This window comes from Lissotriton helveticus, chromosome 11, assembly GCF_964261635.1.
Source record: "Lissotriton helveticus chromosome 11, aLisHel1.1, whole genome shotgun sequence".
NCBI lineage: Eukaryota > Metazoa > Chordata > Amphibia > Caudata > Salamandridae > Lissotriton > Lissotriton helveticus.
Genome location: NC_136072.1, coordinates 104,892,565 through 106,045,997, shown reverse-complemented (window position 1 = coordinate 106,045,997; position 1,153,433 = coordinate 104,892,565). Strand labels below are relative to the sequence as shown.

General features: G+C 44.9%; 1 protein-coding gene across 5 annotated transcripts; it reads left to right on the top strand.

Annotated features, from left to right (window-relative positions):
• The first annotated feature begins 203,523 nt into the window (after positions 1-203,523).
• TBL1XR1 (TBL1X/Y related 1) lies at positions 203,524-757,261 on the top strand. 5 transcript variants are annotated; one of them, XM_078666438.1, is made up of 18 exons: positions 203,554-203,788; positions 229,691-229,770; positions 415,115-415,235; positions 521,799-521,861; positions 534,050-534,152; positions 535,871-536,016; positions 542,531-542,753; positions 577,961-578,093; positions 590,443-590,584; positions 591,045-591,108; positions 614,402-614,499; positions 646,009-646,069; positions 684,450-684,571; positions 684,790-684,864; positions 716,089-716,216; positions 716,324-716,489; positions 743,233-743,334; positions 753,860-757,261. In XM_078666438.1, exons 5-18 carry the CDS (start codon positions 534,095-534,097, stop codon positions 753,884-753,886), a joined length of 1,545 nt encoding a protein of 514 aa, XP_078522564.1. In that variant the 5' UTR covers positions 203,554-203,788; positions 229,691-229,770; positions 415,115-415,235; positions 521,799-521,861; positions 534,050-534,094; the 3' UTR covers positions 753,887-757,261. The 5 variants fall into 5 exon arrangements, with proteins under 5 accessions (XP_078522563.1, XP_078522564.1, XP_078522565.1 ...); XM_078666437.1 differs by lacking the exon at positions 229,691-229,770 and having other exon boundaries at positions 203,524-203,788; XM_078666439.1 differs by lacking the exon at positions 229,691-229,770 and having other exon boundaries at positions 535,886-536,016.
• The last annotated feature ends 396,172 nt before the right edge of the window (positions 757,262-1,153,433 follow it).

The window sequence follows — 1,153,433 nt, the reverse complement described above, 5'->3', positions numbered from 1 at the left end:
CATTTACATAGACTACATCTCCAACTCTAAGGACAGTCCTTTTGAGCCTTTATTTTTGAAAACCATGTAGTTTGCAGTGAAGCCACGGAGATTTGTGGACTGTTTTGAGATGTTAAGTGGTTCACAAAATTTGCACACAGAAATTGAGCATAATATCCTATAAAAAAATAAACCTTTGGAAACCCCACTCGAAATAGAAAGCAAGGGTCTCATGCTAGGGCTTTAGGCATCTAAATTATTTTTGTGCGAAATTCACATTTCTGAAAACAAAAGACTGACATACATGTTACTTAAAAGTTTCGTGGCAAGAAATGCTTTTTGATAGAAATCTAAATATTATTAAGTTTAACCCAAAGATTGAAAGCAGTTCTTATCTAGAAATGATTTTGACAGAAATGTAAAAAATACTAGGCTTACCCAATTTGTTACATCAACCCTTACCTTGAATCCCACGACTCCAACTTGGCCATCCTAGATTCCAAGTTGCAGAGAGGAGTACTATTGCCATTTTGGCTATTACCGAAGTTCAAGTAGTAAACCAGCTTGGTTAGAGTAACAGTGAGTCTAGTGGTGGCCATGTTCAAAGATGAAGTGAGGGTAAGGGGATAAAAATGAAGAAAATCTACAATTTGTGAATGGACTGCTGTAAAAAGTGTTAAAAGCTAACATTTCTGAAAATTGGTCAGGAGGCTACCTGAAGAACCATCACACAAGCCCTCATAACCAGCAGACTTGACTATGGCAGTGCCCTCTACGTCGGCATCAACACCAAACACACAAAGAGGTTCGATGTTGTCCAGAACGCAGCCTCCAGACTTACTCTAAACCTCCCAACGCATACACACATCTCCAGCACCACCAAAAACTTTCCCTGGCTCCCTGTACAACACTCCCTGTTCAAGCTCCTCGTGTACACCTACAAAGCACTTCACAACCAGGGTCCTGCCTATCTCAATAACCACATTTAGTTTCAAGTCGCTAGTAGACAGATCCGCTCCCAAGACGACTCCTAGCTAAAGTACCACGCATATAACGAGGCAAACTTGGCGCCCTTGCCTTCTGCTACATCACCACCAAACCAGGTCATCCTCCACATCAGAGCCACGACTCCCTCCACAACTTCCAGAAAAAGCTCAAGCCTTGGCTTTTCCAAGAGGCTGTCTACTGATGGGCTTAGCACCCTCCTTAATAGCAGTTGGATAACAACACCCTACCCCTAACCCCCTGAATTATATGTGCACATTACAAATCCATATAACATAACATGGCAAGCAAGGCAAAACAAGAACACTTCAAAAAATGACTTAAAAGCCAATGATGCATGTCTTGAAACTTTGTTCTGCTTTAAACTTGTTTTTATGGACAATAAAGAGTTGAGGCAAAAAAATGAATGTGCCAAAGAAACATGCACCAAGAGTCAGGGATGTTATAGTAAGAAAGGAAAATTAAAACCACGTCCTACACTTTTTATTGAACAACAATCTTTGCTTGTTTTTGACTTCAGTGTGATTAACATACTGTACCATTTTTTTGGAAACTTTTTATAGCTAAAATATTTGACAATAGTCAAATGATTTTGATGTTTTGGCCTAGTAACAATGCCTAAAAGGAATGATTTTATAGTAGCAAATAAATCATGTTTTTATGGCTGACAGCTGTTTTGTTATATGGCTGACAGCTGCCCTCGTAGGCGGAGTGACATTTTGTCGCCACGTCCCCCCCCCTGTGAGTTGAGTTTCCTTTTCTGTCTGTAAGGGCAATCTAGTGTCTCCAGCTGGAATCATGTAAACAAAACCTAGTAGTGGCCTGCCCTAAAACCGGCCCTGAAAGTCGTGGGATCACGCTGCCGCCGCCAAACCACAGAATTTTGGCAGTGTTTGAAGTCACACCCACTGCCCTGCGGAAATAGAGAGAGTGTAATATTTATCAAGCGTGTAAGTAAAGAAGAAAAAACACTTTTCCGAACAGTGACTAAAATTGATTTCAGCTTCCCGCCACTATGTGTGCCAGAACTGCATTACTGCATTAAACTCGTCCTATTCACGGTGGCACCGTGTACCCTTCAAATAAACACTTAGATTTAATTTAGAAATCTCGCTGAGTTTAGTGGAGCATGAGCAAACAGAGACTGTAGCAGTACAGAATGAGAGAGGTATAAATAGAAGCTCACAGCTGCAGCGATTCCAATGAAGCCAAGTAAGGGTATGAGCTGGTGTGGTTATTTTTCCGCGCACAGCTGTTTGTACGTTTTTGCAAGCATCCTTGCTTCCAAAAATTACAAGCAATGAGTCAATATTAGTCATCATCTTCTGTCTATTTAACACTCCTCTTAATTAAGACTAAGTGAGCACATGCAGAAGTTCCAAGATGGCAACCTATGCGCTACAATGAGGCCTACAAATAACAACAGCAGTAATGACACTGAAGTACCACACAAGTGAATATCAAAATACAGCGATCCTTGCGGTCCCCCGCCAAAAGATCCCCTCTGTAATTCCAAGATAAGCACACTGCAAAGGGGAGCACTCAAAGAGTTCTAAAGACACCCTAAAGTCCATATTAACAAATAATCAAAAGAGTCCAATAAGTGTCCAAATATATGTCCATTCTCCATTCAGTCGATTGAAATCACAGGAGCCAGAGTATGTTGTATCAAAATTTTATTCTTCGAACGATTTCTCAGCCCAGCCAACACGTTTCATCCAAACAACAGGACTTCATCAGGGCTTGGCACCTCAGGTTCCTGCGTGGAGCCTAGTCTGGTCTCTCAATCCCTACCTTGATCAATCACAGGAATTTTCCAACAAGAAAACATCACGTTGTGACAAAATTCAGCTGTCATACAAAACTAGAAGTCTCTCAGATATGTCTGGAATCCAGTGGCTGTGCGACGTGCAATCCCTTAAAACAAATCTGCTTTTATTCAGTGGACCTTTACATGGTGTGGATCAACTTTTGCCAACTCCAAGAGTCCCCCACACCAATCCTTGATGGGCAGTCAACTTTTGCTGTGCACGGTCTTCAGCCTCCTGTCTCCTGCCCATGCACTCAACCCGCCATGAGAGGCCAACCCCAACTATGCACAACCTTCTGCCATGCACAATGAGAGCTGGCCGCAAATATTTTAGTAGCATAATATTTCTTCCAAAATATTCTAATAATATACCATCTCAAGCAGTTTTAGCAGAGAACTAATTTAAAGCTGCCAAGGTCAACTTATATTTAAAATGTTTCAAAACGTTGGCTTTTACCATACCAGATTTATGAGATACTGAATCTTTGCCGGGTCTGGTGGTTTAGTGGACCAATGCATCCACTGCAGGGGCCTGTGTTTGACCTCATGGCCACAAGTTCAATTACCGGCGGGTCCACTCATCCATTCTGAGGTTGATAAAGTGAGTAACATTGAGATGGGTAACAATAAACATCTGTTATTCCGCACCAAGATACCCCTTTGGGTGTGTACGTGCCTTTTACAAAGTACACGTTATGTTATGAGACACTTCATGTTTACCTATTTTTAAAAACCACAGTTATAGTGAGGTCCTCCGCTTTAAAAGGTTTCATGATTTGTTTCACTCCCTTTTGTCTGGGATTTGGTTTTCTGGTCTTGACATAGCCAAGACCTTTTGATTTTAGCAAACATATATAGAATACACTTATTTAAACAGGCTTTCAGCCAGCCTTCTTCATCCATTGGCTTGTTGTTGTGTCATGCACATTTTTCTTTTGCCCACTGCATATTAGAGCATGTGGAGATTGGTCAGCCCAGTTCAGCCATTGGTTAACTTCACTGTCAGTCACTGCATTGTGCCCTTTTGCAATGAACACAGCGACACACAAAGTAGCTGACTTTATGCTAGAGTCTACAAAGGTAGTGTGCATTTTTCTGAGACCAAATATGATTGCTTTCAGGCATATTTTAATATATATTGCAAGGGTCTGTCAGCTCCCCCAACGATACATTTTACAACAGCCATGGTAAAATAAAATAAGCATTGTCAAAAGACTGATCATGTGTGTGAATCAGTGTAAAGGAAATGTTTCGTAAGACACTGAGGGCTACAGGGCGTAGGAGTCACATGCCATCCATACTAGTAGCCAGTATATTTAAGGAGTGCATGATCCCGAGAAGCACAAACGCTGGATTTAAAGTGTAACACAGTGTTGGTTTTAGTAGTAAGAATTAAACTCTATTCAACCATTCCCATTTTAGCAACATTAGGCTATTGAAAAACTGCAGAAAAAAATACATACCGTTCTAACCTATATTTGCAGTTTGTATGCAGGTCTTTCATGACAATTCATAGCGCACTTTGATTGTAACTTATGAACTGCAACTAACAAAAAGATCTCTGTGCCGAATCACTGACATAATATCGACCTCACGAATATCGAGATACAAAAATATCGAGTGAAAAATATCGATTGACAAAATATCGACTCCCTATCTTCAAACAGGTAAGTACCAAAATATCGACTCCAAAATATCGATTTTTTTAAATGTCTTAAAGTTAAGTTAAAACTAATATAGTAATAAATATATTTAATATAAACTTAGAAATAATTATTAAAAAAATGTAATTTTAATAAATAATTTATATAATTAAAAAAATTATATCACCAAAAATAAAACATATATATATATATATATATATATATATATATATATATATATATAAACATATTATTAAATAAACATATATAAAATTTTTAGCGTTTCATAGAAAATGGTTAAAATGTATTGTTACAACTATAGTGAGTTCAACATTAGCAAAAGTGTTGGATAGCGTAGAGGTAAAATTTACTATTCCCACTCCAGTGGGTGCAACAGTAGGGAAAGCGCTGGATAGCGTAGGGGTTAAAATTACTATTCCCACTCCAGGGATGTATGACGTTACAAAGCATACTTTTACAACGCCTACCATTACAACAAAACTTTTACAACGCAAAAACTTTTACAACGCATACATTTACAACGCAAGATTTTACAACGCATATACCTTTACAATGCATACCATTACAACGTAAGTATTGGTAAGTATATCATATTTTTTTAATATAAATTAATTAAAAATATTATAATATAATTTAATTTTATTTAATTTTATTTAATACATTTAATTTAAATGTAATTTTACTTTATTTTTACAAAGTACCCCTGTACCCCAAAAACCCAAAACTGACCCTGAACCCTAAAAATACCCCTTTACCCAAAAACTGAAAACTGTCCCTGAACCCTAAAAATACCCCTTTACCCAAAAACTGAAAACTGACCCTGAACCCTAAAAATACCCCTTTACCCCAAAAAACTGAAAACTGACCCTGAACCCTAGAAATACGCCTTTACCCAAAAACTGAAAACTGTCCCTGAACCCTAAAAATACCCCTTTACCCAAAAACTGAAAACTGACCCTGAACCCTAAAAATACCCCTTTACCCCAAAAAACTGAAAACTGACCCTGAACCCTAGAAATACGCCTTTACCCAAAAACTGAAAACTGACCCTGAACCCTAAAAATACCCCTTTACCCAAAAACTGAAAACTGACCCTGAACCCTAAAAATACCCCTTTACCCCAAAAAACTGAAAACTGACCCTGAACCCTAAAAATACCCCTTTACCCAAAAACTGAAAACTGACCCTGAAGCCTAAAAATACCCCTTTACACAAAAACTGAAAACTGACCCTGAACCCTAAAAATACCCCTTTACCCCAAAAACTGAAAACTGACCCTGAACCCTAAAAATACCCCTTTACCCCAAAAACTGAAAACTGACCCTGAACCCTAAAAATACCCCTTTACCCAAAAACTGAAAACTGACCCTGAACCCTAAAAATACCCCTTTAACCAAAAACCCAAACATATAACATTTTAAAAATAATTATATACTTACCAATACTTACGTTGTAATGGTATGCGTTGTAAAGGTATCTGCGTTGTAAAAACATGCTTTGTAAATGTATGCGTTGTAAAAGTTTTTGCGTTGTAAAAGTTTTGTTGTAATGGTAATGCATAGTAAAAGTTGCGTTGTAAACGTTGCATACCCACTCCAGTGGGTGCAACAGTAGGGAAAGTGTTGGATAGCGTAGGGGTTAAAATTACTATTCCAACTTCAGAGAGTGCAATAGTAGGGAAAGTAAATACTTCACAAATAGATATAAATAACATAAATAGTAATACCAATTACAAATAATAAAAATATTTTACAAGTGTAATATATATTAAATATGTATTTATAAATACAAAATAAAATTATTTAATTATAAAAATTGCCTACTCATACTAATTAATTACCTATTAAAAATAAATTAATTTACAATTTAAAAATTAATCAATTAATTTTAATAAAAAAATATATTTTAATTTATTTCCTATTAATAATTAATTAACAATTAATTCAAAATAAATACCAATAAATTAAATGACATATTTAATTAATCAGAATTAAATTACTTCCCACCCTATTCCCCTATAAACCCACCACCCGCTACAGAAAATAATTTAATAAAATTAACATATTTATAAATTAATCAATTTTAATTAATTACCAATTACATTTTAATTAATAACCAATTATTAATTACTTACAAATTATTTCTAAATAAATATCAGTAAATAAATAAACTTAATTCCCACCCTATTCCCCTATAAACCCACAGCCCGCTTCAGAAAATAAATTACCAAAATTAAAATATTTATCAATTAATAAATTATAATTAATTACCAATTATATTTTAATTAATTACCAATTAATAATTATTTAACAATTAATTCTAAATAAATATCAATACATAAATTAACATATTTAATTAATTATAATTAAATCACTTCCCACCCTATTCCCCTATAAACCCACAGCCCGCTTCAGAAAATAAATTACCAAAATTAAAATATTTATCAATTAATAAATTATAATTAATTACCAATTATATTTTAATTAATTACCAATTAATAATTATTTAACAATTAATTCTAAATAAATATCAATACATAAATTACCATATTTAATTAATTATAATTAAATTACTTCCCACCCTATTCCCCTATAAACCCACAACCCGCTACAGAATAATATTACACAAAAAATTAAAAATATTATTAACTTACCTTAAATTGGATATTTTTGTTGTCTATATTATGTCTAGTCGATATTATGTCCATTCTATATTTTTGATTCGATATTATGTCCATTCTATTCGATATACATTTTTTCTAGTCGATATTTTTGTTGTCTATATTATGTCTAGTTGATATTTTGTCCATTCTATATTTTTTACTCGATATTCTGTCCAGTCAAAATAAACAACTCGATATTATGACTGCCCACCCTCTGTGCCAAACACAGTAACCCATTATAGCCTTAGAGCCCGTTGTAGCGGACTCTACCAGCTATTAAAGGCTCGCTCCAGTGTTAAAAGGCCGAGCAGAAGGCGAGGGCCTTTTACAATGTAGCATGGCCGGTAGAGCCAGCTACGGAGGGCTCTAAGGCTATTCGAAAATTCTGCCCCGAGAGGGCCGAATGGAGTAATTAGTAAAACAAAGACTTCACGGAGCCCGAGTAGGTTGCCTTTGTTAAACATTGGAATGTTGATGCTCCGGGCTGCTACCGCCCATTAGAAGCCCTGAGCACTCCTTTTTTTTCAATGGAGCTCTCAACATTTCAATATTCTAATAAGCAATATACATAAAATACAGATCGGTGATCTGCATGGTACACGTTTGCAGCAGGCATATTAACCCTCTGTGCTATTTTATTATGAGTCAAAACTGCCTCTAGACAAAACTGCGATTTCTCTCCAGCAGGTACATTAATCACCAAAATGATCTTAACATTTTGTATTGTTGCCTGAAATTTGCTGTACATACATACAAACAACTCTGTCACAGATGCATTTATACCCATAAACTATTTCAAAACACCGCTCCTCGACCTCGGCAGCAGATGCAGTGGCACCGGCCACTCCGCCGTAAAGCCGGCCCTGCCTGTGTTCAGGCCCAGACTGGGAACCACAACCGGCCCTGGCAAAGTGCTCTGCCAGCCCCCCCTCCCCACTCGGAGGGGGGTCGGTTGGAGGTGCCACCGAGCTCTTTGCCGGGGCCAGTTTCGGCCGATTTTGGTACAGGGACGATTTTGCAGCTATGCTGCAAAAACAGCCCTGTAACAAAAACGGCCCCCAGAGGCCCCCACCCTTGTGGCTCACCGGGGGATTGCCCGGTGCCCGCTATGGCTAGTCCGGCCCTGCCTGTGTTCATTCAGTGCGCTGTTCAGAGAATCTTTTTGACATTCTGTGCCTTCAAACTACATCACTTATGCAAATTATATTCAATGCATATTGCTATAATTCACTGAAAATATTCTACTTTTCCCCGATTTGTTTTCCAAAAGTGTGATCTGGCATTAATTAGACATACTATTTGAATTCATTTCAATAATAATGCTGCTGTGATGTGCCCCACAAACCGCATGCATGTTGAAATACACCTGCTGTTCACAGCATTCAGCTGTAGCTATCTATTACCCACAGGAATCGCAATATAGAAATCACATGAGCCCATGGAAATACAACTGGCAATTACAGACTGTAACCACATATGTCAATATTTGATTTACACTCGAATAGATCGACAGACGTCTAACTCCTAAAAACAGTAGCTAAGTTGGGGAGCTAAGAGCATGGCACCCATTGTGTTGAGGAAATTAAGTTTCCTTAATGTGGGGCATTTCTAGGTGTACTTTTTAGTCAACATTGACACCAAACGTAAATTAAGGGACACAACCTATTAAGTAGTGTTTTTTAAGATGCTTAAAGGGTTTTCGCGTCTCCTCTTTATCATGATGTATGGGGCCAAGAACTATAAAAAAATGTGAAGCTTAATACACTTACCTGGAAAGTAAAGTTTAAACCTTTCACAGAGTGCGCATCACCTACTATATAAAATAGTTCCATTGAAGTTAAATGCATATGTATTTATTTTACGTATGTAAATGTATCTAATGCAAATGTGAATTTTGCACGAATCCCTGCCTGTGTTTAAGTCGTTCTTACTTAGTACCAAATATTAGAGCTGGATACCTGGAAACATATTAGGCAGATACCCTATATTTTTGTTTCATTTAAGTAGCTAAAACAAACAGACAATTAAAGTTATTTTCCCACTAGTATATAGGGAGCAAACTCACTCCAAACTTCAACAATTAGGAACCAGTATAAAACATGTTTTTTTTAATTATATATTTTACAGTTTCTGCACAACATTATAGGCCACTTCTCAGCTGTTTCCTAGTGATCTGGGAGGATCAGCAACAAGATGAAATCAATAAAGTGAATGTGGGAACGCCCTAGCTTAACCAGGATGACCTCTTAAAATGAACAGTGATTTAAACACTCTGTTGGCTCTGCCTATAAACATGTGTTTTGAAGTGAGGTTGTGCAGATTGAGATTTAATTTACAAAGTTTTGGAAACACCCACAAACTCTGGCTTCTGTTAAAGAGGAGTGCATACGGTTTTAAAAACATACCAAATTTAAGAAGGCCTGATCCTAACACAAAAACACAGTGGCCAATTCACAAAGGAATTTATGAGTAAGAGAAATACTACTACTGTAAAACGGGTTCACTTACTCATAAATGCCTTTGTGAATTGGTTCCTTAATATTTAATCTAAACATAAATTAATATTTCAGATTAGTTGCTTGCTTTATTAATGATCAGTCTTTTGGAACACTTGAAAATCGTTTTTTATTCTCATATATATTCCAAACTAGGGGGCCATATGTAAATGCAATCTCAGGCCTGCAACCGATAAGTTATGACCCAGCACTACAACACCATACTAGTGCTAGCAACACGATATACAAATATAAAATGTCATCTCATTATCTGTGGTTTAGAAGGCAAGCAACAGATGCAACCTGCCAATGCCAAAAATATGTCATCCACTCAAGGAGGAAAGCAAATGATCTAACTTGCCCATCAGAAACATGGTATTGGAAATGATGCAGGTATTGGTGGTAGTTGGACAAAATATCGAGCTTTATATGCTGTGATACCAGAATATCGTTGCAAGAATATTGTGGTGTATGAAATATTGCCAACATGAATGTCGCAGATAAGAATACTATTATTTAGGGTCGTTTTTTAATATTGTTGCTATAATATTGTTGTTACAAATATCATTGTAGGTAATATTGCTTTAATTGATGTTTTGAAATTTTATAGGAGGTATTGACTGTTTAATGGTTTTCATTTTGCAAAGTTTAATATGTTCTATTAATTTTGTTATTTTTATGAAGACTTAGGGCCTATTTACAATCTTGATGGAAAGGGTTACTTTGTCACAAACAACGGATATCCCGTTTGCCAAATTACAATCCCTTTATATCCTATGGAACTTTTAATTTGGCAGACAAGATGTCCGTCTTGTTTGTGACAGAGTGTACCATCCACCAAGATCGTAATCAGGCCCTTAGTTATTATTATTTGCCAATATTTATTTAAAAAATGTTTTATTAACTATCACACATTTTTGGAATACCTTTATATACATAATTTTTGTAAAGGGATGTTATGCATTGGGGATAAGGGAGGGGAGGATTTTTAAAGTATATGTTTTAAAAAATGTTTTTAAAAAAAATATTTAGCTATACATTGTAAAACAATTTGCTTTTAATTTATAAATGTTAATATGCTTTAATTGCATTTTTGTATGTGAAATTGTACTGTTGGTATGTTTATTAATTTTTTAATATAAGCTAAATAATGTACATTTATTTTAGTTTATTTGTTAATAATCATCTTTACATGTGTTAGCATTTTTGTTTGAAATATTTCGCTTTGTTTTACATTTCATTTTAATAAGTGTTTGATGTTAAATTTTAAGTATGTATATACATTTTTATTTCCATTAATAGCAAAATAAATTGTTTATTATTTTAAGTAAAAAAATAAATATAGTTCATAGGTTTTCTATTGTGATTATTTTTTATTTATATATATTTGTATGTAGTAGTCAGCAGCTTAATATACTGTAGTTTTGAGTAGTTGTAGCATAGGTCATTTTTTTAAAGTAAAACATTTCATACAAAATTATTTATATTGGTGTGAGAAAACTGAATTTGATAGCTTTACTGTCCAACACTTTCCTTAAAATGGCTTAGATCGGCTGCTTGTGTGTATATCCCATGCCCGCTACCTGAGTGCAGGTGAATGCTGCTTCTGATGTCCTGCTGTGAATGATGATGGATGAAGATGGCAGCGTTTGCTAGAGTGCAGCCCTGACTCTTTTGGCCCTCTTTTTGTGCGCTCCGCACTCTTCTTCTTCTTCTGTTCATCGCTGACCTGTGCTCCTTCCTCTCTCCTGTTTATTTTGGATGCTCTGAGCTGCTGGACCTGTGGGTGATTGAGAGTGAAGTCTGCGGTCTTTGGTCCTCGTGCTACTGGTGTTTTGTGTAAGTACTGGCTACTGTTTGACTACTGTTTGCGGCTACCTGCTCTTTCCTTTTTTTGACATAGATGGCCGCCGAGCCTGGGACAAAAATGCATGTGAGCCCCTTGCAAAACCAGTTTATTTTATGATTGACGTTTGGTCCCTTGCCTATCGTGGTTACTTGGCCCGCCCACACAAGTGAGGTACAATTCATATTGGGAGACCTGGGAGAAAAATCGATGGTAGGAAATTGGTATCAGACCAGCAGTCTTAGGTATGCAGGAAATTCTGTGTAGAAAAACATTGGGGGATCCATGCAAGTCACACCTCCTTGGACTCCCCTTGGAGTCTAGTTCTCGGAAAAGTCCGGAATTGGTAGGTTTCTATAGATGGCCACCGAACCTGGGCTCAAAAACACAGGTGACTCCCTCGCAAAGCAAGGTCTTTTTGTAATCGATAATTTTGAAGTCACCACAGTACGTTTTCGGCAGTTTATTGTCATGGGCACAAGGCATACCCACACAAGTGGGGCACCATTTTCATCAAGAGACTTGGATGAATGCTGGGTTGGTGGAAGTGTGTTGCTCCTTTTAGATTCCAGAACTATCGTTCACAGAAAGGTGAGGAAGATGTGCTTTCTTTTTACAATGTTTGAGGTTTGCAAGGGATTCTGGGTAACAGAACCTGGTGAAAATCACACAACTCACCCCATCCTGGATTTCTCTGGATGTCTAGTTTTAAAAAATGTATAGTTTTGCTAGGTTTACTTGGGTGCCAGCAGAGCTAGGGTCTAAAATCCACAGCTAAGCACATTGAGTAAAAAGAGTCAGTTTTCACTGGAAAAATGTGATGTGTCCACGTTGAGTTTTGGTCCATTTCCTGTCACATGCACTAGGCCTTCCCACACAAGTGAGGTCCCATTTTATCAGGAGACTTAGGGGACACATAATAGTAGAACAAGTGCTATTACCAATTGATTTCCTTGCATTTCTGCCTACCAAATGTAAGGCAATGTGTAAAAAATAAGTCATTTTGAAAAATGTCCTCTTATTCACATGCTTGTATGGGTGCCCACAATTTCGGAGTTGTGCAAATAACCACTGCTTCTAAACTCTAAATTTTGTTCCCATTTTGCAAATATATAGGTTTCCTTGGTACCTATTTTTACTCTCTATATTTTACCAAATGAATTGCTATATACCCGGAACACAATAAAAAAACATTGCAAGACGCAGCTCAGTTATTGGCTCTGGGTAACTCGGGTTCTTGGTGAACGTACAAGTTCCCCGTAACCAGAAGGATCCATTGGATGTAGCGGTATATAGTTTAAAAAAATATGCCATACAGGTGAAAATGTTGGTACAAATGGCTGTTTTTCCCAACTAAATTTCAAAATTTTTTAATTTATTTCAATTGTTAGTTCCTATAAAAAATCCTTTCAGAAATGTATAGTTCTCAGGGATCCATTATTGCTTTCATACCCATTTCTACCACTAACTGGAAGGAGGTTGAAAGCACAAAAAATAGGAAAGATAGGCTATGTCCCAGTAAAATGCCAAGATTGTGTAGGAAATGTTGGTTTTCTAATAAAGTTCTGCCTGCTCCTGAAAGCTGAGAAGATGGTAATGTTAGCACCACAAACCCTTTGTTGACACCTTTTGCGGGGGGAAAAACAGACACTTTTGTTCTGTGGCACTTTTTCCCCATTTTTCATTAAAAAAAGAATAGTTGTATTTTGGTCAATTTCTCAGTCTCCTCCATAGGGGAATCCACAGACCCTGGGTACCTTTAGATTCCTCAAGATATTGGAAGAAAAGGACACACATTTGGTGTGGATACCTTATGTGGACAAAATGTTACAGGGGCCTAAGCGTGAAGTACCCCAAATAGCCACAAAAGTCTTAGCACAGGGAGAAAGGCCTAGCAGTGAAGGGGTTAAGGTACACACAAAATAATGAACACATGTCAAAAAACATAACACAAAAAGTATGACAATTAACCAGCCTCCAGGTGTGGATAAACAAATAACTAACTTTCACACATTGAAAACATATCCAACATACATCATAGGGAGAAGTACAATCAAAATGATGTAGCCATTGCTCAACCATGTTAAATACCACCCCAATCAATGTCTGGCCCAATTTGGATTCATCCCACATATCCATCCATGAAACATTCCCCCTTGTCCTGTGTGACTCCTGCACTGGTTCCAAGCTGTAAATATACAAACCTGTTCATATTGGTCACCAATCAGGGTGAAACAAACACACCTGTAGTCACACATTCTAATTAATCAAATCACATTAATTGGGTGGGGCAAGTGGTCAACACTATGATGAATGCCTGACCATATAAAGTAATTACCAGCAGATATCATATCCAATTGTGCATGTACATAACAAAGTACAATCTAAATATATTTGTAGTATAACCTGCCATAAAACGAGTACACCAGCAATTGGCAGCGTTTATCAAGTTTAATAATCTCCTACATGAATCTCAATCCGTATTTCGCCCTGGATTTAGTACTGTATCTGCTCTAATTAAAATGGCGGACTCCATGCGCTGGGCTGTGAATAGAGAGGCAAAGGCCATATTGGTGCTGTTAGATTTATCTGCAGTATTCGACATTGTGTCTCATTCCATCTTATTAGACCAACTGAAGGACATAGACATCCAGGGTACAGCTCTGAATTGGTTGACATCTTTTTTGCATGGCCAAAACTAACAGGTCCTGACCCACCCCTTCACCCCGCCCGCCAAACCTCTGAAATGGGGAGTACCCCAAGGCTTGGCCCTGAGCCCGCTTCTCTTTAATGTTTACTTAACACCCTTAGCGGAGCTCATCACCAAAAAGGGGATTAAGGTGACTTCATACGCTGATGATACTCAGCTATTGTTCTCTTTTAGCAGGGTATCAGATTCCCCCTTTGACCCGCTAAAAGAATGCTGTAAAAACATCGCTGACTGGATGTACCGCTATTTCCTAAAACACAATGCGGACAAGACAGATGTTTTGTTTTTTAATCAACAGACCCCTCCCCGTCCAATGTATGGTGGCCATCGTAGCTGGGCGATGCCCCTACCCCGAAGGACTCTGTCAAAAATTTGGGTGTTAGGTGGGACAAAGATCTCTCCCTCACGACCCATTTACAATCAGTTTCAACGGTTTGTTTTGGCAAAATTAAAACCATCAGGAAATGTATAAACCTCCTGCCTGACTCAACCCGCAAAACCGTGGTCTATGCTTTAATCACTTCCCATCTTGATTATGCGAACGGCCTGTACATGGGTCTGCCGCTTGGTCTGATCCATAGACCCCAGATCATTCAAAATGCAGCAGCCCGACTGGTCTGCCGGGTCCCGCTCCGACACCGCATCTCTCCGTACCTTAGACAACTGCATTGGCAACCGATAGTCAAGCGGATTGAATTTAAGGCACTGACATTTTCCTTTCGAGCAGACAAAGGGATAGGGCCTATATCTGAGAAAGAGACTCAGCCCCTATCAACAAGAAAGACCTCTAAGGTCTACTCACAAACGCTTTCTCACCACACGCGCTTTGTGATAGGCAGAACATTCGAAGTACGTACCACCAAATGTTGGAATAACCTCCCCCCTCACCTTCACATGATGCAGTCCGAACTGGAATTCAGAAGGGCCTTGAAGACCTGGCTTTTTTAATCTGAATGACTAGTCTAGCGCTGTCCTCTGCCTTGATCACTGTCTATTTTGGGGTAGCTGCGCGCTCAACAAATGCCTTTTATTATTATTATTAGTATTATTATAATGTGTAAACACAATAACATTGCATCATAATTTAACCTCTGCAACATTAACAGGTTCCCAAATTTAACTTGGTAAATGTAATGCCAGGACTAATGTGTAAACAACAGGGACAAAACATGACAAAAGGCCAACGTCCAGTCCATATTTAAATGGTGTGGCTTAGCACACTGTAGTGTTACAAAACTTGCCTTGACTGACACTGCTAGGGTAACCTTCTCACAAAGGGGCAAACATTCTGCAGGGCAGGTCCTTCTAAGAAAGACGTTGTTTGGGATACGGACATTTGGTTTTGGGAAGGGTGTCCTTTTGGGAGAGTTAAGGGTGGACTTATGTTTAGGAGGTGGGTCTGGGAATGTGAAGTCAAGGAGCGTTTGGCAGGGGTGCCTTGAGAAGTGGAATGGGTGGATGGGTCAGTAAGAGGGGTGGATTTGGAGGTGGAAGGGGTGGTCTTGGTGTGGGAGGAGTAGCAAGGACTTTGGAAGTGGTGTTTGGAGGTTTGGGAGGGGTGATGGCAAGGGAAAGTGAAGGATCTTTGATAGGGTACTTAGTAGTGGGAATGGTAAGGAGTGGGGTCTTGGAGGTAGACGGAGTGACTGTGTGTGATGTACTTGCATCTGTTGCGTGAGCATGTGTGTCAGGTGTAAGTGCTGCAAGTAGGGGTATGTCTTGTTCTTGTGGTGTCTGTTGGGTGCTTGATTGTGTTGATCTGTATTTCTTAGATGTGTAGTACGTGACTGGTGTATCTGTGGATGTTGCGGCAGTGGAAGTGCTGGGTGTGGGTGTTGTGGCTGCAGATGTGGTGGTCACAGTGTGTGTGGTTGTGTGTGGTGTGTATAGAAGTGATGGTGGTTGAGGGCGGGCGTGCTTTTGTCTGTGCTGGCTGTGGATGTGGTGGTAGGGCTGTGGTGTATAAATGCATTTATGCTGTCATCTGTGCTGTGTGTGGATGCGATGGGGAGGGGTGTGCGTAGGTATGTCTGGTGTTGTCAGTGTTTGTTGTGCATGTGATGGTGGGGGGCGCCTGTGGTTGTGATGGTAGGTGCATTGTCTGCCTGCTTGGATGAGTGCCTGCTTTTTTGTGAGGTTTTTGATTATGTGTAGATGTGCTGCTTGGATCTGTATGAGTGGGTGTGTTTAAATGTTTGCGTGTGCTTTGGATAGGTCTGGGAATAGGGTATTGGTATGAGGAAGGGGCTGGCAATAGGGATACATGGTTGGGGATGGGATGCAAATGCTACTTTCACACTGATGTCACTTTTTACTTAAAACTTCATCATAAGTCCACTTTCAAAAGGGTTAAATGAGGTATAATTTTACTTGGGAGACTGAGGGGAACGCTGTGGGATAGGACATTTGTGCCGGCACGGTGATTCCACACACAAATATGTGGAAAATGTGTTTTTTTCAGCTAAATTTGAAGTTTGCAGGGGATTCTGGGTAGGAAAGCATTGGGGGATGCACGCAAGCCACACCTCGCTGGACTCTCCTGGGTATCTAGTTTTCCCAAGATGGCTGCTGAGCCCGGGGCCAAAAACCCAGGTGACCCCGCTTGCAAAACCGAGTTGTTTTGTGATAGATAAATTCGATGTCTCCTCAATACGTTTTGGGCCCTTGCCTGTCTCGGGTACTTGGCCCACCCACGCGAGTTGGGCACCATTTTTATTGGAAGACCTGGGGGAATGCTGGATGGTAGAAAAATTGTGGTTTTTCTGACACCAGAATATTATGACACAGTAATGCAAGAAAATGCGGGACTATAGTCACATTTTGAGGTTTTCATGGCATTGTGAGTAAAAAAAAAAATTGGGATCCATGAGAGGCACACCACCCAGCACTCCCCATTTTTTGGGGTTTACAGAAATATTTAAAGTTGGTAAATTTTCCATAGAGACAGACTACACCTTAGCACAGAAAGACAGATGAGACAAATATGACTGCCTATCCATCTGTTCCTCAAGTACACACACATATTGGTTGGATTTGGCACGAAGGTGAGTCAAAGGTTCAAAATTTATATTTTATTAAGAAAAGATTTCACAAAAAGGAAATGCACTGTTAATAATTAAAAGGTTAAAAACCTGAATCAATGACTCACAGCTTGTCATTTTCTTTTTCTTTTTATTGCTCTCCCCCCCTCCGCTGCACTGCATATTTATTTCCCATGCTGTATTTTTTTTCTTTGGTTTGCTTACTACTTCCGGCCTACTATGTAATGTAATGTCCTTTCTGCTGTTTACTGTGTGTATGTAAAGCGCTCTGATACCTACGGGTCAAGCTAGCGCTATATAAAACTTTTTTTTTAAATAAAGGCACCAACCTCTTTGCAGGCCATTCACACACCTTTCATACTTGACACACACTTTCACACCAACAGCTGAGGCCCCAGTACATTACAATGCTCACATCCACAGACAATGTGGAGATAATGTAAACCCTGGCAGAGAGAAAGACAGAAAAGACAAATATTACTTAAAAATTAACAATTCCTTAAGTACTCACACATGCTGGTTGGATTTGGCACGATGGTCATTGCAGGTCAAGAGCGTAAAATCCTATTAACAAGAGATTTCAAAAAAAGGAAATGCAGTGTTATTATTTAAAAGGTTTAAAACCTGAAGCAATGACCACGGTAAGGCACCAACCTCTTTACAGGCCATTCACATACCTTTCATATGTGACACACAAGAACATTCACAACGTCAGCCACGGGTCAAGCACAATACAACATTCACATCAACAGACAGCGATATTCAAGGGACCATGACTTAATACGCCCACATGACTGACACAGCAATCACACCGGCTGGTGGTTGACATAGTGTGTGCAGTGGTGTTTGACTAGCAGAGTGTGTAATGACCAGCAGCGAGTCACTACTCACACACTGCCAGCCAAATGCCAGCCCATACACACTGCCAGCCAAGCACCAGCCCACCCACACCACCAGCCCACCCAAACGGCCAGACAAGTACCAGCCTACCCACACCACCAGCCAAGCCCCAGACACACTGCCAGCCCAAGCACACCACCAGCCAAGCACCAGTCCACGCACACCTCCAGCCAACTGCCAGTCCACGCACACCGTCATCAAAATTCTTTTTAACAAGAAAGAAAACACAAACCAATTGGAACTAAATACAAAACTACAAAAACAACAGCGCTAACCAAAGACATAATTCTAACGCCAACCGTGAAACTGAACAACAACTGTATAAAACCATACAAACCAGGCAGTACACTTTTAGACTCACAGTTGCTCCCAAAAACTCTTTTGAGTGTGATACAAACTGAAACATGTGGACACACATAACCCAGGATTAGAAGGACAATAAGCACAGTGCATACCTCTTTGCAAACAGACTCTACATCTCTTATAGCAATTGTTTTTTTGGGGCGTGGGAGGAATTAAATCAGGAAAGTGGCGATCTTTCAATCTAGTCACATCCTTCACCACTCTAACTCTAGGAACACTTGCCTGTACCACTACAACAAGGCTACCTATCACAGACTCCTGAACCTGAACAAAAGTCATCTTTGACGCAGGAGAACACTCCTTGAATCTAAAAAAGGCATTAAAAGTTGCTCAATTGAAGAGATGGATGGCCAACTTTTTATACCCAACGTAAGCCTTACGAACAACAGTGTAAGGTTCCAACCTCTAATCTACTCTATCAATACCACCCATGTGCTTATTGTAGTCTACAATGCACACAGTTTTGCGCACTTCAGCAACCTGACCCCAAACAGTCACAGGTGAAGTACTATCATCATGGATGGTAGTCAGCATGTACACATCCCTCCTGTCCACAAATTTCCCAGATAGCAGTTCCTCACTACGAAAGGCACTGCACTGTCCCCTCTGAAACTTTTTGCAAATAAGCTCCTTTGGGTAACCTTTACAGTTAGAGCGGATTGTGCCACAAGCAAAAGTGTCCACTTTGAACAATTCCTTAAACAATTGCACAGCAGTGTAGAAGTTATCATGGTACAAATGGTGATCTCTGTTAAACAGTCCTCTAGAAAGTTCCATAACAATTTTCTATGAAATTATAGACCTATCCTGTCCTACTCTCAGACAACATGTAGATCTTAAATCTAGAATGTGCCCTCTTTCTAGGAATGTACTGCCTAAAAACCAAACAGCCCTTGAACAGGACCAAAGACTCATCAACAGCTATTTATTTCCCTGGAGTATAGATCTCTGAAAAACGATCTACAAAGTGATTAAGAACAGGCAGAATCTTAAAAGGATGGTCACAGTCAGGGTGATCTTGTGGCAACGCCAAAGCATTATCAATAAAATGCAGCACTCCAAGCAAAAATAAATACCGGTCACGACTCATAATTGCAGGAAATATGGCAGTTGCCATCAAGGGACTGGTAGACCAATATGAAGCCAGGGATGGCTTCCTTATCAAGCCCATCAAAAAAGTCAAACTCAAAAACTTCTTCATCTCATGTGGGGGTCCACAGGATAGCTCTAGAACGGGGCCAAGTCTTGCACTGTTGTCCCTCAAAAACTGTTCAGCGTACTAATTAGTCTGCTCAACAATCTCAGCCAAAAATACATCATCCATAAACTGAAAAAACTAAATAGGCAAAAGAAATTCATAACCCACTCTACACCCTGCATCACCACTAAAGGCAGGCAACACCGGCTGCACCTTGTTTGGATCAACCCAGAGTCCAGCACTTCCAGTAGAAAGCCTTGCAGCCACCGCCGGCAATCTCGATTTCTCTTGCTGCACCATCGACACATCAGTGTCCTCCTCTAAATCAGGCACTTCATCCGCACTGAGAGTAGATTCCTCCGCACTGAGAGTAGCTTCATCATCAGATGATTCCTCGTGGACAGAAAAGTCACTGCCAGATTCTTGCACTCCCTCCTCTCCCTCAGACTTACTGTCAGTCTCATAATCCTGCTCAGAGGAAGATTCAAAAAGCATACCAACCACCTGCTGGGCAGTAATTCTACGGCTAGCCATAATCCTTACTAATAAAGGTAACTTGTCAAACAAGTCAACAACAACAAACACTTTGTAAAATAAGTAATATACAAAATGTGGCTTTATCACAAAGACCTATATACTCCAAAACTCTACCACTCACTTGCCAGAAGCAGCTAGACTCACCACCACCTACTCTGCACAGACACAGTAAGGATCAACAATATCCCACTAAAAAAAGAAAAAGAAAAAAAAATTACACATAAGACAACACAAAGAATTTCATGCTCAAAACACTAACTAAATATGCTGCCATTATGACACCACTTACAAAAAATTCATTCATGAATGACAATAATACTCATTTGGAGTAAACACAACAAAAATGTGTTTTTTACCAAATAAATGCAACTATGCAAAACTGCAGAACATCCACTTCCAAAGCTGCAAACAAGAATCAAAAGCTTCGTAGTAGAATAAAAAGGAGAAATAAAACATTACAATCACATATGCAAATAATGCACCAGTCCACACATAATCCACCAGCCAAGCCAAGGGGTAGGTGGGCCTAAGAGAATAAGGCTGATCTGCCCCCAAGGGGGGCAGAAACAGACAAAATATTCACCCCATAAAAGGGGAGCAACCCTTGCCCAAGAGGCTACTCCCCAACACCAATATTTAAAAAACACTGGTGTCTAGTGGCGTCTGCCCCCTTGGGGACATATAGGCCTAATAACATATGGCTGATCTACCCCCAAAGATGGCAGAAATTTCCACAATCATCCCCCCATAAAAGGGAGCGGCCCTTGCCCAAGGGGCCTGTCCCCAACAACATTTTTAAAAACCCTGGTGTCCTGTGGCTTCTGCGCCCCTTTGGGACAAATGGGCCTGAAAACATATGGCCGGTCTGCCTCCAAAGGGGGCAGGAATGGCCACAAGAATCACCCTATGAAGGGGAGCAACCCTTGCCCAAGGGGCCGCTCCCCAACATCCAAAAACAAAAAACAGAAATCCCTGGTGGCCTAGTGAGCCACACAAATTGTCGAAATAAATCAGACAATCTGCCCCCAAGGGGGGCAGAAACGGCAAAAATAATGCTCCCCAATGAGGAGGGACCCTTGCTCAAGGGGCCGCTCCCCAACATAAAAAAAAAAAAAATACCTGGTGGCCTAGTGGGCCACACAAATCTTTTTAAAAAATCAACCGATCTGCCCCCCAGGGGCGGCAGAAACGGCCAAAATAATGCTCCCAAAAAGGAGCAACCCTAGCCCAAGTGGCTGCTCCCTGCAAAAATATCCCTGGTGGTCTAGTGGGGTAGAACTTAAAAAAATATGGACCGATCTCCCCGTCATGGGGGCGCAAATTGCCAAAATAATGCTCCCCAAAGAGGAGCAACCCTTGCCCAAGGGGCTCTTCCCCACAAATAAATTCCTGGTGGTCTAGGGGGCCAGATTATTTAAAAAAATTGTGAGATCTGCCCCGAGGGGGGCAGACACAGCCAAAAACATTTCCCCGAAAGGGGAGCGACCCTTGCCTAAGGGGCCACTCCCCGCAAACAGTTAATCACTTTCACGTTAAAAAAAATCACTTGTGTCTAGTGGGCATTCTTGCTGTATGATCGCACAAACATGCAGCAGGAATGCTCAAAAGAGGCATCGGAGGAAAGGAAAACCCTTTCCTTTCCCCCATGCCTCTTTGTTAAAATGCCCCCCTCTACGAGAAGAAATTAACCTCCTCTCTGCAGACGCGCAGAGCGTCCGGTATCATCTAATGACATCAGCACGTTAGGCACGCTGACGTCATTAGACGATGTGGAGGAGGAGGCAACTTAAAGGGCAGCCCATGGGGGGAGTGCCAGCGCTTCCCACTTGGGTGGGTGCTAGGACGGCCGGGAGCCGTCCGACACACATGCCCACCGTGACTTTGGATGGCTCCCGGCCGTCTGACGCACGGAAAGGGTTAAGGGGGCTTTCATTAGGAAATCACACACCTACGAAATGTAGGTCAATGCACAGACGTATCTGGTTAAGTGTTAACCCCAATCATCAGTCCAAATGTGACAACATTCTGGGGTGATTGGTACAACTCAATTTGTGAGCGTCAAAGGACCTACAGATTACCAGGGATGCAACTTCTGTTCACAACAGACATTTGTGTAGTCCTTTCGGCGGCTGCTGCTCACGGTCTTGGGGCTCTAGTCCAGTCGTTTGCGGGCACAGGGCGCGGTTGGTGTCTGGCTGGATGTGGAGTGGCAATTTAATTTGAGAACTTATAATGCGCATGAATCAACCCCAAAGGGGTATCTCTGCGCTGAGGCAGTACGATAACAGGGCAGCAGACAGTTAAACCGTAAAAAGTTCAGGAGTTTCCTGAAGCGCGGATGATCACATCTTTTAAGTGTGTAGTGTAAATGATTCCATTATCTTGGGGCCATATCAGAAAATGCCTCCTGTACGAAATTTCTTAACACAAGGAATAGTAAGGAGACCTTTCATACCATAGCGTATGGCCCTGCTTGGCTGGTAGGGAATATGTTTCTCAGCACGGACGGCACGGCTGTGCTTCGGAGACCGCCTGCCCCCCACTTTTGACTGTCTGGCTCCTTTCCCCTTTTGGTTCTTCCTCCGTTGGTTCGGCTCCCTGGTTTTCTTTGAACTTGGCCCTCGTAACTTCTGGACTGGAACTCGTGTGCGCCCCGCCATTTTGGGACCATCTCCTGTTGTCACTCTTGTCCTTGGTGCACCATCTTGTGAAACAGCGACATTCTACTGCCCTCCCTTGGTGCTGTGACTGCGTCCCCCCTCCAACCCCACTTAATGGAACTCTGCACTCCTGGTTTTTTGGGTCTTGACCTGGGTGCATCTTGCCATGGTGAGATGGTTTCCATCGATGGCCACGACCCAGGTCTTTTTATTTCTTTTTACTTCTCTTTTCACTCTGTAAATATGTGATATATACTTGCCCAGGCCTAATCGCTGGTAAAATGGAATCCTGAGAAAATCTATTTGTATATATATGTATATAGAGATAACTCTAACCACTAGTATATGTAGTAGACCTTTTACTCACTACCATTCCCATGTGATTCTTAGAGTTTATCCATTTGTATCTCTTCCTTGAGGGACTTTACAACTTGTACATTTGCAATTTTTTCTGTTTGTATTTCTTCCCTGTGTGACTTTACAACTTGTACATTTGCAATTATTTTCCTGTTTGTGTCTTTTATGTAACTCATGTAATCCTAAGTCCTTATGTATCGCAACTGGTTCTTTTGTAAAGCGCTCTGACACCTTCGGGTAATGTTCGCGCTATATAAAATTGCAATAAATAAAGAAAAAGGCTGTGTGGCACTCTGAAGGGGTCTGTAAGCTATTGACAACTGTTTGGAGAGCCCTGATTTTGGGTGAGTGATAGGTTGGACTGTCCACATAGTTAATGGCATCTTCATCTGCTCCAGGCAGACTACATACACAGCTCATGCTGTAAAGGCTACACAATTGTCTTCACATTTAGCATTAACAGAGTTGTATCAACATCAGAGGTACCATGAAATTCATGAATGCATAGATGGCTACACACACACCAAGTAGAATCTAGGGCTTTACACACACTACGCATCCCAACAATGATGTTACATTCACAATGTACAGTGCTCAACAATCTTTTTTGGGGGGGGTAGTTCTATCTATCGCGAACTAGACCCGAAGGTATCAGAGCACTTTACATGATGAACAGTTGCGTTACAGAAGGACACATTCATTTTTTGTTAGGCACAGGGAGATTAAGTTATTTGCCCAGATTCACAGGATGTTGATTGTCCCTGCCAAGACTCAAACCCTGGTTCCCAGTTTCAAGGTCAACCGCCCTAACCGTTAGACCATATCCAGTCCCCTAACATCCCTAACATGAGTGTCCTATGTAGGGACCAACACTAAATAGACCTTACTCTGGTACTCAGGGGCACATTGTAGTCTGTGGAAATGGCAAAGAGGGAGTTACACGGAGTAATGTATGTATGGCAGATAGTTACCTCTTCCTCTGGTGAGCCATAGAGCTGGCCATACAGGGAAAGGACCTCTTCAGCCAGCAGTTCCAGCTTCTCTGCAGAGAAGGCACAGGCCCTGTCACCTGCTTGGCCTGGCATGTGGGAGGGGGGCCTCCCCTGTTACCACTAGTAAGTACCACACAGCGGGATTGCTGAGAGGTCGGTGGACCCGCCCCCTTTGTCCAGCATTCTGAAAATACGCCTCCTGGTGCACAACTGGTTGGGAGATTAAGTCTCCTTTGATGCTGAGGGTCCTTGGGGGGCACCCCCTCGTGTTACCTCAAATAAGTCCCACACAGGAGGATTGCTGAGAGTGCATCGGAGGCTCTGCTTTCTTTCTCCACCACTCTGCAAATGCACCTCCTGGTGCAGTACTGGTTGGGGGATGAAGTCCCCTTGGATGCTGACAGTCCTTGGGGCTAGTATGCCCTCCTGTTACCTGCAGTAACACCCACACAGTGGGATTGCTAAGCGGTCATCAGTGGACCTGCCCCCTTTCACCACCACTCTGGAAACGGGCCTCCTGGTGCACTACTGCTTGGGGGATGAAGTCCCCTTGGGTGATGAGGGTCCTTCGTGACAAAGAACCCCTCCTGTTACCACCTGTAAGTCCCACACAGTGGGATTGCTGCTGAGAGGTCATTGGACGCCAACCCACTTCGTCCAGACCTCTACAAACACATCTCCTGGCGCATTACTGGTTGGGGGATGAAGTCCCCTTGTATGCTGAGGATCGTTGAGGGCCAAGAACCCCTCCTGCTACCAGCAGTAAGTCTCACACAGTGGGATTTCAGAGTGCTGGTCAGAGGCCCACCCTGTTTCTACACCACCCTGTAAACATGTCTCCTTCACACTACTATTTTGGTGATGAGGTACCCTTGGATGCTGCGGACCGTTGGGGCTAAGAACCCCTCCTGTTACCACCAGTAAGTCCCACACAGCGGGATTGCTGAGAGCTCATCGGAGGCCCTGCCCTTTTTATTCAGCCACTATACAGACCCATACAACCCCTCACACACCCACTCACAGACCCATAAAGCTACTCACAAACTCACTCACACATCCACACAGCTACTCACACACCCACTCAAACCAAAAACCCATACAGCCACTCACAAACACACTCACACACCCCCACAGCTACTCACACAGCCACTCAGAAACCCACATAATCACTCACACACCCAGTCCCAGACCCATACACTCACTCACACACCCAATCACAGACCCATAGAGGAACTCATACACCCACACACTGACCCACACAGGCAGTCATACATCCACCAACAGACCCATAGAGTCACTCACACATCCACTCACAGACCCATACAGTCACTCACAAACACACTCACAGACCTATACAACCACTCACACACTCACTCACAGATCTATACAGCTACTTATGCAGCCAGGCAGCGACCTTTACAGTCACTCACACACCCTCTCTCAAAGTTTACAGGTTACAATTAGGAAATATAAATGTTTTAAAACCTTAGCAATTCACTGAAAAAAACAAAGGTTACAGGGATGTTATAGTTAGGAAATACAATTAAAAAAAATCATAAAATTCACTGAAAAAACCAAAGGTTACAGGGGTGTTACAGTTAGGAAATTGAAATCTTAGATATTCACTGAAAAATACAAAGGTTAAAGGGACGTTATAGTTAGGATCAGATTTCACTTGTAAAAAAACATAGAAATTCAGCAGTTATAGTAACTGAGCTAACTATAACTTATGCCCCCACAATGCACTTCTTATGACATCACTCATGACATGATGAGTGACATCACTGATTATACCACTCATGACATCTCAAATAGCATCACTGATGACATAATCCACAGAACCACTCACACACCCACTCACACCACTATGCAACCTCTCATACACCCACTTACACACCCACACAACCACTCCCATAACCCATATAATTACTCACACAATCCGTAGTCATTCATGTACCCACTGACTCACGCATACAACTACTCACAGAACCAATCACTCACCCATACTATACTCATACAACCAGTCCCGCACCCATACAGCCACTCACACACCCACTCACTCACCCATACAGTCTCACAACACAGTCACTCACTCACCCATACAAGCACTCACATGCCCACACAACCACTAAGACACCCAGTCCTACATCCATACAAGCACTCACACATCAGCTCACTCTGCCATACAGCCATTCACACTGACACTCACCCTCTAATGCAGCCACACCAACTCACTTAACCAAACACCCACTCACTCACCCATACAGCCACGTACATACCCAATCACTCACTCATACAACCATTTAGATGCCTACACACTGACCCATACAGTCATTTACCCTTCCATACAACTATTCACACAGCCACTCACTCACCCATACAGCCACTGACATACCCACTCACTCACCAATACAGTCACTCACACAGCCATTCACTCACAACACAGCTACTCGTACACCGACTTATACTCCCATGCAGCTACTCACATACCCATGCAGCCAATCACACACCCACTCATACACCCATCCAGCCACATACATACCCACTCAATCACCAATACAGCCACTCACACAGCCACTCACTCACCCACATAGCTACTCACACACGGATGTATACTCTCATGCAGCTACTCATACACCTACTCACTCACCAATACAGCCACTCACACAGCCACTCACTTACCCACACAGCTACTCACACACTGACGTATACTCCCATGTAGCTACTCACACACCCACTCACACACCCATGCAGCCACTCACACCAACTCACACACGCATACAGCCACTCCCACACCCACTCATATACCCATCCACCCACTCACACGCCCACTTGTACACAGATATACACAGTCATTCACATAATTTATGTTAAAAGTAGTATCATACAACCATTTAGACACCCACAAACTCACCCATGCAGTCGTTAACCCATCCATTCAACCACTTACACAACCACTCACTCACCTTTACAGCCACTAACACACCCACTCACTCACCAATCGAGCCATTCACACAGCCACTCACTCACCCACACAGCTACTCGCACACCAAAAAAACTCCTATGCAGCTACTCACACACCCACTCACACACCCATACAGCCGCTCATACACCCATACAGCCACTCGCACAAAGATTCACAGTCACTCACATAATTTATGTTAGAGGTAGTATCACAAATTAGTAGTATACCTAGTATGCTAATTTAAGTTTTGTAGTAGCTTAGTACACATGTTTAACAATCATGAAATCTTACAAAAAACGTAAATACGGGCGGTTGCAAGTCCGTTATGCAGGGAGGCAGGGAGGGGGGTGGAGGGAAGGGGTTGTTTCAATGTTTTAGTAGTTCCACGAGCGAGGTCTAGCGCTACACCTGTGCGAACGCACGACCAGGGTTTGCCGCTCAGCGGACACACCCTGAGACGGGGTCCCGAATACCACTGTTTACTTCGCAAATCACATAATGCAGGACACACAAGCACGAGCAGCTGAGGAGGGGGCGCAGCGGTCCCGGGTAACGCCGCTCAAGCTCATGTCATGGAATGTGCGAGGGTTGGGGGACAAGATCAAAAGGGGGTTGGTACTGAATGCGATCAAGAGGATGGGGCCAGCCTTGGTGCTCCTCCAGGAGACGCACCTAACAGGGTCAGCAACGAAAGCGCTTGACAGAAAAGGATATAGGATGGCGGCGCATTCAGAGTTCTCCACAGGTTCAAGGGGTACGGGCATTCTAGTGAAGAAGTCAGCACAGTTTATTACACTTGGCACCAGGGTGGATGCGCTGGGGTGTTTCGCAGCACTCCAGGGCCAATGGGAGGGGAGACCCCTGAATGTAGTATCCGTCTATGTCCCTCCTGCACTACACTCGACCATACTTCCGGAGTTGGGCAAATTTCTGTTAGACCTACCTGAGGGAGACACAATAATAGGGGGTGACTTCAACGCAGTACTTGATCCCACTACAGATAGGGTGCCTGCGTTGACACAAGCGGGCGGTCCCTCTCAGTTGCAAAACTTCATGACAGCACTGGGACTGATCGACGTATGGCGCTACACACACCCTGCCGCGAGGCAATACACTTATCACTCCGCGGTGCACAATAGTCTGACACGAATTGACTACTTCATGGTGCTGGGAGGGGGAATACAAAACATCGACACAGCTGAGATACACCCTAGAGGGATATCTGACCACTCACCACTCACTCTCGAGCTATCCACGCAGGAACGGAAACGTAGGAGAATATACCCGATACACGCATCATACCTCAAAATTCCAAAGATTAATAGAACACTTAAAACGACGACATCCCACTACTTTGGGGAGAACACTGGGTCAGTGGGGTCAGCGGCTACCCTCTGGGAAGCATATAAGACGGTGTTGCGCGGCCAGGCCATAGCCACTATAACAGGGCACACCAGGGAGAAATATCACGAACGGTCGGAATTGGAACTGGCATTACATGCAGCGACGGCAGCACACGAAGCAGGTCCCACGCCAGAGGCCGCCCAGACAGTCACCCTACAACAACGAAAGCTTAGGGAACATATCAGGCAACAAACGTTGTCCCAGATAGCGGACACGACCCATAGAATTTACGACATAGGGGACAAGGCGGGGAGAATGTTGGCATGGCTAGACAAGAGGGGAGGTAGTGCCAGAGGTATACAGAGTATTCGTGATAAACAGGGGCGGCTACGCACGTGCCCTGCAGAAATAGTGGAGATATTGGCTGACTACTTTGAAGGGGTGTATATGCCAGAATATGCAGTGACAACGGCAATGGCGAGAGCAGCTCTAGAGAATATCCCCATGCCCACACTCTCCCCAGAGGAGGGGGCTGAACTAGAGGCAGATATCACGATGGAAGAGATCCAAAGGGCGATTCACGCAGTCAAGCCGGGCAAAGCGGCCGGGCCCAATGGTGTCCCGATAGAGTGGTTTCAGTCTGCAGCGGACAGGCTAAGTGGACCTCTGTTGGCAATGTATAATGATAGCCTGGAAAGGGCCATCCTTCCGAAGGATCAGAGGGTGGCAACTATAGTCGCAATCCCCAAACCCGGTAAAGAGCCGGAGGAGTGCGGGTCATATCGCCCTATCTCCCTGCTCAACGCCGAGCTTAAAATCTTGGCTAAACTCCTCGCCACTCGGATGATGGCCTTCCTACCCCACCTGATACACCCAGACCAGTCAGGTTTCATGCCTCACAGGAATACCGCCCTCAACCTGCGTAGGGTACATAACGTACTGGCAAAGGCTGATACGCTGACCGAGAAGGCGGTGATCCTGGCGTTGGACGCTAAAATGGCATTCGATATGGTGGAGTGGGGATACCTGTTTGAAGTCCTAGAACGTATGGGTTTCGGCCCGAAATTCGTGGCCTGGATTCGTTTGCTGTATACCAAGCCATTGGCCCACGTGGTTGCAAACGGCCATATCTCCCGGATGTTCCGCTTAGGGCGAGGCACCCGTCAAGGCTGCCCGCTCTCACCATTACTTTTTGCAATTGCATTGGAACCCCTAGCGTCCCAGATACGATCCACCCCATTGCTGAAGGGGATTGTCTGGACTGAGGGATGGGAAGACCGACTGTCGCTGTACGCAGATGACATGCTGGTGTACCTATCGGAACCGGAACGGGGGATACCGGCACTGCTGAAGCTTTGTGACGAGCAGGGGAGGGTGTCGGGGTATACTTTGAACTGGAGCAAGTCGGAACTCTATGTACTGCAAGGCCCGTCCCCCGAGTTGGGTGACACGTGCCCTCTCACAATGGCGGGATCTTCATTCCGATACCTGGGGATCCATGTCACGAGGGACCCAGCGGAATTCTACCACAAAAACCTGTCGCCACCACTGGAACGCCTTAAGCAGGATGTTAAATTCTGGGCGGCGCTACCACTGACACTGTTGGGTAGAGCGGCACTCTACAAGATGATGTCGCTGCCCCGGTTCCTGTACGTCCTAGAGAATACCCCTTACCCGGTCCACAATAGATACTTTGGGAGGGTATCCGCTGTAGTCGCAGGTTTACTGTGGAATAACCGCCCGGCAAGGATAGCCCAGGCTAAACTGCATAGGGGGTGGTACGAGGGAGGAATAGCGCTACCAAACCTGCAACTCTATTATTGGGCCGCCCAATTGAAATCCATAAACCAGTGGCTGCATGTGCCTCAGGCCGACCCGGCATACCGGGCGGACAGACTGCAGTTGGGTACCAGCACCATCCTAGCCCCACTATATGACATGAGGAAGGTGCGTACACTCGTCGGGCCCACGAAGCTCGCTGTGACGTTGTGGCATAAGGCACAGGCGAAACTGGGATGGAAAGGGACGATCACGAAACTAACCCCTCTATGGGACGCAAGGGCCCTGGGTAATTTGAGGAGCAGTAAGGGATTCGCATCATGGGACAACATAGGTCTGTCCACGGTAGGAGACTTGTGGGACAGAGACACTGTAATCCCTTTCGACCAACTGCGACAGCAATATGGGATGGGGCCCACGGAACAGTATCGATATATGCAAGTGAGACATGCTTTGCTGGCTGCCATCCCCGACGGTACGACAATCCCAGAAGCATCACCCATGGAAGACAGGTTACTTACAGACTTCATGCAGGAGCGAGCAACCTCCCTCACATATCGCAAACTAGTAAATAACCTGGTGGACCCGACCATAGCGCTGAAAGCTAAATGGGTGGAGGAGGTGGGGGATATGGACGAGTCGGAATGGAACGAGGCGTTGGCGGCACCCAAAGAAGTAGGCATATCGGCGAGATTCCACCTTGTGCAACTCAAGATCTTGCATAGAGTGTATTATACACGAACGTTGCTCTACACTATCCACAGAACACAAAACCCATTTTGCCTGCGAGGGTGCGGGGAGGAGGGGACACTGTTCCACACTTTATGGGACTGCTCCCACATTCAAGAGTATTGGAGACAGGTCATGAGAACTATATCACAAACTTTGGAGACGTCACTGACTCCCGAACCTCGGAAATGCCTACTCAACATATGGGACCCCACAGACCTCACCAGACACGGGCGGCAATGGGCCACCTTAGGTATGGTGATTGCCAAAAGAGACATAGCACAGAAATGGGGGGCGGAGAACGCCCCGACGCTAACGCAGTGGTGCGCGAACATGGACGGGGTTATGCTTGTAGAAAGAACAGTGTACACAGTTAGGGCATGCCCGCGTAAGTGGAACAAGATATGGCTCCCATGGAACACTTTCAGGGGGGACCTATGTGAACCACTGGAAGAGGAAGAACCGTTGACATCGGACGAGGAAGGCGAGGAAGAATTGCTAGAGTAGAAGGAAGGGGGTCCGTGGCTCCTAACTCAGGAGGGAAGTTAACCGTAGAGCGGGGGAGGAGTGGGGAGGCCCACATGGCAGCGGTGGCACAGGGGGGAACACCGACCACAAAGGCTGGGCTCAGGGTGGACTACAAACACTGGGTCTGCGATAACTGATACGAGGAAGATCAACCAGGAATACACAGGGGCGCAGCGCAAAATGTTGGAATTATTGGGGACCGAAAGTGGTAACTACTAGTTGGTTTGGATGTTCAAGGTTATACAATAATAAAAGAAAAACTAGACCTCTATGATTCGTATTGCGATGCAGACACGCCCATAGGGGTGACAGTGACCTGCCGCCGCGCCCCAGGGATGGCGGCTAAACGGCTGTGTATCGAGTCGAACAACATGCATACTAATACGATGGCGGCCGGCCCCGGGGTTGTAGGCCAGAAGCTGTGTAAAGTGATTGAATGAGCAATAAAGGTCTTAATAAAAAAAAAAAAAAAGCCCATTCAATTGAATGTACTATACCTGCAATGTGTTGCAAACGGCTTCCTTAAAACTGTAACCAAACCCAGTACAAGTTACACTGCTATTTTGAACTGTGTTCATACAAGTAATTTACTACTGAAAAGTATTTATATGCTTACCTGCACCAGGCTTGCTTGGTTCTAGAAATAAAACAACAGTACATTTTTTATACAAAAAAAAAAAAAAAAAAAACGTAAATACACTGGATGATGTCATCAGTTATGTTATCAGTAATGTCATTTGAGAAGTCTTCAGCGATGTCAATAAACATGTCATGAATGATATAATATGTGAGGTAAGTATAAGCATTGCATTGAAGTTATAAGGTAACTATAACTGCTGAATTGCTATGTTTTGTACAGGTGAACTCTGAGCCTAACTATAACATTCCTGTAACCTTTGTTTACAAACAGAATTATGTGTATATAAGGCGCAATTGGCGCAAAAAGTAACACCACAAGCTCAATCTATAATCAACCTAACAGAAATCCAACTAAATAAAGCTGAACAACAACTTTTGTCGCTTGGGTTGAGCTATTGCCCAGAAAGCAATTTTAATTTAGTCCAAACTCGTGTAGATGTCTATAAATTCATCCGTAAACTGAAACTTAAGAAATATTTTACAATTAAAATCATGGGCAAGAAATAACACCTGTCCCGGCACCTACTAAAAGGACAAGGCTGACGGCAGGTGAAATCCCGCTCTTAACAACAATACATGCATTGAGGGAAGAGGATGCTACACAGAGCACACAGTCAGTAGCTCAACAAGAGAATATTAACATCTCTTCACCAGGAAACAGCCCTTTCAAAGCGTCGTCTACATTTGTCCCCATAATGCCAAGGAATGCCGTGGATATTTTCCATGATCGGATTACGGATGAGTTGAAAACTTTGTATAAGAAAACTTGTAACATCAAAAACTCTGGGAAGAACAAAGAGTACTTCCAACTAATGGCCAAACTTAAGAACAATGATACTGTTGTAATAAATAACTCTGACAAGGGTGGCAACATTGTTCTTTGGAAAAAGGAAGCCTACAGGACGGAAGCCTTCAGACATCTCAATGATGCATAATGCTATGAGCCTAGTAATGGAGCCACAGTCAAAAAGATCAATGGGGATTACAAAAATTAACTGATGAAATGGCAGCGAGAGGGACTGATTAGCAAAGAAGAATTCAAGTTTCTATTTAAGGAACATCCTACCCTCCTGACCTTTTATTTAATCCCCAAGGTGCACAAAGGCTTAGATCCATTGGTGTGAAGACCTATGATATCAGCCATCAATAGCTCATTTGAATGCACGTCCAGATATGTAGACTTTTTCCTTCAAGGACATGTAACAGCATTGCCAACTTTTATACAGGACTCCAGGGACTTCTTATCCAAATTGCATAATGTACAGTGGGCCAATGACTACTTGTTTTTAACTTTGGATATAGTCTCACTATATACCTGCATCAGGCACAGTGATGGGCTCCATGCTGTAGAGTTTTATCTGAAGCATAGAAATTCAGACATGTACCAACATAACAAAATGCTGCTAGATGATACAATGGTGCCTTTCCAACAATATGTTTATGTTTGACGGTAGGGTGTATAGGCAAAAACAGGGAGTGGCAATGGGGGCATGCTTCTCCCCCAGTTTTGCATGTTTACATGTAGGCTTGTGGGTGGAGCATGTCCTCAAAAGCAAGAACAGGGCACTTTATGAACAGCATGTGGTACATATGTGGAGATATATTGATGATGTTTTTATAATCTGGAGAGGCAATGAGGCGGAGGCACAAGCATTTGTGGAAGTGATAAATTCTAATGAATCAAATCTTCAATTCACATCCCACATAGATCTGAGAACTACTACCTTTTTAGACATCAAAGTAGACAGACTAGCCTACACAGAAAACCAACCACTGGTAACACGCTATTACATGCCTCCAGTGCACATCCCCACCATACTATTGCTAGTTTGCCATATGGAGAGTTCTTGCGCATCCGCAGAGCATGCAGTATGGAGGCTGCCTTATTGGAAACACAAACAGCTGCCAAAGGCAGATTATTGGAACGCGGCTATAATTCATATAAATTAGACCAAGCCATGAAAAAGGCTAATCGTAAAGATAGGTCCAAGATGCTCAAAATAGTGTCAGAATCCAACGACACGGAAGAGGGTGTAGTCAATATAGTTTCCAATGAGGATCCCAAACCTGTAGATCCTTGCAGATTTATTACAACCTTTAGCAGAGAATCACAATCTATCAAACGAATCATAAGCACCCAGTGGCCGATAGTTCTAACTGATGCTGTTCTACATGAAGTATTACCATGCAAGCCCAATTTTACTTATCGCAAGGCGCACTCCATGCGCAGTGACCTTGTTAAAACCAGCCCAGAATTATACACAAAAAGCAATTGGCTGTCTTCGAAAAAGGGATTTTTTAAGTGCAGTACATGTAGAGCGTGTAAGTTTGGTATCAACACTAATTCCTATGTAAATGCTTTCTCAGAGGTTCCAATTCCATTGAAAGGACACTATACATGCAGAACCGAATATGCCGTTTATGTTTTAAAATGCATATGCGGCCTTAGATATGTAGGAAGCACAAAACTTCAGGTACATGCACGGATTTTGCAGCACTTAAGAGCCACAGTCAATGCTGATCCAACATACCCAGTTGCCCGACACGTCAGGACAGAACAGAATAATAATCTGAATGTTCTACAATATTTTGTGATCAACAGTGTCTTACCGAACAAGAGAGGAGGCAATAGGGAAAAGACCCTCAGACAATTGGAAACCAAATATATAATAGAATTGGATTCCAAGAGCCCGAGAGGTCTGAACATTTGTGAGGATCAACATCATTATTTATAGGGCAATTTTTACATTTTTTTCATCTTGGGTTTCAATTATCCTTCTTCATGTGTATATATATGAATTTGATATCTGGTTGTAACTATTTATTGAACATAATCTTTTTAGTCTTTTTATCTGGATGATTTTTAGTTGGTCATGTGGTCAGTTTATATGCATTTTATCATTAATTTATGAGATGTTGTTTTATGGATGATTGGTTTTATGGTATTTATTGGCACACTTGCACTAATTATTTGTTGTCTGGATGAAAACTGGAAAGAAAAAACACCTAATTGAATAAGATGTTGACCAACAGTATGATTTCTTTCTTTCCATCTCTACTTCAATGCGGTATTCTATACAGTTCAAATGGTATGCATTTTAATCCAATGAACTCATTTCCACTATCTAATCGAATCAATTCTTGTATTCTAGTTTGGCTTCTCTTCTGTGTCCCTCTCCCGCCCCAACTGTTCAACCCTTTGACATTCTACCCGGCTGGGTTAGTCTGGACATAGCAGGATTGTCCGATGTCATGTTAGATCAATTTAGGGTTGGACCAAGAGTGATTTTTCTGATATATCAAATCACTATTTTAAGTTATATCTATTTGCACTTTTTCACATGCACTTTAGGAGGTCACTGTTTAAATAGGGTACGGACCCCTTGTGAGAAATTTCTAAATAGAGGAACCTTTTTGGCGAGCGTTATAATGTTTAAAAAAAACAGTGATTATAATTTTTATGGTTCGAGTCTATTCGATAATTAAATTTGCATTGTGCAGTTATTAATGTTTTTTTTCTTGACACCATGTATTAATATTCGTATGTATTCTTGTGCATACATGTTGAATAATTGTCATCACAAATGAGCGTCAATGTTACAATTTGGTTCCTATGTATTTACACAGATATTATTTTATCGTTTTTGGAAATTCACATTTGGTCCCAGCCAGTGTTTGTATTGATACATATGTGGATGCAAAAATCTTTTTTCCATGTAGGTGTATCAACCATGTGACCTCCTATAACAGGGTTGGTGGTTGGTGTGTTTAAAATATATATAAAAAAACGTTGGGTCACTTAACACTTAAGTTCCAGTGAGCAAGGCGACTGCGCTCGCCGAAACGTGTCTGGATATTGCACATGGCAGTTCACGAGAAAATTTGAAAAATAAATACCTGCTTCTAGAAGAAAAGCAAGTGTCCGTTTTTCTGTCGTTCGTGAATACAAAAAAATGGAGTATTTGATTGATATATATATATATATATATATATATATATATATATATATATATATATACACACACACACACTTACCTGAATATCTTGCATGGAACTTTTTTGGGGGTTAACCATTAAAAACCATTGTCCATTTTTCTTTTGTTTTATTTTTCTTATTACATTTTCCTCTTTCAACTTAAGCTTGTTGTGCCCTTTTAAAGCTCATTATGTCATTGACTGTATTGTATGGGTGGTTTATTACAGATAACATTTCAAACATGATTTTGATAGATGTATATCATTACAACGCGGGCTTTTACACCGCATGCCATTACAAGGCGGGGATTACAATGAAAGTCGTTACAACGACTTTCGCTGGAGGGCGCTGGATAGTGAAATAGTTTAATTTTCTATTCCAAATCCAGCCCACTTTGACAGTAGGGAAGGTGTTGGATAGAAAATTAAACTATTCCCTATCCAACAGCACCCTCCAGCGAAAGTTGTTGTAACGACTTTCGTTGTAATCCCCGCGTTGTCATGGCTGTTCTCTGATTTTGATGATTGACTTGCCAAGCTATGAGCTATGGCTACCCTTACTGTAAAATGTTTACCTAAGTGGGATATCTTGCTTGTGCAGGCTGGGGGCTTAGTACTAAGCCATACCGAGACTGTGGTTTCACTCCCATAGCCTACTAGTTCTTATACACCCTCAGAGTAGTCTTGTTTTTCCAGTGATCAAACATCAGAAGAAAATCCTTCTTTCCCCAACTTAGATTTAAGCCCAGTGTGGATTATTTTGCAATCACATCGATCATAGGTTACTTTTTCAATTTATTGATTTTGTTGTTTGAAATCATGATTTTCCCATTAACATTATCATGGGCATTCACAATTGCTTTTAAACAGCCCTCTCTTTAGAGATATAAAAAAAAACATCTCACCAATTCTCTAATCCTCGACCTTGGTTCGTGAGCTATTTCTTCACAATTTCATTTTGACACCTCCTGTTGTTATATACTGCTATTTCTTGCTCTATGGACAAACAAAGTGTATTTGCTTAGATTACAATGGTAATTGTCATTGGTAATTAATGATCTGCGAAAAGAGAAATAAATGTTGCTTTTAATAAAAACTGGATCCTCAAATGTATTAAATTCATTATTTCAATGATAATATGAGGAATGCTTAATTATCATTTCATGATTGCTTACAGTGAACAATATAATATAGACATTGTGCAATAATGATTCTTTTTTAATAATTGATGACGTCATGCATGTACAATAAAGCCAAATGTTATGGAATGGGTGGTATATTTGCTAAATTGCCTTTGTTCAAGCTCGCTGGCTTTTATCCACATAGTTCTGTGTTGTCTTGTCTCCTTTCTGCCAAGCACTTCAAAATATTGTTTGTATATTTATGTGATAATACTTACCTTTGGATTATTTCTTCAAATTGTGTAATATGTTTTGTGATAGCATTGAAAGTCTTTGTATAGTAAGTTAGAACATTATGTATATTTACCATACTGCTTTCCACTGAATGTGTGTAATAACTGAGAATTGTCCATATTAGGGCAATTAAAAAACCACTGGTCTTTTTCTATCAAATTTTATGGCAAGGCACGGAGGCCAATATTATGTATATCTCTTTAATTGCCAACTCACAGCAGCCAATTCACCCACTGTGAATGCAAGGCATGCAGTCTATTTATTGTTTAAACCAATGATAGCCATATTCATATGCTGACTCTCTTGATGGCATTTGCACAATTTGGTCGAATAAGCGGTATTAGCTTTATTTCTTAATAATACGTTTTTCAGCTCTGCAGTGCTGGCAGCTATGGGATTTTTAGCAAAATATATATGAGGTTCCTGCCTCCCTCTCATTTAGTTTAAGGTCTCCGGTTGCATGCAATTCTTGTTGTTTTATTTTTCCGGTGAGATTTTGCAATATTTGCTTTCTTAATTTTTCTATAATTTCGCAAAAAAGGGATAGGACACTTTAATGCTCATAGACTGCACCAAGATTTGCAACAATACATAATTTACATATAATTAAACGTATTTGTCTAGGACGCGATCTCTCGCTCTTTATTGTAATAAGTTAAAAGCCATAAAAAACCTTAAAAACAAAAAGCACTACATTTGCATCATGTAAACACTCCCACATACGGAAGAAAGTCTGGCTTTAGTGCTGGTGGCGCTCAGTGCCACAATGTTAGTTGGCGCTCCCAATGACCACCTCCACCACGGAATCTCTCACTAGCACCCTTTAACAGTGACCAAGTCTCAATAACCACTCTCTCTCTCATATGCATTTAATTAGTTATATAGCGCCACTCATACTAGTAAACGATGTCTGAGCCCTTTGCATCACACCCTCATTGCACAGAGACAATCAATCAAACGTGTGTAAATCAGTGTATAGGAAATGTTACATAAGACAGAGGAGTACAAGATGTAGGAGTCACATGTCATCCATACTGGTAGGCATTATAGTTTAGGAGTGCTTGGTCTGGAGGAGCACAAACTCAGAATTTAAATGGAACACCATATTTGGGGGTTCTCTTTAAGAATAAGGAAAACTTTCTGCCCAAATGAACCCTTTTTGCAACATTAATCTATGCCCTAATGTATACTTTGCAATGTGTATGCAGTTCTATGATGAAAGTTAATAGCTCACTGTTCTATATTAGGATGTTAAGTTATAAAGTACAAGTAACAAAAGGATGTCTCTTTTAAAAGCAGTAACCTGTTGACCTATTTACATTATATGCACTCTGTATTCTACATGGTACACGTTCTTTGCAGCATGCATTTTAACCCTCTGCACTACCTTCACATAAGTAAAACCTCAACTAAACAAAACTCCGATCTCTCTCCAGGAGGAACATTAATCACATGAGTTATCTTGACATTTTTGTAATGCCTGGTAATTGCCGGAGGCAAGGAACTCGGTAGCAGGTGCTTTAAAAACATAATAAACTTGCAAACACAGCGCCCCCAGGAAGCCAGCACCCGGTGCGGTGGCACTGGTCGCACCGCCCTAGAGCCGACCCTGTATGGGAGCAAGTGTAATACTTCTGGAAATTCACAGACATTCTCAGTAATATGGCTGGTAAACTCTAACAGGTGCAGATCCTGGGTATACTAGTGGGAGTGTCATGTGACATGTTCTTTGAGCTCCCATTTCTCCAGTGGGTAAATCTACATAATGAACGCACTGGCAAATGCGGCTCAATATGCATTAGTAGTTTTAATTAAATTTTTTAACAACAGGTAAACATTTTTTTCCTTAGTCTAGAGCAACACCTTCAACCTAAACCCCTCCAAGATTAGAGGTGATAGATTGTTTCCTTTTCCTTACTAGAAGGGAAAGTCATCCAAGCTTTCCTAGCGTGGGACAGGGTTCCTTTGGAGGTTGTGAATGCCAAAAAACTGACAAGTTTGTAAGTGTTCCCTAACTTTCAAAGCATACTATGACGTTATCTGCCCACTGTCGTCCTCTTGCTTGGGGTCTACCACAGCAGATTTCTCCATACTCCTGGCAGAAAAATGCAAGGTACTAAAACCATTCACGCAGGGACGGCTCGTACATTATAGCAGAGGAGCGTTGCCCTACTGACATGCCCCAGAGACGAAAAATAACATGGTAATGAAGCCAATTCATTACCATTTTATTTTTTGTCACTCCGTCCCAAACGGAGTGCCAGCACGGTGGCGGGTCTGCTGCTGAATGGCAGCGGTAGCACAAAGGATGATGGGTTGCATTTTTGCACTTGTTTAAAGTGCGTATGTCTTTTTGGCCATCCTACTTGTGACAGCCAGCCACACAAGTGCACTTTAAACCTCTCAACCCACCTGTCTCAAGACAGCTGGGTTGAGGTTAAGCGCAGGCATCCAGTGCCTTCTGCAGTGCCGACAGAGGCTGCTTCCTCCAATCATGGCACTGCTCTCATGAGCATGAGAGTAGCGCCAGGATTGGCTTGGGAGCCAGTCTGAGGAGAGAAGACGATGGAGGACATTGCCTCATAGCAGGAATGCAGGAAGGTAAGTGTTTTATTTTATGTATAATTTTTTTCCCCATACCCGCCGCACTACCCTCAGGAAATGCCAGCCACCACTGCTTTTGCCTCTGTTAGGAATCCTATTCAGTACCGGCTGCTACCGTACTCGGGTGGTGGGGTGGTGAACAAAATGTAAAAACAAAATACTTACTTGTTACGGCCGGCCGGCCGCTGCCTCTCCTCCATCCTCTTCATCCTGATCTGTCCTGCAGCAGGAAGGACCCGGCTCCCAGGCTTCCGATAGCCAATCACAATGCTGCAATGCAGCGTTGTGATTGGTCTGAGCGCCATGGATCGGCGCTCAGCCAGGGAATAAGGGCCTGGGAATGTTCTCCATGCAGGCTGTAATGCACCCTGCATGGACAATATGGGAAGTGCACATGGCTGTTTTGGGCACCTGAGAGGGCCAACCAAACAGTCATTGCACACCTAGGAGTGGACAAACCACTCCTCCCCTGCTATTCTGTCCTCGGAGCAGCCCCGCCCTACCCAGAAAGCTGCCGCAGCAGAAGGAAACTTAAAATGATAATAACGCAAGTTAATATTATTTTATGTTTCCTGCTGCGGAGCAGTGGGGCGATGCTCCTCCCCATTAGCGGAGGAGCCGCCACTGATCCTTTCGTGAACTTTGACATACGTAAATTGAGCTATTTTTGCCCATAAATATACGTGAATTGACCCCCTTAGCCTACTTAATATCCATTATTAACTTTGGAGGAGATATAGTAACAAAATCTTTGTTGCTTTGCTTTAGAGAGTGGTTTACGACCTCTTCAAAATGATCTTTGTTCATTAACATGATACAGGACTAAAAATAAACCCTACAATAATGTTTTTATGTTCCTAGTCTGTTCGTGCCATCATTGACTGTGACTGCCAACACACACAGTTAATATTTTGGGATTTTTTTATGCATTAATTGTCACCCTCTAACATGGATTTTATAGCATCTCTGTTTTCAAAGAACATAATAGACTGACCTATAGCATACAATTTCAAATAGTTAAACCCCCCTTTGTGTTTCTAATATTTACAGCAGACAAGTGTGTTCTGTAACAGTCTGTTCCAGTTTTGACGTGACCTGTATGTGCCCTAGGCACCGCCTGGTTGAAATGAGTTTTATTATTTTCTATTAGTGAGAGCTGCAGCAAAGTGAACTGAAGTGCCTCAGGGGAAATAAAAACGTTCCCTTTCTGTTGTCTAAGGCTTTTTACAGCTTCTACAATTTATGATGGCTTTATGACCAAGCATAAACAACACATTTTTAATGTTCATGAATTTCAGCTACTTAACCAAGTGCCTAGGATATGAAATTATATTCTCTTTAAAACAACTTTGTCCATCATTTGATCAGAAGAAAAAACCCTTTTGTAGCTTGGACTGCAGGAGCAGGGAGTTGTGTCATTTTAATTCAGAAGTAGTGCCAACACAGAGCAGATTGTACTAACTAGACAGTAAAAGAAAGTCCTGATTATATTAAGGAAAAGGAGGCAAATATGCTATCACATCTTGTTACCCAGTAGTAACAACCAAAAAACATTAACCAGTGAACTTCCCTCAAGTCTTTGGAAAATAACCACAAAGTTAAAGGAAGTAGGTGAACCAACCGGAAGTCAGCAGAGTTCTTTTTTTTTTTTTTTTACTTTTTATTGGTATTTACAGGTTACATATAATGACAGACATATAAATATGACGTTCTTAGGATGATATCGCATTGGGCCTTTGTTGTGAGATTGACGGTTCGACATTGTTCGCCCATAGGGACTGGCTCACAAGTAACATTTAACACTTATTTTCACCTTTGACGGGTTTCTCATTAGAACATGTAACATAAAACATAAAACCTACGGTGATGGTGGTTGTTTGTAACAGAAAGCTATGACCAGATTTGAGGCTGGGTTGTGCTTTGTCTATGGTGGTTTGAAGGAGTCTATGAATTTATCTAGCTTAGACCACATCTTTCTGTTGGGGTGTCTTCCTGGTGTCTTTCTGAGAGTGGTGTAGTCTGCCCCTCAGAGGAAGATCACCCAGTTCAGCCACTCTTTGAATGTGGCCTTGGCGGTGTCCTTCCAGTTTGTGAGTACTATCTTTGTTGCTGAAGTGAGGAAGAAGTCAAGGAGATTTCTGTCCTCTTGAGTGGAGATGTCTGGTGAGATAAGTGTTGTGACGATTGTGGCAAATGTTTGCCTACGGCTGCAGCACACCGTTCTGGTTGTGAAGTCTAGCACCTGTTTCCAGAAATTTTTGACTTTTGTGCAACTGAAGATGAGGTGTTCTAGGTCCCCCCCTCTCTATTCCGCAGTTCCAGCAGAGGTGTTGTTGTCCTTTAGGCCTATAGAGGCTAGGCGAGCCGGTGTCCAATATGCTTGGTGGCTATATAATGGACCTGATATATTGTGACACCTTCTTCTCATGATATTATAGAACAACTTTAGATTCCATTGAGAAAGCGGAAGAACAGTAACAAGAACAGACTCAGGAGGCCTACTGGCAATTAAACTTTAGTCTTGCTAATGGGAACCTGGAGCAGAGACGACTTGAGCTGAAGAAAGAGGAAATAGAAACATACTGTATTTTGTTTTGTGAAGGGGAAAATCTATTGCCCTCATTACTATGGTGGTCAGATGAGCGTCGGGCAGGTGTCTGACCGACTATATGTTGGCGGTCCCTCCTGCCCAATTACAATGCGACCATCAGGCAGGCGATCGGAAAACTGCTCTTTTCCATTTCATCTTGTGCTGCTGCCCCCCAGGCCACTCAGCAGTGGCCCACAGAGGCGGGGCTCTGTGTTGTCCCCCAAAGTCTGTTTCCATCTTGCAGAAGTCTCAAATTTTGTAGAGCGGTAGTAATATGAAGGTAAGTGGTAAATATGTTTGAAATTGTTCCAGATTATCACTTGCCTTCATATAAAATTCAAGGGTACCACATTGCTCACTTTTGTTGAATCCAGATGTAATTAGTGAACAGGGACAACTGTCACATCCCAGGTTTTGAATATACCTCCAGCTTCTGTATTCAAGTAGTTAGCATTCAAGTGGCATTCTAAGAGTTGAGGAAAAAATTGGGGAAAGTTTTCCCAGCCTTGAACTTCTTTCACCCCTTTAGCTCCGGAAAATGCTCCTCACATTGTTGACAGCATGCGGTTGCAACCTGACAGGTTCTTTTAGGCACCCTCCTTTGATTACATGAAAATGGGTACCTATACAAGTGTTTCTTCTGCCTCCTGTCACCCATGTAATATAGTTGTCAATGCGAACTGTTAACAGCCTCCCCATGGAATCTTAGAACTTTAGAAAAAGCAAAAACCCTCACTTAATGATTTCGAAGCATCCGAGACATTAAAGGAAACAAGCAAATACCAGTAAAGGGACTTTTCCTTCTGTGAGTGCAGCAAAGTTATAAGAAAGGGCACACCACCCCTATCTCAAATGAATTTGATGATGTTCACATACTATCTAACTAGTAAAGGGAATTAGATTATTTGAACAATCAACTAAGTTAAACAAGTACCTTGTGCATGCAAAATGAAAAAGTAGTAATGGAAATGGTAAAATCCAAAAGAAGAGGTCATTTATAGGACGGCTGAAATGGGACATATGTCAAAATGTGGTCACTTTTATGTCTGCCCCACACTAAGGGGATCATTATGATGGCGGGCAGATCGCCACCGCCTAGCCGGCGGTGGCGATCCACCCGCCATCACAACATGATTTACCTCCTGCCACATTAGCAAGGCGGGGGTACCGCGGCGGACGGAAAGTCCGTCCGCCGCTTTTCCGCAGGTTGGAAATCTTTACGATTGCCGGCAGGGTGGACCAGTGGCATAACATGGTGACACTAACAGTAATTGCTTGCCTATTGAAGGTTTCACTCCAACACCATTCCTGCATGTGCGTATTCTTTATGGGACTGCCATGCCAACCATGCTGCTCCCAAATAGAAAGAAAATCCAGAAATATCACTGCACACTTGGAGAAAATTCCTATGACATATGTTATATTTTCTCATAAGGTTGACCCCCCAATTCAGGAATCTGTATTCGGAAAAAACATAAGTGACAGCAGGTCCATCATGCGATAGTGGCCTGCTATAATGGAGGCTCATGTCATAGAGGTAGGAGCTACTTTGGGGAGCAACGACCACCACTAGTCAGAGAATTTGACAAGTTGGTCTCACCCATTGTGGGTACATCGGCAGTCCAAACTATAAATGAGTCCTTCAAAACCTTTGTCTGAACCTGAAAAATATTCTATACTAGTTGAAATGTAATAACAATCTTCTTGCCTCTGTGTGAAAAGATAATGAATTAGTTATTGTAGGTGATCCCTTAGTACCACAAGTTGAGACAACACGGATACCTCTGCTTCTCTTGTTATTGATGCTCGATCACAGGTTCCACAAGACAGACTGAGATAGAGGTGTGTAGATTTTCTCCAGGTAACTGACTCTTCAATGTCATATCTAAAACAGAGCTTGAGAAAATGTCCTCCAAGGAGTAAGATGCTGAATCTGGATCACATTTCAACTCAAAGAGGGGGTCAGTCCCGAGATCATTATAGCATAGTTTGTCAGTTTCTGATTTTAAGAATGAACTCAGTGTGGACTCAAGATGAAATTGTTTATTATTGTATTATATGCAAGTGTCTTATTATTCAATTTTGCAAGTTGAAAGAGACATGCCAGTGTATTTTATGTTGGGATTTTGTGTTCAGCTTAGCATGGAGTACATTGGTCTTATCGCTAAATCGATTTGTCTCACATCCAATTAATGGGTTACAGTTTTGGGTAAAAGATGGGTTGACAATGTTCATTCATTGTAAACTCTGTGCATGTTTGATTTAGTTCATATCATATTTTGGCAGTTTAACTTCTTGCTAAAACAAGACTTGATCACTGGATCTATTCTGGTGATCTTGAGTCTATGTAAAACCAATAAAAACTTTTTACATTTTGCTTAACGCCACAGCTTTTTACGTTTTTAAATGCTAGATGCAACCAGTGTTACTATTATTCTAACTAAAGCTACATAGTTTATTTTCCTCATAAAATTGAAAGGCTGGGTTTACCTTGCAGTGGCTTTAAATTCATGAGTTGTAAACCACACCAGATACTGCCAACTAAAGATCAGCCTTCTTGAAAGAGCCGAGTTCTAATTTAAAGAAAAGTGTGGCAGTGTCCCCTTATCCCCTTGGTGTAATGATAAAATTCTGGGTAAACCTGTAGTGACCACCAATTTTGTTTAGCATTAAACAAGGATAAAGTAGCATTCATGTTATTACTTAATATCTTGAAAGTCACAGGTCCAGAAGAACTGTATAGTGTCTTGTAAGCAAAACGTCCAACAGGGTAAATTGCTATTCCTATGCCAGGATATAATCTTGCACTGATAAATCCTACCAAATTAAACTGATGGAGTGGGAATAAAAGAACGCCTATTTTTAAGAAGAGGATTGAAATGCCCAAGAGCAGTGCAAGCTACATTCTTTTCTGGATACACTAAAGAAAGAATTAATTAGGTGAATTATCAGGTTATGTTGTTTATACAAACTCATTAAATGGTATTTTCAATTACCTCATTGATTCTAAAGAGACATTTACCCACCCCAATAGGCCTCGTTCGTAGAAGAAATTACAAACATTGTTCATTATTTAATCCAATTAATAACTGAATTCAATGCAGACACCTGGTACAAAGTACAAATAACATTCTTGGTTAGCATATATTTAAGTGACCCATCTGAATTATTTGTCACTGCTCATTCCTTTGCTACTCTTAAGAACAGGAAAAAACCCTTTCAAGTCTGGGAATGGGAGGTGAACTCACCTCAAAATTCGTGGGTGTAGAGCGGAAGGAATTCTCCTCATGGAAAATAATTTTCCTTTTGAGGAAAAAAGGTAAAAATGTAAAAGTGTTATTGCACAAATGTAAAGGAGTTTTTGTATGCACAATTTTACACTATGTAGGTGAATCGGCTTTCACATAGACATAATTACGAATTGAACAAAACATTTTGGGTGCACATGGAAAGCTATATGGGCTCAGAAGTACTCTTGATATATTTTATAAACACCAAAATATATTATAAATGTTCACCTATTTCACGACCTAAAATTCTGGATACAAATTACTAGATTGTATTTCAATAAAATTTGGCCTTACCGGTTTAGTTTCTTTTAGCGCACTCTTTCTTGCTTCCACACCTAACACACCCTAATTTGCTTCTCACCCACTGTTTACTAGATTGGGGCCTAGATTATAGTGGAGTTATGTACAAGGAGTACAGCTAATAAATTAATTATTCACAAGTAGATAAAAAAAATAACACTAACATCCTACTAGCCATGCAGGAAAAATATGGAGGACGCAAGAAACATAAGATGGAAAAGATCACTTCCCCTGCTTCCGATAAATGTAAATGTATAACTTTCCCCTGCTTCCTATAAATGTAAATGGATAATTTTGCCCTGCTTCTTTTAAATATCACTTTTCCCTGATTCCTGTAACTGTAAAAGTATCACTTGCCCCTACTTCTTGCAAATGTATGACTTTTCCCTGTTTCTTGTAAATGTGTCACTTTACCCTGCTTCTTGTCAATGTATCACTTTACCCTGCTTCTTGCAAATGTATTACTTTATCCTGCTTCTTGTAAATGTAAATGTATTACTTTCCACTACTTCCTGTAAATGTAAATGCATCACATTTGACTTCTTCCTGTAAATGTTAATGAATTACATTCCCCTGCTTCCTGTAAATTTAAAAATATCACTTACCCCTGCTTCCTCTAAATGTAAATGTATAACTTTCCCCTCCTTCCTTTAAATATCACTTTCCCCTGCTTCCTGTAACTGTAAAAGAATCACTTGCCCCTGCTTCTTGTAAATGTATCACTTGTTTCTGTTGCTTGTAAATGTGTCACTTTACCCTTCTTCTTGTAAATGTATCACTTTCCCTTGCTTCCTGGAAATGTAAACGTATAACTTGCCCTTGCTTCTAGTAAATGTATCACGTTCCCTTGTTTCTTGTAAATGTAAATGTGTCACTTTACCCTGGTTCTTGTAAATGTATCACTTTCCCCTGCTTCTTGTAAATGTATCACTTTACCCTGTTTCTTCTAAATGTAAATGTTTCGCTTCCCACTGCTTCTTGTAAATGTATCACTTTCCCTTGCTTCTTGTAAATGTAAATGTGTCACTTTACCTTGCTTCTTGTAAATGTATCACTTTCCCCTGCTTCTTGTAACTGTATCACTTTACCCTGTTTCTTCTAAATGTAAATGTGTCGCTTCCCACTGCTTCCTGTGAGTGTAAATGTATCACATTTGACAGCTTCCCGTGACAGTAAATGTATCATTTTGACTGCTTACTATAAATGAATCTCTTCCCCTGCTTCCTGTAAATGTATCACTTACCCCTGTTTCTTGAAAATGTAAATGTATCACTTTCCACTGCTTCCTGTAAATGTATCAAATTCGACAGGTTCCTATAAATGTGAATGAATTACTTTACCCATCTTCCTGTAAATGTGAATATATCACATTCTCCTGGTTCCAATAAAGTAAATGTATCACTTCCCCTATTTCCTGTAAATGTAAAAGATCACATTTGACTGCTCCCTGTAAATGTAAATGAATTGCTTTCCCCTGCATCCAGTAAATGTAAATGAATTACTTTCCCCTGCTTCATGTAAATGTGAATATATCGCATTCTCCTGGTTCCAATAAAGTAAATGTATAACTATCCCCTGCTTCCTGTAAATATAAAAGATCACATTCGACTGCTTCCTGTAAATGTAAATGAATCACTTTCCCCTGCTTCCTGTAAATGTAAATGAATCACGTTCCCCTGCATCCTGTAAACACAGTGTGTTGTCAACAGCACATCGCCTTGGCCAGCCCTTAAATCATTTCCTGAGCCGCATGTACACCCTTGACTTGTCTTGTTTTTTTTAGAACAGGGCTGGTGTTGGTTACAAGAGTAGCTGAAAGTAGGTCACGAAAAGAGCCTTCAAAGCATCATGCCGCTGACACTTAGTTGTTGAATATGTGTCAGTCATGCCTGAAACTGCAAAATACTTCACTGCAAACGCGTGGAAGCTTGCCATCCGTGCTGGCCACGGCGGGGGCTCGTTAACGCCTTTATGAGAAGAAGATGTCTGCTTCTTGTACATGTTTTTGATAATGTCGAACAGACAAACCACTGTACATAAATGAAATGAAATTAAAAATGAATTTATAAAGCGCGTTAAAGCCGAGGGTATCTAAGCGCTATGCCAGAAAAACAGTGCTCTTAAACACAAAAAATCCAGATAGTCTGTGATGCAATACAGAATAGTCAGGATTTCTGTTAGCATGGTAGTACCTTATCTTTTTACCCATCTTCTACAATAGCTAGAATTGTTTGAGAGCTCCTTTTAATTTATATGCGTGGGAAACAATGGAGGCTAAAACGAGGTTTCAGCAGAAACGCAGAAAAGGAAAAGATGAATGCAGTTCGAGCAGCTGCAAAGGGCTGACTACCATGAAACCTGAGAATGTTTCCCACATCTTTCATGTGACGTCCATATTTGATTGACAAGATTATGTTTGACCACTCCAGGGAAACAGCTAAGAAAGTATTACCACCTAGCCCCATGTCAACAGCAAATCATATTTTCAGTTCTGGGCATTCATTAATGCATTCTGGGAGCTGTAGTCTGGGTTGATTTCCATTGAAGCAATAGGATAAACACACCTCCTGCAATGAATTGTAACAGAGAGGTCCAAGATTGAAAACAGAGTGACCAATGGGAGTGTAGCCTAGTGGCCATTTTAGTCTTCAATTGTGAGATACATCCTGAAACTTCTCCTCTCCCAGATCACAACATGCAAGGCGCCCTTTGGGCAGTCAGGCTGCATCAATGGAAAACTAATTTGATCATATTGACCACAGTGCACAAAATGCATATCTGCAAATAATAATACTTAGGCAACATATTTGTGGATTCGGTGGATAAATTAAGTGACATACACAACCCCACCCTACACACAATCTAACACTGGTTTAGAATGTATGACACCCCAATCCATAGCTGTGTTGTTTAGTTCATCTGGTTTGGGAGCCATTAACCAGCAACGGAGGTAGCTAGCTGGGCCCATGTTGCTGCACCCAAGTATACAAAGTAAAAGTCAGTATTGGTTAGTGCCTGTCAGCAGACAATGTTCTGGTGTGTAAGCAGCCACAAGCAAAGCCCAAGAAAACGTCCCCAGTCCACAACTGAACCATTTGTTAGTATGCAGGAGTGGATGAATACATAAAAGATTACAGCTCACAGCCAGTACCTGGTGGAGATGGCAATGGTTTGCACCTTTGTCCAAGTAGGGACTCTTGCTTTATAGTCAGGGTAAGGGTATCTGCGCCCCTCCCCCCCGCCCCCAGCGCCTTGAGACCCTCACGGGTGAGTAGCGTGCTTACAATTCCCTGATTGATTGATTGATTAATTGATTGATTGATTGATTGATTAGAATTACGCCCTTAGACATCCCCAGCTCACCCCCTTGGTAGCTTGGCACAAGCAGACAGGTTTATCTCAGAGGCAGTGTCTAAAGCATTTGTGCACACATACAGTAGTACAGTCAAAACACTACAAGTGGACACCACACCAGTTTCGAAAAATAAGTCATCTTTATCTAAACCAAACAAGACCAAAACGACAAAAAGTTCTCAAGATATTATTTTTAAAATGTAAAAACAGTTCTGTCCATAGCAAACTATAGATGCAACACTTTCAACACAAAGTACTTTGGGTGGGTCAAAGTCATAAACAAAACAAGCATTTACAATGCAATAGGTCTCGCAGCATTAAAGTTTGAGTTATTGGCATTGTGTATGACAATGCGGTGCATAACATTTTTAGCAAACTTTGAATTGGTGAGCAGTGAGAGTGTGTGCAACAGTATGCTGTTTTTGAAAGCAGTGTGGTAGAGAGTGCAGGAATTTGGGTGACCTAAGCAATGTGGATGATGCACCTCACGCACGGTCCTGCCGCAGTTATTATTCACACAGCTCTGATGGTGCACTTCAAACACGGGCTCACAGCTGTTATTATTCACACAGCTCTGATGATGCACCTTACGCACGGGCTCACAGTTGTTATTCGCACAGCTCTGATGAGGCACCTCACGCACGGGGCTGACGCAGTTATTATTTACACAGCTTTGATGATGCACCTCAGGCACGGGCTCACAGCTGTTATTCTTCACACAGCTCTGATAATGCACCTTAGGCACGTGGTCACAGCTGTTATTATTCACACAGCTCTGATTATGCACCTGACGCACGGAGCTGACGCAGTTATCACACAGTTCTGATGCACCTTAGGCACGGGCTCACAGCTGTTATTATTCACACAGCTCTGATGATGCACCTCCGGCACGGGCTCACAGCTATTATTCACACAGCTCTGATGATGCACCTCACGCACGAGGCTGACGCACTTATTATTTACACAGCTATGATACACCTTAGGCACAGGCTCACAGCTGTTATTATTCACACAGCTCTGATGATGCACCTCAGGCACGGGCTCACAGCTGTTATTTTTCACACAGCTCTGATGATGCAACTCAAGCACGGGGCTGACGCAGTTATAATTTACGCAGCTCTGATGCACCTTAGGCACGGGCTCACTGCTGTTATTATTCACACAGCTCTGATGATGCCCCTTAGGCACGGGCTCACAGCTGTTACGGTGCTTCCTTCTTTTTACTGGGGGCAACCTTGCTGGATAAATGCAGTGAAGTTTCTCAATGTAAAGACTTTGCTGCCTCAGCTGCATGTTTAAGTCTAAGCTCGGGACTAAGCTCGGGAGAGGATCCATGCAGTACAGGCCGGACGCCGCTTCACTCTCACAGGCTCTCTTCCACCTGTTGCCCCGCAGCAGGAGCCCTCGGGAAGCATCACACGGGTCGTGAGGAGAGTTCAGCCCACAACGTACAAAGTGTTCAGCAGTCGGAAAAAGATGTCCCCCTATCAGGCTGTTCTGGGGCCAAACCAGTAATAACGAGCAACACCAACGCCGCTTCACTCTCACGGGCTCTATTCCACCTGTTGCCCCGCAGCAGGAGCCCTCAGGAAGCATCACACGGGTCGTGAGGAGAGTTCAGCCCACAACGTACAAAGTGTTCAGCAGTCGGAAAAAGATGTCCCCCTATCAGGCTGTTCTGGGACCAAACCAGTAATAACGAGCAACACCTTCGGGTAAAGGTCGCGCTATACAAATTCGCATTACTTAAATAACAATAACAAAAAAACGATCGCTTTTGTAAAAAAAAAAGGTAAAACCCATACCAGATATGCGACCCCAGGGCGAGAGAGCTGAATGAGCGGAAGCAGGAATAGACGTGCGCGTGCACTGCCGAAACCTGCCGTGAGGCGGGACTTCCGTTTCTGCTGGAAGCCTGCGGAGTGCCCAGCCAGAGGAGCAGTGGTGACGCGGGGCTCCCATGCCCGAGGGAGAGCCCCGCGGTCGCGGCTGAAGTCCGGAGTGAGGTGAGTGGGGCTTAGTTGAAGTGGGGGGTGGCGGCGGGGGAGGGGGGTGTCTCTGTGCGCTGGTGTGTGTGTGCGCTCGTGTGTGTGTGTGTGTGTGTGCGCACGCTCTTGTGTGTGTGCGGCGGGGGGTGGTATGTCTGTGTGCGCTCGTGTGTATGCGTGCGTGTATGTGCGCTAGTGTGTGTGCATATGTGTATGTCTCTGCGTGTGTGCAAAGAAAATGAAAGCTGGCAACACTGTCGCTCGAACAGCGCACTCCCAGAGCCATCTGGACAGCAGTAAAAACGAAACTTAAACAAAGTGAAAGCACTGTCTCTCTAAGCACGCATTGGAAGGGAACCATAAGCTGCTCAATGGAACACACGTTCGCGTGCACGTGGCCCGCTCAATTCTGACTCTTTCGCATGCGCGTGGCCAGTCTTGTCTCCTTGAAAGCAGACTCGCTAATAAAAGGTCTCTGGCGAAACCGCGTTTCACGCAGTTAACGCCACGAGACCTAAACAGCAGCAGGGAAGGTGATGCATCGGATCATTACGCACAGGGAAGGTGATGTGTCAATTCCTTACTGCAACACAGGGGAGGTGATGCGTTGGTTCCTTCCAGAAGAGGAAGTTATGCGTCAGTTTCTTACCGTGCGGGGAGGCAATGCGTCGGTGTCCTACTGCAGCCCCGGAATTGTTGTAAACTTGGCGCCCCGGTGGGATGCATGGAGATTCAGAGATGTGTTAGTTCTCGATGCAGCGGCAACGGCGCTGCATTGATCTCTCCAGCCGCGGTCCCACAGTGCGTCGGCTCTTGCAGTCAGAGTCAGTGCAGGGATCTCAGACTTCAGAGATCGCAGCATGAGACTCGGCGTACGGCGATTTTTTCAGTCGCGGGCAGGCACCATGTCGGTTTCTTGAGCGGCACTGTGGTGATGCGCACAAATTCTTCCCGCGCAATGGTGTTGCATCGGAAATGGGTGAGGATACTGCACGTTTTTTTAGTTGCTTCTCTTTTCTTATCTCCCAGCAGCAGGAACAACCTCCAGAGGCCCAACACAGGAACATGTATCTCTGCACAGGTCAGAACTCCCAGCAAGGGAGTTCAGGGGAGCTGGTGGTGAAGTCTTTGTGTCCCTGAGACTTTAAAACAGGAGGCAAGCTCTACTTCAAGCCCTTGGAGATCTTCTTCAAGCGAGATACACAGCACACAGCAAAGTCTTTGTCCTCTCCTCGGCAGAAACAGCCACTGCAGGCCAACCCCAGACAGCACACAGCAAAGGGACAGTACTTCTCCTTCAGCTTTCCTAGCTCTTCTCCTTGGTAGAGGTTCCTCTTGAGTCCAGAAGTATTCTAAAGTTCTGGGGTCTGGCCCCAATATTTGTACTCAATTTCTCTTTGTTCTCTTGTGGCAGAGAGGCTCGGTGCTCAGTCAAAACGAGATCTGTCCTCCCTGGTCCAGCTTCCCGGCAGGAGGTGGAGACAGCATTGTGTATGGCAGACCAGGCCAATTCGGGTGCACATAAATCTCCTCCCACTACTCTAAATGCAGCCCAGGTCATTCAGCCCAGCCCTGACTCATCCAGGAAAGGCAGGACACACCTCAAACCCCCCAGTGGCTGTCTACAGTGAATGCACATCCCCAGCCTCTGTCACGCCATAGCCAGACAGCCAATCCACAAACCAGCAGAGGCACACAGGATGGCTAAGCAAGAAAATACCCAATTTCTAAAAGTGGTACTTTCAAACACACAATATAAAAATCATCTTTACTAAAAGATGCATTTTCAGGCATACTTAAATCCACCTTTCTATCTTGTCCCAATGGAAGATTATGCGTATAAGATGTTATAAATAAACTCCCATTCTATCCTATGGTACAGATAGCCTTTCAATAGTGAAAAACAAAATACACTGAATTTCACTATCACGATATGTCACACACATCAGTAAATATCTTACCTTTCACACACAGTGCACCCTGTCCACAGGGGTACCTCGGGCCTACCTTAGAGGGGTCTTACACGTAATAAAAGGGAAGGTTAAGGCCTGGCAAGTGGGTGCACTTGCCAGGTCAAAATGGCAGTACAGACTGTGCGCAGACACTGGTGTGGCAGATTTGAGACACCTTTGTAAGGCTGCTTGTGTGGGTGGCACAATCAGTGCTGCAGGCCCACTAGCAGTATTTGATTTACAGGCCCTGGACACACACAGTACACTGTAATAGGATCTTAGCAGAAAATCAATTGTCAGTCATGGAAATACCAGTCCATTAACACAATTTACAGGTAGATCATATGTACTTTAGCACTGATCAGCAGTGGTAAAGTGCCCAGAGTCATAAAACCAACAAAAGCAGGTCAGAAACAGGAGGCCAAAAAGCAAAATGTCTGGGGATAAACCTGCTGAAAAAGCTAAGTCTAACAATGGCCTCTAGGTTACTGAAGGCTTGTCAGGGTGTTTTCCCAGCCTGTGCACTCACAGAAACCACCTACCATTATCAAAGTTTAAGTGTTGTTGATCCCTGCTCGCCAGGAACTTAGATCCTTGGTCTGCTATGGAAAGTTGGCTTTGGCCCCACAAGCCTGTTTGACATTCCTGGTTGATACGAACGAGTATTAAGGTTCAGTGAATTCTGAACCTGGGTCATAAAGGTCGGGTTCTGTTACGATTTTGGTAACAGCGAACCGTAAACAGTGAGCTCAGCAAGTATGAGTGTTTTCATCATGTTACACCGATGGATTCACTGTGTATTTGAAGATTTCGTTCTGAATCCTTGGGTTCCATTTTGTAGTTGCCCTCACATAGGCTGATGACTTTAGCTGACTCTTAGATGACCTGAGTAAACTGACCCTGTTGCCTGAAGCTGACCTTGCCAAACCAGTTCTTGCCCTTTAGCTGATCAAGATAGAGATCAAAGAGCAGGACATTGCTGAGTTTATGGTACAGGCACACACCCTCTATCTCGCCTCCCATCTGTTTCTGTTCCTTCTTTATGGCCTGTTTACGATGGGGATGTGCCAGTTTTTATTATGGGTCCGATCGACCTGTCTGATGAAAAATGTTAAGTTTAACCAATGATTGATTATGGACTGGACAAACTGAAAAATGGGCTTGTCATCATGATCCTGCTTTTGTCGTGGAAACATGTGAGTGGTCAAACTGTAAGGAGGGAATGTTGGATTTTTTGCATGCTTGCAAAAGCTAGGACTGCCCCTTACTTTTGTGTTGAGTCATGTAACCCTAAAACATATAAAAGGCCTCTGTCCTCTGTATTCCGCAGACTACCTCATTCAGTTGCTACGGCTTCTGTGTGACGTGGCCTCACTATGTTAAGTTTAATAAAGATGGATTTTCATTTTACAGCTTCTGTGCCAAGTTCTTTGTTATATTAGTAAGTATTCCCTGAGAATGAAGATTTTCAATTTCATCAAATGGCGCAGCCAACGCGGGTCTCATCAGAGAAGTGGCTTTCTGTGGGAGTGATCTTGTCAGGAGACTGAAATCTACTGAGGAGGACAGAACAGGATTCTACTAAGAAGGTACACTGTGCACAGGGATTCTGGAGATTCTTTGATTCTGCAGCCCAGTATATTTCTGATCTTCCTGATTTTGATCCTCCACATGATGTCACTCCTGACTGAGAACCTTTTTGGCGTGAGTATTCTTAAAAAGACCATTAGGTCATGTAGAACTTGACAGTTAGAATTTGAATAACCTTTTGATTAGTAAAAGTAAGAGTTAAGTGTAAGTGGGTCGCTCCCTGTCCTTTGTTCTTTGGTTCCTTAGTCTGGTTCTTAGTTTGATTTGTCCTTAGTTTTTATTTGAAGATTGCAATTTTCAAAAACCGAGGGTCTTGTATATTTACGAGTGTATCGATAGAGATAGCCCCTTATAGTTTGAAGCTAGATTAGTGAGCTATAAGATGCCTGATCGTAGAAAATTTGGAGCTTTGTGTTGGCCAACTTTGTATACGTTTGGATTGGCCAGTTCCCCTAAAGGGAATATCTAAATAGGTTTAGATTTAAAAACATATTTCTTCCTTGGTGATTTTGTATCCCCAGGGAATTAAAATATGACATAATACAAAACAAGGATCCTTTGTTCTGCGCAGTTTTGTGAATGAAGATATGCAGTACGTTTTAGCCAAAGCTAGTGAATTTAGTGTATTTTCGCTTCTTGGACATACATCAGTCTGTTGGGCTGTTTTTGCAGTCTTTTGAAACACAATTGAGAAGCGTTTCTTGTAAATATGACTTACAACTAGTATTTGCAAATGGTTTGGTTTAAGTACAGTCTGTGGGCTGTCCTTTGTTTCTGTCCTAAGTATTGATATGTGGGCTAAATGTGTGTTTAAATGTCTATGTGGTTTTCTCATTAGTGCAACTTTTGTAAGTGAATAGCGATGGCGCTATTCACGAAATGCATGGCGCGCAAAATGTCTAAATGTTTAAAATATTAAAATTAAAAATTCACATACACTAGGAATAAAGAAGCCTCAAAAACGAAAATAGTGTGTTTTGTAGGAAAACAAGCTTATAGTATTTTTTGCTTACAAATATTGCATCAGATTTTAACAGGCAAACACTCTTCAGCTGAAGTAAAGTCTTGCTGAACTCAGAAGTATATTATAGAACATGCATTTATGCGTTTTCGCTTGAAAAAGACTGCCATTTGTGCTCATGTTACAATGCTGAGAGACAAGCTAAATAAACAGGAGTATTTACTTAGACACGGGTAAATACTTGCATTTCAGAATCAAAAGGTTCCAAAACTAAGGTTAAGGCTTTCCAATTAAGGGTTTTTTCTCTTTAAGCATTTTTGTAAGCATATTCTGGGGTCTGTTGCTAAATAAAATTGTCCTTTTTAAAAAAAAAAAAGATAAAAAGTGGCGCAAACATTTTGTCATGTTTCAAGTTAGGCGTCTGTGCTTAAGCTTATAAATGAATGCGTCTAAAATGATAGGCAAGGGATGCAGCTCGCTTTTATATGTGGAATTATCAATACAAATTGGGTTTATTAAAAATAATTATTAAATTATGAAAAATAATAATTAAAAAATAAGTGCTACAAAATTCGTTTTTTACTATTCATGAAGCTTAATGCTCATACTATGACATCCTAGCATTAAAATGCAATTTAAGTTGTGCTATACCGCATAATGAGAACATTAGCATATTGAATTTCACTTAGCGCAGGCGTAAAAAAAACTCATTTTTCTAAGGATTTACATGAGTTATGACTAATGTCTAATCTCTGTAATGTGTAAAGAACATTCCGAGGATGATTAATATGTAAAACAATTATAGGATATTTATTTTTAAGTGCCCCTAATATTAAAGTCGAATTTGGGTAAAATAGACAATTTAAAACAGCATTCTTGCCATTTTACAATAGCTTTAAAGTGCTTTAGGCTTCAGTAAATGCATACATTTAGGTATAATACAAATTTGCAGGTTGTCCCCATTTGGGTTTACTTTTAAATGGCCCAGTGGGATCCAATTAAAGTTGCTGAAATTAGTACCATTGCAACAAGCATTTGTTCTAAAAACTGGTATGTGTGTTATTAGGTTCTGTGAATTATTCACAATAAATGCAGTAGGTCTTCTGTCTTTGTCAGCCTCAGAATGAGCACAAACTGTGGGCTAGGAGAACAGGCTGCTCAAGTTGCGCTAAGATGCTATCTTTAGTTTTCCTGTAAACAATGGAGGAGGCTGTCATGTTGACATTTGTGACCTTTTAAATTCGAGCCTTGTCTCTGTGAAATGCAGAATGACTTTGCTAAACAGGCCTCTGAAAGGTGGGATTTCTGATTTCTCCATAAGAACATCAATAAAATAAAAGAACATAATTCCAAAGGGAAATATAAAAAAAGGTTTCTTTAAAAGTCCCAACATCATGACATTTGTATTTCTGCTCTAAAAAATAATGTCTGCTAGTCGCTTTTATTTGACAGAAAACGAAGTGTTGCATTAAGTCTTAGACAAAAAATAAGATGCAGCCTTTTACTAAAATTTTGAAGCCTACATGAATAAGTAAGAACGATTTGCCAATTGAGAAGTATTTTTCAAACTGAAAGTTGTGGCACAAAGCTAACATGGAGTGTCAGTGAAACAATTGTACTTTTGGAAAGTTAAAAGGGCTTCATGTTGCAAGGTGACTGACAAGATGGTAACAGTTAAGTAATGGAAATTTATTTTTGTGTTTGTTAATGTGTATCATGTTTTGTCTTCTGTTTATAAGTTATAATTGATGTCTGTTTTTTATGAGAAATGTCTCTTTTTGTGTGCTGTGTATTTTTTCTCTTCGCTTCTGCTCACAGATCATTCATGGATTGCTCTGGGGGATTTTAAGCCTAACAAGACACGTGAGTTTGGTTGGTTGAAATGAGATGGGTTTTTTTGCGCAACTCCTATGGAAAGAAATGTCCATGCGTTTTTCATGTTTGTGTATTTGGTTCTATCATGAATTGTTCTTGCTGGTTCTGTGTCCCTGAAAGTTGTATTTGACAGCAGATATCCACATATTGGTGATCTACTGTCAAAAAGGAGGGTAAGGATTTTAAACCTGACACGGTATTATGCGTCACCGCTCATTTATATATGCTATTGTTTTACAGCGAGCATATCTGATGGCTTGACATGTCCGTTTTGTGCGTTTTTTGCATGTTTTATGTTTTATGTTGCTGGTTATGATACTATTACAAGTTTACCTGTGTTTTGAAGGAATATACATGACGATGTGTATCCTGCAAACAGTTGGGTAGATTTGCTTTGACACTAAATTTCACAGAAAGACAGACAACACTTCATCAGTGTATGTCAAATTTGGCTTTAATGGTAATTGAAGGAAAATAAAAAAGATATACAGGAAACAAGGTTACCTACAGTCACATTACTGCCCCCTTTCCTGTAAGGAACAGGCAGCCCTAAAATTATGTATACTGATTGGACGTAAGGATAAATTATAGATTTGTGACTCTTGTACATGGTGACCTAATTTCTATATTACATTAGTCAGTTTTATTCTGCTTCCTAAGTAGTATATGGCTTTGTACCATAAAGGAAACCAGGTTTCATTTTTCCCTAAAGAAGAAACTGGAACATTAGCTGAGATTACCGTATATGGTGTAGCGGCCAGCGGTAGAGTTAAATTTGTAAACTATTGTGATTTTTTTTGTGTATCACCCTTACTCTTGGTATTGTGTCACATGCCTGACTATCACCCAAGCGCAACGTGCCTAGTTATTGGGGATTTTAGCTGTGTCCTAGTCCCATTTCTCTTTTCCGTATTCCTTTCACCAGTCAGCTTTTATTATTATTAGTGTATTGTTCAGGTTCACACTTTCAGATTGCAGTAATGTACCATGGACCCCCATGTTATGTATAATTCCCTTTTGCATAACCGGACTGTTTTCCCCGATAATGTGCATTATGCGATTTTTCTTTTGAGATGTTCTAGATGAGGAATTTAGGAACACCTATATGTAATCATTGAGATAAAATGTGTTTGCTCCATTAGACGATGCCACTATGTGTGAGGACATCCATTCAGATAGAATTCCCATGTCGCTTTCTACCCTTAGATGATGGAGGATATGCTCTCACACGGAAACCCAATTGAAAAGCCTAGAGGCACTGTTTTGCCTACTGCCTTTATATTTGTATTGCTTTTTGAGAATGACAGTGTATTCTAGACCAAAATTGCCCCATGGCGTATGGCCACTCCTTTGAAGATTGCAGGACACCTGTTTTCAGTCCTTTTGTTATACAATGAACTGTTTAAAGCATCGCACTTGCTTCATCAGATGGCGTTCAACATCAGAAAAGAAGGAGGAGCTGGTTTTGCCACAGAACCAGAATTTCAGTGCAAAAGAGCGCCTGTCATGTGCTGGTTAACCTCTGACAGTGTGCAGTCCTTTGAACCCCTTGGCCTGAGTTTTGGCCACGCACCGAGCGCCTGTCATGTGCTGGTTAACCTCTGACAGTGTGCAGTTTCTTGAGCCCTTTGGCCTGAGTTTTGGCCACGCACCCCCCTTTTTTCCTTTGCTCCAACGGAAGTGCAGTGCACCGGAGGATCCAAGATTGGCAAAAGGCACTACATTCTGGTGCCCATGAAAGAGCAGCCTGAGCGTCCTCTGACACTGAATGATGAGTGTTGGAGCCTGAGAATGGTCCCGGGTCTGCACGAGATGATCTGTGCCCATGACCAATGAAGAGCACAATATCTGTAGTGTCTGCCGCAGAGGAGAGATACTGGTACACTGCATTGAGACATTGAGACTTTTGAATGAGCTATGAGTGTTTGCCAGGAGGGCACTCCAACGGATCATGAAAGGCCTGGATGAAGAAGCCCATGCAACAACAAAAGAAGATTTGATGGACAATAGAAGCCTGCCAGAGAGGCTTTTTGAACGGACTCTGGGCATAGTTGGTTTCACAAGTGGTTTCCGTGCGATTGCATATAATAGGTGTTAGGAGACGAGTTTTTGATTGTTTTGCTGGCATTGTTTTAAAGTACTATTCTGTTTAGTAAAAGCAGAATAAAGTCCATTCTCTGTGGAAGAGTATCCCCTTTTCACCTCAGAGCATTAATGAGGGTCACCACTGTTTCACTTGAACATACAATAAATTACTGAAATGCATAGGAAGCCCTAAAAAATGTTACTAGATAATTTTAGGATTTGCCTTTTTTTTGCTTAAGGTTGTGAAAAATTATAATTTCGTTTGTAATAGTGGTCACTACCTTCTCCTGTTGTCTATATGTTCTTAATAACGTGTTTTCTAGTGTTTTTTTTTAAACATGACGTCTTTTATGGGTGGGATTGTTTTTTTCTACTCAATTGACATCTGTACCCACCTCCCAACCTATGTCTCTTCCTACTGCTACTTCTTTGCATTCTTTCCATATTTTACCTGAACATGGACTAGTTAGGAGGTCAGAGTTTACTGAGAATTCCTTTTGTATAGTTTCTACATCAACACCAGTTAGTAGTGAACATCACTAATTGTTGGGTGTGGTCTTATGCCACATACTACAGATAGAGGTATTCCCTATTTGGTCCTGCCAAATATGGCCTTTGTGCTACTACGTGTGTAAGGAGACCTGTCCCGAGAGAGTTGATGCTCCAGCAACATCTTGATGATCTGATGGATATAGACCTGGATCCAGATTGATGTGAGTTTAGGTTATTGCCTATGTAAGGGCAAAAGGAGGGACTGAGGTTCCGTGAATTCTGAACCTGGGTCATAAAGGTTGTGGTTCTGTTACGATTTTGGTAACAGCGAACCGTAAACAGTGAGCTCAGCAAGTATGAGTGTTTTCATCATGTTACACCGATGGATTCACTGTGTATTTGAAGATTTCGTTCTGAATCCTTGGGTTCCATTTTGTGCATGGCAGACATTTTGTAGTTGCCCTCACATAGGCTGATGACTTTAGCTGACTCTTAGATGACCTGAGTAAACTGACCCTGTTGCCTGAAGCTGACCTTGCCAAACCAGTTCTTGCCCTTTAGCTGATCAAGATAGAGATCAAAGAGCAGGACATTGCTGAGTTAATGGTACAGGCACACACCCTCTATCTCACCTCTCATCTGTTTCTGTTCCTTCTTTATGGCCTGTTTACGATGGGGATGTGCCCGTTTTTATTATGGGTCCAATCAACCTGTCTGATGAAAAATTTTAAGTTTAACCAATGATTGATTATGGACTGGACAAACTGAAAAATGGGATTGTCATCATGATCCTGCTTTTGTCGTGGAAACATGTGAGTGGTCAAACTGTAAGGAGGGAATGTTGGATTTTTTGCATGCTTGCAAAAGCTAGGACTGCCCCTTACTTTTGTGTTGAGTCATGTAACCCTAAAACATATAAAAGGCCTCTGTCCTCTGTATTCTGCAGACAACCTCATTCAGTTGCTACGGCTTCTGTGTGACGTGGCCTCACTATGTTAAGTTTAATAAAGATGTCTTTTCATATTATAGCTTCTGTGCCAAGTTCTTTGTTATATTAGTAAGTATTCCCTGAGAATGAAGATTTTCAATTTCATCAGTATTAAAAAGCCTAAATCAAGGATTATAATTATCATTAGTAGAGAACACTTCAATAATGTTTCTAAATAATCCAAAATATTAGCAGCAGAAATAGCAAAAATGAGGCACAGCACACAAAACATAAGAAGATGGTAATGCAACACAATACCATAACAAAAACAAAGCCCCTCTGGCTGTAAGCACTGAACAGCTGAAATCATCAGGCTGCTCCTGAAAACAGGTAAACACAAACATTACCAATTCAATTACTGTAATGGTGCAATGGTTCACTCAATGTTCACAAACGTGTACTGTTCGCATTTGCTATCCAATTAAAATCCAAACGCTCTAAAAATGGAGGATAAAAGTCCTCCTACAAAAACTGAATTACTTTGTAGCAGATTTGCAAACATTTCCATTTGAGATCTTACTGAGAAAGAAAAGATGAGAAAACAAGCTGAAACAAAGATAAACAAAGTCCCAACCGAAACACAATGTAACAATAACCTGCAGCAAAAGGATAAATCGGTCTTTATTCAGGAAAGAAAGCAAAATGTGTCTAGTGATAGAATTGTTTCTGTTGGAGTATGGTAAATTGCAGTTGGACATTTCTAACGGATTGGAGTCTGATAGGCACCAGGTGATTGGCTCCTCCCTCAATGGGGACCAATCTCGATTACGAAAGGGAAACAGACGACATTCTAACCTATTGCAATGAATTGCAAGCCCCAGTGCTTAATTTGAGCCAGTGGTTTCCGGTGGGGGGCACAGGCATTTATTTTTCCGCCTTAGGCATTTAGCAATTGTAAGAGATGGAGAAAAACAGAGAGTGAAAGCCGGAGGAAGACAGAGACAGAAAAGAGTCACAAAGGGAGATCGAAAGAACCTGTAAGAGTGAGATAAAGGGAAAAGAGTGTTGGGTAGTGGATTAAAGAGGCCTGGGGTGAATTGAAGGCTACACAGCTTTGTTATTAGGGGCGCTGACATTTAATTGTACTGACCGCTGGGTTCTGAGCAGAGCTTTGGGCACCGGCACCCTTTCATTTACAAATTAAGCACTGCCAAGTACATTTAGAAATCTCACACTGACAATGACAGCCCCTCTCTATCCAATTAGCACACAGACTAACCTGGTCAGGAGCAGTTGGTGCAGGTAAGAGTAGTAGGGCTGGGTAGGGGGAGGGATTCGACAGACGATCACAAGGGAAAAATGCATAAATAATTCATTTTCCCTCGCCATCGTCTGTCCAAATCCCCCTCAACCGGCCTACCGCGCTCACCTGCAGGAGCCGCCACTAAATCTGATGCTGGAATTCCATATAAAGGTATGGTCAAAGAAGCACAAAACAAAGGCAGGGTAAGGATATAGTGTTCTCACCAGGCACAGTCAGTGTTCATCTCACAGACACTTGAAGTAGTTTGAGGCAGCTTGCGTCCAATCTCTGGTGAAGGGTATGAGGGGCTTCAGGATGTTGAGAGCCTTGATGCAAGCAAGTTCAGCAGGAGTATGGCAGGTGTTCAGAGCTTCAACAGGGCCTTCAGGCTTGTTCACAGCCACATAAAACACTCAGTTCCATGTTCTGGAAGCTACATTCACAGGAGGCTTTAAGCAGTCTGTGACCAAACAGGTGTTGGATAAGCTGAAGTTATATTTACTAGTCACAACAGTTGGAAAGACACCTACCATCATTCCATTTTTGGAAAAAGCCATGTCTCTTGTTTCAATCGAGTCTGAAAGTGTTAAAACAAACAGTATGGAAAATCACAGAGACAGCTGACAATAGCATCCAAATATATTGGCAATAAGGTAGGCAGTGGTTAATTTGTAAAAAACAAATAGATGCTGGAGCTCTTGTCAGCAGGCAGCTTGCACCAGCCCTTTTCTCCTGTAGGCGCCGCCTAAAACAGAACCAACTGCTAACCATGAAAGTGGGGAGAGGATGTGGCGTAATGGCCATAGCTCCGACTTCGGAGCTGGGGAACCAAGTTTGAGCCTCGGCTTCGGCTCAACATCCTGTGATTCTGGGCAAATCACGTAATCTCCCCATGCCTACCATAAATGAATGTGTCAATAACTGGTGCTCATGAAAAGTGCCGGTGTTGATGATTAAGTGCCGTTGATAAGCACTGGAAACAACGGGATCAAATTATGCACTGGAAGTAGAGCTCCCCGATACAAAGTTGAGCCCAAATATGTACCCTACTACATACAAAGTCACATGGCGAAGTTCCTACCCAGTGAACAAGCAGGTGCCTAGCTGAGTTGATGAGAATTAATAGCTTGTCTTGATGAATAACACAAATGTGAACACTTGTGCAGGACATCTGTCTCACTACAATACTTTGCCCACTTGTGTTTTCATATTTTGTATATTCTGCTCATTGCATTGTGTTTTACAACTTTCCCCTCTCCAGTGGTTTGTTATTTTATTTTATCTTTTTTCGTAGCGCAAACTTGACCCTCGGGTATCAGAGTGCTTTACATGAACACCAGTTGCCTACACAAGGTCACATTCAATTTTGTTAGGCACGGGGAGATAAAGGGATTTGCCCAGAATCACAGGATGTTGAGCGTCGTTGCCGAGACTCGAACCCGGTTCCCCAGATTGGAGATAGACTGCCCAACCCCTTAGGCTACATCCTCTCCCCTACTTTCGGGGGCATTTACCAAACTAATAAATTAGTCTCCATTATTCCATTCCGCATAGAAGAGAAAATGATTGCCTTGCTCACAGGTTCATACAGGTTATGGTGCTCAGGCCCTCTCACACAATGACAGTGCCAGTGTTAGCCATACTATCATTAATGGGCCAGAAGGTGCAATGGCCTATATATCAGGGAATTAATCAGTGCCCCAGCTCCTGACATGTAAACACAACCCTCCATCCAGGCTCAGACATGGCATAAGCATTAATCCATTCTCGACCACTTCAGCACAGCTGGGCCTTAGCAACACCTTGATTGAAATATTCGACTTGTAAAGTGTATGGGGTGACCAGTAGTTCATATGTATTTCCCACTGCAAGCACAACACATTAAACATGTCTTTGCAAATAACATTCTTAGTTTTCAAATCAGTGGAGCTTCTAATGAAAAATAAATATTACATTTTCAATTGAATGAGACCAGTGGTACAGCATGCAGTTCTGGACTGAAGTATGGGGTAAATCCTGGGAAAACCTGCACAATTCAGCCTCGCTCAGGATGTGCATGTAAATAACTCTGCATGTGAATTGTGCATGCCTCTGAATTGTCTGTGTAGAAGGGTACTGTAAGAAAGTGGATTATTATTAGCGGTGGCAGTCACGCACTGCAAGGAATATTAATACTAATTTGTCATATTTTCAAGTTTTCTCTGGGGAGCACTTCTCCAGGGCTTTATTTGTAAAAAATGTAGTGTCAGGGCCCTTCCCGGAAGGCTACTGAAGCTTGCACCATGCACTGCCTCAGCCAGCGCTGCCAATGGCAGTACCAACATCCCCTAACCATCGCACTCCTATAAGTGTGACAATTTAGACTATTTTAGGCCACACAAAGCTATAATAATGGCATGACAGGCTGGTATTATTCAATTTCAGTGCCATTTGATTTAATAAACACGGTTGTTGTGAACAGATGTATGACGTTACAACGCATGCTTTTACCACGCATGCTTTTACAACGCGGTTTTTACAACGCATACCATTACAACGCATAGCGCTTTGGGGTGCTGGATAGTGAATAGTTTAATTTACTATTCCAACTCAAGTCCCCGTGGACACTAGGGAAGGTGTTGGATAGTAAATTAAATCTATGCCCTATCCTAGAGCGCCCCCCAGCGCAATGCGTTGTAATGGTTTTCATTGTAAAACCTGCGTTGCAATAGCACTGAGTATTAAAAGTTGCGTTGTAAAGGATGTTTCCCGTTGTGAACATCTCAGACAGCGCCACCATGTGGTGGACTGTCACTAGAGCCGGTACTGACAATTAAGTGCTGGTGCCGAGCACTGGACACCACTGGCTCAAATTAAGCACTGACTCCTCCCTACACCTCGAATCCACCTGTGGAAAGTGAACTCACTCATTTTGCTTGCTTGCTTTACTGAATTAATTGTCAATACTAAACAGAGCTTTGTGTGGTATCCACTCAGGCAGCCAGCAGCACCTGTGGCAGACGTGGACAGTGTTAGCACTGGAAGTGGGCAGAGTCAGTGATGAAAGTGGGCGGCGGTATCCAAATTAAAATGTTGGGCACCTGCAATTATTTTTTACAAATTAAGCATGATCTTACAGTGAACCAAGATCACGAGTGATGATGGAAGCGAAAGATGTGCACAGACATTCTATAGGAACTCCTACCACAGACACAGTGCAAACCATCAATGGAATAAAATATATTCTATTTTTTAATTTAGTAGGGTGATAGAGGCAGTTGGCAGAATATCCAGCGCAATTTTTCTCTATCGCATGGCCAAAGAAATGTGCATTCATATGAAATAGTAAATAAAACAGCCAATTAATTTCCACCACTGTAATAAACAAGGCAATATGATTTCAGTTTCTAGTTAAAATAATGCACATGAAAATATGGCACATTCCTTATTATTAAATGGATACAAATTCCAGTTTAAAATAAAAAGTGCATAACCAAGCCTTTCCTTTTTTCTTAAAAATAACAGGTGGTTTGCCACTGGAACTTCCCCAAAGGCTAAAACAAAAAAACCTGATTGGAGTTGTGTGTGAGTTTTATAAGGGCTAATTACAAGTTAACTAGCGTAGTATCCCTGGAGGAGGGTACCGCCCTGTCCAATTATTTGTGATCAACTGATGCTGCAATCAGGATTACAAGCACTGAGCCCAAATTTACCAGGTGCAGAAATGCACCCAATAAACAAACCAGCCACCAAAGGCAAGCCAAAGAGCAGAGGCTCAGCCTTGCTGCTACCCTGATCCCACCCACAGCACAGCGAAGCATGGGGCACTCCCCCAGCTGCCCCTGACCCTGCCCACATCATCCCTAACCCATCACCACTCGACAGTGATTAGCCGTGACCCTGCCACTCACCTTTATGACCTGTTAACACCATGTGGTATATAATGAAAGCATAGCACCAAAATCATGGAAACTAATAGTTTGTGACCTGGTATTCTGTTCTGAAAGGTACTCCTTCATTCCAGTAATTAAATCTCGAAATGGACAGAAATTGGTGGTGAAACACCAGCCAGAATCCTTTTTACCTGAACAGTTTCCAGGCTATTTTTATTGAGGCCTCAGTGAAAAATCACTAATGACCATCAGCTTGGACTGAGGCATTATTCACACAGAAGCAGGTTTTGCATTCCTTGCTACTCTCCATTGAGTCAAATGTTAAACAAAGCTTGGACTTAACAGTTGCATTTTATTTAATAGAAGTAAGTTAGAAATTGAGGTTTCTGGTTGGCAGAGTGTCCACCCAGTCCAAGCAGGATCCACAACCCTTGTCAGAGTAAGTCAGATACACAACCTAAATTAACCTGTGCTCACCCTCTGGTAGCTTATCACAAAGAAGTCAGGCTTAACTTAAGAGACAATGTCTAAAGTATTTGCGCAACACTTAAATTACAGTAACACAGTGCATACACCACAAACAGACTCCACCCCAGTTAAGAAAGATTGAGAAGACTTTTCTGAGTAACACAAAACCCAAACAACAATAATCCAATAAGTAGAAGTCGAGATATGAATTTTTAAAGATTAAATCCAAAAACAGTACTTAGAAGTCAATAGCGCTAAAAGGTTACTTGAGGTCACACTAGACCGGGGTGAATCCAAAGTTCAGGACGGCTACAATAGAGGGCAGGCCGGCTACAGGACCTAAGCTGGACCTGCTGAAAAAGTACCTTTGTATGGAACACGCATTGACGTCGAAGATTCGTTGCATGAGTTCCTATTCACGAGTCGGGTTAATGCGTCGAAGTCGAGCCTTGCAGTCAGTGTCAAAGGAGCAGCGCTGTGTCAAAGTCGAGGCTCGCAGGGGTGTATTCGGATTGGCGCTGCATCATAGTCTATACCCGTGTCATTGTTAAATCAGCACTGCGGCAGCATTGGAGGGCTACTTCGGTTCCAGTCAGCACAAAGAGCTCACTGCGTCGATTTTTGCTGAAAACAGCTGGAGATCCCACTGCTGAGGCCCAGGACTGGAGGTTGCAGCTCAGGCAAGAGTAGGACTCACAACAGCACCAGCAGAGTTGTAAGAAGTCTTTTGTGACCCTGAAACTTCAGAGAACAGGAGTGATGACAACAAGATGTAGAGAACAGGTTGAGTCCTTCTCACTCCCAGACAAGCATCCCTACCTGAGTTTGACACACTTTACATACAAGAGGAGGGCAGTCAAGGTTTTTAACCCAGGCCGTACTCTTCAGTGCCCTCCACTGTTACTTCAAATGGTGGAAAACGACCTTAACAACGAGGTCAAAACACTGCAATACATTCACATCGCTGCTTTTACAACGTAGCTCGTTACCACGACTTGCACTGGAGGGCGCTCTAGACTAAGGAATAGTGTGATTTATTATTCCAAAACCTTCCCTACTGTACGTAGGCTGGAGTTGGAATAGTAATTCATACTATTCCTAAATCCAGGACCCTACAACGCAAGTCGTTGTAACGACTTACGTTGTAAAAACAGCGATGTAATGTACCGCGATCAAAATGATCGCGTGGTAACATCATACATCCGCAAATGGTATGTATATATCACAAAAACAGGCTTTGTCTGTTTTGTGATATGTTCAGTTAAGGCAGTCCATGGCAGCATTTTGGCGCTCCCTCCAATTGTTTCCCAGGGCATTGTTTCAGCTTTGCAGGCACTGTGGTGGGGCCCCACATGGTTCTGAAAAGCACGTTTAAAAAACAAAAGAAAGCTCGCTTATTCTGCTCATGTACCACAAAACATTTTTTTACGTTTTCTAATGGACCCACATCTGCCCAAAATCCATATCTACCTTATTTCTCCTTTTCTCCGCTCCTTTCTTTTTTTTTTTGCAGATTTATATAGCACAAACTTGACGCGAAGGTATTGCAGCACTTTACATGAGCATCAGTTACGTTACACAAGAACACATTCATTTTTGGTAGGCACGGGGAGATTAAGTGATTTGCCCATAATCACAGGATGCTGAGCCAACACCGAGGCTCGAACTTCAGCTTCAAAGTCGGCAGGTCTAACCATAAAGCTACATCCTCTCCCCTACTCCTTCAGCCCACTCCACTCCATTCAACCCACCTGGGTTGAAAGGAGTGGAGTGCGCTAGTCTATGTAGGCCACGCCGGCGTCTTGACTCATTCTTCAGGAAAGTTGATTTTGCAACGAATTTAACGTGATTTACGTAAAAACATAATATGAGATCATTCCAGAAAAACCGACATCATTTAAACACAAATTCTCTTTCCACTTTTAAGTATATAATATTTATGATCTAAAGTGTGATTTCAGGCCCCAGGATTGTAGGCAATAAGCAGTGTTATTTGGATCATATATTCCATACCATTGGTTGTAGGCGAACAGATGTGTACCATCTAGACTGGCTTAATAAACAGAATGGTTCCATAAAATGTGATTTCACCCCATCTACATATATCTAGGTAGTTTTGTTACTTTGACCAGAATAGCCTTGTAGAAATCACAGAAATAATCTATAATGACCGCTGCTTGTGACTAATTTCATGGGCGATTGGGAAAGGAAGGGAAAATATCCCTGCTGCTTACACAAGGCAGAGCTCTGGCTGTCCACACAGGGCAGCCTTGCTTTTATACATAAAAGGCATGGCACGCTGCTGGGTTTCTGATGCAACTCACAGGGAGACCGGCTTGGGTGTGATGTAAGTGGAAAATGTCATAGTGAGAATGAAAAGCCGTGCATCTCGCCGCTTGTTATTCCAGCCAGATGTCTGACTTTCTGCTGTGGGAAATCTCTACAAATTTATAGTTTAAATTAAATGGCTGAAAATATTCCCATCGAATTGTGTTTCTGTAACAGGGCAGAGGCAAAAGTGTTAAAAGGAGGCAGATGGAAGATGCAATTGGGGGGGGGGTGGGGGCACAACAAGGATGCGAAAAAGGGACGTGTAATGCGCTCGCCAAGCCTTTGTGACGCTTGATACCAAAATTCAGAAACAAAATGAGATAGGTTTCGCAGTCCTAGGTTTACATCGTGACTTGTGATGTTTTATGCATGTTTTGAACTCCCAAAGCCTTCATGCCTACTTCCATGCATATTCCCTAATCCCGTACCTGCAGTGGTAGAGAAGAGTGGCTGGGTGGGGCAGGGCATTGGGGGGGGGGGGGGGGGGGGGGGGGGGGGAGAAAGAGAGAAGGGAAAAAAGAAGACTTATTTGCTGGTCGCCAGTCGCCAGCAGCCGCATTTCCTCTCTCCTCCCTGTTTTCCTGCCCAGGCTGTGCAATACACCCGGCTGGAGAACATGCTAAGTGCGCATGGCGGTTTGGTCGGTCCAAGGCCGGCCAAACCATCATGCGCACTTATGGTGCACCAACCACTCCTCCTCCCTCTGACGGGAGCCCAGCCCTCCCTAACCTGGTTCCATTCTAAAAGTAAAATTATAATAACGTTCTGTTATTATCATTTTATTTTTCCTTTGCACTGCTCAGAGACCTACCTTAGCGGAGGAGCTGCCGCTGGGTACCTGCGGATTGTTTGCAAAGGAACTCTGCGCTTGCATCTGCTGGGATCAGAGGTCGAAGTGCATTAAAAAAGTATGGGAACTGTGATGCTGCGTGCAAAGGGGGCAGGGAGTGAGTGTGGGGGGAAGGGGCAAATGCATGGTTAAAAAAAACCTAAATATTCTGTAACTTTTTTTCAGTCGTTTACCTTTAGATAACTACATGTATGATAAAGCAGAGCTTAAATGAAAAAAATACATGCAAGTTAGGTTAACCAGTGGAAATGCACTGATAAAAAGCACTGTGAATATGTAAGTGTAAGCCATTATTTTAAACTTGCATTATACATTGTAGAAGTAATGCTGCTATATAGTTTAAGATAAATAAGGGTTTTCAAAATATAGATTTTAGTAATACCCAGACTGCGCATAGTACAATTATTTTTGTAACTGTTCTTGAAAAGCACACACTTCACTGCTCAATATTTGCAATCCTGTGTTACAATGCTTAATTTGAGAAAATAAAATAATAAGTGCCCGGGCCCTGACCAGGAGGCCACTGCAGCTTGCACCACCCATCACCCCTGTCATCGCTGCCACAACAACTACTAACCATCTCTTTCGCCTGCAAGTGTGACAGTCTAGATTATTCCAGGTCCCCAAAGTTAAAGTAATGGCTAGGGAGGTAGGTTTTAGTCATTTTTAATATTCATTGTATTCATAAACAACCATTGTCTGCTCATTTCTTAATTAGATGAGCAGCGCCACCATGTGGCACACAGTTAGAAGTGCGGTGTTGACAATTAAGTGCCAGTGCCGAGCATTGGAAACCAATTAAGTGGCGGTGCCAAGCACCGGAAACCACTAGCTCAAATTAAGCAATGCTGTGTTATCAGGAAGCTTCAAGTGATTCTATGAATTAAAGCCAATACCAGTTTCGGAGGCACCCTTTACATTTGCAGATTCAACAGTTGTGCCCACCTACACTTCTTTCAGGCCAGCAGGAAACCTGGCAAGAAGGGCTTGTTTAGTTGTCTACGCCTCCCTCGGTTTCACAGCACAGTAGAATCCCTGCCTTACACTTCAGCTGAAGCATTTCAACTCTCGGAATTAACCGTTGTGGGTCGGCTGTCTTTTCACAAAAAGTTGGGGAACTGTTTTTCCTAAACTAAAAAAGTATGGGTCCGTCGTGACCCTCAGATCCAGCCCACTTCAACCACTGGTTGAAAGGCCAATGTGCCCTACGTGGCTTGGCAGTTCATGCTTCCCTGAGCTCCTTTTGCAGTGGTCGCGAAGATTTTTTGTTCTCACCACAGCGTGCACAGGGGAAGCACTTATTTTGATCTGGTGGTTGCAGGTACAGCCAAAAGGCACTCATTTTTGGGGACCAGAACTTATTTTTTCTCATTAGACTTTGAGCCAGAGAGAGGAAAACAAAAAAGGGGGAAAGAAGGAGGAAGAGAAAGATGAAAAACGGTGACAAAGAAAGAAAAGAGGGATGAAAAAAACCCAAAAAGAGTGAGACAAAGGGGCAGGGAGTGTCTGGTAATGTATGAAAGAGCCATGAGGTGGAATCAAGACTACACTGTCTTGGTATTCAGCCCACTCAACATTCAATAGCACCGGACCTGGCTTCGGAGCAAACTTTTGGTTTCCGGCACTTATTCTTTTTATACATGTTCCGTGGGCATGATTTTTTATGGCTTGAGACCCAGAGCTGGGTTCTCTGGTTCAGAGGTCCTTTTGGCGAGTGGCTATTGTCATCTTCCTAGAACAGAAAAACCTTGTGTTGATAGCAGCAGTTAAGGTATGGTGGAACGGTAGGACTCTTTCGTGGTGCCTGGAGTGGGTGGGTGCTTACTGGCCTTCCCACTTTATGTTGATCTGCCAGTTTGCTTTTCACCTCTGTTCTTTACTGTATCCATGTGGGTCAAGGATGGAGAGTGACTTTTTACTGCCTCCATGTGGTAGGATTAGCATGGAATGTACATCCCTTATTGGCTTTTTGGAGAGGACCTGGCTTGGCAGTCCGGGCTGGACTGTTCCCATGAGGCACAGGGTCAAGACTGATTTGCATATGGCCAGGTCTAAACTGGGGTGGCATGGTGAGCAAAAGAATGATGGATTTAACCCAGATCTCTTGACTGGAGGTGAATGTGTTGATTTGTTATGCATTCCGTCCATCAATTGTGTGTATTTTGTTTTGAGACATGAATCCGTTTTAAAAGTACTGTGTACAAGTGGCTGACAGGATGAAGGAGAGTGTTGCCTGCTAGACAGGACTGAGGTGCCTTTGACTAGGCTCTACTCAAGGGCATGTGAGGTTCACATTTGTTTGCGTGTGAGGCAGTCCTCACACTCCTTCCTGATTCCCCAGAGGTGTGGTGCAGACAATTATCAGTAGAGGCCAGGTAGGGAAGGGCTTCCATCCTTTTGTGCTTTTATTCTTTATTGCTTGCTTCGCCCCTTTCCAGCCAGATGGACAGATCAAATGTTTTATGGGTGAGCAGTTCCTTAGAAAGAGTGTCAAAATGAAAACTCAGATATCCCCCAAAACAGAGCACAGCTCTGGAACAGATATGTGTGTCTGCTCGCCATGAATACTGGGTGGAAATCCTGGATCAGGGTTTTATGGATTTCTCACAGACCAGCACCCAGGAGTCACAACCAAGTGTGCTGGGAGACAATAGGACACAACAGTGTCTTTGGAAGATACCCTGCTTGTGAGGCTGCCAACAGACATCAACAATCTTTCTACAAGTGCTGCTTGGGAGAAGGCTTGAGGGAAGGAGCTATCCCTAAAGAGAATTTGGAATCAGTGATGTCTCTGTAGTGGGGAGCTGCCTTAAAGGGAGACTCACACTGCAACTGTTTGGAGACATAGGGAGCTGTGCAGGAAGGACTCACAGCATAGAGTGAATCACTAAGTGGGACTCTGGGACAGACCCATTTTATCCGGAGCTGTGGTGCGTATGTGCTGTCCCTGTTGCTGGTAAGGCGCCACCAAGCCGTAGCTCCCTGATGGATAAATATCAACCCCGCAACACAGCGGTGTAGCGAGGGTTGCCAGCACAGGGCCCTTCCACTTTTTGTTTTTTAATGTTGCGCCCCTAGATATTTTCACAGCTGGGACTACCACCCCTGTGGCTCCGCCCATCCTACGCTACTGCCTCGGCCCACCAACCCTGAGGGTAAGACTTGTTGCACAGGATGTGCTTTATCCCAGATTCCACAATGACCTGGGGTTTGTGGTCATGTGGAGATTTATGTGAACTGTGGCATAGACTACTGAATTGCAAACCCAGATGTGTCCCCATGACTAAGGTCCAGGGATCATGGTGCACAGGCATGAAGCATCAGCTTTAGTCCCCATACAAGAATTCTGCAAAAATCTTTGAACCAGGATTTGCCATTTGTGTGCACAGCTGCCGCTTGTTGTTCTATTTCCGCATAGGTATGTAAAATATTTTAAGAATCAGTCCCAAAATCCTTTAAAGGCAGACATAAATTCCCTCTGCAGGGGAAGGGCCCTCTGCAAACATGACTGTTCCTGCTCTGCCTTAGTTTGATTTGACCATCTGCAGATATTGAATCACTTATGAAAATGTGTTGTGTCGCTGGTCAGGTCATGAAAGGTTTGAAAAACATTACATTAGCCACATAGGCCCTACCAATAGTGCTGTAAAGTGTGCAAACAGTGTATGAGCTTTTTGTTGCACTACCACAGTTTAGAGGCTGGGTACATCTTGTCATCACACGATTCACAGTTGCTGGTGACACCTGCAACCAATCAAAATGGAGTACTGACACGTGCAAAATGTCAGCGAAAAACATTTACACGGTATTCGCTATTATTAAAGCCAGTGAGTAAATACAGTGGCGTACCAAGGGAGGGGGCGGTCCGTCCCAGGCGGCATAGGTTTTGGAGTTGGCCGTATCACCCCCCCCCCCACTCATACCTTCGGCCGCCTAGCTACGCCACTGGGTAAATAGGGTCAAATACAATTCAAACACCCGCTACAAATGCAATTTACACCAGGTTGTTATCACCCATTAGGTCTAACTGAGGCCCTCACTAAAATGCTGAGGGTCAACAAGGTAAACTTTAGTTGACTTCAATAATTTTGTTCATTTTAGTTTTGAGTAACACTGTACCCAGAGCTCCACTAGCCATTCTGGCACCCTGTCAATCTCCCAGTGGTCTGTATGTTATGTTATGTTATGTTAAATAATTTTATAAAGCGCAAACAATTATCCCTGGCATCTAGCCGCTGCAGTGATACTGTAGGCTTGGGGATTGCTTTCAGGGCTGGATGGATTGACAAGATCTACCCCGATAGTGTCCATGTCAACCGCTGCCTACCCTTTGAGTTGCTCTCTTCATCCTCACACTCAAAGCAGCATACTTTTAATAATGGTCTGTCTTTTCGAAAGAACAAATGATTAGTAAGAGTGCTCTAAAGTCCATGTGAAAACAGACATGCAAAAAAGCATTGCATTGTGGGTGATTGGAGCAGTAGAAGGGGCACTTCACAACCTCTCAAAGTCATGAAAATCGAAAACAGACCTGTCAACTCACACAAAGCTACTGTGTGCCACACGGTATTGGCTCCCTTCACAGGGTCACACGGTGAGGAACCAATATCACACGGTTGGAGGGAAAACAGCTCGAAACCACTGCAAAATAGTGCAGTAGCAGCTGTGTCTGTACAAAGTGGCGTGCGGAGGGAGAGTGAGGACCGGGGAGGTACAACTAAAAAATAAAATATTAATAAAAAGGACTTTCCTTTTTTACACTCCAACGCTCCACTCTGGCTCCATCACCGGGCACTGCAGGCACAGGCCCCCAGAATCCCCTTGGCCAATCCTAACGCTGCATGAAAGCGGAGTCAGGATTGGCCTGAGTGGCATGGGTTAGCACTTCCAGGTAGACTGGGAGCCGGTGCCTGCTCTTTCTAACCCACGCAGCTGGGGTTGGAGAGAGCTTCAGTGAGCATGACTGTTTGGCCAGCCTGAGATGGCCGGCCAAACCGTCATGCGCTCTGACAACCAGTGCACCTACCACTCCCCCTGCTTGTCATCCCCATGGCCCCACCCCCTAGACGACGTTACAGAGAAAAATAAATTGTTAATAAACAGAGGTTCATTTCATTTGTTGGCTGCTGGCAGGGGGGTGCGAGTAGCCAATGTCTAGTTTTTTTGTTTTTTAGAGTTTTATATAGAGCAAACTAGACCCGAAGATATCGGGTATCAAAGCGCTTTACATAGAACCAGTTTCGTTACACAAGGACATATTCATTTTTGTTAGGCATGGGGAGATTAAGTGATTTGCCCAGAATCACAGGATGTTGATCGACATTGCCGAGACTCAAACACGGTTCCCCAGGTTCGAAGTCGACCGCTCTAGCCGTAAGGCTACATCCTCTCCCCTAATGTCAATTAAGGAATGTGGAAACAATCTAATGCTTCAGGGGTGCAGCCATGGCAAGCTTTTCTTTTTGTGTTTTTTTGGAGTAGGGGCCAATCGAGTGTGGTGGGGATATAAGTGCCTCTTACAAAAACAGTTCTCAGCACGAGGCCCTGCCCCTTACAAGGTCACGCCCCCTCTTCGCATGGTGAAATGCTTCATTAAGTTGGCAGATCGGATAGTACCAAATAGATAAAAAGAACATATGCTTCCATACATCGCTGCAGCAGCTACGGAGCAACTGGCACACATAGAAGGGGGGAACACACAGGGCTCGAGTCGGCGTACCACGTGGGTGGACGGCGTCCCCCCACTTATTTTACCAGGTGGACGTCATCCCCCCTGCCAAACAGCTGGACTTCACTTTTTGGCCTCTCTGGGACGAGGAGCTCGGAGCTCACAGCACGCTGCTCACGCACTGACTTCTCAGATGCAATCGCATCTAAGGGGTGAGCGAGGGGAGGCAATGAGCCCGATGGTGCAAGCCACCTTTTGTGACGTCACTTCCTGTTGTGACATCACTTCCGGTGACAGCGTCCCCCCACTTCTTTTTTTAGGACTTGTGCCCTGGGTAACACAAGCCCCCGCGGCACAGGCATGCCTTCACTCTTCAATGGGTCCACATTCATTCAAAGGCTTATGAATTTCTGTGAGATATTACAGTTTCAATTGCCCCTTCTCCATGTTCTGCAGCCGGGAGTCCCGATAATTTTATGTGTTCGTTGGCGGGGGGGGGGGGAGTTTTATATAGCGTGACCTTGACCCGAAGGTATCAGGTATCAGAGCGCTTTACATGAGCACCAGTTTCGTAACAGACGGACACATTCCTTTTTTGTTAGGCACAGGGAGATTGAGTGATTTGCCCACAATCACAGGATGTTGAGCGTCGTTGCCGAGACTAGAACCCGCTTCCCCACATTTGAGGTCGACCGCCCTAGCCGTTAGGCCGCATCCTCCCCCCACTGGCGTGTGCCAGGCCTTGTCGAACATCCCTGTCAACCAGTAGCGGTCGGTGGTGGGAGTAGCGGCCGGGCGGTGACGTGGGGATGGGGAGGGGTAGTGTGGGGGCTAGTAATCTATGGATTACGGAGGATTACAGGTAAGTAAACATATAAATAAATAAAACGAATTTTGTTGCATGCACTGCATCGCATTTGGGGATGCAGTGCGTGCGTTTTATTTATTTATATGTTTACTTACCTGTAATCCTCCGTAATACTTAAATTACTACCCCACCCTGCCCCATCCCCACGTCACTGCCCGGCCGCTACTCCCACCACCGACCGCTACTGCTGTCAACTCCATGTGTGTGCAGTCACAGCCCAGGCAGCCCTTGGCACCTGTGACTGCCTGGTCTCCTGTGGATATGATTATGAAAAGAAGAGGTTTGCTTGTTGGCCTCTTGCCTTGTTACCCTTTGCTGTCAGTCAGAGCCAATGTGTGTACCTATAACAAGAGGCAGTTAAATCAAGTCATCTGAGGCATTCCAGTGCTAGGAAATGCTGATTATTTCAAACTGTTCCCTTGTGCCAGAAATGTAAAAGGTCAGGCGTAACAGTTTAAAAAAAAAACATAAACTGTGATTTTGCGCTGAGTTATAACCACACCATTGTTAGGCCTAGTGCACCACATTCATTTATCAATTTCTTTTCCGGCGCCCAGGCACCGGCCTTAAACAGTTTGTTTTGGTTTCTTCGCCTTGCAGCTCAAGATGTGATTACAGGATGCAATCATTATCAGCAGTCAAACAAGGTCGTGGCCCAGGGGGGAGAGCCCTCTGGGTCACCGTCCCTGGAGAATACGTCAGCAGATGTCATGGTTTGTTGTCAGGGCAACTGTGAAGCGCTGCAACATTACAATTGAATATTGTAACTAAACTTTTACTGCTGGTCTGACGGCTGTTAAAATGTACACTTTAAAACGAAGTCAGTGAGTTTGTTCTACATAAAAAAAACTGCCATGAGCAGAAAATAAAGGTTGAGTATAGCAATTATATATTTTTTTAAACATTTTTCACTTAATGTTGTCATACCTTGCTCATTAACCACTTTATTCATCAAGAAGAATCATTTTGAAATCCACGTGATTTATTTTTATTCATGAAAACATTTTTATGTAATTCATTAAAAAAAAAAAAATGAAGAAACCCGAATTAAAAGATGCAAGCCATTTATTTGATTTGACTTTTATAGAGTGCATGCACAGAGGCACAAAATATGGGTAAATACATATACATGACATGGGCACTGGAAAATGTGATTGGGGTACTTGGTCTTTCTTTTCCTTATAATCATGAATTTTCAACACTCCGGCATCTACTCCACAGTTTGCACATTTTTATTAAAATCATTCAATAGGGCTGTAATGCCAAGTCAAGTACTTTGCAAAATAAACTAAACACTTTCTGGATCTTGGTTGCTGAAACCAGGGAGCGAAGGTTTGAATATTTCACCCCAAAAAAAGATACTCAGAGTAGAAAGAATAATTCCTCCTTTGTAATGAAATTATTTTGTTTCAATATAAACACATTTTTAATAGGATTTGCGGAATGAGAATCGTTTCTTACCCTAATAAATGTATGGAAACTATTCACAAAGGCATTTTGGAGGGCGTAAAGTAGTACTCCTGTAGTACACATTTACGTACCCTTATACAGCTTTGTGAATCTGCACCTAAACAAATAAAATAGGAATATTTAGAGAAAATTCATACACAGTTAGTACATATAGAAAGGGAACTGCCCTCTTTACGCTTTTACTAATATGGAGTTGGGCATTTCGGGGACCAAATGAGAGTACATAAATTAGTAGTCCTGTAGAACTACTACTCATGTTCCTAAATCATTTCGTGAATAGACCTCACAGTATTCTTAATAGTATTGGGATCCCTTTTGCATGAGTGTGTGACGTCATTTAGGGGTCTTCTGATGCAGCAGTTACTTACTGCCTCTGCCATTCCTTTTGCGACCCCTGGACTTTTCCTTGCGACCCCTGATTTGAGGTAACAGTGAAGCATAACACAAAACTTAAACAAGGCTACAGCAGCCATATTTGTCTTCAGCAGTTAACACCCATCGTCCCACCCACAGCCTCTCAATACCAGGGAGGAGTCTAGTAAGTTTTGTTTGGGAATTTCACCTTATGATAAACATTGGAAGCCCTGAAGAAGTCTCTTAGGAGACGAAAAGCGTTGGCTATGATGTTGGAATTATGAAAGAAGAAATTGTTTGTGAAAAATAAAGAACATTTGGATAAGAAAACCACACTCTGGACTTGGACACCTTTTTTCATTCCCCATTTCCTGAATGATTTGAATTGTTTTGATCAGTGATAACGAAGAAACTCTCTGACATTATGGTAAAGAGTGCTGGAACCAATTTGGTGTTCAAAGTTTGTTAGGTTGTAAACCTATATTGTGGGGAGTAGAGAGGGAAGTACTCCCTGGTTCCGCGCACTAGTAGTTACTTCAAAAATACTATTCAAGTGTTGAGTGCGGCGTTTATCTGCCTCTGCCCTCAGTTTTGCTATTTATACTGAGGTTACAATTGGTCACAGGGCATTTTAATTAGGTGTAGCAAATCCTCCTTTTCTGCATGATCACTCCAGATTTTCATCTTTTTCTGGACTTCATTTTTTGCTAGACTTAGAACTCTGTTACTTTTACTCCTGTTAAGCTTGATTAAGTGCCTGTGCAGCCCCTTTAAACCTTATTAAATTGGTTTATCCCTGAATGACGTATTTAACTTGCCTACAAGGCTCTAGTATTTGGTTTAGTAAATGCATTTGTTACACCTCTGACATAACTTTACAAGGTGTGCTTTCCCACATACGGGTGACGGGGTGAACTCAGAGCAATGCACCAGCAATGAATGTGAAAGGCAGATTATTGTAGCCCTGCAAAACACTATTCAATGTATAATTGACATGGAAGCATTGCTTTTGGGTTACTAACAACCTCATAAAGGGATCAGGAGCACTGTGGAAACAGCAACACACCTTATTTTATTATTCACCTTATCAGACACACTGTACTGAAAAGAATGAACACCTTTAAGTTAAACATATTTATTACTACAAGAACAATCTTTTTCTCAGTACATCTATAACAATTGCAGAGAATATTATAAAAACAGCTAGATGCTATGTTATGAATAACAAACATTGAATGAACATTTCCAACATTGTTAAAATGTCATTAAAAATGTCATTTAGAACCTGACACCCTACTATCTACTTCTACACACTATATTAAGAGAGCATGGAAGGCAGAGCAACTTGCAGTCTAGAGTTTCTTAGTGAGAAGTGATGCACGGCATACTTTACTGTCAGCAAAAGCTGTCTTTATCAGCAAAGGCCCGAAGACAGTGTTCCCCCTTAAAGGGAAAACACACGCTGCAGTAGCAGTCACTCAGTTTTATCAACTTCAGCTGCAAGCGAGATGTAGCATCTGCAAAGTGTAAAGTGTGCCGGCAGTGGGTGGGACCGTCTCTGGCAGATTCTCGGGCGATACTCTGGGTGAAGGACCTCTCCTGACTAGTGGTCAAGTGGTCGTCCTTAAATACTTAGGCCCAGATGCATGAAGCTAAAAACCGCTCGCAAAGGGACAGATTCTCAGAATCTGCCCCTTTGCGACCGGTATTTTTGCATTTGGGATGCATCATCCCAAATGCAAAAATTGCAAATTGAGAATTCGCTAAATTGCGTTTACTTGCATTTAAGGAATCTCAAATTGAGATTCCTTAAATGCAATGTATTAAAGTTTAAAAAATAGCGATATCGCTAATAGGGCTCACAAATTACCATGAAGTACAACTTCATGGTAATTTGCAAAAACTTTGAAAATTGCACTAAAGTGCATTTTTCAAAGTTTCATGTTGCGCACACACAGTGTGCGCAACATATGTGCACAGATCAATTTCAGGCGGTGCAACAGGGTGTCCTTTGGACACCCCTGCACCCTTGAAATCGCATTCTCATTTTGTGATTCGCTAATTACGATTTGCAAATTGAAAATTCTTCCCATTCATTCCTATGGGCCTCTAGGCCCATAGGAATGAATGGGGACGTATTCCTTAATTGCGACTCGCCATTTGCGAATCGCAATTAAGGAATTTTAAGAAATCGCTATTTTAAAGTGATTTCTTCTTGCATACCATTTTGCTATTCCTTATTAGCGATTCCTTATTTTTCGCTAATAAGGAATCGCAAAATGGATGCTTGATGCATCTGGGAGTTAATCTTATCAGAGACTGGAATTTCTGACATAAGTTGAAGAATGTCTAACATAGATTATGTGCATCAAGGTATTTAGACTTCTTTTTATGAACATATAAGGTAAAGGATGTTAATTCAGAATACACTATTTTGGTTATATGTCTGTATGTTTTCTTAATCAACCTTGACATGGTAGAAAGTAGACATCTAGCCCAGACAAATGTCACATTGATGGTTGTGTCTGTGTCATTGATCGAAGGGCTTGATGCTTTTCCAGTTCTTAGAAAGATAAGGTCAGGCGACATCTGCATCCAATAGCAGACATGACAATGATTCTGCACAAATTGGGAAAGATGGCGACTTCTATTGTTTGAGAGAGGGAAGATGGCGGCCTGCATTAGTCAAGATGGATTTAAGGCCTACATAAGATGGAGTCGGACTTTAGGGACTTTACGTCAGTAGGACCTGGAAGTTAAATGCCACATCTGGACTGCAGCACCCATTGTGCCATCCACAGAGTGGGTCTGTACAACATGGCTTCAGGCCTATCATGTGTAGCCTAAAATCCTGCTGTTGAACCTGTCAAGATAACCCTTTTTGACAGATGTGAAACTTTACTTTTAAATACTAATAAGTCACGCCTAAGTACATCTTGTTGCTCACAAAGTAGGGTGCCTGATATTTAAAAGTGGAATTTTAGCGAAATTAAAGTTGCCATGCACCTCCAGTGTTTTGTCTACCCTCTCAGCCTTCTGGAACAACAACATTTGATTTGAAAGCTTTACAAGATCTTCAAATAAAAAGGTAAATAAAATGTAAATCTAACGTTTGATTGCAAAAATGTTTTATCAGCAACTAATCAGCTTATTCCTGGAGACAAAGTGATTGCAGTTCCAAAATATATTTGAAGATAATCTTTATGTCATAATTCACATTGCGTTGAGGACACACTGCTGATACTATTCACTTGGTGAGGGCTCTTGCTGCTATGGCTGGTATTGCATTATTTAGGTAGAGCCATTTCTCATTGATAAATCTCTTTATGCCAATACTGTTGAAACTATCCATGATGAGCTATGGTGGTAGCTTCTCGTAATCATACATGAGATATTTATTATTGTACGCACTTCGACAGGATTTTTGCTATTTTGCAGTTACAAAAAAAATCCCAAAATCTGGATTTTTGTAAAAAAAAAAACACGATTTTTACAAAAATGCCTGCAAAAATTATCATTCTAAAAAAATTGAGGCTGAGCCTCCTTTTATTGGCTTCGCACTTTGCTGAGCCAATAAAAGGAGGTTGAGCAACAGGCTAGCTAGTGGCAGAGGTGGTTTTTTTAATGCAGATTTATATATCGCAAACTCGACCCAAAGGTATTGGAGCGCTTTACATGAGCACCGGTTAAGTTACACAAGGACACATTCAGGCACGGGAATATTAAGTGATTTGCCCAGAATCACAGGATGTGGACGATCCCCGAGGCTCGAACCTTAGTTTCCAGCACCAAAGTCGGCAGTCTAGCCGACGGACCACATCCTCTCCCCAGGTGTTAAATTCCTCTGTTTCTTGCCTTGAAAATGCACAAGGCTCTCCTCCTGTTCTGGCAGACCCCCACTCACAATGCTGCCCTTTGTTTCCTGGGACAACAATTTCCCAAGAATGACCACCATTATTTGATGGCCAGCATTTTAACTTGGTGGGCAATAAACATACTCTCAGGTACGACCATAAGCTGACCTTAATTATCACCATTACCAGGATTGGCAGCGATATCATCACATTCAATCATATAAGTTACCAAGAAGGACCACTATCATGTGATTGCACGGTTAAACCAGAGATGGAAAACAGTCAACATCCCAAGAACACCCACAGCTTGCTAAGAATTATCTTCATTGTGCCAGGAGCAACATATGACTTACACACTCCTTGTGCATGCACTCGCACTGATACACTGACATGCATGCACAGACAAAAAGTTCTGCTTTCGGTGGGGGCGGTCCCTTGCTAAAAAACAGGCTGACAGAAGAACTCTTTTTGGCATAGAGTAGAAAGGTTTCTTCTTGCCACTCTCCCTTTAACTCTCCTAGTAATATCTTGGTCTCTCGGCATCTAGTTCATTCTCCCCTTTACCCACAACGTAGTACTTAGCTAATCACATTATCAATCATCAATCAATCAGGGATTTATAGAGCGCACTACTCACCCGTGAGCGTCTCAAGGCGCTGGGGGTGGGGGGGGGAGGGCAATTTCATCCATTGCCATATTTTAGCTAATAAACCTCCTATTAGCTCGGTGGCTGTCCCTGCAACATCCCATGCTTACACACCGTACCGCACCTTCAAACCTCATACACTGCACCCAACAGCTTCGGTTTAGGCCAACCTGCAACCAACGCCCTTTTAACCATGCATACAAAGGGTACCCGATGAAAATCAGAGCACTACATGGCCTAGTCAGTGCTATGAAACACTATAAAAATCCTACATACGGAGCAGGGCCACAGAAATTATGTGATTCTGCGTCTGCTGTAATTTTCGCAAAAATATGGATTTGCCACATTTGCCACAAAATCCATAATCTGCTGCATGATCTAATTTTGCCCACATTTGTTTTTTTTGCTCAAATGGGCCAATGGGTTACAAAAATTATAGTGTTTAATTTTCTTGCACACCAGAGGGCTTTTCACAAATATTGACTGTTCATCTTTCGGTTGCTTATAGCTGAATTTGGGTGTTAAACTGGTACTAATATGGTGAACGCTTTTCCCAGACACTCTTACCAGGTGTAAAAATGTCAAAATAATGAAGTAATACGATCACAAAAATGTGCTGCATTATGCTGCATAATTTGCCTTTTCTTGCCACATAATTTAGTTACCCATTCTGTATAATTTGGACCTCCTCTACCGCATAATTCCAGTGGCCCTGATATGGAGTAATATTCATTAATATAGAGCGCCCTTTGGGCTTCACAAGGGCGGTAGGAAAGTGTGATACAAATACTAGTTCAAGTTCAAGTTCGGGTATTTGTATAGCGCACTGCTCACCCAGAGGGTCTCAAGGCGCTTGGGTAAGGGGTTCATTATTTGTCGAATAGCCAGGTTTTAAGTTCTTTTCTGAAGGAGATGTGGTTTTGAGTATGGCGGAGGTGAGTGGGGAGTGAGTTCCAGGTCTTGGCAGCAAGGAAGGAGAAGGATCTGCCACCCATGGTGGATTTTCGGATGCGCGGGACAGCGGCGAGGGCTTGATTGGACGATCTAAGTTGGCGGGTGGGTTTGTAGAAGGACAGTCGAGTGTTGAGGCATTCGGGTCCTAGATTGTAGAGGGCCTTGTGTGCGTGGGTGAGGAGGCGGAATGTAATTCTTTTGTTGACGGGAAGCCAGTGAAGGTCTTTTAGGTGTCCGGTGATGTGATCTTGGCGAGGGATGTCTCGCTGATGCGTTTTGGATGCGTTGGAGTTTTTTCTGTAATTTTGCTGTGATTCCGGCGTATAGTGTGTTACCATAATCCAGTCGACTCGTGACCAGTGCGTGGGTGACAGTCTTTCTTGTCTCGAGGGGGATCCAACGGAAGATCTTTTTGAGGATGCGAAGTACGTTGAAGCAGGAGGATGAGACTGCGTTGATTTGTCTGGACATCGAGAGAGAGGAGTCTAGGATGAAGCCAAGGTTACGTGCATGGTCTGTGGGTGTGGGTGCTGTGCCCAGAGCGGAAGGCCACCAAGAGTCGTCCCAGGCAGAGGGGGAAGATCCTAGGATGAGCACCTCCGTTTTGTCTGAGTTGAGTTTTAGGCGGCTATGTTTCTTCCATTCGGCTACTTCTTTCATGCCTTCATGAAGATTGTTTTTGGCGGTGTTAGGGTCTTTGGTGAGGGAAAGGATTAGCTGGGTGTCGTCGGCGTAAGAGATGATGTTGAGGTTGTGTTGACGCGCGATGGAGGCGAGTGGACTCATGTAAACGTTGAAGAGGGTGGGACTGAGTGACGAACCTTGTGGTACGCCACAGATGACTTCAGTGGCCTCAGAGTTGAATGGGGGAAGTCGGACTCTTTGAGTTCTCCCAGCGAGGAAGGAGGTGATCCAGTCCAAGGCTTTTCCTTGTATTCCGATGTTGCTGAGGCGTTGAATAAGGGTGCTGTGGCAGACTGTGTCGAAAGCGGCGGAGAGGTCGAGTAGAATGAGGGCCACTATTTCACCGTTGTCCAGTAGTGTTCGGATGTCGTCAGTTGCTGCAATGAGGGCGGTTTCGGTGCTGTGTTTGGCTCGAAACCCCGATTGAGATGGATCGAGGGAGTTGTTGGATTCAAGGAAGGCGGCGAGCTGGTTGTTGACGGCTTTCTCGATGACTTTGGCCGGGAATGGGAGGAGGGATATGGGTCGGTAGTTTTTAAGTTCAGAGGGGTCTGCTGTGGGTTTCTTCAGAAGGGCACTGAGTTCGGCGTGTTTCCAGCTTTCTGGAAAGGTGGCAGAGTTGAACGAGCAGTTGATGACATCACGGAGATGGGGTGCGATGATGGAGTCCGCTTTGTTGTAGATGTGGTGGGGGCAGGGGTCAGTTGGCGAGCCAGAGTGGATGGAATTCATTAGGCGGATGGTGTTTTCAGTGTTGATTGGGTTCCAGGTGGTAAGGTTGTTAGATGGCGGAGTAGGATCTGAGGGGGGTGGGGAGGGTTGAACGCCGGGAGTATTCTCGAAGCTGTTGTGGATGTCGGCAATTTTGTTGTAGAAGAAGGAGTATAACGCATCGCAGAGGTCTTGGGAGGGAGTGATGTCGTTAGATGCTGCGGTGGGGTTGGTGAATTCTTTTACGATGTTGAAAAGTTCCTTGCTGTTGTGAGTGTTGTTGTCGAGACGATCCTTGAATGCTGATTTCTTGGCGGATCGAATCAGTTGGTGGTGTTTGCGGGTGGCTGCCTTGAGGGTGGACATGTTGTCGGTGGTTGGGTTTTTTCTCCATGTTTTCTCCAGGGTGCGGCAAAGCTTCTTGGATTTTTTAAGGTCATCATTGAACCAGGGAGCCTTTTTGCTGGCTGATTTGATCTGGTGTTTTTTCAGGGGTGCTAATTCGTCAGCACTGTGGGTGATCCATTGCTTGAAATTGGTGGCCGCTTGGTTTGGGTCCAAAGAGAGGGTGGGAGGGTTTTGGTTGAGTGATGTGAGGAGTTGGTCGGAGGTGATTTTGTTCCAGTTTCTCCGAGGAATAGGTTGTGGGCGGTTGTGGGTCAGGGTGGTTTTGTAGCTGAAGTGAACACAGCTGTGGTCCGTCCAGTGGAGAGCTGTGGTGCGATCAAAAGAGATGTGCTTGCAGGAGGTGAAGATAGGGTCGAGCGTGTGTCCGGCTACATGGGTGGGGGTGTCAACAATTGTTTGAGTCCGAGATTGGCCAGGTTGTCCAGAAGGGTGGTGGTGTTGCTGTCGTGTTTGTTTTCAAGGTGGTAGTTGAAGTCTCCTAAGAGAATGTAGTTCTCGGAGGCGAGGGCATGTGGGCTGACGAAGTCGGTGATGTCATCGCTGAATTGACTGCGGGTACCTGGAGGCCTGTAGATGAGGGTGCCTCTAAGTGTGGTCCTAGGGTCGGTGTGGATCTGAAAGTGGAGATGTTCGGCGTTTGCAAGATTATCATCGGAGCTGGTCGTGATTTTGATGGTGTTCTTATGGATGATGGCGATGCCTCCTCCTGTTTGATTGGTGCGGTCTTTACGGGTAATCTTGTAAACGTCCGGTATGGCTATGGCGATGTCGGGTGCTGATGATGTGTTCATCCATGTTTCTGTAAGGAAGGCGATGTCCGGTGACGCAGTGTCGAGTAGGTCCCAGAGTTCCGTTGCGTGTCTGTGGACCGAGCGGGTTTGAGCAGGATGCGGGATCTGGGAGGATATCCGGTCAGGGAGTCAATAACAACAAACCCAAAATGTCTGCCAGCCAAAGCGGACCAGGATTGGGGGGCACAGTCAGCGTTAACGCGATCTTAATCCAAGTGCACAAATCAGATTCCCAACACAAAACCAGAGGTAGCGTAGCGCTAATGGAGATATATGCAAATCAGTATGCAGCCAAGCAATTAAGCGCTACGATACAGATGCGCTGCTGAACGAAAACAAAATGCAGTCAGGCAATTAAGCGCTGCGATGCTGAATGATAACAAAATGCAGTTAGACAATTAAGCGCTACAATACAGATGCGAGGCTTAATATGGTAATAGCGGATGTGGGAGCGAGGCAGCAGATCGCAGTGAGTTGCTCAAGCGTTACGATACCACCAGGCAGGTAGGGCGGGGATCGGTGTGAGGAGCGGCCGCCTCCGTTGGAAACAGGACGGTCACAAATACTAATATAACACAATAGCAACGAGATAGTGGGTTTGTCCTTAACAATGTGCAAGCTGTCGTTTTGGTAAACAGCCCCAATAGTGTGCTTCAAAATGACGCTAAATGTCATTGGGGGGAAACCTAGAACGGCTGGAGATCTTTAGCATGGAACAGGGGTCCCTATTGAAGTCTACAGGCGCAATAACAGCTGCTTGTTGGGTGGGCGAGCTTGAAACCGGACCAGGCATACTAGTCCACGCATGCACAGGTCACTGCCAAGGACAACACCAGAGTTGGTTCTTCTACAGATAAGCACATAAGTGACAACACATAAACCGAATCGGTGAAGGGCAGCTGGAACCTGCTCATTACAACATTGTCCTATTGACATATTGTGATATCGCACAAAAACCTGAACTGAGGGCTAGTGAACCACTGTATGTAGGGTGACCAGACGTCCCCGTTTACCCAGGACGGTCCCCGTTTTTGGAGAAGTGTCCCCATGTCCCGACACTTTTCTCCAAGTGACTCAAATGCCCCCGTTTTCAAACAGTGTCCCGGTTAAACACAGAAATGTCCCTGTTTTTCATTGTTCCGGTTGAGCATGCGCGCTCATGCTCTCTTTGCACTGGCGTTTGATAGCCTGTGATGTTTTATTGATTTTTGGCAAATATATGCTATAGTCCTTAAAAGTGTAAATGTAATAAGAAGTACTAATACTGCTGTGTAAAGGAGAGGGGTGCCAATAAAAGACCTTGGATTTGTTGTCTGTAATGCTTCATCTCGGTCTGTGGAGGGAGCTGTCCTTGTAGTCCCTTTTCTAGGTCTATGACAACTGTCAAATAATCTTACTTTTATGTTGATGGTTACTGCAAACCGTAGTCCTACTTCTATGTCTATGACCGGTCCCCGGTTTTTTTTTTGGATAATCTGGTCACCCTAACTGTATGCTGGTAACACACCACTTCTCAAGTCCTAGACTTTCCTTCACCAAATCATTGTTTTCAGATTCCTAAATTCAATTGAAGCGTAAACTGAAGCCTAAAGACTGCGAATCCCAGAATGCAAATTCCAGAAGGCAAGTTGTGCCTTACTCGGAAACTTTTCCTCTGCTGTCGTGAAAAAACAGCCCTGTAAAACTGCCAGCCACGTGCTTGCTGCTGTAAACACGCCCACGTTAAATAAATAACTATAGACACCCGCTGAGCTCGTTGGCACAAGGAATAAATCAACAGCCAAGTGGCAGCACGCCATGCAGCATCCCAGTAGCCAATTATGTCTGTCCATGTTTGCACTGGACAAGCAAATAATTAAAAAAAAAAGTAAACACGAAACTACAAGTCCCACAAGCCAGTGTTACTAGCTAAACAAACGGAACTGGTCGAATAGAAAAACAGCCTAATTAGCTCTCGCGCTTAGCATATTTTCCTTACAGGAACTACATGATAAGATAACAAAACAGAGTTTTGTCTGCAGCTAAGATAAAACCCTTTAGCTCGATCACAATTTGTCTAGTTTACTTTCCAGCCACTGCAGCATTGTGTTTGTTTTCAAAAATAGGAAACTCCGAAAACAACGGCATGACGTAGAAAAGAAAAAAATATACACCCTCCCCCCCCCTGTATTTGTGCTGGAGGCTGCAGGATAATGGGAGTGTTCTTTTTATACGCCTCAGACATTCCTGTCGGTGTGAGGAATGGAGCAGTTCCGGGAACTCCCTTGGCTACGCCGATACCTCACAAGGAAAGAAACGTGCTGCTGCGTTTTTTGTTTATTTGCTCTCCAAAGAATGCCCCTTTGAGCAGCTGCATAATTGAACTGCGCGTCTTTTAGAAGAGAGTGCTCCTCTGTTATACAGTGGGGGGTATTTTTTTCCTCTCAAAGTAGCAGCGTAATACACAAACCACTGATGATGTCAGCTTGTTATTGACTTTCCAAGTCTGAATGACTGAGCAAAGGAGAGGGGGAGGGGTGGAATCAATCTATTGCAGGCAGTGTGACCAGCCAAGCAAAAATGAGCTCTCAAGGTTGCGCTGTGGGGGGATGGGCTGTCTGCGAGATGCTCTACAGTACAGCACGCTAGCTCTCAGAAGGAATTCAAGTTAAAGGGGAGACGGAAAGTCACACACAGGCCCAGGGCGGAAGCAATCCAGCTGCTCATGTTTTATATTAAAATCTCTGCGTGGCGTGCGTCGTTCTCCAGCATCAATCATTATGGAATACATTCCTTGCGTGCATTTGCATTACATTATCTTTTCATGTCGCAGTTCCTTATTAAGTAGATGTTTCCATGTGGTGATTTCTTTTTTTTGCACATGTTCTGCAGCACAAATTAGAAACATTTTGTTCGAGAGCAGAACATGGTATCATTTGAGTCGGTGTTTGCAAGTGGGGCCCCCCGGCACTAATTTTTGTGGAAATTAATTATTATTCCTCAGGAGACTTTGACTGAGCACGAGAGAGAAAACACAAAAAGTGGGAGGAGGCAGAGAAACACAGGAAGAAGCAGCGAGGAATGGGAGAAAGGGAAGAAAAAACCTGAAAGAGTTAGATAAAGGGGCAGAAGTGTATGGTGGCAGACTGAAGAGGCATGAGATGGGATCAAGATTTCGAGCCTTTATTGGCAATCTTAACATTTGGAAGCGCTGGCTGCGGCTTCTGAGAAATCTTTGGGCGTCAGCAAGTATTACTTTACAAATTAAGCCCTGCTAAGGGGATTGGTCTCTAGTATGATCATTTTCAGAAATATAACCAGTGGCGGCCGGCTCAGGGTGGGAGAGGGGGGAAGTCGACAGACGACAGAATAGGTATAATTTAATAAATAAATAATACCTATTCCGTCGTATGTTGACTTCCCGCTCTGCCCCACCGCGCCTATATGAGCTAGCCGCCGTTGGGAATATTTCTGAAAATGATCATACAAATGCCTCATAAAAAATGGAAATTGTTCATAAATGGGATAAAGAAACTAGGATTCTAATTCATGAGCAATTATGGTAATTATGACAACTATAACAATGGGAGAGGATATGGCATTATGGCCTGAGTTGCCGATTTTGGAACTGGGAAACCAGGGCCAAATGCACAAAATTGTGCGTTTGCGATATCCTTATAGCGAATTTTAGTGAATCAATATTAGGAAATCGCAAACTGCCATGTACAACAGTGTGTTTGACACTGTTAGCGATTTGCAGTGGGTTACAAATTGACCTACCTCATCAATATTTGTGAGGCAGGTCGCAATTTGCGACCTATTGTGCATTGCTACAATCACAGGGATGGTGGGCTGCTGGGATCAGCAGACCTCCATGTCTGTGATTGCTTTTTAACCCCTCCCATGCTGATGATGAGCTCAGCTCGTCATCAGCCACGGTGCTCGTGTGCTGATGACGAGCTGAGCTCGTCATGGCCATTAGAACGCTCACACGCGGGATAATTCCGTTTTAAGGAAACGGGTGTGGCTGTTATGATCTCAGCTCGTCATTAGCACACGAGCACCGTGGCTGATGACGAGCTAAGCTCGTCATCAGCACCGGGGCGCTGTGCGCGCCCCCCAGCCCCCGAGCACAGCGGGGGAGTAACCCCCGCAGCCAAGGGGTTAACTAAAGCAATATTGTTTTGTAATTCCTTACAGGAAAACGGGATGCATTCCAAAAATAAAAATGAAAAGCTACCTTTCCATTTTTTCAGAGTAGACAGTGGTCCATGGGACCCCTGCCTGATCTTAAAAAATGTTGACGATCACATTCACTAAGGGTGAAGCGGTCTACTTGAAGTTGGTGGTAACTGCAAATGTTTTGCGACCGCATTCCCGGTCGCAAAACATTACCACATACCAGTGCAATTCGCTATTAGGAATGAATGCCCTTAACACGCCCCTTCCTAATAGCGACTCTTAAACCGTATTTCGCAAGTCGGTTAAAGGTTATCGACTCACAATATAGGGTTGGTACTTGCTAAAAAGCATTTTACCAGTCGCAAATGGCCCAATAGGCTGTTTGCGAGTGGTAAAATGCTTTGTACATCTGGCCCAAGGTTCAGGTCTCAGCGTGGGTTCAATTGCTAAAACGGCACCATGCTACCTGAAAGTGTTATATGAGTGAAAGGATACAACCGTCAATCAAGACTAAATAATAAGGGCATGGGAGCCCAGTCAATAGCAATATAGAACAGTTCTTTCATGAATGTACACAGCGCAAGATAAATAGTTTTTTGTATATTTGATTGGTCTGGAGAAGGACTTTGTCAAGCTTGTAATATAACAACAATATTACATTTTTACATATGTTATGCATTGATAATAAATGCACCTCAAACATATTAGGAATGAATGCTCACATTTTGCAATGCTTAGACGGGCCAAGCTAATCTGCATGCTATTTTTTGATAACACTATGTGCCACCAGCTCCTGGAAATGGTGGGTGCCGGCGTGATCTATTAGGAGACTGGGTAGGCTTGTTCTAACCTCAGCAACGTTTGACAAAAGATTTTCTGTTAATGATTCAACTGGTTTGTAAAGATCTACCAACCAACCAAATCACAGCTTTATTGGGCATATTTTGAAATTAAACAAATGTTTATGGCAGTAGGTGCGTTATCGCGAGAGTGTTTATGCTGAACACATTGATGCCATTCATATTTCTTTAAATTGTTAAATCAAATTCTGTAGCAATACATTTCTAGGGACCAATGGAATTATAAGATCAACATTGTCTAGAAACAAACTATTTAGTCAGTATAAACTATGTAAAAAGCACAGCAAAAGATCAAAGACAATTGTCATGTGAAGTGACCAGGGCTCTCACTGGGAAATATTCAGTTAGGTAATAGAGTTAAGATTCATAGAAAATAAAACCAGTATGTAAATGCTTTTTCTCAGTATAAGTCAATGTAATCAAGTGACAGAAACTTGTTACTCTCTGAGAAAACTTATCAGATAAGCAGGTGGCAGCATCATCTCCTCGAGGAAGTGCTGGACATCCTTGAGGGGAAGATCTCATTCATTCATGCAATCTAGGCTAATTTTTGGAATGAAATTCTGCCCCTACTTGCCTGATTTGAAAGCGAGGTTGAGCTGTTGGGAAATGTGCAGAAATCCTAAGCCTTGTGGTTTCCGAGCCTACTGGATGCATTAAAGTTAGAGAGCACATACAGTGTCTTGAGAAGCTTCAAACGAAAACCATATGGACCCTGAACGAGCCTCACACACCAGCACAGCCATAGAATACACTCACCAGCGATAGTGCGCTATACAAAAATATATAACGTAACATAACAAAAATAATGGATTCAAATATGTTCATGAAGGCAAAAGACACACAGGTGATGGACGGAACGCAGATCAAATCAAACATTCACCCCCAGTCAATAGATCTGGGTTAAATCCATTGTTCTTCTGCTCAACATGCCAACCCAGTTTAGACCCAGCCCTATGCAAATCAATCTTGAACCTGTGCCTCATGGGAACGATCCAGACCGAACTGCCAAGCCAGGCCTTCCCTGGACTGGAAACAAGCATCCTGGGACCGGTTTTAGGGCATCTCCCCTCATCAGCCAGGTTAGCTTGAATCCAGGGGCACAGTGAGCCCGGGACCCACGTCTGGGCATACCCAGCATACTTAAGGCGAGAAGGCAAAAGACACACAGATGATGGACGGAATGTAGAGTAAATCAAACATTCACCCCCAGTCAATAGAGCTGGGTTAAATCCATTGTTCTTTTGCTCACAATGCCACCCCAGTTTAGACCCAGTCATATGCAAATCAGTCTTGACCCTGTGCCTCATGGAAACAGTCTAGACCAAACTGCCAAGCCAGGTCCTCCCTGGATCGGAAACAAGCATCCTGGGATTGGTTTCGGTCATTACCCCTCATCAGTCAGGATAGCTTGAATCCAGTAGCACAGTGAGCCAGAGACCCACGTCTTGGCATACCCGGCGCACTTAGGGAGAGAAGGCAAAAAACACACATATGGTGGACGGAATGCAGAGCAAATCAAACATTCACCCCTAGTCAATAGATATGGGTTAAATCCTTCGTTCTGTTGCTCACCATGCCACCACAGTTGAGACTTAGCCATATGCAAATCAGTCTTGAGACTGTGCCTCATGGGAACAGTCCAGACCATTGAAGGAATGAATCCAAAAATAGCCCAAACGCACCTGAACAGGCCGTATCCAGCGGTTTTAAAAACATGGGTTATGCCTGTTGTGTTTGATGATTGAATGATAGGGCTTAATTTAGAGTTTGGCAGATGGGTTACTCCATCACAAACATGACGAATATCCCATCCACCGTATTACAAGTGCATGAGATACAATGGACGGGATATCTGTCACTTTTCTGACGGAGTACCCTGTCAGCCAAACTCCAAATCAGGCTTAAAGTTTGCAGTAGGTCAGCAAAATTAGTTGAAACTTACATCTGCAGTAGTCGCTGGATTGCAGATGCAGATCCAGCTGCTTGCAAGGCAAAAGTTTCTGCCAGAGGTTAAAGGCAACCCTATTTGTGTTAAAATCCCAACAAGCTTAGTTAACTAATCAAGCTTATTTAACTAACCAAACTATTTACCAGGTTTATTTTTCACTATGGGGCATTTTTAATTTACTTGGAGGAGGATACAATACAATACCATGACATTTTATTTTATTTTGAACAGCTAACTTCAAAGTATAAGTGCAAGTTATCCCACAACAGCTTTCATTTGTTCTGATTAGACACAAACCATTCAAGAGGAGTGTATGATAAGAAGGAACAAATGGAAACAGTTTGCAAACAGGGCCAGGCTTAAAAGGGTTACCAGCCCACTACAGAGTGATAGAATCCCAGAGGAGTGAATGTCCTAGTGAGTTGGTGAATACATGTGCTTATGAATGCAGGACTATTGGTGTACAGTAATCAAATGCAAACAGAAATTTGCATGCATAAAAAAGAAAGACGTTCTGTGTTTTGTCATACAAGCTTGAGGATGTGAATTTTTGATAATCATAGAAAGTTTTTTATGTTTATATGTTCTTTTTACTATTTATAACCTTGGATGGCAAGTGAATGAATAAAATGCTTAGAATAAATAAAGCTATGTTTGGTGATTAAGAGTTTAAAAAAAGTTTTCTGGTTCTTCGGAATAACAAAAAGCAGATGGGTCAGACCTGTCATTGCTATTAAAATAAAGGAACCTTTTCTGGAAATTTCTCTGGCATATTTATGGGTGGGGCCTGACAATGCTCCCACTGTGTTTAATGATATATTTCCAAGGGACTGTTTGATCTATGAATGTAATGGTGTCCATCATGATAAAAGCCGAACTTGGGGATTTTCAGCATTTAAATAAGGATCTTCATTATTTTAACAGCTATACGAACTTAGGCTCATCAATACCTGCTCATTATATTTCTGTCTCTTGAAATTTCAAACAGGCCAGTAACTATAATGTTGTCTGGGATATTTTCAAAATTAGGGGTATTTAAACATTTCTTTTAGACCCATAACGTGATAAGGACATTTTACCCAAACAATACTGTCCAGCACAGGATACACAGTGATGTTCACAGCATGATAATACTGACATTCTCTGTGAGAAGAAGAATGTAGCTGTAATTCCTGAACCCCCCCAGGGTCCGGTAATCGAGGTCGACCCCAGGTTCCAAGTGGGCTTTGCTGGTGGTGTACCTACTAGCCACCATCCCCTCCCGAGACCCATGGTGCGATTAGCAATCGCGCCTCATATAGCTGCTGGGTGCCGTAATTTTTTAGGTACCCTTCACATAGCAGGTATTCATTATTTTTCCTGTTCTTTTCACACTTTGACCACCTGGTCAGGGTGAGCCTTAGCGCGCTCACACCGCCGGGGTCTACACACTGGTCCTGATGAATGTCTAGCGATTTTGCATCTAGACAGGCAGAAGCATGTTGACCACATTTAGCGTGGCATAGTTGAAACATCGATCCAGCTTTTCTAACCACCCGCTTTCCATTTTAACCGTGCTGGGTTGGCCTGTGAATAAAAATTTTTGGGGGACACAACCTAGTCACTTTTAATTCACTTCACTTTGTCACACACACACAAAATAACCAGCTTCACATTAACTCTGGCGTCGAAGCACACCGGGGGAGGGGGGGGGGGGGTTTAGACCTTCCTGGTGGAGCCCGATGATGGAGCATGTCACCAACTAGGTTGGTGAGTGAGGGCTTTCTAAAGAATCCACTGTGATTCTTTTCCCACTTCTCCTCTCTCTTGAGAAGGACACTCTTTCGTTGTTTTTGACTGTAATTCCCGAACCATAGGATTTAGTTCCTGTGCAAAAGAAGCAAAATTACAATCAACATTATTATTCACATTAAAATGAACAGGACTTCAGTAGCAATCCAGATGTATGATTGTAGCGGAAAAAGGCATCTCAAAATATGTTTCAAGTAAGCGTGTACCTGAATCCCTATGCGCAATGGAAGATGTGTTTAACATTCAATTTTCTACAATATATAAACATACAACTTTTTAAAAAAATCTAAAAGAATTCTTCAATATTTCTGATATGTGATTCTCAAATATTTAGTGCATATTCAAAAACAATATTCACATCAATAACAGTTTGGGTTAATAACAAAAGAAAATATAATAATTCTTCATCTGTTGATTCCATTTTGTTCTTGCATCGCACTATGCATTTTGGGACATTGGTCCCTTCCTCAGGGGCCTCTGAATCAGAAGAAACCCAAAAACATAATTCTACCAAACCAAAACTTACATAAGAAGAAGAAACAATTACATCAATCAACATAGGTCATTGGGAGATTCCCTTGTCCAAGTGTCAAATCATTAGATTCAACATCATGCTTAGCCCAGTTAGTGGTAATTCTGGGTACTGTCACATCTGCCATGTAACCCACAGCAAGCAATAAGCCACCTGTAATGTTTATTCATTGGATAACAGATTACTATTATATCAGAGTTGTTTTCATATAGCATAATTTTGTGGTATCATTTCAATTGATGTTAGTTCCTTCGGTGGCTCATAATAAACCACAGCAGAGATTGTGGTAATTGAAACCGTTGCATCAGGTCCACTTGATGAATTTGTGTAAAGCTGGAGACACATCAGGCTCCTCAATCCCCAGACTATGGGTTTTCAGCACGGCTGTACTCGCTTGAGGTAGCTCCTTCATAGAAGCTAGAGGAGGTGCTGAGCCACTCCAGATGCCCCATTTGTCAATGGGGATCTGCTGAACAGAATCACAGATGCGATCGATCAATATTTTCCTGTTTTGTTTCACCATGCAGAGGCAGCAAAATTATTGTACAAGTGCCTTCTTCCCCAAGAACGGAAACAGCCTGTAATATGGTCCGAAGACTTGTTTGCCGGGATTTTTCCTGAACTGGCTCTCCCGCTGTGGGAAGAAACCCATCAGCAACTTTTCTTCACATTCGATAATTTAGATCTAGTTTCTTGTAAATTCTGCAACAGATTTAGGGGCTCATTGGGATGGCGGACGGAAGGACGACCGCCGTCCTTGAGTAGGCGGAAAAAGCCTATTTTCTGTCCGCCTGCCGCGGACACTCCGTCCGCCATATTAGGATGGGAAACACTGTAAAATTTCGTACACAGCGGAAGAGCACGCACCGCCGCGGTAGTACACCCGACCCCGCGGCGGACGCACCCAATCCAGACACACAGCCGTACGGAATGACGTGTCTGACCGTCCCCCAAATCACGATGGCGGAAAACACATAAAATCACAGCGGAAAAACAACCTGCCTGAACACGGCGGAATCACCACAGCGGAGATACACACCACAAGCAGATCGCAGTCATGGACCCAGCGCTGCACGCATTTCCGATACTCTTTGTGCTCCACCACCAACAAGTCATGGACCATCATCGACGACGACGCAGGTACGCCAACTCACCTATTGCTGCCGGAGGGGAGTACTTGCCAGGGCTGTGATGTTGGAAGGGGGAGTGGCTAGTAACAGGAAATACATTGCCGATCACACAAAAATATACACAATTGAAGTACACAACCAGAAATGACAACGACATACCCCAAAACATGATTTATTATTTTCACGTGGACATGGGGGCCTGTTGGGAGTAGTGGTGCTGGTCTCTCTCACACCACACACACCTCTCGTACTCCCCCCCCCACCGCCACCCTCCCTGTGGACATGGGGGCCTGTTGGGAGTTGTATTGCTGGTCTCTCTCACACCCCACACACCTCTCGTACTCCCCCCCCCCCCGCCACCCTCCCTGTGGACATGGGGGCCTGTTGGGAGTTGTGGTGCTGGTTGCTCTGACAACATGCAAGCATTGGAACGTAGGAGGCAACATTTGTGATTGGTCATGGTGGGTGGATTTGAGCGGAGGACTTCACATTTGGGTGACTGTGTGGTCCACATGCATGGATTGGGGCCAGGGAGATTTGTCTTGTCAGTTGTGCATGGCAGAGCATATCAGTGTGTTCGTGGTCATTTCTTTGTACTTACCAGCCTCTTCTCCCTCCTCGATTCCCTCCAGGCTCTCAGGGTGCAGTATGCCCAGCACCTTCTCCTCCCATTCAGTAAATGGTAGGGGCTCCGGGGGAGTGCCGCCGCCAGTGTGGTGTGCCCGCAGGTGGTTCTTCGCCCTGATGCCTTTCACCCTTGCCTTTAGGTCGTGCCACCGCCTCTGGATGTCGTGCTTGGTGCGTGGCACGGTCCCTGACGCATTCACTCTGCTCACTATCCTGTCCCACATGTGGTTTTTGGTTGCCAAGGTTGTCTGCTGGACTAGGTTGCCGAAGAGCTGTGGTTCGACACGGATGATTTCATCCACCATGACCTTCAACTCAGTGTCAGTGAATTTTGGATTTTTCTTGGGTGCCATGGTGTGTGATGTGCTAGGTCTGGGTGGGGTGTGGTGGGATGTGCAGGTGTGTGGTGTTTGTAGGGATGGTGTTGTGTTGGGTTGTGTGGTGTGTGTGTTTGTGAGCAGGTTGTATGTGTGTTTGTGTGTGTCTGCTGGTCGTGCTAATGTGGCTCTTGCTTGCAGCTATGCTGTGATGCAAAGGACTGTGGTAGTGGGAAGGATTAATTTTATACTCTGTGTGGTGGTGGTGTCCCAATGGTAGTTGCCAATCAGGTGTTCTTTGGGTGTGGTGCTTTAGGTGCATTTTTCGGTGCTTGGGGGGGTGTCATTGGGGTGTGTAGTTGCTGGGGGTGGGTGTTTCAGGTGGTTGGGTATTCTGTTTGATGTCATTTCTATTTACTTCCGTCTGCCATTTTGTAATCGGTTTGACGGCTGGGATGGTGTTTGTGTGGTCCTTCCGCAGTCATGGTCCGTTTTCGGAGGTATAGTTTCCGCGGCGGTGGAGGCCGGCGGTGAGTTCCGTTGGAATGGGGGCATTATCCTAATCGCGCGGACGGACCCTCCGCAGGTATAGCGACGGTTGGGCCTGTTCCCGCGGTCATGTGCGTCCGCGGCGGTGGGGGTTCTTTTGGTTCCGTCCGCCGCGGACGGTGTTAGATGTGTTGCGTCCACCGCGGACGGTGTTTGATGTGATCCGTCCGCCGCGGTCGGAATTTCTTGACATGAATATCCTAATCGCAACCGCGGATTCTCCGCGGTGCGAGCGGGAGTGATTTTTCCGCGACCATGGCGGACGGTACCCGTTTCCGTGCGCCATCCTAATCGACCCCTAAATCGGGACAAAGCCTCGCATGTTTTCAACTCTGTCACCTTTCCAGAGACATCAAGATCCAGTATAAACATTAATACACTAAGCAGTAACTCATATGGAGTGCAATCACCTACTACTCCACTAGGCATGGTATTTAGTGCTCACTGAATCTCATACACTTTATGTATCCAGTACCATATGGGTCAAGGCATGTTTGAATGTACTATTAACTTGCTCTATAACGAAAGGTGCGAATATAGCAATCTCACTACCAGAGCAGAAATAGCACCCATAAAGACCTTAGCGCTGAATGCAGGACCATTGTCTCAATTAAAGGTATGAACTGTTCCCCTTGCTGCTAGGCACTGTAAGTCTATTATGACCGCTCTAGCACTGATAATCTTTTGTGGCTAAACCTAAAGGAATCTGTAGCAAGAGTTGACCGCAACCAATGTATATTTATATTGGTTAACACTTGGAAGTGGCCTGATATGGTTGAGAGAAATTACCCCAACGGTTCTATTAAAGATTGTAAGGGTGGGGGAGGAGCCAAGCTCGCGTCCGAGATGGCCGCGTTTTAGCTCGGCTCCGTTCGCCTGCCTGTTTTTATCGTATATCCTGCTGTTATCCTGCCCCGGGAAGTCCTCTTTGCTATGCTGTAGCGTTCGGATACCTTGCAGGCACTCACCTTTGGCTCTGGTTGTCCTTGGGTGCCGTGGATCCTGAACGGCGCTCCCGCTCGCTTCGGGGTCTCCGGAGCGGGCTGGCCTGATTCTTCTTGGCGGCGCCCGGACGGGGCGGAGCGCGATGATCGGCCCTTGATGGCGCGGTGGACGCGGTCGTAGAGGCCGTTGTACGTTTAGGCCGGCTGTGACTTGCTGGCCGACTCCGACGGACCGGTGGCCTTGGGTGGAGGCGCTGCCTTCCATTGACGGGGCTGACCGTACATTCGGCTTGCTCCCCCTTTGTTCTCCGGTTCGGCCATTTTGATCCCCTCCGCCCGGACTCGGAGAACGGGGCCGGCGGCACGGGGGAGCCGGCGATCCCCCTTCTTCTGGTGGCCCCCCTTCCTGCTCTGGAGGTGTCCTGCTGCCGGTCGGCTGGTCTTCATTTGCCTCGCTGCTGCCCGGACGGGGGTTGACGGACGCCGCGGCCCCGCCGGGCTTCCAAGATGGCGGCCGACCCTGAATGTCTCAACCGGGCCTGGACGAGAGCTGGAGGCCCGCCGCATGGCCCGGGTGCCGGATACTGTAAAGGTTTTCCTACACTTACGTGCATCCTTGCCGCCCTACACTCCTGGCGAGCTTCTGTGGCCGCACCCGCTGTCGCTCTGGAGGTGGATCCTCTCTTCGGGCCGTTCGGGCCCCCTAAGCTGGGTGCGGCTTCGCCGTTGCTGGGTGCGGCTGGAACTATCCTGGGAAGCATGGGCCCGGCGACTGCTGTTTCAATGGGTGTGCGGAGTTCCGAGGCCCTTCATCGTCCTGTTCCACCTCCTGCGCCACTGGTCCGGGGGCTGGGTCCCGTCCGGACTGGACTCGATGATTCTTTCTGCATTTCTTCGCCTCGAGTGGCCGACCCTGGCTCCTGTGCCGGCCCCGCCGGGTCGGCTTTCTTCGAACTGTCCCTGAAACTGTGCCTGCACTGCTTACGAGGTTCTTTGACTTTTCCGGATCATCCGGGTTCTACTCCACGTATCTTGTCTGGACTGCCGTTTTATCTCCCTGTTCTTTGCCTTCTGTTCCTTGCGGTCTGGTTCTTAGTGAATCGGACGACTACAACTTTGGACAAACAAGGACAGGGATGAGACGAACTTGCCTCTGTGTACGGTAGTCTTGTAATGGTTGGATGATCGGCATGTAACGGTATGACTATGTGTGAATTTGTGATGCTCCTGGAGTGTATCCTTATATTTCTTTGACTTCCCAAGGGCTCTGTCCTTTTTCAGGCGGGTGGGTGCTGTTGATCCTGTTCTATGGCCCTCTCCCGTGCGTTTTCTTTCCCCTTTTTCCCTTTCCCCCCCTCCTTTTTGTCTTATGTTTCCGTCTCGACTTTGCTCTTCTATATTTCGGGTTCTAATTAGGGCGACAGGCACGCTGCTGGGGGGTAGGCCATAGCCTTCTGCAGGGGTGCAGGGTGGGCTTGCGGGGTGGGTGGGGGGTCTGTCACTTTGGGGGGTCTTTTTCCCCCCCCTTTTTTCCCCTTTTTTTGTTCTATGGCTCTTAAGTATTCTCTTTTTCAGGACTCCATCTTGTCGTGTGCTCCCCTGGGGTGTTTCGGATGCACTGGCCTTCCGGTCTCATTTGATTACGGCTCACTACGTGTTCCTGTCACTGATTTCTAATGGTTGCGGTGTGCCGGTTGAGGTTTCCCTGCTTCGTTCGCCAGGGGGCACGTGTTTGAGAAGGAGTCCCTTCCTTTTTCTTTTTCCTTCCCCTCCCTCTTTCGTGGGGGATTTCTTTCCTTTCATTGGGGTGTGTAACGTATTGATTTATACGATGGGCTCTTTACGTCTGTTTGTTAAAGTCGTGTTGTAGCTGTGGTGGGTGGGCGCTGGACGGCGGGCGCAATTGTCTTTCTCAGTGGTGCTTCCGTTGGAATTGTTTTTACCAATGTGTTTAGTCCTTGTCGGATTTATCCTGTACCTTCTAAGTTCGCCTGTTCGCGGCTCACCACGGCCCCCCCCCTTTTTTGCTTGATTCATTGCCCGTTATGATCCTGTACTTCCCGTTCCCATAATAGAAAAGCAACCTTCCCGTATCCTGTCCATGCTAGTTGCTCTATGGCTTTCGGCCACTGTCTCCTGTGTTCGTGATGTCATATCCTGTGGGTACTTTCGTACTGCTAATTATGCTTCTGATATGTGGTGGCCAGCCCGCTGGGTTGTAGGCCCGTATTTGTGAGCACTTTCTGTACAATAAAGGTTTTAAAAAAAACAAACAAAAAAAAAAAGATTGTAAGGGTGTCTGAGCTGGTTTAGCAACAGTTACAGTTGACTGGTATATCTGTTCACAAATATTGCATTACTGCACAAACCTTTTGTAAGCGTTGGTAAATATTGCCAACAGTATTTCTGTTGTAGCATTGATACAGTAGGGCAGATGCTAGTATGAGCCATACCCTAACTGAGGGTCTGATTCCAATGCAGTTAGGAAGGCCTCCTAACGGCATTTGCTCCGTCCAAATCAGATCGGAAACATGTTTTTCGACCGACCGAGTACGATGCAAGTTAGGCCCCCTGCACCCGGAGCCTTTCCAATCAGGCCTGTGGGGGTACCCATGGGTCCCCCCTTACCAGCCATGCACAGTGTTGCATGCACCAGGGGTGCCCGCCACAGGGTGTCAAATTTTCCCCATCCACCCTTTTCTTCAATGGGAGCCTATACATTCAGTCCAAACAAAGGCTCCCATTGAAGTCAATGGGACTCCAACTAAATCGTATCTGGAAGCATCCAGATGCATCGTAGGTTGGATTCTCCTGATCCGATTTGGTTGGAAACCATTCCCAAACCCATTCAGCTGGGAAGCTTACCAAACCGCATTAGAATCGGGCCTTAAGTCTCATCTAGCTCGACCATTAGGAATATGCCTGTCTCATCCTCTGAGTATCAAAAACATACCAACATTGTCTTTATTGAGAGTGTAGAAATATTTAGAGGGAAAACCATCAGGAGCTTTCCCACTTTCAACACTGCTTGTATTGCTACTGAAATGCCTGCATCCATCTTAGTTTGAGATCAACTTACAGCAGCTACATTAAAAGTGTGCACTGCTGTTTTTGCAGCCAAATCAGCTGCAGAGTTCCCTTTAACATACATGACTTCCATTTTAGGAGCTATGGTATCCTGTACATGAACTAAAAAAAGCTTGTCATATAGAACAACTACCTTGCCCCGAAACTGGATATATTTTATTGACTTCCCTTTTGAATCACTGACTCCATATAAGTGCCATTATAGAAACAGTACATGATATCCTTGCATAAGGAATGCTAAATCCAACACAATAAGCATAAGAACTAAGGGATCGGGCTTCTGAAGAGCAGATAGCGGGGCATGTACCTCTGCAATCTGTACAGTTGAATCACCCAAAATTAAAATATGTGTGTGTGTGTAGTGGCTTGAAGTCGTCCTCTTCAAAAATCATATTCATTGCACCACAAGCCACAGAGTATTTCTGTTTAGTACCTGCAGCAGACTATGCAGCGCCATCCATTTGAAACACATGCTTCTACTTGTTTATGGGTAAAATAGTTGTAGTAGGTGGAATATTCTGTGTGTATTGCAATACTTCCTACACACAAAAGTGTAGGGTCATATCCAAATTTTATGTCACTGGCATTTAAAGAAGTTGCCAACAAAGGTGAAGAGCATGGGTATTCGCAAACATTTTCTCAGGGCCAAAAATGTCAGTCTAGGGTGTGCTCAGGGGCTGCATCCATTCAATGGTATTCCCTAGGAGACATGGTAGGGTGGGTAATTAGGGGGAAGGAAAAGAAAAATACACATGTTCCAAAGATTACTAGAAAATACTTTCTTTAAAATCTTTATTGCACATTTTGCAGCAGCTTACCTTATACTGTGTGTAGCCTACATATATTTAAAATTGTGAAGCCTACATTCTACTGTGTGTAACACATTTTTAAACTAATGAACTGCATTACTGTCACAGGACAGGACCTTGTAGCATTATAAATGCACATCACTTTACCTTAGTGGACCAACCAGGATTTAACTAAGTGACCCTCCGGTTACACACACAGATTTCTGAATTATGTAGGGATTGCTGATCTTGCCCTCAAAACAGTGTGTTTCCAGAGTTTAGTTTGATTTGCATTTATTTTCATGTAATGTGTGTGCATTAACTTATATAGTCAATTATGTTTAATTTATAAGCCCAACAAAATAGTTACAGAATATGTTGTTCTTTTTAACTACCTGTCTTACCCCTCTCCACACACTCACTGACCTTGCTCCATTGTACTCACAATCAAAGTTCCTATATTGTTTTATGCACTTCCACAGCCCTCTGACCTATGCTTTCATCTGTGAACAGGGCTGCCTTGCTAAAAGTACAAGCTGAACTGGCTATAGTAACAGAGTACTCAACCAGAAAAGAACACAACGTGCCCTTGGAACATTGTTTTATTTTGTTTCTGATTCTGCGCTTTGTTTCTAAAGTCATTTCAGCTTGTTCTATGAGCGGGGCATCCCTGCTCATAAACCAAAGCGAGCTGACTATAGACAGAAAGCCCAGAATCCCAAAACGATGTTGCTTGGCTAGCAGAAAAAGTCAAACAAACACAACTCTGGCAGATTTCGCTTTAACAAATCTCTGGGTCTACCATGGCCACCAGAAGGAGCTGCCGGACGCAGCATGCGGTCTACTAAGTTGATCGTGGTCTGCGGGCCATATCTTGAATTCTGCAAGTGAAAAGCATGTGCATTTGGAATTCTATCCTTTGTTGCTTCTTCAAGTTTAGCCTTGGGAGAGATTATAACAATTTGTTTTCCATGTGCTAAAGGATGCTTTTTAAGTACAGCTGTTTGTGCTGCAACTGCAGTGAGAAGTTTTTCAGTAGGAGTAAAGTGCTTCTCAGCTGAGGACTACAGATGTGACATGTATGCTATAGGAGTTGTCTGTCCCTCATTAGATGCTTTGTATGTGTAACCTGAAGTACTGGGAGTAACCCTAATTACCAGTTTTCTCTTGTTGTATCTTGTCTGTTAATACTTATGACCTGATTCACAAAGGTAAACTTAACACTCTATTGTAAGTTTACTATTGTTTTGCAGTTCACAAGCTACAAGCTAATAGTAAGTTTACAACTGCAGAGACTGTGCAGGCGAGGGGGAAAACTCATCGTACATAAACAAATCGTGATAGGGATGGAAGGAAAGCACAGCTAACCTTGGGTATACTACCAGAACTGCAACTGCTCCTCAAAATGTCCTCAGAACTATCAATAAACTGTTTCAAAATTACCCATTAATTTCATTCCTGAATCTAGAGCAGGTGCGGTCCATCCCCCTTTCGTATCTGTTTTAACACCTCTGGAAATACCGCTAACGAAGGAGGGCCATGTGGAGTAGTATAAAAACTCACAAATGTTCCCCAAGTGGTACATTGTGCTACGGGTAGTTCCTTACTAACTGGAACACATATATTAAGATCCTGTGCCTATCCTGGCTTGTCATATAAGGATGGACTGCCTCTAACTGATTGGTTTCTCAACCGATCCAGAATGGAATCTTGTCTCTCTTTCTGGGCACTTTGCCCATAATAATGTTTATGGTCTGTGGAGTAATCACCTGCACCATGGGGTGTGCATGTTGTGCCAGACCAGGAGCAAATGCTCTTGTTGCATTCAATTGTTGGACATACTGTCAAAGACGAATATAATAGCCTCTTCCTAATTTCTGGTGTCTTACCTCTGCAATCAGCAAATTAGCTGTGTCAGGATATGGTGTATACCCAGGTAGGCATGCCATTACTTAGCAAACCTATTCCAATATTTTGAGCTACATGGCGAAACTGACCACCAAACAATGATTGTTGTTCTTTTTATCCTAATAGGACTTCTAAGATGCAGTATGATTCATAAGTAGTGCTCCCTGTTTTCCGTTTTTACTGATTTTTACAGATAAATACAGAAAGAAAACCCTGTCTCTCTTGTCTGTATTTATTTTTAAAAGCGGAAAAATATAGATAATTTAGCTTATTTTGAGTTATTCACCGTGCTGAGATTAATGACTTTCCGGCCAGTAGCTGAACATAATGACAGCATGTGGAGTCAAAAAGCTCAATGAGTTGCACTTAAATTACTGAATATCTCAACATGTGTATGTGTTATTACACTATTTATTTAGTGTGAGTTTATTATTTTATTATTTTGGGCTGTGTAATGTGCTAAAACCTGACAGGCATCAAAGTATGAGTCCGCGTTTATCCATTAAATAAATGTAGAAATATACGACTTATCACCTCATCTATTTACAAAACACAAAATAAATATGAATAAATACCAATAAGATGGCCAAAAAATAAATGTATGGATAAATACAGACGGAAATGTTCCAAAAATAAATACCATAAAACCAGGAGCCCTATCCATAAGTGACTTGGACTGTAGGAACTCCATTTGTTTGACAATTCCCCGTACTTGTAAATACAGCATCAAAATATAATAATTAGTAAAATATTTCAAAAGGGTATGCAGGATTTGCATTTACAATGTAAATTATCCCACACCTCCTGTTAGGGACACCCCTAGCAAGAAGAAGTTACATGATTGGTGCCCACAAATTTACCCCTAACGGTATAGATTGCATCATTATATATAGATTCCAAACATGAAGTTCAAAATTGAAATCAAAACGGGGAATAACCTTAATAAGTCAAGCGCATGACAAACAGAGAGCAGAGAGGAAGCACCTATCTGAAATGAAGGAGGGATCCAATATTTAAAGGGATGTCTTTGCTAACCGTAGTAATTGGTTTCTTGAACGTATCACCCAAAATTATTCAAATGTCTAGATGAACATGCCATGTGGCAGGATTCCAAATTGAAGCGTTTTCTGGATCTTCCAGAACACAGCTCAAAAAAAGCCTTTCTAGACTCCCTGCAACTAAGGACTTCATTAATATGAGACAAAAGCGAATTGAACTGCAAACCCCCCCACAACCCAATGAGCAGAATTTGTATGAGATGCATTTCAGGTAACAATAAATTCTATGAGATATAACAGGAGTGATTAGTGAAACTCAAACCTTCTTTCATAATAGAAAGGTATACTCAAGAACTCTAGGAAACGATGGATACAATCAAAGATTTATTTTAAAACCTAAATCCTATCCTGATGCATACAATGTGAGTAGTAACTTCGATAAAACCAAACACAATACTAACTGCAACTTTTGTGAAACGTGTGCAGAGAAGAAAATATTGCAACATATTGGCTATGTAAATTCATATAAATTCCACCCTCATATGTTTGGCCTGCTAAACTAAATTCAGCACCACAAGAAAAGCATAATTCGAGTTTCAAAGGTGGTTTGCACCAGCATACCTTCTTTAAACAATTAGGCTAATGTTCAATAAAATTGCACTGTTGGTAGTCTCATCTGAACCAGCAGGCAGGCGGAAAAGCCTAGCAAACAGAGGGTAAATATGTCACTCATTATCCTTCAGTAAATGTAGGAAATTCAATTCTGCATGGCCTGTCTCTGTCTTCTCTAACACATAAAACGTTGTTCTTAGCGTGTACAACATTATCTGATCATTGTTGTATCCTTTAAAATAAACAATTAGCAGAAAAAGGCCTTGGTATCCTTTCAATTATTTTCAGTCTGTCACCTGTGCCCTTTATTGAATAATAATAAACTAGAAATAAAATGATTAACTTCCATGAAACCTTGTTCATAATTCAAAATCAATTATTTAGAACAAGGAATTCAATTCAGATTAAATACTGTGAATATATCCCATGAGACGTGATGATCATGTTGGAATTAATAATGGCATTAACAGAAGTGCATTTTATATTTGTCACATATAGCTAGATAATCAACATATGAAACTAAAAAAGAGGGATCCCTAGAAAGGAAAACCACATTATTTATAGCCATAAGAACTTGGACAAATCTGAAAATGAGGCTTTCCCCGCCTTGCGTATTGAGAGAATTGGGGTGTTACATCTATTAAGAATAAGTTCTAGAATACCCTGCTAAATAAACTTCTTATTTGACTATTACTACATGGCAGTTGCCATCCTCTGCCTCAGGTTTTGATGGGTACTGAGGTTTCCTAGGTAACTTAACCCTTATTGAATTCATCACAGGGATGAATCCCACATCATTGGCCCCTCTGGACAGTAACTTTGAAAGTAATTCTGTTAAATCATGGTACATGACTGCTGGGTCGGCTTCTTCTGAGCAAAGCAAGCTTTCACCTAGTAATGCAGATACCTTACTCTCTTGGGTTGAGCTAATTCAAGAACACCCCTTCTGGGGTACAAAACGCAATACAGTTAATTGTGTACAATATATTCCTGACTAAGTTTGTTGGAGAAGTTGGACTAAGCAGAAAGGAATGCTTATTACTAATAAGTCCTACAGAAAAGCACAATTATTCAATAATACGGTGAGGAACTCTGTGATTGGAAACGCTCCATGCGTCTATGGACATGCCGAAGAGACGTAAAGAAGGGAATTTGGACGTTTTCAGAGCTGAACACTCAACAAGGTTAGGGCAAATTTACAGTAAATGACACAATTTATATAAGGGCCCATTTAATCTAGTTGCATCAGGATATAATTACATTTGAATCCTCTCTGGCTGTCTTAAAATTTGGGGTACGGATTTTGAGCAATTTAGTCATACTCAGGTTGGTCTGGGAGTTCAGACAATTTGAAAACACTATTCGGGTGCCCCATTTGGCTATGGGTAAAGCAAGAGTCAGAGTTACCCCGCCAAGCTAACCTTCATGGCCCTCCCCCTGTGTTGGGCTGTGGGGAGATGCTCCCTGGCCCCCTTGAACACTTCTACGTACCGCATGTTCCGCTGACAGCTCACTCAACCTCTTCCTGTCTCCCTCGCCTGACCTGTAAAAATTAAGAAGGGACCATGAAAATAAATCTAAACAAGCATTTACAATGCAATAGGTCTCGCAGCATTAAAGTTTGAGCTATTGCCATTGTATATTACAATGTGTTGCATTAATTTGTTATCAAACTCTGAATTGTTTTATAAAGATTGATGGCAAACTGTCAAATGTTGCTGAATAGTAAGCAACGTTGTGAATAATATTGTTTGCTAGTCATCCTTGGGTACCAGAGTACTTCACTTGAGGCAGAGGTATTATCTTTAGACTACAGGTGCCGGTGCCGCTTGAGCTAGAAACAGGGCCAGCCACTCACTACTCTGCACTCACTACTCACCACTCACTACTCACTACTCTGCACTCACTACTCACTACTCTACTCACTACTCACTACTCTGCACTCACTACTCTGCACTCACTACTCTGCACTCACTACTCTGCACTCACTACTCTGCACTCACTACTCACTACTCTGCACTCACTACTCAGCACTCACTACTCACTACTCTGCACTCACTACTCTACTCACTACTTTACTCACTACTCTACTCACTACTCTGTACTCACTACTCTGCACTCATTACTCACTACTCTACTCACTACTTTACTCACTACTCACTACTCTACTCACTACTCACTACTCTGCACTCATTACTCACTACTCACTACTCTGCACTCACTACTCACTACTCTACTCACTACTCACTACTCTGCACTCATTACTCACTACTCACTACTCTGCACTCACTACTCACTACTCTACTCACTACTCTGCACTCTCTACTCACTACTCTGCACTCACTACTCTGCACACTCACTCTGCACTCACTACTCTGCACTCACTACTCTGCACTCACTACTCTGCACTCACTACTCACTACTCTGCACTCACTACTCTGCACACTCACTCTGCACTCACTACTCTGCACTCACTACTCTGCACTCACTACTAACTCTGCACTCACTACTCTGCACACTCACTCTGCACTCACTACTCTGCACTCACTACTCTGCACTCACTACTCTGCACACTCACTCTGCACTCACTACTCTGCACTCACTACTCACTCGGCACTCACTACTCACTCGGCACTCACTACTCACACTCACTCTGCACTCACTACTCTGCACACTCACTCTGCACTCACTACTCTGCACACTCACTCTGCACTCACTACTCACTACTCTGCACACTCACTCTGCACTCACTACTCTGCACACTCACTCTGCACTCACTACTCTGCACTCACTACTCTGCACTCACTACTCTGCACTCACTACTCACTCGGCACTCACTACTCTGCACACTCACTCTGCACTCACTACTCTGCACTCACTACTCTGCACTCACTACTCTGCACACTCACTCTGCACTCACTACTCTGCACACTCACTCTGCACTCACTACTCTGCACTCACTACTCACTACTCTGCACACTCACTCTGCACTCACTACTCTGCACACTCACTCTGCACTCACTACTCTGCACTCACTACTCTGCACTCACTACTCACTACTCTGCACTCACTACTCTGCACACTCACTCTGCACTCACTACTCTGCACTCACTACTCTGCACTCACTACTCACTCTGCACTCACTACTCTGCACACTCACTCTGCACTCACTACTCTGCACACTCACTCTGCACTCACTACTCTGCACACTCACTCTGCACACTCACTCTGCACACTCACTCTGCACTCACTACTCTGCACTCACTACTCACTACTCTCCACTCACTACTCTGCACTCACTACTCTGCACTCACTACTCTGCTCTCACTACTCTGCACTCACTACTCTGCACTCACTACTCACTACTCTGCACACTCACTCTGCACTCACTACTCTGCACACTCACTCTGCACTCACTACTCTGCACTCACTACTCTGCACTCACTACTCTGCACTCACTACTCTGCACTCACTACTCACTCGGCACTCACTACTCTGCACACTCACTCTGCACTCACTACTCTGCACACTCACTCTGCACTCACTATTCTGCACACTCACTCTGCACTCACTACTCACTACTCTGCACACTCACTCTGCACTCACTACTCTGCACACTCACTCTGCACTCACTACTCACTACTCTGCACACTCACTCTGCACTCACTAATCTGCACACTCACTCTGCACTCACTACTCTGCACAATCACTCTACACTCACTACTCTGCACAAGGGTAAGAACACCGCCTTCATTCTTTGAGTCAGGCTAGCCTTAAAACTTTAAGAGCCTGAGCTCCTAACATATCTTCACTAAAGGGTCGGGTGTGGTATATCACAAGCTGAGGGGTCTGTTTTCTTGGGGTTACGCGTGGTGGCTTGGGTACGATTTGCGATGGGCAACGTTTTATTAACTTACGAGAGTAGCGTCACCAAGCTTTAAAATGTAAATACCCCCAGGGCGAGACGTTTCTACTCCTTCACGCCGACAACTCTTTGGTACCCCGGGGGTGTCAACTAGAGCTCAATTCTGTTTTTCGTGAGAAGTCCTGCCTCCTCGTGCTTCTGTCTCGAGCGCGCTCTCGTTTCTCCTCCCTCCTCTCCTTACCTCCTCCCGCAAGCTCGGCCCCTGCCTCCCACCGCTTTCCTCGGCAAGCCGCTCGGTGACGCCCCCCTGCAGTCGGTGGAAGCGCACTGCAGCTGCCCCACTCCCCGCGCCTCTCGATGTCAGCCTCCCGGCGCCTCTCGATGTCAGCCTCCCGGCGGAGCTCTCCCGGTTACATTTCCGTGGATCTGAGCGCGCATCCGGCTCGGCGCCGCTGCAAAGGTAAAGCCGCAGCCGGAGCTTGGGAGGGAGCTGGGCTGGTGTTCGGGGAGCAAGGATAGACGAGGGATTGCCCCAGGGGTGGAGGCGGGAAAAGAGGACACACGCAATGTGAATAAATACACTTACTTTCATCTGTAATTTCACGAAGCACTTGATGTGTGTATGCGCATGCGTGTGTGCTTCACAGGAGACAGCGCCTGGCCGCAGCGCTCGTTCGCGTGCGCGTGTCACTTTCAAATCGCCTCCAAGGCGATGCGCGCGGCCAGGACTGTCTCCTGGGAAGCACACATGCCGACAAAAGGGGCTCGGCGGAGACGCGCTTCGCGCGGCTAGCCGAGACCTAAAAAGGACTACCATTGTTTCCAACATAGGGGAGGAGACCTTAGCCAGACCGACCAATCCCAGAACCTGAAGGAGGTAGAAAAGGCAGTTGCAGCCGGAAGAGGAGGGAACTACCAGGAGAAGGACGAGTGGGCAAGGAAAGATGACAGACCAAGACGCTGAATGCCAGCTGTGATTTGCCGACCTGGAACCAGCCAACGTTGACTCAGACGAGGCCCCAGACTTGTAGAATGAAGAGTGGTGAACCCTTACAGAGGGAGCGGACGAGCGGCCGCCACTCAGGAGAGTTGCGGCATAAGCGAATACGTGAGAACAGGAAAGGGTGGGATAGCTTTGATGGTGATCGGGGTGGTACAGAGACATTGGCGGGGTGTGCACAACTTGGTTTAGGGGTTTTGGTTTCTTCCCCTTCATTTCTTTTCTTTAGTGTCCAGCCTGGACATTTAAAGCTCCTCCCTGCTTCATTTTTCTAATGGGTCTTCGAATCAGGGCAGTCTCAACTCTAGGAAATACTGCTACGCCAATTTCTAGGGTGTAGAACGAAGAAGGGAAGGGCGAGGGAGCGAAACAGCCATCAGGATCCACTGTCTACTCCCTATAGGAAGATTGAAGTGGAACCAGAAATAACCCAAGGGAGGAAAGCACTAAAATCTCTCACAGTAGGAAATAGATTACATGCACCATACTCACTTAAATTGACAGCCATTCTGACTATTGGACACCAAAATGTTGGGCGTGGTGTCGGTTCCTGATAAAGACGTAGCGAAGGAACTCCTACTCTGCTGTTTTCTTATGAGCCTCCGGGTTGCCCCCTCTTTGTGGTCAAATGAACTGGAAAAGAGGATAAGAAGGAAGAAACCTCAGAAAGCCGCCATTTTTATTTTATTTTTATTAATTTTATTTAATGCATTTTTATAAAGCGCAGACTTTACCCGAAGGTGTCAGAGCACTGTACAATAGAACCAGTTATGTTACATGAGAGAACTGTTGCAGGAATAAAACAAACAAAAATAGCATGCCATAGAATCAAAGCGACGCAGGCATAAGGCACACAATCTCATGCACAGCATGAACAGACTGTACAAGCAAAAATAAGAATAAATATGACAAAATATACAAAGACTAAAGAACTTCCTGGCGAACAATAGCAGGCCATAGAATCAAAACAACGCAGGCAAAAGGAACACAATATAAAATGCAGCAAGCACAGGATGCACAAACAAAAATAAAAATATTTGTGACAAATTTACAATGACTAAAGAACTTCCTGGTGGGGTCTGAGATGGAGGGAATTAGTTCTCAAAGTGTCTTTGGAATAAAAATACTTCATCATTAAGAAGTACATTCAGCCTCCACGCCTATTTTTCAGCCCAGTCCTCCCACATGGGTCCTTCGTCCTACCACATTAATAGCCTGCTGCATAATTTGCAATGTCAGAAACATTCATTTCAATCCAGCATTCTGTTTGTTTTTCTCTTGAGAAGCGACACAGTAACTTGCAACTATCACCAATTCTGTTAGCTTCTTAGTTTGCCATCCAATACTTATAGTGTTCAATTGGATCTTAACATTTCGTGATAATCACTCCACAAAGCAACACAGACAGCTCCCTGAGACCTCTGTTTTGGATGAGCTATACCTGAATATCTTTCAAACACAACCCTAAGTCTGTCCAAATATAAATCTGGTTCCTCACCCTTATTTTGATTCCAGTCAAGGACTTAGTTCAATTTGTTTTAGCTGGGCTTACATGCAGAAATGGATTCAGCAATGCATTCTTTGCATATTTAACTGTGCATCATTCCCTGGGGTCAACCCTGGCCATGCCACTTTCTCCACCAGTCGTTCCCTCACTTCACTCAGCACTATCAGCCACAATAACTGATTCACCTTGACCCGGGTGGGTCTGTACATCTCAAACAAATTCTCTAATTCTTCTCAAAACTCTATTGGATTTCACCAAATGTTGGGGAATTGTTTTATTCTTCTAAATAGATCAGAGAGGCCCAGAAAGGCCCACAACTCTACCCCTGGTAGTCCCTCAAAGAGAGAAGGGTGGAAGATGATGAACTCATCATCAGTGTCGCTAGGATAGGGAGGAGGAGGACATCTCAACTGCCATCCTGCAGATTGTCTCAAGCTTTTGAGAGTCATTATAGGACTTTGCTCTCACATATCTCTATTCCCCTGGTGTTGAAACCGCAGCACTTCGGCTTCCTGGGCGTATGATAACTGCAATACCTTCTGTAGTTCCCCAGTAAACAGGTCTCAAGAGATAATGCATGAAGCCAGAAGCTACGGGCTGTGTGTTTCACTCACCTGGGTCTGCCTTCCCTTGTGCTCCTGGACGCCTAGCTACTTCTCCTCTAGCAGCAAAATGGTAATCGTGCTAGAAGGTTTGCAGGTGCCTTTTTTAGCTGCTCTGCAGCTAGTTCCATTGAGGTCTTCATTCTTCTTTCTTTCCATTTTGCATCATGGCTGTTTCTTCTTTGATTTCTTTCAGATTTTCTCAATCTTTTGTGTTTCCTGTAATGAGATGTTTGATGACATTTTCTTTTCTTGTTCTTTTATGATGTAAAGGCTTTGATCTGGTTGGAGGGTGCATAGCAACAACGCTGTGCTCCTTAGCTTGTTTCCTCACTTCCGCCCCTTGGTGATACTGACTCTTTGCTCCTGAAGAATTCCACTATTGGATTCCAGGCTCCTTATTTTCTTCAACCCTTCATCCAGTAAGGAAGCTTTTTTACGCCTTTGACTTTTTCAATTTGAGAAGGTGGCAACTTCTCAAGGGTACTTGCCAACCACATATTCAAAATTGTGTTGCCATTAAGGCTTCCAGAAACAGTCAACTGCACATTAGGCGGGGGCAGACCACGGCCGTATTATGGGTAACCATTAAAACCTGAACACCAGGGCAGAAGACATGTGTGCTCAAGACTGTTCCACAGTAATTGAGACAGCCCCCTACTTGGTTGCTTTGAGACCAGTCAGTCGCATTACATTGCTCGCTTGTGCATTACCTCCTTATGCTCAGGCCGCCGGTGGTCCGGCAATCACTGTGATGTTTCAAGGTGCATCATCAGCTGCTACCCCAGCCCATTGGCCAGCATGGGGAACATGTCTCCGTCCTTATCTTTCTCTTGAGGTTCAGTGACATGGAGAAATAGATAGGGAGGAGATGAAGCAGTTGGAGCACAAGCCGGAACTCTATCCCTAAATTTGATATACGAGTTTCTCCTGAATGTCTTTCATACTCTCTGCATGGGATTCACCTTTTCGTTTGTGTGTCTCCTCATGCCATTGTAATTGCATAAGAAGCTCCCACTGTTCGGCGTCTTTTGTATTCTTAGAATCTTTCTGCTTCTTCTGCAAAGTTGATAATCTTTCTGTATTAAAGATACTAAGTTCTGGAAAGGAATTGTGCCCGTCTGCATGAGTCCCACCCACTCTCGCAAACATTACCTTATTGTTCTTACATTAAAGGTTTTAATGAGGGGACAATGTGCTCAGACACACACTTTGAGGGTCTTCATTCCATACCACCCTCTTCTGAATCAGGCTCCCAGTCTTTCTAAATTATATAATTTTAAATGAATGTATTGGATTTATTAAGTGAGGGTATTGAACATGTAATACTGTATCTGGATTCTAATTCTGAATTCACCTCTTTGACTAAGCCTGATCTGCTCATAGCCACTAACTACCCTTAGTAGCCACACTTGAAAACATTATGTTATGTGACAAAATAGAGGTAGGATTTTCAGATGTCAAATGACTAATTAGCATACTAATGACATCACCAGAAATTTCATAAGAAGACCATTGTGCCAAAACGGTAAACCACCGTTACAACGCAACTTTTACAACGGACTACTTTTACAACGCAACTTTTACAACGCAAGAACCATTACAACGAACTACCATTACAACGCATTTTTTACAACGCAATACTTTTACAACGCAATACCTTTACAACGTAAGTAATGGTAAGTATATTATTATAGTAAAAATGTTATAAGTTTGGGTTTTTGGGTAAAGGGGTATTTTTAGGGTTCAGGGCTAGGTTTGGGTTTTTGGGTAAAGGGGTATTTTTAGGATTCAGGGCTAGGTTTGGGTTTTTGGGTAAAGGGGTATTTTTAGGGTTCAGGGCAAGGTTTGGGTTTTGGGTAAAGGGGTATTTTTAGGGTTCAGGGCTAGGTTTGGGTTTTTGGGTAAAGGGGTATTTTTAGGGTTCAGGGCTAGGTTTTGGGTTTTTGAGTAAAGGGGTATTTTTAAGGATTAAGGGCAAGGTTTGGGTTTTTGGGTAAAGGGGTATTTTTAGGGTTCAGGGCTAGGTTTGGGTTTTTGGGTAAAGGGGTATTTTTAGGGTTCAGGGCAAGGTTTGGGTTTTTGGGTAAAGGGGTATTTTTGGGGTTCAGGGCTAGGTTTGAGTTTTTGGGTAAAGGGGTATTTTTAGGGTTCAGGGCTAAGTTTGGGTTTTTGGGTAAAGGGGTATTTTTAGGGTTCAGGGCCAGGTTTGGGGTTTTGGGTAAAGGGGTATTTTTAGGGTTCAGGGCCAGGTTTGGGTTTTTGGGTAAAGGGGTATTTTTAGGGTTCAGGGCAAGGTTTTGGGTTTTGGGTAAAGGGGTATTTTTAGGGTTCAGGGCCAGGTTTGGGTTTTTGGGTAAAGGGGTATTTTTAGGGTTCAGGGCAAGGTTTGGGTTTTTGGGTAAAAGGGTATTTTTAGGGTTCAGGGCTAAGTTTGGGTTTTTGGGTAAAGGGGTATTTTTATGGTTCAGGGCCAGGTTTGGGTTTTGGGGTACATGGATACAGGGTAAAAATAAATTAAAATAATATTAAATTAAAATAAATTATATTAAATTTAATTAATTACATTTTTAAAAATATTATATACTTACCAATACTTACGTTGTAAAGGTATTGCGTTGTAAAAGTATTGCGTTGTAAAAAAATGCGTTGTAATGGTAATTCGTTGTAATGGTTCCTGCGTTGTAAAAATAGCGTTGTAAATGTATGCGTTGTTAAAGTATGCGTTATAACGTCATACATCCTGCCAAAACCAACCTGACGGGAAATCAAGTGACTTTAATCCTATTTAATTCTGAAGGAATGATCATGTGGCTACTGACCCAGACTACATGTCTAAACATAAACTGTGTGCCATAATTAAGTGAGCTCTGATTACTGTGCCCAGCCTTAATTTTCCTAACACTGGTTTTGTAAGTACTCCATCACCAACTGCAAGGCTGTGAAATATATCCTTGCCATCTTAAAATGCCCAGAAGCAAAATCTTCAAAGGGTTGGTTTTGAAAGCTGAAACATTTTTTTTCTGCCTTTCCTTTTGAAAGTTTTAATGGGAAGCTTTCAGAAGCCCAAAATATAATCCTAATTGTAATGTGATATGCAAGAGAACAGCTTTGAATAAAAGCCTGCCTTTGTTTGCAGCTGAAAGGAGTTCACAGCACAAGCTTCTCTGTAGACAATGTTATCTGATCTAAGTGCAGGCCAGCTGAAGGCAGTAAAAGTTGTAGGAATATGCTGCAAACATGGAAAGCAGTAGGAATTATTTAAAAAAAAGTATCTTATCCCTCCAACCCCCACACACATATTAGTAGGGTTGGAAAGTGTGGGTAGGGTTTACAGCCTTGCAAAGAAAAAGCTAGCATTGTCAATTTTAGTGATTTCCTAATTAGCATATTTGATGCCATATGAGGAAATTGTCTCATAAGACTTCTGACCTTTATGACATCAGAGGAAGTCATATTATATGTCATCCCATCCCCGAATAACAGCACGAGAAATGTTGTCATATTTTTTCAGACATATGATACTGTTTTTAAAAAATCTCTTATTTTTAAGAAAGACGTACACTATCTGTTTCTCAAAAACAAGGGCATTGCCTGCATATGATGTAGGTTTTTAAGTGAATTGTTTGGTTAGGATTAGCACACTCTAATTGGGACGGGCAGGACTGTGACAGACTGGAGGATAACACTCCTGTTGTCCTATCTGGATGTTGTTAATCATTTGTTCACAATCCATAATTCAGTAAATAAACCTACATCATGCCTGCTATTGATTTTTAAGATGTTCTCTCTCTCCGCTAATTGTTTCTGTTGCTTTGTCTCCAACGCCTACATACACCACCGGCGGCCGGACGAAGAAAGGGCCGTCGGAGGTTTGGCCATTGGTCCTCCTCCAACCCTATTTAGATTGGGCAAAACATGGCCAGTTTTTGCTTTGACATTCTGCCATACAAAACATGGTGCTAGATAGAAGAAAAAAAAACTTTAAATAACCACCACGCCATGAGAGAAAATTCCCATTGTGAGGGTGGTAATTGTTTTATTTTTTTATTTTCAAAAAACAAAATCCCGCTTTGGAATTTTGTTTTGGAAATTGACAAAAACAATTGAAGTTTCACATACCCCTTCATCGTGTTGATGGAGCCATCCATCAAACTTCCAATGTATGTACAGGAACCCCAAAGGGGGATTTTGTTTTTTAAACAAAAAAATGCCCACATTGTCTTGGGAGTTATCTCTTAGGGCAAGGCGGAATTATGCAGTTTCACTGCCCCTTACTGCCAAGGGGTTTCTTGTGTTGACAGGCAGTAAAAAAACAACCTGTTTGTCCTCCATCTAAATTAGGTGGGTGGACTTAAAGGTCAACCTCTGACTGCCCTTGGGCTGTCAAATGGGTGTAACCACAGCGGAGAAGGAGTAGTCTCCGCCATAGTTACACCAAAGTTCCATCTACATTTGAATCAGGCGGGTAGAAAATCATGTTGACGGAAAGGAAACTCCATCAATTCGTGACGGATCACCCTTTCTGCTAACATATAAATGGGTCATTGCATCACAATTATTTCCACAGCCAACTATTCATTCTGTTCATTTGTAGGCCATAAGATCTCAATTGATGTCTCGGGCAGCCAACACGTTTCGCAGAATCATTTGCTTCTTCAGGGCTGTGTAATGGGAAAACCACATCAATCACAGACTTTATTAGTACTTAAATTAATAAATAACAACAAGAATCGCATAAGCTACCTGGTGTTGTCAATGATATACCTGTTCAGAGTGTGGGTGTGATTGAAGAATGAACTATTTTTGCCTGTGCAGTGTTTGTGTATCTGATGTTTGCTCGCACTGCTGCTGATGGTTTTTTCATGTTCTTTGTGTGGAAGGAAGCGCGTGCTGCTGCATTTACCACAGTAGACCAACCTGTTCTCGGTTTGTGAGAAGCTTGATCACTAGGATGCTCGTGTGGTACATGTTTTGTTTGGGTGTGGGTGTGTGTGTGTAGGCAAGTAATGCAGTAACTGTCCTGTGGGTAATAGTGAAACTTGAAGGAATCTCTTTCACTATGCAAATGCCCAAACTACTTACCTTGCATCTACATATAAACATGTGTCTTTAAATGAATCCTCTACTAAGCTTCAAGTAATGCAGCAATGTAAACATAGAGTAGTGACTTGATGCATTAGCTTTCCTTCACAGTTGATCACAACATGTAGTGACTTCCCACAAACTGGTCCCCGCCTGTTTCAAAGATGCATTCCTGTAAGGTGATTCCTAGCATGAAATGCATCTTGAAAGTGATACATGCTGTGATAAAAGACACACTGCAGGGCTATGGTATTGTACGAGGTCGGCCCAAGGACCAACTAACATAGGCGCTATATTTAAACAGGCTTGATGGTATTTTATGGTTTAAAAGTCACTGCAGTGGGATTTACTGGAGTCGGGCAAATTCTGAACTGTTGTTTGTAATGTGGTACTTTCCCCTTTGTCAAAATGACTCACAAGCTGTGCCTTATAATCTTTCTCGACTTTCAATATCTGACTGTCTTGTCATTTGGACCTCTGGTCTACTTGCATTCTCACTCATCCATATTATATGGCCGGCTAGGAGAACCCTCACATTTTGTTGCAGCTGCTTCCTGGGACCTGTCATTGATGGCTGATGTTTACAGCTGGCATTGTTATTATGTACGGATAGATGGTCCAAATGCTCAAGCAACTTAATAAATAATTCAATAGTATTAGAAATGTATGGATGTGCTCTCTAACCAGGAACCAAGCTATGCACAGCAAGTCCAATGAAACTCTGCACTACCAAGACTGCGGGCAGTTTATAGGTCGCGCCTCGCAAAAACCTTTCATCGGTATGGGGGCAAAGGCCCCTAGTGGACCATACCCAAACATACAGTGGGTTTAAAACCCGCCCATTGCTTACCATTGGCTGGCCTTATTGTGACTAACATTTGCTTGCTTCTTATTCAATGGGTTGCTTTCTTCTTCTAGTGCTTGTCCCTCTGCTAGAGCATAGCCACTTTACCATCCTTTTGATGATCTGACATGTATCCTTCCACTGCTTACATTTATGGAACTATTTTTCCTTACTCTTTTAGTGCTCAACAAGTGCACCCATTTTCTAGGTCTCTCCCTTGTATGCTGCTTCTACCCTCAATACATACCCCAGTGCTCCATATAGCTCCCCTTTTAAACACATTTCCTCTCTCTTTCATGTGCTGCTTTTTCACCACTGTGCAATATTTGTTTATTCTATATTCATTGTATAATTTGAATGACTATGTTTAAAGAGATAGTATTTCCAAAACCAGGCTGCCTCACTGCATGCAAAATGTCAAATGAAGATGTTTTTAGGTGAAAGAAGTGAGGTTAGATTAGAAATTGCATGTCTTGTACTCCAGGCAAGGAAAGAGGGAATAAGATAGGAAACAAGAGAAGCTAGCCCAGAAGGCCCAGCCGATTTTTCAAACTGATTTTTTGGGCCACCCCATGATGTAAAGACAAAGAACACGCCCTGCTGTGAGTAAATCAACTGAAATGAAAAGTGTGCCTTCAGGTCAACCAGGATTTGCCTGATTATGCCCTGTTGCACTCTGAAATACTCTACTAGGTTAGTAGTCTGGTTCATAGGCATAGAAAAACGCAATTTAACAATAGCAATAATAATGTTCAGCTATTTTGGAAAAAAAAACATTTAGGGCCATATGTATGAAGCAAATTCGCATTCGACGAATTTCGGCCTTTGCGAATGCGAATTAGCAAAATGAAATGTATGAAGTAAAATCTGGTGCAAAATAAGGAATCGCAACATTTGCGATTCCTTATTTTGCAATTACATTTAAGGAATCGCAAATTTTGCGATTCCTTAAATGCAATGTATGAAGCCAAAAAAATTTGCAAAATGCCCTTAAGGAATCGCAAATTACCACCAACTTCTAGTTGGTGGTAAGTTGCGATTTCCTTTAAAAATGCACATTTCAGCATTTTTCAAAGTGCCATGTGACGCACATACATGCCCTTAGGGCATGTATGTGCGCCACATGTGCACCCATGCATATTTCAGGGGTGCAACAGGGTGTCCTTTGGACACCCCTGCACCCCTGAAATTATTCTCAATTTGCGATTTTTAAATTGCGAATCGCAAAATTGAGAATACCTTCCCATTCATTTCTATGGGCCTCCTGGCCCATAGAAATGAATGGGAAAGTATTCCTTAATTGCGATTCGCAATTTGCTAATCGCAATTAAGGAATACTAAGAATTCGCTAAAAAAAAGCGAATTTGTACATACATACCAATTTGCGATTCTGAAATAGCGATTTCTTAAAAATCGCTATTTCAGAATCGCAAATCGGTACCTTCATACATATGTCCCTTAGGGCCTAATTTAGATCTCGACGGACTGGTTACTCCATCACAGTGGTGACGAGTATCCCGTCCGCCGAAACATAACTATCATAGGATATAATGGGATTTATATTTCGGCCGACTGGATATCTGTCACCAATGTGACAAAGTAACCCTTCCACGGAGATCTAAATCAGGCCCTTAGTATACAAAATTAACGAGAGCTCTAGAAATGAGGCACAGATAGTGTCAGCCTGATTAATGAGTGTTGGAGCTGTTGCATGGATATCAAACCAGACTGCACACTCAGAAAGCAAGATGCTGGGAAAATCAGGAATCTAGAGTGAAAATAGTAGTCAAGGGCTAGCGATGTACACAGTTCCTGATCACTGACACGGCTAGGGATGAACCAAGTTAGTCACAATAATTCTGCCTGAGGAGGCAATGGCTTTCATGCATGGGTTTGCATCAAGTATCCTATGACTCAAGTTCAGCCTGCTGATTAGAAATGAGACTAGTGGCCTAAAACCCTAGTCTGACTTAGGTAGCTTTCAGGGTATCCTGTTGGCTGTCCAAGTCCCCAGCCGTCCCAACTTTCGATAGGGCAAATCTTGTGTATTTAAGCGTTTGTATAAAAAGTATGGTTTCAACACTATCAATAACAGTGAGACAGCAGCTTTTCTGAATGTGTCTCCAGGTGAGCAATATTCTTCAGACATACATCATGCCATATAATTAAAAAAAGTGGTCTTAAATTGTTGTGAGTTCTTTTTTTTAGTATTGTGTTCTTTACCCAGTATGGAGAATCTTGCTTTTTTGCTCCAAACATTTTTCACTGTGTCCAAAATCACCTTGGCCCAGCTGAATCCAACATAAAGTATTTTTAGCTGGTTTGTGTATTTTAAACCAGGAGGATACACCAACAGGAAGAAAAGGGGTGGGAAGGGAGTGGTCCACAGAGGGCGAGAGACATCTGCCACCAAGCTCAGACTGATAATTTAGATGTTTACATTTCCTCTTAAATAACCATACCACCCAAGCTTAACACCGTCTACTAAAGCAGGCTGTGCTTGTGTGCGGTGCTCAGCGTGTTCCAAGTGTTGCCAACAGTGCCACAATCCCAATAAAAAGAAGTCGAAACATTCTTAAATATTTTGTAATATTTATTTTCCACCTCGAAACTCTATGGATATAAACTCTGGGAATTTACATACAGGTCTGTATTCATTCTCCAGCGTTTTATCCTTTGCAACCCTGTACTTTTCTGATCATCACCACACTTAAGGCCACATGCATCATTGTTGGTATTTGTGATTCCTAAATTGCGAAAATTAAGGAATCGCAATTTAGAAATCGCAAATACCTATGCATTAAAAATGTGCAATTTTTTTGCGATTTCTTATTTTTCCTTATTTGCGATTCCCAATTTTGCGAATTGCAAATAAGGAATCCCTTTACATTGATTCCTATGGGCTTAGAGGCCCATAGGAATCAATGGGAAGGCATTCTCATTTTGCGATTCGCAATTCAGGAATCGCAAAATGAGAATGCAATTTCTAGGGTGCACCCCTGAAATGTAACATACAGTCCATTTTTCACACGTACATGCCCAAGGGCATGTGTGAGTGTGAAACGAAAGTGTTAAAAATGCACTTTTATGCATTTTTGAAACTTTTCTGAAATTACCATGAAGGTTGACTTCATGTTAATTTAACACTTCTAATGTGCGAATTCGCAATTTTTTTTAGATGATGCATTGCATTTAAGAAATCGCAAAATTGTGATTTCTTAAATGCAATCGCAATTTAAGAAATCGCAAATAAATTGCGATTTCTTAAATTGCGAAAAAGCCAAAAAGGTTAATGCATCCCAAAACAATGAATTGCATTCGCAAACGGCCGAATTTTGCGATTCGCACCGTTTGCGAATGCAATTCAGTTTGATGCATGTGGACAACACTGTACATAAACAGTAACCCGATTGTTGTGGGCGTGCAAGAGAACAGGAGGAAATATATATTGGACACGACAAAACATAGCAACATGTTTGCATAGCATATATTTACACCACATATTATTTTGAATTGAGAAGCACAGCTAGGGACAGAACATCCGCCAGCCATTTATCACCTACACTATATCTCTCTGCAGCAACTGTGACACTTCCCTAGGTCAATGACACCAGGAAGTTAGACTCTGCGTTGCCTAGGAGACGCACAGGTAAACAACTCGGGAGCACAGGCAGGTTAAACCAGCTTTTCCACTGGGCAAGTGCAACACATATAATCCCCTGTTTCACCAGTTTTTGTGTTGAATGATGCATGTTTACATGCGTAACAGCACGTAATCTCTGCATGTTAAACTGATTCGTAAAATGCTTGTTAGTTCGCTCGTAAATACCCCTTTGTGCTGTTTTGTGCAGTATCCGGTTACGCTTTAATTTGTTTTCCTGGAGAATTATGTGAATAATTAAGGTCAGATCGGGTGACAAAGGACAAGGGATACACAGGGCTCTCAATTACAGAGGAGACATGTTTATGTGGCAATTATTTCTGACATGAATGAATACCTCGGTGAGGTATCTCAGTCTGTCAGGCCCACGCTTGCCGCAATGTGATCCTCTTGAGAGGCGGCTGACACATGAGCCAGGCCCGGGCAGCAGGGACATGTGTTTTTCCATGCAAACACCTGTCAGACGTGCTGTCTTTTGCAGGTCCAGTGAGAGGAAGCCATCAAAAAAGAAATTGTTGTCATCTGAAACAAAAACAAAAAAAAAATTCGTTAGAAAAATAAATGGTGTTTCCTGGCATGGAGATTAAAATGCGCTGATGGGCGAGGAGAATACAAAAAAAACCGCACATTTATTTTAGGGACTGGTGTCAGGGCCGGTACTAGAACTTATGGTACCCCGGGCGAGAGGGAAGATGTGAGGCACCTCTAATTTGCAAGTAACATCACAGGAAGTGACATCACAGAAAGTGACGTCGCAGGACTATTGATCTTATTTGGCATCATTAAAGAGACCTAATGTGGATATCAGTAACATGGACAAAAAGATAAACATACAAGTCAAATAAGTATATATATTTGAAAACTGTATTAAATGGTTTACATTTGTCACATTGGATGGAAAAGCTAGGTGCATGTCTCTAAAAGATGGATATTTTTTACTCCATGTTTCCAGATTCCATGATTGTTTCCAGATGAGTGCAGTTCTGTCTCATAAAGGGGGGAGATCCTGTTGAGGTAATGAGGGGCGGAATCATTCAAAATATAAAATGAAACAAGAGAAAAACCCTCAAACCATGGATATAATCGCAAATTTCAAAAGGCTCTGTTATATTTCCGTGCTATTATTGTGCCACTTTAGGATGGCATTAATACTTAGTACGTGACATTATTGTGCCACCTTAGGATGGCATTAATACTTAGTAAGTTGTTTAAACGTAAATCCTCTCACCAGTATCCCATACCACATGCTAAGACTCGTAGGACAATCTTTTTTGTGTGTGGGCTCTCTACTCGCCAGAATTATGTTAAGTGCAAAAACACAACACATATATTACAAAAATACAAGAGACCATGGCAAACAAATTAAACACTTAGAACCACTGATACCACTACTAAATCATACAATGACTTGAAGGTATGCTGCAGATTCAAGGGGTTTTCAAATCAATGTTTTTGATTTAGGTGTTGGAACTGTAGGAAGTGGTAGAGGCCAGCTTTAGCGTTGGTGGAGCCTTGTGCGACAATGTTTGTTGGTGCCCCACAATGACTCCATCTTCCACAGATTCCCTCAACAGTGCCCCTCAAGCTTCCGCAACCACATTCTCAGTCAGATGCATTTTATTTGATCTACAGCGCCACTGATACCAGTGTAAGGTGTCAGACCACTTTACATCACACACATTACACAGAGACAATCAATCATACGTATGTAAAACACTGTATAGGAAATGTTAGATAAGACAAAGGACTACAAGGTGTAGGAGTCACATGACAACCATACTAGTAGGGAGTATTGTTTAATAGCGATTGGTCTGGAGAAACACAAACTATGAATTTAGAACATAATATCATGGTTGGGGGTTCTCTTTAATAGCCACAATTTATTTCTATCCAAAAGAACCCTTTTTTCATCATTAGGATAATCAAAGACCAGGGAAATAACCATAATGCTCTAATTTATACCTTGCAGTTTGCATGCAGCACTAAGATGACAGTTAATAGCTCTCTGACCTCATCCGTGAACAGAGAGCCGAGGTACGCATTTTATTTTGCAATCCACCCATCAACCAGGTATCGCAGTACCTCCAGGAATGGTGCACTTCCCCAGCCAGGGACAACAATGCTGTTCAAAGAAAGACAAGAAAACAAAAGTAGCATTTCACTTGCAAACTCTGTAAAGTAGCGCTAATGTGTTTTGGGTGTGAATAAAATCAATCTGGCCACTTTGCGACCCACTCTGTCTTGCTTTATTTAGTTATTTTTCACATTTTGAAGCCGTGTTTTTCTTTTTCGGTCGATTTCATGGAGGAACAAATAAATGAAAGGAGAGGAAAGAGGGAATAATGGCTACAAGGCCCAGGAAAGGGGCCCCCTACACCTAGACCTTACAGCTGGCTCCAGTGATTCGAGACCCAGGAAAGGGGGCCCCCTCCCCTGGGCCTCGAAGCAGTAACGAGGCATTTTGCACAACACTGCCCTAGCACTGGCAGTTCTACATACATTTAAGCAATCTTTGGTATGGGTGATGCAAAGATTACAAAAGCCAGTTGATCTGACTGCTCCCTCCTCCCCTCACCTACCTCTCCTTACCTATGTCCGGCTTTTCCTGGAAACAAAGGGGCCTTCTGTCACCTAGCGTCAAAATGCCGAAAGGGCGCCTAGAATGGCCGGTACTTAACAGAGGCGCTGCCTCACCCCTGACACTGAGTCAACATAATTGCTGGCCCAGCTGCTGTACCAGCCCCATTCTGATTGCTCCTTCCCCCCACCCATACACCACCAGGAATGCCACCACGCTTGGGCTAACTGTGAAAGTGTGGCCTTTCACAGTGAAGTGGGGCCCCCTGCTTTTCAGCTGAGCGCCAGGCCGTGGGCAGCTGCTCACACTGCCCATGCCTAGCGCCGGCCCTGACTGGTGTGGTCGAGAGGAACTGTTCTTAAATCAATATCGTTTTCAAGCTGTGTTTTATGCAGATTTTGCTATATTACAACTCTACTGATATCAGCAACACACTACAGAGATATTGGAATGACAAGTGGAGGAAAAAAGTGAAGTAAGCCATGCGCACTAGTGTTAATTGTGTCTCCAGTGACACCTTTTTACTGGGTGTAGGCAGCACCCCTGTGTGAGTCCTAATCTGTTTAAGTTTACGTGTACTATTTAAAAAAAATGGATAATATACATATTAAGGGCCTGATTACGATCTTGGCGGGTGGGACACTCCGTCACAAACGTGACAGATATCCGGTCGGCCGTATGTCAAGTTTACAAATTCCATAGGAAAATAATGGAACTTTTAATACCGCGGACAAGATATCCGCAGTCGTGGCTGGTGCAAGTAAGAGCGGTAGGGCAGGGGCGGGGGGAGTCAAGAGATCACCACGAGGGAAAATAAAATAATAAAAAGAAGAAAACCACTTACCTTGCATCGCTGAGCGCAAGGTAAGTGGTTTTCTTCTTTTTAAATGTTATTTTCCCTCGTTGTCTATCAACTACGCCACCTCCGCTCTCATCTGCACCAGCCGCCACTTCACATACGTCACGTTTGTGACGGAGTATCTAGCCACCAAGATCGTAATCAGGCCCTAAGACCTTCACATTCTCGCCCCATACTCCTCATTCCTTATTATTCATCCCTCGTTTCTTATCAGTCACTCCTCTTCCTCCAGTTCTCATCCCTCACTTCATACTCCTCCTCTGGTACTCCCCATGCCTCACTCCACATCCCTCATTCATCCTCCCTCACTTCTGGTACCCCAATGCCCTCCATCGCTCTTCCTCATTTACTCTTCACCCTCACTACTTCATCCCTCAATCATCGCACCTGATCCCTCAGGCCGCATCTCTCATCTCTCATTCCTCACTTCTCTTACCTCAGTCATCATTCCACAAGGACCACTACTTATCCCATCCCTCTTCACTTCCTTCCCATCATCTTTCATTCCTCACTCTTCATCCCTCTATCTTCATGCCTCATTCCTCATTCCTCGCTGCTTATTCCTCACACCTTTTTTGTTCCTTCTTGCTCATTCCCCAGCTTTCACTCCTCATGTCTCAATCCTTATCCATTTTCTCACTCCTCGTCCCTCTGTCTTCAGCCCTCATTCCTCGCTGCTTATCCCTCACTCCTCATGTCTTCCTTCTTGCTCATTCCCGAGCAGCGCTCACTCCTCATGTCTCAATCCTTATCCATGTTCCTTCTTGCTCATTCCCCAACGCTCACTCCTCTTGTCTCAATCCTTAACCATTATCTCAATCCTCATCCCTCATTCTTCATCTCTCATTCCTCGCTGCTTAACCCTCACTCCTCATTTGGTCTTCCTTCTCATTCCTCAGCACTCACTCATCATGTCTCAATCTTTATCCATGTTCCTTCTTGCTCATTCCTCAGCACTCACTCCTCATGTCCCAATCCTTATCCATTTTCTAATGCCCTGTCCCTCTTTCTTCATCTCTCACCCCTCACTCCTCATCTGTCAGTCCTCTTTCCTTTTTGTTCGCCCCCATCCCTTACTCCATAGTTCTAAGTCTTTATCCTTTTTCTCAGTCATTGCTCCTCATCCATCAGTTGTCTCTCCTTGCTGTACAAGTGTTGTTCCTTTAACATTGTGGATGATGTCATGAGGAGTGCATTAGGTGGGGTGAGGGGGTTGAAAGCGACGAGTCATGGTTGTTTTGCTTACCATGAATAGTGAATTTCAGGTTTTCCTTGGCTATGCTTTGCAGCCATAGAGTTATTCAACTTGAGTTTTTAAGAGGAATTTCTAAGTTTGATCAATATTTTGCAACAAACATTTTCTCTTCGGAGTAAAGAACCATAACCTCCTTTTCACAATTTTTCAGTGAATTGTCAAATATATATTCCAGCCTACGTATACTGCGCATGTCGGCCAAAGATTTATGCTTAGGGCTGTATAAATATTGTTGGCTTCAAGTTTTGGGTCAGTGTATTTATGGTTGCATCTCAAGGACATCTCTCAAAATGCCATGGTCATTTGGAAATTGTCTGCACCCTATGAGGGCCATGTTGCACAACAATCTTAGTACTTCAGTAACACTCTCTTCCCTGCTCTCTGCGAAAGAAGCACAGAGGCACTATATTTACTGATCCCAGTTTATTCAGCCAATGGTGTCTTTAATTTTCCAAAAAAAACTGCATGAACAGTGGGTACCTCAGTTCAGGTAAGAAGTCACCAACCTACTTCTTTATTTACTCCTGCATGGCATAATGCAATTACAGTAACAAACACATGAACATGGCTTTTATATGAAGTCATTATCTCAAACAACAGCTACAAAACCCAGTTACTCAAACCTCTGATTTGAGAGCAGTGGAGAACTTCAGATCAGTGACAAAATGGGTTTTGAATCTATTCTATTCTGCAGTTTTTGTATAGCGGATGGCTACCCAAAAGGCCTCCCAGCGCAGTCACAGCTACTGTAGAACATCTTGTGAATCAATGATTCCCTAAACAGCCAGGTCTTCAAGGCTTTGCGGAAAGAGAGTTCTTGCTCCAAAAAGCGTAGTTCGAGAAGCAGGGAGTTCCAGAGTTTGGATGCCAATAAGGATGTGGAGCGTCCCCCCCAGCGCATTCTCCGAATCTTGGGAACCTTAAGTAGATGGGTGGAGACTGATCCAATCGAATCTAGTGTGGGTAGTGGGCACTGAGCCACAACTTCTCCCAGGTCTCCAGATACCGAAGGGAGGCAATGGAATGGAGGATGTTGGTCCTCCATCTCTGCAGTTTCTATGGTGACTCTTCGGTAGGGTGACCAGAATTTTAAAGCCAAAAACCGGGACATTTTACAAAAATAGAAGAAGGACTACAATTTTACTTCAAGCAATGAGAGCGCTCCTCAGCAGAAAATTATAGGACAGGTAGTAAGAACATACATAAAATGTAATTTTTAAACCCAGTAGCTTGCCTGTTAATTAAATTGCTTTCTTGAAACAACTGCTAACTTTCCCTGCTTTGTAAAACATAAAAAACACCTCCCAATGTTTTCAGTCGACCCTCTCTAAAAACCGGGACATGAGCTATATTTTTTTTAATTTGCTGGGACAGCTGGTTAAAAATGGGGATCGTCCTGGCAAAACAGGGACGCCTAGTCACCCTAATCTTCGGACCAGAGGGAAGCCTGGACATTTGGTTGGAGCTTTGGCACAATCAATCACAATCAAATGGTGACTTCCTTATCAGTTTAAGGTTTCTGCCGAGTACAAATCTCGGGTTAAAATGTGGAAAGGAGGCATCTGGATTGATGGTGAAGGATGGCAGAGGATACAAGTATTGTTTTATGTTTTTTACTGGATGGGGGATGGCAGGATACCAGGCATTATTGAAAACAAATGTAGCAGAGTTGGAAAACAAGCCAGATGGAGGTGGGGCAGGATGTCGTGATTTCGGGCGTGTGTGCCTTTAATTGTGGTGGTGCGGCACTGCTGAGGGAAGGGGAGGAGCCTGGAAGAATGCTGGATATTTTTTTTTAAGTATGGGGGTCGCAGGAGTTAGCTTTCTGGGGGGGCTGCAGGAGGGAGGACTTCATGTGGCACGGAGAACATTAATTTCCTGATGCACATCTGTCAAGAACACTGAGGCCCTGATTCACAAAAAGCCTCTGCACTTGGTGCGGATGCTCCGCAGTCATAGTGGGACCTCCTCACTGCAGTTTCCCGTTGCGGAGATCCCGCCACACTTACGGAGCCGCCGCCCCAAGTGCGAAGGCTCTTTGTGAGTCAGGCAGGGGCGGATTGGCAAGGCGGGCATTCGGGCCTGGGCCGAAGGGCCAGTGCCTCAGTGCCCTCTGTGGGCCGTTTTTTTCTCCCCTGTTCCAGTCCACAGAGAGTGGACTAGGAAAGGGGAGAAAAAAAAACGGCCCACAGAGTGCACGGAGACAGACAGAGAAAATGAAAGCAGCCTCGCTGTGCGGCCGGACAGCGATTGTCAGCTGTGGCCTCTCCTTCACCCCCTGCCCTGCCAAGCAATCAAGCTGAGGCTGGGCTGGGGAGGGGTGATTGTTTACAAGAATCGGCCTCCCTGGGGGCCTGGTGTTTCTCAGGCCTTTGAGCCATTTTCACCTCGGCCCCCTTGGGGCCCAGGCAGCCCAGAAACGGTGTTAGTATTAACGCCTCGGCCACAGCCCTTCACATTCAGGGCATAGTGGGCGAGGAAGAATGGGTCTTGCTGTGGGGGCCAGGTGATGTTTGGAAGTTTTTTATTTTATTTATTTAGTTATGCGATTTTATATAGCGTGGACTTTACCCAAAGGTGTCAGAGCGCTTCACACTAGGAACAGCAATAATACATGAGGAGAAAAATTACAAGTAGACAAATTCCAAAAGCAAACGTTAAGTTACATGAATCAAAAGTGACAATAGTGAGCAACCAAAATACATGAGGTAGCAATCGGTACATTACAGGAGGAAAAAGTGATATGTGTGCAGGTTACAAAAGCGTACAAAGTACAAGTAGAGGTATAATACTGCAATAAATGGCAGACACTCCAGCACAAGAACAAACGTTACGTAGGCAATGGTGGCACTTGTGCAATCAATCAATCAATCATGCCATTTGTATAGCGCACTACTCACCCGGGAGGGTCTCAAGGCGCTTGGGGGGAGGGGTATGCTACTGCTCGAACAGCCAGGTCTTGAGTTGTTTCCTGAAGGCGAGATGGTCCTGGGTCAGCCGAAGGTGGATGGGGAGGGAGTTCCAAGTCTTGGCAGCCAGGTAAGAGAAGGATCTTCCTCCGGCGGTGGCTCTTCGGATGCGTGGTACGGCTGCGAGGGTGAGGCTGGTGGACCGTAGCTGGCGGGTGGGCGTGTAGAAGGTCAGGCGGTCGTTGAGGTACTTGGGGCCCAGGTCGTGGAGAGACTTGTGTGCGTGGGTGAGGAGCCGGAACGTGATCCTCTTGTCGACGGGGAGCCAGTGCAGGTTCCTCAGGTGGCTGGAGATGTGGCTGCGTTGGGGGACATCCAGGATGAGTCGGGCGGAGGCGTTCTGGATGCGCTGGAGTCTTTTCTGTAGCTTGGCTGTGGTTCCGGCGTAGAGGGCGTTTCCGTAGTCCAGTCGGCTGGTGACGAGTGCCTGGGTGACAGTCTTCCTGGTCTCGGTCGGGATCCAGCGGAAGATCTTGCGAAGCATACGCAGGGTGTTGAAGCACGATGAGGAGACGGCGTTGACTTGTCTGGTCATCGAGAGGGAGGGGTCCAGGATGAAGCCCAGGTTGCGTGCGTGGTCGGTTGGCTTGGGTGCGGTGCCCAGGGCTGGGGGCCACCAGGAGTCGTCCCAGGCGGAGGGCGAAGATCCCAGGATGAGGACTTCCGTCTTGTCCGAGTTCAGTTTCAGGCGGCTGTCCTTCATCCACTCGGCGACGTCTTTCATCCCTTCGTGTAGGCAGGTTCTGGCGGTGTCGGGGTCTCTGATGAGGGAGAGGATCAGCTGGGTGTCGTCGGCGTAAGAGATGATGTTGAGGTTGTGCTGGCGTGCGATGGCTGCGAGAGGTTTCATGTAGATGTTGAAGAGGGTGGGGTTGAGTGAAGATCCTTGCGGGACGCCGCAGATGACTTCGGTGGTATCTAAATCAAACAAAAGTGAGAGGTAGCATACAGTGTGATACCAGAGAAAAGTGACATGTGCAAGTTACAAAAGGGTAAAGGGGCCTTGCTATTTTTTTTTAGTTGCTCAGCATGTAGGCCATTGTCACCTTGGCTCTGTGTCCTGTGCAAGAACAGTATCCTCCCACTTTCATTCCTTGTCTGCGCAAATGGTGTTTCATGAAAGGGCACGCCCCTTGAATGTGGGCCACGCCCCTTAAATATGGGCCACGCCTCTTGAATGTGGGCCACTTTTTTCGTCAGTGCCCGGGCCGAATTGTGATCCCAATCTAACCCTGGAGTCAGGGCCTGAGTTTTTTACCTTGGTGTTTCAAGAACTATTATAGATAACTAAAGCATTTCTCATATTGTCTATGATGTCAATTAGAATCCCTTCAGGAAAACAACCTTGTTATTGACAGACTCTAATCCATAACACAGACCTAGATCCTGCGATGGGACTGATATCAGCCATTAAAGGCCCAAGCCAAAGACAAGGACTAATAACATGGACGCAAAGACAAGGACTAATAACATGGACGCAGAACTATAATGGCTGGTATAGCCAGTTGCAGTTGGCTATGAAACTATTAGGACATTCCACCCGAGACACAGAGGGATTTAAAACCCACCACATCTCTCAGCAGCCTCTCCTGTCTCTCTTTTCACTGATTTCTTCATCCATTTTTTTGCCAGTTATTTCTGCTTGTGTGGCCCCAGCAGGGACTGACAAACATGGACAGCTGGACCTGTGAAAGATGCTGCTGCTCAATTGGTTCATCCAAAAGGCTTTATTTCATTTGGTAAGGCACAGGGAGAGACAGGGAAAGCTGAAGCTTCATTATGTATTTATTTATGTACGCATTTTTATATAGCACAAACTTTACCCGAAGGTGTCAGAGCGGTTTACAATAGAACCATTTACATTATAAAAGGACTTCAGAGTACATGAATTACATAAAACATACGAAAAAGATAAACTTTAAACTCACATAAGAATGCTAGTAAGTACATATGTCTACTACAGATACTAGCGGTTAAAGTTACATATATACAAGTTTCAAATTTATACATACATTTTAAGAAACGTTGAAGCAATTATGGTTGGACAAAAATATTTTGCATATTTACAGAGCATGATTTTTTTGCAATTGCTATGGTTCTTGAGGTGCTCAATCAGCCAGGCCTTCAGGGTGTTGTTGTGCTCAGGGGTAATGATCTTGGGCCTGGAGGGATCCCTGAGCCGGTGATAGCCAAATGTCCTCCCCGCTTGTTGTGCCGGTTGCCTCAACATCTCCAAGGCAGCAGCAGAGATCCCCGGGGGCCTGTAAGGTGTCAATGGGGGTACGAGAGTTCGCTTTTGTGTTGCCCAAACCAGCACTCAGACTTTGGGTTGTGGTTGGGGTCGAGATGGGGGTGGAGGAGGGGCGGCTGAGTGGGATGATCCACAGGGATGTTCAAGTCAGAGGGGGCCGCCGGCTCACCTTTGGTGCCAGGTTGGTGCCTCCACGTCAGCCATGGTAGTCTCCCTGCTACCAGTTGTCTCGGCACTGCGGGGCACTGGCAGCAACCCGAGCCACATGGAGGAAGACCAGCAGCAGTCCCCCAAACACCAGACAGCAGTGCAAAGCTGAGCAGCACCTGCAGCGAACCTGTCCCACACATTGGGCGTGCCAGGGCTGGGCCACAAACCACACCACCCTCCCTCTGGAGCAGGCCCCACCACCAAGATGGTGGTATCCTGAGTCTCCCCTCCCTGTCATTGCTGTGCAATCTCCACTGTGTCGCCAGCTCCACGATCCTGGGCTCCATGGGGTATTGAGTGATCGTCTCCCCTGATTCCCGACACGGGAAGTGAGGGTACCAAGGCTATTTGCATCCACAATGGGGAGATCAAAGGGCCAAGAGGATAGACAATTATTAGAGCCCTGATCGTGAAGGCTTTCCTGCTTCATGGGCAGAACACTACTAGAAGAGAGAGACCAAGTCCAGAGCCCTTCACCCATCCATTTAATCTCACAGACTATCACCCTTCCAAAAAACTTTCATTTTCCATTGGCAGGGCCACTGGAATTATGCAATTGTGCGACTTCAGGGTTTTTTGCATAGTTGTAGATTTGCTGCATTTACCACATAATTCATCTTCTGTTTCATAATCTGCATTTTAAAAAATTGTTTGTAGTTCTAACGGTTCAAAAGTTACTAAACATGCAGCAAAACATGTTGCTGCGCAGGGGAAGGCCCTTTACAAAGATTGACTGGTCACCTTTCTGTTGCTTATTGGCCTATTTGGGTGTCAAACTGGTATTAATGAGGTGAGTAATACAATCACAAGGGGCTAGATGTAGGTAATTCTATTTGACCACTTCTTAAATACCGAATTTAACCGATTCGGTATTTAAGAAGTGGTAAAATAGAGGGGGGGGATGTAGGTATTTCAGAATCGGTAAATACCGAATCGTTAAGATTCGGTATTTACCGATTCTGTAAATACCGATTCGGTAATGCCCATTGATTCCTATGGTCATTGAAGCCCATAGGAATCAATGGGCAATACCATAAATACCGATTCCAGCAAGGGTACAGGGGGTGTCACTTTGACACCCTCTAGCACCCCAAATACAGGCATGTGACCATGTGGCACACAGACATGCCCTAAGGGCATGTCTGTCTGTCACATGGCATAGGTGTGCATGCACACCTGAATTCGGTATTTTACCACACAATAGGATAGTGTGGTAAAATACCGAATTCTGAAGGCCTGTAGCACTGTAAACAGTACTACCTACATCTTGGATTTACCGAATCGGTAAAATTACCGATTCTGTATTTTACAGATTCGGTAAATTTACCGATTCGGTAAATTTACCGAATCTGTAAAATGATGCCCCTACATCCCAAAAAACCATTTACCGGTCGGTAACGGCCGAAATCGTCCGTTACCGGCCGGTAAATGGCCATCTACATCTGGCCCAAAATGTGCAGTTTCATGCCTCATAATTTGCCTTTTCTAGCTACATACTTTTCTCAACCCTGCCGCATAATTTGACCCTCTACTGCCACATAATTCAAGTGACCTTGCAAATAGGCATGGAAATTAACTTGGAAGAACTGGTCTGCCACCCCCAAGGCATTGAGAGTTCCTGCACCCCACAGGGATGTTAAATCATACTCTGTGCGAACCAGGCCCTTTCTGTAGCATCACCCCCAAACTTTTTGCCTTCCGCCTCCTACTTTTTGCTGAATTTGTTTTTGTTAGCCATAGGACTCTGTGCACTTTACCACTGCTAACCAGTGCTAACATGCTTGTGCTCTCCCCTTCAAACATGGTAGATTTAGCTTATACACAATTGACCCATCTTTAGCGAGTTCCTGTCCCCCAAGTGGTGCCTCTAAGGTCCTGGACCTGTGGTGTGGCTCTCAAGCTCTTAAAATCAAGCTTTCAGGCTCTTTGTGAACACAACCGGGTCCGATCACACTGGAATCGTGCCACTCACAACTAAATTCAGTGTGAGCAGCCGCCAGTCCATCTTTTCGCACAGCAAGCATCGATTTGCATGGAAGACAGCCATTGTGAAGCTGCAGCCCCACTGTCCACGCCGCCCGGCCCTCTCTTCATGCCACGCTGCCCGCTACGCTCTCCTTGCACCTGGCAACCCTGCCCAACTTGGACGGGACTCATGACACAAAATTTGAGAAGTTAAACCTTCAGCTGTACTAATCTGGGACTGTATCCAACCCACGCTCCATCAAGGTCGAGGTCAGCTTGAACTTTTGACTTTGAACCAGTCAAGCACGATCTGATATCCCCGTTGGCGCAATATGCTTTTAGGGACTATTTTACAGTTTATTCTTTCAAAATTCATCACTCCAGTTCTAATGATTGGATTTGTTGTCGTTTTGGTCTTGTTTAATGAATTAAGCTCTGTTTTTCTATCCTGGTGTGGGATCTTTTGTGTGGTGTTGTCATTGTTTTATTGTTTGAAGTGTTGCTCACATACTTTACACATTGCCTCTAAGTTAGGCCTGATTGCTCTGTGCCAAGCTACCGGGGTTAATTTGGAGTTTGCTTGTGCCTCCGCCTGGCTAGGATTTTGGTTGCTGCTTGACCAGGGCTCACACTCCAGTAAACTAGTGATCCAATTTCTAACACTCTCCCTGACTTCAAATACTCATTCCCCCCCCCAACACACTGTGGTCACAGGCAGTGCTGTCCCTATGCAGGGTCATAATATGGCACTCTGCAGCATGCTGATGTCCGGCCCTGCATTCCATGCTGTGTGCACAAAAATTGCTAGAAAGGCAGGCTGCCTGAGGCTGCATTGAACTGTTCACCCATCACCAGCAGACTCCCCAGGGAATGTCAATTATTATAGCCACCAACCTGTGAGACATTCATACCTTGTAGTCACTTTGGCGAATGAGAGGGGAAGAGGCTGTGACGTGTATGAGCAAGTATGATCTAGAGCAGGAGCCAACATTTTGTGAGCTGTGCTTGACACTCCATTTCTGGGAAATAGTCTCATTTGAGGAGAAATGAGGAAAAACTTTACGGCCTCCAACAAGTACGATGCAAAAAACTCCAAAATGTACCTTACTTTTTGCTGGCACGTTAGCTTCCATGTGAAAGTAATGAAAGAAGCATTTTAAATACGAGGCTATTTAAAGAAAAAATTGTATACAATACACATAGCATTAGTAAAAGAATACCTCATTTATTCAAAACACTGGCAAGCAAAAATGTGTTTAATATTTTGTAGACCTGGGGGTGTGTGGCTGAATGCCACGCAAAATGGCAGTTTTGCTCTAGACCTCCATGGAGGTCCAAGAGTCATATATGAGCCTTCTGACCCCTCTTACATGAATTTTTCCTTCTTTACAGTCACTGGAGAGAGGGCCCGGCAAAGGAATGTACTTATCTTCTTTATTGGCAGTTCTACGGTTTCACACTGGTATCTTGCTGTGATACGTGCTCCGGATGCAGCCATTTTGACTGCTTAGGTCACTACTGAGGTCATTAGAATGCATATTGCTTGGAGCTGGAATTCCTCCTCTTCTTAGGACTATCAAGTACCTGCTTTAATATAACAGTGGTTCCTTCATCCATATGTCTTCCTGAGGGTATTATCTAATTCAACACCTGCTTGTTGGTATAATCTATATTTTATATTACCACATATGTTGCCATATGCTTGATGTTCACAAGCGTACTTACATCTTGTCTTATCACATTAGGCTTTAGCCACCCTGGATTTTCCTTCGGCTGCTTGCAGCTCCTGTCATTTCACCTAGGCTGCGGCTAAGTGGTTGTCTCCTTCCCTCTATTCACCCTACTAGCTCTTAGATTTTATATGTGGAGATCCCACAAAACATAAGGTGTCAGAAAGTCTTCCTTCTTGCTTAAGTCTTTGAATACCTTACATGACCAACAGGCCCAGTCAGCAAATGCTATTACTGTCTCTCCAGACGTCATGGAGAGCATTTCGGAATTTGGGAGAGAGTGCTTGTCTTCTCCTCAGGCTACTGATGCCATCTCATAGAAATCTATTAATTCCAGTTCTGTTATGGCCTAAAAAGGAGCTAGATTCTCCGTCTAAATCACCTACTCAATGGATTGTGGAGGACGGTATGGAGGAACTCTGGGTCTCATTACAACAAATTGAGGATAAATGGTCCTCTCATGATCAACACATTTGAATATATTGAAGCATAGTTAGCAATTTTGAGGCTTCCACTCCTGACATATCTCAACTGGTCAAGACATTGATCAACTCAAATAACTAACAAAAAATCTGGTAAACCGGTCTAGAAGGAACAACCTCTGACTAGTTGGCATCCCAAAGGTTTAGAGGGCTCCAACATAATTACTTTTTTGCAAGCAGCAATCACTACAATATTGAAATTACTAACTATCCCTACTCTGACTATACAATGGGCTCACCGTCTTGGTCTTAGATCTTCCTCTGCCTCTAATACACAGTCCAGAGGAATAATCATCGTATTTCTCCAATTCACTGAGCTAATGTGAATCATCTCAGCACCAAAAAAAGTCAGGATCTATTCTGTGGTCAGGTCATACGGTTTTCTTCACACATCTCTCTCCTGCTACAGCAGCTTGGCTGACGCAATACCTGGCTCTTTGTCCCCAATTGAGATCTGTGAAACATTAGATCTGGGTTACTTCATCCTTGTCTTTTCAAAATCACTTTCAAGGACAAATCATATTCCTTTGAGGAATCTGCAGACCTACAAACCTTCATAAATCAGCACAAAGCTGATGCTATGGACTTAGAGGCGCTTGTTATGACATGACTTTTTACAATGTACCATTGTTCTTAATATTTTACTTTATTTTTCAGCAGACTGTTTTTGACAATTGTTACATTGGTCATTGCCTGAATCTCCTTTCCCTTTTCTCTCACATTTTCATAAAGATTTGGGTCTTATGTTGATGCCCCGTCAAGTTGCTTTCCTTCATGTAATGTCTACACCATCCCAACCATTCTCTTCCATGGTGCTAGTGGTAAGTCCAGTATCTTTGTTTTCTATCTCGGGAGCTTCATGTGCATATTACATTGTTGATGTCCTTTTGTTTACAAGTAATTCCTAATTGTTTGGTCTTCTTTAGACTTAGCTCTTACTTGTATTGCTTCTTCGGACTCCCTGTCTTCTTGTTGCAGTCTCAATTCTCCTGTCTCTCCAGGATGTTCCACTGTACCTTCATCCATTTAGTGTGCTCTTTTTTCTTTTTTGTTCTGCCAGCCTTCGTGGATCCTTGTCCCTGTGATGCCACATTTATGAAGGGATGATGAAGTTTTCGGTGGCTGAGGGGCTGGCGAACTCTTTGACGATGTTGAAGTGTTTCTTGCTGTGGTTGAAGCTCGGTTTTATGCGCTCAGCCATGGCGCTTATGTATGGGTTTTTTAGGAGCTGGTGGTATTGATTGAGGGCTGATTTGAAAGTTATTTGGTCGTTGGGCTCCTTATTTCCTTTTGAATCATTTACAGGTGCACTTCATGGTTCTTAGTTCCGTCATGTACCAACTGGGGTGCTTTGAGGATCTTTTGGGTTTGGTGGGTTTGCAGGCGGTGACTCTGTTGGTTCAAAAACAAGGGGAGCGACCCCACGCCCTAGAGAAGGGGTACCACAGGTAAATAAAGAGAGCAAAGTTCTCTTGGGGTTTAGGGCTTGGTGGTATAATGTTTGTCATAATCACAGATTGGACACCTCCTTTGCATATCCTTTACATATGGCTGCTATACGACTAGATTTGTGGTCACCTGTTACAATGTATCTTGATATTTGTGCTAGTCGTTCTTTTCATTTGCAGCCTAACCAGCAGGAAGTCTTGAAACCTCCTTGAATCCCCTTAACGTTCTTTATTTCTTCGCTACCTTATTGTTTATTTTCCCAATTGACATATATTATTTTCTTTATTCTATTTTATGCTCATTTCATATAATGTTAATGTAGTAATTTTTGGGATGATCTTTATGTATGTTTTGCCTTTGAATTTCATCTTTTGTAATGACACCCTTAATTCTCATAAATAAAATGTTCTTTTGAACTGAAAAGTTCTCTTGAGGTCAATTTCAACACACTGTAATCAAGAGTATTCACTGATATTTATCATTAAACCGGAACTTCCCATACTCACTCATATAATCACCCATAGTCACCAATCGTCAAATCGATAAGCAGTCAAGGACCCTACTAGTCAATTATGATATACAATACTGACTCTGTCGGCACAGACTGTGATCCAGGGGGAGATGTTGTTCACTGCCTGTTCGAGGTTTGTTACAGTATGAGGGCGGAAGGTGTTGACGGCAAGGGTCCATTGACTCTCTGAGATCTTGTTCCAGCTACTGTATGTCGTGCTGGGTGGCTTGGGTGGTGGTTCAGGGGAGTCCAGAAAGATGAAGTAGACGATGGCGTGGTCTGTCCAGGTCGGCTCGGTGAAATGGCTGTAACAGATTCTCTCACTGGCCATGAAAATTGGGTTGAGGGAATGTCCTGCGATGTGGGTGGGATTGGTGACCAGTTATTTGAGTCCGATGTTGCTCATGCTTTCAAGGAGGTTGGCGGCGTTGGTGTCATTGGGGTAATCAAGGTGAAAATCGAGTTTGGCGAGAAAGATGACATTTTTGGAATCGATGGTGAGCGGAGCAATGAAATTGGAAATGGTTCTGCAGAATCCGGGAAGGGGTACCAGCAGTCTGTAGGGGAGGGTGTCTCTGATGGTGGGTTCGCTGTCAGTTCATATCTGGAAATTGAATGTGTTCCATAATCTGGGCGACTTCGCATGCGGTCATGGCGCAGTGGATAGTCTTCTTGTGAATTATGGCAATTCCACCTCCATGCTTGATCATGCAGTCTTGGTGTGCCATGTTGTAGCCGATGGGCTTGGCTGCAGCGATGTCAGAGGCAGGGTTGAGCCATGTCTCATTCGGAAAATAATGTTGGTTGATGGGGGTGTTTGTGTCCCAAATCTCAGTGACGTTCTTGCAGAGGGATTGTGCGTTGAGCAGGAGGCATTGGAGATGGTCTGGGGAGGTTGAGGTAGGCTTAGTGCTGGTCACTGTGCATGCTAGAGCTTCCGTGATGCCCGAGAAGTGGCAGTGCCAGCAGGTAAAAGGTCCCATCAGAGAAATATTACACTTCAATGTTGGTGGAATCTAGTATGTCATCACCACAGGCTAGATGGGTACAATCTTAGCTCATTGCAGTTATCAGTCAGACGTAATTGATTGTAATTGCCACTTACCACTTATCAGTCCCATAATGCTAGGAATGTTACTGTTTCATATACCAAATAATTGTATGCTATTATTGTATTTATTATTCAATCTTGTAATATTTGCTGTTGTGTGTTCATCTGCTGCATTTAGTAAGTCTTCACAACATTATACTTCATATGGTTACATGTTGAGTTGACTCATTCTACGTAGTTTTTGCCTTTTCTTCTCTTTCTCTTTCTATTTTCTTCTTCAGTCCTTTCTCCTTTATTTTCTTCTTCAAAACCCCTTTTCTTAGGCCTTGCATTGCTGTTCCTTACCCATACCCTTTGTGATTTACTCTTTTGCCTTAGCAGCAGTTACATTTCAAATGTAATACCTGTATAAGTTGCAAAGTTATATTACATCTAATAATGCTTCTAAATAAACATCTTTACCTAAAATAAATATTTATTTTTTTACAGACTGCTTTTGGTAACTAAATTGTACATTTCCAATGAATATCACTGAAAAGTTGAGAAAGGTGTGTATACTTGGCTTGTGTCAATTAAATGTTAACAGAGGAAGTGGCTCACATTGGCCCTTTTCAAAGCTTACTTCACCTGCCTCAGCTGCTACTGGACATTAATTGCTCTGACTTTCCAGGGAGTCTGTCTCATAACTTTTGACTGAAGCTTCAGAGTGATGCCCTGTCACTGCCATTATTTCTTTCATGACCAATCTAGCATCTGCAAGCAGTTGTGGTAAAGTTGCTCACAAGCAGATTTAAGTGCACGGTTGTCGCTATCATGTATTTCCCTTCTGGTTTTTGATGGTACAAATTTTGTTCAATTTTTGCGTATGCGGCAGCATGTTTTTTTGGTTGCAGTCAGGAATGTTTTGCATTTTCTTTCAGTTTTCAAAATAAAGGTTAAACGATTTTGTAGGATATTTTGGATCCCCAGCAGACATAGACCCTCCAGATTACTGCAGTCCTTTTTTGCATGGCTACATTTTGTAAATTCATTGAAAGACAAAGTTGCATATTTTCTTTCCTTATTATCTGCAAATATAGAACACATGTTAGCAGGAAGTTCTTGAAGTCCATCTCTGTCAAGCCTCACTAATTCAAGCTGAAGACAAACCCACCTTTGTAATGTACTGTGGTGATTTTCTAAAGTGAAACATTTCCATTACCTTTCATAGTTTGAAATCCTGCTCTGCTAACAAAGTCTTTACATGAAGGTAAATCTTTTGCATCTCTCATTTGTTTTCTGCATAAAATAGTTGAATACAAATTATAACTGACGCCATTGCTATGTGTGGATTTTTAGGACGAAGCCTACCAGAGAGAGAAGACATACTTCTGATGAGCATTGTGAAAGCTTCCTTGAGAATGCTTTCTGTTATGTTATGTTATGTTAGCGGATATTTATACAGCGCACGGCTACTCCCTGGAGTGTCCCGGTGCTAAAACCAAACATCAGCCATGTAACATAGAGCACATCAGGCCACCTGCTAAAGAACTCATAACTGAAAAATCCACGTTTTAAGACTTTTCCTAAAGGTAAGTAGATCAGGACACTGCCTAATAGAAAAGGGCAGGCTATTCCATAACCGTGAGGCCACAACGTGGAAGGATCTGCCCCCTACCGGGACATTAGCACCTTGGGGGTAATAATCAGAAGTTGGGATGAAGATCTAAGGGTACGTTGAGGAAGATAAGCTTGGACTCTATCCCTGAGATAGGGGGCTCCAATCTTATGGAAGGCTTTAAAAACCAGGACCAAGGCTTTAAACTGAATTCTCTTCCATACCGGAAGCCAGTGGAGTGAAGACAGGAGCAGGGTGGTGTGGGTTCTTGGACCAGTCAAAAAAATGGCTCTAGCCGCTGCATTCTGAATCACTTGTAGCCGGCTCAAGAGATATTCCGGCAGGCCGAGATACAAGGAATTGACATAGTCCAGTCTAGACAATATTAAGGCCTGGACTACTGTCTTCCTGTAGGGAATGGAAAGCAAAGGGAGAAAATTGCATAACATTCTCAGCAACCCAAAGCAAACCCCAGCTACCGACTGCACTTGGGCCTTCATAGAGAGAGTTGAATCCAGCTTGATTCCCAGATTTTTCACAGTGGAGACGGCAGATACAGGGGGGGACATATCCTGGGGCCACCATGTATGCCAGGTATCGGGTGGACCCGAGCCAAAGAAAATAATCTCGGACTTCTCAGAGTTACATTTTAGATGGTTAAGGCTTAACCAGGAAAAGACTTTAGAGAGACAGGTATTAATTAAGTGACCATTGAACTCAGCTCCTTTCTCACAGGTAAACAACAACTGAATGTCATCAGCATATGACACTATTTTGGCACTAAATTTCTAGGCCAGCGGGCGATGTACAAATTAAATAAAGTAGGGCTCAGGATAGAGCCCTGAGGCACCCCAACATTCATGAGAGGGGTCGTAGCCGTGAAAGCCACCTCAACACCGTGCCTCTGATACCGCAATCACTAAGTCTTTGCAGTAATCTAGAATGGGGCACGGTGTTGAAGGCTGCAGAAAGGTCCAATAAAACCAAAACTGCATTACCTCCACTGTCCAATGTAGCCTTAATACTTTCTGCAACTTCCAGCAGGGCCGTTTCGGTACTAAAATTAGCTCTAAAGCCAGACTGGCTAGAATGCAACAATTTGTTGGTCTCAGCGCAGTTCGTCAAGACTTCATTTACAAATTTTTCCAAGACCTTCGAAAAGAAAGGCAGAAGAGAGATGGGTCTATAATTACAGGCTGCCTCAGGGTCTGCCGCAGGTTTCTTAAGTAGCGGGAGGATTTTAGCATGTTTCCACCTTTGTGGCATCAGCCTTCCAGTAAAGCGGTGTTCAAGATAGAATTCACATAGGGATTAATCACTTCCGCTAATGAAGACAAGACCTTCGCTGGACAGGGATCAGTGGGCGAGCCAGATTTCAACGCTTTCATGAACACCAGTGATTGCTCATTCTGCTCATTGCTTGCCATTGGCTTTGTGGTTGGTAAATAACATGTTCTGGCTTTCTGTTTGCTGGCTTTATTTATTTTAGGCTGTCCAGCAAGTCTTTGCTCCTTTCGTGGAGCAAAGCTTGTTCACCATCGCTCCTTGGATTCTTCCACGAGTCCGCCTTTCTATAAACAGGCCTTAAAATGTTGTTCTTATCTTGTCACATTTGCTGTGCATTCAAAGACAGAGGTCAATTGTCAGGTGCTGTCTTCAGAGGGAGCTTGGTGTTTACTTTTCTTTCTCTGATTCATAGTGAGAAGATTTATACGTGAGATCTTGCTGGGAAAATGGGAAAGAAACTTTTTTTGTTGCACACAACAAAATTTAAAGTCTTTAAATGCACTGTGGAAATATTGTAGAATATATCAAAATTAGGAAAGGACAAATAAAGCACATTTTTTTGTCATTTGGAAGTGCGTACTTTAATATGTCAAAACAAATCAGTACACCAGGTGATGCCACTTCCATACATTATCGTTTGTGCTTTGTATAGTTTTATCAATAAAACTGTATGTGCAAATAAAAGGGTCATTTCAATTGAAAATGAGTTGTCTGTAGTGGCAGTGTGCTACCACACCATGCATTCTCCACGCTATGCCACGCCACTCAACACCACTCCACTCTACAAAACGCTACTCCACTCTTTACCTGTCCATTCTATGCCCTCCACTCTAAGCCTCTCCACTCTACACCACTTCACTCTACAACAGTCTATGCCACTCCACTCTAAGATATTCTATTCCTCCCTACACCACCCCACTCTATGGAACACCAATCTATGCCACTCTACTCCACTCCACTCAACTCTACTCCCCTCCACTCTATGCCCCTCCACTCTATGGCACTCTACTTTAATTGATTGTATGACACTCTATGTCACTACACTCTAATACAGTCTACGCCACTCCTCTATGCCACTCTACTCCACTCTATTCTTTGCCCCTCCATTCTATGTCCCTCAACTCTAAGCCAATTCACTCTATGCCACTTCACACTACAACAGTCACTTTACTCCACTCTACGCTATGCCACTCCACTGTACACCACTCCAGTCTATGCCCCTCCACTCTATAGCACTCCACTATAATTCATTGAATGACACTCCATGTCATTCCACTCTATGACAGTCTACACCACTCCACTCTATGACACTCTACTCCACTATACAACCTCATCTCTACTCTACAACACTCCACTCCTCTACACCACTCCACTCTGTGACTCTATTCCACTTTACACCATTCCACTCTATAACTCTATGCAACTCCACTCCACTCTTACACGCCCTACTACACTTCGCTCTAGGCCACTCCTCTGTACAACACTTTATTCCAAGCTACGTCCCTCTACTATACGCCCCTCCACTCTATGCCCCTTCTCTCTATGCCCCTCCAATCTATGACACTGTTTTATACTCCACTCTATGACACTCTACGCTACTTCTCTACAACAGTCTACGCCACTTCACTCTATGACACTCTACTCCACTCTAAGACACTCTGCTACACTCCACCCCACGCTAGAGCTCAACTGCACTGTACGCCACTCCACTCTATGACCCTACTTCACTGCCCGACACTCTAGTGTATGACAAACCACACCACTCCACTCTACGCCACTCCACTCTACAACACTCCACCCTATGACACTCCACGCCAGGACACTTCACACTACGACACTCCACAACACTCTATTCAACTTTATGACACTCCATGCCACTTTACTCCTCTCCACGCTACGCCACTCAACTCTATGACACACTTTACTCCACTCTAACCCCCCCCCCCACACTCTATGCCCCTCCACTCGATGGGCCCGATTCACAAAGGTAAAGTTAGATCAAAAGTCTAATTTAGAGCAAAAGTCTAACTTTACAACTTTTCGGTATTCACAAAGGTACAGCACTACTAGTAACGTTACTACTAGTAACGTTACTTGTAGTAACTTTACAACTGGTACATTACTAGTAGCAAAGTTACTAGTAGTAACTTCCCTTTGTGAATACCAAAAGATAGCAAAGTTAGACTTAACTAGAAAACTTAGATTTATGTCTAAGTTTACTACTTTTTGGAATTCACAAAGATACGTTGGTACTAAAAACTTAACTTTTAGTAGTTTTATTAGTAGTAACTTTACTACTTGTAACGTTACCAGTAGTAAAATTACTAGTAGTAACTTACCTTTGTGAATACCAAAAAGTAGTAAAGTTAGACTTTTGATGTAATTAAAACTTTCGGTCTAACTTTCCCTTTGGGAATCGGGCCCTATGACTCTACACTACTAACCTTTACCCATGCTGAACAGCAGCTACTCTGGTGTACAATATGGCTAAAACACAACGGCAAAGCCAAAAACACATTTTTATAAGACAGAACTATTGGCCTATTGGCTTTACCAATGCTTGTTAAGATAGAGTTTAGGTGCAGCTATAATTCTGATTAACCTCTGTATTTTGAAATCTTCTCGTTTCGCTGTGCAGACCTCGGGGTAAATGTGGCACAGCACAGGATATAATTCATCTTCAGACTTTAGTTCTAAGGAAGGTTTTCCAGAGTCTAGTTTTTGTAGATTTGAACACCCCATTTAGCATTTTTCTGAGAATTCTTTTAGTTCTGATTGATAAAATTCACAGACCAGCACTGTTGCACCAGGATGTGTTTTTTCAAAAGTCTCTTCACCTCAAACATGCTGAGGCCACCTTACCTTATCTGATATATATCCATCCATGTGAGCTTGAGTAAATATGAATTTTGGCTGTGCCTTCAATATTAAAGACTGCTGACTCTATGTTGCCACTGTATTCGGGACCTGATCTGTATGCCAACTTACATCATGGAGAGGGTTATGAGATGGGTGGCATTATCCTGTGTGTTCCCTGTATGCAGTGCTTAATTTGTAAAAGGATGAGTGCCAATGGACAAAGCTAAGCTCCAGCGGTGCTATTAAAAATTGCAATTCTAAATACCAGGCTGTGCAGTTTTAAACTCACCTTAGGCCTCTTTAATCCACTGCCAGACTCAGTGGCCCCTTTATCTCACTCTTGCTGGTTCCTGCTTTCTCTTTGTGCCAGGCATTCCATCTTTCTATTTCTCCTTTCCCTTTTGTGTGTCTTTCTTTCGTTTGCTTGCGGTCAATATCTGATGAGTCGAAATAAGTCGTGGTCCTCAAAATAAGAGCCAGCCGGCCCCACCAGCAATCACTGGCACAAGTTAAGCTCTGCCTGTATGTCTGAGCTGGTATCTGGAATGCTGAGTGAGGATGATGTCATAGAATGTTGGTGTAAGCATAGAGGTCGATTCACCCAAATACCAGGGGAAGCAGAAGTGACATCTTATGCTCTTTAAATGTAGTGACTTTGCAGAAAGTGACATGATTTGTCTTTTGATCCTGGTGATTTCACAGAAAGTGATTTTGCACAATCATTGACCCTGGTGTCATTAACAAAAATGACATCACTGAAATTGATCAAATAAAACTACATTGTGTATGACTGTGACTGTGTTAGACACTGGTGTCTAACACGGTCACACCCAAACACATATTTTCAATACACACAACGTGGCACACATTCCTAAAACTCATAAACACACTGATACATTCTACCATAGGCACAAGCAACACACATTCCTAAAAACACACAGCAAAGAACACTTAAAAAAAAACTCAGTAACATGCTCGCAGTTTGGAGGCTGTACCATATTGAGTGGGACATGGAAACTAGGGGCCCGATGTAGGTAATGCTCATTTACCGACTCTAAAATACCGAATTTTACCGATTCGGTATTCTAGATTCGGTAAATGAGATGTAGCTAAAAAGTCGCTATTTTTTACAGAATCGGTAGGATTCGGTAATTACTGAATCGGTATTTACCGATTCGGTAATTGCCATTGATTCCTATGGGCCTTGAGGCCCATAGGAATCAATGTCAATTACCGAATCGGTAAATACCGATTCCATAAAAATACCGATTTGTCAAGGGGAACAGGGTGTCACTTTGACACCCTGTTGCACCCCTGATTTTGGCTTGTGTGCCATGTGACACACATAGATGCCCTTAGGGCATGTATGTGTGCCACATGGCACAGGTGTACATGCACAGATTGCATGTACACACGTATTCGGTATTTACCACCAAATAGTATTTGGTGGTAAATAACGAATCGGTAAGGCCTGTGGCACTGTTTAAAGAGCCACCTACATCTGGATTTACCGATTCGGTAACTTTACCGAATCGGTAAAATTAAGGCCACCTGCATGTCAAATCCCAAATACCGGTCGATAACAACCGAAATCGGCCGTTACTGACCGGTATTTGGCGACCTACATCTGGCCCTACGTCCATCTCTTTCCAGGGTGTCACAAGCAGCCTGCGAGAGATCACAATATGCATTCCAGGGGGTAGTAGATGCGACCCCTGGTGACCCCTAAATGACGTCCATGGTTTGTGGTTTGTGGTTTGCAGTGGAAGCCACGATATGGGGACTGTCCAAGACAATTGTCTATGGAGTGCCAAGGCTGTTTTATTGGTCTGGAACTCAAACATATGTTATGCAGCACAGCACAAAGTCTGAACAAGCCCCTTTCATTGTTTCAGTGCAATGTAACAGTTTTGGTATTCCATGCATTCCTTGTGGGTGAGTCAGACTGAAAATTCCATTCTAGGTGTTAATTCTGTACAGTGACTTATAGTCAACTCTTTGCGTGAATTTAGCCACGCGGTGTCTGAATTCTATGTCAGGACTGGAAGCGAGGATTATCCCTTCTTTCTTCAGTTAATTTTAATAGCAAACATGATTCAAAACTCAACAGCAAATACAATTCCCATGAAACCTTGAGAAAGAAGTAGAACAAACATCCAATGGGGAAACAGTCCTACAGTAATCAATCAGGAGCCACATTTCACAACATAGGGGCCGATTATGATCGCGGACGGACTCCCCTTGAGCAGGAGGGAACGTCCGCAAGGGCTGCGGCGTTCCCTCCGTGCAGATTAGGATATGACTGCCAGGGTGGCGGTCACATCCTCTATCTTTAACATTGCGGTGGGTGCAGCTTCTTTTTTTTTTTTTATAAATTATTTTTATTGTTGCATCAGGCGAATCATACGTGTTAGAAACAAGACATTGCGGGGGAGCATCAACATTCCGCTCTACCCGCCATTACGCAACTTTTGAAATAGTCAGTTACATTGCATTCATCCTGACGAACTTATTTTTCATTTTCACCCCGAACTCCCCCCCCCCATCAACTATAGATAAAGGCAGTAACTGGGAGACCTCTCCTCGAAGTCCCCCTACCCGTCCTCCCCCCCCCCCCCAAGCAGCGTGACACCCTTCTCAACCACTCCCCCTCCCCGACCCTCGTGACTCCCTCGGCCCTCTAAGTTGTGTGACATTGAGTATAAGCAAACCCCATGGCCCGAGACCTTCAAGGGTACAACTGCTGGAATCAGCGATCTACGCACCATCTCTGTGATCCACCCTACCACCCGCCCCCTTCCCCCACCGGTCCCACCCTCCTACTCCAATCCATGGTAGCGCCTCCACTTAGCCCATATTTTTCGAAATGTTCGTGGGCACCCTCTAGCTTTATATGTAACACGTTCAGCTGCCATGTACATATCTAGTCCTCTTCTCCATTCCTCGAGATTGGGTTGCCCAGGCGCCCCCCACAGCCTTGCAATGTCTCTTTTCGCGACTACCAGGGCCAGCAGCAGAAAAATGAGTAAGTATCGCGTGATATCCACCTCCGTGGACATTCCCAAGAGCGCCAGTTTGGGGTCCTTAGGTATCTCTACCTCCAGTATCGCACTCAATTCAGTGAAAACCTCGTCCCAATATTCCTGTATCACTGTGCATCCCCAAATGATGTGGAAGAAATCGCCTGTCTGGTGCTGGCATCGTAGACAAGCGGTGTCGATAACCCTCCCCATCCGGAAAAGCCTCACTCTGTCAAAGTAGGCCCGATGAAGGACCTTAAACTGAATGAGGCGAAGCCTCGATTTTATGGCCACTTCTCGTGGGTGCATGAGTATTAGTTCCCAATCCAGGTCCTCCAGCGTGCCCACATCTGCCTCCCACCTCTCCCTGAGAGCCTGTAGATCACCCAACATGTTATTTGTCAGTGTTTTGTAGGTCATGGACACCGCCCCCCTCTGTATTCGTTCTTGCAGTAGGCGGCCCTCGAGTGGTGCAAACTGGGGTATGTCCGTGAGAGATATGTTTTGTGCACCCCATGCATGTCGCAGCTGTATGTATTTGTAGTATTGGGTTCTCTGGAGTCCAAAGTCCTGCTGCAGTGCCTGAAAGGTTTTTAGTTCCCCCCTTGCTATGACATCCCCAACTGTGGAGATGCCAATGTCATCCCATCTCTGAAACCCTCGCAGCTTGTTCAGTTCAGTCAGCCACCTACATGACCATAAGGGTGTTTGGCGGGTGGGCCTTTCATGCCAGCCCATTCTAACCGTCGCTCTGCGCCACGCCAACAGGGTAATCTTAGTCGCAGGGAGGAGCTGGCGGCCCCCTCTCCCCCCATATAAGAAGTGGAGCACCGTCCTATTGCCCCATTTAGATCTCTCTAGTGCATAGGTGGGGTGATCAGCCGGGGCGTGTATCCAATCGTTGATCGGAGTAAGGTGTTCCGCCCAGTAATAGGCCTCCAGATTAGGCAATGAGAGCCCCCCACTATATTGGTGTCGCTGCATAGTCGTGAGTGCCACCCGGGACTGCTTCCCCAGCCACAAGAAAGAGCGGAGATCGGTATGGATTTTTCGCAATGTCAGAGCCGGCAGGGGGTAATACTCATTTTGTAGGGCGTATAAAAACTTCGGTAGTAGGATCATTTTATACAGAGCGGCCCTGCCCAAAATGGTGAGCGGGAGCGGCCTCCACCTATCCATCTCCGCCTTTGCTGCCACCAAAACTCTGTCGACATTGTCTGTGTAGGAGCGCCTCTTATCTCGGGTGATAAAGACCCCCAAGTACCGGAAGCCTACCGTGGTGTGGATGAGCAGCTCAGGCAGTTCCTCCCCTCGCGGGGCACCTTGTGGGTCGTAGAGGACCGACTTATGCCAGTTTATAGTGTGTCCGGCCACCGCCCCAAAGTCTCCTAATTCCTTGAATAAGGCCGGTATCGTCTTAGCCGGGTCGGTCACGTACAACAGCACATCATCGGCGTATAGGGAGATCTTCTCCTGTTCAGTGGCCGATTCCCCCCAGTGGAAGCCAGTCACATCTCGGTTAAGCCGGATACAGATCGCTAGGATCTCAATCGTGAGGGTAAAAAGGAGTGGGGATAGCGGACACCCCTGTCGCGTCCCCCGCTCCATCGCGAACTCTCTCGACATTCGCCCATTTATTCGGACTCTAGCCCTAGGTTTCGAGTATAGAAGTCTCACCCAGTGCCGGAACTTGGGCCCAAACCGTTCAAGGGTCCCCATTAGGAAAGGCCAGTGGACCGCATCGAACGCTTTCTCTGCGTCCAAGGAGAGGAACCAATGTGGCTCACTCCTGTCACAGACTTCTTGAAGCCAGTTGTGGGTGCGCCGCAGGTTGAGTTTGGTGGCCCTGTCCGGCAGGAACCCGGACTGGTCTGGGTGGACCAGGTCCGTTATTACCTGTCGTAGGCGCCGTGCCAGAATAGTGGCCAGGATTTTAGTCTCAGTATTTAGCAGGGAGATTGGGCGATAGGAGGAACAGTCTCCACGGGGCTTGCCTTCCTTGTGGATCGGGATTATGGTAGCGAGGGCCAAGTCCGGCGGGAGGCTTCCGGAAGCGAACGCACCCGCATATAGCGACTTCAAGTGACGTGAAAGGAGGTCCCCCGTTCGTTTGAAGAACTCCGCCGGGAAACCATTTGGTCCCGGGCCTTCCCCAGTTTCAGGGCAGCCATCGCCTCTGCAATTTCATCTAGGGACAGGTCGGCTTCCAAAGCCCCACTATCTTCGGGGGTCAACTGCGGAACTGCCATGCAATCCAGAAACGACTGCACCACCTCGCGGTCCCCTAGGTCCCTCGCCCTGTAAAAGTCTTCGAAATAGGTCGCAAAGGCCTCTGCTATAGTGTCGTCCGTGGACGCCCGCGCCTTACCAGGGAGCTCAACCCAATCCACCCACCTGGCAGCACGCTCCCGCCTGCTCAGCCATGCCATGAGTTTGCCAGACTTGTCGCCAACATCGTACAGGCGATGTAGGGTGGCCAGCGCCTGTGTACGCGCCTCGTCCGTGCTTAGCTCTCTATACAGCCTTTGAGTGTCTAGCGGTATTCTGAGATCTACCTCCTCCTTCGTTCTGTGATATTCGGCCTCTCGGGTCAAGATTTTTGCCTCCTCCTTCGCTATGGCTTCAGTGCGTTTCCTTCTGGCCTCCCCTACCCTGGATTGGAAGCGGTCCCTCAACACCGTTTTCATGGCTTCCCATAGTGTTACCCCGGACTGTACCGATCCCTCGTTTTCCGCCATAAAGACTTTGATATCCGCTCGTATGCCCCCTAGAATTTCAGGAGTCTGTAAATCCCATGGCGACATATGCCACTGTGCCTGACCTCTCCCCCTTCCCCGACCCTTGTGTATGAACAGCGGGGAATGGTCCGAGATACCCCTCGCCCTGTAGTCTGCCGCGTCCCCCGCCGAGAGTTCCTGTCTCGAAGTGAATATGTAATCTAGCCTAGAGAAGACCTTGTGGGCCCCAGAGTAAAATGAGTAGGCTTCTCGGGTAGGATGGAGCCACCGCCAGACGTCGGTGAGACCGATCGTGTCCATTCTACGCGCCAAAGCAGTCTCTGCAGCCACTGTGTGTGGGTTCCCAGAGCGATCGCGCGTCGTGCACATCACGTCATTGAAATCCCCCCCCACAATCTGTACCGTGTCAGCCGTGTCTAGCAGAATGGTCGTGATCTCCTGCATTGTTCGTGTTTGTAATTTGGGTGGAGCATAGACCGACAGCAGAGTGTACCTGCGCCTCCTCCATGTCCCCTGCACCCCGGCAAACGAGCCCTGTGGGTCCAACCATGTACGTGTTACTGTGAAAGGTGCTGTTTTCCTAACGAGTATTGCTGTGCCCCGTGAGTCCATAGTGTATCCCGCGTGTGCCAGGACCATGTATTGCCCGCGCGCTAAAAAGGCACAGCGGTTCCCCCTCAAATGTGTTTCCTGAAGGAAGATGATGTCAGGTGCTACTCGCTTAATATATGCAGTAACCAGGCTCCTCTTAATTTTGGAACCCAGTCCGTTCACGTTCCAGGTTAGCGCCTTAACCCCGGCGCCTTCACCGTTTGGTGCAGCTAGTGTACTCGCCATTGTATCACCTGAGGACTATCTAGTACCGGGCCCCAGGGCCGGGATGGTAGCAAGGGTAAACTTTCTCGAACTCGCTGCTTCATGCACATCTGTCTCCCTCCCTTCCCAACGTCCCAACAACCCAACATGAGGCAAACTGTAACCAAACCCCATCCCACACCCCCCTCCCCACCTCCCTCCCCTTCCAGTTGCATCCCAATCCGGGTCTCAACTATCCGTGGGAGAAGGCCTGTCGCCCTCCCACACATCCCACCCTCAATCAACAGTAACCAGTGTTAAGAACACAGAGAACAGTAGTGGGGGTGTGCCAACTTGCTTGCTCCGCATCGCCGAGCCGCCATCTTTTCCCGCTCCCAGTACACCACAGTTCACGAATGTGAGTCTTGTGTGTCCACTCGTCCCTCATTGCCTGTAGAGTCTTGTTCCAGTTGCTGGATTTCTTTAGCCAGAGGGTGCAACGAATCACTCCTTGTATCTTCCTCCTTCTCCCCGGATGCTCGGCCTTCCGATTCCTCCACATCTTCTTCTTCTGAGCGGATTCCATTTCTCAGGCTACCAATTCTCGAGCCCGCCACTGAACCGGTACCCGGTGACGCCGATCTGCCTCGTCTCCCGTCCTGTCGGTTCCTCGTCCTGTAGGGAGTCCCCGGCGCCTTGTTCTGCGTCCTCCTCAGTCTTCGACGCTGAGGCTTCGGCCTCTCCCATGCCGGTCGTTCTCGCAGTGACCGGTCGAGCGCCGCCCGGCCCGCCGCCTCTCTACTATTCAGGATAGGGCGCTCCTCAAGCCACTGCCATGCGTCGTCCGGGTGCGGGAAGAAGATGGCATTGCCCTGATAGATGACCTTGAGCTTGGCCGGGAAGAGGAGCATATACTGAATGCTAAGGGATCTCAGTTTTGCTTTTACGGCGTCGAAGGAGCGGCGCTGTTTCGCGACCTCCTGACTGTAGTCCGGGAAAATCATTATGGTGGTGTTTTCGAAACGGATCTCGCCCATACCCCTGGCTTCTCGTAGGATCAGATCTCGATCTGCGAAGTTCAGGAATCGCGCTATGACCGGTCGTGGTCTCGCGCCCTCCGGTGGCTTGGCCAGAAGCGCCCTGTGCGCCCTCTCTATGAGAAAGCACGAGGAGAATCGTGCCGTCGGGAAGGTCTTCTTGAGCCAGTCTAGGAGGAAGGCGGCCATGCTCCTTTCCTCAATCCCTTCTCTAAAGCCCACAAAGCGTAGGTTGTTCCGCCTTGACCTATTTTCCGCGTCGTCCACCTTCCATAGGAGTTGGCGGTGGGAGGCCTGGAGCTCTGCCATGTCCTTCTTAAGTTCAGAAACCGACTTCTCATTGTCCGTCAACCTCGACTCGGCCACCGTGACCCTGTCTGTCAAGTTTCGAAAGTCCTGGCGCAGCAGTGTCACTTCCCCTATCTTGGTTTCCAGGGCCGCTCGTGAGGCTTGGATGTCCGTTCTCGACGCCTGTATGGCCTCCAGTAGCATGTTCGTATCATTGCGTGCGCCAGAGTGCATGGGTTGTGGGTCCACCGTAGGTCGCGGAGCTGCGAAATTGTCCATTGGGCCCTTGTTCGCCGTTTTGGGTATTGTCTCCCTCTTGCCCATAACTGCGTCGTCTGGAGGCCGGACGCCTCTGGGCTAGATCCCCGCTCCGCTGTGCTACCACTGTGCTCGGTCGTGTGTCTGAGGCAGAGGCAGAGCTACAGGTCGCCCCGACTGGTCAGTTCCCTTGGGCAGCCTCTCTAGAGTCTCTGGGTCCCTGCACACCGCCCGTCCTGGGTGCGGGTAGCCGGGCAGTGGTCCTCGTATCGTGTCTCTTGAGGAGCCTTCCCTCCCCCTAGCCCGGGTCTCAGGGCATAGGCACCGGCAACATAGCGCCGTAGTTGGGGGAGTCGAGGTATCGGACAGCCGCTTCTTTTCCCGTATGGGGTGCCGCCCGGGATTCTCACCTCCTCAGTGTTGTACCCCCAGATGTAGGCACAAGCGGTGCAGTGCTGGCGGCAGGGGGCTCGCGGTGTCATCCAGTCGCTCCCGATCCGGGATGGGCCACAGGGTTCCCGGGGCAGCACCAACAAGCCGTCCCCCTCCAGGCAGGCCTCAGTGGTCTTCCGCGGCTCGAGAGCCGTCCCGCCGTTTTCTTTCAGCGCGCGGCCGCCATATTGGTAAAGGCGGGCACCGCTACTGGGGTCGGTCCCCCGGGTCGGGAGCCAGACATGAGCGGATCTCCTCACCTCTGTAGCAGGCTCACCTACGCTCCGTCTCTGGTCCCGGTCGCAGCTGCTGCACAGCGACGGGATCAATGGGGGGATCTCGCCTTTGTCAATTCACTACCACCATGTCGGCCGCCATCTTGGGTAGGTGGTCGGCGTTCGTCGCTGTCCCGCTCCCGCTGTCCGGCGGAGACGGTGAGCGACCGTCCGCCCGGCGGCCGTCCACCCGCGACAAGCCTCCATCAGCCCGCGACAGCAGTCAGTTGGACCGCCGGCTCTCGGCGCTCGCCGTACTCCCTAGGTGCCTAGGCCGCCATCTCGATCTCCGGGATGCAGAGGAGTCAGCTTCCTACACCGGAGCTAGGCGGGGCAGACTCCGTTTCAGGACCACAGCAGCTCGTAGCAGGTAATCGGGTATCAGTTCCTTACTTTTGGATGGCGTTTCTGGGTCTTGGGGGATATTGAATGTCGGATAATGAGCAGGCTCGGCCGGAGCTCTATGCAGGCACGTCTAGTTGGCCATGTTGCTGGCCACGCCCCCCCGCGGTGGGTGCAGCTTCAAGCTGCACCCGCCGCAAGGTTAAAAATGCATGCATCGCATTTGCATGCACAAAGCGGCAGGCACCGCGCAGTGCCTGCTGCTTTGTGCACGCAAATGCAGGGGGTACCATAGGTACCCCCCATGTGCACCCCCCACCCCACCTTCACCCAGGGGGCCCGCAACGGGCCCCCGAAGTGAAAGTCCGTATGCTTTTCCACGGCGGAAAAGCATGCCTTTCACACCATCCTAATATGGCTGGCGGTGTCTGATAGACACCGCCAGCCATGTTAAAGCTTTTCCGCCGCGGTCGGAAGGCGACCGCGGCGGAAAAGCTGCGGACGGAATGCCAGGCCCACCAGCCATCCTAATATGGCGGTGGGTCTTTCGAGGCTGGCGGTGGCTTCCGTCGGCCCGGAGGATGCGGGAAAACCGCAATCATAATAGGCCCCATAGTCCCTTTTCAGTGACCCTTCCCCCTCTTTCGTCGCACCCATTGGACCACCTTCATGAGTCTTGTTTATTCGCATCTGTCCGTACAACGACAAAGGGAAAGTTGTAACAACGGAAGACGGTCACGTACTTCAACCTATGGAGGAAACACCAGTGTTAGCAGTCAAAAGTACAGGACATCCAGTCACATAAATCAAGACAGTCTCAAATCCAGAAAAGTTGTAGTAATTACTCTGTGCGGGGAGGGCGAAATCTCCACAGAACTGCCAAGGGTGGGCTAATCCTCGCCGCCGAGTCCTTAATAGAATTGAAGCTATCCGTTACGAGGGGACCAGAGGAAAGGATTGCCAATCACAGATGATTTCTGCACGTTTCAGCAGCATGTAGTTTTTGGGAAATAGGAATATGCATGCACACATAAAAAAATTCTTGCCATTAACATTGCGGTGGCCGGTGCTGTAAACAGCACCCGTCCCAATCTTAAGGAATCATGATGTGCATTGCAATGCACAACGTGGCAGGCACCGCGCTGTGCCTGCCACCTTGTGCATGGCAATGATGGGGAATACCATAGGTAAACCCCAGTGCAGCCACCTACCCCCCCACCTCCCCCGGGGGCCCCCAACGGGCCCACAATGTCAGTCACCGTATGCCTTTCCATGGCGGAGTCTCTGCCATGGAAAGGCATGCACACCGCATGCCTCATAAAATGGATGGCGGTGTCTGCAAGGCATTGCCACCATATTGTGTGCCTTTTCCGCCTAACCGGCAATCCTGCTAGCGGAAAAGCGGCGGACGGACTTCCCGTCTGCCGCGGTACCCACGGCCATGCTAATGTGGTAGTGAGTAAATGGACTGTTGATGGCGGGCGGATCGCCACCGCCGCGGGCGGATTGCAACCGCCTGGCCAGCGGTGGCGATCCGCCCATGATCTTAATGGAGACCTGTATATTTATTAAAAAAAATGTAAAACTTAGAAAACAAAGGGCCCGATTCACAAAGGTAACTTACGTGTCGTCAGGGCCATAGCTTGGTCAGAAATATGAGAGGGAGGATGTGTGCGATTCAGATTTTCCAACAATCACGCTTGTACATAATGTTAAAATAAATTATAGGACAAGCAGGATACATGTGAGTGGCTTAAGGGGCAGTGGAAAGGCAGAGGAATGTGGACTGGTAGGGGTACTAAGTGAGAGGAGAAACAATATTTTATAAAATAGCCAACATTTTTGAAGACTTTGAAAACAGAGAGAGGGAGAGGGTGTGTGTGTTTTTGTCTGTTTGTATGTAAAAGAATTCCTGGTGAAATCCGACACCTCACAATACCCAAATGAAAGCACCTGTACCCAACTATTTAACAGAAAAGACATTTATTAGAGGGGGTGTAACACCCCAAACACCCCCTAAAGCTACGCGCCTGCGTGTCGTAAAGTTACGAATGCTGAATCTCCGCACTCGGGCGGTGAATCCACACGTTCAGGTAAGAATGGTGGGGCTGGGTTGGGGGGGAATCGACAGACAACCAAGAGGGAAAATTAAATAAATAATTAATTTCTCTCGCCGCCCGGCCCCACCGCTCTTGCCTGCACGGGCCGCGGCTGACTGCAAAGAGTGTACAGTGCTGAGATTCCGCGTGTGGAGACTCCGCCCCAAATGCGGAGACTCTGCTCTTGTAACTTTACCACAGGTATGTTACCTTTGGGAATAGTGCAAAAACAACAGTTGATGGACAGAATGCAGAACAATGTCATACATTCACCCCAGTACAGAGATCTGGGCCTAAATCCATCGTTTTTCTGCTCACCACGCCATTCCAGTTTGAACCCAGCCATATGCAAATCAGTCTTGACCCTGTGCCCCATGGGAACAGTCCAGTACGAACTGCCAAGCCAGGTCCTCCCTGGACTGGAAACAAGCATCCTAGGACCGGTTTCGGGCTTTCAGCCTTCATCAGCCAGGATAGCTTGATTCCATTGGCATGAAGAGCACGGGACTCACATCTGCACATACCCGTCCCACTCGGGGTGACAAATGCAAAAACAACAGTTGATGGGCAGAATGCAGAACAATGTCATACATTCACCCCAGTACAGAGATCTTGGACTAAATCCATCGTTTTTTTTGCTGAATGGGGCACGTAGAATTTGAATAGAAAAGATTTGAGCCCCGTGGACTTTACTATTCGTTCTGCAGGATGGCAGGAATGCTCTAGGAATAGCTCTGGGCTTAAAATTCATGTCACTGGCTGCAGTCAGCAGAATCCTGCGTTTATAATCATACAGTAACGCTTCTATTTAAAGCATGCTGCAGTCTTCGAGCAAAATCAATACACAAGTAAACAGAGCGAGCCAGAACTGGAAACGCGGGCTGTGCTCCTGCGTGCTGTATGCAGAAGATTAAGTTCAATGTAGAGATGGCCCAAATCTTTTACATCCGAAACATCACTGACGCGGGCATCTAAAGTGACCACGGTCTGGGTACATGATTACGGCTGATAAAAATAGCCGACAGCAAAACCGCGCCAGTCAGCAAGCAAGGCCAGACAGCCTGGAAAAACAACTGAGCCCCCTTCAATGAAACTGCCCTGTGCATGTCAGTCAGGGGGGCGATGACACCAGCTGACCAGCAGCAGCATGCAAAAACAATAGACATTCTTTCTGCTGGCTGTGCCCAAAAACAACCCAAAGGGTAAGGCATAATGGAAAAGGCAATAAGCTGATGGGACTAAGCAACCATTGACCAAGCAGAACATCCTGCACCACAGTTATGGCAGCGAGGGCTGATTTAGAGTCTTGTGGATTACATTATTTTAGTGCTGGTTTGTGCAATGTGTCACAGCCAGATCTCCTGCAGGACCACTGAACGCACCGGAAGTGACACAGTAATGTTTCCTTTGACAGACAGGAGGAGGGATGTATGACGTTACAACGCATACCTTGACAACGCATACCTTTACAACACATTTTTACAACGCAACATCCATTACAACGCATTCCATTACAACGCATGCCATTACAACAAATTTTTAAAAGCTACCTTTACAATGCATTCCATTACAACGCATACTACCTTTACAACGCATACCATTACAACGCATAACATTACATTGCATGTATGGTAAGTATAGGATAGTGTAGGGGTAAAAATTACTATTCTAACTCCAGGGGGGTGCAACAGTAGGGTAAGTGTTGGATAGTGTAGGGGTAAAAATTACTATTCTAACTCCAGGGGGGTGCAACAGTAGGGTAAGTGTTGGATAGTGTAGGGGTAAAAAATACTATTCTAACTCCAGGGGGGTGCAATAGTAGGGTAAGTGTAGGATAGTGTAGGGGTAAAAATTACTATTCTAACTCCAGGGGGTGCAACAGTAGCTAAGTGTTGGATAGTGTAAGGATACTATGCGTTGTAATGTTATGCGTTGTAATGGTATGTGTTGTAATGACATGCGTTGTAGTGGTATGCGTTGTAGTGTCATGCGTTGTAATGGTTGCGTTGTAATGGCATGCGATGTAATGGATGTTGCGTTGTAAAAGTTTCGTTGTAATGGTAGTGCGTTGTAAAAGTTGCGTTGTAAAGGTTGTTTCCCCAGGAGGAGTACTGTGTAGTAACTGACTCCAGGTAGCCGTGATGGTAGCCTAACAGCTGCAGCATATAGACCAGTGATCCTTAAGCTGTGGTCCGCGTACTCCTGCAATGCCTACTCAGGGAGCCTGTGACTGTTTAGAAAATTAAATAGTATTAGCAGAATAATAAAGTACTTATGGAATGAAAGGTTAAATTGAATGCTTTAAATTGCTCTGTAAATGAAGGAATTTTAAATGAAAGGCAAAAAATGAAGTTAGTCTTCTTCCCTTGATTTGTGGGAGCAGTGCAAGTGCAGCTAAACAAAATCTTGTGTAGACGACTGATGGCCCCAACTAAAGCAGACAAAAAGACAACATGCATTAGGAGCAAACAAGACCAAGCGGAATGCTGCAATCTAGCAAATGGCTATGCCTTTTAGAAATAAAGCAAATTTTGGAAAAGACCCAAGCTCTTTTTAAAATTAAAATGTTGATTTTTGCATATTGTTTGTATGAAATTAAATAAAATATATACTTTTTTGTATTTGTTTGATGTGTACTTCTTTCTGTATTTGTGTGCACTGTTTTGAGGCGCAAATAAGAGACTTTACTTGGGCAGGGGTCCTTGGCTCACTGTAGTGATTCAGTAGGGGGGCCACAAAAGTCACAAGGTTAAAAAACAGCGTCTAGACACTGAAGCAGGATGGCACGGTTGACAGTATTGAGCTCAGCTGACACAGCCAATAAAGGTCAACCATCAGTGGAACACCACTGGGTCCTACTCATCACACAGTCTTATGAAGAACTTAATGGTACATTTTCAATGTTTAGATGGATGACTGCACTCATAAGTCGGGGTGAAGGGAGTTGACTACCTTTTAATCACTGCAGCAATTTTTTTTAATTCTCTTCCTTCTCATTTGTAATTAGGAACTTATTTTTGGATATTTCAACACCTGCCTATTTCAGTAAGCTTTCACTGATGCATAAGATCTTTTGTCTGTATGACGTCTCTCACATTTGGGGCAGCGCCTACGGCCCATTCACAAATGTTAACATAACATACCATACCATACCATAACATAACATGCTCAGCCCATAGAAACGCAAAGGGGATATTGAGTGGTGTGTAGCTTTAAGACGCAGCCCACTCCCAAGGTTCTAATCACGCACAGCTTGGACTCATTAGCATAATGAGAAACCCGCGCTTTTCCAGCACAGGCTGAACAGTTAAGTGGACAATTAAAACTATGAATGACAAATTAGTTAGCTATTTTATAGGTTTTATTTTGGGTACTATTTTGTCTGGGTTTGTGCCTCATTGTGTCTTTGTGCAGATTTCCTGTATTTATATTTAAAATGCTAAATTTATCATTTTCCATAAAACCATATTAACCATAAGTGCTCATATATGACTGTAAACCGCCAAACCATCATAGCGGTCCGAAGTGAAGCAAATTATACATTGTGTAAACTCTATGCTTCCTCCTTGCATCTTCTATTTTTTTTTTAAATAAATGCTAATAATTAAAAAAACATTTGTACTTTTCCCCAGTTAGGGTGAGATCTTAGACAGGTGTTAATCTAACTCATTTTATAAATCCGAATTTATAATTTATGAATTTATATTTAGTATGTATAATCATAAGTCCTCCTTGGGATTTGAAGGTGTATCCAACTAGGTTAAACATGGGTTATTCCCCTCCCCCAGCCACACACGCATGTCATACCTACAAACAAACAAAGACTGGCCACTAATCATAATTAGGGCTCCATGTTTTCCGTTTTTATGGATTTTTACAGAGAAATACAGACAGAAAACAATGTGGTTTCTGTCTACATTTATTTTTAAAGTGGATAAATACAGAAAATGGTGCTCTTTTTAAGTGACTCTCTGTGCTGTCTTTCCTGGATTATGAGCCAGCAGCTGAGCAGATGGACAGCATGGGAAATAAAAAAACAGGATGACATTTCTTTATATAACAGCATATGTCAACATACATTCATGGTAAAGGCTAGTATTGGATGTATTGGTATGTAATAGTTTTTCAACTTCATTTATACGCAAAACACAAAATAAATATGGATAAATACAGATATTATTATTATTATTATTATTATTATTAGGGACATTTATAAAGCGCTGCGTTATGCACACCGGCGTGTCCACGCGCTAAAAAGTGGGAGAGGCAGCGTGCAGGGAACACAAAAACTGAGCAGACAATTATTTGGTATAAAGGAATGTTTTTAGTTTCGCTCGGAACCTCGATTCCTCCGGTTCCAGGCGCAGGTCCGCTGGTAGTTTATTCCAATTATTTGCCGCTAGGCATCTAAAGGACCTACCTCCCATGCACGCTCTCCTAACTCTGGGGATCCTCAGAAGACCGCCCCCTGCAGATCTGAGTGCACGTGCAGGTTGATACACTTCAATCAGTTTATTCAGCGGGTCGGGTGCCCTACCATTCAAAATTCGATGACAGGTACAGAGGGCTTTGTGTTCCACTCTTCTCCTCACAGGGAGCCAGTGTAACTTCTGGAGGGCCGCCTTAGAAGGTGCCCTTTTGGGCAGCCTGAGAATCAGACGTGCTGCCGCATTCTGCAGCACTTGCAGGCGTGCCATGCTTTTTTCTGGAGCCCCCAGGTACAACAGGTTCCCGTAGTCCGACCTAGCTGTCACCAGAGCATGAACCAGGGTTTGACGGGCACCGATCGGGAGTAAGTCCAGGACTTTTCTCAGTTTCTTCAAAATCCCGAAACACACTCCAACCACCCGGTTGATCTGGGGGCCAAAAGTAAGGCCCGCATCAAACCAAACCCCCAGATTTCGTGCTTCTTGGCATGGGGTTGGAGTTGGTCCTAGACAGGGTGGCCACCATGCCGACGACCAAGCAGACTGGGCTCTCCCCACCACCAGCACCTCTGTCTTGCCGCCATTAAGCTTCAAGCAGTTGATAGCCATCCACTCGGCAAGCTCTTTCATGCACGACCGGAAGCCATCGGCAGCAAGACAGGGCGCGTGCGATAGGGAGATCACCAGCTGCGTATCGTCGGCGTACGAAACCAATTGGAGACCATGGCTCTCCACAATCGAAGCAACAGGCGCGACATACATATTAAAGAGGGTCGGGCTCAATGACGAGCCCTCAGGCACGCCTTGGCCCAAAGGAACCCCCTTGGAATAGCAGTCTCCTTGCCTTACTCGGAAGCTTCTCCCCTTGAGGAAGTCCTGGATCCATCTCAGCGCGGTGCCAGAAATGCCGCCTCTGTTCAGACACTGTAGCAAGATGTTGTGTGCTACAGTGTCGAACGCCGCGCTGAGGTCCAACAGGATCAGAGCCATAGTTTGGCCTGCATCCACACCCTCTCTCAGATGTTCCGTAGCCATAAGGAGGGCGGACTCGGTAGAGTGGCGTGGCCTAAAGCCAAACTGCGTCGCGTGGAGCAATCCCGTCTCTTCCACATGCTTCATAATTTGGGTATTAACCACCTTTTCCGCCACTTTGGGCAGAAAAGGCAGGAGTGAGATGGGCCTCAGATTTTCTAATACCTCGAAACCTATGTGGGGTTTCTTCCGGAGCGGGAGCACCACCGCCTGTTTCCACCCCTCAGGCAACTTTCCCGATCCAGATAAAATGGGCAAAAAATAAATATGGACAAATACAGACGGAAATGTTAAAAAAATAAATGCAATCAAACCAGGAGCCCTAATCATATTGGAGTGTGTATTTACTATTCTAACTCTAATTGTGTCTTGATACTGGGGTAGGTTATAGAAAAAGAAAGTATTAGAGCAGTTTTGGGGTGTTTTATATACACTCACATGATAGTACATAAACACACCAAGGGAACCAGTCCAAGTAGCACGATGATCCTCACAAAGATGGCGTTTGTCTGGCTTTGTCACAGTTTACAAACACTTTGAGGAACTGTCCAGTTCCTATAATGTGTATTAAAGACACACACGCACACACGTGCACGCACATGCACGCATGCACCCACACACACGCGCACTCTGCTGTATATAGCAAACAAATACATTACTTTGTTTACCATCCTTCAGATGCTTCTATACATCCTATTTGTTCTCTTGACTTGGTTATTGTAACTTGAATAAATTAATTTTGGCTGCTCAACACGAGTCAACATTTGTGTAAAGCTGGGCAAGAAGACTGACACCTCATACTTGAAGTATATATATGTAATACATCCTGAAAGCATGGCTTTTCTGCCTAGAGAGGTTCCAGGTCTCATCTTGCTCCTAAGGAGAGTCTATGGTGTGCTTTGCTCTTCTCGTAAGGTGCTGAGGGTTTCGTATTGAAGGTAGTTACTTCCAAAGGGATATTGTTTGCTATGGGCTTCCTATTTTAGATAGATGTGGTTGCATCTCTTGGGGTTAACAGCCTTCCCACTGCATATTAGGCATTCCTAGTGGGTTCCAATTGTTACCCAAGTTGTACCAAGTGATTACCACCATGTACTGTGTTTTGCATGATAAACAATATAATGCAATCTAAAATTAACCCACTCCAAGAAAGAAAATAAATAATAATTATTATTATTATTAATAATAAAAAAGCGAGCAGATAAGTGGAAGACCACAGATAGCACAACAGCTACCCAAGTGACGAAAAGCTCAGTCATGACGGCTGAAGAACATACAGCCTGATTCATGAACCGAAATAGCGCTCGCAATAGCTGCGAAAAAGCTATTGCGAGCACAATAGTCAAAATTGCTATTCATGAAGGAAATAGCGAATTCGCTAAGCCAGAATAGCGAATACGCAAATCTATTCGCAGAATCCCGGCAGTTGCCCATTTGCGAATCGGAAATAGCGAGGAACCACGGATACAGCGCAAAATATTGCAAAACCGTAATATAATCGTAATCGCTATTCAAGAAAAATCGCTAATTGCGAAAAACTTGTAAATCGTAATTTGCGAGGCGCATTTTAAGGACAACCCAAAGCAGGTGGTAACCATCAAAGCCCATGAAATTTTTTTTTTAAAAACTGTTACCCAATCAGGAACAGGTGCTGGCCTGACCAAACACACTTAAGGAGATGCTGCAGCTGCATTAGGAGTCTCACAATGCCAGGACTCTACATGGTGGTCAGGCGGCGAAGGCTACAGAGAGCAGCACGGAGGAGACGTAGGATCCAGGAGAGGATTTTCCGCCAGTGGGTCACCCTGCTGGGCCAAACCAGAGAGCAAATATACGCTAAGTACATCCTGAATGGGGCAATGATAATCAAGCTAATTCAGGACCTTGACCCCCTGATGCAGCACCCAACAAGGCGGACCAATGCCGTGCCCACACATGTCCAGGTATTGTGCAGCCTGCACCTTCTGGCCTCCGGGAGCTTCCAGGGGATAGTTGCTGTTGCAGGGGGGATATCCCAGCCCACCATGTCCCGCTGCCTGAGGAGTTTCCTAAATGCTATGCTGACCCAGCTACACCACCACATCAGATTTCCCACCAGCCAACAGGAGTTGGATGAGACCAAGCATCAATTCTACAATGTTGCGCATTTCCCACATGTGATAGGATGCATTGACTGTACCCACATCGCCATCTGCCCACCAGCTGAAACGGAGTACATGTACCGCAACCGCAAGTCCTACCACTCCCTCAACATCCAGATGGTGTGCAATGCTAAGACATACATCACGGACATAGTGGCACAGTACCCGGGGAGCACACATGACTCCTTCATATTCCGGCACAGCGGCCTCCACACACGACTGGCCAGGGGAGACTTTGGTGAAGGACACCTACTTGGTAAGTACACTTGGCCCACAATGTTACACTGTGATGAAGTAGCTGCGCTGCACAGGCACTCACCCTCTGCTCCTCTCATGCAGGTGACAGTGGCTACGCCCTCCGTGAATACCTCCTCACCCCATACCTCAACCCTGCTACACCACAGCAACGGCGTTACAATGTAGCACACATACGCACAAGGAATTGCATTGAGAGGACATTTGGGCTACTAAAGAGCAGATTCCGCATACTGCACAAGACTGGTGGGGCCATGTACTACAGTCCTGATGTGTGCTGCCGCATTGTGGCTGTGTGTGCAATACTACACAACCTTGCTACCAAGCGCCGGATACCTGTAGAGATCTCTGGCAGTGAGTCGGAAGGGGACGACCGGCCACCTGCACATGTGCGTCAAGCACGCGGGGAGAATCCAGCTGAAGGACACAGACGCCGCAACCACATCACAATGAACAGTTTCTAGTACACCCACTCCCCTCACCCCACAATTCACAAATGCATGCCAATGGAAATAATGACAGGAGGCCGATGTACAATGCTAGAATAAATATTATTGTTGAAGGCACAATAATAATGACTTTTTGCAATTCTTAACATGTGAGCAGTATTGCGCCATACTCCTCTAAATCATACACAGGGCATGCTTCTATCATCAGCATGTCCCTGCCAATGGACAGTAAAGTCAAGTGCGCCTCCGGCGCGCGGCACCCAATCGCCTTTCAGGCTCATCCTCTGGGACGACACGTGAACCCGCAGTGGGCCTGCTGCTGCGGCGTAGCACACCAACCTGTGAGGCAGACAGGCTGCTGACACTGGAGGCCCCCTCACTAGTGTCGTCCCCACCACCATTGGCTGGGCCAGTTGGATGAAGTGCCAGTACGGCACTGGTGACGTGCTCCAAGACTCGCGCCACATCCTCGCAGCATTGCGCCAGCTGCAGCTGCATAGCTAGGCACCGACGTGAGAGCTGGGAGGTGGCATTTCCAATTACATAGTTAGAGCGCGTGTAGGCAGATAGCCGCGTAAGTAGCTGGCGGTGGCGGCGGCGGGTGGTGTTGCGCTGCGAGATGATGGCCGCAGTGTTCGCCTCCATAGCAGTTGTCATCCGCTCTATCCTGTCCGACACATTTCCTACATTGCGGCCAATGTTGTGGAGCTGGAGTTGCATTGCCCCTTGGCGTCGTGCCTGCAGTTGATGGATGCTCAGCATCCGGCGCTCTATGCTCTGCCCTGGCACGCGCACAGCCATCCCCCTCCTGCCGCAGGGTGCTGTGCTCTGCTGGCGAACCCTGCCATGCCTGCTGTGCTGCCTGGCCACAGTGGGTGTGCGCACTGTCTCCGCACTAGCAGCACCAGATGTTGAGGGTCCCGCTGGTGGTGGTGTTGCGGTTGACAATGGTGCAGCGCCTGATGGTGCTGGCGCAGATGGTGCTGGTCTGGCCGCAGGGATTGGTGCAGCGCCTGATGGCGCTGGCGCAGATGGTGCTGGTCTGGCAGCAGGGATTGGTGCAGCGCCTGATGGTGCAGGATGTGTGGCTGTTGGCACCTCCTCTGCATCCTCTGGTGCCTCGTCTATGTGCAGCCTGTCGCTGTCGCTGCTGTTGTTGTCAGCGCCACCTGTGAGGGGAAGTGGACCTAGATTAATTGCATGTATCTGTCACACGTGCAGTTGCTACATGCATGCTGGTTGACATTCCCTGACTGGCTGTGGCATTGCGTACTTTGGGACATGTCTGGCTGCATTGGGGTTTTTGTACATTGTGGGCAGACTACATGTCCCACAATGCTTTTGGCCATTACCTAATGTGCATGGATTGCATGACTTGGGTTGATTATGGGAGGCTATAGGGTCATGGCCATTGTCAGGGGACAGGGTCGCAGTCGCATGCCACTTACCTTGGCTGTCTTGGGCGGGTCGGGATGAGTCCAGAGTGATGACCCCTATACACGCCTCTGCCTCAAGTGTGTCCTCCACACGGTCCTCCAAGGGGGTGTTGGGAGGGACTGTAGGATCTCCACCTCCAGTAGCCAGGGTCTCGCCCAGCCTCTCTGCCACCCTCTCCTTGGCACGACCTCGGAGGTCGTACCACCTCTTTTTTAGCTCCTCGAGCGACCTGTGTGTCGCGCCCACAGCGTTGACTTTTGCGCCAATTCCCAGCCACAGTCGGCGTTTCTCCGCTTCAGACACCCTCCTGGAGTCCTTTGCAAATAGTTTAGTGTAGTTTTCTACCACTCCCTCTATCAGGTGCTCCAACTTCTGCTCACTAAATTTGAGCTTCCGCTTGCGCCCGGTGTCACTGGGCCCTGGTGCTGCATCCTCTGCCATTGCTGCAGTCACAAAAGAGAGGATTTCGAAGTTTGGAGGTGTTCTGGAAGGAGCTCTGTGAGATGCAGCCTCGAGATCTGCCTCACTGTTCTGTTTGGGGGTGGGAACTGCCTGCTTCCTGGTTGTGATGTCATCACTGTGCTCGAAAAGCGACTTCCCGTTTTAGGGATCCCGCTATTAGCGAGATCGCATTTAGCGAATTCGCTAATAGCGATGTCGCAATTCCTACACGGATTTTGACGGAAATAGCGATTTTCTAGCGATTTTGGAAAATCGCTAACGCTTTTTGCAACCGCGAGCGATTCGCTTTATTTTCTTGTAGATTTTGATGAATGCCGGTCTGCGAATTCTAAATTGCGATTCGCTGTCAATCGCTATTTAGAATTCGCAGAATTCGGTTTTCATGAATCAGGCTGAAAGTCTTTAGGTTCTTACAAAAGGTAAGTAGGGAATGACAGTTCCCTTGGAGCTATAGGAAGAGAGTTCAAGAGTTTTGGGCCCAGGTAGGAAAAAGAACAACCCTTCATGCAGGCAAGATGAAACCTGGGCGTGGTGAACAGTGAGAGGTTGGATGATCTCAGCCGTCGGTTGGGCACATAGGGTGACACCAATTCTTGGATGCATAAAGGGGCCAAGCCATGTCTGGGACATCTGTAATACTAAAGTTATACATTTGGGTCTTCTTCAGAATTTAAGATAATTGTGCTTGGTACACATACAAAACATCTACCTCTCCTGCCGAAAAGGTTTGTCAATCAGACATTTTCAGGAGCACTCTTTGACATATTATTAGAAATGAATACAGAGACATTTACGAATGGCAGCTGTCACTCACTCTGCAAGAGGCGCTGATTACATTAACTTCCAAACTAGTCAGAGCCCCAACGAATGTTATATCATGTAAACACCACATGAACAGCGGAACTCCTAGGAATCCAAATGGCAGTCTTTTAAGTCAGCTCACCCTACACAGGCATCCAGTGGTTGTTTGAAGACACTCCACCACAACTTAAGAACAAATAAATGAATCCATTTATTAAGGAATAAAGTGCAAAGTGCAAGTGCTAGGGGTATGCCGCCTGACACGTTTCGGCTGCTCCAAGCCTTTTTCAAAGGAATAAACCATTAGGAGGAGGAGTCCATGTAGTTCCAAATAACATACAATATTTAAAGACATGTGCACATTTTTTCCATAAATGATATAATAACCCACAAACAGGTGATAATAACGAACACAGCTACAAATGAGAAATTATTCAGGGCATTTCTGTACAAACTATCATAATAACCAATGGTAATTACCAGAAAAATATATAAAAATCTCTTAATACTGCAAAGTGGCACCAATTAAACCCGGCACTCAATCATGTACATATGTGGCTGCACTTGGATAGAGTGACAAAATACATAGGTATCTTACAGTATTTATTAAAACTCGAAGAAATAAATGCTTTTGTTAATATTGACCATCCGTTTTACGAAAAGTAATGAAAGCATGCTGCCTAAACGCACTGCTGTTCCTAAACTGGGCTGTTTATTTTCAAATTCAAAAGGCAGCATGTTCTAATTACTTTTCGTAAAACGGGCGGTCAATATTAATAGGCATAATACATGTGCGTGGTAAAGGCATGCGTTGTAAAGGCATGAGTGGTATAGATGCGGTCGTGATAATGACCGTGTTGTGATGGAAGGCGTTGTAATTGCATGTGTGGGCCCGTTACACAACCTCTTTTAACTGACCAACTCACAGCACACAATGTGTAACGCCCAGCGCTCACACCTTCTTTGCCATGCCGAGTGCAGAATCATTTCATGCTTAGGGTATCACACCTGTGGAGGCCTGAAGAGGTGGGCGACGGCGGCTTAGGGTTGCGCTGTGCCAAATAATGTGAGCCCACACACGTTAGTTGCACTTTAGGCCGGAAGACCCCGAGCGGTCTTCACGCCGTTTATTTATCTCCTCGGGATGAGCCCGCCCCGAGGAGTGCGCGCGATGGCTACAATGTATAGAGGAGCCCGGGTGGCTCTCTACAGCACCAGCCGAGGTCGGCAGTAGGAGTTCCTGCAGGGCGGTGACGTGGGGAGGGGGAGGGGCAGGGTGGGGGGTAATAATGTATGGATTACGGAGTTTAACAGGGAAGTAAACATATAAATAAAGAAAACCAATTTTGTTGCGTGCACTGCATCACCAAATGCGATGCAGTGCGCGAAAAGAAATTCGTTTTATTTATTTATATGTTTACTTACCTGTTAAACTCCGTAATCCATACATTACTACCCCCACCCTGCCCATGTCACCGCCCTGCAGGAACTCATACTGCCGACCGCGGCTGTACAACACCGTATTAGATACACGTCTTTACCTATTCATCCCTGAACCATTATTCCATGGAAAACAAGGAATGTAGACTTCCTATAGTTTATGAGCTTTTGTAGATATTAGTCCTCTATTTGTCTACTCCGTTTCTTAGTAGGAATACTATACAGTTAGGAAAAGACTGGCAGTGATTTACTATAAGTATTAAAATATTAACAGTCATGTTTCCGAATAACCTTCCTTTAGAGTGCTGCTATGCACAGAAGAGGTCTGATCTATGCAATTAAAAAAAAACAATAATTAAATAATAATGGTTGTTTATATTCTGGACAAGACATACTGGTTTGTCTTCAGCCACTTGCATATTGGAAGTTATTTTACCCAGCTAATTGATATTCACTTTATCACCCTTAGCCAGGATTCGAACCTGTGACTTGCTAGGGACCTACAGGTTGTTGCCACAGGTACCAAGGCTTCATCCTATTTGTTTTGAGAGAAAGGACAGAGAGACGTACAGGAGACCGTGTGAGTAATGTTTGGAAGCTGCACAGGATGAATGGCCTGTAGCAGGGCTCAGGGCAGCTCAGCTCCTCTGCTGTTTCCAAATCTGGCCCATCGACTTGTCTATCAACAAGAAAGCCAAGTCGGATCCATTGCCATGATGGATGTATTGGCACGGCCATTCACCCACTGGGAGCTATACTCAGACCAACAAAAAGGCTCACAGTAAACAAAACACACATGCTATAATCTGCATTGTCCTTTACATGCAGGGTCTCTCTGCGGCTAGAATGTCTGCTTCTCATTTTAAAATCCCACCAGTTCAGTTTTCAGGCACATGCACTCCAATTAAATGCAAAATTAAATGCACAAAATGTGCCTTACATTCAGAATCTCTAAAAGAGCCATTAACATACTTCATGATTATTCAATGAGTCACAATAGATTCTGGGCACAGACTTCTCAGGTTGAACATGCTGTGCTGTTTTACAGGCATATAAAACAGTGTATCTGGGTCATTAAACAATACGATGTTCAGCCATCCATTGGAACAATGGAACTGCAGTGGGCTGTAACCCGTGTTAAAGGCCCAGTGCTAAGTATTGCAAATGTAGTGCAGCAAATTTCCCGCAACTCATTTACAAGATCACAAAATCGTCTCCTTCCTTCTCAATAGTGGTCGGTGGTGGGAGTGCTGCCGGGCGGTGACGTTGGGAGGGGAGGGGCAGGGTGGGGGGTAGTAAACTACAGAATTCGGCTAAATACAGGCAAGTAAACATAAAAATAAATACAACAAATTTCGTTGCGCGCACTGCTTCGCCAAATGCGATGCAGTGCGCGCAACAAAATTCGTTTTATTTATTTTTATGTTTACTTACCTGTATTTGGCCGTATTCTGTTGTTTACTACCCCCCCACCCTGCCACTCCCCTACGCCACGTCAACGCCCGGCAGCACTCCCACCACCGACCACTATTGAACAAGCAGTAACCAATAACACTGAACTAACCATTAACCTTGGGTTCCAGAGCAGCGTGCTGCCTGGCGTAAAGTGCTTTGACGCCTCGGCAGGGGTTGTACGCCTTATATAAATACAATTACAATGACTCTTGCAGCTGCTGTGTTTTATTCACTGCAACTGCCAGGGGGAGGGGATTGGCCAGGTTTTCACTCCATGTGTTGCTCAGCAGAAGTTGGACTGATGCCTCTCCATGTGCTGTGAATTGTGTGGTCACTGCCAGATATAATAGATTAGCATTCAGGTCAACAAAACTGCCTTGGGTTGAATCAGTTTGTCAGCACTCAAATAACCCAATTTTACCACCTTATCCAGTGATCAACATTTTAAGACCTAAAAATAATGCTCATGGAACTCTCTTGGTTCAATGGTGTGTTATGCAGTAGTTTCCCTAAGATCTTCATGTGGCAGTACAGTACCGTAGACCTTCAAATGCTCCTGTTCCGACAGTGGACAGGTTTTGGATGGAACATACAGATGGCAATGCAAGGTTTTGACTCCCTGTATGAAGGATACCCATGAACTTTGATCCCTTTAGACCTCTTGGCCTACTTTTGACGCTATCGACCATCAAGTTCTAATCGAAAGACAATCTACATTGTCGGGCATGAGTGGAACGACATTGCTGCGTTTCACCTCCTTCCTGCAGAAAAGCACCCATCATTTCAAATTGGGTGCCTTCCTCTCTTGAACCAACAACATCAAATACATAAAACTGGCATTCTGCTTCGCCAACAATGCTATGTATTGCCTACAGGACCCACCCTGCATGACATGCAAGATTTGTACCAGCTGAATACCAAAACAAGTGTAAGAGGACTACACACTGTTCTGTCTTAAAACTACAAAGGAACCTGGCAGCCATAATAATTTGTCTCAATGTCTTGTTGGATGCTGATAAACTGCCAAAAAAGCAACAAAAAGCTGAAATCCCGCTCCTGGGTGCAAGCAACCCTGTCCTGTTCCCCTACCTCGGCCATAGGGACTGGACAGTCTGTGAAACCCCATGGACAATTCCTGCAACTTAGGTGTAATCTTTGACACTAACCTAAAATGTATCCCCAAAATCAATGTGTTTTCCAAAACAGCTTTGCACCACCTACTTCTGCTAAAAGGGTTACTGGCGTGACTTCGCTGTTCTATGAAAATCACCTAATCATTGCCTTGGTCATGTCTATCTTGGATTACTGTAACAGCCTATACACAGGTACCCGGGTATATCTCCTACAAAAACTGCGGAGTGTGTGAAATTATGCAGCTTACCTGTGCCTCGGTTTGAAATGACATGATCACGCCACACCAGATCTGAAACCCCTTCTCTGGCTCCCATTAAAAGACAGAGTGACCTATAAAACACTCTGTCTCATCCACAAGGCACTCCAAGGCCGCTCATCAAACTGTCTAGCAAAACTGTTGACCTCTTACCAAACAATCAGGGGCCACAGGTCCTTCAACTGATGCCTATTGTTGATGCAATAGAAGAAGTCTCCAGCTCTAGACAGATCTCTCCATCTGGGTACCTATGCCATGATCGGTCAGGTGCCTAAGACCTCCTGTGCTCTTCTCACCCAGGCGATCCCAGTTCTTGTTCTAACTCAAGGGTATATCATTGTATTATGGTCATATTCAACATCAAGTATTTCCAGACACTAGCCACCACTATCTGAGTTCTCCCCCACTTGCTTCTTGCTCTTCGCCAGGGTGGTTGGTGGCGCTTTACAAAAACCTAAATAAATAAGCATTTTATTTCTTAAGCGTGCTTGCAATTAATCTCAAATAATAAATTGAGATGCAAGTCTGATAACTCTACAATTTCCCACACTGCTCAGATGAGGTGTGTAAGAAGGCTTGATTTTTAGATTCTTAAAAAAATTATGCTAGAAGGCATGTTTGATATGACATAAAATCAAATCAGGTGATAAATTGTACCTCTGATAACCTGACTTAAAGTGCAGAGCAAAAACAAGACCTGGATTAATCTACTAACACTTGCCTTTAACTGACCCACCTCCCTACTGGACTCAGCCTCCCCTTTTTTAGGTCGAGCCTGGGCCACGCATGCGCTGCTCTGTGAGGCATGTTGTATTTGAGTATGGACTTGACGCTCCTCCCACTCTCCACCAATATTTTTCATTGGCTTGTGTCATTGTCCCTTGTGAATTATGGCTTCTGATTCGTTAATATGCTTGTTAGTCCCTTCTTAAAACCGCCTTATCTTCATTTGTAACCTCCCATGAGGACTGGCCCTTTTACTTCTGTTTTTACACGGTATGTCTTATTTAGTCTGTCAGCACTACTTTCTTCATGAGTTTCTCCTACTGCAGGCACAACATGCTTTCCTGCAACATTGAGTGCACCATGCGCACTTTCACTTTCCAAGTAGCCCGAGACAATGGCGGCCGCTTCTTTGAAATTAAATAGGTCTCACATTTACAAGAATTTGAGCTATTGTAAATGACAATGCCTTTTATTTATGTGTTCATTAACAAAACAAATAAATAAAATGCATTGTCATTTACAATGCCAATAGATAAAACTCTCGCATAAGCAAGACCTTGTGCATTGCAAATGCTTGTACATCTTTTTCTTTCCTTTACTTCGCTTATTAAGCGCTCTGAAGTACTCTTTTTAGACATGTTGAGCTTTCTAATGTTCTGCAATAAATACATAAATTACAGAAAGCCACACAAAACAGGTCAGGGACAAGGAACAGACAGCCGTAGTTAGTCATAGTTCAGAGAGCGTGGCCCAGCGGGAACAGCCACATGAGATGCCCAGAATAAAAAAACATGCCCAAACAAACAAAACCCAACGTAGCAATTTTAAATCCAATTATCTTTCAAATTAGGAACCAGCACTGCTGAACTAGAAATGTGCCTGCCCAGAAAGGAGCCATGCCGAAGCATTTAAAATCAGATTAACCCGCGCAATTAACATAAACCAGTGAGGAATTAGGTATTTGGAATGACAAGAAGTGACATTAAATGTGCTAGGAAACGTGTTCTAACACGGGGGTCGTTCCAGTTGTATCTTAGATCTGGATCCACGCGGCAACAGAATGGTTGGGAGGTGCACGTGGCTCTGGCAGCTCAGACTTTAATTCCACTCACTGAATTTAAATTAGTTTTAATAGGGAAGGAAGAAAACAATTATTTCGGTAAGTGATGGTGTTGAGTAAGTGTCAGCAGTCTGTCAAATCAATCGATCAATGCACAGGACAAAGAGGGAGCGAGGAGATGGCATGTGTATTTGATCTGGGCATTGGAGGTTAGTCACACCAGAGGGCGCAAAAAATATACACATAAAAAATGCATAGTAGTATAAATATACACATTAAAAAATCACTTATTTTACACTGCCGCTTGATGTTCTGCAGTACGTCCTCGTTGTTCTGCAGCACGTCCTCGGAGCGCGAAGCCTAGAGCCATCTCTCATCCAATCAAAACGCTGTTCTCATGCTGTTAAGCAGCATGGGTGAAGCTTCTTGATTGGCTGGGGTGTGAATGCTCTACGCTCCTAAAGGCACTGTAGACCTGTGACTGCTCAGGCATCTTTGTCCGTAGCAAGGTAGCCGGCCAAACCAACATGTGCACTTCAAACTTAAGTGGCCACTCCTCACTTATGTCAATCATTGGCAGCAGTGATGCACTGACCCAGCCCTGCCGTCGAACTCCGTTTGCTGGACGAGAGCAAAAAATTAAATGGTAATGAAATGATTTGATTGCCATTTTATTTTTCACGCTTTCTGGATGCGGTGTGGGGGGTGGGGTGACGCTCTTCCGCTCCCATGGAGGAACCGCCGCTGGATATGAGGCCATCGAGCTGCCATTTAGACCCTTTCTGAGAGACAAGAATTTTCACACAAAAAAAGTGGAATTACTAGTTTATCCTGTGTAATACGAGAGTGAGAAATTCTGCTACTGCTCACCGATTTCTGCTAACTGGTTTTCAGGATAAATTTCCAGGATACAAATAGGGGTGACCGCCAAAAACTCTTAAAAGGAGAATTTTATTGGTTCTTTGCAATTATTGCACCAGATAATAAAAGCAGGGTCACTGATATTATGCAATTCTGTGGCTGATGCATTTTCTGCATCATTGTGGATTAGCTACATTTGTCACATAATACGCCATATGTGACACAATCTGCTGATTTTAACAAAAAAATTGTTTCTAGCTCAAACAGAAAAACAGTTACTACATGTGTGGTGTACCCATGTTGCTGCGCAGTGGAAGGTCCTATGCAAAAGTTGACTGGTCAATTTTCAATTGCTTTTTATTGTATTTGGATGTTAAACTGGTGCCAATGAGGTGAAACTTTTGCCCAGACAGTGTTAACATGTTAATAAATTACAAAATTATGAAGTAATAGTATCACTATATGTTGCATTAGATCACATAATTTGCTTTTTCTTCCACCATGATTTAGTCACCCCTGTTGCATAATTTGGTCAGTAGCAGCTAGTGTCTTGATAGAGTGGCGGGCGGGGGGGAAGGGAGAGACGGAGAATAACGACACATATAAAGAAAAGCACTACCTGCCGCATCGCAGCATCTTGCTCCTCTTCACTGCAGACAAAGGCTCACAGAGTCCACTGTGGCCAGCCCTTATGCTGCTTTCATGCTGCTGGCAGCATGAAAGCAGCCTCAGGATTGGCCTGAGTGTCCTCGAATTGCACTCATAGTTAGACTGGGAGTCTGTGCCTGCTCTCTCCAACCCGGCAATGCAGCTCGGGTTGGCAAGAGCTTCAGTGCGCATGCCGGTTTGGCTGTCCTAAGACGGCTACCCAAACAGTCATGCACACTGATAACAGTACAAAACACTCCCCCAGTGCCTGTCATCCCCCTGGCCCCGTCCCCAAGCCGCGGGTCCGATAACAAAATTAAATTGACACTAAACTAGGGTTTATTATCCTTTTATTTTTCATTTTGTTCGGGCTGCTGGCAGGGGAGCAACTCTTCTCCACGATAACGGTAGGGAGTCACCGCTGAGTTTGGTCCTCCCCTGTGGCATAATTCCAGTGGCCCTGACTAGAGTGCATATTCACGAAGGCATTGTGAAGTAGTAGATTAGTATTCCTTTAGTACTCTTTTAATTCCCTTAGATAGCTTTGTGAAATGTATATACAATTAGAATCAAATAAAAAGGACTATACCCACTTTGCACTTTTACTCATAGGGAGTTGGGCATTTCATGCTTGATTCATAAGGTAATATAAGTAAAAGAATGCTCCTGCTTTGTACCCCATCTCATACTAATAACACTCTTGAGATTCAGCCTGCCACAGAAAGTGGGTCTCACTTAAGCCTTGTTGTTGTTCCGGGTAGATGTGGGAAAGCAGCAAAGGCTTAGCTCAAGGTATAGTTGTGGGGTGAGTCTATCTAAAGTACAACACAATTAGCACAGTTGCAATTTCGTATGAATGTACAGCCAACATTGTGTGTTATACAGCACTTTTAATGATATGTCAAGGATAAGGTTACAGTAACTAAAACAAATACATTAATTAAAATAATACATAATTATAAAATGGAAATCACACAATAAGACTGATAATCTCGAAAAAAACATGGTATTCTCATGTAGAAACGGGTAATTGGTTGAAACATACGGTAACAGCACTCTACATCAATGAAACCAGGACCCCTGTGTAACCATGCCAGATAATGTTTGAAAAGCTCTACATGTGTCCACACTAAGAATGGGAGAAATGCAGAAACAGAAAATACAGTCACAGCGGTTTTGCAACTATCTACAGTTCACAATGCCCAATCGATAATGACACAAATCAGTGTAACAATGGGAGATCAAAACCTCCTCCCAAAATGGTTAGGCGGTAGACATTTGTTAACTGTTAAGGTTTGCACCCTTGTGGTCCACCAACATCTGAACAGCATAAGTAACACAGAAAGATACAGCAATTTCACTTACAGTATACCTGGCAGTGCAAAGGAAGTGGACAAGAGCCTTAGACCTCATGGGTGCATTAACAGCCACCAGAGAGCTATGCCGAACTTGGTTGTCGAGATGGACTCAACTGACCAAGCTCAATCAGACACAGGGCAGACTACAGACCATGAGGGTCTGTGGATCCTCCCAGATGCATACAAAGCCCTCCATGACCTAGGATCTGCCTACATTAACCATCGACTGAACTTACACCAACCCTCCAGACACCTGTACTCCTCCTCACTCGCCCTTGCACACACCCCGCATCCGTTGCAGCTGCAGCGGTGGCCTCTCCTTCTCCTACATCGCTGCCAAGACCTTCCTATCCAGCTCCGTACAGCCCCCTCACTGGCAGACTTCAGAAAGAGACACAAGACCTGGCTCTTCGAAGGAGACACAGCACCCAGATACCCCTAGGGGGTGACAGTGTGCCCTTTACAAATGCAGTTTGATTGATTGCTGACTAGCCAACTAGTTGTCTGTATTCACCCATCACCTTTTGTGTATTTGATGTAACACCCTAAGCCGAGATGGGTATACCAAGACATGCGACCCTTTTGCTCCAAGCTATATCTAACTGATGAGGCCTTCTAAGGTTGAAACTAATGTGCTTGAGGTTCTTTTCTGGGAGTTTGTAAGGACTGTTCCCAGGCGGGCAGGTTCAGTACTGATTTGCATAACAGGGCTGGACTAGGAACAAAAGCCGCTCAGTCAGAAAGGTTTAAACAAGATGGAGCCATGGCTAGAAAGTGACAAGGAGACTTGTTTGGTCAGTAGCAACCTATTCTGCTCTGAAAACGGCCTCCTCACCTTCAGTCCATTGGGAAAATGCCAGAGGTACACAATTACTAGTCTGACTTAGTGTATAAGGTCTCTGTCTTGAGTGGCACAGTGAGCAAATAGATTTGGTTTGGTATGCTACCAACAGTGATTACAATTGGTCAGACTAGTTTCAGGAACTCCACCCATCACCTTTTATGTGTTTGATGCCCTGTCCTACATAGACAGTTGAGGTGAGTCCAGCAAGATGTCACTCAAAGTTTTAGTGCTCAAAAACTTCAGGTTGTTATCATTTCTCCTAACTATAGCCCCAAGGTATTTAGGACCCTTAGGTACTCAGTGTATGGTGTGCATGCCTTTTAACATGGGAAGAGCTTCATATGTCCCTGGTTAATTTAATAAATAGGACCTTCAGTTTTAGAGATCTAATTGCTTTACGTCAGATTTGACGCATTCTGTTTGTCATTTCGACGTCCATGGATGCCTTGTATCACTACGTCTATACCTGTTTTAGAAAAATCTCTGGGAAAACCATCTACTCTGGGGGAATTTCAGGTAGGCAGATCTGCTATGGCTGGGAATTTACTTCTTTGGTAATTTCACCTTCCAAGAGGCATCTTTCTTCTAGTGAGAGGGCAGAGAGCTTTAACTGCCTCAGCCAATATCATGCCATAATAGGCTGAGGGACCCCAGTCTTTACTGTGCAACATGAAAGCCAAGTAACTCTCTAACGGGTGGGTCAGAAAGAAGGCTCTATGGTCATGTAGGGAGAGGTGTGGCGCCGCGGCCAGGGCGACTGACGCTGGAATCTGGGGATCAGGGTTCGATCCCCGGCTCCGGCGGCAGATTAGCCCAGCACCATGCGACTCTGGGCAATAGCTTGCTTAATCTTCCCGACGGCCCCCAGCGCCTAGAGACCCTAACGGGTGATTGTGCGCTATACAAATATGGATTATTATTATTATATGTACTGCATCAACAGCAACTTGGGATTTTCTTTGATGTAATTGCAGCACCAACAGTCTCCCAGCTTTTTTGCCTCTCTTATCGGAAATTCATTTTCACTAAGACTCGCTCTACTCGAGAGGAGAACAGTAGGTTCCAAGAGTACTTCTCATTTGCAAGGCGGCTGTGCAGTACAGGAAATGGGCCAGTAAGGTTTTGGGTAATGGAGAATTCTGGTCTTGCTTAGAGGTTGCTATTTTTTTTAGCATTTGCAGTGTCTCCCTTCATAGGCCCTCTGGAACTCAATTTCCCCGTTGCCCATAATATTTGTGCCAAAGGCACTAAATGTCAATTCTCTTCCTTGTATTTACTAATGTGAGACTTATGTGCCCTCTTCGCCTCAGGAAATTTGTACCTGTTGGCTGGCATGCACCACAGAGAATAAGGAGGATACAAGTCCTAGTTACAACTCAACATATACCAAGGAATGAATAGATAGACCTATTTGACATGAGGACAAGACTGGAGCCAAGACTTATTTCAAGCATGTGTGTAGAAAATTGGGTTACTGGTTGGCGAGGCGAAACTATGCTTGTGTCATGCTGCATTGGTTCCAATGAGAAGATGCGAGGTCCGCATTGGGGATGCATTGCACAGCTGTGGTTCTGATGTGCTGGGCGGGCTGCAATGCTGGCTTGTATTGCGGATACGCTAGGCTGCATTGGTTCGATAAGGTGCTGCGAAGAGCTGCATCAAGTTTGCCATGTGCTGTTTTGGTTCTGCTCAAATCACAGCTGTGCTACCATCGCACCTTTATCCCCGCTTCCAAAGGTCCAGGGCTGTAGAGGCACCTCTTTGGGGGTTCGTACTCATAGCAAAAAGAGTCCAGGTGCAGGGTTCAAGATGGTTGGACCCTTTTCTGTCCCTGGGGCTCTGATCAGGAGGCCAGCTAACTAGCTCTTGGAGTCACTCTGGTGGTTATGGGTTCAAGATGCAGACCCAGTCCTCCTTTTGTTGTCTGAAGAGTGCACACTTTACCAATTGTATACTAAACCTATCTTCTTTTTCTTTTCTTGCTGGTGGCTTTTGGGAAGGTGGCCAGGCAGCTGACAATCTCCACTGCCACTTGGAAAATGCTGGATTGCTGCAGGGTAATGACCACGTGGATGCCAGATTCAGGTGACTTTCTTCATGACACTGGGCTCCACAGGAAACAACAAAGCCAAGTGAGTTCAGCAAAGTAGGGGTGCGATATTTATAGTACTGCACCCTAAGATGGCCACCAAGATTTAGGATCTTGTGAGACCGCACACTCCTACAGTCGCCACAGTAACATGAGCACAACTCTGCAGGCTTTCAACAATTACAATCACGCCATACGGAGAGCCATCACTGGAAATGTAACTATGAGGTAGTACACCTTTGAAATCACATTATTACGAGGTGGGTTCAATTGAGGCATAGATGTACTACAAAAGTGATTGATTTTATCAATGATGTCATAGAACATTCCATGAGTGATGTAATATGTGATACAGCGCATTAATAAAGGTATGAATAGTGAAAATATGACTAGAAGGGGAAGCACATGAGGCAATAGGAATTGGGGGAGATTCTGAGGTGGTAACACATGAGGCAATGTGAACGGAGGGAGGGTCAGAGGAGGACGCTTATGACACAACACAGTTAGGAGAGGATTCAGCAGAAACATGTGGCCAGACAGACACACACTGAAAACGTCCCAAATGGGAGCATGTTTTAAAAAAAAAAAGGAAAAATATTGTGAGTGTGGCCACATCGGATGGAGTACAGTGGCTGACTGAAAGGCAAACCATGATGCTAAAATCGTGCCACATACGCCGCAGTGGTTACCTACAATTTAGGACTTTTTTTAGGGTGAACTCCCTGCTGTGAGATCCTTTAAAGGGTGCCACTGTAAGCATGTCCATATACTACTTTTTTATAAATTTGTTAATTTGTGCATTGAAAAAGCCCTGGTGGGACAGCAAATTATTTTTAGTTGTGTCGCTGAATTTTCTTGACCAAAGCAGAGTAAGTCTTGGGCTGCTCTGCCTCGCTACCCTGAGAGTCAAGTACTAAAAAAGGGTACTTGGTGCCCACTTGAGATGTACGTAGTAAGGGGGCCCCAGGGCACAAATGGTAAAAGACACCTGTTATTACAATTGTACGGTATGATTTGAGTCGTGTTTATGGTTTAATTGACTAATAAACTATTATTGTTATTATCATTATAATTATTATTATTACAATTTGGTTCAGTACTCCATCTGCCCTGGGACCCTAAGACACGGATTCCTAACAGTCAAAGAAAACATTCCTTGTGTAACAAAATAAAGAATTGGAGCAGAGCAATACAAAGGACCAGCTCCAACTTGGAAATCACTGACAAAATATCGATCCACAAAAATATCGCAGCAAAAATATCGAAGTCAAGAATATCGACATCCTATCTACGTTATGGTGAGTAAGAAAATATTGAGAAAATATTATCGATGTCAAAAATATCATTGTTAAAAATATTGTTTTCTATTTAAGTTGAAAAAATTATGTAAAATAAATTAAATATTACATATAATTAAAATAAACATAGTTAAAAATATTTTTAAATGCTTAAAAATTATAAGTAATATATCTAATTTGAAAATACATTAAACATATACATATAATATGTCATATATATACTTACTTATTAATATGTTTTAATATTTATTTTACTAACTTATAAATTGTTTAATTTTTTTTATAAATTATAAATACACATAAAACAATAATATAAATAAAAATGTAATAAATATATGTAACACATCTTAAAAAAATTATTGTTTTTAATCTTTTTAAAATTAATTATACACTACATTAGCTAAAATAATACACAAAATATTAGATAGCGGAGGAAATTAAATTACTATTCCAACTCCTGTGATTGCAACAGTAGGGAAAGTGTTGGATAGCGTAGGGGTAAAAATGACTATTCCCATTCCAGTGAGTGCAACAGTAGGGAAAGTGTTGGATAGCGTAGGGGTTAAAATTACTATTCCCACTCCAGTGAGTGCAAGAGTAGGGAAAGTCTTGGATAGCGGAGGGGTAATAATTCCTATTTCCACTCCAGTGAGTGCAACAGTAAAGAAAGTGTTGGATAGCGGAGGAAATAAAATGACTATTCCCACTCCAGTGAGTGCAACAGTAGGGAAAGTGTTTGATAGCGGAGGGGTTAAAATTACTATTCCCACTCCAGTGAGTGCAACAGTAGGGAAAATGTTTGATAGCGGAGGGGTTAAAATTACTATTCCCACTCCAGTGAGTGCAACAGTAGGGAAAGTGTTGGATAGCGGAGGGGTAAAAATTACTATTCCCAATCCAGTGAGTGCAACAGTAGGGAAATTGTTGGCTAGCGCAGGGGTTTAAATTACTATTCCAACTCCAGTGAGTGTAACAGTATGGAAAATGTAGGATAGCGTAGGGGTTAAATTAACATACTTATCAACTAAATCTTTTTTGTAAAATAATTAACATAATAATAATTATTAAACAAAAAAATTATTAATAAATACATATTAAATTAAATTAATATTTACTTACCTTAACTTAACATTAAATTACTTCCCACCCTATTCTCCTATAAACACTCAATGTGGTACACATAAAAAATTACACAATTAATTTACTTATCAATTAATAAAAATTAATTACCAATTAATAATTAATTTACAATTAATTAATTAACAATAACAACAAATAACAAATTATGTAAATTAATTATAATTAGTAGAATTAAAAATTAACCAATTAATAAAAATGAATTGCCAATTAAGCATTAATTAGCAAAGTATTAATAATCAATAACAATAAATAGAAACATATTAATTAATTACTTATATTTAAATTACTTCCCACCCTATTCCCCTATAAACCCACAACTCGCTACACATCAAAAAGAACACAATTAATTTAATTATCAATTAATCAATTAATAATAATGAATTACCAATTAATAATTAATTTAAAGTTAATTAATTAACAATAACAAAAAATAAAAATGAATATAAATTAATTATTATTAATATAACTATAAATTAACCAATTAATAAAAAATAATTACCAATTAATACTTAATTAACAATATATTAACACTCAATAAAACTGTGATAGCTGGTGTAACCAATTGTCAACATTGGAACAAATGCATAAAGAACATGCTTCACCAGGTGCATCTGTTGTTGTTAAGGTTAGCCATTGCTAATCATAAATATCTACCTGTGGAAGAATTGCATTTGAAAGTAGAAGGGTGAGTGCTGTTCTCAGAGAATAACTCGATGTGGAAGAGGTGTGGTGCAGCGGCCAGGGCGGCTGTCTCTGGAACACGGGGGCTCACGGTTCGATCCCCGGCACCGGTGGCCGGTTAGCCCAGCACCTTGTGACTCTGGGCAATAGCTTGCTTAATCTTCCTCACGGCCCCCAGCACTGGGACACCTCTCTGGAGGTAGCTGTGCGCTTAACAAATGCTGTATTTCTTGGTATTTCTATCCCCACTCCCTCCTTGTTCTATCTTGGTATTGGGCCTGTCTGTGTTGAATTCACATGGTTTACCACAAGAGCACCTGTGAAGGTGTATTTAGCCTCTCTACCTATACAGAGGGATTGGATTAGATAGAGGGCATTCCCAGACTCCTTTGGGAGGAGGGAATAACCAAGCCATCCTGATTGGTCAGCTGTTTCAATCAATCAATCAATCAGGCATATTTGTAAAGCGCGCTACTCACCCGCTAGGGTCTCAAGGTGCTGGGCGGGGAGGGATCCGCTACTGCTCGAATAGCCAGGTCTTGAGTTGTTTCCTGAAGGAGAGATGGTCCTGGGTCAGTCGTAGGTGGATGGGGAGGGAGTTCCATGTCTTGGCCGCCAGGTAGGAGAAGGATCTTCCTCCGGCGGTGGCTCTGCGAATACGTGGGATGGTGGCGAGGGCGAGGCTGGTCGAGCGGAGCTGGCGGGTGGGTGTGTAGAATGTGAGGCGGTTGTTGAGGTACTTCGGTCCCATGTCGTGGAGAGCCTTGTGTGCGTGGGTGAGGAGTCTGAACGTGATTCTCTTGTTGACGAGGAGCCAGTGCAGGTTTCTCAGGTGGGCAGAGATGTGGTTGTGGCGGGGGATGTCCAGGATGAGTCGTGCGGAGGCGTTCTGTATGTGCTGGAGTCTTTTCTGTAGTTTGGCTGTGGTTCCCGTGTAGAGGGTGTTCCGGTAGTCCAGTCGGCTGGTGACGAGGGCCTGGGTGACCGTCTTTCTGTTTTCGGTGCGGATCCATCGGAAGATCTTTCGGAGCATGTGCAGGGTGTTGAAGCAGGATGACGAGACGGCGTTGACTTGTTTGGTCATCGTAAGGGAGGAGTCCAGGATGAAACCCAGGTTGAACAGAAAGGATGCACTCAACACTGAGAGGTAGAACTAGGCTGTGGCAAAATGGTCACTCTCAAAGCGCTTTCCGATGATTGGTGTAAGAACTGGGATGCATTCTAGCTCGGAGGTGGACGCATGTGCAAGTCGGGAATATGAAGCACTGATTGCCCCTGGTCCTGAAGTACTGCACCCGGGTGGGTGGTCAACCAGATCAGCCTGCAGAGACCCTTGATTGAGGCCACCCCCTCCTTGTTTACAGCTTCTCTGTGCCTTGTCGAGTGCCTGCTGCGAGCACACTGCTGGCAATCCTACCGCGCCGGCTGCAGCAACCCTTTCCTGGGGTGTTATTCAGCAGTGCGACTTGGCATCTAGCGCAAGCAGCATTCAGGGCCGGACTGGCCATAGCGGGCACCGGGCATTTCCCCTGTGGGTAGGGTGACCAACCGTCCTTAATTTTCACGGGCAGTCCGTAAATTAGCCCTTAAGTCCGTTGTCCGTGATGAATGTCTTCACGGGCAGCATTTGCCTGTAATTTCAGCCTCTCAGCTACAGTACAAAAGTTCATTTCCACAATTTAGATTCCCCAACTGCAGTGCAAGGGTCATGGAGCCTCCTGTGCTCATTCCGGAGGGAGGGGCGGACGGCTGAAAAGAAATAAGCCCAGGGTGCCTGCTTCCCCAAAGAAATGCAAATGTGTGAAAGGCTGCTTGGTATGTGTTAATTGCTGCAATCCTTGGAGCGGCACGATATTTTGTTTTTGCGAGGTGCAGTTAGTAGACAGAGTTCATGAACTCGAAAATATATTGAAAGACCAAGAGACCAGGACAGAGCAAGCTGTGAAAGAGGAATTCAAGCAACAGAGAGAAGCATAAAGCAAACTTCAGAAATAAAAAGGTACAGAGATCGAACTGCTAAATGCCAGCTGACATGCAATTTATTTTGAACTGCTGTATTGCAAGCCGTGGGATAGCCACCTATGAGTTTGGCAAAGAGAATATGGTCCTCTAGGTATACATTTTCAACTTCATGAAATATTATGCAAAAGGCTGCAATAGCACCGTAAACCGTAAGATGACTCAGTGAGTCAAATTCCCGTTGTTGACTTCCATATATCCTACAGCACACAGGTCTCAATCCTGTCAGGGCTCGCTCAGCTATTCATCCTTCCAAGTCTGATAAACTGTTTACAACTAAGTTTGGCAAAAAAAAAAACCTGCAAATAGGAAGTAATTCTTGTTCTCTGTTCCTCTGGGACATTAAAAACGTTTTTTGGTTGTCGATTTACTTACTTATATACTATTGCGCGACCTCCTCTGATATGTGTGTAAAACGCACCTTTTGACCTGAATTTTGACCTTCCGTCCTGAATTTTTGTCCTGAATTTTGACCTTCTGTCCTTAATTTTTGTCCTGAATTTTGACCCTTTCTCCTGTATTTTTACACTAACCGTCCTTAATTTGCACTCATGCCAGTTGGTCACCTTACCGGTGTGCCGCTAGGGTGGGGGCCGGTTTTAGGCCCCTGGGGGGGCCGTTCTTGTTACCGGGGCCGGCAGTATCAGCCCCCTGTAATAAAATTGGCCAAAACCGGCCCTAGCAAACAGCTCTGCCGCACCCCCCTCACCCTATAGAGGGGGCCGGCTGAGCAGTTTCCCAGGGCCGGTTTCGGTTCCCCGTCTGGCCCTGGCGCATTGGACCATGGCTGGACCGGCCATGTGAGAAACGCCACACCCATCGCTCCAGACTGCCACACCAGGCCAAGGACCGATCTGGGTTTGTGAGGCCTGTACTTTCACTGGGGACGAAAGATGACTTGTTGCTTCCATCTGCCCCACAGCTGCAATTTTAAACATCTTTTGACCACCCCTGCAAGAGTGAGGCCAGGAAGGATTGATTTGAACAATAAGGGCGCTTCAACCCCTTGTCAGGAGTAGTAAGCGCTATATAAATGCAATTACAATTACAATATTAGGTAACAAACTAAGGATATATGAAGGGCTCACTTGTGCTATAGAGACGAGAGGCCTTTGATTTTTTGAGAATGTTGGGGGACTCTATATTCATTTCAGGGCTGGTTTCCTACATACCCTGAACTGGTACAGGATAATTGCTGGTTTCCGAACTGCGTAGGTAAATGCAGCTGAATCCCTCACACATGATCCCTCACACACCATGCTGTATAATCCAGGCCAGCTAGACCTTGCAACGATGGTCATCACTATCAAGAGAAGACATTAGAATATGCGGAACTGGAAGACCAGGAAAAGCTCTTGTATTAATTTGAATCAAACTCTATGGAACTGACAACCAATCCTCCCTGCACTGATGCAGACTGTCCTTTGCAATTACCAGGGATAGTTGGAAACCATCTAAGGAAGCTGGGGGTGTGTTGTAAGGTGATGGAAACAGCTGGATAAAGAAAGCCTACACCAAATTGCTGACGCTGTGGACAAAGACAGAGGCAAGTTCAAGTCATCATTGAAAGATACACAACAAGCATTTACAATGCAATGGTCTCGGCATTATTAAAGGTAGAGCTATTGGCATTGCTCATGACATATATATATTTTTTTAAATCATAAATAAATGCCATTGTCATTTACAATGCCAATAGCTTAATCGTTAAATAAATGGCATTGTCATTTACAATGCCAATAGCTTAATCGCTCGCAAATGCATGACCTATTGCATTTACAGCCACACAGGGCCACACACACAAAGCCACCCACACACACACATACAGAGCCACCTACACAGAGCCGCCCTCACACAGACAGAGCCACCCACACATAGAGCCACCTACAAAAAAAGCTATCCACACAGAGCCACACACACAGAGCCACACACACACAGAGCCACGCACACACAGAGCCACACACACACACACAGAGCCACACACACACACAGAGCCACACACACACATACACAGAACCACACACACACAGAGCCACTTATGATCCAAGCTTCTGCTAACTAAAGGCATAATGCCATCCCTGATAGATATATGTAATGACCATATGGCTAGGCCCTCCTCATTAAGCCTCGAGTCTCACCCCTCAAGTATGAAATCAAGGCAGTGTTCCTGAGTTAAAGTATAGCCCATCTCCCCCTTGGAAATACATACACATGGTAGCCGTTCAGACAAGAGACATTATACCCGACACAATTCATCAAAGACTAGAAAATCCAGGCATCAAGCAAAAGAAAACAACATGTTCCCTAAGTAGGCTTACCGGTATAAGACTGTCAGCAGGTCTGCAAGAGGCAAGACGTCACGGCAGGAAGGATGGGGGACGAATAGCTTCACCGGGCCAGTTTAAACATTCCCGGCTGATGAAATGAAAATGCGAGTAGTTGTGTGCCAACACAAAATGTCTCCGTTCGACATTCTAACTAGGCTGCACTCCATGGCGGCCATTTTTCGGCAGCTCAAACCTTGTAAAAATGCATTGGAGGCAAATATGAGGCAAATTCTGCCACACGAGAAATGTAGCGCCTAAAATGCCTGGTAAATACCGCTCCTCGGGGCACTGGTATTTACTGGATGGGATAAATACGTATATCTTTTCCCCCACCATCTAATCAGATAATTTGTGTTTTATGGGTGAGTTTCACAACTTTAGATAGGAACTCGTGAGAGCACTGTGTTTTAATTTGCTTTGAGCAGGGGTGGCAACCAAGCGTAGTCTGCCCTAAGTTCTCAAGACAGTACATTCAGACCTACCACTAAGAATCCCCGGGTGCCACTGCTGAAGTACTCGAACCGTGAGGTGAATGTTATTAAAAATTTATAAAGCGCACATACGCCCGAGAGCTTCTTGGCGCTGGAAAGAGATAAAAAACATAACAAGGGGTGAGTTTACGAGAATCTTTATTTCAAGTATGCCTGTGTGAAGAGGTGAGTCTTAAATGCCTTTCTAAAGGCGAGGAGGTCCTTACTCTGTCTGAGGGCTAGTGGCAGAGAATTCCATAGGGTGGCTGCTAAAAAATGGAAACTACTGCCTCCTTGTCGTTTTTTCTTAAAGCGTGGTACCTCAAGTAGATCTTTGTTGGCTGATCTCAAACTGCGTGAAGGAACATATCTTCCAATCAGTTGCCTGATGAATAAAGGTCCCTTGCCTTGCAATGCCTTAAAGATGATACACCCAGCTTTAAATTCGGCTCTTTGAGCCACAGGTAGCCAGTGCAGGGTCTCTAAGCCTGATTTAATCGATTCCCATTTGGGTACATTGCAGATCAGCCTGGCGGCTTGATTCTGCAGGTACTGCAGTCTTCTAAGTTGGCCTACAGGTAGGCCAAGATAGAGACTGTTTGAGAAGTCGATGTGGGAGAGGACTAGGGCCATAACCACCTGGGTTAGGGCAGAATGGGTGAGGAAGTGTGCGATTTTCCTAATTTTCCTCAATTGAAATGAATTGAAATGAAATTGAATGATTGAAATGAATGGGAGAAACTGTGAGGTTGGGATGTACAGGGACTTAGCATGCATAGGTCTTGGTGGTCTTACGGCTGAGAAAGTCGGGTGTCCGTCAGGGAGGATAGTTGGATTTTGGAACAAAAATAAAATCCGCTCAAGGTCCAGGAGTGAGTAAACACCTTGAAATGTGAAATTCCTAATGAACTACCCTTTTAAGAGCACCTGTGCGGAAATTTTCAGATATGTAATTATTTTACTTAAAGTGCGAGGGAGACTAAAAATGAATAGGGAGTTCAAACAAAGTTCAGAGTTTCCATTCTAGTTGTCCTTTGACACCGTGTAATCATGGAAAGTGTGTTAAAGTTATCTATACATCTGCAAATTGCGTTAATATGAAAAGTTCATCACATGATGTTAAATCTGATGAAATGATACCAAATATTAAGCAATCGAAGCTATATTTGCGCAGTTGTCAGCTGTCTTTCTTCGAATAAAATCGGAGGCTGGATATGCAGGTCAAAGTGGTTTCCATTCCTTAAGCATGATATCCTCTCACCAGGGATGCTACAGGTGCAATCAAGAGTGAGTAGGATAGGCCCAAGATGGACAATCGTGGCTAGGCTTACAGGTTTTTTTGCAGATTTATATAGCGCGAACTCGACCCGAAGGTATTGGAGCGCTTTACATAGGCGGCCGTTAGGTTACACAAGGACGCATACGGTTTTTTGGGGGGTTTTTTGGTAGGCACGGGGAGATTAGGTGATTTGCCCAGAATCACAGGGTATGGAGCTGACGCCGAGAATCGAACCTTGGTTTTCCATCTCCAAAGTAAGACCACAACCTCTCCCTTAAGTGAAAAGTTTTCTAGGCTGGTAGTTCTGTGTGCACACCCATGTATGGCAAGTACGAGTCGTACTTGGAATCCTCGCATGCAGAAGTGACAGGGAGGGAATTCATGATGGAGAAGGGGGTTACAGTGGAGAACGCCCAAAAAGACTGTTGTAACGTCCGTCTTCAACAACACTTCCCCCACCGAAGTTTGGGTCTAGTTGCCCCCTGCCATCAGGTGTTCCAGTAAACTGAAGACAACACATTGCACAGTTCAACATGTTGGATTTATTAGGGGGTCAGTGACTGAGGGGGGGCTTTAGTAAGACCCAGCGTGGCCCCTGCTGCGCACAGGCTTTATGTGCACAGAGCTGTCCATTGGCACTGCTTGCAAGAGGCCGTGGGTGGGGAGTCGTCCATAGCCCCCCCTTTCTTTATCATTACTCTATAGTTCTGCCACAGGACCTCAAAATAATGCTACTGAGACGCAAACAGAAAGTAAAGTGTTTAGACGAACATTGGTGTTACTACTACCCAGTTCGAGTCCTTTCGAGTTGTAGAAAGTGCTATATACATAGGCCGATGACATAACGTCAAACAACGCAACAGTCTCATAAGCTGCAGATACCGGGGCCCGTCGAAGGGCCCGAATACAGCGCTGCGCTGTGCGGCGGCGGTGCGCAAGACTGACGGTGGTCTCGGCTCCCCCCAAGCAGGAGCAGGAGTTTATCGCTCACACCCCCTCTCTATCTCCAGGCAGGCATATTCATTCATCTCTGAAGCTCTCAGCGAGTCTGCAGCAAACCTTCCCGGATGCCGTTTCATCCGTTTCCAACGCACGCCGAGCCGCACCCTGTTAGGAGCCAGGAAGCGGATAAAACAGCTGCACAAATAAACCACTGAAAACGCCAACAATCCGCAGATTAGCCAGGAACAGTGATATATTTTTTCCAGATGAACAAACTTTACATTGCGAGTAAGAAAAAAATAAAAACTTACCTGGAGTGGCAGCGGGACTGTTCCTGACAACAACAACAAACAAAAAAAAATGGCTGCCGCAAAGCTCCGAAATTTTCGGAATCGGGGGCGTGTTTTATGCTGAGTGACGGATGATGTCACAGATAGAAAGAACGCAAAAAACACGCCCCCGAATCCGAAAAAGACGGGGCTTGAACCGAGTGACGCCCCTCTCCTCCAATGGCTGGCCAGCATTTACTAGGCCAGCCAATGTTATGTTATGTTATGTTATGTTATGTTATGTTATGTTATGTTAGTCTGAATTTGTAGAGCGCACGTTCACCGCATGGTTTCTTGGCGCTGTGTGCCGCTGGGGAACCCGTCCTGGCTTTCCCTGTGAGATGGTCCCTGTTGGGCATCCCCAAGGTGAAGCCAGGCATCCCCAGCAGCAAGGGGGCCATTGTGGAGATTAAGCAAGCTATTGCCCAGAGTTGCAGCGTGGGACCCATGGTTAGAGAGGCACCGAGGCGAGATTTATCGAGCCCGCTGACATTGATTCCGTACCCTGCCGCGTCGGGAATTGAACCCTGGTCCCGGGCCGACCTCTGCTTCTGGGTCTGCCGCCTCTAACCGGTGAGCCACACTTCTTCAGCCAATGGAGAAGAGGGGCGGGTTCCAAGCCCCCTCTAAGAAACATAAAATCTTCAGCTCCGCCCACTGCTACGCAGTGCGACGGTCCTCGACCTAAAAAGCAGTTGAGTCAGAAGAAGCTTGCGGCTCCACCTGAATCATTTGCGAGGTGGATGCTCTTGAATGCACCAATCACTCTCTTTGCAGGCTACTCCTCAATGACCTTTGTGTCCATGTCTGCTGCTGTAATGAGAGGAATATTTACAACAAGGGGTGGTGAGGGACAGAGTCTCTGAATTAAGCAGAATACTCTCACCCAGTCAAGAGATCAGGGCTAGATCCAACACCGTTTTTTAGCTCACTGCACCATCCATCAGTGTAAGAATTGGCTTTTGTAGTCTGGTCTGCCCTGTTCCCATGATGCACTGGGCCAGGGACAGACTAATTTGCATACAGCCAGGTTCTGAAACTGGGATGGTGCAATGAGCTAAAAAACGGTGTTGGATCTAGCCCTGATCTCTTGACTGGGTGAGAGTACTCTGCTTAATTCAGAGACTCTGTCCATCACCACCCCTTGTTGTAAATTAAGTAATGAGAGGAAGCCACCATCCACTGAGGTTACCTAGGAGTGGAGAATGGACAGTCTTTCCCTGCAATGCTGTGTACTATTTAATGCCATTCTACAGCGATATGTGTACTTGTGTGGGAGTATCCTTTTCACCCTCCCTCTCACTCCCAATATGTCTCTCCCCCAAGATTTAGTAGGGATTTGGTGTTAATTCCTTTTTCTGAGAGTTTTGAGAATCTTCTGTGAAGTTTTATATGCACTGAATGTGTATTGCATTTGGGGAACCTAGAGCATTCTATCCAAACTGGTGACTGCTATGCTCTGGCGAGAGCCATATGTGCTCCTCGTCACCTTCTTCTGCTCTCCCTTCACTGCAGTTCATCAATTTTAATGGATCACTGAGCACACATTTGCCCCAGCCTGCATTCTGTAGTTTTCCTAATTAAAGGCCAAGTTTAGTCCGACCACTGAGAAACTGCTATAGGTTTGTTAGTTAGGCAGGACCATCTAACACAGTGGTTCATAACCTTTTGACTTCTGTGGGGCCCCAGTTATTCATTACTGGACCCGGGGACATTCAGCGAATCATCATTAGAATCTGGGGGCCCCCACTGAGTCAATACTGGAATCTAGGGACCCTGATCTAAGCATTTTTGATGATTTGAACTGCAAAAAATAGAAAACTAAATCAAGAAACAAACATTCATCCACCAAATACACAAATGATGAAATATCTTATTTAATTCATAAAGAAATATATAAAAAGAAATCAAACTTTAACAGAAGTCAAAACTTCAGTCACTTACTTGTAAATACTTTAACACAGATGCATTATTTCTTTTGTCAAAGTATTGGCACAATGATTGTGTCCATGCGCGTTCTTGGGAGCACCCCACAACTTTGCCTGTTTGTCAATGTAGCTGAAACTGTTGTATATGTGGACTTAAAAGTGATAGTTCCAACAGAGAATGGTGTCAGGGGTGAGCACCCACCATTTGCTTTTTCATGGATAACACTGCAGCATTTTTTTAGATGAAAACCCTAAAGAGTCACACAAAAATGCCTTCAACTCGAGCAGGCTGATGCTAGCCAAAAGTCACAAACACAAAAACTCCAAAGCGGATTCTTATTCTTAATTGTAATTAAATGAATCCATTATAGATGGTGTCTCCACATCTGAGGAGGAGAAACAATTACCCATCAGCAGATTATATTGGAAGATTCACCACTTCCAGACTGCCATCATATTCTTTGAGATTGTAAGAAAAAAAAAATCCGATGTAGGACATGAAGAATAAAAACTAAATGAATTGTTTCAAAAATCTTAAAGCCCATGATGTCAGTGCTGTGGGTGACGTGCTGAATGAAGGAGACAGCTTAAGGTGAAACAAAGGTCTGACAGTCAATAGATGAACACCTCTGCTCCTATGGCATTAGGGAGGGAATGGCAGGCTACGGGGAATCTGCATGAAATAGACTGTGTGGCTGTTTTAATAAATATCAGACTTAAGCAACTTGGCCTGGCCCAAGAATTGAGGAAGTAGATGTATATGGAAGGAGGGGGTGGGGAGGTGCAGAGCACCCTGGACAAACAGGGTCATTGCATATCATAAGCCATGCCACACTATTCCCTCAACCACTATCAAAGAAGCTGTGTTTGCTGCAAACTCCCATGGCTGCACTATTATTGTTAAAGCGCCGCCGCCCTGCCTGGGTTCGGGCTGTTGAATTATACCGTATTGCAGCATTTATATAGTGTTTACTACCCCTATGTGGGGTGCTGCAGAGATTACCTACATGGGTAGCCTGTTACACCATGTAGGGTGTGATTAGAAGGGTGTTGTCTTTGCTTTGATCCTATGTTGGAAGTTTTTCCATGTTGTGCTTGATGAGCACCGAGGTGCAGCTATCGTGTTATGGGACCAAGCACATAGCAGTGTGTTGGATGATAAGGTTTGAGAGATAGATGCACAGTTTATGGCTTTCTGTACGTTAGTAACTTTGAAGAGTTCTGCTGGTCCATGTATGGTATTTTATATGCAAAAGTCTGCTTAGCTGGTTATTGTACTGAGTTGTACAATCTGAGACTGTGTTTGTAGTTGTGGTCCTAAACTGGCATGGTTGGAGTGAGAGAGAATTGGAGAGATCTATGGGGGATTTTAGACTCTCATATTTGAGGGTCTTTATGAGATGAAAGGAAGAGATTATATTGTATAGATATTTGGGAACTGCAGTGGTGGACTATACTAAAGACCTCCAAATTATCCAGCAATGGGTGACAGATATTTGCAGTTATTCCTTGATCATTTTTCTGCCTTTTTTTTACTTTAATTATTTGTGAAGGATAGTTAGCTCAGCTCTAGAACACATTCAGAAGTGCTTTTATATTTATATTTGCGGTTTAAAGTATGTACAGATGAAGGCTAAATATACCAGCTTTAGGTGATTTTGCCTATTTTTGTACCTGCCGTAACATTAAAATATGATTGCTATGTGTTATTGCGGGCAAGATAGATGGCAAGGATATAAGTATACTAAATAACTATGCCCCTAATGTTATGACCCAAATTTCTTTGTGGCTTTGCAGGACCTGATTACAGTAGACTTGGACACTCCCCTCCTATGGTTGGGAGATTTTAATTGTGTGATAGACCTAGAGCTGGATAGATGCCTCCCAGAAGGGGCTCCAAGCTGCGTATGACTAAGCAGTTGCAGAAACTGAGTGACCTAGGCGTCCGGGATGTTTGGAGGAAGCACCACCCGACTCTGAAAATATTCACCTGTTTTACGCCCACTCATAACACACATAGTCGCCTAGATAAGGTACTAGCGACAGAGCACCCAGCATTTAGGGTGGCAGTGAGCACACAATTGGCGTGTTTTTTGTCCGACCATGCTCCTGTGTGCTGCACAGTGTGATGGGGAATGGGGGGGCAGGGCCCCAGCAGATGGTGGCTCCCTGCTGATATTTTGGAGGACCCGGTCTGTAAAGAGGCCATTTCGAATGCATTGACAGAGATATGTCCCTTAACTGAGGCACTGCAAGCAACAGAGCCCATGAGTGGGATGCAATGAAGGCGGTAGTCAGGGGGCAGCAATGGGGCTGATGCATGTTGTCTGAAGGCAACTGAAGTCCGAGCTACAGGATAGGGTGAAAATGTTGGCTGAGCTCCAGTCAGGGCCGCAGGGTCAAGATGATGCTCAGGAACGAGAGTGTGTAATACGGGAGCAGGTTGCAGATACCTGGGATAGGATGGACAAGTATGCTCTTACGAAATATCAGTAGCAGTTGCTTGCAGAGGGAGATAAATCTGGTCGATTATTAGCCTGGATATTGCGTAGGGAACAGGCCCCCCCTTTGGTTACTAGTCTTCGGAGCCAGTCTGGTGAATTGGTCTATGCTCAGGCAGCTATGCTGGTGTTGTTCCCCGGCAACACCTGCAGACAGTGTACAGGGCAGATCCCCTGGTGAGTGCGGACCTCAGTATCTCTTTTTAGAGGGCTTAGAATTGATGCAGGTATCGAAAGAAGTTAGGACGGTTCTGGATGTGCAGATTACCGAGGAGGAACTGATGGAGGCGATAGCGGACATACCCAGGGCCAAGGCACCCGGGGGTGACGGGCTGCCTATTGAGTATTTCCAAGCATATTCAGCAGTATTGGTCCGACCTCTGTTCCAAACTTTTAATAAGTCATTTGATAGTGGAATATTGCCACCTACAATGCGAGAGGGCAACATTTGTATGCTCCCAAAGCCGGGTGGCGATGTACAGGACCCAGCAGCATACCAATCCCTGACGATGATTAACTCAGATATAAAAATCCTGTGTAAAGTGCTGGCCAATAGGTTGGGTCCACACATGGCCCACTTAGTTCATGAGGACCAGTGCGACTTCATCCTGGGCCGTAGTACGTCAATGAACGTGCGACGACTGGCGCATATACGGCATGAGACACAGGGGGCCCCCGAGGAGAAGGCGTTGGTGTCTATCGACCTTGAAAAGGCCTTTTGACACAGTGGATTTGGGGTACTTGCTGGAAATCCTTGGAAAGTTGGAGATTGGACCACATTTTCGTAGATGGGTCAAAATACTTTATACAAATCCCGCGCTGTGAGTGTGTGAATGGGTCAAACTAGGTAGGCGCAGTGGTTGTTGGGGCGGGGCACATGACAGGGATACCTGCTATCGCAGCTACTGTTTGTTTTGGCCATTGAGCCCATGGCAATATGGGCAAGACAGGAATTGGGCCGCTGGGGCATTCAAACTGGGGACAGTAAGCACCTTGTCTCATTCTATGCAGATGATGCGTTGTTCCATGTTACATCTCGGACGATGGACCAGTTTACAACTTATTCAGGGTGGCCCTAAAATAGGCGTAAATCCCTGGTGTTTACCCTAGCAGGATTGAGAGAGAGCGAGGCTGAAGAGCTGCCTAGCCTGGGGCTGAGAGTGTAGAGGGACCATTGTAGATACCTAGGGGTGCAGGTGGCGCATGGGAATGCTAAGCTGCTCCAACTAAATATATATAGGGTGGTTGAGTCACTGAGGCATTCTGTGAAATTCTGGAATACGCTGCCACTGTCTCTAATGGGTAGAATAGCGGTGGCAAAGATGGTGAAGTTGCCGAGATGCCTATATGCCTTGCAGAATGCGTTGTGCCCGATTCCCGCAAAAGTGTTTCGGCAATTGAATTCTCTCCTGGTAACTCTGCTTTGGGCAGGAAAGCATTGTAGGGTTGCACTGCGGGTGCTCCAGAAGAGGTATCAGGAGGGTGGACTGGGGGTACCTAGATTTGATCTTTATTATTATGCAGCGCACCTCCAGCATGCTGTGCAGTGGTTGGACGGGGATGACCATTGGGAAAAGCGATTACTTGATGGGCGAGTGCAGCCAGAGGATCTCCCTATGATTTTGATGGAGGGTGCTGGGGCGAGTTGAGAGCTGCCGTATGTGGTCAGGCAAACGGCCTGCTTGTGGCAGAAAGTTGTAGAACGAGTGCTGTGACGGGCTCCCTTCCATCCAGAATTGTCTATTTGGCAGCTAGTCCCTGTGCTCAGAATGGTGGAAAACATGTCCTTCCAGGCATGGAGAGAGGGTGGCTGCATGGTTTGGCAAATTTATATATTAATGACACCTACCTTACGTTTGAGCAGGCGTGTGAGGGGTTCGGCCTAGGACAGTATCTTCAATATGCTGGCCTGATGGAAGTTGCTAAGGTGACATGGCCCGTGTATCCAGATATGCCCTAGACCACAGAGACTTTGGACATATTGTTAACATGTGGAGGTGGGCGCAGATTGGTATCTCTGTTGTACAAGGCCATGAGGGCGGACTCTGGATCTTTGGCTCTTAGGGTGTGGAATGCATGGAACTTGGATTTGCTGTCCTAGATGACATGGAGACCCAATGGGGTTCATGCATCTGGCGTGGGAATGTCCAGAAGTTCATCTGCATTGGCTTGAAGTAGTAGCGCGGCTCCGTGGGAGGGTGGGAATCGCGCTGGAAGCTATACCTGAGCAGTGCATTCTAGGGTTGGAACCACAACGCAAGAAGAGGAAAATGGCCAACAAGTTACTACAGCTAGTGTTGGTACTGGCTAAACGGAGCGTTGCCATTTGCCCCCTCTTTTGTGAATTGGATGAAAGATGTGGGAGAGTGGTCATTGGCCGAGGTACTGCAGGGACGGAAAGTTGGAGGAGGATATAGCAAGTTGGAAAGAGTTATGTAGGGAATTGTTGAGTCCAGCGGGGTTGGTCAGTGAACAGATTAGTGAGTCCGATGGTGACATTAGTATGTAAATGTTGGTGCTTGTGTCAACCCTATTACTATATGATGCTGAGGCCGCTGCTAAGCCATGAAAAGTGTAAAGTGTTTTTAAGTGTACTAAGTGCCTTGGACTCTAATGCGTGAAATGAGAATGAGCCGATGTATATTGTCTCGAAGGATTCTGTAAATGACCACTCAGGATGATGTGAAAATTTTATGAATAAGGTATTTAAAAAAACAAAAATTAAAATATGAGTTATGCTAATAGAAAACTGGTCAGGTAGCAACCCTAGATATGATATATTGATATATAGAGCCAAGATGGATAATGCAAGTAGAAAGGAAATACTGTGCTGAGTATTACTGCAATTGTCTGTGTGGGTTTGATATGCATTCTGTACATAGAAGGCTTCAGGGGCCTCTCTCAGTAAAGTTTCTAGTGTATACAGAGATCTGAAGTTCTTACATTGGTTAGCTAATATTATTGACCTTATAGTGGCAGAGTCTGCCTCAGCCTCACGAGAACCTAAGCAGCCTTCCCCTCCCAGAGGTATCCGACCACTGCTGGAGGCATCGATGTCTTGCTGACCTCTTGCCTCAATGAGGAGAAATGCATTAGCTTGACACTGATGCCAGGTATAAATATTGGAATTGAGAACTCTATCATCTAATTATAGATATTGTAGCTGTAAATTTGCAGTACATTTTCTTTCCTGAAGGTGGGATTAATCGTCCCCATTTTGCTCCACCTCACCTGAAACATTTGGTGGAACAACCACCCAGAAGCTTCTAGAGACCCTTTTAATGAGGCCTGTGGTTCACTCAACCACAGCTATTCCTCTGTCTTGGTGAATATGAGATATTGAGATATATAATTATTTCTATCACTCATCACTGCAAAAAACCCTCAGCAACAAATGGTTCTGGAGACTTCAACAGAAAATAGCAGGAGGTGTGTGCTATTACTAGCCCTTCTGGTAATTTCAGGAAAGTTTTATATTGATTTAGAAAAGCAAACATTGATTACCAGACAATTCCCTTTCCAGAGAATTGCCACAGTGCATAGGCCCTGATTACAAGTATTGCAGAATTCTATGAGGAGATTCTGGTAGGCCGCAATTACCTATACCAGCTCTACACTACTCGTAATCAGGGCCTTACGATGAGGAGGGGTCTATGGGACAGGTGGAATGTCTGTGTAAAGAGACAGAATGCATCATGTGCAAGTGTCCTGCCAGCAGCTATGTAGCGCAATTCACACTGAGAAGGCTGTTAATCTTTACAAATATTTCACCACACAATAATATAGAAAAGTGCTAAATATTAAAATGAAAAATGCATAATAGGTCAAACGTTAGAAAAGGTGCTTTTATCTAACTTGCAAATGTGAAAAATGTTGTTTCTTTTTTGCAGAAAGCTTTTATTTCTATAGTTCTCCTCTCTCTAGGCCACTCTAGTTATTTATTCTAGTCTATCCCTTTAAGGAAATAAATGCTTTACTCAAAATAGTGATTTAATGTTATAATCGAACTCTAGGGCTTGACGTTTTGTGAAATGTGCTGTTGTCTGAAAAATGTATACCATGTTTCCTCACACCATATGACTTCACTATACTTATATTGTTTTCTTTGCCACACATACATAAGGAACAAGTGTATAAAGAAAAGAAAATGCTTGCTTCAGCTTACATTTTGTGATCTAACCAGGAAATACCAGAATTTGAATATTTAATTTCATAGAGTAGCTTATTGTTATATGATGGGACACCAAACAGCTAACAGAGTAGGCTTGCAAAAGGATCTCATGAGAACCTTCTTAGATGTAACTTTTTGTAATATGTTGTAGCCATCTCTAAACTGACTTCCTGCTGATATGGATGTTTACCGTGGGAATCGAGGATGAAAATGACAAACTATCGAAAGATCTTTCAATATCGGATGCCGATGACATAGTCGCCTGTTTTTGCAACAAGTTTTATTTGTCATGTTCAAATATTCTTTATTCGGTTTATGCAACCATAAAAGATGTAAACAAAATACATGAAATAAAATCAATCATGAAAACAGTAATAACAAGCATTTACAATGCAATAGGTCACGCATTTTAGGTCTCGCTGAAGCAATGCGTAAGCATTGCAGCGAGATTCTAGTAAGCAGTACGAAAAGTCTGCCAAAACTGCGGATTAGACACAGTTCATGTGATCTATGCGCATGCACGCCAGCCACGTCACACACCACCATTCCATAAATTCCACCCGCTGTTTAACAGGAAGCCAGTGAAGCAATTTAATTCCTGCTGAAGTTGACTGCCCTCTGGGTATACCCAGAAGTAGTCTCGCTATGCGTTCTGTAGGGATTGCAATTTTCTCATTTGGGACTTGTCAATGCCCAAAAATAGGGCATTGCAGTAGTCTAACTTGGACAAGAAGAGTGCTACCATCACCGTCTTTTGCAACTCTTGTGAGATGAATGGAGAAAAAATTCTCAGGGTTTTTAGTAGAAAAAAGCAGGAGGAGATGAGACTGTTTACCTGGGTACAGAAGTTCAATTGATCATAGAAGATGACCCCAAGGTTCTTAACCTTGATGACAAGGCGTGGGCATTCTCCAGCCTCAGTTGGCCACCAGGACTTATTCCATAAGGGCTGGCCCGGACCAAACTCCATCACCTCCATTTTGTCTGTGTTCATTTTCAGGAAGTTATGGTTCATCCAGGTCATAATCTCAGTGAGACAGACATGGAACCTGGCAGCTGTGTTCTCAGGCTGGTTGGTAATAGAGATGACAAGTTGAGAATCATCAGCATAAGAAACCAGGGCAAAACCATGCCTCCTAACAAGTTTAGCCAACAGGGTGACGTAGATGTTAAACATTGTCGGGGAAAGGGCGGATCCCTCTGGGACGCCGCATGGGAGTTGGAAGCTATCCGATTGCAGGCCGTCCCAGAACAACCTCTGCTCTCTTGCCTCCAAGAAGGAGGATTGGAGGGCCAGGGCAGTGGCCTCCACCCCCACATCCCTCAACCGCTGCACCAACACCGTGTGGTTCACGGTGGCAAACGTGGCCGACAAATCTAGGAGCACGAGGACCGCCCACCACCCTGCGGATCTCTTCGGTTGCGATGAACAGGGCTGATTCGGTGGAATGGCAAGAACGGAAACCATGGTGTGAAGTATCCAATAGGTTGATACAATCGCAATGGACCGCACACCGCTAGCCCCTCCTCCGGATCGCCCCTAGGGACTCTGGTACATGGAGTTCTTGAGTGGTTCACCCCAGTGGGTGCAAGTAGGTACTTGTTAAACTGATGATCTCTAGACCCGATACATGTCCCGAGTTTTTGGATATCGCCCGAGACGTGGCTCGGGTTTCGGGATAACTTCCCTCATCAGTAGAGAAAATAGTTAGGGGTGGAAGAGAAGGTCGCCAAGCAACCGTCAAAGGCCTCGATGCCCGAACCGGCACGCAGGTGCGTCGTCCAGGAGCCCGTCGACTCAAAGCTCAAGGGAGCCAATTTGTAGATACAATCGCAATGGACCGCACACCGCTAGCCCCTCCTCCGGATCGCCCCTAGGGACTCTGGTACATGGAGTTCTTGAGTGGTTCACCCCAGTGGGTGCAAGTAGGTACTTGTTGAACTGATGATCTCTAGACCCGATACATGTCCCGGGTTTTTGGATATCGCCCGAGACATGGCTCGGGTTTCGTGATAACTTCCCTCATCAGTAGAGAAAATAGTTAGGGGTGGAAGAGAAGGCCACCAAGCAAACGTCAAAGGCCTCGCTATCCAATAGGTTGTTGGCCTCTAAATAGTCAGTAAGCACTGTGTTTAGTGATTTTTCCAAGATCTTAGACACTATTGATAGGCCGGCAATAGTACAATAGTTTTTTGGTTCGGTTGGGTCCAGATTTAAATTTTTTTTGAGAGGTCTAATAGATGCTTTTTTCCAAGTTTCTGGATAGCAACCTCATTCCAGAACTTGGTTAATAAGGGGAGTGAGATTATCAGAAATCTCCTGGGCATCCAAATGCATAATGGTAGGGGGGCAGGGATCTGTGGGTGAGGCAGTTTTTATGGAAAGCAGAAGTTTTTGTACGTCATCATTTGTTACTGTTTAGAAACAAGAGAGTCTACAACGAGCTGAGCACAGTTCTGCAGCTTTTTGCCATATGCCTCAGCGGGCATGGCTTCAAATATGTTTTTCTGACAATCAGTAACATGTTTTGAACTCTCTTGGACATAGTAGCCCCGATTATGAGTGAGTGGAAAGGAAGGTACAATTTCTCGCACTCAGTAAAATCTGACTCCATTGCAGTGGTGACTCGCCTAGGGCATACTGCGGGGCAGGTCGGGGGAGTAGCAGGGTGGGGGGGGGGTAGTAAACTTGGACATACGACGGAACAGAGGAACGTAATAATTACTTTTCTCCGTTCAGTCGTATGTCCGAGTTTACTACCCCCCACCATACCCCTCCCCCGCCTCGCTACCCCGCTGCACACCCTATGTGAGCCGCCACTGCTCCATTGGCTTAGGAATTTATCAGGTGTGATAAATAGCACCTATTACAAGTTTTTTGGGAATAATATGCAGATTTTGGTGCTTACTGCACCAAAATGCAATGTCACTGAAAATACTGAACCATTTCCACTTTTTAATTCTGTCAGATTTGACCTGACGTAATTTAACAAAGGGTGAAACCTTTATCGCACTTGGTAATTGCTGGGTGCGGAAAAAAAAAAAAATATATATATATATATATATATATATATATATATATATATATGAAGGAATACTGACCCACTAAGAATCAGGGTTTAGGTGAGTAAAGTCTTCTCTGTTCCAGCTTTTATTCAAGATATTTGGGGGATTTTCGAGCTGAAGAAAAATATTTTAGCTTTTTTATATGTGTATTATGATTATATAATGGGAGGATAATGTATAAGTCTGTTGCTTGAAATATATTTTGCCTACATAAACAGAAACACACCATCTATCTTTCCCACGCAGAGCCTTCCTTCTTTTTTCAGTGATTGCTTTTGATTTGCTGCTGTAATCACAGCCCCAGCTCTCTGTTTCTTTAAGCTCCGGGCTTGTCTCTTCTCCCCCGACTGGTGTAATGGAAGGCAGATAAATCTACAGTGGTGTTTTGTTCTCATCTTCTGAAAATGGGACTGCCGTGGTGGTGCTCCAGCCCTGGATGGTTTGTTGTGCTGTGCAGCCTTTTCTGCTGGCCTACCCCATTTCTGCCTGGCTGGTCACCCTCCCAGCGCTCAGTGTCTGCTAGCCGTTGGCTGCTCTGAAGCTGCTTGGCTCTTTCTCTTAGTAACAGCTTTACATTCTGCCTCAATTCCTCTTCAATCGAATCACAAACAAAAATCACTTTTTTTTTTCTTAGACCTAAATCGCCAGTGCATCCCCCCCTTTTCATCCCGCCCTGGCCGCAGCTGAACATGACAATGTTCTGACATTAACAAAGGGGGGACATTCTGCCTGCAGAGGAGGAGGGGAGCCCCAGAAAAGCAACGTTTCCAAGGTAAGCGACTCTTGTTTACAGTTAAAAATGTCAGGGGTGGCCCGTAAACCACCCTGCCTGGGATATGCTTGGATTTTGTGTAAATATTGTGCCCAGAAGTTGCCTAATGGCTGTGCGAGGCGCTTTACTGTAGTTGGGGTGGGGGATGGGCAGGGATACACATATTTCCAAGCTGGGCGCCCTGGATGTGTTTACTGCTCCTGGAACCCGGCCATTCTTCAATATACATATATATTTTTTTAATAAGTCATTTCCTTTTGTATGCCTGCAGATGCGGGGCCTTTTTATTTTTATTTTTTTTCCTGGGGGGGAGGGGAGGCGATAAAAACGATGCTTTGCAGCAAATGGAAGCAGGCAGCCATCACAAGGCAGGCACCCTCCGCCTATTTTTAGAAAAAAAAGAGGTTTGTGGCTCGGCACGTGGCTGTTTAGCACAAAATAATAGGCGTTTGGCGACGAAAGCCACAAGTGATGCTGGCGGGGGTGTTGGAGGGTGGAAGCGAGGCCGTGGATATTGTGTTTTTAAGAGTCCTGGAAAGGTTGGAAATGTGTTTCTGCTTGAACTCGGGCTGGAGTGGGGGAGGGGAGGAAAAAGTGTTCTGACTTACTTTCCACTGAGATGTTTGCATTCTGGAATTCCACTGCTTCCCACCACTTAGGGGGAGGGGGGGGTGTACGTTTTCCCAGCCAAGTGACCAATTTATATATGCGTAAATTAGATATATTTTGCTATATGTGTGTTTATATATTTGGCTGCACCTCACGTCTGTTGTAATTGCTAATTTACGTAGTCGTATTTTGATTTGTGGCCATGTTAGTGCTTTTGTGTGTACAGGTTATTTCTTGTTGGAACTTAACGTGAGGGGGTGTGGGCCGAATCAACGACAGGCGTAATTGTAGGCGTTTGTGTTTTTCTTGCCTTGAAACGTCACTGTGTCAGGTGATGTACAGAGCTGTTTACACTAGGGAATGTAAGCCTTAAAGGTCAACAGTGGCCAAACCAGTAATCCTGTCACACTGTGATGTGCTAAAAGCGGATTTCCATATTTAAGGCCACGGCAGAGAGGAATGTACAGTAGGGACACCCAAAGGCACCTGATTTCCGGATTGAGTCACCTTTCACAAGTTGTGTCAGGATAGGACATGTTTAGCCAGAGTGAGTGACAATTAAAATATGCGCTGCTAATGCACCAACATGATCATTCAGGTGCCCCTGTCGCTTGTTTACCCATTTTGTAAAACATTTACAAATAATAAACCATTATTTTGCTAATCCATGGCTGGCCACCAACCACTGCTGTGGTGGTCTGGTAAAAGTTGTGATCTCTTAGGGGCCATTATGGTGCCCCAGCAACAGGATACATTTGTGGTAATTTAATACTCCATTATTGCTTTGATGAAATATGGCACTTCTGCATTTTATGACGAAAATATTGTGGCAGGTTACCACCAGCAAAAGGCTCCCCCCCCCCCTCATGAAGACACATAAATAAATAAAAAACTATGCGCCCAAAATGGATGGTAATGTCCTGAATACCTACCTGTAATCTTAATTCTTTATAAAATACTCTCTAACCACCATAATTGTGTGGATAAGGTTCATGAACACAAACACAAGACCCGTAGAGATATCCACAGGAGGGGGAACTGGAGGCTATGGGGTCTTCAGGGTGAGCTGACCGGCAAACCTACTATACACACTGTAGAAGCTACTCAACCATATCCCTACAAGCACTATATAGATGGAGTGGTGGGCATCTCAAAAATTGTGAATGACTGTCCTCACACACCACCAGGTGTCATGCTTCATCATAGGCAGTGCTCGCTCTCTAAAAACCCGGTTTGATAGAGAGCGGGCCTACACCTGAAGACAGGGAAGCACTTCTAATCATTTAAGTTGGGGCCCGTGCCAAAAGTGATTTAAAATCCAATGTACTACCCCAAATCACATTTAATCACAGGGTATTACTTGGTATTAAAAGTTGGAATGTGGGGATTAGGGGAACTATTTCCACATCACCACTATTGTCGTCAACGTGTTTCTGCCACAGGCTCCAATGTTTGAGATACCCAGCACTCCATCTATATAGTGCTTGTAGGGATGTGGTTATGTCACATAAGTAACTACAACTTTGGGGTAGCTTCTACAGTGTGCATATAAGGTTCAGGAAACCTGCTGGTGAAGGCCTAGTTTCCTTTCATTTTGATACAAGGTATTGTATGGGTTGGACAAGAACGAAGGCAGATCGATATGCTGTTGTTTTGTGTTGGTTTGGAATCCATCCTAATCACAAGCCAACTGAGTTTTAAAAACTGAGTATCTGAGGTTCCTAAGCGTCTGTTATCTATCCGGTCCATCACAGAAGCATGCTTTAGAAGTTTTTGATCATCTCTCATTAAGCGCTGAGACACGCTTTTTGGCCTTTGGCATTCCATAGATTCGTTTTAGAGGCCTAGCCAAGATCTAATTTGCTCTTGGTCAACAGCTATCTGGGCAGTCCACCTGTTCTTGGTTTGTATTACTGTTGCTAACCATCTTATGTCTCTAGTTTTAGCAAAAATGAGCTGGTCTAAATTGTTGGTATTGAGTGAACCCCCTCCCCCAGTTGACATATCTTCCCACCACTGACAGCTTCTGAAATCTGTGGACGCCTGACAGGGTGTAGAGACCTGACTAGGTATTCCAGACCCTTTGCATCTCAAAGATGCCTGGACCACCATTGTAGCTTCTAGATTCCCCACATGGGCTCCTCAGTTCATGCTGTCTATTCCAGTGTTGCTGGTAGTGGCTATCATTTGTATGCTTTTGTGAGTAATTGGGAGACTGACAGAAGAAGGGGTTTTTGGGGGTGGAGCAAGAGTGCCTTTAGCTTGCCATGACCAGTGAGTTGAAAACCACTTATTTTTTACTTTAAAAAAGCATAGGTATATTTGAAACTATGCCTAGGTGCTTTGCTTTAATTTACGTCTATGAGTGATAATTCAAGTTTGCAATACATAAATAGCACTTTTCTATTTTAAATATTACTGTGTAAGTTTAAATGGTACATTAGTTCTTTTTTGTGTCAACATTTATTCTGTGGGAAAAGTCCTTTGCTTACACTTTGTTGTTCTTGCCAGAGCAAATGTACAGGAAATGGTCAAGAGCAGTGCCCCTTAAAAATGTAAAAACCTTTCCACTCCAAGCTTGCCATGAGTACCCAACTCTTTTTTTAAAAACTCTTTTTATTTAACAATTGCATCATTATATTCAATACAGGACAGCGTATATGTTTGGTTCTGAAACTCTTTAACCTATAGAGCCCTAAAAGGAACATCGTCTTAGAAACCTATTTACATTTTATTTATTTTTATTTATTTTATTTTATTCAAAGTTTTATATAGCACGAACAAGATCCTTACAGATATCAGAGCGCTTCACAAAGACAGGGTAGGGGCAGTAGGAATGAACAGAGGTAATGGGAGCAGTATAGTAGTTACTAACGTGATAGGATAATAATAACATACATAAAACATATCAATATACAATCAGGTAAACAAGTAATATAAGACGGCACAAGTCATTGATCCCACTACAGAGGAGTTCAGGTACACCTTGGGTGTGTGGAAGGCTTATACCAATGTTTTAGTATAGAGAGAGCACTGAGTGGGGGCATCGGGAGAGTGAATCAGTGAGCCAACGTGTATCATATATTGGTCAGTAGTACGAAAGTAGCGTAGTAGTGTCCCCATCAAGTAGAAGTATAGTGCCAAAGGACAAGGTGAGCAGTGATACAAAGCAATGCTGGGTCTCTGATCCAGCACCTATAAGGTTCAGGAGATCTTGGCCAGAAGGATGGTTTTCACCTCTTTCTTGAAGAGTGCAGTGGAGGAGATACGCCTGGTTTCAGGAGGGAGCGCATTCCAGATCCTGGGTGCCATTCCTGAGAAGGAGCGCTTGTATGTTTTCTCTTTCCGGAATCTACGAGGTTTCAGGAGTAGATTTTTTGAACTTCTATTGGATCTCGAACCTCCTGATATAGACAACTTTTGAGCGAGGTAGTTGGGTGCATTGTGATGCACGGCCGCATGTGTCATAACTGCAATTTTTAGCTGTATTCTGGCTTCAAAAGGCAGCCATTTTAGGGACTTTAAGTCTGGGGATATATGCGAATGTTTTCTTGAGCCAGTAATGAGTCTCGCGGCAGCGTTCAGGGAGGCTCTTAAGGGTGCTGTTGTGGATAGCGGGAGTCCGCTGAGGGCCACAATTCCGTAGTCTATTCGAGGGATGACTAACGCTTGTACAGCAGTTTGGAAGTCTTCAGCAGGGAGGAAGGGTTTAATTTTCCTCAGTGTGTTGATTTGGAAATTAGCTGCTTTTGTGGCTTTGCTGACGTGCTGCTGCATGTTGAGCTTGCCGTCAAGTGTGATGCCTAGGGATTTCGCTGAGTCCACGATGGTAGGTTGGACATTGAGTGCTGTTAAGTTATTGAGCTATATATAAGAACAATATCCCAACTGGTATGAATGCAGGACAATTATAAAGGATATGAACACATTATCCGGAAGGGTACAAGGAGACTCTGAACATTCATTTTAAATGCTAAAAGCATCAATTTAATTCAAGTAATTTAGAAGAATTATATGAAACAGAATAGGATATACAGTTAAATATCAGCACTGCATATTATAAATACACATTTTCAAGTGACCCAAGTATGTACAAGGTGCACGAGTGAAAGAGGTGACACTACGGCGACACAAGTGACAAGAGAAACAGCGAGAGGCGGCGCAAGGTGTGAAGTGAAAATATTTACAGTGACTTCAAACATAGGGATTTCAAATTATTTTAAATGTTGGATTCTAGTATTTCATTTTCACTGAAATTCGCTATGGAGGAAGCGCCTAAATACAGGCTGGAAGGTCGACGGCGTTTCGATCCGTGTAGTTTAGGATCATCTTCAGGACTTAGGGGGGTCGTATGCAGTGCAGGAGTAGGCAGGGGCTCCTTAAGTAGATTCGGAGAGACCAGGTCCGGTAAACCAAGGGTCACGAGGGGTTTGAAGGGTGGAGCCGAGGTGGGCAGTCCGTCGGCGGTCGACTATCACTGTCGGTGTCAGTCAGGACAGTCCCGGTCTGGATAGGTCCGGGAGTGCGGCCGTGAGCATAAATCTCGGCAGGCGTTGGACACCGATCTTGCCTTGTGATCGGGTCGGAAATAGGTACAATCTCTTGTTAGGAGAAAGACGTGCGACTGAATCGCGGAGCCAGCGTTGCTAGGTACTAACTTACTGAAGCAACGAAACACATGTTGGCTTGGGAACAGTTGAGCTACTGACAACAAGAAGACTGATTAAAAGAAGAAAAATCGACCAATTGATCTGTTTGTGTTGTGTGTTAATAACTTCTGAAAAGATCTTTTGAACTTACGTGTGCTGGGGTACAGTGTTGAATATATCTAGAGGTATACTCAAGGGATTCTTTTGTTTGGCGAATATCTCTAGTTTGGTTAAAAACAGTAGAAAAATGTCTGTCAACTGGTGAGTTTCAATGAATCACTTGACCTGTACTTATTCTATTACCAACATGTTGTTACACATATATTGTTATATTGTTAAAATGTATGACACATTTCTTTGTGAAGCATAAGAGAACTTGCATTTAATTCTGGTTCTGATTGATAGTCTGATGACTTTCTTCAGTGCATTCACCATTGGTGTTTTAAACCTTATGTTGACTACTTTTCTGGCACATGGAAGGTCTGCATAGAGGCTTTTTCAGTAGCCCTGGTTCTCTCTCAAAGTGGATACCACTCCTGTCAGATGTATAAGGTTCCAGACATGTTAACCCCTTGCTTTCTATGTGAGAACTAACCCAGTAACTTTGCTTTCTGCTTGAGAGGCTGGGTTTGAGAAAAGTAGCAAAGGTAGCCTAAGATCCCAGGAGATGAAGATATTGATAGTGGCGTTGTCATCTCTTGCAAGGATGTTTCACCCTACAGAAGTATGTATGGTTTCATTTCCATTGTTAGGGTCTTATTTCTGATTGGTAGATTGTTAGAGCTTTAAGTTATGTTGGTCCTTTCAAAGTTACACCACTACCACTTGGTTAACTGTTTGATGAGAAGAACAGCCCTTCTACCATTTCCTAGGAATGTGTTAAATAAGTATGGTTTATTCAGGAAAGGTAGAGGATAGACCTTTTGCAAGAGTATGGGGAAGTCTGTAAAGTGTAAGGAGTTGGTTATATTGGCTACATAGTGAAAGGTGTTGGCCATGATCTGCTTTTGCAGTTAGAATAGGCTCAATTGTTCCATGCAGAAAATGGGCCAGATTCAACGCTAAGAGCTTTACTCAAGCCCTTCAGCAGAGACGGCCTCAATTGGGAGAAGTTATTAATGCTGCTAACTCAGCAGTGGAAACATTAGATGTAATTGTTCCATGGACTACCAATATCCCTTAGAGACTAACCAAATCAGCACCTTGGTTCAATGAAGATCTAAGGATAGTTAAAAAATCTTGTAAATGCTTAGAGCGGCTATGGAGGAAAGGCTTCTCCGACGGCAATAAGGCTGCTTATGAGTTAGCACAAAAAACGACCATTCTCTTATTAAAAAAACCTGTACTGCTTATTATAATGATAGAATAGAGCAGGCGGACAACTCCCCTAGAGAGTTATCTGCCATCCTTAAAGACCTTCCTCTCTAAGAGAACCATGGCTTCTGCCATTACTTCTCCAGAGTGATGTAACCACATTGCCAACTTCTTTGCTTCGAATATCTCAAATAAATGATTCCTTTCTTGATGAGGCCCGTAATGGCAATTTCTTTCAATCTGAGAAAACTTCTGTACTTGTGGCCAACCACCTTTCAGAGTTTGTGCCACCCTCGCTGGAAGATTTAAAAGGTATAGCTCTAAGTATCAAGTCGGGATCTCCAGTGGACCCAGCTTCACCTAAAATCATTAGGGAAGGGCTAGACATAATATTACCTTATGTACACAAACTTCAAGAGCTATTATTCCATTGTGGTGAGGTCCTGAGCAAGTGGAAGCAATCGATTGTCCTCCCCTTAAAGAAAAAACCATCTGCAGATCCGGGTTTGTTGGATGACTTGCACCCTATTTCACTCAAGACGTGACACACCTTGGTTTAAGGTAGTTCTGGATAGATAGGAGAAGCTTGCTTGTTTGTTTGATGGTATCTTGGAGTCTTCATCTTTGACTTGAAACAACACCTTGCAGAAGTTATCGGGCCTGGTACAGCATGCTTTACTTTTCTAAAATACCACAGAGGTTGTGAACATGCAATTAGATGTGCATATTAACAGGCACAACCTATTCCATCCCATGCAATCAGGCTTTAGAGCCACATACTCTACGGAGTCAGCGTTGCTCCTCGCTACAGAAACATAATGCAGGCGTGCGGATGATGGTCAGACTGTTGCTTTGGTCCTGCTGGACCTCTGCGCAGCCTTTGACACAGTATCCCACAAACTGTTTTTGAAACCACTTTGATCAGGTAGACTGGAGGGAGCAGATCTAAAGTGGATGATTTCCTTCCTTCAGGATCAGTAGTTTTCAAGTTTCACAGTGTTCCGCATATGTCTAAAAGCATTTCACTCTCACAAGGGGTCCCACTGGGCTAAATTTTGAGCCCAACTCTTTTTAATCTTTACACCGTCCTCTGGCGGACATTGTGGAAAACACAATGTCACCATTGTGTCCTATGTGGACAACATGCAGCTTGTTGTCCCTTTATCCCAGAACTCTGAAGATACAGCCATCCAGTTCTCTTCCTGGTTGAGGGACACTGCGTCCTGGATGTCAAGTAATTGCCTTAAGCTGAACTTCAGTAAAACTGAGGTCCTGGTCGTAGGGAAGTCCCCTTCCATCTGGCCCTCAGATTGGTGGCCCCAGACCCTGGGTCCCACTCCCATCCCTAAGGAGGAAGTTAAAAATCTGGGTGTTTGGCTGGACCCTAAACTCTCCTTCGAGACCCACACTAGGAAGGTTACAGGGAAATGTTTTGGAACCCTCAAAATGTTGAGGAAAACTCTGGACATTCTCCCTATCTCAGCCAGGAAAACCCTGGTTCACACTCTTGTAATGTCACAGTTGGACTATGGAAATGTCCACTATCTTGAAGCAACAAAAAAATGTCTCCATAGGCTACAACGCATTCAGAATGCGGCAGCACGCCTAGTTCTCAACGTACGTAGGAGAGCCTCCTCTGCGATAGTCCTTGACTCCCTGCTCTGGCTGCCTGTCAATAAAATAATTCGTTTTAACACCTTCGCTGCGGCGGCTATTCCGCTGCAGCGCTAAGGGGGCGGGGGGGCCGCGTGGCACTCACACGATGGTGACGGAACCGCTCCGTCACCAGCCTCGGGTGAGCTGTGCTGATGACGGAGCGGTTCCTTCATGGCCCCGCCCGCTCAATAGAACGCGCCGCGCAGGCGCGTCGGGCGGGCCATGACGGAACCGCTCCGTCATCAGCACAGCGCCACCGCGGCTGATGACGGAGCGGTTCCGTCATCAGCGTCGAAAAGGTTAAAGCCCTGTGCTTTTGCCACTGCAGTCTGTAGGGCAAAGGACCAGGTTATCTTCATGATTTTCTTATCCCCATAATCCGACGCATCACCTTCGGTCATCGGGGGCTCATTTGGTTAAAGTCCCTAAAATCCAAAGAGCAAAAATGGGTGCGCGTTCATTTGGTTATTTGGCAGCCAAAAACTGGAATGCATTATTTCTTTTTCTTCGAGTAGAGCCATCGGAGAACATTTTCCGAAAAAGAAAACTTGGCTCTTCCAGCTCTGATGTCTTATGTTCTTATTGCCCCTGTTTCATTTCTTTCAGTTTACTCAGGAGCACACCAGTTGTTGTAACCAGGTGCTTCATAAATGATTTACTATTTTTATTATTATTATTATTATTTAAGGTCTAGTTGGCTATTCACATTCAGGGCTTTGTTGTTAAAGAAAAAGTTCAGGTATGTGGAGAGCAATTGAGTGAACTTTATGAAAGACGTGACAATCATTGGTTTAAGGAAGTTCTGGATAGATTGGAGAAGCTTGCTTGTTTGTTTGATGGTATCTTGGAGTCTTCATCTCTGACTTGAAACAATACCTTGCAGACGTTTGTTTCGGGCCTGCTTCAGCATGCTGGGGTTGGTGCAGAATTTGGAGGTATGGAAGGATGTTTTGATTTGGAAGTAAGCTCCTTGTGTTCTACGTGGGCAGATGTGCACTTACGCGTGAGTGAAGATCCGGTGTTAAAGGGCACAATGAGAGACAACAGTGTTAATAGTTCAGTTAAGTGTTTGTTTAATGTGTTAATTTGTTTTGGAAGATGGCTGTATTTCAGATGTAGGGAGTAATTTGAGCAGATGTAAAGTTAAAGTTGAGTTTAGTGGTAGGTCTGAAGGTTGTGGGATTTGAACAGTGTTTTGGTTTGGAAATGGTATTGTGTGCTTTAAGATGTGAAACTTAAATAAATTTGATCAGTCCAAGACACATGAAAGGAAGATCCTTGTCGTTTGGTGGTGATATCTCTGTATGATCACGTTAAAAGGAGTTCCACCTTATTGAGAGCAGGATAGTGGTTTGAGGAACTATTAATTGTGCATGGGTTCAGTCTTTTCGAATGTGAATTGGTTGGTTGAGAAATCTGCCCAGATACTGGTTTTTCTCAGTGGCCTAGGAAATAAGTGAATTGTGGAGGGGACAACGCAAAGTGTTAATGCAAGATTAAGAGCAAAAGCTCACGTCGTGACCATATTAATAGAGGTAAGGATGTGTTATTCACTGATATTGGAGGTGTTATCTGCATCAGTGCTTCCACCTCTGCAGTAAGTTCTGCTTCTTTTGCGCAGCACTTAATAAGAACACTGTGTGGCATTCATGGCTTCTACTTAGTCGCAAGTCAAGTTTCCAAAAGGAAAAGGTCTACATTACATTCAATGGATTTTCTCTCTATCCCTTCTGCAGAGGTTAGCATCACCAGTGCAGTCCATCTGGATGTGCCGATAGCTTCATTATTGTGTTCTCTGGATTTCTGAGATAGTAAATGTAAATGTGTGTATACTTGTAAAGCGCACTGTCGCCCCATCTCGGGGCATCCTGGCGCTGTATACCGCTGTGGAACCCATCCTGGCTTTCCCTGTGAGATGTCCCCTCCTGGGCACCCCCAAGTTGAAGCCAGGCATCCCAGCGCTGTTGGGGCCGTTGTGGAGATTAAGCAAGCTATTGCCCAGAGTTACAGAGTGGGACCCATGATTAGAGTAGGCACCGAGGCGAGAATTATCGAGTCTGCAGACATTGAGCCCAAGACCCTGCCTCGTCGGGAATTGAACCCTGGTCCCGGGCCTGACCTCTGCATCAGGGTCTGCCGCTTCTAACCAGTGAGCCACACTTCTCCACTTTGGTGCTTCATGCTCCTCTTTCAGTTATCTACCAATCAGAACGCTGGCCACTGTGCAAGTCTTAAATTCATCTAGGTCAAGTATTAAAAATTAGAGGTCATGTTCTACTATTTCACTATGTCTGTGATCCCTTCCAGTGTTTTATAAACTGAGGAGACCACAGCCCAAGTCTTCACCCATTTCCTCTTCAAATCTGTGTCGCACACATTGATTGATCACTTTAGGGCGTTGTCCACAGGTGTAAGTTCTGTTTCCTCAATGCAACCAGCTGCACCCTCTCTCTGGTTCCTCCTACTGTCTACCACCTGAGGGTAAATAACTTCTTTTTTCACTTTGCTTTTCCTGCTATTTTGAATCGAGCTCTTTAACTACACCCCCTACAGGAAATGTTGAGGTTGCGTTTAATGCACTTAACCAATTCTGTCTTCCTGTGTTCTGATGCTTGAGGGTGTGTGGTGTGGCTTGGTAGAGAGTGCCGTTGTGGGCATGGGGATTGTCATAGCATATCTGTGTGGGTATGACTGCATTGCTCTGTCCAATGGTATTGGGAGGTGTCATGTGTATGTCATGTGATTGCAGATGTTGTGAGCATTGTGATTCCCAGTAACATGAGATATCTGTTAGAGGTGTCTGCAAGATTCTGTTGAATTTATAATGTTGGATGTTATGCATGTAGTATGTAATTGAAGATTCACTCTATTGTGAGCATGGCGTTACTTAAACATATAGTATATCTGTGCCGTGTCAAATAGGTGCACAGTGTTCCATCCAGTTTGACCTTTTTAGGTTTATTGAAGATTTAGCCACATCCGTAACCAGAGCCTTTACAGGAGGAAAGAACAAATTAGTGGAGGTTTCTCCAATGAGTAGCTCGTGAGCTACCAGTAGCTCTTCAGCTACCCATAAGTAGGTCTTCTGTATGCAGCCGGCCTACTATGTTAGAAGCGTTTGCTTGGTTGAATAAATATAAGAATATGAAAATTAAAATAGGGTTATTTGGGACAAACATTTTAATTAATCCTATGTGGTCAGTATTCAAATTCTAATAATTTTAGTTGCTCAGGATGGTTGAACATAAGTAGCTCTTACTACAGAAAAGGTTGGAGACCTGTAGTGGGACTTGCACATTGACAGTCAGTAGCACTGGAAGGCTGCCTCTTCAGTGGATCTGCAGCCAAGCATGCTTACCGAAAGGATTACTACTGCACAGTGGGAACTCGATGAGTAAACCGCCTGTTATACTGTCAACAAGAGTGACTGCATAACCCCAGAAGTATCAGCAGTTAAAGCACACAAATCATATTGACACGAAATCAAGCCATGTTTATATTCTATTCAAGGTCAATGTTGTGCAGCTAGAGCAGCATCTTCGGTTACCTGAGATTTTGATAGCCATACCTCAACTTTTGGCCACTACTGGCCATTGTTCTGTCTCTCGTTCAGCCATTTAGTGCACCAATTTGATGTTGATCTTCTAGCCATGCTGGCGAAATTAAGAGAAGCCATCTAAAACCGCTCAGAAAATACTAAATATTCATGTCTGAACATTCAAAAGGCTGCAGCAAGCACCATTAGCTGGACAACCCCTTTCCCAGAATCATTAGTATCCCTTACTACACTCAACACCTGCAAGAAACCTTTCATGAACTCCAAACAGCTTCTTCAAAGTCTCAATTACTTAACCCCTTAGCTGCGGCAGCTATTCCGCCGCAGCGCTAAGGGGTGGCGGGGCCGCGTGGCGCTCCCGTACTCATGACGGAACCGCTCCGTCACGGCCCTCGGGTGAGCTGTGCTTGTGACGGAACAGTTCCGTCACGGCCCCGCCCGCTCTTTAGAACGCTCAGCGCAGGCGCGGCGAACGGGCCGTGACAGAACCGTTCCGTCGCCAGCACAGCCCACCCGAGGCTCGTGACGGAACGGTTACGTCACAAGCACGCAACGGGTTAAAGTGGAAAACAAAAATGGATATGAAAGACACTCCCAGCTCTGCTTGTCTGAGTATCTACACCCCCAGAAAACATTACAATGTTGCTAAAATCTGGGCAGAACTCCTCAGTCCAGAGAACCAGTCTTTTGGTCTGGGATAATATTCAGGAGTTAGTACTGTCAATTTCTTCTTGTCAACTACTGTTGTCCAAGGGCATGAAGACCATGCAGTTTGGTATAACACACAAGCCTTCCCACTCTGTTCCTGTCTTTAACCACTTCCGTGCTGATGACGGAACCGCTCCGTCATCAGCCGCGGTGGCGCTGTGCTGATGACGGAGCGGTTCCGTCATGGCCCGCCCGACGCGCCTTCGTGGCGCTGATTTCGCGCCTGCGCGTTCTGTTGAGCAGGCGGGGCCATGACAGAACAGCTCCGTCATGAGCACAGCTTAACCGAGGCTGGTGACGGAGCGGTTCCGTCACCAGCATGGGCGAGCGGCGCCCGCCCCCTTAGCGCTGCGGCGGAATAGCCACCGCAGCGAAGGTGTTAAAGCCTCTGTGAGCCCCATTCCCAAATTGCTAAAGTGAAAGTCTTGCTTGTGAAAAAGTAAAGTTCTTGCCTCTGTTGGTTTGCATAGACAGGACTTATCCCTGTCTAGGAATTGCGGAAATCTATTAAGGACTTTTTAACTTTAATATTTTATGCATTTATTGTTGCTCAAATAAATGTGGGCCTCGTATTAATGACGGGAAATAGGAGAGGCTTTGTAATGCAAGCCAGACAAATCTGCAACCCTCTTGTCTCAGTAGAGATCACCTCATTGTCCATGACTGGCTACATAATGTGATCACCAGGGATGTCGCCTCGAGAGCAGGGGGTTGGGGAGGGGCGTATCTGATAAGTAGTAATTACTTAGTCGGGCTTGCCTGGCAGTGTCAGTCGGATCAGCTGTCTGCAGCAGCAGTGACATCAAGTTACTGTCGCTGCCGGCTGGGTCGAGGTAGGCCAGCCAACATATTAACAGGAAGAGTCGAGCCAGAACCGAGGCAATGGTCGGGCATGGCACTAAAAGCCCGTGCACGAGTGGAGACATGAAAATATTTGGTATGGAAATCATGCATCAAAGATCATGTAAAAAATGTGATAAAGGCACTTTAAAAAAAGTGTATTTCTTTAACTTGCGGATGTTTTTCACTTTAGTACTTTAGATTATATCGCTTCATTGAGAGGCATTTATTAAAAAATTGAAAAACATAAATTTAGAAATATTCATTCCACCCCCCCAGGTTGATGGCTGACTATGCCACTAATGAAATCGGATGCAAAAACAACAATTGATGGACAGAATGCTGATAAATGTCAAACATTCACCCCAGTACAGAGATCTGGACCTAAATCCATCGTTTTTTGCTCCCCATGGCATTCCAGGTTAAACCCAGCAATATGCAAATCAGTCTTGACCCTGTTCACCATGGGAACAGTCCAGCCTTAACTGTCGAGCCAGGTCCTCCCTGGACCGGAAACAACCATCCTGGGACCGGTTTGGGGGCATCACCCTCATCAGCCAGGCTAGCTTGACTCCAGTGGCATGGAGAGCACAAATGAAATCAGAGGCATGTTATGTGTAGCCCATACGAGGCCTAGATTATAGGTGAAGCAATTACAGTGTGTTAAACATGAGAGGTTTTTGTATAGCACACTTCCTAAACCCGCACATTTGAAGCTACTCTCATGTGTGATAATGGGGGGGGGGGGGAGGCTCATTGAAATATGCCTAGGATCGCACAATTAGGGGGCAAGCCGTGATTGACCCCATATTTTCTAGTTTCACATGATCTATTTCAGCTACTAGAAGGGTACCTCATTCTCTTGCCCATTTTACATCAATGCTCACTGCTTTGTCAAATCTTGGCGCATGAGGTTCGGACATGGAGGCAGGAAGACGCCACAAAAAAAAGTTCAGCTTAATTTGGGCTGGAAAGTCCAAAAGGAACTTCTAAATGAGTCCGAGCCAACTTGCTGGTTTAATATTTCAATATTTTGTGTTTGCAGACTGACCTACGAAGATGTGTGTGATGCACAAGCAGGATTGAGGGCATGGATCTGATTGGGCCCCTGTCTGTCACTCACTCACAGGACGTTAAGTGGGTCCGGTCTTAGATCCACCAGTAATTACAAACTATGAAATGGGTTGCTCTCCAGTCCTAAATTCATTTCCTTTACTGGCAAAAACAACCCTTGAATTCCCAATGACTAGGTAACCTTGATGTAATTCACAACCGCGACAGAGTCTCTGTTTACTTTACATTTTAACTTCATCTTGCACTCCATAAGAGTATATATTTTCTCCCTTATATTCTGTTCTGTTGTTTTTTCATACGACATATGACTTGTTTAAGTGAGCAGAGTCTCTTCTATGCTTCTTGGTGGGTTGTGGGTAAGTGTTGATGACAGGACAGTTAAAGCTTTGGAGATGAGTCTGAAGGATGTGTGAATTTCTCACAGTGCCTGTCAGTGTGTTATAAAGGTGTTCAGGCTTCATAAAGATGCAAGCAGGGCTACTTAAAGGCCTGCTTTCGCCACCCATACGAAGTCTGGTCTACTGATGTCGGGTATGGGTTATGTTAACCTATTCTCAAGGGCCTCTCTGTTCTGAGGAGGAACTGGGCAAGAAAGGACATCATCGTCCAGTCTTTCTTTGCACTGGCTGGCCTTACTTTTCCAAACGACTTAAAAGCAATGCCCCTAATCCTGTCCATCACCATTGTCCAGTTGCACCAGCCCACCTTTTCCTTTTTAGGTCTTGCCTACGCAGCGCGCATGCTCCGCATATGAGACCTTTAGCCGTCGCTTTGCTGTTTTTGGAAGCACATACTCGTGCTTGTGGTTGGCATCCACATTGCAGGAGCGCGCAGGGGCGTGCCACAAGCACGAATATGTGCTTCCAAAAACAGCAGTCCGAGCATACACGCACGCACCACAGCCGGGCTTGTTCTCTTTCACATCGTTGTGTCACTATCCACTCCCCCACAACCCCCCAGTGTTCCTGAGCTTTCCCTCCTTTTCTCTCGTGTTCCCTCTCTACCCGTTTTCAGCATTCTTTCCTCAGAATCTTGCCTTTCTTTCTCCTCTCTTCCCCTGTTCTCTTTTCCCTTCAACGCTACATCTGGCTATAAGTCAAATGCTTTGTACATCTGTCTGCATTGACCCTTTTTTCTCCCTCGTCTCTCTTTAATTTCAAGAAATGTAATTGAGTTTATAACGAAATAGCAAATGCATGCACATATCGAGGCCATGAATTATTCAGAATACGTAAGCATACACAGACCTTTGTTTATATTATATACACCCTGCTGACATATGTACGTACGTGCTTGGTGTGTAGCTGAGGGATGCAGGCGAACAACACTTCCAATTTGTCAACTAGTGAAAAATAGCCACATTTCGGCAAATTACAAAATTATTACATTTCGCTTTATATTTTGTGGAGGGTTTTTATAGAGCACGGGTGTAGATCTCCTCTTATTCCAAAGCACTATCGGTGATGACAAAAACTAAGCTGAATAGTTCAATCACACGAAGAGAAGTGTATGCGACATTGTTCAATCGCAACCCTTGACCCCTTCATATTTCACTTGAAAACTAGTCTGTATGACTCAGTTTTCCTAGGTTTCCTGATCTGCTTGTGGCTGTATTCGGATGTAAAGTTAGGAGTAAGGGCATTTCACAGTATGGGTCCTAGTTCTCACAAGAATCTGCGTTTGAGTTTCAACCCTTTGATAGATACTTGAATTACCAGATGCATGCGCACTGAAGTAATATTTTTTGTTTCAGGCTTGTCAGAAGGTCATGAATGCCCTGGGGCCAAAAACTTAATGCGGGACCACTGTACACTTCTTAAATTTGTGCTAGGTTTCTTAAGCACTTGTTTCTTAGCATTAAAAATAATGACCTACAGAGAAAGAGAAACAAGCATTGGCATATCCACTAGGTCTCGCCTTTGTGACCTTATAAGTGTTTAGCCATGCACCAGTTGAGGATTTTGCACGAAGGATATTGTGCTGCATAACTAAATACTTATAAGACCACAAAGGCGAGACCTATTGGCTATGCCAATGCTTGTTTAGTTGTTCCTTGGGAAATGTCAGCCTCACCACCTAACATTGACTAAGCGATGCCCCTGACTACCACTGCCCACTTCATAAAAATTCTAAGTATAAGCAGTGAACCACACGAGAAGTTGACGTCTGAAACAGATAGGATCATTTCCCCTGGAAGAGTCGGCTGTGGGTGGGATGGGTGGCAGAATCTTTTTTACTCCGTGAGACCCCAAAATATATGCCCACACAACCATAAAGAAACATTGGCAAATCCAGTAGGTATGGCTTGCATTTTGAGTTCTGACTAAACGTTTAATAATTTTTGCTTACATAATGTATCTGTGTGATGTAATGTGTGACAGTTGGGTTTACTTTTGAGATGTTTCTCAAGCATTACAATTCCAGCACTTCATAGGAGGTGGAATGATGCTCCAATAAGCCAACTGCATGAGGTGAAAGGGAAATACTCAAAATCCTCCTGTGGGAGAACGAAGGACCACTCTATTCCTCATTTAAAGGGCTGGTGACAATATGTCCTGCAGATATATGCACTGTCATCCAACAATTACGTTGAAGTGTGAAAAAATAGTATTCATATGCATGCTAATCAAACTGACCATTGCAATCCTGAAACAATCTGAATATGTGTTTCAAATCCTAAAGGGAATTTGCTGTTTAGCCTGATCAATGATTCTGTGGCTCTATGAAAACAGTTGACAGTGCATTCAAAAGAGACGGGATGACAGAAGAATTCACAGCATACCTCCACTACCTGTAACTGCATGTCTTTCACCTTCCAAGCACATAAAAACAGTTCAAAGGCACAAGAGGAACAAGCAGGAAGCCACCACTCCTTACAGAAATCTGATGTTGCACCTTGTAGTAGAGAAGAGTTAGAGGGGAGGGATCTCTCAGCTAAGCTTTGTCCTTTGTCATCCCTGAGCAAAAGAAAAGACTAAGACATTTGTTGTAGCTTATGAGGGGCCCCAACCCTGCGACCAGTCCGCTCACAACAGGTGTGCGAACCACAGGCGTGCTAATCGTACAACTTATCAGCTTACTCCTCAGTGCATTTGCTCATATACAAAGAATTTAAGAGACTTAAATAACAAAATGTACACAAAGCACCATGGTCGGGTCTGTGGTCAATAAATGCATGCTCTCTACAACATGACATCTTGGCAGTATGTGACAAATAGGGAACTTCTTGTATAAATGTCTATTTTTAGTGAAGTTTGTGAATTTCATGGATACTGGTAGAAAAGAATTTCCAGTTGTGAGTTCAGAAAGATGCGTCCAGAGGGAACATGGCCATATTAAGGGAGTTTATTACTATTTTGGAGGTCCCATTGACCGCCGTATCAGTGGCGGAGGTCCAAAGGCTGTGAGCTCGGCGGTCTAACTGCTGTATAACGAGTTGGGCGGATCGCCTTTACAAAGACTGTCACTGGACTACCGAGACCTCCAACCGCTGGGCTCACGGTCGGAGAAAGGCAGCCACCATAGGGCCGTACAGGGGAGCTGCACCGCAGTCCGTATTATGAGTTGCCTGTTCCACAAGCTCACTCCTGCGGTTCGACTGCCTGCTTCAAGGTGGCAGTGGCGGAGGATTTGGGGTGCGTACTCGCCCCTTCCTCTTCTTCATGGCAGATTCCGACGTGGATCCCTTTCTCCAGGTCCTCCGTTCACAGCAGGATATTCACCCCGAGTATTACGACCCTGATTGCGGCGATCTTCTGGTGAGCCATTTTCTAACCATATACCCATTGCCAGAACTGCCCACATATGGGCTCTACCACAGTTATAGACATATGATATTTTTGACATATATCATTCATATGTGTGCATTCGACACATCTGCAGTCAAAATGCACACACAGGCATTGATATGTTTGTGAAAAATACTCGCCCCCCCCCCGTTGCTCGATCCCCACCTCCACACCTGTGTTCAACTCCGAATACAGCAGTCTTTTGGACCGCCAGCGCTGTGGGCTGCTGGTGGAGGCGGTCCTATATTGGTCGGACCGCTGAACTCGTAATAATGCCCCAAGTGTTTTTATCCTGAGCTAAGAATCCATTTCAGTAGAAGCAGTGTGACAAGAAAAGGTGAAAAATAAATTGACCTTCCTTATCTGATGAGACAGAGAAAGGAACATTAAACTATTTTTTTCATTGTACCCATAAAAGTAGCCTTGAAAATATCTCAAGGTACTGTACAGTTTAGTAAACTATACCTCAGTGTTTAATGTTCCCAGTCTGCCTTTTAAGGATGAGGAGAACTTTAAGACAATGTAACAACTGGGGAGAGTAGGTATCGGATCAGTCAGAATGGTTTCTCAGTTGATGACTCCCTTGCTTATGGGTGAGCATCACATCAGTGGCGAGTACATGCTTATCTCTCTTGGCTAGTCCTAGTAATCAGTGAATAAGTGGTGCTGCATTTATGGACCTAATATCATCTCGCGGCTGGACTTCAGCAACGCGCTGTTTTTGGGTGCTCCTGAGTCCACCCTAAACAAACTGCAGCAGGTGCAGAACGCGGCCGCCAGGCTTCTGACAGGTCTCCCTAGGCGTCAGTCAGCACGTCCTGCGCTGAAGGCGTTACATTGGCTCCCTGTGAGGGAGAGGGTGAGATTCAAGGCACTTTGCATGGCCCACAAAAGTTTGCAGGGGAAAGGCCCTCCGATCCTTCGGGATTTGGTTCAACCGTATAAGGCCTTCCGCTCCCTCCGTTCTGACCATCAACACCTATTGCAGGTTTCGAGGGTAAGGAAGGCAAGAACTGGTGGTAGAAGGTTTTCTATAAACGTGGCCACTCTGTGGAACTCTCTCCCTTTTTACTTGCGCTCGGAACCGAGCTTTTTACGTTTCCGTAAACTTTTAAAAACTTATTTGTTTCCTGCCTAAATTTTTTTGTGTGCCTAGTAGGGTGACGCTATCTCTCTGGATGAGCGCGGGGATGCCCAAGGGTAACCAGGCGCTATACAAAATTCATTAATAATAATAATAATAATAATAATAATAATTGTCCTGGATGTATAATGTCCGCAACAGCGTTATGAGTGAATTAGCTTAAGTGTCTTCTTGATTATAATAGTGGTCTGGAATATTTCCTAAACTTTTGATTCATTGCAAGTTCTGGCGAGAATAGATTTTTGTCTTTTTAATGCTGGAATGCACTAGACATGGGCTAGGGATTCTAGGCTTGACTAGCAAGCGGAGGTCATGATTCTACATTGAAATGGTATATACCAGACCACGGTCTACTATATTGTCTGTATGGACCCACACTTTGTCTTTATGAATGAAAGAGCTTTGGTGCAGTAAACAGAAATAGCCTTTGCGAACCTGCAATTAGTTTTTTTGCTAACACATGTAATGAAATTAAAAGTGTAAAGTAATAAAAAGTAAAAAGGTTGTGGTCTAAAGAGGATATGCATATGCTTGCAAAAAATAGTAAACCAAATATTCTATGTTAAAATACATTTAAATAAAATGCCCTGACACTGAAGTGGACTACTTATGTAGGCAGAGATACACTCACGAAAAGTTGTCACTAATAGTGAATAGAGCCAGTGGCTGAATGTCGAGGATACTTTAATAAACCAGCAGATTAAAAAAGATAATTGGAAGCACCTATATTTATTTTTATATATATATAGTTATATCTTCACTTCAAAAAGTGTCTTTATAGTTGGGTTTTGAAATAAGATAAGGGCTTTCATTTAAAAAGCAAACAAAAACACTGAAATGAGACAGTTATAGTTTACTGAGCTAACTATGGACTTGTACCCCGTTGTGCGGTGCTTATGATGCCACATATTACATCACTCATGACATGTTAAATTACATCAGTGATGACATCACTTATAACATCATACTCCAAAACAGCATAGCGTTACTGTGTGTACACATGTGGGGTGCATAGAATTGAAATCGTGGTGTCCCCGGAAACAAATGTGGTTGTGCATGTTGAAAGTTATATCACTAAATCACTAAAGTTTGGGCTGCAATTAGTAATCCAAATTAAACAAGGTAAAGGCTGAGTACACCTGGGTTGCACAGATATGTTTCAGAGTACATTGTGGCTTAAAGCCAAAGCCTGTTGCCAAGAAAGGCCAAAGATGCTGTTGACTATAGATTATCCTCCAGTGAATATCCGGCCACTTGTCCATGTTAAACAGTTGTAATGCAATGCAATAGATACGTTTAATGTAAAGAGGAAAATGTTAAACTTTGACTGTTTATTTCCTGAACTCCGCAGAAGATTTTAATGCATTGCAGATCTATGAATAGTGTAGTAACGGGCCAGACTAAAAGGTCCTTTCCAGGGAACTTGAGAGATCCTCTCCACAAGGAAGGGGCATCCACAACCCTGCTGATAGCCCTCATTGACCGTGTAATACAAACATCCATGGGAACCCTCTTAATTAGGCATGACCAAGACAGGAGATGGGATTAACCCCGGACTGCGTGACTAAAAGATGATGAAACTTTAATGAAAATCGGTGCAAGAGATGCTTTAAAGGGACGTGACACGCCTCGTCAGAGATGACATACTTATCTAGGCTATACAGCTACAAGATATTAGACGCCTTAAAAAAGCCCTGGTCGACTTGACCGGATGGGCGAAACACGTGTCGGCTGACATCCTTTGTTCAATATGATGTTGAATCTTCTGAACTGTTTGAATCCTGCCAAGAAGTTCCTTTGAAAATAAAAATGAAAATAAATATATAAAACTGCCTTTCAAAAAGAGGATTTTGAATTCTTCTCTTCTTACCCATCTTTCTTGAACTTAAATGGAGGAGCATCAACTCACAAAGCAGTCCTGCATGAACTCCTTTTGAGGCCTAAGAGGTCCTGGGCCTTGAGTAAATTCTTCTCTGCATCTCACTTATGCGTAAAATTGGGCAATACCATCCAGTATTGGGATCCTAGGACTTCCCTATTCGATAAATTGCAGATATATGAATAGTGTAGTAACGGGCCAGACTAAAAGGTCCTTTCCAGGGCCCTAATTGACCGTGTAATACAAAAACCCTTGGACACCCTCTTAATTAGGCTCGATGTGATGATCAAGAATCTGCTATTGCCATGGTGTATCGATTCAGTACTCTTGAATTGGCCATAAGAAACTCTAAAGGAGGTGTCTTCATGTCCCCCCCCTGGACCTGGAGACATGATTGTGTAAAGCCTAATATGATGAGCAAACGCTCCGACAAGGTGTTGGGGAGTGGACCTGTAGGGACTCCTGACCTCATTGAGGCTTTGGATAAGGGGACAACCATGTCCTGTAAGGCGCTGATACCCACACTGACTGCGCATCCATTCCCTAACGATGGCCCACACGGTGCCCCCTGGATCACGAAACCATCTGCAAAAGTGAGGTTGTCATTGAACTATCCCCTGCTGCAACCCCTTATATACTGGTCCCGGGGAACGTCCTGCACTTGTCTTGTGGAGTTTTGTAGTTCTACGATCAGTTAAAAAACAAACCGCCAGAGGCTTACAAACACTTATGGATACCTTCACAGATCTTATGTTAAAATTAGATCTAGCAGTCAATTTCACCAAATCCTTTGTTGTGGTGGTGGGTCCTGGTTCCACCAGGACCCAAGCCTTTAGTAGCTGTAACCATAAAATCTCCAAAGTCAAGGCTTTTCCCTACCTGGGCAGAAATATTCAATTCCAATATTAGTTGGAAGCCCTTGGTGGCAGCTAAGAGGCGGTAGGGAACTCAATCACTGCTGTTTTCAGTTTTGCAACCAGGCTGGATAGCAAACCAATTAAGTCTTTGGTGAAAATCTACCAGGCCAAATGTATCTCCATGGCTACATATGGCATGACATCTTGGAGCTATGCGGCAGGTACTGAACTTCAGATCACGGAACACAAATTCCTTTGGTGGTTGTGCGTACCCACAAAACGCTCCCTCTCTGTGTCCATGAAGAGTTGAGTGTTGGCTATGCGATCTGGTCAAAGGAGGAACTCCATCTGAACAGATTGATTATAAAGGATTGTCTCCAGCATGACGGAGTACTCAAAATTCCATGGGTTAAATACATTAAGGAAACCGTCTTGACACAGGGGAGGGGGAGCTGTTTAATAATCCATAAAGAGTCTGCAATGCTGATTGAAAGTGGGTGAATTAAATTTTCTAGAAAGGAGATCTTTGCATAGAGAGGAGACCGAATTGTTAGAACCCACAGTGCCGAGCTTTATTCTGATAAATACCACTCAGTATTTTGAGCAAATCCTCTTTTCTTGGCCCCCAGTTGACGGACCAGCAGAAACGTTTGAAAGAGGCATGCTGGATGAACATTTTATTTTTTTAAGTTTTGTGCAGATTTGTCAAATGGCGCCAAAGCTCTTAGTGAAACTAAAAACTCTCTTCCTATGGAAACTTCGACCTAACTATAACACTGTGAGGGCTGCTATTTAGCTAATGTGTGTGTATGTATATGTATATATTATGTACGTGTATATGGTTTCTTTCTACAAGTTATTTTTCTGAAATACAAAAAATGTAACTACACCAATGAATTGGATTTTTAATAAATATAAACAAATTATATTTTAGATGTTTTGTTTAAAAAAAATTACAGATTAAAGTTTAGAATCTGTACTTTGACAAATTCTAGAAATTGAGCGACAGCCGTGGCCTGTGAGAATAGCTTTTGGGACCTAGCCTCTGAAGTAACACGGCAGTTTACATTTTGTGCATGCCCCCCATTTAAATATCACCTGCCCTACAATGTGGGCAGCAATGTATAACTAGGGTGAAGTGGAACTATCTACCACAATTATATTCACACCACTACATTTCTATCATGAGTACATTTCTATAATAAGCATTGGTAAAGCTAGTAACACAGAATTGTTGTTGTCAATTCTTTTTGCTGATGTTCTCTATCAGCATAGAGAAATAAAAGCTTGTTTTCCAAAGTTGAACAGCATTGTCAGGAAAAAAAGTGCATTGATGTGCAGTCATGTATGCATCACAAGCATACGCGACATGATGCGGTCCGGTATGACGAGCTCACCTTTTAAAATTTTTTTTTTATACCATTTCAAGATGTCAGATGTCCAACTTGTACTGTTAATCAAAATTAAATAAAAGTATGGGAAGACGTGTTTAAAGAGAGGAGCTGGTCAGGAACAAATTGCAGCTGCCAGGTCCTCCAAAACCACTAAGCAAAGATCAATTGGGGAGCAGTGGAGGAGCTGGGTCAGATTAGGTTATAAAGAAAAGAAGAAAAAAAAAACTGTGACGGCCGAGTTGGACAAGGAAAGCGGTGGAGAAACCAAAGAAGCTTGGGTTAGCTTCGAGAAAAAAAATTAATTTAAAAAAGAGCGGATTTGGAGGGTTGTTCAAAACAGCAAGGATGAGCTGGAGGGATTTGGGAATTGTAGTAAATCCGCCTTTCCCGCATAGTCACCCCAGATTTTTTGCTTTTTCTGGACCCTGTTTTTGCTGGACTTAGATCTCTCATCCCATTCTTGCACCATTTCCGGTTTCTGACACGTTTTGTTACATCAATTTTTAGACTAGTGCACTCAAGTTGTTTAGTACTTCAGTACGTTCACTAGCGAGATATGAGTTGTAACTGGAAACAATATTTATTTTTCTTTCTAGTACTTAATTTAACCCGTGTTTGTGGGGTCCATGGGCACGGATTTTTGGGGACCTGCATTTATTTTTCCTCATCAGACTGACCCAAAGCTAGAGAGAAAATATACAAGACAGGAAGGAGCAAGATAAGGACAGAAATGACAAAGAAATAAAACGGAGAGGAAAAAGAACCTGTTAAGAGTGAGATTAAGAGGCAGTGAGTGTCTTGTGGTGGATCAAAGAGGCGTGAGTTGGAATCAAACTACACAGCTTTAGGCACCGGGACATGCAATAGCATGGGTACATTCCTTGACTAATCCCGTTCCACTACCACCCCAAAGACTACTGCCTCCATCCTGGGACCTCGCCCCACCAAGAAATCGGAATCCGTCCTTGACAATTGCAATATTGTCTATCCTGTATAATGCTTTTCCCTCTTTCTCCCAGCACCCACTCCCCCCCTATTTTACAGTACTCTTGTGTTATCCTTCCTATTGTTTACTTTGTGACTCTGTAAAGAGCTCTGATACCCTAACGGGTCAAGTTCGCGGTCTATAAAACTCTAAAATAAATAAAATAATAAAAAGCACAAGTTGCAGTCTGATCAAAACTTTGGACCCTGGCACTTATTCTTTTACAAATTAAGCACTGTTCCATAATATATTTTGTCACCTATAATGTACAGATTTTACTGGTCCAAAATGATTAAGGGCTGTCTAAAATTGTTTTCTCAGTGTCTGTTGGCGTAGTTGATACATTAGCCATAATTCTGGCAATGGACCAAACGTTTTAAGTGTTGAATGCATTTATTTTAGTTAGTCGCAAAATCATGGATCTTGATTTGGCTTTCGACTTTATAGCAGGACGTTCCAGATTTGTAATTACCAAACTGGTATGCCCCAATTTGAGGGGGGTGAGACATAAAACCTTTAATTTTAGGAAAAAATGGAAAAATGCCACTTTCACTTGGGATTACGTGTCACCAGATATTGAGGTGGGGAAATGCTGTTTATAACAAGCAAGGGCAAGACCCAAATAGGCTTGATGTTGATTTCAGATGTAAAATATTCCTTCATGCATTATAATGGAGACACCCAAACAGCCAATAGAATAACGATGAGACTAGAGGGCTGATCCAAGATGCAATGAGACAAAAGGGCTCAATAAGGGTGTGATTGACAATGTCTTTAGCCAATGACTGGAGGTTCCAGAGGAAAAGAAGCCAATTGCTGGAGGAGACAGACACAAGCGCCTTTAAGTAAGTATAGAATACAATATGTTTGCCATAAATGGAACAAGCGCCACTAATACGAATCCTAAAAAGGAGGAGAGCACCCCAAATTAATGTAGTATAGATATATTTTTACTTTTTTTTTTGCAGTAACCTTTACAGCCTAAACATTAGAAGATATAATAACAGCTGTGGTATACGTTATTTCATATGATAAGTTAGCCCGCTATTATTTATCCTCCACGCCTTAAATACAATTACAATTTATAAGTAATTTGAGGGCCCATAGATATTAAACTAGATATTAAAGAATAGTTACTCCATAGTTCCATTTGCTATTTGTGATAATGTTTTTTAACATGTTGGTTTACAGACATCTCCTAACTTTCATGGTACATCTAATTCCGTGAGGTTCTTTTTAAGCCCCCACATCCTATTGAAGTTCTTTAGACATCCCTGACCGGTATCAATAAAGTGCTCCTTGGCCATATTAAAATTCCTCTCCCTTATCAGTGGTGATGAAGGGATACACTAATTCTGTGCTATGTCTCTTTTTTACCACTATAAATCCTTGATGGACAAGCAGATTTTGTTGTCTGTTCAAGTCCTGACCATCCCATATTTTCTACAGAACTGAGCACAAGGTCATGAAACACCCTGCCCGGCAGCGCATGAGGCGCTTCTTTGCACCTTGATTGCGCAGTCTCTTTGGTAAGTTCTTCATTCTGCTTTTGGAATGGATGTAACATGGTCTCTCTCTCAGAAAGCGTTTATAAAGCTAAAATGGCCACTGCAGGGTCATGATGTATCCACACGCATGGTTGATCATGCACACATATTTCCGCATGCCATTCAGCCATTTTAATATGGTTATTTTTGACCAATGCTGTTCAGCAGCTGTAGCAAATATTTTAATTCTTTTTGCTTCTGCTGTTGAGAATCGACAGCAAGCATTGACACAGCCAAAATGTAAGCTAGACTTACCCTTACCAATATTTGTTTAGTACTTGATTCCAATGTCTTCTCACAATCTGACTGCTTAAAACTCTGCTGCACTTTCATTTTTTTCCCAATTCTTGTTGTTGGACGCTTGTGAAACCTAGTCTATGTATTATTTTTAACTAAATCATTCAAAATTCTGGATAGAATGATGCTTCCCTGGGGCGTGCCAGCGTTTTTCCCCACTTCTTGGACTTTTTGCGCACACAGTTTTCTTCCCACTGAAACTTCAAGTTAATTAGAACTTGCGTGTTCATTAGTGTGAGGCATGCCGCTACACTGCCTTTTTTTGCATACGGTTCTTGGAGATCCTGTTCTCTAGCTGCGAGTCATCTACCCCATTGCATTTTTTATTTAAATTGCACACACTTTGTCTATAACATGATCCTATATAACCGAGGGCATCATTGTTGGTGTTAGTAACTACTATTTCCTATAATTGGTGTTAAAAACCTTGCAGTGGTAGCTATTAAATGTGGTTTTCTTTTTTGGGAAGTTGGTTCTTGAGGAAGATATGTGATGAGCACTGGTAAGCGACAATAGAAAATTGTATTTTTAAGTTTGTCATTCTGCTTGAGGGAACAGCATTGTACAGGCATCAAGACAATGGACTATGACGCTTAGTTACTGAAGTTGTTGAGGAGTGATTACAGCTAGCAGTTCGCTAGCGTGTTCTCCTGGAGGGATTCATTACTTGAGTTAATTTGGGTGCACCTAAGGATCTTACTGGTGTTGAAGGGAAGAGAAACTTGTACGAAGGTAATACCAATTCCTAATAGAGCTAGGCCAGAATCTGTGGGTTACAAACGCAGCTTGTATAAATAGTAATATTATGTTACATGTCATGGAGTGAAAGTTTTATTTACGTGAAGATGATTAATATGCTGATTTTGAGTTTTGCTGGCGGAGGTAAGTCGGTCAGCATGGCCGAGTACTTTACTCCTTCCATACGGAGCGTTTTCTGCCCTCCAAATATAGGGTTGTGCGCCATCCCTGTGGACAATTCAAAACATTGTCAGACACCGCCATCACAGCTGTACATTCCATCAAACTTTTAACATATTTTTGATCTTTCAAAAAGGAATTCCCAAAGCGGGATTTTGTTTTTGAAAACAAAAACTAACGTCCACTACACCATGAGAGTTTTTACTCATGGTGTGGGGGTCATTAAAAAAAAAATGTCCTGCCCCTTACCACCATGTTTTCCATTGTGCTAAGGGGAAAGTAAAAACTTCTAATTTAACTACCCACTCTATTTGGTGGAAAGACCTTCAGTTTGGCACAAACTGTATTCCGTTTCTTTGATAAACGAGTACCCTCTCGACCAAACTCTTAAATCAGCCCAAAAGTTTTCTCAACTAAAGCATGATTTAAAAGAGCATTCAAGGGGGAAAAGGGAGAAGGATGGGAGAATTGTGGTCTTGAAAAATGGTGAGGAGTTGAGTCTGGGAAGCATTTGTAAGGGTTAGTTGTCCTGTTACCATTTTACTGCAGATGAAAACCACTGGTGAATGGGCAGCGGTGGAAACACATCATTTTGGCACACAGTCTATCAAATCTAGTAAAAAAAACAGTGATTGTTATATTTTTACGTCTAACTGGAAACCTTTACTTGTTGCCAGAGCTTATGTCAAAATAAAAAAAAGAGTATACAATGATTGTCTTTTGAAAGTTGATTGGTCTCTTTGATGGAGCGGATCATTTGATTGGCTAGCATTTGTATGTGGTTGCCTTGAGAGAGAGACACTATTTTTAGGTCTAGTTCTAAACCGCTTTAGTTGTCTGCCAGAGATCATGTGATGAATAAAACATATAGCAAATGTGACTGAGGGATCTCGTGCTCAAAAAAGGGAAAGGGGTAATCCTAGTTTTTTTTTCTAAATAACCCTCACTCACCAACGTAGTTGATTACATGCTTCCTCCTTGGGTTCCCCCCTGGGTGCTAAATGCCTGTAGAATGTGCCGGAGTCGCAGCGTACCTGTTTCTTTTGTGAAAGTGCAAGTAATTTAAAAATTGACTCCAGGCCACCCACCCGTCAAGGTATATTATTAATGGGGGTCCTGTGCAAGCAGTGGTTGATATCTTTGAGGCATAAGTGGTCTCATGATTCCATATTTATGGTAAACATTTTTCAGCCATCATTACTTCGTGCCCATGTGGGTCAATATGGCTTTCGTCCGGACCGGAAAATGCTGCATGCACGCTAAGACATGAAGAGTACGCTTGAATTCAAGCTTACTCCGCATGTCTAAGCGTGCATGTGGCAGTTTTATATTAGTATATTAGGCAAATCTATATTAGTACATAAGGGTTTCTCAGTTAGGCCTGTCATGGTATTGCATCCTTGATGATCATGCTTTTATGGATCTTCTCGAGCCGTATTCATTATTTTTGTTTAGTATTCTACATCTGTATTGCCTTCTTTCCATTTAGCAAGGTTGGTACTTCTGCTGCACTCCAATTATGGACAATGTTCGGACCTTTTACCCCAAAGTGCACTGTTTTATATATCTGGTTTAAATCCATATGGTCTCGTTTGACAGTGCTCTATTTTTCTACGCCTGCTTTTTGTTATTGAGAAATGTCATTGGTCTTCGTTGCAATTTCAGCTAACAAAATGTAAACAAATTTGTGAGTTTAACAAGTTTTTATTTAGCCCACAATTCATTCATAAAATAAAAAAGAACTTAAAATTTGAAGTGCGAGATAGATGTATTTGAGATTAAGAGCTCCTCTAACTAGATTTCAGTGGGTATAATAAATGTATGCGAGGGTCAAAGTGAGCCCACACTGTAACGTTGTTTGAAAGCAATGCTCGAGGAGTTGTCAAATGTAATATTTTTGTACCGGTTTTGTTTGAAAACTAGGCCCAATCTCAAGAGAGCTTCTAGATCTTCAGTTTTTGCACCAGCACATTGTTTTGTGAGAGGTGAACTATGGAGCGGTTAATTCGAGCTATTCTAGGCCGTCGTGAAGCAAATTGGAACAAAAGTGGCGATTGGCCAGGGCAGACACCCCCTGATGCAGCCCTGTCAAGTACCACGCATCAGGCGTTAGAGTAACACATTTCAGTGTGGTGTTCCACATCACCGCACTGAAATGCAAAATCATGCATTGTAGCCGCTCAGCTGTCAAGCCTGAAAGCTGCTATAATGCACTAATACTGAAAGCTGCTGTGGCAGCGCACAGTGCACACTGCTCCCGGCAACCTTGGGGGCTGTTACTATACCAGGCTACAAAGTAACAGAACACTCGACAGCATGTGGCGTAATTCTGACATCACAGAGTCACTCACTGTCAGTGCCCAGTGTGAGTCTCAGAGAGTTTGTTAGACTCACTTTAATAGGAGATTGTCGGTTCGTCCTGCCGCAGAGCACATTTCAAGTAGTAAGTAGTAGTATATGGATCCTGCTGCTAGGCAGGACTCAACCCGCCCAACCCGCCCCGCCCCACACCAGTGCGAGGCCGCTCAGCTGGCAACCAATCGGGAGATCGCCTCTTTCACTGTGGCTTTATGATCCTTCGCACTAGGTTGCTGCTGAGAATGTGAACCACGGCGGCCCAGGCCGCTGGAGTGATCAACAGCCCAGAGCAGCATTACCAGAAGCAGTTGTGTGCCTTAATATGCGGAGGTGACGTTGGTTGCAGCGGAACTGGCTAGCGGGGCCTTCCTGTTGCCACAGTGCTGGCTCGCCTCACTGATGTGTAAGTCATAATCCTCCTACTGTTGCACTGACTTGCTATGAAAATTTGCTTTTGCTGGTGTGGTCATCTCATTGCTCAAATGGGTTTAATTTGTTATATGCATATGTTATCTTCGTCTTCTTTACTTGATTTTTGCTCGCGAGAAATCGGCACTCATAGCCGTTGAAATGTCACTCATAATTACACTGACATTATGAAAATGTCACATATAGCAATCTGAAACCTTGGCAGCTATGCTGAAGCTGGCGGCTGTGGACACGCCTACAGAGGAGCACTAAATAGTGTGTGACTTGTGAAACGTGGCCTGATTGGAGGGAGTCAGAATTTTAAATCTCATGGAAGTTTAATCACTAATATAATAAATTGGACTTAGACAGCGCAAGTAATTAGTTAATACTTTTTAAGGGGTAAGTTAAAGCTAAAAAAAAAGAAAGTCTTCAGCACTTCAGTATCTTAAAAAAGTGTTCTGTACTTGTTGCTATGTCCGCGCTATCAGGGAAAGCGCGTTGAGGCTTTTAAAAGGAGCAGTGGGACGTGTAGTCTGATTGTGCGCCGCAGCCCCGGTCTGCTATCACAGTGCACGTGCCAGTGGTTTAAGACCAACTGGAGACAACAAAACGCCTCTCACTTACTCTGGCAAAGGACCAGCACAACCATGGCAACAAGGGCAAGTGCACAAAACAGCTACTGTCAGTGCTTGTTTCTTCTTCTCTAGCTAGTCCCCTGTATCCAGTCCTGTCTAAATAGAACTGATTTTGTTTTTAAAGATCACAAGAGTATCACAATGAAGAGGTCACGCTGCTACTTCTTTATCAATAAATTCGGAATATTGAAGCAGAACAATTTGCTGTTTTTTGTGTGTTTGTTTTCAAACTAGAAAAATATTTTTTATTTTTACTTTTGTTCTAAAGATCTGTTTCTTCTCTTTCATGACACATTTCCATATTTGTTATTGAATGTTTGCATTTTTTAGGAGTATAAGGTATCAATGTTGTAGTCATGACCAGTCAATTATGGTTTTGTTGTCAGTGACTTTTAGAAGTCCATGGGGAGAGGTTGTTCCTCTTTCTGTAGTACCTTAAGGTTGTTGCCCAATGGCTACTGTAATGTTCATTTGTTTCGATTCTAGCAATCCCTCTAAAAGCTTTAAGAGCCCAAAAGGAATATTTATTTTCTGGCATTAGTGCCTGATTCCAGGCAGGACTTGTCTGGGTGCCAGTGGCCGAGGCCCAACTGGAACAACTGCTGCTGCTTTTTGATATTCAAGATGCATTTTTATTGTTGTGAACAGTAACAAAAATTTGGGCAAATAGTGCTATGGTCTGTTCTGTCGTACTTTCTTGTTATTAATTTAGGCTATGATTATTTGACTCTCAAGGGAACACGACCTAGGTATGGAGATTGCAGACCCTAAAAGCACCTACTGCTGCCAGCAGATTAAAGAAATATTTCCTACCGGTAAATATAGAATGATATACTTCAAATACAGGACATATCACTCCCCAGTGGATGTGTCTCGGTTTAGTGAAACAAGATGCTGATTTTATTCATCTGGTAAGAAACAACAACATCTCAACAGGTAATAGTTCAAAAGACAGTTAAAGTGCAGAACTAATTCCAAAAGAAGAGAAAAGGGAAAGGACACCAAGGTTGGATATTTAGATCTGTATTTAATCTATTAATACAGTAAGTATAGTTGTGACAGCAATATTTCATCGTATGGAAGTGTAATTCAAAACCTTAATGCACGCAAAGGGGCAGATTTACAAGCCCCTTGCGCCTCATTTACGCCACCGTTGCGTCACTTTTGTGACGCGGCGGCACAAATCCTACGCCATGGTGTGGGGGTACTTACAACGTGACACATCTGGGAGATGCGTCACGTTGTAAAGCCCTGCGCTACATATAGGAGTTCCTGCGCAGGCGGGCGTGTTCCGGCGCAGGACCGCCCCCTAAAAGTGGCTGAGTGAAATCTACAAGATTTCACTCAGTCACTTTTGGGCCAATGCTGCGTCAAAACCCTGCGCCTGCTTGAAGCAGGCGTAAGGATTGACGCAGCATTAACTAGATAGGGCCCCCAGAGCATTGCTGGAGCTGCGTCGCAACTCCAGCAATGCGCCACTTTTACGGCACAGATGCGTCACACATCTGTGCCGTTTTTGCCCCATGGTGCGCCGCATTGTAAATGCGGCGCATCAATGGTGGCGGAGGCATGGCGCACAATAACTGGCGTATCTCTGCTGATATGCAGGGATGCGCCAGTTATTGTAAATATGACCCAAAGTGCTTGTGACAAGGTAATCGGCGCATGTGAGGCATGATGGTGGAATAAACTGCGAGAGGGAGCAATTTAAAATTAATACATAACATGAACAATGAGATAACAGTTTGTTAGGAACCTGTTACGAACCAAGGAAGCCAAGAGTAACCGAGTGTGTTCGATGGCGTTTCGACCTGCTTGATTTCAGGTCATCATCAGGACAGGATTACGCAATGATTTGGCAATTACTGTAAAATGGAAACAAAAGAGGGGGTCAAGGACAAATTTCAAGATAGAAAAGGAAGTTGGGAGAGGAGAAAACCAAGGGTTAACTAGAAACTACCTGAAAAGCTCATGAACAAAAGAAATCTAAACCATGCTAGGTAACTCCAGGGACATAGTGAGTCCGCACAGGGAAGGGTTGAAAGGAAGGAAAATGCCAAACCACAAATGCAGATGAAATTTGTTTTACATAATATGTGCATAATATACCATATTTGCAACCAATTGTTAGCACAATTTACTATTCCGACATAGTGAGTCTGTACAGGGATGGATTAAAATGTCAATATATGCACATACAATAATTCAAAGGTTTAGGGGCAAGAGTCCTTCATTAGCCTAGGGGACAGTTTTCTGAGTAACAGTTAGACAAGGAATAAGATCATGGATTAGTCACAGGAGAGAAAGTACCAGCCAGTAATTATAGTGGGGTTCATATTAGGTATTGGCTTGGTTCTGCTTCAGAGTGGCACGGTTCTTGGCACAAATGATCCAAGCAGTAAAGGAGAGGCTGGGGACAATTTTCATGTTTCACCTAAGATGATGTTGTTGGGGTATGTGAAGGACACTCCAAAAGTGTTCTGTAAATTGGTGACTAAGGCCATTGTTAGACGGGGACCTGGAGGGTCGGCCGAGCACAAGGGGAGAGGCCTCCGGTGAGGGCCGTCTCCAGCGATCGTACAGACAAGTAACTTCCCCCCCGCCACAGATGGACACCACACGAAGATCAGAGTAACACCTTTTATAGGCAGTTCTTGAAGTAAGGTAGTACGATACAAGGAGATCAGGACACGATGATCCTCTCAATTCTAGTCTCTAGTAGGGAAAGGGGGTAGCGGGACAGTCTTGGTACCTACGGGTACTGAGGTGAAACGGCGGTAGCTCACAATCCTCGAGCTCGGCGGTCGGACGGGTCGGACCGCGGCAGCGCCAGCAGGTCCCGAAGAGATCGTAGGTGGCAACGGGCCGCGGCAGCGCCAGCAGGTCCCAACGAAGATGGAAGTTACAACGGGCCGCGGCAGCGCCAGCAGGTCCCACGAGGATGAAGGTTGCAGAAGGCCGCGGCAGCGCCAGCAGGCAGGACGATAGTTCACAAGGCAGAGCTGCGGCAGCGCCAGCAGTCCGTCAAGGATGAGTTCTTCTCGGTGTCTCTCGACTCCAGGATACAACTGCCTTCCTGCTCTGGGGCTCCTCGGTTATAGGTCTGGCGCCCTTTGATGTCCGGACCCTCGCACTGGGAGGTCGGGAGGTCCGGGATGAGGGAGTCCAGACACCCAGCAGGGGGGTGGAGCCAGCACCCGGGGAGGCTGGGGGCGATCGGCACCTGGCAGGGGAGAGCCATCGACACTTCTTTCTCCCATTAGCCTGCCAAGTGGTCCGTTCACCTCCTGGATGGATGGTGGTGCCGGGATGGCGGGGCCTGGCCGGGCCCAGGGTTGGGGTCGAGCTGAGGCCACGCGGCCGCGTGGTGCAGTGTCCAAGATGGCGGCTGGGCCGGGCAATGGGGCTGCCGGGGGCCCGGGCCCGTGACACAGAGATATCCGGGAGCAGGCGTCCCGGAGGGGACGGGTTGCGGGTTGCTTCTGCGGGTAGCCCCCGGAGAGCCGGTGTCTGGGCCCTGTAATGCGGGGAGGGAGCGAGCCCTTCGTGGGGCCTGTCCAACAGCCATGTTACTGGAAAAAAAACTGAATTTACATGACTTAGGGGCAATGGGCGAGCTCCCCTCCTTAGAGACTGGTTAAAAGATATGGCCATGTGTAAAGCGTTAGCAGGCATATTCGCTTGTAGCCTCCCGGGCACATCTTGGCTGAATGATTTCGGGACTCCACTACGAAACTACCTTGCCTCCTTGAATGATCTTCAAGAAACAAAGCTTGAAATTAATGGTTCTATTGTAATGATCAAACTGTTGGATGGGACCTGTAAGTTTTAACTCTTGCGGATTGTATATATTACCATGGTTATCTTGCAGATTGTAAACTGATGCTGGTTGTATGCAGTGGCACCATTCAATCTGAATGCTTTCCTTGACCGTTGAATAAAAAATACAATGAAATAAAATACCATTTGATTTATAGGGTTGGTGAAAGAGGGATGTTTTGGGCTCTTTCTGGCGCATACACTGTACACTTTGCATTCTTCACTCAAGGTTGATTGTCTTCAAGATTTCTTTGCGTTTCATTTTGAGGAGCCTGGGTCCCAGTCTGGAGTTTCTGTATTGGAGTGCTGTTATTTTTTTGTAGTCGCTGATTTTGGGAAACGGTTTGCAAAGTGCAACGAGGGATTCTACCCACTGTGCTTTGTAATGATGCAGAGGAATTCGTTTTGCAGAACCCACCTTTTCTGAGCCAGAGGTCTTCTTTAGCAAGGGAGGTTGTACCATTTGAAAGTTATTTTTTTAGGTCTCGCCTGTCGATGCGCATGCGCATCGAGCAAGCGAGACTATAGGGGCTCATCCACTCTTTATCCACACTGCAAGGAATCGTGGCGATTCCTTGCAGTGCCCGTGACTTTTAAGGTCAATGCGCATGCGCATTAAGCTTATGCGCATGCGCATTGACCTTAAAAGTCACGGGCGCGTGCATGTCCGTCTTTGTTTACCCGCTCCGCCCCCTCCCGCCGTGTCGCCTTGCCTACTCTCTGAGACAGCCTCCCCCAGCTCCGCCCCCTCACTACTTGATTGCACGGCCGCTAGGCCGTGCCTCCCCTACTCTCCTCCCCCCTCCTCCCCTGCCTGCCTGCCGCTAGGCCGTGCCTCCCCTACTCTCCTCCCCCTCCTCCTCCTACTCTCCTCCCCTGCCGTGTCGCATTTCTCCTCCCCCCTCCCCTCTCCTCCGTCCGTCCGTCTTGTTATTTCATGTCGATTTCTAGTGAGCCATGTGGATTTTAGTAGCATGCTAGCTCTAAAGTATGACAAAACATAACTTTGCTTGTCAGAGATCACTGATACGATAAAGGCAATCATATACAAACATTCTACAGAGATTGGCGGTGAAGGCGTTCTTTTTAGAGCAATCTTATAATTTGGTGAGAAGCTAGTCCGGCTGAGACTAGCCTTCGCCATATTTCCCAGAAAGTATACCACAATTCGGTTGACTAGGCCTCCATCGGTCGGAATACATATTTCACAAACATTCGCGAAATAACTCCCTCGCCTGTAGAAATATATTTTTATCTCACAGCTGTGGTGCAATAAAACCCCCCACACTTGCCACACATTTTATAAACTCGCTTTCTTCCTAATTATCGGTGGATTTACCACAACGCAACTGAATTCCGCTTGTACATATTTTCCGGGTTTGTTTGCATGTGTACCCATGGTGACTCATGCTTCAAGCTTCCTGCAGCAACAATGCGAGTAATGACGGCGATCTGACATTTCACGTGACAGCCTGCCGGAATGAGTAGGTGTCAGAGACGTTAGTTACTGCTGCTTCAGAAAGGATGAGAGACGCCCGTCGCGCCGTGCACAGGCACTTGAGAAAGAGCAGCGGAGGGCAGTGTGTAAATAAGCACATGCCAGGTGACTGTCCAATTTCACAGCCTATTGAGATGTACCCAGGCATTGAAGCCCCGGTGATTCACGCGCACACTGCAGCTCGCGCTGTGCCTCTATATAAGGCTGCTTCCTTTGCACTGGCAGGGCCCGAGCGCCGCGACATCAAAGGGAAGCTTGGTTTTGTCTCGGAACTGCATTCAGTCCTGTCACAGCAAATCAGCCAGAGAGCCGAATGAATTTATTGCAAAATGCCTCCCAAACAAGAGACTCCCATTTCCTCTTTAGACATGTGAAAAAACGTGTTTTTTTTTTTTTGTTGTTCAGTGAAAAGATACCGGCAAAGTGATAACATCTGGCTGGAGCGAACCGCTGCCAGCTAAAGAATGGTTTCCTCTCAGTGGGCCTGACCAGGGTCTGATGCTGTGCAGATGTGCGGCCAGGCCTGACTGTAAAAGTTATAAACATTGTCATAACATTGTTCGACTTCTCGAGTATTCCAAAATGGCGAGCGGATGATGCACCGGCGGTGCGGCCTTCTCCAGACAGCGTCCCGTGCCAGGGTCGAAACAGGCATTTATTTAAGCGCCAGTATGCAGGCAAGTGTTTTGCAGTGGTCTCCCTCATGTACTGCTCTTCCCCCTCCGTCATGCTCGGTGTTGCTCTCCCGCATGTACTTCTCTTCCCCCTCTGCCATGCGACATGTTGCTCACCCATGTGCTTCTCCCTCACCGGCCTCAGTGATGCGCTGCTTGACCTGGGCTTTGCCTGCTCCCGTTCCTCACCTGCCTCAGTAATGCGCTGCTGGAACTCCTGTGCCTCACCTCCTCCAGGTTGCTTTCTTGCCAGTAGTATTCCTTGCCTGCTTCATGTTTCGCTCGTCAGTTTGCTTTATTCCACCCCTCACTGCTCGGTCACCCGTTTGCTTTACAACACCCCCCAGCCCTGCTATGTTGCTTCTGTCCCAGTGGTCTCTCCTGCCAAACCAGTGTTACATTCCCTCACCCACTTAAAAAAATTCACACTTCAACCAATTCAATTCCAATCAGCTCCGCCCCCTCCCCTTCCCGCCGTGTCGCATTTCTCCTCCCCCCTCCCCTCTCTTCCCTCCGTCTTCAGTAGAAATCGTGGCTGTAGAATCAAATAAGCTTTATTGCAAAAAGACTTCCCGTGTCCAAACAATGTTACAATCACTTGAGGTATTGAGGCGGGGATTTGCAAATTGATGCTAACAGCCGAAGAGTCAGTCTTGAAGGATCTGACTGGTACAGGTATTCAGTCTGCACGGCACCCCACCCCCGCATTGTCCAAAGTTGCCAAGTTTTCAGTCTTAAGTGTGACATTTGCACGTTTTCAGTGTGCTCCTGTGTGATATTTCATTGCCTTATAGTCTGTGTCACTTTCTAATGGCGAGTAAAGCGGTTATGTCCGTGTAGAGAAACGTTGCACAGTTATGGTATAGAAATAGTCTTGAAACAATTGCAAACTCTTTAAACGCTTATGCTGTAACACAAATTACTTTCCTTTACGGACATGATCGCCATGAAACAATAGTGGTGTTATTTATAATAATATAGATGTATTTTATTGGTATATCTCCAGTTTGTTTAAACTGTGTGTTATTTTCATAAGCTACATCAGTTCTATTCAGTGATGAAAAATTATCATTCTCAGTATTCATCTGGACATGAAATGCAGCTGTGCAAACTTAAAATAACTCTGTGGGGGTGTGTTCTTGGAGGGGAAGGGGCTCATGCTAAGTATTGCCTGAGAGGCACTTATGCACACATCAAGCCTCTTTACATTCACCCCCAAAATCTTGCTAAACCCTACGATCGTCAGGTTTTTAGGTCTCGCCTCAACCCCTCACCCTCAACCCCTCACTCACCCTCACTCTCACTCATCCTCACTCACCCTCAACCCCTCACCCTCACTCACCCTCACCTCCTCACCCTCACTCACTCACCCTCAACCCCTCACTCACCCTCACTCTCACTCACCCTCACTCAGCCTCAACTACTCCCCCTCACCCTCACTCACCCTCACTCACCCTCACTCACCCTCAACACCTCACTCACCCTCACCCACCCTCACCCTCACTCACCTTCAACACCTCACCCTCAACCTCAACCCCTCACTCACCCTCACTCACCCTCACTCACCCTCACTCACCCTCACTCAGCCTCACTCAGCCTCAACTACTCCCCCTCACCCTCACTCACCCTCACTCACCCTCACTCACCCTCAACACCTCACTCACCCTCACCCACCCTCACCCTCACTCACCTTCAACACCTCACCCTCAACCTCAACCCCTCACTCACCCTCACTCACCCTCACTCACCCTCACTCACCCTCACTCAGCCTCACTCAGCCTCAACTACTCCCCCTCACCCTAACTCACCCTCACCCTCACTCACCCTCAACGCCTCACCCTCACTCACCCTCACCCTCACTCACCCTCACTCACCCTCACTCTCACTCTCCCTCACTCTCCCTCACTCTCACTCACCCTCACTCACCCTCACTCACCCTCACCCTCACTCACCCTCACCCTCACTCACCTTCACCCTCACTCACCCTCAACCCCTCACCCTCACTCACCCCACTCACCCTCAACCCCTCACCCTCAACCCCTCACCCTCCCTCACCCTCACTCACCCTCAACCCCTCACCCTCACTCACCCTCAACCCCTCACCCTCACTCACCCTCAACCCCTCACCCACACTCACCCACACTCACCCCCACTCACCCTCACTCACACTCACACTCACCCACCCTCACTCACCCTCACCCTCACTCACCCTCACCCTCACTCACCCTCACTCACCCTCACCCTCACTCACCCTCACTCACCCTCACCCTCACTCACCCTCAACCCCTCACCCTCACTCACCCTCAACCCCTCACCCACCCTCAACCCCTCACCCTCACTCACCCTCAACCCCTCACCCTCAACCCCTCACTCACCCTCACTCACCCTCACCCTCAACCCCTCAGCCTCACCCTCACTCACCCTCAACCCCTCACCCTCACTCACCCTCAACCTCATGCTAAAGATTTACAAAAAAACCCATTAACAATTCTAAAAGCACTAACTCTAATGCTGCGAGACCTATTGCATTTCTAATGCTTGTTTTTAGGTCGAGCCTAGGCAGCGCACGTGTTGTCTCTTCAAGACATGTTGTATCTAGTCTGTGGGCTTCAAGCATGCCCATCGTTTTTCATTTTCTCTTATGCTTGCCATTCTGAAAACCTGGCTTTTCACTGGTGCATTGGCTGTATTTTTCCCACCTTTTGATGTTTGGTTCCCTATCATGGCGACTGACAATATTACATGTACTAGTTCCCGGCTGTCTATTTAGGTTACTTTCAGAGCACTATTTGTTTTTTCTTCTCTGCTCATGTTTCGGAATGTGGTGTTTTTGTGAACGAACTTTGATTAAAGATATACTTTTGGAGCCCACATGGGTTTTGTTTTATTAGCATGGAGCCCGCTTCACGGACGCCGCGCTTCATGTTTCATTCTTATGGTAGTGTGACAACAACGGAGAATCCAGGGTATAGGGCAATCGTGACTGCACTTATCTATAATGTTGTCTATGTATTCAAAAAGTCTTGGTGCCAAGGACCTGAAGCTAAATACCCTTAAGCTTCAAATGGAATAAACCCACAAATTACAGTCAAACACTATGATCCAGCACTCTCCACAAAAAATCAATAGCAGACAAGTAGATAAACAAATATAATAAAGTATTCTAGAATTCGTTCTATAAGGCTTTAAAAGTTCTTTATTCTTTTTCTTCACAAAATGCTTAGCCAACACGTTTCGTCCAAAAGGACTTCTTCAGGGCAACAGAATGATGTATTTGGCTTTACTGTCAGTCTTCCAATTTTGTCCCCGAGAATAAATATTCTTTGAGAACAGCACCTTATAAAAATGCAAGTCTGTTCCTTTGTGTACCTATTAGTCCATCTATATTAGTTAATTTATTCAGTCCTGAAATGTAATATATAACCATCCAGTTCTTGCACGGAGACAACCACCTCACTATGTATGGCACGTGGTTATCTGTCTAGAATAAGTTTCACATCCGATTTCTGTGGTTTATCAGGTTCCCATTATTCTAGAAAGAGCGCCGTTGTCTCGAATCGCATAGGTGTCCTCAGAAGTTTGGAAAATTCTTAAGGTAGTGTGTTTATGTGGGTGCAAACAAACTTTGATTAATTATATGCTTTTGGAGTCCACGCAGCTTTTACATCAGCACACTTCATGGACGCTGTGCTTTGTGTCTTTTTTTAAATATTTTTTTGAGGCTGTACTATGTATGCTTTTGGAGTCGATGCAGATTTTGTTTGGTTTCATTATTTTAATTTTGAGGCTGTGTGTCTTTTAACTACATGTGCACACTTGTCCGCTCACAGTTGGTATTCGAGAGCTGCATTATTGGCACAGAAATGATGTGCACACTGCAGCACTTTGCTGCGCTGCCGCTGAAAGGCAACTTCTGTGTACCTGGCAGCAGGTGTCACACCAAGGTCACACTGCGGCATGCAGATCTTTTCACATTCCCCACCCATGGTGGATAACATGCCCTGGTTGGCACATGAAACCGTTGCCTAAAGAATACATGCGCTCACTCCTGCTAGCAGAGAAAAGTGGGTTCATGTTCCTACATCAGTCACCCCTTTGTCAACCACAGGCTTAAGTGCAGCATCATCTTTCTGTCTTTCAAGGTCTATGAAGATTGGACAAGAATGGGTTAATGAAAGAACTTATTTTATTTTGGCACAGGTTTTACAATGCTGAGCAGTTTATAAATCGGTGAGAATGCAGATGATGTGTGTCAGGGTCTCCTGAGTTTGTGAGCAAATGTACCGCTCGCATTTGCAAGGTAAATTTTAGGAGGTCGAGCTATTTTTAGGTCCTATTTGCCCTTTCTGGTGAGTAGGAAAACATACTAACTTTTGTCCTCCATCTTTGAAAACGGAGCAAATGTGACAAGATAACAAGATTTAAAGGCCTTTTTATTGCTCACAAAGCAAATGAGCAATAAAGATGCCTTTAAATCTTGTTATCTTGTCACATTTGCTCTGCTTTCAGAGACGGAGGTCAAGTAGGTTATTGTTAGGTTGAGGAGATTTTTCAAGGTACTAGACCTGCAGGACTAGTACCATTTTTCAGATTTTTCGAGCCCTGTAAAGCATTTACTTGTCAGTGTGGAACCTTTCACTGGACGCCTTGAAGGTGCCACGCTTCTCTTGGAGTTCACGAAATACTTGTATTTTCGTCTATGGTGTGTGAAGTGATATAGTGCGTTCTGCCAGACCCTCTATCTCCATGGTCTTCACATTTCTCAGGTAAAGCCACTTCAATGCGCTATACGCAGATTATACCACCTCTGAAAGGCTTTTATTAGTTTATAGTCTTCCTGTCCAGCAGGTTGTGAATGTAATGCTGCTACTGCGCTACCATCTCCCCCACTTCTGATGAATATTTTCCCTTCAACATTATTGCAGAATGTAGATTAGCCTGGCAGCATTTTGGTTTTGCGCTTTGGCGCTTCCCCTTTCAAAGTTTTAATTCGAATTCCAAAGGAAAGTTCTAAACACTGCCATCAGCAAATTACTTGGTGACCTTCTAGCTGAGCCAAAGTAATTAGCTGAGTCTCCCACAGAAGATGAATGGGCCTTCATGGCACCTGATCAGCGCTTACACACCACTCTTAGTGGTATGCATTTTATGAACCACTCATGCAGGGCACAAGTCCTAAAAAAAGAAGTTGGGGGACGCTGACGTCACGACAGGAAGTGACGTCCCGAAAGGTGGCTTGCACCATCAGACTCATTGCCTCTCCTCGCTCACCCCTTAGATGCGATTGCATCAGAGAAGTCAGCGCATGACATGCAGCTGATACACTTCATTTGTACAGTATTTTACAGATCAAAGGAGGTGTCACTACGACCGTGAACAAGCACGCACATAGACTCTGGCACTAGTTGGTTATCGAGCTCCCGGTAAAATAAGTGGGGGGACGCCGTTCACCCGCCTGGTACCCCGACTCGAGTCCTGCACTCATGGGTGAAAGGAGGAGCTGCACTAGCGAACTTGAAACTTTCGTACAGCTGTGGAGTGCGCGCCGAGGTATCACGCTGAGGTTCGTTTTTTTCTGAACTTTTTTTTGTACCACTTGTGCAAACCCAGCTTTCTAAGCCTGGGCAAAGAGTCCAGGTATTTTTTGAGCAGCAGCTGTGCAAGCTTCATAAACACCCCCCCCCCCCCCCAAAGTAAAAGGCAGTGTCGGAGCAGCAACAATGCAAGTTTCTGTCATACGTCCACAGTATGAACTACAAAGCATCAGTACATGGTTCTCTTAAAGACAGAACAGGTATAGAACCACCAGCCGCAGGGTTGACCCCACACACCAGCTCCAGCAGCAACAGGAGCGCAAGCTTCCCTCATACACAGATACATCCCATACATCAGGTAGAACACAATTTGCACTCATAACCGGTATAACATAAGCATAGTCTGCAGCAGTGCACCCTTGCTTCACAGTCGCATATTAACGGTACAGCAACAGCAATATAGGTTTTCCTTGCATGTACAGTAGTTGCAGCAGGAGTGCTAAACTCTCTTCTGTACTTCCAGGACAAGTACAACTGGTAGCAGAAGCAGCACACATCACCTTTATAATGGGCTGCAGTACTGCACATTTCAATCATACACACAGAAAAGGGACAGCACTTTTTTCGCCTTTTACACGTAGAAAACCAGTAGTATGGCAACTGTAGGGCATGCTCCCTACGAACAAAGAAAGAAAGAAAGTAGCTCCCTGAATCTTCTCACTTTTATCCAGCTACTGCTTTTAGGTCTCTGCCTAGCGTGCACTGCGCAGCAGTGTTTGCGCAGCCAGAGTCCTTTTCTCGGGGTTTTGAAAAGGGACCTTGAAATTCCACACAGCTCGTGCTTGTGCATTCTTAGGTTCATTTTCATTGGGCTTTGTGTGCGTGTATTTTTTTAACAAAACACGCAATAGGCCATGGGCGGTAGCGTAGCTCCGTCCATGGCCTATTGGTGTCTGTTACTTGCACCAAAGGCCATATGTCTTCAATTATCGCGGCCAGACGCGGCCGTGATAATTGAAGACATATGCTTAGCAATGTTTTTTTTTTACAATAGGATCGCTTCGCGATCGCTTGAAGTGCCGCTTTTTTTTTTCTCAATAGGATCGCTTTCGTGATCGCTTGTTTTAATTGTGCATGGGCCTCCCAGACCCCTTCATAGAAATTGTGAGAGAGGTTACGTCTTGGAAAAATATATCTGTTCATACGAAAGGGTGTGTAGAAATAGAAATGTAACCTTAGAACTTAAAGAACCTTTGTGATTACTTCTTTCATGCATGACAACTTTCTCTGAATAAACCACCTCCGCAGAGAGTCCAAAGGATCCCACTGCCTGTGCTTAGCATTCCTTTGCCCGGAAGAGACTGAGAACTGGAGCTCCCAGGGCAGCAGTGTGAACATGTGAATGAGTGAGTCCACTGATGCAGCACTCATAACATCCCATCGAACTCCCAGGTACATGGAAGGAAAGGAGCCTAGGAGAAGCGCTGCCTATCATAGCCGCTTGAATGGCACTGCAAGATTTACCAAAGGAATATGTTCACAGCTTCCATAACGAAACTGGGAAGAAGGCTGTGCTATTAAAAGATAAGGAAGGCTGGTTGGTTAATCAAGGTAATTGTTGCCAGTAAGTACAAACTGGAATTGACCATTTTAAAAACACTATACGGAACTTGAATTATTAAATGTGCCTCACGTCACAAAACATGGATTGGCCTGGCCTATTTTCTGCAACCGTGACTATGCACATGCACACCTCGAATCACCAGTGATCACATAGGGACATTGCTTCATCAGGCAGGATATCGTAAATTACATACATTCGAGAAACATATGTCTAATTAAAACGTGTTGCTATTTGCAGAGCTCCATAGTACGCATCTGCTCTCAGACGCTGAGAGTAAAGGTGGAATGGCAGTCAATGTACCGACCTCGGAAAAATAGAAGGCTGAGTTGGCATAAGCAGAACTCAAGTCCTGCAGGTAACAGGTCACATCAGAGGTCCGCATACATCGAGCTGGTGCGTGTTTGAAGACTTGCGGGCGGATTTCTAACTGCAGGCGGTGACCTGAGTTGCATGAATTTGTTTTTTAATGTAGCGAGTAATATGCAAATACCTTCAAAGGGGATTTAAGTGAACTTAGTTTAAGTGAAAAATGTATGGCGCCAAACGTGTGAATTGGAAGTCTGTTGAAGTTAGAGTGCAGGGACTTCATACAAGAGTCTGGAGCCACTTAGACAGGAGGCAAGTTCGGCCCTTAGGTAGTTACATCAACAGGTCAGTCCTATAAGGTCTTCATCCTCCCTTTAACTGTCCCTATCTCCTCGCTTCCACTCCAGAACACACACCAACATGTTATTACATTATTCCTTTTGAGCATTCCAGACACCAGTTCAGAAGTACAGGGAATGGGGACACAGAGGATACTAGAGCCTTGCACATTACTGCAAAAATTCACACATTTTCCTCCAAACTGCAAACATAACCTAACATTTGTATTCGTAAAGCGCAAGTTCACCCACAGGTATCTTGGCGCTGAATAACATGTTTATTGTTGCCCAAATCAATGGTACTCATTTTATCGACCTCAGATGGATGAAAGACTGAGTGGACCCGCCAGGATTTGAAGCTGCGACCATGAGGTCAAACACAGGCCCCTGCATTGGACACATTAGTGCACTGAGCCACCAGACTCTCATACCGCAATTCAGACTGTTCCCAGCCCCTGAAGCTAAAAGAATGGCTTGGGTGAGGTGTAGTCTTTTTCAATGCACATTGAATTAATAAACAACTGTTTACCATGCACACATAAATACACACAACCACACACACAAACACACACAGCCACACACACACGCACAACCACACTCAATACCACGCGCACAACCACAAGCACAACCACACACACAACCACACACACACACCACACACAACCACACACACACAACCACACAGCATCAGTGCACAATTTCTACAGGCACACACACCACCAGCCATCAGTGCACACATCAATTGTTAACGCATCCACAATTAACTATTGTAGCAATCGCAGTATGGCGCACTTTACTTTTAAACATATTCATCTAAAGCGCAGCATGCCACCATTGCTACAAAAGTAAATAAACATTTTTTTGGCCTACAATTTATAGATTTTTGTTGCAGTTGGTGTTGCAATATTTAGCAATGCCAATAGCTCAAACTTAATTAACCCGAGACCTATTGCATTGTATATGCTTGTTTTAGATTCTTTTGGGAGCGAAAATCATAGGTTTAATGTCGGAATCATTTTACCGTATTCTGTGCTTGCTTTTTAGACGGCACATCATTAGTGGATAGTTATTGCCACTGGGCAGATATAGGCCTTCCTTGGATATATCACACCCCTTGTCTGTATACCTATGTGGGAATTGTTATAGCACAAAAATGTCACCCTTTAGGCTCTTTTGGATCTGCAGAAGATAAAAGAAGAATTTATACAGTTACAAAAAAATAAATGAAGATGAGCTAGCTAGAAAACGGGCCCGTTTTTGGAGTCTCACTACAGACCGCTCCAGCTCTCTGTTGGGAGACAGCACTGTATACAATACTCCACAAAACCAATCCTTGCTCAAGATTGGATAGCTTTCGTGCCTATTTCAGTTGGTTTTGCACAGCAATATGTCTACTGTGTCTGACAAAACATCCAACATACATCATTTAATCAACAACACATTATAAACTATTTTATTAACACAAACAATTTACACATACTATCCACACAACTTCTATAGAATAGAGAAATCGAAAAAATAACCTCTCGCAAAGGAGAAACCTATTGACTTTGCCAATGCTTGTTTTTAGAACAGTGTTTATTTTTTAAGGATCTAAAAATCCTTCTGAATTACTCAAGATTATAACTGAATCTGACAGATATTATTTGGAAGGATTTTATTTATTTTTTTGAACTGGAACGTGGCAACTGCTGGAAAAAGGTGGGTGTTGGGGCAACTTTCCTCTTCATTCCAATTCTCCATGTAGGGATGAGAAAATAGCATCTGTAATGGCGGAGATAGCAGCGACTTCAACTCCGGAAATGCCCATCTCACAGTTTTGATGCCACAGGAAATTATGATGTGATGGCTTACCAATGTTTATGGTGATCTGCTTGCTACCATTTAAGATCATCAAGGTAGTTTTAGGTAGAAAATTGGGAAAATTTCCCTAATGTGCGGGAAGAGAACACAGGAAATAAGGGCCATTTTCAATGTCGTCCTGAAAATGTATCACTGTTTGGAGGTGCATTTCCAGGACTGATGTTTGGTCCATCAAAGGTGGAGGAGGCATTCCTAGACTTGGCTGCCATTTTAGAATGGAATATGGCTCTACTCACGATGCGATAGAATCACATGACGGTGATGGTTAGTAACTCTGCTCTTTTGCTGGAGGCAGGATGGGTCATCAGGTTTTGAGGGTGGAGGGAGATGGGAGAGTGATTGATTGGCTATATGGTTGCACCATCATATTACTGTATTGTGCTCAACGGTAGGTCAAGTCTGTTACTTGATGGTTATATTGGGCCGCTGTTAAAATCCTGCTTGTTTTCATGTAGGTCAATCACTGACTTAGAGTCCGGTAGCCTCCGACAAGTTGAAGATGCTACTGTTGCAAGGTAGATGATCAGTTTGAGAATTTCTCTAAATATATTTGGAAAATGATCTCTCAAATCAAAGAGCTGTTACGTTTATTTCTACAGTTTGTGACTATGTACTAAATTCAATTTGTGACTATGTACTAAATTGAAGTGTATCTAGTAGAGGTCTTCAAACTGTTTTGTTCTGAGCCCCCTGAGTAATGTGTTTACTCCACCAAAACTTTATGAAAAGGAGTGGGGGTGAGTGGGGTACGGCTGATGGTAAATGGTGAAGGAGGGGCAGGTCATATGAAATAATTTCAGGGGTATCTTTTATTTAGCACATAATCCACACTACATCTGAAAGTTTTACCAGTGCAAACGACTCAAACAAAAATAGAAACTGCTCAAAAAACACCATGGCCCTTGGTTGGCTATTTGCACCACCTGGCACTGGTGCACCTACTCCCGCTGCACTAAATACTGATATGGCCCTGATAAGCAGGCTGTTTCCTCTGCCTCTTTACTTCCCCTAGGCATGGCCATAGCACTTTAGAAGGAAGGCCTGAAAGCTGCACCATCTAGCCATCTCTCTTTAGCAAGGTCCTGATTCTAATGCATGCAAGGAATATGGTCTCCTACCCCTCTTTTGGATAGTTAGAAAGTCATAACTGGGATGCATTGTTCCCCCCCCCCCCCCTCTCCTGAGCTTGGGGCTACTGACCCTGGTGCACTAATGATGGCTCGGACTCTTCCCTGGACCATCGGTCTGGTTCGTTAACCAAAACATACGCACCCGTACTACCCTTTTGGGTGCTAAGGTAGTCCTAATCAGGTGACCTTAGTCCCTCACACACCAGAGCCCCTGCACTTGGTGCATGAATGATAATTAGGGCGTTCCAAACCTGTCTGTCTTCTCTGCCTAATTTCTATCTCCCAATTCTTCCTCTACCCGACCTGACCATCTTCACCCTCAGGCTCAAAGCAGGCTGTTTCCGCACGGTTGTTAGAAAGAAAAGCCTTCCACATTTTGCTACTCTCTTCCCTGGGCCTTCACTTTGGCACAGCATTTAAGACAACACTAACTGGGGTGTGGTGAGCTCCTCACACACTTGGGCCCCTGTGCTGTTGCACCTGTCGCACTAATATAGCTGTAGCAAAGCAGGCTATTTCTTCTACCCTTTAAAAAATAAAAATCAATCTCCCTGTCCCACCCTTCACCTGGGCCATCAGGCAGAGGCCAGAAGCTGTCTCCACTGCCAAATAAAAAGACAATGAGGCTTCCTCCCCTTGGCCATCCCACCAAGATCCCTTTGTAAAACAAAATATGCCCTTGGATCTTGCCTCTTTCCCCTCTCTGTGGGCCATTGCTCCAAGGACCCCTGGATTCGAACACAGGAGTACCCTTGCACTGAAAGGGAGCCCATTAGCCTTCTCCTGATCAACTCACCTTAACAGTCCAGTCTATCTGTGAATGAAGATAGCCTTCAAACATTCAAAACAAACAAGAACTCTTTTCAAGGCCGTCCTTAATTACAAGCAAAGATTCACTGTCCCTTTTGACATTTTGGCCCAACTCCATGCAGAGAAATTCACGTTCCTGCTGGGCCATTTCCACCCCTCTTCCTAGGCTGCACACCCTACATGTGGTAGGGGTCCCACTGCAGGAAGGCCTCTTCTCTTAGATTTTGGTTAGTTCCAAGCCATTTAGGTCAACAGTATGGAGCAGGATTCGCCCTTTTTCTTGTCCTATCTCATTTTGTGAATTATTTCAAGCCCTGGGGGAGAGTGTTCGTGTTCCCCAGCCCAGGCCGAAAATGTGACCGCAGTTTTAGCATAGTCGGTCATGAGTTTCCACGTTGTGCTAGGACATTTGTTTTTGTTGTGCTACAGTTTCATTTCTCTCGCTTGGAATCAGAAAGGCTCTTCAAGCAGTCTGCCTAGGGTGGATAAATCTGCAGAATCTGTTAATATCTGAAGTTCTACCAGGACATGGCCCAGCTAAGAGCTCATTTTAAAATGAAGTATATCAAAAAGTGATGAATAGAATGCTTGAATTAATCCCCACAACTGGTGATTCTTTCTCACAACATGGGACCTGCTTTGTGGTCAATACTGCTTGGGTGTTATTGATAATCCGTGGGAGGTGTTTGTGAGAATGCTATTGTTTGAATTACTGAGAGAACACGGTACCCTATTGCCACTTTGTCCTTGGTATTTGTAGCTATGTGGACGGAATTTGCTATCCCATTCCTCAATAAACCCAGCACCTAATCCGCCTTGGAGGAAGAAAATTGGGTGTGGTGAGTGGGACAAAATAAATAACCGGTGTAGACTGACTGAGACGATCACCTGACATTCTCCTCATTAGAAAGTGAGCCTAGCAAACCAGGTTCTGTATCGGGTCCTACAGATGTTGGGAATTGCAGTCTTACTTTCTGTGAGCTCTACTGCAAACAACAAGTCTTTTGATCCAATTCTGTAGATCATCTAGCTGCTAATGGATTTTTTTTTGCTTGTGGAACCAGGGCAGATAGTTCCCTGGCTGCAACTACCACATAATTTAATTTAATTTGTAGATTTATATAGTGCTGCATATCACCCGTGATAGTATCCAGGCGCTGTCCATGGGCACTGGGGAGATTGAGTGATTTGCACAGAATCACGAGATGTTGAGCCGAGATGTGAACCCGGATCCCTAGCTCCTGAGTAGGCAGCAGTCTCACTTATTTGTCCGTAACTGTGTACAAGGTTGAGCTAACAGTAGGGTTTTCTTTACATCTCACTATTAAATGTTTATACACAATATAGTTAGTAGCATTGATCTTGCTTTTTGATGAGCTTGTTTGCTTTCCTCCCAGGGGGACTTGAGTAGTCATCTCTTCTTAATTCAATACTGCTGTAGATACACTTTCCTCCTGATAGTTCAATGTATTTCTTTTTCTCAATGTTCAAGATACTTGCATATGCTAGTTTGCATCCACAAATCTTCAGTGCCAATTTAGGGCCTAATTAGGAGTTTGGCAGTGCAGCACCGGGTTTGCCTCGCCTCCGCATCGCCAAGCCAAACCTGCGGTCAGGCCGTCCTCCAGAATACAAGTGTTTCTAGTGGGATTTTTATTTTTAACGTTCCAATGGCGGTGCCTCAGAAAATGGTCACCGCAATGGGAATGCCAAAAACAGTTCCTCACGGCATGGACTGTAAAGTGCATGCCGTGCAGGAACTAGTTTGCATGCAAACAGGGGGGCACATGATGTGCCCCCTGTATGCACCTCATGGCCCAGAGGCAACAAGGGGCCCTGTACGGCCCCCTTTGTTTCCTCTCTGCCACGGTTTTCTTGGAGTAGGAACAACCATGAAAACCGTGGCGGAGAGATAACTTGTAATATGCTTGGTGGGACCACAGCGGTCCCACCAAGCATATTCCTTCCTCTACTCTTCCAAACCTCCACCAGGGAACAGCGATTCCCTGGTGGCTGATGGCTGCGGTGGAGCAATGGCGGTTCAACCGTCCAAATTGTAGTAGGGCGGTCGAAAGTCCGCCACTGCTGCCTTCCCCAAGTCTGGTGGTCCGTGGACTACCAGACTCGTAACAGGGACCTGAATGTTTACAAGCATTGACACTGAGTAGTGCTGAAATGTGTTTTTTGTTTTGTTTTCTTCATAGCACCTCAAGAACGTTATCATTCCCTTGCCTTAACTTGTTTTTTGACTTGACAGTGGAGCTGTATGCCTGGCTTACTGCTACCAATTGTTTAAGCAATACATAGAGAGGGCTTTGACTCTTTCACTTCATGCTATTGACTAATTAGTGTAGGATTCCACCTTCCATGAAGTGCTAGTGGTGATCTGCATGTGGGACTATTTGACACTTGAAACGGACACTCCTGCTGTGTGTACAGTTGAATTCTTTGTCTCCTGTATGCATTTTAATCAGAAATCAATGCTTCTTTGCTGCTTCTCTCCTAGCATTGGCAAAACCAATAGAGAATTTATTAAGGTGATAACCAGCTTTTGAGCATGTATTGCAACACTTTTATGAATGTCTCTATTTACATATGTTGCAGTGGTAAAGGCCAGGCATATTGACTTTGCTGATGCTTCTTTTCCTGTGCTTTGTTCACCCACTGCCTATCTCTCATTTACTGTAATGCATTCTCATTTTCCTCGTACTCAAAATCCTGCTTTGCCCTAAGATTGGTAAATTATTTAGTCCGGTTGCACGTGGTGAATGGCCTGATTTAATTACATTCTGTATTTCAGCCGATAAAATGTCAGATGTTTCAATTCCCATCCAAATATCTTCTTATAAGCATGCATTGTGTTCTCTTGCATAAAGGTGCCTTATGTGCAGAAACCATTTTTCATTTGTATTGATTATGTTGTAAAAGAGCTATTGAACAAATATTGTTGCCAAATTATGTCCCTGTTCTTATCTAGAGCAGAGTTACATTTTCAATTCATTTTTTTACGGATTCTATCACCCCATTTCCTTTCTCTGTTTCATTGAAGGATGATGTTTACTCTTTGGCCTAAATAATGCCTGAAAACATTTAAACATGTATGAAAACACAGTCCAAAACTGTGCTATGACCATGAGAAATGTGTGTATAACCAAAGAGCTCTTCAGTTTAGCGCAGTCACCTGCTATAAGACAGTTCAGTACATATCACTTTACTTGCAGATCTTATACTTGAGTAAAGGGCTCTCTTTACATATAATTTAGGATAATACCCAGATAATATATCTCAAAAGAAGTTTAAATTAAAATCCTCTAAAATGAATGAAGCATGTGAAGGAAACTTACAGCCCAGAGATCGAATTTAATTTATAAAATTGTATAAACATTGTCTATTTAGTATCCTGCTCAGTCCAATTAAATTATAGTATATTATTTTTGTCAGTGTAAATAGATGTTATCTTGAGTTTTGCAGCCAACATTGCCGTAGTGGTTACTAGCAAAAGTTGTGGAAAACAAAGTTAGAACACCTGCACGCGGGCGACTTATTAAGTGTTCCAGTGCATATTTTTCTTAGGATATATAATTATTAATTGAGAATGAGGCATGGCATCATGTTTCTTGCACATTGATAATTTGATAGCCCATGAGATTTATTTGTTGAGTCCTGCAGTGTTCTAATTTCCAATCTTAATGTAGTCACTGGCAAACAATCGAAGGCTTTCTATTGCTGTTTTGGGGTTTTAGGAAGTACACACATTATTTCACATCAGGAACTTATTGCATTCCTCTGCTACCCAGGTTATCCTTCAAGTTGGCATGAGATACTTTTGCAGGAGAGGATATCACTTTTTCCTGATGATATTATCTGAAGCACATCTTAAAAGAAAATTAATGTATTCTGTTTATAAGGATTTGTCTGGGCCTTCAAAAAGTGAAGGCTTTAATCTGTCCCATGCTTATATCCTTTGTTTAAGACAACTCTAGATCGAAGAGTATTAGAAATTTGGGAACAGAAGCTCTGGTAACCTTAATTTTCATTTCTTCTAAATTGGAAGCATGTGCTAATATGCTCTCCTTGTGGTTAGATGACATTCTGAATATCAGAGTAATTTCCTTTCCTAAGCTAGTATCCTTTCTTAAATGCAAGAATATATCTACACTTATGGTTAAAATGATTCAGCAGTTAGGATGTATTTCCACGATTTAAGGCCATTCAGAATGATACAAAGGAATGCAATCCAATTTGTAATTTCCTGAATTTGATTGAATCAGGATATTGATTGTATTGCGTTTTTCACTTGTGAAGTAGCAGCAAAAACGTCTGCATCGGTATTTAGAGCCAAAAATATATGTATGGAGCAGTTTAGATATGTGCACCTTTTACTCCCTTTTTTGGACAAGTAGGAGATTTACATTCCGTTTATCATAGTGGAACATCATCTTGGAGCACTTATTTTTACTTTCGTCTGTACATGATTTAATTTGAGGACTAATGCGTACCTGATCATAGTTTGATTAGAATTTATGGTGCAGTATTACAGTTTGCAAACGTTTTACTGCATTTAGAAGTTGTTCAAGTGGGTTGACTCAATTAAAAAGAATTGATACAGCCATTTTCTTGATTTAGGCTTTTTAATTTTTTTTGTTTTTCTTTCTTTTTTCTGTTGCTTGAATTGTGTGTATGTGTATATGTATATATGTGTGTGTATGTATATATGTATATATGTGTGTGTATGTATATATGTATATATGTGTCCTTCCCAACAAATGAAAAGGCGGAGACCTACACGGGAACATGTTTAGGAGGCCTTTAATTGTCCATTCCACCAGGGTGAATGCATTTCGGCATTGTGAGCCTTCGTCAGCGTGGTGGAAAATGAAGAACAAGGAAACAGTCCACACTTTAAAATGTCCTGCCGCTGTAGGATTGGCTGCGGCTACTCCTCCCCCAAATGGGCTCCGCCGAATGTAGTTGATACTGTAGGTACCGGAAACTACAGGACCCAGAATTCAGCAGTCTATATATATATTATATTTTGGGCAGTTTTAGTATGTTCTGTCTCTTGGAATTTTTATTGAACTTATTTTGTAGTATAAGAGTTGTGGTTGTGCAAAAGTTAGGTCTTTACAGATCGTTGAGAACTATTATATTTAGGATACTTCTGGGCTCGAATTAGCATCATTGTTTACTATCCGAGTTTTGAAAACTGGAAACGTTTATATTATATATTGGGTATGTGATGAGCTTCGTTGGCTTGTTTGGGGAAGTGAGACAACACTATTGGCTACATTCACCAGAGACTGATGGTGTTTGGTGTAACGAAATATAATTATTTTAAGAGCATTTGAAAGAATGATTTTGCAGTTCTATAGGAGAAAGTGCTTGGAGTTCGCCAAAATGTACTTTCTCCTTTTCGGAATTGACCATAGGTGAGAAATGTGAATGAACAAAATGGTGAAAAGTAACTTCCTGCCATTTTTGTTCTGCGTTCTACTCGATTTATGGTAGATCAATCGAATAGACTGCAGAACAAAAGGGTGGCAGGAGATTAAGTCCCACAGGCACGCTTTAATCACCCAGAATTGTAGTTTTAAGGTGACCTGTGCTATTTTCTGGCCAGGCTGAGGGCATGATTGTTTTATATGAGGTAGGTATGTACCTAGGAGTTACTTGTGTAATTGTCTTATTCTTGAGGAAAGTTTTGAGAGTTTATTGTCTTAATACATTTTGTGGTCGGGGTTTTAATTGAATACTATCAGTTGCCAACACTGAAGCCTCAGCATTTATCTTATGTACATTTTGTGAGATCTGGTTTGCATTGATATTTGCTAAAAGAAAATGAATAATACAATTTGAAAAATAAATATTAAATAATAAAATACACACCTCCACGCCTAATGAACCAAAGTCCTTTGGGGAAGCACAGTATGCACTTCACACATGGAGAGTCTCGTTATGTTGCTTCTAGACTAAAAGTATGGAGAGCAACCAGTTTGCTGGGACCGGTTATCCATTTGCCTCCCCGTCTTCACCCAAGCAACTTCATCCTATCACCAGGCTGTGGGATCTGCCAAACACGGAACACAGGAAGAGGCCTTTTTGCCTTTGCTCCTGTCTCTCTTGTAAAGTGCTATGGTCAATAAAGTAATTGTATAAAGCTGCAGGTTGGGGAGTTGAAAGAGAAAGCAAGCTGTGTCCAAATATGTATTGACTATTGTCTTCATTTACCTTTTAAAGCCCTTCTGCACCAATCATCAGGTGCCAAGTGTCAGACAACCCTTCAAGTTTACTCAAGCCACTTCCTCCTATGTCTCTTGCAGGGAGTCCCAAATCCTGCACACGTTAGGGACCCTGGTGCCTCTGCAGTTGTTAAGTTGAAGCCTTTCAGACAGTGCAGATATCTGATTTGCGATCTTCATCCTGGGTGACATTCGGAAAGCTTCCCTGGGAATACATACCGCCCATTGCTTACCATTGGCTTTGTAATTTGTAACTCACATTTCCTTGCTTTCTATTTGCTGGCCTTATTTGTTTTAGGCTCTCCTGGTTGAGCTCTTCCCTTCCCTTGCCCAAACCCTATATACTGTATTCTTTTACCAGTACTGCATTTCTGTAAACAGGTCTTTAAATCTTGTTCCTATCTTGTCACATTTGCTATGCACTCAAAGACAGAGGTCAAATTCAGGCTCTGCTTACAGGGAATTTGGTATTTACTTTTCGTTCTCTGACTTCAAAGTCAGAGGATTTAGGTGACAATCATACTGGCTACTGGGGGAGTGCCCGAGGAAATGTAAATGTAGTATACTTGTAAAGCGCACAGCTGCCCCAGCAACGGGGCGTCCCGGCGCTGTATAACTCTGGGGAACCCGTCCTGGCTTTCCCTGTGGGATGGTCCCTTGCTGGGAGTCCCCAAGGTGGAGCCAGGCATCCCCGGAATTGGTGGGGCCGTTGTGGAGATTAGGCAAGCTAATGCCCAGAGTTGCCGAGTCGAACCCCTGATTAGAGTAAGCACCGAAGCGAGAATTATCGAGTCCGCTGACCAAGGTCCACGACCCTGCCGCGTCGGGAATTGAACCCTGGTCCCGGGCCGACTTCTGCTCTCTGGCCTGCCGCCTCTAACCAGTGAGCCACACTACTCCTAGGAAGGCTGTACGATGTTTTTTTTCTAGCTTACAACACAATTTAAATGCCTGTAAATTAATTTTGCAGGTATTTCAGAATATATCACAATTAAAAAACACTAATGAAGCACATTTTTTTTTTTAATTCTGAAGTGTGGTGGAAACATATATTTTAATATGATCCACACAGATCAGTACACCAGGCGATGAAATTTCCAAACATTGTTTGTGCTCTGTATACTTCTATGAGTAAAGCTGTATGTCTGTGCAAACGCAATGGTCCTTTCAATTGGAGATGTGTTGTCTGTAATGGCAGTGTGCTAACACACAATATGTTTTCCAATCTACTGCACTCCACTCTTCTCTGCACTGCTCTACACTACGCCACGCCACTACACTCCATTCCACACTGTCACTGCACTCTACACCACTCTACTGTACACAATGCACTCTACTCCTCACTACTGTGGTATGCAAAACTGCACTCTTCATCACTGCACACCACACCACTCGACTCTGCACAACAAGCCACTTTACTGTACGCCATGTTCCTCTACCGTGCACCACTTGACTCAACTCTGAAACAATCTACTCTACACCACTGCACTCCGCATCATTACACTCAGGGCAGCTCCACACAGCACCACTCCACTCTACTCTGCGCCACTCCACTTTGCATCACTGCACTCTTAAGCCAATGCACTCTACACCAATTTACTCAAAACCAGTGCACTCTACGCCACTCTATTCTACACCAGTCTACTCTGCGCCTCTGCACTTTATCACTGTACTTTACTCTACAACACATTACGCTGCTGCACTTTATACCACTGCACTCTGTGCCTTTGTATTCTACGCTACGCTACTCTACTCTGCACCACTGTACTCTATGCCACTTGACTCTACACCACACACCAATGCACTCTACGCCACTCTACTATACGCCACTACACTCTACAACAGTCTACTCCGGAACTGCACTCTCTGCCACTGCACTCTACTCTGCGCCACTGCACTCTACGCCACTGTACTCTGCGACACTCTACTCTGCAAGACTGCACTCTCCGCCACGGAACTTAACGCCACTCTATGCTGCACTCTAAGCAACTGCATGCTACACCAATCTACACCATTGCACTTTGTTTCTACAATCCATGCCACTCTATTCTACTCTGCACCACTGTACTCTACCCCACTGTTCTCTGCACCACTCTACTCTGCACCAATCTACTCTACGCCACAGCACTTTATGCCACTCTCTTCTACATCACTGCATTCTATGCCACTCTACTCTACATCACTGCACTCTGTGCAGATGCACTGTACACCACGTTACTCAAAACCAATGGCACTTTACTCTAGGCCACTCTCCAGCACTTCACTCTATGACACTCCACTCTGTTATGTATGTTATTTTAATTTGTAAGGTGCAACATTTACCCAAGGGTTTTCGGGCGCCAGCCTTCAAGGAACAAATAGGAATGAAAGCGGATTATTGTTAAATAGCCAGGTTTTTAGGCATTTACGGAAATTCCCGTAAAGCGTTTCAGTGCGGAGTGACACAGGGAGAGAATTCCATAAGGAAGGATCCAGGCAGGCAAAAGATCGGCCACCCATGCATGATCGTCTAAATCTCGGGACCATGAATTTCGCCAGAGTGGCAGAGCGGAGCAAGCGAGAGGGCAGGTAGGGGTGAGCGAGGGCTTGCAGGTATTGAGGAGCCACACCGGATTTGATCTTAAAAATGTAGCTCAGGGCTTTTAACTTAATCCGGTTCTCTACCCTGAGCCAATAAAGATCACGCAAAGAGCCAGAGATAGAGGCAGCTCTAGGGACTTGACAGAGCAGTGTGGCGGCGGAATTCTGCACCACCTGCCGCTCACGTGTCACATTCTTGTTGGCCCCCAGATAAAGAATATTGCCGTAGTCCAGTCTAGAGGTGACAAGAGCCTGGACTATGGTTCTCTGGTTGGAACTAGGCAGCATCCAGATAATCCTTTTGAGCCATTTCAGGATGGTGAAAGAGGTGGCGGCCACATTCACAGCTTGCTGTCGCATTGATAGTTAATCATCAATGATGAATCCTAAGTTGCGCACCTGGCGGGAAGGCTAAGGAAGAGCGCCCATCTCAGCTAGCCAGTGCTGGGAACCCCAAAGCTATTTATATTTCCCCAAGATCAGGTCCTCAGTTTTCTCTCTGTAGAGCTTGAGAAAATTAGACTGCATCCAAGATGTAATCTTACTCAAGCCCAACCAAAGAGCAGATGACGCTGACGTCCTTTCGGCAGAAAGAGAGAAGGTAATCTGGGTGTCGTTGGCATAAGAGAACAGAGACAACCCAGCCTCCACTGCGATGTCCGCCAGAGGTCTGACATATACGTTAAACAGCAGAGGGTTAATAATAGAGCCCTGGGGTACCCCATAAGGAGAGGGGTGAATGTCAGATCTGGCCGTTGGAGAGAAGAACTGAAAGGTGCGGTCAGTAAGGAAAGAGATCAGCCAGTTGAGTGCCCGCCCGGCAATCCCCGGAGATTGTAGAGCGTGGGACACCGTATCAAAAGCTGCTCTTAAATTGAGCACTATGAGAGCCATCGTTTCTCCAGCATCTAGATGGTGACGCAGTCTTTCCATGACTCCAAGGACTGTAGTTTTCGTTGAGAAGCTGGCTCTAAAGCCCGACTGCAAAGAGTGTAGATAATTTTGTGACTCGACAAACTGAGTTAACTGTGCGTTAATATGTTCTCCAAAACTTTAGAAAAGGCTGGAAGTAATGAAATTGGCAGATAGTTGGAGGGCTGGTCAGTATCCGCATTGGCTTTCTTCAGCAGAGGAAGCACCATTGCATGTTTATATTCTGGAGGAACCGTTGCCTCCACAAGGGAGGCATTCAAAAGTTCCATAATTGTCATAAGTGAGGGCATCTCAAGTTGCTGTAGTACAGAGGTCGAGAGAGGGTCACAGGGTGATCCGGATTTTATGCTTGCTAAAAGCTGTTTAAAAGAGCTCATCTCTAATGGAGACCAAGTTTCCAGTTTACTAGTGAATTCTGGAAACCTGTTCTCACTATAGATGCTTGAGGGAATAGAAGTGTTAGCTGCGGGGAGTTTCCTGGTTGCAGTCATGCCTCTCAGAGTATGTTTTCTCCACTTTATGGAGGAAACAGTTGGCAAGATCTTCACATTGCAAACCATTTAAAGTGGAGGGGGTAGATTGGGTTTCAGAGCCGGACAGGTCTTTGACCATCTTAAATAATGTCTTCGAACAGTTCAGCGCACTAGAGATGGTGAAGGAGACGTATTCGGCACAAGCTGACTTACAAAAAGTATGGTATTCGTGTTTAGCCTTTTTAAATGCAAGTTTGGTGTCGGACGCATAGTTCCTCCTCCAGCGTCATTCCAAAACTTTACAGTTGTTTGCTCCGTTTTTAATTTCTCTGTGAACCAGGGAGCAGGAGGGTGGTAGTTATTCACCTTCTTGATAGAAGGTGGAAGACCGGTATCAATGGCATTTAGAAGCCAATTGCATTGCCCGAACAAGTGACTGACATCTTTTTGAGTATGGGAGCAGTGGTAGACAGTGTTATTAAGGGCTACAAAATCTAGTTTACCCCAGTTTCTAGTAGATTACCCCAGTTTCTAGTAGATTTCCTAATGCCAGGTACAGCTAAGGATGATTTCACAAAAATCTTAAAGCGGAAGCCGATCGCAAAATGATTAGATCAGTATAAGGGAAAAGCTGGAGGGCATTGGATGTTTAGTAGGCTGGAAAAAATGGGGTCCAGTAGGTGACCGGCCACATGAGTAGACCCAGAATTACATAATGTAATATTCAGTGCTGCTAAATCAGAAATAAAAGTGGCACTATTTGTGCAGGCAGGGTCATCCAAATGTAACTTGAGGTCGCCCAAGATGGAAAAGTTAGCGGCATTCAAAAGAAAAGGAGTAATTAAGTCGGGGAAAGATGAAGTCCATAGGCCAGGTGGTCCAGGGGGATGGTAAACCAATATACCTGAAAAAGTTAATTTAGGGGTCAGGGCAAGTTTAAATACAGCTGCCTCACAGTTCGTAAAGGGCAAATCTTCAAATTTGCACAAGTAAGATTTTTTTTTAATTATAGCAACGCCACCACCTGTCTTAAGATCCCTATCCTTTATGACGATAGCTTAATTAGATGGCAAAGGTACAGCTATTTCAGGACCAGAGCTCATGTGAAGCCATGTTACAGTCAGAAACATGGCGTCTGATTGTTTACTAACTAGAAAAATCTATCACACTCTACTCCAGTCTACGACACTCTTCCACACTCCACTCTCCAAGACTCTACTCCAGTCTATGCTACTTTGCAACACTGCTCCAATCAACAACGTTCTACTCCACTCCCTCCTACCACTCCACGCCACTTTACTCCTCTCTATTCTAGCACTCTACTTCACTCCACTCTATGACACTTCACGGTACAATCTCTACTCCGCTCTATGCCATTCTTCTCTTCTACTTACTTCACTCTACGACAGTCTATTCCTCTCTATGCCACTCTACTCTACAACACTATGCAGCACCTTCTTCTCCACTCCAATCAATACCACTGAACTCTACTCCACTCAGCTCTACTCCACTCTGCGACTCTCTACTCTCTCCATTCAACGCCACTCCATGACACTCCACTTCATTCCACGCCACTCAACTCTACACCACTCCACGCCATTCCATAACAATCCACTCCTCTCTACTCCACGACACTCCTGCCCACTCTCCTTCATCCCACTAACTTTTTAGCCATAGTGAACAGCAGCCACGCTAGTGTACAACATGGCAAAAAACCTATTAGCAAAGCCAATGGCTCTTGCATTGGTGAGACATATTGGCTTTGCCAGTGCTTGTTTTGGTGAGGTTACTGTTTCACTTACAGTGTACATTGTGCAGTCACTACTTGTATAAAGCAGCAGGTGGGTAGGGAACATCTCCAGGCGCTGACCGTTTAAAAGACACTGTGATATGATTATTTTTTTATATAATGACAGAATCCATCCATTTATTCTTGAGTCTTTCACAACCTAATCTGCTTTTGATACTGATGTGCTGGGGTCGGGTGAGACACAGATGATCTGTTTCAGCTCCTCAGATCTTTTCCAGAGGTTTGAATGTAGAGAAAGAACAAGCAGTGGCAACACTAATAGGTCTGGCCTCAGTATGCTAGTATGATGGTCATTTGTTATTTCTTAATGCAAGCATATATATAATTAAAGCAAAATGAAGAAATAACAACATGCTGCAGGTAAGACATGGCAGCCATATTCCTGTACTAAAAAATGTATATTCAAAATACTAATCCTCATCCCCTGTAATGTTAATATAATAGTAAAGGAGCTTATCTAGTGTGGGTACTTACAGCAGTGATAGAATTCCATTGAGTTTTAGTGCCCTTGAAAGGAAAATACAATTCTTATTGGAACACAGAAAAGGAAGCATTTGCCTTGAATTTCTGTTACCTGAATACATTGTTTAACCCGTTAAGTGCGCCCGTCGGCCACCGGCCATTGCGAGCACTACCTTGGCCGACGCGGCCCCGCCCGCGCAATAGAACGCCTACACGCCGCGGTAAACGGGTTAAATACTGAAGGGTTAATATAAAAAATACACAATGGTACAGACAGGAGACAAAAAGCAATGTTAAAGTATTTGCCTACCACCCCTAGTGATGAAGTGCACTTCTGCTTACGTCGTTGTCCACATGTGAATAGGGGAAAAATGCTTCCACTTAAGGTGCAGAAGAGCCAATTACTGAAGTGGGCTGACCCGCTGTCCCAATCTGTATGCTGTGGTGGGCAGAACCAGACTGTGAATGACAACTGAACCGACCAGTGGATAAAGAGGGCTGACTCAAGGCCTCTTCTTCTATGTATATATGTATATCTTTATTTATGATTTTCTTTAATTAAATTAATATGGTAAAACATTTAAAGCTGAGTCTAGGCCGGGCCTGCAAAATGGAAAAAATTGTCGAGGGAAATAGAGGCTGGAGATTGTGAGGTGTATCTCAGTCGTAATTAGGTTTAAAAGAAACGTCGATGCAAACACTGCTGCTCGTTCCTGCGGATGTGATCACACGCTCACAGCTGCATAAGGGCTTTCAGCAGCATTTGCTGAAACTCGAATCCATCTGCAAATTGACTATGCTAATTTTAGAACTAAAAAAAACACACGTAATGTGTTTTGCTAAAAGGAAAAGCAGCAAACAGACTTTGAAGTGTTAGAGGCAGAGCCCTTGTGTGATAATGGTGTTGCTCACCGATCTGCTTTTTGCCATGTGATAAGCAATCCGCCAAATATGTGGGAAACGCTGAAAAAAATTGAAATTCAGCATTAATTGCAGGAGAAGATCTAATGTTTCACCAGTTCACACATATTTGGATAAAGGAACAGATGTTCTTCCGCTATAGCCACCATTGGTAGGCAGAACATCGAGAAACAAAAACCCAAACTAGCTTGCCAAAAATATATTTTTGTTTGTGAAGAACAGCCATAAAACTAGAATTTGAGTAGTTTTAGAGCAAGATAAAAAATGCTGCATTTTGCTTACGGGCTCAGAATCCAGACTAAAACGAAATAAATGGTTGTCGAACAGTGGCGGCTCCTCCGCTAAGGCAGAGGAGCATCGCCCCACTGCTAGAGCTGAAGAAAGGAAAAATCATACAATAATAACTTTATTATCATTGTATTTTTCACTAAGGGCTGAGTTGGGGGGGCGGGGCTGGTGGCACAGTGGGCGGAGTGGTTTGCACACTCCCAAGTGTGCATGGTTGCTTGGCAGGCCATCTTGGGCTGGCCAAACGGTCATGCGCACTTTGCATGTTCCCCACCAGGCTGCCTTACACAGTCAACGGTCATGCTTTGTAATGAGTCTTTGTGGTTGGCAATGACCTTAGGACATGCCTAGGGAGTCCCCATCAGTCTGTGACCTTTAGCCACTGTCTGCATCTATTTCCCCTTCCCTAGTGCTCAAATCATTTGAAAACTATTTTGCAACCATCTAAACCTAGGGCTGTATATTAGTGCAACGCGTTTTTTGCACAAAACATGGCATTAAATTGGGGTTCACTGGAACTGAGATAGTTTACCAGTAAGAATATGGGAATTTGTTTAAATGACCGGTCGGTCCAGGGTGCAAATAGTGGTCAGATGTTTCAAAATCTATAAGGACTTGCGGAATGCTTCGAACCCTTCTTTGAATAGTACATTAAAATGGCAGAACATTTTGCTTTTGTCCACTGAGGGCGAGCTTGGAGTGCAGTTGGGCAGGTGAATTGGACAGGATGTGCCATACCATAGAAGTAGTTATATTTTTGGAGTGTCTACGTGTTGCGCATGGTGGGCCCCTACTGAAATGAAATTCAATATTTGTAAAGCGCAAAATTACCCGAGGGTGTCAAGGCGCTGGGGGCCGTCTGGAAGATTAAGCGAGCTGTTGCCCAGAGTCACATGGTGCTAGGCTAACCTGTCACCTGGGATCGACCCGTGGTCCGGAGTCAGGCACTCTGGCCGCTGCGCCACACCTCTTCCACTTACCGTCACATGACCCTTACAACATCAGACTAGCATATAGAGCAATTGCTTTTGTTTCCGTCTCTTGCCTGCACGTCAACCCCCCTTTTCTTACTGGTTTGTTCACGACATGCATTTGGCATAGCATGACCTTCAAAGAAATCTTTAAAAAAGTATTGTCATTACTGGATGCGCCTCTGGCTCCGCGAGGCAGACGGAGGGGACCATTCTGTTCCAGGAGCTTCTGCACGGCTGGCCTTTTCTGTGACCCTCTTTTATTCGCCCTCTCCTGGGAGAAGCGCGCGGCCTGTCCTAAATCTGTTTTGATGCGGACAGTGACTCTGCTGAAAAGGAAGCAATTTAGCAGCGGCATTGGTTCTTTTTGATGGCCCCGCTTTCTGATAAAGATTTCCGCTCTTTGAATCTTCAGTCACCGCCTTCATGTGACGCTTGCGGTGGATCTAAGTGTGGCAGCCGCTAAGGGACAAAATAGGCAAAACTGGATGTGAAATTAACACAGTATGCTCTACTAATTACTGAAAGAATCTTCTTTTGCTGCAAAGCGCAGAATGGCATTCCTGTCTTATTAGGTTCAGATGCAGTGTGAAGTGTTCCAAAAGTTTAAAGAGAATTTTAAATAGTATGAAAGACACAGTAAACTGTACCTATTACTCATTACAGCTGTGTTGATTTGACCTTTTTCATTTCATTTTTTTTTTTTTTTAACTTTTTTTATTTGTCAAAATACAATGCATATTAAAACATTACAGTACATGTCAATATATTCCTTCCTTTCAATGCAGTCCCCTTGTTTCTAGTCTAGCCCCCCTGGCTTGTGAACTTGAGACAGGTAGGATGTAAAACGCAGGTAAAATTACACTGGGCGAGCAAGCTCTACCCCATAGAAGGGGGGCCAGGGAGGTTCTAATCTCACGGAAACTTTGATTTGAATGAGGCCTGCAGAAAGATTTTACAGCTCCGTTATCCCCAAAAGTGTTAAATATATATAGGTTCTTTAAGAAGGGGTACAATGGTAAAACAAATATTCAAACACTTCGGTCCTGATTTGGATGTCGTTGGGAAAGCCTCCACCCGCTAGTTGGAGGCTTTCCGACCGACATCGAAGGTTTAAACTCCGACCACCATATTACAAAGATGGCGGTCGGAGTTTAAAACGGCCAGTCAATCCGACTAGGTTCCGACAGGCTCAAGATACCGCTGCCCAGTCGGAAGGGCCTCATAATCCCTAACGAACGGCGTTTCCGATGTCTGGATTATTATGGCGGTTTTTGACAGCCTTTCCGACATGAAAATGCTGCCCGAAAGCAACTGCCCGCCACACAAGCTCCCACAAAGAAATGGTAGTTCGCGATCGCACCATGTACGTTCGCATCCTAATTTGGTGTGCGGAACCGCCGACCTATGGTCCGGTGGTTCCCTTCCTAAAATGGTGTTGACATCATAATGAGGGCCTTAGTGCTCTACTGGGAATGGCCAAAAATCAACAGTCGTTTTTGAGAAAGATTTCATCCAAGAAAAGTTTGAAAAAAAGAAAAGAAAGCAACAGTTCTTTTTACAGCCCAATTGTCGGAAGTAATTATCTAACAGCCCAATATGACAGCGCCTTCAAAAGTAGAAAGCACCTTTTACTGTTTACTTCTTCATTTTACCATGCCCTGTCCAGTAGAATTGACTTTCAACAACAATTATACCGGAGGGTCTAATCAAAAAGTACGCACAATGTGTCCCAAACAGATAACCTAAGACAACCTAAACATTTGTGTATCCATCTAGGGTCATCCCCACAGTGGTCAGGAAAGGATGCCCATCAGTCACCACACGGAACCGCCCTTCATCATTTGTGATTCCATCAAGACCACCACTGGGAGAGCCAGTCAACTTTCACGGTCGGGGGTCCAGGTGTAAAGAAGGAACTCCTCCGCGATCAGTTAGGTCTAACTAAGGTCTTGCTACTCAGTTTATGAGGATCTTAGCGCACATACCAAAAGGGGGGACTGATGATGCAGTGCTCAAAAAGTGTGAAAAAATAGAAAAAATAAGTGATTATAAAATTGGATGGGGGGGGGTACTAATAATTTTATTCAGGTGTTACCCACCCTTCCAATGCTAAAAAGTAGTCAGTGACAGTCGCTATAATATGGACCGCCCGGATGTTCTATATGGTCGACATGTTTCAGCAATTAATGACAAGTTCGTCATTGCTATCTTCAGGACCGTATCTACTGATAGCTACTGCAAAACTAGTGATGATGAAAACAAAAATGTGCTCAAAATCAACAAACAGATACAGAGATCACCTGATATCACTAGGTGTTCATATCGTTTTCCTTCACTCTTTCCAAGTTGTATGAATGTACTAAAAAAGAGGAAAGAAAGATGTGAAGGTGAAACCCAAAGTACCCAATGAGAAAACATGGCGTATAACATTCTCATCATAATTAAGATTAATGTTCGGTATCACCAATGGCTCTGATCACTAAGTGCACGTGTATTACCAGTAGAATTGACTCACATTTAGTAAGTTTGAGAAACTACTTCATTGTTACACTTTGAGGTGTCATTCAGAGCCAGAGCTTTGCCCTCAGTCAAACCCAACAAATCCTCAGCCATCCTCCACTGACCCACCAGCACCACACGCATACACATATGCTCACTCATTCAAACTCGGGTGCATACATAGATACACACATCCATGTGCGAGAGATCATATCCAATGGTGGAAAGTGGCACAGTCCACTGACAAATCAGTAACATTTTCCATGTTCAGGACCTCTTCGCCATTTTATGTGTTTCTAGTCCATTTTTATTCTGCTGCATTTTTGGATTTGTAGCCTTCCGTTTGTGGTGAGATAAACAGGACGATAAGTACAAGAATGCACAGAAAATCCTGTTCTGGATAACCGAGTCATGCATTGAATTGAGAAACCCGAGCAGCCTGTAAGTAAACATTTATGAATGAATACACTTCCCAAACTTAGAAGAGTACAAAATCTAATCCCAATTAAAAATGGCGTAAAGAGCGTTGAACGTGTGGAGAAGAACCGCTACAAGTCACTTTTCCATGATGTGTGAAGGAAATGGTGCAATTGCTGGAAAAAAAATAAATAGGTAAAAGTGAAATCTAAAAAAATACATTGCACATTTGTCCTAATCTAAGGCATTTGTGAAAAATATGCGTTGAATACTGCGCAGACTCACTTCCTTTTCCGGCCCCGTACTGCTCCCCCGTACAGAGAAAGTAAATGCGATTTAGTAATGTATGTAATACTATACAGACACAAGAATATATGGTTTGAGTTGGGGAGCCTAGGTCTGTGTTTGATACAAAGCAGCTTGATGATGGATCTTTTGACAGCTGGTAACCAGTATAGGGCCCTCAAGTCAGGGGAGGTATGTGCTTCAGACTTTAGATGTAGGAGGAGTTTAATGTAATCTTTCTAAATTCTCTGTAATCGTCCCATAGTTGACAAAGGTAAGTCATGATTCAGACCTCTAGCATAATTGAGTTTTGATCGGAATAAAGAGAAGGTAGCTTGAACCTTGTGGGAGAATCCTAGGTGCTGGAAGATGCATTGCAGTGTTTTCATTGCAAGAAACCTGATTTGGCGACCTTATGCCTCTGTGCTTTCATTAACAGCTTGGCATCTGTGGTAATTCTGAGGTTTCTTTCATCCTTCTATTTTTAGCTCTGGCCCGAGATCAGGCTCAGTGAATGTTCTAGGTATTTTAGTCACCACAGGTGAATAGTTTTGTTTTTGAAGTGTTGAATTTGAGACTACTTTATGTCATCTATTGGTCAATGGCCCGGTGGGAACTGTTCATTTTGGATGACCCAATATCTTTCCGTTGGGCTTTCCAGTTTTAGAAGTATTTGTTTGTCTTCTGTGTAATTTGGTAATGATTTCATGTAGATTTTGAAAAGCATGGGTGAGGTGATCGAGTCTTGAGCTACTCCTGCTTTAATGATTTATAGTTTAGAAGAGAAAAGAGGACCATGTATAATGTTTGGTCTATTATGTATGTATGATCTGATTAAAAGTGAGAGCCGTGCCCTCTATTCCGACTTCCTCAGATCTTTGAATTAGTGTGTTGAGATCCACCTTTCAGAGGCTGCCGAAAGGTCCAAGAGAAGAAGTGCAGTATCCCTGCTCTTGTCTACTGTGTTTTTAAGGTCATCCCAAATACAGATTTGGGTCGATTAGTACCTCTTCCTGGAAATTAAGTTTGGAGGTCAGAATGTATGGAATTGTCTTCAATAAATTGAGCCATCTTGGCAATAGCTGCTCTTTCATTAAGTGTGTCCAGGAATGGTTCGTTTGCTATGGATGTGTGGTTGTTGTGGTCTAGATTGTCCAGGTTAGGTATTTTTAAAAACTGATGAATGTATGCCTTTTATCAATCATCTGGGAAAACTCCTGTCATTAAGGATGTGTTGGCGAGTATTTTGACTGGGATGACCATTGAAGTTGATAGTAGAATATTTTTGAAGATATAGGTAGACAAGGAGCAGAGCAGCCGCCGGCTCGCTCGCTTGCTTTGGCAAGATTGAGAAAATCAGTTGCCGATAGTTCTTTGAAGGAGTGCAGAGGCTGTGTAGACCTTTCCATGGTGGGTTTTCTCAGAAATGAGTTGGAGCTGTTGTTTTTTTGTTGTTTAAGTAAGAATTCAACATGTTTGCTTTAGATGTGTAATGATTTGTCAGTTTGTCGCACAATTTTTGAGAAATGGGATTGGTAGCTTCTGTGCATATTGGCGTACGAAATTCCACGAGTATTAAATACAATTCTATATTCGCACACATTGCAGTGTGTATTCCTTTGGAATAGTGTAGTTTTTCTTTTGCATTTTTGTTTGTTGACTTCTATGTTATGTTTTATCTGTAAAGGCATATCTGGTCTTGAGGGTTATTTTGAGCTAGTAGCTTTGAAGCATAGCCCTTTGTTTTTTGATCTTTTTTAATTCTGCATTCATCCAAGAGGCTTGTTTTCGTTAGTTACGCGTAGATGTTAAGAGATTAAAATCTTTCTTGGGCCATCCATAGAGTGTTTGTACAGGATTGATTGTGGCCAGATCGGTGTTGAAGGTAAGCAGGTTTTCTAGTTCCTACAAATATAGCTTATTCCAGGGTTGATATGTCATCTGTGGAGAAGTGTGGCTCAATGGTTAGAGCGGCAGACCCTGATGCAGAGGTCTGGTCCGGGACCAGGGTTCGCGGGTCTTGGGCTCAATTTCTTCGGACCTGATAATTCTCGCCTCGGTGCCTATTCTAATCATGGGTCCCACGCTGCAACTCTGGGCAATAGCTTGCTTAATCTCCACAACGGCCCCAACAGCGCTGGGATGCCTGGCATCACCTTGGGGATGCCCAGGAGTGGACATTTCACAGGGATAAAGCCAGGAAGGGCTCCTAAGCGGTATACGGACAGCGCCGGGACACCTCGGGTGAGGTAGCTGTGCGCTTTACAAATGCCCTCATTTCATTTAATTTCATTGAGGGTAAGATGATTTTAGCTGGGGTGAGTTGTAGTGCTTTGTGTTGGAAGATAAAGCGGTAGTGGTCTGACCCCTTGACTGGAGTATTCCTTTGGAATGTGACTAGTTCTGGGATGGCCAAGATGATATCTAATGTGCATCTAGCGATGTGTGTAGGGTTGGTATGAGCTGTTGTAGGTTGTTTGTTTAGGACACCGAGAATAGTTATAGAATGTGGCATATTCGGTTTGTCAAACCCTATGTTGAGATCAACATGGAGACATAGGTTTGAGTGTATTGTAAGAAGCCTAGAGATGTTGTCTAGTATTCTGTCAGGGAATGTTGCATTGCTAGGTAGTGGTCTGTTGAGAAGGAGAAAGTAACATGAAAAGGTGTGAGTAGTGGTGCACCTGACAAGGAGGGCCTCACAACCTTGTAAAGAACCATCCTCCGCTTTGGTGAGATTGTAGTTTCTTTAAATGACAGGCTGCCTCCTTTTTTGTCTAAACAATTTTGTCTTGATAGTGTTTTATATCCTAGTGAAACAGTTTCATGCAATACAGGTGCCATATCTTTCGCTAGTCATGATTTAGTTATGAAAAGTAAGTCCGGTTCTGTGTAGACCAATAGGTTGAATATGTAGTACATGTGTTTTTTTAAATAGAAAAAGCATTTATCAGAATGCAGCTTAAATATTCTACATTGGAGGTGGTGTTGATTTGTGCTGCAAGAGAGTGTCAAAGTGGAACCTCCTATTCCAATAACTAGAACTGCACTCCAGTACATCAGTTTAGAAAGAGTATCATGAAAAGGTAATTAAGAAGCTCATTAATTGAGTTCTAGATCAGGAAAAATGTAAAGGGTTTTATTACAGAAATCTCAAAATAAAGAAGGTACAGAATAAATGATGCCATAACGGCTCAAAGGCAGAGTTGATGCAGAGTAGTCCACATCAAAAATAAACCTAAGTCCCACAATGAGCAGAAAAAATGTCAGAAAGAATTGGACAGCATCTCTAGTTGTAAGGGAAAGTTTTCTTAAAATCTGGCTTACATAAAGAATCCAGGGGTTGCCATACACAATTCTCACAATGAAAATTAGTTCAAACCATAGATTCAGCATGGTATGATCCCATTTATCATTTCTTTGGCGAATCAGAATAATTCATGTCAACAGCATTATATGTTAGCATTATCCCATTTTCTAAGAAAGCATCCTGTTTTTTCATGTCACTGTCGTCTTGAAATGTTTCGAACAAAATCTCAAAATTAAACAAAAGCAATTCATAAATGTGTAAAATTAAACTGAACTACATAAACACAACAGAAGGATCTTGGGAAAAATGTTACACTTAGGAACACCAGAATGTTAATTCAGAGAACAATAGCAAAAACTTGTCTTCGTTCTGTAGAACTTTGGGGAGAAAAGATGCGCAGGGGAACCGATGGGAGAGTTAAATACAGGTGTAGAAACATAGATAACAGCAGCATCCAATTTATGCAAAATTGGGTTTTTCACCAAAGTGTGGCATAACTAAATATGGTTGTGCGGGTGGTGGTGAGTCTGCTTGAAAGTGAACAGTTGGGCTATGGAGTTCTATGTGAAAGGTAGACTTGCTGTGTGATAGAAAAGGGGATGCGAGGTTATGAAGAGTATTGTGGAGTTGTGTTGTAATGGGCAACATGAAACACAGCGTCAGCGCTCCCACCGCCTTCAGCCAGCAACTGCCAACTGACAGGTCAGCGCGCCCCTCTCACCATAGAATCTCCTGACCCCAACATTCCACCGTGGGGGCGAGGAGCGGAGCCACTGTGTAAACAAGATCACAACATATCCCCCTTTCTTCTACACGCAGGTAGGGCATTAAAAAGAACAAAGGGAAGAAGAGTGGGAAGAGAAGAAAAGACGGGACGGGGAAAAGCAGAAACATGAGTCAGAGAACAATAACTCATCCCACCATGAAATCATGCAAATGTTGAGGAAGTCTCCTGACTTGCAAGGGTCTCTGGCAAGGTGGAGTGCCTTGAGGATCGTGAGACCCCTCGTTTACAGTAATTGCCCTTTGACTTGTGCTCAAGTTGTCCCCACCAGGGCCTGGTGCCCTCGTCTCTGCACCAGTTCTAGCACTGTTAAGCAATTGATGATTGTGAGCCAACATGTAGCCTGAACATGAATCCTTCCTAACAACGGTTTTTGGAGAATGATCTCGTGAGCAATACTTTGCTACTCTACGTAAGTTCCATTTTTCTCCATTAGCCAACACAACATAAAAGGGATGCACTTCCCGAACTTTGAAGGAACCACGAAACTTGCATAGACCTCTGACCCAACGTCCTGATTGCACTTTGACCCAGTCACCCACATGAATATTAGTCGAGTTCTTCTCCTGGGTATGTTCTTTCATAGAAGTGACCATAGGGGTACTCTTGCCACTTCCACTCACATTCTTCTCTTCTACCAATTCTCTGATCCACAGAGGCACTAATTTGGAAGTTTATTTTCTGCCTCGCATGGCAATGAAGGGAACTACTCCTGTAGCGGAATTCTCAGTTGTGCGATAAGACCATATTGAATTGAATTTAAAAGAGCGTCTAGGCGCTACTGCGAAGGAAAGAACTACCAAACTGAATTCAGTGTGAGAAAAGCCAACTTTTTATTGCCTTTCTGAAAGAGGGGAGAGTTGTTCTGCTCTTAATTAAAAGCGGTAGTCTATTCCAAAGTTTGACAGTATGGAAAAAGAAACCACTTCCTCCCCAACGCACCCTTCTGATTTTTGCTACCTGGAGACATTTGCTCGTGGCCGACCCAAGTGTTCTATTCGTAAGATACCATCGGAGATGTTGTTTCAAATATTCGGGTCCTGTTCCCTGCAGTGCCTTAAAGGTCAAACAAAGGGCCTTGAATTCCGCCCTTTTTTTCACCGGCAGCCAGTGAAGATGTTTTAGACCTTGGGATACTGACTGAAACTTAGGGATATTCAGCGGGAGCCTGTCTGCGGAATTTTGAGCCTGTTGTAGTTTGGCAAGATGTTGTTTTTGAAGACCCAAATACAGGGCATTGCCATAATCCAATCTGGCTAAGGCTAAAGATGTTACCAATGTCTTGACAGTCGATGGTGGAATATAAGGTTTCACCTTCTGAATAATTTTTAAGGTTAAGTGTACCTGGGAGGCAACCTTATTAACTTGGGGTCAGAATGTTAGATCGTCATCGAAAATCACTCCTAAATTTTTAGCCTTTTTCACAGGGGTAGGCAGTGTTCCCATTGATTGGGGCCACCATTTCTCAGACCATATAGAGGGGTCTGAACCTAAAAGAAGCACCTCCGTTTTACTTCCATTCAACTTTAAACAGTTTGTTTCATCCAGTGATCTACAGATGTCATACATTGATTAAAACGATCAGCTGTCTCATCCGGATTGCCAGAGACAGAAAACACAATCTGTGTATCGTCAGCATAGGATACTAACGAAAAGCCAAATTGCCTGATGACATCTGCCAGAGGGGTAACATATAAATTAAATACCGTAGGGCTCAAAGATGAGCCCTGCGGGACCCCACACGGAAGTAGGAATTGTTTGGAGCAATGGTCGTCCATCTGAACAAACTGGCGTCTATTATTAAGGTAAGATCTAAGCAGACTTAATGCCAGGCCTGAAACTCCCAGCCTACAGAGCCTTGAAATGAGGATATCATGGCTCACGGTGTCGAACGCCGCCGAAAGATCTAAAAGAATCAAGGCGGCCTTCGCACCTGAATCCAATGCGGACCGGAGCTCCTCCGCGTCCATGACCAAGGCAGTCTCTGTACCGTGCCCCTCCCGGAAGCCGTATTGTGTGGAATCTAGCGAATTCTGTAAGGTTACAAAGGACGTAAGCTGGTGATTTATAATCTTCTCCAGCACTTTTGCTGGGAACGGGATCCTGGCTATAGGTCGATAGTTACTATAGACATCCGAGTCCAGACCTGGTTTCTTTAACAAGGGCAGGATAGAAAGTCATCTTCCATGACTCAGGGAAGATACCAGAGCCAAAGATCTCTTTAAAGAGAGAATGGAGTAATTCGCTGATCTCCTCTGCGGCATAATGGAATACTTTTGGGGGACAGGGGTCAAAGGGGGCTCCTGATTTCACCTGTTTAACAATTTGCAAAATCTGCTCTGTATTTGGAGGCACAAAAACAGCCAGGTCATACTCATACTGTTGCAAGGGGGAAGAAGGTTCACTCTCTAGGGAGTTACTGTTGTTTATACAAAAGGTCTCATAAATCGATAGCACCTTGTCTCGAAAAAAATCTGCCAACTGATTACAGAGTACCACACTTTGTTCAATAGGGGTGCAGTCGGGAGAGTCACTAGCTCTTTAAGTACAGAGAACAGTGTTTTACTTGAAGTCCCTGCCTGCTCAATTTTATTAGAGAAATAGCTACATTTTTTCTCTAAAATCATTTTTTTATAGACAGTCAGTGACTGAGAATAGATTTCTTTTTCCGCATTTTCATAAGAATTTCTCTATTGCCTCTCGGCCCGTCTACATTTTTGCTTCTGAAGGCGCACTTCATCGTCAAACCATGGTTCAGATTTCTTTAACCGTTTACTGTAAGTTTTTTCAGGGGCCAAAATATCTACTGCAGATTTTATCCAGTTATTAAAGAGATTAGTAGCCATATTAACTTGCGACCTCAATATTGGTTTAGAGGCAGCTAAGGTCGATTGCAGTTGCAAGGGACTGGTTTCCTTCCATTTCCTCCCTGTGAAGGCCCTAGAGGCAGAATGAGGCCGAGCGAGATGATGGGATGAAGTGAGTGAGAACCGAATGGCTATATGATCAGACCAGGGAATTTGTAAGATCTCCTGCATTTTCAGCTGGGGATTTGATGTAAATATCCCGTCCAAGATGTGTCCAGCCTCATGAGTAGGGTGTTTAATAATTTGTGTCAGCGAAGCAGTGGCCATCATTTCTAAAAGTAAATTAGTTTGTGTATCATCAGTGTTTTCAAGATGATAATTAAAATCACCCAGAATAGAAAACTGGTGATTAACACTAGCTTCAATAATATGGCTAACAGTTTCTAAAAAATTGCTCTTAGTTCCCGGTGGCCTGTAGAGTAGTACGCCATTAAATATGTAATTTTCACTAATAGTGATTCCAAATGAAAGAAGTTCACACTCCGGACTGCTTCCTAAGGTTGAACATTTTATTGTTAACATGTCTTTAATGATAATGGCTACGCCACCTCCCCGTTTTTCCTGTCTGTCATTCCTAGTTAATATGTATCCTTGAGGGATAGCCAATGAGAGCTCTATGTCGGATGTGTCGTCCGCCCAGATCTCTGTAACAAATGCCATATCTATGTCGTAGGCCTCCAATAGATCGGCAAACACTATGTTATGTTTAATTAAGGAGCGAGTATTTAAAAGTAAACCTCGCAAACATTTTGGTGCCATGGTATGAAAATTCAAAGTCCGTAGCGTTTCTGAACAGCGTCGAGTTTTCATAAAGAGGAGCTTTAGATTACATTGCGGACATGTCATAGGTTCATTGGTACAATCTAATACCTGGCATGGTTCCTTCCTTTAATTCACTCAAAGTTTCGTCTATGTCAAGATTATTTGTGAGAGCCAAACTTATAGCTCCGTTAATCATGCGATTGACCCTTTCCAGAATTCCGTGGGTTGCGGGTTATATAAAGTCATGTGTGTGAATGTTTGATGCCACACTCGCTTAGAAATTCTCTCATTTCATTGGAAGTCAATTGGGTTCCATTGTCCGTAATAAGGACAGTGGGATAATCTACCTCTTTGAAAACGTAGTACTCTAATGGTAACTCTAGTGGTTATTTCGGGGAGGAGATACACAGAGAGCCATCTGGAAGAATGGACATCCATTACGACCATGACAAATCTTTTGCTGGGGTGAACAACTGGCATGGGTCCGATAAAATCAAGGCAAATACTGTGCCACACCTGGGTCATGGATGGAAGTTGGCACAGATTGGGATCCCTCCTTAAGTCTTTTCTCGCTCTCGCAACACTCGCTGCATCTCTCAACCTAATCAACCACATCACCATCCATTCCTGGCCACCAGAATTCATTTCTCAAACGTTTCTTTGTAATGGTTTGGCCCAAGTGTCCTTCATGGGCTAAGTTGAACAGTCTCTTACGAATACCAAATGGGGAAATTATCTTATCACCTCGCATGATAACTTTCCCTGCTACAGTGGATAACTCGTCAATGACTGCATTGAAAGGTCTAATGCTTATAAGCAATGAGGTTTAGTACTCCTTTAAGAACTTCATCTTGAGTCATAGCCTCTGCCCATTCCTCTTCAAAGACAGTACCACAACTCCACTAAACCACATCGTCAACGCTAGAGAAAGCTCCTTCTCTCTCTCTTTGACACGCCTGTTTTATCTACTTATTCCCAGTCTAATGATAGACGCGCCACCCTGAAATGAATTCACGGTGTAAACAAGATCACAACAAGTTGTTTTGTGTATGTGGAAGTTGTATGGGTGAGAGGTGAAAATGCAGTGTGAGGGTCATGTTGCTTGGCTCTGAATTGAGCAATTGAAGTATGTTGTATTATGTATGTGCTTGTAAATGTACCTCTAATCCTGTTGCCAAGTCTGGAACGTTATCCATGTTCTATTGTGGTTGCAAGAGTCTCCCGGTGAGGTTACAGCTGAGACAGTTGCTAGAGTTGAGCCTGGAGCAGTTGCAGAGCGACACTGGAGCTGGCTTTTTTCATGAGTGTATTAAACTTGTGATTCTGAACATGCAACTTGGAAGATTCTTTAATTGCTGCAATGTAACTTGAATTGACAGTGAGATTTAAAGAAGTCGTCAGCACGAGGAACCCATTTTATACGTGCTCATTTCTGAGAAGAGCAGTTCGCCGCTTGGTTCGTACAAAATACAGACAAATGCTATTGGACACTGACGGTGAGTTTTGTTAGTGGCAGCGTGATTGAAATCAGGCTGGGAGAGTGTGAATTTCAAGCGGTGTGAGAGGAGTTAGCATTATTTAAGGTAAGCCGCGAGAGCGCTCAAGAGTATTTTAGAAGCGGCGTTTATGCGACTGTACGAGAAGGTGCTTCAGAGGATTGGATTAGAGGCATCCGTACGGGAACGCGTTACACAGAGCAATGTTTGCTAGAATACTGTTCTCATAAACAAAAGGAATCCACTAAGTGGGGTTCGGTTGTCACTGCAATGGTGAGGAGCAACCAGTGTTGTTTAAATACCCCTCACACACCAACAGGCCCCTTGGTGTCATGCTTCATCATCGGGGTCTTCGCAAACCTCTACGGGATGCGGCGTGCTACGACTCGCGACTACGTAGGAGCACTATCTGTGAACTATGTGCTGTGTGTGTGGGTAAGTGATGTGAGTAGTGGGGTGAAAGTGAAAAATTAAAAGATACCTGGCACGTAAGTACTGACATTTTTTTTTTAATTAGTCTTCGGCTGGTATCATTAAAAAGTGCTAGAGAGGTTGTTTTTTACTGATTAGGGTAAAGCAACCATATTAGTGCGTCGACATGTTTCGGAGTAGAAAACTCCTTCTTCAGGACGAGGATGTGCACTACTTATCCCCACCTTACTCACATGTATGTAGATATAAAAGTGTGCTCTACAAAAATAATCTTAGGTGAAAATGTACCTATCTGTTTTAAAGGTCATAAAGTCCGATGCGCCCAATTGGCGAAGAACTGAACTTATAGTAATGGGCCAGATTGCCTCATGAGCCAGAAACGTGGTATGGGGGTCCGTTCTGCCCGGTGTGGCAACGGTTACTTCCAGGGCTGTTTGGCTCTCTTCCCCTCCACGCGGCTCCGACGAATACTGTGGCAGCTTCGAGTGAAGGCATGAAACGTGGGTATTTGGTTGTCCAGATACGGAGCGCACGTTCGACTGAAGGCATGAGACTAGCACGTCATTGATTGCCAGGCTCTGACTGAAATCCCGAGATGAGCGCGATGTTGGTTGCCAGGTTACCGAGCATGCTTCCAACAGTACGAGCTGTGCGTAGAATACAGTCCGTGCGTTACAATTAGCTTAAGCAGCAATTGCCCTGCCAAGCGCATCCAGCGCCACAATCAGTGAGTATGCGGAAAAAACTAAATGTTTGCAGTTTTACAAATTACTAAGAAATATTGTTTAGCATAGTGTAACAGTCTTTTTTTCCCTGCTTTAAAAGCCGCCTAGAGTGACATTTTCGTGCAGCGTGTCAAAGTGGCAATAAATTGACTATGTGATCAGTCTGTGCGGCAGGGATTACAGTGCACGGCGTTGTGGGAAAGATTAAGATTACTTATCACAATTAGTTGTAAAAACTGAGCAAGAGTTTAACGCAACAGAAATATTATCATCCTTCACTGCACTTAGGCACGAAGGATAGAGCTGGATCTGGGTTGAGGTTCCTCCCCATCAGACTGTGTTCTGAAAGCTCATTGGTCTAAGGGTCTATGGGGCACATGCATCAACGTTTTTTGCATTCGCAAACGGTGCGAATCGGAAATATCGGCCGTTTGCGAATGCAAAAAACGTTATTGGGATGCATCAAACTTTTGTGCACAATTCGCATTTTTTAGCATTTCTAAAAAATGCGAATGCATTTAAGGAATCGCATTTGTGCGATTCCTTAAATGCTATGCATCAATTTTTTACAATTTGCGAATTCAAAAATTGGAAGTGCAAATTAACACGAGGTTGACCCTCGTGTTAATTTGCGAAAATTGTTAAAAATGAAAAAAAATGCATTTTTAAAACTTGCATGTTACAGACACACATGTCCATAGGACATGTGTGTGTGAAACATCCAATTAAAAATAAATTTCAGGGGTGCAGGGGGGGTCCTTTGGACCCCCCCTGCACCCATGGAATGCATCAAAAAATTGCGATTTCTTAAATGCCTTCCCATTGATCAATGGGAATTGCGAAAATGCACTTTGGATTTCGCTATTTATTTGAGATTCGGTAGAAATTGCGATTTTTACCGATTCTCAAATAAATAGAGAAAAAAATGATGCATACCATTTTGCAATTCTTAATTTGCGAATCGGTAATTTTCGCAAATTAAGAATTGCAAAATGGTACAATGATGCATGTGCCCCTATAATCCTACTTGTTAACCCTACAGTTATGACTATTGTTTATTGATGCATTAGAAAAACATGACAAACTGGTTTTGCTCATTTAAATTCTACAAATTAGTTACTTTCATTCCACAATGTAACTGTGTTGTGCATATACAAGTTAACACATCACTTACTTTCCACTAGTTAACTTGGTAGTGCACTAATCCAGTTGATGGTCTATTGCTGTGAAATCATGCAAACTGCTAAATTACTTGTTGACTTTGTTTGAACTTGGTATCCCGAGGGTAAAGTTACACCATTGCTACAGATCATTTGATAGTCATCTATCTATCTGGTGGCCATTGATGATGTGGGATTTTCAGCCGTGATGAAAAAAAGCTATCTTATACAAATTGTCTAGTTACAGAGTGTCAGTGAATTTTTGACCGTCAACGTCATCTATGTCCCCCATCATCGATCCAATGGGATGAATTCACAGAAGCAGTGAAATGGCTGGAAAGTCATTTCAAGTATGGTCCAAGTATTGGTTTCAATAAACTTGGACTTAAAAAAAAAAAAAAGGATGGTCGAAGTATAAAAGCAGAGAGACATATATATTTTTTGCATACAAACATCGACAGGAGTCTATTGACAATTTTCTAGCTGATTTGCGGGTGTTAGCTGCTTCATGCGAGTTTGTGGTGCCTACTGAACAGTATTTAAGAGATAAGCGTGTAGTAAATTGCTACATTAGTAGAATTCAAGAAAGAATCCTTTGTTGCAAGAACCCCACTTTAAATGAAGCATTGGAAATAGCTAGAGGCATAGAGAGATCTGTTCTAGCACCCAAGGAGATTGGTAAATCCAAAGTGTCTTTAGCAGAAAGTGTGAATACAATCTCATGAAGCCAAACCTTCTTCAAATACTAAGGCAGAGTTTAAAAAATAGGACAAAAATGTAACATGTTTCCGATGAGGGTCTAAATCTCACGATCCCAGTTCCAATAATATTCCGGCAGGTGGTAAGATCTGCGTAAGTGCAGAAGAGTTGGCAAGTTTGCATGTGTTTGTCAAAACCTACAGAAAGTCATGTTGGCAGATACACAGGATGATTTTGATCGTGGCTCCAGTCTAGATGAGGTTGATTTTAGAAAAAGATTAGTACTGTCTGTTAACATGTTATCAGCCTATCCTCAAACCTCATCTGGTGCGATGGAAGAAAAAGGTGGCGATCCTGTTTTGAAATTTTTGAAAAGTTATAAAATTGGAGACATTTAAACCAGGGTCCCTGGAGAATCACTGTCCACTATCGTGATCATATCAGGCACACTATTTAAAACAAGCATTTGCAATGCAATAGGTCTCGCAGCATTAAAGTTTGAGTTACTGGCATTGTAAATGACAATGCTTTGCATAAACTTTTTTTTTTATTTGCAATTGGTATATAAACATTGTTTGTGAGTGGTTAGCTGTTGCTTATGCTAAGCTAAGTTGGATGTAATATAGAGTGCTAGTCTTGCTTGTTATAAGCATGCTGATTTAAAGCGCTCTACCTGTGGGTAAAGTTTGCGCTATATAAAAGTGAAAACGAATAAATAAATAAAAAAACAGCCTATCTGTACCACGTCCGTTCTTATGACAGAAGCATGCACAAAGAGAGAAGGGATAGAGGTGTGCACACACAAGGAAGCAGGGATGTGCACACATGAAACAATGGAAGCGCAGAGGTACGCATAAACGGGGAGGCAGAGGGATGCACACAAGAGAAGCTGAGCGGTGCAAGCGGGGATGGGGAGGCACATGGATGCGCACAGCACGAAAGAGACAGGGAGTGTACAGGTGCACAGAGGAATGCATAGGAAGGCGCAGAGGTGCACAGAGCGGTAGGCAGAGAGGAGTACACACAAGTGAGGCTAAGAGGTGCAGCAGGAGGGGCAGATTCTTGCACATAGAGGTGAGGACACAGGGGTGTAAGGGTGGACACTGGAGGGCATAGGGAGGCACAGAGATGCGTACAGCACCAGGAGTCAAAGCGTGCCTGTAGTAGAAGCTCGCTGGTCAGAGGGTAATCCTAGGGGCTGTTGCCAAAGACATTTGCATGATTACATTTGACATTGAAAATGCTCTCCCCTGCTGCATCGTGGAGCTCTTTTAAGGATGTACCTTCTCAGTTATCCAAGGGGGAAGAAGGCTCTTTGGATCACCGTGCCAACCACAGGGGAGATGCTTAGGTCACTGCTAGGGTGAAAAGACGCATGGTGGGATGCTTAGATGTATGCATGAAAGGAGTGATAGATGTAGAAGAGAAAGGGTGGATGGATAACGAAAGAGGACATGGATGGATGTGGCAAAGTATGGAAGGTTGGAGAGTGCGGAGAGCTCTCCGTTGGTGGTTTAGACAAGAGGGCTTTACTCTCGCAGCGCCTTTAAAGGTCGGGTTCATAGTGAAGGCAGTTCAATGTTCATCCTACCCCTTCGGTACTACTGCCATACAGGTGAGAGAGGCCCCTGCAATCTCTGGTATGCATAGGTGTGAGATACCTCCGTTTCTGCTATTAATATGCAGGTGGGGCATCCCCATGGCCGCGTGATTGCTTTGAGAGTCTTGAGTCCTGTGGCAGGAACGTGGGTACCGAGAACCCCTACCAGCAATGAGGTGAAAAACAATTAAAGGTAGTCGAAGGACGGTCTCGGGTACCCCGACTCACTCTCTCTTCTCTATTTCTCAGACTTTCCGACTACTGGGATACAGCGAAGTACACACGTCGGGGACCCCCACATACCCTGAGCGCGTGACTCCCCCTCCCTCCCTAGCCCCTAGTGAAAGCAGGCTCTTACCTAGGCGCTGGGTCTGTTGGAGCAACGATGGACTGACGGGCCGAGGAGGGTCTGGCCATGCTTTGTACCTGTGATCGCCCCCTCCGCTGAGGGTGGAGCCGAACCCAGGGACACCGGGCCCCGCTCTCACACCTCCTGCTCCGTCCTCCATTGGCCGAGGTGATGCCCGGTCCAGCTTATAGTGGGCTTCCCGAGTCCAGGAGGTGCGAGGGAGTTTATTCTGGCTGTTAGGAGGGTACATATTAATGAACGAAAAGAAGGGCAGGGCGCGGGGGTAGAAAGATGGGACAGATGGGGCGGTGAGGGGCAGTCCGTGCCAGAGAATCTAGAGCTGAATTTGTCTGTGCTTTAGGGAGGAAGGATGACACTGAAGACTTGTATAGCAAGTCGCCTAGAATTACCGCAACTAAGGTTTTATGTGTGCGCAAAACGTGCTGCTGCGTGAGGTAAACGGCTCACGACACGCTATCACACTGTGAGGCTAAGAGCCTTCTGCAAAGTCACCCGTTAGGAAATCGTGTAATTTCCCAACACTGATGCCTCAGAGGTGAATCAGGAAATGTCGAGACTACCGTATACTCCACTGTTGACAGGAAGTAAAAATACAAGCAGCAGGAGCAAAAGGGGGGAGGGGGAGCAACAGAAAATGCCCCCCGGAATCGCGCCGCGGCCGCACCGGAAGTCAGGCAAGGTCGCCTTAGACGGGGGCGGGGCCGCGTCCGGACCGGAAGAGGAGGCAGGCGGAGTCCATGCGCCTCGCGCCTCGGGGCTCCTGTGAGCTGTGGAGAGCCCCGGGGCCGCGCCAGCAGGAGGTTGCGCACCGCGTGCTGAGAGCAGAGTCCCCCGACATTGGCCAGGTAAGTTCAAAAGGGCTGGGGGGGCTTGGTGCACTCGTGTGCGTGTGTGTGTGCGTGTGTGTGTGTGTGTATGCATGTGCGTGTGTGTATGTATGTGTGTGACGGCGGCGGGGGAGGGGAGGGGGGGCCTTGGTGCACTTGTGTATGTGTGGGGGGGTGTGTGTCTCTGTATGTATGTGCGTGCGTGCATGGGCGCTTGTGTGTGTGTCTGTGTGTATGCGCATGCGTGTGTGGTGTTTGGAGCTTCCCATGAGACAGCGCCTGGCCGCAGCACTCGTGCGCGTGTCAGTTTGAAATCGCCTCCAAGGCGATGCGCGCGGCTAGGATTGTCTCCTGGGAAGCACACATGCCGACAAAAGGTTCTCGGCGGAGACGCGCTTCACGCGGCTAGCCGAGACCTAAAAAGAATGGAGTAAAGTCAACCTGACATACGCACAGTAGCATTCGGGGGGAGGAGATTGACATGATTGGCTATTTCCAGGAGTACATCAGATACAAGGACAGATTAATCCACTCCAAGGTATAAGTGGCAAAGAAAGGTTACAATATTTAGTGGTGAAGGGATCAGGGTACTTTTGGTATGGTTCTCAGACCAGGCGCAGTATATAATATTTCCGTGGTCAAGAAGATAGAAATGGGAGTTGAATCCTTGTCAGATGTTATGAAAAAATATCCATCCTTATTGAGGACAGGCATGAGGGCTCACTGGTTAGTTCTACTAGTCATAGCAACACCTTTATTTGCAATATGAGCGATAAGGTTATCTCTCACTTCTTTTGCTGGTAGTGCAGGGAGGAGTGAGATAGTTTTGCGTGGTGCACAGGTGGAGGTAGAAGCTACTGATAATGACTCCAATTCCCAAGACAAGAGTAATCAGTATTGTAGTAATCGAGTAATCGAGTAATGTTGTCATCCATATGCAAAGGCCTAAAAGACATGTGAAAAGGTGTAAATACCTAGATGATTATTCTGGCTCTTTGAAGTTTTGCTTTATTTTGGTAATTATTCGTTGTTTCCGTCATTTTTGTTATGTGGCAAGTTTTGTCAGTAAAAGGGGGTTATTGTAATGTAATATACATGTTATGAAGGTGCAAATACACTAAAACAGAACCTGTTCCTCTATGAAAGGCTACGCAAAAAAGAGATCAATGGAAGGTTGGTGGTTATCTCGCTGGATAATTATATCGAAGTAGGAAGAGTACCCAGAGGTCTGCATTTCCCCATCAACCCTACCTACCAGAATCCCCATCCAAAACTATTTGAGGAGTAGTCACTCTTAATATCAGCAACATGCAAGCACATGCTGGTGTTACTGTCTAAGTATGCAGTAATAGAACTGGAACAAGTGGGAGAGGAAATCAAGAAAATGAAGGAATCTCTGGATAAGAACCCCTCAAGAAGAGGTGCATAATTTCCTAAAGGAGATGAAAGTGCGACTTTCCAACTATGAGGAAGGAATTGAATCTAAGAAAAAGTGGAAATTTATTCGAGACAAGGTTGATTACGCGACTGGGCATATCCTTACCTGTGGGAAGAAGCATGACAGCACAAGGAGGGAATTCAGACGGATGAGCTCCTTGAGGCAACAAGAGCTATCCACATCAGAATCAAGATGCTTTATTGGATATAGGTGAGCAGCAAACAATCTCCGCTTTCGGCACTCTCCCTTTCACAACATTGGAAGAGTACCGTTTTTTAAGGCAGAACCAACGACCCAGGAAAAAAACACCAAGAGGAAGAGGAGGAGGCAATGCAAGAAAAACCCCCCGAAGAGGAGGCGCAGGCGAAAGGACATGACAAGCTGCATAGAAAAGTAACACGTTAGCGCAAAAAGAACACATGATGGGTGAGAACAATCTTACAATAGTTAACCTATCCTCTTATAAGCTTAGCACTGATGACCGTTATTTATTGGAATTGGGTTTATCATTTTGCCCTATTGCGAATTTTGATTTTTCCTGCTTTGACATTTTTATATTTATTAGGAAATTAAATTACTCAAGATCTTTGTTCAGAAGAAAGAAAAATGCAGGGTGGGGGACGCCCAGGGAATGTCCTCAGATACCATATCCGTTGTCTCTTATCTATTGGTGACATTGATGGGTTGGCATCTCTCAGAGAAATGGAACTGGGTTTGAAGGTATGGGAATCTGAGAGGGAGCTGCTCTGCAGCATGGATGTTGAGCTTGACAGAATGAGTAGAAATGACTTGAAACCCAAATCCAGATGTAACCTCTTGACCCCTCATGACTACATTGATACCTACCATGAAATCATTCTAAGTGACCGCATAGACCTGTGTAGACAAGGCCACAATCACTTTGCAGAAAATGTGACTAAAGGCCAATGGGCAGCATTGGAATCATTAAAGAGATTTGATTTGTTTGTGATCAAACCATCAGATAAATGTGGTAATATGGTACTGTGAGACGTAAACAAATATAGGGTGGAAGCCAAAAAACAACTTGATTTTTCTAGCAGTTACATGAAATCCAATACTGCTCAGTATGGTCAAACTGTCCTGTATCACAGCATGCTTGGCAGCTGCCATCAGAAGGATTTATTGAGTACTGATGAACTGCATTTCTTGCTTGTTAAAAAACCTTTGACACCTTGCTTTTACATGCTGCCTAAAATTCATAAGTGCAACAATGATCCCTCAGGCAGGCCCATTATATCCGCTAACAACAGTCTATTGGAAAACACGTCCATATATCTTGATTACTTTTTATGTCACTATGTTACCAATCTTCTCTCTTATTGTAGGGACCGCATGGATTTTATATCCAAGATACGCTGGGACGGCTCCTCCATTAAGGCGGAGGAGCGCTGCCCTACTGATTTCTCACATTCTCGCAGTAGGAGAAGCAGAAAGCAAAATGGTATTTTTAATAGGAGGCAGGGGTATGCCTGGTTGGGGGCGGGCAGGAGGATATGCCTGGTTGGGGGCGGGCGGGTTGGGTAGAGTGGCATGCACCACCTGAGTACCCCGACTGTTTGGTCGGCCCTGGGGCCGACCAAAGCAGTCATGCGCTCTCTACATTTACTCTATGTAGGCTCCATGCAGCCTACATAGAGAAAATGGCCTCCCTACAGGTGCCTGACTGGGCGCTGTCTGGGACTCCGCATCAATCACAACGCTGCCATTGCAGCATTTGATTGGTTTACAGGAGGTGAGGGAGCATGCCTGTTCCTGTTCAGGAGCAGGAAAAATGTTGACCCGGCCCAGGAGCAGAGGCGGCGCGCGACTGGTCAAGTAAGTTTTAAGTATTTTTTATTTGTAGCCCCCTCCCCACCCGTGGTGACCCCGGCACCACCCTGCACTCTCCCCTGCACCCCCTCCCTTTGCACGAATTGCGAGCCGCGACTGGAGATACGGGATACTCCCTGGAAATCTAGCTACATTCTAGCTATAGTGGATGTAGTATCCGTGTACACTTGCATCATTTATGACCTGTGATTGAAAGTCTGTAGACCTTTTTTCAGGAACAGACCACTAGGGACGTAGAATCACTCCATGTTCCTTATTGAAATGTTACGGTTTTGCCTGGAACATAACTTCTTTTTATTTGAAGATCAATGGTACAGGCAACTAACAGGGACCACCATGGCAAGTTGCTTTGCACCGAGTTATGCCTGTATGTTCATGGGATGGTAGGAGTCGGAATACATATTGTCAGATGACAATGATGAGAGAACGCAGCGTATGGTCTTATGGACACGTTACATAGATGACATCTCCCTGATTTGGGATGGCCCACAGAGATCTTTATACGCTTTCCTAACCAGGATAGCCGACAATCTGAACCTAAAGTTCACCAGCAGAACACATAGCAGTACCCTAGACTTTTTGGATGTGATGGTGGAAGTAAAGTGTGACAGCATACACACAAGTCTGTACAGGAAAGCCACAGCTGGAAACAGTGTATTGCATGCCCAGAGCCATCACCCTCCCAAGCTCAAGTGGAGTATCCCCTATGGGGAACTCCTAAGAGCAAAAGGAATTACAGCACTGGTGATGCCTATGTAGCTGAAGAGAAGAGGATGGTAGGTGGATTCAAAGTGAGAGGGTACCTTGGTAAAGTGATCAGGGCAGCTAAAGACAAGGATGCAGACATTGACCGGGACAGTCCCCTTAAACCAAAGGCGAAGAAAGAGGGCAATAACGAAGTGAGGCTTATCACGACTTTCAACTGCGAGTCACCGTTGTATGTAAGATTATCAAGAAACATTGGCACTTGGTGAGATCAGATGTATCCATCGGCAAGCTGGTTAGTCCGTGTCCCATATTACTAACCGGAAGTGCAGGTCGCTCAAGGATATGCTGGTGCACAGCTATCCACACCAGGGGTGTGGCGCTCCAGGGTCTTAGTTGAGGGAACTCCCAGGACTCTATAAATGAGGGAGGTGCAAAGCCCACATCACCAACATGAAAACGTATGTACTACATACAGGAAGAAAAGTCAAGATAAAAAAATGTGTGAACTGTAACAGTGACTACTAAGTGTATGTGTTGGTGTTCGTGTGTGGTTTACGCTACATAGGGAGTATGATTTTTCCGGTGAAGAAAAGAATATTGGAGCTCTTACGTGTTAAGACCAATGATGCAAGTTACCCAGTGGCTAGGTACTGTAATCGGGTGCATGGGCACAGTACAGATGAAGTTTCTTAAATCTCGTTTTTTGGCATTGCCAAGATTCCAATGCATGCAAGAGGGGGAGAGTGAGCACTGAGGAAACTAGAATTGGAATACATAATCCGACTCAGCAGCAAGCATCCGAGTGGCCTCAACCAGGATGAGGAGCTCCACGTACATTTAGGATAGCCCTCCTTTGAAATTCAAGGTGATTTTGGTCCCTTTGGCTTTTAACTCGTAGAATAGACCTTCATATCGGCCAGGAATGATGAACTTTGACAGCAAGTTTTTTTCCAGAAGAATGACACATGTAAAGTAGTGTCTTATTTCCTTTTCTTTTTCATTATTATTTATGTTTTTCACTTTGCACCTAGGGTTGGTTTTAATGTTTATCCTTTGGACAATATTGTGGGGACGATAAAGGAAAATTTCTTGTGGAATGCACTTGATCTGGTAGTAGCTACAGGCGTGGTGATGTCACCATCCAGGTTATGTCACTAGACATTAATTTGTGGATACTGGTAATGGAATAAATGCACATGCAGCAGGAGGATGGATGCAATCTGAGGATATCAAAGCTGGTTAGTTAAGGAGCACATGAACACATGAATTGGACACAATTGGATGCATATTTCAGCTGCCACAGGGGTTATTGGTCAGTGGCCAGTAATTGCCATAGTGAAAATATCTGCAAAGGCGTGAGAATGCGATTTCCCAACATTGCATTGAGCAGGGGGAGTGTAACCTGATGTAAAGGATAGTGCCTTATGTCACTATTGTATTTTGGATATACAAACTCAATTGGTGCACAAATTAAATGTAAAAATGTCTTTGCTTCCTGTTATTAATTTTTACATTGCACATCAAACTGTTTTTACAAAAGTACCTAAACAAGTCTTTTTTCCATTTTGTAAGACAGTATGACTGAATGAGCTCCCACGAGTCTGTTTATTATGTTTATCCATGTAACTGACTGTTTTTTTTATAGAAAATAGGGCACTTTCACTTATGGCATTGCGACTTTGACAAAGACTGGGCAGGTCTAAACACGTTGGCCCAATAAACTTTATTGAAAAATCTCCTGGAGTGCAGGCGTCATCTTGCGTGGCAGCGCGAGTATATTTGTGTGATATATATATATATATATATATATATATATATATTTTTTTGTAAATGTACCTTTTAATCTTTAATCCTGTTGCCTGGTCTGGACTGTTATCCTTGGTCTATTGTGGTTGCTAGAGTCTCCCAGCGAGGGTCCAGGTGAGACAGTTGCTGTAGTTGAGCCTGGAGGGAGACGCTGGTGCTGGTTTAATCTCATGATTGTATTAAACGTGTGATTCTGGCCATACAACTTGGAAGATGGAAAGTGTATGGGTAAGTGGTGTAAGTGCAGTATGAGGGTCATGTTGCATGGCTCTGAATTGAGCGAGTGAATGCACAGCAAAGAAGGGGAGCAGAGCCAGTAGATGGAGTCTCTGTGGGGGGCATTTCGAGATCACACAGGGGAAGACTGCAGGGGGAGAGAGAAAGGTAGAGAAACAACAGAGTGCAGATTAAAAGATAAAGAGAGGTAAATAGAGGCTGTAAAAGGGGATTTTACCGACCTTATTAAGTGCAAGAAAATATTTTTATTTATTCGAAAAGAGATCGTGGACCACAGAGGCCACTGGACCACAGAGTATTTACCAGAAATCACAAAGTAACATGTATTACCATATATTATATTTTAAAAGCATTCACACCCGAGTTAAGGCCAGATTAAGAAAAGGTGCTCGCTCCTCTGACAACAGTCACTATTGCTGATTCTATATATACGTCCATGTATACATGCACAAAGTATTAATTATGAATTAATTCTTCCATCGTCTTGAAACTTTTTGGTGTCAAAGGGTTTCAACTGTTTTTCTTAGCAATTAGTCATCTAATTATTGCAATGTCAGCATAATAATAGGCTGCATCTTGTTTTGTGCAAGTTAAAATAATTGCACATGTATTTCTGTAGCCTGTGCTGTGTAACAGAGATATAATATAAACGGAACATAATAAACTGAATGATGCACATCTATATTTTCCTATTGTAGCCATTTTCAAGGGTGCCATTTGGGTGTGAGTAGACATTTTCCAAAATAATTCAGTACTTTGCCAAATTATTTGGAATAACGTTGATTCTGCTCTCCGTTTTATTCCAAATGCATGATGTAATCCAAATGCATGATGTAATCCATCATGTCCTAAACTGATAGCTTTTAGCAAAATTCTATTTATGACTGTCCTGACTGTCAGAACATAATGTATGCTGCATAGTCATGGATGATTAATTAACAGATTTACATTTAGAAAATAACAGTGCAGCAGAAAAAAAAAAAAGAATTTCTTAGATTGTTCTTCATTGCAAATGCATTTAAACAGTACTGTCACCCTAACAACTACACCAAAGGTTAACATATAAATCGGGATTTTGACATTAATGCTGAAGGTAGTTAGGTGTACCACTGGTTACCTCTGTTATTTTGTGCTTTTTTTATACACCACGTGTGCGCTGTTCACTTAGTCTCCTTGCTTGCGTATGTCTCTGCTGTTATAAATTTGTCCACAGATCATTGTCAGTGGGGCATTCTGTGGCCCCAAGGGTGAGTCCTTTGACATGTGTTATGTTGGATTTTTTTCTGTGGCTCTTTTCCATCTGATGGGTGATTTGTACAACCTACCAGCCAAACCTTTGTGTGGTTGAAGTGTCTTAAGGTTGTCTGCAGAGTGTATTACATTGGTAGTTGATGGTGCGCTGTGTTTCTGAAATCTTACAAGGGGATTAGAGCCCGCCCTTACTTTTCATTTTTTTGTGGGCTTTCCACTTTGTTTTCCTCAGGTTCTGTTGGTTGTAGCATACTATTTCCTGTTGTTCTTCATGTGTTTTTCTTATCAGTGGAGTGTGGCCTAAGAACTCCTTTTCATCAGCTTTTTCGACCAACTTTTTTCTTTGTGAGTAAACGTGTATGGTGGTTCCATGTGATTTGCGCTTCTTCTTTTGAACTTTTCCTCCTCCTTTTATGGCACTATGATGTCGGGAACATATTTGCGCAGACACAATGTTTTTTATCTTTTCACACTTGATGCAGGAAACAAACCGTACAATATAGATGAAAACCGTCAGAGATGTGGCTTCTCTTTACACTGTGCGCTCATCTTCTTGACAAACATTTTACCCGAGAGGAATGGTTGTCGTCATTGAGAGGAGACGAATTTGAATTTAAAAACATTTGTACAGCGCACGTTTACCAGGCGGTTTCGTGGCGCTAGTGGTGGGCAGAGAGCGGCAGCAACAAGAGAGATCTAAGTCAGGTAGGCTTGCGCGAAGAGGAAGGTTTTAAGGTTCTTCCGAAACAGAAGGTAGGAAGGAGAGGTGCGCAGGGTAACAGGGAGGGAGTTCCAGAAGGTGGGAGCCAAGACAGCAAAACTCGATCCGCCCGCTTTCTGTTTTTTAAAACGGGGGATGGCAAGGAGGGCCGAATAGGCGGAGCGAAGTTCTCTGCCAGGGTGATAAGACTTAATGGCCGAACAGAGGAATTCGGGAGCAGTGCCCGATCTGGCCTGATAGGTGAGGCAGCCAAGTTTAAAGAGGGCGCGCTCTTTTATTGGGAGCCAGTGTAGTGTTTTGAGCAGTGGGGTGGCCCGGTGGTATTTGGGCAAGCCGTGGATCAGGCGAGCCGCCTGGTTCTGCACCAGTTGCAAACGATGGATCGCGTAGGCAGGGGCCCCATTATAGACTATGTTACCATAGTCTATACGAGACAATACCATGGCCAATATAATTATTTTTAGAGCAGAGGTAGAAAAAAAACGGGAAACTTTCCTAATTATTCTAAGGGAAAAGAAACAAGAGGAAACCACGGAACTAACTTGTGAATGGACAGTAAGTTGAGAATTGAGGAAAATCCCCAGGGTTTTTACTTTAGGTACAGGGAGTGGGGGAACACCAAGGGAAGGGGGCCAAAAGGAGGGGGACCATGGACTGCAACCACCTCCGGTCAAGACCAACTCGGTCTTGTCCGGGTTGAGTTTGAGGTGGTTGCAGTTCATCCAATCATGAATGAACGTCATTACTGTCTGGACGTTCAAAGCAGATGAAGATGAGTGGGAAAGATTGAAGATTAGCTGGAGGTCATCCGCGTAATTAAATACGGTGACCTCCAGCTGCTGTAACATAAAAATGAGGGGGAAGATATAAAGGTTAAACAATAAGGGGGAAAGTGATGAGCCCTGAGGGACCCCGCATTCTACCTTGCGGGAGGCCGCAGCGTAGCCAGCCAGGCGGACCGCTTGACTTCTCCCAGCAAGAAAAGACTCAAGCCATGAGAAGGCCAAGCCTTCTATGCCCGCCACCCTGACACGGTGGAGGAGGATGGAATGGTCCACCGTGTCAAAAGCGGCGGACAGATCTAGGAGTATCAAGGCTTGCGGAAGGTTGGTGTCAATACCTTCACGCAATTTGTCCATTACTGAGATGACCACTTTCTCTGTAGAGTGCATGGGGCGAAAGCCAGCTTGACAGGGGGAGAGGCAATGGTTTGCCTCGATATGGGTGGTCAAGGTAGTAGTGATATGGGTTTCAAGGACTTTTGCGAGGTAAGGCAAGAGTGAAATGGGACGGTAGCTGGAGGGGGACAATGGGTCGGCGTCCGTTTTTTTTAGGATTGGTATAACAATCGCCTATTTGTGTGGACTGGGGACAGAACCGTGTGTAAGTGAGTCATTAAGGAGGGTCAGGGGAGGTGTAGGACAAGCTAAGTAGATTTCTTTGAGGATACGAGCAGGGGCAAAGTCCAGGGGGGAGCCAGATTTGACCCGGTGAAGAAGAGGGAGGAGAGTGTCATTAGTTAATAGTGGAAAGTTAGTTAACTTGACAGTAGTGATGGGTGGGGACGGGGTTACAAAAGTGGGGGAGGGCAGGGGGATGTTGAGTTTGATTTTGATCACTTTATCTATAAAGAACTCGTTAAGCGAGTCACAGAGGGACTGAGAGGGGGGGATGGTGGCCGTGGCTCTGCTGGATGATGCAAGTTCGTGAACGGTGGAGAAAATTTCCTTTGATTGGGACTCGGCTGTCATTATCCTGTTGGTGTAGTATTCGGTTTTTGCTTCGAGAATGCCCTTTTTGTAGATTTGTAAGACAGACAAATAGGTTGCCTTTTGTGCGGGATTGTAGGTGCTTCTCCAAGCTCGCTCGGCCCTTCTTGCAGTTAGTTTCATTGCCTTGAGGTCCGGTGTGAACCAGCGGTTAGCTGCGTGGGCCCGTTTGACTGTGAGCCGCCTTAAGGGAGCGAATTCATCGCCCGCCGCCGTAAGCCAATAGTTAATAGCGGCCAGCTGAGAAGTGGCTGAGAGGCCTGATAGGTCAGGGTTGGTTTTGGCCAGGGCTGAGCAGAGAGAGGGCATGTCTGTTTTGCCCCATTTCCGGACCCAGATGTTTTTGGGAAGCGGAGGTTTGACCGTGGGCGCCAGGGCAAGAGAGAACGTGATGATAGAGTGATCCGACCACGAGCAAGGAGATATAGTGGGGGGGTGTAGACGGAACGTTCAGTGACCAGATTTGGTCAAGTGTGTGACCATGAATGTGGGTGGGACTAAGAATCAGTGGCAGAAAATTTAAGCTATTCATAAGGCTGGTAAACTCCTTAGATTGGGGACTTTCGGCAGGGTCACTAGGCCAGAAGTTGAGGTCCCCTAAGACCAATACCGAGGAGTTGTTGATTACCAAGGTAGCCAGGAGGGTCTGGATATTGGAAAGAAATGAGGGGGTGGGTTGGGGAGGGCGATAGATTAGGACAAAAGTGAGGGGAGCCAGGTGGGAGGTAGAACGAGCCACCAGGTGGTCCACATCAGGGATGGGGGGGATGGGAGGACTTGAAAATTGAGGTCAGTACGAGCTATTAGGGCCACTCCTCCACCCCGCTTGCCTTGTGGGCGATCCGCTCGAATGGCGGAGTATGAAGATGGTAAGGCGGCAAGCACATTGGGCAGGGAGTCGGCCTTGAACCAGGTCTCAGTTAAAAATAAGAGATCTGGTTCAAGGGAATCGATGTAGTTAAATAGTTCGTATTGATGGTTGACTGCAGACCTAGTATTCAGGAGGGCAGCCAAAGTGTTAAATGGAGGAACAGGAGGACCAGGGGGTGGGAGGGGAATAGGAAAGGGTGTGGGAGGTAGTGAGGCTAGATGTGATACAATCCCGGGGGGGGAGTGGGGTGGGGGGGTGTATAGACCAAGATGTTGAAGATGGGTCGTGGTGGAGAGGTCGATGGAACCAGGGGCCCAGTGCTGACATAGCTGGGAAGGTGAGTGCGTGATGAAACCGGCAGCATCTCGTGCCCCTGGCCCCGGTCGGCCGCGGACGGGCGCAGACGGGCTTAACTCTGGCGCAACTCCGGCGCGTCTACGGCGCGCCCGCTGCACTCGTCCGCTGCGCTGACGCATGGAGGACGTTTAGATAGGCTAGTGACGAGGGAGGTGGGAGGAGTCAGCAGGGCGGGATAGGAGGTTTTTTTTAAAATAAGTAACGTCCACCGCTCGTAGTCAGCGGGACGAGGAAGCTGTGAAGCTGCTCTTAATCAGCAGAGGAGCGAAGAGGTATTAAAAAAAGTGTTCGATACGATGTGATACGAAGTGATACGATGTGGTGTAATGGGCAGAACTGCTAACTTTAGAACTGGGGGACACCGTGAGAGTCTTTGTCATCTCAACATCCTGTGATTCTCATTAAATCACCTAATTTGCCAATGCCTATAGGCGAAAAATAAATGTGTCCTTGCGTAATTTAATTTTTGCTTAGTTAATGCACTCCAATGCCTTTGGTTCATGATAATAATCTTTGTCTGTTTTATCAATTTGATATCTGTGCAAATTCAAGCAATAACTGCAAGGCACTCCCATGCAAGACATGCACGTGCTTTTTATGAACTTTAAAAAAATACGTTTTGCACTTTTAGTGAAGATAACTAGGCTTTCTTTTTCGTGGTACGACCGTTCATTCAATTAGGGGGTATTCTAGAGGAATCCAGAACAAGGGAAATCAGTAAGGGGAAATGAGAAAACTGACTGAAAACTAGTCTATAATGCGGTTTGTCTGGGCCTCAGGTTGAGAAGTTTGGCAAGGGAGGTAATTTAAAATTGCTGAACACAAAGTCATTCAATTAGGCTGGTTATGGACGCACACCTCTTCAGTGGGTCCTTAAGGAGGTATAGGGAATACTTACAATTTTGTTACCTAAAAATCTATTGCCTCCTTCTCTTGTCCCTTCTGAAAATTCACTATTCTGTTGTGATTGATGGGGCGTAGAATCTTGACTGGCAGACACTGTATGCCGTCTGAGCAATATGACTCGGTGCCTCCTCTTTCAATATTCTAGTAAATGTGCTTGTTGCTTTTTATTTATTGCTCCAATAGCACCAGCATGCAACCATAGGCTGGTTTAAGGTGCTTGCCAACCAGAGGCGGCTTGGGGGACAGGAGGTAATGAGATTTAAAAAAATCCCAGAACAGTGTTGTCCTTGGTTATCTGTTATGGGGCGTGTTCCTTTTCATTTCTCTTTTTCTTTTCCTTTCCATTTTTGTTCCCTCGATTTTTGTTGTCTTTTTTGTTGTATTTCTATCAATGGTTTTTCAGGCAAGTTGCACAGCAGCTCATGCTGATATGTAACATGCCTTAAAGTAAACAAAAAAAGCACTACAACACGGTCAACTCCAGCCGCCCATCACTCTTTGTTTTTACATATTTTAAGCCAGGTTGCACAGCAGTCCGTGCTGCTCTGCAACATCTCGATAAGCATTGACAACACCAATAGGTCTTGGATAGGCGAAACATTGTGGCTTTGCCTATGCTTGTTTTTCATTGTGAAGAACGTACGTCTGAGATGAGCGAACACTAATTGGGCAGGTCTTATGTGGGGTACTAGGTTATTTCACTCCTACTGGAAAATATTATCAATGATTATTTTCAAAGCTAACATTATTACTTTTACTGTCTGGAAATTCAGAACAGCTAAAAGATCATGGAGGTATTTATGGATAAAAATTCTAAAGTAGTGTCCTCTGGGAATATATATTATATTCACACCTTATTTAAGAAATACCTGATATCATACAACCTATTTTCATACACTCAGCATACAATCTAAGAGGTCACTGTTAAACCCAGTGTTTGCAACGTATTGGCACAAAAACCTACAGTTTATACATTTGTAATTGCAGTTTATTAGAAAAATTAATACAGGGTTAAAAACCTTTTATCCATGAATCACACCCCCAATAAATTTTTCATTACATCAGTGCAATTCCTCAAACAATTAATCACAATAAAAACAATATTAAGAAACACACAATGTAATTCCTCACACATTTAATCACAATAAAGAACAATATTAAAAACCGCCCAGCACAAGAGTTAAAACAGACAGTAATCTTTGTCATAAATCGCCATAACCCATAGCATTAATTACATAAATGAACCCGGATGCCTTGTACCTCATCAACATCTAGGATTGTATGCTGAGTGTATGAGAATAGATTGTATGATATAAGGTATTTCTTAAATAAGGTGTGACTATAATATATTCCCAGAGGACACTACATTAGAATGTCTGTCTGAACCACAGCCCTTTGGGTTTCCAAGGGTCCCTCTCTCTTTTTAGGTCTAGCGTGGCGTACTGCGCACATGCGCAGTTGAGCTCGCAAGATTTTATGTTTTAGAGTGAGTTTCAATAGCGAGGGCTAAGCCCCGCCCCTCTTCTCCATTGGCTGGCCTCCTAAACGATGGCCAGCCATTGGAGAAGAGGTCGCCATGACGTATTTCTTTCTCTTTAAGCCCCGTCCTTTTCAGACTGGCTGACTTGATTTCCTGCTGGCGTAAAAGCTTTCTTATTTTCTTTATGGGGCCAACAGATGGCCCCATAAAGAAGATAAGAAAGCTTTTACGCCAGCAGGAAGTCGGGCTCTTAAAGAGAAAGCAGCACGTTGTGGCTGCCCGACCTCGTTACGTATGTATCTTTATTACAGTTGAGGGCAGGCTCTTATTTTATATTTCTACTCGGCGGATGGAAGAAATCGCGGCTCTAGAACTCCGGTATTGATTTCTCCACTCCTCGTAATCTGTTGCTCTCATTTACACTCTATTTGAGCCGGCCCGCGCTACCGAGCCTCTCTCTACCGCCTCCTCCCCAGGAGCGCCGTCTTCTCTCCCTAGCGCCCCCTGCCCAGGAGCGCCGTCTTCTCTCCCTACCGCCCCCTCCCCAGGAGCGCCGTCTTCTCTCCCTACCACCCCTCCCCAGGAGCACCATCTTCTCTCCCTACCGCCCCCTCCTCAGGAGCGCCGTCTTCTCTCCCTACCGCCCCCTCCCCAGGAGCGCCATCTGGGGATCCACCCCAGAGCCCCGGTGCGCGCGTTGACGGGTTTTCGCCTTGAGGTCTATGAGCGGATATCACTACCTGGCGGGATCCCCGCAAGCCTGGCCTCTCCGATGGTGTTGGCCAGGGTCATCGCCAGCCATCCGGTATTGTTTGCCTCGGCTCCGGTTCAAATGTTTGCAAACTCTATTTCATCTTAAACTGACCATTACAACTTATGGTCACATGGAACCAGGGGCTTGCTTCGCCTTTCCATAAAACGTTCCACAAAACAAGTGTGTCTTTCTTGTACCCACCAAGGGCATCACACAGGGCCAGCTTTTCAACTGTGTGTTTGGGTGTTGTTATTATAAGCAGACTACAATTACCAAAATGGACCACCTAAGTGTTTATAATTGTGTGGCACCGTTGAATAAATTATCCAGCAAGGAAATGCAAATTTCGATGCGTAATGCTGCACATTTTTTGACAGTATTTCGTGATTTTTTCATTTTCACCCAAGCTGTAAAGGCGGCAGACCCCTCTGGCTCTAGGCTGGCATGGGCTGCGTCCACCCGTGTGTCTCGGGCACAGGGAAATGTAGGAGCGGGTGCGTGGCCGTAGGAAACATATGGAGCCCGCGGACCTTGCTCTGTTTACTCTCATCTGCTTGTCTTAAAGGGGCGGCGTAACGGAGCGAGCGAGCTCGAGGGGGGGCTGCTGGTGTGAATGTGTTTTTCCCTCCAGGTGGAGAGCGGCAGCCGAAGGCCGAGGGGCTGGGAGAATAGCAAGGAAGGCGGCATGGGCAGGCGCCCCCTACCTTGCCCTTTGTTATTGTTTTCTTAAAGGGCGCCAGACTGTTGCGGGGACTGAGAGTTCAATGGCTGTAGTAGGCAGAGGGAGTAGGATACTTCAAGTAGCGCTATGGATGCTAACGTGCGCCAAGTGAGTTTGGCTCGGTGTGTGTGTGGCTGTGTGTGTGTGTGTGTGTGTGGCTCTGCGTGTGTGGCTCTGTGTGTGTGTGTGGATGCAAATGCAATAGGTCTCGCATTTGCGAGAGATTAAGCTATTGGCATTGTAAATGACAATGCCATTTATTTATCTGTTTTCAAAACCAACACATAAATAAAAGTTTTGTCATTTACAATTCCAATAGCTCTAGCTTTTGCAAAGGCGAGACCGTTGCATTGTAAATGCTTGTTTTAAATAGGTATTTATGGATAATACTGAACTGTTGGCAACTTATGTTGTTGTGGCCTTCTGAACATGATAGAATGACCAGATTAAAACAAGGTAACCCTGCGGTACATCCAATTATCTAACTTTAAAATGTTTTAAGATTCAGTGAAGCGCATGGTTGCTGTACTTGACGATGCAGGTGAATGTCACATACATACTGAACATGCTGCATTATGTTCAATTATGGTTTGGGCTGCTGTGCTGTCTAAACAGTAAACATATATATTTTCAACTTGGTAATGTCTAATAATTGTATTCAATCTATGCTTGAATCACAAATAGTATTCTCAAATATTTTTGTCTTTGTATAGATTTCCTTAAACCCATTTGTGAATGTCATATAAATTTTGCAGAAAAGGTGGTATATAGGTATTATTATATGCACACCTTGACATTGGGACACCAATATGCTTGTAGCTTTGCCAGAAACCTGAAACTGCCAGCTTCTTTTAGGAGAAGCTCAAGTGAGAGGCAAGACTCAATTGGCCCCAGTAGGAACACTCCCTCAGCTCGTACATACATCTACTAGGTCACATGCCTACTGCTCGAGGGGATGCATTTTAAAGGCTGCTGTTTTCTGAAGCACTTCTTCTGCTTTACCCATAGTTTTTACAGTCCAAAAAAGAGGTCATCCTCTCTCTGTTTTTGGCCTCATTGAAAAACACTTTTTTCTTGAGGTGTGATTGGGTGATCTATAGTCTCCCAATTCTTTTGTTATTTAAGAATGCTTACTAAATTTTAACGCTTCAAAAGTGTGTATAAGACCTGTGTAAGTGTGCATTGTTTATCTAAGTTTATATCGAAATCTTAACTTGGTGTTTTACTGCTGTGCTTGATTCAATTTGCACAATTTCTTTTTTAGGTCAAACCTACTATACAAAACATGCAGTCTCTTGCGATAAATTGGTGGCTTACCAAATAAATACAGTGGCTTGGATCCTCCCACTACTTTTCATTAGTTAACTAACCTGCCACACTCCTTTGCCTGCTTTTTATTCCTGCCTCAGTTTGTCTATCTTATGGTTGTCACTCCCATGGAGCATTGCCTCTTTACCATTGCTCTCATTGGCTGGCATCTGTGCTTCCACTGGTTAATTTTCAAACACTATTTTGTCCTGTTAGGCACTTGAGTACTTCTGTTCCCCTGCACACCATGTTGCTCTCTGCACAGAGTGCTTCTCCACATACCCCTCCTGCGCTTGCCCATGATGTTCTTCTCTAGTTGCTTCCCTGTGCCCTCATGTTGTTTTGGCCTAATGTTGCTTTGACTTCAACCACCTCGATTTAAATATGACAAACACTTTACATGTTTTATTGTCTTTTTAGTTACAGAACAAACTTTACATTTGTAACTAAAAAGAGGGAAAAAAGTGACCAACTCCTATAGGATTTTGGATTGCTAACTAAAAAGATGAAGTCTATCTCATTTTATAGGCACGTGCATGCGTGTGTGGTGCGCATGCCTTCAAAATGACACGGTGCCTCGGTCTACGCCCTTTTCTTTTCTTTTTTAACTTTAGCCACGCCTCACCGCGTCGGGAACTGTTTGATCATACGGATGGGAGCCTGATTCACAGATTTATGCAAAGCAACCCTAAGGAAATGTTTCTCCAAAACAAGACCATAAACCATGGATCTGTAATGTGCTGCTTAGCATGGTAGGAACATAGTAGGAAGGAAGTCACGGATGCTATGTGTGGGCTCTGCGACCGGCTCGTTCAGGGGCAACTTGAGAAAGTGTTAAACAAAGAGCTGGGCTTGAAGGACAAGCGCATGTGTTCATTCAAGTGCTTCTGTTCAAATGGTGCAGATCCCATTGAATATATGCAGAGCCAAAGGAACCCCTTCCAAGCGCGCCGGTCAACGGCTGTCGCGAGCACTACCACTACCCCACCCACTCTTCAGAACTCCCGCACCGCGGCGGAATTTGCGCCGCGGTTAAGGAGTTAAAATTACTTGACTGTCCATATTCACTGAGAATGTAAGTAAGACATGGTGATGAAGCAGTGCACTCTAGGTGAGTGAGGGTCTATCATCCTGTAACTATTACCCCACACTGCATACTCTAGAACCAGATATGCTGAACCTTTAGCGTTTAATAAATGTTTGGCAATGGCCGCTGCTGTCAGTGCAAAGCCCACACCCGCTGTGCACTTTAGCTAACAACCTGTTGAGGACATTGTTTCTGATGGAAACCAGTAATGATTGGGAGTGAATTTTCAAAAGAATAATTGCAGCAGTCCACTCTTACAGTGGATTTTGTTTTCATTGTGGCTTCTTAGCTGTTCAGTGACCCATGTCATGTGTGGCCTGTTCAGCCAGTCCTTGCATTGTAGCCAACAGTGTTTTGCATACTGGTATTTGTCGTTAGTTTTGTTCCCCCTATTAGCATGAGAATATACATGGCAGAGTTCAACATGTAAAACAGAATATCGACATAAGGTTTTCAGTTGACTTCAGTTGACTTCAGCTAGATCTATGCTTGCAATCCGTTATTTGCTTGCATTAATTAACAATAAAACAGTGCAGCTGCCTGCATGATGTTATGCTAACACTTTTTTAAAATACACATACAGTGAACATTGGCTCTATCTCAAGGAGTAAAACTGTCTCATTTAATGTTGGCTTTCTGGTGTATCATTCTGCATCCTATAGATGCTAGCATTGCAATGCATCAGGCACTGTTTCACATGTCAGTAATACATTCCATCATCAAACATTACATTCTTTAGCTTATATATGCATGTATAGGGTAGTCAAACCTTTCTGAATTTTCTTTACACCAGTAGGCTTTTTAAAATGTTTTTTAGTGCTCGCGTATGAGCCTTTTCCCCATCACGTAAGCAACCACCGTCGCAACTACAATCATTGCCAAAGTTATCATTACCACTATCATTGCCAACACCTCCATTACAACCCCACAGCGTTTGTGCATACCTGTGTGTGTATGCTTTCCCACATGAACCACAGACAAATTAGCTTTGCCAATATTATTTTTTTACAGAAACTTTGATCACACATGTTGTGAGAGTGTGGCATTGAAGGCTGAGGTGCTAGAACAAAGTAAGATATCTAAACCCCAATTAGCTATTGTAATTCTGGGACTGCCACAGGTAGTTCTTACAGACAGTTCCTTGGAGAAGTTAATGACAACCAATGAAAATGTAGCAGACAACCGGACAGAAGCTGCATATAAAACTGGATTTCATGTTGAAGTCAGCTTTGTGGAACTACTGTTTGTATTCCAATGCTCATTAATGAGCCTTGGTCATTGTTGAACTGATATCGAATATGGATGCTTGCTATAAAGCTACCACTATGCATAGCCTGAGAACTGTAGCACAAACTGATGAGCAAGCATGTGGTTATAAAAGGGACTTCCATTTAAGATCAACCACAGTCTCATGTCCTGTGGTTAAATCAAATGCGTATAGCTTAGTATCTCTATGAATTAATAGTCTTAGGAATTACGTGATTTAAGGTATATACACCCAGAAATACACTTTTTACACCTGGTCCACATACTGGGCTTATGTTTTAATTGTATTTATTACAAACGAGGATTGGCAAGTACATAATACCTATGGTGATGTAAATGAGACCGTGAAGGTGAATGAGATGACCGAGAGAGAGAGAGGGGAATAATGAGTATCAGAGGTAAGGAAGCATTAACATGGGTCCTATAAAGTTAGTAGGTGATTAACTGATGAGTTTGTTGAAGAATAAGATTTATGTACCATGAATATTTGGAAGGACTGTTGCTGGCGGATGCTATGCAGTCTTTTTTGTTTTATAAACCTTCTGTTCTTTTGATGGCTTGTACTCACAAGACTTACATTGATGAGCGAATCTTCACAAGTAGAATTATCAAATTCTAATAAACGCTCGAGAAAAGATCTGGATGTACTATTTAAAATCCTTGTATACAGACAGTCGCGGGCGGCATAATGGGCGGGTGGGGGGGGGTGGCAATGGGGTCGTCGCGCCGCGGAGGGGATTGGGGTGGGGGGTGAGGCAGGAGGGGTTTAATGAAAAAAAAAAAAAAAGTAAAACTTACCGTCCCGAGACTCCCGATTCCCGCCGGCCTGCGCTTTGAATTCCTGGCTGCAGCGCTCGTTATCAGGAAGGCAGCCTCCCTCCCCTCCACCAATCACAATGCTGCAATGGCAGCGTTGTGATTGGTGAGGCGGCTGCCCCACCCGGGTCATTTTCTCTATGCATGCTGCAGCATACATAGAGAACAGGGAGAGTGGGTGGTGTTGCTCGAGGGCAGGGGGTAGTGGCTTGCCCACTGTTGTTCATACTGACTGTTTGGGCGGCCTCAGGCTGCCCAAGCAGTCAGTATGAACAACAGTGGGCAAGCCACTCCCCCCTGCCCTCGAACAGGACCGCCCACCCCCAACCAGGAACTTCTGCTTTCTCGCCGTGCGAGAAGGCAGAAACATTAATGGTAGTTATTACCATTTATGTTTCTGCCTTCTCTCACGGCAAAAAAGCAGGGGGGCAGCACCGAAACTCCCCTATAGAGGAGCCGCCACTGTATACAGATGGACCGAACATCACTGTGAATCATGTGGAATCAATGAAGGCCTCTGATCAGAGGCCTTCATTGATTCCACATTCCAAGTGGAATCCTTATTCATGATGCTTTGTCTAAAGCAAGCAACGTAGAAGCTGTAACGTTGTAGTGGAAATATATTTTTGTTCTTTGGTGTGAACATCTGTTTGCGTGACTTCTTTATTTTATCTGTATCAATATATGCTACTCTTTGTTGGATTTATATGACTTGTTTACCTGACTGTATTTTGATAGGTTTTGATATGTTTCTGTACATTATTGTTATCTATGTTACTCTATGTTTATTGACCACTATATTGCTCCCATTATTTTGTTCATTCCTGTTGCCCTTGCCCCTGTCTCTGTGAAGCGCTCTGATATCTGTAAGGATCTTGTTCGCGCTATATAAAACTTTGAATATATATACAATGTGAGCTGGTTCACCAGTGACTGCACCAGCGGGGGGAAGGACACACACCACACACCCTCACTGTCACACTCTCACACACACACACACTCTCACACAGTCACACACACTCTCTCACACAGTCACACACACTCTCATAATGTCACATACTCACACATACTCACACTGTTACACACATTCTCACCCTGTCACTCACATTCTCACCCTGTCACTCACACAGTCACAGACTGTCAAACACACTCTCACACTGTCTTTCTCTCTCACACACTCACACTCACACTCACGTTCCCCCATGGTCATATCTGTTGGGTTTGCCATTGCTTGTCCAGTTTTTTAGAACTGTTCTTTGTGAATAAATACACATAGTCAACGATTAGCTGTGTGGGATATAGGAGTTCTATTGCTATACTTTTTCAGTTTCAAGTCACATTTCACTCATTACTTGAAATGGCTCAAGTAATTGCACCTTGCCAGATGAGGTGATGAGTGTTTCAGATTGTTTCATCACCATAACCCCAGGGCTGTAGTCGACAAGAGAAGCTTCACGGCAGGACGTTGCCACTTTTTCCAATACAATCTATGTGAACAAAGGACAAACGATATATGAATGTATGTATGTATTCTTGTCATACACCATCCTTTTCTATTTTTACTATACAAGCTGAGTTCTTCTAAAACATACATTTTAGATTTTTAGTGGATATAAACATTCTGAATAAGTGAATCAAAGAAGCCATAGCAGAGTTAGAAAAGAAGTCTTCATAAATGTATTTATAGTAGAAGGGTATATTGTTAGTCTGTAACTGTCACACTAATATCATGATGATCTAAATTGCAGCAGATTAATTTGCACATTATATGCTCATAAAGTCATGCATGTTGATTTGATTATTATTGTATTTAAAAGTAAAATATAGATTAATCATCATTGCAGTGTCACATATAACATTTTTTTTTACACCATTAGGTTTAGGAAATAATCTGTATACTCAATGTAAACAGTGTGTTACATGGAAAATAGCGTAAATCAGATACAATAACCGAACCTGTACAGAAGAGCTTCTCTACGCTGTGTAATTAGTGTATGGCACTATGGAATTAAAAGTAGGGAGGATTTTGTACAATATTGAAATGCTAAGAATGGAATGAGTATAATACACGTTATTGGAAAATGGGGTTTAATGTTCAGTCCCTCATGGATAAATATTTATACTGTTTTTCGTAATACCCAACCGACTGACAAGGCATTTTATAATTTCAACAAACGATGCTTTTCTTGTAATTGCAGTTATTGGTGGCCAGTGCAGAACTAGAAATGATTTATTGCAAATAGGCAATTTTCGTATACTTCGAGATATAATACATCACCATCATTTAAAATGTCATTGCACGAAGTGCAGGTGTTTTTGTGCTCCATCAAAGACTTCTATTCCTGTCACTGTTAACCTGACCCCATGAACAAAAACTACCTTATTCAGTTCACTGTGAACATTTCAGTGAGCCTTTTATGTTCAAATGTGTCATTCCACAGTTGTAGATCTCCACTCTATTAGAACAAATAAAAACAAACATTGACAAAGCCAAAAGAATGTTGAGTCCTGTCGGATTTTTTTTTAAAAAAAGCCTGTTGCATTTACAAAAAAAAATATTGTTTTCTGATTACGATACATCTATGGGATAAATAATTTATTGTGTGACGAATCTGTGTAGCTTTAAGATGTACAATAGTTCATTGTGCTTTGCAGTGCAGGCACTCCAAAGGAGGCAATTTGATACACTGAACAACCAATAGCATGAAGTGATAGGGTAATACACATGTGGGGCGGAGTCAAAGTTCACGCTGCCTATTTCGTAAAAGATTGGTGACACTAAGAGCCAGATTACAACCTTACAGCAGAATGGTGGCGCTGAAGGTCTACGGCGCCCGCCCAATTACTACTTTACAGTAGTCAGGTGGGTGGTGTGGCGGCGTGACGGTTCCCTTTGTGGTGCCCTTTAAAAGGCGTTGGTTCCTTTAAAAGGCACCACAATGGGAACACTAAAGAAATGAAAATAAATAAAAAATGATGAATTTATAAGAAGTACAAATGACAAACAAAAGAATGATGAAATAATAAAATGAAATTCATTAGTTCTATTGTGATTGTTGTGCATGAACAAAGTAAATTTATGTAAACCATGTATATAATGAAAAGTATATAGGTCTTGTGGGAATTTCTGTAGTATTGAACACCTCAGAAGGTTCCTGCATGGCATGGACCCGAAAGTCCATGCTGTGTAGGAACCTATGTGCATGCGCATAAGGAGGCACATGTTATGCCCCCTGTGTGCATCCATATATGTCTGAGGCACAAGGGGGCCTGTAGGGCCCCCATTGTTTCCTCTCCGCCAGGCATTCGACTGAGAGGAAGCTTATAATATAAGTAATATGCTTTGCAGGACCGTGCTAAGCATGGTGCAGCCTCTGACCACCGCTCCTACGCTAGGGAACGGCGGTTCCCTGGCGTAGCCGGCAGTCCTAGTGCGGTTCAACTGCCAGACTCATAATGTGGCACCAAGTCCGGCAGAAAGCTGGACTGTCAAGGCAGATCTCTAAAACGGAATGATTCCAAATTGCACGATTTATTACAATTGAACTTTTTCACTACTAGCCTACTACCCCCACTGTGCTAAGCCTTTTTTTGGCGTTATGAGATAGTTTGTGTTTAGGACTTCATAAATTTTTTCCACATAGGTTATACATGCCAAATATACATCCTCTTTTTTACAACATCCTGGGGATTCTAAAGGTACCCAGGGTTTGGGGATTTCCCTGAAGGGGACTGAGAAATTATCCAAAATATAGCTACATTTTGGCTTTTGGGAAAAATGTGGGGGGGGGGAAGCTGCAGAAGAAAGTCTTTTTTTGTTGTTGCTGTGAGTGGCATAAAGGAAAATTGTGCGGTGCTAAAATCACCATCTTCCTAGCTTTCTGGAACAAGCAGACGTGACTCTTTTTTTAAATTTAAAGTCTGTTTTTATTTCACCCCCGAAGAAGGGAGTACGCAAAAAAGGGTGACATGTACATGGCGATAAGCCTACAACCCCAGAGGGGCCGGCCGCGTCAGAAGAAATGCAGTAAAATAACAGGCCTGTAATTCGTGTGTCCTTCTAAACATTATACACAGCGTTCCGCCTACAACCCAATAGGGCCGGCCGCGTCAGAAAATAGAAATAGCATTCTGTCATGCCCAGTAGTCACTGCCAGTGAAACCTAGCCCCTAGGACCAGGTGTAAACCAGGGACCAGAACTAATAAAACTACTGGGCCAGAGTGGTCCAACTTACAACCAGGTACCTAGAAAGAGGCACTAAAACAGCAAGGATAGCAGATGAGAAGAATAGAAAAGAGTCTGGAAAGGGGAGAGGAAGGACCTATAGAACAGCGAAGGGACTAGCGGGAAAGGAGCCTTCACAGACCCCGTCCGCAACAGGAGCATCCGCCACATGCCGCAGTACGGGCCCCAGGGCTATCATACCAAGGGCCTGCGTGAGGTAGGAGGGAGCACAGCATCGTCTACTAGGTGTAGCGCCCTCAGTCTAGGGGGCATGTTTCTCGCATGTTCGGTTTTGCACAAATAGGTCACCAGGGGTTGCCATACCGCCTTGAAGCGTGTATTGCGAGACTGCAGTCTAGCGGAGAGTAACTCCATAGTGATGACATGCCAGAGTCTCACAAACCATGCAGCAATAGGGGGTGTCTCCGTCTTCTTCCAGTACAGGGCAAAGAGTTGTCTGGCAGAGGCCAGCATTTGTAGCGCTATAGTCCAATCACTCCGGGTCAGAGCTAACATACTCGCAGGTTTGATTCCCAGCAACAATGTACTAGCAGCATCAGGCAAAGGAAACCCCAGGACCCCCTTAATGTGACTCAGGACCTCCTTCAAGAAGACAGTGATCAAGGGGCAGGTCCACCAAATGTGTAGGAAATCCCCAGGTGCAGCTTGGCATCTCCAGCAGTCGGGCGAGGAGGTTGGGAACATTTTATGTAAGCGCCGGGGCATGTAGTACCACTGGGTCATCATTTTATATGCCTTTTCTTGTTGCGGTATACTACGGTATACTTTAGGGATATCACGCCACAAACGAAGCCACTGTGTCGGTGTAATATCGGCCTCTAACATCGTATGCCACCGTTGTTGATAGGTCTGCGAAGGCGGCGCCTGAGGGTGTTGCAGTATCTGGTATATCTTGGAGATCAAGCCCTTTGTTTCGGCACAAGAACGGGCTAGGCGCTCAAACGGGGTAAAGTCTTGGGTAGCCCCCGGGTACGTTGCATCCGTCAGGACCCAGTGGCGCAGCTGTAGATATTGCATCTCCGCCTCAGGCGGGAGCTGAAATTCCTCCCTGCAGTGGGCAAAAGACTTAAGGGTGCCCCCATCGAAGAGGTCTGTAAGGACCCTGCAATCGCCCTGAGACCATCTACGAAAGGCTCTAGTACGGAGAGCCGGCGGAAACCACGGATTGCCATCAATAGGGGTGTGCGGGGAGGGAAAAGTCGTGAGACCTCTACGTACTGCTATTCTGTCCCATATTTCCAAAACTGTCTTCGTGGGCACCGCCAAATAGGCGCTCGGGGAACGCCCTGCTTTATGGTTCCACGCCAGGTCCCAGATGGTATGGCCGGTTACAGCCCTGTCCATGTGACGCCACCCCTTTTCACTCTCTCTGGTGCCCCACTCAACCACGAAGTGCAAATGAGCAGCCCAATAATAGTCCACCAAATTAGGACACGCCAGCACTCCACGGTCTCTTGGTGCCATAAGGAGTGCTTGGGAGAAGCGTGGCCTCTTTCCCCCCCAGATGAAGTGGGTTAATTCCTTCTGCAAATTCCGAATATTATGTAAGGGGATGGGTGTAGGTAGACACTGAAACAGGTAAAGGAGTTTGGGTAGGATGGACATTTTTATTGCATTGAGTCTACCCAACCATGATGGAACTAGCGACTTCCATCTCCGTAGATCTTCAAGGACCGACCTGCGGCAGTCCCTCCAATTAAGTGGTGACCAGCCATCTAGTGAAGGGGTCAGGTGTAGGCCAAGATACCGAATGTGGCGTTCTGTCCAACGATACGGGCACATCTGCTCCAGTGGGGGAATTTCGGGTTTAGGGATGGTAAGGTTGAGTGCCCAGGATTTGCTGTGGTTAATTTTCAGACCAGAGACGTGTTCAAAAGTGCATAGCGTAGAATGGAGTGCTGGCAAAGACTCTCGGGGCTCACTGAGGGTGAGGATGAGATGATCTGCATAGAGCGCCACTTTATGATCCTGGCCACCCGTGGATGTCCGGAGCTCGACGAATCATATCCGCCAGAGGCTCAATCGCTAAGGCGAACAGTAAAGGCGAGAGAGGGCAGCCCTGCCTGGTCCCTCTCCCTATGTTAATCGGGTCCGTTAGCTGTCCATTCACACGGACCCTGGCCTTTGGTGCAACGTAAGGCGCCATGACCCTAGTGACCATCTTCGGACCAAGCCCCATCTTGCAGAGGACCGCCCGGAGGAATGACCAGTCCACCCGGTCAAACGCTTTTTCAGCGTCCAGCGAGAGGAGGCAGGCCGGGATCTGCCAGTGGTGCACCTTCCCCACCAGGTGAGCCACCCTACGCATGTTATCAGCCCCCTGACGGCCGCGTATAAATCCCACCTGATCCGGGTCAACCAGGTCAGGCATATGGGGGTCCAGCCGCTTCGCCAGCACTTTGGTGTATATTTTAAAATTGGTATTTAGTAGAGCTATCGGGCGGTATGACGAGCAGAGTGTGGGGTCTTTTCCAGGCTTTAGGACTAAGGCTATTTCCGCCATTCCCATATCCGGAGACGGGCCCTGTTCGTCAGTGAAAGAATTGAAGAGCCGGAGAAGGTAAGGTCCCAGCTGAGCTTGAAACAGGCGATAGAAGGAGAGCGGTAGCCCATCTGGACCCGGCGTTTTCCCCAGGTGGAGCTCACTTAGAGCCGAGGTCACCTCTTCCTGTGTTATCGACTCCTCCAGGAGCTCCGCCGAGTGGGGGCACAATGTCGTCCCACCGTATTGCTCCAAGACTTCTTCCACCAAGGCAGGAGTTGGCGGCTCCGCAGTGTATAATGAAGCATAGTAATCCCGGAAAACACCTGACATTTATCCTTAGCTGCCGCTGCTCTGGACCCATTAGGTAGCACTACATTCGCTATATGGGACTTGGCAGCCCTGACCCGCAGTCTCCTCGCTAAGAGCCTCCCAACCTTGTCCCCCCCCTCAAAATGTGACTGTTTTAAAGCCAAGAGGGAGCCTTCAGCCTTCGGCGTCTCGTTTGTAGGGTAGAGCCGGCCCGATCTTGCGCCTCCGCCTCCTTCAGGTCCTTCACCAGGCCATCCTCCACTGCTCTCGCCTCCCGCGTCCTCGCGATCTCAAGAGATGTAATATGACCCCGGATCGTGCCCTTAAAGGCGTCCCAGACCACCGGAAAAGGCGTCTCGGGCAAGTCATTTTCCTCAAAATAGGAGGTAATGGCCTCACGGATGTCCTCAACATTTGCTGCATCACGAAGGATGTTTGGCGGCAAATACCATTTCCGCTCCCGAGGGGGACACTCACCCGGGTCCTGAAAGAGCAGTTCCACGTGAGCATGGTCTGAGATTGATATGTCAGAAATCTCCACTCCCACTACATCCCGGATAAGGTCGTGGGACATAAACATATAATCAATGCGAGAGTAGGATCGGTGAGCTCTCGAATAGGAGTACTCACGTTTATCCAGGGAGAAATACCGCGACGCATCAAACAATCCTAGGTCACCGATCTGCTTGCGAAGCGCCAGAGACATTGCCCCAGCCCCACTAAAGGAGCCCTCACTCCGATCCATCTTTGGGCACCACACCATGTTCAAATCCCCCCCTAGAATTAGCGAGGGGCCACCCTGAGGTATCTGATCCCGCAAGAGGTCCCGGAGGAAGCGATCCTGCGCCTGATTGGGGGCATAGACATTGCATAATGTTAAGCGGCGATGCCCACCTCGACATTCACCCTGAGAAAGCGGCCATCGCCACCTCGGAAGTGCCTTTCTTCCCCCTGCCTGATGCCAGCCCTGCACATAATCGCCACTCCTGCAGTTTTCGTGTCTGCCGCTGCCCAGAACTGAAGAGGGTATCTAGGGTGAGCCATGCGCCCAGTGTCAGCCTGTAGAAGGTGGGTCTCTTGTATGAAAACGATGTCTGGATTGTGTCGTAGAAGATAGTGCCAGATCTGCTTGCGCTTATTGGGCGAGTTAAGGCCCTTAACATTGAGGGACAGAATCTTTAGGGGGCCATTCATACTACCAGCCATATCAGGAACCGTCAGGAGTCACTAACGTAACCATCCTCGCCAATCTACACACAACCCTCACACCCTAGTCAGAAGCCCAACCTCCATCCCTCCTCCCTGCCACCCACAGTACCTTCCCAGGACCCACACAGAAGAGAAGAGAAACAGGAAGGAAGATAGAAAGGAAAAGAGAAATAGCGGAGAAAAGAAAACAAAAATCAGTCAGCCGGATAGGCTGGACGAACGAACCAGATAAACACGGCCAACAGGGCCAGAGTTCTCTGTCCCCAGTATAGGGCATCCTACACCCGTAGGCTTGGACGCTCTCTGGGATGTCACTCCCCAGGGGGCAGTTCAAGGGGGTCGTGTTGATCATAACGTATCAAGAAGCACGGGGCTCCCACTGCCCCGGGCCCGGCCAACTGGGTCCGGGGGCGCGGTGGACTCACTCCCCGCAGCCCGACCCATAGGCCAGTAAAAGGAGATATGGGATCAGCACATCAGGAGGAATGCAGTACAGTTAAATCTGCCGTCAGGGCGCGAGGGGGGCCCCCTCCACTTCAGCCTTGTCACCTTCCAAGTATCGGATGTGGGCTATGATGTCTTGTTTGACCAGACTGTGAGTAGACTCTGCAGCTGAGGGAGCACGCCGCCGTCTCTGTACCGTTGTCCAGTCCGGGCCAGCTGGCGTCCGCTTTCGCGTAGGTGGTCGGGTCGGGCTCGCCGGGGGGGACGTCGACAGGCGGAGGAGCTGCGCCGCCTCAGTGTAGGATCGAAGGGCCCTGCGCCTCCCCTCCCACTGGAAGATCAATGCGAAGGGGTGCCCCCATTGATAGGGAATGTTCATGCTTCGCAGCTTCTCCGTCACCGGTTGGAACGCCCGCCTCCTCTTCAGCGTGTTAGGTGCCAAGTCTTGAAAAATTTGAATCTTGTGGCCTTTGTATTGGAAGTAAGGTTGGTCGCGCGCACGTTTCCATATCGCCTTTTTCTCCACAAAGAAGTGCACCCTGGTCAGAATGTCCGGCAAGAGGCCTGGTTTACCCGCTGGAGCCGCCACTCGATGCGCCCTGTCTAGGGTGGGGGGTGACATGTCATCATCTCCCCGGACCTCGTGAAGGAGTTGTGCCACATAGTCCATCATGTCCTCCCCCTCTTCCGAGCGGAACTCCCCGGATACGGAGGTTGTTTCTCCGGCCCCGGTTTTCCAAGTCCTCCTGCTTGATTTGGAGTTCAATATTCTGTTCCTCAAGGGTCAACAGGCGCTGCCACAGTTGCTCCTGATCTTCCGTGCGCGCGTCCATGGTCTTCTCCATGCTATCGACCCGGTCCCCGAGCTCTGTTACCTCCCTCCTAAGTTCTGTGACACAGGAGTGCACCTACGAGCGCAGGGAACCAATCTCTGCCTTCAGTTCAGCCATAAAAGTCGCCATGAAGGCCTGGGTGACCGGCGGGGATTCCGCCTCCGCCCGGGACGGGCCTTCTCCGGCCGCAGGCGCCCCAGCCTTACCCCACATGGCCACCACGGTGTTATCTTTAGGGGCACCCGCCGAGTCACCCCTGGCGCCCTTATTAGAGCGCGTCATCGCCTCCCTGGCCTTACAAACCAGGGGGAAAGGTCCACCTCCCGGTCCCGGAGGCGAGTCGGGCCGACACACCACTTCTTCCACACAGCCGTGAACAATCAACGATTGCAGGAGGGAGGCCCACCGGGAGAGTCGCACCAGGCAGATCGCAGAGCAGGGAGCAGGCACACCCAAGCCCCTCAAGGGTCACGGACCCGGGCAACCAGTCCCCCGCCGCAGGGTAGCAATAATGGGCCCCCTCACCCCCCCAAACAGTCAGAGCAACTCACCTCCTTTCCTGATGCACAGTTCTGCCACGTAAAGGTACCTGAGGGCTAACTCCGGGCACCACTCTCCGTCCAGCCACCAGGTGCTCCCTCACAGTTCAGTGCCGGAGCCAGACGCAGGAGGACTCGGGAGGGGCAGTCGCCGTCAATCGCCCCCTAACCGCATGTCGCCTACCCTCCGTAGTTCACTGCCACCGGGTGTTGCAGCCCCTCCGTGTCCACAAGATGGCGGCCGCCGTACCCCGCAGCTCGCAAGATGACGGTCACCACACACCACAGGCCCTCACTGCTCCCGTCGCCGCCTACTGCCAGGCCAAGGTCGGCACCGGTGATCCCTCGTCAGCTCGCCCTCGCTCCTGCACACCTCCTCGGGGGGCACGCCGACGTCTCCAGCAGAGGCCGATGGACGGACCGTCACGGCAGGGGTCCGGGCTCCAGTGTCGCATCGGGCCCCCGGGCCTCAGCCCTCCCCGGTCGTCGCAGTGCTCCCGAGCATGGAGCGGAGAGCGTCGAATGCTCCTGATCGCCCGCCAGGGCAGGCCACCGCGTGGGGCACACAAGGGGGCTGAGGCTCCGTCCTCGGTGGGGCAGGGCAGGCAGGTCACCACGACCAGCGGCCTCCAAGCGCTCAAAGGCGGCGGGCCCCCGTCCCAGGCCCCGGCCGCAGGTCTCCGCGTCTTCTGGGCCAGCACTCCTTCAGGGCTGCGCAGTAGAGCCCCCGGCGCCCCTCAGTAGCAACCACCGCTCGGGGAGTCAGCAAGTCCGTCTCCGGTCGCCCCAGCAAGCCGCACTCGGCTGGCAGCAGAGGTCGCGCCCGCCGACACCAGGCTCTCAAAATGGCGGGCGCCGCCACCGAGGGTCCAACCGTCCGCTCCTGACAGCGCTCTGCAGCCGTCTTCCGTACGGGCCGTTCGCTGGGCACCCGAACACAGTGTGCCCACACCTCCAGGGCACTCGGGGGTGAGATTAGAGAGCCCCGAATCCGCAAAAATAGCAAAGTAAGGCCGGCGGCAGCGGGAGCCCCACGAGAGCACGTCCGCTCACATCACCGCTCAAGCCACGCCCCCCCAGACGTGACTCTTTTACCACAGTTTTGGCTACTGGGAGATAGCCCATTGTTTCTATTTTGTGTTTTCAACCTCCTTCCAGTTTGTGGGGGGAAAAGGGTGTAAAGACCTTGGTGGATCCCAGAAATCGATACATTTCTCAAACGAGACCAAATTTTGAATTCAGCAGGGGGTCATTTGTGTATATCCTTCAGGGTTTCCCAAAGAAACTAAGTGTTGAAATAAAGAAATATTGAAAATTAGTAGGAAAAACCTACATTGTGACAACATTTTCATTTGTAACTTCTTGTCACGATGGCTAATCTACAAAATCTATATACCATTACATCTGCTAGACCCTTCAGGTTTGTGGGCTTTCCAAGATTAGGAGGTACCCAGAGACAATAACTAAGCTGCACCTGCTGGGTTTTTTCATTGTGTACCGAGTATAGAGCAATTCATATGGTAAAATATAAAGAGTAAAAAATAAGTATCAAGGAAACCTATGTATTCCCTAAATGGGCTTTAGATATGGAGTTTAGAAGGAGTAGTTATTTACACATCTCCGAATTTGTGGGCACCTGTACTAGCATGTGAATTTGAGGGCATTTCTCAAAATGTCTTCTTTCTTATACACTGGCTTACATTTGAAAGGCACAGATGCAGAGAAATACAATTGGTAATAACACCTGTTCTACTATTCTCTGTTCCTCTAAGTCTCCTGATTAAAAATGGTACCTCACTTATGTGGGTAGGACTAGCAACTGTGACAGGAACGGCCCCTTAATGCAACATGGACACATCACATTATTCCTCTGAAAACGGACCTTTTTTTTGTAATGTGCCTAGTTGTGGAGTAGTGGAGAAGTGTGGCTCAATGGTTAGAGCGGCAGACCCTGATGCAGAGGTCTAGCCCGGGACCAGGGTTCAATTCCGGGCCTCGGCGGGTCTTGGGCTCAAAATTCCACGGACCTGATAATTCTCGCCTCGGTGCCTATTCCAATCATGGAGTCCCACTCTGCAACTCTGGGCAATAGCTTGCTTAATCTCCTCAACGGCCCCCACAACGCTAAGGATGCCTGGCCTCCACCTTGGGGGTACACAGGAGTGGACACCTCACAGGGAAAGCCAGGATGGGTTCCACAGCGGTATTCGTACAAGCGCCTTGAGACCCTTGCGGGTGAGTAGTGCGCTATACAAGTATCAATTTACAATTTACATTTAGTTGTGGATTTTGGGCCCTAGCTCAGCCGGCTCCTCTGGATATCTAACAAACCTGAACATTTTACAAAACTAGACACCTAGGGGAATCCAGGATGGGGTGACTTGTGTGTCTCTCACCAGGTTGTTTTATGCAGAATCCTTTGTAACCCTCAAACTTTTACTAAAAAACACATTTGCCTAACATTTCTCTGATGGAAAGCTCTGGACTCTGCGGTTCACCACAAACTTCCTTCCACCAAGCCTTCTGATAAAAATGGTACCTCACCTGTGTGGGTAGGCCTAGTGTCCGCAACAGGAAAGAAGCCTGGTAGCGCGGACTGGGCCCTAATCTTGTTCTTCATTTGTTTAGTACTATCACAGATTACCATAATCTACAGGGTTAATCCCCCTTTTCTGCGATAGGCTCTTCTTCCTGATGAATCTTGGAATGTGTATTAGGAGTCAAGGAGCAACTTCAACATCTCATATGTAAATAACATCAACAATTATTAAGTTCAGTCAATGATGACAGCATAAAGGTTTTAGAAAATGATACCAACTAAGTAAGAGATTAGTAAATTCTTTTTGTCATTTTTAATTCAATTAGTCCACAAATCAGATAAGTTTACAGAAATCTCATCAAAAGAATGGTTAGAAACATAGCATTGGGGAACAGCGTTTACAACGCTGTCTCCACAACGCGGTACCTTTACAGCGCGGTTGTTACAACAACCGCTTTGTTAGCACACGTACCATTTCATTGCAATTCGTTTCAACAACTTCCTGTAGGGGGCGCACTGGTGTTGGATTTACAATACAACACCTTCCCTGCTGTTGCACAAACTAGAGTAGGAATAGTAAATAATACTATTCCTGAGTCCAGCGCTCCCCCTACAGCAAGTCGTTGTAACGACTTGCGAAGTGTTGTTTTGCGTTGTTACAACTCAGTCGTTGTAACGACCACGTTGTAATAGCATGCAATGTATTCGCATGCGATGTGAAGATATATATTCAAAGCATCCACTATATATTGCATTAAGTGCGTTCCATAAAGGAATAATTCCCTATTCTAAGATCAGGATCAGAATTTTTGATTTGTAGAACCCATGATGAGTTCCGATTCAAACGGAAAAAGTTAGATCAAAGCTTCAAAGTCTAATTGGAACAACCGAACTTCCCATAAAGAGTAGTTCATAGGACTCAGCCGAGTCTCAATAAATCCAAATAAATCCGTGTACAGTTGCAGTAGCAATCTGTTAAAAATCAAATAGCAAAGTGAGGCAAAAGGGAAAACCGCAGCAGTTGCAACAACCATCAATGTTCCAGCAAGGGTATAGGAAAAGCCTGAAAAGCATTGTCTCAACGTAGGAACACGCAGTAATATAAAGTCAGAAAAATGTGTTAAAACATTGTATCAGGTTTCTTCTTTAATGGACCAATAATATGGCAGTATTCTTCGGTAGGTAGGTTCAGCTCCCCCGTTCCCACAAAACTACATGTGGGCTGTACACTCTCCCACAGTAGTTAGCTACAATCAGTCTTGGTAGCTATATTCTGGAAGCATCACACTTGTTTCCTATAAGTCTTAAAACATAGATCAGCCTTCAACATCTCAATTTGTTTCACTGCAAAAAAACAATTAACTAATGAGTAAAAAGCAGATCACTGGCGGGTAATGCATTCCTTTTACCACAATTGAAGCATTATTCTTGAAATTGCTCAAGATATTCTATTCAAACGATATATAAAACATGAGAAAATAGGAAGTTCATGACATTTAATGAATAGACTATTGCTTATAAGATATTACTTTTAATCTGGAACAGTCTGCAGTTATGAGAACATTTCTAAGGAATACATTTAAGGTCAAGCTTCTAATTCATGTTGTGCACATCTCAGCAATATTTGGTTTGCTTCTAGTTAAAGGAAGATTGCTTCATATCTTTTTCAATGCCCTACACATGTAACTATGACTGCCTATTGTAAATCAGCACATTTCAACTGCCTCTCTTTTCGGCATTACGTTTTATATTTATCCTTGTACATTCAACTGCTAGATTCATTATTTTTCATGTTAATTAATTTGCTTTCTCAGGCCAAAACGCAAAATGGATACATCACATGTTTCGTCTCTTAACTGAACCGTTTTCTGCAGAGTGCGTAGCGCTGGATTTTGGACCCTAGCTCAGCTGGCACGTAGAGAAACTTGGCAAACCTGTTCATTTTTTAAATCTAGTCATCTAGGGGAATCCAGAGCGGGGTGTCCTGTGTGACGCACACTAGGTTGTTTTACCCAGAATCCCTTGCAAACCTCAAGCTTTGACAAAAAAAAACACATTTCCTCACATTTCTGTGGTGGAAAGTTCTGGAATCTGCAGGGACCCACACACTTCCTTTCACCCAGCATTCCCCTAAGTATTCGGATAAATATGGTACCTCATTTGTGTGGGTAGGCCTAGTGCCCGCGACGGAAAACCGCCTAAAACACAACATGGATACATTCCATTTTTCCACTCGAACCTTTTTTGCAAAGTGTGTCGGTGTGAATTTCATGCCCTAACTCAGTCGGCACCTAGGGAAACCTAGTAAACTTGTACATTTTTAAAACTAGACACTTAGGGGAATCCAGGATGGGGTCACTTGTGTGGCTTTCACCAGTTTTTATTTTTTACACGGAATCCCGTGCAATGCTTAAACTTTGCCTAACAAAACACATTTTCCTTGTATTTCTGTGAGGAAAAGTCCTGGAATTTGCAAGGAACCACAAAGTTCCTAGCACCCAGCTTTCCTCCAGGTCACCCACGGAAAACAGTGCCTCACTTGTGTGGTTGTGTCAAGTACCCGTGACGGGGAAGGGCCCAAAACGTATTGTGGAGACATCAAAATTATCTATGACAAAATGACCTGTCTTTGCAAGGGGGGGGGGGGGGCGGTGACACCTGCGTTTTTGGTCCCGGGCTCGGCGTCCATCTAGAACAACCTACCAAATCCACCCATTTCTGAAAATTAGATATCCAGAGGAGTCCAGGGAGGTGTTGCTTGCGTGGATCCCCCTTTTTCTAACCCAAATATCCTGAAAAGATTTAACTTTAAATAAAAACACTATTTTTCCATTTCTGTGACGTAAACTACAGAAATGTGCAGGGATCTACAAAATTCCTACCACCCAGCATTCTCTCAATTGTCCCAATGAAAACGCTATGCCACGTGTGTGCCTGGGCCTAGTTTCCGCACTGTGAATGGATCACACCAAGGTCAACGGTACTGTTGACCGTGGTATGATCCATTCCAGACTCCTAGATCCTCTGACTCGCTCCAAAGAGTATTAGCTCTATTGTTGAAAGCTAACTACTGTTTTTGTTATTCAAAATGATTAATTAAAAAATGGGCTGGTGGTAAATTATTATAAAAGGACCTAGTCAGCCAGTTAAGGTAGAAAGATATATTATGACAGACAGTCAGAGCACCTGAAAAAGTCAGTGACTTGCTTTGATTAGTGGGAGGTAAGGGATCGCCCAATTTATATTCACATAATGTGTTTTATGGAAACATACTTTTTTAATACGGTACCTTGTTTTTAGTTGGAACATGTAAGAGGATGACGTTTTTGTGGGGACTGAGGTTCAGGGTTGGGACGGTTAACTAACTAAATGTTCTGATATAAATGGACATCTTGATTGTTGCTCCATATGTCAAAGATTTAAAAAAAAAATGTTCCATTTTTTTAGTAAACAGATGTTTTGATGTGAAGTTTTGATTGTGAGCTTTTAATTAGATTTTAGTAACACTTTTAGTTGGAGGGTTAAACGTATTTCAAACGTATGCAATTACAATTAACATTGATGGACAGATGTTTTTAGAAAAGTTAAATGCAACAAATACAGTACAACCTTCTCAAGAATCTCTCAAGATCAGTTCTGGTACCGCTGGAGATGTATCTGATTTGCCTTCATCTTGGTTGGTACTTCCTCCAGTCAGGTTGCCAGGGAAGTATAGGCCATCTCTGCGCTTTAATTAAATCTGCATTCACGTTGTGGCCATGGCCCCCACAGTGTATTAAGACACACCGGTTACAGTGTGCTCTGTTACTCTCCCTGGCCGAGGAGACAACAACTCATGCCCCTGGCCCGAGAAGCACTGATTAAGTGCATACTGTACTATTCTGACTAGGTGGAGGAGTTGTTCCTGCTACGCCGGCCTGCTACATTTCACACCTGGACAGCGCTAATCGACCACACAACCTTTTCAGCGTGCAAATCTGAAGAGTGATCCTTACTCCCCTACGCCCTCATCGCACTGCGCTTCAGTGCTGGACGGCCTTTGTCCAAATTTGGACGTTCCTAGCAACCTTTGGCGCTGACGACCTGTTGACCATTCTGGTAACCTGCTTGGGGCCGCCATATGTTTTTGCACCATTATCATTCTGTTTAAGGGATAATGAGCACCTTTCTTTCCAGCAGTTTACGTCTGAGCAGATCAGATCAGTGGCATTTTGTAAAGATACATGAGCGTACAGCGGCAGCTGACGCTGTGTTCCTTTGGAACAGTGTGATTTTGTAATTCTATTCCTCCTTGGGTAGCATGTTCCCCCTGCATACTTTGCCCTTTTCATAGAGGTCCCCCTTTAACTCTTATAGCAGTTCCCTTGACACATCCTTCATGGGTAGCATTAACCTCTGTTTCCCCCCTCATTGTTTTCTCTTTGTTTCACAAAGGATTCCCATTATTGCCAGCCCTGATGAGACCCCTACATCCAGTTGTGGGTCGAAACACTGTTGACAGTATAAACAGACAAACTTGCCCAATTCTTGCTAACTACTGATGTTATTAACCTTGTGAGTTGTCTGTTGCCTAATCTGCACGTCAAAATACAATAGAAAAATTACTCAAATCCTTTCGTGTTCATTGTGATCATTTTTGGGTTGTTAAGTGATTTTTTTGAGCCAGTATTTAATTTAGCTGTTGAGTGTCTTACAAGTTTTTATTTTTTTTAAATAATTTCTACTGTATCTAAAATATTCTATTGTATAGTTACCTGTGAGAACCATTGTAGCATTTAAGAATTGTACAGCCAGGTTCGCATGGGTTATAGGACTGCTCTTGTAGATATGATCCCCCCCCACTTAATTAAATGTGACACACTGCTTTGGCCAATTCGTTTTTTTCCATAATTGTCTCGCTTCTTAATAGCCCTAGATGTTGAATTTTATCAAATTTCTTAGATGTCAGCACAATTAAAACAAAATGCACATGTGTTCAATTTCCCAAAACAGAATATTGTAAACAATTAATTACACCAACCCAACAAACATTAATACCAATTAAAAAAAAATAGACGCATATATTTGATATTTTACTTAGTTATTTGTTATCAAACATTTAGATAGTAGAACATATTTATGTAATATAAGCCCTCCATTACCGAGATCAAGGGGTCGATTCCGATTCGGGAAAACCTGCTCCGAATAGCCGTTCGGAGCGTTTTTCCCGTACGAATCGTACGGCCTGCAATGTCCCGCGTACGTACGTCGAAGTACGATTCGCACCAGGAGCCGGACTCCGTACGAATCATACAGAGACCATACGACTCGAATCCCTGTAAGAGTCTCTGTCGGAACCCGCTGTACGCGCCATCTGTACGGCTCACGGCTGGTTTATATGACCCAGCAAGTACGATACGTGTCGGGTACGCACCGTACAACCCTTTTTTATGGGAGCTGAAAACAGCCGTAAAAGCAGAGTTTGCGCCGAAACAGGTACGGAACGGCCCCCCCCCCCCCGGGTATGGTGCGTACCCCCCATGATCACAGGGGTACGCCCCGTACACCCAGCGTACATGGGGTACGGTGCGTACCCCTGCGATCATTGGGGGGGTACGCACCGTACACCATGTACGCTGGGTGTACGGGGCGTACCCCTGCGATCAAGGGGGGTACGCACCGTACACCATGTACGCTGGGTGTACGGGGAGTACCCCTGCGATCATGGGGTGTACGCACCGTACGGTGTGTGTGTGATTGTGCGTTTTTCCGTACGAATTGCCCTTACCTGACGTGGACCGTACGGATCGCGTTCTGATGCCCCGATCCGGATCGTACTCGTCGGGCCGTACGGCGTGTGTACGAGTCGTACGGAGAGGGCTCTGGATATGATTCGTACGGACGTTTTTTTTACCAGATCGGAATCGACCCCTAAGTGTCACATCAAAGTCAATTACTTATCATCCTGTCTTACCTCTACATGTCTACTATAGTAATAAGGTAACTAAAAATTGTCCTAAACTATCTGTCTCATAGTACATCTCTACGTTATTTTTATGTCTATTAGTTAAAGTACCAAGTGCCTTTTGTTTATATAGATAATTAGTGAAATTACTGTTCTAAAGTAAATCATGGTATTGTAAAATAGAAATTATTAAAAAGCAAGTCGATCTCAGTGTACCAAATGTTTAAAATTCACAATTTTTACCGTACATTTTTTAAAATAAAGGTGTATAATTAACTGGTAAATACACTGGCATTTGCACAGCTTGGTAATAAAGTGTTTACTAGAATAAACAAAGTGCAAACCTACAGTAAAATGTGTAATGCTATTAATATTTACATACCTCTCAAGTGTTCTAAAGTGTGCCGCCTCAATCGAATACATGATCAAAGGGACCTGTATCTAAAATAGACACTGCATTTATATCCACCATTCCAAGATTGTGACTGCTAGATGGTTCTAGGGTCATACACTGGAGTATATTATCACACCTAGCTAACAAATGCTAAGATAGCATCTTCTGGCCTATACCTCTCTGATTCCAAAATAACCCCAAGTTTTGAGCTAATAAAAATGTGGTTATTCCAAAAAGGTACTGAAAAATAATTGACCAATAGTGATAAAAAGAAATAATATTGACTAATAAAACAACAAATAGCGAAACGTCCAAATAATATCCAAAGTTCATGGTAAAAGGAAAAATATCCTAATCCAATCGAACCTGCTGAAACATAATTCAAAGCCATCCTGTCATATTTTACTTGTTACTGGTGTGCTCGTTTCTGAACGAACATTTAAATGTATAAAGACCTTGATATGATGAAATATTAAGGTAGTGGTCTGTTACGTGAACTTGTTTGTATATTAGACTAAAAATTATTGTGCTACAAAACTAACGTGTATCTCAAACAGAATTCAATTTTCTACAGTAACGTATGAGTTAAATATACAAATTAAGAAACCCAAATAAAATGAAACTACATAATTTATATAGGTAAATGGAATGAAACTATCCTTTTATGCTAATAAATGTCTTCGTATAAAACTGTAAAATGGTAAATCGTTGTAAACGCAAATGTTTAAATACTAGTTTAATTTTATTGCTGTAAAACTTAACATCTGCAATGGCTTTCGGCCAGCTGTAAAATGTCAAAACATATAAAAAATAGTTTGTGAAAGCATTAACAATATCAAAGTGGGTAGTACTTCAGGATCAGTGAGTGATGTATGTGGCAATTCATACGAAAAGCTAAGATATTTACATATCTTCATAGATTCTACATTGTGAAGATTTGAAGGAATGAATGCTTGACTGTCTGAGTTATCAGCTACCCTTGACCTGATTTAAGTGAGACTGTTCAAGATCTTCCTCATTCAGGGACTATTTTTGGAAAAGCTGTGTAAATGTCCTGTGCCTTGTGATTTAGCTCCTAATGACAGTAGAGTTCAGCCAGATCCTTTTTTTATGGAGCTGATCTGGGCAATTTTTACCACAAATGCTTTATCAGCAAAAATAGAAGGCCTCGAAATTCTAAATTGATAGAAGATATGTGATTATTACACTATCCAGAGTAAGGAGGAAAACTTTTGACAAGTGAAGCAAAGCAGGTTTTCAAACTTACATTATGTGGTCCTCGCATTGCCAGGCATGCATAAAGAATTTTGGGATTGAGCTTTGTGTCAAACCAATATCAAAGATGTGTTTAGCAAACACCATGGAAGATTTTGTATAGTTTGAATAAGTGCAAAGGTTTACAAATTCTGGCTCTTCGGGAGGATAAATATGGTGCTCCGCAGTAGGACTTATTCAGTAAATCTCCTAGGTTAATATTGAACTTGCTGTGAGTTATATTTAAGCTTCCTTTATACCATTTGGGGCCAATTATTTTCTTATAGCCTAAAATTAGTACATTGGTGTTTGCAGTGTCAACCAACAGATTTTTGTGAGTAGTGTATGGCATCCAAAGTAATCGACAATTTATGTAGACCAGTGAGACAATGAACAATCAAGACTGTATCCTTGGCCACCCAATGTTGGTGGAAACCCACAGGCAGAGCTCCAACACATACTTGTAGCCCGCAAGTTTTCAAAACTAAATTTTTGGTGCCACTCATATTCAAACCCATTTATTGGTGTGCAGTTTGAATGAGTAAATAAAGTAATGACCTACCGATTATCAAGCTTCTCCCACAATATAGATCCGTTAACCATATCAAGCACTGAGGCAGAATCCGTAAAAGAGGTGTATTATTGCCCCACTTTTTTCACTTTGGTTTATTTGTGGGCCAATAAAGTCAATAATCTGTTGTCTGTGAGTATTGTGGTCTGAATCCTAGTTTGCATGACTGGTACAATTCCTTTCTCATCTATCCAAGTATGTAGTTCTGAGACACATTATTTGCAAATATCTTTTCCTTCGTACAAAGTATGGCCTTGAGTGTGTAATACTTTCATTTAGTATGATACCCGTTTTTGCATATTGGTTGAATAATAGAAACTGACCAAGAGAAAGGAAGGATCCCAGTTGACAAAATACTTTAATACAAGGGGGCATTAATTCCAAGCACAAATTTGGACTAGTTTTAAGTAGATTAATCAGAAGGTCTTTTGGACGTGGAGCTTGACATAGTTGTAAGGTAATTTCCAATGTTGAAAACTACATACTACTTTTTTTCTGATTGGAGAGCCTCTAACAAACATGACAGATTTACTTGTACCGTGGTGTATCACAATGTCGTACACCTGGTGGGGGAAAGATGCTAACCATCAGATACCCAGGGATCTCTTAGCTTGTAGGAAGAACATTTTCTCATCTGAATTACATGTGCTACAATTACTTTAATTACCTTATAGCATAGGGAGTAGGCAGCAGGCACTCATTTTACATTTACATATACAATAATAATGTGTGCAGGTGCCTTTCCTGCACTGCTCTGTGACTATTTCACTAAGTGACAAACCTCTCCTTTAGAAATAATATTGTACATTCAGGACATACTGCCATTCTCTTTGTTTTCTGAACCGCCTGTGTGAGCTAACTATGTTACTTTGTCTCGGAATGCCAACAATAGTTTTTCAGTCCTATAAAATCCATATTTGTATTCATCCCTGCATTTTAATTGGTTTAAACCTTTCCTAGCAGTTAGATGACATTGTATTTTTCATGCAAAAGTTTGGGTAATTCAGCTTAACATTGTTTACCAATCGGGGATCAAACTGTGTGCCATCCACATCACACTTTCTTAAGCGGTACTGAGACACTTTTCTAAAAATCCTACTAAGAGCTATACATTCTCGCAAACTTAGAGGCTGCTAATAGTGGTGTGACCACTTGATGATGGTCTTTGAGAGCCACGTCCAGCCAGGCGTCAATTCTTCATATGAGAGCGGGGATACAGATTGAACAATTGGCTAGGGAGTACCTTCACAGGTAACGGGAGATGTTTTTCCAGCTCTCCTAGCAGTAAATGTGCAGGCAGCCATAATACAGAGGAGGAAGAGATCAGCATCAGTGTGGTCACTGAGAGTTTTAGAAATCATGTAGACTCTTTTGTATAAGAAGCCCTTCCATCCCCAACAGCACTTCTGAGGAGTTTTGGCTGTGCTGTAGGCCTTACTTTACATTATAGGCTTTGGGCAGCTTAGGGTTCACAGATTCATAGCATTTCATTGACACTATCGCATGTGGGATAGTAAAATGTGGGGCATAGATTGTCTTGGAAGTCCTCTGTGATCATCTCTTGACCATGGCCAGTCAAAGATCTCTCTCCACTCTAATTCTGCTCAGTGTGACCACTGCCTTAAAAAACAAGGGTTGTGATGTACTATAGTACTACTTTTTCTCCACATCTTTGGTCTCAATGGGCTTGTGCAATTTCTGTACTTTCTGTTGCTACATATCTGGAATGTGATGGTTGATAGCATGATATGGAGCTCCGCCACATTTGCCCCCACCGTATGCGCCCCAGGCCCCCCCCTTCCCCCCTCGACCCTTCACTCCCCTGGTTCTGAATCCCCAAGTTCAGTTGAGAATATGGATTACCATTTACTAGAGACTGTCATAGGGGTCGGAGAACTGCGATAACCTTGCCAACAACCGCTTCCTCGATGACTCTCGGCATCCCCAATGGAGATGATAGGGAGATTGCCCTCCATTGATTACCTACTCGATAAATTACTGCGCTGCTATTTGTCACGACAATGTTAATATTTATTGTAATACTGCAACAAGCGAGTATGGTATGACTAATGTATGACATGTATAAGAATGAAATCCAATAAAAAGGTTTATTAAAAAAAATATGGAATGTGATTGTAAGAAGCTTTCTGTTGCACCCTAATCATCTGAGCTATTACATTTCCCACGGTTTTGATCTTTTTTAGGTCTCGCGCCTGCGATGTATATGGCAAAGCCATATGCGCATCGCGCAGGCGCGATACTATAGTTGCCGGGTCTGCTTCCCAGGAGACAGGAGACTGGCATGCGCACGCTCAGTAAAGCGATCGGAGCCGGCCGCGCACGCGCGTTCCCAATCTCCTGTCTCTCTGGGAAGCACACAAGCAAGCCCAGCAAGCCCCGCCAAGGCATCACGAGCACGTCCCACGTGGGCGCCTACCACGAGGACAACCGCAGCAGCAGGGCAGCCCCGCCGGAGAGCGCGCGGCCCCGCAGAGTCAACAGCAGCAGCCTTATAAGTCAATACTGTACATTCCGAGGGGACAACGCGGCTAAAGGGGCTTGCAGGCTTCCGCCGCTGTGGCAGGTTAGGTCATATTATGTATGGGCGATTTTATATAGAACATAAAATTGTTAGTGGGCAAAAGTGAAAAAAGCTAATGTTTTTCACTGCAGGATCTAGAGTGCCAATATACACCATTTGAGCTTTGCGCTCTCATTGGCTGTTTGATGTAAGTCTGAACCTCTGTGGAAAACATCCACGTCCTTCACTGTTAATCCTTTGTAATTCTATATGTTAGCGATAATCGGTGTGTGCACTCCCACTGCCCTGATACGTGTCTTTTAGTGGAGCACTAAGTTCCAGATGTGCAGTCCGTACGCCACACCTAAGAACTGCTTGTACTCCAGGTTCATCATTTACTCCAACATTCTTTCCCCTTCCAATCCCGATCAAGAAGTGGTTGCATCGAAAAGGCAGTCTGATGCATTAGCGTCTCCCTTCTCACTGCCCGTTGCTTCTTATCGTGCTTGCTGTTAAATGGCTTGACATGCTCTCATTGCTGATGTTTTGTATCTCCTAGTTTATTTTTGATATGTGCATACGGCTCTCCACCTCTTTTCTGCGTTCCCCGCCTCTCTCCAGCCTCTTGGCGTTTCCCTGCTCACCACTTTCTTGAATGCTGAGGGTTGAACTTTCTCCCTCGTAGGCTGGTGGTCAGCGAGGATGTCTGTGTGCGCGCATTCCGTGCTTAATGAATTGATTTGAGCCGGGCCTTTTACAGACAGAGACACTCTTGTGTTGGGCGGCTCGTTTCAGCCACCTTCCTGTTGAGGACTCCTGCGTCAGTGGAAGCCAGCGGCAGCGCTTAAGTTAGCTGTATGCCCATATGCTTTTAGGTAAGAGCCGCGAGCGTGTTTTAAAATTTTTTTTAAATTTAATTTGCACCTGTTATGCCGCTGACGAGACTGCTGCAGGGTGCGCGAGCGATGTCACACGGGGTTGCGTTCTAACTTCAGCTAACAACCGGAGCGTTTAGTGGGTGAGTTAGTTTGTGAAGCGGTTAACTTGAAGCGAAGCAGAGACCATGTCGGGTTTTGTTGTAGGTTCTTCGCCCTTCTCAGTGAGAACCGCGATTGGCCGAGGCGGCTGGTCCTGTGAGGTTGTAGGTCACTAATGTCCCTCCACCTAGCCGGGACACTGGGCATGTGAGGAGTTCAGATCAGACTATTTTCCATTCACCTACGCGCCCCCGCCCCATTTGAAGGAATGCGGACTAGTTTTTTGAGTCCAAGTTATCCCTCAGTGAGAGGGGTGAGTGTGAGTGAGTGCGTTCAGTAGGAGTAGCGAGTGTGCAGTGTTGCAGTTGGTCACGTCTCTATCATTTGGGTCACCCCTCGGTTGGCTACAGTGTAAAGCAGCCCGTAAGAAGCGCTGGTTGCCCTCATGGGCAACCTTCATGAGCAGGAAGGGGCCTTGTATTATAGCTCTTCGTCGCTCTCTTGAGACTTCTAAGCTCCTCCAGTTGGCGTTGGTACCCGGGGCAGTCCGGAGTGCATTAGTGTAGTATTGTTGTGGAAACTTGACAGTTTTTAACTCTGTGGACAATTGTGTGAGTGGACCTTACAGTGACACTGTTAAACAAGCATTTGCAAGGCAATCGGTCTCGTCTTTGGGACCTTATAAGTATATAGCAATGCAGCACATTCTCGCATATTAAAAGGTATCTTATAGGAGTTGGCACATGAACGGTGTCCTCATAACATATATAACAGGGTGGAAATACATCTTTCATTGTAATACCGATGGGGTGGGTGCAGAGTAGTGAGTGCAGAGTAGTGAGTGCAGAGTAGTGAGTGCAGAGTAGTGAGTGCAGAGTAGTGAGTGCAGAGTAGTGAGTGCAGAGTAGTGAGTGCAGAGTAGTGAGTGCAGAGTAGTGAGTGCAGAGTAGTGAGTGCAGAGTAGTGAGTGCAGAGTGGTGAGTGCAGAGTAGTGAGTAGTGAGTGCCGAGTAGTGAGTAGTGAGTGCCGAGTAGTGAGTAGTGAGTGCAGAGTAGTGAGTAGTGAGTGCCGAGTAGTGAGTGCCGAGTAGTGAGTGCCGAGTAGTGAGTGCCGAGTAGTGAGTGCCGAGTAGTGAGTGCCGAGTAGTGAGTGCAGAGTGAGTGTGCAGAGTAGTGAGTAGTGAGTGCAGAGTAGTGAGTAGTGAGTGCAGAGTAGTGAGTGCAGAGTAGTGAGTGCAGAGTAGTGAGTGCAGAGTAGTGAGTGCAGAGTAGTGAGTGCAGAGTAGTGAGTGCAGAGTAGTGAGTGCAGAGTAGTGAGTGCAGAGTAGTGAGTGCAGAGTGGTGAGTGCAGAGTGGTGAGTGCAGAGTGGTGAGTGCCGAGTAGTGAGTAGTGAGTAGTGAGTGCCGAGTAGTGAGTAGTGAGTAGTGAGTGCAGAGTAGTGAGTAGTGAGTGCCGAGTAGTGAGTGCCGAGTAGTGAGTGCCGAGTAGTGAGTGCCGAGTAGTGAGTGCCGAGTAGTGAGTGCCGAGTAGTGAGTGCAGAGTGAGTGTGCAGAGTAGTGAGTAGTGAGTGCAGAGTAGTGAGTAGTGAGTGCAGAGTAGTGAGTGCAGAGTAGTGAGTGCAGAGTAGTGAGTGCAGAGTAGTGAGTGCAGAGTAGTGAGTGCAGAGTAGTGAGTGCAGAGTAGTGAGTGCAGAGTAGTGAGTGCAGAGTAGTGAGTGCAGAGTAGTGAGTAGTGAGTGCAGAGTGGTGAGTAGTGAGTGCAGAGTAGTGAGTAGTGAGTGCAGAGTAGTGAGTAGTGAGTGCCGAGTAGTGAGTAGTGAGTGCCGAGTAGTGAGTAGTGAGTGCAGAGTAGTGAGTGCCGAGTAGTGAGTGCCGAGTAGTGAGTGCCGAGTAGTGAGTGCCGAGTAGTGAGTGCAGAGTGAGTGTGCCGAGTAGTGAGTGCAGAGTGAGTGTGCAGAGTAGTGAGTAGTGAGTGCAGAGTAGTGAGTAGTGAGTGCAGAGTAGTGAGTAGTGAGTGCAGAGTAGTGAGTAGTGAGTGCAGAGTAGTGAGTGCAGAGTAGTGAGTGCAGAGTAGTGAGTGCAGAGTAGTGAGTGCAGAGTAGTGAGTGCAGAGTAGTGAGTGCAGAGTAGTGAGTGCAGAGTAGTGAGTAGTGAGTGCAGAGTAGTGAGTAGTGAGTGCAGAGTAGTGAGTGCAGAGTAGTGAGAAGTGAGTGCAGAGTAGTGAGTGCAGAGTAGTGAGAAGTGAGTGCAGAGTAGTGAGTAGTGAGTGCAGAGTAGTGAGTAGTGAGTGCAGAGTAGTGAGTGCAGAGTAGTGAGTGCAGAGTAGTGAGTGCAGAGTAGTGAGTAGTGAGTGCAGAGTAGTGAGTGCAGAGTAGTGAGTAGTGAGTGCAGAGTAGTGAGTGCAGAGTAGTGAGTGGTGAGTGCAGAGTAGTGAGTGCAGAGTAGTGAGTGCAGAGTAGTGAGTAGTGAGTGCAGAGTAGTGAGTGCAGAGTAGTGAGTAGTGAGTGCAGAGTAGTGAGTGCAGAGTAGTGAGTGCAGAGTAGTGAGTGCAGAGTAGTGGGTGCAGAGTAGTGGGTGCAGAGTAGTGGGTGCAGAGTAGTGGGTGCAGAGTAGTGGGTGCAGAGTAGTGGGTGCAGAGTAGTGGGTGCAGAGTAGTGGGTGCAGAGTAGTGAGTGCAGAGTAGTGAGTGCAGAGTAGTGAGCTGTCTCAAGTGAAGTACTCTGGTACCCAAGGATGACTAGCAAACATTATTATTCACAACGTTGCTTACTATTCAGCAACATTTGACAGTTTGCAAATCATCTTTATACAACAATTCAGAGTTTGATAACAAATTAATGTAACACATTGTAATATACAATGCAAATAGCTCAAACTTTTATGCTGGGAGACCTATTGCATTGTAAATGCTTGTTTTCTATTTGCAATGCACAGGAGGCCACTCATTAATATTTTGCACCCCACAAAAGCCAAATTGCTGGAATCTGGCCCTCTATGTGCGAAATCTGTACATTTCTTTCGATTAGAATAACAGAATAAATTGTATGTTTATATAACGTTACTTGGAAATATAACACCTTAAGTAATTGTTGCACCACACTGCTGCTGAGTTTCCTTTTGGAAATACAGTACCATGCTTTTCACGTCTTTATTGCAGAAGAGGGGTCTTGCCAGCTACTTGGCCAGCCCACAAACATATTTTAACCGGCCCTGCTTCATGGCCTTAGTTAAAAGTTAAGACAGTTCTTGGTGCCAACACCTTTTAATACCAGATTATAAAAGTAGGTTTCTGAAGGTGGTAAAGTGTGACAACAATATTTATGCATATTTGTGTGTGGCATTTGTATGTGGTGGTGATGTTTTCTGTTGGTTTTCTGTGCTGCCAAAGCTTTGTAATGTGATATTGTTGAGTTGTATTATAGTTATTTTGTAGTGTTCTGGTTTACTTTTCTGTTGCGCCCTGTTATGTTTTAGTTATGTTACCTTGCTTTGTGTATGTTATTGTGTTATGTTCTGTTGTTTACTTTAAATTTGGCAACCGATTCTGCAACAGCTCCACCCAAAAGCTGCACATACCTTTAAAGGTTGTATGAAAAGCACCTATTTACCACTGTCAAAGGTGTTAAAATAGCACTGCTCCTGCTCTTCAACTATTTAAGATACCAGTCAGCCCTGAAGCGTGGTAGATATGTGTGTTTAATTGGCACTTGCAGTCTGATTTTATGTGATATGTTTCCCTTTAGTTGGCAAGCATCGAACATTAGGATATTACCTTGAAGGAAAAACAAAAAACAGAGTTTACTATAAGGGTGATATTGAGTTTTTATTTTACCAATCTTCTACCGTCAACATTTTTTGTAAAGAAAGCCTTGCCATTAGAACTGCCCAGTAAATCTGGTCTGATACAGTCATGCTTTCTTAAAAGATGTGGTTGCAATCAGAATATGTATTGTTAAGTCCTTATAGTCTTGAAAGTATTTGCATCTTGCCAACTGCATCATTTTCTGCCCCCCTTTTAGGTCTCGCCTACTAGACACCACATGTGCTGTCTGTGAGTAATATTGTTAGCTTATAGGGGCTCAGAGGCCGCCCACTCTTACCATTGGTTGGATTGTCACTCTCATTTCCATGCTTCTTATTCATTAGCTTTTGTCTGCTTTCCTTTCTCTCCTTGTGTTTGTCCCTCTCCTGGAGCATGGATGTGTTAATTATCTCCTTTAATAGCTCATTTGTGAGGAGCCCCTCTTCCTTTATGTTTAAGTACTCCGCAAGAGTGTATGTTTTCCAGGTGTCACCTTAGTGTGCTTCTCGTTTGCCCTCCATGTTCTGTGTTACTTTCTCTCTCTTGCCCTTGTGCTTCTCCTCCGCCCACTTCCATTGCTTTCTCACCCATGTACTTTTCCTCCTACCCGCTCTACATTGCGCTTTCCCCGTTTGTTTGCTTTCCTTCCTGAACCCTCCATGTTGCTTTTCCCCCACCTTTGCCCTCATATTTCTTCCCCCACCCCTTTGTCCATGATTTTGCTCCGCCTGCCCACCGGCCCCGTGCTTCAGGACTCTACTTTTTGGTCCTCGGCAATGAGGCAGCTTTTAACTGTCTGAAGGTAAAAGCCTATTGTGGAGGACAATGCTTTAATGAGATGAAAAATGTTGAGGGTCTCTAAAAGGGGAGTGACTGAAGTAATTAAGGGTGTGGCTGGAAACATGTGAACCACAATCTGCGTGTTCCACAGCAGGCTGCATGGCCAGCCTTTAGGTGTCTGTGAGTTTTCTGCTATTGCATTCAGTCAATATACCGCAGCAAAGGTATGCTTAAAACAAGCCAGACCTATTGGCTTTGTGGGTACTTATTAGAAGGTTGATATACAGGAGTAAAAACAATTATTTTGTTGTAAATAAATAGAATTGACAATTACAAATGGTACATATGTGACCACCAGTATCTGCACACTGGAAAGAGGCCTAGGATTGGATGAGCATGTAATCTGAACACTGTTATAGACCACTAACTCACTGCGTTCAACCTCAGATCCAGAGTTCTCATTCGTACCCCATTATAAACACCGTCCCGCAACCAGAACTCACCCGGACACATAAATGCGCTTCAGCTCGCATGAACCATAGCTGAGACCTATCACATTTGCAAATACTTAGTAAATTAAATTCCAGTAACAATACAACATGGAACTAAAGCAAAGAAAGTTTACAAATGTTAAGAAAATCAAAGTCTTCTTACGTAAAATATGCAATGTATGTATAGTGACATGTTGAAGCAATTGGTAAGCCAGTAGGCCCCAAGGGGTGTGACCTGTTGTCTTTGCCAGTACTTGTTGAGTGAGTATTGGCATACAGTGTTACTGAACTTCAGTGTGTTGCATGGGATAGGGAATTGATTGGCTCTTCAAATATTTTAATTTGTTGTGGTGTAAAATTCATGGCCCAAGTGGACAACCTCTTATTGAAAGCGGATAAAGAATAAATGCTAGGGGTGGAACAGCTTAGGGATTTTTAAAGAATTTGTAAATATTTTAAAATGTTACTGAAAATGCGACGTTTTTTAAAAACTATGATTGTTATACATTTTATTGTGTGCTTTATGGTTGTGATAAACCAAATAAAGTTGTCTTTTGACTGACTGACTGGCAGAGCCAGAGGATTAGGCTTCATCAGGATATGTGTTGAAAATGTGTGGTTTCCTTTCTGTAAGCAGGAAGTCTAGATTCTGCTCATCCGTAAGGAACCATAGAATGTTGGTGTTGGTGTTATGTAAAGCTGCTGCGTTTCTACAGAAGATCCTCCACAATGACCGCGCTTCTCAGAAGTCGCCATATTTCTACACCAACCTTGAAAGGGCTGGAACAAAAATATGCACAAATATTAAGATAGGATAATTTTGTAATAACTCCAGTCTAAGAGTGTTTGAGGGTCCAATTATTTTTGTAGTCGTTTTAGAAAGCAAAGAGAGAGGTATACAGTTATGTCAGCGCACATACGTGCAGCACACCTATATAGTCAGTAGAGTTGGAAAAACATTGAACCATAGGACGTTTCAGCATATGGAACACCTTCCTTTTATGTCTCCTGGCTCATAAAAATGTTTTTTTAAAGGTTGCTTCATAACATATATTCTTCTTTTGAATTTACGTTTTTTTCTAGTAGCCCGTTAATAAACGCAACTTTTCTATGTGTTAGAAACCTATCTAGAGCAAGTTTCTAAAGAATGGTTCGGATTGTGATGCAACAATAATGTCAGATTTAAAGTCAGGGGATATGTACAGATGGTGATCTTGAACTGCACAACCCACCAGCAGACAGTAGAACTGGGGAAGCACTTATCGTTCTGAGGTAAACAACTTGTTGAACAAATTTAGTTTGGTGTTTTCCTCTACCTTAGATGCCTGTCTTCTTTTGAAAGGTCTCAAGTAAAGTCTTTCAAAGCAGTGGTCCTCCTGTGAGCTGTCTTTGACTCTTGAATCACTGCTCATGAGATCTGTTTTGTTGTTGCTAGCTTAAACGTCTTTTCCAGGTTGGTCAAGTATTATGACCGCTTCATGTAGAGTGCATCAGGGTTTAAAGTGGATCCTCACTTGAGTTGGCTGCCAGCCAAGGTCCTTCAGTGCTCATTTCAGTGCTTTGAAGAGTCGGATTGCAGGAGTTAGTCTGACTGCTCTCATGTTTTAAATCAGCTGTTGTTTACATGGGACTGGCCTGCGGTACACCAATGTAGAGGGCGAGACTGTAGCAAAGACAGGATGTGGTTTCTTGGTTCTGATATTGTTGCTGCAAAGGAATGTATGTTTTTGTCAGTATCTTGTGATGTTTGCAGGTTTCACAACCGAGGAGGCATTCAAACTTAGTCAAATTGAACTTCCTGGTTAGCTGGTCATTGGAGAAGGGGTGAAACAAAACTGTTTACCATTGAGTGTGAGTTGAAACTCCTGTGAAGTTGTATATAAACAGGATGGACATCTCACTGTGGCCTTCAACCCATAGTGAACTAATCCATTTGAAAGTCAAAACAACTGTGTATCTGAAATTCCAGATTAAAATGTGTAGTAGGCATGGCCCGGGGCCGCCTGCGGGTAGAAAATAAAGGGGATTTTACTGATCGTCGGAGCATGCTATATTCCATTTTAACCGGGGTGTAGTTTGCGATCTGTTTTTAGAAAAAATATATTCGCATGCTAGAACCTTGTTTTCAATCATGCCATGTAAGGCAAAGGAGTCTAGCAAGAGCAAGTCTGTCAGACACTCCATCTGTTTCCTCTAGGGTGTGCTGAGTGACAAAGACCTGAGGCAATGTGTGGGCCATATCAAGCCAGAGCGAGAGCACTTAAGTGTGTTGTGTGGTAACCTCTTGGTGTCAGCTTGGCTACAAGAAGAAGGTGGCAAATGGGCATATGGGTCTAAGGTCTGGTAGGAAGTCAGGGCTGAAGTTAGCTTTATATAAATGTGAAGTGGCCTAGGCATGTTTTAGGCAAAAGTGGTCACAACCTTCCTTGAAAGATCTGTTATAGATGGCCATTAATCCTGATCCAAGTCCTTGTGGTAGTCTCTTGGTGACCTCCTCTGGAGAACATTCATGCAGTAAGTAGAAGTAACCTGCAGTATGAAAAGACTTGGGCATATTATGAAGACACTAATTGGGGAAGGGAGTAAGTTGTGATGAACTCTTGTAGAAGGCATTAAGGGATTATTGATATCTGGATAACGTCTATTTGCCACAAAAATATTCGATTTCTAGATAAATGAAGAAGTTGCACAAATTCTGGGTATACTCAGTTGAGATAAAGGCACCAAGGTTTGGTCAGAATTTGTTAGCCTTTGATTAATTATCAGTTTTTCTTTTCCAAGTGTTTCTGAATTGCCTTGTACCTCTTTCCTCGATCCATGAACCAGGCTGTCAGAAAGCATCCTTATTTCTTCCATTTCTTTCAAGGTGTTTGCAGACACATACATCCTGGCATTTTAGTGGAGTATCTTCTGCTGTAACAATATCCAGTGGATATAGATATATTAGGAAAAGTGAGTGCTAGTTGATTGATCACTGAAGAAATCTGAGCAGTGAATTGTTTGGATGGTCATCTACCTGAGTTTTAGGGTCCATCTTAACTTTGGTGACACTTTTGGTGAAATTGTATGGACACATCCAGGGTGATCAAATCTCCTAAGTCTAAATTGAGTTGTTTTGCTAATTTGTGCTTCACACCTATTTATGAGTATTTAAGCCATATACAGACTTTTGTGTTTTGCAAACCTCTATTCACGTACGTATACAATTATCCACTATCATTTCTTAAGTAACAATCTCCTTTACCACCAATATCTTCTCCTTGGAGGGGAGTGGCAACTTAGGTTGAAAAGTATTTGCTTCACATGCAGCATCTCTAAGAGGGCACCCATAGGTTATCAATTGCTCTGATATAGACATTAAGCTGTCATCTTCAGACATCAAATTGTTTTTTCCCTCGACATTGTCAAAAATGAGAAAGATGCCATCACCTGCATGAAACAGAAAACGTACTCCCCCACTGCACACGTAATCTTACAAGATACACTTGGAGTCTTGAAGTTGAATATCAAACCAGGTTTCTTAATGGACTGCAGCTCTTTCCTCCTTTGCAGCATCTCAAATAAGAGGCCTGGAAGAACGTTTATGCTCTTTACTTGTGATGCGATGTCCTCTACTGGACTGTTACTTTTCATCTCCCTATCACATCACCTGCTTCTTACTCCTTTCCTCAATACTTCTGATTAGAACCTTATAAATCTTTCTAATAAGGACACTAGTAATCTTGAGAGCCTAAATAATGGATTTGCAGACATTCTTTTGATGGATTGAATCCTTCAGCTTGAATCCCTAAAACATGTAGCTAGGTTGCTGTCCCTGAATTCCCTGAAATGGAGTACACAATTGCCAGATCCTGATGTATTTGCAGTATGTAGCGGTCACCTACTCCCTTTTGTTTTCTGTATGTCCACTTGTTTGGCTACTGCTTTCAGGGTCTTTTTTTACATTCTAAAACTCAGTTGTGTGTGCAGGGCCCACAGACAGGCCAGCTGTGTATATTCAACATTGTAAGCCCAGCCATGCCCTGAAAATAATCCTAATGCTTTCTCCCTCATTAGTGGGCGACTTGGGAAAAGCTAACCAGTTCACACTGCTTACATCAACATTTTCTAATACAGGGGGGCGACATTGATCCTTGTATGCTGTGTATTCCATCTCCTTAGGTCATATAAATGAGTATAGTCCCGCAGGGTCATAGGATTGTGCTATCGAAGATTCCTTGCATCTGCAGCAATAACATTCATGGCCACCCTAATGCAACATTATTCTTAGTCACGCTGCAACTGGAGAGCTCTCCTAGAGCGGTTGTGCCAGGATGTGTCTCATTCTTTGAGGTTTATGGTGTTGCACACAGGCAAGGCGGACAGGCCCTCTTTACAAACCACCATCCACTGTTGTAACCTTCTGTGGTGTGTATGTATATTTCTTTTTCTGGCTGCCCCACTCGTCTCACAAATTTGCTGGCCTCTCTCTCTATATTCACCAAGGGCTAATGGGTTCACCCGTTGATCAGAACAAAGCCTCTAAGACTTTCATCTTGCATTGTTCTCTGTAGGACGTGTGGGCCAAGTGCAACCTCGGATATATACAGTGAATCCCTTTATGACAGAGTTATTGGCTCTTCAGGTGGCCAGACAAGGAAAGCCTATGCTGCTGAACTTTAATCTACAGAATTGCTCATTTACAGCCTTCCTGTCTCCACTCACCTCTTCATCATTTTGTGTATGTGTGTATGTTTGAATATTTTATGTGTTGTATTAAAGGCTGCGGGTGTTGGCATGAAGATGGGGACATTATCTGACCAAGAGTATCAAAATATTTTCCGATAAAGGATGCCCAGCTTTGGATTGCTCCTACGGATACAGTGGAATGTATATTCCACATGGTGCTTAAGTGTAGAGGGTGCGGTGGAAGCTGGGATGAAGCTTCACGTGCTAGGATGTTTGGATGAGATAGTAATGGGCTACCTTAATGGCCTGATGTAGATGCGCACATATCTTTTACAATACTAAGTCAAAGAAAAGTCCATTTATTGACCAACTCTTACTGCCCAAACAAATGCTTAGTGTGAGTTTCCACACCCTGGGCCCACATGACAAAGCTATAATCATGAGCAAATGTTTTTTTTTCATCTGACTACCAAGAATTAACAAAAGATGACCTTGCAGCCATAAACTCATTTACTTATATGCAGTATTACCTGATAAATGTGTGATGTTATGCATGAGTGAGATGGGATGGGGGTGGGTGGGTCTGTTTTTAGGGCGTGTAGGTTTTAAGGGGGTGATTTGCCTGTGGGTTTGAGGAATTCACAAATTCGTCTCTGACTCTTTTTCACCCTGAAAGTGGTTGAAGTTTTAGTCCTGTCAAGGATAGGAGTAAATCCCTTTCTAGTGTGGAAATGGAGCATCTCCAAACCTCGGTTTCCATTCCTTGTATGGGGTGGAAGAAGTTTACTTGTAATTTAGCAAGTGTAATTATACACCATTTACAGTTATGCTGGTAAAAATAGACCAACAAAAATAGCCAGGTTAAGCATAGAAAGTGGAGACTGAAAGAGCTTTCGATGTGATTCTAGGGTTGATTTGTGATTTGCAGAAAGCCATATGTTTGCACATATGCGAGTCCTGACATCTGTAGGTGGAAATGTACGACCTTCATTTGGGAATCTTCCCCAAGAAGTTTAGAAAATGTACATATACCCTAGTTCCTAAAAAAGAACTGTTTGTGATAACCATAAAGCCTTTTGAAAGAGTTTCTTTACTTTTTGTTAATGGTACAACTTTTAATTTAATCCTATATGAGCAATACTTACACCTGAAATGCACTCACTGTAGGAGCATTTCACTCTGAATGTGAAGTTCATAAGGCGGTGCAAAGTTTTATTGAGATCATATGGTTCGATAAGTAGAGATGTGCTCCTTCTGGTCAGGGAGTTGGAACCTCCTGGCTAAATTGTACATGCAGTGTCATAGCTGGAATACATGTTAGTTTTTATGGAATACAATTGAAGAAATAAAACCACAAAGGTGTCCAGATGAGGTGTCCAGATAAAGACTATTCATTGTTATCAGTTGGTTTATCCTTTAGAAGAATTCTTATAACGGTGTTAAGTAGGCTTGATAGAAATGTTGCTAACAGAGGTACAGGAAAATGTAAACGTCAAATGTAGACTGAATACCACAAGTTAAATTCCCGCGGTACTGAGATTACTAATATTTGGTGTAACCTTTTTTTTCATATTTTCTATATTTTCTGCTTTCTTAAAGCCTGGCCCTTTCATCTTCCTATCACAGCCTCTACCCCTGCTTACTTACATCCAGCTTTTAGATTCTTTCAGTCTTCTTACCTTCGAGAGATCAACTTTTTTGATGGTAGTGTGAGCTGGAAGAGAGTAGGAACCTCTGCATCGCTAGTAGCGAGTACCTGGACTGGCAGCAACATTTAATGGTGCTCGATAAGAGTGAGTCAAGGGTCGAGGCCATTCTACTACACTCCCAGTAGCAACATTTCCTGCCTGCTGCAATGGAACAACAGTTCCAGCATTGATTGTAATCCTCCACCCCCATCCCCTGCCCCAACCAGACTCCTTGAACATTTTATTGGGCACTTCTAGCCCCAGTATGCGTAAGGGATTCCATGACAGGCGGCTGGTGAGTGTTTCACGAAGAGCCAATAATATTCTCTATTGTATTAAAAGATGGCTCTGTCATGCACTAGTTTTTTAAATGGCAAATTAAACAAGTGGTATTTATAATTTTTGTTTGTTGGTACATTTTGGCTTGCAGTATTGCAGACTTTCCCCCTTATAACATGACATTTCGTAATTCGTAAACTTGCAAATGTGCTATCATTAAGCATTGTTCATAGTCAACATTATCTGATCCATGGGGTAGTATGAATTGTTTATGTAGCAGGTTAGCGGTGCCTAATGAGGGGAAGAGTAATGCTTTTCCCACTAGTCAACTAAAGATTCATGGGTTATGGTCCACACGCCACACCGAAGAGACTTCTCATTCTCACTGCCATTCATTAGTTTGTCTTTTCCCCCAACTCTTACTATAGTAGTTGATAGCCTTATGCGGCCTATTGCAAGTGGGTCCAATGGATGTCACGCATGCTCTTTCTTGATCTTGATTAGAAGACAGACCTCTTTTTTGTCGCATTGTTCATTGACAACGTGTGCCATGTATGCATGGCTTAGGCACATTGCTGTGCTGCATGTCCCCAAATTTGAAAGGACTAGGACAGGTTGTTGCTTTTATCATTACCTGGCACCATAACTATGGAACAGTATAACTTTGGAACTGAGAAGATCGCGAACCACCTTGCTTTTAGAAATTCACTGTATCTGTTTTGTTTTTTTTTAACCGTTGGTTGGCTCTGTTGCTCTTGTTGGCTTCAATCATGTCTGCTTTAGCACCTTGAAGCCTTGTTGCTGTTTGTGCGCTCTGTAAATATTAAATGGATGAATACATGTGCTAGAAGAATCTCCATTCATATTACTCAGTTGATCGGATTCATTTCCCCGCACTGGTGTGGGTTTTCTCTGTGCACGTCGCAGGTTAATTTCTGATTACTGTACAATTTGTTCTGGATTCGGGTGCTAGTCGTCCAAACCATGTCGCATGTACACCTCGTCTCCAACCTGACCACTTGAATTCTTCACCCATAGGTAATTGATTACAGTTGTGTTCTTTCACCTGATGAATTGCCAGGAGGCTATGAAGAGCCTTTGTGTCGTTGTGTGCAAATTTGTTGTTGCAAATTTGAATTTCCTACGTTTACAAAGTTTTACATTTTTTCCCTGCAAACTGAAAATATTTCCTGTTCGTTCCATTATTATACGCTCAGTGCTAGTTTGCCCTAACAATAAATGTTTTTTTTTTTTTTTGTGGGTTGACTTTGAAACATTTTTCTCGCAACATTGAAACTGGAATTAAATTTAATATATTTAATAATTTAATTTATGGAAGAATGTTAGCAAGCTTTTTCTCTCAACACAAATATAAAAGGGCAATGAAGTCCCCATTTGAATGTAAAAGTCTCCATGCTGAAAACTTCCGAAACTAAGGGTAGTAATCGAAATATTCATGAGAATTACTTTACATTGGCAAGAGAAAAACACCCTTTTACTGTGGTAACTTCTATGTCCCTGTTGAGGATCAGAATTAGTTCTAATACCTTGCTCTATCTGGGGCTAAGTATGACTTTTGGTGAAGGCCATAGCTGTTTGCTGGACTTAGGAAGCAGTGAGTCGCTGCTCAGGAAATGGATCTGTGCTAGAGCAGGAGTATGAGCTGTACAACATTTGTTTCACTATTTATACAAGGATCGCTCACTCGAGCGTGCAGCAGAATGGGTGGACGTGAGTGTAGGAAGGAGAGTTGCAACAAATGTACTGTGCATAGTTGCCGAGCAAGAACTATATATTTGACAACAAAGGTCTTATGTAATTTTCTAAATATTAGAAGGACCAGTTCTTCTCAGAATCTCACTGGAGAGAGTTATTTTGGGTGGATCCCTTTGGGGAGAGAAGTTGGCCTAACGGCTAGGGCGGTCAACCTCGAATCTGGGGAACTGGGTTCGAGTCTCGGCAATGACGCTGAACATCCTGTGATTCTGGGCAAATCACTTAATCTCCCCATGCCTAATGAATGTGTCCTCATGTAATGTAACTGGTGCTATGTAAATCGCTCTGATACCCGATTCAGGTCTAGTTCGCGCTATATAAAACTCTGTAAAATAAAATTAAAAAAATTGCAAAAAAACTACAGCTATCTGGATGCATTTTGATAGATCAAGGGATTCCCAGCAAGGCAGTATTGGAGAATCCGAGATGGCTTAAGAAAAAGCTTCAATCCACTCTCCACTCTTGCGAGAACACAGTCTGACAAAACACTTTATGATTCCTATCAGGAGTGCTAGAAAAAGATCTGAGATGGCTCTTTTGCACAAGCATTGCTAGGGTTAGGTCGCATGTGATGTGGAGCGTGTAGAAATTGACAAAATAACTCGGTGACACAGTTAGGTTAAATTTTCATTACTCGACCTACTTTTCCCGCTGGCTGACACAACACTGAAGGCTGTGCTTTGTGTTTCAGACTGATTTTTGTAGGTTGTGGCTCCCGTGTAATGGATAGGTTGGCTTAGACTGGTGTCCGATTGCTGCTGACCCCCAGGAAACCTAAGATGTGTGATTCATCCAAGACATTACATTCGATTGTTCTCTACTATTTTCCCTTTAATACTATATGAACCACTTCTCTTTTTACACCGCATGTTTTTTCTCATTGTTCTCCTTCTTTAGTCCTACGTTCTCAGATGTCTTATGTTCATCCCTGGTCTTCATTTCATACATCGGCAAGCAAGTCGGCAGGATATTGTTTGATCTGTGTAGAACGCATAACAAGTAAATTACGATTTGTATTGCCACGTGACATACGTTTTGACATTAAACATTTAACACGCTGCAGGAGGATTTTATATATATGATATGTAATATTTCTCTTCAGATCGTTCAGAAAACTAAAAAGTAAAGTTGGTGCTATACTGACATAGAACATCTGATGCCCAAAAGTATCAACCACCATAGTAACAATATGAACAAACCAACACTTGTTCCAACCTAGAACAAATTAATTTTAGTAATACATTGATGCTATTTGTGGAGGGCAACAAATTGTGCAACCTTTCAGGTACAAATTGTGCATCTGGTCAATACAGATTGTGCGGTGATAGGTATTAATCAGGAGGCTAATTTACATCCCATTGCACTTTACACTGGCTGGAATGAGGAATACAGTGCACATGCCTTTCGTAATGCCCCATTCAATGCTTTGCAAAAAGCATATGAAGTATTTACCTGGACAATTTTCATTAGGGTTCACATTGCAAAAACTGACCAAACAAAAAACTCCTGGAAATATGCAATATGTACCTGGGTTGTAACACATGAGAGTCTGGAGGTGCCATGAGAAGGAATTTGTTATGTTGCATGTTCACAGTTTAGTCCTACTGTTAAGTAGAATCTGCTTAACCCCTTCCACGCTCATGACGAGCTGGGCTCGTCATGCAGTAGCCTCCTCGCACGCTCATGACGAGCCCAGCTCGTCATGAATGTATGAGGATCACGAAATCCCAGCACAGCAGGGGAATTCCCATAGCATCCAAGAGGTTAAAGGATTCATGGGCGAGTCAGAAGGTGGCCAATCTTTACCTACTGATGAATGCTGCCAGTGCAGACAGTTGTTCTCTCCAGTCTATCGAATATTGGATTTATAAAGCTGTGTTTACACTTGACTGCTTCTTGGAGCTACATAGACCAGCACAAATGAAGGGAATATTGACTAATACGGAGAAAGCCAGGACTTGATCATGTTTCTAAATGTTATCGTCTTCCACTATTTAAAAATCGAGTTCCAAAACTAACTACTGCTATAGGGGAAGCTGTACACCCATGATTGACTCAATTTACCTTTAGGATTTGGAACCAAATATCTATAGTGAATTTCAGACTATGCTGGTGTGTTTTAGTTTGCCTGACAGAGGCGATTGGGAAAGCTAGCCGAACTCGGAAAAACAACAGCACGTTCATGGACGGATCCTTCAAAAAGCAAGACAACATCATGAAAACCATATGTCATTCTAATTACATGGTTTAATATCATAGTGGCTGCCGTGCTGAAAGATGGATTAGTGGGGAGTACATGAAAGCGCAACATTAATTATCGCCTGACGGAAAAATCAGAAGACTTGCTCAGTTGACTGGAATGAAGGAAACCATGTGATGGGTGGTCATGTACAAGAGAATCTTTAAAAAATATGTCAGAGGCTAAGGGATCTCATTGGTGGGTCCGGAAAATTGTGAAAGCTTGGGCGGAGTAAAAGTGTGTTGAGGGACAAGAAAGAAAATTGTTGGAATATTTATCAAGGAATAATTACTTAAATATCAAACATGATTTGTCATATTAGTATTTCTGGTTGAAATTGTCAGATTTGGCAGGCACCTAACACAAGCTGAAGTATAGATCTAGTTGTCCAATTAGCTAGTTTGATTGAGTGCCAGTACATCTTCACATCTTTGTAATGCCCCAGTAGTTGGTTATATGGTAGTCTAACTTCTAGTAGGTAGTATGTATGCCATTTTTGTTTTGCTGTCTTGCACCCTTGTTCTAACTTCAGGATGAACTGTTGAAAATTGTAGGACTGTTTTCTGGATTTACAAGTGAGGGTGATGTATCTCGAAGACCTTGAAAGAAGATCTATGATCACTAAATGCTTTCTCACGTATCCATGAATCTACATAGGGCGTCATTTCCCTGATCAGTGGAAACAAAATAGATTGGTAAATTGAAGTTAAAGCCTCAGGTGATAGTAGATTTCGATTTTGTTGTAAACCAACTTAATTTGTACTCCAGCAAAACTTTTTTCCAAATAATTATCAGACCAGATGAAGCGTATTGCTGTACTTTTATTACTGACCAAGTTGCGATTGGAATAAAAAAGCATTTGCAATGCAATAGATCTTGGATTTGGTAAAGTTAGAGCTGTTGGTACTGAAAAAACAACGTTTACTTTTGTTTTTTATTTGCAGTGGAGTTATTACATTTGCATAGCACCAGTGCCACTGGTATAAAAAAGCAAAAGTGAAAAACATTGTCATTTTCAATGCCAACAGCTCTAACTTTAACAAATGTGAGACCTATTGCATTAGAAATGCCATCGGTCTAGGAGAGTTCTTGCCATTATATATGCCAGTGTTTTTTACCGAAACATGTTACAGGGTGCATTACCATATGTAGACAAAAAAGGTCCCATGGGACCTCTTTGGGTCACATATGGTACTGCACCCCGCAGAAGATATGGTAAATCCACCCTACCCATAATACATTGCTTGCAAGACAGTACCACAAGTACATTCAAATAGCTATGTCCATTTATACAATTAGTAGCTTTAAAATATGACAAAATAATTATTATATTAAATTCGGATTGGGTTGTACTTTGTGTGGAGCTGATGAAGGAAAATGTACAGAAGGTCTCATATAATTGTGAGATGTGCTAGTGAGTAAATTAACCACTGCCAGCCTTGCCTAGGACCAAGTGTGTGTCCTGCCTGAAGCCCTTTAAGAAAATAGTGCTCTGAGGGTGTAATTAAAACCTAGGGAGTAACAACACATGTAACAGGATTAGGAGAAGAGACTAGGCTGTACTAAGGAGGGAGATACTAAACCTATTGACCAATGAAAAGCCACCATTTACAAAGGACGGGAGCCAATTAAAAAGATGGTTGGAAAGTGGGCGGAGCTTTATGCCCATAGCCTGAATACAGCATGTCTCAAAGAGACAACTTAAGCGCTGCCTATGCGAGAAACTAAAAATCCATTGTGCGTCCTTAACGTGTCCGGGTATGAGAAAGTAGTAAGAGTCTCACGTTTGTTAATGCATAGTGCAATCATTAGCCAAAAGTGTCCTTTTTGTTGTCTACCCATATATCTTAGTTATCAAATATAGTGCAGCAAGATAATTAAATACCAATTGAAATAATACAGTCTAAGATGTCTTATTATGCAATATTTGGTATGTGTTGGTTATTACTAGAGAGCTTCTAACTTCCCAGTCAGACAGAGGTTTCCTTTGGGGACATACCTGGTTATATATGTAAGGAATCAAATCTTAGGTAGGACACAGACTTGGAGGAAATAAAGGGGAGTATGGCATCATGATTATGTGCTCTGCAGGTTTAGGTGAGTTCCAACAAATCTTACTTTTGGGACTAAACTAGATCTTGAATTTCAGTTGCGTGCTTAATTACTGATCCTGTATTCAACACACATTGAAGTGGACTATAGCTGGAATGTTGCCTATTGAAAGGGCCGTCCTCTGATCAATGGTAGAAGGGATCTCAAAACCCCAGGAGATGTCGTCAAACTACACAACACTGAATAATGGCAGTTGTTGATTGTTCGAGATGGAGGACAGGGTAAAGAGAACTGTATTTCCCAATAATTGATGGCTCCTTTAAGAGTTTTGTTCTTTAACGGAAGGGGTTGTTGGATTTGCAGGCAGTAAGAGTGTATAGTACGTGATTTTATATAGACAGAGAGACTATTACTGCCCCCGCCCCCTTCCAAATGCGCGCTCTGAAGAACCATGAGAGTCAGAATCTCTGTCTTTAGGAGTGGTACCAGTGGAGTGAGGACGGTAGATGGAGTGAGGACGGTAGATGGAGTGAGGACGGTAGATGGAGTGAGGACGGTAGATGGAGTGAGGGCGGTAGATGGAGTGAGGGCGGTAGATGGATAGATGGAGTGAGGGCGGTAGATGGATACTCCATCTACCGTCCTCGCTCCATCTACCGTCCTCGCTCCATCTACCGTCCTCGCTCCATCTACCGTCCTCGCTCCATCTACCGTCCTCGCTCCATCTACCGTCCTCGCTCCATCTACCGTCCTCGCTCCATCTACCGTCCTCGCTCCATCTACCGTCCTCGCTCCATCTACCGTCCTCGCTCCATCTACCGTCCTCGCTCCATCTACCGTCCTCGCTCCATCTACCGCCCTCGCTCTAGCTATCGCCCTCGCCCTATCTATCGCCCTCGCCCTATCTATTGCCCTCGCCCTATCTATCGCCCTCGCCCTATCTATCGCCCTCGCCCTATCTATCGCCCTCGCCCTATCTATCGCCCTCGCCCTATCTATCGCCCTCGCCCTATTTATCGCCCTCGCCCTATTTATCGCCCTCGCCCTATTTATCGCCCTCGCCCTAATTATCGCCCTCGCCCTAATTATCGCCCTCGCTCTATCAATCGCCCTATCTATCGTCCTCGCCCTATCTATCGTCCTCGCCCTATCTATCGTCCTCGCCCTATCTATCGCCCTCGCCCTATTTATCGCCCTTGCCCTAATTATCGCCCTCGCCCTAATTATCGCCCTCGCTCTATCAATCGCCCTATCTATCGTCCTCGCCCTATCTATCGTCCTCGCCCTATCTATCGTCCTCGCCCTATCTATCGCCCTATCTATCGTCCTCGCCCTATCTATCGTCCTCGCCCTATCTATCGTCCTCGCCCTATCTATCGTCCTCGCCCTATCTATCGTCCTCGCCCTATCTATCGTCCTCGCCCTATCTATCGTCCTCGCCCTATCTATCGTCCTCGCCCTATCTATCGTCCTCACTCTAGCTATCGCCCTATCTCTCGCCCTATCTATCGCCCTCGCCCTATCTATCGCCCTCGCCCTATCTATCGCCCTCGCCCTATCTATCGCCCTCGCCCTATCTATCGCCCTCGCCCTATCTATCGCCCTCGCCCTATCTATCGCCCTCGCTCTATCTATCGCCCTCGCTCTATCGCCCTCGCTCTATCTATCGCCCTCACTCTATCTATCGCCCTCACTTCACAAAACTTATTTACAAAAGTTTAAGCTCTTGCCATTATAAATTACAATAACTTTCATTTAAGTATTAATTATTTAAAAAAAATAAAAGCCATTGTTATTTGTAAGATCAATACACCTAAGTCACGTAAATACAACACATATTGCATTACAAATGCTATAGGTGTCACATTTGAGAAAGTTGAACATATTGGCATTGTAAATGACAAAGCTATTAATTTCGCTATTTTCAAAACCAACACATAAATTAAAAATTTGTCATTTACAATACCAATAGCTCAAACTTTCCTAATGCGAGACCTATTGCATTGCAAATGCTTGTTTAACTCTGAAACTTGGTTGCTAAAATTGCTGCTAAATCATTTTTTATCCTGTTATTCGGCACTTATGAATTGCCACTTTTTAAACTTTTGACTATGGACTAGAAACACATTTTTTTTGTATTCGAATTGTTTTATAGGTTGGGGTATTTGCATTACGGTGTGGTGGGACTTTTGTCCTGTTTTACTAAGACCCTCGGGAAGCAGTCTTTCTTCCTCGAGGTTGTAGGTCTTGTTGTGCTTACGGAAGTGTTTGGGAGGCTGGGCCTTAGTCAATTATCTTTATGTGTTGGCCGGCTGGGTGGAGCTAAGGCAAGCTCATCTGTGCCTGTGCCACAGCCAGCACCCGCCACTCTGCCGGCTGGACTCCATGCAAGTTGTTTTCAGTTAGTTTTCTTACAGGTCTTAAGAATAAAGTTCTTCAGTGAAGGCAGGCATGGGACCCTACTTGTTTAAAGGGCCCAGTATCCTGTATGCTCTGTAAAAACGAATTTGGCCTGTCTCCAGAGCTTCTTTCTGGTACATTCTTTACTCCTATAGTTAGACAAACAACCCTTTCCTGTAGGATTATAAATACTGGTTCTTTTAGTAAACACGCACTAGAAGTGTTTGATTTAATTAAGGATTTCTAATTTGACATTCTTTTTGTTACGGAATTCTGGCTTAAATGTTGTTGAAACCGGGAAATTTTTTCAGCTCTTCATCAAGGGTACACACTATTGTTAGACGTGATACACTAGAAGCCCGTGGGGGTGGTCTGGCTATAATTTTTCGCGAAACATTCCAATGTAGTACTTTTGATATAAACTCTCTAAAATGAGCAGAGATTTGGGATTGTGCTTCCAGGTTAGTTAATCACAACCTTTTGCGGGAGGGCTTATATATCGTCCACCAGGCTCAGAACCCTCATTCCTAACCACTTTAAGGGGAACTTTTGCTCCCCATCTATTGCAATATATACTAATTTTACCATTCTTGGAGACTTAACGTAGACGAGCAAGGAAAATCTTACTCTGGACCACCTCCAGGCGAGATTTCTCAATGCGGGCGGTTGCAAATGGTCGCTACCGATTGCGTTGAGAAATCTTCAGTTCGCATTGAGAAGCTCCCGCTCGAGTAGAACATACTACTTGAGCGGCAGAAAGAAGAAGCGCCCTCGTGCGCTGTACGTGATTCCGTATGTGAATATTTTACAGCGTGGGACAAACACCCGGCGGTAAAAATCAGCGTGAACGGCGCAATGTAATGCACTCCGCTTCTTGCGGAACTTCACGTAACGCGGTGGAGTTACATGGAACTCTGAAAACTCCGCTCAGGCCTAATTTTCTATTGAAATGACCATTCCTTTTGCACAGACAACGTTTTCCTCATAAAAGTATACAGTGCACAAACAATGTGTGTAAATAGCATTATCTAGTGTATTGACTTGTTTTGATCATATTGAAATATTTGTTTCAAGCACACTTCAGAATTACAAAAGAATGTGCTTCATTTGCGCTTCCCTAATCCTGCTATATTCTGAGATATTTGCGTAGTTCATTAACATACATTTAAACGTTGTTGGTTGCTAGTCAAAAAAGGCTTTTCTTTCCACACCCCAAGGCTGTCAGATAAATAATCTCACTGTGAAATTAGAGAAAGAAATGTAAACACCAATCTTCTTCGGAAGACAGAGCTTGACATTTGACCTCTGTCATTGAATGCACAGCAAATGTGATAAGAATAGATCAAAATTTAGGGGCCTGTTTATAGAAAGCGAGTACATGTGGAAGATTACAGTAAGCAGTCAGGCCTTGAACAATCTACTCAATGGTGAGTCAGATTAATCATGTTGAGTCCTTCTAGTCCAGCGAATGAACATAATCTGGAAAGGAACAGTTGTTTTGTTCATTCAGAAAGTGAGTGTGCAATAAATATGCCTTTAAATCTTGTTTTTCTCATGACACATTTGCGGTCTATTCAAGGAAAGAGGTTAAATGCCAGTTTGTCTTTTTGCTGCTTGGAAAATGGAGTTTATTTTTCTTTCTCTTACTACAGTTAGAAGTTTTTGTCAAGTGAGCTGTCTGACAATCTTGGTGAAACAAAAGGCTGTAAGATTTCATTTTTATTTTTCAAACACATAACATTTAAATAGCTTGTAAATGAATAGTACAAAAATTTCAGGAAGTACGAAAGCATATTTTTTTGTAATTCAGAAGTGTGACGCAACCGAAATTTAAATAGGAACCAAATAAATCAGAACACTTTACTTGGTGATGTGCAAATTACAAATATTTAAAGAATCTCGATTTCCAAATATTATTGTTTGTACACTATATAGTTATATCAGTGAAACAGCATGCCAGTGGGAAATTGTGGCCATTTTAATGTCAAATGTGCTGGTTGCAAATGACAGTGTTCTACCACTTCAATATTTACTTATTTATTTATTAAAAGTGATAGGTTTTGAACAGCATTTGAGAAACATACATGCCCCCGCCCTTATGAAAATGTTGTTAATGAACTACGAGACAAATCTGGATCATGTATATCCTATCCTATATGTGGCTAGATTTCTATTATATATAATGCAGAAGTTTAGTCTATTAAAGCAAACAAATTCTTTTTTTGTACAGCAGACATGCTGAACTTTCATATTTGAAGGTGCTCTCATAAGTGATAATGAAATAAATGGCGGCTCAGTAAATTAAAATATATTTGCCCAGGATCATATCATTTGAAACCAGTTTGGGGGACACGAGCATTACAGTTAGTTTGAGTAGATTATTTAAGTCACTAGTTCCTGCAGATCTAATTACATTTGTATGATTTTCAAGGCCTGAACAGGCATTTCTACTTGAGGGATCAAGACGGACAGCCTAAAACAAGAAATAAAGCCAGCAAATAGAAAGCAAGCAGATGTGAGTTAAAAAGTCAATGGTAAGCCATGGGCAAAATGCATGCATAGGTCAGCTTTCAGAATGTCCCCAAGAAGTCTTAGGCAAACCAGGCAGCGACTTTGTCTGGTATGTTCGACTTAAAATGGTGCCCTAATTCACATGACATGTAGATGGTGTGAATTTGAAAGAAAGAAAATACTTTCTCATTGTGTTTCTACCAGATTATTTACTTTAGGAGTATCAGAAAACAAGATATGTGCAGCCTAACATTGCAAAGAGAACACTTAATTTTTTCTTGTAAACATATACCTTGGATGAAATATGATCACTTTCTTCTCTGCTATTTTATAGCCCTGAGGTATTTAAAAAGTGTATTGTTTCTCTCATGGTCCTTTCTGGCAGGCTGTGGTTGTAGAAGTCCTTGCTTTTTTTTGCACATCTTGCATCATATTCTCTGGGTAAGGCATGAAAAATTATTCGAGCAGTAAACCAGGGTCCTTTTCTCCGAGCTAGTTAAAATTATTCCAAAGCACGTTCCCTTGTCCTCCCTACTCACTTGACATGGGTTTGTTTGCCACTAATTAACTGCTTGGTTCATTGCTGGCTTTTCTTTTGATTTGTAGGTGTTCTTAAATTCCAATAAATTGGTAACACCACTACCAGTGCCTTTGTTTAATTTTTAAGTTCTCTCTTGCTGTATTCTTTGAACTGGTAGAACTAATGCCGGCAGTAAGTCTAAAGGAGGCACTGGGAAGCATAAGCCCTTTGCACTCATTCACCACTGCATTTTCTCTCACGTCCTAGCTGTTTCCTGACACAGCTCATAACATTGGGAACAGTGCCAACGGCTTTGGAAGACTATACTTCTCAATCTCCTGCAATCTATTTCCTTGTCAGAGTCAAAATGCACTACTGAATCTATTTTGTGCGACATTGTCCTATTGTGGAAATACAATAACCATACGGCATTCATTTAAACAGACAGCATTCCTCTCTCTGCTAACATTGAATTCAGGCCACCCTGCCTCCATTTATTGCTTTTGTGAAGTCGAACAATGCTTATCCTTTATCAGCAAGATTCAGAAAACTTCCACACTTCTATGTGGAGCAAATGTGCCACCTAGGATGCTTGTTTCCAGTCCAGGGAGGACCTGGCCTGGCAGTTCGGGCTGGACTGTTCGCATTGGGCGCAGGGTCAAGGCTGATTTGCATATGGCTGGGTCCAAACTGGAATGGCATGGTGAGCAAAAAAACGATAGATTTAGGCCCAGATCTCTGTACTGGGGTGAATATATGACATTGTTCTGCATTCTGTCCATCAATTGTTCTTTCTGCATTTGTCACTTGGGATCAAGCGGCAGTGTTTGATTCACAATACCAGTGTCTATAGATATTTTCACTTGCATATGGATTATGCAAATGGAAAAAATAATTTAGTGTGGTGGGTTTTCAGTAGTCTGATCATTTTTTGTTAAATGTTTTTATTGAAGCACTTTAGTAAACAAAAGCACATGTAGTACATTTAGTAAATGCCCAGTGTAACATCAAAAATCGATCCCATAAGTGAAGAGTTGTAATTTGAAGAACAGGACAACATTAAGGATTATATTATATATTGGATAAAGTGCCCACTGCCATACATTATTAGGACATTGTGAGTTCATAACCATATAAAGAAACTGGGCTGTAATCCGAGTTCCTCTACAAGGTCATGGAACTCCGAGGTGCCTTCCAATATCCTTTAAACGTATGACAGATGGTATTTTATTCCTTGTAATATATAGTCACACCTCCCCATTCCAAAAAATGCTAACATTATTGGGTTCCTGCTCCTTCATGTGAAGGAGAGCATATGGTTACAGACACGAAGAATGGAGTAAAATCTGTAGGGCAAAATGAAACACACCAAAATGTCGTTAATGAATTGTTGCCAAAGCATATTAGAATGCGAATAATGTAAAACCGATTTTAGAATTAGTATCTCAGAATGAGTTATAGCACGCAGAGAAATTCAATCTTTCCTCCTATGATTTATGTATAAAAATACATATTTTACGCTAAATGTCTCCTCCTGATCATTTTACTGACGTATATCATAAAAACCAAAAGCCAGTTCTCATTTTCTGTGCATAAACTTCAGCTGTAATTATGCTCCCTGACCTGCCTTTCACCATGGCTGCTGGCTCTGTTGGAAGGCATTATGATATCACCTCTTAACTGTAATAGGCTAGTATATTTGAGCCGCTTTGTCATTTCTTATTAGAGGTGACTAGAGACATAAGAACTCATCTGCACTACGGAAAGTAGAGAGCGCTCCAGAAATCTTAATGGGTAGTCAAGTGTGTGCATGGAAATCTCAAATATAGGTAATGTCCATGCGGTGGTGATTTTTATGCACCACTTAAAAATGGAAATCTACATAACTGGCAAAAAAACTGATCTAGAGTTTTCAGACTGCTATAGAAATCGTTTCCAAGTGTCCTCCATAATTGCTCCTTTCTTTCCAACAAATTATTAAACTCGCGTGTCTGCTCTTTAACTACCCTAGGAGGTATGCGGTCTTTCTCTATTTCTTTTTCTACTTTTCGTCTCGCTAATTCCAGTTCCTTTTTCAACAATTTGATGTAACTCTTCCAGATGTACATGTAATTTGTGAAACTTTAAAAAAAAAGCATTTTTGGGATAGGTGCCTTTCAGAACCTCCTATACCTCCTCTTACATTTCTATTTGAGCTTTCATTTTTTTACAAGCCCACCTTTGCACTTCTTCCAAGTACTAGCCTTTTATTATCTTGTTTGAAAAGATGTCCTATTTTATCTTGTGTTATGTCCAGTACTGTGAAACTTGCCTGCCCTGCACCACTTTGGTTTTGCAAATACATTTTCTAGTGCTTCTGTTGGATTTCACATGCTTTTTAAAACCATTTGTCCTTGTTTCCGAGGTTGCGATTTCCTTTTAAGTGCTGCATTGAAGCTTTTGTTTCATTGTTCTAAAGGTTACTTCCATTATTGACTGCTCCCTTTTCTCTGCTTCTCCATCCAAATACTCTTCCATTAAGCCGCTTTTAGATGTATTTCCGCAACCTTGAAAACATATTATTTCTTTATTCTAGAACTGCTTTCTATGCATTGATGATCCATGGTAAAGTCTTTGCATTGAGTCACAGTGTGGTATTCCTTTCAGCAGTTGTAGCCGCATCCGTTCTCGTTGACACTTTCAATAATTTTGAGCGCCAGATTAAATATCTCCCTTGCACAGGCTAGCACTGTCATTAGCACTCTTTGTGTAGAATTAAATAACAATGTTCTCCATGTAGGTGCCACAGGTGTGCTCTAGACTCAAGTTTACCTAAGCAGCAGTTGGCCTTCATTTGCTAGTTGGCCTCAGATGGATGGTCCCATGTGAACATGATGTGTGGATGACGCCAATCTGTGCATCCAAGTTAATTCAATTGTATCTATAGCCTATGATAAATTGTTATAATTAATTTAGAATTTGCATAACTCTTATATCTTCTGAGCATTACTTAGTCTGTAGTTCCATGGCATGTTGTGTGGGTTCCAAAATGGATATTCTAGGTATGAAGTGTCTTTGTGGCCTGATGTTGCAGTTCATGTGGCCATGATCGTGGGGAGAAAAGGCTGATTTGTGATGCTAAAGGGCAGGAAGATGTTGGGTTGCTTTCACTGGTGGCCCGGTCTCGTCTCGTATAGTGTACTTGGAGGAAGTCACCAATCCGAAATCTTAATAGCGTTTTCCTGAAGAGTTTCGTCTGCCCATTTTTCATTAATCTGAAGTCGTTGATTTTTTTCTTCAGTGCATTGTCAATTTAAAGCCTTTCGACCACTGTAAGTGCATAGGAAGAAGAGCTTAAAAAATGTCATGTACATATCAAAAAAGATTAAAGTTACAAAAAAAAATTGTAGATAAATTGAGAATGAAAGAAAATATGCCTAGAGCCTATATTTTTACAAACAGAAACAATAACTAATGTAAAATGGGCAAGGGGATAATTGGAAGGTTGGGACAGTTTCCTTACTAAACTTAATTATGTGAATCCAAAGGACCGAGTTAATAACGGAGAGTGTGATGAGAAACTATGCACCAGTAATTACATCCATTCTTGACGCCTCAAAAAGGGTGAAAGAAGATGAGAAACTGATTATCATTCTCAAAGACAGTAAGAATGGAATAACCAGCAGGGTGACTTCTGCGGTAGGTTTTAGAAAGCTTCTTTGAAAAACCATTCCTTCACTATGGGCACAATGTTTCAACTGTATTTCCAATCTGGCAACTCTACAAAAACAGCTAACTTTTTCCTAACCAACAAAGATAAAGTTTCTGAAATAATATCAGATTCTTTCAGATTCCATGTAAAGAGCAAGCAGAATTCATGATCACATTATAAAAGAGCCCTAGAATCTACAGTGTAAAAATCCAACTGAACAACATCTGCCAGTGCTGAAGAAGACAGAAAAAAAGATGTTTAGACATCAATGATAAAAAAAATGTATCCTTAGTTGAGTAATTGACATTTGTCTGCACACAAAAAAATGCATTTACATTTTAACAAATGACAGAGACGTACCTAAAAACTCTGTTGTCCAACAAGGCCATTTGCTTTATGCATTATACCGTCTACATTGAGACCAATGGTCAGCAGTGGACAACTTACAAACCAAGACTATATTCATATGCCAAATCATCTGCCAAGCCATGTCTTCCCTGGACTGGAAACAAACATCCTGGGACCGGTTTTGCCCTAAGTTGGCAGGGTATGCCCAGACGTGGGTCCCTTCCTCACTTTGCCACTGGATTCAAGCTAGCCTGGCTGATGAGGGGGGGTTATCCTGAAATCGGTCATAAGATGCTTGTTTCAGGGAAGACCTGGCTTGGCAGTTCGGGACGGACTCTTCCCATGAGGCACAGGGTCAAGACTGATTTGCATATAGCTGGGTCTGAACCGGGGTGGCGAAGTGAGCTAAAGAACGATGATGGATTCAACCCAGATCTGTGACTGGGGGTGAGTGTCTGAAAAGTTTCAGTACTCTGTCCATCATCTCCTTGTGTTTGCTTTGTTTGCCTTAAGTTGGTAGGGTTTGCCCAGACGTGGATCCCTTGCTCACTTTGCCACTGGATTCAAGCTAGCCTGGCTGATGAGGGGTGTTACCCTGAAACCGGTCCCCGGATACTGGTTTCCGGTTCAGGGAAGGCCTGGCTTGGCAGTTCGGGCTGGACTGTTCCCATGAGGCACAGGGTCAAGACTGATTTGCATTTAACTAGGTGTGAACTGAGGTGGCGAAGCGGGCTAAATTGCGATGATGGAGTCAACCCAGATATGTGACTGAGGGTGAGTGTCTGAAAAGTTTCGCCGCTCTGTCCATCATCTCCTTGTGTTCTCTTTATATTATTATCCACATATTATTTAGTCACAAAGTTGTGTAGGAGTACATGCTCAGTCATTTCAAAGGGGTTTCCTTGCTGCTTGAAGTGAAGACGGGTGTCAACATGTTCTTTAAAACTTTTCCCTCTCATTCCCACAAGTTTGTGGTGAGGAACCATTTCACGATGGTCCATTAATTTTGAATTGGTCATCTCTCTGAAAACATTGCAAATTGAAATGACTTCATGGTAAATTAGCTGCCATTGAGCAACATATTCACTTTTACTTGTCTGACCAACAATTCCCTTAGCGCTTTCTATCTTGAGCCAGAGCATGTCTTAGGAAAGAGTGAAGAAGCTAGAGGTGGAATACCGATACCTCTACAGAAAATTAATCCAAATACCAAAACCCATATCTCAGGTAGTTTATGCAATCAAATCCACGATACACAGTAATCAGTGACTCCACTGTCTTCACGTGCAGCCCCCAATCACGTTCCCGATCAGCATGTGCCAGGTTTTTCACTAGAGCTATCATGTGTAAAACATTTTCTGAGTACTAGCAAAGTTCGGATTTTTCGTTATATTCTTTAACAAACTCTGTGCCTTCTTCACTTCTGAGACAAGATATGCAAAACCTAATTTGTCATTCTTGATCCAGAATGTATTCCAAGATAATGTTTCTGTAGCCTCAGATATGATGAGCATACCGTGTAACAAATAAACATAGAGTTCCGCTCAATACTGACTGCAAAGTTTAGATTCTAAAGATTTCAGCCTCAATAAGTGCATTGTCTAGGCCACATTCACTGAGAACTATCTGCACAATGCAACGCAACTTTTGTCATGTGGAAAATGGGCATCATTGGATCAAGATCAAGTTCTACTGGATTGCTCGTAAAAATGTTAGTTACAATATGGAAAACACCATCACAGAAAATTGGAAGGATAGGCTGGTCTTCAAGCTGAGCATGTACATTTTGGAATTTGCTTAGAGCGGTGTATACTGTTGCGTAGTTTGTGACTGGAGATGGCATTACTGGCAAAAACCAACCTTCTTTAGTGGGACAGGATTCTGTGAGATCAGAGCATGAGCCCACAGAGGAACTGGCTTCTCTTCATCCTTCAGTCTGCCCCAAATAAGTGATATGATAAATTCAGCTAAATCAGCTTTGTAGATGGCAGCATCAGGTAGAAGAAGAGGCATGTTCTCAGCCACTTTTAAACTTTCTAGTTCACTGGGACATGTTGATGGCTTGTAGTGATTTTGCACACGTTGGAAAGGTAGTTGTGTTATAAGTTTGCAACTTTGTTTGAATTATGCCTACAGGTTGTTTTTCAACAGCTACTTCCTTGGTATAGTCTTGAAAAAGCTAAGCCTGGGCAGGGTTCACGGAGTCCTGCTATGCTGACCGCCACAAAGTGCAAAAAAGACTCCGCTGCCCTACGCAGAGCTCTGCAAGTGGCGGACTGCGTTGGATAAATGCTGTTCGCTGTGATTCTCAATGCCAGGTGCTTGTCTGCACTGTGCAATCATCTTGAATGGCACCATGCACAGCGCAAGCGGGCTCTGCTTCCTTTCTGGCGCTCAAGTAGATTTTTACTTGAGCAGCAGCTTTCTCAACGCGAACAGACAATTTCCCAACGCGACTGGTCGCGAGCATACGCAACCACTCGCAATGAGAAATCTGACCGCCTGCGTTGAGAAATCTCGCCGGGAGGTTGGTTTTCCACGCTCTCGCTTGCCAACTTGATGATGACTAATCCAAACGAGGGAAAAAACTCCGCTCCGCAGAGTTTTTTTGGAACTCCTCGAGCTCCGCGTAGCGCGGAAATCTCCGTGAGCGGAGTTCACCGCCCAGACTTAGAAAAAGCATCATGGAGCTGTCTTCAAAATCAAAATTATCAAGAGCAGCAATTGTAAATCCTTCCCGGTAAAGTGACTTGGAAGTGGTGTGCTGTCAAGTCACAAGGTTTTACATCATGAGCTGGTAACATGTTCCTGCTCCGTGCTGTCAATGTAACTTGTTGATAGACCAATCCCATTCATTGAAGTGATTAGCTCTCTACTTTTGCACTTGTCATAGCTTGTTTGGGCAGTCATCGTGTTGTAGAGGAGTTTTCTTTTTACCGTGATGCAGTCCATAAAACATGATTTGGAAAAGACAGCACATTTGCACAGCATGAGCCTGTCTTCGCTTATATCTTCAAAGCCATCCTCAATGTTGTCTGCTTCTGTTCCAAACTCAAGAACTTTAGCATTTAATATTTTTGAATGTATGCATGCATGCATGCAGTTCGGGTGGGCATACAAATTTGCTGCAAATACATTCACCTCACTGTTTAGATCAGCTACTCGGGTGAAAACAAGAAACTAGCTGCAGATAAAAACATTTCCCCTTTAATACTCACATACTTTGTTCTTTTGTCAATCCCTTTGGACCTTGTTCTAGCTAAACCACATATAACATATTGAAGATCCTCTGCTTTCTGATCGGTTGTTTGACGAGGGGTTGCCTTTGATCTTCTAAGTGGATGGGCACTGGATTTGTTTGTCGTAGCGTTCTCAGAAGACTCGGCTTCCTTATTTATTTTTTTATTTTGAAAGTTTTATATAGCGCGAACAAGATCTTTGCAGATATCAGAGTGCTTTACAAAGCCGGGAATACAACAAGAGAGTGAGTAGCAGGTCATTAGGTGTAGCGAAATTAAACATAATAAGTGAGATGGGTAGGTACGCGAGGGAGCAAAGTAGAACAGGTACATCAATAATGCAAATATTACAACTACATGTGTGCATAGATAGTCAGGTAAGTCAATAATACAGGTGAGACACATAGTCGTAGAGTTCAAACAAAATAATACAGATCAGTGTAGAGTCTTTACAGCTCCACGATAATAGGTCAAGTGTATTTGGCCATGAGAATAGCTTTTACTTCTTTCTTAAAAAGTGTGATGGAGGAGATGAGCCTGGTTTCAGGAGAAAGTGAGTTCCAGATTCTGGGTGCCATTCCCGAGAAGGAGCGTTTATAAGTTTTTTCCTTCCGGAATCTTCGAGGTTTTAGCAGAAGATTGTTTGTGCCTCTAGTGATTCTAGAGCCGCCAGAGATTGACAGCTTCTGAGTGAGGTGTCCGGGAGAGCTCAGGTGTACAGCTTTGTGTGTCATGCAGGCGATTTCTAGGTGCATTCTGGCTTCAAAAGGCAGCCAATTCAAGGATTTCAAGTCAGGGGAGATATGCGAGTGTTTTTTTGACCCAGTGATGAGTCTCGCTGCAGCGTTTAGAGAAGCTCTTAGGGGTGCAGTAGTGGTTAACGGGAGACCGCAGAGGGCGATGCTGCCGTATTCAATTTGCGGGATTACTAGTGCTTGTACTGCAGTTTGAAAGTCTTTGGCTGGTAGGAAGGGTTTAAGTTTCCTCAGGGTATTGACTTGGAAGTTCGCTCCCTTAGTAGCCTTGCTGATGTGATGCTGCATGTTGAGATTGGAGTCGAGAGTTATGCCTAGGGATTTTGCTGAATCCACTATGGTGGGTTGGACATTGAGTGCAGTTAGCTGTTTAAGCCAGGTTTGAGTGGTAGAGATCTTCGCGGGAGGTGAGATCAGAAGGAATTCTGTTTTCAGAGCATTGAGTTTGAGGTGATTTTCAGCAAGCCAGGATTGGGTGCTTCTGATCGTTGAGTTCAGGAGTAAAATGTCATTAGGGGATTGTAATTTGAGATATAGTTGGGTGTCATCTGCGTACATGTGAAAAAGTACATTGGATGCTTGTAGCAAGGAGGTGAGCGGTTCCATAACTAGGTTGAACAAAGTTGGTGATAGGGAGGATCCTTGGGGGACGCCTAACGAAACAGGTATTGGCGTTGACATCAAGTTGTTACTCTTGAATTTCTGCGATCTGTTGTGTAAAAAGGAGGTGAACCACTTGAGCACAGTCCCAGATAGACCCATTCTTTTGTTCAAGAGATCGAGTAAATTCTCATGTTTGACAGTGTCAAATGCTGAAGAGAGATCAAGAAGGATGAGGAGGCAGGTATCATTTTGATCTAGGATTTGAAGGGCGTCGTCAATTATGTGGGTCATCGCAGTTTCAGTACTGTGTCCTGCTCGGAAGCCTGATTGGTGAGGGTTGAGGAGATCAAACTGATCAATGTGTTTAGTCAGTTGTAGTTGTGCGCATTTTTCCAATAGTTTGGCGAGAGTGGGAATATTGGTAATGGGACGGTAGTTGTTTAGGTCGGATGGGTCGGCAGTAGGTTTCTTTAGCAAAGGTGTGACTTGTCCAACTTTGAGGGAGTCAGGGATTGTTCCTTCTTGGAGCGAGCTGTTGATAATTTTAGTCCAGAGTGGAAGGAGCAATGGGGCGAAATCTTTGACAGCGTTAGCAGGGAGGGGAACCGTGAGGTGATTGGAAGGTTTCAAGGTGCTGAGCAGTTTGCCTATTTCTTCTTCGGAGTACGTTTCAAAGGATGACCATGTTGCATTGCTTTTAGGTTCGGTGGGTGTTATGCAGTTGTGTGTGGTGTAGAGGCTTGCGTCAGTGTGGAGATCACTCTTTATGTTGTCAGTTTTTTGGGTAAAGAAAGCGGCGAAGTCTTCACAGGAGGGTGCTTCGCACAGGGTACTGAGAGGTTGGGGTTGTTCCTTGGCTTGTGTTCTGATTAGCTCAAACAGTTTTCTTGGACGGTTTTTTGCTTGGTCGAGCTGGAGGCTGAAGAAATTTGCTTTTGAGCGCTTTATTTTCCTGAAGTAGGCGTTTCTCTTTTTCTTCAGGGTTTTCAGGTGCAGTGCAGAGGGAGCTGTTCTCCAGGTGCGCTCTGCCATTCGCATGGCTCGTCTATCTTCATTGAGACTCCCGTCGTACCATGGATTGGAGATTTTAGCGGAGACTCTTTTTAGCTGCATGGGAGCAGCCTCATTAATTATTGAGGTCATGGCGTTGAGATAGTGGTCAGTTAAGGATTGGACATCTGTAGCGCCCGCAGGAGGGAGCAGGAGGTCGCGGCTGTTCGGGGGTAGGGAGTATGGGTTTAGTTTTTTCAGGTCTCTTTTCCAGACTTTAGGTCTGGAGGATTGAACCGTGTTGAGTTTGACTTTTTCATTGATGTGGAATGTGACAATATGATGGTCTGACCAGTCACAGGGTTGGATAGACTCAAGTTGAATAGCGTCCTCTTTGGCGATGATAAGGTCGAGGATAGAACCTTTCTCGTGGGTCGGGCTGTCGCATAATTGTGTGAGGTCCAGGGCGTTGAGGAAGCTTTTAAGGCTATTTACCACCGCATCATTGTGATCGTTCCAGTGGAGGTTGAAGTCACCAAGGTATATTTGGGTGAGCTGTCTTCCGGCGTTGGTTGAAATCATGTCCATGATTTGTTGGGCGAATGTGAGGTTGTCTCTGGGTGGGTGGTAAATGCCGTGAAGAGAGCATATCGGTTTGCCATCACTGATAATATCGAGGCAGATGTATTCATAGGAATTTGGGGAGGGTAGGGAAGGTACGGAGACTTTCAGAACAGAAAGACTGTTCCTGTATATGCATGCGATTCCACCACCTATCTTGCCAGACCTGTCAAGCCTAATGATGTGGTAGTTGGGGGGAACCAGAATGTCCAATATAGGTGTAGAAGATTCGGTTAGCCAGGTTTCAGTCAAGATGATTAGGTCAAGGTCCAATGCTAGGATGAGATCAGCGATGGCGGAGGAGTGTCTAGAAGCCGTTCTGCAGTTTAGGAGAGTGCATTTGAGACGGGGTGTGTCAGGGGAGGTAGAGGGTACTAGAGAGAGGGGGACTTTTCTAAGGTTACTCGGGACGGAGATTCTGTTGTTTAGTGTGGAGGGTCTACAGGGATTCGAGTGTATCGTGGGAATGGGGAGGTGCGAGGCGGTTGTGTTGTTTAGGGGAGCTGGGTCGTAGGAGCGGAGGAGGGTGAGAGTGTGGAGATCCGAAAGAGGGTTGCATGTGCGACGGGGGCGGTTGTTGCGATTGTGGGCAGGGATCGCGGTCCAGTGTGTGCGTCGGGTGCGGTTGTTGCGATTGTGGGCATAGATCGCGGTCCTGTGTGAGGGATGTAGCTTGGGCGCGTCATCAGGACGGGTGGAGAGCAAGTTGAAAGGGGGCGTGGTGGTGAGTGAGGTGAGTCTAGGTGGTGTGATGAGTAACTCTTTGATGGTGTGAATGTCTTCTTTGAGTTGGAGGAGAGAGGACATGATCTTGTCCAGTGTGGGATAAGTGTTAGTGCTGGGGGTGAAAGTCATGGGTGAGTGGCTGCCCTGGAAGTTATCGTGCGGGTGGGGGAGTGGGTTGGTGTTCATGCAGGGCTCTGTGTTGTAGGCGTACGGGTTGGTGTTAGGGAGGAGAGAGGGTATGGGGGCGATGGGAGTGGATGAAGTACGGAGGAGGTTGGTGGTGTAGAGGAGGGAATTCGCGGCAGGCGGAGAGAGCGGGGTGGGAATGGAGTGTATGATGGTGGTGATGGGGGAGCCTGAAGGGTAGTGAGGGCTGAGAGTAGGGGGGGAAATGGTGTTGGAGATGGTCACGGTCCTGTCGTGGGGAGGGGGAGTTATAATAATAGATGTGGTGTGCTCTGCATTGTTAGTTAGCGGATGGTAGTGGGGACTGAGAGAGGGGGGGGACAAAGGGTAGGATTTGTCGTTGTGCGTGTCGTTCTGGTGCTGATCTAGGTTGGAGGGGTTGTAGGTGGAAGTTGTGATGTCCGGGGAAGGGGGAATGGGAGTGGTATGTGTGGGGGTCCAAGGGTTGGTGTTAGAGGGGCGGCTAGTGTATGAGGAGGAGAGATTTGTGGCTGTGATTGAGGAATGTGGGGTGGTAACAGCAGGTGGTTGATTGACTAGGGTGCTGGGGGGTAGAGGTGAGGTGCGTGTCGTTCTGATGCTGTGCCAGGTTAGAGGGGTTGTGGGTGGGGGCTGTGACGTCATGAGTGATAGCGCGAGAGGAGTTATGGGTGGGGGTCCGAGGGTTGGAAAGGTGCTCTTTGAACTTGGGGAACAGGTTGTCTAATAGTTCCAGGTTCTTGTCTGTGGATTGAATTAGGACAATCCCGTTATTGTAGATAGTAATGGTGGTTCTGCCAGGGAAGAGTTGGGATGGTGTGATGGAGAGAGTTAGGGCATGAGCTGTTTTCCTGGTGGTGGAGACGGTGAGTAGGGTGAGGAACTATTTTCTCCATTGAGTTCTGCGTGAGGTGTGGAAGATGATATCAATGTTCATGGCTCCATTGACCGGTGAGAAGTAGGTGTCGGCAAAGGGGGTTTCAGGGTGGGACCTCAGGAAGTTGTGTTTAAAGCGTTTAGCGGCTTTTTTTGTGAGAGTGGATGGGTAGTTGATTCTATATGTATGCTTGCCGATGAGATCCATGTTGGGAAGGCTGTAAAGGTGTGTATGGGAGGAAGAACGCTAAAAATGCACATGTGCAAAAAACAACTGTCAGCCGTAAGTTACGTGGCACAAAAGTGACACTAGCGAGTGGCCAAAAATATAAGAGGTAGCAATCGGTGCAGTCTAGGAATAAACAGTGAGTGGGTGCAGCTTACAACAATGTACAAGATATATGAGGTAGCAATCAGTTAAATGGACCCAAAGTAACACTAGTGAATGGGCAAAAATAACCAGACTGTAAGAGGTAGCATCAGTGTAATTCAGGAATAGAAAGTGAATGGGTGCAGCTTACAAGAATGAGCAAAATATATGAGGTAGCAATCAGTGCATAATAGAGATAAAAGTGAGATGGGTGCAGCTTACAAAATATACAGTATACAAATAAGAATAAAAATACTAAAGATATACTGGAACCAATATAGGTGCAATAGACAGATCTGAAATATAATATGAAGTATAATACTGCAATAAAAGTGCACGAGGTTATAGAACGAGAAGCATAGAGAATAGAAAAGAGAAATAAGGGAAAGCTATAGGTGTGAGTTAATGAGGGTGACTGGTCTAAGATGGCCACCCAAGTGGCGGACTAGTCTAAGATGGCCGCCAAAATAGAGAATAGGGAGGCAGGAGTATAAGTCCTTTGTCTGTTGTTGCTGGATTTAGCGAGTTCAGTTTCCCTTTCTATTAATGGGCAGGTCGAGTTGGTCCATCTTCTATGTTGCTGCTTCCATGTTGCTGCTTGGTGAGGAGGAGAGAACCTAATCACAGTTTAGGTGACCCCTGACCGAGTTGGTATGCATCTTCATGGTCATCTGGGCAGTGGTGCGATTTATTACTCAAGTTTATAGCCCCCGCCATTTTAAAGAAAAGAGACTCTGCCACTTCGACGAAAATGCCCTTGTTAGGAGAAAACGAACACTTGATCAGTCCGGGCAGAGAGAGGGCATAAATGATCCGTAGAGTAAAAAACTAATGCACCCCTGCCCAGGCTGCAACTCCGTGCCCGTCGACTCCCGGCGGTAGCAGGGGTGGCGCGGGGAATGGCCGATGTCTCCCCTGGCTGAGAAGTCTGATCCAGCCGTCCCGTCCGTCCGTGGCAAGCCTTGATGCTCCTGGTGCCCGTCCTTTCACCCGGCTCGAGCCTGCAACCGGTGATGCTGGGAGAGGGAGACCCCCGGGGGTGAGCTCCGGTCATGCCTGCAGGGGGTGGGGGGGCGCGGCGGTGACAATCTCCTCGGGCTGCCGGGTCCGCGGTGAGCCCAGATCAGAGATCCGCTCTCACTGCCGCAGCCGGTGCGCTGATGGATGTGTGCGTTGCTCTAGGTGCGACTCGCCACCCCAGACTCCCCAGAGGAACCACCACAGGTCCGGTGCAGTCAGGGGAGCCCTCCTCAGCTCCGGTGGTGACGGGCGGGGCCACAGATCGTTAGTATCCCTCCCGTGGGTAGCACAGCTCTCACGGTGAGCTCCAGACGAGGCCAGCGGTGCGAGACCCCAGTGGAACCCCCACAGGTCCGGTGCAGTCACGGGAGCCCTCCTCCGATTCGCGCCCCTCAGCCGCCCTACCTCTCCAGGCGATCCCGGACTCCAGCTCCTCCGATGTCCAGCGCCTGAGCCGCAGCCGTATCCACAGCAAGCTCTCCCCACCGTCCAGGGCTCCGCTGCTGTTCCGGTGATCCCGGACTCCAGCTCCTCCGATGTCCAGCGCCTGAGCAGCAGCCGCATCCACAGCAAGCTCTCTCCACCGTCCAGGGCTCCGCTGCTGTTCCGGTGAGTGTTGCAGGGCTTTTAAAATCCAGTTACTTGTGGTTAAACAGGTTACTTGTTATGAATCCAGTTACTTGTTTTGCTCGGCGGAGATGGGTGCTATCCGGGATAATTCCATGAGAGGGATCCCAAGCACTAGGAGCTCCGGACTAGAGCTCCTACCAGGCGGCCATCTTGCATTGCATTCCTGTTGTAATTAACTGGTTTGTGCTATTTTTTGACATTTTTTTCCATTGTATACCATCAATCTTTTGTGAACTTCATCTTGCCGTATTTCTGCAGCATCTCAAACTCTCTTCTGTCCAGCTACAATTTGTTAGCTTTTCTTTCTGATTAGTTTGGCATGACACATTATTCTTTGTTGAATGTGTCCTCGGATTTTGTAGTTAGCAACACTCTGTTAGGAGTTAAAGATCCTCTGCTATCACCTGCTTTGTTCATGATTACAAATTTGAATCAACAGAAAACTTGAAACAAAAACAATATTAAAATAAATTACCAATATGATAGCTAAAACAAATCATTATAGAACCGACCATTTTGAAAAATGGTGGAAGGGTGCTCATGTAAAGCACTACGTGACACCAAAAAGAATTATATATAGCTCATGGTTCCTGAAATATTACATCATCACTGCAAAACATCTACCATTTTTAAAAATGTCATCCAGAAAAATTTAGCACGGGTTAGCAATGTCTACTTAAGATAAAATTACTTCTCTAATTATGGAAAAACAAAATCAAAACTGAAAATGTCTGGACAACAATTTTTTTACAGAGGTATATCAAGGGGCCAGGACTAAGCAGGAGCTGACCTTTATTGTGAGGGGTCCTCACACTTTTCCAGTGTAGTTCTCATTAGGGACCATATAAGTAAATAAACACCGAAAACAACATTATGACGTCCGCTACTGCTGGAGCATGCCTCAAGTATTGTTGTGGCAGCTGCTCAAAATTGGTGTAACTGGTGGAGGCGCTAATGCGTTGCTGAAGCCCTATTCTTGGCATGGTGTTTGCAACTGCTGAAGATAAGCACCCATCTTAAGATTTGCCGATGATAGCAGCTGCTGAAGACTAGTGCCCCTCTGAAACTGGCCTAAAGGCCACAATTGCCAAAGATGAACACCTGTCTGAAACCGGTCTGGAGGCCACAAATGCCGTAAGACTAGCACCCGCTGAGCAGCCCTGCTTCGCTGCTCAACTACTGGCTGTCCGAGTCCACAGACAGATCATAACTGCATTTCCACACCACTTGAGCTGACCCTAAATGTGAAGGTCTGATGAGTGAGCCGTCAAGCACTGCACAAGCTGCATCTCTGTGAGTAGGTAAAGCCAGGGCTAAAAGTGTATGACTAAACTGATCATGCAGAAGTAAATCTGTCATGAGAACACTGTTGCCAATGTGATTGCTTTTAGCAAGAAATGTTTGAACTGATCTATGAATTATCCTGTGGAGTAATCACTAGTGGACAGTACCTGTTCTATGACTAAGCCTGCACTTTTATGTAAGTCACAGTGGGAGAACTTTACAGCATGAGATGAGGGCACCATGGTGGGTGTAAACTGTAAATTAGATTGCAGCCCTGTAACCAAGCTCCTGATGAATTCTTTAGCATTTCTTGCTGTGATATTAAAGTAATTTCTTTTTTTACTAACAGTCATTTGGCTGGACAAAAAGGTATTGTATCTGTTGCTTAACTACTGAGTTCTGAGATCGTGCACCCCACACTACTTTACAGAAGCTTTTTACTTCTTGCATTTGTTAACGCTGCGAGTCAGGTGTGGAGGGGTTTACTTGGGTAATTTTCAAAGCTTAGGATAGGTCCCAGGAACCAGTGACACATAACATCAACGCCTGATGGTTGTGTTCCAACAGCTGGTGCCAGCCTCTCAACAAATGGTGTGACAAGCACTTGCAATGCCTGTTGTGAGGACTAAAGAGTTTCCTGGGTGGCCTGGTTGTATTATTTATGCTGGGGACCATTAGTAGACACACAGAAGCACCAAGCAAAGTTTGAGCTGGGGGGGGAACAAGATAAAATGTCTCAAATCAGGTTGACCTGGCTATTTCTGATTCTTTACAAGGTAGGAAAATCACTCAGAGGATCACAACAGTTCCATCTACACACATAGATCCATTGTGTCTGTGAATGTGGTTACACTTTAAGATCTCACCTTTACATCATAATTTAATATATCAAATTATAACATTTACCTGTAGAACTCCCTTTCGTCAAGGGGTTTCAATATAAATATCAAAGTGCAAGTTTAAGGTGCAGGCATGTGAATTTGCAAAACGAACGTTACATTTTTAGGTCTGGCTGGACAGTACAGCTGTTGTCTAATTATGTGGTCAATAGGAATAAAGCTTTAAAAAGCACTGCTGAGAGAGGGGCTTGTCCCTGACCCACATATTGATTTCTTCAAGTACAGTTTTTGATCAGTTAGTCATAAAACTTTGTTGGAAGGGGCGATCTCCGAGGGCCAGGTTGGGCTCACCCGGTCACCCCAAGATCCACCTCTCCCACAGAACTTGCCGAGTCTTGATTGGGGAGGTCCCCCACCGGGGAGGACTTCGGGTCTAGGATCGTACACACTGAGCGCACACCACACTACGAACAGACACCACACCGTTGGATTCTAGTAACAAGTTCTTTATATAGCAAATAACAAAGGAAGCACTCTTATATATACAGTGGTCAAGGGATCCCAAAGTCTTGGAGGATTCGGGAAGGGGGAAGCGGGACAGTCTTTTAGTCTCTGGGTCAGTACGCGGCGTACCCTACGCACAGCTCTCAATCCTCGAGCCGGGGGGAACGGGATGATGGTCGTACTGGCTGCCTCACCTCCGTCGAGTCGGCTCGGTCGGGATGGTGGTCTCGATGGTCCAGCCGGACCAGAGTACTCCTCGAGCCGCGACGAGGTCAGCAGGGCTCGATCTGGAGAGGTTCGTGAGAGCCGCGTCAGCAGGGCTCAGGTGGTCTTAGAGGTCGAGCCGCGACAGCGTCAGCAGGGCTCCGATGGTTGCAGGTTCAGCTTGAGCCGCGACAGCGTCAGCAGGGCTCGGATGGTTACAAGTTCAGCTTGAGCCGCGACAGCGTCAGCAGGGCTCGGATGGTTACAAGTTCAGCTTGAGCCGCGACAGCGTCAGCAGGGCTCCTAGGTTCCGGATGAGTCTTCTTAGGGTCAGCCGCGATCAGATCAGCAGGGCTTCAGGTCCAAGATACAACTGCCCGCTAGTTGTCGGGCGGGCCCAGTTATAGTCCTTTTGCTCTTTGATCTCCGGACCCTCGCAGGCAGAGGTCTCTGGCCCTGGGGGCTGGTCGTTGGCGAGGTCCGGCGGTTGGCTCTTTGATCCCTTTGAAAGATGGGTCCGGGAATTCCCAGACGCCCAGCGGGTCTGGAGCCAGCCCTCGGGGAGGCCAGAGGGGTGATCGAAACTGGCCCACAGGGGAGGGCCAAAGGTGTGACAGAAACCAGCCCCTCAGGGGAGGCCGGAGGTGCCATCGAAACTCCCTGGCTTATCTCACTCGGGGAGCCCTTTACCCCCCAGCCGGGACTTGCGCGCCTTTGGAGTCTGGGTTTCGCTGGGGCCGGGGTCACGCTCAGCCCAGGGAGACAGGGATGTCGGGAAGGGAAGATGGCATCCGGACCTTGTGGGGCATGCAAGGTTAGGCGCTCTGAGCCGGGCGTGGAGCGGGAAAGGCAGGCCTGGTCGAGGTTCTAGGGGGATCTAGGTTTACCTGGAGTAGGACGACCAGGCTCGGGGTGCAGGCTACACTAACGGGGAGGCTGCGCAGGGGACTCTGGGCACTGGCCTACGCTCACAGGGTGTGGAGGGACAGAGGCGAACAACGCCACGAGGCCGGGTCCAACACGCGTCCCCCCCCAGCTGAAGGCGGGGAGAACTACCCATCCTCTTGGGGGTTCTCTTCGCTGAGGCGGAAGAATCTGGACAGGCCGTCTGCGTTGGCGTGGTCAGAGCCAGGCCGGTGTTCAACAGTGAAGTCCATCCCCTGGAGGGAGATGGACCAGCGCAGCAATTTGGGTATCTCCCCTCTCATCTGCATTAGCCACCGGAGAGGTCGGTGGTCGGTCTGGACCCGGAAGTGAGTACCGAACAGGTAGGGCCTCAGCTTCTTCAGGGCCCAAACCACCGCAAAGGCCTCCCGCTCGATGGTGCTCCACCTTTGTTCTCGAGGGAGTAGCCTCCGGCTAATGAATGCCACTGGTTGGTCTAGGCCGTTCTCGTTCACCTGGGACAGGACAGCTCCGATGCCATGCTCGGACGCGTCCGTCTGGACTACAAACTCTCGTGAGTAGTCGGGGGCCTGTAGGATGGGGGCGGTGCACATGGCGTCTTTCAACGTTTCGAACGCCTCTTGGCAGGCGGAGGTCCAGCTGACTTTCTTCGGCTGGTTTTTGGAGGTTAACTCCGTGAGGGGGGCTACGATGCTGCCGTAACTCTTGATGAGCCGGCGATAGTACCCCGTGAGCCCTAGAAATGCCCGCATTTCCGTCTGGGTCGTGGGGGCCTCCCAGGCCACGATGGCATCGATCTTGGGCTGGAGGGGGGCTACGAGGCCGCTTCCGACCTGGTGCCCGAGGTAGATTACGGACCCTTGTCCGATCTGGCACTTGCTTGCCTTAATGGTGAGGCCCGCCCTCCTCAGGGCGGTCAGCACCGCCCAGAGGTGCTGGAGGTGCTCAGGCCAGTGGGAACTGTAGACTGCGATATCGTCCAGATACGCAGCGCTGAACTCTTCCAACCCCGCCAGGACCTGGTTCACCAGTCGCTGGAAGGTGGCGGGGGCGTTCTTCATTCCGAAGGGCATCACCCGGAAATGGTAGTGACCATCCGGGGTGGAGAAAGCGGATCTTTCCTTCGCTCCCTCGGTGAGGGCGATCTGCCAGTACCCACTGGTCAGGTCGAATGTGCTGAGGAACCGAGCAGCCCCGAGGCGATCGATAAGCTCGTCGGCTCGGGGGATGGGATGCGCATCGGTTCTGGTGACTGCGTTGAGCCCGCGGTAGTCAACGCAGAACCTCAGCTCGGGAACAGCACCGGGGGCGGCTGCCTTCGGAACCAGGACCACGGGGCTAGCCCATGGGCTGTCAGAGGCTTCGACCACCCCGAGAGCTAGCATCTTTGATACCTCGGCCTTGATACATGCCCGGACTCGGTCAGGGACGCGGTAGGCTCTGTGTCGTACCGGTGGGCTGTCTCCGGTGTCCACGTCGTGGACGCACCAGCTGGTGACGCCGGGGGTGAGGGAGAAGAGGTCCGAGAACTGTCCCAACAACTGGCGACAGTCCTCGCGCTGCTCGGGAGAGAGGGAGGAGGAGAGACTCACCCCCTCTACGGAGCCATCTTTTTCTTTTGTGGACAGGAGATCGGGGAGAGGCTCCGTTTCTTCTTCTTCCCCATTGTCCGTGGCGAGGAGTAAGCTCAACTCGGATCGGGCGAAGTGGGGTTTGAGGCGGTTTACGTGAAGGACCCGCAAGGGGTTCCGGGGGGACTCCACGTCGATGAGATAAGTCACCTGACTCTTGCGTTCTACCACCTTGAAGGGCCCTGTCCACTTGTCTTGCAGGGCACAGGGCTCCACGGGGGCCATCACCCAGACCCGCTGTCCGGGCTAAAATTCGACCAGGGTGGCATTTTGGTCATACCACCGTTTCATTTCTTCTTGGCTAGCCTCGAGGTTTGCCTCGGCCAGTTCTCTGAACTTCCTCGTCTGGTTCCGGAGGGCCAGAATGTATCGAAACACATCGGGAGGGGGCTCTGGGGCCGCCGTCTCCCACCCTTCCTTGACCAGGGTGAGGGGTCCCCGGACGGGGTGCCCGTAGAGCAGCTTGAAGGGGCTGAACCCCAGGGACTTCTGGGGGACTTTGCGGTATGCGAAGAGGAGACAGGGAAGGAGGACGTCCCACTTACGCCTCAGGGGCTCTTCGAGTCCCATGATCATTCCTTTGAGGGTCCGGTTGAAGCGTTCCACCAGACCGTTACCCTGGGGGTGATATGGGGTGGTGAACTTGTACGTCACCCCACATTGTTGCCAAAGGGACTTCATGTATTTCGAGATGAAGTTGGTCCCTCGGTCGCTGACGACTTCTCGGGGGAATCCCACCCGGGAGAAGATGGCCATGAGGGCCCGCCCCACTACGGGGGCGGTCACCGTTCGGAGGGGAATTGCTTCGGGGTATTGGGTGGCATGGTCCACCAAGACAAGGATAAAGCGGTGCCCCAAGGAGGTCCGGGGGTCGAGGGGGCCCACAATGTCGATTCCCACCCTCTCAAAGGGGGTACTGACCACGGGGAAGGGTTGGAGAGGAGCCTTGCGCTTCCCTCCCCTCTTTCTGCTGGACTGACAAGTGGGGCAGGACTTACAGTGGGCCTCCACATCGGAGCGCATGCCTGGCCAGTAGAAGTGGGTGACCAGGCGCTGGTACGTTTTGTCTTGTCCCAAGTGTCCCGCCAGGGGCACGTCATGGGCCAGGTTCAGGAGAAAACCGCGGAAGCGTAGGGGTACCACCAGCACTCGGCCGGACCCTAGTTCGGCGGACTTTTGCTCGCTGTATAGGAGGCCGTTTTCCCAATAGACAAAGTGGGAGCCAGACTGGTCCCCGGCGGCCTGGGCGGCGGCCTGCTGCCGCGGCTCCACCAAGGATGGACAGGCTGTCTGTTCGAGGCAGAATTCTTCTCGGGACGGTCCCCCTTCCTGGCGCCCTTGGGCCAGCTCAGGAAGGTCGTCCAAGCTCGGGGTCGGTTCGACGCCAGGGCCAAGGAGGCCGGCGTCGGGGGGGGGGAAGCTTTCCCCGGGGGACAGCTGAGGGGTCCCCGAGGATCTAGGGACCTCGGGGTCATCGGGGGTCGCCGGTGCCGCCTCTAAGGTCGCCCCTTCGGGGGTGGTCCTTCGGGCGGTCATCGACCGGGTACTCACACAGGCCCACTCGGGTAGGCCCACCATCTCTAAGTGGGTCCTTTTCTCAACCCGCTGCCATGGGGAGCTCTCTAGGTCGTTGCCGAGCAGGCAGTCCACAGGCATGTCGGAGCGGACTGCCACTCGTAACTCCCCAGAGACGCCCCCCCATTCGAACGGGACTTGAGCTATCCGGCAGGTGCGGACGTAGTTATCGGCTGCGATCACCCTGCAGGAGACGTGGGGAACAATCTGGGCTTCGGTGACTAGGTGCCGTTTGACGGCAGTGATACTGGCCCCAGTGTCTCGGAGCGCCCCTATGTGATGGCCATTGACAGTCACCTGCTGTCTGTATTTCTCTGTGTTGTCGGGTAGGGGAGCTCCGGGGACCATCTCCCTATCACCCAGGGAGACTAACATCATAGCTGCGGGGTCTGCTCCCTCGAACTCTTCCTCCCCCTCCTCCTCTAGAGCTACTGAGGTAATGTGGCGCACTGGGAGCCCTGCAGCGGCAGACTTCTGGAACAAGGGGCAGCAGGGGTCATTGGCATAGTGCCCGGGCTTCTGGCAATGGTAGCAGGCTTGGCTGACTCGGGCCCTGGCTTAGCTGGGGGAAACCCTGCGCGCGCTGTGGGAGGCGAGGTGCCGGGCTGGTTTCTGGGGGGACTACGTGGGGACCCTACCTGGGAACCCCTCTGTCTATTTTGATTCCCCCCTCCCCTCTGGCGGGACGATCCCTGTTCATTTCGGCCAGAATCTCCCCCGGGCCCCCGGGGGACTCTGGGGCTCACCCAGCGATCGGCCTCGACGGCCAGCTTCCGTGGGTCAGCCAACTTGCTGTCCAGGAGGTGCTGCCGGAGTTCCACAAAGCAATTCAGGGACAAATGTTCGTAGGCAATGAGGTCGATGAGCCCCTCGAAGGTGGATACTTTGCTGCCCTTGATCCACCCTTCCAGGGCCCGGCTGTAGAAATTGACATATTCTACCCATGTGGTGCCGGGGATCTTCCTGCATTCTCGGAAGCGTTGGCGGTACATTTCTGGGGTGAGCCCGTACCTTGTGAGGAGGGCCTCTTTCATGTGGCTGTAGGAGGTCTGTTCGGCAGACGGTAGGTCGAGTAGGGTGTCTCTCCCCTCACTCAGGAATCGACCCCGCAGCCCGGCTCCCCAATCTTTCTGCGGAACTCGGTGGGAGGTCATAGCTACCTCGTAGGCCTTGAACCATTGCTGGATGTCATCGTTTTTATAATATTCTTTGACCACATCCTTGGGGATGTGGACCTTGGGTTCCACTGGGGGAACAGACTCTCGGGTCGCTGCTGTTTTGTTGCCTTCGTTCCGGGCCTTGAGTTCTATTTCCAATACGCTGCGCTCGTGCTCCAGCTGGAGCTTCTTTCCGTCATGTTCTCGTTGGAGTTTCTTTTCCTCCAATTCTCCTTGCAGCCGTAGCTGCTCGATGGCTAGCTTTTTCTCGGCCAGCTTGAGTTCTACCTCCATCTTTAAACGGGCTAGTTCTAGCTCGTGGCTTCGGTTGCGTTCTCGGTCGGTCATCTCTTCTTGAGATAGACCTCTCTCCGTGCTGTGAGTCCGCGTCGGGGACTCTGCTCTTTCTTGCTCTGGGGCGTGGGTTTCGATCAGTGGCGCTCCCCCTCCATCGGCTTCTGTCGGTGCTGGAGGTTGGGCTCCGGTCTCTACCCAGGCTGTTAGAGCTTGTTGAAAGTCCTCTTTGGTGTTTAATCCCGTTGACGGGATACAGAGATCTTTGCAGAATAGCTTGAGCTCACGGTGCGAATAGTCTCCCAGCAGCTCCATCTGGAAGGTGGTCTTGTCGCTCGTGAGGCTCATGGTTGCTCTTCGTTCGGGTAGTGTGTCCGTGCTGTACGATCCCTAGACGTAGGTTCTTATCGCGACGCTGCCACCAATGTTGGAAGGGGCGATCTCCGAGGGCCAGGTTGGGCTCACCCGGTCACCCCAAGATCCACCTCTCCCACAGAACGTGCCGAGTCTTGATTGGGGAGGTCCCCCACCGGGGAGGACTTCGGGTCTAGGATCGTACACACTGAGCGCACACCACACTACGAACAGACACCACACCGTTGGATTCTAGTAACAAGTTCTTTATATAGCAAATAACGAAGGAAGCACTCTTATATATACAGTGGTCAAGGGACCCCAAAGTCTTGGAGGATTCGGGAAGGGGGAAGCGGGACAGTCTTTTAGTCTCTGGGTCAGTACGCGGCGTACCCTACGCACAGCTCTCAATCCTCGAGCCGGGGGGAACGGGATGATGGTCGTACTGGCTGCCTCACCTCCGTCGAGTAGGCTCGGGATGGTGGTCTCGATGGTCCAGCCGGACCAGAGTACTCCTCGAGCCGCGACGAGGTCAGCAGGGCTCGATCTGGAGAGGTTCGTGAGAGCCGCGACAGCGTCAGCAGGGCTCAGGTGGTCTTAGAGGTCGAGCCGCGACAGCGTCAGCAGGGCTCCGATGGTTGCAGGTTCAGCTTGAGCCGCGACAGCGTCAGCAGGGCTCGGATGGTTACAAGTTCAGCTTGAGCCGCGACAGCGTCAGCAGGGCTCGGATGGTTACAAGTTCAGCTTGAGCCGCGACAGCGTCAGCAGGGCTCCTAGGTTCCGGATGAGTCTTCTTAGGGTCAGCCGCGATCAGATCAGCAGGGCTTCAGGTCCAAGATACAACTGCCCGCTAGTTGTCGGGCGGGCCCAGTTATAGTCCTTTTGCTCTTTGATCTCCGGACCCTCGCAGGCAGAGGTCTCTGGCCCGGGGGGCTGGTCGTTGGCGAGGTCCGGCGGTTGGCTCTTTGATCCCTTTGAAAGATGGGTCCGGGAATTCCCAGACGCCCAGCGGGTCTGGAGCCAGCCCTCGGGGAGGCCAGAGGGGTGATCGAAACTGGCCCACAGGGGAGGGCCAAAGGTGTGACAGAAACCAGCCCCTCAGGGGAGGCCGGAGGTGCCATCGAAACTCCCTGGCTTATCTCACTCGGGGAGCCCTTTACCCCCCAGCCGGGACTGGCGCGCCTTTGGAGTCTGGGTTTCGCTGGGGCCGGGGTCACGCTCAGCCCAGGGAGACAGGGATGTCGGGAAGGGAAGATGGCGTCCGGACCTTGTGGGGCATGCAAGGTTAGGCGCTCGGAGCCGGGCGTGGAGCGGGAAAGGCAGGCCTGGTCGAGGTTCTAGGGGGATCTAGGTTTAAGGAGGACGACCAGGCTCGGGGTGCAGGCTACACTAACGGGGAGGCTGCGCAGGGGACTCGGGGCATAGGCCTACGCTCACAGGGTGTGGAGGGACAGAGGCGAACCACGCCACAAGGCCGGGTCCAACAAACTTTATTCAACTTAAAGAGCCATAAAAGAGCAAAACATAGACATTAAGCACATACAATTCATTTCATCCAATAAACAAATAAAAACTGGTCATTAAAAAGGTACATCCATAATATTAAAATAATCCAAAATCCAACCCCTCAATCTAGCTCAATTAACTATATCTCTTCCCAAGATTCAGTGACCCACTAATAACAACATGACAAATCTATGGTGAATCAAAATCTAATAAACCTCTAAAATCTTCCTGATGTGAATTAAAACCGCGCAAGCGCAGGAGTGGAAGTAAAATTCCCTATCCTACTGGTTTATAAAGTGCACAAAAAGCAGAAGGTGCAATGTGCTTTGTCTAGAAGTGTTATCACATGGGCAAAAAGGGAGATTCTCAAACCATCCCCCATGACATGGGAAAGCTAGAAGAAAATGTCCCCAAACAGAGCCTAGTTAAATACAACCTGTATTTTTGTGTTTTCTGTATGGAGAAGGCAAAATTTCGACTCATGTCTAAGTGCTGTATCTTGATAATTTGCCAGAGAGGTAAGCTGAGTGGCTTGTTGCCTACACTTAAGCTGTGCCTGCTCAAAATGGACTGACTTTATCTGGGCTATAGCTGTGCGGGGAATTGTAGTAGGGTTGTTTAAAAGCTCAATTTTTACCAGCCTGCTAAAGGTGCGCTTTTTGTAACAAAGCCAGGGTATAAACTCAGCGTTGTCCAGAGCCAGACAATCTTGGAGGCTACAGATTTAGGGACGCGGAGCATGAAGTATTTGAAACCGTGCACTCGCTGAGGTACCCGCATGGGGGGGGGGGGTGATATTGGAGTACTAATAGGAGCGTTACGATCGATCTGAACTCAAGGAACCGTATCCACAATATAATGAGAGACTTTGACTGAGTAGTGGAATCACCTTATTGTACTCTTAGCAGCCGGGACGGAAGTAGAACCGGCAGAGAGGAGTTTGGCATAGAACCAACAAGCCGGGCAGCCCTAAAGAAGTCGGAGGGTACATACCTACGACGAAACAAGTGTTGGCTGGGCATTTCGAATTAAAGACACAAAAAAAAAATCACTACACTGATTATGAAAAAAAATTGATGCGTTTTTTGTTTAACTGATGATTTACTATAATCAGTATTGATAGGAGCGTGATGATTTACTATTATCAGTATTGATAGGAGCGTGTGCATAGGCTTGTTTTACATTTAGAAAATTATCATTCCTGTGTTTGCCAAATTTTTTACTATAGTAAAAATGGAGCCACGCCCAGAGTATCACCTACAAAAATGCCATGCCACTTCCTAATGACAGAAAAAGGCTGTGGTATCATCAAAGTATTCGAAGGAAGCTGTTCTCTCCAGAGTGAAGTGGTGCAATCGCAGAACCCCTGGACTCCAGCCTCGCATGCTTCAGTTTAAAGGCACTTAGCTCTACATCAAGAAATCATTTCCCTCACTGGTCTGTAACCTAATTTGGCCGCAAAGCAGAAACTTGCTTCCATGGCGCTATTGGTTTGTTGCATCCTCAACGCCAACAGGGAATCCCAATTTAATTGTAATTTAATAGAGGGCCCAACATAACAAAAACTCTCTACTTTGGTAGCTGGGACTACATGAATAAAAAAAGTTTTGGATTTAGGTTTTTGGGCCCACAAGCTGTTGTAAAGGACTTCTGGTGGTTGATCTTCAAATCTAGGGATGACATAAATTCCACAAAACCATCCAAGGTTTTCTTAAGAGTGAGTGCAGTCTTTGTTAACAAGACGGCATTATCTGTGTAGACAAGAGAATGGAAAAAACTGGTGCCTGCTCTCAGGAAATCCAAATTCTTCTAGAGCAAGTGGGCTTCTAAGCCATTTTATATAAGTAAGAAACAAAAACGGGCCAAGATGCAGCCCTGCTGAATCCCTTGGCCAGAATATACAGATGGTGTGCACTCTCCTCCGGGACCATAATGCATCTAGGTGTTCCAGTTCAGTTGCTGAAGGAGAGTAACTAAGGGTTCTTCCACCCCCAGATTACTTATCATATCCTACAACGTGGACCAACTGACCGTACCAAAAGCACACAAGTCCATAAATTCTAGATGTACTTCGATGGACTTGGTGTACTTTCCTGGAATACGGTCAAACACTGCTCGACCATGCCCATTCCTTGTCTTAAGCCATATTGCGTTCTTGAGAGAATGTCGAGATAGCCCAACCCTCCAGTCGTGTCAATAGGATCCTACCCAAGATCTTTACTGCATAATTGAGTAAGGAAATTGGTCTATAACAGGCTGAGTCAGATCTATCACCTTTTTTGAAGATCCGTACCACAATGGCCTCTTTCCAGGTTGAGGGAAATGGTCCTACAATAGCAGCTCTAAATACATCAGTGAGCATAGGAACCCAACGTTTGAGATAGACTTTAAACAAGTCCACTGTGACGTTATCCGGCCCCAGAGCTTTCCTGCGCATACTTTGGTTGTTGACTGCCTCTACTTCTCTGTGATGGACTGGCTAAGCTGGAGTTGCAATTCTCTATCGCTCCTTGTGTGGAGCCCCATTTCTTGTGGATAATCTTCCTTATTTAAGGGATTTAAAATTCGGGGGGAAATGTGTAACCCATGACAACTCTGGGATTAAACAATCTGCATCAGACAATTCTGAGAATAACCTACCAGAATTGCCTCATGTCCCTCGAGCCCCCAGCAGCCAGCTAATCAGACCAGGCCTCAGTTCTGAGTTTGTAAACTGCACAATATCCCCACATGACCTTCATTTCTTCTACTGTGGCTCAAAGTGCCTAGTGTTTTGACCAGAGGCTAGTTCAAACAGCATAGTAATTAAGACATTTACATACTTTTTCTATTTTGTTTATTTTTAGATCTTCTTTTTTCCATTGGTACATATATACATCAATGCTTTTTTTGATCACATGTTCCGCAGAAACATTTTTGCAAAATGTACACATACTTTCATAAACATTTTTATAGGGCACATTTTTACAAAAGCTTGTACATATAAAATGATTTACTCCTCCATCCTTCAATCCACTTATTCATGCACCAAAAAACACAAATTTTCATACCAACCCCAGCCACTCCACACATACACAGAAGTTTACAACTGGAAAAGATCTTCTAATTCAGCTGTTTTTGTGTTGCAGACTGGGATTTCTCCTAAAGACAGTTCTGAGTTCGACCTCCCTGCCTATGATAGTAGCTCTGTATTTTTTAGTCGCTATAGCAAGTGTGTCTCTGTTTTTTGGTAAAGAGTTAAGTGCCATCTTTAAGCAGGCCATGCTGAACCACTGATGCAGTCATTGTGGTCACATTAAACCCGATAACAGATGTGCTTGCAGTTGAGTAACTCTGGGTGTGGGTGCACGTCCTGTACCATGCAGGGGGACATTTCTGTCACCACACCTTTTGACAAACCAGACAGGGTAGAAGATTTGCTCTATGATAATCCTTGATAAACAGTCTTATGAAGTGTTGGAAAGTGGTTTATTAATAGGTGCAGGTTGGTACATACAACTAGTAATAACACCATAGTCACAAATAAGGTTCCGTCAGGTTCTCAATAAATGCATCCTTGCTCAACCTTGGTTTCTGAATGCGAGCAGATGGGCTTAACTGGGGTGACAGATGTGTAAAGCATTTAAAAGCACCAATACATTAAATAAGTAAGACACAACATACAATAAAAATCCTACACCGATTTTATAAAAATGGAAAATCATTTTATGATTAAAATAGCGCCGAAACAACAAAACTCCAAAGTAGGTAACCGAAGAAATGAATTTTTAAAGAATAAATATGTTCTAGTGCCTAAAAGTGCCAACTTGGAACATCTGGTCGCTCCTGACTGGGAGTTTCAGGCTGACCGCGAAGGAGCATGGGTCGACTACATTGAGCAGTAGGGTCCGGTCAAGTTTTTACCTTCTCACTTTTTTCTCTAGACTTCAAGCAAGGCTCCTCATCAGGCAGGCTTGCGAGCCGGAGACTTGCTTCAGAATGAGGCTTTGGTGAAATCCTGGAGGTCTTGGAGCACCGGAGCTTTCAGCGGGACAAACCTAAATTTCAGACCGGATCGCGGTTTGACTTTGGCGGCTTGACTCTCGACAACGGGGTTGTCAACTTACGGAACTTTTTCACAAAAATTCTCCAAATGACTCCAAACTTCTGGATCTTCTTCCAGAAGGTCTTTTTGGGCTCTCAATGGGTCAACTCTAGTCCAAGATTCCAGAATCTGATTTGATCCTTGGGAAGTTGTGAGTAAGGGAGTATGAGTCCTCCATTGTTGCCCCCCAGTTCGTACCTGTCCTGTAATAGCCTAGTGTCTCTGTTTTAGTATGGTATTCATACGAATTCCCTTGGTACCTCATGACCCCAGTGTTGTTCCTCTGTAATTCCTCCATGGGGACCATATTTTCTCCCATTTTTTGGGACATCATCTAGCCTTATAGATCACTACCTCTGGCACCAGTCCATATCTGTCTCCCGCTCTGCTACCGTGAGAGGTGTGGGTCCCCCAATTTCCTTGCTATTTTTCTCTTGGACATCCCTGATGCCAGTGCCAGCCATATCTTAGTATGTCATGGCCATTCTTCCTCTCCCTGAATCATCAGGTTAGCCACTTTGCACTCATTGGTACTCTATTCCCCAGAACCCCGGCCATACCATTTGTCACCCCCTTCCAATATCTTTGCCTCACCGGCCATTCCCAGAGGATATGGTAGAAGGATCCGTCCTGTGTACAACCTCTTACACAGCCAGAACACTTTCAAGGCTGTTCCACCCTGGGCTGGGATCAAACTGCCAGACAGGTGAGAGAGGTTCTTTGTCGAGGGAAAGGTATGCACTGGCACAAACAGTTCCTCATTACAGAAACAAAACTTAGCAAGGGGCATTTCTTGAAATCAAACAGTATTAGTTTCGAACAGTACAAAAATTGGCACCTGAAAAGAAAATGGCTTAGCGAGTGGTAACTTTTACATGGCATTACAGAGCATCAACGAGCATAATCTAACGAATCGCTATGTCCCGGGGGCTCTGCAGGGCTTCCACCCACTCCTCATCATCTATGTTCTCCACCCAAGTAGGTGGAAGCTGTCCCATCGGGTCTGGGGAGTTGTTAATTAATTTCTAGTAAATCACTGATATTCCTTTTTCTGGGATGGGGTCGGCCAACAGTCTGTCTTCTAAGGGGGAAAAGTTGGGAAGATGGGTGCCGTCTCGGATATGCTTCCCGAGTGTGTGTCCAAGCTGGAGATAGCATAGTCTCTGCCTGGGGGAGAAGTCAAACTCCTGGCTATGGGTCTCTAAGGGGAGCAGCGAACCATTTTTCCATACATCTTCCAAGTGTTCAATTCCTATCTTTGCCCTCTGAGAAACCCCTGCAGTCCAGATACCTCCCTCAACTGGTCCCTCTGCCATAGTGGGGTCATAGCTGTCAATTTGGATTGCCATGCCAGATATCGATTGGCCTCTGTCTAACTTCTCACCGCTTTCTTGATGTGTATTGGTAACCCTATTTTATTTTGCGGCCATATAGGATGATTTAGTGATTACCTGCTGGCATAGCTGCTCGATCAACCCCATAGGCCGGCTCATTCCGATCCGTTTATACCCAGTCATGGATTATTAAGCGCTGTAAGGTCCATTAGTAGTTTCTAATGTCTGGCCAGCCCTCAGTCATAGATGCCTCTTTGTAACTTGCTCAAGGCTATACGTGGCTCTCCCCCCACCACTATATTGATCTGAGTTTGTGAGCGATTTGTTTAAAGAAGATTTGTGGGACCTGAAACGGTGTGTTTTATACAGCGTATAATAGTCTAGGAAGGGCCATCATCTTGTATAGTGCCGCTCTGGCCATGAGCAACAGGGGGAGGGTGCGCCAATGTGTGACATCTGCTGTGACATCTGTGCAGAGGCGGTGTAGTTGTGGGGTGAGATTTCGCTGTAGGAATAATTGTTGGTCTCTGGTGACAAATATACCTAGGTATTTCAAATCTTCGAGTGTTATTGGTGCTATGCAGCTTGACGGGAGTCTTGGTGGGGGTTCAGACAAAGGGAATATAAATGATTTATCCCAATTAATTTTGTATCCTGCATAGCTCCCGAATAGATAACAAATGTGCAGGATGCGCGTGATGGAGGCATAAGTTCTGGAGAAGTAGAGGACTATGTCGTCTGCGTATTGGGAGATCCGTTCCAACCGTCAGACGAGTAAATGCCCCATATCAGCGGGTCTCCATGTATCCATATTGCCAGTGGCTCTAGAGCCAGAGCAAAGAGAAGGGCGACAATGGGCATCCCTGTCTGGTGCCTCTACCCAACGCTATGACCCCAGAGATCGCACTGTTGACCCGCACCTTGACTAGAGGGGCCTGGTATAGCAGTTTGATCCAGGCACAGAACTTTGGGCCAAAACCCCATCTTGCTAAGATGGCACATAGATATGGCTATTCTATACTATCAAATGCCATTGATGCGTCCAGTGCCATAAGTGCGGTTTGTTGAGTTGAGACCTCACTATTCATGTGGAGGATCCCCTATATCCTGCGCAAGTTGAGTCTGATGCTCCTATGTGGCATGAAGCCCAACTGATCTACGAGTATAATGTCTGGGAGGACTGCCATAAATCTAGGCGCTAGGGCCTTCGCCTCCACGTTTAGGAGGGAGATTGGTCTGTAGGAGTCTCAGTTGCCGGAGCCTTGTCCGTTTTTGGCTGACCACTGTCGTGGCCGTTCGTTGGGCTTCAGGGAGGGATCCCGTGTCTGCTGCCGCTCGGAACATTTCCAACATTGTCCTGAGATTTTGTTAGAAAGCCCCTTGTGTAACTCATATCGGCAGTATGTTGGGCCCAGAGTCCTCGCACTGCAAGGATCCCAAGGCCGCTGCTATCTCTACCTCTGTCAGTTCAGCTTCCAAGTTGTCCCTGGCCCCTCCCACCAGCGTCGGGACAGTGAATTCACTAAGGAGCTCCTCACTGTCAGTGTACGTCATCCTACGCCTGGGCTTATAAAGATTCTCATAGTATGAGGCGAAGTTGTTCGCGATCACGGTGCTTGTCATCTGTAGAACACCCTCCCGATCTCTGACTCCCGCCACCCAAGACCTGTCCCTGTCCCTCTTGTCCAGCCAAGCCAGTAGTTTGGATGCCTTGTCTCTGACTTTGTAGAGTCGACGCTGTGTGGCCAGAGCATGCGATCAGGCTTTTTGTCAGCCAGGTTTCTCAGGTCTTGTTGCCTCAGTGCTAATCTGTGTTGGCGTTGTCACCTCTTTCTCCAGCGTCAGGATGTCCTGCTATCGTATTGCATGCCATTTGTGTCTCCTTTTTCTTCCCTCCTATCAATGCCTGGGCCTCACACTTATCACTGTCTTCCTCCCAGAGGGTGCACAGGGATTGTACGGATCCCTTATTGTCTTTAAATTATAACTCTGCCCCTGAGCTCAGTTTATCTTTGATGTCAGTGTCTCTCATAAACCAGGGCTCTAGTCTAGGGTAACTATTGGTGTGAACTGTCGGCCCCTTTAATGACACCCCCACTGGCGAATGGTCCGATATGCCTAGCGCCAAGTGCTCCGTGCCTAAGAAGCTCTGTACTTGATTGTGTCGGGTTAGGAGGTAATCAATGCGGGAAAGGGACCCATGGGGTGCTGAATAGTATGTATGTTGTTTCAAGATGGGGTTCTGGATTCTCCACAGGTCTGTGAGGCCTAGTGCGGAGGCGAAGTCGGGGAGGCTCCCCCCACCTAGTTTCCTGCTGAACTCAAGCAGTCCATTTCGGGGTCCATCACTTAATTTATATCCCCCCTACCAGGAGAATCCTAGGGGGCATTTTCAGAAGTAGAGCACTGAACTGTGGCAGGATAGTAGCGTGCAGTTTGGGTGGAACGTAAAGGGAACAGAGGTTTAAGGGTTGGCCCTCCCAGCTGCCAGATAAGGCTACGTGACACCCCAAAGTATCCGACCATATTTTCTTTGTCGCTAGCGGCACTAGTTTCTTAACCAGGATGCCTACCCCTTGGGAGTTGGATGTGAAACCAGAGTGCGCTTCTAGTTTGTATCCGAATCGATCTAAGGCCTTGTAATGATTCCCCTTCTGGTGCATCTCTTGCATCATTACAATATCAGGGAGATGACTTTTTTTTTGTTGAAAAAACCTTTATTGTTCAGTTCTGTTAAACATAATGTCAAGCCTACAACCCAGGAGCCGGCAGACATAATCGCAACTGCATCAATGTAACACAGCCCATCAGCCGACAACCCTAGGGTCCGGCAGCGTAGTAAGGTAGAGTGCATACAGAACCATCAGTTCCAACAGGGATGTACTAACAACCTGGTTTTTTGTTTTTTAAACTAGAACAGGGAAAGCAGAGTTAGATATCAGTCGCGAAGGGAGATGACTTTTAATGTGCTGCAGAACCAGGGTACATTTAATTTTGTGCCCCAGTCCATTCGCATTCCATGACAATATAAGTAGAGTCGCTTGTTTAGAGGTTCCCATTAGTAATTGTCAATTCCCTCCCAACCCTCCGGGGTTAAGGCTCGGAGTGTTCTTACAATGCATTTGTTGGTAGATTTATGAGCATAACTGTTTAACAAAATGAAATAACCAATTAAAACTCCAAGGACCCTCCTCCCTGAGTGAGAGAGAATCCCCCACCACCCCAACCTGCATGAGTGCCTGTTGCCCAAAACTGTGCATTAAACAATTGGAGGGCAGTTCGCCGCCAACCCAGAGATTTTGAATGATGGTGAACCCATATTAATAGCATTCCTTAATTTGATCCAGTGGGGGCCACCAGCCTCATGTTTTGGACACCAGCACTTATTTTTCTGCATCAGAAAACAAGAGAGGGAAAACACAAAGCAGAAAGATGGAGGAAGTGGATTAAAGAGGCATGAGGTGGATTCATGACTACGCAGCCTTGGTGTGCCAACATCCAGTTGCATCGACTGCGAGCTTCTAAGCAAAGTCCTGGGCACCTGCATTCTTTCTTTTACAATTTAAACACTAGTTACAAGATTGCTAAAACAGCAGTTTCACCCGTTTTGGCTTCTTGCTCCTAACTGGGACAGTTTTAAGGAGACACTAGACAACTTAAAATGCATTATTCTGTTCTGTTCGGCTACATTGGTATTTTCTCTACATCCAGTCCTTCACACTGCTACCCTTTTAAGCTTTGTACTTTCATTAATCTTTATTTCGGCAATCTGCCATAAAAGATACAATAAAATGATTTAAAAAATCAACAATACTTTTAGCACAATAGCAAAACAAATGAGGACACAAAGAGGAAGCCATCACATTCTGAAAAGCAATACAAATCACTGCTTAGTGCCTCAATCATCTACAATGGTACTAAATGCAAAAAAAAACAGTCTATCATGAATACTAGAAATGATGCTGAAATACATTAAAACAATATGTCATAGGGCTGGGATCATACATATAGTGTCATAATTCCAAGCTTGAATAGCACAAGCACGGGCTAGAGTTGGGGTGCCCTGGAAACTAGGAGCAGTCTCTTGTGCCAAACTGCCTCTAGAAATTTGGCCATTGCAAACACAGTTACTTTAGACAAGTCAGTTTTAAGGATTCTAAAGGCCTCGGAGCATTTACGAAACCCAAGGTTCTTACATAAAGGGATTACCCAATATCTTCTGACAGCAGTGTAGGCAGGACAAAAGAAGACTAGATGAAGTTCGTCTTCCAGCCAACAATTGCAGCCCGGGCAATTCTCCGGGGTTGACTGCTTCCATTTGCTCGTGAATGCTCTTAACGGAAGAGTACTATAGCGCCACTGAAGGAATTACTTCCGGGCCAGGTTTGGGAAGATGTCATCGAGTACTGGCTCGAACCTGTAGGAATCTTTCCCTGCAAGAAATGTATTAGTCTGTGAGTCTGGGCGTATGCCCTGTGTATGGGATGCCAGGTTGCATGCATAGTAAGTTGCCACAAGATATTTCCGGGGCATACCCTGGCAGGCAACTAGAGGATCGCTCCACAGGGACGAAAGGCCCAACCGGTCAAATTCAGATTTAATATATTTGAACCATGGGATATTCTCTACAGCAGGTAGAGCAAGAATTCCCTGCAATTCCTGCCTATAGTTAACTAGCAGCTCAGGGGTAGACCATAGTCTTCTCCAAAAGGTTAAAGGTTTCACACCCACCACTTGATCCAAAGGCTTTAGACCCAAATCCAGCCTTAGTGGCAGGAGCGGTGTGCTTGTCGGTAGCTTTAATAATTGCCTGAGAAATTTGTTTTCTAAGGTAACCAAATCTTTTTTAAAAGCATACCCCCAGAGTTCGCTACCATGGAGGATCGCTCCTCTGGCCTGGAGTCTGTAGATCTCCAGGGGAGGGGCTAGCGGCCTGATGGATGATCTGTTGGAATTCGCTAGCCTAATTATACCCCCTGTTAATTGCGCCAGTCTGAGCTGTGACTTAACCTGGTGATCGCCCCATTCTAGTTTATAATTAATAGTCACGCCCAGATACTCGAAAGTGTAGACTCTTTCTAGTTTATTAAGGCCTATAGACGGAGTGGGACGTGTCTTTTTGGGGGGGTTGAAAATCATAAACTTAGTTTTCATAGCGTTTATTTCAAGCCCATGGTCTCGGCAAAATGCCTCAAACCCCTCCAGAATACGCTGAATCCCCATAGGGGATTTTGAGAGCAGTAGGGTGTCATCCGCTAACATAATCGCGGGCACCCTAGTGCCACCAAGCCTGGGAGCATGCGGCATGGGGAGACCCAGGGCAGCCTCTTCGTAAAGGCAGCGAAAATGGTCCTCCGAGACCGCAGCCGCAATGTTGGCCTCAACTGCTTGAGTCGGCTCAGCTGAACCTGTTTTCACAATTTGCCAAAACTTGCGTGTGTCTCTTGTCTGGAGGGTGATCAACATGTTTTCCCAGTTTGTATGATCCCATGCCACCTTCGCGTTAGCTCCAGCCTCCTTGACCTGATTGCCCCGGGGTCCCTAAAGTGCTTCAGTGCATCGATCAATCTACCCTTTGCCTCCCTGCAAGCTGAATTATACCAGGACTGCCTTTGTACCCTGCGGGGCCCTTTGCTCACAACTGGATTCAAGAGCTCCGCAAGGGTGCCCACCAGGTCCATGTGAAGAGTGCCCAACTTCAGAAAAAAATCTTCAGTGGGAGGATGGTTTATAATTGTCCCCACAGATTCTAGTGTGGGGAGTATCCTCTCGTAAAGCTCCGAGATGTGGGCAGGATTATCTAGAAGTTTGGTCCAGCGAACTCTGCGCCTATTATTAGTTAAAGTTAAGTTATTCACTGATGTCGCCTGGTCCAGCTGGTCATCCGTGGGTCCAGATGGCAGGGCCAGCGAGAGAGTCAGCGCATTGTGGTCGCTCTCACTTCTTTGTACCACATCAAGGGCCAAGACCCTATTCCAGTCCAGGGTCTGTACCAAGATGTAGTCCAAGTGGGACTCCTGGCCGGGCCTGTTGAAGGTCGGTTTAGAAGGGATATCCCTCCCAGATCTGCCATTACAGGCCCTCAGAGAGTTGCTACGGGTAAATGCCAGGATTTGTGTCGCTAAAGGCGTCCATGGTTTTGCTGGGGGACCCACCAGTTGCGGTATTCCCCACTGAGCATCCTCTTCCCCAAATGCTCCCTCCAATGCCAGGGTGAGCGGCTCGAACTGACAGTTGAAATCTCCCCCTACCAAAATCCTAGCGCCCTTTGGGAGGTGTGGAAGGAATAACCAAAACCCTTTTAAGCATTAAGGTGGATCTGTACAAATATGAAACATTATATATAGTACAGTTCGAGCAGCCCAGTGCAATATTTATTGATCAACCTGGAATGGTAAAAAGAATAGTGTATTATTGGTTTTTGCTCCGAGATGGCCAACACCTTGCTTCTAAACGTGGCAGCCATGTTAGAACTAGTGCCATGGCAAGGCATTTGTTCACTGCTATGTCTAATTTTATTTTTATTGAAAGAATATGCTACCTTATTTAGTCAGCAGGTTGTTTTCTTTCTACTTTTCTTCTTTTAATTTAGCTTGCATATCTTACATATTTATGTTGAATTTGTGTATGTTTAATTTTGGTTTGGTAAGTGGGTGAATGCAAGAATGAATCAATCAATGTGTCAATGGGATGAGTAGCAGAGTGCATCTATCCTGAGTCCTTGAACACACCAGTGATGGAAGAGGCACTCTGGGTAATAACCCATAGCTCTTGGCATTTCCAATTCTTGTTAACTTTATTGATGGTGCACAAATATTCAGCTCTTGCATTGAATCTCTTCATTAGTACCTGAACGCAGGAATGCTGTGAACTGTAAACACAGATCGGCCGTATTCTACTACAATCTTTTCTAATAGCAGGGGCTCGGTTCTCCCTAACTTGAAGGACCCAGTCAGCCACATTTGGTTCAGGAGCCCTATTTATCCAAGCCTCCAAATAAAAACTCCCATCTATCCTGGTTCACCTTAGCATGTTCCACTAGCTTCAGTCTTTCCACAGAGAGAACAGTATCCATGAACAACAAATCTGGTAAAAAGAACATTTAAAAAACACTTTTTAGTTGGGAAAATTGATAACTTTCTTATGAGCAATTGTGCTCGGGGACTAGGCTATTTATATCACTAAATAATTATGTAACGGTTTTGTGATGACAAAACTAGGCCACTCCACACACTAGCTTATGAAGTCCAATAACGCAGCCAATCTAGCTCTCGTGGGGCAAAAACACGTAACACTATTGCCTCTGTATCTTACACCCAGTGTTGCGCTATATATTGTCTTCCTTTCTAAGTTTACCTTTGTGTGTGCATTACTGTAAAACACAATGATGTCACTGTTGTTGTCAGGCAACAACTAGAAAATACTAATACATGAAAAAAACCATCTCCTTCGAGTTGTAGATATAAATGCCATCATTGACGACAAGCCTTTGTTTTCATAAAGTTGAAGTGAATCTTAGAAGTCTGCAGCTTTTAATGACTTCCTCCTATCAGTATTCTTTGCCAACCCATAAGCAAATCTTTACACTGTGTACTAAAAGAGAATTGAAATACGATCACCCCGTTTTGAGACTGAACTGTTTTATTACATTGTTCCTGCCATCAAAAGAAAACTGATATGCAATGGCTAAAGGTTAAACAAGTTATCATTTTTTACATAGCTTAGAGAATCTGCATTAGATTTTACTTCTTTACATCATTTCCTTTTGACCGTAGATGCCTTGCTGAGCTTTTCTTCACGACTGTTTGATCGTCCTAGTGTATGATTTGGTGATTGCCAGTGCATACTTAGGGCCATTCAGGTATAGAGGTGCATGCACACAGGGGGGCACTACATGTGCCCCCCTGCATGTACCCCATGGCACACAGGCACAAGGGGGCACTCTATGACCCCCTTTGTTTCTTCACCGCCAGACTTTTCATGTCGGTCACACTGCCATGAAAAGTCTGCCGAAGAGGAAACTCGTAATATGCTTGGCGGGCTGCAGCGGCTCCGTCAAGCATATTGTGACCTCAAGACCGCCGCGCCACCGCTAGAGAGCTCTGATCCCTGTCAGTTGCGGTGGACCCAGGGCAACCCGACCACCCTGGTCATAATAGGCCGATAGGAAGACTGACACTGCCGCGCCCCTCGAGTCCGGCTGTCCGTGGACCGCCAAACACTTAATGAGGCCCTTAAACTCGTTTTAGCCTAAAAGCAATGCTCACAAGTAAAAACTAAATGGTAAAATAATGGACCTCATATGCCTCTTATCCTTTTCATTATAATCAATGGGGTAACCCAACAAGAAATCCTTAGGACCTGGATATTAATTAGTACGAAAAACAATGGTCCTGGATCGCTTCTTGTAATACTAATTGTTCAACTTAGAGCATTTAATTAGTCAGCTCGCGGTAACATGAAACCGATTTCACATAGAGATATAGGATTTGCAACAACCAATGATTTCAAAAGGGCATGTATTTATTCAATTTACTTAACCAATAAATTAGAAAAAACTTGAAAAGTCAAGTCAAAGATGAATAGATGAAGGGTTGCTCCAATTGCAACGTGCAAGGGGGTGCTCAAGTGTAAAGAATGTTGAAAGGAAATTTAGAGAGGAAAGGAGTTCCCAAAGAAAAATAAAGGGGCATATATTTACAAAATTGTAGATGGGACTGCAAACAAACGTTTTGTTCTCACAAACCAGTTTGCCCCTTTACAGGACACCTGATGCTGCTTTGGATTGGGGAAGCACATCTCTGAACTGCCTTTTATTTGGCAGGTGCCTCCATTCCAAAGCTTTCACCTGCTCACCCACAAGCTTCCCTATTTCCCCTGCCTTGGAAATTAATTCCATTTTGACAATTTAAAATTCCCATGTTCTGGTCAGGCATTGTTTTCTGACCGCCCCAAAACTGCCAGGTTATTTTACTAGCAGTGACTAGCTGTTAACCACCAGCGGTCGAAGTGCATTAAAAAAAATATGGAAACTATGATGCTGCACACAATGGGGGCGGGATGAGTGAGTGGGTGGTTTCAAATTCAAGGCTAAAAAAAAGAATGTTCTGTACCTTTTTGGGTCTTTCACCTTCAGGTAGCTACATTTAAGGAAACACAGATTCTATGAAAAATTAATTAAAGCTTAGACAATCAGTGGAAGTGCACTCTTGTACATTATGAAACCTATATTAGGTAATGCACTGCAGGGGTCTGTGTATGTAACCAGAAAGCCACAAAATTGAAACCTGGTTGGTGCAGTCGAGAATAGTGACTATGTATAGATCTGAGATCCCAGTCTGTGACAGAAAGCACTGTGAATATGCAAGTATTTTTTTAAGCTTGCATTACACATATTCTAAGATTAGTAGCTAAACAAAATGGTTTAAGATAAATAAAATGCTTCCAAAATATACATTTTAGTAATACCGAGATGTATGTAGTGATTTTTTTTTTGATGGCGGTCTTTTAAAAACACACACTTCACAGCTTAGAATGCAGTGCCATTCAAAAACAAGAAATCTGTGTCATCAGTAAGCTTCAAGTGATTCTGTTAATTAAAGCCAATACCGACTTCCAAGCAGCCTTACATTTGTAGGTTGACCAGCTGCGCACACCTACATATGTTTCAGGAAGCAGGAACCCTGGCAAGAAGGCTGGTTTAGCTGCCTGACCTTCTCTTGCTTTCCCAGCACAGGACACTCACTGCCTTACACTTCCGCTGAAGCATTTCAACTATCGGAATTACCTGTCCCGGAAAGGTTGTCTTTTGACAAAAAGTAGGGGAATCGTTTTTTCTTAACTGCATGCGTGCGGCGGCTTTTTTCGCGCTATGCGGCTTTTTTAAAAAAGCTGCGTTACATGACGAGCTCAGCTCGTCACGAGCGTGCGAGCTGCACAACTCATGGCGAGCTGAGCTCGTCATGAGCGGGGAAGGGGTTAAACTAAAAAACTATGTGCCCCTCAGATCCTGCTCACTTTGACCACTGTCCCCTACATTGGGTTCCCGCACATGATGGCATTTTTGTAATAGACCTTGCAGACAGACTAATCGAGCCTGATGTTCCCATGCTACCCAAAATGAGGCTGATAATTTATGAAGTTACCCGCCATGCCCTCCTTGCTTTGTGTGTCACTTAAGCAGCAGGATCAGACACGGCATCAAATTGTACATCCAGCATAAAAATCTTTCAAATCCAGGACTTTGCTTAGGAACTGAGAAAAAATAAATCGTATTGAAGGGGAGGTTTTTTAAGGCCGTGCCAGACTGCCTGCTCCTATTTATGTATTCTCTACAGCTCTAAAAGACACTCTGTATTTGGCAGTTCCACTATCCTTTTAGGGCTTGGGTGCTAATTTACTGGGTGACCTTCAAGAAAAAAAATACGTTATTTGCATTCCATAGAACAGTGGTTTTCCTTTCTCTGTGTTCAAGGCAATTCTAATTATGGATTATACAGTGCTAACTCTATTGTAGTTCATTATGTGATTCTTGCTGTGCAGTGATCCAGCGGGCTATAGAAAATATATCATAAACTACGCTACCCAATTTCATAACCTATAAACAAAATTCTAAACTATACATGGACCCATTTATGAACCTGATATATTTTGGGCCTACTGAATCAGGTGGTCAGAATAAATCTATATACACATTATCTACAACCTATATACAATTTTATACATTTGCAGAAAGAATATTGTCATTAGAATAAAACCCAACCATTTAAACGACCACCATAGGCGACGTGATCTAGCTAAAGGTAACCTATACTTCTAAATAACCAAGACCAGCTTGTTTGTCAAAAAGTAAGATTTTATTTTCTAGATAATAGTATATATGTTGTAAGTTTTATAATTGAATTTTATTAGCATTAAAGCAAGCATGATGGTAAGAAATAAGAAAAATACAGTTTAAGCAATTGAATCAATTTAAAGAAATTATATAAAGTTTAGCATTTCTAAAACCTATTTCCCTAACTGAGCTAAATAGACAGAAATTAAAGTAAAGATCTTTGAGGATTCTTACGTGCTCCACGCAAAGTCCAGCAGCACATCACCCTCATCGGAAAGTCAGAAAGCAGCAGCCAGCCCAACCCTAAGGGCATGACTTTTTATACCTTTCTACGCTAACTAAACTAGCAAAGGAAAGTTTTCAGAAATACTCGACGTCCCATTGGCTGAGAGTGACAAGTGACATGTCACCCGATTCTTAAAAAGTTCCACAAAATCATGTCTTACAAAGACCATTGTCTCTTCCACGTGAAGCCAGAGGCTTCCTGCGATTTGCAACTTTGTTTTAAGTCATCCTCGCGGCTTCCATAGTCTTACAGTGCAACTTCCGCGGATGCCAAGTTAAGGACTGACAAAAAGTTCACTTTCGACCTTGGCCATGTCCGACAGAATGATGTCAGCTCATCAGTTTTTGCTTTGTGAATGCAGCTTCAATAAACGTTTTAATTTCAGAATGGGCGTCTCGTGACTTTCTGCAGAATTACAGATCAGCTTTTATTTTGCGGCTCAAATAGCTAGGCCTCAAAAGCAGGCAACTTATGATTTCTAGTATAAAACAAACACAAGAAAAGTATTAATGTAAGAAATAAAGTATATTCTGTAGCCACCCCATGGTTTACTAAATAATTAACCCACCCGATTAATCAAAATGTTACCTAGCCATTGCAAACAAATAAAGCAGCGTTTATATTTACCAGTCTCCGTTTTTCAATGAGACCCATATGCACCTAGAATAGTAGAAATGACATCACACAGACAAGAAAAAGCAAAACAAGCACATGCTTATTTAAGTTTGCAGCAGTTAGTAATGAAAAAAACGAAAACAATAAATTATTTTATTATTTTGCACGAACAAAAAGATGCAACATTTATGCACGTTTATGAGCACACATGTTAGTCCCCCCACGTGTAAAGTTTAATCTAGGTTGTATTAGCACGACATATCACAAATCATTAATAATTTTATTCATGTTATGGAAATGTGACTTTGCGAGTTTAAACAAAATTTTGTTTTCTATCTCGCTCCATCAACTCCCTCATCTGGTGATTAATAAATCACCACACCAGCACTCAAAATTTTGGTAAATTTATTTTATAAGAAATCGATTCAAATTCATTGTATTAGTAAACCTAAAAGTCTGTTTCAGCATAATCCTTGCAATTAACATGACGCTCTCTATGTAACTCCTGCAACTCAATCTCCCTTTCCTCTTCTTTTCTGAGTTTATAAATTCTCTTCTTTTCTCTTAAATGCTTCTTTCTTTTATGCAACAGACAACCTACTTTAGTCAAAATAAAAATGAATATAATTATAATCAAAGGTGCCAGAATCTTGCCAAGAATTGAACTTCCGATATTATGAAACCAGTTTTTAATTGCTTGAAACCTATTTGAAAGTTTCCCAGTAAAATCTTCTTCTTCTAAAGGAATTATTTCAGAATGCATTTGTGTAATATTCTTAATATACATTTCAATATTTTTACTTTCATCCGGTATATATGTACAGCAATGTTGGACATGTAAAATGCCACAGACTCCTCCCTCCTTTGCTAGGAGTATGTCTAAAGCAAGACGGTCTTGAATTACCATGGATCTAATTGCAATAACTTCAACATTCACTAATTGAAACCCATCAGCAGTGTCAGTTGATAATCTATCAACTATAGTGGACAATTTTCTGATTCTCCCTGCATTTAGGGTTATACCAACAAAAGGTATTACAGCTTGGAAAATATCTCCCAGAACTTCAGTAAAAGTTTCTCTTTTAGCTCTATTTACATAATTATGGATTTTAAATAACCCTTCTGAATCTCTGTCAACATGAAACACTTTAGGAAAAACAATTCCCACATAACAAGTTCCATACCAATGGTCTGGAAGGTTGTAGTAGGCTTTGTCACCACAAACAAAATAAATTCCAGGAAAGATAGGATCTTTTCCACCTTTAAATCCCCAACCTCCCAAAATCTGATAAGTATCTTCACAGTTGCTTGCACCTACAAAATAATTATCAAAAAGTGTGTTATCTCTTCTAATGCAAAGCTTTCCACTAACAGGTTTGTCTATGTGAATTGCAATATTTTCAAGCATTTTGCCATTTAGTTTCTCATCCTCTTTTTGCCAGAATGATGACTTAGTCTGCTTGACTAATTCATTTCTCTTATAAATTGCTCTTCTCTCCTCAACCATATTCAGAAATTTCTTCCCTTCAGCACTTAATTTACATGTTAGATTATTCTTGTAAGCATACTCATAAGTGAGTTCGTTAGTAACAAGGAAATATTCTCTTAATTGTTTAGCTTTCTTATGCTTATTTAAAGCATTATCAATCTTGACATTAGCAAAAATCTCATCATAATTTGAATAGTAATATTCTAAACGACCAGTTTGATAAAATAAACTAGTTAATACACTACATGTAACAGCATAAGTGAGAGGAAGCATATTATATGTTACTCCCTCAGAAACAGAAGCGGGCAACTTAACGCATACATAACAATCCTTTGCATCCATTACCTTTACATATTCACTCAAAAGCTTTGTGAAAGTATTGCTTGAAAAATCACCTATTGATTTATCTTGATGAATGTTAGGTTGATGATCAATTACTTTTGCAGATGCACTATGTTTAGTTTGGCTAACCAGAGCTTTGCTTGTTATGTTAACTTTGTGTAATTCTCTATTCATTTCTAAAGGTATAATCACAGCTAGTACCAACCAGAGCAGAACTAAAATGAGCAGACATACCAGAGTCATCTTACAGCATCTTTTAAAAACAGAGCATTTTGAAGTGCTCTCCTTAATGTAAGGCATTTTTAGGTTAGTTTTAGCCTCAAAAATAAAATTAAAAATAAAAATAAATTTTAAAATTTATATACACCCCCCTTTTTAAAATATATTTTTCTTTTTATAACCCTAAACAAGATTTCTTCGACCTTATGTCATACATAAGTTTTCTTCTACTAAACAGTTTTTCTTCGACCTTGTGTCAACTAACAGGATTTCTTCAGCCTTATGCCAATTTAATAATTTTGTACTTCAATCATTGTCACTAATTTCTTGGATTTCGTTTTCTTCTTCACTACTATCATATATGTCTATAACAGGTGGAATTACTAAGTAAGTCCACTCAGGAGACTTGTATTTTTGGTTTGGTCTAATTATTCTCTTCCCTTTTCTCGATATCACTTCTATTTTCCTTCCAACTCCAACCTCTTTTCCAGGACTCTTTTGACTACTGATTTCTTCAACTTGTTCTATTGGCTTTTTAATCAATCTGACTCTCAATCTTCCACCAGGCCAGTAGTCTGCTTTTCTCACGTACTTCTTCTTTGGTTCAGAATTATTTGATTCTGACTTCCAAGTCCTTTTCTTTCTGCTTTCACTTCCACCTTCCACGTCACTTTCCTCAGTTTCGTAATCTGAAATTTCAATTGACTCAGGAACTTCTCTATATGGCAATTTCACTCCTTCAGGAACTTCGCTTTGTCTTCCATCACTGGTACTCGGTAACTCGATCTCCTCCTCTTCCTCGATTACCTCTAGCTTCCCAGATTTCGGATTTTTGTTCCTTACTTCAGAGCTTGTTCTTTGCCTTTCGATACTCTCCTGGTCTGAAACTTCTTTTGGTTCAGCTTCTTTGTCTTCAATATAGACAACCGAATCCTCAGTTATCTTTCCTTTTAGCAGATTCTCTTCACCTTCAGAATCTATTTCAATTATTTCTAAGTCTTTTCTTGTCAGATTTCCATTCACCGGCACAGTTTCCAGATGTCGACTTTCTTGTCGATCTTCAGAATCTGGAATTACTTCACCTTCTGTTCTGTCTTCTGCTTCAGAATCAGAGTCATCCGTGGTATCACTTTCAACATCAGAATTCTCAGGAGTTGGTATTGGAATAGTATGACTTGGATGAATCCAACGCTTCAATCCTCTGCACTTTACAGCATTAGTAGTGATCAAGATTACCTGCCTAGGTTTCTGCCATCTAGGAGATAGACAATTCCTCCTCCGATGTACTTTCGTTCTGACCCAGTCTCCAGGTCTCAGATCATGTGTCAAAACTTTGTCATTTGATTGTGCTTCAGTTCCCACCTGATTAGACACAGAAGTTACCATATCAGATAACCTTTTACAGTAATCCAAAATTGCACTGTCATTTATGCTCAACAGTTTACCTACAGGTACAAAAGCTTGCCTCATAACTCTTCCCATCAAAATTTCATGAGGACTCAAACCTGTCTTTTTATCTGGTGTACTTCTTATTGACATCAAAACAAGTGGAAGAGCATCAGTCCACTTCACTCCTGTCTCTAGACACATTTTCCCAATTCTGTTTTTGATAGTTCCATTTATTTGTTCAACTACACCTGATGCCTCTGGTCTGTATGCACAGTGTATTTTCTGCTCAATACTCATAGCTTCGCAAATTAATTTCAACAGTTTGTTATCAAAATGACTTCCTCCATCACTCTCAATAGTGACTGGAAAACCGTACCTTGGGATGATTTCTCTGAGCATTAGTTTTGCTACTGTAATTGAATCACAATGTCGTGTAGGAAAAGCCTCTACCCACCTTGAGAATAAGCATACAATTACAAGTACATATTTCAGACAGTTGTGTAATGGCATTTCAATGAAATCTATTTGTAACCTGGTGAAGGGACCACCTTCTCGACCAATTATTCCTGTCCCCACCACTGATTTTCTGTTTGGATTCATTTGTTGGCATGATAAACACCTTTGACAAAAAGATTCTGCAATGGTTCTAAATTTGGTATTGAACCATGTTTCTTTAAACAGTCTGACCATAGAATCTCTTCCCAAATGTGCAGGACCATGATATAATCTGGCCATGTCAGAAATCATGCAATTTGGTAAAACTACTCTGCCATCTTTGTAAACCCACACTCCATCTTCATCACGTTGTCTACAATCTGATCTTAACCACTGGTCTTTTTCTTCATCATCTGCTTCGTTTTGTAAATCTCTAATCTCATTCCATGTTTCTACAATAGTTGTTAGCATTAATGAATTTGAATCAGTCTCTGTACTTCTATTCCGATTGTAAGAATAATTTTTCCTTGCGCAGTACTTTGCTGTTTCATCTGCGAAGGCATTTCCTTTGGAAATATAATCAGTTCCTCTAGTGTGCGCTGCACACTTGACTATGGCAATTTCTTTTGGCAATTGTATTGCTTCAATTAATCTTCTAATGAAAACAGCATTTTTAATTGGTGACCCTGTTGATGTCATGTATCCTCTCTGTGACCAGAGTTGTCCATAATCATGCACAACTCCGTACCCATACTGACTATCAGTAATGATGGTAACTCTTATATCCTTTGATATTTCACATGCACGAATTAAAGCAATCAATTCAGCCACTTGTGCTGAACGAACTCCTTCAAGACATGATGCCTCTTTAATGTTTTCGACTGTACAAACTGAGTATGAAGCTTTCAAGACACCACCTTCGGATCTTAAGCATGAGCCATCTACAAAGTAGACAAAATCCGATTCAGACAAAGGTCTGTCTTTGATGTCTTTTCTTGGTTTTGTGCAGAATTCCATGACATCTAAACATTCATGTTCTGTCTCAATGTCATTAACGATTTCTGAATCAGGCAGTAATGTAGAAGGATTCAGATTCAAACATCTTGAAATTGAAACATTATCTGCTCCCAGTATGATTTTCTCATACTTTGTTAATCTGCTACTTGTTAAATGTTGAGTCTTACCTCTCGTCAGTAATATTTCAACTGAATGAGGCACAAAAACTTTCACAGGAAATCCCATAATGATTCCTTCACTTTGTTCAAGACTGATACTTGTAGCTGCAACTGCTTTTAAACAACCTGGTAATGCTTTTGCAATTGGATCAAGAACTGCAGAGAAATATGCAATAGGTTTCTTTAGATTTCCATGTCTCTGAATTAACACAGATAATGCACATCCTTCTCTCTCACTGCAATACAGTTCAAAATCTTTCTCATAATTTGGCATACCCAAAGCAGGAGCTTGGCATAAGCTCTTTTTCAAGTTTTCAAAAGATTCCATCTCAACATCATTGAGAATAATTGGATCTTTTACATCTGATTTGGTCAGTCTTTGTAGTGGTTTCGCAATTACTGAAAATCCACTTATCCATTGTCGACAGTAACCTACCATTCCCAGGAACATTCTGACCTGTCTTTGTGTTCTTGGTGGTAACATTGCTTGAATCATTTTTATTCTCTCTATTGTTACTTGTCTTTTTCCCTTTGCAATTCTGTGACCAAGATATTTCACTTCCTGTTTGCAAAACTGTAGTTTTGCTGGGGACACTTTATGTCCTTCTTCTGCAAGGCGATTTAACAGAATTATTGTGTCTGTTACACAATTTTCTCTTGTCTTAGCAGCTATTAATAAATCATCAATATACTGCACCAACGTTGACCTACCTGGTAAGTCTAAATCTTCTAATGATCTTTTTAACAGTTCGTTAAAGATTGAAGGACTTTCTGTATAGCCCTGAGGGATTCTTGTCCATCCAAGGGTCTTACCTTGGAATCTGAAAGCAAAGATTTCATAACTGTCTGGGTGTAGAGGAACAGTAAAGAATGCATTGCAAAGGTCAATGACTGTGTACCATTCAGCATCATATGGAATCTGAAATAGAATTACTGCTGGATTTGGAACCACAGGACAACATGGAATAACAATTTGATTAACCTTTCTCAAATCTTGTACGATCCTAAATGTTCCGTTAGCCTTTTTAACTCCCATAATTGGTGAATTACAAGAGCTACTCTTCATTTCTTCCAATACACCTTGCTTGATTAACTTTTCAATTACAGGTATAACACCTTCAATTGTTTCTGTTTTCATTTTATATTGTGGAGTGTTTGGAAATTCTATTCCCTGCTTCAATGCAATTTTAACAGGATCTACGTTTTTCATCAGACCCATCTCATTCCCAGTAAAATCCCATATTTCAGATTTCACTGTTTCCTTTAGCTCTTCAGGTAAATCTTTTTCTTCAAATGCAGGAAACAATTTTGTTTCTTCTGCTTCCATCATCATCATTGTCATTCTGTACAAACCATCTTCCTCCATTGTTTGTAATTCAACTCCTTCAGGAGAACAATATATTCTGCAATTCATTTTACATAGTATGTCTCTGCCTAATAGATTTACTGGACTACTATTACAAACCACAAATCTGTGTTTGTCTCTGTAATTTCCAATTTCAACTGGTACTGGATCAGTTAAGTCTGTTTTAATTTGCTGATTACTTACTCCGACAACTTGGATGGTATCCCCAGAGAGAGGTAGGTTTTCAATTTCCACTGATCTAACAGTAGAACGGGTAGCACCAGTGTCCACTAGAAAAGTGATGTCTACATCATTAACTTTCCCGTTTACATAAGGACCAGACTGGTCAACCTCAAGAGTGGCTCCAACAACACACTCTTCCTCCTCTCTCGGGCACCGTCAGCAATAATCATCAGAATCACTGTCTTGGCTTTCTGTTAATAAAAATTGTTGTGAAGCATTTTGCATTTGAACCCTTTGCTGCTTTTGCTGTTTTTGTGGTTTTATTACCTGTTCACATCCCTGAAATCCCACGTTTGGATTATATTTTTGAACTCCCCCACAATTCGGAAAAGGTGGTTGTGGCAACTGGTCTTGACGATTATTCACCTGTTGTTGTTGCTGTTGTTGTAACTGTCGCTGAATATTAAATTCATTTAACCCCTGTTGCATCTGTAGCTGTTGCTGCACGTTAACACCATTCTGCATCTGTGGATTCAATAAGGGATTCTTTAAGTTTCTAGGAGGATGAGGACACTCGTCCCTCCAATGTCCAATTTCGCCACAATTAAAACAAGGTAATCTTTGTTTCAGTTCTTCTATCTTTGGGCTAAATTTCTTTTGGAAATTATTACCTTTAAACTTTCCTTGTATCTGGTTCGTATTTCCAGTTTGAACAAAATTAGTGTTCTTATTACCCATGCTGGCAATCTGTTGCTCAGCCACTTTTACCTGTGCCCACATGGCTTTCTCCTTTAGCTTCTTCTGTTTTACTTCTAATTCATCGCTACAATATTTTGCTTTTCTCAGAATATCATCAATAGATAGTGCTTGCCATCCGACAATACTAGTTCTGATCATTTCTCCAATTTCAGGTTTTAGTCCATAAACAAATCTATAGATAAAATGACTCATGTCTTTCTCATCTAACTTTTCATAACCACTGTATTGTTTAAAGATTAACAGTAGTCTTTCATAAAAAGAATGAACTGATTCTTTTGTTTCCTGTTCTGTTCTTTCTATTTTAACCCAATCAACTTCTTTGGGTGGAATTTTGTTTTTCATCCAAACAATTACTTTCTCGTAAAAATCCATTACGAGTGGATTTGGGGCACCTGTTTCTTTGATTCGCTCAGGTTCTGTTTTTGGCCAACTAATAGAAATTTTACATTCTGTCCAAAGATCAGATGGAACAACAATGTCAAAAAATCCATCCAAATCAATCCACAGAACTTTTGACACTTTGATAAATCTATCGACTTGCCTGTACCACTCAACAGGTTTCTCTCTTAATTTTGGAAAGTCATTTGTGAATAACAGAATGTCTTGTCTCGACCATGGGACATGAACATATCCTCCACCTGCAACTTCTCTCATTGGAAATTGTTTTGACATTCTTTCTAATCTTTCATCTTCCTTCCTTTTAGTCCATTTCACTCTCCATTTGTTCAGTTCTCCTAGCTTTTTAATATAGACAATCAAATCTTTAATGTGAACTATTCTTCCCATTGAGTTCAAACTCTCAATGTCGCTTTCTGAGAAATCTAATCTGTAATGTTTTGCAAAATTCTTTTGTTTACTCACATCGATTTCAAGTTCTGCAGCTAGATCCTCTAATTGATCATATTTATTTTTCGTTTTCCATTGAATACTTTTGCAAATGAATAATAGTTCATCATCCCGATAGTAATTTAAACTATCTGGGCCAATTGTTCCAATTATTAATTCTTCAATATTTGCTTTTAATTTGGCCACATCAAGCTTTGGTGTGGTTACCCTGACTTCAGGACTTCCTACATCTGACATAGCACCCATTGGTGTTTTTGGAGATAAATCCTCATTAAAGGTTAAATCAGGCATTCTTGATCTAGAAGTGTTTAATTCAGTCAAATCTGAATAAAATTTTTCAGCAGGCTTTTGAATTTCTGTATTTAAAGGAATAGTTAATCCAGTTTTGTTTGTATTTCTTTGATCAAATACAGGCTGAACAGGACCTATTGTTACTGGAACTGTGACAGCTTCCATGCCTTTTGTCATTCTTTTAATTAATTCTTCTTTAGACCTTAAGTATTCATTATAATCATCATCCTCAACATTTCTTGTCTTTCTTGTATATTCTTTTGGAGGTTCCCTTGCTCTTGGAGTCATTGAAAAATGTCTACCCTCATTTCGAGCATTCTCAAATTCTGGTCTTCTAGGAGTTTCAGTGATTTCACAATTATTTGGATAAAGTTTAGGAGCTTCATTAATTGGAGGTGCACTCGGTGAAGTTTCAGTAGAAACCACCGGAGTAGACCATGATCTAGGAGGTCTCAAAGGCTGATTAGGCTGTTTATTTCTAGCAGTTGTATATATTTCTTCCATAACTGCATCCTCAGATTCACTTTCCATAGATTTTCCTGTAGGAGAACCCATTACCATTTCATGAATTAAATATAATCCTTCACTCATGTTTCCCTGTCTCCACATTCGTAATCTATCTTCATGAGTTTCTCTTTTCCATGATGGATTTTTAGAAGGTCTTTTAATTCCACTAGCTTCTCTTTGTAACTGATACATCTCATCTTCCCACTCAACTAAAGCTTCAAATTGAGTTGGTCTCGGTTTTGGAACAAGAGCATTCATTTTCTCTCGTAAGTTTCTTAAAACTCTTACATTAAATGAACCATCATCAGGCCAAGCCAAAACACCATCGTTTTTAGTATAACGTTTCCAACTGTCGAACCATAAGACAGTATGATATCCGTATTCACCTTCCATGTACGCTGCAGGTGTTTTATACTTATGAAGTAATTTACCACCTCGCGTTTCGATTTTCTTGTCAGGTGAAAATAAATTCTTAAATTTCTGAAATAATGTCGTCTTTTTCTCAACATGTTTAAAATGATAACTCATTTTCAAAAGTAAAATTTATTTCACAAAATCGTTCGTAAAATATTTCCGGGATGTTCCGCAAAACAACCAATCCGTGCGCGAAACACACCAACAAGCCAATGACAGTTGAGCTGCGTCACTTTTCAGCTCGACTAATAATTTTGGAGATTTTCCTAAGGACCAATCAGCTCACAGGCCGTCAGAGACTCAGGAGCCAATCAGAATACTGCTTGTGACGTAGGTTACCCAATCCCAGCGCGGCTCTGTGACGTACACAGCAGCTGCGGTTTCTCGCTTCTCACTCCTGGCGCTTACCCCTCCTTCACAAAATCTTTTCACAGCGCCATTTTAAGAACACTTTTCAGTGTAAATTAATTTTTAACAATGACTTATAAAGACAACATCTGTTCGTTTCACTAATTAGGATAGTTTACATACATTCAAGTATCCACACTTCGGAATAGACGGCGCTATTCACACTAAGGATAATATTCAATTGTCAGTAGAGTAACCTTACCCCACCCTTCTAACACGTATAATTATGAACTCGCTTTGCTCTGAACCCACCGCGAAGTGAAAGTTCTAAGAGTTCCACTTGAACATAAAATACAACTCAAACTCGCACTTTTACACGGAAAATTCCCTAAATTCAAACACACACGAAATCCGTACAGGACTCTCACCTGTTTATAGAAATCATGCACCGTTAGCAAAATAACGACGTTATCCGTACAGGGCTCTCACCTGTTTATAGATATGAAACATGTACCCGTACAGGACTCTAACCTGTTTATAGATAATCATGCACCGACGTTAAATTTTACCCTTCACTCAAGCTCGGATATAACTAATACTCTCATCACAGTGAGTTTTATGGAAGGCGCTTTGTCCCTATTCTCATGCTGCTTTGATTTCTTAGAAAATCCTCACTATACAAGATTCAGACCTAGCCCTAAAACTGTGCTGCTCGGCGACAACACTATGGTACACGGCGATACCTCTTGTGATACTCGGCGATATCACTACAAACGAACAGATGGCTTGCGTGACTAATTTCTCGCCACACAATCTATACCGGTATAGCTTACAGATAGGCACGAAAAACGAACTTAACAAGTGTTAAAACATTAATCCTATTTGCATACCATGACGCAATCCTTAGCAACTAACATGTTACCTTGGTTACTCCTTAGCAACCATCAATTTCTGCTACCAGATAATTGATCCAGCGGGCTATAGAAAATATATCATAAACTACGCTACCCAATTTCATAACCTATAAACAAAATTCTAAACTATACATGGACCCATTTATGAACCTGATATATTTTGGGCCTACTGAATCAGGTGGTCAGAATAAATCTATATACACATTATCTACAACCTATATACAATTTTATACATTTGCAGAAAGAATATTGTCATTAGAATAAAACCCAACCATTTAAACGACCACCATAGGCGACGTGATCTAGCTAAAGGTAACCTATACTTCTAAATAACCAAGACCAGCTTGTTTGTCAAAAAGTAAGATTTTATTTTCTAGATAATAGTATATATGTTGTAAGTTTTATAATTGAATTTTATTAGCATTAAAGCAAGCATGATGGTAAGAAATAAGAAAAATACAGTTTAAGCAATTGAATCAATTTAAAGAAATTATATAAAGTTTAGCATTTCTAAAACCTATTTCCCTAACTGAGCTAAATAGACAGAAATTAAAGTAAAGATCTTTGAGGATTCTTACGTGCTCCACGCAAAGTCCAGCAGCACATCACCCTCATCGGAAAGTCAGAAAGCAGCAGCCAGCCCAACCCTAAGGGCATGACTTTTTATACCTTTCTACGCTAACTAAACTAGCAAAGGAAAGTTTTCAGAAATACTCGACGTCCCATTGGCTGAGAGTGACAAGTGACATGTCACCCGATTCTTAAAAAGTTCCACAAAATCATGTCTTACAAAGACCATTGTCTCTTCCACGTGAAGCCAGAGGCTTCCTGCGATTTGCAACTTTGTTTTAAGTCATCCTCGCGGCTTCCATAGTCTTACAGTGCAACTTCCGCGGATGCCAAGTTAAGGACTGACAAAAAGTTCACTTTCGACCTTGGCCATGTCCGACAGAATGATGTCAGCTCATCAGTTTTTGCTTTGTGAATGCAGCTTCAATAAACGTTTTAATTTCAGAATGGGCGTCTCGTGACTTTCTGCAGAATTACAGATCAGCTTTTATTTTGCGGCTCAAATAGCTAGGCCTCAAAAGCAGGCAACTTATGATTTCTAGTATAAAACAAACACAAGAAAAGTATTAATGTAAGAAATAAAGTATATTCTGTAGCCACCCCATGGTTTACTAAATAATTAACCCACCCGATTAATCAAAATGTTACCTAGCCATTGCAAACAAATAAAGCAGCGTTTATATTTACCAGTCTCCGTTTTTCAATGAGACCCATATGCACCTAGAATAGTAGAAATGACATCACACAGACAAGAAAAAGCAAAACAAGCACATGCTTATTTAAGTTTGCAGCAGTTAGTAATGAAAAAAACGAAAACAATAAATTATTTTATTATTTTGCACGAACAAAAAGATGCAACATTTATGCACGTTTATGAGCACACATGTTAGTCCCCCCACGTGTAAAGTTTAATCTAGGTTGTATTAGCACGACATATCACAAATCATTAATAATTTTATTCATGTTATGGAAATGTGACTTTGCGAGTTTAAACAAAATTTTGTTTTCTATCTCGCTCCATCAGCAGCAAGTAGCCGTGTCGTCTCAAGGTATGAGATGCGCATCAGCAGGCCATACTGAGGCATAGGTTGGTGTCTTTGGAACGTGGAGGACCTGTCACAACGCATATCAGCTCTGCCGCAGCTAAGCTATGCTTCAGATGCAGGGTAGCAGTGAACAGAAGACTACTTCAGATCCTGCAATGAGATGGGGAATAAGAAGATAGCAGCCCTCCACCAGGAGAAGGCAGGCAGGTACTGCAGTCCCAAGATGGAGCTGCTTGGGTTTGGTAGCTGCGAAGTTAGTGTTTGTGGGAGTGAGTGAGTGAGGGTGGGTTGGTGTCTTCAGAAGGCACCACTGTGGAATCATGAAAAGCAAACATCTATGACTTTACCAACGCTTATGTAAATGTTTGACTTGCACATCCATAGTGCTTTACTGTCACAGACTATAACCTCAAAGCACTCTAAATACATGTCAATGTTTCCCAGTGCACCAACTAGGATTCAAATCAGTCACCCTCCCGGTGTAGTCAAACATCTAAAGGTAATCTCATTAACTAACTGAACTTTGTACCAGCATGATATATTTCCCAAAGATTAATTTAAGTTGCATTTAATTTAATGTGGGTGCATGATATTCTGTATGTAGTTACCTGAAGATGATAATAGTTACTGAATATTTTCCACCTAAAAATCATGCGGAGGGTGTGGAAGCAGGAGGCGGCTACTGTGTTGACCTGACGCTTCATGGATAGATCGCTGTCTAGGATGATGCTGGGGTTGCGGGTGTGGTGGGTGGGAGTATGTGAGGGTCCGAGTGCTGTGGGCCACCATGTGTCTTCCAATGGGGAGGTGTTTCTTCCGAAGATTAGGATTTCCGTCTTGTCTGGGTTGTTTCAGGCAGCTGGATCTCATCCAGTCGGCGACGTTAGTCATGACGTTCTGAAAGTTGCATATGGTGGTGGCTGTGTCTTCTGTGAGGGAGAGGATGAATTGGGTGTCGTCTGCGTATGAGATGATGAGTCCGTTTTATGCACTTTGACCATCGGTGTGGAAAAAGGCCTAAGAATGAATCTGTCCTCCACGCTCCTATTCTAAGTGAAGCCTGGGAAAGGGGTGGGGTGATTTGAAGTGTTGCCTCATGCCATGGAGCACCTGCAGGTTTGTGCTTCTGCAGTATACTCTCCCTGGCAGAGGACAAACCCACCATTCTGACTGGTAAGGAGATTGGCCGGTCTCTCAAGTTTCGAGAGTACTGCAAAATAAAGTGTAAATAAATATTGCCTGAAACAACAAAAGAAGCAGCTGACGTGTCCCAGTTGCTGCGGTGGTACAAAACAACAGCTAATAAGTGAAAACAGTTGGCAGTCTTGAGCTGCCATCAAAAAGTGTTGTTTTCAAACAACAATCTGAAATCATCCAGGACTCCGACCGTTGTGCCCTTTCCCGGTTGATTTACAGGACACGATTTACTGACTGACCAAATTAAATATTTTAGAAGCAATGGACTAAAGCGAACGGCTAAACAGCAAAGCACAACATGAACACCCCCTTCAAATGGCCACTTCGCTGCTGCGAAGCAACAAGGTGTGAGTTAGTTTGGGTAGGTTTTTCTGATCTGTGCAAATACTGCATTTATTTGTAAAGAAAGCACTAATAGTCAACAGATTTGACTTTTGTTTGGTTAAAAAAAGCTGTGAAATGCTTCTCCCCCCCCCCCCCCTTTTTTTTTTTAGACATTTCTTGCAAAGTCATGAATGGGCCAACTGTTACACGTTGCCATATTTTTGTGTTATTTTAACATGACAATCACTGGTTTTGAGACCTGAAAGTTTTTACCTCTTTTTGGGTCACGGCTGTTGTCAAATATGACATCACGTCTAGCACTGAAATGGGTTGCCTTTCAGATAAACAATATAATGAATTTCCAAGCAGCACATTGTGACCGAAAAATTACAGAAAATGTATTAACCGTTCGATTAATTAAAATCATTACAGTAGCATGAGTCCCGCCCCACTTGTTCCCCAACTTCCAAAACTGCATGCCTATTCGGTGTAATTGCCTTCTAGAGTTCTGGTTGTTTTCCTTGAGGATGAGGCAATCTTCAATTGATAGTGATACTTTGCGTACACTAAAATGATCCCACCGTAAAAGCAAATTTGTTAAGTCCCCGATTTAAATCATTTATAATTTTAACTATTTGTTCCCTCTACCTCATTTACGACCTTAATCTCAGCATTGAGGTGTAATGTGCTCTCCTTTTCAACCCAGTAGTTCCTTGACAGCCTACTGTAGCTTGTAAGTAAGGTTTTGGGTTCACATGTTAATATTCTTATGCTTACTTTAGATTTCCCAGTTTAAATACTTCATTTACGCTTGCTATCAGAACATTCTACAGAGACTGTAAAGTAATGTAAAGTGCTTTGTGCAGGTAGAAAGGTTATAAAGTGCAAATACCCCATCCTATGCATAGCCACCAGCTGTTACTCTTCTGTTTACATGGTTACCTGGACTTATTGTCCTTAAGTTGGATTACATTGGCTCTTACTGGACGAGTGCTCTACCATGTCTGTATTGCGATGGTATTTCCTCATGCTGGATAGACATATGTGAACTATCATTAGTCTTCAACGCTCAGCATTTTGTTAATATACAATAACTGGTGACCTCGTACTGGTGCTGCATGCAGGTTATTAGTACATTATTTGGCCTATTTGTGGACTTTGTCCATGCCTAATTTTATTGTCCTATAGATTGAAGTGCTTTGTGCTGGTTAATGCATGCAGTGTCTTAGCCCGTCCCCATATTATAAAGTCTGAGACTGCTTGTCAAGTGCCAGTCTGAATATCTGTGTGAACTTCACTAAAACTCTCTTTTATTATTATTATTATATTGGTTGCCTCGGTTTTGGTGGAACACGAGTCAGAGGCCTCCTTGCAAGTCCTCAAACACTTAGCCTTGAATATAGGGCTAAGCAACCGCTGGCTATCCTTGGCCGGGGTAGGGCAGCAACACAACAGATGTAGCCAAGATTCCTTTCTGTAGGAGCATAACCTGCATGAAACGTTTTCCCTCTTATGTTCCCATGCTGGATTGAAGTCTGTTATTCTTAATAGTGTGATCTGCATAAAAACAATTTTCCTACGTGCCTGAACGGACAATGCTTCACGTAAATAGCGATGGGCTTTCCCCAGGTATATGTTGTGTCCAGTGCCGCTGTGATACCTTTGAGCTGAAGTGACCCCATGTCTGTTTCTAACGAGATGATCTGTGCCTGCCTCCTCACCACTTTTGTCCATGCTGATAACAGGATTAAGGACCGGTGCAGGCTTTCAGCTTGTATCCTCATGCTGCCAATTGCTTGCTCCAGCTCAATGTGCCAGGGTAAATGCTCCTCCTTGAAGATCGACCCAAAGTAGTGTTTGAGGGTGTGTTTTGGAGCTCTTAAGACTCTGATGTACAACTTAATGAGATCCCTGTAACTTCAACTCAGGCCTCCCGAGGCCAAGCTCCAGTCTTAGCCTTGCTCTCCTGGCTTGCTGCGGGGCTAGCATCACTAATTTATAGGCTTTGACCTATGCTGCTATTATAAAACTATCCAACTTGCCCATAAAGGACAAGTGGCCATAACTGATCGCTGGGATAAGTTTTGCTTTCAAGACTGTCAAAATAAGATCAGATGTTGGACTTAAGTCGTTGCCTCAATTAGCGGATGGCTCGGTCTGCCTTTGCCCTAAGGTGTTTTAGATGTGTGTCAGATCTTGCCTCCTCAGAGAAACAGACCCGCAAGGCTGTGGTTGTCCCAATTTGATAGTCCCCCAGCTGCCAACGCACTTGCTTCTTTTTTGGGTATTTTTCAAACACAATGATCTTGGTTTTACCCTGGTTGACTTGCAAGTGATTTTACTGGTTATAATCGTGGAGTGCATTGAGGGCTCTCTGGAGGCCCGCCTTTGTGTGGTCCATTATTACTGTCGCCCACGTATTGTAAGATTGGGAACCTCACCTTCCCCAACTTTGGAGCAACTAGGCTAGCTCGGGAACCTCACCTTCCCCAACTTTGGAGCAACTAGGCTGGCTCCTTGCACAGCGGCCCCAGGTGTGCGGTGTATAAATTAAACAGTAAGGGGGCCAAGACACAGCCCTGTTTAAGGCCGTTGTTTGTAACCACTCTAGATTTTATTGTAGTGGGGCTTGTTTTAACCTGTGCCCATATTCCCTGATATAGGGATATGATAGCCTTTAGGAGATTGGGCTGGATTCCCCAAGATGATAACTTCCAACAGTCTTCCTTGGTCCACTCTATCGAATGACGTACTATGGTCTAATCACATTGTGATCCGTACAGGCTTAGCACCATACAGGCCAACTCTCATCTACATCAGGAGACCACTACTTGTTTAATGGTGACCATAGTTTGTTTTGGTTAAAGAGGCTGAATCAGGGCTTTAAGTGGGCCGGGTCACACCGGGTCTGAATACCGGCAGTTTTTTAAAGCGGGCCTCGAAACGTGTCTCTATCGGGCTCTGTTTTGTGTCCTGGCACAGGTGGTCCGTTTTTCCGGACTGCAGTGACAGCAGGCACATCGATGTGCATGTGCTCACTTCTCACCAGTGATGTTACGGCATGACGTCATGCCAGGTGAGCGTTGAAGGGAAAGGGAAATCCTTTAAAGAGAGACATTTTCTCTCTCGATTTCCCTTCTCTTTTTGAAACTCGGGAGCAGCAACATTGTTGTGGTGTCACCAGGGCTTTAAGTGGAAGCTTTAACAATATTATATACAAGCCTTAGTTGCTGCTTATTTAGGTTCTGCAACTAACAACCATTGACAGAGCCAATAGTCCTGACTTGTTGTTGATATGATGTTACTTGTTGTATCATATCTGGATGCATTGACTGAAACAGGAAAAATAATTTTTAGCTTACGTGTTTTTAAGCCACACCCTTAATTACACTGGCCACGCCCATTTGACTCCGTTTTTCATTCCACTTAAACCTGAACTATCCCATATAACATCTTTTCACTTTATGTGAACAAACTTTCATAGTTAGCGTTTATAGAGCAGGGTCTATTTTTCATAAAAATGTATAACATTTTGAAAAGCCGATTAAATGTCATGTATTTTTTAAAACGCGAGTTTCCCATGCACTACACACAAAATTACGACATGTTTACTGATTTCTCCTTGTATTTGCTCATTTAATTTTCAATTTGGTATCCTATTCGAAATGGTGATTAAAAATAAATTCCTCTGTGCATTACATGACTGTTAGGTTCAGGGTTTACGGCTGAAGTCGTCCAATTAAACACCCTTGAACTTGAGAGCCATTTATTTAAAAACCTTATTTGTGACGCCCACATTTCTGCCAATTAATCATATCGTAGGGGCAGTGAAAAACATACATCAACACCAAACTAGACAGACCGTCTGGATTCAGCATTGGCTATGTTCATCTAATGTTGGCTTGTTTAAAGCAAACTCGGTGTTTGCGGCAGAACATTAGAGACAGGGCGGGCCATTGTTTTGTTTATAAATATCCGATAATCTTGGCGCAGCAGCGACATGAGCTCCCGCGTCGCCAAGTTCACGGAGAGGAAATGAGGGACACGCATTGTTCGTTGAAAGCAGCAGTGATGGCACCAGGCACTAACAGCGACCATAGAATGCGCTGTTTACTCCAGCACGAGCCGGCAGCCAGGCGTGGCCCGCGCGCCTCCCCGCCGGAGGGTGTGTATCCAGGTCAGACAAAGCCCCAGAGTGGGGCCGTCATAGATGTAGAAAAAATACTAACCTTCCAACCTTGACCCACATGGCTTCCGTTGAACTCGCATCTACTTTTCTTACTCGTCCCTTTTCTATGTCGGCAGCCAGGCTACTCCTTTCAGTCTTTGATTGGTTTCACATTTCGCGCGGGGACGCTTAGGACCGGAAGTGCCCCTGCGTATCTGACGGCGCGACGCCACGCACCCGGAAGCGCGACAAGTGCTGGGTGCCGTGGAGCGTCTCCTTGTTTGAGGCTCGGGAGCTATTGTGTTGTGGGGGGCTTGGCCGGCCGTGAGAGAAGGCCCTGCGGCCAGGAGGCGCTCAGTTCCGCCAGCAGCGATGCGCTCTTGAGAGCGGGGCCAGAGGAAGTGGAGCCGAGCCGAGAGAGCGGCCGCACGTGTGCCGTGTGCCGTGTGCCCTAGACTTCTCACCGGCGAGCTGCCAAGTATGTGTTGCTGCAGCTCACTAAATATTAATAAAAAAAACCATGTGGAAGGATAACAAATTCGCTCAGATTATCCTTAATTACGCCCTAAATATTCTCACTTTTCCCTCAGCCTCCCCTCATGTAGTTTAAGTACATCAACCTACTTTTGCCATACCGTGGTCCCTTGTTAACCTCTGACCCATACAGCATCTAACACCTGAAGCACAGCAGTCTCTTGCAGCTTAAGGCAGCGTACCCCATTGTCATTACAACCAGTTTACACAATTATGCATTTTCTAAGATCCTGGTCGCATTCTCGTATAAATCCACTCTACTCAACACATTTGACTTTTGCCATTCACAGTCTTGATTTGGTGTCTTCTCGCTGCCACCATCGTTTATCTCACAGGATGTACTTGTTCAGAACACAATTAACTTACGATTGAATAACGATAACCTCCATTTTCACTCCCATTTAAGAGACTTCTCTTTGAAAGTGTAATGCATCAGTTTTCAGCACGAAATTGTTTACATTTTCTGACCACTCTTATTGTAAGTAAAATATCCATGTTCGTCTAGCAGTCCAAGCCCACGATTCATCTTGTTTGCTTCAGTTGGAAAGTTAAATATCGGCCACAATTTCTCCTGTGACTCGCCATGAAGTTTTGGACCTTGAAAAACTGCAGCATTATGGAAATGTTAGAAGAAAATCTAGGTTTCCGAACGTTTCACTTTAGAGTGAGATATGAAATATGGCTAAGTTAAGACGTAAGCGAGGAAGCCAGATTGCCTGTTGCGTGTTTTTTTAAATTTTATTTACAAATAGTGGATGCGGATTGTTCGGCTAGTCTTCTCTTTCCCCATGTTATTAACATTTGTACTTATTCCACGAAGACTTATCTTTCTTATACGGAGCCTATTCCATATGTTGGACTCTTGTTGCATACTTTACGTATTTATACTTTCAGCTTTATTTGTTATAGCAGGCATGTCACAGCAACAACATGCGTTTTAAGACACTGTACCCTAAACCTTTAAAGGGACACTTAAAAAAATGTCATGTGTCCCCTTGAGTCGATTCTGTTTTTTTGCTTGACAGTACTTTCTTAGGGCAAGTGGAATTATGCGTCTGGGGAGCACCAATTTATGCTGCAAAGAAAGGCAGATGTGCAACATTTTTTTAGTATTAATTCTTTTGTAACTTTTACATTGCACAAGGTAATACGGTATAGGCAAATATATCACACTAGTACCAGGTTAACAAACAAATACAGAAATAAGCTCCTGACAGATAACCAGTTAACCCTTGCAATAGTTTTACACTGCATTCAAGCACGTTGCAACATAATTTGTAACTGTTGATCCATTAGAGCTAGAAAATATTTTTGTTTAGATATGCAGATGCAGCAGGTGGTGGATTATGCAGTAAATATAGCAAATCTAAAATTAATCTTTACCGCACAGTCAGATAATTGCAGCAGCCCTGCTCATAGGCCCATAATTGCTATCAGATTATCAAAACTAAAAGTTACTTCCTATGAAAAACTGATGATTAAAAAGTCTGGTGTAATTAAAGTTCTTGCTCATGACATGCGGGGTCACTAGGCAGCGGAGTATCATATGTATCAATAATTTTCCGATACTACTGAAAGAGGCTTTTCGTATGCTTAGGTTGCAGAACAAAAATTGTTGAACATGGAAAACTTGTACAGATGACTTGAGTCTTGTAAGTTATCTTGAAACTTGGATTATTACAGTCACCCATATGATGTACAGATCTATGTAGTCTGCTTGTTCTTTGGAATACCTGGCCCCTTCAACTGACAATGTTTGAACTCTAATGTCGAACACCAGCTACATCACACTTTAGAGAGATAGAAAATAGGCATCATGACAAAGACATAGGCTGATACATTCACACTCAAGGCACACAGATCTCCCTTTTGCTGAACTAAAAATAAAACCAACCCAGGCACTATGTTAATATGCAGACATGAATTCCCAGACCCAAAAATTCGATTGATCGTGACTTAAATTATTATCCCGGTCACATGCCAGGGTACGACAAATCATAATCTTTTTCATTACTGCTGTCAGTGACACTTAACACAGGTTGAAGAAGAACACGGTGTGTTGTTTAAAAGTTGAAGTAGGTCAGATGTTCTAAATGCACTATTTTCAGAAATAATGTGGCTGCACTACCATTAGCACGGACAAGTCAATATAGTAGGTTTTGAGTTTTTCCCCTGCAAGTCCTTAGTTTCATAATAAAAATGTGTGTTAAAAGTATGGTCACATACCTTACAAAAACTAAAATGCAGTCTTCGAAAGTATCAGCATTTATGTAGAACCTTGTACCATTAGTATGGCCCTGTTTTTAGGTTTCCATTAGTTGGTTGTGTATTGACTTTTGGTTGGGGCATGGTTATCTGTGATTAGTTTGTAGGAAGCTTAGTTGTCTAATGGCTAGAGGCCATATGTATGAACACATTTTCCCATAGACACAGAATGGGTAAAACCCTTTGATACATCTGGCCCTAGGTTGATTAATAAAAGTTTGTCCTAGTTGAGGATCCTTGATATGTTAACCTGGTGATGTAGGTTACGGTAAAGTTTGCACTTTTAAACCAGTTAGCAGTGTTTACACTTTGAATTTCTTAGAAACCACTGAATAGATTTACACAAAACATGATGATTTTGAGATGTACCAAGACTTTGTCTTTTTGCTAAGAAAGCATAGATAAATTTCAGATTGTGTTCTTCGATAGAACTAACATTCCACCCAAGTCTGCATCAAATGCGTTTGGCTTCCAATTGTGGCTAGATCATCTTTTGGAAATGTATTTGTACAGATTCCTCAAATGGAGCTACCATTAGCAGGAATCTGAATGAAGTAAGCAGCTTAAACATAACTGCCCTGCTCCTTTAGTGCTCACCAGGCACAGTTCTTATCGAACCCTCACCCACATGCTAATCATGCAGCATGCTTCATCATTGTGTCCTAGCATGTGAGTGAGGGTTCCATAAGAACACATGCACTTACTGTGCCTGGTAAGCACTAAGGAGCGGGCATAGTCACTGCTTGTTTTGGGAGCCACCCTCAACTTCTGGTTTATCTATATCCGTTTGATGAAACTGAGGGCAATTCCCACATAACTATTCCACTCTCCTCCCATTGGTTTTGGTGGGGCTTAAACAGAACTACAGATGAACTATAGTCCATCTGTAATCTATATATTGTTTTGATGATTGTAATTTCTGTTAGGGGCATAACGCCATGTAATCTCCTGGAGCACAGTTTTCCCCATGGCATGCTGATCGCAGGCAATTTAGATTTTCTTGAATTCTACCAAGGGGTTTTATTTGCTCGGGGTTTTTATTTTTCTACCTCACATGCTGTTGTCTACTGTGTCTGCAGTGTCTTCACTAAACTGTATGTACCACTCCTGTGATCTGTGTTTTTTAAGATGCGCTGTTTCCTGCTTGTCTTAATCAAAAATTGTATTTGTTATTTTTAGGTATCTTTCATTTCTGTGAGTTACCCATCTGTTGACTCTAACACTGAAGATCCAGAAGTGTCTCGCTCGGCTACTCCATGATAGCGGGCTTGGAGCTGCATAAGAATTTCCCACAATTTAAGTAAGCAGAAATATTTTCTTTTTAAACATGGTGTTTAATGTAATATTGAGTTACCCTTCTCTTAACCGCATGCGCGCTAGCGGGTTTTCCCGCTGCGCGCTGAGATTTTGAAAATCGCGCGTTACGTGACAGTCAGCTCGTCATGCGCGTAGCGCAGGTAACGCCCATGACGAGCTGGCTTTGTCATGCGCGTCGAAGGGGTTAAATGAAACGATTTTTTGTGAGCCTGCTGTATGCAATTACAAACACTGAATTAAGTTTCTTTCAGCTAGTGTCTTTGAAAAAGTACATTATTTATCTTAGCCAGAGTGTAGCTTGAGGATGTATTAATCTTTGTGAATTATCATTTTACTTGTTCATCTATCATGCTTAAGAATTTCTGCAAACAAACAGACTGATAATGTTTTAAGAATCGCAGTTTTGGTTACATTTGTTACAATCGACAGTTTCCACTAATGTGGAAACTGGCAATATATATGATGGGAATTTGGACCTTCTGTTGCTATGGTCATTGTGTTTAGCTGTGTATGCCCACCTCCGAAGAGGTAATCATACTCTAATTTATAAAACTGTTTTTAATGTATTTGGCATTTATATGACTTCATATATAATATATGTTTTGGAATACAACCAATGTAAATCTACTCTTGGGTAGACCGTTTCCAGAATTGGTATCTGCTCCACTTTATTTCAAAGTTTGATGAGATAGGGTAATATTGGTGGTCTTCGACAATTCACAGATGCATTTAATACATTTGTTTGAATAGTGCTGCATCTCTAGAAAGGAACGCTATTCTTGAAGTAGATTCACCATCATTTAATGGTTTTGTGCTTGGATGCATAACTTGTGGCATCCTTTGACTTTTGCCAATTGAGTTTTTCAGTTTCTATTTGGGAGGCCTTCCTAACCAACCTGTCAATGCAGCATTAGTCCAATTTGTGCTGAAACAGGCAAGATAGGAGTTGTATGTAATGCTGAAGTTCTCTTTGGAAATCACAACTGTTTTTATTTTGAGCTTTGTAAAACAAACTGTCATAATTCAGTAGTTCCAAACCAGACTGTTTCCTTTTATTCCGCAAAACTCCCTATTAAAAAAAAAAGTTGGCAGCTTCTTTGAATTTCTATTTCGGAAATCTGAAAATGTGTGTGTGTGTGTGTGTGTGTGTGTGTGTATATATATATATATATATATATATATATATATATATATATATATATATATATATATATCACAGGATCCTTCACATTGCCACAATAGCAGAACACGACAGGCGGCGGCACACCAGGAGACAGCACAAATAATTTTTATTGTGCACCAAAATCAAGGACGACGCGTTTCGGCGTTTCAACTTTGTCAAGTTAGTTCCTGTACTGCAAATTCCATTAGAAATACGTTTGGAAGTTCATATACATGGAAAAGCTACTTTGCGTATTTCATTAACTTCATGGATAATTATGCATTCGTTTAAATCTAAGTCAAATCCAGTTCATCCCTATTGCATTATAAATCACAATATAATGCCTCATTTGAAATTTACAAATCATTGATCATGTTTCAATAAACTCAGATAATAGGATTGTCTGTGGCGATACTTGTTTGCAGACTTTATGGACAATAAAGTTATCACTTTCTCAGTACAATTTTGCCCATAATGTATCATTTCCCTTTTGGATGGCTTAGGCGGTATTGCGTTACTAATGTCATATTCGATTTACAATCAATTTCATGTGGCCTTGACCTATGTTTCAAAACACACTAGATGCAATTTTATCAAATTATGCAAAATTGTATTTATCAGCTGTATGCCTCGATTCCTATACCTCTTTATGACAAATGCCATATTACGGGCAGGCTTCTAACATTTTACTGTGATTATTAGATTCACTGCCTCATATAGCGTATACCTCCTTATGACAAATGCTACATTATGGGCAAGCTTCTAACAATTTTCTGGGATTTTCAGATTTACAGTCTCATGTGGCGTAATGGCAGTTATTCAAATACAAACATTCTATTTCTTCAATTAACTGTATCATCCCACCAATCCTATTGCAGTTACCTACTGGGATGTCTAAGAGTGGTATTATCGCCCTCCGACTATCGTCTTATGACTATATGACTATGCATCTTACGTCATGATAGTTCAATACGTATCAACAGGAATAGACCTCTCAATGGTGCTAACGAACGGGACTAAGTGGGGTGGTGTGGTGAGCAAAATAATTATGGATTAAACCCAGATCTTTGTGACTAGGGGTCAATGCATTGTCCAGCATTCCGTCCATCAATTGGTTCTTTTGCATATGTTGCCCTAAGTGGGAAAGGGATGCCCAGACGTGGGTCCCGTGCTCACCACACCACTGGATTCAAGCTAGCCTGGCTGATGAAGGGTGATGCCCTGAAACCGGTCCCAGAATGCTTGTTTCTGGTCCAGGGAGGACCTGGCTTGGCAGTTCGGGCTGGACTGTTCCCACAAGGAACAGGGTCAAGACTGATTTGCATATGACTGGGTCCACACTGGGGTGGTGTGGTGAGCAAAAGTATGATGGATTTACGCCAGATCTTTGTGACTGGGGGTAAATGTATGAATTGTCCAGCATTCCGTCCATCAATTGATTCTTTTGCATGTGGTGTTTTCATACCCACAATGCATTTTTTTCCAGAATAAACCGATGTAGTTCTCAAAAATGGTAAAGGCTCCCAGAACAAAACACACTTCTCTCTTCAGACTGCTTCTAACATTCAAGAGGTTCTCAAAATTATGGTCTCCATATCCCTCTCTACTTCTGGGCTCCAGACAGATGCAACAATTTATAAAAAATGTATAAGTATTTCAAAAACTACTGCCCCGTTTGCACCAAATCTCTAAGCCTTTTATATTTGCAGTTAGCTCTCACTTTCAACCTGGTATGGTGTAAATTTGTGTAGTAGGTTTTATAGTGCTCTTAAACAACAATTTCTGTGGGTTTTTTGATGAGATCCCCTAGATTTAGCCCCCTATATACATTGGCCCCATTTTTCAAACTGTTTTTTGATGGTCTTCTAACATAATCATTCTTTTGCAGTGTGACTCTTTTCTGTATTCACATTTCCACTGTGGGCTGTAGTAGACATTGTGTACATATCCGCTATCATCATTCACCTCTGACCTGTAATTTATGGTATGGTGACTGATATTCGGGTGATAAATCTTGCCTTGATCATTGCATATAGCTGTCATGTATTGCCAATGTAGAAGAATTCCACATTGAAAAAAAGCATTTTACATAATTTCTGGCAACCCTGCCTGATGCACCGAAGTGATCACTGTCCGTAATCTTGCATGGTGGCCACTACTTTAATTTTGCATGACTTGCTCGCTATTACAGCACTAATAATATTAGTAGCTCAGGACGATTTATACTGAACATAAGTAGCTCTTATTACAGAAATGGTTGGCGACCCCTGGTGTAGTATATTGCCTTCGGAGAGGTGTATTGTTTAGGAAGTGCTACTGTGAGATCTGAGGTACCACTGTTTGGTGCTCTGAGCTGTGTTGGGTGGATGTGCATTGTTCTGGATGATGATTTTTAATAAAATAATCCTTATACGGCCTTCAAAGAACCAGTTGCATCCATGTGGCTCTGAACTCCTAAGTACAGCTTCAGTAACTGTGCACATTTGTTTTTGTGTTTCTGCTAGTGGGCTCCTTGATATCAAACAATGTGTAATATATGAGCTGTGTTTAATGGTGGGTATACAGGATAGTGCCTAGTTGTGAGTTTGTTTTTATTGCTAAGCATCTTTACTACGAGCTCGGCTATACCCACCTACTTGATGTATTCTCACCATGTTGCAGACACGATAGTTTTTCCTGCCTAATGTTTCCTGTTGGATGCAGGTGTACTGATGTTCTGCCTACCCTCCGTTCCTTCGTGACTCATGTAATTTTTTTTTAGATGATTTTTATTGATTTTAACAAGAAAACATCATTGACATTTACATGACCAGTCAAGTCAATTCAACACTGACATTACTAAATGGCAATAATCGGGGTGGCATGAGCATAGTGCAGGGAAAAAAAGACTCAGCTAGGATACATTAAAGTCCACCTTGTTGGCCGGTATGCCGCTTCGGTTTGGGAATAAATGGGGAAGGGAAAGAAGGAGAAGATATGTTAGATGCGGGGGAGGAAGAGGGGGTGGGCAGGATGGATGGAAAGAGATCTGCAGGGCTAGGGTGCCTTGTGTGTGCAAGCATGTATGCTCATATATGAATATGGGTCCCGGGAGTCCAAGGAGGCCCAGGGTCCCTTAGCAGGAAATGGATCTATGAGGGAGGGACTGCCACGGGCAACCTAATTTTGATCGCTGATAAGTAATTGTGCAGGAATCCGGCGCGGGGGCACCATTGCTTGCGCTGCTGTCTCCAATTGGTTTGTGTGTTCCGATATCAATGATCTGCGGAGGTCAAGCATCCACACGCGCTTACTGGGGCCCGATGGTGCTTTCCACGCAATGGCTAGCTTGCGCTTGGCTAAACTCAGGGCTAGATCTATGAACTTGTTCAGGCCCTTACAAGACGCGCTGCGTCTTGTGATGCCCAGCAGAAAATGAAGGGGTTCAGCCTCAATCTGTGTATCCGTCGCCTCTGCAAGCAAAGCCACCACCACAGACCAAAATGTTTGAATGTCACTCATTGTATTTAAGCGTGGGTCATTCACACTTGAGTCACTCATGGCCGTGAGTAGGCTATACATTTTGATGTCTTGGGATACATGTGCATCGTTGTTGTTATCATTGCAGGTTGAGCGCTCTTCTTTGTGTTGATTAGATGAATCTTTTGGCACTAAACCCACGTCAGTGACTTTTTCACTTCTTTACTGATCAGGTTGAAAGCTTACCATCGAAAAGCTCTCAAAAAATAGCATTTGAAGCAATCTGTTTAAAGACACAGCATTTAAACCTGTTTTTCTTTATTTTTTCTGGTAGTTTTTGTGATTGGATACTTTCTGTGCAGTACAAACACTCATTTTATATAAAATGCTTAACCCTGTATTGCTAATTTTTGAGAGCATATATTTAAGCACATAACAGCATGATTAAAGAATGTGTCTAATGCCTTGTTTTAATTTATAAAGCAAGGTAAGACTGGTCAGTGAATGTACATCTCAACATAAACACAATGGCACTTAAATTATATGGATCAAAAATCTCTCTAGAAATAGTTGGTAGTGTGCTATAAGTAAAATATTTCCTTGACGTTTGGTGGTTAGTTAAACTCTGCACATCTACGTGATCTAGGAAAAATATAATCTACCTTTGTAGCCTTGAGCAGAACATTTGCCTCTAATTTGGCACCTGTCGAATTTGGTCTTTTTGGTGCAAGTCCACAAGAAAAGAATCTATCCAGAAAGCCCGGAATGATGGAAAATGTGAGGTGGACTTACTAGTAAGAGCAACACATAGCATATGCCTTTGAATGAACAGACCACACTTGCAACTGAGAGGCTTTCTTGAGCAGAATGGACTGTTTCAGAATTTTTGTCAAACGTCAGCAGGTTTTATTTTTGCTTCTTTTGGGGGAAGGCGTTTTTGAGGGTCAGATGTACCTCCAAGCAGCTGCTTTTTTTGAGACGTCAGAAAGTCATACATTCTATAAAGATTGCACTTACACATAAGGAAAACCGTAGTTCTTTGGTTCTAAAGGTATTAATTAAGATCTACTTGCTGCAACTAAGTAATAAAAAAGAAGTCCTTAATTTTAGGAGTTTGGATGATGGGCATGCTGCTGGCTAAGATAACATGAGTGTTAAACAAATGACCTTTTGGGTATTATTTCCTAGTGTAATTGTCCTTATATCTGTGTCTTCTTAACATATATAGTGCCTTCTAGATATGCTTAACTCTGGTAACCGCTGCTGTACATACACTCGAAAAACATTGACTGTAAATGCTGACTACCGACCTAAAAATACTCTTTGTGTTTAGACGCTCAAGGCCTTTCTATTTCTCTGAACCTGAGTCAATTGTTTTGTTTTTGGGGGAATTGCGACTTGGCAGGAAAACATTTTATTACGTCTCTATTTCCACTGAGTGCTCTTTTCTGGCATATGACTTTATTTTTTTAGACCTAAACTCCAATTCAGCCCAGGCAAAAGCCCCATCCGCATCTAAAAACCACTGCTGCCTGGGTACGAATGTAATATCCCACTTAAAACAGTTCTAAAGTTGTGTGCAGTAGATCTACATGGAATAAAGCACGACCGTTAGGTCATATTAACCTTTACATGAAAGTACAGATACGGTTGGCTAGAATCTTGACCAGTATTTTGGTATCTAATGGAGAGAGCAATCGGTATGAGGAAGATAACTCAGCAGATTTATCAAGTCTGAGAACAGTAACTGCTAATGCTTCTCGCAAGATAGGTTGTAAGCAACTGTTTACACCTACATTCTCAAATAGTCAACATAAGGGACAATTATCTCATATTCTTGGTAGAATTTGACAGTAAGGCCATCAGCGCCAGGGGCATGACTGCTGCGCATACTATTGATGACATCTTTTATTTCAGCTCTGGTAAGTGGAGGAAGCAGCCTCTCCCTATGTTCTTTTTCCAGCCAGGATATGGTCCATTCACCAAAATAATCGGTGGTGTCCATAGGTGATCTCTCTATTTGTGAGGCATGTGAGTATTCAATAAATTTCCTGAATTGCTCTGCAATGGAACCAGTCATAGAGATTCATCAAGTGAGGATTGAATACAAGTAAGTCCCATTAAACCATCTAGGGCGCGAAAGGTGAGAGGGTGTTTCTTGGTCGTTTCTGCTCTCTATATGCCCCAGCGACAATAGATTTGCCCAAAAGCTTATTGCCTCTGTCAGCCATATCATAGACTTTGCTCAACTTGGAATGAATTACGCTCATGGTATGCAGGCTTTTTTTCATTCAAGATTTACTATCTCATGCTCGAGCTCTTTTGCATATGGACTTCAGGATACTTTCCATTTAGCTACACTGACCCCGCAAATACAGCTCTTGTAGTTTACCCACACAGGTTCAAAATGTTCAACTGACCCCATGTTGAGCTAAAAACGTTTAAAAAACAAACAAACCCTTGAATGCAGTTCCAATCCCACATCAAAATAGCTTTGAGTAAAGCTTAATTCGGGAATCTCCATGAAAAGCATGCGGGAGGGTTTTCATCTATCCTGAACAATCCGTTTCACAATCACTGGGGAGTGATCAGAATATGTACTTGTGAGTCAGGCAGAGGACGGTTCAGGGAATATTATGTCTCAGTAGCAGTATATAAGCTATATAAGAATACATATCATGCACTGCAGAGTAAATCAAAAGAGCATTTCCTGCTGGAATCCTATGTCTCGTTCCTGCTCCATTATTCAGCATATTTCATAAGCCGTCCGAAATTGCCTGCTGTTAGAGCCTAGAGAGCAGTCTAGTTTGGGATTTAGTACACAATTAAAGTCCCCTACCTAGATCGCTCCAGTCATCCTTAATCCTTAAATTCTGAAAACATGCTACGGTTGTCCCTTTACTTAATGTCCGGCCAATTTCCTTACTTCCTTACCTGGCGAAGGTCATGATATTCCATGTTAATATCATCCTGACCAAAGAGGTCACAAAACGGGTTCCCGCCTAAGCACAGTACGAAATCTGCCTTGTTGGCAGGCACAGAGCAGCTGAGGGCATCGCTTGATGAGGGCAACACATCGCTACAGGTTTTACTCGATCGGAGTGCGGCCTTCAACACGGTCTCCCATGAGATTCTGCTCCAACGACTCCGGGAGATCGGAATCAGTTGCATTGCCCTGGCCTGGTTCTCATCTTTTCTAACCGATCGTTCCTTTCAGATCCACGCCCCTCCCTACCTGTCCAGTACTTACCCCCTCAGCAGTAGTGTCCCCCAAGGCTATGCTCTGAGCCCCACGTTGTTTTAACGTGTACGTCCGCCCTCTAGCCCCCCTGGCTAAAGCCAGGAAGATTAATATATCTTATCACACGCGGACGACACACAACTGCTATTCACTTTCACCAATAACCCTGTCCAAGACCAACTGAAATTCCGTGATGCTGTCTTAGTCATCTCAGACTGGATGGCGGAAAATTATCTCCAACTCAATTCTTCAACAAGCATTTGCAATGCAATAGGTCTCGCATTATTAAAGTTTGAGCTATTGGTGTTGCATTATTATTAGCAATGCCAATAGCTCCAACTTTAATAATGCGAGACCTATTGCATTGCAAATGCTTGTTTTTTTTTGTAGCACAAACACATTCAGAAAGCAGCTTCAGACCACCAATAAAAACAGAACATGTTCACTAACCTCTGCAATCATTGGATGGAAAACTGTAGCCATGCCCCATTAGGCACTTCTTTTTAACTTACCACAACAGCATGCCTTTATTATACCTCATTGCTGATATTAATTTGAGTAGATCCATTTAAAAGGCATGATAGCCCTAGACTGCATTGCTCTTAAATCACTCTTTGCGTTCCTTATTGTCTGGTCTATTACTCGGCAAGTATGATTGAATTAATATGTACAATTGCATGCGCTATTTTAAATGAATGCTCATGCATCGTATCAAACTTTTACTGCCGCTTTCCGATGAAAACAAGTTGACAGAAGAATGTGTGACTCAATTTACTGCAGCCAAACACATCTCTATGTAAATAATGTGTACTTTGGAAATCAATACCATTCCATTACTGACTGAAAACCAAACGCGGCTTTGAAAAAATATTGAAACCAGCCTCGCACAGCATAAGACCCCGGCTAGAATGGAAGTGATATCCGTGCAGACTATCGAATGCTAATAAAACTATACGTTAAGGTTTGATAACTGATTTCTAGTATCAAGGGATGCAATTCTGTGTAAGGCTGGTTGGTCGGAGCCATGCAACTGTAATAGTTAAGTTGTGGGTCATGCACTTTGAGCCTGGGTTTCCTCTCCTATAAGTACTTGAGCTAAGAAGGCTACTTTTATTGCAGTGGGGTTGGGGGTGGGGGGGAGGGGGTGTATTTATATGCCTCACTATCGAAGAGGATCTTGGGAAATCAGGCCCAGGGTAACCTCATATAGACTTCGTACACTCATATACTTGAGGACGCACATAGAACATTATAATTACACTGGAAGACGTTGCTTTCACGTGCCTAATATTCCGAATCCTGCTGATGTAATGTGTTTAAAACAGTCCTTCAACCTACACGTTTTTCAGCTGTTCTAATTTCTCCTAGGTAGCAAGGATAAAGGGAATGTTTCTGGCCATCATGAAGACTGACAACCAGGTCACAACCACCATCACTTATAACAAAGGATGAGACTGGCGCCTCCTTCGGACTGCCGACTTTGGTGCCGGAGACCAAGGTTCGAGCCTCGGGGTCGCGTCCACATCCTGTGATTCTGGGCAAATCACTTGATCTCCCTGTGCCTGAATGTAAATACGGTGCTCATGTAAAGCGCTCCAATACCTTCGGGTTGAGTTTGCGCTATATAAATATGCAACAAAATAAATAAATCTGAGAGGAGACCTTGTTCACTGCCTTCTGGTGAGTTACTGCTCAGAAAATGAAAGCCTAAATTACACGGGTCAGTGCTCATCTGATGCAAATGAGTGGCCTATATAAGCACAGAATAAATGTCATGTTTCTTCCTGAACGCCGCTGTGCTTATTATGACACTTTACGTGTAATGCCGAATATGTGGCAATGAAACTAAAATGATAGTCCTGGTGATAATTTCGTTGATTAGTTTGAAACATTTAGCGTAAAGGGGCGTCTTTAAAACTACATTTTTGAAGATTTTAGATCAGCATCTTCAGATGTATTAAAAACGGAATCATAAAAAGGGTTCAGTCGCGTTTGATCATGCTTGTTTGCCGCCACCAAAGCTCAACAAGCGGCAGGGAAAGCCTTCGCTTTCACTGGCGATTGAAAAAAAAAAAGACCGCAAGTGGTGCGTGCACGCCACTGCGAGCCATGGCCTATTGGTGTCTATTACGCGCACCAAGCGCGTAATAGACACCAATAGGCCATGGGCTGAGCAATGCGCCCGCCTGTGGCCTATTGCGTGCAGTCTTTTATTAAAAGACGCACGCAAAGGCCAATAGCTGCCCACAAAAGGAAAAGCACACGCACGAGCGTGTGCGATTCCTAGGGCAGCTTCCAAACCCCGTTTTTCGATTACTAAATGCCTCCCGCTGCGCGAAGCACTGCTATGCAGTGCAACGCAGGGCACGAGCCCTAAAAACGGAGGTGCTTTTGGTTGGCCGGGACCCCCACAAATGGGATGACCAGTGGTGGCCCGCTGCACTAGGTACTCCACCCCAGCCGAAAAGTGCAGTCAAGAATCTCGGGGTCTTGATGGACAACTCCCTCTCCTTCGAGATGCACGCCCCAAAAGTGGCAGGTACATGCTTTGGCCACCTACGCGGTCTGAAACCCATTGTTTTTTTTTTTTTGCGCTCCCAGCCGACAAGTGATCATTCAATCAGTGGCCCTGTCATGTCTTGACTATTGTAACGGACTGCTACTGGGCGTAAATAAAACTGTTACCAAGAGATTTCATAGGGCACAGAATTCGGCTGCCCACACTCTTTTTGCCCTTTCTAAGCACTGTCATACCTCCCATCCCCTGTCCTGCGTACACTGGTTGCTGATCGAATTGAGAATTCAGTTCAAAACTCTCTGTACCACCCACAAGATCCTCAGGGCCTCAGATACTGCAGGGGCTCTGCACACCATATGTTCCAACGCGAGCTCTGCGCTCCGCAGACCTGCATCTGTTCTGCACTCGTAGGGTGCGTAGGAGCAGAGCAGGGGGTGCTAGTTTAGGTCCCTGGCCCCAGCCCTATGGAACTCTATTCCGATCACGGCGCACAGCATACAAGATCATTGGTCATTTCGAAAACAGATCAACACCTGGCTGTTTTCAACCATCTAGCACATGAGGTGCCTGCATTCTGCGCTCCTCTTCCGTGGGTTTTTAGCAACTGTCTTCCATCAGTCTAGCAACCGCCCTCCAAGGTCACCCGTTCGCAAGCGCTGGGACGCCCCGTTGTTGGGGCAGCCATGTGCTCTACAAGCACTTGTTAACATAACATTTCTGTAAAAATTGAAACAAGCAATCACTTGTTGCAGGTCACAGTACAATTGAGGTTTGTTGTAATTTGAACCATAGGAGTAAGCCAGAATTATTCGCCTACCCAAAGCTCGTTCAGAGTCCCAACATATCTTCCATCAAGGCAACTAACTGTATCAATGAAGATTTTCGCACATGCTTCTCTAAACCAGAGCAGAGCTCCCCTAGCGTGAGTACTACAATTGAAGTACAGCAGACCCCCTGAACCTATGGATTAATCTGCTTGGCGACTGTTGCGAAACATGCAGCTCCTAAATAAACACCACATCAATAGTGTCTCCTTAAGTATGCCAGCATATTGTACAGCTTTCTATAAACGTATAACTCCCGACGTTCTAGATCAGCATTCTAACCATAGGTTTGTTAGCTGTATGTACTATATTTATGGATAGGGTTCACAGCTTGAGAGCATAGCGTACTGGGAAGGATAGTCTAGTCTCTTTCACAGCTTTTTCAAAAATAAAACCACCCACACTATCTCTAATCAGCAGAGAAATACAGCCGCCCTGCTAATCATCCCCAACACATAAATAACACAAACTAAGAGACAAAAATTCAGAGCATACATGGGGCCAAGAAACATGGGCTCTACACCACACCATAGAATGCGGTAGTGACCTCAAGCCTATTTGGCAGGCAGTGCCCATGCGGGCGGGAGCATATGGGTAGTACATTTGGTACAAAGATAACGTTTTGACCAATGAGCTCACCCAGTTCCCAGGTCCTACGCAGTGTCTAGCCGCCTGCTCCACTGGTAGCCTAGCGAGGTATGTTGTACTGCAGGTGGTCTTACAGGCCTACTTCCATTGCCCAATCTCAGAAATGGGTCCTTCTAGCATACATGTTTCTAATATCATTTATAGGATTAACTAGTAAATATAAACAGGAGACAATCAATGAAATATTGTAGACCAAATCAAAAGTTTAATGGCGTTGAAAGTCAAGAGGTTCATTTATTGTTTTCTTTCAGAGTTCATGCACTTATTCCTTCCCTGCCATCACCAGCCTATGAATTATGGGAAGTTAGTTGAATTTTTCGAGAGCTTTCACTGCCTGCTGTGGAACCGTAAACGTACAAACTCTATCCCCCAGGCCAGTTTGTATTAGAGCAGGATCTAGCATACTGTACTTGATGTTCATAGACTGGAGTTTCTTTTCGGCAGACCAGAACGATCATTGTACTTGGAGAGTGAAATCTGAGAAAAGAGAAATGTCTGATCCAGAGTAACAAAAGACAAAAGCTCACACCCTGAGTAGAGCAGCATCACAGTCTCTATAATTAAATATTCTAACAATAATTGGTCAAGGCTGAGATCCCAGGATTGCCCGATATGCCCATCCACAATAAATAGATTCTCAGACAAGTATATCAACCAAACGTGGTTATTCAAAGGATTCGGTGTTGCCAGTAGCAGATGACATCACCACTCCAACTTTTCGAAAATTATTGCAGTGGGTCCTAGTTTTCAAATCTTTGTTTTTCGTTTATATTGACACTATCTGCTTCTTTTCTGCTCGAGAGTGAGTCTTTACCTGTCCGTCCTCCACATCCAGTCATATTGCAAGCTTGTTGAACTGCTATCATTCGGTCCATGTGATGGTTTCGAGCGTCAATCTTGCATTCAGTGGTATGGAGACAGCGTTTCATATCCTTAAGAAGTGAGCGGATACCATCTGCTTTAAGATCCATGACTGTTGTATCTTCAGCAGAGTCTGTTGGGCCCTAGTAGATATCCAGAGATCAAAAGTGAGCTTAGGCTGTGAGCGGTCTGGCTTTCCCCATCTGTTCTCAGCAGTCATGCAGCAAATCGTGTAAGTTAAGGCAACACTGCCAGAGTGCCACTTGATTCAGGCCGTCCGTGCACTGTTCGGTGCTCATATTCATCCCTGCATTTTGCACATGTGTGAGTCTACTGTTGAATCTCAACTCTGTGGCAGATCTCAGAATATGTGTCCATGCAAAATTCTAAGAATACGGCCGAGCCATGTGCGTTTATATAATCCACCTGAACTCTTAAGTAGCTCGCAGGGGCTTCTAGATAAAGGCTTCCACACAGTCACTACACGTGGTTATGGGGCGATGCCGATGCAGTGAAGACCCAAGGCCTAGGAGTAAGGCAGGCCATCCAGCACATAGAAAGTGACATGAGAAGGAGTAGACTGGAATAAAACCCCGTAGAGGACAAGCGGGCCCCAGCATATAACAAAAATCCGTGATAAGAGCTGCATTTTAATGAAATGGAGGCAATGAGTAGTGACGGAGCACACCTGCAGGTGAAATGGTGCAGATAGTTACAGAAAGGCAGCAAAGCACACCTGCCAGGGGGTAACACTGTTGCCCCCCAGAGGCCCCAGATTCACCACTCCCCTGCAGGGAAAGGCTTCCGATTTGCTTAAGTCCCACTTCACTGCTCAGTTATGAAGCGCTTTCCAATCCAGAGGCGAGGCATCCCGTCACTCATTGTCAGTGGCATCAGAAGATTTCCAGATCCCATGGAGCCATACCCTCTTAGGAGAACAGCAGCCGAACTTAAAGTGCCAGATGGTATTAATGGACTGACTGGTAACATACTAGAACTGGCAGGCACACAGTATGCGGAGAGGAGCAGTCCCAGTCTCTGCATGCCCCAGGCCCCATCCAGCCTCTGCATGCCCAGGCCTCTCACTGGTTTAAGGGTGAAGGTGATGTCCCAATTGTAGAAGGGGATCCCCCCCCCTGCTAACTGATCACTCCACTCCTCCATCATATGGAATCCAGGAGGGATTCCATACATTTTTCCTGGGCCGGATGTCAGTCGCGAGTGGGATCGTCAGGGTTCTATGTTTCTCGTGCAGCAGCTGTCTTATCCTCAAGCAGGACCCTTAAATGAAACTTAATCTGGCAACCTGGTGCTCCCTGATCATGGGAGAAGTGGAATATTGTTGCTGTTGGTGTGCAATGGGCCATAACACAGCATAGTCTGGCAGATTCTTAGTGCAGCCGATGGAGCTGCTCTAATATAAGTTCATCTTTGAGCCAGTTAGCTCCACTGCCTCATGCCTGCAATGGTTTGTGTGCAGAGGGGGGAAAGTACATCACTTGGACCTTAAAAATACTAATTCTTAGAACTAATTTACTCTGCATGATAGCATACATGTCACTGTTATTTATACTAAAATGTGTTATATGGAATTTGCTATAATGGGTAATTGCATACCTCCAAATCTCTTCGTAGGAAGATGTAACATCGAATACCCTTTTAACAAATTTGCCACAATGTTAGTTGGGTTTTGGAAAAACTGAACACTACAGCTTATGCCAGTGCCTTTTTCTAGGGTGCAGACTTGCTTTCCAGAGGAATCCGGATACATACCTTAATTTAAAGCTGGCCTGGTTGGTCAAGGATCAGAGTTTCAGAGACAAGTCCCATGCAACGATCTAAGATTTACAAATAAAGTGAAACCCAGAAGGATTTCTTTGTACTTGACTATTGCTTTGGAACTTGAGGTAACATGATCTGCTGCACACATAGAATGGAAAGGAATAGGGTCGTAAGAGTGGGGTTGAATTTGAGAATTTGTAATGCAAACTTGATAACCCAACAGTTTCCAGGTGTCGATGAAGGCAAGCTTGGCCATTTTATTTTTTGGTTTCAGACATTGGAAAGATCAAGTATTGTCTTAATATTTAAAACCACAGAACAATAATTTTACTTTCCTCTTCCCACCACTGTAGGTGCTAGATACAATGAATTACACTCACCAAAGGTTTACAGAGAAGTTTTGGGCATTACCAAAATGATCAGTTTAAGTAAAACAGAAGGTGGGGAAATGTATTGCCCGTAAAATTTAGATTGATTGGGGGGAGGGCTTGTCCGGTGAAGAGCATGGAAATGGGTATAAGCACTGAAAAACAATTTTATTTGTCATTAGAAACCAAGGCAAATTTCTAAGGTGCCAAAGTAATAAATAGCTTATGGATTAAGGGAAAGAGCATTTCCTTAACACAGATGGGATGGCTGGCTAGAAGTGTCGCAAACATGAGTTCTATGGAGTGAAGTGGAGTGCCTTGCCTCAAAGCCCCTTAACACCTTGTCAGGGGTAGTAAGTGCTATGTACAATTTTGGTGAAAAAAGACACACAGTAGTCTTTGCTATCTGTTGTGATTGGAGCTGATGTATATGTTACATTTTCTCATCAGTGTAGATTTTATGAACTTTATTCTAACTCTGGGCATGTACAAAAACAAAAGTCTTGCTCGTTATTACCATATTCTATTTTCCGGATACCTTCATAAAATGTGCACTAACTGATTAAAAATGTAGTGTGCACTAGTCACAACAGAGGGCATGACCCAGCTGGTGATAAAGCGCATGTATTATTTAAAACTAAGTTGTTCCTTTTGCAAACAAAGGTGCGCAAACCAGTCTCTGCACAATCGCACGCTCATTACGATATGGCCTCTGGTAAGTAAACTTGCATTAACATAGTTATTTAATCTGAATATTTCATGACGTTTCTTTAGCTTAACTAAACATGCTCAACAGACTTAATCTTTGTCATGGTCCAAAAATTAAAAATTAAAATTCGTAAACCAAGTGTTCTGCTAGTACATACAGCACAGCATACGCTTACTTAAATAAGGACATTAGCTTGGTAATGATGAGGAGTCCAAATAAGCATGGCAGGCGAAGCTAAAATGCATTGAGAGCAAGCAATATTGATTTGACCTTTATTCTGTAAGCTAATTAATTACCGTTTGCTAGTAATGCTGGGTACAGAATTATCAGCCACCTTCAGATGGCCGTCATGACTCTGCAAAAAACATATTCAGAGAATGGGGACGACTCAAATTCTCTGCACTAGATGCAAGACCGAAGGAGTGATAATGACTGACAGGATAGCTTAGCAAATAAATGCTTGCCATAGAGAATGCAGTTAAAGGGTTGAGGATGTGGCGTCGTGGCCAGAGCTGCAGACTGTCTTTGGGGAAACCAGGTTGATAAGACACACTAATTATTATAAATATAGCTCTACCTTTGTAAACAAAGGTACGCAAACCAGTCTCTAAATAAGCTGAAACCCATCACAATGTGGCCTCTGGTATGTTTCGGCCAGAGCTGCTGACTATGGACTGGGGAACCTGGTTTGAGTCGAGGTCGCAATGTCTCCAAACACACAAATTCCTGGCTGAGATAGTGGTTTCAGATATTTTCTTTTTCACATTTCCTGATATGATGGACACTCTCTGGTGAAACTTCATGGTCGGATGACCCGGGTGACTGCTAGATAAAATGCCAAATAAAACTCCTCCTTAAAAGAATAATTCTTTGTTTTAGATGCTCTGCCCTGAAGAAGTCTGCTGTGATTGAAACAGCACTGGATGAAACACGTGTTGGCCCAAGGGCATTTCTAAAATGATCGAATAAAAAAAGATTTCTGAAACCATGATCTCCACCTGTAATTTGTGTGATTGGAGACATTGTGATTCTGGTCTTCTGGACTCTGCCCTTCTGAGAAGGAATGGATGGCTCCTACTCCTGAAGCACTAGAAGATATTTGGACTTTGTACATCTGTATACCTCTAACATTTCTATAAACCCATGTGGTAGAAGTGCGCCTGTTGAACCTAGCCATTGCATTCTTTTGTTTTCTAGTTTGAGTCTTGTTGTTGTCCTAAAAATGAATGGAGAAGTGTTGAAAATAAATCCTAGAATACAAACTGAGAACAGAGGTTAGAAATTAGACATACAAGTAATTAAAGGAATATGGGTAAGCACCCCGGTTTATTAGAATTCACTTTAATCGCTTTAGGTGATTTTCAGGTGTCAATAGCCAGTATGCATTCCCTGAAACAGTTATTGTTGATGACACAGAGAGCTCACCAGATCAAGATGTTTTAGGTTACGTATGCAAAGACTTACATCTTAAGATTGTATCACCCGTGCCAAGGTGCAATCTAGGTTCTGAAAAAAATAGGTATTAATGAAGAGCCCATCAGAAAACGCTATATGAGCTGTTAAGGACAGTAAACGACTAGAGGGAGCGTCTAAGGCAGAATTTTACCTGTTCAACACGGATGGGTTCCAGTTTAAACATAAGCACTTGCCGCAGATCCTCATGCATCTGGAATAGTGTTTGGTGTAGTTGATATTGTTAAAAGCTGCCAAGTCTGGATTGTGACTCCTCTGGTATCTAACCCTTCATGAAGATAGTCTAGGATGGCCGCTGGAAGAAGAGATGAGGAATTCAGCAGGACCCGCTCAATCAAATGCATTGAATCCAGAAAAAGATCCTGTCACAGCTTCTTCCTTTCGGTAGTGCAGTAAGACCACGTCGGACCCTTGTTTGAATGGATCAGAGAGCCAGGGATAGTTTCTTAAGCAAAAGTGTAACAACATCCTTTTAAGGACTGCTGATTACCCCAGAAGCAGAAGTTTATATTTTTACAAATAGTAGGTACAATACACTCCACTACCAGTTTAGCCATGCAGTGGTCTAAGAACCTCGCATATCTGTTGAGATAGAGGACTTCCCAACACGCTTCTCAACACCCTCACTATTTTGAGAACATATGAAAGGAAGTTGGACAAGTCACTGTTGAGTAGACCCTTAGTATATCTCACCATGTATCATGCAGCATCTCTCGGTTACTACTAAGGCATGGGCACTGTGATAGTAAAGTGGATGCTGCAGAATCTGCCTTTCCAAGAAGTTAGTCCACGCCACAGTGGAGACAGAGTTATTATCTATAGGCCCCTCAGGTGTTTACGAAGCATCAGTGATTGGTTCCACTTGGCATAATTTCCAGAGTATAGTTGTGTCCTTGCCTTGGTTGTCAGTGTTGTAATTCTATCTAGGACCCTAATTCGATATTCCTGATTTATGCCTTTATGTGGTTTATAATAAATAATATCCTTATAAAGGCATAAGAATCATATCCATATTTAGTCGTAGCCCATGCGGTCCACATTAAGCAAAGGCTACTTCCCCAGGCTCCTAGAAAGTACAACGAGTTCTATAAACAAACCAAACCTCCAGCGACCTGGGAATTCCCCATTGCTTTTGTTTTGATTTCGTCCTAGAACTCCTGTGAGCACTGTAAGAACGGCCAGTTCTTAGTGACATCTTTATTGACGTCTTATGTCCAACCTTACGTCAAACCTTGCACCTTTCAGGTATAAATATACCAACGTTGCCTTAAGCAAACACACGGTGGTTTTGGAGCAGAGTGGCTATCTACTTGCCCGAAAGCCCAGCTGATGCGAGAGCCCACGGACGCCGCCCCTCCCCTTTGACGCACTGAGAGAGACGCTGTCTTTTCTCCTGCCGAGAAATCCAGCTCCGGTGTTTCCAGATACCCTTGCGGGTTACTGGGATATCGAGTCCTGAGAGAGAGATACCAGACGACCTGCTTTCTATTAGCCAGGTACGGAGCTGTCTAAACCCTTAAAGAGAATTCTTGATTCAGATTCTTGGCAAAACCAACTTAACTTAAACTGCTACTTACTCCTTCCCATGTATTAGGGTCAGGTACACCGGGGTAGGCGTGTTTAGAAGCACCAGTTGAGTACGTTAGTCAATGTATATGTGTATGTATATATTTTATGTATTTTAAAGTAACATATGGCTAAGAAACCATATCAATGCTTTTACAGTATTATTTCATAGTACTCCTTTTACTGTACGCACTTTACTTCATGATAAGTATTGCAATTGTGGCAATTCATTTCTCTTGCATAAGAAAGAAGGCTGCTCAATAAATAACACCTTTTATTGAAAACGCCCGTCTCTCTTTTCTCTGCACTTTGGTGAAACTAAGTATGCACATTTGACTGAGTGAAATAGCTGTCTATTGTTTTCACACGACTCTAGAGATACACTCTTATTCTGAGGGAGCAAAGTTGTCATGTTATATGGTTGTCAGAAGCTAATCCCTTCTTGTCTATCCAGGGAAGTTAAACTCCTCCTTGTTTATTCGAGAAAGTTTCTAGTGACCTCTGAGCTAGCTGGCAAAACTAATTAAGTCTAATATAGTCAGTAGAGACCTAGCCGACCACAGTCCTACGTCTACACTGCTGTTTATATTATTCCAATGCGCAGAGCCTATTGGGAATAAAGGAACTACAGTACTTGGCGCCCAACGTTTGGTAAGGCGATAAATCTAACGCAAGACGTTAGAGTAACTCAGCCGTGCTTTTTCACACAGACCCTTTTTCCCGTAAATACTCCAAAAGACGTCTGGAGTGGGTAAAAGGTTAAAATCCGCCGGAACTTAGTAGGAAGAGATTCCTGTGTATTGTTTTTGGTTTAGTCAATGTTGAAGGATAGTGTTCCAAAATATTGTGCACCTAATCTTTGTTACCTTGAAACTTGATCCGCAACAAAACCTTTCTGTTAGTAAAAATGACGGAAAAGGGAGACAGCTAGAATAGCAGCTCAACTCCTAGCGGATGACACAAGTCTCCGAGAAAACGACCCGAATGTTATAATCATTCCGGTAAATGTAAGAAAAACTATAACTATCAAACTTATAGAAAATGGACTGACATCAAGAGGTGGTACAGTCATATTCGTGGTAGAGGCCCATGAATATCGGCAGACAGAGGTATTCTTTTCATGATTAAACTTTCCAGCAGCAAACGCTGTAATACACAAATTCCACAATTACAAAATAGAGGAACCTCCGGACGTATACACTCCTTTCGAGGATGTTGAAATCCCATTAAATTACCAAGAGCACCTGCTCTGGTTTAAAGGCGCCCTAAAACATCACAATCACATCACCAGGCTCGGTCCACTAGGCAGACCAGGAGCAACGTGGCCGGTTCTAGCCAGCTACACACCGCACCCCGACATTGATACAATGACAGATCGGGATCTTTTAGCTGAGCTAAAACAGCTAATTAAAATACATAGACAATTAGTCCAATATGTAATGCGGACGTCAACAGTCCTACCAGCAATTAAAATTCCACAGCTGACCCCTCATCAAGGGAACACAAACAAAATAACACCACAGAACATACAATCCTGTCTTGGTAAAACACCCGCAAAACGGGAACAAATTCCATTCTGGTTAGCACAGAAAATCACTCAAATAGAGGCACTATTTCCTGATACTACACCTACTGACTATGACACGCAGCAAATACGCGCTGCGACCGCGCCAGAGCCGCGCCGAAGACAAGCCTAAGACCTGCCCGTCTGGGCCCGTCCGGACCAGGACGGTGCACGGGGCAGAAGGCTATGCCCTACCCACAGTCAAAAGGTTGGTTAGATCCCCTAGTCAACTAATAGCGCTACGCCCGCCTACTAACACCAGGTGTACCACGCTCGAACTCCACAAAATAGGAATCACTTCCTGCCAAAACTGCAACCTCACCCGTATCATTTGCAAACCTCACCCTGACTCCGGGAGTAGGCACAGGAAACGCAAACAGCCCCGTAATGTCAAGGCACAAGAATACTTGTTCTACAGTACTAACTGTCGTTCATTACCGAAACACAAATTAGATATCTTTAATCTCCTACTAGAAGACAGACCTAGCGTCCTCTTCCTGACAGAAACGTGGCTACACGAGAGTGCGGGCCCGGACGTTGCTACTGCCCTCCCCGTCAACTATGCAATCACTAGGATAGATAGAAATCAACAACTTGGTGGTGGAATTGCAATCATCTTCAATAGAGATTTGAAATGTACGTTAGATCCAGTTGACATCCCCGACTGTGAAGCCGGCTCTTTTAAAATATCTTTGAATCCGAACTTTACGATGTCTGGCCTATTGATATACCGCCCCCCCGGCAATTCGTTCCAATGGGCGTCAAATCTAGCCAATCATATCACCCCGTATTTCCTAACCTCTAAAAACTTCTCAATTATCGGTGACCTTAATTTACACCTTGACGACCTTTCTATCCCCTCTTGCTTGAATTTGTTAGAGGATCTGACGGCCTTTAACCTGACGTTGGTCAATTCTGGACCTACCCACAAAGCGGGCCACTTGCTCGACCCCATCCTTTCTAACATTAATGATTTAAAATGGCTTGACACCTTCCCCATTTGTTGGTCTGATCACCATTTAGTAAAATTCAGCATCAATCTCCCACCTTCCACTACCACGCAGTCTGTTTTTCTGGCCGCGCCCAGGGAAAACTGGAAATTATTGGACATGGCAAAATTTAACTCTGCACTCCATGAAAACCCCCCAGAACAGGCCACAACATGGATAGCTTAGCAGTAGCCACTCAACTATGGCTCAGTGAAGCCGCTGACCACTGCTTACCCACCTCTCTTGCCAAAGGAAATAGACACCGTCACCCTGCCCCATGGTTTAATGACAGCTTGAAAGTTGAGAAATCGAAATGCAAGGCACTCGAGCGTCAGTGGCGTAAAGACTACGCCCCTGACATAAAAAAGACCTACCATGAAGCCAGAAATTTATACCACACTGCTTGCGCGAAAGCGCGAGCCTTGTTTGTTGCAAACACTATCAGGGAAGCAACCAACAAGCCGAAAACTTTGTTTAATAAAGTCAGAACTTGCGGGTGCACAAACCACAGCTACGGCTCCCCCCTTAAATACTAAACAATGCCAAGATCTAGCCTGTTTCTTTACCGAAAAAATCAAGAAAATTATCAGGGACATCAAAACCAACAACAATGTACCATCTTCTTTGGCGGACACAGAATATGCTCCCCCTGCTGAGAATACCTTGGAATCCTGGCCCTCCATTAAGGTTAACACACTGAAGACCATCTTTAAGACCATCAAATCCGGCTCCCCCCGGGACCCGATTCCCATCAAAGTACTTTATTTTTTTTTTATTTTTTTTAAACTGTTTTTATTAATTTTGTGCACAAAACAGACAATTTCAATTCTCAGATCATCCCACTCATATACCGTTTCCCCCCGCCTTGTACACACATCCCCGTTCAACAAATCCTAAACATAACATCCCACCTCCCTCTCTACCCCCACCCCCCCTTGTCAGTGTGCCTCACATCCCCAATTACGGTTCGATTGGTCCAACATTGCAACAGCGGGTGGCCCTCCCTTTTATTCACCGCCCACATAGAGCTCCAGGTATAATCCAGCATTGTTAAAGTCCAGCATCACAACCCCGGGACCCGGTAACCCCCTCAATCCGCCCCCTCCCTGCCTCCGGCTTTCAGTTTAACTCCTTCCCTCCGTCCCTGCGGCTTCCACCCCGCCCCGTCCCACGTCCCCTGCCCTATTCGCCGGCTCGCCAGTCTCCCCACCATCATCAGCCTCCATTAGCGACTGCAACTCTATCACTAGTGCGCTCCACGCCCTAGCTGTCTCCATCGCTTTATCATTAGCTGCGCGCTTAGCTAATTGCAATCGGAGAGTGCTCTCAGATGAGGCCCATTGCAGGAAGCACCTCCGCCACCTCAGGAAGTTGGGTCCCCCTCTAGATTTCCAGTGTAGGGTAAGTTCCCTTTTGGCCATTATGAACCCCAAATCATAAAATTTACTAGTGATCTTAGTGGCAGGAGTATGGGGAAACCAAAGTAGCAGGCATGCACCCGCGTCTGCATCAATCTGCCGACCCGTGACCGCGTTCAGGCAAGCGAAAACATCCATCCAGTACGTGCCGAGCCCCGTGCATGACCAGAACATATGTGCAAAGTCAGCGTCCCCCGCAGCGCAGCGTGGACAGGTCGACTGCGCACCTCCAAAGATTCGATGGATCCTGGCAGGTGTCCAATATGCCCTATGGAGTGTATAATATTGAACCAGCTGGAACCGAACATTTCGGGTGCCCTTCCAGGCCCTACGTACTAGCTGGGGCCAAGTCGTCTCCGGTATCTGCCGTCCAAGGTCAGCCTCCCAGCGCTCCCGCAGCCCATCAAGGGGAGGGGGTTCAGCCAGCGCCATTCTCCTATATAAGCAAGTGATGGCCTTATGCGTGCCAGCCGCCATCACTACGTACTGGCAGCCCAGTGACGTGGGCGGCTCCACCAGCCCCATCTTCCAACGCCTCTGAATCCCGGCAACCAAAGCCGCGTGCAACAGGAAGTCACCCCGCGGGAGCCCGAATGTCTCTTGTAGTGCACCGAACGGCAGCAAGGCACCGTCCCGATATAAGTCACCCAGCATGTGGACCCCAAGGTCCTCCCAGCCTGCGAGCGCCGACCAGTCTCCGCCGTGCGGGATGGCAGTACACATCCCAAGTGGTATCTCCGGTGCATAGGGCGTTCGGCACCCCCCCCCCCCCCCCCCCCCCCGTCTGTGGCAGCGCAACCAGCACTTGCGAAGAGTACGCTCCTCGAGGGTCAGCTGCTCCAGCCGAAATTCCTGTTGGAGCACAATAAAGGACAGAACATGGCGCTGCACAAGCCGACCCTGCGGGCCGTCCGGTCCTCTGAATTCTCGCGCCACCGCCTGCGTGAGCCATTGAAGTTGAGCAGCCAAGTAATACCATTCGAAATCTGGTACGGCCATACCACCCTCATCCCGGGACCTGAGCAAAGTATTCAGGGCTACCCGTCGCCTGCCAGTGCCCCAAATAAAGCCGATCACCAGGGACCTCAGAGTGCGGAAGAAAGAGGATGGGATCCACACCGGCAACGTCCGGAAAAAATAAAGGAATCTCGGTAGGACCACCATTTTTAACAAGGCTATCCGCCCCGCGACAGATAACGGGAGGACCTGCCAAAACCTCATACTACCTCTGATGCCCCTCATGGCCCTTCCCACATTCCCCTCGTACAGTAGCGAATGGGTGTGATATATATGAACTCCGAGATACTGCAGGCAATCCGGTTCCCAGCGCAGACCGTCCAGCACCGCCGGTTGAACACAGCGAGCGGTTAAGGGGAAGAGGCAGGTCTTGGACCAATTAACCCGAAGGCCCGATAAGTCCCCGAATTCTCGAAGCAAGGCACGTGCCCCCGTCATCCCATCAAAGTACTTAAACAACTGGACGATCGCTCCCTGGAAATTATCGTGGATATGCTCAATTCATCATTTAAGCTTTCAACAGTCCCGGCCCTCTGGAAGCACGCCATGATAACGCCATTGCTAAAAAAACCCACAGCAGATCCAGAAACCCCAGCAAACTATAGACCTATATCTCTACTCCCTGCTTTCTCCAAATGCTTAGAGAGACATGTCCACTCAGTCTTATCCACCTTTGCTGAAAACAATTCTCTTTAGCACCCTTCGCAATCAGGTTTCCGGGCTGGTTTCTCGACCGAATCCACCCTTCTAGGAGTTACGGAACATATCCGGAACCTCCTCGATAATGGTCAAACGGTCGCGCTCGTACTTCTAGACCTGAGCGCTGCCTTTGACACCATTTCCCACGAAACACTCATCAAGGTGTTATACATGAACGGAGTCTGTGGGAAAGCGCTCAAATGGATCCGGTCCTTTTTGGCTCAACGGACATTCCAAATAACATCTTCTTTGGCCTGCTCCGACACCTTTGAAGCCCCGTACGGAGTGCCACAGGGATCTATTTTAAGCCCCCTGTTCTTTAACCTTTCCCTCAGACCCCTGGCCGATCTTGCGGAGAGGTCTGGTCTCACCCTCATGACCTACGCCGACGATTCCCAAATTATTTTCTCCCTGTCGGAATCTTGTCCTTTAGCTCCATCCCTTCTCAAATTAGGGCTTCAAAACATCCTAAATTGGATGACAAGAAATCAATTAAAGCTTAACGGAGACAAAACAGAGATTCTTCTACTAGGGAAACAACAAGATCTTTGGAACCCCTCACACTGGCCCAACCAGATGGGAAATTTTCCCACCCCAGTCACCCAAGTACGTAATCTGGGAGTCATCATGGATAGTTCCCTCTCCATGAAACAACAGGCCAGCAAAGTTGTTGGCCTGTGCCTTACCATCATCAAATGGCTGAGAAAAATCCTTTGGATGCTTCCCTCCTCTACTCAAAAAACCGTAGTCAATGCCCTCATAGCATCTCGGCTTGACTACGGCAATATTCTGTACCTTGGTTCCAACAAAGCGGTAGTCAGTCGGCTGCAGCTTGCCCAAAACGCAGCTGTTGGACTACTGTGCAAAATCCCTAAAAATTCCGGAGTCTCGAACTACCGTCGTGAGCTCCATTGGCTCAGGATCGAAAACCGAATCCGCTTCAAAGCCCTGAACTATATGTTCAGAATCAAAGCAGGTACCGCACCAAAATACCTTTTAGCTTTGGCTCATCCTTATGCTCCCAAACGAACCCTTCGATCGCAATCAGCCGCCAACTTCTGCATACCTAGATTCAAACTTGCTTGATTGGGAGGCAGATCCTTTGCCCACCTAGGACCATCCCTCTGGAATGCACTCCCTCTCTACATTCGAAGGGAGGAAAACCATGCCATGTTCAGAAAGCACGTCAAGACCTGGTTATTCGAATAATATCTTGACTAACCAGAAATCCCCTGCCATCTATGTTCTTTGTCTCGGCGCCGGGAAACCCTTCTTGGGTAGCTGTCGCGCCTTACAAGTTTAAAAAATAAAATAAATAAATAAATACTGAGAAACACAGAATTCTGACTATCTGTCTTCCAATGGGGATTGCACCACATGTGGAGGACTGTGACACTTGGGGCACAGCCTTTGCTTCCATTTACACAAAAACACACGGTGTTCCGTCCATGGCGGTAATACCAGATGTGCGAAGACAGATTCAAAATGAATACGGTCCAGAACCTGCTTTAACTCTGGGTATGAAATTACTGAAAGACTTCAAGCAGGTCTCGGCTATATTATTAGCCAGCATAAAAGGAGAAGCAGCATCTGTGGCGATCCGCCAGAAATTGAAAGAAACAGATATAGCAGAACAGCCATTTGAACTTGCCAGAATCATAGAAAAGTCCTATGAAGAACTAGGTAGAGATAGTTTGGGTGGGAAACCAGTAAAACCCCAACTAACTGAAAATCCTGAAAAAATATTTATTAAAAATAATCTAAACACTCCGAAAAAGAGTTGGGATGGAAATAAACAATCCACTCCGAAAGAAAAAAGATTCCAGTCCAGAGGAAGGTATCCTCAACGAAGAGAAAGATCTCCTGACCGAGGAAACAAGTCTCCCCAGAGGGAGCCCTCTGAGAAAAGATACAACCTTAGAAATAGGGATAATTTGAAAAAACCTAATAGATATCAAGATATTGATACACGTCCCTCTCGATCTTTTCAGACTTCCTCACAGAAATCGGAAAGAAGAGGACGGTCAGAACACAGGGAAAAGCACGTCCAGTCCAAAGACAAGGAACCTGCTCATCAAAGTAAAAAAATTACAATTTCCAAGAAAGAAGGTAGCCAGTATTAAAATAATTAAACATGCCGAGGATACTGAGGACACAACTGAAAAACGGAGAGTGGGCCCAGACAATGCTAGACAGCGCAGCAGAAGTGACCATAGCTCGCAAGATCCTGATGAATCTTCTGGAGACAGTGGACACGAATGAATACATTCAGGTGGAAACTGCGGATACCAGAGTTCGCAAACCTCATAAAATTTACGAGATAACATTGCGTATAGAGGGGGACAAGACAAGGAAAGTAAGTGGTCTCTTTTGGGATAATCTTTCAAAAGGCTATGACATCCTTTTAGCTGAGAAAGACTGGCCACCAGAGTTTGTCAGGGAGTGCCCTCATGGCGAAGAAATGATTATGCCTGCCTTCTCAAATCATAATCCAATTCATAGAAAATATACATATGCAAGAAAATGGGCAGTAGCCCAAGCTCCTGCATTATACAAAAATCATGTAGGATGGGATGAGGACTCTCCTCCTCGCAAAATCCAGTTAAAATGTCAACCGACTGCACAAAGGCAGTACCCAATTAAGCAAGAAGCCAAAAAGCAAGTCAGGGAGGTCTTAGATCAACTTGAATACCAGGGGGTGATTGAAACATGCACCTCACAAATGAACAATCCTTTGTTTCCTGTCTCCAAGCCAGACGATTCATATTGTCTAGTTGTGGACTACAGACACCTTAACTCATGTTGCAAAATATTTGCAGTGCAAAATTCACACAGTGCAGCACTAATGATGAACATCGTGCGCAAAAAATACAAAACGACATTAGACATCTCTAATGGATTCTTTTGTCAAAACATTGCACCTGAAAGCAGGTATTTGACCGCTTTCTCAATAATGGGGTCACAGAAAAATTTGTCGACTCCCACAGGGATTCAAGAATAGCCCAGGATTATTCTCAGCAAGAGTAACAGAGTTACTACAAATATATGATGATGAAGCATTATCTTATGTCGATGACATCTACCTAACAGACGATGACCTGGATACTCACTTGAAAAGAGTCAACACCATAATACTTGGGTTCGCAGCTGAGGGTTTCAAATTCAACTTTAAAAAGTCACGAATTGCCCATCTAACTGTCCTGTTTTTAGGATATGAATTATCAAGTGAAGGCAAAAGCCTAGCAGACAACTTCTTAGAGAAGTGCGCTGTACTCCAAGCCCCTAAAACGCTGAAGAACTTACAATCGATACTAGGTTTCCTGAATTTCGGAAGAACGTACATTCTAAATTATGCAGAGAGGGTTAAACCTCTCTATGAATTAATAAAACCTGATTTCAAACCAATCAATTGGACTCAGAAACACACAGAAATGTTGGAGATCATTGCAAACAGACATGTTAGCTAAAACTAAATTACAAACACGCGAAAACATACGCAACCTTGTAATCCGAGTCATCCCAGGAAGATGCGGATTCACGTACCTAACCACTGAGGGAAAAACGGTACCAATAGCATACAAATCACACTTGTACACACAAGCTGAGAAGACATTCAGTCTTACAGAAAATATTGTAAATGCGGTTCAAACTGCTGTAGCAAAAGAAAGAGCCCAAGCACAAGGCAAAAGGATAACTGTTTTAACAGCAGAATCAGCCTTTGAGACATTAACAAGCCCACGCAATTTGACTAATGTGGCATTAGATCCAAAATGGATACAATGGGAAAATTCTCTTGCTGCAGAAGATGTGAAATACTATTTTGACCCGAAAAAGTAAAAACTGAAAGATCTAACATTTGATAAAGAATATCCTCTGCCAATCGAAATTCTGCCTCTCGAACAATACACATGTGTAATCTACATGGACAGATTTGCACAACACTACGATGTAGAGAAAAAATCCTACAACGCAGCGTGCGCGATTGTTAAAGGTCGCTGGCGCTTGGGTAAATTCAAACCGTTAATTACCAAAACTGAATCACTCAAACTGTTCAACTCAGCGAGCTGAAATAAGATCTTTAAAGATGGCGCTTGAAAATGCCGATCGCGAATTCCCCACACTAATAGTGTGCGATTTGCATTACTGCGTCAAATCTTACAATGATGACATGCAGACCTGGGTTCAAAACGATTACAAAGATGACACAGGTACCACAATAAAGCATAAAAAGCTTTGGGAACAGGTAGTTCTTCTGCAGAAAGAACTACAAAAGACTCACGTGATACATACACTGAGTCATCAACGTGATGGCGTTCACGTTGCAGGGAATTCATTGGCTGACACAGCCACAGCGGAAGCAGCTCAACCGGCTTCCGTAGCCACAAAAAAGCGTTCAGATAAATACATAGACGGGGAAACGATGCTGGCGGTAAAACCGTCTTTGAAGGGCGACTGTACAGCATTACCTGTGAACTATCCACTCAATTATACATACATAATTGATGCAAACTCCGTTCCTTTTGCTCGAATCCCTGGAGTGGGGGATAGAGTAATTCCAAACACGAACAGGAGAGTCTTCTTGATTCAAGAAGCACATATGGGATTAGGTCTAAGGCACCAAGAGATCTTGAAATCTCTTAAAAAATTACAATCAGAATACTGGTGGCCGGGGATGAGCCTGCAAAACTACAAATTTGCAATGGGCTGTCCAAACTGCAACAGGGATCGCAGTGGCGAACCGACCGGAGTATTGCCAGGACCCTTCTTTTAGAAAGCATAAGGCCATCTATACGCAGAAATCCAATAGGAGAAAAGCGTCCCATTTATGTTTGACTAGATTCACTTAAAATGTAGACACCAGCGCTCGGCTGACGCCAGAACTGTTATAAAAGATTTGCGAGTCCATATCGGCACATACGCAATTGCCATGCTACATTCTGACCAGGGTCCTGCTTTTAGCTCTCGAGCTTATAAGGAGGCCATGGCCAGCAAGGGCATTGAATTGCGGTACTCTTGTCCCTTCCATCCTGAGGGAAATGCGGTAGTGGAAAGAAAAAAACGGGACATAAAGCAATCTATAACGGCGAGGGTATTAGGTTCGGGTGATGGGTTGGTCCAACATTTAACAAGTGTCCAACGTAGTCTTAATAATCTGCCAAGAAATTCTCTAAAAGGTGTCAGTCCGTACAAACTATTGTTTGGTACTAGAATGTACATTCAGGACCTTGATAGTCAAACTTTAGTGGTAGAAGAAAAATGCTTTGATATCAAAGACCGTTTGGCTGTTTTACAGGACTTAAATGAAACAAGAAGGAACCTGAGCAACATAAAGTTCAGCCAACAGCCACTGAAGAAAAACCACCTGTCCCAGCAAGACCTGTCTGGATTCCAAAGATTGGGGATCTAGTCAGAGAGAAGATCGCGGTGAAGAAGGAATTTGGGCCTTCTTACAGAAAAGCAGTACCTGTCTTAACTGTCAAGATCAGTTGTACTACTGCCCCTTGCTGGTAAAAAGGAGAACCGAGTTGTATCCATCGACCTGGTAAAACCACAATCATGTGGCCAATAATAAGTAGTAGGCCCAGTGGACTCCCAAGAAATAGCAGAGTACCAAAATTTGCTACTATACAAGAGGTCCAAACTGAGAGACTAATCACATTTGATAAACCTGCAGTGAATAAAAAAGGACTATGCAACAAAGCCATGGAACTTATGCCTCTTGAAACCCAAATTGCAACAGTCCGTCAAAAAACACCAGTGTACAACGATGTAGCCTCAGACTATGCTAGTGAAACAAAGAAAAATTCAAAAGCAATTGAAAATCCGGAAGCAATTCCAACAATTGACAGAACTGCATCTGGCTACTTCATCAATTTCGATGACTTTTCTGAAGATCCAAGCGAACCTGAAGAAACGCCAGCAACAAAAACTTTCAAAGATAAAGTAACTGAACTCTTACATCAACTCAAAGAAACCTATCTGATTTCTCCATGGATTGAATTTTGGATTGTGTTAGGTATACTTTTCCTCCTGCTTTCATCATGATTCTTTGTTTGGGAAAATTCATTGAGGGAAAATACAGTACAATGGACACAGCAAGTCAGAACATCAACTTGGTCCCAAAGCCACACAAGTCATCTCACATCGAGAAAAGAGAACTATCATCAGTGAACGTCACAGCCAATCCAATACCCGTTGGGGTAGCATGGGACAAAACGGATTATGAAATCTATGGCCCGGTTGAGCTCTTGAAATATACACATCAGTTCAAGGTTTCATTAAGTGACTTTGTAAAACAGAGTACATTCTCTGATGATTGGGACTTTGAAAGTATTAATGATATGATGTCAGATTTAGTAGTCAGCTAAATTTACAGAACATGATTACTTACAGGGTTCATCAAATTATGAAGAAATGTATTGTTATAATCACTTTGCACATCACTATTTGCATCAATCTGCTCAACCTAGAAATGCTTTTAATTATAATCAATGGGAACATTGTGCAACTCCACCTAAAAGCAGCTCAAACATTTTATGAGAAATTCCCATACTTCTCAGGGTTTAACACAAGTGATGCAGAAACGTTTTATTTTAAAATATTAAATAAGACAGGAATGAAAACAATGTTGACAAATACTAAATTGATTTATTCTGAAACATTTTATGAAAAAATGAATACATTCGGTTTTGAATTCTGGAAGAACAACATTGAAACAAAAACCATCTGGGGTACAAAAGATTGGCAGGTACAAGGTTTAGAAGCATTATTTCGAGCATGCATGATCCCAGAACAAATAATATTCTTGAATGACACCATTCAACAGACAACCAGTCTTGGCCTATCCAAAATTAAAGACTTAAACAAACCGTCTATTCCAAAGCCCATACCTGATAATAATAGCACTACAGACATGGAGATAGACGTACCTAAAATTTTTAACCAAAACAGAACATATCCTGATTGGAAAAAATGGTTGATCTGGCCCACAGACACAAATAACTGTCAAGATAGATTCCTGAACAAAATACAGGGTTTAAACATGACCAGGCCAGACCCAAGATACTCCCAGAGACAACATCCAGGGATAGTTACAACATACAGTGTAGGCAAACTATGCCTTGAGTGGCTACAAAAATCCACACTGGCTGAAATTAGGCAACACGGTGCTGACTTGCGTGATTTGATAATGGGACCACGCAAACAGCGCCAAAAACGTTTCATAGCGGCCGGTATATACGCTGCGTACAACGAAGCTTGGAAAGTAATGCAAATTGAAACAGCAGAAAAAATACGAGAAATTGATTGTATTAATTTGGAAAAATCACTTTCTGTTGTGGACAATGGGTTAACTACTCTGTCCTCCAGAATATATTCACTGGACAGTATTGTATCATCTGCTATTGATATAATAGAGCAAGACTTGCAAATGCTACAACATGGTCAGTCCCAATTACGTTCTATAGTACAGCTTGGCTGGACGCTGCAAAATCTGCGTTCAGGCTACGTGCCCTGGCTTTTAATCAACGTAACGTCATTATTTTCTACCTTTAACCTTACTGATAAACAAATCAGTTTGGCACAAAAAGGAGCAGACTATACGATTCTGAGCATTGAAAAACTTGAGAGATTACCATTGACAATGTCAGAAAGACCTGTCATTGAATGGATAATACACGGAATAATTACAATTCCGATAACAACTTTCCAATTTAAATACTGCCAAGAGTATATACCAGCGGGCCAGTTTGCAAATGGAAATTACCTTATAAACACACATGTTACAGTGAAAAGAAACAGAATGTATTTCTTAGTGGTAAAAATTGTAAAAGATCACTAAGCGGTATACTTCTGTGTCAAGGTATTAACTTACACGGGGCCTGCGATGGGTATTCAAATAACCTTTCATGTCACCTGCACGGCACTCCTACAACACAGATAGAGCCATTCTTTAGACAACTTTCTAAGGGGAGTTATATTCTAATAAATGACCACAGCTGTTGTGGCATGGTGCCAGGAAAAGCCTATCTCGTCAGCGTGAGTTCCATGGTCACTTGCTGTATGCAAGTACTGTATCCAAATAGCACTCCAGATACGGAGGCAACAATTTGGCCTTCTTTGAATATCTCTTCTATTCGAATTGATACTTTAAGCAGAATAAAGTCTGTTCTTTTACAGACAACTGTGCCCTTAACGTCATCAAAAGAAACGTATGATCTGCAAGTCGCAAGGACAACGGCAGAGATACATACCCTTTTATCAACAAATTGCCCCGTGCATTTCGTAGCAATGCTCAGCCAAATTCTAAATGTCAGATACCAGTGGTATCCCACTTATATTTAAGACAATTTTTTCAGGACTGTTAACACCCTTCGAAACAGTTCTGGAAATTTTTCCTAATTTTGTCCATTCTGTCTTTGGCGGCCTACCACTTCTTTTGGGACTCGTAGCAGGAATTCTATTTTTGATCCTTCTGCTCCGATATGGCAGGCCAAGTCACAGACATGACTCCAGCAACGATGGAAGAAACGATCCTAGCTATACGCTATCGGGACCGCATAACTAAAGTCCTTGGATTAGCCCGGCTAAGAGATCTGAATATGACCTGGTTTCTTTCATTCAGACCCATCTGGCAGAATTGCATCTTACCTGTGCTTCGATGTATGCTATGCGGAGAAGAATGCGCGTTGGACGTCTGTCTTACACTACCATCAGCAGTACCATTGGATACAGATACTTTGCTAAGTCCTGTAAAGGCTCATGCATCGTGTTGTCCCCAGCGGCTACCCATTCTGATGACGGCATTCGTTGAGACTTCACCACTACGATTAGGTGGCAGTGAAGTACGAGGTGAGAGCAGCATCACCCAGGTACGACCTTCTGTAAGCATTGCTGATCCTGACATCGATGATAGCAATCATTCTCACGACTGTACTGTTGCGACATTTTCAAACTTGGTTTAACTTTCACCTGAAGCCGTAGACCAATTTTTTTAGAGTCTGTCTGAAATGATGTTCTCCCCTGAACAGAAAGAATAACTTTTTAAGCAATGAGCACACAGCGTTCCCTGAACTCTGAATTCGGCCTTCAGCTTTGATAAACAAAAGCTACTGAAAATATTTGGAACTATTTTTTGCCCCTGAAAGTGAAATATTTACCCTTTTCCTGGCACATGTACTCTGCTTAAAGTAGAACTATTCTTAGAGAACAGAGCTTCTAATTTAGGAACTCTAAAGACAATATATTACCTCAGCCTCTAGCATATGTACAGAATTTGTATTATTATGTGATGGAATGGTCTCAACCTTCTCTTCTGTATTAAGAGCCATTTCATGTGTAAATTTTCGCAATTCATTCAGCTAATATATATATATATATATATATATATATATATATATATATATATATATATATATATATATATATATATATATATATATATATATATATATATATATATATATATATATATATATATATATATATATATATATATATGCATTTTTTAACTGAATGATACCACTGCTTGAAAAGCGTACAGTACCAATAGTCATTTTCGTGTATTTAACATATACCATTTCAAATGCAAATTTATGTATTTTGGGGTGGGTTGGAAAACACATGCATGTTTACTATTGCTTAGTTTTAAGTAATGAGGGACATTAGATCGTGGAGTGGGTGTTGTAATTCTATCTAGGAACCTAATTCGATATTCCTGATTTATGCCCTTATGTGGTTATAATAAATAATATCCTTATCAAGGCATAAGAATCATATCCATATTTAGTCGTAGCCCATGCGGTCCACATTAAGCAAAGGCTACTTCCCCAGGCTCCTAGAAAGTACAACAAGTTCTATAAACAAACCAAACCTCCAGCATCCTGGGAATTCCCCATTGCTTTTGTTTTGATTTCGTCCTAGAACTCCTGTGAGCACTGTAAGAACGGCCAGTCTTAGTGACATCTTTATTGACGTCCTATGTCCAACCTTACGTCAAACCTGGCACCTTTCAGGTATAAATATACCAACGTTGCCTTAAGCAAACACACGGTGGTTTTGGAGCAGAGCGGCTATCTACTTGCCCGAGAGCCCAGCTGATGCGAGAGCCCACGGACGCCGCCCCTCCCCTTCGACGCACTGAGAGAGACGCTGTCTTTTCTCCTGCCGAGAAATCCAGCTCCGGTGACTCCAGATACCCTCGCGGGTTACTGGGATATCGAGTCCTGAGAGAGAGATACCAGACCTCCTGCTTTCTATTACCCAGGTACGGAGCTGTCTAAACCCTTACAGAGAATTCTTGATTCAGATTCTTGGCAAAACCAACTTAACTTAAACTGCTACTTACTTACTCCTTCCCACGTATTCGGCTCAGGTCAGGTACACCGGGGTAGGCGTATTTAGAAGCACCAGTTGAGTACGTTAGTCAATGTATATGTGTATGTATATATTTTATCTATTTTAAAGTAACATATGGCTAAGAAACCATACCAATGCTTTTACAGTATTATTTCGTAGTACTCCTTTTACTGTACGCACTTTACTTTACTCTAAGTATTGCAATTGTGGCAATTCATTTCTCTTGCATGAGAAAGAAGACTGCTCAATAAATAACACCTTTTATTGAAAACGCCCGTCTCTCTTTTCTCTGCACTCTGGTGAAACTAAGTATGCACACTTGACTGAGTGAAATAGCTGTCTATTGTTTTCACACAACTCTAGAGATACACTCTTATTCTGAGGGAGCAAAGTTGTCATGTTGTATGGTTGTAGGAAGCTAATCCCTTCTTGTCTATCCAGGGAAGTTAAACTCCTTGTTTATTCGAGAAAGTTTCTAGTGACCTCTGAGCTAGCTGGCAAAACTAATTAAGTCTAATATAGTCAGTAGAGACCTAGTCGACCTCAGTCCTTCGTCTACACTGCTGTTTATATTATTCCAATGCGCAGAGCCTATTGGGAATATAGGAACTACACTGAATATAGGTCGACATTTTGGGCATACAACATAGTATTGCAAGCGTTTACCTGCACTCTTGACATCTTCCATGACTGTGCAGGCAAAACAGTAGTTCTTGGATATATAAAAGCATTAATCAAAGTCTACACGTCCATACTGAGGCTTTGTTTACCTGCTTACCTTGCTACTTGCCTCCTTTTTTAGGTGTCGGCTAGATAGCGCATATGCTATTTCTTTGAGCCATGTTGTTAGTGGGTTACAGCCCGCCCAAAGGCTTACCCAGAGGTTTTCAAACAAAATGTTACATTCTGAAAACAAAGCCAAAGAAATATTTGATACTGTTACTGAACTTTCCAACCTAGATCGCTGAAATGCTCTGGTGGTCCCTACTCAAAAACTATATGACGTAGATAAAATTCTGATGATAAACGGTAGAATTCCTCTCAGCTCTTTAACCAGTGCCATTCCCTTGGAAGATTTATATTCTATGAAACTTGTGGATTTTCCAGCCATTACTAAAGATTTCTTTTTTTAAATTGATGACCAAGGTCAAATTTGGATCCCCTAAATTTATTTGCCCCCTTCAGATCTCAAAAATTATTTCCTGATCCAGTGATCTCCCTGCTCAACCTATCTTTGTCAGGGTGCTGTCTCTCATACTTTTAAGGAGGCGATAGTCATCCTACTTTAAAATAAAGTTGGTTGAAATCCCTCAGTCTTGAAGAACTACTTTTCCATTTCCATATTCTCTTTTTTTAGCCAGGATATTAGAGGCACACATTGCCCAATTTCTCTGCGCCTTCTTAGAATCCTCCTTTCTTGATCCCCACCAGGCGGGTTTCTGTCCCGCCTACTTTACAGAAACCGTTATACTCGTAGTTGATATGAAAGAAGAAGCAGATAAAGGATTGACCCAGGCATTAGTCCTTTTGGACTTATCCTGGCCTTTGGTGTGGTAGATAATGATATTCTAATCGGGTGTGTCAAGGCTGTGGGTCTGTAGGGATTAGTTTAGATTGGATGAAATCCTTCCTCTTGGATTGCTTCCAGTTGGTCTGTTTGGCTCCTTTTTGCTCATATAAGGTCAGGAGTGCCAAAGAGCTGTTCTCTGCCCCACGCCCCCCCCCCATCTATTCAACCTCTATATTCGCCTGTTGGTTTGTACCCTACAGAGGTGAGGGGTGAAAATATATAACTATGCCGATGGCATGCAGTTACTCTTCAACCTTGATGACACAACAGAATCCAGAGTTTTCCAGAGCACTATGTTATACATCTGTGATTGGATGAAATGTCCTCCGTTGAAGCTCAATTCTGAAAAAACGTAATTTAAGCAATACTCTGCACAATGGACTTCCAAATTAATAAATCAGCCCAGTGATTGTTACACAGTCTAAAACTATGTGAATAAATAAATGCCTACTCAATTGCAAAAACGGACTTCGAAAAAAATAAAACCGAACAGTTAAAACCCCTAGAAGCCATTGGAGATGGGCACTCCTCCTATCCATAAAACAGAGGTCAAAAGTTTTGGGATCCTTGTAAATGAAGCATTTTTCATGAAGCCTCAGATAGACGCAGTGAATTAGTGTTGCTTTTTTCAGTTCTGGAAAATTTAAAAAATCCATAATACTTCACTCTCGAGACTATTATTCAGATCATAATTTCCCTAGTTATGACCCTGATCGATTATGCTAACTCATTCTGCCTGGGACTCCCAAAGGGACTGAGTCAGAGATTGCAGCTTGTTCAAAATGAGGCAGATAGGCTGGTGTGGCGACAGCCTAGACACTGCACAGTCAACACCCTGATGGCAAAATTAGACTGGCATCCAATCGCCCAGAGGACCATTTTTAAAACTTCATTCTCGACATGGCAAAAGCAAAACTTTTGTGACCTGTAGAATTTGGAATTACATTTTTAAACGTAATCTTAGATCAGCCCATCAAAATCTATGAAAGGTCCCTAAATTTATCAGTAACAGATTGGATGGAACCATGTTTGCTAGGATTGCTTCAAATGTATAAAATTACCTCCCTCATACACCAGAACCACGATTCCCTATGTGGGCTTCAGGACCTTGTTCTTCAGACAGGCTTATGTCTAAGCTTTGGGTCTAAGCTTTGGGTCTTTCTGCCTCTATCCCTCCGCGCAATGAAACCTTTTTGATGTATGTGGCCTTTATAAATATGTATAACATAGCACCATTTGTGAGCTGCAATGTCGCTCTCATAGCCTTCTTGCAGTTTTGCATGACATGCATGCTTCATTTCATGCCTCTTCTTGTGTTTGGCTCCTCGTAGAGCATGGACTAAGTACTTGTGGTGATTGGAGAAATGTGAGCTAAAATATATTATAGAACTCACCTGGCTACAAATCTGTGTTGATTAAAAACAGAGTGAGAGACTGAGTTGTAAGGATCCTAGTTTCTTTAATGTGAAGATCTCGACCGTGTATCTAGAACTCAGTCTGTGGTCGACTTTTTACTGCCTTAGTTGTGTCGCGAGACGATAGCTTGGCATTTCGTCAGGACCTATATATTGGCATACCTAATCTTCTGTAAGTGGAGGAACCCAAGTGTGTGGCTGGTTTCTCACACCTGATGGATAATGTGGTAATCCACCATTCATTACATTTGTTAGAAGATACTCATGTCATTGCATGTGTGCTTCAAGTTAAAACAGTGACCTATATAAAACATAAAAAATAAATCCATTCTATAAGTATGTGTCCATAAACATCACTGTACATCGTGGTCACAATGATGACCAGTGTTCAAATCACCTATACACACTACACTGGTGGATAATGAAATCACTACAAATAAAAAGAAAATGAGTGTGCGCTGTGCAAATCATTCAAGAGTAGTAACCCATATATCGCGATCTCGCCCTCCAAATTGCTGGATAGGTCCCCATGGAACACGAGGATGTCGAACGTCAAATAGGCATCTGTACTAGAAGTATGTCTGTTAATAAGAGCTACAGGCTCAACGAGAGTGGGTTTAAATAATATAAACAGAAAACATGCGTAATAATAAGGGCATTGCAACCTTCAAGGGCCAGACCCACTCACGTGAGCTTCGTGGAACTGCGGCGCATTAACCTAGCCCCGCCCTGGTAACTGGTGGAAACTGGGTTGAGAAACCAGGTCTGTTTATAAAGGCACTGCGGAGAGAGAAACTACTTGATCTGCCACCGGTGTGCAGCATCCCTGTGGGATGCCACAAGGACGTAGTGGTGATCATACATGGCGCTCTCCAGAAGAGAGACGTGGCCTGGCAAGCTCTGGTTTAGTGTTCTGGGCCATGCAAGTCATTGCCTAGCAATCTGCCGGGAGACACTAGAGCGAGCCTCTGGGAACATTAGCAGCATAGTTTGTATACATGTTACACAGCCTGAGTATAGTTTTGCTGTGGAAGTATCAAGCAGAGGTAACTAAAAGTGAAAAAGACATTGCCATACTCTGCTGCACAATTGACTTCTAAATTAATAAAACAGCCCTGTGAATGTCTAAAACTATGTGAATAAATAAATGCCTACTCAATTGCACAAACAGACATAGATGTACAATAGCCTGAGTTTAGTAAAGCGTCTCTACATGGGGTTGACTGCTCATGAAGCAGATGTTATCTTAACCAGCAAAGTGAACAAATCATTGTCCAAATATCTGAAATAGCCAAGTGCTCTTACTAAGGGCACATCAATTAAATAAAAAAAAAAAGTGCTGGGTATCCAGAATGGGAGTCTTCATATACTTTTAACGGTGGAGGTGAACGGTAAAATCTATGTCATATGTCTATGTACACCAAGCATCCTGTGTTAAGGGGACATTGACCGGATGGCACACGGGTAAGTGTCTTGGTTGTGACAAGGATTGTCCCCATTTGAACTATTAAAGCACGGTCTCTGTGCCCTTATGCTACGGCTGCGAGCGGCGCCCGCGGAGCGGGGGCCGCGAGCTGTCTTCTACTTGCAGGGAGGTGGTGGGCGGGAAGAGGGCCAGCTGCGTGTGATGACTGCACGCACTGGCTTGTGGTCCCCGCAGTCCCGCACCCGCGATGTAAACTCCTCCGCTCTGCCCCAGTCGGCGTTTCAGCGTCCCACATGGTGCCTCAAATTGTCCCAGCAATGAAGTATTAAAACACGGTCTCTGTGCCCTTATGCTACGGCTGCGAGCGGCACCCCATTTACTTTAGTGTGTGAAGGAGATTTGCTAGGTTATGTGACCTTGAGTATGAACAGTGGATTGAGAACAGTGTTTTGTTGACAAAGAATGTCAGGGGGCCTTATTTGTGGGTCTGTCTGAGTATATAGAGACAGGAGGGTGATTTTATCAAACTAGTATAGTTGGTAGAGAAAGGCCCTACCAGTGACTATGTACAGCAGAGGTACTGAGTAGTGACCATTCTCCACCCACGGGATCTCATAATTAAGACTGCTGGTGTAAGTCTTGAGCCTAAAGACCCTGCGTTCTTTTTCAGAGTTTGGTTGATATGTTGGCACCAAATATAGTTTCTAGCATGATCCAGTACATGCCATCCGGAGTATAGTTGGCCACGACAGTGTGTGCTTTGCTTGGTGGTAACAATATAGATAGAGTGGTCCCTGACCAGATTGGAATTATTAAAAAACAGTTTCAATAGAAAAACAATTAATGACAAAATTATTTAACAGAACACTATTGTTTATTCACATAGTGTTTGTAAGTTTTTCATTGTATTCTTTCTTTTTTACTTTTTACCTTATTATACACATAAAGAACATTTTTCGGTGCCCACTATACAGGGAAAGGGGAGGGTTTTGTGCAGTGATCAGGGATAGGTGCAAATAAGGGAAAGTGACAAGTCAATTGTAAATTTCTTTTAACAATAGACAATGTCTTCTCACAGGAGCCATACAGGAGTACATCCAGAGTTCTGTTGGCATAATTATCGTAACATCACATTACAACCGGTGTTCATAATCACACTCTAGTCATGTGTTCCAGTATAAAAGTCAACGTTTCGACCCTAGTCGTAGGGATGATGTCCCTTACATGGCGGGTCTTCTTCAGGACACGGGGAAAGGGGTGGGCATGTCCTATAGGGAAAGATTATTAAAATTAATAAAAATCCAATTAATGGGGAAATGCACACAGAGGTACAGCAAAGTTACATCAAAAGGACAGGGCTGATGGAAATCATGCTGGTCCGTGTAAAAGCAAGTTTAATCAGGTTGGTCATGTCCCTGGGTTCAATACATGCTTAAGTATGGGATTCTAATTACGCACAAAATGTCAGAGACCAGATACCGTGGATCGGGCAACATTATTACAAGAATGTCAAAACATTACCGGTCTTGTGGTGGATTATCAAGATTTACCTTATCTAAGAACAAGGAGCTGCCTCCAAATTTCGTTTCCTGTAAAGCAATATATGGACACTAGTTGTAGAGTCATTAACATGGGTTCCCTGTCTGGCAATATAACTTATGGATCTAGGTCGTATTTACCTTACTGATAATCCAGTAGGATCTCAATATATGTGGTGCACCTAAAGGGAAGAAAAGGGGACCATGAGTATTATCATATTCCCGCAGATCACTGGGCAGTGATTCGGTTAGTAACACAGGGAAAATTACCTGTTTCATAACATGAGTGCGTGAGCCAGGCTCCGTATTATTCCATGACTCTGCCCCTGGGGAACGAAATCGGAGCAAAAAATTAATTGGGTCTCACGACTTCCTACCAGTAATATCTACAACCAAACGGAGTCGGAACGGTAGGGTACCTGAAAAATCGGGTCGTAGAACCGCGTCCCCGGCAGTCTCCTGATGATTGCGCGCTCGTCTGGCGTTCTGCACCGCATATGTAAAAGCGGGTAGACTTCCGCGTCACGTGATCGCGGTAAACATGGTAGACAGACTAAACCGGTCTCCATGGTAACCTGCGTATGCCTCGGAAGGAAGAGACAGAATATTCCTATGCATCTCATGAATGCAAATGGGATTCCAGAGTTATGCCATTAAGTGGACTTAATCCCGATGTATGTGCTGCGGCGTGATCTGACAGCTATTGAGTGAAATGAATCATGTAATTAAAAAGGGCCCATCTTCCTTAAAAACATTCGGTAAACACATGTAAAAATCAATAGGCATGTCTACGTTGCCACAATATAGTCTGAGGGTCGGACCACTTAACCGCTTCACAGGTTATTATGGTAGTTTTGGATAAAAGACCACCTTAGTGTACTCTCGATGTACTAGTAGACCGCATTGCTGTTTGATATTTAAGTTCTCATAATCATGAGGAAACATTCACTTGACATTACCACATTATTGTTGGAAACTAGACCACGTAACTGCCTCGCAGGGTATTATAGTAGTCTAGAAGGAAGACACCCAGATATGCTCTTGTATTGTTTGACCGCCTAACTACCTCGCAGGGCGTTATAGCAGTCTAATAACGTATGGTGTACGGTTGTATTGTTGCATGTACATGATTTCATTATACCTAACAGTGAGGTATGGAACAAATAGTTAGTTAAAATAGGGTACGGTATAGGTTATAGGAAATTCTCAAGACCCTATTTTGTGTGTATGAGGGTCCGTTACAGATAGAGTGACCCTACATTGTTGCCATTTGTATGAAGCTACTGTCCAATTCGTTCAGTCCCTCATTGATAGAATTGAAACGGGTGATCACACTTCATCTCCCGCAGGTTCAGCAATGAGCTGATGTTACCTCCCCTAGGACCAAGGTTAACTTTCTCCAAGACGATCCACTTGAGACAGTCCGGTCCGTGTCCCTGTATTTTGCAATGGTCCACCAATGGGGCACCTACAGTTTCACATCTGATTCGACTGTTATGTTGAAGAATCGTGTTTGCCCTACATATATCATCTCGCAGGGACATAGAATGCAGTAAATAACATCCATGCTGTTGCAGTTTGTGTAGTCCTTAAGGATAATTCTGTGGTGTTTAAAGACAAACTTTCGTTTGAATCGTATTGGCACAAGCTTTACAATTGCCACACCTGTGGTGTCCAACAATGGGTTGTAGATTCCACATTGAGGTTAGTGACGGCGGTAAGGTAGTGGCACCTGACCTACACTTACACTTCTTCTCATCCTAACATTCATCCAAGTGTTCACCAATTCATTCAGAATTACCCTTATAACCGTCACATTCATTATCCTCTATTTACAACAAAACAGACACACAAACTCATCCATCTATTCCCAAGCACTTTAGCTACTAGCCAGAACCATTATCTAGGGTAGTGCTTGCTATATAGCTTAGTTATCTGAAAGAAACAGGTTAGTATTAGATTCCTTACCTTAGAATATCCCCAGGCGTCAGTCTGGATCCGGAAACTTTTGCGTAGCAGTACCCCTGCGCGTCGGTAGGCGTCGTCTGCAGGCGTCCCCTGCGGCTCCGCGTCGTCGGCGTCGTGCGCCGTGATGACGTCGCTGGAGTATATAGACGCCGCCTCCGCGCGCTGACGTCAGTTCTTCTTTTTTCCGCGCCAGTTAGCGCAGATCCGAAGAGCAGTACTCCGGTCTTTTGACCAAGTTTTTTGTTAACTGATTGATCTTTACGGTGCCGGTAGGATGCCCGGTTTCAAGAGTTGTGACGAGTGCGACCGCATGATGTCGGTCACCGACCACCATCGACTCTGCCTCCGGTGTCTGGGCGCGGACCACGACGTGGAGTCCTGCGTCGACTGTCGGGCCTTGACTGGAAAAGCTAGGCGGGAGCGGTCCCGCAAGCTTCTCGAACTCCGGTTGTCGGCCCCGCGTCGAGAGCGGTCCCGGTCCGGTCGGAGGTCGAGGGAGCGGTCGAGGGAGCGGTCGCGGAGCCGCCATGGGCGCTCCGGGAGTCGCCACCATTCCTCCGGCTCGTCAGGTAAGCACAAGAAGTCGGGGCGTCGCCATCGCACCCCCGACTCCCCCCGACGCCCGCGTGCTGCGGCCGGGGGCTCGGGTGACCCCACCCCTGCGGTCCCGCATGGGTCGCCGACGCCGTCTGCCCCACACCTGTCGGTCCCTGGGGAAGGCGCGTCGCGTGAGGAGATCGAGGCCTTCCTCATTGCTATGAGGGCGAGGTCTTCTCCGGCGGGGCCTTCGGCGCCTGCGGGCCCGTCGGTCCCGTCTGGGGGCCCGAGCGGTTCGGGTGCTCCTGCCCCGGCGCCGCCGGTGGCTCCGGCCCCGGCGCCGCTGGTTCCCTCTGGTTCGTCGCCGGCTGGTCTCCCGGCCTCTCCGGCGTCGGTTCCTGTGGGCCAGCCCATGGTACCGCCCCCGCGTGGTGCAGCGACTCCGCCGTCGGCTCCGGCCGGCGTCGGGTCCCCGGCACCGACGCCGCGCGGCGCCACCCCCCTTTCCTCCCCGACTCCGGACTCGGAGCCGGACCGGCGTCGGCCGACGCCGGACCCGACGCCGATGGGGCCTGTTGACCCCGATGTCTATATCGTCGACCCAGAATATGGGTATGACGAGGAGGAGTATGGAGAGGGTTGGGAGGGGTCTGAGGACCCTCTATCCCGTGCCTGCCAGTACGATGTGGACTGGGTAGGTGATCTGGGTGATGCCAGTGGCCTGGACGAGTCGCCCAACCCTGGGTTTGTCTCTCCGTCCCCTGTGGCGTCCGAGGCGGGTGCTGCCTATTCGGTGGTCCTGATGAGGGCTGCCAAGGCCTTACACCTTGAGCTCCCCGTCGCGAAGGTCAAACCGAATATCCTGACGGAAGTTTTTAAACCGCAGTCATGCCCCCAGGAGCCTCTGCTGCCGTTTAATGAGGCCCTGACGGATGTCCTTCTGGGCACCTGGTCCAGGCCCGCCTCTGGTGCGCCGGTTGACCGGAACGTTGCCAGGCGTCACCGTCCCTGCGCGGACGACCCTGCCTTCCTGTCCACCCATCCCTCCCCGGAGAGTCTGGTGATCCAGGCCTCCACTTCGCAGTCCGCATTTCCGTCGGCTCCGCCCGACCGGGAATCAAAGAGGTACGACCAATTCGGAAAGAAAGTGTTTTCCTCTTTGAGTGCTGGGCTGCGGTCTTGTAACACCGCGTGCCTCTTGGGCCGCTACACCCACTCCCTGTGGGATACGGTCGAGGAGTGTTTGCCGCAATGCCCCCAGGAAGTGCGGGACAAGCTCACCCGGGCCTTTGTTGAAGGCCGGGATGCGGCGCGGTACTCGATCCGTTGTGGTCTGGACACCACGGACTCACTGGGACGGGCCATGTCCACTACGGTGGCGATTCGTCGCCATGCCTGGCTGAGATCTGCCAACTTCTCACCAGACGTCCAAAATACGCTTATGGACATGCCATTTGATGGCAGTCGCCTATTTGGTGACAAAGCGGACCACGCGCTGGAGCGCTTCAAGGACTCCAGGGTCACGGCCAAGTCCTTGGGTCTCTCGACCCAGACCCAGCGCCAGCAGACGGGTTCGTTTCGGCCCTTTCGTGGCCAAGGGAGAGGAGGTCCCACACGTGCTGCCAGCCACGCGGCGCAGAGCGCTCCCCAGCGCGGTGGCGCCCGTGGTTTCCGCCGTGGTGGCGGTAGAGGCCAGCGTCGTGGTCAGTCCACGCCTCCCTCCGCTGCGGCATCCAAGCCTTCCTAGTCCGAGCTTTCGGGCTCACGTGACGCCAGTGGGTGGCAGGGTTCGCCATCACCACTCCCGCTGGCGCGCGATAACATCGGACAGGTGGGTGCTGCAGCTTGTCCGAAGGGGCTATGCCCTCCCCTTCGAGTCCACTCCTCCAGCCATGCCACCGCAGAACCACCGTGTGTCGGGGGACCACTTGACACTTCTGCAGGAGGAAGTTACGGCCCTCTTGGCCAAGGGGGCCATCGAGCGCGTTCCTGGGCCAGAAGTAGGGTGTGGTTGCTACTCCCACTACTTTCTGGTACCCAAGAAGGACAAGGGAGGCCTGCGTCCTATCTTGGATCTACTTTCACATCCCCGTCCTGCCGGCCCACCGGCGTTACCTGCGGTTCACGGTAGGCCACGAGCATTTTCAGTTTATCGTGCTCCCATTCGGCCTTACCAGCGCCCCACGGGTGTTCACGAAAGTGATGGCGGTGGTCGCAGCTCATCTGCGCCGGTTAGGGGTTTCAGTCTTCCCCTACCTCGACGACTGGCTGTTGAAGGCGGGCTCGCCCCAGACAGTCGTCCACCACCTTCAGATGACGGCAGACCTCCTGCACGAGTTGGGGTTTTCCATCAATGTGCCGAAATCACACCTGTGTCCCTCTCAAAAGCTCCTTTTCATCGGAGCGGTTCTCGACTCGGCGCAGTTTCGGGTTTATCCCCCGGAACGGCGGGTCCGGGATATTCAGGCTCTGATTCCCATCTTTCAGCCGTTATCCCGGGTTTCGGTCAGGTTGACGCTGCGGCTTCTGGGGCTGATGGCCTCCTGCATCCTTCTGGTGCATCACGCCAGATGGCGGATGCGGGCTCTGCAGTGGGACCTGAAGTTTCAGTGGGCCCAGCATCAGGGCAACCTATCCGACCATGTCCTGATCTCGGAGGGCACTGCGAGACAGTTGCAGTGGTGGCTTACAGACCGCGATTGGGTCAGGGGCAGATCCCTCTCCCTTCCCCAGCCGGAGCACGTGGTTGTGACGGACGCGTCCCTCCAAGGCTGGGGTGGCCACTTGGGAGAGGCGGAGATCAGAGGCCTCTGGTCTCCGGCGGAGTCCCGGCTCCATATCAACATGTTGGAGCTGCGGGCGATTCGCCTGGCACTGAAGGCATTCCTCCCCTTTGTCAACGGGAGTGTAGTGCAGGTGTTCACGGACAACACCACCGCCATGTGGTACTGCAACAAACAGGGCGGTGTGGGGTCGTGGACCCTTTGCCAAGAGGCTCTGCGCCTCTGGCAATGGCTGGAACGTCAGGGCGTGACTCTGACGGTTCAACACCTGGCAGGTTCTCTGAACGCCAGGGCGGACGAACTCAGCCGTCGGTGCTCGGTGGATCACGAATGGCGTCTGAACTCGGATGTGGCGAGAGGCCTCTTTCAGCAATGGGGAGAGCCTTGGTTAGATCTATTCGCCACAGAAGAGAACGCGCAATGTCATCAGTTCTGCGCGTTGGAGTTTCCAAGACGGCACTCGCTCGGCGACGCCTTTCGGCGCGAGTGGAGTTGCGGTCTGTTGTACGCCTTTCCGCCTATACCACTTCTGCCCAGAGTGCTGAAGAAGATCAGGCGCGACCGGGCCCAAGTTATCCTTGTGGCTCCGGACTGGGCTCGAAGGTACTGGTATCCCGAGCTACTCAGCATGACAGTCGGTCCCTCGATCCGCCTGCCCCTTCAGGAGGACCTTCTGTCGCAGCAGCAGGGGACGGTCCTCCACCCGAACCTGTCCAGTCTCCACCTCCATGCGTGGAGATTGAGCGGCGACAGTTGAGGCCATTTGACTTGCCTCCTGAAGTCTGTGATGTCATTCTGGCAGCCAGGCGTCCCTCCACAAAGTCGGTATACGCCTGCCGGTGGAACAGATTTGTGGCATGGTGCACAGCAAAGGCTGTGGATCCCCTTTCTGCCCCTCTATCTGAGGTTCTCCTCTTCCTCCTTTCCCTTGCCCAGCAGGGCTCTGCTCTGGGCACTATCAAGGGCTATCTTTCTGCCCTTTCCGCCTTCTTGAGGCTACCTGATCAGCCATCTTTGTTCAAGTCCCCTATTGTGTTAAGATTCTTAAAGGGCATCACGCACATGTATCCTCCAGCTCCGTTCGTGATGCCTCAGTGGGACTTGAACCTGGTTTTGACTTTCCTGATGTGCGCTCCCTTTGAGCCCCTTCATTCCTGTCCTCTCCGTCTTCTCACCTTAAAGACGGCCTTCCTGGTAGCCATCACCTCTGCCAGGAGAGTGAGTGAGCTCCAGGCTCTTTCTGTTCAACCTCCTTTCTTGTCTGTTCATCCTGATAAGGTGGTTCTTCGGACCAGACCTTCTTTCCTGCCCAAGGTAGTCTCTGCTTTTCACATTGGGCAGTCCATCACCTTGCCCTCCTTCTTCCCGCCTCCGCATCCTTCAAAGGATGAAGAGCGGCTCCATCGTCTGGACCCAAAACGTGCACTTTCATTCTATATGGATCGCACACGCCAGTTCCGGGTGGATGACCGACTGTTTGTTGGCTACGTGGGTGAGAAGAAGGGAAGGGCGGTACAGAAACGGACCATCTCTCGGTGGGTCGTCCTGTGCATCAAAGCATGCTACTCTTTGGCTCGGAAGGAGCCTCCTGTTGGGCTGAGGGCCCATTCCACTCGGGCCACGGCGGCTACTACTGCCCTGGGCCGGGGAGTCCCTTTGCAGGACATTTGCCAGGCGGCCACGTGGGCCTCGCTGCACACCTTTGCGAGGCACTACTGCCTGGACAGTCAAGTCCGGAGGGATGGCTTCTTTGGCCGTTCGGTCCTCCAGGACTTTCTGGTGTAGGTTGTATTGGTTCGCAGACCCACCACCGGGGTTGGTATTGCTGGGGTATCTATTCTAAGGTAAGGAATCTAATACTAACCTGTTTCTTTCAGATGAACAAGTTACTTACCTTCGGTAACGATATATCTGTAAGAAACAGTAGTTAGTATTAGATTCCTTACCGCCCCGCCCATCCTCCCCGTTCTGCGAACTGATACCTAGGGTTAGGGACATCCCTTTCAGGGCCCTAGTTTCAAATGGCACCAGTGTTGGTTCTCACATGGCTCTGCGTGTTCTGGCGCGGAAAAGCTGTGTGCAAAGAACTGACGTCAGCGCGCGGAGGCGGCGTCTATATACTCCAGCGACGTCATCACGGCGCACGACGCCGACGACGCGGAGCCGCAGGGGACGCCTGCAGACGACGCCTACCGACGCGCAGGGGTACTGCTACGCAAAAGTTTCCGGATCCAGACTGACGCCTGGGGATATTCTAAGGTAAGGAATCTAATACTAACTACTGTTTCTTACAGATATATCGTTACCGAAGGTAAGTAACTTGTTCTTCAAGTGCTTTACATAATGTTGGTGTAAAGCAACATACACTATTACACGAGGAATAAAAGATGCTTATTGTATGCTCATTTTGTGCAGAACTGCGGACACGTAGGAACAAGGTTTTGCAAGTTTCAAATTGGCACATTTAATTCTAGTGATTATCATCTGACACCTAATACATAAATGTATGAAGTTACAGGTTTGCTATATTGGTTTTATTTGTTAGTAAATGCCTCTTTTTTTAAATGATTCTCCCCTTTTTCTTTGGACTGATGTGGTTAATTTTAAGGCTTTATACACTGGGACTCATCTAAACAGGCTTTGACGCTTAAAAGTTTGTCGAATTGGTTAAAACCACTGATTGGTATATTAATTTACTTATGAATTCCCTAGCGTATGGTACCCAGTGTGCCCAGTGCCTATATGTTAAATGTCAGTAGTGGACTTCAGGACTTATTGTGTCAGCACTAAAATGACAATACAAAGTGTTCTTTCAGACCTGCCTCGGTAGCCCGAGTGTGCAATTTTAAAACTGCAAATTCAACCAACACAAGTAAACCATTTGCCAGGCCTAAACCTTCCTTTTTAGGTCGAGCCTAGAGTAGGGCATGCGCTGCTTGCTCGACTGATAGTAGGGGGTAAAAAAAGTGCTACCCACAAGCTTTTCCTGGTCTAAGGCCTGCGTGCATGTTCATGTGAACGCGCACAGCCGCCATCTGCCTTTCTTATCTCATTAAGCCTTCAAGCCGTCCTGGCTCATTAAGTACTTCCGCACGCAGTGCGCGCACACACAACTCCCTCCGCCTCTCTCTCCCGCTGCAGCCCCCATCTATGCATTCCGCGCGGCCAATGCTTGTTGTAATATGCGGCCGTGCTTGTTTTAATTGTTTCCTGCCTCCAGTCCTGGTCGTGCACTTAAGTATTTCTTTCTCACCACTCAGTAACAAAGATCTGCACATTTTCGCTGTCCGTGCTTTTCTAGCTGTTCGCGCCATATGTTTTGAATTATGGTGCCCAGAAACTGAGCAATAATTCAAAACATATGGCCTGGTGCTCGCTCTCGTGCGCACCACTCGCTGGATGCTGCATTCCTTGAATTCCTTGTTAGATCTTTTTGAACATGATAGCCACCTTGTACGTTTGCTGACGGCGAGTGGTTGCTTAATGTATTCGGTGGGTTTATTTTATAGCTAAGGGCAGCGTTTTGCTGGTACTCTGTGTTCGACGTGCTTGCCTTGGGTAAGTTGGGTACTTTTAATCGTAGAGGGAAAACATGAGCCAAAGGTAGCCTATGACACTGACTTCACCATGAACAGACTGGAGCTTGTGCGCCTTGTCAAGGAAGATTTGCCTTTTGTTACTTAGGTGGAATTAAGATGAAACGGCTGTACCTTTACGCTAGGTTTTCCGACTCCTGCTGCGAATTACTTAACGCTCTTATGCGTCTAATTAGAGGAAGATTAACTTCGGTAAAGCACTAGTTTGGGGTTGTAGTTTTTTATGCCACTCGCGCTGCATAGTGGTTAGATCTGGAATAGTTTTCACATATCTGATGAATAATCCTGCGGTAGTACACTTTTGTTTCTGGTCTATAAGAATAGTTGCTCTGAGGTGACACAGCCCAAGTGTATGCATAGTGTTTGACTTCATAAAATATTTTCGAACAATAGAGTTTAGCAAACCGTTGCGGCCGGACTCTGATTTGTTGAAGTGTGCTAAGCTTTTCTTCCGTGCTCGTAGTTTTGTGCACTTCTCCATGCAGTTTCAAATCTTTCATACGCCTATCTATGTATGCACTATGCAGACGTATAACTTTGTCTTGATTATAGGTGCCAGCCAATCACTTGTTAAACAAGTCTTTGTGATCTGAATTCTGACTTCAGCACATTTTGCCCCTTCAATTTGTATTTTTTATTTCTTTCAACAGTAACTTGGAGAATGGTGTAGCGCCTACTTGTATTTCATGTTGTTGAGGCGTTGCACATTTTCAGCTCCTCTTGGTTTTCTATTATAAAGGTTTTGATATGGAAGCTTGCGGTTTCTTGTTAAATATGTAATAAACGCGTGACACTAAAAACCGTAATGGAAAGCTCCAGTAAGCATTTGCTGGCGAAATAGATGAAAGATACTGCCATCACAACAGTATTATGAGTTCTTTTGCATGAATATGATAAGCAATTATGCTCACATTATATGAGCGCAGGTCCTTCTCACCCCTCCCCCAATTGCCTGGTTTACCTTGTCTGCATTCTTGCCTTCTAATGGTGTATTTATGGGGACCGGGTCAAGCCATCTAATATCTATGGCAGTTACCAAGGGAAATCAAAGTACTTGTGGTATGGGTTTGCTCAGTTTGTGCCTCCCCACACCTGCTGTTGCATTAAGGAGTTTGTGGGTGTGAGAGAAATTATTCTTATTTTAAACAGTCTTTTACTCAAACTGTGTGCTTTTTGACATAACATTTCACTTCCTAAATTTAAAAATAGCTCTAGCTAAACACTTATAAAGTCCCAAAGGCGAGACCCATTGGCTATGCCAATGCTTACTAATACTTATAGGGAGGGCCTCTGGAATTATGTGGCAGAGGTAACTACATTTATGCAGCAAGGAAAGGCAAATTATATGGCATAATGCAGCACATTTTTTTATATTCATTATTTAGTCATTTTTATTCGTGCTATTCTGTCTAGGCAAAGATGTTACTTCCGTACAAGTTTAAGAACCAAACACGTAAATAAGCAACTGAAAGGTAACCAGGTGACCTTTGCTAAGGGTCTTCCAACACGTGCATACACATACTGCCATGGTTCTAGTAACTTCTGATCCGTTTGAGATAGAAATATTATTTTTTCTTAAAACCTGTAGATTATGCTGCAAATTATGGATCATGTGGCAAATTCAGCAAATCATTAATTATGTGGCCGCCGCAGAATTGCAAATTTCCAGTGGCACTTCTTTGTCACCCCTAAGATAGGTCTTAAAAGCCTATAGGACAGGGTGTTTGGTATCTAAAAAGCACGATGTGTACTTGGGTTTTATGTATCCTGGCATTAAAAGATCTCCAACGTAGTTTTTCACTGTGGCAAAGCTGGCTCACCCATAGTAAAATGCAGCATTACATTTTAACACCTTATAGAGCCTGCAGTCCGACCCTCCAGCGACCCCCATCGATAAGAAATTTTCGGCAGAAAATTGAACTCAGTGGCTACATTTTCTATTGGGACAAACCGGCAGTAGCTTGCGGTCACTCTTAACTTTTGACTTGGACGCGATCCAGCGCGACCACATAACGATTTGCACTTTTTTGGCTCTAGAATTTCCTAAAACTTTATTGGTATCCCTGATTTTTTTTTTTTATACATTGCAATGAGATTTTTATTGTTTCCTACTTTTTAACTGTTACTTATAAATGCTTTACACATTGTTTCCCCAGTTAAGCTCATCTGCTTTGTGCTACAGCGACCAAGGGTTAAGCTCTTGTTTAAATTAATCAAACCTAATTGAACCCACCAAGGATTAGTGCCATCATTACTTGAAGCTGACTCTTGTCAACATAAACTAATAATAAAAAAATCTTTGCTATCGTAAATGAAGTTTCAATTCTATTAAGGGCACGGAGGTGAGGATTATGCTGTACTTTCTTTGCTTTTTTATTACGGCAGCCAAGTAAAACACAACAAAAGACTTAATTTCCCATAACCCTTTGGGAAAAAGTCAACAGTTAAACATCAAATCAGTGTCCAATCTGCAGTTCGGGCCCCCTTGATAGTCCTTTGTTTATGTTGCTGCCTCCTCTTTCTTCTTGCGACTGAACACCAGCAACAAACTCTTCAGTCTTGTTTGTACCAGTCAGATCCTGAATAGAAATAAACACAAGTAAAATGAACATCCATGCCTGCAACTTCATGGCAGGTTATACGAAATCCAGAAGTAATATCAAAATATTATACATCAACAGATACAGCTGAAATGCTATTAGAGGTAACACAATGATACCCATCTTCTTGTCCCAGGGTGGACGTAACTCCATGTAATAATGGATGGGATAATTCTTGCCTCGGTGTCCTTAATATAATGGAAACTTTCCGTTACGATAACTAGGGCATTTTTCATTCTGTCAGGACTGGTGGCGAGGATTATGCTGATTTATTGTATCTCCACAACCAGCGATGCAATGTTGGGGACTGGCTTAAAGTAGAACCTATTGAAGGTCGGATTTGAAGACGAGTCCGCCGCAGTAAGGATATCTTTCAGGCGGGCTTCAAAAGCATGCCTTCGAGGCCATGGCTCCTCTTGCAGAGTGAGACCCAAAATATTTTGGTATCTGTACTAGCTTCATGCTTAAACCATCTAACTCATCTAGTGATGGTGGGAGAGGAGACTGCCTTATACGGCTTCCTGAGTGCAATCAAAGGCTGCCTCTCACCATGGGGCGGACATCCGCTGTCATAGCCTCATAGCTTTTTATACACCTCACTGCACACAACTTTAGTGAACCTGGAAAAGAAGGGTTAGAAACCACACGTGAAATCCATTTTGTATGTCGAGAAATATTGAAAGTAACCCCATCTGGGGTAAGTACTTTATACATAATGTCCAGTGCTCTGACATCCAAGACCCTGCGACATGAGACCAGGCATAATAGCGTTGCCAGTTGGGTTGATACTGCCTTCCTTAAGAAGTTTTTTTCGGGCTGCCAGGACAAGAAACGATTGAGCACCTTATTGACGTTCCCATAAGTGATAGGCGGATGCCCCACAAACGTTTCCTCACCATGGGGTGTTCCCGCACAGGATGATCACCTATAGGCGTATGACCCACTAATATCTTTTATTTTTATTTTATTTTTTTATATCATTTGTGTGCGTGGCTCCAATCTATCAGAACCAGAAAATGCCACAGAGCAGGAAATCAGGCTGTGTTTCTGTGCTGTCTCAGCGTTAGCTGGCAGGGATATCGTAGGAGAGGGGGGGGGGGTGGCCAGTTCCCAACAGCACATTCACATAAGCCTTGAAAGATCCAGTTTAGGGCTGTTCGTTGTTAGATAGTGCCCGAGATACCGAGGCCCCATATGCACCATGGCTCCTCGCCATAGAAACAAAGGTGAGCAATGCCCGCATTAATCATAGGACCCTGGGGGAAAAAAAAACAAAAAAAACCCCAGGCTCAATACGACTGCTCTAACTGTGTCCAAAAAGCTCTCCTGCTCGGATTTCCACCCCTGGCTAAGTCAATTTTTGAGGTCTGGAGGACCGAAGACCGCCATTCATGTATGGTAGGCGGCTGGGCGTCTTTCCAATGTCTACAGATCTCCCTACGCGCCGCCAGAATAGAGTAAAACAACAGGTTAGAAGCAGCATTACGGGCTTTGCCCCTCAGGCCGAAAATAACAAGGGCAAGATCAATGGAGATGTGAGAGCCCAATGACAAGGATAGTTTGTTTCCTATAGAGTCCCAAAATGAAGTTATTTTTGGGCATTCATAAAACATATGGATGTCAGATGCAGCGACAAGTCCGCACCTTGGGCACGAGACCGGGCCTGTTGAAGAAAACTTTGACAGCCTCTGCGGGGAATAGTAAGCCCTATGTATTGTAAAAAGATGGTTCCTGCGGAGCCAAGCAGGTTTGACCAAGTCCCACAGTACCACACAAGAAGCTGACCAAAGCTCCTCCACGTCTATTCCTGGCATTGAATCAGCCCATAATGATGTCGGAAGGCAAAATTTACCGTCTGTTTCCTCTATGTTCTTATTGTACCAGAGTGATATTTCCTTCTTTGCTGGGGGACTATCCATCAGGCACGTCACTAGTTCACTATTGCCACCTATAGGTAAGCTGCTGATCCGGGTTGGCTGTACGCTATATGACTGAGACCAGCTTGATATTTGTATGTATTTGAATCTCGACAGGCTTGGCCCGACCTTGCACGTTAAATAGTCCCAAGGAAGTAGAGATCCATCCATGAACAGGTCTCCCCAGGTGATGAATCCGGCCTCTCTTAGTGGTTGAGTTAGTGCGTCTTCTGCCCAGGCTGGGGGAGCGGGTAGGTCCCAAATAGGAGCTTTCTCGGAGTAATATGCCAGTTTGATCGCGTGCCTCACTCTATACCACGTGGAAGCTATCCCCTGCAATACCGTCAATTTTATTTTTTAAAAATATTTTAGAAAACTACCCTGTCCTACCCCCTCACAATTCAGTAGAGTAGAGAACATATGACCTACCCCTGTTACTACTGGTGTTTTTAACAACATGCGTGAATGCGAGAGCTGAAACGCCCATGCGTAGACCTGAAGATCTGGTCCCGCCAGCCCTCCCTTCTCCCTGCGGCGTCTTATTTTCTTCCAAGAGATTCTTGGGCTCTTACTATTCCAAAAAAAAATAAAAATCGCGCTTTGCAGCTTTGAAATTTACTTAGGATAAAAAAAAGTGGAATAGAATTGAATAAAAACGAAATCTTTGGAAGAATACACATCTTTACTAAATTAACCTTGCCTAAGATAGTAAGCGGAAGGTGTGACCAATCTCTCATGTGTTTTCGGCACTGTGCTGCTATTTTAGCAAAATTTAGAGAAGCAATCAGGTCCATGTCTTTAACTATATTTATCCCCAGGTATCGTAGTTGAGGTCTTGATGTTTCATTGTGTGTAGGTACATTGATATTCCAAGACATTGACTCTGTTTTAGAGGCGTTCACTTCGTATCCTGAGAATTTGCCAAATTTGAGAGCTAAATCTATGACCTCTGGATATGCTGCATTAATATCCGTCGTAAAGATCATTATATCATCAGCATAAAGTGCCACTTTTTTCCCCAATCTCCAAAGATGAAAGGTTTAATAAGCACGCTGTCTCTTAGTGTTTGTGCGAAGGGCTCTATATATATATATCAAAAAGGAGGGGAGACAGGGGACAGCCCTGTCGGGTTCCTCTGGTTACTCTAAATGGCACGGTAAGGCCCCCGTTGATCAAGATTGAAGCTGCAGGACTACGATACAGCAAATCTATTGCCCTACGGAATTTATCACCAACGTTAAATTTTTTCAAGGCCTCCGACAGGTATAACCAGTTCACCCTGTCGAAGGCCTTGGTAGCATCCAACGTAAGAATAGATAGGGGAAGAACTTCTTTTATGGCCACATCTATGGCTCCTATTAGTTCTTAAGTAATCTCATATAACTGACGCCCTCTTATAAAGCCTTTTTGGTTAGAGTGTAGTATGTCAGGCGCAACCTGGCCAAGCCGTTTGGCCAGTATAGTGGCAAAAATTTTATAATCGGCGTTTAAGATTGAGATAGGCCGATACGAGCCACAATCAGAGGGAGGCTTCCCTGGCTTCAAAATGAGGGTTATTGAGGCATTATCCCAAGAAGCAGGTGGTATTTCTCCTTCCCTCAATATTTGATTAAACAAAGCCGCTAAAATTGGGGACACCTCTGATAACAAATGTTTATATATTTCGCTCGGTAAACAGTCGGTTCCTGCCGCCTTACCCCCTTTTGCTCCCCTTATTGCCTGCTCAACTTCAGCAAAACTTATTTCCTCTTCTAGAAACCTACTCTGCCCAAGTGACAAAGATGGGAGGGAGATATCCTCTAACCAACTCGTAACGTCATTGGGTGTGACTTTGAGATCTTCATGATAGATTGATTGAAAGAATGTTTTGAAAGTCTCCCTGATTTCTGCATCACTAGAAAAGGTGCCCTTTTCTGACGTGACGGAGGCTATGTTATTTCGAACCCGGTCTGATTTAATTTTCCAGGCCAGCAATCTTCCTGCCCCTTCCCCATACTGGAAGTGAGAAAGTTTGCTTGCCTCCCATTTCTGCAAGACACGCTTCTCTAGGACCGATGACAAGCTACTCTTAAGCCCGCCTAACTCTGCAAGTTTCAGGGATAAGTCGCGGCTATCTAAAGTTCTGTTGGTATCGATGTCAGACTGAATATCAGAGATGCTATTCTCGATAGAAGATATCTCTTCCATGTACTGTCTTCTTCTATGAGCAGCCCTATTCTTAACGATACCTCTTAGTGTGCACTTAAAAGCGTCCCAAACTATGCCTGCTGGGGCTGTGTCTATATTGGTAATAAAAAACTCACGCGCTTCTAGTTGGAGAAACTCTATATCATCCGTTGATGTGAGAAAAGATCTATCAAAGGACCACAGTCTATTAGGTGGCTTACAGCCCCACTCCAATACCAGCTTCATCGCGGAATGGTCTGATAAGTGCGATGGAATATAGTCTACTAAGATAATGGAATCGACCAAAGCTCTACTAGTTAGGATGAAATCTATTCTTGATCTGTGTCTGTATTTGAGATTTCTAAACGAAAAACCCTGTCTCTGGCCCTCTCTAAGTCTCCAAATATCGACGTATCCGTATTGGTTCATTAAACCTAATAGACAATTTCTAGATTTGGAGGAAGCTTGTTGTCTGCTATTAGGAGATTTATCCAGTAGAGGGTTAATGGTGATGTTAAAATCGCCGGTTATAATCACGGGCTCTGGAAAACTCAAAAGGTGTTGGAATAGAGATTCTAGTGCAGAAGGATCGTCGCAGTTAGGCCCATAATAGCCTGCTAATGTTATTGCCGCTCCTCCTATCTCTACTGCTACGATGGCCCATCTCCCTCCGGAGTCTACTTTCTGCTGTAACATTTTTAGATTCGAAAGTTTTTTAAATAAAATAGAAACCCCCCGCGTGTTTAGTGATTGGGATGTTGAGATAGAGGATTCTATCCACCTATTCCTCTTAGCTAGCTCAAGCATTTCGCTTTCGATTAAGTGCATCTCCTGGAGTATAATGATCTCGGCATCCGCGTCTCGAAGGTACTGCATAATTTTATTAGCACGAGGTCTGGTGCGGAGACCATTAACATTCCAGGATAGAATCCTAGGCCTACTCATAGTTCTGGGAATAGGTACTACATTTCAAGACTGCCTGCTTGTAAAGTTCCATGTTTATGCTTATCTGCCAGCAAAAGGTAAGAAAAATTGGGAGAAAATACCTGCAAAAATATGATGATTGGAGCTCTATCAAGATTGGATATTTATTTTTTATTTTTGTTACCCCCTTCCCCCCCAGTGACCCCTGAAGCCCCCCCTCCCATGGGAAACCCTTGAACTCACTGCCCGGAAGATTCCGGAAGTAAGTGCCCCTAGCTCTTCCCCCATCCCCACCTCGTGTGCCTCTCAATATATAATAACTCGCCTTACGAATATTATGAATAAAGGTTATGACTTGTAAATTTTTCTTTTTTTTTTCCATACCTTATTTAAAAGATTGTTTATATTATCACCTCTAAAGGAAAGGACAACACCTATGTTATTGTCTTCTTTTTTTTTTTGTATTATTTTTTTCTTTTTGTTCTTTTCTCTTTTTATATTTTTGAATTCTTCCTTCCTCTACTGCTCGATGGATTAAGCCATAGCCAGAGCCTAAAGCCTATGCTAACGGGGATTTACATTAGGGAGCGATTATATTGGTTGAAGAATAAAGCATCTTTTTCCCCTTCAGCTAGCGCCCTTCTCCTTCCTGCTGCCTAAAGACATTAGAAGTTCATCTGCGGCCTGCACTGATCGAATATTGTGCATTTTATTGTCCAGCATAATCTTAAGGGATGCGGGGAAGCCCATCTGCACCGTTGCACCTAGTTTACGAAAGGCATCCATTCTTCTGCCTAACTCCCACTGTTTATCAAGGGTGAATCTAGACAGGTCGGAACGTACTTGGAAGTTAAAGCCTTTGCATGTTAATGATTTATGTTTTAAGGCTAGGTTCAAGATATGCTCCTTCAAGGAGTAAGTATGGAAGTTAACGAGAATTTTTCTCGGCTTAGCCCTCTGCGGATTGCGCCTGAATGGGTCCCTGTGGATTCGCTGAATATCAGTTGCTAAATCCTCAGGAGTGTGAAGGAGGTTAAGAGAATCTTTTAGTAGCGAGATTATGAAGCTCTTGATGTCAGTGCCTTCGCTACCTTCAGGAACGTTCAAGATGCGTATATTACTGCGCCTGGCATTATTTTCCAAAACCTCCATTCTCTCTGATATGGCCAGATCTTCCCTCTTTAATTTCAGAATGTCTTCCTGGGTGCCCTCAGCTCGCATGGAGATTTGACCCACTGTTTCTTCCAAGGCTTGAGTTCTCACCGACAGATTAACTATCTTTTCATCCAGTGACTCACAAAAATTCCTTATATCTCTGATTTGAAGCCGACTCTGCAAAGCCTTCCTTAATCTCGGCAGATAGTGATGCAAACATCTGTTGCAATGAGGCGATCGAAATGGGCGCTAAGTTAGAGACTAGAGCTCCATTTTCTTCCAAACAAGATGAAGGATCGCCGTCAGAAGAATTGGAAGCAGGATTGGAAGCTGAAAAAGGCTCTGAAAGTGCTCTAACTTCTGAAACTGTATTGCTGGAAGGGTCCTCACAACTATTCTCTAATCGTGAGGGCGCATCAAGCGATGTTGTAGCAAAAACTTTCTCCGATCTTGCAGTGATGTCTTCAGAAGCTGGACCTGCTTGCCCGGTCTGATTGATGTATGGGTCTCCGCCCCCCCCAAACAGGGATGTACTGCAGAATATGGTGCACAATCAGAGTCAAATTCAACCGGCTGGGCTACGCTATCTATAGGGTTAATGAGCGCTGAAGCAGAGGCTGAGGCTAAGTTTTGTTCAAGCGACGCCATATCTCTAGCCCCTGGATTATATTCGTTAAGAGTACTACCCCTCTGTTGTTGTTCCTGTCCAATTTCTAGCACTTGTGGAATAACCTTGAAGTAAGATCGCAAGGAGGGGGTAATTTTAGGGATAGGGGCAGGAAGAGGCTTTGTCTTACCACGCTTTCTTCCCCTCTTTGCTTTAACTTCGGTAGAAAGATACGAGGATGCTCTCGAGGCTTTTAGATCAAAGGATACTTTAGCGGAGTTTTGGAAACTCTCTGAAGCTTCTGGTAACTCCCTTACCAGCTTCTCACCTGAGGTTAGCAGTACACCTTTACCCCTTCTTTTGCGGGAAGCGCTAGCCGTCTCCAAGCTCTTCGCTGCGCTTTTACCTTTATGGTTCTTATCAGCCTCTGCAGCATTCATGCAACCGTGGAGTAAGTTTGCGGCTCTCAATTCACATCCACCACTCTTGCCTTTTACCTCATGGACGCCGTTTCTGCAAACTTCATCCTCCTCCTCCTCGAGCGAAGCACTTACGCGTGTTCTGGTGGAGAAATCCGCTGTAGAAAGGCTCTGTGTAATGCTGGGAGCAAGCGCGTCCTTACTGCCTCGACTCGTGTAGCTTGTATAGGAGTCTCCACGGAGGCTCCGTAACCGCCTGTTCTTACGGAGCTCCAGGGCGGCCTGTTTCCAGTGCAGCAGCTCAGGTGCACGAAGCTCGCTCGTAGGGCGTTTACCACTGCCGGTCGCGGAACTGCTAGTCTCGGAGCTCCTTCCCCCAATGCCGCGGTGCACGCCTTCGCCTTCGCTTTCATCGAGACACATCTGAGCGCTGCTATGAAATCCGTCGCTCGTAAGTAACAGCAGTGAAATGTGCACACAAATTACTCGAAGTTATTCCTTTGGCTATGGTGTAATTATTTAGCTGTTCGTAATGGTGCTAACGATTCATGTTAGCATGTTAGCGAGCTATGCGAGAAAAGCTAGGCACTTGAGATAGGGAACGAGCGGAGCACTGCAGCAGTCAGCCGACTGCCGCCATGTTTCCCCCAAACTGGATTACCCACTAATATCGCTGATCTGAAAATGTTGATGTATCTATAGGCCAGACCCTCCGAGGCCAAAGTGGCAAGGAAATTCAAAATATGGACAACATGTGTCCACACTCGATCCAGGTGGTGTTGGTGACACCAGCCCAACCATATACCGCCTGATGGTACTGTCAACCCATGCTTTAGAGAGGCAGGGCACTGTGTGTCTCAAAAGGCCTGGGATTTCCCTGCGTTCCCTGTAATCTTTCTTGCCATAAGAGAGAGAGAGACCTCCTCCAACACTACGTGGTGACGAGTCCCCTCTGGATCCTGGAGGAAATCCAGAAAGAGGCTAGAGGGATTGGCGAATCCCAATAAAGTTTCAGTTGAACCAGATAGCAGACTTGTGATCTCCAGATCGAGGTCACCAACACCAAGTCTGCATTCTGTCTCTGTACTTGGGACAAGAGGAGCATTATCATAAACTGGGGAAAAGCATTCCCCTGTTCCCAATACCAGTACTGGAGGAAAGCATATGCGTCTGCCTCCTCCGGATCCGCCACCAGCTGAAATATCTGGGAAGTTGATGGTCCATGCGGCACACAAAGAAGTCCACCGAGAATAGACCCCACTTGGCCTAAAGGGCTTGAAAGACTGTTGCCGGCGATTAGTGTCCCTCAAGTGTCTGGAGTGCCAGTCGGCTACTTGATTAGCTGGTCCCTGAAGATGTTTTGCCGCCACAGAGACGTGGTTCACGAGACCGTAGTCCCAGAAGTTTCAAATCCGATAGGGTCTTGGATCGAGTCCCCCCAGGTAATTTATATAGCGCACCGCCGCTACATTGTTCATCTTGAGCAGGACACCGCATTTCGCTTGATCGCTGGTCAAGCACTTTACGAGCTGGGACAGGAGTTTGAGCAAGTAGATATGCATAGATTTTTCTTGAGCACCGTCTTCCTTTGGTGGTGAAGTCCCCACACCTCGCTCCCCAGCCAGAGCAGCTGGCGTCTGATTTAATGACTAGATACAGAAGGAAGCTGAATATCGCCTGTCTGTTACAATGGTGGATCACTCACATGGAGGCTTATATTGAATGTCCGGTTCATGACCAAGACGGGGTCCTACATTATTACCCACCAGGGAAAGGGGCTAGATCATCCAGAAGGGGGTTTCTTGGCAGACCATACACTCACACCATAGACTCGTAGGTTAGGGTTTGCATCGTAAGAGTACATTAGGTTGTTATAATGCTTTATATGTATGCATATATAAGGTGTCTCAACAAGATGGTGAATCTTTTTTAATCACTGTTTTGACACTCATTTTAACTTTTGAATGCTTCTATCAAACATTGCAGCACATATTATCTATGAAAGAATCACTATGGATCAATAAATATGGAAGAATGCCCCTTCATGTATACTTTGAATATTTCTCTGAGCAAAGAGAGCACGAGTGACTGAGCGAAAATGTCAGGGTCACGATTACTGAGGGAACACGATTGTCATGTTCAGTAGTTGCCGGAACTGGTTGCTCCCTGCCTAAGTTTAGGGGGGGAGAGCATGGGCTAACAGTGGCACTGAGTTAGCTGGTCCAAGGGACAACATATCATAGGGACATCATATCCTGCGATAGTGCATGGAATCAGTCTGGCACCATCCAAAGATTGTTGCCCACAAATGCGCAGTTCCAACTGATTCTTGGAAACTACATGCCCTCTTGTCCACTAGGAAGAGATTGCTGGGAAATCCCGCAGGGTGGGGGGAGGTTTACACGATAACACCTTTGTGCAATAAGTCTACCACTTTCATGTCCTCCAGCTCCGTGTCCGCAGCTGGGAAGACCAGCTGGATGGGGGCCTACTTTGGGCAGGTGAACTGTAAACCTCAATGTTGAAGCCCAGTGCGGTTTGGAGCACTCAAGCATCTGAGGTAATAGCCGCTTAATTGGGAAAAAACCTTTATAACTTGCCCCCAGTTGTTGATGCGTAAAAAAAGGATAGACACTCACTCTGAGAGGAGCCTTGATTACCACCGCCTCTGTGAGCCCCTGTGACGGGGGTAGCTTCTGGTATCATAGAAATTCCCAAATATTGAGGCAGCTTGATATTGTCCTTTAAAAGGACTGCAACCTCTGCAGGGGGTTGAAGGTTGCGAGCGGCTGGCTGAGCGCCCCACTGCCTCGGCCAGCCCCAGTGAAAACCTGGGGCGTGTAGTTTCGATTGATGGACGTCTGTGCCTTGTCCGAGGAGTTAAACATCTTCACAAACTTGCTCAGTTCGTGAATAAACGGGTCACCAAATAGTCCCCTTTGGGCGATAGGGCCCGCTTCTGATGTGGTGAGGTCAGGAATCAATCGACTACCAGCATTGTTATATGCAGATGAATGTGTCCTATTATCGTATACTGTGGTTGGGCTGCAAAAGTTATTAGATAACTTTACTTTGGTTACGAATCAACTGGGACTGTCCATTAACAAACCTAAATTACTATGTTTTGTGTCCGGCCGCTCAGTAAACCAAGGCTCTCCTATATCAGTAAGACTAGATTATGTGTATCAACTTTGACATATTTTGGGGTCCCCTTTGATAAAGGCACTTTGCGGCTTCTGGTTAAAGCAAGTAGGAGTCAGTTTGAACAATTGATAGCTGCTATCTTCAGGTTTGCTGCCAAATTGGGTTCTTCCCCTTTGGATGTGATGATTAAAATATATAAGGCTGGATGGATTTCAGAATCTTAAGTATGGCGCAGGTATCTGTGGTCCTTAAGATACTGCACAAAGACAGCTTGGCGAAAATCTCTTCTTGTGAAGGTTGCTCTTTGTTCCCACAAATGTACCTACCATTGCGTGCCATACAGAACTGGGCTTACATGTAGAAGATTCTTTAAAAATTTGCTCCTTTAATGTCATGAATGTCAATCTGGTCAAGGCCGGAAGCTTTACACAAGCTATGATCATTGATTGTTTGAAACTTGATAATGCTTGTAACATCAATTGGCTTACATGCGTGAAGGCCCAATTTTATTTGTTAGGACCTATATTCCCTCCAAGGTGTGCGCCCAGTCTTCACCGAGCGCTTAGAATGAACCTCAACGCGTGCAAAAATAGGCATTAGGAGAGCCCCTGCCTATTGCTAGCAGATCGTCTTTTAGAATGATGAACACTGTGAAAGGCAGTGTCTCACTTAAAGCTCTGCGAGAATGATAAAGCAGCCCAGCTGGGAAGGGTATCAGTTGTCAGAATGTCAGAAGCCTGTGGTGGGAGAAAGCTGCACAATAGCCTGGGCGTGCAGAGTGCATATGGGGGCTACCTAGGGGTGGCTGCTCAGGAGGCCTTTTGCAAGGTCTGTCCCCGGCCACATATGTGTGGCATGGAGCAAAAAATGTCCTGTTTTAGAAGAGCTTATTGGGGACAGAGCTATGAAGTGACCGTGTTTATTCACAGGGCCGTTGGCAAGCAAGAGCTGCAGTTAGGGTTGTCATCTTTCCAGGAGAAACGAGCATTTGCAATGCAATAGGACTCACATTTACGAGAGTTTGAGCTATTGGCAATGTAAATGACAATGCCTTTTTTTATCCATGTGTTGTTTTTTAAACAGATAAATAAAAGGCATTGTCATTTACAATGCCAATAGCTTAAACTCTCGCAAATGCGAGACCTACTGCATTCCAAATTCATTTGGTGCCTGCGCTATAAAAATGAAACATTTAGGAGAGAGCCTGTCCTGCCTGCAATAGCAAGTAGGACAAAGCTATTTGAGAAAATAGTGCTCCGAGGCTGTAATTAAAGCCTACCTAGTAACAACACGTAACAGGGTGTCACCATGGGAGGTTACAAAATGAGACAAGGCGGTACTAAAGAAGGACTACTAATTCTATTGACCAATGAACAGCCACAGTTTACAGTGGACAGTGACACAAGCCAATGAAAAATGTGGGCGAAGCTTCAAGTCCCTACCTGAATACAACATCCCTTGCAGAGCAGCGAATGCGCTGCCCAGGCTCGTCCTAAAATACAGACCATTTGTTAACCGCTTCGCCGCGGCGGAATGGGCGAATTTGATTTGTGTGCGGATCGGACAACTCCCAGCTGCCCGACACACAAGGCCACTGTGACGTCCGACACATCGAAGTGGTTAAGAGTTTGCAAAGGCCTGAACTTGTTACCAAAAAGGGCTGTAAACAAAATCAGATGTACTGATTAGTAACATGACTTTTCTGCCTTTGTTTACCTTAATTATTTGCAAAGGATTTGTTAACTACGCTCTAGAACACATTTGAAAGTGTTTTCTATTCATATTTTCAGTTAGAAGTTGCAAACATAAAGGCTAAAAATAATGCCTTTAAGGGACTGCTTAAATCTAAGAAATCTAAAGCAGAATATTATTCCTCCTTGATTTGCAACTCCACTAATAGCTCTAGGAGCATTTTTAATATACTGAACAGCTTCACCAACCCTGAGTGTTCCAAGAATGCAATTGTCCCGTCCCAAGAATTGTGCGAGAACCTTGCCAAATTCTTTAAAGATAAAATCGAGCAAATCATTGAAGATTTGGAGGTTTCTCCTGAATCTGATCTCTCTCTTGACACGAGATTTGGGTCTTCGGTGGACAGGACGGTTGTGCCAGTCCGAGTTCCAATTGATCCTTTATTTGAGTTCTCACTCTTCACGCGAGAGGCATTTACAGGGTTAGCTAGGGGGATTTCTTCTGGGTCTCCTTTGGACCCTGTGCCACACAAAATTTGGAAAGAATATGAAGAGGAATTATTACCTTCTCTCTGCCTTATATGTAATCAATCCCTTGCTACTGGCACTGTTCCAGCCCAGCGGAAACGGGCGGTGATATCTCCTCTGCTGAAAAAACCCTCTTTAGATCCGGACTGTTCTAAAAATTACAGACCCATTTCCTTGCTGCCTTTCCCAGCTAAGATATTTGAGCGTCTGGTTAGCACTACCCTCTCCAAGCATCTGGAACATCACCAATTATTAGATGATAATCAATTTGGTTTCCGGCCAGCTCATGGGACCGAATCAGCCTTGGTCACAGCCATGGATGAGCTTCAGAGGCGTGCAGACAGGAGGCAGGCAGCGTTTCTGATCCTGCTAGATATGTCTGCCGCCTTTGATACGGTCAACCATAAGATCTTGTTGAACCGGTTATCTGAGGCGGGGATAAGAGGTAGTGCCTTGATGTGCTTTCGCTCATTTCTGCAGGATAGGCAGCAGGCGGTGTCTTTGCCCCCTTTTCAATCTGCCTTCACTCAGGTACTTCACGGGGTCCCTCAGGGCTCAGCAATTAGTCCCATACTTTTTAATCTGTATCTCAGACCTTTGATCTCACTTATTAAAACCTATAACATCCGGATCGTAAATTATGCTGACGACACACAGATGATCCTCTCTTTTGAGGGTGAGGACTCAACATCTGTGGAGGCCTTCCACAACTGTCTGTGTGATACGTCACGATGGCTAAAGGACAACTCCCTTCAGTTTAATGCTGGGAAGACAGAGGTGCTCTTTAGCGCCGGGAATAAGATCTCCCGTCCATTTCCAGATAACTTTTGGCCCCCTGAAACAGGGACCAAAGTTCGGCCGGTGGATTCGGTCCATAATTTAGGGGTTATGCTGGAGCAAAGGCTCAGTATGGAGACCCATGTAAAGAAGACGACTGCCTGTTGCTTTGCGATCTTACGCTCTCTGAGGAAAGTCTTGCCACTTTTACCATCTCAAGCTCGTGCTCAAGTGGTTAGGTGTACAATCCTCAGCAGGCTGGATTATTGCAATCCCCTTCTGTTGGGGTCCCCTGCGTTTGTATTGGATAGGCTCGAAAGGGTCCAATCAGCGGCTGCTAGGTTGGCTCTGGGGCTTCCTAGAAGAGCACATGGAGCGTCCACCCATGCGAAACTGCATTGGCTCCCTGTGAGGCAGAGGATACAATTTAAGGCCCTCTGCCTGGTCTTCAGGGCTCTCCAGGGAACCGGCCCTGCTTCCCTGCAATCGAAATGTGTCTGGTACTCTCCTACTAGGCAGCTTCGATCTTCCACGGCCAAGTTGGTGAAGGTGCCTAGATTCAGGAAGGTTAGAGCTGGGGGCAGATCCTTTGAGGTGGCTGCTGCCAAACTCTGGAATCTGCTCATGCTCGAGATTAGGCAAATCACTGAACTTTTTCCGTTTAGGAGAAAGATTAAAACATGGCTGTTTCCCAAGGCAACTTTTTGAAAGGTCATGCTCCACTTGTTTCTGTCCATTCCTCTGAACCAATCAGCTCCAGGATGCCTGCAAGGTGACAGTTGCGCTTAACAAATGTCTTAAATAATAATAATAAATAAATAATATTTGTACCAACTGGGACATTAAAATACCGGTGGTGCCGGTAGAAAACCAACCAGGTGGCTACCCTTGCTGCAGTCCATCATGCATCCTGCATAAAGAAAGTACATCACCTGGTACAGAAAGGTGAACATTCAACCTTTGCAAAGAGCCCTCCACTGCAAATAACATGTGTTGTTGCCTTTTTAGTATCTTTTGAACAGTTTAGCTAGAAATTCATTTTTTATGTTAAAATTTGCAGATTATGCAGCAGGTGGTGGATTGTGACAAATGCGGCACATCCATATTTATCTGAAAAACACTGGCACTGCACAATCACATAATTACAGTGGCGCTGCCCTTGACTTAGTGGTCAGTGACCAGCACCAAGTGCAGACAGAAGGCAGGGCAAGGAAGCCCTCTTATCAGCTGGTGAGATGCTAACTTGAAACAGGTGACAACCTAAATTATTCATTGACAGCGCTCCCCTGTTTTACATTATTCACTGCCTCCTGTCCCAACCATTCCTCTGAATGCAGACCATCTTTGTAGCCATTTAAATCAGGCTACCTTTTAACTGTATGTGTTTATATTGTTAACTTTTGGGTAAGGAAACAGTATTTTTTATTTGTTTCCTGAATTGGGAACTACAGTAGAGATAATAAAATACGTTTGGTTACCAAAACATTAGAAAGCGTGAGAGCAAAGGGTTTAAGTTTTCTGAGATTTTTGTGGCAGTTTTAGAAGCAGGAAGTTGTCCTTCAAGCAGCATTGACTTGAGTTTCAAAGTAAAGCAATTTTTGTTTCCATTACCAAGGGTAGTTCCTCTCAGGGTAATACTTGGATGGAAAATAGGTTGAATTTAATGGCTAAAACTGGGCCTATGTTTGTCAATTGATGCAGTTTTTAACGTTTCAGGCACGCTGTATAAGTGTTATGCATGGTATGGAAGACCGTAGGGATGTGAGCTTGCTGCAGGCAATGCTTTTTAATATCTGGGAAATAAATAGTAAATCCCGGCCCACCACACCATAAAACAGCCCAAAAACTGGCATAAGCACTGACCCACTCACACACCCACTCACTGACCTATTCAGCCACTCACACACCCATTCAGCCACTCACACCCACTTGCCGACCTATACAGCCACTTGCGCATCCACTCTCAAAGTTTACAGGTTACAGTTAGAAGAAATTGACTGAAAAAAACAATATCTGATAGAGACATCTAGCCGCAGATTCCTTAACTTAACTTAGAATATCTCCCCAGGCGTCAGATTGGATCCGGAAAATCTCTTTTCCCAGCAATACCTCTGCACGCCATGAGGTGATGTCGCCCGGCTTGGTCCTGACGTCGTTCACGGAAGTGACGTCAATGGAGCCATATAAACCAGTGCTGACGTCCAGTTTTCTTCTTTTCCTCGTCCTAACGCGGATCCGGGAAAGTAATACCTCGGGCCTGTTACTGTTTATTACCGGCCTTTTCGACGCCCTTTCGCATCCAGGAACAGTGTGTCGATGCCCTTGTGGGCTTCAAACCGTGCCGGTACTGCTCGCGACAGAGGTCGACGGCGGACTCTCAGAAACTTTCTTTATGGTGCTTGGGAGAGCACCATGACTCCGTGGAGTGCGACGTCTCCCGCCGCAATCACTGCGGAAACGCTGCATGACGCTGCTGTCTGCTCGGATGTCCCGAATGGACCCCTTGCGACGCAGGTCTCCTTCTCCAGCAGAGTCATCCACGCGGCGTGGCCGGTTAGGGCACCGTCGCCATCATACGCTACCTCAGGTAAGCATTGCCCCCCTCCCTGGCGCGCCTGCGGGCACCACAGGGGGGGTAGGGACTCTGGTTGGGACACCGCCAGCGGGTTTACCCTCAGCTCCAACCAAGTGCCCTGACTCTGACACCAGAGTCGCCCCAACGTCGGGACATGGCCCTGAGGGGCATCCCACGACGTCTAGCCCTACCATAGCGCTGTTGCACAGCCTTCTGAGGCTCTCTGCGGCATCGCTGAGGGTGGCTGCGGCGCACAACACCGCTTCGACGTACACTCTCCCGCAGGTTTCCACCTCTGGGAATGTCGAGTCTACGCTGGTCTGACTCCGAGCGGTCGAGGCCTTTTCGGAGGTCGCCAACGCCGGCTCGTCTCAGGTGGTCGGGACCTTTTCGGAAGTCACCGACGCCGGCTCGACTCGAAAAGTCGAGCCCGACTGGGGTCACCGGATCTACTCAAGGAGTTAAGGCCTTTTCGGAGGTCGCTGACACTCACTCGACTCGAAGGGTCAAGGCCTCTTCGGAAGTTGCTGACTCGAGGTGTCAAGGCCTTTTCGGAGGACACCGGCTCAACTCGAGGAGTCGAGGCCTTTTCTGAGGTCGCCGGCTCGACTAGTGCGGTCGAGGCCTTTTCCAAGGTCTCAGACGCCGGCTCGACGTCGCCTCGACGCTGGTACCATCTCCAGCTTTAGTGGTGGAGGATGTGGTCCCGGTGGGTTCGCCACCCCGAGTCATTTCACTGCTCTCCAGAGCAGGCACCAGTGGAGCATTGGCCTAATCATCCTGCTGCTGAGCCTCTATTAAGGGTCCGGTTTAGCTTGCGCCCATCACCTACTGATGGCTTGCTTTCACTACCTCGCGGAGCCACGGAGGGTAGTGGGATGCTCGTCAGGTCTGTTTGCAGGGCTGCGAACATTTTAAGGATGGAGCCACCCTCGGCCTCTAGTCCTTGGATCCTTTGCTGGATATTCTCCACCAGGGAGCGGGGAACATGGAACCATTGTTACCTTTGCAGAGTCATTGCTTGACATCCTTCTTGGAACGTGGGCACGGCCCTCCTCGGGGGACCCCGTGGATCGTGCTGTGTCACCTCAGCCGGCTCCCACTGACCCCTCCTGTTGACCCTCCATCTTGGAGCTGTAGGACTTGTGCTTCAGGCAGCTCTCTGAGACTCCTGTTCCATTGCATCCTCTCACTCGGGAGTATCGGTGGTTGGAGTCATATGGCCGCGATGTGTTTGCATCCGCCAGCTCGGGACTCTGGTCCCTCAACATGTTTTGTGTATTTGCTCGGGCTACATTTGCCCTTTGGGACGCTGTTGACCGGCTCCTCCCCTCCTTGCAGGGGATCTCTCGTGCCGATCTGGCCAGCTTAATCAGTGATGGCCATGATATGGTGCACTTTTCAATTCGGTCTGCCATGGACACCACGGACACTGTGGGTCGTTCTATGGCCAGGTCAGTTGCCATACGCCGCCACGTGTTGTTGCGTGATCGCGTTTTCCCAGAGCATGTTCAGAAGCGGCTTAAAGATCTCCCATTTAATGGGGTCACTCTTTTTGACGCCCATTCTGATTCGGCGGTCAGGCGCCTCTTGTATATATGTCCTCCTCGGTTTTAATCTTCTTGGAGGATCTTTGGTTTCGTGGCGCTGCCGTCCCCTTTCCTTTCTGTTACTCATTGTGGGCTGCAGATGTTCTGGGTTGTGTGGCTGCTCAGCCGTCTTATTCTGATACTGCTGGTTAAGCTGTCTTTGCCTTTCTTTTGAGCCTCTGCCTACATGCTTATCTCAAGAGGGACCCTTCTTTTGTAGGGTTGTGCCTTACCCTATGTTGGATATTTGTTGGCAATCACATTGCTACTCTTCCTTGCCCAGGAAATTTTGATGCACGCTGACTCTTCCTACTGTGGTAGGAATGTCTCCTCTGGTGAGGTCCATGCATGGTTCTGGCAGGACACGGATCTTTTTTGTCCCTTCCTGTCCTGTGCATATTCTTAGTTCTCGAGGAGTGGCTCTTGTCTATGCCTTTCTGCCACTGGATCTGTGCTCCGCCCCTGATGTTTTTTCTGGCTGGGAGTTCTACTCCCATTCTGGCACAGGTGCTTCTTTAGGTAGCATTACTGTGAGTGTATTCTTCTCGATGTTCTCTATTTTGGTAGATGGTGTCGGTCTTTGGCGGTGTAGACTTTGATGCCAGGCTTCTGTCTGTGCCTTCTCTCAATCCTTTATGGATAGTCTGGTGGTCTGTATCCACCTGTCTCACAGGTGACCAGGATTTTTCCCCCACGGGGGCCTGTTGTTTTTCTGCATTCTTACCTGTTATGCAGCACAGCGGTGCTGTGGTACTGCTTGCATGACCCCCCTATTTAGGATTTGGTCACTCAACATATGTGTGGCAACATTCCTGCCTCTTGTGTGTATATCTTGGATTTTGCAGCGTGAATCTTTCTGGATTCACTATGCTGTGCATTATTCCGCGGTCTTGTGGTTGGGTCCGGATTCGTAGTCTTTTCTTTGTTTTTTTTTTTTTTTTCTCTTTGCCCAGGTGGGCGTCGGCGTCACACCCCCTTTGGGTGTATTTCCGGTGACGTCGGCATGCTTCCTGCGGAAGCTCCCACTCTTGGGCGCCATCTTCAGATTCTTTTTTTCCGCGGTCGGGTCTGGATCGTTCCCGTTTGGGCTCCAGACATTTTTGGAGAAAGAAGAAAGAAAATACAGAAAAGACGAGGAGAAGTCATCTGAAGACTCCAGGGGACTTCACCGACGAAAGACAAGCAAAGATAAGGCGTTTTCCATCCAGATCTTCGACGACCGTCGACGAACACGCGACCAGAGAGGCCCTGGACGCTCGAGGATGGACAACACGCCGTTCAAGTTCTGCCGTAACTGCCACCACAAGTACGCGCAGAAGGACCAGCACCCGGTATGCAACCTTTGCCTACCGGTGGACCACGAAAGCGGAGACTGCAACGCCTGTTCCGCCTTCACCCCGAAGACCCTTCGTGTGAGAGAGAGGCAGAGGGTAGCACACGCCGCCCTGCAGGGGAAGGCCCCGACCCCGTCGCTCTACGAGCTGGGGATGTCCTCCGAGGAAGAAGACAACGCTGCCGCCGAAGACGACAGCTACACGGTCGTAGAGACCGATTACACGAAGACTTCTGACAAGGTAGGAGACTCTTCGGCCCCCAAGAACCCGAGAGACTCTGAGTCTCGAAAAATCGAGGGCAAGACCCCGAAAGCGCCGACGCCAAAAAAGGCGGCGTCCGCGACTACTCCCAGGCCCAGCGGATCCTCAGAGAAGGAGTCCCCGGCGCCGAGAGCTGCTGATCAGCAGAAGACGTCGAAAATCGTCCCCGAAAAGGATCGATCGACGAGGGAGAAAGACCCGAAACTGTCGACGACGACCAGAGACCCGATATCCGGTTCGACGTCGAAAACTTCGACTCCGAGAGGCACGGCGACGAGCCATCCGTCGAAGAGAGCGGCGGAACCATCCGACGCGGAACACGCGGCCGAGATGGAAAAGAAAAGAAGGCGCCTCGAGGCAGAAATGGAGAACTTCATGCAGCGGAAAAAAGATTTCGACGCAAGGATGAAGGCCTTCACGATCCCTCACAAGACCAAGCCACCAGTGCTGGAGGCGGTCGAGGAGGAAGAAGAAGAGGTCGCCGAAGTCACCGAGCAAGACCAGGACGTCGAGGTGTTCGACGACCAGGAGGAGTACGAGAATCCCCACGAGAGCTACAGCTATGGGGAGGAAGATGAGGGCAGGACAGACACAGAGTCGGCGCCCTATGACCTTCAGGAGGTAGATTACATCGATGTCGACACCGACAGCCCGGAGGAGGTGGTCGACACCTACCCCTCGAGGCCCTCGCCGCCGGACGACATCGGGGCCTACAACGCGGTGATACAATCTGCCGCAGCAGCTTTCAAGCTCAAGCTCGACGAAGAGAAGCAGAAAGCAGACTTCCTTCTGGAAACATTGCTCCCAACACAAACGAGGAGCCAGTTCCTCCCGATGCTCGAGAGCGTCTTGGCTCAGGGGAAGGAAGCTTTCAGGGAGCCCGCAACATGCAAGGCAGTAACTCCCAGAACTGAGAAGAAGTACAAGCATGCCGCAAAGGACCCGGCCTACATTCAGGGCACGGTCTCCGCAGACTCCATTATCACGGCCACAGCAAGGAGGAGGGCTAACGTACCCACTACCTCGGGCCCGCCACCGGATAAAGAGAGCAAAAGGATGGATCTGGTGGGCAGAAGGATCGAACGGAATGCCGCGACCCACTGGCGCATGGCTAATTCCAACGCCCTGGTAAACAGACACATGTACCAAATCATGGAGGGACTGGGGCAGTTGGTGAAGGACTTGCCCCAGGATGCCAAGCAGAAAGCCGAAAAGCTAATTGAAGAGGGGAAGAATGCTGCAAATTCTTGCCTTAAGACGGCCCTGGATGGGGCAGACACCGCCAGCAGGCTCATGATGATGGGCGTCACGGAAAGGAGACACGCCTGGCTCAGGATATCCGGTTTCAAACCGGAGGTGCAACACAGCATCCTGAACACACCATTCAACGGCAGTACGCTTTTCGGACAAACAGTTGATGAGCAACTCAGCCAACTTAAGAAGGATAACGAAACAGCAAGATCCATGGGAGCATTGCAGTTCAGAGGGAACAAGAGGGGCACCCCGTCACGGAGGCCCGGCGGAAGAGGCGGAAACCAGCCAGGTACATCACACCAGGCTTTCCAGCAAACGCACCAGGCAGACTCGCAGGGTCAGCAGGGCCATCAGAAACAGCCCTGGCAGTACCAACAAAGAGGCCAGTCCTTTCGAGGGAGAAATGGACGGGGACAAAATAGAAGAGGGGGCCAGCAGCCCACCTCCAAGTGACTTCAAAAAAAAATCCGTGTGCCCACCCACAAAAAAGATCCCAGGGGGCAGCACGTACAGATGGGTCAAGACAAACTAGACACCTACGACCACAGGACACCAGTGGGAGGAAGATTAAGATTCCACCTCCAGGAGTGGAGAGGAATCACATCAGACAAATGGATCCTCAACATTATCCAATTCGGATACTGCATAGAGTTGGAGGCGAGGCCAACAAACAGAAAACCAAGAAGAAAGCCGCTAGCAAGCAAGCAGCTGCAGTGCCTTCAGGAAGAAGCAAAAGAACTCCTGCAGAAGCAGGCCATAGAAAGGGTACCCTTCAAGGAAAGAAACACAGGAGTATACTCAACATACTTCCTGGTACCAAAAGTAGACGAGACAATGAGGCCCATTCTCGATTTACGGTTCGTGAACAAATTCATAAGAACGCAAAAATTCAAAATGACCTCCCTGCAAGAGGTGCTCCCACAGTTGCAGACCGGGGACTTCATGGTCACTATAGACCTCAAAGACGCATACCTGCACATCCCAATGAACAGGAAGCACAAGCACATGCTCAGGTTCACCGTCGGAGAAAGCCACTACCAGTTCACGACACTGGCCTTCGGTCTAAAATCGGCACCAAGAGTTTTCACAAAGTGCCTCGCAGCAGTCGCAGCGCACCTAAGAAGGCAGGGAATACATGTATACCCTTACCTGGACGACTGGCTGGTGAAAGCAAACTCATACCAGAAATGCAAGCTGCACGCACATACAGTGACCAGCACGCTCATAAACCTGGGGTTCTCCATCCATTGGAAGAAATCATCAATGGAGCCGGAACAAGTGAAGATCTTCCTGGGAGCACAGATCAACACCTTACAGGGCAAGGTGTTCCCCAGCGAGAAGAGGGCGAGGGCGCTGGTGAAGGAAACTCGCCTCTACCGGAAGGGACAAGCTCGGACAGTGAGGACGGCGAGCAAGATCATGGGGATGATGGCATCATGCATCCACCTGGTACCGAATGTACGACTCCACATGAGACCCATTCAAGAATGGCTACAGGAGCAATGGTCACAAGCTACAGGCAGTTGGGAGGATCTAGTGGTTGTAACGCACGCAGTGCAGAAGGAGATGACATGGTGGACCATGGAGAACATAGCAAGGGGAAAGCCTCTAACGCCCCCAACGCCAACAGTGACCATCACCACAGACGCATCCCTGAAGGGATGGGGCGCTCACATGGAGGAGCTCAAGGTGAGGGGACTGTGGACACCGACGGATGCCACAAAGCACATCAATTACTTAGAATTGAAGACAATCTTCCTTGCACTGAAGGCCTTTCAAACAAGACTGTACAAGCACAGGGTATTGATACAAACAGACAACACCACTGCGATGTTCTACATCAACAAGCAGGGGGGCACACAGTCCGCACCGCTTTCAACGCTGGCGCAGGAGATATGGAGATGGGCCATCCCTCTCAAGATAGACCTGCTAGCCATACACCTACCAGGGAAGGACAACATACAAGCCGATTGGCTCAGCAGGCAGACATCGGCATCCCACGAGTGGGAGCTCAATGCTCAGGAGACAAGATACCTGTTCGACAGGTGGGGGACACCATCGGTGGACCTGTTTGCCACACGCCAGAATGCAAAATGCCAAAACTTCGCATCCAGGCAGCCCGAGGAGGGGACACTGGGGAATGCCCTATGGATAGATTGGTCAAGGACATTTGCCTACGCCTTTCCCCCGATACCACTGATGCACAGAGTACTGAGCAAGTGCAGAGCGAGCAACATGACACTGATACTGGTCGCACCGCAGTGGGCGAGGCAGACCTGGTACTCGCAGATCATGGAGATGACACAGTGTGCACCCCACAGATTCAGCAGGAGGAAAGATCTACTGTCCATGCAGAACGGAGAGGTACTGCATCCAGAGCCAGAGAGCATGAGCCTAGTAGCGTGGCTCCTGAGGACATAGAGTTCGCACATTTGAGACTACCAGAAAGCACCCTGAGGGTACTTCGGGAGGCACGAAGGCCCAGCACTCGAAAGTGCTACGTTGCGAAATGGAAAAGATTCACAATATGGTGCAGACGGGAAAGACTCCACAATAAGATGAAGAGGGACTCCACAGTGCTAAGGTACCTGACGCACTTACTGGAGAAGAACCTTAGCTCATCCTCGTTAAGAGTTCACTTGGCAGCGATAGTAGCCTACACAAGGGGAGAAACGTGCAGGAGCTTCTTCACATCACAGGTGGTGAAGAGATTCCTAGAAGGAGCGAAAAGGATCGCACCACCCAAGCGGGTGCCGCCACCTGCATGGAACTTGAACACAGTCCTAACGGAACTCATGAAAGAGCCCTTTGAACCACCTCACAAGGCCTCCCTAAAGATGCTAACTATGAAAACAGCCTTCCTGGTTGCGATAACGTCCTTACGCAGAGTAAGCGAGCTTCAAGCGCTGACGCTACAAGAACCATACATACAAATACACAACGATAGAGTTGTGATGAGGACTGACCCACACTTCATGCCGAAGGTGGTATCCAATTTTCACATGAACCAGTCTATACAGATACCGAGTTTTTTCCAAAAACCCACAACCAGCGCAGAGAGAGCTCTGCACACCCTGGACGCCAGAAGGGCAGTCATGCACTACATTGAAAGGACAAAGGGGCACAGGAAAACGAAACAGTTTTTTGTGTCCTTCGCAAACAGCTTCATGGGCAAAGCAGTAACCAAAAGGACCATTGCACGATGGATCGCACAAACAATCCAACTCTGCCACAAACGGGCAGGACAGGAACTGGCTGAGGGGACACGTGCCCACTCCACCAGGAAGAAGGGCGCTACAATAGCCTTCCTGGCTAACACACCCATAGAGGACATATGCCTGGCGGCAACATGGGCTTCGGTGCACACGTTCACGAAGCACTACTGTGTGGACATACAAATGAACAAGGAAGCTCAAGTGGGACAGAAGGTGCTACAGCACATATTCAACACCCAACGCTCATCTTCCACCCAGCCGCCACAGAGATGAGAAACCGCTACAAAATCTATGCACAGCATAGTGAATCCAGAAAGATTCACGCTGCAAAACGAATAGTTTTCTTACCTGTCGGTGTAGTTTTGCAGCTTGAAGATCTTTCTGGATTCACTAGCGAACCCACCCACCTCCGCCAGAAAGATGAGGCTGGAGAGAGAAGAGGTGGTTAACTAAAGAATAGACTTTGAAAATACAAAGCGGTAAATACAAACTAAGAAGAACATTGCCATTACTTCGGAAACGAAAGAAACACGGAAAAAAAGAACCCGAAGATGGCGCCCAAGAGTGGGAGCTTCCGCAGGAAGCATGCCGACGTCACCGGAAATACACCCAAAGGGGGTGTGACGCCGACGCCCACCTGGGCAAAGAGAAAAAAAAAAAAAAAACAAAGAAAAGACTACGAATCCGGACCCAACCACAAGACCGCGGAATAATGCACAGCATAGTGAATCCAGAAAGATCTTCAAGCTGCAAAACTACACCGACAGGTAAGAAAACTATTCGTTCTACACGCCACTGGGGTGCTCGCTTACTCAGTCTTTTTGCCTTAGTTTCAGACATTCTTGCTTACTCTTTCCTTCAGGATAGTGTCATCTGTGTGTTCATAGCCTTGCAGGTTATCCACTCACAGTGGTGCCTTTTAATTTGTTTGGCTGCATGCCTGCCTCCTGAGCTTTTGCTCAATGGTGGCTCCTCTGTTCCTGTTGGCACTAGGTTCTTGGTTCGGCCCTGCCACTGTTGTCACATGTCCTAGGGGGTACACCCACGGGCCTCCTGCTGCGGCTCCTATTCGTGGGTGGACAGTCTTCCGACTGTCCCCTGTTACTGTGGCTTCCACTGTGGTGTGTGTTCAGGCGGTATGTTCTACCGTTGTCATGTTGTTTTGACCCTTGGAACTTTGTTCCTCTTGGATTATAGGGATCGGTGCTGGGATCCTTCTTTGAAGGTCTCACTGCATTGTTTCTTAGGTTAGCAAAGAACTTTCTAGTTCTGTTTTCCTTTTGTCTGTGTCTGGGCGACAGAGGTCTCGCACCGTCCCACATCGGATTTGGTGTCTTTACCGTTCCTTGTTCATGCTCCTTAAGGTGGGCCATGGGTCTCATGTCCGTTATCCTGGCATTGCGATTTCCACCGTATTTCGTCAGCAGTTGACGAATATGTTCTCCTGGAACCTGGTGATTGTTACGCCGACCCTCCTCCAATGGGGTATGGCTTTGGTATCTATGTTAATGTTAATGTTATGGGGAATTTATTGAGCGCACTTACACCGGGTGGCTTCATGGCGCTGACCAGAGAGCAGAAAAGTACTGAAGGCGGACTGAACAGACTACAGCTGTCAATGATCCCAAATTATAAGCGAGCCGAAACAACCAGGTCTTGAGGAGCCTCCTAAACTGTATGATGTCGTTACAAGACTGAATCTCCAGAGGAAACGAATTCCAAAGTTTAGGCGCCGGAGGCGTTGCCTTTGGCACGCCTCCGGCGCCCCCGCTGCGCCCGTCCTCTGCGCTCCCGTATGACGTGTTGCATTTGAATCCCAGAGCCCACCTCTGACACCGCCCACTGGGCGGGATAAGTAGCTCTGAGAAAATCTGTATGAAGATGACAGGGTCTAGCGCACTCGCGCAACGTCCCCTTTTAAGTAGGGCAGCGTGAGGGTGTGAGGGCAAGGAAAACAACTAGACCGCACCGTCTCCCAAGATGGCGGTGCCGGTCTAAAGTGTACTGCTGCTCAGGGTTCGATTCCCCCTCCCGATAACGCCCACCCAAAGCAAAATTCCCACAAAATGAACACAAAGATCTCAATCATCAATGTAATCAAATTTTAAAATAGTTTCTCAATTCAATTTTTAAAAGGCTCGATAGTAAGCAAGTTGGTCTGCAAGCGTTTGGCAAGTATAGCAAGCAGGTCGCCTGTCAATTGCTCTCTGGGATCTATTCTAAGTTAAGGAGTCTGCAGCTAGATGTCTCTATCAGATGGAAGAGTTACTTACCTTCGGTAACACCATATCTGGTAGAGACACAATCTAGCCGCAGATTCCTTAACACCCGCCCATCCTCCCGGCTCTGCGAAGGCCTTTTCAAATGGTGATTTTCCACCTAGCCCCCACCTTTCTGGTGGCCATGGTCTTCCGGAGGTGTGCTCTTGCACCTCACTCTGGGGTAGGGTGTGTTCTCCTGCGTGGGGCCCTTCAGCCTCCCCTCCGTCCTGGTGTTGTTGGTGATGTGCTCTCACACCTTCTTTTGGCGCAGGGGTGTTGTTCGGATTTTGTGCAATTTGGCTCTCCACTCCGTCCACGTTTTTAGGTGGTTAAAAGTCTTACTTTTCACTGCCTTCTCATGTTGTGCCGCCTGTGTTTTTCATGTGTGCAGTTATGTTTTTTTATTCATTCCCACCGCCTGTGCCTCCTTCTTTCTATGGCAGTCGGTTGTGTTGGGTTCTCTTTGGTGCTACAGTCTTTCGATCTCTGGAGGGTGTGTGTAGTTAACTTTCCTGTGGTCGTTCACTCCTAGTCATTTGTCTTGCATCATGTTGCTTTGATATTGTGATTCTTTTCATTTCCCACCTGTGGTGATGGGATGTGCCTTGGTTGTCATATCTTTTGTGCCGCAGCCGTTGCCCCCACCCCCCCCTTCGAGGTGGGGCACGACTCGGCAATTTGTTGGGCCCTTGCTTGCAGCAAGTGCTCTGTGAGCTCTCGTCACTCCCTCCGGGTACTGGGTGCTTTTCTACTTGCTATTATTTTCTCACTTTCATGTTACTAATCGTTGTTTTTTCAACTATGTTGCTCTTTTTTAACACACACTGTTTATGTGCTATTGAAGTTTATTTGCATGACTCCGCGTTGTGGCGCTGAAAAGTTTCTTGTAGAAAACCGACGTCAGCGCGCCGGGAGTCGCTTATATGGCTCCATTGACGTCGCTTCCGTGGACGACGTCCAGACCGAGCCGGGTGACGCCACCTCCCGACGTGCAGAGGTATTGCTGGGGAAAAAAGATTTTCCGGATCCAGTCTTGACGCCTGGGGAGATATTCTAAGTAAAGGAATCTGCGGCTAGATATCTCTATCAGATATATTGTTACCGAAGGTTAGTAACTCTTCCTACAGGGACGTTCTATTTAGGCTCAGCTTTCACTCCTACAAAACCATAGAATTCCAGCAGTTATAGTTACCTTAGTTAACTATAAGTTACGCTCCGCAATGCACTGCTTATGACCTCACGTATTACATCACTCATGACATGGTTAGTGACATCTCAAATGACATCACTAAATGACATCATCCACAGAATCATTCCCACCCCCACCCAGCCTCTCATACCCCCACTCTATCACTCATGTCCCCATTCACAGACCCATACAAGTTCTCACTCAACCACTCACTCACCCATACAGCCACACACACGTGTTCACCTATACTTCCACTTACACACCCACTCCCCATACAGCCTTTCAACACAGCCACTCTCCCACCCATTCAAGCACTCATAAAACCACTTACATACCCATTCACACATCCTTACAAGCACTTCCACATCTGCACACTCAAACTTGCAGCCATTCACACTCTCCAATACAGCCACTCACACAAGTCACTCACCCACCCACAAATAGTCATTCACATAATATGTTAGATGATGTATCCTCATTAGTAGCACTCCTAGCATAGTAATTAAACTTTTGAAGTAGCCTAGTACAAATGTTTAACAATCATAAACTCTTAGAAAACATGTACACCCAGAAAACCACTGGCACGCCCGCTGAAAAGCAACACAGCCATTCACACACCCATTGACAGATCAATACAACAGCTCACAAACCCATTTAGCCACTGGGACACCCACCCTCACACACATACAGGCGCATGGCCACTCCGATAACGTGTTAGAAATAGTATCACTCATTAGTACTACAGAAAGTATACTAATTTAACTTATGTGGTAGCGTAGTATAGATCTTTAAATTAAACAAACTTTTACGAAATGCTTACACTCACACACTGGATGATATAATCAGTGATTTCACTGACCATGTAATAAGTGATCTAATATGTGAGGTCATAAGCATTGCATTGCAGAGGCGTAAGTTGTAGTTAGCTCAGGTAACTAGAACTGCTGAATTCCTATGGTTTTGGTTGAGTGAAATCTGAGTCGAACTTTAACATCCCTCTAACCTTTGTTTTGTTCAGTGAATTTCCAAGTTTTTTTTAATTCTTCTTCCTAACTATAACGTCCCTGTAACCTTTTTTTGTTTCCATTCAACACATATACTATATATAATATATATATTCACTGAAAAAACCATAGGTTATAGACCATATATAGTTAGGAATTAGCATTTAAAAAACCTTATTTTACTCACACAAAACCATTGAAATTCCATATATAGTTAGTTGCACTAACTATATATCGCGCACCCGCAATCCACTGCTGATGATGTCACATATTATTACATCATTCATGACATGGTCAGTGACATCACTGATGACATCACTGATGACATCTCAAATGACATCACTGATGACATGACTGATAACAACATCCAGTGATTTTTTGTTTCTGTAAAGTTTAAATATGTCTTACATATTGAAGAATGAGTGGATGTGTAAGTGTCTGGACGAAGGATTTAGTAGGTGCATGACTGACTGTATGACTGAGTGATTAAATGTGTCTCACTGAGTGCATGGGTTAGTGACTAAACTGTCTTAATTTGTGCATCATTATGTCTGTTGTTCTGTAAACTGCTGCATGTGTTGATCAGTAGCTATATGAGTAACTATATGGGTTATTGATTGATTGTCCAAGTATTTGTATGGGAGACTGAGTGTGTGTGTGGCTGGCTGGGAGGTGTGTGACTCTGTGCAGATCAATGTGTACTTATATCAATGATTGTATAACAAGGTAAGTATGTGTTAGTATATGTTTGAAAATATAAGGTGCTCTATGTTTAACTGTATAGACAAGAAAATGGAAGTGTGATTGATTCTTTACAGGACTGACTAGGTGTGTGAGTAACTCCATGGATGAGTGGCAGAGTGTGAGTGTCTGTATAGGTGTATGAGTGCATATGATAGTGTTGTAAAGATGAGTGATTGTATGTATGAATGATTGTATGGGTGAATGAGTGAATGTGTGTGTAGACGTAGGAATCAGTGAGTACATATGTAGTAACTAGTATTGGTGTGTCAATGGTTTCAAAAATTATACTCTGTATTTAACACTGGGTGAAACAGAGGTTATATTAAAATATGAGGAGATGCATTGTATTGTCACATGAATGATATCATCAGTGATGTGGTCATTGATGTCAAATGAGATGTCATCAGTGATGTCATCAGTGATGTAATTTGAGATGTCATCAGTGATGTCATCAGTGATGTCACTGACCATGTCATGAATGATGTAATATGTGACATCATCAGCAGTGGATTGCGGGTGCGCGATATATAGTTAGTGCAACTAACTATATATGGAATTTCAATGGTTTTGTGTGAGTAAAATAAGGTTTTTTAAATGCTAATTCCTAACTATATATGGTCTATAACCTATGGTTTTTTCAGTGAATTTTCAAGGTTTTGTAAATGCGAATTCCTAACTATATATGATCTATAACCTATGGTTTTTTCAGTGAATTTCAATGGTTTTTTAATAGCAAATATCATAAGCTGTCGAATGTCAAGTACGTGGTAAGTGAAAACATTTTCGTGTTTATGCACACTGATCTGCTTTGAATGGTGCCCCCCCCCCCTCATTTCTATTAGGAGTACTCTCTCTTTGCACATAGTGAAGGGTAGTTAACGCAGGCCTTTGCCCCCGTTGTAATACGTCGTGCCTGCTTCTCTCTCCATTTGATTGATTGTTATCCAAGTATTTACTGTTTTAGAATTGGTTCTCTTTGGTTCATTCTCTATTTACAAACAAACACAGAGTCGCAATACTCTGTTTAGTCTTTGCAGATAACGAAAAATCGTGTAAAAAAAGAAAAGAAAAGGAATCGAGCAAAATCAGTAGGCCACTAACGGGATCTCTTTTTGACCTCGCTAAAATAGAAACATTAGGAACAACCCCTCATGACAAATACAAAACTAGTGAAATGAACTGAACTCCACACAATGATGGCTGCAAAACAGCTCGGCTCCGCCACCCACCCCGCCCAAAATAACGATAAAGAGCGGCTGCCATGATTGGTTGCGGAATGGCCACGACGGAGCTACGAAATGGTACTGCTCTCATGCTAACCCCAGCTTCAGTCTGAAACATCCAGAAACACTGTAGACTACCAATTCGATCAGTTCCGGTAGCGCCCCAATGTAACCCGGTAGAGAAGAACTAGCCCTCCCCTCTTTGACTGATGGTTCTTGTTGCCTGTCCCTTCTGTTGTCATTTAACAGAACTACTTAGCCTGCTGAAAGGGGTTGTGTTCCGACCGCTGGTTGGCGGAGACATTTTGACTATATTCTGGACCTGCGTTGTCGCGTAATGCGTCATATGACGCGCCGCGTTAGCGCATCCGGAAGTCATCCGGGGCGCGCAGCGCGTAACGTAAGCATAACAAGTCATGTGACTTGTTAATAAAACTTTTCATTGGTTCATTTTACTTTTCTTATTCTAATGATGAAAGACTTGGTCATATGACCTAAAAATTACGCTTTTTATTACTTCCGAACATTATTTTTTCTTAAATATATGTTATAATGTTCCAGGCTAATGTACTTTCCCGGAAAATTTACAACTGTCCTGCAAGTAAAATATATTCTTTTTTCGAGAAAAAGAGCGTTTCTTCGTCCCATGACGGAGCCGTTCAGCAAAAGAGGGTCGACCTGCTGTCTTAGTCGCCGATACGCCTGAATATGAGATTCTTATCGATCACTTTATGTTGCAGGAATAGAAAACACAACAGCCCTTGACCATTTATCTTTACTGCGTTCCTTCGTATTATACCTTTTACCCTTCATGTAATTGGTCTGCTTTATTTCACTTGCCTTTTAATGATTCTAAAACAGTGACTATTATTAAAAACTTTACCAATGTATATACTACTACCATGTTTTCTTTTAAAAACCTTTATTGTGAAAATTTCATTACACAAATACGAGCCTATAACCACGTGGGCCTGCCACGGAGCAAACTGTAATCGTATATGATGAGTAGACATTTACACTGTAGAGGAACGTAACGGGCGGGCCATTAGGTTGCAAGAACTAAGGTGTCTAACAGTTACGGAATCGGTGGACGTACATTTTATAATTAAAATACGACAGGGCCAGTTACAATAAAATTATCTAGATATACATTTGCGGGCAAGTACCATGGGTGACGTTAATTCGAACTTTCAATAGTACAGTAATCAATAACACATCAGAACTTAATATCAATAGGGATGTCGAAATATTCAATCAATTCTCGTCCCCGCCCGCCATGTGCTTCAAAACTGCATACGTATCTCGTGATTTCAAGGTTCTGCAACCAGTACACAACAAGGAGTTACGAGTCCCATTTATTCCGGCGCCATTTTGGGCGAGGACGGGCAGGTCCAGGATATAGTCAAAATGTCTCTACCAACCATCGACTATGATGATGTTCATATGCTGTATTTATTAGAGTAACACTCATCTGTCCACATGAAATTAATTTGCCACAATCTAAACATGTCATTTTAATCTTTCCAAAGTTCTTCTAAATATTTGGGACCGTTTCCCTTGCCTCTGATGCTGTCAGTGCCACTTCTTTGATGAATGTACTAGCAGGTCAGGGGTTCTCCTCCAAATCTCTCTTTTATGCAGCACTATAATTAATTGGTGCCACCTCTCCATATGACGATGCATGGTATAGTTACCATAACTATATTTTTTTTCGGTTCCTCTGGAGAGTTCATTGTGGCAGATGAAGCGTGTAACGTACCGGGCATTTACCTTTTTTTGCATGTACAGGAAAGGAAAAAAAAATCGAGCGTCCGAGTTCTAAGGTGTCCCAGGGCCATTTTAGTGGACCAGGCCCAAATCCAAAGAACAGGCCGCCATTTTGAGAGTCCTGTTGCAGCCGCCTGTCGCTGTAGCATCAAGAGCAGCCGAAACTCAGCTGAATGGCAACTGAAACGGTAAAGGGGCGCCCCACTACAGCAGACGAGCCTCCACCTAGGAAGGCCCGTTCACGCCGCCTCCCCCCCCCCCCCCCCCCCCCCCTTCGGGCACCCCACGCCGTTATTCGGAGCAGTATTGTAGGATGGCCACACCAGTGCGGCAACTTGCTAGACATCACCTCGGTGGTAACCGAATCTCAACGCCTTGTGGTGTCTTCTATTCAGAAAACATTGTTATGCTGCCTTCGACCTATTCGCCGCAAGTGCGCACACAACTCAACTGCATAGCTTGCTAGACACCACCTCGATGCCATCCGGATCTTGGAATCTCAGCGCCTTTTGGTGTCTTCTCTTCAGAAAATATTGTTGCGCTGCCTTTGGCCCCATTCGCACATCGGTCCGCTACTGACGCCATCTCACAGGCTAATGGGGCGCCCCACGCCGACTTTCAGCATTGTAGGATGACCACACCAGTACAGCAACTTGCTAGACATCACCTCGGTGCCATCCGGATCTCGGCGCCCCACTGCAGATGAAGTGCCTCTCAACTATGAAACCACCACGGTGACATCCGGATCTTGGCGCGTTGTGCTGCCTTCGGCCTATTCGCACATCGGTCCGCTACTGACGCCATCTCACAGGCTAATGGGGCGCCCCACGCCGAGTTTCAGCATTGTAGGATGACCACACCAGTACAGCAACTTGCTAGACATCACCTCGGTGCCATCCGGATCTTGGTATCTCAGCGCCTTGTGGTGTCTTCTATTCAGAAAATATTCTTGCGCTACCTTTGCCCCATTCACACATCGGTCCGCTACTGACGCCATCTCACAGGCTAATAGGGCGCCCCACGCCGAGTTTTAGCATTGTAGGATGACCACACCAGTACAGCAACTTGCTAGACATCACCTCGGTGCCATCCGGATCTTGGCATCTCAACGCCTAGTGGTATCTTCCATACAGAAAATATTGTTGCGCTGCCTTTGGCCCCATTCGCACATCGGTCCGCAACTTAGACATCACCTCGGTGCCATCCGGACCATGGCATCTCAGCGCTTTGTGGTGTCTTCTATTCCGAAAATATTGTTGCGCTGCCTTTGGCCCCATTCGCACATCGGTCCGCTACTGCCGCCATCTCACAGGCCAACGGGGCGCCCCACGCCGACTTTCAACATTGTAGGATGGCCACACCAGTGCGGCAACTTACTAGACACCACCTCGGTGCCATCCGGATCTTGACGCGTTGTGCTGCCTTCGGCCTATTCGCACATCGGTCCGCTACTGACGCAAACTCACAGGCCAACAGGGCGCCCCACGCCGACTTTCAGCATTGTAGGATGGCCACACCAGTGCTGCAACTTGCTGGACACCACCTCGGTGCCATCCGGATCTTGGCGCGTTGTATTGCCTTCGGCCTATTCGCACATCGGTCTGCTACTGACGCCGCCTCACGTGCCAACGTATTTTCTCCGCATTTTATACCCTATGCCGCATAACAGGTCATGTGACTTGTTTATAAAACTTTTCATTGGTTCATTTTACTTTTGGTTTCCTAATGATGGAAGGCTTGATCATATGACCTAAAAACAACACTTTTCATTGGATGAAAACTTTTTTTTTTTCCCCAAACGATGAAAGCCCCACCTTGTTTCTGGATGTTTCAGACTGAAGCTGGCGTCAGCATGAGAGCACCACCATCTCGTAGCTCCGTCGTGGTCATTCCGCGAGCAATCATGGCAACCGCTCCCCACCAGAAGCCTACAGGAGTCGGGGGCCCCCAAAACTTTTGATGAATCCTCAAGGCGGAGGGGACGCTTTCGAGAATGGGGTCCAAGACCTAGCAGACAAGCGTCCGATTTCCAAGGTGTCCCAGGGCCATTTCAGTGGACCAGGCCCAAAAAGGAAAGAGCCTGCCGCCATTTTGAGAGTCCTGTGACAGCCGCCTATCGCTGCACCGCAAGAGTGGGGCGCAACTCAGCTGAATTGCGGCTTTTGACACAGTGGACCAAAAACGGACGGAATGGCAACTGAAACGGTAAAGGGGCGCCCCACTAACACAGATGACACTCCACCTGGAGAGGCCCGTTCACGCCGCCTCCCCCGGGGCGCCCCACGCCGTTATTCGGAGCAGCATTGTAGGATACCAAAACCAGTGCGGCAACTTACTGGACATCACCTTGGTGCCATCGTTCTGCTGCCTTGGAACTATTCGCACAACAGTTTGCTACTGATGACCCACCCCCCGCGACGCCCCACGCCGGAAATCTGGACGTTGTGCTGCGTTGGGACTATTCGCACAGCCGACCGCTACTTCGTTGTTTTTCCCTAAAAATGTTTATATGTTATTACTATTTTTGTTTTCTTGTATATATTTATAAGTTATTAAAGTTTTATAATCTTACTACTTTGTCGGAGTGCTATATATTTTTAATGTGACACATAATTGTAAAAACTTTGATGTACAAAGAGTCATCCCTGGAATCTTCCGCTTCAGGCTCGGTCCCCTCCCCAATCACAATACAGGATGGTTTTCAGATAATAGGAACGCGTCTGCTGTGACGGATCTCATCGAGTGTGGGCCTTGATCTACTATAACTCCTTTGAAGAGGGGTGATTCTTTACAGCTGGGGCCATAAACTACATCTGCAGGGCTAGCTGATACCCTAGGACCAGCCTGGACAATCGGACACAGAGGAAAAGGAGTGTCAGAGGGTGCGGTAGTGAATAGGGCGAAAGGGAGGTGTCGGGCGGGCACAGGGTGTGATTCTCAGGGAAGAGCAGCGCAGATGGGGGGAGGTTTATTACCCATGCATAAGACAGAGAGCGGGGGTGACCACTGCCTGGGGGAGATGCTTGCGAGGGTGGGGAGCCATGCTAAGGATCGACAGCGTGCACAGAGTGGGTCTGGTCAAGGCATCTAAAATGGCTGCCGTGGACGACAAAAGTGTGGCATTTGAAAAAAGACAAGATGGCGCAGACAATGTTTTTCAACACTTCCTGATTTCCTTCGAATCGAACGTTAACAGACGTTGGGGCATATTACCAAAGTTAAGCGATATTTATCCCTAACGATGCTTAGCAACGATTTTTTTTACCGCTAAGCATCGTCAGAAATTATCGCAGATAAACCTTGCTATTATCAAGGTTTATCGCAAATACGATAATAAACGACCGCAATGCATTAATATCGCTGAAAACTCAGCGATATTCATGCATTACCGAGCTAATGCTCTTAGCCATGTTATCCACCTCCCATTGGATAACATGGCTAAGAACTGCTCAGGGCAGGTGCTAGCTTTTGGAGATATTCGCGCTTATCTCGAATATTTCCAAAAGTTGATAATAGGAGATAGCGATGTTAGCGACTGTTTCCAGTCGCTAACATCTTGGCATGCCCACTTTGCATGTCATTAGTGATAAATATCACTCACATGCAAAGTGGGGCCCAAGATGGTCGCTATCTCCTACTAGCCGTCGCTAACTGGTGTTAGCAACAGCTAGGTAATACAGATATAATTTTATCTCCGCGAAGCGGAGCGCTGTTACAGATATATATCTTGTTTTTGAACGTTAATTTCTCAAAATCCACTGAAGCACATATATTGAGACCTAGCAAAGGCACATCGAGCTACCAGTCCCTACAATTTTGCCAAGTTTCGTGCAAATCCATTCAGCCGTTTTATTATTATTATTTTTTTTGTTGCCCCGCGGGGCCCTTTTAAAACCTCCACATCAAACCTAAGAGGTCAAGGAGGATCTACTATGCCCCCTTATGGTCATTTGCCCCTTCGCTTTGGCCTCCTCTTGTCTCTCGATCCTACCGAGAGACAAGATGGCGGCCGCTACGGACTGTTTGCAATGTTTACAGACGCCGGAGAACCAATCAGCTTCGCAAACCTCCGTTACGCGAAGCGGAGCGCTGTTACAGATATATATCTTTTTTTGAACGTTAATTTCTCAAAATCCACTGGAGCACATATATTGAGACCTAGCAAAGGCACATCGGGCTACCAGTCCCTAATATTTTACCAAGTTTCGTGCAAATCCATTCAGCCGTTCTATTATTATTATTTTTTGCCCCGCGGGACCCTTTTAAAACCTCCACATCAAACCTAGGGGGTCAGCGAGGATCTACTATGCCCCCTTATGGTCATTTGCCCCTTCGCTTTGGCCTCCTCTTGTCTCTCGATCCTACCGAGAGACAAGATGGCGGCCGCTACGGACTGTTTGGAATGTTCACAGACGCCGGAGAGCCAATCAGCTTCGCTACGCGAAGTTCCGTTACGCGTAAAGTCCGCGAACCGGAGCGCTGCCCGGTCCGCTGTTACAGATATATATCTTTTTTTGAACGTTAATTTCTCAAAATCCACTGGAGCACATATATTGAGACCTAGCAAAGGCACATCGGGCTACCAGTCCCTACAATTTTGCCAAGTTTCGTGCAAATCCATTCAGCCGTTCGGGCTAAAAGTGAGGCCAACCGCCCTATGGAAAACTCAATGTTAAAAACACGTTTTGGGACCCGCCTTTTTTCTCGGCCCCCCCTTGACGAACCCCCCCCAAATTTTCAAGGGCTGCTCAGAAACAAAATGTGCCATTTTCCTGAAAATTTCAGCCAATTCCGTCCACAAACGCCAAAGTTATTAGACATAGAATTTTCAAAAATCCCATAGAGAAAAAATCCTAACTATATATACCTACTGGCGACCGCCAGTAGGTAATATAATATATATATATATATATATATATTTTTTCTCAAACGCCCTAGAGCTTTTCAGGACGCACTCGTGTTCCGCCTGCCATCCGGCCTCACTGGATTATCTCCCCACTGGCTCACAGGTGTGTCATGATGCTTGCCTGACGCGTTTCGGGGTCACTCGCCCCTTAATCATAGGCGGCTCAGAATGTGATTACAGAGACTTCATTTAATTTGTTGTTAACATGCACGCATTCCATTGGTTGAGGATTGGCGTTTGAGTTCATGTTGCATGCTGGGAATTGTATTTTTACCAAGCTCTGGGTCACAGACTTTGTTTTGAGCAATTGTTCATTCCTGAGTGGAAAACCGTGATACCAAGGAGAGTTGCGTTCAATCCGGCTTTACACGCTGTATGGAGCGGCAGAGTTCCGTTCCCCAGCTCCTCCAGTCCGTTCCCCGCTGCGCGGTGACTCGAGACGGTGCATCCTGACGCGGTAAGGACCCCGCGCTGCATAATTTTTCACAAACGCCCTAGAGCTTTTCAGGACGCACTCGTGTTCCGCCTGCCATCCGGCCTCACTGGATTATCTCCCCACTGGCTCACAGGTGTGTCATGATGCTTGCCTGACGCGTTTCGGGGTCACTCGCCCCTTAATCATAGGCGGCTCAGAATGTGATTACAGAGACTTCATTTAATTTGTTGTTAACATGCACGCATTCCATTGGTTGAGGATTGGCGTTTGAGTTCATGTTGCATGCTGGGAATTGTATTTTTACCAAGCTCTGGGTCACAGACTTTGTTTTGAGCAATTGTTCATTCCTGAGTGGAAAACCGTGATACCAAGGAGAGTTGCGTTCAATCCGGCTTTACACGCTGTATGGAGCGGCAGAGTTCCGTTCCCCAGCTCCTCCAGTCCGTTCCCCGCTGCGCGGTGACTCGAGACGGTGCATCCTGACGCGGTAAGGACCCCGCGCTGCATAATTTTTCACAAACGCCCTAGAGCTTTTCAGGACGCACTCGTGTTCCGCCTGCCATCCGGCCTCACTGGATTATCTCCCCACTGGCTCACAGGTGTGTCATGATGCTTGCCTGACGCGTTTCGGGGTCACTCGCCCCTTAATCATAGGCGGCTCAGAATGTGATTACAGAGACTTCATTTAATTTGTTGTTAACATGCACGCATTCCATTGGTTGAGGATTGGCGTTTGAGTTCATGTTGCATGCTGGGAATTGTATTTTTACCAAGCTCTGGGTCACAGACTTTGTTTTGAGCAATTGTTCATTCCTGAGTGGAAAACCGTGATACCAAGGAGAGTTGCGTTCAATCCGGCTTTACACGCTGTATGGAGCGGCAGAGTTCCGTTCCCCAGCTCCTCCAGTCCGTTCCCCGCTTCGCGGTGACTCGAGACGGTGCATCCTGACGCGGTAAGGACCCCGCGCTGCATAATTTTTCACAAACGCCCTAGAGCTTTTCAGGACGCACTCGTGTTCCGCCTGCCATCCGGCCTCACTGGATTATCTCCCCACTGGCTCACAGGTGTGTCATGATGCTTGCCTGACGCGTTTCGGGGTCACTCGCCCCTTAATCATAGGCGGCTCAGAATGTGATTACAGAGACTTCATTTAATTTGTTGTTAACATGCACGCATTCCATTGGTTGAGGATTGGCGTTTGAGTTCATGTTGCATGCTGGGAATTGTATTTTTACCAAGCTCTGGGTCACAGACTTTGTTTTGAGCAATTGTTCATTCCTGAGTGGAAAACCGTGATACCAAGGAGAGTTGCGTTCAATCCGGCTTTACACGCTGTATGGAGCGGCAGAGTTCCGTTCCCCAGCTCCTCCAGTCCGTTCCCCGCTGCGCGGTGACTCGAGACGGTGCATCCTGACGCGGTAAGGACCCCGCGCTGCATAATTTTTCACAAACGCCCTAGAGCTTTTCAGGACGCACTCGTGTTCCGCCTGCCATCCGGCCTCACTGGATTATCTCCCCACTGGCTCACAGGTGTGTCATGATGCTTGCCTGACGCGTTTCGGGGTCACTCGCCCCTTAATCATAGGCGGCTCAGAATGTGATTACAGAGACTTCATTTAATTTGTTGTTAACATGCACGCATTCCATTGGTTGAGGATTGGCGTTTGAGTTCATGTTGCATGCTGGGAATTGTATTTTTACCAAGCTCTGGGTCACAGACTTTGTTTTGAGCAATTGTTCATTCCTGAGTGGAAAACCGTGATACCAAGGAGAGTTGCGTTCAATCCGGCTTTACACGCTGTATGGAGCGGCAGAGTTCCGTTCCCCGGGGTCACGGCGTTTCGGGGTCACTCGCCCCTTAATCATAGGCGGCTCAGAATGTGAGCTCTAGGGCGTTTGTGAAAAATTATGCAGCGCGGGGTCCTTACCGCGTCAGGATGCACCGTCTCGAGTCACCGCGCAGCGGGGAACGGACTGGAGGAGCTGGGGAACGGAACTCTGCCGCTCCATACAGCGTGTAAAGCCGGATTGAACGCAACTCTCCTTGGTATCACGGTTTTCCACTCAGGAATGAACAATTGCTCAAAACAAAGTCTGTGACCCAGAGCTTGGTAAAAATACAATTCCCAGCATGCAACATGAACTCAAACGCCAATCCTCAACCAATGGAATGCGTGCATGTTAACAACAAATTAAATGAAGTCTCTGTAATCACATTCTGAGCCGCCTATGATTAAGGGGCGAGTGACCCCGAAACGCGTCAGGCAAGCATCATGACACACCTGTGAGCCAGTGGGGAGATAATCCAGTGAGGCCGGATGGCAGGCGGAACACGAGTGCGTCCTGAAAAGCTCTAGGGCGTTTGTGAAAAATTATGCAGCGCGGGGTCCTTACCGCGTCAGGATGCACCGTCTCGAGTCACCGCGCAGCGGGGAACGGACTGGAGGAGCTGGGGAACGGAACTCTGCCGCTCCATACAGCGTGTAAAGCCGGATTGAACGCAACTCTCCTTGGTATCACGGTTTTCCACTCAGGAATGAACAATTGCTCAAAACAAAGTCTGTGACCCAGAGCTTGGTAAAAATACAATTCCCAGCATGCAACATGAACTCAAACGCCAATCCTCAACCAATGGAATGCGTGCATGTTAACAACAAATTAAATGAAGTCTCTGTAATCACATTCTGAGCCGCCTATGATTAAGGGGCGAGTGACCCCGAAACGCGTCAGGCAAGCATCATGACACACCTGTGAGCCAGTGGGGAGATAATCCAGTGAGGCCGGATGGCAGGCGGAACACGAGTGCGTCCTGAAAAGCTCTAGGGCGTTTGTGAAAAATTATGCAGCGCGGGGTCCTTACCGCGTCAGGATGCACCGTCTCGAGTCACCGCGCAGCGGGGAACGGACTGGAGGAGCTGGGGAACGGAACTCTGCCGCTCCATACAGCGTGTAAAGCCGGATTGAACGCAACTCTCCTTGGTATCACGGTTTTCCACTCAGGAATGAACAATTGCTCAAAACAAAGTCTGTGACCCAGAGCTTGGTAAAAATACAATTCCCAGCATGCAACATGAACTCAAACGCCAATCCTCAACCAATGGAATGCGTGCATGTTAACAACAAATTAAATGAAGTCTCTGTAATCACATTCTGAGCCGCCTATGATTAAGGGGCGAGTGACCCCGAAACGCGTCAGGCAAGCATCATGACACACCTGTGAGCCAGTGGGGAGATAATCCAGTGAGGCCGGATGGCAGGCGGAACACGAGTGCGTCCTGAAAAGCTCTAGGGCGTTTGTGAAAAATTATGCAGCGCGGGGTCCTTACCGCGTCAGGATGCACCGTCTCGAGTCACCGCGCAGCGGGGAACGGACTGGAGGAGCTGGGGAACGGAACTCTGCCGCTCCATACAGCGTGTAAAGCCGGATTGAACGCAACTCTCCTTGGTATCACGGTTTTCCACTCAGGAATGAACAATTGCTCAAAACAAAGTCTGTGACCCAGAGCTTGGTAAAAATACAATTCCCAGCATGCAACATGAACTCAAACGCCAATCCTCAACCAATGGAATGCGTGCATGTTAACAACAAATTAAATGAAGTCTCTGTAATCACATTCTGAGCCGCCTATGATTAAGGGGCGAGTGACCCCGAAACGCGTCAGGCAAGCATCATGACACACCTGTGAGCCAGTGGGGAGATAATCCAGTGAGGCCGGATGGCAGGCGGAACACGAGTGCGTCCTGAAAAGCTCTAGGGCGTTTGTGAAAAATTATGCAGCGCGGGGTCCTTACCGCGTCAGGATGCACCGTCTCGAGTCACCGCGCAGCGGGGAACGGACTGGAGGAGCTGGGGAACGGAACTCTGCCGCTCCATACAGCGTGTAAAGCCGGATTGAACGCAACTCTCCTTGGTATCACGGTTTTCCACTCAGGAATGAACAATTGCTCAAAACAAAGTCTGTGACCCAGAGCTTGGTAAAAATACAATTCCCAGCATGCAACATGAACTCAAACGCCAATCCTCAACCAATGGAATGCGTGCATGTTAACAACAAATTAAATGAAGTCTCTGTAATCACATTCTGAGCCGCCTATGATTAAGGGGCGAGTGACCCCGAAACGCGTCAGGCAAGCATCATGACACACCTGTGAGCCAGTGGGGAGATAATCCAGTGAGGCCGGATGGCAGGCGGAACACGAGTGCGTCCTGAAAAGCTCTAGGGCGTTTGTGAAAAATTATGCAGCGCGGGGTCCTTACCGCGTCAGGATGCACCGTCTCGAGTCACCGCGCAGCGGGGAACGGACTGGAGGAGCTGGGGAACGGAACTCTGCCGCTCCATACAGCGTGTAAAGCCGGATTGAACGCAACTCTCCTTGGTATCACGGTTTTCCACTCAGGAATGAACAATTGCTCAAAACAAAGTCTGTGACCCAGAGCTTGGTAAAAATACAATTCCCAGCATGCAACATGAACTCAAACGCCAATCCTCAACCAATGGAATGCGTGCATGTTAACAACAAATTAAATGAAGTCTCTGTAATCACATTCTGAGCCGCCTATGATTAAGGGGCGAGTGACCCCGAAACGCGTCAGGCAAGCATCATGACACACCTGTGAGCCAGTGGGGAGATAATCCAGTGAGGCCGGATGGCAGGCGGAACACGAGTGCGTCCTGAAAAGCTCTAGGGCGTTTGTGAAAAATTATGCAGCGCGGGGTCCTTACCGCGTCAGGATGCACCGTCTCGAGTCACCGCGCAGCGGGGAACGGACTGGAGGAGCTGGGGAACGGAACTCTGCCGCTCCATACAGCGTGTAAAGCCGGATTGAACGCAACTCTCCTTGGTATCACGGTTTTCCACTCAGGAATGAACAATTGCTCAAAACAAAGTCTGTGACCCAGAGCTTGGTAAAAATACAATTCCCAGCATGCAACATGAACTCAAACGCCAATCCTCAACCAATGGAATGCGTGCATGTTAACAACAAATTAAATGAAGTCTCTGTAATCACATTCTGAGCCGCCTATGATTAAGGGGCGAGTGACCCCGAAACGCGTCAGGCAAGCATCATGACACACCTGTGAGCCAGTGGGGAGATAATCCAGTGAGGCCGGATGGCAGGCGGAACACGAGTGCGTCCTGAAAAGCTCTAGGGCGTTTGTGAAAAAATATATATATATATATATATATATATATTATATCTCTAGATGCCAACCAGCCACCTTAATTAAGCAGCTTAATGTAAAAGCGCTTACTTTTATGCAGATGATATACAGTTAATCAATAACCTGAAAAGACAACCTTATCAATGCAGTCACAGGACGATTAGCAACTGTGTTGGTAATAGCATTTTAGATTGCTCAAAACATCTTATTCGAAATCCTGCGAAAAATAGAGAACTTGTGAGCGTTCAGTTCAATCAATCTCTAGTGAGTCTTATGGCCCTCTCAACTTGGAGACTGGCCCTGACCAGCGTCCTAAGAGCGAAAACATAACATGTCTTAATACTTGGAACTTAGAAAACAGATTACAAAAGTAACAAAATCCTGTTTTTGCCAGTTCTGCAACTTGCGTGAAGCTGTTCCCCTCTCAACATCATGATCTCAAGTCATTTTGTACAATCACTCCTAGATTATGGCATTTCTGCTTTTTCATGGTTAACCCAAGGTACTTGGGTAACCTCCAGCAAGTCTAAAATGTTTTAGTAAGATCATTTTGAGGCCCCAAAATGTGACTCTTTTTCCAGCTTTCAAGATCTTCCATGGCACATCTACCATATTTTTACTGGGTAAATTCAGGAAGTACATTCCTGTGATAAAAATAGGAATCTGTAACAAGGTCCGATTTATAGTCCCTGTCTGCAAGTATGCAAAATGCGGTGGCATGGTATTCTGAATACAAGGGGCAATCTGTGAAACTCAGTACCACTAGGAATCATATCCTAGCTTAAACTACTGAAGTTCAGGAAAGTCTTAGAAAAACAGGCTTTCCTCAACTACTGAAGTTTATGAAAGCCGCAGAAAAAACGTCATTTCTCTTATTGACATCTGCTCTGGAAAGCCCTCCATCCTGAAGTTCAGCGCCAAGAGCCGCTTCATAAGGTGCTGGCTGCACTCTACAAATCTTCATAAATAGTACATTTACCATTGTGCTTCTTATATTCAATAGGGTTGTGTACATTGGATATCACTAACAATAAGGTATCATGTATATTTCACTGCCAGCTTGTTGTGTGCTGTTTTCGTTTTTTTACGCATGTAGTTAGCGAGTTGCATATATATGGCCCTGTATTTTCACTTGTGTAATGGGGTAAACTGTTACTTTTACCCCTGAAATATATTAGGGGGAGGGGTAGGAGCGGGGGCAGCGGAGAAAGGGGAGTTACCATAATTTGCTTAATCTTGTGTTCCTGTTGGAAATGAACATAAATGTGTTATGTGGTAGATCAATAGTGAATGGATAATACTTGCACACTGTCTACCAACCTAGTGCATGTGGAGTATGTGCTCGTTTTTCAAGTAACTTTGTATTGCTTACACACTGGTCCTGCTTGATGTGAAATAATCACAGGGACCACTTGGAGACATATATAAGGATACACAGATTTATGTAATTATGTGCTTAATAAATGCTCGGTTTCTCCCATACCTACAGAGAACTGTGAACATAGGGACCAAATGGGTCGGTATGTATGGTGAATAGAAGTTTCACAATTGAATGCCCACTAATAGGATACTAACGGGATCCGTGTGAAGTCCTGGCGAAAGCCAAGTTTCCCGGTGAGGCGTTGGTGTGATGGCTAAAACATGTTGACCCAAGGGTGCAGAGGATATTAATTTCCTTATTACCTCACCACCATTTTTTAACTTTGTCAGGTGCCCTTTGAAAAAAACTTAACATGCGTGAGTCACTAGACTATTTTACATTTAGGATTCCATCCAGTAACCAAAGAGCACCTTTCGTTAACTAGGTTGAGCTTGTCCAGTTCCCTCCTGTTGTGTATGTATGGTTAGATGTTCGGGAAGGTGAGCGAACCTTGTATTGCGTCTCACTCCCTCCTTCTTGGGGTATATAGCCTGTATGGAAATTAACATTGATGTGTTATGTGGAGATCAGAAGTGAATGGCTGCTAGTTCCTCTAATTAAACAGTTTGCTATGTATGCCCGTTTATCACATTTAACAATTATCAAAAAATAATCTTTATATAATTTGAACATTTAAATCTTGGAATTGATCGCTTTACTCTAGAAATTGATAGTTTAGTAACAAAACATAAATTAACTTAAAAATAAGAATCGAGTAAGAACAGTTCTTTACTACCCTTGTAATTGTCGATTTAATGTGATTGAAAACGGGCAAACCGGTACTTGGCTTATCTGGCTTCACGTAAAAAGGGGGCTGTGAACGGGCTAGGAATAATGAGCCGAAAAGACAGGTTTTGCTCTTCAATTTCTTTGATTAATTATTTTCTGCGCATTGTAAAGGCAAAGCATGGCGAATTTTATGTTAAAAACTGATCTCACTAGGGCTTCTGTTGTTCATATCCCGTCTGTTCTAATATTTCCTCTTATTGCAGCATTAGTGGAGGTTTGTTTATTCGCAGTGCTCAGTGACTCCTCTATTAAGAAGTAAAAGTCGCTGGTCCAGCCCCTGCTTATTATCGATGCCAAAGTTCTCCTTTTTTCCTCGCATTCCCAGTATTCCTGCAATTTAAGTTTGGGGATGTTGGAGAGGGACCATAGTTTCTCACCTTTACCTCTAGAATCTAGCATTTCCCTGATGTGCTGTGGTGGACTTCTAGATGGACTGTACACTTTAGTCATTACGTTCAGATTGCCAAAGGTGAACTGCCTAGCTTGTTGTCCTTGCGGTTGTGTTTGTGTTCTCTCGTGATTGATATTGCCTTCGATGCAGAGGCATAGATTGTGTAGCAGATACCACAGGGATGGTTCAGGGAAAGAGTTTAGGAAGACTGGTGATTTCTTTATTCTGGACTTCCATCTTATCCGATAAACCCCCATGGAAATGTTTAGCATAATAGTTCTTCCTTTTGCGATTGAGTGATTTCTATCTTTTCACCGCTCCCATGCAGGGAATTAATTTTTTCTGTAACACTCCATGGAAGCGCATGCTTTCTTTCTCTCTCTCTCCCTCAAACTGCCCACCTCCCTTATACATTGTGTTGCCTTTCTCCCCGAACCCTGCTCCGTCCATTGTTTCCCACTCCTGGACTCTTTTTTTTCTTCTTCTGTTGAACATATATTTCCTCCCATGGTGCCCCACCTCAATCTCCTTCGTTACTCCCCTACCCACTTCCTGTTGCTCCCCCTGCACTGACGTCTCCCCGATCATTACTCTGTTGCTCCCCCTACCAACGTAGACTAATTTTCTTTTCTGGGTCCTAGCTGTTATTTTTCATTGCCGCGCTGGCCCAATTTCAACAAGCATTGGCAAAGCCAATAGGTTTTGCCAATGTAAGATATATTGGCAATGTTTTTTAGGTTGCGTCTAGCGTAGCGCGCATGCGCTGCTTTAGGGAAATGACCTCTTGGAATCACTTTGTACTCCCCCCCCCCCTCCCCTCCCCCCACTGCCTACGTCTTGCGGTTGTGAGTAGGGGCGCGCAGTGTGCCATCTATTTTTCACGTGTAGCGGTGGGCACAAGCGCGCGCGCACCACTCCTGGGGTTGTTTGCACTCTGTTTTCTTGACTTCCTTCCTCTTCGCCATTGTTTTGAGGTGCGCGAGTTTGTACTTGAGGGGTTGAAATGCTGCATGTGACAAGAGGCCCCTCGAGGGCAAAAACAACTAATCTTTTAAAGCTGCCTTTTTCCATCTCTGTACCCGGTGCCTTTACCCCGCGGGCTCGCCTCCCTTCATGCTGCGGATTTCGCCTAATTGCAGACACCTCCATTGGCCCACAGTTTCCCCCAACGGAAGACTGCCAGAAATGCACATGTGGGTTCCAAGCTGGGGGCTCAGGCGTTTTTGAATAGCGGTTCATTGGCTCGCTGACAGAGCTGCTCACGGACCTCACACTAAACACAAAGCTGCATGGTTTCAAGAGGGCACACAGACTTTAGAAATATCTCAAATGTGCTAGTTTGTACTTGTGGGCTTGAAACGCTGCATGCGACAAGTGGCCCCTCGAGGGCGAAAACTCTGCTCTAAAGCTGCCTTTTTTCATATCTGTTCCCGGTGCCCTCCCTTCACGCTGCGGATTTCTCCTAATTGCAGACACCTCCATTAGCCCACAGCTTCCCCCAACGTAAGACTGCCATAAATGCACATATTGGTTCCAAACTGGGGCTCTGGTGTTTTTGAATTGCGGTTCATTGGCTCGCCGACGGAGCTGCTCACAGACCTCACACTAAACACAAAGCTGCATTGTTTCAAGAGGGCACACAGACTTTAGAAACATCTCAAATGTGTTGCGCCCCTATAAGGATTCCCTTTTAACTCCCCGAGTACCTCCTATTGAGACATATCCACATTAAATGTGTCAGGGTCCACACTGCATAGAAGTTTCTTAATGGAAAGTGGTGTTTCCAGGGCCCTGGAGTGCACACAGGCAGGTAACCCGGAAGTGTCTCATACCTGGGATATGCTTAATGAATAAGACATGTAGATATAGGGTTGTTCAGGAGAAATATTCCGATCCTGGCCCTCGGAGTACAATACCTAAAGCTCCGCGTCAGTTTCTTGTCTTGGTTGTTGGTCATACTACACAAAGCCGATGAAAGACCTCGTGTGAAGGTGGCCATCGGTCGGTCAGTGTCTCACTCACTGATGGGCCTGGAGCTTTATGAGGACTCTCTCAAAGGTTTCAAGCACACAGAACTTCTCCCAGTAGAAGGTGTCCCGTGGGAATGTTGTCTGCAATACAGTCTGCAATACTGTGTCTGTGCAAATGTAATGGCCGTTCCATCGGAAACAACACTGTCTGTAAATAACAGTACACTGCCGCACGATGCTTTGGTTACATAAAAAATGCCCACCTCATATCTATTAAAGCTAGGTCGGCTGTGAATGTTTGTCGTTCTAAAAAGTTGGTTGTGTTTCTGAAACGTTTGGGAAGGACTATTGTACTTGCTGAAAGCTGTCCTTGTTTCACTCATCTGTTCAGTTATTGTACACACTAATTTGCATCGGACATCAAAATAAAGATAGCCCGTGCCAGTTGTTTGTGCTAAGAGGTCCCAGACTGTGACAGAAAGCACAGCATGTACATGCACATCATTATTTTAAACTTGCATTACAGATAGTATAAGATAGGCAAGTACAAAATGGGCAAAAAGGTTTAAGATAAAGTGCTTCGAAAATGCAGATTTAAGTAATACATAGACTGTACATAATACATCTTTTTTCCTTGTATTTTAAAAGCACACACTTCACAGCTTAGCCGGTGGTTCCCTTATAATACCTCTCAAAAAATAAATGCGTCATCAGAAAGCTTAAAGGGTTTCGAACAATTAAAGCCAATAGGGCTTCCGAGGGCCCTTTACGTCTGCAGATTAACCAGTTGCGCACGTTCACAGTTTGATCAGGCAGCGGCACCCAGGCAAGAAGGCTCTGTCTCCGCCTCCCACAGGAGAGCCCCTCCATGCCTTACACTGCAGCTGAAACAGTTCAACTCGTGAAATTAACTGCCCCGGGCAGTTGCCTTTTCATTAAAAAAAAAAAGCTTTGGGACCTTATAAGTGTTTAGTTATCCAGCACAATATCCTTGGTGCAACAACATCAACTGTTGCATAGCTAAACATTTATATGGGCCCAAAGGCGAGACCTATTGGCTATGCCAGTGCTTGTTTGACATGTTGCTGGATGTGTGGGCTGCTGTACAACATGGATTAAAATACCCAGAAAGCAAATCTATGACTCAACATGTGGCACAGCAGCCTGCGTTGCTGTGCAGTATGCAAGGCCACTGGTATTATGCTGTATAGGAGGGCAGAATTATGCTGCAGGGTTGAGCAAATTATGCAAAAGAAAAGGCAAATTATGTGGCGTAATACAGCACATTTTATGATAGTATTACGTAATTATTTTGACATTTCCACTCAACACTTTCAGGCCATTGGTTACACCTCATTAGTTTCAGTTTAACACCAAATAGCAAAAAGCAACCAAAAGGTGACCAGTCAGGTTTTGCAGAGGGCCTACAACCGCACCTTGTAACTTTTGAACCATTTGAGATCAAAACTATTACTTTTGTTAAAATCTGCAGATTGTGCAACAGATCTTGGATTATGTGACAAATGAAGCAAACAAAATGCAACAGCCACACAATAGCATAAGTCTGGTGTCCCTGGCTGTATGTCTAAAAAAAACTTAAAGCCAAATAGCACTCAAATCCAAGAAAGCTATTTGGCTTTGTTGAATTTTTTTTTTTGTGGGGGACAGGAGGGATGGGGGGGGGGGGGGGTGGAAGCAACACAACGGACATGGGGAGGAGGGTGGGTGGGCAATTAACACAGGGAAGGTGTGCGGGAATAGCAACACAGTGGCGAGCTGGTGGTGGATGACTAGCGTGGGAGGAAGTGACTGAAGACACCTACATTTGTATAAAGCGCATGTAAAAAAAAAAAAGTACCTGCAGAGCATGTGGCCAGTGGAACTACAATGGCCTCAGATAGAAAGCTGTACTTTGTCTATGCAACATGGCAGGAACAAACACTTGAAGACCCAGCAGGAAGTAGGAGGCAGTGACCAGTTGAAAGCAAGGAAACAAGAGTGACATGGAAGCCAACCAATGATAAGTAATGGGCGGACTCTAACCCCGTTTTAACCTTTTTTAGGTCGAAGCACGACCTGCATTCAATGCGTAAGCATTGATTGCAGTGTGCTTCGACAACTATTGCTACCCGTTTTTGGGAATGTGGACAGGAGAGGGTGCACGTGCGCAGATCTGCTCGGTTTTGACCTCGTGAGCGCGCACGGCGCCGCGCCCCTCTCCTGCCTCATTCCCTTGCGCAAACACTCTACACTCACGCATGCGCACATACACACACTGCATACACACACGCACCCTCCCTTAAACAGACACACGTGCACTCCAAGACACATACACACACGCACGCACACACACATACACAGCCCGCCCCCGCACGCGCGCACACACATGCTCCCCCCTCTCCCCCGCAGCTCAGCAACCCACACACCGGCTTCCTTCGTGCGGCGGCTCTCCTCAGCTGCAGGGCCCGGCAGCAGGAATCTTCTTCCCTCCTTCGGCACCGGGGCGCCGGGTAGGCTCCTGCCTGCTCCGGTGCTCCAAACAATCGCGGCTCTTCTGTGGGAGGCGGGGTAGGCTCCCGCCCTCCTACTTCCTGTTTCCGGTTGTCGCGCCGGCCTGCCTGACTTCCTGGTCGCAGGCCGGCAGAGTGACGAGGATGTTTGATTTGCGGTATTTATTTATTTATGCATTTTTATATAGCGCGGACTTTACCCGAAGGCGGTATTTATTTATTTATGTATTTATGCATTTTTATATAGCGCGGACTTTACCCGAAGGCGGTATTTATTTATTTTTGTTCTTTTGTTGACAAAAGATTTAACTGACAAGCTTGTGTGATGTTCGCGCGAAACTTAAAAAGCACTGTCCCACATAACATATTTTTTCAAATTACCGCTTCAAGTGTTCTCAGCCATTGTGAAAGGGTACATAAAAAATGTAATTAAAATTGTGCCCTCACCTTTCTGTTTGCGTGCGTGGTAACGCATTCAAACAAATACATCATTTTTTTTCTAAACTTGTTTTTATTGGCATTTCTTACATCACAGTTAAGCACACACAGTACATAAATCTACATGCAGCGCCCTCCTCAGGGTCAACATGGTTTTACATGATATATACCCTCATGAGGATTCTGCTCAGTTGCTTGCATATTTATCGCCGTACTGCAGTCTAATACTCGGGTAGGTAATATCTTCAGGATCCGAGTGTACAGTGGTATCTTCTATTACTAAATATGGATTTTGTTAGTCTTACACATTAGCGGTCGCTAGTTTCACATTAGGGTATGACAGAATAGCACAATATAAAAAGTTAAACATTTTTTAAGAAGAATAAAACAAAGAAACTTTATAACAAACTGAAGTCTGTGCAGTGGTGCGGTCAAGGTTAAAAGATCAACTATTCTTATCTAGGGTATCAGAGCTCAGGGGTGAGTTTACCCACCGGAGTATAACAAGCGTAAGGGAAATAACTTCCACCTTCAACATAGCCCGATATAGGCCTAATCGCTTGGCACCGCAATAAATAGTTCGAGGGAAGCAACATGTACACCTCATTGAGAGTGGCCGTGTATGCTCGCGACCGCTCGCTTTGAGAAACTGCCAGTTCGTGTTGAGAAAGCTGTCGCTAGAGTAAAAATCTACTCGAGCAGCAGAAAAGGTAAGCTTGCGCTGTGCATGGTGCTGTTCGCAATGATTGCACAGTGCGGACAAGCATCCGGCACTGTGCAATCACCGTGAACAACATTTTTCTACCGTACTCCGCCCCTCCGCGCGCTGAGTTTTTTTTGCACTTTGCGTAGTGCAACACTGCAAACTCCACCCAGAGTTAATCCCACTCCCCCTCCCCTTAACTGGTGTGTGCCGGTTGTTCCCAGAACATCATTTCTTTCCATAGACCTGCTATGGGGCGTTGTCGCACTCCTTTAGCTTCTTCCCAACTCCGTGCCCTACCCTCATTCAAACAAATACATCATAACATAGAATCCATACAGAATGATGTGGCCACCAGCAGTATGACGCATGAATTTGTCATTGCACATTCTTAAATTTTGTTTTGCTGATGATGAACAGCATTGTCAAATAGCAATGGAAAAGCCAGTGGGTTGAAAAGACTAGGCTTTTGACTTTCAGTGCTTGTTAATTGCAGGCCGTATAGCTATCAGTGAGGTTACGTTCAGGATGTGAGATGTGCTTTCCTAGACTTTCCTTTTTAAGTTCTCAAAACTGCAAATTAGGACTTGGTACCATTTAACAAAGGAGAAACTTTCCCCGTGCCATTAAAAGTTTGATTTTATTGGGCCCAGCTCTGCATTTGTTAATAGAGCTCTACAATTTATTCATTCTTCCTTACAATACATGTTGGCTGGGGATTTAACTTCATCTTATCTAGATTCTCATATACCCTTATTTTGGCTTCCAACCTACTTCCCTTAAACTCGCAATAAATCCAGAGTTTTTCTTTGCGTTTGAGAAAGTTCAACTGTTCATCTATCTTTACTTCAGCTCCCGATCTCAGAGTTGATCTAGTTAAAAGTACTTTACATGGCTTACTGTCTCTTCCACAGTGCGCAGGCTGCTCTTATGAGGATACATTGGATCCCTATTGATCTGGGAGGCCTCTCTGCTCAGGCACAAAACCTCTGTTCAGCTATTAAACAAATTCTGCAGGAGGTTTGCTTGTTTGCATGTCCTTCGTTTTTAGCTACGCCAGATTGCTAATTATTTGACCTTTAGAACAGCTCTAATCAAATCTGTTAGAAATCCCTTCAGCTATACCACACACTATCTTAACCTCTTTAGAGGGTACTTTCCGCATTGACCAGTTTACCTCCATTTCTCTACCAATTGCATCTTAACGCCATCGTGCATTGGTAATTTTTTACACATTTTGTCTATTGCTGGTGGTTGACTCTTCGCTTTTTATTGGACTATTAAATTGCTTTTTAAAAACCTAATAAGTAATTCAAGACTTCAGCATTTTTCCCTGTCGAGCAGGAACGGTACTCACCTTGCAGTGTGGTGCATCTCCAGCTGTGTGTGTGTATGTATATGTGTGTGTGTGTATGTGTGTATATATATATATATATATATATATGTGTGTGTATGTATATATATGTGTGTGTGTGTATATATATATATATATGTGTGTGTGTGTGTGTGTGTGTGTGTATATATATATATATGGGCGTGTGTGTATGGGTGTGTGTATGGGTGTGTGCGTGTGTGTATGTGTGTGTGTGTATGTGTGCGCATATATGTGTGTATGTGTGCATGTATATGTGTGTGTGTGTATATATATATGTATGTGTGTATATATTTGTGTGTGTCTATATGTGTACATCCCAGCCGCTGTGGACATGGGATCATGAAAAATATTTTCACACAGTCCAAGTCATCCACTGGGTGAAGGTGGCTGACCCATGCTGCATACTGTGCTGTGGGAAGAAAAATGTGAATGGCGCTTTAACGCATCAGTCGATGAAGACAACTGACTGCACTTTGGCCAGGCTTACAAAATAAAAGTATTCAAAGGAATAAAAAAAATCCCAATTGAAAGCAGTCGGTTGGGCAAAAAGTTCAAAACAAATGTCTAATAAGCAGGAATTACGAGTGGTTAAGTATTGAATATTGCGTAGATGGGGCTTTTTGGGAGTAAAGCAGAACCTTGTATTTTGTTGCAACAATCACTAACACAAGGCAAGGCTAGTGCTAGTTCTTCATGGATGCTGAGCCTTTGAAACGATTATGAACAGTCTGCAAAAGGAAGTATTGCATCGCCGTGTCAAATATAAAATAGATTTGAAATGGTTTGCTGTTCACTTTGAGCTCAAGTTTGTCAGTTAGAGCAATAACTGCCAGAATCAAACAAAGAAGCAGAAATAAGTTTCTGCTGTAGCTCATAAAGAGTATTAATATGGTGCTTTATGAAATTTTCAGCGGACAATTCATTTGTAATGGTCCATTGTTCTGCCACAAAAGGATATTAGTAGCCAATGTTGTTAATGACCGTTAACAGAGTCTTATTGTCGGAGCAGGAGCTCCCGGTTAGGTCTTTCTCTACAGTCATAGCGTGTAGGTCAAGAAGATTGCTCTTTGATTTGAAGCACCAGTAGTACATTGAAGCTGTGAAGAAAAATGTTGATTTAGGCAATGAATTTGTGAAAAATGCCCTCTCTGTTAACTAGACACATAAAGGATATGATTATGTTTACACTTGGAGATAGATGCCAGAAAAGGGAGGATGCGTTTACATTAGTTCTCTGTGAAATAATCCAAACTCGGGGCAAAGGATTAGTCATCCTTCCAATATCTTCTTGTGTATACTTGATATTTAAATCATTATTGCTGTCACTTGTGTAGGTGTCAAGCAATCTATATACATCCCTTGCAGGTAATCTGGTTGATGTCAAGCTGTTTGTGTTACTTGTGCAGGTAGAAACGCTAAAGCGACCTTGTTTCCTTACAGGTATTTTTAGTGTGTTTTTCTCTGTTATGTTGGACTGATATGTATGTTTCTGTGTGCAAAATGAGCTGGAATAGTAAAAATACCAAATTTACATCATTTCTATGGTCTCATAGGAGTTCTTTACCACCCATTTTGATTTTTGCTAAATATGTTACTTTGAAGAGGATTAAGTTGGAACCTCAGATGTAGAGATCATGCTTTTGGCAACACACCTTAATTTTGGCACACAACTGACTGGTGCTGCTGTGCTCTGTTTTAATCCAACCCGATTCAGCTCAGGGTTTTATGGAGCCTTAAAAGGGCGAATGAGCGGAGTCCTGCAAGTGGAGCCCTCGCACATAGTATGCCTATTCAGAGCTTCTATGGATCCGCAGTAAATGTGCACTTGCTGCATTCTCATTTACTGCATTTGGGAGCTTTGAGAATTTTGTTGCTGTTTAACAGAGCTTGTTGCATAATAGAACAGTTGGTTCCTCAGTTTGATACTGGGTACCTTGCTCCCGTCCACTACTCCTTTTTTAATTTTAATTTTGATGTTAATCATATTTCAAAAACTAGTTAGCCCTGTTGCATTGTGGATTTACACCGTTGCATCAGTAGTCAGTATGCCAGCATTTATATTGTATTTATCACTGGTAGGCTTAAACTTTAGAAGTAGCTGAACGTGATTATAAAAAATTATGGTCAGAAAGCCCCGCCTTCGGTGATAGGTTTAATGTGGATGCTCTATTTTTTTTAGTCTTTACTCCATATTATTTGTGGCGAATGATAGGACTGCTAATTTTGCAATAAAAGCAGATCATTGAATAAGCCTAGGAGGAAACTAAGGAGAAGGAATCAGTGCCTTAGTTGCCATGAATGATTTTGTATTATTAGATGTGAGACTGTGAAAGACATTTTCATTGAACATTACTTGACATTATGGGTCAGGAAGATTTGTACTATATTTTTAGCCACCTGTATTGGTGCATACGATGGTAGCCAAGTGTCTTAATATAAAGGCATGGAGTGTGGCAGTTCTTAAGAAGAAGTTTACTCTGACATTGTGGCAGATATTTATTTGTATGAGTCTTGTATGATTTTAATGTCAATTAATCGCTGGCAAAATTGTTTTATTTTCTAGAACAATCACAACAACAATGTGATTAGTAATATTAATCTTTTTCTTTTAGGGTAAAGTTCCTGCGTTTATTGGTACACTGCAGATCTTTCACATCAATGCACTTCCAATGTTGGTGAGTAGTCAATTTTAATAATTGTATTTTATTTCATTGATTTTTCAAAAATCTCCTCAAAAATATTTTGCACACATTCAGAAATTAAACTTGACACATACGGACGTAACACTGAACATGATAAAATACACTTCCACATTGGATAGATTTGAAGATTTACTAGGTATAAATTTGCCTTCTTTGTCTGCATTTGTTTCCCCTCTAGAGAGTATATGTATATTAGTTTTCGTCTGCTAACGATGTCAATTTATTTTTTAAAATGTTTACAAATGTAAGGTTAAAGATGTGTGGGGATAAAAATCAAGTAAACCACAGATTTAGGAGGTTCATTTTCTCAATGGGGGGGACGTGGGAGGGTTCAGTGTCAAAACTTTTTTGTAAGAATTTAGATTTTTTTACCTGCAGATGTAGTTTTGCAATGTTTACAAATTGCGGTATTTGGATGGATTCTGTTGGCGAAGTTCTATATCCCACACACCTCTACTGTAGATGTATTGTTGATAATGCTGTTTGAAATCCAGGGTTTTAATGTTTATGCTGGAATCTTTATCCACCAGAAACAACTTAAACCTTGACAATGCCAAAGGTTTTTTAACCCATCGAGTTCTTTCAAGATTGCCTTCTAGGGTTAGCAGTCGGTCATGAAAGTAACGTCTTTCAGTGCTCATGTTTACCTCAGAAAATACCCAATTGTGGGATGCAGTACACATCACAGTAACGAGGGATAAACCCATAGTTAAATAACAATAACATGCCCATCGTATTGTCAAAATGTGCCCATCGTACTGCTAAAGAATATGCCAATCCTAGAGACAAAGAAAATGACTTTGGCAGACATTGTCGACATATTTGCCTGTTGTACCAAAGATGTGCTTGTCACTATTTTGCCATCCTATTTAGTGTTGTAGCTCTCATTTGATGCATTACCGGCACATCCTGTTGGTGAAGCGCTTATGTCTCCGTTCTTTACCTGAGTGTGATGTGTGTACATTTTGTTTTGTATCACGTAGGTGTATTTATTCATCATATGCTCAAAATATTACATGAGTGTATGCCCATTTAATTGATTAGAGCAGGTCGTTTTAAATCCTCTTGCTGCAGTGTATATCTGTATGCTGGGATTGTACATTTATCAGGGTATTTAGTGTGGGGCATTTAACATCAAGCACTGATGGATGGTCCCAGGAGATGGGAGACCACCAGTAAGAAGGAATACTAAAGCTTAGTGGCAGAGGTCGCTTAGAAGAGAATTGGAGCAAACAGCGAGAGAGTTCAGAGTGATCTTAGTGGTGCAAAGCAGTAGTGGACGGCTTTGAATATTGGTTGACTACTACCTTTTCAGAGTTTTTTTTTTTGCAGCATTGCTTTATAGAAACAAGTAAATAAATAAATAATATGCGTAGTAGGCAAGAATATCAATATTTCTATTTTCGGATAGACTTCTAGCTTCTGCTTCCTCACCTTTTGAATATTCCCCAGGCCTCAAACTGAATGCAGAATCTTTTCAGTAGTACCTCTGCGCGTCTGATGGTGGCACCTTGCAGTTCTGCACTGATGTTCTTCTCCACAAATATGTGGGGCCACTCCTGTGTGCTAACGTCATTTCCTTTCTTTCAGCTCCACCGAGTGTGAATCTGGAGCTCCCTCTTGTCTCTCATAAACAATTTACCTCGATTTTTCTCACAAAATTCCTCAGTGTGCAGGGATGTCACCCCCTAAACCGAAGGACACTGCAAACAGATGTCTTTGACATAGATCCCCACCAGGTATACCTGTGATGTCTGGGGTGGAGCCATGACTCCAAGACCTGTGGGGTCTGTGCTTTGATTAACCCAAAGCCTTTCAGAGAATGCAAAGCAAAACTTTGTGGCCAAGCCTTAGAAAGCCCAGCATTGGTAAATGCTCCAAGTCCTGCTCCAAGGTTCGGTCCTTGTTCCGCTGCCGTTTCCCGGATCAACGGAGCCACTCCAAAGACTGATCTTTGTCACACTTCTAAGTCCTCCCATAAGCACAAGAAATGCAAAAAATCTAACCAGAATTCTGCTCCTTCACACCACTTACACTCCCTTGAGCAAGCGTGTGGGTGGCGCCACCCATCTTGATCATGCTCTCAAAGTCAGTCAACTTTGGAGCAGATTCCTTAGCTGGTTACGGCGCAACCCGAGTTTTGCAGAGTGAATCTTTCTGGATTCCCTATGCTGTGCATTATTCCGCCATCTAGTGGTTGGGTCCGGAATTGTAGTCTTTTTTTTTTTTGTGGCAAAGGTGGGCGTTGACATACCACCATTTGGTGTCCTACGTGACGTTGACGCGCTTCCTCCAGAAGCTCCCACCTTTGGTCGCCATTTTCAGATTTTTTTTTCCACCATTGGGTCTGGATCGTTAACGAAGAGTTTCAGGGATTTGGAGAGAGCATCTACGATAATAGCAGAAATCTATGAAAATCAAAGATTTCAACACACTCGACTACAGGTCAGGTAACCGGGACGACGGAGAAGGTTTTCAACCGAGATCTCGATGTTCAACGGAAAATGCGCACACAGGGGGCTCCCTGAGAGCGGGGATGGACAAAACACCTTTCAAGTTTTGCACCAATTATCACCACAAGTACGCCCAGAAGGACCAGCATCCAGTCTGCAACCTCATTCTGCCGCCCGACCACAACAGAGAGGACTGCAACGTGTGCTCGGCGTTCACACTCAAGACCCTCAGAGTAAGAGAGAGGCAAAGAAGGGCAAACTACACCATGCCGGGGCAAGGGCCACCTCCATCGCTCCGAAACTAGGGCCTCTCCAGTGGAGAGGAGGACAACATCGCGGAGGGACCGGAGGACTGCACTGTCGTCGAGGTCCAAAAGAAAACGTCGAAGGAGGTAAGAGTCGTCGACCCCCAGACACTCGAGCGATATTCATAAGAGTGTACACCGACAGGTAAGAAACTATACATTTCTTGAGCCTTTAGTCATGCTGCGTCCGATTGAAGAGTTGCGCGCAGCTATTCTCTGGCTCTTCAGATTCCTACCGACTCCCTATGGCACACCTTTGGGCACCAAGCAGTTGAGAGGTCTTGCACCTGGGATATCGCTGGCTGGTTCTCCCTCTGCTCCAGCTTGTCCCACTAATCCAATCTTACCTCCTGCTCCTGTTCTGAGCTATCTCCAGGCCTGGTACGTCGGCTCAGATGCTGACTTTGCTGCCCGAAGAGGTGGCCTCTCCTCCGTCACTCCAACTTCATACTCCAATCAGACAAACTGCCCATTCCTGCACTCACATTACTACAAGGCAGACAGTATTACTTGCACGCCCTTTTCGGGACTGACTCCGATAACGATGCCCTATCAGGATGATGTATGAGGACTTGCAGGAGGCTAGTTGGCGACATACCTCCTCTGAGACTGCTCCTTTCACTCCCACCAGATCAGCCGCGAAAGAATCTGCCTCCTCTGCGATGGTTGTGCTTAGGGCAGCCAAAGTCCTTGAGCTCCAGCTTCCCACCAAGGAGGTGAAAACTAACGTTATAACTAAGGTCCTACAGTTGGACCAGATTTGTAAACTCCTTTCTTTCAATAAGGATCTGATGGTCACCCTTTTGGGAACTTCTGCTAACCCTTGCTTTGGGTCACTAGTCAATAGACAAATCACTAGGCCCATTGCCTTGCTCCAGGCGACCCGGCTTTGCTGTCACAGCACCCTTTAACAGAAAAGTCTTGTGGTGCAAGCTGTCCTGCTGGCCTATTGATGTTACCTGCAATTTGTGATGGGAGAGGAGTATTTTCAGTACGCTGTGCTCTTTGATCTCACCAGCACTCCTCCGATGTTCACCAAAGTGATAGGGATGGTGACCGCACACCTTCTGATGTCAGAGGTGCCAGTCTTGCTCTATCTCAATGGCTGGCTGTTGAAAGAGTGTTCGCCCCAGGCAGTCGTCAACCACCTCTAGAGAACCGCGAACGTAGATAACCCCAAAGATAACAAAGTTTGCTGTTCTCTAGAGGTCTCTTCTGTGAATGGAGAGAATCTTGGCTTGATCTGTTGGCCACAGCTGAGAATGCGCAATGTCAACACTTCTGCGTGTTGGAGTTTCTAAGATGTCTTTTTACTCTGAGACTCTTTCTGCCTTGAATTGAACTTGGGACTACTTTATGACTTTCCGCTGGTACCGCTCCTACTTTGAGTTTTCAAGAAGATCAAGACTGACCAGTTCGAAGCCATGTAGGGGCTCCGGATTGGCATGGACATTGTGGTAGCCTGAATGTCAGGACTTGAGCATCTGTCCTCCGATCAGGCTGCCCCTCCAAGAGGATTTGCTGTTGCAGAAGCAAGGTTGGGCTCTCCACACCGGCCTTCGCACTCTCCACCTTCATGCATGGAGTTTGGGCAGTGACAGTTGAACATGCTCGACATTCTTCTGGAGGTGGTTGATGTCAGCTTGTCAGATGGATGTCCCTCGACAAAGCCTCTATACGCCTGTCGTTGGGGCACTTTTGTGGTTTGGTACAGAGCACACCAGCTTGATCCCCTTCAGGGCTAACTGTCTGTCTCATTGTTTATTTTAGCTCTTGCACAGCAAGGTCTTTTTTGTGGCACGGTTGAGGGTTATCTTTTGGCATGTTTACGGTTACTTGATCAGCCCTCCTTGTTTGCCGCCCATTGTTGTGCGATTTTTGAAACCGCTACAGCATATGTTATCCCCTCTCTTTTTGTGATGCCCCAGTGGGACCTCAATTTCGTACTTACTTATCTGCTCTTCATTCAAGTCGCTGCACAGCTGTTCCGTGTAGCTCCTTACCATCAAGTTTGTGTCCAATATCACCATTACTACAGCACTGTGTGTGAGTGAGCTTCAGGCTCGGCTTTCTGTTAATCGATCATACACCACCTTCTTCCCTGGCAAGCTAGTTCTTTGGATTAGGGCATCTATTCACCTCAAGTTTGTGACGCTGTTCCACGTGGATATAACTAACACCCTTGTGGCATTATACGCTCCCACTCACCCCTCTGAGGAGGAGGAGAGACCTTGATTGTACCGAAGAATGCTGGATGGACCATCAGCTCATGTGGGGTCCACTGGAGTGAAAAAAGGTAAGGCTGTGCAGACGTTTATCATCTCACACTAGATTGTGCTCGGCATCAGGATCTGCTACACACTGCTACTACCCACTGGAGACAAAAACCTCCATAAGGACTGCGGGCCAAAGCTGTTGCCACATGTTAGCACGCAAAGTCCCTTTCCTAGAGTACTGCCAGGCAGCTACATAGGCGTCCTGCCATACATTCATGAAGCGTTATGGTCTAGACAGTCTGGTTCTCCTAGAGGGGCCTTTTGCCTGCTCGGTATTTCGGGACTTTCTGGTTTGCGTCAATTTATAGACCCACATCCAAATAGGTACTGCTTTGGTATCCATTCAAATGTTGAGGAATTGCGGCTAGATGGCTCTATGTGAAGAACAAGTTACCTACGTTAATGCTCTTACTGGTAGTGATTCTAGCTGCAGATTTCTCACCAGCCCTCCCATCCTACGTGTTCTGTGATGGTACTCTACCCCTTAATAAGTTCCCAAGTCTAGTAATCTGCATACTGTCTACCAATTTGCTTTTGGGGCTCCCCTTCAGTTGGTGCGGAGGGTCTTGAAAGCAACTGATGTCAGCGTGCAGGAGTGGCGCAGGTAAAACACCTGCATGTCAGTTCTGTAGCAGAACGGTTTCAGTGCGGAGCTGCAAGGGGCCACCTTCATGGACGCCGAGGTATTAACAAGTTTCCGGATTCAGTCTAGTGCCTGTGGAATATTTAAAAGATGATGAATCTGAGGCAATATAGAGTCCCAACCAGAAAGAGCGTTACCAAAGGTAAGCAGCTTGTTGCTCTTTTTCAAAGTAAGACATCTGATAGAGACGTCTAGCTGCAGATTCCTTACCTTTGAATTCCCAGGCGTCCGGCTGGATCCGGAAATGTTTGCTGAGCAATACCCCTTGTGCGCAGTGTCGAGTGGCTCCATTCGGTTCCGCATGACGTCGTCCGTGTCAGCAGCATTGGTTATGACCATGCAGGCCTATATAGGCGCCACCTAGGCGCACGGACATCAGTTCTTTCTTTCCGTGCCAGTTATTTGCAGATCCGGGAAGAGCTACCACTCTGCTGCTTCTACTCCACTCTTTGTCGAAGTCTTTTCACTTCGTGTGCGAGGGATGTCTTCGAGGAAGACCGTGTTCAAGCCGTGCAGTGCTGGTCACCGCATGATGTTTAACTGATCCCCATCTGATTTGTCTTTGGTGTCTCGAGCGTGACCATGATACAAAGTCGTGCTCGGACTGCCGGGCCATGGCTCCTAAGACCTTGAGGGAACGGGTTTTGAAGATCCTTACGGCCTGGCAGTCGACACTGGCAAGCGAGACTCCGTGGAGGTCCCGTTCGAGCGAGAGGTTGTCGCGGGACTGCTCTCAGAGCCCAAAGTCCTCTTCATCTTACTCGAGGTCCTCGGGACACTCGGAAGAGGCAGAAGAAGTAGTCCAAGTGGACCTGATCTTCGCCTTGACTGGCGTCCGCCGTTGAGAGATCGAGGGAGCACCGACGCTCTAGGCATGGTTCCGCGGGGCTGGAGCCAACTTTGCGCCTCCCATCCTTTCCGGGGGCCGGAGTGACTCCGGCTCAAATTAGAGTTCTACAAGGCCATGTGCCACGTATTTGAGCAGAATGACCCCGCTGGTGAGGCCCTGTCCTCGCAAGGGACCCTATCGGGTTTGATGCAGTCTGCTTCGGCCACGGTGCCGGTGGGGCCTCAGGGATACATTCAGGGATCCGGGCCGACACCTGTCGTGCCATCGCAACCTTCCCCGGTGCCGGACCCAAAGTCTGTACCTGTGGCGCCGCTGGTAGCGGCATCCCCATCTTCATCCCCGATGACATGGAGCCCGAACAAGGTTTTTCGATGCCGATTCTGACGCTGAATGAACCCAGAGGTTCTGTGTTGTCGCCTGAGCACTGTGAAGAAGTGCTAGGCCCGAGAGGAATGGGAGGGATCCGTGGACCCTCTGGAACACCAGGAAGTCTCTGAGGAGAACTTGGACTTGTATGGGGAACTTGGGAGCCAGTTGACTGGACACCTCCCCAGATGCTGGCATGCTCTCTCTGCCAATGCATCCTGTGCCATGGTGGTAAGGAGGGCAGCTGAGGTCCTTGGACTGGAGCTGCCCTCAGTGCAGGTCAGGACTAATCTCACTGAGGTAGTTCGACCGGGGGCTTCTCCATTCGAACCTCTTTTGCCCTTCAATAAAGCACTTACGAATGTCCTTCTAGGCATGTGGTCCAAGCCTAGCACAGGCGCTCCTGGGAATAGGACGTTAGCACGCTGCCATCGCCCGGCTCCAGGCGACCCCAAGTTCATCAGCCAACCCCCCTCCCTAGAAAGCTTGGTGGTGCAGGCCTAAATGTCCACAGGCGAGTTCCTTTTTGCTCCTCCGGATATGGAATTCAAGAGGTTGGATGCATTTGGAAAGATGTTTTCTTCCTACAGCCTGGCATTGCGGTTGGTGCATACCGTATGCTTATTAGGCTGTTTCTTCCATTCCCTTTGGGAGACTGTTGCACAAGTGCTGTCACAAGGTCCCGGAGGAGAACCAGGCTGTGAGCATTCAAAGATGGGAGAGATGCGGCAAGATTCACCTAACGGTGTGGTTTAGAGACCACAGAAGCGCTGGGTATACCATATACCAACCACCGTCCTGCACGGATTGCCCAAGCTGTGCGATGACACAGTGCATTACGTCCAGGAATGGGGGCCAGAAGTTGTCAGCCACACTCCCCTTGGCAGCCGCAGCCTCCAAGCACTCCTAGGCTGATTCTGGAGGACAACACTACTCCAGTTAGTGGGAGAATTCATCATCATTCCCCCCTTCCCCCCCCTCCCCGAACTGGCAACCCATAACATTGGACAAGTGGGTTTTGCAGATCATCTAGGAGGGCTATTCTGTCCTTCCTTTCTTTTTCTCCTCTCATTCTGCCAAAACAGGAATGGCTGATGGAAGATCATTTAAAATTGCTCCAAGAAGAAGATGAAGCTTTCTTGGTCATGGGAGCTATAGAAAGGGTCCCAGTTTCAGAAGTAGGCAGCTGCTGTTATTACCATTACTTTCTACTTCCAAAGAAGAACAAGGGGCTAAGGCCCATTTTAGATCTTCGAACTGTCAATCTCTTCCTCAAAAAAGAGAACTTCAGAATGCTCCTCTGGCTCACATCTTGTCTGTCCTAGACCAAGAAGACTGGATGGTAGCGTTGGACCCACAGGATGCGTATTTTCACATCCCTATCATGCCGGGCCACAGGCGTTACTTGCGGTTCAAGGTAGGCCTCAAGCACTTTCAGTTTACTGTGCTCCCCTTCGGCCTTACCAGTGCCCCTCGGGTATTCACCAAGGTGATGGCGGTGGTCGCAGCTCAACTGCGCAGGTTAGGGGTGTCAGTCTTCCCCTACAGTGACGACCGGCTGTTGAAGGCGTCCTCGCCCCAGGCAGTTGTCTCCCAACTTCAGACTACAGGGAACCTCCTGCATTCACTGGGGTTCTCTATAAACGTGCCTAAGTCACACCTGACATCGGAGCAGCTCTGGACACAGTGCAGTTTTGGGTCTATCCTCCCGAGCAGCAAGTCCAGGATATTCAGGGTATGAATCCGATGTTTCAGCCTCTATCCTGGATTCTGGTGAGACTGACTCTGAGGCTGTTGGGCCTCATGGCTTCCTGCATCCTGTCGATGAAGCATGTCTGGTGATGAATGCTGGCTCTGCAGTGGGACCTGAAGTTCCAATGGGAACCGCGTCTGGGAAATCTCACCAACATGGTCCAGATCTTGGCAGGAACTACGAGAGGTCTGCCGTGGTGAATGACAAACCGCGATTGGGTCAATGGCAGACCACTCTCCCTTCCCCAGCCAGATCTCAGCCGTGACAGATGCGTCACTTCTGGGATGGGGCAGCCACCTGGGAGAGGTGGAGTTCAGGGGACACTTGGCTCCAGCGGAGGCTGGGCTCCACATAAATGTATTGGAGCTCCGGCGATTCGGTTGTCATTTGAATACATTTCTTCCCTCTGTCAAGAGGAAGCTTTTGCAGATCTTCATGGACAACACCACCGCCATGTGGTACTGCAAAAAGCAAGGCAAGTTGGGGTCGTGGATCCTTTGTCGAGAGGCTCTGTGTTACTGGACATGGCTGGAAGAGCAGGGCGTAACCCTGGTGGTTCAACACCTGTCAGGTTCTCTGAATGCCAGGGTGGAGGAACTCATCTGTCGATGCCTAGCGAATCACGAATGGCGTCTCCAGTCTGATGTGGTGCAAGGTCTCTTTCAGCAGTGGGGAGAACCTAGGTTAAATTTGTTCACCTCTGAAGAGAATGTGCATTGTCAGCAGTATTGCACGCTGGAGTTTCCAAGGCGGATATCGCTCGGCTACGCTTTTCTTCACGAGTGGAGCTCAGGCCTGCTGTAGGCCTTCCTGCCCATACCACTCCTGCCCATGGATCTGAAGAAGATCAGGAACGACGGGGCCCAAGTCATCCATCCTGGTGGCTCTGGATTGGGCGAGGAGTGTCTGGTATCCAGAGCTTCTGAGAATGAGTGTCGATCCTCCGATCAGGCTGCCCCTTTGGGAGGATCTTCTGTCGCAGCAGCAGGGGAGGGTACTCCACCCCAAATTATCATCTCTGCGCCTCCATTTGTGGAGATTGAGCAGTGGCAGTTGATAGCTTTTGACCTTTCTCCCGAAGTCTGTAATGTTATTCTGGCAGCCCTCCACTAAGACTGAATATGTCTGCTGTTGACAGAAATGTTTATTGTACTGCTCTCAGAGGCATATTGACTCTCTATCTGCTTCTGTTTCTATTGTCCTCTTGTTAATTCTGATCCTTGCCCAGCAGAGCTTTGCTTTGGGCACTCTTAAAGGTTACCTTTCTGCTCTGTCTACTCTTTTTGCGGCTGCCAGACCGACCTTTTCTCTTCAAATCTCCCATTGTGCATAGAATTCTAAATGGCTGGTTCACCTGTTTCCACCTATGCTGTTTGTGATGACACAGTGGGACCTTAATTTAGTCCTCACCTACCTGATGTGTGCTCCATTTGAGCCTTTGCACAATTGTCCCCTCTTGCTGTTGACCATCAAAACAGCCTTCTTAGTGGCGATTACATCGGCCCGGTGGGTGAGTGAGTTGCAGGCATTATCTTGTTCTCCTCCTTATCTTATGTCCTTTCTGGACAAGGTAGTTCTTTGCACTAGGGCTTCTTTTTTGCCAAAAGTTGTGACCCCATTCCATCTGGGTCAGTCCATCACTTTGCCCACCTTCTTTGCTTCCCCGCATCCCTCTGAGGAGGAGTGTCTCCACCTTCTGGACCTAAAAATAGCGTTGTCGTTCTACCTTGACCTCACTAAAGAGTACTGGGTAGACGACCAACTCATTGTATGGTACGTGAGAGCGAAGAAGAGAAGGGCAGTGCAGAAAAGGACCATTTGTCGCAAGGTTGTTCTCTGCATCAAGATCTGCTACGGCCTGGCGAAGAAGCAGCCCCCTGAGGGATTAAGGGCCCATTTCACCAGGGGAAAGGCTGCCATAGAGCCTTGGCTCGGGGTGTCCCTAACATGGGCATATTTGCACACCTTTGCAAAACATTATTAGGACGGCCAGGTCCGCAGGGACAGGCATTTTGCTTGTTTGGTCCTGCAGGACTTCCTACTTTAGCAAATTGGTTCGCAGCCCACTGCCGGGAATGTATGGCTTGGGTCTAATTCAAAGGTAAGGAATCTGCAGCTAGAAGTTTCTATCAGATGAACAAGTTACTTAACTTCAGTAACGCATTATCTGGTAGAGACTGTCTAGCTGCAGATTCCTTACAGCCTCACCCATGCCACCCCGCTTTGCGGCCTCACGTTCTATGGCTAGGGTTATTTTCCCTTTTAAGACCCTAGTTTTGCACACGACTATGTCCGTTACTTCGCGGCTCTGCGCTTCTGATGTTGGAAAAACAAAGTACTGACGTCCGCGCACCTGGCTGGTGCCAAAAAGGCACTGCAATGTCCTAACCGACGCTGCCGACACGGACAATGCCACAGGGAGTCGAATGGAGCCACCCGACTCTGTGTGCAAGAGGTATTGCTCAGCAAAAGTTTCCGTATCCAGCTTGACACCTGGGAATTCAAAGGTAAGGAATCTGTAGCTCGATAGTCTCTAGTCTACCAGATAATCTGTTACCCAAGGTAATTAACTTGTTCTGCTAGCCCACATCAAAACCGTAATTGCCACCATACATACCCCATTGTGAGTATGAAAGGGTCTGTGGACCCTGTCATATTAACATATGTAGATGAGGCAGCCAAATTGAGCAACATTCTCACAAAAGTGTAAAAGCGTGCAAGAGATCAGTACATATTCCGAAAACATGGTGAAAATGGCTGTAATCAGTAGGCAGAGTTTACAAGTCATTAATGATAATTGCAGGTATGTGAACTATAGATATAAGTTGAGTTGAATAAAGTACCATGATCAGTGTGATAGACACTCTGCCAGAAGAGCAGTGCAATATCCTAGGAACCCAAAATGTAAAATTTACAAGATCTTCCATTGACTTAGGGGAGTCTAATCACTCTGACATAATACGTTTACAGATCTGTCCTGTTCTGACCATAAAACTGTTTTCAGAATGTCGGTTTGGGAGTATTATGTGGTCATCCAGTCTAGACAGTTTGAGCTTGTATAGCCTCAAATCAACGAGAGATTGAAGCACTAGGATACATTACTATGTAACACCCTTGATTTGAGATTTCTTGGACCCAGTTCAGTCGCTCTAAATTGATATCCTCAATCTGTTAATAGTAACCTCAGTGTTGAGGCTTGTAATATACTCTAGCCCTTGAATTCTAAAGAGGATGGAATATTATCCGGTATATACTTTCCATTAGTCATTGTTCATGTCGTATAAAAAAATGGCCAAATGTTTGGCTAAAAAAAAAACTAGTTTGTTATTGATCTTGCAGATATACGCTTATAATTTGCAGAGTGGGACAATTTTGTTAACCGTTTCTCTGGTGAGGGCATTGTCGATGGTATTTAATGTCCTTATTTATATTAGAGATATTGGTAAGGTTAGCTCTATTAAATCTACTAAAAAAGCAAAAATGTTTACCTTTTATTATTTTTATATTTTTTTCAGGGACCTATCCTTTGGTTTGACCTCATGGTTTAATTGCAAATAAAGATGAGTATAAGCAGTGATGAGGTCAATTTTCTGGTGTACCGATACTTACAGGAGTCAGGTGAGTAGTTTAAAAATAAATTGGAAGTGCTTCGAAGAGTGTTTGTTAGTCTGCCACACAGTCTCCGACTCGTTAATTGATTGTGTGCATATTTGTTTACATACTCTGATCTCATCACTGCTGTTGGAACAAAAATACTCGGCAAACATGGTAAACGCTTAAGACACTAATTTGTTTATATTTTTTTGATAAAGCAAACTGCCTTTGGTACACTGGTACCTAATTAACACATGTCATAGATTATATATGTAATTTTGCCCAACCTTGAAAATAGTCTCTAGCTTACTTGACCAGAGATTTTACGTATAAGTTGGCTGTGTCACACACTTGGCTGAACGCTAGAGATCGAATACTAAGTATTTATTATTGCATGGTAGAGCCTTGGGTGTGCACAGGTCCTTTAGGCTGAACACGTTTTCCCCCCCAAACGTTTTAACATTGCAAGATTTCACACCAAATGTACCATCAAAATGATGGTTAATTTGTAATATTAACCAAAGTTATTGCTATGGTCCTGCTAATGTTAATCAGCAGATGCAATATTTTAAGTTATTTGAATTATTTATAATGGGTCTTTCGAAATCCATACACGGCATCTAAAAAAAAAAGTGACATTCTCTATGAAGGGACTCTGAAACACCAAATGGCTGAAATATGATCAAGGTGATAGACATGACTGCAATGCGGCACCATTTGGCTAGGTTATATTCCTTTTCCACTATCAACATCTCTTTTGACCCCTTCTTATTGAGTCGTATAGTCACATCCTGCCCCAATTTTTTTTGCACCTTTCCTGTGACATTAGTATTTGGCAGGAATGATCTGCTGCTCCCAGTTTAAGGCTGGTTGCACTTGTTCTGATTGTTGAGATTATTCATGATGAAACAAAACCCTGAAGGCTCTGGGAATCTTAATTAGTGAAAAATTGAATATTGTAGAAAAGATTTGAATAAATAGTTTTGTGCGGAGAGCTTGGTTTTTGTTCACCTGTACGTTGTCAAAGTGCATAAGTCTGCAGCAAACCGTATTCACCTCTGAACCATGCTTTGTTTTGCACTTGGAGACAAGCATTGGCAATTCTAATAGGTATATATTTAAGAAATGTTGTGCGATAATGTGAAGCACAACCAGTAAATAGCATATGAATGGATATGCATTAGTGTGGATGAAATAATTGTCGAATAATATTGGTGTAGGTTAAAAGGTTAAGGGACAGTTGCACTGTCAGACCAGAAACATCCTTGTAGGTTAATGCCTGCACACTCCCATCTGTTCTGCTGCTGAGTAAAACACCATACATTAACTCGTAATCTATGACCCTTTTCTAGCATTACAATGTCGTGTGTGCCCCTGAAAGTTCAAGCTTAGGCAACTGCATAAATAAAAAAAATGATCACAGCTGTGTGAAGGGCAAACACTTTTTTTGTGGACGCAACCAACTTCTGTTTCAGTCAAAACCTGTAATCCTGGCTCCCAGCTCGTAGGCGGAGCCAACGACCCTTAATTGTCAGGCCACAGCTTCGCTGTCAAGCCATACCATACAAATGCCATTTTGGCCATACCCATCCTTCTTTCACTACATATGAGACTTGCCATCTAACCCAACGTAGAGCTTCACATTATAAGTCTATGACGAACCGTTGCTTATAAGACAGATTTTAAATGTTACCACTGTGCTTCTACCAACATAATTCTTATGGCTTTTCCCTTCTCCATAGGGTTTTCTCATTCAGCATTCACTTTTGGCATAGAGAGCCACATCAGCCAGTCAAATATAAATGGTGCCCTGGTGCCACCTGCTGCTTTGATTTCCATTATTCAGAAAGGACTGCAGTATGTGGAAGCAGAAGTCAGTATTAATGAGGTAAGCCAGTTGTCTCCAAATGTGACACTAATCAATCAATCAGGGCTTTTAAAGCACAATACTCACCTGTGATGGTCTCAAGGTGCTGGGTGGGACAGCTCTGGGTCAGCCAAAAAGCCTGGTCTTGAGGCTCTTCCTGAAGGTGTGCAGAGTAGGGGAGCATCTGATGTTGACTGGGAAGCTCGTTCCAGGCCTTGACTGCGACGTAGGAGAAGGTTCTTCTTCCTGCTCTGGTTCTGCGGATACTCTGGGTTTCTGCTTGGGCAAGTTTGGCGGAGCTGAGGTTTCTTTTGGGTACTTGGAAAGGGACGTTTTCGTTTAGGTATTTGGGTCAGATGTTGTGGAGGGATTTGTAGGCGAGAGTGAGTAGCTTGAAGGATACTCTCTTCTCCATGGGGAGCCAGTGGAGGTCTCGCAGGTGTGGGGGTCATGTCTTCATGTTGTAGGGTGCCGAGGACGAGTCTGGCCGTGGTGTTCTGGATGGTCTGGAGTTTGTGTAACAGGGATTTGTTGATTCCAGCGTAGAGGGCGTTTCCGTTAGTCGCGGTCTTTCTGGCTTCAGGGGGATTCCACTTGAAGGTCTTGCAGAGGATGCAGAGGGATTTGAAGCAGGGAGGTGACAGCGATGATCTGGCAATCATGGTGAGGGAGGAGTCTAGAATAATGCAGCGGTCCTGGGCGTGGTCTGTCTGGGTGGGTGGGTTTCCGAGGGCAGAGGGCCACCAGGTGTTGTCCCAAGCGGTTGTGGTGTGACCAAGGACGAGGACCTCTGTCTATTCAGAGTTGAGCTTTAGGGAGCTGCTGCTCATCCAGGCTGCGACGTCTTTCATGTCTTCCTGTTAGCTGAGTTCGGTGTCTTTAGGGTTCTTCGTGATGGAGAGGATGAGCTGGGTGTTGTTGGCGTAGGATACTATGCAGAGTCCATGCTGTCTGGCGATAGCGGCTAGGGGGCCATGTTGATGTTAAAGAGCGTGGGGCAAAGCGATGATTCTTGGGGTACTCCGCAGTTGATCTCTGTGGGTTCAGAGAGGAAGGGCTTGAGTCTGATCCTTTGGGTTCTACTGGCGAGAAAGGAGTGAATCCAGTTGAGGGCATTCCCTGTATGCCGACGTCGTGGAGTCAGGCTGCAAGAGTGCGGTGGGAGACTGTTGAAGGCTGTGGAGCGTTCTAGCAGGATGAGGGCAGCTGTGTGTCCTGGTCAAGGAGCATGCAGATGTCGTCGGTGGCGGCAAGGAGGGCGGTCTCTGTGCTGTGGTTACTGGGGAAACCGGACTGGGAAGTGTTGAGGATGGAGTTCTCGTCAATGAAGGTGGTCAGCTGGGCGTTGACTATTTTCTCGGTGTCTTTGGCTCCGAAGGGAAGGAGAGAGATGAAACAGTAGTTGTTCAGGTCCGGCAGGTCTGCCAAGGGTTTCTTGAGGCGAGGCTTAACCTCTGCCCGCTTTCCGTCGGGGAAAATGCTGGATTCGAAGGTCACGTTGATGGTGTGGCGTAGCTCGGGTGCTATGGCGGCGGCTCTGTGAAAGATGTGTGGCGGGCAGGGGTCCATGGGGGCTCCTGAGTGGGTGCTCTTCATGGTCGTGGTGGTATCTTCGGTGGTGACTGGTGTCCAGGTGGTGATGGTGGGCTGGCTGTCATCACTGGAGGAAAGGATGGTCTCTGGAGTCTGTTAGCTGAAGTTCCTTCGAATTGCTGGCGTTGGTGAGGATTTTGTTCCGGATGAAGATTCTCTTGGTGGATCTTATGAGTTGGTGGTATTCTGTTACACGTTCTTGTAGGTGGTTTTGCTATTTCTCCATTGTTTTTCTAGATGTCTGCAGGAGCTTTTGGCTTCTTGGAAGTAAGTGGTGATTTAGGCGGCCTTCAGGGGGTGTTGTCTGTTGGGGTGGCGGAGGGGTGTGAGGTCATCTGTGCATCTGGTGATCCAGCGGTGTAGTTCGTTGGCTGCAGAGATGGCGTCAGTCGTGGCCGATGGGGGTCGTGGATGAGGGTGGAGTTGTGGTGCTAGTCTGTGACCTTGCTCCAGTTCCTTTGTGCAGGCGAGCTTGTGTGCGGTGGCGGTGTTGAAAGAGAAGTGTACGCAGTGGTTGTCTGTCCAGAGGGGCTGCGAGGTGAGGCTGAAGCGGGTGTTGATCCCTCCGGCAAAGATGGGGTCGAGCATGTGGCTGGAGGTGGTGACAAGCTGCTTCAGTCCAAGGTTGGCAAGGTTGTCCAGGCAGGCGGTGGAGTCGGGGTTGATGAGGTTGTCGAGGTGGAAGTTCAGGTCTACAATGAGTGTGTGGTCCGTGGAGGCGATGGCATGGGGTTTCGATGAGGTCCACATTGGTGAAAGACTCACAAATCCGGGGGGATGGGGAGTGCATGTCTGTAGGCAAGGGTTTCGCGAAGCGTGATTCTGGGGCTGATCTGGAAGTGGAGGTGTTCGGTGTTGGAGAGGGAGTCACTGGAGGTGGAGAGTCTGAGTGAGCTCTTGTGTGCGATGGTGAGTCCTCCTCCTGGGCGGTGGGGGCGGTCCTCCCTCTGGATCTTGTATCTGTCAGGAATGGCGATGGCGATGTCAGGGGCGGAAGAGGCATTGGTCCAGGTTTTCGTGAAGAAGGCGATGTCTGCAAGAGGGTGTTGAGGAGGTCCCAGATCTCTACGACATGTCTGTGCAGGGAGCGCCCGTTGAGGAGGATGCACTTCATGGCTTAGGTGGTCGTGAGGGGCTGTGGATGGTGAAGGATTGTCGGCTGGAGAATTGGCCGTGGGTGGTGGTCGGCGTAGACAGCTAGCAGTTGTTGTTCCTTGCAGGGTTGAGTGCGAGGAGGGCAGCGTAGTCGTAGCGGTGGGAGAACGGAGATCCAGGGTCCCTGCTGCTGGGCAGACTGGCTTGCCTTTGGCGCGCCTGTGGTGCGCCAGCTGCGCACTTCCACCATTAAATATAGAAAGCGGAGAGAAGCGCAGCGATGAGGCAGGAGCGGGAAACAAGCAGGGGGTTGGGCTGCAGGGGCAGCAGCGGCACTGAGGCAACGGGTAGAGAAACACGCAACAATAAGAAATACGACAAATAGAGGATTACGGAGGCACAAACAAAATCACAACAGGAAAAAGACAGAAAAAACTGGCCCAATAACCATACAGAGAAAAAGAAAACCGGGCCCAATAACAATATAGACCACAGCGGGACCAGCCGAAGAGCAAGCCTCTCCCATTGGACCACCAGGGCCTCGAACACCTACCAGCTGAGGTGGACGGGATTCAGCAGCAATACAGCAGAGCTGCTGGGGAAGAGAGAAGGTACCTGACCAGGAGGTCAGAGGTCTTGCTTCTAATCAATCTGGCAAACTGGTATCTCTCTGGACTGGTCAGCACACACACATTGGTGCAAACTGAAAGGAATGCTTTATTTGCATTGTAATATGTTTTAATAATGGTACTTAAAATGCAGTATATGTGCACAAGGTCGATACTACAATGTGCGTATTTTCATATTATTAATTTATCATCTGTGGGTGTTATTATGATTGAAACCTGTCAGACATTCAAGTAAGAGTGTACATTTATTAATTAAATAAATGTAAAAATACTACTAGTTTTCGCTTCTATTTTTTCACAAACCTCAAAAATAAATGAGGATAAATACAGATGGAAATGTACATTTTTTTTTAATTACCATAAACAGGGAACCCTAATCATGACATATTACATTGTTACTATCATCTTAAGTGCCGACACTTCCTCCTCTTTGCCCAGCACTGGGCTCTATCTTTGTGTTTGGGGAAATGCCTTCTTAAGTCTTAATAACCTTTTCCACAATAGGTAGGCGGGCCAAATTTGAGTCTTTTTCTCTCACACATTTGGGATTGCAAAGTGCCATTTGTTTGTGCTTTTCAGCCTTTCGGGCAACGAAAATGTGTAGAACTTTGAATTTCTGCAAAAGAAAATGAAAAAAGTGTTGTGCAAGAAAGTGTTATTTCTAAAAATTGCATCAACAAAATATGTTCTTTGCTAAAATTGCTCTCCCCAGCTCCCAGAAACATGCAGAGTAGCAATATTACCTTCAACCATTTTGAGGGCATGAAACTTGAATCTTACACAGTTCTGAATCTTACACTTTTGCCTCACTGGCTCACTCCAGCCAACAACTCCCCTGTTTAGAACTGAAGCTTTCTTCCCTTTTTCGTATTCACACATCTGCCATGTTAGTCTGGTAAACAGAAAACTAGCCAAATCCTTCTATAGAAAGACCAGATGCAACACTGATCGTGCCAAATGAGGGCCAAAACAAGTCCAATCCATCAGTTTAAAAAGGATTTTAAAGTAGCCTAATGTTTTATGTAGCTTTATTCTAGTGAGCAGTGCTAAGGAGGTTAATATAACGTCCAGAACGAAGCTATGGCATGAACCTGTCATGGATTGGTGTGTCTACTGCTTTGACTTTAGAATTTCCTTTATTCAAGACCTTTTCAATCCAAATTATTAGGTTTTATTTTCGTGTACCTTGTGTCTGTGATCAACCCTCCCTGTCGCTAATTCGTTTTTTGTTAAAAAATAAAAAATGCACTCCTCACTGTTTTCTTTACATACTTCCCAAGGCAGAATCATCTTTCCCTATTTATGCCTAACCAGAATAATCATTCATTCCATCAGCTAAGCAGTAGAGCTGTGAGCCCTTCAAAATCATCCAAGAGCCACGATAGTCTGCTAGATTGTTCATCCTGACTTCGGACAGTGACCTTTCTGATACATCGCCACACTTTAAGACTCATATTGAGTTAGGCCACCCTCTGGGACCCACAGGTTGTTCTGCTTAGACTGCTACCTGATTCTTGTCCTGATGAAGACTGCAGTTGATTCACCTTGAAGGGATTGAAACGTCAACTTTGTGGGGGGTCTATCCACATCTTTAATTGTTAAACTAACTTATTGAACCAAATGCCCAGATCATTTGTTTTATGATTAATCGTATGTCTATTCAGTGAAGACCCCGTATGTATATATTGTAATTACATTATCTGTTTTGTTGTTTTGGTGTATGGCTCCCTTCTCACTTTACACTTCGCTGCGGTTGGAGCATCTGTTTCGGATTAATGTGGATATATGGTACATTGTCTTATCTTACCTATGCATCACTTAGTAAAGTGTTTCCATTTTTTCATTCATGTGGACTAGTTGTTTTCTCATGCTTTCCCACTGTCAAAAACTGTTAAATGTTTCCCAGAAGAACATGATATATTGAACGTCATTGCTTACCCTTTGTTCTTGAGCATACAAGGTCCCCCAATATACTATATGATTTCAGAATCATTGCAGAGAATCATTAATCCCCTTTCCTAATAGAATTTGTAGTGCTCTGTGAAGCATCCTTGTAACCCTCGTCCTATCACACTGCCCGTATCCTCATTAGATCCTCTGAGCCTATTACGTTTTACCTCTTTCGACTCCCAACACTTTTCTTTCTAACGTTACCGATTTGTTAAGGGCCATATCATTCCTTCAATCTAGAAAGCTCTACCGTGATTGAGCCCATGGGCAGCATTTTCTTGCAGGGAAGTGGTGTTTATAAGGCATGCAACTACTTAAGGTACTGGGTTTTCTAGAACTATTCAACTGGCAGAACAAACTAAGGCAGAGAGAGCAAATGTTTTTCAGTCCTTAGAGAAAGGCAGGAGAAATGAAGCAGAAGATGAATACAATTCCAAACTTCAGCTGTAGCAAAAGCAAAGGATCCACCTCTTACTGATGCTATGGATCGTAGGTACCATAGATAAGTAAATAGACTTAGAATGTAATGTTTATGAAGTTGAGTAACTAGTAAATAGTTTGTAATGTGTCTGGGATTACCTGAGTGAACAGCCTGATAACAGAGGCAAATTGCTTTGAAGAAACATGACTTCCTTAAGGGAAGCCCGTGAAAAGCCTGTGTGTAGAAGAACATGAATGTTTACTAAGGCCAGGGAGACTGCAGAGTTCTGAATTCTGTGCAGCTGAAACAGGAGGCTGAGGAAGACCTAGTTACAAGGAGTTGCTTTAATCCAGTCAGTTTACGTAGCTTACAACTGTTTCTCAACATGCACACCCACACCAACCTAAATGGCCTCATCTGATCTGCTATGAAATCTTTAAAAAAACTCCCATCCCACATTTATCCACTTGCATAATGCCAAATGAAAACCCAAAAAGGACAAGACAAGGTGCTTTCCAGAAATGACACCTTACGTTTTCATACTGTATACACACATTCTAAACCAACTGTTTACTTGTCCAGTCCATCCTGGCATACAGAGCAAGTCCTAAAACACATAGAGGGATAGAAGTTGCTGCGTGGCTGAGGACGGAAATATCCAGTCATAAGAGAACTGTTTTGGTTCTATGTAGCCTACTACCAATGGAATCCACCCTTAAATCGTGAAAGGTGTTGCTCCTCTATGTACCATTTTTCCTTCTTGATGAAATCAAAATACTGTACTGTTTAGTAAACTGTTTCAGATATACTTCCTTTTCAGTGCTGTTTTTTTCTCTCCTCAAATCAGGATGGCACCTTGTTTGATGGCCGGCCAATAGAGTCTCTATCACTGATAGATGCTGTGATGCCTGATGTAGTGCAAACAAGACAGCAGGCCTACAGAGACAAACTTGCACAGCAACAAGCAGCTGCTGCTGCAGCAGCGGCAGCAGCAAACAACCAGCAGGGTTCCACAAAAATTGGAGAGAATACTGCAAATGGAGAGGAAAACGGAGGTCACACGTTAGCAAGTAAGTTTCGAATCTGAGGAAATTGATTGGTTTTAACGATGGGTAAATTTTTGTTTCAATATTCTGATGTATACTTTTAACCACAGATTCATCACATTTTCCTCACTTTTAGAATATCCCTAGGTACCACACTGGATTTGGAGAAGTGTTCATCAGTGCACCTATATGCCTGTGGGCGGTTACATGTGGCTCTGCTGTATGTCCATACCGCCCCATAAGTGACAAAACAGGGCAGCATGTAAGCGCCACCCCTGCTAGCTGACGTCAGTTGTTTTCTTTCTGCTTCCACTTTATCTTCCATGACTGCCAAATTTCTTCCGCACTATGGTGTTGGAAGATGTCTCCTCTGAACACAACAGGATTCAAGCATTGCTGTGACTGCAGGAAGCAGCTGCCAGTCATCAATCCTCCTGTTGTGTATTACGGTGCTTGGGCTCTGGTCACTACTCAGTCATGCGATATGTTCCCTCGTGCAAATGAAGGTGATCCTGGGGTAGAAACTCCAGCTCCCCAAAATAGAAGATCTGCTCAGACTTGTGAGGGCCACTCTCTATCTTGTTTAAGAGGCTGGTTATATACAAATTCCCGTTCCCACCCAGACCCATTTAGTTAGCCGAAATTTAAAACCCACTAAGCCCAAGAAAGCGATTAGGTGCTCATCCCTGTCCTGCCACTTAAAATCAGACGAGAAGGCACAAAGGTACCAATCAAAAGATCAGGCCCTGGAGGCACCCCACAACTAGTCCTGCCACCCTCCTGAACCCCATCAGGCCATTGTCGACTGTAACAAATGCTCTTTCAAGGTGGCCATTCTGCATCTCTTTGTGATGCTTATGATTCCCACAGGCACTCCTTCAGACTTCACCGAGTCACAGTGGACCCGCAGTAGCCTGCAGCCCCCCCCCCGTACCAGCAGGTCCATTGGGATGCGTTCATTGGCCTAGTGCTGATTAAGACCTCTTCCCCAGTTCAGTGGGTTTGTACGTTTCCCTTCTTTGCCGATACAAACTCCATCAGCCCCAACTGAAGTACTGGACTTCGAAACAAAACCAAAGTCGTGTTGCAGCCAGGCCTATGTCGCACCACAAGATTATAAAATGCAACCAGACTTTACTATTTGGCTTCTGACTCACTCCCAGTATTACAAGAGGCTCAAGGCCTTATTCAAATCAGACTCAAATCCGTTAAAGGTATACCAAAAGTTCCCTGGACATTGATGAGGAGGAGAAGGTGGACAACCTACTGCCCATCGAGATTCAGAATGCCAGATGGCTTGATGCATCTCCCGAGACTGAGCGGGGCCCACCACCTACAGAAGAAAGTGCCGCCTTGGCAGTGTAGTGCAAAGGGCACCATAAGTGCTAGATTTAGTTGCCTACTGTTGAAACTATGGCTGATTTATGAACTGACAAATGTAAACGTGATCCAATCTCGTTTAAGTCACTAGTGCCATTCAATGAGCTTCTCGCAGACACCTTTGTGTCCACTTGGGCTGCACCTTGCCTGGGGCCTCTGGTTAGTATGCCTGTGACCAGACAACTTGACCGGACCTCAGTGAACATATTTTTTTCTTTACCTTTTTTTCTTTCTTTTCTTTTAACAAAGCGTCCTACGTCTTACTGCCTTATGATACAGGTTTGATGAGTAATGTACCTCATAACTCCTCTCCGATCAACCCTCTAGGTTGTCAATAACTATTGATGCCTTCAGAAAAAGAATGTCCTAGTTTAGCCTTAAGATCGATCGCCATGTGCATTTCGGACAGATTCACCCATCCTCCATGCAACATCTTGCCAGCTGTCTAGCTCAAACAATACATGATGGATATTATGCCACAAAGTATGTCTTGCATGTTGGCTTGGGCTCCACACTAGTGTATTATCAGAGCTATTTGTGGAGAAGTGTGGCTCACTGGTTAGAGCGGCAGACTCTGATGCAGAGGTCTGGCCCGGACCAGGGTTCAATTCCTGTCGCGGCAGGGTCTTGGGCTCAATGTCCTCAGACCCTATGATTCTCTCGCCTCGATGCCTACTCTAATCATGGATCCCACTCTGCAACTCTGGGCAATAGCTTGCTTAATCTCCACACCGGCCCTACTGGTAGGATGCCTGGCTTCACCTTGGGGTGCCCAGGAGTGGGCACCTCACAGGGACAGGCCAGGACGGGTACCTCAGCGGCACAGCCCGGGGACACACTGGCTAGTGTAACCAGGCGCTTTATAAGCTCAGTATTATTATTATTATTATTATTTGCACCAGTGTATTGTTTAAACTGGGTTTTCAGGAGCTGTCTGAAGGTCTTTAATAGACATGCCCTTTGATAGCTCCAGATTGTTTAGTCAGAAGGTTGATTCAGTGCTTGAACAATTTAAGGACAGTTGAGCCACAGGACAATCCTTAGGGATCTTGCCTCCTGGTATGCTGTTAGACCAGCGGAACTGAAAATGTTGATGTTTTGTGCTCCGTACTGGGTTTCAGGTAGTATGGGTTCTAAAGTTTCTTAGACTGCTGGTCTTGTGAAATCTCCTCATCTCGACTATAGAAATTTGCTAACGATCTTGTGTGGTGACAGACCAGCACCAGCCTAACCTACGTCATAATATTCTTTCTTCCCCACCCAGATTTCATGGTTGTGACAGATATATCACCTTTGGGTTGGGAAGGTAAGTTGCCTAGCAGAGGAAGAGCAAAGATTACTCTGGTTTGCGCTGGAGATCCAGTTCCACATCAGTCTTCTTGAGCTTCAGGTGATCCATCTGGCTTTGAATGCCTTCCTGCTATCCATCAGGGGGAGGTCGGTGAATGTTCTCAATTACACTATGACCACTATATAGTACTGCAACAAGCAGAGGTGGAGTGGGGGAGGGGTCCCAATCCTGTGCCAAGAGACCCTAAATCGCTGGGGGTGGCAGGATCTGCAGAACATCTATGGCAGCCTACCGTACTCTCTAAATGGCAGAGCAGGCGAGATGAGCAGACCTCTATTTGCAGATCATAAGCGCATCTCAAGCCCGAGGTGTTAGGGAAAATCCAGACAGATCAGGCCCGAGTAATGTTATTCATCCTGGACTGGAACATGACTATCCTACTCATTTGATCTGCTGACTGTAGTAATCGATATCTTGCAGCCTGATGCCTTTCAGCAAAGTCCATCTTTGCTGGAAACTGGAAGAAGTTTGTTACCTCTTGTGGAGCTTGTTGGTTCATGTGGCAATTGTCATATCTGCCAAAATGTTGGACATTTTCTTGTTTCTAGCTTTGAACAAGGAATTAATTCTGAGTTTGTATGCAAGCAGTCAAAATAAAAGCATGTTTCAACCAGCTTAATGAAGTGACATTGGTAACCAATTCACATCATTTTAAGACAAATCAAACTTTAGCCAATCGAGAATCAGCACAAAAAGCACTCTTTCCTTCAAATTACATCATATATCAGATTTCTTACTGCATGTTTGAAGGGAGTCTGAGCTCAACTGAGTTTCTTCTCTGAAGATTAATTTTGTCAACTTTCAACTTCTGTGTTGACTAGCATGGACATCTGTTTTATTACACCACTGTCTGGGTGTTAATTCAGACAGAAAGGAATGTGGCCCTAGGCAAGGTTTTTTTCAGGCCTTTTGTTCCGATGGGAAACTTAACATTCCCTTCTGAAGATCCTCATAAAGAGTGCCTTCACCCTAAACATAAGATCAAGGACTGTAAGTACTGCCATTCTTTGTCTGTGAAAATGCTCAGAGGGCAGGTTCCTTATCTGGCTCCACAAAATCAAGGCAAGTTTAGGAGCCATCTTTTGAACATGATGGTAAGGGGCCTTCTCCTCCTCCAAAAATACAAACAAAAGAAATTATTTCTAGGGGCATTATGATCATAGTCTTCTGATGAATTTGTTACAAAACATTGATTTTTACTCTTTTTCCATCTTGATCAACCCAATGAGCAATAAAGAATATTGATCGCGTTGAAAAACACTAGACATGTTTTTGACTTGCTGGCACTGTCGGTTTTTTATTACCTTTGTTTTTCTCTCAATCACGTGATTTGTTATATAGGCAACAGAAAATGCTTTGTAAAATTCTCGTGAACAAGGAGCCTTGCGCCCCAAAACGCGCAGAGAGCTGTTCCTTGCATAATTAAAAGCACGCTCAAATGCAATTTGGGCTGCGGTGTGTTTGTTCGATGGAACTATTGGCACGATCGCATGGAGGTTTAGGGGCTCGCTACCACGCTGCAGAACACCGTCAATAAGAGGCTTGGGATGCTGCGGGATTAGAATAGTGGAAATATATATAAATATATAGATCACATAACGCTCCATGGCCAGCTAGAGCATCTCGGACTGCCGGATTCTCTGACAGGTGATATGGGCGAGTAGAGATTGCACCCTCTACCAGTGCCCCCAAGTCACTTTCTGAGGACTCCCACTGGGGAAGTTCCAAAAGAGAATATCTGTCAGAGGATTTCCATGTTGAGAAAAGGTACTGCACCTACTTACTTGCTTGCATTCAAGAGCTGGTTCGATGTCAAGAACTCTTAACGTTGAAGGAGTAGGTCTTCGTTGAGACCGCATGCAATGTCAAACTTCACCATCATACAACTGCCTTTACAAAGACAGCAGAGTGGCTTTCACTGATGAAAGCGCACAGACTTCGACAGAGTCCGATTTAGAGTACTCTAGGGCTTTTTCACCATCCATGCCCACCTCTCCAGTGACCATTCTGGATTCGCCCACATGGCCTCGAATTCCAGCCGAATCTACTCCACCTCATCCTTCACCTCCTCAACCAGCGACTCCAGCGGTAACTCTATTGCCAGTTTCACCAGTCACTCTGCCACAACAACCTGTTGAGCCAGTGACACATACGCCAAGGCACCCTAGATCTCACACCCATCATGCCAGACCTCCCTCATAAAGATCGATTTCACCCCCGACATACTTAAATATTTCGCAGATGCTCGTGTTGAAGTTGAAGAAGAAACTCTGCCTCTAGATCCTCCCAATCTCACCATACACAATCTTCAGGATTGTTTGCGCCTACCTTAACAGATCCTTCACTGAGAATATGACCAATAAATGATATTAACACCTTCCAGGAAGTTCTTATCAGGGGACCTAGCAAAGTAAATATAGATTTATTGACTACTACACCATCCACATCAGTAATATTTGAGACACTTCATCAAAGGTCCATATCTAGACCACTTCTCTCTTTGCTTCCAGAACTTCTAGAACCAGCGATGGAGCTTTTCCTGACACCAGCTGCTGTAAAGGCTGCCCCATCTTGCCTCCAAAGAAAATGCAGACCACCGGATTAAGTTCTGCCGTGTCTACGCACAGATCCAGTTCCCGACTCAGTTATTGTTTCAGCAGCTCGGAAACTTCATGCCACATCACCATCTTCACAGTACCTCCTGATATGGAGATCAATAAACTAGATTCAGTGGGCAGAAAGGTTCGCAGAACCTCTGCAGTTTCTATGATGGCTCTAAGTGGAACTGCTCTCTTAGGACAGTATGACAGGTCTCTTTGGGATCCCATTCAACAATTCATGGACTATCTTCCGAGAGATAAGCGTCAGTATTTACAAGAGTTTTTTAATGAAGGCATGATGGTGTCGAGCCAGGTTAGTGCTACAGCAGATTTCTCCACTCTAGCAGAGCAACGCTACTGTCATATCCTGGCTCTTTGACACTCTTCTTGGCTGAGACTAACAGGCTTGAAACCCGAAGCTGAACATAGAATTCTCAACCTGCCGCTTTCTGGTAACACCTTGTTTAGCTCTCATGCTGACAATGAGATGTCTAGGATGAAATCTGAACTTGACCCTCTAGTAGCGGTCGGATGGACAAAGAGAGAATATGGGAGACATTCCTATAGAGTCTATGACCACTGCAATTTCAATCGGGGTGGTTCAAACGCCTCCTTGGTCTTCAGGACAGCAGCAGCAGCAAACATCTCTGCAAAGCAGGCAACAACAACAGCGCCGTCAGTCAAGAGGCAGATGGGAACAGCAATCAACTGCCCAATATCCGTTGCCAAACAGTGAGGCCCTTGCTCACTTTGCCACTGGATTCAATCTAGCCTGGCTGATGAGAGGTGTTACCTCGAAACCAGTCCCTGGATGCTTGTTTCTGGTTCAGGAAAGAACTGGCTTGGCAGTTCGGGCTGGACTGTTCCCATAAGACACAGGGTCAAGACTGATTTGCGTATAGCTGGGTCTGAACTGAGGGGGCAAAGTGAGCTAAAGAACGATGATGGATTCAACCCAGATCTGTGACTGGGGGTGAGTGTCTGAAACGTTTCAGCGCTCCGTCCATCATCTCCTTGTGTTTGCTATATTATTCTACATACACGTGTTTGTGTCATCACTCATGTACATGGCAATGCAATGGAATGATGTGGTTGCCATTTTTACTGATGCAAGATGGTGAACGCTACTTGGATGAGTACCTAAAAAAAATGTTCAAGCGCAGAGTGACCTGGCAGAAGCTAGACCTTTAAAGTCAAGCATTTTTTTTTATCAACCGTGAGGGCTTGATGAGCAGTGGACAAGCGGGTATGTAGCAGATTAAGGGAACGCAAGAGGGGAGAGCAGGTTTTTGAGGAGAAGGATGGCAGCACAAGGTAGAGTGGAAGAAAACACATGCACTCTAATGGAGTGCTTAATGAAAAAGAAAAAAAAATAGTTCTGTAAATGTGAGCAGTGGAAGGATGCAAGTCAGCCAGTCAAGGGGATGGAACATCGGTTTTGTTTTCAAGGGGAGGGAAAAACACAAGAAGGCGAAGGAAAACCATTGAATAAGAAGCAAGCAAATGAGTGACAAGCCAAGGAACGGTTAGCAATATGCTGTATTATAGTAAGCCCACTGTATAGTCTGGTGTGCTTCCAATAGAGTTTGCCTACAGACAGCAAAGGGGTACCTGGTAGGTGAGACATAAGGCAGCTTTAGTGGGACAAATGCGTTTACTTACAAATAAGGCTCCCTGTTTTCCGTTTCTACTAAATTTTTACAGATGAATACAGACCGAAAACGTTAATTTTGTCTGTTTTTATTTTTAAATGTGAATGAAAACGGAAATTGGGATGCTTTTTGAGTAATTCTAAATACTGTCTGCCATGATGCCAGGCCAATAACTATGTGGATTGATAGATAAGGGGGTTAAAAAAGAATGGCATTTTAGTAAAGAGGCTTTAACAGCAGTAGATATGCACAAGGATGATACTGAATTTTGCATTTTTTTCATATAAGTGCGGGTGGTCACAGCACTGAAACTTGGCAGACATTCAAGCATGGGTGTTTATTTATCGGTTAAATAAATGACGAAATATCCTTATTTCAGCTTATTTTTCCACAAAACCCAAAATATGGATAAATACAGATGAAATTAGCAAAAAATAATTATGGATAAATACAGACGGAAATGGCAAAAAAATAAATACCAAAGAACCGGGAGCCCTAGTTATAAATAATTGCAAATGTTCTAAATATTTTTTCCCGTTATCCATACCAGTTTGATAGAGAACACTGTAAATTTTGTATTTATTGGTTGGAGTGTGAGATTTAATTCACTTTTTTTCCTAGGTGTTCTATGTAGGTATAGTATCACAATATTCTGACCGTATACCGTCTAAAGCAGTGTTAAACCTGAGTCGGGTCGGGGACAATCGGTATTTGCCCGGCGGTATTGCCTCTGTGACCCTCTAGTTATTTAATCAATGAAGAGGCAGGCGCTGGAGACTGGAAGGCAGGAAACAAGGTTTTTTATTCTCTCCGGAGGAGAACACAACAAAACGGGCAGAAGGTATCGTTCTGAGGTGCTCTAGCTACATTTTTGAGGCCTGGCCTCTTATACACTGTTTTATGACTTTGTGCAGGTTACATATTCATGTTAAAGCTTTGATGTACGGAAAGACATTCCCGGAACTCCCCTTTTGGGCCCGTTCCCACACACATTTACAGTTGAAGTCCCCACCCTAGTCACAACAGGTGATGAGTATCGCGCAGCTGGATATTCCGCCGATTCACGGAATGTGGGGGGTTGGATCGGATCTCATGGAGTGGGGGCTTTGATCAACCCGGGGATCCTTTGATGGGGGAAGCTTTCTATTGTACGGGGAGGGGCAAGGAATGGTATCGGCAGAGCTGGGTGTCGGCCTGGGAACGGGGAAGACAAACGGGCACACGGGGAAAAGGGGGTTTGCATCTAAGGGCCGGGGATCATGAAAGGGAAGAAGGGAGGTGTCGCGCTGGGAACAGGATGAGGGCCTGGGGCAGAGCAGCGCCGAAGAGGAGTTTATGACTCGAGGCAGGTGCAAGCAGGGGGTTTGGTCAGCGTGCAGGCTTAGTGAAGGCGAAGGGCTATGTCAGGGGCCAGCGGCATGAAAAAGGGTTTGTTCTGATCAGGGCATTCTAAAATGGCGGGTGCGCACGACAAAAGTGTGGCATCAGGGGAAGAGGCAAGATGGCGCAGATAATGTTCACAAACCGTACTAATTTTCAACAGTCCTCCCTTTAACATATTCAAGACATCTTGCTGGTTCATTTTCTACTCGGTTCTACTGTGGTGGGCATGAGAAGGAAAACGGTAGGAACCCTAGATGAAAAGAGTTGTAAACAATACATTTTAACATTTCTAGTTTTTAGGAGGTGGACCTATTTGATAAACTTTGATCAATTTGTTTAGCAGGAAAGTCATAGAAATGCAATATTCTGTAACGAGAGCAGCAAGTACATTTCATAACGTGGACTGGTAGGTTATTACATATATCAGATTCGGATTGGAGCATGATCAATACAATGGCGGCTGGGAGAGAAATGAGGCATAGCAGAAACGGCGATTGAGGATGTCAAATGTTCGAAGTTAACGAGTTCTCATTATTCTTTGTTGTCTTTCGTTGGCGCTGTGGAGCACCGGCGGTGGAGCTACAAGTCCAGCTCTATTCTAAGTTCTGCGTTGCAGGGCACGACCCTTTCCTCGCGTTTCTGGTCGGAAAGGTCCTTTTCGCCCTGTGTCCTTTGAGGTGATTGTCAGAAAGTTCAGATGGAAGAAGAGCGTACAAAACAGTCCATAGGGTAGGTCGGAGAAAAAGGGGGATGGAGCAAGGCCAAATTAGGAACAAACTAGGGGAACGAGAGACTTCAGATGGGCGGGCTCATGACCGAGTCTAGAGAGCGGGGACCTTTCGGCACACATTCGAACATAGAGCGGGGGCATCAGGTTAGCCCTTTCTTCTCACTTTGCTGGAGGTAGTGCCTCGTCCTGTAGCTCTGTTCTGTCGCGGTCTCGCCTTGGCCCATGTCGTAGGTGTTCCATAGTCTGCAGTCAGGCCTCGTGCTCCCACATCCGGTCCTTCTCTCTCCTGACAGCCGTACCCTTAAATGAGTTTGAAAAGACAGTCTTTAGAGAATTTGCAGAAGAAGGAAATCACAAAAGTCTATTTCTCTCCCAGCTTCAGATAGAAATGAAAACGTCCGTTATTTTAGGGTTCACAACTAACATATAAATGACCGATGACGGGCCTGTTGGAGGTACTATGGCTTTCCTTCATAATTATTCGTTACAGTTTCGACAGTTTATTTGATGGAGACCCACCTTCGTAAGACGGGCTTGACAAAGATATGCCGTTCTCTAGGGCTTTATATTTACCAAGGGTACTGTGTGCTATCGACATGGTACTAAACAGATATTTTGCTGAGGGACGAACATAGGCTAAACAGTTCTTTTTATCAATGCGTCCTGTTTTTCAACTAAACATTTTTTTTTTTACTTTCGGCAGGGTTCATTTCAACGACTTCTTCACTTTGGTCTAGTCTTTTAACCTTGTAAAACATCATTCTGGTTCCTACGTAGCTTCCTACGGCCTGAGTACTTAATCAGAAAAGACAGGGGTTTTATGGGAGACAACTAGGGACATAGAAACTTGTGGTAAGGGCGTAAATCGACCCATTCCTCACAACCGGGAATGAGGGGTAGTTTCATAACTCCAGTTTGGAGCGGCTGATACAGGGGATGTAACAGGGGTGATCATTTTTCCTGTTTGGGTATTGCGACAATTCGGGGCGGGGAGGGTCGCGTATTCTGAGGTCCTTGTTTTATACCATAGGAGCCGTTGACATGTAGTTCCCTTATTACGGGCCAGATTAGGGAACCTCTGTCGTCTTACCTGTCCTTTCCCTTACGGCCCAACCTCGGTTCATTGACTTCTAGTGGAAAAGGAGAGGTAATGACACGGTCTCAGGGTGATTGTATTAAAGACAAGTTTTTGTGCAAATACTGACGGTATTTGAAGCCAATTAGGTGGTGCGCTAGGGGTGGCAGTCTGCCAATTTCGGGGCTAATCGCTCGGAAGAGTGGGAGTGCAAAAATGGAGGGAGGGAGGGAGGGAGGGAGGGAGGGAGGGAGGGAGGGAGAGAGAGAGAGAGAGAGAGAGAGAGAGACAGAGAGAGAGAGAGAGAGAGACAGAGAGAGAGACAGAGAGAGAGAGAGAGAGAGAGAGAGAGAGAGACACAGAGAGAGACACAGAGAGAGACACAGAGAGACACAGAGAGACACAGAGAGAGACACAGAGAGACACAGAGAGAGAGACACAGAGAGAGACAGAGAGACAGAGAGACAGCAGGCTAAATAGTACACGTGCAACAGAGAGGGTGGCAGTGTATTCAAGAAAGGCTATTTAGTGCATTACACAGTAAAGGACATTCACGGGTCTGCGTTAGAATCTTGTAATCATGCAGTTTGAGCATTAGACAGGGTAGAGGGGACGTGCCTTGAGAAAAGGAAAGAAGAAAGGAGGTACCATTTTGTCGCACTTTCTCGCACTCTCGGTCCTTCGGCCAGTTGGGTCAGCGCCTCGGTCACACACACACATTCTCTCATAGTTTCGCATCATACGTGACATGGGTTCATTCGTCCGGTCTGGTTTAAGGGTGATCACTTTTTATCAGGTCGTGCTAATTTTTCGGGTTTGTTCGATACGTGAGTAGTTTGCAGGCGTGCTTAGGCACCACCTTGCGGCGCTAGTCTGCTTCGTGTATTAGACATGGCAAGGCTTCAGATCTTCGCCACACCTCGGCTGTAATTTCTGATGTAACCTGCAGAGGGAGGAAAAAAAGGGGGAGGGGAGGGAACAGCATTCGCGCATATTTAAATACATGTATTCAAGAGTCCTTTACTCACCTCTTACTCGTCTTCCCTCCTCGGGGCAGAGTCCCCGGGGATATGGTTTCTGGAGTCGGGGGGGGGGGGGGGGCAGTGTGTCCATATAGGTCGTGTGCGGGGAACGTGAAAAGGAAACCAGAGGTGCCTAGTGCGAGGTATCTAGTCAAAGGACGTATCTCACTATCGGGATCCTTAAACCTCCTTCAACGCTGTGGCGTTCTAAGGTTCTTCGGTTCTTGGGTCAGCTCCGTTCCCTGATACCTTGGAACGTTGTACTTTATAACATTTACATCATTTCATTTCACCCTCCTTTTACATTCCCTCATTTACACCGTTCGTTTTACCCATCCTTGGAAGTCAAGGTCTTCCTCCACGCGAGAGTTCATGAGTCAGTCGCGTACTTTGAAGGCAGAGTGTCGTGTTGTCGATCCGATCCGTCCTCCAGGGCTGGGCAACCATCTTCTTTCAACCTTAAAGAGAAAGCAGAGTAGGGTGCACAGAAAAGAACTTTCCCACCGATCCCACATTTTTAAAATAAAGCATGCAATACCCGTCCATAGTTTCGAAAACCTTTATTTCTCAGAATCATTTCAGTACGTGGATGATGAGGGTGCAGTCGTATTTGGTCGGACATGGCAATGGCTAAAGCGCGTACAGTGGGAGTGTCGTCTTGCGGCAATAAATACATTGGGAAGTTTTATTCATTCATTTGTAAGAAAATAAAACGTCTATTAATCGGCTGGGGGTTCGGGGGCATTTATTTTCATAATTTAGAAGCATAATCATAATAGTTGCAATCAGATTTCCTATATGCATACTGTATGTGTGCGTCGTAGATGAGGTTATACATCAGCTATAAAAATATAATACATTGTACATTTGTAATCAACATTTTTAACGGGATCCTTTCATGCTGTTCGTCGAGTGAGCTCTCCTTGTCTTTTCTAGCCAAGTGTACAAAGGATCATATAAAGTCTCAGAACATCAAGTTTATATTAGTGCGAAGGAACACCACGAGGTGTTCGCAAGTCCCTCTTGATACCGGCGCCATTTTTGGGCGGGGCCGGCTCAGTCCGGAAGTAGCATCAGGGGGAAATGTTTCCCATTACTGGCAGTTGGACCAGAGTCCTTTTCGGCAGTTCTAGAATTCATGCTAACAGAAGGAGTGGCAATGTCATGTTTATTTCGTTGGCGGTCAAGGCAGCCGTGCCTTACCGGAAACCTGCAGAGGCCGAAGGTTCCGCCGGGGACCTTTGTAGGATCTTCAAGGCTGCGGAGATGCTGTCGGAGATGGGGGCTCGTGCCCCAGTGGGCAAATGTCCGAGTTATATTGCTGGTCAAAGTTACTCTAGTGGCCGGGGCCCGCCTTCCAGCGGACCCAGACGCCATTTTGAGGCCCTACAGGGGCCACTCTCGTCGAGTTTGCAAGAGTGGAAGAGATCCTTCGGAGTGAAAGGAAGAGGTCTCTGTTGTGTGAAGGCGGGACGTTCGGCTGGGGTGCAGCTGTGATGCCCCCACCGGGGGGGGCGAGGGAGACTCGTTCGCGCCGTCTCCTTCTCCCGGTGCACTCCATGCTGCTCTTTTTCATCGCCCCGCATGAAGGTCTCTCCACATCCGGTGTTCCCCAAGTCTTGTGCTCAGTGCTGTGGGAGTATGGCCACCTGTGGCGCGCATTCTATGCGGCACGAGTATCGGTGCAGTCATTGCAGGTTCGGTGTTCCGAAAATATGGCCACCATTGCACGTTCGGTGCTGCGCAAATATTGGGGCACCATCGCCTGACTGGGGGTGTTCGGCGTTGGGCCGGGGGCTGGGAGACCTCCTATCGGTGGAGGTGGGAGAGGCTCGTCCGCGTCGCCTCTCCCTCCCAGCCCAACTTGGACAAATTGTTGTGGAGGTACGTGCAGGACATCCCGCCGTCCAGAGCTGCTGCGGCTGTTACGGAAGGGAAAAGGAAGAGGTGCCTCGTTCTTCTCTGGACATGTGGCGGGACTACTTAAGTCTATCCAGGCCCGTTGCGGCTGGCCGAGGAGACATGTGGCGGGACTACCTACAACTGCCCAGGCTGCTGGCTCCTGCCTCTCCTCCGGCTCCCCCATACGTTAAGATTTCCTGACCAAGAGTTGGCAGCCGGGCCCGCCTTAAATGGGTTGCCGCCGGTTGGGCGTAGCCGTAACCCTACCCTCCTTTGGAAGGTTCCAGAATGGGGGGGCGAATGTTCTGTTTGACTTTCATTTTCTACAGTTTACCGTTATTATTTCTTCTTTGTTGAGTTAAATTAAAAGTTCAAGTTCATCAATGGTCTACGGATTTTGTTTTACCATTTCTTTCTTTCCAGGTTGCTTTTATGCTAAGTTTCTGCTAACAGAGGTTGAGTAACACGGAAACACGTGTAGAGGGATGACGCAGATTCGTACATTACATACACACAAACTCAGACGGGGGACAGTACAAGTACGACATACAAAGACCCAAGACGAATATAAAACAGTTATTGGTCATAATTATCTCTTTCCGTCTGTGAATTTAAAACGAGGCTGGGTTCCCGTCTTGACGTTGCCCGACCTAGGAGAACTTGAGCATGCCGCTGAAATTGTCCTGGCGAAATCTGTGCCATCGGGCATAATCAAACGTGGTGGTTCTATCTGGTCTGTCTATGTAAGTCGGGTTCTTCTTTGTCTCGCGCTTTTTCTCGTACTGCCGGTCTGTCGTTCCTGTCGGCCCTTTGCCTTTACTCACGCTCAGTAGAGTCGGGCATTGGGCTTTCCAGTGTCCGACATATCTACAAAAAGCGCATTGGTCTGGCCCTAAGTCTGGTCGTCTTTTGCGTAGTGTCGGGGGATAACTTTTGGGTAGCGGTGTCCCGGGGTTGTCCTGTCGGTATATTTCTCTACTTGGTTTGTCCTCGTCTTTTCTCTGTCGTTGCATAGCCTCTCTGCGCCACATACCGAGACTGTCGAGCATAATAGGCGTTGTCTTATTATTTCGAAGGGCTATTTCTAACGTTTCTATTTTATCAAGGTCAAAGTATCCTGCCAGTGGCCACTGTTTGTCTTGACTTTCTTTGGTATACCTGTGCCACAATTTATTATAGGCTATGGTAACTAATCCATAGTTTATGAACATGTCCTTATTAGGGGTGCCTTCTAGTGGAGCTATATGGTCCACCTCTAATACACGGTCCGGGCTGAACCAATTATCAATCAATGGGGAGAAGACAGACATGACGGCTCGTAACGAGGGACTAATAAGTCAGCAGTGCCTATCTTATCACTAGGTGCAAAGACTAGACAGAATATTCCTATTCTACGTTGTTTGCAGGCAGTGAATACCTCATGAACAAAAATAAAAAAGAGTAACCAAGAGCGCGGAACAATCAAGCAATTAATAAATAAATAAATAGGATAGAAAAAGGACAATGGGGAGAGTAAGTAGGGCGCAAAAGTCTGCGTCCTCTACCCTTTCACTAACCGCAAAGAGGAAGCTGTTGTTTCCGGTTTGCAGACAGAGAATCTCCAGAAGACAATCTGTGAACAGTAGTTCGGGGTTAAAGAACCCAGTTAATCAGTGAGGGAGTGGGGAGTCTCCCAAAAACCGTTAAGAAATAATAGTCAGTGGGGGAGAAAGATAGGCGCGACGGTTACGTTACCTATCCTTCACCGTTTGCAAAAGAGAAGGAGCCTACTGTTTCTCCGTGTGCAGACAGTGAATCTCCAAATAGGTCAAACAAAGAGTAATACTAGTATTTTATAAATAATCAAGCAATCAAACAATCAAGCAATCATTTCGCAACTTGTCGTGATTACACAACCTTACCCGGACCATGTGGACAGTTTCTTGTCTTCCGAATCCAGCGCCCGATCGTCCTCTTTTTCTCGTATTTCTCACGGCACTCCTAATGGTCCCCAGTCAGGACCGTAGATCACTCGAGAGAGGTCTGTTCGGAACTAGTGAAGTTCGGATGATCGGCTGCCAGACGAGGGTCTATTGGGCAAGAGCTCTCCCGATCGTTGCAGTCGTTCACTCTGTCGTCGGGACCTCTCCCACTGGATCCACGAGTCGCTGATGGGCCCCACGCTTGGGACGCCAATTGTTAAACCTGAGTCGGGTCGGGGACAATCGGTATTTGCCCGGCGGTATTGCCTCTGTGACCCTCTAGTTATTTAATCAATGAAGAGGCAGGCGCTGGAGACTGGAAGGCAGGAAACAAGGTTTTTTATTCTCTCCGGAGGAGAACACAACAAAACGGGCAGAAGGTATCGTTCTGAGGTGCTCTAGCTACATTTTTGAGGCCTGGCCTCTTATACACTGTTTTATGACTTTGTGCAGGTTACATATTCATGTTAAAGCTTTGATGTACGGAAAGACATTCCCGGAACTCCCCTTTTGGGCCCGTTCCCACACACATTTACAGTTGAAGTCCCCACCCTAGTCACAACAGGTGATGAGTATCGCGCAGCTGGATATTCCGCCGATTCACGGAATGTGGGGGGTTGAATCGGATCTCATGGAGTGGGGGCTTTGATCAACCCGGGGATCCTTTGATGGGGGAAGCTTTCTATTGTACGGGGAGGGGCAAGGAATGGTATCGGCAGAGCTGGGTGTCGGCCTGGGAACGGGGAAGACAAACGGGCACACGGGGAAAAGGGGGTTTGCATCTAAGGGCCGGGGATCATGAAAGGGAAGAAGGGAGGTGTCGCGCTGGGAACAGGATGAGGGCCTGGGGCAGAGCAGCGCCGAAGAGGAGTTTATGACTCGAGGCAGGTGCAAGCAGGGGGTTTGGTCAGCGTGCAGGCTTAGTGAAGGCGAAGGGCTATGTCAGGGGCCAGCGGCATGAAAAAGGGTTCGTTCTGATCAGGGCATTCTAAAATGGCGGGTGCGCACGACAAAAGTGTGGCATCAGGGGAAGAGGCAAGATGGCGCAGATAATGTTCACAAACCGTACTAATTTTCAACAGCAGCAGTAGCTGAAAAAGCCTAAACCACACCAACTTTTAACGATTTTCCTAAATTGGGAGCTGGCGAGGTCAAAATTTATTTCAAAAATGTTTGAAAAAGTAGCCATTTACTATTCGAGATTTTTGATATACTTTAAGCTTACTAATATTTTAAAACTACTGTCCTAATCGGCTCCTTAGCTTAAAGTTTCATGATTTGTTTCTCTTCCTGTATCTGGGATATGATTTTCTGGTCTTTAGTTAGAATATGTAACTTATGCAAAGTAAACCCTAATATGTTTTCACTGTACGTCTGTATAGCTTGGCTAGGTATTCTCCATTAATTTTTAAATGCACATTAAGACAATTTTTCAACACTCACTTTCTTAAAAATAAATCTGGCCTTAATTAGATACAATATTTGAATTCACTTAAATTATAATGCTGCTGTGATGTGCACCACAAACAATATGCATGTGAAAATGTGACAGCTGTCTACAGTATTCAGCTGTAGCTATTACCCTGAAGCATCACTATATAAACCACATGCAACCATGGCAATGCAGCTGATAATTACAGATGTTCAGTGGATGAGCTATTGATTTACACTCAAATGGGTCGAGTGAATGCTGAATATTGGAAACAGTAAATGTTGAAAAGCTGAGTAATGACACTCACCTTATTGAGGAAATGAAGTTTCCTTACTAGGGTGGAATTTGTGCACAAATTAGTAACTATTAACACCACAATTAAGTTCTGACACCACTTATTCAGCCACTTTTATTAGATACTTTAGGGCTTTCATGTTCCCTCTATATTATGATGTACGGGCCAACTATTAAAAAAAATGAAGTCTAATACATTTACCTGAAACGTAAAGCTCAACTCACACAGTGGTGTGCGTCATTTACTGACTACAAACGTTCCGTTTAAGTTGACTGTATATCCATTGAGCTGCACTTCAACTTTAGTTTTTAAGTGAATTTCTGAAGTTTTTTTTTTTAACCAAAGCTAATATCCATGCATTTATTTAAACCTTTGTCTTCTTGAGTGAGTCTGTTTTTTTAAATATCCTATACCTCATCCAACAGTGCCTTGCAGCGACCCACTTTGGCCAGGCTCTACCTTCGTCCATCTCACTGCGCAAGGCCATACCTCGCTGCGCTTGGCCGAAAGCCATGTGCAGCAATGGTTGGCCAAGCTCACCGGTTGTGAACCAAATACTTGTGCATTTTTTTGTTCCCGATTCACAAATCATTTGTCAGGTGTACAAATTCTGAGACCCCAGAAATCTCCCTGGGACCCAAGGTGTTATAGAATGTATTAATAGTCTCTCAGGGGCCCCCTAACATGGACCTGGAGAATGGGATGTGCCCACTCTGCTTCCTCATGATGCTGTTTTTGTTATCATTTTTCCCCTCACGTTGCTCAGTGTACTGTTCGGTAATGGCGTCTGCAAGAGAGAGTTTTCTGACAGCCAGCCACTTAGCACAATGCGTCCATAAAACTGCAACAGATGGGAGAAAAAAACTCCCTTATAGAATGTGCCGTTATTTTTAAATTGGACTGGCGAATCCACGCATCAACTGTCCAGCCAGGTCTACAATCTTAACCATTCATGCTCACTCATACCACTTTCTAAATGCAATTTTTTTCAAACTACTGAAGGGATTTTCACAACACCTTCTTAAGCAAAGTTATGCTTTGAAACCAAGTTTTGTGAAATTACGTTCAGCCACTTCTGCAGCATAGACCAAGAATAAAAATCCTAATAAAAAGGGGAAATGTCACATTTTCAATTATGTTTCACGCAGATTCGTCAAAAAACAAAGTTAGTAAAAAAAGAAATAAAATGCTTTTCAGTGGAATCTCGGGCCTAACCATATCTACACACTTGGGATCGACAAGGTGAAATTCACATACATCTCATGTGTTGCTTTCAGATGTCAGCTATTCACCCACAAGCATCTTTTGACAACTTTTTTTCTGTTGCTCAGGTGTCCCCTTTCCCCGCCTGAATGAATATGCCTCCGAGTCCTCACATCTATGCTGATAATGAAATTGCAGCATCTGTTTGTAACCTTAATCTTTGCAGAAAAATATATATTCTTTAAATAGCACATGATATCAGCATCCTCTGCTGGCCGAGAATCAGAACAGCAATTGCATGGGCGTTTTCTAACATTCATCCCATCGCATTCGCGTTGCCACCGATGTGCATTATCTTCAAGTCTCCTGTTTTCAGTGATAACAGAAACACTAAAGAAAAGAATCACCCATAAAACTTAATAATTCACTCTTTGGCCTCTGAAAGTGTCTACTTGCACGGTAAACGTGCCTTATATTATACTGAAGTTATTTTTAAATATCAGAACATGACTTGTAGTTTTTTTGTGTGAATTTCCTAACAAAGAATGGTCTTGAATTGGGGTATAAGAAACAGCCATCTGTTTTTACATAGCCCCTTAGAAGGCACGCAGTATAATGCAAGATAGTCCTTTAATTTTGTGGCGGAGAGACTTATGTAGAGGGAAAAAGGTTTGTGAATGCACTGATATGAGCTCTCATTTGAGACAGTTCGTGCTGTTCTCATGTGCCCTTTAAAACTGAACAGCCTGCACATTCACTTTTCATATATTCATTTTTAGGTCACGGCTAGGCAGCGCATGCGCTGTCTCGTTGAGAGATGCTGTATACAGTATAGTGGGGGAAGCTCCCCCCACTTTCCGGCAATAAATTCGATTTGCTACAGTGAAAAGTTCTGCATTTTGATTGTTTTTTGGCACCTTAGTCCCGCCTCCTGACTGCCATGGCGTCGTTTTTGCTCTTCTGAGGCTATCAACGGTTTTGTATCCCTGTCTCTCCCTGTTCCCTCCTGCAGTCTGTAACTTCTTGTACCACATCCACCCCCTCCCGTTCGTGTCTTCTTTCATGGCAGCACTTCCATTTAAAATGCAATAGGTCCCATGTAAATCCGATTCCTATTGCATTTTCAATGCTTGTTTATCCCGTGATTGGTGGGTTACATTGCAATATATTTTGGCTGACATGTCCTAATGACATGCGCGATACAAACTCTGTTCAGCGCCAAAGCTCACTGCCGGTGTGCAGTGCAGAGGCTTCCAGCGCTCTGGCTGATGCTCTGCAGTGCGGTGTGCCTGCTGCGTGCCCAGGGCTGCCTGGCTCTGTGTACCTGCAGCGGGACCACAGTGGATTGCCACGGACTGGGACTAGAGTCCGTGCCCAAGAACATCCCCCGGAGCACAGAGAGGCTAGGAGTATACATACCCTAGTGCAATGCGCCTTGCTACACCTGTCCAGAGGCCAGCCCGCCTCGCAGCGTAACAACCAGCGAAAAGTCATTGCATGCCCACTATATGTAGCGCGTGCATTCGGGTCTTAGCCTCGTGTGCGTGTTCACATTTCTAAAACACACTATGCTTGGCTTTATAGCACACTTTATCTGTAACTGCGTGCAATAGGCTAGTTTTCATTTTTCGTAATTGGCATCCCAGTGCAACTATATATAACGCTTGCTTCTTTATTTTATATATATTTTTGCTTTCTTATAATAAATGTGCCCCTCACTTGTCTCTTGGTGTCTGCCTCTCTTGTTCATAGGTACAAATAGATGAACAGATGCTCCCAGCATCTCACCATCCGGTACCACATTATGTGCGCTGCACTGTGGCAGATCTTGGCACAACGGTGGCAGGGAGTGTGGTGGTGATGAATGAAGCACGTGTGTTGTCCCCCTTCCACAAGACTTGTTTCTCTCTCACTCCATAACACATGAAACATACGTTTACATATGAAGGCCTCTTGGGTGCGCGGAACATATTACAGTCTCAAAAGAGACAATGTGCCTTTTTGTGCTGTACCACGGAGAGCGGAGACGCTGTTTGTCTGCTTCCCAGGCAGAAGATCATTTCGGGTGTCGTGCAGTCATTAGAGCGCCAACAAAAATTTTGAGGTGAGAAGCGGCTGCAGGGGTGAACAAGGGAACTTCTGCTCACCTCAAAATCAGGTCCCCTCATCCAAAAGCAATTAAAATGCAGAGTAAATCTCGTCCACTGCAGACGGGGGAAATAAAAGAAGTCGTAGCAATGGTGTGAAACAAAAATTCAAATCAATTCCTCGGGGAACATGTTTGAAACTGGGAGACACTGGACTGCCTAACTGCCTGTTCAGGGAATTCATTAAACCAAAGTATTCCAGCTATGCATTAAGAGTTGTTGGGTATTAATGTTACATTCCAGCGATCCAAGTTCCAGTCCTTCATAATATACAAAAGTGTTTATTAATAATTCACATACATTCATGGGACTGCAGTTATATACGGCAATGCTGAAATGGAAGTTTAAATACTGGCAGTGAAATGTTTATTGTACCCGAGCATAAGACTTGGGAGATCTTCCCGACCTGGGTTATGCAAGCACGGTTTATATTATATAGGAGATTGCCTGGTGGCTAAGTTGCTGTACAGCGCCAGGTATTGAATCCCAGCGCACCCTTTTATTTGCATCGTGTGATCTTCAGTGTATCGTTTAACCTCCTTCCCATATTGGTCGAAATTGGAATTCCTTTCAAAGTGTCTAAATGCGAGCAAAGGGAGCTGTTGACTTTTATGTACTTCTAAATCATAAAAACCAGCATTTGGAAGTAAATCATAGATCTACTGCAGTAAGGGAGGGCGAAGGAAGTGTTACTTGTCAATCAGTGCGGCCTCTGTGTCAATGACAAGGAACGCCCCCCTTGAATCAGTGCTCGCTGGCATAATCCTGAACTAGTAGGCCCAGCTGCCTATTGCCGTTCCAGTGGCCAGCCCTCTGGCTGATGGAGAAATGCAGGTTATCGGGCGTGAAGTCGCGGGGTAGTGCCCGTTTGAACTTGGGTGAGTGCTGGGCAAGTTGGTTCCAAACGTGAAACACATATAAAGTAGTCAGAAGCATTTTTGGACCAATTAACAACGGTGCAGTTCTAGACACATAAACAACACAGTTATGCATGTGCCTATGTGTGGTCCACAACATCTTACATATTTATCTTGTCACTCGCGCACAAATACACGTGTCCTAATGCTTGTCAGCACCTCTTTGCTTTTTAAATACATGGATGGTTTGCATATGTTTTCCCAATCTCAGCCTTGCATATTTTATTTCACAGTATCATTACATAAAGCATATTGTAGAAAATACACACATTAAGCATACTTAAACTATTACTTACTTCATTATAAATGGTTTGCACACCGCCTCCCTTTTATATATCTTGTAAATATAACTGAAACTGGTAGACTCCAAAGCCTGTTATGTTTTACTTACGCAAATCGAGATTAGTGTGACAAGGAAGTACTGCATGTTCTAACCAATGCCTATGCCTACAAAAAAGATATTATCAAGTTGTTCTAATTTGCATTCAATTTTACAACATGGATACCTTCATATAAATACAATAAAATACACCACTTACCAGATTATTTTTGTATTTTGTTCAATAATAAATCAAAAGATGGCACATTTTAAGGTACGAGATTACAAATCAGTTATTGTAATTAGGAACTTGATTAAAATAAATAGATAAAATAAAAAACAAAAGTAAAAAACATTATTTTCAACGCAAAAAGTTCACTTTAATAAATGCGTGACCGATTACATTGCAAATGCTTTTTTAATCTATTGCCAAATACTCTTATTAACACGAGTCTTATGGCTAATATAAAGAGTCTTGATCCCTCGCACCTCCAGATCAATTGTAAATTGCTGATATTCCTGGTACTATATGGAAAACTAATCTCTGGACCATTATGAATTATGTCTGGATGATTTCAGCTGCACAATGGCACTTTAATGATCAAGTAATTTACACTCGGCATATCCTGGAACTTCAAATATCTTCAAGCAGTGCAAGAGCCAATATTCAATGCTGAGCACCTTTCATACCACTAGAACCAAGGAAAATTGAATTTTTCAAATGTATTTTATCTTCCTAAGATTGCCCAGTTTTAAAATCTGTTGCCAAATATTCTTATTAACATGCATGTTATGAACAATGGTAACTCAACTTTAGCCCGAGTATCGGTATAAAAGAGCGTACGCTCATTTGCAGGTACTAAAACAGCAGCATGGCAGGCACCTCAATGCATGATGATTGCAAGCATGATAAGCGCTTTACTACCTGAACATGTATAAATACTCATATCCTTCGGGAGATAAAGTTTAATGGGTTTGAATAAAGTAGGCTCCTGTGTATTTTAACATTTTATTTATTAGTTTCAGTGTTGTGTTGAGCTCATCCTGTCCGATCCTGATATTGCATTGTTCTAATAGTTAGGCTGGTTCAGTCTAAATTGATTGTATGTTAGTTGGTATTTTTTTCTGTGTTTTAATGGACATGTAATGGTTTTAATTAACTATGCATGATAAATAAATACTTTTAATCTACTGAAACATGTAATCTAATCTACTGAAATGTGATAAAGAATCCATTATGAAACCATAAGCCACAAACAATTGTGCCTTCACTGTTTGTTTGTGGAGCTATTCCCTGCAAGAAGCTTCAATAAATGCAATGCATGGTAATGTGATGGAGCATTTTACAGCATTACTTGCATAGAGGGCACAATTTCATCGCAACCGTCTAATTTTCATTGCCCAGTAAGGTATGCAAAAGAATAGAAAATAGAAGTAAACTTCTATTAAGTGCAAATAACGAGTAAGCAGTGAGCAAAGTGAGGGGCATAATAACAATAAAGTGGCAAAGCGTGTCGTTAAGCCAAGAAGGCTAACAACACGCTTGATCACTTTAGAAACACAGGGCTGCACCATATTTACTAGAATATGGTGCAGCCCTGTGTATCCCCCTGCGTTGGCGCTAAATTAAGCTGCCTAGCACCAACAGGCACCCTTGCACCATAGTGCAAGGGTGCCTGTGTTGATGGGAAGATTGTTTATGTGCACGAAGGGGGACCTTCCTGCATATAAAGAATCTTTAAATGTCATTTTTAGGTCGAGCCTAGAGCAGCACATGCGCTGCTGCTCGACTTTTAGTAAGGGGCTTTTCAAAGTGCTACCCACAAGCTTTTCCTGGCCTAAAGCTTGTGTGCATGTGAACGCGTGCAGCCACCATCTGCATTTCTTATCTCATTAAGCCTTGTTCTAATGGCTCCTTTGCTCGCACTCCCCCCTCCCTTCTCCCTCCTCGTCCGCTTTATTCAGGCTCCTCTGCTTGCACTACCCCCTCCCTTCTTCCCCCGCCCTTCTCGTCACATCTGCTTGCACTACCCCCTCCTTTCTCCCCCTGCCCTTCTCGTCAGCTTTTTAGGTCTCGCCTGTCGATGCGCATGCGCATCGAGCAAGCGAGACTATAGGGGCTCATCTACTCTTTATCTAACTTGCAAGGAATCGTGGCGATTCCTTGCAGTGCCCGTGACTTTTAAGCTCAATGCGCATGTGCATTGAGCTTAAAAGCGCGTGCACAGCCGCCCGCATTCCTCCGACACCTTTGAAGTGAAGCTTAGCTTCACTTCAAAGGCCCGGCTTCTTCACACCCACATGCCGCTCTGCCCCGCTCCGCCCCCTCCCCTGAGTCATCCTGCCTGCCCCTTCCCGCCGTGTCGCATTTCTCCTCCCCCCTCCCCTCTCCCCTCTCTTCCCTCCGTCTTGTTTTTTTTCTTTGATGCTGGTATTTCCATATCTGGCAGCTTCCTGCCCTCACCCCACGCACGCTGTTTATTTATTTATATTTAATATGCAGGAGATCTCAGTTTATTTAATTTATAATTAATGATGCCGCCCACGCTGAGGCTCGAACCCTGTTCTCCTTCTCCAAAGTCGGCATCGTTATATGTTGAGCCACCTCTTCGCACCGTTTGTTTGTGCTGACTTTCTTGCTCTGCCGCTGCTGGCAGCGGCATTGCGCTTGGAGGGAACATGTAATTGACCCGTCTCGCTTCTTTTCATTTGAATTTTTTTTACATTGTCTCCTTCCTTCCGCCCCTCGCAGTTTGTTTTCCTTGCACCGTCCCTTCTTACAGTCCCTTTAACCATTTTGGTGTTGCTCAGCCCCAACTAGCATGTTATTGTCAAGCCTCCAAATATGCAGCACAAACACGACGTACAAAGAGATTAACGTGTTGCCTGGAGCACATTTCGGGAATAACATTAAATGAAAGCCCAAACCCGCTTTACCGCAACTTGCTTTCACTTGTTGTCTTTGTTTCCAGTGCTATTTTAGAGCTTTGTGCAAACTACACTCTCGTTATTTTGCTGGTAATAACTTTGAGGGAATAGCGTATTTTTGTTTTTTAAATAGCTGGCAGCTTCCTGCCCTCACCCCACGCACGCTGTTTATTTATTTATATTTAATATGCAGGAGATCTGTTTATTTAATTTATAATTAATGATGCCGCCCACGCTGAGGCTCGAACCCTGTTCTCCTTCTCCAAAGTCGGCATCGTTATATGTTGAGCCACCTCTTCGCACCGTTTGTTTGTGCTGACTTTCTTGCTCTGCCGCTGCTGGCAGCGGCATTGCGCTTGGAGGGAACATGTAATTGACCCGTCTCGCTTCTTTTCATTTGAATTTTTTTTACATTGTCTCCTTCTTTCCGCCCCTCGCAGTTTGTTTTCCTTGCACCGTCCCTTCTTACAGTCCCTTTAACCATTTTGGTGTTGCTCAGCCCCAACTAGCATGTTATTGTCAAGCCTCCAAATATGCAGCACAAACACGACGTACAAAGAGATTAACGTGTTGCCTGGAGCACATTTCGGGAATAACATTAAATGAAAGCCCAAACCCGCTTTACCGCAACTTGCTTTCACTTGTTGTCTTTGTTTCCAGTGCTATTTTAGAGCTTTGTGCAAACTACACTCTCGTTATTTTGCTGGTAATAACTTTGAGGGAATAGCGTATTTTTGTTTTTTAAATAGCATGCACGAAAACAGTATAATTTCAATTTGCACCACTTATTTCCCATGTTTGTGTCAATGTAAAAATCGACCCTGCACACCCAGCACCAGGGCCGTGTGCCTCAATGATGCAGTACACGCACCAGTAACTGAAATATGACGAAAGACTGAAAGGAGTAGCTACAAGCTGTGCTCTAGTTCTGCTCTCCAAAAAATCAGCAAAGAAACAAGCAATTAAGAACATTTCATTGAAGAAACCATTGAGCAGGAAACAGAAGGAAATCCTACAGAAAGAATCCTAGAGAAAGAAGCTTGAGGTATGTAAACACTTTTATTATGCAAAGGACGTCAATTTCAGGATGCTCAGATGCTCTCATTGGAGTGAAGCGATGGCTTACGTTGAATGAAGAAGCAGCTCTGAGCACTTCAAGAACAGCTGTAGTTTACCACAAGGCACAGAGGCTCTGGCAAGCTTGCATAATGTGGCGGTAGTCCACATCTCGTCATCTAGTGCCCCTCCCTCTGACCACATTATAACACGTTTGTGCCGAGTTGGCTCTATGGTTTATGCAGGAATGAAAAGAAACAAGTAAAATGCATCAGAGATGAGAAAATAAAAAACAGCGAATCTTTCGTACTAAAAAGATGTATGTGAAATAGTTACGAATCTGTTAAAATATGAGCGACAATCCTCAAGTCATCCACAACTTACACTGGTGCTGTTCACTGAAGGGTTCACACTCTGCTTATTCAATTGTTGGCCTCTTGCTGAGATGGTGAATAAAAAGCTATTTAGTGTTCATTTGTATTAGAGCATGAATTACAAGATCAGCGAGTAGTAGTGAGACCACCCAACAATTCTCCATCAGTTGGCAAGTAAGGGGCCATTCTAAAATGGCAACACCCAGATCCTGGACTGCCTAACTCTCGGCCCACCCATAGTATAGTCTGGTAAAGATGATGCTCACGAGTGCCTGTGCAGCAACAAAAAATATCAAAAATGCATAATCTCGCCGGCGCTGAACTATGGATCAATAATTATTTGTCAAATACATTTTTAAAACATAAATGTTCCTCTAAGGCACATGGCAGATGCTATCTGTAGCCTTGAAAGTCCATAGGCCCTGAGAAGTGAAAGGTGATTGGTGAGGGCAAGTTGTGCTAAGACATACTCCTAAGCTTGTGTGCTCACCCTCACCCTCAAACCTTCACCCTCAACCCCTCACTCACCCTCACTCTCACTCACCCTCACTCAGCCTCAACTACTCTCACTCACCCTCAACCCCTCACCCTAACTCACCCTAACTCACCCTCACCCTCACTCACCCTCAACACCTCACTCACCCTCACCCTCACTCACCCTCACCCTCACTCACCCTCAACACCTCACCCTCAACCTCAACCCCTCACCCTCACTCACCCTCACTCTCACTCACCCTCAACCCCTCACCCTCACTCACCCTCACTCACCCTCACTCACTCTCACTCTCACTCACCCTCAACCCCTCACCCTCACTCACCCTCAACCCCTCACCCTCACCCACTCTCACCCTCACCCTCACTCATCCTCAACCCCTCACCCTCACACAGTGCAATAGGTCTCAGACCATTTCAGTTAGAGCTTTAAGAAATGTTTATGGCTTTTTTTATTTGTAATTCTTTAGCATTGGCTACAGGAAACAAAAATGCTAAACATTTACAAAAAAAACCCATAAACAATTCTAAAAGCACTAAGTCTAATGGTGCGAGACCTATTGCATTTCCAATGCTTGTTTTTTTTTTTAGATTACTGTCTAGGCTACGACTCCCAAAATGTACGAGATTGGTGGGATTTAGAGTTCATCTGCCCCATATAACATGGAGTCACCTGATAACCCAATTTCTACCCCATAATCTTCCTACAAGGTGTGTTAAATGTTGGCGTGCATGGAGCAGGATTCATTACAGAATATTTTAGCAGCCCTCCAGTGGGAGGGGGGCATAAGCCTTTTTGGCGGGGACTCAGAGTTGTGCTTCACCTCTTCATTATTTGTATATATATTTGCCTTCACACTATCATACAATTGTGTATATATTTTGATAAAATTACTATATTGTTATAGCTCTTGTTTATTCCCTGAGAAAAATAACAAAAATGTAAAAAAATATATAATCTAAAAAGGATGTTGTAATATATGTATATTTTTTAATAGAGTTGAATAAAAAGATGAATCTTGTGTAACTCAACCATATTATACTGGCTAGTTGAAACTGTAACCTTGCGCTCATGAAGGCATGGCCTCTCTTTGGGTTGTTATTAGGTCATATCAAAGCATAGACACATACTTGGTGGTAGGGGAAGACACGTGCGAGGGTTGTACTGCCTCTGCAAGACTGCAAATTGCTGAAAAAGTTCGAAACGTCTCGTTACATTTTTGTGTTGTAAAATGCAACATTTTCTCCAGGAAAAGAAAACCCCTTGCCCTCTGTGTAAGAGCAACATTTTACGTAAGCCAAACTAGCGCTATAGATTGAGTTTAAAATCAAAATAATCTACACCTGTTGCCTTTTAAACAATGTTTGCTAACTTTTATTTCGCAAAACACTAAAATGATTTTAAATTGCTGAGCGAAGGACATTTGATCTAGCTAAAATTGTTACAGTTTTAACTAACTGAACAATAAAATTACCCGCCGTGTGAGTTCGAGGCTCCCTTGCTCGTTCACCAAGGATTGTACAATGCCATTTTTTTAATTTTACCATCTTCCATTACTGTCTGCTACATTTGCTGCTTTCTCTTTCGCTCCGGACACACTCAGACATGCTTTTTCTCTCATTAGGCTAAATGGATGCATGAAGTATTTTGCTTTTTATTATTTTATTTTTAATTTTTTTTTTATTTATTGAATTTTTTCCCTTTTATCCCGTGGTGGTGGGAGACAAGTTAAACCATCAAAACATAAATCATACATAATGCATATGTAAAAGAAGTTATAAAAACATGAGAGAAAAAAAAGGAAAAATGACCATAATTAATTTGCAACCCATTTTTCAAATGGTGCCCAGTTCTTAGAAGCAGTTAAACGTCGTTTCTTTCCTCTGAAAGCCTGAACTGAAGTCTCAAGTTTGTACCAGGCCAAAATCCTGGCCTTCCAATGACAAAAGGTAGGGGGTTCAGGATTTATGCAGAGCGATGTAACACAGAGTCTAACCATAGCCATGGTAATGAAAAGAAAAGCTTGCAAATGTCTTGTTTTTTCCGGGGCCGTAGAATATTCATAGCCAGTGATTATCATTTCAGCTGAAATTTTGACTGAGGTTTGAGTGATCTGTGTAAAAAAGGTTTCAATTTGGTTGATGAAGAGAGATAACTCCGGACAGTTGTAGAACATATGGACGGAATCTGCGGAGGGAAATTTGCATCTTGCACAAAACGACCCTTTGCCCTCACTAACAACCCCCCATCTAACAAGTTTTGCAGGTGTATAATAAAGATTGAATATAGCCATATAACTTTGTGAGCGAAGAGTACCTGAGACCAAGACAGACCTAGCTAATACCAATGGAAATTTTAAATCAATAGAAGGTACTCCAAATTTAGTCGCCCACTTGTTGTTCTGATCATCTAAATCATCAGGAAGTTGGGATAGAAAAGACTGATATAAACTGCCAATTTTCACTTTCTTTCTTATAGATTCAACTATAGCAATTTTTTGAAACATCATTGTATTTTGAGGAAACTTATTATCCAAAAAACTTCTCAATTGCAGATATTTAAAAAAGTGATTGGACTGCAGATGAAATTTCTCCTTTAAAAAACGAAAAGAAGCTATTTGCCCTAGATCAGCTAGGTCACCAATCTCCTTCAAACCGAGGGCTGTCCAGATATTTGCCACCCCCTCTTGAAATATCATTGGAAGTAATCCAGAGGCATTTAATGGGGTATAATAAGTAAGCTTAGAGATATGAAAATGTCGACTAACTTTTTGCCAAACCGAGAAGAATGCCCACAATACCTTAAATTTAGTTTTTTTTTTTAAATAACTCGGTTCAAGTATACGAGTTAGTACACCTTTTGTGGAGTCTCCCAATGATATTGAATACATTGAAGGTGAGAGATGGACCGGAGGCTCGACAGCATCACCTAATAGAGGAACAGCAAAATGTTGGACCATGGCTGCCCAATAATAATACATTAAATTTGGTACTGTCCACCCCCCACGATCCTGCGGAAGACAGGTCCACTTAGCCGCCCTCCTTGGTTTACGATATGACCATAAAAATCGTTGGCATATCCGTTCTGCTTTTTTTTAAATTAAAGGAGGGATTAATAATGGGATAGATCTGAAAAGATATAAAAATGTAGGGAGAACAAACATTTTAAGAATATTAGTTCGGCCAAATAGCGAAAGATGTAAGTGATCCAACCACTCTAATTTATTATGAAGAGAATCGATAGTAGGGGAATAATTCAGATCTAGAATCTGATCTACATCAGGCGAGATTTGAACACCGAGGTATGTTGCTTCCGTACTTGTAGAAACTTGAGAAATGGGCATAGCCGTAGATTGTAGAATTTGCGTCTTTGCAATATTTAATTTATAGCCCGAAATTAAGCCAAATTGAGCTGCCAGAATCTCCAATGCAGGAAAGGATTGAGCGACATTATCAGTTAGGACTATAATATCATCAGCATATGCCAATGCCTTATATTCAATTCCATGAACAATAATAGGAGTGATGGTCTGAGATTTTTCTATTAAACATCAAAAAGGATCAATGAATAAGGCAAAAAGAAGGGGAGAACAGGGGCATCCTTGTCTGGTGCCCCTGCTGATGGGAAAATAATGTGATTCACTACCAGAGATAAAGCAGTTGGAGATATATACAGAGCTTGTAGAGCTTGAATAAACTTTGGTGTGTAGCCCTTCCAACGCAAAACACCCCATAGATACCCCCAGGAGACCCTGTCGAACACCTTCTCGGCGTCCAACCGGATCACCCGAGGGCAGAATTTGTTGTTTTTGCCCAGTCTAATAAAGCTACTACACGCCTGATATGGTCCGTCGTATCCCGGCCGGGAATGAACCCGTGCTGACGGATAGAAACCAAGGGAACAATTGTTTGGGTTAAACGGAAAGCAAGTATCCTTGAATAAATTTTACTATCTGTATTAATTAGTGCTATCGGCCGATAAGATGCTGGGTTTAATTCGTCCTTACCTTTCTTTCTGAAAAGAACGATAGTGGATTGTCGCCAAGAATCAGGGATTGACCCAGTCTGGGCAAGACGAAAAACTTCTAGCATTTGCTGCTTGAATAAGTATGAAAAAGTTTTATAAAATTCCAGATGGATAAGGTCCGGCCCTGCGGCTTTACCATTAGAAAGAGATTTCATAGCGATCACAACTTCCTCCCAGCTAATGGGTTCAGCCAGAATTTGATTCTGATCGTCTGTAACCTTTTCGGTGTCCATAGATTGCAAAAATTGATTTAAACTAGTTTGTTGTTGTAAAATTATATTGGTATCTTCTGTATATAAAGTTGAATAAAAATCAACAAAGGCATTTACAACACCGCTAGTTGTATCCTGAACGATACCGAAGCGACCTTTAACCCTAATGATCTGATTAGCTACAGCCCTTTGTTGTAAACGTTTAGCTAGAACCTTACCGGAATTTTCACCCAATTCATATATTGAAGTTCGAAATTGGAAATATTTGGTTGCTATATCTTTATAAAAAGGCTCTGATAAGTTGGATTTGGCTATAGCGACTAATTTCAAGCTAGCTGCTAAGTCTTCCCCCATACGGATTTTAAGACTTAAATCCAATTCAGCTTGTTGAAGAGCTGCAAATCTAGTTTAACAGTTTGCTGCTCAGTCTTCCAGCGATAGGAGGCGAATCTTTTGGTTTCACCGCGCAATGCGGCTTTAAATGTATCCAAGACAATGCCAACCGGGGCGGTACCGGTATTAATTGCAAAGAACTCTGAAATCCAGAGACTGAGTTGTTCCTGATATAATTTTTCTGATAAAAGTTTCCTGTCAAATGTCCATGGTCTAATTTGATTAATAGGGCGATCCCAGGGACAGCTAAAGATAATAGGATTATGGTCAGATATAGTCCTTGGGTTAATTTCAATCTTAACAGACCCAACAATTTGGAGAGAGGTGAAGACATAATCAATACGAACCATTTTATTGTGGGGTATTGAATAAAAAGTATAGCCCTCTTTATTTGAATGGTGATAATGCCATGTATCTGACAAACCGTGTTCAATTAGAAGAATCCGAAGCGCCTTGCAGACTTGGGGCTTTCGTCCAACATATGTGTTGTGCTTTATTATATCTAAATGACTGGGAATATTAATATTGAAGTCCCCACAAAAAAAAATACGATGAGGCCACGTAGCTAACTCCAAATTTAGATTTCTCAAAACCTGTGGGTCGTCTAGATTAGAAGCATATATCGAGCAAATAGAGAACAAACGACCATTAACCAATAACTCTGCTATTAACCATCTACCACAATTGTCTTGTTTTACTCTTTTAATGCGCCCTATCCCGGTCTTTAAGATGATGGCAATACCCCTAATTGTGGAAGTTTGTCGAGTACAAGCCACTAATTCATAACCTAAGAATCTAAGATAGGCCCGGTTGCCCCAAGGAATATGGGTTTCCTGCAGGCAGATTAAATCCACCTGCATCACCTTCAACAACTTATAAAAAATCCTGCGTTTCTTAGGGTCATTCAATCCGCAGATATTCCAAGTTGCACATGTCAATCTAGAGACGGCCATGAAATTTGATCGAAGACAAACAGCCCTAAACAGCTATTAAACCTTTTATAGCACATATAATTACAATCAAACTGTTTTTTAAAGAAAGATACGAAAGTTGATATCACATCAAATGCATTTAGAAAACACAACCAATTATTGATGAATAATCTGGTCATCTCCGTCCACCACCACCACACCACCCCACAACCCACCCTGATTAACCTATCTGAGCCCACCCCCCTACCCAATGAACCCCCAGACCCTTCTCCCCCCACACTAGGCATCAGGACCTTGGTCCTTGTGATGGTTGAGTAAACGTTTCCTCACACTCCACTGAACCTACAGTATTCCCCCTTTTCAGATATCAGATGACCCTAACGCATCTTAGAGAGAAAAAAAAATACAAAGTTTTATATATACCAATCGGGTCATCAAGGAAGGGAAAACAATAGAACACGAAAAGGAATGACTTCTGACGTATGTTTAACAATCAAAATAATACATTGCCTAACTCAGGCTATATTGAGTCCAGAAATTCCTTAGCAGGTCTCTCCGACAAAAAAAACCTCGTCTGGCCCTTAAAAATGACTTAATTTTGCTGGAAAAAGCAAAAATACCTGGGCCCCCTTAGCCTGAAATAGAGAAATCTGTTGCCGGAGATGCCATCGGCGAGTGACCGTCTCTGAGCAGAAGTCCGGACAGACAAAGAATTGACATTCCTTGGCAGATCGTTTCTTGTTAGGTCTGTCGAGATCAAATATACGTTCGCGGGCAAGGAAATTATTAAAACAGACCAAGATAGCACGGGGATAGGAATTATTCGCAGCAGCAGACTATTGTTTTTTCTTATTTAGTGGGAAACAATGTGCTCTTTGTATCTCAAGATTCCAATCCCACTGGGTGACCTCTGGGAAAGCCTCAGAGAAGAGCTCCACTATAAACTGCCGGACATCGTCACCCTCTTTGTTTTCCTCTATCCCGCGGACACGAAGATTATTCCTTCTCGCCCGATTTTCAAGATCTGAAAGCTTCCATAAAATATCCTTACGTTGTTCTTTGACCTCTGTGACTAACTCTTTCTGAGTAGCTGCGGCATCTTCAAGAGCCGAGATCCTTTCTTCAGCTTCAGCAATCCTGGCAGTGGTCTCAGTACATGTTTTGATAACCCGTCGGAGAGAGTTCTGCATTTTACGGCAGGCCCCCTGTGTTCGCATGTTTTCTTGTCTAGTTGCTTCCCTATGCATCATTATAGTTTGGTAAATCGTTACCAATGAGACCTCTTCGGGGATATCAGACGTAGTCACGGTGGTACCCGCCACACACATCCTGCGAATTTAAATCAGATTGTTCGATAGATAAATCCTCCCGGAAATTTTGCTGATTAGGCTGGGATGATACCTTAGTACCCGGAGCTTTGCGTACTGTATCAATGTTCAAATCTTTCGATACCTGGCTAACACGCCAATCAGCAGAATCACTGTCATAATCCGACCACTGGAGCTCCAGACGATCAGCATCATCCTCCCCGGATAAAGAATGATCGGAGACAGAGTAAAAGTTCTCAGTAGACTCACTAACCTCAGACCCCCTAGTGTCGTGAGAGTACTGTGTAGGCAACTCCAGAGAAGTAGATATATGATTATTGGTAGACTGGACTACATTATCCAGCATGCACTGAGCTGGAGAGGTCTGATGAACAGAGGGGTCTAAAGCTGGGCCTGGAGTCAGAACTAATTCTTTTGTTACGCCACTGTGATTAATTGGTGCAGGGAGTTCGGAGGGGGGGGAAGCTTGCAGAGACAGAAGGCAACATAGTAGGTACTGTTACAGAAGTACTCATCCCCCCTTTGTAGCAGAGTCTACAGACTGTCTTGAGTTTCCCCTTGCACTGCGACAGAGGAACCGTCATCTGTAGTAGAAGCTTTACCCTTCACTCCGAGTTTATTGAACATCGCCGGTAATGTCTGTCCCTGAGCGGTAGTTACAGCAGGAGTCACCGGTGCAGGCTTATCAGTGCTGACAGAGCGAGTCTTCAAAGCCGCGGCCGCAGAGCTCTTCGGATCCGCCTCCTGCTGACCGCGGGCTGCACTACGGGATTTGGGAACGGTAGCTGCCGCTTTCGAAAGAACCTTCCGTGGCATCCTTTTCCCTATAACCGGTGGCGTGGAGCGATAGCCAAAAGGACAGGCAGAAGAACAACCGCTAAGCTGCAGAGGGGAGGATCCCGGACTGAACGCCGAACCAGGTGAGCAGCGGCTAGAACGGCACTGAGCCTGCCGGAGCCACGAGAGCTTTCGAAATATTGCAGGTCTGATACAATTTAAACGGAAAGTTAGTGCCATAAACAAGATCAGCGTCTCACTGCCAAGTGGACAAAACGTTTTTAGGCAATATTTTTCAAAACGCGGACAGAGCGGTCATTCAAGGGTCCGCTGTGGCTCAGAAGAGAAGAACGCCAGCTCCCTCGGCCGAGAAAACGTATATTTTTCAAAACGCGGACAGAGCGGTCATTCAAGGGTCCGCTGTCGCTCAGAAGAGAAGAACTGAAGTATTTTGCTGCGTGCCAATTAATGTCGGCAAAAACAATCCCATCATGACAGCGCGTATAGACTTTGTTGTTTTGCATCTTAATGGCACTCTCCGCTACAGGGCACCAACGCACCAAGAATGTTTTGTTACTCTTAATACAATATGCATATACGGATTTTAAACCAAGCGGGTTAAGCGTGCTGCTCAAGCACAATGTCAGCGCCTATAGCTTTAAAAAAAAGCTATCTTTATCATCTGCTTAGAGAAGGCATTTGGATCACTATACCCCCATTCTTCCTAGATTATTCCCTTGTTGCGAGCTAATGAGTAGAGACAATTTAGTACGGCAGTCTTTTGGTGTGATGCCTGCCCTAAACTTCCCTCTCCAGCCTGTGTTCATGGCATCGTAATCTATTTCTGTGAGTTACTAATAAAGTCCGGTAGATGCAACAGGCATAGGATAGTCCACAAGCTGTCCTCTAAATTTTTAAGTGTTTACTCTACATCCTTACTAACTACCTTCCCTAATCTTTCCTCCTTAACATTTTTCCTAAAACTGATGGCATATGTGCGGTGTACATGCAACTTTGAGTCTCTGAAAAAGACCACAGGTTTCAGGGACGGTATAGTTAGAAATGAGCAATTAAAAGACCTTCGATATTAATATGAAAAAACAAAGTTTAGAGTAACATTATAGTTAGGCTGACATTTCACTCATACAAAACCCCAAAAACTATTCCTTATAATATAGTAACTGCACAGCTTATGCAATAAGAGTGTAATAGTTACAACACATAGCATTTCAAATATTTATTAGTGTGTAATGCCCACATTCTTATATCCTGTGTAGTACAGCTTTGACGTCTGCCTATATGATGAGGGTTTTCTTGTAATTGTGCTGTTTCCAATCTTGCAGATAATCATACGGACATGATGGAAGTAGATGGGGATGTTGAAATCCCTCCTAACAAAGCAGTAGTGCTACGTGGCCATGAATCCGAAGTATTCATTTGTGCCTGGAATCCGGTCAGTGACCTCTTGGCATCAGGGTAAGTCATCCTAAAATCTTTCCCAGAACCAACAGCACAATGCTTTTGCATTTTAATGAAAACTTTTGTTCAGTAAAACCTATTTTGTTACTCCTGTGTAGTTATGTAATGTGATTTTATGTTTTTGTGCACATTATAATGTAACTTGTAGAGGGTAGAATAAAAACAGGCTTGATCATAATCCCCCAAAGGCTAATGTGCTAAGTCTAAAGCTATTGTACTTTGTCTTGTTCTCTTACCATGAAACAAAGGCCTCAACAGCCATTAAAAAAGAACTACAAACAAATCCATTTTTAATTTATGTAGCCAGTGTGTGAAGCACCGTGTTTATATTAACCTATGATACAAACATGACTGACCCAAATATTTTAATTTATTTTTAAAAGGAATTTGGGTATATAGATATATTGCGCTGCTTCTCCTATTTCATCATGAAAGCTGAAGAATCTTGGAGGGAGCTGTTTTTTTCCTAGTTTAACCCTTTGCAACATATGTAACTTTGAAAACACCTCGCACATTAACATATTGGAGCGTGTGCTACAAAAATGCCAAACTGACCTAATCAAATACCTTCGCAGTACCCATTACTTAAATTGCTAATGGGATTTCACAGGTTTCTCGGTTGGCCATGCTGGTACCAACGTAGGTTCCCACGCACATTGCCTTCTCGGTCTCTTTAATTTAAAAAAAATAAAAATAAAAAAATCACTCTCAGTTCAGTAAGGAGATCGATCTGTATGACTGCCACTGCTCTAATCTTTATCCAGTTTTAAATTCAACTGGAGGAAAGTCTCATCCCTGGAATCCAAAGTCTGATGCCTTCTAATAATATTGAATTGACTAGGTTGCGTCACAAAGGGACAACATTTCCAGGAATAACTTTAGGTTCCCCAGCTTCCCTTGCTGACTACACTGGGAGATTGGATTCAGGATGCTATTGATATAATTTCAAGTCATACAGATTCTAGACTTGCAGGCCTTATTGGAGTCCCTGCATTCAAAATGTAGTAGTTTACTCACTTATGACTATAAGCTACATTTGTAATGAACTTTTATTATTTTCAAATGTTTTGTCCTTTTCCTGTATGTAAGAATCCAACTTCACATGTTTTTTTCTTGCTCATCCCAAGAGCTAAGTTTAGCTATTTGCATCAGAATTCTCACCAAAAAGCCTTGTATGAATCCCATGCAGCCACACCAAACCCACCATCGCCTAATGAGGCCCAGTGACTGAGAAAAAAAAAGTTTTTAGTCTCGCTCCTAATTTTTTTCATGTGCTACTTCAGAAGTTAGTAGCTTCCTGTGCAATGCCTATTGAATAGTTTGTAAAGGTGTGGAGGGGGCTGTATGAAACTTGCATCTGAATGGTCTGAAATATGAGCTTTTTATTTAAAAGTAAATGAGTATAATCTAAACGTTTGTTTTTAAATGGAATGCATAACCTTTTGACCCCAGCCCACTCCCCAGATTGTATCCAATCCCAAAGAGTGAATCATCATACCTTTGTGATATTAGTACTCAATTTAGTCCTAGTTCTTTCAGCACATAATCTAACCTTGTTAAAACCACGTCCCATTATGAAGGACACTTGATAATCCAGCTGGTTGGTAATAACATAAGGGACTTTTGTCATCAATATTTGGACCATAAAAAGAGGCACACATGGTTTAATTGAGTGAATCTTACTTGAGCAATAATTCCCATGACCAAACTCGACTTGAAGGTATTGAAGCGCTTTATATGAGCACCAGTTACATTATTTAAGGACACATACATTTTTGGTAGAAACGGGGAGATTAAGTGATTTGCCCAGAATCACAGGGTGTTGAGCAGGCGCCGAGACTTGAGCCTGGTAGGCAGCTCTGGCCCCTCCACGAGCCGCGCAGAATGAAGCGCTCGAGACAACCTGCTGCCACCCCTAGCATAAATGGCTGGGCTTGTAGTGCGTCCACGCACAACACATTCAACATCCGGTGGCTCCTGCCACTCACACCACATTCAACATCGGGGCACTCCCTACATGGGCTTTCACCTGCAGGGGTTCGAGCCCCTGGGTGCAGGCGCCGGGCCCTCCATCTCAACACGTGGTGATGTGTACCAAAGACAGAAGCAATACGGCCTCCTACACAGACACATACAGATAAAGAAACGACACACATGAACATCAAGCACACATAAGCCAGGATCTGGAATTCACTCCCTCCAGAAACCAGACTTATCACCTCCACTACATTCTTTAAGAAAAAAGTGAAAGCTATCCTCATGGCTAAATTCACGTGAACTTGTACCTTACTTTGGAACTATTTGAGACTCCTCACTATTTATAATATTCGTTTTTCAGACTGTTTATTTGTATTATTGGTTTAACTGTTTGTTTATGCTCCCTCTTGTATCTACCCTATTTTGCTACTCATTTACTACCTTCAACTATCCTTCGCTCAAAAGCTTGTTAATTGCTCTCTTGTTTCTCCTACCCCTTGTTGTAAAGCGCTCTGATATCTGCAAAGATCTTGTTCGCACTATATAAAACTCTCAAAATAAATAAAATAAAATAAATAAGCAGATCATGTTCTCACAAGAAAAAAAAACTCTGCTTGATTAACTAAAACCGTCACTGAAAAGCAACACAATTTTACATACTTTAAAAATGTGTAATATTCGCAAAATTGTTAATGTTAACAATATTCACCTATTAATAACTACTGCTCATATTAATTATGACGTTCTTAAGTGGCCAAGATAAGAAATGGGGCTCTACAAAACTCACAAATAAACTGTACTCGTTACAACAGACAATGCATATAAAATTTAAACGAATCATTTTTAACGGACCATAAACATACACGTATATGGATTCACCGCGACAGAATGTTAAGGCTCTAACATATAGTAATGCTTGTTTATACACATTCCATATTAGTACATTTTCTGATATGTGACTTTCCGTGAGAATGTATTAGTCTTCGAACAGTTTTTCACCTCACGCTTTGACATTTGTTTGGTGTCAGAAGTTTTTGTTATTTATTTAATGAAATTCACAATAAATGTGATGCCGAAGGTAGCGCTCCAGTCTCTGGCGGGCCCTAGAGTACACAGTGCGCAGAGCAGGGGCGATCTCATTGGACGCGAGCAGCTTGATCACCTCAGTTGCCGCTAGCTGCTTCTACTTTTTAAATCACTTGCACCTTTATTTTAAATTGTTGCCTGTTAAAACGATACTGTTCTTACCTGCATTTTGAACCCGCATTCCGCCCCGAGGCCCCGTTCCGACACGGCTTGTGCCGCTTGATCGGAGGGCTAAACCGGGAGCAATTTCCTTACCTCCCCACTTCCGGCGGATGCCGAAGGTAGCGCTTCAGTCTCTGGCGGGCCCTAGAGTACATAGGGCGCAGAGCAGGGGCGATCTCAGTGGACGCGAGCAGCTTGATCACCTCAGTTGCCGCTAGCTGCTTCTACTTTTTAAATCACTTGCACCTTTATTTTAAATTGTTGCCTGTTAAAACGATACTGTTCTTACCTGCATTTTGAACCCGCATTCCGCCCCGAGGCCCCGTTCCGACACGGCTTGTGCCGCTTGATTGGAGGGCTAAACCGGGAGCAGTTTCCTTACCTCCCCACTTCCGGCGGATGCCAAAGGTAGCGCTCCAGTCTCTGGCGGGCCCTGGAGTACATAGGGCACAGACCAAGCGCAAGTCGCGCCAAAGGCAAGCCCGTCTGCGTCTGGACCGGGCCTAGGGCCATACCCCCTGGTACCATTGACCCACCCATCAAGAGATCCTACTCTCGTACAGCCCTACTTAACCTGTGCTCCCCTGCCAAGTGTTCAGGTACTCCTTTCACCTTTTACGAAAATTCCTACCTCCCTAAAACCTGTGCATGCTGCCATTTTAAAATTCACATTGTATCTAGACCACACATAGCGCTGCGAGGCCTTCGGGTGGTTATGCGCTATATAAATGGAATTTTCAATTCAATTCAATTTCACGCCAACCACCACTTGCCTTCCGCCAAGAAACAAACAAGGACCAACATTGCAGCAGCACTCATCAACGCAAAGTCCCTAGGCAAACACAAAGAAGAAATTGCAGATTTGATTAACGCCCACAAACTTGACCTTCTTTTTATCACCGAAACGTGGACTAGCCCCTCATCAGAGCCTGGCCTGTTAGTTGCGGTTCCAGAAGGCTAAAATATCCTCAAGCAAGATAGAGCTATGAAAATCGGGGGTGGAATTGCGATAATATACCGCAGTCACCTCAAAACCTCCATAAATCCAGTTCCACTCACAACATGCAAGGCTATACAATTTTCTACCGCCTTAGGCCCCTCCCAACGCCTCAAGGGCATTCTACTCTACCGGCCACCGGGTAGTAAAACGCAATTTTTAGCCACCTTCACTGACATCGTGGAATCCTTTGCTACTGATAACTCTACCACTATCCTAGGGGACTTTAATTTTCCCTTAGAAAACTTGGAAGACAAAGACCCCAATAGTCTTATATCAGACCTACAGTCCCTGGGTCTCATGCAATTGGTCCCCAATAGTACTCATGAAGCTGGTCACACCTTAGATGGTCTGTTTTCTAACGACAAAAACATCAAGAAAAAAGCGATTTTACCTCTTGCATGGTCAGACCATCATGCTGTAACATTCGAAATCTCATTGGACGCCCCTGCACACCCAGCCGCCACCACTTACGCCTCCAGCACATTCAAATACTGGAGAAATCTTGACAATCAAATATTTATGGAGACCCTATCTCTCTCGCAGCCAGACACCCCCAAAGATCCCAACACGGCCGCGAAAGAATATACCCATTGGCTTACCACAGCCTTGAATAAACTTGTGCCCATAAAATCTATCTCTAAAAATCGCAACTCCCCCTCGGCACCTTGGTTTACCAACGGTCACAGATGTTGCCTCTATATTCATTACAGTTGGACCAGATTTCTACCCACTTCTTCGGACACCCCCGTGCTACGTATACTGTTTTTTCCTGGAGCATGCACCAATCCATGTCAGTTTTCCATAGGCCCACTCTGGGAGGCCGTTCCGCCCCCCCATAACCTGGCGATATTTCTTTTTGCTATTGCAAACCCCAGAGTCGCCCATATCTTCCCGCGGGGTGGCAGGTCCGTAGGTTCCCATATGTTTAACAGGCACCTCTTGGCTTCAAGCCTGAGTTCCACTCCCAAAACCTCTTGCATACAAGGGGTCACCCGGGCCCAGTAGTCCCTCAACAGTGGACATTCCCACAGTATGTGAAAGTAGGTTCCCACCTCTCCGCACCCCCGCCTACAGCATCAATCCTCACTGCGGCCCATGCGTTGTAGTCTAGTTCCCGAGAGATAAGCTCGGTGTACGATTTTTAACTGGATGAACCGGAGTCTGGCCGATATTGCCACCTCCTTAGGGGAGGAGAGTGCTTTTCTCCATTCTTCCTTGTCTATTTCCAGTCCATCGGCTTCCCATTTCCCTTTAATGGGGAGGAGTAGGTCCGGGGGGTTGTTAATGATCTTTTTTGTAAGTGAGGGATATGGCATGTTCGGGGAGGTGGCCATCCAGAAGTCTATCTTCTAGCGAGAAGGAGTTTGGGGGCTTTGTTCCCGCGGGGATGTTGGCCTGGAGGGAGTGCCTAATCTGTAAGTACCTAAAGTGTTCCGAGTGTGCCAGTTCGTAGGTGCGTTGGAGTGAGGCAAAGGGCACCATTCCATTCGGACCCCACAGGTCCCGAATGTGTGAGATGCCGATCAGGTCCCAGTTGCGGAACCCTTTGGTTCGACAAGCGATCATAGTCTTTCTGAGACCCATAAAGGGGTGGCCATCGTGAGGGTGTTAGACCATCCTAGCTTGCGCTGCACGATATGCCACAACTGCACAGAATGCTGCGTGGGCCCAGTCAGTGGGTACCTCCCCGGCTTGGAGTAGAGCGCCGCTTCAAAGTTGCCACCCGGTAAAAACCAGCGATCCATTCCATATCCTGGATCATTGCCATCACAGTAGGTGCCGTGGTTAATGGCTGAGAGGTGTGCAGCCCAGTAATATTTACGGATGTCTGGGAGCGCTATCCCACCGTCGAACCATCCTAGAGTCAATTTTTGAAGGGATATGCGGGGCATTCCAGACCACAGTAGCTCCCTCTGCGTGGCCTCAATGGACGTGAAATAGGAGTTCGGGACCAAGTCTGGGTGATTTTGTAGGGCGTATAGGAACCTTGGCAACGCGATCATTTTGAAGAGTGCCGCTCGTCCAAGGAGGGATAGTGGGAGCTTCCGCCAGAAGGCAGCGTCTCTTTTAAATCGTTGCAGGGGCGGAAGAAGATTCCTCTCGTATCTGATTGTTTTCTCCTTGGAGATAAAGACCCCTAGATAGTCACCCAAGTTATTAACGCCATGAATACCATCAAATCCGGCTCAGCCTATGATCCCTGTCCTCCAGCAACCCTTCGCTCAGCTGTTGACATTGTAGCTCCCCAACTTACAGAAATCTTCAACTCCATGTTCCGCACAGGGGTTTATCCCAGCATCTGGAAAGACACCCTTCTTAAACCCCTTCTGAAAAAAACCTCACCTAGACGCCGAAGATACCAATAACTACAGGCCCATTGCCAGCCTGCCATTTGTGGCAAAACTCGTAGAAAAACTGATGAATACGCAATTGTCCCAGTACATCGAAGATCATTTCCTATTAGACGATACTCAGGTTGGTTTTCGCAAATACCACAGCACTGAGACAGCACTCATCAAAGCCACTGACGAGATAAGAACCATTCTCGATCAAAGAGGGACGGCGGTGCTCATTCAACTCGATCTATCCGCTGCCTTTGACACGGCCGACCACAACATCCTTATCGACCTTGTCAATGCCATAGGCATCCAGGATGAAGCTAAAGATCTTCTCGTCTCTTTTCTCTCCAATCGCACCCAAACGGTTCAACTGGGCAATTTCAGCTCTGCCCAGATGACATTTCCCTGTGGCGTCCCCCAAGGCTCATCCCTAAGTCCTACGCTATTTAATGTCTATGTGACCGACCTAGCGAGAGCCATCAAAGACTGTGGAATGAGCCTAACATCTTACGCTGACGACACCCAGTTGGTCTTAGCCATAAAAAACGACGGAGAGAAAATAGCGGCCAACTTCCAACACTGCATGCTGACTATCAGCAACTGGATGGCAACTAACTGCCTCAAGTTAAATTCCAATAAAACTGATGTAATAATATTCGGCAAGCTCTGCCCTCATTGGTACAGTCAGTGTCCGCCATCTAAAAAAACAATTACTACAGCTCGGCGGTTTCCAGGCACTTTTTTTTTTTTTTTTTGCAGAGTTTTATATAGCGCGAACTAGACCCGAACTGAATCAGCTATCAGAGCGCTTTACATAGCACCAATTATGTTACATGAGGACACGCATTCATTTTAGGCACGGGGAGATTAAGTGATTTGCCCAGAATCACAGGAGGTTTTTGGCGTCGTTACCGAGACTCGAACCCAGATCCCCAGGTCCGAGGTCGAGCGCCCTAGCCGTTAGGCCAGTCCCTCTCCCCAACTCTCCCACTTGTCTAGGATGAAAGGGGTCTATGGCTGGTGTCAAAGCTCCCCCCACCCGGGGCTTCCCGGGAGCATGGGCATGCATCACAGGCGAAGCTCGGGTTGTGCATTCTGCAGGCTGCATATGCGGGTCAGGAGGCGCTGCTTAGGAGACTTTGTATAGAGTGATGCTTTCAATCCTGTTGAGGGAGGCTGCAGCAGGGCGCCGTGATGAGAAAAGAAAGACCCACAGCCGCAATGCTGAACAAGCACGGTAGTGGTGCGCGTGCCACAGCAAGATATCTGTTTTCTATTATCGCACAGACGTCTGTGCACGATAATGGAAAACAGATGTCGCCCGTGCGGGTAACTGCAAGGAATAGGCCGTGGGTGGAGCAAAAGCGGGACATGCACCCCCCTTTGCCCAATTGTGTGCTGTCTTTCTTAGAAAGACGCACGCAAAGCCCAATAGCCTGTAACGAAAGCTGACCACACACACAAGCGTGTGGTGAGCTTTCTGAAGCCTCTTACACAGTCTCATGCGCGCTGCTACAGGCACGACCTAAAAACTGCCTGTAACTTTTTGTCACAATATCTGATTTACAAAAGCAATATACCATTATGTCTCCTAGACCCTTTTAGTGGTGCGGATATATAGGGTTTATAGGTTCTCCAAGAGCCCAAAGTAACCAAAGCCAACAACTGAGCTGCACTGTACAATGGGTTTTCATTGTGTTCTGAGTGTTTACCAATTCATATGGTGAAATATGTAGTTTTAAAAATTGGTATCAAGGAAACCTATGTATTTATGAAAGGGGCATAAGATATGGAGTTTAGGAGCAGAAGTTTGTTTGTGCATCTCTGAATTTGTGGGTATCCGTCCTAGCATATGATTTAGAAGGTATTTTTGGAAATGTCTTCTTTTTTCCACACTGGCTTACATTTCGAGGGCACAAATGTAGCAACATCCAAATGTTAATAACACATGTTCTATTCTATGCTCCCACCTATGTACCGATAAAAATGGCACCTCACCTGTGTGGGCAGGTCTAGGGCCTTCAAAAGGAAACTGGCTAAATCACAACATGGACGCGTCACATTTTTCCACTGAAAACAGTTTTTTATTTTTATAAGTGGGTAGGCACCTTGGGAATAATAGCAAAGGTGCACATTTGTGAAAAGTGGACGGCTAGGGAAATCCAGGGTGGTGTTACTTGTGTGGCTGTCAACAGGTTACTCTGGATCCCTAGCAAACCTCAAACTTAGACTAAAAAACCCATTTTACTCATTTTTCTGTGATGAAAAGTTCTGGAATCTGCGGGGAGGCACACATTTCCTTCCACCCAGCATTCCCCCTAGTCACCTGATAAAATTGGTTCCTCACTTGTGTTGAAGGCCAAGAGACCTTGACACAACATGCATTGATAAAATACCTGGGGATCTTTGTCTCAGAACCTGATTTCTAGGGCCCCTATTTTTTTTGTATTGTACTGCTCTATCATGGAGGGGATTCCCATCCCACATTTTTGGGAAAGGATCTAAAATCATACCTATTTATAAGAAAGGTTCCCTATTGTTGCCTTCTTAACTGGCAGGGAACGGGGGAGGGGGTTTGGGGAATCGGGGGACAAAATATATATATATTTTTTAAAACACTTTCCTCCTCACAGCCGCCGTCCCCCCTCCATCAATGCTTCGCTTGCTGACGAGTCCCGGAAGCTAAAAGTTCACAGGCTTCCCATAGCCAATCACAACGCTGCAATGCAACTCACTGATTGTTCTGAGCGCCGTGGTTCAGCGCCCATACGGGGACTGGGAACCTGTGCATGTTCTCCAGCAAGACTGTGTAGTACCGACTGGTGGAGAACATGCTAAGTGCGCTTGACTGTTTGGTCGGCCAAACCGTCATGCACACTTATTGTGCACAAACCACTCAAAGTTATGAAAAATGAAATGATAATAGCGATATTATCTCTTTATTTTTCCCTTTTCCTGCTCTGAGAGCAGTGGGTGATGCTCCTCTGCCTTAGAGGAGGAGCCGCCCCTGGTTCTCAACACCTTTCAAGCAGGTTTTAGGCAGCCATATATACTATAGATCAAGTATGTTGGAACACTGTTTTTGAGGGTGGCAGCCTCTATTTGATTTTTGTTGATTTAAAGTCCGCTTTTGACTTGGTCCTGAGAGATCTACTCTAATGCGTTTTGGCCAATATGGGGTTACCATCCTACCTGTGCCACATAGTTAAGAGACTCCATGAAAAGATTTTTGCACAGGTCCGTTGCAGGAAATTGGAGAAAATCTGTGAACCCTTCATAGTTAGGGGTTCTTAAACAGGGTTGCGTGCTGTGCCTGATATTATTTAGCTTGTACATGAATGGTCTCGCAGACGCACTGAATACTATCTATAATAATGCACATAGGCTTGCCTCTGTAAAGGTGCCCACATTGATGTTTGCTGATGGTATCCTCCTTCATTCAAAAACTCCAGTGGGTATTCAAAGGGTACTGGATAACTTCCATTTTTTTTTGTCAGTCAAGAGTTTAGAAATTAACATCAACAAGACCAAATTTATGGTCAGTAATCCTTCTCACTTAAAACGCCAAGTCCCAAAGTTTGAATGGAACTCCTTTGGAGAGGGTATGCATGTGTGATTACCTAGTGATAACGCTCGATGAACATGTGGATTGGTCGTGCCATATTGCAAAGCAAAAGCTTAAATTAACACAACACCCTGGTGGGCTTTCTAGGGTGTGTAGTTGTTATTTTTAAAAACCAATTAGCTCCAACATTGATATCTATAATCACAAGCTTTAGGAGCTACTATGTATGGGGCAAGCTCTGGGGACACAAGCCTGTAAGGGACATCCCGACTATTGAGATTAGATTCATCAGGTGATTTTTGAACCTCTTCCCTCCCCAGTCCCCTATTAGTCCCCCCTTAGATTAGATCCAAGTCTTAGATCTATATCGGAAGTAATTGGCCTTGGGCCTCCTAACTTTTAAAGGTGAATTTGGGCCACCCCGAGCTGATTTCTTATATGTTGACCTGGAGAGGAACTTGGGGGATATTCGGGATAGCCCTCCTGGTGAGTTCTTGTCTCTGATCTTTTATAGAAAGATTTCTGGGACATAACGACATCTACAGACTGGAGGATGTTCTGGACGAAGTGCATCTGACCCTAGCAAGGAAGTTATATACTCGGTTTAGGCATTGATAACTTGCTCTGCGCACATTTACTAGCCGCTGGAGAGGTGAGAGGCAGGTTCTGGTAGAGAAATGCTCTTTGTGCAGTACAGCGGAGGAAACATCGATCCACTTATTAATTTGTTTTTGTCCAGCTTATAAGAAATACAGGTGCAAATGGTTAGTACATCTTTGCAGGCATGTAGACACACCACATTGTTTGGAGGCGTTTAGGATTTTGACAAACGATATATATCCGCCAATTGTTTTTGCAGTCTCAAGATGTTTTCAATGTGGTGCCTACGATAAAACGTTTTGTAATTATTGGTCTAGTCTGTTACTTTCCTATTTATTTGCAGTGCCGATTATGATACTGTTTCATAATTTGGAGCAATATGAATTGCCGTACTATTATTTGTTACCTAAATTTTACTTGTTTTTAGACAAGAATGAAATTGTTAGATTTTAATGTTGAAACGATCATAGTTAGGAGAAATCTAGGCATGTCTTAATATCTTTTTTGTCGTAACGGGCGATGCTTTTAAATTGTTTGTAATTATTGTGATGGGTTTAGTGTACATTTATGGCCCTTGGGGCCGCAGTTAAGAATAATAAGTAAGTATAAAGTGAATATAGACCTGCAACCTGTGGTTTCGGAAGTCAGGTCAGTTAAACTGCACAAAACCTTTGAAGGTGTAGTGATTACTGTAGAGAAATCATGGCTCAATCTTAATTTGGAAGGTTGAAGGATGGATGGTCTCCAGAGTTCCACGACCGGTGTGTCAGCTGCCATGCTCCCTCTGAGCTGAGAGCGGTGTGAGACTAAGGAATTGATTGGGGCCTGAGACCAAAAAGCCGAATGTAGTGCATGACGGAGTGAGTGATGTGTGAGGTGAAGGAACTAAATGAGGAGCCAGTAGGAGCTCTCTAGAAAGTCCTTTTGGAGCCTAATAATTTTTTGAAGCAGTTCCGCGCCCCTGAAAACATACCTCAGCACCAACATCACACAGTCGATGAACTAATTTAATTCCGAGTCCCAGAAACGTGACTCTAAAAAAATAAAATAAAAAAAAAGATATTGAATTTTACAACATCTGCTAGGTTGCCTCTCCCTCTTAATCTGTGACATGTGACTCCAGTCTGCACTGGTTGATTTTTGGTTAGCTGCTCTTAAATTACTTTAAATTCAGTTGAAAAAGTTTAGCAGATGTGTAACCCGCAGATGTATTGTAAGCTTTTGATTCAAGTTAAAATTCATAATTAAGAAGAGCTTATAAAATGCATCCTATTTTATGTAGTGCTAAAACAGGGAGCGTCTCCACACCTGCTGGTGTAGATGTAATAAGTGAAGTCTAGCATGACAAATGAGATTAACGTGGGGTTGTCCATTGATGTCATCCCCAAGATTGGCATCCTATATCTGATCAAGTAATAGGGCAAGATTACATTTCCTGTTGTCTTTACGCAGTTTACTAAGCAAGGTTGTTTCAGACTTCACTTGTCCTTTGTGTTATTGCAGAAAATCAAAAATGTTCTTTTTCTGCTGAAAATAGCATTGACACCTCCTCATGATCCACACATTCTTTAGTTGGACATTAAATGTTTGTAATCTTCTCTTTTGTTCAACAAATAGTTCTGGTGATTCGACTGCAAGAATATGGAATCTTAGTGAAAACAGCACCAGCGGTTCTACACAGCTGGTATTGCGGCACTGCATACGAGAAGGAGGGCAAGATGTACCAAGCAACAAAGATGTGACGTCTTTGGATTGGAATGTGAGTCAATATCTCCAGCACTGTGTGCATTTCAGTTAAAATGTTTCTCTATAATGATACAAAATGATACGGTTATAGTTTACTTTGCCGAATGCCACTTATATGAAGACATTAGAACTGTGTGTGTGTGACTAAGGGGTTGGTTGCAGTTAATAAGCTTAGTGGGCAATCGCAGGTTGCTGTACAAACTAAGCTTGGTGTTTTATGTTCAGTACAATGGAGTCAAGCATTCCTTTTAGCACAGCTTCATTTTGTAGAAGTGAAACTGTGACTTTAATAATGCATAAACTAACTTTTTCAGCTTTGTTTGCTGCTATAATATGTGAGCGATTGAAATTAGTTTTCAAAAAGTACTTCATTGGATGTGCAAATATATTAATCGATTGCACTAACTCAAGCTTTTTTTTTATTCCCTGAATTTTTTTTCTCTCTAAATAACGTTTCTGTCTTTTACTGGCAGAGTGAAGGAACGCTTCTTGCAACGGGGTCATATGATGGATTTGCCAGGATATGGACAAAAGATGGTGAGTAATATATTTTACATGTTGTAAATTTGGATGAATATTTTCCCCTTTGCATCTTCCTCTGTCAAGCTCCCTCAGACACTATATATCCCGTTGTCACCCTACATATGTGATCTCCTTTACACACACTGCCTGTGCTCCATTGTTTTTCCACTCCGTACCTGGAGAAGCTTCGCTATTATTTTTACTTCATTACTTTTTCTTGTTTTCTCTTCTGTGAAACAGTCCACTCACTTGCAGCTAGCTTGTACCCACCTTTCCTCCTGTCCTTCTAGTCCTACCTGTGCTCTACTGCTTAGTAATACCTTTCACTCCCTTGCTCTCCAAATTCTTCCCTTCCGATTTGGGATCTGCCACTAAATACCATCGACGTTTACTTCACAGAAGGCCTAATGGCTTATCTCCCTGTTTTTGCCCAAATGTACAGATTATTCTTGTACCGTTTGAAACAGGCGACCTTTCCTTTAATGTTTTTTGCATTACCCGTGTGCGCGTGTGTGTGTGTGTGTGTGTGTGTGTGTGTGTGTGTGTGTGTGTGTGTGTGTGTGTGTGTGTGTGTGTATATATATATATATATATATATATATTCACTGAAAAAACCATAGGTTATAGACCATATATAGTTAGGAATTTGCATTTACAAAACCTTGAAAATTCACTGAAAAAACCATAGGTTAGAGACCATATATAGTTAGCTGGACATTTTATTGACATAAAACCAATGAAATTCCATATATAGTTAGTTGCACTAACTATATATCGCGCACCCGCAATCCACTGCTGATGATGTCACATATTACATCATTCATGACATGGTCAGTGACATCACTGATGACATCACTGATGACATCTCAAATGACATCACTGATGACATCACTGATGACATCTCAAATGACATCACTGATGACATCATCTAGTGTCTGTGTGTTTTTGTAAAGTTTAAATATGTTTTACATATTGAAGAATGAGTGGATATATGGAAGACTGAGTGTGTGTGTGGCTGGCTGGGAGGTGTGTGACTCTGTGCATATCAATGTGTACTTGTATCAGTGATTGTATAAGAGAGTAAGTATGTGTTAGTATATGTGTGAAAAGTATGGTGTTCTGTGTTTAACTGTATAGATGAGGAAATCGAAGTGTGATTGATTCTTCACTGGACTGACTAGGTGTATGAGTGCATATGATAGTGTTGTAATAATGAGTAACTGTATGTATGAGTGATTGTATGGGTGAATGAGTGAATGTGTGTGTAGACGTAGGAATCAGTGAGTGCGTATGTAGTAACTGGTATTGGTGTGTCATGATGTCATCAGTGATGTCATTTGAGATGTCATCAGTGATGTCATCAGTGATGTCATTTGAGATGTCATCAGTGATGTCACTGAAGTATGGTGTTCTGTGTTTAACTGTATAGATGAGGAAATGGAAGTGTGATTGATTCTTTACAGGACTGACTAGGTGTGTGAGTAACTCCATGGATGAGTGGCAGTGTGTGAGTGTCTGCATAGGTGTATGAGTGCATATGATAGTGTTGTAATAATGAGTGACTGTATGTATGAGTGATTGTATGGGTGAATGAGTGAATGTGTGTGTAGACGTAGGAATCGGTGAGTGCGTATGTAGTAACTGGTATTGGTGTGTCATGATGTCATCAGTGATGTCATCAGTGATGTCATTTGAGATGTTATCAGTGATGTCATCAGTGATGTCATTTGAGATGTCATCAGTAATGTCATCAGTGATGTCACTGACCATGTCATGAATGATGTAATATGTGACATCATCAGCAGTGGATTGCGGGTGCGCGATATATAGTTAGTGCAACTAACTATATATGGAATTTCATTGGTTTTATGTCAATAAAATGTCCAGCTAACTATATATGGTCTCTAACCTATGGTTTTTTCAGTGAATTTTCAAGGTTTTGTAAATGCAAATTCCTAACTATATATGGTCTATAACCTATGGTTTTTTCAGTGAATTTCATTGGTTTTTTAAAAGCTAACATCTATAGCTGTAAAATATATTCTTTATTACGTGACGTATCACGTAGCCACGTGAGACGCCTCATGACGCGTCGCATAACCGTGACGTATCGGCTCTGCAGCGCAAACAAAACCCGTAACGTAAGCGTGCCGGAGCACGCTTACAGATATATATATTTTTTTTAACCTTAATTAGACAAAATCCACACGTGCACATATCTTGAGGCCTTGCAAAGGCACATCAAACAAACAGTCCCTACAATTTTGCCAAGTTTGCTGGAAATCTATTCCCTTACTTTTTTTTTTACTGTTTCTCTTGGTTTTCCCCTTGTTACGCTTACCGGGACGCTACCCGGTACGCGAACCGGACGCTCCAAAAACACAAGATGGCGGACTCCCGTTACGCTGCCGGTTAGCTGCCCGGTTCGCGTACCGGGAAGCGCCTCTACCGCGAAAAATCGCGGGGGACTTTAATATCCTCCTCATCAATCCTAGGGGGTCAGGAGTGGTCTACCTTGCCCCCTTTCCTTCATTTCCCCCTTCGTTTTTCACCACATCTTGTCTCTCGATCGTACCGAGAGACAAGATGGCGGCCGCTCCGGACTGTTTAGAATGTTGACAGACACCGGAGAGCCAATCAGCTTCGCTTCGCGAAGTTCCGTTACGCGTCAGGTACGCGAACCGGGGCGCTTCCGGAGCGCTGTCACAGATATATATATTTTTTTAAACGTTAATTTCTCAAAATCCACTGGAGCACATATATTGAGACATAGCAAAGGCACGTCGGGCAAACCATATCTACAATTTTGCCAAGTTTCATGTAAATCTATTCAGCCGTTCGAGCTAAAAGTGAGTCCAACCGCCCTATGGAAAAATGAATGGGAAAAACGCGTTTTGGGACCCCCCTTTTTTCTCGCCCCCCCCTTGGCGAAACCCCCCCAAATTTTCAGGGGCTGCTCAGAAACAAAATGTGCCATTTTCCTGAAAATTTCAGCCAATTCCGTCCACAAACGCCAAAGTTATTAGACATAGAATTTTCAGAAACCCCATAGAGAAAAAATCCTAACTATATATACCCACTGGCTATCGCCAGTAGGTAATATACATATATAAACATACATAATCTGCATATCTATATAAATATAAATGCATGCATACATATACATATATGCATACATATGCATGTTATTTACATGAAAGTTTTAAAAACACTAATAAAAGCAAAGCTAAAAAGCCACCTCATTACAAACAGAATGGCTTTAACTTAAACGAGGGCGAGATCTATTGCATTTTCAATGCTTGTTTACTTTGGTTCTATCAAGAAGGCATTCAGATGTGTCACACATTTGCCATAAATTCTGAATGTTAGCACTCTAGTTGCTCATTAGATCACTGTAGTAAAGCTAGTGCTCACCAGGGAAGTCTGCTGCTAATCATGGTTTGCAGCCATTTTCCCGCATTTTTTATCCCGCAGACTTTCAGTCCGCATACCATTATCCCGCAAGGTCATTGACCTCGCATACCATTATCCCGCATTTTTTCAAAACGCATGTGCATTTATCGCGCATGCCTTTACAAAGAATTACGTTTTAAAGGCATGTATGGTAAATGCATTTGCGTTGTGAAAACCACGATGACGAGAGAGGTAAGTGGGTTTGTGTTAATTTTTTCGTGGGTTAGTGATTGTGTAGTGTAGTGTAGTGTTGTGTAGTGTAGTGTTGTGTTAGTGTAGTGTAGAGTTGTGGTGGTTGTTTAGTGTAGGGTCATGCTGGGGGTAGTGTTTTAGGGTTTAGGGTTGTGTTGTAGTGTTTGCGTAGTGTAGGGTCATGCTGGGGGTAGTGTTTTAGGGTTTAGGGTAGTGTTGTAGTGTTTGCGTAGTGTAGGGTCATGCTGGGGGTAGTGTTTTAGGGTTTAGGGTTGTGTTGTAGTGTTTGCGTAGTGTAGGGTCATGCTGGGGCTAGTGTTTTAGGGTTTAGGGTAGTGTTGTAGTGTTTGCGTAGTGTAGGGTCATGCTGGGCGTAGTGTTTTAGGGTTTAGGGTAGTGTTGTAGTGTTTGCGTAGTGTAGGGTCATGCTGGGGGTAGTGTTTTAGGGTTTTGGGTAGTGTTGTAGTGTTTGCGTAGTGTAGGGTCATGCTGGGGTGTAGTATTTTAGGGTTTAGGGTAGTGTTGTAGTGTTTGCGTAGTGTAGGGTCATGCTGGGGGTAGTGTTTTAGGGTTTTGGGTAGTGTTTGCGTAGTGTAGGGTCATGCTGGGGGTAGTGTTTTAGGGTTTTGGGTAGTGTTGTAGTGTTTGCGTAGTGTAGGGTCATGCTGGGGTGTAGTGTTTTAGGGTTTTGGGTAGTGTTGTAGTGTTTGCGTAGTGTAGGGTCATGCTGGGGTGTAGTGTTTTAGGGTTTTGGGTAGTGTTGTAGTGTTTGCGTAGTGTAGGGTCATGCTGGGGGTAGTGTTTTAGGGTTTTGGGTAGTGTTGTAGTGTTTGCGTAGTGTAGGGTCATGCTGGGGGTAGTGTTTTAGGGTTTTGGGTAGTGTTGTAGTGTTTGCGTAGTGTAGGGTCATGCTGGGGGGTAGTGTTTTAGGGTTTTGGGTAGTGTTGTAGTGTTTGCGTAGTGTAGGGTCATGCTGGGGGTAGTGTTTTAGGGTTTTGGGTAGTGTTGTAGTGTTTGCGTAGTGTAGGGTCATGCTGGGGGTAGTGTTTTAGGGTAGTGTTGTAGTGTTTGCGTAGTGTAGGGTCATGCTGGGGGTAGTGTTTTAGGGTTTAGGGTAGTGTTGTAGTGTTTGCGTAGTGTAGGGTCATGCTGGGGGTAGTGTTTTAGGGTTTAGGGTAGTGTTGTAGTGTTTGCGTAGTGTAGGGTCATGCTGGGGGTAGTGTTGTAGGGTTTAGGGTAGTGTTGTAGTGTTTGCGTAGTGTAGGGTCATGCTGGGGGTAGTGTTTTAGGGTTTAGGGTAGTGTTGTAGTTTTTGCGTAGTGTAGGGTCATGCTGGGGTGTAGTGTTTTAGGGTTTTGGGTAGTGTTGTAGTGTTTGCGTAGTGTAGGGTCATGCTGGGGGTAGTGTTTTAGGGTTTAGGGTAGTGTTGTAGTGTTTGCGTAGTGTAAGGTCATGCTGGGGTGTAGTGTTTTAGGGTTTTGGGTAGTGTTGTAGTGTTTGCGTAGTGTAGGGTCATGCTGGGGGTAGTGTTTTAGGGTTTAGGGTAGTGTTGTAGTGTTTGCGTAGTGTAGGGGTCATGCTGGGGGTAGTGTTTTAGGGTTTAGGGTTGTGTTGTAGTGTTTGCGTAGTGTAGGGTCATGCTGGGGGTAGTGTTTTAGGGTTTAGGGTTGTGTTGTAGTGTTTGTGTAGTGTAGGGTCATGCTGGGGGTAGTGTTTTAGGGTTTAGGGTAGTGTTGTAGTGTTTGCGTAGTGTAGGGTCATGCTGGGGTGTAGTGTTTTAGGGTTTTGGGTAGTGTTGTAGTGTTTGCGTAGTGTAGGGTCATGCTGGGGGTAGTGTTTTAGGGTTTAGGGTAGTGTTGTAGTGTTTGTGTAGTGTAGGGTCATGCTGGGGGTAGTGTTTTAGGGTTTAGGGTAGTGTTGTACTGTTTGTGTAGTGTAGGGTCATGCTGGGGGTAGTGTTTTAGGGTTTAGGGTAGTTTAGTTGTTTAGTGTATGCTAAAGGCATATTCGTTCTAAAAGTTTTCGTTATTTTAATTTGCGGCCTAATAGTACATGCGGGATTTTTTTTGCGGACTGATGGTATGCGGGATTTCGTCATATATTCGCTAATCATACTTTCTATGGCAAAATGAACCCCCTCATTTTGTTCCTTTTTAAATTAAATGTTTTAAGAGTTACCACTTTATTCCAATCAAGATGGCTTCAGGTGTGCCATACCTTTGTAATAAGTAGGACTGTTAGCACTCTAGTTGTTCTTTAGAACACTCTGGGACATTCTGTCATTGGGCTATAGTTGGGCTACATCTGGCTGATATTTGGGCTACATTTGTTTTTTTTGTCTCTGGTGGCCATCTTTGGGCTACATTGGGCTACATTGGGCTACATTTGGGCTCCAACATATATATAGCCCAATGTAGCCCAATATATATTTTTCAAAGTTAATTTTCGTAAAAACCACTGGAGCCTATATCTTGAGACATAGCAAAGGCACATCGGGCTACCAGTCCCTACAATTTTGCCAAGTTTGGTGTAAATCCATTCAGCCGTTCAGGCTAAAAGTGAGGCCAACCGCCCAATGGAAAATTGCATGGGAAAAACACGTTTTGGGACCCCCCTTTTTTCTCGGCCCCCCCTTGACGAAACCCCCCCCAAATTTTCAGGGCCTGCTCAAAAACAAAATGTTCCATTTTCCTGAAAATTTCAGCCAATTCTGTCCTCAAACGCCAAAGTTATTCGACATAGAATTTTCCAAAATCCCATAGGAAAAAAATCCTAACTATATATACCTACTGGCTATCGCCAGTAGGCAATATATATATATATATATATATATATATATATATATATATATATATATATATTTCACCAAAGGTCCCTTCTCAAGGAAAACACCGCACTCCAACAGGATCTGAATTATCAACGATTATTCTGTGCAATAACAACACCATCGACGATGCAGTGTTTTCCTTGAAGGAACCTTTGGTGAAAAATATTGAAGGGCGAGCCTGTCCCTTACACCGGCTCCCGCTATGAGAAGTGCACTCTCCTTGGGACTGTTTGTTTTTTGAATATATATATATCTGCAAGACCATTCGCTCTTGCTTGCGAGACCGCTATTTCCAAAGAGAGCTTGGAACTCACGCATTGCTTACCATTTGTTTGTTCAGCATCCCTCTTCTTTGCAGCCTCTTTAATTGGCCATTGCAGGCCAAACGTTATTTGCTATCCTATCGGTGAAGCAGGAATCAAGCACAGATTGATTCAAGTTTCAAGTTAATCAGTGCCTGTCCGCTGCTCCCTATGTGATTGAGGTACTATTTCTTTCCCTCTCTCCCTGCCTGCTGCTCCTTCCATAGCACTTTTTAACCCCCCCTTGTATAACGCTGCTGTCACGTTAAAGGTGCTTCGGAATAACCTCAACATTGCCTGTCCCTCCCCTTCTCTTTTGCCATATTTTCACAGATCAGTTAGGTTGCTCTAGCAGCTATTTGAGAAGGCGTCAGAGCCTATTGTCGTTTTTGATGGGATTACTCTTTGGGAGCTGGTCGGGAGAAAAGGATTAAGGAATTAGGCTCTGGCCATTTTATGTCCTATGGAGATCTGAGGCACTCTGCCCTCATTTGCTTTGTTGCTGGCATTCAGAAATCTTCATTAACAAAGGGACAAAATTTGATTTGCGTTAGAACAGAGTGTGGGCCTCTTTAGGCATACCACTGAGAGACCAGGGTTGATGGGTTTACTCCCCACTTAATGAAATATGATTTACATTTCCAGTTTTACAAACTGGAAATGTAAATAATTGTGTTAAGCAAACATGGTTTCCTTATTGTGAAAGTCAAAAAAATGGTAAGTACCTGCACTCACTGAGTGCAGACACAGCCTTCAATCAAAACGGATTGAACTACATACTTTTAACTAAAAACAATAATAATTCTATAAACACAATAAAAAATTATTTTCCATTGGAAAGTGAGGACCTGTGGCTCTTGCCTGCATTTCTCTTTTGTGACAGCTGGTGCATAATCTTGTGTGGACTTTCCATGCGGTTTACACTTGTTTGTATAGCGCTGTGCACACATTTCCAGTTGCTCTCATGTGTCAATACCCTCATTAGCACATCACAGAGCCTTGAAATGTGTGAGTTCGGCATTTGCGCTATACAAACTGTCATTGGCCAAGCCAATAGGTTTCACTTATGTGAGAGCTATTGTCTTTGCCAATGTCTTCTAGCCCTGTTGTACAGCTGCATGGCTCCTGTGCAGCATAGATAAGTTATTAAAAAGCAGTTTAAGCACTTTTTTAGCTTGCTGCATTGTAGTGCTGAAAAAAAAACCCAACCTTTTATAGCTCTTTTTAAATAACTTTTACGGTGCTGCACAGTTGCCACAGCAGTACAACGCTTTCGGGCCCCACAGGTTTGGGACATTCCAAGACTGGGTTTTCGCTGGTGGGGTTTGTCCTTAGAGTCAATTGGGCCCTCTGGATTCGGACTGACTCTGGTCGCAAATCCACAACCTCTACCCGGGCTTGGTCCCCTGGCTGCTGACACCTGTTCGGCAACAAGGCCAATCGGCCGCTCTTGAGCTCTTTAACTTTGGACGAGTGAATGAACTATGAACTTGTCTGGCGCATTTGTGCCCTACTATTCCTGCTATATCCTCGTGCCACAGACATAAGGAGCCCTCCGTCCTGTTAGATCTTTGCCCCTTCAACTACTCCCTAAAAATAGAGAAATTCAAAATGCTCACATTGACTCAGGTCCTGTCTGCCTTAGCTCCTGGAGACTGGATGGTAGCGTCCTGCCAGTCCACAGACGTTACCTGTGGATTACGATGTGCCATGAGCGCATTGTTTGCTGTGCTCCCGTTTGGCCTCACCCTCGGCTCGGGTGTTCCTGAAAGTGAGGTGATGGTTGAAGCCCATCTGCGGAGGTCACAAGTTCCAGTATTCCACTACCTTGACGACTATCTGTTGAAGGCGCGCTTGCTCCAGGCAGTGCTCACCCAACGCTAGACTTCTGCGGATCTCCAGAATTTACCGGGGTGCACTATAAAAGTACCTATGTCAAACATGACTGTTCTCGAATGATCCCATTCATCTGAGCCGTTATGGACACAGTGCAGTTCCACGCCTATTCTCCGGAGGGGAGAATCTGGGATATTGGTCCTGATGTTTTTGCCTCAATCCTGGATTTCAGTGTTACTGACTCGGAGACTGCTGGGTCTAATGGCCTCCTGCATCCTGCTGGTGAAGTGCACTGTGGCAAATGTGGCTCTGCAGTGGGATCTGAAGTTCCAGTGGGCACGGCACCAGGGGATTCTGTCTGACCTGGTACAGATATTGGAGGGCACCATGAAAGAGATTCAGCGGTGGCTGATTAACCGCAATTTGGTCAGCGGCGGACACTGCTCCCTTTCCTACCCAGAACACAGTGGTGATGGATACATCACTCCTGGATTTGGGTGCCCATGTAGGAGAGCTGGAGATTAGAGCACCTCGGTCTCCAGGTGAGGCTTAGCTCCTTAACAACTTTTTGGAGTTGAGAGATTGGCTTGCCATCGAAAGCCTTCCTCCCATCCATCAAGTGTAGGCTGGGGCAGGTGTTTTATGGACAACATTGCTGCACTGTGGTACTGCAATTTTGCAGCGTGAATCTTTCTGGATTCACTATGCTGTGCATTATTCCGCGGTCATGTGGTTGGGTCCGGAATCGTAGTCTTTTCTTGGTTTTTTTTCGTAGCCCAGGTGGGCGTCGACGTCACACCTCTCTGGGTGTATTTCCGGTGACGTCGGCATGCTTCCTGCGGAAGCTCCCACTCTTGGGCGCCATTTTCAGATTCTTTTTTCCGCGGTCGGGTCTGGATCGTTCCTGTATGGGCTCCAGACATTTTTGGAGAAAGTAGAAGAAGAATACAGAAACTGGAAGGAAAACAACTCAGAAGACTTCAAGAGACTTCATCAACTAAGGGCCGACGAAGGAGAAGGAGAAAACTTAGAGAACTTCGACGCCCGTCGACGAACGCAAGACCAGGGGTCCCCTGAGCGCTCAAGATGGACAACACGCCCTTCAAGTTCTGCCGTAACTGCCACCACAAGTACGCGCAGAAGGACGAGCACCCGGTTTGCAACCTTTGCCTACCGGTCGACCACGGGAGCGAGGACTGCAACGCCTGCTCCGTCTTCACCCCGAAGACCCTTCGTGTGAGAGCGAGGCAGAGGGTAGCGCACGCCACCCTGCAGGGCAAAGCCCCGTCTCCATCCCTTCACGATCTGGGGATGTCTTCCGAGGAAGAGGACAACGCCGCCGGCGAAGACGACGGCTACACGGTCGTAGAGACCGATAATACCAAGACTTCTGATTAGGTAGGAGACTCTACGGCCCCATAACACCCGAGAGACTCTGAGTCTCGAAAGAACGAGGGAAAAACCTCTAAAGCGCCAGCGCCAAAAACTTCGGCGCCCGCTGCTGTATCCAGGCCCAGCGGATCCTCTGAGAAGGAGTCCCCGGTGCCGAAGGCTGTTGAACAGCAAAAGTCATCGAAAAACGTTCCCGAAAAGGATCGTTCGACGCCGAGGGAGAAGGACCCTAAAGCACCTTCGAGGCCGACGCCGACCAGAGACACGAAATCCAGTTCGGCGACGAAGCCTTCGTCACCGAGGATAAGCTCGGCGCCGAGCCAACCGCCGAAAAGAGCGGCCGAACCATCCGACGCGGAACACGCAGCCGAGATGGAGAAAAAGAAAAGGCGCCTCGAGGCCGAATTGGAAACCATCTTGCAGCGGAAGAAGGAATTCGACGCCAAGATGGTCTACACGATCCCCCACAAAACCAAGGCACAGGTTGTAGAGGTGGTCAAGGAGGAAGACTATGACGCCGAGGAACAGGCGGCTGACGTCGAGGAAATCGACCAGGAAGAGGAAGAGAGTCCCTACTATAGTTACGACTATGAGGAGGAAGATGACAGCAGGACGGACCCCGGGTCTGCTCCCTCTGAAACAAAGGATGTGGATTATCTGGATGTCGACACCTTAAGCCCAGAGGAGGTCATCGACACATATCCCTCGAGGCCCTCGCCGCCGGACGACATCGGGGCCTACAACTCGGTGATAAAGACTGCCGCAGCGGCATTCAGGCTCAAGCTCGACGAAGAGAAGCAGAAAGCAGACTTCCTTCTAGAGACACTGCTCCCCACCCAAACGAAGAGCCAGTACCTCCCCATGCTCGACAGCGTCCTGGCTCAGGGAAGGGAAGCATTCAAGGAGGCCCGCAACATGCAAGGCGGTCACCCCAGGACGGAGAAAAAATACAAACATTCGTCAAAAGACCCACCCTACATTCAGGGCACGGTCTCAGCAGACTCCATCATCACAACCACAGCAAGAAAGAGGGCAAACGTGCCCACTACTTCTGGGCCACCTCCAGATAAGGAAAGCAAGAGGATGGACCTGGTGGGCAGAAGGATTGAACGGAATGCCGCAACCCACTGGCGCATGGCAAATTCCAACGCCCTGATCAACAGGCACATGTACCAGATCATGGAGGAGCTCGGTCAGTTGGTGAAAGACCTGCCCCAAGATTCCAGGCAAAAGGCCGAGAAATTGGTGGAGGAGGGGAAGAACGCGGCAAATTCCTGCCTCAAGACTGCCCTGGATGGAGCAGACACCTCCAGCAGGCTCATGATGATGGGCATTACTGAGAGGAGACACGCCTGGCTCAGGATTTCAGGTTTCAAGCCCGAGGTGCAGCACAGCATCCTGAACACACCGTTCAACGGCAAAACCTTGTTTGGAGCACCAGTTGATGAGAAGCTCAGCCAACTGAAAAAGGATAAGGAAACAGCAAGGTCCATGGGAGCATTGCAGTTCAGAGGTGGCAAAAGGGGCACCCCGTCACGAAGACCCAGCGGGAGAGGTGAAAACCAGCCAGGTACATCACACCAGGCTAACCAACAAGCGCACCAGGCAGACACACAAGTTCAGCATGGTCAGCATAAGCAGTCCTGGCAGTACCAGCCAAGAGGCCAGTCCTTTCGAGGGAGAGGAAATGGACGTGGACAGAATAAAAGAGGGGGTCAGCAGCCCGCCTCTAAGTGACTTTAAAAAACTCTGTGTGCCCACCCACAGAAAAGATCCCAGGGTGCAGCACGTACAGAGGGATCAAGTGTTACACAAACTAATCACCTACGACCACATAACACCAGTGGGAGGAAGATTAAGATTTTACCTCCAAACATGGAGAGAAATCACATCAGACAAATGGATTCTCAACATCATCCAATTCGGATACTGCATAGAGTTGGAGGGGAGGCCAACAAGCAGAAAACCAAAAAGAAGACCACTAGCAAGCAAACAACTAGAGCGTCTTCAGGAAGAAGCAAAGGAGCTCCTGCAGAAGCAGGCCATAGAACCAGTACCCTTCAGGGAGAGGAACAAAGGTGTATACTCAACGTACTTCCTGGTACCAAAAGTAGACGAAACTATGAGACCCATTCTGGACCGAAGGTTCCTGAACAAATTCATAAGAACGCAAAAGTTCATAATGACATCCCTGCAAGAGGAGCTCCCGCAATTGCAAATCGGGGACTTCATGGTCACAATAGACCTCAAGGATGCCTACCTGCACATCACAATGAACAGAAAGCACAAGCATATGCTCAGATTCACCATCGGAGAAAACCACTACCAGTTCATAACACTAGCCTTTGGGCTAAAATCAGCACCAAGGGTCTTCACAAAGTGCCTCGCAGCGGTCCCAGCACACCTACGAAGGAAAGGAATACACGTATATCCTTACCTGGACGACTGGCTAATAAAAGCAAACTCATACCAGAGATGCAAGCGGCACGCACAAACAGTGACAACCACGCTCATAAACCTGGGGATCTCCATCCATTGGAAGAAATCCTCAATGGAACCGGAACAAGTGAAGATTTTCCTGGGAGCACAGATCAACACCTTGCAGGGCAAGGTGGTCCCCAGCGAGAAGAGGGCGAGAGCGCTAGTGAAAGAAACTGGGCTCTACTAGAAGGGTCAAGCTCGGACAGTGAGGACTGCGAGCAAGATCATGGGCATGATGGCATCATGCATCCACCTAGTACCAAATGTACGGCTCCACATGAGAGCCATTCAAGAATGGCTACAGGGGCAATGGTCACAAGCTACAGGCCGTTGGGAAGATCTAGTGGTTGTAACGCACTCGGTGCAGAAGGAAATGACATGGTGGAACATGGAGAACATAAGATGGGGAAAGCCTCTAACGCCCCCAACACCAACAGTGACCATCACCACAGACGCATCCCTGAAGGGATGGGGCGCTCACATGGAGGAACTCAAAGTGAGAGGACTGTGGACACCAGCAGATGCGACCAAGCACATCAATTACCTGGAATTGAAGACAATCTTCCTTGCATTGAAAGCTTTCCAAACAAGGCTGTACAAGCACAAGGTATTGATACAAACAGACAACACCACAGCAATGTTCTACATCAACAAGCAGGGTGGGACACAGTCAGCCATGCTTTCAAAGCTAGCACAGGAGATAAGGAGATGGGCCATCCCACTCAAGATAGACCTGCTAGCCATACACCTACCAGGGAAGGACAACGTACAAGCAGATTGCTCAGCAGGCAGACATCGGCATCCCACGAGTGGGAGCTCAATGCACAAGAGACAAGGTGGCTGTTCGACAGATGGGGAACACCATCGGTGGACCTTTTTGCCACACGCCAGAATGCAAAATGCCAAAACTTTGCATCCAGACAGCCCGAGGAAGGATCCCTAGGGAATGCCCTATGGATAGATTGGTCCAGGACATTTGCTTACGCTTTTCCTCCAATACCGCTGATGCACAGAGTGCTTAGCAAATGCAGAACAAGCAACATGACCCTGATACTGGTCGCACCGCAGTGGGCCAGACAGACATGGTACTCGCAGATCATGGAGATGACACAGTGTGCACCCCACAGATTCGGCAAAAGAAAAGACCTGCTCTCCATGCAGAACGGAGAAGTGCTGCACCCAGAACCAGAGAGCCTGAGCCTGGTGGCATGACTCCTGAGGACATAGAGTTTGCACATTTAAAACCACCAGAAAGCACCCTGAGGGTTCTTCGGGAGGCACGAAAACCCAGCACTCGGAAGTGCTATGTTGCGAAGTGGAAAAGATTCACAATGTGGTGCAGAAGAGAAAAGCTTAACAATAAAATGAAGGACTCCACAGTGCTAAAGTACCTCACGCACCTGCTAGAGAGGAACCTTAGTTCATCCTCGTTAAGAGTTCACTTGGCAGCGATAGTCGCTTACACAAGAGGAGAAACGTGCAAGAGTTTCTTCACATCACAAGTGGTGAAAAGATTCCCGGAAGAAGCAAAGAGGATCGCACCACCAAAACGGGTGCCGCCACCTGCATGGAACTTGAACACAGTCCTAACGGAACTCATGAAAGAGCCTTTTGAACCACTTCACAAAGTCTCCCTAGAGATGCTAACAATGAAAACAGCTTTCCTGGTTGCAATAACGTCCTTACGCAGAGTAAGCGAACTTCAGGCACTAACGCTACAAGAACCCTACATACAAATACACAATGATAGGGTTGTGATGAGAACTGACCCACACTTCATGCCAAAGGTGGTGTCCAAGTTCCACATGAACCAGTCTATACAGATACCGAGTTTTTTCCAAAAACCAGCCACTAGCGCAGAGCGAGCTCTGCACACCCTGGACGCCAGAAGGGCAGTCATGCACTACATTGAGAGAACGAAGGGACACAGGAAAACAAAAAAGTTCTTTGTGTCATTCGCCAACAGTTTCATGGGAAAAGCAGTAACAAAAGAGACCATTGCACGATGGATTGCACAAACAATACAGCTCTACCACAAGTGAGCAGGATAAGAACTAGCAGAGGGGACACGTGCCCACTCCACTAGGAAAAAGGGTGCTACAATAGCCTTCCTGGCTAACACACCCATACAAGACATATGCCTGGCGGCAACATGGGCTTCGGTGCTCACGTTCACGAAGCACTACTGCGTGGATATACATATGAACAGCGAAGCACAAGTCTGACAAAAGGTGCTTCAACACATATTCAATAACCAACGCTCATCTTCCACCCAGCCGCAACAGAAATAAGAAACCGCTACAAAGTCTATGCACAGCATAGTGAATCCAGAAAGATTCACACTGCAAAACGAATAGTTTTCTTAGCTGTCGGTATAGTTTTGCAGCTTGAAGATCTTTCTGGATTTACTAGCGAACCCATCCACCCACCTCTGCCAGAAAGATGAGGCTGGAGAGAGAAAAGGTGGTTAAAACAGAGACAAATACTAAAACAAAACACCTTAAAGGTTAAAAGCTGAAAATTACTTAATGGAACATTGCCATAACTTCGGAAACAGAACAAACACGGAAAAAAGAATCCGAAGATGGCGCCCAAGAGTGGTAGCTTCCGCAGGAAGCATGCCGACATCACCGGAAATACACCCAGAGAGGTGTGACGCCGACCTGGGCTACGAAAAAAACAAAAAAAACAAAGAAAAGTCTACGATTCCGGACCCAACCACAAGACCGCGGATTAATGCACAGCATAGTGAATCAAGAAAGATCTACAAGCTGCAAAACTATACCGACAGGTAAGAAAACTATTCGTTACCAGGTTGGAGTGGGGTCTTAGACCCTGTGCCAGGAGGCCTCTGCCTCCGGACATGGCTGGAATGTTTTCCTGGTTGAACAACACCTGGCGGGATCTCTGAATGCAAGGAATGAAGAACTATGTAGTCAATGCTTTGCAGATCACTAATGGTATCTCCATCTGTAGTTAGTGTAAGGTCTTTTATTCGAACCAATGAGAACCTTCTGCAGAATATCAGGACAGACTGAGTCCAACTTATACTAGTGTCTCCGGATTGGACACAGAGAGTATGGTATCCCAAACTCCTGAGCATGAGCATCAGTCCTCCGGTCAGGCTACCCCTTTGAGAGGATCTTGTTGCAGCAACAGGGCAGGGTCCAACACCAAGCCTGCGCAACCTCCTCCTTCATGTGTGAGGATTAAGCAGGGGCATTTGAGAGTGTTCGATCTCCCTCCCAAAGTACATAAGGTCATCTTGGCAGCCAGGTGTACTTTGACAAAAACTGTATACACCTGTTAGTTTGTGGCTTGGTGCACTGAAAAATATGTTGATCTACAATCTGTACCTTGTCTAAAGTGTTGCTGTTTGTATTGTCCTAAGCCTGGCAAGACCTTGCACTGGGCACAGTTAAGGTATTTATTACTGCCATCTGTTCTTTTGCGGTTGCCAGATCAACCATCCCTATTTAAGTAAGTCATCCATTGTGACATGTTTACTGAAAGACCTTCAGCACATTTCCCAACAAACCATTTGCTATGCCCAAATGGGATCTTAATTTAGTTTTAACCTGTTTGATGTGTTCCCCCTTTGTATCCATGCGTACCTGCACCTTAAGACTTCTGACCATCAAGACAGACTTCTTGGTGGTAATCACACCAGTCATCCAGGTCAGCGAGATAGAGGCTCTTCATCCTCTATACACCAGATTCTTCCCAGACAAACTGGTTCCCAAAACCCATGCCTCATATTTTTGCCAAAGGTGGAAACCCATTTTCACGTTGGTCAAAACATCATGCTGCTGACCTTCTATGCTCCACCTCCAGGTAGGAAGCAACTCCACCACCTGCACCCAAAAAGAGCGTTGTCATTCTGTATCGATCGCATCTAAGAACACCGGGTAGACCATCAGCTCTTTGTTAGGTTCACTGGAGTGTAGAAGGGGGAAAGGCAGTGCACAAATGGACCATCTCTGGATGAATTGTACTCTGCATTAAGAACTGCTACGTACTGGCAAAGAAGCAACCTCCTGAAGGTTTGCAGGCTCAGTCTGTCAGAGTCAAAGCTGTGACCACTGCGTTGGCTCACGGAGTCTCTGTCACAGCCATTGGTCAAACTGCTGCATGGGCTTCTTTGCACCTTTTTTTACTAAACACTACTGCCTTGTCATTCAGGTCGGTTGTGTTGGGCTTTTTGATCTGAGTCAGTTTGCAGACCCACCTCTGGGGAGGGATTGGTTTGGGAACTATCCTAAGGTAAGGGATCTATTCTAAGGTAAGGGATCTGCAGCTTAAAGATGTACAAGTTACTTATTCAATGCAGACTCTATCTAGCTGCAAACTCCTTACTGTCACTCCAATCCTTCCCATTCTGCGAACTAGACTGTTCCACCTAAAAAAAGATGCATGTAGGTCCTAAGAAGGCTTTCAGACCAGTGTGCAGATTCTGGCTCCTTAATTCTGGCACAGAAATAGTCATGTAAAGAAACTGATATCAGTGCACTGGGGTGGTGCCTGTATAGACACCTTGCATGTCACATCTGGTGTGGACGACACTTATGATGCTAACATGGAGCTGATCAGTGCCGCCCACTGTCTCTCAGAAGTACTTCTCAAGATTTTCCAGATCCAGTCCGACACCTGTGAAATAATCTAAGGTAGGGAATCTGCAGCTTAATAGTATCTCAGATGAAGCATTACCATAGGTAAATAACTTCATCTTTGTCAATAGTTCAAGCTCTTTTTAAGAGCCATACTAAGCATCCTAACGAGCAAAGTCTATCTCGAGAGAGAGTGATGGTACTTCTGAAGCTTCTTCCTCATTACCAGAAGTTGCTTTTTCCAGCAGTGAGCACAATCATGAAATTGCTGGGGCTGATGGCATTGTGCACTGCTGTGCAAGTGCCTGACTCCAAGTGCACCCATTACAGCAGTGTCTGTCCAGTTAGTGGTCACAGGCGACAAGTCAGTGGGAAGATCTAGTGTTGGTAGAGCCCAGAGTACATACAGCACATTTTCTAATTGGTGATACAGCAAAAATGGTTACTTGGCAGGGGTCACTTGTCCACCCTTAGCCACTGGTGACCATTACTGCAGATGCGTCCTAGGGGGAAAGTAGAAGGCATTTGGCCTACCACACTGTTTGTGTTGTATGAAAAATATGAGGAAAACATCCATGAGACTCATTTTGATTTCTCCAGTATGGACAAGCAGTCATGATACTCAGTGCTGCTAGAAATGTCTATCCAACCACAATGGATGATACACTTGAGCAGACCTAATTCAGCAGCGTCTGAAACATCCAAACCTCAAGGCGATGAGCCTTGTGAGTTTGTAGCGGAGGTTTTGCAGTTCATCTACACCTTCCTGAAAAGTGTAGGGCTGTTGTACGAGACATACTTACACCTACCGCACAAACAATTTGTACTTCATTGTAGCAGTTGACATCCACTCTCTCGTCAGGCCTTAGTTAAGCACATTAACTGCTTTCTGTTACACCTACAGAAATCAAGACTGGCATGCACATCTATTAAAATTCACTCAGCAGCTGTAGCTACTTATATGTAGAACAGACAACACTGATCTTTAATTTAGTTGTCAGATGTTAAAGCATTTATGGTAGTCCTAAGTTATCCCTCCAAGGACACCACCAGTACCCTCTGTAGGACCTTAATGTAGTCTTAATGCATCGACAAGACCTCCTTTTGAGCCCTTACTCTTGTCTCATGAAAATGGCCTTTCTAGTAGCAATGGCGTCCTTTTGCAGAACTGGAGAATTACAAGCCTTCACAGCATACGAGCCTATAGTTCAGGTTTATAAGATCGGATCGTCCGGAGGACAAACCCAATGTTTTTTTTAATGTATTTTTCATCCATAAGTGGTCTTGTTGTTCCGTGTCAATGAGATGACTTTCACATTTTCTTTCGTTACCAGTTGCTGATCGAGCATTGCATACATTAAATGGAAAGAGGGCAGTACTATATTACATTGATCATACAAAATCCATTTCCAAATAAAAAGACTTTGTTCAATTTGGAAAACCCCACTTAGGTTAGGAGTCTCTAAGTCGAGGCTCGCAAGATAAGTGGTAAAGTGTATTCAAGAATATTAACACTAAAGTGAAACATACTCTTTACACTGCACTTTGAGAATATCGTCACTCAAAGGCTTATGACTTTCTTGTCTATATACCGCTCACAGACATTTGTAAGGCAGCTAATATGGTCAACACTGCACACTTTCACAACTCTTTGCCCGAAAAGAGGCACAAGTCAAGCAAGCAGTATTTAGAACATTGTTCCGGACTTCTGCTTCATCTGCTTGCAAGCCACTGTTTTAGAGAGAGAGAGCACAACATTTCAGTCTATGCATCTGATATACAGCTGCACATCCTCCAAACTGAAAATTTTACTAATTTGAAACTATCAGTTTGTAGCTTATGATACAGTAGATTTGTGTGCATCCTCCCGCCTCCTTGGATGCAACTTATGTATAGGATATTCTATATACTATGGAATCCGTCTCAATTTACCTGTAGACATTTACTTTTTTGCTTGTCTTCACGCCACCTAATTTCACTTATTGATTTGGGGTTAAAACACAAAATAAGATGGACTCTTTGCCATGGTGCATTGTATGTTCCCTGGAGGGAGAAAAACTCACTCTGAAACCGTACGTTTTACTTGAAAAAATATAATATATAAGGTTCACGCCTACAACATAATGAATTTGCGATGCATGTGAATCTTCAGCACCAAAAGATGCAAACTGATAGTTGCAGGTAAATGTGTTAAAATGGTATGTTTATCTTCCATAAGATCAGTAATTTGAAAAGTGCTCCAGTTGCTGTGTTGGTAAGCAATTTTTCAGAAAGCCAATTGAAAAGTGTAGGGAGTTAGACAATTGTGGTGTTGGAGGAAAGTATAGAACCATAGTTTTTAAAGGAGTTCAGCTTGAATAGTCAAAAATCCCTCCAATGACTGATTGCGGTTTCCTTGATATGCGAGTGAAAACGGGGCTATAGAAGTAGGAAATAAAAAAAGATTGGGTGACATTAGTATAAAGGTGATGGGCAAACAGTTTGGAAATATGCCAGAGATTATCGTGCATGTGAAAATGTCAGGCAGAGAAGAGTGCAGAATGAGGAGAGGCGTGAGGGCCGAACTTCTGGTGAAGACACGTGGATCTGTTTGCACCAGGTTCTGAGATGTCTCTCTTCTTGAATACTGCGTGGGGTAGGTAGACAGGAAGGTGGGAGCCTCCTGGGTCTGGCAGTTCGTTAAACTAATGCATCGACACCAATGATCTATGTTCAACATAATCACTGGTCCAAATCCTGATGACTCCACTCTGATTTTCATCCTTCCACTGTTAATAAAATTACTGCTAGCTGTCTAGTACGGCCTGCCAGTAGCAATAAGGAACTCCTTTGTCAAGTGCCCAAGTTAGACCTAATCGGAATTAGTATCATTCTTGCATGTACTCAAATACTTCTCCTAAAGTTGCCTTCTCTTTGCCACATTAACGTTTGACACAAATTTTGCATTCATGACGCTTAGACTGGTTTCGCACAGACATCGACATTGCTGGCACAGAACACTTCACGAGAATACTATCACACTGCCTTGATATTAGTACAAGGCCTCTCGAAGGTTAGATTTGTTTATTAATACATCCATATGGTGACACAGCGTTCTGTGTAACACAACCAATGGTTGCCTGATGACAATCCTTTTGCTCCTAATATAATCAGAGGAGACACTTCTGCAGGTCTCAAGCTGATGTTTTCACCTAGAAGCTGACGGACATCTCTGTGAGCGGTGTTCAGTTCTTGACCAAGATGGGGGTCATACACTTTTACCCACCAGTTAAAGGGGTGCGGTCATCCAGAATGGGGTTTTCTTGGCAGACCATACATTCAAACCCTAGATACGTAAGGGTACGCTAGATTGTTATAATCTTTAATATGTATGCGTATCGGGGCTCGAAAAACCATACAAATGTTACTAGACCTGCAGGTCTAGTAACTTGAATAATCTACTTGACCTAACTGTAATACATTTGACCCGTAAACTGTTCTGAAACTGTTCTCCTAGGCAAATAATGTGTCTTATGGAGCCGTCTTTTTCTTCATTATCACATCAGAGAGCATCTTCAAATATGCAAGTTCACTATTTCTGCTGTAGAAAAAACTTTTTTTTTCTTATCTAAATGTTTGCTCCATGTGTAAGTATCAAGTCCACATATAGGGTACACATGATCCCTGTCTTGCCTCTTAGTCCTCTGATAGTATTGTCATCTAGGTAGGAGCAGGAATATTTACCAAAACTCACTTTTCATAAATATATTACTAAAGCATGATCTGGTAGTGCGCTGTCATTTACAGATAGCACATTTTACTTTGAAATGGTCAAAAAAACTTTCCAACTAACATGTAGTTTTACTGATTAAACTATACAGCGCATAAACAATGTTTGGAAATTAGGTTTCAGCAAAAATATTTTAAATTTGCACATCACCAATTAGTGTTGTAATTGGTTTTGATCCTATAAAAATCTTTTTTCCCCATAGAATTCGAGAATGTCTTCATATCTAATGAAATATATTTCTAATGTTTGAATAGTGCATTTATTACCTATGTCAGTGTTGTGTTAGAGAAAAAGTCTAAAATCTATAGCCTTTCCTTTCTCATGCTTTGTACAGCGCAATTGTCACACAGTTCACTTTACAAAATCCTCTAACTTCTGTCACAGAGAAAATTAAATGTAGAAAGACAAACTGACTTTTGACCTCGGTCTCTGAAAGCCATGCAAATGTGACAAGATCAGATTTAAAGACCTCTTTATTGCTCATTTACTTTGTCAGCAAGCAGAACACCTATTGTCAGGTCGCCAGAACGGGTGAGTAGGCCCTAAAAATAGCTCTCCCTGATTAAATCTGGCTCGCCATAGCGAGTGGGCGCATGAATCTTTCGAGCCCTGCATATATAACCTGTCTCAACAAGATGGTGGAACTTTGTTTTACTCTCTGTGTTGACACTCATTATAAGTTTTATCTGCTTCTGTCTATTAATTATCGCAGCCCTTATATTCTATACAAGAATCACAACGGTTCAATAAATATTTAAACTGCCTCTGTGTATTCCATGTATATTTCTCTGAACGAAAGAAAGCATGAGTGACTGAGCAAAAGTTTGAAGTCTGTTACCACGGTTCCTGAGGGAAAAGAGTTGTCCTGTTCAGTGGTTGCCAGAACTGTTTGCTCCCTGTCCAGGTTTAGGGGGACGAACAGTGGCACTGCGAGCTAGCTGGTCCAAGGGCAACATAATCTAAGGGGGTTCATGAAAACAGTCTGGCACCATCTTAAGTTTGTTGTCTGCAGACGTGCAGTTCCTACTGATTGGTGGAAACTACATGACACCTCTGGTGAATATGTGCTCTACAAATGAGATTTGTAGGACTCTGGGAAAGTGGAGTCTTGTAGTTGACTCTTCTCTCAATTGTTACTAGGAAGCAGAGGCCTCACTTTTGAGTTATGTAACCAAACAACACTGGAATATGCTTTTATAGCACGCTACTCACTCATGAGGATATCCAGGTCTGCTTTAGCAGGTGTAAGAGGCCAGCCCTGGGGGCTTATTCAAAAAGCCAGGCCTTCAGCTACTTGCCAAAGTTGAGATGAGAGGAGGTGATTCTGATGTGTTGTGGGAGGTCGGTCCAGGCTTTAGGAGAAGGTGTGACTTGGACTTTCCTCAAACTCCTCTTTGTTTTAAAGGCTTACCTCAATGGCAAGTAAACAAAGGTGCTGTTAGAAAAGAAATCCCTGTTGAAACCTAATCTCCTCACTAGGATAGGATTCTCTTTTGCACACTGCCACCAAGAGACAGAGCCGTGTTGCATTTGAATAATCATAAATGCTATATAAACAATTATAAAGCGGCGAAGGAATGTTGTGCCAGGTCCTCTTATGACTGCAAGCAAAGAAGTTTTTCAAATGATTTCTGGTCAACCAAATGTTTATTGCTGTCATGAGTAGATGTAGGATCTCTGCTAAGTTTACCTTTATCAGGCTTACATCCCCGTTTTAAAATCTTGACCTTTGGATTTTGGGGTGAGGCATACTTCTACTTCTTTCTTCTTAAGTGCAGTGGGGCTTCATGTTCCCACTCAGTGCAATCTCACTTTTCAGCGCTCTACAAATACTAACACATACATACGGACACTCCTTCTGCAGTAGTGGTACCAAGCCTTCTGCCTAAAGTTTTAAAAAATGATGCAAAAGAAGAGCACGATCTTTACCTAAATTTTGAGTTATTTTGTCTCAATTAACTGTGCAAATGTATTTACACTCATACCGTACCCCTGCACTAAAGGTTTATTTAGTCTAGTCCTTCTGTCATACAATTTGGAAACTAAGGAGTACAGCCAGTACCTCATTTACATGGGTGGTGTTTTGGCGGGAAGGCTATATTCAGTTTCAGTTCACTTTTTAACCCTTTTTAAATGAGTTCTCACCGGGAGGGTTTATTTACATTGTGTTGATGCAGATAGTCTTTGGGGATGCTTGTTTTAATTAAGAAACATTTTTCACATTGGTATTCTCACATATTGTTTGCTTATGTTCTTCCAGTGTGCTTGATTGAGTCTTTGTTTAGTCGAAATTAACTGCATGTCTGAGAATGTGTTGCTTTCCTCGGATTGCATGCCTTAATTTGATGATTCTTCAATAAATGCTTTATATAAATCCTTCAAAAGCTTGTAATTTCAGCATTGTGATTTCAGAGTCTGTGGTTCTTAACATGTCCCTTCAACATCTTAGGCAACCTTGCCAGCACTTTAGGACAACATAAAGGCCCTATATTTGCATTGAAATGGAATAAAAAAGGAAACTTCATTCTCAGTGCTGGTGTAGATAAGGTGAGAATATTATGACATGTTCATGTAATAATGAGATAACATGAAATGAACTGTTATTTTTAGTATGTGCATGACTAGTTGTATAACAGAAGGTATGACATGATTTTTAGCGAGTCATTATTTCTGCTTTGCTCACTAGGTTTGGTGTAGCATTGTTCACTGACAATGTAATCTCACTATATACATTTACACTTATTTCATAGTTCCCGCTTGCTACCAGGCACTGCTAATTTCGCTCTATCCTAAATCACAGCTGGAGTGAATGTCTGTGAATGGTAGTTGAAGATTATCAGATCAGCCATAGAAAAATGAAATAGTTTCATGGGTAAAGAAAATACATTTTGCGGCTAAACGTAGGAAGGACAATTATTCTCTTTTTACTGTTTTTTGGGGAAGGCACTGTACCTCATTGAAGCAGACATTCCAGAATGCTATTGCTTAATTTTTCTGTTGCATGTACTCTCAAGATTGTATTTCCCAGGCGTTCCATGAACTTGCTTTTGAAAGGACATGCTTATCATGAACATCAAGGGGCTGTTCTATTCCACGCCACTTCTCCACTATTCTTCCCCTCGTCACTGTAATCCACTGTACAGCACAATGTCATGTTTTTACTCTCCGATGACACAGGCTGTTTTATGGGTTGTAGCACCGTTTTGGTACCTGTCACTGTAGGGAAGATGTCTGTAACCCCAGTCTGACCTTCCATTGAATGAGAAAATGATGGGAGCTCCTCTAAAAGCCTGCCTCACCCCTTCCTCAAAGCACACTTAAGCTTCTCAGGCCCCCTCTCTTTGAAAGCCTGGCTCAGAGTTTCCTGAAGAAATCGAGCCCATTACCCAAACAGAAATACCCTATGGTCTTTAGCATTTTGTAGTGAAGTTGAAAATGAATGAAGGTCTTCATAGTTGCGTGGATCAGCATATCTCTTCAGCTTCTTTCAGCTGGGCACACTCTTTAAGACGGACCCCTTGACTCATATGTTGCTACCTCGATATTTGATTTTTAAAGTTTTAAAGTTTACTATTCAATATTCATATCTGAGGTCCATTGTTCACTTTCAAGCATGAGAGATATAGGCTGAAATTAGCCAACACCTCTGTGTTAGTCGATGTTGATGGCCATAGATGCTGCTATTGAAGAACCTGGAATGACTAATATATCCACCACTCAAATTACTTTAGTTTTTCACTATACTAATTCACCACTAATCCTTTATGGGTACCGGTGTAGGGTACTACTCACTGAAAAAGCGCTTCAATGCCTCGTCAGAGGTAGTAAGCGCTATAGAAATGCAATTACAATACAATAAAATTCAAACATCCACTCCACCCTCTCTGTGCCTTAGTCCAAGACATCCAGAGTGCCTTTATCAGTTGCTGCTGCTTGGGCTATTGGCAGCCTGACTCAGCCACTCAATGTTACTGCCTGTAATCTGACTGAATTTGGTCCTTTTTCCCTTGGGCAAATTTCCCAGGTCCTTTTGCTCTATAAATCGAGGTCCCTGAGGATCCATTCCCTCCATCTGTCATTTGCAAGTCTAGTGAAATCATTGCTCCGGTGTTTTAGCAGCTTTTTAACTGATCTTGTCTGGAAAAGTTCGAAGGTAGTCCCACAAAAAAAAACATCGACTAACACAGAGGTGTTGGCTAATTTCAGCCTGTATCTCTCATGCAGGTGGCGTCTAAAATGTTGAAACAATTGGTCAACACTCAGTTGACTGTGTATCGGGAAGATAATGCCCTGTAGCATTACACTTAGGCAGGCTTTTGCCAAGGTCAGAGCACGGAATCACCTTTTTTGAGGTTATAGAGACCGTAAAAATCACACTGGGTAAAGAGTAAAGTGCTGCTCTAAAACTGCTTGATTTATCAGCAGCATTTGATACGATGTCTCACTCCATTTTAGTACAACACCTCTCTGAGGATAGAATCGGTGGGTTGACCTGGAGAGATCATAATCCTTCCTTGAGGAGAGAGAAAAAGGAATGCAAGGCAGCCTGCCTTTGGGGTGCCTCAGGGCTCCTCGTTATGCCCTACGTTATTCAACATCTACTTGGCGACCATGGCCATTTTAATAGATGTTTTTTGGCATCAACACTGTCTTCTATGCTGACGATACCCAGCTTTTTTTAACAGTTGGCCCCTCTTCCTCTACTACAGCGAAGGCATTTAAAACCTATATCTCTGGTAGTCTGTGTTGGCTGAGAGAGAACCATTTGTTATGCTATGCGGATAAAACCGAGATTCTTCTGTTTGGTCTTTTAGAAGGAGGATGGCTGCACAGCTGCTGGTCGAGGGTTCACTCTTTCCCCTCCGGTCCCGCATCGATAGCTAAGAATTTAGGGGCAAAAATAGATGACAAGTTGACTTTTTCTTATCAAATCACCTATTGCTGCGACCTGTCGTTCCCTGCTGAGATCCCATTGTAAATTCTTGGATCTCCTGCTCTTGAACACAAGTAAGGCAGTGGTCCACACACTGATTACCTTGGAGATTACACAATGCGAAGTCATCATCTCACCCTCTTAGACAAGGTGACTAAACTGCAAGTGGTCCAAAATGAGGCTGCCTGCTTGATTTTCGTCTCCCTGCGGAGAGTGCATATTTCTCACCACCAGCAGGGGCTTCACTGGCTACCGGTCCAAAATAGGATCCCTATTAAAGCACTTACATCGGGCTATGTACCAGCGCCCCTAGGATCTGATTACAAGAACTAAGCACTATCTTCTATTCACAGTTGTGCGCTCAGCATTTACCTTGCTAGTTATCTCAAGGTTTTGCCTTGTAAGTTGTTGAGGCTGGTCCTTTATGGTGGTGGCATCTGCTCCCCTTTCTCTCTGTTCGATTCCTCATGAATAATCCTTCCATAAAGCGTTAAACATATCTTTTCTCCTTAAAGTAGCTTGGTCGCCTTCTCTTCTTTACCGAGCCTTCAGTGCTAAGATAATTCTTTGAGTAGCCATGCACTTTAAAAATCCCCTTCAGTCATTCATTAGTGAAGTCGTAATTTCAAACTCCCTTGGCTGATCCACATCATATTGGAGCCATCCAGCTCGCCATTGCCTCCAGACTCTGTACCTTCATAGACACCATTTTCTGCACCTCCAAACAAGCTAGTACTTTCAAGACTGCTGTCCTCCATGCACTTTGCACCAAATAGTACTCCACAGGCACTGGTCTCAAAGTCCAGCTGCAATAACCAAATGGCAAAAGAGAATCTCAAGACTTTGATGCTAAACTGTTCTTGCAGCCTCTTCCTAGGGTCCGGAGATTTACCCAGATTGAAAACCATGTCATTTAGCTGGTTACCACTTACAACATTGGTGTTATCCTGTACATGACTGTGCAAAATGCAAGCGATTTGTACACTTGTCCTGAAGGGAATATCTCGCCCCCTTTTTGCCTTTCTTTAGAGAACCTTTCCTTGTTTACTTAAGTGGTATGAAAAGCAGTAGAAGCATTGGAACTGACTTCACCGTCTGCGAAGGCCACATCTACTATTTTAATAGAAATCTTACAGACCCTCATCTGTGGATGCAGAACCTCCATTCCCTTTTATGAAGGCACTCTTGGAGCCTGTACTGCCTGCCTGTGCGAAGCAGTTCTTTAGCTTGGCAGTTCAGACAATTGTTAGACAGCACAGACATGCCTCTTATGATCCAAAGTACTTGTCACACCCCACACTGGAGAGTCTATTAGCCCCAGCCTCCTCTGCAAAACCAAACCTGAATGCACATGATTCTGTCTAGGAAGAGGCACTCCATATGCTGTGCCCTCCGTTTAGCACGACCTGAAAACTTAAAGTGGTTTAAGTGAGAGTTGCAACTCTTGTTTTCATTGACCCTCAATAGCATACTGAGCAGACTAAATGATATGAGTATCGAAGGAATCAATTCCTACCGTAGCAAGTTCAGGCATCTCCATCCCCCTCTTCTGCAAGCATACAGGAGTGAGGAGATCCACATGGATCAGTTATACCATTGCTTTTGTTCAATGTCTATATCAAACAACTCTTGAACTTATTCTTTAAATCTCACATGCAGCAAATGTGCTTGTGATACCCACATGGTCCTCAACCTGGAATACACCAAATAACCGTCAAATCTCAAATTTGCATGATTGCTGTATAGTGCGTGACCAATAAATGATGGAATGGGGGAAAACTACAGCTCACTAACAAAGTGGCTTTAAGAATTAGAAATATTTTCAGTGAACTATCATGGAGTCACTCCTCTCCATAATCCTATACATGAACCAGTAAGCCATATCCACATTCTGCACCTTGAGGACACTACAGCTTGTCATCCCTTACCTAGGATTTTTGCATAACCAAGTAACCACTAAGCTCAACTTACCCAGTCTGACTTTTGGAAGTGGTCTGTACCATTGTTGTTGGACTTTGCCCTCTCTGCCAGGTCAAAAGTGTTGCCTTCACTCTTCCTGTTTGCTGAGTCTGTTTTTGTTTTGTTGTCATTAGGACTATGCACACTTTACCACTGCTAAAACTGAGTTTTTCAAATGCTTGCGTTCTCTCACTAAAACATGATGAGATTGTCTTCCATCTAGTTGGCACATTTAATTTACTTGCATGTCCCTAGTAAATAGTACATCTGAAACAGACACGTTAGTATTAGATTCCTTACCTTAGAATATCCCCAGGCGTCAGACTGGATCCGGAAACTTTTGCGCAGCAGTACCCTTGCGCGTCGGTAGGCGTCGTCTGCGGCTCCGCGTCAGTCGTCGGCGCCGTGATGACGTCGTCTGAGTACTTAGACGCCGCCTCCGCGTGCTGACGTCAGTTCTTCTTTTTTCCGCGCCAGCAAGCGCAGATCTGGAAAAAGCAGTAACCCTTAGTCAATTTTTGACTAACTTTTTGGATCATTTTTGATCATTTCTCGAAGTCTTACGACTCCGATCGGTGCCGTAGGGATGCCTGGCTTTAAGCACTGCGAGGATTGCGACCGCACGATGTCGGTCACGGATCCTCACCACCTGTGCCTAACTTGTCTAGGCGTCGACCATGACGACAAGGCCTGCTCCGACTGCCGGGCCCTCTCTTCGAAAGCCAGGCGGGAGCGGTCCCGCAGGCGACTCGAACTCCGGCAGTCGGTCCCGCGCCGCAAGAGGTCTCGGTCCCACGGGAGGTCGAGGGACAGGTCACGGGCTCGGAGCCACCACAGTTCCGAGAGTAGGCCGCACTCCTCCGGGTCGAAGTCATCGTCAGGTAAGAAGCGTCATCGCTCTTCGGACTCCCCCCCGACGCTCGCGCGAGGCGGCCAGGGGGGTTCGGGTGACACCACCCACGCGGCTCCGTCGGAGTCGGAGTCGCAGGCGCCGCGTCCAGCTCCACACCCTCCGGTCCCTGGGCAAGACGCGACGCCGGAGGAGATCGAGCACTTCCTCATGGCCATGAGGAAACTCTCTCCTCCGATGGGCTCCGCGGCGCCTTCGGGCCCAGCGGACCCGTCTGGGGCCTCTAGCGGGTCGGGGGCTTCGGCCCCGACGGGTGCTTTGGCCCCAACGCCGCTCCAGACACTGGTTTTGTCTCCCCTCCTACCGTGGCTTCGGAGGAGGGGGCAACCTACAGTGTGGTGTTGATGAGGGCTGCCAAGACCTTGGGCCTTGAGCTCCCTGTCGCGGCAGTGAGGACTAATCTCCTCACTGAGGTCCTTAAACTGCAGTCAAGCTTGGCCGAGCCTCTGCCGCCCTTTAATGAGGCCTTGACCGACGTTCTTCTGGGCGCTTGGTCCAAGCCCGCTACGGGTTCGCCCGTAGATAGGAACGTGGCCAGACGCCACCGCCCAGCCCAGGGCGACCCATGTTTCCTGTCCACCCATCCCACCCCAGAGAGCCTGGTCATCCAGGCCTCCAATTCCCAGACCGCATTCCCGTCTGCGCCGCCAGAAAGGGAATCCAAGAGGTACGAGCAGTACGGTAAAAATCTTCTCGTCCCTTAGTCTGGGACTGCGGTCTTCCAATACCTCATGCCTCTTGGGCCGCTACACCCACTCTTTGTGGGATACAGTTGCGGAAGTGCTGCCAGTTGGAGGTACGGGCCAAACTCGGCCAAGCCCTTATGGAGGGCCGGGATGCAGCCAAATATTCTATCCGGTGTGGGCTGGATACCACCGACTCACTAGGTAGAGCGATGGCAACGACGGTGGCGGTCAGACGCCACGCCTGGTTGAGGTTCGCCAACTTTTCGGCCGATGTCCAAAACACACTGATGGACATGCCGTTTGATGGCCGTCGCCTCTTTGGCGACAAGGCAGACCATGCGCTTGAGCGCTTTAAAGACTCCAGGGCTACGGCCAAGTCCTTGGGCCTCTCGGCCCCGCGCCAGCAAACTGCTGCCTTTCACTCCTTTCTTGGCCACGGAAGGGGTGTACCCACACGTGCTGCCAGCCACGCTCCGCAAGGTAATACCCAACGCGGTGGCGGCCGTGGGTACCGCCGTCCCGGCGGTTGGGGACAACGGCAAGGTCAGTCCACACCTTCCCCCGCAGCATCCGCCTCTAAACCCTCCTAGTCCGTGCTTTCAGGCCCATGTGACGCCAGTGGGGGGCAGGGTTCGCCATCACCACCTCCACTGGCGCACTGTCACTTCCGACAGGTGGGTGCTGCAAATCGTCCGAAGGGGCTACTCCCTCCCCTTCGAGGCGACTCCTCCAGCCATGCCACCGCAGAACCACTGTGTATCGGGGGATACATTTGCGACTTCTGCAGGAGGAAGTTACGGCCCTCTTGGCCAAGGGGGCCATCGAGCGCGTTCCTGGGCCAGAAGTAGGGTGTGGTTGCTACTCCCACTACTTTCTGGTACCCAAGAAGGGCAAAGGGGGCCTACGCCCTATCATGGACCTAAGGAACGTCAACGGCTTCCCCTGGAAGGAGAAGTTCAAAATGCTGACACTGGCTCAGGTCCTAGCTGCCCTGGACCCAGGAGACTGGATGGTAGCGTTGGACTTGCAGGACGCTTATTTCCACATCCCCGTCCTGCCGGCCCACCAACGCTACCTGCGGTTCACGGTTGGCCACGAGCACTTTCAGTATACCGTGCTCCCCTTCGGCCTTACCAGCGCCCCACGGGTGTTCACAAAGGTGATGGCGGTGGTCGCAGCTCATCTGTGCAGGTTAGGGGTTTCAGTCTTCCCCTACCTCGACGACTGGTTGTTGAAGGCGGGCTCGCCCTAGACAGTCGTCAGCCACCTCCAGACTACGGCAGATCTCCTGCACCGGCTGGGGTTCTCCATCAATGTGCCGAAGTCACACCCGTGCCCCTCTCAGAAGCTCCTTTTCATCGGAGCGGTTCTCGACTCGGCGCGGTTTCGGGTTTATCCACCCGAACAGCGGGTCCGGGATATTCAGGCTCTGATTCCCATCTTTCAGCCGTTATCCCGGGTCTCGGTCAGGTTGACGCTGTGGCTTCTGGGGCTGATGGCCTTCTGCATCCTACTGGTGCATCACGCCAGGTGGCAGATGCGGGCTCTGCAGTGGGACCTGAAGTTTAAGTGGGCCCAGCATCAGGGCAACCTGTCCGACCACGTCCTGATCTCGGAGGGCACTGCGAGACAGCTGCAGTGGTGGCTCACGGACCGCGATTGGGTCCGCGGCAGATCCCTCTCCCTTCCCCAACTGGAGCACGTAGTTGTGACGGACGCGTCCCTCCAGGGCTGGGGAGGCCACATGGGAGAGGCGGAGATCAGAGGCCTCAGGTCTCCGGCGGAGGCCCGGCTCCACATCAACCTGTTGGAGTTACGGGTGATTCGTCTAGCACTGAAGGCATTCCTCCCCTCTGTCCGGGGGAGTGTAGTGCAGGTGTTCATGGACAACACCACCGCCATGTGGTACTGCAACAAACAGGGCGGGTGGGGTCGTGGACCCTTTGCCAGGAGGCTCTGCGCCTCTGGCAATGGCTGGAACGCCAGGGCGTGACCTTCGTGGCTCAACACCTGGCAGGTTCTCTGAACGCCAGGGCGGACGAGCTCAGCCGTCGGTGCATGATGGATCACGAATGGCGTCTGAACTCGGACGTGGCGCAAGGCCTCTTTCAGCAATGGGGAGAGCCTTGGTTAGATCTATTCGCCACTGAAGAGAACGCGCAATGTCATCAGTTATGCGCATTGGAATTTCCAAGGCGGCACTCGCTCGGAGACGCTTTTCGTCGCGAGTGGAGTTGCGGTCTATTGTATGCCTTTCCGCCTATACCACTTCTGCCCAGAGTGCTGAAGAAGATCAAGCGCGACCGGGCCCAAGTCATCCTTGTGGCTCCGGACTGGGCACGAAGGTACTGGTATCCAGAGCTACTCAGTATGTCAGTCGATCCCCCGGTTCGTCTGTCTCTTCAGGAGGAACTTCTGTTGCAGCAACAGGGGACGGTCCTCCACCCGAACCTGTCCAGTCTCCACCTCCATGCTTGGAGATTGAGCGGCGACAGTTGAGGGCATTTGACTTGCCTCCTGAAGTCTGTAACGTCATTCTGGCAGCCAGGCGTCCCTCCACAAAGTCGGTATACGCCTGCAGGTGGAACAGATTTGTGGCATGGTGCACAGCAAAGGCTGTGGATCCTCTTGCTGCCCCTCTCTCTGAGGTTCTTCTCTTCCTTCTTTCTCTTGCCCAGCAGGGCTATGCTCTGGGCACTATCAAGGGCTACCTTTCTGCCCTTTCAGCCTTTCTGAGGCTGCCTGATCAACCTTCTTTGTTCAAGTCCCCTATTGTAAATAGATTTCTAAAGGGCATCACACACACATTCCCTCCTGTTCCGTTTGTAATGCCTCAGTGGGACTTGAACCTGGTTCTTACGTTTCTGATGTGTGCTCCCTTTGAGCCACTTCACAACTGTCCTCTCCGCCTTCTTACTCTGAAGACTGCTTTCCTGGCTGCCATCACCTCTGCCAGTAGAGTGAGTGAGCTCCAGGCCCTTTCTTGTACTCCACCTTTCCTTTCTGTCCATCCGGACAAAGTGGTGTTGCGTACTAAGCCATCTTTCCTGCCCAAGGTGGTCACGGCCTTCCACATCGGGCAGTCTATCACCTTGCCAACCTTCTTCCCGCCACCGCATCCCTCTAAAGAGGAAGAGCGGCTCCACCGTCTGGACCCAAAATGTGCGCTCTCATTTTACTTGGATCGCACACACCAGTTCCGGGTGGATGACCAACTCTTTGTTGGTTACGTGGGCGCTAAGAAGGGGAAAGCGGTGCACAAGAGGACCATCTCCCGGTGGATCATCTTGTGTATCCAGGCATGCTACTCCTTGGCTAGAAAGGAGCCCCCTGTTGGATTACGGGCTCACTCTACCCGAGCCACGGCGACTACAACTGCCCTGGGCCGGGGAGTGCCCTTACAAGACATCTGTCAGGCAGCTACGTGGGCATCGCTGCACACGTTTGCAAGACACTACTGCCTGGACAGCCAAGTCCGGAGGGATGGCTTCTTCGGCTGTTCTGTCCTCCAGGACTTTCTGGTGTGATTATTGGTTCGCAGACCCACCACCGGGGTTGGTATTGCTGGGGTATCTATTCTAAGGTAAGGAATCGAATACTAACGGGTCTCTTTCAGATGCACAAGTTACTACTTGTGTAACGATATATCTGTAAGAGACATTAGTTAGTATTAGATTCCTTACCGACCCACCCATCCTCCCCGTTCTGCGAACGGATATCTAGGGTTAGGGTTACCCCCTTTCAGGGCCCTAGTTTCAATGGCACCAGTGTTGGTATTTAACATGGCTCTGCGTTTCTGGCGTGGAAAAGCTGTGTCTAAGAACTGACGTCAGCACGCGGAGGCGGCGTCTAAGTACTCCGACGTCATCACGGCGCCCACGACGGCAACTACGGACGCGGAGCCGCAGACGACGCCACTGACGCGCAAGGGTAATGCTACGCAAAAGTTTCCGGATCCAGTCTGACGCCTGGGGATATTCTAAGGTAAGGAATCTAATACAAACTAATGTCTCTTACAGATATATCGTTACACAAGTAGTAACTTGTGCTACGTGTTCCCAGGGCCTGTAAATGAAATGCTACTAGTGGGCTTGCAACAGTGATTGTGCCATCTACTAAAGTAACCTTTTAAAAGGTCTGCCACTGGTAAGGCCCCTTTAAACTGCCTTTTTGGCCTGGCAAAATTAACCTTTTGCCAGGCCTAAACCTTGCTTTTGTAATACATATGCCACCTCTAAGGTATGCCCTAAAGGGCTCATTGGACTGGGTGCCTTGTATTTAAGAAGTAGGACATATGTGTTTACGTTTCACATGTTCTGCTAGTGACCAACTCCTAAAGTTGTTTTTCACTACTGTAAAGCCAATCCCTCCTATTGACTAACATGAGGTTACCTTATTAAATTTAATAAGTGGTAATGTTTGATTGGGAACAGGTAGAGTTATGCTGTGTAGACTCAAATCAGATTTAATTATTTAATGGTAAAGTTGGATTATAAGTGTCAATTCTGAAAATGCCACTTATAGTGCATGAACTACTTATATACAGACACATTTATATACAACAACAATGGACTTTTTCAACACAGAGGAATTTGAGTAAACTTGTTGTGACAGGAGGGATTTGCATTGAATCGTATGCCCCACGCACACACTAAACATTTTCCCGTGTTTGGCACATGTTTGGCCCCAAAAACAAGATAGCAATAGGAGTATTCTAGTTTCTGATGTTATGATGCAAAAGTCCAATGTTGTTGTATATAAATGTGTTTGTATACAAGTATTTCATGCACTGTATTGTGAATCGTCATAAGTATTTTTCATGTTTTGTATGTTAATTTGAAAAATGTGTTTCTCTCTACTTCTGAGGCAGCTAAAATCGTTTTGGTAAAATACAAACAATTGCAAAGAAAGGAATGGTTTAATAAAAATTCCATTCAAACAGAAAAGATAGTGGTCTGTTTGTTGCTCAAAAATAAGAGCATAACGTCAAACTGAGCCAGGTTCCTCTTTTTTGTATTTTGTATTCTTTTTGGTTCTGGTCCTTTGGGCATCGCCCATAACAATCGAACCCCCCCCCCCCCTCCCAGTTTATGTACTTTTAGAAAGTTGGCAATTTTTTGTCTTAACCATGTGTGCCTTCTGCCAGTATCCTGTATCACATGACGGTGAATGGCTCTGCTGTTATGGTTTCTGTATGCAGCCAGTGAGACAAAGGGGACTGGGTGGAGGCAGGTTGGCCATGCTCCCTGGATGGTTGGATGCAGCGCTGTACCTTAACCCACTTATATTTCAAAGGGCTTGTCTCTAGCACACACAAAGGAACCTGATACCAGTATTTTGTCCCCCAGGCTTATTTAAGCCTTGACAGTGGAAAAGCAGAACTTTCCAGAACCAGATGTTAGTGATACAGGTGGCGCCAGGTATACAATTTAGACCTCCTGAACCACTCTTCAGTACAATCCTGCGGACATTACAAAAAGGACTGCATTGTTTCCGAGGACTGCCCTGCTACTTGAAGCCTGCCTTGTTCCTCAGAGAGCTGCCCTGCTGTTCGAAGCCTTGGTTGTTCGACAGAGGTCTGCTGTGCTACTTGAGGCTACCTAGTTCCCCAGAGGAGTACTGCTACTTTGAGGCCTGCCCTGACCTCTGAGAAGTAAGACTGGACCTATTCCCTTCATCCCAGGCTACCTGAGTTGCTCTAAAGGTCAGTTGACTGACCTCCGTTTTGGAGCTACGGTGCCACAAGCGGCTCCAGAGGCCTTCTCACAACTGCGCAGCTGATCTGCTGTGCTGAACCTGCAACTGGACGTGCCTGAACGTTGCTGACGTCGCTAGTGAGTTCCTGATCCCAAGAGGTGCCTGCTGAGGTCCTGACCCCTTCGCTGGCATCAGAGTGCTTTCCCTGTCAAGAAAAGGAGGAATCCTGATGTTTTGAGCTCTTCGTGATCGCGAATTGGCCCTTTTGCGCTGAGACTCTACCGCCTGCGACGACCCTCCGATGCAAACCTCCAGTGAACCAGACTCTTTAATCTACAGTGTCCTCCAGCGATTTCTGGCAATGTGAGATCTGCGTTACAGCAATAAAAAGCCAATGGTGACTGCTAGTGTGAAGCTCCCGCAACGACCATCCGCAACAACAGTTTTGCAGAGTGAATCTTTCTGGATTCACTATGCTGTGCATATTCTGCAATCTGGTGGTTGGGTCCGGAATCGTAGGCTTTTTTCTCTTTTTTTTGTCGTAGCCCAGGTGGGCGTCAACGTCCCACCATTTGGTGTACCTTCGGTGACGTCGGCGTGCTTCCGGCGTAAGCTACCACCCTTGGGCGCCATCTTCAGATTCTTTTTTCCGCCGTTGGGTCTGGATCGTCGCGTGAAGCTCCAGAAGTTTTGGAGGAGAAAACGAGGAAATACAGCAACTCTTCAACGGTAAAGACCTGAGAAGATCGAGAGAAGAGGACCATCAGAGAAGAGACGACGAAGAAAGGAAAGAACTTCGAGATCTTCGACGTCCTTGGAGGAATGCGCACACAGGGGGCCCACTGAGCGCAGGGATGTACAAGACACCCTTTAAATTCTGCAAAAATTGCCACCACAAGTTCGCGCAGAAGGACCAGCACCCGGTCTGCAACCTCTGCCTGCCAATCGACCACGAGAGCAGAGACTGCAATGCCTGCTCCGTCTTCAAGCCGAAGACACTCAGAGTTCGAGAGAGACAGAGGGCAGCTCACCACACGATGCAGGGCAAGGGCCAGGCCCCGACGCTTTATGAACTGGGCCTCTCCACCGACGACTAGGACAACATTGCCGAGGGTCCAGATGACTTCACGGTCGCAGAGACCGATAAGAAAACGCCTGACAAGGTAGGAGAGTCTACGACCCCGAAAACCCCCACAGGGTCTCGAAAGCCAGAGGCAGACTCTCGAAAATCAGAGCCCCGAGCCTCGAAAGGAGCACCGGCGCCGAAAACTTCGACGACAGAAGCTGCATCCTCCGAAAAAGAGCCCAGCGGATCCTTCGAGAAGGACTCCCGGAGGCCGAAGACCAGCGAAAAGCAAAGGTCATCGAAGCAAGCCCCCGAAAAAGGGTCTTCGACTTCGACTTCGAAGGAAAGGAGCCGAAGAAAGTTTCGACGCCGCCGAAAAGAGCAGCCGAAACGCTCGACGACGAGCAGGCCGCAGAGATGCAGATAAAGAAAAGAAGGCTCGAGGCCGAAATGGAGAACATCCTTCAGAGAAAGAAGGACTTTGATGAAAAGATGAGAAGTTACAGGATCCCCTCGAAGCCGGCACCGGCCGTCGCTGAGGTACAGGAGCTTGAGGAGTTTGACGTCGAAGAGACGCTGAAAACTCCGGATCCCTCGGAGCACGAAGAGGAAGAAGACCTCTACTACACAGAAGGGGATTACGGGGAGCAGCAGTCAAGCTACGGCTCAGGTTCCTCGACGGCCCAAGACCAGGAATGGCAGGACATCGAGGCCGAAAATCCGGAGGAGGCTGTGGAAACATACCCCTCGAGGCCTTCGCCACCGGATGCATTGGGGCATACAATGAGGTGGTCAGGAAGGCGGCAGCAGCTTATGGAGTTAAGCTGGAAGAGGAGAAGCCAAAAGCAGATTTCCTGCTGGAGACATTGCTCCCCATACAGACAAGAAGCCAGTTCTTGCCCATGCTAAAGAGTATCACAGACCAGGGGAAGGAAGCCTTCAAGGACCCGGCTACATGCAGATCAGTAACGCCGAGGACGGAGAAGAAATACAAATTCTCCTCCCAGGACCCAGCTTACATCAAGGGATCCGTCACAGCAGATTCAATAATCGCTGCAACGGCCAGAAAAAGGGCAAAAGTCCCAACAACATCTGGACCTCCACCTGACAAGGAAAGCAGGAGGATGGATCTAACTGGCAGGAAAATAGAGAGGAATGCCGCAACGCACTGGCGGATGGCGAACTCCAACGCCCTCCTGAATAGACATCAATACCAGCATTGGGATGAGATGGGCCAATTGCTCAAGCACCTCCCGGAACAATACCATGAGAGGGCATCACACCTTGTGGAAGAGGGGAAAAGCATCGCTAACTCGTGCCTGAAGACAGCCTTGGATGGGGCAGAAACATCCAGCAGACTGATGGCTATAGGCATCACAGAGAGAAGGCAAGCCTGGCTCAGGATCTCAGGCTTCAAGGCTGAGGTTCAGAACAACATCCTGAACACACCCTTCAACGGTGAAACACTGTTTGGAGCCCCAGTTGATGAGAAGCTCACCCACCTGAAGAAGGACAACGAGACGGCAAGGTCCATGGGGGCCCAGCAATTCAGGGGGATGAAGAGGGGCACTCCTACACGGAGGCCGAACGGCAGAGGTGGAAGTCAGCGAGGAGATTCACACCAGAATTTCCACCAGGGGCAACAGAGTGACAGTCAAGGTCACCAGGGCCAGCAGAGGCAAAGCTGGAACTACCAGAGCAGGGGCCAGTCCTTTCGATCAAGAGGAAATGGACGGGGCCAGAGAAGGAGAGGCGGTGAACAACCCCCCTCTAAGTGACTTCACACGGAAAAAGGTGCTCTCCCACTCGAACCCTCCGGGGAAGGAGCACGGGAAAACAATGAGGAGAGGGCTACACGGACAAGACACAAAGGAACATGTCACGCCAGTAGGAGGAAGATTGAGATTTTTTCTCCAGGAGTGGAGAAAAATAACAGACAAATGGATACTCAACATTATGCAGTTCGGATACTGCATAGAGTTGGAAAAGAGACCACCAAACAGAAAACCAAAGAAAAGAGAGCACTCTGGAAGAGAGCTGCGATTACTGCAAGAGGAAGCTCAAGAACTCCTCCTCAAAGCGGCCATCGAACGGGTTCCATTCAAAGAACGGAACAAGGGAGTGTACTCAAACTACTTCCTGGTGCCAAAAGTGGACGAAAGTCTAAGACCCATCCTGGACCTACGATTCCTAAACAAATACGTAAAAATTCAAAATGACGTCCCTACAAGAGGTCATCCCACAGATAAAGGCCGGGGACTTCTTGTCCACCATAGACCTCAAAGATGCGTACCTGCACATCCCCATGAACAGGCAGCACAAGCACATGCTAAGATTCACAGTGAACAAGGATCACTACCAATTCACGACCCTGGCATTCGGCCTAAAGTCCGCACCAAGGGTGTTCACCAAATGCCTCGCGGCAGTGGCCGCACATCTAAGAAGAAAGGGGATACACGTGTACCCCTACCTCGACGACTGGCTCATAAAGGCAGGCTCTTACAGGACATGCAAAGATCATGCAGAACAGGTGACAAGAACGCTAGCAAGCCTGGGATTCTCCATACACTGGGGAAAATGCTCGATGGAACCAGAGCAAGTGAAAATCTTCCTGGGAGCTCAGATCGACACCGTCCAATGCAGGTGTTACCCAGCGAAAAGAGAACACTCAGCTTACTGAGGGAGAAACGTCACTACCAGAAGGGGCGAGCTCTGACAGTGAGGACTGTGAGCAAGATCTTGGGGATGATGGCGTCATGCATACACCTGGTCCCCAATGTACGCCTACAAATGAGACCACTCCAAGAGTGGCTGCAACAGCAATGGTCACAAGCTACAGGAAGTTGGGAGGATCTAGTGGGTGTAACGCACAGGGTGCAGGAAGAAATAAGTTGGTGGACCAAGGAAAGAATAACAGTAGGGAAACCTCTAACACCACCGGACCCAACAGTGACCATCACCACAGACGCATCCCAGAAGGGATGGGGCGCACACATGAACAGGCTCAAAGTGAGGGGTCTGTGGAGCCCTACAGATGCAGTCAGACACATCAATTACCTGGAATTGAAAATAGTGTTGCTAGCCCTCAAGGCTTTTCAGAAACACCTGTTCAACCAGAAGGTGCTAATACAAACACCACAACGATGTTTTACATAAACAAACAGGGGGAACTCAATCATTCCCTCTGTCAAGCTTGGCACAGGAAATCTGGAAATGGGCTATACCACTAAAAATAGACCTGCTAGCCATACACCTGCCAGGGAAGGATAATGTAGAAGCGGATTGGCTCAGCAGGCAGACTTCAGCGTCCCACGAGTGGGAACTCAATATTCAGGAAACACAGAGACTATTCAGGAGATGGGGCACACCAACAATAGACCTGTTTGCAACACGCCAATACTTTGTATCCAGGCAACCAGAGGCACTATCACAGGGGAATGCCCTATGGATAAGCTGGTCAAAAACATTTGCCTACGCTTTTCCCCCGATACCACTGAACCCCAGGGTTCTCAACAAATGCTTGACGAGCAACATGACGCTCATCCTGGTGGTACCACAATGGGCCAGACAGACCTGGTACTCTCAGATAATGGAGATGGCGCAGGCCCCCCCCCCCCACAAGTTCTCAAAAAGAAGAGACCTACTCTCCATGGAAAACGGAGAAGTTCTACACCCAGAGCCGGAGAGCTTAACCTCTCAGCCTGGCTCCTGAGGACTTGGAGTTCGCACACCTAAAACTACCAGAGAGCACCCTGCGGGTGCTGCGAGAGGCAAGAAGGCCCAGCACATGCAAGTGCTATGAGGAGAAATGGAAAAGATTCACTCAATGGTGTTGCAAGAAAAAACTCCATAGAAAACTGACCAGGGAATCCACTGTGCTAAGGTACCTCACGCACCTAATTAATGCTAAGCTAAGCTCATCCTCGCTGAGGGTGCACCTGGCAGCGATTGTGGCATACTCAAGAGGAGAAACAGGGAGAAGCTTCTTTACATCCAAAGTCATAAAAATATTCTTGGAGGGGGCTAAAAGAATAACGCCACCAAAGAGAATGCCGCCACCGGCCTGGAACCTAAATGTGGTACTGACGGAGCTCATGAAAGCACCTTTCGAACCCATCCACAAAGCATCACTGCAAATGCTAACGATGAAGACGGCCTTTCTGGTAGCAATCACCTCGCTACGAAGGGTGAGCGAACTGCAGGCACTCACACTGCAGGAACCCTACATCCAGATACACAGTGACAGGGTCATGATGAGAACAGACCCACACTTCATGCCAAAGGTGGTGTCAAGGTTCCACATGAATCAGAGTATTCAGATCCCTAGCTTCTTCCAAAACCCCACTACAAGCGCTGAGAGGTCGCTCCACACCCTAGACGCAAGAAGGGCTGTGATGCACTACATTGAAAGGACGAAGGAACACAGGAAAACAAAACAGTTCTTCGTATCCTTCGCAAACAGTTACATGGGCAAACCAGTGACTAAAAACACCATAGCTCGATGGATCGCACAGACAATACAATTCTGCCACAAACAAGCCGGCCAGGAGCTAACAGGAGGGGCACAGGCCCACTCCACCAGGAAGAAAGGAGCAACAATCGCCTTTCTGGCCAACACACCAATTCAGGACATATGCCTGGCGGCAACATGGGCTTCAGTGCACACGTTCACTAAGCACTATTGCGTGGATGTACAAATGAACAAAGAAGCACAAGTAGGACAAAAGGTGCTTCAACATATATTCAACAACCAACGCTCATCTTCCATCCAACCGCCACAAAAGTAACGAAAACCGCTACAAAATCTATGCACAGCATAGTGAATCCAGAAAGATTCACGCTCCAAAACGAATAGTTTCTTACCTGTCGGTGTAGTTATGCAGCTTGAAGATCTTTCTGGATTCACTAGCGAACTCACCCGCCTCCGCCAGAAAGATGAGGCTGGAGAAGAAGGTGGAAACACATAGAAAAGAAAGCAAGTTGAAGCTTACAAGATACGTGAAAAGAATTACGTTGGAAAAACGATTAACAAACATAGCCATGGATTCACTACAAAGACAAAAAAGAAAAAAGAGACAGAAAAAGAATCCGAAGATGGCGCCCAAGGGTGGTAGCTTCCGCCGGAAGCACGCCGACGTCACCGAAGGTACACCAAATGGTGGGACGTCGACGCCCACCTGGGCTACGACAAAAAAAAAAAAGAGAGAAAAAAAGACTACGATTCCGGACCCAACCACCAGATTGCGGAATATGCACAGCATAGTGAATCCAGAAAGATCTTCAAGCTGCAAAACTACACCGACAGGTAAGAAACTATTCGGTCTGCTCTACATGCCACAGTGACAATAAGTGACACTCCCTACTCCTTGCGGCCTCTTCCACCGCACTTTGAGAAGGTAACCTTTTCAAAAAGACTAACCTAGTCCCTGTATTCCGCCCGGGATCCATCGCAGTCAGCCTAAGCTTGAGATGTTTCCCCAGTCTCGCATGACCAGATGACCATGAGTGACACTTTATGCCTTTAGATGCTATAGTTACCTAAAAGTTTGAAACTGAATGTCTCTTGTTCTATTAATTGGATTTTTGTCATTCTGGTACTGTTTTATTTATGAAAATGGACTTTATCTTTTTAAATTGGTTTGCGATTTTTCTTGTGTTGTGTTTTCACTTTATTGCTGTTTGTGTGCTACATAAATACTTTACACATTGCCTCTAAGTTAAGCCTGCCTGCTTTGTGGCAAGGTACCAGAGGGTTAACTCAGTTACATTTGGTGACTTTTGTGGTTCATCCTAACAAGGGGTGTGATTGTTACCCAGTGGGGCTTGCACCCCTTCAACCAATAAGCCAATGTTCGAGGCATATGGGCTGCAGACCACACACTATTGCATAGATCACCATCTGGTGGTGGGCCCGGATGATTACACTTTGTTTTTGTCTTGAAAGAGTCTTTGTCTGTTGGATGACTCCTCCTGTAGATCGTAGTGCGCATGGGCATCGACTCCATCTTCAGATTGTTTTTTTCCTCCATCGGGCTCGGATGTCGACACTGTGAGGCCTGCGCTTCGTTCCGGTCCAAGAAGACCATCAGAGACCGTCGAGCTCGAATAGTCATGGCAGTGTCATCTTCATCGACACCAGACCTCATCATAGACGAGGCTCCGATCGAAGTAGAGTCCGAAGAACAGCACCAGGACGACATCGTTTCCGAAGCAGAAGATTCAGCTTCCAGAGCCGAGGACCGATCGGAAGATGACTATCTTCTTCCAGCTGGTCAAAAGGTTGTGAGTAAGAGCGTCGACCCTGTTCACCTCCCCATACCTGGACAGGCTTCGGTTCCACCTCCACCTCTGGGTCCAGGTGCACACCGAACAAAACCTTCAGACTCCTTCTGGCTCGGCATTGAAGAATCCAAAAAAGCCTCCAGGCGACTCTGGATCGAGTCAGTCTGTCGGCCCCGACAAGCAAAAGGTCCTCAAACCAAAATTAACCCCGGCACCGATGACAGTCGAGCCGAAAACAAACTTGGCATAGAAAGATGTTCCCAAGTCTGCCGAACCGAAGACCACTCTGGTTCTGAAAAAAATTGACCTGAAGCCATCTTCGACATCGAAACATACTTCGGCTCCGAAGATCGATCATTCTAAACGTACTTCCGGTGCAAAGATTTCGGATCCAAAGAGCGCAGATCCGACAAATACCAAGTCTTCGGAACCGAAACAAAAATCCGCTCCAAAGACAATAGACATTGTAAAGCCTAAGAATTTCGGTCCCAAACAAGATAAATCGGCACCAAAAAAGACTTTTTCACCAGAAGAGCTTTTCCAACCAGACCCAAAGAAAAAGGCTCTTCGTATTAACCCAAAGACTGGACATGTTATTACAGGGCCTGAAAAGAGGAAAATGGACTATCCTAAACCACCTCCAGTTCCTCTCAAAAGACATGCTCAAACTTCCCCCATAAGAATTCCTTCACCATTAATAGAAATACCAGCAGATATTTCTCCAGTACACTCACCATACAGCACACATAGCATCATACCACAGGATGATGATGATGCCAATTATTCACAGGAGGTAGAAAGTGAGCATCATGTAAACGACACAAATGACCCAGACAATATTCCTGAGCCATCAGATGATCCATGGGGAGATTATAATGCGCCAGATGCACCAGATCTGCCACAAGATGACGTATACCCTTCTAGACCATCTCCCCCAGATGATACTATTGGGTTTACACAGCTCATTCATAGAGCAGCCACATTTCATGGGGTAGACTTACACACAGATCCAGTGGAAGAGGATTTCCTCATGGATACACTACTATAGTCACATAAAACTACGACCACGTTACCAATACTTAGTGGAGTGGTGAGACATGCACCAGAGGTATTCAAAGACCCCGTCAGAGCCAGGGTAATTAACCCCAGACTGGAAAAGAAATATAAAGCAGCTCCAACTGACCCAGCATACATTAAAGGTCAGCTGTTATTAGACTCATTGGTAGTATCAAATGCGAGAAAGAGAGCTAACTCGCAGACAACAGGGGATGCTCCACCCCCTGATAAAGAGTCTAAGCTTTTAGATGCTTCAGGGAAACGCACTATCTGACAAGCAGCCAATGTCTGGAGGATTGCTAACACTCAAGCCTTGTTAGCGAGATATGATTGAGCTCATTATGATGAGTTAGAATCACTTGTCAACATTTACCAGAGCAATATAAAACCAGAGCTTCTGATCTAATACAAGAAGGCACGGTTATTGCAAATACCTTAGTCCGCTGTATATTAGACACTGCAGACACAGCCTCTAGAGCAATAAATACGGGAGTACTGTTGCGTAGACATGCATGGCTACGCATCTCTGGGTTTAAACCAGAAGTACAGGCCGATATTTTAAATTAACCCTTTGACCAGCAACTTCTCTTTGGTCCAACAGTTGATAGCGCACTAGAGAAGATGAAAATAGATACAGATACGGCAAAATCCATGGGAGCTTTACAAATGCAGACCCATAGAGCATCCTTTCGTTGCTCCTCATATAGAGGCGCCTTCAGGGGTTTTCAAACTGACACCTCCTCTTCTTATAAAGCGCCCACCCAAACCTCACCCAGCAGAGGGTATTACAGCAGAGGATATAGAGGTAACAACAATAAGGGCAGAGGCAACAACAACCGCAATTCCTCTGCTCCCAAACAGTGACTTCCTTTCCAACCCCCAGACCATTCCACTCCTGTCGGGGGGAGATTACAACAGTTCCTACCTGTCTGGAACTCCCATCACCACAGACAGGTGGTTAAGACAAATAATTCAGCCAGGTTATTGCCTGGAGCTCACTTCCACTCCTCCAACAATACCACCCAGAGAACGTCCCATGTCACAGGAACATCTCATACTTCTAAGACAAGAGGTGGCATCTCTATTACAAAAGAATGCAATAGAACCTGTCCCAAAACACTATCAAAACACAGGGGTTTACTCCCTATATTTTCTCATACCCAAAAAGGACGGGTCCCTCAGACCTATACCAGATCTAAGACCCCTGAAGCTGTACATACAATCCGACCATTTACATATGGTCACATTACAACAAGTTCTACCATTGTTGAAACAAGGCGACTTCCTTGCCACATTAGATCTCAAGGACGCTTACTTTCACATTCCTCTCCATCAGTCTCACAGAAAGTACCTTTGATTTTTATTAGGAGGTCAACACTACCACTTCAAAGTACTCCCTTTCGGAGTAACTACAGCACCTCGAGTGTATACAAAGTGTCTAGCAGTAGTAGCAGCACACTTGAGAAGGTACAAGATTCATGTCTTCCCCTACCTAGACGATTGGTTTATAAAATCCAAGTCATACCACCAATGTGTACAGCACACGCATCAGACTATATGCCTGTTGCACAAGCTGGGGTTCACTGTAAATCAGAAGAAGTCACACCTCCAACCATCCCTAGCTCAACAGTGTCTAGATACCTCCAAAGCAATTGCATACCCCAGTTTCACAAGGATACAAAGTATACAAGCACATATACAAAAATTCCAGCCACAACACTCACTACCAGCTAGAGTGTTCATGCAATTAATAGGAATGATGGCATCTTGTATTTTCATAGTACCATACGCAAGACTACAAATGCGCCCCATACAAGAGTGTTTGGCAAGTCAGTGGAATCAGGCTCAACAACAAATAACAGATCTGGTGGTGGTAGACGACCAGACATCTCTTTCTGCAATGGTGGAACACCAAAAACCTTTCCAAGGGCCGGCCGTTCATAGAGCCTGTTCCGCAGGTGGTGCTAACCACAGACGCATCTCACAGGATGGGGAGCGCATTTTGAGAAACACACAGTACAAGGTACATGGACACCGTAGCAAAAGCTACGCCACATAAATCATCTGGAGATGTTGGCGATTTTCCTAGCTCTAAAATCTTTTCAACATTACCTATCAACAAAGGCTGTACTAGTCCGTACAGACAATATGACGGCCATGTGTTACATCCAAAAACAAGGAGGAACACACTCCGTACAGCTCTCCAGGCTGGCGCAGAGCATATGGAGGTGGGCCATTCCTCAAAATATATTTCTGTTAGCAGAACATCTACAAGGAGTTCACAATCAAGTTGCAGATCTGTTAAGTCGTCAAAGACAACAGATACACGAGTGGGAACTTCATCCGCAAGTTCTTCAACCATTGTTTCACAAGTGGGGATAGCCAGAGATAGATCTGTTTGCCGCACACCGCAACTCCAAACGCCCACCCTTCGCCGCCAGATACCCACACCCATTGTCCAAAGGCAATGCAGTACGGATGAGCTGGTCAAACAAATTTGCGTACACTTTTCCACCTCTCCCGCTAATTCCATTAGTGGTACGCAAGCTACAGCAACATTCCCTCACATTGATTCTCATAGCACCAATGTGGGCAAGACAACCGTGGTACACCACACTACTAGAGCTATCAGTAGTACCACATCAAAAATTGAAACTCTCTCCACATCTAACACAGAACCATGGAGAGATCATGCATCCAGAACCAATGCAGCTCAATCTAGCGATTCTGCTCCTGAGGTCTTAGAATTCGGATACCTCAATCTTCTGCCTGATTGTATGAATGTCATAAAAGAAGCAAGGCGCCCCACCACTAGAGCATGCTACGCAGCCAAGTGGAAAAGGTTTGTTGTGTATTGCACAAATAACATTAACCCATTAGATGTTTCTATACAAAACATCATATGCTACCTACTCCATCTACAAATATGTAATTTAGAGTACTCCTCAATCAGATTACATCTTGCTGCTATAGCAGCTTCTCTTCAAAACAGACAACATTTGCCATTGTTTAGAGTACCTGCCATCAAAGCGTTTATGGAAGGATTAAAAAGAATATTTCCTCACAGAATACCACCCTCTCAGGTATGGAATTTAAATATTGTTCTCACTAGACTTATTGGACCTCCATTTGAACCATTACATAAGTGTGAGTTACAGTTCCTTACATGGAAAGTTGCATTTCTAGTTGCTATTACCTCACTCAGAAGAGTAAGGGAGATTCAGGCATTAACAATTCAAGAACCATTTATACAACTACATCACAACAAAGTGGTTCTTAAGGCCCCTAAATTTCTGCCAAAAGTCATTTCACCTCAACCAACCTATTGAGTTGCCAGTATTCTCTTCCCAACAACAGTTGCAGAAAGAGCTCTACACACATTAGATGTAAAAGGAGCACTCCTATACTACATTGATAGGACAAAACCGTTTCGTAAAGCAAAACCACTGTGTCCTTTTCTCCTCCACACAAAGGCAATCCTATCTCAAAATCTGGCATTGCAAGGTGGATTAAGTGTATTCAAATCTGTTACCAGATGGCAAAGCGCACTCTATCCATTCCCCCTAGGGCTCATTCTACCCGTAAATTAGAGGCATCTATGGCATTCCTAGGAAATATACCATTAGATGATGTATGTAAAGCAGCTACATGGTCTACACCGCACACATTTACAAAACTCTATTGTGTAGATGTGCAGGCAAAACAAGCTACTGCTGGCCAGGCTGTACTCAAAACATTATTTCAAACTACTGCAACAGATACGGGTGGTCGGCGCTAAGAGAGAAAACTGCTGTGCAATCTATGCAATAGTGTGTGGCCTGCATCCCATATGCATCGAACGAAAAATGCTACTTACCAGAATGCATCTGTTCTTGGCATGTAGGGCTTCCGAACCACACACGCCCACTGCCTCCCCAGGTACCTATATCTGTTCGGGTAATATCTTAATTAGATACACAATACATGGACATCCTTATATATACTCGTACAACTCCATCATTTGCCCAATAGCGAAAACAATCTGAAGATGGAGTCGATGCCCATGCGCACTACGATCTACAGGAGTCGTCATCCAACAGACAAAGACTCTTCCAAGACAAAAACAAAGTGTAATCATCCGGGCCCACCACCAGTTAGTGATCTATGCAATAGTGTGTCGTTCTGCAGCCCAACATGCCAAGAACAGATGCATACTGCATTTTCCTTATTACATTTGTGTATTAATTTCTACCACACGACTTCAAAGTATTTAGAACCCAGCCACGAGGCAACCTCTGCACCTTAAGATCAGTACCACATCTCATAGACTCTGCACTGTGAGAAAGTGCCTTTGTATATACTGTTCCCAAATAGGTACAGTGTGCACAGAGTCCACAGACCCCAGAGGTTTGGCAGAGGCTAAAGTTAGATATAACCTTACTCTCTAAAGTGGTAGCTTGGTCGAGCAGTAAGGCAGTATCAGAGGACAGTGTAAAGCATTTTTCGTACACCCTCAGTCAGCAAATGGTCTCACACACTCAAGAACTGAACTCTAGGCCAATTTTTTTATATCAAAAGATATAGTTTTATTTTAGAACCAACAAGGTATCAAAATATACTTTCTCAGAATTAGTTACTTTAGTTAAATGCTTTGCAAAAAAAGCAATAGACTTTTGGAATGCAATAGTTAGTTTGTTGCAATAGGCAACACAATTTCAAACCCAATAACAGATTGAGCTCAATTGGAATGTCTAAAAGGAGGCAATAGATTACTTCCATGATTACTTTTCTAACTGCAGGACTGGATCCTAGATTCAGTCCTGAGACAGGTACTGTAAACAGTTGAACAGAATCGGTTAAGTCACAGTAGTGATTTTTAAATAATATTTAGGTATTTTAAAAGTTAACAGAAGAAATTTCACAGAAAAACAGTCAATGATTTCCTATGGAAGAAGTTCACTTAGCAGGTAAGTGGGGTTATGGTTACTCTTTCTAACTCGGGGATGGATCCTAGATCCAGCACTGGTACACCACCTGTAAACAGTTGAAGGATTGTGTTTTTGTTATACAGGCGATTTTTTACGAATATTTGTAAGTTTGCAAAATCGACACTTAGAAACTTTTTCAACAAAAACCAGGCAATGTTATCCTATGGGAGGAAATTCAGATTGCAGGTAAAGTATGTTTGCGTTACTTTTGTAATCCTGTGCTGGCCCCTAGGTCCAGCACTAGGACATCTATCTTAAACAGGTAAGTAATTATGTTTTTGTAGTTTGGACGATTTTTAAGGAATATTTGTACTTTGCAAAAATCGACACTTTGAAGAAATTTCACAGAAAAACAGTCAATGGTTTCCTATGGAAGATGTTCACTTAGCAGGTAAGTGGGGTTATGGTTACTCTTTCTAACTCTGGGATGGATCCTAGATCCAGCACTGGTACACCACCTGTATACAGTTGAAGGATTGTGTTTTTGTTATACAGGCGATTTTTTACGAATATTTGTAAGTTTGCAAAATCGACACTTAAAAACTTTTTCAACAAAAACCAGGCAATGTTATCCTATGGGAGGAAATTCAGATTGCAGGTAAAGTATGTTTGCGTTACTTTTGTAATCCTGTGCTGGCCCCTAGGTCCAGCACTAGGACATCTATCTTAAACAGGTAAGTAATTACGTTTTTGTAGTTTGGACGATTTTTAAGGAATATTTGTACTTTGCAAAAATCGACACTTTGAAGAAATTTCACAGAAAAACAGTCAATGGTTTCCTATGGAAGATGTTCACTTAGCAGGTAAGTGGGGTTATGGTTACTCTTTCTAACTCTGGGATGGATCCTAGATCCAGCACTGGTACACCACCTGTATACAGTTGAAGGATTGTGTTTTTGTTATACAGGCGATTTTTTACGAATATTTGTAAGTTTGCAAAATCGACACTTAGAAACTTTTTCAACAAAAACCAGGCAATGTTATCCTATGGGAGGAAATTCAGATTGCAGGTAAAGTATGTTTGCGTTACTTTTGTAATCCTGTGCTGGCCCCTAGGTCCAGCACTAGGACATCTATCTTAAACAGGTAAGTAATTATGTTTTTGTAGTTTGGACGATTTTTAAGGAATATTTGTACTTTGCAAAAATCGACACTTTGAAGAAATTTCACAGAAAAACAGTCAATGGTTTCCTATGGAAGATGTTCACTTAGCAGGTAAGTGGGGTTATGGTTACTCTTTCTAACTCTGGGATGGATCCTAGATCCAGCACTGGTACACCACCTGTATACAGTTGAAGGATTGTGTTTTTGTTATACAGGCGATTTTTTACGAATATTTGTAAGTTTGCAAAATCGACACTTAAAAACTTTTTCAACAAAAACCAGGCAATGTTATCCTATGGGAGGAAATTCAGATTGCAGGTAAAGTATGTTTGCGTTACTTTTGTAATCCTGTGCTGGCCCCTAGGTCCAGCACTAGGACATCTATCTTAAACAGGTAAGTAATTACGTTTTTGTAGTTTGGACGATTTTTAAGGAATATTTGTACTTTGCAAAAATCGACACTTTGAAGAAATTTCACAGAAAAACAGTCAATGATTTCCTATGGAAGAAGTATACTTAGCAGGTAAGTGGGGTTATGGTTACTCTTTCTAACTCGGGGATGGATCCTAGATCCAGCACTGGTACACCACCTGTAAACAGTTGAAGGATTGTGTTTTTGTTATACAGGCGATTTTTTACGAATATTTGTAAGTTTGCAAAATCGACACTTAGAAACTTTTTCAACAAAAACCAGGCAATTTTATCCTATGGGAGGAAATTCAGATTGCAGGTAAAGTATGTTTGCGTTACTTTTGTAATCCTGTGCTGGCCCCTAAGTCCAGCACTAGGACATCTATCTTAAACAGGTAAATAATTACGTTTTTGTAGTTTGGATGATTTTTAAGGAATATTTGTACTTTGCAAAAATCGACACTTTGAAGAAATTTCACAGAAAAACAGTCAATGGTTTCCTATGGAAGAATATTGAGTTAGCGGTAAGTACAGTTGTAATTACTTTTCAGGGTCAGTGCTGGGCACCAAGATCCAGCACTGGGGTCTCTCCCAATAGCAGGTGAGTAAGTCGGAATTCGTTGTTCGGCTGATTTCAGACAAATATTTTAAAGTTTCAAAACTCCACACTTAAAAGAATTTTCAAGTGAAACCAGTCCATGTTACCCTATGGAAGAAAAGTGAGTTATCGACATTTGGGTAAGTACTCGACTGGCAGAGTTAAGGTTCTGGGCATAGACTCAGGGGTCTCCCAGGGTCTGGTAAGTACAGTTGTTACACCCTCAGCAGTACAGGGGCAGCCGGGTGCAGAGATAGTTAGGCCCCATGTTATCCTATGGAAGGCAGGGGGCCCTTGGTTGGTGACTGTTGGCTAGCAGGCCACGCGGCTGTTGGAGCTGGGCTCCTGGTCACTTACTCAGGGCAAGTGGGGAAGTGAGATAGGATAGAGGTTGCACATCCCAGGGGCACTCGGGCGGCTGGGTGCAGAGTGCTTTTGAGCCGTCGGGCGCTCAATGTTATTCAATAGTGATCTTGGGAAGTGAACAAAGGCTGCAGGCTCGGGGATGGAGATTCTTCATGTGCGACCACCACTTCGAGAGGTAAGTTGGGAAGCTGGAGGAGGGGTGGACACCTAGGAGTTGGGCACAGGAGGCCGTGGGGCGCCGGGTGCAGGGGTGTCTTTTGGCATCGGGAAATCTTACCCTCAGCTGGTCGCGGGAGGGGGGGTCTCTGGTTCTAAGGCTGCAGGCGTAGTCTGGTTCGTCGAGGGGGGTATTTGGGCACTGGACTTCGGATCCCAGTCGCCGGGGGGGATGTCCTCGGGGTCTTGATTCACTCCGGCACAGGCCAAGCTTGGCGGGTGCAGAGTGTGCAGGGTTCGCGGTTCCAGGCTGATGCCAGGGCTTGTTATTTGCTGCGAGCAGTACCACTGCTCGTGGGAGACCCAGGTAGTCCGAGTCACAAGGCACTCCGGTCCTCCGGGGTTTTGAGGTTGCTGACCACTGGAGTCGCCCGGGTTTAGCTGGAGCAGGTTCGAGGGTTGACAAGCCGGTAGGGCTGGGGCCAAATCAGTAGGTGTCTTCCTCTTTTTAGCAGCTGCAGGACAGGTCTTCTTGTAACTTGTTCTTCTTTCTTGTTTCGGAATCTGGATCTGAGGAAGGAAGGTTCAGGGTACCCCTAAATACTAAATTTAGGGGCGTTACAGGTAGGGTGAGGGCAGAGACCAATAGTTCCCTGTCCTGGGGTGGGTACACCTCCTAACCTGCTCCTCTCCTGTGGGGAGGGGGGCTGGAGCCTAGCTGTGAGTCGGTAGGACTCCCCATCCTCAAGATGGCGGTAGCCCGAAGTCGTGCTTCACCTCGCCTCTCCCACCGAGTGGTGGAGTTGGCACAGGCTGGCACACCCCTTTTCCTGACGTAGGTTTTCCCACCATAGTCTGGGTCAGAACTGGTGTGTTCCAGTTGCTGAGTACAGCAGTGGTCTGGAGAAGCTCACAAAGGCGATGCCTTTGAAGCTTCCCCTGCCCATCCTGAGGGAGGAGGCTTGGCACCTCGTTCCAGGATGTGCATTGTTGCAGGCCCAGGAGAGCGGGGACTCTCCACCCAGGGGTCCAGCAGCATGTCCGCTGTGTGGCAGCCTAGGCAGCCTCTCAGACAAGACGTGGATTGTAGGTTAGGTTTCAGGGGGCATCTCTAAGATGCCCTCTGTAGTGCATTTCACATTAAATTCCACACTGGCATCAGTGTGGGTTTAATGTGCTGAGAAGTTTGATATCAAACTTGTCAGTCTTCAGTGTAGCAATTATGGTGCTGTGGAGTTCGTACCTCCCAGCACCATATACTCTTAATGGCATCACTGCACTTACAGTGCCCAGGAATGGCCCTGGGTACTGTAGGGGCACAGGGCTCATGCACTTGTGCCACCTCTGGCATAGGGCACCCAGCTAGAAGGGTGGCTGATGTATGCCAGGGCAGTGGGGTTGTGGGCATGGCACACAGGGATGTGTGCCATGTCGACTCTTAGTTTAGTTCTGCACCAGGACACTCAGCCTGCAAAGGCAGTGTGTGAGTGTCAGGGTACAGGGCCCCTAAGGGTGGCACAATAAGTGCTGCAGCGCTTAGGGGTCTTCTCTGGTCACAATGCCCTGGGTACCTAGGGAACCATTTACCAGGGGCTGACATATGGCCAGAGATGCCAATTGGGTTTAGGCTTTACTACAGTTTTTAGGGAAGGAACACAGGCCCTGGGTACCTGTTTGGCAGGGATCCAGGACACACCAAGGAAAAGTGCATCAGGTATCAGGCAAAACGTGGGGGAGTTACTGCAACAGAAACCCACTTCCTTACATGCACCAGCTGCCTTTTGCCATAAAATCTGTATTCAAACAACTGTGAATAATGCAAAAGGCAATAAACTGGAAAATGCCAATATATTTACAGTTGAGACCATAAAAGGACACTTCTTGCCATATTGGCCCCAGAAGTAACTGGTCTGCCTTAGTTTGCTGGTGCCACCTTTCCCTACCAAACTTTGAAATTCATTCTCTTGAAATAGAGGCTACTGTAAATCACCAGCAATTTAAAATGTTGTTAAAATCTTGGCTATTCCCCAGTTGATATGGGGTATAAAACAAAGTAAGGATTTGATCCTAAACAGGAAATGTGGACTTGGTGAAACACTCAGAAACCTGCACGATCCCATAATTCTTACTATGACCCAAAAATTGTGATGTCCCAGAAAAATATGGACAAAGGTGGAATACCAGGTTACATTTGGCAAAAGAGGTTCGAGACTTGGTTCTATCACGCACATCTACCGAGACCTAAACAACATCAATGAAATATTGGACAACTTTCAGATGTTACATAACCTGCATGCTACACCTCTAATTAAAAATAAGCCTTGAATTAAATGGTCGTCTTGCACTGCTTTCGGTGACACAACCTGTGATCTGTTACCAAATGTTGTATGAGTTGGGTAAAAAGTCTATTTCATATCGCTGTTAACGGAATCAAAACCCATCCATGTCTCCTTCTGCCCTCTACTGCTTGACCTTCTAAATGTACTTTTACAAAGCTCTTCTTACCGGATGTATAAGCATGACCCAAAATTGTATTCTCTAACACTACTACTGCCATCCTCTATTAGTGCACTAGGACAGCTATGCAATATAATACACATTAACTCAATCCCTTTTATCACAGACACAATTATAAATGTATATTGATACATAACTAAAGCATCTGTGAATAACTCCTCCAGTTTAGAAATTGCATGCAATTAATCTGTATAACTGTTAATGTTGCATAACCTGTGACTAATACAATAAACACTAAAAAGTTATTCTGGGCTTCACGCAGCAGCTTGCTCCCTGATGCAAAGCACTTCAGTGTTTTGGGGGGCGGGGGCTTGTAAGCTATACAGGTGTGCAAGTGAATAAAATCCCGGTAGGAAGTGCACCTCTGGATAAACTCGGGTTGCACTTTTGTAATTTGTGTGAACAGGGGGAGTGAGGTGCAGCAGTAACAAACTATACTACCCCCCCCCCAAAAAAACCCCACAGGAACCGTTTTTTACCCATGTGCCCATTGTAGCTACAGTCACGCATAGGACTTTTCTGAGACTGCTCCTGAACCTCTTGCTGAAGACTCCCTTATGTGTCAATGGCACAGATGCAGTCTGGACCACAGTAGTTGTACAGGCATGTGGTCCAGACTGGTTGTGGTGGGGTTAGAAGGGAAGGAGAGGGTGAGTGGTGTATGGATAATCTAAGGTCCAGGGCTTTGTCAGTTAACAGGATTATAATTCTCAATTCCGCCTTCAAAAACTGGAAACACTGGCACATTGACAAAGCAAACATGCCTTCTATGATTTTGGTACTGGTGCTTGAGAGCCCAGGTAAGTCTACCACAATGAAGGACTATCAGTCCGTAATCTTGCCAGGGCATTTTTCCTTCATACCTTCAGCGGGTCCAAAAGGGGGCATAATTCTCCTTGGGTCAAGGGTCTTGTTTCTCTCCAATGGGTTGTGGGAAAATTGAAGGTCATGGCTCTTTAAGGAGACCTAGGAGGGGTCTTGTATCTAGCCGTTTCTGTTGTGTAACTAGTCAAAATCCTAATTATTAAATTGTATTAAAGTAAAGCTACCATTTAGCAAAAGAGCCTAAAGCAAGTCGGTGTTTGTTGTTATTGGGCTGCCGAGGCAGTGAGCAGTTAATATGCAGATTAATACTATGGTTTGTTTTTACACTGCTTACTGTTAAATTATTTTCTTGCACTTTACAAAAGCAAAATTTGTTGGACACTGACTTAACCATGGCTGAAAAGCAGTCTGCAGGTCTTTAGTGCAGTTGTACTACAGTATCCCATTACTAATTTTAGAATGTATTTCACAAAAATGCTATTGTACTAAATACATGTTAATCTTTTCTTTTTTTTTTTTAAAGACCACAATCATTTGGGACGCACACACTGGAGAAGCCAAACAGCAGTTTCCTTTCCATTCTGGTGAGCCGGTCTTTCATTTGTGCTATTGCTTTAAACATTAATGAAAATGTACATGCAAGGGTTGTGTTACACTTCATCACTTCCTTTTATTTTTGACTGTGATAAACATACTGGAAGACCCATTTTTATTGACCCTATCTGATTGCCAACAAGTAATGCTAGGTTCGAGGCATGTGGGCTGCTAAATTCATATCTATTGCATAGATCGCCGCCTAGTGTTGGGTCCGGATGATTGCACATTGTTGTCCTGGAAGAGTCTTCGAAGTATCACGAGATAGGTGGCTCCTCCCCTGGACTACAGTGCGCATGGGCATCGACTCCATCCCCAGATTGTTTTTTTCCGCCATTGGGTTCGGATGTGATTTCGACGTCTCCTGTTCGGAATCGATAAAACAACTTCTTTAAGGCCAAAAGGCCTTCGTTACCTTGTCGGTATTGTTCGCGTCCGGTCTCGTGTTTCTTCCAACTCTTCGAGTCGGATTTCGGGCGAGTCAAGGAACTCTGCGACCATCGAGGCCCTGTCGTCGCAGCAAGACCCCGACGATACTACGATGGAACGGATTCCGTTCAAATTCTGCCCTGTGCGGTTCGAAGTACCCACACATCGACGTGCATCCTGTATGCAACAAGTGCCTCTCGCCGGACCACAACGAGGACAACTGTATGGCCTGTTCTAAGTTCAGGTCGAAGAAGACGCTCAAGCTTCGGCGCGCCTTGAGGCCCGGCGAGCGGCTCCGGCACCTGTCGACATCTTCGACCCCGAAGCGGAAGGCCGAAGCCATCCTCTGCGGATTTCACCACCATCGACGGAGGTCGAGGCCGATTCTGAAGATCCCGTAGAGGCCCAGGACCTAGAGGAAACCTAGAGGAAACCGTCGAGGAGGTAGGGGACGTCGAGGAAGTTTATGGGGCCGCGGAAGATAGCTCGGAGGAAGAGCTATGCCCCGAACGTACACTAACTCTGGCTCGGGTCACGGGATCGCCACACGGCCTTGCCCACGACCCTACACCGCGATCCTCGGCCCCGCCTTCTGGCCCAGCTACGGACACACCAGCGGAGCCTCCATTGAGCAAATCGAAACTGAAACCTTCGGATTCGAAAACAACAAAGATGGCCGACGCGCCATCGAAACTGAAGACGTCTGCTACGCCATCGACACCGTCAACTTCAGTGGCTCCGAAGCCGAAGAAGGCTTTCGAGCCGACTAAACTACCGAAGGTGGTCAAGGAGCCAAGCTCGAAGAAGGTTGTCGAGCACGTGTCGAGCACGGTGGCTGAATCGAAGTCGAAGAAGACTGTCGCACCGCCTTCAGGCAAGACTACCGCGCCAACAGGCAAACGCCAGGTCGAAGCGCAGTCGGCGAAGGGCCCCGAGCCGAAGTCCGGAGCCCCGACGCAGAAAAAGACACCTGCCGATCCGAAGCCATCGGCGTCGACGCCTAAGGCCGTCGCGGAAGCCCGGACCACAGCGGTCGAGGATTCGTCTGCATCTCCGGCGACCAAAGAAACATGGTCGACGCAGGGGTCTTCTCATGGTGGCGGACCAAGGTCATCGGTCGGGCCGACTAAGCCCTCCGCTTCTTTCACTAAACAAGTCTCGGACTCCCTCAAATGAATACGGGAGAAGAGTTTGACGTCGACGACTCCAAAGCCGTCGGGTCCACAATCGATGGAGGCACCGAAGAAGACTTCAATGTCACTCCTCTACACTCTGCCGCCGAAGGTGGCGCCGAAGGCCTTTGCACCTCGGTCGGTGCCAAAAGACTCGAGAGGTTCGGAGCATTCACTGCTAAGTGGACGTTCTGGTCGACAACATGCATCAGAAGAGCAGTCTGCGCAGTATATCGACGCCGACACGGGAAAATTGACGCTCTACAAGCGAAAAATTACTTCCCAGCCATTGGAATCGTTTGTGATACCTCTAAAGAAGAAAAGGCCAGCACAAGACATTCCTGACCTTGTGGAACCTATTCATCCACAACCTAGGAGGAGTCCGTCACCTTCACCCAATGCCTCAGAGGGAGATGAAGGTGTACAGGATGAGGAGTACAACTTCCCTGATAACAATGACCCTGATGAGCAACAGGACTCATGGGTGGACGCTGGTGACCAGGGGGACCAACAGGTGGTACATGACCCACAGGTTTATGGTGTAAGAACATCTCCAACTGAAGACTCGGCGGCATTTAATGCCTTGATTGAAAGGGTGGCTGCAAACCATAAGGTGGACCCTGTGGAAGAGGACTTTTTGTTTGACACTTTCTCGGCAGCAGAGAAGACTGTGAAAACGCTCCCAATGCTTAAAGGGGTTCTAAAGCATGCCACGGACATCTTCAAGGAACCCGCAAGAGCACGGGTGGTGAACCCGAGAATAGAAAAAAAATACAGACCGGCACCTGGGGACCCGGCATATATACGGGGCCAGCTGCCTCTGGACTCTTTGGTGGTCTCCAATGCCCGCAAGAGGGCGAACTCGCAGACGACGGGTGAAGCTCCTCCCCCAGACAAAGAGTCAAAAGTGCTGGAGGCATCGGGGAAAAGGGTGGCTGCACAGGCAGCCAATATCTGGCGCAGATCTAACACACAGGCCCTGTTAGCACGATATGATAGGGCGCATTACGACACCCTAGAGCAACTCCTACAACACCTTCCAGACGAGTTTAAGGAGGCAGCTGAGATGTTGATACAGGAGGGCAAGCTTATTTCCAACGCTGCAATCAAATGTGCGCTTGATGTGGCAGATACGGCGGCTAGAGCGGTCAACACCAGTGTGATGTTGAGACGCCAAGCATGGCTCCGCATCTCAGGGTTCAAGCCTGACATACAGACAACTATCCTCAACCAGCCCGTTAATCCAGACAGACTGTTTGGCCCAGACGTTGACACCACCCTCGAGAAGATCAAGAAAGACAATGAGACAGCTAAATCCATGGGGGCACTTCAGTCTCAGCAATTCAGAGGGAGCACTTTTCGTCGCTCCAGTACACGTGGTGTTAACAGAGGACACTTGGCACAGCAGACGCAATTCACTAGAGGTGGCGCACAATCCTCGTACCCCAAACAGGGTAGAGGGGGTTACAGAGGAAACAATGCCAAGGGCAGAGGCAGGGGCAACAACAGTTCCCGTTCCTCTGCTGCCAACAAACAGTGACTCTCTGTCACTGCCCCCCGACCATCCAACACCTGTCGGGGGGAGACTCCAGCAGTTCCTGCCAGTCTGGACGTCCATCACCACAGACAGGTGGGTAAGGAAACTTATCCAGTTTGGTTATTGTCTAGAGTTAACGTCCACTCCACCCAATATACCCCCAAGACAACGTCCTATGTCAGCAGAGCACTTGCACTTATTGCAGCAAGAGGTTCTTGTGATGCTGCAAAAAGGCGCAATAGAGCTCGTACCAGTGGAGAGGAGGGGACAGGGGTTTATTCCCTCTACTTCCTCATCCCAAAAAAGGACGGTTCACTCAGACCCATTCTGGATCTACGCCCCCTCAACCTGTACATCCTCTCGGAACATTTTCATATGCTGACCCTGCAGCAGATTCTTCCATTGTTTTGAACCAAGGGGACTTTCTAGCAACCTTGGACCTCAAGGATGCTTATTTTCACATACCACTCCACCCATCCCACAGAAAGTACCTCAGGTTCACCATACAAAACAGGCATTACCAGTTAAAGGTTCTACCCTTCGGAGTGACCACTGCCCCCAGAGTGTTCACAAAGTGTCTGGCGACAGTTGCGGCGCACCTCAGGAGACAGAACATACATGTCTACCCTTACCTAGACGACTGGCTCGTTCAAGCAAAGTCGGAACAGCAGTGCGCTGCAGACATGTCCCACACCATTCACCTCCTTCACAGTCTGGGGTTCTCACTGAACTACCCAAAGTCGTACCTTCAGCCAGCCCATGTGCGGCAGTATCTGGGCGCGACAATAAATACCCTGACTGCTATGGCTCAGCCAAACCCGGTGAGGATCGACAATATTCAGTCGCTCATCCAGAGGTTCAGACCGCAACACTCACTACCTGCGAGAGTGTTCATGCAGTTGATAGGCATGATGGCCTCCTGCATCTTCATAGTCCCGCACGCAAGGTTGCATATGCGTCCGCTCCAAGAATGCTTGGCGAATCAGTGGCCACAGGCTCAAGGACGGCTAACAGACCTAGTGTTGGTGACCGGTCGGGCATACAACTCTCTGCATTGGTGGACTCCACACAACCTTTGCAAGGGCCGACCGTTCCACGAGCCTGTGCCGCAAGTCATCATGACGACGGACGCCTCTCTCCAGGGATGGGGAGCTCATGTGCTCCACTACACGGTGCAGGGACTGTGGTCGACGCAGCAACAGAAGATGCACATCAACTACCTGGAACTGATGGCAATCTTCATGGCGCTCAAATCCTTCAAAGTACATCTGTGCAACAAGGTCGTGTTGATCCGGACGGACAACATGACAGCCATGTACTACATCCAGAAGCAGGGGGGTACGCACTCTCCACAGCTGTCTCATCTGGCTCAGAGCATGTGGAAGTGGGCCATTCAGAGGAACATCTTCCTCATGGCGGAACACCTCCCGGGCAAGGACAACCAGATGGCGGATCTACTCAGCAGGTACAGCCATCAAATGCACGAGTGGGAGATACATCCATCAGTTCTCCGCCCGTACTTCCAGCAGTGGGGTCATCCAGAGATAGACCTGTTTGCCACAAGGGAAAACGCAAAATGCCAAAGCTTTGCCGCCAGGTTCCCTCACCCACAATCGCAAGGCAATGCGATATGGATGAACTGGTCAGGCAGATTTGCGTACGCTTTTCCCCCAGCGCCTCTCATTCCGCTGGTGGCAAGAAAGCTAAAGCAACACTCGATGACGCTCATCCTGGTTGCTCCAACGTGGGCACGCCAACCATGGTACACCACGTTTCTAGAACTTTCCGTAGTACTGCATCAAAGGTTGCATCTCACACCCAGGCTCTTGACGCAGAACCATGGCGACATTCAGCATCCAGATCCGCAACAGCTCAATCTGGCGATCTGGCTCCTGAGGTCTTAGAGTTTGGCTACCTCAACCTGCCTCCTGAATGCATGGACATTATCAGGGAAGCAAGGAAGCCCACGACCAGAGCTTGCTATGCTGCAAAATGGAAGCGTTTTGTCATTTACTGTACAGAACATCGCATTAACCCGTTAGATGCATCAATTCCTAACATCATCTGCTATTTGTTACATCTTTACAAATGCAATCTAGCGTTCGAGGCATGTGGGCTGCTAAATTCACATCTTATGCATAGATCGCCGCCTAGTGTTGGGTCCGGATGATTGCACATTGTTGTCCTGGAAGAGTCTTCGAAGTATCACGAGATAGGTGGCTCCTCCCCTGGACTACAGTGCGCATGGGCATCGACTCCATCCCCAGATTGTTTTTTTCCGCCATTGGGTTGGGATGTGGTTTCGACGTCTCCGTGTCGGAACCGATAAACTTTCATCTTAAGGCCAAAAGGCCTTCGTGACTTGCGTCGGTATTGTTTGCGTACGGTCTCGAGCGTCGTCCGACTCTCTGAGCCGGAAATCTACGGAGTCAAGTAACTCCTCGGACATCGAGGCCCTCTCGTCGCAGCAAGACCCGGCGAACTTAACATGGAGCGGAGCCCGTTCAAGTTCTGCCCCGTCTGTGGATCCAAATATCCACACATCGATGTGCATCCGGTCTGTAATAAATGCCTGTCGCCGGACCACAACGAAGAAAACTGCATGGCCTGCTCTAAGTTCAGGTCCAAGAAGACGCTCAAGCTTCGGCGCGCGGTGCGCCTTGAGGCCCAGCGAGCGACACCGGCACCCGACAACATATTCGACGACCCCGAGGAGGAAGGCGATAGCCATCATCTCCAGATTTCGCCACCGTCGACTGAGGTCCAGGCCGATCCAGAGGAATACATCGAAGGACAGGCCCCAGACCTTGAATACGTCGAGGAGGTAGGGGACGACGAAGAAGTTTATGGGGCCGTGGAAGATAGCTCAGAGGAGGAGCTATGCCCCGATGTCTACATTATTCAGGCTCAGGTCACGGGATCGCCACTCGGCCTTACCCACGACCCTGCCCCGCTATCCCCGGCCCCGCCTTCTGGCCCGGCCACGGACACTCAAGCGGAGCCGCCATTGCCCGTATCGAAACCGAAACCTTCGGATTCTACGGCACACAAGATGGCCGACGTCCAGTCGAAATCGAAACCGAAACTTACGGAATCGACAAAACCTAAAATGGCCGATGTCCTACAAAAAATATCGAAGCCTGCTCCTTCATCGACTCCGTCGCCCTCCGGCCCACAAAAGTCGAAGAAGGCTGTTGAGTCGACAGCGCCGTAGAAGGTGCACAAGGAACCCTCCTCCAAGAAGGCCGTCCATCAGGCGTCGACCACGGTTGCTCCGGCGCGGACACCTAAACCTCTTGACACGCCTTCGGACGCTGCTACGGCGCCGTCAAGTAAACGCACGGCCGACCCAAAGTCGACTAAAAGCCACGACCCAAAGGCCGCTGGCTCAACGCATCGGCACAAGGATGCCGGATCTGCTGCAACGGCGTCGGCGCAAAAGCCTTCAACGGAGCCGCGACACATTGCAGCCGAAGATTCGTCGACGCAAATACCGTCGACACCAAGCGGCTCCGACGCCACCGAACATCGGCCGTCGGTTACAAAACCCTCTACCTCCTTCACAAAGCAGGTTACCGACTCACTTCAACGTATTCGGGAAAAGACTTTGTCGTCCACGGCTTCCACGCCATCGGCTTCGAAATCAGTGGACATATCTCCGAAGACCTCAAGCAAGCTTCTTTACACTCTCCCACCGAAGGTGGCCCCAAAGGCCTTTGCAACCACGTCGGTGCCAAAACCGTCGGATCCGTCAACGCCAAAGAGCCTCTCTGATCAATATCACGCCTCAGAGGACCAATCTGAGCATTGCATCGATGCCCAAACAGGGATATTGACCCTTTATAAGAGGAAAATCACTTCCCAACCACTGGAATCCTATGTTATTCCACTGAAGAAGAAGAGGCCAGCACAGGACATTCCTTCACTTGTTGAGCCTATTCTGCCACCACCAAGAAGGAGTCCATCACCTTCCCCCAACCATTCAGGAGGAGATGATGATGACCAACAGGACCAATACAATTTCCCAGTTGGCAATGACCCTGATGTTCAGCAGGACTCATATGGCGACACTGGGGACCAAGGTGGACATCAGGTGGTACAAGATCCACAAGGCTTTGGGACACGTACATCTCCAACAGAGGATTCTGCTGCATTTAATGCTTTACTCGAACGGGCAGCAGCAAATCATAATATGGACATGCATGCTGACCCGGTAGAGGAAGACTTTTTATTTGACACTTTCTCCGTCTCAGAGAGAACAGTTAAAATACTTCCTATGCTTAAAGGTGTCCTTAAACATGCCCCAGAGATCTTTAAGGAACCTACCAGGGCGAGAGTGGTGAACCCACGTATCGAGAAAAAATACAGGCCAGCACCTGGAGATCCTGCATATATTCGAGGACAGTTGCCTCTAGACTCGTTGGTGGTCGCCAATGCCCGCAAGAGGGCAAACTCCCAAACCACGGGTGAAGCTCCTCCCCCAGACAAGGAGTCGAAAGTGCTTGAGGCATCGGGCAAGAGGGTGGCGGCGCAGGCTGCCAATGTATGGCGTATTGCAAACACACAGGCACTATTGGCACGATACGATAGGGCGCATTACGACACCCTAGAACAGCTCCTTCAACACCTACCTGATGAGTTTAAGGAAGCAGCCGAAATGCTCATACAAGAGGGAAAGCTTATCTCCAACGCTGCAATAAAGTGTGCACTTGATGTGGCAGATACAGCGGCTAGGGGGATTAACACTAGCGTCATGTTGAGGCGACAAGCTTGGCTTCGCATATCTGGATTTAAGCCTGACATCCAAACTACAATCCTCAACCAGCCCGTCAATCCTGACACACTGTTTGGTCCAGATGTAGACACCACCCTAAAAAAAATTAAAAAGGACAACGAGACTGCTAAGTCCATGGGGGCGCTTCAGTCACAACAATTCAGGGGAAACACTTTTCGTCGCTCAGGAGCACGTGGTGTTACCAGAGGACAATTGGGTCAACAAACACAATACGCGAAGGGTGGTGCACAATCCTCGTACCCCAAGCAGGGTAGAGGGGGTTACAGAGGCAACAGTGCCAAGGGCAGAGGCAGAGGGAACAACAACTCCCGTACCTCTGCCGCCAACAAACAGTGACTCTTTGTCTCTGCCCCCCGACCATACCACACCTGTCGGGGGGGAGACTCCAGCAGTTCCTGCCAGTCTGGACGTCCATCACCACGGACAGGTGGGTGAGAAAACTTATCCAGTACGGTTACTGTTTGGAGTTAACATCCACTCCTCCCAACATTCCCCCAAGACACCGTCCTATGTCGGCAGAGCACTTGCACTTATTGCAGCAGGAAGTACTGGTGATGCTGCAAAAAGGCGCAATCGAGCTCGTGCCAGTGGAACAGGAAGGCACAGGGGTCTATTCCCTGTACTTCCTCATCCCAAAGAAGGACGGATCCCTCAGACCTATTCTGGATCTACGCCCCCTCAACATGTACATACTGTCAGAACACTTTCACATGCTGACACTGCAACAAATCCTTCCCCTGCTCAATCAAGGGGACTTCCTAGCAACCTTGGACCTCAAGGATGCTTATTTCCACATCCCACTCCACCCATCCCACAGAAAATACCTCAGGTTTACCATTCTAAACAGGCACTATCAGTTCAAAGTCCTACCCTTCGGGGTGACTACTGCCCCCAGAGTGTTTACAAAGTGTCTGGCGACAGTGGCGGCGCACCTCAGGAGACAGAACATACATGTCTACCCGTACCTAGACGACTGGCTGGTTCAAGCAAAGTCGGAACAACAGTGCGCCGCGGACATGTCCCACACTATTCAACTCCTTCACAGCCTGGGGTTCTCGCTAAACTACCCGAAGTCGCACCTTCAACCAAACCATGTGCGGCAGTATCTGGGCGCGACAATAAACACCCTGACTGCTATGGCTCAGCCAAACCCAGTCAGAATCAACAGCATTCAGTCGCTGTGCCAAAAGTTCAGACCGCAACACTCCCTGCCAGCGAGAGTGTTCATGCAGTTGATAGGCATGATGGCCTCCTGCATCTTCATAGTCCCGCACGCGAGGTTGCACATGCGCCCGCTCCAAGAATGCTTGGCAAATCAGTGGACACAGGCTCGGGGACAGCTAACAGACCTAGTGTTGGTGACCGGTCGGGCATACAACTCTCTGCATTGGTGGAATCCACACAACCTTTGCAAGGGCCGACCGTTCCAAAAGCCTGTGCCACAGATAATCCTAACAACGGACGCATCTCTCCAGGGATGGGGAGCTCATGTGCTCCACTACACTGTGCAGGGACTGTGGTCCACCCAGCAGCAGAAGTTGCACATCAACTACCTGGAATTGATGGCAATCTTCATGGCGATGAAGTCATTCAAAGTACATTTGTGCAACAAAGTCGTGTTGATCCGGACGGACAACATGACCGCGATGTACTACATCCAAAAGCAGGGAGGCACACACTCTCCACAGCTGTCTCATCTAGCTCAGAGCATGTGGAAGTGGGCCATTCAGAGGAACATTTTCCTCATGGCGGAACACCTCCTGGGCAAGGACAATCAGATGGCGGATCTGCTAAGCAGATACAGCCATCAAATGCACGAGTGGGAGATACATCCATCAGTACTCCACCCGTACTTCCAGCAGTGGGGTCATCCAGAGATAGACCTGTTTGCCACAAGGGAAAATGCAAAATGCCAAAGATTTGCCGCCAGGTTCCCTCACCCGGAATCGCAAGGGAATGCGATATGGATGAACTGGTCAGGCAAATTTGCGTACGCTTTTCCCCCAGCGCCTCTCATTCCGCTGGTGGCAAGAAAGCTAAAGCAACACTCGATGACTCTCATCCTGGTTGCTCCAACATGGGCACGCCAACCATGGTACACCACGTTTCTAGAACTTTCCGTGGTACCGCATCAAAGGCTGCATCTCACATCCCGGCTCTTGACGCAGAACCATGGCGACATTCAACATCCAGATCCGCGACAGCTCAATCTGGCGATCTGGCTCCTGAAGTCTTAGAATTTGGCTACCTCAACCTGCCTCCAGAATGCATGGACATCATCCGGGAGGCACGAAAGCCCACTACCCGAGCTTGCTATGCAGCTAAATGGAAGCGGTTTGTCATGTACTGTACAGACAACAATATCAACCCGCTAGATGCATCCATTCCTAACATCATCTGGTATTTGTTACATCTTTACAAATGCAATCTAGCGTACGCTTCCATTCGGATACATTTATCCGCCATAGCGGCTTATCTCCAGAATAGGCAACACCTCTCTGTTTTCAGGGTGCCTGCCATTAAAGCCTTCCTAGAAGGACTCAAGCGAGTCATTCCTCCAAGAACACCACCAGCTCCAGTGTGGAACCTCAATGTGGTCCTCACTAGGCTGATGGGCCCACCTTTTGAGCCACTGCACTCCTGCGAGATTCAGTTTCTCACTTGGAAAGTGGCTTTTCTCATTGCTATCACATCGCTCAGACGTGTAAGTGAGCTGCAGGCGCTCACAATCCAAGAGCCATTCATACAGATACATTCCAACAGGGTAGTGCTCCGCACTAACCCCAAATTCCTTCCTAAAGTGGTGTCACAGTTTCATATCAACCAAACTATTGACCTGCCTGCATTCTTCCAAAACCCACAAACAGTAGCAGAAAGAATGCTTCATACATTAGACGTTAGGAGGGCGCTAATGTACTACATTGACAGAACACAACACTTTAGAAAGACACAACAACTTTTTGTTGCCTTCTCAGCACAGCACAAAGGCAACCCCATTTCCAAAGCAGGAATAGCCAGATGGATTGTTAAGTGCATTCAAATCTGTTATCAAAAGGCTAAACGTACTTTAACAATACCCCCAAGGGCGCACTCCACACGCAAATTGGGGGCCTCCATGGCTTTCCTGGGGAACATTCCCTTAGAAGACATTTGTAGAGCAGCCACATGGTCTACACCACACACATTTACCAAACATTACTGTGTAGATGTGCATTCAAAACAGCAAGCAGCTGTAGGACAGGCTGTTCTCAAGACACTTTTTCAAGCTTCTGCAGCTGGCACGGACAACCGCCGTTAATGGAGGGACTGCTATGTATTCTATGCATAAGATGTGAATTTAGCAGCCCACATGCCTCGAACTGAATATGCTACTTACCAGTATGCATCTGTTCTTGGCATGTAGGGCTGCTAACATTCATATCGCCCGCCCTCCTCCCCGGTGCCCGTAGCGGCTGCAGATACTCTCTCTATATTCATCATTAGCATGGACATCCTTTACACTTTTTCACTCCATCTCTGACACAATGGCTAAAAACAATCTGGGGATGGAGTCGATGCCCATGCTCACTGTAGTCCAGGGGAGGAGCCACCTATCTCGTGATACTTCGAAGACTCTTCCAGGACAACAATGTGCAATCATCCGGACCCAACACTAGGCGGCGATCTATGCATAAGATATGAATGTTAGCAGCCCTACATGCCAAGAACAGATGCATACTGGTAAGTAGCATATTCATTACGCTTCCATTCGGATACACTTATCCGCCATAGCGGCTTATCTCCAAAACAGGCAGCATCTCTCTGTTTTCAGGGTGCCTGCCATTAAAGCCTTCCTGGAGGGACTGAAACGAGCATTCCTCCCAGAACACCACCAGCTCCTGTGTGGAATCTCAATGTGGTTCTCACTAGGCTGATGGGCCCACCCTTTGAGCCTCTACATTCCTGTGAGATTCAATTCTTAACATGGAAAGTGGCTTTTCTCATTGCTATTACATCTCTCAGGCGTGTTAGTGAGCTGCAGGCGCTCACAATACAAGAGCCATTTATACAAATTCATTCAAACAGGGTAGTGCTCCGCACTAACCCCAAGTTCCTTCCGAAGGTGGTGTCACAGTTTCATGTCAATCAGACTATTGAACTGCCCGCATTCTTTCAAAACCCACAAACAGTAGCGGAGAGAATGCTCCATACACTGGACGTAAAAAGAGCATTAATGTACTACATTGACAGAACACAACCCTTTAGAAAGACACAGCAACTTTTTGTTGCCTTCTCAGCCCAGCACAAAGGCAACCCTATTTCCAAAGCAGGGATAGCCAGGTGGATCGTTAAATGTATTCAGATTTGTTATCAAAAAGCTAAACGTACTTTGACGATCCCCCCAAGAGCACACTCCACGCGCAAGTTGGGAGCCTCCATGGCTTTCCTGGGAAACATTCCTTTGGAAGACATTTGTAGAGCAGCCACTTGGTCTACACCACACACGTTTACCAAACATTACTGTGTAGATGTGCACTCCAAACAGCAGCCAGATGTAGGGCAGGCTGTTCTCAAAACTCTTTTTCAGACTTCTGCAGCTGGCACGGGCAACCGCCGTTAATGGAGGGACTGCTATGTATTCTATGCAATAGATATGACTTTAGCAGCCCACATGCCTCGAACTGAATATGCTACTTACCAGTATGCATCTGTTCTTGGCATGTAGGGCTGCTAACATTCATATCGCCCGCCCTCCTCCCCGGTGCCCGTAGCGGCTGCAGATATTTTCTTGCATTCAATCATTAGCATGGACATCATTTACGCTATTTCACTCCATCTCTAACACAATGGCTAAAAACAATCTGGGGATGGAGTCGATGCCCATGCGCACTGTAGTCCAGGGGAGTCGCCACCTATCTCGTGATACTTCGAAGACTCTTCCAGGACAACAATGTGCAATCATCCGGACCCAACACTAGGCGGCGATCTATGCAATAGATATGAATGTTAGCAGCCCTACATGCCAAGAACAGATGCATACTGGTAAGTAGCATATTCATTCATAAACATTCAAGCATCGTCAGCGTTCTATCCCACTGTTCGATCAAGAACAAATTACCTGTTTAATTCTGGAGCAACATGACAGTTTCCAGGAAAAAGGATTATGCTCTTCATTCATTACAAACAGCAGCCATGTCGGAAAAAAACACAAAAACAGACTTAGTTACCCATAAATCCTGAGAAAATCTAAAGTTCATGATCCAGTGGGAAGCCAGGATATGCCTTCATACACTCTTGTCCCCTCTCTATTTCCCTCCTTCTTGCGACAGATGCTGGTAGTGGAAGTACTTAATCCTATTTGGAGTGCTCAGTCCTGCAATAAAGAAGAGGTCAACTTTAATCCACATGCACCTTCAAAAGGGAAAACAATACGAGTGACACTATTACAATGAGTATGAACGAAGGACCTATGGTCCCCAGCTTTAGATCACATCTGAAAGCAGTTTACTGCCAAAACAGCTAACCAATTACTTACACCAAATAAATAGATCCACTGTGTTCAGGTGGGCAACGATGAGAAACATCGGGTGGGCTAATTCTCTCTTCCATGTCAGGAACTGCAGGTCGGCATTATGCTAGTTTAAAGCTTATCCACCACTAGAGCGGCAATGTAGAAAACTGGCTTGAAGTAGAACCTTTTAAAGGTGGAATCTGAAGACCAGGCAGCCACATTCAAAATAGCCCCCAAACGACCTCAGAGGCCGAAGGTCTTTAATGTCATCATCCCACTGGTGGAATGTGCCTGGCATATTCCGCTCCCTTGGACTGACCACTTTCTGGTTCCTTTTGATATCTGTATCACTGGGGCTGAAGATATCCTGAGGGGGGTGATAACAGCTATCCCCACCGAAAGTGGAAGAACTTCTCCCAGTCTGTATTTAATGAGAATCTACGCATTGGGGGGATGCCGGGAGGAGCGGATAGTGAAAGCTCCAATTTAAATCTGGAAGCCCGTATCCTTGAAACCCTGGATGCAGTAGCGCCATTGTATACCGCTAAGCAAGGGAAGAGAGCTAGAAAATCTGCCCCATGGTATACGTCAGACCTGCAGTCACTCAGGTCGGAGTGTAAGAAGCTGGAAAGAAGCTGGCGAAGGGACTTTGACACTCTTAGAAAAAATGAGTATAGAGTTGCCCAGAGGGGCTATCAAAGAAAGGTGAGAGAAGCAAAGGCCCTTCATTACAAAACTAGAATCAGTGAGGCAGAATGCTCCGCTAGAGAGCTTTTTAAAATTTATAAGGAGATCTCAGCGGTTTCCAGCTCCAATGCGCCCGAGTCGGACTCTTTCATGGAATGTAACAGAGTGGCAGAATTCTTTGCTAGTAAGGTGCGTAAAATGTATAGCTCCTTCTCCAGCTGTCCTGCAAGTGGGGAGACCTTTGTAGAAATGAGGGAGGCTGAGTACTTTGACTCTGACAGTAGGCTGGAGTGCTTCTCAGTACCTACATCTAAGGAGCTTGTAAGAACATGCCTTAGTGTGAAGTCAGGATCTCCTCGTGATCCAGCCCCCCCTAGAGTGGTGGGAGAGAGCTTAGAGGTTTTAGAACCATACATTCGCTATGTCCTTGAAACTTCATTTAGCACCCAGATCCTTCCACTGAGCTGGAAGAGGGCTATCGTTCTACCGATCAGGAAAAAGGCCAACATAAGTCATGCAGTTTTAGACAATCTGAGACTGATTTCCTTGCTGCCATATACCGCGAAGGGAGCTGAAAAAATAGTGAACTCACAATTGATGGCGTTTGTGGAGGAGGCCAAACTCCTTCATCCTTCCCAGTCGGGGTTTCGGGCAGGATATTCGACCGAAACTGCCTTACTGCGTGCCACAGAGACGCTACGGAAGGGCGCTGACGCAGGTCACACCATGGCACCGGTCATGCTTGACCTAAGTGCAGCGTTCGACACTGTAGCACATATCACCTTTCTACAGTGTCTGAACAGGGGAGGTGTGACGGGTCGGGCGCTCGGCTGGTTAAAATCCTTCCTGACTGGCAGAAGTTTCCAGGTCCAGAGTGAGGATCGGGTTGGGGTGGGCTGACGGGGTCTCGCTTGATATGATCATACCTCGGTCTACGACACTCCGTATGACACAGTGACCGGGAGGGGCTCTGTGTACTGATGCTCCTTACCGTGCATGGCTTACACTGTATAATCATTGTGTGGGGGGAGGGGCCGCATTGCCTGCTCTGCTGTGGCGATGCTTGGGATGCCTCAACTCAAGGACTGATGAACTCTGGGTATGCACCCACTCTCCTGGTGCTGTTCTTTCTGTAGAGATGTACGATTGTTATCCTCGTTATTGATGTACTACTATGAGCTGTACTGCTATGCTCCAACTCGTGTATTTGCTGATATTGTGCTATTGCTCCTGCCCACACTGTTCCCCATCTGGACTTGGCATCTGAACTTTCCATGTACGCTACTGCACTGCGCTGTTCTCTGAATCATAATGCGCTTTGTATGTGTTGCACTACTGTCTTTTGCTTGTCTTCCAATAAAAAAAGGTTTAAAAAAAAAAAAAAGTTTCCAGGTCCAGAGAGGCTCGTTTCAATCTGTGGAAATGGCACTGGAACAGGGGGTGCCGCAGGGCTCGGCCTTGAGCCCTACCTTATTTAACTTATACATGGCCCCCCTAGCAGCTGTGGTTCAATCGTTTGGTGTAGAGATAGTATCCTACGCCGACGATACTCAACTGCTGCTCACCCTCTCCCAGGCACCGTCAGGTGGAGCCGACAACTTAAGAGCATGTATGCAGGCCTTAGCAGTGTGGATGGATAACCACTGCCTAAAGCTGAACGGCTCAAAGATGGAGGTGCTGGTGGTCGGTGGTGATCAACTCAAATGGACGTGCGACTGGTGGCCAAGCTGTCTGGGTACAGCACCTACCCCGTGTACGGAAGCCCAAAACCTAGGGATTTAGGTAGATCCCACACTTTCCTATGAGGCACATATTGGGCGGTTGGTGGGGAAGTGTTTTGGGGTGCTTAAGATCCTGAATAAAACCTTGGACCTACTCCCCTTGGAGGCTAGACGCACGATGACCCAGGCCCTGGTTACATCCCGGCTTGATTACGGGAATGTCCTCTTCTTGGGAGCTTCCAGCAAAAGTATAGGGCGGCTTCAGGTATTACAAAACGCAGCGGCACGTCTAGTGCTTAGACTACCTAGGAGAGCGACATCCAGAGTCGCATTGGCGACCCTCCACTGGCTTCCAATAAAGGAAAGGATACTGTTTAAGGCCCTCCTGATATGTCACCGTATCCTATGGCAGAAGGCTCCCCCATACCTTACTGATTTGATCACTAGGTATGAGCCGAGGAGAGCGCTGCGGTCTTGCGGAATGGGCACGTTGGTGACCCACCGTTTTAAGAGGGCTAAAATGGGAGGTCGCTCTTTTAGAGTGATGGCCGCCACAAGCTGGAATAAACTTCCGCTCAGTCTTCGCCTCCAACAATCGGAAACTAAGTTTCGGTGTATGTTAAAAACTCACCTGTTCCAAAGGTGAGTTGGGTGCTGGTCTCTGATGTGGGTCAGTCACAGTGTCTGGCTAGTATTGCTCTCGCAGCGCTGGGACACGCTGAGATGGCGCAGCCATAGCGCTTTACAAATATCTTTATTATTATTATTATTATTATATCTTTGTGTCAATGCCTGCCTCTTGATGGTCCAAAGCACCCATTGTGCAGTGATCGGGGAAGAGACTGCCTTAATCTGTTTCCGAAGGGTAATAAGCAACTGTCTTTTCCCATGGTGACGAATCTCCTGAGTCGAGGCTTCATACGCCTTTATACATTGCACCATACGCCGCATTGGGGAACCCGGAAAAGCCAGGTCTGAAATCAGGTGTGAGCTACATTTTGTTCGCCTAAAGACATAAAAGGTGATCCCACCTGGGTTAAAAGTCCTTCCCGTAATATCTAAGGCCTGGACATCCTACACACTCCTGCAAAAGATCACAGATAGGAGTGTCCAACTCGGTTTGCGTGAAAGATATTTGTTGATAGCCCATGAGATAAAAAGGTTCAAGTTCTTATTAACATCCCCAAAGATATAGTATCTCGGCTCCGGAGGAAGAGACAGGCTGATGCTTCCCACCAGGGCTTTCCCCGCAGTAATTGCACATTGAAAGGTACTGACCGATCTGTAGGCCATCCGATTCAAAGCCAGTGAGGCCCAAAAATGTAGGATATTGACAGTCTGTCCCCACGGAATCCAGGTTCCGTAGCTGGTACCAATCAAACATCGAGACCAAGCCGATCAGTAGCATTTGACCGTACTGTCTCCCCAGGCTCGAGTGAGGAGGCCTGAAACTAATTTCGAAAATCCTGGTTGGCAGTCCCTGGAACGTGTTTTGCCACCACCGAATTCTAGTATTAGAGGCAATGCCCCCAAAATTCTTGGACTGATCTCCAAGGGCCCTGGACAGAGTGCCTCCCCAGATAATTGATGTAAAGTACTGCCGCTATAATATTAGTCTGTAGGAGAACTCAACCCTGTGTGCGGTCCCTGGTCCAGCACTTCACTGCGAAGGGACCAGCTATCAGTTCCAGGCAATTTATATATAGGAACTGCTGTGCGGCTAAACATCCGCCACGTGTGGTGAACTCCCCACCGCAGGCGCCCCCAACCAGGGAGTACATTCGATCACGAAATGTGGTTGGAATCCGAAGAGGACGCACCCGTTCCAGGCCTCCATGTACGTGAGCCACCACCATAGCTCGTCCTTGATCTCTTCTGGGAGAGGGACGTATTAGGAAGTACGTAAGGTTGCGCTACAAATGAGATGCCTTCACCCATTGGAAGGCATGGAAGTGCAGGAGGCCTGTCAAGATTGCCGTTAATGGAGGATGTAAGGGTAACAACCACTCTGGTGATTTGTTGGCGAGAGGTAGCCAACTTGTACGAGGTCCTGCACACCTTGAGCCGTATCTGGCCAACCTCCGGGATGGCAGAGTCTGGGTAGTCTCCACCAAGATGATCACAAAGCCCAAGAAGGTAAGAGTTGGAAAAGGAGTCCGCGCAGATTTGTTGTGGTCCATAATGAACCCTAGGGACTGTGCTGACCGTGGACAAGGGCATTGGTCCTTGAGGAGCATATCTTCCATGTACACTATAATGCCTGGGTGCCGTCAGGTACTCGACCACAGGTTTGAGGACCTGGTGAAACACCAGAGGGCTGAGAAGACCCTGAAGGGAGGGGAGTTTAACTCAAGGGTCTGACCTTGCCTTTAGAATTGGAGGGACCGCCGATGTGGCGGGAAGATTGAAATCTTGAAGTAAGCATCGTTCTTAATTGTACTAGTCAGTCACTGGGCCTCAGGAGATAGCAAAGAAGATGGAAGCCCCCCATTTTGAAGTGACAAAAGACCAGCCATTCATTGAATTTACATAGATTGATCACTGCGCGCTGGCCCCCTCCCGTTTTTCCATCAGAAAGATTACTTAGGAGTAGACAGACGGGAGAATGGCCACTTTGTGTAAGGAATTCCTCTATCTCTCCCTGGATAAGGGTGTCCTCTTGTTCTGGGAAGTGGAGGGGACGAGGAGGAATAGGTTGGAAGAATTCTATGTGGAAACCCTGAATAGTTTGGAGCACCCAGTTGTTGGATGTGAGATTCCTCCAGTTGGCTACTAAATGTGCTAAATTGCCCCCCAAACGTGAGTGGTAAATGAGAGTTCAACTCAGTGTGTGCTTTGGTGGATGGTCCTCCACCTCGTGAACTGTTGCGAGATCCCCCTGTACAGTGGATGTCCTCTGGTTGGGTAGAATCCTCCAAAGCCGGAAGAGTCCTGCCATTAACCCTGTCGAGAGGGTGGACCTCAACTGGGGGCGTGAGACTGGAGGTGGCCGGTCGCGCTCCCCCTTGCAGTGGCCGGCCCCAGTAAAAACTCAAAGGTTGAAAATTCTCTTGAAAGACTATAGAGCTTTGTCTAGTGAATCGAATGTTGAAACAAATTTCCCAAGCTCTTTGGCGAAGGGTTCGTCGAAGAGACCGCCCTGTACTACCTGTCCGGCTTCCGATGTCCCCAGATCCCCACGTTTGGGGTCATTCTTCATCAGGAGCGATAGGCACCTCTGTGTAGAGATGGTGCAGTTGGCGTTGCCCAGGAAAATAATGCCATGCAGGGCCCAGCCAGAAAGCACTTCTTGAGAAATGAGTGCCCCAAAGCCTTAGCATCTTCCACCATTTCCAATATTTTGGTCAGTGACCCTGTCGCATCCAGGAGCTTATCCTGGCAAGACCACCATGAGCGGTCAATGCCCTTCTTTGGGTTCCTGATCTATTTGGACAGAAAGGTTCCCATTCTGGCATTAATTTTGTGTGCCTTGCTGTTCAAAGAGGGGCAGGGGCACTCCGCCTGAAGAAGGTTCTGTATTTTTTTATTGAGGGGCTTGCACAGGTCCTTGCCACATACGTGGCTACCATGTCCCCAGGGGTCCACTCAGAGGAGCGAGGGTGCATTAACTCCTTGGGATGCAGCATATCGGACTGTGGTCCTGCGGTCCTTTCTGTGGTAGGGTGTAGGAGAGTAGGTTCTGCTTTCCTATGGTCACCCCACTTTTTGCTTTTTGCTTTACTGGTTTTCGACTTAATGTGGCTGTGGGCCTGCTAATCAGACCCACAGCCCAGCTGGTCTCTCTCTAAATTCATACCATGTACTTTAGGTACATAACCAATTGGGAACTGGGTCACCTTTGTGAGTCCCTCTATAGTGTACCATAGGTACCCAGGGCATAGGTGCATCCAAGGCCTACCAGGGGCTGCAGCATATATTATGCCACCCCTGGCTGGCCATCCAAACTGACACAACTGGCTGACCACTCAGCTGGGGCAAGGTTGGGTAATCACCCCTTGCTTAGATAAAGTATTCCTATATCTAAACTTATATATAGACACATATGCACCTATAAGTCACTCCTATGGCTGGCCTTAACAATCCTGAAGGCAGAGTGCTTGGTTTTATGTGAGATGAGGCTCTAGCATGAGCTAAGCCTGTCTGCAGCTTTCGGAACCATGTCCTTATAGCTGTTCTATGATATGGCCATACTATATACTCTTAAGTGCATTATAATCCTCGCGGTTAAATGCTAACTCTGGTTTGGCTTTATCAAAACATGTCGTGTAAGGTGTCATACGCTTTGGAATACTACCCCCTCGCCAGTTCTGGCGACGGGGGTAGCATTCCACCCTTCTAGAGGGAGAAGACCTGTTGTTCCTGTTAATCCCGGTTAAAGGTAACCAGAGCCTCAGCATCACAAAATGGATGCTGCTGCCACAGAGACACAAGTCTGACCTCCTGCTGCTGGGGGTCCTTCCAGCGAGGGAGGCTTGGACAATAGGTTTCCTGTTTTGGGAGGTGCTAGCACCACTCCAGACAGACCATAGTGTATTGGGGCAGGGAGGGCTAAATGAAATGAGACACTGCCTGGGGCACACAAGGTGTCCCATGCATAGCCTGGTTCAAACCAGTTGCTGGGGCACTCCAGCCCCAGCTCTGGTGTGAAACTGGACAAAGGGAAAGGGGTGTAACCACCCCCTTCCCTGGTCCCACCCATAGGAGGGACCTTGCAGGTAATCCAGCCCCTCAGATTGGTATATAGGTAGGAGCTGAGTCAAGAGACTTTAGATTTATCCTGAACTGAAACTTGAAAAGAAACTCTGGACCTTCGACATTCTATTGCAACTAGAAGACTGAAGAATCTCCCTTGCCGGAGCCCGAGCACAGAGTCCGACAAGAGCCAGACTTCCAGACTTCTTTGACCTCGAGCCACAGCAAAGCTGAGATCCGTGGAGGCGACGAGAGACGTGGGACCGGCCATCTTGAAAAGCCTGCTCTTTGCTACTTGTGCAGCTTCTGAGGCACCCTCGAAGTTGTGCATTGGGGATTGAGAAGCCCCAGCCCCGAGCACCTTCTGCACCGACGCACAGCCTTCCACACTCCACCAGTGCCACGTGGGGCCTTCTGGTGTTTTTGTGCTCGACGCGTCTGTCCGGTTACTTGCCCGTTGGCTGGTGGCCTCTGTGACGACGGACCATTGAATCTGAACCGCCTGCCTGGTTGCTCCAGGTGGGCCCCTGCTTCCCTGCAAAGGAGAAGCCCCATAGACCTTGCTGGTCTAACTCGAAGCGAATATTCGATTCCTGCGTGGGTTGCATTTGCCAAGGCCTGTTGACTCCAATCCGGAAGCCGACGCCGCCAACAGCGAGATCCTTCGTGGGACAGTCCGTATCCAGCTCCTGGTCGTCGTCGACGCCTCCTGGTCCACGTGGCTGCAGAGTCCAGCTTCACGACATCAACTGATTGCTTCGCGACATGGCCTGGTTCCTTCCTGGTCACTGGCTAGTGACCCAGACTCTGTCCCCTCTGCTTTCAGGTTCTCTTCATCCTCGATCCGCCCTTGGATCCAACCGGACACTTCTCTCCTGGTCGCCTGCAGCATCTTTTCACAGGTCTCCATAGGATTCAGCGACGAAACCTGACACACTTTGACACCTATGCACCCGGCTCCTGTGGGTGAGGTAACGCGAGTACTCCGGTGCTCCTGTGGGTATTGACAATCCTAGTGTCCTAGTTTTCAGTAGCTTTCTCCTAGTCCATCCGGAAGTGTCCTAAAAGAACTAGTTTCCAATACTTTCGTTCCCATTGTATCCCTATGGTAACTCGCGCGTGTGTGTAGACACTGCACACCCTTCCCATGGGCTTCCTGCTTCCTAACTCGTTAGCTCAGCGTAGCCCCAGTGATACCCTAGGCCTACTCCCTATTCATGACGTGGTTCTTATACCACTATTTTAGTATATGGTTTTACGTGCCCCTAGGGCTCTACTGTATATTGTGCAACTTATTGTATGATAATTAAGTATCTTGTTATGTGCTTGTGCCTCTGACCTCATAAAGAGTTCAGAGGGGTTGTGTTAGTAATAAATACATATATATTTTATATATAACCTGTGTGGTGTCCTTTCATTTGGTATTCAAGGGGTTACATATGGTAAACCAGCTTGCTTCACATGCTCTCTGAAGTTTTAGCCTAAGACTGCTTTGTCCATGCTACCACTAGGATAGCTGGTCTATAAGGTTGACTTTACAACCATCACCATAAGGGTTGTTTGGACTGGTGCAAGGTGCTCACTAGAATAGTGAACATCGTATACCAGGTCAACTTCTCACATAGGGCCCCTCCCTTCTTTGGAGCGGGTAACTGGTCGACACGACCGCTTGGGTTTGGAATCGCTATCAGACCCTGTATGGAATCCATCTGAGGCAGGGGGAGGTGAAGGGGGCATAGCACCCCCTGTAATTGAAAGGCCATCAGGGGCTTCTGGTATGGGTGGAGAGGGGGTATGTGACTAAGAAACTCTGTCTTGAGCCTGGAAAATGCTTTGGGGTCCACACCAGAGGCCTGCGGGCGTTTGAGTGGGTCCCTGGTGGGCCTGGCGATGGGCAACCTTCGAAGTATGGGGGCTACAGGCCCAGGTAGGTCTTCCCTTTGTGAGAGGGGTTGTAGGCACTTCTGCACCATTTCAAGCAATTTCTTCTCCAAGGGCGCCACCGTGTGTCCGAGACAGCCTTATGTATCGAGGCATCATCTGCATAGCAGAATTTCTGTCACCAGGAAATAGGAGATCCTCTCCTCTGTATAGTGGTCGTCCTACCCCTCCATGAGGGCTTATGTCATTTATGCACATAGACTGAGCAGGTAAGGTAATCGGCGGTAAACCACGAAGGTTAAGAGGCCAGTTATCAACCGGGGAAAACTCAGCAGTGTTTAGGTAGCGCAACGCTACAATAACTGCGAGTATTATGCCCAGTGTAAAAGGCTACAGGCCTCTACAGACACCACTCGTCCTTGGATGCAATGGGTCTTATTCACCACCTGGGTTGTGTCTGAAATGGCAGAGGAAGGGAAGTCACCGCTACAAGAGTGTACAGACCCTGCAGGGCATCAGGACTCCAGGCGGGTTGCGCCCAGTACCAATTCTCTAACCCTTAGCTCAGATGGAGATGCTCGGCAATGTGGGGCAAGTGTTGCCGCTCTTGCCAGTCTGTGGACCCGTGATAAGCATTCTCGCCCCGTGTGAGAAGAACCAGAACAAAGCAGCTGTGAAAGGAGCCTCTAAACATTTCAGTGGACTTTGGAAAGTGAATAAGGCATATCCTAATGTCCCATTGGATGATGAACTTTTCCTTTCATTGTCCCTGGGTTTATGGGAAATGAAGTCCGTTATTGTGTCTTTGACCTGGCTGCTGTTTGTAATAAACCAAGAAAGAAGAGCATAATCCTCGCCTCTGGGTCCTGACATAGTCATTTAGGGTTGGGTGAAATACAGGTTTGGACTGGGTAGTGTTGCCATTGTTCACAAGGATAGTGGTTTACTGGCCTGGATAGGTTTGTGTGCAATGTATGAGCATTGAATTGTGTGTGTGTGTGTGTGTGTGTGTGTGTGTGTATAAATATATATATATATTTTAGCTGGGAGGCAATGGACCTCTTTCAAGGATATGTTAATGGGGCTTGCTTTTCAGGTTCTGGTTCTAGCATGTCTTCACCTCTAATTTCCAACCGTTGTAGCGTTGTGATTTCAGTATTTGGTTGGGCTTCAGAATACTAGGTTTGTGTGCTCAAGTCTGGGTGCAATATATGATTTTGCTTGTGCCACTTCCGAGCAGGAGCTCAGTAGCGAAATTGTCTTCTGCAGCATTCCAGGTGAAAACTTGAAGCTCTGTGCCTGGAATCCGGAGCCAAATATTCCAGTTTTCCAATTTATGGAAAACTGCCTGTTGGAAGGGTCCTTCGAAGATTTTTGTGCTGAGATGTTCGAAATGCCTAGTCTCTGATATATGGTGACCAGAGAGAACCACAAACTAGTAAGTCTTAGTCTTAGTCCTGAAAAGACAGCCCTGAAGACTTGCTAGTTTGGCTGGGTTCAGTTAATTAAATTGGAGTCCATAGCCAGCTATGAGGTACTGGAAGGACCACGTTGTTGTGTACACATGCACCCCTGCCCACATTGTACTAGGAGACCATAGTGATGAGTAGAGCTCTGAAGTATCGGTTAATTGTGGTTACTTTTCAAACTCTCTAAAGCTCTATAGCATCCGAACAGAGTAGCAGAGTGATTCAAATCAAGGTAATTGACTGTCTCAGACCTTCTAGATTGTTGGAAGTATCCCAGTGGCTGGCGGCTTCCCATTTACTGACCAAAATTCAGTTTGTTGCTACCCCCAACGGTGGGCATTGAGGATAGAAGCATTTTCTGTCTCACAGGATTTTCTCTTAAATCTTGAATATTGGTGTATCTCATTACACGTGCTGGATGTCTGGTAGATTGGTTTTAAAAAAGTTTTTACAATGAAATCCTTCCTGTAAGACACAACTTTTTCTGTTACCTTGTTTCTTCTAAAAAGGAAATCCTGTTAGCTGGTCTTTGCAGCCAAATAGGTTGTGGTTTTAATTTGGCTAATTGGATACATTTTTTTTTAAACTGGCATGTTTTCATTGTGTCTCTCACACAGAGGGTCAAAAGGAAGTGTATAGTATGTAAGAAAAAAGTAAACTATCCTATACTACTTCCAAAAATATATGTAACTCACACTAAATATAGATTAGTAGAGAGGCTAAAAAGAAGGAAAGAGAAAGGCGTTGAAGCTGGGCATAACCAGTGTATGGCTGAAAACCCTCACTTACCCAAGGGTGGCCTGCTTCATCATTGGGTTCCTCCAACACACTGGGACCGCAAGGTACCCAGTGTGGGCTGCAACTTCCCCCTCCGAGAAAGCACGTACATGTATAAACACCTCTATGGTGTGAATGAGGGGCAGAGTGCAGCAAAAATATTGTGTGTTAAAACTATCTCAATAGGAAACAACAAATGTTATTATAACGTCCTACAGGATAGGATTAAAATGCATTGTGAGACAGGGTATAGTTATCTACCCTGTGTGGGAGTCAACATGTTTCTGCCCTAGATGACAATTACATGTTAAAGGCATTCGTCATGCCATGTTGTCTAGTCCCTCTGCATCAAAAAGTGAATACATCATAAATACTAAGGCCAAACATCACAACTAACCATGCGCAATGCTAGTAGTCAAGTCGGAAGGTCGAGGGGTCCTAAGAGCACTATATTTGGGCTGACTCTACCAACTCCAGAGTCTGATCGCAAGTTGAGCCCTCTTACATGTGTTCATCTTGCGGCATCGGTCTGCGGGGGGGGGGAGTTTATTCACTTTTTGATGTTGAGTGACTAGATAACATGGTCCTGATGAATGCCCTGAATGTGTCTTAATCATTTCCTGGAGGACGTTATAATAAAGTATGTTGTTTCCTATTGAGATAGTTTTAATACACACTATTTTCGTTGCACCCTGCTCCTCATTCACACCATAGAGGTGTTTATACATTTACATGCTTTCACAGAACACTCCTGCTCATTCCCCGATGGGAAGTTGTAGCCCACACTGGGTACCTTGCGGTCCCAGTCTGTTGGAGGAACCCAGTGATGAAGCAGGTCACCCTCGGGTGAGTGAGGGTTTTCGTCCATACACTGCTTATGCCCACCTTCGACAGATTTCTTTTGCCTCCTTTTTAGCCTCTACTAATCTATATTTAGTGTGAGTTACATGTTTTCATTGCGATTTAAAAAAAAAAAATTGTATTGCAGAATTTCAGCGATTTTTTTTTGCCTGTAGTGTTCAGACGAATGCCCATGACAAAGAACTATAGTAACCGGTAAAAACCTTTCCCATTCTATGTTTCTTTTTCAAATTTTTCTCACTTTAATCCAAATAATTTTACTTCATATGGAACTAGTGAGCCTTATTGAAGTATGTATATTTTTATTTTATAAATAAACTAAGCTAGGGCATTGAGCAAAATGGCTGCTTCCGAGTAGAACTCCGGGTGACCACGAGGTTTGTTTGGCTGGAAAAGCCATAACCATGGCCTATTTTACTGTGAGAGAGATTGGTTCTGAAAGCGCAGATTCGAGTGCGAGCACTGCCCGCTCCTCTCCTCCTTTCTCGTCCTAATGAAGCGGGCCGTTGTTGGTGGCGCAATGCGGGAGGCCACTGCGCCCACAGCGAGGCAACCGGGGATCCGGAGGGGGTGATTGAATGGAATTATACCAGCATTACCCCGTTTTCTTCCCACTTGCTCAGTACGTGTGAAACACTACCCTTTTTTTGATCATGGACCTCTTTCTGCTGCACCCGCACTGAGAAGGCTATGACCGCACTGGGAGGCCCACTGTCCCAGCGCATGTTCGCTAGACCACAAAGCTCCTCTGTCCTGAGGAAGGGGCTGATATCTCCAGAAGGACTACAGGTGAGGGGCCCATTAACCCCCCCCCCTTCCATTTCTTTTTCAGCATAGGTCCTTTATCCCTCTTTTCATCGAGCAATGACACAGCTTCCTGCTGCACCTTGACCCTTTTGATTCACAATTGATGAAAGATGCACCCTCCACAAACTTGCCCTTTCTTTGACTGATGCCCACCCCACCTGTCTGGTCCAAACTGCCCAAAAGGAGGCATTTGAAGGAATGATTACCACGGGACTGCTGGTGTTGCAAGGAACTGTGACATAGAGGCCCTGTTTTGAGGGATGGGTGGAGAGGCGATAAAGCTCATTATTAGGGTGCAATTGGAGAATTTCATTTCTAAGAGGAAAGGCAGAATCTTTGATTTGTCCACGGTGGTTTGATGGAAAGTGTTGAAACCTGTCAATTTAGAAGACTCACACCACCATCCTAAAAGAACAATAACCCCTCACTAAGAATGGAATGGTCCTCACAACGTCCTGGTATGCGACAAGATGGCTTTTTTGGAAACAGAAAGAGAAAGTGACCAGAGCCTTAGAGCTTACACAAGGACAAATCCAGGTCCCTTCTAAATCCTGTCATCGTTGGAGGACGATAACACTCTGCAACTCACTACTAGATGGTGATATGGACAGTCAGATGAGTCCTACCAGGACATTAGCAATGATGTTTTCCCCTATGTCCTTACTTTATTTTATTCCTCTTTCATTTTTCCTATCACGATTTACAAGTGTGTTCCATTTCCCTACTTCTTTTAATATATTGATCAGTGCTTGGATATTGTATTATCTAACTGGAATTTTAGAGGATAGTTCACCCCTGTAGGGAAGGAGATTATGTGGTGAGGCCTCACCACATAATTATGTCACAATTTATATTAGGTCCAATTGGTTTTGTTTAAGAAAAATCCTTTTGTCAGTACTGGGTAGCTGTGTCCTAGAGCAGTCAGGCTTACTTAAAAGCACAAGTGTAAAGCATTCAGAAGCATCAAAACAGGTAAGAAATACAACCTAATAAAAATCCAGCACCAATTTAATAAAACATGTCTATTTTTAGCTTTAAATAGACCCAAAAGCGTCAAAACTCTTATCAAGGGGAACAGGAGATAGTGATTTTTTTTGAAGGTAGGTAAAACACTTCTTAATCTATTAAATGCAGTAAATCACTGCAAGCGGTTGGTAGCCACAGACTGAAACACCTGTTAGAATCCTCTTGGAATAGCCTCGATGGGTTGAGGTGAGTTACAGGGATCACTCTGGTGCAGGGTGCCAGTTTACCTGTCATAATAAGCAGTTTTAGGATCCTCTGTTCTTCTTTAATGTGGTCCAGTCAATCAGTGGTCCTGATGCTGGAGAGGAAGGGTGCTGGAAATGCTTAAAAGATGCACCATGGGGTCCACAGGCTTTAGGGGTCTTCTCCAGCCTCAAGACTGCACAATGTAGCAGTTGAGTCCAGTGCTGGTCTCCCTGTTACAGTAGTTTCAGCGGTTGCTTGCAGGTAAGAATATCCTTTTGCTTTAGGCTACCAGAGTCCACTTGAACTTCGACTATGGATCCCACAGGCCTGGGGACACCTCGGGAAGATCCGGACTCTGTCTCACTCTGTCTCTGGCACCTGGTCATCCTGCAGCAGGCACACATTCCTGGCAGCTGGGCTCTCAACAGGTGCAGGTTTCTTTTGGTGGCCCTGAAATTTAACAGGAGGTTCGCCGCAGAGGTCTTGGAGTCACTTCTTTCGTCCTGGCACAAGTGGAGCTCTGTTCCACGAGTCTGTGCAGCAGGCACAATACTCTTTGAAGGTCCCTTGTGTGCAGTAGGTGCAGTCCAGTCTTTAGTACAGGCTCTTTGCCGGGTCCAAGAAGCAGCAGAGCAGACCGTCTTCTGTCTTATTTCCAGTCCAGTAGTAATCGGAGGACTTAGGATTTGGAGTGACACTTCATGCCATCTTCTCGTTTGTGGAAGAGTGGGACTCGTTAGCAAATAAGACATAGTGCCCACAAGGCAGTCATACCACTTTTCATCATTTCCTAGGGTTTTGGCCACCAAACAATCCCCGGATACCCTCCTCACACTAAACCAATACGACGCAAGCCTTCTTCCCGTGTGAGAAGCCGTGGGTACACACACAGGGTGTACCCAGAATAATTAACCACTTCTGTAAAGCCGGTTCTGCAATGGTTTTCTCCCCCTTCTGGAGGAGATGCCATTTTGTATGCCTACACAAAGGAGCAGGCAGGAGAAGATGTGATCCCTATTTGCTTCATTGAAATGGTACCTCCTTGAAGCGGGGCCATCTGCGGCCTTCGCCCCATACTTATCCTGCTGAAGGTCACACCTCTTCCCAACAACAGTAATGTGTTTTTTCTGCGCACTTCATCCTAGCTGGGGGGGGGGAGGGGGGGTTCTGCATGTTGTCACCAGAGACAACTGTTGCAGATAGACATGAAAGGCTACTGAAGATTTGGGCATCAAAGCAATGACTTTCCAAGGTCAACTTTTTATTTAAAGTTACCTTAAATCCAATCTTCGCTGTGAGTCAGGTTTAATGTAGCAATTGATACCTTAAGTACTTTCTTTGGTCTCAACTGTAAGCTAGCACTTATCGCAGTGGTTAGTGAAACCCCATGTCACTCATGGGACTACTGGCCTTGCTACAGTGAAAATGTCCATTTTGTGTTTTCGCTGAGAGGGCAAGTTAAGCACAAAAGGAATATGCCCTTCTTTTTAATATCTAGTATCTTACCTTGGGCTACCAAGGTCTTTCATGGGAGGAAGGATTTGACACGGCTAAAGTGTTTATTTTGACTTGTCGAAGTGTGGTGGCAGGCCTAGATTTGTGTTTTGACTTTGTCACTGCAGTGGTGGCACGATTGAGTGCGGCATTCCACTAGTGTCATTTGATTTTGTCACCCTGGCTAACTCTGTTATTGTTTACTATACACTTATAGGTACGCTAAATGAGCCATTTGATATTGGCCAATTGTACAGTACTTTGGGGTTTGGGTAACTGCACTGTGGCCTGAACAGTAGGTCAGGCTCCATCCTGACGTCATCCATTGTAGTGACGCCAATAGAGCGGGGGGGGGGGGGGGGGGGGGGGGGGGGGTTCGCCGGCAGCACTGACCGAGTGCCTTGACTCCGGTAATGAAGTTGCTGCGACGTCCGGTCACGGCCTGGAGAGGCATCCCACTTTGACGTCTGGCCTTCCTGCAGCGTCTTTGCACAGCCCTGAGGGGCTCCCTGCATCGTGGATGGATGCGGACGCAGCACGGAGCCCAACTCCGAGTCAACGTTGTTCCTCCCCGCATGCTCCCACCTCGGTGGTCGAGTCGACACCGGTCCGACGAGTCGTCTTCGGGGGTCGTCGACGCCAGTTCTGTCCCCGGATGTTCCTCTTAGTAGAGGACGTGACACGAGAGGGTTCCCCACCCCCAGGGTTGTTTCAGGGCTCCACGGAGCAGGTGCCCATGGCCCACTGGCCGGCTCGTCAGTCTGCGGAGCTTCTGTCATTTGGTGAACGGCTTAGCCTGCAGCCGTTGCCTATGGATGACTTGCTATCAATGCTTTGGATGGCCACGTAGGCTAGCGCAGCATTTGCGAGAGCAGTTTGCAGGGCTGCTGATATCTTGCAGATGCAACCCCCATCTCTCTCCCTGCCTTCGGATCTTTCGTTGGATCTTCTCCACCAGGGCATGGTGGACGTGGGGCCATTGTTGCCTTTTGGCGGGTCATTACATGATATCCTTCTGAGGCCCTCGACGAGAACACAGTCGGTCGTGCTATTGCACATCGCCATCGCCCTGCTCCAGGTGACTTTGCCTGTTTGTTCCTCTGTCCTAGCGCTCAAGGGCTTGTGGTCCAGGCAGCGTTCCCTTCATCTCCTCCTCCGTTGATTCCTCCCACTTGGGAGTGTAGGTGGTTGGAGTCATGTGGCCGCAATGTCTTTGCGTCTACGAGCTTGGGTCTTCAGTCCCTGAACACTACTGCGTGTTTGCTCGGGCTACTTTTGCCCTTTGGGACTCAATTGAGCAACTACTTCCCTCTTTGCCGGATGGCCCTCGTGCTGGACTGCACCAGCTCGTTCGGGATGGCCGAGACATGGTGCAGCTTTCCATCCGGTCGTCCATGGACACCACTGACTCAGTTGGTCAAGCTATGGCCAGGTCAGTTTTCGCCATGCGTGGGTACTCGATGGCAGTTTCTCAGAGAATGTTCGTGAGCGACTTCGGGATCTGCCCTTTCATGGGGTCAATCTGTTTGACGGGCATGCAGTCTCTGCGGTACAGCGCCTCATGTCTGGGTTCCCATGACTCACATGGTTTTTAGTCCTCATGGCGGACTTTTGATTTCGTATGCAGTATTGCCACTGCTTTCTTGGTTCCGTCTCTGGGTTCAAGACGTTATTTCCCAGACTGGTTGTATGGCTGATCAGCCGTGTTTTTTTCCCTTATTTTGGTACAGGCGAGCCAGCTGTTTATACATTTATTTTTGACTTGTGCCTCTGAGCTTGTCTCAAGAGGTGTCCCGTGCTTTTATAGGGATGTGACATACCCTATGGGGATATTGGTTAGCTATTAAGTAGCTACTCTTCCTTGCCCAGGAAGTTTTGGAGGCTCCTGTGGAGTACTCGCCATATATTTTCCGCCCCTCTGTGGGAGTTTTCCTATGCGTTATACTGTAGACTTCTCACTTTGACTAATCTCTCTGCTGTGGTAGGGCGCCTTCTCTGAGGACAACCACGGACTGGCGTGGCCGTCTCCTGGAGCTTCCGTGATGCAGCCTACGGTTGTTCCGTAGCACATTCCGACGTATGTAGACGAAGCATGTTCCAGTGTATGTATTGGCGGGGTTCTGCCATGTCTGGCTCGCCCCAGGGGGTTTCATGCCCTCCTGTCTTGCCTTTGGCTAATCTTTGAACTGTCGTTATGCCCCTGGCAACATTGGCTGTCTTCAGCGTAGGTATGCACCCATGTGGGTGCATTGTTCCATTGCGCTCCAGAACGGTTTCTTTCTGTGTTCTAGGCGTGCACCAAGTGTTGTTTAGCTTATTGTTACTGTCTGCACTGTTTGTTTTCTCCACTGTTTTTCTCCACTGCTTGTTTTTGCCCTGTGCCCCTGTGCCTCGCCGCCCACGCGCCCACCAGCTCCGGTCCCCTCCTCCCACCGCCGGGAGTGAAGCCACGCCCCTTTTTCTTCAGTTCCCTTCCCGCCTCCCAGCTGCTCCTCCTCCCCGCACTTCGCCATATATGGCGGCCGTGCGCACGCGCAGCGTTGACGCGCAGCGTTGACGCGCAGCGGGCGCGCCGATTGTGCGCCGAAGGCGCGCCAAAGGTAAGCCCGTCTGCGCCCGTCCGCGCCTGGACCGCGCCCAGGGCCAGGACCCCTGGCTCCCGCAGACCCCAGCCCACCCGCCGGACGTACGACGCCGCCACCCTCAACGCACTCAACACCGGCCGAATCCCCGGATCCTATCGAGCCACCCCGAGACGAACCCACGGACCCTTCAGCTGTCACGCCTGCACGTTCTCCTGCAACCGGACCTGCCCCGCTCCAGCACCCGCCAAGCCGAACACCAGCAGCAACCACCTCAAGTGCATCCTACTCAACACCCGCTCCGTCCACAGACACACCATCGAACTCTGGAACCTCCTCGACACCACAGCCCCAGACGTCGCCTTCCTCACGGAAACCTGGATGAACGCCTCCTCAGCGCCCGACATCGCCATCGCCATCCCAGAGGGCTACAAGATCACCCGAAGAGACCGCGGCAACCAGACTGGAGAAGGCATCGCCATCATCTACAGGGACACCATCCGCATCACGACCAACACCGACGACACCCTGAAAACCGCCGAACACCTGCACTTCCAGATCCACACGGGCCCAAAAACCACCCTCAGAGGCACCCTCATCTACCGACCCCCGGGACCACGCACACAATTCAGCGAAGACATCGCCGACTTCATCTGCCCGCATGCCCTCCCCTCCGCTGACTACATCCTCCTGGGGGACATCAACTTCCACCTGGAGAACAACAACGACCGCAACACCACCACCCTGCTGGACAACCTCGCCAACCTGGGACTCAAGCAGCTGGTGACCACCCACCTCGCCGGACACACACTCGACGCTGTCTTCTCATCCAGCAAGGACATCATCTTCAGCCACGCCACCGGACTCCACTGGACGGACCACAGCTGCGTCCACTTCAGCTTAAGAAGGACCACGATCCACCACCACCAGCAACAGGTTGCTCGAAGAAACTGGAACAAGATCACGGCAGACCAGCTCGCCGCTTCCCTGAGCCAGCACCCTCCCGCCAGCTCAGCGAACCCCAGCCAGGCCGCCGACAACCTCACGAAGTGGATCAGCAACTGCGCAGACGACCTCGCCCCACTGAGGACCCCGCCTAACAGACCCGGCAGCAAGAAGGCCCCATGGTTCACCGACGAACTCAAGAGCTCCAAGAAGAACTGCCGAGCCCTCGAGAAAGCCTGGAGAAGGGAGCCAACACCGGACAACATGACCACCCTCAAGCTCGCCACCCGGAAGCACCATCAACTGATCCACGCCACCAAGAAAACAGCATTCAAGGACCGACTGGACAACAACGCACACAACTGCAAGGAGCTCTTCACCATCGTGAAAGAGCTCTCCAACCCCAACGCCGGAAACAACGACATCACCCCTTCGCAAGACCTCTGCAACTCCCTCGCCTCCTACTTCCACAGCAAGATCGCTGACATACACAACAGCTTCAGCCCACAAACAACGCTCCCCACGACCGCACCAACGCCCCCCACCACCACCCTCAGCGCCTGGACCCAGATCAACACAGAAGACACCATCTGCACGATGAACTCTATCCACTCCGGATCTCCGACCGACCCCTGCCCCCACCACGTCTTCAACAAGGCCGACGCTGTCATCGCACCCCACCTGCGGGACATCATCAACACCTCCTTCGACACAGCCACCTTCCCTGAGAGCTGGAAGCACGCCGAACTCAGCGCTCTACTAAAGAAACCAACAGCGAACCCCACCGAACTCAAGAATTACCGCCCCATCTCGCTCCTCCCGTTCCCAGCCAAAGTCATCGAGAAGACCGTCAACAAGCAGCTGGCCGCCTTCCTCGAGACGAATGGATCCCTCGACCCCTCACAGTCTGGCTTCCGAGCCAACCACAGCACCGAGACCGCCCTCATCGCTGCCACCGATGACATCCGAGCCCTGCTGGACAACGGTGAAACAGCGGCCCTCATCCTCCTAGACCTCTCCGCGGCGTTCGACACTGTTTGCCACCGCACCCTAGTGCAGCGCCTCAGCAACATCGGAATCCAGGAGAAGGCACTGGAGTGGATCATCTCCTTCCTCGCTGGAAGGACACAGAGAGTCCGCCTACCACCGTTCAGATCGGCAGCCACGGAAGTCATCTGCGGCGTTCCTCAGGGCTCCTCGCTCAGCCCCACCCTCTTCAACGTCTACATGAGCCCCCTCGCAGCCATCGCACGCCAGCACAACCTCAACATCATCTCCTACGCCGACGACACCCAGCTGATCCTCTCCCTGACCAACGACCCCGCTGCCGCCAGAACCAACCTCCACGAAGGGATGAAAGACGTAGCCGAGTGGATGACGACCAGCCGCCTGAAACTGAACTCAGACAAGACGGAAGTCCTCATCCTGGGTTCCTCGCCCTCCGCCTGGGACGACTCCTGGTGGCCCCCCGCCCTGGGCACCGCACCCAAACCGACAGACCACGCACGCAACCTGGGCTTCATCCTGGACTCCTCCCTCTCCATGACCAGACAAGTCAACGCCGTCTCCGCGTCCTGTTTCAACATCCTGCGCATGCTACGAAAGATCTTCCGGTGGATCCCCACCGAGACCAGGAAGACGGTCACCCAGGCCCTCGTCACCAGCCGACTAGACTACGGCAACGCCCTCTACGCCGGAACCACCGCCAAGCTCCAGAAGAGACTCCAGCGGATCCAGAACGCCTCAGCCAGACTCATCCTCGACATCCCCCGTCGCAGCCACATCTCCGGACACCTGAGAGACCTGCACTGGCTCCCCGTCAACAAGAGAATCACCTTCCGTCTCCTCACCCACGCACACAAAGCCCTACACGACCAAGGCCCGAGCTACCTCAACAACCGCCTCAACTTCTACGCTCCCAAACACCACCTCCGATCGACCAACCACGCCCTCGCCGCCGTCCCCCGCATCCGAAGAGCGACAACAGGAGGAAGGTCCTTCTCCTACCTGGCCGCCAAGACCTGGAACACCCTCCCTACCGACCTCCGCCTGACCCAAGATCACCTCTCCTTCAGGAAGAAGCTCAAGACCTGGCTGTTCGAGCAGTAGCGTCACCCCACCCCCCCCAAGCGCCTTGAGACCCTCTGGGTGAGTAGTGCGCTCTATAAATGCCTGATTGATTGATTGATTGATTGATTGATGTGGATCCACACTGGGTGTGTGCTCTGTCACGGGGTCTGTAGTATTCCTTGCACCACTGTCTTTGTTGCCTTCTCTTCCTGTGGTATTCTCTTCTGTGATATTATATTCTTCCCTGGTGTTGAGAAGGGCTTGGGCTTTTCGCATGGCTCACACCCTGTCTGGGGTTTACCTATGGGCAGCGAAATGCTCGCCAAACGGATCTCTGCTGTGTGTTGACTTTTGCCCTTTGCTTCCCACTGCCCTTCCCTGGCCGGGGCTCAAGTTCTTTTGTTTGTTGCCGCACAAGACTCGGGTGTTTCTCCTTCTGGCCTCTGCTACGATTCTCAGTGGACGTATTTTGTCACCTGATGATCTCTGGTGTCATCCAGTCTCCCTCTCTCCCTCTCGCTCCCCCTCCTCCCCATACATACAATTTTTCTGACACTCTGTCTGGGTATTATTGACTCCTTCTTCTTCGTTCATGTGGGGGGGTCAGTGTCCCTGCCTGTATCGCGGAAGCTAATTCTTTACTTCCCCATCGGGGGGTTGGTGTCTCCCCTTTAAGTGGATGGACAATGTATATCCTACAGTTTCACATTGGTACCTATTGGGGGACCTCCTTTTTCATATATTTCTATATGCTCCTTATATGTCATGAGGTGTACGCACATGAGAGGGCAAGCATACAGGGTTTTCCTTGATGTGGTTTCTCTGGATTGTCCCAGATTTCCTCTGTTTCTCTCTCCGTCTTGGGAGATGGCTTTGTGTGTGTCCGGTTTGCCGGTGACCTTTGGTCATTGAACCTGTGGGTATGGTTGGCTGGTTGACTACCTGGTGATGAATCAGTCTTTTTCTGCCGTCTCGCACATGCTGTTGCATGTCACTGGGCTTGTGCATTCGTGTGGTGGTTCTCACGGTACACAATGTCTTCATATGTGTATTCTTATAATCCACATCTATGTATCTCCTGGTAGTCTTAGTTTGTATGTCTCGGCATTATGTCATCTGCCCTTTATATGTCATTTTTTGGCACCTGCGGTTGTGCGGCTCACTTTGTATGTTCTGACTGTCATATACCATTTGGTCCCTTTTCTGGGACTTTGTCTCTTGCAGATGCTGGGATCCTATTCTCCGTTTTACTTCGTTTTGCAGAAGTTAATTGCATTCTGCCATTATGCACTGATCATTCTGGTTCAGTGATTTCGTTTCATCCCTGTCTGGACGAAAGTGGGTTTGTTCCGTCCTCTGACGGATTGTGGTACCTTGCTTCCCTTGCTCATGCTTCCACCCTGAGCTTCGTGGGTCTGGTGTCAGCTACAATGGCATTGCTAAGCTTTATGGGTTTGGTGTCAGCCACGCTGACATTGACTATAGGTCATTATGGAGGGTGTGGTGCACATTCTCTGTTTTTGCACACTTGAGGTCACTTGCCTTGAGTCATGTTCCAGTCTGCTTGTCCTTTACAGTTGCATCCTGTGGTTACAGACTGTCTTTCATACAGTTCCATCCTGTGGTTGCAAACTATCCTTCGTTTGTCAGGCCATTCATTTCATCACCGTGGTGATGTTTCTCATCATTCTCTGATTCTTGTAGTTGTTTCCAAAATTTTGATCTTTTTTGGAACACTGTTCCCATACTCAGTTTTTATAGTGGCTCCACGTTGTGGCGCAGGGAAAGTTTCTCAGTAGAAAACTGGTGTCAGTGAGCCGGGGGCGACTTATATGGCTTCATTGACGTCACGTCCGTGGACGACGTCAGGATGGAGCCGGTCGACGCCACACCCCCACTGTGTCTCTACCGGATACATCGTTACCGAACGGAAGTAACTCGTTCATTACAATCACTTCACTTTGACGGATCAGTGAGCTTCAGGCAATAATTCTAGAAGAACCATTCATCCAACTTCATAACGAGATGGTTGTACTATGTACCAATTCTAAACTCCTTCCAAAAGTGGTCTCCCAGTTCCACTTAAATCTATCTATTGAGTTACCAGTATTTTTCCCCAACCTGATTCAGTTGCGGAAAAAGCGCTACACACACTACATGTGGAAAGAGTTCATATGTATTATATTGACAGAACTCAATCATTTCTAAAAACACAGCTTTTTTTTGCATTTTCAAAACCACATAAAGGAAGAGTCATTTTTAAATTATGCATTTCACTTTAGATTGTAAAATGTATCCAAACCTATTCTGCTATTGCTGAACTCACAAGTATGGAGCTTCCTTGGCCAACTCAGAGAATATACCCATATCTGATATATGTAAGGCAGCTACATGGACCACACCACACATATGTACTCCAACATTACTGTGTAGATGCTATGGCCCGTCAACAAGCAAATGTGGGCAAGGTGTTTCTCAGAACTTTATTTCAAACAACTGCAACCCACACAGGTTAGCCACCGTTTATGGAGGAAAACTGCTTTACAGGCTGTGCTTAGCATGTGCATCTACTGCCACACATGCCTCAAACGGATAATGTTTCTTTCCCAGTAAGCATTAGTTTGGGGCATGTAGTACTGTAGATTCACACGTGACCACCCTCCCTGAATTCCTTTGTGGAGTGCATTTATATTTATGTGCTACTTACACGGATTTCACATGGACACCTCACTAGGATACATCATCCTTTAAACCATCCGCGCCAGGCAAGTTGAAAACAATCTAACAATGGAGTTGAGGACCATGTGCATTGCAAGTAAGAGGAGTCACCACTATCCTTCGTGATTCAAAAGACTTCTTCAAAGAAAAACAACTTGCACATTTCCTAGCCCAACACTAGATAGTGCACTTATGCTAAGCATGTGAATCTACAGCACTACATGCCACAAACAGATGCTTACTGGTAAGTACATTTTTTTGTTGTTTGTTTGTGGTGTTGCACATAACATTACACCTCGGTCACAATCTACGAGTCTTCCTTTGATAAAACTTTGTATTGAATCTCATGCACCTATGTAGCAGCACCTGTTTCTGATTGAGTTCTTAAATGATGTGGAAGGATATACTTACTTTCCCACACAAGGCTAATACAAGTTGGTTATTTTATTGTTTAGTTAATATGACAGTGAAATTTGTTTGGCTCATGGAGTTAGATTTATTTACTATTAGAACATAGAGAGGACTACTTAAAGGACAGATGCGTCCTATTAGGTACAACTTAGAATCTTAGGACGGTGTACTTTATCACATCTCTGTAGTTTAAAGAGGCAATGGGATGTTTTAATCTAGTGTCTGAAAAATATTTTGTCACACAAACACTTAATTTAATTAGTTTGAACTGTCGATGAAATAGATAGTACTTTTTGATTTACTCACCAAGGATAATGTTCGGAACCCCTCATCTATCACTTCCCAGTGGCCCAGCGGAGTACTGCATACAAACTAGCTGCTACTACTTGTCACCTCTTTAATAACGTATCTCATGCTCTTTCCTTGTGCATCTACCATTTCATCTGCGTGTTCCTAACAATGCTTGAAAGCCCGCTGTATTGGCTTCTGTAAGGCAATGTATTTGATGAAAATTATGGAAACTGGTTAACATTTAGAATTAATTTGTGTGTGCTTTGGTTTTATCCATATTATAGTAGACGCATTTAATTTTTGTCTAAATTGATTTTTCTTTTTCTAGCACCAGCATTAGATGTGGACTGGCAAAGTAACAATACGTTTGCCTCCTGTAGTACAGACATGTGTATTCATGTGTGTAAATTGGGGCAAGATAGGCCCATCAAAACATTCCAGGGACACACAGTAAGTTCCTTTTTATGATATCTAATAATTTTTATTTGATTTAATGTGAGTAGTAAATTTACATTTGAAATTACATGACATTTAAGGCTTTTAATAAATAAGTCTTAGGTTATCAGTGTTATTGGGTGTTGGGAGTAATTCACAATACAGTGTTCTGGTTATCAGGTTATTTTAAACACTAAACCCAGATTGACCACGTTTTTCATTAATCTCCTCAGAATGAAGTAAATGCAATCAAATGGGATCCAACCGGCAATCTTCTTGCTTCCTGTTCTGATGACATGACATTAAAGGTATGGTAGAGACTCCCATTTAGTTATTGTTAGGGTACAAAGTTATTTTTGAGATTTCGATACTTTGCAACTTTTAGGTCCTTAAAGGTGGAAAATAAGCATATCTGTGTTAGTGAATGTTTTGATAAGTGGTCTAATATTTTATTGCAGCTTTTATTTACCACGTACTACTTTAGCCCTTGCCTACCTGATTAGCATGCTATACTATGTAGTGTGTGTGGTTCGAAGTATATTGTCTGTTTTGTCGGTATGTGGGAAGTGTTTCCCTGTTGTGGCCGATGGCCACTGAGGCCTGGTTATGGTATGGTACTCGGCGTAGCAGTGTGGTAGGTGATGAAGTGTTTTGGGGAGTGAGGCACTCAGTTTTATATTCTTCAGAATTCTTGTAGCTCTGTACAACTTTGCAGGTCCCTTTATGGTATTCCAAATGTACTCCAAATGATATAGTCTGGTTAGCTGGTTACTACGTTGGGTTGTCCAGTCTGAGATTGTGCATAGTTGTAGTCCAGAGCTGGCATGATTATAGGGAGATAGAAGTGGAGTGCTCTTAAGCATATCAAAATGTGTAGGTTCAAGCAGGATGAGCGGTACAATGTTCAATTTCCAGAAGTAAGATACCCAAACCATCCAGACAGATGGAGGGGAGAAGGCACCTGCCCAAAACTGTTTATCGTAAGCCCGAAGACCATATGTAGATTTTTGCATGCAAGAGGAATAGGCAAAGTAATTCTTGGGTCGTGTAGAAAGGGATTAAATCCAAATTTATATATTTTTTTTTTTATTGAAATCGGATGACTAATTTGTAAACAAACTGCACAGTTAATTAGTATCCAGTGGCTGATTTTTGCCATAATACAAATGACAAATTATGCAGAAGCATCTCAAAGCTTAGAAACTTTCAATTCAGTCAATCTATATATTAGTACAGAAAGTGTGGCAATTATAGGTTAAATCCTAAAGTCTCAGGAGGTAATACACTGGCAAGGCACTAGAGACAAAATCATACATAAGGACTATTAGTAGTTTAACGAATATGAATTAGAATTTAAACAGCCCGGCAAACGTACCTGCTAGTGAAAGAAGCATTGTGAGTCTTTAGAGCAATGCGTCGCTTACCTTCAGATGCACTGGCATGTTATCCTCCTGAAAAACAAATTGAATGCTAATCATCTCAAATGTTTCAGTTGTATACACGAAAATATATTGCGGTCTTTAAGCGGGAGGAAGCGCTGTGGTAAAAGTGTTTTTAGAAAATGTCTCCTAGGTTGCGCACTTCCCAACCTAAAGTAAATTGATGGTAGACTGAAAAGCAAAATGCTTGGACACCAAGATTGTTTATCTTTCAACAGCTGCAAGTTATTTTCACTTAAAACTGTTTGATAACCCGCCCATTCGACTGTCACTCCACTCCTTAAACATGTAAAGGTACGGTGATGAGAGGCACATCTTCAGGTTGTTGAAACATTAATCTGGGGAATAATTTATGATGGTGTACCTCTGATATTTTTTTTATTGTTCTCAAAATCCGGGACTGAAAATCACTGCTGAAAGATATCTTTTAAATTCTACAGTAGTGCCTATCTCTTATACACAGCTATGAGTATTCTGATTCCCTTTTAGAATTAGTTACCAGACCTGCTAGGCCAAGTCCTTCTGATACATAGTCCTGACATGCCCCATAAGCAGCTAATGTGCATATGAATAAAGTAAAGTTGCATTCCTCTTAGTACTCAACAGTAAGGTGACCTTGATTTGTATATAAACGCTTGTTGGAGCTTAAAAAAAAAAATCAATGACTTTCAGTAAAAGAATACAAGCGTTCAATATATTGAAAGACTGCAATAAATAGGAACATAAGTCTAGATTACTGACTTGCGAAATATGACCTATGAGTTACATGTAGTGATAATTTGGCAGTAATCAAAGACCACTTATTTTTGGGAGGTACAACTGGGGATTTTTTAGATGTCAGCATTTGGAATGCACATCTTCAAACCTTCATCTTGCTTTGGCAGTCAGAGGTTTGAAAAATGGAGCAAACAAAATTTGACTGTAGGGATCTGTAAGTCAGAGGTTAGCCGTATGTATTTTGGTTTCTCTTACTGGTTGAAAAGTGTAATTTTCAAGAAAAGGTCATGCTGTGTATATTGTTTTTCACCATTACCTACTTTAAACACAATTATGGGCTCTAAAAACATTTAGTGTTTTGCTGGGAGAAGTAGAGCTTGAGTCACTAGAGTGTCTGCAGTGCACTTTTTTTTTCCGATACCTGCACATGTTTTTGATGATTGACCTAGTTCTCTTGTGCCTGCTGTTGGGCCAACTGGTTCCATCTACTGCTGTTTTTGCCTATTCTTGATGTTGCCCATTACTCTGCTCATGAGACCCCTGTCCTCCTCCTTTTCATCCTAATGTTGACCAGCTCCTTGTCCTTTTTTCCAAGTCTTTGATTAGCTCATCGTTAACCCCCTTACTGAGCTGTCAGTCCTGCTAGTTGCTTTCTGGCTTGCTTCGTCATGATAGTGCTCTGGTCATCTCTGTCCTGACGCTCCCATCCCATGCGCTGTTGCGCAGCTCTCTTCTCCCCTCTCTAAGTTTTTGAGTCATTCTAACAATATGTTTTCTTAACCAATCCAGTTGGTGTGCTGTCTTGTATCACCTACCCTATTAAGGATTTCACTGCTTCAAATGCTTTTTTTCTTTTCTTTGGGTCCCGCTCTTTGCCTTCCTGTTGGGTATCACTCTGTACCACTGACTGTATGTAAGAGTGTCATGCCTATTTTCCACCTTTGGCTAGCTCTATTCTTTCTTTGCTGTTCGACAGCTCTCTACCCACCTTTTGGCTGTTAACCTTCATCTGTAGGCCTGTTCTCTGCTCACTTTTAGAGCAACATTCTATCCATCTGTGTCCTCTTTTATTTCTGCTTGCCCCCTCTGTCTCCTCCTGTTGGGCAGTGGTCAATCATCTTCCCCTCCTGTTAGGCTTCGCTACAGTTGTATAACTGTTTGCACCTCTTGTGTTTCGGGCTGGACTTTTTTCCCACCCCCTCACCTCCTTGCTGCCCTCCACCTCGAGTTATGTTGGCCTCTCTTCTCGGGAACTGTATTGCACACACCACTCCTAAACTATCCCCATGTTTACTAGGTCACAGTTCTGCAGCTCATGGCCACATCTGAGAATCACTTACTGTTCTGTGGTAAATAAATAAATAATACCTCTATTTTTGAATGGATAAATGAATAACAGATAGCTCAATAAATAAGAGTCAAGATTCGAGGTAGTAGGAGTTTGCAGGTTTAATACAGCATAAAGGACAGGAACAGGACAACCTGCACGGGAACAGGATGGCAGGGCCCGGCAGCTGCCGGGGCTGGATATGGGATGAGCGCGCTAACTTTAATAACAGTACACAAGCATATATACTAAAACAGTTGCATTACAGCGAATACAATAGGCGGAGCAGTGGGTGTAGTCAATAGCAGTCGCGAAAGATAAGAGTGAAAGTGGGTGTAACAAGAGGCGTGTACATAGACATGTGATGTAAACGTAACAGAATATGTCACAAATGGGGCGGAAACATGGAGGGGGCTACCCAAGGAGCCGGGACCTCTGACCTAATGGTGCGCGCAAACTGACAATGACGTGTTACTAGGAGAAGCTGGGGGCTATGAACTCTGTGCTAGGAGCAGAGACTGAAGTCTGGAGAGTCAGGGCGACATGTACCTAAACCCTATCTAGTATCTAATGTTTAGAGGACATGTTGATATAAACTAAGAGTCAGGAGGGGAGAGGCTAACAGACTCTAAGACTGGAGCATGCATTATTCTACATGTAGTGCGTGATGAAGAATATTAAATGACCATTAAATGCAGTATTTCTCTTACATGGAGACGTAAAGGCTAGACGATGACGGAAACTATTGATGCGATTCAGTAGCTTAGGAATGCAGAGAAGGAGGGCTGGACTGATAACTAGAATCATAACATACTCTTGGCAGACTCAGAGGCAGAGCCAGGCCGAGCCGGGCACTGCGAGGCAGGAAGTAAGTGAAGGGTCGAGGATACAGGTGGGGGCTGTATCGCTCCTCAGCGAGGGTTCAGGAGACAGAAGCTGAATCTGGTGTCCGGGCCCATTTGAGGCCTAGAAAACGGGGACTTAACAATGAAATAACGTGCACACTGAGAAACGTGGCAACGTAACTTTACATAGGCCTAATATTCGTAGTATTCACGAGAACTGGAAACTGGCATACTAGAGATGGACACAACTATAATTGCATCTTAAATCGAACAGGGGGAATACATATGCATATTAATCATGCACACATAACATAAGATGGAGGACACGTAGGGACACAGAACATGGCAAAATTTACTTTTCCACATTCCCTCCTTGTCACTACGTTTCCATCAGGAAACATCAATATTCATGATACCATCTATCATTTCATACAGTATCATTTGCTCGTCTCGAATTTTCTTGGAACTGGATTTAGAACGGGACTTAGGACTAGGAATACAAGAGGTAGCACAAATGCCGCAAATCGCAGGGCCACATTGTATACAGAGGCAGCAACTGAATATGATCGCTACTGCAATACCCAGAAATGACAATACTTTCCATCCCCAGGTGGAAATTATATTCCAGAACCAACCAGACCATGTCCAGGTGCCTGGATCTTGGTGTAACATATGGGCAATATTATGGAGTCTGGTTATAGCTGAATAAACAGACGGCGCGTTATTAGGAATGAAAATGCAGCAACTAGATCCGATGACTCTACAAGCCCCGCCCCTATCGGCCAGTATGACGTCAAGGACGAGACGATTCTGGAGCACGACAATTCTCATAAAGGATTGCTCCTCGGTTAAGTTACCTAGAGCAGAAGTAGTCTCAATCACTACTGCTTCGAGGGTTCTGGTTAATCTACGTATCAGTTTACTATTTACAACAGTACCTAAATAGGGGAAGACACCTTTATTGATATCTATATATTGTTCTAGAGCAGTTTCAGTATAATCGACAATCGGGAGGTCTCTCTTGTGTCTAGTATGTACTAGGTGGGAATTCCTATGATAGTCAGGTGGGGCTAGAAAAACTGGTGGCAGTAGAAAGGCAATGTAACAGGTTCCCTCCCAATCGAGGGGCAGACGAACATATGCGGTCTGACCACAAACAAAATAAGAATGACGTGAAGCTTTAAAAATAGATTTCCTACTGTCACTATACTTGACAATAGTAGTACAATCACTATGGCCTACATGTACGGAACCATTCTTTCTGACACATAATTCGCCTTTAACTGGTAGTACTGATATAGTAGGTAGGTCTGGAGTAGAATCAGACTGAACATTCAGGACCATGAAATTCGAAGAATAATTACCTAAATTATAAACTTCATTTTCTAGATCTAACCCTGTTCTGTGGGGAAGACCTTGCTTGTCTGGAAAACATGTACTGTTAAGAAAAGACATATCTGTTGAGGATGACGTTAACGTGGACCATGCTCCACACGAACCATTATGTGAAAATGGATAAGGAAAGAGTGGCAGAACTCCCTTCGGTGTCTGGGAAGGGGGGAGTCGTCCACACACCCAACAATTAGTGGCATTGCTGGTCTGATGTGAATAATGTAACATGCGGATAAAAGAATTATTTCGCATAGCGAGACGATATGAGAGTTCATGAGGAGGCAGATCACTAAACGTGTGTTCTACTGTAGCATTAGCAGACTTATTTACATGAGAAACTGGAAAATACAAATAAAATGCATAACATGTGCAGGTAATCATAAGGCTGAAAAACAATATGAAACTTAGAAAAACGATACATCGGATTGAGTTTTGACTAACTCTCTCACTATGGGGGTCTATTTTATACATGTCAGAAACCGGTCTAACCGTTTCACCTAGGGGAGGACTTAGACAATCAAACTGGCTGACTTATTTTACTAGACCTTAATTTGAGCTTATACTCCTGTTGCGGAGTTTTCTCTAACGGGGAGGGTTCAGTATCATTGTCTTTTGCGGGACAGTCCTTAAGAATAGTACTTTGGCAGTCTTTAAGATCCTCGGAAATGTTCTTTGAAACAGGCTTTAGTCCAAAAAATCTTTTCACATGTGACAAATGGACCCAGCCCTTCCTGCCTTCCAGCTTGACGGCAGTACGGGTGGCCAGGAGGACCTGTCGGGGTTCCTTCCAGCGGGGCTCCAGCGGACTTGAACGATCAAAGTTCCGGACAAGAACCATGCATCCGGGAACGATGTCATGCGGTGCCACCTCGGTATTGTCTGGAAATGCGGCGGCAACCTGTGAACGACAAGAGTTGAGGGCAGACATCAAGGAAGCTAGGTAATCTGTCAGCATATTACTTGAAACATCTGTAATACTTCGAGGTCTAGGTGTACCCCACATGTTAGGGGGGCGGCCGAATACGACCTCATACGGGGACAGACCTGATCTGGAATGTGCGACCATGCGCATATAAAATAAAGCGACTGGCAGAGCTACTAGCCAGTCCACACCTTTCTCTTTACAAATCTTGGCAATACGGATTTTCAGGGTCTGATTATGTCTCTCTACTAGACCAGCTGCTTCAGGATGGCGTACACAATGGAACTTCCACTGGTACCCTAACAACAGGGAAATGTGTTTCATAAGCTCGGATGAGAATGGCTGGCCGTTATCAGAATATACGACTCTAGGGAGTCCATAACGGGGGAAGAATTCACAAACCAACTGCTTGGCAGTGGTCGCGGCTGTGTAATCTGGGACTGGATATGCTTCTGTCCACCTGGACAAAGCGCATACAACTACAAGGACATACTTGAAACCTCGACATCGCTCCATCTGAATATAATCCATCTGGAGGACTTCAAAAGGGTGGTCAGGGGGCTGGAATCCACCTTGTTCCACCTGGACACTTTTACCTGGATTAAACTGGCAACATATCATACAGGTACGGACTTTCTGCTTGGCTGCAGCCCGTAAATGCTTGTTGAACCAAATGTTCTGGATACTGTCTAACATAGCTTTTTCTCCTAAATGTGCTGGACTATGTGCGGTATTGATAATGACTTGAACCATAGAGTCGGGGAGAAACCATGTGGCTTTACCCTTCGTTACCCATCCCTGATCTGTCTGGACCCCTCCTTGTTCGGACCATTTCTTGATTTCATCGGGAGTAGCATGTAACTGAATATCTATGACATCTTGAGTGGGGTCCTTAACTGTCATACATGTAGTCTGATCTGGAGTATGTGTCTGTGTCGGGTTAACTGAAATGTCTGGAGTCTGTGCTGTAAGCTTGGCTGTGCGATCTGCTAGATCATTACCTTGGGAAATAGTGTCAGTAACTTTCGTATGTGCTTTGCACTTCATGATAGCAATAGATGTCGGTAAATGTATGGCATCTAACAGAGCCTGAATAAGGAGACCATGCTGAATCTTGGTTCCATGAGAAGTCATGAAACCTCTCTCCTGCCAGAGCACTCCAAAGTCGTGTACGACTCCAAATGCGTAACGTGAATCTGTGTAAACATTAACTTTCAGGTTCTTAGCGTGTATGCAGGCTTGAGTCAGAGCAACTAGCTCTGCTGCTTGAGCAGACAGGGTGTCAATACGGTGTGTTTCTATAACTTCAGTGTCTGTAGTCACTGCATACGCGGCTACTAGTTCTCCTGTACTTGTTCTCATACATGAACCATCCACATAAAGTGTCAGGTCGGGATCTGGTAATGGGATGTCTGTCAGATCTTGTCTTGGCTTAGTCATAATATTAACTACTTCCACACAGTCGTGTGTGGCAGGATTTGAATTAACTGATGGTAACAGTGTAGCAGGATTTAGAACGTTGCAGCGTCTGATTTCTATGTGTGGCTGGAACAGTGTCAATTCATAACCTGTTAAACGTGCAATTGTCAAGTGCTGAGTCTGTGTTCGGTTTAAAAGAACTTCCACGGAGTGTGGAACTTGTACTGTCAAGGAGTGTCCTAACACTATGGAATCACTTTGTCTGATAGCTAGTGCTGTGGCTGCAACTGACTTGAGGCACGCAGGCAGAGCCTGGGCTACAGGATCTAGTGTGCTCGAAAAATAAGCACATGGCTTGTATTGTCCTGCTTGATCTTGTGTGAGAACAGATAATGCTGTACCTTCACGTTCAGTGACGAAAAGTGTAAAAGGCTTACTGTAGTTCGGTGTAGCTAGAACAGGAGCTTGGCATAAAGCTTTCTTTAACTCATTGAAACTAAGTGTATGTTCAGATGTCCAAGGTAGGACAGTCGATACGGCTGCCTCCTGTGTCGTTAACTGTATCAGTGGCTTGGCTAGGAATGCATACTGAGGAATCCATTGTCTGCAATAAGAAGTAAGGCCGATAAAAGCACGTACCTCCTTCTGTGTCTTGGGCTGAGGAAGACTCGCTATTAACTGGATACGGTCTGGTGTCAACTGCCTACCCCTCTTGGACAGTAAGTGGCCTAAATAGATCACTTGCTGGACACAGAATTGAAGCTTCGAAGGGGACACCTTGTGCCCCATCTCGGCAAGGAAATACAAGACTGTAAGTGATGCTCGCTCGCAAGCACGTTCAGAACGGGCTGTGATCAGTAGATCATCGACATACTGGAGCAGGGCAGTGTCAGTTGGCATGTGAATGTTGTCTAGTTGTCTCTTAAGTGCTTGACTGTAAATACTAGGACTTTCTGTGAAACCTTGAGGAGCTCGTGTAAATTGGTAGCTCCTTCCATTTAAACAAAATCCGAAAAGAAACTGGCTGTCTGGATGAATTGGAACACTGAAAAACGCGTTCTTGAGGTCTATGACTGTAAAAAATGAGGCTTCGGAATCAATGGCTGTCAATAGGGAAGAGATATCTGGAACAACTGGGTACTGGGGAATAATACATTTATTAAGTTCTCGAAGGTCAATCACTAATCGATATACTGGGGGTGCATTTGGATCAGTACGTTTCATGACTGGAATGATCGGAGAATTACATACATTGGAGTCAGTTTCTACAACTACTCCTTGAGCGATGAGCTCGTCAATAATTTTGGATAAGGCTGTTACAGCCTCAGGTGGCAGTCTGTACTGTCTGATTCGCGGCAGGACTACACCTGGCTTGAGAGTCACACGATGGGGTGTGATTTGCATATAACCAACATCAGTTGGACCTTGCGCCCATAGATGCTGCGGGACATTAGACAATCTCGGATCAAAATTTCGTAACACATAGTGACCCTTGAAGTCACGTAGAAACAGTCGTATTCCCTCGGGGGAACAGCAAATAACTGCACCTAATTCTTTCAGTGTTTTAATACCTAACAGATTTTCTGGACATGACTTCGTAAGTAATAGATCAGTAGTGCGGGACAATGGACCTACTTCTAGAGTAACTGGCTTAGATATCTCGTTTACAATAGGCTTTCCTGAAAATCCAAGGGAAACATTTCTAGAGCCTGAGAGCGGAGCCCCTGGAACTTCGGCATGACTGATGGTCGTCCTACTTGCCCCTGTATCAATCAGAAACTTTCTGTCTTTCCCTAATACTTGACTATGAACATAGGGACCCTCTTGATCTACAGGTATCTCGATGAGAGGCAAGCCTACCTCCCTCTCTAGGCTGTTTCATGAATATGGCTGATACTCTGGATACTCGGACTGTGCATACTGGTACATCTGCTGTGTAACATGCTGTGTTGCAGCAATAGGCTGCGGTGCTGGAACTGTCTGTTGTGCATTCTGTGGCTGAGAAGTCTGTGAAACTTGTTCTTGTCTAGGCGGACGTGGTCTTTCTTTAGTCTTACCAGTAGCTATATTGTGTTTCAGAACTGCACACTCGTTTATATAATGACCTGGCTGTTTACAATAATTGCATATCCCTTTAACGGGAACTGCAGGATGACTGGCTTGATTCGTACCCCTCTTCTGACTGTCTTGAGGAACAGATTGTGCAACTAGTACTTTCATTTTCGTGTCTTTCATACGTTTTCTTTCATGATCTTGCTCTTCTCTGATTCTATTCTGGTGGTACTGGAGCATCTGTAACATCTGGGACGGGGTACTAGCTTGCCATGTACTTTCGACTTTCAAAACTCGATTCTTTACTTGGGGACTTGAATTCTCGACTAATTTAGTAACAAAAAGATGAGGGTATGACTCGCTACTCGTTTTCAATCCACTGTTTATAATAAAACACTTTTCAAATCTAGAATAAAAATCACTAGTGTCTTCGTCTTGTTTCTGTTTACAGGCTGAGATTGCATCCCAGTCTTCCTTTTTAGTGGCTAATAATCTAGGCAAAACTTGTATTAACAGTTCTGGTAATTCTTTACATTTCTCTCCTAGACCGGTACCTGGTACTCGTATCTTATCTTCAGCTTCGAGAACTGCCCAATCGATCTTTTTCTCTCCCACCTCCCATTCTTTTTCCTTGAGTTTCTCGTATACCCCTGCGGGCAACAGGACCTTTAACATTTTAATTATATCTGGATACGTGTATTCTCCCATACGGAGCATGTCTTTTAATTCTCGGTGGAACCCTGCTGGATCTTTGTCGTGACAAGGAATTAATTTCTTCATCTCTAAGAGTTCCATCTTTGTAATCGGGGTGTAAACAAACACTCGTTGCATTTCACCATCTGTTGTCCTGACTGGGTGTACTTCCCGTAACGGGTTCTGTCTATCTATGTAAAACGGTTTACTTTCTGGAGGTGAGACATGAACAAAATGCGGGTTCAAGAACATACTATATTTGTGGCGCTGTTCTAGAATGACACTAATTAAATCGGTACCTAAACCTTTCCATCTATACTGGAGTAACTCGTTCAGGACATCGTGTAACGGACCTGGATCAGAATGTTGACCCTCATACAGAGTAATGAGGTGCTGGATCATATACATACCCACCAGTCGTTGCTCGGCTGGGGGCAATTTCAGAAACATTTGTGCCACTATTTCGTCTGGAAAAGTGGTAGAATCAGTAATCCATCGGACTGCTGATCGGACTAGTTCTTGTTCATGCATAGTACTTAACTCACTATAACCGATTCGTGACTTCAAAATATGATCGGTAGCTTGAAATACTTGTTCTAGAGAACCTTGTTCTGGTGCTGGATGATGAAAAACTGTCTTGTGTTCTAGGCATAAATGGCGATCTGGAAATCTAGATTTTCCTACATACGATATTCTAGTGGGATTCTCGTCGTCTACCTCTTCGGTAGAGTCATTTTCTTTCTCGCTTACTTGTGCTGCTTTACGTTGTTCGTGTAACTTTAGTATTTCTTTACGAATTTTCTTGTACATGCTCTCTATACTACTGATAGTCTTGTGCTTACCCTCGGCTATATTATCACTCCACCTTGTCAGGATTCTCATTTCGGCCGGATCTTTAGTCGGGTAATCTTGTTCTCTTATTAGACAATTAATCAGAAACTTTAATATCATGAGCTGGATCTCAGCTTTCCTTTGAGACATGGCTTCGCCAATACTTTCTGGATCATCCCCTGTACGGATGAAACGATATTTTTGCAGCGTGAATCTTTCTGGATTCACTATGCTGTGCATTATTCCGCGGTCTTGTGGTTGGGTCCGGATTCGTAGTCTTTTCTTTGTTTTTTTTTTTTTTTTTTTTTTTCTCTTTGCCCAGGTGGGCGTCGGCGTCACACCCCCTTTGGGTGTATTTCCGGTGACGTCGGCATGCTTCCTGCGGAAGCTCCCACTCTTGGGCGCCATCTTCAGATTCTTTTTTTCCGCGGTCGGGTCTGGATCGTTCCCGTTTGGGCTCCAGACATTTTTGGAGAAAGAAGAAAGAAAATACAGAAAAGACGAGGAGAAGTCATCTGAAGACTCCAGGGGACTTCACCGACGAAAGACAAGCAAAGATAAGGCGTTTTCCATCCAGATCTTCGACGACCGTCGACGAACACGCGACCAGAGAGGCCCTGGACGCTCGAGGATGGACAACACGCCGTTCAAGTTCTGCCGTAACTGCCACCACAAGTACGCGCAGAAGGACCAGCACCCGGTATGCAACCTTTGCCTACCGGTGGACCACGAAAGCGGAGACTGCAACGCCTGTTCCGCCTTCACCCCGAAGACCCTTCGTGTGAGAGAGAGGCAGAGGGTAGCACACGCCGCCCTGCAGGGGAAGGCCCCGACCCCGTCGCTCTACGAGCTGGGGATGTCCTCCGAGGAAGAAGACAACGCTGCCGCCGAAGACGACAGCTACACGGTCGTAGAGACCGATTACACGAAGACTTCTGACAAGGTAGGAGACTCTTCGGCCCCCAAGAACCCGAGAGACTCTGAGTCTCGAAAAATCGAGGGCAAGACCCCGAAAGCGCCGACGCCAAAAAAGGCGGCGTCCGCGACTACTCCCAGGCCCAGCGGATCCTCAGAGAAGGAGTCCCCGGCGCCGAGAGCTGCTGATCAGCAGAAGACGTCGAAAATCGTCCCCGAAAAGGATCGATCGACGAGGGAGAAAGACCCGAAACTGTCGACGACGACCAGAGACCCGATATCCGGTTCGACGTCGAAAACTTCGACTCCGAGAGGCACGGCGACGAGCCATCCGTCGAAGAGAGCGGCGGAACCATCCGACGCGGAACACGCGGCCGAGATGGAAAAGAAAAGAAGGCGCCTCGAGGCAGAAATGGAGAACTTCATGCAGCGGAAAAAAGATTTCGACGCAAGGATGAAGGCCTTCACGATCCCTCACAAGACCAAGCCACCAGTGCTGGAGGCGGTCGAGGAGGAAGAAGAAGAGGTCGCCGAAGTCACCGAGCAAGACCAGGACGTCGAGGTGTTCGACGACCAGGAGGAGTACGAGAATCCCCACGAGAGCTACAGCTATGGGGAGGAAGATGAGGGCAGGACAGACACAGAGTCGGCGCCCTATGACCTTCAGGAGGTAGATTACATCGATGTCGACACCGACAGCCCGGAGGAGGTGGTCGACACCTACCCCTCGAGGCCCTCGCCGCCGGACGACATCGGGGCCTACAACGCGGTGATACAATCTGCCGCAGCAGCTTTCAAGCTCAAGCTCGACGAAGAGAAGCAGAAAGCAGACTTCCTTCTGGAAACATTGCTCCCAACACAAACGAGGAGCCAGTTCCTCCCGATGCTCGAGAGCGTCTTGGCTCAGGGGAAGGAAGCTTTCAGGGAGCCCGCAACATGCAAGGCAGTAACTCCCAGAACTGAGAAGAAGTACAAGCATGCCGCAAAGGACCCGGCCTACATTCAGGGCACGGTCTCCGCAGACTCCATTATCACGGCCACAGCAAGGAGGAGGGCTAACGTACCCACTACCTCGGGCCCGCCACCGGATAAAGAGAGCAAAAGGATGGATCTGGTGGGCAGAAGGATCGAACGGAATGCCGCGACCCACTGGCGCATGGCTAATTCCAACGCCCTGGTAAACAGACACATGTACCAAATCATGGAGGGACTGGGGCAGTTGGTGAAGGACTTGCCCCAGGATGCCAAGCAGAAAGCCGAAAAGCTAATTGAAGAGGGGAAGAATGCTGCAAATTCTTGCCTTAAGACGGCCCTGGATGGGGCAGACACCGCCAGCAGGCTCATGATGATGGGCGTCACGGAAAGGAGACACGCCTGGCTCAGGATATCCGGTTTCAAACCGGAGGTGCAACACAGCATCCTGAACACACCATTCAACGGCAGTACGCCTTTCGGACAAACAGTTGATGAGCAACTCAGCCAACTTAAGAAGGATAACGAAACAGCAAGATCCATGGGAGCATTGCAGTTCAGAGGGAACAAGAGGGGCACCCCGTCACGGAGGCCCGGCGGAAGAGGCGGAAACCAGCCAGGTACATCACACCAGGCCTTCCAGCAAACGCACCAGGCAGACTCGCAGGGTCAGCAGGGCCATCAGAAACAGCCCTGGCAGTACCAACAAAGAGGCCAGTCCTTTCGAGGGAGAAATGGACGGGGACAAAATAGAAGAGGGGGCCAGCAGCCCACCTCCAAGTGACTTCAAAAAAATCCGTGTGCCCACCCACAAAAAAGATCCCAGGGGGCAGCACGTACAGATGGGTCAAGACAAACTAGACACCTACGACCACAGGACACCAGTGGGAGGAAGATTAAGATTCCACCTCCAGGAGTGGAGAGGAATCACATCAGACAAATGGATCCTCAACATTATCCAATTCGGATACTGCATAGAGTTGGAGGCGAGGCCAACAAACAGAAAACCAAGAAGAAAGCCGCTAGCAAGCAAGCAGCTGCAGTGCCTTCAGGAAGAAGCAAAAGAACTCCTGCAGAAGCAGGCCATAGAAAGGGTACCCTTCAAGGAAAGAAACACAGGAGTATACTCAACATACTTCCTGGTACCAAAAGTAGACGAGACAATGAGGCCCATTCTCGATTTACGGTTCGTGAACAAATTCATAAGAACGCAAAAATTCAAAATGACCTCCCTGCAAGAGGTGCTCCCACAGTTGCAGACCGGGGACTTCATGGTCACTATAGACCTCAAAGACGCATACCTGCACATCCCAATGAACAGGAAGCACAAGCACATGCTCAGGTTCACCGTCGGAGAAAGCCACTACCAGTTCACGACACTGGCCTTCGGTCTAAAATCGGCACCAAGAGTTTTCACAAAGTGCCTCGCAGCAGTCGCAGCGCACCTAAGAAGGCAGGGAATACATGTATACCCTTACCTGGACGACTGGCTGGTGAAAGCAAACTCATACCAGAAATGCAAGCTGCACGCACATACAGTGACCAGCACGCTCATAAACCTGGGGTTCTCCATCCATTGGAAGAAATCATCAATGGAGCCGGAACAAGTGAAGATCTTCCTGGGAGCACAGATCAACACCTTACAGGGCAAGGTGTTCCCCAGCGAGAAGAGGGCGAGGGCGCTGGTGAAGGAAACTCGCCTCTACCGGAAGGGACAAGCTCGGACAGTGAGGACGGCGAGCAAGATCATGGGGATGATGGCATCATGCATCCACCTGGTACCGAATGTACGACTCCACATGAGACCCATTCAAGAATGGCTACAGGAGCAATGGTCACAAGCTACAGGCAGTTGGGAGGATCTAGTGGTTGTAACGCACGCAGTGCAGAAGGAGATGACATGGTGGACCATGGAGAACATAGCAAGGGGAAAGCCTCTAACGCCCCCAACGCCAACAGTGACCATCACCACAGACGCATCCCTGAAGGGATGGGGCGCTCACATGGAGGAGCTCAAGGTGAGGGGACTGTGGACACCGACGGATGCCACAAAGCACATCAATTACTTAGAATTGAAGACAATCTTCCTTGCACTGAAGGCCTTTCAAACAAGACTGTACAAGCACAGGGTATTGATACAAACAGACAACACCACTGCGATGTTCTACATCAACAAGCAGGGGGGCACACAGTCCGCACCGCTTTCAACGCTGGCGCAGGAGATATGGAGATGGGCCATCCCTCTCAAGATAGACCTGCTAGCCATACACCTACCAGGGAAGGACAACATACAAGCCGATTGGCTCAGCAGGCAGACATCGGCATCCCACGAGTGGGAGCTCAATGCTCAGGAGACAAGATACCTGTTCGACAGGTGGGGGACACCATCGGTGGACCTGTTTGCCACACGCCAGAATGCAAAATGCCAAAACTTCGCATCCAGGCAGCCCGAGGAGGGGACACTGGGGAATGCCCTATGGATAGATTGGTCAAGGACATTTGCCTACGCCTTTCCCCCGATACCACTGATGCACAGAGTACTGAGCAAGTGCAGAGCGAGCAACATGACACTGATACTGGTCGCACCGCAGTGGGCGAGGCAGACCTGGTACTCGCAGATCATGGAGATGACACAGTGTGCACCCCACAGATTCAGCAGGAGGAAAGATCTACTGTCCATGCAGAACGGAGAGGTACTGCATCCAGAGCCAGAGAGCATGAGCCTAGTAGCGTGGCTCCTGAGGACATAGAGTTCGCACATTTGAGACTACCAGAAAGCACCCTGAGGGTACTTCGGGAGGCACGAAGGCCCAGCACTCGAAAGTGCTACGTTGCGAAATGGAAAAGATTCACAATATGGTGCAGACAGGAAAGACTCCACAATAAGATGAAGAGGGACTCCACAGTGCTAAGGTACCTGACGCACTTACTGGAGAAGAACCTTAGCTCATCCTCGTTAAGAGTTCACTTGGCAGCGATAGTAGCCTACACAAGGGGAGAAACGTGCAGGAGCTTCTTCACATCACAGGTGGTGAAGAGATTCCTAGAAGGAGCGAAAAGGATCGCACCACCCAAGCGGGTGCCGCCACCTGCATGGAACTTGAACACAGTCCTAACGGAACTCATGAAAGAGCCCTTTGAACCACTTCACAAGGCCTCCCTAAAGATGCTAACTATGAAAACAGCCTTCCTGGTTGCGATAACGTCCTTACGCAGAGTAAGCGAGCTTCAAGCGCTGACGCTACAAGAACCATACATACAAATACACAACGATAGAGTTGTGATGAGGACTGACCCACACTTCATGCCGAAGGTGGTATCCAATTTTCACATGAACCAGTCTATACAGATACCGAGTTTTTTCCAAAAACCCACAACCAGCGCAGAGAGAGCTCTGCACACCCTGGACGCCAGAAGGGCAGTCATGCACTACATTGAAAGGACAAAGGGGCACAGGAAAACGAAACAGTTTTTTGTGTCCTTCGCAAACAGCTTCATGGGCAAAGCAGTAACCAAAAGGACCATTGCACGATGGATCGCACAAACAATCCAACTCTGCCACAAACGGGCAGGACAGGAACTGGCTGAGGGGACACGTGCCCACTCCACCAGGAAGAAGGGCGCTACAATAGCCTTCCTGGCTAACACACCCATAGAGGACATATGCCTGGCGGCAACATGGGCTTCGGTGCACACGTTCACGAAGCACTACTGTGTGGACATACAAATGAACAAGGAAGCTCAAGTGGGACAGAAGGTGCTACAGCACATATTCAACACCCAACGCTCATCTTCCACCCAGCCGCCACAGAGATGAGAAACCGCTACAAAATCTATGCACAGCATAGTGAATCCAGAAAGATTCACGCTGCAAAACGAATAGTTTTCTTACCTGTCGGTGTAGTTTTGCAGCTTGAAGATCTTTCTGGATTCACTAGCGAACCCACCCACCTCCGCCAGAAAGATGAGGCTGGAGAGAGAAGAGGTGGTTAACTAAAGAATAGACTTTGAAAATACAAAGCGGTAAATACAAACTAAGAAGAACATTGCCATTACTTCGGAAACGAAAGAAACACGGAAAAAAAGAACCCGAAGATGGCGCCCAAGAGTGGGAGCTTCCGCAGGAAGCATGCCGACGTCACCGGAAATACACCCAAAGGGGGTGTGACGCCGACGCCCACCTGGGCAAAGAGAAAAAAAAAAAAAAAAAAAAAAACAAAGAAAAGACTACGAATCCGGACCCAACCACAAGACCGCGGAATAATGCACAGCATAGTGAATCCAGAAAGATCTTCAAGCTGCAAAACTACACCGACAGGTAAGAAAACTATTCGATTCTGTCTAGATCTCCTTTCATATCTGGTAGGGTGTCTAAATACCCGGTCACCCGTCTTACACGGATGGAATATATTACTGTACTATCATCACCTGCAACCGGATCATAGCGGCATTCAGTAAGAGCTCGTCGGATATCTGCAACGGACTTAAATTTGGGCGTACGTTGTAACGCACATTCATGTAACTCGGCCAACGTTCTACGTTGGTGTGGTGGCGGGGTACCAGGAGGACCTCCTCCTGCGGCCCCTAAACTGGAATCATCGACTGATACTCGTCGTACCGGTGCGGTGGGAAATTGTAATGTAGGCTGGACCGGGGGTACCGTAGCGGGTACTGCCAAGGGTGCCCCGGTGTCTGGGGGAGCAGGAATTGCCTGATTTACAGGGACTGGCGGAACAGGATTTGCATATTCCGGGACTGTGTCGTCCAAATAGGACGAGATGAAAATATCAGCTGCGGTCGGTTTGTGACGTAGCTTAGTCGGAACTAATGGTGGCGGAAAATTACTGGATGCCTCCGGGGTTGCTTTTGGCAGGCCCTCGGCAAGAAGAGGATACATACCCTTAATAAGGGCATGCCTCTGTCTGTCTGACTGTTCGGTTTTGACTCGTTCACCTATCTCGATTAATTCCCTTTCTTGGGCTCGTTCTAAGGATTCTCTACTTAATTCTGACTTTCTGATTTCTTTTTCGGTTCTTTTATGAGATTCTTTGCGCCATAACTCGATGGCATCTTTCTGTGACTGTCTGGCTTTCTTTTTCCATAATGCTTCTTCTACTCGCATGATGCACTCGGCATCCCATGTGCCTGATACAGGCCATCTATACTTTTCCTCTAACTGTTTGGTATACTCTACCCATAAATCTAGATATAATATGGCACTTATGCCATGCTTTTGATACATAAAATGACCTGGACTGTCCCTAGGCGGGACAGGAACTGCTGCTTCTAGCAGACCTTTTCTGGTTTTTAACTGACGTAGTTTAGAAAATAAGGGCATGACTGAACTGTAACCTAGACACAATACGCAATTACAATACACAATGAACACGATAAATACTCCACATTCATACCACGACATTACAATACATGAAAAACATTTAAAATAACAGTTCGAACAGAATACTACCTGGAATACTGAAAACAGAATACATGAATTTTCTCGAGAAACAGAACTGACTAGAACAGAAACTAGATGTACTGCTAAAACAGTACGAAACTCACCGGTCTCATAAAGAGACACGTTAGGACCCGCATCCACCAAAGTGGACACTTCGTTTTGGGTCTGTGTACCACCAACCCACGGACCAGAGTCAATTTAGATTGACCCTGTCTAGATACTACCCCAGCAATGGTACTCACCGGGCAGCAAGAACGGAAGGCCTCGGACTGGACTGGACTGCTTCGACGCCGGACGGACGAACTTCGGACTTCTGCTACGGGTGGGCCTCCGGATACCTCGGACCTTGGACTCTCGGCTTGGGCTCTGGTCGGGACTCGCCGCGTTCCTCCACCGCCTCGTCTGGATGCTGGACCGCCACCTCCGTCTCCTCCGTGGGCCTGAGGGATACTTGAAGCAGAAATATCTGCCGGTGCACAGAAGAGTTCCGTCACGGCTGCAGAGGGTCAGGGGGCCGGCGTGGCTTCGCCGGCGCGTGGGGAAAGGGCAAGTCCCTGTTCGGGCGCCATTATGTGGTAAATAAATAAATAATACCTCTATTTTTGAATGGATAAATGAATAACAGATAGCTCAATAAATAAGAGTCAAGATTCGAGGTAGTAGGAGTTTGCAGGTTTAATACAGCATAAAGGACAGGAACAGGACAACCTGCACGGGAACAGGATGGCAGGGCCCGGCAGCTGCCGGGGCTGGATATGGGATGAGCGCTCTAACTTTAATAACAGTACACAAGCATATATACTAAAACAGTTGCATTACAGCGAATACAATAGGCGGAGCAGTGGGTGTAGTCAATAGCAGTCGCGAAAGATAAGAGTGAAAGTGGGTGTAACAAGAGGCGTGTACATAGACATGTGATGTAAACGTAACAGAATATGTCACAAATGGGGCGGAAACATGGAGGGGGCTACCCAAGGAGCCGGGACCTCTGACCTAATGGTGCGCGCAAACTGACAATGACGTGTTACTAGGAGAAGCTGGGGGCTATGAACTCTGTGCTAGGAGCAGAGACTGAAGTCTGGAGAGTCAGGGCGACATGTACCTAAACCCTATCTAGTATCTAATGTTTAGAGGACATGTTGATATAAACTAAGAGTCAGGAGGGGAGAGGCTAACAGACTCTAAGACTGGAGCATGCATTATTCTACATGTAGTGCGTGATGAAGAATATTAAATGACCATTAAATGCAGTATTTCTCTTACATGGAGACGTAAAGGCTAGACGATGACGGAAACTATTGATGCGATTCAGTAGCTTAGGAATGCAGAGAAGGAGGGCTGGACTGATAACTAGAATCATAACATACTCTTGGCAGACTCAGAGGCAGAGCCAGGCCGAGCCGGGCACTGCGAGGCAGGAAGTAAGTGAAGGGTCGAGGATACAGGTGGGGGCTGTATCGCTCCTCAGCGAGGGTTCAGGAGACAGAAGCTGAATCTGGTGTCCGGGCCCATTTGAGGCCTAGAAAACGGGGACTTAACAATGAAATAACGTGCACACTGAGAAACGTGGCAACGTAACTTTACATAGGCCTAATATTCGTAGTATTCACGAGAACTGGAAACTGGCATACTAGAGATGGACACAACTATAATTGCATCTTAAATCGAACAGGGGGAATACATATGCATATTAATCATGCACACATAACATAAGATGGAGGACACGTAGGGACACAGAACATGGCAAAATTTACTTTTCCACAGTTCTGTCCCCTCATCCTCTTGCTGGGGGCACTCTACAACTTGTAATGTCTGCCAGTCAAAGTTCCAACTCTGTCTTCTTGTATGAAACGGGAGGCAGACTTCAGCTGTGACAATATCTTTCTCTTCTCATATGTCCCAAAGAGTGGAGAGCTGGTACTTCAGATATTTAACATACTCATGTCCCAATCCATATAGATTCCTGTTCCTTGATCAGCCTACAATTAAGGTGCCAATTATTGTACCCCAAAAGCCTTTGATAAGGTCTGCTTGAGGCCTCTGGGGTCAGAGAACAACTCGGAGGCCTGCGACGACTTCATCCAAATGAACTCAAAGGCCATATGTTACATCATCAAACACAAGAAGTCGGCGCCATGACCTGAGGAAGTCGAAAGGAAGGTCTTGTTCACACAGCAGATCATCGTTGCAGCTGAAGTCTCTGAGTAACAGCAAGATCATAAGTTGAAGTGGAATTTGGCCCCTTCACACCACTGTCAGACGCCAGAGAGGGTGCATGGTCTTGCTCTTGTTCTCTATCAGAGCTTATTGAGTGTCTGGTACCATCACACCCTGAATTCCGGTGTCTGTCTGCAATATTGCAACAAGTGGAGGTCTTCCGAGATGGCATGCTGTACATTTTTAGGTCTCGCCTGTCAATGCGCATGCGCATTGAGCAGAGCGAGACTATGGGGGCTTAAACAAAGCTTACCTACACTGGCGATTCACTGGCGATTTGATGAAGTGCATGTGCACTTTTAACTCAATGCGCAAGCGCAATTAGTTAAAATGCGCGTGCACAGCATCAAATCGTCAGCTTAGTGCCGCCAGCAGCTCTTCCCGCTCCGCCCCCTGCTGCATCAAAGGCTTGGCGCTGTGCCTCAGCCCAGCCATTCTCCTCCCCTAATTACCCCCTGCGGCATCAAAGGCTTTTTCACGGCCGGCCGGCCGTGCTTTCAGTTCACGGCCGGCTGGCCGTGTCTCCTTTTTTTTTTTCTTTTTTCATTAATTGAATGTCTTCCAGCAAGCTCTCCTCATCCGTAGCTTTAGGTGTGATGACAGCATTTCCTTATAAGATTACTGCTCTCTTGGGAATATATGAGGGCAGGAAGCCTTCTGAATTCGGCTGATCATTATCAGAGAGTGTTTTGGTGAAAATACGGGACTTTTCTTATGCGTGCTGCTACAAAAAGAGCTCAGCTCTCCTTAGCTACGGGAAAGCTGTTTGGCTTACTTCTGCTCGCTCAGCCAGCAATTGTGCCATGTGGTGTGTTTTTAGCTTTACTAGCTCATTGGTGTGTACTGGCTTGCCACTTTGCTGGAATAAAGTACCGGCCATAACGCTGAATACGACTTTCTTTTAATTAGTTCACCAGTTTGCTGCCAAGTGAATTTGAGAGTAATAGTGGCAATCATGTTTGAAACTGCATAACGTGAGCGGAATAAGCTTGCAAGCCGCAATCACCCCACATCCACCACATCCACCACCTCCTCCACCACCACCGCATCCACCCTCACCCACCCTCAACCCCTCACCCTCAACCCCTCACTCTCACTCACCCTCAACCCCTCACCCTCACTCACCCTCACTCACTCACCCTCACCCTCACTCACCCTCAACCCCTCACCCTCACCCTCACCCTCACTCACCCTCACTCACCCTCACCCTCACTCACCCTCACCCTCACTCACCCTCAACCCCTCACCCACCCTCAACCCCTCACCCTCACTCACCCTCACCCTCACTCACCCTCACTCACCCTCAACCCCTCACCCTCACTCACCCTCACTCACCCTCACTCACCCTCACTCACCCTCACTCACCCTCACTCACCCTCACTCACCCTCACCCTCACTCACCCTCACTCTCACTCTCCCTCACTCACCCTCACTCTCCCTCACTCTCACCCTCACCCTCACTCACCCTCACCCTCACTCACCCTCACCCACCCTCACCCACCCTCACCCTCACCCACCCTCACCCTCACTCACCCTCAACCCCTCACCCTCACTCACCCTCACCCTCACTCACCCTCACCCTCACTCACCCTCACCCTCACCCTCACTCACCCTCACCCTCACTCACCCTCAACCCCTCACCCTCACCCTCACCCTCACTCACCCTCAACCCCTCACCCTCACCCTCACTCACCCTCAACCCCTCACCCTCAACCCCTCACTCACCCTCACTCTCACTCACCCTCACTCACCCTCAACCCCTTACCCTCACTCACCCTCACTCACCCTCACTCACCCTCACTCACCCTCACTCACCCTCACTCACCCTCACTCACCCTCACTCACCCTCACTCACCCTCACTCACCCTCACTCACCCTCACTCACCCTCAACCCCTCACCCTCACTCACCCTCAACCCCTCACCCTCACTCACCCCACTCACCCTCACCCTCCCTCACCCCTCACTCACCCTCACCCACCCTCACCCTCACCCACCCCTCACCCTCACTCACCCTCAACCCCTCACCCTCACTCACCCTCACTCACCCTCACTCACCCTCAACCCCTCACCCTCACTCACCCTCACTCACCCTCACTCACCCTCACTCACCCTCACTCACCCTCACTCACCCTCACTCACCCCCTCACCCTCACTCACCCTCACTCACCCTCACTCACCCTCACTCACCCTCACTCACCCTCACTCACCCTCACCCTCACTCACCCTCACACTCACTCACCCTCACACTCACTCACCCTCACACTCACTCACCCTCACACTCACTCACCCTCACCCTCACTCACCCTCACCCTCACCCTCACCCTCCCTCACCCTCACCCTCCCTCACCCTCCCTCACCCTCACCCTCCCTCACCCTCACCCTCCCTCACCCTCACCCTCCCTCACCCTCCCTCACCCTCCCTCACCCTCCCTCACCCTCCCTCACCCTCCCTCACCCTCTCACCCTCACTCACCCTCACTCACCCTCACTCACCCTCACTCACCCTCACTCTCACTCACCCTCACTCACCCTCACTCACCCTCACTCACCCTCAACCCCTCACCCACCCTCACTCACCCTCACTCACCCTCAACCCCTCACCCTCACTCACCCTCAACCCCTCACCCTCACTCACCCTCAACCCCTCACCCTCAACCCCTCACTCACCCTCACTCACCCTCACTCACCCTCACTCTCACTCACCCTCACTCACCCTCAACCCCTCACCCTCACCCACCCTCACTCACCCTCAACCCCTCACCCTCACTCACCCTCACCCTCACTCACCCTCAACCCCTCACCCTCACTCACCCTCAACCACCCTCACTCACCCTCACCCACCCTCACTCACCCTCACTCACCCTCACTCACCCTCAACCCCTCACCCACCCTCAACCCCTCACCCTCACTCACCCTCAACCCCTCACCCTCACTCACCCTCAACCCCTCACCCTCACTCACCCTCAACCCCTCACCCTCACTCACCCTCACTCACCCTCAACCCCTCACCCTCAACCCCTCACCCTCACCCTCACTCACCCTCACAACACATATTGTGTTACAATAGGTGTCACATTTGCGAAAGATAAAACTATTGGCATTGTAAATAACAAAGCTATTAATTTCGCTATTTTCAAAACAAGCACATAAATGAAAAATGTGTCCTTTACAATACCAATAGCTCAAACTTTCCTAATGCGAGACCTATTGCATTGCTGTGCTTCTCTCCCCTGCTGCACTCTCCTGCTCTCTAGAGATGTGGCCTAACGACAAGAGCTGCCATCTAAGTCACGTAAATACAAAACATGTTGCATTCCAAATGCTATAGGTGTCACATTCGCGAAAGTTATAACTATTGGCATTGTAAATGACAAAGCCATCAATTTAGCAATTTTAAAAACCAACAAATAAATAAAATGTCATTTACAAGACCAATAACTCCAACTTTTCTAATGCGAGACCTATTGCATTTGCAATGCTTGTTAACACTTTACCAGCTCCCCGTTGGCCCCATGGTTCCATAGGAGACCTCAAGCCAGACTTTCGCCTGGGCCAACAGTTAAACCCATATCGGGTCCTGCACAAACTCTGATGCTGTCTTTGGCCTCAGTTACGCTGGTGAGAATGTACAGCTAGCTCATTGTGCTAGGCGACCCAAGCAAAATCCACCTCAACAGAGATTGTGCATAATTTTGATTGCCATGCAGCCAATAGGCAAACCTTCAGATTATTATACCTTGTCCTTAACGCAGGTTAAGGCCCACACTTTACACACTGTTTTTGGCACGGACTAGGACAATAATGACAACTACAATGAGTTGTACAACTTTGTGCTGCAATAAAATGAGGAAAACTGGTATGAATAACTGCAAGATGCCAATGGCCTGGATACTGGCCATGTTTTAACCCTGCGCGCTTCTCGACCAGTCTTGCCATGGAGGGAAGTGCCTCATTCGCAGTGGTTGTGCGGGTGGCAGTAGAGGTTCCTGGCTTAACGATCCCCACTATGAAAGTGAAGACTAATTGTCAGACCTAGGTCCTTGGCATGGGTTTCCTCTAACCTTTTGTCTTCAGACCTTCTGTTTTTGCCAACTTTGTTTTTGCTTTCCTAAAGACTCTGCACGCTTTACCACTGCGGTTTTCCGAAAAACATGGTAATACTGACTTATACCCAGTTGGCGTCTGTAATTTACTTGCAAGTCCCTAGTGAGGTAGCACTACCTGGGCCCAGGGCTTGTAAATTCGATGCTTCTAGTGGGACTGCAGCACTGATTGTGCCCCCCCACTTAGGTACCCTTCTAAACATGTCTCTGGCCTTCCAATGAAGAGACTGTGTGTGCACTTTTTAATTGCCATGTTGACCTGGCAAGTTAAACCTCTTTTAAGACCCAAACCTTCCTTGTTTTTGTCAAAATCTTAAGTTTTATACCACAATAAATTGCAATACAATCTCCATAATAAGACCATAGCCCAGCATTTGGTCGCTATAACTGTGTTCAGTGTTCCTCCAACTCTTTGTATTACCAACTTTAAGAACCTAATGGAACTTACTTGTACCCCCCAATAACTCCTCCCCTCACACTAATCCCTCCCATCCCATTGAAAGAAAACCTAAACTAAGACCATTCTGTTTCAAGAATTATTATTCAGACCTGATAAAGATGTAATACCTGCACTCTTGAGGGGCTGGCTAGGAGTCTTCACAGCGCTCACGGATAGCCATACTACATCTTTATCTACGTTTGTCCTGTATTTTAAAGAGAAGTCTCTGAGCCTCATGAGTGCAAAAGTTGTGGTGTCTGGGATCGGGTATCCTAACATATCTTTAGTCTGGTTCTGTCCTGAAGGGTTGAATAATCGGACAGTCCCACCATATGTGATGAAAGTCGCTCAAGAGAGCTCAGCCCCTCCAGCATAGATTGGACGTGTCTGGAAAGTACTTTCTTTAGTTTGGTAGGGTTCAGAGAGCTAAAATGGCTTCCAATCGAAATGTGTTCCAACTTGAGAACTGCTGTCTCATACACAAAGCTCTGCACACTGGCAAACCTGCCTACCTGGCTTCCAAACTCAAGAAGGCCGGTCAAACAAGGAATCTCAGAAGTACTAACACTCTACATCTCATTCCCCTGAAAACACGCAAACAAAAAACCCTATCACACTCCTTCTCTGGAAATGCGCTTAAAATCTGGAACTGCATTACAGTCCATATCAGGACTAACCCCTCCTTCACAAACTTCAAAAGCCTGCTCAAAGACCTCTTCCTCAACCAAACTCATCCGAATGGATAGCTGCCGCCTAACGAGGAATCTTGACCAGTGCAGTATATATTCACTTCGATAAGAAGGCTTTTACATCACCCGCCTTTTGACTCACTCCATTCTCACCCCACCCCAAACAGGATTTGTCACGAGTAAATCTTGTTTATTGAAATACTTTGTGTTCGACTGCATCAAGATAAATGTTGTAAAGCGCTCTGATACCTTCGGGTTTTCGGGTTTGGCCAGCGCTATATAAAACTCTTAAATAAATATACAGGTACCAATAGTGAGTAGTGAGCTTCCTGTAAGCCTAGGGAGTGAGTGTCAAGGATTGTCTTTCCAGAGTGCTCTCCAGTGCCCCTCTGAAATGTTATGTCCCAAAATGGGTACCCAAAAGGTAATATGGCATGGTGACTGAGAGGAGAGGGTAATGGGCTAAGCAATAGGGAGTATAGGAAGGAAATGGCACCCCTAGAAGCCCTGGCTCCCTTCACTAAACATTCCAGTTGAGTGAAGTTTGTAGTCGACGCAACCTGCATACCTGGGTGGAACGCCCAGTGATTCAGTTGCCGGTATCGAAAGTGTTCAGCACCTGAGAAGTGGAAGTCTTGTTTGCGTGCTTAAGGGTGAGAATATCAGAGTTGTGAAAGAGGTGTGGTAGTGTGAGGCAGCCCCCCACCCTCCAACCATTGAATGGGCCTGGTTATGTGGCCGGGGGAATGACGGGTTGTAATGAATTTGGGGTAAAAGGTGAGGAGAGCATTGTCCAGGAGGCCCTTTTAACCACATCATTCAATACTCTCAAAGTTGTCCCCGTAGGCATGCTAAGATATGCATTAAGTGAGCAATCAACCTTCGGTTTCCACAGCAAGTCCAATATGACCTGTCCTGCAATTGCTCTATCCATATGGATCCAGTACTTATCAGACTCTCTCTGGGACCATTTGGTGATGACTCTTAGTTGGGCGGCTTTGTGGTAGAGGGCAAAATCTGGAATGCCAAACCCCCTTCAGTTTTGGAGCATCTAAGCAGCTTAAAGGGAGCCAAGCCCTCTTGTTTTGCCAAATGAAGTTGGTTAACAGCTTTCTGAACGTGTTCAAATAGACCCTCTCAAGGTCTACAGGCAGGCTTTGGTACAGGTGGAGGAACTTTGGTAGTACCGCCATCTGAATTGCATGTATTCTACCCAGCCATGGTAGGAGATGGGGGCCCATCTTTTAAGATCATCCTTTAATTGGCGTAGGAGTGGTTGGTAGTTTCTCTGTAAAAGCTTTGGTATCCTGGGGGTTAGTTTGATGCCTAGATAGGTGAGTTCTTTCTTTGCCTATTGAAAGGGCGTCTCAGCCACCGGTCTTCCCATTACCCAGTCGTGTAGCATTAAGTTGAGCGAGAAGGATTTGGAGAGGTTTATGCAGAGGCCCGCTACTTCTTCAAAGAGCAGAAGCTCACTCTTGAGGGTGGTCAGAGAGTGCTGCGGCTCCTTAAGGGATATTGAGATGTATTTTAGAGTACAGCTTTGCATTGAGATTGAGGATCACAGTAGGACGATATGAGCTGCATAGTCTTGGGTTCTTTCCCGCTTTGGGTATGATCTTGATTACAGCCTCGCTCATTGAGGGTGTTACCTGCCAGTTTCAATCCTATGGTTAAAGAGCGGTCAGATGATGGACTAGTTCTTCGCTAATGGTTTCATAGAAGTGTACTGTAAAGCCCATCCGGGCTAGGTGATTTATAGTGTTTCAACGAGCCTATGACAAATTTGCACCTCTTCCACACAAATAGGTTTCCCCAACAGTTTGTTTTGTGCCTGTGGAACTTGTGGCAGCTCCACTGTGGTCAAAGAGTCTAGTTAGCATTGGAAGTCCACAGGTTCAGCCCTATATAATGATGTATAGAACTGGCCATCGATGTGTGCCTTTCCCTGCTCTGACGTTTCTATATCCCCTGTGAGGTGGCAGATATCTCCAATGTACTCTTTTTCTCCTACGTGGCCTAAGTTGTCGCGTGAGGTTTGCTCCTACTTTGTTACCGTGTATATAGGAAGTTTGACTGAGCCGAAGTAGTGTCAGTTCTGCTGTTTGCATAAATCGCATTGTTTCCCTTTCACAGCTGTCACTTTGCGCTGGAGGGGTAGTGTTGGGGTCATTTTATGGGCTTGCTCAAGCATGCGTAGTTCTGCTTCTAGCCTCAGGCGTTCCGTGGCTCTCTTTATTGTGCTTCGAGAGTAACACCACCAACCGGCCTCTCGGAGCTGCCTTAAATGCATCACAGTTGTCCGAGGCGAATGTGTCATGGGGGCTGTTATTCAGCTGTAAAAACTCTCTAATTGCCAATCTATCTCGGAGTTAAGCATGGGGGAAAAACCGACACTATTTCGGTGTGGGTATAGTTCATTCAAGCGAGGCAATCACAGGGGCATAAGAGATAATTATTTGACCAATCTCTACCTCTCGAGTGTCTCAGGCTAGGGCCTGGCTGAAGAATATATAGTGTAGCCTGGAGTAGGTACGATGAGTATGGGAAAAGAAAATGTAGCCCCTGTCTTCAGTTTGAGATTCCCTCCAGGCTTTAAGTAGGCCTAATCGCGTATCGCTAGTTTTAGATTTTTGGTGAAACTTCATGTGGGGATGAGTACTGTCTGTGCCAGAAAGCCATGTGAGGTTGAATTCCCCCATAAGTATGACCTCTCCCTCTGCTAACTCCCCCTAGGTGCCTTAACAGTCTCTATAAAAAAAGATACCTAATTGGTGCAGAGGAGCTGTTTGAGAGAATTGGGTATGTTATATATTTCAGACTATCGCTTTTCTTGGTGGATTATCGCTTCACTGACAAAATATCGAAGCCACAAATATCATGGTGTATAAATATGGAGTCAAAAATATCAAACCCAAAAATATAATTTTCCAATACTTGGTATGTAAATAAAAAAAATACAGTTGTACATTAATAACAAATTAAAAAATATTGTTGATTGTCATATAATTACGTATACTAAACTAGTACTTATTTTTTAAAGAAATTGTTAATAAAAAATTATTTTAATTTATAATTTACTAATTTTTTTCAAGTTTAATATAACAAGTATATATAACAAATATACGTGTGTATATATATATATATATATATAGATACACACACACACAAATTAAGCACCATAACAACTAAAGTTGAAACATACAAATTTAATTACACATGCAAAAGTAAATATAAAAATTACATTTTATTAAAAATAGATCAAAACCATTACGAATTATTTTAAATTCACATAAACATCATAATATAGATGTAAATAGTCTAAACAAAACTATAAAAATGTACGAATAATACATATTCTATTCGTACTCCAGTCGGTGCAACCGTAGGGAAAGCATTGGATTCTGGAGTGGGAATAGTAAATTTTACCCCTCTGCGCAACAGTAGGAAAAGTGTTGTAGTGGAAGAGTAAAATTGGGTATTCCCACTCCAGTCAGTGCAAAAGTAGGGAAAGGGTTGGATTGCAGAGGGGTAATATTTACATTGCTCACTTCAGTCTAAGCAACAGTAGGGAAAGTGATAGATTTTTAAGGGGTCACATTTACGATTCCCACTCCCGTTTATACAACAGTGGAGAAAGAGTAGTTCACTTCAAACAAATAAAATATTTTCACAGCTACATTAACAAATATTTTAAATATTCAAATATATAATTTGTGATTTGTAAGAAAAACATACATTTTTAATAAGTATTTTAAATTAAAAAATATCATGAAAATAACACTATATTTTCACAATCATAAAAGCCAACAAATATGCTTTTTACAATTGAAAAGTAAAATACAATTATTACATAACATAATAACACACTTTAATAAAAATAACACCTTTTACGTTTATTATGACTTAAATAACTACCTCCCCATAACCTCTACAAGCTAAATACAGGTCTAAAAAGTATCGTACAAATTATAATTGCAAATTTGACATAATTATCAAACAGTTAATAGTAATTAGCTAATAAAATAATTATATTTAATTACCTTCTCACCCTTACTCCCAGAAACGCAACACATAATATAGAAGTAAAAAATCTAATTTACATGATTTACATCATTATCAATTAAATAATAGTTAATTGTTATAAAGTAAAGTAAAGTAAAGTCCACATTTGTAAAGCGCACAATCACCCGTAAGGGTCTCTAGGCGCTGGGGGCCGTCGGGAAGATTAAGCGAGCTATTGCCCAGAGTCACATGGTGCTGGGCTAACCTGCCGCCGGAGCCGGGGATCGAACCGTGGTCCCCAGATTCCAGCGTCAGTCGCCCTGGCCGCGGCGCCACACCTCTTCTAATAAATTTCCTTCACACCCTTTACCCCTACATACACAACCCACACCTAAAATATTAATTAAAATAATTAGCAATTAGATAATTATAATTACAAAATCAATTATTTATTAATAATTACATTACTTCCCACTCCATACCCCTACACAACCCGCACCTTAAACCTAAAAAAATTAATTACACAATTTACATAACCATCAAATAAATATTAATCATTAATTGTGATTATTTTACTTCCCATCCTGTACCCTTATAAACCTCACAGCCCTCTACGGTACTAAAAATAAGCAGTAAAAAAAGAAAATAATTATAAACTATATAAAAAAACATTAACAATTATACAAGCAAATTATAGCATATACAGTTAAAATACAGTATTAACAATATTTTTGTAAACACTATCAACATATATATTTTCAGCATCGATATTCTATACCTTAAAATCGATATTCTTGTCAACGATATTTTTGCACACAATATTTGTGCATCACGAGATTTACAACTAGATTTTTGCCTCCTGATAAAAATGTTTTCGATATTTTGTCTGAATGCCGGATAATCAACTGTAGCTTGCTAAATATTGGCATAATGAAAGCTACTGAACTCTCAAGGTATACTCTGTCAAGCCCATATTGTTGTTAAGTCATAAGATCTTTATACATTATATAAATAAAAACCTAGTACAAATGCTTGAGTAGTACACGCAAAAATAATATAATACAGCTTTAAATTGTATTCTTTCTTTTTGAAATAGATCTGGAGTATGAAGCAAGATAACTGTGTACATGATTTGCAAGCACACAACAAAGAAATTTATACAATCAAGTGGAGTCCTACAGGGCCGGGAACGAACAATCCAAATGCCAATCTAATGCTAGCAAGGTAAATAAGTTCTTTTTTTTTAATCTGAAAAACGACCTAGTTTTCAGACTGGCATTTAAAAAAAAGGTTTATAAGATTATTATAACACATTCCATTCTATTTTGCAGTGCATCCTTTGATTCTACTGTTAGGCTATGGGATGTAGATAGAGGGATCTGTATCCACACATTAACAAAACATCAAGAACCTGTATACAGTGTAGCCTTTAGTCCTGATGGAAGATACCTAGCCAGTGGTTCATTCGACAAATGTGTTCACATCTGGAATACGCAGGTATGGATCAGATGCTTGTGAATAAGTAAATACTGCTGTTTGATGCTTGCATAACACTGTTTAATAAATTAACATATGATGTACTTTACCAGCTATAGCAGCACATCTTTGAACAGTAATAAACTGTTTAAAGTAACCATATACTGTTTAATTTCAGAGGACATTAAGCTCTTTAAAACAGCAGCAACTAGAATTTGTGCCAATACATGCATCATTCACTTGGGTTCAAAAGCAACCAGCATTGGTTATTCCAATACCTCTGGAGTTGGCTGCTGAGCTTTGCATTGTTTTATTTATTATCCTTTATAATTTTTCTGCTCCACAGTGGAATGCCTACTTGTTTGAAAGCAGTGTATTGTATCTTTGAATGGTAAAGAATGATAAAGTATGGCAAAAGCATTCCAACATTCCTGCCTGTGTGTGCGCAAGTATGCAGACTTATGGCAAACATTCATGGATTTTATTTTTATGGGCTTTAGGCTGGACATTCAGCTATGGCCACCCATGCATGCACATGCAAGAGCTCTCATCTTGGAATTTATTTTGTTAAAACCTTTTTTAAATTACCATTAAGAGATCGTGCGTTGCACATCCACACACAAGTACACATGTGGCAAGTGTTTTTTTTTAGGTTTTATAAAAAATGTTCAAAGATGGCCACTGGTGCATTCACAGGGTTGTCTTGAAATGAATTTGAAAGATCTGTATTTTAAAGTTTGAGGCTGCCTGTGCGAGTTTGGGCTCACTACATGCAGCAGCACTGTCTTCCGGGACGTTGCAAAAGAATATGGTTTATAAATGAGTGTTTCTTTTTTCTTGGTCTTTTAAGAGCACATTGGCCATTTGTCCCTGGTACTGAAGAAGACTACTTCTGGAACAATTTAGATGTATTTTCTAGGAAATTTGTCAGAAAAAAAAGGTCTAGGCCAATACCAGATCTGCGAACAAAAATGTCCTTTTCCCATATTTTGTTGCACTTTTAAGGCTTATTCTATGCAGTATTAATACACATCCTTACTGGAGTTTGATAAAGTTGCAATTGTTACTAATACAGCAATTTAGCAAGCTGTGGAATCCTATTTCTGATGGATATTCCTTTGTTCACCAAGAAAATATCTCTGCCATAGGCTGGCAATCCAAAAATGTCTTGCACACCATGATTACACCCAGGTGTGTTATTAATGGCCCAAAGATTGCACTTGTATTACCTCCCACACAAGACTACTCTGAGCAGTTAAGATTCCCTCAATTTGCCGGAGTCTTTCCTTGTCCAGGAGGCAGTCTCAAACGTACTCTTATTGTTACTGGTATGTTAACACAAGTTTGAATAATTCTGTTTTTATCATTTTCATTTCCTCAAACTGAACAAACTGCATTCATGGTAAGAAGCTGCAGCAAATACTTCTAAGATGACATAGCAAACTGCAACCCATGACCATGATTATTTTTTTTCTTCCAACTTTCAATAGAGCTGCTATAAGTGTAATTACAGAGTGCATCATCATCATCATCAAGAATGAGGGGGAAGAAAACAATATTAAGTATTAAGTAAATTTAAATAAGATCACAAGAAGAAGAATAAATAAGAGGTTTACAGTTCACATTTAGTTAAAGTATAGCTGTAAGCATGGGTTAAAATGGTATCCTAAATGGATCCTGTTCCATTTTGGTCCTAAATCATGGTGTAACGGAATTCCAGAGATTGTACGCAATACCTCTCCATGATTGTAGGAGTTATTTTATGCTCTGAAGTCCTCAGGCTCTCTGTTCAAGAGAGATGTTAAGAGGTTGGGATGTATACCTTGGTGAGGCGCATGTCCACTGCATTTTCAGTTGTCCAACAAAGCTGTGGCTGTGGCTTCCAACACTTTGATCACTGGTACATGAGTTGGTCTGTGCTACCACTGAGTTTCCAACCTCCGCCCCAAATTCTGGAAACTGAGGATGACAATGGTGACTTGTATGGTGCTACAGATTCCGAGGATGCTTACAGTCAAGGTCAACTTCAAAATATAGTCTCTCGTTGAAAACAAGGATATTTCCCTAGATGCAAACATCCAGGAGTACCAGGATGATGGACCTGGAGGCTCAAGCCAACCTTACCTGGTGGATCAGGAAGACTGTATAGCAGGAGTAGAAAGTTAAAAACACCCTTGCCTCTCATTTTAAACGTGGTAATATGGGCTGTTTCCTTTCTCTTGTTTCATGGGGGCCATGAGGTTCGACCTAAGTAGGGAAACTCAAGACAATTACTATTTCTTACACAAATTCATGAAACGACCAAGCAAGTCTGTCAAAGCCTGTCACCCAGGACCTCATGTGAGCACTCTGGCCACTGTGCAAGTAGTTCTCCCTTGGTTAAAATAAAAACGTAATACAGGTGCAAGACTATGGCCTGCGAGTCAACTTATTTTTTGGGCCACACAGCACCTCTTAACCCATTCCATGTTCATGGTGGAATGGTTCCGTCATGAGCCACTGTTCTCGTGACGGAACCATTCTGTCATGTGCATATGAGCACAAAATCCCTCTACTGTTCCTTTTTTTTTTTTTCTTCTACCTTGGCAGGTGAGGAAGAGCTTCCTCAACCTCTGAGGCATTTCTCTCCCAATGTAATGACAATCGCGCCCATGGCGCCCTGACGTCATTACATTGAAACTGAAATGAGCCGATCAGCTGGTTTCGGTGCTCATGAGGCTATCTAAGCCCCTAGCACCTAAAACACACGGGAGAGGTAGCATTGGAAAGGGAAGATTCCCCCCTTACAACAATGGTATCCCTCTTTCGTGGATTCCTGCTTTGGGATCGCTGCAGGGATCCATTACTAAAAACCAGGGAGGGGGAGTGGTCCCTTGGTCAAGGGTCTTTGCTCCCCCATATATGAATGGGCATATCTAGTGTTTCTGCAGTAGCTCCCAATCTGCCCCTAGAAAGCACACTAGACACCAGGGATTAATTTTTTAATAGTTCAGGGGTGGAGTCCAATGCTCCCCCTGCCCCCAAAATGCCAGGGTCAGTTTTTACTGGAAAAAACGTGATGTGTCCACATTGTGTTTTGGGCTGTTTCTTGTCGCAGGTACTAGGCCTACCCACACAAGTGAGGTACCATTTTATCAGGAGACTTATGGAAACAGAATAGTAGAACAAGTGTTATTGCCTATTGACTCTTTGCATTTCGGCTTTCCAAATGTAAGCCGATGCAAAAAAAAAAAATTCAGAAACATTTCCGGATTTACATACTTGTATGGGTATCCAGAATTTCAGAGATGTGCAAATAACAACTGCTTCTAAACTCTGTATTTTGTTCCCATTTCGGAAATATATAGGTTTCCTTGATACCTATTTTTTTACCCTTTATATTTTACCATGTGAATTGCTATATACCTGGTTCACAATGAACAACAATTGCAAGACACAGCCCAGTTATTGGCTCCGGGAGCCTCGGGTTCTTGGTGAACCTACAAGTCCTATATATCCCTGCAACTAGAAGTATCTAGTGGGCGTAAAGGTATATTGCTTAAAAAAAATCGCCCATACTTCGAAGTTACAGGTGAAATGTTGGCACAAATGGCAATTTTTTCAACTCAATTTCAATATTTTTTATTTTTAACTGTTATTTTCTATAAAGAAATCTTTAACGATTTATCTACACAAATGACCCCTTGCTGAATTCATAATCTTGTCTACTTTTCAGACAGTTTTCCGGGATCTGCTTTTGCTTTCACACCCATTTCTACAACTAACAGGAGGGAGGTTGAAAGCATAAAAAATAGGCTATGTCCCAGTAACATGCCAAAACTGTTTAGAACATTTAAAACAGACGTTTTCTTATGCAGCACTTTTGTCGCAGTTTTCTGAAGGAAAATAAATTGCTTTATTTTGGCCAATTTATCGTTCCCCTCCAGGGGAATTCACAAACCATAGGTACCTTTAGAATCGTCAAGATGTTGCAAGAAAAGAACGCACATTTGGTGTGGATATCTTATGTGGACAAAAAGTAAAGCTCAAACTATCCCAAATAGCCAAAAAAAAGGCTTAACACAAGGTGATAGGGGGAGCGGGTGGCGGGGATAGCAGCTAAGCGGTTAAATAATTCACCTTTGCCTTACTTTTCAGCACCTTAATGAAGAGAGTCTCTAGAGGGAAACATTTGGAAAGAGATTCAATGCTATGGCTGCAAAAGGCCAACTCACTGGTCATTGTAAGCATGCTCGATGGGCAGACTTGGCCTAATATTCCTAGAACTTAGACGCCAGTGCTGAATCCATTAGCCCTGGATTTTTGCGACATGGACTCCAACAACAATTATAAAGCTGGTGATAAGTATATTCAGCACTTTCATGAGGAAAGTTGGTATGATAACTTTCAGAAGGCCATCTTTCTCAAGACCTCCCCTTAATCGCCTGTCAGACGAAGAATCTGCTTCCTATGCCATGGTAATACATAGTGTTACAAAGAACAAGGGAACCCAAAAGTAGCAATTGGTCTGGGACCTTTGGGGGTATATAATTTCTAAAGACAGTGGTCCCAAACATTAGCAAAAATAGGACAATCCGAATGAATATAGACCAAAATTGAAATCTATATTTGCTGTCCAGCCGGACAGATTTTAATAGCATAAATAGTTATATGTATCCAAGTTGTAAAGCAGTTACCAAGCAGGACACAACCTGTGCCCAACTATCACATATGTAAAAACATATGACATACATATAAGGCAAGAAAGGGCAGTCTGTAAGTACTTCAGAATTTGAACAGACGATTAATATAAAAAATACACTTTTTGTGATCTTATCAGTACAGTATATAAATCATCAAGTGTATATTGACGACGTTTCGATCCCCATTTAATATGGGATCATCATCAAGACTTATAATTGCATGCCTCGATGTTAAGCAAGAGGACAGAGTCATCTAAAAGTACATGGCACAGAAGTTTTTCATATAGGGACCGCTACAGCGTTCCGAGAATGAGGAACAGTTCAAAAGCAGTCCCGCATTCCGGTCTGTGGCCGGTCGGGGTAACTAGTGGTACCGGCAGTACAGCAGAGGTCCACCGCAATGGGGGTCTGTAGCGTAGGACGTCAGTTTCCGGTCTAGGGAAGGCATGGCTTGGCAGTTCGGGCTGGACTGGTCCCATGAGGCACAGGGTCAGACTGATTTGCATATGGCCATGTCTAAACTGGGGCGGCAGAGTGGGCTAAAGAACGGTGATGGATCAAACCCAGATCTGTTGACTGGGTGTGAGTGTTTGATTGGTTCAGATGCTCCGTCCATCACCACCCCCTTTTGTACCCTGTCCCACGCTCCAGGCATTATAATCCGCTCTCCTAGGTCTTCGTCCAGAGGCCGCCTTTGTCCCATCTTCCAGGCTCCCTCGTGCCCCTCACACGACAAGCTTTGTGACTTGCAGCAGCAGAAAGAGGGGAAAAGCAGGTCACTGCATTAGTTTCAGCACAGGTGTCGTCTTTACCTTATCCATCGACAGCCTCGCAGTCATCCGTTTCTTCAGTGGCGAGGCTTACAGGTGTCTAGTCAGCCACCGGGCCTAGTCCGCCTGCGTTATCACTGCCACACTTCAATGCAGCAGCATAGGGGCTCTAAAAGGAGCGGCTATGGTGGAGCACTATTAAAAATCACTCCTAACATTAAGGTAATGGTTAGTAGGCTTCAGAAGCGGTTTTCGTAAAATGGCCAAGTGTTCCAAACCTATGCATCATCTGCTAGCTGCTTTTTTGAAGGGACTGATTTAAAATTTGTGCAGAGCATGTGTATCTACAGCAACACATGCTTTAAAAAGAAAAGCTTATACACACTTTGGTAACCGGGTCAAGAAAAGCAAAACTGCCGCTCTGCACTAACGTGTGGGGAAAGTAGAAAACAAGATTATCTTTAAATGGTGCTGAAAGAAAACGGGTCAGTTACCAAAAACAACCCTAATATCCCCCTAAAAAAAAGTAACAATCTGTATATTTAGACTAATCCGAGCACTGCAAAGTAAAAAAGTCAGTATTACAGTCCATCAGTAGCTACTGTAAAGTCCACTTTAATCCAAATAATCTGTTAAAGCCAAAGGAGATGTTACCCATACGTCTTCACATGAAAATTAGTACTTTCCGGACCCTGATATTTTTCGCTACAATGTAACTTGTAATATTTCCACTTTATGGCCCCGTTAACACTGGGCATAATAGTTTGGCATTATTTGAGACAACCCTGACCCTTCCTATGTATCAGCCTTGAAGAAGACAAGGTAACACTTGCTTATCGACGAAACACGTATTGACTGAACTGTTTTATGCTGGCTGTGTAATTCTACTTTGGTTAGAATATTTTCATTGTCTGTGTGAATTTCAACTATTTTCATGTGCAGACGTGTGGATAACATCTCCTTTGGATCGAACAGATTATTTGGACTAAAGCAGGCTTTACAGTAACTACTGATTGACTGTTATACGGACTCTTCTGTACTTTGTAGTGCTCGATTTAAACTGAAAAAGCCATTTACCTTGTAACCATATGTTTTATATGCATTTAGGCAGACCTTGCAGTCCTGTGGCAGGGTGCCCTATGCTACGTGCGGACATATCTGCATGAGAAAATATGCCCCTGTGATGTCAGTCATTTTAAGTACATGTGATGGACACTCGTAAAAACGAGTTCCCCAGCTACATGATGGCTTTCTTGCAAGCTTTTTTGTTTGTTTCTTGTATTAAAGGTGATTCCAGTGTGGGATTTATTAATACATGCACCCAGAAGGCACCTTAGAGGTGACCCCTAAAAATCTACCAGCCTCTAGTGTGCTTCCTCACTGGTGTCGAGCAGCCTGCCAGCACAGACAGATTTTTGACCCCCCTGCAGGTGAGAGCCTATGCTCTGAGGGCAGAAACTGTGCCTGCTCTGGCCGGAGGTTTTGTCACCTCCTCCAAGCAGGATGGCTAGGGAATCAGCATATCAAGGCAGGAGGCTGCAAAGGTTCTCTGCCTTTTGATGGGCGACCCCGGCTTACCCCAGACCAGTGAGACGCTACTCCACTGGCCCAAGGCCCATTTGGCACCAGGACAAGCGGCAACTTAGATCTGCAGGGAGGCTTGCTGCCCGGCCAGGCACACCCCTAAGGTGAGCTGCCTGATGTGCCACCCTTTAGGAAAATTCTGCCATCTTGACAATGGCAGAATTAGGAACTTGGGGGCAGGGTTATGCCCACTTCCCAAGGGGTAAGTAGCCAATTGGCTAGCACCCTTCACCCCCTTAACACCTTTGAATCTGCTATCTAGGGGAGCACTGAACACCAGGAAAGCAGATTCTGCCAACCTAAAGACACTGCAGATCTGTAAAAAGCAAGGCGCAGCAACTGACTTGACACCACCCCTGCCGGTCTGCCTGCTGTGCCTGACAATTGCCCCAAAGTTGACTTGTTCTGTAGTTACTCTGCCTCCAAAAGCCTGAGAGGGACTGCCCACACTTCAAGGAACACCTAGCTCCTCTTTTGGAGTAGCGGAGCTACTCCCCTGCATACACCCAAGAGGAACTTTCAGAACCCCATACTGTCAAACCTCACACCTAAAAGCACCACTGCACCTGAACCCCCCAGCCAAAGTCAAAGTGGGCCAATGGTGCCAACGATGTCCTGTGACTTTCCAGAGCTGAACCCCACTGTGGGTTTCCCAGACTGGACTTCCAGTCACTGACTGCAGCCTCTTTGTGCAGGCCCCCTCAACCGCAAGAGTCTTCTGCAGCACAAACCTTACATCTAAAAACACCACGTCGTTCGAGTCCCACAGCACAAGGAGAAGTAGACCAATGGTGTCTCTACGTGCCTGCGCATCTGAAGACCTGAACCCCCCTGTTGGTTCAGCCGGACTGGCCCCCCCCATGCCCAGCTTGCAACCTCTTTTTTCCCCAGGAAGGCCTCCCACTGAAACCAGTAGGGCATCAGATTCAGAAAAGCACCTCTGCACCCGGAAGCTCCGAGCCGACCGAGATGGCCTGTTGGTGCTGCCTTGGACCTTGCCCAATAATTACCTTAACTTCAGAAGATGGGTCCTATAAGTTGCTGCGAAGTACACTTATACAGTAGATGTGGTTTTCCCATAGGATAGCATTACCGCATTACAGACCATGCAAGTGTAGTTTTCTGTTTTCTTAAAAACTGCTAACTTAAAAAGTACTTACACAATAGTGAAGTTCTTGGTCCCAAAAATGTATATAAAATACGTGTTATTTGGTGTGGATCTCTTTCAGTGTGCATCATTTATTAACAGTGTATGCAACACTCCTCCTTGATAAGCCATGGGCTCCTCGCTCGGGTACACTACCACAAAAAAAGCACCATGGGATTGTTAAAGCAAGCCCCTGTTGTAGGAAGCTGACTCTTTATGTGATGTATTAATAAGTTGATCTACCATTTAAAGAGGGGTTCCCTTATGAAAGGACAGGGGATTGCTATGCAATCCCAAAGTGCTCTTTTAGGGGGTAGTGTGGTCGATCAGCCTTGGACTTCACACAGAGGAGTGCAAGACCTTTAATAAATGATAACATGACTCAAGAAGGAGATCCACACCAATTTATAAAAAATCAATTATCATTCTAAATGTTTAGGCATCAGAAAAAAATAGTCAAGGTAAGTACGTTTTCAAATCTAAATTTTTTTCCTTTGTAAAAAGTGGACACTGCAATTTCCGAGTTCTAGACTGTTATCCTGTGGAAGGAAGAAATAATTCTGCAAACAGGTACAGTACATGTATTTACAGTACATGTACTTACAGAACAATATCCAGGAGTTAAGGTGAGTGGTGGGCAAGGTCCAAGCCAGCACCAACAGGAAACCACTTGCGGCAAGAGGGTGGTCGGGAGCAGGGTGCAAATCAGCATCGAGAGTCTAATGTATTTCAATGAGAATTGGTCACTGTAAAGAGAGGCTGCAGGCTCTGGCTAGGAAGCCAGCTGGGCTGAAACAGCAAATGGGCTCAGGCCTTGTGATGCTCGGTGACGGGCGAACACCTTTGATGATCCTCTTCTCCTAGGCCCAAGTGTGATGTGTGCTGTAGGGGTGTCTGATGTTTCCTTACTCGAGCTCTTGCAGTTGAGAGGGCCTGTGTGCAGGGGCAGCAGATGTCCAGGAGTCGGTGAAACCACAATGGATTCGAGCTCTGGAGGGCTGGGGAATCTTGTTGGCACCATTGGCCCACTTCAACTCGGGCCAGAGGGGATGGGTGCAGTGTTTGCTTCCAGAGGCCTCCGTCTTCTCTTGGAGTTTCTTTGTAGCAGGTCCGCTGTACCCCGGAGGTCTTGAGTCTTTTTCGAAGGCAGGCAATCTTCCCAAGTTTCTGGAGTCACAGCTGCAGGACGAAATAACTTTGGCGCTGTTTTTGATGAAGGATGCAGACATGCCGATAGGGTTGGTCAGCTTCTTCTCGGCTTTTGCGGCTCTTCAGTGTCCTCTGTCTTCTTAGGTCTTCAGGGTCTGCTTCTCGGATGACAGGGGCTCCCCTTTAGGGTCACTATGCCCCCTATATGACAACTTACTGGTGGAAGTGGGCTTAACCCTGTCCCAGAATTCCTAAATATGCTCTCACAAAGTGGGCCACTTCTGAGAAATCGTGTAAATCTCAGTTTAGCCCACCTTAGGGGTGGTACTAGCCTGGTCTGCTTGGTTAACAAGTGATTCCACTGAGGAATTCAAAATGGTCTTTAGTTAAACACATTGATTGTCGAATTTGAATTTTTTCTAAATTATTTAAAATATCTTATTGCCTTGTTAAGTCACCCATTCCAAACTGTTTAGAATTTTAAAAGGGTACTAGTAGGTAGGCGGTTAAAAGTAGTGTTAGAATTTGTTTTAATTTTACTTTTTACTATGGTGCCAACTGTTTTAAAATGTCTGATACAGAGGGTCCAAGCCAGGAGCTGCTCAGCCTGGCCCCCTTTGCGAAAACCCAAGTTGGACCAACTTAAAAATCCCTGTAAAGCATGAAACATTGCCATTGGACCTAAACCCAACACGGCTCATCTCCCAAGAGTTGCTTTCCAAGCATGATAGAGCCATGGCAAGTTAAGTACACCCTGAAAATACACGGGATGACATTGTCCGTGATGATGATGAGCCAAACTTATATTCCTGTACTGACAGTGCCCCTACTGGAAGTACTACTGATAGTACTCCAGAAGAAATCGAAGATGCAGACCTTGAGCTTCAGAAACTAGCTAAAAGAGTATCCTTGGAGGCCAGACCAAACTCTTGGCCATAGAAAAGAAAACTGCTTAGATGGGCCTAGGACCCATCTCTGGTGGCTGTAAATTCTTAAACGGGCAGAAAGATGAAGCTTTTGACCCTAAATTCTCCAAAGGGATAGTACCCAAATATGTCGAAGGTGATATCACCAAATGGTTTACAGCCTTTGAGAGGGCTTGCGAAATGAGAAATCTTAACCTAAAGTATTGGGGCTCTCTACTCTGGGAGCTGTTCTCAGGAAACTGGAGGTATTCCTTAAACCAAAAAGAACTTCTCCACCTTAACGCCCTGAGCGGACCAAGGTGGCCTGTTGGTGCTGCCTTGGACCTTGCTTCATACTTACCTTAACTCCCTTCAAAAGAATGCTCCTGTAAGCCACTGCTAAGCAACCATATGCAGTATTTGTATTTTCCCTTATGGATAACATTTCTGCATTAGAGACGATACAAGTATATTTTCTGGTTTTCTTCAAAACTGCTTACTTTAAAAGTACAGAACCAATAACGAAGTTCTTGGTGTCAAAAGTTATATAAGTATACATGTTATTTTTCTAAATTGGAGTGGATCTCCTTATTGAGTGTGTGTGTATCCTTTATTGTCTGAGTGTATGCAATACGTGTCTAACACTCCTCCTTGATAAGCCTAGGGCTGCTCAACCACACTACCACAAAAAGAACACCTCTGGATTGTTAAAGCAAACCCCTGTCCAAAAAGGGATACCTGGACTCTACACAATATACCTCTTTTTAGTATATTATTTAAAAAGACAACTTTCTACAGTCCTGGCTACACATCCCTCCCTGCAGAAATAACCCACTCCTCACAACATCAGTGTATCCTTCAAGAGGAGGTAGAGGTGCTCGTCCTCCAAGGAGCAATAGAACCTGTGCTGCTACACCACTGCTGGAAAGGGTTGCATTCCCCATGCTTCCTCATACCCAAGAAAGACTGGAAACTCAGCCTTATATTTAAACTCAGCCTTCTCAATGAGAACTTCCTGTCGGACCACTCCATATGGTCCCCCTACCCACTTCCATATTGTCGCCCTAAAAAATGTCATCCACCTGCTGCAAGAAGTCAACTTCATAACTGCTCTCGATCTGAAGGACACTTACTTGCTCATACCCATCCACCCTGCTTGCTGCTGCTACCTGTGGTAAGTGCTTAACATTATTAGTTCAAAATGCTGTCCTTCTGTGTTGCTACTGCCCCAGGGTAGTTACAACATGTTTTGCCGTGGTAGTTGCTCATCTCAGGAGAGGCATCCAGGTATTGCCTTATTTGGATTACTGACTGATCAAGAACGTTAACAAGCAACAGTCTTTCTCCCACACTCAGACGTCCATTGACCAGCCCGATAAATACTTCGCCGTCAATACAGTCCAGTTCCACTTTCCACCACTCCTGGTTGAGCCTTTCCCAGGCGCAGTTTTGTACCGTGAATCTGCTCTGGATTTACATGGTGTGCATTATTCTGCTATCTAGTGTTTGGGTGTCTAATTCACCTAAAAGACTTTTGTCCTTCTACTTTGTTTTTTGTTGTTGATTGGCGTCAACGTACCTCCATTTGACGTCCCCTTGTGACGTCGTCGTGTTTCCTTCGGAATGTCCACCGGAAGCTCCCACCTTTGATTGTTATCTTCAGATTCTTTTTTTTTTCTGCTGTTAGGTCTGGATGCGTGAGGAAGGCTCTCCAACAATCAGAAGGAAAAACTTGCAGAAAATCAAGGAACATTCTTCGAAAGTCTACCAGAGTGAAGAAAACATTGGCCAAACGTACTGGAGAAGTTCTGTGAACAGGACAAGGTACCCTTAGTGACTGTTCTGGAAAATACACGTGCAGGGGGCTCTCTGTACATGGTGATGGAGAAGAGACCATTCTAGTTTTGCAAAAATTGCCACTGTAAGTTTGAAAGGACAAGCACCCAGTCTGCAACTTCTGCCTGCTGATAGATCTCTGTAGTGAAGATTGCAACCCCTGTTCAGCGTTCACACCCAAGACACTGAGGGTAAGAAGACGACGGAGAACAGCTCAGCATACCATGCAGCGCCAACATCCTGCTACAAGACTTGAGCCTCTTCAGCGATGAAGAGGAGAACGTCACAGAAGGTCCAGAAGGGGATAGGGAGGCTAAGATCCAGATCATGGACGCCGACCAATGGGGCAAGAAGATTTCCCGATCCTTGAAGATCTTACCCAAGTTATGAAAATTCGACTCTAAAACCTCGAATGCAGCATCGGTGTCGAAGCACTTGACAACCGCAACCAGCCAGAAAGAAAAGCACACCCAGATCCTTTGAAAAGGACACCGCAGTGGTAAAGACCCCCGAAAAATCCAAGATGTTGAACGACAGTCGAGGAAAAGATGAATCAACATCCAAACAGGAGCAGTAAAAACAGAACGAGACGGTTCGCCGGACACGTCTTCGAAGGACTCCATCATCGTAGAGAAACCATAATCTCGACGTTCAACAGGCAGCCGAGACAGAGAAGAAGAAACGTCTCAAAGCCTAAATGGCCAGTCTGAAACAAAAGAAGAGACTTCGACAAAAGTCTGTTTAGTTTCCCAAATAAGTCTTCGACATCGAAATATCAAGATCCACCTTTAACTCCTAAACCTCAAGAAGATCAAGAACAAGAAATCTTTTATGAGGAGGAGGCAGAGCAAATCTGCCTAGGGTTCTGATGCTTCAGAATACTAAGGCACACAATGGTAAGATCTAGAAACAGATTTGCCAGAGAATTTGTAGACCCTTATCCTTCAAGGCCATCACTACTTGAGTATTTTGGGACTTATAACCAGGTAATTGAGAAGGCGGAAGATAGATATGGGTTGCAGTTAGAAGAAGAAATATGACAAACATGTTTTCTACTATAAACTCTCCTGCCTACACAATCAAGGAACCAATTTTTACCTATGCTCCCAAGTGTGTTGGATCAAGAAAAAGAGGCATTTAAAGAACCAGCAACATGTAAGGCGGTCCCTCCTAGGGTTGAGAAGAAGTATAAACACTATTCCAAGGATTCATGCTACTTAGAGGGAACAGTTCCAGCATATTCAGTGATATCTTTTGCTAGGGAGAGAACTAACGACCCAAGCACAACAGGACCTGCTCCAGATACGAAGATTAAGAGGATGGACCTCCTGGGGCAAAATGTTTTAGGAATTGCTGCAAACCAGTGGCATATTACAAATTCTAACAGACCACTTAATCACCACCCCTACCAACACTGGGAGGAAATGGGTTAATTGATGAGACATCTTGCAGACCAGTACCAAAAGATGGCAGCACACCTGGTTGAGGATGGCAAAGACATTGCCAATACCTGTTTAAAATCTGCATTGGATGCAGCATAAACATCAAGCAGACAGATAATGATAGGCATTACAGAACAACGCCATGCCTGGTTAAGAATTTCAGGTTTTAAACCTGAAGTACAGCCTAACAAACTGAATACACTATTCAGTGGGGTCCAACTATTCAGGAGTGCAGTTGAACGAGACTCTGAATCAGTTGCAAACATACAATGATACAGCGAAGTCAATGAGGTTTCAACAGTTCAGAGGCAATATGCATAGGAGAACAGTACTCTCAGGACGACCACAGGAAAGGGCTCCTTCCATTCAGGAACATCTCATCCGATGTACTAACAGTCATATTGGGGCAGTAGTCAGGCAAGTCAACAACAACTACAAAACTGACAGTACCAGCAGGGAAGACCGTTCTTTAGCTGACACCCATGTGGAAGAGGAGAACCACAAATGAAAGAGCACCCGCAAATAAGTGGTGTGTCAAAGTTCGCAAAGGACACTCGTCAAACATCCAAGAGTGCAGCAGTAGTAGTACAGATACTCAAAGGAAGACAGTTAGAACATCAAGAACTTCTACATTCAACACCAGTAAAAGGCAGAATAACACATTTCCTCAACGAGTGGAGAAAAATCACCACAGTCAAATGGGTTTCAAACCTAATGAAATTCTGATTTTGCATAGAACTCAACAAGAGACCCCCGATGCGAAGAACCATAGATAAAGGGTACAATCGAAGGTGGAACCATCCCGCCTACTCGAAGGTAGAATACATGCTGTCAAAGGATGCTAAAGAATTAGTGCCAAGACTAGAAAGAAACAAGGGAAACTACTCAACATATTTCCTAATTCCGAAGATAGACAAGTCACTCAAACCAATTCTAGACTTGAGGTTTTTAAACAAATATATAAAATACAAAAATTCAAGATGGCTACCCTGCAATAGTTAATACCTCAACTAGGGGATTACATAGCAACAATAGATTTAAAGGATGCTTATTTACAGCACAATTCCTCAGATTTCTGGTAGACAAACACTACCAATTCAAAGTGCTGGCATTTGGAATAAAATCAGCACCAAGAGTATTCATAAATTGTCTTGTATCAGTAGCTGCACACCTGTGACTGCAGGGCATACAAATTTATCCTTACAGAGATGGCTGGTTGGTAAAGGCAAACCCATACAAAAGATGCAAAGAGCACATGCAACAAGTGAAAAAAATAAACTATATGAGCTCTGGTTCTCATTCTACATAAAGTCATAACCTGAACCAGAACAAGATAAAATAATCTTGGGGTCCAGAATAAATTCAATCCAAGGAAAAGTATTCCCCAGCGATAAGAGAACAGTAGCACTATTAAAGGAGATCCAGCTGCACCGGAAGAGGCAAGCTCTGACAACGAGGATGGAGGGGAAGCTACTGGGAATTATGGCTTTTTGCATCCCGTTGATACGAAACACAAGACTTCTGAGACCATATGAGGAATGGCTACAAAACCAATGGTCACAGGCAACTGGGCGTTGAGAAGATGTAGTGGTTGTCACACAAAGGATAGAGGATATAGTGTGGTGAAATAGATCACATATAACGCAAGGACGAACATTTACACAACCAACTCCAACTGTGACCATAAAAACAGACGGATTACAGATGGGATGGGGAGCACACATTAACAATCTCAAAGTAAGGGGAGGCTGGATAGACCAAGAAGGAGTACAGTAATCAATCTTGTGGAAATAAACAGTATTCTTAGCCTTAAAAGCCTTTCAAAAAGAGCTTTGGGTAAATTCAATATTGCTTCAGTTGTACTACACAACCACCATGTTTTACATAAACAAATAGGGAGAGACACCGTCTCTCCCACTGTCAAGTTTAGCACAAATAACGTGGAACTGTACTAGTCAAAGGAAGATGGACATCTTAGCTATCCACCTACCAGGCAAGGGCAATATCAAGGCAGACAGATGGAGCAGACAGGCTCCTTTTGAACCGTTACACAAAGCTACATTGCAAATGCTCTCATTAAAGACTGCTTTTTAGTGGCCATAACATCACTACACAGTTTAGTGAGTTACCAGCACTCATTTTACAGGAACCTTATGTTCATGTTCACAAAGACCGTATAGTCATGAGAACTGACCCACAATTCATGCCAAAGGTTATCTCATAGTCCCACAGGAACCAAAGTATTCAGACACCAAGTTTCTGTTAAAGACCTAAAATGCTTGCAGAGAGGATGTGAGAAAGTGCCATCTTTCTTGCCTTGGTATGCCCCCACTTTTTTCTGACTGCTGATGTGCTTTGATTGAGCGTGCCCTGGGCTCCTGCCAACCACGTACCCAGGGCCTGTGTTCCTTCCCTAAAACTGTGTTGAAACTAAAACCCAATTGGCATTTCTGGCCCCCTGTCAGCCCCTAGTAAATGGTACCCTAGGTACCATGGGCATGGTGACCAGAGAAGACCCCTAAGGGCTGCAGCACTTATTGTGCCACCCTTAGGGGCCCTGTACCCTGGCACCCACACACTGCCTTTTGCAGGCTGAGTACCTAAGTACAGAACTAGACAAAGAGTCGACATGGCACACATCTGTGTGCCATGCCCACAAACCCACTGCCCTGGCATACATCAGTCACCCCTCTAGCTGGGTGCCCTATGCCAGTGGTGTGGGCACAGGTGCATGAGCCCTGCGCCCCAACAGTACCCAGGGCCATTCCTGGGCACTGTAAGTGCGGTGATGCCATTAAGAGTATATGGTGCTGGGAGGTCGACATTACGAACTCCACAACACCATAATGGCTACACTGAAGACTGACAAGTTTGGTATCAAACTTCTCAGCACATTACATTCACACTGATGCCAGTGTGGGATTTAATGAAAAATGCACCACAGAGGGCATCTTAGAGATGCCCCCTGAAACCTAACCCCAATCCACGTCTGGACTGAGAGACTGCCTAGGCTGCCACACAGCCGACATGTTGCTTGACCCCTGGGTGGAGAACCCCCGCTCTCCTGGGCCTGCAACAATGCACATCATGTGCGAGGCGCTAGGTCTCCTCCCTCAGGATGGGCAGCCGGAAGCTTCTCCAGACCATTTGCTGTACCCAGCAAAAACCAGTCCTGATCCCCCCTCTGGCAGGAAGACTGGCGGGAAAAACTACGTCAGGAAGGGGGAGGCAGTCTGTGCCAACCCCACCCCTCAGGTGGGGGAGACTAGGTGAAGCACGACCCCGGGCTCCGGCAATCTTGAAGATAGGGAGCCCTGCCCAATCACAGCTAGGCTCCTGCCCCCCTCCCACAGGAGAGGAGCAGACTAGGGAGTGTACCCATCCCAAGACAGGGACCTATTGGTCCCTACCCTTGCCCTACCTGTAACGCCCCTAAATTCAGTATTTAGGGGCTCCCTGAACCTTCCTTCCTCAGATCCCGGTAAGAAAAAAAGAAAGAAGATCAAGAGGAAGAAGACCCGCTGTGCGGTTGCTAACAGGACGACAACAACTGACTTTGCTGCAGCCCTACTGGCCTGTCGATCCTGGAACCTGCTCCTGCCTAAACCCCGGCGACTCCAGCGGACAGCAACCTTGGGACACCCAGAGGACAGCAACCTTGGGACACCCAGAGGACCTGCCTGCCTTGACCCTCTTGAAGATTGGGACTCCCATCAGCAGAGGCTCTGCTGCAACAACCCCCCCTGGTGCCAGCCAGGTAGCTCCGGACCAGCCCACTCTGCACCCGCCGATCCCGGCCGTGCCCAAGTGATCCAAGACCACGAGGACGTCCCCCTGGCGACTGGGACCCGAAGTCCAGTGCCCAAAGACCCTCCTCAACGAACCAGACGACGCCTTCATACTCAGAACCAGGGATCCCCCCAACCGTGACCAACTGAGGGTAAGCTTTTCCGACACCCAAAGACACCCCTCAACCGGCGCTCTGCAACTCCCTGCGCCTTCCTTTGGGGTACCTACCTGTGCTCCAAGATCCCAACTTACCTGTCAAAGTGGTGGTCGCCCCTGAAGAGTCTCCGTCCCTGAGCATGCAGCCTTTGTTAATCTTTTACCTTTCCCTTTGAATAACATTGAGCGCCCGACGGCTCTAAAGCACCCTGCACCCAGCCGCCCAAGTGCCACTGGCCGTGCCACCTTTGTCCTACCCTACTTCCCCTTTTGCCTAGAGCAAGTGACCAGGAGCCCAGCTCCCACAGCCGCGTGGCCTGCTAGCCAGCAGCCACCAACCGGAGGCCCCCTGCCTCTCTTTGGATAACCTTGGACCTAACTACCTCTGCACCCGGCAGCCCCTGTGCCACTGAGGGTGAACCAACTGTACCTACCTGACCCTGGGGGACCCCTGAGTCTATGCCCAGAACCTTAACTTCACCAGTCGAGTACTCACCTGGAAACAGGTAACACACTTACCTGCCATTGGATAACATTGACTGGTTTGACTCGAAAAATCTTCGAAGTGTCTACTTTTGAAAACCTAAAATATTCATATAAAATCAACCGAATTCCGAAGTACTCACCTGTGATCAGGAGAGAAGCCAGTACTGTACCTTGTAGCCCGGTACTGAACCGCAAAAGTAATCCTTATCGGGTTTACTAGTAATCTGTATTTTCTCCGTAGGAATCCATTGTCTGCTTTTCTATGAAATTTCTTCTGTCTACTTTTGAAAACTAGAAATATTCTTTAAAAATCATACAAAATTCTGAAACGTGATTACTTACCTGTTTTAAGTTGAGACCCCAGGGCTGGACCTAAGAGCCCAGTACTGGATTACAAAAGTAACAAGATCGTACTTTACCTGCAACCTGAATTGTCTCCCAGATTGCTAGATTTATGTTTAAAAGTTTCTTAGTGTGTACTTTTAAAATAGCTTTATATTCCTGAAAAATAACTGCAATAACTAAAACGTTTTTACTAAATTGTTTTCAGCTTAGACCCCAGGACTGAACCTAGGAACCAGTCCTGGAACTACCAAAGTAATCAACTGTGTTTAGATAGAAAAACCAGTTGAGCTCAATGCTAAATTGTTTACCTATTGTGTTTACGAAGTTTATTGTCTTTCTGCAAAGTACTCATCTGAGACCTCTCATATTGAGAACAGTATATTTTGATACCTGTTGGTTCTAAAAATAAAACTATATCTTTGATATAAAAACAATTGGCCTGGACTTCAGTCTTTGAGTGTGTGAAACCTTTTGCTGACTGAGTGGGTACAACAAATGCTTTACACTGTCCTCTGGTACTGCCTTACTGCTCGACCAAGCTACCACTTTAGAGAGTAAGGTCACACCTGGCTTTAACCTCTGTTATACCTCTGGGGTTTGTGGACTCTATCCACACTGTACCTTATTCTGGTCCAGTATATATAGAGCCACTTTCTCACAGAGGACATTACACAGTCTGAATGCAAATCGTCCAGTAATGACTTATATCGAAAAGACAAAGGCCGACTGGAAAACAAAACAGCTCTTTGTATCATTTGCAAATAGTTTTCTAGGAAGGACTTACCAAGTACAGAATTACAAGATGGATAGCACAGACTATTCAGTTGTGCCGCAAGAATGCAGGAGAGACATTACAAAACACTTGTGGTGCACATTCAACAAGAAAGAAGGGAGGAACCATTGCGTTCTTATCCACTACAAGACATTTGCATGGCAGCATCATCGTCATCAGTACCCACGTTCACAAGACACTATTGTGTAGATATTCAAAAGAACAAAGAAGCGCAAGGAGTGTGGTTTTGAAGTCGATGCTCATCCCCAACCATCACTATAGTAACAAATCGCCACTAAATCAAAGCACAGCATGTTAATTCGTAAAAGATTGATGCTTCACCACATATAGTTTCTTACCCGATGGTGTAGTTTTGCAGCTTGAGGAACTTTGTGGATTCACACGCGAACCCACCCTCCTCCTCCAAGAAGATGAGAGGAGGAAGCAGGAAAAAATAAAAAATCTGAAGAAAAAAAGAGGACAAACGTTTTCCCGGAGAATTCCGGATCCAACCACTAGATGGCGGAATAATGCACAGCATGTGAATCCAGAAAATTCCTCAGTCTTCAAAACTACACCTTGGATGATGACTTCTTGTATTGCCATAGGAGCGCCCACCCCCCTCCGCAAATAGACACATCTCCTAGAGTGATTGGCTGCACAGTAAGCACAAGCTGTGGGTCAATGGATGGATCTTGTGTTTATTTGGGCTAGAACCCATTGAGCTCTCTAGTGGTGGAATTACAACATCCTTTTCCTTAAGGTCCGGCACAAGGCGGACCTAATCAACATGACATGACAGCCACGTATTACCTGCAGAACCACGTATTTCCTGCATTAACAGGGAGGCGCACACTCCCTGAAGCTGTTGGAGAACATTTGGCTTCTCCACCACAGGATGCATCTACTAGAGAGGTACATACTAGGAATGGTCAACAACTTTGCACACTTGCTCAGCAGGTTACCGCAACATTCCAACTCCCATACTTCCATTGCGTGTTCCCAGATGTAGATATCTTGGTAACTGCCCAAAATGAAAAATGCCGAAGCTTAGCCTCCAGGTTTTCACAGTCCATGGGAAATTCACTACAGATGAACTGGTCAGAGATATTTTCTTATGCTTTCTGCCTCTCCTGTATGTGGTTCGGAAGCTTCAGTGAACATCACCCTCATACTGTTGGCTCCACATAAGCGTGACAATCCTAGTTCACACAACCCTCCTACACTGGTCAGTGATCCCTCACGCGAAACTGTCCAAACGGCCAAACATTCTCATGCAAAAATAAGGCACCATCGGACGTTCAAAACCCAGGCATCTCAATCTTGTGATCTGGCTCCTAAGTTCCTAAAGTTTGGTTACATTAATCTCCCTGTAGAATGCATGTCTATCCTTTAAGAAGCATGTAGACCCACCACACGCCTGCTATGCGGCCAAGTGGAAAATGTTTGCCAACTATTGCCTTTCAAAACAGATAGCCACTCAAACCAGCAGTCCAAGACAGTTTGCTACATCCTTCATCTAAAAAGATCAGGTTTGGCTTACACCTCCATAGGCCTCTCATTTTGCTGCAGTTACATCATACTTTAAAAAATGGAAACACTTTTCCTTGTTCAGACTCCCTGTGATCAAGAATTTTATGGAAGAGCTCAGATGAGTTATTCCACCCAGGTTTCCTCCGGCCCCTGTCTGGAACCTCAGTTTCGTACTTAGTTCATGGCTTTTTGAGCCACTACACTTATGACACAACAATTCCTATCGTGGTAGGTTGCCTTCCTGGTTGCTATCTCGCCTTTAAGGTGTGTTAGTGAACTTCAACCTCTTACGCTGCACGAGCCTTTGTTCCCGAGCAATAATGTCAGAGATGTTCTTAGTGTAGGAATCTGGGCTTTTGTTGCAGTTAGCCCCTTACTTTTTGTACCCTTTTTATTAACTACTAGATGCTGATTTTCAACTTTAGCAATGTGCTGAGGCCTGCTAACCAGACCTCATTGCCAGTGCTCCTTCCCCAAAACAAGGTGTCTAATTGTGCTACAATTGGCTAGGGACTTTAGTTCCCATGTAAGTCCCATTGTAAATAGTACCCCACATACTGAGGGCATGAGGGCTAAAGAAGGTCCCAAAGGGCTGCAGCATATTTTATGCCACCATAAGGGACCCGCAGACAAATTTCACACAGATTGCCATTGCAGGATGCGTGACATGGTGCAAACCATGAGTGAAAACATTAAATGGGAAACTCCTATTACATGCCAAAGTCATTGTATCGAATATATGTAAGTCACCCTTACGCAGGCCTTTGAGCCCTAAGGCCGGATGCTTTAACTTTTATATGAGGACATATCTGAATGAGCAGATATGCCCCTGTGATGTCTAGTTCTATGACTGGATATTGCAAGTGAGCAGGGAAGCCATCTTAAGGCATGTACTGGGCACTGGTCAAAACGAGGCCCCCAGCCACACAATTGCTTCACTGAAACATATGGCGTTTGGTATCGACCACCTCGTATTAATAAACCCACACTGGTTCCAGGCAGTGGCAGCTCAACAAAACACTGAGTAGATAGGAGGGAGGCTGGTCCATGGAATGTGGCAGTCCGAAAGGAGGGAGCAGGGGCATGCACACAGACATTGGAAGGCAGTGGTAGGAGAGTAGGGACAGCAAGCTAAGCACAGAGGCTGAGCAGGAGGACAATGATGCTGCATACAATTGGGGAACGGAGGGCAGTAGGAGTAAGCAGGGACATCAGTTAAATGGAAGGCAGTGGCAGCAAATTGGACCATGCAGGGCAGGAGGAAGGGACTGGTGCATGGACTCTGACAACCGAGGGTAGAGAGGAGAAGGATGGGGCACCAAGCTAACTGCTTAGGGCACGCAGAAGGACAGTGGCAGAAAAACAGCAGCACACACACGGCAGTAATGAGGGGACATGGACAATGAATGGCAAGGTGGATGGGAACAGGAGCAGCAAGCTTGGGTGGGGGCAGCACAATACCCAGCCAGGCCCTGTGTTCAACCCCACTCCCACTGTGCATTGCGATGGGCATCTTACTTCACGTTTAGAAAAGCCTTAGAAATCACAAGAAAAGCCAAAGGTTACAGGGAAGTTATAGTTCGGAAATAGAATTGAAAAAAAAACCTTGGAAATTCACTGAAAAAAACAAAGGTTACTGGGACATTATAGTTAGGCTCAGATTTCACTCCTACAAAACCAGTGAAATTCAGCAGTTGTTAGCTGAGCTAACTGTAACTCACACCCCTGTAATGCACAGCTTATAACCTCACATATTGCATCACTTATGACATGGTCAGGACATGCAGGTCGTGCCACCCTTGGCCACGGCAATTAAGGCAAAAGAGGCTCACCAGTCTGTCAGGGGAGTGCTCCTTTGCACATCAACTTTCAGTGCAGCCGAGAGAGGCTTCTATAGCCACAGTTGTCGGCGTCCAGCATGCCTGCCGTTTTCTGCTAGGCTCGCCGTGTGCCTTCTGATGGCAGCTCACGGCAGGTAGGCAGGGTGAAAATGTGGCGATGAAGCACACACCTCATGGGGCTCCCAGCGCTGTAGACTCAAGCTACGAGTCACCCAAAGGGGGGCAGGCCCCGCCAGGCCCCTGCAGCAGAGCGCACAGCTCTGTCCCCCCGTCCCTCCAGCAGTCCGTGGCCCCAGGAGGGCAGGGGGCGAGTGGGGGTCGACAGAGGGAACTAGTGGGGACTTGGGAGAGCACAGAAGAGCAGGATTACTGAAAATGGGTCCAGATCAACGCAGAGCATCACGAAGAGGCAAAAGCCCTTAGCTTTCATGTGCCTATTCCCACAATCCTTCCAACAGCATATTCTCACACTAGCACCAACTCCGCACGTAGTACCGTCCCCAGCACTTACAGATTCTTAGGTATCTGACTAGTTTCCAATCAAAACCACTAAAGTAACAAAAAGTAAACCTAGTATCCCAGTTATAATCCATAGTACATCATGCTGCAGATAATGCCTTCTCCATGCAAAGCATTTATTCTTTCTTTATATAATAAACATGTTCTAAATGTACTCCATCCTACAGGCTATAACATCTCACCCACTCACACAAGTGCCATGTAATCGTTAAATCTTCTGGGCCTTGCATTCTACAGAAGCCCTCACTCTCCCTTGAGTTTCTCATCTGCCATTTACACCTGCCAGGCATCTAAAATAATAAACCTGCTTAGATCTCCACAAAACTTTGAATAGCTCCTGAGTTAGTGTATGCTTGCTGACAACAGTCTTGAAACAAGCCTTTGCAATGCAATATGTCTTGCATTTGTGAGAGTTTGAGCTATTGGCATTGTAAATGACAATGCCTTTTATTTGTGTTTAGAAAAGCTGCAAGTGGTGCATGAACACACACTTTGTACTTATAGTACTTGCTTACGAGAAGCAAGACTGGCAATGAAAGGAACTCCGTTACTGCCAGCGTTGCTTATCGTAAGAAACGAGTGCAAGTACAAAGTGTGTGTTCATGCACCGATTGGGGGTTTATAAAATACATAAATAAAAAGCATCGGTATTTGCAATGCCAATAACTCCGCTTGCCAATGCGAGACCTATTGCATTGCAAATGCTTGTTTTTATTGCCGACGAGAGGCAACACAGAGGGCATGTAGGGGGAAGAAAAAAGCACTGTTTCTTCGAGCAGTGGCGGCATCACAGTGCTTCTTTTTTTTATATATGGCAGGGGGGTAGCAAGCAACAAGGTATTTGTAGCACTTGTAACAGGGAAGTACCAGCTCTTGTTAGCAAGACTGCAGCACTTTCTGCAGTGCAGCCTCAGCACTTCTCTGCACAAGTGGTGCACTTTCAGCAACCCAGGACTGTTGCTTTGCGGCACTTTCAACAGGACAACAGCAGCACTTGCTTTATGCATGAGTAACACTTTTCACAGAGCAGTTGAAGTTGAAAGTGCTTGTAGAGTGCGCTGTGACCAAGCGGTTTCCTGGCGCTGGGTGATTACGGGAGAGAGAATGAAGCGGCAGTGATCAGTGAGTGGAGAATGCTTGAGCGAAGAGATGGGTCTTGAGCGCTTTACGGAAGTGCAGATAGACCGTGATCGATCTAATAGTAGGGGGGAGATTGTTCCAAAAGCGAGGGGCAAGAGTGGAAAACCTGGTGCCACCTGCTCTAGCCTTGCGGAAGCGGGGAACCACAAGAAGAGCCTGACTAGAGGAGCGAAGATTACGAACAGGGAGATAATGGGTGACCAACGAGTTAATGAAAAGAGGGGCAGTGCGGGCGCTGGCCATGAAGACTATGCATCCCATTTTGAAAAGGGTTCGGTATAAGATAGGAAGCCATTGGAGGGATTTGAGGAGGGGGGAGGTATGGTGAGATTTAGGGAGCCGGTAAATGAGGCGAGCAGCCTGGTTCTGAATAGTCTGGAGACGCCGCAGCTCATAAGCGGGAATGCCTACGTACAGGCAATTCCCGTAGTCCAGACGGGAAAGGACCATGGCTAGAATAATAATTTTGAGGGCGTCAAGGGAACGTGAAATTGTTTTCATGGGGGAGGCAAGCTTTAACCGTCCTAAGGGGGCCGATCAGATCGCAGGAAGTAGATAGCCAGGTGTTAATGGCGTCTACTTGAAGGTCGGGGGGGAGGGAAGATAGATCCAGGAGAGAAGTCGCCAAAGACGAGTGAAGAATATTGAAATCCACCCGGTTCCAATTCCGTGCAAGGACGTTCTTAGGCAGGGGGGCTTGTCTATAGCTGCCAAATCAATGGTCAGACCAAGTACAGGGAAGAGTGGTGGTAGAAGAGATGACCCGATTGGCCGACCAAATCTGGTCAATAGTGTGACCATGGACATGGGTGGAGACGTGTATGTGAGGAATAAAGTTGAGGCAGCGAAGAGTGTCAGGGAAGTCTTTAGAGGCCTGATCTTCCCTGGGGTCGCCGGGCCAATAGTTGAGATCGCCCAGTAGAAGCACTGACGAGTTATTGATTACAAGGGTAGCCAGCAGTTCTTGTTTAGTGGGTAAGAAGTGGGGCATTGTTTGAGGAGGGCGATATAGTAGAATTATAGTGAGGGGAGCGGAGAGATTCACCGAGCAGACCACTAGAAAGTCAACTTTAGATATAGGAGGGAAAGGCAGGGGTTGAAACTGAAAAGTGGACCGAATAATCAATGCCACTCCCCCGCCAACTTTCCCATCAGGGCGATCGGCCCGAAAGGCGTAATACGAGTCGGGGAGTGCGGATAGAACATCAAGCTGAGAATCGGCAGAAAACCAAGTTTCCGTCAGACACAGGAGGTCAGGAGACTCTGTGTCAAGGAGATTATAGAGTTCTAACTGATGCTTGCCCACTGAGCGGGTGTTAAGAAGGTATGCAGAGGCCGCCGACAAAGGGCGGGGGGGAGAAAGGGGAGAGTACACAGAAGGGGCAATAGATTGATGATTATTCAAAAGAATAGCAAGGGAGGGGAGGGAAGGGAAGGGGCGGCAATGTCCAGGGCATAAATGCGTTTAAGCGTGGTAGGGCAGAGAGACCAGGTACCCTGAAATGAGAGGAGCTGCGCAGAGGTGTATATTAAGGTAGAGGCAGGGTATATGGCCCCGGGTCCCGACCGGTCGCAGACTGGCTTTCATTTGGCGCTCCTTCGGCGCGCCCGCTGCGCCCGCCCACTGCGCCGTCGGGGAGCAGGGATCATTTTATGGGTGGAGAGGAGGGCGGGAGGCAGCCGCGACTATAGCGCTACCCCTGCCTTCTCCCAAAATGGCGTCCACCCTCAGCTCGACCCAGCACCAGATCTGCCGAGCGAGGGATGAAGCTAAGGTAAGAGCAGGACGATAGGCAAAGTTTTGGCGAATGCAATGAATATCCTCTATTTTTAAAAATTATACGGCAATCGTGCACAAATTACATCAGGGTTAAAAAGCAGCACAGCGCTAGTAAAAATCAGCGTCTACTCACTCACAGCCCCGGCTTCCGCCTCAGGGGTGACACACACGTAATCTGTGTGGTAGCCTGCTTGAAGGGCCAGCACTTCTCGGCGAAGCAGTCACTTCTCTTTTCAAGGGCCACTGGGTCCTGCTCAGAGTTTCCCAGTTCCTAAAAAGTCACGAAAAAAGCCAGAGTACTTGAGCGAAAATATTTTCTTGGTCCAATGCGACATCAGTCAATCGACCTAAACATAGGCTAGTTATTGCCTCTGTGTTCTGCTGTCAAGACAGCAGAAACAATACACACACGTCCCTTGGGCACTGGCACAACTCCCGAAAACCGTATTGTGAACATGTGACCCGTGGACTAGAGCAACCACCACTGGAAGCAGATGTGTAGGCACATGCTAAGTGAAAACCTGCCCCTTAAAATCAAAGCAGTCTGCACTGTAGTACTAAGTAAAATGTGAAAGTAATCATCTGAAAAGAATGAAAATAACAAACTCAAGTTAGTACACAACAAGCACAACTAAAAATTCTTCCCTGCCTGCTAGATACTGCTCACCAAACTAAATAGTTTTTGTCTAGTTATTTATTTTGTCGTACCTCAAATTCAGGTTTTCCTTGCATCATGTTTTTATATTATCCACAAGAAGGTTTAATATGTAATTCTCAAACAACTAATCTCTAAATCTCTTAATTCAGAAAATATATACTTTACTTAAATTATTTTTGTGCTTGGTATATTTATTTTTCTTTTGACTTTTGAATTTATTTTATTTTCAGACGGGTGCTTTAGTTCACAGCTATAGGGGAACAGGAGGAATTTTCGAGGTGTGTTGGAATGCAGCAGGGGACAAAGTTGGAGCTAGTGCATCAGATGGTTCAGTAAGTATGATTTGTTCAACATTAAAATATCTTTGAAGTCGGTCAATATAGTTTATAGTTTGAATGATTTGGAATTGTTCTTAAATATTGAGAAAGCTTCTCATGCTTTTGCAAAACTAGAAATTGATGAACAGAAGTTTTGTTTGTAGTACCCCTTTTACAGTATGCTGCTGCAAGGGCTTGCCCCCGCCCCTCCTCCCACTGTAAGTGGAAGCTCGCCTACACACAAAGTTCACACATCCACTTCTGCCTACCATGGATATGTTAAAAAAGCAGGAACGAGAATATTCCCCATCGGATAGTCCCTAATGGATTGTAGTCCTCATCCTGCCTGGGGCAACACCTGAGACTCTTAACCTGCTGGCAGCCCTCCACCTCACCCATCACTGGCAGCCCACACCTTACCCACACCATGACCTGCAGTTCCTTTTTGCTTAGAGCTATACCCATGGCGGATATTCATCTTTTCCTTGGGGCAGTCTGTCAGCAGCGACAGACAAGACTGTGTCAATGGGAGATAAAACAGACCCATGCAGGCTGAGAAAAAACAAGGCAGGCAATTTGTATGGTACCTGGAACAGATAACAGTTTAAGAAATCTGCCTCTATTCTGGAGACCAACTGTAGAGTAAAGTATGGTGATTTTGAAATTCCAATTTTTTATTTGCCAATTAACCCAACGCAAAGAGTCTGTTTTGCTTTTGGGCCATATGTCACCTAGCCCTTATTGATCCGCTTTCCCCAAAGAAACCTAATTTCCATACTGACGTTTTCAAACTCTAATGTCGCCAAACATGGACAACCATTTGGCTGCAATGTATTGTCTGAAACTGATCAACTTTTCACCCCGTTAGGGACCCATCTGTTCAAACATGTTGTGATGCATTTTTTTCTTTTTTTACACTGGTGCAAGAAATGAGGCAAACACTAGTGTAAGCCATCATAACTACAGCTAACCACAAAGGATTTCACATCTGAGAGGGAAGAACTACATGTTTGTTTATGAAAACAATATTTTTCTAGTTGAAGGAACCTACTAACATAAACAAAAGGTACTCTGATTCACAGAAACATACTGTTCATTGGTGAAGTTAGTGGTTCCTCCTCACTCCATTTTTCCACTCTACAAAGCTAATGCAGACCACCATGTGTGAATCGCTTCTGACTGTTATCAGAGTTAGAAAAAACTCATTTTAGGCAGAAAACTGGCTATTTAAATTCTAAACCATTCTTTCCTTTACTGACTTAGGGATTTATAGTTGGGCCAGTGGCATCCAATTCAGAGTTTTCGTTTAGCAGTTGAAAGCAAAACCATGTTTTTTTTTTATATACAGTGAAAGTTTATTCTAATGAATACTTGATTCCTCATCTTGTGGCTACCACCAGCGCCTAAAATGGAGCCGGATATTTCTTAGCATTGCTCTTGTGTGTTAGCAGTTAGCATCATGCAGTTACATGTCGACTGAGTTCTGACCAGGAAGTGACACTGGAGCAATATATAAGCGCCACCTCTGTGAGCTGACATAAATTCCTTAATTTTTTTACATTCGGTCATGGATCTGGAACTCACTCCCAAACCTTTTTCTTGTCTTTGAATTTTCTGCTGACATTTTTAATCTAGGGCTGTCACAAGCAGATGTCTGTGACAAATCCGTGGTACCTAGTATGTCTCAAGTGCCTAGGGTACTTGCACAATTCCATGTCTTGCAGGAACTGTGTCAGGATGAATCCCAAGGCGACCTGGGACTGCAAAGCCAAGCTCCAACTCTCTGAACACCATTGGAAGACATGTAAGAGGCTTGGCCTTCTACCAAGGAACCAATTGCACAAATGATGCTGATGGGCCCAGAGTGCCTGGGTCCATCGACTCTGTGGAAGCTGTAAAGTATTCCATGCTGCACATATTGAACACCCTTCTGACTCCCTCTGGTGCACCATTGGGCCTCAAGAACTGAAATGCTACCAGAAGATCTGGCCTTAACACGGTTTGTGCCTCTCGATTCCTCAGTGATGTCCAATCCGACTCCGAGGTCCAGCCCCACTTCAAATCTTGCTCTGTGGCCCCTGCTGGCTCATGGCTCACAGATGCCAGAGAAGGGACCTGTTGTCCTTTTTTACTCTGAGACGTACTCGACACAACCTCGACTGAATTTGCACCTCCCTCATCCTGGGTATGGCTGGCTGTTTCAACCTCATCCAAATTCTGACAGAACAATGCCATTACCCAGAATTCACAGACAAAAGCTTCCTGTTGCTTTTGGCTCCAATTCTGAACACAGCATCGTAAAGATGATACTGGAGATCTTTTGCAGTGGTTCTTTGACTGGCTTACAAAGTGTTACAGACCTACAACTTCCATCCATTGAAGTAAAGTCAAATGTTCTATCGCAAGTCCTGCAGTCCGGGCATGCGTTTACAGAACTGCTTCCTCCTCAATGGCCCCCTAACAGGCACACTAATGGACATTGAGCCAGATCTTATTTCCCGCAGGTAAATGGGCAAGTGACCAGAAGAGGGAGACTTGCACCTGGTGACCCACTTTCTCTCATGAAACACCCAAACGCCTGAAAGCTTTGTGGTCAAGGTGTCCACCAGTAGACTAAACCCTAACTCATTGCCTCCTGCATCTCCTGATAGGGAATCAAAATGCATGAAAGCATTCAGGAGGAAGAGGTTTTTCTCTGCCAGCTTAGTTCTCTGTTCCGTAGATGTCTGCTGCCTCTTGGGATGATACTCAAATATGTTAGGGGATAATGTCAGCAAGATCTTGCCCAGCAGTCCCTCATGAATACTGCTCCAGCCTTGCTCGTATTATTGAAGATAGTCAAGTCTGCCGCATAGTCCGTTATCTGCTCTGGGATGGACACCACTGATTGCTTGCTAGGGTGGATGGCACTAGTGTGATGCTTGTGACCATGCTAGAAGATACTCACTGACTTTTCAGGAGAGTTTCATGTGTCACGAATAAACATGCCACTTGATGTTGCAAGTCTCTTTGGTGATTAGGCAGACTCTTGCCTATAGCATTTCAAAGAAAGTTGGGCCCGGCTCACTCCCTCTGCATTCCAGAAGCCCATTTGCGTGTTCCCCATATTGAGATTCGTGTTGGGTCCAGAAGCATCAGCTCAAGTTCTGCGGACACCCAAAAAGTAGAGAGGATTTTGATAGATCGTCAACTAAAACACAATAAAAAACAAACTATGAAGAAAATCTGTTGAAGAGAAGACTGAAAACAGTGAAAACCACTGAACAGTAGGTCAACAATGTGAGCGACTGGTCACCCGATCAGAGAATGCATGGGTAGGGAACTGAAACCTTTAAGGGATTAGAAAAAAGCCTTCTTTAGGTTTTGTCCCAAGTGCCACCATTAATTCTCCCAGAAGGACACAGCCCTGAAGGCTGTGAAGCCTGCAGCGATTTCCTACAGAAGACTGTGAAGACGTGGGCAAAGCAGACAAAGAAACACTTTGCAGCTGCAGAAGAAGGGAAGCTTTTCACTGGGAGAACTCAGCTATGTGAGCGAATAAGAGGACAACATGGGCACAGAAGTGGTGATGTCGAGATAAATTCAGATGTACTACTTGGAAAAAAACACAGAGGGAGAACACCGAAAATGACCTTATGTATCTGAAGAAGAAAAAATGGGAGAAGCCAGGCCGAAAGTTTTGTACTCAAAGTCCTTCAGACTCAAGACTGCCTCAGCGCTAATACCCTCATCAACCGTAGGATAATCTAAACCGAAGGAGCATCCTGGGATCCATCCCAATGGCATGAAAGGGTGTTCGAAGTCGAGCAAGTAGAGGAGCCTCGAGGCTCAAAATGGCAGCTATCCTGCAGAAGAAGGGGCATCTCTCTGGGAATTTCGAATCCCGTTGAAACGTTTGGAGGAGGAGAGCCGGGAAGAGGAGTGTACTCAAGCCACCCACCATGCCCAAGCCAGAGGAGTACCAGGAAATGTTCTTTGAGGAGGAACTAGAAGGCTGTGGCATATTCCATGATGCTCACAGTGATGACCTGTGGAAAGACCTCGAAGCTGGAAGGAGGAAGTTGACACATACCTGTCGAGACCTTCCTCACTGATGGACATAGCTATGTATAATGCAGAGGTAAAGTGAGCTGCAGATAAATACAGGGCCCAGGTGGAATAGGAGAAAGCATAAACCTGCCTCCTCTAAGAGACTACTACCCTCACAGAACAAGAGCGGATTCCTCCCAATGCTGCCCAGCATCCGATATTAGGGATGGGAGACATTCAGAGCACAAGTGACATGCAAGTCTGTTACTTCAAGGGTGGAGAAGAAATACAAACTCATACTTAATTCAAAGACCCCTGGTACAATAGAGATCACACATCTGCAGATTTCATCATAGTGGCCATTGCAAGGAAGAATGCCTGCGTCCCCTCATCCGCCAGCCCCCCTTTGCCTGTGGAGGGGATCAAGATGGTAGAGGTGGTAGGACAAAAGGTGAAAAGAGGAGCAGCAACCCAGGGGAGGATTGCCAATGCCTTCTAAACCGCTAACTGATACTTCCACGAAGTACAGGTGAACTTACTATGATTGACACACCCTTCACAGGAGAACACCGATTTGGTGCGGCAAAGGATGATCCCCTGCAGCAAATAACATGTCAAATGCCATTGAGGCACTGCAGTTGTAAGGGGAACAGTCCCCATGAGTTTGCCAAGTGGACGCAAAAGCTTCCAAGGCATACCACAGCCATTGCCCTACAAGCACACCAGTCTGCAGCAAGCCTAGACACCTAAGTGACAGTTTTAAACGCCCATGCCAGACCTTTCGCGGTCAAGTAAGTTGGAGGGGACAGCCCTTCTGAGGATCAAGCTGCGCAAACTGATTCTTTACAGCAACACTGTCCTGTTGAGTGTCTTTGGCCACATGGGTTAGCAACCATCGAAATCCTCTTTGGTCCAGTAAAATTCCATTCACTATTTGCCTACTGGTTACAATAACTCAGCGATTTCCTTCCTTTGGCAACAGTTCTTTTTCTTCGCAGCCAAACTGCACGCAGGCGCCTCAGATCCATCAGACTAAAGTGCAACACTGTGACGGGCTGCACTATGACAAGGAGTGATGATCTAGGGATCTGGGCTACCAACACGTCCAAGGTTTCTTCAGCTTTTGTGGTCCTGTGCTGCAAACAGGAAATCAGCCAATTGAATTGGAGCATCTGCGTTTGGCTAGGCTCGTATGACAACTTATCCATTAGCAAGATGCAGCCTGCACAATCCTTTCCTTCACTAACCCAAAGGAGCAGCAGGTGCGGTCCAACCTGCCTATCCATATAACCGAGCAGACCTCTAGACTTTGACTACCAATTGCTCTTCAATGGCCTCTCACCCTTGGAAGCTCGCGTTCTCCAGCTGCCTGCCTCTATTGTTACTTTTATTGTTGAGAGCCGTTGACACATTTGCTCAGGCGGGCAGAAGACTGTCTCATGGCCAACCACCGCAAATTGCCACTGGGAACAGGGCAACAGAATGGCAACTTTTTAAAAGTTGCATGAGACAACCAGATGCATTAATTAAGACTTGAACAGCGTGTTAGGATAATATAACCAGTTGTTCGATACCTAGAAGAATTAAATTTAGTAGTGCAGTTATGAAGTTACCACAGTTTAGGAGTCAGCGTGTAATTCTGTACTTGCCAGTTGGTAAGCCAATGTTTCTCCCAGTAAAAACGACAATTGTGGGTTCTTTACTGCTAGATATGTTACACATTTTCTACTTTCTAATATTCAGCACCCTGCCTTAGGACTCAATAGGCCTGCTTTAAGCATGACCTACACATTAAAAGAGAGTTTGGGATTTGCCCTTGTTTAAAATGGCATAGGTGAGTAAGCAGTCTGCAGTGGCAGGCTGAGAGTCCCATTTTACCATGTTCCATTCAGGATGGGGCCACAAGTCCTGCAGTCCCCAAGCGGACACTCTTCTAGGCTCATGGGTACCCCTGGTTCTATATACTAAGGACTTAGTATATATTACGTTAGCCTATGCCAGTTAGCTACAAGTCAATCAAGCATACACATTTTAGGGTCAGGGAACTGGCACAGAGGACTGGTTAGCAGACCTCAGTGCATTCAGTCAAAAAACCAGCTGCATCCGTAAAAAAAACTTTGGGGGTGACTGTACAAAAAGAGGCATTTCCTAACACTATCCCTGCAAAACAAAGTAGAAGAACTCCTACCAAAAATAGAGTGTTGCCAGCAGAAATCAATCAGGGAAGCTATTTTGGGGGAAGTGATGAGCATGATGGCCTCCTGCATCACACTGATTGCCTGTTCAAGACTACATATGAGACAATTCAGGAATTGATCCAAATTGGTGGTCCAAAGTAACTGGGGGTTAGGAAGATCTAGCGGTCGTAACGCATAAGGTACAAGAGATGACATGGTGGAACATAGACAATATAACAACGAGTAGACCTTTCATGCAAGCAGCTACAAAGGAGATGAGCTACACTGACACATCTTACAAGAGCTCGGAAGCACACTTTGGACAGCTCAACACCAGGGGAATATGGATAGCAGAGGCGGCATTCCAACACATACATTTCCTGCAACTCAAGATTGTCTTACTGGCCTTAAAGACTTTCCGAGCAAAGGTGTGGAGTGATGGTGCAAATCCAAACAGACAACACAACTACAATGTTTTACTTCAACAGACATGGAGGGACTTTATTATATGCTCCATCAAAAAGATTTGGATATGAGCCAACCAAGGAAGAAGAGCCATCCGAGTAAAACGCCTGCCCTTCTTAGAATACAAAGAAGCCAACAAAGCAGGCAGTCATTTCTCTCTCTTGAATAGGAACTAAGCAAGTACTTCAATGGTGCTTTAAGAGTTGGAAACTTTAGAGGTGGACTTGTTTGCAGTGTCAGAAAATGGCAAAAGCCAAGTCTTCGAATTCAGGCTTCGAATTCAGGTACCGACACCACCGCTCTCTGGGGAATGTCCTGTTGATAGACTTGTAAAGGAAATTTGCGTATGCCTTTCTGCCAGTTTCTCCTCATACCTCTAGTGATAAGTGGGTGTACAAATGACGCTGATATTAATTGCCCACTGTTGTCTAAGAAAACATGGATCTCGGACTTAATGGAATTGGCCCAAGGAAACACAAGATTGCCAGCTACACACATCTTCTCCATGCATGGAGGCAGAGTCCACCACCCTGAACCTAATAGCTTGAGTCTGGCGGCCTAGCTCCTGAGGGCATGGAGTCTGAACACCTATATTTCCCAGACCAATTGATGGATATCCTTAAGGAAAGTTGAAGAACAATCACAAGAAAATGCTACACGACTAAATGAAGGAGATACGTCCTGTCCTGTGGTGCAGAGACCAGGAACTGTTCCACAACTGGACAAAAGATACCACAGTGGTCGGGTACATAACATGCCTTCCAGTCAACAGCTTAACTTATGCTTCAGTAAAGATCCACTTGACAACATTAGTAACCTTCACAAGAGGACATGTAGAGAGAAGATACTTCATGGCACCTGTGATCAAAATGTTGCTGGAAGGAGCAAAGAGTAGCTCCACCCAGATTGGCACCAACACCCATGTGGAACCTAAATCTGGTGCTTAAAGAGCTAATGAAGGAGTCTGTTGAGCCACTCCATGAAGCAGAACTCTGATTCTTAAACTTAAAGACCACCTTTGTACTTAGCATCGCTACACATGGTGAACGAACTGCAAGTACTAACCACCTAGGAACCTTACCTTCAAATACACAAGTACAGGGTACTCATGCGAACCAGTTTGCACTTCCTACCAAAGGTCATATCGCGGTTTCACGTAAATCAAACAATTTAGCTACCTGGTTTGTTCCAGAAACCCAACAAGCGAGCTGAAAAAGTCCTGCTCATATGGGATGTGAACAGGACAGTATTGTACTTTCTTGAAAGGTCAAAGAAAGCCAGGAATGGAAACCTGTCCTTCATAACCATAACAAGTTTAAACCAGGGCTTCCTTATAACAAAAGGCACCTGTGCAAGTTGAGTGGCCCAAACAACCCAGATATGCTACCACAAATCCAGCGTGCAACTGGAGACAAGACATAGAGCATATTCCATAAGGAAAAAGGGAGCCACTCTAGCCTTTCTAGGAAATGTTCCAATACATTACTTATGTAACCCAGCCACCTTGTCATCCATTCATAAAACACTACTGTGTGGACATGCAAGTCAACAAGAAGTCGTAGATGTGCAGCGTACTGATCCAAAGCACCAAAAAGGTACACAGTGTCAAAGAAAATCCTCTGAGATCATTCTCTGAGGGAGGTTTTGCTGCTCTTTTGGCAAATCCCATGATTTAGGACAGTAGCTCTCACCCACCCTTAGGTGTCATGATTAACTATCTGGTTCCTTCTCACACCAGGATCAGTGGTTCCTGGTGTGAGCTGCAACTCCCTTGAGTAAGGGATGAACACTGTAGAGTGTTTCTAGTGGTAGAGGTCCTGTAAGAGTCAATGGTAAGGGTGAGGTATGCAGAGTGCAACGGTGAGGGTAGGAAAGGAGAAAACTACCTCCTGGTGACCTTCTCAACTACTTTTATTCTGGTCTCTCCACTGGATTGTTCAAAACTGAGAGTGGATTCAACTTAAACCCAATTGGAGAGGGGTCAACATGTTTCTGCCTGGTTTGTGACCTTACAAGGAGGTGCTAGGCATTCTTTCTGGACCAATACTATCAAAATAGTCATTTAGTCAAATACTACTGTGATGTGGAAGTAGTGAAGATGTTAGTGATTCACTGGTGCGTCTTTAGTGATTATGTCGTCATGTGTATATGCAAGAAACGTGGTGTAGGTGTGGCCACTCTAGTATAACACAAAAATTATTATCTTGATAATACAGCTCTTACTCACAGGAGATGGGTGTTATGCCTCAACTCAAGCCTACTTCTGTAAACAACTGAGAAGAAAGAACAAAAGTGTTAAAAACCTGCCAGATAATATTTAAGATAAAGCAACTTTTTAGCAGGTGTTGAGATTACTATAATGTGTTGCTGGTCCTAAACAAACAATAACCAATCTATATTGTGTTTGAGTCTCTTATTTAACAGAAATTATGAGGGACACTGTAAAAGTGAGCATTCTAGAAGCAGGCAAATAATCTGAATCATTCTCTTGTATACTCGGGCCTACAAAATGAGCCTGCAACCCAGCAGAGTGGCAGAGATTTGTCCAATATAGCATCTTCAAACTCCTGGATCTCGTTAAACCAAATGTCCAGAACAATATCTGTTCCCTTCATCTGGAGAAGTCAGACCTCACAGTTAATTCTATACGTCTCCATTTAGCAGCAATAGCTGCTTACATGCAAAACAGATAACACTCCTCCCTCTTTCGCATCCCTGTAGTCAAGGCCTTCATGAACAACATCAAAGGATCGACAGCACTAAGCCTCCCATAAAGCTGACCAATGTTTCTTAGCCTTTGCTAAACTCCACAAAGGCCAGCTTGTTTTTAAAGCCAGTATTTTGAGGTGGATAGTAAAGTGTATCTATACTTAGGAGCCACTTTGTCAACCCCACACACCTTACACAAGTACTATTGTGTAGACATCTTACCCTACCAACAGGCGATGATTAGCCAAACCTCTCTAAGGGCTTTGTTCTGACATTAGCATCATCCACACACTAGCCACTGCCGGGAGGGGAGTACTGCTTACAGTCTGCGCAGAGCATGTGCATGTACAGCAACAAATGTTACAAAAGGAAAATATTGCTTGCCTTTTAAGCATCTGTTTGTAGCTTGTAGTGTTGGAGATTCACATGCTCCCTTCTTCCACCCTGGACATTTGCGGTTCTGCTTGCCGACCTTTTCCTTATTTATTACCTTCATTTCATAACACATGTGAACAAAAATCTGCATTTACTCCAAACTTGCTCATACCTGTTATGTGGGAAACGATGACATGGAGTTGATGCCCATGTGCCTTGTCTACTAAGGGTGGAGTCATGGTGCACCCTGTGACTAGAGTAGCTTTTCGTCCAAGAAAAATACCTTGCTGATGTCCGAGTCCAACCTTTGGTGGCAGAAGTATGCAGAGCGTGTGAATCTACAGCATAACACGCTATGAACAGATGCTCTCAGGGAATGTATTGTTTTTCATGTATACTGTCGGTTCTGGGCAATTGTAATTGGAGGGCTGCAGATTCAATAGTGAAGAGCACATAGACGATAACTATTTTGTAGCGATTTTCAGATCCTGACTAAGAGTAACTTAATTACCACTTGCAAAGTCACACAGCGGTAGTAACTGTAAATAAAGGAGCTAGTTATAGAGTTCGAATGGACACCCGATATGTAAACACTTTAAAAATACATTTAGAAAGCTGGTCAGCGACCTGGACAGATCCTTGACTTTTTTGCTTTTAGATTGTGTAAACTATAGTTCTAAACAATAAGTCAACATGTTTATTAACGTTTTCAGTATCTGCCATTTGATTGTTCTTTAAAATTAATCGATGTTGTATTTCTAAAGTATTTGTTGTTTTTCCTGCAGGTTTGTGTATTAGACCTTCGGAAATAGCACAGCTAGTTGGAAGCCATGGACCGACTATGAATGTGTACATAGCCAAAATGACTGTCCTTGACCCTGTACTGCTATAGTCCCCCTTGAACCATGGCCAGTCCACTGCAGCCAAACTCAACTAAATATATACTTCTCTATAATTATAAGACTTTGAAACCTGAAGAGGATGACTGCGTTATTTCACAGCTTTTGAGTTCAGTTTTCATAGTTCTGGATTCTGCTGTGGTCCTATGGATGTTTCTTGAATGAGAAGACAGAAGAGACTTGGAAAAGAGAAGCGCAAACCACAAACAATATGTATACCAACATTGGAAGACACCCAGTTATTTCCTTCCTCCTTTTTTTTGTTTTTTGTTTTCTGCGATTGAAATCCTTGGTTGAAAAGGAGATGCGTACATTTATTTCCAACGTAGTTGAGCAGCTTGCGTGTACAGAGAAAATGGGCATATACCGAAACCTGCAGCAATTGTTAATTCCTAGTTTTTAAACATGCCTCTTTTGTGAAAGTTTATGGATGCATGAAGAAAGGAAGTGGATCCGTTACTTATTCATACCTTTCTATCTAACCATAAAAAGTTTATTTTTTTAAATAATTAATGCGTTCTTAAAAGGCAAAGCAAAGATGATTGGTACATTTTGTGACACAACTTTCAATGGATGGGCAGCTGAATACGATAAAAACGTGCAGTTTAATGTCATGTTTATAAAACAAATGCAAACATCCATAATATATTTAATGCTATGTTTTATGGTGATGTGGCTGAAATGCAGTATCATCATATTTGAGACATACTTTTGCCAAACCAAGAGGAGGAGGGCACAAAATAAAGATCATGCAGGAGGTGAACAATTTGTCTTCTATTGCTTTGAGACCATAGTAAAATTATGGTAAAATTGTGCACTATTGTGAATGGAGCAACATAGAGGTTCTTATTGTTTGTTTTTTGCTATTTCCTTTTTTTTATATGAGATTAAAAATGTTCTCAACAAAGGTTCCTGTAACAAATTCTCCAAAAATAACCAATCCATAACCATAATTTGTATAATTTAACCAAATTCCAGTGTTAAAAGTATCTCTTCACATAATTCTCGATTGAAACCCGCTCCAATGTGCTATGAAGATCACTGCCTTTCAGGGGAGGCATAATTTTTATCACCTTACATTTTTACAGGATTTTTAGACCCTGGAAGGACTTGCTTCAAGTTTGCTTTCAAAGCATTGGTTCAATGTGTTGCGCATGCAGATTATCAACACGAACTCCCCTTATGCAGATGTTGGTTATTCAGTGACCACATTTATCTAAACTTAAAAGTGGGTGAGCTGCTACCTTTTTGTATTTAGCACTAACTACCATCTTATTTGTTTATATTCTGTTAGCCACAGCAAGTGTCTCTCAAAGTATGAACAGCAGATACGTGTCTGCTAATGTGATTACATGATGGAAGGTAGATTATTCTTTGTAAATAACGTTTGACTGGAAGTTAAACTCAAAAAATTGCTTCTTATTTTAAGCAGATTTCCAAGACCTACATACCAAACATCAATATTCTCTTTCAGTGTTATCAGTGCCACAGCATTTGCTTTTATAACCAGTTACAATTGTGGCTTTTAATTATATTACTCAAGTCTAATTTATTTTCCTAACCATGCATAATTTAAATGAATAAAACGGTGCAGCTTAACTTTGATACACCTTTTGTGGCATTGAATCCTGTGCGTTTCACAAAATCACTTTAACTTGAAGCAAGTCCGAGTTATATTAAGGTGATTTAGCATTTCTGAACGGTTTCGAGAACTTTCATTTCCAAAGGATATTAGTACCCCTAAACAATTGTTTTTAGTTGAAGCATGGGTAGGGTGAGAGGGATCTTTAAATTCAAATATATATATCCAAAAGACAGCCATCTTTTTATGGATCTATGCTCTCTATTGGATATTTTTCATCTTTATATATACACACATATATATATATTTACATATGTTTAGAATAATTTCCTGCGAGCCGCATGGAAAAGTTGTAGACTTTCTGGCAATTGAATGATTGAACTTTTTTTATTGCTGGAGGACCATGCCCTTGTCGGATGTTATTCATGCTAGAGAGAGTCTGTGCAATAATAAGTTTTTTAAAAAGTGCTCCCAGGAATAGACACAAATGAATATGTTTATGATGACATTTCCTGTAGCTATTTATTTTCAGTTGCAGCTAGTTTAAATTTGACTTAGTTTGAAAGTGACTGTACTTTTGTATTTTAAAAACAGTATGTTTTCAGTTTGCATGCAGGTTGCATCAAAACGGTTCCATTCCATTTGGGGATTTTTTTGTTTTGTTTTGTTAATGAAGGCTGAAGCAGTTCATGTCTACATGTGCAAAACAGCAGCTGACCACTTTTGAGGCAGGGATTTGTATTTAGGACTACAGCTATTTTTGGAAATGCAGGATTTTTCTTAAAGTTAGCACACATTCAATTTTCGATAGTGCTTTAGTGCATTAGGAAGTGTTTGCAGGCTTTTCAGGGTGTGTTTATTTGAGAACACTTTTCACCTGAACTTTCTTGTTTTAATAACCTGCAGTCCATCAAAAATGGTCTGACATCAAAATGATAAGTTTGATTTTTGCAAATTGAATTCCCAAATTGGAAATTCAAATTTGTTTGTTTTGGTTAACAAATATGCAGTGTAGTTGTAACATGTTTAAACTTTTGCCTTGGGTATTAATGTTAATGGTTTATTTCCAAAGGTTTTTACTAAATAAAGCAAAGTTATGATCCTGGTAAGACTTCTGGATCTTAGGTGATTGGCAAGCATTTTATTGATTTAAGATTATTTGAGCAAGTCAGTAATTTCACCTAAATACCAGTTTGAGTCACGATATAGTAAGTGGTCATGGGCTTAACACACAATACAGTCAGGGACTCTTGTAAAGCAAATGTTATACCAACTGCGCTTGACCGATTCATTCAAGTTGTCTTGATTTTGATGTTTCAAATCCTTTGGGTCTAATTCTGTGAGCATTCATAGCACTGGATTATATGTCTGCATCCCTCTTCAGTTTTTTTAGTTTAATAACATGCTGTAAATTGTAAATCAGCCCATGCCAGTTTTTGTACTTGTTGAAAGGACTTTTAATGTTCATTTTTCATAATTGTCTGAAGACTGATCTAGATGTTCTGTTCTGTATTGTCCTGGACCATGTTAATTACACTTTGATGTATTTTGGTTACACCAGTGATTTTATCCCACCCTCCAGTGTCCATTTTTAGGCCTTCTAGGCACATTTCTTTTTACAGTTTCCCTTTGCATTGTATTGCTCTGACAACTGTAATTTGAATCAGATCTGAAAGAGGTCCAGAATAAAATATATTTTGATATTATGTTATGCATTTTATAAAGCTCCTTTTTATATCTATTTTTTTGTACAGAATGTTTACCTTTAATTGTATTGCAAGCTTTGGGAAGAGGTTTGTTACATGTTTTTTGTACAGCACATTTCATTATTTTTCCATTGCTTTTACAAGTTTTATATTCCAATTGTAAAATAAGAGGTACAGCATTTTTTTTAAGATTGTATCTGTAGTATATATGGAATATATATGGTTTCTATAGCAGGATTGGCAGTATTGCTAAGCGCTTTCTTTCTAGACCTGGGAATATAGTTTTGTTTCCTGTAAAAAATATGGATTTATCGTGTTTCTCTACTTTTCGAGCAACTGTCACAAAGCAGTGTTAAGATTTTTATTCTTAATTCCCTATTGCACTTGCCTCCGTTTGATTTCCTCATTTTTTAAAATGTAGTTCTTATGGGAAATGTTTCATGGAAGATGCATTTTAAACCCATAGCAAATATTCCAATATTATCATATTTAAATGTTTAAATACTATCATTGACATTTTGTGGATATACCTAATCTTGGAATGTGAAAATGTGTAGGTAGGACAGTGCTAAAAATAGTGTAAGGTGTTATTCTTTACTTTCACAGAACAATAATCATTCAGAAAAAAAGCAATGGAGGAAGCCTGCATGCTGTGAACATCAGCCTTTCACAATGACAAATGGTTTAGTATGACAAAGTATTTCACCTTGAATCATTTCAGAATCCTGGTGGATTTGCAGTGTTTGCATCTAGAAGTGTATAAACTGTTCAACTATTTGGTTTAATTTTTTTTATTTTCTTAAATGTCTGTAAAGTCAATTCACAATATTGTTTTCAGTCAGTAACCAGAGTTCACACCTTTTCTGATCCTTTTTTTTAACATGAAATGCTCAGATGATTACTTTGCTGCTGGCGAATGCAGGATTAAAATATTAAATCCTATTGTAGGTAATATATCAATATTGGTTAAGCCTGAAAGGATCAAAGACTGATTTGCCACTGTTACAGAGCAAATTATTACACATTATTTAAAAGCCTAAAAGGTAACTCATTCTGCTTTAAGGAAGAAAATAACAACTGCACTGCTTCTGAAACAGAATTTCGTCGATTTTTGTCCATGGAGAAGCAAGTAACCGAGATAGTCAAGTTAAATGGTTACTGAATCTGAACGTTTAGTTTCACAAAACCATAAAGTCCTGGGCGTCTTGCACAAAAACAGCTTATGATAAACTGATCTATAATACCTCCTATCACACTTTTTCTACTTGGTTATGATTGAAGTATTTTCCTAGCATCTGTGGCTATAGATACACCCCTGTTAGACCTAAACAAGGTCTTGGCCCCTGTAGCCTTCTTTGAAGACTGTTTGTGACGAAAACTCCATTGGCCTTAAAATCACCCTCCAAGGCGGGGCCTGAGGTCTCCTAAAAGCCAAACCACGAAAGAGTGCAGGAGAAGATTGACGCAAGATGCCAAATTGCCATTCACCTGCACATGAGAAAAATCTAGTCCAAGAACCCCAAGGCCTCGGAGCCCATACCTAAGAGGAGGCTAACGTTTGACAAGGAGCTCATGCTGGAAACTCCATCAGATGTGCCACCACAACCTAATCGTTTTAGAGAAACAATTATTAGCTTCCCTCCTCATGCACCTGCATCCCCACCACCACCTATGCGGGAAGTGACTCCACCATCACACTATTCAGTCTTACTCGGGCAGCCCCACCATTCACACCCCTCCTGACTACAATATACCCTTTTATCATCACCCAACAGAGGATCTCTGGTTGGATTATAACATAGAAAACCCCTGGGGCAACACTGTAGCCTGTTCTACTTAGAGCCTCTCCCAGTATTGCAAGGATTCTGTTAAGAAGCAGAACTATGTCTGGAATCACAGAACGTCAGTATGTAGGGACTGAGTCACCATACCACATCAGGATCTATGGACCTGAATTCGGACTAGCTCATAGTGCCGGACTTGCCCTCTTAGCCTTCTCAGGGTAGCAAGTAAGCTGCCACCCCAGAACACAACACTCAAGTCCCCTCAGGGAACCGTGGTGACAGTTCATCACCTTTTGTTGTCTCACTCATACCTGTATCGAACAAACAACTGAAAGACGTGAGGTGAGTTTACAATATTTATTGAAACTATTGTGCTCTGTTGTGAAGCAACTGGGCTACAATTAGGAAACATATGCAAAGTAGTAATGTGATTAGCATTATCAGTATAGTGTACACCATGAAAATCTCTACCATGGCAAATGATGTGTGCCTTAGCCTAACCGCACTACATGAGCACAAATGATATATCACATTTCTCTGGATTTAGAGCCGGGCCTCATACCTGGCATTTGTCATTGGCTGGTCGGAATCTCATATTGTGCAAGGCTTGCAAGCTCATTGCAGGGTCCTTCCTCTGTGAGAAATGTGTCTATTTTCCAAACGGAAAATCCCTGCTTATATAAGAACCCCCGTTCTAGAAAACAGCAGCTGAGTCTCTTTGTTATGTCTGTGTTAGATGTGTTATTTACCAACCACTGTGGAAAAACGGGCACAGTGTTCAAACTTCTACGAAATGCTCAGACTGAATACTAGCAGAAGAGCTCAGTAACAAAAATCATGTCCAGCCTATTCCTAGAATAATAATGTGGCTCAAAAAATATCGTGTAACTTCATAACGTGTGAAAACCAAAAGCACCCTACAACTGACAGGATAACATAGGGGAGAACTACAGAGGACCCTATAGGGAGCTCATCATATAAGTGAAAAATTAAGGTGACAGATGAGCAAATTCAAAGCTTTTTTAAAAAGCATGTTATAAAAAGTCATAACGATCAGAAAAGACTGAACATGTACATTTTGAAAAGGTAGCTAAATTAATGTGTCATAGGTATGCTTGATATCCCTCGCAAGTTCAAAATCCAGTGAATCCAAAATGGATTACCTCTACGCAGAAGATGATTGTGTGATAGACCAGTTCACAAACTCCAGACAACAACCATGATCCTCAGTATCAGCTGATGCTGAGAAAGTAGCTGGGTAACCTTCATCCGTGTTATTAGAGCCAGCATTTAGTGATCCATGTGCTGGGGGACTCGTTTCCGCCGAAAGTGGCGGCTCACAGCTTGCATTCTGAAGAAGCCGCAGGCCCAAGATACTACTTTGAAAATGGGTCGCTAATGGATTCATGAACAGGTCTATGTCCACGGGAGAGGGCATCAGAACAGCAATTTCTAGTGCCCTTGCAAAGGAGCACGATTGGCAGTGAAACACTTGTTGCATGCTGGTAAACCAGGCAGTTCTCAAGGACCTTGACCAATCAAGGTTGAGTTCCTGGAGCAGGAGGATTCCAAAATAGAAGCATGTGCTCACGGCACAGCTGGTGCAGTGGTAGTTCCAGTGGGCTTGCAAACGTGACAAAAATGCCGCTAATAAATAACCGCAGCGGGAAGCCCCCAAACACACTGAAAAAAGGGAATGAATCAATGCGAATATTACTCCAAAGAAATTCTGGAAGGATCTGACTAAGCCAGAACCGATCACTTTAAAAAAGACGTGGGTTGTCTGATGCATTAAAAATACAGTGAACTAACTCACCGAAATGTAAAGGGAGGTTGGTATTTGACAAGGACTGTATCTTTGCTTTCAGTCTTCTTACCTTGTTGAAATCTTCCTTCAAAGTTGGAATGGAAGGCCACAACAAGCTATCCATACCCCCTTGCATGGGAGGGAAAAGGACGTTATTACACCAGGTCGCAATCTGGGAAACCAATAAAATGTATGGGATTCCACCTCTCATTCCGCTACTGTCCTGGTCGTTTTACTTTAAATAACTTCCACTTGAAGGGACTGTAATTAGTGGAAGTATTGCAGGGGCTGGTGTTCCTTTGAGATAACGGGCTGAATGTGCTACCGACCCATTAGATACACCTTGTATGGTCACGTGTTCACAAACGAGTGAATGTCTGACAGAAGAGTCACATTCGTTTCCAGTAAGAAAGACCTATTTGATGGCACTTTCACATGGATATGAAAACGGGAGGGACCATAATTTGTGAATGAAGCTGCCTTCTAGGAGTTCATATCTACAGACTGAGAAATGTTTCATGCAAGCTGTGACCTGAAATATTGAAATCTTAAGGGAGCTGTTCTAACTTCTCAAGCTGTAATATTGTGTACGTGTCAGATTAAAAGGTAGGAATAGGTAGCTGGAATTAAGATAACCCCAACGGGCGCCCATTCTTAAGAGTTTGAAGTGGCCAGCTAAACTGCATGATGGATCTGAGCCAACTTTGCCCATGATACAATGTAAACTGCATAATTTCAATTACAGATGACGCAATGTTATTCAAATTATAAATGTGAGAAGACAGTCTAATACTGTTATCAACCACAGCAAGTATTTTATCCAAACTATCCTGATTAATCTGTCTGAAAGGTGCAGCAGCTTCCATCTGTGACAATTTCCAAATTTCATTATATGCGGCATACATAAATCTTTATTGAACGTGGATACTTGGGGCCTAATAGGAAGTCTTGTATGTCCATGTCTTCAGGCAGGGAAGGTGTTGTTTGACTGCAGATAGTGTGGAATGTTCCAATCATTGTTGACACAATTTCCCCACAGAATAGGTGGTTGTATTACTTGATATGAGTAGGAGGTGGTAGGGGAGGGGGGGTCAGATCTGCTTGCCCTAAGCCCAGGCATGGAATAAAAAAAAAAAACGAGCATGACAACCATTTGTGTCCCCTAGCCACCTTAACCACCTGTGAGAACTTGAAAGTGTGGTATTTAATGTACCATTCTGCAACATACTATTGAGCTGCTCCTCAGTGTAATTTCTTAAGTATTGCCAATTGTCAAAATAGGCCATACAGGGAATATTTAGTGCATTCATGTCTTTATTTCCGCCAATTCTAGACACGTCTGTTATACAATGTCATTTAGAAAAATCATTTTGTGTTGGAATTAAACGGGCTCAGAACAATGTTTCCCTCCCTTGCACTTGCCTCGGTTTGGAACCCCAAATTGACTTCATGTCAATTGTATTTCCAATAATCATGGCCTTTCACATCTAATTGGGTGACAAATGAGTCTGTATATATTAGCCTAGTTTCAGTAAGCATATATTTATTTGGTATTGGAGGTACTAATTTGAAATGATGATGATGAGACTGATGTATCATATTAAGAAAAGAATGGAAATTTCTCCAGCATTGAATCTTTCATAGCTTCACATGCTTGAGTCTTCTCCGTCGTTATAGTGGGAGTCTCACGGTAATACAAAATATAGCAGTATTAAAAGAAAAGATTACTGCCACCCCATGAAAATGGGACTCCCATTTGACAACCTGTCCTCCTCTGTATGGGGTCCAATTATCAGCCAAACAGATGCCTGACCTAGAGACCACAATCTCCTGCATAGCCACCATACCTAAGATTTCTCCTGCATGTCGTGTGAGGAGTCTCCCTGAGCTCTGCTTAGTTTTTTCTCTCAACAACATTTGACCCGGTTTGTTTCCAGTTCAGGACTCTGCTGATGTACTATCGTTGTCTCTTCAGATTGGGATAATGTCTGAGGGATCTAAGAAAAGGCTGTTTAGATCCTGCAAATCCTGTGGGAAAGCTAGGCTGTTTTCAGAGGATCCCCACAAGGAATGCCTGTACTGCTTGCACCCTAAGAAGTGTAAACATTGCAGAACCTTTGCTGCAAAAACGTTAAGTCAGAGAGGCGCGTTTACATCTGTGGATACAGAAGAAGAAATCCAGATCAAAGTCTGGATCAGATATTGAAGAGGCCCACTCTACCCCAGAATGTAAAAGAAAAATGGAGCCTGCTGCCTCAAAATCTGAGTCGAAAAAGCCTAAAGTGTCCTCAAAGACTAAGGACGTTTTACCAGCCTCTGTGCCATCTATGAGCGCATCTCAACAGGAAGTCATCTTCCTCAGTGCCTCATACTCCACTAAAGTCAGCTGTGGAGAAAAAGACTCGGTGGACGGCAACTCCGTCGACGAAAGCAGCAAGATCGTCGACAGCCCCTTGCTGATCGTTATCGCTAACGACTACGACTGCTTAGTCGACGGCGGGTATTGCAGCTTATATCTTGTCGACAGCTTCGTCGCCGACTGCTCCGTCGACAACATCATCGTCAATGAAGACATAGTCGCCGACGAAGCGGACTTCGTCAGCGACCTAGACGACGACGATTCCGTCGACTATGGTTTTTAAATCACTGACGATAACACACTCGTAGATGACCATAACTATTAAAAGAAAGACACCGACGACTACCTCGTCGATGGAAAAAAAAGACTTATGACACCGAATTCTGGAATAAGATCTGAATTGGCGGCGTGGAGTAAGATTTCACTGCTTCCACCTTCTCATTTATATTGAGTTGCGAGAATCAGAGGAGGATGATCAGTTTGGACCAGCATATAGCCCTTCGCAACTCAAAGTGAAATGTCAGGATACAGACGGAAAAGAGGGACAAGAAAAATCAGATTTGGAAGCAGATTTTTCCTTTCAGGATTGCCCCCCTCCAAAGTCACACAGATATGAATCTTTTCAGGAGAGCTATGACTTTGAGGACAAAGACGACTCTATTCCACCGCCAATAGGAGATACAGTTTTGGTACCAATGTCTTTGAATAAAGACCTAAGACACTTGATAGGCGACTATTATAAGAGATTTCCTGACACTAATGCTCCAACACCAGCGACTCCGTCTAAACAGCAGGGTGCAGTTTTGCAGCGTGAATCTTTCTGGATTCACTATGCTGTGCATTATTCCGCGGTCTTGTGGTTGGGTCCGGATTCGTAGTCTTTTCTTTGTTTTTTTTTTTTGTAGCCCAGGTGGGCGTCGGCGTCACACCCCTTTGGGTGTATTTCCGGTGACGTCGGCATGCTTCCTGCGGAAGCTCCCACTCTTGGGCGCCATCTTCAGATTCTTTTTTTCCGCGGTCGGGTCTGGATCGTTCCCGTTTGGGCTCCAGACATTTTTGGAGAAAGAAGAAAGAAAATACAGAAAAGACGAGAAGTCATCTGAAGACTGCAGGGGACTTCATCGACGAAAAGCCGGCAAGGAGAAGGCGTTTTTTCATCGAGATCATCGACGAACACGCGACCAGAGAGTCCCTGGACGCTCGATGATGGACAACACGCCGTTCAAGTTCTGCCGTAACTGCCACCACAAGTACGCGCAGAAGGACCAGCACCCGGTATGCAACCTTTGCCTACCAGTGAACCACGAAAGCGGAGACTGCAACGCCTGTTCCGCCTTCGCCCCGAAGACCCTTCGTGTGAGAGAGAGGCAGAGGGTAGCACACGCCACCCTGCAGGGGAAGGCCCCGACTCCGTCCCTCTACGAGCTGGGGATGTCCTCCGAGGAAGAAGACAACGCTGCCGCCAAAGACGACAGCTACACGGTCGTAGAGACCGATTACACGAAGACTTCTGACAAGGTAGGATACTCTTCGGCGCCCAAGAACCCGAGAGACTGAGTCTAGAAAAATCGAGGGCAAGACCCCGAAAGCGCCGACGCCGAAAAAGGCGGCGTCCGCGACTACTCCCAGGCCCAGCGGATCCTCCGAGAAGGAGTCCCCGGCGCCGAGGGCTGCTGATCAGCAGAAAACGTCGAAAATCGTCCCCGAAAAGGATCGATCGACGCCGAGTGAGACCCAAAACTGACGACGACGACCAGAGACCCAAGATCCGGTTCGACGTCGAAAATTTTGACGCCGAAAGGTACGGCGACGAACCATCCGCCGAAAAGAACGGCCGACCCATCCGACGCGGAACACGCGGCAGAGATGGAGAAGAAGAGAAGGCGCCTCGAGGCCGAAATGGAGAACATCATGCAGCGGAAGAAAGATTTCGATGCAAAGAAGAAGGCCTTCACGATCCCTCACAAGACCAAGCCACCGGTGGTGGAGGCAGTCGAGGAGGAGGAAGAGATTGCCGAAGTCGTCTAGGAACAAGACCAGGACGTCGAGGTGATCGACGACCAGGAGGAGTACGAGAATCCCTACGATAGTTACAACTATGGGGAGGAAGAGGAAAGCAGGACAGACGCAGACTCGACACCCTCTGACCTTCAGGAGGTAGATTACATAGATGTCGACACCGACAGCCCGGAGGAGGTGGTCGACACTTACCCCTCGAGGCCCTCGCCGCCGGACGACATCGGGGCCTACAACTCGGTGATACAAGCTGCCGCAGCAGCTTTCAAGCTCAAGCTCGACGAAGAGAAGCAGAAAGCAGACTTCCTTCTAGAAACATTGCTCCCAACACAAACGAGGAGCCAGTTCCTTCCAATGCTCGAGAGCGTCTTGGCTCAGGGGAAGGAAGCTTTCAGGGAGCCCGCAACATGCAAGGCAGTAACTCCCAGAACTGAGAAGAAGTACACGCATTCCACAAAGGACCCGGCCTACATTCAGGGCACGGTCTCCGCAGACTCCATTATCACGGCCACAGCAAGGAGGAGGGCTAACGTACCCACTACCTCGGGCCCACCACCGGATAAGGAGAGCAAAAGGATGGATCTGGTGGGCAGAAGGATCGAACGGAATGCCGCGACCCACTGGCGCATGGCTAATTCCAACGCCCTGATAAACAGGCACATGTACCAAATCATGGAGGGGCTGGGGCAGTTGGTGAAGGACTTGCCCCAGGATGCCAGGCAGAAGGCCGAAAAGCTGGTTGAAGAGTGAAAAAATGTGGCAAATTCTTGCCTTAAGACGGCCCTGGATGGGGCAGACACCGCCAGCAGGCTCATGATGATGGGTGTCACGGAAAGGAGGCACGCCTGGCTCAGGATATCCGGTTTCAAACCGGAGGTGCAACACAGCATCCTGAACACACCGTTCAACGGCAACACGCTTTTCGGAACAACAGTTGATGAAACGCTCAGTCAACTGAAAAAAGATAACGAAACAGCAAGATCCATGGGAGCATTGCAGTTCAGAGGGAACAAGAGGGGCACCCCGTCACGGAGGCCCGGCGGGAGAAGCGGAAACCAGCCAGGTACATCACACCAGGCTTTCCAGCAAACGCACCAGGCAGACTCGCAGACTCAGCATGGTCAGCAGAAGCAGGTCCTGGCAGTACCAACAAAGAGGCCAATCCTTTCGAGGGAGAAATGGACGGGGACAAAATAGAAGAGGGGGGCAGCAGCCCACCTCTAAGTGACTTCAAAAAACTCAGTGAGCCCGCCCACAAAAAAGATCCCAGGGGGCAGCACGTACAGATGGGTCAAGACAAACCAGACACCTACGACCACATGACACCAGTGGGAGGAAGATTAAGATTTCACCTCTGAGAGTGGAGAGAAATCACATCAGACAAATGGATCCTCAACATTATCCAATTCGGATACTGCATAGAGTTGGAGGGGAGACCAACAAGCAGAAAACCAAAAAGAAAGCCACTAGCAGGCAAGCAGCTGCAGTGTCTGCAGGAGGAGGCAAAGGAACTCCTGTGGAAGGAGGCCATAGAACGGGTACCCTTCAAGGAAAGAAACACAGGAGTATACTCAACGTACTTCCTGGTACCAAAAGTAGACGAGACAATGAGACCCATTCTCGACTTACGGTTCATGAACAAATTCATAAGAACACAAAAATTCAAAATGACCTCCCTGCAAGAGGTGCTACCACAATTGCAGATCGGGGACTTCATGGTCACAATAGACCTCAAAGACGCATACCTGCACATTCCAATGAACAGAAAGCACAAGCACATGCTCAGGTTCACCATCGGAGAAAGCCACTACCAGTTCACGACACTGGCCTTCGGACTAAAGTCAGCACCAAGGGTCTTCACAAAGTGCCTCGCAGCAGTCGCAGCGCACCTACGAAGGCAAGGAATACACGTATACCCTTACCTGGACGACTGGCTGGTGAAAGCAAACTCATACCAGAAATGCAAGCTGCACGCACATACAGTGACAAGCACGCTCATAAACCTGGGGTTCTCCATCCATTGGAAGAAATCATCAATGGAGCCAGAACAAGTGAAGATCTTCCTGGGAGCACAGATCAACACCTTACAGGGCAAGGTGTTCCCCAGCGAGAAGAGGGCGAGGGCGCTGGTGAAGGAAACTCGCCTCTACCGGAAGGGACAAGCTCGGACAGTGAGGACTGCGAGCAAGATCATTGGGATGATGGCATCATGCATCCACCTGGTACCGAATGTACGACTCCACATGAGACCCATTCAAGAATGGCTACAGGAGCAATGGTCACAAGCTACAGGCAGTTGGGAGGATCTAGTGGTTGTAACGCACGCAGTGCAGAAGGAGATGACATGGTGGACCATGGAGAACATAGCAAGGGGAAAGCCTCTAACGCCCCCAACGCCAACAGTGACCATCACCACAGACGCATCCCTGAAGGGATGGGGCGCTCACATGGAGGAGCTCAAGGTGAGGGGACTGTGGACACCAACAGATGCGACAAAGCACATCAATTACTTAGAATTGAAGACAATCTTCCGGGCACTGAAAGCCTTTCAAACAAGACTGTACAAACACAAGGTGTTGATACAAACAGACAATACCACTGCGATGTTCTACATCAACAAGCAGGGGGGCACACAGTCAGCCCCGCTTTCAACGCTGGCGCAGGAGATATGGAGATGGGCCATCCCTCTCAAGATAGACCTGCTAGCCATACACCTGCCAGGGAAGGACAACATACAAGCAGATTGGCTCAGCAGGCAGACATCGGCATCCCACGAGTGGGAGCTCAATGCTCAGGAGACAAGGCGCCTATTCGACAGATGGGGAACTCCATCAGTGGACCTGTTTGCCACACGCCAGAATGCAAAATGCCAAAACTTCGCATCCAGGCAGCCCGAGGAAGGGTCACTAGGGAATGCCCTATGGATAGATTGGTCAAGGACATTTGCCTACGCTTTTCCCCCGATACCACTGATGCACAGAGTACTGGGCAAGTGCAGAGCGAGCAACATGACACTGATACTGGTTGCACCACAGTGGGCGAGGCAGACATGGTACTCGCAGATCATGGAGATGACACAGTGTGCACCCCACAGATTCAGCAGGAGGAAAGACTTACTCTCCATGCAGAACGGAGAGGTGCTACACCCAGAGCCAGAGAGCATGAGCCTAGTAGCGTGGCTCCTGAAGACATAGAGTTCGCACATTTAAGATTGCCAGAAAGTACCCTGAAGGTCCTGCGGGAGGCAAGAAGGCCTAGCACTCGGAAGTGCTATGTTGCGAAATGGAAAAGGTTCACAACATGGTGCAGACAAGAAAGACTTCACAATAAAATGAAGGACTCCACAGTGCTAAGGTACCTGACGCACTTGCTGGAGAAGAACCTTAGCTCATCCTCTTTGAGAGTTCACTTGGCAGCGATAGTCGCCTACACAAGGGGAGAAACTTGCAGGAGTTTCTTCACATCACAGGTGGTGAAGAGATTCCTAGAAGGAGCGAAAAGGATCGCACCACCCAAGCGGGTGCCGCCACCTGCATGGAACTTGAACATAGTCCTAACGGAACTCATGAAGGAGCCCTTTGAACCGCTCCACAAGGCGTCCTTAAAGATGCTAACTATGAAAACAGCTTTCCTGGTTGCAATAACGTCCTTACGCAGAGTAAGCGAGCTTCAGGCTCTGATGCTACAAGAACCCTACATACAAATACACAATGATAGGGTTGTGATGAGGACTGACCCACACTTCATGCCGAAGGTGGTATCTAAATTTCACATGAACCAGTCTATACAGATACCGAGTTTTTTCCAAAAACCAACAACTGCGGCAGAGCGAGCTCTGCACACCCTGGACGCCAGAAGGGCAGTCATGCACTACATTGAGAGGACGAAGGGACACAGGAAAACAAAACAGTTCTTTGTGTCATTCGCCAACAGTTACATGGGAAAAGCAGTAACCAAAAAGACCATTGCACGATGGATCGCACAGACAATTCAACTCTGCCACAAGCGTGCAGGACGAGCTAGCAGAGGGGACACGTGCCCACTCCACTAGGAAAAAGGGTGCTACAATAGCCTTCCTGGCTAACACACCCATACAAGACGTATGCCTGGCGGCAACATGGGCTTCGGTGCACACGTTCACGAAGCACTACTGTGTGGACAAACAGATGAACAAGGAAGCTCAAGTTGGACAGAAGGTGCTACAGCACATATTCAATACCCAACGCTCATCTTCCACCCAACCGCCACAGAGATGAGAAACCGCTACAAAATCTATGCACAGCATAGTGAATCCAGAAAGATTCACGCTGCAAAACGAATAGTTTTCTTACCTTGGTGTAGTTTTGCAGCTTGAAGATCTTTCTGGATTCACTAGCGAACCCACCCACCTCCGCCAGAAAGATGAGGCTGGAGAGAGAAGAGGTGGAAATAGAATAAGTGGAAAATACTTTGAAGGTACAAAGCGGTAACATATCACCTGAATAGAACATTGCCATTACTTCGGAAATGAAAGAAACACGGAAAAAAAGAACCCGAAGATGGCGCCCAAGAGTGGGAGCTTCCGCAGGAAGCATGCCGACGTCACCGGAAATACACCCAAAGGGGTGTGACGCCGACGCCCACCTGGGCTACAAAAAAACAAAGAAAAGACTACGAATCCGGACCCAACCACAAGACCGCGGAATAATGCACAGCATAGTGAATCCAGAAAGATCTTCAAGCTGCAAAACTACACCGACAGGTAAGAAAACTATTCGTTTCTTCCGATGCGCCACAGCCACCACTGGTTGCGCAGAAGACTCCAACGCAAAGGGTGATAGCCATCAGAGATGATTACATAGAAAGTGATGTGGAGGTCCAACCAGAAGAGGGCGAACTAACTTACAATGAAGGGCCTGTGGGTGACGAATGGGACAAATATGTGGCCCCTCTTCTCATACACCTTCCCCAGCCAACTCCTCCTGAGGACATACTAGATTTTCACAAGCTTTTAGTAAGAGCTTCAAAGAGTTTGTGTTGCCTTTGCCCGTGAAATAGGCGGATTGTTTACTTTATGATTTTAAGGACCCTACTAGAAAATCAATCCGAGCCATTTAGATAGTAAACTACGTATGGGACGAGGGGCTAAAAATTATGAAGAGCCTGGCTTCGGTTCCAGCAGCAGCCCCTAAATTGGAGAATAAATATGAGGCTCCAGAATAGTCGTCTGCATGCTTAATCAGACACCAAAGACCTGATTCAGTGGTCATGCAGGCAGCCCAAAAGCGATCAAGAAATCCTGCTGTCACATGGTCCGCTCCCCCTAATAAGGAGGGCAGAAAGCTGGATAATACAGCGAAGCGCTTTGCTGAAATGGCCAGGTCTATCAAGGCTTCACATATGTTAGCCATTTTAGGCCGTTATGATCGGCAAATGTGGTCGGATATAGCACCTTTTTTAGACCATCTACCTACAGCCAAGAAAGACTAGGCTTTGCAGATTTTACAAGAAGGAGCCAGCGCGGCCTCGGAAATCATAGATATAGCCTTGGATATATCTTCAGTGGCGTTCAAACAGATGGCAGGGGCAATCACTCTGTGCAGACAAGACTGGCTAAAAGCTACATCCTTCCGTCCGGAAGTACAGAACAAAATTGCAGACATGCCTTTCGATGGCGAAACTCTATTTGGAAAACATATAGATGATGCGCTTCAAGGGATCAAGACTGACACGGAGTCGGCACGCTCTCTTGGGACACAACAGCAAAGGTATCAATCCTTTCGAGGTAGAGGTGGAAGAGGCCAATACCAACAAAGGCAGTCTTTTCAGTCTTATAGATATCAACCCTATCAACAGCAGGGCTTTCGACAAAATCAAAACAGGCAGCAATACCGCTCCCATAATGTGCCTTATCAACAGCAGGCGGCCAGTGAACGGCCTGCAACATAAGTAAAGACTCAAGACAACAGTAGACGACAGTGACACAGAGCGCCACCCACCTCGCTACATCACAAACCTCATCAATGCCATTTCCTGTCTCAGCATTATCAAAAGTGGTCATCGACAACTTCGGACAAATGGGTGCTAGACATTGCCTTGCCAATTTCTCCTCCCCAAAAAATTAAACTAACCTGTGGGGTACCCCAGGGGTCTTCCCTTTCGCCCCTCTTGTTTAACTTGTACCTATTACCCTTGATCTGGTCTCTGCACGAAAGAATGCTCCTTAAATTACGCTGACGACCTACAGCTGGTGTTTGACATCAATTCTTCCACTTCCTCAGTGTTCAATTTCCAGTCTACCTTGAGCTTTATCAGTGATTGGATGAATGACAATCAACTGAAATTAAATCCTGATAAAACTGAGCTCATTCTTACAGGTGGACCAGCAAACCCGTGGAACTCTAATTGTTGGCCTCCTACACTGGGTAGCCATCCACTTCCAGCAAGCTCTATTAAGAGCTTGGGGATGTGATTAATAACAATCTATCCATGAAGGCCCAGATTGGCTCAGTGGTGTCTGCCTGCTTTTTCCACTTGCGAATAATCTGGAATATCAGCAGATTCCTGACCACAGAGGCCCTGACTTTGGTCGTCCTAGCCTTGGTAGTCTCGCATATTGATTACGCCAACACATTCAATGTTGGCATTCCTGCATATAAATTACACCGTTTGCAGTTGGTGCAAAACCATGCGGCCAGGTTAATCGCCCGCCAGCCTAGACGACATGGTAAACCTTTGATGAAGAGTCTACATTGGCTTCCGTTGGCCAAACGCTGTGCCTTTAAGATGGGATGTACCATCTTTAAAGCTCTAGCTGGGAATGGCCCAGCCTTTATTTCCTCAAGGTCCAGAGCTATATCCCTTTTCGGGAGCTGCGTTCCTCCAATCTAAACATGTTGACCACGCCCTCATTTAAACGCAAAAAACATGGGCGGCTCAAATTTGCAGTCCTGGCCCTGCTATTTTGGAACACTCCCTGTGGAAGTGAGATTGGCAACTCTTTATGCACAGTTCAAGAAAATGTTTAAGACCCACCTGTTTTTCCAGGCATATCAGTAAGCCAATTGTCCTGTTGATGCAGCATCCCCTTGTTCTTGACACCTCTTGGTGTACGTGTGCTAAATAAGTAATTTTAATACAACATAACAGACATTATTCACCAGGGACACACCCTAGAATTTTTTCGGAACCCTCTGATGCGGCCTCCTGTTCCCAGAAAACAGCAACATCTGTCAATACTAAAAAAGGAGATTATGGAACTTCTTTTGAAGGGAAAGGTTTATACGCCCATTTTTTCCTAATAAAGAAAAAACAAAGTACAAAATGGAGGCAAGTAATGGACTTAAGGGGTTTGAACAAGTACATAAAGAAACAGGCATTCAGAATGCTGTCTTTACAAGAAATTCTCCTGATGTTAACCAGGGGAGACTTTATGATGTCTTTAGATCTCATAGATGCATACTTTCACGTCCCTAGTCACGTTGAACATTGTTTCCTACGGTTCGAGGTGGCAGGGTGCCACTATCAATTCAAGGTGTTGCCCTTCGGTCTACGATCGACACCAAGAGTATTCAAATGTATGGCGCCGGTGGCATCCTGGTTGAGACAGCAAGGACACCAAGTTCACACTTACCTTAACGACTGTTGCATCAAAGTTCCCACTTATCAGTCAGCAAAAACCTCATTAAAGGTCTGTCCTCGGCTCTTTAAAACACTAGGTTTAAGAATCAACGTGGAAAAATCCTCTTTGGTACCTTCTCAAACTCTTCAATTTATGGGAGCAGTGCTGGTCATAACAGAAGCAAAAGCATACCGATCAGAGGAGCACATTCAGAAAATCCTAAAATTGGCATCCCAAATCAAAAGAAAAAGGTATGTTTCAGTAAGAACGTACAAGTCTTTCATGGGAATGCTTTCATCCTGCACACCACTAATTCCAAATCCAAATTGTCGGCTGCACATGAACCCACTTCAGGAGCAGATCGACCTGCAAAGGATACAGTCCCAAGGCTCATTCGAAGACCTCATTGCCATGAATCCACAAATAAAGAGAGCTTTGTCATGGTGGAGGGTAAGAATGAATCTGTCAACAGGACTTCCTTTCAAGTCTCAACCTCAAAATGTAATAATGACAACGGATGCATCTATGCAGGAATGGGGTGCACACTTGCAAGATGTGGAAATTCAAGGCCACTGGAACTCTCGGGAGGCCCTCATTCACATCAACTTATTGGAGCTGAAGACTATATTTCTTGGCCGTCAAACCTTTCTCTCCAGAATTAAAAATTCCCTAGTGCTGGTGAGAACCTACAATACTACGACTGTTTTACCTGATGAAACAGGGAGGAACAAAGTCTCAAACGTTGTCCACTCAGGCCCAGTAAATCTGGTGGTGGCTTCTGAAACTCAACATCTCCCTATAGATCGAACATGGTGGGCTAGTTGGCCCCTAGGGACCCTCAGGATTCAAGAGGACTTAATCCCCCAATTTAAAACACGCCACAGGGCGCGTTTGCACACTTGTCACATCAGGCCATGACCCCTCGCTGCACCACTGTGCAAACACACCCCCTGCAGCGTTGTAAATTGGGACATTAAAACCCCTTGAGTCCTGACTGTCCCTGGGTGCCAACTAGCCCACAGAGCTGCATTGCAGAGGTGTAAAAAGGGGCATTTCCTCAACACCTCTCTGCAACGCAGCTCTCTGGCGCATACTGGAAGTACCTGATAGGCTAGTTCGCCACCAGGGACCCTCAGGATTGAAGGGGACTTAATGTACAATGTGCCAGGGGGTGCGTTTGCACACTTGCTATGTCAGGCCCATCCCCTTCACCACTGTGCAAAGGTGCCCCCTGCGCGTTTTAAGCTGGGGGATTAATTTCTCTTGAGTCCTGATGGTCCCTGGGGGCCAACTAGCCCACCAGGTACCTCCAGTAAGCGCCATAGAGCTGTGTTCCAGATAGGTGTGAAAAGGGGCATGGCATCAACACCTCTCTGCAACACAGCTCCCTGGCGCTTACTGCAGGTACCTGGTGGGCTAGTTGGCCCCCAGGGACCCTCAGGATTCAAGGGGACTTATTCCCCCAACTTAAAACACGCATCAGGGTGCGTTTGCTCACTTGTCACAGGCCGCACCCCTCCCTGCACCACTGTGCAAACAAACCCCCTGGTGCGTTGTATATTGGTGGATTAAGTCCCCTTGAATCCTGAGGGTCCTTCGGGGCCAACTAGCCCACCAGCTACCTCCAGTAAGCGCCACAGAGCTGCATTGCGTAGTGGTGTAAAAAGGGGGCGTGGCCTTGGACAACCTCTCCTGCAACACAGCTCCATGGCACTTTCTGGAGGTACCTGGTGAGCTAGTTGGCCCCCAGAGTCCAACAGGATTCAAAGGGACTTAATCCCCCAACTTAAAATGCACCACAGGGCGCGTTTGCTCACTTGTTATGTTATGTTATATGACATTTGTAAAGCGCGAACTGTCGCTCCGGAAGCAGCATCCTGGCGCTATAGAAGGTAGGGCGGGTACTGTAAGGAGGCACTAGATTACATTCAACACATAGGTGTCTGTCAGGTTGTATATCCAAGTTTTAAGTCTTTTCCTGAAAAGGGACTCAGTGGACAGCATTTTCAGGTCATTTGGCATAGCATTTCACGCTTTAGAGGCCAAAACATTAAGTGTTTGTCACATCAGGCCACGTTCCCTCCCTGCACCACTGTGCAAACGCGCCCCCTGGAGCATTGTAAATTGTGGGATTAAATTCCCTGTGAGTCCTGAGGGTGCCTAGGGGCCAACTAGCCCTCCAGTAAGCGCTACAGAGCTGCGTTGCAGAGAGGTGTAAAAAGGGGTGTGGCCTCAACACCTCTGCAACGCAGCTCCCTGGCGCATACTGGAAGTACCTGGTGGGCTAGTTCACCCCCAGGGACCCCCAGGATTGAAGGGGACTTAATCACCCAATTTACAATGTGCCCCAGGGGGTCTTTGCACACTTGTGTCAGGCCCGGTCCCCTCCCTTCACCACTGTGCAACTTGTGGAGATTGTTTTAATGTATTTTTTGTAAAGGTTTTAATTAACCTAAACAATAAAAAGTTACTTACACTGTGCAACCGAGACCCCTGGCGTGTTTTAAGTTGGGGATTAAGTCCCCTTGAGTCCTGATGGTACCTGGGGGCCAACTAGCCCACCAGGTATCTCCAATAAGTGCCACAGAGCTGTGTTGCAGATAGGTGTCAAAAGGGGTGTGGCATCAACACCTCTGCAACACAGCTCCCTGGCGCTTACTGCAGGTACCTGGTGGGCTAGTTGGCCTCCAGGGACCCTCAGGATTCAAGGGGACTTAATCCCCCAATTTACAATACGCCACATGTTTGCACACTTGTCACATCAGGCAACGCCCCCTGGAGTGTAGTAAATTGGGGGATTAAATCCCCTTGAGTCCTGAGGGTCCCTGGGGGCCAACTAGCCCACCAGCTACCTCCAGTAAGTGCCACAGAGCTGCGTTGCAGAGAGGTGTAAAAAGGGGCATGGCCTCAACACCTCTGCAACGCAGTTCCCTGGCGCATACTGGAAGTACCTGATGGGCTAATTTGCCCCCAAGGACCCTCAGGATTGAAGGGGACTTAATCCCCAATTTACAATGTGCCAGGGGGTGCGTTTGCACACTTGCTATGTCAGGCCCTGCCCCTTCCCTTCACCACCCCTGGCGTGTTTTAAGTTGGGGGATTAATTTCCCTTGTGTCCTGATGGTCGTTTTGGGCCAACTAGCCCACAAGGTACCTCCAGTAAGCGCCACAGAGCTGCATTGCATAGTGGTGTAAAAAGGGCAGTGGCCTTGGACCACCTCTCTGCAACGCAGCTCTCTGGCACTTACTGGAGGGACCTGGTGGGCTAGTTGGGCCCCCGGGGACCCTCATGATGGATGTATGACGTTACAACGCATACTTTTACCACGCCTACCATTACCACGCATTTTTTACAACGCAGGATCCATGACAACGCATACCATTACCACGCATGTATTTACAACGCATATACCTTTACAACGCATACAATTACAACGTAAGTATTGGTAAGTATATAATATTTTTTAATATTTAATTTAATTAAAATTAATATAATGTAATTTAATTTAATTTAATTAATTTAATTTAATTTAATTTAATGTAATTTAATTTAATTAATTTAATGTAATTTAATTTAATTAATTTAATTTAATCAATTTAATTTAATGTAATTTTAATTTAATTATATTTAATTTTTACACTGTACCCTTTTACCCAAAAACCCAAAACTGACCCTGAACCCAAAAAATACCCCTTTTACCCAAAAACCCAAAACTGACCCTGAACCCTAAAAATACCCCTTTACCCAAAAACCCAAAACTGACCCTGAACCCAAAAAATACCCCTTTACAAAAAAACCCAAATAATATTTTTAATAAAATAATATACTTACCAATACTTACGTTGTAATGGTATGCGTTGTAAAAGTACCTGCGTTGTAAATACATGCGTGGTAATGGTATGCGTTGTAATGGATCCTGCGTTGTAAAAAATGCGTGGTAATGGTAGGTCGTGGTAAAAGTTGCGTTGTAAAGGTTGTATACCCTCATGATTCAAGGGGACTTAATTCCCCAACTTAAAACGCACCACTGGGGGCGTTTTAAATTGGGGGATTAATTCCCCTTGAGTCCTGATGGTCCCTGGGGGCCAACTAGCCCACCAGGTACCTCCAGTAAGCGCCACAGAGCTGCGTTAGAGAGGTGTAAAAAGGGCATGGCCTCTTAACACCTCTCTGCAACTCGGCTCCCTGGCGCATACTGGAGGTACCTGGTGGGCTAGTCGGCCCCCAGGATTCAAGGGGACTTAATACCCCAACTGAAAACACACCACAGCGCGCGTTTGCACACTTGTCACACTTATCACCGTTCCCTGCAGCACTGTGCAAACACACCGCCTGGTGCATTGTAAATTGGGAGATTAAGTTCCCTTGAGTACTGAGGGTCCCTGGGGGCCAACTAGCCCACCAGTTACCTCAAGTAAGCGCCACAGAGCTGTGTTGCAGAGTGGTGTAAAAGAGTGGGACCCTCAGGATTGAAGGGGACTTAATGCCCCATTTGCAATGTGCCAGGGGGTGCATTTGCACACTTGCTATGTCAGGCCCCGCCCCTCCACCACTGTGCAAATGTGTTGAAAAAAAAAAACAAATGGGCCCTGGGGGTCCTTCTGGGCCCCTCTGAGCAGGCTTAGGGGGTCAGGGTGTTTCTACCCTGCCCCCTGCTCTTGTTTTATACCTTTGTTTCTGTTTTCTGGCGACTCGCTTCTACCGAGCCACAAGATGGCGCCAACACTTACTGGCTTGGAGTGTTGTTGATAGCCAATCACAGTGAAGCTCGTGCACGGGACCTAGGCTCCGCCCAGATATCAAAACATTTGTTTTTCTAATTTCTCAGCAACTACTGAACGGATTTACACCATTAAAAAGAAGTTGATTAATGACACAAGCACTACCTGTGTGCCAAATTTGGGGTAATTCCGTTCAGTAGTTTCGGCTGTAGCCTTGCACAAAGTTTCCTATGGGAAATGGATTTTTGGACTTTTTTTAATTTCTCAAAAACTACTGAACGGATTTACACCATTTAAAAAAAAGGCCGCTTTCTGAACCAAGCTCTACCTTTCCTGCCAAATTTGGGGCATTTCGGTTCAGCAGTTCTGGTTGTAGCTCGTCACAAAATTTCCTATGGAAATTAACATGGGGAAAATGTGTTTTGGGACCCCCCTTTTTTCTGAGCCCCCGCTTGACGAATCTCCCCCAAACTTTCAGGATAGGAGCTGACATGGATAGACTTTTTGGGGGGAGAATTTTGCAAAGATTCATCAAACGACACCAAAGTTAGCAAATCAAAAAATGCTGTTCTTATGGAAAATAGGTTGTAACTATAACTACCTAATATATATATATGTGTGTGTGTATATATATCTATATCTATATTACCTACTGGCGGTCGCCAGTAGGTATATATAGTTAGGATTTTTTCTCTATGGGATTTTTGAAAATTCTATGTCTAATAACTTTGGCGTTTGTGGGCGGAATTGGCTGAAATTTTCAGGAAAATGGCACATTTTGTTTCTGAGCAGCCCCTGAAAATTGGGGGGGGTTTCGTCCAGGGGGGGTCGAGAAAAAAGGGGGGTCCCAAAACGTGTTTTTAACATTGAGTTTTCCATAGGGCGGTTGGCCTCACTTTTAGCCCGAACGGCTGAATGGATTTGCACGAAACTTGGCAAAATTGTAGGGACTGGTAGCCCGATGTGCCTTTTGTAGGTCTCAATATATGTGCTCCAGTGGATTTTGAGAAATTAACGTTTAAAAAAAGATATATATCTGTAACAGCGGACCGGGCAGCGTCCCAGGACGCGTACTTTTCGCGCAACGGAGCTTTGTGAAGCGAAGCTGATTGGTTCTCCGGCGTCTGTCAACATTCCAAACAGTCCGTAGCTGCCGCCATCTTGTCTCTCGGTAGGATCGAGAGACAAGAGGAGGCGAAAGCGAAGGGGCAAATGACCATAAGGGGGAATAGTAGATCCTCGCTGACCCCCTAGGTTTGATGTGGAGGTTTTAAAAGGGCCCCGCGGGGCAAAAAAAAAAAATAATAATAATAATCGAACGGCTGAATGGATTTGCACGAAACTTGGTAAAATATTAGGGACTGGTAGCCCGATGTGCCTTTGCTAGGTCTCAATATATGTGCTCCAGTGGATTTTGAGAAATTAACGTTCAAAAAAAGATATATATCTGTAACAGCGCTCCGCTTCGCGTACTTTTCGCGTTACGGAGCTTTGCGAAGCTGATTGGTTCTCCGGCGTCTGTCAACATTCCAAACAGTCCGTAGCGGCCGCCATCTTGTCTCTCGGTAGGATTGAGAGACAAGAGGAGGCCAAAGCGAAGGGGGAAATGACCATAAGGGGGCATAGTAGATCCTTCCTGACCTCTTAGGTTTGATGTACCATTTTGCCAAGTTTGGTGTAATTCCGTTCAGCCATTCAGGCTGTAGACGTATGTAAATGTCCTATGGAAAATTGCATGGGGAAAACACATTTGAAAGTGTTGAAATTTAGAACCAATTAAAATGTTACTTTGGTTTTGTATTTGTGTGTGATGAAAGTTAATTGGTTATGTATATATGTCAAATGAGAGGAAACCACAGCCATTTTGTGATACTACTGTCTGAGGTACATTTGTGAGGAATTTTTGGTGGTGAATTTCTGGTGTTTGATTTACACAATACTAACACTTTTCCTACTTTTAAAAAGGTGAGTTGTTAATTTGTAAGGGGAACTATGTTGTACACTTGAAGATAATTTGAAAAATGTTTTCTGTTATTTATTTGCAGTCCTTCTGTTATACTAAATACTTGATAAAGTTAGTTTTATATTATGTATTACTAAAAACGATAAATGAAAGTGATTATTTTTTTCTGCAATTTACAGCAAGCAATTTCAAAATAAAATGGCTCACAATGAAGAGACCGTGGCAATTTCTTTTGAATTGTCCACTACATTGATTGAAATTGAGAGCACCAATAATGAAATATTGTCACAAGGAGGACATGACTTGTATGATTCCATTAGATTGATTGAAATGGACAGCACCAAGAATGAAATATTGTCACAAGGAGATGACTTGAATGATTCCACTACGTTGATTGAAATTGAGAGCAGCAATAATGAAATATTGTCACAAGGAGGAGATGACTTGTATGATTCCATTAGATTGATTGAAATGGACAGCACCAATAATGAAATATTGTCACAAGGAGGAGATGACTTGAATGATTCCACTACATTGATTGAAATGGACAGCACCAATAATGAAATATTGTCACGAGGAGATGACTTGAATGATTCCACTACATTGATTGAAATTGACAGCACCAATAATGAAATATTGTCAGAAGGAGGAGATGACTTGAATGATTTTTTTGATCAATCTCTTGATGGCGAATTTATCGAGTGTTTGGAGACCATAGAGTTACAAGAATCATTATTGCAGACTTTTCATGAGGACATTGCTGATGAGGACATGTTACTAGTTCTTTCAAATTTAGAAAATTCTGAAGAATAAATTTATATTTAGAAATCAAAAATTGTTTGAGACATTATTCATTTTTATTTTTAATTTATGAGGTTGTAGCGAAGTGATTGTAGTATAAAATGAGACTTATAGTATAGAGTGCAACATTTTTATGTTACATGGTAAGTTTACTCATATTTACTTCCCTTCTGCCACTATATTATCTCCAATGTGTATTTGACATCTCTTCTTCATCTCCGGCCTCCTTTCTCTCACTGTGTGTCTCCGATGCATCTTATCGCTGCTATTTTGTGTAATTACAGAAGAGAGTAAAATAAAATAGTTCGGAACGTGAAAAGGGGGCAAAGTAGAGTACTCCTCACCCCCTAGGCCTTTTTAGGCGGTCCCAAAAGGATCAGTTTCTGCTTTCCTGAGAGATTATGGTATGAGTTCCATATACCACAATAACTTGCATTACAACATGCAAGATATCTATCTCCTATTACCAACTTTTGGAGATATTCGCGCTAAGCGCGAATATCTCCAAAAAGTAACACCTGCCCTGAGCAGTTCTTAGCCATGTTATCCAATGGGAGGTGGATAACATGGCTAAGAGCATTAGCTCGGTAATGTATGAATATCGCTGAGTTTTTAGCGATATTCATGCATTGCGGCCGTTTATTATCGCATTTGTGATAAACCTTGATAATAGCAAGGTTTATCTTCGATAATTTCTGACGATGCTTAGCGGTAAAAAATTCGTTGGTAAGCATCGTTAGCGATAAATATCGCTTAACTTTGGTAATATGCCCCAACGTCTGTTAACGTTCGATTCGAAGGAAATGAGGAAGTGTTGAAAAACATTGTCTGCGCCATCTTGCCTTTTTTGAAATGCCACACTTTTGTCGTGCACGGCAGCCATTTTAGATGTCTTGACCAGACCCACTCTCTGCACGCTGTCGATTCGTAGCATGGCTCCTCACCCTCGCAAGCATCTTCCCCAGGCACTGGTCACCCCCGCTCTCTGTCTTATGCATGGGCAATAAACCTCCCCCCATCTGCGCTGCTCTTCCCTGAGAATCACACTGTGCCCGCCCGACACCTCCCTTTCGCCCTATTCACTACCGCACCCTCTGACACTCCTCTTCCTCTGTGTCCGATTGTCCAGGCTATCAGCTAGCCCTGCAGATGTAGTTTATGGCCCCAGCTGTAAAGAATCACCCCTCTTCAAAGGAGTTATAGTAGATCAAGGCCCACACCCGATGAGATCCGTCACACCACACGTGTTCCTACTATCTGAAAACTATCCTGTATTGTGATTGGGGAGGGGACCGAGCCTGAAGCGGAAGATTCCAGGAATGACTCTTTGTACATCAAAGTTTTTACAATTATGTGTCACATTAAAAATATATAGCACTCCAACAAAGTAGTAGGAATATAAAACTTTAATAACATATAAATATATACAACAAAACAAAAACAGTAAAAACATTTAAACAACGAAGAGACCGTGGCAATTTCTTTTGAATTATCCAATAGATTTATTGAAATTGACAGCACCAATAATGAAATATTCTTGTCAGTAGCGGTCTGTTGTGCGAATAGTTCCAAGGCAGCAGAACGCGCTGAAATCTAGATGGCACGAAAGTGATGTCTAGCAAGTTGCCGCCCAGCAAATAACGGCGTGGGGCGCCGCGGGGGTGAGTGAGTCCAGTAGGCACCACAGCTATTCTTACCGGCATTGCAGAATTACTGCTGGGGACAATGCCTGTGCGGTAGCAGGGTCACAGCAGAAACAAAAAGGATTCTGTTGAAGATGTTGTTGGTTTTCAATTTGAAAACAGTTCTGGTGTCAACTGCTATGCTAATGTAGTGGTTAATGTTTTGTTTTCTCTAGAAAATGTAAAAGAGGGGGAGGCAGTCCAAAGTTCCGTTAAAAGGGCAAAGGAAAGGATCGGTGGTTTGAACTATCAGTCAAAAAGGGGAGGGGGTGCAACAATTTTTCCTACCGGGTCACACTGTGCTTTCACCGGAAGTGAGGTCTGCAGGATTCTAGTAATTCAAAGTGAGGCTGGCGCCGACGTCCCGCGGATACAGTTTCGTCACTCCACGGGTGATCATGGCAGTCATTCCCCATCGGGGGTCGGAGACTCCCGCGGCTCCTCTAGAATCTTCAAGGTCGTGGAGGACTACGGTGGTGGAGTCAACCAGTGACCGGGCCATTTCTTTATGCTGGGCCCGCTCTTGCCAGGTCGACCGCCATTTTGAGAGTTCGGTAGCTACTGGCGATCGCGGGGTCAAATGAGCGGACGGGCTCCACCCTGCCGGGCGAGACGTTGCAGCATGGCCACAGTGGAAGAACTCTTTTCCGGGTGCCTGGAGCGCTGAGGGTGCAGCTGGGAAGCCTCCACTGGGGAGGCGGGAGAGGCCTGTTCGCAACGTCTCTCCCTCCCAGTGCACCCCACGGCGTCTCGCTTGAGATTTGTTATGGCCGGACCAGGCGATGAGGACGAGGGGGGGGGGGGGGTCGGAGGCATGTGCAAGACATCCCCCCCCAGGGTTGTTGCAGCAATTATACAAGAAAGAAGTGTCCCGTCCGTCTTCGGGCCGGGCTTCCGGTAGATGTCGGCCGGACGCCCCTGGCTCTGGCCCCATGAACGGGTTTCTTGGTTTATCGGCTGCAGCCGGATCCCGTCGGCCTCGGCCCCCCGACCGTTGGTGGCCGGACCGGAAGAGCATGTGGCGGGACTACCTGCAACTCTCAAGGGCCACCGCGGCCGGACTGGGAGAGAGAGGGGAGGGTCGAGGAGACATTCCCCCCCCCTGCAACTGTTCAGCGTTGTAAAGGCAATCCCCTGGCCGGGTCCCGCTGGTCTCGGCCTCTCCTCCGGCTACACCCTACGTTAGGATCTCCTGGCCGAGGCGTGGCAGCAGGACCTGCCTTATATGGGCTGCTCCCGGCTGGGCGTAGCCGGAACCCTGCCCCACCTTGGAAGTTTCCAGAGTGGGGGCGGATGTTCTACTGACTTGCATTTTCCCTAGTTTATCGATTTTTTTGGCGTGGCAGGCGGTGGGACAGCGAGGGGTGATTTGGTTTCTCTTACTGTTTTTCTGGTCTCTCACCACTGGCATATTTTAACGTTTTCTTGTTTCTAGGACATTAATAGGTTTTATCATTACGTTATGTTATCGTTTCTTTGTTCGTTGTTTAATAAAAGTTCATGTTCATCAGTGGCCTACTGATTTTCGATTTCCTATTCTTTTCTTTCCAGGTTGTTTCATGCTAAAGTTTCTGTTAACAGGATACAGTGATCACTTCGTTATTATTGCATATGTCCTTTTCACTAGGGGTGCTCTCTGGTCGGGCCAGATGACGTATGTCTAGTAAATGGTCCGGGTGAAACAGGTGCATCACAGTGGGGAGTAGATAGGCATGACAGATTACAACGGGGGAGAAAGGTCCGCATTACGTACCCTTTCACTACTTGCAAAGATTTTCCTACGTTTATTTGCAAACAGGGAATACCTCCAAAAAGAACTAATTCCCAAACAGTCAATGTTCGGACAATCAATCAATCAATGAGGAATGAAATAGGTACGACGTGTTAAAGGCTTGCGTTACCTACCCTTCACTATCTGCAAAGGGAGAGAGAATATTCCTATTCTTCCTCGTTTGCAGGCAGAGAAGATCCTTAAGAGAACCAACTTCGAACAATTCAATGCTCGATTCAAACAATCAACAAGGGGTACTGTGAACACAAATGAACGCCGCTTATGTACATACGCATTGCTATTTTCAACAGGTTGTTCCTAATGTTTCTATTTTAGCGAGGTCAAAAAGAGATCCCATTAGTGGCCTACTGATTTTGCTCGATTCCTTTTGTTTTTTTACACGGTTTTTCGCTATCTGCAAAGACTAAACAGAGTATTTTGACTCTGTGCTTGTTTGTAAATAGAGAATGAACGAAAGAGAACAATCAATCAAATGGAGAGAGAAGCAGGCACGACGGATTACAAAGGGGGCAAAGGGCTGCGTTAACTACCCTTCACTATCTGCAAAGAGAGAGTACTCCTAATAGAAATGAGGGGTGGGGGCAGCATTCAAAGCAGATCAGTGTGCATAAACACGAAAATGTTTTTACTTACCACGTACTTGACATTCGACAGCTTATGATATTTGCTATTAAAAAACCATTGAAATTCACTGAAAAAACCATAGGTTATAGACCATATATAGTTAGGAATTAGCATTTACAAAACCTTGAAAATTCACTGAAAAAACCATAGGTTATAGACCATATATAGTTAGGAATTAGCATTTACAAAACCTTGAAAATTCACTGCAAAAACCATAGGTTAGAGACCATATATAGTTAGCTGGACATTTTATTGACATAAAACCAATGAAATTCCATATATAGTTAGTTGCACTAACTATATATCGCGCACCCGCAATCCACTGCTGATGATGTCACATATTACATCATTCATGACATGGTCAGTGACATCACTGATGACATCACTGATGACATCTCAAATGACATCACTGATGACATCTCATTTGACATCAATGACCACATCACTGATGATATCATTCATGTGACAATACAATGCATCTCTCACATTTTAATATAACCTCTGTTTCACCCAGTGTTAAAAAGAGTATAATTTTTGAAACCATTGACACACCAATACTAGTTACTACATACGCACTCACTGATTGCTACGTCTACACACACCTTCACTCATTCACCCATACAATCATTCATACATACAATCACTCATCTTTACAACACTATCATATGCACTCATACACCTATACAGACACTCACAGTCTGCCACTCATCCATGGAGTTACTTACACACCTAGTCAGTCCTGTAAAGAATCAATGAGACTTCCATTTTCTTGTCTATACAGTTAAACATAGAGCACCTTACATTTTCAAACATGTACTAACACATACTTACTTTCTTATACAATCATTGATACAAGTACAGATTGATCTGCACAGAGTCACACACCTCCCAGCCAGCCACACACACACTCAGTCTCCCATACAAATACTTGGGCAATCAATCAATAACCCATATAGTTACTCATATAGCTACTGATCAACACATGCAGCAGTTTACAGAACAACAGACATAATGATGCACAAATTAAGACAGTTTAGTCACTAACCCATGCACTCAGTGAGACACATTTAATCACTCACTCATACATTCAGTCATGCACCTACTAAATCCTTCGTCCAGACACTTATACATCCACTCATTCTTCAATATGTAAGACATATTTTAACTTTACAGAATTATACAGTCACTGGATGTAGTCATCAGTGATGTCATCAGTGATGTCATCAGTGATGTCGTTTGAGATGTCATCAGTGATGTCATCAGTGATGTCACTGACCATGTCATGAATGATGTAATATGTGACATCATCAGCAGTGGATTGCGGGTGCGCGATATATAGTTAGTGCAACTAACTATATATGGAATTTCATTGGTTTTATGTCAATAAAATGTCCAGCTCTAACCTATGGTTTTTGCAGTGAATTTTCAAGGTTTTGTAAATGCTAATTCCTAACTATATATGGTCTATAACCTATGGTTTTTTCAGTGAATTTTCAAGGTTTTGTAAATGCTAATTCCTAACTATATATGGTCTATAACCTATGGTTTTTTCAGTGAATATATATATATACATACATAAACACACACACACTTGTATTTCTTTAATTTCTGGATGTACGGACGCATATTAAAAAAAATTATTTACTGCTTGCTATTCTCATTTAATCTTGTGAATCAATGAAAGATTCAATGCTGGAGAAAAAACAAGTTACTTACCAGTACACTGTGCTTCTCCAGTACTGATATCTTTCATATATTCACATTCGGCCCTCCCACCTCCCCGTTTTAAGGCGAACCACTCTAACCTCATGACGAGATGCTTACTCTACAAATGTGCTCGAAATCTGAGGTATGGTGGCTCTGCACGGGATTGTGATCTCTAGGGCTTGCATCTGATTGGCTGATAATTGGATTTCATAAAGAGGAGGATAGGTTGACAAATGTGAGTCCCATTTTCATGGGGTGGCAGTAATTTATTCTTCTAATACTGCTATATTTTGCATTACCGTGAGACTCCCATCATGACGACGTGGAAGATTTAAGCATGTGAATCTATGAAAGATATCAATACTGGAGAACCACAGTGTACAGGAAAGTCTCTTGTTTTTATTCCTATACGTTTTGGAGCTCCCTTGTGAGGGAATGGCGCCTTGTTCCCATTGTGTGAGATTCTGAATGATACGTTGAACACTGGTTCTGTGCACATGATGTCTGTAATGGTGACAACAGAACATTTCACTGTAATTGGGAGAATTTAAGTACAGATCTTCAGATATCGAAAGCAGTATAATATTCCAGCTCTGAGACCATAGAGTTTACAGTTTCAACAACCCAGGTGCAATTACATCACCCGCAGAAACCCCAAACACATATAGTATCTGCAGCATCTCCATTGGACTAAATGTATCAAATAGAACTTTATCCCAAAGAATTCCATCAGTTACTGGAACAGCTGAAATGTTCACGAGTGGAAGTCTATTTTTAGCTTATGTGAAGATGAGTGGGGAGACCAACATCCTGTCAACCAGTTCTGTAGCAGAGCTTTCTGGGAGATAATGGCCATTTATCAGTAAGCAAAAAAAAAAATCACAAATCCAGTCCACAGGAATAGGAAAACCTAGTAAAGTGTTATCCAAACATATATCCAAGTTAGGCCCAGATAAGTGTGTTTCAGGCATGAAACGGAAATGCAGATCCTTGCTGGTGGATTGTTCTAAACTGAAAACTTATCAAAATAATCCGAAGAAGAATCTTCATGGCCCGGAAGCACAAAAAATGGTGCCTCGGGTACTGCGACGGGACCGGAAAAATCCAGAAGAGGTGGATCCAAAGGAGTTGAAGCTGTATAAAAGACATCAGCTGCAGAAGACTCATTTGTAAGAGCAGTACTCCACTCGTGTTGCTGGTAGTTGTAGCAGATGACAATGTCAAATGCTTTTATATAGCGCTCTTATCACCAAAAGAGGTATCAAGGCGCTTTGCAGAAGAAAGGCATCAACCTACCAGAGCAGAGACACGACACAGAGTGTCTTTATTAGGGAAAGAGCCACGTTTTCAAACCCCTGCGAAACTCCATATGATTGGAGAGGGACAGGAGATGAATAGGTAATTTATTCCTCAGTTGCGGGGCCACATATGAAAAGGACCGACATCCATTCCTGGACGTCCGAGCTCTAGGCTGGGACAGCAAGAACTTCGAACTAGAGCGGAGAGTTCTGGCTGGAGTATACCAGATTAGTTTTTTTGCTAAATAAGAGGGGCCGATGCCATGAAGGAGTTTATGGGTTAAACTTAAGATTTTAAAATGGCATCTTTGGCTCACAGGTAGCCAATGCAGCTTTTTAAGGATGGGTTTGGAAGCAGACCTAGGAGGCAAACCCAACACTAATCTCGCAGCTGTATTCTGAATGGTTTGTAACTTAGACAGCAGACTCTCAGTTATGGAAGCAAACATCGCATTTCCATAATCAAGCCTGCTGATTATCAATCCCTGAACCAGAGGCTTTCTAGTTTCAGGTGGAAGCCATTTAAAGATTTTTCGCAATTGGCGTAGTATTCTGAAACAAGTTCTGGATACTTGATTGACGTGAGCTTTCATAGAGAGAGCACCGTCGAGCATGATGCCTAAATCTCGAACGGCTTCTTTAGGTTCAGGGCAAGGCCCTAGATCATGAGGCCACCAATCCTGGGACCAAATGGTCTTGGCCTTGCCGAATATCAAGATTTCGGTCTTACTACAGTTGAGTTGGAGTCTGTTTTCACTCATCCAATTCTTGATGTGGACAATGCATTGTTTAAATCTGGTGCAGGTTTCCAGGAGATTGGATCTGCAGGTGATCAGCACCTGCGTATCGTCTGCGTAAGACACTGTAGTAAAGCCGTAGGATTTTATGATGTGGGCCAGAGGAGAAAGATAAAGATTAAATAGTAAGGGACTGATGATCGAGCCCTGTGGTACCCCGAAAGAAAGAGGGGTGTTGACAGATGCATGGGAGTTCATCTTAACGAAGGAGTGACGGTCCTTGAGATAATCCACGAACCAGGCCAGGGCATTGCCTCTGACACCAATCTCCCACAACCGATGTTTCAATATGCTTTGCAAAAGCAGCAGAAAGATCCAATAGGACCAAAATGGCTGACTCGCCTCTGTCCAAGGAGAGTCGGATGTTATCCACTATTTCAATCACTGCGGTTTCAGTGCCATGAGCGGCACGGAAACCTGATTGCGATGGATCGAGAAGTGCATGTGTTTCGATGTAAGAAGAAACACGTTTGTTGACTAAATATTCAAGAACCTTCCCAAAGTAAGGCAGTAGAGATATTGGTCTATAATTAGACAAGATGGAAGGGTCGCTATTGGGCTTTTTAAGAATCGGCCTGACCTGAGCCAGCTTCCAGCTGCTAGGAAAGGAAGCACTATCAAAGGAAGTGTTGAATATACTGGTCAAACTATCTACTAATAACGGGAATAGCTCGCTGCACTTACGTGGAAGCAGAGAATCTGTGGGAGATCCTGATCTAATTTTTTTAAGTGCCAGTAGCACTTCTGCTGGGGAAGTGGGTTCAAATTCTGTCATGGAAGGAGAGTCAGTGGTTTCAAAGGAGGGCTCGAGACTGGGACAGGCCACCTCACTTAAGGCCACATTTAGATGGGAGGGAGGGAACGAAGAATAGATTAGTTGAATTTTACTATGGAAATAAGAGGACAGTGAGTTCACCCACTCCAAGGTAGGAGCAAATGCTGATTGCTCCACCTGTGGGGTGGTGAATTCCCTAAGTATATTATATAAGTCTTTGCTGGATTGGGAGGCCTTATTTATTCTTTGCGTGATATACAGATGCAGGGATTAACCGTAGTGCATTCTCCCACTCCCTGGGCTGGGGAGAAGGAGCTTCGGTGGTGCTCACTAGCTGTAGAGGAATTTCCTTATGGTAGTGAGAGGCGTTGGGGAACTACCAAGGACTCGTGACTTACTGTTGAGAATCAGCTACATGATGTAACTTAATGTAATCAAAAGAGGCAAAACAATTGTCTTTAGAACCAGGATGCAGTGGCAAGATTACAGCTCTTTTACCTTGAGTGCCATGGACTGGGGCTCAGTATGAGGGCCCAAACTCCGGTTTCGCCGCCACCTTCTCGTGCACAAGATCTCCAGGTTTCAGAATCCAGTCTGAAGTTTCTGGTGTCTCCTTGTTTTCTGCAGAGGTAGATGTATTCAACTGCTCGTTGGATTGGGTGTCACAGAAGCGTTGTAGATCCTGTAAGGCATCACAGCGATCATTTATATCAAAAGCATGGCTTGTGCCATGATGTCTGGACAGTCATGGTCAGAAATGTAGATATTGATGCCAAGAAGGACCTGGAATGGGGTCTGGCCACCCAGATATCTTTTAGGGAGTTTAAGTGCTCGCTGCACCCCATATAGGTGGTGAATCCTACTGCACCCTGTACCTACTCCTCTCGCTGTTAAGGACTGCTTGAAGTCCCATTCATCCTTTACATAACAGAACTGCCCTCGGACCGGTATGGAGAAGAATAATACACCTGTACACCCAGGGATGGCATAGTATCCCGGTATGCTTTAGCGGCAAAACATGGGCCCTGGTCCGAGTGGAATTTACTGCTTGCATGTGTCCTGAGAAGGACTTATAGGTCTTTAGTAAAAGTATAAGCATCAGCCGAATGCCGTGGCCAAACCCAGAGGAACCTAGAGTAAGATTCAACTGCAACTAAGATAAATGTAAACATATTATCTGAAATCAACGAACCACAATGATCAAAATAAATCAAGCCAAAAGGCTTGCTGGAACTTAACAGGTGTCTGTGGTAGATGAGCCATGGTGGAAGCTTTAATTTGGTGATAAATAGTATAACACAGGATGTATTTCCTGGCCTGTTGCTTCAAACCGTGCCACCAATACCATTGCTGTAGCAGCAAAATTGTGGCTGCCATACTGGCATGTGCAGCTATTGCCAAGGAATGTATTGTCCACGTCTCCTTCAACCATACCACCGAACTCCACTGGACCGACCACCTCTGCATCCACTTCACATTCAAGAAACCAACCACGCACCACCGCACCCAACAGATGCCTCACCGCTGCTGGAGCAAAGTCAACGAAGACCAGCTAACCACCACCCTCGCCCAGAGCCCACCCGCCGACCATACCGACCCCGACACCGCCGCCCGCAACCTCAGACAGTGGATCAACGACTGTGCCAACACCCTCGCCCCGATCAAGAAACCCTCCAACAATCATACCAACAAGAAAGCCAGCTAGTTCACCGAAGACCTCCGTGCCTCCAAGCAAACCTGCCGAAAGCTGGAGAAGATCTGGCTCCGTGAACGAACACCGGACAGCCACGCCGCCCACAAGAATGCCACCCGCAGACACCATCACCTCATCAGATCCACCAAAAGGGCCTCCTTCAAAGACCGCCTAGACAACAACACACACAACAGCAAAGAGCTCTTCAACATCATGAAGGAACTCTCCAACCCCGGCTCCAACACCAACGACGTCCCACTCTCGCAAGACCTGTGGGACTCGCTGGCTACCTTCTTCCACCGCAAGATCACAGACATCCATCAATGCCAAGACCGCCCCGACAACCACTGAGACTTCCGCCCCCACGACCACCATCCGCACCAACCTCCTGCTCTACTGGACCAACATCAATGACAATGACACCATCAAGATCATGAACACCATCCACTCCGGATCTCCGTCAGATCCATGCCCACACCACATCTTCAACAAAGCTAGCACATCCATTGCACCCCATCTCCGGAAAGTCATCAATACCTCCTTCGAGACAGCAACCTTCCCGGAGAGCTGGAAGCACGCCGAGATCAATGCCTTACTCAAGAAACCCAAGGCGGACTCCAAGGACCTCAAGAACTTCCGGCCCATCTCCCTGCTCCCGTTCCCGGCAAAGGTCATTGAGAAGACAGTCAACGAACAACTGACCCGCTACCTCGAGGAGAACAACATCCTGGACCCTTCCCAGTCCGGGTTCCGCATCAACCACAGCACCGAGACTGCCCTCATCGCCGCCACCGATGACATCAAGTCCCTGCTGGACAACAGAGAAACGGCGGCCCTCATCCTCCTGGACCTGTCAGCCGCCTTGAACACGGTCTGTCACCACACACTCCGTACACGCCTCCACAACGCTGGGATCCAAGAGAAGGCCCTGGACTGGACCACCTCCTTCCTCTCCGGCAGAACACGGAGCGTCCGTCTTCCCCCCTTCCGCTCCGAAGCCACCGAGATCATATGCGGCGTACCCCAGGGCTCATCCCTCAGCCCAACCCTGTTTAACATCTACATGGCACTGTTCGCCCACGTCACCCGTCGGCACGACCTCAACATCCCCTCCTATGCCGATGACACCCAGCTGATACTCTCCCTCACCAAGGATCCCCACACCGCCAAAACCAAACTTCACGAAGGAATGAAGGCCGTTGCTGAATGGATGAGCAACAGCCGACTGAAGCTGAACTTGGACAAGACGGAGGTCCTCATCCTCGGATCCAACCCTTAGGCCTGGGACGACTCCTGGTGGCCGACCGCACTGGGAACCGCTCCAACACCCACCGACCACGCATGCAACCTAGGGGTCATCCTCGACTCCACCCTCTCCATGACTAAACAGGTCAACGCCGTCTCCTCCTCCTGCTTCAACACCCTCCCCATGCTCCGTAGGATCTACAAGTGGATCCCCACTGAAACTAGAAGAACAGTCAGCCAGGCCCTTGTCAGCAGCAGGTTGGACTATGGAAACGCCCTCTACGCAGGAACCTCGGCCAAACTCCTGAGACGGCTCCAACGCATCCAGAACGCCTCTGCACGCTTGATCCTCGACATCCCTCGCCGCAGCCACATCACACCCCACCTGAGGGACCTGCACTGGCTCCCGGTCAACAAGAGGATAACCTTCAAGCTCCTCACCCACGCACACAAGGCACTCCACAACACCGGACCAAAGTACCTCAACAGACGACTCCGCTTCTACACCCCCACCCGCCAGCTCCGCTTCGCCGACCTCGCCCTCGCTACAGTCCCCCGTTTCTGAAGAGCGACCTCAGGCAGAAGATCGTTCTCCCACCTCGCCGCCAAGACCTGGAACACACTCCCCATCCACCTACGGCAGACCCAAGACCTGCTGACCTTCAGAAAACTCCTCAAGACCTGGCTTATCAAGCAGTAGCGGCATGCCCGACCCCAGCGCCTTGAGACCCTCACGGGTGAGTAGTGCGCTTTACAAATGATATGATTGATGATTGATTGACTTAAGTGGTAAGTATATTTAGATGAAAATCCCTTAGGAAGGGGGGCTGTTCTTGCTAGCATTAACAGCAGGCAAGATATCTGAAACAATTCTAGTTTTAAAACGAGTAATTACAGTAGCAGTCGCAACTGCAGATTTGGCTTTTTCCTCAGCCAGAAAGTTCCGTACAATGTGTGCTCCCACATTCTGATGACTCAAAGTATAAATAACTTGAGCCTTTGGCAACCTGTCTTTGAGAGCCGCCACCTTAACCCAAAGCATTTTATGCTTTGTGTTGCCTTTAGATTCCTTGAATCCATTCTGCCGTCAATGTCAATTATCCTAAAAGGACTGTGCACAGTAAAATGAATCACACACTAAGTATAGGGTATTCAGGATCAATATGTTCTAATACAAGAAGCAAAGCTTTAAGTTTAGCCAACTACCAGTACAGTCCCCTAGGTACTGCAAGTGGTTTGTGGTTGGAAGTTCCCGTCCAAAATAACTCCAACAGTGGCACATGCCAATGAATATTGCTGTATAGAACCTATAGCAGGTCGGGCTGAACTATCAATGTAAATGTATTTATACTGGTAAAGAGGTGAGACAGAAGTGGGCATGTGGTAAGCATGCTCATACTGTAGAAATGTGCGTCTGTAAAGACTGGTCAAAGATAGCTGTTTAGGATGACGCCCACTGTATCCATGTAGGATGGAGGGCTTCAGCGTTAGTAACACTAGCTTTTGTGACGGCCTCAAAGGCTGGCATTGGAGTAATGGCAATGCATTTAACTTGTGTAAGAGGCCGCTCTTTAAGAATTTCCATCTGTCAGAATTTTTCTGTGAAATCCAAAGGCGTTTGCGCACTGTAATATAAATGCGATTTATATGCAATCGGCTCTGTTTCACCTTCGTTAATAGTGATACAGGTAAATCCAGTTTTCCCGGTAAAACACAGATGACTAGGTTTGTAGTATTTACACAAGTATGTAAGTGAAGTGTTGATAGTATGTCAGATTGCAAGGATCTGTGTGTTCTGGTGTCCAATGTTAACTGTAAAAATCAGGGTGAATTAATTCATAAAGTGGTTTAGTGCATGATCAGGAATGTATGTTTTGCCAAAATTAAGGAATTTTAATAAGGATTGTATTTTCTTTAAGGTATTTGGAGGTTGCAACTGTGCAAACTTCGCCAACTTAGGAGGGGCAAGACTCTTACCCTCATGAGTAAATTCATAGCCTAAGAAAAGTACACTTAGAAATTTGATTTCTTAAAGTTAAATGTATAGCCACATGCAGTGAAACCTTCCTAATATTATGCGATCCACTCTGGCTAAGTGTAGGTTTAACTCATCTGTGAGGTAGATACCCTCTACATAGGACAATGCGTCTGGGTCAATATCATGTAGAAATCACACTATGCGGGCAGCAAACAGTCCTGGACTGTTCTTATAGCCTGTTACTAAATGGGCGATCTGTGCTGAAACTTGAGGGCAGAAAACGCTGTCCAATCCCTGCTTTCAGGTGTTGGATTTTGTCTGAAAAGTGTTGGAAATATCCAATGTTATTTTTTACGAATGTTATTTATCAAAGCAGTACTATGCGTATGTTGCATAGCAAAAGTGCACGTATGACTATTCATATGTCTGTAGTCTACGTTATAGTAATGATCCGGTTTTAGGATGGGGAAAAAAGGTTTACTCATCTGAGAGACACAGGGTTCAATTACTCCCTGGTACTCCAACTGGGAGAGTATTTATCTAGTGGGTGTCTTAGCTTCTCATTTACTAGGGTATTGTGGTTGCACTTTTGGGCTGCACCGTATGGGTATAACATAAGACGAGTCCTTATTCCAGCCTACATGAATGTGGTATAAAGCCAGGGCTTGTGCAATAACCCATTCTGCTGCATAAACTTGTTTGACTTCATCAGGGACCAGAGCAAAAAAGGAAGGTATTTTTATCTTTTGGGGGTACATGTTTGAACAAAGAGTGGGGGCCAATTGACCTTCACTAAAAGAATGTAAGACCAAGTTAAAATTTTCCCACAAAATTGCTTTTATGGTGCGCTGTATGTCACCCTCAATTTGTATATCCAAGTCATATTATCTATCTAGAGGGGCCGACTGTAACAAAAGTATCAGTTGCTCTCAATACCAGAAACTCCTGGATATTCCTGCACACTATAGTGACTTATGTTGTGCTGTCGAAGAGTGTCACTGCCCAGGTCCTGTTCAGGAGGAGGGTTCTCAGTGTCTCTTAGATCTGCGGGGCCTCTAGTTGGTAGAGGTAGGTACCAATGTACAAATAGGGACCCTTGCTTCTAGTCCGGGTAAGGGGGATACACTCATTAGATAACCCTGCTCACCCCCTTGGTAGCTTGGCACGAGCAGACAGGCTTATCAAAAGCAATGTGTAAAGTATTTGTACCAACACTCACAGTAACATAGTGAAAACATCACAAATGGACTCCACACCAGTTTAGAAAAATATAGTATCTTTATCTAAACTACACAAAACCAAAACAGCAAAAATCCAACATACACAGTTCAAGAATATAATTTTCAAAGAGTTCTAGAGTTTACGTCTAAGTAATCCACAGTCGTGTCACGTTTAGCCCAAAGTACCTGTAGATGCGACAAAAGTTCCAAATGGAAGCTGCAGCGTTGAAAAACAAGTGATGCGTCACTCCTGAGACCCTGGGGAGGCGATGCGACAGCCTCGCTGGATGCAGCGGACGTATTGTGACGAATTCGGTCTGTATGGGGAGGGATGCGAAACCTTGTGTGGATTCCAGTGCGCAGGTTCGGTAGGAAGCGTATCGCACAGGCACGATGTGACGATTTCGGGATGGCGACGATGATCTCCGGTGCGGCGGCGATGGGCAGCGTCGATCTTCTCTCGCGGCCCCTCGATGCGATGGCTCTGCGACGTTGTTTGCAGCAACATGATGCGGGCCGCAAGCAAGCAGTGCGACGATCTCACCCAGAGACAACAGGCTATGCGACGATACTCGCAAGGACAGGAATCTTTCTGCACTGGGGTGATGCGTTCCGCAAGCAAACGATGCGCTGGTTCTTGCAGCGGCAATAGGTGCTGCGACGATCTCGATCTTCGCGGTGGCGGGAATTTCCTCGCACTGTCGGGGGTGCGCTCTGCGAGTGATGCGTGAAAATTGCAGATTGTCTTCTTTTCTCCTTGTCCAGCTCCCCAATCAGCAGGCACAACTTCCAGAAGCCCCACAATTGGATCAAGCACACTAGGAATGGCCGAACTCTCTCAGCAGAGTTCAGGGGGAAGCTGGGGGTGAAGTCCTTTTGTTCCTGGGACTTCCTAACAGGAGGCCAGCTCTCCTCAGGCCCTTGGAGATCTTTTCAAGCAAGGGGACACAGCACACAGCAAAGTCCTTCCCCTCTCCTTGGCAGCAAAGCAATTGCAGGTCAGCCTACAAACACACAGCAGGACAGTCCTTCCTCTTCAGTCTTCCATCTTTCTCCTTGGCAGAGGTTCCTTCTTGATTCCAGGATGATCTAATTCTCTGTAGTCTGGGTAGCCCTTTTTATACCAGTCTTTCCTTTGTTCTTTGGAGGCAGAGAGGCCTTGGCTTAGTCAGAACCAGTTCTGGTCAGTCCTGGAGCCCTTTGTTTTCCTGACTTCTTCTTTCCTTTCGGAAAGAGGGGCAAGGTTATCAGCCGCCCAGCAGGAGGTGGAGCCAGCATTGTGGAAGGCAGGCACAGCCCTATTCAGGCCCAGGTGCTATCCCCTCCCACCACTCAAGTTGCAGATGCAGCTATTCAGCGTAGGGCTGACCCATCCGACCTCCTGGGGGCTCCCCAGCCCCTGTCACTCACAAACCAGAGAATCAATTCACAACCAGGCCAAGGCACACAGAAAGGTCAGACAAGAGAACAGCCATTTTCTAAAAGTGTGGTTCTCAAACACAGGATTTAAAAACCATCCTTCCTAAAAGATAGGTTATTAAATTCTGAGTTCAGGGATACCAGACTTTAATTTTCAATCTTGCGCTTTTGGGAAGATGCAGGTAAACATTATACACAGCATTCCCCATTATAGCCTATGGGCAAGATAGCCGTCTCAATAATAAAAACTAAATTGGCAGTATTTCACTATCAGGGCATGTCACCTACATTAGGACATGCCCTACCTTTCACATACACTGCACCCTGCCCAGGGGGGTACCTAGGGCCTTCCATAGGAGTGTCCAATGTGTACAGAAATGGAAGGGTTAGTCCTGGCCAGTGTGGACACTGGTCAGGTCAGCATGGCAGTTAGCAACTGAGCACAGGCACTGTGGTGGCAGGCCTGAGACACCATTTTAGGGCTACTCATGTGGGGGGCACAATCAGTTCTGCAGGCCCACTAGTAGCATTTGAATCACCAGCCCTGGCACACTTAGTGCACTTTACTAGGGGCTTTCTGGTAACACAAATATACCAATCATGGATAACCAATCCCAATAACAATTTACTCAGGGAGCACTTGCACTTTGACACTGATCAGCAGTGGCAAAGTGCCCAAAGCATTCAAAACAAAAAAAATGAAATCCAGCACAGCGTCAAAAATACAGGAGGTAGAGGCAAAAAGTCAGGGGAAAACACTCCAAAGATGCCAGCTCTAACAGTCTGTCATATTTTGTGGTTATAGCTTCAACTTTTTTTTCTGAAAAGGTGCTTTATACTTAGTAGGTTTTCCCTTATTCTTTATCTTCACTTCAGACGAGTGTTGCATTTCACTTTTCAGTTTTATATAGTCTTCTTTTCTGCTTTCAGATCGTCCTTCTTTCATACTGCTTGTCAGATGAGTCCTGTAGTAAACGAGGAGAACGTGTATCAGCAATCTGATACCTTTCTGGGGCCTTCATTTTAATGCAATCGTGTATATCCTACTGCCTCTCTGAGGGCTCATGGATGGAGAACCTCTGCGACGTTTACCTTTCGTTGTATGATTTGATTTCTCAAGTTTTTTTCTTTTAACAAACTCACGGGGGTCTGCTTGGCTTCCTTGTCTGTGCTACGTTTGCTAAAGAGGTTGTTTAGTGGGTCCGGTTCCCAATTTAGTACATCCTAAGGATGTGTACACATCGGCAATAAGTCCGCTCACGTTCAGCATGTGCAACCGTTGCAAGCCGCTGGCCAGAGATTCCGCTTCGCCTTTAATGTTAGACAGAATCATTGCGAACACCATGGAAAATTCTATACTTGTTATAGCATCAGGCAAGACTGAAATGGACTGAGTGCCAAGACTGTTGGGTAGACAGCCGCAAAGACTGTTCCCGAAGAGTTGCAGTCTCATATAGAAGGAACTGTAGCGTGGGGGTAAGCACACAATCAAAGTTCTGTGATTGTCTTGTGGTCCCATAAGGGGAAGCACAGCTTCAATTTAGTTGATTGTTTTTTATTGGGCGATCCAAAATGGAATTTCCTCAGAATTAGTGTTAATTTTGCCCATAACTGAATGAACAATTGCATGACTTATAGTAGGCACTGTAGTCAACTGGGCTTGCCCCGGCAGGCCAGCCCTTGCTGGTAGAGCCAACAATGTACACAAAACATATAACAATCTAGTTATACTATATATATGCTTGACTCGATATAAGGCTTGTGTTTGCAAAGGATTAAGATTCGCCATGTTGAGATATGGCTTATATCCAGCTAAGGCTTGCCAGGTCGCCCCATCATTACTCAGGGGACCTAAGTGTACAGGAACTTGTGGAAGGGCGCCTAGGAACCAAGTTAGATGTTACTAATAAGATAAAGGTATTTCAATGAGTGCATATGCTCTGTGATGTGCTGCAGGAGTTGTATATGTATGAAATGTGTTTTTGGTAACTTCCACAGCCGGAAAGTCGACCAAAGAGAAAATAAGCATTTGCAATGCAATAGGTCTCGCATTAGGAAAGTGTGAGCTATTGGTATTGTAAATGACAATTTTTTTTTAATGTGTTGGTTTTGAAAATATATAAATTAATAGCATTGTTATTCACAAAGCCAATAGCTTACACTTTCCTAATGCAAGTCCTATTGGCTATGGCAATGCTTGTTGGTAGCAAGCAAGGACAGTGCTGTTGTGGTGCTGAGTGATGCTGTTGTGGTGCTGAGTGATGATGTGGTTGGGCTTAGTGATGTGGTGTCCCAGAGTGATGTGGTGGTGTTCCTGAGTGATGTGGTGGTGTTCCTGAGTGATGTGGTGGTGTTCCTGAGTGATGTGGTGGTGTTCCTGAGTGATATAGTGGTGTTCCTGAGTGATGTGGTGGTGTCTGTGAGTGATGTGGTGGTGTCTGTGAGTGATGTGGTGGTGTCCCTGAGTGATGTGGTGGTGTTGTGCAGCAGTGTGCGGCGTGCAGCAGTGTGCGGCATGCAGCAGTGTGCGGCGTGCAGCAGTGTGCGGCGTGCAGCAGTGTGCGGCGTGCAGTAGTGTGCGGCCTGCAGCAGTGTGAGGCCTGCAGCAGTGTGAGGCCTGCAGCAGTGTGAGGCAGTGTATGGCGTGCGGCAGTGTGTGGCGTGCGGCAGTGTGTGGCGTGCGGCAGTGTGTGGCGTGCGGCAGTGTGTGGCGTGCGGCAGTGTGGCGTGCGGCAGTGTGTGGCGTGCGGCAGTGTGTGGCGTGCGGCAGTGTGTGACGTGCAGCAGTGTGTGGCGTGCAGCAGTGTGTGGCGTGCAGCAGTGTGTGGCGTGCAGCAGTGTGTGGCGGTCAGCAGTGTGTGGCGTGCAGCAGTGTGTGGCGTGCAGCAGTGTGCAGCATGCAGCAGTGTGAGGCGTGCTGCAGTGTAAGGCGTGCTGCAGTGTAAGGCGTGCAGCATTCAGCAGTGTGTCGTGCAGCAGGGTGCGGCGTGCAGCAGGGTGCGGCGTGCAGCACGGTGCGGCGTGCGGCAGTGTGAGGCGTGCGGCAGTGTGAGGCGTGCCGCAGTGTGAGGCGTGCGGCAGTGTGCGGCGTGCGGCTGTGTGCGGCAGTGTGCGGCGTGCAGCAGTGTGCGGCGTGCAGCAGTGTGCGGCCTACAGCAGTGTGAGGCCTGCAGCAGTGTGCGGCCTACAGCAGTGTGAGGCCTGCAGCAGTGTGCGGCCTGCAGCAGTGTGCGGCCTGCAGCAGTGTGAGGCCTGCAGCAGTGTGAGGCCTGCAGCAGTGTGAGGCCTGCGGCAGTGTGAGGCCTGCAGCAGTGTGAGGCCTGTGGCAGTGTGAGGCGTGCAGCTTGCAGCAGTGTGTCGTGCAGCAGTGTGCGGCCTGCAGCAGTGTGCGGCCTACAACAGTGTGCGGCCTACAGCAGTGTGCGGCCTACAGCAGTGTGCGGCCTGCAGCAGTGTGAGGCGTGCGGCAGTGTGAGGCGTGCGGCAGCGTGAGGCGTGCGGCAGCGTGAGGCGTGCGGCGGCGTGCGGCAGCGTGAGGCGTGCGGCAGCGTGAGGCGTGCGGCAGCGTGAGGCGTGCGGCAGCGTGAGGCGTGTGGCAGCATGAGGCGTGCGGCAGTTTGCAGCATGCAGCAGTGTGCAGCGTGCGGCAGTTTGCAGCATGCGGCAGTGTGAGTAATGCAGCAGTGTGAGTAATGCAGCAGTGTGAGTAATGCAGCGTGCAACAGCGTGCAGCAGTGTGAGGCGTGCAGCAGTGTGAAGCGTGCAGCAGTGTGAGGCTTGCAGCAGTGTGAGGCGTGCGGCAGTGTGAGGCGTGCGGCAGTGTGAGGCGTGCGGCAGTGTGAGGCGTGCGGCAGTGTGCGGCGTGCGGCAGTGTGAGGCGTGCGGCAGTGTGAGGCGTGCGGCAGTGTGAGGCGTGCGGCAGTGTGAGGCGTGCGGCAGTGTGAGGCGTGCGGCAGAGTGAGGCGTGCGGCAGTGTGAGGCGTGCGGCAGTGTGAGGCGGTGTGAGGCGTGCGGCAGTGTGAGTAATGCAGCAGTGTGTGGCATGCAGCAGTGTGTGGCATGCAGCAGTGTGTGGCGTGCAGCAGTGTGAGGCGTGCAGCAGTGTGAGGCGTGCAGCAGTGTGAGGCGTGCAGCAGTGTGAGGCGTGCAGCAGTGTGAGGCGTGCAGCAGTGTGAGGCGTGCAGCAGTGCGAGGCATAGAAATTGGAGAAGGTGAGACTCCTGAATGCGAGTGTATGAGTATGAGGAAGAAGATCAAATAGGGAGTGAGTAAAGTCAGGTGAGGGTGGGCGGTAAAGGTGTGGGGCTGGGGTGTTGGGAAAGAGCCCTTGCAGTGTGAAGGAGAAAGGGAAGTGTGTCTGGCATAGGAGACTTTATTGTGAAGGATATTAGAGTGTGAGACAAAGGAAACAGCAAGGAGAGAGGTGAACAGGGAAGAAGTAGATGAGAGAGAGAACAGAGCAGAGACTTAGAGAGAGAAACCAAACGAGAAGGAGGGAGATAGGCATAGAGTGAGGGACGAGAGAGAGGGGGAAAGAGTGTTGGTGGGTGTGTGAGAGAGAGAAAGACAACGAGGGGGAGGAGAGAGAGAGAAACATGAAAGTGTGTGATCTTGCGTAATGTAATTGCGCGCTCATGTAAAGCGCGCCAATATCTTTCAGTCGAGTTCGCGCTATACATTTAAAAAAAAAAAAAACTCCAGAAAAACGGGAGAGCGATGGAGATCGGGAAGAGAGAAAAAGGGAGAGAGGAGTTGGGAGGAAGAGATATAGGGGCATTAAGTCAGAGACCAGGAGAGAGAGAGAGAAAACAAGAAAAGCGGAAGAACAAGGAAGAGAAGAACGTGAGAGGTGGAGGACAAAGGGACAGCGGAAAAGAAGCTCTCGGCATTGCTGTGACGGGGGTGGGCGAGGGAGCGGCAGCCTTTGATGTCTGATGCGAGGCACAGACAAATGGTGGTGTGCGAGCGGCTTCCTTTCAAGTTTGATGGGGGGCGGGGGAGCACATGGCGAGCACGCGCCCGTCGCACATGCACTGGCCTTAATCTGCATTCCAAAGCCCTCTTGGTAGGATTTTCTGGTGGCCCTCTATATCTCTCGCCGGCAGAAATATCCTAAAGCAGACACCATTGACTAGGAGCTACAGGGGTGAGGCAAAAGTCACTGTTCCAGAAAAGCTCTAATCCTATAAACTCCAGCACCACCACCACCACCACCCCCCACCTCCCCCCCTCTCTCACCACCCCCATCACCCTCACAGTAGAGAGGCTCTGAGTAAGGAAAGTGTTTCACCAGATTATGCCACACTTGTTGAGGAAAGACTGCAGTGGTGTCCTTCTCACTGGGAAGAGATCACCTCGGACCACTAGGATCTAAGTAATGGTACTGCCTAAAACTCCTTTCATTCCCAACAAAATCTACCCTGTGCACACATTCTAAGCGCACAGAGCTTCCTCCTACAAGATGATGTGCAAGTCCTCCTCGAAGGGGTAGTGGGGGGGGATAGAGCTGGTCCCCATCACCATAAGGGCAATGGGTTGTCCTCTCTAATTTCCAAGAAGGCTGTATACTGAAGACCAATCACCGATCTAAGGCTCTCAGCAGATACATGCTACCAGAACATTTCCACATGAAACTCATCAGGACAATTGTCTGGTCAAGTGGCAGGCAGACAGCAGTGCCTAGCACATACACAAGCTGCTATCTCCCTACTTCATGTGTTGGGAATTACCATGAATGGCACCATCTCTCACTTCCAGCCTCCTACAAGTTCAACCCTTCCTGGGTTCAATTCTAAACCCATTCACTGGAAAGGCTTGCTCCGCCCTGCAACGAGTACTAGCTTTCCAGCAGCTACTGCCTGTTTTCAGCCTAGAACATAATCTGCCAGTCAAACAGTAATGGGTCTTCAAAGAATGATGGCTTCTTTTATAGCCATAGTTTCCAATGCCAGATTGCACATGTGCCTGCAGCAGGAGTGTCTTTTGACACAATGTTTGAAATCCAGTGTTAATGTGATGTAATGTAATGTGTATACTTGTAAAGCGCACTGTTGCCAGCCAGCGTCCTGGTGTTGTATACCGCTGGGGAACCCGTCCTGGCTTTCCCTGTGGGATGGTCCCTGCTGGGAATCCCTAAGGTGGAGCCAGGCATCCCCGGCGTTGATGGGGCCGTTGTAGAGATTAGGCAAGCTAATGCCCAGAGTTGCCGAGTGGGACCCCTGGTTAGAGTAGGCACCGAAGCGAGAATTATCGAGTCCGCTGACCCTGGTCCACGACCCTGCCGCGTCGGGAATCGAACCCTGGTCCCGGGCCGACTTCTGCTTCCGGGTCTGCTGCCTCTAACCAGTGAGCCACACCACTCCACTAAGGTAAGGGCCAGTACCCCTCACTCCCTGCATAGCAGAAAAGTAACAATTTGCTGCAGGGCAGGCTCTTTGCAGACCTCATCCCGCAGGCGACCACCACCACAGACTCCTCTCCTTGGCTGGTGGGTGTATCTCTCCACACCATGGCACAACATAGGCCCTCCTAAACCCCCAGTGAAAGACATTTGCTCCACCTACAGAAATCAGGGTTAGCATATACTTCCATATGCCTACATCTCCAGCCATTGCTGCATAGATGCAAAATGGAGAGCATTCTCTTGAGTTTCTGTCATCAACGCGGTTGTACGGCATTACAACACAGGCTTTTACCCCGCATGCCATTACAACGCTGTTTTTACAACGCAAGTCGTTACAACGACTTGCGTTGGGGGGCGCTGGATAGTGGAATAGTTTATTTTTCTATTCCAACTCCAGCCCATGTTGACAGTAGGGAATGTGTTGGATAGAAACTTAAACTATTCCCTATCCTACAGCGCCCTCCAGCGCAATTCGTTGTAACGACTTGTGTTGTAATAGCAGCGTTGTAATAGCAGTGCGGGGTAATGCCCGCGTTGTTATGGATGTTTCCTCATCAACGCCTTTATCGAAGCTCTTACAAGTGTGATTTCCTCCTAGGTGACACCTGCCCCCTCTTTTGAACCGCAATATAACACTCACAAGACTCCTGGATCCCCCATTTCAACTATTGAATTCCTGACCTATGTTACTTCTTTCCTGAAATGTAGCTTTCTTTATAGCCATTACATTTCAAAAATGCATAATTGAGCTGCAAGCCCTCACTTTGCAAGACACTGTTATATATTCATGCGGATGCGGATTTCCTTAGATCTGACCCTAATTATTTCCCAAGGTGGTGTGTCTTGTCTTAATCAAACTACCACCATTTTGCCCTCACCCCATAGCTGTAAAACTCAACATCTTTTTATCAGTTTGGCTAACCCTCGTCAAGGCCACCTTATATCAAAAGCTGTAATAGTTAGATGGATTGTTAAACGTATCCATACATATTATTTTAAAGTCAAAAGTGGCCTACCCCTCCCCCTGGCTGCTTTCTACTAGGAAGAAGTGGGCAACCGTGGCATTTCTAGGGAATATATTCCGGTACCTAACATTTATAAAGCAGCTACATTTTCATCTCACACTTTTGCAAAGCATTACTTTTAGATAGCATCACCTGTCAGGCTATCTTTGGCCAAACGGTATTAATAGCTCTGCTTTCAGACATCTTTATAATCCACTGACTAGCCACCGCTTTAGGGAATTGCTGGTTTATAGTCTTTGTGCAGCATGTTTATCAAAAGCCACACAATTATGCAAACGGAATATGTTACCCAGTAAGCATCTATTAACTGCTTGTAGTGCTTTAGAATCCCTTGTGCCCACCCTCCTCCCGGAGTCCATGTCTTGCTTCCACAACTGTAACATTAAGTATCTACTGTATCTTTATACCCCATTTGCATGGGTACCACATTGTCGCTTCTAGCCACCCCATGCTTAACCTCTTCCATGCTCATGACGGCTCCCGGCCATCATGAGTCACGGTGGGTGTGTGCTGATGACGGCCGGGAGCCGTCATGACCACGCCCGCGATCGGAATGTTCAGCACTGTGGCGGAATTCGCGTCGCAGTGATGAGGTTAAACTGGCCCTCTCTAAGGAAAACAATCTAACCAAGGAGTCGGTGCCAGTGCATGTTCCCTACTACACAGGCGACCTTGTAACTCAGAGACTTCTTTGAAACAAAAACAACTTGCAACGTCTGAACACTAGATGGCAGGAGTATGCAGAGCATGTGAATCTACAGCACTACAAGCAGAAACACTCTTATAACTGAGCAAAAAAAATCACTTTGAATAAAATTAAGTATTCCCTATGTAACGATTCTTTTTATTTCACTTTTAAATAATACATACTTAAAACATTTCAAAACCCCATTAGAAAATGCAAATGGGGTTAGGAGATTTCCGTCTCTTTCACTAAATCTTGTTTTGATTGATGTTCATGTAATCCCCATGATTGGAAAGGGAACCACCCTTTGCTGCCAGTGTACATTGGGGGTTGACCTCTGTAAAAGGAGCAACAGAGCAGCGTACCATCGAAGGATCATTCCGGAGACAGGAATACTTATAATTAAATAGACTTTATTTGAAGTCTAGATTAAGTAAATAAAGGACCCACAGCAAGGGCAGACTAGCGCAGTAGGAAACCAGAGGAGGAATGAATTCCGAGTGAATTCTAGAATAAAAGGATAGAATAGAAGGGATGAAGAGAATAGAAATAGAAGACATATAAGACATATACAGAGTATAGAATACTACAAGCAGCCATGTATGCATTTATAATAGGTGACATTCCAGCCCGTCTTCTCTCACTGCTGTCTGCAAGTGTAAACGTTTGCAACACAGTGACAGCGCTCAGTCTCATATTTCTTCACCCCTTACCAAGTATGTAATCTGACAAAGATTTCACTATACTTGTATACTTTTTTCATGTGTCCATCTGCATTCATCCAGTATTGATTGTGAGAAAATCATCTCTCACCAGAGAGCAGCCTATTTTACTAAAAGTTGGGTCCTTGCTAATAAAACCAAGTAAAATGCCAATGTGCATACACCGTTCTCCACTTGTCCTGGTCGGGAATACTACTGAAAAATAGAGTGGTGCTCAGCTGTGCTACTTTGCCTCTTAAGGTTCTACCAGCACCAGACTACTCAGCTACCCATACCTCATATTTCATACTGCTCCGTTGCCTGGAATCGCTTATCCAAAAGCTTCCACGGTGGTCCTATCTGTATTTATTCCATTTTCAAGAAGGCACAGTGCTCACCCGCTTCCCTTCTGATGGACACTTCTACCAGCAAATTTTTCATCTCATGAAACTCTTCCAGGTGCAAAACTGCATCAAGACATTGCAATAGTTCTCCTGCACAGCAGATGGTGCCATTGTTCCAAGTCAACTCCAGCACCTCTAATTGACATGTCATCTCAGTCATTTAAGCTGCCACCTGGTGCTCTGATATAAATTCTCTTTCACCCACTTCAAATCATACCTATTGTTTTTCCAGCATTATAGATCCTGCTTCGTGAGGTATCTTCACCCTAGACGAGTGAATTCTGACCTGTTTTGATTTGCTCCTTCAGCTCCCGACTGTTCATGGATGGAAGGTAAACCCCCTATGTACCATATGGGCCATTAAAGGTGCGGTTGCTCCAGAATTCCCTTTGGGTCCATCCGGCAAGGTCATTTCGAGGTTTCATCTATGTTGGAGTTCACCCCAACTTCAGCCCTTTGCTTTGATGCTAAAACAAGGTGTTCCTCTTATCCGATGCTGCTCTTGACCTCTGGGCAGGACATCTGTTTGGGGTGGCCACTCTGATCTCAACATCTCTTTGGACTTGCCCGCTATCCTGTGGGGCAGAGGGGTTCAGCTCTGGTGCCCGACTCTCTTCTGTCGTGCCAGATGTTGTCAGACCTGCTTCTAGCTTTTCAGGCACTTGGGGCTGACCCCAATTAAGTGACAGGATACACCTTGGCTTTGTTGGTTAGAATCCAGGCCCTCTTAAACTCCCTTTGCTCTGCCTTTAGGGCCTATGGAGCTTCCGGTCTGATGTATGGCCTTCTGCCAGCAGTCCATATCCTAGCACCAGTTTGAAAGATGGCCAACTCCAGTCTGACCTCAACATGTTCTACTATGCTGCCGACGGTGCTCGTAATTGTTTTTCGCCATTTGCATTGATGGCACTGTAGCTGGCACCGTTGGTAGACCCTATCCTGGTCTTTCAACTGCCTGATGTTTTGTCAGCCGAAGCCAATTCGCCATCAAAAGCTGATCTTGTTGATGTATGTCCTTGTCTTGACCCCAGAGCCCCATGCTGTTGGCTTGCTCTTTTGGGTCTCCAGTGCTTTCGCCATTTCACATCTCGGAAGGTATGTAAGAATGTAGAAGACCTCAAGCAAGCATTTTGTGCTTTCTCTTCTTTGGAGTCTGAGGGGAGGTTTATATATATATATATATTTATAGATACAGTCAAAAAGGTAAGCCGCGAGAGAGCCAGCCGACGTGATGATATTCAATTTCTTTATATAGAGCAGCTGCAGCAGACAAGTGACACCGAACAGTTCACACACAATGAAAGAGTCCGTCCAGACGCGTTTCAGGAAAGCGGTGAACTGGATTAAAATGTGCCAAAAGAACCTCGTGTGGCTTTGCTTTGGAGCTACCTGTTAGTTTTGGATATATTTATATATATATATATATATATATATATATATATATATATATATATATATGTGTGTTTATGATTTTTCAATAGATTCAGTTACATCTCAACAGTTCCCCAATTTCCCCTCCCCACCCCCAATCAGAAAGGAGCAAGTTAGAATACAATCTGTCAAATTCCAAAGTATCTCAAGACATGTATTTCACAAAATATTATATGAATCATGAGTATCGCAAGCAGTGGAATACCATTACACACCTAAGGTCTCACATCATTGTCATTTGGGTCTGAAAGAGACTATTAGTTATAGATTCCTTACCTTAGAATTTCCCCCAGCGTCAGACTAGATCCGGAGTATTTTTTTCTCAACAGTACCCCTACGGGTCGGGAGGTGGCGCTGGTTGACTCTGCGTTCGTCATCGTTGTCGTGATCTCCTGGATGACATCATGGTATCTACTTAGACGCTGCCCCTTCGCGAAGACATCTGATCTTTCTTTTTCCGCGCCAGCCAGCTCAGATTCGAAGAGAGCTGTACCCTTAGTCATTTTTTGACTAGTAATTTTTCGACTTTTGTTGACATATTTTTTGAGTCGTACAACTCTCGGTGCACATAGGGATCTCATCGTTGAACTGGCTTCAAGCTTTGTGAGTCCTGTCACAAGTTGATGTCAGTTACGGACTCGGACCTCATGTGCCTTTGGTGCCTGGAGCGCGACCACAACCCAAAGTCGGGCTCCGATTGTCGGGCCATGAACCTGAAATCTTTGCAGGAGCGGTCCCAAAAGCTTCTGGAGGCCTTGCAGTCAGCTCCGTGCCGTTTGAGGTCCCGGTTAAGAGCGAGGTCGCGGAGTCACCCCCATCACTCCTCATCGAAGTCTTCGTCTTCGGGTAAGTCGAAGCGCAAGATAAGATAAAATATGTTTATAAAGCGCTCGATTGCCATGGCGTCTTGGCGCTGAGGAGTGTGAGAAGGAGGCTGCTTTCTTAGTCTTACTACTTATTTGTGAGGAACCAGCCAAGTTTTAAGCGATTTCCTAAAAAGCTGTCTGTTTGGCTCATAGCAATTGGCATTTTGTTCCACAAGGAAGCTGCACAATGGTATAGACTCCTACCTCCCTATCTAGCTCTACAGATTTTAGAGATTTGTACAAGACCTGCATTGGTGGGTCTTAAATTTCTCGGGGGAGAGCACCAGGCTAACAACAATTTTTGTATGTCCCCAGCTCCACCTCCGTAGAGTGCCTTATGGGCCAAGCAGAGGGCCTTAAATTCCACTCCCTGCTGAATAGGAAGCCAATGCAATGCTCTTATACCAGCGGAGGTAGGGTGGCTTTCGGGGATATTTTATAGTAGTCGAGCTGCTGCGTTTTGTAGTGACTTGTCAATTCCCAAATAGAGTGCATTGCAGTAATCTATTTTAGAAAAAACTAGAGCTATCAACACAGTTTTTCTGAGTTCCTGAGGGATAAAGGGAAAAATCTTGTGCGAGGTCTTTAGTAAGAAAAAGCATGAGGACGTTAGGCAGTTTATCTGGCCAGCATATTTTAGTTGGTTATCAAACACCACTCCTAAATTCCTAGCCTTAAGGGTCAGACATGGACATGGCAAGAAGAAGGCGAAGAAGCACAGTTGCTTTTCGCCTTCTCCCTGTCCGTCGGCTGACGCACACGCGGAGCCTACTGGGACGGCTCTGAGCTTCCCTCTTTTCACGGGAGCTGGAGAATCCCCTGCCTATCTTCGTGCGTTTTACAAAGCCCTCCACTCTTTGGGCAGCCCAACTCTGCTGGCGGGCCTTCTATCCCCGTGGACTTGGCTGGGTGACCTAGGCCTGCTTTGCGATGCACCACAGGGCCCCCAGGGATCCAGGCCTGGATCTGAATTGATGCCGGTCGACCTCACGATGCCTCCTCCGGCACCGATACTTCTGACGACTCCTGTGCCACTTCTGATGCCGGTTGTGTCCCCGGCTGGCTTTGAGCACGGCCTCCCCCTCGACTTGGACACGGAGCCGGACCGGTGTCAACCTATGCTGGTACTAGCTCCGATCGATAGTTGTGTACCACTGTTCTACAGTGGCGTTCCCTATCGCCCTGGGTGGCAGCCAGAGGTGGGTGAGGAGGACTGGAAGGGGTCTGTTGACCCTTTTGCAGACCAGCTTGAAGAGCCGGACTGGAGAAAGAATGTGGGTGAGGCCAATGGTCTGGATACCTCCCCAGACCTTGGCATGCTTTCTCCCCCTACCATGGCCATGAGGAGGGAGCCTCCTAAGCTGTGGTGTTGCGTAAGGCAGCAGAGGCCTTGGGTCTTGAGCTTCCTACGGTGACAGTCAGGGCTAATCTCCTGACTGAGGTGCTTCAGCTGGCAGCGGCCTGTTCAGGGCCCCTGCTGCCGTTCAATGAGGCTCTCACAGACATCCTTCTGGGCACTTGGTCCAAGTCAGCACAGCCGCTCCTGTGGGTAGGGTGATTGCCCGATGCCACCGCCCAGCCCTTGGCGACCCAATTTTCCTCTCCCAACACCCTACCCCCAGAGAGCTTGGTCCAAGCCTCTACATCCAAAGGCGCATTTCCTACTGCTGCCCCGGATAGGGAATCCAAGAAGCAGGACCATCTTGGGAAGCAGCTTAGGACTACAGTCAATAAACACCGCATGTCTCTTGGGCCGTTGCACCCACTCTGTGTGGGATATGGTTGCACAAGTGCTGCCACAGTGCCGGGAGAAGGTCCGGGCCACACACTCTGTGCGGTCACAAAGGGTAGAGATGCAGCAAAGTTCGCCATCCGGTGTGGGCTGGGTAGAACTATTTCTACGGTGAAAGCCTGAGGCACTACGCCTGGCTGAGATCCACTGGCTTTTCTGGGGATGTCCAATCAATTCTTTTGGACATGCCCTTTGATGGCCGTCGCCTGTTTGGCGACAAGGCTGACAGTCTGCTAGAGCACTTCAAGGATTCTAGAGCTACGGCCAGATTCTTGGGCCTTGCTGCCACCTCTCGTCCTGTTCAGTCTGCCTTTTGCCCTTTTCGTGGCTAAGAAGGGGTGCCCTACCACGTTCCACCCAGGGCCACAGGCCGGTGCATGCTACCCAGCCTCTGCGCAGCCGGGGATGTGGGACCCAACATCGTGGGTCTGGGGGGCAGTGGGCGGGCCAGTCCACCAGTGCCCCCTCTGCAGCAGCCTCTAAGCCCTCCTAGTCTGACCTTTCAGGGCCGCCAGTGGGTGGCAGGATCCACCATCACCTCCCCCACTGGCACAACATCACGTGGGACAGGTGGGTTTTGCAGATTGTCCGAAGGGGCTACTCCCTTCCTTTCGAGACTACCCCTCCCTCCATGCCACCAACACTCCATTGCATGTCAGAGGATCACTTGGCCCTTCTCCGTCAGGAAGTTACGTCTCTCTTGGCCAAGGGAGCTATCGAGCGAGTCCCTGTCCCAGAAGTAGGTCACAGTTGTTACTCCCACTACTTCCTGGTGCCCAAGAAGGACAAAGGCTTGCACCCTATCTTGGATCTCAGGGACATCAACCACTTCCTCCAGAATGAGAAGTTCAAAATGTTGACATTAGCTCAGGTCCCGTCTGCCTTTGACCATGGAGACTGGATGGTAGCATTGGACTTCATCTGAGCCTGTAATGCTGCCTCTGGCTTCTACTGTACCCGCCCAAGGCTGCTGTAGAATTATGACGCTGCCTGCTGTCATTTCTGGGCGGGCCCCAAGAGGATCTAAACAAAGCGCATGTGTCACAAACCAGCCCACAAATTGACTGCATTCATGCCTGGTCTGCCTGACGCAGCAGAGACTCTTGAGTGCGTCACAGTCAGGCAGCCAGCAGGACTCGGCAGTTGGGGATGGCTTCCGCACTGGATTTAAAATGGTAAGTAACATTGCTGTTACTTAGCATTTTTAATCCAATGCGCAATGCAGATGCTGGCGGAGTTGTGCGGACCGGAGGTGCAAATAGGGAGGGTGCAGCCGCTCCGCCCTTTAAAGAAAACCGCTGCTGTTCCAAGGGCTCAGGACCAAAGTGACGCCACATTTGGGGTGGCAAGACTCACAGCAGACAGAGTTCAGGTGCTGAGTTCAAGATGGTTGGAGCCTTTTCTGTCCCTGAAACTCTGATCAGGAGGCAAGCCAACTAGCCCTTGGAGTCACTTTTGTGGTCTTTGGTCCAAGATGCAGGTCCAGTCCTTCTCAATCAGGCAGCAGTCTTTCTTGCAGAGCAGCACAGCAGTCCTTCTGAGTCTTCCACAGGTCCAGAGGTGTACTGAAGAGTTGGGTACAATATTTATACCTGGTGCCAGCTTTGAAGAAGGAGAAGGTTCCGAAGATTCTGACCATCAGAGGTGTTTGGAATTTCCTGTCTCTCTGCCCTAGTCCCAGATTGTCTGGGGCACAACAGACATGTGTCAGACCATTTGTGAGTGTGCTCAGGTAGAGCCTTTGTGATGCGCAAGTATGGAATGTGACAGCTCCACCTCCCTATCAAGTCAGAGATTGCCCATCCTGCTAACACCTATTACCCCTTTATCACACTGTTTGGGAGCAATAAACAAAGGCCAGCCTCCAGATACACTTAGTCTTGAGACCTCGGATGTAGGCACCAATTGGTTAGGACAATAAAATACCAACTGTCTAAAAGTGTCATTTTCAGAATTGTGACTTAAAATCCAACTTTTCCATTAAGGAGGGTGTTAAACTTCAATGACACCAAACTCGACATTCCTACTTGCTCCCAATTGAAAGTTAGCACTTATTAAATGTAATAACTTAATAATAAATGTACCCACTATCATCGTATGGAAAGGGAGGTCTTACAGTATTACAGCTTTGCACTTCCAGGGCATGTAAAGTTAAAAGTACCAACTTTTTTTTTAAATACATTGCACCCTACTCTAAGGCTGTTTAGGACCTACCCTAGGGGTGACTTATAAGTATGGTAGTTTAAAAATGTACACATAGCCTGCCATTGCAGGCCTGAGACATGTGTAAATAGCTACTTAAGTGGTTGCCAGAAAGAATTTAATTTACAGGCCCTGGGGACATGTAGTACCAGTTTACTAGGGACTTACAAGTAAATTTAATATGCCAAGTGGGTAGGAGCCAATGTTACTATGATGTAGGAAAGAGGACATGCACTTTACCACTGGTTAGCCCTGGGAAAGTGCGCAGAGACCTAAGGACGCATAAACGAAGTCAGCAAAAACAGGAGAATTGAAGACAAAAAGTTGGGGTAAAATGACACCGAGGATATCTGGTGCATCACAGAATTTGGACGATGTGCTGGATTTTGCTGTTGATATATACAGATTATTGATTTATTTCACCCCTCTAGTCTCCTTTGGAATTGATATGTTCGGTCTTGCTCCAAGTAGAAGACTGTCTGTGTCTTCTGTTTCAGATACCAGTTTGGTATTTATTTTTGTCTTTGTCTGATACAAATGATTTTCGATAAATAACTGAACAGTTTATTTGGGGGAAGCCTATTGTACAGGGTGAGGGTAGGCTTTTGCCTCCTCTTTTATCTTTGCTCTGAGGTAACTACAGGTTTAAGTGGCTCTCTCCTTCCTGCTCATGATTTGTATTTCTAGATATATCTGGGATGGCCTCATCCTTGGTCTGCTCAATCTTGGAGCTTATATTTAAATAGATGCCTTCACTAATTAGTCGTGGCATGTCCCATTTTCCTAACATGTCATCAGTTTCCTTTGTTGATTGTGGAAAATCAGGAACCTGCTGTGAGCTATTTCAATGCAACATGTATGGTCCCTTTCAAAATGTGTGAAGTTAGCCAGTAATCAGAGAATTTTGACTTTCTCAATTTGGGGTGGTCTATTGTTAAAATTCTAGTGTTCTATAAGACGGTATTTGGGGAAGTTCTTAGTCTCATAAGACCAACTCCCTCTGGGTTAGAGTTCTTAAAAGCATTTCTAAAATTGTAAAATTATTTTTAGAAGCAATTCTTATTAGTTCTTATTTTTCTTTATTTCTTCTTCTGTTTCTTCCCTTCGGCCTCCCTCCCACTCTTCTATCACTTTTCCTTCCAACTTTAATGAAATAATTGGGCACTTGCAAAGGCCAGGTTGCTATGAAACATAATCTTAGACCCTTTCTCAGTGGGCCAGGGAGGGCTGTGTCAGCCTCACCCATGCATATAACCTCCTCCTTGCCTTTAGGCTGGGAAAGGTTAGGTTAGCCCCACCACCTACCAAATTCTTTCCTTCCCATCCTTGCACAAGGGCAGTAGGGATTATGTGTTCCTCTCCTCTATCTACAGGCTTCCCCATGGGCCCACTTTCGGAGGGCTCCGGGTGAAGGGGGCCTGCAATGGGCCCCCAAAGTCCTATTCCCACAGCCGTTTCGTCTTGGCCAAACCAATTTGGAACGACTGTCCAAATCGGTCATCGTACTTGCTCATTAGGAAATCCTCTCCATTGGCCTGTACGAATATGTTCCGAACAACTCGGGCTGCTTGAATCCCATTCAGAACCGATTCGAACAGTCTGGATGGCTTCTTTGCATCGTACTCTGTCGTCAGGAAAGGTGACCGGTTCGGTCTGAAAAAAAGCTTCTGAATTGGATTTAAATAAATCGAATGCCGTGCAGAGCCTTTCCTGACGACGTTGTAATAAGCCCCTATGATGGAGTACAGGTCGAATAACCCTGCTGCAGCTTTTCACTGTAAGGGCATATTTAATATTACACTTTTACATGTCTTACTCTCAAATATCAGGCACCCTTCCGTTACGGTCATTTAAGGCTTACTTAGGGGTGACTTATTAATATTTAAAAGGAGGGTTGAGGCCTTTCAAAAGGGGTTATTTTGACAGGTTGAATTTGTGGTTTTAATATTCCGTAGCCAAGGTACAATAGTGGGCCTGCAGGTATGTTTTGCACTTTCACTCTAGTGGGCACTCAACATGTGCTTCAGTCCACAAGTGACATTTACCTTACAGGCCCTGGGTTCACTTTGTACCATATATTAGAGACGTATGGGAAAGTTAAATATGCCAATTGGGAGTATAGACAATTTTGATATGCTTAAGGGGTCAGAACACATCCACTGGGGCCTGGTTTGCAGAGTCCTAGTGCACAGTCAAAAAAAACACCCACATTAGTTCAAACAAATTGGGATGATGATACCTAAAGAGACATTTCTCTAGGAGAGGTGTGGCGCCGCGGCCAGGGCGACTGACGCTGGAATCTGGGGACCACGGTTCGATCCTCGGCTCCGGCGGCAGGTTAGCCCAGCACCATGTGACTCTGGGCAATAGCTCGCTTAATCTTTCCGACGGCCCCCCAGCGCCTAGAGACCCTTACGGGTGATTGTGCGCTTTACAAATGTGGACTTTACTTTACTTTATTTCCCTACAAGAGGCAATTGTAAAGTAATGAAAAGGAAACATTTCTCCATCTAATGTGCATTTGTTTGCCGAAAGAAATCAGTAAAAATGTCCTATTGTAAAATACGTTTTAAAAAACATTAAATGAAAGCAGAATTAAAAATAAAGACTGGCCTCCAGTCCTAGCCCGGATGTGGACTACTTTTTACGTGGATGTACACACTTGCAACAAGGCTAAAATTGGTAGCGCCTTTGATCTGTGATAAATGCTGTAGTGGGCTGAACCAAAATGTGAATGGCATGTGAACAGACCAATCGGTAATGAGGGCTCCCCGAAAGCCCCTTTTAGGTATGCATCTCTGTACGTATTTTTATTATGATTTTTAATTTTTTAATTAGAAAACATGAGGCTGGGAAACTAGCTTAGTTCAATGTAGGCCATACATAAGAATATTCTCCAGGAAGGAAGCACGACAGCGCTAGTATCTAGTGGCATCTAAGTTATGACTGTTAGCTGCCTCATCAATATTAATGCAAGCGGACTTGCATCACAATCTAGAAGTACATTTTGTGAGTATGTGTGTGGCAGCAGGAGGTGAGCCAGGGCCCTTGTTAATAATATGGTTCCCTAGTTGTTCTCTGTAGTCTAATTGCATTAGTGGTGTTAGAGCTAGCTCTTAATACAAAATGGCGGACATTGTCCTGAAAAAAAAAAATCTCAGGCTAAGAGACATCAAACAATAAAATATAATTACTGCACTCTGGGTAAAGATCCTGCAGAAATTAAACTTTGGCCAATTTGCACTCATATATAGCTAATTTAAGCCTTGCAAACAATGGACACAGTGTGCTGTGAGAACCAGGTTCTGTTCCACACCACAACAATACCCCAGTATTCCCCTTAATTGCTTTTTTGTTTTGAGTGCAGCCACATGGAGGTTAATTTGTAAAGCTGATTCCCAGGGCCAATGACTACGCAACAGAGTAGGACATCCTGTTAAAAGATCAGCTGTATTTTATGCAGTAGATACATTAAATACCAACCCTGCTAAGGTGCCTGTGTCCATGCCTTACTAGCTGCCCGCTTCAGTTTTTGTTTTTTTTTAAATTATGTGACTTATATTTTTTATTCCTTTATCAAACCGGAAATACAAGTCCCAGAATACAAAATAACCAGCCTGGGACAGCTTGACACGCTTTTGTGATGGAAACGCGGCTTAAAATCTTACCAAATCTCCTCCTACGACTTAGTAGGAATGAACTCCAGTGCCCATAATGCACTGGCTTGGTCATTGAACTGTGTTTCATTACTGTAACTCGCTTTTGAAGGCTATTTATGGGTGCCAGTTTGTTTTGAAAGTGCCTCTAGTTCGCAATTTAGATTAAAAAGTCGAAGATGTTTGTCATAAATGTATGGCTTCTCTGTTGTGGACCTTCCTCTGCCGTCAGGAGTGTCGACGCACCTTAGTGAGCCAGAGTTCTGTAGCTACCAGCAGGTATCAGTGGAGTCAGCACTCACTCTTTAGTCCCACCGCTCCACGAACTACAACAGAGCAAGGCTTTAAAAAGGCCAGATTTACCACGTATTCATGCAGCGCAGTGCAGCTGTCGCAAACGCTGCGCTGCACAATAAGGAGAGAGGAGGAGAGCGCCATATTTACAGAAATATGGCACACTCCTCCCCTTTCCCTATTGCCGGCGCTGAACTCAGCCGCCGTGCATCACGCAGACATCTTTGCGCTATAGTGCAAAGTTGTCTCCGTGAGTCTAGCATAGGTTTTGTACTGGAAACGTACCCTTCCCGTATAAAATACTATGCATAAGCTGAATTTAACCCTTTTCGCTCTTTGTATTCGTGCTGTAAAGTGCAGCCCACGTACAAAGTTTGGAAAAGGACGGAGAAATGAAAGCATTTCTCCTTCGTTGCGCCCACTTCAAAAGGGTGCAGTTTTCTGATGCTAAATCCTGCCTACTTTATTTAGTAAATAGAAACCTTGCGTAGTTGCATGAGAACGCCCGTGCTTCACCCATCGTATGCCCCCTTGGCGCTAAGTAATGCAAAGCAGTGCAATGCTCAGATTTGCATTACTTTCATGTTATTTCCAGCGCTAAACAAGTTTAGCGCTAGAAAGTATATCGGAGAAAAAAATCTGCGCTGTATTGCGTCACATTTGTGACGCAAACACGGTTTAAAATCTTAGGAAATCTCTCCCAGAATCTCCCCGTGCCTCACAATGTTTAGTGTAATCTGGTGTACATGTAAAGCGCTCTAATATTATTGGGCCACATTCATGCAACTTAAAACTGCAAACTATAACCATATACAAGGAAAGAAGTTGTAGGGCGCTTTCTTCTGCTTCTATCTCTTCCAAGAAATATTATTTAAATCGCTTTAGCTTTTCAGTTTCTTTAATGTACATGGTAGACGCTTAGGAGAAGGTAGGGTTCCATGCCTATACAAAGCATTAATTACTACCTGTTCTGACCTGAGGACACACATCACACTGCTCCACTAACCCCGCGTTTTGAGGTTTCGACTGAATAAGTGCACAGTACACTTTTTAATATGTATTTTAAAAAAGAAAAAAATAATGTAGTATCCTGACCTTTTGCACTGTCTTCGTATCGCATTAGCACTAATTGTAGTAAACATATTTTCATTTTTTTCGAACCCTTTTCCAAAATATTGGAAGCTCCCTGGGGGTATTTATTCCCTTGTATATTTTAATATCAAGAATAAAATAATAGAAATATAGAGCTTCTGGCCAATAAATGCTAAACAATTTATTGTCCAATGGTCAAAACATGGATCATCAATACTCCCCCTGCATATTTCTAAAGTTTAGAGATCCCAGCACATTTAGGTGAAGTTTACAAATACGGACGTTAGATGGCAGTAATGTCTAACATATATTGTATTTTAGACACAGGCGAGGTAAGGATGCTGACTTTTCCTTCATGTACAAACGCGAATTTACTCAATAATTTCAAACCTTGCCTATGATAATTAATTGTCTGTATTAGAGGAGGTGGGTCTGGAGAATATTGAATTAGCACGATTTTAGCCATACGTCCTATTACTTAAAAATGTATAAACGACAACATGTGTTAATTGTATTATAGGACGGAGAGGAGTCAGCAGGGTTTTCCTTGACGCTGCTTGTGACATCAAGGTTTTCATTAGGTTAGGAAGACAGACAAGTGTTCCAGCTTGCTGTATGTACTGCCCACGCAATGGCGCTCCCTGCAGCTTTCTCTGGTCTTCATGTTAACACAAATAGAAAACGCTGCAAGTGTTCTTAAGCTATTTGATCTTTTATCAAGAAATGGGTAATTAAGTGCATTTGAATGGGACTCACAATCTGTGCAAAGTGAGAATGTAAGTTTCCTATTAGGTTTAGTTTTTTTAAAAATTTCTTTTTGATTTTTGGGTCTGGCGTTTACCAAAACCTTTTGATTTTACTAAAGTGATACGTATAATATGCTTACTTTAATGTAAAAACCTTTTCAACTGGTCATGAAAGCAATTGGAGATTTTGAGCTAATATACTCATTTTTGTGGTTTAGTATTATGGTTTTTTACTATCTGTTATGCAATGGTTTTAATTAACTTATGCAAATAAATAAATACTTATACTCAGTATGCTTACTAACAGGTGCCTTCAGCCAGCCCTCTTCCTCTATTGGCGTGCCACGTCATTCACATTTTTCTTTGCCCACAACTGCACACATCCAAGGGCAGTGGGACAGCCCCCTTTAAACCCTTGGCTAACTTCACTGTGAATGACGCCTATTAGTCGTTTCACAAGAAGCACTTCCGCACACAAAGTAGTTCTCTTCAGTGACAGAGACTACTACAGCACTATCAGCCACATGCATCAAGTGATTTAGGAATCGCAAACGGTGCGAATCGCAAAAATCGGCCTTTGCGATTCCTAAATCACTATTTGGGATGCATCAATCAAAAACTACAAGAAATCGCTATTTTTTGCGATTTCCGAAAATGCGATTGCATTTAAGGAATCGCAATTTGTGATTCCTCAAATGCAATGCATGACACTTAAAAAAATTGCGAAAGCGCAATTAGGAGGAAAAAATTACCATTAGGTTGGACCTCATGGTAATTTGCGAAAAATTTAAAAAAAGCATTTAAGTGCTTTTTTCAAACTGTCATGTTGTGCACACACATGCCCTTAGGGCATGTGTGTGCATAGATTGATTTCAGGGGTGCAACAGGGTGTCCTTTGGACACCCCTGCACCCTTTAAATCTCAATCTCAATTTGCGATTAGCTAATTGCGAATTGCAAATTGAGATTGTCTTCCCATTCATTCCTATGGGCCTTTTGGCCCATAGGAATCAATGGGAAGGGATTCCTTAATTGCGATTCGCAAATTGTGAATCGCAATTAAGGAAAATGAAGGAATCGCTAAATAAATTGCAAATTATTGATGCATTGCCGTTTGCGATTCCTTAATTGCGATCCCTTAATTTTCGCAATTAAGGAATCGCAAACGGCAATAATGATGCATGTACCTGTATGTGCTTTTTGCACTACAAATAATTTCGATTTGTCATCTACCTTTCAATAAATTTTGATTTTACAGACTACTTTCCTATATTTATGTGAGGCTGACACTATGGGGCATATTTACAAGAAAATGTCAGGGCTCGGCGCTACCCCAAATCTGGAAGTGCCACACTCTTTCAAAACGCAGGGATGAACAGTGTTAACAAGAATATGGTGCAGCCCTATATTTCACGAAGTGGTGGTGCAAAAAAAGCTGCCTAGCGCCATCAGAGGCCCCCTGCTGCCATGCTTCAAGGGCGCCTGGGCTGCTGGGCCGATTGTTTATGTGCAGGACGGTACACTTTCCTGCAAATAAACAATAAATATTGGCGAATTTCACCTTCTATGAGTGCTGCAAAATGCAGCACACATGGAAAGAGGAAAACCAATGAGAAATTAATAATTGAAATTAATACTTTCTCCTTGTTGTTGAATTCTATCGCATAGTATTCCATGGCGTTAGTTTTTAGCGCTGCCGTAGCCTTGTAAATATGGGGCAGCGTAAAAAAGCAAAGGGTGTTGTGGTGGAATGTCCACAGCAGCACCCATTGCATGCCCTTTGCCGCAGAGGTCTGTGGCAGAAAGGGGCATATTTGAAAGGGGAAGTTAAGCCACGTAAAGTGGCTTAGCGCCACCTTGTAAATATGGAAAATGGTGCTGTGCCACCGGAGCGTCAAAAAAGGGGATGCTCCAGTGGCGCTGAAGGCTTGTAAATATGCCCCAATGGTTTCCCTTCCAGGTGCGTATTGGGCAGGGGCGTTGTGACCCCCTGCTTTAGTAGCTACAGTGGGGTTGTAGTTCTTTACTGGCCTCTTCTTACAATTCAATTAACGCTATAAAAGAATTCCAGCCTTAATAGGAGAGCAAGCAGGTGCAAGGAAGAACGAACGTACGATGGGCAGATAGAATGGGGAAAGAAGGAAAGAATATTGAAATGAAGGAAGTATCATAGGAAGCAATGGTGAAAGAAAGGAAGGGGCGATAGGAAGGATGGGTGGGTGGGTTAATGTGAGGGTAGATGAATGGTTAGATGGAAGACAGGCGAAAGGGTGGCGGAGTATAGGGAAATCTGAGAGGATGGAGGGATAGCTGGCTTGCTTTATTGATGGATGGGTAACTCAAAGAGAGGATGTACAGATGGATGTATTGATGCGTTGATGAATATGTGAATGGATGGCTGGATGGATCAGTAGATTGGCTGATGGACGGAATAGGGAAAGATTGATGGATGAACTAATGAATGGATGACATAGTGGATATTACCAGTGGATGAAAGGATGAATAAATAGATGTTTTGATTAAAGACACAAGATGGCTCTTCAAATGCTGTTTCGTCTCAGCTGCTTCACTGGCATTGTGCCATCAGAGCTTTGCTTCAAAGTGTGGGGTACTTTAACTTTCTGGCTACTCCCATGGTGACGGCAGAGTGATTTTCCTCCCCAGCATGAGCAGTGTACCAATAATATCTGGAGAGGTCCCTAGTCATATCTGAGCCTACAGTCAAGGACGTGACCCACAGTCTTCTTTTATATTAATCTCAATAGCAATATCAATTTTGACGTGTGTAAGGAAATGTCTAGAATAGATTTAGTTTCTTCTTGTATCACAGAAGGAATGTGAGGAGCTGGGTTTTACTCAATTGCACGCACACTGTAGTGCAGTGCACTCACGCACATTGTAGTGTAGTGCACTCAGTACATCACAGCTTTATAGACTTGCCAAAGCTGGTGTGAGGCAGCCATGAGGTTTCCCTTTTCAGGTCAGCAAAGTCCTTCCCTCAACACCACGAGATGAGATTTCACGGGATGCGATTCAGCCTACTGGTTACAGCGGCTTACCATGCAACATGCAGAACCAGGTTTGAATCCCTGGCCTCGGCTCAGCATTCTGTGAATACAGGCACATCTCCCTGTACAGAACAAAATAGGTGTCTGTGTTTGTTGTGAAGTGCTCCTATGTGTTTTGCTAAGGTTTGCTCTACACGCTCAAATCTCATACACCAACAAGTAAACACCTTTGACAGTCGCTGGAGATGGATCTTGGCTTCCCTGCTTGTTCAAATAGTGCAATTCTGGTCACTTGAATTTGCACATACGCAAATCATCGTAAAGTGCTTCAGTTTATCTTTTTTGGTGAAAGAATGCAGACTTAATCTTTTGAGTCAAGAATGAGGCGCCTGTTAAAAAATGCAGGTGGGCCATTACCATGAGTGGACTCAATGTGGACCAGTGGGTAACGTGTCCAGATGTCCGTCATGAGGGGCGCATGATCACTGCATGTTCTGTGTGTGCTGTGTCCTGATTGGCTGTATGTCCCTAACTCCATGTGACATCTGACTCTATAGTGTTTTTGGGAATGCATCCACCCCTCCTGCCATATGTGCTTTATTGGGGCCAATCTCCCTGGACAATTTTGTTGCCACTGTGCTTATCTGATGGATTGGCCTGAGTTTCCTGTTTATGTGATTGTCAGCTGGCAAAGTACCACCCCACCTGTGTCCTTTCAATCAGTAACCTCAGGCTTAGGACTCCGTGCCTGCTGACAACTTATTTCTTAGTCAGTATTGATGGAAAGTTCATGGTGAATTCGATAATAGGGATGCGATTTCGTTCTTCGGTATTTTTTTTTTATTGAGAAAACCACAGCATCAAAATACAAATAAACACTTGTCTTAAATCATAACACAATAATGATTCAGTTCGTCCTCCTATACAAACATTAATCTCAGTCCATCATAGAGTCGATTAATCCTACAAAAAGAAAGAATAAGAAAAAAGAACTGAAAAACACAGAGGAATTTACAGCTCCTTCCCTATACACATTAATATTAATTAGGAGTAAAGACTAAATTCTATATTGAAGAAATTTTAAAAATTGGCCCGCCACATATCAAAAGATGGGACCTCCTGCTGTAACTAGAGGAAGCTATAAATATCCGTGCCACAGCCGTGGGAATGAATATTAGATAGCGAAATTTGTACATTGGCATCCCTTGGCACAGCTCCTCCCCAATCCCTAACAACATCATGGAAGTTGAAATTTTAATAGGTACTCCAGTGATCTCTGACAAAAACCTTTCCATAGATCCTACCAGAGTAGTCCGAGTGGAACATTAATAGAATATATGAAGAATATCGGCATTATCTGCACCACACCGAAAACATTTCACATCATTATGACTCCCCCATTTCATCACCTTAGCAGGAGTATGGTACAGGTTAAATAGTGTTTTATAATGCTGGGTTTTTAAATTGGCTGCCAGCAAAATTCTCCCTGCAATATCAATCGATTGCTCCAAAGAAACCGACTGATTTCTCAACCAGCTTCACCATATAGAATTATACTTCTCTAAGTCGCCCGATCTTGCAGCTAATAATATTTTATACAGAGAAGCAATGTTTCCTGACGCCTAATAGCTTTTACAATCTTATATGATGCCAACCTGATTGGGTGTTTGCCTAAAAAGTCCCTTATCTGTAGAAATTAAAAAAATTGGGGTTTGGATAATTGATATTTATCCGCCTAGCCTGAAAATGAGAAACAGACCCCATCAGCCTGATAAAAATTACCAATTAGAATAATTCCTTTCGACCTCCAACTACCTGACACATAGTCCCAGAAGATCGAAGGTAATAATCCTACTGTGACTGTAGGTGTATACCGGGAGATCCCAGTAATCTGTGAGTTCTTTTGAACTATATTCCAAACTTTAAAAACTGCTCCCAAAATTTTAAAGTGGGTTCTTTTATAATAGCTACTATAATTTTTACCGAAATAAAGATTTTTTTGAATTGAATTGAATAATAGCTACTGTCAATTCTCTTAAACAAACAGTTATTCACCTCCGAGCCCAAAACCATCAGATAAATTGAGGGGGCCTTGGCCACATTTTTCACTTCCTCTCCTGTCAGTAATATGCATATGCTTGACAAAATGCACGCATAATAATAGAAGGCAAAGTCGGAAACCAACCACCCACCTCTCGCTCGAGGAAGGATCATAAACCGAGCAGCTTTGCTTGGTTTCCCTGGGGTCCACATATATCTGGCACACAGTGACTGCAAATGTTGAAGTTGTCCAGAGGTTACTTCCAGGGGGACTGCCCTAAAAAATACATTACCCTAGGCAAGATATTCATTTTAAGTACATTAGCTCTGCCAACCAAGGAAAGGTGCAGGCTCTCCCACCTTTCTAGTGCTAGCTTCACTTTACCTATAATATCACCCCAGTTATCATCAGCAATCTCTTTTACAGAAGCCCGAATCTTAATGCCCAAATGTATAGCTTCATTAACTACTCTAGGGCCATTACCCAAAATTTGACTCATACATAAAATTTGGGTTTTGGATGTATTGAGTTTGTAGCCTGAAACAGTGCCAAACATTTGTGCCAGCCGTTCGATTTCAGGTACAGCTGTACCCGAACTAGATGTTACAATCGCAATATCATTGGCGTTCTCCAAGACAAAAACATTATCCTGCTGAACAGTAAAGGGTACAATCTGGTTGCTCTGCTCTAACATAATTATAAAAGGATTGATATAAAGTGCGAACAAAAGCAGGGAGCAGGAACATCCCTGTCATGTACCCCTGTAAATCTGAATTGACCGAGAAAAAAACCCCATTGCACTTATTATGGCTGTGGGAGATCGATATAGGGCCTGAATGTATCCCTGACCAAACCCAATTTGCTACAAGCCCCCCCCCCGAGAAAGTCCCATGAAACATGGTCTAATGCTTTTGTCAGCATCGAGGAGGATCAGTCCTAGATCCCTAGACTCTACCTGTGCTATGACAAACAGGGTAACCACTCTGCTGCTCTGCTGATATGATTTACAGTTCCCCTTCCTGGTATAAAACCGTGCTGGGGGGTATATCTTTCGGCAACCGAGTTGCGAGAATTTTTGCATAAATGTTACCGTTACAGTTGGTGAAAGAAATTGGACGGTGGGACCCTGGTAGATTAGATGGTTTACCTTTCTTTTAAAATATAATGATGCTAACCTCGTCCCAGGATCGCGGTACCTCCCTAATTTGTACCACTTTGAAAACCCCAAGCATGACAGTTTTAAGATCTTGAAAAAAAGTCTTATAAATTTCCAGAGGGAGTTTGACCGGGCCTGCGGCTTTTCCAGTCGCCAAGCTGTTAATTGTCTGCTCTAATTCATCTTGAGTAATAGGGCTATCCAACATCTCAGCTTCCACCTGATCCAATTTTTCCCACAGCGAAGATGGAAGCCCTAAATCCAAAGAATGTCGCCCAATATCTTGCCCTGTATACAATTCTGTATAAAAGTCGAAGAAGACCTTAAAAATTTCATGAGGGTTGCAAACTATGTCCCCTGAGGCATCTTTCACCGTAGTAATTCTTTGTCCAGCCTCCTTCATACATAGCTTCTGAGCTAGATATCGCCCAGTGGCCTCCTCATATTCATAACAATCTGTTTTATAAGGTTGCACCGAGTGCCGGGATATCTAATACTACCGGTGCATGGTCCGATGTAATCCTTGGATAAACACATATTTTTAATCCTGCAAATAATAGAGGGGATACAAAAAATAGTCAAGCTGTACTAGCTTGTTGTGTGGGTAAGAGTAAAACATATACCCTGGGTCTTGCAAATGCAAATTGCTCCAAACGTCCATCAGGCCATGATCAGCTAACAAATGGTATAGGGCCTTAAAAACTCTAAGCTTCCTACCTTTATAGTTCTGGCCACAGGATTGAAAATCTGTATAGCTCAAATTGCTATTAAAATTGCCACAGAGCAATAACGGATCTGGCCATAAAGCAAGCTCCCCGTTTAAGTATTCAAGAACAGGGGCCTCATCGAGGTTGGAGCCATATACTGTGCATAGGGTAAACTTCACTCTCCCCAAGACACATTCCAAAATAGCCCACCATCCCTGAACATCAACCGAGATGCGGCCTGTTGATTGAATTGCTGGTTTAGCTAATATCACTACCCCCCTGGTCATAGTTGACTGATTTGAGGCTGCTAAGACTACGTAGCCAATTCTGACAGGATCTTCCGGTTCCCCCATGATATATGTGTCTCCTGCAGACACACTAAATCCGGCTGAATCACATGCAACTCTGTGGCCACTCTTTGGCTTTTATTATAATTGTTTAACCCACAAACGTTTAATGTACAAATTTGAAGTCCTAGCTCAGCCATAAATTCCATTTATATACCTGCATTTGCTCAAATCTAAAACAAAAAACACATTCTCAAAACTCTCAAAACGTCATCATTGCTGTGGATTATTTTTCTTTTTGTTATCCCCACCTCTCCCCTCCCCTCCCCCTCCCCCACCCCCACCCCCTCCACCCAACCAACACCCCCCCACACCCACCCAAACCAACCCCACCCCTTCAATGAGGCTTTAGGAAAAATAGTCCTAAGGATGTCGAGCTCCCACCCCCTGAACGGGACCTCCCACACCAATCTGGCACCCCATATACAAATAAAAAAGCCTCAACTACACTCTTAAAAATAGAAGAACATCATCACAAAAAAGCACATTGATATTCTTTTATCCCTGTAGCAACCCCCCCCCCAAAAAAAAAACCATAATAGCACTCATAGGGTGTCATAGGATATAACCCAGAAAAAAGAAAAGGAAGAGTCCATAAGGAAGTAGTCCTATTCACTTAATAGCCAACAGATGTTACACGTCATCACATCTCAGCAAGCCTTGCAGAACCTGATATGAATTAAACATAGCGCAGAACAATAGCTACCAGTATGAAATAAAAAAAAGCTTTTGCTTTTTAGAGAGATTGTAGAAACTCCTTAGCTAATATCTCAGAAGTAAAAAAGCTAGTATGTTCTCTGTGGAGAATTTTTTGCTTGGCTGGGTTTAATAAGAAGGCTTGGGCCCCTTTGGGCTGAAAGGGTGGGATAAGCTGAGGAAGTTGCCAGCGTTTCTCGACTGTTTGATGACAATAATCTGGCCTAACATAGAACTCCAACCCTTTCCCAGCTCTTTTTCTGTTGGGCGTGCTAACTCAAATACAGCATCATGAGTCAGGAAATTATTCAGAGATATCAGGATAGCTCTAGGCTGGTTGTTGTTTGACCAGACCGAGACCTTAGGGAGAACATAAAGCGATGTGCCCTCTGCACCACTCTCTGCCAATCCCATTGGTAAGTTCAGGGAATGCTTCCGTAAATAGTTCAATAATAAACTTGCGTGGGTCCTGCCCTTCTGTGCCCTCAGGAATTTGGAGGACTCTCAGATTGTTTCGGCAAGATCGATTCTCTAAGTCGGTGAGTTTCCACTGGTTATCATCTTTCATGGTTCGCAAGGTCTCAGTCAATGCCTTTTGTGCTGCCAGTTCATCTTCAAGGCAAGAAATACGGGCTTCTGCCTCACTGAACCTTGTGGTGAAGTCCGTACAGGTTTTAGCTATGCGGCGCTCTGAATTTTGCAATTTACGGCAAGAGTTTTTAGCCCTTTGACTCTCCGCCTGTGTCTCCTCTCTATGGATCAAAATGGTTTGATATATCCGTGCCAGCGAGAGCGCCTCTGGTGGTTCGGCTGATTTTGATTTCGGGATGTCCAGGTTATCGCCCGGTCTAGTACCAATGTTTAGCTCTGTAGAGAAGGAATAGTCCCATTGTAAAGAGTTACCGCCATTGCTGTTATCCACTCGTTTAGTTCCCTCTCTTAAATCAGGGTTCTTGCAAAGTGTCCGAGGACTGCCATCTTATGAATCCCCTCCCTTATCCTCCGGAAATGTGCTACTATGATCGCTTATCCCATCATCATGTAGGGCAACCTGCATCTGCAAACTTGCCTCTAAATCATCGATAGAAGAATCTGAATGATCTGAGAGTGAGTAAAAGTTTTCCCCAGAATCTACCTCCTTTATTTGAGATTTCCTGTTCTGAAGCTCCTTCTCCATCTCTTTATCAGAGCCAGAACCAGGTTTTTCCCTATTGTCGGTATTGGTATTAGCAGGGATGTTAGGGGTAAATCTCATCTCCAGCTCGCCATTGTTTAATGCAGTTCCAGAATAGAGTGAGTCTAATAGTGGAATCTGGGGGGAGTTCAAACATAACATTCCTCCAGTTAGTTGAGCATCCCCACAGCCAGATACTGGGGTAGAATTAATGTCAATATCACCCAAACCAATATGATGAGTGGTAGAGTCATTCTCTATAATATCCTGCCTCCCCAAATTATCAGAGACCCCCCCATCTCCACTTTCCAGCAAAGGAGTATCCACCTTACATATGAATGTATCGTTATAAGCATTGGCATCAATTTTAACAATATTAACATTCCCCCTCTAGTTGAATTTTCAACTATATTATCTAACCTATACTTCATGACAGTCACATTATTGAGGACTTGTTGTTCTTCAGTTTTAACTATTACTATCTTCCTAGTTACTTGCATTCTACTCAATTTGAGGACTGCATTTTGTACAGCAGGAAGCTCCCAATTGCAGGAAACCACATAAAAACAATAACAATAAGAAAACAGGCAGCAATGATGTACACAGTCTAGACAGTCCCAGGAAGAGCCAGGAAAACCAATTTAATAACCATTCCTGCAGAGGGGCACTTCCCTCCTCACGCATGTCTCTTTGTAAGTGATGCAGTATTTAGATGTCAAGAGTCAGAGTCTCATTGTTTACATCATTCCCTGGAATAAATGGGCAGCAGAATGACTTGGCACACACCTCTCCTTACATTGCGCTCATTAGTCCAACACTTAGTGATGTTGCATCACCATGAGGCGGATGGCTCTGAGTTCTTCCTTTATCAAATTAAGGACAAGCTGAGTGCTTGTCATCATCTTGAGCATTTTTCGCCTAGTTATCTGCAACCAGTGGGTGCTGCTTTTGTTTGTAAGGTGAAGAAGAGTATGGACCCTCCAGCGGATACCTGTGCATCAGAGAACAGTCTGAATTCTTACGGAATGTCCTTGTACTGAACCCAACCAAAATAATTAGGAAATCTGTTCTTTTTACAGGAGCCTGATGCAACAGAGATGTCTTCTTCCTTAATGGGTGTTGGTACAAATGTGACAGTTCTTCTCCTGGAATGAGGAGGGTCAGGGTGTGTTTGGTGATGAGGGAGCAGAGGACACGCATTTAGGGACGAGCTAAGTGTAGGCAAACTCACCGCACTGCCAAAAGCTATCCATCAGTGTGGAGGTGCCCCATTGCATGTCCAGAATGTGCAGGACTGTGCCACAGTTTTCATTCATGCCCAGTGCAATTGTTCCTTTACCGTTGAAACACAAGGAATACAGTGTGAGTTTCCATACACTTATGGGTTGCCCCTCCCTTCTAGCCATGTAGCGAAGGTGTTGGAATAGTAAATTATACTATTCCTTAGTTTAACGTGCCCCTTACAGCAAGTCGTAGAAATTACTTGTGATGTAATGGCTTGATTTGTAACAATGCGGTTGTTGTAACGACCGCATTGTAATAGCATACGTTGTAAGCATTGCAATTTAAACTCTGTTTCCCATTGTTAAATTCTCCCTTAAGAAACTCACTTCCCTTTGTGTTATAGAGATGGGTGGCCCTACACCGGAATTCCATGTCTGGGGTCCATTTGTTATTAAAGAAGACAGCCCCAGATATGTGACGGGCCACCCTGGGACTGCAGATGGAAGCAGGGGTGGACATGTTCATGCATTGGTTCAGTGGTTATGCTACATCTAAGAGTCGTTTCTCTGGAAAATCTTTGGGCCAAACAGTATCCTCCCCTATGGTGCCCCTTCTGTGTATCCTATCTAGCTCAGTTTGAATATTTCTAGGCTCGGTGAGAAGGTACATAGTTGTTGGATTGTTCTCGTATTGGGTCAGATTCACTATTATACAGTCGGGTTCTACCTTGTTAGGTTGTATTTGTGGCCCTAATCCTACATAGGTATAGATGGAGAAGGCTTTTAGCTTTTTGGGGAGCCATCTCTTGGGATAAGTAAAGCCTGTCTGTGCTTACTGCATGTGGTATCAGCGAACAGATGTAACATGACCTGGCTGATGTCTTGGAGCCCAGGGCCGTCATGTGCTGATACCAGGTGTAAGAGAGCGCTGTGTAGTGCATGTGAGATGGTAGTGGAGGGTTCGGTGTAATTATAAATGATATGTGAGAGGTCCCTACCAAGCTTGGTGATAGCTTCGCAGTAGACTCTATTTGACTAGGCAGTTCTGTGGTGATGAATGGATGTGCCAACACCCATAGTTAACAGAGGGTACATAGAAGTGCAACAATACATAACTTACTGAACATTCCAGGTCAGGGGATGATTCCAAGGGAGGTGTTCATAGTCTTCTGATGATTGGGGCTTATTGGTTTAACAGGATCGAAGCAAAAAGTTCACTGTACACTTCGTAGTTTCTTAATTTGCACACTGTCATCTTGTTGTGATGTTGGTGTGGCCACTGAAAATGTGGTGCACTCTGATGTTCGATCGCCAATCTTTTGTATGAGAACTATGCTCATTGGTTAGTTCAGAAAACAGTGCATTATTGCATGTTCTGCCGTCAATCAACTTTTTTTCAGGGCTCCTGTACTTCCCTTCGAGTGTGTATTCTCTAGACTCCATTCATGCACTTTTAGTGAGGCACCAGAAGGTGGCCCCAGTTGGGGTATCTATTTTGCATGGGGCCTCAAACTTGCATGGACACATTGGGGGCCAGTGGGTAACATGTCCAGATGTTTGGCATGAGGGCCCTGCGATCACTGCGTGTACTGTATGTGCTGTGTCCTGATTGGCTGTGTGTTCCTAACTTCATGTGGCATCTGACTTTGTGGTGTTTGGAAATGCACACACCCCTCTGGCCATATGTGGTTTATTGGGGCCAATTTCCCTGGAACACTGTGGTTTTGCTTCTCTTATCTGAGGGATTGACCTGAGATTCCTGTTCAAGTGATTGTCTACCGGCTACATGCCACCCCACCTGTGACATGTCAATCAATAACCTCAGGCCTAGGTCTCAGCGCCTGCCTAACCACGTGTTTCTGAGTCTGGGTTTATGGAGAGTTCATGACGGTGAATTTGATAATAGAGATGTGATTTTGTTCTTACATATGAATGTATCATTATAAGCAGTGGCATCGATTTTAACAATATTAACATATAAATCACCCCCAGGGTAGGCCCTGGACAGCTCAGAGGGTAGGGTGCAATGTATTTAAAAAGTAGGACATGCACCTTTAATTTTTGCATGTCCTGGTAGTGAAAAACGTTCAAACTTGTTTTTCACTACTGCAAGGCCTATCTCTCCCGTAGGATAAAATTGGGGTTGCATTATTACATTTTATAGGTGTAATTGCAAAATGTGAAGAGATATATGTGGCGTCTCTGGAATCCTAATTTAAGATCCTAATTTATTATTCTGAAAATGCTGCTTTTAGCAAGTTGGCATTTTCTTGCCTTAGCTATTCAGTGCCTGTCTGGGTGACATGACTGGGTGTGGCTGACAGTTGTGCATTGTGTATTCCTTCTAGATAGCCACACACAATGGGAGCTTGGGTGCGACTGGATGGGACATCACTGCCAGAATGGGAGGGAGGATCTGGGCACAGCCCCACTTACACTTGAATAGGCTGCGTCCTTTGTTCACACAAAAGGGCCTAATGACCCTGCATTGTCACTTATGACAGCTTGGAGCCAGGGCAGGGGAGGTAGGGAATTCCATGCACTTCAAAGACACTTTCTAGAAGCTTCTCCCACCTTCCAGAACCAGGGCACCAGGGTATGCAAGAGGGACCTCAGACATCAACTCTTCAGTACACTTCTCGACCTGTGGCTACTCTGCCAGCAAGAAGGACTGTCACTCTGCTGGACTCCTGCTTAGCTGTGCTGACCTACTGCCCTCTTGTCTGGGTGAGGAGGGTTTGGACCTGCATCTCTTGAATCCAGTACCCACAGTGACTCCTAGGGCTAGTTGGCTGGCCTCCTGATCTGAAACCTCAGGATCGTAACAGGCTTCTAATAACATTGCCTCTGCACCTGGACTCCGTCATCTGTGAGTCTACCCTGCCAAGGGCTGCCACCCAATCCTTGTCCCCAGAAAGTGGGCTTAAGGTGCTTTGCCAGCCTCTTTAGATCCAGTGGAAATTATGTATCTCCACTGTTGTGCAGCGCAACCCCGAGAAGAACCAACGCATTTCCACTGCTGTGTGGATTGGACCCATTGCAAAGACTTGCATTGCCTTTGGTACCGCCACTGTGTGCCACATCCCTGGTGCAGGCTCTTGCATCTCTCATCGATGGCAGCCTTGATGACGATGCCAGAATCTGCATTGCAGCTTCGCAGATCTTCAGAACTGGTGGATCGTCCCCGTCTGCGTGCCTCATCCTTAATGCCAGAGATTGCATTGCAAGCCGCGTCGATGGATTCCTCGACATTAATGCAACAGGGCACAGCACTGCAACCTCACTGCATCTTGGAAGTGACATATCACTTTGGCTGCGCAACATATCTTCAACACGATCTACGCAATACTCCGCAAAGCAGGATTTATGGTAACATGGTCAGCAGGCTTAACTGCGTCCCTGTAGTCTGTGTGCTCTCCATCACAGTTGAGCCAGAACTTATGGCTGTGGCTTGGTCTGGTGCAACTAGTTGGTGCTTTACTCCTTTTGATGCTATTTTCTCTCAAAACTTTAAAATTCAATATTTCCGTTTCTTCTAATTGAATTTGTGTTGTTTTGGTCTAATTTAATTTATTTAAAAAAAACTATTTTTTTTTATACTGTTGTCGGCTCCTTTTGTGGTGTGTTTTACTTTTCACTCTTTTACTGCTTGATATATTGCACAAATACTTTACACACTGCCTTTAAATTAAGCCTGACTTGTCTGTGCCAAGCTACCAGGGGGTTGAGTACAGGTTAATTTTGGTTTGCCTTGTGCCTTTCCCTGACAAGACTTGTGGTAGCTGTTTGACCAGGGCTTACATCCCTGTCAACCCAATTTCTTGCAATGGCCTACTCACACCACTCACAAAAGTTTAAACTCTAACAGATTTCCCTGCACAAATTAGGCACCCTCCTATTCAACCAATTAGATGCACCATTCACACCAGGACACACATCTATAACTGTTTCCTCTGTCCAACCCCATCTGGGATCTTTAAATGATGACGAAATGTAAAGCTCACATTATCTTTTTTTCTCATATTATAAGATTTGTTTCCTCCTTGCGGACATACCTGATCCTCAAGCATTGGTCCTCTGTGGTCAGAGCAGAAGTGTAAAGGGCCTGCTTCTCTTTGAAAAGGCATTATACATTTGCAGAAATGGTATAAGGCAATACTTTGGTTTGGGTTAACTTCAAAGTGATAGAGAAATATAGGCTGGAAGAGAGCTGCTGGAATAACCAGACGGCTATCACACAGAAATGTCCAGCCTATATACAGGTACGCTAATATAAATTACGTAGCAGACATGCTACGCCTAGTACTCTTACTTCTGTTCTGAGAGAAGACCATGTCTGGAGGTGGCAAAGGAGATAAGGGTCTTGGCAAAGGAGACTCCAAGAATCACAGGAAGGTGCTTCTGGACAACATCCAGGGCATTACCAAGCCTGGCATTCGTCACCTTGCGCGCCATGGGGGGAGTCAAGCACATCTTTGGCCTCACCTGTGAGGAGACCTGCGGTGTGCTCAAGGTTTTTCTGGAGAATATGATACAGGAAGTGGTCACCTACACCTGGCATAGCAAGAGGAAGACTACCACCGCCATGGATGTGATGAATGTCCTTAAATCCAGGGGTGCACTCGCCACAGATTTAGCAGCAAAATACTGTACTTACTCCCAAACAAACACACCTTTTTTGCCTTCAGAAATGCCAAGCTATAGCACAACATTATTAAAGCTTTTGCCTCTTTAACCAAAAACAGACTTTCACACAGATAGTAATAATGGCTGTATATTCTGTTCTGTTCGGGGTTCATTCTAGTAGCTGGAATACTGATTTTATATTTTTAGAATGATGGGTAGACAATGCTCAGACACATCTTTAAGCTAGAGTCATTGATTTGACAATCTTCAATTTTTACAGTGATTTCTCTGAACTGGGGTGTGGGTAAGCCAATTCATCTGGGAAGTGACATAAAAATACTGGGGTCTTAGCAGCACAGGCTTCACAAATTAGAGTATATTTGTGGTAGGCAACTGTGTTTTTAATGAACGCTCAAAGGTATGTAATCTCAGGACACTGGTGAGTGCAATCCGTCCACAACTCAAATTGTCTCTGCTCCGAAAGACGCCAGCATTATAACAAGCCCTGGCAATGGCAATTGATCGGCCTTTGACTTGTTAACATGGCAGTGGCAGCTAGTAGGGAATGGGGGTGGCAGGGCGGGGGGAGACCAAGGAGGGTGGTGTTGAAAATATTTTCTAGAAAATGCACTTAACTTTTCCGCCGGCGGCATCTCTCCTCTGCTCTTCCTGACTCCAGACCAGAAGAAGCAGCAGGAAGCATACAGGCTCCTCTGAGCCAACCACAACACTACAATGCTGCATTGTGATTGGTTTGAGCGCGGTGGATCGGCGCTCAGATCAGGACAGGGAGCCTGTGCATATTCCCTACCAGCCGGTCCATTACAAAGTGCGCATGACTGCTTAGCCAGCCAGAATGGCTGATAAAGCAGTCATGCACACATTGTGTGGATAGTCCAATCCTCCTCCCTGAGCCACCAGCCCCGACCAGCCCGCCCTAACCTAGCACTGCAGCAACCAAAAATAAACCATAATAACGTTCAGTTATTATCATTTTATTTTTCCCTCTTTCACTGCTCTAAGAACTGTGGGGCGATGCTCCTCTGCCACTGCAAGGTACTTTTATGGAGTTATCTGACCTATGGTTCCTTTGTTTAGTGTAAGCCCCCCAGTTGGTTGTTAATGTTATGTTAATGTTAATGTTAAGAATGTTTTTGTATAGCGCTCGGCTACTCCGAGGAGTGTCCCGGCGCTTTTACCTAACACGAACAAAGGACAAAAGTAAAAAGGGGAAAAGAGAACTACTGCACAAACAACCAAGATGTCAAGTCCTTCCTGAAGGCCAACAGGTTAGGATTCCTGCGCAGGGAGAACGGCAGTGTATTCCACAGCTGAGGGGCTAGGCGCCGAAATGACCGGCTGCCAATCCGAGCTCTTCCTATGGCCGGGACCGAGGCCAGAGCCAAAGACTCTGATCTCAGTGATCTGGCAGGTTGGTAGAAAGCCAGCCTTTTTTTAATGTATTTAGCTCCGGTCATGTGAAGGGCCTTAAAGGCCAGAGTAAGGGCTTTAAAAGCGATACGCTTCCGGATGGGCAGCCAGTGCAAGGTCTGCAAGAGGTCAGAAGCTCTGGCGCACCGATGAAGTCCGAAGATGGCACGCGCCGCTGAGTTCTGCACTACCTGCAGACGTTGGAGAAGGTATTCTGGAAGACCCAAATACAGGATGTTGGCGTAGTCAAGATGCGACCCAACAAGCGCCTGCACAGTGATCTTTCTATGTGCAGGTGTCAAGAGTGGAAGGAATTTGTGCAGCATCTTGAGCAGACCAAAACACCTCCCGGGAAGGCCAAGAATCTGGGGTTTCATCGTTAGATTATTGTCAATTTTTATCCCAAGATTCTTGGTCGTAGTAGAGGCAGCCGAAGGTGGAAACATCTTCTCAGGCCACCAAGGTTGCCAGATGGGATCCGAGCGACAACCAAAGAAAAGCACCTCTGACTTATCAGAGTTACACTTGAGGCTGTGTAGATGGAACCAGTTAAACACAGCCCCAAGGCTACCCCCATCGAACTCAGCACCTTTCCCACAAGTGAAAAGGAGCTGCGTGTCATCGGCGTATGAAAGGATCTGGGCTCCAAAGGACTTCGCCAATGCCGCCAGAGGGGTCATAAAGATGTTAAACAGGGTCGGGCTCAATATCGACCCCTGCGGGACCACGACCTCCAGTGGCTGCACCGCGGCAGAAAAAGGAGGAGCCCATATCGTCTGACTCTGGCCAGCCCTTTAGAGGGTGTCACCATAGGTATTTCCCTGCCATTTGAGTATATGTTTGTAAATGTATCCACAGTATTTAGTGTGTGTAATAAACAACCAGTACTTCACATACAACCTTAAAAAATGTATGAAGGCAACATTGTTTCCTCTGATGATTGACATTAAATAAGGGACTGTAAATGGAATCTGAATGTAAGTAAACACCCAGCCCAACCTCTATCACACAAAGAAATTGAAATAACTAACTTCCTAACAATAACAGACAGCAATTAACTTTTCCTCCTTGATCACAGCAAAACGTTAGTATTAATGTCCTCGACTACCAAATCAAACTAACCCTCAAGTTACATTTGGATGATGGACGGTATATGTAAGAGTTTTTCATCAAACTTGAATCAAATTTTCACTGTTCATTCTAGAAACCAACAAAATAACATGCCACAAATCTACAGATTATACAATTAATTTTCATATTGTGTAATACAAACAACTAAAAAAATACAGCCCCACAGAATCTTCGACTTTGAATTGACCATGAGTTATCAAAAACGCATTTCCAAAAACCTATATATTTGTGACTACATTTTTTCATTTTGCACATGCAGCGTGGAGAACATTTCAAAAAGCATCCTTGAAAAGTACATATCAGACAACAAACTGCAACATGAAATGAAAATACTACCCCCATTGACCTTTGGTCCTCCCAACCAAGTACAGGAACATCATAACATTGTGCCAAAGTGGATATTACTTGCCAAACAAGGGAAAATTACTTAACATATGCACACTTGCATACATATACACACATCTATCTAAAATGCTTTAAAAAACAAAAAAGTAAATTTCATCAGGGGAATATCCTAGAGGTTGTGTCCATACAAAGTGGTGTCCTGCACTGTGAATGCCCAAGCAAAGTAATGCCTGTATTATATTTGTTTTGCGAAATAATAGATGCATTGTTCTGTAAGTACACTGAAAAGTTACCCAGTTGCTTTCCATTTCTGAAATTTCTGTCAGTAAATTGAACTACACAATAGATGGCTGACAAACAATGAAACCTTTGTATGTTTCTATCTTCTCTTTGCTTGCTATGTCACTGCAGTTTGTCCTTCCCATCAGTGAGGCTGTTCCTAAAACCCTCTAAATATGCCTCTATTCAACTACATTAGTTATTGTTCAGGATTTCTTGTGGATTTTCCAAAGGAACAATGACACAATTAATTATTGGTGGTGGGTTCACTTAGTAAACTGTCTCATTGTATTCCTTTTCCCAGACCTTCCAGAAATGGTTCCCTGAGGCAACCCTTCCAAACGCGTATGAAGTTTCACAGTTTCCAATTCAGGTCATTTATGATCAAACAGCCAGTTTACTTTTTGCATTTGAAAGACTTTCACCCGACTGGCAATGGATGTGCCATTGTGCATGTGTTACCAAACCTAGGGGGATATTTACAAGAAAATGCCGGAGCACGGTGTTACGGCAAATTTGCCAATGCTGCACTCCGACACTTTCAAAATGCAGGGATGTGCCGTATTTACAAAAATACGGTGCACCCCTGTGTTTCCCCTAACGCTGGTACTAAAAAAGCTGACTAAAGTTAGCTCAGGCACCCTTGTGCCATGTTGCAAGGGTGCCTGCGCTGCAGGGGCAATTGTTTATGTGCAGGAAGGAACACCTTCCTGCACATAAATAATCAATAATGGTGATTTGCTCTTTCTATGAGTACTGCAGAATGCAGCACACTTAGAAAGAGCAAAATTCAAAGAGAAATTAATAATTTCTCCTCATATTGCAATTCTAAGACCAGGTATTACCTGGTCTTATTTTTTGGGGCTGCCCCAACCTTGTAAATCTGGGACAAGGTAAAAAAATCAATGGGTGCTGTGGTGGAACGCCCACTGCAACACCCATTGCCCGCCGCTTTTGCCTCGGCAGACTGCGACGGAACGGGGCATATTTACAAGATGGCGTTAAGCCATCTTAAGTGGCTTAGCGCCACCTTGTAAATATGGGGAATGGCGCAACACCACCAAAGCTTCAGAAATAGTGATGCTCTGAAGGCTTTAGGGGCTTGTATATGTGCCCCTAGCCCGATGGGCGTACAAAATTGGCAAACCACTACATCTACTGTTATCTGAGTCAACAATTCACATACTGATTAGGTCTATGCTATCTGCATATATTTATGCTTTTCCACATGTCATAGGACATTTCACTCTCTTTTTGTGCTTAGAACTTTTACTTAAGTGATATTTCCATGTCCTTGGTTTTTCTGTCTTGATTAGATGCTAAAGAAAAAACAATAATAAATGATAAGTTCTGTTAAAGGGCATTAATTTTCCTTGCTAAAAACAATACATGAAGATTGATAGAAATGTCTTCATCTTTCATAGATAATTTTCATAATTTCTTCAATAAGCCATTTTCATCTCATCTCCAACACAGCTGGCATGTGTTTCATGGTTAACCCACCTGCTTTCTCGAGGCCAAGCTATACAGTATAATAGAAAAACTGATATTGTTTTAATAATTCATATAAGAGTATACATAGACCATCTGTTATCAAACAAATAATACAATTCAATCAAATATTTAAATGACTTCATTCACATATTTTCCAACCATGTCCTTCAATCCGGTAATGAATACAACGTATTCTAAGCATCTCATAAGCTCTCTTTGTAACATGGTGTCAGAAACGTCAATATAACATTAAGCATAGTTTTTAAGAAATAACTTTTATACAAAATATAGTGAAAAATAATTATTCTCTGGGCGGTGATTTTATTGCTAGTATATAACCCCTCAGTTCTTTCATATTTGTAGCTACTATCAATTAGTTCATGGCCACCTAATCCCCAGGACCTTTTTTTACTAGAAGACAAATAATGAGGTGATTTCTTGGTTATTAATACCCTTCTTCCTAGAATACTATTAGAAAATCTAAGAAAAGTTGCCTCATTTCAGAGAAATGATGGAGGGAATTAATTCCTCAACATGTGGCATATCGTTCTCTTATGTCAGTGTTCATGATTTACATTTTTGTCCAAATGATTTGTATGTAATATCTGTCAATAGGGCATTCGTTTGGGCAATTCTGGCTAGTATAACTTAATTATACTGGATATATTTAGATTTCCTTAAAATTTCATGGAGAGCCTGATCATAGGAGTCGCAGTGTGGCAGAGAAACACACAATTACTGAGCTTTTTTGCATGCATTTTAAACACAGCATGTATAATAGATGTTTTCATGCATTTAATAGTAAACGTTAGGAAATGTAACAAAAATAATGCTAAAAGTAAGGTGGATCAATGTGTTCTCGAATTTACAGCAATATTCCACTATATTTTTCAATTGATAGTCTCAGTCTGTCCATCATCCAGACTGACCTGGAAGCCTTAGCACCTGCCTATATTTCTATTTCCTCATAGTCTACAAATATTTACTTATTCTGTGTTTGAATAAAAACTCGTTTTGTGCATAAAAACATTAGTAATCAGTTTGACAATTGCTACCTTTCCCCCAAGATTCGGACTTTAACCTCTTAACTGCGCCGAACGTTCCGCGCTAGTGTGGAACGTTCTATTGAGCGGGCGGGGCCATGACGGCCAACGGACGTGCGCAGCACTACCGAGGTAGTGCACGCGAAGGCAGCAGCGATGAGGTTAAGTGAGCATGAATCCCTGCATTCAGACACAATGCAAATGCAATTAATGGGTATTGATGGTGTGTTGGCATGTGGTTACAGTTATCATTTGTCTGACCTTTGTGGTTGTCTAAGTTAGCATTCAATAAAACAATTTAAAGTGTGTGTAGCCCATTTGACCACACAGTGAGGACCAGGAATCAGTGGCTAACTTGAGTGGGTTTATTACAAATTAGTAATCAATTCAAATCAATACAAATTAAGCATCTTTTTGATACAGATTTCGAAAAGGAAGCATTAATCAATTAAGTCATACGTCACAAAGTAAATTCAATTTGATAGCATCAGATATGCGACAAACCTAGGCACATTAGTACAAATGGCGAAAAACAGAAGTTGATGTTCCTTAACGAAACTCAAACTCTCCTTTCCTGAGGTATAAATCTTAAAGTCATCTAATCAGGGATCTAAGTTTAGATTGAGGATTGTTCAAATAAAAAATCTCAGAGAAATTTAAGAAGCAGGAAGGTGTCAGCATAGTGAAGATGTCAGTAGAAATCTTCACTAAGGGAATAATTGTTTAGCATATAGCATTACACTCTCAAGAATTGGGCAAGTATAGAGGTCTGTACCTCACAAAGTCCAAAGGAGTTTGCTCTAAACTCTAACAATGTATACATTAATTAAAGTATATAGATAGATCCTCATCATCCGATCCTCAGACCATCCTTCCAGGGACCGGGGGTGTTGCACGTCACGTTGCACGGTGGCAACATCTACAGATTTTCTCATCCCATGAAACCAGAACATTCACGTGACCTCGGGTAGTACACTGTTACTTATATGTGGTGAAGAAGACGCTTCTTCAGCTTATTAGCTCTCCAAGTCCCTGCCAAGATTCTCTTCTCAGGCCTCACTGTCTCTAATGCAAATCACTCCTTCCTCTAGCTATTGAAGCCTTGAAACCTCATCTGCAGAAGAGAGAACATATAAGGCAAACAAATGCATTTCACATTCAGGCCCAATTAAATTAGCGTAGTTAAACACTACAAAGTGCACTTTGACTGCAAGATTATATGTGCACGTATAACTTCAAAATAAATGCAACATGCTAAATGCGAACATAGGTAAATGAATTCATACCTATTTGCGCAGTGCATTTTGAAATAAATGTAACATAACTCAAGACATAATTGTAAATATGTTTGAGAACTACATTTCATTCATGGCTAAGCTAAATATTAGTGTACGCCCATTTATGAATGTCTAGTTTCTACAGTGAATGCATTTCAGTAATACATTTGAATACTTCACTCCTCATTAATAAAGTTAAGACACACAGGCCTAGATGTATCAAGATTCCATTTTGCGAATCTTAAATAGCGATTTTTAGCGAATCCCTATTTAAGATTCGCAAAACGGAATGTATGTAAAAAATCGCTTTTTTTTAGCGATTCCTTATTAATCTTTATTTGCGAATTCGCATTTTGCGAATTCGCAAATAAGGAATAATTTCCCATGCATTCCTATGGGCCAGGAGGCCCTTAGGAATGATTGTGAAGTAATTCTCAAATTGCGAATTCGCAATTTGCTAATCGCAATTTGAGAATTATTTCAAGGGAGCAGGGGTGTCTCATGGACACCCTGCTGCACCCCTGAAACTTACATGTGTGTGCATATGGCACACATACATGCCCTATGGGCATGTATGTGTGTCACATGCCACCTTCAAAATTGTCATATTTTGGTTTTTGAAAGGATATCGCAAATTAACACAAACCTCAAATTGGTGTTAATTTGCGATTCCTTAACCTGAATTCGCAATGTAAAAAAATTTCATACATGGCATTTAAGGAATCGCAAAATTGCGATTCCTTAAATGCTTAAGCAAAATAAGGAATCGCAATTTTTTGCGATTCCTTATTTTGCTAATTTCTAATACATCCCAAAAGATGCAAAATGTCCGTTTGCGATTCGTTAAGGCCGAAATTCTGCGAATTTCGGCCTTAACGAATCGCAAAAGGCTTGATACATCTAGGCCACAGAGTATATGGTGCTAATTGCACATCTATATTGCGATATTGTGACGTGTAAGGGTGGAGCTTAAATTGTGCTGCACCAGTATCATACCTGTTTTTATGACTCTTGTTGAACAGAAACAGAAGGAGCAAGAAATAAAGCACTGTCCCGGTCAGAAATCTTCAGGACTATTATCGTAGATTCAGAGCAAAGGATACGTCAAAAGATCTATTTAACCAGAGACTGGAGTTTCAGTTTCAGTCATTGACGTATGACTCCCATGATCACATGCCTAAAGGGCCCCGGTCATGGAAACCAATGAGTGTTTGTCATAAGGTCAACGTTTAAAGCGACAGCGTACCAAAAACAAGCAAACTGAAAATATTTCAGGTTTAATTGGCAAACGCCAGGCAACTATTTAAATGCTACTGCATCAGATCTGTGCAATTTAGTGCACGTATGACCCCTTGTCACTTTTAGGGAGACAGATGGAGGGGGACGGACGGAGGGAGACAGACAGGGGGGACGGACAAAGGGAGACAGACAGGGAGAGGCAGACAGAGGGAGACGGACAGAGGGAGACAGACGGAGGGAGACAGAGACAGACAGAGTGAGGGAGGAGTGTGATGAGTTCCAGGCCACAAAGTAAGTCCTTATCATCCCCACGATTTGAAATGGTGAATTCCACTGAGCTAACTGGATACAACATCAGTCTGAGTGACTTTAAACCTTGTACATTTGCAATTGTTTTCTGTTTGTATCTCTCATGTAACTCATGTAATCCAAAGTCCTTATGTATCGCAACTGGTTCTTTTGTAAAGTGCACTGACACCTTCGGGTAATGTTAGCGCTATATAAAATCGCACTAAATAAAAATAAATAAATAAAACATAACTAGGTAAAGCTGTCGTCTTGTCACCGTGAATAAAACTGTGATTGTAAATATTAAAACGCTTTTCCTGAGCGTCACACATCTGGTTAGTCAAAGAGTTCCTCGGAGGGCTGTCTGCACTACATTTATGAGATTCACATTTATGCCGACATTTCAGTACTGCAAAGCGGGACAGTTTGAAAACAATATCTGCAGAATGTAATTTCCCCATTGGCTTGCATTGAAGCAGAGGCAATTTCAGGCAGGAGTCAGCTAAAACAAACCTTTTGGGCCTAAAGAATCAGCCCCCACATGCATCATCCCTGCCGTTTGCGAATGCTAAATTGCGAAAAATAGCGAAACGCAATTTAGAATTCGCAAAACGGGATGCATGATTAATTTCTAATAATATTAGCGATTCGGTAAAATTCGCATTTTTTACCGAATCGCTAATATTATGCGACTTCTAATTTGGTAATTCGCATTTCCCATTGATTCCTATGGCCCAAAAGGCCCATAGGAATCAATGGAAATTGCGAATTCGCAATTTAGAATTTGCACAATCTTCATGCATTCCATGGGTGCAGGGGGGGTCCAAAGGACCCCCCCCTGCACCCCTGAAATGTATTTTTAAGTGGATGTTTCACACACACATGTCCTATGGACATGTGTGTCTGTAACATGCAAGTTTTAAAAATGCATTTTTTTGCTTTTTTAACAATTTTCGCAAATTAACACGAGGTTCAACCTCGTGTTAATTTGCACTTCCAATTTTCAAATTCGCTATTTTTTTTAAAATGATGCATTGCATTTAAGGAATCGCACAAATGCGATTCCTTAAATGCATTCGCAATTATTAGAAATGCTAAAAATAGCGAATTATGCACAACAGTTTGATGCATCCCAAAAACGGATTTTGCATTCGCAAACGGCCGATTTTTCCGAATCGCACCGTTTGCGAATGAAAAAAACGTTGATGCATGTGGGGGCAGGAGTCTTCCACCTGAGTTGGAATATATGGATTCAAAGTAGAGCAGATACCAATGAGCTATTGGCACAGAGAAGCACATAGTGACATACACGATAAAGACATATTGGAAGTTAACAATAAGAAGGTTTATCAATGGAACCCATGGGACGAGCACAGTGCATACAGAACACATTCAAAAGCATGCTCACAGAGCTGTCTTCATCTGAAAACTATTCGGTTTCTTTACAACAATTTGAAACAGGGCAGCACTGCACATCAATTTGCCGCCTTGTCCTGCTTCAAATAAATCAGTGCAGGACTGCGCTGTATCTATGCAATATGATGCATGCCGCTGTGCTGGCACATAAATGGCTGCCCATTGCCATGATGCAAGGGTGCCTGCCTTGAAATCAGGTTGTTTTTGTGCAGGAAGGGGACAGCTATCTTCACAAAAACAACAGTTACGCCACCCCTGGGATGACGTAGGCTTTTGATGCATTCCTAAGGTTTATGGCATGTTGTACATCTGGGAATGTGTCAAATGCCATGGGTGTTAAGTGGGAAACCCACCATAATGTCCATGGCACTCCGCTCTATCACAGTATGGGGCAATGCCGCAACTTGTGCTGCATTGCCCCACACCATATCTACGAGGCCATGAAAAGCCACGCAGGGTATCTTTACATGGCCAAGTAGAAATGGCTCTGCAGTGTGCACTGCCGGAGTGTCATTAAATATGATGTCCTGGTAGCACATGGGGCTTGTAAATGAGTCCCTAAATGCCTGCCCTTAGCGTAGCGAGTTGCACAAGCTCCAACAAAGACGTTTTACTTGTTTGTGAACACTAATCTTGTAATTCACTAAATGATTGTGACTTAAACCAGTGTAATGACATCTGCATGAGTCCCCTCATTGAAAAAGCAGCGCACTGTTTCTCACCAAAACCAACACACTCTTTTCAACAGATAAGCTAGGTGGTTAGGAAGAGTGTGAGGCAGGTGGATTTGAGAGTCTAGGGGCCAGACAATACCTGATGCAGCTGTCTGCCCTGGATTATACCGAATAGCCATTGGGATCGTGTGAGGAGCACCTCTGGTGTTTGGAGCCGGCTTCTTACCATAGTTTAATGATCCAACAATGGTCTGGGAAATGAGTAAACACTGGAAGCAGCTCAGGCAGGGATGCTCTGCAGACACCAAATATGGGTAGCATCTCTCTGAGCGGACGTATGTGCCATGCAGCGGAATGTTTTGCGTGGGAAATGGGCTTCTGCCTCCTCACCACCGCCTGATTCCACACACTGCACCTCAGAGAATGGCCATTGTGCATGGTGCCATGGTGGCTGGTGAAAGAGGGAATCATTTGCCTCTCAAAGCTGCTTCATACTGACGTGAATGTATAGGCACTGCTGCAAAATGGCATCTCTCACAGTAAATAACACCTGTCACCAAATAGCTGTGCATTGGGTTGACAACCTGAATGACACTGGCAATAAAGCTAGGGTGAGGCCCATTTACCTATTTTATGTCTGCTCCATGGGCTGAACTAACATGTGAATGGCATTGCAACTGAGCAATTCCTGGGGGAAGGTACCCAAAAGGCTCTCTATGTACATGTGTTGTTATGTAATTTTGTTATGTCATCTAAAGATGTCAGGGCAGACCTAAAAACTGCCACCCTAACCCTGTGTACAATTGACTAAGTGTAAAAAGGCCAATAAAACTATTGAATGGCAATGGCAGCCTAATCATGATGCTGCCCTTGAAGTTTTCTTTCATGCTAAAGATACAGATTAAAACAGATCTAAGGGTACTGGTAATACCCTGTTTCTGGGCACCATTCAGGGAGGCAACTAATAAACAATAGGCGAATGTGAAGTGGAGTGAATACTTTATTGTTTGATTAATAAATATCATTACAATGGTGAACATGCATCACTAATACAAAAACGTATATCAAATGATTACTAAAATATTTACACGTGGTACAAAGGACGGGCGTTATCTAAGTCCTGTGTTTCTTCTTAGATTGTTTTAGAATCCACCCAAATGTGTCCATTTTGTCCATTTGTACCATCACAACGAATAAGAAGGTAAAGTTCATCAATAAATAATTTAAAATCCTGGATTTTGGTCATAATAATAAAATATTAACTTCATCTAGACAATACAGCTTTTTGAGAAATGCTTAAGGAACAGTTAAGAACCATAGTTATCCATTCTATTTTAGCATCTGCTGAGGCCAAAGGGCAGACATTAGTCGTTTAAGAGTTAATGATTATTAACACTGATAATGTCATTCCATATATATGGTAAAATCCCTGATGATGCAATTCCATTTGTATGGTAAAATCCCTGCATACAGTAATTTAAGGGTTCCAGGGACGCTCAAGAAAGCAAAATGATCCGTATGCAAAAGGCTGTACGTCAACTGCTGTTGAGTGGTACAGAGGAATGTGTAAATCAAAAGAACAGCGTTGAACTTGATCCACTCTTTTATAGTTAACCATTGTTGACTTGCTGGTTCTCACTGTTTATAAATCTTCTTGCTGTTCTTGTAGCGGACTTGGTTAACTGGATATTAAGTAGTGGATTATCCGGGCGAATGCTAATATTATGAATGAACAATCTCATACCTCTATATTCCTTTATTTCTTATTGCTTATGATTGAAGGGCCGGATGTGCAAAGCATTTTAACTGTCACCAATGATCTCAAATGCGGGGCTTACGACTTTTAAAATTCTTTTTCTTATGTGCTAATCCCATTTTAGGAGTCAAAAAAGTTTTTCTGGCTTCTAAAATGGAATTCCGATTCAGTATCTGGACTAGGCATGTTTGAGACTTCTCTTTCAAAAACTGAATCAGAATTTCATGTATCAATGTTTTCCAGCCAAAATGTGGTTGCAAAATATGGATGTTTTTTCGACACCTCAATGTGACCACTCCCAAGTCTTAAAAAAATTAGTCTTTTCTTTTTAAATACAGTCCAGTTTCTATTAAGGAAAACAGCAACATTAAAAAAGAAGTTTATTAAAATTCAATCACAGGCATGGTGGTCTGCTGACCCCACCATACTTGTCATTTCCTTCAGTCCTAGTGAGTTACTATTTGTGACCTAACTCATTAATATTCATGGGGTAGGTGGGGTTCCGACCAACTACAATTCGGATTTTTAAGAAACAACCTACTAATGCATAGATCGGTCCTTAAAAATCATTACTGGTTGCAAAAATACTGGTCACAGTTTTCAACCAGTATTGTGCAACCAGATATTCATGCATCTGCCCAGAAGTACTTAATATAAAACATGATAATTAGTCAAATGCTTTGGTAGGTCACTTTTCTAACGTTTCTTAACTACAGAGCACTTTTACACTTCACTCCACTTATTGCCAGCATCAAATCTGATTCCTCTCTGAGTCCTTGTCCTATACCAGTTTTACACAGTTTTAGTGAAACACTGACTGTGGAAATGGAATTGTAGGCGGAAAATTAGACAGAGTAGTGCCATTCGTGGTAAAGAAGAGGCTTCTATTATAGGATTATGTCATTTTGACACTGGCAAAGGCATCATAAAGACCCATGAAAGAACAGTGGCATAGCAAGACTGGTAGTTGCCGCCCGTGGCTGTCCCTGCAGCGGCCACCCTGCGGCCATATGGAAGACCGGGGGTGCTGACGATGCCGCAGATAAGAGCGAAGGGAGGGAGGCCGTCACCCCCAAAACTTGTGTCTCCCGGGGTGGACGCCCCCCCCCCCTGCTATGCCACTGCGAAAGAATGACAAGGCAATGGGATACACTATCTAGTTAGTACTTAATTTATGGAGAAGCAGCTGAATCAAGACAACCGTGAAAGCACTGCACTGGCTCCCTTTAGTTTTCAGAATAAAATTCAAAGCACTCAGAGCTATGTACAGTGGTTATTAGGACAAAGTTTCTGGATACTTTCAAAAGCTAACTTGCCACTAGGTGTCAGTCAGAAATGTTCTGCCCTCTTCCTTATAGGATCCAACTCTGCCCTTAAAGATACTAAACCATGATGGAAGGTCGAGGGGCTTTGAGTACCCAAAACTGTGGAACACGCACTTAGCCCGTGGCTCCAAGCTGCAGGTGATAACCTTCAATTTAGAAAAGTCTTGAAAAGAGAACTATTCTGATCACTTTCAACTAAGACTTGATTAAAAAACTGGGGATCACTGACAGGATATCGGAGGCAAAAATATTGTGTGGACAGAATATCATGTCAAAACTATCCAGGACCAAAATATTGAGAAGGTAACTTCAAATATGTATGTATAGATTACCTATCCTCTACTCCACATCTACGTATCTGAATATGTATGTATCATCAAGGTACATATATGTGGAGTTATATACAGTAAATCTTTGGTTATCTACAGAAACTTACCTTCACCATATTCTCGACACAATATTTTGTCCCACAATATTTCTGTTTACGATATTCTGTCTAAACACCAAAACTGGAGCATTTGAAGAATAGAGGTTTAGGAACTTTCTTATGTTACCTGGATGCTAGCCTCCTTTTCTTCTTTAGTTTGGTCTTCAGTGCCTTTTTATCATAGAGTGCTCTGACGTTACTTAGGTCGTGTTTTAGGTTCATACAAAACATTTACTAAATTAATGAAGTAATACATTAGTTACAGGACATTTCAAATAAGTACTAAGGAAAGAAAGACATCGTTATACAAGATATGAACAAGCAGCAATTTTTTAACTTTTCAATAAAATGAATAAATAGGGACAGTTTGCATAGAAAGACTCACTGGAAGTGTGCAGATTATATATTTGCTACAAGTTCAATGGAAACCGATGGGAAAAGACAGTGATGAAGTGTGAAAGTCTCAGAACTGACACTGACCCTGGGTTGATCTGTGATGGATTTTATTCAACAATATCTGTTTCCTGGGGTCACATCACGTTAGTCCTTATTTTTGTCCTTTGAGTTCTTGTCACTCATACAGTTCTGTTTCACACAACCTTCCCCTCATGTACTTTCCTGAACACCTTTTCGAAGGGCAAACATTCCTCTTCCCCTGTGTTTAATCCATATTACCCTAGGGCCAGATGTAGGTGTCAAAATACTGGTCGGAATCGGCCGAAAATATCGATTTTCGGCCGTTTCCGACCGGTATTTTGACATTGGTATGTAGGGGCACCTAAAACATACAGATTCGGTAATTTTACCGAATCGGTAATTTTACCAAATCGGTAAAATTACCGATCGGTAAAATTACCGAATCTGTATTTTCCTATGTAGGTAGCACTTCTAGCAGTGCTACAGGGCCTTTAGAATTCGTTATTTACCATGCAATACAATTGCATGGTAAATTACGAATTCTTGTGTACCTGCACATCTGTGCATGTACACCTGTGCCATGTGGCACACAGACATGCCCTAAGGGCATGTATGTGTGCCACATGGTGCACTAGCCAGTTACAGGGGTGCAACAGAGTGTCAAAGTGACACCCTGTCCCCCTTGTAAAATCGGTAATTTTACTGATTCGTTAATTGCTATTGAATCCTATGGCTTCAAGGCCCATAGGAATCAATGGCAAATACCGATTCGGTAATTACCGAATCGGTAAATACTGAATCATACCGATTCGGTATTTGTTACCGAATTTCTACCTACATATGATTTACCGATTCATGAATACCGAATCGGTAAAATTCGGTATTTATGAATCTGTAAATCACTTTTACCTACATCTAGGCCCTAGTCTCTAGTATACTCTTCCTCTGAGTTGCTGTAGAAGTACGTCTTCCTCCCTCAGTCCTGAGCCTCCTCCCTCTGACAATAAGGAGGATTGCCTTTCACTTGATGTAAAGCGGTCCCAGGTAGGGTGTGGTCCCATCCTCCAAAAAGTGTCCATCCCTCTCCTCTCAACACCATTCACAAGCTTTTGCGTGTACCAAAATGGTCCTACATAAGGCTTGGTCCCAACCTCCAACCTCTGTTCATAGGTTCCTGCTCCTCCCTGAAACCTCCCTCTTTCTGTGATTTGGGTGTGACAGCTCTAAACCCCTCCTCTTATAAAATGTTTGAATCCTTCCCTCTTCTGGTGTGTAATCTTGGAGTTCTTCGGGTCTTTCCTGTTGAGTGTTGATGCCTGTGGCCTCCTCCTGATCTTTGCTACCTTTCATACATTTTTCCTCCAGTATGTTACCAGCCATCCTTGCTGATTTTTGTTATTGCCTGATAGTTACTCCCTTTGCAGCATTATTCCCACTTCCTTTTATGTTGTCTATTTTCTCTCATGGCCCCCGTGCCCATTCTTGTAGCAGTGACCTCCTATGCTCCCTTGAAAAACCATTCTACAAATAGTGAATGGGCACTGTACACGCTTACTGAGTGTCTTATCTTTCAATGGTTCTGATATTGATTGTGACCAAGCAACCTCATTGCCTCTATCATGACGCAATGCCCCATCACTCTCACAACTGCTAGATTTTTCAAGTGGGGTTTTGGTTTGTTACCGTTTTTTCTGTGTTACGGAAAATGGGACCCATATTGAAACTTTGATGTTCCTGGGAGATTAGGTGCGTTTCCACTGGCAAGCAGAAGCCAGGTTCACTGTTTTTTCCAGTGACAGGTTATAGTGTTGCTGTACCCACCTCTGCATTGGTCCAGGAAGGGCCTCGATTAATTGGTTCATTTCCTCTTTGGTGACGGTCCCGGGCACAAGTCATTTGTCTACCTTTTCTTGACTCAAAAATATAGTTGTTGAAGGTTTTCTTTGTTCATGAGGTGGAGGCCCCAGAAAATGTGTTGATATGTTTCCTTATAACTTCTCAGTTGCTCCAAAATGGTTCTTATGATGCCCTCAGAGGAAGTAGTACCCTTGGGATTTGCACAGTTGAAGACTAGCTGCATCTCTCCAGCCAACAAGGGAACAATATAGTGGCTCCTACCTTCTACTTGTCAAGCAGCATTGCAAGTGACTCTTTCAAAGATGGTGAAAAAGCACCTAGGTTATTCCCCTGGGGTGTATTTCTGAAGTACAGTACCATGTATATTTGGCTGCACCTTGGTGACTGCAATGATGTCTGTTAACCGGGTCAAGGCAGCCTGATTCCTTTTTTCGGCTCCTACCTGACAATCGTCTTGCAAATGAACAATGTTTGGTAGGATTTGTCAGTCCTCCTAGGCCTGAGCGCGCTGGATGAGCTAGAAAAACATGTTTGTCCTTCCACAACAGCATCGCCATGATCTTGGGTGGTTAGTTTGCTAATATCCCACTTCTGACACCACTCTGAAACTTTCAGTACTGACTCAGTCTGAGCCTGGAATGATGGCTAATGAATGATTTTTGTCAATATATATTTCCCAAAGTCACATCAGTTTATTATTTAATGTCATTATTTGAATTCGTCTCACTCCACTGATCAGCTTCACAATCGTCCTTTCTAAAGGTCTTTCCCATTTTGTCCTTGTCTCTGTTTTTTATTGTACTGTAGGAGTTCCTGAAGATTTACGTTCTCCTCCTCCTTCAGTCCTCAGTCTCCTTCCTCTAGTACTAAGAAATGTTGTCTTTTTCTGGTAAGAAAAAGGATCCTAGGCAAAGAGTGATACCCTCCTCCAACCCATGTCCATCCCTCTCCTTCCAACAACTTCCCCAAACATGTGTGTGCAATAAAGGGGTCCTAGTAAGGAGTGGTACCATCCTTCAACCTGGTCCATACCATGTGCAAGACTGCATTCTTTTATAGGTGCTTGCTCCTCTCCCCTTTAAAATGTTTGACACCACATCCTCTTCCCTAGTGTGGGCCTATGGTGTTCTGTGCAACCCACTGAATGAAATGGCAGATGCCTCATTCTGATCCTTCTCTCCTCTCATACATTTTCACGGTTAAATTACCATTCATACTTGCTGATATTTTCTGATGCATGCTTATGCTCTGTTGTTGCTTTAATTCAGCATTCTTTCATGCCCTGGTCCCCCCGGTGCCATTGTTTGTGGGCTGACCTCATACCCTCTTTTGCAACACCATCCACCCAAATGAGGAGGCCATCGTACACCCTTTAGTGGTGTGTTTCCTGTTGATGTGTGCAAAACTGAAAAGGATGCAGCCCTGCCTCCTCATTACCTGTATCCTGGTCCAGCTCTTTACATACATTTAAATAGGAAGGTTGGCAGTCAAAGAGGCAATTAGATGTTAGATATCTGAGATTATGTTCAATGTATGCCTCCCAGACCAGATACGAAGAATGAAGGACCTGCTATCCTTTAGGAAAGCAATCAAAACACACCTCTTCTGTTAATATGGCACTCTCCCCACTAATCCCTCAGACCCTATCCCCCGCTCAAGGACTCATACAGAAAGCGCCGGGACGCCCCTTCGCTGGGGCATCCGAGCGCTATATAAGCACATATAACATTAACATTAACATTAACATGCCTGGAGGGTATACATTGAACTTTGTAAAATTTAGGCAGTGCCTTATACTTTTTCGCTACCACTATAAAAGAAGTTGCCTAAAGAAATGGTGATTTAGTGACAGGCCTTCCAATAGCACATTGCACCAATGGTGTCCTTGCACAGCTCAACTGGTGGCTTTAGGTAGAATTAATGATTTCCTACAGTTTCACTCTGTAAGTGTGTTAATCTGTAGTTTGGATCTCAGATTTAAGTTTAACATCTGTACATGGATCTTTTGCCCCTCTTTTATTCTAACTTTATATTGTTAGTATACATCCACACAGGTGATTCATACTGATCCCAACTGCATTTTCTTTCATTTCATTGTTTTGACAGCCCATTGTGTGGTTGTACTCTTGTCTTTTCCTTTACACACTGTAACATTCAATACAAATATAATCACCCTCAACAAAGCCATACATTTCAGTCAATATTCATATTTCAATGTACTTTCATTTCAACATGAGTATATATGATCAGAGCAATGAAGAAACACTTATTGAAACTCCAAACAAATATCGGGGCATATCATCAAGGGCAGTATCGCTGCTTTAGCGGCGATAATTTTAACGCCCTATCAGCAAGGACACGTTAGCGCGTGTTTCCATGACTTTTCGCCATTTCCCTGAACATCCAGCTGTGCATCTCTAATGAGATACAAAGTGGGTGTTCCTCCCCCAAATAACGTGAGAAATGTCGCTAACTGATATTTCTCCTATCATCAAGCTGCTCGCTAACCTGCTTAGCGATAAGAAAAGTAGCTTTCCTTATGCCTGCTTTCAGCCTGGCTTAGCCATTATATGCAATGGAAGGTGGATATAATGGCTAAGTCTGCCCTGCCCTATCATCAAGCTATCACCAAACGTTGTGCGATTATCGCTGGATTCCCAGCGATAATCGCACATTTGGCAGCTTGCGCATGGAATTTTATCGCTTTGGAGATAAGCGTTGCTGATAGCACGCTATCTCAGCGATAAAATCCTGTGATAGCCGGCGAAAATTATCCTCGCGCTAAGCCCGCTTAGCTATAATTAGGCCCTTTCTGATATGCCCCATCGAGCTTTTCATCTGGAGTTCTCAGAGCAAGGATTTCTGAGGCAGTTTAATTCCTAATTCATTGTAAGTCGCTGAAAGAGGGTCTGAAGATTCTATCTCAAATGTGCTTTTAGGGCTCTAAGTCCAACTGTTATCACATGCACCCTGATACTGGCTCTGATGTTATGTTATTTTACAAAGATATGATTAATGCTTTATTGCCATTTGTACCTACAGCTTAACATCTGCTGTCCCTTGCCCATAGAGTAAATACTGCTGTATGTACCTACTGTGTTTCCACATACACATACAATATTATTTCTTTTTAACTTCCTAGTGTATTCACTTTTAAATTATTCGTTCACAGATCATCTGATCCAGTATACCTTTATAGTAATTTTTCCTTAAACTGGTAAAGCTATATTAGTCCCCAGTATGCAAGTGAACATAGTTAAGCACCTTCGTAACAAGAGAATGGTCCATTGCTCTTCCTAGCCAGCCATGCGTCTATCCGAGAGGGGTGTCTTATATCTCAAACATCGGGTATAGTCATCAAATAACCCCCGCCATTGGTTGAATGGACCTCTGCTAATCGACAAGGAAAGGTAATAAGGAGCTACTATTTACATCAATTAACATAATCAGTGAATTGAAAAAGAGATATGGAGTGAGTTTAAAGGGTTTATTAACAAAATAATCCAGTAAGTATTTAAAGTTTTAGTCATTGGTATTACAGATTCAAACAATCTAAAAGTCGATATTTTAAAACAAAATAGAATACCATATTGGTAATAATTGCAAATAAAATAGAGAAAACACAACGTGTTCCATAAAGAAAAATCCCTTATGTTAGTTAATTAATTTTTGGCGTGAAAGAGCATTTATATTCAGTAAGCAAGGTAAGGTGTCCATTTCAGGAACCCAAATGAAGGACAGTGATGATAGAATAAGAATGCATAGGCATGTAGCCTTAGCACTCAAGTAGTGGAGATTAGCAGAGGCTGGAAGGATATTCTCAACTCAAACACAGCAGGCATCTCAAAAACGTGCCTCCTAAGTTCTGCAGCAAACTCTCCAAAGGCTCTTTCTCTAGTCTAAGAAACGCACATCAATATAATTCAATCAAAACATTAATGGCAGCAATGTTCCCATTCTCACTCCTGTGAACAAATCAGTCTTTGTCCAGTTGTCTAATACATGTAAATGCCTATTCATTAGTTAACAGAAGGCTACTGAAAAATGATATCTGAAGTAGGAATACAGAAAAACATCTCATGCATACCAACTGTTTAAAGGTGAAACAGGCCACCTAGCCCTAACGTGTAAAGTCGACATTTAAATTGACATCAGTAGTTAGGCTTACTTACGGCCACATGCATCATTGTTGCCGTTTGCGATTCCTAAATTGCGAAAATTAAGGAATCGCAATTTAGAAATTGCAAATGGCAATGCATGAAAAATTCGCATTTCTATTTGCGATTCCGTATTTTTCCTTAATTGCGATTCACAATTTGCGAATCGCAATTAAGGAAACCCTTCCCATTGATTCCTATGGGCCAAAAGGCCCATAGGAATGAATGGGAAGGCATTCACATTTTGCGAATTTCATTTTGCGAATCGCAAAATGTGAATGCAATTTCAAGGGTGCAGGGGGGGTCCAAAGAACCCCTCCCTGCACCCCTGAAATTTAACTTTAAGATCAATTTACACACACACATGCCCCAAGGACATGTGTGTGTGTAAATTAAAACTTTCAAATATGTAACTTGTGCATGTTTGAAAGTTTTCGGTAAATTAGCATGAAGTTCAACTTCATGCTAATTTACCCCTTCCAAATAGCAAATTGTTATTTCTTAAATGCAATCGCCATTTTAGAAATCGCAACATGGTTGCGATTCCTAAAATTGCGAAAAGCATGATGCATCCAAAATTTGAGAATTGCATTCGCAAACGGCCGAAAATTGCGATTCACACCGTTTGCGAATGCAATTCTCAATGATGCATGTGGCCGTTAATTCATTAATACAGGTTAATTTTCGTGTTTGCTTACAATGCCTAAAAATGATTAACTGCTACAAATGATTTTTATGGTTATTGTGCATATATTATTCAGCATTGAAGTTAGCACTTTGCAGCTAAATGCGTTTAATTTTTAAATTGAGGGAATTCACCCGAAGACGTCCTTGCCTCATGCTGCAAAGACCATTGGAAGTTGTACTCACTGAAATGCAACATGTTCTTGATAGAATTTGGCTATGTGCACACGTATCCCTAGGATTTACCACCCCTAAATCCTCATTTGCCATTACCTTCGTGTGAAAAGTATATCTAAACCCCAAACACTCTATAATACTTTGATTATTTACTGGTTTTCGCTTGGATTACAATATTGCATTGTTTTATCAAATGTTGCAGGGAAACGCTGATTTAATTTAATTGTAATTGTTGGGATTATGTGGTAGTTAGAGTACAGGGGCTTCATACAAGACGCTGCAGTCACTCAGGTAGGAGGTACATGCTTTATTTAATCCTAAACCTTTGGGTTACAGCAACCGCAGATAGGTCCTCCCTCCAACTGTCCTTATCTCCTAGCTTTCACTCCACACCACACATAAATGTTTTATTACATCATTCCCTCTCAGCGTTCCAGACACCAGCTCAGACAGGAAAGGGGGCACACAGGATACTACACACCTCCTGTTCTTACAAACAACAAACAACAATCTTCAAAAACAAAGAACATCCATTCCCTTGAATATTACGTACATGGATAACACTCACAGTCACTCTATCTCCAACATGTCTAGCTTACACAGTCACCCAACAACATCTTGGTGGATTCTCCAATACCCATGAAGAAACAAAAAGATCACAAATAACAGTCACAGCGACTTTGTGACAAATCAATACATGATCCCCACTCGTCATGTTGATCAAAGAAATAAGACAACACTACATTCTGACTACCTTTGCAATACCTTGGCACTAGCCTGGCTGAAGAAGGGGTATACCCCAAAACCGGTCCCAGGGTGCTTGTTTTTCAGTCCAAGGAGGACCTGGCCTGGCAGTTCGGGCTGGACTGTTCCCATGGGGAGCAGGGTCAAGACTGATTTGCATATGGCTGGGTCCAAACTGTAATTGGCATGGTAAGCAAATGAATGATTGGTTTAACATAGATCTGTGACTGGGGGTGAATGTTTGACAACGTTCAGCATTCTGTCCATCATCTTTATGTGTTGCTATAGTTGCCCTAAGTGGGAAGGGTATGCCCAGACGTGGTCCTGAGCTTGCTATGCCACTGGATTCTAGCTAGCCTGGCTGATGAGGGGTGATATTCCGAAATCGGTCCCAAGATCTTTGTTTTCCGGTCGTGGGAACACCTGGCCTGGCAGTTCGGGCTGGACTGTAAAAAAAATCTTTTACGTTTATAACAGGAAGGCCTTTGGGTAGGACACTCCAAAATTGATCATGGTCTTGCTCTTTGGGCATTTAAAAAAGTCCATAGAAAGAAATCATCGGCTGTGCAGCTGCTTCATGGACTTTCGCACCCCATTTGATACAGTGGATACAGGGAGTTTATGGAGCAAACTTGGAAAGTACCGATGGGTCTAATTGCCTTGATCCAAGCGCTGCATACATCAAATTGCTGGAAATAGACCCTTTAGGTTGCCTCACTAAAAAAGATAAAAACTTGTAATGGACTACACCAAGGTTGCATCTTAGCACCCATTCTTTTAATCTTATTTATAGCTGACCTATAAATTGTTTTTAGTATTCCAAATTATTTGTCCCCGAAAATGGTAACTATCCATACACCCTGTTTAATCTATGCTGATAGCCTCTTTGTATTAGCTAATATCCCCAAAATACCTACAGAGAAAAAAATGGACTCCTTTACAGCATATTGCAAGACAAACCATCTAACCTGACAGACTGTTATCAGATGCAAACACTCCCTTGAATGTTTTAATAGAGAAGGTCAAGGTTTGAAGACAAGCAAGCTGGGTCTAAATCTTGTCAGAAAGGCATTGGATTGAATAACATTTTGAAAGAAGCACCAATAAGAAATGCCCCCATACTATAGCACCATTAATATGTCCAAAAACTGTTACATGTCAACCTTTTGTTGGGTAATTAATATACACAAATCTTAACAATATTTGCTGAGACAATACATTGCCTACCTGTGTATTTTAAATAAAGCCATCTAGTGAAGTCAGTCCTTCAACTCTCCACTGATCTTGGGCTGTCTACTGCTTTGTACTGCAAGGGAAATGACAGCGGTCAGAAAGAGGACAGAGGGTCACACAGGCAAGATGGGGAGAGCAGCATTGACAGTGAAAATAATAAATACAGTTATAACAGAAGTGGGAAAACGCATGGGGTTGGAGGACAGTATTCACAATAAGGCCCTAAAGCAGATTGACATGGGGGCTCTTTAAAAGAAAATGATTCTACGCGGTGGCGCAAGCCAGATTGCAACACGATGTTGCGTCATAAGGAAAGTGAAGGGATGTGTCATATTTAGCCCAGTACGAGGCAGCCCTGTCCTCACCTTTGCGCTGGTGCACTTTAGGCAGCCATGCGCAAATACAGATACACATGCGTCATGGCGCAAGGGTGGCTGCTTTGAAATCGGGTTGTTTTTGTGCAGGATGAGACACCTTCCTTTACAAAAAAAAACGATGCACCGGCCCTGGGGAGGGACACAGTTTTAATGCATTCCCAGATTATATCTATGTTGTAAATCTGTGAATGTGTCAAAAGCTATGGGCTTTGAGTGGGAACACCCACCGCAACGCCCATGACACGCCTCCTAGGCACAGTGTGAAGCAACACAGCGACGTGCGCTGCATTTCCTTACACCATATCGCAGGGTGGCTTTTCGCTGCCTCGTAGATATGGGTCTGCACCACTCCCTGCTGGAACGTCAAAAAAAGTGATGTTCTGGCTGTGCACTGGGCATGTAAATAGGCCCCTAGGTGCTTAAATAAATAAAGAAAATGAAGTTAAACTATGTGAAGGAAACAGAGAAACTGAAATAGGCTAGAGGTAGGGTTTTATGAGGTGGTTCCAGCTAGCCGCGGTCCATGCAGGTAAGAGCGGTGGGCCGACTTGGGGGGAATCGAAAGACAACCACGAGGGAAACTTAAATAATGAATAATTTTCCTTTGTCATCGTCTGTCGAAATCCCAACACCGCCACACCGCTCCACCGCTCTTACCTGCACGGGCCGCGGCTGGTTCAAGCCCCTGCTTCAAAAAGGAGCTGAAGACCCGTCTTTTCAAGCAACCCCTCTGTCTTGGTAGCCCTCTCCAGGTGCTAGACCGCTCCTGAAGAGACCCTCAATAAGTTCTCCGTTCTTTTGCAACCCTGCTTGGAATTCCCTACTCTTACTTCTCTTCCTTATGCTCCCAGCAACCTCCCTCCCTTCACTCTCCAATATTTGTACAGATCTCTGTTGATTCGTATCCAAGTCCTATGAATGCGAACATGTAAATAATACACTTTTAACCCCTCCCATGCTGGTGACGAACCCCAGCCGTCACGCCCCGCGGTGGGCGTGTGCTGATGACGGCTGGGGTTCGTCACAGCCCCGCCCTGTTAGTTTGTTTACCGCACAGCGGAAAAATCGCGGCCGGAGCAAAGGGATTAAAAACAAGCAAAACATTAAAAAAAATGTGTGTTACTAACATTATTTCATTTAAAAAGAAATCCATTTCGCACACCAAAATGTGCACCCAGAATCCTAAAAAGGGAGAAATATAAAAGAGACACATGAATCTCGCCAATATTTCTTAGAGTCTACTTAACCCTGGGACTTGACTGATGTTAAATATTGGATGCAACGGGCCGCTTGGTGCTAGTTCAGTGATTCCCTCCTTAGCGGTTACTTCCAACGCAAGCGTGCTGTATTACGGAAGCAAATACTTAAGCACTGTTTCTATGGTTACCGTAGCTTGTGGCCTAGACTGCCTACTGTACTTACAGACTGTGTGGCCAATTACGCATGACGCCGGTCAGCTTGCCTGAATGACACTGTAGCTCGCCCAGTGGGGATTGTGAGACATGACAGACAGTTCCATTACCTGGGCATGTGTCTGCAGACAGAAATAACACCATTTGCAAAAAATAGTGCTATTGAACCCTGGGAAATGCACTGGTTTCTTTTAAAAAGTAAGATTTAAAGTAAAATACATCAAAACTCGAAGGTAGAGCGAGCAAACGTTCCCAATGCTCCATATTTATGTATTTATTTTGATGGTTTTTAAAGCACCCTCTTAGGAGAACTGTGGTGGAACGTAATAACAAATGAAGACCCCCATACACAGTGAACTACGGTAAATAACCAAGCCCTTAAATTTCAGTTAGGTGGTATGGGATCATGTCTGACAATCTTCGATTCCAGAGGAGCTTTAGGGGAAGGCTTTCTTGAAAAGATCAATTTTCATAAGTTTTCCCAGTCAGAAACAATGTTTAAAAAGAAAGAGTTGTGGTGCTCGAAGGGTAAATGCAGCCTAAGGCAAAATGTATGGTCCTTTAAAGACACATTTGCTAAAGTTTCAAAACCTTGGAAAATACATTTAAGAAAGCATCACACCGCGAGATAATAGAATCATATATATAGGAAAGCATGTATTTAAAAGTAAACTGCAAAGAAGTGATGTAGAGTGGTTAGTTTAGGCGTTGGGTTTGCAGATAGACCATTTGATACATTGTTGTTACACTGAGCACAGAGAGGAGCCATTTAGAATTACTCAAATTTACATGTTCATAATATTATAAAATCTTCCCAAAATTCACTTTTCTGATAGATACTTCTAGCCACAGATTCCTCACCTTTTGAATATTCCCCAAGCGTCAGACTGGATCCGGTAACTTTTTGAGCAGTACTTGTGTGTACCGGGAGGTGATGTTGTGCAGCTGCTACTCCATTTCATTCTACTCCAGTGGCCCTATTATGTTAAGGGCGCATGTAGGAAAGTAGGATCTGCTTTTATGGTTACCCCCACTTTTTGCCTGGTGCTATGCTGTTTCTGACTAGCCTGACTAGGATCCTGCTAACCAGGACCCCAGCCTCTGTCGTTTGTCCCTAAATTGGTTGTAATAAGTACTTCAGTACATTCCAGATTTGATACTGGTGCACCCTTATAAGTCAATAGTATATGGTACTGAGGTACCCAGGGCATAGGTACACCAGGGGTCCCCCATGGGCTGAAGCATGCATTATGCCACTCATGGGAGACCACTCACGTTGTGACTACAGGCCTGCCATTGCAGCCTGTGTAAGCTGGTGCTAGCACCACTTACAACAGATATAGGTACCCAATATCTAAGTTCGCTGCACTTAAAACCTATGTCATCCTTAAAACAGGCCTTTCAATCTTGAAGGAAGGGTGCTCAGTTCTAAGTGTGAGGATGCCCCTGCATGAGCCGGACGCCCCTACAACCTTCGGAGTCCATTCTCCGGGGTTGTATGCATCAGACATTACGATACATAGAACGGCTATGCGTCATTACGCGTTGACCATCTCTAAACTGGCTGTAACTAACCAATGTTTGGTACCAAACATGTTGGGGTATGATTCCATGCACTGTAAAGCTCCTCCGGGAGGCCCCCAGTGCTCCCGGTACCAATCTTCTAGACCTGGACAGCACAACATGGCTGCTGTCAACCAGAGACACAATTCTGCCTCCTGCTGCTGAGCCAAGCTTGGGTAGGGGAAGGCAGAACATTAGGTATCCTGTCACAGGGAGGTGTGACCACCTCCCAGACAGGGTTTAGTGTATTGGGGCTGGGTGGGAGCGCTTGCCAATGCCACTCAGTCTTCTTGAGGGGCACACTTGGTGCCCTCCTTGCATAGTCCAGTTCAAACCAGCTCAGGGAGCCGTTAGCTCCCGCTCTGGCACGAAACTGGACAAAGTACATGGGAGTATCCTCCTCAGTGTCTGACCCCTTCTCTGGGAGAGAACCCTGAATCATCCTAACCCTTTCCTTAGGGTATGTAAGGGCTTACCTATATGTGGGTCCCTAGATTCAATCTAGGACAAGATTCATTTCAAGACACCACTTCTTCTTTGATTGTCTGGGCACTCTGGACTTAGCTGGACCTTGCTCTGGGCTCCAAGACTGCAACTGGGAAGACTCCTGCTGCTCCTTGTCTCTTCCTCCTGCAAGTATGCTGCAACATCTGTGCCCGTGCTCCATACAAGAGCCTCCCAAGAACTGTGGACATCCAAGATACCCGAAGGAATTTCCCTTGAAGAAAAGGAGTCACTGCCCTGAATCTGCAGGCACCGCAACAAAGCTGACCAATCTGCTGACCCTGGGCTCCCACAGACTCCGAAAGGCGCAGCAACACAGGTTGTGGTTCTTCACATCCCTCAAGGCCTGCCCTGTCCTCTCACCAAGTTTGAGGCCAGTATCCCTCGTTGGAGCCACAGGAACAGGACCCCTGTGCAACGCGTTGACTTGCTATTGCAAAGGCCAGTTGGCATCCTTCCTCCAAGATCTTTGGGCTCCAAGTAGCCCCAACCTCAAGCATCTCCTGCAACCAAGATCTTTGTCCTCACCACATCACTTGCACCATGGGCCTGCATTTCTAATGAGCTGCTCGAGGTCCTCTTGTGACTCCAGAGCCTCTGGACTGTGGATCCTCTTGAGGGTCTTCTTTGATTTTAGTGGGCTCCCCTGATTGCTCAGGCCGCTCTGACCCCCCTGCTTGTGGTGAGTCACCTGGACCTTGCTGGTCCCGGCACTGCACCTTCTTTGCTGGCCACTGTGTTTGCAGTGACCAAGGCTTGTTGGTACTCCCAATGGACACCGACCCCATAACTTTCGACATCCGACATGGGACAGCTCGTGAATGGCTCCTGGTCTTTCACAGCATTGCCTGGTCTGCACAGCTGCAGCTACAAGGTCACTGTCAACTCTCCTGCAGCACCGAAAATCGTTGCATTCATCTTCCGTGCGTCCTGGTCACTCCTGAGTGGCATAGACTCTGTTCCCTCTGCTTGCAGGTACTTCTCCTCTTGAATCCACCTTTGGGATTCACAGACACTTACACCTTCTCCAGCAGCTGCATCCTCCTAAAGTCCTCCATTGAGTTCTACAACAGTTTCCGAAACCACTTCACACCTATGCACCCGGCTTCCCTGGTGTAGGTATCCTGGTTCCTAGGGTAATCCACGAGTGGGGGTGGCTCTCCAACCTTCTGTCTGGCACAGGGTTTCTTCAGGTTCCACTGGGAAGGGTCCTTCTTCTTTAAAATTGCACCAGCGACTTACCCATTGACTAGTATTGAGCCCGCTGTCCTGTTCCCACTCTGCACACGGCCTCCATAGGGTTCCTGGCTACTTACCTCAGGTGGTTCCTTGTGCCCCCGGCACCTCTACATCTTCTAAGTATAGTCTTGACTTGAGTCGTGGTTCGCATACCACTATTTTAGTGCATGGGTTGGTACCCACCGGCGACCACTGTGTATTTGCGCTACTTACCTGTTTTTATTGCAAAGTATTGTTTGCATTGTGTATATCTTCAGGTAGGAGATATTTGTATGTGTTAGTGAGTGTCTTATAATAAATACATATTTTTATAAATACACTGTGTGGTTCTTTTTCACTTAATTTATACCCATAAGATTATGCTCTGGTAAAACAAGCTGCTTTACAGTCCTAGACTAAGCCCGAAGGCTGCTCTCCAGAGCTACTACTTAGAGAGCTTTCTAAGGTGGTCTAAGACCACTAAAATCACCATAAGGGTGTATTGGATTAGTGCCGGGCCCCCACTTACATAAGTGTGCACCATATACTAAGCCACCTTCTCACAGCACACTTTCGGTGTTTGAGCCCGCGCACCTTAAAATAGGTGCACTGGGCGCAAACAGGGAAAGCACACCCTATTACATGTAATGTGCTGCCCCCTTCTGTATTGATTTATAAGTCAATACTAAAGGTGTATGCTTCGTTGATACAGTTTATCATCAATTAAATACTTAAATAGGCATTATAAATTAGTCCAATACAAGGCTGAAATGAACATATTATTGTACTGTACGACTTTGAATTTCTATCACCTTTGTATCTGAGATACTTTTTGTACCTTTTTAAATGATTTTCATTGATGATAAACTATATCACATGCAATTCTTTGATATAAGTTTTCTTCTTTGTCAAAACAAGATCCCTTGTAGTCACCTTTTACCTATAATCACTTTTTAAAGTGGCATTTTTAAAATAATAATGTTAAATTCACTTTTACTAGTAAAGAGGCTTTATCATTACGATTCAAATGATATCATGCATGGGACATCTACTCCTTTCTAATCAGGAATTGCATCTTAAAAGTGTATTAAGGAATTCCCAATGTTAACCTATGAGAGGGGTAGGCCTCACAGTGGTGAAAAACAAATGTGGGTGTTTGTCACTATCAGGGCAAGCAAAACTTAACAGTACATGTCCTACCTTTTACTTAACCCCTTCACTGCGGCGGCTATTCCGCCGCAGTGCTAAGGGGGCGGGCGGCCGCGCGGCCGCCGCATGCTGGTGACGGAACCGCTCCGTCACCAGCCGCGGTTGGGCTGTGCTTGTGACGGAGCGGTTCCGTCATGGCCCGCCCCGCTCAATGGAACGCTCAGCGCAGGCGCGAAATTCGCGCCGCGCATGAGCGGCGAGCGGGCCATGACGGAACCGCTCCGTCATCAGCACAGCACACCCGCAGCTGATGACGGAGCGGTTCCGTCATCAGCGTGCAAGGGGTTAAGAACCACTCTGTCCTATGAGTTACCTAGGACCTACCTCTGGAGTGACTTATGTGTAACAAAAGGGGGGTTTAGGGCTTGGCAAAGAGTTTTAAATGCCAAGTTGAAGTAGCAGAAAACTGCACACACAGGCCCTACGGTGGCAGGCCTGAGACAGGTTTGAAAGGCTACTTCTGGGTGGCGTGTTGCCAGGAGCTTTTGCTGGGGGCATTCTGCTGTGGGTGAGGACACCAGGTCCCAGGAACCAACGGGGCCACGAGAGCTGCCTCCTACCAGCCCCTCCCACCACTGGCGGCTACTTTACATCTCGCGACACCCGCTTCACGGGTGACATGTCGCCAGTAGCTTTTGCTGGGGGCATTCTGCTGCGGGTGAGGACACCAGGTCCCAGGAACCAACGGGGCCACGAGAGCTGCCTCCTACCAGCCCCTCCCACCACTGGCGCTACTTTACATCTCGCGACACCCGCTTTGTGGAACGCGTGCAGGCGCACGCCAGGCGAAGTCTGGTCCAAGGGCGGCCCATCTGTGCCCGTCGGAGACCAGAGGAGGCCGGGCCGGGCCGGGCCACCCCCTCACATTGAAGTATGGGTAAGCGAAAACAACTTTGTACACAGGACCAAGGGGGTTTAAAGGCTAAAATACCCAGAAAATCAGCTTCTATAATAAATTATCTGACATCAGCAGTGGGGCATTAAATAATGAGATTGAGAATGCTGAAAAGGAATTGGGTCTGGATACAAGTAAGGCTCAAGCCGAGGATATAACTTTGCCGGACCCTGTGCTTAAAATACCCGTTCCCCTGGAACCCACAGTTTTGTTATCCACTCTGTCAATAGCGAATGAGACATCGATTCGTGATGGAGCACAGGGGGAAACAATCTAACGCCCGATGGTTGAGGTGGGAGTGGCATCAAAAGGGAGTCCTGTGGAAACCCCGGGGAAAAGGAGACCCACTGAAAAACTGTGCATGCGGGATAGAGGTAAAAAAAATACGATTCCACCTGGTCAAGGGAAGGTTGCTAGGGAGAACTCTGACTTATTGGTACGGAATATAGTGGAGGACATTTTTTCTTCAAGACTGGAGTCTGTTTTAACCTCCATAGTGAAAGACATTATTGACACCTTGAACACTTGTGTTGCAGGGATCTTGAAAAAATGTGAGCATATTGATCGTTTTTTAGCTGCATCAAAAACGCAAACGCAAACTTTGTCTGTAAATCCCAGCTCAGCCCCGCCCCTGAAGGTCTATTTAGACCCTAGGCCAGTTATAGGGAATGCTATTGGGGGTACTGAAATCCAACTTTCCCCTTCACAGGTTGGAGGGAAGACAGTAAGGATGGATGATTGTGTAGCTCCATTTGGTCTTCGGGAGGGGGGTAAGGACATCAGTTGTGCTATCTCTAACTCCTTAACCAGGGATTTGGCGGGGCCACTAGAGAAGCCTCACCATCTCCTGCAAAGTGTTACGCACCTGAAGATAGTGGACTTGATCTTCCCCCAGAAGCTACTCCCTTGGTTGTGATTCTTGTCGGGGTACCCAGTTTAGGCAATGATGAGGAGGAATCTACGACGGCCCTTTTTTCAAAAGTTAACAAATGGTGTGATGCCCACTTTGTTGGGAATGCTAATATCTCCTCTAATATTAACATTGGTAGACGGGTGGGGTGGGTGGGTAATTGTACAAAATGTATCGAGGGAGATTGTATTATAGTAAATTTTAATAAAAGGAATGTTGCGGACAGGCTGCTATGGGATGCCTCAGAGTTTCAAAAGGTGAAGGGGGGTATCAGGGCAGTGCTTCTGGGTTTTTTCTATCCCCCAGGTAAAAGGACAAATGCACCAGCTAGGTTGCAGCTGAATGAACTTGGAGGCTATGTCAATTTCTTCATGGTTCGTTTAATAATTTAAGGGGGGATTCTAATTGGGAAACCATAAGCAGGAGAAACACATTGGTATCGCCTAACCCCCCTATGTTAAAAGGTGACGAAGGAATTGACTTACCTACTTCAAACAGTTTTTCTCCACTATCCCACCTAGATGAGAATGACTGACTAGGGTTATTAGTTTAACCTAATCTTGAGGATGGTCATAATTCTCACTCACTGGCTATAGAGGCTGACCTTAATCCCAAGATCATTAGCTGGAACGTCGCGGGCCTCACATCTAAAAGAGTTGTCCCTAGTTGGTTGATCTTCATAAAACAACATGATGTTATTTCTTTTCAGGAAACCTGGGAGAAGGAGAGCAATTTTTGGTTGGATGGTTTTATATCATATTGCTTACCAGCCCGTCCAAGTATAGCAGGTAGAGCAAAGGGGGGACTCGCCCTCCTTTTTTCACTAAAATTGTAAAAGATTCAACAAAGAGGCTGGAGGCAACCTCCCACAATTGTTTGTTTGTTGAACTATGTACTCCTAGTTATCCTAAAGTTTTATTTGTTAACTTCTATAACTCTGGGGAAGGCAATCTCCTGAATGAACATTTACTTTATTTACAGGCATTTTTAGAAATCTATAGGTCAAAACAAACTTCTTCTTATCATATTATTCTTATGGGCGATTTTAATATTCATTTATGTAATTTGAAGTATCACGCTGTTAATCACTTGGATCCTGAATATTCTGTGTTACCCCATTTTGAGTACACGCAACAGCGGGAAGTTCTGGATGACCTTCTGGCAGGTGCTGACTTATTTGAACCCATCCTTAATGACTCAAGTGAACGGTGTCCAACTTTTAAAGCTCGAGAAAGGGACACTATTATTGATTATATATTCGTGTCCCCCACAATACTAGCTAATGTCACCTCTTATAATGCTCAGTTCTCTTCGTTCAGTGACCATAGCCCAGTAATTTTGGAGTTAAATAAGGATGTGGGCCTCTTGGGTTTTCCAGGAGGGTTTATAGGTTCTAAGAGTTTATCATCAAGGGATTAGGGGAGGAGACTCAAGTGGTCAAAAGTTATTCCTGAATCTTTCTATAGTGATCTGTGTGAGAAGGCCAAGTTTAAACTTGATATGTGTAAAGATCCTAGCACCCCAGGGATTGAGGTAATTAAAGCCTTTTAGGGCATTTGCAGGCAAGTAGCTCTGGATTTGACTGTTACATCTAAACCCAAACAGAATAATGGGGAAAGGTGGTTAGATGCTAACTGTTCTAGGGCCCAAATGAATGCATGCCCTCAAGAAAACACCAAGAGACAGGGAGCATATAGCTCAAGCGAGGAAGTGTTATAAGTTAGCCGTATCTTCCAGACAAAATGAGATAAAAAAAAGAGGCATGGAATGCACTCATGTCTGTCGAGGTTATTAAGGATAGTTCCAGGTGTTGGGCTATCATTAATGCACCTTTTTTCTCGGGTACGGAGAATGACAGTATGTAAACTAATATTACAGAAACTCAATGGTTAGATCACTTTGAGTCCATATATGGACTATGTGAGGGTCTAGAGTCCTTTCCGCTCTAAGAAACATATGGAGATTCATCAGGTTTACTCTTTTTAGAGGAGGATATTGAAAGAGCTATTAAAGAGACCTCCACTAATAAAGCTCCTGGATCAGACTGTGTTCCTTCAGATTTGTATAAATGTGACCCTAAATTGTGGGCGAAGATTCTGGCGAATGTGTTTCATGCTGTAGTGGCTTATGGGGTGCCTGCTTCCTGGTCTAGGTCCATAATTATCCAGATATTTAAAAAAGGCCATAGAGGTGACCCACGCTGCTACAGACCAATATCATTGATTGATTCTATAGTTAAGATTTTAGGGAAAGTGATTTTGGCTAAGGTCACTGATTGGGCTAATGAAAACGGGGTATTATCTAATTTGCAATATGGTTTTAGAAAAGGGAGAAGTACTAAGGACCAATGCCTTAATTTACATCTATTAACAAGTAAATACACGGTAGCCAAGGAGGGTTCCCTGTATATGGGATTTATGGACCTCACATCAGCTTTCGATCTGGTCAACAGATCGAAGCTGTGGTCCATTTTACTTGAATTGGGCATTGATCCAAGTCTGTTTTATTTTTGGGCAGACTTACACCAGGATCTATTGGCTGCAGCCAGGGTCACTCAGGATGGCAAATATACAAGACATTTTAAATCATACAGAGGTGTGCGACAGGGTTGTATCCTGGCCCCTCTGCTTTTTACCCTTGATATAAATGATTTAGATTAAACACTGGTCCAGGCAAGTTTGGATACTCCGCGTGTAAGGACACTGCCCATCCCAGTTCTCCTATACGCGGATGACGCTGTTTTATTATCCCGAACTGCCGTGGGCCTCCAGAGGTTTTTGGATGCCTTTGGGGGTTTTATGTGCTCTCTGAATCTGTTGAGACCAGGTGCCACGAATAGATGGTATGATTCACAATATTTGCTATTTTGCACGCTGGTGTTACGCCTGATTTTTAAACCTTGGAATTTTATCTGTTAGTAGCGTTGCTTTTAAATTGCTTTTAAAAATCATAAAGCTCACTTACAGCCTCACTCGATCTCGCTACACACATTGTCCTGTCCGCCGGCTCCCCAGTCCACCACGGGTTTTCCCGCTTGATGTGGAGGGAGTGAAGGCGGGACAGTGACATAGTCACAGGTTAGAGGTCGGGGCGGGAACAACACTGCTGGAGCTCTACTTAGTTGGCTATGTGTACGTTGCGCAGTGGACGCGCGCAGCTGTGCGCCGGCGGCGCGCTACAGGCGTGCCAAAGGCAAGCCCGTCTGCGTCTGTCTGCGCCCGGCCGGGACCAGGGGGCACCCCCCCCTGCCCAAATCTCCAAAGCACATACCTACTCAAACAGTGATCTGCTCAGTCTAAGGTCTAAATGCAACTCACACTGCAAGATAATGCTCTTTGAGGACCCAACTTTCCCCTGCCTCGAGTGCAACTTCTCCTTCTCCCATTTACAGTTAGGAATAACAGGGGAGAACGGAGGATGCAAGAATGCCAAGACTGAGACAAATAAAGATGAAGCCATGCATTTTAACTTTATTAGTACCAATGGCAGATCGCTCCCCAAACATAAAGAGGATATTTTTAACTTATTAAATGATCAGAAGTCAGATGCGCTGTTTTTAATAGAAACTTGGCTTAATGCCAGTTCAGGTCCGGATATTGCCACAGCCCTACCCCCAAATTACACTATAGTTAGGAAAGATCGATTGAATCAAAGTGGGGAAGGCATAGGGATTATTTTAAATTTTTTTTAAAAATGTAAATGGGAAGACCTTAAAATGGACAATTGTGAAGCTGGACTTTTTAAACTTACCCTTACTCCTCAAATCACGTTTACTGGAATCCTGATCTATTGACCACCAGGTGCGGCAGGGGAATGGGTGGCGGCTCTTTCAGAGTTTATCACCCCACTCCTGCTGGAGGCATCCATGTTCTCTATTCTTGGCGAACGGATGTACGATGTTACCACGCGATGTATTACATCGCGGTACTTTACAACGCGTCTTTTACAACGCAAGTCGTTACCACGACTTGCGCTGTTGGGGTGCTGGACTTAGGAATAGTTAAATTTACTATCCAAACACCAGCCTAGTACAGTAGGGAAGGTGTTGGAATAGTAAATCTACTATTCCTTATCCTAGAGCGCCCTCCAGCGCAAGTCGTGGTTACGACTTGCGTTGTAAAAGATGCGTCGTAACTGCACTGCGGGGTAACATCCGCGTTGTAAAGGATGTTCCCCTTGGCGACCCTAACCTGCATTTAGAGGACCACAATTGCCCTATGATCCTCAACCTTCTCTCCGACTTAGAAGAACTCAATGTCCAATTATGGAATAACGCCCCACACACAGAGCAGGTCACTTATTAGACCCTATTTTTGCAAATTTTAATAACCCAAGATGTGAGCCCGGACTTCCCATTCCCTGGTCTGACCATTATCTAATCAATTTTGAAATCTGGGTACCTACTGCAAAAGATCTGAACAGAACTGAGGTCTGGTTCAGAAATTCGAAAAAAATGAACATAGATGATCTTAATTCCCAGCTTATACGGTCTAGACCCAATATCACTCTTAATGAGCTCAAAATCATAGATCATCACTTGGCTATCTGTGGTCGTACAGACTGCCATTCCGCTCACGTTGAGTAAACGGAAGTCATGTAACCCCCCGGTCCCATGGTTTTCTGAGAAACTGAAGGAAGAAAAAAGTAACTGCAAGAAGCTAGAGAGGCAGTGGAGAAGAAACTGACGTAGCAAGCAAGGAAGTATATAAACAAGCGCTAAATGTTTATCACTTGTCATGTAAAATAGCAAAGGGGGATTATACAAAGAATACCATTTTAGAGGCACAAAGTAATCCTAGTACTCTTTTTAAAGTTTTAAAGGACTTAGCCGGAGCTGCACACCAACCAGAACCCCCTATACTGTCCACCACACAATGTAATCTCATTGCGGATTACTTTAATGAAAAAATATCTAACATTTACTCGAACTTCAATGAAGGATGCGACTCTAAGGCAATCCCAATGTCAACTCCAATTCCCAATGGGTCTGACGAGTGGGATAATACTCCTGTTAACCTGCTTACTGCCTGGCAACCATTAGACCCCATTACTTTTATGGAAGTACTTAACAGTATTAAATCAGGCTCACCTCAGGACCCGATGCCAGCCCATATTTTAAAACAGCTTGATCCTTGCATTCTGGACGTAGTTAGAATACTCTTAAATGCATCTCTAAATGAAGCAGCAGTACCTGAAGACTGGAAGCGAGCAATGGTAGTACCACTGCTTAAAAAGGTGAATGGAGATCCAGAGATCTTCTCTAACTTTCCCCTTATATCGCTCTTACCAATATTCTCCAAAATCCTGGAAAAACATGTGAATAGACAGCTAGCAGATTTGATCAATTTCAATAAATTACTACATCCCTCCCAGTCGGGTTTTAGAGCTGGCCACTCTACTGAGTCCACTCTATTAGGGGTAACGGAAGCTATTCGTCAGGAACTGGACAGCGGTGGCATGGTGGCACTCATTCTTTTAGATCTGAGTGCCGCTTTCGACACCATCTCCCATAAAACCTTGATTCAGACCCTAGAGGACATAGGGGTGAGAGGGAAAGCGCTGGAGTGGTTAGAACAATTCCTTTCATATCGGATATTCCAGGTTTTCTCCAAAAAGAATGCCTCCAATATCCTGAACTCCCTTTGCGGAGTTCCCCAGGGTTCCATATTGAGTCAGTTACTTTTTAATATTTAAATCACCCCTTTGGCAAAAATGGGCCTCACAATTTATTCCTATGCGGATGATACACAATTAGTGTTCTCCCTATCTACAACCAACAAATCCAACATCTCCTCTCTCCGCTCTGGATTACTGAGAATGGCGAATTGGATGCATATCAAGAAATTAAAACTAAATGGGGAAAAAACCGAGCTCATCATCTTTGGAGAACATAAGGAACTCTGGGGACCAACTCACTGGCCCACGGAAATGGGCCCAACCCCAGTCGCGGTACAATCCGCACGCAACCTAGGGGTGATAATCGATGACAAACTGTCCATTCGTGTGCAAGCAGCCAAAACAGCTTCAACCTGCTTCGCCATTCTTAAATGGCTAAGAAAAATCCTGTGGCAACTCCCTGAAGGGGCGCAGAGAACAGTAATACAGGCCTTGATTGGCTCAAGACTAGACTATGGGAATATCCTATATCTAGGAGACAATAAAGAGATCATACATCGACTCCAGGTCGTCTAAAATACGGCGGCAAGGCTACTTCTCCATCTCCCTGGGCGAACGAGTGTTGCTGAACACCTAAGAAAGCTACACTGGCTCAAGATAGGCAATAGAGTTAAATTTAAAGCACTATGTTACATGTTCAGGATAAACACAGGGAAGCGCCTGCCAACTTATGTAAGCTGGCGCTTAAATACACACCCTCCTGAAACCTACGGTCACTGTATCAGGCAAAATGTGTTGTTTCTAGGTTTAAACGGGTACGATTGGGCGGACGCTCCTTCGATTACCTGGCCCCGGTTCTGTGGAATTTACTCCCGCTGAAACTACGTCTTGAACCAAGTTACATCAAATACCGGAAATGCATTAAAACGTGGCTATTTAACCAATAAATTCCTCTTTCTACCGTTAATTCCCATTACACCTGGTAAAACTCGGATCCAAGGCGCCGGGAAACCCTCAGGGTAGCTGTTGCGCCATATAAATGTAATAAACAAATAAAATAAATAAATAAATAAATAAATAAATAGTGAATATTGCCAAGTCTCATGTTATGATTGTGGGGCATAGAAATAGAAAGGTCAAATCTTTTACTTGTAATGGAGAGGTGGTGTCCAGAGTACCCTCTTTAACTTATCTGGGTGTACTCTTTGATGAGAGAGGTTTATGGGTTCACCAATATAAATTTTAAAAAAATGCTGTAGTTAGATCTACCTCAGCATTAATGGGGTTTGCACGGCGCCTGGGAGCTAGGCCTTTTGAAGCCATTATTTCCATCTATAGATCAAAATCTTCAGTCTCCTCTGCATCTCTACGTGCCAGGATACTCCTGAGTAATTGAGCGCGCTACAAAACCTCCCATACAATACAATACAAAATGCTTGGCCATTGCTACGCATGGCGCCACAATTTGGGGTAACAAACAAGTGGATGGGGTGCAGTTGGCTGAAAATAGTTTTTACGCACCCTCCTGTCTGTCCCACAATCAACTTCAACCTTTGCTATCCATCATGAATTGGGCCTGGGTTATGTGACCGACTTATTGAAAGTAGCACCTTTGGTCTGTTGTCTTACGACTTGGCTCAACCCTGATATATCATTGAATCATCTAATCCTACGGGACTGTGTTTCACTGGAAAACGCTACAAGTATTCAATGGCTGTCATATGTAAAGTCTATGCTTACCAAGTTGGGACGGCCAGATCTTTATCATAACCCGGATGGGATTAGAAAAGATGATGTGAAGTGGGTTAAGACCCAATTCTTTAACTTAAAGATGATGGAACGGGAGGAACAGGAGCTTCAAAAACCTCTTGTTAGTGCCCATTATTTGATAAATACCTCTCCATTAATTGAGCCCTATTTAAAGATCGTGACCAATCACTTCCATCGGTGGCTCCTGACTAGGTTCCGACTGAATATGATTCATTTTATTTTGGGGGATAGCATAGGGTGGTGTAAACCAGAAGACGCCGGCCCATGTAAGTGTGATAAGTTTTCATCACAGGACACCTTGCATTTTATGCTATTTTGTGACCTTTTTACTGATATTCGGAGGAAGTTCATAGTCCCGCTCCTGAGGGGAAAAGGGATTTTGCAGGCAATACCAGCACTACTGTATCTTTAAATAGTAGATGAACCTTGGATCATGTTTGGTGTTGCTAGTTTTCTTGCTGCTGCTGTGCGCCTTAAGAAGAAAAGATCTTTTATACTTGGTGTCATATGAGCTCTTGATTTTTCTATTTGTAATGAAATTGTTCTTATCTATTTTATATGGATTTTTTGATCCTGATGTATTTTATGTTGTATCACCCATATGTACATACTAAATGTTATTAGTTTTGTGTTGTTTTTTGTGTATGTACTTTTTATGATTTTAATTATTCGAATAAAAGTGTTTTGACTGACTGACTGACTGGCTACTTCTGTCGGTGGCACAATCAGTGCTGAATGCCCACTCGTAGTATTTAACTTAAAGGCCCTGGAAATTGGATATACCACTTTACAAGCGACTTACTTGTAAGTAAAATAAATATGACAATTGTGTATACACCAATGTTACCATGTTTAGGGAAAAAGCACATGCACTGGTCAGCAGTGGTAAGGTGCTCAGAGTCCTACGGCCCACAAAAAGATACAACAAAAAGAGGAGGTAAGCAGGCAAAATGTTTGGGTGAAGACCACCCTAAGGACGACAGATCTAATAATGCCACTCCTAGAATGTTGGCATTTTCTTTTCCAAACCATTTGTTCCTTCTGCCAGTTTACTGGGTCACATTATATTGAATGGCTCTACTGCTAGTGTTTGTGTATTGTTTCCAGACACTAACACAAAAGGGGCTTAGGTGGGGACACGATGGACAATCCTGGCAGGATTACTGGGGGATTAGCTGCACCCAACCCCACTTACAATTCAAAGGGCTTTGCCTCCTGCACACAAAAAGGGGCGTGACACTAGGCCTGCCCTTTTGTTTGTCACTACAGATAGTTTGGAACCTTGATAGGCAGAGAACCTTCCAGAGCCTGATGTGGGAGTAGGACAAGGAGTCACCCCACAGAAAATCTGCCACCAGGTATAAATATTGGACCTCCAGAGCCACTAATCAGAACATTCCTGGACCTTTGGAACTTAAAGAACAACTGCCCTGCTGCTAGAGGACTGCACTGCTGCTGAAGACTGCCCTGCTGCTGAAGGCTGCCTTGCTGTCTGAGAAGGAAGACTGGACCTACTTTCCTTCATTACAGGCTCTCCCAAGTGACTTCACAAGTTAGTTGACTTACATCCTGTGCGAGTTAGAGTGACAAACTTCAGAGGCCTCTCTGCAAATGCCCAAATGACCTAGTGCAACTGGACCTGCCTGGACCTGCAGCTGAACCTGCTTGAGCCCTGCTGACCTCTGCTGAAGTGAGCCCCTGATCACCAAGTTGTGCCTCCACAGGCCCTGGACCCTTGGCAGGCATCAGAGTGTACACCTCTGCAAGAAAAGGTCAAAATCCTGAAGCTTGGCCTTGTCGTGACTGCGAACCAGCCTGTTTGTGCCAAGACTCTGCTGCTGGCAGGGACTTGCAACGCAAAGCTCCAGTGAGACCAGCTCTTCGCACTAGAGCGACTTCCTACACCGAATTGCAATATGAGATCCAAGACAGCTAGGGGTGACCATCAACGCAAAGCTACAGCAATGCCTGGCCAGCTCTTCACACTAAAGTGACTACAGTCCATGACTACTGGCCTGCTCTTCGTGCTACAGTGGTAACTATCCGCAGCACACTACCTGCTCCTTGCGGCCTCCACCACCATGAACGGACTTGCTTGCGCCAGACTAAGAAATTAACTCTGCAGTGGAACTAATTTAGTCCCTGTATCCTGTAAAAGGGTAGGCAGATTCCAACCGATAATCTTTAAGTATTTGCCCGGCGTAAGTCGCCTCTCATACCACTCGAATTTACTAAACAAAGAGGCAGGCGCTGGAGACCGGAAGGCAGGAAACAGAAGTTTAATCCGACGGAGCAGAACACATCAGATCAGACAACAGGGTAACTTCTCGAGGTGCTATAATCGCATCTCTGAGGCCTGGCCTCTTATACACAGGTTTATGGCTTTATTGCATGAAACACATTCTTGTCAATACTTTGAAGTACGGAAAGACATCCTCGGAATCCCCGCTTCAAGCCCGTTCCCACACACATTTACAGTAGAAGTCCCCACCCCGATCTCAGTAGGTGATGACTGTCGCGCAGCTGGATATTCCGCCGATTCCCGGAATGTGTGCGGCTGATCGGATCTCATGGGATGGGGCTCATGGGGTGGGGGCTTTGATCAGTCATAGATCCATTGAAGAGGGACAGCTTCCTACTGTATGGGGCAATAAACTGCATCCGCAGGGCCAGGTGATGGCCTGGGATCGGGCCAGACAATCGGGCACAGAGGAAGGGTGTTCATCAAAGGATGTGTGATTATGAAAGGGACGGAGGGAGGTGTTAGCCGGGTACGGGATGTGAATCCGAGGCAGGGCCGCGCTGAAGGGGTGGTTTATGGCCCAAGCATGTGAGAGCGGTGGCTGTCAGTGCGTGGGGGATGCCTGCGAGGTCAGAGAGGGAGAGAGAGAGAGACGCGCTGGCTATCGGCAGTGGGCAGAGAGGCCATGGCGTTCAAAATGGCTGCTACTTACGCGCACATATGAGCCTATAAAGGGACAAGATGGCGCCGATAATGTTTACGTCGCAATCTAGATTTTAACAATCCGACTCACACTCCATCGCGGTTGGGCTGCACCTGTGACATTTTCCCTCTTTGTAGCACAACCAGAGGACTGCCAGCAGCGCCTTTTACTTTTAGGCACTACATTGAAATTGCATATTTCTGGTTCAACTGATTGGGTCTTTGCTGTTCTGGTATCATTGTATCTATTAAAATGTACCCTATTTCTAAATTAGTTTGGGATTTTTTTTGTGTGATGTTTCCACTTTACTGTTTTTGTGCTACATCAATATTTTACACATTTCCTCTAAGTTAAGCCTGATTGCTTTGTGCCAAGCTACCAGAGGGTCAAGGACAGGTTAATTTAAGGAATAAATGTGGTTTACCCTGGCAAGGATTGTGGCTGTTGCCTCAGTGAACCTTCCAGTCCATTCAACCAATGCCCCAATTTCTTACAGACAGGTTTAAAACTTTGTAGGGATTGTCCAAACAGATGTCTGTGAAAGACACCCACAAAGTCTGCTGTTGGAGCTTGGTATCAGAACATGATTCCAGGGCCTGCAACAGTTGTGCCCAGATGAATCCGAAGGTCATACAGGACTGTGAAGTGTAACGTGAAGACTCAATGCCGCAACCAGGTTAAAGTCAAAAGGAAGGTCCCATACTGGCTCCAGAAGTCGTTTGCCGGCAGATAGCAGTCAATGGGTAAGACTAAGAAAAAACATAAGAAGTCCAAGAAGGACTCGGATCCTTTTCACCAATCTTGAACTCCAGAGAAGGGGCAAATACATAAATGTGCCTTTCGGTTTTCCGCCCAATCTCAATCTCCATCAGAGCCAGTTCCGAGTTTATCTCTGATACAACCTGAATTCCTGTGTCAATTTGAAATGCTGCAACAGATCAAGGATTTCCGTGAAACCATGCTGCATTTTTTGGCACCTTACAGACTCCCTCTGGTATGTATACATAAAGATTATGGGTTTGCTTACAGTCGAACCGCACTTCTTCAAAGTGATGCCAGTTATGCTATGGTAGTCTAATAGTATCCACGGCAACCAAGGCCAGGGTGCTTAAAGGGTATATGACACCTACCCACCAAAGTGTCAGTACGTCCTTAGATTCAGCCAAATCCAGGTCACATACGAAAGTACAGAATACCCAAGCTACACCAAAATCAATATTTTCACATAGGAGGGCGTATAAATATTGTTACACACAGATCAATGATTTTTCAACGCCCTGTATCCAAAAAAGACTATAAAAGATAGAGTCAATTAAATAGTCCAGTCAAAGCTTCTGTCTTGAAGTCTGTTATTTAATTTCCACAAGTTCACGATAATCCAAGTAACAGCCGACGCGCGTTTCGCCCACAGGGCTTTCTCAAGGCTGCAAGGAAGATATACATACATGTCCATCAGACACTGTATACGGTTCGATCTCATTGAAACATTTAACCGCATAGTGGCATGCAGAATCCCTTGTGAAAGTAACAAATCAGCTAAGTTGTTACTCATAAGACAAAGTATTTTTTGTTTATAAATATGCAAGACACTCTTGTGGACAGTGTCTCCCAGAGACCGGCTGTTTGTGTTGGTGGAAAGAACAAAGGTGAAGATAGAAGAGCCTGATAAGTTTTTTTTTAAATAAGAGGAAAAGGGAAAGACAATATTTAAAATCTATACAGTGACTCATTGTGTGAGACTTTGTGACCTACGTGTAAAAAACACCATATCCATCACCTCGTGCAATTTATATGCACGCAGTCTAGTGATGTTTCTCACCTTAGTCTTGTCTCTTAAGACCTGGAAGTAGTGGAAATAATTCCCTTGGTTATTGTGTCCCTTGATATTATAGAATAATCAAATTTTGCGCAAATATTGGGGCACATTTGTAGTTCAGTATTTAACTGTTCAGGCTTCAAAATAGTGTTCTGTAAGAGATGGTGATACCATATTATTTATCCTATTGGATCAGTAATGATCATGGATGTATTCAATCTCGTTTATCCATTAAGCTGTCTCTTTATTCACTAAATACTAATCCCTAGGTCCCTAAAAATATTGCGTATTCTAAGCCACGAAACAATGTTGTACCATATATTAGTAGTCTATGGAAAATCCATAATAGAGTTGCCAAGAGATGACTTTTATTGTATACAATGAAATTAATCATTAATTTAAAAGCAATAATAAAATTGCCAAAATGAGAAGAAAACTGCTCTTTATACTTGCCAACGTGTTGGCAATATTACCCTGTTTAATTTAAGAAGGTCCTTACCGAAAAAACATTTGTAGTGGTGTCGAAAGATAAAGTCCAATCAGGCTTGTTGGCCGAACCTCATCATCATAATGGCAACAAATTCCACGGGATTGTGATAGATCCCAGAGTCTGCCGACCGCTATTCAGAAAGCAACCATCATATTTTGGTCATGGATAGGGAGACAAAAGATAGGGCGGGATATATGCGTTAGCTCAATTGAAGCCTATTTACCCCAAAATCCACCCTTGTGAGTCGGATGGAATTACAGCGTATACGTGCTGTCTCACATATTATGCAAACATAGTATGGAGTTACCCTTCGGTAAACTCGTGATTTCTTTGCTTCGTAACAATCTCACCTTGTATTTATGAGTTGTTGCCCATGGTCTATCCTCGAGTAGTTCGTTCGCGTATTTCAATCGGGCCTCGCGTTTCCCGGCGGTTTGTTTTAAAGTCACGATGCCCTTGTTTGTTTTGAAAATAGAGAGCGGACTTGCAGTGTGTGTTTGTTCACTGCTCGTCTATATGCCATGAAGTGGGATGGGCTAGAATGTATAACTCGCTGTAATAATATGTGATCTTAAATGTCAACAACACACTTACAAATGGCCATCCCACTTCATGGCATATAGACGAGCAGTGAAATACGCTGAAGGGTGACTCCATACTATGTTTTCATAATATGTGAGACAGCACGTATACGCTGTAATTCCATCCGACTCACAAGGGTGGATTTTGGGGTAAATAGGCTTCAATTGAGCTAACGCACATATCCCCGCCCTATCTTTTGTCTCCCTATCCATGACCAAAATATGATGGTTGCTTTCTGAATACCGGTCGGCAGACTCTGGGATCTATCACAATCCCGTGGAATTTGTTGCCATTATGATGATGAGGTTCGGCCAACAAGCCTGATTGGACTTTATCTTTCGACACCACTACAAATGTTTTTTCGGTAAGGACCTTCTTAAATTAAACAGGGTAATATTGCCAACACGTTGGCAAGTATAAAGAGCAGTTTTCTTCTCTTTTTGGCAATTTTATTAATGCTTTTAAATTAATGATTTAATTTCATTGTATACAATAAAAGTCATCTCTTGGCAACTCTATTATGGATTTTCCATAGACTACTAATATATGGTACAACATTGTCTCGTGGCTTAGAATACGCAATATTTTTAGGGACCTAGGGATCAGTATTTAGTGAATAAAGAGACAGCTTAATGGATAAACTAGATTGAATACATCCATGATCATTACTGATCCAATAGGATAAATAATATGGTATCACCATCTCTTACAGAACACTATTTTGAAGCCTGAACAGTTAAATACTGTACTACAAATGTGCCCCAACATTTGCGCAAAATTGGATTATTCTATAATATCAAGGGACACAATAACCAAGGGAATTATTTCCACTACTTCCAGGTCTTAAGAGACAAGACTAAGGTGAGAAACATCACTAGACTGCGCGCATATAATTTGCACGAGGTGATGGATATGGTGTTTTTTACACGTAGGTCACAAAGCCCCACACAATGAGTCACTGTATAGATTTTAAATATTGTCTTTCCCTTTTCCTCTTATTTTTAAAAAAAACTTATCAGGCTCTTGTATCTTCACCTTTGTTCTTTCCACCAACACAAACAGCCGGTCTCTGGGAGACACTGTCCACAAGGGTGTCTTGCATATTTATAAACAAAAAATACTTTGTCTTATGAGTAACAACTTAGCTGATTTGTTACTTTCACAAGGGATTCTGCATGCCACTATGCGGTTAAATGTTTCAATGAGATCGAAACGTATATAGTGTCTGATGGACATGTATGTATATCTTCCTTGCAGCCTTGAGAAAGCCCTGTGGGCGAAACGCGCGTCGGCTGTTACTTGGATTATCGTGAACTTGTGGAAATTAAATAACAGACTTCAAGACAGAAGCTTTGACTGGACTATTTAATTGACTCTATCTTTTATAGTCTTTTTTGGATACAGGGCGTTGAAAAATCATTGATCTGTGTGTAACAATATTTATACGCCCTCCTATGTGAAAATATTGATTTTGGTGTAGCTTGGGTATTCTGTACTTTCCCTCTGGTATGTATTCAGGCCCCAAGGATGTACAAGGACCTCCAATTTTATCTGCTAGCGGATTCAACCATGGCACCATCTGGAATGTCTGAATCTGCTTTGGGTTCTGCATTGCCTTCCGTGCCCACTTTGGTGCCGACTTCGATTCCGGCTTCAAAACCTGTGCTGGTTCCTCTGGCATTGATACCAATGAAGTTGGCACCAGAGGAAGAAGTACTGCCCATCATGCTCTCTGACTTCGAGCCAAACACATCTCATCCTTAGCTGAGGTCACCTTCAGATCCCGCTGGGCCGCAGGCCTTCCTGCATATCATTAGACTAAGAAACACTGTTCTTGCCTCGCGGCAGAGCCCAAAAACTCCATAATATTTTGGCACAGACTTGTACAACAATAATTTTGATGGTGATGATGAGTTTGCACCTCATTACACAAAGAATAGTTTGTATCAGGAACTATAAGATGCCAGTGTCCTGGACACCTTCCTAGGCACCACTTTGACCCTCCACCTGGACCTGCTACAGAAAAAAAGTGCCTCCTTCACTGTGGTTACGTAACGGGCGACAGAAGTACTTGACCTCCAATAGCGAACAATGAAGGCTAAAACTAATGTCCTACAGATTTCCTTTAACGGGCACACATACACAGATGCTCTGTTGCGTTTTAAAGAAGCTTTAACAGGCCTCTTTTGGATGCATGGGAAGCACATGTTTTCCCCCAGCCTTGCCCTGCCCTCTGTAACAATCAGCTGTATACCAGGATGCTTCTCCCACAAACTTTGAGACACAGTGACCCAAGTCTTATCAGCAGTTCTTAATGATCTCAAAGCTTCTGTGACTGAAACCATCCAAGACATTTGTGATGCTGCAAAATGTGTCATTTGCTATGGGCTTGGCACCACTGATTGCCTAGGCCTAGCAAAGGGTACTAGCGTGGCACTGAGATTCATAGGTCATATCTACAGACTTCTCTGGCGATGTCCATGCATCTTTAATGTATCCAACAAAAAGAAAAAAGACTCTAGCGGGATAGATCTGCCTAATTCTTTTAATGGACAGTAACACATGAATTATTATTGGACATAGCAAACATTTTTCCATACATTACTTTGATGCTTATGTATAGATACCTCCTTTTGAGATCCCCTATGAAGCCAAAATATCTCATGTGCGTACAGAACATACTCTCAAACCAAATTATTTTGCAAAAAATGTATGAATCACAAAGTTTCAAAGTCTTTGATAAATAGAGCACACTGTCCTTGTATATAATATATGTAGTTGTATCATGAGATGACCAATATTCTATTTCCAAATGTGGTCTATCTAAAGACAGTCCACTGTGGCTTGGACCGTCTGTGTTTAAAACATCCCAACTGGGTTTAGACGAATGTCCACAGATACATTTTCCTTTTCAGCCTTCAGAGTAGGCTCCTCCTAGTGTGTGGTCGACGTGTTTCAGCCTGTCAAATCATGGGCTCATCAGGACATAACAAGGGAATGTGACCCTGCAAAAATGGCCTACACTTGAGCCATACCTCAAATACACCATCCGTAACAGGGTTGACGCATTGATTGCTTGGCTGAAAGATCCCTAATTCAGCAGGATTGTCGAGCTGGAGTTAATCCTAAAATTGTGATCCATATCATGTATATGTAAAAAGGCTTGGACACTGTATGTGCTTCCGGAGGCATATTTAATTCACATGCCCTTTAATTTTTAGCGAGAAAATGGACTTGGCTCTGTAACGCTTTAAGGATAGGAGGGCCACTGCATGTTCCTTGGGCCTATCTATCACAGCCAGACAGTTCCAACAGCAGTGTCAACACCTCCACAGCATCGGTAGGGGGTATTATTATCGACAGCGTTAGCCCACACCACCAATTCAACAAGCCTCCCATCCAACTTAGAGGCAATATGTAAAATATGTATGCAGTACTTTAAATAGTAAAAAAGTGCAAACACAACACAAGAAATATCCCACACCAACTTAGAAATCTAGAGTATATTTTAATAAATAGTACAAGACCAAAACAACAAGAATTAAATCAGTAGGACCAGAGTTATGCAGTGTTAAAGATTTCAGTGAATTGAGGGCCACAAAGCAAAAAGTACAAACAATGGATATCTGGTAGCACAGGACCGGGACAAAGTCACACATTCTGGCTGACTGCAATGGATTGCGGGCAGGCTGCAAGGTCCCATTTAGGCCAGCTGAAAAAGAGTAACTTAAATCTTGGTGGCAGAGCGTTGCAAGGTCCCCCGCCAAGTATGTGTTGTGCAGCTGAGGCACTGCGTCAGTTCCAAGGGGCTACGATGCGAGGTCCTGCATCATCACTGAGGATCCTGCTGACGAGAGCTTGGGATGCGAAGTCTAGAGTTGAGGATGTATCACTCAGTGGAGGCAATGTGTCTGTTCTGAAGAGCTGGGAGACTGTGATGTGAGAACCAGCATCGTCATTGAGACTGCCATCAGTGAGAGATTTGCGATGCAAGGCCCTATAGCAGTGAAGCTTCGCACAGTGGTGGTTCTGATGTGGGCTGCACTAGGAGAATCCTCACAACAGAGCAATGCGTTTTATACTCGGGACTGCGCTGCACAGCAAAGGAGATGAGTCGCTTCTGCTGGATCCACAGATCGCCTGGTAGAGCATCTTCAGGCCAACTTCCAAAGGCCCAGGACTATGGTGACACCACTTGGCAGGGTAGGACTCACAGATGTCAGAATACAGATGCTGGGTTCAATGTTGTTGGAGCCTTCTGTCCCTGAGGATCTAGTCAGGAGGCCAGCCAACAAGCCCTTGGAGTCTCTTTGGGGTCCAGGGCTCAACAGATGCCGGTCCAATCCTTCTCACGCAGGCAAAAGGGCAGCAGGTCAGCAGTCTTTCAGAGCTGCAGTCCAGGAGAATGGCAGTTCTTTACGCAGTGTAGCAGTCCTTCTTCCTGGCAGAGTACTCACAGGTCCAGAAGTGTACTGAAAGTTTGATGTCTGGAATCCAATATTTATACCTGGGCCTTCCTGTGAAGTGGGAGAAGCTTTTAGAAGTTTTCCTTTGAAGTCCTTAAGTGCCCTGCCTTCCTTGTCCTGGTTCCAGACTGTCTACATGGGGGGTATGCAGCCCTTTGTGGGGAGGCAGGACACAGCCTATTCAAGTGTATGACGAACTGTGCCCAGCTCCATCCTCCCATCCTGTCAGTGATGGCCCATCCAGTCATGCCCAAGCTCTCTATTGTGTGTGGCTCCCGGGGAGTAATACACAAAGCTCATCCGTCAGCTACACCTAGTCATGTGACCCAGAGACAGATTGCAGGCAAAAAATGGCTAAGACAGAAAAATGCCAACTTTCTAAAAGTGGCCTTTTTAAAATTATAATTTAAAATTCCCCATCACTTTGAGAGCGGATTTTTCATTACAATTCCAAAGACATCAAACATGAACTGGGTACCGCCTCCCATTTGGAAATTATACTTAGGTGTAATAAGGTAACTCCAATGTTAGTCTATGGTAAAGGTTGGGCACTCTGTAGTAAAAACTAAGTTAGGAGTGTTTCACCAGGACATGTAAAACTTAGAAGTACAAGTCAACTAGTAGCATTGAATGTGCAGGCCATGGCACAGGTAATGCCTGTTTACTAGGGCCTTACAATTACATTAACTATGCCAATTTGGTATCAGTCAATTCTACCATGTTTTCAGGAGAGAGCAAAAGTACTTTAGCACTAGTTAGCACTGATATAGTGTGCAGAGTCCTAAAGCCAACACAAAAATGAATTCAGCAAACAGGAGGATTGAAGGCAAAATGTTAGGGGGAAACCCATGCCAAGGGTGGCATATTTAACAGTTCTCCAGTCAAGCTGCAGCTTGTGAGGATCTTCTGTAGCAGGCAGCAGCGAAAGGTCCTGCACCCAGGCCTGCGCAATCAGCATCTCTGTGCATGTAGATTGAGCGGAAGCAGTTGACTGAATTCCACCTTCCTCCTGATGTTGTTAATGTCATATTGATGGCAAGAAGTCCCTATACAAAATCAGTATACTCCAGCCATTGGGACAAATATGTGGTTTAGCATGGCACCCATCATATTGATCCACTACAAGCCAAGGTGCCTGACGTGTTGCTATTTGTGTTATCGCTGACCAAGCAAGGACTTGCTTTGAACACTGTTAAGGGTTATTTGTCTGCAGTTTCGGCTTTTTTTGCATTTGCCGAATTACCCTTCCTCCATTAAATCACTTGTTTTAATGTGTTTCTTAAAAGGTTTACAGCATTTGTTTCCACCAAAGCCATTCATGATACAACAGAGCGACTTGAATTTAGCCCTCACCTCTTTGATGTGCACTACCTTTTAGCCACGGCAGAGCTGTCCATTGTGACTACTGGCCCGCAAGACAGTCTTTCTCTTCGCCATAACATCGATTCAGTATATGAGTGACCTGCTGGTTCTCTCTGTCAAACTGCTCTACACTACATTCTTCCCAAACAAGCTGGTGTTGAGGACCTGAGCTCTCAGGAGGGGCTAGGCAGTACAAAAAAGAACCATCTCCTCATGGTTTACTCTCTGCATTAAAATCTGCAAAGCTCTTGCTCAAAAGCAGCCCTCAGAAAACTTACTGGCTTATTCCACCAGAGACAAGGCTGCTAGAACAGTGTTGACATGCAGAGCGCCTGTCCTGGATATGTACCAGGCTGCTGCATGGCTGTCAGTCCACACATTCCAAAAGCACTATTGACTGGATATTTAGGTCAGCCAAGAAATGCATTTTGCACACTCTGGGGCATATTACCAAGGGCATTATCGCCGCATTAGCGGGACTTTTTCCCGCTAATGCGGCGATAATTTTATCGCCCTATTACCAAGCTGTCGCTAACACCAGTTAGCGACAGCTTGTAGGCGATAGCGGGCATTTAGGGGCCCACTTTGCATGTCAGCGATAATTATCGCTAATGACATGCAAAGTGGGCGTGCCAAGATGTTAGCGACTGAAAACAGTCGCTAACATCTCTAACATCTCTAACTCCTATTAACAACTTTTGGAAATATTCGCGCCAAGCGCGAATATCTCCAAAAGCTAACGCCTGCTAAAAGCAGTTCTTAGCCATATTATCCAATGGAAGGTGGATAACATGGCTAAGAGCATTGTCACGATAATGCATGAATATCGCTGATTTTTCAGCGATATTCATGCATTTCGCAGGATTTTTACCGCGTTTGAGATAAACCTTGATAATATCGGCGATATTTTTTTCCCGCTAACCAAGCAATAGCGATAGTTATGGCTATTGCTTGGTAATATGCCCCTCTGTTCTGCTGGACTTTTTGGTCTGAGCCAGTTCACAGATCGACCGCATGTGAGGTTGTTCTTTGGTATCTGTTCAAAAGGTTATGAATCTGTGGTTAAAAGTATCCATCAGAAAAACAATTTACATCGCTTTCGTTATATTCTTTTTCTGGTGTATACTCTTAGCTGCAGATTCCTCATTGACCTCTCCCCCCCACCTCTCCATTATTTTAACTGGACTCTTTTCCATTTAAAACGGTACCAAGTGTAGATAGCTGCACTCCAACCATGCCAAACTGGTGATAGGCCTTGCATCTGGGGGCACAAACCACCTAAAAGGAGACTGATGGCAGCGCGCAGGAGTGGCACTTATGTAAGGCTCCACTCCTCACTTCTGGAGTGGAATGCTGTTGACACAAAGCTACATGGCTCCAACTAACAATTAGCACTTTACATATCAGTAAAGTAATTCATTACTGCATTGAAATCATGTTTTGCCTTCCTCCCTCCCATCATTACACTCTGGGAATCGGGTGCTTTTTACTGTGCAGTGACTGAAGGCCTGCCTATCAATCTTCATACATGTGTTCTTTGTAAATGGACATCCATATGTATTCTAAAGTGCCATAAGTGTTATTCTGACAACCCTTCTGTCTGCACAGAGTTGCTGCCTAGCTGGGCAGAGTCAAGACTTTGAATGCATGAGTGAACTAAATATCTTTCTTACTTTTCTCACTTGCAACGTAAAATCCTACTAGATGTGCATGTTGTCGGCAGCCAGGTTATAGAGCAAACACCCTCTGCAAATTTGCAGAGAATGGGTAATTTGGGGTCTGATTTGCAAAATGTTTTACCTGTCGCAGACCCTCCGATTAATTAAATCAGAGGATTTGCAACTGCTAAAACACATTTTATTATTTACTACACCCAATTAACGATTTGAGAAGATTTTCCGAATTTTCAAATGGGTTAAGTAAACATTAAGAAACCGTTATTTGGAAGGGGCATGTTAAGGGCGCTCATGCCAAATAAAGATTCCTTAAGAGATGTATTCATGTTTTGCGACCAAATCTGGTCACAAAACATACATATTTTGCCACTAATTCAAAGTTGATGGTAAGCCATTTGTAAACAGGAAGGGGTCCCCAGAGGACTTTTGAGAATGTTGATCAAACCTTTTTTTAGGAGTGAGCAGTGAGGTCCCATTCAACTAGTGGGATGATCCTAGCTTTGTCTCTTGTCTTTTGTGCAACCTCCCTGGACAAGCTTCAGCACTTTATGTTGGTTCTGCGGATGTGGCAAAAATGAATATTTCCCAACTTTTTTCAGATTCTGGAACAGTTCTTCCTGGTAAGCACCTCAATCACCAGCTCCTCGGAGCAGACTTCTAGGCATCAGATCTCTCTCCAGCCAGGTCCAATGCAGAGTCCAGTCCTCTGTGATTGGCTGTGGCCTCTTGAAGTCAGGAGTCTCTTTGTTTTTTGTGTTCCTAAAGTAAACAACGGTTTTACAGTCCCCCAAACTCCTTTTGCAACATTTCCTCTTTGCATTACCTTGAAATTACCCAGGGTCTCCTTTTTCAAAATGGCAGAACCCAGCTGCCAAGAGGCAGACATGCCTTTAGCTCCTTAGCCATACCCCTATTTAAATGGGCTCTGCTTCCATCTTCTGACAAGGGAAAAAGTGATTCTCTCCCCTACTAAGAATGTACTCCCAGTCACACGTGATAGTGCTAAAGCTGCTATTTGTTCTGCCAACTGTTCCAGTCTACTATCAGATAGCTAATCCCTGCTAAGTGGTCAACAGTTAATACCCAGTTGCTCTTCCACTGCTCAGAGTTACTGTCCTCTGAGTCACAGCCATTAACTCACTCAGCCTGGAGATGTTATGAGTGGCAGAACTGTTGTAAGCCAGTTCTGGCTCAGGCAGCCTGAAGTACATGCCAGAGGTGCTTTTCCTTGCCATGTGTCACTGCTGTGCCTTTAAAATGTAGACCAGCATATTAGCAATCCTATCAAACATATATTTTGTCATACATGTAAATGATATAGCTAAACACTACTGTCCAAATATGTCATTAAACCTTGCATGCCATAGGTACTTTCATGCAACTATATATGGGCATTAGTGATAGATAAGGGTGCTATCATCAAACAAGAACATGGCAATCACTCATGTTTTTGTATGAGTATGTCCTATATTTCGTTCCGTTATATTTCGTATTCTTTTTGGTCACATCATTTCTGTTACGGCATTTATGTTATAGAAGCCAACATAGACGATTTGTACGAAGTACAGTTACACTGAAAAACTTGCTAAAACCACAGTAAAACACCATCACATAGGGTGTCTAACACATGTTGATTGTGTATTTATACACCTCTACCAAAAGTGAAGGGCTAACTTTCGTGTAGAACTTAACTCAGAATCAACAATTCTTGCAATAGTTGCAAGTATTTCAACATGACAATGAGGACCCTAAATAGGGTTGCTGGGCATCCAGGCCAATATTCATTTCAAAAGAGATTGGGGGGCAGATTTATGATGACTGGCGCATCCCCAGGGATGCGTCAGTCATCCTGCGCCGCTGCTCCGCCACCCATGGTGCGCCGCATTTACAATGCGGCGCACCATGGGGCAAAAACGGCACAGATGCGTCACGCATCTGTGCCGAAAAGGTGGCGCATTGCTGGAGCTGCGTCGCAAGCGCGACGCAGCTCCAGCAAGGCTCGGGGGTGCCCCATCTCCACAATGCTGCGTCAAGACCTACGCCTGCTTCAAGCAGGCGCAGGCTTTTGACGCAGCATTGTCCTGAAAGTGACTGAGTCAAATCTTATAGATTTCACTCAGCCACTTTTGCGAAGCGCACCTGCCCCGGAACGCCCACCCTGCGCCGGAACGCCTCCTGATGGCGCAGGGCTTTACAACGTGACGCATCTCCTAGATGCGTCACGTTGTAAATAGGGCGCATTGTTTGCGCCGCCGTTGCGTCAAACAAAGTGACGCACCGGCGGCGCAAGGCCTTCATAAATCTGCCCCTTAGTGCTTAACCTGAATGCGTATCATTCATGAATTTTAGGATCACTCGAGTAATGGGACAAGACAGGGTAGAGGGACTGTCTCCCAACATGGATGGTTTATCTTACCTGGATTAATCTAAAGACGTTAGAACTATGATGGTCCTCCTTTCTGTGGATTGACACATTTCATCCCTTAGGGTCTCAGTGTGGAGGTTATCAGCAGGAAAGGGGAGAGTGGGTCCTACAGTATCTGTGGAAAGTTTTTGGATGCACTGTAGTGAATGCGGTTGATAAAAGGGAATACCTTAGGAAAGTAGTGGGATTAAAATCATACCTACAGGGTACTTGGGTGTGTTGATTAACTGTAAAGATGAAACAGAGGAGGCAGGAGCTTTACATTGTGGTTAGTTTATTGAAAGGAATTTACAGTGTGGAGGGTGCACAGGCGCGCAAGAGCACTTACTAAGGGGAGGTGCTATCCAAACTGGCTGGTAGACCTAAATAGAATTCTGAATGTGAAATCCTTTTAATGTTGTATGGAACACACACAAGAATCTTTAAGGTTTTAAGGTAAGATTCAAGCCAACATAAACACCATACTTAATGCTTGAACTGGAGGTCCCAGGGCTGGTAAGTATCAGTGGAAGACAGTTGACCCAAGCGTGTGCTCATGAAGATAGGTGGGGTTGACATAGTGACTCCAACATTCTTTGTGTGTTGTGTTTGGTGGTATAGACTGTGTGGGAATGGTAGGGTGTACGTCCTTTGCACCTGGTTTGGTTGGGTATGTAGAGATTTTAAGCATAGGACTCATGGTTCTGGAAGCAGGGATGCTGGTGCTGTTGTTGCCGCTCTCACATCTCTGCATTAGGATAAAATAGTTCATGCAGTCAAGTTAAGTGTATGACTCAGGCTGCTTAGGATTGTAGTCTCGATGTTAGAGATAATAAAGGAGGACCAGACAATGTTAGACCTGTTATCCCTGAAGTGGTCTTCCCCCAAATGTTTTGCTTCTCCCCTCCTGTTTTTTACTTTGTTTTGTTGACCTTAGGACTCCAGCACTTTTTAGCAGTGGTAAAATGCCCAAAGTGCTTATGCTCACTCCCTAAAATGTGGTAAAATTGTCTAACACCTGGTAGGCACATTTAATTTACATTTAAAACCCAAGTAACGCGTTATACCATATTTCCATGCCTGATAAATTAAATGTTAGGTGTGGTCCTGCAGCATTTATTGTGCTACCCTCTTAAGTGTCCCCTTGAAACATGTTTCAGATCTGCCATTGCAACCTGTATGCAGTTATAAACTGCCAGTTTGACGTGCCAACATAACCCCTATCACAAGCCTAAAACAAATTTTTTAATACATATGGATCACCCCAAACGTAGGCACTAAAAAACCCATTGTGCAGGTTGCATTGTATTTTAAAAAGTTGGACATGTACTTTTAAGTTTTACATGTCATTGTAGTGAACAATTGCTACATTTGTTTTTCACTACTGTGAGGCCTACCTCTCCCATAGAATAACATTGGATTACCTCATTACATTTAATAAGTCCTAACTTTTGATTGGTAGCCGTTATGAAAGTCATTTTTGGTGTCTAAGGAATTGTAATTTAAAATCCTCTTTACTGGTAAGTTCTGATTATAAATTAAAATTCTGAAAATGCAACTTTTAGAAAGTTGGCATTTTTAGCTCTAATTTGGTGCCTACTGCCTATTCCTGGGTCACATAGGTGTGAGTGGCAGTTGGCCTTTTTATTTTCCTTACTGACCTTACTGACCTTACTGACATGCACACAATAGAGTGTGCCTGAATGGGCCACCTAAGGCAAGGCGAGGGAGGTGGAGTTGTGAGCAGCCCCACTAGCACTTCAAAAGACTCTGCCTCACACACAAAAAGACACAGAACTTCACACTAGGTATTGTGCCTGCAGATGTACTGGGACCAGGCAAGGAGGAAAGATATTCCAGACATGTCTGTTGAGGGAAACCTTCTTCATTTCTCTCACTTCAAAGTGGGTACCTGGTATAAAAAGTGGACCCTCAGACCAACTCTTCAGTTCAGTTTCTGGACCTACAGAAAGTCTTTTAGAGGACTGCCTGCTGCTGCAGCTGGGTGTGTTCTCGGAAGACTGCTTTGCTTCATCAAGAAGGAAAGCTTTGTTGCCTGTAGCCTTCTCTCCTAACCCCAGAGATCTGTTCTGCTGCTTGAGAACTACTCTTCTACTTGATATTAGTACAACCATAGTAACTACAAGGGCTAGTTAGATGCCCCCTGATCAGAGTCTCAGGGACAGAAAAGGCTTCAACCATCTTGAACCCACACCTAGACTCTACCTGAGTAAGTCCTGACCCTTCAGGTGGTGTCCTTCCAGTCCTGAACCCTTGGAATCTGTGCCACAGTTGCCCAGATAGCCCAAATCCAAAACATGTGACTTTCTGCAAAAATGTACTCTGAGAACTGAGACGAGACTGGGGCCTACATGCTCGCTGATCTGACCAAGATGCATCACTGGTTGATCAGACTTTGTTTTAGCTCCTACTACAATCTTCTCCAAAGCAGCAAATCCTGTTCAGCAGCTTGTCGCAGAAGGGGTATCCAGCCTTGCGGAGCCCTAGTTGACCACAGCCTGCAGCTTTGTCCCACTGGAGATCTTTGACTTCCCAAAAAAATCCTAAGTCCAAACAAAGGAATCCTCACCACAACTTTGTACAGTCAGCTGCCTTGCCCTGCTGAACTTTACCTTCACAAACATTATCTTCCTTCTTTTCTTCCAAGTCTGAAGGTAAGTGGAGAACGGGCTCAGCCCACTTTGCGCTCTATCTCAAGCAGCCATAACTTTTGACTTTGCCCAGGTCTCATGCGACTAGATGTCCATGGTTGGAGCTTTGATCTTTTAGGCACCTTTCCACTTTAAACTTTAAAAATACATAACTCCGGTTCTACTGATTGGAATTTTGTCATTTTGGGATTAAATAATTTATTAAAATGTACTCCCTTTTTCTCAATTGGTGTGGGATGTTTCTTATGTTATGTTTTCACTGTGTAAAGCGTGTGTGTGCTGTATAAATACTTTACACATTGCCTCTAAGTTATATCTGACTGCTTTTGTGCCAAGCTACCAGAGGGTAAAGGACAGGTTAATTTAGTAACTGTTGGTGGTTCACCCTGACAGGGATTATGGATTTGCTTGAGAAGGGCTCACACCCCCTCAAACAACATCCCAACTGCTTACAGTACATTATTGGGAACATGTTTTTGTGTGTGCAAAACATTAATGAAAATGTAATGTTGTGATATAAAAGAAACTCAGCAACGTGTCATGGCATCTTTTTTTATCTGTATTTCATAGGTGCCCAAGATGCACTCTGAATGTTGGGGTTTGTAGTCCTAGGCACCAGAAGGGCAGGACGTTTACCTTATCCCAATTATAGTGACTAAGTCAGAAAGGGTACTGTGTACATTTTGGAAAATTGTTATTTGAGTGCAGAACTGTTTAGGTAGGCGTGTTATTATAAACAATATACAGTGACAGAGTAGCTTTTTCCTCCACACTGGCTGCATGCAAAGGGGTCGCTCTGAAACTTACAGTTTGTAGTCTGGTGGACTCACAACATATGTATTTACAGCATATCTCAATTATAGGAGGAAACAGACCAGAAGTCTGTATAATCGTACATATCTTAACAGTTAAGTGTTTAAAATCAAAGGAGTTGAGCTATAAACCTTAACGACCGGGTGCCTGCACTCGCGGCCAGCACCGATCGGGGGTGGCAGGGTGGGGGGCGGGTGGGATTCAGGACAATGAAAATAATTATAAGAATAATAATTTAAAAAACCTTACCATACCGCTGCATCTCTCCTCCGTCTCCCTTCCTCTTACCTCAGCAGCACCAAAACAGAACAGGAAGCAGTCCCAAGCTCTCTAAGCAAATCACAAGATTGCAATACAGCGTTGTGATTGGTAAGCAACCAGGCTCACCTAAGCCAATCACAACACTTCAATGTAGCGTTGTGATTGGTCTGAGTGCCGCGATTCGGTGCTCAGCCAGGGTATGGGTGCCTGGGCATGTTCTCCACCCAGGCTGTAATGCAGCCTGGGTGAAGAACATGCTAAGTTCGCATGAATGTTTGGCTGGCCCCAGGTGGTGGCCAAATATTCATGCGCACTTGCAAAGTGTGCTCACCGCTCTCCCTGCTCCTGTGTCAGAGCAGCCCTGCCCCTCATTGCAAGGCTGGCGCTGCAGGACAAAATAAAATGTTAATAACCTTGAATTATTATCATTTTATTTTTCCTTTATTTCGCTGCTGCACAGCAGTGGGGCAATGCTCCTTCGCCTTGGCGGAGGAACCGCCACTGGGCGGCATTGTGATTATGATTTAGGTAAGGTACACATCTAAGGGGTGGGATGTTAAGTCTGGCGGACCTATAATTGAAAACTGTATTTAGTTTTGTTTGGAGTTATGGTGAGGTATGTGTTAGTGCAAGCATCTCAGAAAAGTCATAACGTTTCCTACAGATACCACAACAAAATATTGTATGTTAGAGTTTGTTCATTTCTTCCTGGATATTTAGGCTTTAGATGGTTTTTTGTTAGAATCAGTATCATATGTGTCTTTTTTCAGCAATATTTATTGCATATTGCCTCACTTTGCATTTGAACAAGTTTGAGAAATTACTGTTGATCCTACCCTAAGTATCCTCTTCTGAATAGTTCTTTTCCAGAAGTGGGAATGTTTTTTTTCCATCACATTTTGGATCTGTTCTGCGTGATCCTTACTTAATTTTTTTGTCAGCACTCTGGTTACGGTTACAGTTTAGGGAAATGCAGTCCCTCTGCACAACTGTACTTTTTTTCCATCTTTTTTTTTGAGAATCGCTTTCAATGCCAGAGGCTATGCCTTTGCAGCCCGTTCCTGCTGCACATGACCGAAGGCCATGCACTGCGGGGGATGGCTGCTCTCAAGTTGGCACCTATTGGATGCTTGGGGGTAGATCCTGGCCAGGGGCCATATACTGCAAACAAACGCCTCTGCTCACAGTCAAAGACGTATGCAGCACAGGTTGGAACTGTATATGCTTGGGCTCAGGACGTGACCAAAGGCCGGGATGTGGATAATCCCAGCTGCTCCCGGCTAAAATCTGTGTACAGCAGGGGATGGCGCCCCTTAAGCCTTTTTATGTTATATTGGTTTGTATAGCACACTAATCACCTGAGAGGGTATCCAGGTGTGTAGGTTTGTGGTCCCCAAGGTGCTAATACGAAGAGCCAGGTCTTCAGTTTCTTGAGGAACTCAAGAAGTGAGGAGGTGGCTCTGATGTGTTGAGGGAGGTTGTTCCATGTCTAGGGTGTGATGTAGGAGAATCAGTGAGCTCCAGTTTAGCTCCTGTCAATGTGGGGAATGTGTGCGAGTGAGAGTGAGGTAGAGCATAGGTGTCTGGTGGGAATGGCGTAAGTGAATGTGGCTGTTCAGGGATTCGGGTCCTGTGTTGTGTAGGGCTTTGTAAGTGTGCATGAGAAGTTTGAATTGGCTGAGCTTGTGAACGGGGAGCCAGTGAAGCTTCTTGAGATGCTGTGTGATGTGTTTGTGTCATAGAAGGTCGAGTATGAGTCTTGCCACAGTTTTCTGGATGGTCTGGAGTCTGTGTAGGAGTTGTGTGGAGATTCCGGCATAGAGAATGTTGCCGTAGTCCAGCCTGCTGGTGATGAGTGCTTGCATGACAGTCCATCTGGTGTTCTAAGACAACCATTTGTAGACCTTTCCTCGCAAACATAGGAGGTGGAAGCAGGAGAGCCGTGGGTGTAGGCTTCTGTAGACGACCACAATGCTCACTTGCGAAAGTCATGCATAGAGAAGTTTATGCCTGCAGAGGCTTGGAGCAGGACCTAGTAGGCAGACCGAGTCTTAAATCCAAGCCTCAGGGCTGCCAAAGCTGGGCTTCCTGGCCGTTGGCTGCTTGCAGAGAGTTGGGCGCCGGAGTACCTGTTAAAATAAATGAGGCATCGGATTGGTTACACACTCCACACTATCAAAAAACAAGCCTGTTGCCACTCGAAAAGTGGAGCCCACAACTTGTAATCCATTATTTTGACTTTACTCTGTGCAGAGCAGAGCATTTTTATCATATCCATCTTTTTTTCAATAAGAACAAAGACATCCAAGGCACCCAGAGCAATCTTCACCACATAATTTCCACCAAAAGCTGAGGAGGAAGGATTGTTTTTTGTTCACATTCCTTCAAGAGAGTCAATTGTCTCGAAATTCTTCACCCACTTTAGGGGAGTAAAACAGTGAATCTCGTCAAGTGAAGAACACATTATGTGATCAAGTACTGCCGAGAGGACACCTGCCTGATGCTTGTTCAGGGACTTTTGGCATGATCAAGCAGCTTCGTGGCTTAAACCCACATGAGTATTCTTGTGCAGAGAGGGAGGCCCAGATTCAGGAGCAGAAAGAAGAAGAAAGCGTTCCAGCTGAAGTTCTTCAGGCAAGTGAGAAGGAGTCCGATACATGGTTGACCACATTTGCCACATATTGCGAGAAAGACATAGAGATCATCTGGTCTGGAAAGGAAAACAGGAGTCATCTCCATAATATACACTTAAGAAAGAAGCGCAAACACTTCTTTGAAAGCTTGCCACAATAAAAAAACACAGGCCTGAATTTCATATCAGATCAGATCAATAGTGGCCCTCTTGTGTAAAGATGCATGCCCGATATCACTAAGGCTTAACCTCTGACTGCAATTGCCAAAAGCCTCCCATAGTAGCCATTTTCTAAACAAGCATTTGTAATGCAATCGGTCTCGCCTTTGGGACCTTATATGTATTTAACTATGCAGCGCATTAGCCTGGTTGCTGAAACATCTAATGTTCTTTAACATGTAGGGAAAGTAAGCACCCAACTGCGTGACACGCCAGTTATGAGAACACATAGAGAGTAATATTGCCTTTCAGCAGGAAGTGGTATAGTCCAAAGCTCTGTTTTTAATATAAAATCAGGGCCTTCGGTGGTCATAACACACAGAAAATACATGATTTGAAAAAAAAAATTATTGTCTACGGGTGCTCATGAAAGACAATTTCTAAGGACTGGAATCTAGAGAATTCTAAAGTGATTGTGGTATTTTACTGACCTCTGCTGCTCGTTTTCTATCAAGAAAGTTAAATAGAAACAGTTGCCAGAAAAATTAAAAAAATAAAGTCCCTCAGCAGAAAGCAATTGTGGTATTTTACTGACATCTACTGGTCGTTTTCTATCAAGACAGTTAAATAGAGGCAGTTGAACAGAAAAAAAGTCCCTAAGCGGAAGCAGACAAGTCCTAGGGCTGATCTCCAGAGCCCACAAAGTACATACACATATACGTATATACTAAAGTATATACAAGGGGTCTTGAATGCTCGACCTAAAAATTAAGATAATGGTGGATGAGGGTCTGGTTTACAAAACATATGGATCTAGCAGCTTAGCAACATAAATATTGTGTCATTGAAAAACACAACTTCTAGGCACCTTTTAACAATCTGTCTTTCATTCCAACTTAGAACAGTTATATCAGGCATGTAAATGCTAACCAGAGGCAAGGCGTAATGGCACTGTGTTTTAAGCGGAATTGCTTTTCCATTTTTTTGCAGTAAGTATGCAATAGAGACCTTTCCTGACAGAGTGCCTCGGGCATTAGAGGAATGAAATTTTACCGAGGTTTCTGATGGCTGCGTGTTCTCGCTGCAGAGGCAGGTCGAAGGTGCAGGCATCATCTGTCATACAATCAGCTAACACTTATTTCTCACCTTTTAATGCATTATCACAGTGCATTTGCTGTGGAATTATATTTGCCTTCCTGCCACGGTTACTGCGGGGATGCAGCGTGGAATTTCAAAGAGCCTGACAAACCATTTATTGTATAGTTAAGAACCTCTTAGGAAATTAGTATTCCGAATGCAGTTTTTTGCTGCGAGGCTATTGAATGCAATGAACTTAGAGTGCGGCTCGGAAGTCTCGGGCAGCCAGCCATGTTTGCCGTATGTGATTTAAGAAAAAAAAAGTTGTATTTCAAGGCACTAACAAGACGAATATAAATTAGATGGGTACCTTTTTATGAGGGTAAACCGCTGACACAGCAATACTTTCTAGTCGGGTTGGTATTTAATTTCGGAGTGTTAAAAAATGGCATTTCAAAAGAGCCCACCGGTGCTCAATGCTCGTTCAGGAATGTAGCGCTTTAAATTCAAGAGCTTGCACATAGCAGATAAATTATGCTAGAACGGACACTTACATTGGTAATTGACACGTTTGTGCTTGGCATGCAAAACATAAACTCAACTAACATTGCTGCAAAATACCTCTCCTTCAATATTGCTTGGGAACTAACTTCCAGCTCACAAATAGGCTTACACAGCAGCTCTGCAGTAATAAACTCTGATATGTAAAATGAACCCACCCAGTAACCACAAGCCACCCGTTGCATAAAAAGAAATGGCTTATTTACAAGCCCCTTGCGCCGCCGTTACGTCACTTTGATCCACATCAAAAGTGACGCACGGGCGGCGCAAGGGGCGAAGAGCGCAGAGAGCGCGGCCGTACGTGGTTGCAGGTTGGCGCGCGGGTGGCGCAACGACGTTGGCGGCGCGCGGCAATGCAAAGGAGAATGTTGTTTATTGTTCAAAAGTGGGGCTTTACTGCGCCATATAAAAGCGGGAGCCGAACTGAGCTCTGTTGCCGGAGCCCTCAGAGAAAAGACATCATGCCTCGCTGCTTCTAAATTAGATCACAAATTTTCTGGCTGATGGCAGCATCTTAGTGCTCGCCCCGGAGGCAGAGATCTGAACAAATTACATTTTAATATCCCGTGTTCATTTATCCATGCCGAGCTCTCAGAGAAGCTCAAAAAATACACATAACATGGAAGTCCTAGAAGGCTCAGGGGGATTTGGCGGCGAATTCCAGCGCAGTGGGAAATGAACAAGGGGCAAGGAAACCTTAACTTCGCCCTGCCTGCCCTGAAGATGTTGACGTCTAACACATTGGTTTGCAATGTTAAATCCTGCAGTTTATCTTCGAAGAAAGATGCCTTACAAAGAGGTTGTACACATTTTTGTTCGCCTCTGATGTTTGTCTTGCACTGGTGCATTATAGTTTATTGACAATGCCTTTATTTAGTGACATGACTGGGATGCAGCCTTCTCACTAATTTCCAGTCCTGCATCCCAGAATGAGGGAAGCATAAAGGATTATAGATGGGTAACAGTGAATTGCAGGGATGTTTTTCACCAGGGGGTTCAGAGTGATATCAAATAGACAACATGCGTAAAGCATCCTCGTAACCCACTTTTTACCCATCTATAATTTTATGTTATGTATGGCACCCAACGGCACCTGTCCCTGCCATCAACTGCTATGCAGGGGCAGAGGAGTAATGGGGGAAGGGAAACAGCCTTTACAACGCAGGGTGAGCCATGTGTGCCTTTTACCCGCAAGCATAACTATGCGTGCCTGAGGCCACGCATCTGCCTTAAACCTCACTTATGCATGGTTAAGGCAGACAGCGGTCTAGTGTCTGCATGGGCGCGGAGAGGAACAGGAAGCATCAGAACAGGAACCTACAGACGCGGACAGGTATATGGGACTGGGGCTAGGTTTGGGGGGGTAGTTTTTAGGGTGGGGGGTCAATTTTAGGGCTCGATGAGATCGGGGTAGTCTTTTTAAAAGGGGGCAAGGTTTTAGAGCTCAGGGCGGAGGGTGTCGGGGTAGTTTTAAGGTATAGGGATGAGTTTGGGGATGAGTTTTTAGGGGTGGGGTCAATTTAGGGCTAGGGCGGTGGGGTCGGGCTAGTTTTTTTAAAGGGAGCAGGGTTTTAGGCCTCAGGGCAGGAGAAGGGGTAGTTTTAAGGGTAGCGTGGGGGTACGTTTTAGGTCTCAGGACGGGGGGCTGGGGTGAGGTTAGTCTTTGGTAGGGGACAGGGTTTTAGGCCATAGGACGAGGCAGGGGAAGGGGTAGTTTTAAGGGCAGGGAAGAGTCTGTTTTATGGCTCAGGGTGGGGGTGAGGTAGGGGATATGATTTTAGGGCTTAGGGTGGTGAGGGCGGGGTCGGGTAGTGGTAATTTACCACACATATCCCGTTAGCAAACATGCCTATACAATTACATTTGTTGTAAAGGCATGCGTGTAAAGGAATACGTGGTAAAGGAATTTGTGGTAAAGACGCATTCGTTGTTGGGACCACATTGTAGAGGCACACATGGTTTAGCCAACGTGACACAATTGCATCTCAAACATGACACAAATGTGATAAATGCCTACCTTACCTGCCATCCTTAACCAGTCCCCACCACCTTCCCAGCCTTCTTTGCCTGCCCCCTACCTGTGCTTTCTGCATTCAGTCAGAGCAGGCAAGCAGCGCTGTTCTGACAGACTCTCAGAAAGCCCTGTGAGCCTGGCCTGGAAGGCCTTTAATGAAGTAGCCACAGTGGGTAAAGAGTTTTGTTATCAACTTTTGCTACGTCATAGCAGCGAACGGCCAGATTTAGCATCTGGTGTAAACAATTGAGGCTTCCCATAGAAGCCATGCATACCATGAAAATAATGCAAGATTTTCCTTGTTTCGAGCAGCAGAACTCAGAATGTTGTGTTGTTTCCCTATACAGACTCCAACAGGTTGTACCTGGCAGAATTTGTGTGGGAAAAATCGGGTTATTTTGGTGAATTTTTAATTCTTGGTTTGTACCAGAATGAGGATCACTGCCATAGTTACAATGATGCACATAGTCTTTAATGGTGATTTAGATTTTGGAATCTTAAAAAGAGCTGTTCTGCCTTTCTGTACCAAAAGGGCAATATTAGTGCATCTGACACTTCTTTTTAGGTCTGGTATTTTCCCCACACGATATGCTTGTATTACATCTTTCCAGAGAATGCATCCCTGATGTTGTTCTGCAAGTAAATCTGGTGTTTGGAATCCTTTTGGATAATGACCAAAAATGAGTCTGCATTTCATTGCCAGTAACAACAAAATGTAAACAACTGTGTTTTTTCATTTTTTATATTTCTTTTTTATTTATTAAGCATTTTTGATTGTCTTCATAAAGTTTAATTTGCACTTTTTTGTTATTTTCCAGCTATAAACAATGCTTACAATGACAGAAAGAGCATTTGTTTTAGGAACGACTTTTGTCCAACCATGTCCAAATTCACTGACTTACCCCAAAAGTTTGTAAGACCCTGTGTAGAAAGGATTAGTGTAGTGCCAAACCGTAAGAGCACCTTAGACCCTCCACATGAGGAAAGTCACCCAAATGACATACATATGATTTGGTGGTACAGGGTTTACCTTAAGATCTGAATTGAAAGGGGAGTGTTTAAATGTGATAGGTGAGCAGAAGCTGTACCAAAGAAGGATGAACTCAGTATGCTGATATGTAAAGTGAAAGGACTGACAAAGTCTAATATTGAACGCAAGGGAAGAGTGAAATGACAGGAGGCCGATTGACGAGAAGAGAATGAAGCAGAGAGAAGAGCCACCGAATGTACGGAGAGAGAGAAGGAATACATTCTTGATAATAGCGTTGCTTAACCTAAAAGCGAGTAATACTATAGTAGGTGTGTTTGGAAGATGGTGTGTAAAGTCAAAAGGGAGGCACAATTCGTACACAGAGTCTCTGCCTTGTGGAATGAATTAGGGTTTGCGGCAAAGGAGGAGTAGCCCAGGTCTGGGGAATTTTGCAAGATGGAATAAATGGAGTATAAGAATAAAGTGATTCCACAGCAGATTGCATTACAAAGGTAAGTTGACATAAGACTTTAATGAAGGAATGTTAATGTGTTTGAGGAAGTGAGAGTGGAAATAATTAGGAGGGCCAAAGCAGGAATATTGAGGGATTAATGGTCATGATGAGAAAAGGAGATAGAGAGAGCGCCGGACAGGAGTTATAGAATCGTGTACATGGGAGTGGAGGAGGTGATGGGGAGTGGTGGGGTGCAGAGGGAGAACAATTGGCCAAGTTATGATCCAGTGATCTGGGAGTAGGGTATTCAGTTGAGGTAGATGGCTGGAGCTGACAACTGGACGAAAGGGAGAGTGTGCATGTTTTAGAGTAGAGATGAAAATAAATTGAAAACATGATGGAGAATTAACAAGGAAGACCAGAGAAGTAGATTGTATATTATATTCAGGAGATGAAAGGTGTGCCGTGGGCAATAACCAGTTAAAGAGTAGGGTCAATAAAGAGAGGACCATAGTAAAACACAAATGGGGTTTCCAATCTCTCCTATAGTCCAAAATGGCATCCTGCAACAACTGGGGCTCTTCTCTGTAATGAAATGGATTGGAATTATACTACTTTCTGAGATGGGCTGATTGCAACTCCTCTTTTCTCATGTGCCTTGCTAAAGAGGCTCCCTCCTAGAAAGCATGATTAATGTCAAGGTATTCTTGTGGTGTACATACACACTAGGCCTCCAGGGGGCACCGATGTGCTGAAGAGATGAAAGCAGAACTCCTCTTGTACTACTTTTAAATAATTGAATAATTCTCTGGAAGCAGCTCCATTTTCATCCCATTGTTTTGAAGAGTCTGCCACCATTTGCATTTGCCTTGACCGGCATCCTTTGTGAATTCAGCTTCAATGCCTCTGCTTTCCAATACAGCAGTGCCAATGGCCATCCTTTCATAACTGTCCTCACTATTGGGTGCCCCCACCATCCATTATTTTTCTAAGCTCCAACCTTCGATGCTTTTCATATTTTATATTCTGCTGGCAGCTGTGCCAAGGTTCCAAAGTAACATACACATGTAAATGGAAAAGTACAGTTCTGATATTCAGCTCCTAGCTAGTACATTGACACAGAGAAGAAAATAATACAACTATTGTGCTTACATTTAATTAATATCCATTTTTTCATTTGCAGAAATGAAAAATAATTAGACCTTTACAAGTGAACCATTTTATATTTTCTTTTTGCTATGAGTATTCTTTAGATTCGGAAGTGCCTGCTGATATAGGTCCAGGTTACTGTCCATTATTAATTTGGCATATGTATGGTTTTGTTGTGCTTATGTAATTTTAAACTACTGCTAATGTAATACTACGAATTGTTATAGTGAAATTTTAGTTTACATTTGCCTAGTGCGCCTTTTCATTATCTCATTAATACTAACCATTTTGCTGTCGTAGGTGAATTCCTATAATTGGTTGTCTTAGAAAATTAAAAGTAAGTCATTTACTCCACATTCTTTAAAAATGTCAAAAATAAGAATTGCATTATGCACAAGCAGCCACCCTAGTTACCGCCTTTAAGCTAATTTTTACCCATTTTAGTTTTACCTTTTGCAAATAAATACCCTAAGTAGTTTAAGGTGCACAATCCATCTGATGAACTTTGCACCCCTGTGCATTAAAACTTTAAAGTCCGCGGATAGTCAGTGTAAAATGTCTGCCACTATTTGATGGTCCTAACCTAAGTGAGCTTTATTTGTGGGAACTTGTAATGTGGCAGGTGGAGTAATGGGAGGCACGAGACTCCCTCATATCTATTTTGTACTGCATGTTTCTCTAGTTGAATATTTTGATCAGGAATATACATTTGCCATTAAAAAACTTACCTGCAGTGAAAATAAAGTTTAAATCAGTGAATCCACACATGATTACAGATGTTGCAGACACATTAGAAGCTATTCAAACTTCAGAAAACCAACCACATAAACATAGTATGCATCAACCAAGACCAATATAGAATTGTACATAAAATGTAACAATCAATAAAGATGAGGCAGGAAATTGCAAGTGTGCAATTTGGATATTAGAGATAAATTATTTGCTACTGGCCCATTATTATCAATAACTGAAGAATCCTTGTCGAGAAATGTTGAGATTTTCAGGGCTTTAACGTGGCAGAGTTCATAAGTGAACTTTTTATTAAAAAAAAATCATGTTAACATGGATATCATTTTGGGGTCCCAACTGCGACGCCTAGGTTGCCCCAATGCCACCCTAGGCACTGTCTCTGTGACCCTCAGGCTCCGGCCAGACTGGCCATGGCATGCATTCAGCTTCCCCTAGAGCGCTTCTTAAAAGTGTACAGAAAAGCAAGGCCCGCACTAGAAGTGGATAATTCATTTCAAAATGCATTTGAATTTGCTCTGTGCGAGCGGAAGGAAGCAAAGAAGACGGGTCATGGAGGGTTCATGCACCCTAGTAAAGATCTGTCTGTAAGCTAGCTGCTCCGATTGCAGGATGCCTGGTTGTGTCTCTCGCCTCTATTTAGGTAAAGCTTTAGCATACATTGTTTATGATAAATCTGCCCTGCCAAGTGCCACGCTTGTTGAGTTAGAATATCTAATCTCCGGTAATTTTCCCGCATTACTGCAATGCCTGAGACTGTCACGCAAAAGAAGCGGGTCCTGAAGTTCAATAAAGCCATTAGTCCTAGCCCCTTGATATACTTCTGTAAAAAAAAATAATATCCCAGAGTTCATTTTTGATTAGTGGTTTTGTATCATTTGAGAAGTAATTTAGCTTGGGTAGACATTGCTAATCTGACCAGAATTATTATGGCGGCATTTTTAAAAATGGCCGATATGTTGAAGTGATGATGTAATATTTCAGGAACCATGAGACCTATATAGTTCATTTTGGTGTCAAAACATAAGTTATGGAGTCAAGAAGTCTTACAGAGACAGGAAAGAACTCCCTAGAGCAACCCTTCTGCTATTGTCCTAAATGGTGACTTTATTATGATGTGTTTTAGCCATCATATTGGTAATTTAGTTTGATATTGTTTTTGTTTCAAGTTTTCCGTTGATTCAAATTCGTTAACATGAGCAAAGCAGGTGGTAGCAGAGGATCGTTACCTCCTGACAGACTGTTGCTAACTACAAAATCTGAGGACCTTCAACACAAAAGAATGTGTTGTATGCCAAACTAATCAGAAAGAAAAGCTAACATCAACTGCGGCTGGTAAGAAGAGAGTTCGAGATGCTGCAGAAATTCGGCAAGAAGAAGTTCACAAAAGATTGAAACTGTTGTCCAAAGAGGCTCAGATATTTTGTCATTGTAACAAACAAGTGCTACAAGTCGTATACAATGGAAAAAAGCCTGGAAAAAATGTGTCACAAAATAGCACCCTTTCACTGGTTAAGCGCTATCCTTTACTACAGCCCCATTATACCTCATACAACGTCACTACCCTACCCTCACTGATACATGGGACAACGGTTAAGTGTCGTGTTAGATCCCCCATGACCGGGCTCCGGGGACCAGTGTCAACCCCAACCCAATCATTGGTACTCTGACTGCAGTGCCAGATTGGCGATAGGGGTACATAGCGCGACAGATTCCACCTTATTTATTATAATGAACTCCCCCGTATGCTGGGCCGATACTTACAGATTGAACGGCCACCATTGGTACTGTTTAGGTATAACTTTACTATTCAATCATGGGCGCCACCTTCAATCCAACCCAATCATTGGTACACAGCATACAGTGACAGACTGGCGATAGGGACACATGGCGCCACAGATCCCATCTTATTACTTTTATGATTTATGATTTTTATTATAATATAAAAAATGTCCACCCTCATGCTGGGCCGTTACGTGCAGATTGTTCTGCCCTCATTTGATCTGGCTTAGGTATTACTTTACCATTCCATCATGGCCGCCACTGTCGACCATCCAACCCACGTGACTTTAATTGACTGACCACTTCCTGCCTCCCACGTAACCTGGCTTCCTACTTAACCCTGAAGCAAACGACCAGGTCCTTACTATCCGGACCCGGCGTGAAGGGTAGGCGCAGAAGGCTACGGCACAGGCATCCAGAAGTAAGTGTGACGGCTGGTTTACAGTGAGGCAGTCTCGATTGTTCCGTGGTATTTTAAATGTGCGGGGTTTCGCCTGATTTAAATACTTTCATGACTAGTGTAGTTCTGTTTTGAAACGGGGCCCCACACACCATGCTTTGTAGAGTCACACACTTGCAGGCAGTTTCTCACTTTATCGCGCCTCGCGCACCATCTCCGCGTCTCCCAAGGGGGCGCAGTAACGATACTTGCACTATGGGAAACAGGCGCCAATTTAGATTATGCGACATGACCCCCTAGCCAGTAGTAGTGCAGCTAAGATACCTTGACCACGCGACAGGCGACAAACTCCACTGGCTTGGTATTCTAACCCCAGAGCTTGGATGAGATTAGTAACGTTACTCCCGGGGTCAGACTAGCTAACTTGAGTACATTGCCCGCCAGAGCGCTCTCAAATAACCACCTATACAAGCAACGCACACCTAAAGTAGCATTACTTGACACACGCTGTAACAGTAATTTCTACACCGACCCCAGCCGGGGCTTACAATGCAGGCGATATATCTCCTCGAGCACTACGGCTACCAGACCTCCCTTAGTAATTATCTTGCCAGTCTGGGGCTCTTTACCAACAGGAATGAGCTTCTACTACACCCCTCGCTATGACCCACACTTGGTTCTGACTACCATGTTTTGGACATCAACTAGCCCTATTTTGAGGGACATATGGGGCACCCACATACCACTCTACCATATGAATGGCTCCCCCTGTGTCATTGTTCCTCATTAACTTCCTTTCCCAGCACAAATACATTGGCTACATGCCCGATGCCAGATCCGCCGGGTACTGTTGACACCCCTCAATCCTAACCCCTAGGTGAGTGTTATACACATCATCTTAAAACGATTGTGATGTTTTTACTGTTCTCTTTGGTTCAATTGCTGCATTGTGTGTTTTTAACTTGGTTTTAATCACATACTAGTCACCTCCTCACTAGTATGTCACCTCAGCACGGTGTGTTCACAACCACGCACAGTGTTCACAACCACGCACAGTGTTGTCACGGTCACGATAGTACCATTTGTTGTTTCTTACCTAAATACTCTATTTTGTCTCTCACTACTCTAGGTAGGAACAGTGTCAGACAGGTAGTACAACAGATGTGTCTTGTTTAAACTGATACTTTTGATTAGATCATGTTTTAGTAGATTGTAGGTTTCTTTATATATAGGTCCTGAAGAATCGCAGTTAATAAACTAGATGTGAGAAACATGTTGACCACAATTTTTGCACCTTTAGCCTTGATTCACACTGGGAAACTTTTGTTCCCATGAATACCGGCTATCCCTGATTTTACTAGTGGCAGGGGACCACCAGAATAAAATTGTCTCCGGTACCCTGAGCTACTTTTTACTCTCACCCGCACCTTCTACTTATTACTGGCCCCTCACCCGCACTTCACCATAAGGCAGTTGGATAGAAGATCTCCGACAAAGAGCCCCTCCTTGAGGTGAGCCCATTGGGCATTGCACCGCCTGCCCGACGAGGAGCAACGCCGATGATGAAGCATGACACTCGCAAGGGTGTGTGAGGCAACTAAATCCAACACATTGGATACCCAGGGGTGTTTGTCCACTTGAGCACATACCCCTCCCTCGTGACCGTCACTTCCCTTCTCTCCCTCTCCCCCTCCATCTATATCACCAGTTCTCTCCCTCCCTCACGTCTTCTAGGAACAGCCCAGTCACCTCCTTGTTGTCTCCACAAAATAGCAGAAACCAGTAAATCACAGCAAGAATCTGAGTCATGTGAGAAAGAGGCGACAACCAAACCCAATCCCCTTCCACTTAGAAGATCTATGGCTACCCCATATCCACCCCCAACAACTGACTGATCAGAAAGCAGAGGATCTTCAATCTGTTATCTGTGGTTTTGCCAGGACAAGGGCCAAAGGGATTGACAGAGAAAAAAGTTCAGAGTATGTGAGTGCCAAAGGGCAAACATTTTTATCTGCAACTAGTTTCTTCCAAGATTAAGTTTTTAGCCTGAGTAGATGATCAAACAGCGAGGTGAATGTATTTATACATCTATAGCTGACAGACTCCTTACTTGTGAACAAGTCTATCTCTTCAGATATTTTCTCTATTAACAAATGTGCATCTTTTTCTGGCAATTGTCAACCTCCCGGACATTTCTCATGTGATTCAGCCCCATTAAAGGTGCTTACATCTTCTGATGACTCATCTAAGTGCACACTTGTAAGCACATGCTATTGCAAGAGCTAAAAGGAACTGGGATGATCAGAGATGGACCACCCTTAATGCAGCTTGTGTAGATAAAGACCTTACTTTGTTTTGGGGGAGTCAGGATGAGCTGACAGACAACCTCGCAGTGGGAAGAGGTGTCTGACAGGGCTGTGTGCTGACCCCACTTTATTTTCGTTATATATAAATGACATTTTATCCTTTCTAACTCCGATTGATTCTGATGCACCCTCTCTGGCTCACATCAAAACTCCAGTACTTTTATTCGTAGATGATACCCTGCTGGTCTCTAGGATCCCAAGCGGCCTCCAGAAGCTCTTAGAATGTTTCCAGGAGTGCTGTGCCGCAAGGGAACTGGAGATCAGCACTGACAAAACAAAGCTAATGATGTTCAACCCCCATAATTCCTATAAAAGCGATTTCTATTTTTTGAGGAAAGCCCCTTGATGCTGTTTATAGCTTCACTTGCCTGGGTATCACATTTATCAGTAATATGGCATAGAAGATGCATCTTGCTAAAGCTGCTTTAAAACTCAATCAAATATGGGCACAATTCTCAAAGAGCACAAAGCTTACACTAAACCAATTCGTCCTGCTATTTATCTATATGAAGCAAGGGCACTACGGTCAGCATTTTAAAGAGCTAAGCTTCAGGGTTATACAAATATTGACATTCTGGCAGCTGCTGAAAATACATTTCATCGTCAACTGGTTTCTGTCCCTCCCAGCATGCATTTGGTCACGGTTTTTATGGATTTGGTTCTAAGAAACCTCCAGGATAAAGCTGGACTTCGCCCATTGTTATACTGGAGGCAGCTGTGATCCACCCCAGAACTTGACCATTACACAACAGCCCTTCAGGACGTCAATCTAGCAGGCCACTTGGTAAGAATTCCTTCGCTCAAGTAGGTCAAAGAGATGTTACAGTATATTCGGGCCCCCAAACTATGGACCCATGTAGCCACTACATCTTTTCCATGGAAAAATTGCCCTTAAAAAGTTATATTTGGCAGCGATAGAGGCAAAAGTTGCATGAACAGCAGACCTTCCCACCCTCTCCCAAGCATTTCTTGATTTCAATTCTATGATCAGATATGAACCTTATTGGGATCAGGGGACTGAGCCTTGCGACTGAAAGCTTTATTTCCAATTTAGACTGGGCACTCTGCCGCTGAGAGCTTTCTCAAAGAGTTGGTCAGCCAAGGGCATTGATATTTGTCCTGCATGTCATTCTCAGGTTGAGAGTGTCCCTCACGTTTACTTTGTCTGCCCAGCTTATGTTCGCCCGCGCAAGTATTAGCTAGTCCCTGTTTGCAGATGACTATGCCAGCTTAGCTACCTAGCTGCACTCCGTATACTGAGGTCAGACTGTACTCCTAACATATGCTATACCTCTTTGCCTCTTACCTCTTAGTGGTGATGTGGATGCTGCATAAGAAGTTTTTATGACAATTCTATCTGATGTATGTAGCTTCTTGAAAGCATTGATTGATATTTTAATATTATTGTACCGGTTTTATGACAATACGTACTGTATGGGATGGATTTAAATAATGTTTCCATTGTTTATTTTAATCATGCTTGTTTCTCCACTTTCTCTGGCCCTGGTTGCTGAAATAAAGTTATTTGATTGGTTGATGAATGCATATTTATCTGATTGCGATGCTTCCCAGCTGATTCCTCATGCTACCTAGCAGTGCCAGACAATTAACAGCCTGTCTGAAGCACCCCAAATTATTTCGCAGAACACACAGGGCTAACTTCCATATCTGCCTCTGCCTGACATTTTCCACAAAAGGCTTTCCTTTCAGTCCTATGCCCTCCCTTTGTCCCTTTTTAAACTCCTGTCAGAGTCTCAGTAGAATGCATCCAAAACAGCTACTAAAGACAAGGTTGCACAAATTTCCCTGAAATACCTGAACAGAAGGACAGGCTCAAGTAAAGGGGAGAGACGGGCTCTGGGTGACCTTAGCTGACAGGGAACAAAAAGGGACATTATATGTACAACTGTGAAATCCAGCTACATAAAAAGCTGCTAGAAGAGTTTGGCTCAGTGTCCTAATCTAGCTTAGTTGGGCAATTTTCCTGCTGATGAGAACTGCCTTTTTACCAATTGTTAAAATATAAACATTAGTGAATTATCTATTTTATTTACTCATTACTACCAGACATTGACACGGTGTTATTGTACACCAAGGAAACTCTTCTGGCTCTGGCAAAGAAGGGTTATGATTCTTGCCATATTGTGAAAAGTCATTCCAGGGAAAGATTGTGTCCACACCTGGGTAATTATTGATGGCCTAGTTATCACAGTGGCAATGGCTGTAAAACATGGAATATGGTACCTCTTTTTTGTCAACTCAAAATGTTGGCAAGTATGCCCCCTGTTGTTGGGTGTGTGCTTCACATGTGTCTCTGTTGGCTTGCTCTTCCACTCTGACATATTCTGAATTTTGGAATGTGCAATTTTGTATTCTGCCTAAAACCTGTACTTACAGGTGTAGTTATTTACCTATTATGGGAAATGTACCGATATCAAAGCATTGCTGACAATGCATACACTAGCCAATTAAAATTGTAACAATTCTGTTAAGATGTTCATACACCTTACAGCAGTAATCAAACACAAAAGTAAAGGCACAGTCCCATTATAATATTGCATAATTGCAAACAAGTGCAGACACTGTCCCGCTTAATACTCTGCAAACTGGTACTAATGCTGCCTCTTTAATAAATAAAATGACAATTGTAGATAGTGACCAATTAAAGTTGCAGGAACATAGTAAGACAAGTCTGAGGTATGTCTATAGAAAATGTAGCCTCACTGTAGGCAAATGAAAATACTGCCCCATTAGATATCAGCATTGTTGACAGGTGCAGGCAAAGGCCATTCCCTAGAAGCTTGGATACCACCTGTTTAGTGAAAGTATAGGCTTTAGGAGGCATACACAATTGTAGGCCCTCAAAGAAGTAAAGCACATATAGACAAAAAAGATGGTGTCTGCTAAATCTATATAAAGAGCAGTTGCTGCAGTCTACTTTTATATCCCTTGCCTTAACATTTTCTGCATTTTAACCCACACATGATGTCTTCTGGGTTTATTGGTTTCACGTTGCTGTTTTCATTTAGAAAGCAGAACTTATCCTATATATTTTCCTGCTTGCCATTAAAGATTTGCAACATGTAATATGGCGCACCCCTATCTATTGCCATTATTTACTCAACAATGTTATTTTGTCTCCAGATACCTATACAATTACTCTCACATGAAATATGGCCATCCATTGTCCAACCTCTCAAACTCTACATGGTCATCAAATCCACCCTTCCTTACTTGAGAGCAGGTCTGACAAGCACAACCTCTCTTGCCAATTTCTGGTGCTTTTAATTTTCCAGAAAGGAGAAAGAAGTAATGGGAGACAGGAACAGAAAGTAAAAGGCAAATAGGAGGTAAGACGAGAAAGGGAGATGAGGAAGGACGCAAAGTGGGGAAGAGAAGGGTAAGGTATCCAGAAAAAGAGAGAGGAAGGATATAGTCAGAGCAACTGTGTGAAAAAGAAAGAAGGAATGATGGTGAAAAGGATGAAAAATCATAGCGAATGAGGATAAAAAGTGATTGGAGCATGGCATGGATACCAAGAGAGAGAATGAAGATGTTGGAGGTAAAAACAAGAGAGTCATAGTAAGAAGGAATGAGAAGAAGAACGAAAGATTGAGAGAAGAAGACGCTATAAAGGTATTGCAGTTAGATTGATCTGTTTGACTGTTGTTTGTTCTTTTTTTTAAACATATTTTCACATAGATGCTGAACATTATTGAAATTGTTTGGCTTTTTATTTATTTCTTAAGATGAGTTATGTGGGATGTCTGTATGATGGGCTGTTAGGTATGTCTATTGAGACGGTGAGGCGTGGACAATCAATAGGTTTTGCAGTGAAGGTGCAGTTATGTGTTTGTTCGAAAAAAGATGTATGAATATTGAGTTTCTAGGTAGTTTTTCTTGATGTTAGGGTTTCCTTCTTAAGGGATTCTACTGATTTAGCACGTTTTTGTCAGAGAGGGTTCTGGAGAGTATCTGGGTGGTGGAGGAAATGTGAATAGATGAATTCTTTGTTTGATCACATTAGAACTAACCAAGCTTTAACAATCATTTTGGCCTCTAAGTGATTTTCAGTGACTCTGATGTTACAAAGTGTTGCCGCTTCCACAGAGAAAGTAGGGCCACCAGTGGTGTCACCTAACTATACCTGCCTGCTCATGTCATGTCACAGAAATTCTAGCCCATGTCGTAGTCCACTACTCCTGAAGAGAAATTTCTGGTATAATTTGGACGTAAGCATGTAAAAATGCAGATATAAAAGTCTTAGTGGACTAACGCATCTACTGTGTTGGCCTGTGTTTGACCTCATGGTCACTGGTTCAAAACCCAGCGGGTCCACTCAGCTTTTCATCCTTATCCTTCTGAGGCTGATAAAATGAATACCATTAAGTTGTGTAAAATAAAAAAAAATCTGTTATTCAGCCCCAAGATGCCCATGGGTGAACATGTGCTGTACAAATACACGTTATGTCAGGTTGAAAGTAGGGGAAAGAATGTCAAAAACGTAAAAAGTAGTGGAACCAACTTTGAATACAAAAAAATACATAAAACAAATTAAACATATGTTAAACAAATTAAGAGATGGCTAGGACATAAATGTAAGGTAGGTGGGGGTAAGTTAGAGAAAGGGAAAATAGTGCAGCTCTTTGGGTGCTGGAATAAGTAACCAGGTTTGGGGAAGCTGTGAGTGCGAGGTGAGGCAAATAGAGAAGGGGGTGCAATGACTGAAAAAATATTAAAAGAGGTAGGGAGTGCTGGGATTGAGCAAGCAGGCACATCAGGAGCAGGGAAGACACATAGGGGCTCATTAGGATGGCGGACGGAAGAGCCACCGCGGCCCTGGAGTAGGCGGAAAAAGCCTTTTCCGTGTCCGCCTGCCGCGGATACTCCGTCCGCCATATCAGGATAGGAAAACGTGTCAAATTTCCGTCCGCGACGGAAAAGCACGCACCGCCGCCGAACTACACACGACCACGTGGCGGACGGAACACATCCGGAGGCCCCGCCGTACGTACTGATGTCTAAGACCGTCCCCCAAATCAAGATGGCGGAAAACACACATAAAACCGCAGCGGAAAAACAACCTGTCTGAACACGGCGGAATCCCCACAGCGAACATAGGTGACATAGCAGAGATACCCACCGCAAGCTGACCACCACCATGGACCCAGCGCTACACGCTTTCCCGATGCTCTTCGCGATCCACCACGTCCTAGTCATGGCCCACTATGGACGACGACGCAGGTAAGGCACAAACCATTGGCTGTCTGGAGGGGAATACCAGCAAGGGACGTGACGTAGGGAGGGGTAGTGTCATGTTACCGAAACCACTGATGAGAAGCATATACGAATACACATTTGTAGTACGCAAGCAGGAATGACAACGACAGACCACGAGACTTGATAGACTACCTTTATTGTACAAAATAGGGGTATAATCACAGTGTATGCGTGAGCATGGGCAAAGTGGGCACCAGAGCAGCTACATCATTGGCAGTTAACGAGAGGGCAGAATGCAGTATCAGAGCATCAACAGGGCATTGTGGAGTACAGAGCAGGTACATCATAGGCAGTAAACGAGAGTGCAGAATGCAGTATCAGAACAGCAACAGGGCATTGTGGAGTACAGAGCAGGTACATCATAGGCAGTAAACGAGAGGGCAGAATGCAGTATCGGAGCATCAACAGGGCATTGTGCCCAACAGAGCAGGTCCATCAGAGGCAGCACGTGAGAGGGGCTAAGTGCATCAACAGTCCATTGCACAGAACACGTCCATCAGAGGCAGCACGTGAGAGGGGCTAAGTGCATCAACAGTCCATTGCACAGAACAGGTCCATCAGAGGCAGCACGTGAGAGGGGCTAAGTGCATCAACAGTCCATTGCACAGAACAGGTCCATCAGAGGCAGCACGTGAGAGGGGCTAAGTGCATCAACAGTCCATTGCACAGAACACGTCCATCAGAGGCAGCACGTGAGAGGGGCTAAGTGCATCAACAGTCCATTGCACAGAACAGGTCCATCAGAGGCAGCACGTGAGAGGGGCTAAGTGCATCAACAGTCCATTGCACAGAACAGGTTGATAAAAGGCAGCACATGAGAGTGCAGAATGCAGCATCAGAGCATCAACAGGGCATTGTGGAGTACAGAGCAGGTACATCATAGGCAGTAAACGAGAGTGCAGAATGCAGTATCAGAACAGCAACAGGGCATTGTGGAGTACAGAGCAGGTACATCATAGGCAGTAAACGAGAGGGCAGAATGCAGTATCAGAGCATCAACAGGGCATTGTGCAGTACAGAGCAGGTACATCACAGGCAGGTAATGAGAGGGCAGAATGCAGTATCAGAGCATCAACAGGGCATTGTAGAGTACAGAGCAGGTACATCATAGGCAGTAAAGGAGAGGGCAGAATGCAGTATCAGAACAGCAACAGGGCATTGTGGAGTACAGAGCAGGTACATCATAGGCAGTAAACGAGAGGGCAGAATGCAGTATCAGAGCATGAACAGGGCATTGTAGAGTACAGAGCAGGTACATCAGAGGCTGCACAAGTACGTGTCCCTACCAACCCGTCACAGGAACCACAAGAGTGCCACGCAGTTCTCAATGGACACACCATGTGAAATAACATTTGAGTGAAGTGTTCAGCACCTCACATCACAGAATCAGGGGGACTGCGTGAACTACCTGCCTCGGACACACTGGCAGCACCAGCAACAGGAGTGTGAGACACAGCCACAGCCCGAGTGACACACACATGGGCCACGGACCCAGACACACTGGCAGCACCAGCAACAGGAGTGTGAGACACAGCCACAGCCCGAGTGACACACACATGGGCCACGGACCCAGACACACTGGCAGCACCAGCAACAGGAGTGTGAGACACAGCCACAGCCCGAGTGACACACACATGGGCCACGGACCCAGACACACTGGCAGCACCAGCAACAGGAGTGTGAGACACAGCCACAGCCCGAGTGACACACACATGGGCCACGGACCCAGACACACTGGCAGCACCAGCAACAGGAGTGTGAGACACAGCCACAGCCCGAGTGACACACACATGGGCCACGGACCCAGACACACTGGCAGCACCAGCAACAGGAGTTTGAGACACAGCCACAGATGTAGTCACTGACACGTGAGCCACTGACCCAGACAGACTGCCAGCACCAGAAACAGGAGTGTGCAACACAGCCACAGATCTTCTAACTGACACGTGAGCCATAGACCCAGATACACTGCCAGGACCTGCAACAGGAGAGGGCACAACTGACACTGTGCCACCATCTGATACATGAGAGTCAACTGCACCAGCGCCACTGGGACAACTGAAATGATGAGCCACAGGGCTGTATGGGCCAGGAGGCAGGGTGGGCCTGGGAGCTGGGGATAGCTGACCTAGAGCCAAATCGGGGTTGGCAGGTGTCAATGGTGTGTGTCTGCGTTTCTTAGGGATGTGTGAGTGCACCCTGGACAGGACAGGACTGCCAAGTGGTGGGGACTCCAAAGAATCACCACCCACCATAGGTGGAGCATCTGCAGCCGGGGATCTGGTTTCTGGGGACGTGCTGGAGCCTGCTTGTCGTTTGCTCTGTGCCTGCCGCCTGGACTCGGAATCATGTGTAATGGGGGATGCAACAACAGGGGACACCCTCCTCTGCTTCTGACTGGCCTGGATGGGAGTGGAGGTATGGGGGGACTCCGCCGCGGAGACATCTGTTTGGCGTTCAGTAGAAAACATCAGCCTCAGTGCAGCCAGGGGTGAAGTATGCCTGTACTTGATTGCGCCATTGTCCATGCTAGATGCCTTGTCCGTAGGATGTGCCTTATCCTTAGGTGGAGTGTTGTCTCTGGATGTAGCCTGTGCCCTGGTCGCCGCCCTGTTCCTGCCAGCAGACTTGTCGTCTGTGGTGCACCTGTCTCCAGTAGACACCTGCTCTCTGTGTGTGTCCCTGCCCTTGGGAGATGGACCTTGCTCTGCTGTGGGCCTGCCCTTGGGAGTCTCCCTGCTCCTAGGAGGTGCCTTTGTCTTCTCACTGTCCTTGGGAGTGTCCCTTTCCTCTGCTGTGGGCCTGCCCTTGGGAGTCTCCCTGCTCCTAGGAGGTGCCTTTGTCTTCTCACTGTCCTTGGGAGTGTCCCTTTCCTCTGCTGTGGGCCTGCCCTTGGGAGTCTCCCTGCTCCTAGGAGGTGCCTTTGTCTTGTCCCTGCCCTTGGGAGTGTCCCTTTCCTCTGCTGTGGGCCTGCCCTTGGGAGTCTCCCTGCTCCTAGGAGGTGCCTTTGTCTTCTCACTGTCCTTGGGAGTGTCCCTTTCCTCTGCTGTGGGCCTGCCCTTGGGAGTCTCCCTGCTCTTAGTAGGTGCCTTTGTCTTGTCACTGTCCTTGGGAGTGTCCCTTTCCTCTGCTGTGGGCCTGCCCTTGGGAGTCTCCCTGCTCTTAGTAGGTGCCTTTGTCTTCTGACTGGCCTTGTCCAAGGTACAGTCCATGGACATGTGAGTATCCCTTGCCTTGGGAGTACCTTTTGTGTTGAATGCCTGTGTAGCTCCTGAAGGCATGTCCCCCAACAACACTTGTGGATCCTGTGTGTGTACTCCAGTGTATCTGACGTCGTCTACGTGAACAGATTTAGCTGATCTAGGGTCTGTGCCCTGCGTGCCCTGACGTGCTGTCTGACGCTGCTTCTAGTGCAATAACCTGTATTTGAGTCCTGCTCAGAATAATCACTACCCCCTGAGACATCCAGTGGTGTAGATGGGGAAACAGAAATAGCACCCTGTTCATGCGACTGTACTATTGCAGACGACACACTGCTTGCCAATGACTGCACTGTCCTGTGTAGACCTGCAAGATCGCCATGCATCCCTTCCATGAATGCCACCACCTGCCCCAACTTCCTATCATGGTCCTGGAAAGCATTTGTCATATTGGTCTGCCCCACACACAGCTGTCGCAGCAGATCAACGGCCTCAGCACACAGTGCATTTTGGCTCACCGTGACAGGGTCAGCGGTGCCTGCACCGAACGCCACTCTGCTCCCCCTACTCCTCCGGCCACGAACAGTACATGGTGCAGTTGGCGGAAGTGTGGGCCCTGTGTGCTGTCTTCCGACAGAAGGTGATGAGTGCCCACTCCCAGTCTGTGACAACAGTGCAGGCTCACCAAGAGTGTCCGACGAGGAGGACGATGGTGTCTCCACATGCGAGTCCTCAGGGACGGTCCTGTCCCCCTCTCCGGCGCTGGCCTCCTCTGTGTCAGTCTGCGTGTGTGCGAAGTCTGAGCCGGACTCATTTCCTCGACTACTCTCCACCGTCTGTGGCTGAGTGTCCTCTGTCATAGCTAAAATGCACATAAAAGATGTGTGAGTAATGGGCAGACTGACGTACAGAAGGACCAGGATTGCCAAATTACATAGCTGACAACGATTTTGTAGCCCTCATCCTGCACACGGCCCACCTCTACCAGTCATCCTCACATTTCCTGCCATGGGGCCATGGACCACTAGGGAATGTGCTTCAACACTCAACTACTAAGCAAGTGGCGTGTCAACATGGCGGACCTGGATGTCAAATGAGAACCACCCAATGGGACCAAAATGGCATCACAGACATACATACGCAACACGGAACTCAATAGTGTGTCTGTGCACCAATACATGCATAGCACTCACAGGTTTCCTACACAGACAGTATGCTCACCGCTAGTTTGCTGTTGATCGGCACTCAGACGTTCGGCCACTTCAGGATGCGTCACTGCAATGATACGGTGCATGAGAGGGGTCATGGAGCGTCGGGCCAGACGGGGCGTCCTTGGAATCAGGCCCAGTGTTACTTCCGCTACATTCTTGCTCAGCCTGGAAATGTCGTCCCAGCGTTTGTGGCAGTGTGTATGTCGTCTGTTGCATACCCCCAATGCCCGTACTTCCCGTGCTATGCTCCTCCACAGGTCCTTGCGAAGGTGCAGCTTGACCTACCATGATGGGAGACAAAAGGGTTTAAGTCAGTGGACAGGTGGCGTGTCACACACATAGGGGCAAGACGTAACTGTCAGCAGCCATGCACAATCAGGAACATATGTCTAGCCCACACTACACAGCTAAGATAGAAATAGGCCTGATTATTTGGCCCCCTCATGCACACCAACATGTCCCACACTGCACTTACCACCCGTCCTGGTGCGCCGTAGAGGCGTCCATAGTTGCGGAGTACACCGTCCACGAGGACATCAAGCTCCGCGGCGGTGAAGGGTCGAGACCGGATCTCTTTGCCTCTCGACATGGCAAGATCACGGAGTATGGCACTAGAGCAGCAGTCGGTGGTCAGCTCAGCAGCAGCAGCAGGTCGAGGTGATGGTCACAGGCAGCAGTCAGTGGTCAGCTCAGCAGCAGCAGCAGGTCGAGGTGATGGTCACAGGCAGCAGTCGGTGGTCAGCTCAGCAGCAGCAGCAGGTCGAGGTGAACAGGCAGCACTGGTCCCCAGGGTAGGAAGTGTCATTTTGGCCAACACACATATATAGGGCCCTCAGCACGTGTCAGTGGCATACGTCGCCAGCAATTGGTCAGCCCTGGAAGCGTGATTGTGAAATGGGCCAATGACTGGCCCTGTTGTTGCGGTGCACTGCTTCCGCTACTTGCGATTGGCCATATGCGGCCAGCGTCCCTCTTCCCATTGGCTGCATGTGCAGGGACCGTCATGGGCACACATCGGCAACCGCACGTGCAAGCCTCAGGCACGGATGCTTCTGTTGCAACAATGTTCTATCACTGGCGCCTCCATGGCGGTGCACGTACTCAGCGGGGGAGGTGCAGGCCTATACACCCTGTAGATGTACTCAATGGACATGCCAGTTCATGACCCCCCTTACAGTCACCTTGCATCATCCACACTACAACGGCCGGAGCGGCCGGGCCCAGGACGGCCGTGGCCGGCCATGTCCACAACCGCCGTGCCCGGCCATGAACACAACCGCCGTGCCCGGCCATGTCCACAACCGCCGTGGCCGGCCATGTCCACAACCGCCGTGCCAGGCCCGGCGGTTGTGTTCATGGCCGGCCACGGCGCTTGTGTTCATGGCCGGGCACGGCGGTTGTGTACATGGCCGGGCACGGCGGTTGTGTTCATGGCCGGGCACGGCGGTTGTGTTCATGGCCGGCCACGGCGGTTGTGTTCATGGCCGGGCACGGCGGTTGTGTACATTGCCGGGCACGGCGGTTGTGTACATGGCCGGGCACGGCGGTTGTGTTCATGGCCGGGCACGGCGTTTGTGTACATGGCGGGCACGGCGGTTGTGTTCATGGCTGGGCACGGCCGTCCTAGGCCCGGCCGCTCCGGCCGTTGTAGTGTGGATGATGCAAGGTGACTGTAAGGGGGGTCATGAACTGGCATGTCCATTGAGTACATCTACAGGGTGTATAGGCCTGCACCTCCCCCGCTGAGTACGTGCACCGCCATGGAGGCGCCAGTGATAGAACATTGTTGCAACTGAAGCATCCGTGCCTGAGGCTTGCACGTGCGGTTGCCGATGTGTGCCCGTGACGGTCCCTGCACATGCAGCCAATGGGAAGAGGGACGCTGGCCGCGTATGGCCTTTGGGAAGTAGCGGAAGTTGAGCACCGCCATGGCGGCGCCAATTATGTTATCTTGTCAGACGCTGCACCGTGATGTGTTGTGTGCAGTTGCGTCATGAGGGATGTGAGCGTGATAGGGAAAGGTCATATGTCATACAATATAGCATGTGTGTCCATACAATGCCCATCGGTCGGCACACAATGGGCAACAGATGTGCATTTGTACGTGTTGACGTCGGGTGTGACCCTACAGACGTTCTTACATCTTCACAACTACACAGTACATCACAGCTGTATGGCCAAATTATGCATCGGTTGTCAGTGTCTTGTTCTGGCGAGGTGACTACAGTGGTGGTGGTACACATGCATTCCGTGTATGTGTTTTGGACGTTGTGTCACCATGCATGTAATTACTGTATGCACATCATTATTGGTGTTGGCATTTGTGCTTGATGACATGGCGTGTGTATAATTATCGTTTGTGTGCATGCAGTTGCATGTGTGTCTGTGATGTGGCTACTAAACATTAGGGTGAAGACTGAAGTTTTGTCAGTAAGGTTCACATGTGATGGAGTTGTACACGTATGCGTCGTTTGTAAGTTGACCTAAGTTACATCTCTCTCCCACACAGGAGGGCTCCAAATGTGCATCGGCCATACACTGTGCTGGAGGATATGGTTGACGAGGAGGTGATTCGGAAATTCCTGCTGGATCGACGTCGGTTGCTGGAGCTTGTGGCTCAATTGTCTCCTCATCTGCAGCCACGTAGGACGTATCCTGGGTCGATTACACCCACTGCAAAGGTCATGGCGGTACTACATTTCTTTGCTACTGGCACATTTCAGTACACAGTTGGACATGCCGGGGGGATGTCACAGGCCATGTTCAGCACGGTTCTTCGGGATGTCTTAACAGCTATGATGCTGTACAAGAATGACTACATACATTTCCCACGGCCGGAAGAGTTGGCAGCTGTCAAAGCTGACTTCTATGCACTGGGCCACATACCTCACGTTGTGGGCTCAATTGATGGCACACACATCGCTATCATTCACGGGAACAAGTGTTCAGGAATCGCAAACACTTCCATTCGCTGAACGTGCAGGTGGTGTGCCTGGCAAACAACATCATCTCCCATGTGTGTGCAAGATTTCCTGGCTCCGCACATGACGCCCACATCATGCGGAGCAGCATTGTCCCACGACTCATGGCAAATCTGCGACCCGGTCAAGCGTGGCTTGTTGGTGAGTGTGCAGTGGGGACTCTTGTGATCTCTGTGTTGCATGGGGTACCCACCATATCTTGTTGTGATGTTTGTGTCTGTCATCCCCCTACATAGGCGACTCGGCGTACCCAAACCGGCCCTGGCTCCTCAGTCCCCTACGTAATCCTAGAACAGCGGGTGAAATGCGGTACAATGAAGCACATGGAAGGACACGGAGAGTCATCGAACGTACCTTTGGACTGCTAAAGTCTAGGTTTCGGTGCCTCGATAAGACCGGAGGGGCCCTGCCTTACTCACCAGGAAAAGTATGCAGGATCGTGATTGCCTGCTGCATGCTCCACAACCTGGCAGTACGCAATGACATTGAACTGCTGTTGGACCCTGAAGACGAAGCAGTTCCTCGGCCTCCCATCCCACCCATGTCGACTGATGAGGATAGTGGTGAGGAGGAAGGTGTGGACCAGAGGCGCCAGCTCGTAGATCGCTACTTCCCTTGAATGTGAGTAACTACCTCTAGTGGCGGTTGACAATGCCTCATGTACGTTTGCTGGTGTTGTGTGGATGTGGGGTTCATCAGCTGGGTGTTGCTTGTGATGGTTGCATATGTGTGTCTTCATGTCTTTGGACATACAAGTCTCCATGATGTGTGTGCTCTCATCCCATGCTTTTGTGATGGTTGTCGTTTGTGTAATGTTGCTGTGCATTGTGTTGTGATGTGTGTGAATCTGTTTCCTGACGTGTGTTTGCTGTCTCTGATTTTCTCTAGGTCACTCCCGCAGCGCCATGATCATGTACGACTATGATCCCTGAACCTGTTTACGTCTGTTTCTGAAGGCAATCATGTGAATAAACATGGAGGCAAAACATCATTGTGTGAGTAAGTGCAATTTATTTACAGGTTGTGCTTCTGTGCTGGTGAATATTTACAAGTAAGTGGGGTGGAGGGAGTTGGAGTTGAAGGTAATGGCAGATGAAATGTCCGTGCTGACACCACATTGGGGGGTGTCAGGGTAGTCCAGCAGACCAGTGGGAATGATTGTCTGTGGGACAGGATACTTAGCTGGGTGAATGTCTGGCACAGGCAGTGACATTGTCATGGTCGTCCCCTCTTGGAGCGTGTGGATGGCGCTCCAACACTGCTCTCAGCCACTTCCTGCCTCGGCCGGCCCCTCTGTCTCTGAGGTGGAACAGAGTCAGCTGGGAGGGCAGGTTGTTGATGGGCCACATCCGTCGCCAGGGGCACAGGTGGTGGTGGCGGCGGTGGAGGCGGAGGTGACGGTGGCGGGGGAGGCGGAGGTGGCGGTGGAGGCGGAGGTGACGGTGGCGGTGGCGCTACGACACTTGGTGGAGGGGGGGGGTTGTTCCGGCCAACCCATTCCCTCCACATCGTTGCCTGCTGGCCCATGATCTGCAACATCTGGCCAAGGATGCCAGAGATTTCGCGCTGGATGTTGGTGTTGTCCACTGAGTCCTGGTGTGCACGATCAGCGTTTGCCTGGGACCGGTCGTATGACGCCTGGCACCTGGCAAGGGCTTGTAGGGACTGTGCCACTGGATGGGGTAGCTGTTCTTCCTCTGCACGGCGGTGTGTGGCTCGCCTGATTGGCTGATGTCCCGTTGCCTGTGTTTGTGGCCCACTCACCCTGCTTGTGTGTGAGGCCGATGGGCCAGCGTCGTGCGCTGGGTTATGCTGTGTGGCACCGGCAGGAGTCGTGGTGCTGGTGGTACTGGTGGTACTGGTGGTACTGGTGGTGGTGGGGACTGTGCAGATCACAGAGACAGGTGTCTCTGGAGTCACACATGCGACGTTGGTCGGTCCCGGGAGTACCTGTGAGCCAGATGGCCCTGGCTGCGTGCTTGGTCCCGCTCCATCCTCCGCACCGGAGCTGCCTGTGTCCTCGTCACCAGAGAGTCCTGTAGGTGTGGGAGGTGAGGCTGGCGGCCGGGTACTGGTTTCCCCAGTCAGTTGACGATCACCTGAGGGACAAGATAGAGCTGGTCAGTAATGTGGACATTACATGGTTATATAGATTTGTAGACATTTCTGTTTCCTGTCGCACACACCCCACCCTCCACCACCACCACCCTCCCCGTGAACATGGGGGCCTGTTGGGAGTTGTAGTTTGGGCCTCTCACACACCCCACCCTCCACCACCACCACCCTCCCCGTGAACATGGGGGCCTGTTGGGAGTTGTAGTTTGGGCCTCTCACACACCCCACCCTCCGCCACCACCACCCTCCCCGTGAACATGGGGGCCTGTTGGGAGTTGTAGTTTGGGCCTCTCACACACCCCACCCTCCACCACCACCACCCTCCCCGTGAACATGGGGGCCTGTTGGGAGTTGTAGTTTGGGCCTCTCACACACCCCACCCTCCACCACCACCACCCTCCCCGTGAACATGGGGGCCTGTTGGGAGTTGTAGTTTGGGCCTCTCACACACCCCACCCCCCTCCCCGTGAACATGGGGGCCTGTTGGGAGCCATGGACATGTTAGTGAGTTGGTGTCCAACGTGCATGGGTTGGGGCGTAGGAGATGTTTCTTCTCAGTTGTGTGAGCCTGACCATGTCGTGCTGATCGTGGTGCTTGGTTTGTACTCACCGGCCTCTTCTCCTTCGTCAAGTCCGTCTAGGCTCTCTGGGTGTAGTATCACCAGCACCTTCTCCTCCCAATCGGTGTAGGGTATGGGCTCCGGGGGTGTGCCACCGCCAGTATGATTGGCTCTAGCAAAGTTTTTAGCTCGGATGCCCTTGACCCTGGTCTTCAGGTCATGCCACCGCCTCTGAATGTCATGCTTCGTCCTCGGCACAGTCCCCGACGCATTCACCCGAGTGACGATCCTGTCCCACATGTGGTTCTTTTGCGCCGCGGACGTCTGCTGGACTTGGGCCCCGAAGATGTGGGGCTCAACACGGATTATTTCATCTACCATTACCCTCAACTCTGTCTCCGTGAATGTAGTTTTATTTTGGGTGCCATGGTGTGTGGTGCTCAGTGTGTGAGTTGAGTGAGTTGGGGGGTGCAGGTGTGTGGTGTGTGATGTGTAGGATTTGTGTGGTGGGTGTTTGTGTGGTGGGTGGGTGTCTTCTATGTGAGTTTGCAGTATCTCGAATAGGGCCTCTTGCTGGCAGCAATGCTGTGATGCAAAGGATTGTGGTAGTGTGTGGGTGTCATTTTATAGTCGTGTCTCAATGGTTGTTGGCAGTCAGGTGGTAGGTGGGCGTGTTGACTAGTGTGCATTATTGGATAATTGGGACGTGTCATGGTGGCTTGTGCTTGGTGTTGGTGTGTGGGGGGGGGCGTTGTCAATGTTAGTATGTTTGCTTTGGACTTGCGGTACACTTTCTAACATTTGTTTGCCGCTAGGGATGTTGTGCGTGTTGGGCTTCCGCAGTGATGCTGTGGTTATCGTAGCATTCTTTCCGCCGCGGACGTGGATGGCTGTGAGTTCCGTGGTACGGGCGGATTTATCCTAATTGCGGCCACGGAGTATTCACAGGTATGGCGGTTCATGTGTTATTTTCCGCGGTCATTTCCGTCCGCGGCAGTGGTTGTTCATTGGACTCCGTCCGCCGCGGACGGAGTTGGATGTGTTCCGTCCACCGCGGACGGTGTTGGTTATGATCCGTCCGCCGCGGTCGGAGTTTCGTGACATGATTATCCTAATCCCAACTGCGGTATCTCCGCGGCGCAGCCGGGAGTAAAATTTCCCCCACCATGGCGGACAGTACCCATTTCCGTCCGCCATCCTAATCGACCCCTATAGTCTTGGTGTGGGAAAATAAAAAGGCAAGTTGGCTGGAGATGAAAACGGGTGAAGAAAATGAAGAGAACGAGGAAGCAGGGGCTATCCAAAGTATCTGAATCAGGTAGTACAATTGGAGAGGAGTGGGGCACAAACATGGCATGGCATAGACAGCCATTTAAGATCACTGACAGGAAATGTTGGGAAGTTAAATAAATAAAAGGAAGTAGGGCTGTCCCCTCCCTATGAAGTGTATGACGATGAAGGAAAGTGAAAAAAAGCAAAAATGGAAAGCATTTTGAAACTGACACAGGGAACAATCATGTACACCACAACCTGTTACCTCGATTTTTTCTCTTCAATTTTCCATACTATCTTTCAGAACACAATGTTTATGTTGGATACGTTTCTCGATAAAAATGATTGTACCAAAGGTTCCTGTTAGAAATTGGGTTACTGGTTGACTGGGGTGTGAGATCTGGTCAAGCAGCAACCACAAACCTAGTCATGGTAAGGCACTAGCATTTTCCAAATTAACCTGTGCTCAACCCCCTGGTACCTTGGCACAAAGCAGTCAGGCTTAACTTAGAGGCAACGTGTAAAGTATTTCTGCAAGAGTTCAAACAGGAAAACTGTGAAAATATCTCACACCAGGTTAGAAAAATAGAGCAGAATTTAATAAATAAAACAAAACCAAAATGACAAAAAATACAATCAGTAGAACTGGAGTTGTGAATTTTTAAGGAATAAACTGCAATATAGCGCATACAAGCATAAAGTACCAACCGCGGCTATTTGGTTGCAGTGGACTAGGTCAAAGTCAAAAGTTCATCCAGGGGTGATGGTTTGTTGGTCAGATATAGTCCTACTGAAGTTTTACCTTCTCAAATTTTGTGGCAAGAGTTCCATTCAAGGTGGAGAGGGTCGCTGAGAGCAAGGAGAGCATCACAGATGACAGACGGCGTGGTGTGAAGAGCAGGCCGGGCATTGCGGACGGGCGGGCTTGAGCTTCACAATGGTGGCCCGAGGGCTGTTGCTGCTTTGCAAAGAAATTGGCTGGCAGCTCACGCTGATTTTCAGTGTGAACAGTGCGGCTTTGGTGTGAATGGGCCTGTTCACTAAGAGCCCAAAAGCTTGATGTTGAAGCCAGCTGAGCCACACCAAGAGTCCAAGACCTGAGGAGCACCACTTGGGGCTCCGGAACTCACTGAAGAATGGCTCCCAGAGCTGTTGGGAACCCTCCTATATCCCTGTTCTGCTTGGGTTCTCAGATTAGATAGAACCAGCTCATCGTAGCCTTACTAACCCAGCCAGAACGTTACCCTCTGTCCCTCCCTAGGACCTATTCACAACAGGTATCTACCCCCTAAGGACAGGGAATTCCTAAGATACATACCATGTACCTCCTATAATATTAGCAATCAGTGGCCTCGCGGTCCCATTCGAACCCAGACCTCTCTACCCAGACGGCAGTATCAGAATCGGCGATCTCGCGGTCCCATACGAACCCAGATCTCTCTACCCAGACGGCAGTATCAGAATCGGCGATCTCGCGGTCCCATACGAACCCAGATCTCTCTACCCAGACGGCAGTATCAGAATCGGCGGCCTCGCGGTCCCATTCGAACCCAGACCTCTCTACCCAGACGGCAGTATCAGAATCGGCGATCTCGCGGTCCCATACGAACCCAGATCTCTCTACCCAGACGGCAGTATCTGACGCGGCGATCTCGCGGTCTCATACAAACCCAGATCTCTCTACCCAGACGGCAGTATCAGAAGTGGCGATCTCGCGGTCTCATACAGACCCAGACAACCTACCCAGACGGCAGCATCAGATTCGGCGATCTCGCGGTCCCATACGAACCCAGATCTCTCTACCCAGACGGCAGTATCGGATTCGGCGGCCTCGCGGTCCCATTCGAACCCAGACCTCTCTACCCAGACGGCAGTATTCAGAATCGGCGATCTCGCGGTCTCATACAGACCCAGACAACCTACCCAGACGGCAGCATCAGAATCGGCGATCTCGCGGTCCCATATGAACCCAGATCTCTCTACCCAGACGGCAGTATCAGAAGCGGCGATCTCGCGGTCTCATACAGACCCAGACAACCTACCCAGACGGCAGCATCAGAATCGGCGATCTTGCGGTCCCATACAAACCCAGATCTCTCTACCCAGACGGCAGTATCAGAATCGGCGGCCTCGCGGTCCCATTCGAACCCAGACCTCTCTACCCAGACGGCAGTATCAGAATCGGCGATCTCGCGGTCTCATACAGACCCAGACAACCTACCCAGACGGCAGCATCAGAATCGGCGATCTCGCGGTCCCATACGAACCCAGATCTCTCTACCCAGACGACAGTATCAGAATCGGCGATCTCGCGGTCCCATACGAACCCAGATCTCTCTACCCAGACGGCAGTATCAGAATCGGCGATCTCGCTGTCTGATACAGACCCAGACAACCTACCCAGACGGCAGCATCAGAATCGGCGATCTCGCGGTCCCATACGAACCCAGATCTCTCTACCCAGACGGCAGTATCAGAATCGGCGATCTCGCGGTCTCATACAGACCCAGACAACCTACCCAGACGGCAGCATCAGAATCGGCGATCTCGCGGTCTCATACAGACCCAGACAACCTACCCAGACGGCAGCTTATCCTATGATTACCATTATATAAAGGGATCGATCTCACTATTCATCAGGGTTATAGAACTACAATGTCCCGGATCACACAACGGTTGCCAATTTAGATAATGTACAGCGGGGTCGTTAATTCAAGGGGCTCCTCTCTCCCTTATTCAGTTACCACTTACCTGATCAGGGTTAGCATCTGTTCACATAGCAGCATCTGACTAGAAGAATAGGTTACCCTCTCATACAAGAACACACGGCACATGTCGGTTCACTAAGAACTGGGGTACTTTATTTCCCATTACACTAAACAAACATATAACACCATACTACAACACATAACCTGCAAAGAAAAGTAAAAGATTAGGTTGTACACTCTAATAAGAAAGGGTCGACATCACCTTATTAATATGCAGTCCACACTCAGCAGTCATCTAGGTTCCCTTCTCGTCTGGGCCTTGGCTCGTCTTGAAGTCACACCTCCGCAATCACGGGTACACGGCTGCACCGCTATGCGCTGTTCTCTTCACCCTTCTCCAAGCCCCTGGGACCTTCCTCTCATCGGCTACTCTCCTTCCCTGGCTGTTCTGCTAGGAGAGTATCTGTTCCTCGATTCTTCTCCGCTTTTAGAATGGTGTCTGTCTTCCCTGGAATAAGTAATAGGTTTGCTACTAACGGCTAGATGCCGCCTACGAACTGACTGCACAACTATCTCGGGCTTTCACTAATATAGAAGCGTGTTTCTTCATGGAAAATTCCAGCCAGTAACCTGCCGCCCACCAAATTCTTGTACCTCCCCGTACCAAGGACACGTTCCCAGCCGGCCGGCCTGATGTTGTGTCTTCGGCATGAAGAAAAATACAATCCTTCGACAAGGGCCGGCCTAAACCGGTTCTCTCCAAGCGAACAACACCTCGTAACTAAAACATTACACTTGACCTAGAAGCATCCCAAGCTGCCGGGGCAGAAAGAAAGATGGAGTCTCTCCCGTTTGAGGCCTACCAGGCCCGAATTCAGCATAACTCCATGGAAAGTATAATAATACCCTAACTAAAGGACGGATTATCCCTGATACTAGCAAATCTATCCCCTAGCCTATAGGTATAAGCTCTAATCTAGGGAGGAGAATGCAGAATTATATCAAAGTGCCTCGTAAATAGGCTCTATCCACTACTCTAACCCTTGCACTGGAATGATAAGAGACTGAAGTCACCATCAATCACCTTTCCTCAAAAGAGGGCCGGGAAAATCGAGCAGAACACTTCACCCTTGACTTCAGTCTATTATACATTCATCAAACAGAACTAACATCTGTGGAAGAATAATAGGAAACAAAACTAACTGACCTATGTCTAGTACCAGGTTTGCAGTATTGAAGTAGAGAAGGAATACACTGAATAAAGCAACAGATAGCAATCAGAATGCTAATAGTAATCAAAATCCCCCCTAATATTTGACGCAACATATGTAAATCAGGTAGCCAATTAAAGAGCCAGTCAAACCAGCCCTGGTCAATGTGTTTTCTAACCTCTTCCGTCAAGTCATGAAGTTTGTCAATATGAGCCTGAATGGATTTTGTATGGTCAGACAGGTTAAAACAACAAAGACCCTCAAAATCAGAAAAATCATGTCCATGTTTAAGCAAAAGATAATCAATAGCCGCCCGGTTCTGCAAGATAGCTCTACGTTCACCCTGGGCGTCTAATAGTATGTCAGACAAAATCGTAGAAGTATGATTAATGGATTTTACCATCCAGCAGGCCATTTTCCCAATAGACTTGGCATTATAGACCACCAAGGCAGGAACACCAACAATTGAGAAAGCTAAGCTAAGGTATTCAGATTTGGAATATAAATGCATAGACGAATCACAGTCCTCCTGTAACATTACAGCATCTCGGATCACACGGGAATTAGCATGAGGATGTGAGGAGAACATCAACAAACTCAGGGGTATATTATCAACAACTAGCGATAATTTTTGTCTCTAACTTGTTTAGAGACAAAAATTATCGCCGCACATCGGCGATTTTTACCGCAGATAAACCTTGGTATTACCAAGGTTTATCGCAAATGCGATAAAAAACGCCCGCAATGCATGAATATCGCTGAAAAGTCAGCGATATTCATGCATTACCGAGCTAATGCTCTTAGCCATGTTATCCACCTCCCATTGGATAACATGGCTAAGAACTGCTCAGGGCAGGTGTTAGCTTTTGGAGATATTCGCCCTTAGCGCAAATATCTCCAAAAGTTGGTAATAGGAGATAGCGATGTTAGCAACTGTTTCCAGTCGCTAACATCTTGGCACGCCCACTTTGCATATCATTAGTGATAAATATCACTGACATGCAAAGTGGGGCCCATGATGGTCGCTATCTCCTATTAGCTGTCGCTAACTGGTGTTAGCGACAGCTTGGTAATAGGGAGATAATTTTATCTCCGCTTTCTTGGCTTTTAAAGCCAAAAAAGCGGAGATAAAACCCCTTGATAATATACCCCTCAGTCTGGTAATGGCACAAGGGCCTCCGGAAATGTTCGCGGGAATATATGGCCAGGATGTATTACCACAAGAGAAGAGCCAACCAGAGGGTAGCAGCATTGTACGGTAATGACTGGGGGTCACCACTAAACTCTTACAAGTCATATTATTTTGAAAAGAGGTACATAATTTCGGTGATCTTCGGAAGCACAAAGTCCTTTAATGAGCTGTGAATGATGTAGCACCTTTCAATTTTAAACGCACACACTCAGAAATAGCATTGGGATCACAAGTAAGAAAGAAGCATAAATCACCCTGCGTGATATTATAAGTTATTATCTGGGACTGGATCAAGGGTGTCGAATCGGACAACTCAGTACATAAAGGGCAGTATTCATGTGTAGCAACGTCTCCCAAAAGGACATTAGGACGGGCATTCGATACATTGAAAATATGGGCTAAAGTCTCTAATGAAGCAGGGACAGCAACTAAACAAGTTGCTAGAATGTCAGTCACCGAACGCATCGGTGTTAAACAAAAATGAGGGGCATTAGTCACTCGCTTGGCCAAAGTAGTCCAAAAGTTCGATGATGAATCCCACGCAGCAAAGGAACGCGGCATCCGGGTTCTCAAATCAGCCCGGGTTGATGGGTTCCCTCCTCTCCCGTCGTAGCAGTCCAAAAGGAGTCCAACGCCGACACATCCTGCAGCAACAGTCCAGAGAATGATCTGAAAGAAAATCAAAGACAGGCATTATTCATTCTCGTAGGTAACATTTGTCAGCTGGGACAGCTTCCCAGCTATCTTTCCCTGGTCTCATGACTAGAACAGTATTATCATGACCGGTTGCAATAATCTCAGCTTGTTCAGGGGGATTCTTAGGCGATTGCACCCAAACTCTAGCTCCAGGATTATCCGTGGAGCCGAATCCTTTTTGTCCTCGTACAGTTAGCAACGTTGGGGCAGTGCCTTTTGTGATCTCACCACTGAAAACAGGCATTATCAACAATTGAGCAATTCGGTCAGTTTTATGAATCGGTAAATCAACCTCACTGCTATTCAGCAGGAGCACCTTAATCTCTCCCTGATAGTCACTGTCAATGACTCCTCCGAGTACTTGAACACCTTTCACAGCCAGCCCCGATCTAGGGGCGATTAATCCAAAATTTCCAGTGGGTATACAGACACCAACACCGGTTTCAATGATGACTCGATCTTTACTCTTCATAATAGTATCATTCATGGCATGCAGGTCTAGACCTGCCGACCCCGGGGTCGCTCTGCATGGAGCCAATGCTCCGGGGGTAATTTCCCAGTATATCACAGTATCACCGATATGATTGGGCTTTGCATCGACATTTGGAGGAAACAAACGCATCAATGGAGATTCAGCATTTAGAAAGGGACGATTATTCAAAATTAACAAGGCCTGAAATAAATAGTCTCTCCAATTCCTATAGCGGTCGCCGGTTAACTTCCACAGTTGATGTTTCAGCAAACCGTTCATCCGCTCGATGAGGCCCGAGGCCTGCGGATAATATGGTATATGAAACATCCATTCAATATTATTTTCCACACAAAATTCCTGTACCAATCTTCCACGAAAATGGGATGCATTATCAGATTGAATTTGGAATGGGACACCATAATAAAGCATAATCAATTCCAATGTCTTAATTGTATTCACTTGGGTAGCTTGTTTACAGGGGAGGGCCACTAACAGGCCACTGTCTGTATCCACAATGGTGCAAATGTATTGACAATTTTTACTCATAGGAAGTGGACCAATATAATCAATTTGCCAAATTTGAGCGGGCAGTTTCCCGCGATGTAAATGACCTTTAACAATTTGAGGCACTTTCCGCTGTCTAGCATGCTGACAGATGGGACAATGCAAAATAATGTCTTTGATTAAATCTAAAGGAATATAAATTCCTCGATCAGCAGCCCACCTGCTAGTGGCTTTCTCTCCATAATGTCCTGCTTTCTGGTGGGCCCATTTCGCCAATCCTTCCATATCAGAATCTTGCATGTCCACCATTGCCTCAGCAATTTTAGATTGTTCATCTGCAATATTATGAAAAAATTTGTCAAGGGAGTCTATTGGGGTATGAGCATCCACGTGAAAGATTGTAACAGTACTTTGCGGGAGCATTTCCCAAATTCAAAAGAACTGTGGGGGAAAGAATTATGGCAAGAATTCTTTCCCCCACAGTTCTTTTGAATGCAATTCCCAATTATGGGAATGCCAAGTCGGTAACCAAACTGCCAATCCATTGGCAGTAGACCAAGAATCAGTAGAAATATGACATGTGCCGGGTAACTCTTGCGTCAGAACTTGATAAACAGCATAAAGCTCAGCAAATTGGCTGCTCTTTCCCTCACCAGTTGTACTCAGCAACTTTTGTGTAATCGGATTATAGGACACTGCCTTCCAATGTCGTTTTGTCCCTATGAACCTTGCCGAACCATCAGTAAACCAAACGTGGTTTCTGTCCTCCGGGGACAAATCATCAAATGGCTTACCCCACTTGACAGGGGATTCCTGTACTAAAGGTACGGAGCATTCACTCTCTGTCTCAACCGATGGTGCCCGCGCCACCTGCTCATGCAAGGATGCAACTCCCTTTGGTCCCACACGTGCCCTGTCCTGTATGTACCATTTCCATTTAATCACACTCGCCTCCTGAGCGTGTCCAATTCTGTGAGTTTTCGGCGAACTCAAAACCCACTGCATGATAGGAATTTCAGGTCGCAAGACCACATCATGTCCCAAAGTTAATTGCTCGGTATCCACCAGAGCCCAATAACATGCAAGCAACTGTTTCTCAAAAGGTGTATAACGCTCACCAGCATCGGGTAACTTTTTAGTCCAAAAACCTAACGGTACTTTACTTCTGCCTTGTTTCTGCCACAAACTCCAATTTGCATAAAGGCCTTGTACAGACACATTCAAATCCACATCACCATCGCACACAGGCCATAAATCCAAGGCATACTGAATCGCTTCTTTTGCCAAACTAAACGCATCTTGCTGTGGTTTACCCCATTCAAACGCATTCTTTTTACGAGTGACTCGATACAAGGGGGCCAATATTTGACTCAAATGAGGAATATGCTGGCGCCAAAAACCAAATAAGCCGATGAAGCTTTGGGCTTCTTTCCTATTCCTCGGAACTGCAAAATCAAGAATCTTTTGTTTTACTTGTGGAATCACTTCTCTGTGACCTTCATGCCAATTAATACCCAAAAATTTTACAGTCTGGGATGGACCTTGTAATTTATCCGGGTTGATTTCCCAACCTTTCTCACGCAAACACTCAAGGATTTTATCTAATTGGGTCTGAACTTCATCTTGTGTTTCACCTTGAATCAGAACATCATCAATATAATGACATATCTGAATTTTCGAAACTACAGGTACCTCAGCCAAATGCTCTGCCACCAGCCGGTGACATATCGTAGGACTATGCACATAGCCCTGGGGAAGACTTCTAAACGTCATTTGACGTCCGTTCCATGTAAAACTGAATTGTTCCTGGCATTCAGGGGCAATCGGGATTGAAAAGAAAGCATTAGCAATATCAATGGACGCATACCATGTACCTGGATGCTTTTGAATTCTTTCAATTAAAGTAATGATATCCGGTACTGCGACAGTCAAAGGGGGCGTATACTTATTCAATTCTCGATAATCAACAGTCATGCGCCAGGAGTTATCACTCTTACGCACGGGCCAAACAGGATTATTCCAGGCAGAAGTAACCGGAGTTATAACTCCTGCATCCACCAAATCCTGAATAGTGGTACTAATTTCTTCATGACCACCTGGAATACGATACTGCTTCTGGCAAACCACTTTTGTCGCCTGGGGAATCTTTATGGGGGGCATTCTTAAACGACCAACCCGTACGGGTCTGGACGATATATAATGCTTAGTTCCAAATTGATAACATCCATCATCCAAATGTAAAGTCATTCCTTTCAAAATGTCAATTCCAATGATATACTCTACGAGGGGCACGACTAATACAGAATATTCTTTTCTAGGAATTCTGCCTATTCTCATTTCAATTGTAGTTTGTACTGCGGGAGTTTCCTTTCCACCTAAACCAGTAATTGTAAAAAATTGGCCTTTAAATTTCTTTGATTTTCCATGAATAAGAGTGGCCTCCGCTCCTGTATCTACCAATGCTCGGGCCCTTTGAATATTACGATGTCTCCAAAAAATTTCAATATCTACATAGGGTCTATTATCTCGATGAGCCCATCTGTGTACGGGAGCTTGACCTACTTCCTAGTCATTTTTACTGCGTTCTGTCATCCAGGACAAATCAGGATAAAGGTTCTCACGTTTCTCAGGTATCAATATATCATGTTCATATCCATCTCCCTTACGAAATGGATTCCTGTCCTCCGCATTATACTGTGAATTTCGATCGGAAAATCTGTGTCGATCCTCCCTCCTCCTCAACTCAGGGGACTGATCTCTTTCATCTCTACGTCGGCTGTTACCATAATCATCTCTCCCCCTTTCTCTCTCCCCCTCTCTCTCTCTCTCTCTTCCATGACGAGGGGACGCATCACGTACATATCGTCGATCATCACGACGATCAGAATGCGCACGTCGGTTGTCATCACCACTGTCATCAGAATACTCACGATCACACTCATTCGTCCGCACACGCCGGGCACCCTCCTTTCGGTCTAAACCGCGTTTGCGAAACAAGTCCCACAAACGAGAAGTAGTTTCACCATCAATATCCTCCTTCCTCACACCATCAGCCAAAAGTGCCATAAACATGTCACGTCTAGTAAGCTTATTGTCTCCAGGAGTACGAGTGTCAGGCCAAGACTGACGGTCAGGTTTAAACCAATCACCCAACTCACCGAGCTGGCGCACAGATTCCAGTACCATAGACAACGCATTACCAGTCTGATTGATCAATAAGGTCATCATGACCTGCTTATAAGCAACCGGGGAAGAACGAATAATACGATTCCGCACAGAAGACGTCAACAAACCATCAAGCAATCTGTCAACAGTACTCAGAAAAATCGCAGTTTTCATCACCTCCTCTTTGAGACGTTGTGCAGCATCGCGCAATGTATACCACGGCTTGTCATTCACAGGCCAGTCAGATTCAGTAGGGTACTTTTGATTACACCCCTCAGTCGCCAACTGAAGCAAACTGATTTGACCACCACCATTATAATTACGAAAATGATCTTGTACAGTAGAATCCGAACTCAAGGAACAGAATTTCAAAGAATCGCCAGCATCCAACATAATGCCAGCAGCGCCCAGTTCATAAAGGCGCACCATCCACGTAAGCAAGGTCTCACCAGCGCGCTGTCGAAAGCGCTGCAAAATATCACTAATTTCCTGTTGAGTAAAATCCTCCAAAGAATCTAAAGGAATACCGTTCGGATTACCGGGAGCCTGCTGCAACTTCCTACGAAAAACAGGATGTGCAGAGACCGCAGGAAGAGCACCAGAAGGAGCCTGATCAGTAAACCTAGGAGAACAATCCGTATGGGAAGTATCAACAGAATGCAAAGAACGATCGCAGTCGCGGGACTCAACATCCGTAGCACAAGAAGCAGATTTAAAAGCCCGTCTAGAGCGAGAAGACTCGCGATTGTTAGACTCCTCATCCGAGGAACGGGAATCACTCGAATTCCAGATATTACCATCCCATTCATCAGGATTCCAATCCAGTCCGGCTTTCGCCACGACCAATCGCACTTTCCGTTTAGAAACGTGACCCCGACGATTCTTGTATTTATATCGTGCAATCCGCACAGCCGCCCTTTCGGCGATAGTCTGATACGTCTCAAGCTTGTCGGCAAGCAACTTATTTTGACACCGCAACAAAGTATGATCATTCTGAATTTCAACAAACTTCCGTTCCGTTTCCACATGCTCCCTCTGCAATTTCACCAACCTCTCATGTACAAGCCTGTACGCAGACAAGACAATCCAACCCCCGCGTCCCAAAATAGGAAGCTCATCACCCTTCGCTACTGGCGCCTTCTGCAAACAGGAAATCACATCAGCCGGCTCCGCCAGCTCCAGACAAGAATTCCAATTTTCACTCAAACCAGTAGAATCAGCCCACTCGCGGGCCAAGGCCTCATAAGGCGTGGAATCCCAGCCGGGAATATCCACAGGCAACTTAAAGACAGATTTCGACTTTCTCAAAAACATTTTGACAAAACAAAACTACACACACAAAATAGAAAAAGAATACACAAACGAAAGCACGTACGCGCCGAGGACAAACAGAAAAACAACAACGACGCACACTGGTTTCGTAAACGGTTCGTGATGCCAAATGTTCTGCTTGGGTTCTCAGATTAGATAGAACCAGCTCATCATAGCCTTACTAACCCAGCCAGAACGTTACCCTCTGTCCCTCCCTAGCACCTATTCACAACAGGTATCTACCCCCTAAGGACAGGGAATTCCTAAGATACATACCATGTACCTCCTATAATATTAGCAATCAGTTGCCTCGCGGTCCCATTCGAACCCAGACATCTCTACCCAGACGGCAGTATCAGAATCGGCGATCTCGCGGTCCCATACGAACCCAGATCTCTCTACCCAGACGGCAGTATCAGAATCGGCGATCTCGCGGTCCCATACGAACCCAGATCTCTCTACCCAGACGGCAGTATCAGAATCGGCGGCCTCGCGGTCCCATTCGAACCCAGACCTCTCTACCCAGACGGCAGTATCAGAATCGGCGATCTCGCGGTCCCATACGAACCCAGATCTCTCTACCCAGACGGCAGTATCAGACGCTGCGATCTCGCGGTCTCATACACACCCAGATCTCTCTACCCAGATGGCAGTATCAGAAGTGGTGATCTCGCGGTCTCATACAGACCCAGACAACCTACCCAGACGGCAGCATCAGAATCGGCGATCTCGCGGTCCCATACGAACCCAGATCTCTCTACCCAGACGGCAGTATCAGAATCGGCGGCCTCGCGGTCCCATTCGAACCCAGACCTCTCTACCCAGACGGCAGTATTCAGAATCGGCGATCTCGCGGTCTCATACAGACCCAGATAACCTACCCAGACGGCAGCATCAGAATCGGCGATCTCGCGGTCCCATATGAACCCAGATCTCTCTACCCAGACGGCAGTATCAGAAGCGGCGATCTCGCGGTCTCATACAGACCCAGACAACCTACCCAGACGGCAGCATCAGAATTGGCGATCTCGCGGTCCCATACGAACCCAGATCTCTCTACCCAGACGGCAGTATCAGAATCGGCGGCCTCGCGGTCCCATTCGAACCCAGACCTCTCTACCCAGACGGCAGTATCAGAATCGGCGATCTCGCGGTCTCATACAGACCCAGACAACCTACCCAGACGGCAGCATCAGAATCGGCGATCTCGCGGTCCCATACGAACCCAGATCTCTCTACCCAGACGGCAGTATCAGAATCGGCGATCTCGCGGTCCCATACGAACCCAGATCTCTCTACCCAGACGGCAGTATCAGAATCGGCGATCTCGCGGTCTCATACAGACCCAGACAACCTACCCAGACGGCAGCATCAGAATCGGCGATCTCGCGGTCCCATACGAACCCAGATCTCTCTACCCAGACGGCAGTATCAGAATCGGCGATCTCGCGGTCTCATACAGACCCAGACAACCTACCCAGACGGCAGCATCAGAATCGGCGATCTCGCGGTCTCATACAGACCCAGACAACCTACCCAGACGGCAGCTTATCCTATGATTACCATTATATAAAGGGATCGATCTCACTATTCATCAGGGTTATAGAACTACAATGTCCCGGATCACACAACGGTTGCCAATTTAGATAATGTACAGCGGGGTCGTTAATTCAAGGGGCTCCTCTCTCCCTTATTCAGTTACCACTTACCTGATCAGGGTTAGCATCTGTTCACATAGCAGCATCTGACTAGAAGAATAGGTTACCCTCTCATACAAGAACACACGGCACATGTCGGTTCACTAAGAACTGGGGTACTTTATTTCCCATTACACTAAACAAACATATAACACCATACTACAACACATAACCTGCAAAGAAAAGTAAAAGATTAGGTTGTACACTCTAATAAGAAAGGGTCGACATCACCTTATTAATATGCAGTCCACACTCAGCAGTCATCTAGGTTCCCTTCTCGTCTGGGCCTTGGCTCGTCTTGAAGTCACACCTCCGCAATCACGGGTACACGGCTGCACCGCTATGCGCTGTTCTCTTCACCCTTCTCCAAGCCCCTGGGACCTTCCTCTCATCGGCTACTGTCCTTCCCTGGCTGTTCTGCTAGGAGAGTATCTGTTCCTCGATTCTTCTCCGCTTTTAGAATGGTGTCTGTCTTCCCTGGAATAAGTAATAGGTTTGCTACTAACGGCTAGATGCCGCCTACGAACTGACTGCACAACTATCTCGGGCTTTCACTAATATAGAAGCGTGTTTCTTCATGGAAAATTCCAGCCAGTAACCTGCCGCCCACCAAATTCTTGTACCTCCCCGTACCAAGGACACGTTCCCAGCCGGCCGGCCTGATGTTGTGTCTTCGGCATGAAGAAAAATACAATCCTTCGACAAGGGCCGGCCTAAACCGGTTCTCTCCAAGCGAACAACACCTCGTAACTAAAACATTACACTTGACCTAGAAGCATCCCAAGCTGCCGGGGCAGAAAGAAAGATGGAGTCTCTCCCGTTTGAGGCCTACCAGGCCCGAATTCAGCATAACTCCATGGAAAGTATAATAATACCCTAACTAAAGGACGGATTATCCCTGATACTAGCAAATCTATCCCCTAGCCTATAGGTATAAGCTCTAATCTAGGGAGGAGAATGCAGAATTATATCAAAATGCCTCGTAAATAGGCTCTATCCACTACTCTAACCCTTGCACTGGAATGATAAGAGACTGAAGTCACCATCAATCACCTTTCCTCAAAAGAGGGCCGGGAAAATCGAGCAGAACAATCCCTGAGAATCAGATTAGGAGGCCAACCGTCTAGCCCATTGAGTCACTCTGGGGTCCTAGGTTTAAGTTGGTTGACAGGTCCAGTTCTTACTCCCCACCTAGGCATTTAGGGATGCAGGCAGCAGGGCAGCACAGCAGGGCAGTAGCTCCTTCAAAGTAGTACCCTAGCAAAGTGGCAGTCGTTGTAGCGGCACAGCAGTCTTTCTTGTTGGCAGCGTATCCACACGTGCAGAAGTGTTTTGATGAGTAGGTGTCTGGGGTCCCTCATTTATAGCATAGTGCATTGGTACAGGAAGGGGGGAGAAGCTTCTAGACAGTGACTTGCATGGAATTTCCTTCTTCCCCCTGTCCTGGCTCTAAGCTGGCTGAAGTGCAATGCAGGGATATTCGGCCCTTTATGTGGACACAGCCTATTCAGGTGTAAGTGAGGCTGTGCCCAGCTGTTTCCTCCAATCCTGCCAGGGATCACCCATCTAGTCACAGCTAAGCTTTCATTGTATGTGGCTGTCTAGGAGTAATACACAAAACCCAGCCGCCAACTACACCCAGTTGTGTGATCAAAGAAAGGCTGCAGGCAGCATATGGATGAGGCAAGAAAATGCTAACCTTCTAAAAGTTGCATTATCAGAACCATAAGTTAGAATTTTAAATTAGAATTCCAGAGACACCAAACATAAACTGTTTACCTGTTCCCATGTGGAAAATACACTTACAAAATGTAATAAGGCAACTCCAATGTTATCCTACGGGAAAGATAGGCCTTGAAGTAGTGAAAAACACATTTAAACGTTTTTCACTACTAGGACATGTAAAACTTAAAGGTACATTTCCTACTTTTTAACTACATTGCACCCTGCTCTCTTGGATGTGCATGGCCTACCATAGGAGTAACCTACAAGTATTAAAAGGGAAGGTTTGGCCCTGGGAAAAGGTTTATTTTGCCAGGTTGAAATGGCAGCTTAAAACTGTGCACACGTGCTCTGCAATGGCATGCCTGAGGCATGTTTAAAAGGGCTAATTAAGAGGGTGGCACAATCAGTGATGCAGGGCCACTCATAGCATTTAATTTACAGGCCCTGGGTACGTGTTGTACTCCTTTACTAGGGGCTTATACATAGATTAAATATGTCTATAGGGTATAAGCCAGTGTTAATATGTTTAAGGAGTGAGCACATGCACTTTAGCACTGGTTAGCAGTGCTAAAGTGTGCACAGTCCAAACATGAGATCAGAAAAATGGAGGAGGAAGGCAAACAGTTGGGCAGAAGATTACTCAAAGGCTGACAAGCCTAACAGTCTCTGAGCACCATGTGGAGATAACTTTACTACAAAAAACATTTCTCTAATTTTGGTAGTCATGAGCAAAATCATGAAGAACATTGCTGATGAACAACCTTAGGCTATGGATTTTAAACATTGAGGGGCCTATTCACGAAATTTAAACTTACACACAAGTATATCTACATGTGTAAGTTTACGTTTATACTTTTGAGTAAATGCACTACTTTGGGCTATTCACCATTTATGAGTATAAAGTCCCTCAAAAGTGTAGACTTACATGTCCCGCTCCCCACACCCCTCAGAAAAACAGAGTGGAGCCAAAAGTATGAGTGCAAAGTTACTAGAGCCCAGCCATGGCCCGTGCAGGTAAGAGCGGTGGGGGGTTTCTTTCAACATACGATCACAATGGTAAATTAATTATTAATTTCATTTTCCCTTGTGGTTGTCTGTCAAATCCCCTCCCAACCCGGCCCCAGTACCCCACCGCTCTTACCTGCAAAAAGGAACAGTAGTAAGTCCAGCAGCACACATGACAAACCCCTGATACTGCAGTACCCTCCCATGTATGTATGTATAGAATTTGCAAAGCGCTGGAATTGCCCCCAATAGGGGTATCTCAGCGCTGAAGAAGAAGAGTATGTCAGGTCGAAGCACTTAATAACGGAACTGTTCTGTTTTTAGGAGTTTCCTAAAGACAAGAAGATTGGTGCACTTACGTAGCTCCACGGGCAAAGAGTTCCAGTGTTTCGGAGTCAAGTAAGCCATAGAAAAATGGAGGTAGGAACTTAAAAGAGAACTCCATAAAAATGAATTAAATTATACTTAAAAATATAAATAGATTTATTTTAATGTTAAAAAACGCAAACCATTTTTATTTTAACATAATTAATTAACCCTTTTTTAATTTAAAAATGAATGTAACATCATTTCATATTAAAATATAATTAAAACTTTTCATCATGGAGCTCTGTAATTTTCAATGTTTAATGACCGGACTATGATCGCAAAACATGGATACATTTCAACAATTCACAATTTGGAATGGATGCCTACTACACACCCCAATTGAGCAGGATATATCGGGATGAATGATATTTTTAATGATGGCAGGCACAGCTTACCTCCAGCAAAAACAGTCCAACTGAAAAGTGCAGACCCTTCTTGGTCTGATTCCTTTTTGAGGATAGATTTAAACTTTTTACATTTCAGTAGGGAATGCTATATCTAGTGCAAAATATACCTTTGTAATTTCCTCCACCCCGTGTTAGACAGTATGGTGGAGGCAATTCAGCTGGTGTAGTCTCAATCGGATTTCCTTCAGAAATGTTGTACTTTTCCATTGCCATTCAACTCTAAACCAATCTCTGTGGCTTAAAAACATTAGAGGATGGACAAAATGGGCCTTCCACCTGCTTTATAATAAGAATAAAAGAAATCCCAGGTGAGGGTAGCTGCTGGAAGGGTTAGAGCTGTGAGCATGCAACAAACTGGAATTCAATATCCAGGTTGTTTGAGCGAAATCCCTACTTCTGCTTTAACATGAATGTTGATATTATGGTAAAAAACGTATTAAAACAATTTCACTGGGATACATTTATGAAAAGACTGTTACACCCTCTCTGGCGATTGTACTCAACCCATAAGGGTCACACGAGGGGTCGGACAGTGCTATATATTAGCACCCTTTTTATTTTAATTTTACTTTAATGCCTTGGATTCTTTTTTAACTTCTCGAGCCATAGAAGTCCCAAAAATAGGTTCCCGCCTCATTCCCGTACTTTTGTGTGCGGATGACGCTGTCCTTTTGGCATGTAAGCAAATGGATAACTGGCTCTTTTAGTCCGTTGTAAAGATTTTATGAGAAGCCTTAGTCTGCAAGTTAATTTAAAAAAGTATTTTGTCCTAACTAGTGGGCCAATTAACACCCCTTCCAAAACCTTTTATTTTGGTGGTTCTCCTATTGCTAAGATATAAAAATGTAGTTACTTGGTTATCCTTTTTGATGCTTATCTTACTTGAAATAAATTAATCACACAATAATCATAGAAGATGACGGCCTCTTATGAAGCAATTTATAGCTTTGCAAAAAAGCTAGCCATAAGCCATTTAAGTAGATGCTCTTGGAATACACACCTCTCAGTTGGCACATACGGGGAAGGAGTTTGGGGTATGAAAGACTACACTCTTTACAAGTAGCTGAACATGAATTTCTGTGCACACTTTTGGCAATCCCCAAATTAACACCCAGGCTCATTTCTCATAGCAAACTTGGCTCAGTTTTCCTAGAGGACGTTGCAAGTCTGGCCCCCATCTTATTATAGCTTAACATATGTGTCACCTCAGAGCCGAGCTTCTCACGTAAAGTTGTGGAGGATTGTTTTAAACTAAGTAATATGGAAGATTTTCTGTGGCTGGCATATGTCAAGAATTTTCTTGGTGATCTGGGTCTAAGCCAGCTTTCGGAGGCCCCATGTAATATCAGTATCCATAAAAAAGAGTTAGTAAAATAAAGATTCCATGCACAAAGGGAGAGAGTGTTATGTGTCTTAGTTGGGCCCATAAATGTTCTATTTTTCATCCAAGAGGCAACATGGCTATCCATAATCTAGAACAATGCTGGCGTGCACAGGAATCACAAGGATGTTTTTCATTTTAAATAAACAAACATTTCCGGGTTTAGTTGGAGGAGCGCTTTGCTGTCATTGGCGAGGTCTCTACAATCCGAAACTTTGGAACATCAGCTTGCTGTCTCCACAAGAGTGTTCAGCTCATGACCAAGATGGGGGACTTATATTCTTTCCCTTCAAGTAACTAGGGTTGGATGATCCAGTAAGGCAATTCTTTACAGAACACATACACACAAGCCTTAGACACTTAGGGGTCCATTATGATGTCGGGCGGATTTCCTCCGCCAGGCTGGCGGTGGCTAGCGGTGGCTACCGCCAGCCTGGTGGAGGAAATCCGCCCGACACCATCAGCCCAATTCCCCCCCGCCAGATTTGGATGGCGGGAGGGACCGCGGCGGTGGGAAACACCGCCCGCCTGTTTTCCGCCCCGGTCGCCTAGCGGCCGGGGCGGAAAGCCAGTAACATGGTGGCGGTGTCTTTTAGACACCGCCCGCCGTATTACTATGGGCTGTGCACAATGCATTTCCGTGGGGAAAGGCAAGCGGAGACTCCCTGCAGGGGCCCCTTGCGGGCCCCCTGGGAGTCCGTGGCTTGGGGGGTGCACATGGGGGGTACCTATGGTACCCCCCCGCATTTCAAAGTGCAACATGGCAGGCACCGCGCGGTGCCTGTCATGTTGCACTTTGAACAGCGGGCGGAGCGGAGATTCCTGCTCCGCCCGCCACAATGGTAAACATACAGGATGCGCCCGCCTGTGTGGCGGGCGCATCCTAATGCCATTTTCGGGACCCCCGCACTGTTAGCTGGTGGTCCACTACTCCGTTAGGGTGTGGACCCCTTAGATTAGAGACTGCATAGCAGGAGTGTGCCAGATTTCTAGATCTTTTTATATTCCTGCATATATACACTGTATTAGCATAATGGTGGGACTTTTTTCAATCTGTTCACTGTCTTGATACTTCTAATAACTTTCATCTGCTTCAGTCTATTGGTCATTGCAGCACATATACTCTAAACAAGAATGTGTTGGTTCAATAAACATTGAAAATGTCCCTCTGTCTATTCATGTATATTTCTCTGAGCGAGCATAGGTGAATGGGGAAAGGGGTTCTAGATCTGTTACCATAATTCCTGGGGTATCAGGGTTGTCATGTTCAGTGGTTGCCAGAACCATTTGCTAGCCGTCTATGTTTAGGGGTACTTATGGTGGAATTGTGTACTAGCTGGCCTATAGGAAAACATACCCTGAGGGGTTGCATAAAATCAGTCTGGCACCAACCCAATGGATATGCCATCCACAAATGCGCAGTTCCTACTGTAGCGTGAAAACTACACGACAATAGAGAGAATTAGAATCTCTTGACATGATTTCTGTTTCTCGATGTGTAACTCTCGCTAATGTTCCAGATATGGAACCTTATCTAACATGGATACAGAACACAGAAATAAGATTGTTATCTGACTAGGTTAAGATTACGTAGAATACATTACCTAGTAGTTTTTCCTCAGACAGTCACATGGTTTACCTTACCCCCCTGTTGCACATGTGATGGAGCTTCTATTCAATTGACAAAGCACTTTATGTTTCTTTGCACATTTACTTCACTTTAACATCTACTTATATATATCCTTTTCTATGTGACATGAATGTTTGTGTACATCAAGAAGGGTTGCAGTCAATAATCCCTCTAATTGTTTTATTTTATGTGGTGTACTAATGGTGCTTCGTGCACTACCGTCAAGGCTGTGTGCACGGAAGACAAGGAACAACAAAATATGCAAGTGTGTGCTGTGTGCAAGCTACCAAAATCAGTAGCACAGCAAGGGTACTATCAGCCCTAATCTAAGACTGAAATAAATTGACCCCTCCTCACCTTTGGGTTGGGATTAAAAGACCCCCATTACAGGGGCGCAGTGGGCTCCTTGCACATCCGAGCCCCGGTGGCACTGAGTCTTGTGCCCTCATCATTCTACCTATCATTCCTCTCTCCTCACTACCATTATGAATCTCTTATCTCCTCCTTGCACCTTTTCTTATCCCTATTCACTTCCACTCTCTCTCTCTCTCGCTTGTCATTATCTCGTTCCTCCTTTTTTAAAGATTTTGTCTTATCTCATTACGCCTCTATATCTTCCCCCATTTTGCTTTCTCCCTTTCCTCACTCGTCTGCTTATCGCTCATCCTGCAATCTCTCTTCAATCTACATCCTACCATTCTGTAAGAGATGATGTATTTAATTTTCTTTCTCACACTATATGATTTCCCTCATTTCACTAAACAATGTATTCTGCTATATTTTATAATGAATAGAGTATTAGCAATGTTAAACTTTCCAAAGACATTGGTTTGCATAGTCTCACCAAGATATACTGTTAGAAATGTTTCGTAGCTTTAGACTAGCCATTTGTCCACACAATGGGATACTGGCAACAGCTAACAAAATAGGTCTGCAAGTTTCTCATGAGACCTTTACCTCATGTATCTTGTGCTAGACATATTAGAAACGTTTAGATAACTGCTTACTGGTGTGAATGTTTTCCATGAGAAATGGGAGGAGAGAAGACAGACCACTGGAAGACTTGTTTCCATTGGACGAACCGTGCTGGATGTCGAAAATGTTTTATGTTTTGCTTATTAATGTGTTCTGAGTTAGTCTTTAATCTTGTCAGGATTACTGTGTGCTACTGCGGTAAACATCCATTACAACACAGTCATTACATCGGACTGCTTTTACAAGGCAACTGTTACAACGCAACTGCCTTTATATCGCGTGCCATTACTACGCATACCATTGCAACACATCCCTACAACACATGCCATTACAACGCATACCATTACAATGCATGCTATTACAGAGCAAAAGGTAAGTAATGGAGATTATTTCGTTTTAGAGTGGGTATGGGTTTTGGGGAAGATGGGAATAGTAATGTTTACCATTGCGCTATCCAACACTTTCCCTACTGTTGCACTCACTGGAGTTGGAATAGTAATTTTTACCCATACGCTATCCAATACTTTCCCTACTGTTGCACTCACTGGAGTGACAATAGTCATTTCTACCCCTACACTATCCAACACTTTCGGAGGGGGTATAAATTACTATTCCCAATCCAGTGAGTGTAACAGTAGGAAAGTGTTGGATAGCGAAGGGGTAAAAATTACTATTTCCACTCAAGCGAGCGCAACATTCGGGAAAGTGTTGGATAGAGGAGGGGTTAAAATTACTATTCCCACTCCAGTGAGTGTGACAGTAAAAAAAGTGTTGGATGGCAGAGGGTTGAAAATTACTATTCCCACTCCAATAATTGTAACAGTAGGGAAAGTGTTGGATAGCGGAGGGGTAAATATTACTATTCCGACTTCAACAAGTGCAACAGTAGGGAAAGTGTTGGATCGCGGAGGGGTAACAATTAATGTTCTCACTCCAGTCAGTTCAAAATTAAAAACAAACAAAATATTAACAATAATCAAAATATTAAAAAACAAAAGAAATAAAAAAATATACAAATATGTTAGAAAAATACAAATATATTTATTAAATTAAAAAAATATTATAATGTTAAATACATATAACAAATACCTACAGATATTATAATAAAACAAAAAATAATTTCCAAACAGATAAATATTTTTAATTAGAAATTATTTAGAAACAAAAACATTAATTATTACATAAATGTACTTTTTTTTATTTCCTAACCTATAACACCATACAATTCACAACCCACACCCCATATCTACATATTTTTAAAAATATACTTCCTTAATTAACATAATTAATTACCAATTAAATAAATATTATGAATTAATAAACAAATTAAAACTCATAAAAATTAATTGACTTCCCACACTTTATAATCCCCACAACCCACAGCTAACAATAAACTGTAAAAAAATTAATTAGACAATTAAAATTTATTTGCAATTTAAAGACTAAATATATTGAATAACTAATTATAAAGTAAGTAAAATGAGTTTACTCCCCGCACTGGACCCCTATAATAGTAAAACCCACACACAAAAAATATAAACAAATACCCTTAATAAATATAAATTAATTAATTAATATTAATGGTCAACTAATTATTAATTAATTAAACATAAATTACTTCCCACACTTTACCCCTATACATGCCACAGCCCACACCTCAAATTGATTACACAATTTCTATATTTAATTTCCAATTTATTAATTAATATTAATTGACAACTAATTATTAATTAAACACAAATTACTTCCCACCCTTTACCCCTATAAACCTCACAACCCACACCTAAAATTAATTACAACATTTCCATAATTGATTTAAAATAAGTTAATTAATATAAATTAACAACTAATTATTAATTAATCAAAAATTACTTGCCACACTTTAACCCTACAAACTCCAAAACCCGCTCCTAAAAAAAATGTACACAATTACCATAATTAATTATCAATTAATTAATTAACATTAATTAACAAATAATTCATTACAAATGCATTACTTCCCACACTTAACCCGTATAAACCCCATAACCTGCACCTAAAAGAAATGACACAATTACATAATTGATTACCAATTAATTAATTAATTTTATTTAACAACCAATTACTATTAATTGCAAATAAATTACTTCCCACAATTAACAATATAAAATCTCAATTGAATAAATAATAATAAATAATAAATAATCATGAACTTATTATAATTAAATTACATCCCACCCTATTCCCCTATGAAATCACATCGTGCTACGGAACTAAAAAACACAAAATGTACTTAAAATAAAATTGATAACTTCAAAACATTAAACACATATATTAAAAAACAAACAATACTTATACAAAAAAACATATATCACATACATTTAAAATATAAACTAAAATAATACTAATTAATTTTTTTAATATTTTAAACAACTATGGGGGTCATTAGGATTGTGGTCGGATCACCGCCCACCATCCCAATCTGATTTACCCCCGCCATATTATTATGCAGGGGCAAAGTGCGTCCGCCACTTTTCCGCCGGTCAGCAATCATTCCGATTGCCGGCCTGGCGGAGCTGGGGCACAATATGGTGGCAGTGCCTGGAAAGCACCACCATCCATATTATGATGCATGGTTTTAAAGGCCTTCCCATGGCAGCGATGCCGCCATGGAAAGGCTGGCAAGGATGTGCTTTGGGAGCCCGATGCGGGCCCCCAGGGGGGTGGGTTGCACTCCCTGCAGTACCATGTACAAGGTGGCAGGCACCATGCGGTGCCTGTCATGTTGTGCATGGGAAGGGAAACATCCTTTACAACGCAACTTTTACCACGCAATGCCTTTACAACGCGGTATTTACAACGAATACCTTTACAACGCATTGCGCTGGGGGGCGCTCTAGGATAGGGAATAGATTTAATTTACTATCCAACACCTTCCCTACTATCCACGGGGACTGGAGTTGGAATAGTAAATTAAACTATTAACTATCCAGCGCCCCAAAGCACTATGCATTGTAAAGGTATTCGTTGTAAATACCGCGTTGTAAAGGCATGCGTGGTAAAAGCATGCGTTGTAATGTCATACATCCGCATGGGAATGCACAACATGTTAATATGGCATTGCCGCCGGAGATACTGTAAGCAGCCCCCACCGCAATGTCAAATATGCAGTTGCATCCTAATCAGCGGTGCAGGACCGCTGCACATCTGGCGGCCGGTCCCAGCACCGCGAGGATGGTGGGTGGACTAAAGTCCACCCGCCATCCTAATAAGCCCCTATATTTTTACAAATTATATTAATGACGTCCATATTTTTGAAAATGATATTTCTTACCTTAAATTCGATATTCTTGACCACAATATTCTTGCTGTTGATATTTCTGTGTCACTATATTGCCAACTCGATATTTGTGTAAGTCGATATTTCCAACTCGATATTATGTCTCAATATCAACATTTCTCTTTCCTGGGCACATTTCGCGGAACTTACCACACAGTTATCCAGCGTGTTCCCCATACTGGACAAAGTGCAGATTATGCCCAAACAAACTTTATCATACTCCTTTACATCAACTCTGCAACATTAGCCAGGATAGTTCACTAGCTCGTGTCCTCAAGGACATGCTGCCATTATCCAACAGTAGATCATTTTTGGCACGCTTAAAGTGTAAATCGTTCTCATAAGATAGTTCCTATCCAGCCTATTATTGCCTAAACACCCAGGCAGACTGAATCTTGCAGCCCACCTGACAAGCCTTACTCTTCTTGACTTACTAACTTATATCTCCAATCTCTTTTCACAGGTCAGAGTCAGATGTCTTGTGTCACATATGTCTCTCAACTGAAGATGTTACATCCCTATGTAACTGCCTAATGACATGACACTGGTGTGGTGTGTCTTCTTGTATGACAAAGTCCTCATTATTTATTTTATTCTTTGTTCCTCTTTGCAGGTCACCTCATTGCTCATATGAAATGCAGATTTTCCATGCGCTGATGCTCAAGTTAGTATTCAGGGACTCAAGTTACAAATACAAGCTCCACCAGGAGTTCTATGTCTATTTAGCTCAGTTCTTACAATCTGACCATCAAAATGCTGCATCTAAATCGTGGTAAAATCTGAGGGCAATATTCCATACTTTATACAGCAGGACAGTATCCATTCTATAATACATGGGCGCCTGCAATTCCCTTATCAGCTCCGGTCTGTAATTTCAATATTACAGGCACGTTGTGATGTCGCTAGTCACCTCTGATAAAAAAACGACACAACTTCTCGAATTTAATAAGTTATAACTTAGATCTCTAATCACAATCACTGCTTCGCAGTGGCATAGCTACCATTGGTGCAGCCGGTGAAATGCACCATGGTTCAGAGGATGAATGTTGCGCAGTCTACCCTGAACCAGGTGGTGTTATTTCAGAGGTTGCCGGTTCTGATTTTGTTTTAGACAGTGCATCCCTGAGACTTGGCTGTTTATTTTTTAGGCGGAGGTGTACAGAGGGAGTAGAGGATGACAGAAAAATAAGGGAGAGGAAATGGATGAAAGAAAAGGCAAGAGTCAAAGAAAAGGCTGAGGACAGGGAAAGGCGGCAGAATGGGAGAAGGAAGGTTGAGTGAGGAAGAGAAAGGAGAAAAGGATGTGTGCAAGGAAGGATGAAGGAACCAGAAATAAGGAGAGAATGGAAGAAGGCGATGAAGATGAGTAAGAGACAGAAGAGGAGGAAGATAGGGACTGAGGAAGAGGAAGGGGATAAAGAGGAGAGCATTAAATGAATGAAGACGGAGAATGGAGCTAGGGAGAGGAGAAGGAAAGTTGAGTAGAATGAGGACCTTGGAGACCTGTAAATTACATTTCTGTACTAGGTGGAGTGACACTGGGGTCCAATGTGCGATGGGCGCACTACACCTCATTTATAGCAGTATTTTAATATCGACTGTGGGGCTTGCACTAAGGCTCATGGCCCCCAGGCTAGACCTCTGCTGCTGCGGACCCAGCAGCCAAGGTGAAAGGCAAGTCATGGAGCATATCTATAGCTGTAGTTTAAACAAACCAGTGAAAATAACAAGTATTGTCAAAGCCAATAGATCTCGCCTATGCAAGAGCTATTGGCTTTGCCAATATCCTTTAGCTATGTTGTACAGCAGCATGGCTGAAAATAAAATTAGAAAAAAAGCCTATGACATGGTTAGCATTGTGGAGGGGCCAGCAGGGATGGGGAAAGTGCATGGGGGCACAGGAAAGCAGCAACAACAGGGAGGGATGGGGGCCGGTGCAAGCAACAACACAGAGAAGGCTGGATGTGAGGGGAAGAAGTGGCACGGAGAAGGAGCAGGTGGGAGGGGAAGAAGTAACACGGAGAGGAGTCAGATGGGAAGGGGAAGAATCATCACCGGCAAAGGGAGTAGGTGGGTTAAAAGAAATAGTGCCTCAATCACAGCATGAGCAGCGAATGGACACTAATCAAGATGAAGCAAGCCGCGCTTGGTCCATGCTCCATACTAAAGAAAATGAAGTGAAGCCAGCACTCTCTGGCAACAAAAAGAAAGCAAATGAATGATAAGCAACAGGCGGGCTCCATGTCCTTTACAGTAAACAATACCACTCACGCAATTATATCACATAAGCTGTTGACATGCAAGATCCTAAAACTAGCATGTCCTTCTCCTGGACTGATTTTCTTGCCAATAGGCAACAGAAAAGAAGATCTTTATGGCTGCATGTTTATCATTTTCCATGCAATAGGTCATTACAGGAAAGAGAAGACCCGCATGTTTCTATACATTCTGAGACATACATTTTTCAACCTGACTTACTTTATACCGATTCTAATATCTTTTTTGTAAAAATAAATAACAGATTTTTGGTGTTCTCAGTTGCGCATCAAAGATTCTACTTTTACTCTTCTTGCCTTCAATTAACTTAAAAGAGCAAGACATCAAGAATTTAAGTGGTTTTTGTGTGGGTTGATGTGTAGCCATGAATTATAGGGAATATTATAAGGAATATGCAGTACATTAGAAGGATATTGCATGTCACCTTGAAGTTCCCTGCCCTCATCCTTCAGCATAATTTCTCTATATGGTCACAGAGCTCCACAGTGACTTGCAATATCGCTATAATGTATGACAGTGAGTACTGTATCCGATATATGATCACACAGTACATACGATGCATCAATTTTCAAAAAGATCAGACTGCAGTCATACTTGAGTACTAATCACCTGAATTCTTTGGCTTGTCGAACTAGAACTTTATAGGGGAACTGAAGGTGCCACCCTTTAAGTGCGTTGCATTACTACAGAGCAAAGGAGCAGCCACCATCTTAGGATCAGGCTACTCAATGGTGCTAAGATGATTAAAGAGCAAGGCAGGGTATCCTGGACTCTATAAGAGTAACTACCACGAAGGGCCGCTCCAGACTCATGCATGGTGCCAGGTCTCCATGCATACCATGAGAAGCCTTTCTCAGCAGACAAAAGCCAAATGGAATCAAAACAATAGAACATTGCATAAAAGAAAAGTAAAAAGTAAACAAATTCATATTTCTAGTGGCGGCTCCTCCGCTCTGGGGGAGGAGTGTTGCAAGGCAGGAAAATAAAAATAAAACAACACTCGTTTTATTTTTCCTGCCAAGTCTTGTGGGCAGGGCCTGGTAGTGACAGGCACTGAGGGGGGTGCTAGTTAGCTCCCACCACTGCGCATGATGGTTTGGCTGGCCGTCTCAGGCTGTCGAAATCATCATGCACAGTGAAAGCTCTCTCCAACCCAGCAACGCAGCTGGGATGGACAGAACAGGCACAGACTCATAGTCTGTCCTGAAGAGGAAATCGAGGGCACTCAAGCCAATCCTGAAGCTGCTCTCATGTGAGAGCAGCTTCAGGATTGGCCGCAGGGCATTGTGGGAGCCTGCCGCTTCCTGAAGAGGAGTGTGATGTGGTTGGCTGAAAGTACGTTTTTTAATTTTTATTCATGTCCGTGACCACTAGTGCCCCTCTCCCGCTAGCCCCCCCCACACACAGCTCCCCGCTCCTCCAGCATAAAGGCCACTCCTGCATATTTCCAGCTCTTAAACAGGATTGTTCTGGGTCACCGCAAGCAGGGCACGAGTCGGGGTACCACGCGGGTGGACGGCGTCCCCCCACTTATTTTACTGGGGGGACGCAGTCCCCCCTGCCAAACAGCTGGACTTCACTCTTTGGCCTCTCTGGGACGAGGAGCTCGGCACCTTTCGTGACGTCACTTCCTGTCGTGACGTCACTTCCAGTGACAGCGTCCCCTCACTTCTTTTTTTAGGACTTGTGCCCTGACCGCAAGGATAATAACACATCAACAAAGGAAGGCCTCTTTTATGCTTTTTTAAACTTTGAATACAAGTTTATTCATGAAAGGTTACAAAAACGTGAATATAAATGGCAGACGGGTCTGCAGGGATCCCAGGAGAGGAGTTCCTCTCATAATGTCCAAACAAGCAAGAGGGGGTAGTAGGTGGTCACGTGGTGCACTCTCCTTCCCATGGTCTATCTTTGTTTCACCACAAGTGCTGGGAAGCTGGCAGCCATGATGAGCATGTTTTCCCTGCTTAAGTGGATTACCCTGCTGTGCTACATTAGATCCTATCATAAAGTGATTGTGCTGCATGCTGCGCTGACTTTTATTCCATTCAAATGCTTGCAATTGAGTCTAGTCCTGGAGAATTGTTTTTATGTTCTGCAATAATTTTTCAAAATAGGTACAGCATTGTTAGAGGTCCTCCATTGGCAATGCAATAAAGCAGTACTTAAGCATGTGGTACATAATTAATAAGTCCTAATAGGAAATAATAAAAACGAGCAACACACAGAGGAAGATAGATATACAATTCGTTATCTCCACGAGCTCTAAAGAAACAATCCTATTTTTTGGGAAACAAAATGCAGTTTATTTTGAAATATTTTCGAGGCAAACAGAGATAGAATCAACTTTGCTTAATGTTTTATTTTGAACCTTTTGTCTTTTTTTTTTGCAGAACTCTAATCCTCAGATGTGGCTGGCCGTGACAATAGTCAATGGGGCTGAGTGTCAACATGTACTCTTATTAAGTGGAAGGTGTGGAAAGCTGTTGTCTGCTCCCACCAGTCTCTGGAAAACAACACGTTTGTGTGCTCTGGGGCTGGTGTTCCATTAGAGCCCAGAGGCTCCTAAATGTGAGATTTACCTGGGCTGCTGGCCCTGCGCTTCCTCCCCCCGGCAGTGTGAAAATGACAGATTCATAACCCCGTCTATTAGGCCGAAGCTGACAACAGCTCGTCAGCAGGCCTCGTGGCTGAGCGCCCGGAAAGGTCTCTCGGCAGATACTTTCAACTGAAAAGTGAAGTCATTGTTTAATTCTTGTTTGGAAAGCAACAATGGGAACAATATATAGCGAACTCTATCAACTTGTCGTTCCAGAAGTAAAATCTACTTTGATGAAGGCAGAATGCATTCTCACAAATATGGGATTTTCGTGCCTGAAAAAGAATAGGTACAATCCATTAAATAAGGACAAGCATTTGCAATGCAAATTGGTTTCGCATTTGTGAGCGTTGCTGTCCATCACACACCCCAGGGCTGGCTTTAGCGTTGGTGGCGCCCGGTGCGACGGTAATTTTTGGCGTCCCCACTCCCCATGACCGCCTCCTCAGATTCTCTCACTACCACCAGGCAAAAGTTTCCCTCATCCAATCATAAGTTATGGCTAAACATAGTGCCCCCCCTGACGTCAGCTCCCCCTCCAAAGGTCCGCGCCCAGTGCGGCCGCACCGGTCGCACTGCCCTAAAGCCGGCCCTGACACACCCTAAGCCTGGCACTGCACACAGTGGTAGGGTGCGGTGCTGTAGAGGTGCTGTCCATCACACACCCCATGCCTGCCGCTGTTCACGGTGGTAGGGTGCTGTACTGGTGAGAAGTGCTATCCCTTTCACACGCCCCCCAGGCCTGGCACTGCTCACAATGGTAGAGTGATGCACACACAACACGTCCCTCTCTGCAGAGTGATGTACTGATGGTGCACAACTGTTGCTCGAGTACCACGTTACATAAATATGCACATCACCCCATTATACGTGTACCTATTGATACGCGAGTGTGGCCCAATTGCCATTTTTTTAGACATGTGCACTAATGAACATCCATTCAGACATGAATTAGGGAACTGCAAAGGTCACTCCATGTTATCACCTCATATATAAGAAATGAGGCATTACCAAGTAGCGCCTCTCAAATTTGCATGCGGGAAAATATTTATGGAGAAAACAACTCGAGTGATATCACGGATAAAGATGATGTGATTAGACACACACCGCTTCCCAGAACATGCCAGACCACCATTGGCTGCCCCTGGTTGTCAATTCTTTTGTTGTGTTGGGTACCGAAGCCCGAAGCTCCCCTGTCGAGCTCTCTTCGGTACAGTCCGCACACTTCTTATCAGTTCTCGCGTCGCAGTGCAGCCCATTGATTGGTTTACCGCCCCGTTAACTGCATGATATGCAATCTACTGAAATTCTTTGTAATAAGGAGAGTCCACTGGGAGAAGGTGAAGGGGGAGGGGGGTGAATGAATACTCCTGTGCAGGCACCTCTCGCCCCACCTTCGCCTGACTGGTCCAAGATGGTCCTCTTCATTTATTATCTTGTCTGCGCCTGAGTATGACACCGCGAGAGACCTCAGGAAGGCGGGCAGGGCTGGGGCAGAGCTAGTCACATGCTTGACACCTGCCCCAGTTGTAGGAGAGCAGTGTATAATGGATTCAGATTTCTGTTCATCAGCAATTCAAGTTTCAACATGGCGACGAGTGCGAGCGATTTTACTTAATACACTTTATGGGATTGTGTCTTCATCGCCTAACTACTGCAGATGACACCAGTCATCTATGACAACGTCAACACCACTGCATGCCCCCATGTGGAACGGCTGTGCTGTTATTTTACAAATGATTGGTTTTCTGCCGTGACTTACATTGGATTACATACGTGAACAATCACTTATCTTCAATTCCCAGAATGCAGTAGGCGCCTAAATAAAAATATTTGCAATGCAATACATCTTGCATTTAAATGCAAGACCTATCGCCCTGCAAACAAGCGGTTGCGATTATCCCGGGTGCTTGGAAAGTGAAAGTGCGCACAGCGCCCCGAATGTAAGCAAAGCATCTTGTCGTGCTAAATAAAGAAAATAGTGCTTCCAACACTGAATAACACGTATCGTTTAACAACTGAAGTAAAGGGGCCAATAGCCGTGGGAGTTACAAATGAAAACAATGCGGCACCAAGGAGGGACTAACAAGCCTATTAAGGAATCAGAAGCCAGCATTTACGAAGGACAAAGACACAAGCCAATTAAAAATATGGGCGGAGAGTGGGTGGGGCTTCTCTTCCATACTCTACGACAGCAGATGGCCAGAGCAGCGCATACGTGCTGGCTCAGGCTCCAACTAAAAAACTGGACGCCAATCTACACTTAGAAGCGCAGTGTGTCATGATGAGGCTTAGTGCCAGGATGGAAAAGTGCTCACTGTCTGCTATTTAAATTATAAAAGACAGCATTAATCAGAGTTCTGTGGCTCACCGTACCTCTAGGCTCCTGTTGCACCAATTGAAGCTACTCTCTTGTCTACACACTTATATTGATAGGTGAAACCTCTGGTGACCTCACAATGAGGAGCACAGATGTCTCAGACAAAGATACAGGTGTCTCTCTCCCTTCTGTACAACTTTGCTTTCATCGACTTTGCTAAGGGGCTCGACCCATCCAATGAAGCCTTTAGAACCAGCATTTGATATTTAGAGTGTCCAACTGCAATAGCTCCGGGTCACCAAGGCTCTCAAGCAAGTCTTCCAACAGTATTCATCTCTGCTCAGCAGCCAGGCCTCCATTTTCCCTTCTGAAGCTCCTGCTGCCACACAATGCTCAAAGTCGGCGCCAATATGTTTGTGTGAGATTCAGCAGCACCACCGGCCGCACGATGGTCTTCAATGTGCCAACCCCAGCAACCCAAAACCATTCCACCATTCCAACCCATTCAGTCAACCTCTCTGACCCTCATAGAACCTTCCCTCTTCATCATCCCTGTGTAACTTGCTTGACCCTGGGCTCTCACCAACATCCATGCACTGTGTTCTCCCAAATCACGCTCAGCTCTTCTATCCCTCTGCCGGACTGGCCCTGAAATATATGGTCCAATTTAATAGTTCGTACACGAGGTTCCTACACCAACAGATTAATGGCCATTGGAAGTTTTGCCATTCGTCCGCCCATCCGCCCTAGTTAGAGAGGGCGGACAAATGGCAAGTTAACACTGTCCGTCACTCCAGGTAAAACCTGTTGTTAAGGGACAGTGAACACTGTAAAAGAACACCCATGTCATGGGAGAAACTTCCATAGCGAAGGGGGTAATTGATTATTTTATTTTAAAAAATAAAATTCCACTTAGGGAGTTTATTTTTGAAAGACAGCTCCTTCATGTTAACAAAGAAGTCTGTCAAACGTTCAGTGCATTTACAAGAGCTATCATGCCAGCAGTTCCTAGAAATTGAAGATATGCTTGCTTGGCTGGAAGACATCAGCAAATGTGCCAAGCAGTGTACCCTTGCCATGGCATATGTAAAGTACTAGGCAACAGTACATATTCTTTCCACTAAACTCTAAATCAGACCCTAATTCTTTTTTATGGCACTCAAAATCCTCCAGCAGGACAAGCCTGAAGTTGTATGCGACAAAGTCCATTCCAAATCAGACACCTTTGCAGTAATGTCCTGCTGACATCCCGGAAGTTTAAACTTTTTAGAATCTTTCAAGCAGCTCCTATTGGTAACTGTTGGAAATTGCCCTTTTAAGGGGTTATCACAAACATTTTCCCTTCCTCCTCCTATTTTTTCTGACCTCGTTTTTGTTGGCTTTAGGACTCTGGGAACTTTACCACGGCTAACCAGTGCATGTGTTCTCTCCTCTAAATATGGTAGGCATATTTGATTTACTTGTAAGTCCCTTATAAAATGGTATATAGTATACCCAGGGCCTGTACATTAAATGCTACTAGTAGGCCTTCAGCACTGATTGTACCACCCACAGAAGTAGCCTTCTAACCATGTCTCAGGCCTGCTACTTCAGGGCATGTGTGTACAGTTTACTGCCACTTCGAATTGACATATAAAACTACTTGCCAAGCCTGAGATGTTCATTTTATTTCACATAGGTCACCCCTAAGGTAGGCCCCAGGTAGCCCTATAGGCAGGGTGATGTGCAAGTAAAAGGTAGGCCATGCACTTTTATGTTTTGCATGTCCTGTTAGTGAAAAACAGCATAATTAATTTGTGTCACTACTGTGAGGCCTACCCATTTAGCAGGTTAGCATTGGGAATTACCTCATACACTTTTAAGTGGTCATTTCTGATCAGAAAGGAGTAGCTTTTTCTTGTTTGATGTGTTTACAATGCTAATGATAAATCCTCCTAAGTGTGAACTTGGATTTCACATTACTGTTTTAGAAAGGTCACTTTTAGAAAGTGGACATTTCTCTGTGCTTAACACTTTGTGTGCTTGGCTGCCTGTCTCCAATACACGTCAGTGCTGGGGGACAACTACACTTTGTGCATTCCCTCTATACAGCCACAAACATAGGAAAGCGAGGCTCATCTGCATTCTGATGGGTCTTCCTGGGCAGATGGGTGGAAGGGGCTCATTCTTACACTTCAAAGGGTAGTGTCCTGCCCTCACACAAAGAGCTGATTTACCCCCCACTGGTAGTCTGGAGCCAGTTCTCGGTTGTAAGGATCCTTGTGCACCTCAGAGAACTCCGTTGAAGTCTCCTCCTACATCAAAGGCATTTCTAGGTATACCTACCATGGTTGTGGCCCTATCAAATCAGACACTTCTTGTTGTTGATCTGGACCTCTGTCAGAAGAACTGCTGTGCTGCTTAAATTACTCAACTGGACTGCTTTTCTGGAAGTACTGCTGCCTGCTTGTTGTCTTGCTGCCTGCTGCTCTCTGATTGTATTCAAGGAGAGCTCAACTCTGCCTTCCATCCAAAGTGATCTCCAATGGATTGCTGGCGTGCTTCCTGTTTTCTGAAGTTTCAGGGATACAAAAGACGTCCTGCAATTCTACTGGTGCTGCTGGCCTCTGACTTCTGTGAGTCTGAAGTGCCTCTCCAGTTCTGGACCTCAGAAAGGGATGCTACAACTGTCTTGCTACAAAATCAAATCACCCCCTGCTTGCCTATAGCAGATCTGGCTCATCTACTAGGTTGCAGGAGTAAAATCAGTGCATTGCCTCAGGACCAGTGCTTTTGCCTTCAAAGCTCCAAGGATTGAACAGTGTGTCACTGCTGCTGCAGCTTGGTGAGATTGACACATCCCCTCGACTGCTTGGGAGATTCCGGCACATTGCTTGACACCTCTTGACTCTGGCACCCATCTTCAGAACTGATGCATCGCATTCACTGCGTGGAGAAGATCGACTCATCCTGTGCCTGTGAGGCTTGACATCGACGCATTTTGGTGCTTGCAACCAGGAAAGGTACTTTGTTCACTGGAGCCTGCCGGGTCCTGTAGCTGGCCCGTACACCATCGCAGTCAGCCCAAACTTTGACTGCGCCTGGTCCAGCAAAGCCTAAAGTAATGTTTTTAGCGCTATTTGCTTCAAAGCACTTTACTGCATTTATTCTTTTACAATTTTATATTTTGACTTCTATTTATTGGATTCTGTCGTTTTGAACTTATTTTGCTCAGCTCCACATGTCTAGAATAATTCACTGTGGTTAAGGTTGTGCCAACAGAGAAGAGGAATCTTCTGCTTGAGGGCTAATCAAAAAATAAAATTCAAAGTCCATATATCCGCTGTTAGTTCGAACAAGGTGTTATTCAGATGCCTTGGATCATTGAACATGGGGTGCATTGAAAAGGGACTTAGAACAGCAGTTTTCCAATGTTTTCCACAGAACATTTGTCTCCAAAAATGTGATCAAACCTCACCAATCCAGCAATTGAATGCAGAATTCATATCTTGATCGATTAGTGTTTTCTTTCCATCTTAAATTGTATGTCACTGTTAAATTCAAACTTTCTAAAACAAGTAATGTTCAATTTCTATACAAACTTGGCCTCCTTCAGATTTTGATTCCAGTAAAATGGATTAAAAAACTATACTCCCACACAAATTTAATTTTCAAAGTAGCTCATTGGGTATCAAATTGAGCAAGACCAAATCCTCTGAATTGGGTGGACAGAGTATTAGGAGAAATTAGATGAAATCCCAAATATCAGATGGGCAATTCACAGCCTTGGAAACCACTATCTGAGCTGACTAGATAAATGACTCACAAGTCCACGACAGCATAGAACCAGTTGCCCGAATGGAACATTCTCAAAATTGAAAGGATCCCACCTGGACTATCCCACTGTTTCAACTTACAGCAACACCCGTCTTTATCGAACTTGTCAAAAGCCGTGTGGAAGTCAATGAAGCTCAATATTAAAGGCCTCTAATCTTAACTGCCTTCAGCGAGATCAACCATAATGAGCTTAGATAAAGGAATTACACTTTTCTAATGTACCCACCCAGTAAGAGGGAGTAAGAACAGATTTACATTGATTTTCTCTATTATGTGTAAGAGATTGATTAAACAGTCTTTGAAAGGATTAGTTGGGTCACCTCTTTTTGGAATTGGTATCACTACAGCAGCTTTCCAGGACTCTGGGATTATAACATTTAATATAATTCAGCAGAGAAGTGATGAAAGTTTTACAGCCTTAGGTACAAATTGGAGTTCCAGAGTGGGGGTAGCAGTGGGGAGGGTGGGGGAGTGGTGTGAGTTGCACCTTCTTTGGCCATGCTCTTGTATCTGTGAAGTGACAGCGGGTAACCCCTCCCCTTTACTAGTTATCATTGAACCACTTTTTGTGTTCTTGACCCATTGATGAAAGAGGACTCTTCATTTACTAGAGCCTGTCATGCGACTTGGGTCTGGTCTTTATCAATTGATGGCTCAACATCTCTTTGGCCATCAGCTCAAGCTCCCTGTTTGAACATTTCATCTTCCTCGCCATGCTGGAGGCTTTGGTGACTTTGTGTGGCAGGTCAGATTAACAAGGTGACAGCTGCTGAAGGAGGATGACAGATTTTAGCGTCCTGTTGCTGAACTCTAGATTGATATATCCTTCTAGATGAGGTAGTATCTGCTCAGGAAAAGCCTGTGGGCTTACCAGGGTCTGTCTGTATCCTCCCTGGCTCAGGCGGGGGTTGGCATGGCCCTAAGACACTTTTATGCTAAGTATGCTTGAAAAGGTATCTTACACATTTTGCATAGCCACAGTATTACTCCGTTCAAGATTATCAACTGTAGTAATTTACCATTTTATTGGTGGTTACAATACATACCAAAGCATTGCATGCTATCATTTTGCACCCAGTAATACCAACCCTGGGGGGAGTGCAAATGCTAAGGCAGTGATGCCCGGCACAGTTAAGAGCGGTGGGGTGATGAGACAGGACAGGGGCGGGGGTCCGGGAACTCGACATACGATGGAATAAGTTACATTAAAATTAAAAAAAATAAAATTACTTACCTTGCCCTCTCGGCATCGCCGAATTGGCGTTGTGGCGAGCGCAAGGTAAGTGGTATTATTTTTATTTTAAATGAACTTATCCCGTTGTATGTCGAGTACCCCTACCCATACCACCACCCACCCCCAACCCGCCTCACCACCCCACCCCTCTTACCTGTGCCGCTTGCCACTGTGCTAAGGGTAATTACACATGGGGCATGCAAACTCGCACTGCAGTGTTGATATTTCAGGGTGAAAAATAGCAGTAATATTATACTGCAGATCTAGTAATTTGAGCCTTTGTACTCGTACCTACTAACAACACTCCTGGAGAATAATCTTCCATTAAATATTTATTGAATAGTAATATTTTGGCTTTCTGCATTTCTTTCACTTCCCTCTGTTTGTAAATTGAAACATGCAGGAAGCACGTTTACTGCCAGAAGAAAATACATTTACTCAGCTAAAGAGATTTGCTACCTTGATAACAATTATAGATTTTTATTTTTGTTTTCATTTGTGACACTTTTTTCATGGGTTATTTCTTGTCTATTGTCGAACATCCTACTTGAGGGAAGATTCCAGCACACATTGTTTTTATTTTCTCTGCTTTGCACGAGTGCTTTCATACCTGAGGTATCCCTCCAGACCTCAAAACTTAGCTATGAAAAGTGAATGTATAGTACAAAGAAAATCTATTCTCGTTATCCTGCAAAACAAGAATTTGACAAAAGTGTTTTATTTCCAATATTTGGCCTTTCCGTTTGAGCACTGCCTGGTGCAAAACCCTCTTACCGCGTGTATTATGAAAATAGATTTGTGGAGATGCTAATATGGGCCAGAATGTTTCTGCACATTTGTTATTTAGCATTTTGATGTGGTTGTGATGTGTTGCTTTTTGTGCTATTGTGTTTTAGTGCCGCCTCATTGTGTTGCTGTTTTTTACATTGACTGATCCATTCTGAACATTCTCAACAGTAGCCAAAGCAAACTCCATCTACAGCCCTCACTGGACCCAATAAAAAAGGTCCGGTTCTCTGGAACCCTGAGGCCCAAATTCTGCAAGTCTAGCAGAAATATTAGCAACTGTATGGGCGTATGACATAAAGGGCTAGATGTAGGTGGCTAAATACCGGTCGGTAAAGCCGAAATTTGGTAAATTTCAGCGTTACCGACCGGTATTTAGCCCTGTGCGATGTAGGTATTACCGAATGCCATCGGTAATAACGAATCGGTAAATTAAAGGGAAACAGTTACCGATTCCTTATTTACCGGTCGATCAACACCGAAACCTCAAAATACCGAATTGGTAAATAACAAATCTGTAAAAATTCGGTAATGCGATGTAGCAAAATTCGGTAATACCGAATTTGTCCAAATTCGGTATTAAAGAATCGATAATTGCCACTGATCCAGAGCAGGAGGTAATCAGGTGCAGTGCATAAAAACAGCCCCAAAATGCAACAGTGTGAACACAATGGCGGCCCTCTACATCATAGCAAGGCGGCTATGTTTGCGAGCAGCAGGACTGAGGGTTTGGAGACGGGAAGAGCGTGTGTACAGACTGCATGTCACACTGTTCCAAATGACTGAGCCAGAAATCCATGACAGGTACAGGCTACACCCACACACCATCCTTGACCTGATACGGGACCTGCAACCATACCTGGAGCATCAGACACCAAAGGCGCACGCAATATCCACCCATGTACAGGTACTCTGTTGCCTTCACCTCCTGGCATCAGGAAGTTACCAGAGTGTGATAGCCGCAGCAGGTGGTGTGTCACAGAGCTGCCTGTCCCATTTCTTCAACTCCTTTCTGGACGCCATGATGCAGAGAATGCATCATTACATACACTTCCCCAGAACACAGGCGGAGCTGCAGCAGACCAAGCTGGATTTCTACCAAAAGGCACACTTCCCACATGTGATAGGCTGCATCGATGGGACTCACATACCAATCTGCCCACCTGCAGCTACAGAATACATATACCGCAACCGCAAATCCACTTACTCCATCAACGTGCAGGTGATATGTGATGCAAACTTCATCATTACTGACATTGTGGCCAAATTCTCAGGGAGTACCCACGACTCCTACATATTCAGGAACAGTGGGATCTATACACATCTGGCTGCTGGTGAATTCGGAGGATACCTACTAGGTAAATCAATGTGACACACCCTGATGTATACCTTGAAGTAACGTATTGGTAACCCAAATTAATGCCACTTTCTTTCCCATTTAGGTGACAGCTCATATGCCCTCCGGTCATTCATACTAACTCCATACCTCAATCCATCCACCCCAAGGGAGAGGAGATACAATGTGGCACATAAAAGCACGTGCAACGTTGTGGAGCGCACCTTTGGACTGCTAAAAATCAGGTTCCGTTGCCTCCACAAACGTGGAGGTGCATGTCAGTACCGCTCCATCATCTGCTGCAAAATAATAGCAACATGTGCAATGCTGCATATCCTTGCCACAAAGAAAGGAACATGAGCGGAACTAACTGACTCTGAGGACGAGGGTGAGGACAATCTAATGCCAGAGCCCTGCGCAGCTGGTGTGGCAGCAGCACCGGATGGGAGATACAGACAGGCTGAGATAACACGCAGCTATTTCTGAGTGAGCAAGGAGACATAGCCACTTACTGTATTTGAATGATGGTGTTTAATGACCAGTGCACACCACCAAGATATGAAACAGTCTTCATACACCCATGGGTTACATTACCCATAAATGTGCAACCATGGCTGGCTCTATTTTTTGTGCCCACGCGCTGCACTGCCACGTTCCTTGGCCCCACTGTCTGCACTGCCAGTATGTTCCTGGGCAGCGCTGTGGTGTTCGCTGCGCCTCCTGGTCTCGGTGGGAGAGGGCTTAATGCTACTACGTCTAGTAGCCTCCTCATCACTGCCCCCCTTCTGTAGTGGCCAGCGTCTCGGTTTGCAGCAGTTCAAGTGCTGAGGTCATTGTGACCATCCCCCTAGCCACATCCCGACTACAGTGTGCCATCTCCTCCTGCATGGCAATAGAGCATCTGCACATGAGGGAGGTAAAAGTGGACAGGCGGTTCACAGCCTTGGTGTATGCATCCAGTCTCTGCCTCTCCCTGCGCCTAGACAGGTGGTCCTCCTCAAACTTGCTGCAGAGCTGCCTCACAGCCGACGCCACTTCACTTATGCCCTCAGACATGGTGTTGTTAATTGCACTGATGCCCTTTTCGATGCGATGCATGTGCGTATTCATGTATGACATCTCCCGCTGCACTGACCGCATCGCTCTCCATTGCAGGTGCTGGACCTTCAGCATGTTGCCTTCCAGCCCAGCGAACACACTGTCACCTTGGCCCGGGATTAGAGGACTGGCTGCCCTTGCCCTGCGGCATCTGGAGGATGTGTGGGCGCACTCTGATGGGGACTCTGATCTTTCCCTGTTGCCGTCCTCAGCCACTGTTTACTGTTGGCCCCCTGTGCTCTCCTCCTCCGACACCTCCATCTGCTGGAGGGTGGCCACAGCATGCCTCCTGCTTGACTGTGATGGTGGTGTTGATTGTGACAATGGTGATGGTGTTGTTGGTGATGGCGGCATTGTCTGGAGCTGTGGTGATGGTGGGCATGGAGACATCGTTGGTGGTGGTGGTGGTAGGGTTGTGTGCCCTGCAGGCGACTGCTCCTCCTCCTGTTGTCTCCTCTCTGGCCTGGGTGCCTTCCCTCCGCTCCCCTCTGCTGCACTGCGAGATGTCTCGCCTGTAAAGACAGAATGTAGATATACTCACTTATCTGGCAGCATTTGCATTGCATTAAATAGTATGCCTGCCAATCCCAATCACACTGACTGTCCTCTGCCTGCTAATTGCTGTCACATGCCTTTGGGTTTGCTAGACTGACTGTTCTGAACATGTGTTACTTATGACTACATCTCCCATAATGCATTGCAGGTTATGAGTGAAACATGGACTGGAGTGGGAGTCCCTATGCCTCTCTGGGGATTGGGGTTGGGGAGGGGGGTGCACAGCATGCTGTGCATGAAGCTTACCTTGTTTGCCGGCAGCTCTGGCAGAGCTGTCTCCGTCACCGATCCCACTCACACCCTCCGGCTGGAGGGTGGACTCAACCATGAGCTTCAGGGCTGTTGGTGCAGGTGCTCTGCTCCTCCCTCCACCAGCTTTGCTAGCCTGCCTCTGCCTCCCCGCCATCCTTGCCTTCGCAGTCTTCCTCAGGTCATACCACCTTTTCTTTATGTCCTCAATGGAGCGCTGGGTGACCCCAATGGCATTTATCTTGCTCTGAATCGCAAGCCAGATCTGTCTCTTCTGCGATTCTGAGACATGGAGGGACTGCTTCCCAAACAGCTTCTCATGGTCCTTGGTGACTTCTTCAATGAGGACCTCCAGCTCCTTTTCACTAAACTTCTGTTTTCGTTTTTCACCTCCATCCTTCTCTCTCTCCTGGTTTGCCATTTTGCAAGTTTTTCTTTTTTTCCAAAGAGAGGCTGTGTTGCTCCTGGCTCCTCTGCTCAGCTACCTGCCTCACAGTCAGCCCCACATTCAGTGCAGCTGCCTGGGTGTGGCCACTTCCTGTTTGGGAGGTAATTGGGATGCACAGGATTGGCTGATTCAACAAATTCCGAATTTTTAAATTACCGAAACGGTATTTACGAATCAGTATTTTTTTTTTTACAGAGACCTTCCGAATCGCTATTTATTACCGAATGATAATGATTCGGTAATTTTTTACGAATCTGAATCGGAATTGGTAAAATTCGGTATTAAGGAATCGGTATTTCACATTTACCTACATCTAGCCCAAAGTGAGAACACACAATGCTGATTTCAGACAGGTCCCTGCTGCAGTTATAGGCTGACTGGTGTCTTAAATAGTTGAAGAGCTGCAGTAGAGATATTTTACTGTCTGAGTCAGTATCACGTGGTTGTTTATTACTAGAACTTAAAAGGAATTTGTATTGTACTGTATTGTAATTGCATTTATATAGCTCTTACTAACCCTGACGAGGCGTTGAAGCGCTTTTTCGGCGAGTAGCACGCTACTCCGGGTCCGATAGAGGATTAGTGTTGAATTAGTTTAGTAAAACATGCAAGTACATTTTAAGTGGTGGATAGGTTAGTCAGTTATTTGGATTTGGAATGATAGCAGACGGATAGAGGAGGAAAAAAGGTTTGTATTTATATAGCACTTGTTACCCCTGATGGGGTGTTGAAGCACGTTACTCCGGAAGGCCATAAAGGATTAGTGGTGAATTAATATGGTGAGATATGAAAGTAATTTCCGTGGTGGATATTAGTCAGTTATTTGGAGTGAGAAGGAAAGCAGAGGGATAAAAAGGGGAAGAAAGGTTTGCATTCATATAGGATTGTACTGCTTGTGAACGTAAATGCATCAACATTTCTTCACATCTCTACAGTCCTTAATAGAACACAAGCCACTATAATATAACAAAGTAACACAACAACATAATGAAAATATAAAAGGCACAGTGGATCAAAACAGTCAAAACCGAATGCAACACAACAAACACAGTACAATACAGCAAAAACACAATCCACAAATGCAGCACAAAGCAGCATACAAAATAAACAGCATTACCACCTCGACAAAATGCAACACAACAAATATGCACAAATATGCAACGAGTAGAACCTGCATGCCACACAACGAACACGCGCCAGCTCCAGTAAACATTATAACCCAACAACTATCACTTTGGTTGCTTGGAGTTGCCCCGTTAACCTAAACCCCATCCCAATTAATCTCAGTTACCCCCGAATACAATAAAAACAGGTTAAAATAGAAAACAAATATGCACAAATATTATTGTCACACATTGCCACCTCTTTGAATCGTTGTTCAAATTTCAGCATTGAAAGGTGTTAACACAAACCACCACAGAGGGCATGCTATAGCACCTGTCAAAAAATGTTTTGTCATTGGCCCAAGATGTGTCGGCTTCTATGGATCTAAATTTTGAATGATATCCATGGAACATATCATCCCGGTGACAGCTGTTTGGCCACCATTGACTGATGCTTAGTATGAGTCACAAAGAGGTACTTAACAGCGTTTTATGCTCGCAAAGAGCAGCATGTGATGCAAAATTACAATGGAGCCAAAAGAACACCGTGACAGGCATTTGGAAGAGTTGAAGGTTGTGGCATGAAACAAAAGAGGACAAGTACATCTTTTCAAGTTATTAAAGAGCAGTGGGCGGTTGGCTGTTGCTCTAGTGAGCTGAGAAAGGGAAAAGTATTGCTATAGTGACAGGGTTGAGGCCATTTGTACTCATTTGGATAGGTGAGACTGCTGTACAGCAGGCTTCTGTGGTACAGATTAGAACAAAGCCCATGTAATGCTTACTGCTGTAGCGTTAGTGAACAAGCACATTCTCCAATGTTATACATTATTATTTCAAAGTGCAATACTGAGTGCATTTCTAGGCGATATTCCCAGTGGCGTAGTAAGAGGTTTTGTCGCCCGGGCGATCCCTGAGTTTCCCGCCCAGTGACAGCCGTTGTAGACAAGAGCAGGGGAGAAATAGCTTTGCCCAGACGCCAGCGTTCATGTAATCACAAATAAAATTAAAAAAAAGAAATAATGAGACGGACTTTTTAGTTCCCCCCCTTTAGGGCTGAAAGCACCGGCCGCCGCAATGCCAGAAAGGCAAGTTGTGCCTTTCAATGTTGGAGAAGTGTGGCTCAGTGGTTAGAGGCGGCAGACCCGGAAGCTGAGATCGGCCGAGGACCAGGGTTCGATTCCCGCCTCGGCGGGTCTCGGGCTCTAAAATTCCACGGACTCGATAATTCTCGCTCCGGTGCCTACTCGACTCACGGGGTCACACTCTGCGACTCTGGAGAATAGCTTGCTTAATTTCCACTACGGCCCCTCGCGGCGGGATGCCTGGCTTTCACCTTGTGGATACCCTGCCAGGGTATCTCACAGGGAATACCAGGACGGGTTCCCTAAGCAAGCGCTTAGATACCGTGTTGGTGATTTGTGCTATATAAATACATTTACATTTACATAACGTGACAAGCACCGCGCGGTGCCTGGCACGTTGTACATTGAAATGCAGGGGGGTGCCATCGGTACCCCCCATGTGCACCTCCCACCCCCCAGAGTCGCAAGCAAACACCACATGCCTTTCCGTGGCGGCAATGCAGCCACGGAAAGGCATGTTTCCGCCCCCATTGTAATATGTTTGGAGGTGTCTAACAGACACCGCCACCAGATTGAACCCTTTTCCGCCCAGTCGACTTGTCGACCGGGCAGAAAAGCGGCAGACTGTCTTTCCATCCGCAGTGAACACCACAGCCATAGTAATGTGGCGGGGGGTCTTTGCTGCATGGATGGCGGGCGGATAGCCCCCGCCGGCGGTGACTATGGGACCCTAAGTCTGAAGGAAGACATTGTGACCAAACAAAGGTGCTAAATAGTACCAGACTGGCGAATGGACTTAGGCAGCTGTGAAAATTAGAATTTTCCCACTTTGAGCTTTTCCAAAACCAACAGGGTCAGCTTGACCCCACCCAGTGGCTATCCAATTTTGAGAGGACTTCACCAGATGCAACCGGCAGCCTTGTCCCTTTAGATAATTTCTACTTCTATTTCAGGGACTGAGCGAGAAGGTAATATCTTGGACCGGGATGACCCGTTTGTTGTATCTGACCTCCGCTCCATTATGGTTGAGTTGAAATCACGCAAAGGTCATGGTCAACTGTGAACAGTGACTTCTGATTATCACTTTACTGTTTCTTGGCACTTTTCTCCCTTAAATTAAAAAATATATCATATCTCTGGCTCCCCTTATTGGACTTTAGTCATTTGGTATAATTCTCCTTATTACATTTTTCTATATTTTTTAGAACTTGTTTGAGAGATTCTTCTTCTTTTGCATCTTGCATTTTTATTGTTTGGTACTACTAAATACTTTAACAACATTTCCATAAATTACGGCTGTCTTGTCTCTGCCATAGCTATCAGAGGTTCAGCCCAGGTTTACTTTTTCAGCTAGTAACTCATTTTCTTACAGTAACAATAAATGTGCCTGAAGATGGGAGAGTGACTGCATGGATAGATGCATCAAGGCACTACTTTTTAAAGGTATGCCTCTCAGAATTTTTTATACGCTCAAAAATTTTCATTAACATCACAAAATTTGATGAGATTTTGTAGGCTTGAAATGTATTCCTCTGGACATTTTCTCCTTGAACCTATCTGATTCTAGTAGCTTTGTAACATTTAAATATGGGGTAGGCCCTAGTGTTTAATTTTCAAGCAAGATACCAGCAAGTGAATTTCATAAAATTTCTTTTAATTGTGTGTATTAATCATGAAATTTCATGAAACTGTGCAATTTTTCAACTCTTAGGTATAAGACAGATTAGTTGACTTTAGCACTACTGTTCATCTTACTATATTATATAAAATGTATATGTTTTATTGAACCTTTTGTTTCGGACATTCTCAAAATTAATACATATCTGAATGTAAACTTCAATTTGGTGCAATTCCACACTATGTAGACCAAAGGTACCGTATAGAATTTTAATGGTCAAAGCGTTCACGGAAAAAGTGTATGTGGTCCCCTAAATATGGTAGGCCTTATTTCAAGTGCAGTATTACTTTTGGGAATGTCACTTAAACATATGCCAGGTCCTTGTTTTCATAGGACTAGTTACCAGCAAGTGAATGTTTGCTAGAGTAAACAGTGCTACCTGTACATAGGTTTTCTTTATAGAGTTTTGGACCCAAACCTCTCTAAAATGAGTACCTGAAAGCACAGTGTTTTTGAGGGTGTACACCATAACAGGCATATACAATGTTATTGTTGGTTACGACCTCTTTGGATTTATGTAGATCACCCGAATATTTAAGGCACACTAAGTATGTCAGTGTACACTAACTGGAACTTCAGTTGATTGGAATTGTATTATATAATAGAGACTAGATATACTATTGGAAACATAATAATAATAATTATAGTAATAATAAGTGATTGATAAAGCGTCTGGCTACACCAGGACGGAGTGTGCCTGTGCTGAGACCACGGACCTACAGAGATATGAAGCACTTACGAGAAGGCAGATGGGGAGGGAGGAAAGAGGAAGACAGGATTAGGGGGAGCGGAATAGCCAGGTTTTCAGAATACTTCTAAAGATTTTCTCAGAGGGTTCAGCTCTAAGATGGGATGGTAGAGAGTTTCAGGTTTTCGCCGCTAGGAAGGAAAAGGAGCATGCCTCTAGTCTGGCTCTATTTGCCTCGGTCACAAGGGCTAACTTAGCTGTAGAAGATCTGAGAGCACAAGAAGGAGCATACAGTTCGACCAAGGATTGGAGATATTTTGGACCTTGCTGGGAAGGAATTCTGTGGCAGAACCACATGGCTTTGAAGTTGATTCTTTTTACTATTGGGAGTCAATGAACTTGGGTCAATGCCGCTGAGGCAGTTGATCTTCTTGGAAGATTGAGTACCAGGCGAGCCACCCCATTCTGTACTTTTAGAAGCTTATTCAAGTTGCCATTTGTGGCTCCCAAATATAGGACATTGCAGTAATCAAACTGTAAAGTTACTAGGGCATGAACAATGGTTTTCCGTGACTCCAGCGGGAGTAAATCCAAGATTTTCCTAAGCATCTTAACAATGGCGAAACATAATATTTACATCTTTGAAGCTTTCCCCATATTAGATTCTGACAGGTCAAACCTGCCGAAATGTATTTAGGAAGAAGTTTGGAAAAAGGAAAAACATGCAGGATTTTGTGTGTTAAAAACTAATTCTGCATGTTATGCCTCTTTTTCATGTTAAAAACTCTGACTAGGAATTATTTACTGGATAAACTGAGTACCTCAACTTGCGGCAATGCTTGTAGCTACCCTGTAGCTCCTATAGTAATAACAGACTTAAATCCAAGGCAGCTCAGGATAGTGACATGTTATGGCTCAATTGTCTAGCAATGGTTTCTATCTGTTGTTGACTAAGAGGTTTGAAAGGCCTTTGATGTGGCTGTGGCAGGAAGAGTGCCTTATAAAAATGTCTTGCTCACTAATAGAGACCTTTGTCATTTTCAGACAGGGTGAAATTTGCATGTGGGATTTCCTTTGCCTGAGGTCAACTCTCACAGGCTTTTGAATACATTAAGTAGAATAAATGTGGGTGTTGAATTTAAGTAAAGGGAGGTATATGTTCTACAGGTATGTACTATAGGAACCAACTTTATGTGTTGTCCTGAGTGCACACAATCACCTTTGTACGTGTCCTGGAAAAGAAGAGAAAGATTCCTATTCCCTTGCTGAAGAAAATGAGGAGCATTTTTTATTGCCGGTTGTGCCAGGGCTGGAAAACAAGCCTCCAGGCTTTTTCCGAGGCCCAGTGATCTCATATAATGTTCTACAATACATTTCTGGGTCCTGAGATATGTGGCTCCTGTAAGTGCCTAATGCTCAGTTGTGGACATCTGGCAGAATCTTCAACTAAATAGACTACGCTTATTAGAGACATTCTTTTCTTTTTTATATTTCTTTTTATTAAAGTGAAAAAACATAAAGCAAGGATCAAGATCAGGTGCCATACATCATGAAACAACAGGATAATATACAAACATATAATGCAGAATAAACAGAAGATCAACCAGACCAGAACTGCCATGCATTGTAAAAACTTCGCGGCTGTGTAATATGCAAACGTTCGCCAAAGCCCAATGCGACCATCAAAGTCCACTAACTCCACCCCCCAAGAAAACAGGATAGTCATTAGGAGATAGTTCGAATGGGGGAAGATTGGAGTGCAGCAATTCAACGGAGCTCGGCAACGACTGAAACTAATTCGCAACAATATAAAACTCAACTCATTGCTAGGGGCAGTTCGATCAGTACGAAACTCAGATCCCGTCTTCCCACAATACAGAAATATGTTTCGACAAGGCACCCAATTCCAGGATTCTGATAGGATTTTAAGAACATACAAAAAACACACACAATACGAACACCCCTTCACCCCACCCTGCACCCCTGCATGTAGCTTTCGCCTAACCCCAACTAGCAGTGTGCCTGTCGCCCCATCTAAACTAAGTTACTAAACATAGAAAATGGAGGAGGATCATCCCCGTATGGGCCCCCGGTCCTCCCTCCCCCACCAGAGCCGAGCAACCCCTATAACGGTATCTTCATTTTACGAATACATTTTACAGTTGAACACCGGGGAAGCTCAAAAACATCGCCCCCCCCTCCCATAGGTACAATAGTAGCAAGTCCCACTTTCAACGGCACCACAATTCAAAGTCTAGTCAATCAGTTTCAGGCTTGGCCCGTACGATCAGTCGTGTGAAACCCCTCCGGTCGAACAGCCGCCTCCTCAGAAGAGTCAAAGTGTGCATAGACTTCCACAAAGTACATCCGGAGACGAGTCAATAGAGTTAAGGCAATGAGAACCCCATCTCCTTTAAGGATACCCCTCACCGACCTCAGCTCCCAACGTTGGTTCCATCGCAATCGTAATAAGACTGCCGGTGAGGGGATAGACACTGTCTCAAGCCCAAGATTATTCCAGACAGGGGTTTCCTGGAAGGGAGCACCGACTGATCGGTCCACAATAAAAGGCGATGATATGTACAACGATCCGGTCTTAGCACCAAGCTCACAGTTTTCGGCTGCCACACTACATAGTAGTTGTGACACCTCTCGCTGCACGGGACCGTCCTTTTTCGATAACATGGCCAGTGCGGGTAGTACAGCACACATTAGTTCTTCCAATGGAGTAGAGTCCGGTCCAACTTGCCCTTTCTCAAAAGTGATATCATTCCTTTTGTGCACAATGGCCTCGACATACGATTGGAGTGCCCCGATGGCCGCCATTACAGTTCTCAGCTATGGTTCACATTCGGCCCCTCCCGTCTCTCCGCACTCGATGTCGACCATGTTTACTTCCCCAAAAGAGCCTGGTCTCTCCGGGTACTCAGGCACGAGTGGCACGGACGCCTATGGAGGGCGACTTTTCAATTATCACTGCAGCTATTCGCTCTCGCTACCGCGAGCTAAGACCCCAACCCAGCGGACGCCGGAGGGGGACAAACAGCGTCTCCGGGAAAGGGCCTCCGCCCGCAGCTTCAGTCTTGCATCATCGCCACTCCTTCGATGGGATAAACTTAGGGGACTGTCGTCCAAATCGGGCATGAACCAACCTCCACAACGGTGTACCGGACCCTACCGAACCCTCACAGCCGATGTTGTTCAATTCGAACCCGGCTATGCCAGCACTCGAGGCCCAGGTTCGCAAGCTGGAAAAGGCCTAAAACTTAAGTTCAATGTAACTTCGTCTACAAAAGCCGGTAAAATTTCCGGGACTGCACCGTCAGACTGCTCTTCGGTTCATCCACAGGGAGGGAGGGCGCAAACACAGGATTTAGTACAGGATCATCTGGCAGGAGACGGAGCCTAAGCAGCCATCTTGGTTCCCAGCGGAGCTCCTCCCTCCTATTAGAGACATTCTTGAAGACATATAAAGCTTATACTGCTACGATGACCAAAACACTACTGAGAGTAATTTTACATGTCGGAAAAACAGTGTCCAGAACAACCTCCAAGTGGACATAATAAAACATAGTTTAACAAAAAGATGTATAAACAATAGGGACCGTGGGGCAGATTTACAAGGTCCTTGCGACATCTTTGCAACACCGTTGGGTCACTTCTGTGATGCAGCGACATGGTAAATAATGCGCCACTATGCAACATATTTACAACTTGACGCATCTATTGAGATGCGTCACGTTGTAAAGCCCTGCGCTACATTATATCTGTGTTAGGTATAATGTATGCTGGTTTGGGCGTTCCGTCGCAAGGAAGCCTCGTAAAAGTGACTCAGTGAAATCTACAATATTTCACTGAGTCACTTTTATGACCCCGCTGCGTCAAAATCTTACGCCTGCTTGAAGCAGGCGTAAGGAGTGACGCAGCACAATAGGTATATGCCGCCCCTGAGCATTGCTGGAGTTGCGTCTCGCTTGCGACATGACTCCAGCAATGCGCTGCCCCTACGGCAAAAGATGCAACACACATCTGACTATCCTTGCGCCACGGTGCGCCGCATTGTAAATGTAATGCATCCGTGGTGGCGCAAGGGTATTTTTACGTGTCACAACTTTACTGGCAAATTCCTGCTAATATGCAGGGATGCGCCAATCCTTGTAAATCTGCCCCCCAGTGCCCACTCATCCCTGTGGGTCATCAGTATATATCAAACTGTTGGAAATGGCCCTTTTTGAAGGGTTATCCCCAAACCTTTTGCTACTTCCTCCTTTATTTTTCCTGACCTGTGGTTGTTGGCTATAGGACTCTGGGCACTTTACCACTGCTGATCAGTGCTAATGTGTAAATTGTTATTGTGATTGGTTATCCATGATTGGCATATTTGTCTTACCAGTAGGTCCCTAGTAAAGTGCACTGAGTGTTCCAGGACTGGTAACTCAATTGATACTAGTGGGCTTGCAGCACTGATTGTGCCACCCACATAAGTAGCCCTGAAAAGATGTTTTAGGCCTGCCACTGCAGTGCCTGTGCACAGTTTGCTAACTTCCATGTCGACCTGGCCAGTGTACCCACTTGCTAGGCCTTACCCTTCCCTTTTTTTACACCTAGGACACCACTATAACCCCCTGGGCAGGGTGCGCTGTATTTAGAAGGTAGAACATGTACTAGTGTGTGTAACTTGTCCTGATAGTGACATCAGGCCAATTTCGTTTTTCACTATTGAAAGGCTATCTTGCCCATAGGACTGAATGGGAAATGCTGTGTAACATATTTACCTGCATATCTTCCCATAGGAGTGAGATAGAAAATTGGAGTCTGGTATCCGGAACTCAGAATTTAATAACACATCTTTTAGGAGGGATGGTTTTTAAAATTCTGTTTGAAAATAGCACTTTTAGAAAGTGGCTATTTTCTTTTTCAACCTTTCTGTGTGCCTCTGCCTGTTTGTGGATTGACTGTCTAGTTTGAGAGTGACAGGGGCTGGGGTGGCTCCAGTAGTCTGGGTGAGCCAGCACTAGGCTGAATAGACCTATCTGCATTTGGAGTGGTGGGAGGAGTAGCACCTGGGCATGAATAGGGCTGTGCCTGCCTTTCACAATGCGGGCTCCACCTCCTGTGGTGGGTCTGATGACCCTGGCCCACACTGACAAAAGAAGAAGTTGTGCACTGGCAGAGTGCACCCAGAACTGGTTTGGACTGGGTCCAGGTCCCTCACACATAGAAAGTACAGACTTTTGGGGTATAAATTTGAGAGCAGAAACCCCTGAACTTTAGACTACTTTGGAACCAAGGAGGAACCTTTGCTGAGGAGAAAAGCTTAAGAGCTGAAGGAGAAGTACTGCCCTTGCTGTGTGTCTGGGGTTGGCCTGCAGTTGCTATTTCTGCCAAAGAAGGACAAGGGACTTTGCTGCGTGCTCTGTCCCCCTGCTTGACAAGGCTTTGCTGTGTGCTGTGTCCTGGAAAGAAAGTCTCCAAGGGCCTGAGAAGAGCTGGCCTCCTGTTTTGAAAACACAGGGATATAAAAGTTTCCAAGACTACTTTGTGATCAAGAGGAACTTGTTGCCAAAGAGGACAGCTGAAGAGACTGAGGAGAAGTACTGCCCTTGCTGGAGGTCTGGGGCAGGTCTGCAGTTTTCTGTTTCTGCTGAGGAGAGGATCAAGGGACTTTGCTGTGTGCTGTGTCCCCTGCTTGAAGAAGGACTTTGCTGTGTGCTGTGTCCATCTGAAGAAATGTCTCCAAGGGCCTGAGAAGAGCTTGCCTCCTGTTTCTGAATTCCCAGGCACAAAAGTACTTCACCACCAACTTCCCTGACTTCCTTGCTGGAAGTTCTGACCTGCACTGAGGTGCCTGTAACTGTGTGTGAGGCCGTTGCTGCTGGGAGCTTGAAGCGCGACGCAACGAGAGAGAAGCATGATGCCGCTGCAGCAGCAGCCGTTGCATGCAAGGAAGCATGACGCTACTGCCGCTGTTCACGTTGCATCACCGGAGAAGCGTGTCGCCGGGCCCTCGCATCGCTAGGGAAGTGTGTCGTCACTGCTGCTGATTGCCATCGGATCACCGGAGAAGAGTTTCGCAGGGCCTGTTACGGCTCAAGAATCCACTAATATCGCCGCACGGCCATCCTCCGTGCACGCATCGCATCCACGTTGTCACATCGCATCAGAGACGCCATTTTGTCGCATCACACCGGATCGTCGTAACGCATCGAGGCACCATCTAGTTGCATCGCAACCGGAGTGCAGGAAGAATCAACACATCGCCATCTCTGTGACCCTTTTGTTTGTTCTGCCATACGCATCTAAGGTACTTTGAGAGAAAAGTGTCGCATTTACCATCTACAGGTTTATTTCTGAAACAGCCCTTTTTAAAGACATTCTACTGAGTATCTGTATGTTGGAGTTTTGTCATTTTTGTCTTGTTTAGTTTAGATAAAGATATTTTTCTAAACTGATGTGGTGTCCATTTGTTGTGTTTTTACTGTGTTACTGTGAGTGTTAGTACAAATACTTTACACATTGTCTTTCGGATAAGCCTGTCTGCTAGTGCCAAGCTACCAAGGGGGTGAGCAGGGGTTATCTAAAGTGTGTATCTCCCTTACCCTGACTAGAAGCAAGGGTCCCTATTTGGACAATGTTACCTACCTCTGCCAACTAGAGACCCTCAGTTCTAACACAAAGGCGCCAAAGGAGATATTTTATTTCATTGAAGAAACATTGCTTGTACACTTAGACATCACTAATAAATCACGGCTGAAATCTATAAACTTACACTGACACATTCTATATTATAATTATTGTCAATTAAACTATTCAGCTGTTGGACATTTGTCCATGCTATATTGGGTTCTTTTATAATATTTGAAATTCCACAGATCAATCTACCACTTTCATTATTTTAGTTTCTCACCTCTAGTCAGTATTCTCCTGAATTTGTTCTTCAATATTATTCTAAATATCAATGGTCGTCACATAACAATGACCTTTGCAACATACATTGGCAATTTCCAGGCTCTCCTTTTTTATTATCAAAAGCATTGCATTCCTGAATCTGCAGTTCACTTTGGTACAATTCCACACCATGTAGACCTAAATTAACCTATAGAATTTTAATGGTCATAGCTTTCATGGGAAAGGGTTATATTACTAATATCTAGGCGCATTTATAGAATTTGCTGAATGTAATCAAATGGTTATGTAAATGGACTTCCTGGTCCTATTGTTGACCTGTTGGTAGTTGTTCTTCCATTCCCATTCCCTTCTTAATGTGTCATTCTTCTCTTTCTACTTCCCCATCAAGACTTTGTTTCCTTCTGAAATTTTATTATTTTTGTGTTTTGCAGGCTTTTGTTGTGTTGCTGTCTGATGTGGACCTTGTGATTGCATCCCGCTTCGTACTCCTGCAACCCTCTCAGAGACTCAATTAGCTTACTGTACCACTGCTCCATCTCCGTCAGCATTTTACTATGCCTTGGTCTATCAATTGATAACTCTCATTCTCTTTATCTTGTTTTATATGTTGTGGTATCTTTTGCTCATTATTTTTCCTTGATTTTCTAAATTGACTTGTGAATTTTATTTTGTGGTTTTCTTGACTGTAATGTTGCTAGTTTTTTTCACTTGAACTTACCACACATTTCTCTGGAGAGTTGTCGACTGCTTGTTCCACAGGGGATGAGCAGAGGTTTCCTTAGAATCTGGTGTTGTAACCTTACCAGACTGTGTTAATTAAGTTAAGTTGGAGAGAGGATGTAGCCTTACGGCTAGAGCGGTCCACCACGGACCTGGGGAACCCGGTTGGAGTCTCGGCAATGATGCTCAACATCCTGTGATTCTGGGCAAATCACTTAGGGCCCGATGTAGGTAGCCCTTTTCCGATCGGAATCGGCCGAAAATACCGATTTTCGGCCGTTTCCGATCGGTAAAGGGCCATGGAGATGTAGGGGCACATTTTCGGTAATTTTACCGATTCGTTATCATTACCGAATCGGTAAATTTACTGAGTCGGTAATATTTACCGATTCGGTAATGATAACGATTCGGTAAAATTACCGAAAATGTGATGTAGGTAGCCTATGTTCCGGCAGCACATGGCTTACAGAATCGGTATTTTACCATGGAATACAAATCCATGGTAAAAAACCGATTCCTGTGTACATGCACATCTGTGCATGTACACATGTGCCATGTGACAGACAGACGTGCCCTTAGGGCATGTCTGTGTGCCACATTGCACACATGGCCGTTTTGGGGGTGCTAGAGGGTGTCAAAGTGACACCCCCTGCACCCTTGTGAATTCTTTAAATACCGATTCGGTAAATACCGAATCGGTAATGCCTAATCATTCCTATGGGCTTCAAAGCCCATAGGAAAGAATGGGCATTACCGATTCGGTATTTACCGAATCGGTAATTAATGAATTGTTAAGGATTCGGTAACGAATCCAGATGTTGGGACCTACATCCCATTTACCGATTTTAAAATACCGAATCGGTAAGATTCGGTATTTCAAACGCGGTAAATGGGATTTACCTACATCGGGCCCTTGATCTCCCTGTGCCTAACAAAAATGAATGTGTTCATCTGTAACGAAACTGGTGCTCATGTAAAGCGCTCTGATACCCAATGTTTTGGGTCTAGTTCACGCTATATAAAACTCTTCCAAAATAATAATACAATTTATGACAGCATCTGAATCATTCCATCCTCAAATTGTCAATGACAGAAAAATATGCTTGGAAAAAATCATGAATTTTGTGGAAAAATCAAGAAATGGAGTCATTTACAGGAACACGTTTCTTCTGATGCCTGCTACCTTTATTATAAGGTAATAGTCCTTAGTCAGAATCATACATGTCAGGATGGGTTCTTACATTATATCCTTGAGAGGACATCACCATTTGTCATAAACCATATCCATGCAGAATATGGGTATTTGTAAAGTGCCTTCTCACCCCAAAGTGCATCTTGGTGCTGAATAACAAGGGGCATATGGATTATACTTTCACACAGCACAACACAGCAAGCTACCTTGCTGCGCTGCATGAAAGGGAAAGGTCAGGAGTGCGCCGTATTTACCATCATACGGAGCATTCCTGTCCTTTCCTTGTGCTGGCACACTTCTGGCTGCCTAGTGCCCACAAGGGCACCCTTGCACCATGGTGCAAGGGTGCCTGTGTTGGAAGCAGGATTGTTTTTGTGCAGGAGGGGGCATCTTCCAGCATAAAACAATTCTGTTAGGCATTTTTCTCTTTCATATGTATGCTGCATTCTGCAGCACACATAGAAAGAGGACAATACGAGGAGAAATAAAGATATTTCTTCTCGTTACGCCTCCCCTGGGGAGGTGTAGCATTTTGACGCATTCCCAGGTCTACCACAAATGGTAAATCTGAGAATGTGCCAAAATCAATGGGTAGAGGCCTGGGAACACCCCCGCTCCACCCATGGAACGCCTCCCGGGGGCAGAGTAACGCAAGGCAACAATATGCGCTGCCTTGCTTCAGATTTATCAAGCCATGCAGGACCTCACAAGGTGGTCTTGCATGGCTTGATAAATTAACCTTTAGTGTTGCAACACCCTCGCATGGTACAAGGGGAACGCAACACTATGATAAATATGGGTCCAAGTGTCTATTATTACCAAACTCAATGGTGCTCATTTTTATCAACCTCAGAAGGATAGACGGCTGAGTAAACCCATGCCAGGAGTTGAACTTGTGACTTCATAGTCAAACAGAACTATTATCGGTAGGAATATTACTCCACTACAAAAACAACAAGGTGATGGATGGAATGCTTGAATTAATCTCAGCCACTGACAATCATTCGGGCCACATCCCAATCCTTAATTTTTTTGCCCACCATGTCACCTCAGTTTGGACCCGGACATATGTAAATCATTCTAGACCCTGCTTCTCATGGGATCAGTTCAGCCCCAACTTCCTGGCTAGGTCCTCCCTGAACCAGAGCACAAGCAACCTAGGACCAGTTTTGGCCTAATTAGGTATCTTCAGCCAGGTATAGCTAGTTTCCAGTGGCATAGTGAGCCTAGGAACCACGTCTGGGCATACCCAAGAAACTTAGGGCAGCTAATGCAAAAACTACAATGTGATGGATGTAATGCTTTTGAATTAATCTCAGCCACTAGCAATCATTCAGGCCGCATCCCAATCCATCATTTTTCGCCCACCATGCCACCTCAGTTTGGACCCAGCCATATGCAAATCAGCCTAGAGCCTGCTCCTCACAGGAACAGTCTAGCCGGAACTGCCAGGCCAGGTCCTCCCTGAACCAGAACAAAGCAAGCTAGAACTGGTTTCAACCTAAAGAGGGCTCTTCAGCCAGGTATAGCTTGGTTCCAGTGGCATAGTGAGCCCGGGACACACGTCTGGACATACCAGCGCAATTAAAGCAGCAATTACAAAAACAACAAGGTGATGGATGGAATGCCTGAATTAATCTTAGCCACTGTCAATCACTCAGGCTGAATCCCAGTCCAGCATTTTTTGCCCACCATGCCACCTCAGTTTGGACCCAGCCATATGCAAATCAGTCTTGAACCTGCTTCTCATGGGAACAGTCCAGCCCATGCTGCCAGGCCAGGTCTTCCCTCAAACGAACACAAGCAACCTAGGACCTATTTCACCCTATTTAGGGCTCTTCAACCACGTAAAGCTTGGTTCCAGTGCCATAGTGAGCCCAGGACGCATGTCTGGGCAGCCACTATTCCACTAAGCCAAAAGACCTAGACTTCTTGCAGTAACTACAGAATGATTCATATACATTCTCAACACATCTTACAAAGCAGAATTTTCTTCCATAAAAAGCATTTTGATTATGAGCTGGATTCTCCACCAGTTGCTCTAGCATCCTTGCAGAAAAAGGAGACTTTTGTTTCTCTATACAGAGTGAATTGGCTGCAAAGTCACTGAGACATGCAGCTGAAATCCCATAAACCTACACAGGTGTAAAACAGCAATTTTGCACTTGGGTGGTTTTACTCATGTACCTTGCTGCTGTAAGTGATTCACTGGACATTTTTATATTTTTTTGCTGCAAAGCTTAAAAAAAGAGCAACTCTTTATATCGCATTAAAACACAAGCAGTATCAAGTAAACAAGTGAACACATTTTGGATTGCAGCAAATGAAATTAAATACAGAAAATCGGTTCACCTTAACAGTTTGCTTCTTAAAAAGCTTTTGAGTTAGACACTAAAGGCAATCACAGCAAAGCATAAAGCTAACCATCGAAACCAAATTGTTAAATGCACATTATGGAAAACAGGTAAGTGGAACATAGAATTACAAAAGTAACATCACTTTATGTGTCTTCAAATACCTTTACACTAGCAAAGTCATTAAGCACTGCATCAATAGGATACCAACTGTAGCAATCATGGATATGGCATACGCATTTCCTATTAAAGTTAAACTATTATTACATCTGGGCGCAAATTATAGATTCATACCAACCTTTAAAAACATAAAGCTACGTCTGGCAAATGTGACTTTCCAAATAAAGTGGTGAGTAGAGCTCAGACTTATGGCATGAGCAAAGCACCACTTATTAATGAAGTCACATCTCAAGGAGGTTGGGCTGACCAAGATGGCAGACGCGCTCTTGGAGTGCTCCGGGACCTCCTCTGCCTTCTGACAAGAACCGATCTCGTCATCCATGCCATACTGCATGTCCCTGTCTTTGGCCTGTCCTATGTGCTCCCAAGAGTCGATCAGGGTTTAGGAGCCATGGAGTGAGTAAAACTGTACAAGTGGAGCCCATGGCCTGACCATGGCCTGGTGATGCCGTGGGGACCGCGCCTCTGAGATTGGCCATGGCTACATGCAAGCTGGATCAGCTGCCGGGACCAGCCCCGACTCATGTTTGTGGTGAGAGGACATTACTGGTAGTTGCTGCTGGTCCTGAAGTCTTGCTGCCTGATGGGCTCATCTGTACCTGGGTGCCGATAATACAGCTGGAGCATCCCCCGTCTCCGTGAGTGCTGGGCCTTGTTGGTTCTAAGGACTGCTGCTTCCCTCCTCCCCCCCACCCCATCTTCCTTCTTCAGAAGAGACGTGTCAGAGAGGGGGAGCCTCTCATCTCTCAGAGTAGTGACGCCTCGGCCTGTCACAGGCTGTGTGGATTATGGCAAACTACATGATTGTGTATGGCTACCCATGCTTCCCTCCTCCTGAGGACTAACTTGGGCAAGAGGACCAGTGGTGAGTGACACAGTGATCTGTCCTCCCGATGCAGAATGATTACCATTAAGGGGCCCACACCTCTGATGCGAGGTGACAACCAGTGCTGTGGACAACAGGTGGGTTCCTCGTCTTGCGCGGAGTGGAGGAGCCTCCCCCCACCGCCCTCCCGGGTCGTGCTGCCCTGCTTGCAGTAAACACCCCCCCCCCCGGGACTTCACTGAACCCTGATCCTTTGCACTCTGAGGAGACCATTAACCAGGGAGGGGCTGGACTGATCCTGACTGCTCATGCTGGCCCCAATCCCAACGACCAGAGGGGGTAAGCGGGCCGGTGAAGTAAGTTTGGGAGTGTTCGCTGTGCGGTTCTCCCCCTGGGAGCCAGATATTGCACCAACCCCCACTGAAGGGGCCATCCAAATCGGGCCCCCCCCCCCCGACAACTGAGAAACTCTACTGCTGAGAACCAATGTTCTCACTGTTATAGGGAAGGACAGGGGTCCTGGCTCACAAACTAAGATGGATAAATACACAATCCCATTGTTTGCCGCCTCAGACAGTGACCCCTATAGCACAGTGCTCTGTAAACATTGGGAATTTGGCAACCGTCCTACAGGCCATCCAGACCACACAAGAGGCTATAGAAGCATAAATCGGAGATTAGAGAGTGGATGTCTCTCTCCTACACCAAGACCTCAGCAAACTTGCAACCAGAGTTTCTAAGGTGGAGGGTTGAGTTTCAACTTTGGAGGATGAGGGAGCAGCCTTGAAAAACGACAGTATCCAAATTTCTCTCCGCCACTGCCAACTTAAGGTGTGGTTGGAAGATGCTGAGCCTTGATCTCAGCTAACAATCTCTGGTTTATCAGATTCCCAGAGTATATGGAATCTTAAGAACCTTGAGAAATTCCTAGAGATGTGGCTAACCTCTTGGATGCCTGAAGGACAACTTTCCTCATGGTTTGTGATCAAATGTGGGCATTGTTCCCTCATGCAGCAACCACCACCTGGGGCCCCACCATCGAGACTGCTTATCACATGGATACTCAACTACCATTACAGAGACATGATCCTTTGCACAACACTTCAAGAGTATCAATCCTCCATTATCATGATCTTTTCTTAGATTACCATCCAGCTCCAAAGGAAATCATTTAAAGAGGGCAAGAAAAAGCTTCATGCCATGAACCTCCACTACACGTGGATGTACCTGGCCCACCTCAAAGTGATATTTCAGTATCGCTACTATTCCTTTGGCACCCCAGAGATGGCCTGGGGGTGGATGGCTGAGAAGAAAGAGTACTAGGGTCTGATGGCCCCGGCAGGGCCCCCTCTTTGACCAGCCCGGATGGCTACCCTTGGCCATCCAAAGATCTCAATTCAAGAACTGGACCAGGTCGCTGTGAGGAAGGAGACTGTGATCAGCTTCACTGGATTCCTCTGGTCCCGACCTGACCTCCATGAGTGGGATGGCACAGTTGGATGGGTCCCAGCTGACATGGCAACCCTGTCCATGGCTCTCACAATCCAGGCACATCACCAATGAGGACCGTTTTGGATAAGTGATATGTAAGGCCTGCTTGGAGCCGTGACGCTCACCTCAGATTGTGCTGCCTGTGCCCGGTGGTTTTCTTTGACTTGTCCACTGCTCCTCAAATAAGAGGAGGTCTATTTTAATGCCTTTCTTTAGCCATAGTTATGGTTTGCTTTGAGAGTTTTTTGACAGTGACAGATGCTTCTGGGGGGAATATGGAGTTGGGGTTGGTTAGGGGCGTGGTTTACTTGTTTATTTTTGTTTCTAGTTCCAAGCAAGTTCTAGAAACTCCGGACCTTCCAGCACATTATACACCGGTCCGTGGGCCCAGTGCCATACACCTATGTCTGTCTACCCCACTGGATAAGATGTCCCGGCCGGACTGAGACTGTCCTGCCCGTACCCCTTATCTTACACTATGACCTTTACCTTTATTTCTTGAAACGTTAAGGGTCTCCTTTACCGTTTTAGGAGAACCATAGTTCTACGTTACGCAAGGTGCCCACAACTCTTGATTCTCATGCTTTCAGAAATCCCCTTGATTGGCTCCATGTGCCCTTTCATCCATTGTTTTGGGTTTAACAGTGTCTTCCATTCCAGGTACAGAAGAGTGTCCAGGGGGGTTGTCATACTCTTATACAAGACTTTCCCACTGAAAGTGACCTCCGGTACCACAGACACCCTGGACCTATTGTTTGATATACAGGGCGTCCTGGAAGGGTGGCAATGTAACTTCCTAAGTGGCTACGTTCAGCTCCAGATGGGTTCTCCTGCTCTCAAAGACCTTGAGGCCACCATCTTGCCCTTCCCTAGGGTGCAAGTATATTAGGCAGTGACTTCAGTGCTTCACCTGACCCTGACAAAGATGCCAGCAGGGATGAGCTCTTGGTCACCCAGAGGACTGAGACCTCTTCTAGGTGACGGGGGCATCTGGCCCATATGATGCAGTTTAGAGAGGAACAAAAGGACGTTGTATGTGATTCCCTCTTTAACTCTGCCACTCATCTCCAGCTCAAAATCTACACATCACAGCACACTAGTCTGGCAAGGGGTTCATTGGCAGGAACAAATGGAACAGGGATATCAGGCAGCCCTGTTGGTTCCCTCGCAGATGCTCCATGGAAGGTCTGATGTAGGTTATGTTGTGTAAGGTAGGCTCTGTGTAGTATGCTAAATTGTATAAACTTAAAACAAGAATTCCAGAATATGTCCCATGAGTAGTCCAGGGCTCACGGCCATTCATTATTGTTAAATAGCCACCTGAGCAATCCTCCTATTGATCGCTAAGATGTTGAAGAGGCACCCCAGTATGTTCAGGGATAACTTTGTAAAGCCATGTAATGACTCTACGTCCATTCCCAATAGTGTACAGTGTCTGTAGGACACTATGACTAACAGGAGGTTCCGAACCATCAATACTCTACAGCATTCTATTTACATGTGTGATTTTTCCATATAGCGAAAACCTTCCACCCTGTATACCGTATACCTTGATCAATGTCTGGAATTCTGAAATGGCCACATTGTTATACAGATCTCCTACAGTGTGGATACCCACTTCCTTCCAATGAGTCTGGCTTCTGGGTATGAGTGCTTCAGGCTGCTAGGTAAGCCTTGCAGCAGAAGCGACGGCGCATATGCAGCGTTAAGTGCATGCATTTGAGACAGCACTTCAATATTAAAAGTGACGTCTGCACTTGGGCAGGGAGGTCCCTTGGGGGTTTAGAGCCCAGAAAGAGTGATCTATATAAATCGCCGTTTTGGACCTGCTCTCTAGTCATTGCGGTCTCACTCAAATAACGACCCCCTATCAAGTAAGTCACCCTCTAAAGTAGGGCTGCAAAAAAGTAGCCCCAGAAGTCAGGAGCTTCTAATCCTCTATCAGACAGTAATTTTAGCTTACCTAGGTTCACTCTACGCCTCCCAGTACCCCAGAAAACATCAACTAATAAGATGTCAATTTTTTAAATTACGTTGAAGGAATTAACAGATAACAATTGAAAAACAATACAGTAGATGGGGCGCATTATCATTTTTGCTATTGTTACCTGTCTGTAGTGGTGTAACAAAACTTGAGGGGGGCCCCCCTACAAAGTACATGGAGGGGGCCCTCCTCCAGACCCAGTCAGGCACCCTCAGTCCAGGAGCTCGCTGTCTGTGCATAGTGCCGGTCAGTGCGCAGTGAGGGACTGCGTGCACAAGTGTACCAAACTAACTGGTCCAAGACCTAGTCCGTCAGGTATCCCAGGATATAGCAGCTTGGATTAGAAAATCTTGCGTCACCTAAATGGAAATTTTGTGGCAAGCTTTTCCATTTTTTGCAGCTGCCGTGCCCGTGGAAAATTGTGTGCTTTAAGTTAGAGAACTTTTATTGAAAGCTAGTGAACCATAAACATTTAATGTAACAATGGGAGGAGTAGGGTGAATGCAGGAGGAAAGGTAAGAAGTACTCTGAGAATATTGGCATGAATGTAATGGCAGGAAAGGAGTGGAGTTCAGAGGTCACTTCACTGGGGTGTTGTGCTTTGGATACTGGATTTGAGTTGAGAGGTAGAGGTGGGTGAGGCACAGAAAATTCGAGCAAGATTTTAGGCTGAAGCCTGACTCTAGATCAGGTGAGTTCTTGTTGGAAGCTTAAGCCCATAACAAGCTAAGCTTTCATGTGGCTTCTGTCTGGCACCCTCCCTCTATCCAGGATGTGGTGTTATGGCCACATCTGCTGCCATTCGAATTGGGGAACTAGGTAGTGTCTGCTCAACATCCTGTGATTCTGGGCAAATCTATACTACTATAATAAAGCAGAAACTTTCAGGTTTTGAGGCGGGTAAACTCGGGAACCACTGCGCCAATCTACACACCCGATACACCGTTGAAATCGGCAGGGTGTGTAGATGGTTATAGGCTACATAAAATAAAAAAATAAACGCTATTTAAAATTTTAGATAAAAAAAAAGTAGTCCCTCAAAAGTAGCGCCGGCCACGACGTGCGTGGTCACGTTAGGAGCACGGGGAGGAGCGGAGTCCGAGGAGCGGCGGACATGGCGCGGGGGAGGAGCGGTGACGTCAGGAGCAGAGGACCGATGGCGGAGGAGGAGCGGCGGACATGGCGCAGGGGAGGAGCGGTGGTGCGAGCGGACAAGCGGGAGCAGCGCCGGCGGAGGTAAGGGCACTCATGTAGGGGCAGGCGGGGGTCGGGCAGGCGGGGGACGGGACGGGATGGGCGGGCAGAGGTCGGGAAGCCTGAGGACAAGAAAGAAGAGGCAAACGGTGCACTACAAATGTCAGACAAACAGTGCATTACTGGAGGAAAAGGAGGAAAAAGTGACGTGTAGCCAGAGGGGTCTTAGATTATGTAAACGTGGGAAGGGGGTGGATGACGTGTGCACGAGGAAAAGGTGACGTGTGCAGGTTACAAAAGTGGGGCGGGCGGGGGCCCTGAAGCAAAGTAAATTACAGGAGGAAAAAGTGACATCTGCAGACTGCAGGTTATAAAAGCGGGGCGGGAGGGGGCCCTGAAGCCTAATTGCTCCCGGGCAACGTCGGGACGGGCTGCTAGTCAGTTAATATTGCCAATGCCTATAAAAAATTAATGTGACCTTGTATAAAATAACTGGTGCCCATGTAAAGAGCTCCAATACAGTTGAGCTGACTTCGTGCTTTATAAAAACTGCACAAAAATGTCAACGCAAAGCCTTAACATAACTAAAGGCAAATTGGTACCATTTTTTTTTAGTGGCTGATTTGTATGAAATGAAAACAGAAAACCTGGAGAAATGTTGTCTTCCACTCTGTGAATTCAGAATACCATCTGTACAACACCCATTGTGTTTGATTTCATAAACTATTGTTGCTTAAAATAATCTGGACCATGTACAGGGTTTAAATGACAACTGTCTTGCCTCTTAGTTCACAAATTGTTCAGGTTTAAACACTTTTAATAAATACCTCTCAGTGCAGTGCTATAATGTGAAGTATTTATCTCCAACTTTCCGCATGTTGAAGAAATACTCTTTTTTAAATTTTGATGAGAGTACACAATATTTTAAGGGATGTATGACGTTATAACGCATACTATTACTCCGCAGACCATTACAACGCGACTTTTACTCCGCATACCGTTACAACGCATAGCGCCTTGGGGCGCTGGATAGTGGTAAGTATAATTTACTATTCTAACTCCAGTCCCCGTGGACCCTAGGGAAGGTGTTGGATAGTAAATTATACTTATTCCCTATCCTAGAGCGCCCCCCAGCGCAATGCGTTGTAATGGTATGCGGAGTAAAAGTCGCGTTGTAATGGTAGTGCGGAGTAAAAGATGCGTTGTAACGGGTGTATACCTATTTTAAGCGATGTTTGTTGAATATTTTACGTAGCAAACATTTTCAGGTGTGGGTCATGCCTGGGCTCTATGATTCAAGCCAGGCCTCTCCAGAGGGATGAACACTGCATCAGGCACTAGCCAGGCCCAGACGTATAAAGAAAGTAAGAGCAGGACGCCGATCATTCTCATACCTAGCGGCCAAACACTGGAACAAATTACCCTTTATTTATTTATTTATTTTTGTAGTTTATAGAGCGCACAGCTACCCCCTAAGGGGTGTCCCGGCGCTAGAACCAGAGCCTCAAGGGCAGGAAAAAGGAGAGGAGCAAAACGGGAATCAGAGTTCAGAGAACAGCCAGGTTTTTAACCTGGCACGGAAGAGGGGTTCAGAGGGACAGAACCTAAGATCGATGGCGAGACGGTTCCATAGTTTAGCAGCGATAACGCTGAACCCTCTGCCACCCATTCTGGCGCGTCGAAAGCGAGGAGAGACCAGAAGGCGTAGGTTGTTAGATCTCAGGGATCTGATGGAATGAGATAAGGACACTCGCTTTTTCAGGTAGTTGGGCCCAAGGTCGTTGATAGCTCGGAAGGCGAGGATGAGAATTTTAAACTGAATACGGCTCGCGATGGGGAGCCAGTGGAGCTCCTTGCGGTATGCGGTGACTGACTGGCGGTAGGGGATGTTTCCGATCAGTCTGGCTGCCGCGTTCTGAACGATTTGGAGTCGATCGATCAGATACTGAGGAGCGCTGGCGTATAAGCTGTTAGTGTAGTTCAGGTGGGACGTTATAAGGGCCTGGGTGACTGTTCGGCGAGCGTCCATAGGTAGGTAGGGGAGAATCTTCCTGATCATTCGCAGCTTCATGAAGCAGGCAGAGGTGACCTTGATGACTTGGGATTTGCATGAGAGAGAGTCATCAAACTGATAGCCAAGGTTGCGGGCTGTATGGACAGGGGAGGGAGCGGGATTAAGTGCAGTGGGCCACCACCGTGAGGAGGGGATAGGGTTTTTCTGGTTAAAAAACAGCACCTCAGTTTTATCCGTATTTAGTCTTAGATGATTGTTAGTCATCCAGATGCTAATGCCGTCGAGGCATTGGCGGAAGTTGGCAAATGTGGAGTCAGAGTGGTCACTGAAGGAGAATATCAGCTGAGTATCGTCAGCGTAAGAGACCACCCTGACTCCACTGGATTCCACTACGGCGGCCAGAGGGGCGAGGTAGACGTTGAAAAACAAAGGGCTGAGGGCAGAGCCCTGCGGCACGCCACACAGCAGTGGCTTATCCTCCGATTTGAAAGGCTTGAGCATCACCCTCTGGCTTCTTCCAGTGAGGAAGGATTCAATCCAGGTTAGAGCGGTGCCACCGATGCCGACCTGCTTAAGACGGTCTAGGAGGATAGAGTGGGAGACCGTATCAAAAGCGGCGGATAGGTCGAGGAGGACAAGCATGGCCTCCTCGCCCCTATCCACACATTCGCGGATGGACTCCGCAACTTCCAGAAGAGCCGTCTCCATGCTGAAACCTGCCCTAAATCCGGATTGGGAGTCGTGCAACAGGGACTTGTTCTCCAAAAACTCCATAAGTTGTAGTTGCACGGCTTTTTCCAGGATTTTAGCAGGTTTGGGGAGAAGGGAGATGGGACGGTAATTAGCAAATATGGAAGGGTCGGCGTCGGGTTTTTTCAAGATAGAGACCACCATTGCTTCTTTCCATGAGGTAGGAAAAAAACCATGGTGAAGGGAGGCATTCCAAACGGAGAGAAAGGAGTGGGCCAATACGGGAGCTAACTCACCCATGAGTTTGGCAGGGATAGGGTCGGAGGGAGCACCGGATCTGCATTGGGTGAATAGCCTGAGTGCGGTCTCCAGAGTCAGTTTGTTAAATGACAGTAGAGAGGCAGGTCTAGGGAGTCCGGTGTTGGGGGCCTGGGGGGGTGACCCTTCGGGGAATGAGGTGGAGAGTTTATTTATTTTTTCCAGGAAGTAATCCGAGAGTCCATCACATAAAGCCTGGCTAGTAGACTGCTGGGAGGCCCTGACGGGGGGATTGATACAATTTTTGACGATGGTGAAGAGGGTCTTAGTTCTTGGCGTTGGCGATTTGAAGTGAGAAGTGATCTTTCATAGTTGATTTTTTATTTTTAAGAACATTTTTCAAGGCGGATTTATAAATGGCTTTGGCTTCAAGGTCGTAGTTCAGCCTCCACTTCCTCTCGAGAACTTTACATCTACTCTTTTCCTCCCGGAGAGGGGTAGAGAACCAAGGCGCAGAGGGTCGGGACCTGGTGGAAGAGATGGATTTAAGGGGGGGCGATGGAGTCGATGGCTTGTATTAGAGAGGTATTGAGCCTGGAGACATTTCCGTCAATGTCAGTGGAGAGGGGATCCGGGACAAAGTGGAGTAGTGGGTCTAAGGTGGCACAGGTGACCTTATGCCATTTTCTCCCTGGTTCTTTCCGGGGTAGCGAAGGGGCAGGTGTCGAGCCTACTGTAAGCTCGAAAGGGATAAGAAAATGGTCTGACCAGGTGAGGGGGAGGGAGGATAGTACTGTAATGTTGGGGAAGTTGGCAAAAATTAGATCAAGGGTGTGTCCAGCTCTGTGAGTGGGGCCCTTGTCTAGTTGCAGTAGATTCAGACTTTGCATAGTTTCTGTCAGGTTGCTCGCTTTTGGACATAGGGAGTTATCAACGTGAAGGTTGAAGTCACCCAGCACCAGAAAGTGTTGGTGTTTAAGGGAGAGATCGGCCACCTGGTGCGTCAGAGCAGTAAGAGACGGAGAGGAGGCGGTTGGGGGATTGTAAACTAATATACCCGCCAATATTACTGCCGTGGAGTCCGAAACAGAGAAGTACATAGCTTCTATGATCCCGATATTTGTCAGTTTGGTGGTGATCAGATGTAAGTGGGATCTGAATATGATGGCAAGTCCACCTCCTAATTTGCCGCCCGCACGATTGATGCCCTTTAAGGTGTATCCTGGCGGGGTTGCAAGGTGAATATCTGGGGTGGAGGAGTCAGTAATCCAGGACTCGGTGAGAAATAGGATATCCCAATCCTCCGAGATGATGGATGTCCATATCTCGTGGGCATGGCGGGGTAATGACCTGCAATTTACCAGGCCGGCTTTCAGCGACAGGGGGTGAGGTAGGCGGTTAGGCCTGTTAGATTGGGGAGGGGGACGGATGCTCCAGGGCGGGAGCGTAAAGTTGCAGTGGGGGCAGTGAAAATATGAGTCCTCTAAGTAATCAGGATTACAGCGTGTGGTCATAGAACAGGTAGTGGAATTTAGCAGGAGTAATTGAGATTTGGTCCAGCTAGTGCGGGTAGAAACAGCGGGACGGGCAGGGGGACTGGCCCTAGGCACGGACCAGGCGCGGACGGGCGCAGACGGGCTTGCCTTAGGCGCGCCTTCGGCGCGCAAACGGCGCGCCCGCTGCGCCCGTCCGCTGCGCGTACGGAAGTGACACATGCTTTAAGCGGGAGGGTAAGGGCGTGGCCTCCAAGGGGGCGTGGCTCAATCGCACGCCGGCAATGGCGCCGGATTTGTTTGTTAGTGGGCAAAACCCGCTGTCAGCGCAGGGCAGCTGAGCGGAGATAAGTGGCGGTGTCGCGTTTTTATCAGAGGTAAGAGTGCTTTTAAAATCAGCAAAGTAAATAGTGACACACAAAGAATAAAACAGTTTTGCGCTGGCTCCCGGCTTTTCGCCTCAGGAGAATCAAAGGTTCTGGCAGGCAGCGAGAAGGTTTCAGCTTAAATACCTGGGCAGAAGGGGGCGTGGCCTCCAAGGGGGCGTGGCTCAATCGCACGCCAGCAATGGCGCCGGATTTGTTTGTTAGTGGGCAAAACCCGCTGTCAGCGCAGGGCAGCTGAGCGGAGATAAGTGGCGGTGTCGCGTTTTTATCAGAGGTAAGAGTGCTTTTAAAATCAGCAAAGTAAATAGTGACACACAAAGAATAAAACAGTTTTGCGCTGGCTCCCGGCTTTTCGCCTCAGGAGAATCAAAGGTTCTGGCAGGCAGCGAGAAGGTTTCAGCTTAAATACCTGGGCAGATGGGGGCGTGGCCTCCAAGGGGGCGTGGCTCAATCGCACGCCGGCAATGGCGCCGGATTTGTTTGTTAGTGGGCAAAACCCGCTGTCAGCGCAGGGCAGCTGAGCGGAGATAAGTGGCGGTGTCGCGTTTTTATCAGAGGTAAGAGTGCTTTTAAAATCAGCAAAGTAAATAGTGACACACAAAGAATAAAACAGTTTTGCGCTGGCTCCCGGCTTTTCGCCTCAGGAGAATCAAAGGTTCTCTTAGACCTAACTCTTACTGTGGATTATGTAACTTTTAGGAAAAGATTAAAACCCCAGCTTTTTCCCATGACATAAGTGTGAGCAGTTGAATGCACCCAATATACCCTACCATGTGTTCTGCAAAACAGCGCCGTGATATCCATCAGGATGAATGTTGCGCTTTATAAACAAACAAACAAACAAATAAATAAAGAAAGAAAGATGTGGTGGTTGGTACGTGAGATGATGAGGATACAGCACTATTCATTGCTGATAAAATATAATGGTAATAAGTGTTGGACAGTCAGAAAGAAAAGGTACTGACCCTTCCTCTGCCAGACTCTAGAATGTGAATGAACTGCCTGCTAGTACCACAGTCTCAGACGACCTTTATTAGGCATGACCAATCCAGTGTGTCGAAGGCTTGCTCAAGGTCAAGCTCAATACAGACTAAAGCAGGCCAGTCTCCAGAAACTTTCTCAAAGATCTGATAGAATCATGGAATGTGGATGGAGATGTTCCAGACAGGAATAAAACCATTTGATCTTCGTGGAAAAGCTCAGACAGTACGAGGAGGATCCTATCTGCTAGGATTTTACTTATAATTTTATAATCAGTGTTCAATATTGAGAGTGGTCTGTTAGAAGATAAATTTAACGGTCATGAAGATTACCACTCTTTTCCTTTGGAAGATGGTGAATGGGGTCTGTAGCACTTTTAGTTCTTATTGCTCTCTCAGCAACCTTCAGTCATCAGACTCTCTTTAATTATCTACAGCAAGTTGCTAGTGGTCTCCCTTTCTTCAATGAAATAGTTTACCTTTCCTCTCTAAGAGATCCTTATTATGTTTTAGTTTTGGATATTTTGATGAATAATAGAATTAATTTTGAAAAACAATATCTTTGTACTTTACCTTTTCTTTGTAGATATTTTCCAACTTTCAATATTTTTGGCAATTTTTTGCCATTGATATTTACATTATTTTAATTAAAAGTAGAGGATCGGTATTTTAATCATTAATATTTTGACTTTGATTTAATTATAACACACTATTGTTGTAGTCAAAATTTATTACTAAAATCCTGTGCTTTTCACTCTGTTTTCATTACACTTCAACATGTCAGAGGGCCAACTATAGCCTGGGTTTACTTACAATAGACAGTAATGCAAGAAAAATGCATGGGAGCATTTTAAGAAATAAATCTTTGTGAACGAGAAAAGTAGCGCAGTCCACTTTTGATGATAAATATAAGTCTAAGAACAAACAAATTATATTTTTCTAAATCTATACACTGCAGTGGATCTACAGGTGTTGTTCACTTTATTAATCGCTAGGCAAAAGGTTGTGCTGTACATGGTTGTAACAATTTGCCTGTTTCAGTGTTGTCTCTCCTGATTTACGGCGTTTTATGGATATTAATTTACTCATATGATGACCCTGTGCAATGTAAAACTATAGTGTATATAGCAGAAAGTACCCTCTTGGAATGTCGTTATAGCTCCATTGGGCTTTGAGTTGTCTTATCGCTCCCCCCTTTATAGAGGTCACCTAAGGTATCTGTCCCTTTTTCTAGCCAAACTTTCATCTCGCTCCAACCTCTCTAGTGTTGTTGTGGTTGTCTTCCCTCGAACAGTAGTTTGACAGTGTATGGCGTTTGGCTGTGTATCCTCACCAGTGCTCTTGCCCAACAGTGGTGAAAAAACATTATTAGCCTATCCAACTTTAGGTTTAAGTTATATCTCCCATATCATTGTGAGTGTGGCACATCAACAATATTATTCTCTTTGTCCTTCATTCTCTCACTTACTCATCTAGTGATGCACAGTAGTTGTGCAGCCAGGCAGTATAGCTCGAAATGAGGAGCTGGCATCTCACACTTCTTCTGCTGGTGCCGAAATTTTAATAATACCATTCTGCACATCTCTGTCCATAATATCAGGTCTACAAGACCAGCATCTACTTGCTGAAAGAGTCCAATCATGACCCTCACTCAGAGAAAGTGCAGCAATATATTAAAGTAAAAGTAGCATGGTTACCATTTTTGCCAAGTCTATTTTACCAGCCACTGACAGTGGCAGCATCTTCCAGAACATTTACATGCATTGCCTTTACAGCTGGTTCAATTTTTTTATCAGGTAAATCTAACTTGGATCTATATATTTGTACCCCTGGGTATTTCATGCTATTATGCTTCCATTGTACACCTTCCGTCAGAACCAGCTGTTCCTCACTTAAGTAATATTTTTTAACCGAGAACACTTGTGTATAGTTTGAGTTCACTCGGAGTCCCTACACTGTCCCAAACTTCTTTAGCACTTGTGTTATCCCCTTTATCACCTGCTGTCCGTCTCACATGTATAGAAGAATGTCATCTGCATAAAATGAGACGAGGTGTGTTGTCTTTCTAGGAGTGATGCCACTGAGCAATGCTCCATCCTGAACTATGATTGCTAAGGGTTCTACCACCACGGCAAACAGTAATGGGGATAGTGGGCAATCCTGCCTGGTTCCCCTCCACACTGCATATTTCCAAGCTATGACTAGTCCAGTTCTGACCCAAGCCTTTGAGTTCATGAATAATAATTGAGCCCTGGATCTGTATTCTGCCCTGTCATATAGCTACTGTATATCTTTGTAATGCGTTAAGTTAGCATAGGCTCATTACATGTTTAAACGCCATTTTTTCCTTTTGCTGCTTCTGCACACGACACTTAATTGTTGATTTAGCTTTCACCTTGTAGTTCGTTGTGGTTTACATGAGAATAATATGTTATTACTCTGATATCAGCTTTGCTTAATAAACTATGTCTGTACAGAGAGTGCTGAAGATTCAGGATTAACACGATACAGAATTGTTATGAGGTCTGATCTTCACGCGTTCATAGACATAACATAAGTGCATCTTCTGCCAACTTTGGGCCTTAGGCGGGTTTTATATTGCTTTGCTTGAAGCACAAACACACACTTGATGCTGTTCGCATGCAGAGAGAGCTGGTGTATGCTGATGTGATCCCTTCATTCTAGGATCTTGAGGTATGGGCCCGCCCTGCTAAAACCCAAAGAGACCTTCTTAGCTATTAATATAATATGTGTGTTAGGGAGGGTGAGAAATAAGTGTTGTTTACCCTTATTCATTACAGCATGTTAGCATGCTGTCACCATTTGCTTTCTATGGACTAGTAACTATGCTGATAACTTTGCTTCTGATAATATATCTCCTTGTATTATCTAAGATACTGCGCCTGAGAAGACGGCATTAGTAAATAAATATTTCAAATGTGCACGTGTCCTCATTTACTCCACGTTCTGGTTTGAAATGATTGTATAACTAAAGAGTGCTCATGTGTTCCACGTAACCTGAGGTATTGTAAGCTCATGTTCTGGTTTGTCTAAACATTGGGAGTTTGTTATGACCAATGAGACACTGTAGCTAGCTAGGGGTTTGTTGGGTACTAAGGTGAGTTTTGGGTCACCCTAATTCGCTGAGGTTCCAATCCTCTGTGCACAGTTCTGTGGGAGAACAGAAACCCTGCTACATGGCGCCCATACGTTGGTGGACTTATATTATGACACTCGAGTAGTATATCGTTCAAACCTTAACCCCTTCACTGTCGTTTCCGGAAAACGGTGGTGTCGGTGAACCCTACCGATTTTTTGAAAGAGGTCTTTTCAAGCTTGAATCTATCTAAAACGGTTTCTTTGAATTACTACCCAGTTGTGCTACAAAGTTTCCTTTGTTTTTCAGTAATTCCGGTGCAATCGTGGCACAGGCTGTGGCCATCCCGCAGCATAGTCGCATTGCGGTGCGCAACCATTTACAGGCTTTCCAAGTCCCGTTAGATGGCTAAGCTGTGATTTTAGTGGTGTGTGCAGATCCGGCGTACCCTTTCAAACTGTTTTATTCATGGGTAACGTTTCCGGAAGTGGACGCAACTTCTGGTGTGTTCCACACCTACACACCCTCACCTGTACCGGCTGAATATACACCGTACAGGGCACTGGAAATACCTATTGATCATTGGCAGCATCGCGTTTGGTTTGATGGCGCCCTACCCCACTCTTTGTCCGCTGCGAGGTTGGGTCCTTTGTCCATTCCAGGCACAAATTGGCCTGCATTGGGTGGATTCACCCCGCACCCGAATCACGGCGCTTGTCCCCTTGTGGATATTCGCAGACCTCATGTTGTCTCCATTGCCGTGATTCGTGCATTAGTGCAATACTGTCGGGCGTCGAGGGCTGGAGAAAAATAGAGTAAGGACGCCAAAGAGTACATGTCTATCATAGTATTTACAAACGCTGAGTGAACAGGATTTTGAGTACTTACTGTATCTGTTAATTATTTGACAAAAATTTTATATATTTTTTGCTTTCTGGGCTCAACGATGCCATTAGGAATATGGGTATTAAATGAACAACGAGATCTCAGGAAATTAATACATGCAAGTAGCTTTTTATAAAATCACAAATGGTCAACCGATATAATGAACAAACAATTCAAACATTCCAGTTTGTGATGGCTAGATAAAAGTATGTGGTTGCCTGAAGTAGGAGTGGTGGCAAGCTAGTGTTGGGCATAGTATGCAATGTTTTTAACCATTCACATATAGAATGTATTCACATAAAGATAAGACGTCCCCTTGATCCCTTCCCAAGGTAACACTGATTTATTTTTATAGGCATCAAAAGTGTGACTTTGATAAGAAGGGATAAAGTTATCTCCTTCCCACACGTACACCCTGGTCCTGAAGAAAGCCCATTGATCATTTGACGAAAGGGCTGAAACATGTCGACCTTTTTATAATCACGAAGACAGGTAGCGTAGAGAATCCTAATATTCTCATTGCGCATACCAAGAAGTTTTTCAACCCCATTAACCCTGAATCCAGTCTAATAAATACGTCCTCTGGATTCTGTGTTATTTTAAACATCACCACTTCCACTATCACTGGACACTACTGCACAACCTTGGCTCAAAACCTCCTGGTGGAGGCTGCATATAAAAAAAAACGATGATTATGCAGATACCCGAGTGCCTTAGCGGAGAACCAAGATATACCGCTACCTCACGTTGAACAACTCGAGTGCATGAGGGTTCTTTTACCAAGGGACGCAACGAATACCGAGCAATCCGGGTTCAGCAGGACAAGTGATCCACCCCCCTTCTTGATAATTGTTGTTAACCCAAGGAAACTGGATGGTTCAAAGAATTTCCTTCTCCTTACATTGATCACAAATACATTGGTCGTCATCTCCCGGGTGGTCCCCCGGGGGGTCCGGCCGTTCAAACGGAACATGGCGGTTTAAGGCTCAATCCGGTTATGGTCAATTCGGTTTTTGGTGAGCGCCCCGATGATAAAGATGATTTCCCTTTCTGGCTTGCCGAGAAGTTTGACCAACTGGAGGCTGTGTTTCCGAATTCTACTCCTGCGGATAAACATAGAATGTTGACGATTACTTTGCCTAAGGATTTAACTCCTGAACTCGTTGACTGTGAAAGTTGGGGGAAAACTTTTGCGGCCGTCTATACGAGGTGTTTCGGCACCCCGTCTATGTCCGTACTGCCTACGATCGTTAAGCGTGTTCAGGAAGATCACGGACCGGAAGCGGCGGTTGAATTGGGTATGCGCCTGTGTGGTTCTTTTGAGATTGTTAGCGATCTCATCCTCTCCAATATCAAGGGAGATGCGGTGAACTTTCAGGTGTCGAATGCTTTGGCTGCTCTACCCGATGCCGAAAAACCCCGACAGTTAGCGAAAATTGTTGTGGCCGCATATAAAACTATAGGTCGCACAAGTAAAGGTCTGAAATATTTTCCTATCAAGGAGAAGAAACAACCACAAGGGCAATCTGCTGTGGCAGATGTCCAGCCCAAGTCCAAAAAACAAAATTGGCCTCAAAAACAGAAACAGGGGAAGCAACAGCAGCAGACTCAGGATTCTTATCCTGCGCCACAAGTTCCTGCGCCGACAGAGAGAGTTTATGATTTGCGCGATCGCGCGATGATTAAATCACCTGATCGATTTCAGGTTTCTGATCAACGCTCTCCTCGTTCCTTTCAGGACTCATCGGCCCCGAAGACCGGTGGAGGAGGAGGCGGTAGGGGACGTGGTGGCCAACAAGGACGTGGCCAGTCCCGCCAGACAGACGGCGCAGCGAAGCAGGAGGATTCTACGCCAAAGAGGCCACAGTTTGCGAAAAAGAAAGTCGCAGCCTTAACAGCGCATCGATATGCCACAGATAGTGAGAACGCGGCTTCGGAATCTGACGTGGGCTCTGACCTTGCTGGACAGCACGGCGGAGATTACCATAGTGAGAGAGGCGCTGCGTCCACTACTGAGGGTGACAGCGACTGATGTCTACGTTGTAATTGAAACAGCCGATACGAGACTTGCTCCCCCTGAAAGACTTTATGAAATTGTCCTGTTAATTGAAGGTGACATACAGCGTACCATCAAAGGGGTATTTTGGGAAAATATTTCTTCTACATATGATATTTTGCTTTCGGAGGCTGACTGGCCCCCACCTTTTGTGCTCGCGGCGCCGCGAGGGGAGGAGGTAATCCTCCCCAGTTTCGCGAACACAGTCTCGAAAGAGCATGCGCAGCATTTTGCAGAAGAGTGGGCTCGGGCTCTCGCAGTACAGAATACTCACGGCTCTGCCCTAGTGGATAGTCTAGTGCGTAAGCGTTTTAAAACAACGCTTGACATATCCAACGGTTTCTATGCCCACAGATTGGACAGCTTTAGCTCCCAATGGACCAGTTTTACATGCGCTGGGGTCCAAAAACAATTCCGGCGTCTCCCAATGGGCTATAAGAATAGTCCTGGTATATTTACCGCACGCATCGTCTCTCTTTTGGAGAGAATCGACCCAGATGCTTGTTCGTATGTGGATGACATATATCTCACAGACGACGAAATTTGGGAGCATCTGTGTCGTATAAATTCAATTATTTGTAACTTTGCAGATATGGGTTACTAATTTAACTTTGCAAAATCGCACATTGCTGAGTACACAGTGTTGTTCCTGGGCTATGAGCTCAACAATGAAGGCAGAGGTTTGGCTCCTCACTTCTTGGAGAAATGCGCGCAGTTGCGCGCTCCTACAACACTGAAAAAATTACAGTCTTTACTGGGCTTTTTGAATTTCGGGAGGACATACATTCCGGAATATGCCCAGCGAGTCAAGCCTTTGTATGCTTTAATACAACCAACTTTTTCCAAATCATGCTGGCTGCCTGAGCACTCAGCCATCTTGCAGTCCTTGCAGGCTGATCTGCTCGCTTCTAAGTTCTTACTGACTCGTGATAACCATACGAACCTGGTGATAAGAATAATACCGGGGACAGTGGGTTTCACGTACCTCACTTTTAATGAAGGAGACACAGTACCTATTGCTTACAGGTCACACTTGTACACTTCGGCTGAGATGCGGTTTCCCACTGTGGAAAAGGTTTTAACAGCTGTGCAGATGGCGATTCTTAAAGAACGGGCTCTGTCACAGGGGAAACGCATGTTGGTTGTTACACCCTGTCCTCATTTAGAGGCAGTCACGAAAGCCAGTGTACCAAATTCAAAAGCTTTGCACCCTCGGTGGATTCAGTGGGCTGCGTCCTTGACGTCCACGGATGTCACGTTTATTTTTGACGCCTCGTTGCGGTCGCAAGAGTACTTGCAGTATGAGTTTGTTCATCCTGCTCCTCTAGCTATGCGACCTTTGGAGGACTTCCATTGCATCATTTACACTGATGGTTCGGCGCAGGTTGCGCATGGCTCTAAACATGCCTACGTTTCCGCATGCGCCATTGTGGTCGGTGCTATGTTGAACGATGAGTTCATATCCAGGAAAGTGCACACGCTGCCACTGGGAGATTGCACCGCACAATTAGCAGAGCTTCGTGCTCTCTTACTAGCGTTGGAGTACGCTGATCCTAGTGTTACTACTCTTGTTGTAAGTGATTCTTTCTACTGTGTCCAGTCTTACAATGAAAACTTGTTCTTTTGGATTCAGAATGACTTTCGTGATTCCAAGGGTAGCACAATAAAACATAAGATGATCTGGGTTCGAGTGGCGGAGCTTAAGACTACGTTGCCGCTCGTTTTTGTAATTCATACTCTTGGCCACCAGCGTGTTGGAGTCCACGCTGTCGGTAACTCGCTTGCTGATGAAGCAGCGAAATCAGCGGTGTCTACATACTTGGTTGCAGCAGTTACACTGTCCAAAAGTAAGATTGATAGTGACATCTTGGCGGCTGTTGCTGCCACTGAGAAGGGAGGTAAACATCCTGCGGGGTTCCCTTCGAAGTACACATACCACTTAAGTCCCGAAAAGGTTCCTTTTGTGAAAATTCCTGATGTGGGGGAACGTTTGATTCCCAACTCGGATCGCAGGGCTGAATTGATTACAGCGGCTCATGAAGGTGTGGCGTCTGCGCATGCGGGCGTCTCGGCCACTGTAACTCAATTACAACTACGTTTCTGGTGGCGGGGACTGTACAAACAGACGTGTGATTATGTCCTTCTTTGTGACATTTGTCAGCAGATTAAACCTTCGACTGCTGCGCGTCCGCCACAGACACAGTTGTACATTTCTAATAAACCACTAGGTTGTGTTTATTTAGATCACTGCGGTCCTTTTTCCTCTGATACTGCGTATAAGTACATCTTAGTTGCAGTTGATTCATGCACACGCTTTGTGTGGGTCTGGCCCCATCGCAGCGCTGATTCACGGACTGTCATTAGAGATTTGCGCATCTTTGTAGGGATTTTTGCCTGTGGTACCTTCCATTCGGATCAGGGTCCGGCTTTCGCCTCTAAGGCGTATAAGGATGCCATGAATTCGATGGGGGTCCAAGTCAAGTTTTCGTCTCCCTAAAGACCTGAGGGTAATAGTGTAGTGGAGCGAATGAACCGTGATTTAAAGCAATCTTTGACAGCTCGAGTTATAGGCACTGGCAGAAACTGGCTGACCCACCTCAATGGCGTGCAGCGTGCTCTTAATAATCTCCCTAGAAGGTCTCTGGGTGGGCGGACCCCATACGAAATGCTCTTTGGCATCAAGATGTACGTCCCTGACCAGGGCCGGCTCTAGGCTCATGGTGGCCCTGTGCAGGGAGCGTAGGTGGGGGCCCCGGAAGAGGGGGTCCAGACGGGGCGGAGGCCAGGAAGGTGTTTTAATAATACGTCCAGAAAAGTCGTTAGATGATTGACCAGTACCTGCGGCTGCTCCTACCCTTCCGAATTCGTCTCAGGAGGAGGAGGGCATTGTGACACACGACATGAGGGACTGGGCGCATCTGTGACCTGCATGGTGCATGCTTCACTTTGCAGCTGGGACATCACATTTAACTCTGTCTGTCTCTTTATACTTTGTATGAGTGACTGAGGCCGGTCTGTAACTAGACTGCACACAGATCTCGCCAGTCGCCAGCAAGTGTATTCACCACCAAAGTTAATAAGAAAAAAAAAAATCAACTTCTTTTCACATCAATGTATTGTATTGTAATTGCATTTATATTGCGCTTACTACCCCCTTACAAGGCGTTGAAGCGATTTTTCGGTAAGTAGCATGCTACTCCGGAACTCATAAAGGATTATTGGTGAATTAGTATAGTGGAATATGAAAGTAATTTGAGTGGTGGATATTAGTTATTCGGATTGAGAAGGATAGAAGAAGGAAAAAAGCTTCGCGTTTATATAGCGCTTTTTACCCCTAATGGGGTGTTGAAGCACTTTTTGGCAAGTAGCACGCTACTCTGGAACCCATAACGCATAGTGGGTAATTAGTATAGTGAAATATGAAAGTAATTTGAATGGTGGATATTATTCAGTCAATTAGATTGAGAAGGATAGCGGAGGGAAAGAGGAGGGAAAAGGTTTGCATTTATATAGCGCTTGTTACCCCTGATGGGGTGCTGAAGCGCTTTTGTTTTGGCGAGTTAGCACGCTACTCCGCAACAGCCACAGCTGTAACCCTACTGGCACCAAAATAATAAAGTGAGTAATAGGTATCTCCAACTCAAATATTAGTTTAAATGCATTTTGAAAATGCAACCATTTTTCTCCAAACATCACCTTTAGAGTTCTGAAAATTCAGACATTTCTTCCTTAAATATGGGCTTTTAAATGTTGGTATACATATAATATTTCAACCATGCAAAAGCTATAATATTAGTAGGCTGGGAAGGAAACACAGAAGAGCTACTCACAGGGAGATAGAGAGCTACTAGCAGCTCAGGAGGCACTCGTTGGAGACACCTGTAGATGATACAAACTGCATAGCTACCTTCCTAAACCACTCAGAAAGTGCTTGGGCCTCACAATGTGTAGGAGAGCAGTATACAAATACTTAATTAAAAAACAATTTCAGGAACTGGGTGTGGTCTCGGAAGCAACCATAGTAAATGCCCACCTCACCCAATATGCTACTGAGATTTTTTTTTAAGTAGATGCCTGAGATACGTTGTTGATGCACACAACATTTTAAATCTGGAACGGAGCTAACACTAATTTGGCACATTGTATGTATGAACAGGACAATAATTAAGCTCAAGCTAGGTTGATCGCCTTGGATAACTTTACAGATAATTGAAGTAAACATGCAAAACTGACAAAGCATTTGGATGGATGGCAGGATATGGCTCTCACATACACAATGTATTTTTTGTACAGGGCAAAACTGTGGCAGACCTGGTGCACATGAATTTCCCCTCCACAACAAAACTTACGAATGTTCAAAGCAGAAGCCTGTGTTGGGGCTTAGGATATACCACATTCGCTAATAAATGTAAACAGGGGTGCACTCACAGGAAGGGAACGGCGCTCGATAAATGCAGCTCCACTAATGAAATAAATAAGTAATTCTGAACAATATTTAAGGCACATGCCATCCGGGGTGAATCCTCGCAAAGAGGGGGCGGGGCGGAGCGGCGGTGGTAAAGCACAACCACCTCTAATGAGACAACCGCACATTGCAAATACTTTCACAATGCAGGATAAGGACACCCTTTCTTGCACACATTCTACAACCTTCATTTAGGTCGTAGATGACTAGGAATAAACAAACAGTTGCAGTTGTGCATTTTTGCTGCAGCGTTGCACCTATTTGTTCCCTCTGCAGAGGGTGATTCTTGTGTCTTTATACCCAGCCCGCCCCTGCCTACCAAGGGCTTACCCATGCGTGTTTTCCATCAGAGTGTTTGCTCTGGGGGCTGTAGTTAAAGTAGGCGCCGTTAGTCTCTCTACCTACCCCTATTGTAATCGGCGTGTTCGTATGCCCCCTGCCCCCCCCTCCCCCACCCCCCCCCTGTATGCTGCATGCTGTAAAGAATCCTACACAACGAGCACACAGGTGCAAATTCGAACAGGACACACAGTTATATCAATGCAAGGCGATTTTGGGCACATCAATATATTGTGAGAGGAAGATCTGGGGCATATTTGGCTCCCACCCCTGTCATGTGCTCGACACAGTAGCACTGTCCCTCCATCGGCACCCCACTCGCACTCCCCCTGCTCCTGTGCTGGGTTTCCCTCCCTGATGAACCTACAAATTAAATCCACTACTCTCAACACACTTCCTCATCAATGAACCGGGCAAAGTCAATCCAATCCGCTGGTTTCTAGCTTCGAGTCGAAAGGTACATTCAACAAAGTTTCCAGGCTACTTACAAGAAAACAACGTAGACTTCTAGGCATACATTGGAAATCTGGAGCAATTTACCAGCTTCATTTACTCTGTGACATTAAACTGTTCTTAAATTCTGAACAGCTAAAAACGGCAATGCGAGCACCCAGTAAGTTAACCGACCTTGAGTGTTATGTACGCCACCAGGCCTTTACAGGACATCATGACAGGGCCTCATCGATCGCACTCCACTCGAGTCACAGGTGACAAAACCGTGCCCCATAATTAGGAGGTTGTTGTCAAGTTTTGCGCTCGCTTATCTTTCTTTTTGCCACTTTAGTGTTTCTCGTTGTCTCCGACTTACCTGAGGCCTGCAGCTTCGGTGATTGGCATGGGCGGGCTTCAGAAGACCAAGGCCAGCAATTTGTTGAATTATGGTTTTGCCGTCTTTGTTCATGGGACAATCCGGCCGCTTCACGTGAAGTCACTGCGCATGACAATACTGGCCCGGCCCTGCCCCCAACACCCTGAGGCTGAAAACCACTCAGCTGCGTGCCGTGCAAAATTGCATCACGTACGCAACCATTTAATTAAGGAGGCGCTGCGGCGGGCGTTACTTTGAAAGTACGTTTCAGACGAACCCTGCTGTCAGTGAATCAATGTATTGCCAAGGGGGCCCCTAGAGCTCTGAGGCCCCCCGCAATGCGGGGGCCTGTGTTACGCCCCTGTGCGCCCGGTCTCTCATCCTGCGTCTAGGGGAACTCATTACGATCCTTCCGATCCTCGTCGTGGCGGCCCCTGGGGTTTGGCGGCCCTGTGCAGGTGCACACTTTGCACATGCCTAGGGCCGGCCCTGTCCTGACCTTGACGGTCTAGACTGTGTGGCTCGTGCCACAACCTTTGACGTAGATGAACATGGTGCTGTTTTACAGGATCTACAAAAGACCAGAGACAGTCTTGCAAAGGAACACTTGCCCTCCACGTCTGATGCTGCGTTGCAGATCCCTGTAGTCGGCTGGCTACCCCAAGTTGGTGAACTGGTTCGAGAGAAGATCGATAACAAGAAAGAGTTTGGTCCTTCCTATCGAGCTCCGGTTCCAGTGCTTGGAGTGAAGGACACAAGAACAGTCATTTTACCACCACTTCCTGGTCGTAAGGAAACAGGTTTATCTCAATTGACAATGTCAAGATACACAGAGTTATTTACAACAAGGGGTGGTGATGGACAGAGTCTCTGAATTAAGCAGAGTACTCTCACCCAGTCAAGAGATCAGGGCTAGATCCAACACCGTTTTTTAGCTCATTGCACCATCCCAGTTTCAGAACCTGGCTGTATGCAAATTAGTCTGTCCCTGGCCCAGTGCATCATGGGAACAGGGCAGACCAGACTACAAAAGCCAATTCTTACACTGGGAAGGAAACAAGCTTCCGGGGACCGGTTTCTGCCATTTCAGGCGTCTTCGGCCCGGCTTGCTTGAATCCTGATGGTGCAATGAGCAAGGGACTCACATCTGAGTATACCCTTCCACGCTTAGGGTGGACAAAATTATTTACAACAAGGGGTGGTGATGGACAGAGTCTCTGAATTAAGCAGAGTACTCTCACCCAGTCAAGAGATCAGGGCTAGATCCAACACCGTTTTTTAGCTCATTGCACCTGCCCTGACCTTGACGGTCTAGACTGTGTGGCTCGTGCCACAACCTTTGACGTAGATGAACATTGTGCTGTTTTACAGGATCTACAAAAGACCAGAGACAGTCTTGCAAAGGAACACTTGCCCTCCACGTCTGATGCTGCGTTGCAGATCCCTGTAGTCGGCTGGCTACCCCAAGTTGGTGAACTGGTTCGAGAGAAGATCGATAACAAGAAAGAGTTTGGTCCTTCCTATCGAGCTCCGGTTCCAGTGCTTGGAGTGAAGGACACAAGAACAGTCATTTTACCACCACTTCCTGGTCGTAAGGAAAACAGGTTTATCTCAATTGACAATGTCAAGATACACAGAGTGGCCGATTCTTCTTAGCATGACACCGGCTGTTTCCTGTCCTTCCATTGTGAGAAATTCAGTTTTGCCCACTGCTTCTAATCTTGAAACTGAAGTGGCAATCGAGTTGCCTGCTTTTTCCAGTCCTTTATTGAGTACTTTGCCTGGTACAGACCTTGCTGAAATAGACTATACTTACCCCACTGACTTGTCCATGCCTGACCTGCAAGCCCGTTTGGCCACAGAATCCAGATTTTCATTTGACACTGGTTCCAATGCCTCGAAAGTACCCTCACGATTTGCAGTTTATGCCAGCTTATTTAAAAAACATTTTTTAATTCCCCCTTGGACATATATTTGGCTGGTGCTGTTTTCAATTTACCTTTTTATGTCAATTGGGTTTGTGTTTTATTTTTTCCGACTTATGAATGGACACTATGTTGAAGAAAGAACATGCATTCGACATCTAAATGGAACTTTGGCCCCCCTTTCCTCATCGCATTCTGCACACAGATTGAAAAGGGACTTTGCTGCAGAAATGTTCTGTACCCACCCACGCATGAAAATAGGGATGTTTCCATCTGGCCACGCATCCCAACCTTGAAAGCAGAATTCAGCGGCATGAGCAGAATAAGGGCTCTGTGGTCCCAGAAAGAAGTGGCCTTGAGTTCGGCTAGGGAAACTTTCGTTCTTCACATAGCTAATACCCGTACTGAGATTCATGCTCTTTTAAATCCTGATTTAAAGTTGCATTTCAGCGAGATGGTACATTCTATCTTTAACGCGTCCTCCACAACTGGCCTGGCGCATTTTTTTTAATCTGTTAGCAGTGGTCTTGTAACTTCATTTGAAAAAATCTTTGGAGTCATCCCTGCTTTCTTCCATTCCATTTTTTCGAGTTTGTTTGGTGGATTCCCGGTTATCCTGGCACTAGTGGCAGCCGTTCTAGTGATTGTTTGCTTCCTTAAATATGGATGCCCCACATGTGGAAGGAGCAGCCCAGCCCCTCCTGGCGCTGTTTCGCAACCGGATGCTTGAATATTATGGCAGGCTGCCGCTTGCGATTTTAAGCACGGCATATGGATTATCGTTTCGATTTTCCTACTTCACCTGTGCCCAGCCTGTGTTTCATTGCCTAAGCTGTGATTTTGACTGGGCCATTGATTTGTGTCTCTGCGGACCGGTTTCTCCTGAAGTCGACTTTAATCAGCTGATGAGTCCCATCGTTACTCACGAGTTGGTTTGTGCTGGCGACAGGATTATGGCCGTAGCAGCGATGCATGGACTAATGGGTCCTTGGAACATTCTTACAGCGGCGCAAGATTTCTTGGCCCTGAGCTTTCTTGAAAACCCACCGAGTTGTCCTCTGATGGTAATAGAGGCTCCAGTATTGGGAGAACACGTCTGTTCTTTTCCTCTTTTGAATTGGATGGCTGAACTGTTTTCGGATGAAGACGGTGATTTCCTGTTGGAGGCTGTTGCTGCATATTTAGCATATTCGGTCTTGCCTTAATGACCCTTATTGGTTTATGATGATGCCCCATTTTTTTTTGCATTTTTTCACCTCCCAGTCCTATTGGCTTGAGTGCTGTTGAACTCTGAAATTGACATTTTTATATTTTGATTTGATTACTGTAGTTTTTTTATAATTATAAGGTTGTTCATAGTTCTTGAACTCTGCTTTCATTAAGTTGCCCTTATCTTATCTTATCTTATCCGTCCTCGGATCATGGGGGGGTGTCATATAGCTACTGTATATCTTTGTAATGCGTTAAGTTAGCATAGGCTCATTACATGTTTAAACGCCATTTTTTCCTTTTGCTGCTTCTGCACACAACACTTAATTGTTGATTTAGCTTTCACCTTGTAGTTCGTTGTGGTTTACATGAGAATAATATGTTATTACTCTGATATCAGCTTTGCTTAATAAACTATGTCTGTACAGAGAGTGCTGAAGCTTCAGGATTAACACGATACAGAATTGTTATGAGGTCTGATCTTCACGCGTTCATAGACATAACATAAGTGCAGCTTCTGCCAACTTTGGGCTTTAGGCGGGTTTTATATTGCTTTGCTTGAAGCACAAACACACACTTGATGCTGTTCGTATGCAGAGAGAGCTGTGTATGCTGATGTGATCCCTTCATTCTAGGATCTTGAGGTATGGGCCCGCCCTGCTAAAATCCAAAGAGACCTTCTTAGCTATTAATATAATATGTGTGTTAGGGAGGGTGAGAAATAAGTGTTGTTAACCCTTATTCATTACAGAATGTTAGCATGCTGTCACCATTTGCTTTCTATGGACTAGTAACTATGCTGATAACTTTGCTTCTGATAATATGTCTCCTTGTATTATCTAAGCTACTGCGCCTGAGAAGACGGCATTAGTAAATAAATATTTCAAATGTGCACGTGTCCTCATTTACTCCACGTTCTGGTTTGAAATGATTGTATAACTAAAGAGTGCTCATGTGTTCCACGTAACCTGAGGTATTGTAAGCTCATGTTCTGGTTTGTCTAAACATTGGGAGTTTGTTATGACCAATGAGACACTGTAGCTAGCTCGGTAAGGGGTTTGTTGGGTACTAAGGTGAGTTTTGGGTCACCCTAATTCGCTGAGGTTCCAATCCTCTGTGCACAGTTCTGTGGGAGAACAGAAACCCTGCTACAGCCCCAATCCCATCTTTTGCAAAACTGCAAGTTGGAAATCCCATTACAGGGCGTTAAAGACCTTTTCAATATCTATAGAAACTATTACTGCATTGGGGTGCATATCTAGTGGGGAGTCTAGGGCTTTCATAAACTGTCTTATTCTAAGTGCCAAATTCCTCCATAGAATGAACACATTTTGATCAGGATATATTCAATTTTGTATGTCACTGAGGAGTTTGTCCACCAGTAAATGGCTTAATACTTCTTTGGTCTGTAGGCCTATATGAAGTTGGCTCTGGGACGTCCCTCCTTTGCATAGGAAGCTGCATCATCATGTTATTTTCCATTGTGGAGGGCGATAGCCTTTGTTCTTTTCTCGCAGTTTTATACATTTCCGTCAATACAGGTACCAATAGATCAATGTGTGTGGCATACAATTCAAGGGGGCTGCCACTTTTCCCTTTGCCGTTTCCTTCATTAACTTCCTCGCTTCCCCTTCAGTGATGTACCTTTCCAGGGCTTCCCTTTTATCCTGTGGGAAGGTCTGTAGTACTGCTCCCTTGAGATAACTCTGTATTACCTGCACTTCCGCTCCCTCTGAGGCCTTATATAAATCTCATGATCCATCATGAAGGAATTGTTTATCTCGGCTTGTGGATACAACACCATTTCTTGAATATGTTGAAGCTCTAATAGTGGAGACCTTTCCTTTGTGGATTGGCCAGCTATGCTAAAAGCTTATCAGCCTTATCCTGTTCATTCTGGAACCTTGCCTTGTGTTCTTTAAAATCAAAACTGAGCCTTTCAGTAAACTGCACTAATGTTTCCCTCTCTTGGATTAAGGTTTCTTTGAGGTCCTGATAATCTAATCTTTTTTACCGTAACTCCCTCAGGATCTATCCTAGGTTTCCACCTCCTTGAGTAACGTAGTCATGACGCCTGCTGATATGTTAATGTAATGACCCGTGAGAACAACCTTAAAGGCCTCCCGTTCCACTAATTTGGATGAGGCAGTACCCTGATTGTCTATGAAATCATTCTGAATTCTCTCTCTTAGGGTGTCTAGATACTTTGGGGCAGATTTACTAAAAGTCAAGCTGCGTGACAGGGGGAGAGCAGAAATGCGCCATATCTGCTAAGATATGACGCATTCCTGCTTTCACTCAGCTCTGGCACACTTAGTGCTGCCTAGCACCAATGCCGTACTTGAGAAAATATTCAAGACTGAATGCTAGTTAATAGCTTTTATTCTTATTTATGATTTCATCAAAAGATACTTTTTCATTTTGTGAGAACAAACATGTAAAAAAACAATTTACTGACCAAAATCACAACTGGGGATGAACATTCATCATATCACTCATATCACAACCATACGAAAAACAATCATTCAAGGGGAGAAGGGGAGCACTGAATAAGAGAGCTACAACATTTAACAAAACATACAATATTTACAATATAATACAATACCATACAAAAACCAGAAAAGCCAAAGTCTGCAAAACACTTAGAAAATACTTTCTTCTGATACACAATCAATTTATAACGTACATTCCTCTAGTTAAGTATAAAAAATACTTCTTGGATGTTTTTAGAACAAGGGATAATGTACAAAAATTAGTGATAAGCAACAATTATCAAAACATTCAGGCTTATCACTGAAGCAGACAGTAAGATGGCTGGGGCCTACGCGTTTCGAATCCCAATGACTTGTGGGGATTCTCTTCAGGGCCTTTGGGATTTTCTACAAGATTGAAAAAAGAAAAAGAAAAGGGAACAAAATTAGACACAACTCAGACAGGTAAGGCTAATTAAAGTCACAAGATCAACATCAGTCACCTACACTCAGTGTCCACCCAGAAATCCTCAGACAAGGCTATACACTAACAACTGACTAATGCAAGATGTTTTAAAGAGTCTTAAAGCTACCGCAAGCGGAGTATTACTCACATTCTGTATTTTGGAGAATGAATAATCTCACGGTGGGGATTGGTTGACACCGTTGAATGGTGGTGGACCTATAAGCGAAATTGAAATTTATTAAGGAAAAGGCGGGATTGTATATTAAATTTTGAAGTGCTGCCCGTTTAGTAGAGAATCTCACCTAGTAAAATGATATAGGAGAACGCGTCTCTAAAGGCTGTCCGTTTATTGTCACTGGACGTGTCTTGGGAAAAATAAAGGAACACAACACTCAGTGTAACCTTATCAAGCGTTAGCATGATCTCAAAACATGGTCGAAAAACATCAGATATCACTCATTACCAAAAAGCGTTGTTCTACGAAGAGATGAAGTAGCACTTGTTCGCGGAAACCGTCTGAAAACAGGGAGGCTTTCAACGCGTTGCTTATCTAAAAAAACAGTGAATACCATTAACCGCTAGCACACTTTCTCCCTGAGGCAGTAAATTAAAGCGGGGGCAGCAGCTTACCGGCACAACAAGTCAGCTACGTGTGGCCACAAGAGGTACGGCACACGGTTGTTTTGAGTTCAAGACGCCTGCGGGCTGAAGTAAAAAAAGTAAAAAAAGAGGCGTGTAGGAGTCAATTACATTCACGGAGCCGCAGTAGACAAATGCGTAGAACGCATTAGTTAGTTTGTGCTCAGACATAGCGTGGCATAAGAAATTATTACAACTCAGGGCTTACCGGCACATCTTTATTCAACGCGGTCAGCAGTAGATTTTAAACTAGGGAAAAATAAGTAAAAGCCAGAGTAAGAAACCCATTCTAACTTTCTACACAGGGCGTAACTTAGCGGGTTTAGAGTACTTACTAATTTTAAACGAGTCGAGTTTTCCACGAGGCAGCGTCCAAGACAGCACTATCACGCGTCTCCTGCGCAGTAGCAGGCTCTGGTTAAACTGCTCTGCCTATATACCTGGCTGATGAGCATAGGATCCGCCCATTCGGTAGCCAGGGTTACATAGAAATACTGGGCTGGATCCGAAAAGAACTACGGATCGGAGTTTCAAAAATAAACGAACAACACCAGTATTTGCCTCAACAAATTTCGTCACAGGACTGGGGTATGGGTTAAATATAGGACTTTTACAATTTGAAGATTTCACTCAATTCATTAAGTCCAGATACTGCTGTATCGAACTTCACGATAAGGAAGGCTTCACGTTTTGATAATGTCAAATTTAAATCACCACCTCTGGGATTTCGCTCTATCTTAGAGATTACTGTCCACTTGAGGTCACTCACAGAATGCTGCAATCGCGTCCAATGATGCACCAAGGGGGCATTTTCAACTTTCCTGTTGATCCTTGATTTATGTTGCGAGATCCGTTGACGGATCTCTTGGTTAGTTTTGCCAATATATAGCAATTGACATGGGCATATAATGCCATATACCACATATTTACTTTTACAGTTACTCATCGTGTCATGTTTCCATGACACTCCGTTATGCTGGAACAAAGAACCTTCAATGGTTGATTCACAGCATAAACAGTTTCCACATTTGTGGTGTCCAAGAATGGGTGGCATCCCCATCATTTGGCGTAACGTTTGTGGTTTGGCAATGGGCATGGCAGCTCGAACAATATGGTTTGCAATATTATTTTCTTTCTTAAAGGCAAATAGTGGTTCATTTGCTAGACTAGCATCGAGATTCTTGACCAAGTGCCAGTTCTGTTTGATCACCCTTTTTAGACGATTGGCGTTGGGGCAGTAGGTTGTGACACATACTTGCTTTTCTAAGGCAGGTTTGGATTTACGCTCCAGAAGTGTTTCACGTGGGGTCCATTGGGCTCTTTTCTTGCAATTTTTGACAAGTTTCTTGGGGTAACCCCTCTCACATAACTTAGATGTGAGGTTTTCTGAATGTTGTTCGAAATCTTTTTTAAAAGTACAGTTTCTGCGGACTCGCAGAAACTGCCCATACGGGAGATTTTCTCTTAGATTTCTAGGGTGGTTGCTGTTGAACATAAGAGACTTGTTACGGTCCGTAGGTTTAGTATACAGAGTAGTTGCTAGCTTGCCTTCGGAAGGAAAGACTTCCACATCTAAGAATGCGATCCTGCTGGTGGATTCAGAAATGCTGAATTTTATGTCAGCTGTTCTATCATTAAGCCATTGGTAAAACTGGTTTAGAGTGTCACCATCGCCTTTCCATGTCAAAAAAATGTCATCAATAAAACGGAACCATGTTCCGATGTATTGAGAAAAAGGGTTGTTGTTATAGATGTATGCATTCTCATACATGGCCATAAACAGGACTGCTAATTCTGGAGCAAAGGGGCAGCCCATCGCCACCCCTTTGACTTGGTAATAAAATTCACCATTGAAGCAGAAATAATTCTTTTTTAAGGCAAAGGTTGCCAAGTCCACTATGAACTTAGTGGGCACCCGCGTAGGTCTTGGCCTAGAGTCAAGAAAGTAAGTAAGTACTGCTATAGCCTCGTCTTGAGGAATCTGAGTGTATAATGCAGTAACGTCTAGGGTGACAAGCCTGTCACCGCCTTCATTGAAATCTATATTTTCAAGTTTTTTAATGAAGTCAGTGGTATCCTGAAGATAGGATCTGACCTCAACCATGAATTCTTTCAAAAAACAATCCACATATTTTGCCGCTGGTTCTAATACCGAACCGCACCCTGCCACAATAGGTCTGCCCGGTGGATGGTCAGGGTCTTTGTGTATTTTTGGCAACACATAAAACATGGGGACTTTAGGATGTTTGTTTTTCAAATATTCGGCTTCTTTAGGGCCAACGAAACCTGAATCAAAACCCTCTTGCACAATAGCAAAGAGCTCATTCTGTAGTTCCATAGTAGGATCTTTGTTTATCTTACGGTAACAGGCAGTGTCTTGTAGCTGTTTCAATACTTCAGCAGTGTAGTCTTGGGTATCCCACACTACGATTGCCCCGCCCTTGTCTGCTTGCTTGATTATAACCGTATTATCAGTTTTAAGGTTATTTAAAGCCGTCATTTCTTTTTTAGTGGTATTGAACTTAATGTATTTTTTCTCCTGTTCCATAGCCGATATGGCAGAAAGTACACTTTTCTCAAAAGTTAAAAGGTTTTTTGGGACTTTGTTGGCTGGGGGGCAGAAAGTAGACTTATTTCTGAGGCCAGTGACCTCTACGGATTGGGTAGTTGGATTCTCACTAAAAAACACAGTCAGGCGTAGTTTTCTGCAGAACTCTATGAACTCAGACTTCATTTTAACGAAGTCGGTTCTTTTGGAGGGTACGAATGACAACCCTTTAGCCAAAACACTTACCTCATCCGGTGTCAACACTTTTTTTGAAAGGTTGAAAATTGGCGACGCGTTTAGTTTTTGTAGTGTTGTCGTCGCGTTTTCATCTCCCAATGGACGTTGCTTCTCGCTCGGCCTCTCGGGAGTGTTTGGCCTCTCCCTAAAAAATTCGACGACTGGTTCTGCTGTTGCTGCTGGTTAGTGTTCCAATTTCTATTTTTGTTGGAACGATTGTATGAGCTTGCGGCGTCACTATCCGTTCCAGAGGAGGAGGTATCAGAAAAAGAAATAAATTGTCTTCGCGATCTGCCCTGGTTTCCTTGAAGGAAACGTCTAGATTCCGCTTTGGAATAAAAATCAGCCTGTAAATAAGGATATATATTGTCTAAAGAAAAACCTTTTTTATCTTTTTCAAATTGGTTGGACTTCTGAGTAATCGTGTAGTCCTTAAACTCTTGTACTTCTTTAGCAACTTTTTCTAAAAGGGTCTTGGCATCTGCTATGGTGGGATTACCACTAATTTCAGACTCTAGCTTGGCGATCTCAGCTAATTCTTCCTTAGATATTCTCACTGCTGTTTCAACCGTTAAGACCATCAGGTCTCTACTACATTTGGTCTCTATCATAGAGAAGCCTTTTTTAAATATTGGATCTTCTGTGAAAATCACAGGTATGTTCTTGATTTGTAGCCCAGCCGGAATGGTGCCTTCTCGGAGGTGTTGCAGCAAGAAGTGACCATGAAGATCTGTCCTGATCTGCTTCTTTTTAAGGCGGATTAATTTGTCAGATTCGTTTGATGTGGTAGCTGTTTCACTTAAGGTGACTGAGGAAAAAATAGGCGGGTCACTGAGGAAGTTCCTGATGTGATCTTCTGAGTAAGCAAAAGTATCCTTCTCTGCCATTACTCTGAGGGAAAAAAGAAAAAAAGAAAAAGATAAAAATCAAGAAAAATGAATTGGGAACATAGAATTAAAACAGTTGACGTGACACAGTACAAAAGGACGGTTCTAGGAGAACAGCGTGGAAGTAGGTACCTAGTTGACCTCCGCACCCAGATTAATGGGCTAGAGCTAAGACCTCGCGAGCCTGCGCCCGCTACAATAACCAATAAACAACTAAGGGTTGGCTCTAATCAGTATGGCTGAGCCTTCATAGAACATAACAAAAGAGAGATTGCCAGTACTGATAACACCGCAGTAACATAAATTCAAACACAGTACTTGAGAAAATATTCAAGACTGAATGCTAGTTAATAGCTTTTATTCTTATTTATGATTTCATCAAAAGATACTTTTTCATTTTGTGAGAACAAACATGTAAAAAAACAATTTACTGACCAAAATCACAACTGGGGATGAACATTCATCATATCACTCATATCACAACCATACGAAAAACAATCATTCAAGGGGAGAAGGGGAGCACTGAATAAGAGAGCTACAACATTTAACAAAACATACAATATTTACAATATAATACAATACCATACAAAAACCAGAAAAGCCAAAGTCTGCAAAACACTTAGAAAATACTTTCTTCTGATACACAATCAATTTATAACGTACATTCCTCTAGTTAAGTATAAAAAATACTTCTTGGATGTTTTTAGAACAAGGGATAATGTACAAAAATTAGTGATAAGCAACAATTATCAAAACATTCAGGCTTATCACTGAAGCAGACAGTAAGATGGCTGGGGCCTACGCGTTTCGAATCCCAATGACTTGTGGGGATTCTCTTCAGGGCCAGGAATCTCGATGCTAGTCTAGCAAATGAACCACTATTTGCCTTTAAGAAAGAAAATAATATTGCAAACCATATTGTTCGAGCTGCCATGCCCATTGCCAAACCACAAACGTTACGCCAAATGATGGGGATGCCACCCATTCTTGGACACCACAAATGTGGAAACTGTTTATGCTGTGAATCAACCATTGAAGGTTCTTTGTTCCAGCATAACGGAGTGTCATGGAAACATGACACGATGAGTAACTGTAAAAGTAAATATGTGGTATATGGCATTATATGCCCATGTCAATTGCTATATATTGGCAAAACTAACCAAGAGATCCGTCAACGGATCTCGCAACATAAATCAAGGATCAACAGGAAAGTTGAAAATGCCCCCTTGGTGCATCATTGGACGCGATTGCAGCATTCTGTGAGTGACCTCAAGTGGACAGTAATCTCTAAGATAGAGCGAAATCCCAGAGGTGGTGATTTAAATTTGACATTATCAAAACGTGAAGCTTTCCTTATCGTGAAGTTCGATACAGCAGTATCTGGACTTAATGAATTGAGTGAAATCTTCAAATTGTAAAAGTCCTATATTTAACCCATCCCCCAGTCCTGTGACGAAATTTGTTGAGGCAAATACTGGTGTTGTTCGTTTATTTTTGAAACTCCGATCCGTAGTTCTTTTCGGATCCAGCCCAGTATTTCTATGTAACCCTGGCTACCGAATGGGCGGATCCTATGCTCATCAGCCAGGTATATAGGCAGAGCAGTTTAACCAGAGCCTGCTACTGCGCAGGAGACGCGTGATAGTGCTGTCTTGGACGCTGCCTCGTGGAAAACTCGACTCGTTTAAAATTAGTAAGTACTCTAAACCCGCTAAGTTACGCCCTGTGTAGAAAGTTAGAATGGGTTTCTTACTCTGGCTTTTACTTATTTTTCCCTAGTTTAAAATCTACTGCTGACCGCGTTGAATAAAGATGTGCCGGTAAGCCCTGAGTTGTAATAATTTCTTATGCCACGCTATGTCTGAGCACAAACTAACTAATGCGTTCTACGCATTTGTCTACTGCGGCTCCGTGAATGTAATTGACTCCTACACGCCTCTTTTTTTACTTTTTTTACTTCAGCCCGCAGGCGTCTTGAACTCAAAACAACCGTGTGCCGTACCTCTTGTGGCCACACGTAGCTGACTTGTTGTGCCGGTAAGCTGCTGCCCCCGCTTTAATTTACTGCCTCAGGGAGAAAGTGTGCTAGCGGTTAATGGTATTCACTGTTTTTTTAGATAAGCAACGCGTTGAAAGCCTCCCTGTTTTCAGACGGTTTCCGCGAACAAGTGCTACTTCATCTCTTCGTAGAACAACGCTTTTTGGTAATGAGTGATATCTGATGTTTTTCGACCATGTTTTGAGATCATGCTAACGCTTGATAAGGTTACACTGAGTGTTGTGTTCCTTTATTTTTCCCAAGACACGTCCAGTGACAATAAACGGACAGCCTTTAGAGACGCGTTCTCCTATATCATTTTACTAGGTGAGATTCTCTACTAAACGGGCAGCACTTCAAAATTTAATATACAATCCCGCCTTTTCCTTAATAAATTTCAATTTCGCTTATAGGTCCACCACCATTCAACGGTGTCAACCAATCCCCACCGTGAGATTATTCATTCTCCAAAATACAGAATGTGAGTAATACTCCGCTTGCGGTAGCTTTAAGACTCTTTAAAACATCTTGCATTAGTCAGTTGTTAGTGTATAGCCTTGTCTGAGGATTTCTGGGTGGACACTGAGTGTAGGTGACTGATGTTGATCTTGTGACTTTAATTAGCCTTACCTGTCTGAGTTGTGTCTAATTTTGTTCCCTTTTCTTTTTCTTTTTTCAATCTTGTAGAAAATCCCAAAGGCCCTGAAGAGAATCCCCACAAGTCATTGGGATTCGAAACGCGTAGGCCCCAGCCATCTTACTGTCTGCTTCAGTGATAAGCCTGAATGTTTTGATAATTGTTGCTTATCACTAATTTTTGTACATTATCCCTTGTTCTAAAAACATCCAAGAAGTATTTTTTATACTTAACTAGAGGAATGTACGTTATAAATTGATTGTGTATCAGAAGAAAGTATTTTCTAAGTGTTTTGCAGACTTTGGCTTTTCTGGTTTTTGTATGGTATTGTATTATATTGTAAATATTGTATGTTTTGTTAAATGTTGTAGCTCTCTTATTCAGTGCTCCCCTTCTCCCCTTGAATGATTGTTTTTCGTATGGTTGTGATATGAGTGATATGATGAATGTTCATCCCCAGTTGTGATTTTGGTCAGTAAATTGTTTTTTTACATGTTTGTTCTCACAAAATGAAAAAGTATCTTTTGATGAAATCATAAATAAGAATAAAAGCTATTAACTAGCATTCAGTCTTGAATATTTTCTCAAGTACTGTGTTTGAATTTATGTTACTGCGGTGTTATCAGTACTGGCAATCTCTCTTTTGTTATGTTCTATGAAGGCTCAGCCATACTGATTAGAGCCAACCCTTAGTTGTTTATTAGCACCAATGCCGGCACTCTTGCACAATGGTGCAATGGGGGCCTGCATTACAGGCAGGATTATTTTTTGCAGGAAGAGACACCTTTCTGCACAAATACAATCCTGTGATATATTTGTCTCTCTGTACATATGCTGCAAAATGTAGCACACATTGAAAGTGAAAATAAAGAGGAGAAATAACGATATTATTTCTCTTCGTTACACCTGGGAAGTGTACCTTTGTGACACATTCCCAGGTTTACAACTCATTGTAAATCTGGGAATGTGCCAAAATTCATGGGTGGATGTGTGGGAACACCCATAGAACGCCTCCCTGCCGAATGTAACAAAAAGCAGCAAAATATGCTGCCTTACATTACCTTGGATTTACTTAACCTTGCAGAGGCACGAAAGGTAGCTGTGCATGGCTTAGTAAATCCCATCGAACTTATGGGCTTGCGTTGCCTTGTGTCACCTTGGGTGACACACAGGCAACCAAGTCCTTTGTAAATCTGTCATTTGGTCATCTAAGGCTTCAACCTTCAATCTCCAGGTTGGAACTGTAGTACTGATTCTATTTCACTGCAATGGTACGGGGAAAGGGTTGTGATTTGAATTTGTCCTAGCTAAATACTCTGCATCGGGTATACCTGAAACCATTCGCCACATGCAGAAAAGCCTTGATAAGTGCATATCTAAATCATGCATTCGAGTACAAAATGAGTAGTCCCAAACCACAAGGTAGTGTATCCTCCAGGAGTTCAACAGACTCCACGGTACAACCCAATTATTTGAGGCTTTAGCGGTTCTGATCATTGCTGACGTGGAAAGCTGGCGATAAGATTGATGTATGTCAGTACAACGCGATCTTTTAGATCGCGGTACATGACAACACTGCCATTACAACGCAAGTCGTTACAACGACTTGCGTTGGAGGGCGTGGATTGTGGAATATTTTAATTTTATATTCCAACACCAGTCCACGTAACAGTAGGGAATGTGTTGGAATATAAAATTGCAATATTCCTTATACAACAGCGCCATCCAGCGCAAGTCGTAGTAACGACTTGCGATGTAATGGCATCGTTGTAATGGCAACGCGATGTAGACACCACGTTGTAAACGATGTTCCCCGATAAGATTATCCCGGTATTTCTTAGTAATACAATTAAATTTCCCTTCTACTGTTTTAGATAATTTGTCAGATTTGTTTGTGCTTTGATATCTCCTCTAGATAGCACTGCTGGCCTATGTTTGTGCCGTATATTTTTACTATGAACATCATTTACAACATATTTTTTAAAACGTATGCTTTTACATCGCATGCTATTACAACGCATTGACCCTTACAACACATGGATGCGCTGTAAAAGTATGTGTTGTGAACATATGCATTACAAAGGTGAGTTTAATAGTACTTCATTAATATGTGTTGTATAGTCTTGCGTAGTAAAAACATGCATTGAAATGGCTTATGAGTTGTAAAACATTTGTTGTAAAAGTATGCGTTGTAATGGTTCGTGGTGTAACATCATATATTCAGATTTTACCAGTGCTGCTATAACTTTTTCCCACCAGCTTAACGCACAGTATCAGGCACCCCCCTCTGTGTCCTTGACTTTAGTCCTCAGCTGAAATGCCCCCCTCAGAGAGCAGGGGGCTTCCATATCTGACGGAGTGGGGCACTCAGATCAAAAAGCCAACATGTTCTTGTGAGATGATGTTGAAATGATGTTAGATATAGTGGAAGATACTGTCAAGTTATGTGTCCTCAGTCAGGAAATTGTCTCCCTTTGGACCTTCCTTGTCTGTCTAACTTTGGACACTTTTACAGGAAATAGAAAGCCTTCCTTTTTAGTTAAAACATTTCCTATTCCCTGCAGCTTTCTGTTCTCCAAGCTCTATGACACTGGGATAATGTGTCATTCATAAATAAATAAAATAAAAAAAAAAGAAAATAAATAAATAAATAAATAAATACATATGAAAGAGGCTCCGTGTTCACAACATATACACAGTTCTTAAGGAAAATTAGCAGACTAATAAAGACACACGTTTTTGGCAATGCAGCAAAGCTTTCACTGTGTCCCATGCTAGTCTATAGAGAGCACAATTTAATTTTCAGATCACTACTGTTTTCTTGGCTAATCAAGCCCAGCGTGTAGCTAACCTATTAAAAACAAAAGACTGGTGTTTTTCCATAAATGTAAGATTAGCATTCAATTTGCTCTAAGTCGAAATCTTTATTATTGTGTTGTTTATCAAAAGAGACAGAGGCGAGAGAAATATTCATTAGAAATTCTTTGGAAACAGCGCTCTGATTCATTCTGTTTAATGGAAAACGTACTGATGTGCTCCTGAGCTCCACAGTGTGCTATAAATAATCTCCCCAATTAAATATTCTTGGACCGTTTTATGTTGTTTAGTGGGAAGTAGGGATTGATGAAGTGTATTAGAAACACCAAGTGTTCTACACTAACTTGGCATCATTTACCATTCATTTAGTAGTCTATTTTGGAAATGTCATCAAAAGGAGGCCATCAGTTGTGATTTATAATAAATTATCAGTAATGTATTTATTGTAATTATTCTTGCTGTTTGTCTTTTTATATGTATAATCAAGCACATATATTTCATATTTACCTTACGCACAATTTTCTAAATGATTTATTATTTGTCTTGGCAGGAAGGTAGCATGCTGATTATAAAATAACTTCACTAAAAGATGATGCCAAAGTAAATGTATGCATTGTAACGTGGTGATTCTATTAATGGGTTTAACCTTTAATGGAAAACTATTCATAGTGTAGGGGATGGATTCATGGATTGTATTAATTTAATTGCAATTTTTATTTTTGTTATTAGTGGTAGTAAAAGTAGTTGTAATAGTATTCACAGTCATAGTGGAATTGTTATTTTGACGACAATAATGAAACAACAACAGAAATTACAAAATATTAATAATGTATTTATTTATTTAAGGAGTTTTATATAGCACTAGCATGCGGTCTAATGGGTTCTTATCACTATGGGAATTGGAATTACGAGAATATTAATAACTGAGAAAATTGGAGATTCATAAATCAAATCAGAAATGTGAACCCTGTTATATTTTTCTTAAACTTCTAAAATGTTTGAAATCGAACTTGCGCTAACATAACTGAAATTGTACTGTCTTCCGTTTTGAAAATGACGTCACAATACGCCACATGATCACTGTTGTTGGCTTAGCCTTTGCTCTAACAGAGAATTGTGAGCGTTCTCGGCCTTTGGAACTAAAATGTACCTAACCAAGGACAACCTAGCTGTCCCAGACCGCTTTGTATACAATATTACAATTCCCGTTCTATCTAAAACATCTATGGGGAAGCAGCGTGTCTTAGATGAATTTAGCTCGTTTTGTAAGAAAAGGAATCTAGAGGTCAACATTTCGAAAACAAAGTACATGGTCCTCCATGCCGACTCAACCAACTGCCCCCACCCTAAAATGGATTCTAGACCACTAGAAAGGGTGCCTGTTTTTGGCTATTTGGGTCTCACTTTGAATGAGAGAATGGAATGGGGGCCACAGATCATTAAGGCGAACTTAAAACTAATCCAAGCAAGTGGGGGAATTTTAAAAGTCCACAGAAGTTGTGCAGTTAAAGTCATTGGCCCCCCTGCAGAAATATAAAAGGTTCAAACTAGGGCAGCCTCTTTATACGGTGCTGAACTTTGGGGTCATTGCCCATCGATTATGGAATCGCAACCATGACCGGTTCAGCAAGTTCTCACTTAGGTCCCCTGTCCACGACCCTCAACGCAGCAGCAAGAATGGTCACAGGAACGAAAAAGTTTGAGCACATCTCTCCGGCACTTAGGGAACTGAAGTGGCTTCCTATTGACCAACAAGCCAGCTTTCGCACAGCCTGTCTCACCCATAAAGCCCTGCACACAGGCAAACCGGAATATCTGGCCGACAAACTCAAAAGGGCCGGTCAGTCCAGAAACCTCAGAAGCTCCAACACGCTTCTACTCATCCCACTAAGAGCTCGGAAACAAAAAACCAGAACGAAATCCTTCGCGGGTAATGCGCCCAAAATTTGGAACTCCATCCCTCCCCACATCAGACTGACCCCCTCCTTCCCGAAATTCAAGACACTTCTAAAAGCCCTCTTCCTAAAGCGCTCTCGACCGTTAAGATGAACCTAGAATGGACTGAAGAAGGCTTATATTGATTTCCCACCTCCGGGAATCACGCTCCGGTACTGTTGTCATTCTGACGCTGATTTACTTAACCAAAGAGGCTTTGTCTGTATTTTGTTCTTTGCTCCTATTTTCCGTTCAGATATTGTTTGCATACAATTTGTAGATGCTGTGAAGCGCTCTGATACCTCCGGGTCCAGCTAGCGCTATACAAAACTTCAATAAATAAATAAATAAATAAATAAATAAACTAATACTCTAATTGTGACGAAAAAAAACTTCTTAAGGCAACTCTTGGGTCTACCACAGAGCACTCCCCTAATTCCATTGAGGATGGATTTGGGAATTGCTCCCATTGCTGACCTGAGTACACCAGAGTTCTTAGATTATAGAGAGGAACTTAAATCGGTTATGTCAATCTTGGGAGCGGGGAAGATCCCTTGGCTGTCCTTTATTCGGGACACTTTTCGTAAAATAGGGAGAAATGATTTGTGGTCTGTACCTGAGGAGTCATGCCCTGTTACATCCAAACAGTCACTAACCTCTGCTTTGAAAAAAGTTAGATTGACAAGAATTATTCAATTGACTGAGTCATCTAGTTTAACCTCCAGGTTTTTGGATGTAAAATCGCAGTATATCCTGGAGCCGGCTCTAGATCTAATACAACCTCTTGTAGCTAAGAAATTGTTTCTTCAATTCAGGCACGGGACGCTCCCCCTCCATGCATTCAACATTAGGTGGGTGGGTGCCAATAAAATACAATTTCCCGGGTGTAATGAGACAGAAGAGACGGAGATCCATGTGATTTTTTTTGCCCAGCATACCATCAGGCTAGATCTAAATGGATTCTGCAGCTATGTTAGAATTTAGGAATAAGAAACTACAGAGAGGTTTATTGATTATTAAAGCATGATACACACCCGGTTGTTGTTGTTGCTATAGCAAAATACTTATTTGCAATGTGGTGCAAACGCAGATTTCTAGTGAGATGCTTGGATTGAGTTTTAGATGGTGTTGTTTTATTTCTGATCAATTTCCTGATTTTAAATGGTATTAACAAGATGTCGAAATCTTTTAATCTCCCCTGTTAGCTTATTTATATATATATTTTTTTATATTTATTTTTATTGAGTATAACACAAGACAGAAATATACACATCAGGTGTCATTAGGGGAAATACATTCCAGCTGGGGACGGGCAAATAAGTCGAAGAAATACACTACGATCATAGGCACCGAAAAAAAGGATCAGTATCAGCTTAAAGCTGAAGCAGAACAGTAAGATGCAAATGACCACAAGTACATCGCAACAGCACCCGCCCACCAGAAATACAGGATATACGACTTGAACATATGACACTCAGATATGATGGACAAAAGATCAGGAGAATATGCCACAGTTCTTGTGAAGAGAGGAAAAGGGAATAGGAAGGTCATAGAAAAAAAAAAAGGAAAAAAAAAAAACACAACCCCCCACCCTACACCCCTGCTGATGGCTACGACCTAACCCCACTAGCAGCGTGCCTGTCGCCCACTAAACTACACCCCAAGGAAGGGAAAAGCTGGAGGAGGAGAGAGGTACAAAACGATACGGGCTCCCAGATTCCCATCTCCCCACCAGAGGCGGACATCCCCTATCGCAGCATTGAGCAAGTTATAGCAATAAAAGTCAATAGGGGAGCCACAAACAGAAAATGGACCATCCCGCCCGGCCCCCGGCATCACAGAGGTAGCAAATCCCGTTTCGAACATAGCAGTTACACAATACTCAGACAATCAGAATCCCGTCTAGCCCTCGCTCCCACAGACACCACCCGTCAGAGCCAAAAGAAAACATAGGAAAGTCAGCCCTGGCCCCGACGATCAATTACGCAGACCCCATCAAATACTATCAGGCCGCTGCAAGTCTTCATGCGAGCCCTGACCACTCGAACCGCCATCACAACAAGAGCATCCAAAGACAGAAACGGACCAAAGACACCACAGAAGGAGTGATACCAGGATAAACGCTGACAAAGTTCAAAAGTCAAACCAGGTCCACTGCCCAACAACGATAAGTCAGCACAGCGTTTTTGAGCAGTCTCTGAAAGAGGCAAGGTATAAAGCCGATAGTCTGTGGAGAAGACAAACTGAAGTATAGAAATAGTCACATCCATCCCTGGCGGCATCGATAGAGGGCCAAACACACAGCCAGTACTTTCGGGCTCGTTCGCCGCCATCTTAGGGTCGCGAGAAATTTCCAAGTCCGACAGCCGCCCAGGGTCCTCGGTAGCAATCGAAGCTTGCGCCGCGGGTAAGGCATCCCGGCTCATAACCAACAAAGGATCAGAGTCCGGTCTCCGGCAGATGTGATCGACCGTTACGATCATCCTCTGGAAGGTGGCGGTGACTCGTTTGCGGAGCTCCCCAATGGCGGCCATTACATTGTGCAGCGACGGTGTAATTGCGGCCCGCTCCATCGCCCCTCAGTGAGCGACCGGGCGGGTATCAGAGCCCCGGAGGTCGACTTCTCCTGGGCACAAGGCAGAAGCAATGCAGATGACAACTGTGGGTGCTACCAAGCACGATCGCAGCACCGTCGCCGCAAACGAGGAACCAAGCCCATCAACCCCGGGAGCTCAACGGGGCTTCCGGGCGGCGGATCCCCGGTCCAAGCAGCCGATATGGAAAGCCGCCGTAGTTCCAAAAGAAAGCTGCCACCAGGTCACCATCCGAAACGAAAAGGAAAGATGTCACTTCAGGAGACCGGAACCACCCACGTCCCGCGGCCGATGTTGTTCAACTCCAACCCGGCCGGGTTAGAACTCGAGGCCCCGGCTTCAACTCTGAGTTAGGCCAAGAATGGCACACGACGTATCTTCACAATCCGAGCAGCTAGAGATTCCGGGATTGCACCTGTAGAGTCAGGCGCACTTCAGCTGCACGGGAGTCCGGTGGGAAATCAGGATGGGAGTCAGAATTCATGAGCCTCCGGCGGAGGTCGGCGGAGCCGGGAGCTTATGCGGCCATCTTGGTTGCTAGCATAGCTCCTCCCCCGTCTTATTTATATTTTTTAATTTAAATTTTTAGCATTATATGATGTTATTTTTTACCTTGCTTCTAAAGATTAATTCTATCTGCTCGATTGTGCCTAACTGTTACCAAGGGTTAACTCGTAGAGGGGCAGTCTCCCTCTTTATATTGTTCTGCTCTTGATATTCAGGGTTTAAAATGCTAGAGAGAGATTATTATGTTATGTTATGTCATGTTATGTTATGTTAAAAATATTTCTTAAGCGCACTTACTCCAACGGTTTCATGGCGCTGAGGGAGAAGAACTGTGGCTATGAGAGTCGTGGAGATTTTAGTCGTAGGCTTGTGAGAATAAGCATGTCTTCAGTAAGATTCTGAATTTGGTGTAGCAGGTAGCCATACTCAGCTCGTTCGGGAGGGAATTCCAGAAGCAGGGGGCTAGGAAAGAGAATCTCAGACCTCCATGTTTTTTACGTCTGAAGGGAGGGATAGTGAGCAGGTGGAGATGGGAGGAGCGGAGTTCACGGGAAGGGACATAGCGTTGAATCCGAGAGGAGATAAAAGCAGGGGCTTGGTTGGTTAAAGCTTTGAAGAAGGTGCAGCCAAGTTTGAAGATGCAGCGTTTGGCTACCGGGAGCCAAAGTAGGCTCTTCAGCAGAGGACTAGTGTGTTGATGTTTCAGTTGGCGGAAAATGAGCCTGGCAGCCTGATTCTGCACGAGTTGCAGGCGGTGGAGTTGGTAAGCTGGAAGCCCACATATAGCGCATTCGCGTAATCAATACGGGAGGTGACAAGGGCCATGACGACAAGGGCGAGTGCTTCCTTAGTAAAGAATCTGCAGATTTTACGGAACCTGCGAAGATGGAAAAAGCAGGAAGAGACTACTGCATTGATTTGGGGCTTAAGGGACAGATCGCTGCAGATGGTAACGCCGAGGCTTTTAACTGATTTTACTGGGTGAGGGGCAGTGCCTAGTGATGACGGCCGGAAGTTAGAGTTCCAGGGATTAGCAGGGCCTCCGGTAAGGACCAGCTCGGTTTTATCGGGATTGAGTTTGAGCTGGCTGGAATACATCCATTAGCTGATAAAAGTCATGGTAGATTAAAAGTTGCTGATGGATGTACCGGAGGAATCTATGTTGAAGACCAATTGAAGGTCGTCAGCATAGTTAAAGATAATGGCAGGGCTATTTCGTAGAGATGCAATCAGAGGTTGCATATAGAGGTTGAACAAAAGGGGCGAGAGGGCCGAGCCCTGGGGGACCCCACAGGTCAGATAGGTTTTTCTAACCCAAAAATTGTTTAGGCGAACTGCCTGAGAGCGTCCTTCGAGGAAGGAGGTGATCCACTTTAGTGCCATACCCTGGACACCCGCGTTGTTGACACGGTCGATCAGAAGTTCATGATCGACCGTGTCAAAGGCCGCCGAGAGATCCAGGAGTACCAAAGCCTGGGTCATGTTATTATCAGCTCCGTTCCAGAGTTCGTCCATAACTGCCACAATCACAGATTCTGTGGAGTGGGCGGGCCTGAAACCTGCTTGTCGAGGGTCAAGGAATTAGGAGAGCTCAATTAAAGAACTGAGGCAGTTCGTGACATGGGCCTCTAGAATTTTGCTGAGGTAGGGGAGCAGGGAGATGGGACGAAAGTTACTTAGTACCGAGTGGTCTGCATTTGGCTTCTTCAATATGGGGATAATTTATTTATTTTTAATATGGGGACAACGGTTGTGCTTTTAAAGATGTCTGGAATGACACCTGTTGTGAGAGAGTTATTCAGGAGCGAAAGCGCCGGGTCAGGGCAGGTAATGATGGCGTCTTTCAGGATGTGGGGGGGCAGCAGTCATTGGGGGAGCCTGATCGAACTCTGTTTAGTAGGGTCAAAAATTCTTCGCGAGTGATCAGAGGGATTTGGTCAAGTGTGGAGGGGTTTTTATGTGTGGCGGGGAGGGTGGAAGGGAAGGTAGGGATGGGGATATTGTTTTATATGGCAGTAATTTTGTCAATAAAAAAGGAATTTAGGGAATCACATAATATCTGTGAGGGCGCAGATTGTTGGGTGACCCTTTCGGAATGGGTCAGCTCGTTGACTATTGAGAAAATATCTTTGACCTTCGTGGAGGAATTAATAATTTTTTGCAAGAAATAGGCAGATTTGGCCTGAAGGATGGAGGCTTTATAATTTTTTGTAGCGCGGTGTAGGCTGCTCTCTCGGTCGGTGCATAGACTCTGTGCCAACGGCGTTCTGCTTGTCTAAGAGCACGTTTTTCTTTTTTTAGGGAATCGGAGAACCAGCGTTGGGCATCATGGGGTCGTTTGAGTGAAATTTTCCTCAAGGGAGCTACCTTGTTACTAGCTGCTTCAAGCCAGCTGTCAAGGTTGGAAGCTTCAAGAGCAATGGGGGACTGGGCTTGAGGGGGGAGGCAGTTAATATAGAATGGAACTCATCCAGATTAGCCCGTTTCCAGTTCCTGGCTAGAAGATTGGTGGTGGGGGGCAGCGTAGTGGGAGGTACATCGGTAATGGTAAAGGAGATATAGTGATGGTCGGACCATGGGCAGGGGGAGACTAGAGGAGATATAATTTCTAGATTGGAGGTCCAGATTTGGTCTAATATGTGCCCCTTAACATGAGTGGGCGTGTGCACATGCTGGAGGAGATTCATGCCATGTAGACAGTCCGTGAATTCAACTGAAATGTGGCTTTCAAGGGTGTCAGAAGGCCAGTAATTGAAGTCACCAAGGATGATAATCTTAGCGTGATTAATGACTAACTGGAAGATGAGATCGCCGTAAATTTGTGGGAAAAGGGGCATGTGATCCGGGTGACGGTAGAAGATAGCGCAGATAAAGGAGAATTTGGGGGAATCGAATTTTAAAATGAGACTATCTAAGTGTGGTAGGGCGTTTAGCTGGATGGTGGTGAATTTATGTTTATGAAGAATGATGGCGGCCACTCCACCCCCTGGCTTGCCTGATGCCCTGTTAGCGTGGAGTATGTAATAACCCATAGGGATTGCTGCCAGGATAGTGAGTTGGAGTCAGCGGTGAGCCATGTCTCTGACAGGAGTGAAATGTCAGGTTTCTCCGTTTCCAGCAGATGGAAAATATCAAGCTGGAGCTTTACCATCGAGCGGGTATTTAAATAGATGATGGAGAGGGGACTGGCTGCCAGGGGGATGGGAGTTGTGGATGACGGTGATCTCGAGGGGGCAGTGCACCGGGGGTGGCGGCTGGGGAGAACGTGTCGAGGGTACAGAATCCCTTCCTTTTGTAAGGCTGCCCATGTGTTAGGGTCGATGGGCCAGTTATCCTGTAAGTTGAAAAGCTCCCAGGAGGGGTAGGAGGTAAGTTGGGCATAATGGCTGGCCCCTGGTCCCGGCCGGGAGTGGCCGGGCACAGACGGGCTTGCCTTAGCATGGATCGAGTAAATACCCCAGGGGGAGGGGTCAGGAAGGGGCGTGTCTTGCTCTCACCGGTCCGCCCTCCACTCAAACAGCGATCAGCTGCGGTGGACCGGGGTCGGAGCGGGAGGCGTGCGGCGTGATGAGGGGAATGGAGGCTTCGTTAGACAGGTATTTCCCGTTTTAAAAGTGCAAGTGCAAGTTCTTAATCAAGGTGCAAGTGCAAGTTCTTTAAAGAATTATAAAGTTAAAATCACCACACACGCAATCAAAACACAAGGATACGGCCTCCGCATACAGCGCACAATAACTCTGCAGCGCGACGCGAAGGCTATGAACCTTATGTAGGATCTTGCTAGGAGACAGCGTCAGAAAGGGGCGTGTCTCGCTCTCACCGGTCCGCCCTCCACTCAAACAGCGATCAGCTGCGGTGGACCGGGGTGGGAGCGGGAGGCGTGCGGCGTGATGAGGGGAATAGAGGCTTCGTTAGACAGGTATTTCCCGTTTTAAAAGTGCCAGTGCAAGTTCTTATTCAAGGTGCAAGTGCAAGTTCTTTAAAGAATTATAAAGTTAAGATTATTGTAATTGTTTTTATACTTTATTATGCTATCTTATAGTGTGACATTTTTTATGTGTTCTATTACTGTGCTTTTATGGCAGCATTACCGAAATAAAGTTTGAACTGACTGACTATTCCCGTTACCTGAAAAGACTCTGGTAACCTCTAAAACAAATGTAATATTATTATGAAAACATCTTCAAATGTATTTTGTAGTACAATGTTTCTTGTTGCTTGTTCCTCATTGGTGAATATCCTGAGAACCATATACTTGTGTAGTCATGTGTGAAACCCTTTGTCTTAAGTCCTATCAACGGAAACACCACTTTTCCACTATTATAAAGCAAATCTATTCTGGATTTACTATTGAAATTTACTGAATTCGTTGTACTCATGATCTGTAGTCTTTGCTGCTAACCTTGCTGATAATTTATTTCATATATTCTCCTTAAAAATACCTTTATATAAAGCCTGAAAACATGGACTTGTGTCTGTCATTCTTTTTTTTCAGAACAAAATTTTATTATTTTTTTCGAGAGAGATTGCAAGTAAAAAACCCAGCACTCCGAACACCGGAGGAGCTGTGAGCATATAAGCAAAATGCACTGAAAAGCAATCAATACAATACTTCAAAGGAGCACAGTTACCACAACTCTCCCACCCCCCTGGCCCCCCAGTAACTTCTCCCTCCCGGATCCCACCCTATCCCCTTGCACGATGTCCACAGATTCCTAAGAAAGATAACAATTATGAATCATTCAATGTATCCTCTCCCTCACCCAGGTTCTAAGCGCATCTGTCCTGCATCCTTATCATGTTGCGCCGGCGGCTCCAGCCACAGTTTCCTGTAGTCCGCCCATCTCTTCCAAATTTTATAGTGTTTCCTGGGGCAGCCGCGGGCCTCAAACACCGGACGCTCCAGTCCCATACAGTAATCTAATCCCTTTTTCCACACTCCAACTGGGGGGGCCCTGGGGTCCTTCCAGGCCCTAGCCACATCTCTCTTGGCCACGGTAAGGCCAAGAAGCAGTAAATGCTGTTTATAAACGTTACCACCCACTTGTTCCATTACATGGAGAAGCCCCAGCTGTGGCGTACGGGGAAGCTCCCAGCCCAACTCTTCAGACAAACAATCCCAAACACCTGTCCAGAATCTCTCCAATGCTCCACAGGACCAAACTGTATGCAGAAAAGTGCCCAACTCCCGACCACATCTCAGGCATTCAGGGGACGCAATCAAGCCAGCTCGCCATAGCCTTTCTCTAGTATAGTAAGCTCTATGCAAATATTTGAATTGGATAAATCGCAGGCGTACGGCAACGGACGCTCCCCTGGGGGCCGCAAGGGCCTCTCTCCAATCCTCTTCTTCTAGTTCACCCACGTCCCCCTCCCACGTGGTCTGCAGCTTATCAAGCGAGCGGGAACAGTGTGTAACCAACGACTGGTATATGCGGGATATCTTCTTATCCTCCAATTCTCCCATGAATAACTTAGCCTCCAGGGGGTTAAATTCAGGCAAGGAGTCCAGGCCCTCTAGGGTGGGGGAGATGGCATGTCGGAACTGCAAGTATTTAAAGAATTGGGTTCGGGGCATGTCATATTCGCCCCTCAATGATTTAAGGGTCGTACCTTTCATTACGTGGCCCAACGCCGAAATTCCTATCGCGCCCCAGCCGCGGAACCCCTGTAGGGACGCCAGAGCCGGTAACCGACCAATCTGCCACAATGGGGTTTCCTCCGTCAGTCTGTTCCACCATCCCATGCGGCGTAGCACCTGTCGCCAAATCCGGAAGAACACCTGCGTACCCACCGGGAGCTTCTTCCTCTTCCCGGCCGAATATAATAGAGTATGAAGGGTGTCCGGCTCCATTAGATACCTCTCCAGGGCGTACACTGGATCTCCCCGGTCCCCATACCACCACTCGTTCAATATCAATAGGTGGGACAACTGATAGTAGGATAAGACATCCGACGATGCCAATCCACCGCAATATGTGGAGAGGAAACAGGTACGGAGTGCCACTCTCACCGCACCCCCGGCCCAGAGGAACTGGCCTAATGCCGAGTTGACCTGACGAAACCACTGCGGCGAGATAGGGTGGGGTGGTTCTGCAGTTGGTACAGTAGACGTGGGAGGGCCACCATCTTAAAAATGGCAGAGCGGCCATAGAGATTATGGGGCATGCGTGACCATGTTTTCATCTCTGACCGGACCCGGTCCCAGACAGGAATGACATTGCGCACCCACGAGACTCCAGGTAGGTCCGTCAGGAATACCCCCAGATACTTGAGGCCCCCGGTCGTCTCCTGCTACGCCGACGCGCAGGACCCCAGCTCCGTACGGTCCCCCAGTGTCCACAGTGTGGACTTCCACAAATTTAGGCTGAGCCCCAGCACCTCCACGAACACCCGCATAATTTCCAGGACCCTTGGTCCTGACCTATTGAGGTCCGTGAGGAAGAAAAGAACATCGTCAGCGTATAGCCCGATTCTGTCCGACGGTCCCGCCACCCATTCAAAGCCTCGCATCTGTGCGTCTATTCGTACCCAGGCCGCTAATGGTTCCAGGGCGAAGGCGAACAGGTATGGCGAGAGGGGACACCCCTGTCGAGTGCCCCGTCCGATAGGGAAGGCGCCGGACACTGCCCCAGCTACTCTCACAGAGGCCGTCAGATCGGTATACAACAACTTCAAGTACGATAAAAATTGGGGCCCAAGATTCAGGCGAGGCAGGAGCGCATGCAAGTAAACCAAACTCAACGAGTCGAAGGCTCTATCTATATTGGCCAGCAGAAGTGCCGCCTGGGTTCCTGTGGCCCGCATCATCTCCACTGCCACCTGACCACGCCTAATATTATGTCTCGTTGCTCTATGTGGCATAAATCCCGCTTGGTCCGGGTGGACCAAGTCAGTGATATATGGAAGGAGGCTATTGGCGAGTGCCTTGGCTAATATCTTCGCCTCAATATTTAGAAGCGATATGGGTCTATACGATTCGTGGCGTTCAGGGGGCCTCCCGGGGTTACAAAAGACTACGATTTCGGCGGGTCTCCAATCTGCCGGTAAGCGACCACACTCCCTGGCCGCCTCTAGCGCTCTCTTATAATGCGCCCCCAACTGGAGGTGATATTTCCTAAAGAATTTGCACGGGAACCCATTGGGTCCGGGGGCCTTCCCAGCATTCAGTTCCCTCAGGGCCGTTCCTAGCTCCTCAGCCGATAAAGGGAGCTCGAGGCGATCCCGCCCCATCTCCGCTATTGCCCGTGGCGGAAGGTCTGCAAGAAATTTATCAATAGCCTCTGCTGGGAGGGATTCCAGAGGGGTATACTGGGCTGCATAGTAGCGCGCGAAACTATCTGCTAGTTCCTCAGGGGCTGACACGGAAGCTCCGGTCCCATCCCGAAGACCCGGCAGGGTCTGCGCCTGGAAAGTGCTCTGGCAGAGCCTATATGGCATCGTGCAGGACTTATCACCCCATTGGTATATTCTGCTCTGTGTAGCTAGCCACACCTGCCGTGACTCCTCGAGGTGTAAAGACGCAGAGGCCTGCTGCGCCTGTAGGAGCCGTCGCACGTCGCCGTCATCCCCGGTCGCAGTGCATCGCTCCTCTAAGTTACGTACCCGATCTGCTGCCTTCTCCAGCTCCTCCCTACGCGCCCTACGGGCCGCTGTACACCAGGCAATGTCCACTCCTCGTAGTGTGGGCATCAGGGCCTCCCAAAGGGTCACGTCGTCTGTCTCCGACCCATTATTGTCTTCCCAATAGTGGGCTATGGCCTCCCTCATATGAGACTGGTAATTGTCTTGTTGTAGGTGCCATGTGGAGAGACGCCATCTAAACGGTTGCCGCCTCCTGTCCAGGAGAAGGTCAACAGTAATTGGGGAGTGGTCGGAAAGACCCCGCAGCAGTATAGACGTCGAGCCCAGCCTCCCAATCCGAGCGTGAGGAACAAATAGGTAATCTAACCTTGAGAAGGATTTGTGCACCGCCGAAACATATGTGTATTCCCGGCTATGAGTGTGTTGGTAGCGCCATGTATCTATCCAGCCCATCCCTCTCACCATATCACTTAAGTTAGTGGGAGTGTCTGCTGTTTGCTCACCCCCGGGCCTGTGGCGGTCCATCCTGCTATTCATAACATCATTCCAATCACCCCCGATCACAGCCATCACGTCTGGGATCTCAGCCCATACGGTAAACAGTTTTTCCACAAGCGACCACTGCAACGGGGGAGGGGCATACACACTTCAGAAAACCACAGGTTCATCCCCTATCATTCCTTTGACAAATATATCTCTGCCCTGAGCATCTACCCATTGTGTCGAGTGGACATAGGACACCCTGCGGTGTATCAAAACAGCCACTCCCCGGGAGCCCCTAGCAAAACCGGCATGGTATGCCTGTTGATATCCATATCGCTGCAGGCTAAGGGTTTTAGTGCCCAGGAGGTGTGTCTCTTGTAGAAGCAGGATGTCTGCTCTCTCTTTCTTCCCCTGCCGCAGAACAGCACCCCTCTTTATTTTGTCAAGCATACCCCTTACATTCCAGCTCACAATCCGCAGCGACGCCTTGGAGAGCCCTGGCTCGGGGCCTCTAACCGCCATCTATAGGTTGAAAAACCAATTGCCTGGGCGTTAGGGATTGCAAACGTATATATCGATTGAACATCGTGCTACAGAGAACTACCCCACCCCACCCCAAACACCTGCCTCCCCCCACCTCCCAACCCCCCAGCAACCCCCAGCCCAACAACCCCTCAACTCCCAACCTTCCCCATACCTCAGCAACGTTGAAGTACCTGTCACAGTGTAGGTGTGCGTCGACCCCCAACGGTAGTCCGGAAGCCACCCACCCCAATGGATCCCCATGAACTATTCACCCAATCCCCAACTTACCCCCTGGGGGTAATGAACTACTCTGAACTCGAGGAACGTGTCCGCCCATCAGGCCGTTGCCCCCCCATACCCACCCCATCCCATCTCAGTGTGTCAGAAACCGTTCTATATCAGACGTGATAAACCTCAAGTTCCTCTGTTGTCCCCAGTAGGAATTACACAACATCACGTGTTCACCCCATACGATTGAGCATGTAAAGTGATCTCTGGTCCGCCCAGGTCCTCAAGGATCTGGTTTCGGAGTGCCTTGTATTAAGTGTTGCTCTGCTTTTTAAACTCAAGTGTTGAAAAATACTGCACTCGAGTTTTGTACACATTGCTATACAAGTTTTTCATCAAATAATTAAATCTGTATTTAATTTCAAGTGTACTGTGTTCTAGGTTGATATGCATCTGTGTATTATACCTTATGTATTGATTTATTGAGCAACCTTTGTTTTTCTTTTTCTAGATCGTGTATGAATGGATGTATGTACTTTGGAACGACTGTGATATGCCTGATTAGTATGAATGAGTTTCTATATTGTCATAATAGTGTTCAGTTTAATGGTGTAGTGTCTTATTGTATATAACATGTAAAAATCTTTTGAATTTTTTTTCTCCAAAAATTGAACAAATAAATCGCTATTAATTAGCAAAATCCTGGGCGGAAATGAGATTTCTTCCTTTGTGAGTTGAAATCATGTGTGACTAGCTGTATCAGTTTAGGCATTTTCCTTTGTTTTATAGGCCCCTCTTCCAGCACCTCCCGAGAAGGAGAACATTTTATGGGCCGGGATCTCCAGTTACTCGTACTCCGCGATCTCCGGGAAGGCTGCCGCAGCGCTGCCGTCGAGGATGAATCGAGTCATGTCCAGGTGGAGTGTGTACCCGAACTCTAACAGTCTCGTCGGTCCAGGTGAACCTGGTGTGTTGAAGAAAAGGGTACGGGACTGATACACAACCCGCAAGCGGGCCAGGTAGAGCAAGGCGTATTGAATCTTCGGGTCCCGCAGCCGTGCCTTGGCCGCTGTAAAGGATTGCCGCTGTTGTTGTACCAGTTTAGTATAGTCCGGAAATATTAGGATCTTCTGATTGCCATATAGGAGGGGTTCTTTCGCTCGTGCGTGCCGCAGGATAGTGTCCCGATCGTGGTAATTGAGCAGCCGAGCTATCACAGGTCTTGGGCGGGCGCCAACCGGTGGCTTCTTGATGAGCACTCTATGTGCCCGCTCGACTATAAAGCAGCGTGAACCACTGGGTCAGGAAGGCCTCCATGTTGTCCTTCTCGCAGCCCTCTGGGAAGCCAACGAAATGCAAATTGTTGCGCCGAGCCCGCCCTTCTGCATCTTTGGCCCGGAGCGCCAGGCCCTTTTGAATCCCCTCCATACTGGCCACTTTTTTCTTTAAGGTCGCTACGCCATCTTCCACCTCCGAAAGTCTGGACTCGGCTTCTGTAATGCGAGTCACAGCATTCCGCAGGTCCTGGCACAAGAGGGTGACATCAGCCCCCACCGCCCCGATCTTTGCATCCAGCATGTCTCTGGATTGCGTAAATGCCGCCATGAGGGCCGCGTTGTCCGGTCCCGATGTCTGGGGGCCCCCGGATGCCCCCGGATGCCCCCGATCCCTCACTCGGGCCTGCAAACTTGTCCATGGGCCCCTGTTTCGAAGTCCCACCGCTATTCCCTCCTCTGGTCATGGCTGGTCACTGCCGGACACCTCCGCCCCGGCTCCACTGGGCGTATCACTCGGCGTCTGCCGTATCGTTGGGGGGGAACCACGTCTCAGGATTATTGCTCTGCTCGTAGGCTTCAAGGGTGGCTGTATTTACGCCTTCTGAGTCACACACAAGACTCGCTGCCTCTGTATTTCACTGCTAATATCAGCCAGCAACACCCACAGTGCCTCACAGCTCCCTCTCTGCAGATGCAAAATGGCGCCACGGCCACGAAATGCCTTTTCCCCCAATGATCTAGCGCCAGGCGAGGCCCGTCTACATGAAGATCAAGTGGGGGGTTTGTACTCCGCTATGTCCAAGGCTGGCGGGCCGTGCAGTGGCTACTACCGCTATCCCCCTGCCTCTGATGTCCGCGGCCCGGGTAGGAACACAGGGGCTCACCAGATATAGAGTCGCCTGGGCCCGCGCTGCGGTCCGACCTAACTGCCGAGTGAAGGGCGCCACCAGACCCGGCAAGCCACGCACTCAGGGCGTCTCAGCGCGGCATCCCATCTCAGGCAGCCGTGCCACTTGTAAGGCCCAGAGGGGGGGGCCCCCCGGCGTCCCGCGAGGCCAGGACACCCAGTTGCACATGGAGGGGGGGCAGGGAGGAAGAAGCAGAACGCCTGCCCCACAGCACCAGCGCGGTCCGATGTCACCGCCAACAAGCTGGTGACCCCCCCCGCAGAGGCCACCGCCTCGCCAGGTCTCTTGCCTCCTCTCCCGGCTCACTCACCTTGTGGGGGAATCGAGATGGCCCAGGCCGCGCCGGATGAAAGGCGTCCCAGCCGCCCAATCGAGGTCCTGGCTGCGTTCTGTTCCCCAGACCGCACCGCCTCTCTGCCTCCTGCGCCGCACGTCCGCTGTCGTCAATGGCTGTCCCACACCGGCGGCGGTCAGGATCCCCTGCGGTTTTGTTCGAAGTCCGTGCGGCCGCGCCACTCCGCCGTCCGGACTCGTAGCACTCCAGGTCCCGGCTTCTCGCGGCGAATTAGGCCCCGCCGGGCCAGGCTCCGCTCCACCTCGTCCGGCGCTCCAGACACCCCAAAACTGCTCACGGGGGTTGCCAACTAACCGGGACAGCAGGGCACTCCGTCGGGACGGGTCAGGGCAGGGGAGGAGCAGGAGAAATCATCGTATTATGGAATGGCGGGACGGAGCTGGCTACCTTGGCCACGCCCCCGTGTCTGTCATTCTTATTGAGAATGTCTTTACCTAACGCCTATACTGGAGCCTACTGGTATTAGAGATGGGTCCAATTTGGGAGCACCAAAGTCCGTATATGAACTGCACCTCTTACGGTCTGAATCATTGCTGCCCTCAGGGAAGTTAAGATGAAATACATTTGGGCTCTGGTAACAAGGAGACATAGGCACCAAGTGTGGGAATATGTGGGCATAACAAAATAATGTCTTGATGTACTTGGACTAGGTCTGTGTATGGACAGGACTACACACATGGATGAAAATGAAAAGAATCTCTGAAATTGATGGTTTTAAGGTCTTTCCTAAATGGATATCTTTGTCTGGGCCTCATCAGTTAGGATCAATATTTTTCCAGAGAGACCCAAGCCTGTATGGATCTTCTTCCATATTTAAGTTTTTTTGGATGTGTATGGACCTGTAATCTATTAGATGATCTTAAATTCTTGTTTATTGGTAAGGCGCGACCCAGGCCTGATTTTCAGTTTGAAAAACACGGTAATGTACTATTTTTGTGGCAGAGTACCTTGTCCGCCAAACTGATGTTTGGTCTCTCCTATTTAGAGTTGGACAGACCATGATGTTTCTGATGGTGGGGCCCGAATGGCTCTGTCATCTCAACTCTATATGGAAGTCTGAATGGAAATGGGACTGTCGGAGTAGGTACAGTAGACCATCCCCCCTATTTTGAGTCAGTGGTATGAGGTACTGTTTTCTCTCTGGGAAAGTGAGGGACACCCTGGTGGTCCCAAACAGAAACAATAGAATAATTACCCCCTCGACCTAGGTCATTTATTTATTTATTCTTATAATTTCTAAATAAACTCCCAGTTTGGGAGTTTGTTTTTGGAAAACAAAAAAGTTTGGTGAGAATCCACTTGAAACATGGGGCCAACTCACCAAGGCCTAGATGTAGGTAATTCCCATTTACAGACTCTTAAATACCGAATTTTACCGATTCGGTATTTAAGAGTCTGTAAATGGGAAGGGGGCAGATTTAGGTAATTCCAAATTCAGGAATACCGAATCTGTAAGATTTACCGATTCAGTAAATACCGAATCGGTATTGCCCATTGATTCCTATGGGCCTTGAAGCCCATAGGAATCAATGGGCAATACCGATTCGGTATTTACCGAATCGGTAAATACCAAATCCTGCAAGGGTGCAGGGGGTGTCACTTTGACACCCTCTAGCACCCCAAGTACAGGCTTGTGTGACATGTGGCACACATACATGCCCTAAGGGCATGTCTGTGTGTCACTTGGCACAGGTGTGCATGCACAGATGTGCATGCACACCTGAATTCGGTATTTTACCACACAATAGGATTGTGTGGTAACATCCCGACTCTTAAGGGCCTGTGGCACTCTTAGGAGTGTCAGCTACATATGGATTTACCGATTCGGTAAATATACCGATTCGGTATTTTACTGAATCAGTATATTTACCGATCGGTAAAATTACCGATTCTTAAAATAACATGCCCCTACATCTGAAAACCCTAATACCAGTCGGAAACGGCCAAAATCGGCCGTTTCCGACTGGTATTAGGGCTCCTACATCTGGCCCCAAATGTTAAGTGGTGTTAGAGGAGTTGCCATGGCAGCAGCTCCTTGGAAGTTACAGAGATCTCTGCAGGATATCTTAATGTGGCATGTGGTAGTCCAGATAGGGTGGCAGAGAAAAGACCTACGCAACCTTTATGGACAATGGGCTGCCAGCTGAAACAAAAATCAGGCCCTTCGTTTTGAAGGTAGATTTGCCCTTTTCCGTGTAATGCCGTGTGCACGATGAACAGTAGTTTAAATGTTATCCTCTATCATACAGGAAGCAACTGGAGATGTTCCAATGTTCCCTTTTTGAGGCTACGATCTGTGTAGAAATTTTAGCAGTAATCTAATTTTGATCGGGTTTGGCTCTCTGGTCAGTTCGATACGATGTGAAGAGTGAAGGAGAGGATGGACTTTTCTGAGCATTCAGGACTGGAGGAAAGAATTTCTTTTTTTTACCACTGATTTCATCTTTGAATTGACATAGGTTATCCCAAGATTTTTTTTCTTATTGTTAGAGATGGAGTTTACCTCAAATTCTGAGGCCTGGTGAAGTGAAGGTTTGGATTTGGATTGGAGTTTAGGACTTAACGCTAAGGAGCGCGAGCGAGGAAAAAACTCTGCTCCGTGCAGAAAAGTCCACAAAGTCCACGAAAGGAGCGGAGTGCACCGCCCAGGCTTAAGGACCAGCATACTTTAACCACCGCCTGAATTTCCATCAACCATCCCGAAACCTACGCTCTGCCTCCCTCGCCCTGGCATATATTCAGCGCATCCGTCGTAGCCACACCTGAGGATGCTTCTTCTCTCACCTCACAGCCAAAGTCCTGGAACTCCCTCCCCCTTTACCTCCGAACATCTCCCTCGCTGGCGGACTTCAGGAAGAAACTCAAGGCCTGGCTCGCGACCAGCCCAGCATCGCAGTGCCTGAATACCCTCATGGGTGATAAGCAATGCTCTGCAGATGCAGATTGACTGATTGATTATGAAGTTATATGTATGCAAAGGAGTAACTAAGTTATAGGTAGCTTGAAGATGCTAGAGGATTGACATGGGTTGTAATGCTAGGGTATTGGTAGATGAATTAGAGTATGCATGGATAGAGGTGTTGGAATGAAGTAGAGAGAGAAGTACTTGAGTACTGGTATGGTTAGAGGTGCTAGCATATAGTGAGATATAGAGATGCTAGTGTATAGACATTGGTAGAAGCTATTAGGTATAGGTTGGGCAGACATGCTAGCATATAGTTAGTGGTAGATAAACTAGGGTACAGGTGGAAGCAGTGGACAAAAGTAAAAAAACGATGCATAGTTCAGGGAAGAGGAATACAAATGTTCCTGTAAAATGAAAAGTATTTAAGAAAAAATACAAAAACACAGGCTGTGCCATTCTCTAACCCTCTCCTTGATGTCTGTCCCCAACTACCCTGCATTTTGAAAAAAACATGAAAACCTGGCTTTTTCGAAAGTCTTAATTTTCTTTTGCTACTTTTTAGATCTTATCGCCAAGATGCCCCTTTTTCGTGGTAACAGTGCGCTTTATGACTTTCATTCATTCATTCATAAGGATTGGCAAAAAGAAGGGCTACGTGGCATTTCGGCCTATAAATGGGAAAAAGGAGATTTATGTGTTCCTGGGGTGGGTTCAATATCATGAGAGGGCCATTTATGTAGAACAAATTCCACAAGGACTCTTTTCCTCTGATTCATGTGCTGGTGATGGTGACACTTTGACACGCAAAGACACAGTAGCTGCTTCTTCATAGTTAATAAATAAATACAACTTACCATTTCATCTGCACTGCTTAGTAAAGTGTCCGGCTTCATAGTTAATCCTTATATTGTGAGTAGGGGATTTTTTATAAAGTTTCAACTGTCTTTTGTAAAACAAAATACAGCTATAACTCAGTGAATGTAGGCATCACAAAATGTGTGAGCTTTTAGCAAACAACTACTTGTAGCCTTGTTGATGTGGATGAGAAAAAACACACCTCTGTCATTGATTTTCCCTGTTCTGCCTCCCTTTCAGAACCTACCTTTGGGCTTTGCAATTTGATCTAAGTGAAAGACTGCAATCACTTCCAGGCCCCTGTTGTGAGCAGTGGATGTCTCCTGCTGGCCAGGAACAGTGTGAGTGTGACATTATCCTAACATCTTTGTCCTCTTTTATAATCTTCCAGAGCAAGATCCCTGTTCAGACTGTCTTAAGCATCAAGAAAACAATCAGCCAAGGTTATCACCTCCAGCACAACAGCAATTTAGCAGCTGCAGGTCCATGCAACCTACCAGTTAAAACAAATAAAAGGTCTCCATTTACAAGAGTTCATTTTGTTCCAATCCTCCCACAGACCTTGTTGTGACCTTGCTGCTGCTGAATGTGTGATTTCAAAGTAAGATTATCAAGAAGAGGAGACAACCTCACATGAAGGTGAAAAGCATTAGGATTTCAGTACCTTCCCACACACAACCTACTGTGAAAAGAGATTTTGATGCTACTTCCATTTAGTAGTAGAGTTAAAAGCTAAGGGTAGTGATTTTTGTCCTGTAAATTACTTGAATGAATTAATGTATCAGATTATTTGTTCCACCAAATGCTCTTAGTGATAATAAAGGCTGTGCACACCATGACTTTTCAAGTTCATCTCCCAGCCTAGTGGAAGAGGAGAGAAGCAGAAAACATGGCAGCTCTGAGAAGAAGGTGGAAGGGGAAAAGACGATGCTCAGGAGCTGCAGAAAATGCAACATCATAAATACTACTAAGTGGCAACTGCTTCAGCCCCCATCAATCACCCCGTAATACACCCTTACTTGGGTTTAAGATCAGTGTACACTGAAAGAGATTCTCATAATAATCAGGTGTTTCACGCGTTATTATGCAATGCCTATTGTGTGTTGCGTAAGGGGGGTAGGGCCATGTATATCATTTGGAGGTAGCCAGGGGTCTCAGCTGTGACCTCTAGCTTGCTCCTTGCTTCTACTGCCACTTCATTGCGACCCCTGACCTCAGAGGGGGCAAACCTATTGCCTCCTCTGAGGCCAGGGGTCGCCAATAAAGTGCCATGAGTAACAGGGAGCAAGCTAGAGGTCGCAGCTGCGACCCCTGACTACCTCCAAATGACATCCCTGGGTAGGGCAATGATCTTGAATAATGACTTTGTATTTTGTACTACTATCTCTGTGCTGCTAAAGACCAAAGGCCTGATTTATAGTTCAGCGTACAGGTTACGCCTTCACATATGTAGCGCATATTCCTTCTTCTTTATTAGAAGTGTATTATGATATACATTTGTAATAAGGCGGACAGGGTATCCATCACCTTTCTGAAGGTGTACTCTCTGTAAAACTGTAACTCACACCCCAAGCCAGGAAATTGCACCTGTGCATCAGTGGCCTTCAAGTACCAGCACCCATGGTTGCCTGGAACTTCTCAGGTTGCATCACATGACCTGTAGAAACGTTTGGAGTGGTTCTGGGATGAGGATTGCGGTTTTAGGAGCTTCTTCTTTCTTAGGGTTTCCCCAACACTTCTGATGTTGTTTACTTGACCACAACACTAACCTCCAGGTTTATTTTTTGGATATGGCCTCAAGGACCTAGGGAGACAGATAAGTGAAGTTAGGGAGCATCCATGTTTCTAACAGTTTGCCGATGCATACGCCTTCTATACTCCTATTTGCGTGTTCACCTAGGTTGCACCTGTTGTCTGGGGTCTACACAATGCAAGGGAGTTAGGAAATCATTGTCCTGGGGAGTGACGTTGTCCCTTGAAATGCAAAAACCTGATACTATTGCAAAACTCACTGACACATTCTTTACCTAGTTTGCAGACTTTTTGAGTTATAGAGGATAGTGGGTCAAACGCTTATTCTTTGAGGGTAGTGAGGGATAGAATGTCAAGGGTAAAATGGCACATGTGTCTCAAGCAATACCTCGTCCAAGTAGTGTTGTTCTTTTTGAAAAAAAGATATAAGATTGTTATCACTTTTAAGGGAATATGGGCCAGATGTAGGTAGGGTTTTACCGGTCGGTAACGGCCGAATTCGGCCGTTACCGACCGGTAAAAGGAATTTGAGATGTAGGGGGCAGAATCGGTAAATTTACTGTTCGGTAAATTTACCGATCGGTAATTTTACCGAATCTGTAAATATACCGGTCGGTAAATTTACCGACCGGTATATTTACAGAATCTGTAAAATCGATATGTAGGTGGGACTCTTATGAGTCCCACAAGGCCTAAGAAATCGGTATTTTACCCTCAAATTCATTTTGATGGTGAAATACCGATTCAGGTGTGCATGCACATGTGTGCATGCACACCTGTGCCATATGACAGGCAGACCTGCCCTTAGGGCAGGTATGCCTGCCATATGGCCCCCAAACCTTTTTTGGGGGTGCTAGAGGGTGTCAAAGTGACACCCCCTGCACCCTTGCCAAAAATCGGTATTTACCGATCGGTAAATACCGACCGGTAATGCCCCATTCATTCCTATGGGCTTCAAAGCCCATAGGAATGAATGGAGCATTACCGGTCGGTATTTACCGAATCGGTAAATACCGACTTTTAAAGAATCGGTAAATCCACATCTGGATTTACCTACATCTCGGTACTTCATATTTACCGACTCTTAAATACCGAATCGGTAAAATTCGTATTTAAGAGTCGGTAAATATGATTTACCTACATCTGGCCCCAGGTCTCTTAATTGTAAACAATGTAATGATATTAACAAGTCCATCATGACTGCATATCCTGAGTTACTCTGGAACTGAGCTGCATTCTAGAGTTTCAGCATGCAAAAGATTTGTATTCACAGGGATGAGCACCATACAATCGCCAAGAACCGTGCGTGCTTCCAAGTGTTTGAGTTCTAGTTCGATAGCTTTGTTGTTCATTCTTGGAAAGCGGTTGAGGCAGTACCCAGAGACCACTCTCTGTGGCAGTGGTCATACAATTTGGGAGGGACTCCAGGTGGGGGTTGCCCAATTCTGGGCGACATGTGAAGCAGATAGAGATGGAGGTATGTCCTTAGAGGAGGCCTTCCATGAGTGGAGGGAAAATTGCCCAACAATACAATTTTGTGGGAGAATTCTCTGGTATAACCAGTTGTTGCTGGAGCAAATGGCTAATACGACTCTTTTGCTAGAAAATTCACCTGATTGTGAAGTTGTGAAAAGTGTGAAACGTCACAAAATTGCAAGCTTTGCACAATTACTGCAATTTAATTGTAGTGTACTTCCATAATCCCTTATGTTATATTATGTTATGGGTGGGTTTATAACGCGCTCAATTACTCAGGAGTATCCTGGCGCGGAGGGGGAGTTATGAAGAGGCAACACTACAGAAAAGGGATGAAAGTTACAGCACCATTTTGAAAAGATGGGTCTTGAGTGCTTTTTTGAAGAGATTAAAGTTCTGATTAGTGCGAAGAGCCAGAGGTAGGGAATTCCAGGCAGCTGCTACTTTCATGGCAATAGACTGTCCACCAAGGCGGGAACGTTTGAAGCATGGAACCGCCAGCCGAAATTGAGTGGCAGAACGGAGGGAGCGGGTAGGAAGGTATAACAAAAAACGTTTCCTCAGGTAAAGTGGGCCCTGCTCATAAACAGCTCTGTGTGCAAAGGTAAGTGACTTAAATATAATCCGTTGGGAGACTGGAAGCCAATGCAGGCTGCGCAGATGGCAACGGACGCTGGTCTTTCTTGAGATGTTAAAAAGGAGTCTGGCAGACAAATTTTGTATTATCTGAAGGCGATTAGTCAGAAATGCCGGGATGCCGATGAACAGGGCATTAGCATAATCAAGGCGAGAGAGAATGAGAGCTCGCCTCACTGTTTCTTTCGCCACTCTGGTAAGAAGAGAAAAAAAATTGCAGGGGGCTTTGAGAGTACCAAAGCAACCGCATGTGAGTTTCTTAATATTTTCCTCAAATTTTAAATCTTCCCCGAACCATACCCCCAGGTTTTTAGCCAGATTGCCCACAGAGCTGGGAGATGGAATGTCCGAAGGCCACAAAGATTCTCTGAAATGTGGGGGAACTGCCCGTAGAGTAGAATTTTAGATTTGTCTTCATTACATTTTAGCTGGGCAGATGCCAGCCAATTGAAGACTGAGAAAAGACAGGTCCGGGAGGAAGAGGTGTCCATATCCGTGGCCGACCAAGTGAACAGCAACTGCGTGTCATCAGCGTAGGCTATTATTTTAGCGCCCAGTTGTTCAGCCCAAAAAGTCAAAGGGGTCAGATATATATTAAAAAATAACGGACTTAAAGTCGACCCCTGGGGCACCCCGGTAAAAAAAAGCTTGGCCGATGACGAAAAGGGTGGTAGCCATACCTGCTGCGTCCGGTTAAGAAGAAATGAAGTTAGCCACTCTAAGGTGAACCGGTAATGCCAATAGTTGACAGACGGGTAAGGAAAAGCTGATGGGGGGTCTTGTCGAACGCGGCAGAGAGGTCCAATAATATTAGAGCTGCTCTGCCGCCCGCGTCCAGACACTCCCTAATAGCCTCAGATATTTCAACCAAAGCAGATTCCGTGCTGTGTGCTGCGCGGAATCCAGACTGAGCAGGATGGAGGGCATGAGAGGTTTCCACGAAAGTGTTCAGTTGCCGGAAAGCAATCTTCTCGCATACCTTGGCCAATACTGGCAACAGAGAGATTGGCCGGTAGTTAGCGGGAACTGCCGGGTCCAAGCCCGATTTCTTCAGCAGAGGCAGAAGTTTGGCCTGCTTCCAGCACTCGGGGACTGTCGCCATCCTAAAGGAGAGACTAATGATTTCAGTGACCTCGTGACAGAGCACCTCCTCCACCCCTCCAAGGACACGCGCGGGACAGGGGTCAGTAGGTGGTCCAGATTCCATGGTTTTTAGAACTGCCAGGGTGTCAACTGCAGATGGTGGGGAAAATTCCCTAAAGTAGTGAATAGTGGGAAAGGAAGGTGGGGAATGTGCTAGGGCTAAAGAGCTGTGACTGAGACATGCGGTGCACAGACTAGCCTGAATCCCTGCTATTTTATTTTCAAAGAATAAGGACAAATCCTCGCACCAATCCGCAGAGGATGGCACTATTGGTTGCTCAGCACAGGGGGAAAGGAAGCTGTCGACAATAGCAAAAATTTCCCTACTGTTATTGCTGGCCTTAGAGATCCTACCCGCATAGTATTCACTCTTAGCCAACCTGATGCTGGCATAATACTCCCTCTGAGCTGTACGTAATATCCCCTTAGCAATAGGGCAATAAGAGCGCCGCCAGCATTTTTCCAGTTTCTTGCAGCCAAGCTTCAGCTCCCTTAGACCAGGGCTTAGAGGGGGCGGAGTGTTTTTTAGAGCTACCGCTCCGTTTAGCGGAGGTCTCCAGCCCGAGCAAATCCAGGTGTTAAAGTGGTCAGTTCAGGGCCTAGCGCCGGGCGACCCAGATGAAGAGCATTGGACAGGGCAGGCAGATTGATCTTCTGATGGCAGGTGTTAGGCATACTTTTGGAAGTTTTTTTTTCTAAAGACCAGGAAAACATGATCAGCATATGATCGGACCAGCTAAGTGTTTCAGGGTCAGATATCGTTAGAGGAAAATTGGAGCACACCACATCCAAGATATGGCTCCCCGAGTGTGTTGGCAACAAGACCCATTGAGTTAGTTGGGCTAGGCTAAGAGATTCCAACAGATTTATGGAATCATGTAGCTCACCCGCATCCACGTGGATATTAAAATCGCCAAGAAGAAGAAATCTAGAGAACCTCAGGGCTCGGGGCACAATAACATCCGCCAACGCCTTGAGGAACGGTCCAGACGGGCCTGGGGGGCGGTAAACCAGTGTGCCTCCCAGCGTGAAATGAGGTGAGAGGGTGAGAGAAAAATGAAGAACCTCCCCATCACCTAGCTCATTGGAGGATTTGCTGTGAAAGGACCAAGGGGCATATTATCAAGGGGGTTTATCTCCGCTTTTTTGGCTTTAAAAGCCAAGAAAGCGGAGATAAAATTATCTCCCTATTACCTAGCTGTCGCTAACACCAGTTAGCGACCGCTAGTAGGAGATAGCGACCCTCTTGGGCCCCACTTTGCATGTCAGTGATATTTATCACTAATGACATGCAAAGTGGGCGTGCCAAGATGTTAGTGACTGGAAACAGTCGCTAACATCGCTATCTCCTATTACCAACTTTTGGAGATATTCGCGCTAAGCGCGAATATCTCCAAAAACTAACACCTGCCCTGAGCAGTTCTTAGCCATGTTATCCAATGGGAGGTGGATAACATGGCTAAGAGCATTAGCTCGGTAATGCATGAATATCGCTGACTTTTCAGCGATATTCATGCATTGCGGCCGTTTTTTATCGCATTTGCGATAAACCTTGATAATAGCAAGGTTTATCTGCGATAATTTCTGACGATGCTTAGCGGTAAAAAATTCGTTGCTAAGCATCGTTAGCGATAAATATCGCTTAACGTTGGTAATATGCCCCCAAATGTCTTTAAAAACAATAGCAGCCCCCCCGCCCCCTCTCCCTGTTGCTTGTATCAAGGCTGGCAGTGTAAGAACTATCAAGAACAGCACTTACTATGTAAACATTTTCCTTCAAAGGCACGAAGATTGCATTTATTTAGTTGAATATACTGAAAATCTGGCATGGATCAAGACTTGCTGGACCTACATTTTGGAAATCCCTGCCTTCGATTTTTGGAAGCAGTTATCAAAAACAGGGTAAAGCACCACCAATCCACATTGAATTGCTGAACATTTAATGAAAACATATATCCCTTTCGTTTGTTTGGTAGCATATTTCTATAGGAAAGTACAGTAAATAGCTTTCTATGACTTCAACCAATCATAACCCTCGAAATGCTGCATCTCCAGATAACTCATATATCTTCAGACACTCATGGTTTCAGGCTCCTGCTGGAAAAATGCAACAATGATTCGATATTTTGAAAATTGGAAATGAAGGTCTGTAAACGAGATCCTTATAGGACTCCAGCATTAGGAATGAGACAATGTATTGTACCAATCACACGGTGGAAAAGAGCTTGTGTTTTTACCTGTATCTGGCACCTGGTGGTGCGCTTTTTTTGATGGAGAACCACTCGAGCCTCCTCAGTCTTCTCCATTTCCCTTCTTCCTGTATTTGTTTTTTATGATGCTTTTCCATAGCATTTAAATCTGTCTTGTCTCATTATGTCCTATCTAGGGTCTGCGCTTCTCCACTCCAATGGAGCTATTTCTTTTTTAAATTCCCGGGTTTGATCTGCACATCAGCTTGCAATTCTAAAATTTGAAGCCTGGCTCCATCTATTCATTTATATCTCTTCAAACTTTCTTCGCTAGCAATTTCCTGAATCAACAAAGCTGAAGATCAACTTTGTCTGAAGCATATGGGTTCAAGATCAACAACTTCCTCCTAGGTTTGGGTCAACGGCTTATCTCACTTTAGCTCTGAATAAATATGATGCCAACTTATTTTGGCAAGAAGCAAGATTTCTTCGATTTAGTACATGTTTTTGGATTCCAAGGCAGCACAAATCGAGGTAGTTACTTATATTATCCCAAATTAAATATACCAATGTCCCCATTATCAGTTGTGCAAAAGAAACCATTAATGGACGGAATGCGGAACAATGTAAATATTCACCCCCAGTCACAAAGATCTAGCTTCAATCCATTGTTGTTTTACTCACCATGCCACCCCAATTTGGAACCCGCCATATGCAAATCAGTCTTGACCCTGTTCCTCATGGAAAGAGTCCAGCCCGAACTGCCAAGCCAGGTTCTACCTGGACCAGAAATAAGCATCCGGTGACCGGTTTCAGGGCACTACCCCTCATCAGTCAGGCTGGCATGAATCCAGTGGCGTGGTGAGCATGGTACCCACTTCTGTGCATACCCTGCGCACTTGGGGCAACAAATGCAAAAGGAATAATTGATTAACCTAATTCTGAAAAAAAGTAAACATTCACCCACAGTCACAGAGATCTGGGTTTAATTCATCATTCTTCTGCTCACCACAGCACCCTAGTTTGGAACCAGCCATATGCAAATCAGTCTTGACCTTGTTCCTCATTGGAATAGTCCAGCCCGAACTGCCAAGCCAGGTCCTCCCTGGACCGGAAACAAGCCTCTTGGGACTGGTTTCGGGGCATCACTCCTCATCAGCCAGGCTAGCTTGAATCTAGAGGTGCAGAGAGCACTTGAACCACGTCTGGTTATACCCTTCCTACTTAGGGTGACAAATGCAAAAGGAACAATTGACTTTCAAGTCAAGCTAGTCTGGCTGATGAGGGATGAGACCCCAAAACTGGTCCCATGTTGCTTGCTTCCAGTCCAAGGAGGACCTGGCCTGGCAATTTCGGCTGGACTGTTCCCATGGGGAACAGGGTCAAGACTGATTTCCATATGGCTGGGTCTGAACTGGAATGGCATGGGATCAAAATAAACAATTGATTTAGGCCCAGATCTCTGTATTGGGGTGAATGTTTGACATTGTGCAGCATTCTGTCCATCAATTGTTCTTTTCCCATTATCAGTTGTAGCAATTGCTGGTGGTGGTCCAAAATGCCACTGACCATCTGATTCACAAGTGCGCAGTTCAAAAGTGGGATGTTTTAAACATGGAAAGGTGACTGCACATTGGAAGGCAGCTCTAAGTATATAGTATAATCCACTGGCTGACATTTCTCTACAATCGATCTCTATGTTGGAAGAAATTCCTTTAAAAACTGGAGGATTTTCCTTTATTAATAAACTTTAAATCAGGCTGTATACGATACCTGCTGAGCTGGGATTACAAGATCTCTGTTAATTTTGCAGATCTTGTGTATTACACCTTGAGACCTTGCCAGCTCAGAGGAACAAAAATTACTGTTCAAAATGCTGGGATGAAATAAGGCATTAACAGGGCAATTTCGCCATTCCTAAAGACACACCTTATAGTATCCGGTAATCCCCTTTTAAGCATTACTGATGCCCCGGTATCAGTACCTCTGTGGTGGGGGGGATACCACCTCTAAGACTGAGGCAGTCATAATGAGGCCCTAAGTGTGTTGTTCCTGCCTCATACATGGTGAATATGGAATATTGCAGACACCCTTGACTGTTCTGATGTAGATAACCCACAGGTATTTACAAAGTGTAAGTATGGAAGTACTGATAAGTGTGAAAACTGCATTCACAAAGATGTTGCTGTGACTTATTATTGTAGTACTTCCCACATAACATCTGCATTCCAGGTATTAACCAGTAGTACTTTTAGCTTACTACTAGAGTTCAGTAGTAAAGTAGGAATAAGTGCTTAATTTGAGTTGGCGACTGCTGATGGGGGCCACCAGCACTTATTTAGGGGGACTAGCACTTATTTGTCTGCTTAAGATATTTACCAAGTGCAAGAGAAGGAAAAACACACAGATCGGAAAGACTGAGGAAGAGAAAGACTTCAAACTGTCACAAAAGGAGAAAACAGGACACTGAAAGAGTGATAAAAAGAGACAGGCTGGGCCGGACTGGCCATATCAGGCATTTCCCCAGGAGGCTGGAAGGATTGGGCCGGTTTAGCAGCGGTGGGCACTGGTTTTATTACTGGGGGCCGGTTTTGCAGCAGTGCAGCAATATCGTCCCCCAGTAACAAAAGCAGCAGTGCTTCACTCTTGCATTTATTTACCTGCCTTTTTCCTCTTGTTTTCTAATGAGGTAATGGCAACCACTCTATCCAAATTCTGCCTATAACACCATTGAGTCGTGAGCAAAATAAGGCTCACTGACGAAGAAGGGTGAGTAATTGTACTTACCCACACTACATATGGAGTGCCTAGAAGTTGTCAGCCCTCCATTCCATCGGCCCTGACGAAGGCCAGAAGACCTATATGGGCAATTTACACGGCCAAAACATGTCGACCTGACCACTAGGTGTTGTAGAACAGTTGCTCATCCACTGAACACTATAGGCCATATTATCAAGAAAGGGCGATACATTAGCGCCGCTTTTATCGGCAGGAAACTGCAGCTAAAGCGCCGATAATGGGCTTGATAATATGCCCTTGTAAATTCCCATAGAAGCCCAGGTTAACACCAGAACCTGGGCTTCTTTGGGAAGTCACAAGGGCATATTATCAAGCCCATTATCGCCGCTTTAGCGGCAGTTTCCTGATGATAAAAGTGGCGATAATGTATCGCCCTTTCTTGATAATATGGCCCTATGTTCTTTCTTTTAGTCTTATCCCTTTCCTGGTTGATGGTGTTCAATAACTTTTCCAGCACAGGATAGAAGATAATGTTAACTCCTCATAACTGTCAAAACCCGGACAGTCTTCCTCCTGGTGGAGGAGGATCGAGTCACTTGGAGAACAGAACACTCAAGTGACTGTCCCAGTGATGACACTATCAACCAAACCACACAAACGGAAATAAAATATATACCGCTAACTGTGAAAGTGCGATTCAGGGTCTCTGAATCAATCTCCGTGAGACTGTGGTCCATTGACACATGTGATTTTTTCCCTCTTCCTAATTATTAGATAGTTGTCTTTGGAAGCTGAATGAATCACTGCTTCTTCCCCCCTCCTTTCCTTTTGAAGTAAATAAATAAGTAGTGGTGAAGTACAGAAAAACACATTTATCCTGTTTTTTGTTTTCTTTAATTTATATCTCAATGACAAATTTGAACGGTCGTCATTCTATTCCACAGTTTCCAATCTATAGAGACACATATTCACATATGGGTTGTCAGCTCATCTTTTGCTTAGTTTCTCCCTGTATAATCGACCAAGGAGAAACCGATTAATAGGCGGGCACTAAAGGCATCAAAAGTGGCCAGCAAGTGAAGAAGAATAAGATGAAATTAATACTTAGTTCACCAGGTCATGGTACTCACTATGTTCTTGGTCTTGGTCCTCTTTGCCTCCTCGGTCCTGGCCCTACTTATCTTGGACCTGATCCTGTGCTCGTATCTGGTCCTGGCATCCCATCTCAGGATTTCTTATTAATGATCGATTCCTTCTTAGAAATAAAATTGAAATTCACAACTTTATTCTTTATCATAAATCTAAAAGTTATGTCTACCTGAGACCTGGCATAAAGGCTCTTCTGGCCTGGACATTGCAAATACCATCTGTATGGGCTACACTATTACCCACCACAACCGTACGGATAAGTCCTGAAGAAGGTGTCTGTTATAAACTGTTTCCACCAAAACTTGTCAACGGAGCTTAAATGCACCATCTACAGTGCACTGGTTGATTTTACATGTTATTAATTAAATTCAGAGACACCCAATGACACAATATGTAGAGGTGGATTCATAGAAAGACTTACTTCATTGTCTTGCAGTATCTATCCACTATTTATGTACATTTTGTTTAGGTATATATTTGTTACTTTATATATACGTGATTTTAAGTTTTTAATTGTATGAGAGGATCAAAACCATATATATTTTTCTAAATATTGTGGCAAATAATCATGATACCAGTTCACCTGGCGCAAGTTATCATGGTCCTGTTCCCCATGATTGTGGTCTTCCAAGTCTTCATTTTCCTAGTACTCCCTGATCCTGGCCCCCCTGGTCTTTGACCTTCTACTATGGTCTCCTGCTGGTTGTCCCTTGATCTTTCAGGTTTGGACCTCATGGTTCCTGGTCTCCTTGCTTTTATCCTCATGATACCCCTAGGCTGGTCTTTGTATAGCTTGGACGTCTGGTCTTGGTCCTGCTTGGACTTCTGGTCTTGGACCTCTTGGTCCTAATCCTGGTTGCAGTGGTGATCTAGGTCCTCCTCTCCTCCTCCTGGTCATCATCCAAGCCTGCCACTAAAGTTTTGTTTTAATTTCTTTAGTGACCTCAAGATTGTGAAGCTGTAGGGCTGGGGGTATGGACTATATAAGAAGAATGTTCACTGGGAACCCTCTCTACACTCTGCCAGTACAGAACATTGACAGGACGCATCCAGTGAAAAGACTGAGTTTAACAGGCCTGCTGCTTGATCTAAGTGTATTTAGAAAGTTCTGTCTTCCGAATTGAGGAGGCAAGATGGCGATCTGACTAGGATCGCAGTGCTCACGTACCTGGCTCCTGACCGGTCACGCTGAGGAGCTCTGATGGCGCTAATATGAAGATCAGCAGCATAGAAGCAGCAACAACGTAGCGCACTAAGATCACCACTAAGCACCCGAAGTACCCCCGAAGGCTCAGAGACATGCGGGACCGGCCTTTCGGCGATTAAAAACATCGGTGCAGTATAACCATCGCAACTGCTTAATCCGAATGGATCTCAGCCCCTCTCCTCGGCAAGCGATCTGGGCTTGCTATTCCTAAATTGGCTGGGCAATCATCAGACATATTTTGCGACAGCAAGCAGCGCCCCTAAGCAAACAGGACGCAGAAATCACCTGCACTTAATCAATCAATCAATCAATCAATCAATCAATCAATCAATCATGATACTTGTATAGCGCACTACTCACCCGGAAGGGTCTCAAGGCGCTTGGGGGAGGGGGTCCGCTACTGCTCGAACAGCCAGATCTTGAGTTGTCTCCTGAAGGCGAGGTGGTCCTGGGTCAGCCGAAGGTGGATGGACAGGGAGTTCCATGTCTTGGCCGCCAGGTAGGAGAAGGATCTGCCTCCGGCGGTGGCTCTTTGGATGCGTGGTACGGCAGCGAGGGAGAGGCTAGTGGATCGTAGCTGGCGGGTGGGCTTGTAGAAGGTCAGGCGGTCGTTGAGGTACTTGGGGCCCAGGTCGTGGAGAGACTTGTGTGCGTGGGTGAGGAGCCTGAACGTGATCCTCTTGTTGACGGGGAGCCAGTGCAGGTCCCTCAGGTGGCTGGAGATGTGGCTGCGTCGGGGATGTCCAGGATGAGTCGGGCGGAGGTGTTCTGGATGCGTTGGAGTCTTTTCTGTAGCTTGGCTGTGGTTCTGGCGTAGAGGGTGTTTCCGTAGTCTAGTCGGCTGGTGAGGAGGGCCTGGGTGACCGTCTTCCTGGTTTCGGTCGGGATCCATCGGAAGATCTTGCGAAGCATGCGAAGGGTGTGAAAGCATGATGAGGAGACGGCGTTGACTTGTCTGGTCATCGAGAGGGAGGAGTCCAGGATGAAGCCCAGGTTGCGTGCGTGGTCTGTTGGCTTGGGAGCGGTGCCCAGGGCTGGGGGCCACCAGGAGTCGTCCCATGCGGAGGGCGATGGTCCCAGGATGAGGACTTCCGTCTTGTCTGAGTTCAGTTTCAGGCGGCTGTTCTTCATCCATTCAGCGACGTCTTTCATCCCTTCGTGTAGGCTGGTTCTGGCGGTGTCGGGGTCTCTGGTGAGGGAGAGGATCAGCTGGGTGTCGTCGGCTCACCTCACAGTGACCACGGCGATCCAGCGCGCAGAGATGCAGACTTCAGCGCCGGCTCCAGCTTCAATGGAGAAAGTCACTGCTCCACCCATCCTGTCAGCAGCCGCCCGGGCGAGAGCAGCGAGGCAGGCACAACGCGAGGCTGCGGAGCGCCGCGGAATGGAGAAAACAACAGCCGCCCAGGACAGGGCAGAGAGGGCTGATAGACCTGCACGACTACACAGGCATGAGACCTCCACAACATCCGACTCTCCTAAGCAGGGAGCTGTGACCCGGAAGAAAGATACACGGAAGGACGCAGTAGGGCCGTCGGTTGTGGAACTGATGCGGAGAGGCTCCAGTACGCTTCCGGGCCAAGAGAGGAAGCGTCAGGTGTCCCATGCCGGCAGCGCGAGCGAGAGCACCAGCAGCCCAGCTCCAAGTAGCTCTGTCTCCCCGACGAAGGGGATTGGAAACACAACTACCGAAGCGGAAGCTCCCAGGATGAATGATAATGCCACAGACAGTTTGACTATATTACAGACATCCGCTGCTACTGAGGTGAGCTCTGTGACAATACTCAGTGTTAACAGCAATATTGTTGAAATGTATGAGAAAGAGATACCCCCCACAACAGCGGGGAATCTCGGCTCTGTGGCTAATTTTGATGCTGACACAGAAATAGGCACAGGCACAAGAGATGGCCCAACAAACGATCAAATACCATCACAGTCTGGTCTGATAACAAGCAAGCAGGACATTTCAAACCTGCCTGGGGGTATAATTACTAACCCCAGCTTTGATCTGGAAAACAACGAGGATATGCCCAATACTAATGCCAAGGGAGGGTTAACAACTAACGTTCCACTCGAACCAGCCAAAGCTAGCACTATACATACTGAACAGGACAAAGAAGTCAGTGATTTTTTCTCTTTTTCTGATGAGGCAGAATTAGAAGCAGAATGGGGGGACTCCTCAGCCTCATATCTAACCGATGAATCGGCCAGCCTGACCGATGCCGGTGATGAACCGGCTACTGTACAACCAAAACAAAAAATTGCCAAAAAACAGGGGGGCAAGCCTCATGGGGTAGGTCTAGATTGGGACAATACACATACGGAACAGCTAACCCCAACAGCCCAAATAACCCCAACACCTGCATCCATCGACGCAGTTTTACAGGCAATAGCCGCACATCGCGAGGAGACATCGCAGGACGGGCGCAGGGCGCAAGCAGCTCTAGGCAAAGTACAAGGCGTAGTGCGGAAGTTGGTAAAAACTTGTAGTTCTTTTGGAGACCGACTTACTGAGGTTGAGGCAAGAACCCTCTCCAACGAGACCGAAGTTGTGGCCATTGAGGAGCGGGTTAAATCAAATGAGGCACAAATTGGTGACATAAGATGGAAATTGGAAGATTTTGAAAATCGGCAGCGCAGGAACAACTTGCGCATTTTGGGGGTACCTGAAAAATCCGAGGGGATGACACCCGTGCTTTCGTGATAAACCTCCTCCGCGACTCACTGCCGGAGCTGTCGAACTGGAACTGGGATAGTGAAATACAGCGCGCCCATCGCATGCCACTCACTCTAAAAAAAACCACACAAAACCCGAAGCATATCCTAGGGCCATCCTAATCTACTTTGGTAACTTTCTTCTTAGACAGGCTGTGTTTGGGAAGGCCAGGCCCGAAGCTAGACGAACCTCCAAAGATATTACATACTTTTCACGCCCCGATTTCTGCCATACCACTGTTGAGAGAAGGTGGAGGTTGCGCCAACTTATAAAACCCTTCTAAGACAAGAAGGCAACAGTGTATCTCAATAACCCAGCACGGCTCAAGGTTATATATGGGGGCAAGACAAGGTTCTTTGTCTCCGAGATTGCCGCACAATAATATCTTGAGAGCCTAAAATAACTCTATAAAGACAGAGTGCAGTTGGACTATCGGATAAACTAATTTTGACTTTAATGTGCCCATCTGTGATCACAAAACTATACGGAGATATACTAACACTCTTCACCTTGTTGATGATGTCACCATGGGGGGGTTGGTGGGTCGGTGGGTCTTTGGAATTGTTTTAGTACTAGCATATGGTGATGGTCACTAGAACAGAGGCGGTAAGATAGGCATCTTCTATTCATAATGAGAAGCACCTTGTAGCATGTACTAAAATATGTGCGATATGCTCTAGAAATGAGCTCCTTAAGTTCCTTTTATGTTTTTCTTTTTCCTCCTTCTAACCTTAAGCGTATTGGTTAGGACCAGGTAACGTGTAGCACTTCCATCACTTTTTAGACTCTTATAGAGTCTTTTTGCCTTAATTTGGGGGAAAGGGGGGAGGGAAGGGGCGGGCCAGGCATGGGGAGGTCGGGTGGGAAGGGGAATAAAATTCTAAAAAAAGCAACAACTCCATATCAAATAATCCAAATAAAAGTAATGATTGACAAAAATACGCCTTCTAATACAATTATGAATATCAGCAGAAGCAAGGGAAAATATTTTGTAGATTTATGGGGAGGATAACTATCTGCAGCTGGAATATCGCAGGGCTACATGATAGTGATAAGCATGGACGGCTTTCTGAGATAATCAAGCGGAATTCTCTAGACATTATATGTCTTCCAGAGACTCATCTACCTTGGGCAAAACAAAGTTTACTTAATATTCAGGGGTATAACGTTCTCGCAGCCACAACTCAAACAACAAATACCCGGGGGGTAGCCATACTAGGTAAGAACTATATAGGGAAACCCGTACGCTATGCCTCAGACCAACACGGTAGATGGGTAATTGTAGAGCTAGCGCTTGGGCTTACCCTTTGCTCAGTCTATGGCTCAAATTTTGACGAACCATTGCTGTTTGAGAGCCTAGAATTGGAACTGGCAGGTTGGCCTGGCCCATTGATCTTTGCTGGGGACTTTAATATTACACTCGACCCTATCCGTAGTGATCTAATAAATCAAAACTACTCTGGTCGTAAACCTAGGGTATTCAAGGCAATTAATTCACTTATAACTAGCCACAATCTGGTTGATATTTGGTCTCTTAAACATCAAGGGGAACCAGGGTACACATTCTACTCATACATCCATAGTAAATACTCCAGGATCGACTACATCTTTACTATGTTATGTTATGTTATGTTAATATTATTTTTAAAGCGCACTGATGCCCCAGCAAAGGGGCGTCCAGGCGCTCAGACAGGTACTGTAACATACAACCACAGAAAATAAAAAGAAACGGTTACTTAGAGACAGGAAACAGAAACGTTTTGATAGTACGCCTGAAGAGGGACAAATCATTCAGAGCTCGGATGTGCACTGGGAGCGAATTCCATAGTCCCGCGGCAAGCACCCGATAAGAGCGGCCACCCATTCTACTAAGTTTAAAACGGGGGCAGACCGCCAAATGCAGAGCCTCAGATCTTAGGGATATCGGAGGAGTGTAAGGGGTGAGCAAGTTAACAAGAGCCGGCGGTGAGGAAAGTTTCATAATTTTAAAAGCCAGACAGAGCGCTTTAAACTTAATCCTCTGTCTGATCGGCAACCAATGAAGAGCAGAGATAGTACCGGAGACAGAGCAATGTCTGGCAAGACCAACAATGGCCCGCGCCGCGGCGTTTTGTACCCTCTGAAGCCTAGATGCTTCAGCCTGGTTAACCCCTAACATCAGCGCACTTCCATAGTCCAGCCGCGATAGAACCGAGGCTTGGACTACGAGCTGCCGAGTGGGAGGGTCAAAGTATTTAAGAACCGGCCTTATGCCTCGCAGAATGCCATAACACGTGGCTGCCACCTTCTTCGTGTGCCCTGTGAAAGTGAGCGCAGGGTCCAGCCAAATCCCTAAGTTTTTCACTTCTGTTGCTGGAATAGGAGTGACGCCCAGTTCCGGAGGCCACCACTGGTCTCCCCATAGCTCAGCATGTTTCCCTAAAACCATCACCTCAGTTTTAGTGGCATTCAATTGTAAGCAATTGGTACGTAGCCAATTGGCTACTGCCACAAGTCCAGCTCGGAATCTGGGGCCTCCACTTCCGGGTCTCCACTCAGTGTCACCGCTAGCTGCGTGTCGTCAGCATATGAGGTCATCGTCAAACCCCACTGTTTGACGACTGCAGACTACCAAAGACATCTCGGCCCTATCAACCATTATCAAATGCCCAAAGCTAATTTCTGACCATAATGCTCTGGTTCTCACTATAAATTTAACCAGTACCACTAAAAAACCCTGAGTATGGACATTCAATAGAAAACTTCTGGTTAATAGAGAGTATATTGACTTCATTAGGAATTGGGCTCAGGGCTACTTCGATATAAATCGCTACAGTGCTCCAAGAAACATCGTATGGGATTGTTTTAAATCTGTACTCAGGGGAGAGACCATCAGCTACGTAGCCAGACTTAAGAAACAGCAGGCTACTGAATATAACAATAAAGTAGCGGAATTAGCAAGGTTAGAAGCTGCTCATACAACAACAATTACTCAAAAATCTGATGGGTCTAACTTACTTCACCAGATCCTAATCCTCAAAACTGACTTAAATAAAGGACTAACTCAGAAGTCTGCCGAAACATTTAGAACTTATCAAAAAGACCTCTACGAGAATGGGGAAAAGGTTGGAAAACAACTAGCTCTACGAACAAGACAAAAAACGACTCGCAATGCAATCTCATCTATAAAAATGAACGGTCAAGATTATACACAAAGGGAAGAAATAGTGGAGATTTTTCAAGAATATTATCAGAAATTATATAAGAACGATATTGCCCATAACAAAGAAGATATAAAGAAATTTCTCAAAGATTTCCTAACCTCTCCTGATAATAGCTTAGACAGCACTACTAAAAATGATCTGGAAAAAGAAATTTCAATGTCAGAGATTGAACTTGCACTTGCAGAATTAGCCCCGGGGAAAGCAGCAGGCCCCGACAAGATACCCCTGGATTTATACCAAATTCTAGGTGATATTATATTACCACTGTTATTAGATCTATTCCAGGGGGTACAGTGGAACGGTATTACTCCCGCGTCTTGGAAAGATACTAATATTATCATTTTTGCCAAAAAGGGAAAACCTACCGATTCCCCATCATCATACCGTCCGATCTCATTGATCAACTCAGATTCAAAATTATATGCAAAAGTCTTGGCCAATCGGTTAAGGGGGGTCATTGCGCATCTGGCTAGTCCGTGGCAACATGGTTTCATCCCAGGGAAGGGTACCACCGAACATACTCGTAGAGAAATATCACTTTTTGATATTATGTCAGCTGCCCATGTTCCCCAATATTATTTGCTCTCTATATCAACCCTCTGATATTGAAAATTCTTGATAACACCAGAATCAAACCAGTGGTGACAGGACTTTTTGAAACAAAAGTCTTAGCCTACGCTGACGACGTAGGAATCTTAACGCCAGACCCAGATACAGCTATAACTGAGATTGAGGCTATCACCCACCAGTTTGGGTCATATTCAGGCTACTCTCTTAATAAAAGCAAAACTATCATATTATGTACAGATAATATTCACCTGATTGATGTAAGAAGAACAAGTAAAGCGACATACTTAGGGGTCTGTATATCTGCTAAGGTTGATAGTATCACTAAAAGTAACTACGAACCACTTATTAATTCTGTTAAACAGGATCTTACCAGGGTGAATAGCCTTCATTTATCGATCATAGGGCGAGGAAATTATATAAAAATGACTATCTTTCCAAAAATATTATATTTATTCCGGGCAATCCCTTTATTAGTTGAAGACAAATATATTAAAATTCTCAATTCCCAGATTTCCAAATTCATATGGCAACATGGCAAGATTAGGAGGTCGCTGAAATTCCTATCCCTGCCGTTTGATAGAGGGGGCCTTGGAATTCGAAATCTACTCTTATATTTTTGGGCAGCCTTTTTACAACAATTTGCTCCCTTAATTAATCCAGCAATCAATGGGGAGGAATCGGGAATACCGTCAATTTACGAATTATCCCTTGACCACAAAGCCAGAGGACTACTTTTAAGGCAACTTGAACTTAGTTATTTTAAAAAAGCCAATTTTAAAACTATCATTGGGGCATGGAAAGTATGGTCAAAAATTAGTAAACATATTCAAATTCCCAAACTAACCCGGTACACCCCACTTTGGCACTCATCTCTGCTCCCTCAAAATGTGAACAATATGATTTCACCTAGCTGGGAAAGATTGGGAATTATTTCCCTTTCTGACTTCCTTGGTACAGATATGAAGGCTAATTTCGTCACCCTTCAGAATAAATTTAATATACCCGTCACAGATTATTTAAAGTATTATCAAGCAAGAACTATTATAAATCCCAAGCTGTCAGGTATAAGTTGGAATAGAATACCCCTTATTGAAGACATCATGGGACCTTCCACCAGAATTGGTACAATTTATACCCTTCTACACCAAAAATCACCCGATGACATAGAACACACAGAAATATTATGGACAAATAGGCTTGAAAATCCAGACATAGATATTGACAAGGTCTTGGCAATGATGTCACAATTATTACTCTCTACCAATATAAAAGCACAACTTTATAAAACAATATTCAATCTTTATTATACCCCAGCCAAACTGTACTCATGGGGTAAAAGCAGTAATGATCATTACCCCAGGTGTAACTATGGACCCGCCACACTTCTACATATGTTCTACGAATGCAATAAACTGACACTATATAGAAAAATGATATGGGAATTTTGGCAGGAGCTTTTTGGTCGAGCCTTGCCCGAGTCACCCACTATTTGCTTACTTGGATATGATGGCACATTAAATCTGAGCCCCAGGGAAGAAGCTATGCTTTTCATTGGAGCTGCTGTATATCGAATAATATTGGCCGCACAGTGGAAGGATAGTGACTCCCCGAGCTTCCAAATGTGGCTTGCACGCTTTTTGGGTGCTTACAATCATGAAATAGCAATCTATGCCACCAGGGGTTTGAAATCTAAAAGACGAGGCGAAAAAATCTGGTCCCCTATTACAGCTTGGGCAGCTGCGGCCAATTCTTAATACTAGTTCAAAATAAATGTGCAAAATATTATCTAGCTAAAACAGTCATACAATACCATAGGAAGCTTTAGACAATTTTGTATTTTCTGGCTTTTGTATTTAATATCATGTTCTTTTCTTTATTTTTTTTATTTTTTTTACTTATTTATTGATTTTTTTTTTCTTTCTCTTCTTTTCGTTGATTGTTGTCTCTCACCCTCATCCCTTATGAGGTTTCTATGATCCGGTTTCAGATGTATTTGCAAAGCTTATTGTTTGCTGTATTGGAGTTGGTAATAAAAAATAAAAAAAAATAAAGTTCTGTCTTCCAAGGTCAGCCAATGAGGGAAAGCAGAAGTCCCAACCTCGTCACAGAGTGAGATGGGGTCAGTGAGACTGCTGACCCCACCCCACTCTGTGACGAAGTGTCAGTGAGTGACAATTGGCCCTGGGCACTTTAGGGCTTAAAACAGAAGTGCCCAGGTCCAAGGCAATATATGACACTCCCCCTTATCACAAGGGAGAGGGCATCGAGGATGTTTGCTGAAGGAGGTCATAACCACAGAAACGGTGGCGTCCTCAGCCCAGCAGAGTTCAACACAGGCAGCTAGGAGCCTGCACATTTTACGCATATCTAGATCGTGGCTGCCTGACTTGAAAATTAAGTGTGTCTGTCAGGCTGACCTTTGCTGAGCCTGACAGACACTCTTCTTGATGGGCAAAAGAAGTGGGGGCATGGCCCCTCAGCCCCTATGGATGGGCTGCAGCAGAGATGAACCAAACAAATAAGGCCACCTTGTGTGGCTCTGCATTGCTTGGTAAACCAGGAGTAACGCAAAGCAGTGCGAGTCACTGCCTTGCGTTACATTGCCCTGGGAAAGCGTGCAAAGCATGGACCATGGGTGTTCCCACGCATCCATCCAGGGATTTTGGTGCATTTCCAGATTTACCACGTCAAGTAAACTTGGGAATGCGTCAAAATGGTACGCCTTCTCAGGGGAGGTGCAACGAGGAGTTGTTTCCTCTTTCTAATTGTGATGAATTTTGCAGCATACAGTGGGTTATATTACCAAGGGCTGGCGATACAAATATCAATGCTTTAGCATCCTTTTTTCAGGCGCAAAACGGCGATAATTACAGCGCATTATTTACAAGGACACGCTAGCGCGTGTTTCCTTGACTTAGCTCCAGTTTTTCACGTGCCTTGATAATGAGATGCAAAGCAGGCGTGGCTGTGAAAACAACATGGGAAAATATCGCGAAGGCAGCTTTGCGATATTAACAATGAGGCATAGCGATTATTTAAATCACGCTAACTCTGCCTTAACTCAGGAATTTAACGTCTGTTAAATTCCTGACTAAAGGCATACCTAACATGAGAGGTGGATTGTGGGGCTAAGGCCACAGGGCCTATCATCAAGCTTATTGCTGTTTTCCATGGAACATCGCTGGAAAGCCAGCGATGCTCCATGGAAAACCCCGCTATCGCTGGAATATTTATCGCCATAGTGCTAAGCGTTGATGATACAGCGCTGGCTGTCCATTGATAGTCGGCGCTAATCAAAAGAGTAAAATGCCTCTGGTTATCGTTTTTGTACAACGGTGTCTGCATTGGCGCAAACCATCACATTGTGCACCAGCACAAGGAGAGAACACATAATGTTAATTAGAACATTGGAATGTTGGGAGCTCCTTTGCAGACAATGGAGCGCTCCCTGCTTCTACGGGCTGGTAAAGAACCGCAGAGCAACATTCCAATGCTCTACAAAGGCTTCTCGAAGTTCGAGGGGATTTATATCCCCTCGAGCTTCGAGAACCCTTTGTTTAATTTGTTAGAACATTCTGCCCTCTAGTGGCAGAATGTTCTAATAGCCTTATAGCCCTTCGTAGCAGGGCTATACGGCTATTAAAGTCCCGCTGTTTCGTTAAATTCCCTCGCCTTCGGCTCGGGCCTTTAACGATTCAGCGGGCCTTTGATAGCCGGTATAGCCCGCTACGGCGGGCTATAAGGCTATAATATGGCGCATTCCAGCCCTCTCCCTTTCACGCAGCGCAGCAAGGCATCTTGTTCTGCCGCGTTGCGTGAAAGGATGCTAAATCTGGCTCCTTATGTCTAGGGTTTAACAAAGGATCATGAAAATAGGAAATCTATCCTTCAACGTTAAGAACATTTAAGACTTACAATGTCTCAACAAGCAATACTTTATTTTCATTTGCAGCAATGCAAAAGAATGGGTGGCTCCCATCAGCCCCCATTAGCAGCCACCAGTGCTTGTTTGCTGGTAGCTCATTCTGCTGCCATGGAGGGCGCTCAGCCTTTTATAGCACGAGAACGATGCCATTTCTCTGCTCGACTTATTTATGTGTCTTTTAGAGTCGCAGGGACGGAAAGAGTAATTGGCGAGAGCCGGCACTAATATTTCAACAGCCCTGACAGCCAATTGGGGGTTATTCTTTTATGAGAGCGCCTCTGGTGCAATGTAATTTAAGGCTACTCGGAATAAAATTAAAGGGAAAAAACATAAAAATCGCTTTACTGTCACTTCACTAGCTCTTCATCCTGGGCAAGGGATAATGCTAAGTCAAGTAGAAAAGCTGGAAGGATTCAGCCAGATACCTCGGCGAAGATAATCTTTTCTTCCTTTTAAAAGGTAATGCACTAGATGATCTGTTTAGACATAAAAAGACTGTAGCAAGGAGTAGTCTAGTGGAACAAACCTCTTATTAAATAGGCTGCTGGCTCTTTAATGCAGCACAGTGATGTGTGGGGCACTAATTCTGTCTGCCAGGGTATGGCCCCGACCCCAAGACATTTATTGCAACAGGAAGTGCCTCCTTCACTTCCCTTTGAAAGCAAGCAGACCTGCTTTGGCATCACTAGCTGGCTGCACTGCACCACCGACATTTTACTGAAGCTGAACATCTCTCTGCCTCCAGCTTTGATTTGAACTGAGACACATCAAGAGCCTTGTAAATAACTTGAACTGTTCGAACTCTTTAAATGTTTAAGGGTGCCTTGGCAGACATTCCTAGTGAAATGTTCTCTTAAAGGGCTAGTGCCTTGAGGAATGTGTCTATTTTGCTAGGTTTGTCAGAATACGGGTGCAGAAGGGGCATTATTCCCCAGGCGCTATGGGCTATCATGTCCACACAGCTGTGCTGCAAAATGTATTAATACATTTTGAAGCAGGGCTGCCCTGGTTAGTAATGATGATGCAGCTATTATGGATATATGACTAGGTGACACCAAATGCTGGAGTTGCCGTGTTTTCTTCTTCCCTGAGGGATTGTAGCCGAAACGCGTAGGCCGTCCTTTTTTGCACTTTGCACATGGTGATTAATTTAATAAATTAAACTTACTTTAACTACTGCTGTGGTGCCGTGACTTCCGTCGAAGAAAAGAACGAGAGGAATTTAAGGAATATATATATATATATATATATATATATATATATATATATATATATATATATATATATTACGCTCTTTACCATCCCAGGATCCCGGGAAAGAAACGACAGCACTCGGGGGTATCTTGCTCACACGGTAGTTGTGGCGTACTTGTAGTTAATAAACTACCGTGTGAGCAAGATACCCCCGAGTGCTGTCGTTTCTTTCCCGGGATCCTGGGATGGTAAAGAGCGTAATGTTTTGGCGGCGTCCTTCAAGCCGCTGACAGCACCCGCCCACGAGTGCACAGGAAGTTTGGAGGAAACGGAGCGACGGATATATATATATATATATATATATATATATATATTACCTACTGGCGGTCGCCAGTAGGTATATATAGTTAGGATTTTTTTGAATAGGGATTTCTGAAAATTCTATGTTGAATAACTTTGGCGTTGATGGACGGAATTTGCTGAAATTTTTAGGAAAATGACACATTTTGTTTCTGAGCGTCCCCTGAAAGTTGGGGGGGGGTCCGTCAAGCGAGGGCCGAGAAAAAAGGGGGGTCCCAAAACGTGTATTTAACATTGAGTTTTCCATAGGGCGGTTGGACTCACTTTTAGCTCGAACGGCTGAATGGATTTCCATAAAACTTGGCAAAATTGTAGGGACTGGTAGCCCGATGTGCCTTTGCTATGTCTCAAGATATATGCTCCAGTGGTTTTTACGAAAATTAACTTTGAAAAATATATATTGGGCTACATTGGGCTATATATATGTTAGAGCCCAAATGTAGCCCAATGTAGCCCAATGTAGCCCAATGTAGCCCAAAGATGGCCACCAGAGACAAAAGAAAACAAATGTAGCCCAAATATCAGCCAGATGTAGCCCAACTATAGCCCAGTGACAGAATGTCCTAGAGTGTTCTAAAGAACAACTAGAGCGCTAACAGTCTTACTTATGACAAAAGTATGGCACACCTGAAGTCATCTTGATTGGAATAAAGTGTTAACACTTAAAATATTTAATTTACAAAGGAACAAAATGAGGGGGTTCATTTTGCCATAGAAATTATGATTAGTGCTGAAGAAAGAAAAATTAGGGCACATTTTGAGTGACTTCTCAAATCCTCTTATATTTCATTAAAAAAATTCTGATATGCAGTCTCCCAAGATGGCCACCAGAGACAAAAGAGCCCAAATGTAGCCCAAATATCAGCCAGATGTAGCCCAACTATAGCCCAATGACAGAATGTCCCAGAGTGTTCTAAAGAACAACTAGAACGCTAACAGTCTTACTTATGACAAAAGTATGGCACACCTGAAGTCATCTTGATTGGAATAAAGTGGTAACACTTAATACATTTAATTTGAAAAGGAACAAAATGAGGGGTTTCATTTTGCCATAGAAATGTTATATATATATATATATATTCACTGAAAAAACCATAGGTTAGAGACCATATATAGTTAGGAATTAGCATTTAAAAAACCTTGAAAATTCACTGAAAAAACCATAGGTTATAGACCATATATAGTTAGGGATTAGCATTTAAAAAACCTTATTTTACTCACACAAAACCATTGAAATTCCATATATAGTTAGTTGCACTAACTATATATCGCGCACCCGCAATCCACTGCTGATGATGTCACATATTACATCATTCATGACATGGTCAGTGACATCACTGATGACATCACTGATGACATCTCAAATGACATCACTGATGACATCATCCAGTGACTGTGTGTTTCTGTAAAGTTTAAATATGTTTTACATATTGAAGAATGAGTAGATGTAGAAGTGTCTGGATGAAGGATTTAGTAGGTGCGTGACTGACTGTATGAGTGAGTGATTAAATGTGTCTCACTGAGTGCATAGGTTAGTGACTAAACTGTCTTAATTTGTGCATCATTATGTCTGTTGTTCTGTAAACTGCTGCATGTGTTGGTCAGTAGCTATATGAGTAACTATATGGGTTATTGATTGATTGCCCAAGTATTTGTATGGGAGACTGAGTGTGTGTGTGGCTGGCTGGGAGGTGTGTGACTCTGTGCAGATCAATGTGTACTTGTATCAATGATTGTATAAGAGAGTAAGTATGTGTTAGTATATGTTTCAAAATGTAAGGTGCTCTATGTTTAACTGTATAGATTAGAAAATGGAAGTGTGATTGATTATTTACAGGACTGACTAGGTGTGTGAGTAACTCCATGGATGAGTGACAGAGTGTGAGAGTCTGTATAGGTGTATGAGTGCATATGATAGTGTTGTAAAGATGAGTGATTGTATGTATGAATGATTGTATGGGTAAATGAGTGAATGTGTGTGTAAACATAGGAATCACTGAGTGCGTATGTAGTAACTAGTATTGGTGTGTCAATGGTTTCAAAAATTATACTCTGTATTTAACACTGGGTGTAACAGAGGTTATATTAAAGTGTGAGGAGATGCATTGTATTGTCACATGAATTATATCATCAGTGATGTGGTCATTGATGTCAAATGAGATGTCATCAGTGATGTCATTTGAGATGTTATCAGTGATGTCATTTGAGATGTTATCAGTGATGTCATTTGAGATGTCATCAGTGATGTCATCAGTGATGTCATTTGAGATATCATCAGTGATGTCATCAGTGATGTCACTGACCATGTCATGAATGATGTAATATGTGACATCATCAGCAGTGGATTGCGGGTGCGCGATATATAGTTAGTGCAACTAACTATATATGGAATTTCAATGGTTTTGTGTGAGTAAAATAAGGTTTTTTAAATGCTAATCCCTAACTATATATGGTCTATAACCTATGGTTTTTTCAGTGAATATATATATATGTATAAACCTTGTGACTGCATATACTTGAGTGCGCGGCTTTGCTTACTTGCAAAATTGAAAAAAAGCGGATTGAAACTTACTCGGCTTTGGGTTTGCCGATTTGCCACGCCACCTGACTATGGGAGGAGGTACCCGGAAGGACCCAGTTTGTTTTTATATATATATATATATATATATATATATATATATATATATATATATATATATATATATATATATATATATATATATATATATATATATATATATATATATCGAACAAGCACTCCGACCACTTCCACCAAAGCCTCGGCGGCGAAGAAGGAGAAGCGAACCTCTTATTCTCTGGCAAGATGTTCTTTATTCAACCGTACATATCCACAACAGCAATCGACAGATGGCGCGTTTCGGGCTCGAGAGCCCTTGATCACATAGAGACTGGTTTGGTTGTAGCCATTTTTAAATGAATGTGTATGTATATATATATATATATATATATATATATATATATATATATATATATATATATATATATATATATATATATATATATATATATATATATATATATATATATTCACTGACAAAACCATAGGTTTCACACCAGTTATAGTTAGCTGGAAATTTTACTCGCATAAAACCATTGAAATTCCCACGTTATAGTTAGTTGGACTCACTATAACTTGCACGTGCAATGCACTGCTGATGACGTCACATATTACATCACTCATGACATGGTCAGTGACATCACTCATGACATCACTGATGACACCATCCTTGTGACAGAGTGACAGACCTCCTTTCACTGTAATGTAACCCTTGAAACACATATTCAAAAATAGAAACTAAAATTTTCAAAAAAATGGAGATACCCATACCATCTAAATACACATCCACTCATTCACCAACAGTTCTATATAGTCACTCATACATATACTCACTCATGATATGTAGTGATACACCTATACATCCTGTTACACACCGACAGTCATCCAAAAGATACTCTCACACATACTCACACTAAGATACACTTAATAAACCAGTTAACCAATCAATTTTTTTTTAAAAAACATCCATGTAAACACTTATTTAAACATTTATTCTTCCATCAACTTTTACATATACATATATAACACATATTTATTTTTTTAAAAGACACACATTCACTGGATGGTGTCATCAGTGATGTCATGAGTGATGTCACTGACCATGTCATGAGTGATGTAATATGTGACGTCATCAGCAGTGCATTGCATGCGCAAGTTATAGTGAGTCCAACTAACTATAACGTGGGAATTTCAATGGTTTTATGCAAGTAAAATTTCCAGCTAACTATAACTGGTGTGAAACCTATGGTTTTGTCAGTGAATTTAATAGGTTTTTGAAATGCTAACTCCTAACTATAACTGGTGTGAAACCTATGGTTTTTTCAGTGAATTTCATAGGTTTTTTAAATGCTAATTCCTAACTATATATAGGGCCTCAATAGCACAATTCTATAGCTATGAAATATAATATTTTTTATAATGAATCCTATATTGTATATTTATGTAATACTATTTTTTTAATGTATATTGTTCATGTTTTAAAAAATTTTTTTGCCCTGGAGCGCTCCCGGTGCGCGTACCGGTGAGCGCACCGGTAAGCGCAGTCTTGAGGCACGCCCCGGTGCGCGTACCGGTGAGCGTCCCATTACCGCTATTGCCGCGAACGAAAACATCATCGTGACGTATTGCGTAGCCGCCTGATGCGTCTTATGACGCACGGCGGAAGCGCACCCGGAAGCGCCCGAGCGCATACGATCGCGCAACGTAAGCGCCCCCGGAAGCGCCTTCGTTCGCGCCGCGTAAGCGCCCCCGGAAGCGCTCCGGAGCGCGTAGCGTAAGCGCGTCAAGCCATGTGACTTTAAAATAACACTTTTAATTGGTTCAGAATTTTTTTTTTCCAAATATTGAGAAACCCACCCATTTCTCTCACTATTGCTTTGTACTTGGAGAGAGCAAGAGGTGTTCTGTGCATTATCTGCTTCTCAAAGTTTCCTGATCTACAGCAATGACTGAAAGGGAGTCATCCAGCAATGATTCTGATGTTTTTTTGCCTGAGGACCCTCCTCACCACAAAACAAAGGACCACTTCATTTGGAAATTTTTTGACATCCCTGAAGGAAAAAAAAAGGTTAATGCTGCTAAGGTAACCTGCAAAATATGTGGCTCTATTTTATCCAGAGGCAATCCTAATAGGAAATATAGCTTTGAAAATGCCACTTTAATTAGGCATGTCCAGAGATTACATCCAAATAACTATGCCAGGGAGAGTGGCAGGGACCTGGCACGAAATTTACCAAGAGATGGCGGCAGCACCTCCACTGGTGGAGCAACACCTTCAGGAACACCACGTGGAAAAATGGTCCCTAAAGTGCAGCCGGTCTTTGCAGGCATAAAATTTCTATGCGTAGACTGTGATGAACTGCTCTGTTATGGGGAGCAGAGCGTTGAACTCATTGCTATGAAGAGACAGGAACACCGCTGCCCTCCCCTCCCCTAATTTTTCACAATTATTTGCTCCTGTTGAGCAGTTTTGGAATCCCTGTTTTTGTTTTTCCCCTGAAAAAAATCCAACAAAAATATAAAATCGTTATAAAAAAGTATAAAAAAAAAGAAAAAAAGAAAAAAAAAGTTATTTTCAGAACTACCTCCAATTCTCAAAAAAGAGCTGTATTTTCACTCTAATTTTTCACAGTTTTTCCCCGTGGTGCGCTCAGGGTACGCGTACCGGAGCGCGCACCTGTGAGTGCACCCAGCGCTTACCCCGTGATTTAAAAAAAAAAAAAAAAAGTTTTTTTGCCCTTAAGAATCCTTCTAGGCTTACCTCAGAAAACCTAGGGGGTCAGGGGGTGTCTACTCTGCCCCTTTTTGGTCATTTCCCCCTTTGTTTTTGCCACCTCTTGTGTCTCAAACCTACCGAGACACAAGATGGCGGCCGCTCCGGACTGTTTGGAATGTTGACAGGCACCCAAGAGCCAATCAGCTTTCCACTCGCGAACTCGTGTAGCGCGCTGGTGCGCACCCCGGTGCGCATACCGGGGCGCGCATATAGATATATATATTTTTTTGAACCTAAATTACTTAAAATCCACTGGAGCACATATCTTGAGACATAGCAAAGGCACATCGGGCTACCAGTCCCTACAATTTTGCCAAGTTTGGTGGAAATCCATTCAGCCGTTCGGGCTAAAAGTGAGTCCAAACGCCCTATGGAAATTAACATGGGGAAAACATGTTTTGGGACCCCCCTTTTATCTCGGCCCCCGCTTGACAAATCCCCCCCAAACTTTCAGGGAGGGAGCAGAGCGGAGCAGGCCATCTTCTTTAGGAAATTCGCAAAGATTCGTCCACCGGCGCCAAAGTTATTCCCAATAGAATGTTGCGGATTTCCTATGGAAAACAATCCTAACTATAACTACCTACTGGTGACCGCCAGTAGGTAATCTATATATATATATATATAGATTACCTACTGGCGGTCGCCAGTAGGTAGTTATAGTTAGGATTGGCTACCATAGGAAATCCGCAACATTCTATTGGGAATAACTCTGGCGCCGGTTGAGGAATTTGTGTGTAATTTTCCAAAATTTTGGCCAGCTCCGCTCTGCTCCTTCCCTGGAAGTTTCGGGGGGATTCGTGAAGTGGGGGCTGAGAATAAAGGGGGGTCCCAAAACGTGTTTTCCCCATGTTAATTTCCATAGGACGTTCTGACACGGCTACAGCCCAAACCGCTGAACGGAATTACTCCAAACTTTGCAAAATTGTAGGGACTGGTACGCAGATGTGCCTTTGCTATATTTGGTGAAAATCCCTCCAGTAGTTCCTGAGAAAATCAAAAGAGAAAAAATATATCTATCTATAGCAGCTTACGTGTAAGCTTACTGTAAGCTTACCTTTCCAAGCATGAGCTGCATTCTGATTGGCTGCCAATGTCTGTCAACACTCCAAACCAGAAAGTGTTGGCAGCCATCTTGTGCCTCAGTAGACTGAGGCACAGGAAAGCAGAAAAACAAACGTGTAGAACTCAAAAAGGGGGCAGGGTAGAAGCAACCTGACCCCCTAGGACTGCTCAGGGGTCCCACAAGGACCCCCAAGGCAAAAAAAAATGTTTTCAAAATTCAAATTCTTCATCCAAGAAGTGTTGGCAGCAATCTTGTGCCCAATATACATGATAGCACCTCATTAAAAAGCATTGCAGTTAATAGAAGGTTTTAGGACTTTAGTTACATTATAAATCATTTGTTGATGGTACCATACTCATTTTAGGAATTGTGGTGTGTTCTAAGGTGATTTTACCATGTGAAAAAGCCTTCTGCTGGGATATCATGAAGCATGCTTGAAAGAAAACTATTATCTCATGCTTTTCCCACAGTGGTTTGGAAGGGGATCTATAAGCTAAACTGAAAGCATATTTTCTGTAAATTCACATTATCTTTCTCAGTCAAGTGAGAATGAAGTCTGACATTCTCAGTAAAACATGTACATCCAACAAGGACAGAGACTGTCAGTTGATTCCTTTGTGTTCTACTGCAGCTTCCCAGAGTGTTCTAAAGAACAACTAGAGTGCTAACAGTCTTACTTATGACAAAAGTATGGCACACCAGAAGCCATCTTGATTGGAATGAAGTGGTAAGTCTGAAAACATTTAATTTAAAAAGGAACAAAATGAGGGGGATCATTTTGCCATAGAAAGTATGATTAGTGCTTCAGAAAGAAAATTTAGGGCACATTTTGAGTGACTTCTCAAATCCTCTTCTATTTCATTAAACAATTCTGACATGCAGTCTCCCAAGATAGCCACCAGAGACAAAAGAGCCCAAATGTAGCCCAAATAGCACCCAGATGTAGCCCAAGTATAGCCCAATGACAGAATGTCCCAGAGTGTTCTAAAGCAGTGTTTCCCAAACTGTGGTCTGCGGACCCCCAGGGGTCCGTGACACATTCCCAGGGGGTCCGTAGGCAACAGTTTTAAAAGCACAGAAACGTTTCTTGTATAATTAGCAGCTTTCCAGCAACAATAAAAGTGTCAAGAGAATGCCAGTGATTAATGTACCTGATGGAGAGCAGGAGAGTTTTGTTCAGTGGCAGCTTTAATTTAACTAATGTAGCACAGAGGGTTAATGTGCCTACTGCAAAGAACGTGTAACATGCATCTTAAAAAGCAGTATTTTATGTGCCTAAGTTCGTGGTTACTGCTTTTGTCACAGAGTTTTTGTTGTTACTGTGCACGTCATAAGTGACAATCGTAATCTAGCAGAGGGACCTATAAACTGTCATCAAAGAGCTGCTTGCAAACTGCATGGTACCAGTTAGTAACTTATATTTTGTCCCAGGTAATCAATAACCTGATGCTGCTAAAATGATATATTTGGGTGTAAATACATTCACTCCGTGGCCCCCATTTACTGAAGTGGTGCCATCTCTGCGACAGGACGGCCGCACGTAAATTCAAGCTCCGTGGGGAAGTGACCAACAGTTGGGCGGCACTCAGGCACAGATGAGCTGGTCCCCAAACGCTTTATTTAGGTAAAAAGCAGTCGTGCTGGTCCGTGATTTAAACAGCCATCCGCAACCCTGACGCGTTTAGAGAATGTCTCTTTTTCAAAGGGAACTTGCAGTTGACGAGCACATTAGCGGCCACACCTTCCTAATTACACGCTATCGTGAGTCCTGATTGGACGGCTCGTCATGAGCTTTCACGTTGTGTTCTGGGAGGCGTAGTCCGGTTTCAAATCCTCAATTGGTGGTGCTCGAAATTCACTGTGATTAAGAAGGCTCAGCATGAGCCCCGACGGCATGTTGCGCTTGATCCACATCTGTGCCCCACATTCTAAGCTCTTGTTGTATAAGGGCTCCGTGGCCCCCATTTACTGAAGTGGTGCCATCCCTGCAGCAGGACGGCCGCACGTAAACTCAAGCTCCGTGGGGAAGTGACCAACAGTTGGGTGGCACTCAGGCACAGATGAGCTGGTCCCCAATCGCTTTACTTTGGTAAAAAGCAGTCGTGCTGGTCCGTGATTTAAACAGCCATCCGCAACCCTGACGCGTTTAGAGAATGACTCTTTTTCAAAGGGAACTTGCAGTTGACGAGCACATTAGCGGCCACACCTTCCTAATTACACGCTATCATGAGTCCTGATTGGACGGCTCGTCATGAGCTTTCACGTTGTGTTCTGGGAGGCGTAGTCCGGTTTCAAATCCTCAATTGGTGGTGCTCGAAATTCACTGTGATTAAGAAGGCTCAGCATGAGCCCCGGACGGCATGTTGCTCTAGATCCACATCTGTGCCCCACATTCGAAGCTCTTGTTGTATAAGGGCTCCGTGGCCCCCATTTAGTGAAGGCATGCCATCCCTGCGGCAGGACGGCCGCACGTAAATTCAAGCTCCGTGGGGAAGTGGCCAATAGTTGGGCGGCACTCAGGCAAAGATGAACTGGTCCCCAATCGCTTTATTTTGGTAAAAAGCAGTCGTGCTGGTCCGTGATTTAAACAGCCATCCGCAACCCTGACGCGTTTAGAGAATGTCTCTTTTTCAAAGGGAACTTGCAGTTGACGAGCACATTAGCGGCCACACCTTCCTAATTACACGCTATCGTGAGTCCTGATTGGACGGCTCGTCATGAGCTTTCACGTTGTGTTCTGGGAGGCGTAGTCCGGTTTCAAATCCTCAATTGGTGGTGCTCGAAATTCACTGTGATTAAGAAGGCTCAGCATGAGCCCCGACGGCATGTTGCGCTTGATCCACATCTGTGCCCCACATTCGAAGCTCTTGTTGTATAAGGGCTCTGTGGCCCCCATTTACTGAAGTGGTGCCATCCCTGCGGCAGGACGGCCGCACGTAAATTCAAGCTCCGTGGGGAAGTGGCCAATAGTTGGGCGGCACTCAGGCAAAGATGAACTGGTCCCCAATCGCTTTATTTTGGTAAAAAGCAGTCGTGCTGGTCCGTGATTTAAACAGCCATCTGCAACCCTGACGCGTTTCGAGAATGTCTCTTTTTCAAAGGGAACTTGCAGTTGACGAGCACATTAGCGGCCACACCTTCCTAATTACACGCTATGGTGAATCCTGATTGGACGGCTCGTCATGAGCTTTCACGTTGTGTTCTGGGAGGCGTAGTCTGGTTTCAAATCCTCAATTGGTGGTGCTCGAAATTCACTGTGATTAAGAAGGCTCAGCATGAGCCCCGGACGGCATGTTGCTCTTGATCCACATCTGTGCCCCACATTCGAAGCTCTTGTTGTATAAGGGCTCCGTGGCCCCCATTTACTGAAGTGGTGCCATCCCTGCGGCAGGACGGCTGCATGTAAATTCAAGCTCCATGGGGAAGTGACCAACAGTCGGGTGGCACTCAGGCACAGATGAGCTGGTCCTCAATCGCTTTATTTTGGTAAAAAGCAGTTGTGCTGGTCCGTGATTTAAACAGCCATCCGCAACCCTGACGCGTTTCGATAAGGTCTCTTTTTCAAAGGGAACTTGCAGTTGACGAGCACATTAGCGGCCACACCTTCCTAATTACACGCTATCGTGAGTCCTGATTGAACGGCTCGTCATGAGCTTTCACGTTGTGTTCTGGGAGGCGTAGTCCGGTTTCAAATTCTCAATTGGTGGTGCTCGAAATTCACTGTGATTAAGAAGGCTCAGCATTTGCCCCGGACGGCATGTTGCCCTTGATCCACATCTGTGCCCCATATTCGAACCTCTTTTTGTATAAGGGCTCCGTGGCCCCCATTTACTGAAGTGGTGCCATCCCTGCGGCAGGACGGCCGCACGTAAATTCAAGCTCCATGGGGAAGTGACCAGCAGTTGGGCGGCACTCAGGCTCAGATGAGCTGGACCCCAATCGCTTTATTTTGGTAAAAAGCAGTTGTGCTGGTCCGTGATTTAAACAGCCATCCGCAACCCTGACGCGTTTCGATAATGTCTCTTTTTCAAAGGGAACTTGCAGTTGACGAGCACATTAGCGGCCACACCTTCCTAATTACACTCTATCGTGAGTCCTGATTGGACGGCTCGTCATGAGCTTTCACGTTGTGTTCTGGGAGGCGTAGTCCGGTTTCAAATTCTCAATTGGTGGTGCTCGAAATTCACTGTGATTAAGAAGGCTCAGCATTTGCCCCGGACGGCATGTTGCCCTTGATCCACATCTGTGCCCCACATTCGAACCTCTTTTTGTATAAGGGCTCCGTGGCCCCCATTTACTGAAGTGGTGCCATCCCTGCGGCAGGACGGCCGCACGTAAATTCAAGCTCCATTGGGAAGTGACCAGCAGTTGGGCGGCACTCAGGCTCAGATGAGCTGGACCCCAATCGCTTTATTTTGGTAAAAAGCAGTCGTGCTGGTCTGTGATTTAAACAGCCATCCGCAGCCCTGACGCGTTTCGAGAATTTTTAGCGCAACCATTCAGGAAATATCCCGGACTTCATCTCCCAGCAAACCTACGTCAAGTCTCATTTAGAGCCATCCAATTAGGATTCACGATAGTGGTGAAAAAATGCGAGATGCTGCCGTACCTGCGCTTATAGGACTGCGATAGGGCTGTGGTCCAAGGTTTGAATTGCTGGAAGAGAGCTTGCTGTACCAATAAAGCGATGGGGAAAACTCTACTATGCCGAGTGCTGCCTATTTGTTGGACAAGTCCCCAAGGAGCTTGATTTGTATGCAGCCGTCCTGCCGCAAGGCGAGCACCACTCCAGAAAATGGGGGCCACAAAGTCACTAATGTCGAGTGACTTCGCAAGTGGGACACAGCAGATGGATTGAAGCAGAATCTCTTTCCGGGGCTTATGAAGAGCTTGAAATGAGTTTCTGTATTTTTAGCGCAACCATTCAGGAAATATCCCGGACTTCATCTCCCAGCAAACCTACGTGAAGTCTCATTTAGAGCCATCCAATTAGGATTCACGATAGTGGTGAAAAAATGCGAGATGCTGCCGTACCTGCGCTTATAGGACTGCGATAGGACTGCGGTCCAAGGTTTTAATTGCTGGAAGAGAGTTTGCTGTACCAATAAAGCGATGGGGAAAGCTCTACTATGCCGAGTGCTGCCTATTTGTTGGACAAGTCCCCAAGGAGCTTGATTTATATTCGGCCGTCCTGCGGCAAGGCGAGCACCACTCCAGAAAATGGGGGCCACAAAGTCACTAATCTCGAGTGACTTCGCAAGTGGGACACAGCAGATGGATTGAAGCAGACTCTCTTTCCGGGGCTTATGAAGAGCTTGACATGAGTACCTGTATTTTTAGCGCAACCATTCAGGAAATATCCCGGACTGCATCTCCCAGCAAACCTACGTGAAGTCTCATTTAGAGCCATCCAATTAGGATTCACGATAGTGGTGAAAAAATGCGAGATTCTGCCGTACCTGCGATAGGGCTGCGGTCCAAGGTTTTAATTGCTGGAAGAGAGTTTGCTGTACCAATAAAGCGATGGGGAAAGCACTTCTATGCCGAGTGCTGCCTATTTGTTGGACAAGTCCCCAAAGAGCTTGATATATATAAATATATATACACAGACACACACACACACACAGATATATGTATTTGTATACATATATATATATATATATATTAATATAGTCAACAGACAGTCGTTCTCCTTTCTCTCCAACAGAACGATATCCAGGCCACAGCTCAATTCAAAAGTGTTTTAATTCACAAACGCACTCGACGTGTTTCGGGAAACAAGTTCCCTTGTATATTAATATATATATATATATATATATATATATATATATATATATATATATATATATATATATACAAACACATATATCTGTATCTATCTATCTATCTATCTATCTATCTATCTATCTATCTATCTATCTATCTATCTATCTATCTATCTATATATATATATTATATATTATATATATTACCTACTGGCGGTCGCCAGTAGGTAGTTATAGTTAGGACCTAGTTTCCATAGGAAATCCGCAACATTCTATTGGGAATAACTTTGGCGCCGGTTGATGAATCTTCGCGAATTTCTCAAAGAAGATGGCCCGCTCCGCTCTTTCCCTGAAAGTTTTGGGGGGATTTGTCAAGTGGGGGCTGAGAAAAAAGGGGGTCCCAAAACAGGTTTTCCCCATGTTATTTTCCATAGGACGATTAGACACGGCTACAGCACGAACGGCTGAACGATATTATAAAAAATTTGGCAAAATGGTAGAGTCTGATTCGCAGATCACGCTTTTGCTCAAATGGTGTAAATCCATCCTGTAGTTCCTGAGAAAATCAAAAGAAAAAAATATATATATCTATTAGCGCGCACCGTGCGCACACCCGTGCGTGCACGGTGTGTGAATCGGGTGTGCGCGAGCGGAATCCTGATTTGCTGTTAGACGTCTGTCAACATTCTAATCGGTGGAAACCAGAAAGTGTAGGCCGCTATTTTGTCACTCCTAGGCAGAAGAGAGCCCTCAACAAAAGTGGAGAATGTGGAAAGGAGGCAGGGTAGAGACTCCCTGACCCCCTAGGCCTTCTCATGGGGTCCCTGAAGGACCCCAAAGGGCAAAAAAACATTTAAAAATACAAATAAAAATGGCGAGGTGCGCGCACGTTGCACGCACCCTCGAGGCAGAAGTGAGTCAAAAATAAAAGTGGAGAACGTGAAAAGAGGGCAGGGTAAAGACTTCCTGACCCCCTAGGCCTTCTCAGGGCGTCCCTGAAGGACCCCGGGCTCCCCAAATATTTTTTTTTAATAAAAAAAAATTGCAAGGTGCGCACCACGTTGCACACACCCTCAAGGCAGAAGTGAATCAAAAACAAAAGTGGACAACATGAAAAGGGGGCAGGGTAGAGACTCCCTGACCCCCTGGGCCTTCTCAGTGGGTCTCTGAAGGACGGGCAAAATTTAAAAAAAATAAATAAAAGTAAAAATCGCGGTGTGCGCGCTCGTTGCGCACGTCAGAAAATCCCCCCCCAAAAAAATACAGTTAAATAACTAGTTTGAGTGTTTAGATGTTGGTTGGCTCTAAAAAGAGCCGTTGTGTTCATTGAGTATGTATATATATAAAATGTATATATATTTATATTCACTTAAAAAACCATAGGTTTCACACACGTTATAGTTATGAATTAGCATTTAAAAACCTTAGAAATTCGCTGAAAATACCATAGGTTTCACACACGTTATAGTTAGGAATATCATTTAAAAAACCTTGCAAATTCACTGAAAAAAACATAGGTTTCACACACGTTATAGTTAGGAATTAGCATTTAAAAAACTTTTGAAATTCACAGTAAAAACCATAGGTTTCACACAGGTTATAGTTAGGAATTAGCATTTAAAAAACCTTGCAAATTCACTGAAAAAACCATAGGTTTCACACTTGTTATAGTTAGCTGGACATTTCACTCATACAAAACCATTAAAATTCCCCCGTTATAGTTAGTTCAGCTAACTATAACTCGCGCGCTCGCAATGCACTGCTGATGACGTCACATATTACATCACTCATGACATGGTCAGTGACATCACTCATGACATCACTGATGACATCTCAAATGACATCACTGATGACATCAGTGATGACATCATCCTTGTGAAAGAGGGGCAGACCTCCTCTCACCGTAATATAACCTATGATACACACATTCAAAAATAGAAACTAAAATTTTCAAAAAAATGACGATACCAATACCAGTTACAACAACCTATTCAGTAATTCCACCATCTACATACACATCCACTCATTCACCAACAGTTCTATATAGTCACTCATACATGCACTCACTGATCAAATGTACTCATACACCTATACATCCTGTTACACACCGACACTCATCCATAGAGTTACTCACACATATACTCACACATGCAAAACTATCAAACATCCATTTATTTGCATATACAGCTATACACACACAACTACACTTACTTTTACAGAAACGTACACATACTTACTCTCTTAAACAATCACTTATAGAAGCACATACTTATTTATACAGGAACTCTTCCAATCTCTCACTCTCACATATAATCACTTATATACATCAATACTCACATATAGTAGATTAAAACATATGTAGTTAATCATAAATACACTGTTGAGACAGTCATCAACTCACAAACACACCCATACACACACTCATCCACACATACAGTCCTGCACACATGCTGTCTTCAAAACACATACAAACAGTGAGTCAGTCATTTATGCATCTATGCGCTAAGTAATACCCCCACCGAACCATACAGACACTCATACTGATACTCAAAAAACCAACTAATAACCCATATAGACACTCATGTAGCTACTCACCAACCCATGCAGCCATTTACAGACAAAGTGAGACACTGATACAGATATTTAAATATTTAAACATTACTCGTTAATACATGTATTCACTAAGATACACTTAATAATTCAGTTATGCAATCAATTTTACAAAAAAAAACATCCATTTACACTTATTTACCCATGTATTCTTCCGTCAACCTTTAGGTATACATATATAAAAAATATTTATTTTTCAGAAAGACACACATTCACTGGATGATGTCATCAGTGATGTCATCAGTGATGTCATTTGAGATGCCATGAGTGATGTCATGAGTGATGTCACTGACCATGTCATGAGTGATGTAATATGTGACGTCATCAGCTGTGCATTGCGGGCGCACGAGTTATAGTTTGCTGAACTAACTACAACGGGGGAATTTCAATGGTTTTGTATGAGTGAAATGTCCAGCTAACTATAACAAGTGTGAAACCTATGGTTTTTTCTGTGAATTTGCAAGGTTTTTTAAATGCTAATTCCTAACTATAACGTGTGTGAAACCTATGGTTTTTTCAGTGAATATACTCAATGCTCTTGGGGAACGCCGAACCGCCGCCAAATCACTAAAGGCTTATCTTGATGTTAACTTGTGACTACACGAACAGCGCATTATCACTTAACTAAGGAGACTGCCTCGTGATGCCTTGTGGGACTTGGAGGCTGGATGAAGGTTCCGGGAATTGCTTTTAATTACCACGAAAACATCCAGGCAGGTAGAGTGAAGCTGCAGGCACGGCCCACTGGGGGGAGTACTTACATGAATGTACCTGCAACGTGAGAGCTTGGAGCACCGACTCTGGGAGCACCGAGTTCGAGTGACTTTCCCTGCTTGTTGGAGTGTCTGCACCAATCGAAGCAGGGCACTCTACGTTTAAAAGTGGACAGCATGCAAATTGAGTGAAATCGGCATTTGATGAATGCAATGGAGCCAAAACCGGTCATGCCGAACCTGTGATGCTGCAAATAAAAAGGAAGTTTCCTGTGAACCTGTGTGGGCTTGTTCCTTCCTACAAAGGAGGTTTCTGGTGGTGTATATAGGTGTGTGGCCACGCGCACTTCAAAGCCCCCATCCGTAAAGAGTTTGGCGGTAACAGTGGCAAAAACTCTGTTGTTACTCAGTGCTCTTGGGGAACGCCGAACCTCCGCCAAATCACTAAAGGCTTATGTTGATGTTAACTTGTGACTACACGAACAGCGCATCATCACTTAACTAAGGAGACTGCGTGGAGATGCCTTGTGGGACTTGGAGGCTGGATGAAGGTTCCGGGAATTGCTTTTAATTACCACGAAAACATCCAGGCAGGTAGAGTGAAGCTGCAGGCACGGCCCACTGGGGGAGTACTTATGTGAATGTACCTGCAGCGTGAGAGCTTGGAGCACTGACTCTGGGAGCACCAAGTTCGAGAGACTTTCCCTGCTTGTTAGTATGTCTGCACCAATCGAAGCCGGGCACTCTACGTTTAAAAGTGGACAGCATGCAAATTGAGGGAAATCGGCATTTGATGAAGGCAATGGAGCCGAAACCGGTCATGCCGAACCTGTGATGCTGCAAATAAAAAGGAAGTTTCCTGTGAACCTGTGTGGGCTTGTTCCTTCCTACAAAGGAGGTTTCTGGTGGTATATACATATATATATATATATATATATATATATATATATATATATACATATTACCTACTGGCGGTCGCCAGTAGGTATATATAGTTAGGATTTTTTCTCTATGGGTTTTTTGAAAATTCTATGTCTAATAACTTTGGCGTTTGTGGACGGAATCGGCTGAAATTTTCAGGAAAATGGCACATTTTGTTTCTGAGCAGCCCTTGAAAATTTGGGGGGGGTTCGTCAAGTGGGGGCCGAGAAAAAAGGGGGGTCCCAAAACGTGTTTTTAACATTGAGTTTTCCATAGGGCGGTTGGCCTCACTTTTAGCCCGAACGGCTGAATGGATTTGCACGAAACTTGGCAAAATTGTAGGGACTGGTAGCCCGATGTGCCTTTTGTAGGTCTCAATATATGTGCTCCAGTGGATTTTGAGAAATTAACGTTTAAAAAAAGATATATATCTGTAACAGCGGACCGGTTAGCGCTCTGGTTCGCGGACTTTTCGCGCAACGGAGCTTTGTGAAGCGAAGCTGATTGGTTCTCCGGCGTCTGTCAACATTCCAAACAGTCCGTAGCGGCCGCCATCTTGTCTCTCGGTAGGATCGAGAGACAAGAGGAGGTCAAAACAAAGGGGGAAATAACTATAAGGGGGCATAGTAGATCCTCGCTGACCCCCTAGGTTTGATGTGGAGGTTTTAAAAGGGCCCCGCGGGGCAAAAAAAAATAATAAAAATAATAATCGAACGGCTGAATGGATTTGCACGAAACTTGGCAAAATATTAGGGACTGGTAGCCCGATGTGCCTTTGCTAGGTCTCAATATATGTGCTCCAGTGGATTTTGAGAAATTAACGTTCAAAAAAAGATATATATCTGTAACAGCGCTCCGCTTCGCGTAACGGAGGTTTGCGAAGCTGATTGGTCATTCTGTCACTGGGCTATAGTTGGGCTACATCTGGCTGATATTTGGGCTACATTTGTTTTTTTGTGTGTCTGGCGGCCATCTTTGGGCTACATTGGGCTACATTGGGCTTCATTGGGCTACATTCGGCTAATTAGCAAATAGCTCATCGCAAACTAGGAATGGTAAAGAATCGCTATTTATTCCTTAAAGTTCGCTATTTAGGAAATGCAAATAACTTTGATGATACATATGGCGGTTCATCTCTAACAAGATAAGAAGCATAGGGATAGATTTATGATGACTGGCGCATCACCAGGGATGTGTTAGTCATTCTGTGCCGCTGTTCCGTCACCTATGGTGTGCTGCATTTACAATGCGGCGCATCACGGGGCAAAAACAGCACAGATGCGTGATGTATCTGTGCCGTAAAGGTGGCGCATTGCTGGAGTTGTATCGCAAGTGTGATGAAGCTCCAGCAAGGGTCGGGGGTGCCCCTGTCGCAGGGTTTCTGTTCTCACACAGAACTGTGGACAGAGGATTGGAACCTCGGCGAATTAGGGTGCCCCAAAACTCACGTTAGTAATCAAAAACTATTTAGCAAGCTAGGTACAGTGTCACATTGGATATAACAAACTCTCAATGTTTAGACAATCCAGAATATGAACTTATAGTACCTCAGGATACGTGGAACTCATGAACAGTCGGTCGTTATATATTTCTTAGAAACCAGAACATGGAGTTAAGAAGAACACATGTGTATTTGAAATGTTTATTTACTAATGCCGTCTTCTCAGGCGTAGTACCTTAGATAATAAAAGTACACATATTATCAGTAGCAAAATTACCAGCATAGTTACTAGTACATAAAAAGTGAATGGTGATAGTATGTTAACATGCTGTAAATGAATAAGAGTTAGCAACACTTATAAGCAGCCGCGGGCCGTGGAGGGAGTTACGGTGAGGCAGGGAGGCGGGGAGGGGGAGAAGCAGGGTGGAGAATACAAGTACACATATTATCAGTAGCAAAATTACCAGCATAGTTACTAGTACATAAAAAGCGAATGGTGACAGTATGTTAACATGCTGTAAATGAATAAGAGTTAGCAACACTTATAAGCAGCCGCGGGCCGTGGAGGGAGTTACGGTGGGGCAGGGAGGCGGGGAGGGGGAGGGGCAAGGTAGAGAGGGCTCCACCCTGCTTCTCCCCCTCCCCGCCTCCCTGCCTCACCGTAACTCCCTCCACGGCCCGCGGCTGCTTATATCTCACCCTCCCTAATACACATATTATATTATTTGCTAAGAAGGTCTCTTTGTGTTGGTTTAGGGCGTGCCCATACTTTAGTGTCTTAGATTTGAAGGAATCACATCAGCATACACCAGCTCTCTCTTCATGTGAACCGCATCAACTGTTGTGTATGTGTGTTCGGCAAAGCAATATAAAACCCGCCTCATGCCCAGAATTGGCAGAAGTTGCACTTATGTTATGAGTATGAAGTCGTGGAGATCAGACCTCATAACAATTCTGTATCGTGTTGTTCTTGAAACTTTAGCACTCGCTGTACAGATATAGTTTAACAAGTAAAGCAGATAGTAGACCAATAACATATTATTCTCATGTAAACCACGATGAACTACTAGGTGGAAAGCTAAAGCAACAACTAAATGTCGTGTGCAGAAGTTGCAAAAAAGGAAAAATGGCGTTTAAACCGGTAATGAGCCCATGCTAACTTAACACGGTGTAAAGATATCCAGGACCTAGATGACACCTCCCCATGATCCGGAAACGAACTGAATAAGATAATAGAAGTGCCATCTCATGAGAGCAGATTGCAAGTTTATATGTGGACGGTCCGCAAGGTAAAGCATTAAAAACTAGGAAAATTCAATGCTAAAGAAAAATAAAACAGCCAAGTACTTTATCGAGTCTTAAGCCAATAGGCAAGGTAAATAATAAAAACTTGACAATTAAGTCAATGAATTGTCAATGAAATGCTAGTACTCAGCATATGAAACATGAAAAAGGTCTATGACATAACTGTGTATGCAAAATAAGCTGCAACAGCCTCCAACAGGAAGTCACCGTCTTCATCCGAAAACAGTTCAGCCATCCAATTTAAAAGCGGAAAAGAACATACGTGCTCTCCCAGCACCGGATCCTCTATCACCATCAGAGGACAGCTCGGTGGGTTTTCAAGAAAGCTGTGTTCCAAGAAAGACTGTGCTGCCGCCAGTAAATTCCAGGGACCAAGTAGTCCATGCATCAATGCCACAGCCATAATCCTTTCGCCAGGACAAACCAACTCGTGAGTAATGATAGGAGTCATCAGCTGATTAAAGTCGACGTCAGGAGAAACCGGTCCGCAGAGACACAAATCAATGGCCCAATCGAAATCACAGGTCAGGCAGTGAAATACAGGCTGGACACAGGTGAAGTAGGAGAACCGAAAAGATAATCCATATGCCGTGCTTAATATCGCCAACGGCATTGTGCCATAATATTCTAGCATGCGATTGCGGAACAGTGTCAGCAGCTGCAGGGTCGGAGGTTGCATAGGAGGGACATCCATATTTAAAAATGTAAAAAAGCACAAGAGCGTCCGCTGGTAATGCAAGTAAAAATGCAATCCACGAACCAGAGTGGAGAAAATGGAATGAAAGGGAGCAGGGATGACTCCAAAGATTTTCTCAAATGAAGTCACGAGACCACTGGTAACAACTTTAAAAAAGTGTGCCAGGGATTTTGTGGAGGATGCGTTAAAGATAGTCGGAAACATGTTGCTGAAATTGAAAGGCAAACCTGTGTACGGGTGTTCGCTATGTGAAGTACGAAAGTTTCACGGGCCGAACTCAAGGCCACCTCTCTCTGAGACAAAAGAGCTCTTATTCTTGTCATGCCGTTGAAACGTGTCCCAAGGTTGGTATTTGTGGCCAGATTGAAAACTCCCTATGTTCATGTGTGGGAGGAAATAGAACATTTCTGCAGCAAATAACCCGTTCACTTACTGTTACGATAAAAGGAATACTTTTAATTAACTCAGAACAATCTTCATTATTGAGCATCAAATAACTACCATTTTCCAACAACTTGAACGTGGGGATGATAGCAGGAACTGGCGTGCCTTGCAACACGCAAGCCATATTTGGTCGGTGTTTGTTGCATGAATCGTGTAACTGTATGTGCCTACACATTAGTGAATGATCTGGCGTCTCAGTGCATTCCTCTCCATTCAGATAAACTTCTTGATCATCTTTGAAACATCTGTATGTGTATGGAAGCGACCAGACCTCATGAACAAAAGCACTACCTAAAGGTTCATAAAGACCTATTGGTATATATTTCATACAATTTGAAAACTTATATAAAGCAAAAGGCAGCGTTATTAAACCGTGGATAAGGCATGTTGCCAAAAAACCCGCAATCCTCTGCTGATGATGTCACTGAGCATGTCATGAATGATGTAATATGTGACATCATCAGTAGTGGATTATGGGTAATAGTATCTCTAGTTTACTCCCCTATAGCTGTCTTTCTTTTAACATAAGTGTGTGTTTCCTTCCCTTATACTTACTGTTTTTGGTTCGCTTCCAGTTCGCGTACCAGCGAGCGAACTAGGAAGCGAACTAAGAGAAATAGAGGTTGGCACAGTTCCAAATATTGTACCAATTTTTTAATAACGGGGAGGTAGTTCTGAAAAGAACTTTTTTTTTTATTTTTCTGAACATTTTTTTAATGTTTTTGAATTTTTCGGAACAGTTTTATATTTTTTTGGGTTTTTCTTGGAGGGGGCAATGAAAACGATTCATTGTAAAGGGCTCAACAGGAGCAACAAAACAAAAAAAAGAAGTATTTATTATTTTGGGCGTTTCGGACAAACTTGCATATGATAGTCAATAGCTCTGTTGATCAGAGTGATGCTTCTTTCTCCGTAGGAAATGAATCCATCGCAAAATACGCAGGTGTGTTTTACTTCACCAAATCTCATTTGTATATTTGGCACCATCTCCCTGCCCTCTGGTCCCGTTACTTCCGGTACAACAGATCTTCTGGCCATAATAGGGAGATTATCTAGGTCGTTCCGAAACTGTGCAGCACTGTAGTTGTTAGGATGCCACCTAGTCATATGGCGATGCATTGTGTAGTTTCCGAAACTGTATTTTTTGTCGGTCCCTCTGGACAGTCTATCTTGACATATAAGGCAAGTTACGTATCTTGCATTTACTTTTTTCTGACCTTTGGGAATTTTAAAAAATTGCCAAATGAAGTTTTCTTTCCGGTGAGACGTCTTGGGCTGCTCAGGCAAAAACTGCCTCTCTTCGTGCTCGTCCTCCTGTTCCTCTTCTTCTTCTTCTTGTTGAATTACAACTTGAGCAGGTGGTCCTCTCTTCCTTGGAGGTGGTGGAGGTGGTGGGGAAGCACCAGCTGAAGCTACTAAAGAAGCCATTGCTCAGTGATCACAAAGGGTCTTTCTCTCACAATGATGAAAGTCAGAGTGAGGAAAGAAGGAGGGATTTTCATCATTTGGGAAAAACAAGAGTTCTCAACCAATCAAAAGTGTTCATTTTAGATTATATGACCTAGTCTTACATCATTAGGAAACCAAAAGTGAAATGAACCAATGAAAAGTGTTATTACCAAGTCACATGACTTGCTGTGTTTACGTTAAGCGCTTTGCAGGGCCTCCCGGTTTGCTTCCAGAAACCTGCGCTTTGGCACTCGCTTCGCGTACCAGTTCGCTAACGTAGCACGTCATATGACGTATCACGCGACAACGTGGAACGTCATGCGGACGGGAGGCGTCACGATGTTGTTTTCTAACGCGGCACTTGCGGTAAAGAAACGTTTACCGGCTCGCGGTCTATTTCGCGGCATCAAGGTCAGCTAACGGGAAGCTTCCCGATTCGCGAAGCGGGAACGAAGAAAAAAAAATATTTAAAAAAAAAATTATTCATAAACATATAAAATATATTTTTGGATTTAAAGAAGAATACATTTTACAGCTACAGATATTAGCTGTTAAAAAACCAATGAAATTCACAGAAAAAACCATAGGTTATAGACCATATATAGTTAGGAATTAGCATTTACAAAACCTTGAAAATTCACTGAAAAAACCATAGGTTATAGACCATATATAGTTAGGAATTAGCATTTAGAAAACCTTATTTTACTCACACAAAACCATTGAAATTCCATATATAGTTAGTTGCACTAACTATATATCGCGCACCCGCAATCCACTGCTGATGATGTCACATATTACATCATTCATGACATGGTCAGTGACATCACTGATGACATCACTGATGACATCTCAAATGACATCACTGATGACAACATCCAGTGACTGTATGTTTCTGTAAAGTTAAAATATGTCTTAGATATTGAAGAATGAGTGGATGTATAAGTGTCTGGATGAAGGATTTAGTAGGTGCGTGACTGACTGTATGAGTGAGTGATTAAATGTGTCTCACTGAATGCATGGGTTAGTGACTAAACTGTCTTAATTTGTGCATCATTATGTCTGTTGTGATGTAAACTGCTGCATGTGTTGATCATTAGCTATACGAGAGGCTATATGTGTTATTAATTGGTTGCCCAAGTATTTCTATGGGAGATTGAGTTTGTGTGGGGGTGGCTGGGAGGTGTGTGACTCTGTGCATAGATGTGTGAGCAGTTGATTCACTAGGTGTATGAGTTCAAGAGTGCATGTGGAAAAAGCTACATGGGCGGTTGACTGTGTGCATGAGTGTATTGATGAGTGAATGGATATCTCAATGCTACATGTCATAGTAAGTACATATGTAAAACACAGTACATGTGAGAGTTGGCATATATAAATAACTGTGCATGAGAGCCACTGAATGTGTGAGTGGCTGTATGGATCATTGTGAACTTGTATCAGGGATTGTATAAGAGAGTAAATATGTGTTAGTATATGTTTGAATAAGTAAGGTGTGTATAACTGTATAGTTGAGGAAATGGAGGTGAGATTGTTTCTTTGCATGACTGACTAGGTGTGTGAGTAACTCCATGGATGAGTGACAGTGTGTGAGTGTCTGTATACACTGAGTGTATCTAAGGTTATATTAGAGTCTGAAGAGGTTTATCGTATTAGCACAAGAATGATGTCAAATGAGATGTCATCAGTGATGTCATCAGTGATGTCATTTGAGATGTCATCAGTGATGTCATCAGTGATGTCACTGACCATGTCATGAATGATGTAATATGTGACATCATCAGCAGTGGATTGCGGGTGCGCGATATATAGTTAGTGCAACTAACTATATATGGAATTTCAATGGTTTTGTGTGAGTAAAATAAGGTTTTCTAAATGCTAATTCCTAACTATATATGGTCTATAACCTATGGTTTTTTCAGTGAATATATATATATATATAACAGAGTGGCGGTAGCAGCGCCACTCTGTTGTTATAATTAAGGTTTTCAGAGACAGGAATTCCTCTAATTTTTGACAGTTAATAACGTTGTCCCCATTTGACAAACCTCCATAACATTTTGCAGACCTATACCCTTTTCTACATTAGTTTTGCAGTGATTGGGTAAGGGGATGCACAGAAAACAAACATTGGCAATGCAATCTGTCCCGCATTTGTGAAAGTAGAGCTCTTGGCATTGAAAATGACAATGTATTTTACTTTTGTATTTTTGGATGCATTGGAGTAATGATATTTGCATAGCGCTATTGCCATTCGTATGACCCTGCAGCGCTGGAGAACCATAAAATGGGAAATAGGTTATGAGGGAGAGGAAACAAGAGTAGTATGCTGGCTGCAAATTTAGCAGGAATATAGAATGCGGTGTGCAGTAATTTCACAGAATTTCACTAAATTACTGCAGTACATGCCAATGACAAGGCATTATGTGCTTGGCTAATGAATTCCTTTACAAAAATGTAAGGCAGCCATGGTATTTGAAGCACACTTTGTCTGTGTTCTGGGTTAATGGCTTAGCTATAGGTAAGTATTAGGTTTTATAAATGTCCCTACTTGTTACTACTTTATTAGAGTGGTAATTGGTAGGGGGATAATTGTATATAGTTCCTATATATTTAAAAAGAAAATCAAGGAGTATCACAGTACTACCTATGAAAAATACTGTAATACACAGAATTTCACAATATATTGTACTACAGTGTTTTTATTTTTTATTTACATATTTAAAACTTGTATGAGTATTGCAGAATTACAGAGAAATTAAAGTGCTACTTAAAAAAAGTAAATTTGTTAAAAAACACAGTACTTCCTAGGTACTACCACAGTAATCTGTACACATTTTGAAAAATATATAGTAAAATATAACCTAATTTCCCTACCTATCATCATGTCCAGCACTGCGGCGGAATTCACGCCCCAGGGCAGAGAATATACAGAACTATGCACAGGAAAACAGGACCTCAGTGAATAGGGGTGTACCAATCTACTATATGAGTACCCAAAATCCCAAACCGACTAGCTATAGTGTCTCATTCGTTCTCCGTCTACAGCAAAGCTACCACTGTTGTGTTTGCAATTACCGCTCTAAGTGTACTGGGGATGCTCAGACGTGAGTCCCAGGCACTCCACACCACTGGAATCAAGCTAGCCGGGCTGATGAGAGGTGTTACCTCGAAACCGGGCCGGTCCTCGGATGCTTGTTTCCGTTCTGGGAAGGACATGGCTTTTGTAGTTCGGACTGGACTGTTCCCATGGGGCACAGGGTCAGCGCTGATTTGCATATCGCCATTGTCTAACCCAGGGTGGTGTGGAGTGGAAAAACGATGGATTTGGGCCCAGATCTTTGGACTGGGGTGAATGTGTGACATTGATCCACATTCTGTCCATCACTGTTGTGTTTGCAATTACCGCTCTAAGTGTACTGGGGATGCTCAGACGTGAGTCCCAGGCACTCCACACCACTGGAATCAAGCTAGCCGGGCTGATGAGAGGTGTTACCTCGAAACCGGGCCGGTCCTCGGATGCTTGTTTCCGTTCTGGGAAGGACATGGCTTTTGTAGTTCGGACTGGACTGTTCCCATGGGGCACAGGGTCAGCGCTGATTTGCATATCGCCATTGTCTAACCCAGGGTGGTGTGGAGTGGAAAAACGATGGATTTGGGCCCAGATCTTTGGACTGGGGTGAATGTGTGACATTGATCCACATTCTGTCCATCACTGTTGTGTTTGCAATTACCGCTCTAAGTGTACTGGGGATGCTCAGACGTGAGTCCCAGGCACTCCACACCACTGGAATCAAGCTAGCCGGGCTGATGAGAGGTGTTACCTCGAAACCGGGCCGGTCCTCGGATGCTTGTTTCCGTTCTGGGAAGGACATGGCTTTTGTAGTTCGGACTGGACTGTTCCCATGGGGCACAGGGTCAGCGCTGATTTGCATATCGCCATTATCTAACCCAGGGTGGTGTGGAGTGGAAAAACGATGGATTTGGGCCCAGATCTTTGGACTGGGGTGAATGTGTGACATTGATCCACATTCTGTCCATCACTGTTGTGTTTGCAATTACCGCTCTAAGTGTACTGGGGATGCTCAGACGTGAGTCCCAGGCACTCCACACCACTGGAATCAAGCTAGCCGGGCTGATGAGAGGTGTTACCTCGAAACCGGGCCGGTCCTCGGATGCTTGTTTCCGTTCTGGGAAGGACATGGCTTTTGTAGTTCGGACTGGACTGTTCCCATGGGGCACAGGGTCAGCGCTGATTTGCATATCGCCATTGTCTAACCCAGGGTGGTGTGGAGTGGAAAAACGATGGATTTGGGCCCAGATCTTTGGACTGGGGTGAATGTGTGACATTGATCCACATTCTGTCCATCACTGTTGTGTTTGCAATTACCGCTCTAAGTGTACTGGGGATGCTCAGACGTGAGTCCCAGGCACTCCACACCACTGGAATCAAGCTAGCCGGGCTGATGAGAGGTGTTACCTCGAAACCAGGCCGGTCCTCGGATGCTTGTTTCCGTTCTGGGAAGGACATGGCTTTTGTAGTTCGGACTGGACTGTTCCCATGGGGCACAGGGTCAGCGCTGATTTGCATATCGCCATTGTCTAACCCAGGGTGGTGTGGAGTGGAAAAACGATGGATTTGGGCCCAGATCTTTGGACTGGGGTGAATGTGTGACATTGATCCACATTCTGTCCATCACTGTTGTGTTTGCAATTACCGCTCTAAGTGTACTGGGGATGCTCAGACGTGAGTCCCAGGCACTCCACACCACTGGAATCAAGCTAGCCGGGCTGATGAGAGGTGTTACCTCGAAACCGGGCCGGTCCTCGGATGCTTGTTTCCGTTCTGGGAAGGACATGGCTTTTGTAGTTCGGACTGGACTGTTCCCATGGGGCACAGGGTCAGCGCTGATTTGCATATCGCCATTGTCTAACCCAGGGTGGTGTGGAGTGGAAAAACGATGGATTTGGGCCCAGATCTTTGGACTGGGGTGAATGTGTGACATTGATCCACATTCTGTCCATCACTGTTGTGTTTGCAATTACCGCTCTAAGTGTACTGGGGATGCTCAGACGTGAGTCCCAGGCACTCCACACCACTGGAATCAAGCTAGCCGGGCTGATGAGAGGTGTTACCTCGAAACCGGGCCGGTCCTCGGATGCTTGTTTCCGTTCTGGGAAGGACATGGCTTTTGTAGTTCGGACTGGACTGTTCCCATGGGGCACAGGGTCAGCGCTGATTTGCATATCGCCATTGTCTAACCCAGGGTGGTGTGGAGTGGAAAAACGATGGATTTGGGCCCAGATCTTTGGACTGGGGTGAATGTGTGACATTGATCCACATTCTGTCCATCACTGTTGTGTTTGCAATTACCGCTCTAAGTGTACTGGGGATGCTCAGACGTGAGTCCCAGGCACTCCACACCACTGGAATCAAGCTAGCCGGGCTGATGAGAGGTGTTACCTCGAAACCGGGCCGGTCCTCGGATGCTTGTTTCCGTTCTGGGAAGGACATGGCTTTTGTAGTTCGGACTGGACTGTTCCCATGGGGCACAAGGTCAGCGCTGATTTGCATATCGCCATTGTCTAACCCAGGGTGGTGTGGAGTGGAAAAACGATGGATTTGGGCCCAGATCTTTGGACTGGGGTGAATGTGTGACATTGATCCACATTCTGTCCATCACTGTTGTGTTTGCAATTACCGCTCTAAGTGTACTGGGGATGCTCAGACGTGAGTCCCAGGCACTCCACACCACTGGAATCAAGCTAGCCGGGCTGATGAGAGGTGTTACCTCGAAACCGGGCCGGTCCTCGGATGCTTGTTTCCGTTCTGGGAAGGACATGGCTTTTGTAGTTCGGACTGGACTGTTCCCATGGGGCACAGGGTCAGCGCTGATTTGCATATCGCCATTGTCTAACCCAGGGTGGTGTGGAGTGGAAAAACGATGGATTTGGGCCCAGATCTTTGGACTGGGGTGAATGTGTGACATTGATCCACATTCTGTCCATCACTGTTGTGTTTGCAATTACCGCTCTAAGTGTACTGGGGATGCTCAGACGTGAGTCCCAGGCACTCCACACCACTGGAATCAAGCTAGCCGGGCTGATGAGAGGTGTTACCTCGAAACCGGGCCGGTCCTCGGATGCTTGTTTCCGTTCTGGGAAGGACATGGCTTTTGTAGTTCGGACTGGACTGTTCCCATGGGGCACAGGGTCAGCGCTGATTTGCATATCGCCATTGTCTAACCCAGGGTGGTGTGGAGTGGAAAAACGATGGATTTGGGCCCAGATCTTTGGACTGGGGTGAATGTGTGACATTGATCCACATTCTGTCCATCACTGTTGTGTTTGCAATTACCGCTCTAAGTGTACTGGGGATGCTCAGACGTGAGTCCCAGGCACTCCACACCACTGGAATCAAGCTAGCCGGGCTGATGAGAGGTGTTACCTCGAAACCGGGCCGGTCCTCGGATGCTTGTTTCCGTTCTGGGAAAGACATGGCTTTTGTAGTTCGGACTGGACTGTTCCCATGGGGCACAGGGTCAGCGCTGATTTGCATATCGCCATTGTCTAACCCAGGGTGGTGTGGAGTGGAAAAACAATGGATTTGGGCCCAGATCTTTGGACTGGGGTGAATGTGTGACATTGATCCACATTCTGTCCATCACTGTTGTGTTTGCAATTACAGCTCTAAGTGTACTGGGGATGCTCAGACGTGAGTCCCAGGCACTCCACACCACTGGAATCAAGCTAGCCGGGCTGATGAGAGGTGTTACCTCGAAACCGGGCCGGTCCTCGGATGCTTGTTTCCGTTCTGGGAAGGACATGGCTTTTGTAGTTCGGACTGGACTGTTCCCATGGGGCACAGGGTCAGCGCTGATTTGCATATCGCCATTGTCTAACCCAGGGTGGTGTGGAGTGGAAAAACGATGGATTTGGGCCCAGATCTTTGGACTGGGGTGAATGTGTGACATTGATCCACATTCTGTCCATCACTGTTGTGTTTGCAATTACCGCTCTAAGTGTACTGGGGATGCTCAGACGTGAGTCCCAGGCACTCCACACCACTGGAATCAAGCTAGCCGGGCTGATGAGAGGTGTTACCTCGAAACCGGGCCGGTCCTCGGATGCTTGTTTCCGTTCTGGGAAGGACATGGCTTTTGTAGTTCGGACTGGACTGTTCCCATGGGGCACAGGGTCAGCGCTGATTTGCATATCGCCATTGTCTAACCCAGGGTGGTGTGGAGTGGAAAAACAATGGATTTGGGCCCAGATCTTTGGACTGGGGTGAATGTGTGACATTGATCCACATTCTGTCCATCACTGTTGTGTTTGCAATTACCGCTCTAAGTGTACTGGGGATGCTCAGACGTGAGTCCCAGGCACTCCACACCACTGGAATCAAGCTAGCCGGGCTGATGAGAGGTGTTACCTCGAAACCGGGCCGGTCCTCGGATGCTTGTTTCCGTTCTGGGAAGGACATGGCTTTTGTAGTTCGGACTGGACTGTTCCCATGGGGCACAGGGTCAGCGCTGATTTGCATATCGCCATTGTCTAACCCAGGGTGGTGTGGAGTGGAAAAACGATGGATTTGGGCCCAGATCTTTGGACTGGGGTGAATGTGTGACATTGATCCACATTCTGTCCATCACTGTTGTGTTTGCAATTACCGCTCTAAGTGTACTGGGGATGCTCAGACGTGAGTCCCAGGCACTCCACACCACTGGAATCAAGCTAGCCGGGCTGATGAGAGGTGTTACCTCGAAACCGGGCCGGTCCTCGGATGCTTGTTTCCGTTCTGGGAAGGACATGGCTTTTGTAGTTCGGACTGGACTGTTCCCATGGGGCACAGGGTCAGCGCTGATTTGCATATCGCCATTGTCTAACCCAGGGTGGTGTGGAGTGGAAAAACGATGGATTTGGGCCCAGATCTTTGGACTGGGGTGAATGTGTGACATTGATCCACATTCTGTCCATCACTGTTGTGTTTGCAATTACCGCTCTAAGTGTACTGGGGATGCTCAGACGTGAGTCCCAGGCACTCCACACCACTGGAATCAAGCTAGCCGGGCTGATGAGAGGTGTTACCTCGAAACCGGGCCGGTCCTCGGATGCTTGTTTCCGTTCTGGGAAGGACATGGCTTTTGTAGTTCGGACTGGACTGTTCCCATGGGGCACAGGGTCAGCGCTGATTTGCATATCGCCATTGTCTAACCCAGGGTGGTGTGGAGTGGAAAAACGATGGATTTGGGCCCAGATCTTTGGACTGGGGTGAATGTGTGACATTGATCCACATTCTGTCCATCACTGTTGTGTTTGCAATTACCAATGATTAGACAGCCCAGAACACGTCACTCTATCTTGGGAATCGCGGGTTCCAGACACTCTTTCGTTCCCTCACTCGTACTTGTCCACAATGCGAGTAATCTGAGATGCGGTATAGTTTAAAATGTTTATTTCAACTAACGTGCTCTATGGTGCAGTACACGTGCCAATACTAGCAGCAAAATGCATAAACACAATATAGTCAGCATTGTTACAATGCCATAGAATACAATTGAGGATATCATTTTATAAAAATCAGTGGAAAAGGACTAAACAACCTAACCACCCTCCCTGTTTTAAGAGATAGTTTATTACAAAAAAGAAGACCTCTGGGTTTTGTCAGCAGACCCCCATACCTCAAGGTCTAGATGCAATGTTCACATCTCAGGACCAGCACAGCTCTTCTCTTCGGAAAGGTGTCTCTCCAAGTGCGTTAAAACATGTTGCGCTTGCAATATTAAAACACATGATTTCCAATAGTGCAGCTGTGTGTAGCATGTTATGTCTAGGTGAGAGGGGCTGACCAGAATGGAATAACAAGGGGCATTGTTGTTTAACCTTGAACAGCATGTGCAGACTAAACCTCAGAGCACAACATAGAATGTGCAAGGTAGACAGTTCTCATGTGAAAGGGGCACAAACAGAGTCTTGTGTAATATATGCAGGCAGTGTCGTGCGCAAAAGCAGCCTCATGGCAGCGAAGCTCATGCTAACTTAGCAAACGTCAACAATGGACCTATAAGCTATACTACACTGCTACACTCTACTCTACTCTACTCTAATCTATGCAACTCCACTCTACAACACTACTGCATGGTATGCCACTGTAGGATACTCTACTGCACCCTATGACCCTTCACTCCACTGTACAACACTCAACTCAACTCTATGCCAATGTACAATATTCTACTGTACTGTATGTCACTGTATGACACTATTCCACTCTCGGACATACTACACAACTTTCTCTATGCCACTACACCCCACTTTACTCCACTGTATGCCACTCCACTGTACGAAACTTGCGAACACTCTACGACATGCACTCCACTCTCTGGTATTCCCCTGTAGGCCACTCCACTGTGTGCCACCCCACTGTATGCCACTCCGTTATATGACATTCCACACCATTCCCTTCTAGTCCACTCTACGACATTCTACTCCACTCAACACTCCTCTATGCCTTACCTCTCTACCAAACAATACTCCATCCCATAGCACTCCACTGTATAACACTGTACTCTAGTCTATGCAAGTGTGCTGCACTCGAGCTTACTCTATGCCATTGTACAACACTCTAATTCACTAACACACAACTCCCTCTATGCCACACCACACCACTTTTCTACACTTGACTCTACAACACAGTACTCCACTGTTTCCACTTTTCCACTCCACGAACACCACTCCACTGTATGCTTCTCTATTCCACCTAACTTCACTATTCTCTATGTCTCGTCAATCTACTGAAGAATAAGTACATCTCGCCACTTTACAATACACTGTGTTCTCATAGGTGAGGTGCTTTGAGTTAGCATAAGTGTTATATAAATGCTAGGATTTCCTATGGTATAAGTGATGTAATATGAAAGGGTTTAAGCAGTGACTGTGGAAGGAGCAAGTTATATTTTTTGTTGTTTGGCTAGCAAGCTGAAAAGAGTGTATATGTGTATGGAATGAAGTGCTGGGTGCACATTCGCAAGGCAGCCACATGGTTCCTGATCCCTTCAGGTTGTGAAGAACTTTCAGCTTTTCAATGAGGTGAACATCAAAGCCATGTGGATTAACAAAACATCCAATCACACAGCTTCTTTATGTGGTAATATCTGAAAGAAAAAAGGTTGAAATGGGGACTATTCCTTTTGGCTAGACGTACAGCTCTGTTCTAGGCTAATAGATGTGGATGAACAACCTAAGCTTGCGGATGAGTATGGGAATGAGTATCTGCTGCAAAAAGAAGGTGAGATAATAGGTGGGACTGTGGCCACCTCAAGTCATCATAGAGATTCCTTTGAAGTCAGTAGCAAGGGTTCAGTATCTGAGGCAAATGCTAGTGGTCCATCATCAGGGTCAGGAACCTTGTATTCTGTTGTTTTTCCTTGAGTCACTGGCAGCGTTTTTGAAGGGGTGAAGGTTGGTTCCCATACTGGTGCCTTTTCCTTCCTCTGATTGTCATTTATCCTCACAAATTAAATATTCCAGTGTTGTTAGAGGACAGGACAAGTGTGACACATGTATAGGAAATGTGGCGTATATTCTCATTGTCACTGTTTGTTTGTAATAGTTTGATAAAAAATAAGTTTTATATATCACACTATTCACGCATGCACCAGTCATTTGACTTTGGAAGAGACCGCTTGTACTGCCACCCTTACAAGTTGAAGAATATGCTTATGTGTTAATGTGAATTTTTCTGAAGCCAATCTCTTTGTTTTCAGGGCTCATGCCCCAGTCCACTTTTTGCCCATTCAGAATTCCTATTTCTGCTGCAGAAAAAACAAAGACCCAAGTCAGTGACACAGCTAGTGCCATACCCAGACACACTTCTTGTAGGACCTCTTGCCTTGATTCAATCATAACCCCAGGGGGTTGCAGCTGTACCTGTGAAGAACAAAAATAACATGCCTACCTATTAGAAGTGGCCAAATCACTCCCAACCATAAACGAATACACTGTCAGTGCTGTAAACAGCTCAAGAAACCTGGGTTTCATCTTAAATGGAACTGTTATTTGTGAGAATTTTGGTTATCAGTTGAGGAGGGTAAGTAACCACCTAAGGTAATAATCACAGTTCTTGTCAGGGTGACCCATTAAGGTCTCCAAATAAACCTGAGTTCAACTCCCTGGCAGCTATGGCACATAGCAGACAGACTTAACTTAGAGGCAATGTGTTAAGTACGTATGCAGTACTAAAAAAGTAATAAAGTCCAAATGCAAAACAGTACAAATCTCCAAACAAATTAGAAAAAAATAGAGTACAATTTAGTAAATAAAACTATGCCAAATTGACAAAAATGCAATACGGGGCACCAGAGTCATCAATATTTAAAGTTGTAAGTAGAAACAGCACCAAAAAGCACAAAGTGCAAATGATAGTCAATGATCAAGCTGGTCAATTGCAGGAAATGAAGGGCTCTTGTGGCTTGTTGTATCCCTGTATCTTGAACAGGTGATCAGTTGTATGACCCTTTGAGTTCACATCTGTGTTCTGGGTACAAGACAGAGAGAGCAAGTCAGTCCTTCAGTGCTCTCATCAATACAGACAGCAAGTTCTGAACTTCGTTGTGTCCAGGAGTGTTCTGAAGTAGGTGGCTGGAGGTGCCACATTCATGCCTGGCATGGGCTAGTGGGTGACAATCTAACCAATGATGTAAAAGTTACAGGAGATAACCCTACCCACCCTGGGCATTTTCAAGTTGGACGAAGTCTTCCACCACACCAAACCTTAGCCGCAGAGTCAGAAGCCTGGTAAAATCATAGCTGAGATTTCAGCAGCCAGACAGTGGATACACACAAAGTGTTATGAGATTGTTTCCTTCCTTTGAAGTATGCCCCAAATTGTATATGCATACCCAGCAGACCTATCAAAATACATGCTGTGACACTGGAATGTCAAAGAGAATCCCACAGCTTCTGGGAGCAAGTTCACACTACAGGCACACCTATTCAAATGCTAATTACTGGCTGGTCGAAGTAGGGGAACACATTGCAGCTTTATCTTCTAGGGACGTCACGCAGGGCAAAGGCACATTTTTAAAAGTTACTTTCCACTAGTATTGAGGAAAATCCTACTTCACCATTGACTTGTATTTTTAACTACTATTATATGGTTGTTTATTATTTTTCTTCCTAGTCCCATTCCTGAGATAGAGGATTAGTATTTAATATTGCATCCCTAGAAATACATGTTTTAACATTAAACATCGACAATTTGCCTCTTCTGCAGTGGCAAGATGGACTTTCCAATCATATCATTATTGATATATTTTTCATCCATACTGTGTAATTGTCCAGTCCATTGCTACAATGCTCACCGTTAGTGACGTTTAAAAGTCCCAGTCCCAAGTGTAGCTCTGGCACATGCACTACTGGAGATTCTGCAGTGCCCTGAGTCCTCAAACAGTGTTCACAAACCACTGTTCTCAGTGATGGAAGGGTACTTTTGTGGACACTGCAAGCTTGTTTCTTTAATATCAGCATGCCTCTGAAGGCTCATGAATATCCCTTCCAATGTACTGGGAACAAATTGACTGTAGTTTTGTCTTGTTATGCTTGTGTATGCAGGCACCTTGGCTGTCGACAGCAGCACATGTGGTTAGGGGCCCTTTTGAAAACATCCTTTCAAAGATAGCCATCATGAATGCACATGTAATTGCAGTGGCAATCTTTGAATAGAATTTCTTTCAATGTACCAAAGAGCTTTCAAGATATCCACTGTGCTCCTGTGCACCACAAGTGCTCACATGGCTGTTGGTCATCTTGGAATGGTTAAAAACACTTTAAGATGGCTGCCCACTGATAGCGTGGTGGATGGCACTGAAAAGAATGGTTTTAATAAAATAGTTGATGGGGAGGAGTGAGAAGAGATTAATAGTGAGGGGAGGTGCAGGGTAAGTTAGCGAGAGATAGAAAACAAATTGTTCCTTAGATGCACTGCTGTGCCATGTCTTACGCCAAGTTAATCAAAACATAATGAAAAATAATTTTTCCTGGGTGGGTTAAATAAAAGAATTGATAGGAAAGCCATTTCCTAATCAGGAGCAGGGAAGTCAAACAGACAGTAAATCTGTGCAATCATGTTTTATATTAGTCACAATAGGTCTTCAGCAACAAGGAAGACCCAACAAAAATGTAAGTGAAAGTGAAATAAACTTTATTGGGGCAGATTCACAAGCCCCTTGCGACACTTTTGCACCACCGTTGCGTCACTTTTGTAAATAATGTGGCCAATTTACAAAGTGACGCATCTAGGGAGATGTGTCATGTTGCAAAGCCCTGCATCACATTATATCTGCGTCAGGTATAATGTATGCAGGGTGGGCGTTCCCACACAGGAAAGCCTCGTAGAAGTGATGCAGTGAAATCTACAAGATTTCACTGCACCACTACTAGGACGCAACTATGTCAAAACATTACGCCTGCTTGAAGCAGGCATAAGGAGTGACACAGTATAATGAGTATAGGCCTTCCCATGCATTGCTGGATTTGTGTCGTGCTTGCAACATGTCCCCCCTCGCTGTCTACACGCCGCTTCCTGGTATATCCTACACAGACTTCCGGCTTCACAGATAGCCTCAAACGCATTTCCGTGCTGCCGGGTGAATTGACCATCGAGTCTACCGACGCTCGGCATATCGCCCTATTGTGGAGCTTTTACCGTAGCTACCCTACCAAACTACGAAAGGTAAGCACACCACGCCCTCCGGCAACTGTAGAGCCATACCGGCACTTTGCCCACGACTCTCCCTTAGACTCCTCTTATATTATTCTTTCAGTTTTCTTGGAGGAATCGCCGCCTAGTAGGGGCACCTGTAAACAACGGGAGCATCGTACTCCTATACCACCGGATAAACAAAACCAACCCCCCCCCCCCCCCTATCAGGAGGACACCCACCAGGCATCTAGATGTCCTCGATACCCATCTTGGTTTAGAGACCGTAGCACGAGGTAATTATTACTCCCATGCAGCTTCACCTCTGTACTACGAGAGCCAGCATAGCACTTAAAAAATATCTAATTTCTGAGGTGTCCAAAAGACTCGCATTAAGTTTGCGCCAAATGGAGCATTCTCAAGCCCAAAGAACCGACCCACGTTTCACTCTGGACCCCCACAGGTCAGCAGATCGGTTCCTCACATGTCGAATTCTCAGCACTGCGCCGATTTCATAACCCGTTAGTGTTATGTGCACGCACTATATATTACTATGTTTTTGCTCACTCGATCTGCACTATTGAATCCCAAACCGATAATGTTACTGACTGCGAGACCCTATGTTTTACATAGATGCAATTGCGCACATGGTCACAAATGACGTATGGATTTAAATCACTGCGACGTGTTCTAGCACCATCTATATCACAGTGTGGCACCTAGCACAACGTACTTCGAATTTGCCCGTTCACCTTGAAGCCTAATTTCCAACAGCCAGCACAATGACGGGTTCCCTGCCATTACGGTCAACCAAAGTACGCAGGGCCGGGTGAATAAGTGGTTATTGTTGCTATATACAGAATAAGAGACAAGCATGTGGTACACTTTGGAATCTGGCTTGACATATGAAGAACGTTTGTAATAATCTCTTTAATTTGAGAATTCTGTTTTATTTTGTTATTTCTTTCCTTCTGTCCTTATTTCCACAGGCGCATCAACCTAAAACAGGCAACTAATCACAAAGTCCTGATGATGATCCCGGTTCATTAGGAGCCAGGGGATAGAAACGTCGTCGACAGTTTAAACAGTTCTGCAATATATCCATTGAGATTATCCTTATTGCAGTGACTGTGTGTCTAAACTTGCCTTATTAGTTAACTAATTGCAAGTGACAAGTGGCTCCTACGTTTTCTTGCCTGATATTGTGTGTTTTCTCTATTTCTACCTTTCTCTAAACTGTATGTTAGTCTACTCTTGGATAGGTACAGGCTTGTACCCCATCAAATGCTTAAAATTAACCCTCTGCGTGGTTACTTAATTATTTTTGATTATATTGAATAACAATTTCCTGATCCGGCTGGGTACAGGAATAACAGATATAGCACTGATTCAAGTCTATAACTTCATTGTGTGTGTAATCAAATTAGCCTAAGGACCTTTGTTTTCTATAATAAATTGTCCGTCCATGGTCCGAAGGTATCCATTGGGTTCCCTTGTTATAATTAAATATGCAACATGACTCCAGCAATGTGTGACCTTTCAGCCAACAGATGCGTCAGAATTTCTGACGCATCTGTCAATCCTTGCGCCATGATGCGCCGTATTGTAAATTCGCACATCCATGGTGGCACAAGGGTATCGCAGGCTGGTGCAGGGAAACTGGCACATGTCTACAGATGTGTCCGTTTCTTGTAAATCTGCCCCTATTGTTTTGTTAATAAAAAACATCACAATGTTACCATATACACAGAACTACATAAAACACATAAAATCTTCTGGAAGTGTAGTACATATTTACTAACTGTCTCTTGAAATATAGACACAACATTGTTTAAAACATCCTGATTTGTTACTAAGACTTGTACCATCGAGCTACATATTCATTATTTCCTAATAATATGAGAAATAAAACATCAAAAGGACGTGCTGTGTTAAAATGACACCATTGACTACAGTCAGAATCGTGTGTAGGATCGTAGAGTGATGTGATCTTCGAAGGCCAATTCAAGGGGCATATTATCAAGAACAGCGATAAAATTATCGCTGCATTAGTGGCAGGAAAGTGCCGCTAAAGTGGCGATAATGGGCTTGATAATATGCCCTTGTGAATTCCCATAGCATCCCAGGTAAACACCAGAACCTGGGCTGCTATGGGAATTCACAAGAGCATATTATCAAGCCCATTATTGCCGCTTTAACGGCAGTTTCCTGCCGCTAAAGCGGTGATAAATTATCGCCGTTCATGATAATATGCCCCCTACTTTTTTATTGGTGCATTATCGGGCAGTTGAGCTTCCTGCTTACTAAGTGCCATAGTATTATCGACTCTTGAACCACCGAGGAGTATAATTGTCGCTAAAGTGCCACAGTGCTGGTAAACATGCTAATCATCTAAGTTTGTTTGTGGATTGAGTTTAAATGCCCCTGACGTTGGAGTGTGGTCTGGCAATACGTTTAATTTAAATGATTTCTCCTGTAACATCTTCAATTTCTAGTTAGAGCAGACGGATTATTACCATGGAAACAGTAATATCTAGCCCACTAAAGGGTGCAGTCATTTGCAAAGTGCTGCGGTGCTGATAAAATCACCTGTAATTGGTGGTAGGTTACATTCAGGCACTTCTATAATTTAAATTTTGTTTCCAGAGAAATAAATACTCCATTTAAATGATTTTTCATGTAAAACCAGAAATGTCATCAATGTACAGTTAATATCAGGGTAAAAGGAATTAAGGCTCTTTATAATAGCCATCCTGCAGGTTTGGATGCCCCAGTCGTTGAAAATGTTTTTCAGTAATGAAATATGAACATTCTTTAAAAGTGGGCATTTACAAACCAGCTGGATGATGTCTTCCTTCATGACACCACACAAAGTGCATGACTTTGGGCCTTTATATTTCCATGATAATTGATCGGCCAAGGATGGCAGTACACCGAAGTCAGCTTTCTCTTTAGGTACACCGGGTATGTCATGCTAAAATATGCTGCCAGCTTTAGATTATTGTAAGATTGTGGTACCATCCAGGCATGCGTGCGGGTGGTTAGTATGTGCTTGTCATTTATAAGTGAATGCCTTTTAGCGAATTTATTAGTGGACTACTTTGGTTTATCCGTTTTTGTACCATGTTTTGATGGTAAGGTAGTTTATCCCCGTGTTTTGTTGCATGAGACCAAATTCCAGTCGAACTTGTATTGGTGAGGCGTTCTGTGGCATACCAAAAAACTCGCTTTTAAGAGTTTGTCTGCAGTTTATCCTAAACCAAGGCACCTTTCTGTGCATGACGCATTTGCGTAAGCCACCGTTAGGATTAATTTTGCAGCAATAACTGACAATATTGGCTTGAAAGAGGGGCTGTCCATCTTCTTGGCACAAAAGGTATAGGTATTTCCTTTCTTCACAATGTACTGTTTGTGCACTTGGAAATTTAATTTCTTGTCTATATACAGGCCCAGATATTTATGACTGCTGACTTCCACTAAGATCTCGTCTCCAAGTTTAATCTTGCGTGGGGGGCCAGATCGATTCCAGATATATATTGTTTTTGTTGTATTTATTTCTAATTTGTTGACCTTGGCATATTCTACTAGTTGTGTGATTGATCTCTGCAATCCCACTCTTCTGTGACTCATTAGGACAATATAATCTGTGTATGAGAGATAAATCAGGATTAGAGGTCCTTGTCTCAGTGGGTGGGAGTTTATCTGGTCGAGTCTTGGAGACAAGTTAGCCATAAACAAGTTAAACAAATGTTGGGGCAAGAAGAACACACCCTTGTTTAAGGAGGACTTCTAAAGTATTCTACTTGAGAGTCTCTTACCATCTGCCAGCATAATTTGGATCTAAGTATGTGTTAACAGTTGCACAATGGCAGAGAGGATTCTGTCAGATAGGCCCCACTGCCTTAGTTTTCCCCCCAGAAGAGCTATGTCCACCCAGTCAAATGCAGCTTTAAAATCTATAAAACATAGATGCAGTTTTTTCTTTAAACGCTTACATTTGTCAGCAATTGTTGCTACTGCTTTGGTGTTGTTTATAGTTCTGAATCCTATCCAAAATCCTGTTTGGTTGATGGGATCAGACTATTGAAATCTGACCACTCAACTAGATTCTCCAGAATTAGTGATGCATAGTATTTTGCTTCTGAGTCAATAAGCTTAATTAGCCTCTAGTTAGCAGGGTTTGACCGTCCCCACCCTTGAAAACAGGGTTTATTATTGACCCTCTCCAACAACTGGGGGTTGGTCTGTTCCTTCCACTACATTATATATTGCAAATAGCAGGATTGCCCAGTATTTAGGGTCTAACTTGTAGATGACCTGCAGGATACCTTTTGGACCTGGTGCCCCTTCTCTTCGTCCTGACATAATCGCTTTTACCACCCTTGATGTTGTGTAGTATTGGTTGACCTGCACAGATGAACGTTATAAGATCCTACATGGTTTGGATGTATACAGCTCTTTTACTTTGCCGACTCAGGATTAGTTGCTTTGATATTGTACTGGGATTCCCCTTTGTGTGCCCTCGGTGAATGTATTGGCCATGTGGGCTACCCGGCTTTCTCCGGCACACTTGTGCAGTTTATTGCTCTTGCTTCTCTGTTAATGCCATTAACCGCTTCGCTGTGGCGTGAATTCCGCTGCTGTGCTGGGACATTCCAATTCCAGGCGTGGCTCAGACGGCCCCCGGCCGTCATGCGCACATGCCCACCGTGACTCACGACGGCCGGGGCGGTCATGAGCATGGAAGAGGTTAACAATTTCCCAGTAAGCTCCGGTATTGGTTTGTTATGTGTTGAAAAGCACTTCTTAAGTACTTCAAATTGGCTGTTCTTAAGTTTCCTATTTTCACTGTTGCAGTCACTTGTCTTGGGGAGTTTAAACTCAGCTGGTGTTGATACGAGTGGTCACTTTGTGTTGTGTATTTGACTTTGTATTTCCTTAAATGCTCTAGTAGTGGCAAAGAGAAGATTGCGAAGTCTATTATTGATCCAGAGTTTGTACCATAATTTGTAAATCTGGGAGGGTTATCATCCTGAGTACTGCTACTAATTAACCTCATGCCCAGATCTTCCAGGGTAGTGACTAGTTTTTGCCCCTTGTGGTCAGATCATATTCGAGGGTGACTGGCCTGTGGCTGGACAGCCCAGATTGCGATCTCAGCTGCCAAGTGCTCATCTTCATCCGGTGTGTATATTCGGTTGGAATTGAAGTCACCTGTCACTAGTATTTTCCAGGTAGGATTTGTGAACCTTCTTTCTGTTGACTCAGAGATTAGTTTTTTTAATTTTGCAGTCTTTTTTTTTGTACATTGCAGTGTGCATAAAATAAAATGTAGTTTCCTTGAAGTCTTTTAAACAATGTGGAAAATATCCATTTTAGATTTATCCAATGTAGATTTATCCATTTACTTCCTAAATTAATTTCTGCTTCCCTTTGTGTTATTCAGAACTCAATAACTTCCAAGCCAAGCAAATGCCTGAGAAATACAAATATATGTATGTACACATACATACCCATTCTTCCAAACATACCTTTCTTAATATTTTGCACTAAAAAATTCAGGGCTTCATTTATGAAAACTGTTGCATCGCTGCAATATGCAACAGTTTTCACTGTGCCCTCCTTGCGACATGATGTATGCGGCGTATTTAATGTATGGTGCTCCATGTCGCAAGGAATGACAGATAAGTCAGGAATCCTGACATTTTCGTCGGTGCAAAAGTCTTGCATTGCTGGAGTTGTGTCGCAAGCATGACACAACTCCAGCAATGCATGGGGTAGGGCTGTGCTTATGGCCCTGCGTCACACTTACGCCTGCCATATGGCAGGCATAAGGTTTTGACGTAGTGGCTTCCTAGAAGTGTTGCAGTGAAATCTCATCAATTTCACTGCAAAACATCTACGACCTTTTTTACATGGGAACTCCTACCGTGCATACATTATACCTGATGCAGGTCTAATGCGGCGCAGGGCTTTGCAAGGTGATGCATCTACCTAGATACGTCACCTTGTAAATATGGCGCAAAGTGGCACATTGTTTACGGCGTCGCTGCATCATGAAAATTTACGCAACAGTGGCGCAAAAGTGGCACAAGGCCTCCATAAATAAGGCCCTTAGAGAGGAAATTTCAACACGTATTCAGCTATGTTAATGGCACTAGTGATACAGTTAAAAATCATTCTCATCTGTTACATGCCTGAAGATGCACAAATGACCTGTGCATATATTGTTTGCTGCCCCACTGTAGATGTGTACAGAATGGGGCAAGGTGACACATTGCACTGAACCAATACAATGTAACCTCATGTTGCCCAATCTATGTCATTCCCTGAACATATGCATTTGGGATATGTTCAGAGCCGCAGAACAAAAGTGAATCTAATTTATAGGTTTGCTCATTACTACTACTTGTTTTCTTTTTGTCAAAACCATGTCATGCACGCTGAAATATAATGAATGAATTTGAGATGTAAGTGATAGGCATCAGAAAGTAATGTCAAGTTATTCAACAATTCTTCAAGTAAATCCATTGTTCTCACCTTACCTATTCAAATTTCTAAATGTGGCATTTTCAGAATTGTGACTTAAAATCTGGCTGCACCATCGAAGAGTGCTTTAAATTGCAATTCATTTGAGTGTAAACACCTTATCTTTAGCTGCTCCCAATCCAAAGTTATCAGTTATTAATTCACAGCAATGTGACCCAGTACAGTGGCAGAAGGCACAAATAGTTATGACAAGAAAATGCTAGCTTTCTAAAAGTAACATTTTCCAATCCAAAGTTATCACTTTCCCGACTTTGGATCCGGAAGCCAGAAGCCAGAAGAAGCTGTGTTTCCAGCCCTAGTGTACACAATACCATAGGCCTCATTTATGAAAAGTGACGCATCGCTGCGTGAAAACAGCGAGGCGTCACTTTTCACTGCGCTCTCCCTGCGACATGATTGATGCGTCATATTTATATTATGACGCATCATGGCGCAAGGAGTTACAGATACGTCAGTATTTCTGACGTATCTGTAGGCGCAAAAGTGACGCATTGCTGGAGTGTGTCACAAAAGTGACGCAACTCCAGCAATGCTTCCTTTCACATGGGGAAAGCCCCATGTGAAAGGGCTTGCGTCAGTCTTACGCCTGCTGTGAGGCAGGCGCAAGATTTTGACGCAACAGCGTCCTAAAAGTGACGCAGTGAAATCTCATAGATTTCACTGCGTCACTATTACGAGGCTTTTTGCGGGTGAACGCCCTCCCTGCATAAAATTATACCTGACGCAGGTATAATGTAGCGCAGGAGTTTACAAAGTGACGCATCTGCTTAGATGCGTCACTTTGTAAATAGTGCGCAACAGGAGGCACGTTTTACATCGCCGATGCGTCACAAAAAGTGACGCATCGGAAGCGCAAAACTCACGCAAGGCCTAAGAAATGAGGCCCCATGTACTTTAACATGTACTACGTGCTTAAAGACAAGTTAAACATACCAATTAGGAGTATTCCAATTCAACCATGTTAAAGCGGGGAGCACAGACACTTTACTACTGGCTAGCTGGGATGAAGTGCACAGAGTGCTACAGCTAGCAAAATAGGTTTTCCTTAAAAGGTTAAAAGGAGCTAGACCACTGACCTGGTCAGTGTGACTGCTCTGACGCGCAGCTCCACCACTAATGGATGCCCCCTGACCCCCCTGAGCCCTCCGTATGCTGAACACTGCTGGGTGTTCGAGGACCTCCCCACCCGCAGGCTTCTGCCTGCACCTCATCTCTGGTGCTCCAGTGGGAGAGTACGCTGCTCTTCTGCTGTTCTGCCTCTCTTGGCTTTTCGGTGCCCTCTTTTCTCTCTCTGCACCCTTTTCTATCTTTTTTCCTCTTTTCTCTCTACTCGCTCTGCTCTCTTCTCTCTCCCCGCTGCTGTTGCCCCTGTGGCCCCTCCCCCCTCCAGTGTGTCCTTCTGGCTCCTGCCTCACAGCTGACCGCCGTCCCCATCCCCTACATAATTCCGGTTGCTGCGCAGCAAGAAGAGTTAGACCACTGACCTGGTCAGTGTGACTGCTCTCCCCTTGCAGTTCCACATCTAAGTGCTACCCCCTGAGTCCCCTAAGCTCCCCATGTGTTGAACACTTCTGGGTGGTCCAGTGGGACAGGACTCTGCTGTTCTGCCTCTCTGGGATTTTCTGTGCCCTCTTTTCTCTTTTTCTCGCTGTTCTCTCTGCACTCTTTTCTCTCTTTTTTCCTCTTTTCTCTCTCCTCCCTCTTCTCTCCAAGCCTCTGCCGCCCTGTGACCCCTCCCCTCTCCAGTGTGTCCTTCCTGCTTTCCAGCTGACCCCTACTTAATGGCTTCCTCTTCACCCCTACTTAATGGCGGACATTGCGCGGGCATGCCACTGGTGCATCGAAGTCATGCCAAAGGAGTTGGTGGCAGCTTCTCCTGACCCCGCTTGGCGCCTATCATTGCACTTATAGCAGCTACGCTGTGCTTATTTTTAAATATCCAAGATAGCTCGAGATCGAGATAGATTTTAAAAATTGTATTTGTCACCATTTATTGCTTCTGATTTTAAAAGTACAATTCATCACATGTTGGTAGAAATTTAGTGGCACGCTGTAACTATTACCACTTACTTGCAAACACCGAGGTTGCTAGGAGTTGTTTTAGTTTCTTTGCCTCCTGATCCCTGACCGGGCCTGCACGCTCGGCAGCCAATCCCGGTGTGTGGAGGGCGGGGCAGAGACAGGCCACACAGGAAGACGAGCGGTTAGCGCTCTAGCCCTTGGTCATTTCAGGGCTATTTAGCCCCTCGTCGGTTCCAGCACGCAGCGTTGGCGCGCTGGGTGGCGCCTACTCCTGCGCCTAAGACAAGCCGAAGACCAGCCCGTCTGCGCCCGTCCGCGCCGGGGCTAGGGGCAAGAGGCTATGGCGATGTCATCAAAAATCCTCGAAATCCCTTATATCAACCGGAGAACATATACCTCACAGGTATTGTTAGAGCTACGTAATCACCTCCCAACTGTATGTGATACAACCATAGAAACTCCCCTAGAAGGTCCGTTTGCTTGTCAGGCATGCCATACACAGTTTGACCTCTGTGTGGAGGAAAGAAGTCAACTATGGGAATCAGCTGCATTGCAAGTTAAAGTGCGAGAAACGGTCCCGATAAATATCATAGGGGACAACCCCATCCTGGGGAGCAAAAACCTACTTTGTAACACTCGTTCGCTAGTGAAGCATTCCACCCAGGTCTGGGATCTTATATCTACGGAGGAACCCGACCTCTGTTTTTTAACAGAAACGTGGCTTAAGCCCCATTCAGTTCCAGCTATTACATTGGGTATCCCATTAGGATATAAAATAGCCAGGATGGACCGCCCTGATAAAATAGGGGGGGTGGCAATTGTTTACAAGGAGGAACTGAACATAGTCATTCTTGAGGAAATTAGTACTCCTCAGATGGAACTATTAATTTTAAACTTAGCTCTACCCCCAGGGAACAAAGGAAGGGTGCATTGGTGTACCGCCCACCGGGCCCGAGTGGGAAGTTTTCTGTTGCACTTATAGAGGCCTTAGCACCGTTTGTAAAAGAAAACCAGGACTTTCTTCTGGTATGGGATTTCAATGTCCATAGTGAGTCAGAGAAGTGTATGGAGGCAAGAACCCTCCTAATGGACCTGGACTCTCTAGGACTGAAAAAGATCAATCATGGACCCACTCATGAGGCAGGTCATACTTTGGATCTAGTTATGTCCAATTCATCTTTAACCAAATGTATGACACCCACCCAGGTAGAATGGACAGATCACTTCATCCTAAAGTTTTACACTGCTGTCATTGATAAGCCACGAATTCAGATCGCCTTGGCTACCAAAAGGAGACCTTGGCATAAACTAACCACGGAAGCCTTCAGAGACAAGTATAAAGCTCCCCTGTTTAAAAACTCTACAGAAGATATAACAACTGAGCTGAATAGGTTTGAGGAGACGGTTAGGGAAGCAATAAACATCACTATCCCGCAGAAAGTATACAAACTCCGCCTGGCTAATAGGCAAGAAATATGGTTCTCTGAGGATTTGAGATCGCTGAAACAAAAAACCAGAAAACTGGAAAAACTGTGGAGACAGTCTCGGAGGCTGGAAGATAAAGAACTTCACAGATCCTCCCTTAAGTTGTACCATAAGGCCATTAGGGCTGCTCGAAAAAATCATATTGCAGCACAACTAACAGAGGCTGGGAAAGACTCTAAAGTATTGTATAACATCTTACAAACTTTTACCAGGCCGGTAGCCTGTGAGACTGCAGAGGTTGCTTCCCAAGGTTTGTGTGATGAGATCTCCCAATTCTTCATGAAGAAGATAGATGCAATCTATGAAAGGATAATGGCTTTGAATACAGCTGCGGGAGCAGATAACAACATCTCTCAGACTAATGCACAACAGGTGCAACCTATTCAATGCCTTACAAGCTTTCCCCCCATCTCCTTAGAGGAGGTAACCTCACTGGTCACTCAAATTAAGAGCGGTAGCCCTCAGGACATCATCCCAGCCCACATCATGCCCAGGTTGGCAGAAGTTCTGGGGCCAGGAATCCAGAATCTAGTTAACCTCTCTCTTAGTACAGGGGAGGTTCCTATAGACTGGAAAAGGGCGCTAGTGAGACCGTTGAGGTAAAACACTGCTATTCCCTGGACGGAACTGGCTAATCTAAGACCCATCTCTCTCCTCCCCTTTTTGGGCAAAATTATAGAGAAATTTGTAAATCAACATTTGTCGAATTACATTGAACAAGTAAGTGGATTAGATTCTTCCCAGTCAGGTTTTAGGCCAAGACACAGCACCGAGACCACCTTGTTGTCAGTCGCAGACGATCTACACATTGTCCAGGATAAAGGCCATTCTGTTATCCTGGTTCTGTTGGATCTGTCTGCGGCGTTTGACACCGTGTCACACAACATCATGACCACCAGGCTAGCTAACATCGGCCTGGAAGATAAGGCGCTGGCTTGGCTGAGGAGTTTCCTGACAGATCGCACCCAAAGGGTCACCCTGGGTGCTTATCGGTCAGAGGAGTTGGGGATTTCTAAGGGGGTGCCACAGGGCTCTTGTTTGAGCTCTACCCTTTTTAACATCTATGTGGCCCCCCTAGCTAACATCATGAGGTCCCATGGTTTCATCCCAGTGTCATACGCGGATGACACCCAAATCCTCTTTCCTTTTAAAATCCTCACGGCTGAGGTTAGGAACTCCTTTGCTCAGGGGATGAAGGCAGTGGCTCACTGGATGGCATCTAACTTCCTGCAATGTAATGTTGCTAAGACGGAAGTGATGCTGTTCGGTGAGGCTAAACTTCTGTGGACCCCTGACTGGTGGCCTCAAGATCTGGGCCCAGTCCCCAAGCCCAAGCAGGTGGTGAAAAACCTCGGCGTCCGATTAGACCAGGAGCTCTCCCTAAAACAACATGGCAACCAAGTGGTGGGTTCCTGCTTCCATATCATTGGGATGCTACGGAAAGTATTTCCTTTGCTGCCAGACTCTACTAGAAAAACCTTGGTGCAGGCTCTAGTATTGAGTCGCCTGGATTACTGCAATGGGCTTCTACTGTCAGCAAATTAAGCAGTAATTTCCAGGTTTCAGGTGGTAAAAAATACCGCTGCTCGCCTTGTTCTAAACCGGCCCCCTCGCACCCCCTCTAAACCCCTTCTGACCATGCTGCACTAGTTATCCATCAAACAGAGGGTGAAGTTCAAAACCTGCTGTATAATACATAAATGTTTACAGGGGAAGGGCCCTGCTTATCTGTCCAATAAATTCTCTCTTTACACACCCACGCGCTCTCTGAGATCTAGCGAACAGGCCTTGCTGCGTGTTCCTAGAGCAAAAAAAGCAAGACAAGGAGACAGAGCCCTTTCAGTTGCTGGCCCAACCCTATGGAATAGTCTCCCACTAACTTTGAGACTTTGTAAGGACCACCTCCCGTTTAGGAAACAATTAAAAACTTTCCAATTCCAAAACTGCTAGCATTCACTGCCAGTACTAGTTATTTGCATTATGGCTGCCAAAGGCGCGGAGATACTCCTTTGGGAGTCGATCCTAGTGCGATACAAACACGCAAATAAGATAAATAAATAAAGGGTAGCCCGACTGCGCCCGTCCGCGATTTGGCCACGACCAGCGCCAGGGACCCTGGTCCTCTGACCTGGCACTGCTACAACTCCAGCACCCTACACGCTCTCAACCCCGGACGCAGCAACAACTGCCAGCTTCAACACCGAGCAACACCCAAGGCCCGATCTCCTGTTAACACTGCTGCTGCACCTTCACCCTCCTCTGGACCCCAGCAGCAGCCCCCAGCCTACCAGACAGCACGACTCACAAACCACTCAACTGCATCCTCCTCAACGTACGCTCCCTACACAAGCATGCCATAGAAATCTGGGACCTCCTCAACACCCACGTGCCCGACGTCACCTTCCTCACAGAATCCTGGACCAATGCCATCTCCGCACCCGACATCGCCACCGCCATTCCCGACGGATACAAGATTCTGCGGAAAGACTGCCTCACCTGCCAAGCAGGAGGCATTGCCATCATCCACAAAAGCACATCCTCCGCATGACAACCACCGTCACGGACGACACTACGACCCTCAAGGAGCACCTCCACTTCCAGATACAGACCAACCCTAAAACAAATCTTTGTGGAAACCTCATTTAGAGGCCGCCCGGCCCCCACGCTCCCTTCACAGACACCATCGCCTACCTCATCGCACCCCATGCCCTCACCTCCACTGACTACATCCTACTCAGAGGCCTAAACTTCCACCTGGACAACCACGATGACCCCAACACCATGACCCTCCTAGAGAACCTCACCAACATAGGCAAGCTACTGGTGACTGCCCCCACGCACACCGCAGGACACACACTTGACCTCATCTTTGGGAAAGGAAACAGCATCTCCTATGGCCACACCACGGAACTCCTCTGGACAGACCACGACTGCATCCACTTCTCCTTCTATGAACCCACCGTAAACAAGCATGCCCACCGCCTCCCCTGCAGAAGCTGGTACAAACTCACCAAAGACCAGCTCACTTCCGCCCTCATCAGCACCCCACCACCAACAATGCCAGATGCTAAAACCACTCCATGCAACGCCACAAGTATACACATCAAGAATGCAAGATTGTTCACCCCTGCCCTCCAAGAATCCAATCACTCCTGCTGACAACTCAAAAATCCATGGAGGAACAACAGAACACCAGAAATATGCACCGCCTGCAGAGCAGCCACCACAGCACACCACCAACTCACTAAATCCACAAGAAGAAATTCCTCCAAGACAGAATCCTCACCAACACCCACAACACCAAAGAACTCTTCTCATCATCAAGAAATTAGCCAAACCCCAACAGCAAAACAACAGACGTCCCACCATCCCAAGTCATCTGCAACAGACTTAGCACCTTTTTTCACCTCAAGATTAAGATGATCTATGACAACTTCAACAACCAAGCCCTCTGCACCGCTCCAGATCCCACCCCCATTGATGCCACCCAACATACCCAGCTCACCTGGACCCTGCTCTCGACAAAAGACACCCTAAAGACAATGAAGAGCATCCACTCCAGAGCACTCTCAGACCCATGCCTACCCCACATCTTCCACAGAGCCTCCACGGCCATCTCACCTGAACTACGCTGGTCGATCAACTGCTCCCTCAAAACCGCCACATTCTCTGATGACTAGAAACACACCAAAGTCAACTCGCTCCTGAAGAAACCCTCTGCAGACCCGACGGACTCCAAGAACTTCAGGCCCATCTCCCTGCTTCCATTTGCAGCCAAGGTCATTGAAAAGGCTGTCAACACCCAGCTAGCAAACTTTACCAAAGCCAACAACATCCTGGACATCTCCAAATCTGGATTCCATAGCAACCACAGCACCAAGACCACCCTACTTACTGCCACCGACAACATCCACTCCCTCCTCGACCAGGGCCAAATGGTAGCCCTCATCCTCCTGGACCTCTCAGCTGCTTTTGACACTGTCTCCCACCGCACACTAGCCACCCAACTCCAAAAAGGTGGTATCCACGGAAAGGCCCTTGACTGGGTATGCTCATATCTCACATGCAGAACTCAGTGAGTTAGACTCCCGCCTTACCTATCGGAACCAACAGAGACCAGATGTGGAGTGTCCCAGGGATCCTCCCTCAGCTTAACCCACTTAAACATCTACATGGCCCCCTTCTCAACCATTGTCAGAAACCACGGCTCAACATCGTCTCCTATGCTGATGACACCCAGCTCATTCGCTCCCTCACCAAAGAACCCTCCATCACCAGGCACAACTTCAAAGAAGGGATGAAAGCCATTGCCACCTGGATGAAGAAGGGCTGCCTGAAACTCAACTCTGAGAAAACAGAAGTCCTCATCCTTGGCTCCACCCACCTCCTCATGGGACGACACCTGGTGGCCCACTGCCCTCGGAAACCCTGTCACCCCGACGGACCACGCATGAAACCTCGGCATCATACTTGACTCATTGCTCATGATGAACCACCAGAACAACGCTGTATCCTCGCCCTGCTTCAACACCCTCCGCATACTCCGAAAAATGTTCAGATGGATCCCATCTGAATCCAGAAAAACGGTCACACACCCTCATTAGTAGCAGACTGGACTATAGCAGTGCCCTCTATGCCGGAATCAACAAGAAACTACCCCAGAAACTCCAGACCGTCCAGAACGCCACAGCCAGACTGATCCTAGACATCCCCCCGCCACAACCAACCACATTACATAACACCTCCGCAATCTCCACTGGCTCCCCATCAAAAGCAGAAGAATCTTCAAGCTCCTCACTCACGCATACAAGGCCCTCCACAACATTGGACGAGCATTCTAAGCCATCACCTCTCCTTCCACGCACCCAAGAGACACCTTCGATCGTCTGATCTCTCTCTGGCCATCATCTAATGCATCTACAAGATCAGAACGGGAGGAGAGTCCTTCTCCTACCTCGCAGCCAAGGCCTGGAACAACCTCCACCTCCGGCAAGTCCCTAAACTGCTCCAGTTCAGGAAGGACCTCAAGATCTGGATCTTGGGATGACCCCAGCACTCAAAGGAGCCATCCCCCTACCCCCTAGCGCCTTGAGACCATCATGGGTGAGTAACTGCGTTTTACAAACCCCTGATTGATTGATTGATTAATCCAGGGGGAACATGCAGAAAAAGCAGATTTTGTATACCCTTGTGTTCAATTTCCTTTGGTTGTATGTTTTTTCAACGAACTCCGTTGTAACGCATGCCTTTACCACGCATGCGTTACTACGGAATACTATTTACACGCCTATCTTTCTCCACGTATTTTTGCGTGGTGACGTCATACGTAGGAAAAAAAAAACGGCAGTTTCCTTCGTCTGCGATGCCGATTGCCTACCATCTCGTCTAAAGGTGAGTGTTTTTTTGGGGGGGGGGAAGCCCCCCCAAACCCCCCTTTTTTATATGTACCCTTTACCACACATACCTTTACTACGTTCCTCGTAGTAAAAGTATGCGTGGTAAAGGCTGTCGTTGTAACCACGCATGCGTTGTAATGCATGCGTGGTTATGGTTTTCGTTGAAACGGCCTCGTTGTAGTGGCCGTTTCCCATTTCCTTTAAGGTACCCGACAGAGCACTTTATGAAATGTATATGTAATTTTGAATTATTTTATCAAACGTTCAGGTAAAAAAAAAAAAAAAATTGCGAACCCCTCATAAAGTGGTCCTCTTTTGCTGAGTAATTTCAGTGACTTTAATTGTAAGGAATAAATGTGTTTATGATGCGAAAAATAGACACTCTTTAATCTTTCGCCAGCTCCTCCTCGTAAGAAGTTGAGAGCTGTTTCTCTTGCAAATCATTACCACTCCATTAAATACTAATTTGTTTTCCAATTTACACTTTCATGATAAACTCTGTTGTTAGTTACCGTTGGTCTTCAGTTAGTACGTCGCTAATTTTCAATTACTTATGAAGTGTCATTCCTGAGGAGAAACCAATGAAAGAGTATCAGTGCTCATCACTTTCAAAAACATCTGACAGGGAAGTGACAGCAGCACGAGACGTGTAAAAAGAAAGCAGCACAGTTTTACAAATATGATAAACCACAGAGTGCTTGAATGAAACCCAGGGGCTTATTAACAAGCCCCTTGCGGCGCCAGTGCGTCACTTCCCCCCAAGTTAAAAGTGAGGCACCGGTGGCGCAAGGGGTTTGTAAATAAGCCCCTTGTTGGTGTAGAACGCGAATATTTTACATGACGCAGCTCAATTCCTTCCACTTAAATTATTAGACTTGAGTCACGCGACGGTTACCTACTGCAGCCTGTGACGCACCATCACGTTTACCTCAGTAGTATCTGTTTATGAGGCACTAACTTTAAATCTCTTTAATAGACAGCTCCCGAAGAATAGTGGCGAATGAACGTGGAGAATGCATTTTAAAATTAGATTTATTTTATGGACACGCCAACTCAATTTATAGAAATGTTTACTACATGATATTTTCATATTTACTTTCTCGATAACAATAAAAAAAATATTTTTGGTCAGCAAAAGTGGCCTCACTTGTATGGTTGGATTAATCAACTGCATCTTCGCGCCTTGTCATCAAAATTAATGCTCGTTTTTTTTATCGGGAAAGACAAATTCTCATGAGAGTTTTTGAATTTTAGTAATTTAACAGCCAAAGTGGTGCTTGAAAGATGATTCTCAGATAAAAATAAGTCTCATCAACTATTCCCGGAACTGATTTACATAGGGCTTGTTATTATTTTGCATTTTCTTTTTAAAGGAGCTGACACCGGAAATTTATGGTTAAAGATTGTACACACAATCATTATAAATATTGTTTCTGTTTTTTTTAATTTCCTTTCTATGCCTAAATTATATACAACCAGAATCTATAACTATCTTGGTAACTTAGAAAATTTGCCATTTCTGCATAGTCACCCCAATTTTTGTTGCCCTTTTTGGACCATAGTTTTGCTGGTATTAGGACTGTGTGCTCTGTGACACTTCTAATCTGTGCCACAGTGTGTGGGCTCTGGTCCTAAAATGGTAGTGGGAAAAATGACCTCCCCTAAAGGGTGTCTTTCACTGTCCTGTAACATTGTTGATCGTGCAGTAAATGTAGGCTGTAGGGTGCATTAAGATGTCCCACATAAATGGCAATAATACATGTCTGCCAGGAGCATCACTTTGTTCTTGCTAGCTGGTGTCTCTGTAAGCCCTAGAGGAAAACTCAAGACCCTGGTCTGAATGAAATGCTGCTATTGCATATGTGGCAATAATGATTTGCAAGTCCTTTTAAACAGTTTGAACATCAGCCGATTGTTGTGGCCATACCCATAGGAATCGAAATTAGGAATCCACTGCTAACATGATGTATTTAAAAGAGCCATCTGAATGCAATTGTACACAATAGTCCAAGTAAACACAAGCCAGAGGCTTGTTTAAGATCAATAGAGGTATCTGTGAGGGGAGAGCTGTGGTGGAATGTTGTGGTTTTAGTAATTGCTAATGGATTGCAAATTGTGACCTACCTCATGAATATTATTGAGGTAAGTCTATTTGTGACTAGGGTTGGGCAGTGAATTCCACTCCACAGGCGGAGTTTGCAGAGTTTTGTCAACTCCACACTGGGCACGGAGTTAGGCGAAATCTCCGCCCACCACCACATAGAGGAGTTACTGGCACCCAGCTACATCTATGTAGCAAAAAGTAATGTTTTTCACATCTCTTGGGCAAGGAGAAATAACTGTTCCATCACATAAATAATGGATTACCCTTCCTGACCTCATCATTCCTCTCCTAACTTGTATATAGAAACACCACCAGTAACACATGCCTCAGAAAAACAGGTATCGTAGGTATGTCAGGTTCAGAGAGGTATGTGGATGGTGGACTACTGGACTGCCATTCCAAGAAACAAGCCCAACTGACTTTAAATTATTCAAACAGGCACAACTTCCAAAATGATGTCAATTGGAAATATAGCAGTGGAAGCAGTTTTACTTATACTTCTGCTCTCCACGATCGACCACCACAGTCTCATTGGATGCTAGCATCACTGACATCACATTGAGAGAGGTTGGGCACCGCCTCGCGTCAGCCCAGTTGCGCAGTTCGGAGTGCGTGCTCTCCAATGCCAGCCATGGAACCTCGCACGGTTGTGCTACTGCTCTACCCGCTCACTCCCGCCTAAGTGCTCTGCCCGGCCCGGTGCTTCATGGACCGGGGCTGCCCGATCCCCTGCTACTGGGAGTGAGACGGGAGCTGCTCAGAGTGGAATGCTCGACCTCAGACTCTCCCTGCTGCCCCAGAGCCTCATCGCTCTCACCAGCTACCTGTAAGTGTGCATTCTCGCCCACAGAGGTTCCTGTTATAAATATTCTGTCAAAGCAAGCAATGTTTATTAACCTTTATGATGGTCCTCTCAACACATACACTATATACACCTCTCCCCACCTCTGCAGGCACAGTTGCACATTGGCAGAGAGGACAGGGTGTAAGGTGTTTGACAGGGTAATGCTGTAGGATCAACCAGAGGCTCGGAGTGTAAAACCACGGTACTCAGAGTTTTTTGGTCACTCTTCAGAATTCCCCAGTGACACTCCGTGTGCTCTGCCCAGCACTATTTGTGACCCACTGGGAATCAAAAACAGTGTAAAACACATGTTAGTACATCGCTGTTTGCAATTCTCTAATAGCAAATCACAAAAATTCACTATTAAGTAATTGTAAACACAATGGTACATACATCTGACTCATAGTATTTAGCCGTTTTGTATAGACCTGGCCACCAACTGCATTGCTGCAAAAGTGAAACTGTGCAATGCCTGCATGGGCAGATGCTAGACCCTCATGTGCTTGTAGGATTAGTTCTAACCTGTGATCTGAATTAGATATTACTCTATCCCCAACTCCAGGAAGATGAACAAATGGAATGTTTTGCGCGCTCAGCTGGTAGGATTAGTTTGTTGGAAAACCTTTTGGTAAGGCGATGCCACTGCGCAAAGCTGCGACAGCTTTCATAATGTCTCTAACTATTCTCGTGCTAGAACGAGTCACTGCAGCGACTGCAGCAGTTTGTCCTCAAGGACATCATTTGAGAGTAGTTAGGGGGTCGCAGCTGGGACCTCTAGCTTGCTCTCTGCTACTTCTGGCACTTTCTTTGTGAACCCTGACCTCAAAAAACCACGTATGCAGCGTTCTCATCAAACACTTCTGTGCCGAACACGACAAACTGAATCAAACATTACTAAGGATTTCTGAGAGACTCATGATTTTTGGATGCTCTGCAGTCTTTGATATTTTTTGTTCCATGGTTTTATTATTATGGAGATGCGTTAGAATGGACCAGATATTTACAGTCTCAGGGCCATATTATCAAGAACAGTGATAATATTATCGCCACTTTAGTGGCAGGAAACTGCTGCGATGAGGGGCTTGAATAAATGCCCTCGAGAATTCCCATAGAAGCCCAGGTTCGGGTGTGAAGGACATCAAACGTGGGCTTCTATGGGAATTCACAAGGGCATATTATCAAGCCCCTAATCGCTTTAGTTTCCTGCCGCTAAAGTGGTGATAATATTATCGTCGTTCTTGATAATATGGCTTCCACTGTGACACAGTTATTTACTCTCTTTACGGGCATAATCCAGACTCCTGGACCATGAATGTGGGCGGTGTCATCTCTTGGCAGGCCTGCCAGCATTAGCTTCAGATATTACATGCATCGGATGCTGTGCTGCTTGATTAGCGCGTCATCCTCAAGCAGTCAACGGCTCCTTCCACAACCTAATCGGGCTGAGCTCTGAGGTGAACAGGTTGGGTGTTCACCTCGGTATCCATGCCCACTATCTTGCTATCCGCCTGGCAATGAGTAGCCCAGTGAACAGCCAGCATATCGACTCCATAACTTGATGTGGATGAGGAGGAGGAGCCACCTCGCGGCCAAGCTTACGGGCTCGCTGGCCACGTCACCAATATGTAATGTCTTTAACGGAGAAACTCATCTGCCCAACTCTAAATCAGTCAGGGGTAAAAATGTTAAACTGGAGTGACCCACTTGGCTTACTAGATTGACCACAAACCGCATTTAAGTCCCATGAACTCTACCTTGTCAATGTTGCTTTGTGTTTCTTTGGCACTTTTTGTGCTCAAAATCTTTAAAATTCATATCTTCAGTTCTCCTAAATCAATTTTTCCTGTTTTGCTGTCTTTTTACTTATACATTTTTTTCTAGACTTTCCTAATTTGTTCTGTAATGTCAACGCATTGCGTTCTTGACTTTTAAATTGTTTGAAACTGTTTGAACAGATACCTCTTTCTCTGGAGAATGGCCGTCTGTTTTGTGTATAGCTGTAAGGGGTTGTACAGAACTGCGGCAGAGTGTTGTGGCATAACAGCTCCCTTAGATTAGTTTTCAGGGCACAAAGGGGACTTCAGGAGAGAGAAGACAAGCGAAACAGAGAGGGGGGTTAGAAATAAATATATATAGAAAAAGTGGGAAAGAAAAGAGTGTGAGGGGAGAAGGAAAGAAACAGAAATTGTAAGAGTGGGAGATAGAAACCAGGAAGGAAAAGTGCAGTCTGCTTTGAAATTTTTTGCCAGGGCTGGTTTTGATGTACAGTCTGGCTCTGACTGTGACAGAAGCAGTACCAGTCTGCCACCGCCAGGTCCAAAACAACAATACAGAGAGGCAGCATTAATTTTTCCTGGTTAGTATATACACCGTTAACACGTCATGTGTTTCGCCTGGACACAAACATTTCTCAATCACAAGTACAGTACTAAGTACAACCAATGCAGTCTCTGTTATTAGGCTATGGGCAGTTATTAATCTGCCTCACTCCACCCAGAATGTAGCTTCCATTGAGTCAGCAGGTGCAGTGGCACCGGGCCCAGAGACCTGAATCTTGATTATTGATGTATTTTGCATTTCAAAACACCCACTAGTTTCACACTATTTTTTTTTCAAGGCACACAAATATTCAGCACGCCAAAAATTATTGGGCAGATTTACAAGCCCCTTGCTCCAGTTTTGCGTCACTTTTAACAACGCAAAAGTGACACAAAAGTGTCGCAAGGGGCTGGTAAATCTGCCCCTATGTACACAATCGTCTTGTATCAAAACCCAATCGAATATATGACGCAATTAGTACAAGACACATTATGGCTATTTTTCCACAACTTCTCTTACATTGGTGTTTAAAGCATGGTAAGATGCAACCATATAGGATGTACACAAAGATGTATTCCTTGTGTGCTCCAGACTAGTGTGTTTTTCTATTGTAAGGTCTGAAAAGTTGTTTCACTTAGGTGCACTTTAGGGTTGCAGGAATGTTGTCTGTAGAAGCATCAACCTTTACTTCTGTTTTTCAAAACTAATCACGTGCCTGAGATTGTGCGGGTAGTTTACGTCCACTGCTACTTATTGTCATGGTATTTTGCAATTCAAGCAGGAGCCAGGGGCCCAGTTTTCTTCCCTGTACTAGAGCCCAGGAGCCCAATTTCCTTCCTTGTACTATGGTCCATGACACACCAGTTACATCACTGACTCTAACATCCAGTGCAAAGTGTAAGGGAGGCAGGAGTCAAGTGACAAGAAGATGCATTTATTTGCCTTTCCTTAGCTATTGCAATGTACCCTATGTGATGTCAGGGCAGCTTACTGCCACGTTGTAGGTTACAGTTAGGATGGTATTTGTACAGTGACTGAAACCCTGGCAGGATCAGGTTGGGAAGTGGTATATGTAAGGAATGAGGTGAGACATCAAAGGTGGAGGGAGCATTTCCATAGATACTTGGGGGCAGATTTATGAAGGCCTTGCGCCGCTGGTGCGTCACTTTATTTGACGCAATGGCGGCGCAAACAATGCGCCCTATTTACAACGTGATGCATCTAGGAGATGCGTCACGTTGTGAAGCCCTGCGCCATAAGGAGGCGTTCCTGCGCGGGGGGGGGGCGTTCCTGCGCAGGAAAACCTCCTAAAAGTGGCTGAGTGAAATCTATGAGATTTCACTCAGTCACTTTCAGGACAATGCTGCGTCAAAACCCTGCGCCTGCTTGAAGCAGGCGTAGGTCTTGACGCAGCATTGTGGAGATGGTGCACCCCCGAGCCTTGCTGGAGCTGCGTCGCGCTTGCGACGCAGCTCCAGCAATGCGCCACCTTTACGGCACAGATGCGTCACGCATCTGTGCCGTTTTTGCCCCATGGTGCGCCGCATTGTAAATGCGGCGCACCATGGGTGGCGGAGCAGCAGCGCAGGATGACTGGCGCATCCCTGGGGATGCGCCAGTCATCATAAATCTGCCCCTTGTAATCCAGGTTGGCGACTGTGAGATTGCAGTTCCCATGGTATATTTGTTGCTGTGACTTTGCTGTTCACTGGTTTGCTCAGGGAACTGAAAATTGATGGCCGGTGGGACAGCTGATTTTCCAGAACTAATTGTAAGTCAGAATGGGCCACATGTATCAACATTAGGAAAAACGATTACTTAATTGCGATTTTAAGCAAATCACAATTAGGCAATCACTATTCCTATTGTATGAAACTCCTACAGCTTCATTTAGCGATAGTTGTGGGTCGCAAATCGACCTATCTCATTAATATTAACGAGGTATGTCGCAATTTGAGTCCCCCTAGGAATAGCCTAAATCATGAGGATGGTGGCCTGCTGGGGTCAGCAGACCACCATGTCCGGGATTGCTTTTCAATAAAGCAATCTTTTTTTTTTAAATGCAGCCCGTTTTCCTTAAAGGAAAACTGGTTGCGCTTTTAATAAAAATATGAAAAGTTTTCTTTAATCTGTTAAGAGCAGGCGGTGGTACATGGGACCACTGCCTGCTCTTAATAAACATTTTCGTCACCATTCCCAAAGGGGAAGGGGTTCCTTGGGGATCCCTTCACATTTGCAAATGGTTTACTTCCAACTTGAAGTAGGTGGTAAAATGCAAATGTTTTGCGGCTGCATTCATGGTCACAAAACATTTGTACATACCTCTGCGATTCGGCATTTGGAAGGGATGCCCTAAACACGCCCCTTTCAAATACCAAATCGCAAACCCATTTTGCGTTTCAGTAACAGGTTATCGAATGGCAAAATAGTATTTGACACATAGGAAAAGCCTTTTTTGCATTCGCAAATGCACCGATTTTGCAAATTGGCCCGTTTGCGAACGTAAAATAAGGTCCTACATATGGCCCCTTGTACGGTAAGGCTGTAATAAAAATGAATACACAATACAAAGCATAGGCAACTTGAGGTATATGGAATATGTCAAGCAGTGAATGAGGGTTCACATCAAAGTGTAGGGGGCAGACTACACAAAGGGCACGAAGCTAAATAAGTGTTTATCTCTACCAATTTGTCTCAAGGGTATATAAATATAGAACTTTGGGAGAAGACCAATAGTCTGGTACCCATGTCCATGACCTAAGAGAACCATGAAAACAATGCTAAGGGTTTTAGATTCACAAAGACTGTTTTTCCATTAAGCAAGTGTGACCCCCTGTATTCACCCAATGCAGGAAGTATGTTACATTTACTCAAATCAAAAATCATGGCCCTCGTGCCGTGACGTAAGAAGCGCGCGGCATTATGATTACTAGACCTGTCCTCTCACCAATACATAAAGATTGCTCGGGTGCCACAAATGTTGTGTACATTAATTTTTTATCTCTGCGGGGAATCATTTACAGACTCCTTTCCCCACGAGAGGATATGCCAATATTTCACACACAACATACCTTAAGATAAATAAAGAAATGCATTTTTTTTTACCAGAATAAAGTGAGTTGAACACGTCGCACCTCCCCTCCTAGCATTATAGAGGCATCTCCCATCTGGCCATGACATTTAAATTATAAAAAGTTAAATGAGTTGCACTTGTGCAGGTTTAAGTCATTACTCATTATCCACTGTGACACATCATCAGAGGCAACGAGCAACCATTCAAAATGGATGATAAATGGCGGAGAAAAAAACAATTTCCATACTTATTAGTAATTAAAAAGAGTAAGGGCTCAGATTAATGTTCCTATTGCAAGATTTACCACGGAGATTCAAATGTTTTTACCAAATTACAGCGTTGTGGCCAATCTGAAGGGCATGAAATAGTTCAAGGTGGAACGGGACATCTGTTTAAAGCAACTAAGCGTATTTCACATTATACACACATATTGAGAATAGCTACTGTCACAGGTCTCCATGCTATTAGAGTTTACTTAATGTTTTCTCATTAATATAAGATTTTTAGACATTGCTACACCATCGACATAAAGTTCAGAGTTAATTATGGTAAAAAATAACTAATGAAAAACTTTATCTCAATTTATATCACTGTTATCCTTAATATATTCGCATTTTATCTGCCTTGCAAGGATAAAAGGCTGATTTACTAGTTAGTGTTTTAATGTCTACAGCATAGCCAGGTGGCGGCTTCTCCGTTAAGGCGGAGGAGTGTCGCCCCACTGCTATTCAGCAGTGTAAGAAAAAAAATGATGATAATTCAATGTTACTATCATTTTATTTTTTCTTGTTGTGGGTGTGGCAGCTTTCTGAAACAGGGCTGGGCAGGGCTGCTCTGCTGAAGGAGCAGGGGAGGGGAAGGGTGGATTTCATTCCCTATATGCGCATGAATGTTTGGCCGGCCGTCTCGGGCCGGCCAATCATTCATCCGCACATATCAAGCTCTCCACCCAGGCTGCATTACAGTCTGGGTGGAGACCATGCCCAGGCCCCCTTTCCCTGGCTGAGTGCCAAAGCACTGCGCTCAAACCAATCACAATGCTACATTGCAGCATTGTGATTGGCTCATGGGAGCCTGGGTGTTTCTCGTGTCCTTCCTGTCCCGGCCAGAGGAAGGAGTGGAGAGAAGCGACAAGGACGATGCGGGACGCAGAAATGGAGGTACGTTTTACATTTTTTATTTACCTTCTCCTCCCCGCCTTCCTCACCACCCCCAATCAGTGCAAGCCACCACTGGCAGAGCCATTGTATTTAGCATTTGCAAAACATGATTTATTCTGGTGGTTTTCAAAAGTGCTCCCCCCAAACCATACTGGATGTCACCAGAGAGTGTCTGCGTTGCTGAGCTGTCTTACCAGCAATCCATTTCAAATTTCGCAATACTCCTATTCTTATTCTTATTACTTTTATTATTGTTCTTATTATTTGCATTATTAATATCAATGATAATAGCACAGATAATATTAGTATCAAGAGTATTCTTATAATAATAATGATAATAATAATAAAAACAGAATGTGACAGTGATAATACCATATATTTATTATAATTAGCATTACCATTATCATTAATATTATTAATATGATTATTAATAGCTCCACGATTCAATAAGAATAGCTGTCTTACCAGTTATCATTTTCATTCTTCTAACTAATCCTATCCTCATTCTTATTTGTATTGCTTTTATTATTGTCCCTGTGATTCGTATTATTAATATCAATGATGATAATAGAAAGAACAGTAGGTATTGTGCTGCGGGTGGTGGAGAGGGGGTGGGGGAGGGGCAGGGTGGGGGGGGGGGTAGTAAACTCCGGCATAAGGCCGACTAGATTTAAGTACATAAATAGATAAAATAAATTACATTGCGCGCTGCAACGCAGCACTCCCTCCAGGAGCCGCGACTGCTCTCGTTATTATCATAATAATAAAAAGAATAAGAACAGAAGTGATAATGATCATAAGACCTTACATTTGCAGATGGGAATGTTAACCCTCTCCTTGCGCCCGTCGGCCAAAGGCCATTGGAGCACTACCTCCGCAGTGCTGCGCATGTCCGTTGGCCGACGCAGCCTTCCCACTCAATGGAACGCCCCGCACCGCGGCAGAATTTTCACCGCGGTTAAGGAGTTAAAAAGCACTAGCTACAAAGCTACAGAGTGCTGTAGATGATGGGGGTATTCAGTGGGTGGCACTAGAGGACACAGGGAAGGGGGTAGAGAAAGGATACAGCATCCCAGGGAATGATTTCCAGTGCAGAGAGGACATGTGCTCGGGTAAGCCTTACCCTGCGGAACTGCAGGAAGGAGAAAAGAGGGTAGTAAGGGATGAGGGTGGGAATCCCTAAGGCGTGGATCTTTATTTGGGTGGTTACCATGGAACGGGATGCTGTTTGAAGAGGCGTGGTTTCAAGCGGAAAAAGGGTATAGATTAGTTGTTCCAGACTGTGATGGCATTCCAGATCCTTGGAGTACACCTGGGGAATGCCTGACAATATTTTCATGCTTTTTCTTGATTTTTAGTCTGGCAGTGCTGCTGCATGTTGTGGTTGCTCCACCGGAAGTCCTAATCTTGGACATCATGTACATGGACAGACTAGTGCTGACGATCTTTTTCATGGTGGAGCAGGTCGCCAAGGGACAGTGTGTCATACTTGTAAACACCTTTAATAACCTTATTTATACCACATACCACAAACGGTTGCCTCTTATACATTTATGCAATTTTATTTTCCTGTTTGTTATATTTAAATCTAAGAAAGAGTTACATTTATCCTCTGTCCAAAACTTAACAGCTGCTACAGTGGCGTAACGAAAATTAATGGGGCACCCCTGCAAGGCACATGGTGGGGACCCCCTCCGGATTCATTCCAGAGCTCTCAGGACAGAGTACTCATAGCTCCCAAGGTTTCAGATTGCTATGTGTGACACTTTCATAATTGCTGTCTAATTATGAGTGACATTTCAACAACTTTGAGTGACACTTTGTCGCGAGCAAAATCAAGCAACGAAGATGAGGGAAGCATAAATATCAGAAATTACACCCATTTGAGCAAAGAGAAACTCTAAGAAGATCTTGCCCAAATAATACATTGTGCTATGTAGAATCTGTAAACTTCAGTGTTCTAATTGTGGTCTCTCCACTTATTAATATTTTGTGATCCATTACGAAATCACCGATCTTCATGTACTTGACTCCGTTTACCTACAAAATGGAATTGCTTAAAACAGGTTGCCTGTCTGTTATGTAAAAAAACACCCCCCACCTTCGTTTAGTGATTATTATTGCTGAAAAGCTCATCTTTCTAAAGCCACTTCTAGGGTACTGTATGTATGCATGAAAATATTTTAAAGGGGCTACCCAGGAAATCTGGGGCATATTATCAACGATTAGCGATATTTATCGCTAACGAGGCTTAGCAACAAATTTTTTAACACTAAGCATTGCCGTAAATTATCGCAGAGATAACTTGCTATTAGCAAGGTTTATCTCAGAAGTGATAAAAATCCTCGTGCTAACTGCCAAATGAGAGATTATCGCTGGAAAACCAACGATAATCTCTCGAAGTTTGGCGTTAGCTTGATGATAGGGGCTCACAAACTTAGCAGCCATGATATCCACCTTCCATAGGATATCATGGCTAAGTCAGGAAAATACCAGGTGTAAGAAAAGCAGTGCTAACCGCGGTGAGCGCTGCTTTTTTTATCACTAACAGGGTTAGCGAAATCCTTGATAATAGGAGAAATGTTGCTTAACAACATTTCTCCTATTATTTTTTTCTGGAACGCCCCCTTTGCATCTCAGTAGAGATGCAAGGGGAAGAGTAGAGAAAAAGGGTGCTAACATGCGAATTTGCGTGTTAGCACCCTGTTGCTGATAGGGAGATAATTTTATCTCCGCTTTCTTGGTTTTTAAAGCCAAAAAAGCGGAGATAAATCCCTTGATAATATGCCCCTCTGTTTCTAATAGTGGCTATCTCACCAGGTTTCAAGATGTGTTTTTCGTGAGCTACTTCATTCTGACCTGTGTTTTACCTCCATCCATAAGATTGTAAATAACATATGCAAGAAAGAGGCTCTTTGCTCACGACTTCGAGGCTCTTCCTCATAACTGTTGCTGTTTTTCAAAGAAATATTTTAGATTTAAAATGGTTGCCATCAAAAAAGCTTGAAGAAACACTAAAGCAGAAAATTGCACCAGTGTTGCAGAAAATGTTCATTATGTGTACAATGTTGCTCCCTCTGACCTCAGATCTGAAGTAGTATGCCCATGCAACCAGATGCTTGTGATGACCATCACAGCCTTTGGCTCTGATGAAATTACGTTAAGGTTGATGCACCTAATTTCTCCAACGTCATAAAAACAGACTTGAGCCAGGTGCAAAAAGTTGCACGGGACAGCATTCGGGTGTTAGATCTGCCCCGCTGGCAGCCTAACAATGCCTCTGACATCAGCTTTGGGTCACAGAATGCTGGGAGATCAGTTCTGTATTGGGCTACTTGACATGGGGCAGACAAATGATGCCTCGGATGTCAGTTTTGGGCTACCAAATGCCTTCAGGTCAGTTCTGTATGTTACCTGCTAAAAAAAACTTGTCATCTTTGCACTTCTATGTTTCACCAGTTGAAATAGCGCAAACCTTGTCTAGGTACAAAAGAGTGCTTCGCAACTAATACAAACGACATTAGAGGTTGATTATATAGCGTCTCGCCCACCTGTAGAGAGCTCATTTAACCAGGCAGATATCTGATCCCACGAGCCTCTGGACTTTCACACCGGTCTGTTTTGTGTCATCCAGTAGGACGGGTTCCAGTTTGACACTCTGCTGCAAGACGTATCCCAGGAACAAGAGGCTTTAATCATATTGCCACATTTATCATTTCTTTCAACTAGTGCCTATCACCGCTATAAACATCACAGTTGCATGTATTACACACAAAGCCATTCATCGTGGCACCCCGAATGCCTGGCCCAAAAACTCACCCCTTCTTCTGGTGGATGCAGGTCATAAAGAAACAATAAACTCCTTCTGCCACAACCACTAATGTTTATTAGAACATTGGAATGTTGGGTGCTCCATTGAAAACAATGGAGTGCTCTGGTCTTATAATGGCTGGTATAAGCCTGGAGCTCCAACATTCCAATGATTCTTTGTTCACAGCTCTGGCTGTGAACAAATGCTTCAGGGAGCCTGAGGGGATTCCAATCCCCTCGAGCTCCCTGAAGGCTGTGTTTAATTTGTTAGAACATTCTGCCCTCTAGTAGCAGAATGTTCTAATAGCCGTATAGCCCTTCGTAGCCTTCGGCTCGGGCTTTTAACGCTGCAGCTGGCCTTTAATAGCCGGTATAGCCCGCTACGCCAGGCTATAAGGCTATAATATAGCCTTATAGCCCGCCGTAGAGGGCTATACCGGCTATTAAAGGCCTTCTCCAGCGTTAAAGGCCTTGAGCCGAAGGTGAGGGCCTTTAACAAGGGAGAGGGACTTTAATAGCGGTATAGCCCATCTACGAAGGGCTATAAGGCTATTAGAACATTCTGTCACTAGAGGACAGAATGTTCTAACAAAAAAAACAAAGCCTTTTGGGAGCGTGAGGGGATTGGTATCCCCTCAGGTTCCCTGAAGCCTTTGTTCACAGCCTGAGCTGTGAACAAAGAAGCATTGGAATGTGGGTGCTCCAGGCTAATACCAGCCATTATACGCCCAGAGCACTCCATTGTTTTCAATTGAGCTCCCAATATTCCAATGTTCTAATAAACAAAACACAATCTCTCCTCGGGAAGCACGCCCAAAATATGGAAGTTTATTTCCACAGGAAATTGAACAAACCGCTCGTTCAAGACTATCAAAACAGATCCAAAAAACTTCCGGATCAGAACCAACCTTTGAACAAAGCGTTACATCGCAATATGTCCCTTTTTTTAAAACATGATAATGTGATGGCACATAGTGAACATGGGAATGTGACTTAGTTTGTCTCTAATGTTCACCCTCTGTTACACATCACTCGAAACCGTTCTGGTATACTAGTTTTCACCCTCACATTTTCTTCACAATATTTTGCTACTTTTATTGTATGTAACTTGTAATTCAAAAAAGCTCTCCGACATCCTCGGGTCTAGTTCACGCTATACAAAACTAGGCAAATAAAAGAAAAATCTACGATGCTGTTTTTCAGAAACTAAATGAAAAATTCTTTGGTTGGCGAATAAAAGGCGGATTCACACAAATCCAAAGTTTAAATACCGCACTTGGAAAAGAACAGGGGAGAGGAGGGGCTCCAATCCTTCCTTGCTGTGCTAGGGAGTAACTTCGCCCCTACTCCCTCGCAGGGCCCCTTTACTCGGTGCCGACTGTACCCTAGAAAATCTGCATGGGGCAATTATTAATTCATCAAGTTTGCACGATCTAACAGAAGTCTGGGAGTCTGTGACTCGGGTGAGGACTCGGGTGCACGCCTGTACTTGGAGCTTTACAGAAATGAGGGTGACCCTAGTATTACCTGCTCACAAGAGTTTGTTTACCATGGCGCAAGGCCGCTAGCCTACGCAGAGTCCGGTCCTGCTGCAGCGTCACTCCCCTGCAATTAGAGGAGTGGGGGGGCGGGGGCGGTGACGTTCATCATTTAAATTTTACTTAAGCAAAGTCACGCGGCAGGAGGAGGCACAATGCTGCCTATCAAATTCAAATACCGTAGGCAGCAAGGCGGGAATCTCCTCATTGATACATGGAATCACCAGCAGCTGTAATACCTCACTCAGCCAATGCCACAGCCGGCAGCCCCCAACCCGTGGGACCGGGTGCTCACGCCACGGCGTGCTGGCAGCCACACCAGCAGCTTCAGCATAGTATTTATGCAGGCAGGTATTTAGTAGGCAGCTCTTATGGCTTTGACACATTAAGGCGGTATTCCTGTAATGCGTGACAATGCATTTCAGTGCGGTGATGCGAATCACCGCACTGAAATGCGTTAGTCTGTCTAACACCTGATACGTGGTACAAATATGGCAGGACTGAGTACTGTGCCGAGGGGGACCCTGCAGCTCGGGGGCCCCCGCACCGCAGGGGCTGAGGGGGCCTGTGTTATGCCCCTGCGCTCCTAAGTAAAATCTGTTGTGACTGTCTGTTATTCAACCCATTGTGATGTATTCCTATAGGTTCTGTATCGATCCCCCTATTCCTGACCCTATTCTGGTTAACAAATTAACTAGCAGCCATCCCATGATGCAGAAACCGTTATCTGATTATGCCAGACCACGGCACAGGAGCGCGTTATCTGATTAGGTCATAACGCTTGCCATCTAATTAGGCAAGCAATATTCCTCCAGCCCCTGATAAGGCATACGGAGTTCTCAAAACAAATCAAACCTATGACAACCTGGGAAAATCCCTGCGCCCATTGTTTTGATTTCTCAAAGAACTTCAGTAAAAGAATGTGCTAACGACCAGCTCGTATGACATCCTTATTGACGTATCTATGTCCATCCTTACGTCAATCTCGGCACCTTACAGGTATAAATATTACCGACATTGCCTTAAGCAAACACACGCGGTGGTGACGAGATCGGAGCAGCGAGACTTGCCGAAGCCCAGCAGAGAGCGAAGCCCACTGGTGCTGCCCCGCCTTCCTGACGCGCTGAGAACGAGACGCTGCCTTTCTCCTGCCGAGAAATCCAGCTCCGGCGCTTCCGAGCAGCCCTTGCAGGCAGCTTGGAATATCGAGACCACAGACGAGAGATACCATCCCTCAACCATCCTAGATCTCAGGTACAGAACTGAATAACCCCTTGCAGAGAATTCTTGAGTCAGTCACTTGGCAAAACAAACTTAACTCAAACTGCTACTTTCTACTCCAGCCCACGTATTAGGCTTAGATCAGGTACACCGGGGTAGGCGTGGTTAGAAGCACCAGTTGAGTACGATTAGTCAAATGTATATGTGTATGTATATATTTTATCCATTTTAAATAGCATATGGCTTAGAAACCATATCAATGCTTTTACAGTATTATTTCATAATTCTGCTTTTATTGTATGCACTTTACTTAACCATAAGTATTGCTATAATATCGATCCATTTCTCTTGTACGAGAAAAGAGACTGATCAATAAACAACATCTTTTATTGAACACGCCCGTCTCTTCCTTTTCTCTACAAACTGGTGAAACTAAGAATGTACGTACTGACTGAGTAAAATAAGTTGTCTTTTGTTTTCACACGACTCTAGAGATACACTCTTGATTAGGGGAGAGCAAAGTTGTCATGTTCTACGGTTGTCAGAAACTAAATCCCTTCTTGTCTATCCAGGGAGGTTCAACTCCTCCTTGCCTATTCGAGAAAGTTTCTAGTGAACTCTGAGCTAGCTGGCAAACCCAAAACTTTAAGTCTAATATCGACAGTAGAAGACCTAGTTAACGTCTGGTCTAGGTCTATACTATTGGAGGTTATATTCCAATGCGCAGAGCCTATTGGGATAATAGGAACTACACTACACCATATCTGAACTATTAAGCATTCAGGGCCTGATTCATAAATGGCCTCCACACTCATGGCGGAGGCCTCGCTGTCTTCAAACAGTCACGTTAGACTTCTATCATCGTATAAAGGAACTTGTCCTTAATACTTGTTCCTCCAAATGTCTACAGAACTCCTCAGTGACTTGCAATATCTTTGGCATTATATGGCTAAGGAAACCTGTAGGGACCTGGATTACTGGTTGAGAGGGGTGAAATCCTACTGAAGCAGCAACCACACTCTCCAACAGGGTGAAACACAAGCAAGCTCCAAATAGACCTGTGTTTAACGCTCTGGTAGCTTGGCACAAAAACAGTCAGGTTTAACTTAGAGGCAATGTGTGAATATTTAGGCAACACTTCAAACCATAAAAAGACAAAAACATAACAGAAGAAAAACCTACACCAATTTAGAAAGTAAAATTATTTGAGACCAAAATGACAAAAATCCAATCAGTTGAACAGGAGCTATGCATTTTTAAAGTTTACGTAAAAATAGTGCCTAGAAGCTTGTAGCACCAACTGTGGTTATCAGATCGCACCGGACTGGGGCGAAGTCACAAGTTCAGGATGACCATGATTGAGTGCAGGCTTCATACAGGGATGCAGTTAGGCCCGTTGAACAAACTACCTTAAATAGTGGTTTGCGGAGCCTTGCAGGAGCCCGTGTCGAGGATGCATCACACAGTGGCGGCTCCGAATAGCTGTGAGGCTGGATGTAGAGTCCTGCATCGTTGTCAAGAATGCTGTCAACAAAGGGCCTGCGATGTGAAGGCCTGTATCGAAGGCACATTGTACACTGGCCGTTCCGAAGAAGCTGCGATACTGCAATGCAGATTCCTGCATCGTTGTTGAGGATGCTGTAGATGAGGGGCTTGCAATGCGAAGGCCTGCAGCGAGGATGCATCACACAGCAGCAGTTCAGAGGAGACTGCGGGCTGAGGTTCAAGGTTCGTACTTTAGGATGCTTCATGCTACAGTGTTTTTGATGTCACTGGGAAGCGATGCATTGTTCTGTGTTGGTTCTTCATCAAATGACCGCAGCTGGGCTGGCAGAGCACCTTCAGGCCGACTTCCAAGGATCCAGGACTGGGTAGGCACCACCTGCCGATAGAACGCACAGCAGGCAGAGTCCAGGTGCTGGGTTGAAGATGGTTGGAGCCTTTTCTGGACCTAAGGCACTGATCAGGCGGACAGCCAACTAGCCCTTGGAGATTCTCTGGTGATCCTGGGTTTGGTTCAAGAAGCAGTTCCAGTTCTTTTACTCAGGCAGCAGGGCAACAGAGTAGCAGTGCTTCTTGCAGATCAGCACAGCAGCTTTCCTGAGTCTTCCATAGAACCAAAGGTGTACTGAAGAGCTGGTTCTGAAGGGCCAATATTTATATTTGGTGCCCTCCTTTAAAAAGTAGAAGTTCATGGAGGTGCCACCCCTAGAGGTGTTTTGAATTTCCTACCTCCTTGCTCTGGCAGCTGCCTGTCTGGGGCCACAATAGACTAACCTTTGTAGGTGTGCTCAGACAGAGCCTTTGTGATATGAAAGTGTGGTAGGCGACAGCTCCTCTCCATCATCAAGTCAGAGATGGCCCATCCTGCCAACACCTATGCTCCTTTGTCTCACAGTATGAGAGCAATATACAAATACAAATCGCCAGCTACATCTATTCATGTGACCCAGGAAACAGGCTGCAGGCACCAAATATTTGGGGGAAAAAGCCCAATGTTCTAAAATTGAAATCTTCAGAACTGTGACATTAAAATTCAACTTTACCATTAAGGAAGATTTTCAAATTACAATTCTTTAGACACAAAAATCAACATTATGACCTGCTCTGAATTTAAAGTTATCACTTATTAAAATGTAATAAGTTAACCCAATGTTATCCTTTGGGATAGGTAGGCTTTGCAGTAGTGGAATACTAATTTAAGAGTTTTTCACTATCAGGACATGTTAAACTCAAAAGTGCATGTCCAACATTTTAAATACAGTTATCCCTGCTCTCTGAGCTGTTGAGAGTCTACCCTAAGGATGGCTTATATGTATTAAAAAGGAAGATCCAGACCTAGAAAAAGGTTTATTTTGCCGAGTTGAAATAGCAATTTAAAACTGCACACTCAGGGTGTAATAGCTGGCCTGAGATATGCTTAAAAGGCTACTTAAGTGGATGTCACAATAATTGATGCAGACCCACCAGTAGCATTTAATTTAAAGGCCCTGGATACTGCTTTCTTAGGAGCTTACAAGTAAGTTTAATATGCCAAATATATGTGAGCCAATGTTAACAACATTCAAATCAGCAAAATCAGGAGGCTAGAAGGCAAAAAGTTGGGGTAATACCACACCAAGGATTTCAGGTCCAACATAACCTTATCCAATATTTATGGTTTTTTTTGTAGAGCGCAGACATTATTCTAAGGTGTTAGAAATGGGATTCCTGGATGGCTGACATATGCTCCAATGCCAGGCAGGAACCACCACTCTAGTCAGGGTAAGCAGAATACACACTAAAAGACAACCTGTGCTCTCCCTCTGGTAGCTTGGCACAGAGCAGTCAGGCTTATGTAAAGAGACAAAGTTTAAAGTATTTATGCAACACACATTCACACACACACATTAACACAATGAATACACGCAAAAAGACTCCACACAGGCCTAGACACACAGAGAATTTATTTGTGAGTAAAACAAGACCAAAATAATAATAATCCAATCAGTAGAAGTCGAGATATGAATGTTTAAAGATTAAATGAAAAAACAGTACTTAGAAGTCACTAGTGGTCAAAAGGTTACTTGAGGTCATGAGGAACCAGTGCAAATCCAAAGGCCAGGCCGGCAGCAATGGAAGACATTCCAGCTACAGGACTTTCACACAGGGCCTGCTGAGAAAGTACCTTGGTTGGAGCAATGCGTTGATGCTGAGGGCATGATGCGTCAATCTTTTCCATATAGTAATAAAAGTATATGTCCTACTTTTACTTACATAGCACCCTGCACTTAGGGTTACTTAGGGCCTACCATAAGGGTGACATATGCAATGTAAGGGAAGTTTAAGGCTTGGCAAGTAGTTTTAAATGCCAAGTTGAAGTGGCAGGAAATTTCACATGAAGCACTACAGTGGCATGCCTGAGACGGGTTTGACAGTCACTTCATGGGGGCCACATTCAGTGCTGCAGGCACACTAGCAGCATTTGACCTACAGGCCCTTGGCATATGTTATACCACTTTACAAGGGACTTACTAGTAAATCAAATATGTCAATCAGGTGTACAACAATGTCGCCATATTTAGGGGGGAAGCACATGCACTTTTGCACTAGTTAGCAATAGTAAAGTGCTCAGAGTCTTAACACCAACAAAAAGAATCAGCAAAAACAGGAGGTAAAAGGCTAAAAGTATGGGGAAAGACCTCTCTAAATATGACAGGCCTAACACACAGGCTGTTAGAGAGCTTTGCACATGGAACAATGAGAATCGAGGTTCCATGAGTAGTATAAAAACCGAATAAAAAAAATGTAGAGGAGGTGAGTTTATTTTTCAAGAGGTAGGTGTTACAGTTAAAGAGTCAACATTAGCAATGAATTTTACCTTGTGGGTATGAGAGAAAGGAGTGAGATAACGAGGAATAGGTTTAGGGTGCACAGAATTTGGTTAGGAGCAGATGATTTTTGAGTTGGCCATTAATAGACATAAAGAAGGGGTCATGACTTAACCTACTAGGTATACTCTTCCAGATTTTAGGTGTGAAATCTGAGGAGAGAAATTCCATAGACGTATTGTTGCAGCGTTTAGTTTCTATGATGCAGCTTATTAGTGCTTTGAATGTGCCTTGTTCCTTAGGTGGGCAGATTCTTTGAGTTTCAGTGCTTTAAACACAATATATTCTGACCTTAAAGTATAATTGCTTGTTGACAGTGTCATTTGAGCTTGATTAATATAGGGATAATGTGGTCAAGCATCTTATTGTCTAAAATATTTGTTGCTGTAGCTCTGATGATGTATGTTTTTAACACAATGAAGGCCTGCCTTTGTAAATGATTCATAGTACACCTAGAAGAGAACTAAAGTTTGGAAGACAATATGTAGTTTATAGTGAGCCACTTTGCCATAGCATTTAAGTTTACATGTAATTTGATTGTATTATCAAGTGCCAAGACCAGCTTCTAGGAGGTTTGTGTCACAGTTCCTAATCATGTTGATTTTGGGTCATGGCTAATAAGGAGAAACACAGTTTTTCTCTTGTTTAGTTTTGATTCCAAAGTGTTCATCCAGTTGTCTATTTAGAGATACAGTTGTGGAAATGTGAGAAATTGGGTTCTTGGTTGAGGGGGATGGAAGCCTCACTCAGGCAACAACCAAAATCCTAATGAGGATGAACCATGAGAGTCACCAAATTAAAGTGTGCTTCAGGTAGCTTCGCTCAAAGCAGTCAGGCCTAACTTAGAGGCAAAGTGCAAAGTATTTATGCAGCACACAAACAGTAATAAAGTAAAACGCAACACAAGTAAAGTACCAAACCAATTTAGAAAAATAGAGTAAATGTAAATGTTAATTAAATAAAATGATAACAGAACATCAAAAAACAAATCAGTAGAACCAAGTCAATATAGCAACAAAAAGGCACAAAGCACCTCTTGCAGCCCCTATGATTGTGTTAAACCTGGGTAAAGTCACAAGTTCAGTCTGACCATGATGGCAGGTGGGCCAAATAATGGGACCAGGTTAGACCTGTTGAACAATTAACCTTCTCAAAGTATGGCGTGAAGAGTTCTGTTATAGCGGAGGAGGCTGCGAGGAGCAGGAAGATAATTGCGGATGGTCATCGCTATTAAGCATGGGCGGATTTTGCGAATTGACAATCCGCGAAATTGCGTATTTACGGATTCGCAATCCGCAAAATCCGCGAACTCTCGCGAATTTTGCGGATTCCTTTTTTTTTGTGTTCGCAAGTGTTTCTGCCATTTCGCAAGGGTTTTTTACCAGTTCGCAAACGCGAACTTACTTGTCGGGTAGCAACGGTCGCGAACATGTTGTTTCTACATCTGGTTCATCACAGCACCCTCTGTTTCACCACTGCCACCCTCTGTTTCACCACTGCCACCCTCTGGCTCACCCATGCCACCCTCTGGCTCACCCAAGCCACCCTCTAGTTCATCACTGTAGATTATGGGGGGAAAAGCACACTTGCCCTGCCTCAACTGACATGAATGAATTGGGGGCTGATTATTGTGTCACTGAATTTGAACTTCCAGGCTGGCACCTGCTTCCTTATCTGTAATTGCTTTCTGTTGCAGTGTAATTTTTTTAACAGGACCTTTGTTGTATACTTGTAGCTATTCTCTGAGCCTGCTGTGAGGGTCAGGGCAGGGTCATAGAATAGTTGCAAGTAGGCAACTGAACTCTGAAGGGGCCCCTCAGGAAGCACTACAGGGAATGGTTACTAATGATACGATTGAACTTTTGCACCTGCTGAGTGCTTTCAGTTTTGCAAAAATCCAAATATCCAGCAGCATCCACAAAAAGTAATCCTTCCAGGTCAAGATCCAAATCAAAGTGACCAGCACATGAAGAAAGCACTGGGAGGAGCCTGCTGGACAGGAACAGGAAGTTGGGGACAGTGGGGCACTTCCTTCCTCCCCCCCCCCCAAAATGGACTCCTTGCAAAAAAAAAGTGCAGGCAAATGTCAACCTGAGGAGTTATTCTGATAAAAATCATAAATTTCAAAGTTTATGCTGCCTGCTGGTGGATTTCTTGTGCGAAATTGCAAATTTAGCAATCTCGCAATTGCGAGATTCTCGCTGCCCGCCGCATCTACGTGTTCGCAAGTGTTTACTCCCGCGAAATTGTATAGTATTCTACTTGGCAAGTGCGACCAAGCAAAAAATCAGCTTCGCACGGATTTACGAATTTTCGGCAAGTTTGCGAGAGTTTGCGGATTGCGAATTTGCCGAAAATCCGCGAGCGGAACGGATTTTACGCCCATGCTTAATCGCTATAGCACAAAGAGCAGACCTGGCCTTGTTCACAGTCTTGGCTGTAGCACGAAAAACAGGTCAGGCATTGCAGACTGTAATTGCTAGAGCTTTACGTTGATGGTCACCCGGTGCAGTTGTTGCAGTAGTAAGAAGTGCAGGTCTCTTGTTGCTGGTCGGCGCTGGTGGTCATTATTGCGCAGAGTTGGGTTGAGTGGAGCTCCGCACTGGCACTCATCAGGGGTGACAGGGTCTAGGCACAAACAGGCCCATTTGTGGTTGTGAACAGCTCAAAACCTACTTCAGGATTTCACAGGAGGAGCTCAATTAGTGCTAGCCAATGGTCCAGGCCAAGGAGAGGCTCCTCTTGGGATCACAAACTCACTCCAGCAGAGTCCATCGGTGCTCAGGCAGGCCTAGTTGCAAATCAAGTGCAGCAGATCAGTTGAACACTTGCATGTAGGCCTCGGGAGCCTGTTGTGTCACCTTAGCTCAGCGAGGGGTGAGCCAACCGCCTCTTCGAGTCACTCAGGTTAGCCTGGACTGAAGGAGGCAGATCCATTCTTCCTTTTCAGAGAGCAGGGCAGTCCTCAAGCACTAGGGCAGCCATCTAGGGTTCAAGGCAGCCCTCAAGCACAGCAAAACAGTACTCGGGTTAACAAGGTAGTCCTTCCTCTGTAACATACACAGGTCTATGAGTGTACTGATCAGTGTCTCTGGAGGTTCAATATTTAAATCTGGTATCACCCTTTGAAGTGGGGGTATCCACATCTGGTGCTTGAAAGTTCTTCCCTTCCTCTGTCAAGACTTCAAGAATTCTGAGGTGACAAAAGACTGGTGTCAGGTTCATTTATGTATGCTGGAGACAACAGCCATTAAATGTAAGTGGGGATGAGTACTCCTCCCCCAAGCATCCTAGCAGGAAGGCACATCCTGTACATCCATAATCCCCTTTGTGTGACCAGCTGGAAGGAATACACAAACACCAACTGGAGAGCCATTCACAGTCAGGTGACCCAGGACGCTAGTAGAAGGCACAAATAGTTAGGACAAGAAAAAGCCAACTTTCTAAAAGTAGCATTTTCAGAATTATTACCTAAAATCTAACCTTACCATTAAAGAGGAATTTAAATTACAACTTATTTGTGTCTTAACACCATGGGCCTGATTTTTTTGCAATTTACAAAGGATTTTACAAATACTATCTTTATGAGTGCTGAGTCTGTGCACTCATAGTGGGGACTCTGCACATAAAAAGATAGGCAGTTGAAAAGATACTACTGGTAAAAATTATTTGTGAATTGCAAACAATCATAAACGTACGCTACAGTGTAAGTCTACCTTTGTGAATCAGGCCCCATATCTATATCTGCTCACAAACTAAAGTTATCACTTAATTAATGTAATAAGGCAACCCAGTGGTAGTCAATGAGAGAGATAGGCCTTACAACACTGAAAAACATCCTTAGGAATTTTTCACTGCTAGGACATGTAAAACTTAAACCCACACGCCCTACTTTTTTAAAATTCAGTGCAAGCTGCCTTATAAGAATTTAGGGCCTAATTTAGGGGTGACATATGTATTACACAGGAAATGTAAGCCCAGTAAAATTTTTATTTTGTCAAGATGAAATGGCAGTATAAAACTGCACTACAGGTTGCAATTGCAGGCCTGACACATGTTTCAAAGTTCTACTTTAGTGAGTGGCACAATGAGTGCTGCAGGCCCACTAGTAGCATTTAGTTTCCAGGCCCTTAGTACATGTAGTAAAATATACTAGAGAATTACAAGTAAATTAAATGTGCCAATCAGGTGGAGCCAAAGTTATCATATGTTGGGGAAAGAGCACAAGCACTTTACCCTGGTAAGCACCGAAAAAGTGCAGATAGTACTAATGCCAACAAATATTGGTTCAGCAACAGAAGGCAAAAATCTGGGGGAGACCCGGAAAAAGGCCCAGATCCAACATATAGCAAGATATTCCAAGAGTTTTTCGGAATTGTCCAAGTGGTTCTAATTATTGAATAAATAGTGAAGGAGCCAGTGCTGACCCTTAAAGGACAGCATAGGAATTTTCGATGGAGGTGTCCTTTATATTCACTTTCTAAAAGCGGTGATCTACTAAGGATTTTAACCACTAGAGGGACATCTGACCAGTTACAAAAGAAGCCTAGATGCAAAATAATATGTCACAATCACTGCATTGATTTCCATCCAGAGGTGAAGCAAAATCAGGAAGAACACCTCATTCTGGGTCAGCATCTGATGGGCACCATAAATTAAGTTTGACATTGTGTGTCAGTGCTATGGAGTCTGACTGAAAGTTATTTAGCAGTGTGTTTTATTTAAGATTATTGCTTAATCTTCTGACTACACGTGTTTCCAAGTTCCTGACAACAAAAGGCAGACCAGTAATGGGCAGTAGTTATCATTCTTGACAAGGTCAGCCTTTGGGTTTTTTAGAATAGGAGGTCTTATGATGCTTTTTTTTTCAAGGAGTTGGGGTCATGGACATGGTAAAGGCAACATTAATGATCCTTAGGTAAAGGGGGGGAAAAGAAAGTAGCTAATTGATTGAGATGTTCCTGCGCTTATATATTATAAAAACAATAAAAAAAATGTTTGCTGACAACATCAGACAATAACGTTTTTACAACTTGGTTTCTCAACAAGATGAAAAATTGATAGGGGCAATGAGACAAATTTTAACTGTATCTTTCAACTTATAAATATCACACATCAAAGCAATTGGTTTGAAAAGTAATTTAGTTTTCTTTTACTTAAAGCTTGACAGAGGCACAGAAGAGGATTCAGTCTCTCGCATGAAAACCTTAGGGTCTACAGGTCCGCTTTTGTAATTCATTATTCCAAAGTCATGAACCTCTTGTGTGGAGTAACAAAAAATGGAATCTTAAGAATTCATATCTGGCTTTTAAGGAAAGTGCTGGCCAAATACCAGTGTGGAGTATGTGACTCAGCCAAATATTTAGCTATGGTCTTTTTTTTATAGAGCAACTCCATGTTGAGCTGAAACCCATGTTCCATCGAAATAAAGTTGTGCTCAAGAAGTAGATTTTGAAATACTGAATATTTTTCGACAAGTTTATAAAAGAAATGCGTCCAGGGATTCAGGACTGAATTAGAGTTTGGCTCGAACCAGGTTCAATTTTTTAAAGTACTAAAAAATGCTTATTTTAGGTCATTAAGCTACAATTGAATTGCTATATTGGCTATATTTGAAAATGTTGCTGTTCCAAACGGTATGTAAATGTGAGATTGTTACGTGCACAGAGGGAATGCGTACATCTTTTACCTAGCAATACAGAGCAGAATGTCATTGCCTCTATTCAGCTGATATGAGCAAAGATATAGGGGCAGATTTATGATAACTGGCGCATCCCCAGGGATGCAGCAGTTATTTTGCGCCGCTGCTCTGCCACCCATGGTGCGCCGCTTTTACCATGCGGCGCACAATGGGGCAAAAACGGCACAGATGGCGCATTGCTGGAGTTGCGTCGCAAGCGTGACGCAGCTCCAGCAAGTCTCAGGGGTGCCCCATCTTTACAATGCTGCGTCAAGACCTACGCCTGCTTCAAGCAGGCGCAGGGTTTTGACGCAGCATTGGCCTGAAAGTGACTGAATGAAATCTTATAGATTTCACTCAGCCACTTTTGCGAGGCGCACCTGCCCCGGAACGCCCACCCTGCGCCGGAACGCCCACAAGTGGCGCAGGGCTTTACAACGTGACGCATCTGCCTAGATGCATCACGTTGTAAATGGGTCGTAGGGATGCACCACGTTTACGCCGCAGTTGCGTGACGCAAACGTGGCGCATTCCCAACATAAATCTGCCCCATAATGTTCTCATCATTAATAGGCATTTCCATGGTCTTGGTCTGTCAGTGTTATTCTGTCAATGTCCATACCAGGGAGGAGTGTGGATACTTAGAGGTACATTTTTGCATTCCTAATCCAGTCATACATGAGTTTGGGCTGTTTTTGCATAGGTTGTTTGAGGCTGGTGATAGAGCAGGGGATTTTTTTTTTTGCAGTTTTATATAGCGCAAACTCGACCCAAAGGTATCAGAGAGCTTTACATGAGCACCAGTTGCATTATAGAGGGACACACATTTTTTTTTTTTAGTAACGGGGAGATTAATGGCCTCATTTATGAGGCCCTACTGGCACTATTGCGCCGCTGGAATGTCAATTTTTTTACGTCCTGGTGGTACAATGTGCCACTGGTATATTTATAAAGGCCACGTAAAGCGTTACGTGGCTTTTCACGGCCTTAATAATATGTGCCCATTTCATTCAGAAAACTGCGTGAAAGGGGCATCCCATGGGTTTCGCTGGGGGAGTTCCGAGCAACATCCGTGGCTTTTTGACACTACCCCAGATTCACGAGAAATTGTAAGTCAGAGACCAGTTATTTTGTCTCAGCAGCCAAGCAGGTATTCCTGGATGTAATTAAATATGTGGACTTATCTTACTGACTTATGAAATGTATTTTAGTATGAACTACTCACTTGTTTCCTTTTGAAGGTCTTACTGTGTAAAACAATATGCAATGTTGTCTTACAGCTAAGTTAAATTATTACATTGATGCATTTCTTAGCTGACTTTGATCGTAAGATGTTTATAATTTGTGTTTGTGTTATAAAGTATTGTTAGTTACATGTTTTTTATCCGATTTTATACACTGACAGAATGTTTTGTTGAAGGACAAAGTTGCAAACACAAAAATGGAAATCAACGCTTTTTATTATACTTGTTTTAAATAAAAATGTCAAATGACTACTGTTGAACAATATCAAGTGTAAATCTTTAAATTACCTGATAATTTTCATTAAGCTAAACGATGACACCGATAACTAATGACTCTACATTAGTTGATACACTATATACAGGAGTGGTCCTAGACCATCAGCTAGCAATATTAGAATCTTGGAATCTGTGCCCTTGAATTTTCGTTGAATTTACATATTTTGATGTTCCTCCTTGAAAGTAGCACCACACTTAGGGGCCCATTAGGATGTCGGGCGGATTGCCCCCGCCAGGCTGGCGCAATCCGCCCGACATCCACACTCGTTTTCCCCCGCCATATTAGTATGGCGGGGGGGACCTCGACGGACGGAAAGACCGTCCGCCGCTTTTCCGCCCCAGTCGCCTTGCGGCCGGGGCAGAAAAGGAATAATATGGTGGCGGTGTCTATCAGACACCGCCAGTCATATTATGATGGTTGTTTTAAGGTGCGTTTCCGCGGCGGCAATGCCGCCACGGAAAGGCATGCGGTCTTCACTCTGGGGGCCCCCTGCGGGCAGGATGGCGGGTGGACAAAGTCCGCCCGTCATCCTAATGACCACCTAAATTTGGCATTATAGAGCAACTGCTTAACTCGATCTATGTTGCCTGGTCACTCCTGTCTACAGGATACAACGGTATCACCTCCATGAGATTAGTATCCACTCTTAGGGTAACGGCATATTCATGTGGATTTACTATACTAGTTGGAAAGAATATTATCTGTAATAAGCCCAATGAGGACTTAGTAGGATATATAGCAGTCTGCACAAAGAGAATAGTATGCAAATGCATCACAATTTTCTTAAAGAATTAATTAATCTTCTAAAATGACCACCCTTAAGGCCTCATCACAAATAACTTTAAATCTTTGACAGAAGTTACCAGGCCTATTCATGATGAGAGAGTTTGGAGTCCACTAAATATTCCTGTGAGTCTCAGAGGACTGATTGTTGGCTATACACACCATTCTCATGTAAAATCTCAGTGGGTGGTGGGAGGTTGCAGTATACTGGGTTCTCTGTCTCATGTTGGTACATTGACTTTAGTGCCAGAGGGTCTGGAAAACTAATTCCTGGGCTGTGTTTTGGAGAGAAATTCCAGAAAATGTATGTCTCAAAAACATGATCATTTTGTTGCAAAACATATCTTGGAGTTTTGGCAATATTTGGATTGTGGCCATTTCTTGCAATGATTTAAATAGAGTTTGCAATAATTTAAATGGAGCTATCAGATGGCCCAGTCCTCATTGTCACTCATTGGTCTCTTTAGGGATACCAGACCTAACAGTGTACTGTATCCCTTTTGCCTGAACATTCCTCGGGTTAAATGCAATGGAAATCTTATCCGCTACTAAAAAGAAATTACAACTTGACAACAATCATCTCAGTTTAGCATGTATTGGAATTGCAAATGGAGATAACATGTGTGCACAATCAATGCCCTTCTAAAGAGCTAAATCGGTAAGAATATTGAAGAAATTGGCTTGAAGCAGGAATTAGGAACTGTCTGGGATGTTGGAGGCCCTGTACCCCTTCTCGAATATTGTCACAAATATATTTCAAAAGCATAGTTTTGCAGCACATTTTATTGACAAACAACACAATCCCAATTGAAATAGCCAGAAAATTCATAGTGAGATGCAGTTTTACTGATAAGACCATAGCTTGCAAACAATAATCTGTTGAAATCAGATTTCAACAATTATTTATCATTTACACATCACCAAGTAAAATGTCTTGATTTGTTTTGAGCCTATAAAAGTCTTTGTATCCATCACTCTTCAGAATTACAAAAAACTGCTTCACCTTGCATACTCAAGGACAAAGCAAAGGATTCATAAATGTGGGCAAAAGTGATTTGCTCAGAATCCCAGGATGTTGAGCCAACGCCGATACTTGATCCTGGTTACCCGGTTCCAAAGTTGGCAGCTCTGGCCATTAAGCCATATCAATGTTCTTACATCGTAATGTATGTTTTGTGTTAATTTTCACATACAACCAGGATGCACTATTCTTTAAACACCTGGTTCACATTTAGTCATTAAGATGAATTTGCCAAATATTAAGCAGCTATTCAAGAAAGTTATACAGGTACATTTCACAGGAAGTTTTGTAATCTGTTATTTATTTCTCTTACATGTTTGCAATGGTATGTGTGTGCTGTTTTTTCTATACATCCCATTGCCATGGTAATGTAGGAACCCTTCTGCATCATATTTGACTTTCTCATTGATGCTCATGCAAAAGGTAAGCAATATGAACGCGAGTTAACAGGGTGCAGCACCTCTGCCTTCCAATCTTGCAGCAAGTGGATGTCATTACACCCACGGATCACTCCAGTAAACCATCTGAAATTGCCTTTGCCTTCCACAACAATCCTTTTCATTGATTGGAACTGAGCTCTGCTTTTTAGCAGAGAGGTGAGTCAGACAAAATCATCCTCTGAATTGGACTCTATTTTGGGTGTTTGCTGACTGTGTGACATGAATGATGTCAAACATCTGAGGTTCTAACTTTTTAACTCTCCTGAAACCTGAATGTTGATGAGCATATATTCACATATTGTTTGCATAAACAAATGATGTGGTGTTCCAGATATAGAAAAGGTTTGTCTCATCCAGTTTCAAGATTTTCTCAGCAATACAAATGTACAAGACAACTGTGGCATAAACTAAAAAGCAATGACATGCTTATGAAGGCATACTTACACAAACACACACCTGCACAATGAGTGCCCATTACATTCAATGAGGTCTGTATTTATTATTTTAACTGCATATTCACTGTCACCGTGAAGGTTATTACATGATCAGTGCAGAGTGTCAGATGAGAATAGCAGCAATGGGACTGCAAAGGTCTGCATGAGAATGGCAGCAATGGGACTGCAAAGTTCTGCACTGAACAAAGAATATACAATTTGGGGTTCTTCTTCATCTGTGAGGCCAACACCACCAAATTCCCGAAAGTGACACGGACAAGCTTTATGACCTACCCTTCCCAAGATGATGTTCTGTTGAAGGAACTCTGCCTGAGGAAGTCTTTTCCAGTGGTGTTTTCTTGTTTGAAAGGTATTAACAAGTGATGGATGTTTTACAACACATTTGTTTCCTTATTTCTTGTCACATTTATGTCCCTCTTGCTACTATTTTTGTTCCTGATTTTTGCTTCTTGCAGTGGAATCTTTCTTTGCCTCTCTTGTTAGATGTCTGTGCTTTGTCCTTTTCTTGGGCCAGCTGTACGCCCCTATTTTGCATGCGCAAACAGGTTTGCGATCCGTTTGGTCATACAAAAACTAAATGTCATTGGTCCCGGGGACCACTACCGGCCCTTAAAAAGGAAAACGGGCTGCATTTTAAAAAAAAAACTGCTTTATTTAAAAGCAGTCCCAGACATGGAGGTCTGCTGAGCCCAACAGGCCACCATACCTGGGTGTGCCAGTCATTCCCAATGGGATCACATATTGCGAGTGCCTCATGAAATTTGTGACCCCATTGGGAATCACAAACAGTGTCTTTGACACTGTTGTACATGTCATTTTGTGACTCGCAAATTGCTATTCGCAATTGTGCGCAATTTGCGAGTAGATAAATGACATGGTCGTACATATGGCCCTTTGTCTCTCTTTTCAGTGAAATATTACTAACTTGCTGTTTACTTCTGTATTATTCATCACCCTCAATCAAGAAGTAGTAGATGGCCAATGATTTTTGTCATCCTTTTTTGTTTTTTACCTCCTAGCTGGGACCCTCATATGGAGACACCTAAAGCACCATTGCTATGAGCTACTCTATGCAGGGTTGCACCATGGCTACTGGGACGAGTCGTCCTGTTCTCAGGTAATAATGTACACAAATTAACAGACCTTCTCACCATCCAATGCTTAACCTCTTCCATGCTTATGAAGAGCTGAGCTCGTCATGAGGCACAGTGGAGCTGTGCTCATGACGAGCTGAGCGTGTCATAACTGCCACGGCCCTCCCACGCGCAGCTGAAACCCCGCCTGTGCGTGCGTTCTATTGTAGTGGGCGGAGCCATTACGAGTCCAGCTCGTCATGAGCACAGCGCCACTGTGCAGCATGACGAGCTGCAAGCGGTTAACAGAATGTGATGTGAACAAATTTTAGGTCTGATTATGCTATGGGGCAAGCTCTGGACCTAGTGACATAGTTACAATAATTATGCCTTCTGAATCTGGCTTTGAAGCAGAACTTGATATCACAGTTTACTGATATCTTAGTAGTCCGTTCACTTTTAATATTTTGCTGAAGTAGCAGTATGAGATAATCAGAAGGACATAATGGTGTACTGATGTATGTGACCCGATTTCACCAATTATCAGCTCAGACTGAGTGGATAGACAGAGCTCAAGGGACTCTTTTATGACAAGGTTTGAAGGACAAATTGGTTTGTTCTCACTCTCTTCATATTCTCGATGAATTTATTTTGTGCTATTAATTCAGCATGGACCCCGAAGGCGGGCCAAGAATGCTCTTTTTCTGGTCCAGGAAGGACCTTGCCTGGCAGTTTAGGCTGTACTTTTCCCATGGGGAACAGGGTCATTGCTGCCTGTGTCAAAACTGGGGTGGCATGTTGAGCAGAAAACAATGGATTTAACCCAGATCTGTGACTGGGGGTGAATGTTTGACACGGTTCAGCATTCCATCCATCATCTTTTTGTGTTGTAATTGAGCATAGAAACAAGAAAGATGAAAAGAAAAAAGTCCCAAGAAAGCTATTTAAATATATCTAGAGTTTCTTCATGTGTCCGATCATAATATCCTGAGGAGCCATTGCATAAAAGCGAACCTATGCAACTTGGGGCATTAAGCGATCCTTTGTCAGAAGAAGAAAAGAATGTCAGCAAATGACTTAGGGGCATCGTCCCGGGGATAGGACCTCCTGCCTACATGGCGGCGGTCCCGTACTACTAATTGCAATGCGGCTGCCACAATGGTTGCGGCAAAATGCAGTTTTAACAATGCGGCGGGTGCTGCTGGCTGCAACACCTACCCCAATGTTAAAAGTGCATGTTTTGTTTTTCCCTGCACTACGTGGCACTTGGTGCAGGGAAATGTAAGTGGCACCAAGGGTGCCCAACAAGCACAAAGGGAGAGTGCCCCAACACAAGGGGAGGCCACAATGGGCCCCTGAAGCCAATCCCTGCCAGCCTTTTCTTGGCGGTTTTACCGACATGGAAAGGCTGGCTTGAGCCAGCATTGTAATTTGGCGGACGGTGCCTGCTAGGCACTGCCACCATTTACAACATGGAGGCTGGCCCACCAGGCAATTGGAACGAATGCCTGTGGTGGAACAGTGTCATGCGGTCCCTGTGACCACCATGGTACCAGAATGATTCCCTCTGCCATCGCAATATGGCTAGGAGAAAATTGCTGTCTGAAGACAGAGGGTCTGCCACCACACGGCTGGCGGTGGCGGACCCTCCGCCATTGTAATCACCCCCTTAATTATGTCTACATTCTGGTGATGCTAGATTCAGGCTTGTACTAAATACCCTGATAAGTATATAAGAAGAATCCGGTCATCTCCTGATAAAGAGAAGACATTAGGAGGTTGTTGCATCATCTACGAAAAATACTGATAATCATTTCTTACTATTACTGATTGTTATATGAATGGAAGAACGAAAGGCATTAATATATCTACACTGCTGGAAAGGGGTGCTTGTAGAATGTTCCTTGACTATGACTGGGCCAGGACCTGGCCAATAACAATGATATCCCTAAATAATTAAACAAACTCCTGATGTGATTTCAACTGTTGGATACTTGCCAATGACTTCAGGTCTCATACAAGAGGCCTGGCCCCTTTGCAAGCTTCTTTTGGAAATCAACTTGAAGTATTATCTTTTGATATTACAGAGTCTCCGAATTATGCTGCAATATTTGGATTTTATTGCCTAATGGGGTATAATCTGTAGGTCAACAACCTAACTAAAACAATATATTTGGCATTTTGGTTTTGTTTTGATCATTGTTATGCTATATTGGTCACCTAATCATGTGCTTAAAGAGTCCACACCTAATTTAATTCTGCCTAATATTTCTTAGGAGTCACAATGCCTTTTTCCAGTTTTTACTAATCTTAATGTTTGTTCACTTATCCTCATAGGGAATATGTTTATAACATACCAATTTAACTTGGTGCTTTTGTCACTCTTGGGCATATTTACCCCCCCAATGGAGAAAGAAAATGATACATTGAAGGCTTACTTACTGGAGAATTTGTACCATTTTTCTTTTCGTGCTGGTTCACCTTTGATATTTCTATGAATGAAATATCGAGAACGTTGACTCTGTATTTGATTATACATATTTATTATTTTTTTTTTTTTTAACTTTGTTTATTGGCATTTTCCAAAACAGAGTAAAAACAACAACACAAAACGTGCAGTGTGACATTACAGTGACTGGAATACAAGGTCCATGGAGTAGCGGCTAACATACATAGCAGTTATAACGGAGTAGTGCACAATGGTCCGTTCAGGGTGTCAACAGTGTAGCAGGAGGTGGGGTCCATACAAAAATCAGCGATAGGGTAATGATGTAAACACAGAAGGGGTAGTGGACAGGGTGGGTGGCATTTCGTAGAGGGATCAGGCTATGCATGCAACTGAAATGAGTAATATAACATTAAGCAATATCGACGCAATATGAGAACAAAGGGGAATAAATATGCCTAGTGCAATTCAATAGCAACAATAGCGTAATCAATTCAACATCTTTAAATGACTGAAACAGATCATGTCAGGGTAAGACCGCCAGCCCCATTGGTGTCCCTCTCCGGGCTATCATCTCGGGCTATCTGAGCCTGAAGGTAGGTAACTAGAGGTCCCCATATGTCTTTCGGCCTGGTGGGCATTGGTAGCAACTCAACGAAAGTCGCGTGTTGGTCCTGACTATATGTCATGTCAGTAAGCCACTCTTTGAATTTCGGGGCCCGGCCGCGACCCCATCTGCATGCCACGCGCCTCTTTGCCAGGAGGAGCGCAGTATCCACAAATTTCCTATGCTGTGAGGGGATGTGTGGTGTATGTCCCAGCAGCATGGTGAGTGGGTCTGGTGATATGGTGGACCCTATCATGGATTCTAGGGCGGCGTGTACTTGTTGCCAGTATACCTGTATAGATGGGCAGTCCCAGGCAAGGTGCAAGAAGTCGGCATGGTCCGCGCGGCAGCGGTCGCATCGGTCTGTGCCAGCCAATTGAAACCTATATTTTTTCACAGGAGTATAATACAAGCAATGTAAAAATTTATAATGAATTATTTTAAGTCTGCAGCTTGCCGACACTCTAGCCGTAAGCGTACAGCAGTAGAACCATTGGTCATCAGTAACGTCCACAGCCAATTCGGTAGCCCATCGTGTCCTCGCTGAGACCTCCGGTGACGGGCCGCTCGTTCTAACTTTGCGGTACATACCCGAGACCAAGTGTGAGCCATCCTGCGAGCTCAGTAGGAAGTGAAGCGGGGGCAGAACACCAGGTTCTGTAGGAAAGTCAGGAAGTATGGCGCGCATACCCTGTTGGAGGCGCAAGTAATAGAAGACCTCAAGGGGGGTGCGAGTATGTGTCGTAAAGAACTCATCCGCAGTTTTAAAGCGCCCTGCCGTGAAGAGGTCACCCCAACAAGCAATCTTCAGTGCCGCACAGAGTCTCTGGAAGCCCGTCTCTTGTAGTAATGTGAGCCCGGGATGATATGTCAACGGTAGCAGGGGAGAGTATAATAATCTGCAGTCGAGTCTTTTAGCCAGTCGGCACCAAGCATCAATAGTACATGTAACTGACGTATGAGGTGTTGTTATGGCCGAGGGCTGGCAATGAAGGAGGCCATTCAAAGGCAGGGGATTGGCTATCCAGTCCTCCACCGCCAATTGAGGCATGAAAGGCGTAGGGCGAAGCCAGTGATATACATAGTGCGCCTGCGCACAGAGGTAGTAGAGTTCGAAATCTGGGAGGTCAAATCCCCCTTTATCATATGGCAATATCAACACGGACCATTTAAGTCTCGGACCCCTGCCTCCCCAAAAAAGGCGGCAAAGTTCCGATCTCAGGGTCTTGAAAAAATAGGCGCCTGGGTAAAACGGGATATTGAGAAAAAAATAAAGGAAGCGCGGGAGCACCACCATCTTGACCAGGGAAGCTCGTCCTGCCATGGAAATGGGAAGGGAGATCCATCGGTCTACTAGAGCAGTGAGTTTGGTCACAGCGACGCCATAATTAGAGCGCAGGATTTCATCTTTGTCTCGGGATACTTGAATGCCCAGATACCGAAGTTCGGACCTGCACCACTCGAGGGGGTAGTCTAAGTGAAAGTCGGGGACGACCTCAGTGAGCGGAAAGAACTGGGATTTCGCCCAATTGATCTGTACCCCCGACAGTCGCCCGAAAACCACAAATTCCCTGAGCAGGGGATTTAAGTTGTGAACCGGATCCTTAACAAACAACGTTATATCATCCGCGTATAACGACACATCAATCTGGCGTTGGAGACAGCGAATCGCTCCTTCACCATGAAGCTGTCATAGTCGGCACGCAAGAGGTTCAATGGCTATCGCGAACAACAGGGGAGACAGGGGGCATCCCTGTCGGGTACCCCTTGAGATGTCGAGTGGTGCAGAAAGACGACCATTAATCAGGACTCGAGCCGTGGGGTGCGTATACAGTAAGTGGATCCAGGATATGAAAATAGTGGGGAATCCCATGCGGGTCAAGACAGAGAACAAATAAGGCCATTCTACTGAGTCGAACGCTTTTGTGGCGTCTAAAAAGATCGCCGCGACAGGGAGGTCCGGATGGACTGTATGGAGCAGGGAGAAAAGCGTGCGCAGGTTATTTGATGTGGAGCGGCTCGGGACAAAGCCAGACTGATCCGGCAACACTATCCGGGTCATAAGGAGAGACAACCTGGTGGCTAGGACTTTAGCCAGTATTTTTACATCACAATTGAGAAGTGAAAGGGGACGATATGAATCGCAGGAAGCGGGGTTTTTGCCTGGTTTCAATAAGGAGGTGATGACGACTTCGCGCATGGATCTAGGAAGGATGCCGTCCGCGAGTGACTCCACAAAGACCTCTCTGAGGACCGGAGCCATGGTGTCTACATAGGCCTTGTAGAATTCCGCGGGAAGTCCGTCCAATCCAGGCGACTTCCCGTTTTGGAGAGACATGATCGCATCCCTAACTTCGTCCAAGTCAAAAGGGGCAGCAAGGAATTGTCTGTCAACATCGCTAAGCCAGCATAAAGCTAGGTCACCTAGAAAGTCATCATACTGTATGTCGGGGGTGGTGACCGTGGTGTATAGTGTGTGATAATGGGAGACGAATGCCGTTAACAAGTCCTCCGAGTCCCTGACAGTGTGTCCCCGGCTATCGACCACTTCAAGGACAGTATTGTCAGCGCGCGGCATCCCCGTCAATATGGCTAACGCCTTGCCAGGCCTGTCACCCTCGCAGTATTTCCTCGCCTGCCAGTGTTTGCCCCTAAACCTAGTCTCTCTGTGTGCCTCTTCCTCATACTGCGTGAGCTTAGCTCTGAATGCTGCGTGTGCGGCTAAGGCATCGCCCTCCACCATTTGCGCCTCCAATATCTTCATCTCACCCTCTAGTTTCTGGATTGTGCGTTGTATGTCGCGCAGCACCCCAAAACTCTTTGACATGCAGTGTCCCCTAATAGTAACCTTGAAAGCCTCCCAGATAGTATCAACAGAATCAACAGTTCCCTTGTTTCTCGGGAAAAAAGCAGTGATCTCCTCCCCCAGTTCGGCACGGAATACCTCATCCAGCAACGCTGTTAGCTGTAGACGCCAGCGCGGCCTGGGGTTATCCCAGCCAGGGACTATCAAAGTCAGCAGTACCGGACTGTGGTCCGAGTACGATCTTGGAAGATGTGTGACATTAGTCACCCCCGTTATCGCTTCTCTAGTCAAGAGGAAGTAATCAAGTCGTGCCCATGTCCCAGTCTGTGATGTGAAATGGGTACCCTCCATACAGCCAGGGTGCAGCTGACGCCAGGCATCAACTAGGTTACCCTCAGAGAGCACACCCTCCAACGCTTCTCTTGATCTGGGTTTGTAGTGTGTCTCCCTATCTGCCCTGTCCAAGTGAGGCTCCAACGCTATATTGAAGTCTCCCCCCCAGATGATGTGGCGGGACCCTATGTCCAGAATTTTACCCCATAGTGTGGTGAAAAAGCAAGGTACATCAAGGTTCGGAGCATAGCAGTTAACCAAGGTGAAGGTGTCGCGGCCGAGCCGCCCCCATAGTAATACATATCGGCCCTCCACGTCCGTCAATTCACCACACACCTGAAAGGGAACTGTACGTTTAATCAGGATAACCACTCCTCTCGCATACGAGGAATAAGAGGAGAAGGACCGGGTAGTGGCCCATCTACTGCCAAAAGTCATGCGACCTCGGGGAGCTAAGTGTGTTTCTTGTAACATTGCAAGCTGCACCTGGTGGCGATCCAGATACGCTATGACATTCCTGCACTTCTTAGCATCGTTGAGCCCTCGGACGTTCCAAGACAAACATTTCAATTGCGCATCAGCTGCAGAATTAGCCATGCTCCTGATACATTCGGATATAAACATCGTGCGCTGCGAGTTCAAAAGTTGCAGCAGCTCATGCACCACATCACGGAACACATTGTACTTCCAGTCAACTGCTGGCACCAGCCAAACAACCTCCCCTGTAACAGATCCCATCCCCCCTCCCACTACTGCATCCCAATCATGCCAGCAGCCACGCAGTCCCACGCCCACCCACCTCCCCCACCCCCAGAACTCCCGCGACCGGTAGTCAATGTCGGGGTACTCCCGTAGGGGGAACACACTCTGTGCCTTGCGCTGTTGTCTCAAATAGTCCTCCACTTTACTCGGCTCCGTGAAAAAGCGTTGTTTGCCCTGATGTGTCACCCTCAATCTTGCCGGGTACAACAGTGCATAATCCATCTGGGCCTCTCTCAGCTTCTTTTTGACGGTCAAGAATTTCCGCCGTTCCTCCTGCACCAGGGGGGTAAAATCAGGATACAGGGAAAAAGCAACTCCATTGTAATGCAGGGTGCGTTTGACTCTAGCAGTTCTCAAGGCAACATCTCGGTCGCGGTAATTCAATAACCGAGCAATAATTGGTCTAGGTGGCAATCCGGGCTTCGGAACAGGAGCCAAGGATCTGTGAGCTCTCTCCACAATGAATTGAGGTGAGAAGGCGTCATCCCCTATGGACGCCCGGAGGAGCGCCTCAATGTAAATCTCCATTCGACCAGTGTCTGTGGATTCCGGAATACCCGTGACGCGGATGTTGTTGCGTCTACTGCGGGCTTCCAAATCCTCATTCTTGGCTGCTATGACTCTCAGAAGACCATCCATGTGAGCAAGCTGGGAGGTGTGAGTAGCCGTGAGGTCGTCGTTGTCTGAGATTCGCTGTTCTGTCGCGGTTATCCTCTCCTCGTGTTGATCGACTTTGTGCACTAATGCATCCAATCTGGACGTCATTCTATCCACCTTCTCCACCACCGTGGCAAAGCCCTGACGCATTTCCTGAAACAGGCCGTGTAGATCCAAAGTGGCCATGGGGGAGGGTATAACGGCCGGGTCCGTGCCGCTAGGCCCAGGTTCCACTATCCCCGGCTTCGTTCCCTTCTTGGAGCCCTCGAAGCTGAGCTTTGATTGTCGGTTTTCCGGGCGCACCATGGTGCCCCTACGTCGCTCCTGGGCCACCTTCACGGAGTCTGCCTAGGTGGTTAAGATCTGGTGCGGGAGTAGGCAAGGTGACCGGCCCCTCTCCTCTCAGTCCTCTCACAGCCCGTTACAGCTAAGATGCGTGCAGTGCCCAGGGCCGGATGACCAGACGAGGGCAACTAGTCATGCGTTATACAGAGGAAGCAAGGATTAGGGGCAGCCGAAGCACTCACTCGTCACTTACTGATCGGAACTCTTTAGCACCGTCTCAGCGTTCCTTCTAGCTAATGGCAGCACACCGGGACCCCCGTGCCATGAGGCTCCAAATCAATCAGGATTATGCGGGCAGGTAGTTAGTCTCAAGGTGGGGGCCAGGCCCCGGCGAGCTGCGGCAGGGACGAGACTGCACCCCCACCACGGAGCGCAGGCACCACCGCCACAGGTATGCCGGCGTGCGATAAAGCAGTCCGAGCCCAATGGCGGGTCACTGCAAAATGGCCGGGTACTCACTGCGCCGCGGCGACGGTCCCCCAGTCGATGGAGCAGCCCGCTCCTCTCCCGCCGTGTTCTGCAGCCGCTGTCAGGGGGCGATCAAGTTCACTGTGCGCCGGCGGCGCAGTCACCCTCTCGGCCAGGTCTCTCGATGCCACCACGCTCAGGGGATCAGCGGCTCCTGACCCCCCGGTAGGTTCCGCCGTTGTGCAGGGCAGGATCCGAAGCCTCACCCGTCCCGTGGGCCTCGGCGATTTCTCTCGGCAAGGCCTCTGTCCAGGGCCTTCCTCCTCGTGGTCCGCACCGGCCTCGCGTGATCGCCCGCAGCCGAGGTCCCTGTCGCTGCAGTTCCAGGGTCAACGCCGGCAAAACTTCCAGTGCCGACAGCCGACCGGAGTTATCTCCTAGCGATCCGTAATTAGGGTCGAGAGTAGCCGAGACTGTGTTCCGTCGATGTCGCCGAGGTAGGGAGAGCCAGCCCTCCAGCCAGTGAGGATTAATGCAGGATTAATGGTGTAGGAAACGGGAGCCGTTCAGTTAGGCGGCCATTCCGTTTGCGCGCCAAGCCACGCCCTTTGATTATACATATTTAAATTGGGTTGCAATCAAATGAGTTAATAATAGCAGTGAAAATTACCCAGATTTTTATATTTTCATGGATTACCTCATACCATTATTTCTGATAAAGGTGGCCAATGTTTTACATGTTTAGGAGATCCTGTGTAAGACATTAGGCGTTGAAAAGCTTGTTCTTCTAGTTTTCTTCTAGTTTTTATCCTCTGTCAAATGAGCAAACAAAGCTAAGCAATGAAAGTTTGTAACAATCTCTGTAATGCAACTCAAAGTAAATGGGCTTCCTTTTTGTCTGTGGTGGACTTGCAACAGTGCAACTCACAGTCCAATAGAGGTTTCACCATTCTTATGAATGCATGGGTTTAATCCTAGAATTTCTGCTTCTTTTCCTCATAT

What these genes read in the sequence shown, in the direction of transcription:
- TBL1XR1 (XM_078666437.1), top strand. Translation starts at nt 534,095, where the DNA reads ATGAGTATAAGCAGTGATGAGGTCAATTTTCTGGTGTACCGATACTTA. An exon ending in CAGAAGTCAGTATTAATGAG is followed by an intron (nt 536,017 to 542,530) that starts GTAAGCCAGTTG and finishes TCCTCAAATCAG; the next exon opens with GATGGCACCTTGTTTGATGG. An exon ending in AAACATTCCAGGGACACACA is followed by an intron (nt 684,572 to 684,789) that starts GTAAGTTCCTTT and finishes TAATCTCCTCAG; the next exon opens with AATGAAGTAAATGCAATCAA.